Source organism: Bacillus rossius, chromosome 16 (genome assembly GCF_032445375.1).
Source record: "Bacillus rossius redtenbacheri isolate Brsri chromosome 16, Brsri_v3, whole genome shotgun sequence".
NCBI lineage: Eukaryota > Metazoa > Arthropoda > Insecta > Phasmatodea > Bacillidae > Bacillus > Bacillus rossius.
This window is the reverse complement of record NC_086343.1, coordinates 33,184,989-34,338,421: the sequence shown is the minus strand read 5'-3', so window position 1 is coordinate 34,338,421 and position 1,153,433 is coordinate 33,184,989. Positions and strand designations below refer to the sequence as shown.

The 1,153,433-nt window shown below is 39.5% G+C and overlaps 5 protein-coding genes, 3 long non-coding RNA genes and 3 other non-coding genes across 29 annotated transcripts; 4 read left to right on the top strand and 7 right to left on the bottom strand.

Moving 5' to 3' along the window:
* Positions 1-197,200: 197,200 nt before the first annotated feature.
* Positions 197,201-288,911, top strand: LOC134540264 (coiled-coil domain-containing protein 88B-like). 6 transcript variants are annotated; one of them, XM_063382922.1, is made up of 20 exons: positions 197,201-197,244; positions 199,008-199,131; positions 202,090-202,169; positions 202,738-202,864; positions 211,439-211,717; positions 220,744-220,828; positions 226,259-226,466; positions 227,442-227,566; positions 235,392-235,511; positions 238,931-239,029; positions 241,492-241,598; positions 247,359-247,479; positions 247,787-248,335; positions 250,198-250,524; positions 262,458-262,682; positions 266,809-266,968; positions 268,844-268,996; positions 279,709-279,779; positions 284,144-284,276; positions 288,709-288,911. In XM_063382922.1, exons 3-19 carry the CDS (start codon positions 202,097-202,099, stop codon positions 284,153-284,155), a joined length of 2,841 nt encoding a protein of 946 aa, XP_063238992.1. In that variant the 5' UTR covers positions 197,201-197,244; positions 199,008-199,131; positions 202,090-202,096; the 3' UTR covers positions 284,156-284,276; positions 288,709-288,911. The 6 variants fall into 6 exon arrangements, with proteins under 6 accessions (XP_063238992.1, XP_063238993.1, XP_063238991.1 ...); XM_063382923.1 differs by having other exon boundaries at positions 284,144-284,334; XM_063382921.1 differs by lacking the exon at positions 279,709-279,779 and having other exon boundaries at positions 266,809-266,956; positions 284,144-284,334.
* On the bottom strand, positions 220,589-223,435 carry LOC134540267 (uncharacterized). Its single transcript, XR_010076435.1, has 2 exons — positions 223,165-223,435; positions 220,589-220,798 (listed from the first exon to the last, which is right to left on the bottom strand). It is a non-coding gene; the product is annotated as an uncharacterized LOC134540267 (long non-coding RNA).
* Positions 288,912-308,474: 19,563 nt separating the features above from the next.
* LOC134540266 (E3 ubiquitin-protein ligase Praja-2-like) lies at positions 308,475-318,613 on the bottom strand. The gene is made up of 2 exons (XM_063382925.1): positions 318,424-318,613; positions 308,475-310,132 (listed from the first exon to the last, which is right to left on the bottom strand). Exon 2 carries the CDS (start codon positions 310,032-310,034, stop codon positions 308,925-308,927), a length of 1,110 nt encoding a protein of 369 aa, XP_063238995.1. The 5' UTR covers positions 310,035-310,132; positions 318,424-318,613; the 3' UTR covers positions 308,475-308,924.
* A 95,105-nt stretch (positions 318,614-413,718) lies between these two features.
* Positions 413,719-984,238, top strand: LOC134539976 (obscurin). 8 transcript variants are annotated; one of them, XM_063382379.1, is made up of 72 exons: positions 413,719-413,833; positions 465,556-465,618; positions 470,842-470,996; positions 546,173-546,285; positions 594,405-594,551; positions 611,492-611,617; positions 614,113-614,283; positions 622,249-622,318; positions 654,999-655,094; positions 701,733-701,825; positions 740,451-740,615; positions 748,891-749,028; positions 755,153-755,300; positions 763,051-764,064; positions 765,619-765,840; positions 769,327-769,572; positions 772,083-772,224; positions 779,654-779,838; positions 780,616-780,743; positions 786,841-786,964; positions 789,278-789,413; positions 790,408-790,583; positions 791,744-791,849; positions 793,800-794,084; positions 800,003-800,287; positions 804,130-804,305; positions 805,302-805,407; positions 806,436-806,617; positions 811,720-811,863; positions 814,206-814,379; positions 816,127-817,146; positions 817,242-817,367; positions 822,564-822,672; positions 826,112-826,284; positions 827,233-827,353; positions 829,034-829,214; positions 829,907-830,028; positions 832,052-832,230; positions 833,975-834,083; positions 836,043-836,160; positions 837,997-838,172; positions 839,924-840,099; positions 843,511-843,625; positions 844,538-844,828; positions 846,902-847,080; positions 854,059-854,252; positions 855,858-856,016; positions 861,255-861,499; positions 905,519-905,820; positions 908,151-908,384; positions 919,013-919,133; positions 922,529-922,669; positions 924,523-924,708; positions 925,740-925,977; positions 926,401-926,683; positions 929,061-929,217; positions 930,808-930,946; positions 933,924-934,029; positions 934,812-935,181; positions 936,474-936,701; positions 938,329-938,470; positions 940,323-940,517; positions 941,965-942,074; positions 944,826-944,981; positions 945,193-945,338; positions 947,923-948,087; positions 950,654-950,837; positions 966,394-966,682; positions 967,759-967,942; positions 968,677-968,902; positions 971,288-971,393; positions 983,121-984,238. In XM_063382379.1, the coding sequence occupies exons 2-72, from the start codon at positions 465,573-465,575 to the stop codon at positions 983,268-983,270; spliced, it is 13,650 nt and encodes a 4,549-aa protein (XP_063238449.1). In that variant the 5' UTR covers positions 413,719-413,833; positions 465,556-465,572; the 3' UTR covers positions 983,271-984,238. The 8 variants fall into 8 exon arrangements, with proteins under 8 accessions (XP_063238449.1, XP_063238450.1, XP_063238443.1 ...); XM_063382380.1 differs by having other exon boundaries at positions 413,719-413,892; XM_063382373.1 differs by lacking the exons at positions 413,719-413,833; positions 465,556-465,618; positions 470,842-470,996 and adding an exon at positions 520,677-525,576.
* On the bottom strand, positions 427,430-427,502 carry Trnaf-gaa (transfer RNA phenylalanine (anticodon GAA)). Its single transcript has one exon. It is a non-coding gene; the product is annotated as a tRNA-Phe (tRNA).
* Positions 440,695-442,938, bottom strand: LOC134540166 (uncharacterized). The gene is made up of 3 exons (XR_010076418.1): positions 442,520-442,938; positions 442,309-442,400; positions 440,695-441,156 (listed from the first exon to the last, which is right to left on the bottom strand). It is a non-coding gene; the product is annotated as an uncharacterized LOC134540166 (long non-coding RNA).
* Trnaf-gaa (transfer RNA phenylalanine (anticodon GAA)) lies at positions 445,848-445,920 on the bottom strand. Its single transcript has one exon. It is a non-coding gene; the product is annotated as a tRNA-Phe (tRNA).
* Positions 449,558-449,630, top strand: Trnaf-gaa (transfer RNA phenylalanine (anticodon GAA)). The gene has a single exon. It is a non-coding gene; the product is annotated as a tRNA-Phe (tRNA).
* Positions 984,239-1,029,556: 45,318 nt separating the features above from the next.
* Positions 1,029,557-1,090,084, top strand: LOC134540156 (pentatricopeptide repeat-containing protein 2, mitochondrial-like). Of its 7 annotated transcripts, none has more exons than XM_063382697.1 (8): positions 1,029,557-1,029,679; positions 1,051,022-1,051,256; positions 1,056,979-1,057,081; positions 1,058,689-1,058,883; positions 1,072,908-1,073,096; positions 1,076,757-1,076,867; positions 1,077,159-1,077,266; positions 1,089,876-1,090,084. In XM_063382697.1, the coding sequence occupies exons 1-8, from the start codon at positions 1,029,589-1,029,591 to the stop codon at positions 1,090,020-1,090,022; spliced, it is 1,179 nt and encodes a 392-aa protein (XP_063238767.1). In that variant the 5' UTR covers positions 1,029,557-1,029,588; the 3' UTR covers positions 1,090,023-1,090,084. The 7 variants fall into 7 exon arrangements, with proteins under 7 accessions (XP_063238767.1, XP_063238764.1, XP_063238766.1 ...); XM_063382694.1 differs by having other exon boundaries at positions 1,029,570-1,029,679; positions 1,089,857-1,090,084; XM_063382696.1 differs by having other exon boundaries at positions 1,029,570-1,029,679; positions 1,072,905-1,073,096.
* A 3,498-nt stretch (positions 1,090,085-1,093,582) lies between these two features.
* LOC134540157 (peptidyl-prolyl cis-trans isomerase B) lies at positions 1,093,583-1,108,478 on the bottom strand. Its single transcript, XM_063382700.1, has 4 exons — positions 1,108,125-1,108,478; positions 1,106,681-1,106,888; positions 1,103,970-1,104,154; positions 1,093,583-1,095,097 (listed from the first exon to the last, which is right to left on the bottom strand). Exons 1-4 carry the CDS (start codon positions 1,108,233-1,108,235, stop codon positions 1,094,963-1,094,965), a joined length of 639 nt encoding a protein of 212 aa, XP_063238770.1. The 5' UTR covers positions 1,108,236-1,108,478; the 3' UTR covers positions 1,093,583-1,094,962.
* Positions 1,108,479-1,111,701: 3,223 nt separating this feature from the next.
* On the bottom strand, positions 1,111,702-1,114,534 carry LOC134540158 (uncharacterized). Its single transcript, XR_010076417.1, has 2 exons — positions 1,114,238-1,114,534; positions 1,111,702-1,113,977 (listed from the first exon to the last, which is right to left on the bottom strand). It is a non-coding gene; the product is annotated as an uncharacterized LOC134540158 (long non-coding RNA).
* Between the last annotated feature and the right edge of the window lie 38,899 nt (positions 1,114,535-1,153,433).

Sequence of the window (1,153,433 nt, the reverse complement as noted above, 5' to 3'; positions counted from 1 at the left end):
ATGGAAACGACGTAATAAAATAAATTATCCTGATCAAGTTTGTGATGCTGACATGATTGAAGACTGTGGTGACACATTAGAAGCTGGCATGAACGAAGACTGTGCTGACACATCTAAGGCTGACATGATTGAGTACTGTGCTGAAGCACCAAAAGCATGCAAGAGCGAAGACTGTGATGGTGGCTTGAGACCAAAACGTTGGAAACGTCGTAATAAAATAAATTATCCTGATCAAGCTTGTGATAATCACTGGCAAGATGACGAAAGTGACCTCGTGGTTGGTGTTGAAACGATAGACACCAGAGATAATAATATTTATTATAAACATGCAAGGATGATGAACGCAGCAGAAGAGATTGATTATACCTCATGGGAAGATCCTAACATATTGGTTGACAGGCTACGACTACTACATGGATCGCTTTGTGCAGGAAACTATTCGAACATTAAAGAAATATCCTTCATACTCAAAGGACTGAGGGAAGCTGGCTACATACAATAATGGCTTAAATTAAATGTATTTGTATAAACTTGAAGATAAATTAATATATTTTCTTTCCAGATGGTATCTACCATTTATCTAAATCTGATTTCTAAATAAAACGTATAACTGAAAGGTGTAAAAAACGTTACCACTGCCAGTAAAAATGTATGCTAATAAAGTCATGTCAGTAATCATGCCAAGTTCGATAAGAAAAGTAATTGGAATCAGTTGGAACCAATTGAAGATGGTGCTGTTGGAGCATTTGGAGCCTTTTGAAGCATTTGGAGCCTTTTGGAGCTGTTGGAGCCATTTGGAGCATTTGGAGCCTTTGGAGGCTATTGTAGCATTTGGAGCCTTTTGGAGCATTTGGAGCATTTGGAGCTGTTGGAACCATTTGGAGCATTTGGAGCTGTCTTAAGCATTTGGAGGCTGTTTGAGCATTTGGAGCATTTGGAGCTGTCTTAAGCATTTGGAGGATGTTGGAGCATTTTGAGCCTTTTTGGAGCTATAGGAGTCATTTGGAGCTGTTGGAGCCATTTGGAGCATTTGGAGCTGTGTGTTAAGCATTTGGAGGCTGTTGGAGCATTTGGAGCCTTTTTGGAGCTATTGGGGCCTTTTGAAGCATTTGGAATATTTTGGTGCATTTGGAGCCTTTTAGGTGCTGTTGGAGCCATTTGGAGCTGTTGGAGCTGTTGGAGCCTTTTGAAGCATTTTGGAGCCATTTGGAGCCATTTGGAATATTTTGGAGCCTTTGGAGCCTTTTTTGGATCTGTTGGAGCTGTTGGAGCCTTTTAAAGCATTTGGGGCCATTTGTATCCATTTGGAATATTTTGGAGCATTTGGAGCCTTTTTGGAGCTGTTGGAGCTAAGAAGTAGTCGTTGCACTTCTATGCAGAGCTAAATGTTTATAAGATTGCTGGCTTTCACAAGTGATTCTGTAGTAGGATAGAAATTGTGTAATAAATATGATGTTTGTAAAAGACTTTGTGGTGTTTTATTTCTCGAACCTTACACTTTTGTGGTACTTAAACTAAAGTGGTTTTGTATCGGCCAGGGATCTAACCAAGGACCTTAGTCGATCTAATTAATCGGTATATAGATTACAAATTTATTTAATGAATTTTGAACTTTTTCCCGAATCTCTAGCATTGAAATTACGAATTTACAATATGGCGGTCTTGATGTCTGATAGTATGATGGTAGTAGAGGATTTAAAGTCTCTTTACGAATGTTGAACATGGTTTATTGAAATTATTATTTTTTACATAAAATTAAACATGATTGCATCGATCGGGTATCGAACCGAGGACAGGAATCCGTCGAATAAATATGTAAATTAATGAGTGATTTTTTTGATGAATTTTGGAACTTTTCCCGAATTTCTAGCTAAATAATTACGGATTTTCAAGATGGCGGCCAAATTTCAAGATGGCGGATGTCAGAGTAATAAATGATTACTGCACTCTAGCGGATAAGAATTAAACTAACATGTCATCAGCGCACTCTCGCCGACGATACAATGATGATGATGGCTTCCAGCATCGAAGACAAGATGGCGGACATGACGTCATACTAGGTGACGATATATATGCTTTGAAAAAAAGTGGCGGGAGTCAGTATGCCAGCAGCCACCACGGGGGAAGGATCGGTCGCCATTTAATTTTTTTGAACTCGTCGAGTTCGAACCGAGGACTCCGAGCTCCATGTCGCCAATGTATGTTTTTTATAATTTTTTAATCAAAATTTTATTAATTGAATTTTTTTATAAATTTAAATTTTTTTCATTAAAATCGGATAGTAAATGAAGATTTTAAAGATGGCGGCCGTAACGGAAATTGCAACGGTGACGATATAATCCAATATGGCGGTCATGGTATCCTTATTCCTAGAAATGGCTTACCGGAGGCTGTAGACATGGATGCTTAAGCCGTTTTTAGGAATTTGGGTTCTTTCTAGGGCAAAACGACTTTTAATGAATTTTCGAAATCCTAATTTTTGAATTGTGGAATTTTTTGAGATTTTTTGGCGGAATTTTTTTCCACAGAAATGTAAGTTTTGGCGATTTTTGTGGAATTTTGGGCAATTTTTGCCCAATTTTGGCGAATTTTGAGGGTCAAATGTCAAAGTCAAACTTGTCCCGTTACGCGATGTCCCGTTACACTCATCCAAGATGGCCGCCGTGACGTCAGAGATGGACGTGACCTCAGAGCTCGTTCAGCTCCTCGCTCCTCGCCCTGGACCCAGTTTCCGTACCGGCTATCCTTTACTACTATATATGTTTATTTACATTAAACAAAATAGTTTGCAGTAATACGGGGTTAAGATTCTTACCTGGGCATTTAAGCTTTGTGTGATCCCAGTACCTAAATTATTTGAAGTTATTTGTAAACCATTCCCCGAATAGCATTCCAGTATTAACTATGCAATAAAACTATTAAACTTAATAAATTCATTTTTTTTTTAATTCAGATAGATAGTTTTTGAATGTTTTAAAAAAATTTTGATTGAGTGAAACATATTCAATATTAACGCAAAAAGCCTATTTAATAAATGCAAAAATAATCATAGCCATGTGTTGTACTTGTGATGTTACAAATTAAATTCTTAGCTACTGGCTTCCAAAGGAATCTTTTGTAAAATAACTTTTTTGACGTGACAACGTCTAATAAATCGATGAACGCCGGCTGCACGCACGAAAAATAATCCCGTTACGCTTATTGTTCCGTTACGCTGTGTCCCGTTACGCTCATTGATCCGTTACGCTGTGTTCCGTTACGCTGTCGGCGAGTGCAGTAATAATAGGTTATGTTACCATTGACTAAAAAATTATAGTGATTCATATAAATGATGATAGATATTTTATTACAGATTATTTATATGAAAAATTGTTCATAATTATATTTAAACTTTATAGCTAAACGCCAGTTTTTAAAATTAATTACATGTCATCTACACGTGACTGTTTCGTCGACTGTTTATAAAGTGAAGTGAAATGTTAATGTGGTTTTCATTGCTTATTACAACAACAATTTCGGCAATAAAGGTTAGTTAATCTGGTATTTTAAAAATCTGATTACTAGTATAATTTCAGGTATTTATTCTTTTATTATTAAAATAAAAATGATTCACTTTTATTCATAAAAATATGCAATCGTTTCATCAATGTTTTGTTATGACGTTGTCACGTTAAACTATCGTCCGTAAACCGACTTTACAGACAACCAATTTTTTTCCCCCTTCGCGCGTCAAGAGATAACGCGACAGTATGACCACGTGGAAGGAGAGGAAGGGAGAGAGCGCGGGACGTAGGGGCCAATCCCCGTGTGATCGACGAGCGGAGGTGAGCCCTACCGCCCGCGCGGAGGTGGAGTTTTATGCGCGCATTAGTGTCGCTCCCCGCCGCGTGGCAGCGCTGCCAGCGAGCAGCCATGATACGTGCTCCTACCGTATCAAGACCCCCTGGGTGCGTCTCATTACCCCCCCCCCCCCCCCGGTGCATTACCGCTTGCTTTATTAACTTGTCGCTCCGCCTTGTTTTATCGCCCCGTGTCCCTCTTCCTGCCGTCCTGCATTTCTCTGCGACCGTCTGCCTGCGCGCAACAGCGGCCTACGTCACCGCCCTGCCTAACGCAGCCTGTTGTGCGGACATGATGTAAGCTTTTGAACATACGCCATTGCTATGCACATGCATGTCTGTAGAAGAAAACTACAAAAAAACCAAAAGACAAAAACACAAATTAAGCAAAAAATTGCTGTTTGTCAATAAGATATAAACACCACATAATATTCCACAACAGAAATATGGTCAAACAAACAAAGAAAAACAAAGAAAACTGGACTAAGAGAACTAAATATACCACAAATGATGACAGCACAAAAATATTGAACCCAACAAAAAATTGAGCTCAACAGTTGAAACGAGACAAAACCACGACAAAACGGCAAGACGAAACAAACACAATACATACTCAAGTCATGCACTCCCGTTGCACAAATCCTTCAAAGATAATACTGTTGTGCGGAGCAGGTAGGAACCACTATCTTGACGCCTTTTTGATTTCAAGGCCACGGAAATGTTACGTCCATAAACTTTCTGTGCACAACTTTGTTAAAGCATGGTGTATAACTTAGTGGAGTGTCTGAAGTTAATATTGACTCTTTGCTGCATGTAGTTTGTCCTATGAAGTCAATGGCATATAGTTTTGAACTAATATTGGGATTGAATACAACTGTAAGACTACTGTCAATAGACACTTTGAAAAACACTAAAGAAGAAATTATTTTGCTTTATATACTTCGTGTTTTTTCACATTATTTTTAATGAATTCAACACGTAAACATATTTGTTTATAAAATGTTTTTCTTTTCTTAAACAGTATGTAATGATTGGATGGTTTTAATGAACGTAATGGCAAATTTTTGTTACTCCAAGCATGTACTGAAAGCATGAAATCATTCAGTATGGACTTTTGTAGTAAACATTTATATGTAGCCTTCGCCTTATATTCTTTTTTATTATATCTTTCCCTTAATCATTAAAAGTCAGGTTACACCAAAACTATTGAAAACCGAGTTTTTCACGGATTTGGGAAAAATTTTATTTTACTTTAAATCATGAAATTCTAAAAGAAAAGCGTACCAATGTTTATCGGTAAACTCATGATCAATAAATATTAAAGCAGAAACAAGGAAAATCACCACCGTTCTGAACTAAATCTATAAACAGCTACTTTATTTTTTTACCGCGGCACAAGATGATATCATGATTAGTTTGGAAAGCAATATTTCAAAATTTTTCGGGTTTAACTACACAGGCCTAATTTTGAAAAATATTTTTTTATAATATTTAGTACCGTACAGTAACACGTGTTCACTTGGCACCGTAAAAACAATCAATTTATTGTACAATTACAAAAATTTGCACTTTGTTCCCGTCCATTATTATTGCTTACATTCAACTGTTATTACTGATGGAGCAGCTCAAGTTTTCACATGAAAAACGAACAGTGTAAATGATGAGTGCCAAGAACATGTAGTTTGTTCGGAAACTCATACCAAATATTTCGTGAGGGTATTTCTTACGTAAATTTAAGTAAACATGATATAAGCCACTAACAGCCGAGTTCAACTTTTAGGTGCGATATTTGTCCTTAAAAATAAGTTTCAACAACAGTATTTTTTCTACATTTCGAATAATATTTTAAGAAAATTTAATTTCGGAGATAGTGTTAAACTTTATTAAGTTCTTCATACTAAAATTCAACTTTTGATAACACCCCCAATTGTCATCCAAATGATGGTTTGGTGGTTTCTTCTTATTGCATTAAAAATGTGTGCCTTCCGATGTTGAAGATGGTGTTATTGGGTTTATGACTTAATGTTATAACACACTCTCATTGTTGCAATGTCTAGGAAAGTACCTTGCTTGCTACTGTGACCGAGAAAGCTTCAGAGGCTATGAAAAAAATCCCTGGAACGTAGGCAACTCTTGCTGCAAGCAGGAATATACCTTAATTGGGTTAATTTTTTTTTTCCTTCGTTTTAATGCGGTTGATATTAAATAAATACATAATTTATCATATTTAAAATTTTATAACAGGAATTTTTCTACTAAACAAAACATTATTAAATATTATTTATTCAATTAAATTCACATTTTGTCATTCGTAGCATTTACTGAAAGCAATATATTGTTACGAGTGGAAAGAGGGGTCGGAAGGAAAACCCAATTAATTAAACACAGTTTAAATTATCGACTAATTGTTACACTATTTCTTTAATTACGACAATCTAAACGCCAGTCCACAGATTGGTCACATCTTCGTAAGTCCACTATCACTCTCGCCACTGGAGCTCGGCTCGACAGTGGCTCTCTCACTCTGCTGCGACCGACCGCGCACTGCCTCGCACCACTCACTCGTCCCGCCCCCAGCCTCTGACACTCACTCGCTGGAGGTCGGCTCGACAGTGGCTCTCTCACTCTGCTGCGACCGACCGCGCACTGCCTCGCACCACTCACTCGTCCCGCCCCCAGCCTCTGACACTCACTCGCTGGAGCTCGGCTCGACAGTGGCTCTCTCACTCTGCTGCGACCGACCGCGCACTGCCTCGCACCACTCACTCGTCCCGCCCCCAGCCTCTGACACTCACTCGCTGGAGGTCGGCTCGACAGTGGCTCTCTCACTCTGCTGCGACCGACCGCGCACTGCCTCGCACCACTCACTCGTCCCGCCCCCAGCCTCTGACACTCACTCGCTGGAGCTCGGCTCGACAGTGGCTCTCTCACTCTGCTGCGACCGACCGCGCACTGCCTCGCACCACTCACTCGTCCCGCCCCCAGCCTCTGACACTCACTCGCTGGAGGTCGGCTCGACAGTGGCTCTCTCACTCTGCTGCGACCGACCGCGCACTGCCTCGCACCACTCACTCGTCCCGCCCCCAGCCTCTGACACTCACTCGCTGGAGGTCGGCTCGACAGTGGCTCTCTCACTCTGCTGCGACCGACCGCGCACTGCCTCACACCACTCACTCGTCCCGCCCCCAGCCTCTGACACTCACTCGCTGGAGGTCGGCTCGACAGTGGCTCTCTCACTCTGCTGCGACCGACCGCGCACTGCCTCGCACCACTCACTCGTCCCGCCCCCAGCCTCTGACACTCACTCGCTGGAGCTCGGCTCGACAGTGGCTCTCTCACTCTGCTGCGACCGACCGCGCACTGCCTCGCACCACTCACTCGTCCCGCCCCCAGCCTCTGACACTCACTCGCTGGAGGTCGGCTCGACAGTGGCTCTCTCACTCTGCTGCGACCGACCGCGCACTGCCTCGCACCACTCACTCGTCCCGCCCCCAGCCTCTGACACTCACTCGCTGGAGGTCGGCTCGACAGTGGCTCTCTCACTCTGCTGCGACCGACCGCGCACTGCCTCGCACCACTCACTCGTCCCGCCCCCAGCCTCTGACACTCACTCGCTGGAGCTCGGCTCGACAGTGGCTCTCTCACTCTGCTGCGACCGACCGCGCACTGCCTCGCACCACTCACTCGTCCCGCCCCCAGCCTCTGACACTCACTCGCTGGAGGTGGGCTCGACAGTGGCTCTCTCACTCTGCTGCGACCGACCGCGCACTGCCTCGCACCACTCACTCGTCCCGCCCCCAGCCTCTGACACTCACTCGCTGGAGGTCGGCTCGAAAGTGGCTCTCTCACTCTGCTGCGACCGACCGCGCACTGCCTCGCACCACTCACTCGTCCCGCCCCCAGCCTCTGACACTCACTCGCTGGAGCTCGGCTCGACAGTGGCTCTCTCACTCTGCTGCGACCGACCGCGCACTGCCTCGCACCACTCACTCGTCCCGCCCCCAGCCTCTGCCACTCACTCGCTGGAGGTGGGCTCGACAGTGGCTCTCTCACTCTGCTGCGACCGACCGCGCACTGCCTCGCGCCACTCACTCGTCCCGCCCCCAGCCTCTGCCACTCACTCGCTGGAGGTGGGCTCGACAGTGGCTCTCTCACTCTGCTGCGACCGACCGCGCACTGCCTCGCACCACTCACTCGTCCCGCCCCCAGCCTCTGCCACTCACTCGCTGGAGGTCGGCTCGACAGTGGCTCTCTCACTCTGCTGCGACCGACCGCGCACTGCCTCGCGCCACTCACTCGTCCCGCCCCCAGCCTCTGCCACTCACTCGCTGGAGGTCGGCTCGACAGTGGCTCTCTCACTCTGCTGCGACCGACCGCGCACTGCCTCGCGCCACTCACTCGTCCCGCCCCCAGCCTCTGCCACTCACTCGCTGGAGGTCGGCTCGACAGTGGCTCTCTCACTCTGCTGCGACCGACCGCGCACTGCCTCGCGCCACTCACTCGTCCCGCCCCCAGCCTCTGCCACTCACTCGCTGGAGGTGGGCTCGACAGTGGCTCTCTCACTCTGCTGCGACCGACCGCGCACTGCCTCGCACCACTCACTCGTCCCGCCCCCAGCCTCTGCCACTCACTCGCTGGAGGTCGGCTCGACAGTGGCTCTCTCACTCTGCTGCGACCGACCGCGCACTGCCTCGCGCCACTCACTCGTCCGGCCCAAGCCTCTGCCACTCACTCGCTGGAGGTCGGCTCGACAGTGGCTCTCTCACTCTGCTGCGACCGACCGCGCACTGCCTCGCACCACTCACTCGTCCCGCCCCCAGCCTCTGCCACTCACTCGCTGGAGGTCGGCTCGACAGTGGCTCTCTCACTCTGCTGCGACCGACCGCGCACTGCCTCGCGCCACTCACTCGTCCTGCCCCCAGCCTCTGACACTCACTCGCTGGAGGTGGGCTCGACAGTGGCTCTCTCACTCTGCTGCGACCGACCGCGCACTGCCTCGCACCACTCACTCGTCCCGCCCCCAGCCTCTGCCACTCACTCGCTGGAGGTGGGCTCGACAGTGGCTCTCTCACTCTGCTGCGACCGACCGCGCACTGCCTCGCGCCACTCACTCGTCCCGCCCCCAGCCTCTGCCACTCACTCGCTGGAGGTGGGCTCGACAGTGGTTCTCTCACTCTGCTGCGACCGACCGCGCACTGCCTCGCGCCACTCACTCGTCCCGCCCCCAGCCTCTGCCACTCACTCGCTGGAGGTGGGCTCGACAGTGGCTCTCTCACTCTGCTGCGACCGACCGCGCACTGCCTCGCGCCACTCACTCGTCCCGCCCCCAGCCTCTGCCACTCACTCGCTGGAGGTCGGCTCGACAGTGGCTCTCTCACTCTGCTGCGACCGACCGCGCACTGCCTCGCACCACTCACTCGTCCCGCCCCCAGCCTCTGACACTCACTCGCTGGAGGTCGGCTCGACAGTGGCTCTCTCACTCTGCTGCGACCGACCGCGCACTGCCTCGCACCACTCACTCGTCCCGCCCCCAGCCTCTGACACTCACTCGCTGGAGGTCGGCTCGACAGTGGCTCTCTCACTCTGCTGCGACCGACCGCGCACTGCCTCGCGCCACTCACTCGTCCCGCCCCCAGCCTCTGCCACTCACTCGCTGGAGGTCGGCTCGACAGTGGCTCTCTCACTCTGCTGCGACCGACCGCGCACTGCCTCGCACCACTCACTCGTCCCGCCCCCAGCCTCTGCCACTCACTCGCTGGAGGTCGGCTCGACAGTGGCTCTCTCACTCTGCTGCGACCGACCGCGCACTGCCTCGCGCCACTCACTCGTCCCGCCCCCAGCCTCTGCCACTCACTCGCTGGAGGTCGGCTCGACAGTGGCTCTCTCACTCTGCTGCGACCGACCGCGCACTGCCTCGCACCACTCACTCGTCCCGCCCCCAGCCTCTGCCACTCACTCGCTGGAGGTCGGCTCGACAGTGGCTCTCTCACTCTGCTGCGACCGACCGCGCACTGCCTCGCACCACACACTCGTCCCGCCCCCAGCCTCTGACACTCACTCGCTGGAGGTCGGCTCGACAGTGGCTCTCTCACTCTGCTGCGACCGACCGCGCACTGCCCCGCACCACTCACTCGTCCCGCCCCCAGCCTCTGCCACTCACTCGCTGGAGGTCGGCTCGACAGTGGCTCTCTCACTCTGCTGCGACCGACCGCGCACTGCCTCGCGCCACTCACTCGTCCCGCCCCCAGCCTCTGCCACTCACTCGCTGGAGCTCGGCTCGACAGTGGCTCTCTCACTCTGCTGCGACCGACCGCGCACTGCCTCGCACCACTCACTCGTCCCGCCCCCAGCCTCTGACACTCACTCGCTGGAGCTCGGCTCGACAGTGGCTCTCTCACTCTGCTGCGACCGACCGCGCACTGCCTCGCACCACTCACTCGTCCCGCCCCCAGCCTCTGACACTCACTCGCTGGAGGTCGGCTCGTCAGTGGCTCTCTCACTCTGCTGCGACCGACCGCGCACTGCCTCGCACCACTCACTCGTCCCGCCCCCAGCCTCTGACACTCACTCGCTGGAGGTCGGCTCGACAGTGGCTCTCTCACTCTGCTGCGACCGACCGCGCACTGCCTCGCACCACTCACTCGTCCCGCCCCCAGCCTCTGCCACTCACTCGCTGGAGGTCGGCTCGACAGTGGCTCTCTCACTCTGCTGCGACCGACCGCGCACTGCCTCGCACCACTCACTCGTCCCGCCCCCAGCCTCTGCCACTCACTCGCTGGAGGTCGGCTCGACAGTGGCTCTCTCACTCTGCTGCGACCGACCGCGCACTGCCTCGCACCACTCACTCGTCCCGCCCCCAGCCTCTGCCACTCACTCGCTGGAGGTGGGCTCGACAGTGGCTCTCTCACTCTGCTGCGACCGACCGCGCACTGCCCCGCACCACTCACTCGTCCCGCCCCCAGCCTCTGCCACTCACTCGCTGGAGGTCGGCTCGACAGTGGCTCTCTCACTCTGCTGCGACCGACCGCGCACTGCCTCGCACCACTCACTCGTCCCGCCCCCAGCCTCTGCCACTCACTCGCTGGAGGTGGGCTCGACAGTGGCTCTCTCACTCTGCTGCGACCGACCGCGCACTGCCCCGCACCACTCACTCGTCCCGCCCCCAGCCTCTGCCACTCACTCGCTGGAGGTGGGCTCGACAGTGGCTCTCTCACTCTGCTGCGACCGACCGCGCACTGCCCCGCACCACTCACTCGTCCCGCCCCCAGCCTCTGACACTCACTCGCTGGAGCTCGGCTCGACAGTGGCTCTCTCACTCTGCAGCGACCGACCGCGCACTGCCTCGCACCACTCACTCGTCCCGCCCCCAGCCTCTGACACTCACTCGCTGGAGCTCGGCTCGACAGTGGCTCTCTCACTCTTCAGCGACCGACCGCGCACTGCCTCGCACCACTCACTCGTCCCGCCCCCAGCCTCTGACACTCACTCGCTGGAGCTCGGCTCGACAGTGGCTCTCTCACTCTGCAGCGACCGACCGCGCACTGCCTCGCGCCACTCACTCGTCCCGCCCCCAGCCTCTGACACTCACTCGCTGGAGGTGGGCTCGACAGTGGCTCTCTCACTCTGCTGCGACCGACCGCGCACTGCCCCGCACCACTCACTCGTCCCGCCCCCAGCCTCTGACACTCACTCGCTGGAGGTGGGCTCGACAGTGGCTCTCTCACTCTGCTGCGACCGACCGCGCACTGCCCCGCACCACTCACTCGTCCCGCCCCCAGCCTCTGCCACTCACTCGCTGGAGGTGGGCTCGACAGTGGCTCTCTCACTCTGCTGCGACCGACCGCGCACTGCCCCGCACCACTCACTCGTCCCGCCCCCAGCCTCTGACACTCACTCGCTGGAGGTCGGCTCGACAGTGGCTCTCTCACTCTGCTGCGACCGACCGCGCACTGCCCCGCACCACTCACTCGTCCCGCCCCCAGCCTCTGCCACTCACTCGCTGGAGGTCGGCTCGACAGTGGCTCTCTCACTCTGCTGCGACCGACCGCGCACTGCCTCGCGCCACTCACTCGTCCCGCCCCCAGCCTCTGCCACTCACTCGCTGGAGCTCGGCTCGACAGTGGCTCTCTCACTCTGCTGCGACCGACCGCGCACTGCCTCGCACCACTCACTCGTCCCGCCCCCAGCCTCTGACACTCACTCGCTGGAGCTCGGCTCGACAGTGGCTCTCTCACTCTGCTGCGACCGACCGCGCACTGCCTCGCACCACTCACTCGTCCCGCCCCCAGCCTCTGACACTCACTCGCTGGAGGTCGGCTCGTCAGTGGCTCTCTCACTCTGCTGCGACCGACCGCGCACTGCCTCGCACCACTCACTCGTCCCGCCCCCAGCCTCTGACACTCACTCGCTGGAGGTCGGCTCGACAGTGGCTCTCTCACTCTGCTGCGACCGACCGCGCACTGCCTCGCACCACTCACTCGTCCCGCCCCCAGCCTCTGCCACTCACTCGCTGGAGGTCGGCTCGACAGTGGCTCTCTCACTCTGCTGCGACCGACCGCGCACTGCCTCGCACCACTCACTCGTCCCGCCCCCAGCCTCTGCCACTCACTCGCTGGAGGTCGGCTCGACAGTGGCTCTCTCACTCTGCTGCGACCGACCGCGCACTGCCTCGCACCACTCACTCGTCCCGCCCCCAGCCTCTGCCACTCACTCGCTGGAGGTGGGCTCGACAGTGGCTCTCTCACTCTGCTGCGACCGACCGCGCACTGCCCCGCACCACTCACTCGTCCCGCCCCCAGCCTCTGCCACTCACTCGCTGGAGGTCGGCTCGACAGTGGCTCTCTCACTCTGCTGCGACCGACCGCGCACTGCCTCGCACCACTCACTCGTCCCGCCCCCAGCCTCTGCCACTCACTCGCTGGAGGTGGGCTCGACAGTGGCTCTCTCACTCTGCTGCGACCGACCGCGCACTGCCCCGCACCACTCACTCGTCCCGCCCCCAGCCTCTGCCACTCACTCGCTGGAGGTGGGCTCGACAGTGGCTCTCTCACTCTGCTGCGACCGACCGCGCACTGCCCCGCACCACTCACTCGTCCCGCCCCCAGCCTCTGACACTCACTCGCTGGAGCTCGGCTCGACAGTGGCTCTCTCACTCTGCAGCGACCGACCGCGCACTGCCTCGCACCACTCACTCGTCCCGCCCCCAGCCTCTGACACTCACTCGCTGGAGCTCGGCTCGACAGTGGCTCTCTCACTCTGCAGCGACCGACCGTGCACTGCCTCGCACCACTCACTCGTCCCGCCCCCAGCCTCTGACACTCACTCGCTGGAGCTCGGCTCGACAGTGGCTCTCTCACTCTGCAGCGACCGACCGCGCACTGCCTCGCGCCACTCACTCGTCCCGCCCCCAGCCTCTGACACTCACTCGCTGGAGGTGGGCTCGACAGTGGCTCTCTCACTCTGCTGCGACCGACCGCGCACTGCCCCGCACCACTCACTCGTCCCGCCCCCAGCCTCTGACACTCACTCGCTGGAGGTGGGCTCGACAGTGGCTCTCTCACTCTGCTGCGACCGACCGCGCACTACCCCGCACCACTCACTCGTCCCGCCCCCAGCCTCTGCCACTCACTCGCTGGAGGTGGGCTCGACAGTGGCTCTCTCACTCTGCTGCGACCGACCGCGCACTGCCCCGCACCACTCACTCGTCCCGCCCCCAGCCTCTGACACTCACTCGCTGGAGCTCGGCTCGACAGTGGCTCTCTCACTCTGCAGCGACCGACCGCGCACTGCCTCGCACCACTCACTCGTCCCGCCCCCAGCCTCTGACACTCACTCGCTGGAGCTCGGCTCGACAGTGGCTCTCTCACTCTGCAGCGACCGACCGCGCACTGCCTCGCGCCACTCACTCGTCCCGCCCCCAGCCTCTGACACTCACTCGCTGGAGCTCGGCTCGACAGTGGCTCTCTCACTCTGCTGCGACCGACCGCGCACTGCCTCGCACCACTCACTCGTCCCGCCCCCAGCCTCTGCCACTCACTCGCTGGAGGTCGGCTCGACAGTGGCTCTCTCACTCTGCTGCGACCGACCGCGCACTGCCTCGCACCACTCACTCGTCCCGCCCCCAGCCTCTGCCACTCACTCGCTGGAGGTGGGCTCGACAGTGGCTCTCTCACTCTGCTGCGACCGACCGCGCACTGCCTCGCACCACTCACTCGTCCCGCCCCCAGCCTCTGCCACTCACTCGCTGGAGGTGGGCTCGACAGTGGCTCTCTCACTCTGCTGCGACCGACCGCGCACTGCCTCGCACCACTCACTCGTCCCGCCCCCAGCCTCTGCCACTCACTCGCTGGAGGTCGGCTCGACAGTGGCTCTCTCACTCTGCTGCGACCGACCGCGCACTGCCTCGCACCACTCACTCGTCCCGCCCCCAGCCTCTGCCACTCACTCGCTGGAGCTCGGCTCGACAGTGGCTCTCTCACTCTGCTGCGACCGACCGCGCACTGCCTCGCACCACTCACTCGTCCCGCCCCCAGCCTCTGCCACTCACTCGCTGGAGCTCGGCTCGACAGTGGCTCTCTCACTCTGCTGCGACCGACCGCGCACTGCCTCGCACCACTCACTCGTCCCGCCCCCAGCCTCTGCCACTCACTCGCTGGAGGTCGGCTCGACAGTGGCTCTCTCACTCTGCTTTGACCGACCGCGCACTGCCTCGCACCACTCACTCGTCCCGCCCCCAGCCTCTGCCACTCACTCGCTGGAGCTCGGCTCGACAGTGGCTCTCTCACTCTGCTGCGACCGACCGCGCACTGCCTCGCGCCACTCACTCGTCCCGCCCCCAGCCTCTGCCACTCACTCGCTGGAGGTGGGCGTCGTCTCGTATGCCTGGGGAGTCCCGCCAGGAAAGGTCTCGTAGTCCTCAGAAGTGTCGCGCCATCAGAGTCGACTTTAACACGCGAAGTTGCAAGAACAACGGCGTCCTAGTTACGCCACTTCACGCGGCCGACGCTCCGTGCGACGTGCGACAGGCGACGCTGACAGTCGGATTGCCACGTAGTTTAAAATTAGTTTCCTCTGGCATGGCCATAGCGTACAAAGACAACATAGCCATCGCGAATTTAAAGAACTCGGTTACCAACTGAAAGTTATTAAGATATTACGTAGTCTCAATGCGAACCGCCATAGATTCTACATGCTTGCCTTATGAATGTAATGCAGTGCGGGATACGGCCACTGAATATCGCGAATAAAGTGTTTGGCAGTGTTAATAAATAAGCTGCGTAAGCTGCTAAAAAGTGGTTTTTGTTGAGCATTGACCAGTTTAGCGTGGATTGCTTTGATAATGATAGTTGTATTGCCTGCAACGAATTTAAATATGAGTGTTCAATATTGTGTAGTATATGGCTGCAATTTAAATATAGTTTATATACATCTTTACTATGTCACTCTAAAGATATTATACAAAGCTTTGACAAACATTACACTTCTTTGACCAGTATTAGTAGGTTTATTAAACATCTTTTTTTTTTGCAGTAATTGTTCAGAAAGTTATTCAGAGCAGCCATGCGTAAAGTTGTGCAAGATACTGAGATGAAGAAATACTATTGGCATTTCACCAGTAAGGTTGTTCGCATGTGCATGGCATGAGTCTGATTCTTAAGCTGAAAGTTCATCATAGAAAAATAATTGCTTGTCTGTGAAGTCGGTTTACGGACGATAGTTTAACGTGACAACGTCTTAACAAAACATTGATGAAATGATTGCATACTTTTATGAATAAAATTGAATAATTTTTATTGAATTATCACTATTTTGTATGGATACAAAAAAGGAGTAAAATGAAATCTACAACTTAATTGATAAATTTACTTTTATTTGCACTCATTAATTTAAATATGTTATTATTACTTTAACGAAGAGATTATTTTAACTATAAATTTTATACATGTTTGCTATTTAACTTCTTCCAATCTGTGTTATTCTGTTAAGGATAGGACGATGATAGGAAAAGTAGGAAACGAATGGGAGTGTTTCAAGTTTAATGTGCCTCGAAAAGTCAAATCGATGGTTGTTCCAATCGAGTGGAAGAGAGATAGATGCGGCGCAAGCGTACAATGACCGTAACGGGACACAGCGTAACGGAACAATGTGCGTAACGGAACAATGTGCGTAACGGGACACTTTTTCGTGCGTGCATACGGCGTTCATCGATTTATTAGACGTTGTCACGTCAAAAAATGTTTTAAAAAGTTATAGGACTTATGATGTGAAGTGCTTCTCAAGGCTGGTTTACGCCTCTGAAGTCGGATATGAACAACCGTTTTATTGCAAACATAAAGAGATTAAAAATGGAGAACTAAGCGTCTGGATACTATTTGACTGAACAAAGTTATACAAAAATCACGAATTTTGTGACTGTCGTAAAATGATTTCACTGATTTAACTGGGTGTAACACCGTTATTTCCCATATAATCATAGGCTATTCGAAGGCTGTTTTTTGATCCGAGTGTTCGAACAAACTTTTAGAACTAAGAAAGTAATATCTTCAAAATATCTAATTAGGCGTGTACTATACTTTACAGTATGTTCCTTGGGTTTTAGCAACTCTTAAATACTGAATGTTTTGCCTGTTACAAACCTTCCAGGCGTTGCAATATTTCGGTTATAGATACCGTCTTTTTTTCGGAAACGTTGGAGTTAATGGTAGAATACAAACCTATATTTGTTCTCGTTTTCTTTTTTTTTACATCAGCCTGTCGTCTAGTGATGTAATTTAAATAATTTATATTTTAATTAATTGTATGAACCATTTGTTCAGCTCTAAATTTTAAGGCGAAATGCCTTATTAAAATTTTTCACCTTTAATTTACAAAGAACGATGGTTAAAAATTATCACGCTATCTTAGTAAATTTATGGGTTTGTGTTAGAAAACTTGCAGTACTGATTTATGTTATTTTCAAAATGAACAAACAATAATAATCTTATAATACTAACAAAATATTCCAAATCTTATAAAATATACAGAAAGAAACCTCTTAATTTCCTTCCACGCTTTTGTTTACCTTGTTTAAACTTTACAAAGTAAATAACAATCAGTTTTTATGAATCACTAAAAAGGTTTTCTTTTTACGTATTTACTTTAAAAACTACTAATGAAAATAAATACCCCTCATTGTAGTACAAAATTCACAACTAAATGTCACTAGAAAAAATGTGTCAAATGCTGCATCCTGCTGACGAAAACGCACGCCCAAGTTGAGTTAACTTTGAGAAATTTCGATAAAGTATTTACGTTTCGTCAGTAGGTTATTGATTGCAATGCACATATAAGTACATAAGTATGTACGATATTTGGTCAAATCTTACCTTCACTAAAAACGAAGTCTCAGTTCGTGTGAACTACTAGTTATCTAGTGTTTGCAAATTCACAAACAACATAATTTAATAAATAATATACTTAAACATAGTATTAATAATTTTAATTAAAAATTTGAACAGTTTCAATTTAAAAATTCATTATAACAGAACCAATAAAAACGTTAGATAATATTTTTTTAATTAAAATTTACACCCCAAGATTTAAGTAAACCATAATTAAATATTTATTTAAATTTACCAAAAGGCTTTTATGAAACCTGTACTAATTACATGTTCGGTCTTTACTATTTCAAGCCGAATATAATGTCTGGAAACAGTGAAAATTAAAATAGCCCTTCATACAATAACCTATTATCAGCATAAAATACTCTGCACTTAATACAAAAGTAAGTTAATTTTTGACCCAAATAATTGCCCACCAACATTGAAACATAAAAGAAACTTTCGTTATTGCCTATGAAGGTATTAACTTTTCGGAAATAACATTCATAGCATCTCTTAGTTATGAACGCATTCCTAAATAGGTCACGAATCAACTAAAGATAAACTTCATAATCTTGTGGTTCATGATGCTGTTGCCGTTACGCCACGAGTTATTTAAAAATCCTAGACGGTTTAAATCTAACCATGAACCCAAAATACAGAATGGCTTAAAAACAGTAGCGCTGGTGCCAATGAACAAATGCGGAGCTTTATTAAATATATTAAATTTTATTTCAATTAAGCTGCATTTTGCATGTCAAAATGGATAATTGGTTAATGTGGCTAAACTGAGTTTATTTTACGTGTGAGCTACTGACCCCAAGAAGTGAATATGAAACTTGACCAGAGAAAAGTGTCATCGGCATACCATTGTACATTACTTTCACACCTTCTACAGAGGGTGACAATCGATGGCAATAAATATTTAGCGGAGAAACTGAAAGTATCAGAATATCCCTGCATGATTGAGATAAAATTTTCTGTGTGAATAAATGCAACACCATTTTGTTATAAAACGTACACTCTTACGAAATAAAGGTTTTTAAACGTAACTTACAACTAACCCAACCAACATTTCATTTAAGGTACATCCATCTATTCAAGCGACAATCTGCTAAAAACTACACTCACGAAAAAAAGTAACAACCGAATTTTTGGTAGAACTTTATTATTGTAACACACACAACTTTACCTTCCGTTTACTTAAACAACGCAGATAGTAATCCAAATTTGTACGAACATTGATTGGTTACTCGGGGTCAGTGAACTAGGACTGAGATGTTCTGCAGGCTCAGCTTATGTATGAATTTCAAACTCTGTTCTGCCATTGAATATATATTACATATATTCAATGGTCTTACTTGTACTTCAGAAGCGATAGCATTCAATTTATAACCGCTTGTGTACTAAATGATCTGAATTTGACATGAACAAGTAGAATCCGGATGTTTACATGCGATTGTCTCATCACGCATGGGAAGAACGCAAAACTACATAAAATCTAGACTTGAAAATAAAATATTATTCAGAATTGCGACCTATTATTATCATTCAGCATAATTAAGAGAGTTTTATAATGGTTTATTTGTACGATTATACCAACTTTTATTGTTCTTTAAATGGTCCTAACACGGAAAATAATGACTAGTTTTTTCACATATGAAATTGCTGGTTATACTGATACCGTAAGAAAACTCAATAACGGACAAAAAAAATATAAGCATGCAAACACGGGAAACAGACCAAAATCAGCTGATGTCAAGAATGTTGATAACATAGACAGCACAGAAGGAATTATATTACAACACAGGCGGACACAGTGGGCTAGCGACGACGAGACTGTTTCAATAAAAAAATTAATTGGTTGTCTGTAAAGTCGGTTTACGGTCGATAGTTTAACGTGACAACGTCATAACAAAACATTGATGAAATGATTGCATACTTTTGTGAATAAAATAGAATAATTTTTATTGAATAATCACTATTTCGTATGGATACAAAGAAGGAGTGAAATGAAATCTACAATTTAATTTGATAAATTTACTTTTATTTGCTCATTAATACAAATATGTTTAATACTTAAACGAAGAGATTATTTTAACTATAACTTTTATAAATGTTTGCTATTTAAGTAGTATATAATAGGGCATCCTGCGACAGGCTTTAAGGCTGTGGATTGAAGATTGTCGACCGCCATCTTGGATTGTGACGTCACGGCGGCCATCTTGGATGACCTTGACCTTGACCTTTGACCTTGACCTTGAATTTGATCCTCAAAAATCGCCAAAATTTGCCAAAATTGGGCAAAAATTGTCCAAAATTCCTCAAAATTCGCCAAAATTTCCATTTCTGTGGAAAAAAATTCCGCCAAAAAATCTCAAAAAATTCCACAATTCAAAAATCAGGATTTCGAAAATCCTCAAAAGTCGCTTTGCCCTAGAAAAAACGAAAACTCCTAAAAGCGGCTTAAAACTCCTAAGAGCTAGCCGCTTATAAGCCGCCGACCTTGAAAATAAGGATGTCATGGCAGCCATATTGGATGATGACGTCACCGTTGCAAATTTTGTTACGGCCGCCATCTTTAACTTTTTTATTTATTATCCGGTTTTAATGAAAAAAAATTAAAAATTATAAAAAAATCCATTTAGTAAAATTTTAATAAAAGATTTATAAAAATTATATTTTTACGACACGGAGTTCGGAGTCCTCGGTTCGAACCCGGTGAGCGCAAAAAAAATTAAAAATGGCGACCGATCCTTCCCCCCGTGGTGGGTGCTAGCAGACTGACTCCCACCACTTTTTTTCAAAGCATATAGATCGTCATCTAGTATGACGTCATGTCCGCCATCTTGTCTTTGATGCTGGAAGCCATCATCAATGTATCGTCGGCGAGAGTGCGATGACGCCATGTTAGTTTAGTTCTTATCCGCTAGAGTGCAGTAATCATTTATTACTGTGACACCCGCCATCTTGAAATTTGGCCGCCATCTTGAAAATCCGTAATTATTTAGCTAGAAATTCGGGAAAAGTTCCAAAATTCATTAAATAAATCACTCATTAATTTACATATTGATTCGATCGATTCCCGTCCTCGGTTCGATACCCGATCGTTGCAATAATGTTTAATCTTATGTAAAAAAATAATTTAAATAAACCATGTTCAACATTCGTAAAGAGACTCTAAATTCTCTACGACCATCATCCTATCAGACATCAAAACCACCATATTGGAAAATGCTTAATTTTAATGCTAGAGATTCGGGAAAAAGTTCAAAATTCATTAAATAAATTTGTAATCCATATACTGATTGATTAGATCGACTTAGGTCCTTGGTTCGATCCCTGGCCGATACAAAACAACTTTAATTAAAAAAAATACCACAAAAGCGACAGGTTTGAGAAATAAAAACACCGCAAGTTCTTTTAATAAATTTTTTATTACATAAATTCAATACACTACTACAAGTACAAAAAACACTGACAAATTACTAAAGCCTTTTTGGATTCCTCGATTCAAACAGTCTTCTTATTGTACGGACTAAGCCTTTTACATGACTTTAAATGTCTATCCGATCCGTTCATCACCGCAGCCAGAGACGGACTGAAGTTCATATCACTTATATAGTCTCATTAGCCGGTACAACACATGAATCAAATCAATAACCATGTTCATTATACGTCTCGGAGCATTTTTTTATAATGACGATGTAAGCTATCGAGACGTGAAATTAGTTTATTGAACTTATTGCACCGAAATTGTATTCTTTGAACATTATTAGAACAACCGCTTCTTTCATGTCTGCGAGCATTTGAGGTGATAGTAAATGATGCACCACAGTATTTGCACTGATGCGAAGTACGCTCTTCATTAGTTGAAGAATCCAGTGCTGACGATGAAACATCAGCTGATGGTGGATCAGCACATATCGAAGTCTCCTCCAGTGTTGTCAGAGGCGTTGCCAACGGGATCTGCACCAACATCGTCGGCGTTGACGTCATGGTTCCCGTAGTCGATGGTGCATCCTCCATCGAGTTCGACGTTAAAGTCGGTAAAGATGCCATCGAAGTCTCAAGAACAGGCTTATACACCAGAAGAAACAAACTAGGTGATCCGTACACCGTCGACGGCAGTAACAAACTGAGCGTCCTGCTGTCTAGGACTCGCTTATATACATGCACTGGATGGAATAATACGCTAGTCAAATCAAGAACAATTTTTAATACTAGAGTCAAAACAACATTAAAAAAATAGAAGCACCGACAACGAATAGGCAGCACATATGGAAGCACCGACAACGAAAAGGCAGCACATTTGGAAGCACCGACTACGAAAAGGCAGCACATTTGGAAGCACCGACAACGAAAAGGCAGCACATTTGGAAGCACCGACTACGAAAAGGCAGCACATTTGGCAGCACCGACAACGAAAAGGCAGCACATTTGGAAGCACCGACAACGAAAAGGCAGCACATTTGGAAGCACCGACTACGAAAAGCAGCACATTTGGAAGCACCGACAACGAAAAGGCAGCACATTTGGAAGCACCGACTACGAAAAGGCAGCACATTTGGAAGCACCATCATCGAAAAGGCAGCACATTTGGAAGCTCCATCAACAAAAAAAAAAAAAAAGCAAAAAGGAAGCACAAGTTACGAGATCTAAGTCTTAGTTAGACATCAGAATACAAGAAATAAAAACATTAAATTCTTATAATTTAAATTATTTATTTTATTGCTTTACATTATACAAATGCAAGTAAAACAAGCCATTATTGTATGTAGCCAGCATTCCTCAGTTCCTTGAGTATGAAGGATATTTCTTTGATGCACGAATAGTTTCCTGCACAAAGCGAACCATGTAGAAGTCTTAGCCTGTCAACCAATATGTTTGGATCTTTCCATGATATGTAATCATTCTCTTCTACCGCCATATTCCTTGCACCTTTATAATAAATATTATGATCTCTGGTGTCTTCCGTTTTACCACCAACCTCAGAGTAACTTTCATGTTTGAGACGGTGATCATCACAAGCTTGATCAGATTTATTTAATATATCACGTCGTTTCCACCGTTTCGGTCTCAGGACACCGCCACATTCTTCGATCTTGACAGCTTTAGGTGCTTCATCATAATCTATGTCTTTGTCAACAGCCTCAGAGTCACTGTAACAATCACCGTAGAAGGAATCGTCTTCACTCAATTTACTGTAATAATTCGATGTTGATGATGTTGAAGTGTCTTCATCGTCTTCATGCTTCCTTTTTAGGAGTCCATCATTTTTACAAAGTAGGTAAGATCTACTTGAATTCAGCTGGAATATATTCTCACTTTTCACGTTAAGGATTCTTCCATTGTCTTCATTCTTCCGTAAATCATCAACCTCCTTCAATTTAAGTTCTTTGTCGAGATCGGAAGAGCCATGAAAATTATTGTCGTAATGCAGATCACTATTCCTTAGGCTAGTAGATTCATCGTTGTCCTCTAGCTTGTACGCAGGCTTGGCGCTACAAGTTCTGCCATGTCTTTTTAGGCTCTTTCTCCGCGTAAACAACTTGCTACATCGAACACAACTTATCATATTGCGCAGTGTATTTTTAACACAGTCATTCTTCTCGTGTTGTCTTTTATTCTTTCTCAAGATAAACTCTTTACTGCAAAACTTACACCTATGTTCTTTCGATACAGCGTCAGATCCCAAATCGGAATTCATATTAGTTACTGAGACTAATGCCAGATACCAATTGAGTGTTTTAAATTAGATGCATTACTTAAATAGAAATTTTTTCATATTTCATCAGCGAGAATTAATATATCTAATGCAAAAGTACTTTATGCATGTAGTTCTGCTTTTCAACAACAGATGTCTCCACATGTTGCTTTCAGGTAAATAATATTTAGTTCTTTTATGCGGGATGCGGGATGCTCACTAACGATCGCAAAAGAAGGATGGCTTCGCTATACTCCAAGGAAAAGGAAGTTCGTCTTGCATGTTGGTGCTCCACAGATGTCTCATAGCGTAATATTAATTTGACTGAGTAATGATATTTTTTAATTCCACCTGATAAAAATATTGCAAGTTTTGATTTAGTAGCAGAAATTATCGAATTAAATGTAACTCCAGATAAAATGACATGTCTCATCAGACAAAAAAAATCCATGCATAGAGTGGTTTCTCAGAATAGTCAGAAACACTTGAAGAAACCACAGGAATGATTGCAAGAACACGGGAAAAACCATCAAAATATTGACAAGAATAATCAGGAGCACACGGAGAAAACCATCATAATATTGGCAAGAATAATCAGGAGCACACGGAGAAAACCATCATAATATTGACATGGATAATCAGATGCACTCGGAGAAAACCACCACACGTTTTCTTTGATATCATAAAATTACAGTGAAAAAAATATTTAATAAAAATAAATAAAAAAAATTTAAAATGAAAAAAATTACAAAAATACATAAAATTCTGGCTTGTACTGGAACTCTATCTTAGTTACACAATGAGAAGTTCACAAGCTAGCAGAATTTTATGTATTTTTGTAATTTTTTTCATTTTAAATTTTTTTTATTTATTTTTATTAAATATTTTTTTCCCTGTAATTTTATGATATCAAAGAAAACGTGTGGCGGTTTTCTCCGAGTGCATCTGATTATTCATGTCAATATTATGATGGATTTCTCCGTGTGCTCCTGATTATTCTTGCCAATATTATGATGGTTTTCTCCGTGTGCTCCTGATTATTCTTGTCAATATTTTGATGGTTTTTCCCGTGTTCTTGCAATCATTCCTGTGGTTTCTTCAAGTGTTTCTGACTATTCTGAGAAACCACTCTATGCATGGATTTTTTTTTGTCTGATGAGACATGTCATTTTATCTGGAGTTACATTTAATTCGATAATTTCTGCTACTAAATCAAAACTTGCAATATTTTTATCAGGTGGAATTAAAAAATATCATTACTCAGTCAAATTAATATTACGCTATGAGACATCTGTGGAGCACCAACATGCAAGACGAACTTCCTTTTCCTTGGAGTATAGCGAAGCCATCCTTCTTTTGCGATCGTTAGTGAGCATCCCGCATCCCGCATAAAAGAACTAAATATTATTTACCTGAAAGCAACATGTGGAGACATCTGTTGTTGAAAAGCAGAACTACATGCATAAAGTACTTTTGCATTAGATATATTAATTCTCGCTGATGAAATATGAAAAAATTTCTATTTAAGTAATGCATCTAATTTAAAACACTCAATTGGTATCTGGCATTAGTCTCAGTAACTAATATGAATTCCGATTTGGGATCTGACGCTGTATCGAAAGAACATAGGTGTAAGTTTTGCAGTAAAGAGTTTATCTTGAGAAAGAATAAAAGACAACACGAGAAGAATGACTGTGTTAAAAATACACTGCGCAATATGATAAGTTGTGTTCGATGTAGCAAGTTGTTTACGCGGAGAGAGAGCCTAAAAAGACATGGCAGAACTTGTAGCGCCAAGCCTGCGTACAAGCTAGAGGACAACGATGAATCTACTAGCCTAAGGAATAGTGATCTGCATTACGACAATAATTTTCATGGCTCTTCCGATCTCGACAAAGAACTTAAATTGAAGGAGGTTGATGATTTACGGAAGAATGAAGACAATGGAAGAATCCTTAACGTGAAAAGTGAGAATATATTCCAGCCGAATTCAAGTAGATCTTACCTACTTTGTAAAAATGATGGACTCCTAAAAAGGAAGCATGAAGACGATGAAGACACTTCAACATCATCAACATCGAATTATTACGGTAAATTGAGTGAAGACGATTCCTTCTACGGTGATTGTTACAGTGACTCTGAGGCTGTTGACAAAGACATAGATTATGATGAAGCACCTAAAGCTGTCAAGATCGAAGAATGTGGCGGTGTCCTGAGACCGAAACGGTGGAAACGACGTGATATATTAAATAAATCTGATCAAGCTTGTGATGATCACCGTCTCAAACATGAAAGTTACTCTGAGGTTGGTGGTAAAACAGAAGACACCAGAGATCATAATATTTATTATAAAGGTGCAAGGAATATGGCGGTAGAAGAGAATGATTACACATCATGGAAAGATCCAAACATATTGGTTGACAGGCTAAGACTTCTACATGGTTCGCTTTGTGCAGGAAACTATTCGTGCATCAAAGAAATATCCTTCATACTCAAGGAACTGAGGAATGCTGGCTACATACAATAATGGCTTGTTTTACTTGCATTTGTATAATGTAAAGCAATAAAATAAATAATTTAAATTATAAGAATTTAATGTTTTTATTTCTTGTATTCTGATTTCTAACTAAGACTTAGATCTCGTAACTTGTGCTTCCTTTTTGCTTTTTTTTTTTTTTTTTTGTTGATGGAGCTTCCAAATGTGCTGCCTTTTCGATGATGGTGCTTCCAAATGTGCTGCCTTTTCGTAGTCGGTGCTTCCAAATGTGCTGCCTTTTCATTGTCGGTGCTTCCAAATGTGCTGCCTTTTCGTAGTCGGTGCTTCCAAATGTGCTGCCTTTTCGTTGTCGGTGCTTCCAAATGTGCTGCCTTTTCGTTGTCGGTGCTGCCAAATGTGCTGCCTTTTCGTAGTCGGTGCTTCCAAATGTGCTGCCTTTTCGTTGTCGGTGCTTCCAAATGTGCTGCCTTTTCGTAGTCGGTGCTTCCAAATGTGCTGCCTTTTCGTTGTCGGTGCTTCCATTAGTGCTGCCTATTCGTTGTCGGTGCTTCTATTTTTTTTAATGTTGTTTTGACTCTAGTATTAAAAATTGTTCTTGATTTGACTAGCGTATTATTCCATCCAGTGCATGTATATAAGCGAGTCCTAGACAGCAGGACGCTCAGTTTGTTACTGCCGTCGACGGTGTACGGATCACCTAGTTTGTTTCTTCTGGTGTATAAGCCTGTTCTTGAGACTTCGATGGCATCTTTACCGACTTTAACGTCGAACTCGATGGAGGATGCACCATCGACTACGGGAACCATGACGTCAATGCCGACGATGTTGGTGGAGATCCCGTTGGCAACGCCTCTGACAACACTGGAGGAGACTTCGATATGTGCTGATCCACCATCAGCTGATGTTTCATCGTCAGCACTGGATTCTTCAACTAATGAAGAGCGTACTTCGCATCAGTGCAAATACTGTGGTGCATCATTTACTATCACCTCAAATGCTCGCAGACATGAAAGAAGCGGTTGTTCTAATAATGTTCAAAGAATACAATTTCGGTGCAATAAGTGCAATAAACTAATTTCACGTCTCGATAGCTTACATCGTCATTATAAAAAATGCTCCGAGACGTATAATGAACATGGTTATTGATTTGATTCATGTGTTGTACCGGCTAATGAGACTATATAAGTGATATGAACTTCAGTCCGTCTCTGGCTGCGGTGATGAACGGATCGGATAGACATTTAAAGTCATGTAAAAGGCTTAGTCCGTACAATAAGAAGACTGTTTGAATCGAGGAATCCAAAAAGGCTTTAGTAATTTGTCAGTGTTTTTTTTTGTACTTGTAGTAGTGTATTGAATTTATGTAATAAAAAATTTATTAAAAGAACTTGCGGTGTTTTTATTTCTCAAACCTGTCGCTTTTGTGGTATTTTTTTTAATTAAAGTTGTTTTGTATCGGCCAGGGATCGAACCAAGGACCTAAGTCGATCTAATCAATCAGTATATGGATTACAAATTTATTTAATGAATTTTGAACTTTTTCCCGAATCTCTAGCATTAAAATTAAGCATTTTCCAATATGGTGGTCTTGATGTCTGATAGGATGATGGTCGTAGAGAATTTAGAGTCTCTTTACGAATGTTGAACATGGTTTATTTAAATTATTTTTTTACATAAGATTAAACATTATTGCAACGATCGGGTATCGAACCGAGGACGGGAATCGATCGAATCAATATGTAAATTAATGAGTGATTTATTTAATGAATTTTGGAACTTTTCCCGAATTTCTAGCTAAATAATTACGGATTTTCAAGATGGCGGCCAAATTTCAAGATGGCGGGTGTCACAGTAATAAATGATTACTGCACTCTAGCGGATAAGAACTAAACTAACATGGCGTCATCGCACTCTCGCCGACGATACATTGATGATGGCTTCCAGCATCAAAGACAAGATGGCGGACATGACGTCATACTAGATGACGATCTATATGCTTTGAAAAAAAGTGGTGGGAGTCAGTCTGCTAGCACCCACCACGGGGGGAAGGATCGGTCACCATTTTTAATTTTTTTTGCGCTCACCGGGTTCGAACCGAGGACTCCGAACTCCGTGTCGTAAAAATATAATTTTTATAAATCTTTTATTAAAATTTTACTAAATGGATTTTTTTATAATTTTTAATTTTTTTTCATTAAAACCGGATAATAAATAAAAAAGTTAAAGATGGCGGCCGTAACAAAATTTGCAACGGTGACGTCATCATCCAATATGGCTGCCATGACATCCTTATTTTCAAGGTCGGCGGCTTATAAGCGGCTAGCTCTTAGGAGTTTTAAGCCGCTTTTAGGAGTTTTCGTTTTTTCTAGGGCAAAGCGACTTTTGAGGATTTTCGAAATCCTGATTTTTGAATTGTGGAATTTTTTGAGATTTTTTGGCGGAATTTTTTTCCACAGAAATGGAAATTTTGGCGAATTTTGAGGAATTTTGGACAATTTTTGCCCAATTTTGGCAAATTTTGGCGATTTTTGAGGATCAAATTCAAGGTCAAGGTCAAAGGTCAAGGTCAAGGTCATCCAAGATGGCCGCCGTGACGTCACAATCCAAGATGGCGGTCGACAATCTTCAATCCACAGCCTTAAAGCCTGGCGCAGGATGCCCTATTATATACTACTTATTTAACTTCTTCCAATCTGTGTTATTCTGTTTAGGATAGGACGATGATAGGAAAAGTAGGAAACGAATGGGAGTGTTTCAAGTTTAATGTGCCTCGAAAAAGACCAATCCATGGTTGTTCTAATCGAGTGGAAGAGATATAGATGCGGCGCAAGCGTACAATGAGCGTAACGGGACACAGCGTAACAGGACAATGTGCAAAACGGGACACGTTTTCGTGCGTGCAGCCGGCGTTCATCGATTTATTAGACGTTGTCACGTCAATAATAAATAAAGACAAAATACAACATTGGCCAACACAGTGACAAAAGACGAACCCAGCGATGATACATACAGTTAATGTGAACAACACAACAACACAGATACGCACAGGCGAACCCAGCGATGTGACAAAACAGATATTCTGGACACCACAACAATGACAGCGCACATGAATTACAGTAGGCTTATTAACACAACAGTAGCGACGTTTCAGGAACTGAGGTCAGTTCCTGTCAGGCACAGACACATTCCGGAAGACTGTAGAACAATAAACCCTCTAGTGACCAATGGCTCGCAACAAAAGTGGCAGCTAAAAATAAGTGAAATTTTTGTCAAGTACTCGTGAGATTATTACTTCTTTCAGTCGTACCGTTCTCAAATAAATAAATACTGAACATAATTGACAAGAATTGTGTTCATCTTAACTGAAGGTTGCCCATTTTTGAGGTTTATTTGGGGGTGATAATAATGATCCTAATGAGTTAAGGATGGTCTCAAATGTAATTTAGATCGCGGTGTCTCTGTAGTGAGGTATATGGCCTGTTAGGCTTATAAAACTTGCCTGATTCATTTCACGCACAAAAATCAATTAATATCCAGATATACATCTAACGGTCATTGCATCAATTTTTTTCTTGACAAAATAAATACTTCTTTAACAAAAATATTGGCACTGTTTTTATAGGTTGAGCATCATTCTAACGACGCAAGATGCTAATCCCCACACAATAAATATTAAAAATTATGTTTGAAAGACATGTCTTAGAACGATATTACAATATAGACTAAAATAGCGAAAAGATGTCAAAAATCTCAGAAAATATAACTACAGACAATGTATGTGTATAACTTGAGAAATTAATTTATGTTAATCTGAAACATATTTTTTCTTATATCTGCTCGAAAGAAACTAAAGTTAATTTTCATATAACAGTAAAATCTATATTTTACCAGTCCCAATAAAACAAAATTTAGGACGAAGGGATTCACTGCAAATAAAAGTCAGTTCTGTGAATCGCCTTAATAGAAACGCATTGTAGTTACACGATGCCATATCAATACGGCCATGCATATTTCGCGAAAAGATTCCGAGAGTATAGTTATAAGTTAAAACACTGTAGCATCGTCTGTGTTTCGTGATTGGGTGAATTTCTTTCAGGCGCATGTCGGTTGTTACAACACCAATCACAGTAATTCAGTGCGGAAGCAAACGCGTCCTGAGTGGCTCGGTCACAACAAGGGCAACTACTTCTCTCGCAGACGACCGCCAATCACAAGGAAGAAACCTCTGGTGCGGGTATAGCTAGTTGCATTCTAAAAGGCGTTCAGATTTATTTGCGAAAATTGCCTGTCCCTACATATCAAGATCGTGTTTCCTCGTACTTTCTCGTTGACTAACTTTGCGCGGCCTTGCTCCACCTGCGGTGTCGGCTTGCTGTCCTTGCTTTGTGGCGAGTCTGAAATGTCCTCAGCGCGTGGTCCGGAATGATGTAAACGCGCGCCGCTCGGGACAATCTGCCGTGTTCCGTCGGGACACTTTTTCCCCCCTATCTCCGCGAAGCCGTTTCCGAGTGGGCAGCGGGACATTGTGTTCGTACTCCGGCGAATATATCGTCCCTCTTTTATCTCTGACAAGGCGCGGGCCAGTCCTCGCCCAGGTTTTCCCCGGCGCCGAAGAAACTATCTCCTACAAGCACGTGGCTCAACGTACATCTCCAGAGCTAGCCGACTCTCTGCAGTAAACCACAGATAAGTCTGTTGTTTCTTGTATTCTCTTCACGGATGTGTGGGATTATTTTTTTGACGTGACGTCTAATAAATCGATGAACGCCGGCTGCACGCACGAAAAAGGATGTCTCATTGTCCCGTTACGCACATTGTCCCGTTACGCTCATTGTACGCTTGCGCCGCATCTATCTCTCTTCCACTCGATTTGACTTTTTCGAGGCACATTAAACTTGAAACACTCCCATTCGTTTCCTACTTATCCTATCATCGTCCTATCCTTAACAGAATAACACAGATTGGAAGAAGTTTAATAGCAAACATGTATAAAAGTTATAGTTAAAATAATCTTTTCGTTAAAGTAATAAACATATTTGAATTAATGAGTGCAAATAAAAGTAAATTTATCAATTAAATTGTAGATTTCATTTCACTCCTTCTTTGTATCCATACAAAATAGTGATAATCCAATAAAAATTATTCAATTTTATTCATAAAAGTAAGCAATCATTTCTTCAATGTTTTGTTATTACGATCTCGCGTTAAACTATCATCCGTAAACCGACTTTACAGACAACCAATTTTTTATTTTACTTGAAATATATTAATTTAAAGAAAATCCCCGAAAGCAAGTTCATATTTTTATGGGGATTTTTTTTTTTTTTTTGCTGCCACAAAATATTTTTTCACTGCACACCCGACTTAGTAATAATTTGGTTGTCTCAATAAACCATTTATCAGTGATGAGACAATTAGTTTAGACCATACTATTATTTACAAAACTATTTTTTGATACTACAACTTTTTTTTATTGAAAGTTTATGGCTACAAAACAATTTTTTTTTTGGTAGGTCAACGCGTTTTTTTATAAAAAAGGAAGCTTTAGCTATGACATACAGAATAAAATTAATCACGGATATATTTCAAAATCCATTTCGTAAGAGCGAAAGGCCGCGCAAATGCACTTAGTGAATGTTTGCATGTCGAGGTTACAGTCATCATCCCCAGTACAAGGTCGCATGTCTCTTCAAGGTCATTACTTTATATTTACGTTCCCCACTGTCATACACGCCGACTTTTTGAGTTTCTGATCTTTTACAAACAGAAAGAAATATATCTCATACTTTTTGCGTAATTGGCTGATAAAGTTGCATTTTTTTTAAAACGTTTTTGTGCAATATGGATAAGGAGACAAACAGAATATGAAACTGGAACTTTGTAGGTTCTAATTTGATTAAGTGGGAGTGTACAGTGAGTGGAAAAAGTTTAAGTTTTAGCAACAAAATTACTGCTAAAATAATAATTTAAAAATTCAAATTTACAATCGTGCCAAAAATGCTAGTTGGCGGCACATTAAAAAAATGTAAAAATTTTAAATTATTAAAATGATTTGATTAATAAAATTTTAATTAAAAAACGCACATAATTGAGTCCTCAGTAGCGCACCCAGTGAGGTCATTCGATTCAAAATGGTGAAATATTTTCCTCCATTGAAGCCACTTATGCCAAGGCAGATATTATGTCAGCCATTATAACTTCATGACAGGCATCTTGTTTTCATCTGCTAAAGAATGTTGCCACCATCGTGGTTGCTACATATTGTTTTCGTTTGTTAGAAGGCACTGTCGCTATATTTTTACCAGCTTGAGTGCAGTATTATTTATTACCTTCACATCCTCCTGCCTGTCGGTTGTCTTAGCCACCATCTTGAAAATCTGTAATTTGTTATCTATAAATTCGGAAAAAGTCCCAAAAATCATAAAAAATATCACTCATTAATCTTATGATTGATTCGATCGATTCCTGTCCTTGGTTCGATCAATGTTCAATGCCTAAAATATAATTTTTAGTTAAAAATATTGATTTTAATTTAATATTGAATTTACAGCTTTTAGAAATTAAAAAAATAATAAAAAACTGATTGCATAAAGTATAAAAATACAGACAAGGAAATTACTAGTGTTTCTCGATTTCTGCAGTCTTCTTAGAAGGCAAAGCGAGTCCTTTTCCGGGAAGTTCAACATTACTGTCGATTAACCAGACACGTCCAGTTAGATGACCAGACCCGACCAGTCACTTGGTCAGAATAACAGGACCATTTAATAGCCAAGCACATCAAGTTGGTGGTTAGTTATATATAGTCAGTAGCCAAGATGACTTATTTTCAATACTTAGCATACATTTAATACAGGTCATGTAAGATTTCAAACATATAGACAAGGTGTCTCAGAAACACTAGGCCAATATTGACGTCACTACAGAGTTGACGATGCACAACCAACGAAAAGGACAAACATGCTCTAAGTTCTCCAATGCTCCAATTACTCCAATTACTCAAATTGCTCCAACAACTCCAAAGCTCTAATTCCTCCAATTGCTACAAGTGCTCCAAGTGCTCCAACTGCCCAATTGCTCAAATTGCTCAAATGCTCCAAATGCTCCAAAGTTCCAACTGCTGCAAATACTCCAACTGCTACAACTGATCCAAGTGTTCCAACAGCTCCAACTATTCAAAGTGCTCAAAGTAAATTTGGTTGGTTCCAACTTATTTCAATCACATTTTGCTTGAACTTGCCCCAATTGCTGGAATTACTTTATTATGACTCTCCATTTTGTTGTTCATTAATAAGGATTTTTACATTCTTAAGCTAGAAGTTTTACGGCGAGAATCTAGTCTTTGTTAGAAATATTTCGAGAAATAAAACAATCACTTTGGAAAACCAAAATGTAATTAATTTTTCAATTTTATACACATGCAAGTAAAACAATTCATTATTGTATGTAGCCAGCTTCCCTCAGTTCTTCGAGTATGGTGACTACTTCGTTGAGGTGCGAAGCAAGTAGACGTCTTAACCTGTCGATTAATATGTTAAGATCTTCCCATGCTGTCATCTTCCTTGCATGTTTATCCTTACTAATATTATAAATACGAAAGCAACACTGTCGGTCTTTTACCTTTTCGCGCCTAAACCACTGAACCGATTTTTATGAATTTTGATACAGAAATAGATTTGACCTTTGAGAAGACTAAAGGCTACATTTTGTCGCGAAAATTAAATTTGAAGGGGGTGAAATACGGGATGAAAATTTGTGTAGACAATCAATCTTTTTTTTTTTTTTACTCTTTTACGCCCGAACCGCTCAACAGATTTGAGTGAAATTTGGCACACAGCTAGCTCATATCCTGGAATAAGACAAAGGCTAAATACACTTATTAAATTCCATAATTCATTTAGTGAAAAAGAGGTAAATTCAGATTTATAATAGAGATACTATCAGTGAGTGTGTTTTATTTCTCTATGTCCACCACACATCATGTACAACCTTCTCATTGGTAATTTTTCTCAGATTGACGATAGATCGCATTGGGTTACAAACGCCCGTTGCCATGGAGACAAATCATCTCAATGCTAGATTTTTTAGTTTTGTTTGCTGTAATTTTGGTTGTATGTTGAACCTATAAAGTTAGAAATTTTGTAATTTGTTTTCCATCTTCATGAAGAAAGTGAATATTTAATGTTATTTTACGTATATTGTATGTTTAACATATAAAGTTAGACATATTGATTTTATCATGATCCTGGTCAGAACTTTAACACAAAGTTAAACTTTAAATAAAATAGTTTTGTTCATTTGTTGTAGTTTTCATATATGTAATCACTTAGTAGGAAGGTAGGTCAAGTAAAGAACTTAGTTAATTTTCAATCTGAGTCTTATCAAGTAGTTACTTAGTAGATCAGAGATTTATGTAAAACATTAGATAGCTTCATCGTAGGAAAAAATATTCTTATGCTTGCTTTTGTTCTTTTTAAGGTACCTACTGCTGTCAATATGCAAGAGTAAATATAATCTAGCACATAGCTCTAGCAAAGCCCGAGCTGCGAAAGAAGCTAGAACCCAATAATCTGAGGAGGAGACTCGGACACGGCAGATTTTAGATGCCGAGCGACATGAGAAATCGATAGCTGCAGAGACACCTGAAGAATACCAAGGATGACGTTTTTCAAATGCCGAACGGCAGAGAGGAAGGAGACATGCGTTTACAATGAGTAAATGGAGGTCGTTTCACGATGCCGCTTTTGATTATGATCCATTGATTAATTTATTACACAGATCAACAATAGTTTTGGTGGCGGGGTATTTGGAGCTCATTTCATATTAATTTAGTGCTCTGAATTAAAATATGGCATAAATTTTTGCCTAGGATGTCAAAATTACTAAAATATAACGTTTTAGTGAAATGTATGTTTTATGTTATTTCAGTTTAAATCCATGAATCAAATCTAAAAATTAAAAATGAAATTCTTATTATTAAATTACACAAATATTATATTATAGAAATATCATTACATTATGCAAATAGTATTATACTAGCTAAACCCGGCCACGCTTTGCTGTGGCACAGTTTAATATTAATTCATTGTTTAATTTAATATTTTACTGTGCATGGCTGTGGAATGTAATAGAAGAAATAAAAATGTGTTTAGCTTAAATATTTTTATTGTAAAGCTAATGGAAGGACTACATTCCTTGTTTTCCCATTTTTTGCATAAACATATAGATCAGATGGTTTACCGACTCTGGAGCACCCGACATATAACTGTCCATGAGAGAAGCATTCATTTTCTAAATTCAAACCGCACACTTGCAAAGATTGTCCTTGTGCTTTATTGATGGTCATAGCGAACGCAAGGCGTATTGGAAATTGAAGTCGTTTGAACTCGAACGCCATATCTGTCGGAATAAGTGGCATTCGTGGAAGTAATACGTCTTCACCTTTATGAAGTCCAATCAAAATTGTTGCTTCAATAAGATTATCCATTAATTTTTTAACTACTAATCGTGTACCATTACATAATTTAGGCTGACAGATATTTGGAAGCAATATAATTGGCACACCAATTTTCAAATTCAAAATATGTGGTGGTAATCCTGGAACATCGAGTGAATTGAGAAATTCCGTTGGAAAGTTCACTGCTTCATTTTGGTGCACTACTGAATCAATAGATTTGTATGTCATTGTTTCACCTTCGATTCTGTTTATAATACTATTGTTCATATCGTGTACGTCAACATTTTTAGCCGCTAGAATGGCTCTTTCGCTCAACCATGCATGATTTTTGAATTTTGTTTCGATGTTTTGGAATACCTTGTCTACTAATTCCTCTTTTGAATCTACGATGTTGCATAAATCAGATGATAAGCTGATTTTTCCTGTTTCTGGATTTGTAGGTACAGTGCCGTTACCAACTTCAATTAATTGTCTTGAAAATATGACTGCTGTTGGATCGTTCTGAAGTTTAACTCGCATATTCGTGGTTAAATGCATTTTTTTTACTGTGCTCCAAAAATTTGAATATTTTTTAATTTAAACGTATTTTTATCAATAGAGTCGAAAGAATATACTTTCAAATTAAATAAAGTTTTTTATTCTTTCTTGAAATATATATATATATACATATTTGTGTAAATTATAGTCGTCAAGGCACAATGGTCGAGTAGCCTGATGTGCTTGAACTTCGACAATATGGTACAGCATCGTCGAGCGTGGTCACAACTAAGTTGGGTGACCATGATATTTTGTTATAGAAACTTTTTTTTCCGACTTTTCCGGTGGATTTTCCCAAACTTTTATTTCATATAAACACTCTTCTGTTAAGATGCAATGTTCTGTAAAAATTTCAATCCAAACCATCGTATACTTTCCGAGTTTTGCGGCCAAATACATACGGAAGCTAAATTTTTATATATATAGATTATACAGATATTATTAGTATATACTAATATTATATATACAAACATAGTATTAAGCCATCGATTGAACCAACTAGTTACTCAACACTTCGGAAACTTCTTTTTCGTGAACTTCTTGAATATATCTTGAAACAGTCCCTTTTTAAAATGCCAGCAATAATCTGCCATCATGTGCTTATCCCATCTTCCTTGATAGTGATCCTCCATAATTGTAATATCTTCATGAAATATTTCACCTTGCTCCTCACTGCTGTCTCCTAAATTTTCAGGAAAATGGTCCAAGTGGCTGTGTAAATAGTTCACCTTATTACTTATGTTGCACCCAAGGAATTTGAAATTTTTAATCATATCATCTATCAGTTCAGCATGGTTTTCTGCTTTTCGTTGGCCCAGAAAATTTCCGATAACTGCGACAAATGAAGTCCGGGATTTTCGTTCAGCCTTATTCATTGAATTTTCGAAGGCTTGGTCCTTAACGAATTTTCTTATTTCTAGGCCGTTAAATATTCATGCTTTAATTTTTTCCTTACTCAAGTGAGGCATTTTCCCCCCCTATAAATGCAAAGCACTTATCAATAGTTTTTACAAACTGCTTCATAAGGCCCAGCTTGATATGCAGTGGAGGAAAGATGATTTTCTCTCGTTCAACTAAGGGTTCGTTAATAACCTTTTTTTCTCCAACGACGATGTCTTCTCTTTTAGGCCACTCTTGTCTAACCCAGTAGTGTGTTTAGTCTCTGCTATCCCTGAGGCACAAGAAACAAGCATATTTTGTGTGGCCACTTTGCTGCTTGAGGAAAACGTTTACCATTTTTAAGTACACACAAATCACCCATTGATGTTTCACGATACCTTATTTTCTCCGTGACCAAAGATATGGTGCTATATCTGTCTTTCATTGTCGTTGAGTGAGCAATTGGTATTGAACCATATTAGTAGTATGTAAATGGACATACTGGCACAGGCTTCAGGCTGTGGATTGAAGATTGTTTACATTGTGACGTCACGGCGGCCATCTTGGATGAGTGTAACGGGACACAGCGTAACGGGACATAACGTAACGGGACAAGTAGATCATGGCGGCCATTTTGGATCCGCCATCTTGGATCCGCCATTTTGGATGACGTCATTGTGTTCTCGAAAATTCCGGCGATGTGTTTTCCGCCATTTTGTATGATGACGTCACCGTTGCAATTTCCGTTACGGCCGCCATCTTTAACTTTTTTATTTATTATCCGATTTTAATGAATTTTTGTTTTAAATTATAAAAAAAATCCAATAATAAAATTTTAATAAATTATTAATAAAAAATATACTTTTACGACATGGAGCTCGGAGTCCTCGGTTCGAACCCGACGAGTGCAAAAAAATAAAAATGGCGACCGATCCTTCCTCAATGGTGACTGCAGGCAGACTGACTCCCACCACTTTTTTTAAAGCATATATATCGTCACCTAGTATGACGTCATGCCCACCATCTTGAAATTTGGACGCCATCTTGAAAATCTTTATTTATTATCCGATTTTAAAAAAAAATTCCAAAATTCATCAAAAAATTAACGTATTTGTATTCTGTTTGATTATATCGATGTACGTCCTTGGTTCGATTCCCGGCGAGAGTAAACACTCGATCCTTCCTCCATGAAAGCTACCTAGACTGATCTACCACCAACAATACCTAGGTATATATCGTCAACTGGTATGACATCATGTCCGCCATCTTGTCTTCATCCGCTGGAGACCACCATCTTGTTTTCGTCTGCTAGAGTGTGCCGATACCATGTAGTATAATTATCTGGTCACCATACTTTTGTCCTCAACTGTTGACATTGAACATTGACCTTGACCTTGAACCTTGACCTTGAACTTTGACCTTAACCTTGAAATTTGACCTTGACCTTGAAATTTGACCCTGACCTTGAAATTTGACCTTGACCTTGAAATTTGACCTTGACCTTGAAAATTGACTTTGAACTTGAAATTTGACCCTGACCTTGAAATTTGACCTTGACCTTGAAATTTGACTTTGTCCTTGAAATTTGACTTTGTCCTTGTCGTCCATCATGGATCCGACATTTTATGTTCAGTACATGCTACCAGGATCTACCACCTGCTGGAGTACGCCATATTGTGTGTGTACTTGTATTATAGAGTACATTTCCATCTTGATAATTTTATTCTAACCCGCTACAGTGCAGTAATCATTTATTATGGAGGTTCCCCCCGCCATCTTGAAATTCGGCCGCCATCTTGAAATCATGTAATAATGTAGCTAGAAAAGTGGGAAAAAATCCAAAATTCATTAAATAAATTAGTAATCCATATAATGATTGATTGGATCGACTAAGGTCCTTGGTTCGATCCCCGGTCGATACAAAACAACTTTAATTTTAAAAAAAAATAATAAAAAAGTGTTAGGTTTGAGAAAATAAAAACACCACAAAGTTCTTTTAAAAAAATTTTATTACATAAATTCAATACACTACTTCAAGCACAAAAAAACACTGACAAATTACCAAAGCCTTTTGGATTCCTCGATTCAAACAGTCTTATTGTACGGACTAAGCCTTTTACATGACTTTAAATGTCTATCCGATCCGTTCATCACCACAGCCAGAGACGGACTGAAGTTCATAGCACTTATATATAGTCTCATTAGCCGGTACAACACATAAGTCAAATCAATGACCATGTTCATTATACGTCTCGGAGCATTTTTTATAATGACGATGTAAGCTATCGAGACGTGAAATTAGTTTATTGCACCTATTGCACTGAAATTGTATTCTTTGAACATTATTAGAACAACCGCTTCTTTCATGTCTGCGAGCATTTGAGGTGATAGTAAATGATGCACCACAGTATTTGCACTGATGCGAAGTACGCTCTTCATTAATTGAAGTATTCAATGCTGATTAAACTTCAGCTGATGGTGGAACAGCACATATCGAAGTCTCCTCCAGTGTTGTCAGAGGCGTTGCCAACGGGATCTGCTCCAACATCGTCGGCGCCGACGTCATGGTTCCCGTAGACGATGGTACATCCTCCATCGAGTACGACGTTAAAGTCGGTAAAGATGCCATCGAAGTCTCAAGAACAGGCAATTACACGACTTATGCACCAGAAGAAACAAACTAGGTGATCCGTACACCGTCGACGGCAGTAACAAACTGAGCGTCCTGCTGTCTAGGACTCGTTTATATACATTAACCGGTTTGAATAATACGCTAGTCAAATCAAGAACAATTTACTAAAATACTAGAGTCAAAACAACATTAAAAAAATAGAAGCACCATCAACAAAAAATAAGCACATTTGGAAGCACCGACAACGAAAAGGCAGCACATTTGGAAGCACCGACTACGAAAAGGCAGCACATTTGGAAGCACCGACAATGAAAAGGCAGCACATTTGGCAGCACCGACAACGAAAAGGCAGCACATTTGACAGCACCGACAACGAAAAGGCAGCACATTTGGAAGCACCGACTACGAAAAGGCAGCACATTTGACAGCACCGACAACGAAAAGGCAGCACATTTGGAAGCACCGACTACGAAAAGGCAGCACATTTGGAAGCACCGACAACGAAAAGGCAGCACATTTGGAAGCACCGACTACGAAAAGGCAGCACATTTGGAAACACCAACCACGAAAAGGCAGCACATTTGGAAGCACCGACCACGAAAAGGCAGCACATTTGGAAGCACCGAAAACGAAAAGGCAGCACATTTGACAGCACCGACAACGAAAAGGCAGCACATTTGGAAGCATCGACTACGAAAAGGCAGCACATTTGGAAACACCGACCACGAAAAGGCAGCACATTTGGAAGCACCGACCACGAAAAGGCAGCACATTTGGAAGCACCGAAAACGAAAAGGCAGCACATTTGGAAGCACCGAAAACGAAAAGGCAGCACATTTGGAAGCACCACCATCGAAAAGGCAGCACATTTAGAAGCTCCATCAACAACAACAACAAAAGGCAAAAAGGAAGCACAAGTTACGAGATCTAAGTCTTAGTTAGAAATCAGAATACAAGAAATAAAAACATTAAATTCTTATAATTTAAATTATTTATTTATTTTATTGCTTTACATCATACAAATTCAAGTAAAACAAGCCATTATTGTATGTAGCCAGCATTCCTCAGTTCCTTGAGTATGAAGGATATTTCTTTGATGCACGAATAGTTTCCTGCACAAAGCGATCCATGTAGAAGTCTTAGCCGGTCAACCAATATGTTTGGATCTTTCCATGATGTGTAATCATTCTCTTCTACCACCATCTTCCTTGCACCTTTATAAATATTATGATCTCTGGTGTCTTCCGTTTTACCACCAACCTCAGGGTAACTTTCATGTTTGAGACGGTGATCATCACAAGCTTGATCAGATTTATTAAATATATCACGTCGTTTCCACCGTTTCTGTCTCAGGACACCGCCACATTCTTCGATCTTGGCAGCTTTAGGTGCTTCATCATAGTCTATGTCTTTGTCAACAGCCTCAGAGTCACTGTAACAATCACCGTAGAAGGAATCGTCTTCACCCAATTTACCGTAATAATTCGATGTTGATGATGTTGAAGTGTCTTAATCGTCTTCATGCTTCCTTTTTAGGAGTCCATCATTTTTACAAAGTAGGAAAGATCTACTTGAATTCGGCTGGAATATATTCTCACTTTTCACGTTAAGGATTCTTCCATTGTCTTCATTCTTCCGTAAATTATCAACCTCCTTCAATTTAAGTTCTTTGTCGAGATCGGAAGAGCCAAGAAAATTATTGTCGTAATGCAGATCACTATTCCTTAGGCTAGTATATTCATCGTTGTCCTCTAGCTTGTACGCAGGCTTGGCGCTACAAGTTCTGCCATGTCTTTTTAGGCTCTCTCTCCGCGTAAACGACTTGCTACATCGAACACAACTTATCATATTGCGCAGTGGATTTTTAACACAGTCATTCTTCTCGTGTTGTCTTTTATTCTTTCTCAAGATAAACTCTTTACTGCAAAACTTACACCTATGTTCTTCCGATACAGCGTCAGATCCCAAATCGGAATTCATATTAGTTACTGAGACTAATGCCAGATACCAATTGAGTGTTTTAAATTAGATCCAATACTTAAATAGAAATTTTTTCATATTTCATCAGCGAGAATTAATATATCTAATGCAAAAGTACTTTATGCATGAAGTTCTGCTTTTTAACAACAGATGTCGCCACATGTTGCTTGCAGATAAATAATATTTAGTTCTTTTATGCGGGATGCGGAATGCTCACTAACGATCGCAAAAGAAGGATGGCTTCGCTAGACTCCAAGGAAAAGGAAGTTCGTCTTGCATGTTGGTGCTCCACAAGTGTCTCATGGCGTAATATTAATTTGACTGAGTAATGATATTTGTTAATTCCACCTGATAAAAATATTGCAAGTTTTGATTAAGTAGCAGAAATTATCGAATTAAATGTAACTCCAAATAAAATGACATGTCTCAATAGACCAAAAAAAAATCCATGCAGAGAGCGGTTTCTCAGAATAGTCAGAAAAACTTGAAGAAACCACAGGAATGATTGCAAGCACACGGAAAAAAACACCAAAATTTTGACAAGAATAATCAGGAGCACAAGTAGAAAACCATCATAATATTGACAAGAATAATCAGGAGCACACGGAGAAAACCATCATAATATTGACCAGATTAATCAGAAGTACTCGGAGAAAACCACCACATGTTTTCTTTGATATCATAAAATTACAGGAAAAAATATTTTAAAATAAAAATAAAGTAATAAAAAAATAAAAATAATTAATAAAAAAATAAAAAAAAATTTAAAAAAATGCATAAACAGTTTCTGCTAGATTGTAAACTTATCATTGTTGAGCAAAGATAGAGTTCTTGTGCAAGCCAGAAATTTATGCATTTTTTTTTATTTTTTTTATTTTTTTATTAATTATTTTTATTTTTTTATTACTTTATTTTTATTTTAAAATATTTTTTCCTGTAATTTTATGATATCAAAGAAAACATGTGGTGGTTTTCTCCGAGTAATTCTGATTAATCTGGTCAATATTATGATGGTTTTCTCCGTTTGCTCCTGATTATTCTTGTCAATATTATGATGGTTTTCTCCGTGTGCTCCTGATTATTCTTGTCAATATTTTGGTGGTTTTTTCCGTGTGCTTACAATCATTCCTGTGGTTTCTTCAAGTTTTTCTGACTATTCTGAGAAACCGCTCTCTGCATGGATTTTTTTTTTTTGGTCTATTGAGACATGTCATTTTATTTGGAGTTACATTTAATTCGATAATTTCTGCTACTAAATCAAAACTTGCAATATTTTTATCAGGTGGAATTAACAAATATCATTACTCAGTCAAATTAATATTACGTCATGAGACATCTGTGGAGCACCAACATGCAAGACGAACTTCCTTTTCCTTGGAGTCTAGCGAAGCCATCCTTCTTTTGCGATCGTTAGTGAGCATTCCGCATCCCGCATAAAAGAACTAAATATTATTTATCTGCAAGCAACATGTGGCGACATCTGTTGTTAAAAAGCAGAACTTCATGCATAAAGTACTTTTGCATTAGATATATTAATTCTCGCTGATGAAATATGAAAAAATTTCTATTTAAGTATTGGATCTAATTTAAAACACTCAATTGGTATCTGGCATTAGTCTCAGTAACTAATATGAATTCCGATTTGGGATCTGACGCTGTATCGAAAGAACATAGGTGTAAGTTTTGCAGTAAAGAGTTTATCTTGAGAAAGAATAAAAGACAACACGAGAAGAATGACTGTGTTAAAAATCCACTGCGCAATATGATAAGTTATGTTCGATTTAGCAAGTCGTTTACGCGGAGAGAGAGCCTAAAAAGACATGGCAGAACTTGTAGCGCCAAGCCTGCGTACAAGCTAGAGGACAACGATGAATCTACTAGCCTAAGGAAGAGTGATCTGCATTACGACAATAATTTTCTTGGCTCTTCCGATCTCGACAAAGAACTTAAATTGAAGGAGGTTGATGATTTACGGAAGAATGAAGACAATGGAAGAATCCTTAACGTGAAAAGTGAGAATATATTCCAGCCGAATTCAAGTAGATCTTTCCTACTTTGTAAAAATGATGGACTCCTAAAAAGGAAGTATGAAGACGATTAAGACACTTCAACATCATCAACATCGAATTATTACGGTAAATTGGGTGAAGACAATTCCTTCTACGGTGATTGTTACAGTGACTCTGAGGCTGTTGACAAAGACATAGACTATGATGAAGCACCTAAAGCTGCCAAGATCGAAGAATGTGGCGGTGTCCTGAGACAGAAACGGTGGAAACGACGTGATATATTTAATAAATCTGATCAAGCTTGTGATGATCACCGTCTCAAACATGAAAGTTACCCTGAGGTTGGTGGTAAAACGAAAGACACCAGAGATCATAATATTTATAAAGGTGCAAGGAAGATGGTGGTAGAAGAGAATGATTACACATCATGGAAAGATCCAAACATATTGGTTGACCGGCTAAGACTTCTACATGGATCGCTTTGTGCAGGAAACTATTCGTACATCAAAGAAATATCCTTCATACTCAAGGAACTAAGGAATGCTGGCTACATACAATAATGGCTTGTTTTACTTGAATTTGTATAATGTAAAGCAATAAAATAAATAAATAATTTAAATTATAAGAATTTAATGTTTTTATTTCTTGTATTCTGATTTCTAACTAAGACTTAGATCTCGTAACTTGTGCTTCCTTTTTGCCTTTTGTTGTTGTTGTTGTTGATGGAGCTTCTAAATGTGCTGCCTTTTCGATGGTGGTGCTTCCAAATGTGCTGCCTTTTCGTTTTCGGTGCTTCCAAATGTGCTGCCTTTTCGTTTTCGGTGCTTCCAAATGTGCTGCCTTTTCGTGGTCGGTGCTTCCAAATGTGCTGCCTTTTCGTGGTTGGTGTTTCCAAATGTGCTGCCTTTTCGATGATGGTGCTTCCAAATGTGCTGCCTTTTCGTTGTCGGTGCTTCCAAATGTGCTGCCTTTTAGTTGTCGGTGCTTCCAAATGTGCTGCCTTTTCGTAGTCGGTGCTTCCAAATGTGCTGCCTTTTCGTTGTCGGTGCTGTCAAATGTGCTGCCTTTTCGTAGTCGGTGCTTCCAAATATGCTGCCTTTTCGTTGTCGGTGCTGTCAAATGTGCTGCCTTTTCGTAGTCGGTGCTGCCAAAAGTGCTGCCTTTTCATTGTCGGTGCTTCCAAATGTGCTGCCTTTTCGTAGTCGGTGCTTCCAAATGTGCTGCCTTTTCGTTGTCGGTGCTTCCAAATGTGCTTATTTTTTGTTGATGGTGCTTCTATTTTTTTAATGTTGTTTTGACTCTAGTATTTTAGTAAATTGTTCTTGATTTGACTAGCGTATTATTCAAACCGGTTAATGTATATAAACGAGTCCTAGACAGCAGGACGCTCAGTTTGTTACTGCCGTCGACCGTGTACGGATCACCTAGTTTGTTTCTTCTGGTGCATAAGTCGTGTAATTGCCTGTTCTTGAGACTTCGATGGCATCTTTACCGACTTTAACGTCGTACTCGATGGAGGATGTACCATCGTCTACGGGAACCATGACGTCGGCGCCGACGATGTTGGAGCAGATCCCGTTGGCAACGCCTCTGACAACACTGGAGGAGACTTCGATATGTGCTGTTCCACCATCAGCTGAAGTTTAATCAGCATTGAATACTTCAATTAATGAAGAGCGTACTTCGCATCAGTGCAAATACTGTGGTGCATCATTTACTATCACCTCAAATGCTCGCAGACATGAAAGAAGCGGTTGTTCTAATAATGTTCAAAGAATACAATTTCAGTGCAATAGGTGCAATAAACTAATTTCACGTCTCGATAGCTTACATCGTCATTATAAAAAATGCTCCGAGACGTATAATGAACATGGTCATTGATTTGACTTATGTGTTGTACCGGCTAATGAGACTATATATAAGTGCTATGAACTTCAGTCCGTCTCTGGCTGTGGTGATGAACGGATCGGATAGACATTTAAAGTCATGTAAAAGGCTTAGTCCGTACAATAAGACTGTTTGAATCGAGGAATCCAAAAGGCTTTGGTAATTTGTCAGTGTTTTTTTTTGTACTTGAAGTAGTGTATTGAATTTATGTAATAAAATTTTTTTAAAAGAACCTTGTGGTGTTTTTATTTTCTCAAACCTAACACTTTTTTAGTATTTTTTTTTAAATTAAAGTTGTTTTGTATCGACCGGGGATCGAACCAAGGACCTTAGTCGATCCAATCAATCATTATATGGATTACTAATTTATTTAATGAATTTTGGATTTTTTCCCGCTTTTCTAGCTACATTATTACATGATTTCAAGATGGCGGCCGAATTTCAAGATGGCGGGGGGAACCTCCATAATAAATGATTACTGCACTGTAGCGGGTTAGAATAAAATTATCAAGATGGAAATGTACTCTATAATACAAGTACACACACAATATGGCGTACTCCAGCAGGTGGTAGATCCTGGTAGCATGTACTGAACATAAAATGTCGGATCCATGATGGACGACAAGGACAAAGTCAAATTTCAAGGACAAAGTCAAATTTCAAGGACAAAGTCAAATTTCAAGGTCAAGGTCAAATTTCAAGGTCAAGGTCAAATTTCAAGGTCAAGGTCAAATTTCAAGGTCAAGGTCAAATTTCAAGGTCAAGGTCAAATTTCAAGGTCAAGGTCAAATTTCAAGGACAAGGTCAAATTTCATGGTTAAGGTCAAAGTTCAAGGTCAAGGTTCAAGGTCAAGGTCAATGTTCAATGTCAACAGTTGAGGACAAAAGTATGGTGACCAGATAATTATACTACATGGTATCGGCACACTCTAGCAGACGAAAACAAGATGGTGGTCTCCAGCGGATGAAGACAAGATGGCGGACATGATGTCATACCAGTTGACGATATATACCTTGGTATTGTTGGTGGTAGATCAGTCTAGGTAGCTTTCATGGAGGAAGGATCGAGTGTTTACTCTCGCCGGGAATCGAACCAAGGACGTACATCGATATAATCAAACAGAATTCAAATATGTTAATTTTTTGATGAATTTTGGAATTTTTTTTTAAATCGGATAATAAATAAAGATTTTCAAGATGGCGTCCAAATTTCAAGATGGTGGGCATGACGTCATACTAGGTGACGATATATATGCTTAAAAAAAGTGGTGGGAGTCAGTCTGCCTGCAGTCACCATTGAGGAAGGATCGGTCGCCATTTTTATTTTTTTGCACTCGTCGGGTTCGAACCGAGGACTCCGAGCTCCATGTCGTAAAAGTATATTTTTTATTAATAATTTATTAAAATTTTATTATTGGATTTTTTTTATAATTTTAAAAAAAATTTCATTAAAATCGGATAATAAATAAAAAAGTTAAAGATGGCGGCCGTAACGGAAATTGCAACGGTGACGTCATCATCCAAAATGGCGGAAAACACATCGCCGGAATTTTCGAGAACACAATGACGTCATCCAAAATGGCGGATCCAAGATGGCGGATCCAAAATGGCCGCCATGATCTACTTGTCCCGTTACGTTATGTCCCGTTACGCTGTGTCCCGTTACACTCATCCAAGATGGCCGCCGTGACGTCACATTGTAAACAATCTTCAATCCACAGCCTGAAGCCTGTGCCAGTATGCCCATTTACATACTACTCATATTTATTCCCATTGTGTATAAAAACACATTTCAAGCTTCGCTGTGAGTTAATAAATAGGTGCCAATAATCTGGAAAATATTCAGGAAGACTCATTTTTTGCAGGAGTCCTTTAATATCGTGACCAAATACAAGATTTTATTTTTGAGAGAAGAATGGTCGCAGACCCTTTTCTCTTGTACAGTTAAAAAGAAATTTTGTTACTGTTCCAGTATTCCCCCGCCCCCCTTCAACCTGGAAGCTAGTAATTGAGAAGCTTCTTTTGAGTGGTTAAGATCTCTGACGAGGTAATTTAACTCATCCTGGTTGAAACATTGAAGAATTATTGATATCCCCTCATAATTACTGTCACCATCATTAGTATCAGAAGGGTGGTTATAGGGACAACACTAGTCCTCAGAAAGCTCTGGAAGCAGGTGAAATGCTGGGATCGGTACTTCCTCTGAGTGAGGAACTGGGCATCTTGCAGAGACTAAGTCAGGACAAGTCTACTTGCTACGGTTGTTTCGATTGTTTCTTGTAATATTTACTTGACAGAATTACAGTCATCGATGTGGTTTTTGGGTGGTCTCCAAACAATCGGAACGCCGATTTCAAACTTATTTTTTTCTTTTCCTGCTAGTTCACTGGGGTAAATGTTCTATACAAACCTGATGCGGTGCCCAGGATTTATCCTGATCACCGAGCTTAACACCAAAGTATCAATGATAAGTTCTCTTTACAAGGTCACTAACAGTCTTTCTGTTATCTTGTAATGTGTATTATCTGCATATGTAGCAAAACACATCAGGATGATATACACAACTTATTCTAGTGGAACTAATTTTTTTTTATCAACTTCGATCAATCCTGCACGCCTAAAACTCACAAACTGACCTAAATTTAGTTAAAGCTTTGAAATGAAGGATGGGATTCATACCTTGGTGTATCCCAGTGACGAAGTGGTTTGAGTCAAACAGGCAGTGAACCTTTTTTCACACTTATCTCAAAAAGTAGAGTTGATAGAAAAAAAATAATTTCATATTTAGATTTTATTACTTGTTTTAAACTACAATACCAAATATTATTCTTTTATATTCAAATTTAGCAATCAAATACTAGAAAATAATAAAAAAACAATTGTTACTATTTATTAATGTGGGGAGAACTGGTTTCGTGATGGATAGCCGAATTAAGTTTTATTACAGTTTTATTGGTTTATAATATTTACATTAAACACAAATCACTGACTCTTAAAAAAAATTTATCAAGTCACTCGATGTTTGCAAGTTCTATAGTTCGCACTGCTCACGGCACTCACCGTCGCAGGACTCCGTCACCAAACTCCATCGCCCGGTCGAACTCCGCGTCGCTCAACTCTCCGGGGGGTATCTCACTCTCTTCGTCCTTTACCCTGACCTTGACATCCATCTTAGATACGTCATTTAGTGTTCAGTACTCGCTACCAGGAGCTACCACCTGCTAGAAGACATTGCCACCATCATGTTTTCATCTTCTGGAGGACACCATCTTGTGTGTACTCGTCTTATAGAGTACAGTACCAACATGCTAGTTTTATTCTAACCTGCTAGAGTGCAGTTATCATTTATTATTTATAAGTGAGGCGGCACTAAGGGCGACAATAGCTTGCGCATTTAACGCCTCATAGCCTTTACGCGCAAGGCACCGAACTGTCGCGCAGTCCATGCATTGACAACGCGCCTCTGCGAGACTTCAATAGTTGAACCTAACGTTTTATGCTGGAGTTGCACTTCCCTTCGCTCGGAACTCGCTCGCCACTCTCTGTCGCGGTACCCTCAAGCCCCCAAAAACCGCCGCGGAGGCCGGCGTCCCAGCCTAAGTACCTAGGGGCGTCCTTCTGGAAAGGTCGAGAGGGGCTGATGACGAGTCGCGTCATCCCGTGCCGACCCCGCGCCCGAACGGTCGAGAAGCTCGTCGTCAGCTCACGCGACGTCCCGTGGAATTCTCAAGGCCGCTCAGCGATAGATAACGGCACCCCGAGGCAGGACTATGCGCGGGGAGTGAAGAGGGAGGAGAGTGGTAGCGACGACTCTTGTAATCAGCCCAGGAACGCATGGCACGTCTTGCGTCAGTGGAAGCCACGTGACACACGCCTGACGTCAGCCAGCACCGAATCCGGCGCGCTTCGCGGCCCTGCTTGCGTTTGTAACAATACGTTGTTCGCTATGTGTTACTTTTTATTGAGTTTTATAGCTACCGCTTCATTTTATTCATAGATTTTATTTTTGTTACAAAAATCTTACTCCATTGTAATCTTTTGTAGGTGGTGTTTAAAAAAAAGTAAAAGTACTAATGATTTGCGAGTGTTATTTTTGCTAAGTTTTTCACTCCCACTTTCTTTGTTTAGGAATGGTAAATTTTCACTATAACACTAAAAAGAATCCATTTTATTCCTTTAGAGGTCGAATTTGAAAGATGGAAAAATGGCAGTACGTATTTATGGATATGGGTTATTTTTGCTGGTTTTTTTTTTTTTTTTTTTTTTTTTTTTTTTTTTTTTTTTTTTTTTTTTTTTTTACCATTGCTTGACTTTCATCGAAGATATGATTAATCTAAAACCAAGCGTACCATATTCTCACCCTTAACGCTTTAAAATTGTGGGAAATTTAAAACTGGAACTACGTAACATTTGATGTCATCTGTGCTCAGTTTTTTATCTACTACTCAAGTTTAAAATAACAATTAAATTTTTTTATCTGTAAAAATACTTGTTATTTTTAACTCCGCATGAGTTAAATTTCTTCAAATTGTAAAAATGAATTGAAGTTTTTTATTTTATTTTTTATATTCATTTCAACTAACCAAACTGTTCCTTCATTAAATTCTGAAATATTATTTTTTTTATAACATAAATACCTCTTTTGACTTTCTTAGGGATGAAATTTTTTTAGTTACGTATTGCCTAGGATTTTTAAGTTGGTCAAAAATGTTTTGTCGAATTTTTTTCAGTATTTGGAGTGACACGCAGAAGAAACAAATAAACGTACTAAAATTTAAAAAAAAACTGTATGAGTTTCGAATTTCAAAATTGTGTTAAATAACTGTAAATGGACTAGACTCGTCGAGTAACGGCCAAGACGCAGACAAGCTGACGAGTGATGGGCAAAGCATCCCAAGTCCCAGGCGGATGAGCCACTCTTGCGCGCGGACACGGGGGGTCGCGGTCCGCCCCAGACACAGCCACGCCGACTCACGCCCAGGGATGTCAGACATACCATTATAGTGGCACGTGCGCCGTTTTCCCAAGTCCCAGTACCATAACAGTTAGATACATCGCGGTTCGCTAATGCACTATTTTTTTTTTCATGAACACGTGATGGAATTACTAAGCTAAAAGTCTCGTCGACACCGGGATATAAAGAGACCATGTGGGTTGATGATATCAGAATAGATCATTAATGGAAATTTATTCTTTTGGATTGAAAGGGGCGAGGGGCAGGAGTACCCCGAGAAAACCACCGGCTCGTGGTAACGGTCACCAAATTTCTCACGTTCTTGAACCCGGCCGATGATTGAACCTGCCGTTATTTTACAACAATTAAGGTAAACAATTAAAATTTAATATTTATTTAAAACAATTATTATAGGAAATGTTATAAATGTGAACAATGTATTTCAATGAATTGCCTGAAGCAAATAGTGATTGGCTGCTACAAATATCTCCCACTGTAAAGTTATTGCTGTCAAATTTTTAATTTATTTTTGGAAAGACTATAACTTTGTAATCACAATGTCATCAGACCGTATCTAATTGTCTTTAAAAAAATTTAGTGTGTGAACTATGCCCAACGAAGGCAAATAATCTTTATTAAAACTAAATAAAATACATCATGAAAATCGTAGTAACCAATATGACGTATTTCTTTAAGCAATGAAGCAGTTTTAATTATGACAATTGTAGGCAGGAAAAATGACTAAATATGTCAGCTGCGCAAATTTTTTTTATGAGTACATAGTTGCTTGTAAAAACTATTAAAATCATTCCTACAATTGTCAGAGACTACAGAGTGTTACGAGAAATGCCCGCATGAGAATAAGATACAGCCAAATAAAAGAAAAATTGGTTGTCTGTGAAGTCGGTTTACGGACGATAGTTTAACGTGATAACGTCATAACAAAACATTGATGAAATGATTCCATACTTTTATGATAAAAATTGAATCATTTTTATTTTAATAATAAAAGAATAAATACTTGAAATTATACTAGTAATCAGATTTTTAAAATGCAAGAATAATTAACCTTTATTGCCGAAATAGTTGTTGTAATAAGCAATGAAAACCACATTAACTTTTCACTTCACTTTATAAACAGTCGAGTGGAAGATAGATAAATGCAGCGCAAGCGTACAATGAGCGTAACGGGACACGGCGTAACGGAACAATGTGCGTAACGGGACACTTTTTCGTGCGTGCAGCCGGCGTTCATCGATTTATTAGACTTTGTCACGTCAAAAAAGCAAGTATAGCTCATTTAATATTTGTACCGTAATTATTAGTGAGTTTACCTTTACTTAAAATGTTCCATACTATGATACACCACTTAAGATATAACCTTCCGTTGCTGGATAAGGAACTCGCAGGAACCTAGTGCTGTAAGAGGTGTGTTCAAAAAGTAACGGGAATTTTGAAATTTTGTGGGTTGTATTCGTCCGCTTCAGGTAATTTTATCGTTTTTGTGTTGGTAAACATGACTGTAAAGTATAGGTATGTTCATTATTTGCTATATTGGTGGATTAGTTTGTTCTCTGCTGTCAAAAAGGTTCAATGTTTTTTTGGTACCATGGCGGTTTTTTTATTTGTTGAAGAACGTGGATCAGATAATTTGACTAAATGTGGTTATAAAAGAATGGAATAAAGTGTAGCAATGCGACAGGAACAATCAGCTTCTGACGAGGTCTCAGCAGTCCGAGAAGCAACGCACACAGACGCCTCGCGATCAGACACGAGGCGACAACAATGAATTTCTGCTCCAACAACCTTGTGAACAGACTGTCCGATGGCTGCAGTGTGCTGCGCATGCGAGAGTATTAAAATAATATTGGCCACAAAGACATGCAATAGTGTGTGTAAAGCTAAACCGTCAAAAGCTTTGTTTTTTATTGTTTCTTTAATTTAAGGAAATATTCACTTTTAAAGTAGTTTAATATTTTTTTATTATGGAGCTACATTCAGAACGATTAGTATGTTTAGTGCAGGAAACAACGTAACAACTATTCGGGGTTAAGCTGTCGCGATAAGACGGTGTTAAGCTGTCGCAAGAATACAATGTTATGCTGTCGCGAGAAGACGGTGTTAAGCTGTCGAGAGAAGACGGTGTTAAGCTGTCGAGAGAAGACGGTGTTAAGCTGTCGAGAGAAGACGGTGTTAAGCTGTCGCAAGAATACAATGTTATGCTGTCGCGAGAAGACGGTGTTAAGCTGTCGAGAGAAGACAGTGTTAAGCTGTCGAGAGAAGACGGTGTTAAGCTGTCGAGAGAAGACGGTGTTAAGCTGTCGCACGAATACAATGTTATGCTGTCGCGAGAAGACGGTGTTAAGCTGTCGTAAGAATACAATGTTATGCTGTCGCGAGAAGACGGTGTTAAGCTGTCGCAAGAATACAATGTTATGCTCTCGCGAGAAGACGGTGTTAAGCTGGTGAGAGAAGACGGTGTTAAGCTGTCGAGAGAAGACGGTGTTAAGCTGTCGAGAGAAGACGGTGTTAAGCTGTCGCAAGAATACAATGTTATGCTGTCGCGAGAAGACGGTGTTAAGCTGTCGCAAGAATACAATGTTATGCTGTCGCGAGAAGACGGTGTTAAGCTGTCGCGAGAAGACGGTGTTAAGCTGTCGAGAGAAGACGGTGTTAGCTGTCGCAAGAATACAATGTTATGCTGTCGCGAGAAGACGGTGTTAAGCTGTCGCAAGAATACAATTTTATGCTGTCGCGAGAAGACGGTGTTAAGCAGTCGAGAGAAGACAGTGTTAAGCTGTCGAGAGAAGACGGTGTTAAGCTCTCGAGAGAAGACGGTGTTAAGCTGTCGAGAGAAGACGGTGTTAAGCTGTCGCAAGAATACAATGGTATGCTGTCGCGAGAAGACGGTGTTAAGCTGTCGCAAGAATACAATGTTATGCTGTCGCGAGAAGACGGTGTTAAGCTGTCGCGAGAAGACGGTGTTAAGCTGTCGAGAGAAGACGGTGTTAGCTGTCGCAAGAATACAATGTTATGCTGTCGCGAGAAGACGGTGTTAAACTGTCGCAAGAATACAATGTTATGCTGCCGAGAGAAGACGGTGTTAAGCTGTCGCAAGAATACAATGTTATGCTGTCGCGAGAAGACGGTGTTAAGCTGTCGCAAGAATAAAATGTTATGCTGTCGCGAGAAGGCAGTGTTATGCTGTCGCGAGAAGACGGTGTTAAGCTGTCGCGAGAAGACGGTGTTAAGCTGTCGAGAGAAGACGGTGTTAGCTGTCGCAAGAATACAATGTTATGCTGTCGCGAGAAGACGGTGTTAAGCTGTCGCAAGAATACAATGTTATGCTGTCGCGAGAAGACGGTGTTAAGCTGTTGAGAGAAGACAGTGTTAAGCTGTCGAGAGAAGACGGTGTTAAGCTGTCGAGAGAAAACGGTGTTAAGCTGTCGCAAGAATACAATGTTATGCTGTCGCGAGAAGACGGTGTTAAGCTGTCGCAAGAATACAATGTTATGCTGTCGCGAGAAGACGGTGTTAGGCTGTCGCAAGAATACAATGTTATGCTGTCGCGAGAAGACGGTGTTAAGCTGTCGAGAGAAGACGGTGTTAAGCTGTCGAGAGAAGACGGTGTTAAGCTGTTGAGAGAAGACGGTGTTAAGCTGTCGCAAGAATACAATGTTATGCTGTCGCGAGAAGACGGTGTTAAGCTGTCGCAAGAATACAATGTTATGCTGTCGCGAGAAGACGGTGTTAAGCTGTCGCGAGAAGACGGTGTTAAGCTGTCGAGAGAATACGGTGTTAGCTGTCGCAAGAATACAATGTTATGCTGTCGTGAGAAGACGGTGTTAAGCTGTCGCAAGAATACAATGTTATTCTGTCGCGAGAAGACGGTGTTAAGCTGTCGAGAGAAGACAGTTTTAAGCTGTCGAGAGAAGACAGTGTTAAGCTGTCGAGAGAAGACGGTGTTAAGCTGTCGAGAGAAGACGGTGTTAAGCTGTCGCAAGAATACAATGTTATGCTGTCGCGAGAAGACAGTGTTAAGCTGTCGCAAGAATACAATGTTATGCTGTCGCGAGAAGACGGTGTTAAGCTGTCGCGAGAAGACGGTGTTAAGCTGTCGAGAGAAGACGGTGTTAGCTGTCGCAAGAATACAATGTTATGCTGTCGCGAGAAGACGGTGTTAAGCTGTCGCAAGAATACAATGTTATGCTGTCGCGAGAAGACGGTGTTAAGCTGTCGAGAGAAGACGGTGTTAAGTTGTCGTGAGAAGACGGTGTTTAAATCTCGCGAGAATTTTATATAGCTAAATTTTATATAAAGGATAATCTTCTATACATTTGTTTCATAGCTTGAAAATAACTTGCGAGGAAGAATCGTAAATATGCCGTATGTAGTGAATATTGCGAAAGAAACTTAATACCCACAAATCCGTCTTTTTGCTTGACTTCTTTTTTTGAACTATTAACTCCATTTTTTTTTTTTTTTTTTTTTTTTTTTGGCATTTCAAGGCCTAAATAATAACTTCCAGACATGCTTTATCCTGTAGAAACCACATATTTACTAACATTCTCTAGTCTATATGCACTTCAAGGAAGTAACATTTTTTCACGCGAGCGACTACTACTACTATAATAATAATCAAATCAGTACACGTATGTTGATTTCGACAAGTATCCAAAGCTAATTCCTATGCCATCCCAAACCACGGAAGTTTCATTGCAAGCGGTATCAAAATACATATTTGAAATTTTAAATCTTAAACTTCATTACAATCAAAATATTTGTTTTGCTTTGCAGATAGGAAAGGGGGTGTAGGGATGTTCTCACTTGTTCCGGCAATGCGTGGCGGGGAAGCCTTATTTTCGAAGACGAGAGAGTCAAACGGCCGATCGTGCATCTTCGGTTTTTTTTTTTTTTGTTCATTGTAAAAGGTTAGGTTAGGTACATTATAAATACTTTAAAACATTGTAGACGGTTGATTTGATTAGGATAGCTACAGTAATGATACTGTGAAATCATGTAAACGGTTTCCTAGCCCTGGATAGCTACATATTAAAAAGTTATTTGCTAAGCAACCATAAAATGATTTTACAGTATTTTTAATGTAGTTATACTTACCTAATATAACCAACCATCCACAATGTTTTAAAGTATTTATAATGTAGCTAACCTATCCTAATCGACCGCAAAATTAAATGCCACACCGGTTTATACAATGAGATAGAACGGAATAATGAAGCGAGCATGAACTTCGGGGAACTTCGGGTGTGGCTCTCTCGTCTGTGAAATGAAGGCTTCCCATGCGTGGCGCCGTGTGTTTCTGCGACTCTGTAACGCTCGCTGCTCTGTGCGGCGCAGGGTCGAGTGGGCGAGAGAGCTGCAGTCGTCGCCAGCTCGCACTGTCGCCTGGAACTTTAATTGGAGCTAGCTCTCGCTTCGAACAATGGCGTATAATGCCAGTCACCCCCTTCCCCTTCCTCCATTCAACAGACATACCCGCGCGCGTTTAGCGATTTCGTGTCGCGGCACGCTCGACGCATTCCAAACGAGCCAGAGTAATAAAGCATTATTTTATAGGGGCCTACGCTTAGGCGCATTAGTACCTGTTCGTTTCGTTTCAATCGGGCTTGCAAAGGCTCCGATTTCGTCCCAGTGGAAAGAAGAGAAGATAACATACGCTTTACTGTAATTAACGAAAGATTCCTTGGAAACAAGTTGCTAAGATATAGTTCGTAATACTGCAAAAAATATAATGTTACTTTCTTAAAACATGGCTATAGTTATTTTTGCATATATGAAATACGTTTTTTTGGGATAATACTGAGTATCTGTAAAAAATAATTGCCACATAATTTAGTATTTTAATTTATGTCTCATTAAAACATGTTTTTTTAAACCTTGCAAACAATAATATAATAATATTACGAAACGTAAGCAGGGCCACGGCGCGCGGGTTCAGAGCTGGCTGGCGGTTCCGCACGGCCACTGACGTCACGTGGCCGCCGCAACGTGAGACGTGCCGCGCGCGCCTAGTAGATTACAAAGGTAGCCGCTTTCCCCCACCTCCCTCCTTCCCAACCGCTCCCCGCGCGACGCCGTTAGTGTGACACCTGAACCCTGACAGCTGGTCGTTCCGCGCGCCGCCATGCGAGCTGCCGACGCCTTTCGAAAAATTTCTGCCGTCGGGCCGGCGCGGAATGACTTGACAGGCCCCGGCCGCGCTCGCGACTTCTAGAAGTGGCGCCTGGGCCTATATAAGCCCAGGACGCCGGCCTCAGAGTTGAGTGAGGAGTTAGGAGTTTTCCCGCGGCGGAGTTTCCAGGGCGCGGCGGCTAAGTCCTTGGACGAATGTTCCAGGGCGGAGAGTTCAGTGGAGAGTGGAGTTGTGCCGGGCGATAGTGTCGCGGGTGCGGCTGAGTTCCTGGGCGAGCGAGTTTCTCGGCGAGAGTGCCGCGGGTGCGGCGAGAGTCCCGAGCGAAGTTCCGAGCGAGGCATCGAGCGGATCAGAGCGAGGCGTCGAACGGATTCGAGCGAGGCGTCGAGCGGATCCTCGGCGAAGGGAAGTGCAACGGCGGCGGCGGAGTGCGGCGACGGAGGTCCACGAGGGGTGCTGCGGCGAGAGTTGCGCCAGAGGTGCGGCCCAGCGAGGTGTGCGGTGTGTTAAAACCAAGTGACTGGGGAATAAATATTTTTAAGTGTAATTGAATATTAGGCATTTTTAGAAGATTATTTCTTAGTGATGTAAATAATGGCAATCAATAAAACTGTGTAGTAAAATCTTTAATTGGGCTATTCATTTACGAACCCAGTAGTTTCCCACACGACGATTATTGTTATAATAATAGTTACAATATCAATAATTAACTTTTTTGTTTTATTATGCTTAAAACTTATTTATATTTAGAATTATAATTAATTATGTTTAATACTAGAGCGCTCGTCGGGGAATGGTTTACAAATAAATTTCATATTTGGAGGTCCTGGCACAACACCAAGCATAAAATCCCCAGGTGAGAGTCTGAAACCAGGTTTACTGCGAACACTATTCTGTAGTGATGCAATTGTTTTCATTTAAAAGTACAAATTTGCAAATATCTGTAATTTTACCAGAATATATATGTTCTATTTCAAAAAAAGTACTGTGTACAAGCAGCACTAAAAATAAAACCAATATCTATATAGATAATTATACTATTTAAACAAGCCTCCTATCAGTAGAAAACAGAAAACCAAACGCATTATGTTCTTGATATAGGTTGGATTTCATAAACTTACAGTGCAATATTGGTCTGGATATTGTTTGAAGAGATGAGAAATACTCATCCAAAGAAGTAGGTTATCGAATCACTGCTGGTCATACACACCTTGGGCGTATCCAACAGGTTCCACCACGGGACAAAAACTCGGAATAAACGAACTAACAACTGTTTAATTGTCTCTTCGTCATCGGTCGGTGGGATGAGAGTGAGACTCGTTAACGGGAACAGCCGGAGTTCCCAGATGAAAAGCAAATCCCACTTGGCGAAACGTCCACGTTTGTCCTTGCATGTATGTCGGTGGGAAGCCTAAGATGTACATCAAGTTCGGTCCCTGCCAGAACACGCCCGAATATTCACCTTCGGCCAACCTCGGATTTATATATATATATATATATATATATATATATATATATATATTTCTCTGTTTATTTTAATGTAGCTATACTAACCTAACTAACCGTTCAGAGTGTTTTAAAGTGTTTTAATGTAGCTAATCTTACCAACCACTTTTAATATTTGAATTCATTTTTCCTGCGCAAAAATAAAACAAATCCCGAGGTTGGCCGAAGGTGAATATTCTGGCGTGTTCGGGCAGGGACAGAACTTGATGTACATCTTAGGCTTCTCGTATGTCGGTACCGGAGCGTGTTGGTTCAACAGTTGAAATCCTGCACCTTCAATTTATAAAGAACGCTCTTTACAAATTATCCAGGTATGTACGTATATTTACGGGTATATTAGTAAACTGACCGGTACTGAGTGAACCTGCTTCAAATATGAACACACAAGGACCATATTAAAACATTTACAAAAAAAATCAAATGTTTAAATCTACAGCACTTTATTTATATTTATTTCAAGTGCTTGTTTAACCTTTTTTTTAAGCATAACACGGTACACAGGCGTAGTTTCGTCGACGGTTTAGTTTTCTTACACTAAGACGAACTCATTGTCTTTTAAAGGTGGATTTTAGTTGAAAAGTCTTTGAATGTTTTTTTTTTTTTTTTTTTAATTTTTAACAGTATAGAAGTCACTTCGACGTAGAAGAGGTCGGGTTGTCGGACAGATCTATGAGACCGAGGTAATCTTTGTGTACGAACATAACTAACATGCAACAAGGGCGTAACACGGGCTATTAGACACGGGTGAGAGCTACGAGAAGATGCAACAGACAGACGTTTCTGCTTAGATTCGAACTCTTGTCACTTCGGCGAGGGCACTCAGCTCCGTGGTTGTGAAACAAGATGAGTCACTGAGTGAATTCTCTGTAACGTTAGATTTAAATAGATTTTTTTGACATGATTTTCCGACAGGAATATGAATGTCTTTAATCTCGGGTTGTGTGTCACTTCGGCTGAAGATTAACACCGCTTAAAACTTGTGAACTATGAAAGCTACAGAGTTGAAGTAAATATATCTTAGTAGAGACGACTTTTCTCGTGGTTTTTACGTATGACTCACCCGGTTAACATTTGCATTGATTATATAATGAGATTTGGTGGAGAGTGTCGAATTGAATCAGTGTTAGCTGTTAATCCGAAAGTAATAGACCGATTTGCGTGATTTAAATTTTGATTTGCTCGTGAGTGACCACTATATTATAAGTAGTATAGAAAATTGGTTCCGGGCACTAGCACTATCACGTAGAGCCGTGGCCGGTCCGCCATCTTGGATTATGACGTCACGGCGGCCATATTTGATGACCTTGACCTTGAAATTTTACCTTGACCTTGAAATTTGACCTTGACCTTGACGACCCTCATGTATCCGACATTTTGTGTTCAGTACACACTACCAGGAGCCACCACCTGCTAGAGGACATTGCCACCATCTTGTTTTCGTCTACTGAAGGACACCATATTGTGTATGTACTCGTATTATAGAGTACATTACCATCATGCTAGTTTTATTCTAACCCGCTAGAGTGCAGTAATCATTTATTATTACTGAGGTGTCTGCCATCTTGAAAGTTGAGCACCATCCTGAAATTTTGGCGCCATCTTGGAATCGTGTAATTATTTTGCTAGAGATTCGGGAAAAAATCCCAAAATTTATAAAAAAATTCACTCATTAAAGTAATGATAGATTCTAAACTTGGTTCGATCCCTGGACGATATAAAATTAATTTAATACTACATCAATTTAGCAAAATAGTGACAGGTTGGAGAAATAAAACACAGCAATTTCTTTTGCAAACGTAATATGTATTACTTAATTTCTATTCTACTATAGGATCACCCTGCGAAGGTTAGCAATGTTATAAACATTTAGGTCTACATAGGCATGAAATGACTAATTCTTAGCTCCAATCGGTTGATACTAGACAGAGACCAACCAGAACCTTTACTGACATAGTCCTCCTCTTCTTGACAGAGTTTCTGGACACTATGTATCATAGTCTGCTTCACGTCGTTATAACTGTCAATTACTGCAACCGATGTTCTTCACTTTGTAATCGAACATATATGACTTTCCATATATAGAGTCCAGCCACATGTTATATTTTAAAGGAACGTTTGTTGCTACATCATCAGTAAGCTGATTTATAATATTCTGCTTGATACCGCCAAGGAAAATAAAAATTTCTTTGGCTACAAATGCTCCAACAGCTCCAAAGCTCCAAAGATCCAAAGCTCCAAAGCTCCAAAAGCTATAAAGTTCTAAAGCTCCAACAGCTCCAAAGCTCCAAAAGCTCCCAGTAGGTAAATGCTTCCTGATGATGGTGACTGCCATGTCGACCGAAACGTCGGTTTATTATTTGCCAAGGACACGGCTACAACCCAGAAGCCAAGCTACTTATGGGCAATGTTATGCAGTAAATGGCTATATTCCTTAAAGTAGGGCCTGCATCCGTTAACAGGACAATTTTTATCATGAGAACGTTGATACCGAACACCAATTTGGCTTTCTTATAAATCAGATTTTAAAAATTTAGAATCTTAAATATTTATTAAATGGATTTAATAAAAGAAGCTTACACTATCAAGTCTAAATACCTTGTTACATCTCACATAGTGCAATAAAATAAAATATTAATTTAAACTTTTATAAATTAATTTAAAAATAAAATTATATTTAAATAAAAAAGCACGTATATAACAGAAGTACTGTTATATAGTTCCTCTAGTACATAGTCCATTCTCAGCGAATGTACTTGTGAAAATAAACATCTGCTTTTAACAAACAATTCAATTAAACTAATTGGCTACTACCAGTAAATATATTTTATAGCAACCAGTTTGAGGTCATTGCAGCCATATTCGATCCGGCCTTTTGGAGTTTCTTGTTACCTGATAGAGAACTCTTCCGCCATATTGGTTTATTTGTTAGTCAATAGTGTGCAGTAGTATCAATAACCTAACCGTCAACATATTTTGTCTATCTTGGCTGGTGTCTTAAAATTTTTTAAATATTAACCATGAAGCTTTGAAATAAATATATAATTTATTTTGAAAATATACCTAATTATAAATAAACCGACTTTTTCGATGTATTGTGGACCTTAGTTCGATCATTGGTCCTTTATAAAATATATAATCTATTTCTGGCCTATGATGTTAAAGTTACAGGTTCAATTCTATTTCAGACTTCAAAAAATATATATTTTGACAAACATTTTTTTATTAAATAAACACTCATCTACTGCAAAACCAAATAATACACATCATCATTCTCTCAGTTCCACATGATTTTTTAAAACAGTCCTTTTCGTGTCTAACATTGCTTTTTAGAGCATCTTTTCATGACAATTTTAGCACCTTACAGGTGTAATATCACTATGTGAAAAAAAAATATGTCTGTACCATGTAAACATTTAAGTATTTCATTAATTCCAAGTCATTTTGTTTATGAGTCAGTAAAATCATTGTTATGGTTTTTCCTTAAAGCATTTCTTATATCCTTGATGTTTATAATTGTAGCTGTCGGTATCCAGAAATAATTTCGTAAATGAAACAGAAATCGCATGGAACGTAAATGTGTAACCACTGGGCTGCCATGTTTGGCGTTTGGCGCGAATTAAATTTCACAAAGTATTTATTGTTTAATAAAATCCCTTGTTGAAATGAATTATAAAATTGGGGTTTAGTAATGTTTAAGGTTTATTTTCGCTTTTATTGGAGCCGTTTTACTATTAAGTAAAACATTTCGCTCTGCAAATCGAATGATTTGATAGTTGACTTAGCTTATTTGTCAAAGAATTCTAGCGGCGAGTGCGGAAACTATGTGTGATTCGCATCAATATATTTTTTTAAAGAATGCTATTTTAAATTGCGTCCAAGGCCTGAATTTGCAACATGAGATCACATGAATGTGCTCGTTAACCGAGCAAATGTTACACTTCTCTGGCGAGTACTCAAAGACTCTCCCACGTGCTTGTTTATTTTCGGAGACGTGATATTTTTGCCATAAAGAGCGAAATGCCGTCACAAAAGCTTCCGGAATGTTCTACGTGTGTATATAGAGAGGCACTGAGGCGGCAAATACCTGTGAAAGTATGCTGTGCCGTTTATCATAATTTTCGGGCACAAGTTTTAAATTTTAAGTTTGATTGTTCATTTTTAAAGAAGGAAACCCAAAAATCGACGTAATCTTGTGCAACCCAGTGCACCTGCGCTTGTTCGCAGACCCAATCAGATACTTTTGCTGACGATTGGTTACGCAGCATCTCGGCCGCGGTTTGCATCACGTTTTCTCATTGTAACAGTATGACTTTTCGTGCTAGCGAACGCTACCCCAAGCCCACCGCTAGCAACTTTCATTTGTCAGAGGCAAGCATAGGTAAGCTGTTTGGCAGCACGTCGAGGACTGTAATAATACAGAGACGAACTGTGCAGCGGCACACGGAGACGGCAAATTAAAGTAACTACACGCTCTTTGAATGATCATCGCAATGGGGAAGAATTATATTATTGGACGTACAATATCTATGGTTTACACTGTATGTCATAAAAAAAACAATAATTGACACCATAGATGAACACACGCATGTTCGGAGAACAGCAAAGTATGTTGTGATAAGTAACAAGTATAATAACAAGGTAATTGTGAAGAGAGAAAAAAACATTTGTGAAATTATTTCTCATTTAAAATTAAATTCATTTTTATTTAAAATTATTTAATTTGTAATTTACAACTATTAGGATTATAGAGTAGCAGAACTTCCACCAAACTTGAATTCTACTCACTTATGCCTTACCAAGCACGAAACTAATAATCCATAGCACTCAAGATGATTGCATTTTCAACCATCTGGGTCGCAAAAATTGGTGTTTATGAGGAATTTGTCTAACTGTGTCAAAAAATAACAGGCCAAAAAGGGCGTTAGAGCTTTAGGATAGAATTAATGTTGTAGTGGGCATTTCTTCTCCTGTAAATTTGGTTCTTCTGTTATCGAAAATGATATCCAAATTAGATTAGTTGTCTTAATAACTTCATGCACTTTGGTCAGTCTAGAAAGTTGCGTTTGAAGGATGTGAACATTTTTTTTTGTTAAACAAATAGAGGAGATACGCCCTTAAGGATAGAGCACTTTCTTTAAGATGTAAATCCAAGTCCAAGAATTGGGCACATACATACAAACAAACGCGCCCAAAGTGTTCGTTATGCGAATGAGATTATCATTTCCTCTCCGATTGTGTTTCATCGCGCATGCTAAGTCCCACTGCTCGCCGCTGAGTGAAATACTAGCGGGAGTCACGAAGTCTGGAGGCGCGCTCAGGCGCAGGCCTCATACGGGACGGGTATTTTAATTAACAATTTACATACGGCGGACGGGATGAATGGTTGGCGCTGGAGCCGGCCGTTTATTCTCACTTAGTTTTTCCTGGCGTCACGCGTTTTTTTTTTAAAGCGTCGCCGACGTTCAAAAACACCGCATCTGCATACGTTACGACCTGCATCACAGCTAACCACCCGAGATGAACACTGGCCGTCAGGCTATCGGAGACGGAATCGGCGACACTTCACGCGACTCCGTAAACGTAATTGCAGTCGTAAGAACGTCCGCGGACAGCAGTCGGTATATCTTGCAGGGTTTTTTGTGAAGGCGGGTTCGAACGTGTTATTTATTTCTGGTGCCCGCGCGTGCGACACAGTAAACCTGGCCTTATTAATATCCTGGGAACACGGCGCCGCCCACTACGATTCAACGGGAGTCTATAGATAAGAGTAAAGTGTTCATGTTTTTAACAAGGAAAAATTCTTGTGATTAACACCTACCGCGTGTTTCGAGTTAAGTGTTTAATGTTAGCACTACAGTACCCGCAAAAGTATCTACAGAGGAAAGAGAATGAGTCAGTAAATCGTTCCATTTATTCAAAGTCTTATTACTAAGTTTGCCTAGTTTAATTTAAATATTTCAAATGGACTATTACTAAAACTATTTTGTGCGAGTTTAATAAATTTAAATATTCTAACTTACGCGATTAATAATATTAATTAATTAGATTTTTTACAAATCTTACTCGTGTACTGAGTGTTAAAGAGAAGATTTACAAAAATACGCTCTTTTTTGTTTAATTGTTATACTGTCTTCAAATTTTTAATATGACACATATATTACCATGCATTCTGTTCCATATTTCTTTAAAGCAACCCTAGTCACACAATTGATAAAATAATTACTTAATCTTTACTTAAATAGGTCTCCTAGTTAAAGACGAGATTCAGATCCTTACCTAGCTAAACGTCAAACAGTAGGTATACCTATTAACAATATTTACAAAATTTTGGAATTAAATTTTAAAACGATTAAATAATTGTATGAAATTTTAAGTTTTATGTGCATTTTTGGAAAGGCCAAAAAAAACGTTTCAAATATTGTATCAATGCAGGACCTCAGCCTGAAAAATTTAGTTATGAAACGGTTTCGTTGGCTTCTAAGTCTAGTATCGAAAAAGTTTTGAAGTAATACTTCTTTAGGCGCGATATGAAAAAATATAAGAAAGTAAAATTCACGATGCACGAGCAGTATGCAACGAAATTTTTACAGAATGAAAAAAAGGCTACATACAAATAAAAATTATATATGTTGTACTGCAACATTTAATGTTTTACCAGATTAAGTTATTGACTTGATGTAAGTTTTTGGACATACGCCATTGCTAAGAACTTTTTCTGTTGAAGAAAAACTAATAAATAAATAAAAATAAAAATAAAAATACTCAAAAAAAGATACAAAAAACACACAAAATTAAGCAAACAATTGCTGTTGTCAACAAGGATATGAACACCACAAAATATTCCGAAACAGGAATATGGTCAGCAAGCAAAGAAAAAAAAAACAAAGAAAAAAGTACTAAGAGAACGAAAAAATCCCGACAAATGATGACAACACAAAAATATTGAAACCCAAAATAATTCAGCACAACAGTTGAAGCGAGACAAAAAACATGACAAAGCGAAAAAACAAACAAATACAATAGTTTTACCTGAACGACGTTTCGGGAACTGCTATCTGCTCCCGTGAGCAGTTCCCGAAACGTCGCTTGTTTCTGTTCAGGTAAAACTATTGTATTTGTTTGTTTTTTCGCTTTGTCATGTTTTTTGTCTCGCTTCAACTGTTGTGCTGAATTATTTTGGGTTTCAATATTTTTGTGTTGTCATCATTTGTCGGGATTTTTTCGTTCTCTTAGTACTTTTTTCTTTGTTTTTTTTCTTTGCTTGCTGACCATATTCCTGTTTCGGAATATTTTGTGGTGTTCATATCCTTGTTGACAACAGCAATTGTTTGCTTAATTTTGTGTGTTTTTTGTATCTTTTTTTGAGTATTTTTATTTTTATTTTTATTTATTTATTTATTTATTAGTTTTTCTTCAACAGAAAAAGTTCTTAGCAATGGCGTATGTCCAAAAACTTACATCAAGTCATGCACTCCCATTGCACAAATCTTTTAAAGATAACAGATTAAGTTATTATTATTTATGTTTTATTTAATGTGTACTCTATGTCAAATATTTAATTTATTTAAAAACGGTAATTATTTTTAAATGCATAACTATGAGAATGTTGTTCTATGGACTGAATTGGACGTTTGAAATTGAACAATTACCGAGACCCCTCTAAGGAGGTATTGGCTTTGAAACGGTAAACGGTAAAATTGACGCCGTTATTATTTAATGTAAATTATTATGTCAATATTTGTCTATTTAAAATTTATGAGAAATTTTGTGTTCCGCGCTATTGTTGCGCACGGATTTCAGGAGTTTAGTAGTAATTAATGTAACAGATTTTGGTAATCGGCCAATCACAGCCCGCCATTTGAAATTAAGTCAAGCATTGTTAACTGGCTTAATTTGAGAAGGTTTGAAAAAAGAATGTAATGGCCGGTTTAAGCTATAACTGCTTCGTGACGTCGATGAATCAAATCCTACGAAATAGCTGGAAAGTAGTAGGCATCCTGGACTAAGGATGGTAAGTATGTATTATTAGGGTGTATATATGCATAAGTAGGCTTTATCTAAAAAGATAAAGACCCTAGGAGTGATAAATACGTGAGTAAAATAATTGCAAGAGTCTGTCACTCCAATTCAATGCTAATCGTCACGTACCCCCCATAAAATCGTCACATCGCGGCCTAAACGAACTATAAACATTGAAATTCTAAGTTAAATAATACTGTCTACGAGAAATTAACTTTTTCATATAATTTATTTTATTTTTACACACATCTAAATTAACTCAGAGGTCTGATGAGCGAGAGACTCTGAGCTCTACCGACCTAATTGAACCTAACTAGCCGAGGTAATATTAATTAAGGACCCAAATTTTATGAACTAAAACTGTGTAAATATCGTCGAACCCGAACCAAAGACTTTTGCTTGGTAATGAAATGTGCGCATCGTAACTCCTGTCAGTTGCTAATTTTATGTGTAATACGATGCCAATAAACAGTTAGGAGTTTTGAGAATAATAAGTAAATATTAATAATAAGAGTAAATTTTAAATATTTTTATTTTAAATGAATAAGTAAAATTTTTAATTGTGTGTTGTTTTAATGTTATTTGCTATCCCATCTATTCAAGTGTGTATATGTCTAGGTATAGGGCCTATGTATGTTATGTTTTCAAGTCGATACCTAACTGTGGCTTAAATACTTCTAACACATGCCAACTGAGTGTTACCTAAGCAGTATTGTTTTACACAGAGAAAGTAAGCCCAACATAATTAAACTGTCTAACACAAGGTGGGGTCATTCGACACGAGCAAAACAACATAAAAGGGTCTCTCTACAATGTGTTTTTAAATCTAATAGGCTACGATAGTGATTGAAATTAAATACTCATCCATATCATTCAACAAGTTTATTTAATGTGAATATTAGTAATAGAATTTGTGTTTACAAACTTTTTCAAGTGATTTTATATAAGTAAGGTTGTATTTCCATATGTATATTATTTTTCATTATAAATTATAATTTATTACATAATTTTTAATAAACATATAAAAACAGATAAAAATTCAGCACATTTATTGATTATCATTATTAATTAAATTATATCTTAATTATTTTACTAAATTAAATAAATAAATTTTCTAGGCGTGTTTGTATGAATAGTGAAAACTTAGAATTAATTTAATTTTTTAAATCTGATTTATTTTAAAATTTACCAAACGTATTCATTACCACTTCAGTCCTTTAATTGTTTTATTTATATTGTTTATTTGCATGCCAAAATAAAAGTTAATTTTTATTACGTCAAGTAATTATAACTTCTAACGAGCGTACATAAGTACGTAAGGCCATTATTTTTATTCATTATAAAAGTATATTTTAATCAAAATTAAACTTTTTTTTCAAAAAAGGGCTGAATCGAGGTGCGCCGAGGCCAGTGACTCGCGAGGGCCGGTCCAGAAGGAGGCTGCGCCATCTCATCTCCGGGCCGCCGGTCTTGGTGCGGCTCATCAGGCGAGGGCGGCGCTCGTCTCGACCTAACCGCGCGCAGGGATACAGAAGCCTGTGTTCGCATTTACACACCCACGCTTAGTCCCGAAAATAACCCGCTGTCGAGACGATAAGATTATTTTGTTAGTTATTATATATATATTTTTTTTTACCTGACGTCTAATAAATCGATGAACGCCGGCTGCACGCACGAAAAAGTGTCCCGTTACGCACATTGTTCCGTTACGATGTGTCCCGTTACGCTCATTGTACGCTTGCGCCGCATCTATCTCTCTTCCACTCGACTGTTTATAAAGTGAAGTGAAAAGTTAATGTGGTTTTCATTGCTTATTACAACAACAATTTCGGCAATAAAGGTTAATTATTCTTGCATTTTAAAAATCTGATTACTTGTATTATTTCAAGTATTTATTCTTTTGTTATTAAAATAAAAATGATACAATTTTATTCATAAAAGTATGCAATCATTTCATCAATGTTTTGTTATGACGTTGTCACGTTAAACTATCGTCCGTAAACCGACTCTACAGACAACTAATTTTTTTTTTTTAATTTTCCAGTAATTTACATATCGCTTTATATCATTTCATTTCTGTAAATATCACCTGGACGTGCGACAATATAGTTTTCCGGAAAACAAACCACCCGTGTTCTTGCGTAAGTGCGTTGCAGTTAATATTACTGTGGCATAATTAGTTTATGCTTTTGGCAAACAGTGAAAACATGTCGTCATATTAAGGAGAATTGACAAAGGAGTGGAATCATAGACACAATGTTCGTTAACTTTCTGGGATAAAAATTTAAAATCAAACTTAAAGAACTTTAATTTGAAGAAACTGTTATCCCTGTCTTCAGCATTAAAATAAATTTAATAGTTATATTCATTTGTTAAATATTAGAAATATGTGTGAGAATATTTTTTTTCATTTATTTACTTGAACTCTTTTTTTATTTGTTTATAAATAAATCAAATGTTACGTTGTATATATTGTGTTTGAATACATTTCTATGAGCATTGGACTTCAACTTGTTGAATTCCCATCGCACAGTACAAGTGCGTTTCGTGGCGAACTCAAATTTAACCCTCAACGCCCATAAGGAATTACCTGAAACTTCAAAAAAAAAAGTATTGATAAAATTATTGCGAGAATTTCAATTACGGAAGGATCTAAAATTTATCTCAAATTTTAATTTTACTACAGCAATGACAAAAATTCACATTGGTGCTGGCACGCGTATTAGAAGCAAAACTTCATAATATGCATGAATTAGAATGCATAAGAACGTGTGCGAGTGAGTTGGTATGCGATAAGCAGGCATGCGAGTGATTTAGTATGCGAGTTAGCAAGAGTGCTATTGAGAAAGTACTTGAGTTTACAAGTACGAGAGTAAAAATATGTGCAAGTATGCATATGCAGGAGTGCAAATACGGAAGTGTGCTATAATGTAGTCTTAAGCATGGCATCGAGCGCCCTACTCCTGAACACCTCCATGATTACGTCATCACCTTACTTAAAAAAAATGCCAGGAGCACGAACGTGGATTATTCTGCGTCTCGCCCAATACCAGTGAATCTTTGGTCTGTCACTCGGGTCTGGCTCAGGGGAGCGTCATGAAGTAGTGTGTGGGAGGGGAGGGCCCGGGAGAGAGCGTTATGGAGTGGTGTGTGGGAGGGGAGAGGCCCGCGAGAGAGCGTGGCCGCGTGGGAGGGGAGGAGAGAGCGTGCGGCGGGAGAAATCGTAATTAAAAACTTTATTGCGTGGTTTGGACAGGGCGGCCCGCACGCCATCTTTCTTCTCGTTCTCAGCTGTGGTTGATCTCCGAGAGGCGATTCAACACACTGCCGCACAGGATACTACCGACTGTATTCACTGCACGGTCTCGCACGGTATTTTGTGGACACTTCTTGTCTATAGCGAGGTCAGTAGAGAAGGAACGTACAAACTAATAATAAGGCGCAGGTATTTTTTGCGAGAAAAATAATCTTAACTACTTTTAGACAACAATAATAAACACACTTAGAATTGACCGTAAAATTACTAACATTTTCGTCGAATAATTCCTCTCAAACTAACGAAGTGTCCTTAATAATTTCAGATTACTGAACCTTTATACAAATTACGCCATATTTTGATTATTTGCTCTGTTTTTATGGTTAACACTCATGCACAAGGAAAAAAAAAGTGTTTTTCGCTGGATTCTCAAAAAGTTTTTAATGTTTTGCTAGTATGCCCATATTTTTTGACGTGACAACGTCTAATAAATCGATAAACGCCGGCTGCACGCACGAAAAAGGATGAATCATTGTCCCGTTACGAACATTGTCCCGTCACGCTCATTGTACTCTTGCGCCGCATCTATCTCTCTTCCACTCGATTGGAACAACCATCGATTTGACTTTTTCGAGGCACATTAAACTTGAAACACTCCCATTCGTTTCCTACTTTTCCTATCATCGTCCTATCCTTAACATAATAACACAGATTGTAAGAAGTTAAGTAGCAAACATGTATAAAAGTTATAGTTAAAATAATCTCTTCGTTAAAGTAATAAACATATTTGAATTATTGAGTGCAAATAAAAGTAAATTTATCAATTAAATTGTAGATTTCATTTCACTCCTTATTTGTATCCATAGAAAATAGTGATAATTCAATAAAAATTATTCAATTTTATTCATAAAAGTATGCAATCATTTCATCAATGTTTTGTTATGACGTCACGTTATACTATCGTTCGTAAACCGACTTTACAGGCAACCAATTTTATTTTATTTTTCCCGTAAATTTTTGTTCAAAGTTAATAATCTTAGTACCCGTAAATTTAAGAAGATCCCTGGATGATTTGTAACCAGCGTTCGTCGTAAATTGAAGGTGGACATTTGTAACAGTGGGTTCTTCCTTGCAATTGGCGGCCGTCTGTAGGTTCATTCAGATACTGGCTTCCGCGCTGGACGGCTGTGATCCGTGTGCCGTCAGCAGACATGCGCCCTGAAGACAACCAAGAAATTTCGAAACTAACAATCACAGAGTTTTCCCGGAGTCATCTCAGGAAACCACGTATTAACATAATTCAAGACTTGATGTACGCTTTTGGACATACGCCAATGCTAAGCACATGTATGTCTGTAGAAGAAAACTAAAAAATACCCCAAAGACGAAAACACAAATTAAGAAAAAAATTGCTTTTGTCAACAGGATATAAACACCACATAATATTCCATAACAGGAATATGGTCAACAAACAAAGAAAAACCAAAAAAAAATGGACTAAGAGAACGAAAAAAACACACAAATGAATATATGCTTAGCAATGGCGTATGTTCAAAAGCTTACATAAAGTCATGCACTCCCATTGCACAAATCTTTCAAAGATAATAACAGAATTCAAGATGTAGGATATTTAATATAATTTAGTTCAAACATATGGTTTATTTTAATTATTTCATAATTAACAAGTAAAAAAATTCAAATAATCATGAAAATTTAAATTAATACACGTATCTGTTTTCATTATGCTAGATCCAAATTGAGAAACGTATGTAGTAATTATTATGTATTGCTTAATGGTGAATTAATGCATTGTATTAGAGAAATTAAGAACTCAAACATTAGTTAAAATACATTGTCCAGTGGTAATTATAGTGTCTAACAGTTTAAAGCATTGGTGAACAGCGCTGTGTTGATAGTCACAGTACCTATTATCTTTGAAAGATTTGTGCAATGGGAGTGCATGACTTGATGTAAACTTTTGGACATACGCCATTGCTAAGCACATGTATATCTGTAGAAGAAAACTACAAAAAAACACAACAGACAAAAACACAAATGAAGCAAAAAATTGCCGTTGTCAACAGGATAAAAACACCACATAATATTTCATAACAAGAATATGGTCAACAAACAAAGAAAAACATAGAAAAATGGACCAACAGAACGAAAAAAAAAACCACAAATGATGACAGCACAAAAATATTGAACCAAAACAAATTGAGCACAGCAGTTGAAACGAGACAAAAACACAGCGAAACGAAAAGACGAACCAAACACAATAGTTTTCAAAAAAAAAAACAGAAGAAAACGAAAAAAAAAAAAAAAAACCACAAATGATGACAGCACAAAAATATTGAACCCAAAAATTCAAATATGTACAAATATGAGTAGTATATAATAGGGCATCCGGGATCTGGCTTCTGGCTGTGGTGCCGGGTGCCGAGCCACATCTCTGACGTCACGTCCATCTGTGATGTCACGGCGTCCATCTTGGATGAGCGCAACGGGACACAGCGTAACGGGACACAGCGTAACGGGACAAGTAGATCACAGCGGCCATCTTGGATCCGCCATTTTGGATTACGTAATTTTGTTTTCTCGAACATTCCGGCGTTGTGTTTTCCGCCATTTTGAATTATGCCGTCACCGCTGCAAATTTTGTTACGGTCGCCATCTTTAAAACCTTTATTTATTATCTGATTTTAATGAAATTTTTTTTAAAATTATAAAAAATTCAATTAATAAAATTTTAATAAAATATTTAAAAAAAACATACTTTTACGACACGGAGCTCGGAGTCCTCGGTTCGAACCCGGCGAGTGCAAAAAAAATTAAAAATGGCGACAGGCTCCTTCCTCAATGGTGGCTGCAGGCAGACTGACTCCCACCACTTTTTTTCAAAGCATATATATCGACACCTAGTATGACGTCATGTCCGCCATCTTGTCTTCGATGCTGGAAGCCATCATCATTGTATCGTATGCTAGAGTGCGCTGATGACATGTTATTTTAATTCTTATCCGCTAGAGTGCAGTAATCATTTATTGCTGTGACACCCGCCATCTTGAAATTTGGATGCCATCTTGAAAATCCGTAATTATTTAGCTAGAAATTCGGGAAAAGTTCCAAAATTCATTAAATAAATCACTCATTAATTTACATATTGATTTGATCGTTTCCTGTCCTCGGTTCGATACCCGATCGATGTAATAATGTTTAATTTTATGTAAAAATAATAATTTCAATAAACCATGATCAACATTCGTAAAGAGACTCTAAATCCTCTACTACCATCATCCTATCAGACATCAAGACCACCATATTGTAAATTCGTAATTTTAATGCTAGAGATGCGGGAAAAAATTTAAAATTCATTAAATAAATTTGTAATCTATATAATGATTGATTAGATCGACTAAGCTCCTTGGTTTGATCCCTGGCCGATACAAAACAACTTTAATATTTTACAAAAGTACCATTAAAGTGTAAGGTTCGAGAAAATAAAAACACCACAAGTTCTATTGAAAATCTTTTATTACATAAATTCTACACTACTACAAGTACAAAAAAATACACAGACAAATTACTAAAGTTTTGTGGATTCCTTGATTCAAACAGTCTTCTTGTTGTATGGACCAAGTCCTTTACATGACTTTAAATGTCTATTCAGTTTATCAGGTCGACATATTGGTACACCACAATTTTCACACAAAGACGAATTATCGACTTCATTAAAAGGACAGTGATATATTTCGTGTCGTTGTGCACTTTGAATATTTGCCAATGTTTTGTTACAAAATATACAGCTTGATTCCGATGAATGTACAGCCAGTCTATCACAATTCCTGAGGTGCCGTTTTAATCTTCCATATTGTACAAACTTGCTTAAACACCTGTTGCACTGATATTTAATGCGTTCAGAGTTATTACTACAATTGTGTATTACATGATCCCGTAATTCCAAGTTTTTGATCTTCTCACAGTACGTGCAGTCGGGTGATGGAACACCGCTGGATGCTCCTTCCTTCATCAATGGCACTGGAATTGTTGACAACCATTGTAACACTGCTGACATGTTATCTTCTGAAGCCGTTGAGGTCTGCTCTGCAGAAGATGTTGCACGCGTCGAAATCTCCTGCTGTGCTGAGAGAGCAGGTGTAGCTGTAGACATCGTTGTCATCGTGCTCTGCACTGATGATGGTAGACGTTCGATCCAGGTTGGTGTATATAGTGGTAATAATGCCATCGAGTTCTCAAGAATAGCTAGATACCGGTATATTATGTTATACAAGTCTAACTATCCGATCCGTTCATCACCACAGTCAGAGACGGACTGAAGTTCATATCACTAGGGTCTCACTTATATAGTCTCATCAGCTGGTACAACACATGAGTCAAAACAATAACCATGTTCATTATACTCGCACTTAACTTTCTCGGAGCATTTTTTATAATGAAGATGTAAGCTATCAAGACGTGAAATTAGTTTATTGCACTTATTGCACTGAAATTGTATTCTTTTAACATTATTAGAACTGCTTCTTTCATGTCTGCGAGCATTTGAGGTGATAGTAAATGATGAGTCACAGTATTTGCACTGACGCAATGTACGCTCTTCATTAGTGGAAGTATCCATTGCTGATGATGAAACTTCGGATGATGGTGGTATCACATCTGTTGAAATCTCCTCCAATGTTGACGTCGTCGTCAATGCCAACGGGATCTGCACCTTCTCCGTCGTAGCTGTCGTAAAGGTTCTCGTAGACGATGGTACAACCTCCGAGTTCGACGTTTAAGTCGGTAAAGATGCCATCGAGTTCGCAAGAACAGGTAATTTCGCGATTAATGCACCAGATTAAACAAACTAAGTGATCCTTAAACCGCCGACGTCAGTAACAAACTGAGCGTCCTGCTGTCTAGGACTCGCTTATATACATGCACCGTATGGAATAATACGCTAGTCTAATCAAGAACCATCTACAATAATACTAGACTCAAAACAACATTAAAAATAGAAGGGCCATCAACGAAAAGGATGCACAATCGGAAGCACAATCAACAAACAGGAAGCACATTTGGAAGCACCGACAACGAAAAGGCAGCACATTTTGAAGCACCGACAACGAAAAGGCAGCACCATCATCAAAAAGGCCGCACATTTGTCATTGGCTCCAATATACATTGGCTCCATTATTCATTGGTTTCATCAGTCTATTGATTTCATCAGTCTAGTGACTCCATCAGTCATTGGCTCCTAGAGTCATTGGCTCCAACAGTCTTTTGTCTCACCAACTCCAAATATATTTGGCTAAAATTCTACGAGTCTAAGAGACTATGAGGCCACAAGGATACGAGTCTTAAAGGATCTAGCTGGTTACGATTTATACATAGCTACGAGACTGCATGGCTAAAAGACCACGTGGCTACGAAACTACATGTCTTTGAAGCTACAAGAATACAAGTCTACTCGGCTCCAACTACTCCAGCAGCATTATGTTATTATATTGCATGACTACTTGTTTACGTAGCTACAAGTCTACGAGGCTACTTGGCTACATAGCTACAATTATACGAAATCCCAAAACATCATGACTACGCGACAACGAGCCATGAGGTTACGAGACTACACGACAACGAATCTTCAAGTTTACAAGGCTGCGAGGCTACAGAGCTACGAAGCTTCTAGAACATAAGTTTACGAGACTGCGAGGATGCAGGACTACAATTCTACACGAGTACTTGACTACGAAGCTACAAGTCTACAAGGCTCCAATTGCGGCATCTGTCTTCGTCTGAATTTTCTCTTTGGCTCCAACTGCTACAGCAGCATTATGTTATAATAGTACAAGGCTACTTGACTACGAAGCTACAAGTCTACATGGCACCAATTGCGTCATCTGTCTTCGACTGAATTTTCTCTTTGGCTCCAACTGCTACAGCAGCATTATGTTATAATAGTACAAGGCTATTTGACTACGAAGCAACAAGATAACATGGCACCAATTGCAGCATCTGTCTTCGGCTGAATTTTCTCTTTGGCTCCAACTGCTACAGCAGCATTATGTTATAATATTACAAAGCTACTTGGTTACGAAGCTACACATCTACAAGGCTCCAATTATCGCATCTGTCTTCGTCGGCAATTTCTCTTTTGCACCCACTGCTCCAACATCATTATGTTATATGATTCCATGTATACTTTGTTACGTAGCTACAGGTCAACGAGGTTCCAATGCATCATGTTTACGAAGCTTCCAGAACACAAGGTTACGAGACTGCGAGGCTACAGGACTACGAAGCTTCAAGTACACGAGGCTACATGGCTACAAGACTACAGGACTCTAACTGATTACAATAGCACCATTCAGTGGTGAGAGTTAGGTTATTTAATGCAAAGCAAATTGATGCAAATAGTTCTGGCTGTCATCAACAGATGTAGCCACGTGTTTCTTGCAGGTAAAAATTAATTAGTTCTTTTATGTGAGATGCAGGATGCTCACTAACGATCGCAAAAGAAGGAGGGCTTCGCTAGACATCGAGGAGAAGGAAGTTCGTCTTACATGTTAATGCTTCGCTGATGTCTCATGGCATATTATTTGACTGAGTAATGGTTGTTTATTTCTTTAATTCCACCTGGTAAAATTATTGCTAGTGTCAATTAATTAGCAGAAATTCAGTAATTAAATGTAACTGTGAATAAAATGACATGACTCATTAAGTAAATATCCTTCATGAAGAGATCGATTTCTCACAAATAATCAGCAGCACTCGGAGAAAATCATTGGATATCTAGCCAGGAATAACCAGAAGCACTTGGAGAAAACCATCAAATTATTAACAAGAATAATCAGGAGCACACGGAGAAAACGTAATGACAAGAATAATCGGGAGCACACGGAGAAAACCACCACACGTTTTCTTTGATATCATAAAATTACAGGAAAAAAATATTTTATAAATAGCAAATAAATAATAAAAAATTTTAAATTTAAAAAAAATACAAAAATACATAAACAGATTCTGCTAGCTTGTGAACTTCTCATTGTTGAGCAAAGATAGAGTTCTAGTACAAGCCAGAATTTTATGTATTTTTGTATTTTTTTTTTTTTACATTTTAATTTTTTTATTATTTGTTTGCTATTTATAAAATATTTTTTTCCTGTAATTTTATGATATCAAAGAAAACGTGTGGTGGTTTTCTCCGTGTGCTCCCGATTATTCTTGTCATTATGTTTGCTCATGAATATTCTTTTTAATATGTGTATGGTTTTCTCCGTGTGCTCCCGATTATTCTTGTCATTACGTTTTCTCCGTGTGCTCCTGATTATTCTTGTTAATAATGTGATGGTTTTCTCCAAGTGCTTCTGGTTATTCCTGGCTAGATATCTAATGATTTTCTCCGAGTGCTGCTGATTATTTGTGAGAAATCGATCTCTTCATGAAGGATATTTACTTAATGAGTCATGTCATTTTATTCACAGTTACATTTAATTACTGAATTTCTGCTAATTAATTGACACTAGCAATAATTTTACCAGGTGGAATCAAAGAAATAAACAACCATTACTCAGTCAAATAATATGCCATGAGACATCAGCGAAGCATTAACATGTAAGACGAACTTCCTTCTCCTTGATGTCTAGCGAAGCCCTCCTTCTTTTGCGATCGTTAGTGAGCATCCTGCATCTCACATAAAAGAACTAATTAATATTTACCTGCAAGAAACACGTGGCTACATCTGTTGATGACAGCCAGAACTATTTGCATCAATTTGCTTTGCATTAAATAACCTAACTCTCACCACTGAATGGTGCTATTGTAATCAGTTAGAGTCATGTAGTCTTGTAGCCATGTAGCCTCGTGTACTGGAAGCTTCGTAATCCTGTAGCCTCGCAGTCTCGTAACCTTGTGTTCTGGAAGCTTCGTAAACATGATGCATTGGAACCTCGTAGACCTGTAGCTACGTAACAAAGTATCCATGGAATCATATAAAAATGCTGTTGGAGCAGTGGGAGCAAAAGAGAAAATTCCGACGAAGACAGATGCGATAATTGGAGCCTTGCAGATGTGTAGCTTCGTAACCAAGTAGCCTTGTAATATTATAACATAATGCTGCTGTAGCAGTTGGAGCCAAAGAGAAAATTCAGCCGAAGACAGATGCCGCAAATGGTGCCATGTTATCTTGTTGCTTCGTAGTCAAGTAGCCTTGTACTATTATAACATAATGCTGCTGTAGCAGTTGGAGCCAAAGAGAAAATTCAGTCGAAGACAGATGCCGCAATTGGTGCCATGTAGACTTGTAGCTTCGTAGTCAAGTAGCCTTGTACTATTATAACATAATGCTGCGGTAGCAGTTGGAGCCAAAGAGAAAATTCAGACGAAGACAGATGCCGCAATTGGAGCCTTGTAGACTTGTAGCTTCGTAGTCAAGTACTCGTGTAGACTTGTAGTCCTGCATCCTCGCAGTCTCGTAAACTTATGTTCTAGAAGCTTCGTAGCTCTGTAGCCTCGCAGCATTGTAAACTTGAAGATTCGTAGTCGTGTAGTCTCGTAACCTCATGGCTCGTTGTCGCGTAGTCATGATGTCTTGGGACCTCGTATAATTGTAGCTATGTAGCCAAGTAGCCTCGTAGACTTGTAGCTACGTAAACAAGTAGTCATGCAATATAATAACATAATACTGCTGAAGTAGTTTGAGCAGAGTAGACTTGTATTCTTGTAGATTCAAAGACATGTAGTTTCGTAGCCACGTGGTCTTTTAGCCATGCAGTCTTAGCTATGTATAAATCGTAACCAGCTAGATCCTTTAAGACTCGAAGCCTTGTGGCCTCATAGTCTCTTAGACTCGTAGAATTCTAGCCAAATATATTTGGAGTTGGAAAGACAAAAGACAGTTGGAGCCAATGACTGTAGGAGCCAATGACTGATGGAGTCACTAGACTGATGGAATCAATAGACTGATGGAACCAATGAATAACGGAGCCCTGAATATTCGAGCCAATGACAAATGTGCGGCCTTTTTGATGATGGTGCTGCCTTTTCGTTGTCGGTGCTTCCAAATGGGCTGCCTTTTCGTTGTCGGTGCTTCCAAATGTGCTGCCTTTTCGTTTTCGGTGCTTCAAAATGTGCTGCCTTTTCGTTTACGGTGCTTCCAAATGTGCTGCCTTTTCGTTGTCGATTCTTCCAAATGTGATGCCTTTTCGTTGTCGGTGCTACCAAATGTGCTGCCATTTCGTTGTCGGTGCTTCCAAATGTGCTGCCTTTTCGTAGTCGGTGTTTCCAAATGTGCTGCCTTTTCGATAGCGGTGCTGTCTTTTCGTTGTCGTTGCTTCCAAATATGCTGCCTTTCGTTGTCGGTGCTTCCAAATGTCCTGCCTTTTCGTTGTCGGTGCTTCCAAATGTGCTGCCTTTTCGATGGCGGTGCTGCCTTTTCGTTGTCGGTGCTTCCAAATGTGCTGCCTTTTCGTTGTCGGTGCTTCCAAATGTGCTGACTTTTCGTTGTCGGTGCTTCCAAATGTGCTGCCATTCGTTGTCGGTGCTTCCAAAATGTGCTGCCTTTTCGTTGACGGTGCTTCCAAATGGGCTGCCTTTTCGTTGTCGGTGCTTCCTAATGTGCTGCCTTTTTGTTGCCATGCTTCCAAATGTGCTGCCTTTTCGTTGTCGGTGCTTCCAAATGTGCTTCCTTTTCGTTGTCGGTGCTTCCAAATGTGCTGCCTTTTCGTTGTCGGTGCTTCCAAATGTGCTGCCTTTTCGTTGTCGGTGCTTCCAAATGTGCTGCCTTTTCGTTGTCGGTGCTTCCAAAATGTGCTGCCTTTATGTTGACGGTGCTTCGAAATGTGCTGCCTTTTCGTTGTCGGTGCTTCCGAATGTGCTGCCTTTTCGATGGCGGTGCTGTGTTTTCGTTGTTGGTGTTTCCAAATGTGCTGCCTTTTCGTTTTCGGTGCTTCAAAATGTGCTGCCTTTTCGTTTACGGTGCTTCCAAATGTGCTGCCTTTTCGTTGTCGATTCTTCCAAATGTGCTGCCTTTTCGTTGTCGGTGCTTCCAAATGTGCTGCCTTTTCGTTCTCGATGCTTCCAAATGTGCTGCCTTTTCGTTGTCGGTGCTTCCAAATGTGCTGCCTTTTCGTTGTCGGTGCTTCCAAATGTGCTGTCTTTTCGTTGACGGTGCTTCCAAATGTGCTGCCTTTTCGTAGTCGGTGCTTCCAAATGTGCTGTCTTTTCGATGGCGGTGCTGTCTTTTCGTTGTCGGTGCTTCCAAATATGCTGCCTTTCGTTGTCGGTGCTTCCAAATGTGCTGCCTTTTCGTTGTCGGTGCTTCCAAATGTGCTGCCTTTTCGTTGTCGGTGCTTCTAAATGTGCTGCTTTTTCGATGGCGGTGCTGCCTTTTCGTTGTCGGTGCTTCCAAATGTGCTGCCTTTTCGTTGTTGGTGCTTCCAAAATGTGCTGCCTTTTTGTTGACGGTGCTTCCAAATGTGCTGCCTTTTCGTTGTCGGTGCTTCCGAATGTGCTGCCTTTTTGATGGCGGTGCTGTGTTTTCGTTGTCGGTGCTTCCAAATGTGCTGCCTTTTCGTTTTCGGTGCTTCAAAATGTGCTGCCTTTTCGTTTACGGTGCTTCCAAATGTGCTGCCTTTTCGTTGTCGATTCTTCCAAATGTGCTGCCTTTTCGTTGTCGGTGCTTCCAAATGTGCTGCCTTTTCGTTGTCGATGCTTCCAAAAGTGCTGCCTTTTCGTTGTCGGTGCTTCCATATGTGCTGCCTTTTCGTTGTCGGTGCTTCCAAATGTGCTGCCTTTTCGTTGACGGTGCTTCCAAATGTGCTGCCTTTTCGTAGTCGGTGTTTCCAAATGTGCTGCCTTTTCGTTGTCGGTGCTTCCAAATGTGCTGCCTTTTCGATAGCGGTGCTGCCTTTTCGTTGTCGGTGCTTCCAAATGTGCTGCCTTAACGTTGTCGGTGCTTCCAAATGTGCTGCCTTTTCGTTTTCGGTGCTTCCAAATGTGCTGCCATTCGTTGTCGGTGCTTCCAAAATGTGCTGCCTATTCGTTGACGGTGCTTCCAAATGGGCTGCCTTTTCGTTGTCGGTGCTTCCAAATGTGCTGCCTTTTCGTTGCCGATGCTCCCAAAATGCTGCCTTTTCGTTGTCGGTGCTTCCAAATGTGCTGCCTTTTCGTTGTCGGTGCTTCCAAAAGTGCTGCCTTTTCGTTGTCGGTGCTTCCAAATGTGCTGCCTTTTCGTTGTCGGTGCTTCCAAATGTGCTGCCTTTTCGATGGCAGTGCTGCCTTTTCGTTGACGGTGCTTCTAAATGTGCTGCCTTTTCGTTGTCGGTGCTTCCAAAATGTGCTGCCTTTTTGTTGATGGTGCTTCCAAATGTGCTGCCTTTTCGTTGTCGGTGCTTCCGAATGTGCTGCCTTTTCGATGGCGGTGCTGTGTTTTCGTTTTCGGTGCTTCCAAATGTGCTGCCTTTTCGTTTTCGGTGCTTCAAAATGTGCTGCCTTTTCGTTTACGGTGCTTCCAAATGTGCTGCCTTTTCGTTGTCGATTCTTCCAAATGTGCTGCCTTTTCGTTGTCGGTGCTTCCAAATGTGCTGCCTTTTTGTTGTCGATGCTTCCAAAAGTGCTGCCTTTTCGTTGTCGGTGCTTCCAAATGTGCTGCCTTTTCGTTGTCGGTGCTTCCAAATGTGCTGTCTTTTCGTAGACGGTGCTTCCAAATGTGCTGCCTTTTCGTAGTCGGTGCTTCCAAATGTGCTGCCTTTTCGATGGCGGTGCTGTCTTTTCGTTGTCGGTGCTTCCAAATATGCTGCCTTTCGTTGTCGGTGCTTCCAAATGTGCTGCCTTTTCGTTGTCGGTGCTTCCAAATGTGTTCCCTTTTCGTTGTCGGTGCTTCCAAATGTGCTGCCTTTTCGTTGTCGGTGCTTCTAAAATGTGCTGCCTTTTCGTTGACGGTGCTTCCAAATGTGCTGCCTTTTCGTAGTCGGTGCTTCCAAATGTGTTGCCTTTTCGTTGTCGGTGCTTACAAATGTGCTGCTGTTTCGTTGTCGATTCTTCCAAATGTGGTGCCTTTTTATTGTGCTTCCAAATGTGCTGCCTTTTCGTTGTCGGTGCTTCCAAATGTGTTCCCTTTTCGTTGTCGGTGCTTCCAAATGTGCTGCCTTTTCGTTGTCGGTGCTTCTAAAATGTGCTGCCTTTTCGTTGACGGTGCTTCCAAATGTGCTGCCTTTTCTTTGTCGGTGCTTCCAAATGTGCTGCCTTTTCGTTGTCGGTGCTTCCAAAATGTGCTGCCTTTATGTTGACGGTGCTTCGAAATGTGCTGCCTTTTCGTTGTCGGTGCTTCCGAATATGCTGCCTTTTCGATGGCGGTGCTGTGTTTTCGTTGTTGGTGTTTCCAAATGTGCTGCCTTTTCGTTTTCGGTGCTTCAAAATGTGCTGCCTTTTCGTTTACGGTGCTTCCAAATGTGCTGCCTTTTCGTTGTCGATTCTTCCAAATGTGCTGCCTTTTCGTTGTCGGTGCTTCCAAATGTGCTGCCTTTTCGTTCTCGATGCTTCCAAATGTGCTGCCTTTTCGTTGTCGGTGCTTCCAAATGTGCTGCCTTTTCGTTGTCGGTGCTTCCAAATGTGCTGTCTTTTCGTTGACGGTGCTTCCAAATGTGCTGCCTTTTCGTAGTCGGTGCTTCCAAATGTGCTGTCTTTTCGATGGCGGTGCTGTCTTTTCGTTGTCGGTGCTTCCAAATATGCTGCCTTTCGTTGTCGGTGCTTCCAAATGTGCTGCCTTTTCGTTGTCGGTGCTTCCAAATGTGCTGCCTTTTCGTTGTCGGTGCTTCTAAATGTGCTGCTTTTTCGATGGCGGTGCTGCCTTTTCGTTGTCGGTGCTTCCAAATGTGCTGCCTTTTCGTTGTTGGTGCTTCCAAAATGTGCTGCCTTTTTGTTGACGGTGCTTCCAAATGTGCTGCCTTTTCGTTGTCGGTGCTTCCGAATGTGCTGCCTTTTTGATGGCGGTGCTGTGTTTTCGTTGTCGGTGCTTCCAAATGTGCTGCCTTTTCGTTTTCGGTGCTTCAAAATGTGCTGCCTTTTCGTTTACGGTGCTTCCAAATGTGCTGCCTTTTCGTTGTCGATTCTTCCAAATGTGCTGCCTTTTCGTTGTCGGTGCTTCCAAATGTGCTGCCTTTTCGTTGTCGATGCTTCCAAAAGTGCTGCCTTTTCGTTGTCGGTGCTTCCATATGTGCTGCCTTTTCGTTGTCGGTGCTTCCAAATGTGCTGCCTTTTCGTTGACGGTGCTTCCAAATGTGCTGCCTTTTCGTAGTCGGTGTTTCCAAATGTGCTGCCTTTTCGTTGTCGGTGCTTCCAAATGTGCTGCCTTTTCGATAGCGGTGCTGCCTTTTCGTTGTCGGTGCTTCCAAATGTGCTGCCTTAACGTTGTCGGTGCTTCCAAATGTGCTACCTTTTCGTTTTCGGTGCTTCCAAATGTGCTGCCATTCGTTGTCGGTGCTTCCAAAATGTGCTGCCTATTCGTTGACGGTGCTTCCAAATGGGCTGCCTTTTCGTTGTCGGTGCTTCCAAATGTGCTGCCTTTTCGTTGCCGATGCTTCCAAAATGCTGCCTTTTCGTTGTCGGTGCTTCCAAATGTGCTGCCTTTTCGTTGTCGGTGCTTCCAAAAGTGCTGCCTTTTCGTTGTCGGTGCTTCCAAATGTGCTGCCTTTTCGTTGTCGGTGCTTCCAAATGTGCTGCCTTTTCGATGGCAGTGCTGCCTTTTCGTTGACGGTGCTTCTAAATGTGCTGCCTTTTCGTTGTCGGTGCTTCCAAAATGTGCTGCCTTTTTGTTGATGGTGCTTCCAAATGTGCTGCCTTTTCGTTGTCGGTGCTTCCGAATGTGCTGCCTTTTCGATGGCGGTGCTGTGTTTTCGTTTTCGGTGCTTCCAAATGTGCTGCCTTTTCGTTTTCGGTGCTTCAAAATGTGCTGCCTTTTCGTTTACGGTGCTTCCAAATGTGCTGCCTTTTCGTTGTCGATTCTTCCAAATGTGCTGCCTTTTCGTTGTCGGTGCTTCCAAATGTGCTGCCTTTTTGTTGTCGATGCTTCCAAAAGTGCTGCCTTTTCGTTGTCGGTGCTTCCAAATGTGCTGCCTTTTCGTTGTCGGTGCTTCCAAATGTGCTGTCTTTTCGTAGACGGTGCTTCCAAATGTGCTGCCTTTTCGTAGTCGGTGCTTCCAAATGTGCTGCCTTTTCGATGGCGGTGCTGTCTTTTCGTTGTCGGTGCTTCCAAATATGCTGCCTTTCGTTGTCGGTGCTTCCAAATGTGCTGCCTTTTCGTTGTCGGTGCTTCCAAATGTGTTCCCTTTTCGTTGTCGGTGCTTCCAAATGTGCTGCCTTTTCGTTGTCGGTGCTTCTAAAATGTGCTGCCTTTTCGTTGACGGTGCTTCCAAATGTGCTGCCTTTTCGTAGTCGGTGCTTCCAAATGTGTTGCCTTTTCGTTGTCGGTGCTTACAAATGTGCTGCTGTTTCGTTGTCGATTCTTCCAAATGTGGTGCCTTTTTATTGTGCTTCCAAATGTGCTGCCTTTTCGTTGTCGGTGCTTCCAAATGTGTTCCCTTTTCGTTGTCGGTGCTTCCAAATGTGCTGCCTTTTCGTTGTCGGTGCTTCTAAAATGTGCTGCCTTTTCGTTGACGGTGCTTCCAAATGTGCTGCCTTTTCGTTGTCGGTGCTTCCAAATGTGCTGCCTTTTCGTTGTCAGTGCTTCGAAATGTGCTGCCTTTTCGTTGTCGGTGCTTCAAAATGTGCTGTCTTTTCGTTGACGGTGCTTCCAAATGTGATGACTTTTTATTGTGCTTTCAGAATGTGCTTCCTTTTTGTTGATGGTGCTTCTATTTTTAATGTTGCTTTGACTCTAGTATTATTGTAAATGATTCTTGATTTGACTAGCGTATTATTCCATACGGTGCATGTATATAAGCGAGTCCTATACAGCAAGTTGCTCATTTATTACTGACGACGACGGTGTATGGATCACCTAGTTTGTTTCTTGTGGTGCATTAATCACGTTATTACCTGTTCTTGCGAACTCGATGGTATCTTTACCGACTTTAACGTCGAACTCGATGGAGGTTGTGCCATCGTCTACGGGAACCTTGACGTCAGCGACGAAGATGATGGAGCAGATCCCGTTGGCAACGTCGACGACAACACTGGAGGAGACTTCGACAGACATGATACCACCAGCAGAAGAGACTTTTTGCCGGTAGTGCTGGCTGTACAGGAAACCACAACGGACGCTGTTTCGCCCACGATGGAGACTTTAATGGATGCTGATTTGACAACTAGCGAACGTCGGTGCTGTTACTGCGACAAGATTTTCTCAAACAACAGCAATGCTCGACGACACGAGAGGAGCGAATGTGCCAAGAACCTATATCGTAAAATGTTGTTTGTGAGAAATGTCATAAGCAGTTTGCCAGAAAAGATAATATGAAAACGCACATGAAGACATGTAAAGGTCCTGCTGTGCGGCAGAAAGTAAAGGTTTCGGCGCAACAACGATGCATCGATGTGCATAAGAGTATGCCTGGAAATGGTACTACTGTTGCAACGCCTGTATCTGGATCAGGTCTGAAAGTCTCGTCTTCATCACCACGGTATCCTTGCAGCTACTGTGATACGTCGTTCGCATTTTCCCATGATGCACGAAGACATGAGCGGAGCAAATGCACGAAGAATCCTTCTCGCATGAAGTTTCGCTGTGATGAGTGCCTTAAATGGTTTACTCGAATTGACAGTTTGCGACATCATGCGAAAAAATGTAAAGGTGGAGTCTGTGCTCCTACTGCTGAACTACCTGCCGACATTTCGACTCCTCGCTTTAGATTGGAGACACGAAAGCGTACAACCAAAAAAACAGATGCCCAGCAACCGATTGTTATGACGTCTGAACATGGAACTAAACCTAAGACTGTGTTCGTAGCATTACAAGTGAACGATAATGGCTTCTACTTGGCGCAGTCTGCATTTCGTGGAACGTTGAAAGACTACTATTATGTAAATACGTTTAGTGAGACGAAAGACATTTGTAATTTTCTTGACGATATCAGACAGAACATAATAAATCAGCTTACTGATGACGTAGCAACAAACGGACCTTCGAAGTATAACTTGTGGTTGGACTGTTTATATGGAAAGCCATATCCGTTCGATGACAAAGTGAAGAAGTGTGCATTCAAGACATCGGCTGCAGTAATTTACAGTTCTGACGATGTGAAGCAAACTGTTAAAAACGGTATCCAGAAAATCTGTCAAGAAGAGGAGGACTATGTCTGTAAAGGTTCTGGTTGGTCTCTGTCTAGTATAAACCGATTGGAGCTAAGAATTAGTCATTTCACGCCTATGCAGGGCTAAATATTTAAAAGATTGATGGCTTTCGCAAGTGATCCTGTAGTAGGATAGAAATTGTGTAATAAATATTATGTTTGTGAAAGAACTTGAGGTGTTTTATTTACGAACCTGTCATTATTGTGGTATTTTTACATAAAATTATTTTTGTATCGACCAGGGATCGAACCAATTTTCGAACCAATCATTACTTGAAAGAATAATTTTTTTTATGTATGTTAGAATTTTTCCCGAATTTCTAGCATTAAATTAACGGATTTTCAAGATGGCGACCGTAACACGATTTGCAACATTAATAGAATCCAATATGGTGGTCGTAACGTAAAGTGTAACGATGACATCGTACTCAAACCAGATGGCGAGCGTAATAAAACAAGCAACATTTATATAATCCAATATGGCGACCATAACGATAAGTGCAACAGTGGTTTTTAAAATTTTAATTATTTAATTAGATTATTTAATTTTTTTTATTATTTTTAAAAATTTTCCCGATTTTCTAACATAAGAATTACGGATTTTCAAGATGGCGGACATGATGTCATACTAGGTGACGATATATACTTTGACGTAAGTGGCGGGGGTCAGTCTGCCTGCAGCCACCATTGAGAAAGGAGCCTGTCGCCATTTTTAATTTTTTTTTGCACTCGCCGTGTTCGAACCGAGGACTCCGAGCTCCGTGTCGTAAAAGTATGTTTTTTTTAATATTTTATTAAAATTTTATTAATTGAATTTTTTTATAATTTTTAAAAAAAATTCATTAAAATCGGATAATAAATAAAGATTTTAAAGATGGCAACCTTAACCAAATTTGCAGCGGTGACGTCATAATTCAAAATGGCGGAAAACACAACGCCGGAATGTTCGAGAAAAAAAAATTACGTCATCCAAAATGGCGGATCCAAGATGGCCGCTGTGATCTACTTGTCCCGTTACGCTGTGTCCCGTTACGCTCATCCAAGATGACCGCCGTGACGTAACAGATGGACGTGACGTCAGAGATGTAGCTCGGCACCCGGCACCACAGCCAGAAGCCAGATCTCGGATGCCCTGTTATATACTACTAATATGTTTATTACTTTAACGAAGACATTATTTTAACTATAACATTTATACATGTTTGCTATTTAACTTCAAGATCATCGAGAATGTTTTACGCTTTTTCGCAATTACACATTTACCGACGAAGAATTTAATAAAAATGTCCTTGCAGTTAATAAAATGTTTAAGTAAGTTTAAGAAATAATTTCGTATTTAATCTCCAACCCAGACGCTCGTGGTGCGCTGGGGCAGAGATTAAAATTCGTCGAGAATATTTTACGTTTTTTATGTCTTCCAGTGCTCAAAATGATAGCAATTGTGGCCCCAGGCACGAAATGTTATTTATAATTCATTAATAACAACGCCCCTCGCGATAAAAAAAAAAGGAAAATATGTATTAACGAGTGCCTGGTTGCCGCGAAAGCGGGTAGATACCGCTATTCGTTCGGTTCGCGTCCGTCACCGTACGGGAATAGCAATATTTCGTTTTGATAATACGATTTTATAACAAATACGCATCCCAAATACACCAAACCTATTTATAATGTGTTACAATATTTTTTTAAAATATTGTGCAAAAATCCCGGGTGTAATTTGAATTATTATGTGTAACTGTAAAACACCATTGTTCCTACAAAAACGTATTAGAAAAATCAACATTACTTTTAAATAATCGTACCGATTGTGCTGAAAATCGGTGGACGATCGTTAAAAAACATAATATTAATAATTCAAACGACGAAAACAAGATTGAAAAGTAAAATCGATGGTTGTTCCAATCAAGTGGAAGAGAGATGCGGCGGTAGCGTACAATGAGCGTAACGGGACACATCGTAGTGGCACAATGTGCGTTACAGGACACTTTTACGTGCGTGTAGCCGGCGTTCATCGATTTATTAGACGTTGTCAGGTCAAAAATTGGTTATCTGTAAAGTCGGTTTACGGGCGATAGTTTAACGTGACTTCATAACAAAACATTGATTAAATGATTGCATACTTTTATGAATGAAATTAAATCATTTTTATTGAATTATCACTATTTTCTATGGATACAAAGAAGGAGTGAAATGAAATCTACAATTTAATTGATAAATTTGCTTTTATTTGCACTCATTAATTCAAATATGTTTATTACTTTAACGAAGAGATTATTTTAACTATAACTTTTATAAATGTTGACTATTTAACTTCTTCTAATCTAGGTTATTCTGTTAAGGATAGGACGATGATAGGAAAAGTAGGAAACGAAATGGAGTGTTTCAAGTTTAATGTGCCTTGAAAAAGTAAAATCGATGGTTGTTCCAATCAAGTGGAACACTGATAGAAGCGGCGCAAGCGTACAATGAGCGTAACGGGACACAACATAACGAGACACTTTTTCGTGCGTGCAGCCGGCGTTCATCGATTTATTAGACGGTGTCACGTCAAAAGTGAGTATAAAATATATTAATATTCTCATATAGATATATAGTTCGAATAACGAAGTAAACGGAGTCTTTGTAGCAATATAACCTTAAAATTAAGAACATCATTACTAATTTTTTTAATGCCTACAATTACTATGCAATGCGTATCTTATAGTAATGCAGGAGTTATTTTACTAACGTGATGAAATAAATTTTTTGTGTGATAATATATTTCGTAAAAATTGCAAAAAGTCTCTGATTTTTATCAAAAATTAATTTGGATATCCAAAAATAACAACTCTTTGCTTATACTTTTATGTTTCCACTTCTGTCGGCAGTCCTCATGACGGTGTATATATATATATATATATATATATATATATATATATATATATATATATATATATATATGCACGATATGTATATGTTGAGCAGTTTTGAAATCACGTGTTTTTATCTGAAGCTCTCCACGCCAATATAGCGTCCTTTGGTTTGTGGCTGCCTCCGCTGCCTCGCCTGGCTACTTCGCGCATGCGCGGTGTGACAGGCGCTCCGCCAGTGACTGATGGCGGCCTAAGAGTCCCTGCGGGGGGAGACCGCGTCTAATTAGGCAGGCGCCGGCCGTGATGGACGACCGTAAGAGCGCTCTGGCCCCTCCTTCGTAGCCCGCCCGCTCCGCTCGCGTGTGCGCCGGGACAGTATCTCACCACCTGCAGGCGCACCAGTTCTCTCTCCCTCGACACTGCTGGCCGGGAGACACCCCTAGGTGTCTCCGGGGAATGTAATACAAGCCATAACAAACAATTCTCTGACAAAAGCAGTCGTATGTTTACACACCCCACCACCACTTCACTCTAAGCTTGACGAAATATGGATTTATGTAGCTTCAAAGAAAATAAATCAAACCAAATTAAATCAAAAATTTAGTTGTAATATTAACATGTTTGTTAGGGTCCATAGTGGAAATATATATATACTTTTGTGCCAGGCATTTTTTTTTCGAATTTAATTCAACTATCAGATCCATTCAAAGAGCAAGCTGTTGTTTAGGTTTTTTTACATGAGGTATCCCACCAAGACTGTACTTCAATTGAAAACTCTATTTTAATTTTAAATAGTACTTTTTTTGAGTGACATATCCTGCTGTCAACACAAGCGTACAAGGGGTGGCCCCAGACAGCAGCGCGCTGGTGAAAGCCGTGGCACACCTGAGGTCACGTGGCAGGTTCATTCTGCTGTGGTTGATCGTTGCCGTGGTCAGTGTGGGGGTCAAGTCCTGGCACGGGAGTCGGACACACCGAGACCTGGCCAAGCAACTAGGACCTTAACAGCCGACACACAACATATCAATTGAAATATTTTCGAATACCGGGCCAAGATTGTGTCGTATGCCGTTTACTTTTTGTTTACTTATTTTATTCAAAATTTATGCAGCAAAATTCTTAAGTTTCCCTTTTATTGCCGTTTATTTGATGCGTGCCCTAATTTTTTATTTAGTCGCATATTTTAATTTATTTAGTTTTGATATTTAGTTTACGATTCTCGTAAATTTTCTGGGTAGAATCTGTCAGGTTATTGTCACGGGTGTATAGTTCCAGAACATACCAAAAACCTTGGAGTCTTAAACTTTGTAAATTTATTTTAATTTTAAGTATTATTTACTGTATAAGTGTTACGTAATTTTATATATATATAAGTGCTTCTTAAAACAGACTTCTTGGTCATGCATATAATTTTTGGTGTGTGGTTGAGAAACTGAAAGAACGAACACCGTGGGTTAATGAGGGGGGGGGGGAAGGGGCGTGGCCATCAACCACGGATGTTAGTCTGCGGGCGATGACGTAGCCGGAGCGCGCAGCCCATGCGACAGTTAGGTTTGGTTAGGTTAGGTTAGGTTATGTGAGTTATGTTAGGTACATTTAAGAAACACACACAAATTCATTCAGTTGTTATTTCGGCGTTGTGGTACACAGCAGTTTTCTAGCTGTCTGCGTTGTGGTCAATTTTGACATTCGGCGTTATGGTATTTCGGCGTTATGGTATTTCGGCTTTGTGGTAACGACCCGAGACGGAACTCACGCGAACAAGACGGGCCGCAGACGTGCAAGCAATCACCGGAAGTGTAATGCATCTCTCGGGGTCGGCAGTGCTTTCAATTGTTTACGGCTTAAAAAGGGGGGATTTGTCTGTAAAGTCGGTTTACGGACGATAATTTTCCGTGATAAAGTGAGTGCAAGAGAGATAGATGCGTCACAACCCGAACGCTTAGGCCGATCGTTCCTCTCTATCGCTTTTGTTCCGCGCTCTCGCTTGCACGCTCGGCTCAGGCGGAACGTGACAATGACAATGAGTCATGCTTTTTCGTGCGTGCAGCCGGCATCCATCGATTCATAAAACGTTATCACGTCAAAAACGAAACGATAAATTTACGAGTACATTAAGCATTTTGCGCACGGGCGTGCAACGGACGATTTGACGAATCGCAATTTTGCTCGTAGTAGCTGCTGTTATGTTAAGCTCATAAAGAGTGGCCTTCAATACAATAGAATAAAGAATTAAAATTTAGAAATGTTATTTTACCTTAGTCCGGTATTTTAATGCAAATAACGTGTGTGATTCTCTTATGTCCCGTTTTAGTACAGTCTGAGATATATTTCACAAGTAAAATTGACCCTTCCCAATTATATTTTTTACATTGAGGAACAAAATATGATAAATGCTAAAACAAGTGCAAATTTTTTTAATATTCCGAAATCAACATTTAAATTTTCTTTATATTTGACCTACTAAACAAAATAAAATAAAATTGTTTAACATTCGATTATGTTTTTCATTGTCTACAAAAATTATGCTTGAATGAATCATCAATTGAATAATAAAATAGTATGCAAATGATTGTAAGAAAAACTCATAATTATCTCGAAAAATGTGTTTCATTTGTGCAAAAATTACCATAGCGATGTGTTTTACGAAGTTACAATATCTTTCTTGTAGTATTACACACTGTATGTTGGCAACTGATTTCCAGAGGAATATTTTTTAAACGTATAGAAAAATTTTTTCCTGTTTACTAACAACCCTGGCGCTTTCACGCAAGCCATCGTCTTGGGACGTGCGGTGTGAATACCGTCCCCCTTCAAAACCCTTCATCCCCCGCCCGTAAAGGAAATCCACAGAGCCGCGAACTGTAGTCGAGACAGGGGACGACGCTAATGACAAAGTCAGCGGTGATGTACGGCACCCGCCATTTTGTGGTTCAGTCGGGAGCTCGGTCGCCAGGCATCTCTCTGTCAGGTTCCACTCGCAGTAGCCGCCGTCTATCCTTCCTCCTTCCATCCATCCAGCCGTCATGTTAAGTCTTGCAGACAGCAGACGGCCCGAAGTACTCCATCCAGCCGTCATGACGAGACTTGCAGACACCCAGGCAGCCCGGAGTACTCCATCCAGCCGTCATGTCGAGACTTGCAGACACCCAGGCGGCCCGGAGTATTCCATCCAGCCGTCATGTCGAGACTTGCAGACACCCAGGCGGTCCGGAGTACTCCATCCAGCCGTCATTCGAGACTTGCAGGTGACCAGGCGGCCCGGAGTACTCCATCAAGCCGTCATGTAGAGACTTGCAGACACCCAGGCGGTCCGGAGTACTCAATCCAGCCGTCATGTGGAGACTTGCGGGCGACCAGGCGGCCCGGAGTACTCCATCCAGCCTTCATGTCGAGACTTGCAGACACCCAGGAGCCCCGGAGTACTCCATCCAGCCGTCATGTCGAGACTCGCAGACACCCAGATGGCCGGGAGTACTCCATCCAGCCTTCATGTCGAGACTTGCAGACACCAAGACGGCCCGGAGTACTCCATCCAACCGTCACGTCGAGACTTATAGACACCCAGGCACCCCGGAGTACTCCATCCAGCCATCACGTTCACACTTTCAGACACCCAGGCGGCCCGGAGTACTCCCTCTAGCCGTCATGTCGAGACTTGCAGACACCCAGGCGGGCCGGAGTACTCCATCCAGCCGTCATGTCGAGACTAGCAGACACCCAGGCGGCCCGGAGTACTCCATCCAGACGTGATGTCGAGACTTGCAGACACCCAGGCGGCCCGGAGTTCTCCATCCAGCCGTCATGTCGAGTCTTGCAGGCGACCAGGTGACCCAGAGTACTCCATCCAGCCGTCATGTCGAGACTTGCAGGCGACCAGGCGGCCCGGAGTACTCGATCGAGCCGTCATGTCGAGACTTGCAGACACCCAGGCGGCCCGGAGTACTTTATCAAGCCATCATGTCGAGACTTGCAGACACCCAGGCGGTCCGGAGTACTCAATCCAGCCGTCATGTCGAGACTTGCAAGCGACCAGGCGGCCCGGAGTACTCCATCCAGCCGTCATGTCGAGACTTGCAGACACCCAAGTGGCCCGGAGAATTCCATCCAGCCGTCAAGTCGAGACTTGCAGACACCCAGGCGGTCCGGAGTACTCCATCCAGCCGTCATGTCGAGACTTCCAGGCGACCAGGCGGCCCGGAGTACTCCATCCAGCCGTCATGACGAGACATGCAGACACCCAGGCGGCCCGGAGTACTCCATCCAGCTGTCATTTCGAGACTTGCAGGCGACCGGGTGGCCCGGAGTACTCCATCCAGTCGTCATGTCGAGACTTGCAGGTGACCAGACGGCCTGGAGTACTCCATCCAGCCAGCCGTCATGTCGAGACTTGCAGGCGACCAGGCGGCCCGGAGTACTCCATCCAGCCGTCATGTCGAGACTTGCAGGCGACCAGGCGGCCCGGAGTACTCCATCCAGCCGTCATGTAGAGACTTGCAGACACACAGGTGGCCCAGAGTACTCCATCCAGCCGTCATGTCGAGACTTGCAGACACCAAGACTGCCCGGAGTACTCCATCCAACCGTCACGTCGAGACTTATAGACACCCAGGCGCCCCGGAGTACAGCATCCAGCCGTCATGTCGAGACTAGCAGACACCCAGACGGCCCGGAGTACTCCATCCAGCCTTCATGTCGATACTTGCAGACACCCAGGCGGCCCGGAGTACTCCATCCAGCCGTCATGTTGAGACGTGCAGACACCCAGGCGGCCCGGAGTTCTCCATCCAGCCGTCATGTCAAGTCTTGCAGGCGACCAGGCGACCCGGAGTACTCCATCCAGCCGTCATGTCGAGTCTTGCAGGCGACCAGGTGACCCGGAGTACTCCATCCAGCCGTCATGTCGGGACTTGCAGGCGACTAGGCGGCCCGGAGTACTCCATCCAGCCGTCATGTCGAGACTTGCGGGCGACCAGGCGGCCCGGAGTACTTCATCAAGCCGTCATGTCGAGACTTGCAGACACCCAGGCTGTCCGGAGTACTCAATCCAGCCGTCATGTCGAGACTTGCAAGCGACCAGGCGGCCCGGAGTACTCCATCCAGCCGTCATGTCGAGACTTGCAGACACCCAAGTGGCCCGGAGAATTCCATCCAGCCGTCAAGTCGAGACTTGCAGACACCCAGGCGGTCCGGAGTACTCCATCCAGCCGTCATGTCGAGACTTCCAGGCGACCAGGCGGCCCGGAGTACTCCATCCAGCCGTCATGACGAGACATGCAGACACCCAGGCGGCCCGGAGTACTCCATCCAGCTGTCATTTCGAGACTTGCAGGCGACCGGGTGGCCCGGAGTACTCCATCCAGTCGTCATGTCGAGACTTGCAGGTGACCAGACGGCCTGGAGTACTCCATCCAGCCAGCCGTCATGTCGAGACTTGCAGGCGACCAGGCGGCCCGGAGTACTCCATCCAGCCGTCATGTCGAGACTTGCAGGCGACCAGGCGGCCCGGAGTACTCCATCCAGCCGTCATGTAGAGACTTGCAGACACACAGGTGGCCCAGAGTACTCCATCCAGCCGTCATGTCGAGACTTGCAGACACCAAGACGGCCCGGAGTACTCCATCCAACCGTCACGTCGAGACTTATAGACACCCAGGCGCCCCGGAGTACAGCATCCAGCCGTCATGTCGAGACTAGCAGACACCCAGACGGCCCGGAGTACTCCATCCAGCCTTCATGTCGATACTTGCAGACACCCAGGCGGCCCGGAGTACTCCATCCAGCCGTCATGTTGAGACGTGCAGACACCCAGGCGGCCCGGAGTTCTCCATCCAGCCGTCATGTCAAGTCTTGCAGGCGACCAGGCGACCCGGAGTACTCCATCCAGCCGTCATGTCGAGTCTTGCAGGCGACCAGGTGACCCGGAGTACTCCATCCAGCCGTCATGTCGGGACTTGCAGGCGACTAGGCGGCCCGGAGTACTCCATCCAGCCGTCATGTCGAGACTTGCGGGCGACCAGGCGGCCCGGAGTACTTCATCAAGCCGTCATGTCGAGACTTGCAGACACCCAGGCTGTCCGGAGTACTCCATCCAGCCGTAATGTCGAGACTTGCAGGCGACCAGGCGGCCCGGAGTACTCCATCCAGCCGTCATGTCGAGACTTATAGACACCCAGGCGGCCCGGAGTATTCCATCCAGCCGTAATGTCGAGACTTGCAGACACCCAGGCGGCCCGGAGTACTCCATCCAGCCGTCATGACGAGACTTGCAGACACCCAGGCGGCCCGGACTATTCCATCCAGCCGTCAAGTCGAGACTTGCAGGCGACCAGGCGGCCCGGAGTACTCCATCCAGCCGTCATTTCGAGACTTGCGGACACCCAGGCGGCCCGGAGTACTCCATCCAGCAGTCATTCGAGACTTGCAGGCGACCAGGCGGCCCGGAGTACTCCATCCTGCCGTCATGTCGAGAATTGCAGACACCCAGGTGGCCCGGAGTACTCCATCAAGCCGTCATGTAGAGACTTGCAGACACCCAGGCGGTCCGGAGTACTCAATCCAGCTGTCATGTGGAGACTTGCGGGCGACCAGGCGGCCCGGAGTACTCCATCCAGCCGTCATGTCGAGACTTGCAGACACCTAGGCAGCCCGGAGTATTCCATCCAGCCGTCATGTCGAGACTTGCAGACACCCAGGCGGTCCGGAGTACTCCATCCAGCCGTCATGTCGAGACTTGCAGACACCCAGGCGGCCCGGAGATCTCCATCAAGCCGTCATGTCGAGACTTGCAGACACCCAGGATCCCCGGAGTACTCCATCCAGCCGTCATGTCGAGACTCGCAGACACCCAGACGGCCGGGAGTACTCCATCCAGCTTTCATGTCGAGACTTGCAGACACCAAGACGGCCCGGAGTACTCCATCCAACCGTCACGTCGAGACTTATAGACACCCAGGCACCCCGGAGTACTCCATCCAGCCATCACGTTGACACTTTCAGACACCCAGGCAGCCCGGAGTACTCCCTCTAGCCGTCATGTCGAGACTTGCAGACACCCAGGCGGCCCGGAGTACTCCATCCAGCCGTCATGTCGAGACTAGCAGACACCCAGGCGGCCCGGAGTACTCCATCCAGCCGTCATGTCGAGACTTGCAGACACCCAGGCGGCCCGGTGTTCTCCATCCAGCCGTCATGTCAAGTCTTGCAGGCGACCAGGCGACCCAGAATACTCCATCCAGCCGTCATGTCGAGACTTGCAGGCGACCAGGCGGCCCGGAGTACTCCATCCAGCCGTCATGACGAGACATGCAGACACCCAGGCGGCCCGGAGTACTCCATCCAGCTGTCATTTCGAGACTTGCAGGCGACCGTGTGGCCCGGAGTACTCCATTCAGTCGTCATGTCGAGACTTGCAGGTGACCAGACGGCCTGGAGTACTCCATCCAGCCAGCCGTCATGTCGAGACTTGCAGGCGACCAGGCGGCCCGGAGTACTCCATCCAGCCGTCATGTCGAGACTTGCAGGCGACCAGGCGGCCCGGAGTACTCCATCAGCCGTCATGTCGAGACTTGCGGGCGACCAGGCGGCCCGGAGTACTCCATCAAGCCGTCATGTCGAGACTTGCAGACACCCAGGCTGTCCGGAGTACTCCATCCAGCCGTAATGTCGAGACTTGCGGGCGACCAGGCGGCCCGGAGTACTCCATCCAGCCGTCATGTCGAGACTTGCAGACACCCAGGCGGTCCGGAGTACTCAATCCAGCCGTCATGTGGAGACTTGCGGGCGACCAGGCGGCCCGGAGTACTCCATCCAGCCGTCATGTCGAGACTTGCAGACACCCAGGCAGCCCGGAGTATTCCATCCAGCCGTCATGTCGAGACTTGCAGACACCCAGGCGGTCCGGAGTACTCCATCCAGCCGTCATGTCGAGACTTGCAGACACCCAGGCGGCCCGGAGATCTCCATCAAGCCGTCATGTCGAGACTTGCAGACACCCAGGATCCCCGGAGTACTCCATCCAGCCGTCATGTCGAGACTCGCAGACACCCAGACGGCCGGGAGTACTCCATCCAGCTTTCATGTCGAGACTTGCAGACACCAAGACGGCCCGGAGTACTCCATCCAACCGTCACGTCGAGACTTATAGACACCCAGGCACCCCGGAGTACTCCATCCAGCCATCACGTTGACACTTTCAGACACCCAGGCGGCCCGGAGTACTCCCTCTAGCCGTCATGTCGAGACTTGCAGACACCCAGGCGGCCCGGAGTACTCCATCCAGCCGTCATGTCGAGACTAGCAGACACCCAGGCGGCCCGGAGTACTCCATCCAGCCGTCATGTCGAGACTTGCAGACACCCAGGTGGCCCGGAGTTCTCCATCCAACCGTCATGTCGAGTCTTGCGGGCGACCAGGCGACCCAGAATACTCCATCCAGCCGTCATGTCGAGACTTGCAGGCGACCAGGCGGCCCGGAGTACTCGATCGAGCCGTCATGTCGAGACTTGCAGACACCCAGGCGGCCCGGAGTACTCCATCAAGCCGTCATGTCGAAACTTGCAGACACCCAGGCGGTCCGGAGTACTCAATCCAGCCGTTATGTCGAGACTTGCGGGCGACCAGGCGGCCCGGAGTACTCCATCCAGCCGTCATGTCGAGACTTGCAGACACCCAAGTGGCCCGGAGTATTCCATCCAGCCGTCATGTCGAGACTTGCAGACACCCAGGCGGTCCGGAGTACTCCATCCAGCCGTCATGTCGAGACTTCCAGGCGACCAGGCGGCCCGGAGTACTCCATCCAGCCGTCATGACGAGACATGCAGACACCCAGGCGGCCCGGAGTACTCCATCCAGCTGTCATTTCGAGACTTGCAGGCGACCAGGCGGCCCGGAGTACTCCATTCAGCCGTCATGTAGAGACTTGCAGACACACAGGTGGCCCAGAGTACTCCATCCAGCCGTCATGTCGAGACTTGCAGACACCAAGACGGCCCGGAGTACTTCATCCAACCGTCACGTCGAGACTTATAGACACCCAGGCGCCCCGGAGTACACCATCCAGCCGTCATGTCGAGACTAGCAGACACCCAGACGGCCCGGAGTACTCCATCCAGCCTTCATGTCGATACTTGCAGACACCCAGGTGGCCCGGAGTACTCCATCAAGCCGTCATGTAGAGACTTGCAGACACCCAGGCGGTCCGGAGTACTCAATCCAGCTGTCATGTGGAGACTTGCGGGCGACCAGGCGGCCCGGAGTACTCCATCCAGCCGTCATGTCGAGACTTGCAGACACCTAGGCAGCCCGGAGTATTCCATCCAGCCGTCATGTCGAGACTTGCAGACACCCAGGCGGTCCGGAGTACTCCATCCAGCCGTCATGTCGAGACTTGCAGACACCCAGGCGGCCCGGAGATCTCCATCAAGCCGTCATGTCGAGACTTGCAGACACCCAGGATCCCCGGAGTACTCCATCCAGCCGTCATGTCGAGACTCGCAGACACCCAGACGGCCGGGAGTACTCCATCCAGCTTTCATGTCGAGACTTGCAGACACCAAGACGGCCCGGAGTACTCCATCCAACCGTCACGTCGAGACTTATAGACACCCAGGCACCCCGGAGTACTCCATCCAGCTATCACGTTGACACTTTCAGACACCCAGGCAGCCCGGAGTACTCCCTCTAGCCGTCATGTCGAGACTTGCAGACACCCAGGCGGCCCGGAGTACTCCATCCAGCCGTCATGTCGAGACTAGCAGACACCCAGGCGGCCCGGAGTACTCCATCCAGCCGTCATGTCGAGACTTGCAGACACCCAGGCGGCCCGGTGTTCTCCATCCAGCCGTCATGTCGAGTCTTGCAGGCGACCAGGCGACCCAGAATACTCCATCCAGCCGTCATGTCGAGACTTGCAGGCGACCAGGCGGCCCGGAGTACTCCATCCAGCCGTCATGACGAGACATGCAGACACCCAGGCGGCCCGGAGTACTCCATCCAGCTGTCATTTCGAGACTTGCAGGCGACCGTGTGGCCCGGAGTACTCCATTCAGTCGTCATGTCGAGACTTGCAGGTGACCAGACGGCCTGGAGTACTCCATCCAGCCAGCCGTCATGTCGAGACTTGCAGGCGACCAGGCGGCCCGGAGTACTCCATCCAGCCGTCATGTCGAGACTTGCAGGCGACCAGGCGGCCCGGAGTACTCCATCAGCCGTCATGTCGAGACTTGCGGGCGACCAGGCGGCCCGGAGTACTCCATCAAGCCGTCATGTCGAGACTTGCAGACACCCAGGCTGTCCGGAGTACTCCATCCAGCCGTAATGTCGAGACTTGCGGGCGACCAGGCGGCCCGGAGTACTCCATCCAGCCGTCATGTCGAGACTTGCAGACACCCAGGCGGTCCGGAGTACTCAATCCAGCCGTCATGTGGAGACTTGCGGGCGACCAGGCGGCCCGGAGTACTCCATCCAGCCGTCATGTCGAGACTTGCAGACACCCAGGCAGCCCGGAGTATTCCATCCAGCCGTCATGTCGAGACTTGCAGACACCCAGGCGGTCCGGAGTACTCCATCCAGCCGTCATGTCGAGACTTGCAGACACCCAGGCGGCCCGGAGATCTCCATCAAGCCGTCATGTCGAGACTTGCAGGAACCTAGGATCCCCGGAGTACTCCATCCAGCCGTCATGTCGAGACTCGCAGACACCCAGACGGCCGGGAGTACTCCATCCAGCTTTCATGTCGAGACTTGCAGACACCAAGACGGCCCGGAGTACTCCATCCAACCGTCACGTCGAGATTTATAGACACCCAGGCACCCCGGAGTACTCCATCCAGCCATCACGTTGACACTTTCAGACACCCAGGCGGCCCGGAGTACTCCCTCTAGCCGTCATGTCGAGACTTGCAGACACCCAGGCGGCCCGGAGTACTCCATCCAGCCGTCATGTCGAGACTAGCAGACACCCAGGCGGCCCGGAGTACTCCATCCAGCCGTCATGTCGAGACTTGCAGACACCCAGGTGGCCCGGAGTTCTCCATCCAACCGTCATGTCGAGTCTTGCGGGCGACCAGGCGACCCAGAATACTCCATCCAGCCGTCATGTCGAGACTTGCAGGCGACCAGGCGGCCCGGAATACTCGATCGAGCCGTCATGTCGAGACTTGCAGACACCCAGGCGGCCCGGAGTACTCCATCAAGCCGTCATGTCGAAACTTGCAGACACCCAGGCGGTCCGGAGTACTCAATCCAGCCGTTATGTCGAGACTTGCGGGCGACCAGGCGGCCCGGAGTACTCCATCCAGCCGTCATGTCGAGACTTGCAGACACCCAAGTGGCCCGGAGTATTCCATCCAGCCGTCATGTCGAGACTTGCAGACACCCAGGCGGTCCGGAGTACTCCATCCAGCCGTCATGTCGAGACTTCCAGGCGACCAGGCGGCCCGGAGTACTCCATCCAGCCGTCATGACGAGACATGCAGACACCCAGGCGGCCCGGAGTACTCCATCCAGCTGTCATTTCGAGACTTGCAGGCGACCAGGCGGCCCGGAGTACTCCATTCAGCCGTCATGTAGAGACTTGCAGACACACAGGTGGCCCAGAGTACTCCATCCAGCCGTCATGTCGAGACTTGCAGACACCAAGACGGCCCGGAGTACTTCATCCAACCGTCACGTCGAGACTTATAGACACCCAGGCGCCCCGGAGTACACCATCCAGCCGTCATGTCGAGACTAGCAGACACCCAGACGGCCCGGAGTACTCCATCCAGCCTTCATGTCGATACTTGCAGACACCCAGGCGGCCCGGAGTACTCCATCCAGCCGTCATGTCGAGACGTGCAGACACCCAGGCGGCCCGGAGTTCTCCATCCAGCCGTCATGTCAAGTCTTGCAGGCGACCAGGCGACCCGGAGTACTCCATCTTGCCGTCATATCGAGACTTGCAGGCGACCAGGCGGCCCGGAGTACTCCATCCAGCCGTCATGTCGAGACTTGCAGACACCCAGGCGGTCCGGAGTACTCAATCCAGCTGTCATGTCGAGACTTGCGGGCGACCAGGCGGCCCGGAGTTCTCCATCCAGCCGTCATGTCGAGTCTTGCAGGCGACCAGGTAACCGGAGTACTCCATCCAGCCGTCATGTCGGGACTTGCAGGCGACTAGGCGGCCCGGAGTACTCCATCCAGCCGTCATGTCGAGACTTGCGGGCGACCAGGCGGCCCGGAGTACTCCATCAAGCCGTCATGTCGAGACTTGCAGACACCCAGGCTGTCCGGAGTACTCCATCCAGCCGTAATGTCGAGACTTGCGGGCGACCAGGCGGCCCGGAGTACTCCATCCAGCCGTCATGTCGAGACTTATAGACACCCAGGCGGCCCGGAGTATTCTATCCAGCCGTAATGTCGAGACTTGCAGACACCCAGGCGGCCCGGAGTACTCCATCCAGCCGTCATGACGAGACTTGTAGACACCCAGGCGGCCCGGACTATTCCATCCAGCCGTCAAGTCGAGACTTGCAGGCGACCAGGCGGCCCGGAGTACTCCATCCAGCCGTCATTTCGAGACTTGCAGACACCCAGGCGGCCCGGAGTACTCCATTTAGCCTTCATGTCGATACTTGCAGGGACCCAGGCGGCCCGGAGTTCTCCATCCAGCCGTCAAGTCGAGACTTGCAGACACCCAGGCGGCCCGGAGTACTCCATCCAGCCATCATGTCGATACTTGCAGGCGACCAGGCGGCCCGGAGTACTATATCCAGCCGTCAAGTCGAGACTTGCAGACACCCAGGCGGCCCGGAGTACTCCATCCAGCCGTCATGTCGAGACTTGCAGACACCCAGGCGGCCCGGAGTACTCCATCCAGCCGTCATGTCGAGACTTGCAGGCGACCAGGCGGCCCGGAGTACTCCATCCAGCCGTCATGTCGAGACTTGCGGGCGACCAGGCGGCCCGGAGTACTCCATCCAGCCGTAATGTCGAGACTTGCAGACACCCAGGCGGCCCGGAGTACTCCATCCAGCCGTCATGTCGAGACTTGCAGACACCCAGGCGGCCCGGAGTACTCCATCCAGCCGTCAAGTCGAGACTTGCAGACACCCAGGCGGCCCGGAGTACTCCATCCAGCCGTCATGTCGAGACTTGCAGACACCCAGGCGGCCCGGAGTACTCCATCCAGCCGTCATGTCGAGACTTGCAGGCGACCAGGTGGCCCGGAGTACTCCATCCAGCCGTCATGTCGAGCCTACAGGCGACCAGGTGGCCCGGAGTACTCCATCCAGCCGTCATGTCGAGACTTGCAGGCGACCAGGCGGCCCGGAGTACTCCATCCAGCCGTCATTTCGAGACTTGCAGGCGACCAGGCGGCCCGGAGTACTCCATCCAGCCGTCATGTCGAGACTTGCAGACACCTAGGCGGCCCGGAGTACTCCATCCAGCCGTCATGTCGAGACTTGCAGACACCCAGGCGGCCCGGAGTACTCCATCCAGCCGTCATGTCGAGACTTGCAGGCGACCAGGCGGTCCGGAGTACTGGATCCAGCCTTTATGTCGAGACTTGCAGGCGACCAGGTGGCCTGGAGTACTCCATCCAGCCTTCATGTCGAGACTTGCAGACACCCAGGCGGCCGGGAGGACTCCATCCAGCCGTAATGTCGAGACTTGCAGGTGACCAGATGGCCTGGAGTACTCCATCCAGCCGTCCGCCAACAGCATTTTATTTTGGCTCAAGCGTGCAATAACGTAACGGATTATTTTTATTGCTCAAAACGCATGATAAACGAAAATTAATATAATACAGCACACAAGCACCTCATACATGCTAGCTTTGTCTTAAATTTTTTTTCAATCCTAGATTGAAAGTGAAAAATAATGGCATAAGTGAAGGGAAGAAAATATATGCTTTTAATAGAAATACTGGGGAAATTTTAACTTACCGAACGTTTCAAATAATTCCCCGTCAAACATTATTGCCTTAAAAGTTCTGAAGTTGCTTTATTGGTTGTATTTTGTTTCTTTTAAATTATTTTTACTAGCATCCAAACACTTTTTGAACTTTGATGTTTGATGCAAAAAAAGTGCCTTAACGTGCGTTGCCATAATTCACATTAGATTTAAAATTTCTCTTTTCAATAGCCCACTTTAACCATATAAAAAATGAGTGGTTGGAGTCCCCACGTGACAGAAGTGATACACCTTGCTTATTGGGTATAGATAGAGTAACATTATTAGTATATTTTGTGCGTGTGTGATATAAAAAAAAACATTTAATGTTAATATCTTCAAATATATTTTATAAAGAATTCATTATTTAATTTTTAAAAAAACATGAATCAACTATGGTAATTAGTTTTTTAATTTTATGAATCATTATCCGCAGAAGTATCAGAACTCTCATAGTGACAATTGGTTTATGAGAGCTAAAATACGACACAAATGTATGGGATTTATTGTTTTAAATTCCTAGAAAATACTGCATCAGTTGTTGTACCCTACCTGGTAGTTGGTAAATTAAGTTAATTGCACAAATCAATAACTCTTTTTCACACGAATAAATAATTTGTAGCTGCTTTGAATAAAATTTTAAAAATATGGTAGCGTTAATCGCTAGCCATTGCGAAAACTGAGGAATAGACAAACACAAGCAGCGCTACGAGAATTCCTTAGCATCTTTTTGCGTCATTTCCATGACAGATTCCATACAATTGGCAAGCCAACATGCCATCAACCCATCAAGCCGTAGTCCCATAATAATCAAGCAAGGATCGAATCAAGATCAAGAATCTATCGTATCAATTGAAGGCTGGTAGATGAGACATTTATACCTCTTTTAGGATTTTTCCACGATTTTTATTAAATAAATGTCTTTTTTACCTGTTATTAACTATTTTTGCATCAGTCAAGTATCGAACCATGAATATAAATCAATCTAATCTATATTGAATATGATAAGTGGTTATTTAAAGTATTTTAGAATATTTTCCGTATTTATTTTTAAATAATTGCTGACTTTCAAAATGGTATATTCCAAGATGGCAGAAGTTGCGTTATCCTAGATTCCCGCCGAGGTCTCGATCGTAGTTAACGAACGGCAGACACACCCGAACATGGCCGATTCCTAGGGACCGGAAAAATTCGCGGGTTCATTGACCTCTAGGATAGACTCCACAGTACTTAACAAACTCGGGGAAATGACACCTGTTCATTGGCTGCTGATTCGTGAAACGTCTCAACCAATTTTTCCATGATTCAGCAGTTTCTTGGTTAATGTTTTTCCATTGGCTCGAAGTTCCCCAGATAAAATGTGGGCCAATCGCAGAAGCTGTACGAAGGTATACTTTTTTGGATGTCAGTCTATCGCGAAATGAACTCGCGAATTTTTCAGGTCGCTACCGATTCCTAGAGACCTGCAAAATTCGCGGTTTCGATGGCCTTCAGGATAGACTGCACATACCCCTGTACACTCGGGCAAATAACGCAAGTTCATTGGCTGCCGACTTGTAAGTCGTCTCAGCTGGTTTGTCTGTGATTCGATCCATCTTTGGTTGAGGGTTTATAACTGGTTTGAGATTCGTCCAGATGAACAGTAACCCAATAGCAAAATTATCTAAGGGGTATATGTGTTTGAATTCTAGCCTATCACAGAATGAATCCGCGAATTTTGCAGGTCTCTACCGATTCCTAATGATTTGTAGGCCAAAACTGAGTAAGCCACCAAGCCGTAGCCCCATAAGCTTAACATTGTCCCCGAAGTCTCCAAATCATACTACTTCAGTGGATTGACAACGTGGTCAGAGCAGTATATACAGGAAAACAAAAAACCCTTTAACAACACAGTGACTAATAGATAGAGACCGGAAAAATTCGCGGGTTCAATGACCTTTAGGATAGACTCCAATATCCTCTACACACTCGGGCAAATTCCAACTGTTCATTGGCTGCTGACTTGTGAGTCGTCACGACTGGGTGTCCTGTGATTTGACACTTCTATGAGTGAGGGTCTCTCAATCATCTAGATTAACAGTGGACCAATGGCAGAAGCAGCACTAAGATATAATTATTTGAATTTTAGCATAGCTCGTAATGAACCCGCGAATTTTTCAGGTCTCTTCTAATAGACCCACCAAACGATGAGTCTAAACAGATATTCTGCACACCACAAAGTCCACAGCACAGACGAACACATCAGGCTACCTTAGACGGTACAGCTGCTACGGTTGTGAATCTGTGATCTGGACACAGACAAACTGTGGATGATAACCTGGCTTTAAATATAACTAGAATTCGACAGATTTCCTATTATTGATAACAAATTTTATGGAACCATTTCTCTCTAGGCTACACTTAAATTGCCTATACAAAATCAAGCCCTTTTGAATTGCTCATTGGTAGACACCGGAACAATTTGCGGGTTAAATGTTCTAGGATAGCTTATTCTGCTTACTCTGGCAAATGCCAGCTGTTCATTTGGTTGCTGACTTGTGAGTCGTCTGAACTGGTTAGCCTGAGATTCGATACTTCTATGATTGATGGTTTCTAAGTGGCCCAGTGTCCATATCAACATATTAACAGAAGCGGGGCAAACGTAAAATGTTTTGAATGTTAGCATATCACGAGATTTATCCGCGAATTTTTCCCTCTCTCTATTCATTGGTGGATAGAAAGGTCATATCCTTTGATTTCACGTATTATAGATAGGATTTCACGTAATTCGGTAACCATCTATCCTTGTTTATAACTGACTCAGGGTAATCAGGAGCACTTTAGTCCAATAATCGACATGAGGCAGGTGCATATGTAGGTACATAAGCATACTTTAGTACTCTATGAATCCACCAAATAATCATGGCTAGAGGCATGTAATTTTCGCGAAAAGATTTTGAGACTAGCTGAAAGTTAAAATACTGTAACATCGTCTGTGTTTCGTAATTAATAGGGCCATGCTAGAGACCGGAAAAATTCGCGGATTTCTTTCGAGACAGGCTGGAATCCAAACTCGTTTAGCTTAATGCTGCGTCAGTGATTGGACCGCAATTTCCCTGAAGGACTCTGAGCCAATGGCAAACACTCAACAAAAGAAGTATCGAATCATAACTAATTGAAATCTAATGGGCATTCAGTTTTATTCGCGAAAAATGTCTGCCCCTAATCCTGGCTTTAATTACTATAGACTGGAAAATTCGAGGGTTCAGTGACCTCCAGGATAGACTTCACAGTCATCTGCATTATTGTTCTGTTCATTGGATGCAGCCTTGCGTGACGTCTCAAATTGGTAGTCTGTGATTTAATACTTTTTTTTTTCGTTTGATGGTTTCTCAATGGCCTATAATCCTCCCCTTAAAATGTGAACCAATTGTAAGTCCGCAAAGAGGAGTAAGTAGTTTGATTTGCGTCCTATCACAAAATTAATCCGGAAAGTTTTCCGTTATTTTTTATTTTTAATTACTTTAAAATGCTTTTATTATTCAATATTCTCCACTTCCATTGGAAGCATTGTTTGAAATATCAGTAAACTTGAGGACGTTTTAACGAATAATTAACATAAATAAAAAAAATTGGTTGTCTGTAAACTTGGTTTACGGACGATAGTTTAACGTGACAACGTCATAACAAAACACTGATGAAATGATTGCATACTTTTATGAATATTATTTAATCTTTTTTTTTAATTATCACTATTTTGTATGGATACAAAGAAGGAGTGAAATGAAATCTACAATCTAATTGATAAATTTACTTTTATTTGCACTCAATAATTCAAATATGTAGCGAAGAGAATATTTTATACCTATGTAGCGAAGAGATTATTTTAACTATAACTTTTATACATGTTTGCTATTTAACTTCTTACAATCTGTGTTATTATGTTAAGGATAGGACGATGATAGGAAAAGTAGGCAACGAATGAGTGTGTTTCAAGTTTAATGTGCCTCGAAAAAGTCAAATCGATGGTTGTTCCAATCGAGTGGAAGAGAGATAGATGCGGCGCAAGCGTACAATAAGCGTAACGGGACAATGTGCGTAACGGGACACTTTTTTTTGCGTGCAGCCGGCGTTCATCGATTTATTAGACGTTGTCACGTCAATAATAATAATTTTTTTGTAGTTTCAGATAACTTGATCTTTGTAAACTGTTTGAAAATACGGTAAACTTACGGACTATTTGACGAAGATTTCGCCTGAAATAAACGAAGAGTTCTTCGTAATTTAAAATAATTTAATTTTCGTAGAAACTACGCCTTAGTTTGACTTCCGAGTTGAATGTTTCCTTCTAAACAAAGGTAAACGCACACTTTAACAAAATAAGTGTTCTTACTGTAGACGTATTCAGTTTTTAAATGTTTTGTTAATTTACCAAGAATATTGTTTGGATTCATCTTCAAAGTAAGTGAACTCAGTGTCCGTAAATTTATGAAGATTCTTGGATAATTTGTAACCAGCGTTCTTGGTAAATTGAAAGTGAAAATTTTTAACAGTGTAAAAATTACGCTGGATTTTTACTTCCGATTTCTGTTCTTTGGGTAACACGCCGGAAGAAATAAGTCTTAACACTTAAATTTGAAAGATTTGTGCAATGGGAGTGCATGGCTTGATGTAAGCTTTTGGACATACGCCATTGCTAAGCACATGTATGTATATTTTTGTGCTGTCATCATTTGTGGTTTTTTTTTTTTTCGTTCTCTTCTGTTTTTGGAAAACTATTTTGTTTGTTTCGTCTTTTCGTCTTGCTGTGTTTTTGTCTCGTTTCAACTGTTGTGCTGATTTTTTTTTGTGTTCAATATTTTTGTGCTGTCATCATTTGTGGAGGTTTTTTCGTTCTGTTAGTCCATTTTTTTTTACCATATTCCTGTTATGTAATATTATGTGGTGTTTATATCCTGTTGACAACAGCAATTTTTTGCTTGATTTGTGTTTTTGTCTTTTGTGTTTGTTTTTTTTTTTTTTTGTAGTTTTCTTATACGGACATACATGTGCTTAGCAATGGTGTATGTCCAAAAGCTTACATCAAGTCAAGTCTTAACACGTTTTTATAATATACCAAGATTATTAATTTGGTTTCATGTACAAAATGAGTGAACTAAGTATCTGTACATTTATGAAAATTAAGGTACATTAAATAAGATCCCTGATTAATTTGTAAACTGCGTTTTTTCGTTGATTTAAAGTGAAAATTTTTAACAGTTCACTCAGCTGTCGACCACGGCTCTACCCTGCAAAGTAATTTTATATTTGTTAATGGAACAGAAATATTCACGTAATATTACAGATATTTGTACATTTTTACAATTCAATGAAAACAACTGTATCACTATAAATAAGTGTTCGCAGTAATACTGTGTTCTGATTCTTACCCGGGTGTTTGTGCTTTGTGTTGTTCCAGCACCTCCAATAGTTATTTGCAAACCGTTCCCTGAGTAGCTTTCTAGTATTAACTGTGCACGTTAATACTCATGATACAGCAAAATAAAGTCCAATTACTGAAAGTTCGATTATTTTTTTCCACGGTTTAAAAAAAATAATAATAATGCTCGAACGAAACTTCAATTAAAATATAAAACAATGCTCTGTAATATCTCGGAAAAACGTATTCCATATACTCAAGCACAAACATTGCCATGTGTTGTATGAAGTTACAATACCTTCCTTGTGATGTTACCACGGGGGAGAAACTCTAATTACCAAGACTGAGACCTAGTTTTTTGAAGTAGTTATGGACCCGTCCGCTAGTTTTTAGTTTTTATAATATATTGCTGACATAACTACATTAATTTATTAGGAGAAGTAATGTATAAGCTATTATCAGGCAAACAAACCAGTGAAAATTCACTCTATTTAGGTAGCCACTAATTTTGTGGTGTGTAATACAATGAGTTTTTGCACTTCCTACTCCTTTATTTGTTACATGACAGTTTATTACAAAACATCATTAAGTATTTTCGCATCGATTAAATTAGTTTTGCGCCGCCATGGAGATAACATAATATAACCAAAAAAAACATATTAACTAAAAAAAACTTTGTATGAGAACCTGTATTTCGATTTTTTATTTGCTGGTAGTTATGGGCCGGCCCAACAGATAGCGACACATGATGCGTGAAACATGGTATCAGTTTCCAGTGTAAGAGTCGCACTTGTTTATTTCCCTCCTTTTTCTGTGGTTGTTACAAAAGTTTTCTTGGCAAATGGAATGTTTTGTGAGCGCAGGCTCGCCGGGAGATGTCCGTGCGGTGGCTGCCTCAGCTCCGGGCCAGGTCTCGTGGTGTGTGGGCGGCCGGCTCGCAGCTCCGGCCACGATAAACAACCCGCCTCGTTAGCCCGCGCGCTGACTCACCATCCCCGCCCGGCGCCGCGCTGTGATTGGCCGCCGCCTCGCTCGCGGCGCCTTCATCTCCCCCTCCCCGCATGCTACCCCTCCATCCTTCCCCTCCCCCTCCAACAAGCGACAAGAACCAGCCTAGCCCGCCTCGGGCCCTGCAACTAACTCGCTACACACGCAGAGTCCAACCTCGGAAACAACACGTGATAGCGAGGCCTTCCAGTAAACATCTAACCTCGGTAACGAGCCAATTCACCTGTTCCTCATGTTTCAAGCACACTTATAATGCGAAACTCCGCGCACCAATAGTTAACGTGGAATTCTTTAAAACAATTCTAAGCGTGATTACTGTATAAGCGAATTGTGTTTTCAACTACTACATTTCGAGACGCGAATCACACTTGATTCCGACCCGCTTCTAGAAAATTCTAATTGGCGGAGAAGCTGCGTCGTCGTCTACCGAATCATTTGATCTGCAGACCGAAATTTTAAACTATGTAATGAATGGCTCCGATAAAAGTGAAAAAGTCTTGACTGGCTTTGGACTTAATTTTTGACCAGGAATTTTATTAAAACACTGCTCATCTTGTTAAAATTCATTAAACAATTATTATTATTAGTATAAAGTTTCCCTTTGGCTTTGTGAACTTTGGTTATCGACATCCACTACAAATGGCAGCACCGTGGTTACACATTTTCATTCCGTCAGACTTCCGTTCCATTCCGTATACAAAGAGCTAAGATGTTACACATCGATAAATAAAACTTTAGAATACACTGTTTATACTACTTGTGTCGTTCTGTGAGTGAGACATGCAAGGGACACGCGCCATTGCCAGTTTGCAATGGGTGTCATAGAGAAGAAAAGTGAAGAACGGACAAACAAATGATGAATTTAGAAGCACATACACAGAAATCCAAACCAAAACCAGCCGATGTCTAATGTTAAAACATGGAGAGCAGAGAGAAATCCGTGGAAGGAATTAGAACAATATCAAAGCACAGACGAACCTAGTGCAGAGACAAACGGAGAAAGAAAACAATGATTCATAGCAAGCCTACTCAGTCGCACCTGTGTTTTCGTACCATGTGCGTCTCTGCCTGAGGACGGGAGCAGATAGCAGTTCCCGAAACGTCGCTTGTTTCTGTTTTAGAAAACTGTTGTGTTTGTTTCATCTTTTCGTTTTGTCGTGTTTTTGTCTCTTTTTGACTTGTGCTGAATTTTTTTTTGGGTTCAATATTTTTGTGCTGTCATCATTTGTGGGTTTTTTATTTCGTTCTCTTCTGTTTTTGGAAAACTATTGTGTTTGTTTCGGCTTTTCGTTTTGCTGTGTTTTTTGTCTCGTTTCAACTGTTGTGCTGAATTTTTCGGGTTCGGTATTTTTGTGCTGTCATCATTTGTGAGGGATTTTTCGTTTTGTTAGTCCATTTTTCTTTGTTTTTCTTTGTTTGTTGACCATATTCTTGTTGTGGAGTATTGTGTGCTGTTTATATCCTGACAACAGCAATTTTTTGCTTAATTTGTGTTTTTGTCATTTGTGTTTTTTTGTAGTTTTCTTCTACAGACATACATGTGCATAGCAATGGCGTAGGTCCAAAAGCTTACATCAAGTCATGATTCATAGCAGATTACCTGGACACACACCGACAATTACAGCAACGCACATTGAAACCCAGCGATTAAATTAAACAACAACACGGCGACGACAGCACGGACGGACAAAAAAGAGCTTAATTTAATAGCTTCCCCCTTTCACCCGCTCGTTCGTATGTGTCCTCTCTTTCTTCTGCTCCCTCCCCACTCGGGAGTTGTTGTAGTGGTAGACGTGCGATCGGCTCGCATAATTAGGTGTTGTGCCCCTGAAGGTAGTCCTCTCGGCGTCGCTCCAACACTCGTGAGACAAGCCAAGGCAACTGTCAGGTAATTCTGTTCTTTGGGCAAGGTTCGTGGTGGTGGAGCATGTAAAGTTTATGTAAATTATTTTAAGTTTTATTAAATTTACCTTTCAGTTTACACATTCAAAATGTTTTCTGTGTTAATAGTATATAAATTCCGATAGGGACACAAAGTGTTACTTATTGTAGGGACCGGAAAAATTCGCGTTTTCAATCACCTCTAGGATAGACTCCATGATCCTCTATGTACTTGTGAAGATTACGCCTGCTGATTGGCTACTAACTCGTGACACGTGTTAACTTGTGATTCGATACTTCTTCTGCCGAACGTTTTCCATTGGTCCAGGGTCCTTCATATAAACTGTGGCCCAATCACTGAAGCAGCAAGGAAGGCAAATGTATTTGGATTCTAGCCTATCGTGAAATGAACCCGCGAATTTTTTTGGTCTCTACTTATGGGACTGTGACTTGTTGGCTTAGAGGGATACGTTTTTGTCAGAGGGATACGATATCATCAGAGGTATACGATCTCAACTGTACTACAGACTTGACTACGTGTATTTTACGAAAAGGGCGTACATTTACACGAACATTCAACTCAGTAGGATGCGATTCTCTAAGTAGGATAAGATAACTAATATACGGTCGTATCCAACTGTTCCAAATGTCTTTGACACCAACTTTCTTTGGCTCCACCAGCAACAACTATATATTTTGCTACAAGACTACGGGTTACAAAGCCACGAGGCTACGGTAATATGAGGCTACAAGAAGTCAAGGCTCCAACTGTCTTTGGTTCCACCAGCTACAATAACATTTGGCTGCAAAGCTACGAGGCTACAAATCCACGAGACCATGGGGGTAAATGTATTCAAGGCTCCAACTGTATTTTGCTCCAACACCTACAATTTCATTTGTTAAGTTTTATACTCGAAGAACATCGGTTATGATATTAAAGAAGTTAAAAAAGACTTTGCCAGAATATAGTATTTACAGCTATAGTAGAATATTATTGAGTGGTGAATAAGATAAGGTTCTGTTGGAAAAAGTGTCAATTGAACAGAAAGATTTTGATCGAAACACGTGAAACAGCTGATTGGACAGAATGCTGTCTCGTACAAACTCGTAAATTTCATTGGCCTGGTGGAACCATAGTTTATTCTCTACACAGCGCAAGTCCTTGTAAGCATTCAAACACGAAAGTAGATGTCACAGAATGCACTGGGGAAGACTACGACTATTATTGTACATGCAGGTGCGGATAGAAAAAGTAGGTTCCTCCGCTATGCCAAAGAAGCAGCTGCTGAAGGAGAAGGCAGAGACCTCTGCCTTGACAGAGAGGCAGCTGCGGACAGAGAATGTAGGTTCCTCCACCACGTTGGAGAAGCAGCTGCTAAAGGAGAAGGCAGAGTCCTCTGCCTTGACAGAGAGGCAGCTGCGGACAGAGAACGTAGGTTCCTCCACCACGTTGGAGAAGCAGCTGCTAAAGGAGAAGGCAGAGTCCTCTGCCTTGACAGAGAGGCAGCTGCTAACAGAGAAAGTAGGTTCCTCCACCACGTTGGAGAAGCAGCGGCGGAAGAAGGCAGTGCACTGACAACTCTCCAAAGTTCCAACGGCTCCATTTCTACAATGCTCGAATGCTCTAAAGTTCCCACAGTTCCAAGTTATCTAAGTGTTCTAATGATCCGTTTGCTCCAAGAGCTCCAAAGCTCCAATTGATACAAAGTTACAACATCTCCAATTGCTACAACTATTCTAATGCTCTAATGAGCTCCAACTGCTCCAAAGTACCAACAGCTCCAATTGCTCCAACTTTTACAATGCTTCAATTGCTCCAATGCTCTAATGTGCTCCAACTGCTCCAAAGTTCCAACAGCTCCAATTGCTCCAACTGCTCTAATGGGCTCCAACAGCTCCAAAGTTCCAACAGCTTCAATTGCTCCAAGTGCTCCAAAGCTCCAAGTGTTGCAACTGCTCCATCTACATTGATCTCCAAATGATTTCAATTACATTTTTGTGATCGAACTTAGCTTGATTGCTGAAATGGCTATTATTATTCTCCATTTTTAGCTTTCAATGGTGATGATTTTTACATATTTAAGTTAGAAATTGTATTACGAAAACTCGGCATTAGATATAAATCAGATTTCGAGAATAAAAATATTTTTTGGAAACAAATATTTTATTTACTTTTCATTTATATACACAAGCAAGTAAAACCGGTCATTATTGTATGTAGCCTGTATTTTTTAGTTCTTTGAGCATGCAGGATAATTTTTTATGTGCGAATAGTTTCCTGCACAAAGCGAAGCATGTAGAAGTCTTTACCTGTCAACCAATATGTTAGGATCTTCCCATGATGCGTAATAATCTCTTATGCTGTCGTCGTCCTTGCATGTTTATAATCAATATTATTAAGATCTCTGGAGTCTTCCATTTTATCATCAGTCTCTTGTTCACTTGCGTCAACGATCCAATGATCATCGCAAGCCTGATCAGAATCATTTATTTTACCACCTCGTTTCCAAAATTTGGGTCTCATTAATCCATAACAGTCTTCGAACTTGTTAACTTCAGGTACGTCAATACAGTCCTCGATCATGTCAGCCTCAGAAGTGTCATCATAGTCTTCAATCGTGTCAGCTTCAGATGTTTCATCACAGTCGTCATCCTTGTCAGCTTCGGGTCGTTCTCCGTTGTTTGCATTTTCATGGAGACGATTAGAATTTGGTGTAAATATATTTTCATTTTCAGGAACTTGCTACTTTATTCGTTAGTTTTAAATTTTAAATTATTTTCGTGATCTACAATAGTATTTTTAGCAATATCATTTTTACATTCTTCGTTATCATTATAGTGGTTTAATATTTTGCCTTCGTTCCTCTTCCTCGGTGTTGTAGACCAGTCCTCGGTATCTTTAGTCAGCTTAGTTTTACAGGTCTTACAATGTAGTATATTCAAGAAATATCTTCTACCAATGGATTTCTGACACTGACTGCAACTAAATGGGGTTTTTGGCAAGGATCCAAAATACACTCGCTTCTCTCATGTCGTTTAGAATTTTTTTTATCAAGGTAAACTCATTGCTGCAGTATTTACAGCGATGTCGTTTTGATACAGCTACAGACAACGACCTATGATACATGTAAGCTTCTGCGACTGACAGATGCAAAATGAATGGTGTCGCCGATCCATCATATTGCCATCCGGGGCAGTTAGTGTGTGCGAGACCAGAAACCGAAGTTTCTATAACTCGCTTAGTGCATAGTAAATCAGGTGCACCCCACACTTTTGTAGAATCACTTGGATCAACGGGCGGGGCGCGTGTCTTGTGGGATAAGTTTGGCACACGGGCCTGTGTGTGCGCTGGTATGTTGTGTAATGCTAAAAAAGTTACGTGTACCTAATTCGGCGGGGGAGAGAAGCTCCCCACCAGCTAGATCGGCTAACTGGCGTGATGTGGTGTCGTGTTGGTGTGCAATAGAGGCTTGTTGGTGTGCTGTAATTTCAAGTGACCTAGTTAAATTCGGGTGTGGCGTGTAGTGTAAAGCTGTGCAAGCCGCTCCTACGAACCCCTGGGAACACAGAAACATGCTAGGGTAGTTAGCCCATTATTGCATGTAACAAGGTAGTTCAGGCCGTCACTTCACACAGGCATATCATCGTGTGGTCGTGTTGGTGCTACGGTAAAAGAAATTACATAGATTAGTAAACACCTGGCCGCCTTAAGGACCGAACTATTGCGTTCCAATATAGTTCGGTCAAAGTTAGGCTAAACCAGTATTGCTGTAGCTAGCCCCCAGGCTGTTGTCATCTAAACCTGAAAAATAGAAAGTGAAATTAGTAAATGAATGTCGTCCTATTCTTTTATTGTTCGAGCAGAGAGATGCCCTCGTCCAGTTTTTTTTTTTATTTTTATATTTTTTTTATTTTTTTTTTAAATCTAGACTTAAAACTACTGTACATGCCCCCAGAGCCCTGCCCTGACAGGCATGCATGCCTCTCGGCCCGGATCCCCAGCGAGGGCTGGGGCAGCTCCCTCTGCCAGTTCACCTGCATGATTCTGCCTTGACAAGGTGCTACGACATGTGTGTGGATTGTCGCGCGTGTTGTAGTGGTGTGACTGTAAAATGTTACGTACCCCGGGGAAGGGAAAATTAATTAGGTGATGATAGATTTACGGAACTAGCTTTGTTAATTCAAAATCCCATGCCTTTCCGAAACGCGGCCGGCACTGGAGGTGAAGCCTGCCAGGCGGGTCTCGCCCTTCAGGCATAGGGAGTCAACCCTAACACACAGGCAGTGAACCCAGAGGTCGGTTAGTACATACACCTGCGTGCTTCGGACCATTTTGAATTAGCTAGAAGAGAGAAATGCAGAGAATGTAAGAAAATTAATTTGCTATTATTAAGTGGTGAGCTAGAAGTGTATTTTATTATTATGATTCAAAATCCCATGCCTTTCCGAAACGCGGCCGGCATTGGAGGTGAAACCTACCAGGCGGATCGCGCCCTTCAGACATAAGGAGTCAGCCCTAACATCACAGGCAGTGAACCCGAGGGGGCCGCACATGCCTGTGTGCTTTGGACTATTTTAAATCGAAAGAAGTGGAGTTAATGATGCTGAAGTTATTTTGTAGCTTGTATTTATTTTTTTTTCATTGTTATTATTATATATAGAAATTTTAATTGTTTCACAATTCAAAATCCCATGCCTTTCCGAAACGCGGCCGCCACTGGAGGTGAAGCCTGCCAGGCGGGTCGCGCCCTTCAGGCATAGGGAGTCAGCCCTAACAGCACAGGCAGTGAACCCAGAGGTCGGTTAGTAGCTACATACACCTGCGTGCTTCGGACCATTTTGAATTGTATAGGCAGTGTAAACTTTAAACTGTAAGATGTAGGCTCCGCGCGGTGTGAACACGCCCGGAGCTGGAGTGCGACTGCCTTGGGGTCGGGCGGAAAAACAGTTTTGTTTGGAGGCCCCCAGCGCCTCGACCAATCAGAGAGCTTCTAGGCCTGTGATTGGCCGGGGCCCCGCAGGCCCCCGCACGGGAGAGCTATTTTATGTAATTTTAAAGTTATTGAAGACTTTTTTTAAAACTGAATCCATGTCGCTTTCGTTTTTAATATTTATAGTTTTAATTTAAACGAGGTTTTTTATGTTTACGTTGCTCGGACGGGTCGTAAATCGCTATTGAATTAATCAGTGCGTTTTCGTGCTGTGGTAAATCTAGGTACATTATATTATTATTCTTTGATATTATTTCGCGGATGTACGGAATTTTAAGTGCGTTATGAATAGTTTCGTTACTCGTAAATCTATTACAGTCTAAAATGGCCCTTAGGAAATTATTCTGTTTAACTTGTAGCCGATTTATATGGTGATTTGCAGCATAGCCCCAGACCTCGCATCAATATAGCAACTGCGGGCGTACAATTTGAGTGTAAAGTTGGAGTTTTTTCCTGCGTGGTAAATTAGGTGCTTTTAACATAGGGTACAGGCTTCTTAAGGATCCTGTTGCAATGTTTGTTGCTCGAGTAATGTGTTTGCTCCATAGTAATGTCCTGTCTAGCGTGAGACCTAGATATTTTGCCTGTGAAACATTAGGAATAGGTTGGTGAAAAATTTCTAGTTCCCTGTCTGGTCTGCCTCTACGTTTTGAAATTACAAGCGTGGTTGATTTAGCTGCATTAATTTTAATTCGCCACCGAGTGTAGTATTGCTCAAGTGCAGTTAGCTGCCTTTGGACGCATACCATGGCATATTTTAGGTTACCAGATTGTTTAATTATGGCTGTATCGTCCGCATACATCTGTACGTAGGCGTTTTCATGCGGTATGTCGGCTGTGTAAATATTATAGAAGAAAGGAGAGAGTGGGGAGCCTTGTGGCACTCCAGCTGTAAGTTCGCGAGTAGTCGATTTAGCCCCGTCCAGAGCAACATAAAAGTTACGACGCCATAGATAGTGGGCCACCAGGTATATATATATGTGTCTGGAAATTTGAAGTTTATTAATTTTTGAATAAGACCCGGAATCCAGACTTTTTCGAATGCTTTTTCTGCGTCGAGCATTGTCATTACTGTGTAGGCTTTAGATGGGTTATTAAATCCGTCGATAGCATCTTCAACGATTTTTATTAAGGGGTGGATTGTTGAGTGACCTTTCCTGAAACCAAACTGAATGTCTGGAATCACGTCGTGTTCCTCTGCGTGTGTTTGAAGGCGCGAGAGTAAGGCTTTTTCAAAAATTTTACTCATACTGTTTAGAAGACTTATAGGTCGCCTGTTTTCTGGGATGGCTGGGTTTTTCCCTGGTTTAGGAATTGTGATTATTTTTGCAAGTTTCCAGGAATCGGGGTAAGTTTTGTGTGTTAGTATTGCGTTGAATATCGCCAGTAAATATTCGAGTGCCTCGAGAGGGAGTTTTTTAAGTGTTTCGTAATTTATTGCGTCCGTGCCGCCTGATTTGTTGTTCGGACTGGCTTTAATTAGCTTTAAAAGTTCCCTCAACGTTATGGGTTCAGGAACAGACTGCGTGCCTGTTTGTAAAAAGTTATTTACCGCCTGTGTTGTTGTTAAAGTGAAGTTTCTGTCATTTACGTCTGTGTTCTGGGAGAATTGTTTCTCCAGTAGGTCTGCGACTGCGTTGGCCTTGTCTTCTGCCATGTATTTAGCCCCGGTGGCTGTTATAATAGCTGGGGTTGAAATAAATTTTTTGTTACCGCGGAGCCTGCGAGATAGTTTCCACATTTCCTGCGGTTTTGTGGCTACTTCGTTTATTAAGTTTCCGAATTGATTTATTTTTTCCTGTTTTAATTTGCGCTGTACGAGATTATTTAGTCTATTGTATTCGTTTCTGGCTTCTGGTGTGCGAAGTCTTTGTGCCCTGTTTCTGGCTTGTCGCCTTAGAGAAATGTGATAATCCAGATCGGGGTAGTGTGTTCGATTGAACTGCCTTTTTGTTTCGAAACGGGAGTGTTTTTTAATAGCATTTTTTACTGTGTCCGTGAAAAGTTTTACGTGAGGATTTATTTCGTCAGGTGAAATTATTTCGGGGGGCTGATTTAGTGTGTCTATAAGTTCTTCCTTAAACCCGTCAGTAGTATATAATAGGGGCTACTAGATCATAGTTCAGGGTGTGGAGCCGAGAGCCGGCTCCGCCATCTTGGATTTGTGACGTCACGGCGGCAAAAATTCCTCAAAATTCCTCAAAAATGCCTCAAAATGACTCAAAATTTCCCGTTTTCGAGGGAAAAATTCCCGTTTCGAGGGAAAATTTCCCGTTTTATTCCTCAAAAATCCCAACGGCTAGAAATGTCCTGATAGAGGCTTAAGCATCCTTAACTCAAGCCTCAGTTAAGCCTCTATCAGGATGTGACCTTGACCTTTGACCTTGACCCCGACGGCCATCTTGGATCCGCCATTTTGGATGACGTCATTTCGTTTTCTAGAAAATTCCAGCATTGTGTTATCCGCCATTTTGAATTATGACGTCATCGCTGCAATTTCCGTTATGGCCGCCATCTTTAAATTTATTATCCGATTTTAATGAAAAAGAATTTAAAATTATAAAAAATTAAATAATAAAAAATTAAATTAAATATTTAAAAAACAAACATTTACGACACGGAGCTCGGAGTCCTCGGTTCAAACCCGACGAGTGCAAAAAAAATAAAAATGGCGACCGATCCTTCCCCCGCGGTGGCTGCAGGCATACTGACTCTCACCACTTTTTTTTCAAAGCATATATATCGTCAGGTAGTATGACGTCATGTCCGCCATCTTGAAATTTGGACGTCATCTTGAAAATCTTTATTTATTATCCGATTTTAATGAAAAAAATTCCAAAATTCATCAAAAAATTAACGTATTTGAATTCTGTTTGATTATATCGATGTACGTCCTTGGTTCGATTCCCGACGAGAGTAAACAGTCGATCCTTCCTCCATGAAAGCTACCTAGACTGATCTATCACCACCAATACCAAGGTATATATCGTCAACTGGTATGACATCATGTCCGACATCTTGTCTTCATCCACTGGAGACCACCATCTTGTTTTCGTCTGCTAGAGTGTGCCGATATCATGTAGTATAATTATCTGGTCACCACACCTTTGACCTTGACCTTGAACTTTGACCTTGACCTTGAACTTGGACCTTGACCTTGAAATTTGATTTGACCTTGAACTTTGACCTTGACCTTGAAATTTGACCTTGACCTTGAACTTTAACTTTGACCTTGAAATTTGACCTTGAAATTTGACCTTGACCTTGACATTTGACCTTGACCTTGACATTTGACCTTGACCTTGAAATATGACTTTGACCTTGAAATTTTACTTTGTCCTTGAAATTTGACTTTTTCCTAGTCGACCATCATGGATCCGACATTTTATGTTCAGTACATGCTACCAGGAGCGACCACCTGCTGGAGTACACCATCTTGTGCGTGTACTCGTATTATAAGGTACATTTCCATCTGGTTAATTTTATTCTAACCCGCTACATTACAGTAATCATTTATTACCGAGGTGCCCCCGCCATCCTGAAATTTAGGCGACATCTTGGAATAGTGTAATTATTTAGCTAGAAATGCGGGAAAAATTCCAATAGTCTCCGAAAAAAAAAATCAATTAATTCACAAATTGAATCGATGGATCCCTGTCCACGGTTCGATTCTTGACCAGAGACAGTTGTAACTAATTATTAAATAAATGTTAGGTTCTGTTTTCCATTACCTTTCGCGGAGTTTATTAATCATTCACTCTACGAAAATCAACTCAAGTCATTATACCGGACCAACGAATTAAATCAGTGCCGATTAGCCTATTATGAAAGTCTAATTTTTCAATAATCTCAATAACATATAAGCCGTTCATGTACAAAGCCACACATATAGATCAATTGCCTTCAGTCCATGAGACCGAGTCATGTCATTATCAGACGTATAGGCTAGTCATTTCAGGACCACATGACCTTCGTAATCCATCGTGACATTTTTATACATTCTAAAGGACCAAGTAACCTTGTAAAATATTTTAGTAACACCAAGAGGTGATAAACTAGTAAATATTCAATCACTACATTTTGTACTACGCGCAATCAACAAAAAAGGAAGCACCAACAACGAAAAGACAGCACCACCAACGAAAAGACAGCTCATTTGGAAGCACCGACAACGAAAAGGCAGCACCACCAACGTAAATACATCACATTTGGAAGCACCGACAACGAAAATACAGCAGTGACAACGAAAAGACAGAACATTTGGAAGCACCGACAACGAAAAGGCACCACATTTGGAAACACCAACATCTAAAAGACAGCACCGCCATCGAAAAGGCAGCACATTTTGGAAGCACCAACAACGAAAAGGCAGCACCGTCATCGTAAAGGCACGGACTGCAAGACCGGGTCATGTCAATATCAGACATATAGACCATGAACTCAGTACACACAGGAAAAAGGAATGTACACGCAGGAAAACGGAACGTACACGCTGGAAAACGGAACGTACACGCAGGAAAAACGGAATGTACGCGCAGGAAAACGGAATGTACGCGCAGGAAAACGGAAGGTACACGCAGTAAAACGGAACGTACACGCAGGAAAAACGGAATGTACGCGCAGGAAAACGGAAGGTACACGCAGTAAAACGGAACGTACACGCAGGAAAAACGGAACGTACACGCAGGAAAAACGGAACGTACACGCAGGAAAAACGGAACGTACACGCAGGAAAAACGGAACGTACACGCAGTAAAATGGAACGTACACGCAGGAAAACGGAACGTACACGTAGGAAAAACGGAAGGTACACGCAGGAAAACGGAACGTACACGCAGGAAAAACGGAACGTACACGCAGGAAAAACGGAACGTACACACAGGAAAAACGGAACGTACACGCAGGAAAAACGGAACGTACACACAGGAAAACGGAAGGTACACACAGGAAAACGGAAGGTACACGCAGTAAAACGGAACGTACACGCAGGAAAAACGGAAGGTACACGCAGGAAAAACGGAACGTACACGCAGGAAAAACGGAACGTACACGCAGGAAAACGGAAGGTACACGCAGGAAAACGGAACGTACACGCAGGAAAACGGAACGTACACGCAGGAAAACGGAACGTACACGCAGGAAAACGGAACGTACACGCAGGAAAACAGATCGTACACGCAGGAAAACGGAACGTACACGCAGGAAAACGGAATTTACACGCAGGAAAACAGAAAGTACACGCAGGAAAACGGAACGTACACGCAGGAAAACGGAACGTACACGCAGGAAAACGGAACGTACACGCAGGAAAACGGAACGTACACGCAGGAAAAACGGGACGTACACACAGGAAACGGAACGTACACGCAGGAAACGGAACGTACACACAGGCTCCAATATTCATTGGCTTCAATATTCATTGGCTCCATCAGTCATTGTCACCAACAGTCTTTTGGTTCCAAAAGTCTTTTGGCTCTAAATATATTTGGCTAGAATTCTTCGAGTCTAAGAGACTATGAGGCCACATGGCTACGAGTCTAAAATGATCTAGATATTTTACGAGTTATACACGGCTTGCGAGGCTAGAGCTACGAAGCTTCTAGTTCACAAGTTTACGTTACTGCGAGGATACAGAACTACTAGTCTACATGAGTACTTGACTACGAAGCTACTCGTCTACAAGGCTCCAATTGCAGCATCTGTCTTCGTCAGAATTTTCTCTCTTGCTCCAACTGCACCGCCACCATTATGTTATAAGATTACATGGATACTTGCTTACGTAGCTTCAAGTCTACGAGACTCCATTACATCATGTCTACGCGACTACGAGCCATGAGGTTACGAGACTCATGACTACGAATCTTCAAGTTGACGAGACTGCGAGGCTACAGATCTACGAAGCCTCTAGAAAACGAGTTTACGTGTCTGCATGGATACAGGAATACAAGTCTGTATGAGTTCTTGACTACGAAGCTACTCGTCTACAAGGCTACAATTACTACATTTGTCTTCGACGGAATTTTCTCATTTACTACATCTGCTCCATCACCATTATGTTATAAGATTACAAGGCTACTTGCTTACGTAGCTTCAAGTCTACGAGGCTCCAATGCATCATGACTACGAGACTACGTGCCATGAGGTTACGAGACTATGCGATTGCAAGTCTTCAAGGTTACGTGATCCTGAGGCTATAGGACTACCAAGCTTCCAGAACGCATGGTTACGAGACTGCATGACTAATTGGCGGCGCGGCTACGAAACTTCATGTCTCTAACTGACTACAATAGCACTATTCAGTGGTGAGAGTTAATTTATCTCATGCAAAGGTACTTGCTGCAAGTAGTTCCGCTTTTCAACATCAGATGACGTCACGTGTTGCTTGCAGGTAAATAATATTTATTTCTTATATGCGGGATGCTCACTATCGATCGCATAAGAAGGATGGCTTCGTTAGTCTCCAAGGAGAAGGAAGTTCGTCCTTCCTGCTAGTGCTTCTCAGATTTCTCACGGTCCACCATCTTGGATTGCGACGTTACGGCGACCATCTTTGATGGGTGTGACCTTGACCTTTGACCGAAACCGCAGGAATGATCGCAAGCACTAGGATTAATCATCAAAATATTGATAAGAATAATCAAGATCACACGGAGAAAACCATCACAATATTGATAAGAATAATCAGAAGCACACGGAGAAAAACGACACATGTTTTCTTTGATATCATAAAATTACAGGAAAAAAAATTTAAAAATAAAAATAAATTAATAAAAAATTAAAAAAAATTAAAAAATACATAAACTGATTCTGCTAGCTTGTAAACTTATCATTGTTGAGCAAAGATAGAGTTTTAGTACAAGCCAGAATCGAGGTCAAGGTCAAATTTCAAGGTCAAGGTCAAAATTCAAGGTCAAGGTCAAAGTTCAAGGTAAGGTCAAATTTCAAGGTCAAGGTCAAAGTTCAAGGTCAAGGTCAAATTTCAAGGTCAAGGTCAAAGTTCAAGGTCAAGGTCAAAGGTGTGGTGACCAGATAATTATACTACATGATATCGGCACACTCTAGCAGACGAAAACAAGATGGTGGTCTCCAGTGGATGAAGACAAGATGTCGGACATGATGTCATACCAGTTGACGATATATACCTTGGTATTGGTGGTGATAGATCAGTCTAGGTAGCTTTCATGGAGGAAGGATCGACTGTTTACTCTCGTCGGGAATCGAACCAAGGACGTACATCGATATAATCAAACAGAATTCAAATACGTTAATTTTTTGATGAATTTTGGAATTTTTTTCATTAAAATCGGATAATAAATAAAGATTTTCAAGATGACGTCCAAATTTCAAGATGGCGGACATGACGTCAGACTACCTGACGATATATATGCTTTGAAAAAAAAGTGGTGGGAGTCAGTATGCCTGCAGCCACCGCGGGGGAAGGATCGGTCGCCATTTTTATTTTTTTTGCACTCGTCGGGTTTGAACCGAGGACTCCGAGCTCCGTGTCGTAAATGTTTGTTTTTTAAATATTTTATTTAATTTTTTATTATTTAATTTTTTATATTTTTAAATTTTTTTTCATTAAAATCGGATAATAAATTTAAAGATGGCGGCCATAACGGAAATTGCAGCGATGACGTCATAATTCAAAATGGCGGATAACACAATGCCGGAATTTTCTAGAAAACGAAATGACGTCATCCAAAATGGCGGATCCAAGATGGCCGTCGGGGTCAAGGTCAAAGGTCAAGGTCACATCCTGATAGAGGCTTAACTGAGGCTTGAGTTAAGGATGCTTAAGCCTCTATCAGGACATTTCTAGCCGTTGGGATTTTTGAGGAATAAAACGGGAAATTTTCCCTCGAAACGGGAATTTTTCCCTCGAAAACGGGAAATTTTGAGTCATTTTGAGGCATTTTTGAGGAATTTTGAGGAATTTTTGCCGCCGTGACGTCACAAATCCAAGATGGTGGAGCCGGCTCTCGGCTCCACACCCTGAACTATGATCTAGTAGCCCCTATTATATACTACTCCCGTCCCAATCTGTGGTTTTAAGGTTATTATTAGAGAGTTGTATGTTGGATGTAGCATTAAAAGTTATTTGTGTTAGCACCGGTAAGTGATCGGAGTTTAGTTCATCTAATGTTTCTGTATTTAGCTGAGTGTTTGGTATGTTGGTTAGGGCTATGTCTAAAATTTCTGGAGTGCCACCACTAACTGGATAGCATGTCAGGGAGTCAGGCGCAAGAATGATGTAGTTTCCCGCTGCCGCGTGGCCGTGTAGAATGTTCCCGTTGGCGTTTGTTTGTGTGCCCTGCTATAAAAAATTGATCCTCGACTTCCATTAATTTATTGAGGTCCTGTGGTGTGAGTGGGTCTTGTGGCGTCTTATAGAATGGTGTCAATTAAAACAAAAACTTAAATAGAAATTTTTTTCTTTCATTTTTCATCACCGCAAGTTATTTATCTCATACAATAAACGTGTTGCAAGTAGTTCTGCTTTCAACAACAGACGGTGCCACGAGTTGCATGTAGGTAAATATTATTTATTTATTTTATGTGGAATGCGCAAAAGAAGTTAGGCTTCGAAAGACACATTTCTCCGAGAAGAAACATACTTAATCATTGTATTAAATACATATTACAAAAATGAATCATGTGTGCTTATTTTGCATTAGAATTCCTTATAATTATTAGTGCTAGTCATAATGTAACATAGCTTACAATCTTTTTTGTTTGTTTTGAAAGTGATTAGTCATTGAAACAAGATTCATACCAGTTTTCTTATATTAATTTTTTTTTTTTCGATGAATAAACCAAATTCCAATTATAATATTCTCTGACTGTTTATTAACATAGTTAATAATAATAATAATTTACACCTGCAATTGGGAATCTGCCCGGCGGCAAGGAGTTCCCACCCCCCAACCACCCTCACTCCTCCCCCCTCTGGAGCCTCCTGTGTAAGTCCTTCCCTCCTCCCCAGAAGCGGATCCAGGGGAGGGGCACGGGGGCACGTGCACCCCCCCCCCCCCCCCAGAAGGTTATAAGATGCACTGGATAAATTAGTGCATGAAATAAACTTTTATGTAATTTAATGAAAATACGTTCATGTAGTTTACATTTTACGGTACTTATTCATTAGAGCCGCACATCGAAGTTACTTCTAATAATCGATAATCTCGATTCAAAGTAGTACAAGTAGTTCCAGCTAACGCCTCCAGGGATTGCTATGAACTGTTGGGAACGGCCAAGAATGTTCCAGGATCCATGCAGAAGGGATAGTATCTATAACCTAGGGCAGTTTATGTGGCTTAGTGAGTTACCATCTCGCCCAACAGCATTATAGTATTTTTATTTATGCGTTAGTTTATATTGAGTGTTTTTAATTCAGTGCTTTCAAGATGAATAGTAAGAAAAAGAGGAGACAACTGAGCTTGGATTTTTTTTCCTGCAAAAAATCGAAGGTAAGTAAATCCCAAAATTATATAGGGCTGTTTATGTACTTATTTTCATTGTGAGACTTTGCAATAACAATAATTACTATTCTCCGTTCACTCTTAGCTGAGTTCTGAAATAAACAAATACCGCCGTATCACTGCGCCGCGTCAGCAAGTGATAGGCTGAATTCATCTGGCGCGCCAAGCACTAGTTGCAACACAGACACTTCAGTACAGTCGGTGCTAATAAAATAACGGAGACGTAATATAACAGGAAGCACCGTAGCACTTTGTTCAGCGTAGGTGGTTCATTTGCGAAGAAAAAACTATGCACTTTACGCCTAATAACAGTCTTCACAAAATCATCACAAGTTTTTATAACAGGATACTTAAGTTTCCATTTCTTCCCGGAAGATGTTAATGTCCAGGTGTCCTGTAATTCTTTCCTTGCACGAAGCACACTGCTCTTCGAAACACGCCTAAATTCCGCAGTTAAACTCGCGATATCGTTCACACAACAATCCGGATATTTGTCTGAAAATGTTTTAAAAACATTCAACACAATAGTTTTCTGTGCACTTTTCAAAAACTTTCCCGTTCTGTGTTTTACAAAACTCGGTCCGACGTCAGCCATAACAAACCGTGCGCGCGCGAATCCGAAATGCAACTGTTGCGCCGGGCATCAACTGTACACTGTACAGTACCTTTTGTCTATGCCACCGTACACACGGCGTCTGCTAACATCATTGTAAGTACATACTAGCTGACACATTAAACTGTATTGGAACTTAATGATGAATCGCTATAATGCTCTATATCAACAATTGTTATAAAAAATACAGTGTAAAAATACTTACAAATGGTACGTAACCAAGGGACTATTTCTTGCGCACGAATAATGTGCGCGGCGGCCGGCAGCCAATGAAAATGTTTGTTTACAAGAGGCTTTGTTTATTCCAAAACTCAGGTAAGAGTGAACGGAGAATATCTAAGTTCATACCCGCGAAACGTAATCACTATGATGAACGGAAAATTAGTTTCAAAATACACAAGCCCCTCGAAGTAACGCGGTTTGAATAGCGCTGTTTTAAAGTAACGATGCCAATTAATTAGGGCATGATTTTAAGTAGCGGAACTATAGATTCAAAGAAGCGCTGTTTTCTTTTATGATAATGTTTGTTTCTGTGCGCCCAAAATAGCAAAATCATTTGTGTAGTTAATACAATGCAACGAATAAATGTGACGAATCAACTAACAATATTTTCATCTTTCCTTTATAGCTATTCGCTTCCTTTATTTTCATTCCATGTTCAGCCAATGTTTACAGTACGCCACTCCATCTACCACATTAGTAACAGCTCTGGTGGAAAAAAAAAAAAAAGAAGCTTTCTGCTCTATTTTACCTCACGCTACCAAATCGCGCTGGTGTGTAATTTCATTTCAGATACACATTTAGAAAGCAGATGCGGGAATTACATTAACAGGTGTATTAATTAATTAAAGTAAACAGAAGTACATTAATAAAGCAATTATTTTTTTACTTTTTATTGCTTCTTTATTAAAAAATGTTATTTTGAATTCGGTTATTTTTTGTTAAAATATTATTTATTTTGCGCCTACTTAGGAATTTTGGCCCAAAACCCAAGTGGCCCAAGCCGTTATTATGTGAAAATGTGGTACGCGAATGTGTTTAAATTTAATTTCGGGCTATTCAAAATTTTATTTAATGTACTTAATATGTCTTTCGATATAAATTAGTTTTGTAAATTGATTTAAACGGGTAAAAGTGTTTTGATTTAAATGGTAGTCAGTTATCATTTAGGTACCTAATAGAAAAACGAATAATTTGATTAACATGCACTCTTATGGGAAAACATATTTGATTAGAGCTGTTTTAATGAGCGCTCTGTTTTCTTGAAATGGATTAGAATTAGAGCGTTACTTCGAGAGGCGGTTGTATACAAAAATCAAGCCATTTCAATTAAACATTTTGTAAACTGTGGTTAGCCTTAAAATGCTTTGTACCACATTTTGATTCTTGGTTCAAAACTAAACTTGAATTTCATTATTGTGTTTTATTTGTAGGCATAGTAGAAGAATCAGAGAAGCACGAACTACTGGCAGAACCAATTTCCTCCAAACCCTCGAATAAACAGGATGAGATTAAGCCTACAACTTCCTCTTCTTTGTCTACTAGTTCTCAATCTACTTTAAGTAAAACAGACCTGATTAGTAGTGAGGTGCCGGTGCCAGCAATTTTGTGGCAAGTTCGTGACTTTGGATATCTTTTGGACAGTGAAAGTGTTTCAATTTCACTATCAAATGAAGACATATACCAATGGATGAAGAACTCGTGGGTACCTCCAACTGACTACAACTTTCCTTTGACTCTTGAGGGAAAAAAGAATAGGTCGTTTCAGTATAACTGGTTGAAACTCTATCCATGGCTCGCGTATAGCAAAAAGCTTAACGGAGGATTGTGTAAAAGATGCGTACTCTTGGGACGATCTAAGGGTGGTACGAATGATGTTCATTTAGGTAAACTGGTTGTAGAGCCTTTAAGTACTTTCAAAAAGGCAACAGAAACTTTGAAACATCATTCGAACACCAGTAGTATATAAAAGGGGCTCCTGCGCCAGGATTCAGGTTGTGGAGCCGACCGCCATCATGGACTGTGACGTCACGGCGGCCATCTTGGACTCAAAAATTCCTCAAAATTCCTCAAAATTGACTCAAAATGACTCAAAAATTCCCGTTTACGAGGGAAAAATTCCCGTTTCGAGGGAAAATTTCCCGTTTTATTCCGCAAAAATCCCAGAGGCTAGAAATGTCCTGATAAAGGCTTAAGCATCCTTAACTCAAGCCTCAGTTAAGCCTCTATCAGGATGTGACCTTGACCCTTGACCTTGACCCCGATGGCCATTTTGGATCCGCCATCTTGGATGACGTAATTTTGTTTTCTCGAACATTCCGGCCTTGTGTTTTCCGCCATTTTGGATGATAACGTCACCGTTGCATTTTCCGTTACGCCCACCATCTAGAAAATCCGCAATTTTTATGTTAGAAAATCGGGAAAAATTTTAAAAATCATAAAAAAAATTATTTAATCGAATAAATAATAAAAATCTTAAAAACCACTGTTACAGTTATCGTTACGGTCGCCATCTTGGATTATATAAATGTTGCATATTTCGTTACACCCACCATCTTGGTTGAGTACCATGTCATTCTTACACTTTACGTTACGACCGCCATATTGGATCCTATTAATGTTGCAATTATCGTTATGGTCGCCATCTTGAAATTTAGACACATTCTTGGAAATCCGTAATTTTTATGTTAGAAAATCGGAAAAAAATCCAAAATTCATCAAAAAATTACCTTAATATAATTATGATTGATTATATCGATTCCCGTCCTTGGTTCTAAACCGGTGAGGTCAAAAATTAAAAAAAACATCAGATCCTTCCTCCACAGAAGCCACCTACAGACTGACCTACCATCACCAATAACAAGGTATTTACCATAAGCTGGTATGACGTCATGTCCGCCATCTTGTCTTTGTCCGCTGGAGGCAGCCATCTTGTTTGCGTCTGCTAGAGTGTGCTAGCGACATGTTAGTATAATTTTCTCTTCTCCATACCTTTAACCTCGACTGCTGGCATTAAACTTTGACCTTGACCTTGAACTTTGACCTTGAACTTGAAATTTGACTTAGGCCTTAAAAATTTTACCGTGACCTTGATCTTTGACCTTGATCATCATGGATCCGTCATTGTATGTTCAGTTCATGCTACCAGGAGCTACCACATGCTAGTGGTCATTGCTACCATCATGTTTTCGTCTGCTGGAGGACACCATATTGTGTACTCGTCTTACCATCATGCTAGTTTTATTCTAACCTGCTACAGTGCAGTAATAATTTATTACTACTGAGGTGCCCGCCATCTTGAAATTTGACCGCCATCTTGAAATCATGTAATTATTTAGCTAGAAATAAGGGAAAAATTCCAAAAGATTCCGAAAAAAATCAATTATTAATTTACAAATTGAATCGATGGATTCCTGTCCACGGTTCGTTTCTTGACCAGTGGCAGTTGTAACTAATTATTAAATAAATTTTAAATTCTGTTTCCATTACCTTTCGAGGAGTTTATTAATCATTCACTCTACGAAAAAAAACTCAAGTCAATATACCTGGCCAACGAATTAATACAGTGCCGATTAGCCTATAATGATAGTCTAATTTTTCAATAATCTGAATAACATATAAGCCGTTCATGTACAAAGCCACACATACAGGCCAATTGTCTTCAGACCATGAGACCGAGTCATATCATTATCAGACGTATAGGCTAGTCATTTCAGGACCGCATGACCTTCGTCGTTAGCTAATTATATTCAATTAATCCATCGTGACATTTTTATACATTCTAAAGGACCAAAAAATCTTGAAAAATATTTTAGTAACACCAAGAGGTTTTAAACTAGTACATATTCAATCACAACATTTTGTACTACGCGCAATCATCAAAAAGGAAGCACCAACAACGAAAAGGCAGCTCCGCCAACAAAAAGACAGATCATTTGGAAGCACGACAACGTAAAGGCAGCACCGCCAACGAAAAGGCGGCACATTTGGAAGCACCGCCATCGAAAAGGCGGCACATTTGGAAGCACCGACAACGAAAAGGCAGCACATTTGGAAGCACCGACAACGAAAAGGCAGCACCGCCAACGAAAAGGCAGCACATTTGGAAGCACCGACAACGAAAAGGCAGCACCGCCAAAGAAAAGGCAGCACATTTGGAAGCATCGACAACGAAAAGGCGGCACATTTGGAAGCACCGCCATCGAAAAGGAGGCACATTTGGAAGCATCGACATCGAAATGGTAGCACCATCATCGAAAAGGCAGCACATTTGTCATTGACTCCAATATTCATTGGCTCCAGGAATTCGCTCGCTCCAATATTCATTGGCTCCAAAATTCATTGGCTCCAATATTCATTGGCTCCAATATTCATTGGCTCCAATATTCATTGACTTCAATATTCATTGTCTCCAATACTCATCGGCTCCAATATTCATTGGCTCCAATATTCATGGGCTCCAATATCAATTGGCTCCAATTGCTCCAAATGCTCCAATATTTATTGACTCCAATATTCATTGGTTCCAATATTCATCGGCTCCTATATTCATCGGCTCCAATATTCATCGGCTCCAATATTCATCGGCTACAATATTCATTGGCTCCAATATTCATCGGCTTCAATATTCATTGGCTCCAATATTCATCGGCTCCAATATTCATCGACTCCAATATTCATCGGCTCCAATATTCATCGACTCCAATATCCATTGGCTCCAATATTCATGGGCTCCAATATCAATTGGCTCCAATTGCTCCAAATGCTTCAATATTCATTGGCTCCAATATTCATTGGCACCAATATTCATTGGCTCCAATATTCATTGGCTCCAATATTCATTGGCTCCAATATTCATTGACTCAAATATTCATTGGCTCAAATATTCATGGGCTCCAATATTCATCGGCTCCAATATTCATGGACTACAATATCAATTGGCTCCAATTGCTCCAAATGCTCCAATATTCATTGGCTCCAATATTCATTGGCTCCATTAATTCGCTCGCTCCAATATTCATTGTCTTCAATATAAATTGGCTCCAATTGCTCCAAATGCTCCATCAGGCTCCAAAAGGCTCCACCAGTCTTTTGACTCCAACAGTCTTTTTGCTCCTATATTCATTGGCTCCATTATTAATTGACTCCAATATTTGTTGGCTCCAATATTCATTGGATACAATATTCATTGTCTCCATCAGTCATTGACACCAACATTCTTTTGGTTCCAAAAGTCTTTTGACTCCAAATATATTTGGCTAGAATTCTTCGAGTCTAAGAGACTATGAGGCCACATGGCTACGAGTCTAAAATAATCTAGCTGGTTACAAGTTATACATGGCTCGTGAGGCTACAGAGCTACGAAGCCTCTAGAAAACGAGTTTACGGGACTGCGTGGATACAGGAATACAAGTCTACATGACTATTTGACTACGAAGCTACGAAGCTACTCGTCTACAAAGCTCCAATTGTCACATCTGTCTTCGACGGAATTTTCTCTTTTGCTCCAACTGCACCATCAGCATTATTTTATAAGATTATAAGGCTACTTGCTTACGTAGCTTCAAGTCTACGAGGCTCCAATGCATCATGATTACGAGACTACGACTCATGAGGTTACGAGACTATGCGATTGCAAGTCTTCAAGGTTACGTGATCGCGAGGCTATAGGACTACGAAGCTTCCAGAATGCATGGTTACGAGACTGCATGTCTAATTGGCCGCGCGGCTACGAAACTTCATGTCTCTAACTGTCTACAATAGCACTATTCAGTGGTGAGTGTTAATTTATCTCATGCAAAATATCCTGTTTAAAGTAGTGTCGATTATTGTCATCAGATGACATCACGTGTTGCTTGCAGGTAAATAATATTTATTTCTTTTATGCGGGATGCGGGATGCTCACTATCGATCGCAATAGAACGATGGCTTCGCTAGGCTCTATGGAAAAGGAATTTTGTTCTTCCAGTCAGTGTTTCACAGATTTCTCAAAGCATATTATTAATTTGACTGAGTAATGATATTTTTTTTAATTCCACCTGATAAAAATATTGCAAGTTTTGATTTAGTAGCAGAAAGTAACGAATTAAATGTAACTCCAAATAAAATGTCATGTCTCATTAGACAAAAAAAAATCCATGCAGAGAGCGGTTTCTCAGAATAGTCAGAAGCACTTGAAGAAACCACAGGAATGATCGCAAAAACACGGGAAAAATTATCAAATTATTGACAAGAATAATCAGGAGCCCACAGAGAAAACCATCATAATATTGGCAAGAAATATCAGGACCTCACGGAGATAACCACCATAATATTAACCAGATTAATCAGAAGCACTCAGAGAAAACCGCCACACGTTTTCTTTGTTATCATAAAATTAAAAAAAAATTTAAAAATAAAATAAATTAAAAATTTAAAACAAACAAAAATTACAAAAAAAACATAAATATATTCTGCTAGCTTGTAAACTTATCATTGTTGAGCAAAGATAGAGTTCTAGTACAAGCCAGAATTTTATGTTTATTTTATGAATATGGGAGCCGATGAATATTGGAGCCCATGAATATTTGAGCCAATGAAAATTTGAGTCAATGAATATTGGAGCCAATAAATATTGGAGCCAATGAATATTGGAACCCATGAATATTGGAGCCAATGAATATTGGAGCCAATGAATATTGGAGCGAGCAAATTAATGGAGCCAATGAATATTGAAGCATTTGGAGCAATTGGAGCCAATGAATATTGGAGCCAATGAATATTGAAGCATTTGGAGCAATTGGAGCCAATTGATATTGGAGCCCATGAATATTGGCGCCAATGAATATTGGAGTCGATGAATATTGGAGCCGATGAATATTGGAGTCGATGAATATTGGAGCCGATGAATATTTGAGCCAATGAATATTGAAGCCGATAAATATTGGAGCCGATAAATATTGGAGCCAATGAATATTGTAGCCGATGAATATTGGAGCCGATGAATATTGGAGCCGATGAATATTGGAGCCGATGAATATTGTAACCAATGAATATTGGAGTCAATGAATATTGGGGCATTAGGAGCAATTGGAGCCAATTGATATTGGAGTCCATTAATATTGGAGCCAATGAATATTGGAGCCGATGAGTATTGGAGCCAATGAATATTGGAGCCAATGAATATTGGAGCCAATGAATATTGGAGCCATGGAATATTGGAGCGAGCAAATTAATGGAGCCAATGAATATTGAAGCATTTGGAGCAATTGGAGCCAATGAATATTGGAGCCAATGAATATTGAAGCATTTGGAGCAATTGGACCCAATTGATATTGGAGGCCATGAATATTGGAGCCAATGAATATTGGAGTCGATGAATATTGGAGCCGATGAATATTGGAGTCGATGAATATTGGAGCCGATGAATATTGGAGCCAATGAATATTGAAGCCGATGAATATTGGAGCCAATGAATATTGTAGCCGATGAATATTGGAGGCGATGAATATTGGAGCCAATGAATATTGGAGCCGATGAATATTGGAGCGAGCGAATTCCTGGAGCCAATGAATATTGGAGCCAATGAATATTGGAGCCAATGAATATTGGAGCGAGCGAATTCCTGGAGGCAATGAATATTGGAGTCAATGACAAATGTGCTGCCTTTTCGATGATGGTGCTACCATTTCGATGTCGATGCTTCCAAATGTGCCTCCTTTTCGATGGCGGTGCTTCCAAATGTGCTGTCTTTTCGTTGTCGGTGCTGCCTTTTCGTTGTCGATGCTTCCAAATGTGCTGCCTTTTTTTTGGCGGTGCTGCCTTTTCGTTGTCGGTGCTTCCAAATGTGCTGCCTTTTCGTTGGCGGTGCTGCCTTTTCGTTGTCGGTGCTTCCAAATGTGCTGCCTTTTCGTTGTCGGTGGTTCCAAATGTGCTGCCTTTTCGATGGCGGTGCTTCCAAATGTGCCGCCTTTTCGTTGGCGGTGCTGCCTTTACGTTGTCTGTGCTTCCAAATGATCTTTCTTTTTGTTGGCGGAGCTGCCTTTTCGTTGTTGGTGCTTCCTTTTTGATGATTGCGCGTAGTACAAAATGTTGTGATTGAATATGTACTAGTTTAAAACCTCTTGGTGTTACTAAAATATTTTTCAAGATTTCTTGGTCCTTTAGAATGTATAAAAATGTCACGATGGATTAATTGAATATAATTAGCTAACGACGAAGGTCATGCGGTCCTGAAATAACTAGCATATACGTCTGATAATGATATGACTCGGTCTCATGGTCTGAAGAAAATTGGCCTGTATGTGTGGCTTTGTACATGAACGGCTTATATGTTATTCAGATTATTGAAAAATTAGACTATCATTATAGGCTAATCGGCACTGTATTAATTCGTTGGTCAGGTATATTGACTTGAGTTGTTTTTCGTAGAGTGAATGATTAATAAACTCCTCGAAAGGTAATGGAAAACAGAATTTAAATATTATTTAATAATTAGTTACAACTGCCACTGGTCAAGAATCGAACCGTGGACAGGAATCCATCGATTCAATTTGTAAATTAATAATTGATTTTTTCGGAATCTTTTGGAATTTTTCCCTTATTTCTAGCTAAATAATTACATGATTTCAAGATGGCGGTCAAATTTCAAGATGGCGGGCACCTCAGTAGTAATAAATTATTACTGCACTGTAGCAGGTTAGAATAAAACTAGCATGATGGTAAGACGAGTACACAATATGGTGTCCTCCAGCAGACGAAAACATGATGGTAGCAATAACCACTAGCATGTGGTAGCTCCTGGTAGCATGAACTGAACATACAATGACGGATCCATGATGTTCATCAAGGTCAAAGATCAAGTTCACGGTAAAATTTTTAAGGCCTAGGTCAAATTTCAAGGTCAAGGTCAAAGTTCAAGGTCAAGGTCAAAGTTTAATGCCAGCAGTCGAGGTTAAAGGTATGGAGAAGAAAATTATACTAACATGTCGCTAGCACACTCTTGCAGACGCAAACAAGATGGCTGCCTCCAGCGGACAAAGACAATATGGCGGACATGACGTCATACCAGCTTATGGTAAATACCTTGTTATTGGTGATGGTAGGTCAGTCTGTAGGTGGCTTCTGTGGAGGAAGGATCTGATGTTTTTTTTAATTTTTGACCTCACCGGTTTCGAACCAAGGACGGGAATCGATATAATCAATCATAATTATATTAATTTAATTTTTTGATGAATGTTGGATTTTTTTCCGATTTTCTAACATAAAAATTACGGATTTCCAAGAATGTGTCTAAATTTCAAGATGGCGACCATAACGATAATTGCAACATTAATAGGATCCAATATGGCGGTCGTAACGTAAAGTGTAAGAATGACATGGTACTCAACCAAGATGGGGGGTGTAACGAAATATGCAACATTTATATAATCCAAGATGGCGACCGTAACGATAACTGTAACAGTGGTTTTTAAGATTTTTATTATTTATTCGATTAAATAATTTTTTTTAATGATTTTTAAAATTTTTCCCGATTTTCTAACATAAAAATTGCGGATTTTCAAGATGGTGGGCATAACGGAAAATGCAACGGTGACGTCATCATCCAAAATGGTGGAAAACACAAGGCCGGAATGTTCGAGAAAACAAAATTACGTCATCCAAGATGGCGGATCCAAAATGGCCGTCGGGGTCAAGGTCAAGGTCAAAGGTCAAGGTCACATCCTGATAGAGGCTTGACTGAGGCTTGAGTTAAGGATGCTTAAGCCTCTATCAGGACATTTCTAGCCTCTGGGATTTTTACGGAATAAAACGGGACATTTTCCCTCGAAATGGGAATTTTTCCCTCGAAAACGGGACATTTTTTCTTAAAACGGGAATTTTTGAGTCATTTTGAGTCAATTTAGAGGAATTTTGAGGAATTTTTGAGTCCAAGATGGCCGCCGTGATGTCACAATCCAAGATGGCGGTCGGCACCACAGGCACCACATCCTGAATCCTGGCGCAGGAGCCCCTATTATATACTACTAACACCAAATACCATAAAGCAAATGTAGTAGCAAGCCAAAATTTTGTAATGGTGATGGAGGGAAAATCTCATGATGTGATTTGTCAAATCAGAAGTGCAGAAAAGGCTCTTGTCGAAGAAAACAAAAAGAAATTGATATCTATCATAAAAACGGTAATTTTTTGTGGTGACCAAAATATTCCACTTAAGGACACAGGGATATTGGAGACTTAAAAACAGAGCAGTCGTCCTATGGAGAAGGGAATTTTAGGGCTTTATTAAAGTTTCGAGTAGATGCTGGAGACAAGGACCTATTGTCACATAATAGAGTCATGTAGCAAAAACAGCACGTATATAAGCAAGACCACTCAAAACGACATAATCCAGTGTTGTGGTGAGGTAATAACAGACAAAATTGCAGCTAACATCAAGAATGCAGTATATTTTAGCTTGATTGTTGATGAAACAACAGATAATTCTATTAAGGAACAAGTGTCTGTCTGTATTCGCTATTGCGACCTTGCTACTTATTCCATTAAAGAAGACTTTATAAGGTTTGTTGACGTTGTAGACCTCACTGGCGAAAAAATTTGCCGTACAGTATTAGGAGAACTTGCCAAATTGAACCTGGACATTCGTAACTGTCGTGGACAAGCATTTGACGGCGGGCCAAATATGAGTGGAAAGATTAAATGTGTTCAGGCTAGAATAATGCAGCTAGAGCCGCTGGCCCTCTACACTCACTGTGCTAGTCACAGACTTAATTTGGCTGTAAGTAAAGCTTGTACTGTGTCCAGCATAAGGAATGCTGTAGGGGTGATTTCTTCAGTAGCAAACTTTTTTCGTGAATCCGCTGGGAGAATTCATGCATTAGACCAAGAAATGGGAGACAGGCTGAAGAAAGGGAAACATACTCTCAAGGAACTGTGTGAAACAAGATGGATTGAACGGCATGATGCTGTACTTACCTTTCTAGAGGATCTCCCTGTCCTACCGTCACTGCTACAAGCAATAGCCCAAAAATCATCTCAAGGGAGCAATGCATTTGCATTGTTACATTGCATGCTATCATCGGAGTTTATCATCTCTGTTGTTGTTCTAGGCGATATTTTAGGGAACACTTTACCCCTGTCTCTAAAGTTACAGGCTGAGTACATGAACGTATTCAGAGCAATGCAACTAGTCAATGACACAATATCAAGCATCCAAGAGCACCGACATCACAGCAACAAAAAGTTTAAAACTATCTTCGAAAAATGTGAAGATCTAGCTCATGATCTAGGGACTAATATTAAAAAGCCAAGGGTAGTGAAATTGAAAAGAAACCGATCAAATGTTGAGGCAGAGTCTGATGAGTATTTTCGAATCAGTATTGACGTACCATTTTTAGATTATCTAATCTGCGAACTCTCTTTCAGATTTCCAAAATCACAATTGACGCGAATTTCCGAACTAAACAAACTTATGTCACCAGACTTTGGAGAGGACTTCGAAGATTCTGTTCTGCATGGAGTTCAGCTTTACCGGGATGATTTACCTTGTTTTTCTGCTGTGAAGGGAGAGCTGAATATTTGGAAACAAATGTGGTTATCTAAGCCTGCTGATATGCCAAAACATCCTGCTCAAGCATACAACCTGGCAACAGATTTGCCAAATCTAAGAGTACTTTTTCAGATCATCTGCACTCTCCCAGTCACATCCAGTACAGCAGAATGTTCATTCTCAACACTAAGACGACTTAAAACTTACCTAAGAGCCACAATGACTGAAGAGAGGTTAAACGGACTGGCACTACTACACATACACCAAGATCTTGTATCTTTGAAAACAGCTGAGAAAGTTCTTGAGGTGTTTGCCAGAAAGCATAAAAGAAAACTATCCCTAAGACTAGATTAAATTACTATGTAAGAATTAAACTACTCTTGTATAATTTATTGATGTTATAACGGTTCGTTATATACAAAATAAACAATTCAATGCCGATTGTAATTTTTGTTGTTTTTTTATTTTTTTCAAATAGAATGCACCGACGATTCCAAACACTTCAAAAAGAGGTTGCTCACTCATTCCACATACATATGCCCGTCGAAAAATGCTCGCAGCTCGCATGATGAGAAATTACCGAAAAATAATAGCGTAGATTAAGTCCTTCATTAATGTTTTGCTGCAAACACATGAAGTCAGTGCGGCCTCAAACATGGCCGCACCCAGCGAAACCGAATTTCGCCCCGAGCCAAATGCCGACGAAGGTGGCCGCAATTTCTAATTATTGTCCGAAAGAAAATAAAACAAATTAGGTTGACTTAATATTCGGCCTGGCTCTGACCACCAACGTGAAATTATCCATTAGTAAATTACATTATAATTCAGCGAGAAGCCACCGAACGCGACCTACTGGTGCAGCAGTCGGCAGACAACTGGTGAAATCCTGCCACGGTCTCCTCCATGCAGGGAGTAGACGTCACATGACCTCACCGACCAATCACACGCACTCTTCATTCACTCTTACAGACACAAGCCAATCACAGAACAAGTTACAAAACATGAAAAAACCTTTTACACACAGAACTCTGGGCTTCCCCTGATCTGTCTCTTTTCAATTTCACATCGAAATCGGGGACTTCCATTCTCGTTCTCTCTCCCACACCGTGAGAGAGCAGTTATCACTCGGTTCCCACGCAGTGGGGGAATTACCGTCTTTATCTCGGTTGGCGGGGAAGCACTGTTTCTTTCTCACTCCCACTTACAGGCCTCTCATGCCTCTCTTTCTAACCATTACACCAACCCAGGCACAGTCCCGTGATTTATAATTATATTACAACATGTTAATAAAAATTAAGAACAGCAATCATAATACAAATTACTTTACAAAAATTAAACTTATTGAGAAAATCCTGAAAAAGTAGACATAAACAGGTAAAATTCTAATACAGCAGCTCATTTGTGAATAATTACATAAACAATAGTAATGATTAAAATTGTTTAATAAAATACAAAATACCTTCTTAAAACACAAAGCAAGTGCAAACATCAACCCTAAAATACATGAAAACGGTAAAATATAATTAGAAAGATTTTTTAAGAAATATTTACATTCATGAAAATAGTTTAAAAGAAAAATTATTTAATTAGGAGGGCAGGGTTCTGCAACATTACATTACCCCCCTACTTTTCAATTAAATTAACACTATGTATATTTAATTGAAAAGTTACAAAAGTTAAAAACTAATCTGTACAAAATAAATACAAAATATCCCGAGAAATAAATGCATCCAGTAATTAAAACCCTTGTCTATATAGAAATTCAAAAACTGTTACTTAAAAATTGCAATAACATCAATTCTTTGTTAAAAAGCAAAAATTTTAAAACATCTCTTACTACAAAGTGTCAACAACTCTTCACAAACGGTTATCTCCCTCTCATCAGTGCAAAATACAAATAACTTTGAAACTGGTTTCTCTATAAGCTTCAAGCAGACACCCCTTGGTCAACGAAGAATCTTCAATAACAACAAAAAACTCTGAACAACTTACTTAAACTTCAGGAATTACGTCTCCATGACTACCTCAACGACGACGAATAAACACAAAAACTTCAACATCTTCAAAAACTTACACCTCGGCAGAAACCTCGACGACGACAACAAATCTTCAACTCCAGGATTTACGTCTCCATGACCACCTTGACGACGATAAAAACTTCCAACCTCAATGACGACAAATAACCTCAAAACAACTTATCTCCTTTAAAATCCCTTAAAAACCGCTGTTACCATAATTCTCTGCTGCTCATGGAAAAAATCCTCAAATCTCATGGAACAACCACTTTAACCCACAAATTAACCAATATCTCCACTCTTCATATCTGCACTTATAAAACTTTGACAACACTATCGCTTCAAAACTGTTGACACCAAAATTTTCCTTAATTCCATAAAACAAAACTTCTAAAATTTTAAGACTTACAATACCACTATCATTAACTTCAACCTCTGGATAACACTTATTTCAAAATTATAACTAGATTGCTCAACCTTGATAACCCATGAACTATTCTGAACAGATGCATCACTTCCTAAGACACAGTAATTCACATAGTAAACTTTCCACCACAAATACCACTCCAAAAAACATTAAATTAAGTATGTGAAACTTTAAAAAACTTTTTACATGACCTCATAGTCTTTACACCAAATACACACAAACTTAATTCTGCATCAACACACTGAATTTCCATTTGTTGACATTATTTACTTACATCTCTTAGTATCAGTAGATGTATTTGGTTCGTATGGGGGCACCGGAGGACGGAGGGGGATTAAGGGATTATGTCACTTCCTTCGACAATGCACGCACGAAAAAGTGTCCCGTTACGTTCATCAGCCATGTACGCACGAAAAAATGTCCCGTTACAGTAGTTGGAAATGGGGGGTTCAAGAACAGGCGCAGGAGCCAGGAGCCGGCCGCCATCTTGGATGACGTCATCGGCGGCCATCTTGGATGACGTCATCATGACCTTTGACCTTGACCTTTGACCTTGACCTTTGACCTTGCCAATGTATGCCAGTCTACGCTAATCTATGCCAATCTATGCTAATCTATGCCAATCTATGCTAATCTATGCTAATCTGTATGCTAATCTATGCTAATCTGTATGCCAATCCATGCTAATCCATCCGCCATTTTGTATTTCTAGAAATTTCCACCAACATCGAATCGTGACATCACCGTTGCACTTTGTGTCACGGACGCCATCTTGGATTTGAATTTTTTTATTCGAACTTTGAAATTCGATGTAAACATCAACCGCCATCTTGTTTTCGTCTGCTGGTGGCCGCCATCTTGTTTCGTCTGCTGCATGCCGCCATCTTGTTTCCGTCTGCTGGAGGCAGCCATCTTGCGACGTCATATAGTTCTGTTGGTCGCCACCAGATAGCAGCAGGGATAATTTTATTTTTTTTCTTTAACTAAAATAACTTCAGTGCCGAAGCTGGGATTCGATACATGGGACGTGAAAACGTCCAGGATGTCGTGGTTACGAGGCGGACACCTTGACCACTAGACCACGAGACTAATTGGGATATGGTGGAATAAATAATCTATATATGCTACGTACTGACGGCAAGTTTATGATAAATGGGGGAGGAGGGTGTTTTTGCCTTCCTTAATGCATACCTATGGCGCCACATTTGAAATAAATATTATTATACAGCCGCCATCTCTAATTCCAGCACAGACTACCAGATGGCGCTAAATTCAAAAAATTAGTTGCCAGAGGTGCCACCATCTTGGTTCTCAAGTTGGCTGGTAGATGTCGCTAGTATCGCGCGCCAAATTCAAAAATTAGTTGTCAGAGGCGCCGCCATCTTGGTTCTCAAGTTGGCTGGTAGATGTCACTAGTATCGCGCGCCAAATTCAAAAATTAGTTGTCAGAGGCGCCGCCATCTTGGTTCTCAAGTTGGTTGGTAGATGACACCACCGTCGCCATATTTTAGTTAATATAATCGATACCAGATGATGCCACCGTCGCCATATTTTAGGTAATATAATCGATACCAGATGACGCCACCGTCGCCATCTTTAGTTCCTAGTGTTGCTACCAGAGTGTGCCACCGTCGCCATCTTTAGTTCCTAGTGTTGCTACCAGAGTGTGTCACCGTCGTCATCTTTAATTCTTAAAGTTACCGCAGGAGCGCGCCACCGTCGCCATTTTTAATTCTTAAAGTTACTGCCAGATGGCGCCAAGTGTTATGTAGTCAGTCTAGACAAGTCGAGATAAGTTTGGAACCTGTAGCCATATTATTATTAATTAATAATGTATGTTTATTAAATATGATAGAGTATTTATAAAATATTGCTGTTGTGTAGAGTCTCTCTCTCTTCTTCTCGTAGTGGTGGAAGACATCTCGAAGGTAGTGTTACAATTTATGTATTAAAGCAATCACTCTAGCTGAGGAGGTTAATAACTTATAGTTACAACTTTTTAAAAATACTCTGAATTTAAAACAATTTTTAATAAGAGGGACCATTAAACGGTTTGAAATTAAAGCAAACAACTTAAATGTTAAACACATATTTATTTAAATCTTATTACAAACAGCAAGGGATAAGAAAAAACACTGATTTAAAAGAATTAAATAATGAGTAATAAAAGTACATAATATTCACACACTGCACATCATAGTGACAAAGTCAACATAACCTATTTACATAAACCAGAGACCCAATACATAAATTTTATCATAACTACAAATTACATAGAGTAAAAACATACTCCGAAATACATAATGAAGAGAAAATTGATATAAATAACGTTATACTTTGCTCAATAGTTCCAGAAGTAATGAACGCACTGCTACACGAGCAATTTCAACAGTTCTTTCATCACTAGTGTTTTCTGTGGAACATACTTGAGTGGTGTCTTCACTGATTGGACCTAGATGACTGAGATCTTGGGTTCGACTCTTGAGAGATGTAGGAAGGCGAAGCCGACGCCGTCGTTTAGGCTGGACTGCTACTGATGTAGTAGGTGCTGGCGATGTAGCACCCATCTGGGTACAGGCAGTTGATGTCTGGACTGACGAAGTCTGACCACATGCAGATGCTGGCGGTGACTGAATAGTTGAGGCACTGAATGTTGCAGAGAAATAATGTCATTTTTGCCAGTACTCACGATAACTGATGTGTGAAGCTGTGCTAGCTCTGCCAGGCTGATGCTAGTTCTACAGGTATGACTGCAAGGCTGCAGTGCTGATGTCTCTAGGATGCTGAATGTCAGACTGGTTGTAACAACCTTTGGTGTCGTAGTACACACAAATTTAAGATTCGTCTTCATCACTATCCCCCAAGCCACTATCCGTTCCTTCATCCACATCTTCGTTCGCCTCTTGCGCTTCCTTTGCGGCCTCGATGCAGGTCATAACAGCCTGATATAAATAGGTAATAAATTCCTCTTCCTCAGGGAACTCAGCGAGAATGTTGAGGGTGGAGGATGTAAGGTGGTAATGTATATCATTAAAGTCCATACCTATGTAGTGACGTACTACCTCCATTACAAATTCCCGAACATCGTCCATCGTAACACTGTTTAAATTACAATCGCATACACTCTCCGCGTAAACACTGGTCGAAGCCATGATGATAGGAGCGTGGTTAGAAGCAGACTACCACGTTAGCATGGAGATGTCGTCAGAGCCCCCCACACCACTGGGTGGCAGTTACGGTGACTCCAGAACTCGCTCGAAATATCCTGCACAACACATTCCAAAAACATGACGTAGCCTATGGTTGACGGCACAAACACCCTGAGTGGCTCTGTGTGTTTCCTCCTGCCCGAACACGCGCTGCTGTGAAAGCCTCTTCCCAAGCACAGACGTCACTCCCGCAGCAGACAAAACAGGCGTATGCTACAGGAGCTAGAACAATTGAATAACCAAATATATTTAGACTACCCAACTACATAAATGACATGAGATGATTCCTGTGCGATAATCGTACTTTAAATGTTGTAATGTATGTATAAACATTAATCATTCCGAAGTACTTGAAAAAAAAAATGTAAGTGAGGTGTTATTCACCTTTAGCGCTTCTCGATTTCTGTATCCGCTATCCACGAATTAAATTGAGACGGGAAACCCCACCATTTCACAAAAGACCGGCCATTTCTTCGTTTGAGAACTTTCTCCACCAAATATGTGTCCGGATACATCGTAGGCTGGATCTCTTCAGCATAGAAGCCACCACGAATAGGCCCTATTGGTCCAAGTCTTCGAGGTAGTAGGTCCTGGGTTCCGATTCACGAACATGTGTCACACGGAAAAGTTCAGAACTCCAATTCGTCGTGAAACCTTTCTCAAAGACACCTTTCTGCTTGGAGATTCTCACAATGTCACCAACATTAGCTTTATGCTTGCGTGTATCTTTCTTCTTCGTGTTGGTGAATACAGTCCCAAGCAGACGATCATCCTTTACATCTTTAGGCTTCATTTTCGTGGTAGAATGCACTGTGGAATTATATTCACTTATAAGTTTCGACAAAAGATCCAACCAAAAACACCTCAAAGTCTTTTACAAACATAATATTTATTACTCAATTTCTATCCTACTACAGAATCACTTGCGAAAGCCAGCAATCGTATAAACAATTAGCCCTGCATAGACGTGCAACGACTACTTCTTAGCTCCAAATGGCTCCAAATGCTCCAAAACGGCCTTCAAATGCTCCAACAGCTCCTTAACACAGCTCCAAATGGCTCCAAATGCTCCAAATGGCTCCAACAGCTCCAAAAGGCTCCAAATGCTCCAAAAGGCTCCAATTGTTCCAAGAGCTCCATCTTCAATTGGTTCCAACTGATTCCAATTAATTTTCTTATCGAACTTGGCATGATTACTAACATGTCTTTATTAGTATACATTTTGACTGGCAGTGGTAACGTATTTTGCACCTTTAAGTTATAAGTTTTATTTAGAAATCAGATTTCGATAAATGGTAGATACCATTTGGAAAGAAAATATATTAATTTATCTTCAAGTTTATACACATACATTTAATTTAAGCCATTATTGTATGTAGCCAGCTTCCCTCAGTTCTTTGAGTATGAAGGATATTTCTTTAATGTTCGAATAGTTTCCTGCACAAAGCGATCCATGTAGTAGTCATAGCCTGTCAAACAATATGTTAGGATCTTCCCATGAGGTATAATCAAACTCTTCTGCTGCGTTCATCATCCTTACATGTTTATAATAAATATTATCTCTGGTGTCCATCGTTTTAACACCAACCTCAAGGTCACTTTCGTCATCGCGCCAGTGATTATCACAAGCTTGATCAGGATAATTAATTTTATTACGACGTTTCCATCGTTTTGGTCTCAAACCACCATCACAGTCTTCACTCTTGCATGCTTTTGGTGCTTCAGCACAATACTCAATCATGTCAGCCTTAGATGTGTCAGCACAGTCTTCGTTCACGTCAGCTTCTGATGTGTCGCCACAGTATTCAATCATGTCAGCACCACAAACTTGATCAGGATAATTTATTTTATTACGTCGTTTCCATCGTTTTGGTCTCAGACCGCCATCACAGTCTTCGATCTTACCTGCTTTAGGTGCTTCAGTACAGTACTCAATCATGTCAGCCTCAGATGTGTCACCACATTCTTCAATCATGCACGCTTCAGATGATTCACCAAAGTCTTCGACCTTGTAAGCTTCAGATGGTTCTCCATCTTTCTCATTTTCATGGAGACGACTAGATATTGGAGTAAATATATTTTCATTTCTAATGTGGTTACAACTACCTTCGTTTGTTTTAAATTTTAAATTATTATCTTCATCTAGATCAGTAATTTTAGCATTAGCTTTTTCGCCTTCGTTCCTCTTCCGCGATGTTGTCGCCCAGTCTTCGTTATCTTTATTCATCTTAATTGTACAGGTCTTGTAATGTCTATCCAAGTAATATCTTCTACCAAAGGATTTCTGACACTGACTGCAATGAAACGGTTTTTGACAAGGGCCCAAATTACACTCGCTTCTCTCATGTCGTTTAGCATTCTTTCTCAAGGTAAACACCTTGCTACAGTATCTACAGTGATTACGTTTCGATACAGCGTCAGATCCTAAATCAGAATTCATATTAGTTACCGAGACTAATGCCAGATGCAAACTAAGAGTTTTAAATTAGATATATTACTTAAATAGAATTTTTTAATTATTTCATCAGCGATATTAATCAGAAGCACTCGGAGAAATCCATCAGATGTCTAGTTAGGTATAATCAGAAGCACACGGAGTAAACCGCCATAATATTATCAAGAATAATCGCAAGCTCACGGAGTAAACCGCCATAATATTGTCAAGAATAATCAGGAGCACACGGAGAAAACCACCATAATATTAACAATAATAATCGGAAGCACACGGAGAAAATCATCATAATATTGACAAGAATAATCAGAAGCACACGGAGAAAACCATCACAAGTTTTCTTTGATATCATAAAAATACAGAAAAAATATTTAATAAATAACAAAAAAAATTAATAAAAAATTTTAAATGACAAAATAAAATACAAAATACATAAACAGATTCTGCTAGCTTGTGAACTTCTCATTGTTGAGCAAAGATATAGTTCTAGTACAAGCCAGAATTTTATGTATTTTTGTATTTTATTTTGTCATTTAAAATTTTTTATTAATTTCTTTTGTTATTTATTAAATATTTTTTCTGTATTTTTATGATATCAAAGAAAACTTGTGATGGTTTTCTCCGTGTGCTTCTGATTATTCTTGTCAATATTATGATGATTTTCTCCGTGTGCTTCCGATTATTATTGTTAATATTATGGTGGTTTTCTCCGTGTGCTCCTGATTATTCTTGACAATATTATGGCGGTTTACTCCGTGAGCTTGCGATTATTCTTGATAATATTATGGCGGTTTACTCCGTGTGCTTCTGATTATACCTAACTAGACATCTGATGGATTTCTCCGAGTGCTTCTGATTAATCTCGCTGATGAAATAATTAAAAAATTCTATTTAAGTAATATATCTAATTTAAAACTCTTAGTTTGCATCTGGCATTAGTCTCGGTAACTAATATGAATTCCGATTTAGGATCTGACGCTGTATCGAAACGTCATCACTGTAGATACTGTAGCAAGGTGTTTACCTTGAGAAAGAATGCTAAACGACATGAGAGAAGCGAGTGTAATTTGGGCCCTTGTCAAAAACCGTTTCATTGCAGTCAGTGTCAGAAATCCTTTGGTAGAAGATATTACTTGGATAGACATTACAAGACCTGTACAATTAAGATGAATAAAGATAACGAAGACTGGGCGACAACATCGCGGAAGAGGAACGAAGGCGAAAAAGCTAATGCTAAAATTACTGATCTAGATGAAGATAATAATTTAAAATTTAAAACAAACGAAGGTAGTTGTAACCACATTAGAAATGAAAATATATTTACTCCAATATCTAGTCGTCTCCATGAAAATGAGAAAGATGGAGAACCATCTGAAGCTTACAAGGTCGAAGACTTTGGTGAATCATCTGAAGCGTGCATGATTGAAGAATGTGGTGACACATCTGAGGCTGACATGATTGAGTACTGTACTGAAGCACCTAAAGCAGGTAAGATCGAAGACTGTGATGGCGGTCTGAGACCAAAACGATGGAAACGACGTAATAAAATAAATTATCCTGATCAAGTTTGTGGTGCTGACATGATTGAAGACTGTGGTGACACATCAGAAGCTGACGTGAACGAAGACTGTGCTGACACATCTAAGGCTGACATGATTGAGTATTGTGCTGAAGCACCAAAAGCATGCAAGAGTGAAGACTGTGATGGTGGTTTGAGACCAAAACGATGGAAACGTCGTAATAAAATTAATTATCCTGATCAAGCTTGTGATAATCACTGGCGCGATGACGAAAGTGACCTTGAGGTTGGTGTTAAAACGATAGACACCAGAGATAATATTTATTATAAACATGTAAGGATGATGAACGCAGCAGAAGAGTTTGATTATACCTCATGGGAAGATCCTAACATATTGTTTGACAGGCTATGACAACTACATGGATCGCTTTGTGCAGGAAACTATTCGAACATTAAAGAAATATCCTTCATACTCAAAGAACTGAGGGAAGCTGGCTACATACAATAATGGCTTAAATTAAATGTATGTGTATAAACTTGAAGATAAATTAATATATTTTCTTTCCAAATGGTATCTACCATTTATCGAAATCTGATTTCTAAATAAAACTTATAACTTAAAGGTGCAAAATACGTTACCACTGCCAGTCAAAATGTATACTAATAAAGACATGTTAGTAATCATGCCAAGTTCGATAAGAAAATTAATTGGAATCAGTTGGAACCAATTGAAGATGGAGCTCTTGGAACAATTGGAGCCTTTTGGAGCATTTGGAGCCTTTTGGAGCTGTTGGAGCCATTTGGAGCATTTGGAGCCATTTGGAGCATTTGGAGCTGTCAGGCATTTGGAGCCTTTTGGAGCTGTTGGAGCCATTTGGAGCATTTGGAGCCATTTGGAGCTGTGTTAAGGAGCTGTTGGAGCATTTGAAGGCCGTTTTGGAGCATTTGGAGCCATTTGGAGCTAAGAAGTAGTCGTTGCACGTCTATGCAGGGCTAATTGTTTATACGATTGCTGGCTTTCGCAAGTGATTCTGTAGTAGGATAGAAATTGAGTAATAAATATTATGTTTGTAAAAGACTTTGAGGTGTTTTTGGTTGGATCTTTTGTCGAAACTTATAAGTGAATATAATTCCACAGTGCATTCTACCACGAAAATGAAGCCTAAAGATGTAAAGGATGATCGTCTGCTTGGGACTGTATTCACCAACACGAAGAAGAAAGATACACGCAAGCATAAAGCTAATGTTGGTGACATTGTGAGAATCTCCAAGCAGAAAGGTGTCTTTGAGAAAGGTTTCACGACGAATTGGAGTTCTGAACTTTTCAGTGTGACACATGTTCGTGAATCGGAACCCAGGACCTACTACCTCGAAGACTTGGACCACAAGCCTATTCGTGGTGGCTTCTATGCTGAAGAGATCCAGCCTACGATGTATCCGGACACATATTTGGTGGAGAAAGTTCTCAAACGAAGAAATGGCTGGTCTTTTGTGAAATGGTGGGGTTTCCCGTCTCAATTTAATTCGTGGGTAGCGGATACAGAAATCGAGAAGCGCTAAAGGTGAATAACACCTCACTTACATTTTTTTTTTTCAAGTACTTCGGAATGATTAATGTTTATACATACATTACAACATTTAAAGTACGATTATCGCACAGGAATTATCTCATGTCATTTATGTAGTTGGGTAGTCTAAATATATTTTGTTATTCAATTGTTCTAGCTCCTGTAGCATACACCTGTTTTGTCTGCTGCGGGAGTGACGTCTGTGCTTGGGAAGAGGCTTTCACAGCAGCACGTGTTCGGGCAGGAGGAAACACACAGAGCCACTCAGGGTGTTTGTGCCGTCAACCATAGGCTACGTCATGTTTTTGGAATGTGTTGTGCAGGATATTTCGAGCGAGTTCTGGAGTCACCGTAACTGCCACCCAGTGGTGTGGGGGGCTCTGACGACATCTCCATGCTAACGTGGTAGTCTCCTTCTAACCACGCTCCTATCATCATGGCTTCGACCAGTGTTTACGCGGAGAGTGTTTGCGATTGTAATTTAAACAGTGTTACGATGGACGATGTTCGGGAATTTGTAATGGAGGTAGTACGTCACTACATAGGTATGGACTTTAATGATATACATTACCACCTTACATCCTCCACCCTCAACATTCTCGCTGAGTTCCCTGAGGAAGAGGAATTTATTACCTATTTATATCAGGCTGTTATGACCTGCATCGAGGCCGCAAAGGAAGCGCAAGAGGCGAACGAAGATGTGGATGAAGGAACGGATAGTGGCTTGGGGGATAGTGATGAAGACGAATCTTAAATTTGTGTGTACTACGACACCAAAGGTTGTTACAACCAGTCTGACATTCAGCATCCTAGAGACATCAGCACTGCAGCCTTGCAGTCATACCTGTAGAACTAGCATCAGCCTGGCAGAGCTAGCACAGCTTCACACATCAGTTATCGTGAGTACTGGCAAAAATGACATTATTTCTCTGCAACATTCAGTGCCTCAACTATTCAGTCACCGCCAGCATCTGCATGTGGTCAGACTTCGTCAGTCCAGACATCAACTGCCTGTACCCAGATGGGTGCTACATCGCCAGCACCTACTACATCAGTAGCAGTCCAGCCTAAACGCCGGCGTCGGCTTCGCCTTCCTACATCTCTCAAGAGTCGAACCCGAGATCTCAGTCATCTAGGTCCGATCAGTGAAGACACCACTCAAGTATGTTCCACAGAAAACACTAGTGATGAAAGAACTGTTGAAATTGCTCGTGTAGCAGTGCGTTCATTACTTCTGGAACTATTGAGCAAAGTATAACGTTATTTATATCAATTTTCTCTTCATTATGTATTTCGGAGTATGTTTTTACTCTATGTAACTTGTAGTTATGATAAAATTTATGTATTGGGTCTCTGGTTTATGTAAATAGGTTATGTTGACTTTGTCACTATGATGTGCAGTGTGTGAATATTATGTACTTTTATTACTCATTATTTAATTCTTTTAAATCAGTGTTTTTTCTTATCCCTTGCTGTTTGTAATAAGATTTAAATAAATATGTGTTTAACATTTAAGTTGTTTGCTTTAATTTCAAACCGTTTAATGGTCCCTCTTATTAAAAATTGTTTTAAATTCAGAGTATTTTTAAAAAGTTGTAACTATAAGTTATTAACCTCCTCAGCTAGAGTGATTGCTTTAATACATAAATTGTAACACTACCTTCGAGATGTCTTCCGCCACTACGAGAAGAAGAGAGAGAGACTCTACACAACACCAATATTTTATAAATACTCTATCATATTTAATAAACATACATTATTAATTAATAATAATATGGCTACAGGTTCCAAACTTATCTCGACTTGTCTAGACTGACTACATAACACTTGGCGCCATCCGGCAGTAACTTTAAGAATTAAAGATGGCGACGGTGGTGCGCTCCGGCGGTAACTTTAAGAATTAAAGATGACGACGGTGACACACTCTGGTAGCAACACTAGGAACTAAAGATGGCGACGGTGGCACACTCTGGTAGCAACACTAGGAACTAAAGATGGCGACGGTGGCGTCATCTGGTATCGATTATATTACCTAATATATGGCGACGGTGGCGTCATCTGGTATCGATTATATTAACTAAAATATGGCGACGGTGGCGTCATCTACCAACCAACTTGAGAACCAAGATGGCGGCGCTTCTGACAACTAATTTTTGAATTTGGCGCGCGATACTAGCGACATCTACCAGCCAACTTGAGAACCAAGATGGTGGCACCTCTGGCAACTAATTTTTTGAATTTAGCGCCATCTGGTAGTCTGTGCTGGAATTAGAGATGGCGGCTGTATAATAATATTTATTTTAAATGTGGCGCCTTAGGTATGCATTAAGGAAGGCAAAAACACCCTCCTCCCCCATTTATCATTAACTTGCCGTCAGTACGTAGCATATATAGATTATTTATTCCACCATATCCCAATTGGTCTCGTGGTCTAGTGATCAAGGTGTCCGCATCGTAACCACGACATCCTGGACGATTTCACGTCCCATGGATCGAATCCCAGCCTCGGCACTGAAATTATTTTAGTTAAAGAAAAAAAATAAAATAATCCCTGCTGCTATCTGGTGGCGACCAACAGAACTATATGACGTCGCAAGATGGCTGCCTCCAGCAGACGGAAACAAGATGGCGGCCTGCAGCAGACGAAACAAGATGGCGGCCACCAGCAGACGAAAACAAGATGGCGGTTGATGTTTACATCGAATTTCAAAGTTCGAAAAAAAAATTCAAATCCAAGATGGCGTCCGTGACACAAAGTGCAACGGTGACGTCACGATTCGAAGTTGGTGGAAATTTCTAGAAATACAAAATGGCGGATGGATTAGCATGGATTGGCATACAGATTAGCATAGATTAGCATACAGATTAGCATAGATTAGCATACGGATTAGCATAGATTGGCATAGATTAGCATAGATTGGCATAGATTAGCGTAGATTGGCATACATTGGCAAGGTCAAAGGTCAAGGTCAAAGGTCATGATGACGTCATCCAAGATGGCCGCCGATGACGTCATCCAAGATGGCGGCCAGCTCCTGGCTCCTGCGCCTGTTCTTGAACCCCCCATTTCCAACTACTGTAACGGGACATTTTTTCGTACGTACATGGCTGATGAACATAACGGGACACTTTTTCGTGCGTGCATTGTCGAAGGAAGTGACATAATCCCTTAATCCCCCTCCGTCCTCCGGTGCCCCCATACGAACCAAATACATCTACTAGTATCATTAACCATTACATTAAAAATACACAAAAACATCATTATCCTCACACACAAAAAATACACACAGCTCCTTTTCCTCCAAATTCTTTCTCAATCATTCCTAGCTCCTGAGCTAGCCGATAGGTAAGGGGCGCCCAATTACAACCCTTATCTTAGTGTATTTCAGTGGTTTCTATTGGTTTTTGTTGCAAAACATTCTAATGGATTCTGTTGTTTTCTGTGGGTTTTATTGTATTATGTTGAGTCTTGTTGTTTTCTGTTGCAAAGAGTTATTTTGGTTTCTGTTGCATTTCAGTGTTATTCAAAGTATTCTGTTGGGTTTTGTTGTTTTATGTTGCAAAGAGTTATGTTGGTTTTGATTGTATTCCAGTGTTTTTCATTGTATTCTGTTGGTTTTTTTGTTTTCTGTTGCAAAGAGTTATGTTGGTTTCTGTTGTATTCCAGTGTTGTTCATTGTATTCTGTTGGTTTATTTGTTTTATGTTGCAGAGTGTTCCGTTGGTTCCTGTTGTATCCCAGTGTTATTCACTGTATTATATTGGGGCTTGTTGTTTTCTGTTGCAAACAGTTATGTTGGTTTAGGTTGTATTCCAGTGTTTTTCATTGTAATCTGTTGGTTTTTGTTGTTTTCTGTTGCAAATAGTTCTGTTGATTTCTGTTGTATTCCAGTGTTTTTCATTGTATTCTGTTGGGTATTGTTGTTTTCTGTTGCAAAGAATTCTGTTGGTTTCTGTAATATTCTAGTGTTTTTCATTGTATTCTGTTGGGTTTTGTTGGTTTCTGTTGTATTCCAGTGTTTTTCATTGTATTCTGTTGGGTATTGTTGTTTTCTGTTACAAAGAGTTCTGTTGGTGTCTTTTGCATTTCAGTGTTTATCATTGTATTCTCTTGGGTTATAATGTTTTCTGTTGCAAAAAGTTCTAATGATTTCTGTTGTATTCCAGTGTTTTTCATTGTATTCTGTTGTTTTGCTGATAATTTTGAAGCACATATGTAAAGTCTAATTACCATCACCATGTATCCCGTACATTAATACTGATATAATATGTAATACCCCAAGTGTCTTAAAGAATAATTAAATAATAAGGTTAAAAGATTTGGAAGCTTTGATTACTGAGGCCCTCAATTAATAACTATAAAAGTCAACAACAGAGGCGACACTAGGAGTAAACAAAGAAAATTTAGGGACTCCCTACAAATACTTGGGAGTAAAAGGATCGTTATTATATATTAAATAAATAAAAACAACTGTTACGTCTATAGACTTCCTTATTTTATTAATCATTGTTCTTTTTTTTTTTTATAGATTAAATTTTCCTTAGTAAAGGCTGTTTTTCATTGATAAGTGATCTTATTTACATAACTCACAATTACACTTATTATATGATATTCCTTAACGTTATTTACGATAGAGCCGGCCCTGAATGTATAACAAAAATTAAAATATTTAAAAACAAGAATGAAATTAACATTGGTAACTTTAAAGATTGTAATTATAGTCCTTCCAAAACATAATATAAATTTCTTCTCCTCGAACTGCTTTTTACTGTCCGCTGTCTTAACTGGGTTACACTAATCTTGGGTTCGTGAATAAAAAGATAGAATTATGCGGGTATCACCCGGGGCTGTAGGTAGACGGTGATCAAGGTAGTAGGCCTAATGATGTTGGATTCTGCGCAGGAACCGACTCCAGAGGTTCTGGCAGAGGATTTTGGTTGCCCCAAACTTGGAACCCTGTCTGAAACAAAAGTCCAAATTCCAAAGAATTAGACCTGTTTCCAGACAGTATACTTAAATGGCGCAAAAGGCCAATAGAGGGAAATTAAAGGGGGGGGGGATGACGTCAAGACTTACCAAAACAGGGTGTTGGTCCTGGCGCTCAGGAGAGGGCGTCTCGTCTCCGCAAACTGGAACCACTATTCGCGGTAGCCACGGAAGTCATCATGATTAATTAAAAAAATAATTTATATAAAAATACTAAGTTTCTCTATTTTCAACTAAACTACTGACTGGTTAATAATTTTAGCTAGGGACTCCATCCCTTTAGTCTGAGAAGACTACATAATATACGATGTCGATTATTCGCAGAAGATCGCAGATACAAACGGTACCAGTCAGTCAGGAGGCGCGCACCGAAGTAAATTCAGAGCGGGATATCACCAGAATATCATAAGCGCGGGGTCTCTAGAGAATGGGAGGGGGGGTAGGCTCTGAGCCGAAAATTACCGAGTCCACCCGAAGGTGTCCGGCATAAAAAAATTAGATATTACTGGAGTGACTGCGCGACTGAGGCGCTATCTTTTGGTGGCGAGAGGAAGTACTAATAAATCGACTAGTGACCGACGAGAGTGTCAAGCTAGGGGGTAATGGAGTAACCAGAGGTGCCACCTAGCGGCCTGAGACATAAGGAGGGGAGAGAGGTTGTCGTTACCTCCGCGCGAGCGCGGTAGTGTCGGCGCTGCCGACGCCTCACAAGTGGCATTAGTTACCACAGCCGTCGCCAGGTGTCGTTAAGGTGCAGAATCGTAACTGCGGCTGTCAAGCCTGAGATGGCCTTGACTTCGGTTAACGCACTCGAGCGGTCGTCGCTCCTAGCCACTTCTGAGAAGTGAGGGTGGGTGAGCAGGCGGGGGGTGGCTTCAAAAACGCATGGTCTGTGGGACACAAGGCCCACGGGATCCTCCTGTCGTGTCTTGCTGCTAGTGAACCTTATACCGATTCGTGACAGAGTTAGCAGGGCTCAGCACTGCTTCACAAGCTGCTCTTAGCAAAAGGTGACCCGCGAAGAAATAACGTTACCGGCCCCGACGTGCCTGGAGGCGGGAGAAATATTAGCCAGAATGCTAGCCTAGCATGAGGCTGGGAAAGAAAATCAGCTCGCCTCTGAGAACAGAGGCTGAGGGCCTGGCCGTAAAGAAAATAAGATGAGAGAAAAAAAATATATATTTCCAAAATATTTCAGATTACAAAATTTTAAATAAACGTGCCTAAATCTCTAATTTACGGCACATACTCCCCCGCGTTAAAGCGGAGCTTAGGGGAAAGCAAAAACAAAAACCAAAAACTTCAGTAGGACGAGTTACCAGGTTCGCCTGTATCCTACTACTTACATGCTAAAACACAAAAAAATATTAAACACTCTTATGAACTAATGTGCACATTCTTAATGACTAACATGATTAAATTCATTATCTTAATTAAAATTATTAACTTAAGTGGCCACTTAAACTAACACCTTATATTAAGTTTTCTTACAAACTAGTACCATGGATTTTTATTGTTACTTAATGTTACTACCTAGGTTTTGTATTCTTCAGTTAAACTCCTTATTGAGTCTTAAATATATATATCTGGCATGCCAAGGCTTAGAGAAAGTAATCGCTCCTATTTTAAATTCGGATGCGCTTTCTTAAGGTGGGAGATGTGCGCTCGTGTCACATACTCTCCGGAACTGGGGTCGGCTAGACTCACAGTCACTGGGGTTAGAAACCGTTGGATCTGTAATGGTCCAGTCCAGCGATACGATAACTTGGCCGATCGCTTATCGATGGCCTTACTCTGCGGGTGTGCTTTGCACATTACCGTGTCACCTACCCTGTAGGGGTTAGGGGAGCGGTACTTATTGTACCTTCTCTGACTTGTTTGGTGAGCCAAATTTAATTTCCTACGCGCCTTTCTCCAAATCTCCGCGATGCCCTTGGGATCATCCGGTAGTAGGTCTTCGAGAGACCAAAGATTGGAAAGGGGTGTGTTGGGCTTATAAGTAAACATAATCTCAAATGGGGTGGATTTGTGTCCTTCATGTCGGGCATAATTAAATGCCATCTGTAACCACACCAAATTACTGTCCCATCTTTCCTGCGCATTCGCGTGGAACGCTATGAGCGCCGAACGAAGATTTCTATTAAATCTCTCCGCGTGCGAGGGTTTAGGGTAGTATGGCGATGTCGTCACATGCTGTATACCATGCGAGAAACACATGTTCTTGAAAGTTCTGGATGTAAACTGTGTTCCGTTGTCGGATACAATTATGTTCGGTAATCCTGAAGTTTTAAAAATGTGATTTTGTAATGCACGCACAGTGGTGTCAGCTGTAGCCTTACGGAGTGGAATAAGCCAAACAAACTTCGAAAATGCATCTATGCCCACAAGAAGCATAGAGTGTCCGGATTTGGATCGAGGAAATGGCCCTAAAAAATCAATAAAAAGCTTTTGCATAGGTCTTTCGGCTACTTCTGAGGCAAGAAAACCGTACTGTGTATTTTGTGCAGGTTTACTTAGTGCACATAGCTTACATAACTTAACTCGCTGTGTAATGTCCCGGTGCATTCCTTCCCAAATAAAATTGCGTCGGATACCTTGAATGGTTTTATAAATACCTAAATGGGCACCGAGAGGTGAACTATGGTAATATGTGAAAATCATATCACGCAGATTTTGTGGGAGAACAATTTTAAAGTGCCTTGACTGTTGTGTACGTTTTTGTAGGAGACCTTTAGCTAACTTATAAAATTTCGGAGCTGTACCCGCTTTAACTTGTTCAATTATTTTTGCCAAATATGGGTCGGCTTGTTGATGTGTTTGTATGTCCTGAAAAGCTAAGGGGAAATCGGTTAGGAGTGCCTGACACGAAATCTGAGGTTCCTCCTGAGATATTGTTTCGGAGGGGTTCTCGAACATTCGAGAAAGTGTGTCAGCCACAATGTTTTGAGTACCGCGAATATGTTGAATATTAAATTTGAGAGAAGAAATTTTGGTGATCCACCTTCCAAGTTTTCCTAATTGTTTAGGGTGAGCTAACAGCCAAGCGAGCGCCTGATTATCAGTTTCCAATAGAAATTCCCTATGATCCAGAAACTGTCGGAATTTATCAATACCAAAAACTACTGCTAAACATTCCAATTCATACACTGAAGATGCTTTCCTTTCCTGAAAAGTTAATGTACGTGAGGCGAAGGCAATGGGTTGCCTGGCGCCATCTATTTCCTGAGACAATACCGCCCCTATAGCAACACTTGAGGCGTCTGTTTGTAAAATAAAGGGTTTACTAAAATCTGCCATGCGCATAACAGGTGGATTCGCTATAGCTTCTTTCAAGAAATTAAATGCCTTGTCTTGTTCAGGACCCCAAATATATTGTGTATTTTTCTTACGTAATGCATTCAAAGGTGCCGCATGCTCGGCGAAATTTGGTATGTATTTGGCATAAAAATTAGCCATGCCAATAAAACGAGCTATGCCCTTTGTGTCTTTAGGTGGTTTGAATTCCCTGATCGCCTGTGTTCGTTCTGGATCAATTGTAACACCTTTGTGTGATACCAAATGTCCAAGAAAAGATATTTCGGAAGCAGCAAATTTTACCTTTTTTGTATTTACAGTGAGGCCTGCCTTGCGCAGTCTTTCAAGGACAAGAGTCAGATGCTGGATGTGTTCCTCAAAACTTTCTGAATAAATTACAAGATCATCTAAATAATTGTAAACAAATTTAAATTTAAAATCTCCTACTACTTGTTCAAGAAGTTGTGTGAGTACTTGAGCACCTGTGGCCAAGCCAAAAGGTACCACATTATACTGGTAAAGATTCCAAGGTACGCAAAATGCGGTAATAGGTTTTGAGTCTTGCGTGAGTGGGATCTGATGGTACGCCGAATTGAGATCGAACACACTGAAATACCTGGCCTTACTAAACCAATGAAAGGCTGAGTTCAAATCTGGGAGGGGTGTTTGCGGTATTTTAATCTGTTTGTTCAGTTTTCTATAATCCGTGACGAAACGTTGTTCCGTGCCCTTGGGTACTAGAAATGCAGGTGAACTGAAAGGAGAATTAGAAGGTTCTATTACCTTATTATCTAACATTTTCTGTACGTGTTTTCTCATAATTTCCATTTTAGGACCTAAAAGTTGATAAGGATGACTTTTGACTGGCGTGGTATCAGTCAATTCAATTTGATATTCAATTAGGTTAGTTCGACCTAATTTCTTAGTTAGCACATCTGAAAATTCATTACACAAATCTCGAATAGCAACTTGTTTACTGGGCTCGAGATGATCCAGGGACAAAGAATTTCTCTCGTCAATGTTGGTAGAAACATTAGTAATTTGTCCTGACCTTTTATTTTCAGGTTCCACGAATGATATGACAAGATTTTTATTAAATTTAAATACAAAACTTCCTGCTTGTAGATCAATCAAAATACCTGTTTTAGCGATGAAGTCGGAGCCTAGAATAAGCTGCGTGGCTAAGTTTTCTGCCACAAGAAAAGGGAAATTCCACGTGAATAATTCTATCTTGATTTTCACTATAGCCACTTTGGATATACTAATTGGTTCGTCCGCTGCAGTAAAACAGCGCACATCCGTGACTTCTGTTTTCAGAACCTGCTTGTTCTTCTGTAATTCCCTAAACAAATCGCCTGAAATAAAACTACGAGTAGCTCCTGTATCTATCAGACCAATAATTTGATTTTTGCCAAACATTGCTTTAGTGTATGGTAATACAGTTCGGACGTGACCGAAAATGTTGTGACACTTACGTTTTCCTTTGTTAGTCAGGCTAACACATGTTTTGCAAATTCTTGTGAATTTCTCAGAATTTTCTTTATGATTAATTTGCTGTGTTATAATCTTCTGTTTGTGTTTCCTGTGTTTTTCTGTGTATTTCTTTCGTTTATTTTTCTTGTGTTTTTGTTTTCCTGTGTTATGCCTTTTTTGATTTTCATCTTGTTTTTGTGATTCGTTAGTATGCATACTATGCACTGAAAAATTCCTCTCGGATGAAGTTTTAGGTGGACCAGGTAGAAATTTGCCTGGCCACCGCCTTACGCGTTTTTTGCCTTGTTGAAATTTGGTTTGAAATTTTTGTGGTTACATTGCTCAATGTAATGTCCTGTTTGCTTGCAATAATTACAGAAAGGTGTTTGTTGTTGTATGTTCTTGTTTGAATCATACTTATTATTTCTGTAGTAGTTTGTTTTCTGTTGTGGGTGGCTATTTTGTTGTTTCGTGTATGGAAAACTATTTGCAGTTTCTGCCTGAGAATCATGCTTATCCACGGACTTCGCTGACCTGTTTCTCTGAGTGTCTGCATATTCGTAACTCATGGCCTGTATACAGAGTTGATCTAGTTCTATAAAACTCCGTGGCCTAGCCTGGAAAACAGCGCGTGAGCGCTCTGCCTGATTTAGTCCGTCTACTATGCAACTAACTATTTCACTCTCTGATACGCCCAATCTGAGAACCGCCGCGGCTTCTCTGATTGATGCTACATAGTGCAGCAATGCTTCATTACTTCGCTGTAGCCTGTTGTACCATTCCAAACGGTAATTTGTCAAAAGTCTGGCAGGTATAAAAAAATTCAAAATTTCTTCGTGGTATTTGTCAAAAGAGTAACTATTTTCTATTGCTTGACTCGTTCTTTCACTCAGTGGTGGTTGGGTGTAGGGAAAAACTATCTCCAACAACTGTTTGTCAGGAATGCCCCCTTTCTGTCTGATTTTAAGTAAGTGCCTTATGAATTCGATTAATTTATCTGGGTCAAGACCACTTGTTTCTGGAAAACCAACAAGTAATCTCTCGACTGGATGGGCAATTTTCCCATAACAGCTATACTCAGCCGCCCTTGGCGTAACTGGTAATGTTGTTTCTGGTTGATTCTGCGTTGATGGCGGAGGTGGGGGTGAAGGATGTGCCATTTGCGCGGTGGGGATGGTAGGGATTGGAGTTCCTTGCCCGGATGTCAATAAAGAATGAAACTGGGAATATGGATTAAAATATGGCTGGCTTGTGGCGAATGGGAAAAACAAATTTTGTTGTGTTAAAGGATGTAGGTTTGCAGGCAAGTTACCGGAAAATGTGACACTGGTGATGGGAGCTGTAGAAGCATGCATGCCTGAGGGAATTTGAATGGTGGCTGCTGGGATGGGAGGGGTTGAAACTGTGATGAATGATTGAGATGTTGATGAAATGGGCGGAACCTGCCTTGTTTGGCACAAAGATACTTGTGTGTCGGGTTGCCTTATTTCCTGAGGAAATTCCAGACTTTCACTCTCTACATTTCCTAGTGTTTCTATTCCTAGGTTTTCTGCCTGGGCATTGTTGGCCCGGAGGTCCTGTTGAGTTTCTAATTGGGCTGCCCTAGCTTTCAATTTAATTTGGAAGGCGTTTGTCTGTTGCAGACAACGATCTAGCTCTGTTCGATAAACACCATTGAGCACATCTGCGGAAAGTACCACAAGATTTTCCAGTCGTCTGGTGACATGCTCTAATCGCATAATGTGTCGCTTTACATTGGGCAAATTCTCTTCCACATCTGAATAACTTACGAAAGCAGCTATGTCGTAAAATTTGGAGCAAGCTATGTTGAATTCCTCGAGTATTTCTAAATTTATATTATGTACTGAGGTAGGTAACTTATCACGTACTGCGGCTCGAAGCCTTTTTCGCAGCTCTTGCGCATTTCCAGTAGTTGGTAAATTACGCAACTGCAACTCGTAACTTAATTCATCTACTAGTAATAGCTCCGGAGTAATCATCCTGTCCGGATTCATAGTATTACACAAAACAAAACAATACCCTCTTACAATTATCTCTTAAACTTTAAGCTTAGGTATACACTTAAATCTAGCTTATGATTAAAACAATTGCTTTATTGCGTGGAAGTATGTGCCTTCATAATTTATTATTATTACTACGCGCGTCGGGAAATGAACAGTGTACTCGGGTGTAACAAGCTGTCAGGTTAGCTTGCACAACAGGGTACCTACAAGGAACGTCACGTCAGCCGGCAGGACTGACCTTGGCGCGCAGCGCCTTTAACTAGGGGTGTGTGGGGGGGGGAGTATCTTGTCCAGCGGACACGTCTCTGTTGATAAGCCACGCGCGCGGCCCGAGTTGCGTGGGCGGGCAGCCAGCCAGCTGCTCACAGTGCGCGCTCAAATGTAAACACACAAAACTTATGATAATTTTAAAATTCAAGGGTCAATTTAGCTACTACGTGTATCAGCGGACAGTTCACAAATTACTTACTACAAAAAGATTATAAGTGACAAAAAAATATAAAAAAAAAATTTTTATTCAATTTTTTTTTTATTTTAATTTTAGGTATGACCTTTCAAATTAGGTATGCCTATAGATGTAACCATGCTCTGCTACAATTTTGTAATACCCCAAGTGTCTTAAAGAATAATTAAATAATAAGGTTAAAAGATTTGGAAGCTTTGATTACTGAGGCCCTCAATTAATAACTATAAAAGTCAACAACAGAGGCGACACTAGGAGTAAACAAAGAAAATTTAGGGACTCCCTACAAATACTTGGGAGTAAAAGGATCGTTATTATATATTAAATAAATAAAAACAACTGTTACATCTATAGACTTCCTTATTTTATTAATCATTGTTCTTTTTTTTTTATAGATTAAATTTTCCTTAGTAAAGGCTGTTTTTCATTGATAAGTGATCTTATTTACATAACTCACAATTACACTTATTATATGATATTCCTTAACGTTATTTACGATAGAGCCGGCCCTGAATGTATAACAAAAATTAAAATATTTAAAAACAAGAATGAAATTAACATTGGTAACTTTAAAGATTGTAATTATAGTCCTTCCAAAACATAATATAAATTTCTTCTCCTCGAACTGCTTTTTACTGTCCGCTGTCTTAACTGGGTTACACTAATCTTGGGTTCGTGAATAAAAAGATAGAATTATGCGGGTATCACCCGGGGCTGTAGGTAGACGGTGATCAAGGTAGTAGGCCTAATGATGTTGGATTCTGCGCAGGAACCGACTCCAGAGGTTCTGGCAGAGGATTTTGGTTGCCCCAAACTTGGAACCCTGTCTGAAACAAAAGTCCAAATTCCAAAGAATTAGACCTGTTTCCAGACAGTATACTTAAATGGCGCAAAAGGCCAATAGAGGGAAATTAAAGGGGGGGGATGACGTCAAGACTTACCAAAACAGGGTGTTGGTCCTGGCGCTCAGGAGAGGGCGTCTCGTCTCCGCAAACTGGAACCACTATTCGCGGTAGCCACGGAAGTCATCATGATTAATTAAAAAAATAATTTATATAAAAATACTAAGTTTCTCTACTTTCAACTAAACTACTGACTGGTTAATAATTTTAGCTAGGGACTCCATCCCTTTAGTCTGAGAAGACTACATAATATACGATGTCGATTATTCGCAGAAGATCGCAGATACAAACGGTACCAGTCAGTCAGGAGGCGCGCACCGAAGTAAATTCAGAGCGGGATATCACCAGAATATCATAAGCGCGGGGTTTCTAGAGAATGGGAGGGGGGGTAGGCTCTGAGCCGAAAATTACCGAGTCCACCCGAAGGTGTTCGGCATAAAAAAATTAGATCTTACTGGAGTGACTGCGCGACTGAGGCGCTATCTTTTGGTGGCGAGAGGAAGTACTAATAAATCGACTAGTGACCGACGAGAGTGTCAAGCTAGGGGGTAATGGAGTAACCAGAGGTGCCACCTAGCGGCCTGAGACATAAGGAGGGGAGAGAGGTTGTCGTTACCTCCGCGCGAGCGCGGTAGTGTCGGCGCTGCCGACGCCTCACAAGTGGCATTAGTTACCACAGCCGTCGCCAGGTGTCGTTAAGGTGCAGAATCGTAACTGCGGCTGTCAAGCCTGAGATGGCCTTGACTTCGGTTAACGCACTCGAGCGGTCGTCGCTCCTAGCCACTTCTGAGAAGAGAGGGTGGGTGAGCAGGCGGGGGGTTGGCTTCAAAAAACGCATGGTCTGTGGGACACAAGGCCCACGGGATCCTCCTGTCGTGTCTTGCTGCTAGTGAACCTTATACCGATTCGTGACAGAGTTAGCAGGGCTCAGCACTGCTTCACAAGCTGCTCTTAGCAAAAGGTGACCCGCGAAGAAATAACGTTACCGGCCCCGACGTGCCTGGAGGCGGGAGAAATATTAGCCAGAATGCTAGCCTAGCATGAGGCTGGGAAAGAAAATCAGCTCGCCTCTGAGAACAGAGGCTGAGGGCCTGGCCGTAAAGAAAATAAGATGAGAGAAAAAAAAAATATTTCCAAAATATTTCAGATTACAAAATTTTAAATAAACGTGCCTAAATCTCTAATTTACGGCACAAATATCAATAGGTAAAAGTTCTGTATCGCGTATCCAAGATTATCACTTGGCCCTGTACATTTTGATCCCGCGTAACCTGAATAAAGATTATAATTACTTTTATACGTCACATTACGTGCTATCGGACGTAACACGTTGGCAATTCGCACCTCCATACTGCTAAAAAAAATCCCTGTAAGGATTAACGCTTGGGCTTGGGTACACAGTAGGGACTCACATATTTTTTTTTGTTATTATTTACGATGCATCAAGTAAAACAAAAAAGCATATTTTTTATTTGGATATATTAAAGCATTGTTACATAAATAACAACAAACAAAAATTTACATCTTTCCCTACTGTGCATCCAAGCCCAAGCGTCAATCCTTGACGCAAGCCTTAATGTTTAATAAATCTTATCTATAAACTCTAAATATATATTAAAAGAAATCATAATTCTTGCCAATTTCTTCATTCACTTTCGTAGCAAACAAATGTCACATTCGTAACCTTGCAGTGTGTCCCAGCCTGTACAAAAAGAGTGAGCCATAAAAATGTGTTCAATAGTTAATGAAAATTAATTTTTAGAAATGTTATTATCCAATGGTAATTTTACACTAATTAAACTCGGTAAATAAAATACGTAAACGATAAACAGAAACGTTTTTCTTAAATGCCAAAAATTATGTGGGTATGACCGATCAGTGGTGGTAAAATGTGATCACTGTGATCGGCATTACCCCCGAAGTAATCCGCCATGAAACAGGTTATGTACAAGGAAAAAAACAAACAATCATACAAAAATCACTAAAGAACAGCAAGAAAAACAAAAAAACCAACAAACCCAACAGAATGCAATGAAAAACACTAGAATACAACAGAACTCTTCGCAACAGAAAACAACAAAACCCAACAGAATACAATGATAAACACTGGTATTCAAAAGAAACCAACATAACTGTTTGCAACAGATAACAACAAAACCCAACAGAATACAATGAACAACACTGGAATACAACAGAAACCAACAGAACTCTTTGCAACAGAAAACAACAAAACCCAACAGATTACAATGAGAAACACTAGAAAACAACAGAATCCAATAAAACTCTTTGCAACAGAAAACAAAAGAATACAATGAAAAACACTAGAATACAACAGAAACCAAAAGAAATTCTTGCACCAGAATACAACATAACCCAACAGAATACAAGGAGAAACACTCAAATAGACCAGAATCAAACAGAACTCTTTGCAACAGAAAACAACATAATCCAATGAGAAACACTAAAATACAACAGAATCAAACAAAACTCTTTGCTAAATAAAACCACAGAATACAATGAAAAACACTAGGATACAATATAACTCTTTGCAACAGAAAACAACAAAACCCAACAGAATACAATGATAAACACTGGTATTCAAAAGAAACCAACATAACTGTTTTCAACAGAAAACAACAAAACCAAACAGAATACAATGAACAACACTGGAATACAACAGAAACCAACAGAACTCTTTGCAACAGAAAACAACAAAACCCAACAGAATACAATAATAAACACTAAAATACAAAGAATCCAACAGACTGCTTTACAACAGAAAACAACAAATCCCAACACTTTCTGTTCCAATATGTTTCACAACAGAATCCAATAAAAACCAATGAATTCAGTGGGCTTTGACAACAGAATCCACTAGAATACAATGATGTATTTTTTTGTTTGTGTAAATTTTCCCCAACAAAATACACTGAAACCCAATGAAGTCAGTGTGTTTACAACAAAACCCAACAGGATCTAATAAAATACACTGAAATCTCATCTGTCATACAACAGGATACACTGAAATTCCTGTTGTATTTTATTGGTTTCTGTTGTAAATTTTTGGTAGGGCACCCACAGACCTGAGACTCATCTTGGGAAGCATCAGCCCCTACTCCAGCAGTAAGCCGACAGGAAGGTGAGCTGACCCCAAGAGACTAGTCCGCAGCAGAAGAAGATGAAACAGCTGGTCGGAAGACACAACGCGCCATACACTACGGCCGAGTGTGCGTCAAGAGTCAAACGAAAACACAAGACATAAGTGAAATACACAAGTGATAGACACTCATAAACTGTTAAACGAACTGTTAGCTACACAGTGAACAGAGAAGAGTGAAAAACGTTAATATTCTTCCCAACCCATCCTTAAAATCCCAGACTTAGTAATAATTTGCACGGGAGGATAAGAATAAGGGGTGAATTGTTTGTAAGTTCAAATGGAAGACTATCTCTCTCTCCGACTTATTTAAACCAAAGTAAGAAAGGAATATGTAACCAGGTATGTTTGTCGTAGGGAGCAGGGAGGCTGTTCTAATTGAAATCGGAAGGGCTGGTCCAGCATATGTAAAGACACCCATGTGGGAGCAGTAACCAATCCAGAACCCCCGAGACACAGACGCCTACCCGGAAATTGGATAAACTGAAGTTGTTTTATTTTAACTCTAAGAGGAAATGAAATCCTGTAAACATTAAGACTGATCAATGTGTGAATATGGAAGGGTAGAAATGAACCATAGTTGAACCTAGGAGAGTTACCACAAGTAAATTTACGTAAAGAGGTAATATAGCTGCATGTCCTTACCCATCAAAAAAAATGTTTGAAAAATAATTGTATAATAATGTAAATTGTAACGTAAACCTATCGGCGTGAGGACACACCGCTGTTGTGGAGGGATATTGTAACGGCCGAAAATACTGTAGGATACCAGGGAAAGCTTTTTTGTTTTTTTAATAGCTAGCCAGACGATCAGAAACAGCGGGACACGATGAGGAAATGACAAACGCAGCAGGAAACATTGAAGGACAGGTGAAGCGGGAGTTGGGGGGAATGTTTGCTAACGCTAGCATAACACGGCCGCGGAAACAACCGGGGGGTTGCCACTCGCGCTCAGCTGGCGCGACCTTGGTCACAGCGCAGCGAAACTCGGTCATAGGCACAGGGAAGGAGGGGGAGTGTGTAATGTCGTCAGAAGCGGCGCCGAAGCGGAACTGTTTTTGTTATTAACAACAGACGCAAACATGGTCATGACGGGCTTCTTAAACGGGGAGATTTTATTCGAGAAGTCAGAGTCACAGAGTCAGTGGGAAGACATGCTACTCCGCCGCCGAGACGACGATTAGTGAGTGACCAGACACGAGGCGACGATGGTTAACACTAAACAGCAGCACAACGGCCTTAGGCCCATGTAGCTGGTAATAGTTGGTATCTCTCTCATTTCAGAAACTAAGAATACGCACGTTTAACAATTACTCGGTAGAAATTATGAATAATAAATTAATGTAAAACCGTCACGTAACTTCGGAGAAATTAGTCTGCAACAGTTGGTAACTGCACAAACAAGTAAGAGACAAATGAGGTTAAGAATAAGCTCTAGGAAATGGCCGACAGCACGGTTTCTTTATTAACGAAAGTATCCCTGATAGGCACGACTATGGTTCAGTAATTATGTGTAATTTATGTGTGATAAATAGAATGTTATAAATTGTAATTATAAAGACACAGAAAGTAGATAATTATATATGTGTTGAATAGACTGTTAGTTGAAACTGCGGAAATAAACATGCTTTTGTGGAAACGTTCACCCTTAACCTCTTTATTTAAAATGTTTTGCAAATAGGGACTCGTCACCCTACCTTAAGAAGTGTTTAAGGAAAAACACGTGTGGTGGAACCGCCCCCAGAACCTGATACTCATGACAGAGCCATCACGATAACAGGAACACAGAATATCCTGGTAGATTCACTTCCATTCCCTTTCCCCATCATCCTTCAAGATTCATTTCATTATCACCTTTTCATATACATATTCCCTTCATTTCCATCTTTACGGTCGACACCGATAAGAGTAAGTCGACGGCCGTAACAAATTATATATCCATTTCCTTCAATAACAAAAACAAACACCTCGTTTTCAAATGGGAACAGGAAATTTAAATATCGTGAGTGTTCTGTTCTTTTTCTGTGTCCGAAGTACACAAGTTGGGACAAAAAGTTCAAATTGACGAATGTTTTCGGGCCAGGTAGGTTCGGACCTTCGCCCACTTGACGCATGACATCAGAGGGTCACGTGGACCAATCAGCGACGAGTGCCCTTCGGACACAGTTTAGGACATTGCTATTTTAGACGGGCCTTGTCAGTCGGATTTCAGACCAAAGAAAGTTGCATTGGCATTACAAATTCAGTTGGCTTACGAAGTTACATGTATACAAAATGTAAAAAATTAATTTGGTTATCAGAATCGATTAATTAATGTTTTGTTTTATATTGAAGGGTGTATTTAGATTGTTGGATAGGGGAGGACAAAATTAAATTTTCTAATACAATTTTTAAAAATTTACTATAATTGTAATATTTATTACATTTTACTTGTGATTCAAAAACATCCTATTATCTATATCACTCTAGCAAAATATTAATTTAGTGTGTTTTGTAAACTATAATAAGGAATTTCTTAGAAATCAAAAAATTATTCAGGTTTCTATATTCCACCCCTCCCCTTTTTGTTTCAGGACTTGCAAGTGTTATATTTGTATTTTAATATATAAAGTAATTCGGGGTGTTTATAATAAAATACAAGTAATTTCCTAGCCACAAGCACCTCAGTCGGGACAGCCAAAGAAGACTCCAAAATTATGATGAGTGTGAGGGAACTGGTTACCCAAACCCCAGCAGTTGCGTAGGGACTCAGGGGGAACCTGGTACTCGGGCAGTCTTGGTTGGTGGATCATGGCACAGTGATAGCGCCGGTCTCGAGTCTAGTGAATGTTGGCAAGCACAAGAGCCTGGCAAAGTAAACACTAAGTAGTTCACTACCTCCCTCGAGAGATCCCATGAGGTTAGAGGACTTTGACAATTATGTACCCTCAGAGCATTAAAATTCATTCAGGCAGCTGTTGGAGGAAAGGCAGATCGTCTATGCCACTGCTGACCCACTCAGGCGCATGACAGTGTATTAAAACCCCTCGGGAATATGATTTCCAAGAGTAACAGTAGATATGAGAGCAGTTGCACGAAATGTTGCGAGATGGTGTCATACAGCTCTCAAAAAGCATATATAACTAGCGCATTAAACTGGTCACCAAGAAGGATGGGAACATGTGTTTCTGTGCAGACTTCCACACCCTCAATAATGTCAAACCACCAACACAGATCAGTGTAGATGAGGCCTTACCAGGCCTGTGCAACACCTGGGTGTTCACAACCCTCGACTTATGTTCTGGCTGCTAGCAGGTGCTAGTCCACTCAGGTGACGGAGAGAAGACTGTGTTCACCGTAACCGATTGTAGATGTTTCCAGTTCTGTGCCATACCCTTCGGGCTCAAGTGTACTCTGAAAACTCCCTGGTCCTATAGCGGCTCTAGATGCACCACCTGACCTGCTACATTGGACAGAAAAAGGTGGAGTTCTCGGGACACATGGTGAATGATGAGTGTAATCGCCCCCACATGATGGATCTGGTGAAAATTGTAGAATAAAAAACCCTTTTAACACACAAGCAACTGCAAAAGTTCGTGGGCCTCACCAACTGGCTACAGAAGTATATATCCCACAGCTTACTGCTCCCCTTGACAGATCTGTTGTCACCACAACACCGCTACCACTGGACTCCGGTTATGTATGGGCTCGTAGCTGAAGGTGCTGAAGGATGGCGGCCTGGGGGGGAAACTGATCCTTCCGATAAGGCCACGGATATGGACTCTTCCAGTGAGTCCAAAACGACAGAGGTGGTCACATAACCTGCGACAACCATGGTATATGGCGACTCCATCCTGTTGTACGTGAGTGTACGGATAGCCTTTCCCCGGGCTCATCTAACGGAAGCATATGATGTAGCATTTCCCTGAACAGTATCAAAGCCAGTGTCTCTGTAATGTCCACTGGCAGAACATGGACCCCAGCAACAACACCAGCATCAAGCACTTATGTGATAATGTGCTAGAGTGTTTATTTTTTAGGTTTATTTTGTAACGGAAGACAAACAGGGTACTTAATGTATTTGTATACAACAGCAAGATAGACTGACAGAAATATGTTTTAAATTTGGTTGTTGTGTGATATGTCACTTCCCACTTTTCACATGGAAGTGATGTTCCTGGAGCACCTGCCTCTGTTCTGTGCAGACCACTGTCGGGGAAGAACCATTTCGTAGGGAACTCATGCATTTCTATTTGGAGTCATTGATCATTAGTTTCGGTATTCATTATCCTTTGTAAAACTGTTTGTTCTCAAGCTCCACGAGTGCACCAATATTTTTGAACAAGAGGTTTAACCACTCCTCTGGTGCGAAAGCTTGTGCCACGTGGCATATGGCCGGGTGGGTTATGTACATATCCGGCCGATCCCGGACTTTTGCTTTGTCGTATGACCATTATTGTGTATTACCGAGTGTTTTTTGCACTCAAGTGTGGTACCAGTTTAGGATATCTAAAATTTTCAGGATAGTGTGAGCAGTTGCGTAGCACTTACCAGTGCACCGCAGCAACAATAAAACCAACAAATCTACCTTCAGAACTCTGAGTAGTCATTTCATTTATGCCTTTCCTGGTACTGAGTTAGGAGAGACTTGCATAATATTCCACAGATGTAGAGGCATGTTCGCTGGCCCGAATCTAAATCGTTTCTTTCATTTCCTATCATTCATGTTCTTGGTGTGAAGGTGCATTGGCGTAGCTGTGTTCATAAAGTTGGGGGGGACAAATAATGATTGTGATGTCATGTAAACTTACTAAGACGGGTCCTCCACCGGAAAATTTTGATTTTAAAAGTGCAAAATAGCACTTTTTAAGCAGTTTTTGTATCTAACCATTGGATACATCGATGTTAAAATTATTATTATTATTTCCTTAAGATAAAATTTGAGAGTGAAGAAATTACAAATAAAGATGGGCAGAATAATATTATAAAATAAAAATATCACTGTCTAGAAAGTTGGGGGGGACAGTCCCCTCCACCCAAAAAGTTCAGGGGGACACGACATCCCCCCCCCCCGGGTTCCTACGCCCTTGTGAAGGTATCCCTAGTGGTCGACTCAAGCCGAATGGTTCACATGCCCTCCTCTAATAGGTAAGCTACTCTAATAGGGCTGCCACCCGGCAAAGCTAACACTGTCCACCATCCACCTGAAGACATCCGCCACAACTCCCCGAAAGCTGTGGACATGCCCACGTCATAGTTGTGATATTACATCAGATCACAGAACACTGAAACTTTAATTTAAAATAATTTATCTATGTTTTTCAGTATTTGTTTACAATTTTATTTGTCACAAATTTATATATCTTTCATGTTAATTAACTCCTATATTTGTTTTGGATAATTGCTTTGAACTTCGCAACCTTTCTCTATGTTAATAATGTTAAATGTAATATATTTTAAATGCTTAATTCAAGGCCGATGATTGGCCGATAGATCGGCGGATTTTTTTAATGACATTGTTGGTTATAGACGCTATTAATTTTGGAAGAGAAGAGAAAGTGCCATCTTGTGGCTTGTGGGGATTGTCACGTCGGGCCTTGCCGACATGATATTTTAATTAATATATAGCATCGATAAATCTCTCAATTTGGCAAGGAAAATACGCCCGAGCTTCGGCGAAGCTCCGAGAGTAATGGTTTTATTGGTGTTTTATCTAAAACCATTGATGACAGTCATTGTACCCTCCCAGGTGCAGAGGCCGTACCTGGCCACCGACGTGGGCCTGAGGTAGTGTGTTTCTCCACAGTGAAGTGCGACTGCCAGAGACGCACCCGCGTGCGCCCTAGCGGGCCAATGAGCCTTTCTGTGCAAGAGATAATTCTGTGTTTTTATATTTTTCCCAAATGGCCACGGGCCTCAACGAGTATGTAAATAATGTAATCGTAATTTATTAATTCTGTAAATTTGTTGTTGATTAATGTTTCATTTAGTTGTGTAAATATTCTGTGTTTCCTCAAGTGTGCTAGTATGTAATTGCAGCCTGGCGCGCCGCGGGGCGGGACCTCTCCCACGCCGGCCGATTTCTCCTCCCCTCCCCGCAGCCCGCGAGCTCCGGCCTGCTGGCGGGCGGGGAGAGTCAGTCGTGTTCAGGGCTCGAACGAGGACAGTCGTGTACGCCGCTCCGCGCTGCTCGCGAGGCGCGTACCTTGAGCTCGTGGCCAGTCTTACGTTTCTAGTTCATGGTCTGTCGCGGCAACCAAGCTGCCTCCGCGAGTCATTCGCCGTCTTACAGAATTTACGAGTTTTCGAGTGACGTTACCAGCCGAGAGTTCCAGAATGCGGACATGCAATTACGGGTCTCCGAAACTCCATCGTCTTACGAAACATTACGTAACGGGATGCGCACGTATTGCGCTTCTTCACGAAGTAACCCTAAATGGGGTCAGTATTACGTATATAAAAATTCCCAATCCATGTCAGGACGTCTTAACGGGCAGTACGGTTTTACGGGAGTCCGGGTCGCCGCGGGAAGGGTGCTTGTTCCGCGACGGTTCCGCCAGGCTGTGGTAGGCTCTAAAACGTCAATAAAAGAGGCTCGTGAAATCGTTAACGCCGGGTTGTTCTTGGAACAGTCTACCACTATTCCTCTTCACCTAACACCTCCCTCCAGGTCCCGCAGTTCCCGGTCCCGGCCACGTTGGCCTGGACCCACACCTCACCGACGAGAGCAGTACGGGCATAACTGGACAGTCACACAAGTAAGGAATCGGGGGCCTCAAGCCGAGAGACGTCATTTGGCGCCCAACTAGTGTGGCCGTAAGCATACGCAAGCGCACGCAAGCGCACGCAAGCGCGCAGGTGCAGGACAGGACGGAAGCAGGTGCAGCAATGCGGCATGGGAGCGGCGCGAACTCGAGCCGTCGCGCCGGCGCGCCAGTGGGAGATAACGTGGCGCGGGAACGGCGCGAACACGAGACGTTTCGGCAAAAGATAGCGCGACATGGGAGCGACAGAAATTCAAGACGGCGGCACAGCGGGATCTCCGACTGAAGATAACATGCCAGGAAGGATCGGGTTGTATTACTGGGGGAGATTGCGATCATATCCCGGATCAGTAGCACAGGAGGACAGGATGGTGTGGAAGCAGGCGGGACAAGAGAAGGACGATCTAATCAGTTTCAAAACAGAGATGCATGAGGAAGGAGACTCCGCGAAAATGGACGTAAAAAGCGTAGTATGCGGGCCCGGCGGCGCGGCCGGGGGCGCGAACGGCGCGGACAGCACAGACGCCGAGTGTAAACGGGAACAGAGCGACAGGCCCGCGAACGTGGAGGGGCCGGTAGTGCGGTACGTGAATACGCAGTTCGAGTTGCCAGTGATTGCGGGGAGAGACAACGAGGACCCGCGGGAGTTTTTGCGGGAGTGCGAGCACCTCTTAAAACTATACGAAGTGCGACGGGCAGAGTGGGCGTCGCGAGTGGCGGGACAGCTCCGCGGCGAGGCAAGAAACTGGTGGTCAATGGCCGGGAGTTTTGATACTGAGTGGGGGCTTTTTGTACGCCAAGTTGAGACCAGGTACGATAACGATCAGGCGCGTGCGTGGTGTCTGCGGACATTTTATTGCCGGAACCAAGATTAGGACGAGAGGGCGGAACAGTTCATTTACGAGAAGCTGCGCATGTTCCGTCGATTGGGGGCAAGTGGAGACGTGAGTGCGGCGTTACCAACCATCGTCGAACAATTGCTACCAGAGTTCCGCCCCTTCATGAGAACAGCCGCCGGACGTGACACAGAGGAGTTCGTGGCACTCGCTCGCGTGATTGAGCGTGACATGTCGCAGTGGAGGACGGCACTTAGGGGCGCGAGGGTTCACCGTACCCGCGCGGGACCATGGGGGGTAACCGTCACAGAGGTCACGGACAATGACATGGCCGTGGTGAGCTACGCCGACGGCGCGGGACCACGGAAGACAACAGACCGTGGTGGCACTAGGGGATGCCCAGAAACAGCTGCAGCAGGAAGAGGATGTCACAGGCGGACAGAAACGCAGGAGAGGGACGTGCGTCCGCCGCGATGCCGGTTTTGCCCAGAGGCATACCATTGGCATCGCCTGTGCCCCACCAGAGCCGCGTGGGAGGAGACGCGCGAAGGCAACACGTCGCAGGTGGGAAACGCGGGAACGGGGGCTGAGGGACAACTGGTTGCCGCTCCCCGACCCGCCAGCCACCAGCAGACCCAGTAACCAACAGGACTCGTCGACCACCGCCAATGCCTACCACACCAACATCGTGTCCGCCCCCGGGAAGCAAGGGGCAACAGAACTGCTCCTCGTCAATTGTCCCCACGCCGGGACAACCTCAGGGACAGCTGGATGTCGTCACAACCACCACGGCTCTGAAGCCGGTTTTACCAGGGCCGGACCAGCCGCCTCGTCGACATGCCGTCGGCGAGGTGGGCAACCGGAGTGTCAGCACAGGCATCCCGCCAGTAGTTCCCGTGCTGAAACAACCCCAGGGACAACTGGATGCCGCCAAGACCACAGCGGCCCCGTCGGGGGTTTTTCCGGGGCCGGACCAGCCGCCGCGTCGATCTGTCATCGACAAGGTGGACCACCGGAACGTCAACACATCAGCGCCAGGACGAGCCGCGGACCATGCCGCGAGTTCCCCACGCCTGGACAACCAGGAGGCCGGGGGCGGTGGGGGACAGACGACTGCACAGCTGAGGCAGGTCGGCCCAGAGGAGCAGGAGCTGCTGCGAATTCTTGTCCACGCTAACGGACGGGAGATGCTGGCCCTGGTGGACACCACCGCCAGCCGATCCTACATCGTGGCCCACCTGGTGAGAGCGGAGGCGGTGACCCCGCGGAGGGAGCTGGTGCAGCTGGCCACCAGGAATGCCGTCGTCGCAGCAGGGGCCATCACTCAGGTAACATTGAGCATCGTTGGTCACGTTATCCACATCGAGGCCTGGGTGGTCCCCGAGCTCCGCGAGGGGCTGATCCTGGGAGTCCCGTGGCTGTACGAGGTCGCCACCATGGAAGTACGAGCTGGGCAGATGCACTTCGTCACCCGGGGGCACTGGACGGTGTACGGCGTGCACCAGGTTCCCCCAGTCCCCCTCAGTCAGTCATCCGCCTAGAGGATCTTCAGCACAGTGTTCCCGAGGAGTACGTCGACGTCATCAACAATGTCCTCGCCTCCCAGGCACAGGTATTTGCGGCCGCGGACCGGCTACGATGGACGAACGTGACTGAGCACCGGATACTGATGGTACCGCACCGCCCCCCCTTTGAGAAGGTATACGGATTTGGCATCCGAGAACAGGGGGCCATACAGACTCAAATTGACGAGATGTTACGTGACGGGGTGGTTGAACCCAGCACCTCCCCGTACAACTCGCGGGTGGTGCTGGCCACCAAGAAAGACAGAAGTTTACGCTTTTGCATGAACTTCAAGGCGGTAAACAAGCTGACCATTCCCGCCCCGCCCCCGCAGATCAACATCACGGACGCTCTGGCCGGACTGGGGGACGCGACTATCTTCACAACACTTGACTTGAAATCGGGCTACTGGCAGGTGCCGGTATGCTTGGACGACCGCCCCAAGAATGCATTTACAGCACCAGTCGGCCGGCAATACCAGTTCTGCGCCATGCCGTTTGGTCTCATGGACGCCCCTGCCACGTTCCAGGCACTGATGGTACGTGTTCTGGATGGGTACATTGGTGAATTCGCCAGTGCCTATCTGGACGACGATATCGTCTGGTCCAGGACGTGGGAGGAGCATGCGCACCATCTGGCACTGGTGCTAGAACATATGGCCAGACACGGACTGACGTGTGCCCCAAAGAAATGTCACATTGGGTTCCATGACGACCAGGGCTGGGAGGAAGTGCTCCTCCCTGAGCGTGAACGCAGGGTAGAGGACTCGGTGCCGCGACCGTGTGCGTTGTACGCGCTGACAAGCTCCACTGCCCCTGCGCCTGACGCGCGACCAGAAACGATGACTAAACTGCTCACATGGGTCCATGCGGCGCAGCTCTGGGACCCCGACACCCAGACCCGACTGACGGAGTGCGGGGAAGGGGTGGTACCAGGCTGCCGAAGTCTGAACGGGGTGCTCCAGACCAGGGGGGCTCACAGGACGAGCAGGTGGCAGACCCACCTGCCGCCCGAGGCTAGGCGCTGGGTCATGAGCTACCTGCATGACCACCCCCTGGGGGGACACCCGGGTGCGGAGCAGACGCTGCGTGAGGTCAGACGGACGTTCCACTGGCCTGGCGACGCGGCAGAAGTGAGACGCTACGTGCGGGCCTGCCTGCCTTGCCAGGAGCGGAAGTCCAGACGACCCGACGGCAAGGAGCAACAGGTCCCACGTCGGCCCCGGGATCCCTTCCACACTGTGGCGGTGGATATTATGGTGCCGTATTCTCGCACGTCCCGTGGTCGGCGATTCAATGTTGTGGTCACAGACATCTTCACCCGCTGGGCGGAGGCGTTCGCAGTACCAAACGTGAAGGCCGGCACCGTGATTGCCCTGCTCGAGCGCGAGTTCTTCCCGCGATACGAATACCCCGCGGTCCTGCTGATGGACAACGGGGTGCAGTTCACGGGGAGAAGCTGGCGAATGTCCTGCGCGGGATGGGGGGTGGAGCATCACACGACGCCCACCTACCATCCGCGCGCGAATCTGACTGAAAGGTGGAATCAGGACATTAAAACTCAGCTGCGCATCCGGTTGGACGAGGACCACACCAAGTGGGACCTGCACCTGCCGACGCTGCTGTTTTGCCTGCGCCGTCGGACGAACGCGGTCACGGGCCATTCCCCCGCTGAACTGGTGCAGGGCCGAAACCTCGCCCTGCCCGGGGAAGCGCGCACACCCCATGACTCGCACGACATGGCCGCGGACGATCTGCGCGAAGACGCCCGACGTCGCCAAGCTGACTACCTGGCCCGACGCACGCCGCAGACGCACCTGCCCCCAGGATGATTGGAGCCTGGCCAGCAGGTGTTTGTCAGGTGTCACCACCTGTCGTCTGGCGAGAGGGGCTTTTGCGCCAGTCTGGCTCCTAAGTGGTCAGGGCCGCAGGAGATAGTGGACAGACTGGTGACCACCTCGTACCTCGTGCGTCGCGCCGACGGACGGACGACTAAAGTACACAGAGACGACATCCGACTGATAGACGATCCACACGACGAGTACGACCACGACGACAGCGGACCAGTGGTTGGTGATGGAGCCGACGATGACGTCACCGAAAGTGTACTGGCCGACCTCGGCGACCCTGTGGTGGCACCACCGGAGCCGGATCTGGGACATCGACGGGGACACGCCCACCCCAGGTCACAGCGGGTGATAAGCAGGGACGTTGACGAGGAAGACGACACACGGGACGGGACGCACGACGACAGCCACGGAGGTAGTGGACCGATGACCCGAGTTAGGGCCAATGACAACGTCGCCGTAGGAGTGCTGGTCGACCTTGGTGACCCCGTGGTGACAACACCAGAGTTGAATCAGGGACGTCGACGGGGACAAGCCCACCCTAGGTCACAGCAGGTGGTAAGCAGGGACGTTGACGAGGACGACGACACTCACGGGACGGGACGCACGACGTCAGGCACGGCGGTAGTGGACCGATGACCCAGGTTAGCGCCAATGACAACATCGCCGTAGGAATACTGGTCGACCTCGGTGACCCCGTGGTGACGCCACCAGAGTTGAATCAGGGACGTCGACGGGGACACGCCCACCCCAGATCACAGCGGGTGGTAGACAGGAACATTGACGGAGACGATGACACATGGGGCACGATGCACGAACGGGCCCGCACGACGACACCGACTCAGTTCCCTACGAGGAAACATCAAGGGGGAGACGGTGTTTTTCGGCTGGCAAGAGGGGGTGGGGCAAGGATGCCCGTCAAGGGGGGCGGAAGGGGCCCGCGGGGCGAGAGCATGGCAGAGCTGGAGCGCTTTGTGGACTGGGTGCTTCCGCCCGATGACACCAACGATAATGACAGACCACTCATCGAGGACGTGACGCATGAGGACACTGCACAGGGCGACCTGGTCGACCTGAGTGAACCAGTGGTGATGTTGCCGGAGCCTGTCCAGAGACGTGGGCGGAGATGCGTCCACTCCTGGGAACGGCGGATGACAAGGACAGACGTGAGCAAGGACACGACAGATGGGGTAACGGTCCGGCTCCTCAGTGGGGAGGGCGATGTCGACAGGGCCCAGCAGGTGGTCCTGGACTTGCCTTCCGGGGAGCCGATGACGATCGCTCACGCGGGGAGGGGACCGGCGTTGCGCCGGTCCACGCGTGGGAAAACGACCCCTCACTACCTCCGGGACTACGAGTGGGGGGTCAGTATAAGCACCAAGACGTACGACGGACGGTCGACGGGGGGCTACGCTGCAGCGTTATGCAGCTCCTGCCCCAGTTTGCCCGACCCATACGGAATGATGTGACGGACTCCGACGACCAGACACGTGGTCGGACGCGGACGCAGCTGCCGGTCTAGGTCAGCGTCGGGGGCCAGGATGGCCTCGAGAGAGGGGGGGCATATGACGACAGTCGTCGTACCCTCCCAGGTGCAGAGGCCTAACCTGGCCACCGAAGTGGGCCTGAGGTAGTGTGTTTCTCCACAGTGAAGTTCGACGGCCAGGGACGCACCCGCGTGCGCCCTACCGGGCCAATGAGCCTTTCTGTGCAAGAGATAATTCTGTGTTTTTATATTTTTCCCAAATGGTCACGGGCCTCAATGAGTATGTAAATAATGTAATCGTAATTTATTAATTCTGTAAATTTGTTGTTGATTAATGTTTCGTTTAGCTGTGTAAATATTCTGTGTTTCCTCAAGTGTGCTAGTATGTAATTGCAGCCTGGCGCGCCGCGGGGCGGGACCTCTCCCACGCCGGCCGATTTCTCCTCCCCTCCCCGCAGCCCGCGAGCTCCGGCCCGCTGGCGGGCGGGGAGAGTCAGTTGTGTTCAGGGCTCGAACGAGGACAGTCGTGTACGCCGCTCCGCGCTGCTCGCGAGGCGCGTACCTTGAGCTCGTGGCCAGTCTTACGTTTCTAGTTCACGGTCTGTCGCGGCAACCAAGCTGCCTCCGCGAGTCATTCGCCGTCTTACTGAATTTACGAGTTTTCGAGTGATGTTACCAGCCGAGAGTTCCAGAGCGCGGACATGCAATTACGGGTCTCAGAACCTCCATCGTTTTACGAAACGTTACGTAATGGGACGCGCACGTATTGCGCTTCTTCACGGAGTAACCCTAAACGGGGTCAGTATTACGTATAAAAATTCCCAATCCATGTCAGGACGTCTTAACGGGCAGTACGGTTTTACGGGAGTCCGGGTCGTCGCGGGAAGGGTGCTTGTTCCGCGACGGTTCCGCCAGGCTGCCGCAGGCTCTAAAACGTCAATAAACGAGGCTCGTGAAATCGTCAACGCCGGGTTGTTCTTGGAACAGTCTACCACTATTCCTCTTCACCTAACACCTCCCTCCAGGTCCCGCAGTTCCCGGTCCCGGCCACGTTGGCCTGGACCCACACCTCACCGACGAGAGCAGTACGGGCATAACTGGACAGTCACGCAAGCAGAGAATCGGGGGCCTTAAGCCGAGGGACGTCACCATATATCATCCAGTTTTCAGGTATGACTATATGCAATGTTGAATCCTGAGCAGTCGCGTCACCGAATCATAGCACTATATGAAGTAACAATCATCTGCTGTTTGATTATCATAATTATTTTAAATCTATCGCCTTGGAATAATCCTAAAGCCTCTAGTTTTCTTGGAATTATGGCACGATTAATATGTTGTACGACTTCACTCAGAAGTCTTGAAGTATAGGAATTTCATGCGATCCGATGAATACTGAACTAGCTAAATTTAATTTTATCTCCTAACAAATGAAATTTTGTATCTGTTGTGCCCAACATTATTTTATTAGCTACTTAATATGTTGTTTTCTTTCTATTCGAATGTGTAAGCAACCGTCTTTGTCATGTTATTTTTTTTACCATAAACTATAAAAGTATTATAATTATTATTAAATTTGTTTTCTAACTAGTAAATAATTAAGTTGGGTACCTACGGGTACTGGTGCCCATTAAGGATTCAGAAGCGCATGAAAGGGAGAATTTATTAATCTGTAACTGTGAAAGGGCTCATTTACTGTGACAGTACATTGTGTACTAAGCAGGGGGCATTACATAGTAAAGAACTGCAGCAAATTTTACAGCAGTTTTCATATCTAGCTGGTAAAGGGCAATTCATGCTTTTAGAATGTCTTCTGCCATCAAGTTATTTAAACTTAATAAGTATATATCAACATAAAATTAAATTTTAAAAATTCATTTTTATCGCAGGGCAATAAATTGCTTAACATTTGAGGTACTTGGTAGGGTGAAAGAGCAACGTATTTTTGCCATATCAGTTCTGCTTTTAATACAGAATAATCGCTTTACTTCCTAACATTATTCACCTAACCACTAATATTCATAGTTTTCCCTAATCAATAGGAAACTGGGGCCCTAATCTTGTCAATGTCGTAATAATAATATCATTAGAGGAATGATTGAAATCCGATATAAATTTGCTTAACCCTATTCTTGAACACTCACTAGCGGAATTGTGTCTAGGATGGACATCAAAAACTGTCGGAATTATCTCGCCACCTCCTTTTCTGGTGGAATTATGATTCCACTAGGGATTTGAGATTTTGTAGTTCTTCAGAACTTCGATTTGTACAAAATGGAGGCTCTTTTGTGGTTAAGAAATACTTTTAATCCACGTGAATGGTTGGTGAAGTTAGGTTAGTTAGATTTCAATTTCTTAAAATAGTGTGGATGTCCAGTTATGTTATGTTAGCTAATTTTAAAACCATTTTTCCTGCTTAAAATTTTTTTTTATATACCTAAGTCATAGGATTTTCCATTTCTCGGGCATATCTTTACAACACATTTTTAATTATACTTATATATTTGACGCCGACCGCCAATGCTCCTCTATGTCGCATAGACCGCTATGTCTCATCAATGTCTCACGAAAGCGTGTGCACCGAACGCGCTCGGGCGCGCACCGGAGTGTAGAAAGTGCAACGGGGCGAATGCCATGTAACAATGCCACGTCGGCGGAAGTATCCGGCCGTGTGTGGCATATCCCTCGGCCGAACTACAACAAATGTTTATGTATTTTTCCACAGGAACATATTAGACTTTAATTTCATTGTTTAACACTTTATTTCTTTCAAAATTATGTTTCACCGTGTGCATTGTCCCGAACCTGGCCGGTTCAGTTCCCCGCGAAAATCACGCATTAACGCGGGAGTGCTGGCGGGTAGGGGGGTCGCGCGCAGTGAGAGCGGCAGTATCCTTCCGGAGCTCACAGAGGCCGGCAGCCTCCGCGCGACACAGGACCAGCATTTCTTATTTTCACTGATATGTAGTGGTCAATAGTTGTATAATTCCGTAAACCTTTTCTTCCAGTCCCGTGGTCGGCCTCGCCTTACCGAGTGGTACCTATGTAACCTAATTATTCAGTGCTCCAAGACGAGCGTTCGATGTGATACGTAAGTACTATGTACGAACTGCTAGATGGTACGTCGGCACTTCACGCGATATCCTAGCCAATCGGCTAATTAGTTGCAGCCCACACGGGGCAGCCAGTAGGCAACACGTAACAAACAATCTTACTAACGCGTCAATTGCTGGGACAGTCCTAAGATTCATGTATCGTCGCCGGAGTTACGGGCCTACGCATTCTTAGCCCAGTTTACTACATAATTATAATTGTGAAGTGTAATCTTGCTCAGGATTCTAGTGTATGGTAAGGTTTTTTTTGGTAAGCATCGCATCGTGTCCAAAGTGAATGACCTTACGGGGTAGTAAAATCGTGAGCCGCCACTGAGTGAGTGGTCGCGCATGTGACGATTCGTTTCGGGACAACTGTTACGGCCAGGACGGGCAGCACTATGTATAGGGCTGTGCCAGAATAAATTAATAAGAAATCATCCGGTATTTTCTTGTTATTTTCAGGCATCCCGAGTGACCGAAACAACTCGGGGGGCCCTACTGTGTCGAAGCACTGCCTCTAGCCACAATGCCGAACCTACCCTGAGATTCCGAACAATACTTAAGTCACTTAAATTCACATAGAGGTAGTGGGGTTCGTGTCATATTTATACATAAAACTTCCACATCCATCAATTAGAGAAAAGAGATTAACGTTTTTGCGGTTGGTTTTCCGCCTGTTAATTAATACCCATTGTAACGATTTATTGTGAGTATGCCCCGGGTTTTTGAACACCATTAGGCCGGACACACACGCTCTGGTTTTCCTCAGAGGTCTGCCTCAAGGTGCTCTGCCTCAAGGCAGACCTGAAATGGGGGGTGCGCCCACACTTAAGGGTTTTCGTCAGAGGTCTGCCTCAAGGCAGATACGTGCCAAAATTGACATAATTTTTTAAGGATGGACGAATATACAAACTTAAAACTACTATAGATTGTGGCACCAATAATTGGGAAATAGGAAATCTAACAGGAATAAAACAGATGGAAATACTTCAATGTCGGCTTATAAACTTCGTCAGCACCACTTCCACTTTTCTTCGACTTCTTAACTATTTTCGTTTCTATGCGGATATTACTTCTAAAATTATTATTTTTTTAATTACTACATCTGTGTTCGCAGTAGGCTCTATTTCTTTAATTATTTTTCCACAAATCGTCAGCAGCCCTCTCTTTCCGCGATCATAATATTCTTTCTCTTTTCTTGCCATAAGCAAGGAGAATCCTTGTATAGATTAATAAATTCCTTCAATACTTCGCGTGTTCGAGAAGACACGGTTACCACAGAAAGTATTGGGATGAACCTCAATCGTGGATGTAGGGGGAAACACTGAAAGGTCGCCTCAAGGTCTGCCTCATCTCTGGTCCACACACACTGGAAACGTGTGAGAGAGGGGCGTACCTTGAGGCGAACGAAGGTATTTTCGATTTTCTTTCTGGTCGACTATTTCCAGGAAACCTCAAGCTACAGTAACATACACACACTCCAGTTTACCTTAAGGTTCTGTACCTTGAGGCAGACCTCTGAGGAAAACCGGAGCATGTGTGGCCGGCCTTAGAACAGCGAGGCACTTCTGGTTGCCTATCCCTCAAGCATTATTCATACACAGCGACTCCAAGACATGCCCGAGGCGCGGACTTGAAGGTAGAACCACATTATTAGTCACCTGACCTCAACAACCCTCCACCCTCCCCTGGAGGCGGGGAAGTATCTCCATGTTTCTGGAGGGTTCTCCCACGAAGTAGATACCTTATTAGTGAGTATATATGGGACAAGTTTGGCCTAAAGTCTTGAAGTGTCCCGGCAACAGCGTCGGGTGATGGAGTGGCATAAGGTGGGGCGACAGGTCCACTGGTAGGCTGGCAGCTGCTCCTTGACTCCCAGATATTGGTCTAACCTGCCCTTTTGCTGGGCCAGGGATAGAGGAGGAAGGGGCTTTAGGTGTAGCCTTAGAGCGAGCACCCTAGGGCTGCTCCAGTGGGAGGAGGGGGTTCTAGAGTGAGCACCCAAGGGCCTCTCCAGAGGAAGGATGAGAGGAGAGGTGAGCAGAAAGCTGTAAACCAATTTCCCCCAGATTTCTCTGGGGTAGGGATTTCTGGCTAGGTACATTTTGACCTAGCTTAAATACAGCTCCTTCAGACATTGGTCACTGATACGAGTGACATATTTTCCCCAATACAGAATACAGGTCATCCTGTGCCCTCCCCAGTAATTCACACACCAGGATACTATTTACTTATAACATACATAGCACTGACACACATTTTATATTATACAGTCATTAATAAATCCATATGCACTGTTATAAACGTCCAAAAATGCTTGCTGCCATCTATGGTATGTTTGTGGCACCACTCGTAGCCTATATCCCACGGCTGGTGTAGAGAAGCCTGTTGGGATACGGCTTTTTTTGCGAGGCGGCCATGTTGGTTGCAGAGAGAGGAGGCCGAGGGCAAATATAGGACACAGCAATTCGCCCCCTCCCTCTGTGGCCTCGGCCTGGATCGTTGCACCTGCCAGAGGTCAGTACCCTGGGCTTCAGTCCCAAGGCTGACCTCCCTACACTGGCCACTGCACTATGGGAAGGTTAGTCGATAACGGGCTGGTCTCACCAGCCGGTCCCGTGGTCTGAGGGTTCTGGAGGCACAATCTTGTCCCGGTGAGGAGGGACTAGCAGGTTCCTGGGGTTGCGGGGTATTGTTGACAGATCTGTTTTCTGTCTCCATGGCAGCAGGTGAATCCTGTTCTGGGGAAAACATATCCCTCGGTCTGGAAAAGACTCTTTCTTCCAGTTGCATCTTGCCTTTGAGAGGGCGCCGCTCAGCGGCTGTCTCCATGACTGCATGGTTGATTTCCCCTTTGGGGTTCCTCCTTTCTGGCACCACTGAAAACCACTGCCCGAGTTATTTTGGCTTAGCTTGGTTGTGGCAGAGCGAAGGGAAGGAGTTTCTTGGGGTCGCTGGTACCCTTGCATCAACACAACCATAGGTTGGTCTCTGTGTTGTTCAGTGCAGATTCCAGGATTAGGGTTAACACCACTTTGATTAGGGGTGTTCAGGTCACCCATTCCTTTGGTGCCCCAGTTAAGAGTTCGGCAGGATGTTAGTCCGAAGTGTATAGTTTTATCTTCGAAGTCCAATGTCGCCTGCTGCTGTGTGAGCCAATCTTGGCCCAGCAGTTCTTCTCGAAGGTCCTTTGCGACTAGACATGGGATCTCCATCTCCACATCGGCTATGCAGCATTGTACCACAGCATTGCCCAGTAAGGTCATGGTGGATCCCTGGGTGGCAAGCTGTGCCATTTGGGGTTGGGAATTAAGAGGGGTCCCTGTTATCTGCACAACACTCTCGCTCACATAATTAGTGGTGGCGGCTGAGTCGATAAGAGCCTGAATGGGCTCTGAGTCCAGTTGCACCTTGACTCTTGGCAGTTCTTGTTGTGGGTTGAGCTGTACGCACATAAGGCTCGGGGTCGGTCTACCTTCGAGCCGAGCTTGGGAGTTGAGGTCTTCTACCTTCGGTGTAGGGGTAGGGCTCGTTGGCACCACTCTTTCCCTCCAGGAGTCTACTGTGTTGAGGCTGTTCCTTTCAGACTGTTGGCAGCGGAGCACTGGGCAGTCTTTGTGAAAGTGTTGTTCAGGGCAGTGCCAACACTTCGGCAACCTTTTGTTGGGGGTAGCATATTCTTGTACCAGGGTTGGTGGTGAACAAGGTTTACTTGTTACAGTGCCCCTAGTTTCGAGACAGTCTCGCTGCACGGCAGTGGCTCGAACCATAAGTTCAGATAAATTCTCGGGAGGCGGATGCCGCAGAAATGGTCGTAGGTTGGGCCGCACCAGCTCCAACAAGGTAGGAAGAAATTCATTTGGGTCTCTCCCTGGGTGTAGCCTCTTATAAAGTTTTATTTTCTGTAGTAAGAAACTTTCGACATCCTCTCCTTCCTTTTGTTTGGTACCATATAATTGGGCAGTAAGCTTTGCCAGTCTTGATTGGTTTCCAAAATGGTTCAGGAAGCCCCCTGTGAACTCTTCCCAGGTATCATACAGCCCTTCATGGTTATTCCACCATCTAGAGGCTTCCCCAAGTAGTAATGGACCTATCCGGTCCACCCATTCGGTGGGGTGGATTGCATGTGCCCGTAGGGCTTGCTCCCATTGGTGTACAGATTGCACAGGGTCCTCATGATCCTGACCTCTAAAGGGCCGAGGCACACTTGCAGATCTTGTACTTGAAGGTGCAGTGGGATTTACTCTACACTGGGCGCAGGTAAACGACATCCCAGAAAGAACCAGTGGTGTATCTTCCCAGCCTAGACAGGCGAGATGGTAGTCGCGCTGACAGGCCTGGCAGGTGACGAGGACTAGGGCTGTCCCCGGGCAGTTCGGCACATAGCAGCACCGGGGAGCTGGCACTGTTGGCTTCTTCTCTACCAGAAGTTGTCTGCAGGGCTGGCATATGTGGATATACGCCTGTTCAATGACTTGTTCCACAATACCAAGGCATTGTAGGTGAAACTGGGCATTGCAGCATACACAGGATATGCTGGGTCCATCCGGTGCACTGCAGCGGGGTGCTGCACAGGATCCAGAAGACATCCTTCAGTTGGGTTGGGCGCCACCAGGTGTTCTCTGCACTCCTGGCAGTGGATGTGGCTCTGGCTGTGATGAGAGCTCTAGCGATGGTAGGTTGTGGTCCTCAGCCTATCTAGATTGACACAGGCCCCACGTTGGGCGCCAAATTGACGTGTCCCGGCAACAGCGTCGGGTGATGGAGTGGCATAAGGTGGGGCGACAGGTCCACTGGTAGGCTGGCAGCTGCTCCTTGACTCCCAGATATTGGTCTAACCTGCCCTTTTGCTGGGCCAGGGGTAGAGGAAGGGGCATTAGGTGGAGCCTTAAAGCGAGTACCGAAGGGCCGCACCAAGGTGAGGAGAAGTGGAGGCTACTAGAGCGAGCACCGAAAGGCCACTCCAAGGTGAGGGGAAGTGGGGGCGCCTAGAGCGAGCACCCTAGGGCCACTCCAGTGGGAGGAGGGGATTCTAGAGCGAGCATCCTAGGGCCACTCCAGTGGGAGGAGGGGTTCTAGAGCATGCACCCAAGGGCCGCTCCAGAGGAAGGATGAGGGGAGAGGTGAGCAGAAAGCATTAAACCAATTTCCAAGTATCTGCTTTATTTCCCCCAGATTTTTCTGGGGGTAGGGATTTCTGTCTAGGTACATTTTGACCTAGCTTAAATACAGCTCCTTCAGACATTGGTCACTGATACGAGTGACATATTTTCCCCAATACAGAATACAGGTCATCCTGTGCCCTCCCCAGTAATTCACACACCAGGATACTATTTACTTATAACATACATAGCACTGACACACATTTTATATTATACAGTCATTAATAAATCCATATGCACTGTTATAAATGGTCCAAAAATGCTTGCTGCCATCTATGTTATGTTTGTGGCACCACTCGTAGCCTATATCCCACGGCTGGTGTAGAGAAGCCTGTTGGGATACGGCTTTTTTTGCGAGGCGGCCATGTTGGTTGCAGAGAGAGGAGGCCGAGGGCAAATATAGGACACAACAGTCTTCAGAGTCTTAGGAGAGCTGAGGAGGAAGCTCACACTACCCACTATGACACCCTGCCATCACACTGTCCATCATCAAGTCATCTAGCAACGTCACTCTGTCAGATATCACAATGACCTGCACACTTAGCCTCAGAAGTGAGTAAGATGGACTTTAACTTTTCAATCGAGATCGGTCTTAGCCCATTCAGCACCAAGGTTCTAGCAGGAGATAGCCGCAGAAGAGAGAACTTGTTCAGTAATTCGTCAACACCACTCACGGAGTGAGTGGTTATTCACTGAGCGAGTATATTTTGAAAAACCATTAGGCTGTTTACAAACTTTGGGTAAGGGCAAGTCGCCACCAAGGTATAAAAATATTCGCCGAAGACTGTGTTTTGTTTACTTGTCGAGCGAGTGCGAGTGGGCGAGTGGAAGAGAGTATTACTGCTAGAAGGGCACATGTCGTCGGAGGTTATAACTAGTAATTCCTAGTGTGTGTGACAGATTGAGTGGCAGATGTATTAAGGCAGAGCAAAATCACTCTACTTTGACTTGCAAACACTGGACATCGGTCTTCGACGAAGTGGGAAGTATTGAAGTGTGACGAGTCCACATCACTGACAGAACATCGCAATGGAAACAACGTGGAGAAAAGGCTTTGATGGTAATTTTCCTTTACAAGCGTGACCGGTCACGAGTGCCCACGAGTCGGATGAGCGAGGTGTGGCTGCTCTATCACCCAGCTGTTGAAGTCGTCTTCGGAGGTTGGTGTTCTACACCCAGTCCATGCCAGCGAAGTCGGTGTTGAGGGTCGTTGGGTAGAAAGGCACTGCGTGGCAGGCACCACGACTACAGACGACTCGCTGCTGAGAGGGCTTCACTGCCCTGGAGTTGACCCTTTCTCTCAACGATCCTTAAGGAACGTGTTGTAAAAGTCATCACTTGAATAATTGAGGGTCTTAACTTCAGTGTTGCTATCGTCTAGTACCGAACACACCCAATCCGACAGTTTGATAAAACAGTTTGATAGATTGTATGATAATAGCTAGATACGAGCTGCAATGAGTTGCATTTTTAAAATGTTTTCCAAGGTATATTATTTTAGAGTTAAGTTAATAGTAATTGTCTTGTAAATATTCTTATAGTAAATATTTGTTGTTGCAGAGCCATATTTAAAAAGATGCAGTCATGGTCAATAAGACCATTTGCGGTCATTTGTATTTTTTAAACAATATTGTAATTTTTTTTTTGCTGTTGCATTATAATTGTATTATGTTTACAATGAGAATACCTTTGATATTTGGGTTATCTTAATAATGAAGATGCCTTCTGTTACGTTGGACATTTCTTGGTAAATAAATTTTTTTTTTATTCCTAACACTGTTTTAGTGATTGCTCTAATTAACCTATCTTGTTGTTTCCCCTCTCAGGGGGCCACAAAAAAAAAGAAAAAAAAAGTACACACTTTCATGATAAATGCTCCTTTCCTCTTTGTGATTGGACTTCTATCAGTGACATCACTTAATTTAATTTAATTTAATTAGCTGCAATTGGGTACAAAGTGCCCGGTGGCAAGCATTTTCCCTACTTCCCCCTCACTCTCCTTCTGAACTGGTCCACACTCCCAGCCGCCACACACTCCTCCTCCAGCCTATTCCATTCCCCTACTGTCCTAATGACCATCGCATTTTTTCCCCTTTCTGTTCTCCTCCTCTCTTTGAAAACCTTCCTAGTATTTTCCTTTCTACTTCTAGGCATTCCCATTTTGACTTTGCCCCCCAGCTCTCCCCATCCTCCCACTCCACTCAGCACCTGGTACATCTTGACCAATCTCTCCTTCTGTCTTCTATCCTTTAAGCTCTCCCATCTCATTCCTATCATCATCTCTGTGATACTGCACTCCCCCTTCCCTTCTCTGTCCGTTCTCCTCCACTTGCCCTTCACCCATATAGCTGCTCTCCTCTGCACCCCCTCCAGCTCCCTCTCAAGAACTGCCGTGTATGGGTCCCACACTGCTGCGGCATACTCCAGCATGGGGCGGACCATAGTTTTATAGGCCTTGTCACGTATGCTGCTGCTTCCCCCCCTGAGCACTCATCCCAGCATGCCCAGGGCCTGTCTGCTCTTCTTCACTACCTTGTCTACATGCTCCCCCCACCCCAGGTTACCCTGCAGCACCACCCCTAGATATTTATAGCTGTCGGCCTCACTTATCACGTCTCCCCTCCAGCGATATTCCCTCCTGACAATCTTCCTCTTCCTGGTAAACCTGACCACTTTCGTCTTTCCCACATTTATTTTCATACCATTATTTTCCACCCATTCTTCCAGCCTTTCCAGATCCTCCTGTAACCCATTTCTCTCCGCATCCATGTAAACCACGCAGTCGTCTGCAAAAAGCCTAATATGCCCTTGTATCTTCTCTCTGATATCCTTCATCATTATGGTAAAGAGAAGTGGGCCAAGCACACTGCCCTGCGGCACCCCTGATGTAACCCTTCCTTCCTCCGATAACTCCTCCTCCACACGTACCCTCTGTGTCCGGTTACTTATGAAGTCACCAATCCAACTCACCACCCTCCTGTCACTTATAGCTCCCTCCACTTTTTTCATCATTTTTTCGTGAGGAACTTTATCGAATGCTTTTTCAAAATCGATGAAGCAGGCATCAATCTGTAGACCACTATCTACCCCCTCCACCAGCTCCTCCAACAGTCCAGCCAGCTGAGTCTCACACGAATATCCCCTTCGAAATCCATGCTGTCTCCTGTCAATCCACTTTCTACCATCCAGCTCCCCTACCACATGCCTGTGCACTAACCTCTCCAACACCTTGCCCACCGCCGACGTGATACTAACAGGTCTATAGCTGGCTGGGTCCTCTTTGCTACCCCCCTTCTTGTATATCGGTACCACCACCGCCTCCTTCCATTCTTGCGGCAACTTGCCCTCCTGCATCGATCTACTGAATAGCAGCTCCAGGTACTTCACCATGGCTTGCCCCCCCAGCTTTATCATCCCATTCCCTATGCCATCCTTACCTATGGCTTTCCTGCTGTCTAACCTTTTCACTACTTTCTCAATTTCTTCCTTCCTGATCTCAAGCCGTTTCTCGTGTCGCCCTGTACTATGCTCAGCATGTTTCCTTTCCCACTGTTTTCCCTTCTCGAACACTGACATGTACTGCATGGCCAACAAGTTTGCCTTTTCCTTGGATCCCGCTGCAATTTCACCTTCCTGATTCCTCAAAATTGGTACCCCTGTCCCTGTGCCCTTCGTGCTTCTAACAAACCCGTATAGCTTTTGCCAGTTGCCTTTTGTCCCCTGTACCATCAGGTCCTCGAGATAGGCCTCCTTCGCCTTCTTTATCTCTCTATTCAGTTGCTTTCCTATTTCTTTCAGCTCCTCTGTTACAGTCTTCTTTCCTTCCTTTTTCCCCAGCGCATATAACAGTCTACCCTTCCTCTTGAGTTTCCGAATTTCCCTTCCATAATAAGGTGGGTCCCCTCCCACATTAATCCTCTTTTTAGGTACGTATTGCTCTTGAGCATCTCCCACCACCTTTTTGAAATCCTTCCACAGTTCCTGCACATCGATGCCTGTGCTCCATTGGTCGAATCTCTCTTCCAGGAACTCCTCCACCCTTGTCTGTACTGCCCTCCCATACAACCATATTTGCCTGCTGCTGCCTTTCATGACCTTCTTGTCCACGCAAATCTCCACAATGGGAATATTGTGATCGCTTATCCCATCCACCACTTTAGAGTGAGTGGCTAGCTCCTCGGGTCCTACCAGCACTACATCCAATATTGAACCGCCATCTCCCCCACCCATCCTAGTTTCCTCTACCACCACCTGTTGTAACCCCATGTTCACCAGTTTAGTTGCCCTCCGTTGTCCCAGTGGCCCCACCAGTTCCTTACCACACTGCCATTTGACCCCTGGAAGGTTGAGGTCACCTGCTACAACTACCATGCTGTCCTCCTTCAGCATATCAAGCCTTTCGAGTACCGCCTCCACCTCTGTACCCCCATCACCCGGCGGCCTGTACACCGCAAACAGCTGCATTTTCCTCTTCTTCCCTGAGATCTCCAAGTGAAGTATTTCTTCCCTTTCTCCCATCCACTTTACTTCTGCATCTAACTCCCCCCGAACAAGAACCATTATCCCACCCCCTCTCCTGTTCCTATCCCTTCTGTAAACTACGTAACTCCCTCTCCTTATTTCGTTGTCTGCAACATCCTCATCCAGCCATGTCTACTGCCACCACTATATCTGCCCCATAGAGCTCAACCACTGTCCAGAACTTGTCCACTTTGTTTAGGATACTCCTGCAGTTAACGACCATTATATTTACTCTCTCCCTTTTCTTCCTACCCTCTTCTCCTGTTTCTACATGCACTCTCCCCTCCCCATCCTGCTTTTGTCTTTCCCTCCCTCTCTCCATCCCTTCTTGATTATTTCCCCTGCCTCCCCCCTCCCCCCCCCCACCTTTATCACTTCATTCCTTCCTACTAGCTGCACCCTACCCTTGACCTCCCCCCTACCCCGTTTCCCTGCCCCATGTTACCCGCTCTTAAACCGTCTATCATCACCTGCATCAGGATTCCCACTCCTTCCCTATTCAGATGGATTTGATCCCTTGCCATGTGTCTCATCTGAAGTCGACTCCTTGCGCTGATGTAGTTTGCTCCCCACTCCTGACACTGCTTCAGCATGATGGCTTCCGCTGCCCTGAGCTTGTGGATAGGCACACCCCTCCTAGGCAGCACTCCACTCACCAGGATGTCTCCCCTCACTTTCCTTTTTAACTCACAAAGCATTCCCTTCATGTCCTCCTCAAACTTTCCTGGTCCTCCCCCTCTAACAAGGTCGTTTGTGCCCACATGCACAATCACCTTCCTTATTCCATCAAGCTGGCTAGCCTTAACTCTCTCTCTTACATCCTCCAACCTCTCACCACTCCTCCCTGCCTTATACGCCCCCGGTATGTTTACATATCTGAGCATCGAATCCCCGAATAATGCCACCTTTACGCTTCCGATTCCCCTACCTTCCATAGTCCCCTCATTCCCATCCCCTTTATTTGACTTATCTTCCTTTAGCCTGCCTGTGTCCTCTCTGGCTACCTCAGCCCATGATTTCTCTTCTCCCTTTTTGGTTCCGTCATTCTTGCATTTCGTCCCCTCCATTTTGCTTACCCAGTCATCCCTACCTTCCCCCTCGATTGTATCTGTCCACTTTTGTATCTGACCCTCTAGCGCTACCTTTTGCTTCCACTAAAAGCAACATTGCCACACTTCCATAAAACCTTTTCGTTAACCCAACAATTTTTATTCCTGTACCTGCTAAAGCAGTTTCAAGAATACACTTTTAGCTTTCTATCGGATTGAAACCGTCGGATCATTCCTCTAGCGGAATTATTATCATGAATAGGGCCCCAGTGTCCCAAGGAGCATAGAGAGTGTCTTCCTCCTGCCTGTAGCTTTGGCTATGTTAACTTGAAAATGAATGCGGCTGTGGTCAACAGAGATCAGGGAAATATAAAAATGGAGTATAAGGTCCGATTTGCTGAGGGGAGTGAAGCCAAAAGAGAAGGGGATTTCAGTGTACTAAACTTACCAATATGGCGGGTTCAACTCTAGGAAGAGGAGGTGGGGAGCTAGACCCGGCTTTGCCCGGAATAACTTATACCTGTATTGGAAGTTAATTTGGAGGAAAATGTCAACTCATATTATTAAGTTTGTATTTTGAAAATTCAATTTGAACTTTAATGAATATGAAATTATTAACTAGTAATACTTTGATCTATAAACTACTGTCATTAATGAAACTATGCTAGAACAACCGATACAAAATGTGAAAATCAGAAGAAAAAATGGGGGAAAACAGCTTCACGTCTGACGGCTCCATCTGTTACCTTTCCTAATCTCTGGTTGTCAACTGCAATGAAAGTGTTCTATGGTAAGAAGAGTCTAGCGGCAGCAATGCTACCAACGTCGTTGAATGCTACCTTCCTGCAACTGGCAACTGGCAACTGGCTCGTTCCGGGGCCGGCTACCGCACCGCTCAGGCTCGTTCCGGGGCCAGCGGCACGATCATATATGTCATCTGAAACTTCTAATTGTCAAATATGGCCTCGTGGCTGAGCGCTTAGCGGCGCTATCATCTAATCGGTCAGCGGTTCTCGTCCGATCCGAGTGAAGTGCGCGCGAAAATCGGTGCCGCAATTTTCGCAATTTTTCGTTAATAAAGTGCCGCGAGTGCCATTTTCGTGTGAAATTCGTGTGCTGCAATCACAACTGCATGAGCACAAATAAAGGTGAAACGCGGAATTGCCGATTATTCCCGCAAACTGTATAAATAAGATCGTGTATGTACATAAACAATGACAAAAGTAGGTCAAGCAAAGAACATGTGAACCATAGAGACACTCCCGCGATCGGGTGCTTTCCCACATCGGAAAATATTACTAAACCAGTATGTGTAGCACCGCATACCATTAATTTAATCCGACATAAATTACATGATACAACACTTTCTGATAATATTGGCACCTCAATTAACATTGAAAGCAAAATGGCCGCCAAACCTCCAGCATCAGACGACTCATGTATATATTTCTACAATGACAGCTATTACTGGGTAGAAAATGACAACGATAATTTCATGATGTTGCGTGTCCACCTAAGAGCTATAGAAGAAAAGCCATCAAGTGACCACCCCCACATTGCCTGCGACCCAACTGAACTTCAATCCAATACATTCAATGTCGGCGAAGCAATCCCACCCATCATGGGTGAAACTCAGTATAATAATTATATTCACAGTTATACCGCAACACACAGCATGACAAGCAGCACAATCAATTTGCGCACACCAACACCACCACCCTCTCAAATGGAGTTGGGATGGCAAACTGTCACAAGGAGTGACACCATGAAGAGAAAGTCTGCACACCTGGTAGACAGCCCTCGATCACACAGCCTGGCCAAAACAAACAGGTTCGCGGGGCTGAATGAAGAAGACGATGCCGATCACCCCCAATCACCTCAGCCCAGCATGAGCAAGGCGCCTCACAATGTGACGAGACCTCTGCAGCTACGCCAAAATGCCCCCAAGACACCGACCCCGCCCCAGGCGCAGACCAGCGCTACAACAACACCGAAACTCACAATGCCCCTGGTGACCGTCAAAACTGGCCTGGACAAGGCATTCCTGCAACTCAAGCCACAACTAGACAAACTAATACAGCACTACACCATCACTTCCACCAGATACAATGTCAAAATCAGAACCGCTACATGTGCAGATCATGAAAACCTACTGAAGTTCCTGAAGGACAGAGGTTTTGAATGCTTCACACACCCGAGGCCCGACCAACGTAACAGCCGTTTCGTCATCCGTGGCCTCAGTGTAGACAGTGACATCACCGAACTGGCCCAGCAAATCGAAGCCAAGGGCCTGAACGTGGCCGCGATAACCAGAATGGACAGAATAATGCCCGGAGGGGAAACAGTACCTGTCCCACTGTTCCTCGTGTCTCTTAATGGCACCACTCAGCTGTCCTCCGTGCTGGGCGCGCAATGCCTGGACCATGTGCGTGTGCAGTTCGAGGCATACCGGGGCCAGCAAGAACTACAACGATGTGTAAAATGCCAACGCTGGGGGCACTCCTCGTACTGCTGCGACATGCGCCCCAGGTGTATGCGCTGCCCAGAGGAACACCCATCCACCGAATGCACCAGGACCAGAGACGACCCGCCAACCTGCGTCAACTGTGTGGAACACCGCCTTCCAGAAACCTCACACCACGCAGCTGCAGAGGACTGCCCAGTCAGGATGGCCTTGATCAGGTCCAAGGTAACACACAACACCCAACCACGCACTGACCAACACGCAAACGTCACCACAACCTTCCCACCACTACAACCACCCCGTAACACGTTCGCAAGCGCTCTGAAGTCATTCAAGGCGCAAGCAAACACACCAGCTCCACAACAACCAACACAACACCAAGCCCAATGCCGCGACACCCGCGCCCCACCCAACCCCCCACCCCGCCAACAAAAAATCAGCCAAACCCCAACTAATAATCAAACACCTAACGTGGAACCCAACATCATTGGAGAACTAACCGAACTTATTAAAATGATCAAAGAACTTAACTTACTTAAATGGGTTCCATTCTTCCTTGATGCCACCAGAAAGTTCAAAACAGCGCGGAACTACGACGAGAAGTGCACAGTCATACTCTCAACGTTCTCTGCCCTTGCTAATGCCTTCCCTTAAATTCATTGTCTGGAATAGCAACAGCATTGTCAACAAGACCAAGAGTTTAATCACCTCATCTCATCCCACAAACCAGATCTGGTATTCCTGACAGAAACCTGGCTCAGGGCTGGCGTTCCGCTCGCGATACCAGGATATGTGACGCACCGGGCTGACCGATCGGATGGTGTACATGGAGGTGTGGCTCTTCTTGTGCGTCAAACCCTGTCGCACCACAGGCGACAAACACCACAACTGCAACATGTGGAAGCGGTGGCGGTTAGACTGCACACGAACCCCACACCTCTCACTGCCGTGGCCCTCTACATTCCACCAACCACACCACTCCCGGCAGAGGACCTCACCAGCCTCCGCCGGCTCGACTCACGTGTGATCCTAGCGGGTGACTACAATGCTAGGCACACCTCCTGGGGCTGTCTCAGTAACAACAGTAAAGGTATTGCCCTACGCAAGTACCTTAAATAAACCATGCTAACCCTTCATTACCCTGACACTTTTACCTACTACCCCTACTTCCACACTGGCAGCCCCAGCGTACTGGACCTGGTGGTTAGTACCCCACTACCAAGGGTCAACCCCCTTACTGTCAGCACCGCCCTGACGTCTGACCACCTCCCCGTCATGGGGACACTAGACACAACAGTCACCCCCACAGTCACAAATCTCATCTTTAACTACAGGCTGGCTGACTGGAAAGCCTACCGAACAGCCATGGACCAGCAGCTAGATCTGCAACGTAAAGCCCGCTCAAAGGAAGAACTTGACCAACATGTTCTTCACTTTGCAGACACCATCATCACCTCAGCTTCACTGCACATCCCCCAAGTCAAGCCACACCCACTCGGGGCCCCACTCCCAAACAACATCAAACAACTCATCTCATCACGCAACAAGGCTCGGAGCCGATGGCAGCGGACCCGCCTGCAGCCGGACAGGGACGGCTACAATGCACTCTTCCGAAGGTGCAGAGTGGCCGTCGCTGAATGGGTGTCGGCGAACGAAGTAAAGAGGCTACGTGCACTGTCGCTTGCGAATGGTTCGGTGTGGCGCTTTGCTCGCAACCTACGCTCCGCCAAGTCTGCGATCCCGCCCCTTGAGGCGGCCGGTGGCATGGCGGAGTCGGGGAGTGACAGAGCTGAGTGCTTGGCTGACCACTTTGCAAACTCATTCACCCCGGCACCAGTTCCACCCCACCAATCAAAACTCCCCACTCACTACCACCCCCCTCCTCCACCACTACCTGGTGCCCTGAAGCTGGCCACGCCCAGGCAAGTCAGGAAGGAGATCGACCGTGTACGAGCCAACGCCGCCCCAGGCCCCGATGACATCACACCACGACTTCTCAAATCCATATCACATAAAGCCCTCATCTACCTCACCAACATCATCAACTCCATCCTCATTACTGGTCACTACCCACTTCCATGGCGCGAGGCCACGGTAGTGCCCATCTTCAAGGGGAAGGGCCCCGCCGATCGACCAGCATCGTACCGCCCCATATCGCTGCTATCGGTGACATCCAAGGTAGCGGAGCGCATAGTCCTGTCCAAGTTGGAGGAGGAGGTTGACCACCTGCAGCCACTGCCAGAGTTTCAGTTCGGCTTCAGGCGGCGACTGTCCACGCAGCACGCATTGGCTCATGTCACCGACCAAATCACCCTCAACTTCACCCAAAGGAACCATGTTGGCATGGTGTTGCTAGACCTGAGTCGTGCATTCGACACTGTCCATCACCAGGCCCTTATCCTCAAGCTAGCATTCCTGGGAGTCAACCCTGCACTTCGCTCCATCCTTCATTCATTCCTAGAAGCCCGCACGTTCCGCGTGCGAGTGGAAAGGTCCACCTCATCCTCACGAGAGATCACTGCAGAAGTACCCCAGGGGTCTACGCTCTCGCCCCTATTATTCTCCTTGTATACGCACGACATTCCTAAACCCCCCGAATGCACGATTGTCATGTACGCGGACGATACCGCGCTGATGGTCAACCATCATGACCCCCTGCTAATAAAAGCCAGGCTGACCTCGGCCATCCGCACTGTCACAACATATTTTACTTCCTGGGGCATCCTCCCTAACCCCTCCAAAACTGAAGCCATCTTTTTCACCCGACGACGCCCCCGTCTGCCCCCAGCACTTTTCGTGGGAGGTGCAGTGATCAAATGGAGCGACTCAGTGAAATACCTCGGTGTCACACTAGATCGCACACTGCGCCTTTCGCCGCACTTCTCGTCTGCCACGGCCCGGGCCCACTGTGCATACAACTCTCTGTCCATCATTCTCCGTCCCCACTGCCAGATATGGACAGAGTGCACCTCTTCAAGGCGTACATAGTCCCCATCCTGTTGTATGCCTCCGTAATATTTGCCCATGTACCCGACTTCCGTTTCCACCAAATAAATACATGTTTTAACAAACTCCTAAGACGCACACTCGGGAAATACAAACATGTCACTAACACACAGCTCCATGCTCTCGCAAACACTCCATCACCACATGCCCTTGTAATACAATACGCGGACACTTTTTTCCACAAAGCAGCACATCTCCCGTCACCTCTAATCAACAGCATCGGACAACACGACATCCAACACCCACACCCACACAAATTGATCACAGACTACCACCCTGGCAGACCACCCTGACTGGGAAACACTCAAGCAGGAAGATATTAAGGACACCAACCATAGTGCAAAAATGTTATAAATATGGACGCCCACCATAGTTCCATAATTCTATATATTCTTATTTTGTTCTTCTGTTGTAAATAGTGTAATATATGTTCTGTGTACTTAAAAAATTAGTGTCAATTGTGTAAACGTGTGCAACAAGTTCAAGAGACCATTGAGCTAGATGGCTCCAACCGCAGGACTAAAGGGTTTTTCAAACTTTTCCCTTTAATTTAATGTATTCCTTTTTTGTAAATATAACCAACAATGTGTAAATAACCATGTTGTAAACTGGTAAAAGAGCACTGTGTGCTGGGGTACCAAGATAACAAAATGTAAAAACAATGTAAAGTGCAAATTGTAAAATAAAAAGACTTTTTCAATCAATCGATCAATCAACTAATCGTAAGGTTGACGTTTCGAATCCCGGCAGGCGATAATTTTTTTTGTACTTGTAAAAATAAATACGAGCACGTATAATTTCAAAAGTAATAAATATATTTGAATAATGAATGCAAATAAAAGTAAATTTATTAATTAAATTGTAATTTTCAGATAAGGGCATGATAACTAATGGTCAATTAGGTTAGGTTAGCTACATTATAAATACTTTAAAACTTTGTGGACGGTTGATTTGGTTAGGATAGTTACATTAAAGATACTTGGAAATCATGTAAACGGTTTCCTAGCACTGGATAGCTACATATTAAAAAGTTATTTGCTAAGCAACCATAAAATGATTTTACAGTAATTTTAATGTAGCTATACTTACCTAATATAACCAACCATCCACTAAACAGTCTATGTGGCATTTTTATACTGGAGAGAAAAAACGCGCGCGTAAAAATAAAAAACATCCAGGGGGTAGGCGCTCCCGATCGGCCAACTTCGGAGAGGATCGGCATTTGCAGCCAGTTGCAGGACGGTAGCATTGCTGCCGCTAGACTCTTGTTTCTATGGTATTCTCTCTATGGTTTCCCGTAGTTACGGGTGTAAATAAACAAATTTGCTAGACTGGTTTTTATAACCTAGGTTTGTATTTGAATAACAATAATTACCATTTAATAAAGATTTACATATGTATAGAGTTTTTGCCGCAATAAATTTATTTTTAATATTTAATGAGTAAGTGCATAAATTATATATTTCTTTAATTGAACATATGGTATAAGTTGAAACTAATTTGTGAATTGATATACAATTAAATTTTTTTACATATTTCTTTTTTCGCAAGACCATGTACTTTTCTGAATGGTATAAAAATCCCTAATTAATAATCAGCTTTCTTTATTCATGCCAAATTAGGCACAAAAGGTGTGAGCATAAAAAAGCCTTTACGAAAATGGTAAGTTTTAGGTTAAAGTCGTTTGATTGTCTTACAAAAAAAAATTATTTTCTAACTTAACCTGACCAACCATTCACACCATTTTACAGTGTTTCAAATATAAACAAGCTGATTTGACCTAACCTAAGATTCCATGCTATTTTACATTATTTTTAGTTTGGCTTACATAACTTGACATATTCTCACAATTTGACAGTATTTTTACTGAAGTTTACCTTACCAATTGTTATACTATTTGTTAAAATTTTAAATTGTATCAATCCTAACCCTTAAAATTGTTTACAATCTTGCAGTGCTGTCTTGCATATACTAGTATAATCAGAGAAACTCAAAAATACTCTTTTCAAAAATTTACAATTTTTTATGGATCATCCTTACTTGTAACAAAAAAAAAATACCAGGCAGTGTGATTACACAAAATGCATCTAGTTGGTTTAAAACTTTGTGTGTACATTTGAGTTTTGGGCAGTGTCTGTGTGTTAGTTACGAGACCTGTATTTGATTTAGTTTTTGCCTTTTGGCAGTCAGTTCTTAAATGCAAACTGATGTGGCAAGGCATGTTTGAAGCCCAGTCCAGAATGTGCAGTCAGCAGTTGGCAGTATGCAGTTGTGCAGTCCGCAGTCGTATAACAGCCATGCCATGTTCACAATAGACGGCAGTTTGCAGTCGGGGAGGCTACGCATTTCTGCTAGCTTTCTACTAAATAAATACCAAGTTGTATGCATACAAATGTACATATATTTCACAATTGGAAATCATTAGCCGAGGTAGGTATGTATTGTATGATTCGTCAGTGTAAATAAAAACTAGTGAAAATGACACATAGCTGATCAAAAGTAAATAAGTAGGGATCTTTCTATTCTAATGTCGCCACTACTACAAATGTCTAAAATTTGTTTGGTGAGGGTACCGCAAATTATAGTATTTGTTTTTTAGATCGTATAGCCACGGCCTTTGATGCACTAGGTCAATTAAAAGTTCGTGATTTATTTCTTCCATGCCAAAAATATTCCAAAATACACTAAAAACACATGTACATATAGCTGTGTTTACAAAACTCTTCTTCTTTATCCCGTATGTATGTGTGTATATATATATATATATATATATATATATATATATATATATATATATATATATATATATATATATATATATACATATATATACATACATATATACACACACACGAAATGACGTCGACAAAATACTGCGATCTGATTGGCTTGCAGACAACTTGCAGTCGAGCAGTCGGCAGTCCAAGATTAAGTTTGGCGATCGCAGACTGCAGAGTTGCAGACTGCCGACTACTCGACTGCTCATTGAGAAGTTTGAAAGGGATATGCGTACCTATATTAATATCCGACTGCACGACTGCGAACTGCAGACTGCCAACTGCCGACTGCACATTCTGGACTGGGCTAAAGCAAGTTGGTTTGATCGTGTCAGAGCCCGCCGGCACGTGAGCGGCAGAGCCGTGTTCTGCAGTATGAAACCTGCCTGCGCTGCATGGGATAATCAACTGTGAATGCCACTGATGTGATATCCTAAGCCACGTCAGAAATTACAGGAGGTAATTTTTTCTAGAATAATTACATGACATATAAGTGAACTCCCTCCTTACCAACCTCCGCTTTAACCAGCCGCCATGGCTTTGTGATGATGGCTCATCTCACTGGAAAGTCTGCTGGCATTTGGTCTAGCATTAAAGTTCCAGAATTCTTTGCTTTATCACTGAACAAATGCTACATGAAAAAAAAAAATTAGCATTGTACCTAATGTGGCCGGCAGTTATCTTGGCGTCTCTCAGCGCGGGGGTGCGGGGGCAGCGGGACCGGAGAAAGAAGAGGGGGTAAGCAGGCGACACGTAGCCGAGAGCCGTGTAGTGGCTGTCAGGAAAATATCGCCCTTCAGTGTATACCCGAAAATGGAAGGCGAAGGTGGCAGCTCGCAGAGGCGCGGTAAAGTGATACGTCATAGCGGAGAGCGGGAAATAATAAAAACCGTGATGCAGTTTTGTGATGAAGAAGCGAAAAATAAATGTCTGCTCGAGCCTTTACAGAGACAGACGGCATGAGCAGCGAAGTACACAGGTGTGAGTGAACGGTCCATAGTCAGGATTCGTAAAGTCAGCAAAGAACAACCACATGACCCACAGACTATGTACGCCAGGAAAATAAACAGATATTTTAAGTATTTAATAAACAATGGAAATATATCTTTACTACATTACTGTTAAGTAGTGTATAGTGGAGTAAAATATTTGGGCAGTTAGGGTGTGTGTGAGTTGGGCGGCTATTAACAAGTAAGGTCTTGATAGCCTATTGTGGAGAAATGATGAGTATGAAGCGTTGACGAAATGACAGAACGGGGAAAACGGGAGTACCTAGAGAAAGAAATAAGAATAGTAATAATAGTAATTAATTTTAACTTAATTTTGTTTTTCGTCACCTAATACAATCAATTATCATGGAAAGAGAACTTCATACTTACATTAAACAAATCATATAATATATATGAGGTTTTGAAGGTTATAATATGCATTTTAAAGTGGAAGTACAATGCAAATTGTATTTACATTTGTAATAAATAATCGATTATAGGTGCATTAAAATATAAAGCCACACATACACAAGCATTTTTTAAATGCCATTAACGTTGGTAGTCAGGTGTTTCCTAAACGACTGACATGAATTTAAAGCAGCAAATATAACAGAACAAGCTCCATGTTTACTTAAATGTACATTCAGCGCTAAATTGAACGTTTTAGGTACGGAAACCGGAGAACGATGAGGGCTAGACTGGCTCCTGCGTCATCAACTGTGAGGTAGCTTTCGCGCGGAGAGCTACAATTGCGTAATGTTTTGGTCATTTGCTTTTACTTGTAAGACTTTTGTTTTAATTAACTTTGAGAACACAATAAATTGAGAAGCATAGTTTTAAATTTATTTTACATACTAAGTGACCTAGTTTTCCAAAATAAATCCTGTCTGGTTTTCGCTAGTTACTGAGTTAACATTTCAATTAATTTTGGTTAGCATAATAATTAGCAGACACCGTAAGTATATTTAATGGGACAAAGTAAAACGTTGCAGGTTTAGATGATAGTTTGTTACTTTTCCTGACAGATGAGTACAAATATTCGAGCACAACCACTGCAATTACACTTATGTAATACAAGTACAATTCATAGGATTTCTCACTTTTGGTTTGGTAACCCAGCGCTCTTAGCCAAAAGGCCTTACCGCCCTGGGGCCCCCACGGACGTGGATACAGACTTACGTAGTGTAGGAAGTCACGCGCCGAATGTATTCGGTTCTGCTAGTACAAACCTGGCCGCTGACCTTGACAATAGGGTATCGCTTCCTCTTCGCCCTCCCCTCCCCTCCAGACAGGACTAGGGAGCTCAGACGCCAAGATATCTGCTGGGCATAGTAGTGTATGTTAGTTGTCAAACCCAAACAACACGTACTTGTATTAACTTTCGACACATAGCATAGGTATCATGAGTTTTGTCTACTGTCTTCCTATGGTTCTGCATTAGAAAGAGCATCTAGATTCAGTTTAAAACCATCTTGATTAAACTGAAACCATATTTTGCATCTTTTTTATTTTTTATTTTTTTGAGAAGGTTTTAGTTATATATAAATTAGATCAGGACACCTACCTCACTTATGTGTGTTTTACTTTTTTTTTTTCCTTTTTTTTTTATCTTTTGATCACATTGCCTAAATACCTTACTTTTATGCTACATACCTTATTTCATTACTTTCTTTCAACAAAATTTCATAAATTCTAATACAAAAATTGTAAAAAATTTACCTAAATGTTACTTCTCTTGTGTATTTCATTTAGGTACATGCTGTTACTGAATCTTCAGTCATTAGTAGAGACCTGCAAAATTTGCGGTTTCGATGGCCTTCAGGATGGACTGCACATACCCCTGTACACTCGGGCAAATAACGCAAGTTAATTGGCTGCCGACTTGTAAGTCGTCTCAGTTGGTTTGTCTGTGATTCGATCCTTCTTTGGTTGAGGGTTTATAACTGGTTGAGATTCGTCCAGATGAACAGTAAGCCAATAGCAAAATTATCTAAGAGGTATATGTGTTTGAATTCTAGCCTATCAACGAATGAATCCGCGAATTTTGCAGGTCTCTAGTCATTAGTGAAGGTGAGCCCGTGGTCTTCCAAGTCACTCCAGATTCGATTCTAGTGGAATCAAACTAGTAAGAGGAAATATGTGGTGAACATTGCAGATTGTCTCAGGGTACTTCCGTTTCCCAACCCACACATTCCCTTCAATACCTCATTTTCACATCACCTCCTTTCATAGTTGCGAATAGCCTAGATGCTAACGCAACATGAAGCTCTTGTTCATTAATTCATCAGCAAAGTGTATTTCATTTCACTGATGGCTTAATATAACTGGCACCATTTCCGCGTGCTATCGAAACTTTTTTTTAAAATTCTAATAGTGCTAAAATAGTTTTTAATCCCTGCTGGTTTGTTTGTGGGTTTTGTTGGCACAGATCGAGCATGGGTGACGATCCGAACCAGGATCTGCCGGTGAAGGAGGTTGCGTTGAGCTCCGTGCAGTCTTCGTTGGCAGGTAGTCTCACTGTCTCGTTGCCAGCCTTCTGTAATGACCTCGATGTTCACGAGGTGTTAAACCTTCATGTACTCCTCATACCAAGGTGCACCAGGCTGGATTCCTGGCGAGGCAGAACTGCTGGTAAATGATCCTCTCTTCATCTGCCATTAAATTCTGTTGCTGCTCTATCACACATTTTTTTCACTCCCCTGTTGTTTTCGATCACTTCTCTGTCAAAGAGGTCCTCGGTGGCCATCGTCACACTCATGTTGCGGGAGTTGCAGTTTCTCTCCCAACCACCCAGCTACCAGTTTGTGTGGAAGTGATTCGTAACCCACTGTAATATTGGAGGGTCGTCACCATAAGCCTCCGTGCATAAACAAGAGCGTATGCATGAATTGTGTTTGCTTTCTAATTATTTTCTCTTGTTGGTGGAAATTACAGTTTTTTTTTTTTAATGATTTCTTACATAAAAAGGAGATGTTAAACCATAATTAATCCACTCAGTTTGTTCTCCCGTGAAGAAGATGTGAAACTTGCAGTTTGGAGTGGAGCATGTTGGCAGTTGGCAGCCCTGTGTGTGCAGGCTCTGCCCGGCAGCTGGGGCCGTGCCGGGCCGCGGGAGGTCCCCACGAGGACCAGTACCTCTCCCTGCGGCAGGAGAATGACGAGCTGAAAGTGCGTCTGCACGCGCAGAATGACAAGATGAAGAGGTACGCCGTGACGTGTCCCATTGGCCCGGAGCCTGGCTATCACTTATTCAACCTCAGCGTATTCTTAAATGCTTTTAGTGAACAGACTACGTTCAGGTATTTTGAGCAGTTTTCAAATGGCATGGTTTTTCTGGAGCTCAGGACACCGCATGTGCACGGGGCCCTTAAAGCCCGGTCGTGAGCTCCGAGGTGGCTGTTTCATTTTCTTCTCGTTACTAATATTTAAGGGATTTTCTTGGAAATTTTTTCCAATAGCTCTCTTGCATTTGTAGTAGGTTCTCACCAGATAGTTAATAAATATTTATGGTTTTCTTTTCAGGCCAATTTCATTTTTAAAACAGGAGATTTCACTTTTATTTTTTTTTATAAAATGTGTTTATAAAAAGATAGCATATTACTGAAAATAATTTATTTAAATGTTCCATGATACTAATTCCTCCAAAACAGTGTCATATTGACTGATACATGACGCACTTTTACAATATAATGATTTGTAATAAGCACGTCTAACTATTCAGAACAAATATAACAGTTCTGATAAGCATTTTTATGTTTGAAAAATGTACTAAAATCGTTATGTAAAATAAGTAACTAATAACAGTGGCAAGATTAAAAAGAAGAAAACTATCTTTATATAGTAGAGCACCCTTCAACCGTAATTCCCACAAATGAAACTCCCGATATCCGGAACTAATTTTCCAAAATAAATAAGACATTAAAAAACATTTCCAAAACATTTCCGCACTGGAACGAGGCGTTTTTGCTTTTGCCTGACTGTACATGTCTTGTAGGCGCGCGCGCGCACGTCTGTCAGACAGCTAATTATAGCCAGTCTTTCACGTGCATTGCGTAAATACACCACTCGTTTTCGTGTTGGACGTGAATTACTATAAAGATGTTTATGCTATAAGTAGTTTTATTGTTTCACTATGTCAAGTAAACAGAAAATTCCGGCCGGCCCGAGAGTACACCGACTCCCACTATATTCGCTGATACACGTGATAGCGAATAACATTTACTTCCGTGTGATGCTTTCAGTTTGTAGACAATAATTTAGTGTACAAATATGTATTATGTACATATTTATACATTAATATATGGTGTAACAATCTACATTTACCTGTATTTCTCTATCTCTGTGTTTTTAAACGAGATGCTTGAAGTGTTATTCTTGTGTATGTGAAATGTAAACTGTGCGTGGCAGTGACTATACACTCTCCAGGAAGTGTGAACCACTAGCACGTCAACACAGAAGTAACACAACACTGCAGCTGTAGTCCTAATACCTCCCCCGAACCCTCTTCATCATCCTCTTCGCTCACGCACGCACCCACCCACAGAGATAAGAAACACGTGCCTGCCAGCTTGCTTGAATGAAGGTCATTCAACCAGCCCGGAGTTTTACGACCTAGCACGGTCCCATTACGTTTTGAAAACAGTACTACATATTTAACAGATAACAGATCTACATATTTTTTGTTGTATGGTTTTATAACTGTGGAAAATATTTACAGCACAACTTTGGCTATACATATAAGTTAATATGTGCAGCATGTAAGTAATGGCTTTTTTCTTTGCCTCCGTACCACAACTCCCCTTACCCGGAATTTTCCCATAACCGGAATAGACCTCCCCGAATGATACCGGTTGAGGGGTGCTCTACTGTGTGTGTGTCTATATATATATATATATATATATATATATAATGAGGTCCAAACTTCATGCTAAATACATTAGGTACTTGCATTGAATTAAATTTTTAAAAGATTATATGTATTTAACATAAGAGTTAAGTTTTTAATTGAGAATGCTGAATGTTTAATGAAATTGATTGCATTTCATTGCTTTAACTTGAATTTCTGTGTTATATGACATGCTTTTAGGTGGTATTTCAGTTTTATTACAATCCATTAAATAACCTGGTCCCTATTAATAAATGTTACTTTCTAGCTGTTAAAAGTCATGCAAGTGATCATATTTATCATCATTAGATAACATTTAGCAAATATCTATTGAGATCATTTGAGACAAAACCAAATGTAAAAGAGCTATTGTGATGTATCACAGGAAAAGCCCGCAAAACTACAGTTGTGACAAGAAAATGAAACTACCCACTGAGGAGATCATGGTTTGTGAGTAGGAAATACAGTAGACATTTGTGACCCCTGGAGCTTTCCAAATAGAAATGCAAATTACTGAGAAGGAAAAATTCAATGCTTGGGTAAAATTTCAAAAAAGTGTAGCAAAAATCAAAGCCCTAGTGTCTAGGGAACAAAATTTTAGTCTGACTAAGATTCTCCCGAAGTGTCATATACAAACACTTAAGCCATAATAAAAGCCGATTGCAGAACTGGCCAAGTAAGTGAATTGTGCCCAAAAATATATCAAAGGTAAGCAGGTGTGAAAATTCCAAAATAAATAGGTATGCTTTTCATGGGTTTTGAATAAAAGTAAGTTAGATTTATAATTGCAAACATTCCGAAAGATTCACTAGATCATACAAAATTTACACACAAGTCTGTCATTTGCATGATAGATGAATGTAAAAATAAACTTACTAAAGAAAACATGTACAAAAAAGGAAAGTCACCATCATGTTAATTGGATAACTCATTTTAATACATTTACCTAAGTTATGCCAACACCTAGAAGTAAATAACATTAAAAATTACTCTTAGAGTCTCCAAAAAAAAAAGTGAATCCAGTATCAAAAATAGTAATACAAGACTAAGCATGTGTTATTAGTTTTTAAATGACTATGCACCTGCCAGTGTTCCACATATGGTGCAAAGAGGTTGTGGCAATAAGTTTCACAAAGCAAAGTATGTGAACATGAAACCAAACAGTTGCGTACATAAAGTGTGATTTCTAAACACGTCATGTAAGTATCCTAAATGTCTGCTCGTCAACAAACTATCTTGCATTAAGCATCTGCAATTCAAACGACGGTAGATTAAGACTGTTAAGTTCAGCAAAAATCCACAACAGACAAATAAGTTCTTTTTCTCAAAACATGTTGCAACTTATGAGAGGCTGACATTTAATTAAATGGATTGCCAGTTTCAAAGTTATTCCGAAAACAGAGTCTGTTCATTAGACAGCTTTAACTTAAAAGCAAAAGTAAATAGGCAGTTGTTAGTTTTAAACTGTTTTACGTACATATGGAAAACTTGTGAAAAGTATAATAGCATAACAACTGCAAATTTTGTACCAAAGTTCATTGCATAAATGATAGGCTCTACGTCCAGTGAACAAGACAGTAGTTTAGTGACGCATGCACAACATAGCTGGCTTCAACCACAGTCAAATAAGACACAACTACTGCTGACGTTCGGATGTTCAAAAGTTAATTTTTAATAGTTCAAATAACTTCTGTACACTGCTGATAAGCAAAGTTAGTTACTGCCCTAGCTAGGCACAAAATCCATATGCCTTAAATCACAGTCGCAGCAATGTCGCAGCTGTGTCAGTTCCAACACTAAAGAATACGGGCTGGCATCTTGTGTTGGGGAACGGGGCAAAAGTTTGAAAACTGGACCAGAGTGAACTCTCAGTCCTCCCGAAAGGTCCCCTAGTCGCAGGTCCTCGCCAGACAGCACACGCATGCATGTATGGCCGACAGCCACACGTGTCCGTCCACGCCGCTCACAGCTGACCAATTGGCGAGCTTCAACCTTGCTGTGTACTTGCACGGCACTCGCTGAAACATAAACCCAGTTCACAGAGCAGGAGTATCCTAAGCCTGGCTAACGAACGTCGTGGACAGTGACACCAAATAGCAAAACTAAAGTCACTTATGTAAAAACTATTAAATAAAAAAAACAACAAGAAAATAATAATGATAATAAATTGCAGTTCTGCTTATAACATTAAAACCTATTGATGGGTAGAATCCCCATTTCTTCGAATCTGAATCTCCAGTTCGAATCACAGAGAGTACCTACCTTGAATATTCCCCTCAAATCTGAATCTAGGTGTTAAATGTCAAAAATAAAATAATGTACAGTAAATAAAAAATTATAAGCATGGTGATGAAAAATTCTATGCTGTAAATGGTTGTTTCACAGTTTTTTTTCCAGAGTCAATACATAAATTAGTTTTATTCGTATAACTACATGTCAAAAAAATTGAAGGGGCAAGTAGATGAAGGTGTTATGTTACAAAACTATTGTTTTGAGAAAAAGGCTCCGAAAATAATTTTGTTTGCTACTTGCTTATGTGTACATAGCACCTTTATCAACTCATAACTATGTTATTTTTAAACTTAGAGGGAAGGTGTGTTTACCATTACATAGAATGCATCATAACACCTTCATCCCTTCTTTTTTTTCAATGTAACATAACACCTTCATCCACTTACCCTTTCAATTACATTAATTTGGGGAACAGTAACAAGATAGGTGTGAAGAAAACATTTGACCTAGTAAACTTCACAGTTTATCAGTGTTTTTTTTTTTAATTTAATTTATTTCCTCTAATATTTGTCTATGTATCTTTTTCCACAAATAACGAAAACCTTCCAATATTAAGGATTTCATGGTATATGAGGATTTGATTGGCCCATCACTGTTAAAAACTGAAAGTAGCAAACAAATATAGGTACCAGCAGCAAATTATACGAAGCAAAACAATAATTCTGATGTTAAAGCAAAAATGCAGACAGAAAAAATTAACCAGAAATATTTATAAATTAAATAGAAGGCAATAATTAAAGAACATAATAGATCAGAGCTAAGAGGCAGGGGCAAGTGTCTCATGTTGCTGTGAACCAGCAGGGCTTCTCGGGTTGCTCCGGTCCCCCCTCCCCCCCATCACCCCTGTATTTTGTTCGTGCTCCATTCTCACCTCGTCACGACCAGTGTGACGCGTAGACAACCTCCAAGACAGTGAAAGAAAGCAGACGACGGGACGTCTACTCAATGTTCGGCAGAACTAGATCTCAGTTCTCTTCCAACCTTTTCCTGCCGTATGACAAACAAATATTGGCCATTGTTTGAAATAAATGTTTTTTTACAATGTGTTGGTATTTGCTAAAATTGGGCTGTTAACTTGTTAAATTTTGCCTGTTTTTTTTCTCTAACATGAGGGCTCTTTTTTTAACCTCCGATGGGTTTTTAAAATAAGACAAAAATATAGAACATAATAATTTTATCACCAAAAGTTCAGCAAGGTCTTAATTATTTTTCTACATAATCACCAAAACGGTTGAGGCATTAGTCACATAGTAACACAAGCTTCTCAGTGCCTTCTTCAAAGGCGCATTGGCTCCCGCATCAAGACTTAACGCAAGATTGGCAAATATTGGGGCAGACTGCACCGCACTATTAGTCCACCCGCCTCACAGCAGTGTCGTGAGGGAGAGGGAGATCCAGGCGCTGGCCCTGTTATCTCCTGTTATCTCCTGTTATCTCTAGTCACTGGCTGCTGACTTCTTCGCAGAAGGTATCGAGAAGTTTGTGTAATGATATGACAAATGCCTCAATCATTTTGGCAATTATGTAGAAAAATAAGTATGATCTTGCTGGACTTTTGTTGGTAAAATTTTTAACTAACATAAAATTTTCTTTTTTTATTAACCCATCTGAGGTTAAAAAAAAGCCCTCGTAATTTTTATAGGCATTATTTTTTTTTTTTTTACTTGACACACACGGTTGATGTTTTGCGTGATTTATTTTACCATTGGCCATGATCGGCAAGGTTTTTATCTACTCTGGACTAGGCCAATGAGAATGCAGTTTCTATATTACTGCTCATTAGTGAGGAGTCTTGAAATTATTTACATTTGACAAATTTAATACCATGCCTCCAACAATAGCAGAAACCAGTTAACAGCAAACTATATATTGTTCCATAAATACCTTGACACACAATATACATTTGTGAAATACAGGAGTTTTTTTTTAATCGGTGGAAACACTGCCATATTGCTGTACCTATTATCATCAGGGGTACCTCTACACATCATCACATTGGCTGCATTTACTGTTAAAAGTTAATTTCCTCTTTAGTCTGCCATTTGGATTTCGGCACATCAAGTTATATATGGGCCATTCTTGCACAAGAAACAAATTCATAGATAAAAGAAGCTTAGCCTGCTGCTCAGATATAAGATGTAATGATAGGGTCTGATAGGGTAATGATATAGTAACGATAGGGTCTAATCCGGCACCAGTTGACCGCTCATGTTCAGACATTATTCGGGTGGATGGATTTTAGCGAGTGAAACTCTGCCGCCTGCACTGCTGGCATTTTTATTTCACTGAAGAACATAGGCGTGCACACGGTAGGTGCCACAGGTGCCTTGGCACCACCATTAGAGTTAACGTTATTTTATTTTTTACAAGCAGAAATAATACATACTTACAAAATCCGTACTATTTCCAAAAAAAATATGTTTTCCAATCGTGTCGAGTTACAGATATGTGCTCATAACACTATCAGTATATCAATTATCAATCTAACCAACTATACACACGGAAACAAGCCAGTTGCAATTACTTGTGTTGTACACGCGGGCCGCGGCTACGAAACTTCTGAAATGTAAATACTTCTCCTAGTTCTCCTCGAATTACATAGAATGCGCGCTCGGTGTACACTGTTCACTCCACTCGGCAGGCGCACGGAATAATAGCCGCCGTCCGCCAGGGTTTATTTAAAAAGAGAGAGAGAGTTTAGTTAGTTAAAAGGATAGGCTTACTCGATGACTTATATGCAGTCGCCGACAAAACATTTTTGTTGTATTCCAAAAGTTAAAACTTTTGCCCACTCTTATTTTTGTATTTTTTATATTTTAATATTTTACATATTTAAGGTATGTTACAAAAGCTCCCTTGATTTGTTTATTTTAAAACTTAACATTTGAGAATGTTTTTTCTAGCATTTATTTGACGTCTTCAGAAAACATGTAAGTACAGCATGAATTCCGTGCAAACAATTTGTGCAATTTACTTTATGGCTCAACAACGCTGAAAACTGTAAATAGTTTTGTAGTTTTCCTGGTGATTATAACGTTCAAAGCCATAGTTCGTCATAAAAAAATGTTAAAATTTTTACATCTGTGTATTTAATGTTTTTGCTCGGAAACACCTTAAATAGCACCATTTTGCGCTTTCAAATCCAAATTTTTCCGGGGGAGGACCCCCGGACCCCCCGCTTTAGGCTCGGGGTCCGTGAATGACAGAGCTGTTGTGTAATCTGGCACCACCAATACTGAAGTCCTGCGCACGCCTATGCTGAAGAGTGTACCACATCTTAACTAATTTAGTCATTTGGATACAAATTTAGCCAAACGACTATAAATGTAGCCTATTAACACCAGATGTAGCCTCGGAGGGGATAAAAATACAGCTTCTGCTACATATCGGCTTTCATCTCAGTGCAATGTTTCCGGTTTTCAAAACTATAATTTTTTTAAGAAACCATAGTTTGTCAGTATATTTCTCTTTCGTTATATCAGCTTATTACAACTTATTTTTAGGGACATGATTATATGATGAATTGCGATAAAATCGAACTAACACCGAAATGCAAGTTAATGCATCATAAAGCACTGAAAAGCTACAAAAAATCATAAAATTAATCAGTATATTTAATCAAAACTCAAGGCAGAGATTACAAAAATTTAATTCTTTAATATTTATTAAATTCAATGCAAGTAATTATTTGGCATGGAGTTAGCACCAAAATGTATGTATTAAATAAATTGGAAAAACCTTTGCTTTTTTTGATATGACACCTGTTATTAGTAACTAATTTCACATTACAACATTAGTACATTTTTCAATTCCACATATGCATGCTGATTTATTTTTATTGTTCCCAGTAGTTAAGACATGCTTATTTAAAAATTGTTATATTGTAAAAGTGCATGATGTATCAGTCAAAGTGACACTGTTTTGGTGAAGTAAGTATCATTGAATAAGTAAGTGTCGTAATTGATGGTAATGGTGCTGTCTTTATGAATAAACAGAGTTCATAAAAATATGTAAAGAATAACACCGAAGTCTTTTGTTTTAAAAATGAAAACTGGCCCAAAAAATTAAATCATAAAATCTTGCCTCTGCATATTTTAACTGCTCCCTGACGATGGCGACTGCAGTGTCGACCGAAAACGTCGGTGAGTTATTCGCCGAGGATGCGGCTACAACCCAGAAGCCGAGCTACTCCAGACAATGGCCATGGTCTGTGAACCAGTGAGGGGGGGGGGGGGGGGGGGGGTTTAGGTGTTCAACCCCCCCCCCCCTCCTTTAGCACCAAATCTTTAAATAAATTTCTTATTCATCACTCAAACAAATTTCATATTAAAAATTAATAAAAAATTTTACCATTACAATATTTAAATTTAAGTACTGAAAACTGCTAAAATAGCACTCTTTTACACCTTCAAATCCAAATTTTCCCAAGGGAGGACCCCCGGACCCACCGCTTTAATACGCAGGGGGGGGGGGGGGAGAACCATGCTTCTTAACACCCCCCCCCCCCCCCCATACACAAATCCTGGCTACGCCACTCCTGTGAACACTATGTTGTACTCTAAGTTGGTGTCGTGGTGTTGACGCTGGAGGCGGGCGGCAGGATGTCCACGAAGCTGGTGCGCCTCATGTCGGAGCGGAAGCGGGCGCTGGACGGGGGGCCGAGCACCCGCCGCGCGCTGGAGCTGCGGGCCGCGCTGGAGGAGCAGACCGCGCGGGTGGACGAGCTGCAGGCGGCCAACAGCCAGCTGCGGGAGCGCGCGGCGGTGCTGCAGCTGCAGCTGGCGGAGCAGACGCGCGCGCGGGCCGGCATCCCTGGGTTCCTGCGCTCCCCGCGCCGGGGGAAGCCGCCCTCCGCCGGGTCTGCCGCGGAGTCCCGCCCGTGAGTGCTCCGGGGGGCCCGTTTCACAAAACTACAAGTATAAATCAGTAGGGGCAGTAAGCCGTTTCTGGATCAATGTAAACATTGCGCCAAAAACAGCCTGGGGGCCGCCATCTTGTTTCATGGGGGCCGCCATCTTGTCTCGTGGGGGCCGCCATTGTTGTTGACATTGGTTACCAGGGCACGCCACCATCGCTCCGAAGGCGGGAATTGTATACAAAAAATCCTGGGCTGCGTGGGGATTCGATCCGTGGGACGCAGCAACGTCGAGGTTACAAGGCAGACACCTTAACCACTAGACCACGAGATAAGGTGGGAGGTGTAGAATTAAATAAGGAACATATGCTTGAAAGAAGCTATGCTTAAAAGAAGCTATGTTTAAATAAGCAACTGCGATGTTTTTAAATTTCAAAAAAATATGCTTAAATAATACCGCCATACTAGCTATGCCTAAAAACCCCACCACTCCACAATTGCCGCCATGTTGTATGCTTAAACCGTCAAATTTCGAGAAAAAAGAAAAATGCTTATAAAAACAAATATGCTGCCATGATGTATGCTTAAAGCAAATGCCGCCATGTTTAAAATTTTCAAAAAGAAATAAAATGCTTAAAATCCCAGCCATACTAGCTATGCCTAAACCGCCATTTTTAAATTTCCAAAAAACACCGCTATGCTTAAAACACCCACAGCGAGTATGCTTAAACCGCCATATTTAAATTTCGAAAAGAAATAAAGTTCCGCCATGTTCAAATTTCGAAAAGCAAATTCCGCAACCCCCACCACCAAGAGTATGCCGCTATGCTTAAAAGCCCTGCCATACTAGCTATGCCTATCAAACCCCCACCACTCCACAATCACCGCCATGTTTAAATTTCGAAAAAAAAAAAAGCTTAAATAATGCAGCCATACTAGCTATACCTATAAAACCCCACCACTCCACAATCACCGCCATGTTTAAATTTCGAAAAAAAAAATGCCGCTATGCCTAAATCGCCATGATGTATGCTTAAAACAATTGACGTCATAATTAAATTTCCAACCACCATATTTTAAAATTTCCAACCGCTATGCTTAAAAGACGCCACCACCCAGAGTATGTTTAAAACAAACACCGCCATACTAGCTATGACTTTACCTGGGAGCAACATAACCTCAAAAATCCTGTGCACAGAGAGAGAGATATGTTGTCCGCTGGAGCGTCACTCACACAATGCGTAATTATAATCCCCACATCATATTATAAGCATAATAATATCTTTAAATTTTTAACAGAAGCCCGTTCACGAATATGCTTTAGTGGTAGCACTTGTGCAACACGTTAAGTAATAAGCATAGTTAAAAATTATAATATTGTAAAGACAGAAGAAATAAGCATAGTCTTAATTTTTATTATTGTAAAGACAGAAAATAAGCATAGTTAGGACAAAGACTATTATTTTACGTTGAGTAAAATAAGCGTTGTACAAACGCAGTGCTGAGAGCTGGACGATCGCTCGTGCGCCGGCGAGCAGGAATGTATTAAGCATAGTTAGGACCCCTACAGTTAACACGTAGTGTTAAGTAATTAAAAAATAAAATGTAGATGCGGCACGAACGTCAGAAATAAACCAAATAGCGCTCAGCGACATGTACCAATAAGCATACATAAAAAAAACTCACCGGAAAACACCCCACCCACCCCGGCGACGTGTAACAAATAAATTAAAATAAATGTTGAACAAACATTGTGTAGGGAGCTGCAAGCATGTTCTCGCACCAGTAGCCGCGATGCGTCTGCGGATGACTTGTTGACAACTGCCTAACGCTAGTGAAAGTGTTTTCCAATGCCGGAACAACGCCGGAGGGGGGAAGGAGGAGAAAGTTGTTATTCAGTCACTCCCGGACTGGCCGTGTATTATACCATGTACATTGTTGCGGCCGTGGTCTTAGCTAATTTCACGTCAGGTCACTGCTCCCGACTTGATTTCTCAGAACTAATGTGAGGTGGAGAGAGAGGAAGGGGGGACAGAAATAGCCACTAAGGTGGGAACGCAGCTCCACTGGAGACCCATTTGTGACGAGACTTGCTATTCTCAGCAAGCCTGTAAGAAGTAGCAGCTTGCAGCCCACAAGCTGCTCTATGCAATTTTGGTCATGAAGAGAAATAATATTACAAACTCGGGACGTGACTGCATGCGAGAGAAATTTCAACCGGGCTGCCCACGTCCACATTAGACAGCAAAATATCAGATAGGCCCCCTGAGAAAGGGGGCTTCGGTCCACCGGCACAAAGTTTAAACACGTGGCGTACACCGACCTAACAAAAAGTAAATCACCCCCTTAACAACCAGATAAATTAAAAAAATAAGAATTCCCAAAAAAATTTAAAATTATAGAAAAATTATAAAAAGGTGACGAAATGCCTAATTTCCGGCACACTGGGGAGCCCAGTCACGGTGGCCACCCTGGCTACAAGAAAAGTCTGGGTTATTGACAATTGTGACTTAATAACATCTATCTAATACTGTTGCTTCTACTAATATTTTACCTCTATGACATCTTAGGTCGGTTACGTTTACAAGTTTACAAATAATTCTCCTAGAAATAAAATTAGGTTTAGGGTTTCCTACTGAATTAAAATAAACATTTAAAAAAATAAGAAAGAAAATATCAGAACCAAACAATTAGAACTTTTCAAGCTATAATTAATTAAATTATGTTATGTCGCCAAATCGTGTTTGCTTCAAGAGTGGTGTTGGGCCGTTTAATAAAATATACCAAATCCGATTCAATTTTTCATTCTAAAATTAAAATGTAAATTCTTCGAATCTGATTAAGATTCCAAAAAAAAAACTTTTCTGATGATGTTCAACAAATTAATATACTCTGAAAAGAGGTTGATTGTGATTTAAATAATTTTATTGCATTATGTTTTATTTTCTGTCCACAAATTAACATTATATACAGCTTTACGTGATTTTAAAAGCATGTTCATTACCCTTAGTTACTACTACCTTGCATACAGTTAGACAAAACACGTGCTCAAACACTGCCAGCAATCAAAGATGTCTTAAGATGTAAATTGGAAATATGTAATGTTATAATTGATAAACTTTACAAACCTTACATTATCAAATAATGTATTTTTTATAAAAATGGGGTCTGTACGATTAGGTTAAGAATTTTATTTTCAAGCATAAGTAAATAATGATCCTAATAAAATTACAGTAGAACCTCGTTTTTACATATTTCAAGGGACTAGGATGGAAAAAAAATAAAAAGAGGGAAACGTAAAAAAAAAAAAATAAACTTTATTTTTTCACTATGATGGAAATGATAAGAAACAAATATACACCACAGTAAATGAAATATCAGAGATGCTTACTTTTTAATATATCAACTAAAACTTAATTATGTCACTTGGTGAAATAATAAATCATCCAGTCTTGCAGTTCTTCACAATATTAAAAGAAAATAAATAATTTTTTGGTTCTTGAGTTACAAAGATATGTGCATGTTGAAGCATCTCAAAATGTCCACTTTTTATGGTGAGATTTTCTTACACAATTTTATTTAGACTTTTCAAATAATCACGTGTTAACATTTAATTCATTTCAGATTTTCATTAGAAACAATTCTGTTAAACTAACACAACTACTTTCAAAACAATTGTTTATGTTTAGTAATTGAAAAAGTTAAGAACTTTTCAGCAGCAATGTTTGGAAATTCAGTTTTGCCAACTGCCTTTCCAAAATATTTCTAATTTAAAACGAGAACCACTGATCATGCACAAGGATGCCATATTTACAGCAATTTGGTTATGTTGCTTTTAAACTTTATGAGCCCAGTAATCCACTGTTTATTTTTGAAAAATCTCATTAAAAACTTATTTTATTGGTTGGTATACGAAAAACTCATGAGGTATGCTATGTCAAATATTTGTAAGAAAATTAATATTTGTTATTTTCAAGTGTTAGTGTTCGAGGTCAAATCGAATATGAATAATAAACTGTTTGTTTTCGAAATCCTAAAAAGTGAATATTCGCTCAGGCCTAGGTTGTTCAGAACTAACTTATGATTACAACATTACAAGCGCTTATTTCTTGGAATTGTTACGTACAAGGTTTGCACCTTTGTGAAATGGGCTCCCATGTGCATCCCCAGTTAGGTTGGCACTACATGATTACATCGAGCAAGGTGCTGCAGTGACAAGTCACTATACTCTAGAGGTGTGTTGTTACAGCAATTTTCGATATCTGTTCCAACCTGATACTGATACAGTAATGTACTAGTTACAAGTAGCTGATACTTCTGTATCAGTTAGAGCAGTAGCGGTCCAAGGACCGTGTGACCGGAAGGAGAATCTGATACATTATTTATCACGCCCGGTAATTCTCTACCTCTGTTACTCTCATGCCCACCTAATACAGCCAGTATCAATCAGTTCAACATTCACTGCAGTTTGTCCTGGTCGTGTATTATACCATGTACATTGTTGCGGGCTGTCATGCTTTGTAGTTAGTATCTTTATAGTGAAATAAGGAATGGATAAGTGCAGGAAAAAGACTTCATTTGTGTGGGATTTTTTCGCGGAAAATAATGAGTTTGCTAAGTGTAATTTGTGTAAACAAAAACTGAGTTATAATGCAATACTATTTGTTAAATAGTGACTGAACTTGCAAAGTGTTTGTTTTTTTATCGATATTGGCACTGCTATCTGCCTGATGTAACTAACTCAAATGTCTATTGATATAGTATGCTCACTAATGTACCTATCTGTTTTTTTTTATTTTTAATTTTTGATAAAATCGTAATCTTTCAATGTATGAAAACACTAGTTACTAATTGTTTTCGAAAAAAGAAAGTCCATATGTTGATTGATTACATCTGTTATTAGTGTCAACTGAGAATTTATTTGCATTTTCATAGCTGTTAGGTGCACAAATATAAATATTATATCTTGTATTAATGTACTTTTTAATATTAAAATTTCATTAGTTTTATTATTGAACGAGACGGTGCATGCACTGCGCACTGAGCGTACTTTGATGTGGGACAATAAACAAAACGACTCGTAACAATTTCGCTCTGCGCCTCTCCTTCAACGCCTTCCCCTGCGCTTCCTCCCCTACATTCTTTCCCTTCTTTATCCCTTATTTGTCGTGCCGCTCCCCCCCCTTTCACAAGCTCCGCCCAAGTGACCGTCATCTGCGATCGGGTTCTGCGCACGCGCACATTGGCCGTGGTGTTGTTCCAGGCGAATTCTAAACTGATACTAAAGTACTTGATCCTTGAATAGTGTTCTCGTTTTCATTACCTGATACAGGCATGTATCAGTTACAAAGTAGCTGGTTGATACTTTGCGACCCACCTCTACTATACTCAGATATCAGAGGACACGGCTTCCCCGATGTTTCCCAAAATCTTGCCAGGTGCAAACATGCTGGGACGGGTTCTTTCTGTAGGCCTGCCCCAACCAGTACCCTGGTTTGTATCGTCTCTAGTGTCTCCAATGATCCCACTTTTCACGAGACGTCAAATGCAAGTAAATAAAAATAGCTTCAAGAGGACAGATGGATGTTCATCCAAACATCTTTGTTTTACTGAATAATGGCGGTACTTTAGTAGTCATTGCTAATTTTTTTAAAAAAAAAGGTATTCAGGAAACTAGCAATAGATGATTAAGATCAATAAATCCCATGCTCTTGACTGCTCACTTCCTCTTGCCAGTTGTGTTTCAGTATCACTGTGTGTATGTGGTGGGAAGGTAGGATGGGGAGGGGGGCAGATGCAGGGATATATCCCTCCCCCGTCCCCTAATCATAAAAATATATCATGTCCACCAATAAAAAGGAAATAATTTGAAAGCAAACATTAGGTGAAGTGTTTCTATTCCCCCAATCCCTTTTTTCCCTCAATATTAAACTAAATTGTGTGTACGCTCCTGAACCACTTTGACTACTGTTTGCTTTCAAATTTTTTCCATCTCGCCCCTCCCCCCTCTCTGCCTCTTGCATACGCTCCTGGAAGGCAGGGAAGCCTCAAGTTAACAGCACATAAAACAAATTGTAAACGGCTAAACTGGGCTAGAGCAGGGGTGCAACAACAGGGGAGGGGGGGGGGGGGGCAAGGGTATTTTGCCCCCCCTCTGAAACCTTGAAGTGGGGGCAAACGGGGGCAAAGAAAGTGCTGTGTAATCAATTGTTAGATAATAAAATTGCTTAAATAGCACCATTTTCCACCTTCAAATACAAATTTTCCCGGGGGAGGGCCCCCGGACCCCCCGCTTCAATAGGGGTGATAGATGATTCTTTATAAAAAGGTATATTGCCCCCCCTTTGAAAATTTAGTTGTTGCGCCCCTGGGCTAGAGCACTGTAGATGGTTACTGTCAGAGATGGCTTGACACAATAACCTGTGTGTGTTACGTATCCCAAAGAGATGCCCGCATACATTTCTTAGAATGACTGTTAATGGGAGGTTATTTCTTATTATCACGACTTGTTATTACTATGTTTTTGTCGGTATGCATGTGGTTGCAAAAAAAAATAAAAAATAACAATGAAAAAGTCACTAGTTATGATTTCAGCAACCCAGTAGGTATCCTGGATTTGCATGATCATGCGTTTTAAAATAAAATAAATTTATATTAAAATAATTGTTTTGAGTTACAAGCCATGGTATATCCAGAAAAGTGATTCGACAAAGTGTAAACCAGAGTTTCAAGTCTCCATCAGCCAGTAGGTTAAAACTTATGGCTGTAATACCATGTTTTCTTGCATAATCGTCGCACATTTTATTCTAAAATCAATTTTGAAAAGTAGGGGTGCAACGATTATGCGAAATAAAATTTTTTTTTAGGTAAAGTTATTCATAAAAAAACCCGTTCATGGAAAGTACGTTTATTTAAAAAAAAAAAAGGTGGAGTATACAAGAGCACACCAAACAATTTATATTAATAATTTATTAAACAAAAACCTTTCTTAAACTTTATATAACCCAAACTGTAACGCGAACGCAAGCCACTTGAATCTGCGACGTGAACTAACGCGTAACTATTGCCGTAGTACACATTTACCACGAAAGAATGCGGGCCATGAAATGTAGTTATCTCAGCACTCGTCAGAGAGCGCGCACTGCATGCAATCGGCGAGATATCGATATTCAACTACGTGCGCGCACTCTATACGGGAAGCAACATAACCAAACATGAATGATGCCAACTAGTGCTGGCTACATGTTCATAACGTAGTGGTGGGCTTACATGTTACTTTTTAGTATCAGTGAAATCGGTTCCAGTGAAATTTAGGTTCCTGTGAAATTAAACGGTGAACGGTGAAATCTCTCTCTAGTAATGCTCGTAATCGTAAACTGCTTCCTCGCACCGAAAAATGGTGAAATAAAGGGGATAAGTGAAATCACTGCCTCTCGGTGAATGATGAAATTAAATACATGCAATGTTTTTCACAGAAACCTTTCATTTTGTTTTGAGTTTATTTCGAGTTAAAATTGAACAATACTACATAATTATTATTTTAATTTTTTTTAATAATATTGATTCCATATTTATATCCCTGTTCTTTCAGTTCAATAATATAACGAACACATATTAATTTTAAAACATTTATGAGAATTCATTATCTTCCGTTATATTCTGCTAGGCTTTCATTCGGTGAACGGTGATTTTTTTTTACTGTAATTATTACAAGTATGCAATTCGTATACTCCACATACAGTTTTACTTCAAAATACATACATAAAAAAATGATTGTACTAAGACTGAAAACGTCAGAAACTTAATTCAACGATTATGTGGACACTAAAAGCTAGTGGTCGTATTACTGTAGGTAATCAATTTCACCGAATTTCACTGATACTTGTAGAAACTGGTCGCAGGTATACCCGTGAAATTTTGATATCGGTGAAAAAGTAACAGGTATGGATTTCACTGCCCACCACTATAAGTGGTACACCGCGGCGACGCAGACGATCAGATAAAGGAAATAACGTTTAAAAACATCTTTAAAAGAAAATTTCCACGTCAGACAACTTTGTATTTCCGTTAATTAAATAAGTAAGTGGCAATGTCCGAATAAATATTAATTTCTACTTTAAAATAGTACATCATTTTAGACGGAAAAAATACCTAAACCGGTACACCGCGGTGACGCAGACGATCAGGTAAAGACAATAACGTTTAAAAAACGTCTTTAAAAGAAAATTTACACGTCACACAACTTTGTATTTCCGTTAATTAAAAAAGTAAGTGGTAATTTCCGAATAAATATTAGATTTCTACTTTAAAATACATAGTTTTATACGGAAAAGATACCTACACAAAGCGCTCGGCATCTAATAGCGGGACCAAATACATCATTCGACGTTTAAGCGAGAAGTTTTTTATCCCAATTTTGTCGGCCAAAAATATAGGTGCGACGATAACGCGCGTGCGACCATTATGTGATAAAAGATAGTAGTCCAAGAAAAACCAGAGAAGGCGTCCTTCCTTCATTTCATTTGAAATCTTTGTTCAGGTTTTTTTCTAATTAGCAACCAGTGAGAACTTATCAGCCAACAGCATTGTTCAGGGTGCCTGTGAATTCATCTTGTGATAACTAATTTAATACTTATTTTTATTTGTATAAGTAAGGTTCTCGTGCAAACATAATTTGAGCACATTTCAGCAACTCTTTGTTAAATTGAATTTTTTTTAGTTGTATATATTTTTTTAAGGTGTTTAGTGTGAGAATAAATTGTATTTGTATTCCAACACCTTTTCTATCATGAAAATAAGGTCTGGCTAGCAGTACAACTGAAGTGTTCCTTTTCGTAAGTGTGTTGTATGAACTTCAAAACATGCGTATAGAGACAAAGTTTGGCAAAACATTGATTCCTGAAACTCACAAATTTTTATTTATTAGTTACAATGGTACAGTTTTTTTATGTTTGTTTTTTTGTTGGAGTTGGAAAGTCGCTTGCTCTTTGTGTAGAAGTGTGTCATCAAAGTGGAGACTTTGTACACAGTGTTCTGGCGACCTGTTCCAGCTCAGTGAAGTCGGCAGATCCACCGGACTCCGGCAGAGACGCTGAGGTCCAGAGACTGCACAACCATGTGGCACTTCTGGAGCAGGTATATCTATATATCTCTCTCTCTCTCACACACACACACACCCATGCATACACACACACACACGCACCCACGCACGCGTGCACACACACACACACACGCACGCACACGTACACACACACACACACACACACACACAGAGAGAGAGAGAGAGAGAGAGAGAGAGAGAGAGAGAGAGAGAGAGAGAGAGAGAGAGAGAGAGAGAGAGAGAGAGAGAGAGAGAGAGAGAGAGAGAGAGAGAGAGTAGGTAGGGCTGGGTATGGCATGTTAAAATTCGCTAGTTCATTAGATTAGATGACATACAACATTTAAACATTAACTCAAGTTGCCATAGACTTAAGCATTCTGGTATCGGTGAAAGGGGTATTTAAACTGATTTTACGTGATTTTAACTATTCCGGTGTGTTAGTTTTACAAAGCTAGTAAGTTTTACTAGATTCCTTTATAAATATATGACCGACCTGTAGGAATAGTTCAGTGTACTAGAACTATGCATTACGGTTTCTGTCTTCTTTATACGGGAACTCGGCAACAAATATTCCGCATCTTCATCCTTGAAACGCCTCTCCGCTGTTCCGTGTCTTCGTCCTGGAAACGTCTCTCCGCCTTCTACAACTTCATCCTGGGAATGCCTCTTAGCAATTCCTCTCGTTGTTCGTCTTCGTCCTGGGAAGGCCTCTCGTTGTTTCCGTATAGTCTCGTACTGTTGATTATTCAATATATTTCTTTCTTCGTCCTCGGAATGCCTCAATATTTCTTCCAATCTTCGTAGTTGTGAATCATATTCTTCATCCTGGTAACGCCTCAATGTTTCTTATAATCTTCGTATAAATAGTAATTCCTCTTCAGGTCAATAAATATTTCCAAATTATCAATATTATCAATTTCTTCTGTTATTTCATGCTATTTTTCAAAGTATTCAAAATATCTTAATTCCAATTTCTTCAGTAATGTAATTTCACATCTTGCTTCTCCGAAAGTTCCTATATCAATTACCATTTTCGTTTTCTCACTTAAAAATTCCAAACAAACTTTTATTTTCCAGCAATAGTTTTTGTTCTACCGTCTTCGACCAATACCAGATTGTTTTACAAACTTTTAGTCAAATAATATTAAACATGAAATTTTTAAAATACAATCCTTATTGGTTAAACAAAATATCTCATTCCTTGAGCAATGAAGTTTTACATTAAAAAGATATACCTACAAAATTATTGACGTATGGTTCATAGAGAAATAAAGACATGTACACTGAAGTGAAATTATAAAATATGACACATTAATTTAGTTCCTCCATCTTGTTCTATAAAGTTTCCAAATCTAACCTTTATACTATATCGATTATCGACAGGTGTTCATGACGAAACTTTGCCTATTCATTATTGTTTTTTTAATGAGATTTCCCTCGCTTTCAATTGAACATACCATGACAAAACTGCATCCATCGCTGGTGTTTGTTAGAGTACCTTCTATATTCCTCCAGCCTCGAGGTAAACTGCACGCTAGTTTTTAATAGACGGAACTGACAAAAGAGAAGCAAGGGGATGGGTAAAAAAATAAAATACAATGGAGGAAAGGAAAACAAGGGGATAAAAACTAGCAGTCTTCTCCTTTGTCTTGTTAGGAAGTGCAGGAGTTGGATGAGTCGTAAATGGGGGGAGGGGGTAGTCTGCCCCCTCACTCCCGTAGTAAACGGGTAAACAGACAAAGAAGAGCCGAGGGTCAACTACGCCAGTGTCCTATTTTGTATACTCCAATAAGCTGAGAAAAGGAACACTTGACTTGTATACACGAAACTCTAGTGAAGACAGATACCCATACACAGGGAAAACCCTTACAGTGAAAATTACTCAAAATTAAGGGTGCGACCCATACTCTTCTGCCAGTGTTGGTGAATACGGTAAAGTATTAATTTAGATATGCTCCTCAGGTGATTCATAAGGTTAAAAATATAATACAGTGAAACCCTGATTATCCGTTTTCCAATGGACCATGAGTAAAAAACGGATAATCCAGGAAATCCTACAATGTGGGAACACACTCTAAAGTTACCAAATTCACAATGTATGTACTATTGCAAAAACTTTCAGTGAATCAGTTAGGTATTTCCATAAACTGACACCAGCAGCACACTGTATATACACTTTTCATGGGGACAAAGTAAAAAAGTGTAAAAAGCGGGAAAGTGTAAATAAAGGGAAAAGTAAGAAATACGTTAAAGTTAATTAAAATACAGTCGCATCCTGCAGCGTTCATAACAAATGCGGGCTACATTACACATACGCATTGCACCACAGTAAAAACATTTTAAATAAAAGGGCCGCAAATTGTACATTTACCGTCAATAGCGCGCCGTGCGCGGAGAAAGGTCATCGTACTCAATCAGCTGTTATGGCGCGACGTACCCGCTGGCTGGCTCTCTCTGTTGTCTGAGCTGCGCATGCGCAGTATAACTCACTCTACGCTCCGCCCAGACTCGTGACGTTCCATCAGCAGTCAGCCAATAGATGCGAGCTTAGCGGAAAAAAATATAAGCTCCACCTCCCGTGTACCAGTTTTGTCCAGTTCTAATACCAGTTTATTGGTATACGCACCAGTTTTCTTGCTGCCGTGACGTGTTCAAGTTTACGTTCACCTTGATTTCTTGATACCAATAATTAATTATTTACGATCCCCAGATATAAATGGTTAGTTTAAAAAATATGCGTCAACTGTACAATACTTCCGAAATTATAAAATACGTTTAAAACAGTTACCAAGACTCCGCTCATTTTATCTAGTGAGGTTTATGTCTCGTACCAGTATTTCGGCTAAGTTGTGACATAAATATAGTAACAGAACGTTTATACATTCGTGAGTTTACGTTTTTCCCGAGTACATTTTAGATTGCCTCCTGCTATAATTACTCGGACTTTTACACGCCTAGGCTTAAATTATTATATGTTTAGAAATAAAACCAACTTTTCATGTTATAAAATATGTTTATTTTGCGATTTAAAATGTTCACTGCCGACTATAAAAGTTACGTTTTTCACAATGTTTTTAGGCCTACTATCGTTGTTACGTGATGTAAATAGCGGGATGGATTAGATTTTTGAGACGTAACTCGCGTGAAAGTATTGTATTGGATTAAATGGGAACCAAACGGGACCTGAAGTATGTATATAGTGCAAATAACGGTAACGTAAATACGGGGTTTCACTACTTCCTTAATTTTTTTAAATGAACAAAATGTGCCATCCACTGGGATGTTTGATGCCCGAACTTGCTGGAACCAAGAAAACAAAACTTTCTCAAGCTCACTTTATTTCGACTGTCTTGCCATTTTCCGTTTTTTTTGAAGACTGGCCGAACTGACTTGCTTGTTTCCGAATCTCATTTCTTCTAGCGAAGATAGAATTAAGAGTCGATGGAGGAATACCATAGCGCTTTGCCAAATCAACCCGTTTTTCGCCTGGATTTTTTTCAACGGCATTTATAATTTCTAAACGCTCTTTAATGGTTTTAACCTCTTTTGTAGGCCGATACATATCAATGAACCTTTACAAATTTCACACGTGCATTAGAGTTAAATGCGTAAAGCTAATTTACCGTAAACAAGGAAAATCTCGCGCATATACGGCCGGCCACGGAAACGCTAGGATGAACAATTTCGTCTATGTTTCTCGCAGGATTTCACTGCCGCTTAATAGAAACGTGTTTACGTTGGGCTAGTATGTACAGTATATTGATCACGGGTATATTGTTGTGTCGATTATCGCACAAAGCAAGAACTATCGTGCGAGCGTTAGCTTTCGTCTGTTGTTTTATCGAAGTTGGTGAACCTGTTAGCAACAGCGTCATGCTCACTTTATTCGTTTTCTTTTAGTAATGGCCGCCATATGTAAATATTGGTATTGCGTGTCGTGTAGACACGCGTAAACTGGAATATTTCTCGGGAATTTGAATGTGAAATCAGTAAAAGGCCTGTAAAGTTCAACCCGTTAAACCGGGTTAAAAAATATTCGTAAACGATGGAAACGGGATTTTTTTAACATTGTTCTTGCGGGATTTTTTCGGGACCACGGACATTGAACAATAAAACCGGGAAATTCTACAATGCGGGAACGAATAAACGAGGTTTCACTGTAAATATATACACCAAGGGGTACCGAGAAGGGATTTTGGCAAGGGGGAAGTGAGAAAAAAAAAGGGGGAGACAACCGAGTGGCCCAGTTAATGCTTGAGTTTACCCTGATGGTTGGATGAAAATTGTATATAATATGTAAAACTTAAGTTATGTGATACATGCACATCACACATGAAGTCAATGACCACTGTATCCTTATGCAAGCAAATCCAACTGGACGATGATTACCACATTTTGCAAGGGGAGGGAAAAAAATTTGTATCCAAAACATATTTAGTTTCACCTTTAACGAGAAGGCGAAGAAACTGCTTGGATATCGCTTGGCAACGGAATGAGGAAGCTGGCGGTTGCGACAGTGGTGGGAAAATGAGGGCATGTTGCTCCAAGATAACAGACCATACAGATAATATTTCAGCCAGTAACTCAGGTGATTTACATCCTGTAGTTTGTCTTCTTACTACTATGTTCATTCAGTTTTAGTGTGTTACAGAGGTTACATATCCAGTTGGTGAAAATATAGTATGCCTATAGTTTTTCAATCCAGTATGCTTCGAATGGTGAATTTTACGATCTGTTACTACAAATATCCAATCTCGTTTACGAAAACAGTTGTGTGTATTGCTGAACATACAGATAATTGCTTGGGTGGCCCAAATAATTTGTTATGTGAGCTATTAAAAATACATTTAATATATAATAGCCATAGCATATTTGTTAATTCATCACTACATGCCATTTTATTTTATTTTATAATTAATAAATGTAGGTTTTATAAAATGCAATATGCTACAATTTTTCAGCATATTATGGAATTCCAGGTGCTCCAAAAGGAAAAGAAAAATGTCAATAGAAGAAAAGGGTTTATTTAATATTGGGTCTTTGTTATCTAAAAAAAATATTGCATATGAAAAAGTGTAAAGTAAGGAGCCAAATAATAGGTTTTTTGTTCTTCGTGTGTTAGGTATTTCATTGAAGGCAGTGGACTTAGGGCAAGTACAAAATATGGATTTTAATAAAAAAAATTAAGCATAAAATTTTTATTAGCATGTATTCAAACAGCTTTTTGATTTAATTGAGTTTTCATGATTTCTTATTTGAAAAACTTTTTTATTGCCTCATAATGGCATGACTGCACTGGAATTATATCTCAGGCTAAAACTACCCCAAATGTAATACGTCAGGAAAGAATATCCAATTTTTTTTTGAGGGCGGTGGCTGTGAAAAAACGTGATCCAGGCCACCCTGGCAGCCCCGGCTAGGGGAGGGAAAAGGGTGGAGGGTGAGGAGAGGGGTTGTGTCGCCAGGAGAAGGCGGGGCTCGCCCGGCGGCTGGAGGAGGCGAAGCTGCAGGAGCAGCGGCACCAGGTGGCGGAGAACGTGGAGCTGATACGGCTGAAGCGCGGGCTGGCGCAGCAGGCCGCGCAGTTGGCAGCCCTGGAGGAGCGCGCCCAGGCCGCGGAGCAGGACCACGCCCAGGCGCGGCAGGCGCTCGCCGCGGCCCAGCGTGACACAGGTTAGCGGCGGCTCACTGGTCACTGTGACCAATATGACCGTGTCGGTTAACCCTAGGTGCAAAACTCCCGGCCCACGTGGGCTCCCTGCAAATTTCCATTGCCCCACCTTGCAAACGCTACCGATTTTCTCCCTGGTCGGAACTGTCCACTAAAATCACATGGAAATATCTCTGGGAAGGTTTGTGACCTCTAAAATACTAGAAATAGCAAATTCCTGCGAAAAGTAAATTTTTTACCATTATAATTAATTTAGTGATGTACAGATATAATCTTTTTAGTATCAGTATCGGCCAAGAATCCTAATATAATTGTTTCCAACCATATTAAAAAAAAATTGATACCCATGAAAAAAATACATAAATTTCATCCATTCAGGTGTCACCCATATGTTCTATTTACCTGTTTATATTTCTGAAGGTGACTATTACTCCAACCTTTTTTTCTGTAATTTAAGGTTTTACTTGATTGAATGTTGTGTTCATTAATTAGGCAAAGGCAAAATTGTTGTGCTGTTATTTTTTTAATAAATAAATTCCTTCCACTGAATTTTCTGTACTGTCTAATATTTCAAGTTTGACATCAGCTGATTTTTGCTTGTTCTCTGTGGGTTTATGTTTAATTTATTACTTCTTATATTGCATTTTTGAATTTTGAAACTGCAACAGCATATGTCCAAAGTGTATTAAATCTAAATGTTTATTGAGCGTAGCACAAATTTTGAGATTAAATACATTTTTTTTGTCATCTACCAAAGGATTTTATTCGTGTACTGGCTTATTACTTAAAAATATTGAATTTCTGGAAACTTGCACTGTGATCATTCATAAAAAGTATTGTTTGGTTGTGTACTGGTTATCGGATGTGTTAAAGAAATGAATGGGTATCAGTACAGTAAGACACTCGCTCCTGTTCCGTGGCGAGGTGGAAACGGCTCGCGGCCGGACGGCAAGCACTCTGGGTTCTTGTGTGTGCAGAGTGCGCGCAGCAGCAGAGGAACGTGCTGAAGAAGCGTGCGCTGGACCTGGAGGCAGAGCTCCAGTCCGTCCAGTCGGAGCGCTGGAGGCTGCTGGAGCTGGAAGTGGCGGTCAAGGACTTGCAGGTTCGCCGCTAGTTTTGGCCCACGCTACCGACGGCATGGCCATATGTGTTTACTGCCCGTCTGCAGCTCACGAAACTCACTGAAGAGTAACGACACTCCAGGACTGGTCACAAAAAAATGCCCTGAAATAAACAGTAACAGTTCTGGAAGTCACGAGTATTTATGTTTCCAGCAGCCTTTAGCCTTTTGTGTTTTGTCCTCACTTCAGTTTATTGTCGCACATTAAAATGGGTGTAGATCCAGGGGGTGGGGGATCAAAGGTGCCCGGACACCCCTGGAATTAAGAAGCTCCTCACTTTGGGGGCCCACTGATCCTCTTGCACTTGCAAAATTGTGACTATGGAAAAGGGTTGATAAACATAATTATGTTAAAATTATTTTATGCATAACTTTCTGTATATTTTTATTTTTTATTTTTGTGCTTATTGCAGTAGACACACACACACACACACACACATACATATATATATATATATATATATATATATATATAGAGAGAGAGAGAGAGAGAGAGAGAGAGAGAGAGGTCAAAATAAGAGCAGTTTACAACATTAAAGCACCGTATGATGTGTATGACGTGTCGGTTAGCCCCAAGTGCAAAACCCCCGGCCCACATGGGCCCCCTGCCAGTGGCGTAGCGTGCCATCTCGGCGCCTGGGGCGGGAGACCCATTTTGCCGCCCCCATTCTATAGGTGCTTACTTAAAATTAAATTTCACATGCAATGAGGTACCTTTTATTGAAGTTAAAATAGGATGAGCGGTTTTACAAGCGGATTCTACGGGCCTTATTAGCAGCGAAGTCAGAAATAACTTTGTCAAAATCAATATTAGCAGCCAATTCTTGTTCAATCGACAATATAGCCAAGTTTGATAGTCTAGCGGAGCTCATAGTAGATCTGAGGTAATTTTTTATTAGCTTCAACTTCGAAAAACTTCTCTCACAACTTGCAACACTAATCGCCAAAGTCAAATATATACGAATCAAGATGACTATATTTGGAACCGAAATTCCGAGATTCAGTTTATGAATGAACTGGAGGAGCTCCAGTGGTCCATTACCACTTATATGTTCCTCTGATTCAGAACAGGCAACAACAACAAACTGATAAAGACGCTTCCGCTCCATCTGAAACTCGTCCTTGTCGATGTCTTCTAATACATGGGAAAGATCACACTCGAACTTGCTGTCCAAAAGTTTTGCTGGCATCAAAAATCCGAACTTGTCCGATATTTCTTGAATTTGCTGGAATCGAGTCGTCATTTCTTGAATGATCTTGTCGAATGATGCGGTAATCTCTCAACGGATTTCCTGTTTGTGAGACAAAGCTGCATCTTCAGAAGATTCATCGCCATGCATGCGTTTTTTCCTGCGAATTCTTCTCGTTTTCAGTTCGATTCCGAGTTTTTCGCAGAGAGTCTTAGCAAAGTCGATTGCTTCTTGCACGAAACGGTCTCTACTTTCCACTAAGAGGGTTTTCAAAGCGCAGAGTTTCTGAGCACACTTATCCACACTTAGTCCTCGTTGCTGCAGGTAAATCTGTGCGTCATCTACTTCAGGTAGCACTGCAGCCCAAAAGCCAAGAAAAGTTAGGAAGTTAAATGACTGCATGGCTGTCAGGAGAAGACTGGCTCCCGATCTTGTTTCGGAAGTTTGAGATGAATCTGTTAATTGTTCCAGTACCTCAAGAACTACCTCAAACTTATTTTTAAGCATCTTGACAGCTACATGTCTAGCGCTCCAGCGCGTTTCAGTGACTCGTTTTAATGCTTGACCTGTGACGGCAACCAAAGCGTTCCATCGAACAGTTGATGCGGAAAAGAAGGCAAACAGCTTCTCCAGAGTTCCAAAAAATGTCACGGAATCCACTGATTCAGAAGCAGCGTGTACCCCAGCCAAGTTTAGTGAGTGGTTTGTGCATGCAACGAATATAGCTTTCGGATTCGGTGCTTTAATCCGGGCTTGAACTCCATTGTGGATCCCTGACATTTTGGCAGCATTGTCATAAGCCTGTCCTCTCAGATTCTGTATGTCCAGTCCGTCTAATGTTATCTTCGCGATTATATCGTTGCTGAGATCTTCTGCATTTTTTCCTTTTGGTTCGAAGAAGTCAATGAAAGATTCTACCACGGCGACTTTTTCTCCTTCGATATGTGCGTATCGCAGAACTTGGCTCATTTGGTCATTGTGGGAGATGACTGGTGTGCTGTCGAAGATTACGCAATAATATTTAGCTTCTTGAATACGACGGATGATGGTGGATCGAACTTGCTGTCCCAGTAAGTTTATAAATTCATTCTGGGTTTCTGGAGATAGATACGAAACTGAGACTCTTGCTCCCAGCTTTATCTTTGTCAGGTGTTCCGTTAGAAGAGGGTCGTATTTAGCTAGGAGGTGCACTAACTCCAGAAAGTTCCCGCGATTGCCACTATCATCTCCTCGAATGTCTTCTTGATGTCCTCTGAAGGCCAGATTCTGTTTGGCTAAGAACTGGATAATATTCAGCAACCTGTACAGTACATCCCTCCACTTCTTCTCCTCACTTTCAAAAACTTCTTGTTGTTTCTGATCGATGGTTGCTTTACAGTTCAGGCGAACTTCCAACTCCTTCCATTTCAAGAAGCTCTGTTCATGGCCCAGGCTATTTTCATGGTCTCCTATTCTTGGATTTAGCTTCCACCATTTGTTGAATCCTTCTTCAGATGCGAAGTTAGAGCCGGAATTGCCAAACAGCTTGCAAGAAAAACAATACAAGGATTGCTTCAAAGGCGAGTACACCATCCATGTTCGGAGAACCTTTTCGCCGTTAGATAATGGTTTGTAGAACCACTCTTTGGTTAGTTTTCGGGTACCGCCTTTCGTTGAAGTCCCTGAGCGAACAACATCGGCAAATTTGGAATCGATGTGCTGTACTGAGTCAGATCCGCGACATACTAGAAGCGTTCTTACTTCGTCGGTCATAGGAGAAGGCCAGCAACCTACATCGTCGAGATTCACATCTTTGATTTCGGCAGGAGCAGAAGGCACGATTTCAATTATGTCTTCTTTGGCAACATTCACTTTTTCTGCAGGCTTATGACTAGATGCTTGAGGTACTTTTAATGAGTCGACTTCGTCTTGACCCTGCTCTGTGGTGGGACCAGAACTACTTCCAACTGCGACGGCAGGTACGTCTTCTTCTTGTACCTGTAAAATAAGTTATGTATTCCCATGAATATTGGCCAGAGGACACGTTCGAATTTCAAATAAGTATTTTATCTATCACAAAACAAAAGTGGTTTTGGTGACGGCGCGGTTTGCCGGGCTTATAGGAAAATTTACAAACAAAATTGATTTTGTATGGCAGCTACCTTTTTTAGAGTTTCCCGGTAAAAACTGACTGAGTAAGCCATGTTATAGATGTTATTAAAAGATAAAATGACGAGAAATTTGAGAAAAATCGTTGGCGCCATTTTTGAGCTAAATGAAAAATTATGTTTTCTTTGTATGACAGGTACCATAAATAATCAAGATATCCAAAAACAAAAACAAAAAAATATTCCTAGACTACTACTAGATTTACAAAACATCCCCTATTGAAGTTTTAAATTCAAGTAGCAGGACAAAATTCAGTCGTAAACTTAAAAAGATGTACCTTAACTCAATGTAATTTATGTTAATATACTTCATACTTTTTAAACAATAATCAATGTTCAAACAGCTATTAGAGCAATTTTAAGTGTATTATAAAATAAGATTTAATGTACGAGTGTGACTCCGTACTCGCAGACAAACCTAGGTGAATAGGTTTTGCGAGACTAATGTAAGAAATATTGTAACTTTTGTAAACAATAAATAAATAATAATAATAATAATATAGGAGTTTTACTGTGTCCCGGTTTGCGGAAGTTGTTTGGTTTGCTCTGGGTTAAGGTCAAACTTTACAGTACAATGCGTAGTACTAAATTCAATGAGTGCGAAAGAGAGCCATCGACATGGGCCGACGCGTGAAACAAAAGATTTTGTATGAGTAATTAACATAATAAGGAGTGCCGCTCAACTCGGCTCGCGCGCGCCGGGCGGCGCGGCGTGATGCGATGTTGCCGTTCGTATGTAAACAAACAAACGTTATAAAGAGCTCTGTCAGTGATTTCGCAGTTTTTCTTTTAAATAAATATTAAAAAATAGTTGGTGCGCAAAATTTTAGATAAAAATGGAACATTATAGAGTGTGTCTGACACTTGTAATGGATGAATCATAGATCAGATCTCAACCCGCTTCACTGGCGACCCGCCCCCGCGGGTTGCCGCCCGGGGCGGGCCGCCCCCTCCGCCCCACCCACGCTACGCCACTGCCCCCTGCAAATTTCTATTGCCCCACCTTTAAAACCCTACCGATTTTCTCCCTGATTGGAAATGTCCACTTAAATCACATGGAAATTATCTCTGGGAAGGTTTATGACCTCTAAAATACTAAAAATAGCAAATTCCTGCGAAAAGTAGATTTTTTCCCATTATGATTAATTTAGCATGTTATATATAAACAATGTACCAGTGATATAATGATAAAAAAAAATTATAAATTATTATTAAAGGTCATGAAAAGTGCTGAAATTGATTTTTCAGGTATTTGTAGACGCTGTGGTATGCATACCTCTCACCACTGAAATTACATGCATTTAAAATATGTTACTTTCATTATTTGTTTTCTTTTTCTTAGATAAAATGTTTACAAGCAATTTTTTGTGCTGCCAAATTAAAAATGATTGATCTTAAAATCTCGTTAATTACTTGTATAAGTTTTAGGAAGACAATGCCAAGCTAAACATCCTCTTGTTTCTGCACATTCACCTGTAGTTACTCGTGCAGTTAAATGTGTGCTGCAAAGACTTCATCTGTATGGTCAGCATTTGAATCAGAGAACCCTAAAAAGCAATTTCTTTCTCCTGCACACTTCCTTGTGAAGTGCAGTAATATAACACTGTTGAAACTTGTACATTTTTGTTCTGCATCTGTTTCTTCCATTATTTTTGCAAAAAAAAAGGTGCTTCTGCAGTTTCCTTTTTTTATCTCAGCGGGTAGATGGAGTGAAAAACACTGAATATCTACTCTCATTCTAAATGTCACTTGAAACACATGTAAACACAGTGGAGTTAGGTATTTATTCCAAGGGGTATCTACTTTGTCATCAAACTTTCCCATGTCATCGGTAGTGCAACTATTGTTTTCTAGGAAAAAGTGATGCCTATGAGCCTGCAAGTTTGTAAGAACTGATGTGGTCCTTCCTTTAAAAATAATTCAAAGGAATAAAATTAAATTTTAGATGTTGAGTAATCTAGAGATAATATTTTATGTTTTTACTTTTATAAATACTGATTTTTAATACCTACTCCACCAAAATAGTGTTACAGTAGAATCCCGCTGATGCGACCCCTCACGGTTTCCGGAATTACGGACTTATAAACGGAACGGTCGCAATAGAGAATTCGGGCCAATCCTCCTCCCCTCCCGCCAAATATATCCAAATACATAAAAAATCGCCTTTGTTCGCATAGATTTCATATTTAATTAGTCTATGGTGTAAAAAAGACAACTTTTTAAATTCATATTACACCTCGGACTCGCATACCCCGAACAATGGGTTCCGATAAATACTCACGCTAAGAGAATTCACGTCACGCGAGTTCGGCTAAGCTAGCTAGATGGTTCTTATTTTCGTTCAAAACGTGGCGAAGGAACTTGTGTGGATCAGGTAGAAAACATTCTGCTATAAACGAAAGATATAAGAACAATGCTATCCTCAAATGCTGTGACATGTTTTTGGAGTAGATAATCACAGCGACAGACCGACAGGATGCGTTCCCGCCCTTGCCGTCAGCGATGTTTATTTTGACAGCTCAAGCAATTATCTTTTCCACGGCCCTTCACAGCGTTAAAAAAAAAAAAAAAAAATGTGTGGGCGGGTAAATGAGGGGAAGGAGAGCGGAACTGCTGGCTGCGCACGCATCTACTCGCCAGTCGCCACTGCCTGGCGGCGGCGCGCGCGCATATGTGCGTATGTGGGTGTGAGCGTGCGCGTGTGTGTGTGAGGCTGGTGACCAGCAGCATCATTAGCTAGCGAGAGCGTGACGGTAAATGTCGACCTTGACCACTTCCACTAACTGCAGGGCTCGCTCTCTTTTATCTCTGTCTCCCCCTCCCACAAATATATTGGCTGGCAGGTCTCGCCCTCTTCACCTTCTTTATCTTATCTCTCACGCACACTTGAAGCACCTAATACGTCGCGCCCCTCAAATTTTTCAATTGCAAATTGCTGCCTTCCTTCTGTACTGCATTTATAATTTCTATCTTTTTAAGAATCGTGAAGAGAGTAGACTTCGGAATGCCATATTGCTGTGCTATCTTCGTCTTGGAAATTGTCTTCTAATCCACTTGCTGGATAATCTCATAATTTTTCATTAGCGACAAACTGACTCGCTTTATACTCATTTTCACGAATCCACGAGTCCGTGTAAATTCTAAAACGAGTCACAATCGTCAAACGGGACCGGGACGGCAATAGACGCGCGCGTAGATGCTATCAGGTGATGCGCGCAGTTTACCGGTATTGGCTAGCGTGGACAGTCTAGAGAGGTGGTATCTATTTTTACCCGTATTTTGTATGCCTGCCTGCTTACAGTACAGCGCTCGCCAAGATAAACGTGAACACACAGCGCCCAACAAAGTGTGACAGACTTGTTTTTCAGCCGATTTTACTCAAATTTTCGACTTTCTCTGCTCAATTTTTTTTTACGTTTTCTCAAAAAACGGTCGTATAAACGGAATGGACGCATCAGAGGGGGGTCGCATCGGCGAGATTCTACTGTATTTATTTTTATGATGCATTTTTATGATAAAATAATTTGTAATAAATTAGTCTAAAACAGATACATTCAGAACAATAAAATTAAATTGGTGAGCATTTGTGGTTTAATTCAATAAGAGATGCACAATAAAACAAATTTTATTATTTCCGATTTATGCACTTTGGTACAGTTTTTGTCCGGAAATAACAACATTTTTGAATTTCAAACATTAAAACATTACGTACTTTCTATGTATTTTGAATTAAGTTTTGGTTAAATGCTGCTCAACTTTACGACATAACATGCATTTCGGTGTTAATGTGATGTATTGACATGATTTTCGGTTTTATTGCAATTCACCACATAATCTTGTTCCCAGTAATTAAAATTTTGGTCATTTGAGTAAAAATTTTAGTTGAATTCAGTTTTGATATGATTTAAATAGCATTTTAGTGTTAATGTAAATTATAATGATACACGGTGCGTTGACACACATTTCAGTGTTATCGTGGTTTTATTGCAATTCACCATATAATCTTGTCCCCAGTAATTCAAATTTTGGTCATTTGAGTAAAATTTTTTTTAAATTCAGTTTTGGATTTATGATTTAAATAGCATTTTGGTGTTAATGTGAATGACAATGATATACAGTGCGTTGACACACATTTCGGTGTTATCGTGGTTTTATTGCAATTCACCATATAATCTTGTGCCTAGTAACTCAAATTTTGGTCATTTGAGTAAAATTTTATTTGGATTCAGTTTTGATTTATGATTTAAATAGCAATTTGGTGTTAATGTGAATGAAAATGGTATACGTATGGTGCGTTGACACACACTTCGGTGTTATCTTAGTTTTATTGCAATTCGTTAAAAGTCTTGTTCCGGGTTGTAAAGCAGACTCTGAGATGGTTGTAAAAGTGTTGCCAAGTACGGTAGTGATCGGGAAGCAGAGTGGGGAAGCAGAGCAGGGGGCAGCTGGCAGCGGGCAGTGTTGTTGCAGAGGGAGCGAGACGCGCTGCAGGGGCAGAACGCGCGGCTGCTGGCGATGGCGGAGGAGCGCGCGGGCGAGGCGGCCCAGGGGACGCTGCTGCTCGAGCGGCTGCGGGCCGTGGAGCGAGAGGTCTGTGCGCCGGGACTTGTCTCGACTGCGTGAACCATCACTTGCGTGCAGCGTGTGGCTCTTTGACGTGACAATGTCTAATAAATCGATGAACGCCGGCTGCACGAAAAAGAATGATTCATTGTCCCGTTACGCTGTGTTCCGTTACGCTCATTGTACGCTTGCGCCGCATCCATCTCTTCCACTCAATTGGAACAACCATCGATTTGACTTTTTCTAGGCGCATTAAACTTGAAACACTCCCATTCGTTTCCTTACTTTTCCTATCATCGTCCTATCCTTAACAGAATAACACAGATTGGAAGAAGTTAAATTGAAAACATGTATAAAAGTTATACTTAAAATAATCTCTTCGTTAAAGTAATAAACATATTTGAATAAATGAGTGCAAATAAAAGTGAATTTATCAATTAAATTGTAGATTTCATTTCACTCCTTCTTTGTATAAATACAAAATAGTGATAATTCAGTAAAAATGAATCAATTTCATTCATAAAAGTATGCAACCATTTCATCAATGTTTTGTTTGACGTCACGTTAAACTATTGTACGTAAACCAACTTTACAGACAACCAATTTTTTTTATGGGATTTCTACACGCGCTGTAATGTATGTCTCTGGTCAAACTCATCTTGACGCATTTGACCTTTATTATAAGAATTACAGTATGGTCTTTACATGTAAAAACTCGTAACTACTCAATACTCATGATATGCGTAGTGTCATTGAAATTCATCAAGTATACATAATTTGTTTCCCATATCTCTACTTTTTTTCTGGGCAGGAAAATAGTTAAGAGACAGCCCAAAATAAATTTTAAAAATAAATAAATATACATCATTAATTACATTGTACTGTTTTGTAGCGACCTATCCCAAATCTACAAACAAATTAAGGATGGGCCAACAAAAATCCTCAAATACATACTGTCAAATCCTTCAGCATTCAAAATATATTATAGTTGGGGAAAAGGATTCAAAGAATACTTTTGGAGGAAATACATATACTAAATTCATAAATTTGACACTGACAACTTTGAGGTCCTTATACCGTTCCCCAATATATTTTTAATTTTTAGTATTAGTTTGTTAAAAAAATTATAATATGAATTGTTTTGAAAAGCAAAAAATATGAAGAAAAAAAAATTGTATGGTTAACATTTCATTATTGCTGTGTTTCTCTCCCCCTTCCCCCTCTTCTCTTTACATACTAAAGTGTTATTTGTCACCTCTGTGCCACACATGCTGGTTCATGGAATAGTCGAGTAGTATAACTTATATATATTGTATAAGTGATGCAGTTTATAAGTAGATTGTGTAGTTTTTTTTTTTTTCCCCATCTTCAACTAATTTGTTCCCATTGCTTCTGATTTATGTTCTTTTAGAGCAATATATAAGTTAGTTTCAGCAGTTTTGGTAAAAGTACTAATAATCATAGCTGTTTTCATGTACATATTAATGTAGAGGGCCTATGTTCCACATACCTTCACTGCTTGCAGAAATTGTTTTAGTAAGAATTTAATCCATTTAAATTTTTTTATTTTCAATTACTGGTTTTAAGATAGTATTTATAAAGACAGATTATTTTAGAAACTTTTTCGGTTTATTTTAGTACGTGCACCTTTTTGGACTGGTAAATGATGAGTGACGTAACAGTAGTTTGACTGGCAAGCAGCGCTACTAGGTGGAGGATGGCGAAGGCAGTGTGAGCGAGCTTGGACAGTCTGGCGGGTACCAGGACACGAGACGTGCGATACAAGCAGATTTTTTTTTTTAATTAAGCACTTCCAGTGCAGGTAAGACACGTCAATGTGACGATGGTCAACGGTGATAATGCGTCGCTGCATTGCTATCATGCGAGCTCGAGAACTGTGTGAAACTAATTTAAAGCCGCATCCTCAGCTTTGCTGCGCTTCACGTTCTCAGCCAGCTGACGTGGTGCCTGAGATGGTTCATTCGTACAAACTGCTGGGTGGCCGACCCTACCAGCCGAAACAAATAAGTGTTTGATGCCGTCGAACATCGGACGTATCCATTACAAGTTGCAACGATACCATCAGGAGTTCAGAATTATAGATTTTAAAAATGTTGGGTTCAGGAAGTTCACTGTAACCTGTCGAAGCACTTGCCTTTTTTTTGAACTAGGTTGTTTTAATAATTCCTTTTCTTTGAAGACTCTTCCATGCTGTTACAAAGGTTCAACTTCCTATTAGACAGAGATACAGTACTCTGCTACTAAGATCCTTTTTTTATTATTAATCATAAGTTTAGCTTGCTACTTTTTAGTCATGGTAGGTAATTGTAACTCTAACCAGAATTCTGGGATTGTATAATAGTTTAATAGTTATGTTATTTTATTTAATGTGTTATTGGTATTTTATTTACTTTATTCAACATTGGTGCTGACATGTATTATAATACTCTGCTATGTAAAGAAAATGATTTATTGAGACAATTCATCTTGGGCCAGAATTTAATTTCATTTGAAATACAAAGTAAAGAACCAATTTTTTTGCAATTTTATTTCTCCCAAAATACAAGCCCATCACAGTGGTATATAAAAAACTAAATGAAAATATGTTTGCGATTTAATGTGGGAGATCCGGGTTTGTAAGGGATAGTCCAATTAAGTTTTATTACAGTTTTATTAATTACTAATATTAGATTAATAATAAAAAATGTACTTAAGAAATGTCTGATCACCAATCATTTGAACTTAAAAAGGTTTATTCGCAAGTCACTTAATGTTTGTCAAGTTCTACAGTTCGCACTGGAGCTAGGCTCAACAGCGGTTCGCCTATTACCTCGCGCCTGTCCACACACACAGTCTCACGCCACTCAGTCTCACTCTCTCGATTTTGTCGCTCTGTGTCTCGCCACTCTCGAGGGGGTCTCACAGCCTCTTCGCCAATGTTGCACTTCTCTTTACTCGCGGAACTCTCCGAATTCTCGTAATTCGCTTCGGACTCCCACGAAGGCTGGCATCACCCTTTTATACTAGTGGGTCATCTTTTCAGAATCGACAAAATTCACATTTATTTAGATAAAACTGTATCAATTTGATTGTAAAGATAATAATTATAAAAAAACTGGATTAAAATCAAAAATTGAATGAAGCATAAACAATGCAATGGCTGTTGCCTTGAAGATTATCAGGAAAGTGAGGTTTAAAAAATGCTAAAAATATTTAATATAAAATTCGAAGTCAAATTTTGGATACTTCACGTACCAAATTTCACCTCTCTAGGCCACGCCATCTCCATGCTACGCAAACTACAGACAAATAAACTCTCTCTTTTATATAATAGATTATTTTATTATAATCTGTCTGTGAAGTAGTGTTAAGTAGGTTGGAAAGAAGCAGGATCTTAAATCATCACTGGCAGTACTTGTCAAGTAAAGTGTGTATTTTGTGCGTAGTTGGCAGAAGCGAAGTCGCAAGCAGCGGCCTCTCAGCAAGTTCCCGGCTCACCCAGGAACTCCGGCGGTGGAGACAAAGACAACCCATTGCTCTCTCAGGTAATTACTTCCTGTTAAGAGTCACTGATCACCAGAGGTTTGCATGCTGAAAGGCACCAGGAGGTGACTCCAGCAGCTATGGAGCTTCCTGACTGCGCTGACCTCTCTCTCCCTCCAACCCCCGGCAGTCGGGAGTACTGCCTACCCTGAGTGTCCGACATGCGCCCGTACAAGGGTCGAATAGGGAGAGAGGAGCCACGTAGTATTAATAAGAGGCATAATAATTTGACGTTAGCCGAATCCAGGATCTGCCTACCTACAGGCCGTAGAGTAGTAGAAGTCAACCAGTTCTAGGCCAGGTTGTAAAGGTGAGGCTGTCACCCCCATGAGGGAACCCACAAGCTAACCTTCCTACCCAGCCTGCACCAGCTCCAAAGAAGACACCAGCTGCCCAGGAACCTCCACTGCACCCACACTGGGGCAAGCACAAACCTACCCATCAAAACCCAGCGGGCAGACATTTGATTCACCTGTAAGCATAAGGTGCACCTACCAGTACCCTGTACGAAAGCGTCAAGTGACAAGTTACAGAACAGCAAATGCAAGAAATGTGTACTGTTAAATTTAAAGCAATACCCCTTAACTATTACTTATTAGTTATTAGTAATGACAAGAAAATGAACAAAATGAACATTATGTTGAAGTTGAGACTCCACCTTAACAGTTAACGGAAGCAAACTCATTCATGAACTGTAGCCCTTCTGAATTTTATGTCTAGAATAGGTTCTTTGTTTAGGTTTCTCTTAACCTGTTTTCTCGTGAAAAGAAGAAAAGCATTTCACTGTGGTTATAACTTTCTTTCATACAGGAGGTTGTTTCCGGTTAAGTTAGATGTATCGTTATGCGTAGGGTCCCGCCTAATGGATTACTGGGCATGTGGTCTTGAGGCCATATGTCACGTGTGTGCCGCGAGACTCATACCCCCAATTAAGGTGAAACACACTGAAATATATCCACTCTAAGCGATGGACATGCTATATTAATTAAGATGATCAGCTAAGTAGACTCTTGGAAGCAGCCCACACAACTAGTCTGCATGATGTCCCTCCACGTGTTCATTCATAGAAAAGAAACAGCTATTTCTATTCATTACTTTTAGTTAAGCTACTTGCCCTTACATCCTCCACAAGATTTAGCAGTGTTGATAGTGGCACGAATCAGTTTAAGAGCTGATCCAAGTCACCACATGCGCTGGACTAAGTTAGAGCTCATATTACATGGCAAATGTTTGACTGGCAAATTAAAAAAATAATCAAGCAAAGCATTCTATTGCCAAAGGTAATCCCTGACACTATGTGAAAGCGATTTATACATATCAAGATAAAAGATGGATGTGGATCATTGGTAGCAAAAGTTGAAGATGGGTACGTGGAGCTCCTTACCTCGGACAGCGACAGACCGGACTCATCCATGTGTGCCGTAGAGGCAAGTCACTTACTCACATCCGGCCGATGACCGTTAGTACATTTGGAAAAGCATGCCACCGGGAAGATGAATTAATACGTATAAACCTTTGCTTCAGAATTGTTCGGCATTGTTCCGTTCACTGATTATTTATTATATTATATTTAAAGAAAATCCCATCTGGAATTAGTTACTCCTGTCTGCAAAAACTTAAACACTTTGCGGGGGGGGGGGGGGGGGGGGGGAGAAGTATAACAGGTTACATTTAATTAGACTGGTATATTTAAGGCAGCGAAGTACTGACCTCACACACTTTGGCACAGGATTCAAACGCACACAGGACACTAGCATGGAGGAGGGGTAGGAGTGAGACAAGTGATCTGATGACTCGTGATGGGTTGCATTGGGCTTAGGAGGGGCGTAGCCCCTGGTCAATGTCAGTCTTATAAGCTCTATAAGGCTTAAGGCATTCCTTTTTCTTAATGAGTGTGTTCAATAAGTTAGGTTTTTAAATTGCTAAAAGTATGTTTTTAAGTTGCTATAAGCAGGTTCTCAAATGTTTTCGAAATAATGGTGTACGAATGGGATATGTTTCTCGTCCCCCTCTTCCCCTTTCCCCTTTATCCTCATTCCTAGTACTAAAAAAGGGAGAGAAAAAAACAAAATAATCTATTCCATAGTTTAGGTAATGACTAGGCATGCTTTAAAAGAACCTTTTGAGGGACTGTTATTTCTCAAAATTTCAGACTTTCACCACCCCTAACCCCACTCCACCCAAAAAATTATAAGTTTCATCCATTATTCAAAGCATGGTGTAGAAAATCCGTAAGTGCTTCAGCTTCGAGATCTGAAAAAACTCAACCATTCTGTACTCTGTTGAAATGAAAATGTGCACTTGAAACCACTTTGTCGCAGACCAGTTTAAAACGTTATTGGTCATGGCCTAAGAAGGAAACACTTCAGTCAGCGAGAGCGTGCAGGGCTCGCTCTGCGACAGTGCAGCGATGTGGTGACGGTGCCTGGTCGAAGGGAGGCTGCAGAGAGTCGTGTGTGCGCAGGTCGGACGGCTCCAGGCGGAACTCTCGCACGAGATGAGGGAGAGACTCCAGCTGCTGCAGATGCTGGAGAGACTGCGTGACCCGCAGATCACGGCCTCTCCTCCGAGGTTTGCATTGCTAGCCGTGGTTCTCAAACTGTGCCCAATGGTATTCCAAAGAAATATATATATGTCCTCATTAATAGTATACCATTTCATTATGGATACACTGCTTTTTAAGTTAACACATCATTATTATTACATAGTTATTTCAATGACTCTTCGGGCATATGTTCCTCATAAACATCAGAATGATTGTACTTAAGGTATGTTTCATTTTAATTTTTTATCACATTTTTTCTGCAATATATTTGACATAATTATTATATAATATTTCTCGGCAATTTGTACATAGTACTCCTACAATCATTTGTAAGATTTTAAATGTTTCCCGACTTCTGAAAGTTTGAGAACCGGTGGGCTGGATTAATAGTGAGATTGTTTGCCTGGCAATAATGTTAGCGTGGAAAAAAGAGAAAACCTTAAATATATGTGTGTTTGTATGTAGCCTGTGAAAAGGTCTTGAATCTGGAATTCCTTGATTCGGCTCATGTTCAGATATTTTCATGTGTATTCTGGCTGTTGCCATGTACAGTGTTAGCTGTTCTCTATCGGGTTACATTTCACATTTTAAATTTCATGGGAACTTATCTAAAATGAAATTTTGAAGAAAATATCTCATCACAGACATCGTGTGCTAGCAGAGATTTTTTTAACAGTAACACTTAACTGTATTTTTTATTTCTATAGAGCATGTCTATACATTTTGTTTTAAATGCCATTGTACTGTATATAGTGATGTGCCAATTGCATCGAAAAGAGATCTGTACAGGCAAATTTCAACTGATATGAGAAATTGTAAAAATAAGAAATTGCATCTGTTAATTTTTTTTGTAACGTTTCTTTCTGGCCTATGAGTCTATTTGTACACTCCTCAACTGCTGAGATTTTTTAAAAAATAATATTCAACAAAATTAGTATTGCTTGTAATAATGAGAATGATGATCACTGTAATTAGCCAATATTATTGATATTAGTTATAGCCGACTCGGCTGGATACTACATTTTACTAGGCATGGAATTTGTATATGGTGAATAGTAGACATCTGCGAATTGTGATTTTTCAGTTCGAATCGAATTCGAATCGAATTTCAAAAATATTCACGAGTTTCGAATTTTTTTCGAATCGAATTTGAGAATATAAAATGAAAATTGAAAAAAAAAAAAAAAAAAAACGGGAAAGTGAAAATAAAGGGAAGACCATAAAAAGTATCACATTTTACCTTATTTAGCATGTTTGACTTTCAAGGATAAAAATATTAATAAAAATATCACAGCATAAGGAAGTTGTACAAAAAAAATAACAAATTTACCGTTTTTATCACTTAAGCATCGCACATTTTATTCTAAAATCAAGTTTGAAAATTAGGGGTGAGACCGTGGGTGCTACTATTATGCAAAAAAAAAAAAAAAAAAAACACATGTAAAGTAATCCATAAAAACAAAACCTATTAATGGAAAGTACGTTTATTTAAAAAATAAAAAGTAGACTTTGCGAGAGCACGCCAAATAATTTAAATTAATGAGTGATGCAATAAAACCATTTTATTCAACGTAAAAAAAAAAGAAACCCGTAACAAGAACGTGATTTGTAACTATACGCATAACGATCGTTCCTGACAGAGCGCGCGCGTGCATGCTGTCTGCGAGCTATCGATATCGATCTTCGACTACGTGCGCGCACTCTATACAAAAATACAGGAATCAACACAACGAAACTGGCGCTGCTAACGTTTTATAGGCGGTATAAAGCGACTCCCGAGACGATAAAGATGAAGTTTATATCTTTTAAAAAGTCTTTAAAACACGTTTTACACATCAGATTTCTTTGTAATAGGATTAATTAAGTTAGTATGCAGTTTTATCTGAACGAACGGCGTAAACTGCGTAAAGCAATAGGCGCGTTGTAAACAACGGGAATTTGTTGCATTACATGAAATGAGGTTAAAATGGTTCAAATAACGGGAAAACGTAAATAACGGTAACTTAATAAGGGGTTTTGCTGTATAATTTTTGTAAGTGAAAGATGTAATCGTCTATTTACATTACTTTAAAACATTGGGGGCGGGGGGGATGTGTTATATTAGTGTATCTGGGCCAGATTTTGCAAGTCGAATTATTGTAAAATGAATTCGATTCGAATTGACGAATCGAATATCAAAAAATTCGAACTCGAATTCGGAAATTTCGAATATTCGCAGAACCCTAGTGAATAGCGATGAAATCAAAATAACACCTAAAAGCATGTCACTGCACCATACAGCACCAAAATTCAAGTTAACACATGACAAAACACTGAAATACAACTAATATCATGAAACCTTCAGTATTTTTAATCAAACCTTAACTCTGATGTAAAATACTTAATTTTTAAAATATTAAATTCAGTGAGAGTAATTTATTTGGCCTGAAGTTTGTACCACAATTTAATAAAAGAAGATTGGAAAAAGTTAACATTTTTTAATCTTGTATCTGTTATGACCTTAGATCAAATTTCAAACACAGAAATAGTTAACAGATTAATTTTATTTGTTCAGAAAAGTTGTACATGCTTATTACAAATCATTATGTTGAAAAAGTGAATCATGTATTAGTAAAAAGACAGCATTTTGTGTAAATTAGTATCATGGATTAATTAAGAAACCATTTTTTTTCATTAATATGCTCTCTTTTTTAATAAACAGATTTCATAAAAAATGAAAACCATAACTATGAAATCTTCTGTTTTAAAAGTTAAATTGGCCTGAAGATAAAACCATAAAATATTAACTTTATTACAAATCTTTTAATCTGATTTTTATTGTTTTTTTTTTCCTCCTTACAAACCCCCGACATAGTTAATGCGCATGTTTAAAGCGCTCTGACATTAGTATAAATATTATAGTTTAAAAACTACACACACTGCCTCCACACTTTGTCACTTGTGTCATATTTATCTGCTGTCCACAACAAGTTCATTGTCTGCCTGTCTGAACCCTCAGTGTCAAAGCAGAGATGGAGATTCTGACAGCGATGTGAGGGAGCAGGGAAAGCCAGACGTCCTGGGAATTCAGACCTAGTTCCCACTTGCGACATGGTTGAAGATAGGGTCGATTATGGGGGGGGGGGGGGGGGGGGGAATTCACTTTGTTGATGGATAACTAAGGGGGACTAGGCCTGGCCATCTTGCAATTTCAAATATTTTGACACCACTTGCCTTGTTTAAGTCAACACTTGTAAACTGGTGTGATTATCATGTTCATGATGGTTGTGGTTGCCCAAGTTGTTTCCTCGTAGCCCTTACAGACTAGAGCCTGTTCGTAAATATATGGTTGCAACAAGTTATAGAAGGTCTGGGAGATATGATTTATACCTTGACATGCAAAAAATTGGGTAATTTATTTAGCATGAAGTTTGTACCAAAAGATATGTATGATATTCGAGAAATTGTACTTTTTTTTAACTTGCAACTATTATTAATACTTAACTCATTTTTACATCACGACATGAGTACATTTTTCGAAAACAAGTAACAAATACATTATAAAGGCAATATTTACCCTTTATAGAAAGTAAATATTTAATTTCCTTAGTATTTATTTTGTTTAATTACACTTTATTCCGTATGTTTACATTTGTAATCTATGATTAATTCAGATTTAAATTTCTTTGGTTATCGTTTTGTCTATGTATTACTCTATGCTAATTTTTATTTTAAATTATTGTCAAGGCTAGGATAGCAGTATTTTTTGATTGAAACCACTATTAATTTAAAGATGAACAACGACAGTAATGGGTAGTAATTTTACTAGTTTTGTTTAATCAACAAACTAATGAAAGTCGTTTATTAGTAACGGGGAAAAAGATTCTTTTAGAACGAATTGAGACTCGATGAAGGCAACATCTAGAAACGCAACGATTTCGACATTACTTGATAATTGAATATTTATAGAAGAATTGAAAATGTTTATTAATGCTAATATTGAATGAAATTTCGAAGGAACTACTAATTTGAATCAATGAAGATAAGATTCAGACGTCAAGAATTCAAACAATTATTTAAGAAGAGAAGTCGACGAATATCCAGATTCAAGAGATCGTCCAATGAATATAAATTGCTTTGAAACTACGAAGAATAGATGCCGTTGATCATCCTGAAGAAAGAAGAATTCAGTCGAAGAATGAAACGTCGCAGTTCGAGCCCGGGAAGGATGACCGTCGTGCAGTCCAGCCCAGTTGCCGCCCGCAGCCCGAAGGATGGAGTCGTGACGGCGCGTATTCCTGCCACCCGCTAGAGACCGGAGGAGCAACACCGAGTTCGCAGTCCTGATTGAGGCGAACCAAGGATTCTTCGAGCACCTACACGTCTCGTGGGTATCCTGCAGCAAGGTTTGGTCCCTTACCCCATCACCCGAAGACTCGCTGATTAAAGAAGTATCCTCACGAGTTACGATTTAAACAAGACGAACAATTTTCACCGAACTAGAATCTTTTATGTCATCGAACATATTCTTTGTATAGAAAGACCGTGTACTTGTTCATCTTTAGATTTATCATTTAAATTCCGGAATCGCGATCCCGAACTAAATAATATTAGATAGTATAGATGGAACTTGATATTGAAAGAACATGTTGCTATTTTGTTTGACGGGTACTGCAAGTTACGTACCCAGTAGTCCACGCTCTGCGGACTGAAGCTAGTTTAAAATAAATAACACACAAATGATTAACATTTTATCTTAAAGATAACTTACTCAAATGAGAGAATTGTTAGATGCTTTAAAGTCGAGAGTGATAACAAATTCCATCTGTATTTTAACATAAATTATTTTAGTTAAGTTATTTATATAAAGTGTGATATTGTGCTTGTCGAAGTATATTGTCACCGTCTGCACAAAACCTTACACGCAAATATAAATATTACATTTGAATTGTTAACACGTCATTAACAGGTCTAGTCACGAGATTAGTATTTAACATACTTTTGACACACTGTAATTTTGACTTCAGACACAAACTTCTAGAAACAATTCTTAAAACTGAGAGAGGTAGGCTAGAGAAACTGAAATTATTAACTACATCAAAGAATTTCAATAATTACACTAGCTGACTCTTCAGTTTTGTACGACCAACGAGGGGCTTTCGAGAGGTTAGGACAAATAGATAGATGAGTTTTAACACGAAGTCTGTAGAATTTGTAGGATCAGAATTAGTATTGGTATATGAAAGGTTATTGCCTACGAGGAAATACCAAGGACTATAAGATAGGAACACATAAACTGAAAATACCTTTCAACATGCTGATTAATTTTACTTTTTCCGAGTAGTTAGACATGCTTCTTACAAATTATTAAATTAAAAGTTAATCATGTATCAGTTAAATGAATTTTTTTTTTTTATGAAATAAGTATAATAAAATCTTTAGGTATCATGATATTTGTAAAAAATATGCTACCATTATGAATAAATAGAATTCATAAAAATAAAAACAATTCTGAAACCTGTTTTAAAAACAAAATAGACCTAAAACCATAAAATCTTGTCTCTACCAATACAGAGCTGGTCCAGTTATTCAATATACTCTTTCTACAAATTTCCAAGGTCAAAGGAGTCTTTTGAGTTGGCCTTCAAATTTCTGTGCCCACCCGAACCGTCATGAGGGTCAGCTACGATGATCTGTGCTGTTTCGAAGACCAAGGAATGGTTAGCAAGTGTCGCTAGCCACCAAGACAGGTGGCTCAGACGGTGTGTACCCGCGGAGAGATCGGAGGACAGCTGCGTTGTTTCCAGGCCGGGGGCGGAGCAGGTGGAGGGTGGCAGCGAGCAGAGGCCTCTGCCCCCCGCTGCAGCGGAGCCTGAGAGGAGCGTCGACCCGAGCCAGGGCCAGGAGCCGGCCCACCTGGCTGCCGACGTGAGTGGAGCCTCCCTCTCCTCGCCTGCCCGGCAGCCGTCTTTGAGCTGAGCTTTTGAAAACACCCCAGGATTACCTGATTTTCATACCATCAGTTCGGTGATAAAAACAGTAGTGTGGTGTTGCAGTAAGGTAGTCTGTTCAAGAAGATGGAATCATTTTCAGTTATGTACATAAATATTTTACATAGTTTGGTTTCGAGAATGTGGAAATGAACATTAAAGCCAACTCACCTTACCACTTTTGTTGCTGATGAATTCAGAGTGTCAGTTTGGATGGATGTGGCATCTTCATGCCACGCCTGCAGGTCGCCGTGGGGGAGGACTGGAGCAGAGCACAGCCATCGCGCTCGGTGGGCTGCATGACGGAGCCGGAGGGGCCTCGCCTCGACAAGTGCCTGCAGGTGTCCTCGAGCGACGCCCAGCCCCGAGTGCCGTCCCTGCAGCAGTCCAGGCTGGCCGTCGCGTGGCGGGCGTCCCGAGCCCGGGCGAGGGTCTCGGACGAGCTGCCGAGCGAAGCCACCGACGCCGACCTGTCCCTCTGCGAGAGGTCCCCGGGGGAAGTGTCCAGCGAGAGTCTCTGCATCTTCGCGGGGAGCACTACCTGCAAGTCGCAGGGAGAGACGACCGACACGGACGAGAGACCCGCCTGCCTCGACAAGTCGCAGGGTGAAGTGTCTAGCGAGAGTGCGTGCGAGAAGCCCCGTGGCTCCCAGGACGTGATGAGCTCTGCATACGTCTCGCTACCGAGCGACAAGTTCACCGCGGTGCAGCACCTGGAGACCATCGCAGAGCTGGAGAAGTGTCAGGACTTGCTGAGGGTGCAGTGTCGCATCAACTTTTCTCTCGAGGACGAGGTACTGTCCGCGATTTGCCATCGCAGTTTCTCCCCTACACTTGCTCAGGGCCCTTGCTGTAGGCTTTTGCAAATTATATTTTTTAATTTGAATCTAATTTCAAATTAAAATTCCAAACAATCACAAATATTGAATGTTTTTTAAAAATAGAATTTTAAAATAGTGAAACGTTTTATTTTTCACACTTTCTTAGGATTCCAAGAAAATTTTTAATGCAAAATCAAAATACAGTAATATGAAAAATAATAGAAAAGCGTAAAATAAAAGGAAATAAATAAAAAATCTTGGCAAGCATTATTTTAAAACAGGAAAAAAATTAGTTTGACAAATGTTTTGTTGATTCAACTGATTATACACATAAAAATATATTATTTTTAATAATTTTTTTGTAATCGCAGATTATTTATGTTAACTAGTCGACCAGTGTGGAATTCAGCAGTGTGCACCAAATCGTTTTGTGTGGCATTCCATTCTTTAAAAATTTGGGAGAAATAATATTTTGAAAATGATTAGAAAAAAGTAAACAGTTGTTGGTACAAAAGAAGACATGTAATTGAACACATCGATCATCGTTCACTTTTTGGTTGTAAGTACGTATATTCAATACTAACTGATGCTATGAGAAATAAATGTGAGAGGTTATGTTTGTAGGTTATGTTTGTGATACAAAATATCAACAGTAATTTCAAAAGTACTTACTTATAAGAAAAGTGTGACGTGCCAGAAGTTTTGGTTGAGTGGATTTTTGGTGGAATTTTTTGGTTAAGTTGAAGGATCCTCTAAGATTTCTTTATCGTAAGTTCTGTTTATTATGATGGAAGTGCAATTTAAAAAAGAAATATGTAAACACTGTTGCTTCAAGTGGATATCTGATTCAATATTTATCACATCTGATACAATATCTATCAAAAGAATGGCGCATCAATTAAAGGACCTCTTCTTAGATGATTTTAAATCTCAAATTTAAGAGAAGCGGTATATTTTTAGAACGTGGGTCTATTTTTCGTCATTAGCCGGCATGGTAAGCTTTAAAATGAGGGGAAAATCATGGAATTTGATAAAGGAATAAGGAAGATTTCGGGGACTGACAGAAAAACAGGCTAGAAAATAATATATATGTATATGATTGCATTGGTTATAATGTGTTAGTGATTAATATGTATTATTTTGCAGAAAACAAATTATTTTATTTGAAATGTTGAATCAAATATCAAAATATTTTGTGAATACTCGCAGACCTTTCCTTTGCTGAGTGACATGATTTTTTTTTGCAATTCTTTGCTAACTGTTTAGTGTTTATACTGGGTGATAATGGGTATTAAAAGGTTTGTGGTGTGGGGCGGTTGTGAAGACAGAAAACCTGGCTGTAGAGGCCTTGCATTGGGCAATACGAACTTCCAAGGAGCATTCTTTTTGTGTGATCTTTGAAACAATAATTCTTTCAATGGCTATTATCTCTAGCAAATGCATATTTTTGCTTCTGTTCATATTTTAATTCCATTTAAAGGTCTTAAATCCACCATGAGGTTCAGCTCGATTTTGGATAGTGTCAGATGGATTTGAGCATTTGTTGACTGTGGAAACAATATTTGGGTACTTTTCCTTGCCGTAGAGCAGTTAATCATTACTTTTTTTTAAAAAAAATACATACCATGTTATTGTATATTCATTTTTTTTTTTTGTATTCCTGTTAAAACTATATTGACTTTTCATGTTGCAGCAAAATTGAACATTCCAGATTATAGACCGTTTAACTGTAGCAAGGTCCTCAAGTCAGGGCCATTGTCAGACGAGTACCCCGAGGAGGATGATAGAGGAAGTGTGACAGGCAGTGTTGCCGAGCGTGTCGCGCTGGCCGGCAGGTGGCACGGCTGCGGCAGCGAGCGGCGCCGGCCGAGGCGGGTCACGCGCGGCAGCTGGCGGAGCTGCGCAGGCAGCTGGGCGAGCGGGCGGCCCCCGCCCTCCCTCCGGTGCCGCGCGGCCTCTTCCAGCTGCACGCCAGCACGATGCAGCTGTGCTCGGGGGCGGCGGAGGCGGGCGAGGGGCGGGCTCTCTTCCTGTCGTGGGTGTTCTGCGACCAGGAGCCGCGCTGCACCCCGCCCCGCCCCGCCCGCCCCTCCGTCGACTACGACTACTCGGCCGTGTACCAGGTGGACGTGGGCCGTTCCTTCCTCGACTACCTCCGCCACGTGAGTGCTTCTGAGGCTGGGCAAATCCTTATATCTGGCGCTAATCGAGCCACTGGTGGATTCTGGCCAGGTTGCATTACTGCACTCCCAGTGCTTCTAGTTCCTTAGAGTTTATCTTCACTGTCATTTTTTTTTACATTTCGCAGGTATATTTCTGTAATAATATTGTTTTGTGTGTTAACTTGGAAGTGAAACTTATTTACTGAAGAGACAACAATTTACGAGCGTTACGAAAATTCCAATCGCGCGAGGGGAATAGTTAGGTACGTTGTGGTGGAACCGGTAGAGCAGGAGAGTGCGTCAGCGGCGACGCCACTCCAACGCATGCGCTAGCGGTCGAATGGAAAAACGACAAAAGAAGGGTAGGTATGTATGTACTCGAGCATGCTATATGTTAGTTCAAACGGCGGAAAGGGGAGACGGCAGGGGAGAGGTAGAAATGACGCAGTAGTGATGCTGCTACAGAATTCTCGTAACACTGTTAGGGTTTTGGTTACTCTTCAGTTTTCATAACGGCTGATGATTGACGCTGCCATTTTACTTTTATTACATTTAAAGAATCTACAATTTATTTATTCCATGGAAATGAAATATTGATCTGTGCGATTGAGTTTACAATTATCATTCATTTTTATGTGGATAGTTTGATTGAAAATGAAAATAATTTATCTCTATCTACACCTAAAAAGTAAGAAATTTCACTTCTGTCATGCGTTGACTCCACGCACACACAATTTGTCTTTAGTATTTACATTAAAACCATGTTGACTTTATTAACACAAAAAAAAATTGCTAATTTGGCACGTATGTGGTCCTACAAAGACATTTTTATTATACATGTAGTGTATTACCCTGTTTTATTGCATACTCGTCGCACGCGCATAATTGTCGCACCCATATTGTAGGGCGTCAAAAATTGGATAAAAAAAACCTCTCACGTAAACATCGCATGATATTTTTGGTCTCGCTTTTAGATTCCGAGCATTTTGTGTAGGTAGTTTTTCCGTATTAAACGATGTATTTTAAAGTAGATCTAATATTTATTCAGACAATACCATTTACTTATTTAATTAATGGAAATACAAAGTTGTCGGAGTGTAAATTTTCTTTTACAGACGTTTTTAAACAATATAATCTATATCTGTTCATCTGCATCACCGCGGTGTACTGCTTATAAAAATGTAGCCAGCGCTAGTTGGCATCATTCATTTTTGGTTATGTTGCTTCCCATATAGAGCTCGCACACGTAGTCGAATATCGATATCTCGCCGATTGCATGCAATGCACGCTCTCTGTCAAGTGCTGAGTTAACTACATTTGATGGCCTGCACTCTTTCATGGTAAGTGTGTTGACGCGTGCCCGCCCTTCCTATATTAAATATCACGTTACTTTACGTTATAATTAAACCCAAAAACGAGTTTTAATAAGTTCAGAAGCAATTCAGGGAAAAATGTATTTCGGCAATAGGCCTACCCACGTAATATGTGGCGATGAATCTGTGCGACGTCGTAGGTTATAAACAAAGCAACGAACAATAGAATAATTCATTAAAACAACCAACCATCTTCGCCCTTTATTTTTCACGTCGCTATAACCACACATATTAATGCACTTCAGAATATAATAGTAAATATGGACGAGTTATGTAAACAATGTATATTTTTCTCTTGCCACAGCTAAACATGTACATTGTGACGCCATCTTGTGAACGGCGATCTACCAACTGTATTTATATTTTATAATAGTATAAATTTAACTAATTAAGTTGTGAAAGCAAGTTTAAATACTTTTTAATACATAGGATTGAATATTAATGTAGGAACATATAATTATTTATGTCAAGTTTATCTTTTCTTTTTAATTATTAATATCTAGTTTATACTTCCACCACCAGGGCAGGGAAATTTCGGCGAGATTCATGCGCGCGCATCTCATCCCTTCCAAAGAGGAGTTAGTTCGCCCCTCCCTTCTTTTTCTTCGTTCCCGCGCATTTCTCCCTATATAAAGGCGAGGTCATCCACCTGAAGTCAGTTGATCGGCCCGACGGCCAGTGAGGCTGGATTCCGCCCACTGACCATAGGACGATCTTAGGGGGAGCAGCAGGACTACTGGCTATCCGTTTTCTGCTGCTCGCACCCCTCCTTCGCGAGTTAGGCCATCCGAGGACCTATCTCGGCCTAGGGAATTTGTCTCCCTTCCCCCTCCCCCCTCCTTTCTTGACGATAGGGTGTACAGTGTATAAATTCTGTGTATGTTGTAAAAGCCGATGCAGGCAACAATTTGAACTGTTTGGACATTCATGTCAATAAAAGTTCCGTGTAAAATACCGACATTTTCAATTAATGGTTTAGCCCCATCCCTCACCCCACTAGCTAATCGCCTTCACCAGCCGACTGCGAATCCTGCCGCAAGACCAGCAGCTCGACGACCTCCTCCACCTCTGCTGGCTCTCTGTCAAGAGGGCTCGGTGCGAGAGGAGAGAGGACTACAAGTTGGCGCCCAACGTGGGGCCCGACCAGCAGCTCGACCTCCTCCTCCACCCGATACCTGGCTCTCACCCAAGAGGGCTCGGTGCGAGAGGAGAGGACTACAAGTTGGCGCCCAACGGGGGCCAGACCAGCAGTTCGACCTCCTCCACCCCTGATGGCTCTCTGTCAAGAGAGGACATCACGTCACCAAGCTGGCGCCCAACGTGGGGCCAGGCCAGATCAGCTCGACCTCCTCCACCCCTGCTGGCTCTCTGTCAAGAGGGCTCGGTGCGAAGAGGAGAAGGAGAGGAGACGGATCATCACGTCAAGTTGGCGCCCAACGTGGGGCCAGACCAGCAGTTCAACCTCCTCCACCGCTGCTGGCTCTCTCTCAAGAGGGCTCGGTGAGAGAGGAGAGGATCAACAACATCCTCAACAATAAAGTTGGCGCCCAACGCGGGGCCCGTTGATTGTTCTATAATACCCGTGAAGACCCATTGGAAGCTCTACCAGACGGACTAGTCAGCAACCACCATGGCCCACACCGGGAACAGCAGCAAGCAGTCAAGTGCTCCTGACCTTCCTACCACCATGGATCCTCGAGAAGCAGACCCAGACAGCGGAGGGGAACAGCCTCCCCTCCTGGCGCCCAACAACTCACCTACCTGTACATACCCAACGACGGCAGACGCAGCTCATCGACTCTGCGCTGTAGAAGACTGCCCTGGCACCGGAATCCACCAGATCAGCTGTGCTCACTGTGGACTCCTGTTCCATCACTCTTGTCTGGGATGGCCAGATGAGCCCCGAGATCACGCCGGACTGGAGTATCGATGCCCCGCATGCCAGCAGAGACAATCCTGCTGCAGCCTGGACCAATGCCCTGGGCAAGGCCGCTACCGAATTCAGTGTGACTACTGCCAACGGCTGTTCCACAACTTATGTTTGGGATGGCCAGACACCATCCACAGCCTGGAAGGTATGACCTATCGCTGCCCTCCATGCCGAATGGTCCACGCAGTCTCTCGCCAGGATCACAGACCCCCAGAACCATCACGGGCACAATGGGGTGGACCTGAACATCTCGCACTTCCAGAGTTTCACGGGAAACCACATGAAGATCCACAAATATTCCTGACCGAATGTGAGAACGAATTTCAAGCAAATCACTTACCACCAGGACACTGGACACAGAAAGCTCGGCGACAACTCCATGGACCAGCCAGCCAATGGTGGGACAAGTATGGAGAATTCATCACTACCTGGCAGCAATTCAGGACACGACTTCAGAGGCAGTTCTCTGGACCTGATGTGGTAACCCAGCTTACCCAGGACCTATACAGTATCCGCCAGACCCCAGACATAGATGTCGAAACATTCATCAGAAGGAAGGCTCAAATATACAAAAGAGTGTTTCCACATGGGACGGAAGAAGCCTGTATCAGCACTATCCTAGGACTTATGGATGCCCCAATACGATCATTCCTTCGGATACCCAAGGCACAGAACCTAGAGGAGCTCATCGAGAGAGCTAAGGAGATCGAAAACGATCACAAGGCGACCCATCGCAACCATGGCAATCGAGGACCCTGTTATACAGAAGGCAAATCCAGGGAATCCAAGCCAGCAATCCCACCCAATAAAACGGAACTACCCCAATGCTGGTACTGCCCCAAACGCCACCTACATCGAGACTGCCCTATTTATCACCAGAGAATCAACGCCAAGACAGCGCCACAACAATGGCAGCGACCAGAAACCACCGAGTTTGCTAAACTACAGGGAAACAGGAGCGCCGGGAAGTTCAACGGGCCGCCACCCCCGGCACAAAACCTCAGGCCCTCAGTTTAAAGGAAGAACAGGTAGAAAACCTAGCCTACTATCCACCACGAATATTAGTTCAAGTAGGAACCCACGAAGCTATGGCCACATTGGATACAGCTGCGACAGCAAATTTTATCAACCCAACTTTGCTACCACCTGATATTCAGCAGATCTACTCACCACCACAAGGACGGGTAGGCCTAGCACGAAAAGGCACATATCTACCAATCCAAGGAGTCGTCCAGATACCACTAACCACAGCAGCTGGGACCAATGAAGTGAAATTCTTCCTAGCCAGAGACCTTGAAGAACCCATCATCCTAGGACAACCCTGGCTACTGGAACAACATTGCATCCTGGACTATCTTGAAAGGAGAATCTACCTTGGGAACACAAAGAGATATGCCATCAACTGGGAAACACCGCAAGACCCAGCACCCCTCCAACCCCTGGCAGAAGGCGAAGTAACACACCAGTTAAAACCAGACCAAGTACCTCAACTCTTGAGTCTCATCAACACTCACATTAAGGTATTCAAAGTCAGAGAGCGGCTCCAGCAAACAACCTCAACAGAACATCAGATTCACCTCAACAGCCCAACACCAGTTTATGATCGGCCAAACCTACCATCGGTACAGAAACAGCAAATCATACGAGAGCAAGTCGAGGAGATGAAGAGGCAAGGAATAATAGAACCCACCAACTCTGCCTACAACTCTCGAATCGTGCTGGTTCCTAAGAAAGGTGGGGAACTGCGATTTTGTGTAGACTACTCTCGCCTCAATAAAATTACCCAGATGGTCGCACCTCCAACCATTCATGTCCAGCATACCCTTAAAGATCTGGGACAAGCAAAAATCTTCTCTACCCTCGACATGCAAAGCGGTTACTGGCAGATTCCAGTTCATGAAGACGCCAGGCACCTCACCGCCTTCACCACGCCTGACGGAGAACAGTTGCAATTTCGTGTCATGCCCTTTGGGTTGAAAAATGCACCGGCAACCTACCAAAGAATGATGAACACCACTATCCTTGCTGGATACATAGGTAAATTCTGCATAGCCTACCTCGATGATATCATCATATACTCTCGCGATTGGGAAGAACACCAAAGGCACCTACATCTGGTACTGGAACGCCTGGCAATCCATAGACTTACCGCCCGCTTACCGAAATGTCGCTTTGGGCAAGAAACTATCGAGTACCTGGGACACCTTATCACACCTCAGGGAAATCAAGCACGACCAGAACAAATCCAGGCAATTCAAGAAGCACCCGTACCTGGAAACCGGAAGCAGCTTCGACGCTTCCTAGGCCTATGCAACTGGTTGAGGGAATACATCCCCAATGTAGCTCCCAACATGGGAACTCTGAGCACCCTGCTCTCCAAAAACCAGCGCTGGAAGTGGACGCCCCAACACCAGGAGGCATTCCAGCAGCTGAAATAAAAGTTCAAGCAACCAACCCAGCTACACCGGCCAACACCGGAAACACCTCTAATACTTCAAACAGATGCCAGCCAGAGGGGACTTGGAGCAGTCCTTTACCAAGAAGGACCCCAGAAACAAAAAAGAATCATCAGTTACTCCAGTACCTTGATGACCAAAGCTGAACAGAAATATAACATCTATGAACAAGAATGCTTGGGAATTGTTTGGGCTGTACGCAAATACAGGTACTACTTGGAAGACCGCCCTTTTGTACTGAGGACAGACAACCAAGCCCTTACCTGGTTAAACTCTGCCAAGGACAAGAAAACCAAACTGTCCCGATGGGCGCTACTACTGCAAGAGTTCCAATTCACTATAGAGCATTGTCCGGGACGAGAAAATGATCTACCCGATGCACTGTCCCGACAACCCGCTCATAAATATGAGACAGTCCCACTGCACAATTGGGAGGAGACTTTGCCTCCATCACCTTCACCACTGCGCCGACCACCTCAGCACCATCTCCAAATTATCAAGCATGATAATAGTTTGGAGAGACTAATGGCTGAGCAACAGAAGGACCCCGAGGTTCATCAATTAATAGAAACTTGCCCATCCACCTGGAAAGAGGACCAAGGGATAATATGGTACCACCCCAACCAAAACACCGAATGGAAAATATGGGTACCACGATCCCTACGAGTATCCATCTGCCAACACTTCCATGATCACCCATTGGCAAGACACCCTGGCACCCACGAAACAATTCGAGAAATCCAGAGAAGATACTCCTGGAGAGGAATGAACCGGGACATACGAGAACATGTCCGCCAATGCCACATGTGTGCAGCAACCAAAGCAAGTGCTACACAACACCCTACAGGAACACCGAGGCACCCAACAACACCATGGAACCAATTAGCCCTAGACCTGATGGGACCTTACCCCAGAAGCACGACTGGTAAGTGCTTCCTTCTCGTCGTCACAGACCTTTTCTCACGATGGGTCGAAGCCTTTCCCCTCGCTAAAGCTGATTCATCTTCTATCTTAAAGAAACTCCAAGATGAAGTGTTCCCTCGATGGGGATACCCCAAAAGCATACTTACGGACAATGGGGTGCAATTCACTAGCAAACTATGGGCCAACACTTGCGCCAAATGGGAAATAGAAACCTGGGCCACTCCAGTTTACCATCCCCAGGCAAACCCTACTGAGCGCCGTAATCAGGAACTGAAGAAAGGGCTCAGGTTGCGTACCGCGGGCAATCATCGCCACTGGGATCGCTACCTGGGAGAAATCCTCTTCACACTGCGGCGTAGACACAATGAAGCAATCGGAACCAGCCCCAGCGAATTGAACTTGGGACGACAGATCCAGAGACCCGGAGATTGGAAATTGAGTTCCAACCCCACATACCGCCCTTCAGCCGAAGAGATCCGTCTACGAGCTGCCACCAGAGTAGATGCCGCCCGAAAGGCTCAACTAGGGTACCTAGCCCGCAAGTATCCTACACCGAAGAATCCGCCCATCCACCAGATTGCTGAAGGACAAATGGTACTAGCCAAGACCCATCCACTCAGCAATAAACCTAACCACTTCTGCACCGGATTCGCACCAAAGTGGGAAGGACCCTACCAAGTCCTCCAGCGACAAGGAAATGTCTACTGGATAGAGGACCCACATGGGAAAATACGGAAAATATCTCGTGACCAGCTCAAGCCAGCACCATCAACTACTATACCGAGAGAAGCTCCCAGTCCTCCTCCCACACAAGTAAGAAGAAGAGGCATCCTCACCCCAGCAATGGAAAATCAGGAAGATGAAGGTTGTCCGAGCTCAGTAGCTGACAATAGAAACCGGCAAGTCACCACGGGAAAAGCAAGTAATCAACCCATCATCTTGCCCTCTGTAACCAAGGGAACTTATCCTCCCATGGCTTTCCAGCCAGAAGGTGCAATGCCAACCACGAACCCATGGAAAGCACAGGAGACCCCGAACAGAATCCCGCTCCTAACCACTCCAAGGGAGTTTCAACCAACCCAGTTCCAGGGTAACCAGGGCTGGACCAACCACTCCAAGGGCAAGGATCCAGAACATCTTCCAGGGAAAAGACAACCAACCGCTCCAGAGCAACCGTGTACCTCAAGGCAGCCCCTGAACTCCGAGCAATTCAACACAGGTCAGCACCCAAAACCAACGGAGCTCATACAGCAGAGGCCAGTCAAACCCCAACTAGGCCTCTACCAGCCTCCACAACGTCGCCAGATGCCATGGCGGAGCTGCAAAGGAGACCCCAAGGACTTACCAGGACGGTACCGAGAGACAGTTTGGCGGCCACCAAACAAACGGCCTTACCAATGGCCGAATCCTACAACCACCGGCAGCAGTCCCAATAGGCGTTCCCAGGAGACCACCGGCAGCTGTCCCAATAGGCGTTCCCAGGAGACCACCGGCAGCTGTCCCCAATCAGGACTTCCAGAAAGCTGAAGAAGCCATATCCGAAGTGATAACCCAGAGACTCGTACATTACAGAGAATGACAGTTATCTATGTGTGAAGTGTTCCTCCAAGATGTCCTAGCTTCTTCTCCCGTAAAGTAACGCTCGCCACTAGGGGGGAAATTGACGCGTGCCCGCCCTTCCTATATTAAATATCACGTTACTTTACGTTATAATTAAACCCAAAAACGAGTTTTAATAAGTTCAGAAGCAATTCAGGGAAAAATGTATTTCGGCAATAGGCCTACCCACGTAATATGTGGCGATGAATCTGTGCGACGTCGTAGGTTATAAACAAAGCAACGAACAATAGAATAATTCATTAAAACAACCAACCATCTTCGCCCTTTATTTTTCACGTCGCTATAACCACACATATTAATGCACTTCAGAATATAATAGTAAATATGGACGAGTTATGTAAACAATGTATATTTTTCTCTTGCCACAGCTAAACATGTACATTGTGACGCCATCTTGTGAACGGCGATCTACCAACTGTATTTATATTTTATAATAGTATAAATTTAACTAATTAAGTTGTGAAAGCAAGTTTAAATACTTTTTAATACATAGGATTGAATATTAATGTAGGAACATATAATTATTTATGTCAAGTTTATCTTTTCTTTTTAATTATTAATATCTAGTTTATACTTCCACCACCAGGGCAGGGAAATTTCGGCGAGATTAATGCGCGCGCATCTCATCCCTTCCAAAGAGGAGTTAGTTCGCCCCTCTCTTCTTTTTCTTCGTTCCCGCGCATTTCTCCCTATATAAAGGCGAGGTCATCCACCTGAAGTCAGTTGATCGGCCCGACGGCCAGTGAGGCTGGATTCCGCCCACTGGTCATAGGACGATCATAGGGGGAGCAGCAGAACGACTGGCTATCAGTTTTCTGCTGCTCGCACCCCTCCTTCGCGAGTTAGGCCATCCGAGGACCTAGCTCGGCCTAGGGAATTTGTCTCCCTTCCCCCTCCCCCCTCCTTTCTTGACGATAGGGTGTACAGTGTTTCAATTCAGTGTATGTTGTAAAAGCTGATGCAGGCGACAATTTGAACTGTTTGGACATTCATGTCAATAAAAGTTCCGTGTAAAATACCGACATTTTCAATTAATGGTTTAGCCCCATCCCTCACCCCACTAGCTAATCGCCTTCACCAGCCGACTGCGAATCCTGCCGCAAGACCAGCAGCTCGACGACCTCCTCCACCTCTGCTGGCTCTCTGTCAAGAGGGCTCGGTGCGAGAGGAGAGAGGACTACAAGTTGGCGCCCAACGTGGGGCCCGACCAGCAGCTCGACCTCCTCCTCCACCCGATACCTGGCTCTCACCCAAGAGGGCTCGGTGCGAGAGGAGAGGACTACAAGTTGGCGCCCAACGGGGGCCAGACCAGCAGTTCGACCTCCTCCACCCCTGATGGCTCTCTGTCAAGAGAGGACATCACGTCACCAAGCTGGCGCCCAACGTGGGGCCAGGCCAGATCAGCTCGACCTCCTCCACCCCTGCTGGCTCTCTGTCAAGAGGGCTCGGTGCGAAGAGGAGAAGGAGAGGAGACGAATCATCACGTCAAGTTGGCGCCCAACGTGGGGCCAGACCAGCAGTTCAACCTCCTCCACCGCTGCTGGCTCTCTCTCAAGAGGGCTCGGTGAGAGAGGAGAGGATCAACAACATCCTCAGTGTTCTGTGACGATAGTTATGCGTTAGTTCAGGCTCGCATTCGTATCTTAGATAATGTTTTTCTATATAAAGTTGAAGAATGGTTTTTGTTGCATGACTTATTAATTTAAATTGTTTGGCATGCTTTTGTATACTCTACTTTTTAAATAAAGGTACTTCCAATGAATGGGTTTTGTTTTTATGAATAACTTTACCTAACAAAAAAAAAATTTTCTCATAAAAGTTGCACCCTTACTTTCCAAACTTGATTTCAGTATAAATTGTACAATGAACGATGATTATGTGATAAAACACGGTAAGTCCTTGTTCAGTATATGTACATTGTCTGAAAATCTACTCTGGTCTTTCATCTTATCGCTTTGATAATGTAAATAAATATTATAACATTTTTTTTTAATACACTTCTCATGTAAATTTGTCTAACATTAAGTAAACATTAGAACTTCTCGTTGATATCAGAATTTTTTTTATATATATATATAATATTGTATACACATATATATACATACACACACGCACACATATATACATATAGATATATTCCGTAAGAGAGTTCCGCCAATTTTACACTAAATTTTGTACCAGGAATATTAAAAGTTAATTTGAACCCTGTTGTTTGGTAATGCATTTACCTCTTGCAAGATTATTCATTAATACTGTAATAGTTACTACTATACCATTACTTAAAAAACATCTTATCAGACATGATTTTCAAACTTCAGACATTTGACCTGTTAGAATAGTAGTAAGTCCAATTAAAGTTAGTTGGCAACACTGTGTATCTTCAGTTAATAATATATTGTAATTATTTTTTGCAATAAATTTTGATAAATAAATGTCAAATATAAAAATAAATAAAGTGGAAGGAGAACTCGGCCGGTAGATGGTGAAAGCTGGAATTTTCTATATTTCTTTCAGAAGAAAATTAAAATTTTTCAAAAAAAAAGTTTAAAAATTTTTTTTACAGATATGAGTGGGGTAAAACAGTAACTGGCACTTCTAGAGTGCTGAGCCCATTTTGAAAATTCTTCCCTTTTAGTATTTAATTGATGTTAATAATCCAGCAAATTTGTGAATCCGGCATGTCTGTGGTCCCGAATGGGCTAATTTAAAGGGCTTTTATTGTACAGTAGAACCCTGTCATAATGTTTTTCAATGGGTCAAAAGGGAAACACGTTATAAGCAGGAAGTATCAATTTATCACTCGTCGCAGTTTGAAATTTTTACCAGTGGACTCGTCAAACTAGTATGTAAACAAATGTCATATTAAAACCAGGGATGGGTACACTTGATGCCGGGATTTCCTTAAACCAAGCCAACAATTTTCCTTCAACGCCATGGTGCTTCCAACTTCTATTTTCTTTGTCTTTACAGTCATACTGCCATATTTCTGTAAAATTGTCACACAATTCACAACAATAAAGTTAAGATTGTAAATGCTTATATATAATTCCTTCGGCATTTAAAAATGTGTTTATTTATATTACTATCTACAAATAAAATAAATGAAATATAAGCAATATAAAAAGATTTGTGTTTTGTACAATTACGGAACGGTTGGCAAACTAAAATATCGTAGAACCATGGATTGTTGTTTTGTTTTCCTAGACAAAGGTGCCAACAGACACATTTGACATTTTTGTTTGTCCATTTCTTTAAATTTTGTTAACAAATATTATGAGCTGAAATGCATTGTTCTTATGGGGAAAATGTTGGGACTTGGAAAATACTGAGATGTTATAAGCAAGAAATATTATAGGCAGGAACATTGTGACAGGTTTCTACTGTATAGAGTAAAAAATATTATGTAATTTTTTCAGGACGCCTAAAAAATCTATTCTCATCAACCATCTTATCGCTTTGAGAATGTAAATAAAATTTGTTTTTCTACCTCTACGACAAATGAACATTAACAATATATAAATAAAATACAGTGTGATGTCGCAGTATCTCAGAGCTGATTGGCTAGTGATGAACCTCCCTGGGATGCCGGGAGTACAGCCGTGACGTGTTGTGAGCATGTGTGTGTGCTAGGAGGAGTGCACACTGGAGCTGCACGGCTTGGACGAGGCGGGGAACAGCCGGCTGGAGGCGCGGGGAGCGCTACGCTTCTCAGAGCTGCTGCAGTTCCCACGCAACCGCCTGCACACCAGCGTACCACTGCTGGCCCCCGACGAGGGTCGGGCGCTCGTCGCCACCCTGCACTGCTGGTACCAGCTGGCCCTCGGCGCTGACACAGTCCTCCCGCTGCCGCCCGCGGTAAGTTCCCTCCCTACTTCCCTCCTCCCTGACAAGCATGCTCGTCGCCACCCTGCACTGCTGGTTCCAGCTGGCCCTCGGCGCTGACACAGTCCTCCCGCTGCCGCCCGCGGTGAGTTCCCTCCCTACTTCCCTCCTCCCTGACAAGCGTGCTCGTCGCCACCCTGCACTGCTGGTTCCAGCTGGCCCTCGGCGCTGACACAGTCCTCCCGCTGCCGCCCGCGGTGAGTTCCCTCCCTACTTCCCTCCTCCCTGACAAGCGTGCTCGTCGCCACCCTGCACTGCTGGTTCCAGCTGGCCCTCGGTGCTGACACAGTCCTCCCGCTGCCGCCCGCGGTGAGTTCCCTCCCTACTTCCCTCCTCCTGGACAGACACGCATCAATTTCTTACATCTTCAACCAATTTATTTCAAAAATAGGGCCCAAGTGCATCTGATACAAGGTATGCAACTTTAGCAGCAGAAAAAGTAAAGTTGGTAAGATCTAATTGAGGAAACATAGCTTTGAATATTTCTTTAAAATCGGAGCATGGCGCGTAAGAGTAATGCGTAATAACCCATTTCATTGCCAGAATGAGTTCTGCAGAAATGGAAGCATCCTTCTCTCACTTATCATCTTCAGCGTTCTAACTGTAGACTTGCCCGTATCATGATATTCTTCACTGCTTCGTGCTGCCTTCTCTGATGAACTAAGTCCTGATGTTGAAGCAATTGAACATACTCTGTAACCTTGTCCTGATGTTGAAGTACTTGAACACTCTCTATGACCTTGCAATGTTAGTTTTAACTGAAAGGGTCCAAGTTTCATTTCACAATTTTTTGAATGTTTTATTGAGGCTACGTGTTGGCTGATCTTTTCAAAACCTTTGGAAACATTTATTTTACAGTCACAAACAACACACAACACTTCAGTATCACTTATATGTAGTTTTGGCCCATGTCTCGATTTTATGTCCAAATGAATCTTTCTGTGACAAGGACAACCAATCTTTATTCGCACGGCACTTCCCCAATTTATTTTAGAATGTTGAACCAATCACCATAATTTTTCATCTAGTAACTGCACCCAAAACACAAAGAAAATTTGTCACCTCACAAAATATTTATAACACAGACAAGGTACCTTAGCCAATTGACAGCTTCAGAGAGAAACAAGAAACCGCAAAACAAAAAAAAAAATACACTATACAATTCAAAAAGGAAAGACTCCAGGTCCAAAATTAAATGCAACAAGAAGGAAAAAGCCTCGGAGAGGTAGTTTAATGTCATGCCCAGGACAAACAGTTGAAACTTGCCATTTCCATTGGTTGATTACCGTATTTATGCAGATATAGGCCGCACCTTTTTTCCAAAATTATGATCCCAAAAATTAGGGTGCGGCCTATTAGTGAGATAAAAATTAAAAAAACATTTTTCCCAAAAAATTTTTTAAATTTGTCAATATACAATTGATTAAACTAATTTTCAATGCATGAAAGTCTAAAGTATAAACAAATAAGTACTTACATGTAATAAAAAATAAAGACACGACTCACCTACAATGTAAACAAAGAATGGGCCGCTGCCGATCGTCCCTAACCTCTCATGATGCACCATAGCAGCGGGCTGGCAACTGCCGCTCACAAAATAGTTTTCTTGAACATTAGGTGAAGTAGTATTTACAATTGTAAATACCCCACCTTTTTTTTAACAAAGTTTGGAGCTGAAAATAAAGTAGGTCCGGGAGTTTACACGTAGACGTCATTATTTGCGTGTGTTTTTTTTTATGCAAATATTTTGACTAGAGATGCATTACTACTGTGAGTTTATAAAAGAAACCATTAAACGTTATAAACTTACTTGGAAGTAAAGTAAATAAGCTATAGAAGCAGACCTGCAAGTCCGCTTTGTTTACAAGTGCCGTGCACAGTGCGCTACTGAGTGCTAGGCGAATGTTGTTGCCAGCGTCTGAGAAGTGGGCGACACAGATAACGGAACTGAAAGAATGCAAGGGGGGAGGCCGGGGGGGGGGAACTACAAGGTCAACAAAGTCCGCTGCCTGTGTATGGCTACCAAAGCCATGGAGGCGTGGCGGGGGGGGGGGAGGGGGAGGAGGATAAACTATACACAGGATGCAGACAAGGTCAAACTCCGCTGTTGCCAGCACGCTCTTATCGATGGCGCGCAGTTGCCACGATCGCTCTGTGAATAGGTACGTACTTCGTGATTGCCGCTCATCAGCATTTCAGTGCGGCCTCTTTTTGAGATATTAATTTGTTCTAAGACTTTAATCAAAAATTTAGGGTGCGGCCTGTATCCGCACGCGGCCTATATCTGCATAAATACTTTGAGAATTGCTAAAACTGCTGGGGGAAAAAATTTTAAAAATGATTTTAGGGACTTTAGGGTGTTGTCGGGCCACTCGTTGTGGCGACACTTGTTGTTAGCGGGGGGTCGATCGGTCGGCTTTAAGGTGGAAGGTTAGTGGGCGCCACCACGTGGTGCGGCACGTGGACCCGGTGAGACTCCTAACTCAGGGCGTGACGTCGCCCATGTGAGACGTGATATTCCCCCTTGAAAACATCTAGTACTAATTCCTGCCCGCTCTCAGCATCGGGCACGCGTTTACCTACGCAGTGGGCTCTCAGGCGTCCCACACGCCGTCACACTCCACGTGGTCACACAGATTGAAAATAAAAGAATAATACGTTAAATTCGCACGCCTGATTTATTCCGCTAATTCAGCTCCCACACGTACACGGTTGAAACTGTACAAAACGCCCGCGGCACGAATCGGTTTAGGGGTAATGAGCCACCACGAGGTCACATATTAAATTACGTAGTACGAGGAAAAAGACCGAGACTGGCTGTAAACTAATTAATGAAGCAGTCCCCCGACCGAGAGTAGCTCCAAGGACTAAAAGAAAGTGATTGAGACGAAATTAAAGTTAACAGAATTACTTGGCAGAGAAAACAAGCGGTAAGGTCCCCGGAGTGCTGAAGCGTCTGCTCTCGGTCGTTGATGGCGGAAGAAGGGGCTGAGATCATGGCTCGCTCGACTAACATGGCGTCCTCCCGCCGAAACAATTGCCATTAAAAGATATTTGCGAATTCGTGCCACGGGAAACTAAATTAGCATGACAAGAATGCATTGAAAATTATGTAACAATTTTTGAATAAAGAGAAAAGATTATACAAATTATAATTATTAAGATTTAAACGTAATTATTGTCTGGCTTCGGGTTTCCTCGGGAATGTCCGGAAACGCTATGATTATTAATACATTCTTTTAAAATAAAAGTACATAAAACCCTCCCGGCCGATCTGCTGTCACGTTGCACTTAGGGAATATAAAAACAAATAACAAAATTTTATATACTTGTGTTTTTAGGGGTGCGGCGCACTGGCTCGACAGCGCCCTCTTGCCGGGCAAGCACACACGCACGCACACGTACGCACGGGTAGGCGGGAGGTTTGAATGGAGGGTGGATGGTGTTTGGGCGGTGGCATATTGGACTTAAAAGGGGCCGCAGGCCCGGACGATGTCAAGGGACTGATATTTTGAATAAAGGGACTTTCAGGGACTTTATTTTGGTTTAGGGACTTTTAGGGACTTTAGGGACCAAGTATGAGCCCTGAAAATATTATCTTTGCGCCACGGACTTGGCAGCAATGCTAGGAGGAACAGGTTAGCAAAGAGCAATGAAAATGTTACACTGTAAGCGCATGAAAACAGAATTCATACACTGTTAGTCAGTCAGTGAGTCAGTGATGAGCATATTTATATTGTTAGTTCCTCAAATTCTTATTTTTTTTTATTCACACTATCTATCCCCACACCCCTATCCAGTTTTTAATCTAATATCTCCATTAGACTTGCTTTTCATAGGAAAGTAGAAGGTGCGCATGTTTTATTTAAGTATTGTAATTTACTAAACTAATGCTGAAGGTGGACAGGTATGCCTTCTGCAGTCTGCACTCATCTCACTCAAGCAAATGTTTCAGATGCTTAAGATTAATCATTATTAGATGGTTGGAGAAATTGACCAGCTCATAGCTAATTTTAATCTTTGTCGTCCATAGACTCGTCATGGAGAACTGTGTTGTAAGACAATTAGGTGACATTGACGACGGCTGTGGTTATCCCAGGACCCTGCGGAACCATCCCAGCCTGCTCCGTCGTCGTCGTCAGCTCCCGTTCCCGTGCCGCGAGCCACCTTCCCGTTCAGCCCACTCGTGACCTCGGAGACCGGCATCGTCCCGACTGCTGCCCCTCGGTCCAGCGCTCAGCCTTCGGGTCAGAACGACGGTACCGACCGAACATACAACCATTTCTTCCATCTATTTCTGACAGTGTTTTTGAAAAAAGCAAGCAGGTGTCTGGTCTAAAGAAGTAAATACCGGGGACGCACCACAACGCCAAAATGCCAAATTGACCACAATGCCAAAATACCACAACGCCAAAATACCACAATGCCAAAATACCACAACGCCAAAATACCACAATGCATAATACCACTACGCCAAAATACCACAACGCCAAAATGCCACTACGCCAAAATACCACAACGCCAAAATACACTAACGCCGAAAAATGTAATTGCAGGACTGCCACAAAGGTTAGGTTAGGTTAGACTATGTTAGGTTAGGTTAGGCTAGGTTAGGTTAGGCTAGGTTAAGTTAGGTTAGGTTATATTACGCTAGATTAGTTAGGTTAGGTAAGGTTAGGTTTGATTGTGGTATTTCGGCGTTAAGGTACATTTAAGAAACACACACAAATTCATTCAGTTATTATTTCGGCGTTGTGGTACACAGCAGTTTTCTAGCTGTCAGCGTTGTGGTCAATTTTGACATTCGGCGTTGTGGTACAGTCGGCGTCTTGGTCAATTTTGACATTCGGCATTATGGTATTTCGGCGTTGTGGTAACGACCCGTAAATACCTACTTGCATAGCAGGGATGGACCTGTAGCTTCCTGCCTGAAGGAACGGGACTGACGCTCACAGCAGCCGGCTGCCCTGCCAGAGGGACAGACCTGTCGTTCCGGCCGGCCTGAAGGCTGCGTGAGGAGAGGTGAGATGGCGTGTGGAGCAGCAACAGAATGAATTGGTGGGGGAAACAGGAGCACCCCGAGAAAACCCACAGGCCACTTCAACGTCCACTTCGTTTGGCACTTATGATGATCCGGGTACGACCACACCGGGAGTTGAAGCCAGCGAGCCGGGCAGGAGGCGAGTGGTCTGGCCACTCAGCCACTGCCCATCCTGCATAGCAAGGATAGCAGCTTTTAATTGTTCTCGCTGATTGTGCAAACATTTCAGGACCTCGTTTTGTCTTCAATGATAATTTTGGAGGAGTTATTACTCAAGCAGTTAATTTATTGTAGCCAGTTGATTATTTTCATTTTATATTGTATTATTTATTGTTTAAAGGTTTCTAAATAAAACAATTTTAATCGTAATTTAAAAGTTCGAATGTAATTGCAGTCATCTTTAAAAGTTGAAAAATAAGTACCCTACTAATAAGTAACAGTTCAAGTTTATGAAAATGATGTGACTGTAAGTAAAAAGTCATATTGGCAATGTAAACTACAGCCACAGACTTTTGGTTTGATTATACACTGTAAAGAAATCAGATATTTGAATTAATGTTCAGACAGCCTAATCATGGGTAACTTAGAGATAGACAATAACCCACCTCTATAAATTTGTGTTGTACTAATATTTAGTTAGTCATTACTCGACAGTTGAAACTACGTAGTTAGTCAAAATTTTAGTAGTCTTAGTAGTTTCAAAATTTTTTAGCAATTTTCCATTTCTGAAATTCAAAAAGAAATTTATTTTTTAAAATGAATTTTGTTCCAAAATATATGTCGTTAACACATAATTATAAAGATGAATCACAAACAGGTATGTGTTTTAAAAATGAAGAAATGTCAGTAACGTAAAAATAAGTAATTCCGTTCTAGACATGGGTATTGCATACTATTTTATTGGGGACATAAGTAGTATGAAGAATCTTTTGGCATCGTTTGAATTGAGTGTTACGCTATCTTTATGAATAAAAATGAAACAAACACAGAAAAAGGTTTTGAAAACAGAATTGTTCTAAAAGTGGAACCACAGCATGGTGAGTGTAGTTGTGGCGGGGACAATGCTGGAGGAGTCTTGCGGTGCTGCCGGCAGGCGGAGGGACCGGGCAGGGCGCGGCCGCGATGAAGCGGCTGGCCGACAGCGTGCTGGGGCCGCGCATCAGCACAGAAGAGTGCCTGGGCCAGATCCTGGAGGAGAAGTGGCGAGAGAGGCAGCTGGCCGCGACCAATCAGCTCGTCTCTCCCGGTACGTGTCTCCCAGTTGTCTTGTGATGCAGTGGTGGGGACGGCGGACACTCCATAGAACATCTCCCGATTGAAATGAGGAGTCTGAAATTGTGAAAAAATAATTTCATAAGTCATTATCATAACTATCACTTTATCTAATTTTAAAAGTACTGACGTTTAAGTACTCACTACAGTAACACTTTAAAAAATTTGATATGTGTGTTTGGAGTCCATGTGTGACAGAAGTGAAACTTCTTGCTTATTAGGTATAGATGAGAGATGAATTATTAGTATTTTTTTAATTGAACAAGAGATAATACTTGAGAATAGTAACAACGTGCGGGGGATTTACGGGATTAACTAAATAGGCATGTTGTAGAGTGCGGACATGGTTGCCATCACGTGGATGGGCACATGGACCTGGCTGGAGACTCTGTCTCGGGGTCGTGACATGGCCCATGTGGGTGCTAGGCTCTATCCCCCTTATACGGAGTTAAAGCATACACTACTGACAAGGTCGGGGGATTCGGTAGTATTTACAACGTACTTTTAGTGGGCGCCACCGTGTCTAGGGGGCACGGACCCAGCGAGAAGACTCTGTCTCAGGCGTGACGTAGCCCGTGTGACGGCGTGACTCGTTTCCCCCTTTCGCAATTACCCTAACCACGCAGTGGGATCTCAGGGTGCCCCACACGCCGACAAACAACACTCGAAGCACGCAAACACAATGGCTCTATGAAAACGCCTCGCGGCACGACAGGCACAGCTGTGGTCCAACCACCTCGATAGGCGCACAAAGGCAAAGTCCTCGGAGAGCCGGAACGGAGCGTCTTTCTTCAGGTGAACAGTTACCCTGTCTCCCGTCGTGCCGCGGACGTGGTTAGTGATTGAAATGCATAAAAATTACAATAAATTTTAATATAAAAACATATGGCACTTGGGGAACAAAACAAAAGTTTGCACAGTATTATTATATCTTGGGGAGTGAAGCACTGATTCTACAGCGCCCTCTTGCGGCGGCGCGCTATTTAAAACACGTCAGCCGGGAGGATTAACAGGAGGGGAGGGACGTGGTGGCACATCGGGCTCAGATGGGCGTAGCCCTGGACGACGTCAATTGCCCCCTCCTAAAGTAGGCCGATGTGATGACATCTCCCGACCTTGAGTGGGCGTGGCATTGTTTACCTCGCGTTCCCTGTGGCAATGTTTACATTTCGCCAGCTGAGCAGCAGCTCCGTGCCCTTGGATGTCTCCTGGGTCGTAGGTTGTACCTTGGAGCGGGCTCGGGTGCTCCTCTCTCCCCTTCACCTGCCTCGGATTCTGCGGGTTCTTCCACAGAGACCCGAAAGTCTGAGTCCTCTATGGAGTAGTGGAATGGCCACATCATCTCATGGCTGTCCGGCGACTCTGGTCGTTCGTCCGCTTCGTCTGACGTCCATATCAGAGGCAAGGGCATACCGTCTCCTCTCGTCGACAGTTCGTCTGTTTCCGCGAACCCGCGGAAGGGAGTGTCCTCTCCGTCTGTCTCTGTGAACAGCTGTCTTGTCAGGCCCGTTCTGCGTGGGGCTGGAACCGGCGACTCCACTTCCACTCCTGGACACCCCTGGAATCCTGCGCCCTCGTTCTCCATAGGGGTTGATGTCGCAGCATTGGCGTGATGTTGGTCCTCGGTAACTGTGGGGGTCACGGGAATCGCTTCCCTCTCCCTCAGGGCCTCCTTCCCCACCTCCGTGCGCGATTCGTACATCATCCCGATGGTACTTCGCGGCACGACCACTCGGAAGTGTGACTACGACCGCGGTGGGGCCTGGTATGCGCAACACTGCTATGGGGCCGCTCCACTTGGGTGCAAGCCCCGCACAGAAGTTTTTGTTTCCAGCTGAGAGTGGATGTAGACGCGCATACACCATCTGCCCAGGTGTCAGTGGCGGCGGTGGTCGTGTTGTGATGGGCGTGTGTTGCGCCTGGTAGGCCACCTGCCTGCGACGAGCCTCTTCATGCGTCATAGCGATGTTCCGCCCGCGCTCCTCTGGGGTTTCCTCCCTGTCCTCCGCGCATCTCTCTTGCACCCGGTACTGTCCGGGCAGGGGTAGGTTACGTCCTTGCACGAGTGTGGCTGGAGATTCGCCGGTAACTGTGTTCACACGGCGACGCAGGCAATAAGTGATTTCCGGGATGTGCGTGTCCCACAGGGTGTGGTCTTCAGCCAGCCGGAGTCTCAGCTGCGCCTTTATCTCCTGGTTGCGCCTCTCGGTGGGGTTAGCGCGGGGATGGTACAACGGCGTGGTATGCGTCGTGACTCGCCACGCCTCGCATAGCTCCCTCCAATTCCGTCCCGAGAACTGTGACGCGTTATCCGTCAACACAACGCGTGGGTAGCCCCAGCGCGGGAAAAATTCTGTGTCCATGGTGCGTGCAATGGTGCCAGCATGGCAGTTTGACAGCGGAAAGGCCTCGACCCAGCGCGTGAAGCAATCCGTCACAACCAACAGGAATCTCTTCCCGCGTGCTGACCTTGGGTACGGCCCCATCAAATCCAGAGCGACCGTGTGAAATGGCTCGGATGGTCGCCGGGGTCTTTGTTGTTCTCGCCCATCGGCTCGCCGCACCTTTCGCCGTTGGCAGTGTCGGCATCCTCGCACGCCGTCCCTCACATACTTGTTAACCCCGGGCCAAAAGAAGAGGTCTCGTACTGCACGTACAGTCTGATCCGTACCTGGGTGTCCGGCTAGTCTGTTCACATGTAACATTGTGAATATTTCGCGTCGCGTCACTGCGGGTGCAAATGTCTGCCATGGTTGTTGAGTGCCTGCGGTGCGTGCCTGTAACAATCCCTCGAGCACACGATACCCCTCGCACACCGCCTCCCCGCACTGACGTATTAGCCCTTGCGTGTGTTCGTCTCTGCCTAGGTGTCGGTGTGCCGCTCGTGGGTGGGAGGAGCTCGTCCCAGTCCACGTCGTCCCGCGCCTCTACCGTGTCGTCTGGGTTACGGGACAGCTCGTCAGCCAGCTCGTTCTGTTTGCCAGCGACGTGTTCCACAGTAAAGTCGAGTGCTTGCAGGACCATAGCCCACCGCGTCAATTTTTACCGCCGCCCCTGCATAGTGGCAAGCCATTTCAGGCACTGGCTGTCTGCCAGCAGTATGAAATGCTGGCCCTCTAGGTGTGGCCTGTACCTCCTCAGGGCCCACACCATGCCCAAACACTCCCTCTCATTCACACTGTAGCGTTGCTCTACTGCCCCGAACTTGGCGCTCGCGTACTCAATTATGCGAGGCTTGCCAGCATCTCCAAGCTGTAACAATATGGCTCCTATTCCCTGTTAGGCTTGCGTCCGTTTGTACAATTATCTGCTTTCCTGGATCTAGTCGGGCCAGCAAGTGACATTGCCGGAAACGCTGTTTCAATTTCTCGAAAGCTGCTTGCATTTCCGTGGTCCACCGGTAGGACTTTTTTGGTGACAGCTGTTCGGTCAGTGGTGCGGCGATGACAGAGAACTCTGGTATGAACGCACGTAGCCAATTGGCCAGTCCGATGAACCGTTGCAGCTGCTTACGAGTGTTTGGGATAGGCTTGTTTACAATGACAGACAGTTGTTGTGACGTTGGCCGATTCCCCTCCGCATTCACGACCAGGCCCAAAAAATCTAGTTCCGTTGTACCTACGTGACATTTCTCGGGGTTACATGTAAGCCCGTGGGCGGCTAGTCGCTCTAGGATCAACGCGAGGTGGTGCGCGTGTTCGTTCCATGTCTGTGACCAAATGATAATGTCATCAAGATATGCGGCTGCGAACGTGCCCGCGTAGTCCCCTAACACACGTGTCATCATGTTCTGGAACGTGGCGGGTGCATCCTGCAATCCAAAGGGCATGGCGCTAAACTGAAACCGCCTGCCGTCCGGAGTCGTAAAAGCGGTTTTAGGGCGGTCCTCTGGGCGTATGGGTACTTGCCAGTAACCCGCTTTTAGATCTAACGAGGAAAAAATCTTTGCATTACCCAACCCCGCGATTGTATCTGCGATGTTCAACAGTGGAGGTGGTGCGTTTACTGTTACCTTGTTAATTGGTTTAAAATTAACGCAGAAACGTAAAGTGCCATCTTTTTTTCCGCTAGCACGACCTGGAAGTTGTATGGGCTCTCGCTGGGCTTGATAATGCCATCTCGCAACATTTCCCTCACTTGATTCAGGATGGTCTGTTTCCCCGTGTGCCCGTAGCTGCCAGGAGGGATGAACATAGGGGTGTGGGGGTGAGTAGGAATAGAGTGCTCTGCGACCGTCGTACGTCTCAGCGGATCGGCAGTCGCGAACACGTCACTGCGGGGTACAATTACACTCTGGATAGCTGCCTGGTGCTCACGGGGCACCCCATGCTTGAAAGTAGCGAGACTGACCTGGTGTTTGGTTGGTGGCGGTGAGCGTCCGAGGCCATACACTGTACGGCGGCCCTGGTTGCCGACATGTACGCACCCATCACGTACCTCGATCATGGCACCTTGGTCGTACAGCCACGGATGTCCCAGGATAACGTCGTCTCGGAGGTCGTCGACCACCAACGCCGTGGTGCTCGAACGTTGGTCTTGCACGACCACGTGCAGCGTTACGACGCCCCTGGTGTGGCAGGCGTTCCCAGTGGTCGCCAGCTGGAGTTGGCCCGGCCAGGCCTCGAAGGGCGTCCCTTCGGCGAACTGCGATGACACACAGTTGTGGCTGGCGGCGGTGTCAATGAGAGCACTGACTGCCTGCCCGTTGACCACGACCGGGATGCGAAGTAGCACGCACTCCTCCACGCTCACGTGCCCCAGACTTGGTCCAGCTGTTGTTGTTGTGATAGCCGGTTGCGCGGGGGTGGCGGGCCGTGTTAGCGCGTCGCCCCCGGCTGCCCATTTCCCGATGGATCGTTCCGTTGGGCTGATGGTCGATATCGGTTGCGCACTGGGCAGTCCTCATGCCAGTGGAAGGTGCCACTCAGGCACGAGTGGCATTGCGGTGGCGGCCCCACGCCAATCTCGCGTCTGCGCCACGCCGGTGGCAGGCGTTCCTGCCGACTGTTGTTGGCGGATGGGAAGTACGGCACCACAGCCGTTGCGTCAGCGGCTGTCACGGTCTCTGCTCGTACTGTCGATTTGGATGACCGTACCGACTTCAGGTCATACTCAACGGCGCGCGCGTGTTGCGTGAACTCCTCGGCCGTCTGGCGGGTTGCATGTCGTAGATGCGGGCGTAGCTCCGGACGCATCAGCTCGACGATGCGCTCCAACAATCCCTCCGGGCCGCTCGCCGGGAACAGCCGTCTATGTAACCGGAGCTTCTTGACAATGAACGCCTCCGCCGATTCATTCAGACTCTGTTCCAGACAGTACAACTCCGTCCTGACCTTCATCTCCGCTTTCACGTCCGCGAACCGCACCTCGAATCGCTGTGTGAACTCCGACCAGGGCATGTCGAATTCACTGACGATGCTCCACCACGTCTTCGCCTCCCCTCTTAGCGCGCCTCCCACGCGCTCTGCCCACTCCACGTCCGGCACGCCGTACCGATTCAGTCTCTCATGACACACTCGCACGAACTTCCCCGGGTCGTCACACGTCCGTCCAAAAAATTCGGGCAGCTCGATGTGACCCACAGGCGTAGGTTGCGCGCACGCATTTGTTGGCTCGACATAGACTCGCGTCCCCGTGGCGAACGCCGCCCCGCGTGTTGCGAACTTCACCTCCCGACATTCGGTGCAGTCGTACCAACTGTCGCGTGAAGAAGCCTGCTCGGTCTGGTCCATACACCGCACGTGTTTGAAGGCCCGGCAGTTTCGGCACCAAGCGTCCTTGCCCGCCTCTCCAGTACAGGTTGCCACAGTACCGTTCAAACGTTCTATCCCGACTGAATTCATTCACCCCGCAAAACCGTCCAGGCGTGGTTCGCAGCGTTCCAGACACACGCACGTGTCCATCCACGAGGCCCCCGTGCCTCGGACGTGCGCACGTGACGCAATACATACTGTTTATATTAAACACGAGCTCTGGTTTAATTAAGCCCACTCCAGCTGCCGGTCGTCTATCGTCTGCCATGCTCGCATTAGTTCAACTCACATAAGCACTGCAACAAAATTACCGCTCCCGGGATGCGGAATGCCTCTGCTGCGCCTGGATTCCTGGAAGCGCGCTAGTGGTCACTGGATCGGTCGCGACATAGTACCGTTAGGCGAGCTGCACGGACAATGGCTGCTCGGCTCCGTGCACTCCGGTTAACAATCGCACAACTCCCGCGCATCCGGAGTTCATGGTTAAGGCAGCTTTTTGTCACGCCCCACGCTCTTGGGAGCCAATTGACAAGGTCGGGGGATTCGGTAGTATTTACAACGTACTTTTAGTGGGCGCCACCGTGTCTAGGGGGCACGGACCCGGCGAGAAGACTCTGTCTCAGGCGTGACGTAGCCCGTGTGACGGCGTGACTCGTTTCCCCCTTTCGCAATTACCCTAACCACGCAGTGGGATCTCAGGGCGCCCCACACGCCGACAAACAACACTCGAAGCACGCAAACACAATGGCTCTATGAAAACGCCTCGCGGCACGACAGGCACAGCTGTGGTCCAACCACCTCGATAGGCGCACAAAGGCGAAGTCCTCGGAGAGCCGGAACGGAGCGTCTTTCTTCAGGTAGCGACGGGAAGCGACTGCGCGAGCAATGACCGCAGTGGTAGCGGGGGGGGGTGTTTGGCGCCAAGCGCCCTGAAAACAGTTACCCTGTCTCCCGTCGTGCCGCGGACGTGGTTAGTGATTGAAATGCATAAAAATTACAATAAATTTTAATATAAAAACATATGGCACTTGGGGAACAAAACAAAAGATTTGCACAGTATTATTATATCTTGAGGAGCGAAGCACTGATTCTACAGCGCCCTCTTGCGGCAGCGCGCTATTTAAAACACGTCAGCCGGGAGGATTAACAGGAGGGGAGGGAGGTGGTGGCACATCGGGCTCAGATGGGCGTAGCCCTGGACGACGTCACTACCAACCCACTCTGAGCGAGGGTACGCTCTCACACTGCCGAGTGATGGGCGTCGGTGGGCTCTTAGGGCGTCCCATACACCCGGGTCCCCTCTGCAGAGAGCACACGTGGTCGCACAATCAAGTACTCTCAGATCCGGCTGGAAGGTTGCATTTAGTCGAGGCGTATACAAATGAACACAGTTATGAAAGTAAACTATAAGCTGCAAAAAGATGCCAACGTCAATTCAACCAGTTTAGGGGCGTACCTGGACACAGCGTGGCCTGGCCCAGAGATTAAAAAATGTCTTTCTGGACTTAAATGATTAATTAAGCAGTCTGCTAGCCGGGGCAGGCCTCGAAGCTAACGAAAAATGTTTAAAAATATATTAATTACGGCGGATGTTAAAGATCAGTTCAAATATGGTGAAGTCGACGAGGTGCGTAGGAAGCGTCCTACCCCGGGCTGCGGATGAGAGAGTGTCATGAGTGTCATAGCGAAGGAAGCAGTTGAATTACCGTTAAGCCATTTATATTTACATGAAGCAACAAATAACAAAACCTCTCGAGCACTGAATAATAATTACAATTAATTATTATGTATTAATAACATTTACTTATTTTGGTAATTCTTTAAAGCAATACCTAGATACTGAGTTTTATGCTGTGTGGTTGGTACTGTCAGAAATTCTGAAAATGTTTGCATATTGCGCTGCTCCGTCCTTATTTAGGCTGAAAGAAAACAAGACACTAGGGAGATTAAAATATAAGTAAAAATTACAGATTATAGTAATTATAATATGACTTTGAGGGTGTGTGGCACAGACCCTACTCACCTCTTGCGGAGTGAACAAACACACGCACGCACACTCACTCGTCGGTGAGAGGATTGAACAGAGGGTGATGGTGAGAGGAGAGGCACTTGAAGCAGGGCGAGCCACATCGGGCTTAGGGAAGGTGTAGCCCCGGTCGGTGTCAGTAAGGATGCGGGTATTATCTCAATGAAAAAAAGTGAATTTTTCCACGTACTGTACTCTCGCATCCGTTCACTGGCACTTTTCGGCTCCTCTTTTGGTGGTTTATTCCCACTTTGCCTTTGATAGTACCTCTTATCTGCTTCTGCTTTTTTTTATTATTTTTAGGCATGATGTTAAATCACTATCTCAAGCTGAATAAAATAAAAGAACAAAAATACACTCCAATTAAACATAAATTGCACTTATAAAGTCTATCTCGCAAGTCTATAACTCCTTTTGACATGTCAAATCACAGTGTTCACAGACCAAAAATAAATTACACTTATAAAGCTAACCTCGTAAGTCTATATGTCTTTTTTACATTTTCAATCGCATTATTCACAAAATATAAATGATACATATAAAGTTAATTGCACAAATCAATAACTCTTTTCCACACGAATAAATAAATTTTAGTTACTGTACTTTAAATAAGATTAAAGAAATATGGTAGCGTCACTTGTTAGCCGTTACAAAAACTGAGGTGTAGACAAATACAAGCAGCGTTACGAGAATTCTGTAGCATCACTGCTGCGTCATTTCTACCTCCCCCCTGCTGTATCTCCCCATCTGGCAGTTACAACTAGCACATAGCATGCTCCGCTACGTACCTATCTCTCTCTTCTTGCCGTCTTCCCATTCGACTGCTAGCGCATGCGTTGGAGTGGCATCGCCACTGACACACTCTCCTCCTCTACCGGTTCCCCCACCACGTCCTAACTGTTCCCCTACTGTAATTGGAATTTTCGTAATGCTTGAAAATTGTAGCCCCCCTTAGCAAAGAAATTTTACTGAAAAACTACTTTTAAGGTCAGGTGAAGACTATAGATTTTTTGGTTACCTCAGGTTTTTTTTTTATTGCCTCTCCCATAGCACCACCAATGTTGTGATGGCTTCTTTCTTCATGTTCTTAATAAGATGTAATATGTTGAAAGCTGTGAATATAAATCAAATTAGGTAATGCATCACAGGTCATATATTTGTATTACTGTATTTACCCACGACAGGGTTGCACATTTGATGCCAATTTTAAGTTTTGAGAAAATGTTCTGCAATTCTTATGCGAATTTATAACTTTAGGTAAAAAATTCCGTTAACTGGCACAATCTCCACGTGTCTATTTCAACAGGTTATTAAAACACAACTGTGACCCAATATTAGTATTTTCTTGCGTGAGATTTCTCAGCTTTCAAATGCAACTTTCCATGACAAAACTGCAGCCATTGTTGGTGTTTTGACAGACGCACTTCAAAGCCGTTCTTCAACTCTCGCACGAATGTTTCCCTAATTGTAACGTGCTTGCTAGTTTTTATTGAAGTATCGTGAAGGGGAAGGGGAAATCCACCTCACTTTACCTCAATGACGTTAACAATTAGAAACATAAAAAAAAACAATGGCCCTTGTAAAGGGACAGGCAGAGTGCCAGACGTGTTGTGCAACCCCTAAATAAATAAGCGTAAATATCAGAAATACAAAAATACACAACTTTATTATTCTTTAAATCAAGATGTAGAGGGGCAACACATAACAAGAATTACGAAAGAAAGAATTACGTAAACAGGTACTGAGGAACAATACAAATAGCTAATATACAAATGTTATGTGCTAACGTTATTCAAATCAAGCAATTGCAAATAGAATGCTGTCTGTCCAGACGTGAGAGGTGCGGCAGAGAAAAACGACAAACGCCCTAACGGAAAATGGGTCGAAAGCAAAAAAAAACAAAATCAAAGAAATGCACAAGGTGAGACACACTTGCAATGCAAACCAGAAAATTACGAAACAAATTCGGTGTCCAGAAAACATTACTTCATGAAGCCAAACATGACGCAGAAGGTAAACTACAGAATTATCAAGAAAAAAAATGTAAGACACCGACCAGAGAACACCTCCTAGCCATGCGTAACACGTCGCGACGCCGAAGCACCCCTCACGGCAATCGCTCCCGGAACAGAACAGAACAAGCAAAATAATTACAGCCCTATATATAAAAAGTCCAGATGGCACTAATGTCGCACACAGGCCTGGAAGGAGGCGCCTACGTCACGCGGACGTCACGAGAGAGTGCGGGAGGGGGCTTTAAGGGGAACGAGGGAAGGGGAGGAGCCGGCGGGCGTCTGAATGCCGAAGCGCACGTTGCATTATAAAAGAAACTGACTAAGGGTGGTTGACTGCCTTTTTTTTTCTATATCTGGAAGAGTACTTGTTTAAAAAAAATACAATAGCTGGGAAGGGATACAGGGGTGTCTTTTTGTCATTAAGAGGGATCGTTACGCAGTAGGGGAGAGGCTTTTTACAGTAATAAAGTAACACAGAAAGCAGACAAAAAAGAGGACCAGTGTTACCACCAGTGCCATATTTTTTACTGATCAATAAGCTGAGACAGGGACTTCACTTGTGTTCTACTATAGACAGATATATGATGCGACTCAAATTTGAAGGCGACCTTGAAAAAGTTGGATTTTTATTACCCAAATTATAGCTGTGACTGACCCATAGCAGGGGCAACTCTTCTGTAGGGAAATACGGTAAAAGTGGTTTTTATAAGACGAAAATCATGTTGGCTCCAATTTAAGCACCTGCTTATTGCATTTATATTTTCTAAGTACAGTTATTCTCTTCACTAATTTATAAATACTAATTTGTATTGCTGGTAATAATTTAAACCAGGTACTTTGTCAAGATTTATTAGTTATTCCTTCTCTAAAATGAAAGCATTTTTGTTGGCAGAACCGAGTTCCTCCGAGGTTTGCGACTCCGATGATGGTGGGGACCACTCCAATGCACACGTCAGCACCAAGGTAGTCAATCAGTCCTGAGTTTTCCGACATTCGCTCAAAGCACTGCAACTTTCTGCATGTGGTTATGAATAGTTAAATTATGGTTAAAGTTTTTATTATACTATATGTATAGTATGTATCATCAAAATAATAGTAAACTATAATGCCAAATTTCATATAATTATCTAAAACCTTATCTAAAAACTTCACCAAGACAATTCTAAGCATGTCAGCGAGATTTATTTGCTGAAGATATCTGTGCATCAGAAGAAAATGTATGCAGTTCTGCAAGTTTATGTACTGAAATTTTCTTACCTAAAATTATTTGTAAACAACTATTTTAACCAATTTTCACTCTTGAAACAAACATGGTTAGTAAATGAAACATGAATACAATCCAAACCTTCGGATATCAAGAGTGTTACGGTAAATCACAAATTTCTAAACAAGCTGTATAAAGTAAATTCCAACTGTGTTAAGCCATTGAATGTGTGTCCTACTTAAACTCCGCCATGTTGCAAAATTGTGTGTTTAGTAATTCTCACAATAAAATTGTTAAATGTATTGTAGGGGTAATTATTTTTATGTGTAACTAAAATAATTATTTTTAAGCAAATTTCTCCATCATTTCAGTACAAGTATTCTTAGTCATTGGAAGGATCGTAAATTTGCAATTTTAGTAAAAGTTTTGTCAGTTTATTCCTCACTTTGTTCATTACCATTTTTGAGAAAATGTTTTAATTTTCAGTAGAAGTTTCACACAGGGCTTTATGCCTGGGGGATGAGGTGGGATATATTCCTCCTAACCCATTCTTCGAATTCCAATAATAATAATAATAATAATAATAATAATAATAATAATAATCCCACCAACAAAAGAAAAAAAAATTGAAAGCAAACAGTGGGCAAAGTTATTCTGTCCACCCACCCCATCCTCCCTTCTCATCCTCAATGAAATTTTGTGTATACAAGTGTGCACATCATGCATGGATTCTGGTAGTAACATACACCAATAACTATACCACTTCAAGAATATTATGAAGAAAAGCACAAAAAAATATTATAATTTCTCAGTAAAAATCATTGTGTAAAATAATAAATCTCACAGCATGTTGATAAATAAATCAGCCGAGGTTATGATGTGATTTTCTTTGATTAGAATCTAATTAGGTTTTGTCCTGGACTTTTTCAAGCCATAATACCTGTCAAAAAGGTTATGAAACAAACCAAAAGGCACGACAACGGTAAGCAGACAATAGTTGCGTTGCTAAACGTATGCTGTGGCACTCTCCTCTTAACAAGGAAATGAGCTTATTCGCGGTTTGCTCAGTTTTGACCAAATGTGGGCACGTGCTGCTTCGTCTTGGTACTTCAGTCACAAGCATGTGAGTAGTCCAAGGTGCTATCATCGCATCAGTCGCAAGGAGCTGTTAAGCAGAGCAGTTTGCACGGTGTAACATACTAGGCTGACTCTTTTTAAAGGACAATGACTGAGTCCTTTCCCAATTTTTGTTTTGATGTGAAACATCTTTAAAATCACTCCGAGACATACAGATACCAGGATGAAAATTTAGACCGTGTTGAAAATGTTGACATCATCTCGCTTTAATAACGTCTTGAATACGAGCCTTGGAGACGTAAGCGAGGCGGTGCACAGCGTTAACCAATCAAAACTGATAGGTACTCTCTGTTCGTTCCATTTCACCTAGACGTGGTAGCATGGTTATTCAGGTGTCTGGGTGTAGAGTTTGTCGAAAGTGTGTGTGTGTGTGTGCCTAAACCAGTGCAAAAGCCAACCGCAAGTATAGAATATGCATACTGTTGGAAATGGGAGGCCATGTGCCACAAACAGGTGCCTCAAAATCCGGCGCTGAGCGAGTAAGGCGGTTTTAGGAACGTTGCGTAGTTTGTGCTGTGTGAACGATGGTGTGAGCATCTCTACTGCTGCTTTAGCTCATTTCACGGACAAAGTGAGTGAAGATGTCGAGATAATAATCATGTACCACATGTGTTAAAATAAAGGTCATAATCAATGTCGTTTATTCAGTTAAATGCAATAAACTAGAAGTGACTCTCTAATATAGATGTTATAAGCTGCTAAACCATTAAAAAATTTTGAAGTTTTAAGTGCTATCAACATAATTTGCTTGTTTTGAAGATAATTCTTTGTTTTTAGGTCACAAAACTCCTGATAGTCACTAAAAGGTATCAAAACTGAAGGGCTGGTCATGAAAGTCATGTAAAGTCTTGAAATAAACAATAACTGTGCTAGACGGCAAACTTTCATATCCAACAAACCTTTGGCTAAGTTGCATTTTGTTTTTTGATGCCTTACTTCAGTTTATTGTATTATCGTAATAAAACCGACCACTGATATCTTGTTGAAATTATCTATGAAAAGTTTTAGCTTTCTAACCTAAAAATCAATACTTACCTGCAAATAGTAGCTGTGGTTATTAAATGGTGCTGATGAAGTCCTGAAATTGATTCACCAGGTATTTGTAGACATCTTGAAAAGGAAATCCTCAGGTTTTCCTTTTATAAGACATAAATCGCTGCCAGCTTCGTGTGACATCTTCCAGACAGCATCCCACAGCTCCTGGTGTTGCCCCCCGGGACGGGAAACAAGAAAGGGTTGTGTTCGAGCGAAAACAAAGAAATGACTTATAAGAGTCACACATTTTACTATCTGCAAATAAGGTTAACAAAGACAAACAGATAAATTCCGAGAACTCAATTGGTGTTGTGTACATGTTCTTTGTTTCTTGGCTTGCTCAAGGACGTGCTCAGCATGTGCCTATCAACAAAAACATTTTGATTATTACCAACAAGCTTTAACATATAGTGAAACATTATTCTCAAAACAAAGTGAATGATTATGTTTACATATGAATTATTGTCTCCAATGTGTACAATTTCAAGACTGAAATAAATAGAAAACTTGCATACTTAAAATAAAACTGAGCCAAGTGAATAATATTTTAAGCATACAATATCTGAGGCATACAAATGCTAAAATGACTTGAGAACAAAAAAGACATTTAAATGAACCAACTATTTACAATATTACAACACTATCCTCCAATATTTCGATTGCGTGTACAATGCCTCAAACTTCAATATTTTAACCATAAAACCTCTACCAACTTTAATTAAATCCCTTGAGTCTGTGGGTGAAAACTGGCCGGACACTCGCCTTAGAGTTCATAAGGCATCCTGTCCTGGGCTCTATCGTCGAGTAGTTTCTTCCTCTAGCATGCCTGCCGACTAGCACTCTCCTGCCCCAACAGCACTCGAGCTGGACTTCAGTGGCGTACTTCCAAACAGGACCATCGAGTTGCCCTGACGACTGCGACACAGCGATGCGGAGAACAGGCCACAGACCTCTTTGTCCACGTCTAGCACGTCCGCCCCTGTCACGCTCGAACCAGGATGCTTGGAAAAACAGTTCCGTTGCACACCCTCAACACATGTACACAAAGTCAATAATAGTTGCCTCGGGGTTAGAAGTAACTGTCGGGAAGAAAGTAAAAGTCGAGTATATCATTACACTGCCGTGACATGCCAGCCACAAACCAACCACCGCATTCATACACATAAGCCACGAGTATTTCCTTCAGTGTTTCTGCTCACTATATCTTACTCACTCTGCAAGCAAAAACGTTCCAATGGCGAGCATTTTCAGACCTCAGGTGCTACTGTCTCCACTTTCCACTGGTCCCAAAATAGTGGAGCGACTTTTCACATAAAACTCGCCCGACGAGTCCCCAACTCGGTCCACGAGTTGAAGCATCAAATTGCCGACGATTACCATGTTCGCTAAGTCACTCTCCGCAGCACTGCCTTCGGGTTCCTCCTCAACGACTGGGCTATGTCCGATTTCCAAAGTAACATGTAAGTTGACCTTACCAAGCTTACCTAGTTCCAGAGACTGAGTCCACTTTCGATGTTCGATGCGTGCTCGAGCAAGGTGATGTTCCTGGTGGTCTCGCTAGGCGGCAGCAGGACGACGATCTTGGAGGTGTGCTTTGTGCTTCTTTCTCCTGCACTCTCTGTGCTCTGTGCTCACCCTCGGGTGTGCTTCCCATTCTTTCTCGAATCGCCCAGAAGGTCCAAGTTAGTGCTACATCGGCGGAGATGAAAGGAGAGGTGGTAGTCACTTAAGCGGTCCCGCGGTCACCCCCACTACTTCACTGCTTCAGCTGAAGCACGCGAAACCAGCAGCGATAACTTGCCTGGAAGATTGGCCACCCGCAGCACACAGGTGTTTGACGGGAGTAGAACCATTCAGGGTAAAAAAAACTGTGGGCAGCGACTAGCAAACACAAGCTATAATGTACCTTGTACGTGTCGGGAACGGAGCGAAAGTGCAATGTGCCTTGCAGTGCTTGGACTGAAGGGAGCGGGTTGCCGGAGACAAGCACGGACCACCCGTAGCGACGTGGGAGGACCCGGGCGCTGGCGGGCTGAGACTCCTGACTGGCTGCGCTCGTGAGGAGACAGTCTGGTAGTTCACAGGTGCGCCAACTTACAACCACTTCCCTCCCCCGCACAGCGACGGCCAGCCTTGCAGTAGGTGAGTGCCATGTAGGGGGAAGAGTGGTTGAGTTTCCAGATTGTTGATACAAGCCATAGGAAACCTTACAAGTTGTGCGATGCGTGCGAATCACGGAAATGATTAAGGCCCTGTCATACTGTCAAATATTTGTCTCCAATATGTTTGACAATAGATTTGTAAGGTATTATTGGATGGAAAATGACTTCCGATTTTATCCATCAAATAGATTTAGACAGATAACATCAAATATGTTCTGCAAGTGGATACAACTTATGATTTGTATCATTGTTCCCATCTGTTTACAAAGAAAATGGCCACCTTACAAAAACTTAACAACTATGGTAGTTGTGCTGGATTCCATTTCTTTGACTATCACAGCAGTTTTTTTTTGTGTGTGTGTGTGTGTCCACTACTATAACTTTTTGCTATGTCTGAAGTCGGGAATATTTTCCTGAAAAAATTTCCAGCATGATCGGCTACACTAAATGAAATGTATGTTCTACGAACAAATAGGTGAAATAGCATTATGCTTTGCATCAAATCTGTGTCACTAGTACGGACTGGTCAAAAAGAAACTGTTGATTTTTTTTTTTCTCGGAATTACTTATGTGTTTCAATCACTTCACGTGATTAGAAACACCGTTATTCCAGCCATGAGAAAATTTTACAATACACAATAGCAAACGCTGCAAAATGCATTGTTCAGGTCTGCTTCACTTTTGGTTATACATGGAAACAGTTCTGAATGTGCCGACATAAACACCTGTCCATGCTGTTTTTTTATTGTTCATAGACATTATAATGGCACAAACATTATACTTCTAAACACGTACAGAGCAATATCATCCAACAGTGCAAGCCGAAATTTCTGCCATGTAACTAGACGTCATGTGAATAATTTTCTCTTTTGGTTGTTTAACTAAATTGAGCTGACCAACTGGAAAGCAGATGCACAATTTCCCCTTTTGTTCCTCCCGTGAAACAACCGAAAGGGAAATTTATTCACATGGCTTCTAGCCGAGACGGACGTGATACAAATGCGAGAGACCAGACCGCGATGCCAGGTTTGGAGCTGGCTGGCGGCCCCGCATGGCCACTGGCGTCACGCGCCACCCTTTGACGTAAGGCATGCCATGTGTGCCTGCCCGGAGAACAAGGGTCTTCACTACCCCCTCCCCCTACACACCCCACGCATCGTCCTGCCTCAGTGCTGTTATCTATCGCTGAGCGGCTTTGGAATTTCGCGGGCTGCCGCGCGGAGAAGCGTGAATTGACACCGCACTTCTGGACTGTGCGGGCGTTGGGTCGGCCCGGGATGACGCGACTCATCACAGCCGATCTCGTTGGTTCGAGAAGGTCGACACCGGCTCCCACGAGTAGTTCAGCGACGGGTGCCGTGTGAGTCCCGCGACATTGCAGCGAGAGTTCCAAGCCAATTCCAAGCGAAGGGAAGTGTGACATCGGCGAAGAGAGTGGAAGAACCCCCCCCCCCCCCCATCTCCTGAGAGTGGCGCGAGATTGTGATAGTGGCTGTTGAGCCCAGCTCCAATGAGGAGTGCGAACTGTGGAACTAGACAGATATTAAGTGACTGGCGAATAAACATTTTTTAAGTGCCAGTGATTTGTGATCGGACATTTTTAAGTACAATTATTTATTATTAATGTAAATATTAGTAATTAATAAAACTGAATTGGCTATCCCTTACAAACCGAGTTCTCTCCACATTATAAATGGTAACAATTAACAATATTTAGTGAGGTTATTTGAGCCATCATAATGTCCACGAACAATAAAAAAAGAGTGTATGTAACTTAGTACCCATGATAGAAGTGAAACTTCTTTGTCAATTATAACCTCGGCTCGTAAAATGGCAGAGAGAGAAAGAGAGAAAGAAGACAATTTTCTAAATAAATTTATATTATTCATAGGCTTTAAGGAAAGTATTTAAAGGATCAAAATGAAAACATAAAAGCCAAAACATCAGTTAAATTTTTGAATTTATTTCCTCAATATTTATACTAATCAACATTTTATAGCTTTATAACATATTATAACTTTATGGTAACTAAAATATAAAATGTACATTTTTGACTCCATACATTCCAAATTTCATTTAAAAAACATTTATTGTAGTTCCAGATATATTTTTTTTGCCATTTCAGGATCATTATTCATATTTAGATTAAATTTTTCACGCAAAACGTTAGTTGTTGATATAGAATCATCAGATGCAAAATTCACATTAAAATCACCACCCAAAATAGTTGGTATTTAATCATGTTTGGTGCCAAGAAGAGAAGCACCATTGTGACTTTATCCAAGTAACTGGTGGTTTAAAACATGAATTAACAATATTATTACTCACAATTAAAATAATCAAACCAAAAATGAAAAACTGTGCGTGTTACTGTTTCTTCATACAATTCTGCCATTTGGAACACGCCAAATCTCTGGAAAAAAAAATATTAAATTCATAACAGGTAGCGCTATCTATGCGGGAAATGCAGGGACTGTCCCAACAGCGCTCTCTACGCTGCTGGTTGAACAAGAAGGAACGCGAGCACGCTGGTAGCAAATATAAAATTCAAGGCACTCACAACTGACTGTACAGGCAACCTATATCTCTTTTCTGAAACAAGTGCATGGGGACACTGTCTGTCTTATTCTTACGTTTGTCTATCTCTTTTGATTCTTTTTTTTGACGTGACGTCTAATAAATCGATGAACGCCGGCTGCACGCTCGAAAAAGTGTCCTGTTATGCACATTGTTCCATTGCGCTGTGTCCCGTTACGCTAATAAATTGACTAAAAAATTATGGTGATTCATATAATTGATGATAGATATTTGATTACAGTTTATTTATATGAAAACTTGTTTATAATTATATTTAAAATATATAGCTAAACGCCAGTATTTAAAATTAATTACAAGTTATCTACACGTGAATTGTTTCGTCGACTGTTTATAAAGTGAAGTGAAAAGTTAATGTGGTTTTCATTGCTTATTACAACAACAATTTCGGCAATAAAGGTTAATTATTTTTGCATTTTAAAAATCTGATACTAGTATAATTTCAAGTATTTATTCTTTTATTATTAAAATAAAAATGATTCAATTTTATTCATAAAAGTATGCAATCATTTCATCAATGTTTTGTTATGACGTCACGTTAAACTATCGTCCATAAACAGACTTTACAGACAACCAATTTTTTTTTGGACCGGGTCAAATCATTGCACAGGAAGAGAACGAAAACGAACCCAGCAAGGTATATAGCATTGTGCTCTCTTTATTCTCTGTTCTTTTCACATCAGAAACACTTAACTGCATTGTTTCACGAAAACATTGCATTAAAAGTAACTTCAAAAAACAGCATGAACAGATGTTTAGGTCGGCATATTTGGAACTGTTTCCAGGCATCACCAAAAGAGAAAAAGACCCTAACTATGCATTTTGCAATGTGTGCCATTTTGGTATAAAATTTTCTCGTGGTGGGAAGAACAATGTTTCTAAAGACATGTAAGTGAAATTGCGACATGGATTTGATTCAAGCAAAATGATATTTCACAAATTTCAAAAATTTGTTCCAGAAAATATTTGTGGCTTCAGACACAGCAAAAAGATACAGTTGCAGGCACATGAAAACTGATGTGATAATCAAAGAAATGGAATTCAGCACAACTATCACAACTGTTGAGCTTTTGCAAGATAAACCATTTTTTAGTAAATAGATGGGTATAATAATACGAATAACAAGTTGTATCCACTACTTGTAGTTACTTATTATGAATCTTATTGTAGTTCAATTGTTAGTTGTGTGTTGGCTATGTCATCTTTGCAAGGTGCTTCAAGTGGCAAAAATATTGGACAGCTTTTATTGACAGAACTTGAAAATTTGCGTGAGCCTTTACAATATTGTATGGTCTTTTGATCTGACATTGCAGCAGTTATGGTTGGACTTAAGAATGGTATGTTTCCTATCTTAAATAAAAACAGCGGAATTTAGTGTTTGTTATTTTTTAATGTGTACTTTAAATAGCCATTTAGGTATTTAGTAGTTTTCATACAGATATGCATGCATTAAACCATTGATATGTTTAGAATAATGCTGTTCTTATGGTACATGTTTCAGTAACACTGATTTAATTATCATTCGCGTATGATTTACGCAGAAATTTAATGTTTTTTTTAATCTTACTGATGGTGTTCTTGACAAGTTGGCATGTATGCTTAGGGGTACAGATATGTAGGTAGTATGATAAAAATTATAAATCAGCTTTTAGACATCTGTTAAATAAGCTTCAAAATACATAATCATGCAAATAAAAAACCGTGTAGAAATAAGGAAGTGAGGTTGAGAACCTGAGGGTGACATGTGACGTTGTTGCAGTTCTAAGACGAAAAGCGTGCTGTGGGCAGTTGGCTCTGCGTAAGAAGGCAAGCTGTGATTGGATGTTGAGGACTCTGTAGGCATCATCGTAGGGGAGCCTGTTATGTGTCACATCTCTGTTCATACATGGTTTGTTTTTATAAATATCTTTACTGCTGAAAAAAAAATTGTATTAATACATACATTATATCAACTACATAAAATTGTGCAGTGTGTTTATTTATTTTCATTATGAATCTAGTGTTTGTGGATGTTACACCATAATGCTGATGATAATTTAAGATTTTCTCAAAAATTACTAATTTTTTGTGGAATAACCAACTTGTAGATTATAAAATAAATGACATCCTTTAAATTTTTTTCCCACAAAAATATTACACACATTTGGAAAATAAATACCATGCCTAGCATCATGATAAAATGTGTGAAATTATATTTCCAAACAAATTAAAAATCTGGGTACTGTTTTTAAATGTAAATATTTATTATTTTTACAAATAAATTTCATGATGTTCTTTTAATGGAAACTTATAAAGCTGAAGCCAATTTATTTGAGTATTTTTCGCAAACCTTCATTGTTGCAGTCAATGACGTGTTGCGGGGCACTTATTGCGGCGCTGCTTGTTGTTGGTCGGGGGTGGTTCGGACGGGTTTAAGGTGATAAGCTAGTGGGCGCCACCACGTGGTGAGGCACGTGGACCCGGTGAGACTCCTAACTCAGGGCGTGACGTCGCCCATGTGAGGCGTGATTTTACCCCCTGAAAACACCTAGCACTAATTCCTGCCCGCTCTCAGCGTCGGGCACGCTATTATCTACGCAGTGGGCTCTCAGGCGTCCCACACGCCGTCACACTCCACGTGGTCATACAGATTTAAAATAAGAAAATAATACGTTAAATTTACACACCTGATTTATTCGGCTAATTCAGCTCACACACGTACACGATTGAAACTGTATAAAACGCCCGCGGCACGAATCAGTTTAGGTGTAAAGACCCACCACGTGGTCACATCTCAAATTACGTATTACATAGAAACAAAGACCGTTACTGGTCGTAAAATAATTAATTAAACAGTCCCCCGACCGAGAGGAGCTCAGAGGACGAAAAGAAAACGATTTGGAAAGAATTAAAGTTAAACAGAATTACTTAGCGGTGAAAACAAGCGGTGAGGTCCCCGGAGTGACGAAGCGTCTGCTCTCGGTCGTTGATGGCGAAAGACTGGGATGAGCTCATGGCTCGGCTCGACTAACATGGCGTCCTCCCGCCGAAACAATTGCCGTTAAAGATATTTGTGAATTCGTGCCACGGGAAACTAAAGTAACATGATAAGAATGATTTAAAAATTATGTGACATTTTCTGAATAATGAAAAAGAATACTACAAATTACAATTATTAAGAATGACATTTAATTATTGTCTGGCTTCGGGTTTCCTCGGGAATGTCCGGAAACGCTATTATATTTTGATACCTTATTTTAATTAAAAGTACATAAAACCCTCCCGGCCAATCTGTCGTCACGTTGCACTTGGGGAACATAAAAACTAATTACACAATTACACTTAATTATGTTTTAGGGGTGCGGCGCACTGACTCGACAGTGCCCTCTTGCCGGGCGAACACACACGCACGCACACGTACGCACGGGTAGGCAGGAGGTTTGAATGGAGGGTGGGTGGTGTTTGGGCGGTGGCATATCGCACTTAAAAGGGGCCGCAGGCCCGGACGATGTCAGACGTAACTAGCTTTTTCGTTTAAATGCATTTTTTGGGACATATGCCATTGTAGTTTTGCACTGTTTTTCATGGAAAAAATTATGATAATCCAAAAAAATATATAAAGCATATGAAGATAAAAATTCACCGAAAACAAGACTTAATCAGCTGATGTCGAACAAAGGAACCAAAGATGAAACTAAAAAAGTATTATGGACAACTCAATGACGATGATACGGACAAAAAATTTTCAACCTCTAAATATCATTCAGCACAAGAATATTAAAATCTGATAGGTAACACTGTGCTGTTGTTATCCATTCAGTGAAGCCATTCTACACATCTGGCAATTGTACTGGATGTGGCCCTCTTCTTGGTAGATCTAACATCGCGGCCGTCCTCCGACTTTTCGGAGACATAGGTCAACTTCGCGATTACTATGAACCTGCTCTTCTGCACTTTCTGCCTTGGCGTCTCCCTTTCCATCAGGCAGCCCTGCTGGGCACGTCCCCTTTCCGGGCATTTCCACTGAACGTGCCCTTGTACTCGGCACACAGAACACAGGCGACTTCCTGCTACTTGAACCAACTTTGCCACCTTCCTTAATCTAATTGTCTCAGCGCTGTCTTTCTTCCTTCGGTTCCCTCCCACGATTCGGGCAGTCACGCTGGACATGAGAAGAACCATGGGTGACCTCTTGTTCGTCGAACCAGTAGATTCTTTGATCGCTGCATCACAGCATTGTCCTTCTCCCTTGGAGTTTCTACCGCGATTTGGACAATCACGCCGGATGTGTCCTAGTTCTTTGCAGACGAAGCACTGCTGACGTCCCCTTGTTCTATGAAACTGCGATCCATTCAATAGCTTCCTTAGTGTTCCGAGTATAATCTCTTCGTTCGTATTCGAGCGGCCATTCGCTTGGTGGTAAGGTTCTATCACAGACCGTCTCACTCGGATACTGATGTTTCTTGAGGCAATGCAGACAACTTCAATTTCCAGGGCGTGAACAAGAGCATCGCGGATATGTTTGCTGAAACACAGCATCTCTGCGTCCGTCTGCAAGCGCAATGCTGGTGGAACTGCGTTGGTGCTTCTGGATGGGTGAGGTGCATGAGTTGCTCAATGTCAGCTTTGAAATCCTGGAGTGTTTCCGAGGGTTGCTGTTGACGTGTTTTCAGGGCTGTTCTATACAGCATAGTCCTTCTGGTCTGGAACTGGTATGGTCTGCAAGCAGATCTAGCGGAGATCCTCGCTGGGCTAGGAAAAGTGCTGTAGCCTTCTCTTCCACAGCCCCAGCCATTCATTTCAGCAGCTGCCTCGAACTGTCATCTGTACAGCCCACGATGATTGGCCATTAAAGGTGGGTGACCATTGGAAGTTCCCTCCACCTTGCTTCCAGCAGCTGTAGCTTCCTTAATCATCCGACTGCACTCCTCGGTTACAATTGCTACTTGCTGTTCGGTGGTCTGCTTGAACTGAACTAGCGGTTGTGCCATCAGTACTTCATGTTCGGCTAGCTGTTGCTCCTGTCGGGAAAGTTGCTGCTGTTGTTGTTGTTGTTGTTGTTGTTGTTGTTGTTGTTGTTGTTGTTGTTGTTGAACATGCTGTTTCTAGCACTGTACTTTACCTTCCAACTGAATACCTACTGGTTTCATCCATCTTCTTCTTTAATTCCTCTTGAGCAGCTATCAATTTGCTTTGCATTTCTTCCTGGCGTTATTCACTCTTCATTCCACTCTTTCAAGTCTTCCTGGGCTCTCTGTCTACTGCACCACAGGATCTCTATATACAGAATCATGCCATTAAGATCAGTGGTTAGATTGGATACGTGATATGGAACAATTACTAGGCCATGTATTTTTCATTAAAAAGTTTCAGGCTAACCGTGTGTTAAAAACGCTGTAACATCGTGTGTGGTTTGTGATTGGTTTGATTTCCCTCAGACACATGAAAACTGTCTGCACACGAATCAGTAACAATTATTTGCGGAAGCAAACGCTAAATAAGGCAATGGTTTCTCTTGCAGATGGCCACCAATAACAAGGAACAAAACTCTGGCATGGTGGACGTGCCTTATTGCAACATTATGATTCTTCAGATTTTTCCGCGAATAATACCTGCCCTTACCTAATAATTTAATTTATCTAAATGAAATCCTTAAGAACAAAGTAAAAAAAAAAGAGTCTTTCAGTACTAGCCAGTGATGTAAACATCTAACCTCGGTAACTGGCAAATGCCTTTGTTCTCATTTTGCAAATAAATTTATAATATGAAACTCAAACACCAAGTTTAAAAATAACACAGAGTGTGATAAATATACATCTAGTATTGTTACGAACGCAAGAGACCAGACCGCGATGCCAGATTCGGAGCTGGCTGGCGGCCGTGCCAGGCTACAGGTGTCAAGCGCATATCACATGCCACGCATGCCTGGCCGGATTACAAGGGTCATCGCTATTTCCCCTCCCCCTTACACTCCCTGAACATCGTCCTGCCTCGGCCTTGGGAATTCCGTGGGCCATCGCGTGAGCTAACGATGTCCTTCTCGATTGTTCGGGCCGGGATGATGATATGGCTCGTCATTAACACCCCTCTCATTCCTTTGAGAAGGACGGCTCTATGTACTTAAGCCGCGACGCCTCCGCAACAGTCCCAAGCGGAGTTCCGAGCGAGTCCCACGACAGTTTTGGTGGTGAGAGTGCTGCGAGTGTAGCAAAGAGTTTGGCGACGGGGTGTTCCGCGTGAGTTCCGCGAGGAGTGCAGTCTGTAAGAACTTGACAGACACTGAGTGACTTGGGATTAAATATTTTTAAGTACAAGTAATTGGTGATTAGGCATTTTTATGTAAATATAAGTATAAAAAAACTGTAATAAATATTAATTGGGCTATTCATCACGAACCCAGTTCTCCCCACATAATAAATTGTAACAGTATACATTTTAAGGAAAACTGTACATCAATTTTCTCCTTTTTGAAACCTATAACTTTAACAGGATGGTACTATTGATTTCTCACAATACCATAAATTTTCTGCACATTTTAGAAATAATAGTTCTATGGCATTACTAAAAAATTATCTGTAAACTTTTAAAACATTTAATAACACTAAGTATATGTTTGTAATTTTTTCCCCCTTAAACCTTAAGCATACTGAGCTCATTCAATATCATTATTATATAATATTATACTATGTTACTAAAAAAAGTTATAAAATTTCCCAGTGGCGAGATTTGAACCCTGTTGCTTTGTTATACATGGATGCTCAAAAATTACAGTGTTTTGTTGATTAAGAAGCATAGTTTTCAAAACATTACACTTGAAAGTTGATAATTTTGGGTTTATGTGAGACAGGTTTTTAATTAACTACCTATTCATTTTTTTTCCTTCAAATAACTTGTATTTGGCATGATTTGTACCATCTGAACAACAAAATAACTTATTATGAAAGCAAAAAATCATTAAATGCAGAATGTGTGTCATCTTGAGTGCAACTTGAATTACGCATTAATATTTTGGGAAAACCCACAATTAATAATCTCTTGATGGAAAATTTTTAGATTTTGTTAGTTGATAATTTGAAACTTAATCTGCAACATAAATTCAGATTTGATTGCTTTAGTAATTTGCAAAACCCAAAAATGTTCATTTTTGCAACACTGAATTTGTTGATAGTTCACTTGCCTACAACGTTGGACTGTACAGTAGTTGTGCCGCATCAAATTGTTCCTCCCTTGGTTCCGGCCTTGAAGATTAGAGCCAAAAAAAAACTTTTCATGGCCAAAGTTAGCATCAGTAGGAAGAAGTGAAGTGAAGTCTGTGGAAATAAATACAATTTTAATTTTATGTATTAGGATTGCTCAGGTTTTTTTTATTATATACATTTAAGTAGGAATTAATGAGTAAACAAATTCCTGGTAAAACTCTGGCTTCTCATTCATGGAAATTAAAAAAACAAACAAATAAAAGCTGCAAACAAGGAAAAGAAAAAAACCAAATAATATTGACAATAAGAAAGAGGGGTAAGCAAAAAGATATTAATGAGCTGATTTTGATGTAAATAGCATATCATTTAATTTTACGTGAAACAATACAATTTAATATGTGAACTAATATTTTATATGCTTGAATTTAAGTCAAAGTAAGAATTTGAAATATGTTAAAATTAGTGTCTTCCCTAATGCGAATTGGCTTTTGAAATATTAAATCAGACAGACATATTTTGCAATTTGGGTATTGCAATGTGCTCTTTCAAACTTTGAGGCAAAAGCTTATTTCCCCATACTAATTTAACAAAGTGTTAAATTTTACATTTCGGTTGGAATTTCGCTTTGCTGTTTGATGTAGTTATGTATGTTCAATTTTACATTTAACAAAATACAATTTTGTAAGTATGCTAAAGCTGATGATCGTTGCCTAATCTGAAGAACGCCAGCTATGGTGCAAGAGGTTGTTGGTTTTAATTCCGGCCGAGTCTACTTTTTTTATGGTCATAGGTATAAGTTAATTTGTAAGTCGTTCTCATAAGCATTGCAGCTTATAAACCCAAGTAATGCACCCAGGTAACCTGAAGGTCCGCTGAAGATTGATTTAACTTCTGCTCAAACCACATGGCTACATTGCTGGACATTATCTTTACTGTTTCTTAGGTTCTAACATACAGTTAACAGATTTCCAGTTTATTACTTTTTTATTGGCTGTATACTGTGTGTAACATTACTTTCCTATTTGAATGGACAAAAAGGATTTTGAGACTTTTACAGTCATGGAAGTAGTAGACGGAAGGGGAAACTAGATTAAGTATTTTGACAAAAAGTAATGTAGCAAACCTGTGTGTTGCATCTGTAGACTACAACTTTTGCTGAGGCATGTCAATGAAATTCAAACCTCACACACGTCCCCCACCCTTTTTCATTTTTTTACTGGGTGGATGTGATCAGTCTGCAACCATCTAATGTTTCATAAATAACTAAGGGCGCGGTTACACACAGTCTGAACATGTTTCGTTCGAGGCCATTTCCCATTTAACTTAAACAGGTTGGCAAAGTAGTTCAGATCGACATATCTTCTACATTAGCCTCTGATTGGCTGTTTAGAATATAAACAGTCTTTTGCAGAAATGCAAGATGGAAAGTGTTTCTGGCACAAGTTTGAGTAATATTTTACCGAATGCAACAAAAAAAAAATCAACAGATAATTATATATATATTAATTGATCCTGACCTTAATTTTCTTAAAACTGAGATAGGTACTCTCGCTCAAAAATAATAATAAATATGTTTAAAAATTTTACTGTGCATGTTGTTTGAATTCCCGATTTGTAAAAAAAAATATTGAGCAATATGAAAACACATTCCATTTCTGCTGATAATGCTGTATAAACAAGTGAGAAAATCCCGCGTTTTCTGGATACAATTACAAAATAGAGATCAACAACACAGTCATTCGTTGTCAGTAGACAATCGGTTTTAGAGCTAAACACACTTTTCAGCAACTACCGTGTAACCGTACACTTTCGCGTTTGTAAACGTGTTTACTTAAACATGTTCACCTGAAGTAGTTCAGGGTCCCGTGTAACCGCGCCCTATGTGTCCAAATCCAATCAAAAAAGCATCAGGTCACTACAGTGTTTTGAACATGTGTTGACACAAATATCATCAGTCATATACCACCATCTGTAATTTTAGATGTTATTCTAATTATGATGTCGCCTCAAACTCGGTAAGTTGTATGTACCAATCGTATTTTCTTGCCCAGAGAAATGGCTTGACAACCCCTTTCATAAATGGAGGAGGACAAGCTTGGGCTGACCTTTTTCTTGAAAGACACAAGGATCAGCTGTCAATTCGCAAACCTTTTGGAACATCTTGTGCTAGAGCTTTGGGTTTCAATAAAGAAAATGTAGCTGCATTTTTTTTATACATTGGCAGATACTATCAACAAACACTCATTCCCAGCAGACCGAGTGTATAACGTAGATGAGACTGGTCTGTCCATTGTCCAGAGCAGAATTCCCAAAGTGATAGGGATGAAAGGCAAAAAACAAATTGCAGCTCTAATGTCCACAGAAAGAGGGGTAACAATCATAATTATTGTAAGCATGAGCGCTTCAGGTCATTATGTTCCACCAATAATTTTCCCTAGAGCAAAAAATGGCTCATGCTCTAATGAGATGCTGCCCTGATGGTGCAATTGGAAGAGCCCATCCTTCAGGATGGGTTCACAGCAATTTGTACACAGAATGGTTCGTTCACTTCATTGAGAAAACATGCCCCACTGAACAAAGGCCTGTTCTACTCATCTTGGATGGTCATTATAGCCATGTTCGTAATCCAGATGTAATTTACTTAGCAAGAAAGAACCACGTGACTATCATCTAGCTTTCTCTTCATTCCACCCACAAATTACAGCCCCTAGACAAGACTTTTATGGTGCCTCTGAAAACATACTACAGCAAGGGAGTAAGAGTATGTTTGCAACATAATGGGTGTCCTCTCACACCCTACGATGTTATGGAGGTTTTTGGCCAAGCCTATGTTCATGCCCAAACTGCTGAGATAGCAATATATGGGTTCAAAGTAACTGGATTATACCCTATAAACCACTACATCTTCACCGATGCTGATTTTATAGCTGCTGAGTTGGTTGCAGGAAAAACTTGCTCCATATTGACAAATAATGTTTCAGAATCACATGCTCCTCCACTTGCTTCCTCTGGACCATTTACTTCATCTGCTTATCATTCAAGTTATCCTGATATACAAGCACATCAGGCTCCTGCTATGCCAATTGATGGGGCTTTTGAAACACTGCAATGTTCCACGGGAACTTCAAATGCAGTTTCACCGTTCGACACATCTCCTGTCCCAATCATTAAGAGGAGAACCACCACTATGGAGCGCAAAGCAGCAACTGCCAGCCTCATCACTGGAACGCCATACAAGATGCATTTGACCACATCGCTTGAAAAAAGTGCTCTTAAGAAGATGTCGTTGAGTTTTCCCGGAGCTAGAGACCGCCCTGGAGGTAGGGGTGGAAAGACCAAAGGCCTTTAAAAATAGAAAATTAAACCCACAAAACAATACATTTCAGCTTCGGACTCATCAGACTCTTGTGACCCTCCCCTTGTTGACAGCGATGACGACTTGGATACAAACGATAGGGATATACCAGACTCGAGTGATGCAACTTGCATCTTTTGTGATCAAATGTGGGTTAAATGTTTTATGTGCCAGATGTGGACACGCTTAGATTGTGCCGGGGCTGAAACAGCCATTTATGTTTGTTATTTCTGTAAATAATTGTTGTGTGATATTCATTTAAAATGCTTAATTACACAAGTTTCGCTTCGAACCAGTCTGAAATTTTTTATTGAATTTAAAAACATTTAAAACTATTATTTGTAATTTTTTTGGAGAGGGCCCATATTTACACCCCAATTTTTCAGAGGGTTTTTCAAAAGCTTTCTGTAGATCTTTTTTTTTTAATTTAAATAATTGATATTAATAATTGTTTTGCCTCCTATCATTTAGAAAACTTGTTATAGTTGTTAATGAAATGAGAAAAATCTACAATTTTTCCAAAATAAAGTATTTTTAAGGTAATAATAAAAGAGGGTTCCCATATTTACATCTTTTCCTCTACTTATATTTTTGTAATTAACTTTTTGAGATATATTTATTTAAATGTACAAGTTAAATACTCACCAACACTATTGTGTATCATGATGTTTATTTTAATTATTTTGGCAATTTTATGCTGCAGCGTACTATTAAAGTTCAAACCTTACTTTAATTTTAAAATTAGTTGTTATCCATTGTTTACCCAACTCAAAGTCATAAATATTCCATTGAATGTATGCAGCTGTTTATATATTGCAGTAAAAGAGATATTTCATAAAGTTATTTTTTGCTTTGGTCATAACTTTAATTTCTTTAAATAATTAAGGGGTGCCTAGTTTTTGTGTAACCTAGGCTCGGGGTCTGAAATATTTAATTGCACCCAAACAAGACATCTCACACATATATGTATATTTTTTCCTTGAATTTATGAATTTGCTTTATAATATCACAACTGAATTTCCCTGACTTTTCTATGACAAAAAATTTAATTAGTAATACATGCAGAGGAGAAAATTTCTAGGATTCCCAAAGAGGACCCAAGCCTAGCATGGCCTTCCAGGATTTACGCCCATGGCTTAAAGTCATTTAACATATTGAATAACAATAATTTATACCAAACTAGCTGCAGTACCTGGTGTTGCCCAGACTGAACACATGGCGAAGAGTACCTTTTTTCGAAATAAGATGTAGTTAGTAACTGTCTTCTTAATTTGAATGTCAAGTGTGCAAAATAATTTATATCACTTTCAGATCCGGAAAGACGTTCTGTCAGTGTATAGTTATTTACCAGTATATATCTAAAAAAAAAAGGTGGTCTGTATGTAATCTAGACTCTATAAAGCACTATAGAAAAAAGCTGAAAAATAAGAGATTACTAATATTGAAATATTTCATTATCTAGCTAATGCTCGGCATGCATTGCAATGCCTCATTCAGTTTTGTTTTGTAATATGTTTGAAGTAGTTATACATATACAAATCATCTATCCATCTCTCTAAATATATATTAATCTCTATCTACATATATATATATATATATATATATATTTATTTATTTATTTATCTCTTTATATATACATATATACTTCCCACTATCTTTTCTATTTATAAATCTCTATATAGCTCTATACATCTATATATCTCTTTATCTAACCCATTTCATTCTCTATACCTCGCTCTATCTCAACACTTATCTCTCTATCTCACTCTATATATATATATAAATCACTCTATTTCTGTCTCTCTTTTATATTTAAATTAATTGTGTTATGTGTGCGCACTTATACAACAAAAAAAAGACGAAGTGCCGCTATATAATATGAAATAAACACATTTTTTGAAACGATTCGTGCTCCAACTATTGCAAAATAGTTATACCGTCTCAGTAACCTTCATGGGCATGCGCATGACAAATCACCAAAATTTCATCGCAATCGGATGAATGGTATAGGAACGCATACGGCACAAACAAACAAAAATTAAAGACATGAAAAACGCTTCAAACGATGGTGCATATAAAATTCAAGACAACTCTATCTATTAACGAAGTTAAGAACAAAAATGTTATTAGCGCCTTTATTTTGCTAGCCGCTGCAAGCTCCACTAAGTGAGCTGGTCTAAACAAGGAGAAACATATGAATTTGCCAGACCTTACTATGTATATGATCATGTGGCAGACACAGAAAAATGACACACACTCACTCACTCACTCACTATTTGTATGTCTATGACCTATGATTTTTTCTGTTATAAAATGAAATTATCACTTTTTCACTCCCTTAGGGATGGAATCTCATATCAATATATAGTCTGTGTGTTAATCCAGGTTATGAGCTCGCTGTAGGCCAAATTTCATCCAGATCCGTTCAGCCGTTCTGGTGTGATTGCGTAACAAACAAACATCCATCCATCCATACTTTCACATTTGAATCGCTTATTTATGAAAAGGCATAAGTCAATTCACTAAAAGTTGTGGGAATATGCAAAAAACTATATCATATCTGTTATAAGTTTCATACATCAAAATTAATATTTTTTTACTACTCTGTACCTAAATGTCACTACATTGACAAGTGCATGCTTTGCAAGTGTTTCATTACCTGCGAGAAAAAAATTGTTAAATATCACAGACTTAGGCCCTTTTATAAATTAACCTTGCAAGTCAACAAAACTTATGTAATAAAATATTCCAATCGAAATACAATGATGTAATTCAACCTAGATATAGTTCAGTAAACGTGTACACCATATTATTGAACACTTTACGCCATTTTCACTGACCTTATAATGCATAACATCACAGGCATACCCTCTTTAAACAACACCACAAAAGTTATGTACTAAAGCATCATTTCACTTTAAACAACAGTGATGTAAGACTACACATTGTTTTGAAAACATGTACAAAAGGTGTTAATATAACTTCACACTTTGTATGTTATTATGTAACAATGCCTGTTACAATGGCATGGTAGCTCAGTCTGTTTGCTTGGTAGGCCACTGGATAATCTCATCGTAGAAGTCTCTGTGTTCACCTGGAACATAACGGAGAACCTTCTTTAAGTCAATAATCTTCTTTGCATTAATTGGCACATTTTTCGCAGGATACGCCTTTTGAACAGGAATAGTAGGATTCAAACTTTTGTCGGATGATTGACGAAGCACAAAAGTATGTGACACAAGGCCGCCAATGAATTCGGAAGCAACTACAGTACCTTTATGGCGACTGTTGTACTGGAACTCTACAAACCTTGATACAGCAAAGTCTTGCTTCTGGCTTCGCGGAACTGCTTTACTCTGGCTTTCCAATGATAAGCATGTCTTTTTGTAATGGCTGGGCCACCAATTCTTGAAGTCCAACACGTCATCAGATGTTACCATGTTGACTGTGAATTTTCCAGGAACTCCTGCAGATGTAATAAGTTGGCAGACCTCCATGGGTACATAGTATCTATCAGTTTTTTTAAGAACACGTTTCACCAGTGCAAAATCACGATCGCAAGCAAGATATGAATGACCACGTATCGGAAACCGATGGATAATAATGTCAAATCTGTTGGTGTCAGTAAGTGATAACAAGAATCTTACCATGCAATTGTTCTTATTCTGCCCTCCGCAAGCATCACTGTAAAGGTGCAGTTCTTTAACACATGGAGGCACGTTGTCACTTATGTATTTGTGGAGAAAAGAGCATGTTTCATTTGGCCCTTTATTTGCCTGCCCTTCGTGATATAAAAATAAACTCGCCTCATCTGTTTTCAGGTTATGTATGGCAAAGGGAAACACCGAAAGCTGGCGATAGTAAAAAAGCTCTTGTACTGGAATGCAGGGCAGTGAAATGTTCTGCATATAATCAAACGTTAACCCTAACACACTATCATTGTTTTTGCAAATGTGTTTCGTGTCTTTCATGCTTGTGTAAAACTTGTTACTCCTTCTTTCATGAATGGCCAGCTCGGCCATGGCAACTCGCTTAGCACATTCATTAAGATTAGGATTTTTTATCTTGACCTTCAGTTGTTCACATTCTCCACAGGTGTCTATCTGTGGTCTCCCAAAGTGGAGATTGAAATTTTCCCTGAAAATCTTGTAATAGAAAGAATACTTAACTTTACAATCAGGAAATTTCTCTTTGAACAGTGTATGCATCTTCTTTATATCCAACTGCGCATCAAGATATTTATATTCTTTGGATGCATGCTGGCTTATCTTGACAGGAAATGAAGATATGTGGTCTTTGATAGCCTGAACATCACCAACAGGCACCGACTTCCTATTGTTTTGTTGGCCTCGCATGTCTTTTGGAGTTTGTCCACATAGTAACAATGTTTGCAGTCTCCTTACCCTCTTGGCAGATACTCCATATAACTGAATGAATGCTTTCTTGCACACTTTCACTCTTCGTTCTTGAATAACTACATGGAAAGTGAAGGAGGATGACCTTTTTCCAGACTTGTCACCATTCCTTGGTCGGCGATGTTTAATTGGCACAGCGTCAAGCAAACCTTGAAGATAGATGTCTTGCTCATTCTTGCATGAAAAGGAATGTATAGCATCAAGTAATTTCCCTCTCTGTGCAATAAAAATAATTTTTTTATGAGTCGTGCGAGCTATTTTAAATATTTCCAAATTATCAATAATAGGTAGTTAACTAATACATTTCTACAAACTGAATTATGTTTACGTGAGTGAAATCTGAAAGATGAATGAATATAAATCTTAAAAGAAAATAATATGAAGAATTAGGTTACCTGCACGACTCGGTAGTACTTTTAGTTTTCACAACATTCCCTCTGTAGTTTGCATACTCCTTTCCTTGCAGACGAGCTCGTTTAATTCTTTGACATTTGTATTCTTCCACATTTCGCACACATTTTTTACGTTTCATGGAATGGTTACAATCATTTTCCACACAAGTCTTATTAGACTCCATTTCACTCATTTTCTACTAGTAAACAAACCAAAAGTAACTGAAAGTACACAACAAAACAAATGATAGCAGAATATACCAGCATGCAACACTGCATGATACTGCCAAAGAGGTCGGAAGAGTATACTGCTATTTGTTTTCTCTTTGTAACTAGCTGCAATTATATGGTTATGAAAGGACATAAGTCCACTGATTAATAGCTGTAATCATTTGGTTATGAAAGGACATAAGTCCACTGACTAATTCCTTTTCATAACTAAACTAAATTTTCTGGCGGTAGGTAAACCCACTTCCATGCATCAGACTAGTGCCTTTTAGTAACTAAACGATGCGTATACACCCACAGATTGGCATCCTGTATGTAACTCATTTCTTTAAAAAAGTTGACTTATGCCCTTTCATAAATAAGCGATTCATTTATAATATTAGTGGGATATGTGCACCAAAATGCACAGTTGGTTTAATGTTTTCTCCTAACATAAACCTGATTACTTTATTGGCAGAAATGCAGTTATCTGCACGATAAAATTATTCCAAAATCATTTTTACCATGCTTTTAATAGCTTGACCTGTACGTAGGTATGTATGACTGGATTATGTAATAAAATCTTTCCACTCATTTTTTACTCACTTTTTGATATCCGAATGTGTTGAAATTTTGCATACATATAAAGAACCTCTGACAATACAATATCTTGAAAACTTAAGACCCTAAAGTTAACTACTAATTTTGATCTATTGATAATAACTATGCTTTATGGGTATCCATGAGGTCGGGGCATGGTGGGAATATGCCCCGTGTTCGACTGTGCCCTTGGGGGAGGGGGCAAAGGTTAAAGACACAAATTTTTGAAAATCTTTATCAATGCTTTTTAGATTTGGATTCTGATCCAAAAGGTCAGGTTATCGTGGGAAAAGTTCCTGGGGAAAAGAGGGGGGGGGGGGGGGGGGGAGGGCTTTAAAGACCTTAAATTTAAAAATTTTTAAAAATATATTCTTTTCGATTTAGTGTGTTTCTGAAGTTGAGTTATGGAGGAAAATGTGCCCAGGGTTCAACTTTCTCACCCTGGAGGGGGAGGGATCAATGACCCTAAATTTCAAAAATCCTAAAAATATATTCTTTTCGGTGTAGTGTGTTTCCGAGATCGGGTTATGGTGGATAATGTGCCCCGGGTTCAATTTTCTCTCCCTCAGAGGAGGGAGAGGTTAATGACCCTAAATTTCGAAATTTTTTATAATGTATTAATTTTTGATTCGGAGTGTTTCAGATCCCATAGGTCGGGTTATGGTGGAAAATGTGCCAGGGGAGGTGTTAAAGCCCCAAAATCTTTAACGCTCCCGTAACCTGCCTTTAAGGCTAATTTTAGGAAAACCCTGAGCTCAGTTAATGTGTATGTAATATAAAGAACATCCCTGCCAAGTTTCAAGTCTTTAGGCATAACAGTAGAACCTCAGTAAGTCAAACTCGAAGGGAGACGCCAAAAAATTCGAGTTATAGAGTTTTTGACTTATGATTTCGACTTAAGCGGATTTTGAATCAACATATCATTCTTATACATTTTGAGTTAAAGAGGTAAAGTAAATAAAAATTCAAATTGCGGAGGTGACAAACATATTTTTATTTATTATAAATCAACATTTTTTTCAAAACATCCTTAAAATAAAAATATATATGGCATTAAAAAAAGTCAGTATTTATTTTTTTTGCTTTAAATAAATTGTTTGTTCTCTATCTATAGCATTGTCTAAGGTATAAAGAGCAGAAAATTCTTGTTCTTCAGAGTTGCTGGTTTGCTCTATAAAATTCCGTAAAGTATTCAATGTGGTTCTTGCCTCTTTGATGGAAACCCATGGAGCGCATGTAGTATTGTTTGAGTCTTCTATGTCATCTAAATCATTTGTATCGGTTTTCTGGGCTACTGAATCGATAATTTCGTCATCAGATAATGTCCCAGCAGTCATAACTCCATCATCACACTTAACAAAGTCCTCACAGGATATTCCTGATTCAGACACCACTATATTCCATTCTGCAGGAGGTGAAATAGAAAAATCTTTGGTTTCAGCTTCTTCTGTTGACGATGATGAAAAACCACAGTGTACATAACAGTTTTTTATAGTAGTCGCAGTTACATATCGCGAAGCTTTATCAACCATTCTCATGGCTTGCATGCAATACATCTATAGGAAAATTCTTTTTTTCTTCCATATTATCCAACATGTTCCTGACTTCTTTCCAATATAATGACTTGAAGTTTTTAATGATACCTTGATCCATAGGCTGTAATTTTGATGTGGTATTCGCGGGCATATATTGGATTTTAACAGCTTTCATTTGTGGAATATCATTATGTGCTGTACAATTATCAAAGAATAACAAGATTTTTCTTTTTTCTTTGCCCATTTTTTATAAATATTTATGAGTCAGTTTTTGAAAATTGCAGAAGTCATCCATGCTTTTGTATTTGCTTCATATTGCAAAGATAGTGATTTACATCTTGAAAAACGAGGTTTTTTAGAATTGCCGATGACCAATGGTGAGAGTTTTTCTGTGCCCAACATGTTTGCTGCTAGCAGAATAGTCCTTGATTGCTATGCTTCCACTATGTTAGAGTCTTATCAGGAAGACATTTAAAAAAACAGCCCCGTTTCGTCAGCATTAAAGATATTGTCAGGTTCGTGACCATGTAACAAATCTTGCAATTCACTTTTCCATTGGTTACAGGTTTCAATGTTGACACTTGCACTTTCCCCACAAATTTTTTTAAAAACAAGTTCATGTCTTCTTTTGAACTTTTATAGCCATCCATTACTGGCCCTGAAATTAGCGGGTCCCAATGATTTAGAGTATGTTTTCGCTTTTTCTTGTAACAGTGGTCCACTAACACTGATATTTTGGCTCCGACACTGCTCAAACCATTTAAGTAAGCACTCCTCCAAGCCCGGAAATTCTGCAATTCGTTGTCTTTTGCAGGACAAACTTTGAACGTTTTGTATTTTTCTCATGATGTCTGATTCATTTTTTATTATTGTTGACAGAGTACTCATTGGCAGGCCAAATTCTTCAGCAACATCTTTCTTCTTTTGACAGCTCTTCACAGCTTTGAGCACTTCCAAATTTCAGCGTGACTCAAAGGTTTCAGTTTACGTTTCACAGCTCATGTTGAAGCAGAGGCTTCTGCTTCCAGCCGCAGCGCAGCGCTCCTATACCCTTTTCCCCTCTTCCCCCACCCTGCCGCCTCCTTACCTCCCTTATTTTCCCCACTCCTGTCTTCTCCTTCTCTGCCCGCCGCTACACCACCGCTCCTGATGTCGTAGTTTTCAGTGCTATATAAGCCCATGTTTTTTAGCTCTCGTCGCTGTCTTCACTCATTAGGAGCTGTGGACAGTCCATCGGGCATCGTTATGGTCTTTCTCCGCAGCATTCGGCGAAGCTATGTTCAAATTCTACCCAACATTCTTGTTCGTGTGTTGTTACTGCGTCACTCGGTATACTAGATATGGCCAGTCATATTAGTTGTGTTCAGTTTTTGCGTCCCTGTTAGTCTGTCTATTTTTCCATGATTAATTTTGCTTCGTTGAGTGTCTTGCTACCTTGTTCATACAAATTATATTTCAATGGCTTACCCCGTTTTCACGTATAAGATAGTGTGGGACTCAAGTGATGGCCAGCGACGCTTCACGTCAAGCCACACTTACACTTGCTAGATGATTAAGAGCCCTCTGCTCAGCCTAACGGCGCTGTTTGTCGCTGTTAGCATTATCTGTCAACTTGTTCTTCTGTGCCCGATGTCGCCCATGCTTAACAGTTGTGTAGGCACTTGCCTGCTAGCCATGTACTCCGCCCACAAATGCGTATATCATCTTTAAGTACTGTTAGCTAAAACATATCAAGCTTGTATTTGTTCAAGACTTTATACGGAAGTTATTTTGTTGTAACATAACGTTTTAAGAATTACCGTATAAGAGCTTATAACAATATTTGTCATACAGTTTATCTTAAGGTAATTTGTAAGCATTTGTTATTGTTATGTTGAAGCTGTTAAAAATTTTTTATAATAAAAGTCTATTATTATCTAGCCTTCTCTTTAAATACGCATCAAACTCCGCAAAACTTAGGTTCTATAACCTATTGATTTCTTATAGTGACATGACTACTGGAGTCAGGCCGCGTGTCTAGTGCCTAGGCCTGGCTTCAATGTTTTAACATTTTTATTTGTAAACTATTGTACAAATTGATGTGTAGCAGTCGTAACAGTCGACAACAAATGACTTGCTTCGCTAAAGTTCAAATGAAATCAAAAATAATAAAATTAAATACCGGACACCAAGCAAGCAAACACATGAGTCATAAATTCGTGGTAATCCTATTTATTGTATACTACTGAATTGATTTCTAAGAAACAATGGTGTACTTATATTGTCGACAAATTCTTAAAGTCGGTAACTTATTTTTCTTCGAACTATAGAGGTAATAAGTTTGAAATAATCGAGTTGTAAAGGTTGTAAAATAAAACATTGCTATGTTCGAGATACAGAGGTCCAATTTGATTTTTTGAGTTATGGAGGGAAAATCTGTACCAAAATGGCTTGGAGGGACTCACTGATTATTTCGACTGATAGAGGGTTGAGATTTCGAGCAACGAAGGTTTTGGGCGTTGAATGGAAGGGAACACAACATTTTTTCGAGTTTGGGAGGTTTTCAACTTATCAAGGTTCGACTTAAAAAGGTTCTACTGTACTTGAAAGATGGTCAAGAGCTTACATTTTAACCTAGCACTTAAATTCTACAACTTACAAGTTTCACGAATACTTAACAAAATCATTAATAAGACAACTGCCAATATCGTAAATGAAGCAAACAAGGTAAAATCAGAAGAATTTGCTTGGTGGATTTTGTTTTCATACAGTAATTTAAGTTCCATGTAATATTGACGCATTAGCTGAAATGATTAGATTACATGAACATTAATGACTAATTTTAAGTTTATTTTAACACATAAAGACTTTAATCACTCATATGTAGTATTTTTAATTTGTTTTCAACACTCATATTCAAGGTTATTATTTTTATTTTGAGACTAAAAAAAAAAAAATAAACTTATATTTTAAAAAACTAAAAATAAACCTGCATTTATCGTTGAATGAAATAAAAATAAAAATTTAAGTTTTTTTATCCAACATACAAATAATGCTTCACAACTATGTATAACTAAAAGCATGGGGTAATTGATATCAATTGTCTTAAAATTTCTATTACTAAAAAAAAGATATGGTAAATACAAAAATTTTAAAATATAGGTAGTTATTTCAAAAATTTTAAGATATAGCCATTACGAAAAAGACTACATGAACTTAATAACAATAATGAACTTAAAATTAGTAATGGGGTACTGGATAAATTGGTCTTAAATTTTCTATCAATAATTTTAGGATATAGTCATTATGAACATGAAAAAAGAGAGCACCCCACACTTTTAGTTATACAGAGTTGTGGAGCATTATTTGGCTGTTGGACAAAAAAACTTGAATTTAAATTTTATTTTTTACTTTTTAGTTCATTCAGTAATAAAAGCTGTTTTTCTTTTCTTTGCTTTTTTAACTATAAGTTTTTTTCAGATTTCAAATGCTTACAACTTTAAATAATTGTTTTATCTACCCTTTTAAAGTTTTTTTTTGTATTTCAGATTTCCTGGAGCACCATCAAATTCCCTGACCTTTCTAAGTTTTCCATTCCTGTAGTAAACCTGTTAATTTATAAATTATGTAGGTAATGTATATTTATGTTTGTACTTTCCAATTGCTGAGGAGCTGATGTCCTAGTGCATTTTAGAACAAAAACTTTCTTCGTATGTTCATCATGTTTTCTTTTCAGTGGCACACAGTAATACCTGACCCAGCACATCTCTCCCTTCTTTTCCAGCATACCTCGTGGACATGACGTAACACAACAAAGTAGTGGGAAGAACACATTGGATGCTGTTGTGAAAATCTACGCAGAAATGCATAGGAAAAAAACTTTTTAATTTATACTTTGTACAACAACTTTTTACACATATCATTAGGTATGAAACTTCAATAAAATTAAATATTTTGCAGAAAAATAAAATTCATTCGACTTTTTTTAAATATTTATACATGAATATTTACAATTCACTAGAGTTTTATATAAAACATGAAGTATAAAATAATATTTTTTCTCACGTTACAAATGTTTTTATTTTCAATTTAGTTTTTTTTTTCCCACAAAATAATAAAATATTATTTAAACCTTCCAACGTTCACACCTCGAGCTACAAATGGTGAAAAATGTGTACTGCAAAATGGTTTTCTAGCACTATGTTTGCCTTGCAGAACCATTTCGACCCAGTGGCCCACAAAAACACGGGCCACGGCAAATAAAAGTGTGAAATGTAAAGGACTGGAAGAAGTGGAAGACGTGGGCAGCCGTGCTCAGTCCTCGCCGCCCGCGAGCGCGACAGGCACCACCGAGACGACGCGTGTCACCGGACTGCCCAACCGGCAGCGCACCGCGATCTTACCGACGACCTTGCGGTCCACAGGGCAGGTGTTGCTGCGGCACACCCACTCCAGGATACAGTCTAAGCAGAAGAAGTGGTGGCAGTTCCAGGGGTTGCCCACCTCTTGGGCCTCTATCCGTTCCAGGCAGATGGGACACGAGTAGTTGGCCGTGCCACCCGCCGGCACCGGGTCTTGCACGCTGCCAGCCTCCACCGCAGTCGTGCGCGTCACGAAGTTGTCCCTGACCGGGGCATCCTCGTCGAGTGCTTCCCCCGTGTAATCCTCGTACCGTAGCTCGAACCTGCCGTCGGCATTGTCCACCCACACTTCGTCTCCGTCGTAGTAGTCGTACCACTCGTCGCCCACGCCCATGATGTCGTCCCACGTGTCGTCCGCTTGCCACGGCGGGACCAGGTTCGTGTCCCAGATCTCATCCTCCTCCCCTTCCAGCTCCTCGTCCATGTCCTCATATTCGTCGTACTCTGGCTCATCTCCTTCGTTCCCGTTCTGTGCGTCCATGAACGCTTCACCGTCACTTTCCCCAGAGTGATTCGACTGGTTCTCGTCATTTTCACCTTCTTCCGAGAGCCCTTCCACAGCATCCTCCACGATACCATCGCTTCTCGGATGTAAGGGGTACTCATCATCATCCCATAGGCAACCCTCTTCTCCTGAATCCAGCTCACAATTCTCACCCTCTACACTACACCCTACCTCAGAACCCAGCAAGCTATCGTTACTTCCCTCGAAAACACCAACTTCACCTAACTCCTCCCACATGTTTTCGTTGTTTCCATCGTGGGGCTGATCCACAGCATCGCCCTCTTCAGGCCAATCATCCGCATCCTCTCCACCGGATTCTCCACTCATATAATCTCTTTCATCGTAGTAGCTGACCCAAGTGTCAATGTCATGTACTTCATCCGGCAATATGTCAACATCGTCACAGAACAGATCTTCGTCACCGTAGTCAACGTGACCATCCGAGTAGTTCAGGTCTTCGTGGGCATCACTGTATATGTAGTCATAGTCCCCCTCCATTATGGTACCACCAACAAACACAATGCATTCAGCTACTGCAACATCTTCCTTGGAACACCATCATCCCCCATGTCAGCAGCTTTCCGGGAAGAAATAAGCTGGAAATGAAATAAAATCTCACTCAACAGCTATCACACAACAAACTGTTAGAAACAGATGGACTAAGTGTTATCATACCAGTTTTACTGACACAGTAGAACCCCTCGAATCCAAACTAATTGGGGCTGTAGTATGTTCGGATTTCAATTTGTTCGGTTTAGCCTAAAACTATCCATAGCATAATAATGAGCGAGTCATTCCGTGTGAAATCACCAAGTTGAGGTTGCTCGACTATTTTTAAAAAAATTAATATTTTTACCACATATAACCTTATCAATGGGTAGTTCAAAACCATATTCATTTTATTTTTGTGTGCCACCATTTTCAGTAGAGGCTTGTATATCTTCCCAAGTGCGTGCTCTAACAGTGGTTTGCAGTGGTTTCAATAAAAGGTCATTGTTGACATTGTATTAAAGATAGAAGGTTCTGGTCTTCACTGAAGTAAAGTAAACATTGTATGGTTACCAAAAATGTCTAGAAATAAAGATATAATTTTGTTTAACCTTATGTGAAATGACCTTGAAATTTGTCAAAAATGTTATAAAAATTCCATTTTGAACATTTTTTTAAAGTGACTTGGAGTTGGAACCACAGGGCAAATATTTTTTTGCAATAAGTATGGATGGCAGACTTTCCAGAAAAAATGAGATAATGTGTGGGTTTAAACTCCTTCCTGGTTTTCTGTTGCATTAAACTTCTAAAATTTTCATTTTTTTGAGTTTTTCAAGGTCAAATATCTCAAAAGGGGGACCAGGTAAAATTTTTCTGTTTCCACTATTTAGTACACCTACTGGTACTTAACAAATTCTGCAAGTTTCATTTTGTGGTTCAAACAGGTGTAGAAGTTACAGGCTTTGAAACTTGGGTAAAAAGTTGCATTTTACGTAGAAAATAAAAATTAACAGTGGCTCATGTTCACATAGTCTTTTAGTGATTTTACCTTTAAGTTAAAACAATTTGTAGTGCTAATAATAAAAAACATAAAACTCACCCTATTACATTATCCAGATTTGCAAACCACAAAAAAAAATGTCAGCTGCAACAGATTTATTTTACAAGTTTGACCCGCAGTTTCTGAGAGAGTTCTATATTTTTCTCTTCAGTTATATTAAATGTTCTACCTGTTATAGTAGTGAACTCTGTAGGTTTCAAAATGTCTAGAACATTCTTCATCTCCACCCATAAAACATCATCTTTTGTTTTACTGAAGCTTGTAGATGGACCACCTGGTGTGTAGAAGACCACCTTGATATCACTGTTTTCTTGAGAAACCTCACAAACTCTACCAATATACCATCTGTTATCATAAACACACACAACAATGTCGTTTACTGAGATGTCACTAATGTTAAAAACACCAGTAGTGCCATCAATTGGATATTCTTTGTGTTTCGTATCAAACGATGCTGAAATGATGCTGTATTGTATTGTTGATGTGTTCTTCGGTTTAAAACAATGTTGATCTCTAGTGCTTAAAATTCTTTTAGCATTATCAAACCTGCTTTTTAAGTGAAGATCTGCCTCCTGAACTTCTCTTTCTCCCACAAACACAAAATTTATTCCTTTTATGTTTTCCACACAAAATTGAAACATACTCATTTGTGTTATGATATGGCCTTCTTTCGGTCGCTGTAAACTTGTCTTAGCCACCAGTCGCTTGACAGTTCCACCAATACCATCACAAGGCCCCTTTCCATGACTTGTTGCAAAGAAATGCCACTCTGCTTCTAATCCAAAATCTTCTTTATGCTTGCACAAGTTAGAAAAATTGAACCTGTTCTTGTATTGAGCAGCCGATCCATCAGAAAAATAGGCAACTCGATTCAAATTAGGAATAAGGGACTTAACAAAGTGTATCAACTTTGTTTGGAATGTGTACACAGCAACTGTGTTATGATTCATACAGTCACTTATAACACAAAGGCTCTTAGTACACAAATTCTTAGCATCATCTCTGTAGTACACACAGAAGGGATGAATTGTGGCCTGAGAATTCATCCAATGATAACTCTGGATCTCATCTTGGATGATAAATGTATAGTTTTCTGAGAAATCCAGAATTATTACACATTCATCACTTTGTAGATTCTCTTTCTTACTTTTCAGAAATTGTGATTGACTCTGCGAGATGAAATGGTGTTTCTTCAATGCCATTAGTTTACTAACAAATTTCTCTTTGAATTCAGCATGTGGTTCTACTATCGTTACAAGGTTGCAATGGTCTGCTACTATCCACTGACTGTATGTGATATCGTCATCATCACTGACACCCTGCAATAGTTCATCTACTTTCAGGTTTCCTACTTCAGGACAATTTGGGCACTCTCCAAACATACAATCTTCACTATTTAAATCACACACAATATTTTCAAGAAGGACCTTCCAGTCATCTGTTTTTACTGCCATAGTCATTAGTTTGAAATTTTGGTGAATTGAACATACACAAACAGAATGAGTGCCACTAGCTCCTGCAAGGATGCACCACTTGGGACGCAGAATACAGAATGTAGAAAACCCAACCTTTACAGATTGATGCTCTTCTCTAAACTTTTGGTATAGTTCTTTTAAATTACACAGAATTAAACGTTTTTGCTTTAGTTCTTTCTTCCCATCATCAAGACGAACCGATTTTGTATCCTTCATTCCAGGACAGATTCTACTAACTTCATCGTTTTCATAAAATTGAACAACGAGATCTCTAGTTTCTTGAGGCAATTCTTTCCCTTTTTTCTTAGATGTGAGCTGTGGAATAACACCACGTTCCTTAACAATTTCACGTGTTCTTCTAACCAGATATTCGCTTACATCTAACTCATGTGCAGTTCTTTTCATTGACCAGCTTTTTGGCACTACACTAATGACTTGTATTTTCTCATTGTTGGATGTACAGGTCTTAATTCTTTTCTTGAGATTTTCAATATGAATTTCCATGTCTTTTATTGCAGTATCAGCTATTTCTTCATCATCCTCATCTTGAGACTCACAGGTGATGGTAAAAGTGTCGCTTAATTTTTTCTTAATTGCACAAGAAAATTTGCTCACAGTTCGTCTAACTTCTAGATGTTTTTTTGTATCACTAAGTTTAATAATTTTAGTTGGGGAAACTCCTAAAGCAGAGCCAGCTTGATTGATAGACTCTACAACAATTTCAGGTGCGGTGAATAGTTCTTCGTTATCACAGTTGCTAGTACTAGTACCTAAATTCCCCTCAACATTACTTGAAAGTTTTTTATGACAAGAGCAACAAACAGATTTGCCAGGAATCAGTGATGGCCATCTTTCAGACAACTCTACAGTTATTTCCCTTAACTGTTTTTTGATAACTTTTTTATGGTATGAAAATGGATCGCAACACGAATTTCCAAAAAGATGATTATACTTGTCCAGATATTTTTTTTCGTGGAAAGTACACACATTAACAATGTTATGTAACTTACTTCTTTTCTTAAGAAGGTCAATTTGCGATTTAGTGAAGTCTGATGATAATTTTAGGTAATACTTGCCATATGAATCATTTTCACAATCTTCATGTGTAAAAGTACCCAAAGAACACTCCATACTTCTGGTAGATAGTTCTACGTAGTCACTTTGAGACAGAAACTGCAGGTAACAACTAAGTAGCTCACTTCAATGCAGAATTGTAACACATACCAGCAATACTTGTGTGGAGCCAAATAAACAATATTAGAGTAGACAGCACATACAAAACCACAGAACACAAACACATCTTTACTCCTTGGCAGCAGACACAAGACTAAAGTGGTTGGCTGCAATGCACATATATTCAACTTGTCACAACTTGCTCTTTGGATGGTTACATCAGGTTTGCTTGTCACAACTTGTCCATTCATGCCTCCTTACAAAATGATTTATTTTTAACTTTCCATATGTTACAACTCAAAGCCTTATATTATATTTGCACTTCATAAGAAATAAAATAAACATTAATAACTGTTACACAATTTGATTACAGTCAAGTAATTAGAGCTAAAATATTACAACTTTTTACCTAAGTTTCAAAGCCTTTAACTTCTACACCTGTTTGAACCACAAAATGAAACTTGCAGAATTTGTTAAGTACCAGTAGGTGTACTAAATAGTGGAAACAGAAAAATTTTACCTGGTCCCCCTTTTGAGATATTTGACCTTGAAAAACTCAAAAAATGAAAATTTTAGAAGTTTAATGCAACAGAAAACCAGGAAGGAGTTTAAACCCACACATTATCTCATTTTTTCTGGAAAGTCTGCCATCCATACTTATTGCAAAAAAATATTTGCCCTGTGGTTCCAACTCCAAGTCACTTTAAAAAAATGTTCAAAATGAAATTTTTATAAAAATTTTGACAAATTTCAAGGTCATTTCACATAAGGTTAAAAAAAATTATATCTTTATTTCTAGACATTTTTGGTAACCATACAATGTTTACTTTACTTCAGTGAAGACCAGAACCTTCTATCTTTAATACAATGTCAACAATGACCTTTTATTGAAACCACTGCAAACCACTGTTAGAGCACGCACTTGGGAAGATAAACAAGCCTCTACTGAAAATGGTGGCACACAAAAATAAAATGAATATGGTTTTGAACTACCCATTGATAAGGTTATATGTGGTAAAAAAATTATTTTTTTTAAAAATAGTCGAGCAACTATTTAATTAAACATTTGGTGATTTCACACGGAATGACCCAAAAACCTTACAAGAGCCAATGGGAGCAAATGACAGCAAAGGAAGCAGAACTGAAAATATTCGACCCAAAAAAAACCAATGTAACTGGCAGGACTTTCCATAGTTCAAAGAAATGATAACCAAGCACGGACTCCTTGGACACACACACACATGACAGACAAGTCTATTCTGTAACTTTTTTTGGGAGTGGCTTCGTCATAAAAAAAACTTGAAAATGTTATGTTTTAGTCCTACTAATTAATTTTGGTAATAAGTACTTACAGGTCACTCCCGATTATCCGCAAAATTAAGTGGCAGGGCCACCGCAGATAGTGAAAATCGCGGATAACCCGCAAAGAGCCGAAAATGGGAAACAAAAACGGAAACATTAATTTTAACTTAAAAATCTAAAAATGTATGTACAGTAAACATTACAATTAACAGTACAAAAAATTTAATGATGCTAAATTTTTTTATTTTACTGAAATATTACGCATGCCAGCCTACTGTGTGAGTTCCGAGAAGGCCTGTGGCTTTTTACTGTATACTGCACACAATACACTCGTCAGTAGAGTTCAAATTTGCTCACTTGAATCAAATACAGATTTACATATTTGCTGTAATTTTTTTGCATGCGCGGATAATAAGGAGTTTACCTACTGTATTTTATTTTATTTTATTTTTTGGATTAAATTTTAATAGGCGTAGAGAGTTTATACTACATAGATTTTTTTTCTAATAACCAATGAGCACTTTTGAATTTCAACTGGATTCTAAAATATTTCTTCAGAGGGGATGCCTCTGAAGTCCAGTGCAATTGTGTGGAGAAAAAAGCTTTAAAAATGACAAGCTATTTAATAAAAAAAATTTACAATTGCTGTACAAAATTATTTACAGCAAATTTAATTACTTTCCATCAATATTCATTTTCTAAATGGTAAATTACACAATTTTTCCTGACTAAAAAAACCCTTCATAACTACATTTTTTCCAGGATCCAGTCGGAATAAAAAACTTGATTTTGAGAGAATCCATATAGTTCAACAATTTTATTGGCCCACCCTTTACTTAAGTCATACATAACCTATTCTCACTTAATTTTAATACCTTTATCTATGAAAATAATAGTTTTTATTGTTTTTTTTAACTGCTTTTTATGTCAAAAAGTTTTATTTTTTGGTAATATGTACTTCTTTTATTTCATTTTTTTGGATTAAAATTTAATAGGCATAGATACATAGTTTTTTTTTTCTAAAATACTTCACAGAAAAAAAAATACACTTCATAAAAGATTCATGTAATCAACTGTAATGTAAAAATACAAACACAACATGCAAAAAACACTTTTTCTGAGACACTACGGATGGTTAGCATAACTAGCACGGACTATGTCATTTCACACAATACCTAAATGCTTTAAAAATTTGTTATAAAATACAATATGACTCGCCACGACCTCTCTCACAAGCATTCAATTGTCTACAACAATCTTAGCTTATGTAAAAGTTCAGCATCATAAGTGTTCAAGTCTAAACATATCAAATTTGACAAAACCAAATTCAACTATCAAAACCAACAAAATATATTAACTGAAAATATTCCCATGCTTGCCCTAAATGAATGTAATGGTTCTATAGACATCAGCACCACCATGTTGATGACATCATTAACATTGGTAGGCCTATGGAGTCACGAAGCATGTTCAAAAACTGTTTATGTTAGAATAATAATTTTTTTGGTAATTAACTAATTAGGTATCTAAAAGGAAAAATTTGATAAAGCAAATACAGATCCCAAAATGTATGTTTTTGCTTTCCAAACTTTTTTTTTCAATGTCTGTAAAACAAAAAACAAAGTTATAATTATTATATTATTTGATTACTTGAGACAGAATTTTTTTTCCAGTAAGATGTTTATGGAAGGATATGATTTCTGTCATGTTGAATACTACAACAAGACTATTTCTTTTACTGAATTATACATTACAATACCTAAAGTTTAAATCACACTAAAAAAAATAAACAATTTAAGTAAACAAAAGTTATATCACAAATATACTAAACCAAGTAGGGATATAGTAAAGAATATGAACACCATGAATATTACATGAACGGTATCATGTTATGTAATAGAATAGGTAGGCTATAGTAAAATTTACGATACCCAGGGCATAAAACTCAATCCAAATATGAATTAAATTATAAAATGTGGTATCCTAAAATATACTAAACTGGGCGGAATTATGGTATACAATACAATACCATACCATAGGAAATATTAATTCAGTATCATTTCCTATACATATTAATATACCCATTATAATATACTAAAACTATTATGGTAAACCTGAAGTACAAAACATGATACCGTGGGATATAATACTTCGGTATCGTGTCCTATAATAGAATCAGTAGGACTGTAGTATAGAATACGATACCTGTAAGTCAGTTTAATAGAAGAAAGTAGTTTATGCAAAAGAAGAATGTTAATGTTCCCTGCCCAAATTCCTTATATTCCCACACTTGTCTCGTAATAATGTAGGGGTGATGACGCTGTCAGCACCGCCATGTTGGTGACATCAATATTGTTACGGTATTAGGATCTAGACTATTAATGGATTTTTAATTAAACTAACTTAAAACACTCGTTATAATAGTAAACTACTTGTACAATTGATTAGAAGTCATGTAAGGAAGTAAAAAATTAATTTTGAAATTTATATAATTTTTTTATGAAAGAGGCTGTCCTTAGGCCGGGTTTATAGAAAACACAAGAATGCAGAAACGCAAGAAAAGCAACTACAGTAAAAGTCCAACCTTAACTCTTCTACCAGCACGTTTATAAAAAAAACGCAAGACACGCAATAACGCATGAACGCAACACAGAAGTTGTTCAACTTCCTACTTCTTGCGTTTTCTCCTCGCGTTTCAGCCTTCTATACTGGTTGCTGTAAGTATGTGGAAACTGAAACTGTCATGTAATGCATATAGAAGGCTCTGTGATTGTAATCGTTACGCTTGTGTTTCTTTATTTATGTTTTGGGCTGGCATTCTTCTAGTGAATACAACACAATGGAGGAAGCTGATGAATGTCTTGTTCAGCTTATCCAAAATTTTCCCTGCCTGTACGACAAGTACAACAAAGATTTTAAAAATAATCATGACTTATTCCTGAAATTTTATTTTTTGACGTTGGCGATGGCCGGCGTCCTTGCGTTTTTTATAAACGACTGTGAATTTCTTGCGGTTGTCGCGTCCTGCGTTCTTGCGTTTTCTATAAACCCGGCCTTAGAGATACCCATACGGTATATATGTAAATCATATATTCTAACAAATTATCAAAACGGTAAACTACTGGTAAAAAACTGGAACTATTGCAGTGTCACAGAAAAACTATAGAAAATAAATAATAACCGATTTATATATTTATAATAAGTTTTTAGCGCGAAGAACCACATTCACGTATGATATCCACGTACCTAACCTAACCTACCAAACTTTTATTTAAGTTATTATTCACCACCAGATACCGCCACTTTCAACATTTACATTTTTACCTATGGCCCATGTTTACAAACATTCGAGTTGAATGTCAAGCACTGTTACTCCGCATTAACTTACCTACACAGCCTCTTTTGCAATAATTCAAATCATTTGATCATGAAACACACATGGTAACAGTAAATGAACAGGATTACACCACAAATGTCCACAAATTGATTAAGAAGCACAACCTCTTGGTCAAGTTCCATATGTATATGACCAACACCAACAAAATACATACTGTAGGATTCCATGATGGTTTTACACTAAAAACCTCTAATTAAAAACATCAACCCAAGATAATAGAAACACTTTTTTTAATTAAAAAAATCAGAAATGAATAAAAATAACTTAAATATGTAAAAAAAAAAAGTTCAAAAAATTGTTTAACCGGAAAATAATTATGTTTTAAATAAACGAACTTGAAAAATATACTAAATATTAACCTCACAAAAACAATAAGTATTTATTATTTCATAGGGATAAAAAAGAGGATTTTCCGAAATTAAAAAATAATTCCAGCGTTAACTAATTGTTTTATTTACAATAAGTACAATCCATAATTTTTTAGCTAGGCCGTAAGATCTTATGTATATACTTTAACCAACAAAAAAGTGCGCCGAATGACTGAAGTAGCTGACGCAAAAAATGCTTGAATTGAATAATTTTATCTTCATTCTCAATCAAGAAAAAAAATGTTTTACAATAAGCATTTAAAAGTGAAGTTCTACTCAGCAATAAACAAGAAAAATTTAAGTTTTAAAAATAAGTACTTAAAAAAAACACTTATTGAACATGGACCATTGCAGCAAGATTTTTATTAAAAATTTTAATTCCTAGGGATCAAACTAAGGATTGTCCGAACATAACACATTATTCCAATGAAAGCTAAAGGTATCCTTTACAATTTGTACCATCCACAATTTTAAGCTGGGCCGTGAGATCTTCTGTATATACTTTTACCAACAAAAAAGTGCGCCGAATGACTGAAGTAGACTGCGCGAAATGTGCTCGAATTAAAGATTTTTTTCCTTCATTCTCAATCTAAAAAAAAAAATATTTCAATTAAGCATACGAAAGTGAAGGTTCTACTCAGCAATAAACCAGAAAATATTTAAGTTTGAAAAATAAGTACTTAAAAAAACTATAGCTAAACATCGACCATTGCATTCCAAATTTTTATGATAAATTTTAATTCATAGGGATCAAACTAAGGATTGTCCGAACATAACACATTATTCCAATGTTAGCTAAATGTATCCTTTACAATTTGTACCATCCACAGTTTTAAGCTGGGCCGTGAGATATTCTGTATATACTTTTACCAACAAAAAAGTGTGCCGAATGACTGAAGTAGCCTGCGCGAATTGTGTTTGAATAAAATAATTTTTTTCTTCATTCTCAACCGAGAAAGAAATGTTTTACAATACGTATAAAAACTTAAAAGTTCTACTCAACAATAAACAAGATAATATTTTAGTTTTAAAAATAAGTACTTAAAAAAAACACTTATTGAACATGGACCATTGCAGCGAGTTTTTTTATTAAAATTTTAATTCATAGGGATCAAACTAAGGATTGTCCGAACATAACACATTATTCCAATGAAAGCTAAAGGTATCCTTTACAATTTGTAGCATCCACAATTTTAAGCTGGGCCGTGAGATCTTCTGTATATACTTTTACCAACAAAAAAGTGCGCCGAATGACTGAAGTAGACTGCGCGAAATGTGCTCGAATTAAAGATTTTTTTCCTTCATTCTCAATCTAAAAAAAAAAATATTTCAATTAAGCATACGAAAGTGAAGGTTCTACTCAGCAATAAACCAGAAAATATTTAAGTTTGAAAAATAAGTACTTAAAAAAACTCTAGCTAAACAACGACCATTGCATTCCAAATTTTTATGATAAATTTTAATTCATAGGGATCAAACTAAGGATTGTCCGAACATAACACATTATTCCAATGTTAGCTAAATGTATCCTTTACAATTTGTACCATCCACAATTTTAAGCTGGGCCGTGAGATATTCTGTATATACTTTTACCAACAAAAAAGTGTGCCGAATGACTGAAGTAGCCTGCGCGAATTGTGTTTGAATAAAATAATTTTTTTCTTCACTCTCAACCGAGAAAGAAATGTTTTACAATACGTATAAAAATTTAAAAGTTCTACTCAACAATTAACAAGATAATATTTTAGTTTTAAAAATAAGTACTTAAAAAAACACTTATTGAACATGGACCATTGCAGCGAGTTTTTTATTAAAATTTTAATTCATAGGGATCAAACTAAGGATTGTCCGAACATAACACATGATTCCAATGTTAGCTAAAGGTATCCTTTACAATTTTTACCATCCACAATTTTAAGCTGGGCCGTGAGATATTCTGTATATACTTTTACCAACAAAAAAGTGTGCCGAATGACAAGTAGCCTGCGCGAAATGTGTTCCAAAAAAATATTTTTTTTTCTTCATTCTCAACCGAGAAAGAAATGTTTTACAATACGTTTACCAATTTGAAAGTTCTACTCAACAATAAACAAGATAATATTTCAGTTTTAAAAATAAGTACTTAAAAAAAACACTTTTTGAACATGGACCACTGCAGCGAGATTTTTATTATAAATTTTAATTCATAGGGATCAAACTAAGGATTGTCCGAACATAACACATGATTCAAATGTTAGCTAAAGGTATCCTTTACAATTTGTACCATCCACAATTTTAAGCTGGGCCGTGAGATCTTCTGTATATACTTTTACCAACAAAAAAGTGCGCCGAATGACAGAAGTAGCCTGCGCAAAATGTGCTCGAATTAAATATTTTTTTCCTTCATTCTCAATATAAAAAAAAATATTTCAAATAAGCATACGAAAGTATAGGTTCTACTCAGCAATAAACCAGAAAATATTTATGTTTGAAAAATAAGTTCTTAAAAAAACACTAGCTGAACATGGACCACGACAGCCAAATATTTATGATAAATTTTAATTCATAGGGATGAAACAAAGGATTGTCCGAACATAACACATAATTCCAATGTTAGCTAAAGGTATTCTTTACAATTTTTACCATCCACAATTTTAAGCTGGGCCGTGAGATCTTCTGTATATACTTTTACCAACAAAAAAGTGTGCCGAAAAACTGAAGTAACCTGCGCGAAATGGGTTTGAATAAAATAATTTTTTTCTTCATTCTCAATAGAGAAAGAAATGTTTTACAATAAGTATACGAAATTGAAAGTTCTACTCAGCAATAAACCGGAAAATATTATTTTTTGAAAAATAAGTTCTTAAAAAAACACTAGCTGAACATGGACCACGACAGCCAAATATTTATGATAAATTTTAATTCATAGGGATGAAACTAAGGATTGTCCGAACATAACACATGATTCCAATGTTAGCTAAAGCTATTATTTACAATTTGTACCAAACACAATTTTAAGCTGGGCCGTGAGATCTTCTGTATATACTTTTACCAACAAAAAATTGCGCCGAATGACTGAAGTAGACTGCGCGAAATGTGCTCGGATTAAATATTTTTTCCATTCATTCTCAATCTAAAAAAATATATTTTTAATAAGCATACGAAAGTGAAGGTTCTACTCAGCAACAAACCAGAAAATATTTAAGTTTGTAAATTAAGTACTTAAAAAAACTCTAGCTAAACCTCGACCATTGCATTCCAAATTTTTATGATAAATTTTAATTCATAGGGATCAAACTAAGGATTGTCCGAACATAACACAATATTCCAATGTTAGCTAAATGTATCCTTTACAATTTGTACCATCCACAATTTTAAGCTGGGCCGTGAGATATTCTGTATATAATTTTACCAACAAAAAAGTGTGCCGAATGACTGAAGTAGCCTGCGCGAATAGTGTTTGAATAAAATAATTTTTTTACTTCATTCTCAACCGAGAAAGCAATGTTTTACAATACGTATACAAATTTGAAAGTTCTACTCAACAATACACAAGATAATATTTTAGTTTTAAAAATAAGTACTTAAAAAAAACACTTATTGAACATGGACCATTGCAGCGAGATTTTTATTAATAATTTTAATTCATAGGGATCAAACTAAGGATTTTCCGAACATAACACATTATTCCAATGAAATCTAAAGGTATCCTTTACAATTTGTACCATCCACAATTTTAAGCTGGGCCGTGAGATCTTCTGTATATACTTTTACCAACAAAAAAGTGTGCCGAATGACTGAAGTAGCCTGCGCGAATTGTGTTTGAATAAAATAATTATTTTCTTCATTCTCAACCGAGAAAGAAATGTTTTACAATACGTATACAAATTTGAAAGTTCTACTCAACAATAAACAAGATAAAATTTTAGTTTTAAAAATAAGTACTTAAAAAAACACTTATTGAACATGGACCATTGCAGCGAGATTTTTATTATAAATTTTAATTCATAGGGATCAAACTAAGGATTGTCCGAACATAACACATGATTCCAATGTTAGTTAATGGTATCCTTTACAATTTGTTCCATCCACAATTTTAAGCTGGGCCGTGAGATCTTCTGTATATACTTTTACCAACAAAAAAGTGCGCCGAATGACTGAAGTAGCCTGCACAAAATATGCTTGAATTTAATTTTTTTTTTCTTTATTGTCAATCAAGTAAACAGTTTATTTTCATTAAGCATACAAAAGTGAATGTTCTACTCAGCAAAAAACTAGAGATTATTTAAGTTTGAAAAATAAGTACTTTATAAAAAAACTAAGTAAACATCAACCACAGCAGTCAGATTTTTATTATATATTTTATTTCATAGGGATCAAACTAAGGATTGTCCACACATTACTTATTATTACAGCGTTAGCGCAAGGCTTTCTTTCCATTTTGTACCATCCACAATTTTAAGCTGGGTCGTGAGATCTTCTGTATATACTTTTACCAACAAAAAAGTGCGCCAAATGACTGAAGTAGCTGATGCGAAAAGTGCTTCAATTGAATAATTTTTTCTTCATTCTCAATCGAGAAAAAAATTGTTTTTCAATAAGCATACAAAAGTGAAGGTTATACTCAGCATTTAACCAGAAAATATTTGGTTTTCAAATATAAGTACAAAAAATAAACACTATCTTAACAAGGACCTCTGCAGCGAAATTTTTATTTTAAATTTTAATTTGTATGGATCAAACGAAGTATTTTCCACACATAACTCTTTATTCTATCGCTATCCCAAGGCTATCTTTACAATTTGTACCATCCTTAATTTTTAGCTAGGCCGTGAGATCTTCTATATATACTTTTACCAACAATAATGTACGCCGAATGACTGACACGGTCTCAATTTATATTGATATTTCATGTGTCGCAGTCATACGCTCCTAGACGACGATATCTGACTGTAGATTTAAGGCAATATAATATACGTTTAATCACTAGCAGCTTCTTTTTTCAACAAGCATAAAGTTCTTAATGATTAATTTATCATATATATTATTGAGTGAAAACTATTTTATGCATGGCCTAAAATGTAATTTTTGAAATGATTGTAGAAACTTAGAATTTTCTTATACATTCATGTGTTTGCAATTGAGTGTACCACTTTACCATCTTTACACATATATGTGCTAACATAAAAAATTAAGTTTTGAAAATATAGAAATTTATTTCCTTTGTAGCTGGCTAGTAGTGTAGAGGCTTAAAATTAATCCCTTCCTTATCATTCAAGTACTCCATATGGGCAAATTTTGTACGCGAGGACACAATTACACCACTGCCCACTTGAATTTGGATACGGTCTTAAATGGAATGGATGACAATGTACAAATCTAACTAAAGAAGCAAATTTACATGTATCAAAAAATAAATCATAGTTATGCATACACCTACTGAAATGTAACAAAGGGTATGAAATCACTCGTTGCCTAAATAAGCTAATAAGAGTTAGTTATCACACGCACATTCATACACAGATTCACGTTGTAAGCAGCCCACAAAATAATAATACATTTTTTGCATACTTCGTTTCATGTTCGGACGGCACTTGTGATATGATTTCCGGGAACAAATACATACAATATATATTTAAGGCGAATAGCTAAGTTTTCCGAATGCATTGAAGTCTGGACCAGAGCCTGATTCTCGTCGCTGCAATATGTTTGGAAGAATACACGGGGATTGCTAGCATAGAGTTACTCGTGGCTCGTGTGAAATTACTATGATAACTGTGTAGGTAATTTATATTGTCGACACACAATAAGGTGATCCGGGCTGCATTTCCATAAAGGGAGAAATGTAATTATGCTAATTTGCAATATCTGCTCCTTCCAGGTGAAGACTGTTTTTATCAGAACTTAATGTTTTTCTCAACGCTGTAGAGAAATTAATTTTAACTCATTCAAGCGATAGCCTTTGTTTATCATGTAAGCGGAACCAATTCATATAGCCTAGGGTTTCTCTGTTTACAGCATAAGTTTTTTTTTCATTTGTTCGTTTAGAAATGGAAGCAAGACTTTAACATTACTAATTGAGTAATCAATATGAATTGATTAAGTATTAAAATATACATGTACATCAGCTTGATTGTAGTATTGGAATTAATATAAATCATTAATTAATAAAGAAAATAACAGTTTGACAAGATTCGAACCCTAATGGATACGAGCTATTATTGGTAGCCATCTATGTGGTTAAGTGTTGTTTAATGTGTAAGAAAAGACGCATCGCCGAAAATTCGCCACCAACAAAGTCGACAAACAAAATAAAATACATCGCCATCAAAGACTTTACTTTGGTAAGGACATCTCTGATAGAATTTCCACCAAATACTAACTAATGATGGCCCGTTATCGGTTATCGTAATGATCGGCAATTTTTCAGATATGGCCTATTGGTAAAAATAAACCTTTTCGTTTAAACATTTCTTTACAAACTGGCCTGCTTTTGACATGGCGTCACGTCAGGCTGCTACAAGGACAAAAGCAGCAGAAAAGCTGTTATTTTGTAAATGGGAGAAAGATTTGGGAAGTAAGTTTATGGTGCTCAAAATTGTTAACTGGCCGTTCTTAATTTACAGTGATTTTATGGCAAGAGCCTCTTTGCTCCTAGAGCAATAAATCTAACCCGCCCGTCAGTTGCCTTGACAGCTGCCCGGAAGTAGCGGGTTTGCTTGTCCTTTCCCCGCCCCCTGCTGACAAACCTTCCAACAACACTGTTGCGACCTTCCCCGCATGTTTTATTACCCGAATGGTAGAGTGACAAAAACACAAGCGACCGAAATCGTTCCTTGCCCACCAGCCGCCTAGTCGCGCGCGTGCACGCGGAGCGCAAAAACACAGTCCTTGCAGTTGTATGCTGGCAGTTCATACTATTAAGTTTAATTAAGTATAATCGTAGTTTTAAGTGACTCATACAATGCCCAACACCGACGCAGCCATCTAAAAATACTGTCGTGCTTTGGCCCAGCGGGGCTCTAATTATAGTCTGATTTTTTTCCCTTTTTGGGGTCCCGAGACCCTAACTGGCGAAGCGCCCAAGAATAATCTCCTACACATTTACAATTCTTACTGATATTTCTAGTTTAAGTATGTGTGCTGGCTGGCAGCATGGCGGGAAACGGCGCAAACCGCCCCCTAAAAATCAGTGCCATCCAAAATAAATGCGGACCAAAGAGTCCAAGCTCCTCACCTTTGCTTAGAAGAGCTTTTCTACTCTGTCCAACTCTTCTTCCTGAACCATCCTTCTGTTCCCGTAACCAACCTGCGCCTCAAAGCAATAGTAGTGTGTGTGTATATATATATATATACACACACACAAACACGCGCACACACACACAAACAAATCGTTTTGTAGTATTTTAGTGGAAAAAAATGTAAACACAAATGTAATACCGGACACCACCACGCGTACAGATATTGCAACTTGACCTATCAATTACGTGTATACTATAAACATAAATGTGTTGAGTACAGTGGCGTAGCCAGGATTTGTGTTTGGGGGGGGGGGGTTGAGAAGCATGGTCCCCCCCCCCCCCTATTAAAACGAGGGAGTCCGGGGGTCCACCCACCCCCGGAAAAAATGTGGATTTTAAGGTGTAAAATAGTGCTATTTTAGCAGTTTTCGGTACTTAACATAAAATATTGAAATAGTAAAAATATTATTAATTTTTTTATAAAAAAATTTTTTAGTGATGAAGTAAGAAATTAATTAAAGATATTTTTTATCAATCCCAGTGTCTTGTTTACGTCTACTTAAAATCATAAATCATGCTCGAAGCTCAACAGTACAAAAAAAAGTGAATAAAAAAATTGGTTGTCTGTAATGTCGGTTTACGGACGATAAATTAACGTGACAACGTCATAACAAAACATTGATGAAATGATTGCATACTTTTATGAATAAAATTGAATCATTTTTATTGAATTATCACTATTTTGTATGGATACAAAGAAGGAGTGAAATTAAATCTACAATTTAATTGATAAATGTACTTTTATTTGCACTCATTAATTCAAATATGTTTATTACTTTAACGAAGAGATTATTTTAACTATTTTTATACATATTTGCTATTTAACTTCTTCCAATCTGTGTTATTCTGTTAATGATAGGACGATGATAGGAAAAGTAAGAAACGAATGAGAGTGTTTCAAGTTAAATGTGCCTCGAAAAAGTCAAATCGATGGTTGTTCCAATCGAGTGGAAGAGAGATAGATGCGGCGCAAGCGTACAATGAGCGTAACGGGACACAGTGTAACGGGACACTTTCGTGCGTGCAGCCGGCGTTCATCGATTTATTAGACGTCACGTCAAAAGGATTGGGTTTCGGCAGAACTGATCTATTCCTGGAAACAATTAGCTTTAGCTTGAAGAGTTACATGACACCATGTCGTCGTCTCAATTCTATACACACACAGCGATCCTTACACTTTTAGAAGCCCAGTCAACACCTGCTTATAATTACCACGCTGGTTAAATACAGTAGGTGTAAGATATTTGAACACTTGGGACCCGTCACGGCGTCACAACCTTATAGCTTCTGCCTGTGCCAGGGGTATGGGAAGGGAAGGAGAATCGGTAGGGCTCGCTTACTCTTCCCCTCCAGTGCAGTGGCCGGTGATAGCAGTAAGACACCCAGGCTTTTAGCTAACCTGCTTTCAGTTAAGAAAAAAATAATTGGGGCTAAGGGGGGGGGGGTTTATAACCCCTTAACCCCACCCCCCTGGCTACGCCCCTAGTTGAGAACAAACTTAAATCTGTCTTAAATAATAGCAAGATAGAAAAACTCAAATAAATTTTATGGCATTTATTTTTTTTGTTAATGACCAAAAAAATTTAAATTTGTGTTAAAGTCATAATATTAACAGGAATAAAGTTTTTTGTATCTTAATGCGATTTGATGAACAATATTTTTAGTATATCTCTGAGGAACGAACAAACCTGATGGTTGCCAACCCTTGAACACGCAACATTTCCAAATTCGCCACTATTTCTCGCTCGTCCATCTGCTCGATGTGGTTGTATTGACAGCGTGTGTTTATTTGTTCCTCCTCATCGCCCTGAAGTAGATTTGCGAAACCTTTGGATGGCCATCAGGCATTGAGAACAAATAACCAATTTTTTTATACACTTAGTCCTTAATCTTAAATGTCGATTCAAAATTACGACCATCCTCATTCTGAACGATTTATGTTGCTCTAAATGATGTCATTTGGAAGCAAGAATTGAATTAACGAATTTTACGCGAAAACAATTTTCATTGAGATGTGGCTCCAGCCAATAAAGTTATCGATGGTTCTGGTGGCGAATGGTGATGCGCAGCAACGACTGGCCGATTCACCTTTGTATTTAAATGCATTACAGTGTTGGCATTATTTTTCTATATTGTCGATGACAATTAGGGCATGTGACGAATAGCCTATTTCCGGCACATATTCGAACGCAAGGCGGTGAAGTGGCTCAGATCAGTTGCTTAATAAACACACAACATATAAATATAAGGTTCTTATATTTGAATTTTTTTGGATGTTATAATTTGTTGAGCTAACTCAAATGTTTATTTTCAATGCGCTGTTTAACACTCCGTAAATTTTATAGAATCATCGACACAATTAAGCACTGAAAATAAAAGGTTGCATGTTTGATTGATTGTCATTAAATGCACAATTGTATAAAATTTAAATTCTTGGAATATCATGTAAGATATTCACTTAAAAACATACATTGTGCAAATGTTTAAGGTTCCGCTTTAAAGTACACTTCATGTATGATTTAAAATGTAATTTTAATGTGTTTTGTCCATGAATAATACACTCAATATGCACACAATTGTGATACATGGAACATGGAAACAAAGATAACAGAAATTGAAATGTCTAAACAACGCCAAGCTACGACGCAAGTGACAGAAATAAAACTATGTATAATACTTTACAGAAGTTTTTACGATCAATTATTCTTTATATTATCATATTTTGTAGTTAAGAAATATTGGGTGGTGGTGGAGATGTGAAATTTTGGTTCTCATATGCAAAAAATAAAAAAAATAAGTATAAAAAATCCGAAAATAAAGAGTTTTCTTTCTGGAACTCGATCACAGCGTTACCTACCGGGTCCAATTGTGAATCCAAAACATCCAGAGACCCACTTAAACACACGCAAAAAATTTCATCGAAATCTGTCCAGCCATTTAGGAGGAGTTTATTCACATACACACAGCCGGAAATATATAAATGTATATATAAAAAGAATTGTAAACTAAACTATGTAAACTGAATTTAATTAAATAAGCACAATAATAAAAAAACACTATAAAAAAAGTAACGTTTACTTTTTTTGAAAAATACTGGGTCAGAGTTGTTTGTTTCAACACATTTTCTGACTGATGCATCATGCAAATTGTCCAGTTCACATAAGCATTCTCTCACACTATCTGGAACACAAATACAAGCAGATTATTGGTCAAAAAATACACTTGTAACAGCTTGTGGCGTGCGGCAAAGGTTTCGCAGGTTTGCGCAGTTCTAATTGCACTAGAACCCCGATTAGCGAACCCCGCATTTTACGTAACATCGATTTTACGAATTTAATCTCAGGAACAGTCGAAAAATTGGAAATTTTCACACCAAAATATAAGTAATTAGAAACAATTTGAAGGAAAAAAATCACAAAGAAGAGCTTATTTAACGCACAGCAAATATGTTCTGTGGGCTTTAATACTCGTTATTATATTCCTATAAGACAAAAATAATCGGACATTCCATTTCCGCAGTTCATATGGATGTATTAATATCATGGTAACACATTAAACAAACAAGTCCTCGCTTACAGTTAAAAAATTCAAGGTCGTAGGTTTGCAGGATTAATACTAAAGTGTTTTAGAAGCTGAAGGTATGCAGAAATATTTACGTCCTCGGTTACAGCGGCTGTAGGCAAACTGTGTGTTCAGAGAAGTGTGTAACCAGGTCCTCGAATTGTGTCTACTATCGTATAAACGGACACTCGGTGTATTAATAATTTCGACTACAGTACTTCCTACCGGTAAAACGCTGAACTATGAATTTGTCGCTCTACGGTGTAACCGAGGACTCGGCCAGATTTCGTTGAAAATTTGCAGGAAGGCATTAAAGGACAGGATATACGAGAAAATAAGGTTTTTTTCAATCCGAGGACCTGGGTCAGGTCCTCGGATCCACATCTGGTCCTCGGAAGCCCGGTGAGAAATCACGCGCAAGTCCTCAAATCATGCCTTATGCCAACTCAGACATGCTTCAAACTTCTAACACTCCTATATTTGTGTCGGAGGTTAAAATCTTATTTACAAACCTTTTAAAAAATCTATTTATTCTCTGCGCATTTAAGAATGATTTTACTAATTTTCTTCTAACCTAATATGTAATTAACTCGTATGTAGCTTGGTGTTACTCACAAAAATTGGAATAACAAATGCATTGATTTTTTATGCATTTAAACACGCGGAATGCCAAATATTAAAATCATGTTCCAAGAAATAAAATAAAAGTTGAAGAGTTACACTATCCACCTACCGGCTACATTATCAGACCTTCGTCTCCAATTTTTATGGGCATTTTTGAATAATAATAATGTGTGTAATACCGTTTCTAGATTACTGCGATGCATTTATGGAGAATCTACGTACGTTAAAAAATGCATTTATGGAAAGCATTTTGATGGACTGCTGTAAGTCGCTGTCATGTAGGACCTAACTGCATGTTTTTGGTGATACGTACAAGATCTGCAGAAGTAAATTGGTTATTTAGCACAGTTGACTCTATAACTGTGCAAAAATTCAGCATTGACAAATTTTTCACAAGTTGAAACCTTTGTTTCCCGTGCAGGTGTTGGCTCTCTATCTCTCTTGAAGGGCAGTCTGAGGATGGGGAAAAAAAAAAAAAAAACCTACCCAGAAGGGACTGTTGTGGTACTATAGGGGACAGCTTACCCGGCGCGCAGGGTGGAAGACTTGTTTTTGAATGGCCTTGCCCCTTGGACACAGCGGTAGTCTTTTAGACCGTCTATTTATGTTCGTTACTTCCATGACGTGTGCCACGCGCAAATAACGGTACATTAGTGACGTCAGACGAGCTCGGCAACACCCGGTGAGCTAGTAGTCCAGGAAACGAAGACCAGACGAGACACGAACCTGTCGAAAAATTTTCCAAAGCTGAATTTTCGTAGAGTGGTAGAGTCAACTATCCTTACTAATAATATAAATGCAAAAGTAACTCTGCCTGTTTGTTTGTTTGTTACCTTTTCCAGGCTAAACGGCTTAACGGATCGTAATGAAATTTGGCAAGGAAGGACACAGGCTATCTTTTGTCTCAAAAAATAATTTTGAAGTGGGTGAAAAAAATATATCTTAATTTTATGTCATGTGTGTCATAGATATACAAACTGTTAGTGTCATTCCTCTATGTCCGCCGAGCAATAGCCGTGAAGCCATTACGTTTTTCTATTGCAAGGAACTGAGTAGAGAGTAAGAAAAATTAAAGCTCTGCATCGTAGTACACCAATACACCAGTAGATGGCACTGTTTTGAATTATCGCTTTATAAGGAACTAGGTAGAGAGTAAGAATACTTAAAGCTATTTATTGACCGTTTGTCGTCGACAGGTGTGGTTCAATTGTAACTACCCATTTTGTACTTTACAATTGTCATTACCCATTTTGTATTTTATCATCAATGTGGTTTTCAAAGTTAACTTGAGGGTAATCTGGGGCAAAACATAAACTTCATTACATCAAAATCGGTTCTCTTAATTTTTTTTAATATAAGTTGATTTTTAATAACGCTCAGAGACGTTTTCGATTGTTTACATTCAGTTGCAAGACCATCACATCTTAGTACACCAACACAACAGTATATGGCCCTGTTAGTTTTTTTATTTACCGTTTTATAATTTGCTCTAACTAATATTATAAATGCGTATATTATATATATATATATAAACACTATAACAGAAAACAAAACTAGCCGTCTGGTTGATTTATCGGTGGGTTTGTGTCATTTCTCTATGGCCGCCATAGATCTGGCAACTTCCTATAGGCTACTTCTTGACGAGACTCGTCCGCTTAGCGATATTATATAAATTGTGCTTGATATAAATTGTTGTGCATATTTCATTGGTAACTACTTGTAAAAATAGAGTTAGTGTAAATTAAAGTAAAAAGTACCTCAAACTTATTTACAATATCTTAATCATTTAAAAATAGTTACGAGTTTTCAGTTTGGTTTGCTGTTAAAGCGTGTTTCAGTTATTTAAAATATAATTTATGTTCAAATTTTTTAGTATAACTAAAAATTAGAAGCGTTAGATTGTAATATTTTAATTAGATAAAAAAATTTGAAAAAGATACTCTAAAAACAGCATCCTATCGACATCTATAATTTTTTTATTTTTATATCGATAAAGGACAATATAAAGGTACCTTATTCTACGGATAGTGTATGTTTAACCGGTAAAATTAGTTTTTTTTTTGTTTTATCCTGATGATAAGCGATAGTTTGTCTTTTATTATTTTTAAGATTAGATATTTTACTTCTTATTCTACTTTTTCACTTTTCATATTTCTTCATAATTATTTTCATTCTTTTTTTAACCTTTAAGGAAAAATTTGTTTTGTTTAAATATTTTTGTTAGGTATCCTTTCCAGTTTTTTATTTTATATCTTTAGTTACAGAACTAAATTATAATTAAAAAAACTAAAAAAACACGCTTTAACAACAAAACAAACTAAAAAATAATAATAATTTTAAAATTATTAAGATACCAGCTTCTGCCCGCGACTTCGTCTGCGTGGACTTCATAATTGGGTCCAGAGAGAAATAAAAAAATGTTTGAGCTATAAAAAGGTTCGTGGGATAAAAAAAATTACCCGTAGGTATTTGGTAGCATCGCAGTGTGTCGCTCTGGGGGCAAGGTAGCCATTCCCACGTTGGAAACCTATGTATCACGTCTCCCACGAGAAAATGTGTGAGTGTTGAAAGTTTCATAAATTACTATATCATATTACGGTTGTGTTAATAGATTTAAAATTTATGTTTATCAAGTATATATCCCACAGACTTGAAACTCGGAAATTATGATCCTTATATTACACAATCATGTGAGAATGAAGTTTTCATAAATTCAACTCTCAAGGGTGCTTTAGCCCGGGTAACGCCGGGTACTTCAGCTTGTGCTTAATAACATACCGAAAGTTGACCGCTGTAGACCTAGTGTGTATCACCAAAAACGTGCAGTTAATTCCTAGATGACAGCGACTTACAGCAGTCCATCAACATGCTTTCCATTTACACAGTTTTTAACGTACTCTCCATATAGGCATCACAATAATCTAGAAACGCTATTCGAAACACCCACGTGAACAAATACTTCTATGTTGAATACTAAAGATAAAACAAAATAGAGAACGTTAATGATTTTTTAAACCAGTCATTTAAATAAAATTATGATTTACATACAGAACAAGGGAACAACGTCAAAATCATCTGTATAAAAGTTCTTGCTTATTCATTAAGCTTTAAGGCGATTTAACTATAAAGAGTCTAGCGCAATTAGTTGAATCGCTAGAATAGCCTAAGTGTCGGCGTGTGTGCCGTCCTGCGGCGGTGCTCCGGTCGCAGCAAGCCGGCGCGACGAGCGTTGCACGCGACCTTGATGGCCAAGTTTCAAAGTTCCGAAGATTTTGTTTAGGGATTGCTGCAGATATGTTACGTTTATTTGATTTAACACATTTGAGTTAAATTAACGCAAATAAGAAAATAATTTTATCGCTTTTCCCCTGTGAAATGGCTCCATAAAATTACAATAAAATTATTTTTTGGAACTTGTCAACAGGAAAACCCAAAAATACAAAGTTTAAAAACTATGTTTATAACTACCTAAAACAAATTGGGTAGGCTTTCCTTCTCATAAATAACGATTTGAGATTTTACTTGTAATTTGGAATGGGAAAGTGGAATCACTAATGAGCTTTAAAGTCATAACTCTAGGGACCGGACATATGACGTCACAGTGCAGATGAGGCAGGATATCATATGAGATCATGTTTTAGCATGTAAATTTTTAAGAAAAAAATAACCACTGTGAAGACAAAAAAACTGATTTAGAAAAATTAGCTACCTAAATTATTATTAATACCAATACTAATCAACAAATAAGTATATTATATTTCTTGACTTATTCTATCACTTTAAAAAGTATTCTATTTATATTTTATCCAGGCTACTTGTTCTATTAGAAACAAATACAATAGTTTTCAGAGCGCCAATTAAGGTTTGTATTTCTTATAAGTAAATATTTTTATTCTGAGGTAATATTATAAAATAAACTAAACTTTTGCATCTATGTACTTACATTAGTTAATTAAAGCTTTTTACTAGCGAATTTGACCTGATTATTTATATCTTTGTTACCTGTGATTAAAATGCTCCTACCCAAACGACTTGCCATGGATCCCAGAGCAGTACACATTGCGACACTCCGAATGCTCTAGCTATCAAATCGATTACTGTAGACTCCTAAATATATACAATTAAAAAGATTAATCAATATGCAGAAACTAAATTTAAAAGACTTTTACCTATGGTCTTTTAAGTTTCTGTAGTTTATATAATTTTTATTTTATTCCAGAAATTCGGTAAAAACATTATTTCGAAATTTGTGTTGTTTCATCTTGCTTATTTTTCATAGTATATATATATATATATTTTACTTCTATACTATCACATGTAGAAAATGTGTTGTGAAATTTTTTTATTTGTTAACTTAAATGATACAACAAAAACAAGTTTGTAGGATTCATGTTTGTGGAGCACTGCAAGGAGCTGCTATTTATTTATTTTATTTATCGACTTTGTTGATGGCAAAGTTAAGGGAATACGCCTAAACATTTACATTTCTCTACATCATCATTACATATCTACACTAATATTATAAACAGGAAAGATTTGTATTTTTTTGTGTGTGTAGGTTTGTAATGAATAAACTCAAAAACTACTGTGCCGATTTCTAAAATTTTTTCACTATTAGAAAGCTACAATCACCCTGAGTAACATAGGCTATATTTATTGCTAGAAAAGATAAGGAAGTAATCTTTACTAAAACTTTAGTAACGTAATCCAATGTGTAAAAAAAATGCCATAAAACATCTTATATCGCATGCGCTGCGGAAACTATTGATGATAGAACAAAAGTATGTCCTATACAATATTAAAGAACATATCAATAACCACAAAAAAACTTTGCGATACTATATGTCCAACTATTATAGTTATGACACAATAACCACTTATTACATTTTAAAAGTTGATATAAATGCCGACCAAAATTAGACCATGTTATTCATACTTCTGTTAAATTCCTTATCCAAATAAATCATATTGTTTTCAAGACTGTTTCAATTCCTGTAAATTACTTTTTTAATTGTTAAAATCGGCTATTCCAATCAATAGATGTTGCGAAATTAATAAATCATAGAAATAGAAAAAATAAACGCTGTCGCACTGTGCATGTTATTGATACCTATTTATTATTCCTTATCCAAATAAATTATTTTGTATTCAAAATTGTTTCAATACCTGTAGATTACTTTTTGAATTATTCAAATCGTGTATTCCATTCAAAATATATTACGAATTTAAAAAGTCACAGATACAGAAAAGGCGCGGCTAGCCAGGCACCGCAGGGGTGCGGGAGAGGGGCGGGCACATCTATGAAATAGGTAGCCGCGCGGCTCAGTCGCGCGGTCGGCTCGCTACGCAGCGGACGTAACCGACATTCAACACTTTTTAACTATTTTAATTGCAAATTTTTTTCCAAGTTAAAAAGTTTTTCTCAGAACTAATTATAAATAGTTTATTCACGCTTTATTGTTTATTTTATATAGTATTCTCTCACTTTTTCAATAGTAAGTATTTATCAAAAGTTATATTCTTATTTTATCTGATTAAAAAAATTCAACGTAATGCCTAGGAAAAAAAAGTCTTAACTATCTAAAAGTTGCTCCCAAACGAGATTAGCAAAAATAAGACGTATTGGAGAATCATCTTCTGAAAATTCAGATCGTCTCGCAAATCAGAGAGCGTATGCTTCGCAATCGCGGGCCACAGAATCTAGCGCCAAACGTTCGCTACGCCTTGTTCAAAATAGTGACAGAATGTCACAAGCACGTACAAGGGAATCTAGCGCCGAAAGTTCGCAACGCCTTGCTCAAAATAGTGACAGAATGTCACAAGCACGCGCGAGGGAATCTAGCACCGAACGTTCGCTTCGTCTTACAGCACAAAATGCCAGATCGTTCCAACTATACGAACGACAATCGAGTGCCGAACACTCGCAGCGACTTATTGCACAGTGAGAAAGACAACAATCGTTAACAACTAGAATGCGTAATATAATTTTAGCTCATACTAATATATCAGCATTCAGTTACGATCCACATATTGATTATGCTCTCAGAACAGCATCCAAATCGGAGCAATGAATAAGGTTTGTCCTAAATGTTTTGCTAAAAAATGGAATGATTAAGCGAGCGGTATATGCTGCGCGTCTGGGAAAGTTATTCTTTCTAATATTAAAGAGCCACCAGAACCAATAAAAAGCCTTTTGACTAATAATCACACATATTCCGCGCATTTTTTTAAATAATGCACGTAGATACAATAGCCTTTTTCAGATGACTTCGTTTGGGGCGAAAGAAATTAGAGAGGGAAATTTTATGCCCACCTTTAAGGTAGAAGGGCAAGTCTATCATCTTATAGGTAGCCTCTTACCACCAGCAGGACAAAGCCCTCAATTTCTGCAAATATATTTTATTTCAGAAGCTGACCAACTATCATTGCGATAAAACATGGCCCCTATGCTAAAAATAGATTTGATTAACGAACTGCAGACCGTATTAAATAGCCACAACATGTACATACGAAGTTATAAACATAGTATCGAATTTAACAACCCTGAAAGTTTAAAATTAATCATTCACTCTGATCGCACACCTCTGGCAGAATACCAGGGCAGATATAACGCTCCTTCCATAAATGAAGTGGCCGTTCTATTGGTCGACGAAGATAAAGGACCCAGGGATATTGTACTGCATGGTAGAGACGGACAACTGAAACGAGTGTCGGAATTGGACCGCGCTTACGATCCGTTACAATATACACTAATATTTGAATCAGGAGACGACATATATTATGTGACTATTCCTCAGCAGAATGCCTTACAAAATAAGACGGTGTCATGTATTCAATATTATGCCTATCGTTTAATGATTAGGACCAACTGTTTTAGCACACTGCATTATTACAAAGATTTGTTTAATCAGTATTGTGTGGATATGATGGCGAAGATGATTTCAGAAAGGTTAAATTTTATTTGCCGAAACCAACAAAAGCTTAGAGCAGATGACCATATTCATTTGAGGGATGCTTTGAACCAAGACGCAAGCGTAAATGCCGCCAATATAGGTCAGCATGTCATCTTACCGTCATCATTTACTGGGTCTCCGAGGTATCTCCACGAAAAGACGCAAGATGCTATGACATATATGTGCGCAATTATGAACTTTTTTCCGGTCAGCGATCTTTCGAACGGCATGACATCATCGCTCAAGTGTTTCACTTAAAAATGAAAAAAAAAAAAAAAAACCTCATAAAAATAATCACAAAAGACGCGATTTTTGGGTCGGTCAAATGTTATATGCTTACTGTAGAGTGGCAAAAAAAAAAAAAAAGGACTGCCGCATTGAAAACATGCAAAATATAGTGTAAAATCCACCAAAAACGACACTCTCTGCGTTTTTTGACCTGTGCAGTAATGACGGATTTGCTAAAACACTACTCTATCACGAAGTCCCTCATTACTATACATGGGCTAACAATAAATTTTCTAGAAGGAAACGTGGCCAAGACGTAGTTGGACACCCCGGCATAAAAAAAAGATGCGGCATTGGGAAGAGTGTACAGCATTCATCCTTCACAGTCAGAATGTTTTTATCTCAGCCCAACATCGTTTAAGGACTTAAAAACAGTTGATGGAATTGTAAAAGAAACTTACAAAGCCGCTTGCCAAGATAGATGTTTGCTGGAAAATGATAACCAATGGGAAATAACTTTGAGAGAAGCTTCGATTTCTCAATGTCCGTTAAAGCTGAGAGAATTGTTTGTGGTGATATTTTTATTTTGTTTCCCCTCGGAACCTCTCAACTTATGGGACACTTTTAAAGACGATTTGTGTCAAGATATCAGACACATAGCCCAACAACAAGGTCAAGATTTTGATGTTTATAATGAAGGCTTGATACAGATCGAAAACAAACTTTAGAGAATTGAACGACAAAAATTTAAGATCCTGATAAACATTTGGTTGAATGTACGGGATCGTGTCTCACGGTTATGGTAGCTGTGGAGATAATTTAAATTGGCCGACAGATATTGAGGGTATCCCAGTCGCAGTGTATTTTAAGCAAGAATCAGCATGTGCATATCACGCCCCTGTGTGAGTCTAAACTATTTCAACTTCTTATAGTACTGAGTTATATGGTCTCGTGATTTTAGGTTAAAAAAATTGGTTGTTAGTAAAGTCGGTTTACGGACGATAGTTTAACGTGACAACGTCATAAAAAAACATTGATGAAATTATTGCATACTTTTATGAATAAAATTGAATAATTTTTATTGAATTATCACTTTTTGGTATGGATACAAAGAAGGAGTGAAATGAAATCTACAATTTAATTGATAAATTTACTTTTATTTGCACTCATTAATTCAAATATGTTTATTACTTTACCGAATAGATTATTTTAACTATAACTTTTATACATGTTTGCTATTTAACTTCAAGATCGTCTAGAATGTTTTACGCTTTTTCGCAATTACACATTTAACGACGAAGTTTGTTCGTCGTGAAATTAAAGGTAGAATTTAATAAAAATGCCCTAGCAGTTAATAAAATAAGTATTAGTAAATTTAAGAAAGAATTTCGGCTTTAATCTCCAACCCAGACACTCGTGGAGCGCTGGGGCCGAAATTAAAATTCGTCGAGAATATTTTACGTTTTTATGTCTTCCATTGCTCAAAATGATATGCAATTGTGGCCCCGGGCATGAAATTTTATTTATAATTCATTAATAATAACGCTCCTCGCGATAAACAAAGGAAAATATGTATTAACGAGTGCCTGGTTACCGCGGAAGCGGGCAGATAGCACGATTAGTTCGGTTCGCGTCCGTCACCGTAGATGACAGCACCGTAGGGGAATAATATTATTTCGTTTTTATAATACGATTTTATAACAAATACGCATCCCAAATACACCAAACGTATTTATAATGTATCACAATATTTTTTAAAACATTGTGCAAAATATCCCGGGTTTAGTTTGAATTATTATGTTTAACTGTAAAACACCATTGTTCGTACAAAAGAGGATAGATAGCGCGATTCGTTCTGTTCGCGTCCGTCACCGTAGATGACAGCACCGTAGGGGAATAATTTAATTTCTTTTTTATAATACGATTTTATAACAAATACGCATCCCAAATACACCAAACTTATTTATAATGTGTTACAATATTTTTTAAACCTTGTGCAAAAGATCCCGGGTGTGATTTGAATTATTATGTGTAACTGTAAAACACCATTATTCGTACAAAAACGTATTTGAAAATTCAATATTACTTTTAAATAACCGTACCAATTGTGCTGAAAATCGGTGGACGATCGTTAAATTACATAATAATAATAATTCAAACGACGAAAACATGATTGAAAAGTCAAATCGATGGTTGTTTCAATCGAGTGGAAGAGAGATGCGGCGCAAGCGTACAATGAGCGTAACGGGACACATAGTAGTGGGACAATGTGCGTTACGGGACACTTTTTCGTGCGTGCAACCGGCGTTCATCGATTTATTAGACGTTTTCACGTCAAAAATTAATCTTACACAGGAGTTCTGGAGATTCTGAAGTCGTTTTGCTAATTTATCAGTCAAATCAGGAAACAAAACATCGCAGTAATCAAAGTGCGACATAATTAAGAATTGAATAAGGATGGTTTTAATGCTGGGAGGGGGGGGGGGGAGAAAAAATTTATAAGCATCATAAGCAATGCACGGAGATCTCGATTTTCTTGCTAATTTGCATTACCTGATACTTCCAGGTTAAAGTTGAATTTATCATAACTCCCAGGTTTCTCACAACCTTAGAGAACTGAATATGTATTCCTCCAAGCGTCAAGTTATTACGTTTAAAGAAGTTACTTTGGATATCATGAGAGCAGAGTCGATTATTATGGCCTGTGTTTTGTCAATATTCAACATGAGTTTATTGGCACTTACCCATCTCAAAAATAGAAGCAATATCATAATATACAAAACTAATCGACTGATTAATATCAGTTGCTTTGGTATGAAGATAAATCTGAACATCTAAACATCATCTGTGTACATGTGATATTGGCAAGTAATGAGGCATTTAGGTAAGTCATTAATAAAAATTGCAAATAAAAGTGGACCAAGAATCGAACCCTGAGGAACTCCCGCTTTTACAAGGAGCCAGCAGTACAATTCACTATCAAGGACGACACATCGGCAACGAACGTTAAGATGGGATTCGAACCAAGCCAAACTCTATGAGAGAAGTTGTAGAGAACTGAAATTTTACTTAGTAATAGGGCATGGTCTGCCGAATCAAAAGCTTTACTGAGGTCAAGCAGCGTTAAAATCGTTAGTACCCGCTTATCAATAACACGACGTATATTATCCATAGCATTAATTAGGGCAGTAGTGGTACTGTGACCAGGTCTGAAACCTGACTGGAAAGTATCTAAAAGATTTCCTTTTCATAGGTATGTGCAGTTTGCTGATGCACCAGGTGTTCAAGAGCTTTGGAAACAGCAGGTAGGATGCTTATAGGGTGGAAGTCTTTGGATTCTTCTGGAGATTTAATTTTTGGAATTGGTTTTATAAACGAGTACTTACATATAGTCGGATATTGACCTGTAGTAAGTGTTGCATTAAAAATGTGCTCCATAACAGATACAACAAATGGTGACATTATATCCAGCATTTTAATGGATATTTTGTCATTACAAACCGCATCACTTTTAATGCGACGCAGGGCCTTCGCAACATCTAAGCACGACATAACTGCACGTTTTCTGTGTGATGCACAAGGTTTGCAGCAGAAAACTTTTGATATGTTACAAAAAAATGTTGATTCTACCACTGTTGAAAAAGACAGCTTTTATATATATATATTTTTTCTTACATTAAAAACCTTAGTTTCCTAAGACCGAAATTTGCCCCAACCCGAGCAACTTTAGGTTCCCGCAGTACAATACACACTACGTCGCTCGGAACCTTTCACTGGTCAGATCAATTGAGTCAGAGCAATATACCATTTTAATGCTTAAGAATCATGCAACAATCTTTTCTAACGTCTTTTAAGTCGGTCCATTCAGGTTTATGTTATCTGTATTTTCATTCATTTGATAATTATATTTCATAATATGAAACATTTTTCAATTATATCACGTTGAATAATATATTTAGATAAATTTTGTTTGGTTCACTACAGTAATAACGTTTACGGAATGCAATATTGTGGAGCACTCAAGAAGCTATTATTCAAAGTTTCACTTTACGTTTTTGGTGTAAAGCACAAGGTTTGCGGAGGTTAATTTAACATGTAACTAGAAAAAGATGATATTACAACGGTACCAAATCTCAGTTTGGGGTGAATATTTCATAGGTTACAAAACCTCGATTTCATGGGAGCGAAAGTCACCCCAGCCTTTGCAGCTGTAGCACTGTCGCAATACGTAGGTACTCAACACTGCTACACTCGGATCGTTCTAGCGATTTAATCAATTACTCAAGCCTCTTCAGATATATGTCACATTTTAGCTTACGAAATATGCACGAACATTTTTCAAGGTAATTATTACATCGGACCCTTTATTTTAATGTGATTCATATTTTTATGTCATTGACTGAGATAAAGAAAAAAACACTTTTTTTATTACTTTATCGATTTCTATCATACCTTTTATACTAATATTTGGCACATGTTTTAATATAAATGTGTGAAATAGTGCTTCTAGATTATTTTGATGCATTTATGGAGAGGCTATGTTAAAAACTGCGTAAATAAGAAACATTTTAATGGACTGTTGTGAGTCGCTGTCATCTAGGACGTAACTGCACGTTTTCGGTGATACTCTAAATGACTACAGCGGTAAACATTCGGTATATATTTAGCATAGTTGACTCTACCACTGTGCAAAAATTCATCTTTGGGCAAAGTTTTCACAAACTTTTGTTTCCAGGGATATAGCTTTCCTGTAGCCTAGTCTAACTAGCAGTTAACTAGCCCCGGGGGAAGGTCAGTGGTGGCCCTGAGTGAATAGGCGACCGTCGCACGAACAATGAGTGACGCGACTACAATGACGGACTGCCAGGCCCCTTCAGGGCTGAGCACGAGCAAGCAGCCGGTTACCATGGTCGGGAGGTCTCTACGACCGACAGCCCCCCTCCCTCCCTAGTGACGAGGGGCACCAGTACCCACGGGGATTTCATGCGCTCAAAGAAGCACACGTGCCAAAACCGCGGCCGTCACGGCTCCATCGCCGAGTATCACCGCGCGGTCAAGGCGCCCAACACTCGGGCCCCCTTCAGAGGGATTCGTGCTGCACAAACCCCGACCGACTTCCTCCAGGAGGAATTCACAGCCCTACGACTGTCTGTCTATAAATTGTGGTTTCTGGCAAACCGCGGGACCAGGCAGAAGAGCGAGGGCGCCTCAGGCCTGCGATCCTGAGCGCATCCGCACCCTACGCGAGCTCGCAGGCGGCTCATAAGAGTGGACGACTACAGGCGTCCGGTGCCACACGCAGTGCAGCAAGTGCCAGCGCTTCGGCCACTCACAACAGAATGGACTCGAGCTAGTTATTATTTCAACCATGACAATACAAACAATTTAAACATAATTTCCAACATGGCCTGCATTCCCTTTCTCTCGTGTTTGCTGGTGACTCGTTGGCCACTACTCTGGTAACAAAATAAACTCAGTTCAGGCACGAGTAGGCAAAAACCATACACTGCTCCCAGTCCACGACAAATCTCTCTCATAACTTGGCCATAAGATAAACACAACAGGTCTTAAAGAGCAATCATCCTTGATGAGCTATTAATTAAACCTAATGTGTAGCTAGTATTAAAATACATAAACCACATGAAAATTACATTTATAACTAATATATTATTACGACAGGCTGCCCTCTGAACACTAACAGTCCTAATAATACAGGCAGCCTCAGTCCTTTTTAAGTTCGCTAGTTCACGAAGAGACCAGTCAGTCGACGCCAATATAGGTACTCGGGCGGGCAATGGGTATTTTGCACGTCTCAGTACTACTGCCTCTCGGTTCGCGGCTCAGCGATATGGCCGCATCTCCAGGCGATTGTTCATCTCGTCCAGGAATGCCTGAGCTTGTGCCTGGTCCTCTCTCCTCATCTGGGTCCTGGGCGCAACCCCAGGATCAGCCACAACCAGCGGCCTGGACTGCGACTCGCTCGCGGCTCTGCTACTCGCTGGTGACCCGGTACCAATTCCAAACCTCTCCCTGGACTCCGGGTGTAGGGTACCCACTGCTGATCAGCAAACGACGCTTTAAGTTGTGGTACTCGCCTTGGTCCTCAGGCGAGTAGGGACTCACTAGGCAGGTGGATAGTTGGCAGACCTGGTTCCAATCTCCAATACTCGCTCAGTCTTCTCAGTCGCTATAACACGGCCGTTAGGTGTCACATGAAACCAAGCCTCACGTAGCCAGACCCACCGACGCTCGTGCAATGTAACTTAGCCTCACACTAGAAACTGAGTGAATCACTCCGACGGCAAGTAACTGTCCATGGTAATGATGTGACCGTAGTTCACATCTTACAGGTCTGAAAGAAGACGTAAGTTATAAAAAAAAATATTTAATAGCACAATAATAGGTTAAATTCACTGTTTATTTTACAGTTTATTTTCAGTGGTTGTGCACAATAGTTTACTCTCAAAACCACTCGCTTAAAAAGAGACTTATTATGAAAGCAATTATTTATTTAGAATCATTAACTTGCATTAATGACTTCGGTTGTTTCCTAAAAATAGTTACATATAAGTCCAACACTATAATGATTTTCAATATTACACTTTGTGTCTTACAAATGTCGTTGCTTATAATGTGACGAAATATACTAAAGAACAGCTGTAGTTATTTATTCAGAATATCTCACGGCCCAGATTAAAAATGTGGATGGTACAAATTGTAAAGAAAACATTGGGCTAATGCTGGAATAAGAAGTTATGTGTGGCCAATCCTTAGTTTGATCCCTGTGAATTAAAATGTATAATACAAATCTGGCTGCAGTGGTCCATGTTTAGTTAGCGTTTTTTTAAGTACTTATTTTTCAAACTTAAATAGTTTCTGGTTAATTGCTGAGTAGAACCTTCAATATTGTATACTTATTGTAAAACATTTCTTTCTCGATTGAGAATGAAGAAAAAAATTATTTTATTCAAGCCCATTTCGCGCAGGCTACTTCAGTCATATGGCGCACTTTTTTGTTGGTAAAAGTATATACAAAAGATCTCACGGCCTAGCTAATATTTGTGGATGGTATAAATTGTAAAGAATACCTTTAGCTAACATTGGAATCATGTGTTATGTTCGGACAATCCTTAGTTTGATCCCTATGAATTAAAATTTATAATAAAAATCTCGCTGCAGTGGTCCATGTTCAAAAAGTGTTTTTTTTAAGTAGTTATTCTTAAAACAAAAAAAAATATTATCTTGTTTATTGTTAAGTAGAACTTTCAAATTGGTAAACGTATTGTAAAACATTTCTTTCTCGGTTGAGAATGAAGAAAAAAAAATATTTTTTTGGAACACATTTCGCGCAGGCTACTTCAATCATTCGGCGCACTTTTTTGTTGGTAAAAGTATATACAGAATATCTCACGGCCCAGCTTAAAATTGTGGATGGTACAAATTGTAAAGGATACATTTAGCTAACATTGGAATCATGTGTTATGTTCGGACAATCCTTAGTTTGATCCCTATGAATTAAAATTTATCATAAATATTTGGCTGTCGTGGTCCATGTTTAGCTAGTGTTTTTTTAAAACTTATTTTTCAAACATAAATATTTTCTGGTTTGTTGCTGAGTAGAACCTTCACTTTCGTATGCTTATTTGAAATTTTTTTTTAGATTGAAAATGAAGGAAAAAAATATTTAATTCGAGCATTTTTCGCGCAGGCTACTTCTACATTCGGCGCACTTTTTTGTTGGTAAAAGTATATACAGAATATCTCACGGCCCAGCTTAAAATTGTGGATGGTACAAATTGTAAAGGATACATTTAGCTAACATTGGAATCATGTGTTATGTTCGGACAATCCTTAGATTGATCCCTATGAATTAAAATTTATCATAAATATTTGGCTGTCGTGGTCCATGTTTAGCTAGTGTTTTTTTAAGAACTTATTTTTCAAACATAAATATTTTCTGGTTTATTGCTGAGTAGAACCTTCACTTTCGTATGCTTATTTGAAATTTTTTTTTTAGATTGAAAATGAAGGAAAAAAATATTTAATTCGAGCATTTTTCGCGCAGGCTACTTCTACATTCTGCGCACTTTTTTGTTGGTAAAAGTATATACAGAAGATCTCACGGCCCAGCTTAAAATTGTGGATGGTACAAATTATAAAGGATACCTTTAGCTAACATTGGAATTATGTGTTATGTTCGGACAATCCTTAGTTTGATCCCTATGAATTAAAATTTATAATAAAAATCTCGCTGCAGTGGTCCATGTTCAAAAAGTGTTTTTTTTAAAGTAGTTATTCTTAAAACTAAAATATTATCTTGTTTATTGTTGAGTAGAACTTTCAAATTGGTAAACGTATTGTAAAACATTTCTTTCTCGGTTGAGAATGAAGAAAAAAAAATATTTTTTTGGAACACATTTCGCGCAGGCTACTTCAGTCATTCGGCGCACTTTTTTGTTGGTAAAAGTATATACAGAAGATCTCACGGCCCAGCTTAAAATTGTGGATGGTACAAATTGTAAAGGATACCTTTAGCTTACATTGGAATATTGTGTTATGTTCGGACAATCCTTAGTTTGATCCCTATGAATTAAAATTTATCATAAAAATTTGGAATGCAATGGTCGATGTTTAGCTAGAGTTTTTTTAAGTACTTATTTTTCGAACTTAAATATTTTCTGGTTTATTGCTGAGTAGAACCTTCACTTTCGTATGCTTATTTGAAATTTTTTTTTTAGATTGAGAATGAAGGAAAAAAATCTTTAATTCGAGCACATTTCGCGCAGTCTACTTCAGTCATTCGGCGCACTTTTTTGTTGGTAAAAGTATATACAGAAGATCTCACGGCCCAGCTTAAAATTGTGGATAGTACAAATTGTAAAGGATACCTTTAGCTAACATTGGAATCATGTGTTATGTTCGGACAATCCTTAGTTTGATCCCTATGAATTAAAATTTATAATAAAAATCTCGCTGCAGTGGTCCATGTTCAAATACTGTTTTTTTTTTTAAGTAGTTATTTTTAAAACTAAAATATTATCTTGTTTATTGTTGAGTAGAACTTTCAAATTGGTAAACGTATTGTAAAACATTTCTTTCTCGGTTGAGAATGAAGAAAAAAAAATATTGTTTTGGAACACATTTCGCGCAGGCTACTTCAGTCATTCGGCGCACTTTTTTGTTGGTAAAAGTATATACAGAATATCTCACGGCCCAGCTTAAAATTGTGGATGGTACAAATTGTAAAGGATACATTTAGCTAACATTGGAATCATGTGTTATGTTCGGACAATCCTTAGTTTGATCCCTATGAATTAAAATTTATCATAAATATTTGGCTGTCGTGGTCCATGTTTAGCTAGTGTTTTTTTAAGAACTTATTTTTCAAACATAAATATTTTCTGGTTTATTGCTGAGTAGAACCTTCACTTTCGTATGCTTATTTGAAATTTTTTTTTTTAGTTTGAAAATGAAGGAAAAAAATATTTAATTCGTGCACATTTCGTGCAGGCTACTTCTACATTCGGCGCACTTTTTTGTTGGTAAAAGTATATACAGAAGATCTCACGGCCCAGCTTAAAATTGTGGATGGTACAAATTGTAAAGGATACCTTTAGCTAACATTGGAATCATGTGTTATGTTCGGACAATCCTTAGTTTGATCCCTATGAATTAAAATTTTAATAAAAAACTCGCTGCAATGGTCCATGTTCAATAAGTGTTTTTTTTAAGTACTTATTTTTAAAACTAAAATATTATCTTGTTTATTGTTGTGTAGAACTTTTAAATTTTTATACGTATTGTAAAACATTTCTTTCTCGGTTGAGAATGAAGAAAAAAATTATTTTATTCAAACACAATTCGCGCAGGCTACTTCAGTCATTCGGCACACTTTTTTGTTGGTAAAAGTATATACAGAATATCTCACGACCCAGCTTAAAATTATGGATTGTACAAATTGTAAAGGATACATTTAGCTTACATTGGAATCATGTGTTATGTTCGGACAATCCTTAGTTTGATCCCTATGAATTAAAATTTATAATAAAAATTTGGAATGCAATGGTCCATGTTTAGCTAGAGTTTTTTAAGTACTTATTTTTCAAACTTAAATATTTTCTGGTTTATTGCTGGGTAGAACCTTCACTTTCATATGCTTATTTGAAACTTTTTTTTTTTAGATTGAGAATTAAGGAAAAAAATCTTTAATTCGAGCACATTTCGCGCAGGTTAGTTCAGTCATTCGGCGCACTTTTTTGTTGGTAAAAGTATATACAGAAGATCTCACGGCCCAGCTTAAAATTGTGGATGGTACAAATTGTAAAGGATACCTTTAGCTAACATTGGAATCATGTGTTATGTTCGGATAATCCTTAGGTAATTTTATTCCCATGAATTAATATATTTATAAGATTTCATTTGCAAGATTTTTTATTTAGGTTGACCATTATCTCTTAATTATTTTAATAAAAAATGGTTGCGTGTTTTAGTAATAATACTACGTGTTTATTAAATGATTTGCCATTGTTTTTTTATTTTTTTTTATCATTTTGCTGTGATGTTTTTGGTTGCGGTAGTATTTTTCTCTGCCCATCACCCTGCGCCATCTTGTTTCCGGTGTTGGTGTTGGTATATACAATATAGAACTTTACCGAGCTCCTCAAACAAGAGTACTTTATTTACTCTATGCCAAGAGTTCGCATAGATTAAACAAACAACAAATTTAAAAGAGACAAGAATTTACGGATAAACAGTATTATTTTTATATAAAACAAAAAATGTGTATGTTAACCATGGAGCAAGGAATCCAGCCTTCTTGTTAATTAAAAGATGATCAAATATTTTTGGATAGTAAAAAAAAACCCTATTTTGCTGTGTTGGTGTGTATCATACAATGTTCTATGGTATTATATACTGTAGGCAAATTCGCATTTATAATGTTTCGTGGGGATATGGATGTGGTTTAAAGGCCATAAAAAACGACTTTCAGTGGCAAGACATCAGTACCAATGACGAAATCGTATCAGCTACATATCAAAATGTTGTCAGATCATTTTAAGGGGACTGGGAATTATGAAATTGTTTAAAAAAAAAATCATTTTTTTATTTTTTTGCAGATTATTTTTCTTCAGAATGTTAGCTTTAAAATTATATATTACACTAAGGGTAAATACTTATATAATTTAGTTAAAAATAATAGTTTAAGTTGTGATTATCAGGGGGAAAAAAAACATCAAAGTGTTTTCAAGTAAAATTTTGAACTGTTTTAGGTGTTTTTACATTTTGTATATTTTCGGAGTCCTTCTTTAGGGTTTAAAATGACTAGAAGTAAGAAACACTTCAAAAAGAGGACAAATGTAGGCAAACCAAAGCCTATAGTAGTGTGTGAGCCACATGGTTTTGAGATTATAAATGAACCAGTTGGGGTTATTTCCAACAATTAAGTGCTTCAGTGTTCATCTGAGAAGAAACTCAATGTAAATATTTACAACACATTTGAAAATAACTGTGACTCAAATTAAATTATTAATTTATCTGTTTTATAAGAAGCTATTCAGAAGTTTGTTGTCTGTAAAAGTTGCAGTGGCATTGTTTCTTTATGTTCAAAGAGAAGTGTTGGCCTTGCCTGTGAAATGGTTTTGCATTGTAGTGTGTGTGAGGAGAAACTAGAGTTTTCTAATAGTAAGAATAAATATCATTATTCTACAGAAAATAAAAAAGTAAGTTATGATGAAATTAATTTGAGACTGGTTTATGGGTATTGGAAAAGGAGGAAGAGCTGGCGAGAAGCTTTGTGGTGCCCTGAACTTACCCAAACCTCCATCGAAGTTTCAACGCTATGTAAGCATTTTAGGTTCTGCTGTAGAAGAAGTATGCAAAGACTCAGTGAAATCAGCTATGGAAGAAGCAGTGGCACAAAATAATAATGATCATGATTTGACAGTTGCCCTTGATGGGTCGTGGCATCGTAGAGGGCATGTTTCACTGCATGGTGTTGTAACATGTATGAGTGTTGATACTGGTAAAGTTATAGATGTAGACATTTTATCGAAGCATTGTACATGCAAGGATAAACTAAAAGGTCAGCATGAAGAAGCATGCACTGAAAACTACAAAGGCACTAGTGGTGGCATGGAGATTTCTGATGTTGTAAACATTTATTTTCAATTGATCCATATCACAGTACAATGTACGATATACAAACTATTTAGGTGATGGTGATTGCAAGGGACACAAAGCTTTTCTTCAGGCTGCCCCTTATGGCGATAAAACAGTATTATAATAAGAATGCTTAGGGCATGTACAGAAGAGGATGAGTACTAGGTTGAAAAATTTGAAAACCAAACTGCAGGGAAATAAACTGGAAGATGGCAAAGTTTTTGGTGGCCGAGGACGAGTTACTGATTCAGCCATAGCAGACATTCAAAAATATTATGGTTTGGCAATAAGAAAAAATTCTAATAATCTTCAAGGAATGAGAAAGAGTGTATGGGCAGAGTATTTCCATTTACTATCATCGGATGAAGACCCCCAGCATGGACTCTGTCCTAAGGGTTCAGAAAGTTGGTGTAAATATCAGCATGCAAAGAGTAAAGGAGAATGTTATAAACATGCTGATCACTTTCACCTTCCTCGTGCCGTGGTTGAAGAAATGAAACCCATATTTAGAGACCTAAGTGAGCCCGAGTTGCTGAAGAAACGTTTACATGGAAGGACACAAAATCCAAATGAGAGTGTAAACAGTGTTATCTGGAACAGACTTCCCAAAACTACATTTGTTGGTTTCTATACCTTGCATTTACGAGTGTGGGATGCTGTTGCATCATTCAATGATGGAAATTTTGTGGTGTGTCATGTGTATGAAAGATTGGGTTTCCCTCCTGGTAAAAATTGTGTGGAAGCAATGAAGAGACTAGACAGCTACAGAATAGACGAAGCAAAGCGTGTGGTGAAAAATATTGAAATGAAAGCCAGGCAGAAGAGTAATGCAGCAAAACGGAAGTTGGAGGATATGTATGAGCAGCAAGAAGACCCGGATGAGCCATCATATGGAGCTGGAATGTATTAGAATGTTAAGTGAGATATATTGTATACAGTATTTACTTTAAATACATTTTTCTCAAAACAAAGATTTTCTCTGCAAATGCCCTTTTTTCTCAGGATCTATTCGAGATAGAATAATGAAACTTGGAACATAAATTGCTAGTATGATTATGTGACTTTTAACACAAGATTATTTTTCTAAATTAATTAGAAAAAAATTTCATTGCGAAAAATTTTGATAAAATTTTGTAAAAAAAATTTAAAATACTAAATATCCCCCCCCCCCCAATTATACCACAACACAATACAATTTCCTCATGTCTATTCCATAATTAAGGCTTCATTAATATGTAAAAAAAATTTCAACATGCTGTAACAAAAGATCCTGAGAAAATGGGACATTAAGATGCTAATTTTAACACTGTCAAGATAGGGCATTCCCGATCCCCTTAAATTATCAAATGAAAAACATTATCGGTGCCAGTTTACGATCCAGACCAGAGAAATGCCTCCCAAGCCAAATGCCTATCAATGTTATGTGGTGATTCAAGACACTTTAAGCACAATACGTTTAACTGATGCTCCCTTGGCCAGCCAACCTTTCTTCCTCCATCAATACAATCTGAGCATTGAGTATATAAAAGTGTGCGGAGAATGCATTGTAAGGAACATACATGACATCCAACGGCATTGCCCTTTTGAGACTGTTATGAAACGTCGCCACTTAACATGAACACAGTTTGGTGCAAGATAGTGTAGAGGTGTTAATTCCTGTTGGAACTCGTGTTAGGTATGTGAATATATATAGACTTAGGTTATTTAAAATCACATGTACCCAGTGTTATTGATAATGGTGAATGTATAAGAGTGCCCTAGTTTTACATAAGTACCATATTTGTGCTGCCTAGTTTTAGTGTTTTTTGTTCGCGCTCGAGCAGCACACGCAGTAGTGGGAGAAGCTTGTGTGCCTGTGCGCCAGTTGGCCTTTGTGCTTCAAGATGGTTTGTCATATTGCGTAAGCGCTCTGCAACTACATCCCCCAAGCAGTTCATTGAGACTGTAAGTGGCTTCGACTTGACTATAATGTGATGATCGTTTAAAACCTTGGAGCTCTATATTATTTTTTTAATTAAGACTTCAGCTTCTTTATCATGTTTCAGGATCTTTAGCATCTTTAGCATGTTTCAGGAGCTAGTCTAACAAGTGTTGTTAGTGTTAATGATAACCATGGATAGTCGGGAAACACAGTTTGTGAGTACCATAGTAGTTTCATTAATAAATGTGTGTTAAATCTCACTTTGAGCTGTCATTCAGTAAAATGCATTCTGGAGGCCCACAGCTGGGGTTAAGCCTGAAGCACATCGTAGTTGCAAAACATCCTCTCAGCCTTTAGGTGGAACCCATTTATCGTCCTGAAAACATCTTGCTCTCCGGTGCACAGTCAGTTATTAATTACATCAGCTGGTGCTCAACAACATTCTCTTCAGAAAACTTATTTATCCCGAGGAGAAACCTCAACATACCCAAGCGTTAGTGCAACGAAAAAGGAGGGAATGTGATATGCTCATGGAGGTAAGAATTAAGAGTGTGTACAATCTTTGCCATGTGTGTGACCAAAGCAAACAATATATTATTAATATTGACGTCGTCCCGACCATGGCCTCTAAGCCCGTGCTCCGCACCGCTAGTACCATATCCCGTTTTCGGAGCGCACCCCTATCCCGGCGGGAATGAGTCAGGTGAGCGCCTCAGGCGTGACCCCACTAGACTCAAATAAACTTCAGGGCACGACACCCCAGGAGCTCGACCCCATAAAATAATTAAGGAACAATACATTAGGACACAATTATTAATTCACAGACATTAAACAAGTGCGTCGTAGCTACTCTGTGCGAGCACCGCATGCACGGAGTAGACACCGTGGCCACTGGCCTTAATTAAAGTGCCAGTGACAATGATCGAGTCAGATTAGGAGAATTCCTACTAAAACAGTTCACAGTGAGACAATATGTTAATAAATTTACAGTCTCCAACTTGATGCCATAATTCAAATAATTAAATACTCTAAAACAGTTGTTAAACCTTAAGCACCCAATTACCAGGTGCTACCCTTTAATTGGGCACCTGGAACATGTTTTTAGCTTATAATAGAGCAAATTAAGTTGATATAAGTTTTTGGCGCCGACTCACAAAGGAGGTGAAAGTTTTCCTCCCTTGCGAGGCGGCCATGTTCACCAGTCTCCAACTATGGGCGTCGCAAGGATATATTTTTTGGGGGGGGACCTCCATAGATTTAGTTGTTTGAGGAATATCCATCCCCTAGAAGAAGAAAAAAAGCGGGGAGTCAGGGGGTCCTCCCCCGGGAAAATTTGGGGTTTGAAGGTGCAAAAAGGTGGTTTTAAGGCATTTTTCTTTCCTAATTATTCTTATCATAGTTGGTTGCACTATATAATTTATTTTTTATAAAAAATATTTTCAGAGAACAAATTTGTAAAAACACTGTTACCATATCTGCTGGTGCTATATCCACACAAAATCATTAATTTAAACATCAGGAGAAACTACGAAACTACGAAACTAAATATATTATTGGAGGGGACGAAATTGAAGACTTTTATTATTGGGGGGGGAGTGTCCCACCCGTCCCCCCCGGTTACGACGCCCATGCTCCAACCACTCCACGCCGGGTCAAGACGTGTGTACGTGAGAAGCCTTCAATTTTGTTCCACCGATCGTTCACTCTGTACTTGATTTAATATCTAAACCTTTTTAATTCATTGCTGCTCACGTAGACTCGGCGTGTATTTCACGGACCCGGACTTATCTCGACCGTTTCCTTGATGATTCCGCACCGCGTCGCGACGGCACTGGCCGACTCCAGCCAACTCTTTTTCACTAAGATCACCGCGCATATGCCTGCCGGCTGCAACCGCACGTAAGTGTAGAATATTAAGGATTACGGGCACTGAACCCTCCTAAGACAGTTAACTTTCGGCGCTGGCCGTCTCCGGCGAACTAGTAATCACGTCCCCGTGAGACTGCCGCGGCAAATTGTACAATGGCTCAGACGCCGCATAGCGCATTCACATAGCTTTAGTAGCGGTTCTGCCACCCCATAGTGTATGTATAGGGAGTACAGCGTACCCATGCGTACCACCGGAGAAGTCTGTGGATTAAACGCCAATTTAATATAAACTGTGTCGTCTACGATTATTCCGCACCATTCCGTCCACACAGCCGAACGGCCTTACAGCCAAGTAGAGAATTTCAGGATATATTTCCAGCTGCGTACCTGGCGGGGCACGCGGGGGCAGATTACCCACGACCCATCACCAACGGCCTAGTGTCCCACTAGCCTGGCACCCCCTCCAGACAACAGCAGCACTGCGACGACCATAGCGCCCGTCAGGTACTTCCCAGGCTGCTACAGAGGCCAGGTGATGGAAATATAGTCCTATATGTAGAACTGGCACCAATCCTCGTGCCTATGGCCCTTTAAGACCGTTCGTGGCTTGCCAATTCCTTTAGTCATCTATGCCCTGAGTTGTGTGTGCATAGAGTACTGATGGTGTGTCGCACACTGTGTGCCATGTCTAAAAATGTGAGAAGTGTACAACCCGTGTTCTGTATTACAGCGAACTTTATAAAATGTTTAAGTTTCAGGGTGATGTTGTTACCTATGGAAATGTGGCGGACGTCTTTTGTCTCTTTTCTAGGGATGGGATTTTTGTTTACCCTGCACTAGCTCTGTAGAAGAGCAGCCTCACATTGAGGTGGGAGTGGGCCTTATGGAACAGTGTGGCTGACCGAGGATTCACCTGCATGGGAGAACTTTGTAACAGAAACTTACCGGACTACTAGTTTGTCCACGTGTTGCGGACCCATTGACACACCCTTACAGTGACCAGCTTCGTCAATTTTGTACACAGACAAATAGTAGTATAAAACAACGACAGGGTTGTAAAAGTAATTGCTCACAGTTCGGTGTCTAACTGGTGGGTATTTTATTGCAGACAAGGGCACTGCAAAGTACCACAACCAAACACACACGACTGACTAAACACTCAAGCATTAACACTTGGTTCTTCCCTCCATTTCTGGGAATTCACAAACAATATACAATTACTGAAACAAATGTTCGGTGATATAAAAAGCAAAGAAATGCAGGGCGCTTGCAACCACGCCTGACCTAGGCAGTAGCCCAGACAGGACTGGAGGAAAGGACTCTGAGAGGCCAATTCCACGTGCACAGAGCAGTACTGACATCATTAACACAACTCAATTCCAAAATTCTGGCGGCTATGTTACATGGTTATATGTGAAAAAGATAGACACAATTTTTATTTTACGATGATTGTCTTGCTTTCATTTAAAAAATTTCAAACACAAAAAATGAATTACTACTCACAAGGCAGCCACTGACTACAGCAGCAGTCTGGACAGGTGAGCTCCAGATCTGTGGAGCAGTTCCCTTATCTGCTTTATGTAAGGAGTTGACACAGTTTTATTTTTGTTTCTCGTGCTTAAAGAGTACAAAAAAGGCTAGTGCTGATTCGGCTTGCCTGCCATTTGCTTATTGGCTCCATTTGCTTATTTTCTTATTGAGGGAGGGCAGGGCACTGCAATCAGGGCCGCAACTAGAGTCTCTGGCACCCGGGGCATGAGAGAGTTAGAGAGCTCCGATAAACACGTGCGATCGCTGCTAATCATAAAGTGCTGTAGGGCGAAGTGTGGCCTTCTACGAGCTATTTATAGGCACGCGCCCCCCCCCCCCCCCCCCCCCACCCGGACCGGTACCGCCGCAACCGCTATGTCCCTGCATTTTAAATCTGTAATATCGTAGTCCATTACCCCTCCATTTTTTAATTAATTATTTGGTGACCAACCACAACATCATCATTCGTTTAGTACCTATTTATTTGCTGCAAAATTAAACTCTCATTTTACACTGTAATATTTGTATACTTACATGAAAATATTTTGACAGCCAGGTTCCAAAGTATTTCTTAGAAAAATATGACAAACCATTTGTAAAGTGTTTGGTTAATGGTCGTAATAGATTATCTTCGTGAGTAAATTGAAACACATTAGGTTATCAAGTCTTATTTATTCGTTATTGCCTTCAAAAAGGCCAAGGCACAGCCCGAAATACACCGGTGGTGTTGCTGTAGTCGAAAAACCGCTGATACGAGTACAAACAAATGGCTGCCATATTGGCACATGTATCTTCTCTTCGCCCTTTCCCCGCCATTACAATCTTTCCTTTTGGCTTCGTTCTCCTCGTCTAGTAATATATCTAATACTTTATCCCAGCGTTCACATTCACAGTTATCCTCATTGAGAATTAAAAATTATAACTTTTGGTCACTTTAAAACCACATTCGCAAATAATAAGCGGTTCAATTTCACGTCTCACACTCCAAAAGCAAGTTTCAAACGTTCCTTAAGCAGGGTCTCCACAAGGAAAAAATATTTCGTACCAACTTAGGCGAGAAAAAAGTACTAGATTAGAAAAAAAAGTACTAAATTATAATTTGTTATGGTTTTTAACAATTTAGGAAGTTATTATGACATTGCAATGCTCAAACTTAAATTTCACACCACACAAACATACATTCCATAGTTTTTTAAAAATAATTACGCTTAATAATAAAACATATTGGAGTTACAATAATATTATTATATTAAAGAAAAAATACTAATATAATAGATCTGTACTAAACCACTAATAAAGTTATGAAAGTACTAGATCTAGTACGAAAGTACGAACTGTGGAGACCCTGTCCTTAAGGCCATATTTCACAGATTTTTTTATTTTTCTATGTAAAAGAGTTGTACACGGATACTTTAAAACTGTAGTCGTTTTTTGTTTAAGAACCTTAATTTTCAATATATTTCACTTCTAAGTTGATAATTTAGGGTTTTTGTGTACCGTTTTTTTTAATTGACAATCCATTTTTCTCTACTAAATTGTATTTGATGTGATCCGTACCATCTGCACAACAAAATAACATATTATGAAAGCGATAAAGCAAGTTGCCGAATGTGTGTTGTAGTCTTAAGTGATGCTTAAATAAGCGCAAATATTTTGGTAAAAATCACCATTTATCTCTCATCGGAAAAATTTCAGATTTTGTCAATCGATAGTTTGAAACTTAATCTGTGAAATAAAGTCTGTTTCGAATTTCTTAGTAATTTGTAGCTCCCAAAAAACATCCCGTATTGCAACACTGAATTTTTTATAAGTCAGTTGTCTTCAACACTCTTCTCTTGGACTGTACAGTAGTTGAGCCTGTGTTGCACGCACCCGGCCACCCGCTGACACCCGTGGCGCGCGGAACTGCCCCCCTCGGGCAGCAGTAGGCTGGTCTTTGACCTTGAAGATTAGTCACACAAACAAAGACACTTTCCAAGATTCAACTGGCAGAGTGAGCATCAGCTGGAAGACGTAGGGCCGAATTCAGAGAGCTCTTTCGACGGTTATTCACACACCGAAAGGCTTTTCCATTGAAGCTGCTCGGCAGAGACGTTTTTCAGTGGTTGGTTGACTGCTGGATAAGGAGAGCCAACCACTTGAAAGTGAATGTGGTCTGAAGCTCATTCGAATGCCTGTTCAGTTGAAAATTGGCGGAGCAGTTGATGGTTTTAATATATAATTCCCACATAAAAACGTGTTCATGTATTTTTGTAATTGTTTAAAACATTTTTGTCGTATGGCAGATATGTAAAATATGTTTTGGAATTAAATATGCGTTTTTAAAGAAATCGTTTCACCCGCAAAGTGTGCATCAGACACGTGTTTTGTAGCGATGGCAGATTTGGATGAATTTCCAAATCACATTGACGATTTTTTTTAATTTTTTGATGATCTTATAAATGAAAATCCAGTTCCCAGTTCCGAGAAGGTATAGAAATTTAGCAGACCCGTTTGATTTTTATCGGGATCAAGAGTTCGAAACACAATTTTTTTTTCTCTGTAAGAAACTGCATTTGTTTTTTTTTATTATTTTTTTTTTCGATTACGGTTTTGTGCTTTCTCACGAGATCAAAAATAATCGCTTTTTCATCTGGAGAAAACACTATAATTTTAGGCAACGTATCCATCTTAAGAAAATTTCTCAACCTCGTGTAGAGTTACCAGACGTCCGGCAAAAGGAGGACATGTCCTCCTTTTTATGTATTTTTTTGCGTCCGGCTGGATTTTCCTTAATGCTCCAAAATGTCCGGCTTTTTTATAAAGTGAGATAATTCCTGCAGTTACAGTAAAGCGCGCGCTGTCCGCAGAGTCATCCCACTAGTAAGTAGTTCTATGACAGCTTGAAAGGTAGCAGCACATGCAGAAGCACGTGTTTTTAATATGCTGTATATGCGTAGTTTGTTTGATTCTTTATACTAAAACTGTATTAAATGCCAAAACATTGTAAAATATCGTACTCCATTGTAATTAATTCATGGCTTTTTAAAAAAAAAAAATATTGTCCTCCTTTTGCGAGATGAATGTCCTCCTTTTTTATTATCAGTGTCTGGTAACTCTAACCTCATGTCCAATCCAAGCAAAATATTATTTTCAGCGGGAGAGCAGACAAAAGACAATCTAAATGAAATAGGGTGCTTTTCCACACACACTCCAAGTACTTGATCTAAGAAAATTTTTGTGCCATGTTGTCAGATCTTCACTGAAAGTGGATGGGAACAAGCTTTCAGCTGGCAGTCATTTGAAAGGCGTTTTTGAAGTATGAGAGGTGGAGAGTCTGCCAGATGAATGAGAGTTGGATGAGCTTTCGAAGGTCAACTCTGAATTCGGGCCTAAAGGCCCTGTCACACTGTCAAATATATTGTATCCAATAAATTGGACAACAAAATTTGAAGGGTGATTTTGGATGAAATACGTCTTCAAATATATTGTATTCAATATTATTTGACGAGCAATGTAAAATATATTTGAAGTCATTTCACACTATCAATTTTCTTTGAGTGAGCTCGTTTTACCAAACATTCTGTAGAGAACTTTAAATGACAGTATTTAGAATCAAAAACAAATTTTGGGTCAAGGAACGCGGGCTTTTTTAAGTAGGTTATATTCCAATTTAGGTATATTGTGATCATACACAGTTTAAAATTTACGTTTTCCAGGTGTTTGCAATGCCTGCATTAAGAGCATCAAAGTGTTTCAAAAGCTGTAGCTGTAATTGCAATTGTAGCAAGTGTCAGTAAACTAGAAGAGAAATCTAAGAAAAGGAAACGCAGATGGTGGACGAGACAGTGGATACTTTCCCGGCAAACAAATGGTGTTTTACCCCTTTTTGTCATGAACTTCGATACGAAGATGCCGATTCATTTCCGAACTATGTAATAATGGATTCTGAAAGTTTTGATCTTCTTCTTTCAATTGTGGAGTCTCGCATTGCAAAGAAGGATACTCATTTGTGCCAGTCTATACCAGCAAAGCAGAGGCTGGCAGTTACATTAAGATTTTTGGCGACAGGGGAAATGTTCTCTACAAGTATTCCACACAACACCATCTCAAAAATTTTACCTGAAATTTGTAGTGCGATTTATAGTGCTCTTCAAAAACAATATTTAATGGTATGTTTAGTAAGAATAAAACATATAATTAAATGTAAATCTGCATGTAGGCATATCCCTTCTCATTCCCGCTTATTTTCTCACCCAACTAGCTGCTGTTGTATGGACACTTTCACTTATATGTTGTATTTCATCAAAATTGTTCCTATACTTTAAAGTGAATGTGTTAATTTTTGCTGTGTTTAGAAATTGGCAATTTTGTTTTATTTTGAATTAAGTGTATTTACTGTTACAAACCTCAACCTGAGCCTTTAAGCTAACTTCACCTCAGTCACATTATCTCTTTAAAATAATTTTTTAACGAGATATTAGACCAGGTATGCTTGTTTCGAACAGCCTGGGAAGTATAGGCTTACTGACAAGGATCTGCTACACAAATATTTACATTCACGAAAAATGGTATTACTTTCAAAACTTAAATAATAATAATTGAACACGTAGGCAGAATTTTAATATTTCTAGGCCTTTCTTGCAAATCACCAGAGCTACTTGCTTACTCAGAGATGCTACTTTAACATAAGTCAGTACCATCTATTGTCAGGAAATTATGAGTCTATATTCCAGAAAATTCCAGACAATACTTACAGAGTAGCAGCTATTGTGAAGTAAGGAGAACAATGACTTATAAGAAAGATTGATTGGGTAAGCCAAAATAATTTTAGTTACATTAAGTCTCTGAATTTAAATATTTTAAAATTTATTTTAGGTGTTATTAATTTGGATTTGTAGGTAAAAGTTCCGAAATGCATATCCTAGTTTTGATACCTCATTCCTGATGGCACATTTTGTACGCAATGCTTGCTGTTTTAATTTAGTGTATCAACAATACCTGAACATAAGCAAAACTGGTATAGCAGTCAAATAATGATAAGTTGAATAGATGTTTTCTGGTTTAAGGACCATAATATTCCAAAACTACAGTAACTTCTTAGTCAAATATATTAACCTGCACTTCCGTACATACAGATTCAATTGGAGGAAAATATACAATAACAATTACATATTCCAGCAGGAAATAAAATAGTATTAATTCAATTACTGCATTTATTTCCCATTCGCCATTGCTGATATTTAAACTATTACACTTCGGAAACGAAAACAAAAGCGGCCGCTTTATTTTAGATAACTCTGATTGGCTGATCCCATCCAACATCCAACTTATTTTAGAACCAGTCCTATACGTAAAATATTTGAAGGAAACTCTAGACATTCAATCTCTCAAATAAACATGGCTGCGATAGTGACGTTTAACGTGACGTCACAACCCTCAAAGATATTGGATCCAACATATTGGAAGGTGTTGGAAGCTAAAATTTGACAGTGTGACAGGGCCTTAAGGGACTCCTTGTCAAGGAAGTGATCGCGTGCCATATTTTCTCTGTCCTCTTCGCTTTGGCGTTTCGGTTGTCCTTCAGTTCCTAGAAACTCTGCAGGTAGTCCTGGAGGAAGGGTGTGAGCGGATGATGAAGGTTGTGGGTGTTGCCGTGAGGAGGGGTGCGGGGTGGAAGAGGATGGCATTAGGGAGAGTACAGTCGCGCCTAGAACATTGTGGCAGGGGCCGGGCATATACCAGACTTGCGGGCAGGTAATTTGGCCTTTTAAGAGCGCGTGGGAGATAATATTTTCTCGCGCGCGGTCAGTTGAAGTGGTTCATTTTTTCCTCGTAGGATAGCGCTGCATTCTGCTACGAGCGTATGGAGCGTATTCATGTGGAGATCCCGCGAACTAGTAGGAAAACGGAATGCCACCGAAGAGCAATTAAAGGGGGGGGGGGGTGGAGTGATATAGAAAGACGAATGAAGGACGGCTGATAGGGGTGGGATGAGTCAGCTGTAGCAGCCAAGGCAGCGGCTTTGTGATGTGCTGAGAAGCACAAGAGAAGACACGACACTGGACTATCACGCCCGTTTCACACATAACTAGACAGACAGAGCGGATAGAACATTTTTTTTTCGTTTAAAGGAACGCCGTTTTTATGCTTAACTGTTTCGGCGTCCGTGGATGTTACTGTGTGATACAACACCACTTCGTTTAAATAAAAACCGTACAAAACTTTGGTACATAAAATATTACAAAGTAAATTTATCACTCATGTTTATTTTACATTTTACTGAAGCGAAACAAAAAAAAATAGAACTTTAGTTACAAGGTTACACTACATACCTAATAGTTTAGTATTGTCATCTGCCTGACAACTTCAGAACGAAACTTCTTATTTATACCTTTTTTAATACACTTGACGTTTCTGACTCGTGTTTTGTAACAAATGTACCGTTGATTTGTAGAGAATAAAACACAACATAATTTGTTAATAGTTTCAGAAGATAACAGCATATTAAACTCTGAAAAATCACCGAAAAATCTCCGCACTTTCCGCATTACAAAATATCGGCTTGACCTCAACTTTTTCTGCTCTTATCGCGCGAGATTGCGTTAATACCAATGACGTGTCCTGATAGGCTGGAACAGTTTTCCGCTCTGTCTGGTCGGCGTTGTCTGGCTGACCCGAATTACTAGGCACTGGTTCGGGCAACTGAAGCTGAACTACTCCAGGAAATATTATCCTAATCAGTTTGCTAGGGTACTATTTTCTACATTAACATTTGCTAATTGTTTCTCCAAATTTCGTTTCGAAGTTCGAAAAAACATGAAGTCCGTGTAGTCTACGTTTATGATTGAAAAGTCAAACAAGAATTTGTCTTTTTTTTTCCCCGCAATGGACCTAGATACTAGTTTCTATATTTTCTCTAAATCCAAATGTCGATACTTTAATTTTAACTTTAATTTAACTTTTATAAATGTATGTTGTGTATAATTAAGTATACCTTTTTTTATCGATCAACATAATATTTGCTCCGTAACCAATTAAGGGAACTTAAAAGTGAATGTTACTGGCATTACAGTATATTACACATAAATTATTATTATTGCAATCACAACTGGTAATCATAATTTAAACAGAACTACTATAATCAATTTCATTGTCGGAATTTTGACGTTTAGCTTGTGAGAAAGGTCTCTGTAAACAGGATTGCAAAGATCTTATTTTACCAGAAAACTATTGGACTGCCAGAAACTTTCTAAAAAAGTGAACGTCAAAATTCGGACAACATGGACTTTATCTCAATGGAAGTTATATCGGTTTTTCGAAATTGAGTGACAGTTCACTATATAATCATTGTGTTATGTTTAAATTGAGCCAACTTCTTGCTACAGAAAGAAAACTTATGTCTCTTCTCATATAACGTAGTAACGTAGAACATGGTCGTGGTAACTACCCACCTATGTATATACTACCTCTGAAGGTACAATTACTGAACTCGCATTCGCGTTGGCCTTAGTTTCAATCCTTTTCCAGCGAGTCTTGTTATATTTTTAGTAGTGCATCTATATTGCGGCAAATTTTAGACTAAATTATATGTGTCGTTAAGAGCGTCTATGGTGGAAGGCCGCGGCCTAAGGTGTGGGAGGGCTTGCTGCCTGTCGCTCAGTGGCTGTTCTGTAATTGAAGCTACGGTATATCTAAATATGATACAGAGACTATAACAGCTAATGAGCGACAGCCATTAACCCTAGCACACCGCGGCCTTCCAATAAAGATGCCCACGAAAGAGCCCATCGAAAATTAATGTTGAAACATGTAATTAATTTGAGTGAAAAATTATGAATTGCATTAGATTTTTTTTTTCGTTCATGTTACGTAGCGTTTTCTTTCCATAGGCTAGTCATAGGTTCAGCAACATAACCAAAGTAAGTTTACTCTTGGTTATTGAGCACAATACACCTTGCAAACGTGCTTTGTAATACCTGCCCTGTTATTTTTATTTTTTATTATTTTTTCGGGTGATAAAATTTGCTAAAACAGAAATGCCGTTATATTCATTGAATGATGTTCAATACATTTTTATATAGAATACATATAAAATTGACATATGTACACAACGAGTATCTAAAACATACGTACAAACTTCGGCAGGCTGTTTCTGGAAAGAATACAAGACGAAAGCCTAATAACCACTTTACTCATAAATCGAGTTACGAACCTCCGAAAATGGAATTTTCCATATCTTGAAATTAACATCATCAGTAAGTAAACTGTGGCATATTATTTTTTAGGAAGGAAACTTTACACCTTGCAAACGTGCTTTGTAATGCCTGCCCTGTTTTTTATTTTATTTTTTATTAGCTTTTCGGGTGATAAAATTTGCTAAAACAGAAATGCCGTTATATTCATTGAATGATGTTCATTACAACCCACGTATCTCGTGATGAAAAATTTGCGTTCTACAAAATCATCAGACGCAGTACAAGTTATTCAAGAATAGGAAAATTTGATTTGTGGGGGTTCAAAACTCCGAATCCATTTACGAGAAAAGTATGGTACACAGGTTTTCGTCTTTTATTTTCGCCAGGAATATTCTGCCAGAATTTGTCAGTATGTCTTAGATACACGTTATATATAGAATACGTTAGAAAGTTTACACACACACATATATATATGTGTGTACGGAAAACCAATCTTTTTTCTGTATTCTATATATATATATATATGTAAAGTCGGTTTACGGACGATTGTTTATTTCTGTAAAGTCGGTTTACGGACAATTGTTTATCGTGATAACGCCATAACAAAACATTGATGAAATGATTACATACTTTAATGAATAAAATTGAATCATTTTTATTGAATTATCACTATTTTGTATGGCTACAAATGAGTGAAATGAAATCTACAATTTAATTGACAAATTTACTTTTAATTGCACTCATTAATTCAAATGTGTTTATTACTTCAACGAAGAGATTATTTTAACTATAACTTGTATACATGTTTGCTATTTAACTTCTTCCAATCTGTGTTATTCTGTTAAGGATAGGACGATGATAGGAAAAGTAGGAAACGAATGGGAGTGTTTCAAGGATGATGTGAAGGAAAATGGCTTACCCAACACCAAGATGCAGTCAAAAATAATATATTTGCGCCACGGACTCTGCAGCTATGCTAGGAGGAACGGGTTAGCAAAGAGCAATAAAAATGTTACATTAAAATGCATGAAAACAGAATCACGCCACGGACTCGGTCGCAATGCTAGGAGGTTCAGGTTAGCAAAGAGCAATGAGCGTAACGGGACACAGCGAAACGGGACAATGTGCATAACTGGACACTTTTTCGTGCGTGCATCCGGCGTTGATCGATTTATTAGACGTTGTAACGTCAATGATTTTACACATATAATATATAGTATACATAACTAACTTAAAAAATGTATATAGAATACTTTAGAAAGTTGACATTCCGTGTTCGGCCCTTGCAAGAATCGAAGTTTTACAATTCGCATCCAAAAAATAATAAGTAATGTGTGCAGAAAACATAAAAGATTATGGAGTATATATTAAGTTAAAGATATGAAATGAATTTACAGTAGGATAGGTCTTACAGTAAAGCACACAAAAATACATTTACTATGTACTTCTTGCATCAGAAAATAGCTTTGACGAAGACTCGTATTCATTCAAAGCTTCTTTTGAAAGTAAGCCTATCTTGTGTACATGCATCGTAGTTAAAACAAATTTTTGTTTCAATTTATACAGTTAAAAATAGTAAGGAACATATTCACATATCATTATAATTTAGGTAACTATTCTATATGTAAATTAATCATGAACCTACCTTACAAAATGGCGGGTTGCCTGCCTGCCTACCTGCCTGCCCGCCCGCCCGCCCTCCCCCCTTTCCTTTTTCCCCTCCGTCAAACCCATACCACCCATTCACTTGCCTTTTATGGTAGACGCGGTAGTTGTTTACAGCGCTACACCTTATCTTTCAGGTCGCACGACGACCTCGGCCGGCAGCTAATGCTAGATAGTGAACTGGAAATGCAGTTGTGCCGTATATATTTTGGACGTTTGGTATTTGTTTATACTGTGTTATGTGATGTCAGCAATAATTAACACTAATGTGTGTCCAGATGTAGCAATCCCAAATATGTAATGACCAAAAAGAGTCCTGGATAAATGTTTTAAATTGTTTAAACTAATGTTTTTAATAGGTGCGATATATAATTACTATGTTACGCTTATGTGATAAGTTTCCATTCACGTGTGACATTTCAAGAGTAGTATTGCATAAGGCTGTACGAACGTTCGAAATTTCGAAATCGAACCGAACATTAAAATAGTTCGGTTCAAGTTCGTGTCAACAAATTTGGGTTCAAGTTCGTTTTTTGGGGAGTGCGTCGTTTGCCCTACAGGCGTTTGCCCTAAACGCATTTTCAAAGCATATTCTCGCAGTCCTCATTCCAAACAGGCGTTTGCCCTAAAAGCGTTTGCCCTAAAGGCGTTTGTCCTAAAGTCGTTTGCCCTACAGGTGTTTGCCCTACAGGCGTTTGCCCTACAGGCGTTTGCCCTAAAGGCGTTTGCCCTAAAATAAGTTTTTCGACAGTCGTTTGCCCTACAGGCGTTTGCCCTACAGGCGTTTGCCCTAAAAGTTTGCGAATTTTCAATAATCCGAAAATAAATGCTTGCCGGCGTTTGCCCTACAGTCGTTTGCCCTAAAGGCATTTGCCCTAAAGTCGTTTGCCCTACAGGAGTTTGTCCTACGAACCTTTTCGAAGATAGATGTCCTTACGTGTGTCGCCCCTGTTGACAAATGTTGGAACCATTCTCCAAATGAGTACAAAGTACAAAATTTACAAATTAAATGGCAGCACATACGGTTTGCTTTCCCAACGTTGAAGTCTAAGAATGCAGCTGTTAATTAAACCTTACAACAGATGGTGCGCCAATCTCAGTGACTGGATTGTATTTTTTAAATCATTTTTTTAACAGAGAGGTTGATGATGTAATATTTTCCCATGTGTGTGTGTGTGGGGGGGGGGGGGGTTGTTAACTAGCGAACGAATTAACTTAGTTTAATATTGCTGCTATATATAAAAATAAGCGTTAACAAAAGCTCACAAAATTGTATTACCCTTGCCTTCTGGAATTTTCACTTAAAGTCATCCTAAAAACGATGACCCTAAAATAATTTAAGGCAGAGGATTATGCATATGCATTTATAAAAACATTTTTAGTGTTTAAAAGTTACTGTTAAAATAGCCTCCGAGACCTTCATGCCTATTTTCAATTTTTATATAACATGTGCCTAACTGAATCTGTCGTTTTATTAATATGTTTGTAGAATGCGGTGAAAATACTTCCATCGAGAGAGTGCATATTTTGCTAATTCGCCCAGATCATCTATAGCTTAACCCCTAATAAGTTTTATGGGAACAAGTGAAGTAGGTATAATAAAAGACTGATTTAATGTGTAACAGCCAATGAAATGTACAACTTTTCAAAATGCATTTAATCATATCATCCATATTGCCACAATATTTGAATGAATGTCATAGGTATGAGTGTAAACTAGGAACGATTTTGATATGTCGTGGAATGTACAATAATGAATTACGTAAAAGTATAATACACAAAGAAAGATCATTAAATATAACTCTGTTTCATATGCTAATGAATCAGCATATTCGCAAAAAAAAAGTGCAATTTTAGTTAACATATTTTCAAAACAATTAAACAAACAGAATTTACTGGAAAATATGTTATTCATAACATAGTAGGAGCAAGTGACGTCTATTCACCATCACCTATGTTTAATAAATAAATACGTTATTTGTTATTTTTGTTTTGTCTCATTGCTATGTACATGCTGTGCTGAAAGACTATTACTTCTAGATTTCAATGACAGTTTTTCTTGAGCGCGCGGTGTATCCCATGTCTACGTGTCGTCTTTGAAATCGTACAAATGACTTGTAGTTTTTATTAGTTTAGTTTCATATTTTGACATGGTTAATGAATCAAAACAAAACATCAATTTGTATACAACCTCAGTACACATAACATGGTAATTGTATGGTTTATCAGCCGTATTTATAGTTATATGCGATTACGTAATGGAAAAGGTGTTTTCGTGTATGCTGCTGAAAGAATTCACTCCTTAAAATTTTATTTATGTGCTATGTGATAAATGCCCCATTGTGATACTTAAGTAGGCCCTACCCAGCAGCCTAGTATCGTGAGCTGGGGCGGTTTAGCATTGAGCTTGAAACCATTGTCAACAAATCCCACTCGCAGAAAGCAGTTTTTATTTCGTTCTTATTCATGGACACTATTACTAAAATTATTTACTACCGCGAATTGTAATTTTTTTATAAGTATACATAAAGGTTTTTAATTTTTTAATAAGACATTTTTTTGTGACAGATATCTCAAAGAAAACAAAACCAGTAATTCGGTAGAATTCTATACGAGCCTCGTTGCCAAATTTAATGGACGCAAAATAATAAATTACCTACACATAGACACAGCGTAAATGTTACATGGCAGGACAAGATTCAAGAAAGGTTTAGCTTGGGAGAAGAGTCCTTTAAAAAAAATGTCAGGTAGGAGCCCTGGTTCAATACACAAGAAAGTCATTCGTAAAAAGATTCGACACTGCACAACTCGGCGTAAACTGGCTTACCAAGAAGATAGTCGGATGAAACTAAAACGGCGTGAACTCCAATCGACTAAACCAAATGTTAACTATGGATCCTCATCAGGGCAAGCTACGGATGTACAAGGGTGTGATCTTCCTGAAAATGAACTATTAAGTAAGTGTAAACATTACATCGCGTCACTGCAAGTCACTTTGGAAGAAGAAAGGAATATTGTGTAACAAACAAATATGCATACAATCCCGCAAGGAAAGTCGTTCTGTGTGCGGTGGACTAAAGTCACATTATTATTATTGAGAAATACCATTACATATCATCATTATTTTATTTTGGGAATATAAGTGGAATCCACTATGGGAATATGAGAAATATTAAGGATAAATTCAGGGTTTTCTTTCGCTTAACACAGAGCGAACAGCCAACTCTGGATAGGCAGCCCATCAGGATTTTACGAACTGTATGCGTACAAAGAAAAACCTGAAAGGTGGCCTTTCCGATGGGGCACAATTCAGGGTTTTCTTTCGCTTAAAACAGAGCGAACAGCCAACTCTGGAAAGGCAGCCCATCAGGATTTTACGAACTGTATGCGTACAAGGAAAAACCTGAAAGGCGGCCTTTCCGATGGGGCGAAATTCAGGGTTTTCTTTCGCTTAAAACAGAGCGAACAGCCAACTCTGGAAAGGCAGCCCATCAGGATTTTACGAACTGTATGCGTACAAGGAAAAACCTGAAAGGCGGCCTTTCCGATGGGGCGAAATTCAGGGTTTTCTTTCGCTTAAAACAGAGCGAACAGCCAACTCTGGAAAGGCAGCCCATCAGGATTTTACGAACTGTATGCGTACAAGGAAAAACATGAAAGGCGGCCTTTCCGATGGGGCGAAATTCAGGGTTTTCTTTCGCTTAAAACAGAGCGAACAGCCAACTCTGGAAAGGCAGCCCATCAGGATTTTACGAACTGTATGCGTACAAAGAAAAAACCTGAAAGGCGGCCTTTCCGATGGGACACAATTCAGGGTTTTCTTTCGCTTAAAACAGAGCGAACAGCCAACTCTGGAAAGGCAGCCCATCAGGATTTTACAAACTGTATGCGTACAAGGAAAAACCTGAAAGGCGGCCTTTCCGATGGGGCGAAATTCAGGGTTTTCTTTCGCTTAACACAGAGCGAACAGCCAACTCTGGAAAGGCAGCCCATCAGGATTTTACGAACTGTATGCGTACAAAGAAAAAACCTGAAAGGCGGCCTTTCCGATGGGACACAATTCAGGGTTTTCTTTCGCTTAACACAGAGCGAACAGCCAACTCTGGAAAGGCAGCCCATCAGGATTTTACGAACTGTATGCGTACAAAGAAAAAACCTGAAAGGCGGCCTTTCCGATGGGACACAATTCAGGGTTTTCTTTCGCTTAACACAGAGCGAACAGCCAACTCTGGAAAGGCAGCCCATCAGGATTTTACGAACCGTATGCTTACAAGGAAAAACCTGAAAGGCGGCCTTTCCGATGGGGTGAAATTCAGGGTTTTCTTTCGCTTAAAACAGAGCGAACAGCCAACTCTGGAAAGGCAGCCCATCAGGATTATACAAACTGTATGCGTACAAGGAAAAAACCTGAAAGGCGGCCTTTCCGATGGGGCGAAATTCAGTGCCCACAACGATCTAACGAAAACTAAAAATTTCTGAAAGAGAGCCTTTCCGATGGGGCACAATTCAGGGTTTTCTTTCGCTTAAAACAAGGCGAACAGCCAACTCTGGAAAGGCAGCCCATCAGTATTTTACGGACTGTATGCGTACAAGGAAAAAACCTGAAAGGCGGCCTTTCCGATGGGGCGAAATTCAGGGTTTTCTTTCGCTTAAAACAAGGCGAACAGCCAACTCTGGAAAGGCAGCCCATCAGGATTTTACGGACTGTATGCGTACAAGGAAAAAACCTGAAAGGCGGCCTTTCCGATGGGGAACAATTCAGGGTTTTCTTTCGCTTAAAGCAAAGCGAACAGCCAACTCTGGAAAGGCAGCCTATCAGGATTTAAATAATTGTGTGTGTGCTCGAAAAAATCTGAAAGGCGCCCTTTCCAATGGGGCGCAATTCAGCGTCCCCTCCCGCACTACCTTCCCACGCTGCGGCCGGTCTCGGATGCTACAGTCTCTGTTGTTCGTTACAGCCTGACCATGCGTGGAATGAGGAAATTAGGCCGCCTTTCACAATCACTGTTATTGTTCGAGTTCAGTTCGAACTTGAAAATTGCAGGTTCGCACATCCCTAGCTTTTGCATATTCCAACAACGCTGAAGGCACAGATGGCACAGGCCGGGCGAGGCATGGGTTGTTGCAGAGAAGTGCGTTGATGGCTTTGCAAAATTAAAAATCTTCAAGTGACTGTATATGTTTACAAAAATAATATAACAAAAAAGGTCCGCTGTCCAAGAATATTGCGTTCTGAAAATACGGCATGAGTGGTACAGTCGTAAATACGCAAAATGTGGAAGTTGTATGACGTGGTTGTAAAAAGGCCAATGCTAATTTTTAACAAAAATTACGTTGGCCCTATGACCCAAGCCATACAACACAAGCATTTGCTTACTTTCATTACACGTGACTACAAGTTCATTATGTAAGTATGTTGTCATGTTAATAATTTCTACACATATCTTTTATAATGTTACCTTGGTGGAACAAATACTGCTGCTGTTATTTGAAATATTCAGATACATGGAAAGTGTTATACAATTGTTTTGAAGATTTTGGAATCAAAAACAAACTAATATCATCAATTTAAAAATAAGTTACCTAACTTTTATTTTTCCGCCTTGCAGAAAGAAGCAGGTTTCCTTTGTCACTATTCTTTTTAAAACGCGTCTTATTGACACCCATTTCAGCGTTTCCCACCTATTTCAATTTAAAAACGTGGCTTCCTGGTAGCGCGATACAACAAAACAAGTAGTGACGACCTCCGACATGTGCGACATCTGTGATGTGTTACTGCAATGAACCTCTGCATGTGGAGTGCCCGACATCTGTGTGTGGACGCGTGAACTACGATATGTAAAATTCGTTCTTCATCTACCGATTACAAAGGTTACGGCGGAACAGATTTTTCAGCTGGTATTGCTTTTAAATGCATCCTGCTGTTTCTAACTCATGCACACATATGTGTTGTAAAATGTTATTATTTTGTTTCCCATTTCCAATCAAATTATACTAGCATTTGTCTACTAATTTCGCCGTTTTTAGGAATAATTAGTTAATAAAATAAGATGCATGCCGAAATTTCGAGTAATAACATTTTTTAAGATCCATCTTTACTCTGTAAATAATATTTTACCAAAATCCATTTTATGTCATGGTATTTACAGAATCTGCTCCGCCGCAAACGTCGATTTTGCTGCTCGGAACCACATGTATCGCACACTCTTAAATAATTAGGAAAATTAGCAAAGATTTTTTAGTTCACGTACACTGTATTTAAAGAAGTGAAAAGTCAAATTGTGCCTGTAAATGGCTTTACATCGCAAATAGAACTGAGTCAAATGATCACAAATACAGCCTTGCCATCCAAACTTAGCTTCACGATCAATTTTAACTTTGATAATACCACTTTGAGAGCGATATTGGTGTATTGAGTTATTCTTCTCAGGACACGCGCACCCATAGTTTGACTGAAATCTGTGTCAAAAAGTGGTTCAGAGGTAACAATTTAGCGAGTGTTTTGAGTTTTGTTGGACTATGATGTAAACTGCTCTGACCATGATTAAATTAATTTTATTTATTCTATTAATAAAATGTACTAGAAAATCTTATAAAGCCTTGGGATCGATTTTACAGGCTGCACCTATCCTTCATTTTCTAACAATTTCGATACTTCTTTTGTAATGGGATATAACTGATATTGGAGATGTGTGATAACCAGAACATTATAACACAGCAAGTAGTGAAAATTCACATTAGATTTTTATGTCAATAGGAACAATTTCAGCACATGTAGATTCGATTCATAACTACTTTCTTAAGATATTTGTATACATATTTGTCAGTAGTTATTGACAGAATGTAAATGTAACCTTCCCCTTCATTTAAATTATACATTTCCTGCTAAAGAGGTTTCGGTAAATTAAAGAAACTTTACAGTATTGAAATGATAACATTTTTTTTTATGATTTCCTTTCACACATGTCAGAACACAAGTAAATTCATAAGCATGTATACACATATATTATTATTATTATTATTATTATTATTATTATTATTTCAAAAGCTAACCGCATGCTGTTACATACATTCTTGACATTTTCACTTTTTTTTAAGCTGTAGCCTATCTTTCGTAATATTTGGTTTTTGTTTATTCAATGTTATATTCTAAATAATCTAATAACTAGAGAAGCGATTATTTCACCATTTCATTTCACTCCAAACTAGACTAAACTTGCTTTTGTATAATAGATCCTTTTTAGAATTCTCATTGGTCGATAACAGGGTCATACCGTTAGGTGGGTTACTCGTGATTGGGTGAACACTTCTTCCCCTTAGTTTATAAAGGCCCGTATACAATTGCAGTGATGGGACGAATCTTCCTGGTCCAAATACATTCATCAACTTGAACTTTTTTGTCCTAATCTATGTTCTTTTGTAACAGAGAAGAATGAACACTAGTGATATTTTCTGTTTCGAATTCCCGTTTGAAAAAGTAAACAGATAATAACGGACATTTATTAGAGTTTACTTTTGCGTTATAGAATAATAAAATATTATTGACCTGTCACAAATTTTACAAGTTAACTAACTATTCAAAACTTAGTTGCGTACACATTTACAAAGCATGAAAATAGTAAACGAAAACAATCTAAAAATATTTATTTTGGCGCTCTATTTTTACTGCGCTCTGGTGACTACTTTAGAAATGAGTAGATTGTAGACATTTGTAGACAGGGCTGTTTTCCCAGTGACCACGTGACGTCATTCACATTAGGATAAGGACACGGACCGCCCACAAGTTCGGAATATTGTAGATGGGACTTGACTCAGGATCGTCAAGGCGTGTCAGTAACACGTGAAATAGATGTTTATTCTAGTTAAGGGGATTGGTGCAGGACAAAAAAACAGTCATTCGTCAGAATTTGTTGGAAATGAGCTTAAGTGTTTCATAAATGCTTGTTTATTACTACTGTAAGGCCAGCCAGCACGTATATAAGCTAGCGGGTTAGATTTGGCGAGTTAGTGGCGAGAGAGCTTCAGTGATGGGAGGTTGTCGAAAGTTGCAGCTCTGAGGCCTGCCATCTAGCGGAAATCTTTCGAAGATCTTCCACAATATCGCCTTTCTCTCTCTCTCTCTCCAACACGGAAGGAAAGCGAACCGCGATAACCAGCTCTTATCTTCGCTTATAATCTCGCCCTATCCTTCATTCTCGGATCAGGTAGCCGCCCTTCCCCGCGTAGACTTTCGTGTTACTCCAGGAAACCAAGACTTAAAAATGCACAAACCTGTAAAAAATTTATCCAAAGCTGAATTTTTGTACTGTGGTAGAGTTGACTATGCTTAATAACATACAGAAAGTTTACCGCTGTAGACCTTGTACGTTATCACCGAAAATTTGCATTTAAGTCCTAGGTGACAGCAACTTGCATCAGTCCATTAACATGCTACCCATTTATACAGTTTTTAATTTTGACTGTCCGTAAACTTACCAAAATAATCTAGAAACTGTAATACACCCATTAATGTTAGAAAAAATTAAATTTTTAATATTTAAGATATGATATAAAGCGATTAATTCACGACATATGTTTTTTATCTTTGCCACCCAGATAAAAATACGATTTACACCGATTTGAAGAGCCCAATGCGAAAACATGTCTAAATAAATGTTTTTAATTATACTTTTAGCTTTAAGATAGTATATTTATAAAGAGTCGAGCATAATTAGTTGCCTCATTAAAGCTGCCCTAGCGTTGCATTGTACTGCGGCCGTACTGATCTTTCACGGCCGGCGGGCTTTGAAACACGCTGCGTACTGCGACACTCAATAAACTTAGTCTTATTTAGGGATTACTTAAAATATATATTTAATGCATATGATAGGGTGTATTCATGTTACATCTATTGAGATATACAAGTAGTATATAATAGGGCATACTAGATCAGGATGCAGGTAGTGGATTGAAGATTGTCGACCGCCATCTTGGATTTGTGACGTCACGGCGGCAAAAATTCCTCAAAATTCCTCAAAAATGACTCAAAATGACTCAAAATTTCCCGTTTTCGAGGGAAAAATTCCCGTTTCGAGGGAAAATTTCCCGATTTAGTCCTTAAAAATCCCAACGGCTAGAAATGTCCTGATAGAGGCTTAAGCATCCTTAACTCAAGCCTCATTTAAGCCTTTATCAGGATGTGACCTTGACCTTTGACCTTGACCCCGACGGCCATCTTGGATCCACCATCTTGGATGACGTCATTTCGTTTTCTCGAACATTCCGGCATTGTGTTATCGGCCATTTTGAATTATGACGTCACCGTTGCAATTTCCGTTACGGTCGCCATCTTTAAATTTATTATCCGATTTTAATGAAAAAAAATTTAAAAATTATAAAAAAAATTAAATAATACAATTTTTAATAAAATATTTAAAAAAAAAAACATTTACAACACGGAGCTCGGAGTCCTCGGTTCAAACCCGACGAGTGCAAAAAAATAAAAATGGCGACCGATCCTTCCCCCGCGGTGGCTGCAGGCATACTGACTCCCTCCACTTTTTTTTTCAAAGCATATATATATCGTCAAGTAGTATGACATCATGTCCGCCATCATGTCTTCATCCACTGGAGACCACCATCTTGTTTTCGTCTGCTAGAGTGTGCCGATATCATGTAGTATAATTATCTGGTCACCACACCTTTGACCTTGACCTTGAACTTTGACCTTGACCTTGAAATTTGACCTTGACCTTGAACTTTGACCTTGACCTTGAAATTTTACCTTGACCTTGAACTTTGACCTTAACCTTGAATTTTGACCTTGACCTTGAACTTTGACCTTGACCTTGAAATTTGACCTTGACCTTGAACTTTGACCTTGACCTTGAAATTTGACCTTGACCTTGAACTTTGACATTGAACTTTGTCCTTGACCTTGAAATTTGACCTTAACCTTGAAATTTGACCTTGACCTTGAAATTTGACCTTGACCTAGAAATTTGACTTTGACCTTGAAATTTTACTTTGTCCTTGAAATTTGACTTTGTCCTTGATGTCCATCACGGATCCATCATTTTATGTTCAGTACATGCTACCAGGAGCGACCACCTGCTGGAGTACACCATCTTGTGCGTGTAATCGTATTACCATCATGCTAGTTTTATTCTAACATGCTACAGTGCAGTAATCATTTATTATTACTGAGGTACCCACCATCTTGAAATTTGACCGCCATCTTGAAATCATGTAATTATTTAGCTAGAAATGCGGGAAAAATTCCAATAGTCTCCGAAAAAATCATTTATTAATTTACAAATCGAATCGATGGATCCCTGTCCACGGTTCGATTCTTGACCAGAGACAGTTGTATCTAATTATTAAATAAATGTTAGGTTCTGTTTTCCATTACCTTTCGCGGAGTTTATTAATCATTCACTCTACGAAAATCAACTCAAGTCAATATACCGGACCAACGAATTAAATCAGTGCAGATTAGCCTATTATGAAAGTCTAATTTTTCAAAAATCTGAATAACATATAAGCCGTTCATGTACAAAGCCACACATATAGATCAATTGCCTTCAGTCCATGAGACCGAGTCATGTCATTATAAGACGTATAGGCTAGTCATTTCAGGACCACATGACCTTCGTAATCCATCGTGACATTTTTATACATTCTAAAGGACCAAGTAACCTTGTAAAATATTTTAGTAACACCAAGAGGCGATAAACTAGTAAATATTCAATCACTACATTTTGTACTACGCGCAATCAACAAAAAAGGAAGCACCAACAACGAAAAGACAGCACCACCAACGAAAAGGCAGCACATTTGAAAGCACCGACAACGAAAAGGCAGCACATTTGGAAGCACCGACTACGAAAAGGCAGCACATTTGAAAGCACCGACTACGAAAAGGCAGCACATTTGGAAGCACCGACAACGAAAAGGCAGTACATTTCGAAGCACCGTCATCTCAAAGGCAGCACATTTGGAAGCACCGACAACGAAAAGGCAGCACATTTGGAAGCACCGACAACGAAAAGGCAGCACATTTGGAAGCACCGACTACGAAAAGGCAGCACATTTGGAAGCACCATCATCGAAAAGGCAGCACATTTGGAAGCACCGACAACGAAAAGGCAGCACATTTGGAAGCACCGACAACGTAAAGGCAGCACATTTGGAAGCACCGACAACGAAAAGGCAGCACATTTGGAAGCACCGACAACGAAAAGGCAGCACATTTGGAAGCACCGACAACGAAAAGGCAGCACATTTGGAAGCACCGACAACGAAAAGGCAGCACATTTGGAAGCACCGACAACGAAAAGGCAGCACATTTGGAAGCACCGACAACGAAAAGGCAGCACATTTGGAAGCACCGACTACGAAAAGGCAGCACATTTGGAAGCACCGACTACGAAAAGGCAGCACATTTGGAAGCACCGACAACGAAAAGGCAGCACATTTGGAAGCACCGACACCGAAAAGGCAGCACATTTGGAAGCACCGACAACGAAAAGGCAGCACATTTGGAAGCACCGACAACGAAAAGGCAGCACATTTGGAAGCACCGACAACGAAAAGGCAGCACATTGGAAGCACCGACAACGAAAAGGCAGCACATTTGGAAGCACCGCCAACGAAAAGGCAGCACATTTTGGATGCATCATCGAATAAGGAAGCACATTTGGAAGCTCCATCAACTAAAAAAGGCAAAAAGGAAGCACAAGTTACGAGATCTAAGTCTTAGTAAGAAATCATAATACAAGAAATAAAAACATTACATTCTTATAATTTAAATTATTTATTTTATTGCTTTACATTATACAAATGCAAGTAAAACAAGTCAATATTGTATGTAGCCAGCATTCCTCAGTTCCTTGAGTATGAAGGATATTTCTTTGATGCACGAATAGTTTCCTGCACAAAGCGAACCATGTAGTAGTCTTAGCCGGTCAACCAATATGTTTGGATCTATCCATGATGTGTAATCATTCTCTTCTACCACCATCTTCCTTGCACCTTTATAATAAATATTATGATCTCTGGTGTCTTCCGTTTTACCACCAACCTCAGGGTAACTTTCATGTTTGAGACGGTGATCATCACAAGCTTGATCAGATTTATTTAATATATCACGTCGTTTCCATCGTTTCGGTCTCAGGACACCGCCACATTCTTCGATCTTGGCAGCTTTAGGTGCTTCATCATAGTCTATGTCTTTGTCAACAGCCTCAGAGTCACTATAACAATCACCGTAGAAGGAATCGTCTTCACCCAATTTACCGTAATAATTCGATGTTGATGATGTTGAAGTTTCTTCATCGTCTTCGTGCTTCCTTTTTAGGAGTCCATCATTTTTACAAAGTAGGAAAGATCTACTTGAATTCGGCTGGAATATATTCTCACTTTTCACGTTAAGGATTCTTCCATTGTCTTCATTCTTCCGTAAATCATCAACCTTCTTCAATTTAAGTTCTTTGTCGAGATCGGAAGAGCCAAGAAAATTATTGTCGTAATGCAGATCACTCTTCCTTAGGCTAGTGGATTCATCGTTGTCCTCTAGCTTGTACGCAGGCTTGGCGCTACAAGTTCTGCCATGTCTTTTTAGGCTCTCTCTCCGTGTAAACGACTTGCTACATCGAACACAACTTATCATATTGCGCAGTGGATTTTTAACACAGTCATTCTTCTCGTGTTGTCTTTTATTCTTTCTCAAGATAAACTCTTTACTGCAAAACTTACACCTATGTTCTTTCGAAACAGCGTCAGATCCCAAATCGGAATTCATATTAGTTACTGAGACTAATGCCAGATACCAATTGAGTGTTTTAAATTAGATTCAATACTTAAATAGAAATTTTTTCATATTTCATCAGCGAGAATTAATATATCTCATGCAAAAGTACTTTATGCATGTAGTTCTGCTTTTCAACAACAGATATCGCCACATGTTGCTTGCAGGTAAATAATATTTAGTTATTTTATGCGGGATGCGGGATGCTCACTAACGATCGCAAAAGAAGGATGGCTTCGTTAGACTCCAAGGAAAAGGAAGTTCGTCTTGCATGTTGGTGCTCCACAGATGTCTCATGGCGTAATATTAATTTGACTGAGTAATGATATTTGTTAATTCCACCTGATAAAAATATTGCAAGTTTTGATTTAGTAGCAGAAATTATCGAATTAAATGTAACTCCAAATAAAATGACATGTCTCATTAGAACAAAAAAAAAATCCATGCAGAGAGCGGTTTCTCAGAATAGTCAGAAACACTTGAAGAAACCACAGGAATGATTGCAAGAACACGGGAAAAACCATCAAAATATTGTCAAGAATAATCAGGAGCACACTGAGAAAACCACTATAATATTAACAATAATAATCGGAAGCACACGGAGAAAACCATCATAATATTGGCAAGAATAATCAGGAGCACACGAAGAAAACCGCCACAAGTTTTCTTTGATATCATTAAAATACAAAAAAAATTAATAAAAAATAAAAACGAAAAAAAATTCAAACATTCTGCTAGCTTGTGAACTTCTCATTGTTGAGCAAAGATAGAGTTCTAGTACAAGCCAGAATGTTTGAATTTTTTTTCGTTTTTATTTTTTATTAATTTTTTTTTGTATTTTAATGATATCAAAGAAAACTTGTGGCGGTTTTCTTCGTGTGCTCCTGATTATTCTTGCCAATATTATGATGGTTTTCTCCGTGTGCTTCCGATTATTATTGTTAATATTATAGTGGTTTTCTCAGTGTGCTCCTGATTATTCTTGACAATATTTTGATGGTTTTTCCCGTGTTCTTGCAATCATTCCTGTGGTTTCTTCAAGTGTTTCTGACTATTCTGAGAAACCGCTCTCTGCATGGATTTTTTTTTTGTTCTAATGAGACATGTCATTTTATTTGGAGTTACATTTAATTCGATAATTTCTGCTACTAAATCAAAACTTGCAATATTTTTATCAGGTGGAATTAACAAATATCATTACTCAGTCAAATTAATATTACGCCATGAGACATCTGTGGAGCACCAACATGCAAGACGAACTTCCTTTTCCTTGGAGTCTAACGAAGCCATCCTTCTTTTGCGATCGTTAGTGAGCATCCCGCATCCCGCATAAAATAACTAAATATTATTTACCTGCAAGCAACATGTGGCGATATCTGTTGTTGAAAAGCAGAACTACATGCATAAAGTACTTTTGCATGAGATATATTAATTCTCGCTGATGAAATATGAAAAAATTTCTATTTAAGTATTGAATCTAATTTAAAACACTCAATTGGTATCTGGCATTAGTCTCAGTAACTAATATGAATTCCGATTTGGGATCTGACGCTGTTTCGAAAGAACATAGGTGTAAGTTTTGCAGTAAAGAGTTTATCTTGAGAAAGAATAAAAGACAACACGAGAAGAATGACTGTGTTAAAAATCCACTGCGCAATATGATAAGTTGTGTTCGATGTAGCAAGTCGTTTACACGGAGAGAGAGCCTAAAAAGACATGGCAGAACTTGTAGCGCCAAGCCTGCGTACAAGCTAGAGGACAACGATGAATCTACTAGCCTAAGGAAGAGTGATCTGCATTACGACAATAATTTTCTTGGCTCTTCCGATCTCGACAAAGAACTTAAATTGAAGAAGGTTGATGATTTACGGAAGAATGAAGACAATGGAAGAATCCTTAACGTGAAAAGTGAGAATATATTCCAGCCGAATTCAAGTAGATCTTTCCTACTTTGTAAAAATGATGGACTCCTAAAAAGGAAGCACGAAGACGATGAAGACACTTCAACATCATCAACATCGAATTATTACGGTAAATTGGGTGAAGACGATTCCTTCTACGGTGATTGTTATAGTGACTCTGAGGCTGTTGACAAAGACATAGACTATGATGAAGCACTTAAAGCTGCCAAGATCGAAGAATGTGGCGGTGTCCTGAGACCGAAACGATGGAAACGACGTGATATATTAAATAAATCTGATCAAGCTTGTGATGATCACCGTCTCAAACATGAAAGTTACCCTGAGGTTGGTGGTAAAACGGAAGACACCAGAGATCATAATATTTATTATAAAGGTGCAAGGAAGATGGTGGTAGAAGAGAATGATTACACATCATGGAAAGATCCAAACATATTGGTTGACCGGCTAAGACTACTACATGGTTCGCTTTGTGCAGGAAACTATTCGTGCATCAAAGAAATATCCTTCATACTCAAGGAACTGAGGAATGCTGGCTACATACAATATTGACTTGTTTTACTTGCATTTGTATAATGTAAAGCAATAAAATAAATAATTTAAATTATAAGAATGTAATGTTTTTATTTCTTGTATTATGATTTCTTACTAAGACTTAGATCTCGTAACTTGTGCTTCCTTTTTGCCTTTTTTAGTTGATGGAGCTTCCAAATGTGCTTCCTTATTCGATGATGCATCCAAAATGTGCTGCCTTTTCGTTGGCGGTGCTTCCAAATGTGCTGCCTTTTCGTTGGCGGTGCTTCCAAATGTGCTGCCTTTTCGTTGTCGGTGCTTCCAAATGTGCTGCCTTTTCGTTGTCGGTGCTTCCAAATGTGCTGCCTTTTCGTAGTCGGTGCTTCCAAATGTGCTGCCTTTTCGTAGTCGGTGCTTCCAAATGTGCTGCCTTTTCGTTGTCGGTGCTTCCAAATGTGCTGCCTTTTCGTTGTCGGTGCTTCCAAATGTGCTCCCTTTTTGTTGTCGGTGCTTCCAAATGTGCTGCCTTTTCGTTGTCGGTGCTTCCAAATGTGCTGCCTTTTGTTGTCGGTGCTTCCAAATGTGCTGCCTTTTCGTTGTCGGTGCTTCCAAATGTGCTGCCTTTACGTTGTCGGTGCTTCCAAATGTGCTGCCTTTTCGTTGTCGGTGCTTCCAAATGTGCTGCCTTTTCGATGATGGTGCTTCCAAATGTGCTGCCTTTTCGTAGTCGGTGCTTCCAAATGTGCTGCCTTTTCGTTGTCGGTGCTTCCAAATGTGCTGCCTTTTCGTTGTCGGTGCTTCCAAATGTGCTGCCTTTTCGTTGTCAGTGCTTCCAAATGTGCTGCCTTTTCGTTGTCGGTGCTTCCAAATGTGCTGCCTTTTCGTTGTCGGTGCTTCCAAATGTGCTGCCTTTGAGATGACGGTGCTTCCAAATGTGCTGCCTTTTCGTTGTCGGTGCTTCCAAATGTGCTGCCTTTTCGTAGTCGGTGCTTTCAAATGTGCTGCCTTTTCGTAGTCGGTGCTTCCAAATGTGCTGCCTTTTCGTTGTCGGTGCTTCCAAATGTGCTGCCTTTTCGTTGGTGGTGCTGTCTTTTCGTTGTTGGTGCTTCCTTTTTTGTTGATTGCGCGTAGTACAAAATGTAGTGATTGAATATTTACTAGTTTATCGCCTCTTGGTGTTACTAAAATATTTTACAAGGTTACTTGGTCCTTTAGAATGTATAAAAATGTCACGATGGATTACGAAGGTCATGTGGTCCTGAAATGACTAGCCTATACGTCTTATAATGACATGACTCGGTCTCATGGACTGAAGGCAATTGATCTATATGTGTGGCTTTGTACATGAACGGCTTATATGTTATTCAGATTTTTGAAAAATTAGACTTTCATAATAGGCTAATCTGCACTGATTTAATTCGTTGGTCCGGTATATTGACTTGAGTTGATTTTCGTAGAGTGAATGATTAATAAACTCCGCGAAAGGTAATGGAAAACAGAACCTAACATTTATTTAATAATTAGATACAACTGTCTCTGGTCAAGATTCGAACCGTGGACAGGGATCCATCGATTCGATTTGTAAATTAATAAATGATTTTTTCGGAGACTATTGGAATTTTTCCCGCATTTCTAGCTAAATAATTACATGATTTCAAGATGGCGGTCAAATTTCAAGATGGTGGGTACCTCAGTAATAATAAATGATTACTGCACTGTAGCATGTTAGAATAAAACTAGCATGATGGTAATACGAGTACACGCACAAGATGGTGTACTCCAGCAGGTGGTCGCTCCTGGTAGCATGTACTGAACATAAAATGATGGATCCGTGATGGACATCAAGGACAAATTCAAATTTCAAGGACAAAGTAAAATTTCAAGGTCAAAGTCAAATTTCTAGGTCAAGGTCAAATTTCAAGGTCAAGGTCAAGGTTCAAGGTCAAGGTCAAATTTCAAGGTTAAGGTCAAATTTCAAGGTCAAGGACAAAGTTCAATGTCAAAGTTCAAGGTCAAGGTCAAATTTCAAGGTCAAGGTCAAAGTTCAAGGTCAAGGTCAAATTTCAAGGTCAAGGTCAAAGTTCAAGGTCAAGGTCAAAATTCAAGGTTAAGGTCAAAGTTCAAGGTCAAGGTAAAATTTCAAGGTCAAGGTCAAAGTTCAAGGTCAAGGTCAAATTTCAAGGTCAAGGTCAAAGTTCAAGGTCAAGGTCAAAGGTGTGGTGACCAGATAATTATACTACATGATATCGGCACACTCTAGCAGACGAAAACAAGATGGTGGTCTCCAGTGGATGAAGACATGATGGCGGACATGATGTCATACTACCTGACGATATATATATGCTTTGAAAAAAAAAGTGGAGGGAGTCAGTATGCCTGCAGCCACCGCGGGGGAAGGATCGGTCGCCATTTTTATTTTTTTGCACTCGTCGGGTTTGAACCGAGGACTCCGAGCTCCGTGTTGTAAATGTTTTTTTTTTTAAATATTTTATTAAAAATTGTATTATTTAATTTTTTTTATAATTTTTAAATTTTTTTTCATTAAAATCGGATAATAAATTTAAAGATGGCGACCGTAACGGAAATTGCAACGGTGACGTCATAATTCAAAATGGCCGATAACACAATGCCGGAATGTTCGAGAAAACGAAATGACGTCATCCAAGATAGTGGATCCAAGATGGCCGTCGGGGTCAAGGTCAAAGGTCAAGGTCACATCCTGATAGAGGCTTAACTGAGGCTTGAGTTAAGGATGCTTAAGCCTCTATCAGGACATTTCTAGCCGTTGGGATTTTTAAGGACTAAATCGGGAAATTTTCCCTCGAAACGGGAATTTTTCCCTCGAAAACGGGAAATTTTTTCTTAAAACGGGAAATTTTGAGTCATTTTGAGTCATTTTTGAGGAATTTTGAGGAATTTTTGCCGCCGTGACGTCACAAATCCAAGATGGCGGTCGACAATCTTCAATCCACTACCTGCATCCTGATCTAGTATGCCCTATTATATACTACTTATACATATTCTTTTTTCTTATATGAATGATTTCTGATACAATAAAATTAACAATAAACAATTTCTGCTTGGAACTGGTAAATCAAAATTCTAGAGGACCTCTGGTTTTATATATGTGTGTTCGTATTTTGTTACAAAAATTTTATTATTAAAAATTATTTTAATACCAAAAAATATAATTATTTTTTATTTCTAATACATTATATTATTTTCGATCAGAACTATGCAAAATGTTAATGTAGCCTATATTATAAAAATATATATATTTAATTGTATAAAATTAGTTTACTACATAACAATTGAAGAAAACGTTACATAATAAATGTTCTTATTGAGTTTTGTCACTTTTATAACATAATTCATATGATAATATTATTTTTTTCCAGAAAATAAATAAAATATAAGTTGTGTTGTAAAATGTATTGATAGAAATAAATATTTAGTATTTTTTTTCTAAGTTAATTTATTGGAGTGCTGCGCCTAGCTGACTTCGTTGAATTGCTAGTGGCAAAGACCGGTGGTGGATGTTTTTGCAAGAGTTTGAAAGTATTTTATGACCCTAGCTGTGAGAGGGTGTTTGTCCCAGAAATCCTAACGGTCACGGAAAATAGCCTTTCTCTGTAGTCACGTACGGGTCTGCTACTCGCGCAATATCGTCAGTTTATCACAACTTTCTGGGAAGTTCTATTGTTGTTATTTATTTATAATTTAGAAATTAAAGAGTCGATCATACTAACATTTTTACCTAAGCAAATCGCATCCTGGAAGATTTTTATCTACGTTTGCAGCAAAAATCACTTGTAGTTAGGAAACTTTTATTATTTCAGAGTAAAATTCAATCTGGAATTACCATACATTAAAAACCTTAGTTTTCTGGAGCAAAAAACGTCCCAGCACGAGTGACTTTAACACTGCTGCACACACACTACGCAGCTTGAAATACATCAGTGGTCAGACTATTGTACCAGACACTCAAAATATACACATTTAAACCTTTAAAAAAAACACACAATGTTTATGAAGTGATTTTGACGCTACGCTCAACATATTTATGTAACATGTAGTCAAATTTCTATAAAAAAAAAAATATTTTTTTTCTTACCTTGTATGATTAAAATTACCAATTTAATAATATGACGTTTAAACTTTGAGGTGTTTATCACAATTACCATGTAGGACATTATTTTATATTACTTTGGTGCCATAATGAGAACCGACTTAAATAGTATTAAAGTTATTAAATTTACGAAACAGTTTTGTGGATCATTGTAGAAATTATCATTAAGGACTCAACTGCTCATTATTGGTGTGATCACAAGGTTTCATCGGTAAACGTTTGACGTGTTACTAAGAAATGTTCATTCTACTACTGTACAAAATTTTACCTTAGGATAATTTTCCATGTATTAAAATTTTTTGTTTCTTCACAGCGAAATTCGTCCCGACCCGAGCCTACTTCGACAACCTCGCAGTAGTATACACTACGCGGCTCGGATCGCTTTAGTGGTCAGACTAATTGTATGAGACACTTAAAAAATATACCAATTTAAAGATGAATAAATATGCAGCAACGTTTACTTTAAGCGATTTCCACGTTGGGCTCTTTAAGTTTATGTAAGATGTATTTACACGGCCGTAGCAATAGCTTTCACATGGGAGGGGTCCACAGGTAAAAGCTAAAAATCTAAACGCTCAAATCATAGTCATTTAGCAATTACTTAAACATGAAATGGGTACACACTAGTTCAGCTACATACAATTAAGCTTCACACACAAAATAGATACTTTAAGTACATTAAAATAAAATTCGTATGCAATGTTCGTAAAGAATTTATTTAACTATAATAAAAGTAACAAAGCAGAAGTTAGATAACATAAACATAATATTGTATATCAATATTTTTTTTTGAAACTACATAGGTATTTTTATTCTATCTTTGTTTGTGATGATTCGGCTTTTATTTATTTCCATATTGCACTATCAAAATAAAACATTTTGACATAAAAAATACTACAATCAATTAAAACATTTGGCATGAAAAAAGCCTTCAAAATAAAATAATAAATTAAAGGTAAAAAGTTAAAAAATTGAAAACTTCAAAGTATTAAATTTAGCCTTTTACGTCTTATGGCCAACATATTTATGATTTCATCTGAATCCAGTTCAGAAACTATGTCACGATGAACGCTCATCAACGCAAGCCCAGTTAGTCGTTCATCTCCCATGCTGTTTCTCAAGTAATTTTTTAACCTTTTTAGGGTTGAAAAACATCTTTCTGGGGTTGCTGTGGACACTGGAAGTGTGGCCAAAATAGTGAGCAACTTCTTTATAGCAGGAAAAAATTGATTCTCGCACTGATCTAGACTTTCTAGTGCGGTGGATGGTTTTTTCGCCATATGTTCCCAATGATTCTGCCATATTTCATACTCACTTGAAAAATTATTTGCCTCAGTTTCTCCCAAAAATAATAGTGCTATTTTTTTAAGCCTTTCGCTTATCCTGGAGTCCTTATTGATCTTCTCAGGCAGAAGCATTTGAATACCTTCTATTGTTTCTTCATGTGATATAAAGCGTGCATCGACTTCTGTAATCACATGGTCAATGAAAGGGTAAAATACATTTCGACAATAATATATCTCAGCAGTTTCTCCTGGAACATTACTGCGCTGAGTTTGCCTTCCAGTCGTTCTTGGAACATTTATGTCGTTTAAACTGATATTCTTTGCTTGCTCGAAAAGCATCGCGAACTCGTTTTCATTTCGAATATTTTGTAAAGTATTTTTTATTGTTTTTACATAACTGCAAATATTTGTCAAATCGACATTGATCTTTTGCATTGCCTTATTTAGATTTACTGTATATGAGAATACTTTTCTCAGTACAACTAATGACACGATGAATTGGCTGTTTTCCATAGCTGTTTGCAGTTGGTATGCTTCAGTGCTGACATTTCTATTAGCAGAATCCTGAAGTGTTTCAAGTGCTGTGCGTACTACTGGAAGCATTTCTGCGAATCTCTCAACAGCCACATGTTTTTTCAGTCCATCGCGTCTCACAAAGAGAGATAAGCATTGAATGAGATGAGTTATTTTGATCCGCAATTTTCTTCATAAGACTGTCTCTAAGTGGAGATTGACGAAAAAAGTTTACTATACTTTTTATGGTTCCGATACAGTTTCTTATCATAGGTACCTCACTTGAATGCGCTAGAACCAAATTCAGAACGTGAGCCACACAGTGTACGAATTGCGCTTTTGGGTATTGTTCTGCGATAATTGTTCTCACGCCTCGTAAGCGACCACTCATCACTGCAGCACCATCAAACCCTTGCCCAATAAATTTATCCGTGTCCAAATTATAGCTTAAGAGAAGCGTTATAATAGTCTTCGCTAACACTTGAGCTGAAACATCTTCTACATTGATAAATTCTAGAAAATCTTCTCGGATGACAGATTTTCCAGTCGAGCAGTCAACATATCGTAAACACAACGCTAATTGCTCTCTTCGTGATATGTCCTGAGTTTCATCTGCTAATACAGTAAAGAAACCTGCTTGTCGAACCCTTTTAAGCACTTGCATTTGAATAGTATTACCACATATTGCAATCAGTTCATTTTGTATAACTGATGAGGTATACATGGCTCTGTTGTGTTGGTTTTGTGTAATTAAATGATTTTTAAGTGCTTCATCGCCAGATAGTGCACGAAAACGAAGAAGCGCGTGGAAATTTCCGTCATTATGCATGGGTTCGTTTATTCCAATTTCTCCAGAATCTCGACTTCTTCTTAACGCCATTTCCTGCTGCCCACAAAGAAGAATTGTTTCTATAATAGCTTTCAATCTTTTTCTATTTTCTGCAGCAATCTTGTTATTTTCTACATTAATACACTCACTAACATCAATCGCCTTGCCTTCCGTAATCTTCATAAAATTTTCTGCTTGTTCGATAGCGAACTTATGATACTTCGTATCTGCATGGTGATCAAAGCTCTCTAAAGCTTTCTTCCAGTTAGTAAATGGCTTACTAACAAAGGCTCCAAGTTCTTGGTGACCACGACCGCCTTGCATTTTTCCAAGTAAAACACATACTTTGCAAAGTGCTCCCTGCATGACATTTGAATAAACAAGCCACGAATATTTGGCAATCCAATGACGTTGAAAGGACAGATTCTTTTTACCAGTGACTGGAAACTTGAATGTATCCGGTGGAATCCAAGGTTCTTTTAATGCTCTTAGTTTTTCCTCATCATTGTTTGGAGGATGACATACATATCTCCCAACATCATAATTCATGGATATATCCGGAGACAAATCTACCTTGGCTGTAAAAGGAAGGAAAAAAAACTAAATAAAACAAAACACAACACTGTTTACATAAATATTACACATGCATCAATTTTCAATATTTGAGTAAGTACATATATAGTGAAATTAATTGACTAAAAAATTAACACTTCACGTTTGCGTGTTGAATAAGTGTCATTCATGTGAAGTTCGTGGGATGGAGATTGGCTGTGGTTTTTGTTAATAAAATAATTGATCATAAATAGAACTAATGTCATTTTTATGGAACTAATTTGAATGATTAAATAAATGGTTTACTGAAAATAAAATTAATTAACAAATTCCAGGCCATGCAATATTTAATATATCTTAATAACCTTCGCTCAAAAACCCGATCTTACCAAACTTGGATATCCGGCACCGGCAAGCCAGAGACAATGTTTTCTTACTTACATTACTGATACAGTAGAACCTCGTTTTTACATATTTCAAGGGGCCGGGAAAAAAATATGTAAAAATCGGAAAAAACATAAAAAAGGGAATTGTTAAAAAACTTTGTTTTATTATCTATGATAGAAATAATAAGAAGCAAACATATCACACTAAATAAAATGTCAGGAATGCTTACGTTATTTATATATTTTAAAAAAAATTAATTCACACAGTAAAAAATTTCATCCATCCAATCTTCCAATTCTTCAAGATTAGGCCTATTAAAAGCTGAACATGAAATTTCCAGTTCTTGAGTAAGAGATCTGCATTTTGAAGCTACCCAAAATGTCTACTTATTATTTTGATATTTTCTCCCTCTTTTTTTTTGGGGGGGGGGGGACTTTGTGTGTGTGTGTGTGTGTGTGTGTGTGTGTGTGTGTGTGTATTCACGTATTGAACATTTAATTTATTTCAGATGTTTATTGGAAACAATTCTATTTAACAAAAAAAAAAGTCTTTCAAAAGATTGTTTACATCTAGAAGTAAAAAGGTCAGTGGTTTCCATTGAAATGTTTGTAAATTCAGTGCTGCAAACTGCCATTTCAATAATATTTCAAATGTAAACGATAATTGCTGAAAATGCACGAAGACGCTTATTTTCAGGAATATGGTAAATTGCACAAAATTATTTCAAAAATGGCCCAGTAATCCACTGTTTATGTTAAAACAGTATTTACCATTTATTTCATGCGTAATACATTGAAGTTAAAGAGAGGTATAAAACTGAACTTAATTTTGTTGTCACGGCACCAAAGTTTTGGTTCATGGCTGTATGGTTTACCGTGGACAAAAAGAAAAGTTGGTTGTTTACAAACAACGAACAAAGTAGCATTTGACCAAACACAGAAACACTATTCACTTTCAAATTTATTGTTTATGTTTAGTATAAACTTTTCTGGTGGTTTGCTATTAAATGCAGCCTGTTGCATCGTAATTTGCTAGAAATGCTTTCGCATAAAACGGGAAAATAATGCATTAATAATATAGGGAAAATTACGATGCTAGTAAAAAAAGTTAATTACGAGAATTCGTTAATCCCAGGAACATAAAAATTAGGTTTCACTGTACATACTTAGGTGTTAACTGTTATTAATTACAGATAAATAGTACATAGCTACAACGGTAAGACTTACCTTTCTTCGCTTCATCGTTAATGTTTGTAGACGGGCCCGCGTCCGCTCCATCTACTTCTTCAATGTGGGATTTCACTCTCTCCTTTTTTGCAAAAAAAAATCCAAAAGTGATACTTGGTTTGATGACCGTTTCATAATAAATTTTTATTCAACAAAAGACATTTAATAGCAACAAAAGATGGCTTGAAAAAACATGTTGGCTAGCGATGGCGCGTGGTTCTATCAAGGTCGCGATACTGTTATAGACTGTTGTGCGCATGCGCAGTAAGCGCGTCGCGCGGGAGGCGGGTGCGGCGCATGCGCAATATAAATGGTGCGAAGAAGTCGGGAGGGGGGATGTGCAAGGCGCAGTGTCCACGTAGCATATATAAGTAGTTAATTGTTGTGACGCGTGCTCATATTTTGTGGCACAGATTATATTATCCGTCATCAATATTCTGCTAATTTTAATTATGTCGTATGCTAAGGGGGGGGGGGAGGGGGGTCCGGACCCCCTGAACCCCCCCCCCTTATATACGCCCATGTGTATTTATATTTCCTTAAAATTGAATGAAAGTTAATTCGTTAACTTTAATGATTTAAAAGGTCTATTTTATAGAAACAAAAAAATACTGCGAGATCATAGCATGGACAGAATTTATATACATAATATTTATTTATTTATTTGTCCAGTATGCGTTTATAAACCATTCACCCAATCTCGTATGAAATTTTGCACACTAGACATTTGAAACACGAGAATGTTCAGTGTCTGGGTGGTACATATTTAAAAAACCAACCCGCCCCTTAAAACCGAAATTTGACACTACTTGATGAAATTGGTTCAATTTGCTTTCAAAATAAGGGAGAAATAACGGTCTAAAATATATTTAAAAAAAGAGCCAGGTCAATGCCTATATGAAGGAAAAAAAAAACTTCGATATACCAACCCTAATTCCCCTTACTATCCCTAAAACAGAAACTTTGCAAACTCGATGTTCATGTTAAGAGAAAATTAACTGTCTACGTGTTGGTGCCGGGTAGGGGAAACAAGGAAGTTAGGTAGAGCGACACAAGAAAACTGTGTTGTGAGAGTAGCAAGTTTTATTAACATGAAATAACGCAAGATAACAATAAGCAAGTTAATACGATTCACTCAAGTTGTCGTCGAATATTAATGTTCGTTCTTGGACTTGTCTCGTTTGAATATATCAGCTGGCTGTCGACACAAAAGTAAGTCATATATCAACAATGGGTATACTACATAAAATGACAGCATATTTAAGTGATGCCAAAGAATAGGAAATCTTTATGAAGTTCTTGAGCTCGCTTTACTCATGAAACAATAGTGAGGTACAATGTACGTTAAATGTATATACACATTTAGAAGAAAAATTACAAGTGAATATTAAATCACTAGAAATTTTACCAAAAAGTATTATGCGTTAAAAGTCTCAAGTTCAAGGCTGCCTTATAACTTACAACAAAATTTACATGTTTATATATATAACGAAATAAGTGTACTTTAATAGAAACAAATTTTAATGATTAAATGCATGAATTGTTACGAAATAAATCAATGGAAAGGACTGAAATGTGTAGAAATGTTATCTACTTGAATAAATTGTTATCTCCATGCAGCAACTCGAAAAGAGTTGCCAAGGGAGATAGGGTGGGTTTTTTTCTTGCGAAGAAACTTAAACAGTTTTGTGTACAATATGCTTTTATTGGTTATAATATGGCACACAATAAACATGCAAACTTGGTTTTGATTCGTCACCGTTTGCTTCAATAGCTGAAACAGGTTACCTGCAAATGGCTGACGATCTCTGTGAACATAGATTACAACACTTTTGATTTGATGCAATAATCTCGAAATAACAACAAATAATAATACTAACATTTAGCGATTATCTTAGCTATGGCAACAAAATATGTAATATACAATATTCTTTGAATTCAATTACTGTTACTTCCTGAATTCCAAACTAAACTTAACTTTCCTCGATTTTACACAATCTTTATCTGATACATAATTTAAAACATAACCTTGACATAGACCAACGCCGTGAGTTTGTGTCCGCCCATCAATTTTTATTATATTTAACTTTGAAGTCAAATCCTAGTGGCGCTTTCGCCTACACACTATTTGAGGCGCGGCCAACTCGTCATGTTTCTATTTCTGGTTACCTGGCGTGTCAGTCCTGTCTCTATCAATTCCTTAGTCTATTTACAAAGTCAATTCCGGGTACATCTGTCAACGCTACCTATATACCCCTCTTTGCCGTATGGGGACGGTGTAGATATTGACTTTCACTCTCGTAGCGCCGACTCGCTCCTTCTCCACTCGCTGAGCGAGTGTCCCTAAACGAAAGTCTGCTCCCTGCAATATTTTCTTTCAGGGGGTATTTGCCCACCCCTGAGGACTTCAAATTTGACTAGCAGTTTTTTCACAAAATTACTCGTCGAGCGAGTAATGGTGGCGAGTCATGGCATCTGAGGCTAAGTCCGTTTCTTCTTATTTACGTCGTCTGCGGCTAAGTCCCGGTCCCACGTGAAACGTTAAAGTTCCACTTACTGCTTGTTGAAATTCGGCTGAGTCCCACCTCGTCTGCTGATGGAGGTGATAGACTCCGGAGTTCACAGCTCGGTCGTCACAGGCAGAGTCCGGTTGGTGTCTGTCTCTCGTGACGGAGCAGCGATGCCCTTCTGCCCCTAGTGCAGATTCTTCTAAGTTGGCAGCCTCGTGTTGTCGTGACGTTCCGGGCGTCGTGGGCGATAGCGGCAGCGTTACAATCTGTGGTCTTCTTCGGAGCGATGTTAAGCCGAAGCCTCTGGCTGGCAGCCAGGCACCTTCTGCTTGCTGCTTGCTAACACACCCGTATTTATATCAGGCGAACCCAGCATGACATCATCAAGTGCCAATCAGCACAGACGTGCAGTGACGTCACTTATTGCCAATCAGCGCTCCGTGCGCTGTTGCTAAGGGCCTCGTCGCCTGAGAATCTCGGGTTTCCTGGGGCCTAGGAGTTATGAAACCCCTTAGACTCCCGAGTATCGCAGTTGTCCTGCCATTTGGGGAATTCTCGTTAGGTAGGATTTTCCTACCATAACAAAATTAATGTGAAATAACCGAAATAATCTTAAACGATACCAATGAAAATGAAATAAATCAACATATACCGAAATGAGTTGGAAACATAATCCATTAAACAAAATCACTCGATAGAATAGAAACAAAATAACTGTACCCAAATGTACTTAAAAAAACAAAATGAAGTAATAAACGTCAAAAGAACCCCTTTGTAACAAAATAAGTGTACTTTAATAGAAACGAATTTCAATGATTAAATGCATGAATTGTAACTAAATAAATCAATGGAAAAGACTGAAATGTGTGAACAAATTAATGTGAAGTAACCGAAATAAACTTAAACGATACCAATGGAAATGAAATAAATCAACATATACCGAAATGAGTTGGAAACCTAATAGGTACATCAAACAAAATCACTCGATACAATAGAAATAATATGACCCCTCGTGATACCGGGTCCAATAGGACCGGACACTCGCCTCAGCACTCGCTGGGTCGTCCTGTCCTGGAGGTCGCTCGCCGAGTCGGCACTGCAGGCAGCACCGGCCATCCAGCGCCCTGCTTCCCTTACGACGCCTAGGATGGACTTCGTTGGTGCACTGTTGGCCAGGAATCCGAAGTCCCCTTGACGACAGCGAAGAGAGCTGTGAAGGACAGGCCACGAATCCCCTGGGCTGGGCTGTCGTGCTGTCCACCCCTGGCACACTCACTCCAGTGTCTCGTAACTTAAAAGTGTATACTCCAATAAGATGTGCATGTCAATTCTGGTGTACTCCAGCCTAAATTGGTAGTTGTCTCTCACTGCCCTTGCTTTGCCTGCCTCTGTCTGACCACACTGTCATCTACATGAACCTTCCCGTATCGTTGCCCATCATTGTACGACTCTGTCTCGGACACGCTGATACCGAGTGCCCTCCTCAACCACTTTTCCAACGAGTCTCTTGGTCGCCACGCAGTCGACACACCACTCGTAGTTGAATACCTTTGGCACTTGGTCGCTGACTATCTCGTTGCGCTCCGGCATTGCTCCTTGCGAATTGGGCTAAGTCCGACTGACGACAAAAAATGACTAAGTCCAGCTTACCCTTCGCAGATGCTTAGTCGCATAACGTAGTTCGGTGTTCGTTGGGGCAGTTTGACGGTCTTCTAGGTGGTCCAGGCAGGGCGACGGCAGGACTTCTTGCGGCGGTGGAGCGCTTCCGCTATTCGCCGATGTTCTGCTCCTGGTCGGCTGGTGGGCCAGTGGACAGTTCCCCGACCTCGTCATAACCCCGACCGTTTCCCCTGCACTGCTTTGACCTCCCTCCACGAGACATCCTGCCAGCCCTTGGTCCGCCCCGCAGAAGGGGTGGGACCCCCCCCCCCCCCCCCCGCACCGCCCTCCACGAGACATCCTGTCAGCCTTTTGTCTGCCCAGCTTATGGGGTGGGACCCCCCGCGCGGCGGCAAAGACTCGTAAAATGGCGGGTAGCGAAATGTTTAAGCTAATAGAAAAACTTAAGAAAACTTTTATGTTTTCTTAACTGTAAATAATGGAAATAATGCTCATTTTCTTAATTAAAGTATCCGGGAACCACAAGGCAGATGGAGGTAGCAGGAACGTTTGCTTGCCTTGATCGTTCCCGCAAGACCTTTTTTTTTTTCCAGCAGAGGAGCCGAACCAACAGAAATATCCGACGCTTAGAAATTGCATGGACGTATACTGCTTGATCGTGCCTACGAGACTTCATTGGTGAAACAATTTACGTTTGGTATATTTTAAAATTAAAATATCAATCAACCACACTAGCAGTTTATATATATATATATATATATACACACACACACACCTACACACACACACATATATATATATATAACGGTTGTGTATGAAAAAAGGCTAAGGGCCAATTGAACCACAGTCGTTAAACAATGTTTTATTAACGACTGTTAAATGTTACCTCTCCGTTTTAAACAACGATTAATCTTTTTCATTTCACCACACTTTTCTTGTGTATAACTTTCCTCAGTAAGATAAAATGGTTTATCGTTATTAAGGTTCGTTAGAAACTCAATTGCAAGGTACTGGCCATTCTTTTTTGTTTGTATTGAGTTCATAAAAATCTTTAATTTGCAAATAAAATGTTATAGTTCATAACAAAACTAGATTATTTTAATTTTGTAAACTTACGTTTTATTATATGCAATTATTTATGTTCATAATAACTTAAGTTTGACAATATCATTGGAGCTGAGATTAGTGACGACTCAGCTGACTATTGTTTGTTACAATAATATCCACTGGAAATGTTCGGCATGGACAGTAAATTTAAGCATAACTTATTTCGTCTAAAAATTACATGAACAAGACTTCAAAATGTTATAACAACTGGAAGTAAATAAATTTGTAACATTCGAGGTGTCAAGCGTGACCTAAATTTTCCTTACAATATCTGGATGACCAAGCTTCGCTCAGAAGAATCTTATTAAATGAATAGCTAATAACTTGCGTCTTCGCTCTTGCAATTATAAGAGGGTTGCTAAAATCTTACAATTTAAAATAGTGTATTATGATTAATTCCCAATATTTGGACTAAATAAACAGACACAATAAATTGTAAGGTGCATAAAAATATATTTTGTAAAATACCTAACCATTTTCGAAGTAGTTATGGGTATGCTATTTTTAATTTTTAGTAAAGATTAGGTATCGGATTTGAGAACTTATTTTTTAGACTGATCGAGGATATAGTTTACCTTGATGAAATTACACTTCCTGCCATTTCATGAGGTAGTTAATTAAAAAATATATTTATTAAACTTACATCTATAATGTAAGTTAGCCAAATAAGGCCCCCCTTAATTATAAAATTTAAAAAAATAGTATGAAGATAGTAAAAATTATGAATGTTGGACAGCAGCCTTCTTAAACATGTGTACTTCGATAATACATGATCAGAAGTACCAAAAGTTAGCTAGTTGTATGTACCAAATGACATTATCCAAAAATGATGCAAAGGGCCGTATTAGGAACACCTGTTCCGAATAAGGCCCAGCAGCAGTACCAAATAAGGCCCATGTTTAAATAACTGCCAATTGAAGTCAAATAACAATAAAAAAAATAATGAAATCATCTATACATTACAAGGTGCAATGGTGGTAGTCCACATTCAGATAATTTGAATTACATTGTAACATTTTAGAACCTCTATCGATAAATATTAAAATTTTACAGCTGAACATGTAAATACTAAAAGTTCACACTCGAATCACAAACCAGAAATTTTAAAGAAAAGTCACAGCTGAAAATGAACATGTAGGTACTCAATATGTCTGAGAAACTAAGTAGCCTTACAAGCACAAACTGGGCAATGAAATTTGGTATTTTGTCAGCAGTAAGCCCCACACATTCTTTATTAACATAGTGGCTACACTTTACACACAGTCTCATGTCAGCAATCCTGTCCTCTGTGCGAATGAAACAATACCAGGCTTATTTTCCTTTATTCTTCGTGTCCCTCGACCCAATAGCAAGATGTTTTTGTGTGGCAGGTTCAGAGTGTTTTTTATTTCTTTTAACATTGGAACTTCCTGGGGCAGCATTGCCTGGCTTGTTGTCTTGATTTTGATCATTCTGAGTCTTCATTTTGTCTTCAAATAATGTCTTCGTTTCTCAACAGCTTTGTAGCTAAGCGATTTTTTTCGATTTACATTATTCTTTTTCATCACCTCAGGTGTCCATAGGATATCTTTGAATGAAATTTTTAGACTAGGTTCTGTGCCATCACAGGATACAAGAGAAGAGTCACTTGAATCACTTGTTCCTGACGATGAGTCTTCTAAATACCTTAGTTTGTCAGATATTTTTCGAGTTTTCTCTTTTACCTGCCCATGCTTGCTCTCTTGTGGGTTAACTGGGGCTGCAGACTGTGATCCTTGTGCTGTTTCATCTGGGTTTTCTATTCTGGTAAGTTCTGAAGGAGTGTAAGCACTCTCGTGGATAACAGTAAGGTCAAATGGGTAAATGCCAGTTGCAGAAAACCCACTTGCTACATTACTAGGCGTAGCAGCTTTGGTCCAAACCTTACTAAATATTTTCCCAAAAATACTTTTGGTTATTGTGCGGTCTTGAATGTTTGTCTGCTTTGACCAATGTAGGACACTTCATCATTCCAAAATGTTTCATGAGGACCGAAAACAGTTTTATCAAAAGCCTGCAGCTCATGTATTGTGTTGCTTGGTAAGCAGAATAGTGTGATTTCGTAGGCTTCAGCAGCTTCCACAATGCGTATGTCCAAGTGTGATGATGCACCATCAAAGATAAGCAAAATGTTACCTTGTGGTTTGAATTTCGCAAATTTTTTTTGAAAATATTTTTTACAAAATAGTTTTTAATTTAACCTTTTAAGAAGGTTTTTAAAATATTTATTCTACAATAAATAATTGTTTTAGTGTTTTACAAAAAGCTTTAGTGCTGCAACAATGAGATAAAAATTTCAGAAAACTGATGTTCCAAATAAGGCCCGCGGGCCTTATTTGGTTCTCCAAAGTGGGCCTTATTTAGAGTTTGTGGCAAACACACACTTTCTTTAAGTGTTTTACTGACAGTTTAATAAACAACAAGAGTTCAGAATATATAACCATACTAACATATTCTGTAAACTACGGGCTTTAAAATGGTATATAGATACTTTGTATCAGTTACATTACCTTAATGTGAAGTCGTTTTTCACGATTCGTCGAAATTAGTAACCACAGCCACTAAGAATTCCTTGCTGGTCTCTAATGCGTGTAAAATGGCGAACAGTTCGCGTCCCAACAAGTAGTACCTGCACTGACCTCTAGATGCCAGAGGCTGTCCGCAGCATGTCTCGTCCGGTGAAAACCTCTTTGCTATCCTAGTAAACTCAATGACGGGCCTTATTTGGACCCGGGCCTTATTTGGTCAAGGTACCTTACTATTTCAATTACGTTTACGAATCTTTTTCAATGTCACATTCATTTTCTATGGTTGGACCTAAGCTTAGAATAATAAAAGGATCTGACATTAAGACAAATACATCCCGTTTTTAAGAATATTTGATGCAATCGCATCTTTCTTTTAAATGTAGAGTACATGTATAAAGTTTATTATCGAACTTATTAGTTGAATCTTAGTTTTTTTGTTATTAACTAAGCAGTAGGCCTATATCCAAATTTTTACCAATCTCTTCTTTCCCACTACGATAGGTACTGATGTAAATATTAAAAATTAAGTAAATATAGCAATATTGGTTAACCAGAAAAAAAACCAAACCCAGCTTATTTATTAGATTAAATAAATTTATTACGTTTTAAAAATAATATTAACCTCTGTTAAGACTGACAAGTGATAATTCGGAGAATTTTGAATAACTTAGGTAGCGTAGGTATGGTCATTTATCATTTCCTTAGGCACAAATTTGTGGGATTTGTTCATAATATATTTTTTTAATATTAAAACTGTAATTGAAATATTTAACCTCTTAAAAAGTTAACTTCTGTAATTGGTAGAAAAGAGTTGATAGTTTTTGCATGCTTGTAAATCCTACCACATATCTTACATTCCGCTTCATTAGCTTTAGGGATACGACTTTTATAATAAAAACAAATTCAAATGGTTTTTCACCCCTTTTGTGGTAGAATGTGGGAAAATGATAAACGTTAAAACCGATATAAAATCATAATAACTCATTTGAAAGTTATTCTTTCTCAGTTTTTAACATCTTAATTTGCTTGAATATATGATTTAGTAGACTACTATTAAAACTAACGTGCCCCGTTTCACGCACTGCCTTTGAGGTCGAATATCCAAAAATGTTTAAAGTATTCCTGATAATAATTTAATAAAGTAATTCATGTGAAGTTGCTTACAGCCAGCTGTATTTGCTAAGGAGATATGAATTTTTCTATATAATAAACATAACTTACTCCCTATTCGCACCAGTAAAAATGAAGGCAAAAAAAAAAACTAAAGAAAAAAATCATATGCTTAGTGCTTACCTTTATGTGCTTTTTGTTGATTCTTAATTTCTAATTCTTATATTTATTAATTTCGGAAGTATTAATTTTTGTCTTTACATGAAACGTCGCCCCTTCCACGTAAGGACGGAATCATACAAATAAGTAAATAATAACAATTTTTAATATATTATCTTACCATTTTATTTACATCTTACTTAGTTACCGAAATTTGATGTTTAAAAACATACTACCTCATTTTCCACGCCATTACAAGATGTATTTTAATAAACGACAAAAAGTAATACGTAACTTCAGATGCAAATTTTTTAGTATCTTACGTCTTTTACTTATTCATTTGGAAGCTTTTGTTTTTTATTTAAAAACAACCCTATCCTTTTATCAAACCTAGGGTTTGAATTGCGCAAAATGGTAATGTTGAGTTTGGTGGTTTTTGTATGATTATTATTCGTTCCCAATTTTTTTATTGTGCTTGATTAAGTTTTAAGTTAAAATCATTTTATCCAGCAGATAGACATTCCACTTCTAATGCCAGAACAGACTGGTCAGCCAGTATGATTTCATGGCAGCCATCTTGAATCTACCAACTTGTTATCGTCTGCAAGAGGTTGCAGCCACCATATAAATTAAAATTTTACCCATATCATTGCTTGAATAAACTTTCATCACAAGTAAAACCATTTCAGCGATGGTACGAGTTCAGCTATGTTTGGGCGTGTGCGCTATCGGAATTATTTATAAATGACTCAAAATTCCAAACAATTTCCATATTTCGAGGGAAACATTTCCGTTTCAAGAGAAAATTTCCTGTTTATTAATAAATAAAAAAAATAAAAATTCTAAAATCTAAAAACCAAAAAGGTTTTTCTATTTGAAAGAACCTTATGTCCTAAACATGGCTTAAAACTCCTGAAAGCAAGCCACTCTGAGCTGCCTCGACATGGACTGTAAGATTGAAATTCTTTAATTTTGACCAAAAATTTTGGGGAAAGACCAAAAATCATCAAAAAATTCGCTTGTTATTTTACTGATTAATTCGAGTGATTCCTGCACGTATTCGATCCTTGCCTTATTCGCAAATGGTAATATCAGGGGAAAAAAGATGTAATAAATTACAAAAAAAAAAATCCTAAGATATATATTCATCATACACCAACCAGATAATTTTAGGTTAAAATATATTTCTCTATTTAAACTTAATATTGAATTACAATGTTCAAGGGAAAATGCAACAAAATTACAAATAAGAAAATTTATTATATTATTTCCACCAGTACAAACAAGGATTACTAGCATTTCTCGAACTCTTCAGTCTTCTTGGAAGGTGGATCGAGTTATTTGCATGCACTGACATGTATTTTCAAGGCAGTTATATATGACAGTCGATTAAGAAGCAACGTACAATCAGTGGCCAGCAACATACATTTGGTTGTTTAGGAACGTCAGATAGGTTTGCCAGACACGTGCATTTAGTCGGGGTTTGTGGTTGGAGGAGCTTTGCATTCTCAGTAATGTTGGAACAACCAGGTATCTTTCCCATTCCCAACAAAGCTGGTCAAAATATGTAAGGAATGGGGATGGGGTGAAAGGCATCGTCTTGTCCCGGCAGGGTACTTAGCAACGATAACGGATTGAAGGCGCACCTGCATCTGGCTGAGGTTTTTGTCTTCTGCGACAAGCTGCTTCCGGCTCAACTTCTTACACACAAGACATAGTGGCAGCAAATAATCCTGTCTGACTGGAAGCTACAACAATGCTGTCTGGAGTATAGAAGTTATCAGAGATTTCACTCCCAGGCTAAATATAATTTCTTCTCTTTTCCTGAAATAGGGCACCAATGAGCACAAAGAAATGTAGTTTTGTCTGGAACGATATCAGGATCTAAAGTATTTAGAATTATTCGGGTCCAGTTTTTATGGCTCGTTAGTAAATTTCATACTTTTTAATAAAATATCATCTACTTTGTATTTCCGTATAACATGACATAAATATGAAGTATTTTTTAAAGATTATTTTAGAGACGGGAGGTGGCGTTCGTTGGTGGTATAAAACTATATTAGCTCGTAAAATCGCGGTATCAATTTACATAGATGGCCATATTACAGTGCCTTCTTTCACTGGCGTATGTAAATAATACTTTCTAGTATGAACGATTGAATAAAGTCACGTAGAACTGTTAGAACTATAAATATGATCAATTTATTCTTACTTTTCTCCTAATAAGACATAGAACTGGCTGAAAATATAATTACCTACTTTTAATAATGACCAATTTTAACTGAATATCTGCAAATATCACTATGAGTACAAAAAATTTTTTGATAAAATAAATGAATTTCTTGTAAATTTGAAAAGTGTTCATATAACAGCAGACGAACAATATAACAATAATTCAACATGAATTTGGGCTTGGATTGATGTTTTTCTAGTTTGTATGTAGCCAATATTTTGATAGCGCATATACATATCGATGCAAAACGCCCACAAAAAATAGTACTGCATGCCAAAAGTTGAAGTGAACGGTTCCTTCTCATAGTTGTAATTTTATAGTAAAGTATAACCTTATAGCCTAGTCGCTTTTATAACGTCGCCCAAAATCTTCCAAGAGGATTGAAGGCGATTACAAAGCACATTAAATGACTAATAACTATAATATTTTGTAAGAGAAAAACGGGACTTTATATGTTTTAAGTTGTGATATGGTATGGTATTCGCTGTTCGTGGTAAAATCGCAATATAAAGTGGTTTTACTTAAACCTATATTATTTATTATTATTTTAATTGTATACAGAAATGAACACTAATTACAAACACGGTTATAGGGTAGCTCACGCAGCTCTCTACCAAAATATTTAAAAACACAACAATTTAAGTGTGGCTGAGCACCAGAGAAACATCGAATTAATATTTATTTTAATAGAAAAACATTTTTAATATAATTTGGGCTTAAAAGACGAAATAAGAAAAAAAGATAAATAATAAAATTTGTAATTCAAATTGCTGGTTTTCATTCTTAATTTTTTTCTCTGAGATCCAGAAGATTCTCCCCACATTATTTCGTAATAATACTGTAGGTAGTGATTTTATTTTCTTTTTGCCGTAGCAGTATGACGTTTGAAGAACAAAAAAAAAACTAAGTTTGCAGTACATTTCGCTAATAAAAGTGCCGTCGTTTCGAAAAAAAATTTTATATTCATTAATACTTCCCATGAAAATTTTGCCGAAGGCTCGTTGTGAAAGTATATGGGGTTTTAAATATTTTATTGTATGTGAGTAAATTATAAGCAATGACTTGCGTAAACAATTAATTTATATGGTGGCAACAACAGTCGACGGACAAATAAAAGAAAAACTACATAAACATTTTCCGAAAGAAGTACAGTGGTAACGGCTACAATAGCTAGTCTTTATTCAATATCTACATAAAACTGTATTCAATTAATTGGATTATCCTTTCAGACCTCTTTCACACCAATCACATTTCATTGTTTTTTTACCGTTTCTATTTTTAATCCCTTTTTATGTCCATATTCTCTTTATAGATGTCTTAAAATGAGAATACTGCGACTTACCGATTACAGTTTTAATAAAATTAATATTCCAATTACTAAAAAACAAATATCGTTGAACTTCTATTTTTATATAGGCCAACTAAATGTTTAATCTGGGTGGGTAACGTTTCGTCAAAATGAGGTCATACGAGACGGAAAAACTCATCAATAACAATCAGGTGTGTTAAAAGATATGTCATGACCTGCAAGTGAAAACTACCATTTGTTTTGCCTATAGTGACTTATAAAACTATCCAGATTTTTAAAACTGCGTCAATTTGCTTCATTGGCTGTGATTTATATATCTATACACACACACACACACACACACATATATATATATATATATATATATATATATATATGCCTAGTTGTTTGAACAAGGTTGACACATAACACATGAAAAAAATCCCTTTTGGCGCAGCCTACAGGAGCAGGTAGATTTCGACGTTTATATTTCTTTATGCTGGAAGAAAAGTGACATATTCATTTTAACAACATTACCAGAAAAATCATCAATATCCGCTTAGAGACATTTTAAATATTAACAATGGTTTCTTAGTTAAAAAATTTTTAGATGTATCTTGTATCTAATATTTACTATAGGTATTTAAATGAATAAGAACAGATTGAATAGTGATCATAGTACGGATTTTATTAATTTGTTTTTAATCGCACAACATTTTTTATCCCCTTGCACCGAGTTAATCTTATAAAAAAATTATTTTCGAGCAAAGGTTTTAGATAAAATATTAGGATTTATACACAGTTCTAACGGAATTGATAGTGTGCCTACTGAGGAAGATATGGAATTTTTGGTTTTTCAACCCCCCAATTTTTTCCACCCCTTGCAATAATGGTTCGTCGTATAAAAACTTATTTCAGACAAAAATTGTAGATAAAATTAATACTCTTTCAATAAAAAAGATTAGGAATCAATAACGTACATAGTAAGGAAATTATTATTATCTTTAAATATTCAAACCCTGTTTTTTCCACACCTTTTACCAATGGTTCGTCTCATCAAAAATTGTTTCTGCCAAAGGTTTTAGATAAAAATTAAAGGATTTATACACAATTTGAATGGAATTGATATTATTCCTACTGTGGGAGTTATGATTTATTTTGACAACCCAGATTTTTTCACTTCTTGCAGTTAAGATTGGTTGTACAAAAAGTTATCTAAGATAAAAATTTTTTGGTATTACTCATAACATTTATTAAACGTTCAAACGGATGTGATACTAATCATATTTTGGGAGTTATTTCGATTTTTCTGTTTTTCTTAAAACCTTAGCCATCTCTGCCCATTTGGTCGGATATCGCCCATTAACGAACTCGACCGAGATTTCATTTATCAGTTTGAAAGTTATTTGTGCAAAATTACGACAGTTATCGTGACTATAAAAGTTTGAATTGTATATATATATAAAAATATAAAGGCTATATAAACTTTTGAGATGACTATTGTTTTGGGGTCTATGGACCCTAAAACGAAAAGCATTACAAAAATTTTCCGGAAGTCGCACCATGCTAACGGCTACAATAGGTAGTATTTCTTTGAGATCTACCTAACAAGGCAACAAAAAAAAACACGTAGGCCTACCACAAAAAGACGCCAATCATTACTTAAAATAAACATATATTTCATTAAACGTTAAAATAATGCAAACAGTTTTTTTTCTTTTTGTAACTATGACTTGATATTTTAATGGTTCAATTTTGTTCAGTTGGAAAGAATCGATGTCACAAACATAATTTTCATTGTCAATACAGCAGCTTATTAATTGTCCAGTTCTGAGTGTTGTGTAATACTTCTAAATTTGTGGTTTCAAATCTTAAGGGGAATTTGTTAAAAATTTCTTAATAGTAGAGCAAACAGAGAAAACTTTAAAAAGGAATCATGTATTTAAATCTTAGCACTTTACTTTAAATAATTTTTATCGTCGTGATCATACCCAAAATAAATTTGAAAACTGATAAAGTTGACAAAATATTTCATAAACACTAATACAAAGTTTAATTATTTTAGCTAATACATTTACAAAACGTGTTGAGCTCTTTTCCTAAATAGAATGATCAACCACAGAGTAGATTTCCAATTTTTATGAAACTAATTCATGCAGTAAACAAAATAGTTGCCTTCATTAGAATTTTTGATCATATTAGAGATGTTTATTTGGATTTAGAAGATATTTATATGATACAAATAGAGCTTGTTGACAAGTAAAAGAATGATTTGTATTTAATTGTTACAAAATATAACCAAAACAATTTCACGCAAAAAAAAAATTGCGGGGAATAAATAACCTGAACACTTTTAAGTATGTATGTTACTGTATTATCTCGTAACTTATTTACCCGTAAGTTTTCACCAATAGTTGCGGCACTTAAAAAAAAATATTTTCATGAAAAATCAAGCACGTAAGCACATATATAATTGAATGGTGAAAGAACACTAGTATTTGATACAAAAAAATGCGAATTATGCAGATATGTTTCATACAGCATTATATTTTAAGTGGAATGCAGTAAATATTTCAAATAAAAGACCAATGATCAAAGACCATATGAATGCATTTGTAATGCCGCAGGAAGTTTCCTTCACCTCCCACACAGTTATGAGCGCCTAATACCCAGTTCGCCCGAGCACTCCGCATTCGAGTCCCAACCACCGTGCGGGTCCCACCCACCCCTTGGCCCCCCCCCCCTCGGGTCCCCCACCCCCCTCAGCCAATGAGAGAGAATTTGGCCACTGCCAATGGGAACAGTGATGTTTCTGCGGGGCGGACCGAGGCCTGCCAGGAGGTATCGTGGAGGGAGGTCGAAGCAGTGCAGGGGAAACGGTCGGGGTTATGACGAGGTCGGGGAACTGACATAGAGCCGGCTGGTGTTCTGCGCCTCAAGCAATTTTTTTCCCCAACCTAACTAAAACTAATGCTGGTGCGGGTATACCTTGTTGCAGTCTGAAAGGCGTTCGGAAATGTTTTAGCTTATCCGTGGATTGCTTGTGATGGTTATCTCGCGTGACAGGCCTTCTGCACTCACCCCTGGGATCTCTTCGCTACACGGGGCCGCTTCCGGGACGTCCGACTTCCTGTCGCTTTCCAGCTTCCGCTTCCGGGCAGCTGCAGCGACTGGCACGTGACCCCTGCAAGCAGCAGTCCGAACTATAACCTTACTTAGTTTAAAACTTTTTATAAGTTCTTGTTTTGCAGATTTTAGGAACTTAAAGGCTTATTATTAATGACCTTGCGTCGCGTACATATTGAAAGGAACCGTTAGTTCAGAGCATTTGCCTTAAAACTCTTAATATTTAGTATACCATTCATAAATCAATCAATGAAAATTAGGTTTTACCTAAGCCCTGCAAAACTCTGGTATCTATATTGGAAAACAATTTTTCTATTTATTTACGAAGGCAACAATAACAAATGAAGAGTTTAAAGACAAAGATTAGGTATATAACAACGGTCAATTTGAAACTGTATACTACACGATTTCCTTCTTTTAGTACAAAACCGGACTTATATAATTATTTGCTACAAGTTTCTAAAAGGTCTTGTTTAGTTTATGAAATCTTTTATAAGCAATTTTTTTTTATTACGAATTTATTTAAAATCAATACCAAAAACCAGAAATCTTAGGAGAAATATAATTAAGGATACTTCCACCCCATTAACTACACAATTAAATTATTATGAATACTGCACGAATGATGGCTCTTATTAATAAAACTTCCGACCCTGTGGACTTCCGGTGAGAGAGGTTCTGGGTTCTTGTCTCGGGCAAGACATGGCTGTGGAGTTGGATCATCTGAGTTGGTCACTGTGAAACTGCGAAAACAATGGACTGAATGATAATTGATGGGGTGGTCATTAAAACAAGGCATGTTGGATCAGGGTTGGAGATTCTGACGGTGATCTTGGGGGTTTTGAAAAGAAATTGGGGGGGGGGGGGGGGGGGTTGCAGCCTGCCACGGACTCCAGGTCAGAGGTACAGCCGAGAGATTTAGTAGACTTTAAAAGAGTGAAAAATAAGGCCAATAGAAAAAAAAAACAAGTATGCGATATCTAGGTACTAAGTGAATGAAAACGTTTCGGTATATATGTACCAACTGCCTTATTTTATGAGTGTATATTCCGATCAAAGTTCTTTTATTGGACCTCGAATATGTATAGGATTTTGGTAATGCAACAATAAAAGTAAGTTTAGTTTCTGTACTTTGTTGAGTATTTTTTTTTCTTTTTCAAAATTGTATTTAAAAATTTAACTCTATTTCAACTGTGTTTTCTTTATAATTTGTTTGGCAATTGAACATTGAACACTATGTATTTTCTCTTGATGTACATTACATGAAATAAAACCAGCCTTTAAACACTGTTAAGTATAAGGGTATGAACATTTATTAATTTAAAATTTTTAACATAATGCCTGTTACACTTATGGCTGTTGAAAAATGATGTGGAAGGGTGGTTCTCTTCCCGACGGTTTAACTTTTGGGAAAGATTTTCCTCCTGTGTTTGGGACTGGGTGTTTAGTTTGTCCCTTCGCCTCAGTAGTGCGGAAGGCAATATTGAGCCACAGCCGTAACATGATTTAAAACAATTTCATGGACATACGCCGTTGCTGTTTTTTTTTTACTGTAACTCAAGCATAAACCACAAGAATAGACAAGAAAGATGAATACACAAACAAACAAACAAGCCTCCAATTAGCCGATGTCAAATGTGTGAATGCATAGACACGCTTTGTGCCTGAAAACGGGAACAAATGTCACTTCCTGAAACGTCGCAACTGTCTTGTCTTAGGTACCTTTCTGTGTTCGTCTGTGCTGTAGTCATCTGGTTTCATAGTTTTCCGTTGATGTGTGGTCTTAGATTGATATTTGTCAAAATTGAACCTTTGCCGTATCTGTGCATGTCTCAAAGTATTTAAAACGCAAGACATTGTTTGCGCAGTCTATGAAATGACACATTTGACATCGGCTGATTCTTACCTTGTTTTCTGTGTGTGTATTATCTTTATTTTGGTTTCTCTATGACATACTGGGAAAACTAGCAACTGTGAATGTCAATTAGGATGTTCAAATCAATCTTGCCCGTTGCAAGAATCATTCAAAGAACACCGCAGTGTCACGTGTCTAGACCGCCCCGGACTCACTGTAGCCATCTTCCCGGGACAATGGCCATGCTAACACCACATTGTTATCATTATTAAAAAAAAGATTGCATGACGAAATTTTAAGTTTACTGAAATAAGAACAGAGGCGTACAGGAGAGATGGGGATTCATCTTCCTCCCCCCCCCCCCCCCAAAAAAAAAGACCTATAAATCTATCATTCTTCCCAACATCTGGAAAGAATTTGAAAGCAAACAGCGCGGGCAAACAAAGTGATTCTCTTTCTCTCCCCCCCCCCCTACACTCCTGAATAAGACGACACACTTTGCATATTTTATTCTTGAATAAAAATGGAGCTTAATTAACACCATAAAAATTATGACAAGGATACTTTACATAATCACACTAGCAAAATTATTCAGTTGTGATTAAGCGTGCCCGTTGTATAAATGATTATTTAGTAACGATAAAACTTATAATTTTAAATATTCTAACTCAATTTAATATGTTGAAGACACAGCATTTTTAATAAAAGTGGCTCCAGGAAGATGTCAGAGAGTTAAGTATTGCAAGTCAATATTTTTTTCTTCAGTTTGCTCAATATTTTCAATAATCGGAGCACTAAAACCGGGATTTTAAAAGAAACACAGTGCATTGCTTCGTTAAATAATTCCCTTTAAAAAAATTAAAATCGTGTAGACTTGTTTGACGATGAAATGCATAAAAGGAAATATGTATCTATAATAACAAGATTGTAAACCTATGTCTGATGCAAGCAAACGAGACTACTGATGTCTGACGGGCGGTTAACTCACACGGTGCGGCGGCCGCCATCTTGGGATGGTTCCTCGCTTGAACCAGGCTGTGGCCCACTCATGTTATGGAAAACAAAATCCCACGAACAACGTTGGAACACTAAATCGCAAAACTATCATCGAAAAACTTGAATTTTTCATGCACATCCGAAAACTCTCACGTTAGAAGTATCCTTAGTAACCATAAAAACATTCTTGGAACGGCATTAAAACTTTTGTAAGCATTGTTTTGCATATAAACAAACGCCATTGTTTTAGACGAAGACAAAATTTATTCATGCATATTGATTATAATTATTAAAATTTTTATTGAGGTTTAGTCGGTGGCAGATAAAAGTGGAGGGGTTCATGGTCCAAAGACTTCGCCATTTTTTTCTCCTTTACAGATCACTACTTTGTACTTTCACTGTTCGGAATAAAATACCAAAATCTGAAAAAAGTCTCACTTCAACAGGACACACCTGTGTATCCAACATGTGCTTCGAATTAAGCTCTCACATAGTTATCATATGTTATTTATCAGTCAAACAATCGGCCTTTCCCTGAAAACTAATGACAGTAAAAATCAGTGACCAGACTTCCACAACAAAACCAGGAATCAAAATTTTAAGTTATTATATGAAAAGTGAGTAAGAGTTCAGATCTATTTGTAAATTATTTTTCGTAAAAAAAAGTTATTTTAACTCTATCATACGAGTGCTGACTGTTTAATTGTTTAATGAATTAAATATTATGATTTTAAAAAACAAATAAAATTTGTTTTGTTAACTTTTGAATTACTTCGTTAAACATATTTCTGTATAATTATTAGTCAGTTATGTAAATGGTTATGATGTAGAAGTAATTAAATAATTACAATAATTATAAAAAAGTATAGTAATTTTTGCAATGTCTTAAGCTCTCGAGTCCAAAATATTGAGCTATTGACTGTAAAGTGTAAGTCAATAAAGATTATATTTGCATTTTGTAGGTATTAGTTTAATTCCGATGAATTGTGTAGTCCCACCAACAAATTGAAAGAATTTGAAAGCAAGATGAGGAAAACCTAAAACCCCCCCCCCCCCTCCTCAAAAAACCCTGAAATTAAATGCTGCTTTTGCTTCTGCCCGAGACTTTAGGAAATAAAGTTCCCCATTTGGAAGAAATTAATCATTAAGTTCCTTCTAGTTGGCCATGCACCTAATGGATGTTGATGGTTAACACAGTGACAATGAAATTGCCACGTGTTCTCGTTTGGTTCTGAATTCTGAAGTACAGATATACCTAACCCCGTTCATAGCCAAAAATCGTTTTTTAAATTTAATTTGTATGGTATATTTAGGTTAACCTAACTACACGAGTTAAACTTTTCTTTGACCAGACATTTGTTTGAAACTATGGACTAACAGTGTTTGAGACAAGACACCTGTAAATATCACAAGCCTATCCGTGACTTATCTCGACACCCGCCGAACTGCGGGTGGGAGGCGATGCAGGGAAACGAGCAAGAATTGTCTCGAGTCACTCCGCCTCATCCGCAATCACTGGTGTAGTAATGGAATAGTAGGAAGCAAGTGATACAGCGAAAGAAATATCGTTAAAAACTTATTGGATTCTTCTGTTTATTATTTGTTGGGCAATAACATTAATGAATTCCAACCCAATTTTTTCATCTCTGTGAGTACTACCTCGCAGGCATGTCCCACGCTGCACTTCTCCGCGCGGGAACCTGCTCCAGGGAACAGCTGAGGGGCGGGAAGTGGCGGGAAGTGGCGGGAAGTGGCGGCAAGAGGCGCCAGTGAGTGGGAGCAGCTCTGTCTGGTTCCCCGTCGCCGCCGCGTGGCGCGCTCCTGTCGCAGTGGCCCGGTGCTCGCACAAGTCTACCTGCTTCCTGGCAACTGTTACTGGTCGACGCAGGGAGGAGGCAGATATATAACTTGGACCTGCGAAGGCCGTGTCACGAAGCAGTGGTTGTGACGAGCTGGTAGAAGAGAGGGCGAGTTGTGGAGACATGGGTGGACTCGGGCGATGAGCCGTGCGTAGTCGACTGGTCGGGACTTGGACGTACTGGAGTCTGGCTCTTTGGCCTGGGCGAGTTTCTCCTGAGCTCGGACGAGGTGTACGAGTGCAGGTGCAGGCAGTGCTGCTGGCCGGGGAGAGCCGGCAGAGGGCGGCCAGGCTCCGAGGTGTGGCCTCGAGCTGAAGAACAGGAGGAAGGCGAGCACTCAAGGGCGCCCATATGATAATTTGTAAGGGGGGGGGGGCAGACTTAGGGGTATGAAGTATTTTTAATATTTTGGAAGACTTAACTGCGGCTTGTTACTAGCCATAAAATAGTTCCAGTTCTGACCCTGTTAATTTTTTTTGTCCTGTTACTAAAATAATAGACCACAGTACTCATTCGCCATAAAAAAATCTTTATTGGCTACTTTATTAATTAAATATTAACTTTTTTATTGAAACAAATGAATTTTTAGAAACACAAATGCAGGAATACAGTCCTTATACTTTTGCAGCGTCTCGGGTACACGGATATCAAGAATACAGTCCTTCAACTAATTGCTCTCTTTACCCCTAAATAAATGTCGCGTACAAATTAAATTAAAATAATTATAAAGTTTAAAAAGGTGTTGATCAAAAGATTCAACTTTGGGAGAGAAACGATTTGAATATGTTATCACAGTCAAAAAACAGTTGTTTTTAAATGTAACACCTGAACTACGCTTATAATTATAGTCAAAAATTGTTTCACAATTAAATGAATATTACTATGTTTCGATATGAATTATAATTGCTTATCATTTAAAATTAGCACAGATGGATTCAGTAGTCGAGGACTATAAGTTTATTTAGTGATAGTAAAGCGCAGAAAAAATTAGTTTATTATTAAACTATACAATTTAACCAAACAGTATTTAGATGTTAAGGAATTAAGTGACACCAAAACCAATTAAAATAATCGAAAATTTCTAAATGCTGACTTAACTCATATATCAGCTTTCCACAGAAGAATTTAGTTCGGCGCAATTAATCCACACAAAACAACTGGACATACTATGTCGACGCGTATTTTAAGAATATAAGAAGATCCACATCGCAGTATAATTTTTTTTTTTTTTCGTGTCGTGTGGTGCGGGCCCCCATTTGTGGTGCGGGCCCATAGGCTACAGCCTAGATAGCCTGCGCGTAAATACGACACTGATAAACCCTTAAATAACATGTTCAGTACTTAACTTCAGAATTAAGAGTACATTAGAACCTCGATTTTACGGAGCCCGGACTGAACGAAGCCGCGATTTTACGAATACATTTTTTTCAGGAACCATCTAAAATTCGGAAAATTTGACACCAAAATATATTTTTAAAAAAATTAAAAAAACACTATGAAAACATATAAAAATATTAATTTTTAATGCACAGCGTATTCATATTTTAAAGCTAATACAACAGCCATTTACCGTTAGTGAATATTGTAAAAGTTATTGCGGCATCAAACTCAAAATCTAAAAGAAAAAATGGACTAGGTACACTTTATTTGTCGCAAAGTTCGAAATTTCTTAGATTGAAAAATTATGCCAAGGCTGTAAAAATATTTATTTTACCGCAAATGAACTATACTCAACATTCCTTACCCATTCCAACATTTCCAGCTCGTGAGCATAGCAACTGAGCTTGAAACCTTGTGAAGCGTTAGAGAAAGAAACGATATTGAGTAGCTACTTCCTCTCCTTTCCGCTAATATCCAGCAACCCACGCCATTAGGCATTATCTTGACATGTGTCGCATTAATTACCTTCGCTGCATCGGTTTCCCAGTAAAAAACGCTCAAAAATGGTATAAGTGACGCAGCAAGTAGACGTGACGAGCGGATTTTCAACTAAGCTTTTTTTTAACTTACTATACAAACAAATAATTCCCTATGGCTATCACAAATTCAAGGACTTCTCTCACTAAAATGTACTGTGTTTTTAATGAATGTCTGTCGTTAAAGAGCAGCGTTTTTCTTCACCAAATAAGCCTATGATTAGAGACCGTAAAAATTCGCGGATTCCTTTCGAGACAGTCTGGAATCCAAACTCGTTTAGCTTAATGCTGCGTCAGTGATTGGACCGCAATTTACCTGAAGGACTCTGAGCCAATGGCAAACACTCAACAAAAGAAGTATCGAATCATAAGAATCGCAGTAAACAGTTTCCCCGAATCGGTAGCCAATGACCAGGTGATAGTTGCCAGAGTACATAGGAGAATCGTTTAGTCTATCCTAGTGGTCATTGAAACCGCGAATTTTTCCAGTCCCTACCTATGATCACTTTTATGAAACAGTACAGGTGTACACTGAACTGTGTGCTTGTTCTCCTCGATTATATTACTAAAAGTGCGTTCATTAATATTTTTCAAGCTGATCTGTTAAAGATTAACTGATAAATATGATAAGGTGAAGTCCATAAAAATGCAAGGCAGGGAATTCTTCCAGCTCATCAACCCGACCCTGGAAAGTCTCGTCTGTGTTCAATCGTCTCTGGCAAGGAGTGGACAAGTTTGCAAACTCAAATATAAATTTATTTTAGTAACACGCGTCTTACGAAAAGGAAAGATATCCAAGAAAGGCATGTCGGACAACCTACTGTCACCACACAAAAGTTAACATGATGCAATGCGTGGTGCAACTGTGTTTAGTCGCTGTGATGTCGCTTTTATATCACTCGTGCAATGAAGCAAGTTGTGGAATGTTAAAAATTATAAGGGGAACGCAGGGGAGGGCAGAGGGCAGACAGCAGTCATTGTTTTTACTATTTAATATTATATATATTCCGTTCAATAAATTATAACATGTATCTTCACGGGGTGGGGTGTTTAAAATTTTATGAAGATAACGATTTTACTAATGTAATCCAAGCGACTGTGAGCGTACGTAAAATCGAGATTCCAGTGTAAATTGCTTCCGAGTCTACTGAAGGTAGCGGAATCCTTATCCCTTTAAACACTTTTGAAGGGAAAAGGTGGTTTTCCTCTAAATTAAAAATTCCAACATAAATTTTACGTTGTAGACTTTTCTGAACAATAATGCTTATTTGAGTAACTTTAAAGGTGTTAGCTTACCTTAAAAATTGTGAATATTCTGAGCGGATGTGACGAATGAGGAAAACTAAGAAACACTACATAATAACAATGGTTTTTATCCTTACACTTTTCACTTATTTATTTACACTTAAGTTATTTATACTGACTGAATACACTAAACTAAATCTAGACCAGATGCATAAAACTGTAGGTAGACCTAAAGACTATTGAAAAATCTCTGTTTTGAGATGTTATTTGTGAACATACACATTATTATGACGAAAAAGTAGCAAAACATTTCGCCGTCTACAAGCACCCAGGATAACTTAGATTCGAATATAAAAAATTCTCGGAAGGCACCGTAATTATCGTACACGGCATAAAAACACAGAAATGCATTTGTGCAACAACGGCGTAAGTAAATTCCTTTAAATAATACGTGTATAACAGGGGCAAGAAATTATATCTACATGTTTATTCGACTACATTCACCTTTAAGAACTCCTCGCTGTGTTTAAAGCGACGTATCAGGTACGGATTTATATATATATATATATTTGTGTTTATTTTACAGGCCTCTGACTTAGCATTTTAACACCATCATGGGCAGATTCGAATTTATATATGTTAGTGTTGAATTTACCGGCCTCTAAACGTGGCATTTAAAACCCAGATCAGTCGAAAATGTCACGTTTGAGGGGCTATACCAGATAACTCGAATTTGGTAAAGCATAGCGACTACATTCACCTTAAAGAACACCTTGCTGTGTTTAATGCGACATTACAGATTCGGATTTATATATGTTAGTGCTGAATTTAACGGCCTTTGAACTTTGCATTTTACAATCATCATCGGTCAAAATGCCAAGTTTGAAGGGCTATAACAGAGAACACGAATTTGGTAAAGCATAGCGTCTACATACACCTTAAAGTACTCCTTGCTTTGTTTAATACGACATATCAGATTCGGATTTATATAGTTTCCTGTAAAAAAAAGTATATTGTAAACACTCTACAAAGCAGTTGGGCGCAAGGTAAGCGGACGGCAAAACCCTACCGAACCAAATAAACCACCAAATAACACCGCACCTTTAATTAGCCGTCCAATGCCAAAATCCAAAAGAAAGTCCAATGTATTTTTTTTTCTGGCCAGCCCCCGCGGCTATCCACGGCAGCCAGCCAGAAGATGCGCAGGAACTCGGACCGACGCGACGGTTTGTTGCTGTTGCCGCGGAGAGATTGAAGCGCCTGGCATCTAGCGGCGTGTTGCGGAACTAGGCGGCCGCTGTCAGTGTCCGACCAGCCAGCAGGGCGGGCAGGCGAGGCACAGCGAACGACAACGAGTGAGTGCCTTCGAATAAACAAAATAACCGCCACGCTTGGAACGTTACCGCTTTGCATAGTGAGTTGAAACACATTTACATGCATTTATGTTAGAAATCCGATGATTTTTGGCAAACAGTAGATTTTGCGTGTAAACTTTGTAAGTTTCCATAATTCCTTTAGCCTAAAGAACTGCAAACATCGCATTCGCGTCTACTTGAAAAGCATGATTTTTGGATATTACGCAAATAACCAAAAAATTTTTATCTAGCCCTAACATTGTTATTAATGTGTGTGTTTTCTTAAATTCAAAAACATTTTTTCTGTTTGCATGTAAAATGTCATGATGCACATGGCTTTGAAACAAGAGAACAGTTCGTGAATGTTATACCTATTTTGACGGTGGCTACCATGTCTATAGAGTATCCCACTCTTAGATTGCAGTGTGGAAGTAAATGGGCGCATTCTCTCTCTCTCTAACACACGCCGATTGCCGTTAGCACTGTCCTTGTTTCTTCGTGCGTTGTTGCCAAATATCAAACGAAATTTTAATTTTTGGACCAAGCTTTTTTTCATATTGTATAGAATCAAAATACGCATCAGGCAATGCTTATTTTGAATACGTAACAATATTTAAAGTGTCCGAAAAAATTAAAAAACATAACTTATTCGCTGCGAACTGTTTTGAAGTATTCCGATATGTTTCACATCAAAAAAAGAAAACCTACATGTGTATTTCATTCAGATTTTTTTTATTAGTAAATTAATGCCTTAGGTCGCCACCGAACAAATGTTAAGAAAAAACTGTACAGGTTTCACTTAAATTATTTTTTTTTTAATATATTGAAATGCATTTAGTCACAAACTGACACATCAAAAAGTTGACCCGCGGAAAAATTTTTTTCTATTAAAGATAGATAGGGGACGAAAGCGAGAAAAATGTTCACAATGAATTGAATTAGTTTTTAAAAGCAGCTCCATCTCAATTGCTTCTACAGTTTCCGTGGAAATAGCTGTTTAAGATGTACAAGAGCACGCGCTGCCGTCGTAAGAGGAAACAGGGTCGTGTGTTTAGATAAGTGGGGTTCTGTCCTACAAGCAATTTCAAATACATGGCTTCCTTAGTCAACAAAAAATATTATAATCGATTCTTGAACATAATATGTAAAATGTATGAAATAAATGCGAAGGAATTTAATAGCGATCATGGTACAACATTTTGAATTATTTTTCTATCCTTCTCACCAAGCATCTTATCAAACATTGTTTTAGACAAAGTTTTGGAAAATAATTATGATATTATTTCAAACAATTTAAACAGATTTGATAAGGTGTCTACTAAAGCAGTTACGTTTTTTTGTCCGGTGAAAATTTTTTTCGAACCCATGCAGTTATGGCTGGTCGTATCAAAAATGTATTTAGAAAACATTTTTCGGCATTAGGTAATCCGAGTTATCATACGTTAAAACGGATTCGATATTATTCAGATTATGGGAGTTGCGATTTTTCTGTTTTTCAAAAAATCTTCCCCATTTCGAACCAATTGTTCGGATTTTTCCCATAACTTACTCGACCGAGAATTTCCATTACCGTATTTTATTTATCATTTTGGACATGCCTTTTCCAAAAATACGGCATTTATCGGGCCCATGAAAATGTGATATATATAATTATATATATGGGATTTTTAGAACAGAAAAGAAAACTATAAGAAAATTTCGTCTACAATAGGTAGTTTTTATTTGAAATTTACATAAAAGTGGCATTATTACAAATTTATATGTGTAATAGTATAAAATATTATAAATTACGATATGATTTCTTAAAATGCTTCTTGTTCGATCCAAATTACAAAGACACGCATCTCCTGAAATTCGTAATGTGTTAAAGATTTGGCAACAGCGCGCGCCATAAGCCGTGTACTGCAATCTAAGAGTGGGACGGGCTATAGTACTAACCGCTGATTCGAATACATGTGTGTTTCTTCTCTGGAACTAAATGAGGTTTGTTTGGAAAAATACTGCTTGTAGAAGTATGTAGATAGTGTCGGTAGAGTTAGTTTGAGCTATAACTGATTTTGCATATGAGCATGTCACGACGACAGCTCTGTAATGTGCCCCCCCCCCCCCCCCAAATCTATACTTTAGTTGGGCCATGCTCGATTTATGCCAGTTCGTAGATCTTTTTGTAGAGACGCGATTATTTCGCGTATTTATTGGATATCAAAGCAGAATTAAAGCTCATATACATCTACTTCACGTTGATCTACTTCACTTGACGTGTTCTAGAAACGTCCTTGAAGACCCTGAACTAATTGTAAACAAGGAGAAGTTGCGAACCAATCAAAAGATGTGATCTTATTGTCGACCAATGATAACTCTTAAAAGGCTTGATTATGTGTAGGCAGGTTGAGTCTAGCCTGGAATGAAATGAACCAGCGAAATAGTTTCTCCAATCATTCGACGTATTTTAATTCGTGCGAAGTCCGTTTTCACGTGTTCCGCTCTCGTGAAATCAAGTCGTAGCTGTAACATATACGTTAACTATTTTGGTTTGTAATGATTAGTAAAATAAATTTCTTGTTATATAGAATAAAACTTACTCTGAAACACACTAAATGTTATCAAACTCTGAGAAGCATGTTTGTGTGTACGTACAACAATCATTATATAGGTTGTTCTGTAAAACTACTGTACTTTATGGCAAGGCAAAAATATTGTTACGATTTACAGGGTTCGTAAAGGGATAGCCCAATTAAAGATTTTATCACACACACAGTTTTATTTTTTGCCACTATTTACATTACTAGCAAATAATCTAAAAATGTCAATTAATCAACTGTACTTAGAAATGTTGCTTCCTCCAGTCACTCGTTTCTCACAATCCACACGCCTCGCTGGGCCGCACATCTGGCGCAACTCTCGCCGCGGCACCCCTCGTGGTCCTCTGTCGCAGAACTCTGTCGCCGCACTCCGCCGCCGCCGTCGCACTTCACCTTCGCCGAGATCCCACTCGACGCCTCGCTCGGAACTTCGCTCGGAACTCCGCCGCGCCCGCGAAACTATCGCCCGGAACTGAACTCTCTGCCCTGGAACCTTCGCCCAGGGACTTCGCTGCTCTATCGCCCGGAAACCCCGCCTCGGGAAAACTACTGACTTCACTCTGAACTGCTTCTGAGGCCGGCGTCCCCCGGCTTTTATATCAGCCCAGACACCTTCCAGAACTCCCGAGCGCGGCTGGGGCCAGTCACGTCATTCCGCGCCGACCCGACGGCAGAAATCTCTCGAAACACGTGTCGGCGGCTCGCGTAACTCCGCAGCTGTCAGGTTTCGGATGTCAAACTAACAGCGCCGCGCGGGGAGCTGAGGGCTGGAGGGAGGGGAAGCGGCAACCCAGGTGCGCACTGCACATCTCATGTTACAGCGGCATGTGATATCAGCCCAGCTAGCTCTGCACCAGCGCGTGACGCAACCTTGCTAATGTTCGTAACATTATTACAAACATTTTTTGTTGACACTAAATAAATCTAACATTAAATCACCGATAACATTAGATGATAAAATTATTTCTAGTAAAATTTTATTTTATGTACATAATGTCCCAAAACTCAGTCAAGACGAGAAAATTTGATGGGCCAATTAGTGACGGTTCTGAATCAAACACCCAAAATTATAATAAAAAAATAGTTTTTCAATTCCCACACTGCACCATATTATAAATAGCTACTGTGACTAAAATTTTTTGCTTCTCAATAAAAAATAACCTTAATATTGATAAAATTTCAAAATAAAATTATACAACATAAAAATTTTGGGGGGTAAAAATTCTTTGCATGATTTTCGGGTAGGGTACCTTTAACGTGTAACTGACTCTTCACAGTATTCATACTGTAAAAAATTGCTAACTTAGCAAGTTATTTGCTTTAATTAGCCCAATATTCAAATAACTTGCTTAGTTAGCAAATATGGCTAATTTTATAATATGGCTAATTAAAGCAAATAACCTGCAAAGTTAGCAAAGATTTTTTGGGGGGAATGACTTGACAAATTAAAATGGTTAAAAAATGTTTTGCCTCAAAAGTCTTACAAATAATATTTTCCTCTAAACATAGATCATGTTTGATATCATTTTGAATTGTTATCAAAAGTAGGGTTATTTGCGTAGCAACAATCTTTGGTATCTAATACTTATTTTGCTGCAGCGTTAACATTTAAAAATTTTGAAACTCAAAAACTATGACTTTTTTGAATTTTGGTTTTATGATTCAGAACCGTAATTTACTGTCCTATCAACTGTTCTTAGTTTAAAATTTAACTATGGGACATTCTATATTTGTTTTACATTATCATTTATAATTCTAAAGAAATCAGTTTTATAGTGCAAGTTCAGTTTGGCATTTGTAACGTTCAGCCGTGATAAAAAAAAATTACAATTGCGTTTCTCTCTTTATGGCGTAACATATACAGAAGGTCTTGTCGAGAAATCAATGTTTTCACAGGGACTTGCATGCATAGTCAGTTGCGATCATAAGAAAGGACTTTAGCCCCTCTAGTACACTACCCCCTACACCACCAGTACTTTGTGGGGAAGACTCAAACCAACATGGAGGTTTTGAATGGCGTTCGACGACAAAATTTGTGACTTTGGGAGCTTCTTCGGATTCAGGCAGTGCGTCCGTAGACTCTGCGGGGATATTTACTTTCACGGAGGCCCTCTCTTGGAAAATTTAAAAAATTTACTCTTTCAAACATCATTATCAACCCAACCTGTAACTTAAATTTTCGAAGATGGGTTTTGCTATTTTATCTTAGAATATTTTGATATTATTTCCTGATAAATTATCCTCAGGTCAAATTTCCGGCAGAATCGCGTCATTATACGTGGCAATAAAACCATCGATTTTTTTAAAAATACTAAATCATGAATTGATGTAGGTATTAGACTCCACAAAATTAGTAGGGACAGGAAAAATTCGCGGGTTCAATGACCTGTAGGATGAACTCCATAGTTCTACGTACACTCGGTTAAATGCCACCCACTGATTGGCTGCTGTCTTGTGAGACGTTTCAGCGTAGCAGCCTATGATTCGATAAAGCTTTGGTGGAGTGTTTCTCATTGGCACAGAGTCATTAAAGTGAGTTGTGAGCCAATAGCTGAGGCAGCACTGAGGTATAACGATTTGTATTTTAGCCTATCGCGAAATGAATTCGCGAATTTTCCCGGTTTCTAACAATTAGTTACAAGATAATAACAAATTTAATTTTTATATTTCCCACGAATGTCCATAAACAGGACTTGGCCCTGGACTCAGGGGTCCACCCAGCCCCACCCTTGTAGGGGCCATGCCCGGAGGCCATTGGAAAACAGCGAATTATCTCCCGCCCCCCCCCCCCCCCCTAAAAAAGTGGGCGACATCCCACGAACGAATACGCAACTTGACCGCGTCAGAGGGCAAGTCTGCCGACGCCAGTGCGAGCGAGTCGCGCGGCGTCGAGGTTTTTTGCCTCCGAGGTTGGCGGCAGTGGGCGCGGGCCCTGAAATAGGGCCTGAGGGAAGGGGGCAAGACGTGTCCCGGATTAACCGCTCACTAAAAATAACGTCCCTTGCGCGCGCCCAGGCGGGCTGCAGCGGAGCGTGTCCGGAGACGCGGCGCCCGTCACAACACGTCCGCGCCGGCCAATCATCAGAGACCGGATAAATTCGCGAATTCATTTCGCGATAGGCTAAAACACAAATCATTATACCTCAGTGCTGCCTCTGCTATTGGCTCACAACTCACCTGGATCACTCTGAGCCAATGAGAAACACCCAACCAGGCTGCTACGTTGGGACGTCTCACAAGACAGCAGCCAATGAGTGGGTGGTATTTGACCGAGTGTACGTAGAACTATGGAGTTCATCCTACAGGTCATTGAACCCGCGAATATTTCCGGTCCTTACCAATCATTCATGTATAAATTCATGTACATATATGTGTAGGGGCAGGCATTTTTCGCCAATAAATCTGAACGCCTATTAGATTGCAATTAGGTATGCTTGCGCCAGTAGTTTCTTCCTTGCGAATGGCGGCTGTCAGCAAGAGAAGCATTTGCCCTATTTGACCGAGCCATTCAGGGCGCGTTTGCTTCCGCACTGAAGTACTGTGATTGGTGTGCCGACAGTAGACATGCACCAGAAAGAAACTCGACCAATCACGAATCACAGACGATGTTACAGTGTTTTAACTCTCAGCTAGTCGCAAAATCCTTTCGCGAAAAATACATGCCCCTACATATGTGTGTGCATATGTAGACACACACACACCTCGGAGGCAGACGCTACCTAGCAAAAACCACATTTTCATGAGAGCAGTTTAATGAATTCTAAATAGTACCTCACCTATTTGCGGAATTTTGACAATATCGTATATATTAGTGTTGCATGTCACTATATATAGAAAGAATGTCAAGCGATGGGTCAAGTTTATGGTTAAAAGTGCATTTTGCTCAAAGTGGACATACTATGTACAAATATATTCACATACACAGACACACATATAAATATATACATGGTGTTTCGTAACTCAACGTCAAGCCGAACACATTTTATAGGCCAATATATTCCGGTTCTCAATTTAAAAAGAAATATTCTAAACGTGTTGTAGTTTTTGAGTTATAGGCGTTTTTTGCAAACGTTTTTAAATCCTCACCCTGCACCAAGTCATTAGATACTGTGATTAAACCTTTTGCTATGCATTCCTATAACTCGGAAACTACGACACTTTTAAATTTAGGTGTTTTTTGTTCAGAACCGTATTAATTGGCCTAACATCAACTGTTCTCGACTTGACGTTGAGTTAGGGGACTTCCTGTGTGTGTGTGTGTGTGTGTGTGTATGTATGTAGACTATGCACATGCTGGGGCGAACTTAGCTTCAAATTTCGAAAGGGGCGATTTGGTTTGAATGTAGGGGGGGGGGGGGGGGTTGTAGAAGGAGAACTGATGACTGAAGTGTTTGGTGGTAGGATGGAATACCTCCCAGTCAAATGGGGAGTCAGAAATTTTGAAAAGTTATATCCTCTTTAACTATTTTATCGCATACCTGACGTCTATGAAAGTTATTATTTTATTTTTGAAGTGACAACGTCTAATAAATCGATGAATGCCGGCTGCATGCACGAAAAAGGATGACTCATTGTCTCGTTACGCACATTGTCCCGTTACGCTCATTGTACGCTTGCGCCGCATCTATCTCTCTTCCACTCGATTGGAACAACCATCGATTTGACTTTTTCGAGGCACATTAAACTTGAAACTCTCCCATTCGTTTCCTACTTTTCCTATCATCGTCCTATCCTTAGCAGAATAACACAGATTGGAAGAAGTTAAATAGCAAACATGTATAAAAGTTATAGTTAAAATAATCTGTTCGTTAAAGTAATAAACATATTTGAATTAATGAATGCAATTAAAAGTAAATTTATCAACTAAATTTCATTTCACTCCTTTGTATCCATACAAAATAGTGATAATTCAATAAAAATGATTCAATTTTATTCATAAAAGTATGCAATCATTTCATCAATGTTTTATTATGACGTTGTCACGTTAAATTGCCGTCCGTAAACCAACTTCACAGACTTTTTTTTTATAGTGAAACTGCTTTGCTGAGGTGGCTACAATTTTTGAGCGTTAGGATCACTCCTATCGCATGAGGGGAATACAAAGTTACATGGTGAGGGAACAGCTAGAGCAGGTGGCGACGCCACTCCAGCGCATGCGCCAGCGGTCGAATGGGAAGACGTAAAAAATAAAAGGGAGGTGGGGATAGGTACGCAGCTATATGCTAGTTGTAACGGCCGGAAGGGGAGACGGCAGGGGAGAGGTAGAAATGACGCAGCAGTGATGCTACGGAATTCTTGTAACGCTGCCTGTGTTTGTATACTCCTCAGTTTTCGTAACGGCTAACGGTTGACGCTACAATATTTATTTTATTTTATTTAAAGTTTCTAATATTTATCTATTCGAGTATAAAAGCGTTATTAATTTGTGCAATTAACTTTATAAGTGTCATTCTTTTCATGTGAATAGTTGATTGAAAATATAAAATAAAATACTTTTAGATTTGAGAGGTTAGCTTTATAAGTATAATTTATTTTTGGTTATGAATACTGATATGAAATGTCAAACGGACCTATAGACTTGTGAGGTAGACTTTATGAGTGTAAGTTATGTTCCATTTGAGTGTTTTTATTATTTCTTTTTATTTTATCATAATGCCTAAATATAATAAAAAGGTAGAAGCAGATAAGAGGTATTGTATTACCAAAGTCAACGTGGGAATAAACCACCCAAAAGAGGCGCCAAAAATTGTCCGTGAACGGATGTGAGAGTACAGGTACGGAAAAAGGAACTTTATTCATTTGAGATCATCCTTACTTTTCACAATTATCATATCTTGTTCAATTTAAAAAAAAAAAAAAAAATGGGGTATGGCTGTGTCATGGACACGGCCGTGTGTTGTACGTGATTACGTGTACGTAACAGGTAATATTTTCTATACAAAATATAGAGTACGCTATTTTATATATGTTAGAATCATAGTTTTTTTTAAAACCATATATATTCACTGTAACCATTTTACACTAATGTTTTATTTATGAATTCGATATATTTTGACGAGAGCTGACGATTAACTCTCAAACGAACGTCGTAGCTTCTCCGGGTCAAAAGTTATACTAAATGGAAATCTCGAAACGCAGCAAAATGACCTCAAACTGGCGGCGCTTCCCCCTCCACCTGCGCGCGATGCGTCACAGTCCTCACTTAGCGTAACGAATTCTTTGATCATTTAGCTATCCAGTGGAGTAATACAATTTTGAATGGAGATGATAGAGATATGTAGCTGCAACACCAAACTGTATCCCCCGATTTTGTTAGCATTCGTTTTTTTTTAATTGCCTCCCACTATGGAAGAAATTTAAAAATCGTTTTGACGTCAAAAAATTCAAAAAATTTGTGTGTGTGTGTGTGTATGTATGTGTGTATATATATATATATACACCTAATAAGCAAGAAGTTACACTTCTGTCGCACGTGGACTACACTTCCAGTTATTTTTTTTTTTTTGCAATGGAAAAGGAAGTGGTTTGATCCCTCTGGCCTGACCGCCACCCTAGCATACGACTTAGGGTCCGTCCTTTGTGAATTAGGTTCGCAAATTAAGTTCTAGTTATTTTAGTTACTTTTTTCGGTAGATAGGTAGAGCCATGCATATTTTTGCGAAAAGATTCCGAGACTAGCTGAAAGTTAAAACACTGTAGTATCGCCTGTGTTTCGTGATTGGGTGAGTTTCTTTCAGGTACATGACGATTGTTAAAACGCCAATCGCAGTAATTCATTGCGGAAGCAAATGCGTCCTGAGTGGCTCAGCAAAATAAGGCAACTACTTCTCTCGCAGACGGCCGCCAATCACAAGGAAGAAACCGCTGGTGCGCGTGTAGATACCTTGTTGCAGTCCAATAGGCGTTCAGATTTATTCGCGAAAAATGCCTGCCCTTATGGATAAATATAAACAGCTCCCAACTCTCATCTACCCTATTCTGCTCTCATTGGCTGTTTAGTCATGTGTCGTAACATAAATAATGCATATTCATTTCCCTCATGCGTACGACGTTTCTGGCCCAATAAGAACACAGCTCAAGCCCATAACAGTATGAATACCAGTCTGTCTCCAGCAAGTCTCCACCGATAAAAAAATGCTTTAAGGCTCGAGCGAAATCACAGAACCATCAAGTCTAATCTATAGTTAGAATCATTGATTCATAGACCCCGGGAAAATTCACATAATCTTTTCCCTATTTAATATAATTAAAATACATACACCGCTAAGCTGCTTTCGCTATTGGCACACATCTTATAGGGAGCGTACTGGCCAATGATAAATCCTCAACTAAAGCAGTATCGAATCACAGGCTACCAAGGCGAGATGTCTCAGCAGTCGGCGGCCAATGAACAGGAGACATTTGCTTGAGTGTACAGAGGACTGTGGATTATATCCTAGAGGTTATTGAAAACGCAAATTTTTCCGGTCCCTAGTGGTTCATCGCAGAAAATTTGACTGATAGGTTTGATAAACTTTGCCTTTATTTGTAACTTTTAATTTTGTATTTGCCTCTGATTTGTTGAAAAAATATCGTACTGTGCTTAAGGACGGGTTTATAAACCAGGTAGGCAAGGGACGCATCACGTAACCAACGCAAGGAAATTACGGTTGTTTATAAAACACGCAAGCCGTTAGATGTCAACAACTCTTTAAGTTAAAAGTTCAAAACGGTAGAAAAAATATTTACCTTTTTTTTCATAATTCATATTAATCATGAAAACAAAATAAGTTGTCAATAATTTGTTTTAAAATTTATTTTCTTTCATCCCGTAAAACTTTATCAAGTGAATTAAAATAACATCGCGGAATCCAATGCACAAAACTTCTGTGACTTTAATAGTTTTTGGAACACTTTTCTTCCAACATCATTGTCGTAAACGAAAGCCAAAAGTAAAAAAAAAAAAGTTGAAAGTTGAAAGTTGAAAAATACTTGCGTTACGTTACTGCGCCTTGTGCAGATTATAAACCAGTATTCTAAACCTTTTTGCTTAATGATTTGCGTCTTGCGTTCTTGGGTAGTTTAGAAACTAACTCAGCCAACGAGGAAACTCGTACTGCGATACAGATCATCCGTGATTTGCCGTAAGACAGATAACCACGTCACGTAAATAAATATTTCTTCCAACCATACGAGTAATTAGAAGTCAAGAGAATTGTAGACTTTCTCGGTTCATAACGCATTTGCGACAAATCAAAATCCCTACTAGTTGCGGTTACAGTGTTTTTTTTTCCCGGGAGGAATTTAAAAAAAAATGGAAGAAAAAATAAAATTAGAGTTTGTGTTTAGAAGAAAAATTACGTAAGCATCAAGCGGTTAGTATCATATCAACATGCGTCACTTCCAGTGTAGTTTACAGTTCCAGGTGTTGTAACAGCTAACCTTTCATCATCATTTAAAATAACTAGAGACCGTAATAATTCGCGGTTTCAGCGAGATCTAGGATGGTTTCCACAGTATCGGTATACTCTAGGGATTGAACTCTCACCCCCTTGCGGCGCCCCTGCGTGTATGAGTTGTGTATAAGTTTATGAAGGTAAAGTAGGGGCCTCGAATTTTATCTCCGGTCCTAATTCAGTTCCCTGGTGTATTTACAGTTTGCATGATTGGCACTAATGTTGAGAAACAGTTGCATGCGCTGCAGCAATTCATTATTTCCTTGAGAATTCTTTTTTGCATGCAGTTTCGTCTAGAAAGAGAATGAAATTAAAATTCTGCGGGGTGTTAGTGTATCTTTCAGTGTGAGTGTGTTGTTCTTAGATTAAGTATGGGCGATGAAAATTGTGCTGCAGTCTGTTAGTAGGTTTACTTTAGGCCACTGACGTTATATTCATTTGAGGTTACTTGTTAGCAATGGTTACTATAGCGGCCATGATAATAAACTAGAGGATATTCGAAAATTGGTTTCCCTAGCATTTTATATTTTCGATCCCGGGACGAAATTTGGAACAAATAGCATTACTTATTTTCTGTGACGAAACGTTAACAGATGAAACAGACATTTCCATCTTTCGCACATAATTCATCAGAAAGAGGCTTGTTAGAGATGTTAGTGAAGGACAGGTGTGCTGTGGGACTATATGTTCCACCTGCGCTGATGATCCCTAGAATCAGATGAAGGCAGAACTTACATATTGGGGATTCTCCGAGATCAATTGGAGGTGTCTGATTCTGGACGAATTACAGCCAAACTTTGCACAATGGTTACACCATCATTCCATTATCGAAACCATCAAAGGAGGGGCCTGTGGTATTAGTTGCTCCATGGAAACTTCACCCATGTGCAAATTTCTCTGCAGGAAAAAGGTGTAACTCTCACAAAAAAGGGGCATCAGCAAGAGACATCGGACTCAAGTGATGGCATCGTCTACATACCTACTGATAAAAGGACAGCGATGCTGACGCTGAATGTACAATCTGTGAAAAGAAAAAAAAATCATCTGATAATTATGGAGAGAAGTGGATTAGTTGCCCGAAATTATATGTTCGTGTTCACGGGTCATGTGGCACATGAACGAAAAGAGTCAAATTTATGTGTGACACTTGCACACAAGATGGAAAATGAGTAGATGGAAATAGTATGTTGAACATCAGGCGTGAGATCTGGATCACCACAACCACACCAGGACCACAGCCTTACACATCATCAGTCCGATGGCATGGTGAAAAGGTTCAGCAGGGCCCCAGAGGACAACATTGCCAAGGTTGTCAACATTATTGGGATCAAAATATCCCGATATTCCTGATGGTTTATAGGGATGCCATTTATGACTCAACTGGACAGACTCGTGCGAGTATTGTGTTTGGACGTCAAGTTCGGCTGTTCTCGCCAAGAGCCAACCAGCACCACCGACCACGTCAATCATCTAAAGGAGCGTACACTACTGATACACGATCAGGCCCCATCATTTAAGGACTTTATAAATTGTCTGTGCAGCAACATACCGGATGAAGACGAAGTACGACCTGAAGGCTCACTCGACCGGATTTCAGGAAGGCGATTTGGTGTGGCCGTACAACCCGCAGCGAAGGAAAGGAAGGTGCCCTAAGCTTCAAGCATCATGGGAAGACCCGTATGAAGTCTTGAAGTACCTAAATGATGTTTTCTACTGGATCCAGAGAGGAAAGAGGGAATAATTGAAAGTGATACATTTGGACCGATTGAGGGAATACGCCGGAAGACACATGTTACCCGTTCGGAACGAACAAGTTTAAGGAGGGTACAGTGTTACGATGCGAAGTAACGAAGCAGGCTATCTCGTCAGGCAGAGCACGCGCTCGCCTTTTTCAAGGGGGGAGGGGTTGGTTCTTTCCATGATCGTTACACTCCTGATCGGATTAGGAACGGCGCCTTGATACCCCCTTCCCTCCTGCCTGCCCCTTCCTTAGCACCTTGCCATAGAACTCTCCGTCCCTCTGGAGGATCCTACGGGCTCTCGGAGCCCGCCGCGTGGAGTGGAGTAACTAGAATGCCGTTGTTCTGGGAGTTACGGTTGTCAAGTCTAGCCTGTTGACGCGAAACTTCAAAGGGGTGTGAGACTATTCCAGAAGGGGGGCTGAGGGGTATATAAACGGCAACGTCAGACTCCGAGGCAGTGAAGTGAAGAGGGCGGGTGGCCACCTTGGCGAGCGATAGCGGACGACGAGAGACGGGCTCAGGGTGCGTAGACTGATGTGTGCGGTGACGGACGAGTGAGTAGAGTGAGGCAGTGTGTTGGACAGTGGTAAGAGGTAAGAGACGACGAGTCGTGAGAACCTCCGTCGAGCCGAGCTGCAGTGGGGAGAGTGAACTTTGGACTAAACGAAAGAGTGATTAATTTTTGGACACACATCTTAAGTGTTGTAATTTAATAAATAGGTTTAAATAGTAGTTAATAAATAAAACTGTATTATTTGGGCTATTCTTTCGTACCTGTTTTCCAACTCGTAACAATATGTTTCAGAGAGGCAGCTTATAAAATAAAAAATTAATTTTTGCCGAAACCCGGGATCGAACCAGGGACCTTTAGATCTTCAGTCTAACGCCCTCCCAGCTGAGCTATTTCGGCTGTGGTGATTGCTGGAAGTTATTTAGTATTAAACTGAACTCAATAATTTCAATTCCGATGGATTTCAGGTGAAAAACCTACTTATACCAACATAAAAGTGTGTGTAGAGTAAAAGAGCTAGTTCTGTACTTAAAATTCTTCAGTTGACGGAGTTTCTAATAATGAACTGCGGGTTAAATGTTGCTTTATTATTGAGTAGATTGACGTCAGGCTGATACCATTTATGTCCTGAATCATCGCCTCAGTCAGTGACATCATTTGGGTTCGAGTGACAACTTGACCGTTGACGTCAGCACAAACTGCATGCCAGGAGGAACAGCTGTTTTTTTCTTGTTACGAGTGATAGTTAGGCTGGCGTCGCAATGCCATGACTAGTCCGACTCGCTCAGTAGCCAATGAAGTACAAGGTCACCGTGACGTCATACGCGCCCCGTTGGCCCGCAAGAAGTGGATTCTATTTATAATTGTGTCGTGCCGCATGACGGCAAGTAAAACGGAAAACTCACAACGAAAAACCTTAAAAAATATTTAATACGATGTTTACTTGGTAAATATTTATGTATGCTGTAAAACGAAAATTTTGTTTTGGCACACTTTCACATTTGTAGTGTTACTTCAACTGTTTATTTAATTTCTTTTTAATTCTTCGCATAGCTAAAGCTCATCGCACACTACAGCGCGCCGCGCCGCGCCGCCCTGGAAAAATTCCGGCCGAACTGTTCGCATGTAAAGCAATGACGATGCGCACACTTGGGCGCGCCGCGCCGCCCTGTCCGCCGCGGAATTATTCCGGCGCCGGAACTCCCGGGAGAATTCGGAGCGGAATTGTTCCGCCAAGGAGGCGGGCGAGGCGAGGCGCCAAGCGGCGCGCTATCGTGTCTGGTGACAGACGGAAGACAATATGGGTTGAGATAACCTTCGGGTGCCGGGTTTCTTCGGTGCTTCTCGTTCATTATTCTTTTTTGAGTCTATTTTATAAGACCTGCACACGGGCTGTACGTATCTTGTGTACACAGAAGACTATTTAAGGTAAGTTAAAGCATAGATTACTTTATTTTACATCTTTGATTTAACTATATAAATGGGTTAACCATTGATTCAATTTTCAAACTTAAGAGGCCGTGTCAGTAAATGTTTATTTCCAATATTCTGCTCTAGAAGTTCTCTCTTTTAACAGTGAGATTTAGTGGCTTATTCAACCGAAGTAACTGTAGCCGCAGCGCGTGATAAAGCTACTATACCTTTATCACAGGATTAGTTGGAGGTTGACAGTTCCAGCTTACTCAACGAAAAATGTAGCTGGTTCCTCGACAAGGGATCGTCCATTAATCACGTGAGGCTCGAAAGGGGGTGGGGGGGGGGGTTTCGGAGAAATCACGAAATATCACAAAGGGGGAGGAGGGGTGTAGAGAGATATCACGTGTATTAATTTTTTCACGCGATTTCTACTAAACCGAAAAGCGACTCGTGACCTTGACTCGCCGTAGCCAGGCAACAATATCCCCGCCTGGCTCGGCTTGCCAGTCGCCAGTAAGACTGTGATTTTGGCGCCGAATATACATGCTGTGCTTAATTTTCCAGAATTAAATTAGATTATACCTATATTTAAAGATAATATTCCGAAAATTTTAAAAATATTTTGTACCGAAAAAAATCACGTGATTTTTTTGGGGGGGGGGGGGGTAATCTAAAACCTCACCACAAATCACTAGGGGGGAGGGGGGGTTAAAAATTTGCTAAAAAAAACATCACGTGATTAATGGACGACCCCCAATCTGAGAGGATGACAATCTGACCGGCGGCTCACTAGGAAACTGTGGATGCAGGGATTCAGAGTCAAGAAACCTCTCATTTACAACTGTAGTATGACTCGTATATAAAAATTGTAATACTTTAAACGTATCGGAATACAGTTAATTAATTATCAAACATGTGTTAATTATTCTTTATCTGGATGTAATATTCCGTGAAAAATAATGTTAGTTCACATTAAAAAGTATACGAAATTCATCATGTAACGTTTTAAAAGGATAATAACATAAATTCATATGCTTAGATATTGCATATGCATTACACACAATCTAAATACAATCTCAATACAGACTGATCCCATTACAGCAGCTGTATTTATGTCCATAGACTCACTTTTTGGGTTTTCTGTGTGTAGAGTATCTTGAAAGTTGCACATGTTACATTTCACACTGAAAATTGAATTGAGACCTCTTCTTGCTTCATTTGTGATAATTAAGTTTTGTATACCACATCCTAGTGGTCCATGATTACACAAAACTTTTAGTCTGTTAAAAAATAATCAATGCCAGTTATCCTTCTTCCAGACACTTCAAACGACGCTTCAGTATCCACATTGCTACTATCTGGAGTAACTTGTTGCTGTTCCGACTGACACTTATTAGTGGAACACGATGCTGCTAGAGCTTTCTGTTGTTCAGGTATTTTTTCAGGAAAACTAGTTGACTGCTGATACTTTTCTGGTGACTTTCGTAAAAAACCAGAGAAGCAAGTCTTGGTGCTGTCCCTTTCTTGGAGTCTGAAAAACAAGTTTTTCATTTCACATCAGATATGACTCTTCAAAAGAAAAAAATAAAGAAAAAGAGAACAATGCATTTAGACATAACTTTTCTGCTGCACATAAATCTGTAAATTAGGCATCGATATACTTTAAAGCCTGTAATATAAAAACAATTAAAATTTCTCCTAAACTAATTAATTTTCGCATTTATGCTGGCAGGTTGTTGCAATAAAGAGTTTACTTCTGAATTAAACCTGAACCTATGTCTTAGAAACAATGTGTCTAAGGGTAATTTTCAACTATCCCAGATAGTCACACACGTCAGATGGCATATCAATGTAAAAAAAACTGTTTTATACATGCAATAATGTTGTCGCAAAACCATTAGCCAAGTTTCTATATAAAAATTATTTTTACTTTTTATAGAGTGATATAAGTAGACCGTCTCTTCAGTATCATGCACATCAGTTTATGTATTATTCATTTTTAAAATTGAATTTGAAATTTCTTATAACTTATGCTTGACGTAACATAATTTTCTTGTTTAGTGTTTAAGTACCTGCTGTTAACATAATTCTTGTAAAAAATATATCCAATTTTTTCTTTGATATTTTAGATATTTGGGATGCAGATTATTTCAATAGAATTTTGCAATTTACACTGTAAATATATATTTTTAATATAGTTATTTTGTCAAACATCCTTTGCCCTGTATGTGTTATTCGGGATTCCCACTACATTTCATAAAGAAACGCCGTGATTAATTACGGAAAACACTGACTACTCGATAATATAAACTCAGTATTTACAAACGTTATATTTTATTTTCGTAATTGACTGTTGTGCTTAATGTGACTAATTCATTCGCCATGCCACTGCAATATTATTGAAAACACATGATTTGCCTTCAAACAAAATAGTCTTCACGAATGCTTCTGCAGACGTAGCATGACAATCGGCGTTTTGGAAGCTGTCGGATGTAATTTAGCAATATACCAGTCATACTCTTAGATTTCATCATATCGTTTAGTTAAGATACGATGTGGCGTTTCAAAATCATTGAAACTGTTACAGGACTAGTACGTTTTTCTGTCAATGATACAGTTTCCTGAGTTTTAGGATTTTGTTAATATAATTAGGAAAATGTATGGCACATATCATATCTATTCATTTCGATGTACAGCAAAACTTTTGTGATATATATGTTGAAAGTAAAAGACAAAATGAGTTTTTTATGGGGAACAAGGTGGCACATTCGCATTTTGGATGTGATAGTGATCTCAACATAGAAATTTTGAAGCTATTCACCATGTAGTGTTTTATTGTTTCAATGTAAGGAAATATAATAAATGAGATGTCGGAATTGAGTAGTCCAGTTCCAAAACTCGCCTTGTCCATCACCAAGGAAAATTGAGTTATTTATTGTTTTGTGCAGCTTTTATAAGTGCGCAATAGATAGCATTATAACACGTTCCCCAACTCCCCATGTCTAATAACAGACACAATTTGAAAACCAGGTACTGTTCCAAAACTCTTCTTGTCCACAAGGTTTTGTGTTACAAAACTCTCCTTGTCCATATATATAAAAACTGTTTCAAAAGTCGCCTTGTCCTATAAGCAGCCATGGACAAACTAACTGCATTAATCAAAAGTGGTTATGTCCACATAATATAAAGTCTAATGTAACATTGTTTTAGAAGGTAAAAACTGTTTTTTTTTAATCACATAAACATATTCATATTTTGGTATAACTGTATAGAAGTATTATTAATTGTTGTAAACAATTTTTGACAATGATTACAATGTCAGCTTTCGTAGTCCAGCTACAGATAAGTGCTCTCGTTGCATTGAACTTGAAGGTAAAATAAAAACTTAAAACAATGAGCATGTGAAACAAGGGTTGAGAGTCGAATTTAGGGTTCACAAACTCCGTTCGAAAGCTTTCTATGATATGCTGAAAGAAAATCATGATAATACCATCACATTTTCTTTTGATTGCCAAAAAAGTATGGTACTACCAAAGGTACCAGATCAAAGTGCCTATTTTAGCAGACAATTCTATGTGTATAATTTTACTGTTTGTCAAGGATCGTCTAAAACAGAACAAACACGTTTATTTACACATGGACAGAACTTGATGCACACAAAGGCTCTAATGAAATTTCATCATGTGTTCACCACTGCTTGCAGAATACTGGAATCGATTACACAATAACAACTATAAGGCTTTTTGCTGACGGCTGCGGAGGCCAAAATAAAAATAGTATGATGGTAGGTATGGTATCAAAATGGTTAAAGTGTGAAGCACCACAACACATCAAGGAAGTACACATCATTTTCCCCGTACCTGGACACTCATTCCTGCCAGCAGACCGTGTTTTTGGTCGTATTGAAAAGCGGGTAAAAGCAAAGGAAGTGATAGTGTCACCCCAATAATATTTTGATATATTTGGAGAGTTCGGAACTGTAATCAAGCCTGGCAATGCTGGTTTTGCTTTCTACGATTGGAAATCAGCTATTGCAGAAGTTGTGCGACCTACCAGTTCATGGCACTTCAAATTTTGTAACACGAAGCGGTTCATTTTGAAGAAATCAAAAGAAAGTAAAGTACTTGTTCGAGGGGAACCCAATTACCGAACTGACCTTATGGAAAGTAAAGGTATTTGCAGACGTGGCAAGTGTTTCCAACAAATTAACCCAGTAATAGTTCCACTAGGACTCCACCCAAATGCTGCCAAAGCCAATGATGTGAATAAGCTACTGTCGAAGCACTATGGGCCTGAATGGAAGGAGAATGCAAGTTTGGCATTTTATAGAGATGTTCTTGCCAGACAATACACAACTGTGCATGAAGAGGATGATGATGAACCTAAGGTTGATGAAGATTTGAGAGTATGATGTTTTGAAATAGTTCAACATATTTTTTAGTTGACAATATTGAGAAAATAAGGAGAAACTTCAGTCAGTGTAGGATCTTAATATGCAGTAGAAAAAATATTATTTTTTGTTTAAAAAAATGTATTTTGTATCATTATTAAAATACGAGATGTAATCAAAGAGTTGGTTACTGGTTTTCCTTACGAAAAAATTCATTTTGTATTATATACTGTTCCAAAATTCACCTTGTCCAAAGTATTGTTCCGAAACTCATCTTGTCCAATTTATTTTAACAGTTTTAATATGTGTGTATACTGTTACATTTCAAAGACCTCAAGAAACATATTTCAATTTAATTTTTGAAATGATTCATACCTACTGTGTGTTGGCTATGTCACAACCTCTTTGCATATCAGTTTATCTCGATTTGCTCTGTTCCAGTGAAAGAGGACAAGGCGAGTTTTGGAACTGGACTACTCAATTCATCCATTAAAATAATTACACCATGTCAAATAATTACAATTACAATCCCTGCTTCAGAATTATCGGAAAATATACTATCTGCATGCACATTCTCACTGTTTATACTGTTATTTAAGATTCGTCATTTGGCCAAATAAAATTTTCAATTTGATCATTCAGTATGGTGGTGCTATGCATGTTCAACAAAATAAATGCTAAATTAACGAAGTAACAAAATTAATGCTCACTTCAAACACTCACACACTAGGATGGCACTCCGAATTGTGTCAGTGACAATAAAATAAGAGGCAGTATACATATTATATGTTCTTTGTTGCCTGTCGTTCCTAACCTTGTTTCTTAGCCATTTCATTATCTTCAAATATAACATGACAAAACTGCAATTATAACACCAACACAGCCTAAACTAATTTAACGTTGGATTTGTGCTCAAGGGAAGATGTAAAGCAATTTCTCATGATAATAAACCTAGAGGGTAAAACTGTTCTCAGCACTGGCATTCTGCACACGACGTTACATTATGGATATAGCTTTTAATTTAATTTGTACAAGTTTTGTGTGATCTCTTGATTATCTTTAATGTTCTTAGCTGATGTTGACAATTTACTATCTATTACTGTTAATATGGTAAAAACTTACTTAAAATTTTCCTTGCATCTCCATTTCTGCAAACTTTCCCCTCTGTTTTTCTTTCTTCTAGTTGGAATAAACACCCCACTCTTGCTTGATAAACGACGGTTTTTCCCTGTATAAAAAACACCATGATTTTATTTATTCCCGATGACAAACAAAAAAGTTGTATGGTCGCGAATAATACATTCGTATGGCGTCACATCAGCGGAATATTCTCTTGGCATAAATTTAATGTGTGAAGTCTGTGGAACTTGTGGAGAAGTAAACCTTCGCTCGAACACAAAAACAAATGAACGAACAGCTTTTTTTTATGGGATGTGCAATCGGAGACCCCTGGGGTGGTTGAAGAGTGTCAGGTCGGTCGCCAGACCAGGTAGTAAAAGCTCAGGGGCTGAGGATAGAAAAGGCCTATCTCCAAATTATTAAGTATAAATGTTGTCATGTAATATTTAAAGACTTGATTACACCCAGGTTTTTAAACCCATCATGATAATGAAGACACTGATCGAAAGGTAATGTGCAATACATTTCAATGGTTTTTCAGTTTTGCTAAATAATTATAAATATAAGCAAAATTTCACTGTATCTGGACAAATCAAAATATTGATAATATTATTTTCATAACAGAAATAATATATGATATGATATCTAAATTTAAAAAAAAGCGGTTATGTTAAATGTATTGTATACTTTCAGTAGGAAAAATTTCCGGCCCCTACCTCTTATAGACTTTGAGAAAAAGTGCCTTTTAAAATAACATTGATATAGATAGGAGTGCAAATTTGTGACACGGCCTCTTAAATAAACAGGTCGGGAAACAAAAGTTTTTGAGATCACAGAAGTGTAGATTTGGTTTAACCTCAAACTAACGTTTCAGTCAAATAGCTATCCTTCTCCTTTTTGTGGCCTTTAATTTAATGTTGCCTAAGTTTCGAAAATTTAAATTAGTGATGGGTCACGTATATGAAGTTATATGAAACTAAACATGCAAATATTCTTTCCAGAAACGTCACAAGACAATGAATGACGAGGAGCTACTTATATGTGTACAAGATTATCCTAATATTTACGATTTGTCTCATCCTAAATACCACGACAACAATGTCAAAATCAATTCATGGCAAGAAATAAGCTCTCGTTTGAACCAACCTGGTAAGTACATTTTATTGCAATATGTATGTCTCCCATTTTAAATTATCACATAAGAAAATAAAACTACTGGCCTATACAATAATATTACATTTTTATCAATTTAAGTAATAACAACTTAACAATATTACTTGTTATGTATAAACAATCATGAGTTCAGTGTACCAGCTGTGACCACACGATCTTGCCACGGCACGGATCCTTCTGATGAGCTGAAGTAGGTTTTGAATTTGTCGCTGACTATGAGAGCAGTCCCAGAAAATTGTCCTCCGACCCATTTGAGATCTTGCACCCCTAATGTAGGCTCATCTGGGAATTCAGCAAGTAGGTTGATGCAATCTTCACGCAAAAAGTTGTGTAGTACGGTCGTAGCTAGAACATACGTTGTCATATATTGAGGCCAAATCTGCATTTTTATTTGGTAAATGCGGAACCGTTTTGTTAGGATTCCAAAGGCATCCTCGCTTGTGTTTCGTGCTCGGCTAAGTCGGTAGATAAATGTTATTTTTTAAATGTCGTCAGCTAACTCGTTACCAGGGTATGGCCTCATTACGTGTGTTTGTAAGGGAAATGCTTCATCTGCAACGATAACGTGAGGTAAGACTACCTCTGTTCCTGGAATGAATTTTTCCGGAGGTATGTTCAGTTTGTTTTCTTGCAGCTTCTTGCCAAAACACAGTTGTAAAATACCCCCTCCCCTCCCCCCGGTCGCTGTTCCTGCCTAAAGCTCCAACATCCACTAACAAAAACTTATAATGAACATCAACCAGAGCAAGAAACACAATTGAGAATGTTTTTTTATAGTTGTAGAACAGAGATACACTATTGGGTGGTTTGTCAAGAAGAACATTCTTGCCATCCATAGCGCCAATACAGTTGGGAAAATTCCATCTTGTTCTGAATTCTTCTTCAATTTTTTCCCACATAACTTTGTCTGGTTCAGGCATAAAATGAGGTTGCATAGAAGACCACATGGCCTTACATACCTCGTATACAATTTTTCTTACAGTTGTCTCACCTAGCCGATAGCTAAATGCAATCGTTCTAAAGGTGTCACCAGTAGAGAGGAACCTGAAAACAATGTTTTCATTTAGAATATTGAACTGACTCTGAAAATTTATTCACTTATTAATTAACCATTTATAATATCAGCAAAAAAAATTGATCTACAAATATGGATCGGAATGTTATAACTATTTAGTTTGTTCAGTTGGTGAATGGGGGTGAACAGAGTAGGCAAAGTTGTTAAGGGTGCCCACTTGTTATGATCCTCCGTATAGCTGACTTAGAATTATGTATACATTTATTATAAAACAATGAATTGTAAGAAACGACATTTTTATTTTGGTTGCATGCTGTAAAATGTATTACTTATCAGAATTTTTTTATTTGCAGCTGAACAATGCAAGCAGAAGTGGAAATCATTGCGTGAATGCTATAGAAAGGCACTGAAGAAAAGGGAAACAAAATCTGGCAAAGCACACAAAAAAATAAAACCCTGGTGTTTGGAATTACAGATGGAATTCGTAAGGCCATTTGTTAATATTCAAAGAGAACAGGAAAGTAACATTTCTGACGAAGAAACGGTAATTGCGAGGGAAGAGAAGTCTCAAGAACAAGTGAGTGATACTCCAAATGAGAATAATGCAAAAAGTTCAGAAACTGAAGGAAGTATGTCTACTGAAGATGTGGGATCAGCCGTTGGCGTGGACGAACAGCAAAGTATCAAGGAATCTGAGCAGGCCACAAATAGTGAGTTCAGATTGGAGATTATGAGAGAACTCAAGAAGAGGCACAATGTTCAGCAAACCAAATTTCTCCTGGATCAAGAAATTTTTCTTCATCTAACATGTCAAGCCCAGCAGCATCTACGTTCCAAATGTCACCTGTGGAATATGACGATAACAATATCAACCAGGACTTGTGAAATATCCTTTGTGGACCATGTGTACTATCTTTGAAGAAGTTGGTGATATTTTTTAACTTTAAGTGTTCATTAAATTAATCAATTAAACTATACTGAAGTGTCATCTCCTACATATTACTATTATTCAAAAACTAAGTAATTTTACTGCATTATTACTGTATTTTTCTTTTTGATTACAGTGTTATTTTATTTTATATCTGAACATGCACAATTTTGGTAACAGGTGGTAGTGTAGAGCCCAAGTGTGCTGTGTAGAGCTCGCTAAGGACCTATTTTACAAACTATAGGCTGAAATATAAACTATATGAAATATATTGATAATTCCCTTTTTGAAGGCTTTAATATCATTAAATAAATTTTTAAACACTTTTGTTGGTTGTTTACTTGTAGTAAAAGGCAGGATATGGAGGTAGGTGCGAAATGTGGAAAAGAATAGGCTAGAGTAGACAAGTGGAGTGGGCGATTAGCAGGAAGAAGAGTTAAGCCTAGTCAAGAATTATATTAAAACTTACCTCAAACAAACAGCCAGTCTTTCTTCGGGTAATACCGTTCGTCTAAATGTAGTGTTTTGTTTCTCTGTCACAGGTATAAGCATATCAAGAAGCTCATATAATTTTTCCGGAGACATTCGAAAGTATTGGAAAAACTTCCGCTTATCTTTAAGTAAATCGGAAAACAGGTGGTGGAATTCCCCGTATATTTCTCTCTTCTCGTTAATCGGGTGAACCCACATCATCCTCTGTCTTTTCTCTTCCTCTTCCGATTCCAGTAAACAATATAGAAACATATATTCCTCCTCAGAACTTCTCATGACTTTGAAATTAAATAGTAAACTAAACCTGAAAACCAACAACCCAACTAAACGGAAGCAAAACTAGCCCCTTGGTACCAGTGTTGCCAGATTGTAAATGTCAATGTCTCGTACCAAGGAACGAAAATTCTCGTATGAGACACAAAAAATCTCGTACACAATGGTACTGTAAAAGCAAAAGTTTAAATGTGTTTCTACAATATTTTTATATACTTGACATTTGAGCTACAAGCCTAACAAATCTAAACTAAACAATTTTCACAATCTATGATTACATAAGTAAAACATTATTAACAACAATTTTCACAACAATACAATTATTCCTGCCATTCACTCTTTTTGCATTATTTTTTTCGTAAAAAATATCCAGTTTTTTATTTTCGTTAATTTAAAATACAAAAATACTCTAAATTGTGAGTTAGGGGTTGTGCATTTAACATTATTCTGACTCTGGGTCATCATTTCCTGTGCTAGACAAATAGCGGTTGGCACCTGCTAATAAAAAACAAACACTATTTTTTAGTCAGCATCGCCTGTGTTTCCAGCAAAAAAAAAAAAGTCAACGCTGTCGGGCAGGAACTTCACTTAATGGTATTAAGTTACAAAAGAAATGTTATACACTTGTTTTGACAAAACGATACAATAAAACTAATATATCTTACTAGAACCCGGGTAAAAAAACCAACAGTGATAGTGATCTTAAAAATTCTCGTACAAAAGCGTACGAGATCCAACTTTACCTCGTACAACGTACACAGGTTCTAAATGCTCGTACAAATACGAGAATTCTCGTACGTCTGGCAACACTGCTCGGTACTCCTGTACTGTAGGTCACCACTGAAGGAACTGAGCGCGCGGAATCAGAAAACGGCATCTGTAGTGTGCGACCCCCTCCAGAACCATCGGAAATTTCCGCAAGGCTGCGCGGCGCGGCGCGGCCCGGCGCGCTATAGTGTGCGAGTGTTGAGCCGGAATTCTTTCAGGGCTGCGCGGCGCGGCGCGCTGTAGTGTGCGATGAGCTTAACAGCGGAATTATTTTCTGTCCCTAATTGCCTTCATGTATCGAAAATAAACTTAATCTCGCTTAGTCCCAGAGAGACGACTAAACGACATATTACTATGCACTTCAACTCTCAACAGGGAAAAAAAATATTTCTATAGGGCCTACGATGTTTTTAGCGCATTCTATGCTGCTTTTTGTGGGCGCATTTGGCATGGTGAAGATTTGCTGACAGCCAGATTAGAAGTTGTAGTGTTAAGTTGTGCTGGAACGATGTACGACGTACAATCGATTTTGTCGTATAGTGTCCTTCGTGGCATTGTGACTCCAGCTTTACGCTGCCACATCGTGAAAACATACAGGTGTTCTTTTTCGCATGCATGTATTACTCTGTCTAACAAAATTTGACGTCACTTTGTAGCTATTGTGGAGTCAGCTAGTGTAAATATTGAAATTATTGAATGTATTTAATAATTTCGGTTTCTCTAACCTACCTCTCTCAGTTTTAAGAATTGTATCAGAAACTTGTGTCTGAAAGTCAAGGTAAAGTGTGTCAAAAGTATGATAAATACTAATATCGTGACTAGACCTTGGAATAAAGTGTAAACAAATTCAAATGTACGATTTATATTTGTGTGTAATGTTTGTGACGACGGTGACAGTACACTTACAGAATTGTACTTACAACTGAAACCACTTCTCTTTGTTAATTAGTTTTCTTAGGTTTGTCGAAAAGTTCGAAGATTAGTAGTTACTTCTGTTTAAAACATTTGCCACTTTTTTCTGATGCTTCAAAAGTTTTGGGAATTAATTTAGTTAACAAATGAAAAAAAAAAAAAGTCGTCACTACCTGTGAAAAGCAATGCCATCCGGCTTGGAATTCCATCGATTTTAGAGCCATATGCGCTAAAGGAAATCACCATTGTAGCCGCACACCAGCGCCACTCAAACCTCAAGGACAAGTGGGCTGGGGCTGTGTTTGCAGTAGAAATACGCTCTCTTCCTCTTTCTTTTCATCCCTTCTTCGCAACCGGCTGGCTTCGCTCTCGCCCTACACATGTCCACTCCAAATCTTCTTAAGGCGGGTACAGACTAGAACATTTTAGCGAACAGAACAGCGAACAGTGTTCGACACATTTTACGAACAGTGTTCAGATTTCGAAAGAACATTGTTTGCGAACATTGTTCGAGGTGTGTTCCCTGTGACCCATTCCGTACTTAGCATTGGCACGATGAGTACACAGGCGCAAGTAGCAGCAGCTGTATATATTTACATTCACTATGCGGTTAAAAAGCGAAGGAAATCTCGCCGTTGGTGGATTACAAAACTGTATGAAAGTAGGACAACATATAGTGGCTCGAACTTGTTGGCAGACTTAAGTTTTCAGTCAGTCAGTGGTCTTTACAAGAACTTTACAAGAATGCACCCATCAGATTTTGAGTGGTTGATCAATTTGATAGGAGCGAAAATTGGTAAGAGAGATACGTCGTTCAGAAAAGCAATTCCAATTACAGAAAGACTGGCATTGACATTACGTTTTTTAGCAACTGGTGATTCGTATACCAGCCTTCAGTATGTATTTAAAATTTCAAAACAGACTATCAGCACAGTTATTCCTGAAGTGTGTTCTGCTCTCATCGAAGGACTTGAGGATTACATTAAGGTAAGTATTGACTTATTCTGCGGTACTGTGTAATTGAAAGATTTATTAACGTAATTTTCTACATTTATTTATAAGAAATGACAAAGTTGTTTACACTGTGTTACAAATCATTAGTAATTAAAACAAAAATATTTTATAAGAGATCGTGAATAATGAAATCATCATCATCAGACGTCAAGGTAGGTGATCCTGCTGAAGGACACGGGGTTGTAGGGTTGGACAATACAGTGTTTGACTGCATGACAGAGTTGTCCGATGGAAAATGACATGGATAGTGTGGTTGTATAAAATTCTGAGTGTTATTGTAGAAACCCCTGTTAGCGCGAAGGAAAATACCCATAATGTCATTTTCAATTGTACATCTAGTATCAACGTTGTACTGTCTCAACTTAGATGCGACCAAATTTCCAAAATGTTGGCACTCATCGTTAAGCTGACTCGCGGTGGACGACAATATATGAAAGGCTTTGTCCAGACGTGCATCTTCGACTCGCTGCTTCTTCTTTTTCGGTACAGTTTCCTGTGCTGATTCTCCAACTGCACCACATTCTACGTCTCTCTCTTCGCTTTCTACTCGCATCTGAAAAATGTCATAATAAGTAATTATAAATAAATTATCTTTTGAGCCAAATAATGTTTCACTGGTTTTATAGCTACATCGTTTAAATTGTTATTACACCACACAACAGTAATTCTTGCATTTTGCAAAATTTCAAGTCAAATACGTGTGTATAATAATGTTTCTGCGTCCCCTTCATTGGACTAGTTGCCACTGAGTTAGGCAGAAACATAAACATGTAAATGAAATAAATGGGATAAATGTCAAAGGAGAATTATAACAACCGGTCGTTACATGTGGTTCTGAATATATCTGTTACAGATTCCTACTACTGAAGAAGAATGGGCGGCAGTAGCAAGAGAATTTGAAAGCAAGTGGCATTTCCCACATTGTGTAGGCGCGCTCGACGGTAAACACGTTGTATTACAGTCACCTATGAATAGTGGAAGCGAGTACATAAACTACAAAGGATTTTTCAGTATAGTACTTTTTGCTTTGGTAGATGCCAATTACAATTTCTTATTTGTAGATGTGGGATGCCAAGGCCGAATATCGGATGGTGGCGTATTTGCAAATTCTGAGCTGGGCAAAAGGATTGCATCGAACTCATTGCATCTTCCTCCCGCCGCCCCATTGAGGAACAGAAACACAGATATCCCATATTTTTTTATTGGGGATGAAGCATTTCCTTTGTCGGGCAACCTTATGAAGGTATATGCTGGTTATCATCGTAAAGGGACAAAGGAACGGATTTTTAACTACAGGTTGTGCAGTACTCGCAGGGTTGTGGAAAACGTGTTTGGCATTGCATCTTCAGTTTTTCGCGTGCTGAGGAAACCTCTTCTCTTAGAACCACAAAATGCTGAGCGAGTTGTAATGACTGTTGCCTTGCTTCACAATTTCTTGAGAAAAAGACCAGAATCTGCTACAGTTTACACACCCCGGGGAACATTTGATAATGAAGAAGCGGGAGACGTAATACACGGGCGTTGGAGGGATGATGGTACAGATATGGGTTCGTTGTTGCCAGTTACAAGGGTTCCCGCAGATCAAAGAATGTGGTACTTGACGTAAGGGAAGAGTTGGCGGAGTATTTTACACGAGAAGGGAAAGTAACGTGGCAAGATGAATATGCTTAGTATGAACGTTTGGTACCAAGCAACTTGTACTTACCGTCGAAATTGTCTTTCTTGGTTTATTTTTGTCCAGCAAGAAACGTAGACTTTCGAAAGCGAACCAGGAACTTCTGTACATTTCGTCAGTTCCTGTAACAAATTACTGTTTGTAGAACAATTTGTGCGACTTAAAATTTTGTTTACGTAATCAAAATGTACTAATGTTTTAAAAGAATCCACTTTACAAAATAAAACTGAAATGAACCCACCTTTTCCAGTTCCAGCAGTGTCTTTCATTTTCTTCCTCTCCCTTCTTAATGCTGATAGCAAACTCTCCATTTTCTTCTTACATTCGTCCACATCTCTGTCCATTTCGGCCCCGATTTCTTCCCACGCGTCTTGTTTTCTAATTTTGTTGAAATGATTAACATTGTTTGGGTCCCATATCACTGTTTGTTGTTTATACAAATCTATCAGTTTTATTTGATCTTCCTTGGACCACTCCATTCTCATATAACAAAAGAGTCACGCGCCGCTACTAACTCCGTGAAGACAACACCGCTCCACGTCGACAACTGAATGTTCGCAGGAAGTGTTCGCAGCGACGTCCAGACTGTTATCCGAGCCACGGCGAACATCCTTTGATGTGACGGGCAAAAACCGACAAATATCGGATCGCAACCGAACAAACAACCGAACATTTTTTTTTACGGGGAAATGTTCGTTTTCCCGTCCACATTGGTTGCAAACATGTTCGCGAACAATGTTCTGTCCGTTGAAATGTTCTAGTCTGTACCCGCCCTTACATGATCCTTGGTCTGAACTAGAACTGCTACCGATATTATCCTTGTTTCGTCTGAGGAAGTACGTTGTTCTATTTTCTTCTGCTGACATAGTGTTAACTGCAAGTTTACCGTTACTCGAGCTTCAACTTTGGGCGCCAAAAACTGTGGAGTCAGCTAGTGTAAATATTGAAATTATTTAATGTATTTAATAATTTCGGTTTCTCTAGCCTACCTCTCTTAGTTTTAAGAATTGTGTCAAGAAGCTTGTGTCTGAAAGTCAAGGTAAAGTGTATCAAAAGTATGTTAAATACTAATATCGTGACTAGACCTTGGAATAAAGTGTAAACAAATTCAAATGTACGGTTTATATTTGTGTGTAATGTTTGTGACGACGGTGACAATACACTTTGACATGCACAAAATCACACTTACTAGAAAAAACTTAACTTAAACTAATTTATTTTAAACTACAGATGGAATTTGTTATTACTCTCAACTTCAAAGCATCTAACAATTCTTTCACTTGAGTGAATTATCTTTACTATCAAATGTTAATTATTTGGATGTTATTTATTTCAACTAACTTCAGTCCGGTAGAGCTTGGACCACTGGGTACGTAACTTGCAGTACCAGTCAACCAAAATAGCAATACGTTATTCCAATATCAAATTCCATCTATACTAGCTAATACTATCTAGCTCGGGATCGCGATTCCGGAATTTGATTTGTAAATCTAAAGATGAACAAGTTAATCGGTTTTCTTTAAAAATAATATTCGATCTAATATAACAGATTCTAGTTCTGTGAAAAATGTTCGTCTTTCTTAGATTGTAATTCGCTCGGGTACTTCTATATTCAGCGAGTCTTCGGGTGATGGGGTAAGGGACCAAACCTTGCTGCAGGATACCCACGAGACGTGTAGGTTCTCGGAGACTCCTTGGTTCGAATCATCCAGGACTGCGATATTGGCGTTGCTCCTCCGTCCTCTAGCGTGCGGCAGGAATACGCGCTGTCACGACTCCATCCTTCAGACTATGGACGGCGACTGGGCTGGACTGCGCGACGGTCATCCTTCCCGGGCTTGAACGGCGACTTTTCAATCTTCAACAGGATTCTTCTTTCTTCGGAATTATAAATGGCATTTAATCTTCGTAATTTCAAAGCAAATTAAAGTCGTTTGTCGATCTCTTAAACATGGATTTTTGTCGACTTCTCTTCTTAAGTAATTATTTTAAATCTTGATGTATGAGTATTATCTTCGTTGATTAAAATTATTATTTTCTTCAAAACTCAATTAATATTGGCATTAATAACCATTTCTAATCCTCTATAAAATATTCAATTATAAATCAATGTCAAAATCGTTGCGTTCTAGCTGTTGTCTTAATCAGGTCTCAATTCGTTCTAAAAGAATATTTTCCCCGTCACTAGTAAACGATTTTTTTTAGTTTGTTGTTAAAACAAAAATAGTAAAATTACTAACCATTACTGACGTGTTCATCTTTAAATCAATAGTTATTTCAAAAAATACTGATATGCTAGCCTTGACAATATTTAAAATAAAAAATAACATAGAGTAATACATAGACAAACGATAACCAAAACATTTACAGTCTGAATTAATCATAGAGTACAAATATAAACATACGGAATAAAATGTAATTAAACAAAATAAATATTAAAGGAAATTAAATATTTACTTTCTATAAAGTGTAAATATTGCCTTTATACTATGTTGCTTGTTTAGGTATAGGGAAATGTACTATAAACTAAAAATCAAATTGAAAAAAAGATTCATATTATAAGGTTAAAAAACTTAATTTCCACATAAATAATCATTTATCGGTGCTTATCTGTCTCCCTTTGACATGACGCTAAGTTTTTAAATAAAAGAGAGCATTCAATTGTGACCAGTTATATGATAGGGACTACATGTGCCCATAAAGGAATGTCACAGTTTTAATGGTAGGTACATTATAAAAAATTAATTTAGACTATTTACAACAAATAATACATAATATTGAAGGCAAACTAACCTAGTTTAACTTACAAATATTCAATATGTGCATCTTTAATTATACGGCAATTTTACAACCGAAAGTCCAAATCTTCCCTCAGTTTGGTTAAAAAGTCCGGTGTAGTGGAAGCAATAGCCTCTTCAATTCTGTGTCTCAACTCTGGCACATAATTAGGTATAAGCGGAACGTAGACACGATATTTTATAAAACCCCCCAAAAAAAAAATCGCATGGCGTTATGTCAGGTGAACGTGGAGGCCAGCGAAAAAAGAACTCTGTCGTCTCAACCATTACGATCAATCCAACTGTCATGTACTTCGACGTTCAACCAGTCTCCTACAAAGTGATTCCAATGGGGAGGGGCTACATCCTGTTGCCAAATAATTTTTACAGGTTCAATTTCTACTAATTGGGAAAATAGCTATTCCTTCAACATATCCAGATAAGCCACCCCTGTTACGGTAGCTTCAGCGAAACAAAAATGGTCCGTACATTTGACGTCGGGACACAGCGCAGAAAACGTTTAATTTTGGGAATCTCTTTGCTGATCTACAAGTTCTAGAGGATGTTCTGACCCCCAGATACGAACATTGTGGATATTTACCTTCCCACTTAGATGGAAAGTTGACTCATCGCTGAACACCACACGATCAAGAAAGTCATCTCCCCGCTCAAACACTTAAAAAAGGAAAGTTACAACTTACGCTATAGTCACCTGGCTTTAAAGTTTGCAGCAACTGTACCGGTATAGACGCATGGGTAAACACGCAGCTTATAAAATGCAAAATTAATTTTTGCCGAAACCCGGGATCGAACCAGGGACCTTTAGATCTTCAGTCTAACGCTCTCCCAGCTGAGCTATTTCGGCTATGTTTGATAATTATTTGAGTTAATATTTAATTGTGACCTTTAACCAAAACTCTATAACGCTTACAGTTGATACTATTAAAATCTATAACTGGGACTTTATTTTATGGACATACCATCTTTTGTCAACAGAATTTTACAAAACATCCTAAAAACCTATAATTTAACTAACTGCCAATATTTGTTTTCACTTTCCAACCATAACGTTGGGGCACGTTTATAATTTTTTAAAACTTAATGTTATCTAAACCAATGCTACAAGTAAACATTTATAATATAATTTCGGTGGCTAAACGAAACGTTGTAAACATAAATATTAATTCAGTTGACGGTGAACTGGCATCAGTATCCTACATAACAATTTGTATCAAGGTTATGGTTTTGAAAGCTATTAAAAATAAAACCTTAAAATAACGGTTTTTATTTCCTTTAAAGAAAATTGAGCTTAACGGTTAACGACTACTTCACAGAAAAATGCATTTTCTCAAGACTAGTTGCTACAAAAAAAATCGTAATTTGACCACTCATTGAGCCCTACCTGCCTTGCTTTGTCCGTTACCATTGTTAACATTTGTATTTGTTTGCGCGAATACACTGAATTATGCTAAATTAAGGTTTCAATAGAACTGTAATGCTTTGTTTAATTCACTTTTATTACTCTATGGTTATTTTGGGTGACCATACTACACACAATTTTGCATATTGTCATTTCAATTTTTTTCCCACATTTTACTTAACTACCACTCAAACGGATGCTAGATTAACGCCAGTGTTTTGAGCAGTAGCTCCAACGTGACGTATTTGCGCAGAAAGATATAAATTTGTACACGGATCGGACAGGACTGTGTATTCAGGCCATGCACTGTCGTAACTTTACATGTATCGGCGTGCCTTGAACACGGATAACAAATAGAAAACTCTTGTTGTATTACAAGTTCCAAGCGAATGCGTGACAACTATGTTTTCACGTTAGTTTTCAGTGAGGAATAAGTTAAAACCTACACCATTTAAGTGCTGTTCGTTGAGATAGGCAATTGTAAATTAATATTGGTCTGTTAAATTAAAATATAGCACTGTATTTAAAAAGGTCAATTTAGTAATTTTAAAATAAATTTTTAAACAAAAAAAATTATTCATTATCTCTTGTTGAAAACCTTAGGTAAATAGTTTTCTCGGCAGCAGCCCTAAGGTTTCAGTAATATATTTAAAGAAAATGACACAGGATATTTTTCATGATATTTGTTCACTGGTAATTTTATACCAAAGTCACATAGGGAGAAATAAACACACTCGAATTAGTCGGATAGTAAATTTTTTCGAAGCGATATTACTCTGCCATTTTATGATGCATAAGTACTTATAAATGCAGAATTTTACCACCGCTTATTCCTAAAGTAGTTTATTCGCAAACAAAGATGCCACAAGGCATTCCTGCAGACGAGCTTACCTACTTCAGGCGCTAACGCACCAGAGCTATTTTTATCTGCGTTGTACGAATCAACCCGTATTTATGCTGAAATAAAAATATATGGAACTTCTGCAAATACCAGTCATGCAAATGCATATATAACTGACCAAAATAATTGCGTAGAAAACCGGTGTGGTCGAAACGTCCAAAATATATTTTCCATGCTAGCGTATTCGCTGATCGAAACACGACTTCAAAACAATATCTTTGTTCACGACACTTAAATTATTTGGAAACACAATACTTTAATAAATGTGAAATACCAGTTTAAAAAGCAGTCGATTTTTTACGTTTTTGACGTGACAACGTCTAATAAATCGATTATCGCCATCTGCACGCACGAAAAAGGATGACTCATTGTCCCGTTACGCACATTGTCCCGTTACGCTCATTGAACGCTTGCGCCGCATCTATCTCTCTTCCACTCGATTGGAACAACCATCGATTTGACTTTTTCGAGGCACATTAAACTTGAAACACTCCCATTCGTTTCCTACTTTTCCTTTCATCGTCCTATCCTTAACATAATAACACAGATTGGAAGAAGTTAAATAGCAAACATGTATGAAAGTTATGGTTAAAATAATCTGTTCGTTAAAGTAATAAACATATTTGAATTAATGAGTGAAAATAAAAGTAAATTTATGAATTAAATTGTAGATTTCATTTCACTCCTTCTTAGTATCCATACAAAATAGTGATAATTCAATAAAAATGATTCAATTTTATTCATTAAAGTATGCAATCATTTCATCAATGTTTTGTTATGACGTCACGTTAAACTATCGTCCGTAAACCGACTTTACAGACAACCACTTTTTATTTTAATATTAAAAGAATAAATACTTGAAATTATACTAGTAATCAGATTTTTAAAATGCAAGAATAATTAACCTTTATTGCAGAAATTGTTGTTGTAATAAGCAATGAAAACCACATTAACTTTTCACTTCACTTTATAAACAGTCGAGTGGAAGAGAGATAGATGCGGCGCAAGCGTACAATGAGCGTAACGGGACACATCATAACGGGACACAGCGTAACGGAACAATATGCGTAACGGGACACTTTTTCGTGCGTGCAGCGGGCGTTCATCGATTTATTAGACGTTGTCACGTCAAAAAGCAAATTATAGAAAATGACTTAGACAAGCCAGCAGTAGTCGGAGAAGTCAGAAGTCTCCCTCCCCAGGATCTCTTCGCAGGCGGGAAACGTGACGGACGTTGCCTCTCACCCCTCTCATGACGTATGTTTGTCTCTAATGACCTCGTTGAAGAGACGTAGGGCCGCTTGCAGAGTCAGGTGAGTCAAGTCCGAGAAAGAACTTGGCAGGTTCATAAAATGGAAGAATACTCCACTTCGCCTCAAGTCACGACTGTGCAAGCCGGCCGTAGTCCGAGCTAGGGAGCAAGCAAGCTTCCAACCAGCACTCGCAGCTCTCTCGTGTGCGGCAGCACACTGTGACGTCACTTCTTAGCGCTAGTGTGACCGTCGCAGCTGTCAGGAACGAGACCTGTCAGCTGGGACAGGAGGGAAGATTGCCATCACTGGCTCCCGATCTATGAACGGGAAGCCTTTTTTTCACAGACGAGAGAGCCAAACGCCCGATCGTGCATCTTCGGGGTTTTATTTTGGTTCATATGCTTACTTACCTAATATAACCAACCATCCACAATGTTTTAAAGTATTTATAATGTAGCTAACCTATCCTAATCGACCGCAAAATTTAATTCCACACCGGTTTATACAACGAGTTGGAACGGAAAAAAAAAAGCGAGCATGAACTTCGGGGTACTTCGGGTGTGGCTCTCTCGTCTGTGAAATAAAGGCTCCAATCTATAAACACGTCTGCACGCTCTCTCGTCCGAAAACGATAATGGAATACAAAATTACCATTTAGCGAGATTTAATACATTTTCACGATTCAACCTTTTATTTAGATTATGATCATCTAGACGTCCCAAAACCTATTCTTACAAAAAAAAGTAAAGAATTTTTTTTTCTCGAGAATTTACATATATGACAGTCTTTACCAAAAATTACTTCATTCGACAACAGAAAAATATCCGAATATGTACCAACGCGGATTATTCAACTGTTTGAGTTGTGTGTTCCTTCATAAACAATTCCATATTTATTATAACCTGTACAAATAAATAAGTACATACGAGCCGAAATAGCTCAGCTGGGAGAGCGTTAGACTGAAGATCTAAAAGTCCCTGGTTCGATCCCGGGTTTCGGCAAATGTTCATTTTACTTTCTCTATAATAGTATGTACATTTTACACTGCATTTATTATAGTATGTCCTCCTCAAACACACGGAAGAAACGTTAGTCGATGACGTCTGATTTTAGCTTTTTTTTTTGACGTGACAACGTCTAATAAATTGATGAACGCCAGCTGCAAGCATGAAAAAGTGTCCCGTAACGCACATTGTCCCGTTGCGCTGTGTCCCGTTGCGCTGTGTCCCGTTGCGCACATTGTCCCGTTACGCTTTGTCCCGTTACGCTTTGTCCCGTTACGCAAATTGTACGCTTGCGCCGCATCTATCTCTCTTCCACTCGATTGGAACAACCATCGATTTGACTTTTTCGAGGCACATCAAACTTGAAACACTCCCATTCGTTTCCTACTTTTCCTATCATCGTCCTATCCTCAACAGAATAACACAGATTGGAAGATGTTAAATGGCAAACATGAAACCACATAATATAAAAGTAAAATCATTTAGGCAACTACCCGCTTAAATGTTCCACATTGTTTGAGAATAATCTCTTCGTTAAAGAAATAAACATATTTGAATTAATGAGTGCAAATAAAAGTAAATTTATCAATTAAATTATAGATTTCATTTTGTATTCATACAAAATAGTGATAATTCAATAAAAATGATTCAATTTTATTCATAAAAGTATGCAATAATTTACTCAATGTTTTGTTATGACGTCACGTTAACCTATCGTCCGTAAACCGACTTTACGGACAACCAATGTTTTGTTGTGGGAACAACCCCAAGGATGCGACACATTATAACTAGTTGATGTATTGTTGGCTCTGTTGTTTGTCAACTGGCTTTTTACAGGCGAACGTCGTCGTGCAGTCAGTTCGGAACCTAATCTCGCTCGCACTTTGTCTCGTTAATAACTTGCACGGTTCTCGTCGCAAATGGTCCCACGACAACCTTCACCGCCGCCGACACAGCTGACGACCAGCATCCTTGGTGTCGCAGTGGTACCACGCAAAAAAAAAAAATTGGTTGTCTGTAAAGTCGGTTTCCGGAAGATAGTTTAACGTGACAACGTCATAATAAAACATTAATGAAATGATTGCATAATTTTATGAATAAAATTGAATCATTTTAATTTTAGTAATAAAAGAATAAATACTTGAAATTAAATTAGTAATCTGATTTTTAAAATGCAAGAATAATTAACCTTTATTTCCGAAATGGTTGTTGTAATAAGCAATGAAAACCACATTAACTTTTCACTTCACTTTATAAACAGTCGACCAGATGACTTGTGATTAATTTTAAAAACTGGCTTTTAGCTATACAGTTTAAATATAATTATGAACAAGTTTTCATATAGATTAATTGTAATCAAATATCTATCATCCATTATATTAATCACCATAATTTTTTTAGTCAATTATAACATAACCTATTATTACTGCACTCGCCGACAGCGTAACGGAACACAGCGTAACGGATCAATGAGCGTAACGGGATACAGCGTAACAGAACAATGAGCGTAACGAAACAATGTGCGTAACGGGACACTTTTTCGTGTGTGCAGCCGGCGTTCATCGATTTATTAGACGTTGTCACGTCAAAAAATAAAATATTACCGTGTTTTGTCATTCTCTGCCACCCATTACATTTCTGCCCCGCAATTGGCAAACACGCGGCATGAATATTAAAGTTTAAATGTTACATTTTCTATTTATTTCACATTTTTTATGTGCAAAAATCTTTGCTCTCGGTATACAGCATTTGGTAAGAGTAGTTTCGTGACCGGAACGAAAAAAAGTGTAACCATGGTGCTGCCATCTGTGACGGATGGCGCGAACCAACGAGACAAAGGGGAATATTTTAGTATTGTTGCAAGTATAATGTGGGGCGAACTGGGTTCGCAAGGGATAGCCTAATTAAAAAAAATATTATTGCAGTTTTCATAATTACTAATATTTACATTACTAATAAACAATTGTACTTAAAAAAGTCTGATCACTAATCATTCCCACTTAAAAACGTTTATTCGCAAATAACTTATTAACTTTCAAGTCCGCAGTTCGCACTCCTCACTGGAGCCAGGCTCAACAGTGGTTCTCCCCTTACCTCGCGCCTGTCCACACACACAGTCTCGCGCCACTGTCACCGCACTCTCACGATCCAGTCGAACTCTGTATCGTGCCACTCTCTAGGGGGTCTCACACCCTCTTCGCCGATGTCGCACTTCCCTTCACTCGCGGAACTCTCGGAACTCGCTCGGAACTCGACGAGAGCGGCTGTGACGAGGCGCGTCATCCCGGGCCGACCCGACGCCCGAAACATCGAGAATGGTGATACTTATTCACGCCACTCCACGCGGTGGCCTCTGTAAGCCCGGAATTCCCTATGGGCCGCTAAAGGCGATAATAGCCCCAGGCGGGATGATTAGTAATTTTTTTTTCAAGTCTTTTTCGTTTTTATCATAGCCGTTTGATTATACAGATCGAATGTTTCGATAGTCGACGTAGATGCTCCGGCAACGAATTCTAGCGGCGAGTTGCGGAAACTACATGTGATTCGCGTCAATAAATGTAGTTGAAAACACAAAAAATCTCGTATGTTTATCACTGTCTTTAAGGCCATCTTTCACAGATTTTTTATTTTTCTATGTTAAAGAGTTGTGAATGGATACTTTAAAACTGTAGTCGTTTTTTGTTTAAGAACCATAATTTTCAATATATTTCATTTCTAAGTTGATAATTTAGGGTTTTATTGTACCTTCTTTTTTAATTAACTATTCATTTTTCCCTACTAAATTGTATTTGATGTGATCCGTACCATCTGCACAACAAAATAACATATTATGAAAGCGATAAAGCAAGTGTGTTGTAGTCTTAAGTGATGCTTAAATAAGCGCAAATATTTTGGTAAATATCACCATTTATCTCTCATCGGAAAATTTTCAGATTTTGTCAATCGATAGTTTGAAACTTAATCTGTGAAATAAAGTCTGTTTCGAATTTCTTAGTAATTTGTAGCTCCCAAAAAACATCCAGTTTTAAAACACTGAATTTGTTATGTCAGTTGTCTTCAACACTCTTCTCTTGGACTGTACAGTAGTTGAGCCTGTGTTGCACGCACCCGGCCACCCGCTGACAGCCATGGCGCGCGGAACTGCCCCTCTCGGGCAGCAGTAGGCTGGTCTTTGACCTTGAAGATTAGTCACACAAACACACTTTCCAAGATTCAACTGGCAGAGTGAGCATCAGCTGGAAGACGTAAAGTGAAGTGAACTTTGTGGAAATAAATACTATTTTAGCTTTATGTATTAAACTTGCTCATAGAGTTTTTTTAAAATGCTAATATTGATGGGCAAACAAATTCCGGGCAAACCTCGGGCTTCTCGTCCATGGAAACGAAATAAACACGCGAAAGCTGCGAACGAGATATGGAGGAAAATAAGAAAAGCAAGTAACATTGATAATGATGAAGAGGGGCAAGCATATATATATAATCTGAGTTTAATCGAAATAGAATAACAATTAATTTAACATGAAACAATATAGTTACATATTTGAAGTAATAAATACATTTCTATTGAATTGAGTTGTGTCGAAGTTTAGAATTTGAAATATATTAAAGTTAATGTCAGCCCCATTGCGAATTTGATTAAAAAATGTAAAAATAAGCGCGTATTTTAAACATAGGTACTGAAACTAGCTATCATTGCGTACTCAGTAGATTGCCAGCTAATGGTGCAAGAGGTTGCGGGTTTGAACGGCAAGGTTTAGTTCTTTGTGGTCATAAATTTAAGTTACTTTAGCCCTTACCATTAGCAATGCAGCTTATAAATCCAATTATTACAGCTAGATAATGTAAAGGTCAGGTGAATCTTGATTTCAGTTATGCTTAAACAATCTGGCTATTTATGTTAGTACATATCGCGGGAAATTTTCTATACTGTTTTTATAGCTTTTGAGCAGTACATTTAACTTAGTTAATTAATTTTTTCCTCTCAATCACAGCGTGAGTAAAATTATAAATCATATAACTGGGACTGTATTTAGAAGTATAGAAATACTATAGCATCAAGTCCCTTCTCTGAATACATTCATAGTGTCAAAGCCTTATTGCCAAGTGCTTTTTACAACGAGTCTCCAAAAAACTAAACGCACAAAGTTTCACAACATAATAAATTATTTTCTCAAAATAAACAAACACAATATATATAAGATTGCCTTAAATTGTATAATAATATTTCAAATATATTTTTTAAGTCATTATTTAACATTTGTCCATATTACTTAGTATGACATTGTATCATTGATATTACCCGCCTGCCATTATTAGGTAGATTTAGAATAAAGGCTACCTATTGTAGCCGTTCTCACGGTGCGACTTCCGGAAATTTTTTTTACATAGTTTTTCGTTTTATGGTCCACAGACCCCAAAACCATAGTCAACTCAAAAGTTTATATATATATATATATATATATATATAGACACACACACACATCAAATTTTTATGGACACGATAACAGCCATAATATTTTTACAAATAACTTCCAAAATGATAGAAAAATATAGTTAATGGGTAAAATCCGACCCAATGGGTAGAAATGGGGAAGGTTTTCCGAAAAACAGTAAAACCGCAATAACTCCCATAATATGATGAATATCACATCTGCTAGAGCGTCTAATAAATTGTAATTGTAGTGAAAATACGATTTTTTTTGTTTGGTCTAAACTAATATTTTATACAGCCAACTATAATTGCAAAGGATGAAAAAAACAGGGGTTGAAGAACAAAAAATCCCTTTTGGCACAGCCTACAGGCATAGGTAGATTTCAAAGTAACTATTACTTCTGTAAATATTTTTTTATCTTCTATAAACTCATTGAATGGATGTAATAGTGTATCTACTGAGAGAGTTATGAATTTTTTTAAATTCTTCCCCTTATTTTCAACCCCTTGCAGCAATGGTTCGTCCGATCGAAAATTGTTCCAGACAAAAGTTTTAGGTAAAAATTATAAAATTAGATACAGTATTTACGAATTCGATGTTGTGACTTCGAAGGAAGTTGTGATTTTTCTTGTTCGCCAACCCTTGTTTTTTCAACCCCTTGCAGTTGCGGTTGGTCGTATAAAAATTATTTCAGACGAAACATGTACATAATAATTTACGGTTTCACACTAAAACAGAGAGGATTTAACAGAGTACATGGTACATTAATTATGATTTTATTTAATTCGACTCCTTTATTTTTTCAACCCCCTGCAACAATAGTTCATCTTATCAAAAATTGTTTCAGACAAAAGTTTTAGACAAAAATTATAAGATTTACGAACAATTTGAAAGGATTGAATATTGTCTCTATTGAGGGAGTTATGAATTTTTGTTTAAATTTTAACCTTTATTTCTTCAACCCCTTCCATAATGGTTCGTCTAATCAAAACTTGTTTCAGACAAAAGTTTTAGATACAAATTATTAGAAAAAAAAATAATTTGTACGAATTCGATGTTATGCCTACGAACAGAGTTATGATTTTTTTGTCCGCCAACCCTTGTTTTTCAACCCCTTGCAGTTATGATTGGAGCAGGAATCTCTCATTCATCAGGTCCATCGTGGCACACCATTGCGTGGAAAAAAAATATGCGGAAGAAGTCCAGGAAAAACTTTGAAAATATTGTGTTCTAGGCGTGAAAAAATCAGAAAATGTCTGAACAACAATGGCCTAAAAAGAAGAAGAAATGTACAATTGATTTAGATAACGATTACGGAGCAGAAAGTTTAGAGCCAGACATACCTGAAGTTGAAATGCAGAAGAAGGCGGGAGAATTACTAAATAAATTACGTGACGATGTCGACGATATCTGTACTCATGATAAGCTGTTCGCTTTAGAAAGGAATACGCAAGGCCAGCACGACAACGCACTTTGGAGAACAACACGTCTGAATCGTCTTACAGCATCCAGTTTTGGATTAGTAATTCGAAGATTACATCATACTTCTTGCCACAATCTTGTGAAGAACATTCTCTTCAAGAAAGAACTACATACTGAAGCGGTTAAATTTGGAAGGCTACATGAAAAAACCGCACTGCGCAAATATGAAGAGATCACTGGTGTGACTACAGAAAAGTGTGGCACATTTGTGTCTCAGACAATGCCCTACCTCGGTGCTTCTCCGGACGCTCTAGTAGGCAGTGATGGCATTGTAGAGGTAGTGTTTTCCTTCTATTGGTGAAAATAAATTTTTAGATGTACTTAAAGGAAAGCGCTTGATTTGTTTAGAAGAACAAGACGGTAGTCTGCATCTCAAGAAAACTCACAGTTTTCATTACCAAATTCAGGGACAGCTTAACATTTCAAACAAAAAGTATTGCGATTTCATTGCCTACAGCAGAAATAACTTCTTTGGTCAAAGAATTTTTAAAGATGAACAATTTTGGCTTGACAAGATGATACCTGAAATAATAAATAGCCGCATAAAGACGAAAATGAAATGCAGAGACCATAAATATATTTCAGAAGCACAAGAAAAACAAGAAAAGAAACAAATGGCAAGTAAATCAAAATTAAAAAATGATTAGTTTTTTCTATAAATAACTGAACATAAGGCTTTGATAACAAAATAATATGCTATATTAGGCCTAGTACTTTACAAAAGTTAAATAATGGTAATAATAAAAGGCGACTGCTTTATCCTAAAATCATAGTTTTTTGTTATATAAAATTATTTGTTAGGAGTGTTTCGAACTATTGCAAGAATTTGTGTGTATTTTTTTCATCTGCTGCCATAAACATTCCATACATATATTTTGGCATATAGTTAATTTTAATTAACACTAGTTTTGTTTGTTTTCACAATTAAATATATTGCATTAATGAATTACGCTATAAGCAAAAGTGTTTTCAGTAGCGAAAATGTGTATTCTCTTCAATTTATATAGGAAATTTTCTTCATATTAGATACAACATGTACGAGATGATTATTACAGAGGTTTCATAAAGTATGCTTGATCTGTCTTAGTATGACTATGACGGCAATTGTTTCGTTTTCGGATTTTAGCACTGGAAGTAGTAAACATTTAAATTATTTAATTTTTTTTATCTGAATTTGCAAAACATTTTTGTAAGTGTAGGAATCTAGGTACTTAAAGTACGTGCCATTTAAATTTCTAATAAATATATGAGTAATTTGTAAGGAAACGTTACTGTTTATTTCGAGGATTCAGAAATTCAGATGGAAAGTATTCCGAGTGTTTATATATTGTATGCACACTCACAGTAAAAATCTATGTAGAAACCTATTATAGATTTTACGTTATAATTCTACAAAATAAATATGTTACTGGAAAGGAAATGTTTTGTGATCTTGGAAAATAGAAATCTCACAAATAATTTTAAAATAAACCAAATTATGCTTGTCTACTGTAAAAAAAAAAATGTTTGGCATCTTAGTTGTTCCCAAAATAAAATGCTGCATATAAAATACTTTCAGTGTGTGTTCTCGCAATTTCAAATTCTTGCGCATTCTTAAATATTCAAAAGCCTAAGAGTCATTATATGGTATGGAAACAATTTGGCCATTTTTTTGAATTAGGGTTTTAGTTACATGCAAATAAGTTAAACTTACTATTAAAAAATGCAGGAGACATTATATTGTTTTTATTAAATATATATGGGCTATGAATAAATTCATTCATATACAAAGTTACAAGCCAGCTAATGGTTCTCTATCATTCTTTTTCGGAAATTACCGTTGCAGTTAATCAGTTTTCTGTGCCGGTACAAAATATGCTGTATCTTAAAGTTATACTTGAACTAAGTTAGAAATTATACCTCTTTCTTCTGCATTTCTCTTTCTTACCGTCAAGCTTTTATCACGAAGTGTTTTTTTTTTTTTGTTTTTTCTAATGCTTCTCCACAAGCCGCCCCCAAGCATTATCACAGTAAAAAATATTTTATCAGAAGTTGCTTATCTAAGTTTTTTTTTTCAAATGTCGGTTTTGTTTATATATTATATTGGTTCATATTTGCTGAAACTCAATATGCAGGGTTACATAATTTGATTGTGTAAATTTCCTATGTTTTTTTCTTCAAACCCATTATTCAGCTGCCCTGCACAATATTCGTTCATATCTGAACGAGATTTTGTGAAAATTTGCCGCAAATTCATGATTGAACAGTTAATAACGTTTACTGAATTGTTGGTCTGCCGAACTCAAAACTCATTTTCTCTCAATCTCTCTTTCGTGTGACCACGATCATTTTCGGTGTTAATGAGTGCTATTTTTTAATGCTAGTTAACTGTTATTTTATATTTGAAAATACCTGTATTTTTAGTGTTCATTCGAATTACATAGAGAGGTGATGGGGCTGCCCTGCACGATGCTGTGTTTCAGATAAGATTTTCAGAGGAAACGCCAATGGAGCTAAGGGACTCCTTGTCAAGGAAGTGATTGTGTGCCATATTTTCTCTGTCCTCTTCGCTTTGGCGTTTCGGTTGTCCCTCAGTTCCTAGAAACTCTGCAGGTAGTCCTGGAGGAAGGGTGTGAGCGGATGATGGAGGTTTGGCGGGGTTTTGTGGGGAGGGATGCGGGGTGGAAGAGGACGGCATTAGGGAGAGTACAGTCGCGCCTAGAACATTGTGGCCGGGCGTATACCAGACTTGCGGGCAGGTAATTTGGCCTTAAAGATTTGCACGTTGAATTTCGGGTCCAAGTTTTGTAATTATAAAATTATTTGCAGCGCGAACAACATGTGTTTGCTCGTTATCCGAGGTTAGTTGTTTTTACACATCGCTGGCCGAGTGCTGAAAGACTCGCTCACAATTATTTTTGTTTTTTTTTTGCGGTGCACATAACTCCAGTCCCTCCGACCCGACGCGAGACACCCGCCTGGCGCAAGCCTGCCCCGTCCCCCGGCGCCAGCCATCCGGATGAATCAGGCGAGTCCCAAATAGCCGCCCGAGGACCGGAATGTAGGCCGGCTTGCCTAATGGCGCGGCGCCTACTACCGCCGCATGAGGGGAATCCATCATTTCACAGACGAGGGAGCCAAACGCCCGATCGTGCATCTTCGGTTTTTTTTTGTTCATTGTAAATAAATATGGTGGTGTTAATAAAATTATACTAATGATCACTTAGGTTAGGTTAGCTACATTATAAATACTTTAACACATTGTGGACGGTTGATTTGGTTAGGATAGCTACATTAAAGATACGGGAAAAAAAAAGCATGAACTTCGGGGATTTTCGGGTTTTGGCTCTCTCGTCTGTGAAAAGAAGGCTTCCCCCGCATGAGCACGCTGTCACAAGCCGCGGTGCAGTTGCGCACTTTCGGAGAGCGCCCCCTTATTCGGGCTCACATGCTCCAGGAAAAGAAACCTGCAAACTTCTAACCTCGGCAACGAGCGAACTCTTTTGGTTCTCACGTTGGTCATGTTGCAAATAAATTTACCTAATGAAATTCGGATTGTTCAATTTAACGTAAAATTCATCAAAATAACGTTGAGCGTGATAAATAAATTTATATATTAATTAATTGTGGTTTTTCAATTACCATAATTTCTGGATGCGAATCAAACACATATTTTCTGCGCCCACCGCTAGAATTTGTTGCCTAAATAGTAAACGTTGCTTGCCACCATCAAATGCAGACAGTAATTTGAAGCACAAAACAACCGGACATTTTAAACTATTAGAAACGGCTCCAATAAAACCTTGGTTTTTCCTGATGTTAAACAATGAATTTGTTTAAATTTCATCAAACAAATGATATAATAAAGTTTCCGCGCATATTAGAAGTTATACTTCTATATTATGACTAAAATATTAACCAGAAACATTTTAAAAAACTTATTAAAACACTAAGATATTAGTTTTTTGCTTGAACGCCTGAAATATGTCTGTTGACACTTCCTAGAAACAAACCATAACATCATTGAGCTAATTCTAAACGTTATTAAAAAATAAAAATAATTTTCCAGTGTCTATATTTGAACTTCGCCCCTTATGGATACCAAAAGCGCACTCTATCACTGTGCTAATTTATTATTTGGTTTATTGGGAACTTATACACGCACTGTGCAGATTGAGGTAGTGAATGATTCTTTACAAATAGGTTACATGATCTCACACCAAGACTCCATCATCACGTTATACCATTACAACATTTTTAAGACACGAAGAAATAATGTTTATATCTCTTTCTTAATATATTGTTTTTGACCACAGCCCATCTGCCATGTCGTAACTGGGAGATAAAGTTCCGCAGTAAATGTGGCTCTGGAGTTGTGAGTACGTAATCAATTTGCTTTGTCATCAACCACACTGCAGTCCTGCTCTTCACAGAAAGAAACGTCATTATGTCAAGGTAGTACATCCTGTTTGTGCAAACATCTCTCATAGGTATACATAGAAGTCTTCCAAGTGTTCGCGATTTTTTCCTTCGATATTTGGCAGGAGTCAGGTCGTTTACGAAATGCAAAGTCTGCGGCACGGAGATGAGGGGATAATTCTGATTCGGAAATATTTTTCCATATTTGCTTCCACCGCAGTGAGAGGATCTTGGTTTGGATTTTCAGTACGTACGGAGTTTGTTGTCCATCGATGAAAATCATTAGAGATGACGAGTTGACACTTTTGTTCCATCTGGGGGTTCTGAAATTGTGGCCCTCAGATTTTCAGCGGCTGTCCTGTAGTGCCGAGGGACCCTTCCCATTTCGCCTCCTGCTTCCCATGCTTCGGTGCACAAGGCTGATGAACGTCTGCCCTTGGAGATGCTCTGTATAATGGACTTATGGAATAAAGCTCTTGCTTTCTGCACGTGTTCTATGAGCCGAGACCCCCTTTAACGTTAGTTGATCCCTGCTGACTTTGAAAAGGAAGCCTTTCCAAATGAACCATCCAATGTATTGCCTGATGTGTGCTCTCATTGCTGCTGGCATTTGAAACACATGTGCCATGTACCGTATACTGGGACAGTGAGTAGGTGTTGATGATGTATATTCTCTTACTAATGTCTAGGTTTTGGAGGTCTGATTCGAGCAGGCCACCACATACCTTCTGAACAACTTTGTCCCGGTTCTCTTGAATTGTTTGCTCGATGTTGCTTTTAAAGTTTATTCCAAGTGTTCGTATCTGTGGACGTGAAGGGATGGGGTTGAGTGATCACGTCAGGTTCTGCTTTGAAGTTAAGTAGTTTTGTTTTTGTGAAGTTGCATTTTGCCTGCGTTGCTTGGTGGTACGTGGACAGACTATTATAATCAGGTGTTATTTTCTGCTCACTACGCACAATGATTGTAATACCTTCGATATAGCCATTCCATGTTAATTGGTTCCCATACATACTCAGGTCTTGAGAGATGCAATTGCGCAATTTAACTTCCTAATAAGGAGCTCAATGTATATTACGAAAAACGCCATCGAGAGTGGGTATCCTTGTCTGACCGACGATAGGATCGGAATTTGTCACCTAATCTGCCATCGATAGACAACCTCGAAATTAGGTTCCTACGGAACGTTCTGTTATGATTTATAATGTGAGGAGAACTGGGTGCGTAAGGGATAGCTTAATTAAGTTTTATTACAGTTTTATTTATTTCTAATATTTACATTAATAAAAAATAATTGTACTTAAAAATGTCCAATCACGTATCACTGGAACTTAATAATATTTATTCTCAAGTCACTCAATGTCTGTCAAGTTCTGCAGTTCACACTCCTCACTGGAGCTAGGCTCAACAGTGGTTCACCCTTTACCTCGCACATGTCCACAAACAGTCTCGCGCCACTCAGTCAACGCACTCTCACGATCCATTAAAATTCCGCGTCACGCCACTCTCAGGGAGGAGGGGGGCGGTGTCTCTCACTCTCTTCGCCGATGTCGCAATTCCCTTCACTCGCGCAACTCTCCGAACTCTCGGAACTCGCCCGGAACACGTCGCTGGACTCATCGCGGAAGCTGTCGTCAATGCTTAAGTACCCGAAGGGCACCCTTATCGTATTTACAAGAACGGCTGTAATGAGTCGCGTCATCCCGGGGCGACCGACGCCCGAAACATCGAGAATAGCGTCGCTTGATCACGCGGTACCCGCGGAATTCCCCAAGACCGTTCATTGATAGATAACAGCACCGAGGCAGGACAATGCGTGCGGAGCCGTTGGTGAAGGAAGGGGGTGTGTGGGGGGGGGGGAATAACGACTAACTTGTAATCCGGCCAGGCACGCGTGGCATGCCTTACCTAAATTGATGGCACGTGACGTCAGTGGCTTTGCGGGGCCGCCAGCCAGATCCGAACCTGGCGCGCGTCGCGGTCTGATCTCTTGCGTTCTTAATAACACGTAATATTGCCAGGACCGTTTGTGGGAAGCATAGGTGCTCTAGCATCCTGTCCAAGAACGCCCAATTCATCCTGTAGAATGCTTTCTCAAGATCAATGTTCAGAAAATCTACAGCACCCTGTGTTTTTTGTACCATTATTTGTACATCCTGAAGTGTAATGCTGCCATGTGTAATGGATGTTTCCTGCACTGTAAAGTGTTGCTCAGGACAGTTGGCATCCGAGAGCACTTTTTAAAATACGATTAGCATGCACACGCGAATTTGCTTGTAGTCAGCACAATTAAGTGTGATGGAGATGGACGTGTAGTTGAATATCACACCTGGTTCTTTTACCTTGGTAAGGAGAACAATAATTTCCTCCAGTTATTAGTGGCCCAGGCATCCTCACTATAAAACTGTTCAAGCCATTTTGCAGAATTCTCTACGAACTATGGCCAATAATGCTTAAACAAATACATATGATATACCATCCACACCAGGAGATTTTGCTTTCGGAGCCTGTCAAACGATGTGCGTGATCTCTTTTTCCATTGGTTCGGTCTCTAGTCTGTGCGGTGCTTCGTCTCTGAGGCTGCTGTTGTATACATCGAGAAGTGTTGTTCCAGCATCAAAGTCATTGTCATGTTCCGCATAAAGTCCTTTAATGTTCTCGCGAATGCCTGTACCACTCTCAATCGTTAACGATTTTATGTGTCTTTTGGTTGTCATCTTCCGCTCCTGCACGAGGGAGTGGATGCTAATCCGTTATTGTTGGAGCGCACTCTGTGTGTTAATAAAGTCGAGTGACTTTCCATGTTATCTCGGTAGATCGCGATTATTTTGTCTTTTATTCGGCGGGATTTCACCCTAACGTTTATATCCAGTAACGATTGTACACTTAATTCTCGCAGTGCACTTTCGTACAAATAGAGAATGGAGTCCTGTTCCCATCTACATCACGCGCTGTGGTACTTAAATAGTTTTGCGATGCCTGGTAACACAAAGTTCCTACCTTCACATCTGTCTCAGCCATTGTAGCCAGTGCCTACAAAATCATCGTCCACTTCTGTATGCCCCATAAATCGTGTCTGCAGTCTCCAATAATACCTTCCTGCTGTTGGCGATACTTCCGGGGCTGCCACTGTGCATACTACCATAGCATGATCCGTAACAGCCACCGGTAACACGTCATAATTTCTTTCATTGTTTCGCTATGTTTGTGACAAATAAAACCTGTCCAAGCGTGAACTAGATGCGTATGCATGAAACGTGTAATGCAGTGTTGGTATACATCTTCTATTTCAATGGCTGCAACAAGCTCTTGCAGTTCAGTGGTAATAGGCTAGTGGCCACCAACGTGTTCGATGGGTTTAACTTCGCAATTGAATTTCCCAACCTAAATTAATTTCGTATGAAAGGAAGAATTTCCATTATAAAACATTTTTACCGCTCCGATCTGTGTTGGGTACGTGACGGAGAGTATATATTGATGCACTGTCCGGTTATGCTTCGTCCGGACGCATTTGTAGGGATTAGTGCTATGATCATGGCAGCGATTATTCTTCCATGAGCATGTTCCCTGGTGTGTATTAGCTCTAAAGGTTTATTTGTGACAATAATAGTTCCTCTACCATGGGTACCAATGTTTTTGGGTAGACATTTTATTGAGCAAAATATGGTAACTGAGCTGTGGAACTCTCTTGTAGAAATAGTAGATCTATGGCTTGGGCACGTACAATACCATATAGTGCATGGAATTTATATGGAGCTTCAATTGCGCAGATGTTAACAGTTGCAATCTTTGGAACTTTGGTCATTCACAATGGTCTCACTACTATCTGCTATTCCACCACTCCCACACTGACTCTATTGCGCTGTTATTGGCTTCTTTGTACTGCTCTATCACCAGTTTGGCGTATTGAAGTGATTGTTTACGTTATGAACGTGGGCTGTCCGGGATGATGTTTTCACGCCCTGTTGGACTGCGACCCGCATGGCAGGCCTTTCATACTTGCGCTTCGCCCGTGGGCCTGTTTCTACCACCTGTATTTTCCCTAAGTTAGGCTTGTTTGTGTGTGTCTTCTGGAAGCATTCCTGTTGTTGTTTGCAAGGCACGTTGCAGTAGCGTTGAATTCTGCTCCCTGATCTGACGGGCTGTCAACAGACGCTGCTTGAAGCTACTACTGCTGCTGAAAACACATATTGTCTGAGCCCCTAATTTCTTTGTCTGATACCATAAATATATGCGTCATATCCCGTAATTATTTTTGTCTGTTCCCCTAATTATCTTCACCAATGTATATTGACTCACTGATACTTCGAACAAAGCTGTCTCTAGGACCTTGTAGAGGGGATGATACACTTATTTTGTGACAACTGAATTGTTTCGGGTATCTCTGAATGTCCTCTCCTCAGCCAAACGTTATTAACAAAAATTTTAAAAATAAAATCACTTTTCAAGGTGACGTACAAGCTCGGGGAAATGATAATATATACTAATAAAGCAGTTTACTTTAAAGGTTTCTGAGGAAAATAGGACAGAAAAATTAGTTGTAAGGAGAAATTCCGTAGATATAGATTTATCAATCACAGTATTAAATAAAGTGCATACATCTAGCTTTCTAATGTGTTCTATCAGAACAAAAAAAAAAGTAATGTTGTAGAGAGAACTGCTATGAATAATTATTTAATGTTGAGCTGGTGGGCATTCGCTATGTCAACTTTGAAGAAATATTCTTCTATTAGTTTTGGTCCACTATGCGATCGCCATCGTTAAGGCTTCATCTGTGTAAAAACGATCTTGACTAAACGACTAACGTCAATATAAAATATTAAACTTGTTTTCCGAATAACACTGACAAACCCTTGAAGACTATCCGTTTCGAGAAATTAAGACTAAACATTAGTTTTATGTACTTTCTCGCCCGTATTTCTCACAAATATGCTACATAACTGTGTGGTAATTTGTTTCAGCAATTCCGCAACTGAGCTGAAATGCCGTTGGCTAGTTTTATGATTGTTTGTGGTGGAATTAGCAGGTTCAGGGAACCAGCAGCCAGTGGTATGGTCTCGGATGCTTATGCTGTGACCCTGTGGCAGAATGCAAGGGCGGGGAAAACGGGAACACCCAGAGAAAACCCACCGTACACTGTAATTTTAATTTGTAAATGGAATAGAAGTTTTCATGTAAAATCACAGTTATATGTAAAATCGTACATTTACGTGAAAACAACTGTATCACTACAAAATAGTGTCCTGGGCTCGGATGGGTTTTTTGTTGTCCCAGTACCTACAATAGTTAAGGTCAGAATAAACTCAGTATCATCTCGAAAAAAACGTATTTCATGTATGCTAAACTAACCCTTGCCATGTGTTGTATAATATGTTTGTTGCAGTACTACAAACTATTTCTTCGGCAAGTGGTGTCCAAAGGAATATAGTTGTAAAAAAAAAGTACAGCAATTTATTTCTGTATTTTTTAAGCCAGACTTCCACCAAGTTTCTAGGCCGGTGGGAAATGCCTTCTGTGGACCCCGTCGGGGATCGAACCCAGGCGACTCCAAGGAGAGGCGTGTGCCTGTGTGGTCCGCTGACGTAACCAGTGGCGTCTCTTGTGTTTGCAGTCGGTGTTGCGGCTGGCATGGCCTCCTTCTCGGGTTTCTCCGTGATGACCAGCAGGACGCAATGTGAGTCCTGGAAATTCCTACACGTAATGCATGCCAATTTGCATCCCGCATGAATGTGCCCAGGGTTTTCCCTGTGTCTATGCAGTTTTTACCTGGGCCTAACCTATCTATAGTTATAGTCTATATTTAAGAGTGAGGGGAGTTAGTCATGGCGCCAATCGTTTCCATGGCCGGCCAATCCCCTCCTAGCACATGATGCATGCGACCCTCTCCCTGCATGGCTAATCCCAGCATGACTAGGCGTATAGGCTTCGGCCTGAGACGCACCTAGGTCCCTCCCCTAACCCGGACGCCTCCAAAATACACTTAGTTTTAGTTAGGTTAGAAAAAAAATTATCTCGTGGGACTTTTCTTGATTATGCCACATCCGCCATGTTGGAATCCACAATTATTGAAAATATGTAATTTTTTAGCTAGAAATTCGGGAAAAATTCAAAATATCCTCTAAAAATTAGCTTATTAAAACAGTTATTGATTCGATTGATTTCTGTCCTTGGTTAGACCCTTGACTGATGCAAAAAAAAAGTTGATAAATATGGCAAAAACATCCTAAAAACTAATGAATTCATCATCCACAAGCCGTCAGTAAGCTACCGATGCCATCCTGGCTGCCATTTAGAAAAAAATTAATTATCAACGTAGTAATTCGGGAAAAATTCTAAAATTCATCAAAAAATTTGTTTTTTTATGAAAAGGTTTGTTCGATCGATATCCGTCCTTGTTTAGATCCTTACTCAAAGTAAATAAAAAATTATTTAACAAAATTACAAAGTAACAGGTTAAAAATAAAACATCAAAATTACAAACAAAAGTTTATTATGTAATTTCTACGAGAACAAAAAAAAAAGAAGCAAATTACTAGCGTATCTCGATTTATGAAATATTTTTACAAGGCGAAGCAAGTAGATTTCATGCCTTGATAAGTGTTTTTTTCAGGGCAGATCTACATGACAGACGAAACGACTAAAGTCGCCCCCGAAACAACCAGTGCCACCCAAACCAATGCGGACAGCAATGTCCAAGCCCCCAACCACCCCGCATGGTAGACTCTTTTCTACTCTGTCCAATTCTTCTTCCAGATCCATCCTTCTGTTTCCCTTTTAAGCCTCCTGCTTGATATTAATGCATGAAATTTTGCATCCCGCATGTCAGAGCCCAGGGTATTCCCTGTGTCTATGCAGGTTTTACCTGGGTTCAACTTATCTAGTTTTAGTCTAGTATAGTCAGTGAGGGGAGTTAGTCAGATATGGCAGGCATGTCCATTTATTAGCTAGGCATGTCCAGTCAGCGACCAGGCACGACCAGTTGTTGGCTAGACACATCAAGTTGGTGGCAAGGTTAGTCCATAGTCGGTGGCCAGGTGCTACTATTCATTGGCCAGGAATGACACTCTGTTAGGTGGCAAGACGTATCCGTAGAGATACGGAAAATTTCGCGGATTCATTTGGTCGAAAGCTGGAATGCAAACTCTCCTACTCATGCACCGCGTTCATGATTGGGCCGCAGTTATTAGGACACGCCCCTCCACGACCGTGAGCAGACGATGTCCGGCTAGGAGGAAATTAAGCGAATCAGACAGTGCCGATTAACCAGATCAAAAAGCTTCTTGCTAAGAAATCAGTCAGTGTAAAAGCAAACGTTGGTAGAGCGAACGCAAGGCTTTGAATTTTGGCCTGAAACCAAACGAATTCGCGAATTTTCCGTGCCTCTACGCATCCGGTTGTTAGCTAGTCATGTTTACTCAGTAGCCAGGCGCGTGATCGGCGGCCAGAGACATTCAGTTTGTAGGTTACATGTCCACTTGTCATCCAGGCATTTCAAAGTGACCAGTCGCGTCCAGAGATGTTTGCTAGACACATCAGGTTGGTGCCAAGGTGGTTAGGCATGTCCACTAGGTGGCAAAGGTGTGCCTATTCGGTGGCCATGCATTTCTGTTCATTGGCAGGCACGCATTTAGTAGTCAGGCGCGTCAAGCAGGTGGCAAGGTGCGTACAGTTGGTGGCTAGGTTCTTCCAGTCTGTGGTCTGGCTAACACGATCTATTGGTAGCCGGACACGTCTAATCACTGGCCAGGAACGCACGTCCAGTAGATAGAAAGGCGTATCCGGTTGGTGGTTAGGCAAGTATTCGGTGGTCAGGCGCTTACAGTAGGTGGCAAGGCAACGTCCAGTGATCATATATAGAACGTAGAATACGACACTACTGACTTGACTTCGTACATTTATCAAAAATTACGTACGTTTACACTGATACTACTTACAGGTAGGGACCGGAAAAATTCGCGTTTTCTATGACATCTAGGATAGATTGCATGATCCTCTATGTACTTGTGCAGATTACACCTGCTGATTGGCTACTAACTCGTGACACGTGTTAACTGGGAAGCTTGTGATTCGATACTTCTTTTTTCGAACGCTTTCCATTGGTCCAGAGTTCTTTAGATAAACTGTGGCCCAATCACTGAGGCAGCAAGGAAGGCAAATGTATTTGGATTATAGCCTATCGCGAAATGAACCCGCGAATTTTTCAGGTCTCTATTGATAGGGTCGTATCCTACTGAGTTAATGTTTCGTGTAAACGTACGCCATTTTCGTTAAATGTACGTTGTCAAGTCATTAGTATCGAAATTCTACTGTTGAGATGGTATTCTGCTGATAAATTCATATCCCTGCGATGTGAACGTATTTTACCAAGTGAAGTTTTCGTCCAAATGCCTGTCTTTTTTTCGTAAAAAGTGCTTTTTTTTTTCGAACGCATGTGCTTCAACAAGTCTGTAGTCAGAACATGATTGTCCCCGTGGTTCAGAGATGCCTGGTCTATAAGCCTGACATTGAACCTGAATTATTTAAAATGTTCGCCGAGTATCGACGAAAAATAGCACTTGTTTCGGAGACACTTGGCGTTCACGTATGACACTGTACATGACTTGAATGAAACGTATCTCAAGTATCGATATATTACACCACTAAGCTACTGACTGTATGTATGTGCCTGACCACCAAAAGGACATGTCTGTTTCACCTATCTGACCCGGCTGGCTACAGAATGGAGGTGCCTAGCCAACAAACTGAATGTGCCTGACCACTGAATAGACATGCCTGGTAAAATCAACAGATAATGTTAGCCTGAACACAGACTGGAGGTATTTAACCCCAACCTGACGTGTCTAGCCAACAAACTGAATGTGCCTGACCACTGAATAATATTTCATGAGATTTTTTAAGGTCCTCTAACTTGACTTATAGATACATGTTTCGATGAATTATTTACAGCAGCAAAACACATTATGTATACAGGTTTTATCTGTAAAAATGTAAGATTTTTAATCATTGTTCCAATAAAGAGATACGTTTGTGTCAAACTTTTTTTTATGTTCCGATTTTGAAAACAGGTAACTCTTAAAAGAAGCAAATTTCAGGGTTGAAATTATTTGTAAGTTCAGTGCATTAAGAGGGCTACACAACCCCCACAAAAGTAATATTGAAAACAGATATATTTTGGAAAAAAACATACCTTTGAAAATTGAAAAAATGTAATTTTTAAAGTCAAACTCTTAGGTTGGATTTTTATATTTAGGATGCAATTTTCCTTAAATATGTACTGAAGATAATAAAGGCTGTATCTTCCTAAATTATCTGGCTTTTGTTTCAACAACCTCGTGTTCCGAGTTATATAAGTTTACGTGCGCCCTTAAAATGCAAAAATCAGCATGTTTTATAAAACAAAGATGTCTTCCATCGGAATTCAGAAAAAGGTAAAAATTTAAAATTAGGGTTTTTGGACTCTTAATATGTATAAATCAGCAAACATAATTAGATTTGATTATAAATGATCAAGCAACCAATTACTATTATATTTTTTTTTTAAATTGTTTGACATGGAATGACCCGGCAGAATTTTAGTATGCACCAGAAATGCAATAAAATATACGGGCATTACAAAATGGCAATTAAACAGGTTAAAATCGCAATGCTGCATGTAGAAACTGCTATAGCCAAGAGCAGAAGTCTTCATGATGGCGGACCCCACGTGTGGCAATAAGCACCCGAGTATATTAACTTTCCCGAACATCGGGACATGTACTGAGTCTATTGGTGTGCCAAAGTAAACTTTATGATAGTGAAACTATCCTGGAAAAATATTTTGTAAATTTGAAAATTCATAACAAGATATAACAGCAACTTAAAAAATACTTGTAATTTATTATCCAGAAAAATTGTGTTGGAACATACATGACGTTCAAATTTTTTTAAAAGGTTTATTGATTTTCTAAAGCATTACAAACGCGTCGCTATCTTTAAAGTTTTTTTTTTTCAATTTTAAAGTTGCTGTCCAATAGATACATAAAATATAACCTGATCATTTTAAAACACGCATTGTAACCTAAGTATATGCATATATAGACAGAAATCTATAAATAGTTCCTTCGAACAAACGTTAACCTTATTGAGCTGATTCAGAATTTAAGAATTAACTGTGAAAAATTTAATAACGAAATTATTTTATTCAACATTTCGTCGAATATACATAGGCAAACAATTTGTTGTATGTCTACAGTATGATAAACGTTGGGCTATCTCTATATTTTAATGTCACGATTGTAATGCCAAAAATTCAACGTACTTTTTTTTAAATTGCCAATTATTCATTTTTATGTCTATAGATTATAACATAAATTTTAAGGGTAGTTGTGCTATTTAAAGTTTTATTTATTAACACCTGTGGGCGGTTTTAAATTCTGCGATAATCACGAAAGCTACACACACACACACACACACACACACACACACACACGCACGCACACACACACACACATATATATATATATATAGTGTTCAACCGTATATATGTGGCCCCGGGAGCTGGGAGACAGTGGAAGCCTTCATTTCACAGACGAGAGAGGCACACCCGAAGTTCCCCGAAGTTCATGCTCGCTTTTTTTTCCGTACCACAACAGGTGTATTTATTTGGGGGAAACCGTTTACATGATTTCACAGTATTTTTAATGTAGCTATACTTACCTAATATAAGCAACCGTTCACAATGTTTTAAAGTATTTATAATGTAGCTAACCTAACCTAATTGACCATTAGTTATCATGAGTTGTATATTTATTTAAAATGAACCAAAAAAAAACCGATGATGCACGATCGGGAGTTTGGCTGTCTCTTCTGTGAAAAGAAGGCTTCCCGGGAGTCAGACCCGGGCTCGCTCGTGTTGCAGCCGTCGTGCAGGGGAGCGGCGCGCGGTCCGTGGTGACGTCATCGGAGGTGAGCCACGTGGCCGTGGCGCGTCACGGCGGCGGCTACGGCGGCGGCCACGGCGGCGGCTACGGCGGCAGCTACGGCGGCGTCCACATCGAGGAGCTGCAGGACGAGGTGAGCTCGCGCGACGGCCGGGCGCGCGCACACGACCAGACAACACGCCTCGTCAGGGGTGTATGTGTGTCAGCGAGACGTGATGATAAGCGCGACGCTCGCTGGTGCTTCTAGCGCGGTGTCTCCTCTGAACTGGCGCGCTGTCTTCTCGTCGTCACAGGACAACTGTGAAATTTGAGCGGTCACCGTAACATTATGTGGTCGAGAAATGAAGATAAAGGTGTAATGCAAGTCACTTTTAGTGCTTTCAAGAATATCTGTACCGGTTGCTTTACGCCTAAAAATTACTCTGAAAACATGCGTTTTAGCCATTTTAACTATTCTAAAATTACAGTTTAAAAACTTAATTCAAAATCAAACGTACTTTTCGGCCCTTAGCGAACTCTTAAACGCTTTTCGTAAGCAGACCCCGCTCGGATATCTTGAGTAGTTTTGGAATCGCGTTGTTTTTCCTGAAGCTCTGCGCACAGTGTGTGTGCCCGAGTAGGCGGGGGCCTTAATACTGCAGTTCCTTCACGTTACTTGTCATTGGTGTCTTGGTGCTCCTTCAAAGACGGATTATATAAACTAGGTTTATCCATTAATGTATCTGCAGCCATCTCCATAACTAGAAAAAAATTAATTAAAATACTTAACAATGTCGCGGTTCGAGTACGTCTTCCTGCTGCACTGCTGTGCTATCGGGCGCTGGTCGAAGAAACTATCCCCAGCCAGGCATTTAGAAAACTATGTTCCGCACAAAATGTCTTAATAACATAAATAAATCACACTAAAAATAAACACTTGTGAGGCAAAACTCTACTATCCACACACTGTACTCATAAATTTACAAATAAGGAATGTTGAAACATTACACTGTATCGTAAACGAAACATGTCTGACACTTCCAGCTTGGTTTAATTTTTTTTAAAATTTCGTTGTCTAAAAAAAAGGTATAATGTTTACAGACACTAAAGTATACGTTCAAGTATTTGCGTTACATCTTTATAAGTGAGGGTGGTATTAAACGAGCCTGCGGTGTATCAACGGTTGTGGATCCATTGAAAACATAACATTTCGCGAGTGTTTTTACTAAAGCGTCTACAAAACTTGTTAAGATTTACAAGAGGACGGTGAGAGAAAGTCGTCAGAAGCCTTGCAGCGAGCGAGCCGCGGGCCAGCCTTTGGCCCGCGTGACGTCAAGGCTGCCAACCCGTGATCCCTTGCACCACAAGCCACCACCTACCACGGACTCCGGAATCATTTACACCCAAACACAACAAAAACGTACACACAGACACAATACAAGAGGTAATGGGCGGCAACACGCGGCCTGGGACTCTGCGAGCCCCTGGTTCGATGCCACATACATCGCTAACGGGCAGTGATGACAGTGTCAGTTCCAGTCGCTGACTGTGCTGTCCGCATCAGCAACTGATCTGAGCGAGTCGTTACCACAACGCCGAAATACCACAACGCCGAACGTACAATAACGCCGAATACCATAACGCCGAATGCCAAATTGACCGCAACGCCGACAGCTAGAAAACTGCTGTGTACCACAACGCCGAAATACAGTAACGCCGAAAAATGTTTCTGCGGGGAGGGGGGGGGCACAGGAGCAAAATTAAAAACAACTGAATTAATTTGTGTGCTAACCTTACTTAACCTAACCTTTGTGGCAGTCCTGCAATTACATTTTTCGGGTTAATGTATTTCGGCGTTGTGGTACACAGCAGTTTTCCAGCTGTAGGCGTTGTAGTCAATTTGGCATTCGGCGTTATGGTTTTGGCGTTATTGTACGTTCGGCGTTGTGGTATTTTGGCGTAGTGGTGCGTCCCCGATCTGAGCCATCACCGCCGATGCAGTTCCGGCCCTGCCGCTCCTGATGCTACGCGCAGCGCACGAGAGACAGGCGTGTTGCTCGCCTCCCAGGCGCAAGCCCGTCATGCTATCCCACTGCGCTGGGCTGGTTTGTTACCGGCTCAAAATTGAGCCCTCTGCGTCTCGTTCACAGCGAGGTTACTAGCGACAAACACACGCCATGGACCAATGACGTGGGGAGGAATCAGTCATGCCGTATATTAAAGGAACCATTCCAGCTTTTGTCTGGCCAATGTGTGGCGGAGCTAGGCTGTGCCACATTTTCTTCAATTTAAACAAAAAAAATTGTGTCTGTAAACTCGGTTTACGGACGATAGTTTAACGTGACAACGTCATAACAAAACATTGATGAAATGATTGCAAACTTGTATGAATCAAATTGAATCATTTTTATTTTAATAATGAAAGAATAAATACTTGGAATTATACTAGTAATCAGATTTTTAAAATGCAAGAATAATTAACCTTTATTGCAGAAATTGTTGTTGTAATAAGCAATGAAAACCACATTAACTTTTCACTTCACTTTATAAACAGTCGAGTGGAAGAGAGATAGATGCGGCGCAAGCGTACAATGAGCGTAACGGGACACAGCGTAACTGAACAATGTGTGTAACGGGACACAGAGTAACGGAACAATATGTGTAACAGGACACAGCGTAACGGGACACATTTTCGTGCGTGCAGCCGGAGTTCATAGATTTATTAGACGTTGTCACGTCAAAAAAGTGTTTTAGAAGTACACGAGATCGATAGTCGAATAAAACGTTCAAAACTAACTTAACCTCAAGAAAAACTGTAGCCAGGAAGATGTATCGTCGGCTTACTTCTAAAACCTCGTAAGTCCGTTTTCCCCAGTCTTATATTCCGGATGTGTTTCGTGTATTTTTTCATATTTTCATAGTGCATATGCTGATAAAGCCTTGTAAGTCAACTCTACTTAGTCTCTTTTTTATTCACAAATTATAAAACCTCGTATCTTTGTCAGTCGAAACCGTGCTCCAAAAGCTCATAAGTTCTCCTGTAAAATTGACTGAAATGGAGTTAGAGGTTTTAGAAGTAAGCTGACGGTATACAACTTACAAAATTATTTAATACAATAAGCCTAGGCACTCAAATATATAATAATAAAAATTAAAGAATTTAAGATAAGAAAAATGTTTTAACATCCAAGATGTTAAAAAACGGAGATAAGAAGAGTTAAACTATATAATTTGACATTATTGACATAAATAGAAAATCAATAAAAATATAACAATACAATAATTTTTACTATAGTAAAAAGGCTTTGTGTTAGAAGATTTTATTAGAACCATTCAAAAAATATTAACTATTTAAAATGCAAATATTTTTATATTAATAATTTATTCACATTCACTCTTAATTATCACAATTTACTGATCCACATAATGTTTTATTAAACAGCGCGTGGCCAGTTCCCTGGCCTTATTAGGAATGTAAGTTTTTTCTTAAAAATTTTTTTTTAGATCGCCTAAGTTTTAAGATTTTATTATTTATTGAAGGATATAATTTTGTTTGGTAATTTATTTTAAGTGTAAAGTTTGTAAGCTAAGTTTTAAAAGGAAAAAAAACTTAACTTTAGTTTTGGCAAGTTTAACGTGAGTGGAACCTGCACTTGATTGGACGGCTTCTAGGCTGTAGCGCACTAAAAGTGTATTTGCAAACTGTCGCGGTCGCTCGCATGGACCGCGCTAAAGCTGTATGCATTTGCGAACTGTCGCGGCACCTACGATGGCCCGCGCTAAGCCGGACTTGGGCGCTGGTACGCACGCGGGTATCGGTGGCCGAATTGTTGCGTGCAAGAACGACTCCAAGGGGGCTGGTTGGGGACGTCAGCGCATGCCCGGTGGGAGGGAGGGGGGGTTTGTGCGCCTCGTGGAGAGCTGAGCGGTCAGCTGGTGTATAGCTTACCGGGAAGCCTTCTTCTCACATACGCCCGATCGTGCATCCGTTTATTCATTAACATAATCTGTACATTGGTGCGGCCGTCGCCATATTTTTCGTTTGCCGTGTGTCCTTGAATGTTCATTTTGGACAACTCATGATAACTAATGGTCAATTAGGTTAGGTTAGCTACATTATAAATACTTTAAAACATTGTGGACGGTTGATTTGGTTAGGATAGCCAGAGGTGCCCACTCCCCCAAACACTATGACTCACCCCCCCCCCCCCTAACCTAATGATGCGCCCCCCCCCCCCACCGAATTTTTTTATGCCATTTTCTCAATTACTTACTCAATTATTTTATAATATTATACTTTTTTAGTATTATATTTTGTCACATTTTGCATTAATTAAAACGGATTTTTTAAAATAATTTTGGTCATATCAGCCGGTCGAGCATGGTTCTCTTTTTCGCCCGTCATAGGGATGACGCGTCATCGGTATGACGCTTCGCTTCTAAAAGCGAGCATGGATCTTTTTTCGCCTTCTGTAAGACGCCTTAGCTACGACATGCCTGTCATAGGTAAGGCGGGATGGTTTGCCCGTCGTAAGGCCGTCATAGCCGTCATAACCCCGTCATAATGCCGACTACGTGCGTAACTTTCATTTAATACTGGTAAATAATTCTTTCAAATGAGTTAAATAATATATTTTCGTGAAACTTAAGGTTTTGTCTCAATTCTATTTACTCATAAATTACGTAGGCCTATGTGAGATATACGACGTATCTCAAAAAAGGTTATGTTTTTCTCTGAACAAACTTCGAAACAACTTGTTTCCGATAATAATCACGCCGCATAAATAAATAGTTTCTATGTTTCGTATGAATGAGACACATTAATTATTTTTTTCTCGATATTTTTAACTGCACAAAACTCAGTTTACCAAAATATATCATACTAAAAAAACTGCCAATCTGCCTACTTTTGTCATATCACATAGTAAAAAAAATAAAGGTCAAGACAAAATAACGTAATATTTCAACAAGATAGAAGAAAACATCACATTAGTTAATTATTCTGTATAAAAGTTAAGTGTAAAACACCTATAAACGTGTGGTTTATTAAACTTCTAAAAACAACTAATTTTCCCTTCAGCTTCCTTATGTGTAATAAAAAAAGTCACTTGTAAAAATAAAATACATGCATTGATAAGGTTGAAAATACACAAGAATGCCGCTGATTAATACATAGTAGTCTGATGGTTATTTTAAACCTTCGTTTTATCGCATTTTAAACAGAAAGCATTTCCTCACATGATTTAGTGACTTTTAGGTTAGGCCTACTCCCCACCCTCGTTGGTGGCTAGGTTTGCTCCTGCTGTATCGCATATTGAAACGTATTTTATTCACCTAAGATTCGCTCAAGTACTGTCAGTATGATAAAATGGTAACAATGTAGGAATAATAGTGTCTCATGTAGAATTGAGGGGTTTCGTGTTTATAGTTAATACGAAAATCGTAATTTGTGAGAGGAGCGGCTTGTGTGAAAAGTAAATAATTCCGTTAAAGGGTATTTTTAGTTCCTCTACTCTTCTGGTTGTTATAAACTGCACACACAATACTGTCAACTACAATTTACTTAATAAATTATATTCAGGCATTTAATTAACAACACCGACTTCGTGTTATATTGTTTCAAGCTACGGTACAAAATAGTGTGAATAAAACTTGCAGTGTACTAGAAAATATGCTATAAACAAGTCTAAGGATAATGTAATTAAATATATAACAGTAGTATTTTTTTAACAGTCTTTAAGGGACGTATAGCACACCGAGTTATTTCGGTACCTTCAAATCGGCAAATTAACTTGAACGGTGACGAAAATTACCAAATAATGATTAAATCAGGTCTAGTATTGTAATGTTTCACGTCGAGTCACAAGAGTGTTTTTAAATATTTTTTTTTTTCATCATAATGATCTTAAGTAGTAACAACTGACCATTGAAAACAAAATTAATAATAACGGGCAACACGTTTTATAAGATCGCTAAATAATATTGTCCTATTAAAAACTACAAACCTTCACAGTTTCTAATACACTCAACCTTTTTATATACTATTTAATAATCATAAACGACTTTGCTATGTAAAATTATTTTATTATATTCTGAGACTGAGACGTGACGGGTGTTTTACTGGGCAAAAAATAGTCTGTAAAACTTATATTTACGGAAAAACAACAGGCGTACAATGAAAAATGATATAAATATTGAATATAGTTGTGGAAAACATATAATTCGATAGACACATGCCTAAGTTTATGAATGTCCACAATCTTGTTTTCGTGTAGGTAGTTTTCTATTGGCTGTAAATTGCTAGCAGATACACCAACTGCCAAATAAAACACATCCTTTCTGTAAATTCACTGCCAACCTCTGCATATTATCGATTGCCAAGCCGTCGTAGGTAAGGCGCCTTAGCGATGACGGGAGAGATATGACGATGGGATCCGTGCTCGCATTTTCACGCGGCCGTCATAACTCAGCCGTCATACCGGCGACGCGTCGTCGCTATGACGGTGGCGAGGAAAAGAACCATGCTCGACCCGCAGGTAGTATTTCCATCCTGAACCGACAGATACCAAACTGCTTTTTTTGAGGAAAGTGCGGGGTTGCCAATTTTATTTACAAGATCCCTTTCAACTATCAAAGCACCAGAAACGTATTTTCACATTAGAAGCTATAAGTATGTAAATAATATATACATTTTTCTCGTCTTTTAACACCCCCCCCCCCTGAAATTTTAATGACCGAGTCTGCGTCGTTACCCCCCTTGTGGGCACCCCTGGGATAGCTATATTAAAGATACTGTGAAATCATGTAAACGGTTTCCTAGCCCTGGATAGCTACATGTTAAAAAGTTATTTGCTAAACAACCATAAAATTATTTTATAGTATTTTTGATTTGGCTATACTTACCTAATATAACCAACCATCCACAATGTTTTAAAGTATTTATAATGTAGCTAACCTATCCTAATCGACCGCAAAATTTAATGCCACACCGGTTTATACAATGAGATAGAACGGCGTATGACGTATGAGTAAGCAACATCCCAAATAAAAAAAATAGTGCGTGGAGTCCCTCCGTGCGGAAGAAGTGAAACTTCGTAATGTGGAAATGAAAATAGGAATGGGTAGAAATTGATTTTTAGTGAAATCATATTGTATCAAATCAAACTAAAAAACAAGTAAATGAAATAATGAATATTATATATTAAAATAGAACAATAAAATAGAATAAGTACGTATTTAAGATAATTTCACAACGCTCACACTGTTTACTTCGCTGCATAGCAAGAATACCACGCGCATGTGCTTGGAATATTGGACGCTACTCGTTGCTAACGCTCGCGCTGGCCTGTAACAGGTATACTACGCGCATGCGTTCGAGTGCCACGCATTCGATCTCGCTCTGTCTCTTTCTATTCCCCCTCCCCAGGAGCGTTGAACGTTTAATGCAACAGTGCTTTCATACCCCCTCCATGGTAGCGTTAAACGTTTAACGCAACCTTGTTGGAAGTCGCATTAGAAGTTTCACTTCAAAAATACACCTGTTGTGGTACGGGGGGGAAAAAGCGAGCATGAACTTCGGGGAACTTGGGGTGTGGCTCTCTCGTCTGTGAAGTGAAGGCTTCCCGCAGCTTACCGGTCGTGGCACGAGCAGGGACACGTGTTCTGCAAGCGTGTGTCCGGGGAGGCAGACGAAGGCTTGGGAGCGCGAACTCTCAGCCTTGCGGGACGTGAAACAGGTGGCTTTCGTTTCAGATAGTTCGTTATTGGTGATGACGATGAAGCTCAAGTTTGTGGGTTTCGATACCGCCGATACGACGCAACGAACTGTAAGTACTGCCTGCTCCAATGTTTTTTTTTATGGTGTGGGTCGGCCGGTATTGTTAGTGGTTCTAGTACAACCATTATATAATTTGCCCATTGAAACCTTTGGAAAGGAAATCCGGTGTGCCACATAGAAAACTTCGGAAAGGGAATCCGGTGTGTCCCATAGAAAACGTCGGAAAGGGAAGCCGGTGTGTCCCATAGAAACCTTCTGAAAGGAAAGTTGGTGTGCCCCCATCAAAGCCGTAGCCTGGATTATGTGAAAGAGTGGTTCTAATAAATCCATTACATAATTTTTTTTATAATTTTTTCTATAACTGAATTTTAAAAGAAAATTAACTGTCACACTAAAAGAAAATTTCAGGGAATAGCAAACTTTTAGAACTCCAACTTTTACAAGTACAGTAAACTCCCTATTATCCACGCATGCTACGAAAAAATACAGCACATATGTAAATCTGTATTTTATTACAAGTGAGCAAATTTGAACTCTACTGACGAGTGTATTGTGTGCAGTATACAGTAAAACGCCACAGTCTCTCTTGGAACTCACGCAGTAGGCTGGTATGCGTTGATATTTTTGTCTCTGTCGCACTTTGTTTCTAGTCGTATGGTTGAGCACTTTTATGTTTACATTACTGAAATCTATTGTATGGCATTACTGAAATGTATTGTATGTTAATTATTCAGTAAAATACTAAAATTTTAGCATTATTAAAAATATTTTACTGTTAATGGTAACTTTTTCTTTAAACAAATGTTTAGATTTTTAAGTTGAAATTAATGTTTCCTTTTTTCCCCCACTTTCGGCTCTTTTGCGGATTATCCGCGATTTTCACTATCTGCTGTGGCTTTGCAAATATAAGTAATGGTTTTTCTCGAAGACAAATAACATTCATATTTTGGTTTTTATTTAATTGTTTTTAATACTTTGTTCCTAAGTCAGTTATTTGATGATTTCTTTAAAACAAGTCAAAAATTAACATGTTATTAAATACACGAAACACGCATGTCAAGTTTGCACGAAGACATGGGTTACACCAACACGTGTGCAAAACTGAATTGAATACAGACTGCTTGGAAGAACAATTCTACCGCTTCTGTGTGTTATATATGTCAGGCTGTAATGGGGACGAAATATCGTATTGTAGCCCACTAATGATAATTAATGTACTGTATATGCATAGTACATTAATAATATTGTTACGATCGCGCTTGGCTGCAGTGCATGGCATCGCCGCACTCGTTCGGCCTGTCTGCGCCCCCTTCCACCCGCATCCTCTCCCTGGTATCTCGTGTCATACTATCTCGCTAAATCCTGACCGTCGCAGCGCGCACCTGCCTCAGATCGGGTTACTTAAAAGAGGCCGCACTGCGGAATAAAATGACTCAGACGCCTTTATCGGCGTTCTTAGAGCAGCCATCGCGTCCTTCGAGGACTCACGACGCGTTTCTGGGCATTTCGACGGCGAAGGTCGCGAGATATCTCGGAGACATGCCCGATTGTTCTGGATGGGAACTCAAGGGCTATTTAAGGAGGTTGGGCCGACCTTCGAGTCAGTCAGTCAGTCGGTGACTGAGTGAGTTCTCCCGCGGCGGAGTTTCCGGGCGATAGTGCCGCAGGTGCGGCAGAGTGGCGAAGTCCTTGGACGAAGGTTCCAGGGCAGGGAGTGAGTAAGTTCATGGAGTCGGGAGTTTTCCCGCGGCGGAGTTTCCGGGCGATAGAGTCGCGGGCGCGGCGGAGCCGAGTGAAGTTCCGAGTGAGGCGTCGTGTGGGATCTCGGCGAAGGGTGTGACGGCGGCGGCGGAGTGCGGCGACGGAGTCCCGCGGCGGAGACCCACGAGGGGTGCTGCGGTCAGAGTTGCGCCGCAAGTGCGGCCCAGCGAGGTGTGTGAAACGAGTGACTGGGGAATTGGCATTTCTTTAAGTGTAGTTAATTATTTGCCAATTTAGAAGATTATTTGTAAGTGACAAGTAGTAGTAATAAATAAAAGTGTGTGTGAAATAAAATCTATTAATTGGGCTATCCTTTACGAACCCCCGCAGGTAAATCGTAACATTTTGGTGTCAGAAGTGGGATAGCCCTAATTAATAGATTTAGGATTCAGTTACAGTATTAGATTAAAAGTTAAGGATAGAATTTAGTTTACGAGAATATAGTTAGTGTTTAGAACTTCAGTGAATTTGAAATTTTCTACAGTTAGTTTGAGTATACTGTAGTCAGTGTTAGTTTTGAATGTAATAGAGTTATTGTTAGTTAAATTAGAAGGTTCGGCTAGGTCATTTAAAATTAATAACAGTATTAGAAAAAAAAATATTTAGGCTTGTAGACAAGAAAGATGGCTGCCGATGAGCTTAAGAATGTCCTGGCATTCTTGGCCGAACTGAAGAGTGGCCAGGAAGAAATGAAGAATGAAATGAAGAGTAACAGGGAAGAAATGAAGAATGAAATGAAGAGTAACAGGGAAGAAATGAAGAATGGCCAGGAGAAAATGGAGAATAGGCTGGACGAGATGAAGAGTAGCCAGGAGAAAATGGAGAATAGGCTGGACGAGATGAAGAAGGGTCAGGAAGAAATGTTAGCCAGTATGAAGAAGGGTCAGGAAGAAATGTTAGCCAGTATAAATAAGGGTCAGGAAGAAATGTTAGCTAGTATGAAGAACTTTAAGGAAGAAATGGTATCTAGTACAAAGAACTTTAAGGAAGAAATGGTAACCAGTATAAAGAAATTTACGGAAGAAATGAAGAGTGGAAGGAAGGAGAGTAAGAACCACCATGAAGAAAAGAAGAGCGGGTCAAATAATAGCCTAGAGGAAATGAAGAAGGGTCAGGAAGAACTGAAGCATGGCCAAGAAGAAATGAGGAATGAAATGAAGACCGAAGTGAAGTTAAGCATAGAAGGGAAGAACAGCCAAGAGAAAAACAGCGAAGAGAAGAACGGCGAACAGAAGACCGGTCAGGAGAAGCACGGCGAAGAGAAGAACAGAGAAATGAAGACCAGCCAAGAAGAGAACAGTGAAGAGAATAACAGTGAAGAGAAGAACCACAAAGAGAAGACTAGCGAAGAGAAGACCAGCGAAGAGGAGACCTGCCAAGAGAACAGTGAAGAGAACAGCGAAGAGAACAGCGAAGAACACTGCGAAGAGGACATTAGCCAAGGAGAGGAGAACAGCCAGGACATGAAGATGAAAGAAGAGCTGAAGAAAAGCATAGAAGTAGTGAAGATGAGTTACAAAGTAAAGAATATTGAACAAGAAGAAATGAAGATAAACCAAAGAGAGAGGAAAAAATTCACAAAAGAGCTGAAGAAAAGCCGAGAAGAGATGTACATGAGTCAAGAAGAGATAGAGAAGTGCAAAGAAGAAACGAAGGAAGACCAAGAAGAAACACAGGAAGACCAAGAAGAGGTGAAGAAGGACCAAGAACAGGGGATTAAAGACCGAGAAGAGAAAATGAGAACACAAAGAGTGAAGAAGATGGTGCAAGGAGTAACTGAAAGCAGTCCAGACGATATTCATAAGAACAAAGAGGGAATGAGGAACCAAGAAGAGACGAAGAAGAGCTGGGAAGAAATGCTTTGTGAACAAGTAGCTACGAGAGAACAAACAGAGAGAAAAAGGGAAGAAACAAGTGAACCATTGGGAGGCAACGAGCAATGCTCTCAAGAGAATCGGGTCCGTCCAAGGCAATGGTCGGTCCGTCTCGGGCAGCTGGCTGAACGACATGGGGAATCTGCGACCCAGAAGTGTCGCCGGGTGACAAGAGAAGCTACATCTAATGAGAGAGAGTGTTATCTGGTGAGACTGTACAGCCCGCGATGGAGGAAAGGCAGGAGGCCTAAACTTCGAGTAGCATGGGGACCTCCAGAAGGAGATGCATTACCTGTTCGGGACGAACAGGTTTAAGGAGGGGGCAATGTTACGATCGCGCTTGGCTGCAGTGCATGGCATCGCCGCACTCGTTCGGCCTGTCTGCGCCCCCTTCCACCCGCATCCTCTCCCTGGTATCTCGTGTCATACTATCTCGCTAAATCCTGACCGTCGCAGCGCGCACCTGCCTCAGATCGGGTTACTTAAAAGAGACCGCACTGCGGAATAAAATGACTCAGACGCCTTTATCGGCGTTCTTAGAGCAGCCATCGCGTCCTTCGAGGACTCACGACGCGTTTCTGGGCATTTCGACGGCGAAGGTCGCGAGATATCTCGGAGACATGCCCGATTGTTCTGGATGGGAACCCAAGGGCTATTTAAGGAGGTTGGGCCGACCTTCGAGTCAGTCAGTCAGTCGGTGACTGAGTGAGTTCTCCCGCGGCGGAGTTTCCGGGCGATAGTGCCGCAGGTGCGGCAGAGTGGCGAAGTCCTTGGACGAAGGTTCCAGGGCAGGGAGTGAGTAAGTTCAGTGGAGTCGGGAGTTTTCCCGCGGCGGAGTTTCCGGGCGATAGAGTCGCGGGCGCGGCGGAGCCGAGTGAAGTTCCGAGTGAGGCGTCGTGTGGGATCTCGGCGAAGGGTGTGACGGCGGCGGCGGAGTGCGGCGACGGAGTCCCGCGGCGGAGACCCACGAGGGGTGCTGCGGTCAGAGTTGCGCCGGAAGTGCGGCCCAGCGAGGTGTGTGAAACGAGTGACTGGGGAATTGGCATTTCTTTAAGTGTAGTTAATTATTTGCCAATTTAGAAGATTGTTTGTAAGTGACAAGTAGTAGTAATAAATAAAAGTGTGTGTGAAATAAAATCTATTAATTGGGCTATCCTTTACGAACCCCCGCAGGTAAATCGTAACAATATGTTTAACATTAATCAAAGGAAAAAAAAACACAAATTAATGATTGATAATTTTAAAGATTTATTTTCATCTTGTCACCCCAACAAAAAATGATAAACCGATACAAATATGCATATGGATTATATATATGCTAAGCTAACCTTAGCAGACATTTGGAGGTTATAAATTTATCTGTTTGTACGTCAAAAGAATGAAAATACAAACTTTTGACGAACGGATGGATGGAATTTTTCGGGCCACATGATTGGCTGCGGATTACGTGGTTGACGGACTGATGACGGACGGAGGTGACGGAAAATGTTACATTTAGTGGTTTAATATATATTTATATACATAGTACATTAATTATATGTTTAACATTCCTGTGGAATCTATATTTTATTTAACATTAATAAAAGGTCAAAAAGCACAAATTAATGGTTAAAAATATATACAGTTAATTTTATCTCCTTGTCACCCCAACAAAAAATAGTAAACCTGTTACAAATATGCATATGCATAATATATATTGTTACGATTTACTGCGGGTTCGTAAAGGATAGCCCAATTAAAGATTTTTATCACACACAGTTTTATTTATTGCCACTATTTACATTACTAGCTAATAATCTAAATATTACAATTAATCAATTGTACTTAAAAAAATGTTGCTTCCTCCAGTCACTCGTTTCTCACGATCCACACGCCTCGCTGGGCCGCACCTCTGGCGCAACTCTCGCCGGAGCACCCCTCGTGGGTGTCCGCCACGGGACTCCGTCGCCGCACTCCGCCACCGCCGCCGTCGCACTTCCCCTTCGCCGAGATCCCTCTCGACGCCTCGCTCGGAACTTCGCTCGGAACTCTGCCGCACCCGCGACACTATCGCCCGCAACTGATCTCTTCGCCCTGGAACCTTCATCCAAGGACTTCGCCACTCTATCGCCCGGAAACTCCGCCGCGGGAAAACTTCCCACTTCACTCTCTCTCTGAACTCAACTCTGCTGAGGCCGACGTCCTCTTTTTATATATCAGCTGTCATTTCTGGAACTCACGAGCGCGGCTGGGGCCAGTCGCGTCATTCCGAACCGACACGACGGCAGAAATCTCTCGAAACACGTGTCGGCGGCTCGCGTAACTCCGCAGCTGTCAGGTTTCGGATGTCAAACTAACAGCGCCGAGCGGGGAGCGGTGTGCAGGAGGGAGGGGAAGCGGCGACCCAGGTGCGCACGGCACATATCATGTTACAGCAGCATGTGATATCAGCCCAGCTAGCTCTGCACCTGCGCGTGACGCAACCTTGCTAACGTTCGGAACAATATATATACATATATATGTGCTATGCTTATTATTTCTTAAATATGAAAACATACATATAAATGTATTCACTGAGTTGGATTATTTTCAAGACATCAGTTAATTTTTTTTTTTTCTGTTTGCCCCAGGTTTTTACGTGGCAAGACTTCTGATGCTAAGCTTATTATTTCTTTAATAATCCTAATAATATATATTTTATGAGTATCTGATTTGATTATTCTGTCTTCGCTTTTGTAATCTTGGAAGGGAAGGGTCCGGACTCCGAGAAGCCTTATTTTCACAGACGAGAGAGCCAAACGTCCGATTGTGCATCTTCGGTTTTTTTTTGTTCATTGTAAAAGGTTAGGTTAGCTACATTATAAATATTTTAAAACATTGTGGACGGTTGATTTGGTTAGGATAGCTATATTAAAGATACTGTGAAATCATGTAAACGGTTTCCTAGCCCTGGATAGCTACATGTTAAAAAGTTATTTGCTAAGCAACCATACAATGATTTTACAGTATTTTTAATGCAGCTATACTTACCTAATATAAACAACCATCCACAATGTTTTAAAGTATTTATAATGTAGCGAACCTATTCTAATCGACCGCAAAATTCAATGCCACATCGGTTTATACAATGAGATAAAACGGGGGGGGGGGGGGGGGGGGAAGCGAGCATGAACTTCGGGGAACTTCGGGTGTGGCTCTCTCGTCTGTGAAATGAAGGCTTCCCCCTCTGACTTCGTGCCTGGACGCAACTGCCCTGCGCAGATCGTCATGTGCACGCGGTGTTTTCTTGGACCTGGTGCGTGCGCGTGTGAAGTGAGGCGCAGAACATCCCCTCCCCTTCTTGCCCGGGGCATGACGTCAACCACGCTCCGAGCACACACACCGCTGTAATTATACCCGCGGCACATCCGGCGCCCCTGGCCGGCGGCGCACTTCCGGCGGGCAAGACGTGCCGCAGCCCCGCGCTGACACCCAGTGCTACCAACCCGGGCACGCACACGGTGCGCACAGCTTCAGGAAAAACAACGCGATTCCAAAACTACTCAACACATCCGAGCGGGGGTCTGCTCACGAAAAGCATTCAAGAGTTCGCTGAGGGCCGAAAAGTACTTTTGATTTCGGATTAAGTTTTTGAACTGTATTTTTAAAAAAGTTAAAATGGCTAAAAACACATGTTTTCAGAGCAATTTTTAGGCGTAAAACAACCGGTACAGATTCTTGAAAGCACTTGAAGGACTTGCATTACACCTTTATCTTCGTTTCTCCGCCATATAATGTTACGGTGACCGCTCAGATCTCACAGTTGTCCTGTGACGACGAGAAGACAGCGCGCCAGTCCAGAGGAGACACCGCGCTAGAAGCACCAGCGAGCGTCGCGCTTATCATCCCGCCTCGCTGACACAGATACACCCCTGACGAGGCGGGCCGGAATTACAATGACTCGTCATCCGCTCGCCCGTCAGCAGCCGAGCGATTTACAACACTCCGCTCGTCCGACATGTTATTTTCCCCCTATACAAGCTGCCAACTGCTGAGAAAACTTAAATTTTGGATGAAAATGTATCTTTTTATAATTATATTTGTTTGGCAATCTTATAACTCATTAAACTCAATATATAGAAAAAAACATTGAATATATTATTAGTTATGAATGTATTGTTACGAACGCTAGAGACCATTCCGCGATGCCAGGTTCGGAGCCAACGTCACGTGGCCTCCACTGACGTAAGACAGGCCACGCGCGCCTGGCGGATTGCAATGGTGGTCGCTACCCTCCCCCCCCCCGGCGAAGGGAAGTGCGACGGCGGCGACGGAGTATGACGAGAGTGCGGCGACGGAGGCCCACGAGGGGTGCTGCGGCGAGAGTTGCGCCAGAGGTGCGGCCCAGCGAGGTGTGCGGTGTGTAAGAACCGAGTGACTGGAGAATAAACCTTTTTAAGTGTAATTGATTATTAGGCATTTTAAGAAAGATTATTTGTTAGTGATGTCAATATTAGCAATAAAAAAACTGTGTAGTAATAAAAAACTTTATAAGGGCTATCCTTTGCGAACCCAGCAGTTCTCACCATGACATTATTTTTAACATCGTAACAGTATTATTAAAAGGGAAAAAATATTTGATTTATTGGTGATGTGAATAATGTTAAGGTAATAAAGTGAGACGGCTATTCCGTATTTAAAGAATAAATGATATGGCAAACGTTTATATTGCACTTCCACCCTACCAAGAAACTCTTGTGTTAATCTCCCTGTGTTTATACTTCACTATTTGTTTTAGTTTTTAATTTTTATTTGTATTAATTGGTTTTCGTAAATTGACGGCAGAAGACATATTATAAGTAGAAAATGTCCTTCCCCGTCAGGATTTGGAAACCACTGTAAACACGTTGCTGTAGTCCTTTTCTGTGTTATCAATCAAATTATTATTTCGAAAACCGACATCCTACAATCATGGGGATAAACATATTTAACTAGGGCTATAAGGGTGTAGTGAATAAGTGACATATTCCATAATACAGATCTAAAATATTCTTTACCCACTTATACAATATAATTAGATGCCATTGCTGGTACAATGTACTTTGCGTGAAATATTGTAAGCAGAAGACATAACAGGGATGTAACTTGACTGCAAAAGCGTATTTTATTTTCTAGTAGAATCAGTGGAAAGTTCAACACTGCTAGGCAAGTGTAGAAATATAACTACGTTAATCTTACGAAATCAGAGTAAATGTTGGAATAAGCAATTAGCTTTCAAACAAATGTAATACACATGTTTATTTAATACACGTATCGTATTACATTAGCATATTTAAGTTTTAGGAAAACTGGTATTTTTAATTTTTTGAATAATAGGAGACTACTCTGCAAATCTACTAAAATATCACACATATGAACAAGATCGTCAACATATGGGAACAGTTCAACTAATAGTTTGTATAAAATTTTAAAGATTTAAATTTGTTGAAAGTTCCTTTCCACGTGCATTCTAACACTGGCAACGCTATAATAGTTTCAATTTCTTTAACTGTTAATTTTCTATCATAAAAACATGGTGAAGTTACAACAATCGCCACCTTCTCAAAGAGTCGATAATCCATAATCATTTGTAATGAATGTGTCACTTAATATGCCACCATAGCGTTTAACTTTGAATATTACCATCCCACTTGGTGAAATGCATATCAGGAATTTTATGGTGTAAGTACCCTTGTATAACAAGTGTAAAAACACACTCGTTGATCAACATTAGGCCTCTGTTCATCTTAATTTCTACACAATCGATTTTTAATCTGCATTAAAGGTAATTTCATTTGAACACCACATGCATTGTTTCCACAATACTTTCCTTACTAGACCACAACACAAAATTAGCCATTGTAGATGCTAGCAGCATTAGAGTGGTGGTTAAAATGTGTGATACAGTTGTACGTGGAACCCGAACATCACCCTCATAGAAATATATGACAAGCAAGTATTTATTTTTATTAACAATATTAACAAACGATTTTCTTTACTATTCTTGCTGCACGATTGTGTTACAATGGTTGGGTAGCAATGTTAACAATAGATTGAAAACGCGAAATCCACGCCCATTAAGTCTCGCTTTTCTGTCTTAACTTTAATTGAGGGGTGTGCTTGAAATACTTGCTTCTATCATAACTTTTACTATACGAATTCAGGTAAGCATATAACGGAAGAGATGATTGAGTAGATAATTAACTCCCATTAATTGTGCAAGGAAAATTAAAATCTTAACCAATAGTGTCATCAACGTCTGTTGGTATCGCAACTTTGTTTTTCGTAATAACACTCATAGAACTTTTATAATCTACAATACTTGCTTCTATCATAACTTTTACTATACGAATTCAGGTAAGCATATAACGGAAGAGATGATTGAGTAGATAATTAACTCCCATTAATTGTGCAAGGAAAATTAAAATCTTAACCAATAGTGTCATCAACGTCTGTTGGTATCGCAACTTTGTTTTTCGTAATAACAACACTCATAGAACTTTTATAATCTACAATACATATATCGTTAGTGTTTTTAACCTGTTTGTGGCTATTTCATATCTCTCGGAAGCGTACGATTAGGCAACCTTATTTTTAAAAATATTTTTTTGGAAATATACTGGGGACATATGCAGTATCCATTTAAGTGAACCTTGCATATTTTTGATACTGTTACGAAAATGAACCACCTGTATTAATGAAATAATAATTTTTATGGATCTAATAAAAGTTCATTACCTGTTAGAAAATATTTCTGTGAAATGACAGAATATTGATGGCAAAACTTTATTTAAATGTTTACATACGATATGCGAAAAAAATATATAATGAGATGTGACATCCGTAAAAGTAAATAATTGCTGTAGTGTTTTATAGATATTTATGCTTATTTTCTGAAACAAATATGTTTGTTACAGCACGGATATTTGTGACTTCTCTTAAGAAATATTAAAAAAATATTAAGATTGTTTTCATATGTCTTCCATTTATTGTCTTAAGTACAGAAACTATCCATGAATTTAAGTAAAATATGTGATATCCGTGCCACATAGTTCGTGCGTAAATTAACGGACTTACTTACTACTGTAGGGCCGCGACGTCTTGGCGGGTGGACTCCCTAGAGCTCAGCGACCTTGTAATCGACACGTCCCGCCTTGCCTGCTCCGCAGATAGCAACGGCCTGGAAGTCTTCATGGCGTTCCGAAAACATTAGTCGAGAACAATCCCACGTACGGTGCAACACAGCGCAGATCTTAATGATACAAAGATGCGATAATGCTTTACGGTAATTTATTATTTAAAGGTAGTGCACCATTTTCTCGACTGGGCAGCTTAGTTAAACATAGTTAAACATAGCTATACAATTCTTTAAAGTTAAGAACTAAATTTGTAATTGTAGGTTGCTGTAGGAAATACAATTAATTAAGACTTGCATGTAACTCCCTCGCTGATGCTTTCTTTTCCATTTGGTTTGGCTGAAATGTGAAGACGATCGACATGACACTTTCACGCACTTCAAGAACCTTACCACTTTTATGCACACGGGTTGGTATTTTTTCCATAACAGCACTCTAAAAGAACCATTTTAGTCATTTCGAGCGGGCCGAAAACCATATTTATAACAAACCATCCTCGCGTATTTTATAGTTTCCTGTTGTTGTGCTTGCTTTATAAACAAGAGAGGCTCCGGGAAGTAAGCCCTGCCTAGAACCAACGCTTACAACTATCAGTCTGTGCATTTCCTGTTGCCATTACACCTTCAAAGTCACCTTTCTTTTGCCAATATTTCTGAAAGGTTAAATTAGTGTCAACCCAGGATCCATCCATGTAAAATATCTTCTTCCCAGCCTCCCTGCACTGTTTCATCTGAGTCAGGTACCGTGATCGCCAAGCAACAACATCAGATCTTTCGAGAAGAAGTATTCGCTTATTTTGGCTTCTTCTCCACACAAAACCCATTTATTTGAGTATTTAACGCAGCGATGTCATTCCCCAACTCCATTCGATTTTTTCTTTCAAAACTGGCAGTAATTTCCTTGTTGTGGAAACCACTTTTTTTACTGCATATAATTTGTGGCTAGTGTCTCTGATCGCACTTCTATCAAAGTCATCAACTGACAACAAACGTTTCCCATTTTTTTTTGGCTTGAAATGAATAATTAAACACGAGAGGCTGTTTCACGGTCAAATAAAGGAGTGTTACATATATGTAAATATAAACACATAAATTGTAAATAAATAATATATTAATATAATATACATTAATATATATCATAAAATCATATATATAATAAAATATATAATGCAATATATAATGTATGTGTTTGTATAATGTATGTAATGTAATATAGCGTAATATAATATCATGTAATATAATGCAATATAATGTGTAGCAATATTGGCTACACTTGTAGCTAACAAATATTCTAACAAGCGGTGCAGAAAGTTTGGAAAATTGCCAAATGCAAAACAAACAAACCGCGGGTGAAATTACGGGGAATGCGTTTAAATACTTATAATGTTGTTGTTTGTTTTTTATTTGGCGTCTCTCTGTTGTGTTTTCGGATGCGCGAAACTGATCTTTGGCTTATATCTGTGTATCGCGCAGCTCTTTCGGTTGCTTTTGCAAGAGGTACTAGCAGACATTTGTTGGCAGCTTCATCACAACACTTGATTACACTACTAATAATTCCCCTCTCCCCACTATGTATTACTTTATTGTATCTTGAATGTCCTGCGTCGGGCTCCATTGATCACTTCAGACTTTGAGCGTGGCGCCTGATGTTTTTGCTATGAACCGCATAGCGGCTGATGTGCGCGCGCAGCTGCTTCCCCTCTCATTTACTCTTCCCCGCTTCCCCGCAAAACGACACGCCAAGACGTCGCGGCCCTACTGTACTTGTGTTGGCCTACGTACTATTTCAACTTTGACATATCAGTCTTTATAAGCAGTGCAGGCCTACTTATGTTTGTCTGCGTAGGCCTACAGCTTAAATCAAGAAATTACGTCGTTCCTCTACAGTTTTACGCTTTGGGAATTTAAAAAAATCTATGTATTTCTGTAGGCATTACTACTCCAAACTACATTAGTTTGCGTTACCTTCTCGCTTTTTATAACAATCCATATTGCTAGTTGTTTTGAATATTGACGACGAGCAGTGTCTTAATTCCTTCCGTCCTCCATTTAGTTACCACGTTTACCGCTAGAGTGGCGCGCACGCTGCCTTTTAGATCACAGTGAATGCACTGCATCTCTTATATCACTTATCTATGCTTTAATCACAACAGCGCGACAGCTCAGTATCGTGTTATTACGAACAAACAGCTTTTACCCGCGCAACAACCAAAAAATAAACGGTTGCATATAAAATGATTCTCGCTGTTGCATACACACCAAAAATACGACAGCCACCAACACTCGCAGGGCTTTATTTTTTTAATCGATATGTGTGAGAGGAATTAGTTTAATTAAATTTTAACTTTGAGTTGTAAAAAATCACTGTGAGTAAACACCTATTAGAGATTTAAAAAAAACAACTCATTTTGAAAACAAAACCTTAAAAATACGAGACTAATAGTTGAATTACCAATGCACCAGCTTGACCTTAATCGAAAACACAATTCCGACACGCATTTCAGGGACGTTGTGCACACGACGTTATGGGAATGTAAAATATTTCTAACCGGGAAGTCTCTCGCGTCCGCCATTTCTACCGCGCTGACGTCATAGAGATGGGTCGGACGTGATTGGTTGGAAATGTTCACGTCGCCGCCGTCGCGCTATTGTGATATCAACATGACTCTAGCGCGACGATCGCTAATAGTCCAGACAAAATAGACATTCGAGTTTGCATTGATTCCCAACAAGCTGGAATTTCGCACAGAAAAGTTATTGCTAGAGACCTGAAAAAATCGCGGGTTCATTTCGTGTTATGCTAAAATTCAAATAATTATACCTTAGAGCTGCTTCTGTCATTGGTTCACTGTTAATCTGGAGGACTGAGGGCCAATTAGAGACCCTCACTCATAGAAGTGTCGAATCACTGGCCACCCAGTCGAGACGACTCACAAGTCAGCAGCCAATGAACAGTTGGCATTTGCCCGAGTGTGTAGAGGATATAGTAGTCTATGAATGAAGTGTCAAAAGTCCCCATTAATCCTGCTTGTGCGTTGATTTTTTATTCGAGGTCAAAGGTCACCAATTTCTGTTTGTTTTTTTTGGTTGTTTTTTTAACGATAAGAGCTACCGTAAAAATGGATCAGACAAAGTTTGTTCATCGCGGAATTATTTTTATAAAAAAAGGTTTGAATACTTTTTTTCCCCCTACGAAGCACCGCTTTCGAGATATCGTGACTTTCAGACCGTAGGAATTTCGTATTTTCAATTATATGAACACATTTCCGCACCACCTCTGAGGTAGTGTACTCGGCGCCTTTTTTGACGTGATAACGTCTTATAAATCGATGAACGCCGGCTGCACGCACGAAAAAGCATGACTCATTGTCACGTTCCGCCTGAGCCGAGCGTGCAAGAACCGGCCAACCACCGTGCGAGAAAATCTTCCATAATATCAAACAGGTTAAGGCGGGCTTTTTAACTAATTGTTCGTGATTATATTTAAACAATATTATTTAAATTAAATTTGCAAAAAACTGTAAATAATATTTGAAAATTAAAAAAGTATGCAATTTTTCATCAATGTTTTCTTATGACGTTATCACGTAAAATTATCGTCCGTAAACCAACTTTACAGACAACCCCCTTTTTTTTTTAAATGTGGTTTCCCCAGTAGTAATACCCCACGATATATTTCGATCAAGGAAATGTGATGGGACAATATTTTATTAATGAAAATGTGAGCAACAGCGACTTGGCCTAGCGCGGCCTTCCTGGCGGGCAGGTGCATGCTGTCCCACTGCTCCACTTGGCCGCCGGCCGCCATCTTGCCGTGGCCTTGTCTCTGCCTCGGCCTATTATTGGAAACACCCACAAGGCCGGGCTATCCTGCAGCCACGACTACATTCCTCAGGGAATACCTGCTCTGTACGTGATTCTCTTCACAGGTTTATGTTCCTAGTCAATGACTTTTTTTCTAGTTAACATATGAACTCTCTTTAGTGACATCCACCTGGGCATATTAATAAAAACAAATTTTAAGCTAGTTTGTACTACCACTTTATATATTTTTTTTTTCAATGGTACTACTGTGAACTACGCTAAGATATACGTTAACGTGTCTGCAAACCATAATTTTCCCGTTACAATGGGTGCGGTGGTGCATCTCTTCTTTCACTTATCTATGCTTTAAGCACAACAGCGCGTCAGCTCAATATCGTGTTATTACGAACAAACAGCTTATGAACTCCATGGAATTGAAGGTGTAGGTATTTATTCTTGAAGTTTAGGCCTTCTCCAGTTGTGTTCTTGCGACCTTGCACACTTCACTTGCCCTTATTGTAGATTCTTGACGAACATGGACGAGTTCAAACGGAACTACCCAACCAAAAGGTCACTTTTTTTTCTCAAGAAATAAATTTTATTGAAAAAAAAAAAACTGAAATTGGTAATTTTTGACAAGAATTTACGGTGATTTAATTTAGGATTACACCTTAGATAGGTAGCCACGAACTATATGTATGTGCATTAATTATTTGTTGGAATTCCTTATAACACTGTTTACTATTTATTTTTTATTCAATGTATGATTACTGGTCAAATATAAAGTAAAGTTAATCCCACAAATCTTAAATGTCATACCGATTATTAATTACAAATAGTTTATTTGAGAAAGTATGTGAGAAGCGCTCTGATTCGTTTACTCGCATACTTTCGTACTTCACTTCCATTTTGGATAGCACTCGTGATGTCACTTCCTGCGTATGAGATACTAGCTGCCCGACCCGGCTTCGCATGGCTATACTAATGGAAAAAAATTAAGCCACATCTCCCATTTACAGTAATGGTAAATAAAAAAAATTCAGTAAAAATTTATTACAATGTTGTATAATGTACCGGAGAGAAAATGAATAGCACCGATGGTTTCCCGACTCGTGCACGCAACGTACAACTGATGTACCCGTACTTCGCTACGGCAGTCTACAGGCAGATCACTCTTGCGCCGCTCATTATACATGCCCTTCCTTGTGGGTACGCCACTGCCGCGCGATGCCCGTTGCCATGGAGACGCAGAAGGCATGGACAATGCAAAATCCTGTTCTCATGCAGACAAAGTACTCACTGTTGCCTGGTTTTAACCACCCATGAGATATAATTTTCGGAAAATGTCATCCTGCGTAACATAAGGAACATTACTGTGAAGTTTCAAGTCTGTAAAATATATATACTTGAAAAAAAAAGGGCAATTTTTGATATTTAAAGTACCCGCAAAATTTCAACGGTGATGAGGACTGCACTAACAATGAAATAGTCGTTGCCATAGAGACGAATGAAGCATCAACAAAGCAACAGCCGTTTCCATGGTGATTTCCTACCAAAAACTGGAAATTGATATATTACGCCCCCGAAACTCCCCTTGGGATCGGATTTCCGCAGAATCCGTTCTTAGTGAGCGTCTGCATCACAAAATGAGTAACTATGCTAAATTTCAAGTCAATCGGGTGTATAGTTTTAGAGATCTCGTGATGAGTGAGTCCGTGAGTGGTATTTCGCTTATATATATATAAGACTTCTAGCGCCGTCGGCATTGTCAACACACACTTCGTACGTGTACTGCATGTTGTATCTAACCCCCTCCAACGCATTTAATTCTAAATTGGACTTTTAGTAAGGATCCCTAATGTTATTGATAATATAATAAAGCCAATAGCCTTCCTCGATAAATGTACTATCCAACACTGAAAGAATTTTTCAAATCGGACCAGTGGTTCCTGAGATTAGCGCGTTCAAACAAACAAACAAACAAACATATAGTATAGATAATTCAGGCGAATTTCAAAACAGTCTAAGTTCATTACATCTTTTTGGAAATCAAGGACAAATTCAAACGTCGAAGTAAAAATATTAATTTATTGGTGTTCAAAGATCACATGCCCTACTTTATGCCTATATAATATACAGGGCAGTGGTCAAATAAATTGATGCCGTATACAAAATCCTGGATGTATAAAGAGTGAATGAGTATTTTTTGTAAGCTGACTGAGCTTTAACAGCATTGGACATGTGATTGATGTACAATTAATTGTGTTTACTTGTTAATAAAACGTTATGCGCGTTAGAAAAAGTTTTTTTTTGTACTTTACTACTTAATTTTTAATTATAAGCAGGAATGACAACTGTTTGATAATATAGGTTGTTTATATCCAAAAATTCTTGAAATGGCCAAAAGGTCCGAACACTTTATTTTTTGCTTGATGAGACGACATTATCCTTAACTGACCTTAATTTTCATCATTACAATGGCATAATCAAGTAGCATAGAAGTTAACAGAGATTTCACTCCAAGGTTAAACATATTTTTTTTTTATTATTTCTGAATCCGTCCACAAACGATTATGACAGTACCAACCACACAGCATAAAACTCAGTATCTAGGTATTGCTTTAAACGTAAATAGATTTAGTAAAATATGATCTGCCCTATTTCCGTGACTTGATATGCATATAAAAAAACTATGATTTTCATAAGATTAAACATCTTTGGCTCCTGAAATCCTGATATTGATTTACACTAATGCCCATAAAACTAGTGCCTTAAAGAATAAATTGTTAAGTCGGCATTACAATAGTCGGTCGCCTCCTTCCGTACATTATCCGTTTGTTAATCACGTGACCATCAGCGAATAATATGGTTCGAAAAATTTCATCCGTCCATCCGTCGAAGGTTTGGTAACTTCATACTTCTAACGTACGGACGTATGAAATTATAACCTCCAAATGTCTGCAAGGTGTTTGCCTGTCAAATCTTGTTACATTAGAATGTTTAATTTTTTTTAATTGTCAAGCTGTGTCCATAATTATTATTATTTTTTATTATGTTTGAACACATTTTAAAGGTTGTTTTTTTTTAAATAAAACCGTTGGAATCACAGACTTGTAATTAATTACGCATGGCAACTCTGAACATGTTTAAATATATACTAGACTAAAAATAAAAATTTAGTTCAATGTTTTATAAGTGCGCAACTTATATTATTGCAGAAATAATCTAATAATAAAAATAAATTTTCTCTCAAATTTAAATTTTCTCAACAGTTGGTAGTGTTAAAATGGAAAAATACGGGGACGCACCACAACGCCGAACGTACAATAACGCCGAAAACCATAACGCCGAATGCCAAATTGACTACAACGACGACAGCTGTCGGCGTTGCGGTCAATTTGGCATTCGGCATTATGGTATTCGGCGTTATCGTACGTTCAGCGTTGTGGTATTTCGGCGTTGTGGTAACGACCCGAAATATACTATGACGAACGAGCGCAGTGTTGTAAATCGCTCGGAGGTTGACGGACGAACGGAAAACTGCAAAATTTATTTTCGCCACTAGCTCACAAAAACCTGTTGCGAGTTTGCGCTAAATAAGCAGAAACTAATGACAAAAAAGGGTGTCTTTTAAGTGATCCGATATATTCATACACATATGGACACACAAAAATTAACATAAAATTTGGTATTTGTACTTTTGAGGCGATTCACATTATTTAATAGTTATTAATCCTTTTTATTATTAAATACTTACATCAGAGAAGCATTAGCAAACATCAACGATCTTTTGATTCGCATTCGCACTTTTATGGTTCTCTTTAGTGACATCCACCTGGGCATATTAATAAATACAAATTTTAAGCTAGTTTGTACTACCACTTTATATATATTTTTTTTTTTCAATGGTACTACTGGGAACTACGCTAAGATATACGTCATTGTGCCTGCAAACTATCATTTTCCCGTTACAATAGGCGCGGTGTTGGTGAATTCCAAAATGTGAGAAAGTGAGGTATTTCCATGTTTGTACAACAAGTGTTTATAGATATATGTCACTGTAATGAAATTCACATGTAAAATGAAACACTAAATTTAAAAGCATTTACGACGTGTAGTTTGAGTTGCGTTGTGGGTATGTTTACAACTTGGGTTTCCCATAATTTTCCTTTTCAGCATGAAACCCTGATGCTGAATAGGCAATGGCTGTGTCACATGTTCATCAGCACGGTAGACAAAAATTCAATTCTGCGCAGCCTTAGACACGCGCTATATTTTTATACTCACTCTAGGCGTACGTTACAACTAAAATAAAATAATTATATTTTATGTAAATACAGTGTAAAAGTTAAGTAGTTCTGCGATCTTACGAAAAAGCATGAAACTACTACAGTTTGAGTTGCGCTAATGGTTGTTGTGCGCTAGCTACCTCGCAGCAGGGAATCCTTTTCACAGACGAGAGAGCCAAACGCCCGATCGTGCATCTTCGGATTTTTTTTTTGTTCATTGTAAATAAATATGGCGGTATTGATAAAAGGATACTAATGGTCAATTAGGTTAGGTTAGCTACATTATAAATACTTTAAAACATTGTGGACGGTTGATTTGGTTAGGATAGCTACATAAAAGATACGGAAAAAAAGCTTGACTTTCGGGGAACTTCGGGTTTTGGCTCTCTCGTTTGTGAAAAGAAGGCTTCCCGCGCAGCAGTGTCCCGAGCTCTGCCGTCGCTGTAATGAACTACACGGGCTAGCCTTGGCGCGTGCTGGCATCTAGCAACGAGCGGATTCACTACTTGGAAAATAGGCGCAGACTAAATGTTACGTTACATATCCTTGTTGGCCTGTCTAAAATAAATTAGGGAAAAGGAAATAATTATAAAGACGCTAACTATTAACACATGGCACTGGAATCTCAATGCTATTGTGTTTAACAGAAAATAGATTTACTACTGGTGCTGCATCTTAATGCGTGCTGCCATCTAGCGACTAAATGAGTTACTACTGGGGACACAAGCGCAGACGTATTATTGCGTCACATTTTCACTTTTGGCGGCGAATGGTGTTCTAATATTTAAATACTATGAATTTTATTTTCTAGTATTAACTTTTTTTAATTACTACACAATTACTATGTACTCTCCAGACAAAAAACTATGGATTGCGATAATTATGATACTTTAACGAAGACTTTATGTATTATTTCTTGAACTGACATAATTTAACGTTCATTTAATTGTAGTTGCGATCAATCAGACTTGTGTAAACCAACGTACCTCAAGAAAAGTGAAAATATTGGAGTTTTTTTATGTAACAAATATTTCTTAACATATTTGTATCTTAAAAAAACAATGTAGGCTTGTCGGGACACGGCAAGTTTTTAAGGGGGCCGTCTGGTCAGGATGTATGTCTGTCAGTGAAGCGAGATGATAAGCGCGACGCTCCTGGTATTTCTAGCGCGGTGTCGCCTCTCAGCGCAAGGCTCTGGACTGGCGCGCAGTCTTCTCGTAGTCACAGGATAACTGTGAGTTTTGAACGGTGACCTAACATTATATGGCCGAGAAATTAAGATAAAGGTGTAATGCAAGGACCTCAAATGCTTTCAAGAATCTGCACAGGTTGTTTTACGCCTATACATTTCTCTAAAAACACGCGTTTTAGCCATTTTAAATCTGCTAAAAACCTAATCTGAAATCAAAAGTACTTTTCGGCCCTCAGCGAATTCTTAAATGCCTTTCGTAAGCAGGCCCCACTCGGATATCTTGAGTAGTTTTGTAATCGCGTTGTTTTTCCTGAAGCTGTGCGCACCGTGTGTGTGCCCGGGCCGATGTAAGGTGTAAGGGAAGTTCAAAACTAGTTTAGGGTGACGTCCGCCATCTTGGCTTTCTTCCTCTTCCTGCAGAGTCTGGTCTGTTCCATTGGTGAGTGCCTTCTCTTTGGAATCGTCACAAACTGCTCTTTCTTCTTGCAATTGCGATTGTTTAGGTTCGCCATATGCCTCGATATTGAAATATTTTAGTACTATTCTTTGTAATTTCATCTCACAATTTCTCTATCGCGGTTTAAATAGCTTACTATTTTCTGCAAAATATTGATATAATTTGAGTCAAACAATTGGTTCAACGCGTGTGTCCAATATCTGCAGTCAAAGTAAATGAATAACCTGGAATAGATCATTGAAAAACTTGCTTATCACTCTTAGTGACCAGTAAATATACTAAACCTGTCTAAAATGTCATATGCTTAAACCCTTAACCTAAAAAAACAACACGCACATAAGCGCGCACACACAACACTAACACACAAAAAACATACAAAATACACACACACAAAACACACACAAAACGCACACATCGAACAACACACACGCCACACAACACACACACCACGCACAACTCACACCACACACAACTCACACACCACACAAAACACACACCACACAACATACACACACATACACCACAAAACACACACATACATCACAAAACACACACACACCACCCAACAAACACACACACCACACAACAAAACAACACACACACCACAACAAAACAACACACACCAAAACACACACACCACACAACACATAACTCGAATAATTTTAACCCAGGTTTTATTGTATACCGTTTCAAAATCTGTCCTTTTTCCCTGCTACACTCCACTTTTCAAACCGGCGTCCCTGTTTATTACGTATTCACGTCAATAAATCTTAAGAGGCACGAACTCGTAACATGCAGAACTCGGAGTCAGTGAACGGAAGGTGTCTTGTGGGCCGTAAACACAGTTGATTTGCGACTGTCTCGATGCCGCGAGCGACCGCATCTACCAGCTGCAAGACAGGAGTACCAACCCGTGTGGCTGGAAATACAAGTGACGTCACTGCAGTAACGGAGCCATATTTTATCATCTTAATGAAACATGGTGACCAACAGTAAAAACAAAACTACTCGAAAATTTACTGTGATGGTTCTGAGATAAAATTTATCGTAGGAGCTAATGGGAAATTAAATGAAAGACGAATAATTTGCTTGTTAAAAGTAAAAATGCTTAACACCCCGGGTGATTAAATGCGGTCGGCAGAAACGAAGCGCAGCGAAAATAACTTTCCATCAAAATAAAAAGCATCCCCGACTTATGCTTTAGAAAAGTTAAAATAATATTTTCGGTTAGCGGATCTTTTGTTTTTGCCTTAAACAAAAATAATGAAAATAGCATTTTCTCTGTAGAAATTTTTTTTACTATATGTAATATATATTATTATGATTTTTTGTTTTATTACTATATATAGTACTAAAACAAGAAAACAAACATAATAATATAATATTTAAATTTCGTTTCACCTCACTCCTGGAGATTGTGGGAAATCATCATCCATTTTATCGTATTTAATTAAATATATGGTTTCCTTTGCTGAGCATGAATAAAAATAAGACAAAACGTAAATAAGAAAACTCAAAAAGAAACAATACACACCTAGGATTTAACCAAATAAAATCATAGCTTCATCATAGAAAAAAAAATTTATCTGGAATTGAAACATTGGTACTGAATATAGAAATAGCAAGCACTTACTATGGTTATAAATAGTTATCGAAAATTATTTTTAAAAAAGGTATTGACAAAAAAAACGATGTTTAAACGTTTAGAATCATCGTTATTTAAACATATACAAGAATTAATTTATTAAAATCTTTTAGCTAAATTTATACTTTTCGCGGAGAGAAAAATATTTGCAATTTTATCCACGCATATACTTCGTTTTTTTTTTTTTACATGCAGATAGGCATCATTTCCAAGGCTTGATTTTTCTAGCATAAGACCGCCTATAATGTTGGACGAGATCCGGATTCTAGTTCTGGAATAAAATTATTTTTAGTGTCAATCAGTACCAGAAATCCGGTAAAGTCACCTACGGACGGAGATACGGATAATATGTGGTGAAATATCACTTGCAATTGGTATCTGGATAAAATGAATATTCGTTTAGACGAAAACCCGAATTTTAAAGAGGAATCGAGGTACATTTAGGTACATTTTAGATTTTCGTACAGGCGTCACATCCGGGTATCCGACGTGCGCTACACTGAAATGAAAAATCATCCGCGCAGGCCGCAAGTTCTTAGGCCCGTTCAACAATGGGACGGAAGCGGTGACGGATCACGTTAAAAAAGACGGATCCCAAGTAACCTAGAGCTCCTACAACAGCACGCATGTTAACACTGACCCGTATGGCAAAGCTGAGCTCTTCCGTTTACCTTCCTCCGTGCGACCAATAGAACCCGAGTACTTGGCTGCGTTGGTAGACATGTTTGTTTATGTTCTAAATACGTTAAAAATCATTTCAAGTACAAGAATACCAATTTAGTGTTCTATTATTACGTGGTCATTTATTTGTACTATATATGCAAATTCTGCCCGCGCTATGTTCTCGAAAGATAATATATATGTATTTTTTAATTAAATCAATACTTTTAAAATTTGAAATTAAATCTCATTGGTTGCCATTTGTCACGTTTCCGTACATCGTGGAAGCGGCAGACGCGATAGTGAAATGTTTCCGTTTACGTGCCGTTGTAGAAAAGGGGCCTTAGGAAAGATATTCGCCACTCTGTTAAAGGCCCCATACCAACACCTACTAGACTTCAGGCCTGCGCGCACCCGTGTGACGTCATCAACAGTAGGCCATCCTTCCCCTGCCGAGGCCACCTTCAGACGGCAGTGCTGGCCGTTACAAGAGCTCGGCAAACTTCCACAGAAGGATTTTAGGTTTTTGTATCAAGTGTTTGCTTTTTGCAGAGTAAGAAATTAACAAAATGTTTCATCTATAAAGTCTCACAGTTCCTATGAAAACAGTTACAACATGAAACACCGTACAAGAAGTTTATTTTCTTTTAACACATATAACTTACTTTTGAAATGAGTTTTTTGTTAATAACTTAAATTTAAACAAGGTATAAAGAATTTATTTACACAAAGAGTTTTCTTTAATGAAAGTAAATTTTATGAAATTAAAATAACAGTATTGCTCATACCAATACAACATAAATACAAGTTAGAATTTTTACATAGCTATATATTCGTAAATCTCAGTATCAGCACATAAATAATTACATTTATTGGCACTATGAATAAAAAGATTTTAAATTACAGTTCTTTGATGATTTAGTAATTTAATAAAAACAATGCTATTTTTAAAAATCAATGACTCCATTTAATACACATTTAAACTAGTGGAACGTTCAAATAAATTTACAAAAAAAATATTGCATGCCACGAAGTTAAAAAAACTTACATTGTAATAATTTATTTTTGTTTAGTAACGATCTGAAAACATATTCTTCGAACTGTTTAAAGTAATCCACAATTATTCTGACAATCTTATCAAAGTAGGACATATCAAAGTAGCTAGGAATGTCCAGAAAAAAGTTATTATTAACATTAAAGTGATCTGCATTCTAATTCACCATTGAAAATGATAATTTATTCTTCTCAAGTATTTATTTAAAATTTTTTAAGTAATTTCAATATTACATTTTGCCACTTTCTGCACCATAATTAACATCAAAATTACATGATATACACAACAGAAGCCATCTTTTAAAATAAAATCAGATTATTTTTTGACCATAATGCTTGAAGTATATGGTAGATAGAGTAAGACATCAGGTCTTTTAAAATACGTAACTTTAAAATTTGACTGTTGCAACATAATCACCTGACAGTGCTAATGTGGCAAAACAAAAAAAGTTGTTAGTGACAAAAAAATACTTTCCGAAATACGTAGAAGGGTGTGAAAATACTGTAAATAGATACAACAATGTAATCGCAATTGCAAACTTACAAAAATACGTTACTTTGGGTCCTTAAAATGTAATAAAATAATAAAGATATTAAATCTTGAGTTCAAATCCCTGTAACATCTAAGTATGATTTTAATAGCTTCCAAAATGTAGACACTAATATATCAACTGTATGGCAAGTGCGTTTATTCTATGAACAATATCAATGACGATTTGACATGAAAGTCCAACTATGTAGTGTCATGGTTATTTTTCTTGTATTCACAACACAAGGAAAACATTATGCAAACACAATTTCTAGATTATCGTATCTCCTGACCAAATTTAAGCCAGTATATGTACCTGTGCCCAATTAATTTGATTTTTTTTTTAAATAATTTGGATGACATTTCATATTTATAATAAATGTCTAGTTGGGATTATTTTATACTTTCTGAATAGTTTTAATAAACAAAATAATATTTAATAAGTTTTAAATGAGGTAAGCAATAACGCAAAAAATGTGTACGTCTTCAAGAAGGTATAGGTTAGTGAAAAAAATATTGTGTCTTTAATCGTTGTTGACAAACACAGCAACTTAATTCCGCATTAAATGTCTCAGTTCGCAAATATTATGGAACTAACCGTAGGCTAACGTACATTTTTTCTTCAAAGAAACTTAAATTGATATTTCCCCAAATGACACATTTCAAACTCATATTTCTGTATTCGGATGATTATCTAAATTGAATTATTGATAACAACGTTCTTTCAATGTTTGTGAATTAAAATATTTCATACTATTGAAAATATATGTCTCAACTTTTTTATATAACTCGTATGAAAATGTAATTTTAGTCATCAAATTTTAACAATGATCAGTTTATATGATGTTATACATTTCATAGCAAAAAAAAATTAAAATATCAATTTAGTTTTAAACACAAAAGCATCCAATTGGAGAAACAGAGACTTGAATACATTAATTTTACTATTAATAAATTTTATTTTAATGTACGTATTAATAAATGCTGACTGATTACATCTGGATTAACGGCAGTGCCTTTTCGCCATTGAAAAAAAAATTCTTAGTATCATGTAGGTAGTGTAACAGTACTAGTAATTTTTAACATTATTATTATTATTATTATTATTATTAGTGCCTAACCTTAACATTTAGCAGCAAATATTTTTTAGCGCAATGTAAAATTTTGGATTACAGGTTTACCAGGCAATATCAACATTTTAAAACTTAAAAACATGTGTTAGCTTAAAGAATTCAAAAACGAATATTTATGTTTCGGAATGCTTGTTTATGTGAATGATACGCCTTGTGTTTCTATAATATACTCGAATGTTAACGCATGATTACAGTGTATAGTAAAACTATAAATGAGAGGTACTGAAACAAACATTGGAATATTCCGCATTATACTTATATGAGTTAGAGCTAATATTGAAAAAAAGGGAAGGGGGGAAATTGAATTCTGTTATATATATTATCTTATTTTGCGTGGGCTTAAAAGTTTAAAGAACTACGTATCTACAGAATAATCAGTTATTTTTTAAAATAAAAAATGGACGTTTACATAAAAGTAGAGCTTCTTTCGAAAATAAAGATAAATTCTTACTCGTGACCGTAGACTTGGTTCTAAATTTTCCCTTGGAATAGCTAAAAGCCATTTCTGTTTAGCGTCTTCATCTTGAGGAAATTTAAAAACGTGCACTGTTGGCCCGTTGGTATAATTTCCTATGCAATTCGGAACACAGCACTTGTACATTTTAAAATATTATATCATTGCAACGTGTACGTGAAACCACCAACACTATACACAAACTGCCGACTGCCACAGAAATCACAACACGACAACGCGTCAAGGCAAGTACAAGATGACTGACTGCCTCGCTCGTTCAGGAAGCAGGGCAAGGGTCGGCCTACTGTGCGTGACGTCACGTCTTCAACTTTCCCCAGCGCTCAGGCCTTGTCATGTAGTCGGTGTTGCCCATACACGCTCAGTTTATCTGTCATTTTACCTGACTCTTGATCAGAAGAATAACCTTAACTTAAGCGTTTGTACCACAGCTCAGTTTTTTTCGTCCAGTTACCTCCAGTCCCCCCCCCTCACCCCTTATCAGTTATTGCCAGCTCTCACTGTTTTCGGGAGTCGCCAGAAGAGTGTGGCGTTGAGTGACAACTGACAGGACTGAATGATCACCCGAGCGAACTGACAGTCGACGGGGGAGGCTCAGGAACAATTCCGGAGGTTTCCCCGGACAGAACCGCGCAGTCACTTCAGTTGTCAGTCCAGACATGACGTCACACGTGGGAAACTGACAGATGGTCTGAACGTGTGTGTGTGAAGGCCTTTAGACAGGATCACACGAAAGGTGCCTTCAACCATCGGACCCAACCACAAACAAGACACAAATTAAAAAAAAAATCCGTTTTAACAAGCTGTTTCATACCTGCATCTTGACCGTGGTCACGGTAGTTGAGACAGTTTATACCATTTTTTATCTTGTTCGATGTTCACCAACGAGATGGACTGGAGAGTGACTACGATTCATTGACTCCCGATCAGTCGTCTAACGTATCCGAAGATCGGCGCTCGCTCTTGCAACTTCGAGGCCAGAAAAAAAGGGATTTTACACATTTTCAAATTTTTAGAGAGTGTTAAATGTCGCTGACTTAACTTAACCAACCCATTATTTCAGAAACGATCCCTTAGACGACTAAAACTACCGTCCCAAGAAAAATATTGCACGAGGATTTTATTTATCTGACACACCTAATCTAACCTATATTTAACTTAAAAAAAAGGTCTTTGTACTATTGTGCATGAGTTAGAAATTATACTTCGTTTTTATTTAAGATACTGAATTTCTTTGAAATTTACTGTCACGAAAATAAATAAATAAAATTAAATACTCAATAATCAGTATTAGTATAACACGTATATATAATTAATAATTTAATTTAGTTAAATAATGAAAATAAATTAAAATTGCAGCAAGTTTATTCTAATTTTCCAATTGAAATAATTTATAAAAATGTTATAATTCATAATGCAAATAACTTATACGTAGGAAATAAAAATTCAATTATATAAAAACACTTAAAAATACACTTCAAAAGTTTATAAACCCAATTTATACCACAATAAATTAAGGTGTTTAATTATATGAACCAGTATTCAATATCAATAACTAAATTTCTGAACGCGACTTACACGTAGTTCAACATCCACCGCTAGAATTCGCTACTGGAACAGCTACGTCGACTATCGAGTCATTTGATTTGAAACTTCTCCGATGTATTTTCTAAATGGGTCCACTTAAAAACGCCCATTAAGTTTGTCTAACCCTTTTCAAATCATCCTGTATTTATATACATTATATAGTTATTAAAGATGTATCAGTTAACAAGGAAGAATAAAAATATTAAAGAAAAATACCATCTAAAACAGAAAATAATATAAACTATTCAGTTTGTTATAAATATCAACTTCTTTCTACAGGTTCTAATATTTTTTTCACATTATCCATAAGACCGGATTGAATTGAGTATCACAAACTCAAGCAATTATTAAAAAAACACAAGTGTGTAATAAGTATCTTCAATCCAAAACCGATATATGTATTTTAGATTATAGAAGTTATACGAGTGTTGTTATTTAAAAAAATGAAGTTGTGATAGTAACGGATGTTAATGAAACCATTGGTTGTGATTAGGTGTTTTCTTGCATAATTAATATGAACTAATTATCTACTCCATCATCTATTCCATTACATGTTTACTTGAATTCATATGGAAATGTTATGAACGTAATGAGTGGTATGTTTGATAAAATACAAGTATTTCAAGAATATCCTCAAATAAACGTTAAGACAGAACAGCGAAACTTAATGGGCATGGCTTTCGCGTTTTCAATCTATTGTTAACATTGCTACTTACTGCAATACATTCCTACTGCAAGAATAGTAAAGAAAATAGTTTGTTAATGTTTTTAATGAAGATAAATACTTGCTTGTCACATACTGCTATGAGGGTGATGTTTGGGTTCCACGTACAACTGTATCACGTATTTTATTCACCACTCTAATGCTGTTAGCATATACAATGGCTAGAGACCGGAAAAATTCGCGAATTCATTTCGCGATAGGCTAAAATACAAATCGTTATACCTCAGTGCTGCCTCTGTTATTGGCTCACAACTCACCTGGATGACTCTGGGCCAATGAGAAACACCCCACCAAAGCTATGGACTTCATGGAGTTCATCCTACAGGTCATTGAAAACCGCGAATTTTTCCGATCCCTAACTACGGCTAATTTTGTGTTGTGGTCTAGCACGGAAATTAAGTTAAACAGCCACCTGATGTTGATCAAAGAGTGTTTCTTATCACAGTATTACAAGGGTGCTTACACAACTAAATTCCTGATAGTAATTTCACCTAGTGGAATGGTAACATTCAAATTTAAATGCTATAAAGTGACACATTCATTACAAATGATTGTAAATTATCGACTCCATAACTTCATGACAGAAAATTAAGAGTTAAAGAAATTGAAACTATTTACAGCTTTGCCAGTGTTCGAATACACGTGGAAAGGAACATTCAACGAATTTTAATCTTAAACATGGAACTGCTCCCATACGTTGACGATCTTGTTCATGTGTGTTATGTTCTAATAATTTGTAGTCCATTCTACTGTTAATCAAAAAATTTAATGAAATAGTTTCAGCGATTTAAATATGCTACTGTAATATCTGTATTAAACAAACCTGTGTATTATATTGGCCTGAAAGCTAATTTCCATTCAAAAATTTACTCTGATTTCTTAAGATAAATGTAGTTATATTTCTACACTCGTCTATCAGTACTGAACTTATTACTATTTATACTAAGCATTTATTTACTCTCTTACCGTCGAATTATTTTTCTGTTATGATCTTTTGCGTGCAATATTTTTTTTGCTTGCAATATGAGCAATGGCATCAAATTCTTAAGTAGAATCGGGAACGGGATATTTTAGATATGTCTTGAGTAATATGTCTCTTATTCACTTTCCCTTAGAAGCCATTTCTGTTTCAGCCCTAGTCAAACAAAATTTTTTTCCCCGTGCATGTAGGATTTCTGTTTTAGAAATAATAATTTCATTGATACCACAGTAAACAACTACAGCAACGTGTTTACGGTCGTTTCAAAGTTCTGCCGCGCCAGGACATATTCTACTTATAATACATCGTCTGCCGTCAATTTACGAAAACCAAATAATGTATAAATAAACAATAAAAAACAAAATGTGTGGGAGTCTTTCAGCACTCGCCAGTGATGTGTAAACATCGGTACTTTTTAAAATGTTTAAACCCTTTCTCGATAACAAATTAATTTGTTATCATATTGTTGTCCATGTTGCAAATAAACTTATAATACGAAACTCGGACACAAGATTTAAAGTAGATTTCGTTAAATAATGCCGAGCGTGATAAATATACTGGTCAATTAAAATATACGTTTATTAAGTACGAAAATTTCTACATTCGAATCACACACGTTGTGCGGCCGCCGCTAGAATTCGCTGCCTGAATCGTAAACCTAGCTTGCCCCCCCCCCCCCCCCCTCCAACAATCATGCCCAGATAAAAACAAGAAAACCCACGTAAATTTGAAATTATTAGTAACGGCTCCGATAAAAGCGAAAAGGACTAGAAAAAAAACCTGGATGTTTATAAAGTCGGTTTACGGACATTGTTTAACGTGACGTCATAACAAAACATTGATGAAATGATTGCATACTTTCATGAATAAAATTGAATCATTTTAATTTTAATAATAAAAGAATAAATGCTTGGAATTATACTAGTAATCAGATTTTTAAAATACAAGAATAATTTCACCTTTATTGCCAAAATTGTTGTTGTAATAAGCAATGAAAACCACATTAACTTTTCACTTCACTTTATAAACAGTCGACGAAACAGTTCACGTGTAGATGACTTGTAATTAATTTTAAAAACTGGCGTTTAGCTATAAAGTGTAAATAATTATAATTATAAACAAGTTTTCATATAAATATACTGTAATCAAATATCTATCATCAATTATATGAATCACCATAATTTTTTAGTCAGTTGTAACATAACCTATTATTACTGCACTCGCCGACAGATTCTACTTTTTTAATAATAAAAGAATAAATACAGCTTAACGGGACAATGTTCGTAACGGGACACAGCGTAACGGAACTATGTGCGTAACGGGACACTTTCGTGCGTGCAGCCGTCGTTCATCGATTTATTAGACGTTATCACGTCAAAAAAAAACCACGTAAATTTGAAATTATTAGTAACGGCTCCGATAAAAGCGAAAAAGACTAGAAAAAAATAATAAACCCCGGCTTTGGACCTGGATTCGAATAGGATATTCATAAAATACTGTCAATCTGGTTAAAATTCATCAAGCAGTTTATACTTTTAATTTTTTTGCACACGTTGGCATTACTAAAATATTAAATCCGAAAAATGTTAACCACTTATTATAACACTAAGTATATGTTTTTTTTTTTTTTTGCTCAAAAGACTGAAATCAGTCTGTAAATATTTCGTACAAACAAAAATTAACGTTATTGAGCTGATTCAACATTATTATATAATATTATATTATTAGTTATTAATAAAAATATTTCCCGTGGTGAGGTTTAAACCACATTAAATATTCGCCTTTGAGCTTTACAAGCGCTTGTCATATCGCTATGCTACCGAGTATGTTGGGCTTTTCCAAGGAGAATAGATCATAATAATTGTAATTCATGTTTTCTTATGTATTTTAAATTTAAGATTTATTTTACTATGACTATCTTAGTTTACCAAGTATATTCCGGGGTAGTAATGTTCACGAAAGTGACTATACACGGGTTTATGTTGCTACACGTTGGTCCGCCATCTTGATGACTTCGGTACCGTGGTTACACATTTCCGTTTATCTGAGTTCAGTTGCATTCACGAAGTTACTCCTACCAAACACGTTTGCTGAATCGCTTCTGCACGGAATACAGGAAATCTGCCTCTCTTTACTTCCTTATCATTAGGGACCGGAAAAATTAGCGATTTCAATGACCTGTAGGATATACTCCATGATCCTCTATACACGCGGGAAAGTTACGTCTGCTCATTGGCTACTGACTCGTGTCACAGATTAATTGGGACACAAGTGATTCGATACTTCTTTTGTTGAAAGTTTATCATTGGCCGAGTGTCATTCAGATAAACTGTGGCCCAATCACTGATGCGGTAAAAAGGCAAACGTATTTTGATTCTAGCCTATCGCGAAATGAATCCGCGAATTTTTCCGGTATCTACTTATCATTCACATTGCCACTGAAACACGTATTTTTTCTCTTTTAATAATCATTTCTAAATAATGATATATTTAATCTGTAGGAAACCGCATGTAATTTCTATATCACACACAATTAGAGAGAGAAAAAATTGTCAGCGTACTCCAGATCCTGGGGAAAGGCGGGTCGCGACTTTGCTGCAAGTAGTTAGCAAGTAAGACGCTACGCAGCGACACCAGTACGATTTCCACACCCGTGCACTTTCCATAATGACGCGTAAACGTAAAAACATAAAAGGATTCCGTACCTGCAAGATATTAGCGTTTCACTATTCGTTTGTCGACTCCACAATGCACGGACACGGTACAATGAGAATACATTTCACAGTTACTAAAAAAATTTTTAATGAACAAAATTTTGTATGTGATAACTAAACACGGCCAGGATGTGTGTGTGTGTCTGTATACACACACATGTATATAATATAACATTATATATATATATATATATATATATATATATAATATGACATTATATATAATATAACATTAGATATACATGTTCCTTAATAATTGTTAAAATACACAGTAAACTATATTAGGAAATACCTACTTGAACTGATTTTGTAAAGTTTGGCCCTAAACCCCGGCCAAACTAAACAACTTCTGCAACCCGCGACACAGTAAAACTCCTATATTGCCCCGTACCGCGAGTGCAGGTTAATATATATATATATATATATATATATATATATATATATATATATATACCATAAAATAGTTTCATCACAAATCGGTGCATCCATCATAAAATACATACCCTATTACTACTTATAAAAAAATTGCTATATAATAAAACTAAATAAAAATACTTTAACAATTCCCCCAAAAAAATATAATTTGATCATATAATTCAGAGCTCCGTAAATTTAAAGGTAATTACCAAAAAGGCATTAAAAATATATAAGAACATATTAATACAATAACAAACATAGATACGCACCGGGCGTAGCACTACTATAAATACCAATTAACAGAATGAAATCTAGCAAAAAATTGACACACATTAGCATTCAAATCGATGTATCAATAATTTAGCTAATTACAAATTATGGGTTAACAAGCGCTTCTCAGTTAAGTCATTTTCTAACGGTCGACGCCTTTTTTCTTCCAGGTCGGGCAGGGATTGGATGAACAGGCTGAACGTAAAATCCCAGTTTCAAAGTTATTGGTCCGTTAATTTAATTCTCAAAAATCCACAAATTATAGTTTCGCACCAGGGGTCAAAGGGGCAATGGGGCGGTGGCACTGCTGGCACTTACTTACTTTTTTGACGTCGTGATGTCCCTTGCCATAACACGTTACCTTAGCTGCGGGTGATTGTACGGATATGACGAATCCTTCGCCATACCGTCTTGGAGTCTTGGCGCACATAATTCATCCTTGGAAAATCCTCGCGACATTCACACACGCCAACCACTCGCGTTTCATCGTACCAACGCGTTCCAAATTATATATACATGAACCCCGTTCATATTCAAAAAGGAAAACTCGTATTCAGATGTTCGACCGGCAAGTCACTTCGACGTGGAACCATCACCATGGCCAACCCGCGTTTAACTCACGTCCGCGCCCGCCCGGGCCCACCAGGCGACTGCAGTTCGCCGCCTCCCCTGACGTCACACACTCAGCTGTTCTCATCGCGCGCCACCTAGCGCCGCGATTACCGAAATATTCGGTAGTGTCCTTGAACGTTCAAGACCAATTTAATAACTTAAAATCTTAAAATTAAAAATAATAAGACTAAACAAGAATTACAATTCCTTTTTTAAAACAAAATATAACAAACTTAAATCCAAAATAACTCTTATTACCAGGGCATCTGAAAAGGTTAATAAAATAAGTTAACCATTTCTGCCAACCTAAAAATTATCAAAGTTAGAGGCTGTAGCACACATGCTACAGTTTATTTTAGTTCCAATTTTTTAATAGTTACAAAAAATTATTGTAAACCTGGGTCTTCGGTACAATCACAAGAAAAGTTGCAATAGTGTTAACAAACATAAAAAAAAAAATTAAAGTGAATAACTTATGTGAGCGCTAATACCAACAGATTCGGGAAGTTGAATTTATTGATAATAGATGGTGCTTAATGTTAAATTCGATCTAGACTATTTTATTATTATATTTTGCGCTTTTTTTTGTCGTGTAACTAGGTGTTAGCTCACTGAGTACGTATAATTATCAAGCGATGTATTATCCTCCAAATCATGTACATATATACAATTTAATGTGTACGTAAGAAAAACAAAAATATAGTTTTGTTGTATATTGTCATGGTAAGTGTTTCTCAATTTTTTATAATTTCCAAAGTCTATAGGCTGGCTGGCAGCCTGGTGGGAAACGACAATGTCGCCCCCGAAACAACCAGTGCCACCAAACCAAATGCGGACAAAATGTCCAAGCTCCCGCCCATTTGCATAGTAGTCTTTCTACTCTGTCCAACTCTTCTCCCAGAACCATCCTTCTGTTTCCTGTAACCAACCTACTTGTAATTAATGCATGAAATTTTGCATCTCGCATGTCAGTGCCCAGGGTTTTCCCTGTGTCTATGCAGGTTTAACCTGGGCCCACCTTATCTAGTTTTAACCTAGAATAGTTATTGAGGGGAGTTAGTCATGGCTAAAACTTTGCCACGGCTGGCAAATCCCCTCCTAGCACATGATGCATGCTTCCTCTCCTGGATGGTTCATAACCTGCATGCTTAGAGCGTATAGGCTTCGGCCTGAGACGCACTTAGAGTCTTCCCTACCCAGACCACTCCCAAAAACACTTAGTTATTAGTTAGGTTAGGAAAAAAAACTATTGCCTGTTTTTAACTTTTAGGTCTACAATAAGCCAGATTATTTAACATAATGGTGAGAACACATCAAGGGAAATTACCCGCGGGAGGAGACAGGAGACTAGGTGTATTAGTAGTACTAGTATACCTTGAGTGTGTACCTAAACCAAATACAAACATAAATTTTACGATCACAGTTTAAAGTCTAAACTGCGTTTACTTTATTTCAATATCTTTGATAATTATCTGTGATACGATTATAGCCCAAGCACTTCTTGTCTGCTCTAATGGCGAAAGTAATATTTAAGTAGACGGCAGTGCTAGTGACATAATTTTACAATGGCGAGTATTTTCAAAAAAATGTACACACATAACAGAACAAAAGTTTGTTACAAAAAAAAAACGAAACAAAATGTTAGCGATTTTTCAGTCCCCACCAATGATGTGTAACTTCTAATCTCGGTAACGAGTGAACTCAAATGTTTTCATGCTGGAAATAAATTGGTAATTCGAAACTCGGACACGAAATTTAACGTAGAATTGTTTCAAGAAATACCGAGGCGAATAAATATGCAAATATTATTTATTTCAGGGAAATACCAGTAAAAAATGTTTTCACTTTTTAAAACACATTGTAATTCTGTTTAACAAGATGGTATCTACTATTCATTAATCATGGCTAGTCGAGCAACAGGAGTACGAATGAGTTATATTCAAATGCCTCAACGATGAACCTGTGACATTTTCTCCTAGACAGGAAATATAAGTGCCTGCGTTTTTGAGGTTATTCTTTTTTGGCACTTTGAGGATGAAATTTTGTGTGCACCATAAATACAAAGGGATATCCGCGGATTACAGCACGGGAATGTAACAGGTTGCCAGTCCAATGCGCGTGCATGCAGACTCTGCTACAGCCACGAGCCTTAGTCGTCAAGATGGCGGACCACGTGTGGCCACATGCACCCGTGCATGTTTCACGAACATCGGGGGATCAACTATGCTTACTGGTGTGCCAAAGTAACCTTTATGGCAGTGAAACTATCCTGGAATACATTTCAAAAACTCGAATAGTCAGAAAAAGATACAATCGCAACTTTAAAAAAAAACCTATAATTTATTAAGCAGGAAAATTATGTTAGAACAAAAATGGCGCCAAATGAATTAAAAATTTTGTTGGTTCTCTAAAGCATTATGTAAGTGGAAAATATTTTAGTACTAGCTGCAGTATCCGGCGTTGCCCGGGCTGAAAACAGGGTGAAGGGGACCTTTTTCGAAATCAGATGTAGTTAGTAATTGTATTCTTAATTTGAATGTCAAGTGTGCAAAATAATTTATATCACTTTCAGATCCCGACAGACGTTGTTCTGCCAGTGAATAGTTATTTACCTGTATGTATCTAAAAATTGGTGGTCTGTATGTAGTCTAGACTCTATAAAGCACTATAGAAAAAAGCTGAAAAATAAGAGATTGCTAATATTGAAATGATTCCATTATCTAGCTAATGCTCAGCATGCATTGCAATGCCTCATTCAGTTTGGTTTTGTAATATGTTTAAAGTAGTTACACATATACAAATCATCCATCCATATCTCTAAATATATATTTATCTCTATTTACATCTATATATATGTATCTCTCTATCTCTAATTATTTTTTCATATCTAAATATATACATATATACCTCCCACTATATCTATCTCTTCTATATATAAATCTCTATATAGCACTATACATCTATATATCTTTTTATCTAACCCATTTCATTCTCTATACCTCGCTCTATCTCAACTTATCTCTCTGTCTCTCTCAATCTCACTCTGTATATATCACTCATTCTCTGTCTCTCTTTTATATTTAAATAAATTGTCTCATGCGTGCGCACTTAGACAACAAAACCAGACGAAGTGCCGCTATGTAATATGAAATAAACACATTTATTTGAAACGATTCGTGCTCAAACTATTGCAAAATAGTTATACCGTCTCAGAAACCTTCACATGCCTCCGCATAACAACTCACCAAAATTTAATCGCAATCGGATAAATGGTATATGAAGGCTTACGGCACAAACAAACGAAAATTAAAGACATGACAAACGCATCGAACGAAGGTGCGTTTAAAATTCAAGGAAACTCTATCTATTGACGAAGTTAAGAACCAAACTGTTATTAGCACCTTTATTTTGCTAGCCGCTGCGAGCTCCACTAAGCGGGCTGGTCTCACCAAGGAGAAAAATATGAATTTGCAAGACCTTACTATGTGTATGATCGTGTGGCAGACATAGAGAAATGACACTCATTTACTATTTGTATGTCTATGACCTATGATTTTTTCTGTTATAAAATGAAATTTTCACTCATTCACTCCCTTAAGAATGGAATTTCATATTAATATGTAGCCTATGTGTTATTATGATGTATAAGCTATATTATTGTAAAGTTTCATTAAAATCCATTCAGTAGTTTTTACGTGAAAGAGTAACAAACATCCATACTTACAAACTTTCACGTTTATAATATTAGTATGATTTTTTCAAACTGAAAGCTGCAGTCCAATAGATGTACTGAAACAAATTAACAGGAAACATTCTAGAACACATATTATAACACTAAGTACATGCATGTATATTTATTTGTTTATGTTTAAATGATGGAAATCAGATTGTAAATACTTCCCTTCCTACAAACAAACCTTTCCCTTACTGAGAAGAGTTAATTTTTATGACTTAACAGTAAAAATCTAATTACGAAATTATTTTATTCCATATGGGGTTGAATATATGTAGACTAAAAATTTCTTGTGTCTCTACACATGAGAAACGCTGCACTATGTCTACATTTGAATGTTAACTAAGGATTGTCAAAATTGGCATAATTTTAAGGTATTTTTAAGATGTCATTATTTATTTTTATTAATATAAATTATTACATAAATGATTAAAGAATAGTTGTAATATAATAATGTTTAGTTTGGCACACCAATACACTTAGTACATCCACCGGTATTCGCGAAAGTTAATATATACGGGTGAATCACGCTGGTCCGCTATATTCTAGAGGTTTCTGAGACTTACACAGATGGCAGCTTCGTGTTTAATTCATCGCAATGCCCACAGCAGCATATGGGTTCGAGTCCCTACCGCGATCCCGCTATAGAAACAAATTATAACACCGCCTTATAAGCAGGGACAGGCAATTTTCGCGAATAAATCTGAACGCCTTTTAGAATGCAGCTAGCTATACCCGCACCAGAGGTTTCTTCCTTGTGATTGGCGGTCGTCTGCGAGAGAAGTCGTTTCCGTTTTTGACCGAGCCGCTCAGGATGCGTTTGCTTCCGCACTAAATTACTGTGATTGGTGTTGTAACAATCGACATGCGCCTGAAAGAAATTCACCCAATCACGAAACACAGACGATGCTACAGTGTTTTAACTTATAACTACTCTCGGAGTCTTTTCGCGAAATATGCATGTCCCAACTTCTAAGTAACCCAGTATCGCCCTTTTCACAGACATACACACATAAACTCTACTTCACAACAAGAGGCACTGGGCGGCACTCCGCAGCCTGGAACTCTTCGCGGGCCCTTGGTTCGATGCTGGGTTCTGGCATCCGGACCACGAGGCCCGCAATAGCTATGATGACAATACAGTTTGCGGCACACCGTGTCGCAGTGTTGTATAAAGTCCGAGCTTCGTGTTTATTGACACTTTTGCGTTCCAATCGACTTCCGTTCCTTTCACGATATTGCTCCAACCAAATATCACATGCAGAGAGCTAAGATGTTTACACATCGTCGACTATCGGATCATTTGATTAGCAGATTGAAATTTAAAACTGTATAATGTAACGGCTTCGTTGGTTCGTGTCATCCGCCGCAGATGGTAATACCGTGGTTACACATTTCCGTTTGCTGGTCCTACCGTTACATTCACGAAATTACTCTCACCAAATGCTGTGTACCGAGAGCTAAGTGTTGTATATGTTATAGTTGGTAAGTGTGTTTTTAGTATTTTAAAGTTGGTGTAATTTCCGTGTTGCGTATTTGTTGTTGGTAAAAGAATGGCCTGCTGGGCAGTCAGTTATATTGTGGTGTTAAAACAGTAAAGTTATGGAAACGTCTATTGTCTTATTTCATTATAGTCACAACATAATTGTTAGCTATCAATAAAAACAAATTTTAAGAAATAGTTTAACCAACATAACACACTTCCAAACATATAATAGCCTTATAGAATGATAATACCAGAAACATTTAAACCAGCACATCACAAAAACATCAAACCTCATCTAGATATCAACGATGGACTTAATGCAGGTGTGTATCCAGAACAAAAAAAATCAATCTTACGTAGTATTGTCACAACAAAATCCTGAACTAGATCCAAGGTGTCGATACATGTTAGTCAATTTGAATACATCGAAAATTTTCCGGACTACAGATTGATAATTTTTTTGACGCCATTGCAAAAAGTAGCGCATAGTAATTGTTTCGTGTAGAGTAAGGAAACAGCGTCTCGCGCGGTGCGAGTAATTGCGTTCATGCGGGGATCGGGATACGAGTGCACGGAGTGCGAGACGAACACCACAATGTTTATCTGGCATTCAAAGACGAAAATGCAAAGGTACCCGTCTAGCCTAAAATTCATTATCCCTTGTAAGTCCTGAATACAAATATATCACAGCACGTCTCTTTCTCACGTGCAACTTCGCGCTAGAAATTAAAAAAAAACACTATTTGATAAGAATCTAGGCTTATATATAATTATATATATTATTATAAGAAAAATAGGACGTTGGTATGTACGACGTTGATAAAATCCGACAACGTTTGACCGATCGCCATGGAAGTTGGCACATTGAAGTGTTTTTTCCATGGAGAAGGTTTTTTTTTGTAACTCGCCGCTAGATGGCCCTGCAGCGCATCAACTTCTATGCCGTTCAAACGATCGCCGTGCAAATTGGCGTATGTGTGTGTGTGTGTATATATGAGTGTGTATTTGAACTCGGAGAATATTCTTACGCTATCCATTTAGCTCTCCACTAGATGGTGCTGAAGCGCATCAACTTCTGTATCGTTCAAACATGGGTAAAATTCATTTTTATAACAGAAAATCATAGGTCATAGATAGAGACCGGAAAAATTCGCGAATTCATTTCGCGATAGGCTAAACTACAAATAGTTATACCTCAGTGCTGCCTCTGCTATTGGCTCACAACTCACCTGGATGACTCTTGGCCAATGAGAAACACCCGACCAAAGCTTTATCAAATCACAGGCTGTTACGTTGGGATGTCTCACAAGACAGCAGCCAATGAGTGGGTGACATTTAACCGAGTGTACGTAGAACTTTGGAGTTCACCCTGCAGGTCATTGAACCCGCGAATTTTTCCTGTCCCTAGTCATAGACTTACAAACAGAAAGTGTGTTATTTCTCTACGTCCCCAACCGGTCATATAATGTTTGGCAACTTCCTATCCTTCTCCTTGGCTAGACCTGTCCGCTCAGTGGACCTCTAAGAGACTAGCTATAAATATACCCTGGCAGAACAATGCTGACCGGGTTCTGCCAGTGATAGCAGTTATTTTGTACACTTGAAGTTCAAATTAAGAATACAATTACAGTCTACATCTGATTTTACAAAAAAAAAAAAAAAGTTCCCTTCAGCTTGTGTTCAGCCCGGGCAACGCCGGATACTGGAGCTATTACATTATAAGTGTCACTAACCTACCCCAAACAACCTTTAATTTCAAATACGATCCCCTAAACATGCGAAAACCAACCCTCCCAGAAAAAAGTCTAGAACGAATTTTTACGACAATTTTAACACTTTAACAAAGTTTAACAAAGAATCGTATATGTCACTGATGTAATGTAAATTACGATCACTCTAAAAAAAATTATTTTTGAGAAATTATTGATATGAAACAATTAAATCTATGTGTACATCATTTGTTAGGAGTATTTTCGTAAATTGGACGTAAGTCACATGAAACAGAAATGTGTACCTACGGCGCTACCATCTGTGGAAGATGGCGCTAACCAAAGTTCACAAAACCAAATGAATTTTTTTTTAGTTATATATATGTAATGAATGTTTACAAGATGAGAAATATTTTAATAAAATTCCCTGTCAAAAATCAGGTCCAAAGCCGGGGTTGGATATTTTTAAAGTTTTTTTTTTTTTTTGCTTTTACCAGAGCAGTTTTATTAAATAGTTTAAAATTTCGCTCTAAAAAATGGAATGATTCGATAGTCGTTGTGCAGCTCCGACAGCGAATTCTAGTGGCTTTTGCGGAAACTACGTATGTTTTGCGTCACCAAATGTTATTTTAAAACACAAATTGCGTGTATTTATCACGCTTGGCAGTATTCTAAAGAATTACGTTAAATTTCGTGTCGTAGTTTCGTATTATAAGTGTATTTGCAACACGAGAACACTTGAATTCGCCGTTACGGAGGTTAGATGTTACACATATTTGGCGAGTACTGAATTACTAGCTCACTTTTTTTATGTAACAGATCTAACATAACCTAAATTTTCATTTTACAACAGACAGAAAAAAAATGGGGCGTGGCTATGTCAAGGACACGGCCTAGTGTTGTACGCGAATACGTGTAACAGGTAATATTTTCTATAAAACATATAAAATACGCTATTTTGAACACTCAGAAGTTCTTCTGGTTGCATCATTTACTTTCATAATTTCAACCGCCCCAGCTGCAGATGGCACCGCCGTTTATCAGCTCGGCCGCATTCATTCTTTTACGTTCCCGGCACTGCGTCACTATGTCATATGGTGTTTTATTGGTATAATTAGATTGCTTTTGGGAAGCCCTTTCCAACTGTATACGATCTCTGTATTTGGATTTAATTTTTTGACGCGTAAAGGCCATTATATATTTTTGATTATAGGCCTAAATTTTTAATTTTAACACCATATAATATTCACTGTAACTATTTTACACTAATGTTTTATATATGCAAACGATATATTTTGACGAGAGCTGACGATTGAAACCTAAAAGAACGTTGTAGCTTCTCCGAGTCAAAAGTGGTAATAAAAGGAAATCTCGAAACGCAGCAAAATTACCTCAAAATGGCGGTGCTTCCCCCACCGCCGTGCGCGATGCGTCACAGTCCTCACTCAGCGTGACGAATTCTTTGATCCTTTAGCTATATAGTGGTGTAATTAAATTTTGGATGGAGATGATAGATATGTAGCTGCAAAAACCAAACTGTATCCCCCGATTTTGTTATGATTCGTTTTTTTTTTTTTAATTGCCTCCCACTATGGAATCAATTTTAAAGACGTATTCTCCGTCAAAAATACAAAGATTAAAATTAATTGTGGATTATTCGGGCAGCTGACTCAAGGTCAATGAAACTGGGTTTCCCGGCTGGGTATACGCTAACGGCCGCGCTCGGGCTTGGTCGGCCGCTCTCGGGCTTGGTCGGGCGCGGCCGTGTTCCGTCGGGCTCCTGGCGTCGCGCCGCCCCGGCCGGCTCAGTACCGGGCCGCGTCCCTCCGCCGAACGAACAAGAGAGAGCGCGTCGGCGTCCAACGACCCGCGCACCAGAACTACAGGCGTCGCGTCGCGAGTCCCCCCTCCTCCGGGCGTCTGCCGTCGCGTTGTGCCCCCCTCCCGCCACCACGGCTTAGTGTGATGTCGCTCGGAACACGTTTCGCCAGCATTCCGCGAGGAGGCGCCAGTGTCGCCCCGACGACAGGACTGTGATCGTTGCACAGTGCATGCGATTGTCCAGACGCATTTGACTGGAACTTTTAACGTGAAGATTAATTTTGCAGCTGCAATATGTGTGTGATAAAAGATATTGTTTATTAGAGCTACATAATACGATGAACGTCGTCCGGTAGAATACTTTCCAAACCTTTCGGAAGAAGAAGCAAGCAGCACCGTCGCCGAAGATGTCCTTCTGCAGAATCACCGGTCGCAGCAGGGGACTGCCGAAGCCCAACTACTTCCCGCTGCTGCCCCCCATCTCGCCGGCGGACGCCAAGAGGTTCTGCCGCATCACGGGCAAGTCGTACGGCCTGCCGAGCCACCACTACACGCCGGTGGTGCTGGTGAGGACCCCGGGCCGCGCGGGCAAGTGCCTCATCACCGGCAAGGCCGAGGGCCGGCCCATGACGCTGCGCCGGCACGTGGCGGTCTCCGACTGCCGCTACGTGCTCCCCGTGCTGGACGCCTGCTCGCCGCTGCTGGCGGAGCTGCTGGCGGGAAAGGACGGGGTGGCGGGCCCGAGGGACCGCTTCGTGTACGCCGTGGAGGAGCGGCGCTGCGGGCTGGTGCTGCCCGCCGACCTGGAGGCCGCCGTGAGGGCCGGCGACGTGCGCGACCTCATGCTCGCCGAGGACTCGGACACCGTGCTGCTGCGGCTGCGGCAGGGTCGCGACGTCACCCTGGACGTCAGGGACGTGGCACTGGAGGAGGTGGACTTGTGGGAGGGCGAGGGCCCCACCGCGGAGGCCCAGAAGCGCTGGGAGCGGGACGAGGTCGCGGCCAACAAGAGGAGGAAGAAGAAAGGGAGCGTGGGGTTGAAGTCGGTGAAGAAAATATTCGAAGACAAGGAAAGAGCAGCGGAGTTGGAAGAATTGGAAGCCGTGCAGAAGAAGAAAGCAAAAATCGTGGAAGTGAAACTAAGCAGCAAGATGTCGGGAAAAACTCTGGAACTGGAAGAAGCGGAACATAAAACACTCCCAGATCCGGAGAAAATGAGCTGGAATAATTTCGTTCCGGACTTTAACCGCACCAACACTAGTCTGTACGTTGCCCACGGGGACTGGCGAGATCTAGTCAAACCATTGGTTGAAACATGGGACTGGGAAGCAGTGGAAAAAGAGACGTCAAAGTCACACTGCGTGCCAACGGTAACAAGACTACCAACTCCTATGTCCGTGTCTGTTGATAGTGTGGACTTAAGCTCGTCTTTACCTGGTCTTATACAACAGCAGCCAACTGTAATATCAGGAGAAATGGCAGGATTTGAACCTGTGCCAGCTGTAGTTCCTTTTAGTCCATTAATGTCTGAGCCCGATCCTGAAGTTCAGAAAGCTATTCAATGCCTAAGTAAAGAGGACCTAGAAAAAACCGCCGGTGTCCGGGAAGTTTTATCCAATACCGAGTCACCTCACCAGTTACCTACAAGTGAAGAAATCCTAGAGCTAATGGAACATATGGAGAAAGGTAAAGAAATGAAAGTTAGTGGAAAAGTAAAAGGGTGTGTACATGGTCTAGTTTTAGACATAGCAGCAGCTCAGAGATTTTTGCCAGGACAGTCAGTGGAAACTCCTAATGGGAAGGTGTTTGTTCCTGGTCAAACTTTGCAAACTCCTTCTGCTGCTATATTTGTGCCAGGAATAACTGTAAATACTCCAGATGGGCCGGTTCTCATTCCAGGTCAAAGAGTGATTGCAGAAGATGGCATGGGTAATAAAACACCTGTGTTCATAGCAGGACAAACTCTGACTACAAGGGATGGGGAAAAGTTTGTTGCTGGACAAACAATCCAAACTCCCGAAGGTCAGAAGTTTGTGGCAGGACAAACTGTTTACACTAAAGAAGGCCCCAAATTTGTAGCAGGACAAACAGTTCCAGAAGAAGCTGGGTTCAGATTTGTTCCTGGACAAACAGTAATGACAGCAGAAGGACCAGAGTTTATTCCTGGTCAGACAATTTCTACTCCTGATGGTAATATTGTATTCATCCCTGGTCAAAATATTAAGAGAGACGAAGGATGGGAATTTATTCCAGGTCAAACTGTTAAATCCGGCAGTGGGAATGCTCAGTTTATTCCAGGACAGACTCTAATAACAAATGAAGGTACGAAATTTATAGCAGGTCAAATGATCATGGATGAAAATAAGCATGCACAGCAGTTTGTTCCAGGAATTACAATCAGTGACGATAATTCTGCTCTTAAATTTATTCCTGGAAAAGTAATAGACACTACACATGGACCTCAGTTTGTGGAAGGTCAAATTGTTAAAACAGGTTCAGGTAAACTTTTTGTACCCGGAAAAACCTGCATAGCTGATGATAGTTCTACTGTGCTGGAATTCTCAAAAGCGAAATGTCTAAGTGATGTTATTATTAAAGATATTTCTCTTGATATTCCTATTATAGATCCATCAAGTTTAAATATAGTACCTTCTGCACAAAAGAAAAAACACATTTTTGGACACATGGTGCAAACCATTCACGGAGTAGAATTTTTTCCAGGTGTTACAGAGGGACTGCCAGCTGGGAAAGTAGTTCCCGGGGAACTAATACACAGTGATGATGGAGAAGTTCATTTTGTTCCTGGTGTGATTGCAGAAGAAGGAAAATTCATCCCAGGTCAGATAGTAATGACTGAAAAAGGTGAGCAGTTTGTGCCTGGTCAAGTGGTCGATACTAGGGAAGGTCCAAAATTTGTGCCGGGACAAGTAGTTGACACACACTCGGGTCCAAAGTTTGTTCCTGGCCAAACAGTGTACACACCTGATGGTCCACGGTTCGTGCCTGGTCAGATTGTGGAGACAAAAGCTGGACCAACTTTCATTCCCGGTCAGGTTATTTCAACCGAAGATGAGGGCTCGCGTTTTGTGCCTGGCCAAGTGGTCGACACAGTTGAAGGACCTCGTTTCGTGCCTGGTCGCGTGGTTGAGACTGCTGACAGAGTGATTTTCGTCCCCGGTCAAATTGTAAATACTGGCGAAGGACTTCACTTCGTGGCTCCAGATTTGCAAGGCAGTCCTACCGGTGAGTTTGAGTTCTCTGTACAGGGATTTGAAGTTACACCAGAAGAACTGAAACTTCTACAACCACACACTGTTGTTGCCTCATGTTTTAGAAAGGGAGGGGAGATGGCCATAGACTCCGAAATGTTGAGACAGCTATCCGAAGCAGGAATGTCTGTTGGCAGACAGGTGCCAGCTAACATACCTGCAGTTGATGTCAACACCACCGTGACAGAAGCTGCAATGGAGATCGCTACCGAGATTACAGAAAAGTTGGGGCTCAAGGAAAAATCTGCTATAAAAATGGGAGAAGTAGTTGCCATGGTTGCTCGTGTGGGTTGTGAAATGCTAGAGCTCATAAAATTAAAAAAGTATCGGAGTTTTGGTTCTAAAAGGGGAAATGCAATACATATGGAAAACTCTATGAAAGGTCTCGCTCAAGCTGTAGTTAATGCTGTCATTATAACAGCCAAAGAACTCCGAGTTAGAAGTGAAGAGAAGTTTATACCGGTGATCGCCACAGTTCTTGAAGACATCTTAAAAGACGTCATAGATCTTCAGCCCTCAGCAGAGGATAAGGCAGTAGAATCACTTGTCGATTCTCTTCACAGCTTCTTCGTGGCGCCGGGAAACATGACCGTGATATGTAATAAGTTGATATCTGAGAATGTGAGTAAGGTCGACATGTTGAAAGAAGCGCTTCGAGAAGAGAGAAGTGAATCTGCGGTGGAGAAACTGATGGGCTTGCTTCAGACCGGAGACTCGAAGGACGCGAACGAAATGGCTGTGGCCTTCAAGGCGATATCCAAGAGCGACCCGGAGATGGCGAGGAGAGTCCTGCACAAGGTGTTGGGGTCGGTGAAGGACGTCCGCAGCGACAAGGGGGTGGTGTCGGCGATCCGGAGGGCGGTCTCGAGTGCCGTGCAGGAGAGCGGCGAGCGGCGTGTCCTGGAGATGCTGGACGAGGCGGACCCCAAGGACCTGCTGCTGCAGGCGGCGGGGCTGGCCCGGGTGCTCGGCATGGTGGAGGTCCTGCAGGACCCGCGCTCCTCGCAGGTCCTGCGCGAGGACCCCCTGCTCCGCCGCCTCGCGGTCATGAGGCAGCTGGCCGGGGACCGCCCCGAGCTGCTGTTGGCGCTGGAGCGGCTGCAGGGCGACCCGGAGGCCGCCTCGCTGGACCCTCGCCTGGCCCAGCTGGTCCGGCAGAGCGCCGCCCTCGTGTTTGTCCCCGAGGAGGACGAGGACCTGCCCTTGCAGTCCTCCGACGACGTGCCCAGCATCCTGTTCCACGACGCCCTGGCCATGGAGGAGTTCGTGCGCTCCCGCAGCCACTTCGGGCCGCTGCTGATCCTGAAGCGCGGCCTGCAGGCGGTGGTGCCTCGCGAGGCCGCCAGGGCCATACTCACCGGGCAGATGGCCTACTCCGTGCTGGACGAGCGGGGCATGCGGCGCTTCGAGCCGCTGCACGTGCTGTCTGCGCTGCGCCTGCCGCGGCCCGCGTCCCGGTGGTTCCCCACGTACTCCTGCCCCGCGGAGGAGTCCCTGGTGTTCCCCACCACCACCACCACCACCACCACCACCACCACCACCACCACCAGCAGCAGCCTCGAGGACCTCAGCCACGACCCCGGCTCCGCCTGGGGCAGCGACGACGCCACGCTCGGCAGATCGCCCACCTCGGAGGTTAAGTTTCCTTCCTCGGCGAGCCTGCACACCTCAGTATCCCAGTGTACTTGACTGTTCAGTAGCTCGTATACCCAGTGATAGGTAGTGCACGAGGTTCGCGTAGCTGAGGCAGATTGTCCAGTATAGGGTTTTTATTCTGGTTGGAATTAAAGTACCTAGCTGATCTGAATACCGCGTGTTTCAGTTATTGAGAAAGTAATCGTCACACACAGTACTTCACAGTTATCCATACGTTTGTATGGCCAAGTTATTTTAAGCATGTGTTTCACATAGTTTTTCACATTAAGAATAATTAACAGTTTCGTTATTTGAAAAAAATATATATATTACAATTTTCAACATGATAAGAGTGTTTCCATGCAAATTATTTGGTCAAAAAAGTGTAATGATATAGTGTATTTAAATCTAGATCATACTGCAAAAATCCAACATTTTACAGCAAAATATTTTGTTTTTGTATTCTGAAAATATTACAGATGAAAAAAAATTATTGGTATAAAGATTTTTTTGTACAAACTATTTTTTTTTTAAATCAGTTTAACCCAGTTAGCTACTTCTTAAAAAATTGTTCTGAAAATGTTTTGGTTTTTTTTTACAAAGCTTGTTACTTTTATAAGCGCAAGCTACCTTACATATTTGTGAGTGCCATGTAGCAAAATAAAATGTAAATATGCTCTCTTAATATGTTATTGTTTTTCACAATAGATACCGAACAAATACTATGTCTAGTCTAAAGAAATAAATTTGGGGAAACTTTTTTTTTAGTCTAAGGCTTACTTCAATTCAGAATAAGATGACACATTCATTTTATTAATGTACTTTAGGTTAATATCATAGCTGAAAGTCGCACGAATGAATATTACAGCTGATTCAAAAATTAACGAATAAATAATCGAAAATATATCTTGATAAAAAATTGAGGTAGGACATATTTAAGAAAGGCTTGGTTACTCAGAAATAGTCCTTGCTTAATTTTAAAGGCTTGTTACTGTATCTGTACACTGTCAAACACAGGTGTCCATTTGAGATAGTCTAAACACGTTTGATAACCTCTGAAAAAAATTTTTTTTTTAGTTATCACATGTAGGTATTTAAACGCAAACACTCACTAAATTTCCTGTTGTTATGTTAGTCCCAAATATGAAAAAAAAAAAAAAATGGTTGTCTGTAAAGTCGGTTAACGGACGATAGTTTAACGTGACAACGTCATAAAAAAACATTGATAAAATGATTGATCCAGAAGAAAAGGAAATATCATATTCGGCCTGAGACTGAGCCGTAATAGGCTTCTGCAACCAAACCATTAAAAATATTATATTCTTTGAGGAAGAATTTTTTTTTAATTTGAATCATTTTTATTGAATTATCACTATTTTGTATGGATACAAAGGAGTGAAAAGAAATGTACAATTTAATTAATAAATTTACTTTTAGATGCATTCATTCATTAATTCAAATATATTTATTACTATTGAAATGTTGCGTGCGCCGTATTTATTTTTAGAAGTACAAAACATTTTTTTACACCAGCCAGAATTCTAACCGACATCCTATGAATTGAAACTTTGCGACGCTGACCGCAAGACCACGAGACCATACATGAAAACAAGTAGTTTCAAATGATATATTAATTTTTATAAACTTTTTTTCAGGGTAGGGGAACAATATTATTTCGTTTTTATAACACGATTTGATAACAAATACGCATCCCAAATACACCAAACTTATTTATAATGTTACAATATTTTTTAAAACATTGTGCAAAATATCCCGGGTGTAATTTGAATTATTATGTGTAACTGTAAAACTCCATTGTTGGTTCAAAACGTATTTGAATATTCAACATTACTTTTAAATAACCGTACCAATTGTGCTGAAATTCGGTAGACGATCGTTAAATTACATAATATTAATAATTTAAACGACGAAAATATGACTGAAAAGTCAAATCGATGGTTGTTCCAATCGAGTGGAAGAGAGATGGCACGCATGCGTACAATGAGCAAACACGTCACATCCGTAGTGGGACATCCGTAGTGGGACACTTTTTCGTGCATGCAGCTGGCGTTCATCGATTTATTAGACGTTGTCACGTCAAAAAGTTATTTTAGTTCAGCAACTCTTAAATTGAATTTAAACATGAAAATCTAGTAATTTTTTCCTGGTTGATTATACAAATTTCAGTAAAATTTTGGTAAGTTACAATAATAACACAACTTTATTTACAACTTGACAGTTTGACTTGATCGACGTATTAGTTTAAACTAATATGTTTAATTATTTGTTGCTGGATTACACAGGAAATTTTTTTTCTATAATTTTACAAATGATTCCTTTGCAAACCAATTGTCAAGAAATAGTTTTTTACTACAAGAAAGATAGTGTAAATTTGTAAAACACATGGCTATGTTTTTTTTTTTTTTGCAAATGTGAAATACGTTTTTCTAGACAATACTGAGTAGTTTGTACGAAAATTGGCACTTAATTTTATATTTTAATTAGTAATTAGGCAGATTCTTTTTAAACCGTAGACACTATTATCGAAAATTTAATAATTTGACTTTATTTGTTGTATTATGTTTATTAATGTTGGTAGTTAATACTGGAAAGATATTCAGGGAATATTTATAAATAACTTTAACTATTGGAGGTACTGGGACAAAATAAAGCATAAATGCCCTGGTATGGATCCGAACCCAGCAGTACCGCGAAAACTGTTTTGTAGTGATAAAGTTGCTTTCATGTAAATGTACAATTGTACAAATATCTGTAAGTTGACATGAATATTTATGTTCCATTACACAAAATAAAATGTACTGTATGTGGTCCGGACCCATCCCTTCCACGATTTAAGAGAAGAAATCACAAGCGAACACAGAATAACAAAATTACAGCAACGTAACTACACAAGGTTACAGAGAGATTATTTTGTGATTATTGGAATGCCTCGTGGGCTACAATAATGCATTTCCTCACCATTATAGTCTGACATGCCTTATATACAGTAATGGCAGCAATTATATTTTCTAGTAATCTATATTTAATGCAATTTTGTACACGTGTTACTGTAAGCATGTCTTTCATACAAACTTGACACTTTTTCAGTTTTTTTTGGTAACTTTAATATATATATGTTTTTATGACTTTTAATGTAATTATCAAACAGATGAATTAAGAACATAGTATAGAAAACGATTAAATAAAAACAAAAATATACAATGTTCAGTTTTCTTTTTTAAGTCAAATAATCACAAATTTATATAATGGTTATTCTGGACTTCCTCCTTTACACAATACTGGCTACGGCCTTATACTGGAATTTGGAAAACCTATTGCATGACAATTGTGTTGTCCTTTCTCTGCTCTATTTCTTGGTCGTGACCTTATGTTTGTCGTGATCTTGCCGCCTTTAACGATCTCGTTTACAATCACCTGTCCCGAAGTTAGGCCCACTGCCTAGGTTATTCTAGTGTATTTCACCCGGTCTTTGTGACGCGTTAGAGTAATGTAACATTCTGTTATTTCCATCTATTTCCAGGGCCTCAATTATTGACCAAATTATTTTGTGGCGATAACACTGTTTTTTCAGTGTCGTTACTACATGCAGATTTCCCAAGAGTAGTAAAAATAAAATAAATAATGTAATTTGCCACATATATAGCAAGTTATAGAGAATAAAAAAATTTTTAAAAATTTTAACTTTTTTATTAGAATTGCATAATCAAATAATACACTGTAATTTTTTATGTAACATTAATATTCATGTAAAATTATAGATATTTGTTGATTTATTCATCACTAGGGAACTGGCGCCAGACTAGACTCAAACAAATTTGTGCATAAACTAGTCGTTCATTGGCTGCCGCTACATGATTCGGTCAAATATGTTTCGGTGTTTTTCATTGGTTTTAAGTCCTGCAGGAAGTGTCAAATAACCAGTGAACGTTATTACAACGGCCATCCAAGTCTAGATAAGTTTTAAAATCTAAACTGTCACCGAATAGTTACAGTCACGATTATTTAGCGGATGTAATGGCATAGTAAACTTGAAGTACATGTTCATATACCTCACGTTGGTGCTCTTGACAACTATGAGCCAATTATAAACAAGAAGTGGTAACCCACTCCTCCAAAGGATGTGACCTTGTTATCAACCAATGAGCACTATAAAAACGCTTGTTTGTACACAGGCAAGTTAATTCTAGCCTGGTGTGAAATAAATACACTTGAAATAACCGTGGTCCTACCAAAATGATGCACGTATTTTGCAGGCATCTTCCTATCTTTATGTAGCTTTGAGGCATGAGCATGAGACACTATGTCAAATAAACTTTTTTTTTATGAGAGCAGTTTAAAGATTTAATTTTAAACAGTACCTAACTTATTTACTCAACTATTTTCTACACAAAATATGTGGCTATAGCTATAGGGAGACCGGAAAAATTCGCGAATTCATTTCGCAAAAGGCTAAATTACAAATCTTTATACCTCAGTGCTGCCTCTGCTATTGGCTCACAACTCACCTGGATGACTCTGGGCAATGAGAAACACCCAACCAAAGCTTTATCGAATCACAGGCTGCTACGCTGGCACGTCTCACAAGACAGCAGCCAATCAGTGAGTGGCATTTGACCGAGTGTACGTAGAACTATCGAGTTCATCCTATAGGTCATTGAACCCGCGAATTTTTCCGGTCTCTGGCTATAGGAGTTGTCAATACCTGAGTGTTATAGAACCCTCTTGACTTGACCGTTTGGCAGATGTCCTGCCGTTTAGGGGCAAAATCGTTAGGTAGGTGTAACCTACCATAACAAGTTTTTGACATATCGTGTTGTTTGCCACTAGAAAGAACGGCAATCGGTGGTCCAGTTCATGGCTAAAAATGCATCTCGCCCAAACGTGGACATAGGGTCTTGTGCCTCCGAGGTAACGATGCATAGTCTTTGGTTGACGATCTGCAATCATGTTATCTTCTCGGTGTTACGGTCCCTGGACACTGATTTCTGAACCGACATCGCGATGGCCGACCCAGGGGACGTGATAGGTGTTGGCTTCCAGCCACCCACCTTGTGGCTTCCCCGGCTGTCTCGCTGGACAGTCCAGCCCTGGACCACGATCTTCCAGTGCATGGCTTCTGCTGTTCGGACCCGGGCTTCGCTTCTCCTGAGCTGTGGCTTCGTCAGGGGTGTATGTGTGTCGGTGAGGCGGGATGATAAGCGCGACGCTCGCTGGTGCTTCTAGCGCGGTGTCTCCTCTGGACTGGCGCGCAGTCTTCTCGACGTCACAGGATAACTGTGAAATTTGAGCGGTGACCGTAACATTATATCGCCGAGAAATGAAGATAAAGGCGTAATGCAAGTCCCTTAAGTTCTTTGAAGAATCTGTACCGGTTGTTTTACGCAAAAAAATTACCCTGAAAACACGCTTTTTAGCCTTTTTAACGCTTCTAAAAATACATCTTAAAAATTTAATCCGAAATCAAAAGTACTTTTCGGCCCTCAGTGAACTCTTGAATGCTTTTCGTAAGTAGACCCCGCTCGGATATCTCGAGTAGTTTTGGAATCGCGTTGTTTTCCCTGAAGCTCTGCACCGCGTGTGTGCCCGGGTCGGCGGGGGCCTTAAGGCGACTGTGCACGCCAGTCAGCACTCCCGCACTCCAGTGGCGAGGCGAGGCCACGAAACAATTCAAATACACGCGTAACCGCCGCCTGGCTCCGTCGTTCCTTCGGCTTCTCATTAGCTTTTTTATAAAATAAAATATTTTAAGTTAAAAAAAGTATTTCTACTTCAACTATTACTATCAGCAAACCAAATATAGCTAATGACAAATCTACCTTTTAAAATTTTTAATAACAATGAAAATTTTACATTTCTTTCAATTACTGCGCTGCCTAATTTTTTAAATTAAAACAATTAAAAAAAATTTTTAATGGAGATCAAAAGAGATCCTGGCCACATGTCAACACTGCAGTTTGAGGCCAACGTCAAACAGGCGGGAGTGGCTTGTAATAAGTATAAAAGTCAAATGCGTGTACAACTGATCTTAGGATGCACATGTTTAACAGGCAAATAAATATTATCATCACATCACCATGAAGATGATCTACCATACATTGACGACATTTTATATATATTTTTTTATGTCTTGATAGTTAGAAAATTTTGGTAATTATTCCGTATCACGTTTCCAGGTTTATCCCTTAATACTGATGGCATGATACTGTATACATTGATGAAGAGGCACATGATGCTTACTGTTTTAATATCCCGAAATATCCCGGACATAAAGAAAACCTCGAATATAACAACACAAACTAATTATGTGAGGTTTTGACAATTTTTTTGTTTTTGTATACATCATGCGATCATAATTCATTTTCATAACACAAGTTTTTTTTCATGTTCAGGATCTTTCGACGTACTAAATTAAAACATAATGTAACATTGAATCAATTGAATCATGCCATCAGGATAAAGGGATACGAAACTTTTACCGATATATTTATTAGCATAGTCTGGAAAAAAATCGTGGATAAAGTGACCTCTATGATGGACTCCACAGGTCTCTACATACCCGATCAAAAGTCCCCTGTTCATTGGCTGCTGACTTGGACGACGTCTGAAACGGGTTACTCCGTCAGTCAACAATTTTTTGGTTAATGGTTTGTCATTGGTTCAGAGTCCTCCAGATAACCCGTGAGTAGGGGCAAGCATTTTTTGCGAATAAATCTGAACACCTATTGGAACTGCATCAATGTATACCCGCATCAGCGGTTTCTTCCTTGTGATTGTCGGCCGTCTGCGAGAGAAGTAGTTGCCGTATTTAGCTGAGCCGCTCAGGACGCGTTTGCTTTTGCAATGAATTACTGTGATTGGCGTTTTAACAATCGTCTTGTACCTGGAAGAAACTCACCCAATCACGAAACACAGGCGATGCGACAGTGTTTTAACTTTCAGCTAGTCTCGGAATCTTTTCGCGAAATCTGCATGACCCTACCCGTGAGCCAATTTAAGAAGCAACTTGAAGGTGTAAGTATTTGAATGTTAGCTTGTCGCAAAACAAATCCACGAATTTTTTTTCCAGTCTCTATTTATTTGGTTGTTTGGTTTGGTCTTGCGTAAGGCCTACCGCTGCCAGGGAAATTTCGCTGAAGGAACTTCATTGCCGTTATACCAGGTAGATAGTCATGTAAATTAACCCCCAGATTAATTAAAATTTTTGCCGAATATATTCGGCAAGACGTTTAACTTTAAATACCTGTAATTTTGTAACACTCGTGCAATTTAACCAGGGACTGTATATCACGTCTTCGGGTGCTTGAGTCAAAGTAAACCAGCTGAAAGAAAGCCGAATCATAATGCAAAATTACAAAAAAAAAAGATATCCTAATATATGTAACCAAAAAAAAAACGTATCTGTTCAGACATGCAGAGGAACATGAATTCTAGTCAAAATTTATTTAATTTCTCGGAATGTTACAGTCACAGGCGACGAGGTGTTCACAGATTCACTCGGCAGCAAAGTAGACTTGAAACTCGTATAAGCTCATATACACCTGCTGCACTTGTGTGATTGGACTGCATATCTCCTGACACACCTTGGACGACTACAATCCTGTGCACAAAAGGGGGGGGGGATTTCTGTAATTTTACAGAAGGTTCCTTTGGAAACCTGTTGTCAAGAAATAATAGTTTGTAATGATACGACAAAGATATTGTAACTTTGTACAACTCATGACTATGTTTTTGTTTTTGCATATATGAAATGCGTTTTTCGAGTTAATACTGAGTATTTCTTACGAAAATTGACGCATCATTTTATATATTAATTCAGGTTTCATTTATGCATATTTTTGAACCAATGAAAAGATAATAGAATATTAAATTATTTTATTTTGTTTTATTATGCTTATTAAAGTATGCAGTTAACACTGGATAGCTATTCAGGGAATAGTATACAAATAACTTATACTATTGGAGGCACTGGGACAACATGAAGCATAAATTTTCGGGTAAGAATCCGACCCCAGTATTACTGTGAACATTGTTTAGCAGTGATGCATTTATTTTCATGTGAATGCACAAATTTACAAATATAGTCAATTTTACACGAATATTTCTGTTACAAATACAAAAATATATATACAGAGTGATTATCGAGAAGATGAATTCACGACTTGATCATGCGAAATTCAGTCCAATGGTTGAAAGACCTCAGATAAGACCACTAAAATTTCTTCGAACATTTGTGTTGAGCCTAGAGTGACAAGAATCCTCGAAGTGATCGCTGCTCTATAAATGGTTTAAGAAATATTTTTGGAAACAGCTAATCATTAAATATTATAAAAATAGCTGCATGGTTCACAGTGTTCATTAACATTTTTAAGCCTAAAATATTATTAAATAATTAAATCTTTTTGGAAGTAGTACAAATTGACATTGTCCATTGTTCCAGTAAATTTACTAAATGATGCAGTCAAATTAACAATAAGTTGTAAATGTACTCATGCACGCATATGTAAATTTATTCACAGAGTGTAAAATCACACCTATAGCTTTGGCATGAACACAAAAAAATAATTCTTTACTTTTACAAAAGGATCCTTTGGAAACCGGTTGTCAAGAAATAGTTTGTAACACTACAAGGAAAATATTGTTACTCTGTACGACACGTAGCTATGGTTATTTTTGCATATATTAAATACGTTTTTCTAGATATAACTGGGTATTTATTACGAAAATTGTCTCATGATTTTATATTTTAATTGAGGTTTCATTCTAGCATAATTTTTCAACCATGGAAAAAAATAATTTAATTTTAAATAATTGGAATTTATTTTGATTTATCAAGCTTATTAATGTGCGCAGTTAATACTGGAAAGCTATTCAGGGAACGGTTTCCAGATAACTTTAAATATTGGAAGTCCTGGGAAAACAAAGCATAAATACCCGGGTAAGAAGTGTTACTGCGAACACTATTTTGTAGTTGTTTTCATGTAAATGTAAACGTTTACGAATATCTGAATTTTTACACGAATATTTATGTTTAGAGACCGGAAAAATTCGCGGATTCATTTCGTGGTAGGCTAGACTCTGAACTCGTTCACCTTCATTCTGACCGTTTACCTGGTCTCTTAAGCCAGTGAAAAACCTTCAACAAAAGAAGAATCAAATCACAAGCATCCCACTCAAAGCGTGTCGCGAGTCATTATCCAATGTGCAATTTGTCCTAGTACATAGAGGATCGTGGAGTCTATCCTAGAGATCATTGAAACTGCGAATTTTTCCAGACTCTATTTATGTTCCATTAAAAAAACAAAAACAATTTACAGCGTGATGACAAAATACATACGTTTTCACTTTAGATAATATTTTTAATTGAGCACAATAGTACAAATACACCAACAGTCGTAGGTGTTAAAATTGCACTAACATCGATGGATTTTTGTACAAAAAAAAACACTTTTTTTTCACAGCATGTAGCACCACCAACTGTGGTTCGCGGTTTGCTTGAGGTTTTTTTAATTTATACGTGTAGTATCAGCACACCAATCACACAGCCATTTTGCGCTGGGTCAAAAAGCGTCCCGAATTACCCAGCCAAATACGGCAGTGGCGTATTTCTCTTGCACACAGCCGCAAATGATAAGGGGAAAAATGTAGGAAGGGACAGGGGGGGATACACGAGCGGGAACATCTTATTGGAAACCAGTGAGCGATTGGATTGTTCACGAGAAAAAAAAAATATATTCTGCCCCTTTGATAATTTGTATGAGTTTTACGCTCTCTTCCACATCCCTACGAGTGGTCTCCATATGTTCACTGTCTCTACACAACGTCTTGGATTGACGATGAATTTTTCTTTTTGAGGGATAGGGGCAGTGTCTGGGGAAACTTGCAAGTCAGCCATCAGGCCCTTGACATGCCCCCTTCCTCCCATCACGGGTCTGATCACTGAGTACCATCGTGCATTCAACGGAGAGTTTAAAATAATAAAAATATTAACGCTGGAATTCAATTATTTTGAATATTTTTTTTGGACATGGTTTAGCATGATTAGTTGAAAATAATAATAGATATCCATATTTTCTCACACAAATTTTTAATTTAAAACGTAACAAAGAAAAGTTATTGCACATGAAATGATCTGTTTGTGTTTATAACACTCAAAAATTCAGCTTAACATAAGTATATAAGATTTACCTTCCCAAAAATTTTGCACGTAAGATATTTTTTCAAATGATAATAATTATATATATATATAAAATATTAGATTCAAGTTTTCAAGTATTGAATGTTTGTGAACACAGAGACTGTATAGTTAAAACAACCCCATAGTTCGGCTTATAAACTTTCCCTAAACTTTTCCTATTGGTGACAGTTTTCTTTAGGAACAGTATTTAGTGCGTAACGTCGTTTTCTTGTCGGAGTTACTGTTTAGTTCTAATGTTATGGTTTTCGCAGCTACAAAGTTCAGCGCAAACTTGGCTTTCCTGACATAGCCCAAGGGATCATTAACTATAAAAGCTGCATGTGTGTGAAACAAGTAGTGAAAAGGTTTCCAAATTCTTCCGATGCTATTACACCCCGGTGTATAAAAAGAAACACATTTTTGGTGGTCATTTGTGTTACGTATTTCTAAGAGATTTTAATTTGATCAATTCGCTATAATAAATTTTCAGAAAAAAATTTTGATCACAGTTTTCTTATTGAACTATTGATAGAAACTGGAATAATTCTCGGTTTCTGTGATCTATAGGTTCGACTCCACGATCCTCTATGTACTGCTAATTGGCTACTGACTCGTGACACCTGTTAACTGAGATGCTGTGATTCGATACTTCTTTTGTTGAGGGTTTCCCATTGGCTGAGAGTCCTTCAGGTGATCTACTGGTTCAATCACTGAAGCAGCATGAAGGTAAACTATTTTTGATTCTGGCCTATCTCCAAATGAATTCACGCATTTTTTTCCTGTCTCTAACTATCGACTATCGTCAAATTCCTTTCAAAGGGAGCGTCACAAAGTCCTGAAAGGCCGGAGCGACTCGTCCTTTCAGAAGGCTGCATTAGTGAATCTGAAAGGATCATTGGAACTGTTTGGAAGGTGAACATCCTCCAAGATACACTTTTCAAGGAAACTTTTGGCCAAAGGGTCGTTTATGTAGATGTTTGGAAACAACTTAAATCATTTTTGGACGACCTCGCCAAGAGTTTAACTATTATTTGACGAAGATTTAACATTAATTTCTATACATCATGTTTCGTTGCTGTCCTGTGACCGGTTGATAGTTCACCATGACTAGAGACTGGCAAAATTCGCGAATTCATTTCGCGATAGGCTAAAATACAAATAGTTATACCTCAGTGCTGCCTCTGCTATTGGCTCACAACTCACCTGGATGACGCTGGGCCAATGAGAAACACCCAACCAAAATTTTATCGAATCACAGGCTGCTACGCTGAGACGTCTCACAAGACAGCAGCCAATCAGTGGGTGGCATTTGACCGAGTGTACGTAGAACTATGGAGTTCATCCTGCAGGTCATTGAACCCGCGAATTTTTCCGGTCCCTAACCATGTCATTACGGGCACATGTGTTCAATGCAGAGCTATTTCAAGCCTAACGAATAATTAAAATATTTACTGCGTCTCAAACGACAACATTATATTCAATATTTAAAAAAGAAAAAAACGCGTTATTTTGTATACATAATATAAATATCTTATTATGTATTAAATATATATTAATATTTTCAAGTTAAGATCATTAATGGACACTTTTTTTTTGAGAGAGAGAAAGGTAGGGGTAAGATTTGGTGGCTCCTTCGACCTTTTCTTGGTCGAGTTTAGAACTGCAGTTTGCAAAAGTATTTTGTTTCTATGATATTACTTTTTTCCTAATTATTATTGGGTTTTATGAATAAGCAATGTTCAATTGTTTTAAATTGTTCTGCTATTAACCTTAAAAAACTGTGCGAAAAAGTGAATTTAATAAGTTATTTAACTGCATTGACTGCCGCGACTGTTTACAGCCTGCGACGTGTCTACGTGAGAGACGTAAACACGTCCAGGGGTAGCAGGCCGGTGAACAAGTGAACTTTTATGACAGAATTTTACAATGGCCTACTACAGAGGCACAACGTGCTATGGTGTTTGTTCATGAGGGTTGATCAGCCCCTAACGTGACGAGCCTGCATAGCTGATTACTTCATCTTTTTAAATTATCCTGTATTAGCAATATGGTCAAAATAAAATTAAACATATTTTCCTTTTTTACTCCCTCAAAAATACGGGGTTATGACAATACTATAAAAAAAAGTAATACAATAAAAAACAATCGTGAATTATACCATAAAAATAAGTTTGCTACACTCGTTTACTGCAGAAAACAGCTGCGAGAAATATTTATTTGTTTAATTTCAACAGCAATGTGAAAATACCCAGATTAATTTTTCTTTGATTGAGTGGTTTGGAATATATACTACTTTCTGCAAAATAAATAAATATGAAGGTCACTACCAAAGCGTTCAGTATAGTGTTGGACAGATTTTTTTCCCTTCTTTTCTCCCCAAAACATTGACAAACTTGGTGCTTGACTGGTTTGTGGAATGGACTTGTTGAGGTGATCGCTAGGGCGCGGAGCGAGCTCGCGAAGGCGCTGCAGTAGTCAAGCACTGCGCTCGCACTCGGGAGTAGTGCGTTCTGTCGCTCGTCCGTCCGTGTCTGTTCCTGCTCCGATCGCTTGGAGCAGGCTCCAAGGGTTCCCTAGCCCGATGCGGAGTCGACGTGGTGAGCGACGACACAGCTCCGGCACTAGCCTGGACTTCTAGCAGAGGTTGGATAGGCCTCTACCGGACCACGGGTTCACTGGGTGACTGAGGGGTCCCATAGTGATGTAGGCGCCAGCAGTGCTGATAACTAGGGACACCTGTATTTCGCGAATACGTTTCATGTCAAGGTATTTCACAAAATACTGTAGCTTTTCTCCTGTGGTTATTGGCTGAGGTCGGTGAGAGGTGTCGTCCCGCTCTTGACGGGGCCAATGAGAATGTGGTCACCGTACTGCTGCACCCTCACAATTTGCCATGACTCTTAGAAAAAGCTACAGTGTTTTGTGAAATACGTTGACATGAAATGAAATCACGAAATACAGGTGTCCCTACTGATAACGTCTCAGAGCTTAGGATGCAGCCAATTGACTGGTTAGCTGATTGAGGCTGGGCGGTGAAGGCGGTGTCTATGTTGGGATTGGTAGTCTCAGCCTCTGGACATAGCTGGATCTCCAACACCTCTCCTGTTTCGCGTATCCACGCCCGTGGGGTCCCAGGCCGGTAGGACTCGGGCCAAGAGGGATGGGTCAACGAAGCAAAAGGGGGAGCAATCCCTTGTACATAGGGACTGGAAAAATTCGCGGTTTCAATGACCACTAGGATAGACTCCACGATTATCTATGAACTCGGGCAACTATCACCTTGGTCATTGGCTACCGACTCGGGACAACTGTTTACTGCGATTCTAAGATTCGATACTTCTTTTGTTGAGTGTTCGCCATTGGCTCAGAGTCCTTCAGGTAAATTGCAGTCCAATCACTGACGCAGCATTAAGCTAAACGAGTTTGGATTCCAGCCTGTCTCGAAAGGAATCCGCGAATTTTTCCGGTCTCTACTTATACAGTTTACTCTTCTGTCCGCAGCCCAGCGCTGCGCCTCGCCTCGGGCCGACATGTTCACCGACGGCCCCAGTGCACTCACGTCTATTTCCTGGACGGAACACAAACATTCACGGGGAATTACAGTTCGCACACCCGCGTGAAAACAACTGCACGACTGCAGCATAGAGCTCTCAGTGAAACTGGGTTCGGATTCTTACCCGGGCGTTTATGCTCTTGTGTTGACCCAGCGCCTTCCAATGGTTAAACAGTTCCCTGAATACATTTACAGTATTAACTGCGCCCATTAATACGCATACCAAATTGAAAATATTACAACTATGGATTTTTCGGTTATCTTTTCCATGGTTTAATGCTTAAATGAAATATGATTAAAAATATAAAGCGAATGGTCAATTTTTGTAATAGATACTCAGTATTATATAGGAGAGAAAAAAAAGTATTTCATAAATGCAAAAATTTACGTAGCCATGTGTTGTATAAAGTTACAATATCTTTCTTGTAGTATTGCAAACTTTTACTTGGCTACTGGTTTCCAATGGAATCTTTAGTATAAAGTACAGAAAATGTTTTTTTTGTAGTTAGGTTTGGTTCATATGAAGGCACTGATATGTTTTTGGGAGTTCAGGGACATAGAAAATCGACCTTACACCCACGAGGAAGAGCTACACTAGCGTGCTTTAGGAACCAACACCAGAAACAAAGATGGCGACGTCCTTCAGATGAAAACACGATGGTGTCTCCACCATGAAGTTAAATATCAACATAGCTGCCACCAACACAAAAAAATAATATGGCGATGCTACTGTAACGAAAAGCGATAAATACAAGAGTGGGGCGCTCGATGGCAATATTGTAATGATAATTGCAACTGTCAGGAGTGGGATGCTCGATGGCGATGCCGCCGTATGGAAAGGTGCAACGTTTGAGAGCATGGTGCTTTATGGTAATGTAACGAAAAGTACAACATTCGGTAGGAGACACTCGTTTCCAAGATGGCGTTACAACTAAGTAATAAATTTTACAAAGCCCAGGTAAATTTTATGTATTAAAAATTAATTCTAAATTTTTTTTTGGGATTACCTGTTTTATTAGTAGATCTCTACTAATGGCTTTCATATTTTTTTACTTTAACGTGTGTTTTTTTCCAAGTAGCCCTTATTTGTGAATTAACTGAAAAAAATATTTTAATTTTATCTGTTTTTTTTTATCGGCTTAATATTCCTGTAGACACAGAGAAAATAAATGCTGCAGCTGTCTAAAACAAATTGGAGAATCTGTTTACTTAATATTTGGCTCATCTCACTGGAAAGTCTGCCGACCCCTGGCCTAGAACAGGGATAGCCAGCTTCACTCTTTTCGAGGGCCGCAAATATTTGTTTCAAACTAATCTGAGGGCCAGACACGTATCAGTAATATTACGTTTATAACGACGAATTTTTATATCTTGCTATCTGAAGCATCCGTGCTTCGCTACGACAGTCCATGGACAGAATAATTTTCGCTACGACGTCCATGGACAGAAAACACTCTTCGCTACGATAGTCCATGGACATAACACTCTTCGCTAGGATAGTCCATGGACATAACACTCTTCGCTACGATAGTCCATAGACAGAACACTCTTCGCTAAGACAGTTCATAGACAGAACACTCTTCTCTACGACAGTCCATGGACAGGAAACTTCGCTATGACAGTCCATAGACAGAACACTCTTCGCTACGGCAGTCCATGGACAGAACACTCTTCTCTATGACAGTCCATAGACAGAACACTCTTCGCTAAGACAGTTCATAGACAGAACACTCTTCGCTACGACAGTCCATAGACAGAACACTCTTCGCTATGACAGTCGATAGACAGAACACTCTTCGCTATGACAGTCCATAGACAGAACACTCTTCGCTACGACAGTCCATGGACAGAACACTCTTCGCTACGACAGTCCGTGGACATAACACTCTTCGCTACGACAGTCCATAGACAGAACACTCTTCGCTAAGACAGTTCATAGACAGAACACTCTTTGCTACGACAGTCCATAGACAGAGAACATGCTTTGTGTTTTCCCAGTACCACCAATAGCTAAAGTTATTTGTAAACCGTTCCCTGAATACCTTTCCAGTGTTAACTGCATAGTAAAACAAAATAAAGTCCAATTTATAAATATTCGATTATCTTATCTATGGTTTAAAAAAAATACTTGAATTAAACATAAATTAAAAAATAAAATTACGGGATAATTTTCGTAATAAAACTCAGTATTATCTAAAAAAGTATTTCATATACATACAAAGTTGCAATATTTTTCTTGAAGTATTACAAAATATTCCTTGACAACCGGTTTCCAAAGGAATATTTTGTAAAACTACTGAAAGTATTTCTGTGAGTAGTGGAGCCGCCCTGCGAATGGCAGTTAGTCGCTCGCCGGCGCTGGGCGCGAGGGGTCCTGGGTTCGGGTCCCGGACGAGGCATGGGTGTCAATTTGCAACAGTCAGAATTGCTCACCCAACACGCCAAATTCAACGGAACTGTCAATATATAAAAAAATATGTCACAAAGACGGTAATAGTTAGCTGTCAGGTGAATAAAGGTTTAACAAAGAGCCAAACATTTAATAATGAGAATACGTCGGAGCCGCATTCCACAGGGCGTAATTATTCCGTGTCGGTATCACGTATACAAGCTTATCCCATTGATCCTGATTGCATGATGCTGTTTATATTGGTTCTGTGGTACATTATTAGAGACCGGAAAAATTCGCAGATTCATTTCGCGATGGTCTGAAATTCATGCACGTATTACCTTTAAGCTGCTTTTGCTATTGGCTCACTATTCATCTGGGCGACTCAGGGCCAATGAGAAATCCTCAACCAAAGAAGTAACGAATCTCGGGCAATCACCAGTTGAGACGACTCAGAAGTCAGCAGCCAAAGAACAGGCGTTATTTGCCCGAGTGTACAGAGGACTGTGTAGACCATCCTGGAGGTCATCGAAACCGCGAATTTTTCAGGTCCCTATACATTATGCTTGCTGTTTTAATTTACATCGAAAGATCGTTGACAAAAAAATACTGTAATATCACAATACAAAAAAAAGATATATATATAATCAGGTATATTGGAATTTTTTTCCTGTTGTATGCATTTTAGAATCATAAATCATTGTTACATAAGAAATGTTTTTTTTACGTATAGGATCTTTCAACGTACCAGATTAAAACAGCAAGCATCGTGTATCACTGGTTCAATGCATGCAGGATCGTGCCATCAGGATCAAGGGGCGAAGTTGCGGTTGCGCTACTCGGGAGCGTCCACCCTCCAGACCTGGTGTGTAGTTCTTGTTTCATGCTCGACCCACACTGGCGGAGACTGTCGAGTCCGCTCTTGTCGAGTCAGCTTCGCTGGCGCCTGATCCTGTTTTGAAACAAAGCCGATGGCCTGGGGGGGGGGGGGGGGGGGCAATTTGTGGGAAAAGTATGTATTTTTTTTTGCATTTGGCTACATTTTTTTGAATCTCTAGGGCTCTAGGGGGGTGGGCAACTCCCCCCCCCCACCCCCCCTGGCGACGCCCTTGTTTTGAAAATTTTAAATTATTTACCGATGCTCTAGCAAAAAATTACAGACATTCAATACGGCTGCCAAGACAAACGACAAGATGGTTGGATGCCACGAAAGTCTGGTAATTGGCACTAAAAGGGGGATAAAAATTATCTCAATATGGCGGCAGTGCACTTTAGCAGATGGAATGTGTACTACCCAAACGAAAGGGAGGGAGTAATCCCTAGACAATTCTTCTGTATAAATGACATGTTCTGGAATGTTTTAAAATCGATCTGTAAGCTGACTCCCAATCTACCCTCAAAGGGCGCATGTTTGGGAGGACAGAAGACGGTCCTAACACAGTCAGGTCGTCAGCTCAAGCCTCGACAGCTCTGCGGCGGGATTCGCTCCTTGTCGCTCCTAGTGGCTCGCCTACATCCGTGTGTTCACCTGTGGGCGGCGGCAGGGAAGCCTTCATTTCACAGACGAGAGAGCCACACCCGAAGTTCTCCGAAGTTCATGCTCGTTTTTTTTCCCGTTCTATCTCATTGTATAAACCGGTGTGGCATTAAATTTTGCGGTCGATTAGGATAAGTTAGCTAAATTATAAATACTTTAAAACATTGTGGATGGTTGGTTGTATTAGGTAAGTATAGCTACATTAAAAATACTGCAAAATCTTTTTATGGTTGCTTAGCAAATAACTTTTTAATATGTAGTTATCCAGGGCTATGAAACCGTTTACATGATTTCACAGTATCTTTAATGTAGCTATCCTAACCAAATCAACCATCCACAATGTTTTAAAGTATTTATAATATAGCTAACCTAACCTAATTGACCATTAGTTATCATGAGTTACAATGAACAAAAAAAAAAAAACGAAGATGCACGATCGGGAGTTTGGCTCTCTCGTTTCTGAAAAGAAGGCTTCCCGTGGCGGCACGCATTCTCCGCGAAATATTCTGATCGCTCGTTAGACCGCAATAAGCTATGCCTGCACCGGCGTTGTTTCCATGTGACTGTCGGCCATTCTGCGAGGGAAGACATCGCCCTATTCGGGGGTTGGCCCATTCAGGACGCATTTGCGTCCGCACTGGATGGCTGAGGTATCGATGTGCTGAGAGTTAGACACACACAGCCAACTCTGAAGCACAGACTGTGCTACAACACTGGTCTGGAAATATTTTCGCGAAAAGATAGGCCATGGCCCTATGAGACACAAATGGTGATACTAAAACAAACAAATTACGTTTACAAGCTGCCAATATATAGTTAAATATTCTTCATCTTCTTGGAATATCTGGGCTAATGAGTGAGCACAAAACCTGTCTATTATTTGAGTTCTATCTTCTTGTTCTTCACCATGGAGAATCAACGCGTGAGTTTTTACCAAAGCGCGGCTAGAGAAGGCCGTGTTTTCTCGCAGATGACAAGGAAGCGTGGGGGACGCACCACAACGCCGAAATACCACAACGCCGAACATACGATAACGCCGAAAACCATAACGCCGAATGCCAAATTGACTACAACGCCGACAGCTAGAAAACTGCTGTGTAACACAACGCCGAATTACCACAACGCCGAAATACATTAACGCCGAAAAATGTCATTGCAGGACTGCCACAAAGGTTAGGTTAGATAAGGTTAGCACACAAATTCATTCAGTTGTTTTTCATTTTGCTCCTGTGCCCCCCCCCTCTCCCCGCAGAACAATTTTCGGCGTTACTGTATTTCGGCGTTGTGGTACACAGCAGTTTTCTAGCTGTCGGCGTTGCGGTCAATTTGGCATTCGGCGTTATGGTATTTGGCGTTATTGTACGTTCGGCTTTGTGGTGTTTCGGCGTTGTGGTAACGACCCGGAAGCGTGCACAATTGGGGGGGGGGGGAGGGTCAAGTCGCAATCCTTGGCCATGATCTGACCCTTGATCCGTGAGTGTGAATACAGGCCCCCACCAAAAGTTCAAGACCGTTAGCAAATTTTATGTAACTTAATTAATTAATTATATTTGGTTCCAAATTTCCAGAACAAAAAGCTTTTTTACAGCAGTATCTTTATTACTACTATTTAATGGGTTTTGACGCCTAGTTAGAACAATTTTATAAACAGCAAAATAAAGTCGATGATAAATTTTTCTCTGGACTGCTATTATTTTACGTAACTTTCTTTAAAACAAATCACCGAATTCTTGTAAGAGATCATTAATTTTTGCTAGATACAAGGACGTCCAAAAACACAATAATGTACCCAAACACCATTACACAAAACAAATTGTTTAGTAAAGATTGCCTAGCACTGTAAATTTTGCATTGTTTAGCAAAAAATCACTAAAATTAGGAATAACTGTTTTGTTAATAATGTAATAATTGACAAATTTGACGAATTCGGCAAATTTTACAAAAAAGCAAAACGATGTCGATAAGAGATTTTTCTCTTAACTGCTATTCCTTTGCGTTAATTTACTTAGAAATTACGATTTTTAAAACAAATCACCAAGTTCTTGTCAAAGTTATTTATTTTTTACTAGATACAAAGTTAACCAAATTCACAAAAATTTACCAAAACAAAAAAATAAATATAAAAATTTTCTAGTAAAGATTTTCCATGACTCTAATGTTTTTGTTTAACAAATATAAACTAAAATTAAGAACAATTAATTTGTTATTAACAATATATAAACTGACAAAATTTAACACTAGGTCTCACATACCATTTTTTTCCTTTCGATTATACGTCCTTTTTACGTCATTTTATTATTTAAAAGGGTTATTTCTAAAATTTTTAATTCTATTCCTCGGGGCCTATTTTGTTTAGCAGAAATTTTTTAATTAAGTGTCACGCAAGTGACGATAATTACTGATGCTTGCGCGCCTTTTTACAACAACCATGATATTATATTATACAAGTTGAAAATATTTGTGGCAGAACAACAGATGGAAAGAAGGTATCAGGTTAAAATATTAATAAATGTAAAGACGAAAAAAAAAATCCTTAGAGTTATTGATAGAGACCGGAAAACTTCGCGAATTCATTTCGCGATAGCCTAAATTACAAATAGTTATATCTCAGTGCTGCCTCTGCTATTGGCTCACAACTCACCTGGACCTGGATGACTCTGGGCCAATGAGAAACACCCCACCAAAGCTTTATGGAATCACAGGCTGCTACGCTGGGACGTCTCACAAGACAGCAGCCAATGAGTGGGTGGCATTTGACAGAGTGTACGTAGAACTGTGGAGGTCATCCTGCAGGTCATTGAACCCGCGAATTTTTCCGGTCCCTAGTTATTGATATGAACATGTGATTTCTGCTGTAAACTGGTCGGGTGTCGAGTGCGGCAGTGGCGTGGAGAGTGAGCGTGGTGGTGGTGGTGGTTGCAGGCGGCGGACGTGTGCGTGGCGACGCAGGACTACGCCGGGGACGACCCCCGCGCCATGTCCCTGCGACGAGGCGACCTGGTGGAGGTGCTGCAGGCCACCGCCGGCTCCCCCAGGTGAGACCCCACACTCCCGCGCGCCCAGGTCCTCCCTCGCTCCCGGACCTGGTCCCAGCTTGTCTAGGTCAGCGGAGATAGGTTGATATTACTTTAGAATTTGGTTCAACTAGTCTAGGTCAATGAAGATAGGTTGACGTTATTATTGAAGTTGGTTTAACTTGTCTAGGTCAATGAAGATAGGTTGACATTACTTAAGTATTTGGTTCAGCTGGTCTAGGTCAATGAAGACAGGTTGACATTACTTCAGAATTTGGTTCAACTTGTCTAGGCCAATGAAGATAGGTGGACGTTATTATTGAATTTGGTTAAACTTGTCTAGGTCAATGAAGATAGGTTGACATTACTTTAGTATTTGGTTCAGCTGGTCTAGGTCAATGAAGACAGGTTGACATTACTTCAGAATTTGGTTCAACTTGTCTAGGCCAATGAAGATAGGTGGACGTTATTAATGAATTTGGTTAAACTTGTCTAGGTCAACGAAGATAGGTTGACATTACTTTAGTATTTGGTTCAGCTGGTCTAGGTCAATGAAGAAAGGTTGACATTACTTCAGAATTTGGTTCAACTTGTCTAGGCCAATGAAGATAGGTGGACGTTATTATTGAATTTGGTTAAACTTGTCTAGGTCAACGAAGATAGGTTGACATTATTTTAGAATTTGGTTCAACTTGTCTAGGTCAATGAAGATAGGTTGACATTACTTTAGAATTTGGTCAAATTTGTCGAGATTACAATTTTTTTGTCGGTAGGTCGTGATTAATTGAGTATTGTTAATCTAAATTTCCTCATCAACATGTTTTTTTTTTAGGTTGGATGGATTGATATTATTTTAGTATTCAGTTAGTCTTGTCTAGATCAAATTTTTTATATATCGATTGGTTTACGTTGCTTTGGAATATGGTAGAATTGTCGAGGTCAACATGTTTTGTGTGTCGATGGAACGACATAAATTTAGAATTTTTGTTTTTCCTGTCGATGTCAGCAGTTTTTTTTTTAATGTCGATGGTTCGACGTTACTTTAGAATTTGGTTTTGAGTTTTAGAGGGGGCGACATTACTTTAGAATTTCATTCAACTCGTCTAAGCCAATTTTGTTTTCAATGTCGAGAGGTCCACATTACTTTCGAATTTAGTTTGAATTGTCGAGGTCAAAAAACAGTTTCAGCGTTGATGAACTAAATTCTGTTTTTCTTAATTATATTTGTAAGTGTGAGTATATAAATGTTCCTCCGATGGCTGGATTCAGAGTGTGGATTGGGATTGTCGGCCGCCATCTTGGATTGTGACACCACAGCTGCCATCTCGAATGACCCTGAGTATTGATCTTGAATTTGGTCCCAGCGGCCATCCACGGAGACTACCAGCTGACTGACCCCTCTTCCCCTATACTTATACTGAGGAATATGTATTACGTTTACAAGTATGATATAATGAAGGCCATCTTGGATCCGTCATCTTGTTCCATGTTGGTTTCTTTTTTACTCGCAAGAGTGCAGTAGAGTCTTACCAGGCCGTCGTAGCAGCTGCCATCTTGTCGACTAACTGGGCCGCCATATTAAAAATGTGTAATATTAACCTATGAATTTGGAGACAATTCCAAAAATAATTAAATAATACCTATTATTATATGCATTTATAATTTATTCCTGTCCTTGGTTAGATTCTTGGTTTATACAAAAATAAGGTATTTTTGCTTAAAATTACTTATTTAATTAAATATGATGAAATGTCCTCAAAGAGGATAAAATTCCCCATCCCGGGTAAGCCGCTGATGTCATATTGTCCACCATATTTAATATCTGTTTTTATTAACCTAGAAATGTGCGTCGCTTGTTTTCAAGTAGAGGTTTTTCATATAAATCTTCCGTGACACTATGTTTTTCATATATATATATATATAATTGGCCAAAATAACGGTAACTTTTGACATGCAAACACCCAAATAGGTTTGAAAGCTTTCATTGTTCAGTATTTTTTTTCCTATGTTAGCTTTGAATCTATGTCTAGCTATTTTTGAGTCGCGATCCTGTAGCATACACTATTAGTCTGACAGCGTGTTAGGAGGATTTTAATTTTATTTTTCAACGTTAATTCAAAGGTTTTGTGGCCACAAACTTGTGACCCGGTCGACAAGTAGCCGTCCAAGTGTTTGTGTCTGTTCTAACAGAAGACCGCAAACCACCCGGCCGCCAGTGGAGTGGGACAGGAACGGCATAAGGAGTGGGAGAGAGAGGGGGAGAGTGAGAGAGACAAGGCGGCCCGCGCAGGAATAGAAGCGCCGGGACTATTTTCGGCCGCGCGGGACATCCGCGTGTGTACACACGTGGCGTGTGTTGGTTTACAAAGTGCAACTGTGTGTGAGCGCGCGCCCTGAACGCGGAAACGGACCGCCGTTGCTTCCAGGAGACCTCAATTTCCCGGCACCCCCCTCCCCCCCTCTTCTTCACCATTCGCGACGGCCATCTTGGATCGGTCGCGCTCGCCGAGGAACCCGAGATTTCACCTATCCCGGGTCAGACGACCGCACTCATTTCTGTACAGCCATAGTCGAGGCGAGTTTATGACATCATGCCGCAACGAAAAGTGTTGCAAAAGCTCAGAGCGTAACGTAAAACAAGAATGGAGGAGTAACAGGCGATTTGCCTAAAGGCGGTTTGCCTAAACATGAATTCGTTACGGCGATTTTCCTAAAGTCATTTCGCCTAAAGGCGTTTTTCCGAACGTCGAATTGCCTAACGGCTATTTGCCTAAAGGCAATTTGCCTAAAGGCGATTTGCCTAACGGCGTTTTGCCTAAAATGTTACTATGATGTCAAAACCTCGTTTTGCCTAACGGCATTTTGCCTAACGGTGAATTGCCTAACGGCGAATTGCGTAACGGCGTTTTGTCTAATGGCGAATTGCCTAACGGCGTTTTGTCTAACTAAGATTTGGCCAACGTCGTTTTGCCTAATGGTGATTTGCCTAACCTAACCTAACCTAACCAAACCTAACTTAACGGTGTTTTGCCTATCGGCATTTTGCCTATCAGCGGTTTGCCTAACGGCGATTTGCCTGACCGCTATATGCCTAACGGCGTTTTGCCTAACGCCGAATTGCCTAATGGCGTTTTTCCTAAAAGAGGAAAAAGCGTTTTGACTAACGGCGAATTGCCTAATGGCGATTAGCCTAACGGCGTTTTCCCTAACGGTGTTATGCCTAACGGCGTTTTGCCTTACGGCATTTTGCTTAACTCCTATTTGGCCAACGGCGTCTTACCTAACGGAGATTTTCCTAACGGCGTTTTGCCTAGCGGCGTTTTTCCTAAACGGCGTTTTGCCTAAAATTAGGCAAAAACGACACATGCCCGAATGGAGCGGTTGAACCACGGGTGTAGGATCTGTCGGGAGATCGCATGCGGTGACGTAGTTGAAGTCACTTTTTTAACATGGTCATCGACACCATGCGGAAATGTTGCTTGCTTGGCTTTGTAAGCTAGTAGGTATGAATTAGAAACTCGATCGTTAAAAAAAAGTCACTTTCACAAAAAAAAATCAGTGCGTTTACTTATGCACGCGCGTTAGAAGTTATACCTTTTGGCGTTATAAAAAACTAACTTAATTTTACATGCAAATAATTAATATAAATAAAATTATAAAATGACAGTTGTGATATTATTAATAAGTTGGCAAAGTATAAATGAAATGAAATTAATTTTTTTTAAATAATTACTCGGTATTCATTATTAATATAAACGCTTGTATGAAATAAATGAATAAATTTAGTAAAATAAACGAGATAAATTTTAATTCATAATAAAATTCAATACAATTTGTGAATATTTATTCTTATTTAATAATTTTAAATATTTTTAAAATTTAATTTAATAATTTATATGAATATAAATTATACATACGAGAACATAAACTTACTTATGTAAATACACTTTAAAAGTTTATAAACACACTTTCTATCCAATATGCGAAATAAAGAAATGTCTTTTATGATATTGATCAGTATTAAATATTAATCACTAACGTATATGATTAAAAAAAATAAACGCTATAATCTTTATTTGAATGTAGTTTTTTTTTTCATCAAGTCAATTTTTTGTTACATGCTGCGTGCGCATCATAAAAATTCACTCTCATCATTTTTCCTTAGTGCGCTTAAAGAAGCATAACTTCAATTTTTTTTTTAACTTTTTCCACAATGCAAACACAATTCAGCATACGTGTTTGGCGTCTAACCTGAAGAAACAAAGGGCTTCACATATCATGTAATAACGCAGACGTGGCCGCCTCCTGGGAGTTACTGCGTCGCTGTTCGGCGCCATGTTTGTTCCACTTGCTGCTCTATGACGTCATAGGGCTATTGGGCGTGGCGAGGCCTTGTGGCTACGGATACGTCAAATGCACGTTACGCACATTATTCTGAAGACTCCTAACTGAAGACTCTGAGTACTCGGGGTTATGTTAATTAAAAATAAAAATACAAATTATATAGGAATATATATAGGAATGTATGTCCTGGCATAGGCTCCAGGCGGTGGATTGTGATTGTCGGTCCGCAATCTTGGATTGTGACGTCACGGCGGCCATCTTGGATGACAGTGGCCTTGAACTTGACCTTGAATTTTACCTACAAAATTTTCCAAAATTTTCCAAATTTTACCCAAAATTCCTCAAAATTCGCCAAAATTTCCATTTTTTGGAAAAAAATTCCGCCAAAAAATCTCGAAAAATTCCACAATTCAAAAATTAGGAATTCGAAAAACCTCAACAGTCGTTTTGCCTTAGAAAGAACTCAAAATCTTAAAAGGGGCTTAAAAGTCCTAAGAGCTAATCGCTTTAAGCCGCCGAGGTCATGACCTTGAAAATTAAGATGCCATGGCAGCCATTTTGAATCATGACGTCACCGTTGCAATTTTCGTTACGACCGCCATCTTGAAAATCTTTATTTATTATCCATTTTTAATGAAAAAAAAATTAATTTATAAAAAATTCAATTAATAATATTAATGTACCAGCATTAACGACAAAGCTCCTCTAAAGAATGAAACACGTGTCATACTTTTATCTATCAAGTTACGTGTCCGGAAACACAGATGTCAGCAGCAGCGCTGCTCGTAGCGCCGTTAGGGAGACGCGGAACTACAAACAGAACGTGAAGTTTCACTATAAACGCGCGTGGTTGCCATGAACTCATTTTTTTTTGTGTATGTTAGGTTAGGTGTCTTAAATAAATGAAGTTCTCGGAAAAATATTTTTTCTTTTTTTTTTTCTTTCGGAATAGAATGTTTTACAGCTTCTCCAGGTGATCGTAACTAAAATAAAACACTTGTTCTTTTTATGTCAGTGACATTAAAAGTACTTTAAAATCTGAACATATCCATAAATTTATGCATAAATGTATTTTTTTATTAATTTTTTTTCCGTCTGCAGTGTTACGCTAGTGAGCGGCGAACTCGAGAAGGTTCCTGACTGAGGCGGGCTCAGTGAATCGCAGGCTTGCCGAGTTTACTCGAGGTCGCAGTCGGCGCTGACATCTGGCGGCGCGCGCGGGAGTTAACGTCTCTCGCGCGCGTGGGCGGAAGGGGGAAATTGTGCACGTGTCGTTAGGGAAGGACGGGTTGGTACTGAGTCTTGTAAACTTGCAGCTGCATCAAACCAGGGTGAGCTGTGTCGGGACACGGCAGCAAGTTTATTCAACACGAACACGTCCTGTAAGTGGGAAGTTTGAAACTAGACAGGACGACGTCCGCCATCTTACCCTTCTTACTCTCCCTCCGGACATGGTATCCAGGCCCCACCGAAGTTGGTAGTAGTACGGGGTGGTCCCTTGTTGAGAATGGATCCTCGCTGAGGTTTTCTTTGACGGCCCAGGACCACGTTTGAGGTCGGCTTCGTACTTGGCAGTGGTGCCCTCATCGCTTAGGGCAGACCTGGAGGAGGGCTCCCTGGCCCTGAGACAGGTCGCGGCAGGGAGATGCAAAATGGCTCCGGTGGTAACCTGGTGAGTTACCAGAGGTTGGGTAGGCCTCACCGGACCGCGGGTATTCTGGGTGTTTTGAGGGGTCCCAGAATGATGCGGGAGGCTGGTATGATGCCTCAACAGCACTGAGCTTAAGGACTTTGGGGCTCAGTCAACTGTTTGGTTAGCTGACTCCCGACTGCGTGTGCGGCGTGATCCGTTACCCACGCCCGTGGGAGCCCCGGGGCTCGAGTGACACGGCACCCAGGCGCCGGGTTAACAAAGAAAATCCCCGTTAATTATAAGTTATAAGTATCTCTAAAACAAAAGGACACGAACACCCCGGAGGGCTAACGCTATGATTGGTTAAGGATTATCCATTTCTTTCTTTCTTCTCCCTCCAGACTGGGAGGCACCTTCCTCAGTCGGACCTCCCGAGATTTACATGTCCGGATCGGAATTCAAATTTAAAGAAATAAAAAACAACTAAATAAATAACTCAATTACGGCAGACGGAAAACGGTGGTGTTCATCGATAAAGGCGGTGCTCATTCACGCCACTCCGCGCGGCGGGCCGCGGAATTATCAAGGCCGCTCAGCGATGGATAACAGCGCCGAGGAAGGACGATGTACAGGGAACGAAGGGGGGAGGGGGTAGCGACGACCCTTTTAATCCGACCAGGCACGCGTGGCATGCCTTACGGCAGTGGACCGCATGTGACATGTAGCGTGACGTCAGTGGCCGTGCGGGGCCGCCAGCCAGCTCCGAACCTGGCATCGCAGTCTGGTCTCTCACGTCCGAAACAGTATCATAACCTTCAATCCATTCTAAGATTCCATTGAAGACATGGAGAGAAACTAGTAAATAAAAGGTCTATTTTCAACACATGATTACGAGTATTATAAATATTAGAGTACCCTAAAAATTTCATATTCCTCTTATTTGTGAAGTTTCACGTCCAATGCATGTAGCGGCCATGCATCCGTGTTTTTTTTTCTTTCGAGTGGGTAGGTTTTCGCTCGTCAAGGTGATTATAACTCAAATGGAAGGCTTTTTAGATTAGGTTTGCATCATTAAAGATAGTTTAAAATCTTTAAAATGTATGAAATCTCGGAATACGGTATTTTTGTTGCGGCGTTAAAACAGGGTAGTTTATCTTCCGAAAACTTTGGTATTTTGTAGCTGTGGCATGGAAAGAGAGATGGGTGAGACGGGTTAAGGCCCTTGCGAAAAAAATATCGTGGTGCTTAAGGAAAAAATCAGAAAACATAAAAAAAAATTTTTATCTACAAACTATTTTGTTTTTTGTTTCAGTTTCATAAATCATATAATAGTATTAGATTCCTTGTCGTTTAACATTAAACACGATTTTAATTTTTAAAAATTGAAATAAATACCAAACTAAAATTTTGGTTTGAAAAAAAATAAAAGGCGAATATTTTATTCTTTACCTCTTTTTAAGAAAATGAAATTAAAAATATCTAGTTTTTTTTTGTATAGACGTATACAATAAGTGCCGCGTTAAAGTATGAGTTCAATGAACAACATATTAAAAAATACGGGCCCGTGATTCAGGTACGACGTACCATAAATTATCGGGCGTACGGGAAAAGTGTGTTCGGAAGGTGTTCGCTCCTCCTGCGTAAACGTATGTTCACACGCAGGTGACCCGGCTCGGATCAGCTGCCAGTGCGGACAGCACAGTCGGCGACCAGTGAGTGGCGGAACTGACACTGTCGTCGCTGCCCGGTCCGCCTGACTGTCTGTGCCTGTCTGTGCCTGTCTGTGCCTGTCTGTGCCTGTCTGTGCCTGTCTGTGGCGTCGAACCAGGGGCTCGCAAAGAGTCCCAGGCCGCGTGTTGCCGCCCATCACCTCTTGTCTTGTGTCTGTGTGTACGTTTTTGACGTGACAACGTCTAATAAATCAATGAACGCCGGCTGCACACACGAAAAAGTGTCCCGTTACGCACATTGTCCCGTTACGTGGTGTCCCATTACGCTCATTTACGCTTGCGCTGCATCTATCTCTCTTCCACTCGATTGGAACAACCATCGATTTGACTTTTTCGAGGCACATTAAACTTGAAACACTCCCATTCGTTTCCTACTTTTCCTATCATCGTCCTATCCTTAACAGAATAACACAGATTGGAACAAGTTAAATAGCAAACATGTATAAAAGTTATAGTTAAAATAATATCTTCGTTATAGTAATAAACATATTTGAATTAATGAGTGCAAATAAAAGTAAATTTATCAATTAAATTGTAGATTTAATTTCACTCCTTTTATCTATACAAAATAGTGATAATTCAATAAAAAATGATTCAATTTTATTCATAAAAGAATGCAATCATTTCATCAATGTTTTGTTATGACGTCGTCACGTTAAACTATCGTCCGTAAACCGACTTTACAGACAACCAATTTTTTGTTGTGTTCGGGTGTGAATGATTCCGGAGTCAGTGGTAGGGGGCGGCTGTGGTGGAGTCACGATGTCCGCTGAGCGCCCGGGTGTTGTGGCGGCTCACAGCGTCACGGCAGGCGGCAGGGGGATTGTTGCAGTTGGTTCCGTGACGTGACAGCGGGCCGAGTGTTTGCCTCGCGCTTCCCGCTGCGGGCCTGGTGTGGACCAGTGAGGGAGGGAGGGAGGGCGACAGCAGGAACGAGGTGACGACTCTCGCTTGTAAACACCCCCGCGGCTGTCGGTCACGCGCGCCTGCGGGGTCGGCGACCACAGCTTAACTTTCATTCACCCCGAGTCACACGCCAAAATAATCATCTTTCTTGCAGCTACGTTTTTTATTTGACGCGAACACGTCTTTAAAATCGCTTCCACAGTGGGAGGCAATTTAAAAAAAAATTGTTGTACGTAAAGTGGATAAGTTATTCTTGGTAAAGGCCAATGAGTTGGTGGTAACACCACTCATCCAGGCGAAAGCGACCAACAAAGGCCTGATCAGCCAAGCATGCACATCCATCGTGTGCTTGGTTGATAAGAGAAGCAAAGTAGTGCTCCTAGTACACCCTCACGGGTTCAGTTCTAGGAGGTGGAGGTGGTGAGGCCAGGCCGGGCTTTGCCCGAAATAACTTGTCAACAGTGGCCTGACGATCATGCTCCATATTCCTCTTGTATTATCCGTTTGGGTCTTCCAAAATCATTTGCAATCTCATGCGTCAGTCGTTTTCAACCGATCGAAATGAGCCGCTAAGAGACGACGTTTAAACACGTGGAACCCAGCCGTCTCCAAGCACGGAGTTGGGAACAGACAGGAGAGAACAGGCCGAGCTGCGGTTGAAGTCACTTGCTACCTGTTCGTCAGCACACAGAACATTTTCCCTGTGCTTTCCTTTGGAAACTACTTTTATGACAATTCAATCGGATCGGTATCACGTTTCTGTGTATTTAAGGCGTATACTCTAGGTTCAATCACCAGTCGTGTATCATGAGTTGAGTGTATCCGGCAATGAAAATGAGTATCCAGCAGCATCTGATTGCTACCAGCTATATGTTATTGAAATAAAATAATAATGATCGTTATTTGTAGCCGGAGATGATGGGCGAAAAGGGGAAATTCATGGATGTTCAATTTTATTACGTGGCATGAAATTGCATTCCAGTTAGTAGGCATTATAAGATAGCTTTTTAAATACATTTTTTAAATAGCTTTTTAATGCTACAAGAAATATATTGTAACTTTGCACAACACATGGCAATGGTTAATTTTGCATATACGATAATACGTTTATTTTTTAGATAATACTGAGTATTCATTACGATAATTGGCACGTAATTTTATGTTTTTAATCGATGTTTCATTCAAGCATAATTTATTTAAACCATGGGAAAGTTAACGGATTATTTAATCATTGGACTTTATTTCATATTATTATGCTTATTAATGTATGGAGATAATACTGGAAATCTATACAGGGAACGGTTTACAAAATATTTTAACTTTTTGGAGGTACTGGGACTACACGAAACACAAATGCCCGGGTAAGAATACGTACTAACACTATTTTATAGTGATACAGTTGTTTTCATATAAATGTACAAATTTAAAAATATCTGTAATTATACCTCTATATCTAGAGACCGGAAAAATTCGCGAATTCATTTCGCGATAGGTTAAAATACAAATCGTTATACCTCAGTGCTGCCTCTGCTATTGGCTCGCAACTCACCTTGATGGCTTTGGGCCAATGAGAAACACCCCACCAAAGCTTTAACGAATCATAGGCTTCTACGCTGGAACGTCTCACAAGACAGCAGCCAATCAGTGGGTGGCATTTAACCCAGTGTACGTAGAACTACGGAGTTCATCCTACAGGTCATTTAACCCGCGAATTTTTCCGGTCCCTATCTATATCTCTCTACGTATCGCTAGATTTCTATATATTGACATATGTATATCAAACACGCGCGTATTGGAATGCAACGCTATGTCGAAATTTCAAAGAAATCGGTCAAGAACTTTCGAAGTTTTAAGAAATTCAACGAAATCCATCACAGCAACAAAATTTGCGGTTGTTGTAGAACTTCGTTTGAACATAACCGTGACCTTTGGTGTTCCGTCTTAAATACCTTCAGCTCCAACTTCATGGACGTAAACCACTCTTGAAAAGCTCTGTAGGCCATAAATAGAGACCGGAAAAATTCGCGGAATCCTTTCGAGACAGGCTGCAATCCAAACACGTTTAGCTTAATGCTGCGTCAGTGATTGGACCGCAATTTACCTGAAGGACTCTGAGCCAATGGCAAACACTCAACAAAAGAAGTATCGAATCATAAGAATCGCAGGAAACAGGTGTCCCGAGTCGGTAGCCAATGACCAGATGATAATTACCCGAGTACCTACATAGAGAATCGTGAAGTCTATCCTAGTGGTCAGTGAAACCGCGGATTTTTTCAGTCCCTAGCCATAAGTAGGGGCATGCATATTTCGCGAAAAGATTCCGCAACTAGCTGACAGTCAACACACTGGAGCATTGTCTGTGTTTCGTGGTTGGGTGAGTTTATTTCAGTTCCACGTCGATTGTTACAACGCCAATCACAGTGCTTCAGTGCGGGAGCAAACGCGTCCCGAGCGGCTCCGTCAAACAAGGCAACTACTTCTCTAGTAGACGGCCGCCAATCACAAGGAAGAAACCACAGCTGCGGGTATACCATGTTGCAGTCTAATAGGCGTTCATATCTATTCACGATAAATGCCTGCCCCTAGCCATAAGTTGTGTAGTAGAAGTTTTCAACTTACTTTGACGTGATAAACCTGCAGCCGAAAGTCGGTCGAATTCTTGTTCACTGTGTTTTTTTATGTACTATTAATTCAATTAGATTTCGAAACTTTTACGTATTGAATAGGGGCATGCATATTTCGCGAAAAGGTTCCGAGACCAGCTGACAGTTAAAACACTTTAGCACCGTCACTGTTTCTTGATTGGGTGGGATTCTTTCAGGTGCATGTATACTTTTAGCACACCGATCACAGTGATTCAGTTTGGATTCAAACGCGTCCTGAGCGGCTCGGTCAAACAAGGCAACGACTTCTCTCGCAGACGGCCCGCCAATCACAAGGAAGAAACCATGGGGGCGGGTGTACCTTGTTGCAGTCTAGTAGGCGTGCAGATTTATTCGTGAAAAAACGCCTTCTGTGCTAGGAAAGATGAGGTGTGAGACTGCGAGGTTAAAGCTAGAGACAGGAAAAATTCGCGGATTCATTTAGTGATGGGCTAGAATTCAAACAACTTCTCCTCTGTGCAGTTTTTGCCATTCGTTATCAGTTTATGGGAAAGACTCTGAGCCAGTGAGAGACCCTCAACCAAGGAAGTATCAATCCGAGAGACTACCAAGTTGAGACGTCTCACGAATCTGCAACCTACGAACATATGACATTTCTCAAGAGTAGTCAGAGATGTTTAGAGTCAATCCTAAGAGTAAATGGAAACGCTAATGTTTGCGGTCGCTAGTTAAAGCTAAGGGTAACCTGGCGGGAGCATGTAAGAGGCCCGGGAAACAGAGAGAGAAGAGTGAACGCGGTCGGGCGCTGGACGGCCCCCAACAGCCACGAGTGACCACCGCTGGCGGCGACGCGTGCCCCCGGGCGAGACACCGTGAAATGACCGCCCGCCCGTGCCAAGCCGGACCGGGCTGCGACCTGGTGGCGCGCCTTTTTATGACGTGACAACGTCTAATAAATCGATCAACGCCGGCTGCACGCACGAAAAAGTGTCCCGTCAATCACGTTGTCCCGTTACGCTGTGTCCCGTTACGCCGCATCTATCTCTCTTCCACTCGATTGGAACAACCATCGATTTGACTTTTTCGAGGCACATTAAACTTGAAACACTCCCATTCGTTTCCTACTTTTCCTATCATCGTCCTATCCTTAACAGAATAACACAGATTGGAAGAAGTTAAATAGCAAACATGTATAAAAGTTATAGTTAAAATAATCTCTTCGTTAAAGTAATAAACACATTTGAATTAATGAATGCGAATAAAAGTAAATTTATCAATTAAATTGTAGATTGCATTTCACTCCTTCTTTGTATTCATACAAAATAGTGATACTTCAATAAAAATGATTCAATTTTATTCATAAAAGTATGCAATCATTTAATCAATGTTTTGTTATGACATTTTCACGTTAAACTATCGGTAATAAACCGACTTTACAGACAACCAATTTTTTTGTTGTTTTGTTTGACAGTCTTCCGCATCACGCGGATGTTGTGAGCACATGCTCAAGGCCGTTATTTTGCTTCTTTTATTCACACGTTATCTACATAAATAAATATGTAAATGTTCGTTCTGAAGACAGGGTTTAAGGAGTGGTTTCTGATGTGGTGTCGGCCGCAATCTCGGATTATGACGTTACGGCGGCCATATTGGATGATATTGACCATTATTTGTCAAAACTGACTCAAAATTGCCAAAAATTACCAAAAATTGCTTAAATCCGCCTAAATTTCTAGTTTGTAAAAAACATTCCGTCTAAAAGTCTTTAAAAAATCAGAAAAATTAAAATTTTTCCTCTACATTCAAAAATGTGGAAGTCGAATTACCTCAAAAAACTTTTGCCTAAGAAAAAACAACATGTCTTCACAGCGACTTAAATTCCCCATAGGCTGCCGAAGTCATAACCTCGACCATTAAGATGCCATACCCGTATTTTGAATTGTTGCGTCATCATTGCAATTTTCTTTACTGTCGCCATCTTGAAATTTCGTAATATTTTATGCTAGAAATTCTGGAAAAAATTAAATATAATAAAAGTTAATTTAATATAAAATTTATAAAATCATTCTGCCATTTTAGATTATGATGTCATTGCCGCCATCTTGAAAAACCAATATTATTTAATTAGAAATTCAGGAAGAATTAAAATGTAACTAAAGATTATTTAAAATAAATTTTAATTAAATTTAAATTTAAAAAACGCACTTATGTCATAGAGTCCTCGGTACGAACCTCGTAGGAACAAAAAATGGTGACAGATCCTTCCTCCATGGAAGCCACAGGCAGACTGACCTTCCATCATGTCCCGCCTCGTCAGTCTCACCTGATGACTGAGGGCAATTCGTGGATCTTTTGGTTTCAGCAGGCAAATTTTGATTTCGTCCAGACATTAGTTTCTCTGTTTTTATTTTACTTTTAGTAATTTTCCAGTAAATATAAAAGTGCATAATGTGAGTTAATTAACAGGAAACATATATACAACATGGATTTAAGATCACATGATTGAAAGGATGGGCCGGTCCTTAGTAGACAATTAACATTATTTAAATAAAGTTCGTCACAATAAACATCTTAAATGATCGTAGTAAGCTTCTTGATTTCTGATCTGGGAAACGTCGTGGTTGGATGCTACTCCGAAAAGGTTTTTTTAAAAACTGAAAGGCTGGCACTTTGAAGATTGTTGGATGAAGTGGGATGGCTGACGATACGTCAGAGGGCTTGGGTCATCTGCCCCGTGGAGACTGATCTGGTCCTTGGAAAAGTACCCTGGTCCGGTACTCGGTGCCTGGTTCGGTACTTGTACCCTGTCTGTGAACAGATCCAAACACATATGATTAGGACTGATGCGATGTTTTGCGGCTTTGGCACCATGAAACGAAAAACTGTGCAGATATCTGCCGGAAGTTGGAATATGGTAACAACTCCAATATTTAATTTTTTTTACGTCTAGCTAAAAAGACGCCCTGACATTTGACACGTCGATTTTGCAACAAAATTTAAGCAATGATATTTTTTCTGTTGACCTTGTAAGGGCATTACAACATTATCTCTCGGGAAGACACTTCTGCAGCAGAAATATAAGTTGTCTCGGAAGATCGCGCCTGCCCCTGGAATGGTACGCTACCGGCATCGCAACTCAGTACTGCTGTTTGCATTACGCTTGCGCCTGTATGCTCTTGTAGTTTTCTTTTTCTCCTTTCCTACGTATAGGTACAGAATAACCAATTGGTAACAGAAGCGACAAAGTGGGTTTACACCCGTACTCGCTCATTGTTTGTTTACTATTCGGTCGCCATCATTTCGGGGCGCGTTTAGCCAATGCTGGGATAGCAGTTTAGTCGGATTTGAATTAAGTTCTGTAGGTATTAGTTAGTGATTGCTAGTGAATTCTGGCAATTTAAATGATTTAATTATGTAGGCTTCACATTTGCGTACACTGATTAACATTATGCAAGGTTTTTTTTTGTTTTGTATTGACGTCTAATATATTTGTACAAACGTGTACACACAGAAGATCTGACAAGATGGACAAAATAAGCTAAACAAAATGGCATAATGATATGTTGTCCTCCCATTAAGAGCTAACATTTACAGACATGAAAGTTTCTTCAGTTAGTGTCAATAATAAAATGGTTAAGTAAACTTAAATGTTAAATTAATTGGTGTTATGAGATTCTACTTAGTTAACAAGCCAAAAAAGGTACGTAGCTATTTAGGCCTACATTAGAAATACCTAGATATGATGTGCATTTACACAGTTTATTATAAATATGTAAATACATGTTTTATACGTGTTAACTACATAACGTAGGGGCCAATTAAAAGCAACGACTTAAAGAAATTCACTCTCAACAATATTACATTAGGCCTACAGGAAAATAAATCACACGTATGTTAAGTGTGGCATTTGTAATATAAGCGGCATATTAAATTATAGACAAAAATCACTCTAAATTTTGATTGCTGTAGTCTTAGGTGCATTGTGGCAAAAACAAATAAAGGCATCGAGACACGTTGCATGGCAGTAAGCACAGAGTTACACAAATATCACGCATTCTTTCCAGCAAACGAGATGACGGACAAGAAGACGCCTACTGGCTTTCAATCATTATTTAATAACATGTCGACGAGTTACACCAAAAATCATGCATTCTTTCTTAAATAAATTTGTTCGGTACTTACTGCACAATTCCCTGAATCACGGAACACAAGGCTAGAATGCGCACGAACTAGGTTATTTATTCCAATACAAAGAATAATGTTGATTGGAATCACGCATGGATACTCTAAATACTATGAATTAAAACATATTTGTGAAATTACGACGAATTATTGTATTTACTACCACACAAATTGTTCATTAAATCATAAGCCCCTTACTTTCAATGGGAAAACATCGTTTATTTACATTCGTGTACGCCCCGAGAGCATCAGATTGCTGGTACGCACTAACCAAGGATAAATCCACATTTTGTCGCTTCTGTTACCAATTGTTTATTCTGTGGTATAGGCATAAATCAACTAAATATTTACCCATTCATTCAGTTACACAGGAAATCTATCGAGAAGAGTGTAAGATATTAAAATTTTGATTTCAAACGCAGACACACTTCTCGAAGTCTAAAACGCTTTTGAAAACAAAACTTGTCTATTTGAAATTCCATTCCCACATGACCGTGTATTATTCATATTTTAGTACATAAATGTGGAAAGTTTGTTATTGTTTGGATGTTTGAATATTTGTTATTCAATTACGATCCTATTACTGAACCGTTTTAAACAATATTGCAACGGCAGAACCTTAAGTGAATTAAGACTTAGAATATCGTTACTTAATTCCACCCCTCTAGGAGTAAAAATTGAGTAAGTTTGTTTAAATATTAAAAAGATATTACAAGGTAAGATATCGGGTATGAATTTTCAACATATAATATGTAAAGCCTTTCTCTATGTCCTTTGTCTATGTCCGCCGAGCTAAACATGTGGTGCCTTGGAGTAGTTATGTTGTTACAAAAAACAAGAAATGTGGCTCTAACAAGTGCGAAACATTACAATTATTGTTAAATTAGTGTGACTATCAAAATGGGAATACATTAATAATATCCTTACTTAAATCTTTATATCAGTGGCCTATGGTTATTCTTCAAATAAACAATATTATTTGTATAGCCGATATTTTTCAATAATAGTTAAAAAAAAATAATAATTTGATAACTCTTTTCTTACTTCCGATACTAACTTGCTAATGTAAAAGTTTGAAAGTTCACGTGTTTAAATATTTGCGTAAACTTATTCCTACTACTAAAGAGATTAGGATTAAATTTTAAACAAAGGTAGCAGCTGGGCAGCAGTGGCCATTGAACAGCTGGGCAAAGTTTCACTTGGTCTCCGCAGGTCGTAAATTGAGAGATGGTTTTTTCCCTTACGTTCTAATTGTAATGGAAGGTTTTTTTTGTTAGGGAAACCTCTAAGTGTGTCTCAGGCTGAAGCCTGAACGCCTAATCATGCACAGTTAATCCATGCAGGAAGGGTGGCATGCCTAATGTGTTAGTAACGGTTTCTTCAACCTTGTAGCGATTGGTATCGTGACTGACTTCCCTAAGCTCTAACTCTAGACTGTAACCAGTTTAGTTGGGACCAGGTATAACCTGAAGACACGTGGAAAACCCTGGGCCAATTCATGCGGGATGCAAAGTCATGCATTAGGCAAGATGGTCGGTTTCAGGGAAAAAAAGGATGATCCAGGAATAAAAGATTTGGTCGGGTGAAGATGATTCTAAATAGAGAAAAAAAAAATCTGTACACATACAAACTATTCCTTTGGAAAACAGTTGCCAAAAAATAGTTCGTAATACTGCGACAAAGATTATGTAACTTTGCACAACACATTGCTGTGGTTATAGCCTATTTGCATATATTAATTTTTTCGTATTAATACAGAGTAATTCTTAACGAAAGTTGGCGCATAATATTATATTTTATTTAATGTTTTATTTCAGCAGATTTTTTTTTTAATTTTATAAAAGATAATCGAATATTCAACAATTTAAAATTATTTTGTTGCATAATTTCATTTTGTGCGCAATTAATACTTGAAAACTATTCAGTGAACGGTGTACAAATAACTTATTAAACTATTGGAGGCACTGGGACGATAAATGCCCGGAGAAGAATCCGAACCCACTATGTTTTAGTTATACAGTTGTTTTCACGTAAATGCAATAAATTTTCAAATTTTCAAATTTCACAAGGATATTTATGTTCCATCTACAAAAAAAAAAATACAGCGCACAAGGGGCGGGTACTTAAACATCGCTCTATGCATTGTTTTGGGGCAGTAGTGGAATTTTTTTTTAGTAGGGAGGGTGTGAGGACATGGTGGTATCCCAACCCGGTTGCCAGCCTGCCTGACAAGTGAAGTGTTTTTTTTAACCTAACTAAAACTAAGTGTGTTGGGGAGGGTTCCGGGCTAGGGAGGCAGACTAGGTGTGTCTCAGGCCGAAGCCTATACGCTCTAGTCATGCAGGTTTTTAAACATGCAGGAGAGGTAGCATGCATCATGTGCTAGGAGAGAGATTGCACAGCCTCGGCAGCGATTGGTGCCATGACTAACTCCCCTCACTGACTATACTAGACTAAAACTAGATAAGTTGAACCCAGGTAAAACCTGCATAGACACAGGGAATACCCTGGGCTCTGACATGCGGGATGCAAAAGTTTCATGCATTAACTTCAAGCAGGTTGGTTACGGGAAACAGAAGGATGGATCTGAAAGAATAGTTGGACAGAGTATAAAAGAGTCTATCGTGCGGGGGGGGGGGGGGGGGTGGGGCTTAGACATTGCTGTCCCCATTGGTTTGGGATGGCACTGGTTGTTTCGTGGGCGACTTTTCGTCGTTTCCCGCCAGGCTGCCAGCCGGCCAGCCTGACAAGTGAGGGATCATAATGAATTGCTTATATATAGTCCGGCGAGGGCTGCCAGCTGTTCCAGGAAGCGCCCGACGGGTGTATGTCAGCCCCTTCCCCGGGTGTTGGTGAAGGGGGGAGGAGGGTGTGACGAGGCCTCCGACAGCACCAGGATGTTTGCGGACGGCCAGGGCATCAGGCCCATGAGGGGGGGGGGGGACAGGCCCACTCACCTGCCAGCCCGGCCCCGTGTATTTGGAGCTCCAAAACACCGCTCCCGCCCACCTCTGTGTGGGGGGGGGGGGGGGAGAACTTACTATTTTTTCCACAGACCCCAGGTCAGACACCCGGATGATTCACGTTCGTACGTCTTCGATTTTATTATAAATTTTTTTGACGTGACAACGTCTAATAAATCTATGAACGTCGGCTGCATGTACGAAAAAGTGTCCCGTTACGCACTTTGTCCCGTTACGCTGTGTTCCGTTACACTCATTTTACGCTTGCGCCGCATCTATCTCTCTTCCACTCGATTGGAACAACCATCGATTTGTCTTTTTCGAAGCACATTAAACTTGAAACACTCCCATTCGTTTCCTACTTTTCCTATCATCGTCCTATCCTTAACAGAATAACACAGATTGGAAGAAGTTAAATAGCAAACATGTATAAAAGTTATAGTTAAAATAATCTTTTCGTTAAAGTAATAAAGATATTTGAATTAATGAGTGCAAATAAAAGTAAATTTATCAATTAAATTGTAGATTTCATTTCACTTATTCTTTGTATCCATACAAAATAGTAATAATTCAATAAAAATGATTAAATTTTATTCATAAATGTATGCAATCGTTTCATCAGTGTTTTATTATGACGTTGTCACGTTAAACTATCGTCCGTAAACCGACTTTACAGACAACCAATTTTTCCTAAACAAAATTCGTCCGATTCTTAAAAGTGTAAATAAAGATGGATGGTAACTCTAAACATGTTCAAATAAACACAAGAGTGGAAAATTTTATTTCAATGACTTATAAGTGCATAAAAAACATGATTTTATTCACGACGGACTAGAGTAGTGTTGTAAAATCACTCGGCGGTTGACGAACGAACGGATGATATGATGACGGACAAATGGAAACAGGCATACGTAATATAAAATTGTTGAAAAAAAATCGGTGTGTAATTTATTTTTTTCTTGAGGGTACATTTTCGCACATCTAGGTGATGGTATCATACATAAACATATATATATATATATATATATACATATACATATACATATATACACATATATATATATATATATATATATATATATATATATATATATATAGTTTTTTTAAGATTCGGACTTCGAAGTTCTATGAGCGAGCTGCGAACTTAGAATAAGTTCAGGGACTGATCGGGGTTCGGTGAATAGTAGGCTTTCTACTTGTGGAGACACTCCACATCCTTCTCTTTCCCTTTTTTGTTTTCCCTTCGCTGTGCTGGTTGGCGGGGAAACCCCTATCATCCAGTCCTTCCCGGCCATGCTGCTCATCTGTCACAGGTTGGTGGTGGGTACGGGAGGAAGAGGGGGTAGAAGACTTGGACAGCGTCTTCAGCAGGTCTTGCACAACGTGTTTCTAACGAGGCCGCAGTTCCGTTCCCTTGTAATGAGGATGCTCTCTCTGTCGCTTTGACAAATTGACGTGGCGGAGCCAGAAATAATGGTGCGCTCCGAATGTTCCACGGTCAGTTGCCTCTGTTGCGAAAGCTTCAGGACCCAGGTGTGTGCTCGAGTGGGGAACATAGAAGGTGCGCAGGGGATACACCGTGACTTAGAAACACACAGCTTAGAACAGGCATAACTTAAGAATTATCGAAAAAAAAATGGTTTGTCTGTAAAGTCAGTTTACGGACGATAGTTTAACGTAACAACGTCATAAAAAGCATTTATGAAATGATTGCATACTTTTATGAATAAAATTGAAATAATTTTTATTGAATTATCACTATGTTTTATGGATACAAAGAAGGAGTGAAATGAAATCTACAATTTAATTCATAAATTTACTTTTATTTGCACTCATTAATTCAGATATGTTTATTACTTTAAAGAAGAGATTATTTTAACAATAACTTTTATACATGTTTGCTATTTAACTTCTTCCAATCTGTGTTATTCTGTTAGGATAGGGCGATGATAGGAAAAGTAGGAAACGAATGGGAGTGTTTCAAGTTGAATGTGCCTCGAAAAAGTCAAATCGATGGTTGTTCCAATCGAGTGGAAGAGATTAAGATGCGGCGCAAGCGTAAAATGAGCGTAATGGGACACAGCGTAACGGGACAAATGGCGTAACGGGACTATGTGCGTAACGGGGCACTTTTTCGTGCGTGCAGCCGGATATCATCGATTTATTAGACGTTGTCACGTCAAGAAACCACATAAATTATAACTATCATTACTTAGGAACACGAAAGTTTGAAACAAATACATTTCGTAACTTAGAAAATCGCATCATAAAGCTACCATAACTTAGAAACACACAACTAAGAACTTATATAACATAGAAACACACTACGCTGAACCACACAACTTAGACAAATCATAACTCAGAAACGCGCAACTTAGAATTATCGTAACTTATAAACACACACACATTAGAACTGCCATAACATAGAACCACGTAACGAAGATCAGACATAACTTAGAAAATTTTATCTTGTGTGTTTCTAAGTTATGATTGCATCCCGAATAAAACATCAGCACATTTTTGTAGGAAAATGAGGGGAAATTAAGGCATTAACGAGTGAAAATATTTCAATTCGTCACGTGAAAAACTGAAGATGCAAAGTCGTTTTCGCCACGTAAAACATAACGAATTTTTCTTTCTTTTTGCCAACATAACTGTTAAAATAAGGTGTACTGACGTACGCAGTTGAATCATTGATGATTTTATAAAGCATCACATGAGTATCGATGCAGCAGGTGTCCTCTATTTTGGTAAATATTATAAATCTCTGAATTACGTCACAGTAAAATTTTAATGGATTAATTATTTCAGGAGCTTGTGTACATTTGTAAATAAACGCACGAACAATTATGACTAAGGCAATCACAACATAGAGACAGCGTATCTGTGAATCCCATTAATTAGAATTGTCATAACTTTGAAACATACAACACCGGACCACACACCTTATAAACATCATAACTTATAACTATAATTATGTACAAACACGTTATATCGAGCTGTCGTAGCCAAGATAAAAGTAGAATTGAAACGCGTATACATTAGCTTTGCGTTGATGATTGGTGTTGTGTTTATCTAGGCGTAACTGTGTTCAGAGGGAATATAACTGTGGAAATGTTGGCGACACTGACCGGAAGGATACTGTTACTAGGCGCCATTGTGATTGCTCAGTTATTTTTTTGTTCGTGTTGTGTGCTGGTCGTGTGGTTGATTTCGAGAACAACCAATGGTTATGCCGTGCATACAGTTCGTGTTCTGGACCTTGTAAGGGGTGCGAAAGACGTGGATTTGGACAGTTCCGAGCAATTTCATTGCGCAATTGTTTCGCGTGGTCCTCGTGTGGTAAGTAGTGGCAAGAACAAGGAACTGGGCCACGTGATTGTAAACAATTGGATTACAGTGGTCTTCACATGTTCCAAGCCAGTTATAATCAAGGAGAAGGAGTGGTTTCAGAATCACGCGTGACCCGTAGAGGTTGTGTCCCAGTTATTGACCAACTAGCTGCCCGACCCGGCTTCGCACGGCTATACTAATGGAAAAAAATTAAGCCACATCTCCCATTTACAGTAATGGTAAATAAAAAAAATTCAGTGAAAATTTATTACAATGCTGTATAATGTACCGGAGAAAAAATTAATAGCACCGATGGTTTCCCGACTCGTGCACGCAACGTACAACTGATGTACCCGTACTTCGCTACGGCAGTCTACAGGAAGATCACTCTTGCGCCGCTCATTATACATGCCCCTCCTTGTGGGTACGCCACTGCCGTGCGATGCCCGTTGCCATGGAGACGCAGAAGGCATGAAAAATGCAAAATCCTGTTCTCATGCAGACAAAGTACCCACAGTTGCCTGGTTTTAACCACCCATGGGATCTAATTTTTGGAAAATGTCATCCTGCGTAACATAAGGAACATTACTGTGAAGTTTCAAGTCTGTAAAATATATACTTGAAAAAAAGGGCAATAAAAAACAAATTAAACACAGAGTGAGGGGAAAAAACAATAGTTTATGTTTGCGATTTAAAGTGATAAAAAGTATTTAAATACTAATTGAACTCTTATGAGGGTACTGATTGCTTCGTTGTTAATATCCCACGGGTGTTTTTTACTTGTATGGGAAAATTAAGAATGATAAGGCATCTAGTGCGTGGCAACAATGTTAATAGGCAATAGGAAATAAACTTCTAGCTCCTGCGGCATTGTCAACACACACTTCTTGCGTGTACTGCATGTTGTATCTAACCCCCTCCAACGCATTTGATTCTAAATTGGATTTTTCGTAAGGATACCTAATTTTATTGATAATATAATATAGCCCATAGCCTTCCTCGATAAATGTACTATCCAACACTGAAAGAATTTTTCAAATCGGACTAGTGGTTCCTGAGATTAGCGCGTTCAAACAAACAAACAAACAAACAAACTCTTTAGCTTTATAATATTAGTATAGATAAGTACTGCAAAAAGTCTTACTTTTGAAGGAAAAAAATTGGTTGTCTGTAAAGTCGGTTTACGGACGATTGTTTAACGTGACAACGTCATAACAAAACATTTATGAAATGATTGCATACTTTTATGAATAAAATTGAATCATTTTTATTGAATTATCACTATTTTGTATTGATACAAAGAAGGAGTGAAATTAATTCTACAATTTAATTAATAAATTTACTTTTATTTGCACTCATTAATTCAAATATGTTTATTACTTTAACGAGGAGATTATTTTAACTATTACTTTTATTCATGTTTGCTATTTAACTTCTTCCAATCTGTGTTATTCTGTTAAGGATAGGGCGATGATAGGAAAAGTAGGAAACGAATGGGAGTGTTTCAAGTTTAATGAGCCTCGAAAAAGTCAAATCGATGGTTGTTCCAATCGAGTGGAAGAGAAATATATCCGGCGCAAGCGTACAATGAGCGTAACGGGACACAGCGTAACGGTACATTGTGCGTAACGGGACACTTTTTCGTGCGTGCAGCCGGCGTTCATCGATTTATTAGACGTTGTCACGTCAAAAAGGGAAGTTGAGCCTAGCCTGAAGTGAAATGAATCAATCATTGCTTGTATCATGGCTCTCATCAGGGATGGCTCCGTTGTTCGAGCAGGCAGAACGCGGATAAGCAGAGAAAGCACGTGCTGGAGGCAGGGGAGTGTCACGTGCTCAGCCGTGCGTGCACGCGGGCACGAGCCGCGCACGTGCCGGATGTTCGTGCCTCGTGGACGGGAAGCACTGAGGTTCACAGGACCCCGATCACCGGTCCCGAACTCATCCGAAGTTGGTCGTTCGCTCGTGCAAATTCGCGATCGGTAAAAAAATTATCATTCAAAATTCATACATTTTCACAATTTTTAGATTGTTTTGAAAGTCGCTGAACTGACCTAACCAAATTTTCATTTCAGTTACGATCACCTGAACGAGCAAAAACCTTTCCTCCCAGAAAAAATAAAGTTAAGAAAGAATATTTCTCGAGTGTTTTGATATTTGAACAAAGATTCGACGCACAGTTAGCTATCTGTGGTACCCTTGCAAAGTTTCCTGATACACTCCGCTACGTATATGTACATCTTTATTCCTATAAATAATAACACACACACAGTATAATCACCATATAGGGGTAAGCAATATATATATATATATATATATATATATATTTGCCTTGCTAATTATAGGTTTTAATCAAAATAATAAAGTACATTAAACGATTAAAGAATATTTAAATATATGCAGCAGGCTAAACATAAAGCCATTAATAAACTAAAACCCTCACATCACAGGCTTACTATTGCGGGCCTTGTCGTCTTGAGTTACGTCTTTAAAATAATTTTAGTGGTTATTTATAAAACAAATGAGTTTTTACAGGACGTAGAGCATTATATTATTTAATTAAATGCATGGTTTCATCTAATTATATATATATATATATATATATATATATACAATTGTAAAGATGTAACTAAGCAAAAATCTAAACGACCAAACTTTTGGAGTTTAATAGGATGTGTTAATTCAGTATTTATACTATCCAGTATCTTACTTACCGCTTGATTATATTCTGAGATTTTATTTTTTATTTGACATCACTTACCCCCAATTTACCAACTAAGTGGTCGAATTTCGAAGGGGAAAAAATGTATCAGAAACATTTGTGCATGCATGGTTTTTACTTTCAATTTTAGTAGAATCTTGAAATGAACATTTCTTCATCAAACAAACCTGTGCCGTTAATTAGTAAATTCGACACGAGATATTTTAAATTTTTATTATGATTTTAAATTTTTGTGTGGAAATTTTATTTGCTCTACTATAGTGTAATTTTAATTTGTTAGTCCGGTGTACTCCTCTGAGTTAAACTTTGTCTCAGTGCTCTGGAGCCCCTTTCCCATCGGCGTATCGGATATTCTGCTGGCCTAATCACTGACTGGCAGACCGCTTACCATTTCCCCCGCCTTCAGTCACGCCTCAAGCCTGTAATATTATTTCCCTTCGTGACTCTAACTGCATAGGCAAGGCTGTAGCTTGCAGGCGACCAGTTCGCAGAGACGAGCTGAGATCCGCCTTTTTCATCACGTCGTAGTGTTATATTCGCCCCTCTGTAGCCACGACGGGGCGTAGTTTCCCACCAACGTTGCATTTTACCCCCACCTCCCCCCCTTCTCAGTTCCAAGTAAGACCAATGACCGGTCGTAACCCCCTGGGGACCGGTGACCGTTCTCTAGGTCTGCCACGCAAAAACGAAGGCGCCAAAACTGATCACTAGCGCTTCCTAGCGGCCAAGTCGCGAACTTCTCCGCTTGCCTGCCCGTTAGGGCGCCAGAGAGCAGCACCTGCTTTGCCTTGTGTTATATGGACACCGTGGTCGAGTCGATTGTTTTCAACTCAGACCCCCTCCGACAGAGATCGCTACGGTCGCCCAGTGTGGCCAACTTCAAGACTCCTGCTAGAGTTTTTTTTTTTCCGCCCGCATTCGGGCAACTTCGGTATTTTTCGGCGGCCCAGACACCCCCCTCTTCCACCTGTTAGAGCCGGTGGGCATTTTTAATTACGGGACGCAACTTCCAGCGACACAGATCAACTCGCGTCGCGGCTGCAGACAGTCCTCCATCGAGTATCGGCGAATCGGCTAGATTTCATCCGACCGTTAACGAATATGTAGTCGCGTTGTATAAGGGATGCTATCCCTCAAGTCCATTTTAGTAGATTAGTCTGTCTGCATAGTTTAGTTATTTGCCTTAGAAATTTTTCTCTTTGAAATTTATTATTATGAAGAATTCATCCGCGTCCTGCCGCGCAATTCGCGAGCTCCCGAGCCTGGCTGACTCCACGACTGCAGCGTGCTGGGCAACTCCCCTGTTTTGGTGAGTGATGATTCGCGAACCCTCCTTTTTCCCTTTAAATTTTTTCCGGGCATTTTCTGCCCCATAGACTGCCTGTATACCAGTTCTAATCAGTTTTGATTTGGACTGTTGCAGACAGGGTTCGATGACCGGGAGAGATTGATACTCTCATCTCGTGGCCTCCCCCCCCCCCCCTTCCCTGTTCCGTGGGAAGAAACATTAGAAGAAACTTTCTACCGCCCGACGTGATTGTTTGAAGACCCCGGGTGGTAATGTAATTTCAACATTTCCCCTTTACCTAGCGACGTACTATCTCAGCCGGATGACCAACCCACCAGCGACCAGTGTTTTTCTCAAGAAAATGTAAAACTAATAGAACTAATTATCAATGTAATAATCGAATCCATCCAACTTTGGGTGTGAAAGTCATAATGCAAATGTTTATATGTCAAACTACGAATGTAAATTGTTCTAGGTAAGCACAGGCCGGCCTATTTTCGTTTTCCTTTTGTTAATCTTTGAAAATTGTTAAAACCTTTTGTGTGTATGTTAAAATAATGGAAACATGATAATGAATCAGGGCAAATAAAACAGGGAAACTATAGATCAAGTTAATCGTGTAGTTTTTATTTTATTGATTATAACGATCCTCCAACTTCCCCTTTGCTTGTTACAGGAAGTTCCTAAATTGTGTTTGTTCCCACCTCGTGTCGCCTCTGGTAAATCATTTCAATTTAACGTATTTTTTTTCCAGCTTGTTTCCAAGGCTCTTTTAATTAATTCCAAATAATTATATTTTGAGGCACGAGGGGTGTTACAAACCATTGGGACAAACCTCTTGGGAGTGTAAAATCGAAAAACGACAAAGAAAAGTTTATAGTTTTTGTGTCGAACCCCTTTTCACTTATCTAAGTGTGGAAATTCAGTAAGTTGTAAAAGCCAACTTAAAGTTGTGTGTAATTTTTCTATGTCGGTGTCTTTAGTGAATTTAAAATAAAATTAAAAATTATCATATCATGAAAGCTAATTACATGGAGGGCTAGATATTGGATATTTATATTAATAAATAAAAAATGTCTACTCTTTATTTGAAAACTGCTGGGATATGATGTATGGCAGGGAATACTAAAACAAGGATTATTTTTTTAAGGATCTCATGTCCGGAAACACCACCCTGCAAAGTCGCAGGCACGAACGGCGAGTAGCGAGCGAATGTGTATTTCGTGCGCGTATAGGCGCTACTGCGGTGGCCGTGATGACGCGCGATCGCAGCGCTGCGACCAGGCGGCGGCGGGGGTCGGAGGTTCCCTGGGCGTAACTTCTCCCCACCCAGGCGTTACACTGACGAAGTGCACACCGCCACCACAATCTTGTCAACATTTGTGGCACATCGTGCAGACGTTCGCAAAACAACCTTCATTCATTTTGGACACTGGAGAAAATTTACCGGGCTCCTTTTTGCGATAGGCTTAAAATTTCGAAAGAAGCTTCGAATCAGGGAGTAGCCATTTAAAACGTCACAGCTAATGAAAAGGGGACTTTTATTCCAGTATGTAAAGTGTCGGTGGTGGGGGGGGGGGGGGGGAGAGAGTGAAGCAGCAGGCCCTGGCGAAGCAGCTCGTGTCGGTCGCGGCCCGCCAATCAGCGAGGCCCGCCACCGCCGCCGCCAGATGGCGCGAGTCCACGCTTCGCTCGAGCGGCCACTTTCTGCCTCGCGTCGCGACCGTGCAACACCTCAGCTCCCGGCATGCGACTGTCCACTCCTTAGACATAACAGAGTAACACTCTCCTGATGACTGGGGGGCAACCAGTGGATCTTTTGGTTTCAGAAGGCAAAATAATGATTTCGTCCAGATATTTGTACCTGTTTTTTAATTTACTTTTGATTTTTTTCACATTGGATATTTTATAAATTTATAAACTAAAATATATAACGTGGATTTATAATCACATTATTAAAAAAGAATTTGCCGAAAAATACCAGTTGGCGGCACACGGCATTTCCGACGAGCCATCTCGTGAACTGACCGGGAAGGAAATGTGAGGGCACAGTGCTGCCATCTGTGGCGGATGGCGCGAACCAAAGTTCACAAAGCCAAAGGGAAAACATTATATCGTTAACTGTTTAGTGAAATTCAACAAGATAAGCAGTATTTTTAAAAAAAATCATTCCTTGTCGAAAATCAGGTCCATAAAAAAGGGTTTAGTATTTTTGCATGTCTTTTTTTTTTCAAATTTATCGGAGACGTTTCATTATGTAAGGTAAAATTTCGCTCTGCAAGTCAAATAATTCTATGGTTGACTTAGCTGCACCGGGAACGAATTTTAGCGCCGGGTGCGGAAAACTACGTGTGATTATGCTTTTTTAAAGTACTCAAGAAACTTGCATTAATCTTAAGAGAATTGTTAACCCCTAAAAATTAGTAACTTACCTTAATTTTTTTTTTTGCTGATATAATATGGAAGTGGGTGTTGAACTTCACATTTTCCACCACTGAGCCGGTCTGTACGTAGAATGGGCTAGCCTAAAAAAAATGTTTGTCTGTAAAGTCGGTTTACGGACGATAGTTTAACGTGACGTCATAAAAAAACATTTATAAAATTATTGCATACTTTTATGAATAAAATTGAATCATTATTATTGAATAATCTCTATTTTGTATGGATACAAAGAAGGAGTAAAATGAAATCTACAATTTAATTGATAAATTTACTTTTATTTGCACTCATTATTTCTAATATGTTTATTAAGTTAACGAAGAGATTATTTTAACTATAACTTTTATACAAGTTTGCTATTTAACTTCTTCCAATCTGTGTTATTCTGTTTAGGATAGGACGATGATAGGAAAAGTAGGAAACGAATGGGAGTGTTTCAAGTTTAATGTGCCTCGAAAAAGTCAAATCGATGGATGTTCCAATCGATTGGAAGAGAGATAAATGCGACGCAAGCGTACAATGAGCGTAACGGGACACAGCGTAACGGGACAACGTGAGCAACGGGACACTTTTTCGTGCGTGCAGCCGGCGTTCATCGATTTATTAGACGTTGTCACCTCAAAAGCAGTCTGTTGCGAGGAGACATTCAGACGGGGAGGGTGTGTCGCTCTGATATCTTGGGGCCAAGCGCGTGTTCAGAAGCTTCAGGATGGGATGCGCCGAGCTGAAAGGACAGTGCTGCTCTGCAGGGAGAGAGACTGCAACTGCACTAGCACTTATTAGTGCTGTACAACCGACCGAAAGGAACAGACGAGTCATGTGCACCCTGACAATGTTCAGACTGCGAAACTAGTAATTGTTGTTTGTTGAAAACATCTTAGCTCTCGGTGTACGAAATTCGGTAGGAGTGATTTAGTGAATGTATCTGAAGTCGCGTGCAACGGAAACGTGTAACCGCGGCGCCGCCATCTGTGGCGTAATGCGGTGAACCTCATTCCACAAATCCAAAGCTAAAATTTATAGTTTCAACTTTTTTGGTGAATTTTTTTAAAAGATGGCCAGTAGTTTATGAAAATTCCTTGTCGGAAATCAGGTCAGATTTCGGTGTGTAGTATATTTTTTTCCAAGTGTTTTTCACTTTTATAGGAGCCGTTTCATTATATAGTTTAAAATTTCGATGTACTGATAAAATGAGTAGTCGATCAAGCTGCTCCGGCAGCGAATTCTGGCGGCGGGTGGCAGAAACTCTACGTGTGATTCGGTTCGAAAAAAATGTATTTTAAAACACAATTTACATGTATTTATCACGCTCGGCGTGATTTTAAAGAATCGTCCGTTGAACTTGGTGTCCGGGCGTGTTGGCGACGCGACGCGGTAACACGGGAGTCTGCTCGTTGCCGAGGTCACGTGTCGGGCGTCTCCGCGAGCAGCGAGGGACCTGCTGGGGCGACTGACATGCTGCCCCTTGGAAGGGCAGCGCTTCAGGATTTTTCTGGCAGTGGTTAGTTTGTAAAGTGACCTAACGTAACCTGCCCTAACCTAAAGGTTAGGTTAGGGTAGGTTAGGTTAGGTTAGGTCTCTTCACAAACTAACCACTGTCAGAAAAATCCTGAAGGGCTGCCCATCCAAGGGGCAACAATTCAGACAACCTTTCAAAAACACCACTGTCAGAAAAATCCTGAAGGGCTGCCCATCCAAGGGGCAACAATTCAGACAACCTTTCAAAAACACCACTGTCAGAAAAATCCTGAAGGGCTGCCCATCCAAGGGGCAACAATTCAGGTCCCCCGACCTGCTCACGGGCAGTCCCCGAAGACGAGACACAGCCGGCGAGCTCCCGTGTCGGCTGACGAGGCCTGTCTCTGTCTCTCTGACGGCTGACGCGGCGACACCCGACCTTCGGGCCACGGCGCTGAGACGACACACGCGTCCCGCCTCGGCCCCGAAACACGCCAGTGCCCTCCCGTTGCGACACGCAGGAATGCCGCGACTTGTTTACGGACTTGGCAGTTCCCTCCAGAGTGACTCAGGGAAAACTGGTCGCCATCCAACTCTCCGGGTTGGCATACCTGTCTTATGATCCAGTTGCGGGGGCGATGACGGCTGTTTGGAGAGAGAATTTCGGGCGAAGAAAAATACTCCTGTGGGCACAACAAAGCTTCATGGGATCCATGCAACTGAAGTCACATGCGATGGAAAGTGTTAACGAAGGTACTGCCATCTGTGGGGTATGGCTTGAAACACATTTCACAGAATAATCAAAAGGTAAAATTTATAGTTTAAACTGCTCAGTTAATTTTTACAAGATGGGCAGTATTTTAATAAATATCCTTGTCTAAAATCAGGTTACATATTTGCAGTTTTAAGTATATTTGATTGAAATATTTTTCCGACCCGAAACCATCAATATGCACATCTCTCCTCTTACAGTAATTTTATGAAAAATTGTAATCAAAGGCACTTCAAATCATTTGCATCAACACAACAAAATCCATTATATACAATATTGCTTGATACTTTAATTTTAGTCATAATAAAAAATATAAAAATTATGTATTTCTAATTTATTTCTGATCTGTAAATAAATATCGATATTGAAACTTTAATACTTTTAATAATAACTTTGTATAGTTTGGTTAATGAGATAAATTTTCTGTTTGTTTTGCTTGCAACCGTAGTATTTTCCTTATTGGGCTCCGTTTAAATTAATAACTTATTTCAATATAGTTTATAATACCTACATCAATAATTTAATAATTAGGTTTAATTTTATAGTTTGTATCGAAATACCCGTCTGTAAACGACATTCTTCGTGTTGTATAGGTTATCAAAAAACATCCTGTTTATCCTTTTTGTTTTCTCTCGGGCACAATTGCTGTGTCAAACGATCGCAGGATGCAGGATACAGCTATAAATGAATACATAAAGTAGAAAGTCTCGAAAAGTATCAGCATTGTATTCATTAAATCTGATTGTTGTAGTTGATTACTGGTTTAACCTCTGGGATTTACAAATCAGCAAGAATCGTGAATGCTATTTTCTACAAGTCAATGAAAAAAAAAGTTACAACGTCTTAAACTCGCAGTTTGCTGGCTTCTTGTAACCAACTCCAGTTTTATTTTTTACTTTTAACACAGAAAACAATTTTCTGTACTTTTACAAAGAATACCTTTGGAAAACAGCTACCAAAAAATAATTTTTTATACTACAAGAAAGATATTACAACTTTATACAACAGACGGCTATGGTTATTTATGCATACATGAAGTACGTTTTTCGAGATAATACTGAGTATTTATTACGAAAATTGGCGCATAATTTTCGATTGTAATTGGTGTTTCATTCTAGCATAATTTTTAAATCATGGAAAATACTGTAGAATAATCAATAATAATACTTTACTTTGTTTTATTATGCTTAATGAGGTGCTCAGTTAATACTGGAAAGCTATTGAGGGAACGGTTTACAAATAACTTTATAACTACTGGAGGCACTGGGACAACACAACACAAATTCCCGGGTAAGAATCCGAGCCCAGTATTACTGCGAACACTATTGCAAACACTATTTTGTAGTGATAAATTTGTTTTCAAGTAAATGTAAAAATTTGCAAATATCTGTATTTTCGTTTTATTTATAAAAAAAATAATTATTGCGTAGGATATATTACGTTAACTGTAATAGAAAATCAAATCAAATACAAACATTCATGAGTAGGTTACTTGAAGTTCTTAAAATAACAAAAGGTGTTCAAGATAACTTACAGTCTCGCTCTTATGTGATGCAGGCTGTGTCAAATCACGTCCTTTCACCAAGATAGAATTCAGTCTACACTTACTATACATTATTTTACTTTACATACTGTACCATAGTGTACAAATACACTTTACTGTTCATATTGTCTTAAACCTGACAACTATGACACATTATCTAATCCAAGTGTGTAGCATGGTTTTGCCAAACCCCTTTTCTGCACTCTTAATATAAAAAAAATGCTAAAACTGCTGTGAGCGTGCCATTCTGAATCTGTTTGGAATAGTTTTTTACAGTTTTTTTTTGTGAAATTCTAATGATATGCAGTAATATTCTAACAGGCACATCTTTAGAGTGTGAATGGTGTCTGAGAATTTATTTTGCATCACCGCAAGTAACAATGAAATTCGCATATAAGTTGTTTGTCTTGCCCAATTAAGAAATAAACATATTTAGTACCTACGCGGCCGCAGTTATTCCGACTTTTGGAAACATACGGTTGTGCTATCAAAAAATTAACATACACTTGGGTTATCTGAAATCAACCATTCAATCCAATTATTCGTGAATACTCTTGTAATAGTATTAGTTTAATAGCTGTGCAGCATCATTTTTACTTACCTTCTTAGTTAATTTAATACTGCTGATAACTGGAGACATTTTAATGCAAAAATAAATAAATAAAGCTTATAACTGATTTAACTTTTGGAACATTTTAACAGTAATTATTAAATTTAACAGTGTCTCAAACAAATGTGACCGATTTCAGGGGTTCTAACATTTTTATATTTCGAGTCTAATAAATTGTTTTGTGAGATAATCGGCGTTAAGTACCTACCTAGCCTAATTGTTAGTTTATGTAAGTTCTTATAGCTCCATGTAACTGAGCCAAATGTTTGTTCTCCAATACGAGTGCCAGGATCGCTGCTTCTAAGACCGAGGCTATTCACGTTCATCCGGCTCACAAAGACGCCGGTAAGATAAGACTATCGCGTACACTCGCAAAAGTAGACGAGCCTAGAGATTTACAACTGGTGATAAACATGAGGGCGCACTTCAGGCTGCTTGTTTTGTTACGCGGCTTTGAAAGTGAACTCACCAACTCCCGCTCCAAATGCAAACCCATAAATATCAACTCTCCCTTCATCGTTCTTGGAGATTAGACGTGTTCCCTTTGAGGATCACTAGAGAAAGTTGAATCAGTTGAGACTGAACATAATGTCAGATATAAAGCAATTTTAGCGATAGTAGTGTCCAATACTGAAAAAAAAACATAGAATATGGTAAATGGTGGCGGTGGTTTGCTCAGATTGCAAAATCAGTGCACTCTGGCGTTCAGCAAGTGAACTATCGGGCAGTATTGCGGTCGTATTTGAAATCAAAGCCGAAGGATAGCCGTCGATCATAGACATCGTAGGTCGAACACATCCGAATGTTTCCTCTGCAGACAGCACTGAACCCGTTCAGGTCTCATCTAGTGTTTCCAGTGACGATGGTACACCTTCCATCGGGATCTGCTTCGCCGTCGTTGCTGCTGACATCAGGGTCCCCGACGTTGATGGTGCATGTTCCATCATGGTCGTCGTTAATGATGGTAAAGACGCCATCGAGTTAACGTTAACGTGCGATTACTAGACTTATATGTCTGAAGATACAACTAGACGACCCTTACACTGCCATAGTCAGTAACAAACTAAGGACCACCAACGCTTGGGCCGTGCTTTTATACTCACGGTCACTGGTATAATATCGACCATCAAAACACGAAGTGGCGTATCTGTAAAATGCCAACTTTTCAGGAGAGCAAAAATAAGAAAAACACCTATGTTTGAAGTGCTATACCGCACAATCCCAAACTAGAAAACCCTTCATTTAATTTTTTATATATATTTAAGATGTCTGACTTGGGTTACCTATAATTACTTTATTTATTACAAATTTATATTTTAAGATTTATAATAAAATATAAAAAATGTTGTAGTTACGCCACTTCGTGTTTTGTTGTTTTCATTCATTGCAGAGTTACGCCGCGAAATAAAACATTTAAATAATGAAAAATGTTCAAGTTTTATTACTTATAACAATACAAATCGTTTGTTAGTACAAACACTAAAGGTTATTAGGAAAGTATATCATATTAGCAGTAAATAACTCAATCACTCAGCATTAATTATTGGGCCTTCTTCACACAGTGTATTATTAAAAAAAATTTTTAATCGAGTAGCTTCACATAATATGTTATGGTTTTAAAAAAGTAGAGGTTTGAAAACTGCTTACATAAAAATTTTTACTATAGTGAAACTAACATGTATACATTGAAAAATCTACACTCTTAAACAAAAATTTCTAAACAACAAAAACTAGGCAAAATAATTATTATCAGAACTACAATATCCACTTAGTGATACTCAACTTTGTTGGTTTCATAAAATAAAAAATTTGTTTTAAAAAAAAGTAAAATAAAATAACCTGATGTCAATTTCAATAAAAACAGTACTGTTTACAAAATGATAAAAAAACTTATCTTAACTAAATAATATTGATTGATAAAATATCAATAACAAAGAAGAAACACTAATAACGATATTCAAGTTTCATCTCTTCTAGACAACAATCTTTGAAAAGTTAATTAGGTAAGGACCTGTAATAGTTCTGAAACTCTGCAGCCCTTACAACGGGAGTAGGTCCTTCGCAAAGTGATATCAGATCCTTGAACTTTTCTTTTGTTATAGCCTGCGGTAGAACGTTGAGACGATCTAGGGGCATCTTCAGGTTCTTGTCAGCATCACGTTTTAAAGTAAATGACCTGTACGTTTCATCAAGATGGCTGTTCTTGAAAAAAACTGTTGTAGGATGGTCTTTCTTAAAAGCATACTCTACCATGTTAGGCCAATTTATGGGTTGTCCTTTTTCGTTATCCTCTCGAATGGTGAGAATGCGCAGTTCTTTGGAGAGTCTTTTAAAGTCCAAAAAGTCCCTTGTTTCCATTTGATGGACTATGTAAGGATGCGCCCTTCTGGCGAGTTTAATTATTGGTACCAGCTGGGAAGGAACAAACAGATCGCCTGCTTGATTTATGGCATGGCCAATCGCACTGTGAGCAGCATCACCTTCATTTTGACCATGGTAAGGTTCAAAAAATCTCAAACTAATTTCAGAAATGTTAGAGCTATTGAACAAAAAGTAAAGGAACATTGCAGGCAGAATACTATTTTTGTTCTGGCCAGAACAGCCATCAGCAAACAAAGTCACTTTTTTGCCTACGTTGTTTTTATCATGCTCCTTAAGCATGAGGAATATGCAAGAAGCAATTTCAGATGAACCTCTTTTACTTATTGACTCATTCCAAGTAAAACAATGACAGTCCTTGGTTCCCAAGTCGTATATTGTAAAGTTGTACACTGATAAGCGTCTTTTATAAAATACGGCGCTCTCGTTGGTTTTCGGCAAGAAGATTACTTGCTGAAGGTCAAATACTAAACAAACATTAGTTTTGTTTTCAATTGCTGCTGCTTTACACCTTTCCTTTATTGCTCTAACTTTTGTTTTTTCCGCAATGTGTTGGTCATACCTCTGTTTAATTCTTTCCTTTGTGTCTCCATCGCCTGTCTTGTAAGTCATACAGAGAGTACACATATCTTTTTTACGATGATGAAAACTTAAATTTAAACTTCTAAAAATAAGTCTGTATAACCCGATGCTGCCCTTGTTGGCGTTGGGATCTTCACTTTGGTAAAGGTTAAACATTTTTTTAATATTCAAATCATCATGTAGAAATTCTCTGGTTGTATTAGCCCTGCAGTAATGCGCTTCTACTCTTGGAAATCTGTTGATGTGATCGGTCATTCGCTTACGAATATCTGCATCTCTAGCTGCTAGGGTTTCCTGTCTTCCTCCACGCTTTTCTGGTTCTAAAACACCTGTCTCTGCTACTTTTCCAACAGCTGTTCTTGCTGTTCGTTCACTAATACTAAGAGTATTAAGAAAAAACTTTTTGCACACTGCTTCTTTTTCATTTTTTAATGTTAAAAAATACTGTTTTGACTGTGCTCTACGACTGTCGCCAACTGTAGTTTTGCGTTTTGTTGCCCCTGACACTATGTGTCTTGCAATTAACTCTCGTTGTAATTGAAGACTACCCATAGCATAGAACGACTTGAAAATATTTTGTCTGTCTTCATCTGTAAATTTACTACAAGACTTCTTGGTTTTCTCACAGAATCTACCAATGCAACGGTCTTTAATTTCTCTTGGAGCAACTAAATTGTAAGACTTTTCTTGTGTATAGCCGTGACCAGTGTTTCTCCTTTGTTTTCTTTCTTTCTGTCTATTTATTTTGTACCGTTTTTCTAAGGGAAATTCTCGTGCAGACCCTTCTGTAACAAAATCTTCTGGCTCTCTTGGCTCTTCGATGAGCGTTTCCAATTTTTCTAAATTATCTGTATGGTTTTTGCACTCATCACTTTCCTCAAAATGTCTAAAGCATAGTAACTCAAGACATCTCACACAAGCTGCAAAAATCTCTAAGTTACAACCGTTGGAAGTACATGTAGAATGCATGGGATCTGTATTATCAATATTATTCTTTTCTGCAAACTTAGGTTGGGGTTTCTTCTTTTTCTTCTTTGGAGATTTAGCAATGAATCTTTCATCGCTGCTATCAGTTAAAACAATATGGTCACATTCATTTTTTGACCAGTGGTCAAAAAATGAATGTGACCATATTGTTTTAACTGATAGCAGCGATGAAAGATTCATTGCTAAATCTCCAAAGAAGAAAAAGAAGAAACCCCAACCTAAGTTTGCAGAAAAGAATAATATTGATAATACAGATCCCATGCATTCTACATGTACTTCCAACGGTTGTAACTTAGAGATTTTTGCAGCTTGTGTGAGATGTCTTGAGTTACTATGCTTTAGACATTTTGAGGAAAGTGATGAGTGCAAAAACCATACAGATAATTTAGAAAAATTGGAAACGCTCATCGAAGAGCCAAGAGAGCCAGAAGATTTTGCAAACAAGCAATCCACAACAACATGTTTGAACACCTACTAGTTTACATTTTTTTAATTCGCACAGTTCTGTAAAATCTGGATCCGCGTCGCTGTCATCGGGTTCACTACCAAAACAATTTAAGTCTACATTAGAGGCTATATCTGTATTTCCAAAGGAAGTGTTGGGGTTGTGATCAGCTTCGGTATCTCTGTTATTGCTCTTAAGGCGGGAAAGAGGCACAAATTCGGCCAATGCCTGTTCGTCTTCATCAGACATGCTATCTGAATCACTGTTTTCTAACAATATTATTGTTCCAAAATAAAATGTTTTATTGTAAAGCATTTTAACTTTGGAGCCTTTTTTAAAAGCATTGCCCTTATCAACTGGAATTAAATCAGTTAATCTCACCACGTTCCGGGTGCCGTCAGTCCACTTCACTAAAGCGTCCATCTTCTTTTAGTCCACTTCTTACTTGCATGCAAACTCCAGCGTCGATCTGTAAGATACAATAAGTAATGTATTATAAATATACAAAATTAAACTTGCAATGTATGTTGTAACGTCCACTTCAAAATAGCCTAGAGTTAATTTTACCTGCAGTAATAATTCACTAATAAACAGTTTATCAAACAATGCATTTAAAGGTGAACATAAGTGTTCTTGATGTACAAATTATATGCAGACTAATTTATTAACCCTTAACCACAGACATGAGGTCCCCGGGACCACACAGCGTTCTGACGCCCTCTGCCATCAGTAACCAGTAACCTCGTGGACACATGATCTTCAGTACCTTCCTACCATTCAGTCTTCTCTCTGCCGCCGGAGCGATAAGTGGTTATCTGACACCTGACTTCACGTCTGTGTTAGTGTCAGCATTATTTGCAGCGTGGGACCTCACGCCTGTATATACGCACAAAAGTTTCACGTCTGTGGTTAAGGGTTAGTTATGGTTGTAGGCCTAATAAGTAATATTTTAACAAAATGCTTACCTGGGCTCTACATCTAAAGCATGTGTTGTGATGGACAGACGAGCAGATAGTGGTGCAGATCAGTATATAGATAGTGCGGTATTGCGGTATCAGTCTTCCTTCCGGTGTTTTCCCTCTATTCCCATCTTTGTGCAACAAAACAATTAGGTTGCATTTTCCGACCGCCCCACATGTAGTTACGCCACTTCGTGTAAAACGAGAAATAGTCAACAATTTTTTTTTTCGGAAAACACGAACAGGCGTAAGTTAACTTAAGTCAGTACGTGTTTTGCTGAATAGTCTCCAAAACACTTACGACGAAATGAAAAAGCATTATATCTTCAAAACCATTGGGAATTAAGTTACGCCACTTCGTGACATGATAGACCACGTAAAGATATGTCTGTAGCCAGTATATCTCAACATCGGCATTTTTGCAGTTACGCCACTTCGTGTTTTGATGGTCGATATGTGAGTCAAAACTAACTTTTTGACTAATACATGAGTCAAAACAACAACCATTCTTCATTGGTTTATTTGAATATAATACTTTGACTGTGTATAAGTTTATGATTAACAAATCAGGTTAGAACATGGCTACAAGGCTTTATGGCTACGAAGCTACATGTCTACAAGGATATCGGAAGTGTCACGAAATGCAAGCCACAATCAAACAAGCCACATAATAGTTGGTCCACAAGTCATACTTTAGGCCAAAAAGAACTATTATAATTTGACCTTATTAAAGCCCATACTTTTATGCCGTCAGACTAAACAGCTAATGGCTTACAAACGAAAATAACGTCAACAATATTTCATGAGAGAATTTGATGAGAGAAACTCAGTACTGCATCTGCAAGTGTGAGATCTCAATGGTTGTCAACTTCCTGCAAATGCAATGCGCGTCACGCATCGACATCCGTCCTCACAGAGGCAGACCCCGTCCTCCGACGGCCCGCCGGCGACAACTATTTCAAGCTCGCCCCCTAAAATACCCGAAGCCGCCCACGACTCCCGCTTTTAGCCGGACACAATGAGTGTTCGCTTCTGTTGCCGGTGGCGGCGGGTCACACACTCTGTTCTCGGACACGTGACCAGCGTTACCACAAGAAAGGGGGGGGGGTAGAGACCCTCTCTTTTCCTTGGTGCCACCAGAACCTGAAGAACTCAAGGGAAATTATGAAATACCTGTTACGAAACAGTATCGGTAATTGCTTCAACTGCTGTCCGCACATGTGGGATCTTGTCGGCACACTTGCACCAGTGGCTGGCGTGTCTGGCTGGGGTCCGGATTCGATTCCCGACCGGGGACTTGCTACCTGGGTTCAGGCCTGGGTGTGTCATCCCGCGGAAGGCAACGGTTAACCATAGCGGGATCATTCTTCCCCGGCAAGCTCAGTCACTGCCGTGACGTTACCTGTGCTCATGTCATCCGGTGATGGGTTGAACGACTCATCGTCATAATGTCTTTAATTAGATATGTCGTTTGGTGCCAAATTTGTGTACCTGTAATACATATATATAAATCACATACTTTCCTTTCAAACTCATAAAACCATAAATAGAGACCGGGAAAAAAAATTCGCGGATTCATTTCACGACCGGCTAGAATCCAAACTCTTTTACCTTCACTCTGCTTCAGTGTTTGGACCACAGTTCACCTGAAGGACTCCGATCCAATATGGAAACCCTCAGCAAAAGGAGTTTCGAATCACAGGTACCTCCGTTAACAATTGACACGATTCAGTAGCCAATGAGCAGGCGTAATTTGCTCGGGTGCATGGAGTATCGTGGAGTCCTATCCTGGAGGTCTTTGAAACCACGAATTTTTTCCATTCGTTAACCATTAACACATAAATATCCAATCACTGAAAAACTCATTTCAGACGTCGCATAAGTCAGCATAGGTCCAGTTTGTGGTGTCCATCATAGAGGTCACTGAATCCTCAATTTTTTCAAAGCCCTAATTATCGTGATTTGATAAACTTGATTGCTGACTAATTAAATATTGCTCGGAAATAGATTGCGAAGATTGCATAAACACAAACAAATGACTGTCGAATTTTTTTTTATTAAATAAAGTTACACCAGGTTGTGTTTGCGACGAAAGAATTCCGGACTTCTTTCACGACTAGTTTCTCACTAACGCAGTCTTTATACTGAAGGATCGTTTAGTGAAGGTTGCATCATCAATATTAGGAAACAGCCACAACATGCATATAGACCTCGCGAGCTATACGCGCAGTAGAACACATTTGTACGCTGTTAGAAATTACTAAAATCCTTCGTAAATTTAGATTACTGGAGCTCCTTGGAAACTATGCCGTATTTCAATTTTCGAGTTTTGTTTTCGGTTTAAACAGAATACACACACACACGTTGAAAAAATAGTCCAAATGTGTTTATGCAGTAGTCTTAACCATTGATTTGCTTGCATACTACGATAATTATTGTGGATCTATGTTCAAAGAAAGCGAACTTAAAATACGTAGTTATACGAATATAACGATAGTAGTATAGGATAGCCGGTCCGAGATCTGGGTTCTGGGTGTGGTGCCGGTGCCGGTGTCCGCCATATTGGATTGTGTCGTAACGGCGGCCATCTTGGATGAGCGTAACGGGACACAGCGTAACGGGAAAAGTAGGACATTGACCTTTAATCCTCAAAATTGGGCAAACATTGCCCAAAATTCCTTAAAAAATCGCCAAAATTTACATTTCTTGAGAAAAAAATTCTGCCAAAAAATCTCATAAAATTTCACAAATTAAAAATTTCTCTTTTCGAGGGAAAAATTTCCTGTTTAGAGGGAAAATTTCCTTTTTTAGTCCATAAAAAATCCCAGCGGCTGAAAATTCCTAAAACTGGCTTAAGCATCCATGTCTACAGCCTCCGATAAGTCATTTCTAGGAATAAGGATACCATGACCGCCATCTTGGACTGTGTCGTCACCGTTGCAATTATCGTTACGGTCGCCATATTTAACTTTTTTATTTATTATCCGATTTTAATAAAAAAAATTAAAATTTATAAAAAAATTCAAATAATAAAAATTTAATAAAAATATTTCCAAAACAAACTTTTAAGACACGGAGCTCGGAGTCCTCGGTTCGAACCCGGTGCGGGCAAAAAAAATGGCGACTGATCCTTCCCCCCGTGGTGGCTGCTGACAGACAGACTCCAACCACTTTTTTTCAAAGCATATATATCGTCACCTAGTATGACGTCATGTCCGCCATCTTGAAAATCCGTAATTCTTATGTTAGAAAATCGGGAAAATTTTTAAAAATCATAAAAAAAAATAATCGAATTAAATAATAAAAAATCTTAAATACCACTGTTGCACTTATCGTTATGGTCGCCATATTGGATTATATAAATGTTGCCTGTTTTATTACGCCCACCATCTGGTTTGAGTACGATGTCATCGTTACACTTTACGTTACGACCACCATATTGGATCCTATTAATGTTGCAAATCGTGTTACGGTCGCTATCTTGAAAATCCGTTAATTTAATGCTAGAAATTCGGGAAAAATTCTAAAATTCATAGAAAAAAATTTACTCATTCAAGTATGAGTGGTTCGAAACTTGGTTCGATCCCTGGTCGATACAAAAATAATTTTATGTAAAAATACCACAATAATGACAGGTTCGTAAATAAAACACCTCAAGTTCTTTCACAAACATAATATTTATTACACAATTTCTGTCCTACTACAGGATCACTTGCGAAAGCCATCAATCTTTTAAATATTTAGCCCTGCATAGGCGTGAAATGACTAATTCTTAGCTCCAATCGGTTTATACTAGACAGGCTACAGAACTACTTGCATCAATTTGCTTTGCATTAGATAACCTAACTCTCACCTCTGAATGGTGCTATTGTAATCAGTTAGAGTCATGTAATCTCGTAGCCATGTAGCCTCGTGTCCTGGAAGCTTCGTAGTCCTGTAGCCTCGCAGTCTCGTAAACTTGTGTTGTGTTCTGGAAGCTTCGTAAACATGATGCATAGGAACCTCGTAGACCTGTAGATACGTAACAAAGTAGCCATGGAATCATATAACATAATGCTGTTGGAGCAGTGGGAGCAAAAGAGAAAATGCCGACGAAGACAGATGCGATAATTGGAGCCTTGTAGATGTGTAGCTTCGTAACCAAGTAGCCTTGTAATATTATAACATAATGCTGCTGTAGCAGTTGGAGCCAAAGAGAAAATTCAGCCGAAGACAGATGCCGCAATTGGTGCCATGTAGACTTGTAGCTTCGTAGTCAAGTACTCGTGTAGACTTGTAGTCCTGTATCCTCGCAGTCTCGTAAACTTATGTTCTAGAAGCTTCGTAGCTCTATAGCCTTGCAGTCTCGTAAACTTGAAGACTCGTAACCTCATGTGTCGTAGTCGCGTAGTCATGATGTCTTGAAGCCTCGTATACTTTTAGCTACGTAGCCAAGTAGCCACGTTGACTTGTAGCTATGTAAACAAGTAGTCTTGTAATCTTATAACATAAAGCTGCTGGAGTAGTTGGAGCTTCTTAGACTCGTAGAATTGTAGCCTCATAGTCTCTTAGACTCGCAGCAATCTAGCCAAATATCATTGGTGCTGATGAAGCAAAAGACCGTTGGAGCCAATGGCTGTTGGAGCCAATGACTTTTGGAGCAAAAAGACTGTTGGAGTCAATGACTGATGGAGCCAATGTCTGTTGGAGCCAATGGCTAATGGAAATAAAAACTGTTGGATTCATAGACTGTTGGAGACATTATATCCTAACTTATCATTGCCGATCGCATCCTACCGAGTTGAATGAACGAGAGAGAATGAGTCTCCTTTTCGTTAAATGAGCCTTCGTTTTATAGAATTTCCGTCCAAACGTGCTATGTTCTCATTAAATGCCTGTCCTGTGCGAACGAAGCGTAGTCGTTGTGTGTACATTGCATACATTGCATGTACTTTGCGTACTTTGCGTGTACTTTGCGTGTACTGTGCGTCAATTGCGAGAACAATACGTGTTCGTTCCGTTTCCTGTGTGTGTACGTTCCGTTTCCTGTGTGTACTTTTTCTTCATTTCGTTTCCTGCGTGTACTGTGTGTTCATTACATTTGTTGCGTGTAATTTGCATGTATTGCGCGAACATTGCGTACATTGCGTGTTGGAGCTTTGGATCAGAAGGCGCGCAATGTGTTGCCTTTTCGTTGTTGGTGCTTCCAAATGTGCTGCCTTTTCGATGATGGTGCTGCCTTTTCGTTGTCGGTTCTTCCAAATGTGCTGCCTTTTCGTTGTCGGTGCTTCCAAATGTGCTGCCTTTTCGCTGTCGGTGCTTCCAAATGAGTTGCCTTTTCGTTGTCGGTGCTTCCAAATGTGCTGTCTTTCGTTGTCGGTGCTTCCAAATGTGCTGCATTTTCGTTGGCGGTGCGTCCAAAATGTGGTGCCTTTTTTTGATGGTGCTTCTATTTTTAATGTTGTTTTGACTCTAGTATTATAGTAAATTGTTCTTGATTTGACTTGCGTATTATTCCATCCGGTGCATGTATATAAGCGAGTCCTAGACAGCAGGTCGCTCAGTTTGTTACTGTCGTCGACGGTGTAAGGATCACCTAGATTATTTCATCTGGTGCATAAGTCGCGTAATTACCTGTTCTTGAGAACTCGATGGCATCTTTACCGACTTTAACGTCGAACTCGATGGACGTTGTACCATCGTCTACGGGAACCTTGACGTCAGCGACGGCAATGGTGGAGCAGATCCCGTTGGCAACGTCGACGACAACACTGGAGGAGACTTCGACAGACATGATACCACCAGCAGAAGAGACTTTAATGCCGGTAGTGCTGGCTGTACAGGAAACCACAACGGACGCTGTTTCGCCCACGATGGAGACTTCAATGGATGCTGATTTGACAACTAGCGAACATCAGTGCTGTTACTGCGACAAGATTTTCTCAAACAACAGCAATGCTCGACGACACGAGAGGAGCGAATGTGCCAAAAACCTATATCGTAAAATGTTTGTTTGTGAGAAATGTCATAAGCGGTTTGCCAGAAAAGATAATATGAAAACGCACATGAAGGCATGCAAAGGTCCTGCTGTGCGGCAGAAAGTAAAGGTTTTGGCGCAACAACGATGCATCGATGTGCATAAGAGTATGCCTGGAAATGGTACTACTGTTGCAACGCCTGTATCTGGATCGGGTCTGAAAGGATCGTCTTCATCACCACGGTATCCTTGCAGCTACTGTGATACGTCGTTCGCATTTTCCCATGATGCACGAAGACATGAGCGGAGCAAATGCACGAAGAATCCTTCTCGCATGAAGTTTCGCTGTGATGAGTGCGTTAAATGGTTTACTCGAATTGACAGTTTGCGACATCATGCGAAAAAATGTAAAGGTGGAGTCTGTGCTCCTACTGCTGAACTACCTGCCGACATTTCGACTCCTCGCTTTAGTTTGGAGACACGAAAGCGTACAACCAAAAAAACAGATGCCCAGCAACCGATTGTTATGAGGTCTGAACACGGAACTAAACCTAAGACTGTGTTCGGAGCATTACAAGTGAACGATAATGGCTTCTACTTGACGCAGTCTGCATTTCGTGGAACGTTGAAAGACTACTATTATCTAAATACGTTTAGTGAGACGAAAGACATTTGTAATTTTCTTGACGATATCAGACAGAACATAATCAATCAGCTTACTGATGACGTAGCAACAAACGGACCTTTGAAGTATAACTTGTGGTTGGACTGTTTATATGGAAAGCCATATCCGTTCGATGACAAAGTGAAGAAGTGTGCATTCAAGACATCGGCTGCAGTAATTTACAGTTCTGACGATGTGAAGCAAACTGTTAAAAACGGTATCCAGAAAATCTGTCAAGTAGAGGAGGACTATGTCTGTAAAGGTTCTGGTTGGTCTCTGTCTAGTATAAACCGATTGGAGCTAAGAATTAGTCATTTCACGCCTATGCAGGGCTAAATATTTAAAAGATTGATGGCTTTCGCAAGTGATCCTGTAGTAGGATAGAAATTGTGTAATAAATATTATGTTTGTGAAAGGACTTGAGGTGTTTTATTTACGAACCTGTCATTATTGTGGTATTTTTACATAAAATTATTTTTGTATCGACCAGGGATCGAACCAAGTTTCGAACCACTCATACTTGAATGAGTAAATTTTTTTTTATGAATTTTAGAATTTTTCCCGAATTTCTAGCATTAAATTAACGGATTTTCAAGATAGCGACCGTAACACGATTTGCAACATTAATAGGATCCAATATGGTGGTCGTAACGTAAAGTGTAACGATGACATCGTACTCAAACCAGATGGTGGGCGTAATAAAACAGGCAACATTTATATAATCCAATATGGCGACCATAACGATAAGTGCAACAGTGGTATTTAAGATTTTTTATTATTTAATTCGATTATTTTTTTTTATGATTTTTAAACATTTTCCCGATTTTCTAACATAAGAATTACGGATTTTCAAGATGGCGGACATGACGTCATACTAGGTGACGATATATATGCTTTGAAAAAAAGTGGTTGGAGTCTGTCTGTCAGCAGCCACCACGGGGGGAAGGATCAGTCGCCATTTTTTTTTGCCCGCACCGGGTTCGAACCGAGGACTCCGAGCTCCGTGTCGTAAAAGTTTGTTTTGGAAATATTTTTATTAAATTTTTATTATTTGAATTTTTTTAAAAATTTTAATTTTTTTTATTAAAATCGGATAATAAATAAAAAAGGTAAATATGGCGACCGTAATGATAATTGCAACGGTGACGACATTATCCAAGATAGCGGTCATGATATCCTTATTCCTAGAAATGGCTTATCGGAGGCTGTAGACATGGATAGCCAGTTTTAGGAATTTTCAGCCGCTGAGATTTTTTATGGACTAAAACGGGAAATTTTCTCTCTAAACGGGAAATTTTTCCCTCGAAAAGAGAAATTTTATGAGATTTTTTGGCGGAATTTTTTTCCAAAGAAATGTAAATTTTGGCGATTTTTGAGGTATTTTGGGCAATTGTTGCCCAATTTTGGCGAATTTTGAGGATTAAAGGTCAATGTCCTACTTGTCCCGTTACGCTGTGTCCCGTTACGCTCATCCAAGATGGCCGCCGTGACGACACAATCCAATACGGCGGACACCGGCACCGGCACCACACCCAGAACCCAGATCTCTGACCGGCTATCCTATACTAACGATACATATCTTAATAATTTGTAACCCGTGTTCTTTGAATATTTAAGATGAAAATCTTTAACAATGTGTCCAACATTGGACGGCTTATTTGCCAATACAACTGTTGAAAAGTGTGTCATAGCGGACGCATTTGACACTTGACATTTTAAAGAAGTCACGGTTTTAATTCTTACTACCAGTGCATTTTGATACGTTCTACGTCAAACTACGCATTCCACAGAATAATTTTAACAAGTAAAAATAGTGTTAACAATTTTAGCTTCCAAGCTTGAGTTGCACCAACGTTTCGGTCTGTATCGCAGGAGGCATCTTCAGAGTTGTGAATAAACCGAAATATAAGAAATGGTAGAATCCTCCAATTGGCTCTAATGCAGGACTCTCGTCATTGGCCTCCTGATTAAGACTCCTTGAAATTATATATAATCTTTTAGATCTCGGTCGATTCCTAACACTTAAAGATGCCTGCTGCAAAATCCATAACGAAACGTCGGTATACGCCACAACTGCGACACGGCTTAGCCTCAAAAACTAAAGATGTTAATCAGACAATGGGTTTGAAAGCCTGCGATATAAATAAAGGAGTACTATTTGTGAGCAGGCTTACTTGTCCTAGTTAGACAGTTCCGCGGGCGACTCGTAAACGGGCGAATGGCCTCGTGCGCCGTAGACAAGCAAATAATCCATCACGCAGCTCGCGGCTTCACGCGAGCACACGCGGGCTGTCGGGCCGTGCCGTGGCCCCGGGCCAGCGCAGATGGAGGCCGGCACATCTGCTGACCACTACCCCCTCCTGCAGCACGCGACCACCGCGTCTCCCTGCACGCCTCCGGGCCGGCGCTGCCAACACTTCCGCCTCCGTCTGCCCCGCTGCACCGACCATGGACTCACGATCCTGTACACTGATCACTAGGGCCATGCATAGAGACCGGAAAAATTCGCGAATTCATTTCGTGATAGGCTAAAATACAAATCGTTATACCTCAGTGTTGCCTCTGCTGTTGGCTCACAACTCACCTTGATCACTCTGAGCCAATGAAAAACACGCAACCAAAGCTTTATCGAATCACAGGCTGCTACGTTTGGACGTCTCACAAGACAGCAGCCAATGAGTGAGTGGCATTTGAACGAGTGTACGTAGAACTATGGGGTTCATCCTACAGGTCATTGAACCCGCGAGTTTTTCCGGTCCCTAGCGATAAGATTCCGAGACTATCTAAAAGTTAAAACACTGTAGCATTGTCTGTGTTTCGTGATTGGGTGAGTTTATTTCGCATGTATGTAGAGTGTTGCAACACCAATCACAGTAATTCAGTGCGGAAGCAAACGTGTTCTGAGTGTCTCGGTCACAACAAGGCAACGACTTCTTTCGCATACAGCTGCCAGTCACAAGGAAGAAACCGCTGGTGCTGGTATACCGTGTTGCAGACTAATAGATGTTAAGATTTTTTTCATGAAAAATGCTTACTACTACTGATCAGTCATCACCGTCTTCTCCACATCGAGCCTAGACTCAACTTGCTCGTACACCATGAAGCCTTTAGAGAGTGTTCATTGGCCGATAGTGGGTTACGCGTGATTGGGTACCCACTCTTTCTCCTTGTCTATAACTGGCTTTTGGTCGCTAAGAGCACTGTAGTCTAGTCATTAGGGGCAAGCATTTTTCGCGAATAAATCTGAACGCCTATTGGAACTGCAACAAGGTATACGCGCACCAGCGGTTTCTTCCTTGTGATTGGCGGCCGTCTGCGAGAGAAGTGGTTGCCGTATTTGGCTGAGCCGCTCAGGACGCGTTTGCTTCTACTGTGATTGGCGTTTTAACAATCGCCATGTACCTGAAAGAAACTCACCCAGTCATGAAACACAGGCGATGCGACAGTGTTTTAACTTTCAGCTAGTCTGGGTATCTCTTCGCGAAATATGCATGGCCCTAGGAATGATATTTTAACCTCAAATTACTAACACGTGCGGGGGGAGGGGATTTTTCAGGACTTGTCCAATCCCCCGAGTTGAACCCTGACCCTGACTTCCCCGGTGAGCGCGCAGAGCGTGGAGAGACCCGCGCGTGTTCGCAGGAGGCTGCGGCTGGACCCGGACCTGGACCTGGGCTCGGACATGGCCGCGCTGCTGGACTCCAGCGCCGCGCGCCACAAGCTGTCCGTGAGGCCTCGCCGCAGACACGCCGACTCCCGCCAGAGGGACTCCGGCGCGCAGGAGGACAGGTGGGGCACCCCTCTTGTCCCCTCTTGTCCCCTCTTGACCCCTCTCGGCACCGTCTTCACACCACTCGCACACTCCTGTACTCTCGCAAAACATTTCTTCGGAAACCTGTTGCCAACAAATAGTTTTTAATACTACAAGAAAGATATTTCAACTTTTTACAACACGTGGCTATTTATGCATAGTATGAAATACTTTTCTTTTAATATCCCTGAGTTACTATTTTGTAGTGATACAGTTGTTTTCATGTAAATGTACAAATTTATAAAATAATTGTAACTGTACACAAATATTTATATTCCATTTGCAATCGAAAAAAAATTATCAAAGTGTACCAAGCCTACAAGCCAAACAAGGAAAGTGTCGTCAACATGACGAAGCCAGATTGTAGGTGGAGTGTTTGTGTTGTGTTCAGTGCTTCTTGCTCGAAACTCTCCATGAGAATGTTGACCATGGAGGGAGAAAGAGAAGAACCCATTGCCATTCCATCGGTTTGCTTGTAGAATTCGTGTTTGAACTGGAAATAGGTTGTATTTACACAGAGAGTAATAAGTTCCGTGAGTGATTGAATGAGTATTTCTGTTCTTTCTTTCAAGGTACTGTCACAGTGTTTCCTGTACAGGCACAGTAGTAAAAAGGCATTGAAAATCAAAGCTTACGAGTATGTCAGTTGGTGCTATTTCTAATGTCTTGGTTATGGAGATGAAGTGACCAGAATCTCAAACGAAGGTAGGTCGGCCACAAACAACAAGCCAATAAGAATTCAGCTTATACTGACGAAACTCAAACTCTTTAGAGGTTTCCTGCTATGACACCACCTAATATCTACAGCTGAACGGAGAATACAAGTTAGAACACCCACTAAGCGCTAATGAGTATATATGTATACATATCATACTTGAAGTGCTTATGTGGGCATCTAGGTACAGTTTCCACAATGGGATGAGAACATCCAAAAAATTACAAAAAACTATCTCTTTCCAATGATACTAAATCAAAATTAAATTGGAGGGTACCCATTTAACATGTTTGTTTCCAAAATTTAGTAAATTTTCTCATATTCAATTTTTTAGTCATAATTTTGTCAATTTTGAAAAGAAAAAAATGTAATATTCCAGAGCGTTGCTGCTAAAGCATTCTTTAGCCATGTAGGTGGTGCATAGAATCCCCAAATGTCCACTGTTAAAAAAATTAATCCTCTAAAAAATAGGTGAATAAAATTTGAGTTGAAAATTTTTTGATAGCTTCAAAAGATAGCTGTAAAAATTATACCAGAGCCAACTTTTCAAATAAGTCATTTCTGCATTCTTCATAGAAAGATGAAAAAGAATGCCAAAATTCAGCACGTGGTCTTGCTTAAGTGCACAGCTTTAGGACATCAAACTTGACAGAATGTAGATAATTCACATCTGTGCTTTCCAAGCCATCCACACACTGTTATCTGGTGCCGTAATCATTCGAGATAGGCCATTAATTATTTCTACATATCCCTGCAAGACTTTTGAAAGCATTCTGTCAAAGTTTAAACAAAATCATAGAAGGCCGAGCTGGAGTCATTACAAAATTAGTTAAGTAAAGGTGGAATGACTCAACCGAGCGGTGATTGGTCCCTGTAGACGGCCTGATTCGAGGAGGGTTTGGCCAATCAGGATGAGTCTGTAAAGTAGATAGTCCGTTTTATCTAGTAGTCTGGTGCAGAGCCTTAAAGCCAAGTCGTAGTTAATCATCTGCCCACAAAAGCACACAGTCTAATTTCCCTTACATTTCACGCAATCAACAACCTTAGGAGAGTTTGTATGTTTTCGTATTTCAGTCCTTCGCTACCGCGATTTTGTTTTTTTAATTTTGACGTGCGTTATGTGTTTTTCAGTGCTTTCACTTCGATTCGGACGTAAGTAAAAAGGAAAAGCCCGTCTTCTTGGCAGCATTCGTTGCATTATTAATACAACCACGGTGGCGAAACGCCAGGCAAACTGACAGGGCGTAAAAGCTGACTGCAGCCTTTTTTCCGCGGAAACACGTGTGGGTTTGTCCAGGACTTGCGTCCTTCCGCGTCCCTGGCTAATCTTGAATTTTTTTTTTTTGGAGAAATTATACTAGGAAATACAGCTGGGGAAATGATGTGAAGAGCAGGAGCTATTCATATTGCCGTCACATCCCTAGATCAAAGCTCACACAGACAAATACGGAGTTTCCCGAAATTCACGCAAGATTTGAGCTGTGCGCTATTTTTTTAAATTTATTATTTTTAATTAAAAACCTGTGTTTTCCATTATAATTACTTCTTTGTGCGAATTATTATATTTCATACATAACCCTACACTTTTTTTATAATTTTAAAATAAAACCTGTGTTTTCTATCAAAATTACTGCTTATTTGAATTTTGGAAAAATTGTATCAACCCTTTAAATGAATTGCGCGAGAAGCGACGCACAAACGGCAAAAAAATATATAAATATATTGGATACATCCCGTAAAAAATGTAAGGCAATGTTTCGTAAACTTGCTAGTGTAACATATTTTATTTCACTTTAAAGGGACAATTATGGTACTTTACGACAAAATTCCCAATCATTGACATAAAATACAACGGAAATGGAAACATGTTTTTAGGAACACGTATTTTTTTTATAAAAAAAAGTATGCCCCTGACATTTTGGAACGTGTTTTGGTCAGCAACAAGGTCACGTCATTTGGCGAGTCACACGCGATTGGGTAACCGGTGCTTCTCCTTGTTTGTAACTGGCTCAGGGTCGTCAAGGCCGTGCCAAGAGCACTGTCAGCCAATCACCAGCGCGGAGCGGTGGCACAGTGTTCCAAGCCCGCCTTCACGGGAGAAAAAAAATCTGGTACTTTTACAAAAGATTCCTTTGGAAACCGGTTGCCAAGAAATACGTTGTAATACTGCAAGTCAGGTGCTTTAACTTTGTACAGCACATGGCTGTGGTTATTTTTTATTTTTTTGCATAATTATATGAGATAGGTTTTAGAAATAATACCGAGTATTTCTTAGGAATTTTTTATTCATAATTTGATATTTTAATTGATGTTTCATTCAAGCATAAATTTCCAAATCATGGCAAATATAATCGAGTGTTCAACTGCTGGACTATATTTTGTTTTATTATGCTTTTTTATGTGAGCAGTTAATCCTGGGAAACTATCGGAGGTGAAGGGACCAAACAGCGCATAAATCCCTGGGTAAGAATCCGAACCCATTGTTAATGCGGATGATATTTTAGTAAGGTACTGTTATTTTCACGCGAATGTACAAAACTACAGATATCTGTAAAGACAGCGCAAAGAATTCCGTGGAAGCAATCAGTCAGAACTATATAACAGCACAGACGAACAAAGTGGGTGACCGACAGAAAAAAAAACCATTAAATACAGGCGAAAACCGACCATGGACAACAAAACGATGAAAATACGATATCCAACGATATAAAAAAAAAACAGATAATCTTGACAAAAAAATACCGACTACAGAGACTCACAGGTGAACTCAGCGATGTGACTAAACAGATATTCTGGACATCAAAACGAAGGCAAAATTGGCGACGTTTCGGGCCCTGAAATCTGTCACCGACGTCAGGCACAAATAGACTAATATCCAATGATTGCATGGCGAAACCATCCGAGAATACTACCCTAAATTAAATTCTGTTACAGATATCTGTTCCCTTTACAGAGTTGCTACCCAGATAATCCGCAAATAATCGTGGCTGTAGTTATTGTAGCCGGGGCGAGGGTTCGAAGGCAGGTGTGGAGGGTTCCGTCCTAATTGGAAGACCGCGCGCCGGCAGGGCAGTGTGACAAACGGGACACGGCCGGCCCCACACAGAGCCTCGTTGTGCCTCCCCGAGGTCGAGTTGTCCGTCCCCCTGGCCGCGTGCCCACCCGCCCCCTCTCTGCCCCACCCCGTCATGACCGGCGAGACTGTCGCAGCAGCCGCACTCGGGGACGCACCACAACGCCGAAATACCACAACGCCCAACGTACAATAAAGCCGGAAACCATAATGCCGAATGCCAAATAGACTACAACGCCGACAGCTAGAAAACTGCTGTGTACCACAACGCCGAAATACATTAACGCCGAAAAATGTCATTGCAGGACTGCCACAAAGGTTAGGTTAGGTAAGGTTAGGTTAGGTTAGGCTAGGTTAGGCTTGCCTAGGTTAGGTTAGGTTGCGTTATTTCGGCGTTAAATACATTTAAGAAACACACACAAATTCATTCAGTTGTTTTTCATTTTGCTCCTGTGCCCCCCCCCCCCCCTCTCCGCAGCAACATTTTCCGGCGTTACTGTATTTTGGCGTTGTGGTACACAGCAGTTTTCTAGCTGTCGGCGTTGCGGTAATTTTGGCATTCGGCGTTATGGTATTCGGCGTTATTGTACGTTCGGCGTTGTGGTATTTCGCGTTGTGGTAACGACCCGCCGCACTCCACCCTGACCCGACCTTTCCCCCCGCGCGACTCCCTCTAGCCGCGGTGCCGTCGTGGATGGTATGGTCATCCGTGGCAGCTATCCATGCATTAATAAACTCTCCTATCTCAAACCAACACTGTAGCTAGTTTAGTTGGGCCCGGGTCAAACCCGCATGGACACCGTGGAAAATGATACAACTCATTGAGTCAGAGACGCACTTATAGCTATCTCTAAACCAACTTAGAAAAGTTGGGTTAGGAAAAAAATTGATCACAAGAATAGACCCCTGCCTGCCCCTTAGAGTTAAAACTATTTGATCACAGCTCATCTTTTTGGCATAGGGCTACACGTTACGGTGAAAAGAACCATCTGATGCTGTTTACGTCGTCAATCTTTGAAAAATTCAAAATGTTTCTCATTGACAAATATTTACACCGAATATTTTGCTCAGCGCACTTCCCAAAATTTTAATAATTAGTTTTCAGGAGGCAAATGAACAACCAAAACTTTGGGAACAGAGTAGGTTTTAAAATTTCGAATACAACAAGATAGGTTTCTGTTGAGTGTTGTTGATTACAATGACTATTTATATTTTCTACTGTGTATTCTATTGTTTTTATGATTTAATTAGCACGTTCTTGGAAAGCGTGTGTAAAACATATCAGTACACCTGACCTGTTCATACACACGAGTTTCACTTTGTTAATGTTTAAAGTCAGAGGTCTCTGATGAGCCCAGACCTCATGCCAGCACAAGGATAAGGCCGGCCAGGCCTAACCACCAACGACTGTGGTCAATATTTACTGGGGGATTGTAGCGTCCCACACCTAACACTAAGTCCAGAAAACATCCCGCAATACACAAGCGTCCAACACTCACAACCTCTTTATCTCAAACACGTATGCACAATGGCATGTTCATTGTCTCTTCCTACAAGTGTCCAGTACAGCCTTCAACACAGTATGTTGATGCGGCCTCAGGGCAGGCCCGGACAGGCCATGGTTGCTCGTATTTTCCCACACCACCTTCAAGAAACATATATTAAGAGGGCATACTAACATACTAACATTAACCTAACCCAGCAAAAGCAGAATACTATATTCCCGTGGTTTTGGTTTGGTTTGCAAAAATACTTTATTCATTGAGAAGAGAATACATAGGCCGAAGCCATGAATATAATATATAAACACGAAAATAAAATAAAATAACAATGAAAAGAAAAACCCATAAACCTTGCGTAGCACCCACAAACAGCAATGCCAAACATAACAGTCTCTTCTTTCCAAGTGAAAACGAGAGTCAGTAATAGCACAGACGAAACAAGCAAAAAAAACACTATATGTGGACATAAACACGAAGGGAAAAATAGAATAAAAAACCCGTGGACTTACCATTTAAACAGAATAAACCGCTGTTTCGTGCATACATCACGTGTGTTAGGATATCAAATCTAGATTCCACGTGTAATAAAACCTTCAAAGCACATCTTGAAACTGATTAAATGTGGTTATATCTGCCCAAATATTTAAAACAGTCGCTTGAAGTTATTATACAGAATGTCCATAAAAGAATTACCCCAGTTATAAATATTAATAGTAACAACTGTAAGCGATGTAGAATTTTGGTTCAAGGTCACAATTAAAGACTAACTCAAAAAGTTTTAGGTAAGCGCATGCGTGGATACTTTTTTATTGTTTTCTCGCTTGCGGCGCGAAAGAATGGCCCTTTATCCACTTAGCAGAGGGTGAACCTGTAAACTTTATCTGGCAACAGTATAGAGTCCCTCCCCATTAGAAATTGTTTTTGTATGAGGGTATCTGAACCTTTAAGTCCCTGACCGTTGGATTGGTCGAAATGGTCGAGACGACAGAGCTCTTTTTCGCTGGCCTCCACGTTCACCTGACATAACGCCATGCATTTTTTTTTCCTTTGGGGCTGTGTAAAAGATCGTGTCTACGTTCCGCCGCTACCTAATGTTTTATCAGAGTTGAGACACAGAATTCAAGAGACTATTGCTTCCATTACTCCGTACGTGTTGAGCAAATTGTAGGAAGAATTTGGACTTTAGGTTGGATGTGTGCCATATAACTAAAGGTGCACAAATTGGACATTTGCAAGGCAAAACGTGTTAGTTTACCTTCAATTACCATTGAAACTAGGACATTATTTTATGGACACTCTGTACTATCTGACATGTTCAGGACTACGGCCATGTCAGAGTAGCGATTTTTCTGGATTATCAGAAGTCAGTATAGGGTTAACGGGAATACCAAATTATAGAATGTGAATTTTAACCTGCTAGAAGACACGATAAACTGCACTGGAATGAAAATCTACAGCAACGATAAACTCTGAGCGAACTATAAACACAGGCAGAGAAGTAACACGACCTAACGGTCAATATAAGCAACCAGAATTCACGCGAAAAAAAAATTTATGAGCTTGAGCATGATTGCCGCTGAATTACATAATTTGCCGAACTATAGAATGTTGTACATAAAAATCATTTAGAGGAGTTCTATGTATATTGGGCTGACAATGTGATTTTTTTTTGTAAATTCAACATAAATATTCATATAAAATGACATGTATTTTTAATATGTACATTTACATGAAAACAACTGAATCACTACAAAATAGTGTTCGCAGTAATACTGGGTTCGGATTCTTACTCTTGCATTTTGTGCTTTGTGTTCTTCCGTTATCTCCAATATTTAAAGTTATTTTTAAACCGCTCCCCGATGAGCTTTCCAGTATTAGCTGCGCACATTAATAAGCTTGAAATATAGTCCAATTTTTATATATTCAATTATTTTTGCAATGGTTTAAAAATTAATCTTGAATAAAACGTCAATGAAAAAAAAATTGCAAAAATTTCCATAGCCATTTGTTGTACAAATTTACAATATATTTTTTTGTAGTATTAAAAACTATTTATGTTTAAGGGTTTCCAAAGGAATCTTTCGTAATAGTACAGAAAATGTTTTTATTCGTATAGTGCTGGAGGCTATTTTCCCCAATAATTCTCCGTATGAATCATTTTTGGTGACCTATTGGTGCACCTCAATTTAGTTCTATATTTTACAAAATAATACGAACCCTTATTGGACTGCAATAATGTATGCCCACTCCGGAGTTTTTTTTTATTATAATTGGCGGCTTTATACAAGAGAAGCATTGGCCAAACCATTCAGGACTTATTTGCTTCAACATTCAGTAGTGTGATTCGTGTACTAACAGTAAACATTAAACTAAAAAAAAAAAAAAAAAAAAAAATCAACAAATCACGAATCACAGACGATGCTGCAGTGTTTTAACTGTCAGCTAGTCTCGATATCATTTCGCGAAAAATAAATTCCCTTACCTATACAGTTATACATAATGAAGCCTTTTTAGTAGAGATGCGGACATATCGCGGATTCTTTTCGTTTCAAATTAGACCGCAAACATGCATACTTTTGCATTTTTTTGATGATTAGCAGAGCCACGATTTTTTTCGCGATTTCATTGGGCAGCAAAGTAGACCTGAAGCACATATACATCTGCTTCATGTTGATGATTGGACTGCAGTGTTCTTGAAACATCCTTTACAATCCTAAGCCAGTTATCAAGAAGAAGTAGAAGTGGTTGCCCAGTCACAGGGTGTGACATTATCGACCAAGGATCACTCTAAAAAGGCTTGATCATATGTAGACAAGCTGACTCTATAGACTGAAGTAAGATTAAATCTGTGAATTAATTTTGTGGCTCTAAATGATCCCAACACTCCTCTCTACGACTGTGGACCAGTTAGCTACCAGCCAGTAGTAGAGTGCCCGAAACAAGTAACCCATTGGAAAGGAGGCGTTTCGCTGTAAGATATCAGCCAACAGAGAAATTAATGAGGGCTTAGTATACACAGAACTGTGAATTTTAGCCTGGCGCCAAATCAAAACGCGGAATATTCGGGTCACTACCTTTTATGTTTGCTTATTGGTAGGGCCATGCATAGGCGCATGCATATTTCGCGAAAAGATTCCGAGGCTAGCTGAAAGTTAAAACACTGTAGCAGAGTCTGTGTCTCGTGATTGGGTAAGTTCGTTTCAGGTCAATATCGATTGTTACAACACCAATCACAGTGAGTCATTGCGGAAGCAAACACGTCCTGAGTGGCTCGGTCAAATAAGGCAACGACTTCCCTGGCAGACGTCCGCCAATCACAAGGCAGAAACCGCTGGTGTGAGTATAACTTGTTGCAGTCTAGTAGGCGTTCAGATTTTTTCGCGAAAAATGCCTGCCCCTAGTCATTGGTTAATAAATTGATCACATCCTTTGGTAGATTAAACGTGATTGGGCAAACACTACTTCTCCTTATTTATAACTGGCTAAAAGTTTTCAAGTACTTGTAAAGAAAAGGTAATCCAATCATCAATGTGAAGAAAATTACACTTTTAAGTCCCATGAGCCCACTATACTCAAGAGATAGATATATGCTTTACTTTGTCCGATACAATTAACATACAATCTAGTTTACTTTCTATTCTTATAAGGTCTTTTTCTTAATGTGCCATATCCTCTAAGAAGGTTGGCAGGTTTCATAGATATCCAGGCTTGGTCCCAGCCGTGAAGATTTTCCTGGGGATATCAGCGAGGATTTCTGTAGTGCAGTGGTTCCCTGTTGCCTTATGCAACCTACACCATGGACCGTCAAGTAGATCATCCGCCTTTAGGGGAGGTTTCTCCCCAAGGACAAGAGAGTGCCGTCTAGCTCTGTCCGCTCCTTCGTCCTCCAAGAGGCCGTTGGCACTCGGTAGAGGCAGGCTCGTCCCAGTAGTCACTCAGTAGAGACATGCTCGTCCCAGTAGCCACTCGGTAGAGGCGGGCTCGTCTCAGTAGTCACTCGGTAGAGGCGGGATCGTCTCAGTAGTCACTCGGTAGAGGCAGGCTGGTCTCAGTAGTCACTCGGTAGAGGCAGGCTCGTCTCAGAAGCACTCGGTAGAGGCAGGCTGGTCCCAGTAGACACTCGGTAGAGGCAGGCTCGCCCAGTTGGCACTCGGTAGAGGCAGGCTCGTCCCAGTAGCCACTCGGTAGAGGCGGGCTCGTCTCAGTAGTCACTCGGTAGAGGCGGGATCGTCTCAGTAGTCACTCGGTAGAGGCAGGCTGGTCTCAGTAGTCACTCGGTAGAGGCAGGCTCGTCTCAGAAGCACTCGGTAGAGGCAGGCTGGTCCCAGTAGACACTCGGTAGAGGCAGGCTCGCCCAGTTGGCACTCGGTAGAGGCAGGCTCGTCCCAGTAGCCACTTTGTAGAGGCAGGCTCGTCTCAGAAGCACTCGGTAGAGGCAGGCTGGTCCCAGTAGGCACTCGGTATAGAGAGGCTCGTCTCAGTAGCCACTCGGTAGTGGCAAGCTCGTCCCAGTAGTCACTTTGCTGGCTAACCACAGTGCAACATGCTCTTGGCAGCGGGGTCGCTACATTCCTACGACTGTTCCTACTAAGTCACAAGATTTATTTTCTTTCATATTAGTAAGCCTTCACTAAAGTATTTCTTCGCGTGTTGATTAAGTCGGTCGCGTCGCAGGAGCGACCGGTACGTGTTATTTCTAGTCTGCGCGAATTCCGAGCGGGCCCGCCATTCCGAATCGCTCTTCTGTGTTGTTTCGCCACGCGGCATGTGCCGACACCTGGCGGGGGAAGAAAAAAAAGAGGACGTCGTACGTTTGGCCCCTCTCGCGACACGCCGCAACTGTTGATGGCACGGCAGCGCTTTCAGACCAAGTTCACGCCGGCCTTGGCCCTGCTTCAACCGCTGAGAGCATTCCTCGTGCCTTACACAGAACTCTCTCTTCTGCTTCGCGCAGTAATTCCGAGCTCGTGAAATACCTGTGTCTCTGAAACAAAGTAGCGTCAAGTCCAAATTAGACAATTTTTGTACCAATACTCATTATTAGAGATCTGCAAAGTTCGTGGTTTATTTGGCCTTCAGGATAGACTGCACATTCTCCTGTACACTGGGAAAATAACGCAAGTTCATTGGTTGTTGACTTGTAAGTCGTCTCAGCTGGTTTGTCTGTGATTCGATCCTTCTTTGCTTGAGGGTTTATTACTGGTTGAGATTCGTCCAGATGAACATTAAGCCAATAGAAAATTTATCTAAGAGGTATATGTGTTTGAATTATAGCCTATCACCGAATGAATCCGCGAATTTTGCAGGTCTCTACTCATTACGTCTTAAGAGTTTCGTTTTCTATTGAATCATAGCGTCGTTATCTACTCAAAAATTTTTCTAAAGAATTTACGAAGATTCATAATAACCTAAGTCCAATGCTCTCGTTGAGCTAGACAAACTCAAGTTCAATCACAACATTATCTACCCCGTGGTTGTTCGAAAATAAATATCCCTATTAATTGTTGCCGGCCGCACGCATATGGTGTTTGATACAAAACTCAGTATAATTGAAATAACAATTTTTTTTTTCTGTAACGTTACGCAATTTTTATTTGTGACTTGTGAAGTTGATTGCGTGTGTGCTAGAAGGTGTCGGTTTGGTGATATTATGTTATGGAATGGTTCCAGACATACTTGCATGGTACGAAAAAATAAAACATCTATAAATTCAAATTATATTTTTATAACAATTGTCAGCGCCTACCACTCGCATATAAACAGACTACATGTAAATTCTAGTGACAGATCCAGAAGCTCTTTGAAGATGAAACGGGGGCTGATATTTAAAAACTTAAGTATTTCACCAATCATCACAACCATCATCTCCCCCCCCCCCCCTCACTAACACACATATTTTTGTTGTTAAAAAAGTAGCCTTTTTTTCTGTGCAAGCTGTGATGATAAATTATAAGAGGGGTGGGAGAACTTCATGCTTTCAAAGGCCCCTCCATCCCTTTGAATCCGCCATTTTGCTTTGTAAGTAAATCACGTACCTATTAATTGTAAAATGGTTCAATGCACATATATAGGTGAGTATTTATAGGTATAGTATTTATAGTATATATACATATATATGTATATATACGTTTATACATAGTCGAGTCTTTTTGTTTAGTCTTTTTGTTTATCTTTCATAACTGAAGTAGCTGAAATTTTGCATGACCTTTGCTTAATACCTGGTCATAACACGTGACTGCAGCCGTTTCTAAGTGTCTCGCGTTTTTAAGTTGCTTGCTATTTTAATGGATTGCGGTAACAATTGGGCATTGTTCTGTACCAATATTTAGAGTAACTAGAGTGAAATTATTGCTGATATCGGAATTCGAGACCACTTACAGTGTTTAAAATTAAATTATTAACCAAATAAATTTCTGTTCTTATTTTTTATATCTCTTGCAGTTATTAGGAGAAAGCTCTTTTAATGGCGTCCGGCTACCAATAGTATTATGTTATATTCCAATATTTAGAGTAACTGTCGTCATAGCATTGTGTACTCTAATTTGCAGACTACTTATAGTGTTATGGTTTTAAGAACGGTCAGAGAGTATACTTCACAGAAAATAACATATGTTGTAACTTTAAAAAACATGAAAAATAACCAGTTAATGTGATAAAATAGACGCAATATGGAAACGAATGCACCAGCACTAGAATGTTTTTTTGTTGACTAAACGGACGTTTCACACGTCAACGACAAGTATTACAGTTTCTTGTGTATACATTTATATACATATATACATGCATAAGTACACACAATATATATATATATAATGAAATAGTAGCAATGTCATTACTAGAAAATTTTCATGAATGTTGCGGCATCCATTGGCCATTGATGATAATGGACGAAGAGATAAACTGAAACTTTATTTGAAAACTACACACTACCCTTGAGTGTGCATTATTTATCTTAAAAAAAGCACGCGCCCTGGCGTTCCGGCCGTGAACTTGGGACACTCGAGATATACTTAGAATAAACTCTCTTTTACCAGGAACGAAACGGTCGCGCCCAGAAATACACAAGCTTTTAGTTCCACCCATACCCTCATGGCCACATATCAACTTCAACGGCTTCTAGATTACAGTTAGCGATGACCAAGCTGCGGGAAATTATCTTCGCTACATTAAATGTCATTTTACATTTGCTGCATTATAGCCGTTTATCACTTGACTTACTTATTTTGTTTTATATTGGCTATGGGAGAGTTTCTAAATACATACGTTCCTTAAATGGTTCTTGCAGACGGGGAAGATTGGTTCAGTGTAACCAGAAAAGATATGCTTATGCCTGGGGACAGCTACCGAAACGCCACAACTGTTTTTTTTGACGTGATAACGTCTAATAAATAGATGAACGCCAGCTGCACGCACGAAAAAGTGTCCCGTTACGCACATTGTTCCGTTACGCTGTGTCCCATTACGCTTATTGTTCCGTTACGCTGTGTTCCGTTACGCTGTCGGCGAGTGCAGTAATAATAGGTTATGCTACAATTGACTAAAAAATTATGGTGATTCATTTAATTGATGATAGATATTGATCACAGGTTATTTATATGAAAACTTGTTCATAATTATATTTAAACTTTATAGCTAAAAGCCAGTTTTTAAAATTAATTACAAGTCATCTACACGTGAACTGTTTCGTCGACTGTTCATAAAGTGAAGTGAAAAGTTAATGTGTTTTTCATTGCTTATTACAACAACAATTTCGGCAATAAAGGTTAATTATTCTTGCATTTTAAAAATCTGATTACTAGTATAATGTCAAGTATTTATTATTTTATTATTAAAATAAAAATTATTCAATTTTATTCATAAAAGTATGCAATCATTTCATCAATGTTTTGTTATGAAGTTGTCACGTTAAAATATCGTCCGTAAACCGACTTCACAGACAAACATTTTTTGTTTTTCGTAGGACGCCAACTGTGTTGGTCTGTGCTGTCGCCGTGTGGTCTGACATCACACTGCTGGATCCGCCTGTGCGTCTGTGTTGTGGTTCGTGATTTACACATTATCCGTTTAGTATCACCGTTGGGTCCGTCCGTTTGTTGTCGTGTTGTTGTCCGAGGTCTTTTTCTTTTGTCTCTGTTTACTGTTCTCGTCGCTATCAAAACGAAATCTACTTACGATCGATTTATCTAAAACTTTGTACTACATGAATTTATGTTTTTTTTCTTCATGCTAGCAGTGACTTAAAAATTATTCTTTAAGTTCATAAATACCACTAAATAAGGACTTATTTAGAAGAATTTTTTTAATAAACAATTTAATATGCTTGTAGTATGAATTTATTTAAAACCATGTCCAATATACTATACATAATTTTTGTGAATGGATCATAACTATTCATGTGAATTATTTGTAAATTTCGTAATATTTACCGAAACAAACGTACCGGTACAAAAAGAGTGTCAGCAGTAATAATGTGTTCGGATTCTTACCCGGGCATTTATGCTGTGAGTTGTCTCAGCATCTACAATAGTTAAAGCCAGTATCATCTGCGCACATTAATAAGCATAATAAAAAAACATAATTATGTCCAATTATTGAATGTTAAATTATCTTTTCCATTATTTAAAAAAATAATCGTGCTCGAGTGAAACATCAAATGTGCAAAATTTTCGGAAGAAATGCTCAGTACTTTCATAAATGCAGAAAATAAACCATGGCCAGGTGTTGTACAAAATTATATATATACTAGCTGCAGTACCCGGCTTTGCCCGGGCTGAACACCGGGTGATATATTTTCCGCGAGTTACAGCAAAATGGTTAGCGATATGTCCAGTGTGGTGGACATTAAGAAATGACACATAATTACTGTTTGTGTATCTGTGACTTTGGTTTTCTGTTTACCCATGGCGATCGGTTGAAAGGTTTAGAAGTTGATGCGCTACAGCACCATCTAGCGGCGAGTTACAAAAAAAATTGTTAGCATAAAAACCTTCTCCATGATAAAAACACTTCGATGTGCCAACTTTCATGGCGATCGGTCAAACGGTGTAAGAGTTTATCGACGACATACATGCCAACATCAAATTTATATATATTCTTATTTCGAAATTTCACTTTCACTTTTGCGGAAAGTGGATGTTTAGGACCTCGAATGGTTTGGAACACTCCATCTCGAAAGAATAGATATTTGAAATTCCTGAAATTGTCGAAATTTTGGGGCTTTGTTCCCAGAGGGGGGCTGAGGGTTCGAGGATCCTGAATGGCTCGAAAACACTTAAAATCTAAAGAGATAGATTTTTCAAATTTTTTAAACTTTCGAATTTTGTGGCTTTAACCACCAGGGGGATGGGGTTGACGTTGAGGACCCCGAATGGATCGGAAACACTCCAAATCGAAAGAGATATAAAGGAATATAGGAATGTAGGCATTTACTGTACTCCTATCTACCATAATAACAATATTGACAAATAGAAAGCTTATTACCTACCTATTAATAATTATCTAAATAAATTAATAAATAACTCTATGTTTAAGAATTTACGTACATACATAATATTAAACTTCAAACTATACACACCAAAAAAAAACTAAGGATGTTTGTGAAACTATTTTTTATTTGTCATAATGTTTAAAAAATTTATAGGATTTCTTTATATGTAAAACTGTGGTGGCAATATTCCGCTTATCCAAAGGAGTATAGAAATTAATAGAGACATCACTCCCTGTACACACCACAAATCTTTGAATTAAGTATAAAAAAACATAGTCCAAAATGAAACAAAAAGTATAAATAACAACTAATTTGACAAAAAAATTATACAACTGGAATGACAATGTTAACATCTGCCTGAAATTTATTAGAAGTAGGTAGGTAAGAATATATATATAAGAAATTAAATGAAATTAAAACATACATAAATAAAATTATCTCACACTCAACCAAACATAATGTTTAATATGAAATAAAGGAAGATGGCAATTACACGTAACTATTCTAATTAATAAAAAAAATCAATTTTCCTGAAATAGTTAAATTCAAATTTTTCAACAATATATTACATAATTGATAAATATTTCTGGTCTTTGGTCTCAGCAGCCCTAAGACTCTTGACGCTCAGCAGATAAATTATAAACACTAAACCAAACTCCTTGCAAATAAGTAGGTAATGTAAAAAAAATAACAATATTGACAAATAGAAAATATTAGTAGGCCCTACCTACCTATGAATAAATTTCGAAGATATTTATAAGTTTAAGAATTTATGTACCTACATAATATTAAACTTGAAACTATCCACACAATAAAAATCTAAGAATGTTAGTGAAACTAATTTTTTTTATTTGTCATAATACCTAAAATACGTATGTTTCCAAAATGAAACAAAGTATAAATAATGACCAATTTGACAAAAAAAAATTGTACAACTCGAATGACATTGAAAACATACACGTTAAATTTAAAAGAATTATGAGTGCCCTAGGTAGGGAGGAAAAATATATATAGAAGAAATTAAATTTAAAAAATGGGTGCGTGTACTTAGGTACGCGCATGTGAAGTTATACTTCTTTGGCATCATTAAAAAATAGTTTTTAATTGCATGCAAAAATATTGCGTGGAGTCCCTCCGCGTGGAAGACGTGAAACTTCGTAATGTGGAAATGAAAATAGGAAGGGGTAGAAATTGATTTTTAGTGAAATCATATTGTATCAAATCAAACTAAAAAAATTAAGGAAATAAATTTGTAACGATTCATAGATTGATCTTCAGAGAGATTGAATGTCTATAAAATTAACTTTTTTATGAGAGCAGATTTTCATGAAATAAATCACGAAATCATTCAACGATAAAACCTGTTTATTTAACTAAGCGGACGGGTTCGCCCCAAGGAGAAAATAACGCGGCGAGACCTCGTGTACATAGAGAAATGACACACTCACTATTTATGTGTCTATGAAACATGATTTTTTTCTGCAATTTAAATTGTAATATACAAAAACGGTATTGGAAATTGAAACAAATATGGTGACACTACAAACTGTCAAAATCTTTATTTTTTTCTTACTCTCTACTTAGTTCCTTGCAATAGCAAAACGTAACGTAATGGCTTGAAAGCTATTGCTCGGCAGACATAGAGGAATGGCACTAACAGTTTGTATATCTATGACACACATTACATTTTTTAGTTTTTTCTTAACTCAGAATCGAGATAAAATATCCAATTGTGAATCTAAACCATCCCCGAATCCCCCTGAACTCACACAAAAAATTTCATCAAAATCGGTCCAGCCGTCTAGGAGGAGTTCAGTGACATACACACGCACACAAGAAATATATATATAAAGATATATAATATATTTGGCAGTATTACGAAAGTTTTCTTGGCCACTGGTGGTTTTCAAGAAGAATGTTTCCGGAACATGTCTGGCTTACCCGCACCTCCCCCCTACCTGTCCCCGCACCAAAAAGGTGGAATCAGGGAACATCTGATAGACGTGTTCAAAGCTTCGACACAAGCTTGTTGCCTATCTCAAGGATCCGTGTCGCTTGAAAGCACGCCCCTCCGCCTGGCTGGCTGACGCCAGGCAGGTTTCTCAGGTACACGGTGAGGCAGGAGCGCTGTCTTGCCGCAGGTGGCTGGTGCGGTCCCTGGAGGACCCCGCGCTGCAGGGCTGGGTGCCCGCCGCCGTCCTGGAGCGCGCCTGTCCGGGCGGGCGGTCCGCGCTCTCCGGCCCGGAGATGGCCGGCTACAAGCGGGAGTGAGTGGCGCTACCCTCTACACTCCTCCACTCTTCCCTTCCCTCTCCCCTCCCTCCCCCCAGGGCTCCTTCCGAACCCGGCGCGGCGGGGAAACACAGGTATCCTGACTAGTATATTGATCATAATTCAAAATGGTGAAATGTTCTAGAAAACAAAATGGCGGAATGTTCAGAAAACAAAATTGTGGAATGTTCTAGAGAAAAAAATGGCGGAATGTTCTAGAAAACAAAATTGTGGATTGTTCTAGAAAACAAAATGGCGGAATGTTCTAGAAAACAAAATTGTGGAATGTTCTAGAAAACAAAATTGTGGAATGTTCTAGAAAACAAAATGGTGGAATGTTCTAGAAAACAAAATGTCGGAATGTTCTAGAAAACAAAATGGCGGAATGTTCTAGCAAACAAAATGGCGAAAGGTTCTAGCAAACAAAATGGCGGAATGTTCTAGAAAACAAAATGGCCGAATGTTCTAGAAAACAAAATGGCCGAAACAAATAGGTGTGACGTAATCCATGATTGCTTCCACGGCTCCCTGGCTCCCGATACTGGACCCGGTGCCCCCATACCAACCAAATATCAGTACTGTTTGTTTTTCTTTTTAACACTACATACTGAGTTTCTTTTATGTCTGCAGATAAATTGTATCTTGACAATACAATTCACGTGTAGTTAAGAACAAGTGTAAATTACTCAGGGAACTGATCAAGAGGTGTGTTCAAAACCTGGGACACGTAGGGAAGTTGACAAGTTATTGCAGCTGAGAGGCTCTCGCTCGACCCCTTGTAGACAGTCTCCAACCCGCGAGGAACTAGTCTAGAGAGTCTTATACAAGGGAAAGAGTGACGAAGAGTAGAGTGTTGCGGGATAGAGTGTTACAGTGTAGAGTGTTTCAGGGTAGAGTGTTGGAAGGTAGAGTGTTGCAGGGTTGAGTGGCGCAGGCTAGAGTGACACAGGGTAGAGATACGCATGGTAGAGACATGCGGGGTAGAGAGACGAAAGGTAGAGTGACGCATGCTAGAGAGACGCCGGGTAGAGTGACGAAGGGTAGTGTGACTCATGGTAGAGAAATGCAGGGTAGAGAGACGCTGGGTAAGGCGGAAAAGGGTAGAGAGACGCAGAGTAGAGTGGCGCATAGTTAGTCACGCAGGGTAGAGAGACTCAGGGTAGTGTAATGCAGAGCAGAGTGCAGGTTAGACACACGCAGGGTACAGAGACGCAGGGTGGAATGAAGCAGGTTGGTGTGACGCAGGTTAGAGTGCCGCAGGGTTAGAAATGCGCAGTGTAGAGTGACGCAGACTAGAGTTTTGCAGGCTATAGTGATGAAGGGTATAAACGCAGGGTAAATAGATGCAAGGTAGAGACACGCAGGCTAGAGTGACGTAGGGAAGAGTTACGCAGGATAGAGAGATGCAGGGTAGAGTGACGCAAGGTAGAGTAACGCCGGGTATAGTGAATCAGGTTAGATTGGGGCAGGGTAGAGTGGTTCAGGGTAGATTGATGCAGGGTAAACATGAAGGGTAGAGAGACCCAGTGGAGAATGACGCAGGGTAGAATGACGTAGGGTTTAGAGGCACCGGGTAGAATGACACAGGGTAGAGTGAAGTAGGCTAGAGTGAAACAGGGTAGAGTAACGCAGATTAGAGGTGCATGGTTGAATCACGCAGGGTAGAGTGACTCAGGGTAGTGTGGCGAATGGCAGAATCACGCAGGGTAGAGATACGCAGGGTAGAGTGGTGCAGGGTAGAGTGACGTAAGGTATAGGGTGGTAGGGTGGAGGGAAGAGTGTTAGTGGGTGGTAGAGTGGAGTCAAGCAGGGTAGAAGGACGCGGGGTAGTGTTGTGCAGGGTAGAGTGTCGCAGGGTATAAATACGCAGTGTAAAGTGACGCAGGATAGAGAGATGCAGGATAGAATGACGCAGGGTGTGTCTCGGCAGTGTGTGAGGAGAGGTAGGTGTGTGTCTCGGCAGTGTGTGAGGAGAGGTAGGTGTGTGTCTCGGCAGTGTGTGAGGAGAGGTAGGTGTGTGTCTCGGCAGTGTGTGAGGAGAGGTAGGTGTGTGTCTCGGCAGTGTGTGAGGAGAGGTAGGTGTGTGTCTCGGCAGTGTGTGAGGAGAGGTAGGTGTGTGTCTCGGCAGTGTGTGAGGAGAGGTAGGTGTGTGTCTCGGCAGTGTGTGAGGAGAGGTAGGTGTGTGTCTCGGCAGTGTGTGAGGAGAGGTAGGTGTGTGTCTCGGCAGTGTGTGAGGAGAGGTAGGTGTGTGTCTCGGCAGTGTGTGAGGAGAGGTAGGTGTGTGTCTCGGCAGTGTGTGAGGAGAGGTAGGTGTGTGTCTCGGCAGTGTGTGAGGAGAGGTAGGTGTGTGTCTCGGCAGTGTGTGAGGAGAGGTAGGTGTGTGTCTCGGCAGTGTGTGAGGAGAGGTAGGTGTGTGTCTCGGCAGTGTGTGAGGAGAGGTAGGTGTGTGTCTCGGCAGTGTGTGTTGAGAGGCAGGCATGTGTCTCCTCAGGGCCGTGGTGCGCGAGCTGGTGGAGACGGAGGAGGAGTTCGGCCGCGACCTTCAGCGGGTGGTCGACTCGTACCTGAGGCCGCTGGACGGCGGCTCCGTGCCGCTCGCCGTGCGCCAGAGCAGGGACGTGGTGTTCGGCAACCTCAAGCAGATCGCCGAGTTCCACAACACGTGAGTGCCTTCCTCTCCTCCGTATCTCTCATGTCCTCCTTCCTTCCTCCTGTATGGACTGGGCTATAGGCCTCCACCTGGGTGACTGAGGGGTCCCAGTGTGCTGTAGGCGCCAGCAGTGCTCATAACTAGGGACCGGGAAAATTCGCGAATTCATTTCGCGATAGGCTAAAAAACAAATCGTTATACCTCAGTGCTGCCTCTGCTATTGGCTCACAACTCACCTGGATGACTCTGGGCCAATGAGAAACACCCCACCAAAGCTTTAATGAATCACATGCTGCTACGCTGGAACGTCTCACAAGACAGCGGCCAGTCAGCCAGCACAAGACAGAGTGGGTGGCATTTGACCGAGTGTACGTAGAACTATGGAGTTCATCCTACGGGTCATTGAACCCGCGAATTTTTCCGGTCCCTACTGATAACGTCTTAAGGGCTCAGGACGCAGCCAATTGTCTGGTTTTATGAATGATGCTGAGGGGTGAAGGCGGTGTCTATGCTGGAATGGGTAGCCTCGGCCTCTGGACATAGCTGGATCTCCTAAAACCTCTCCTGTTTCGCGTATACACGCCCTTGGGGGCCCCAGGCCGGTATGGCCTAACGGTTGAGAGGGCTGGGTTACCAAATAAAAGGTGAGCAATCCCTCAGACAGTAATGTCTGAGCTGGGCGGGTCCAGGGTGCCACGACCTTCAGGCAGGGACTGTCGTGTGTTTGGAACATGGTTGTAGGGACGAGATTATATCCATACCATGCCACCATGTTGCATAAGCCAGCAGTTTAAAGAATTTTAATTAGTGCCTTACTTATTTACTCAACTATTTTTCTACCCATAATATGAAAAGTGTTGACATATCGTAGATAATGTTTTGCTGTCGCCACTAGAAAGAACTTCCAACGGCGGTCAAGTGCATTTTGCCCAAAAAGTGGAGGTATTGTCTTATGTCTCCTATTTACATGTACAACCGTATTAACAACGAACTACGTTTCAGTACACCTTATGAAACAGAACTGCAACTTATAACTATATACTTCGTCATGTATTTAAGCAAGATTTGAAACCAATGTTACCACAATCTACAGGGAAAAAAATATATCAGTTTTTAATCCAAATGTGATGAATACTATTAAACTAGCATGAATGTTGTACTTAAAAGATATTAACTAAATGGAATGTTAATTTGTATCTTGTTTATTATGTTTTTCTTTTGATCTATTTTTTAATTGCTGTTGTTGGTACAATTTCAAGTACATACAATTTTTTTATATTAATGAGCAATTTTTTTCTAGAGGCACCTATTAAAACTTATTCCTTTTTTAAAGTTAAGAATATATTAGTTAAAATTACACTTCATTAAAGTGAAAATATACTTTGAAAAATTAACCGTCGCTTTTGTTGAATTATATTCTATTTTTTAAACAAATTATTAATTAAGATAAACCAATCTAAACGAAGTATCATATTTTAAAAGTAAAAGTGTGTTAGAATAAAACCACATATATACCTACACTTTAATCGTAAAATAATGTTGTAGGCTACTGTATGGAATTTGGTCAGTAATCTCACCGGAATAATGATGTTTACAAAACCTGCGTATAAGTGAAAATATGATTGTCTAGATTTTATTATGACCCAAAAACTACTAATTTTAACTTTTATTTTGATATGGTGTATGATGCGGAACTTAGTGATTATTATATTGCTATGCTTAAAGAAGATACTCTCGTATAAATCAACTAACGCTATCCAGACATGTTCCCCGAGATTGGGCAACTTTTATTTACTCCGTCGATGCCATTGAAATAATTCAATAAAATTTCAAACTTCCGTTCAGAAAAGGTCAGAAACGTTGACAGAAAATATTCGGTAAGAACCCTATATGCTTACCTTCTTATTTTATCTGGAACCTACAAATCGTCGTTCATTGAAGTTGTAAACACACAATTAAAACAATGTCTGGAAGTTGGGGAAGAAATTGGTCATGTTCTGAGTTGAGGAACGATAAAATAAATGTGCAGTACTCGCCACTTATGTGTAAACATCTAACCTTGGTAACGAGCAAATTCGCGTGTTCGTTCTCATATTACAAATACACTTATAGTACGCGACTTCGACATGATATTTTACAGAGAATTCTTGAAAAATAATCCCGAGCGTGATATATACACACAAATTGTTTTTCAACTACATTTCTTGACGCAAATCACACTATGTTTCCCCACCCGCCACTAGAATTCGCTGCCGGAGCAGAATCATTTGATTAGCAGACCGAAATTTTAAACTATATAATCTAACGGCTCCGATAAAAGCGAAAATGACTTGAAAAAAAAAATAAGTCTGGTTTTGGACCTAAATTTCGACAAGGCATTTTTGAAGTTATACTTCTAATGCGACTTCCAACAAGGTTGCGTTAAACGTTTAACGCTCCTGGGGAGGGGTAATAGAAAGAGACAGAGCGAGAGTGAATGCTATTGTAAGGAACTAAGTAAAGAGTAAGAAAAAATAAAGATCCTGACAGTTTGTAGTGTCACCATATTTTTATTAAGCGAACCCGTCCGCTTAATTAAATAAACATATTTTATCATTGAATGATTTCATGATTTATTTCATGAAAATCTGCTCTCATAAAAAAAGTTAGTTTTATAGACATTCAATAGGTCTCTCTCTCTCTCTCTCTCTCTCTCTCTCTCTCTCTGAAAATCAATCTATTAATCGTTACAAATTTATTTCCTTTATTTTTTTAGTTTGATTTGATACAATATGAGTTCACTAAAAATCAATTTCTACCCCTTCCTATTTTCATTTCCACATTACGAAGTTTCACTTCTTCCGCGCGGAGGGACTCCACGCACTATTTTTGCATGCAATTAAAAACTATTTTTTAATGATGCCAAAGAAGCATAACTTCTCACGCGCGTACCTAAGTACACGCACCCATTTTTTTTAATACTGTCAATCACGTTACATTTCATTAAACAGTTAATACTATAAAGTTTTCCTTTGTCTTTGTGAATTTTGGTTCTTGCCATGCGCCACAGATGGCAGCACTGTGTTTACATATTTCCGTTCCATAAGAGTTACGTCGCATGCAAGAAAATACTCCTACGAAAAGCCGTATCCTAAGAGCTAAAGTGTTACAAATCAAAAGCATGACCGTTTAATGTCATGAAGCGGAAGTGTGAAATCTTTTAAAGTTAAAAATCGAAGCAAATAAAAAAAACACATTTTTCAGCTTTATAGCGGAATAAATTTTGGCTATAATTGTGCAGTGTATGTTTTAACTGTTAGGATGCCAGTTATGTGTGTTTCTGTTATGTATTCTAAGCTGTGCGTGTGATTTCTGTTTACACACTGCAGACGACTCAACAGTAACTGACCACAACAACATTGATAGTTACTTTAATAATAATATGGAACTTATTTGACTCTGAGGGAATAGAACAATAAATAGGTAGTGTAGTGAAAATAAAATATTTTATCAGGGTAGCTGGGAGAATGAGTGTACTGATTTTAATGTTATTATACACGTGAACTCTTTGCCACATAAACAATTTAGCATATTAACGAAGTAAAATACGTATTATGATAGTACATACAAGTACACTATACTCATCACTGAAAAATAAAAGGTATTATATATTTAGTTAAAATTAGTACTCTTTTAACTCTCCATTTATACAATTATATCGTTTGGTATAATTCCTTTTTAAAAACACATCACTACTATTTACAATTCATTAAAAATAATGCTCTTGGCTGTATTATCAGGGTAGATTTCAAAAGTCAATCAAAAGGACCACTGGTTGTGGAGTTACTGCTTTAATTAACCATGGAGTTCGCGAAAGTTTTATTAATTGACGTCACGGCAGTGCGACGTGCCATATATTTGTGTGAAAGATAGCTGTAAACTAGATAGTATTCTTCTTATTATGGATGCATAGGCACTTATGAATGTGTTAGCTATATAAACTAATAAGGGCAATACTCAAACGTGTGGTGTTTAGGAGTGGTTTCAATCGAAGAAACACAGCAAGTCATAGCTCTCGTACAGCTTCCATTCTGAATTTGCACAACTGACACCAAATTGCTAAATTCAATTTAACATGCTTAAAACGCAATTTATTACGCGTATTTAACAAATATAAAATGTTTACACACATTGTAAAACATAATATTGATACAATAACATATAAACTGACCATTAAACTCAGTGGTCCTAAGCACAAGCTTTTCATACTCTCCAATTAACTATTTAGTAGCCAGTATGCCTAAAGTAATTTATTATAACAAAACACATACATTTTGTGAAATTCAAGCTTAACTTTCAATATCGCGTAGTTATACAGACATTTGAATTCTGAGTTGCCCACTTATATCCAGTTGATTAGCAAGATTTGAACCGACACGAGAACTAGACTGTTTTCACTAAACAGTTAATATTTATGTACAAAGTTTTAACCATCTGAGCTAGCCCGAACTTTATATCATTCAATGCAAACTGTGATTTTCAGTACATATTTTCCTCTGTTTCGTTTTGTTTATTTGAGATGTATGTATGTATGTATGTATGTATATATATATATATCCTTTAAATCCGTATATGTACAATATTATTTGTTTATTGTCAGATCTTTATCCTCATAGCTGGTATTATAGTGTGTTAGTTTGTCCTACCTGTATATGCTACGTAACACAACACTACTGTAGGATTCAGGTGTTATTAATAGCCACAGAACACAGGCATTATAGCAAGTATCAGTCCTAATAGGCGCCTAACGCAATGAAACAAGGGGTTGTAGTAGTTCAATACAAAACGTATTGGTGTGTCAAATTAAACTTTAGGATAGTGAAAATACCCTGGAATATGTTTGGTAAACTAAAAACGCCATTATAAAAAGTAAACACAAGTTTGAAAATACACAGTAAAACTGGCGTTACAATTATTATAGTACACTAGCTGCCCGACCCGGCTTCGCACGGTTGTATTAATGGGGGAAAAAATGAGACCAAATCTCTTATTTACAGCTATAATAAATGAAATAAAATTAAAACTTAATACAATGCTTTGTAATGTACCAAAGATAAAACGAATAGGACAGATTGTTTCCCGACTCTCGAGCACGCAACGTTGTCATGGAGACGAAGTGCCCACTGTTTCCCGGGCTTAAACACCAATCAACATTGATGATCAGTTTATTATTAATTATAAATTATTAAGACCATTAATCGAAATAAAAACTATCCTATCTCTCAAGTTGGAAAACATTACACATAAATGCCAATTTTCATCGAAATCGGTTGACTTGGTGAAGAGTTCACTGGAAACAAACATCAGGACACTGGATTTATATATATTAAGATAAGATATTCCCATTATACATTCCCAAGAGGTTTATTAGCACTGCGGTAGAAGAAACCTCAAAAGGCGTGGTCATCACTGGATTTTTTTTACTTTTTTAATAACATTATTATATAATAATACAATTCTAATAATGAATTAGCACAATAATTTTAATGTTTTTTCGTAGGAAATATTTACAGACTGATTTCAGTCGTTTAGGTAAAAACAAATATACAAATATATACTTAAGTTATTATATATGTTTTAAAATTTTTCAGGTTAATATTTTAGTAATAGTATAGAAGTATATTGGTTAAACTGTGCGGAAACATTTTAATATTAACTGTGTACTGAATTTTAACAAGATGGGCATTACTTTAATCAAACTCCTGGTCGAAAATCAGGCCATAAACTACAATTTTTTTTTCTAATAGTTAAAAATTTCCAGTTGCTTCTACTTCTAATTGCTATCTGCATTTGATAGTGGCAAGCAAAGTTTATGATTCAGGCAGCGAATAATATCGGTAGACGCAGAAAGTATGTGTGTGATTCGCATCCAGAATTTCAAGTATTAAAAAGTGACTATTTTATTTATCAGTTTGTTTATCAGGCTCGACATTTTTTTAAAGAACTCTACGTTCAATTTCGTGTCTGAGTTTCGAATTATAAGTTTATTTGCAACATGAACAACATGAGAACACATGAGTTTGCTCGTTATTGAGGTTAGATGATTACACTCGCGCACATTGTTTTGACGAATCTGTAGACTTAAATAATAAACTTAAAATTTGTTTTTTTTTAAATAAATATAAAACTTTAAACTAAGGATGGAAAAAAATCAGCAAAATAACCACTCTACAGAATAGATTACACAGTTAGTTAAAGCTTAGGAAGGTATTAAAACCACTTAAATTAATACAGTAGAATACATAATTCGCATCTTAAAAAATACACGTGAAAGGGTGGATCAATATTCAACATACATTTTAAAATGTTACTAAATACTTTTTAAACAAAATAGTGTATTTTAGATAGTAGCCACATGTTTTTAATCAAAACATATTCGTCAAAATTTGTGAGTTTGAAATACATAACAGAAAATTTCCAAAGCATTCTTAAGTTATAGGTGTGTGTTAAGTTGTACACACTAGGCCAACGATGATATAATCTCGGCTTATTTGAACATAATCTGTTGGATATAAGCCATTTCTGGTTTATGCTGGATGTGATATAAAAGCCTCAGAAATGGGTTACAAAGAGGAATTCTGAAACACACGGGAATTAAGCCAGTATCAGCTGATGTCATTTATGTTACACGCTTGAACAACACAGAAAATTCGTTGAAAGGAACTCAGCCAAAATAAAGACACAGCACAAACGAACACAGCAGGCTGACAACTACGAGACAGTTGCAACTAGAACATTATATACAGAAAAACCACAAATCCAGAACACACAGCGACAGACTAACGCAATGAAAACACTGAACAGATTATTTGTACGACACTACAATGACAGAAAAGACGAACACAAGACAATTGTGATTTTTTCGAAAACTGGCATCTGCTTCTACACTAAAAAAGGTTTTTTTTTTTTTTGTAAATGGAACAGAAATAATCATTTAAAACTACTGATATTGTAAATTTGTTCATTTACATGTATGAAAAATTTCATAGTAATACTAGTTTCGGATAGTTTCCCGGGCATTTATGTTTTGTGTTGTCCCAGTATCTACATTATTTGAAGTTATTTGTACACCGTTCCCAGAGTGTCTTTGCAGTATTAACTGCGCAAATTAATAAGCATAATATAAAATAAAGTCCAGTTGTTGAAAATTTCATTATCTTTTCCATGGTTTAGAAAATTATTCTTGTATGAAACAAAAAAATTTAAAATTATGCCCCAACTTTCGAAAGCACAATAAGAAATATATAATATTTTTTCCCAAAAAAGTATTTCATATATGCAAAAATAACCATATTTTGTACAAATTTACAATTTTTTTCTCTTAATATTACAAACTATTTCCAAGGAATCTTTTCATCACTACAAACAAAATTATATGCGTTATCAGGCACAAACAAACTTATGAAAACCAGCATACACCAGCAATGGTGTTTGTGCAACATAATATGTTAAATCGATCCTACCCATTGCCAGTATCATTGAAAGGAGGAGTCTCTGTTCGTAGACGTGTTGCAATAACCATGAACTAGGGACCGGAAAAATTCGCGGATTCGATTACCTCTAGGATAGCCTCCATTATCCTCTGCACTTCTCAAGTAAACACGCGTGTTCATTGGTTACTAAATTGTGAGGCGTCTCCACTGGGTAGCTTGTGATTCGACGCTTCTTTGGTCGATAGTCTCTCATTGGCCCAGAGAGCTCCAGTTAAACCGCGAGCTAATAGCAGAACCAGCAGAATTATACACATGTTTAAATTTCAGCCTATCACGAAACGAATCCGCGAATTTTTCCGGTCTTTACCATGAACTATCCAAAACATTTTGTGGTTTTAGTTATCTTGTCTGAAGTTCCAGCTCCCACTCAACCATGCGTATTTTTGAACGGAGGTGTCATTGCTGAGGACATTGCATACAGATGAATAAATGTTTTGTGTTTCAGGGTGCTGATAGAGGGTGTCAAATACTACGCCAACGAACCGCGCATGCTGGGGAAGGCGTTTCTAAGACTGGTTAGTAACTGCACTGCATCGCACTGCACTGGTTAAGTGACCACTCTGGTTGTTTAACAAACTCAACTGAATCGGTCATTTGAGAAACCCCACATGTCAAGAAAAGTTAGTTTTGAGATTTTCAAAGAAAACTTTTGTAGTTAAATTAGATAAATGATATAAAGGTTTTGTTACTGCTGCTAGTTACAGTAGTCGTTATACTATTATGTTCTAAAATAAGAGACAGAAATATCAACTATTGTGTCTGTGATAGCATAATTAATTATCTGGACATGAGGGGTTTCTCAATGCAATGCATTTTTGAGGCATTCAGTTTATATGTTATTTGTGTATGGATATGCGGGGTTTTAACAATAACTAATTCAGCTTGCTATTTTTTACAACATCCTGTGTACAACTCCATTTCGGCCAAAAGTGGACATGTAGGGTTTATCAAATGACCGATTCATTTATAATTTATATCACTTATTGTTTGTGGACATGTATTCAAGGAAAGCACACCTTGGGTTAAAATCAGGAAGATTCTTCCTTGTAATATCACCCTTATATTATTTATTTCACCCAGTGAAAGGTATTTTGGGAGCCAGGTGGCAACCTTTAATGGGTTTCACAGGGTTAAGCGGCTCTATGTCAGTTCCCCGACCTCGTCATAACCCCGACCGTTTCCCCTGCACTGCTTCGACCTCCCTCCACGATACCTCCTGGCAGCCCTTGGTCCGCCCCGCAGAAACATCACTGTTCCCATTGGCAGTGGCCAAATACTCTCCCATTGGCTGAGGGGTGGTGGTGGACCCGAAGGGGGGGGACCCAAGGGGTGGGTGGGACTCGCACGGTGGTTGGGACTCGAATGCGGAGTGCTCGGGCGAACTGGGTATTAGGCGCTCATAACTGTGTGGGAGGTGAGGGAACCTTCCTGCGGCATTACAAATGCATTCATATGGTCTTTGATCATTGGTCTTTTATTTGAAATATTTACTGCATTCCACTTAAATTATAATGCTGTATGAAACATAATATCTGCGTAATTCGCATTTTTTTTTGTATCAAATACTAGTGTTCTATCACCATTCAATTATATATGTGCTTACGTGCTTGATTTTTCATGAAAATTATTATTTTTTAAGTGCCGCAAATATTGGTGAAAACTAACGGGTAAATAAGTTACGAGATAATACAGTAACATACATACTTAAAAGTGTTCAGGTTATTTATTCCCCGCAATTTTTTTTGCGTGAAATTGTTTTGGTTATATTTTGTAACAATTAAATACAAATCATTCTTTTACTTGTCAACAAGCTCTATTTGTATCATATCAATATCTTCTAAATCCAAATAAACATCTCTAATATGATCAAAAATTCTAATGAAGGCAACTATTTTGTTTACTGCATGAATTAGTTTCATAAAAATTGTAAATCTACTCTGTGGTTGATCATTCTATTTAGGAAAAGAGCTCAACACGTTTTGGAAATGTATTAGCTAAAATAATTAAACTTTGTATTAGTGTTTATGAAATATTTTTTTCAAATTTATTTCGTGTATGATCACGACGATAAAAATTATTTAAAGTAAAGCGCTAAGATTTAAATACATGATTCCTTTTTAAAGTTTTCTCTGTTTGCTCTACTATTAATAAATTTTTAACAAATTCCCCTAAAGATTTGAAACCACAAATTTAGAAGTATTACACAACACTCAGAACTGGACAATTAATAAGCTGCTGTATTGACAATGAAAATTATGTTTGTGACATCGATTCTTTCCAACGGAACAAAACTGAACCATTAAAATATCAAGTCATAGTTACAAAAAGAAAAAAAAACTGTTTGCATTATTTTAACATTTAATGAAATATATGTTTATTTTAAGTAATGATTGGCGTCTTTTTTTGGAAGGCCTACGTGTTTTTTTTGTTGCCTTGTTAGGTAGATCTCAAAGAAATACTACCTATTGTAGCCGTTAGCATGGCGCGACTTCCGGAAAATTTTTGTAATGCTTTTCGTTTTAGGGTCCATAGACCCCAAAACAATAGTCATCTCAAAAGTTTATATAGCCTTTATATTTATATACCTATATATATATCTACTATATATATATATACAATTCAAACTTTTATAGTCACGATAGACTAACTGTTGTAATTTTGCACAAATAACTTTCAAACTGATAAATGAAATCTCGGTCGAGTTCGTTAATGGGCGATATCCGACCAAATGGGCAGAGATGGCTAAGGTTTTAAGAAATACTGAAAAATCGAAATAACTCCCAAAATATGATTAGTATCACATCCGTTTGAACGTTTAATAAATGTTATGAGTAATACGAAAAATTTTTATTTTAGATAACTTTTTGTACAACCAATCATAACTGCAAGAAGTGAAAAAAAATGGGTTGTCAAAAGAAATCATAACTCCCACAGTAGGAATAATATCAATTCCATTCAAATTGTGTATAAATCCTTTATTTTTTATCTAAAACTTTTGTAAAAAACAATTATTGATGAGACGAACCATTGGTAAAAGGTGTGGAAAAAACAGGGTTTGAAAATTTAAAGATAATAATAATTTCCGTACTATGTACGTTATTGATTCCTAATCTTTTTTATTGAAAGAGTATTAATTTTATTAACAATTTTTGTCTGAAATAATTTTTTATACGACGAACCATTATTGCAAGGGGTGGAAAAAATTGGGGGGTTGAAAAACCAAAAATTACATATCTTCCTCAGTAGGCACACTATCAATTCCGTTAGAATTGTGTATAAATCCTTATATTTTATCTAAAACCTTAGGTCGAAAATAATTTTTTTATAAGATGAACTCCGTGCAATGGGATAAAAAATGTTGTGCGATTAAAAACAAATTAATAATTTCGGTACTATAATCACTATTCAAACTGTTCTAATTCATTTAAATATAGTAAATATTAGATACAAGATACCTCTAAAAAATTTTTAATTAATAAACCATTGTTAATATTTAAAATGTCTCTAAGCGGATATTGATGATTTTTCTGGTAATGTTGTTTAAATGAATATAAGTCACTTTTCTTCCAGCATAAAGAAATATAAACGTCGAAATCTACCTGCTCTTGTAGGCTGCGCCGAAAGGGATTTTTTTCATGTGTTATGTGTCAACCTTGTTCAAACAACTAGGCTTGTATATATATATATATATATATATATACACAACTAGGCTTGTATATATATATATATATATATATATATATATATAGATATATAAATCACAGCCAATGAAGCAAATTGTCGCAGTTTAAAAAATCTGGATAGTTTTATAAGTCACTATAGGCAAAACAAATGGTTGTTTTCACTTGCAGGTCATGACATATCTTTTAACCCACCTGATTGTTATTGATGAGTTTTTCCGTCTCGTATGACCTCATTTTGACGAAACGTTACCCACCCAGATTAAACATTTAGTTGGCCTATATAAAAATAGAAGTTCAACGAAATTTGTTTTTTAGTAATTGGAATATTAATTTTATTAAAACTGTAATCGGTAAGTCACAATATTCGCATTTTAAGTCATATATAAAGAGGATATGGACATAAAAAGGGATTAAATATAGAAACGGTAAAAAACCCAATGAAATGTGATGGGTGTGAAAGAGGTCTGAAAGGATAATCCAATTAATTGAATTCAGTTTTATGTAGATATTGAATAAAGACTAGCTATTGTAGCCGTTATCACTGTACTTCTTTCGAAAAATGTTTATGTAGTTTTTCTTTTATTTGTCCGTCGACTGTTGTTGCCACCATATAAATTAATTGTTTACCCAAGTCATTGCTTATAATTTACTCACATACAATAAAATATTTAAAACCCCATATACTTTCACAACGAGCCTTCGGCAAAATTTTCATGGAAAGTATTAATGAATATAAATTTTTTTTTCGAAACGACGGCACTTTTATTAGCGAAATGTACTGCAAACTTAGTTTTTTTTTTGGTTCTTCAAACGTCATACTGCTACGCCAAAAAGAAAATAAAATCACTACCTACAGTATTATTACTAAATAATGTGGAGAGAATCTTCTGGATCTCAGAGAAAAAAATTAAGAATGAAAACCAGCAATTTGAGTTACAAATTTTATTATTTAATTTTTTTTCTTATTTCGTCTTTTAAGCGTGGGGAAAAGGGTTCAGTTATGTTTAATCATAAAACGTTATCTATATATATAAAAATGAAACCCGTTTTCCTTGGTCACGGCATCACGCGTGAACGGCTGGACCGATTTCACTAATTTTTTTTTGTTGTGTTTGCTATGGTCAGGAGAAGGTTCTTATGAAAGAAAAAATTAAGAAAATTGTGCGGAAAATTAGAAAATTTAAGAATAATGAATTCCTATTTCCCTTGGTCACGCCATCACGCGTAAATGACTGAACCGATTTCACTAATTCTTTTTTTGTTGTGTTTGTTATTGTCACGAGAAGGTTCTTATTAAAGAAAAAATTTAACGGAAAATTAGAAAATTTAAGAATACTGAACCACCACACATAAAATTACTTCCAAACTAACCCAACACTTTGTACAATATAAATATTTTTAAAGTAACCTTATGACGTTTGACATAGAATTGACAGAATGTTTGCAGCAAATATCTTCAAAGAGGATGTAAAGAAACTGTATCGTTTAGGAAATATTTATCAACATTAACGTTTTACTACATATTGTACCGGTAGGTACATTCGGTACAGAGCTGCTGGCGCAGGCTATTCTGGCTGTGTACATTCTGCCTAGGCCATTGTCATGCCATAATTCGTTATTACTATGTTGCAGTTTAAAAATAGAAAAACAAATCAATACATTATGTAAACATTTTCTATGTTTGTTTTTGTGTGATATACTTACTTATAAAGAAGAATACAACCGTTTTCTTTAATTTACAGTTGAATTTTCATTTTTGAACTTTTTTAATGTAAATTTATGTCGTTTGACATATAATTGTTTTAAAGACTAAGAAGATTTTTGTTTGCTAATAAGTGTTTGTTAATCATGGTAAGTTCACAGCTTCATATTGATTTTTAGAACTTTTTGGTTACTACACAATACTATAATTTGGTATACATGGTTATACAGAAAATGTATGAGAGCTTTTTATTTTCAGTTGGATTTTCGTTTTTAACAATGCCACCAACCAGACGTACAAGCTTAGGCCGCAGAACTCGAAATACGGCAAGTCAAAGAAATATACGAGCAAATCAAAGTGATGAGCAACGCGAAGCGCGAAATGAACTTGAACGGAATCGATATCAAGATAGGAATGTTGTGTTTAATCCCCACAGAGCTGCATTCAGTTATAATGTGGCAATTGATTACAGTTCAGAGCAAACTGTTGCTATTGGACTAATGAATATTGTGTGTCCACATTGCAAGGCATTGAAATTTAAAAATGAAGCCCCTGGATTGTGTTGCGCCAGCGGCCAAGTCAAATTCACGCCATTTGTACCGCCTCCAGAGCCACTACATTCATTGGTTTCTGGAATTGGCCAAGATTCTTATCATTTTTTGTCTCATATCCAGCAGTACAATAATTGCTTTCAAATGACATCATTTGGAGCAACAAAAGTTATTCGAGACAATTTTATGCCTACTTTCAAAGTAAGTAAGTATAATGGTAAACAATTTTTTTAGTTTTACAACCATGTAGCTGGTGCAAAATATGTTGAGCCAGTGATGTGTTTATTTTGTAAGCAATAAGTCAAATACTTAATAATAGTCTATAATCAAATGACTTAATCAGCAACATTTTATAACATGTTGTATTTCATAGTGGCATGAGCAAGGTGTTCCAATACTTGGTAAAGACTATTACCTAAAGCTGCCATTGAAGGCTGTTCAATGTCGAGGTTTAAAGTAGTTTTAATTTGAAAAAATGATGTAAAGTATTGTGGCAATATTTTTACAGCCACATGGTGTTACAATTTGCTATACAATAACCTATATACATATTTATATTTTTGCAGATTCAGGGTCAAATATATCATCGAACAGGTTCCTTATTGCCAATGCCTGATGAAGACTATAAATTTTTGCAAATATATTTTATGGGCAATTCAGCTAGATAAGTCGATCAGCGTTGCGCACACAACAACTCAGTGAAAAGATCCATTGTGGAACAACTTCAAACATTTTTCCATCAACACAATGAATTAGTTGCATTATTCACAACTGCATTAGACCGCATGCCATCAGATAATCACAAAATTGTCATCAGAGCCGATAAGGCGCCTGCAGGACAACATGCTGGACGTTTTAATGCGCCAACAATTGATGAAGTGGCTATTGTTGTCGTGGGTGAAAATTTAGAAAACCGAGACATTGTTTTACATCGGCGGAACAATCAGCTTCAGCGTGTGTCTGAAACACATCGATCATATGATGCCTTACAATATCCTATCTTATTTTGGCAAGGTGAAGACGGCTATCATTTTTCAATGAAGATGATAAATCCAGTTACAGGTAAATTGTTAACAATATGTTTACTACATTAAAATATATGTTTACTAACTTAAAATTTATATTATTAACACAAAAAATTGTTTACAGGTGCTGACACGAACAAAAAAGTTAGTTCAATGAATTATTATTCATACAGAATGATGGTTCGGGAAAATGAGGACAATCACATCTTAAAATGTCGGCGTCTATTTCACCAATACGCTGTGGATATGTATGTGAAAGTTGAAACTGAACGATTGACATTTATCAGGTTGAACCAGGCAAAACTCCGTTCCGAGGAATACATTCATCTTCGGGATGCCATTAATGCTGATGGAAATGCACAGAATGTTGGCAGAACAACTATTCTCCCAGCAACATACGTCGGAAGTCCGCGTCATATGCATGAATATGCTCAAGATGCTATGTGCTATGTACGACATTATGGCACACCAGATTTGTTTATCACATTCACATGCAATCCAAAGTGGACAGAAATTCAACAAGAATTATTTACTAGCCAATCACCCATTGATCGCCACGATATCACTGCAAGGGTGTTCAAAATGAAATTAAAATCACTCATGGATTTTATTGTTAAGCATCGCGTGTTCGGCGAGACGCGCTGTTGGATGTACTCAGTTGAGTGGCAAAAACGCGGATTACCACATGCACATGTCCTCATTTGGTTGGTTGAGAGGATAAGACCGAATGAAATTGATCATGTGATATCAGCAGAAATTCCCGATTATAATGAAGACCCACTGTTACATGAGGTTATTACAAAAAATATGATACATGGTCCATGTGGAATATTAAATCCCAACTCTCCATGTATGGTTGAAGGAAAATGTTCAAAACGCTACCCAAGACAATTAGTAGCAGAAACTATTACTGGAAATGATGGATATCCACTTTATCGCCGCCGATCCATTGATGACAATGGAAAGTCAACAATAGTCAAATTAAATCGACAGGACATTGAAGTTGATAATCGTTGGGTTGTTCCGTTTTCGCCATTACTCTGCAAGGCATATAAAGCACACATAAACGTCGAATTTTGCCATCCCGTAAAATCTATTAAATACATTTGCAAGTATGTGAACAAAGGTAGTGATATGGCTGTCTTCGGAGTTGCTGCCGAAAATTCAAATGATGAAGTCACTCAATATCAAATGGGTCGCTATGTTAGTAGTATCGAAGGCATGTGGCGTATATTTTCGTTTCCTATACATGAACGACACCCTACTGTTGTTCACTTGGCCGTACATTTGGAAAATGGTCAACGGGTGTATTTTACAGATGCAAACGTATTACAACGAGTTGACAGGCCACCATCGACAACATTAACCAGCTTCTTTGAAATGTGCCAGAATGATGATTTTGCCAGAACGCTACTTTACTCCGAAATGCCAAGATATTATACCTGGAATCAATCATCAAAAAAATTCCAACGACGTAAACGAGGACAGCCAGTTCCAGGTTATCCACAAGTATTTTCCACCGATGCACTAGGCCGTCTTTATGCAGTCCATCCCAGTCAAGACGAGTGTTTTTATTTGCGTTTACTGTTAGTAAATGTTCGTGGTCCAACATCATTCCAACATCTGCGAACTGTTAATGGTCTATTGTGTGGCACATACAGAGAAGCCTGTCAACATTTGGGATTGTTAGAAAATGACACTCATTGGGACTACACTCTCGAAGATGCTGTGATTTTGTCAAATGCTAAACAAATACGAACATTATTTTCTATAATTTTGTCTACATGCTTCCCATCAACACCGACTGATTTATGGCATAAATACAAAGATCATATGGCGGAATATATATTGCATCAGATGCGTCTTAGAACATCGAATGCAGATTTACAAATGAACGAAGAAATTCACAATGAAGCATTAATTTTAATTGAGGACATGTGCTTGATGCTTACCAACAAAGTATTAACACAAATAGGAATGATAGCACCCAATCGCCCAATGCACGACTCATTTGATCAAGAATTGAGACGCGAAGCTCAATACGATTCTGAAACATTACGAGAAATGGTTGATATAACAGTTCCCCTTTTAAATCAACAACAAAAATATGCCTACGATACGCTCATAAAAGTAGTGAACGATGGAACTGGTGGATTTTATTTTTTAGATGCTCCTGGTGGAACTGGAAAAACGTTTTTGTTATCATTGATTTTGGCCACGATTCGATCGCAAAATGGAATTGCACTAGCCCTAGCTTCATCAGGTATTGCAGCTACGTTGTTGGAAAGCGGTCGAACAGTTCATTCAGCTCTCAAGTTGCCGTTAAACCTTCAAATAAATGTAACTCCAACTTGCAACCTTTAGAGTAATTCTGCCATGGCCAAAGTGCTGCAGCAAACCAGATTGATCATTTGGGATGAATAGGGATAGGAAAAATTCGCGGGTTCATTTCACGACAGGCTAAAATACAAATAGTTACACCTCAGTGCTGCCTCTGCTATTGGCTCACAACTCACCTGGATGACTCTGGGCCAATTAGAAACGCCCGAACAAAGCTTTATCGAATCACAGGCTGCTACGTTGGGACGTCTCACAAGACGGCAGCCAATGGGTGGGTGGCATTTGACCGAGTGTACGTATAACTATGGAGTTCATCCTGCAGGTCATTGAACCCGCGAATTTTTCCTATCCCTAGGGATGAATGCACGATGGCACACAAAAAATCTTTGGAGGCATTAGATCGCTCAATGCAAGATTTACGAAACAACAAAAACCGGTTTGGTGGTGCAATGATACTATTGGCAGGTGATTTTCGACAAATATTGCCAGTTGTTCCACGCTCAACGCCAGCTGATGAACTAAATGCATGTTTGAAGTCGTCCATTTTATGGAAATACATTAAAACACTTAAATTGAGTATAAACATGAGAGTCGAATTGCAAGGAGACCAGTCTGGAGAACGTTTTTCCAAACAACTGCTCGATATTGGTAATGGTAATATTGCTGTTGATACATCATCTGGATACATTACATTCCCTACCAATTTTTGTAACTTTTGTGAATCAAAGACCGAACTCATGGAGATGGTTTTCCCAAACATTGCTCAAAATTACGTAAATCACGTTTGGTTAAGCGAACGTGTTATATTGGCTGCAAAAAATGTTGATGTGAACGAAATGAATTTTCTGATTCAAGAGAAAATAGCTGGCGAATTGAAGAATTACAAATCAGTTGATTCCGTTACTAATGAAGATGAAGTTGTCAATTATTCAACAGAATTTTTAAATTCGCTTGAATTACCCGGCTTACCACCTCATAATCTGCAATTAAAAATCGGATCAGTAATTATTATGTTACGGAACATAAACCAGCCACGTCTGTGTAATGGCACCCGGCTTGCGGTAAATAAATTATTGAACAATGTCATCGAAGCCACAATTTTGAAAGGGAAGTACAAAGGCGAAGATGTTTTAATCCCACGCATCCCTATGATACCGAACGACATGCCATTCAGCTTTAAGCGTTTACAGTTTCCAGTGCGGCTTGCATTTGCAATGTCAATAAATAAATCGCAAGGGCAGTCGCTAAGTGTATGTGGCATCAACCTAGAAAATCCATGTTTTTCACATGGCCAATTATATGTCGCCTGTTCCCGTGTCGGAAAACCATCAACATTATTTATTTACGCGCCAGAACATAAAACTAAAAATATAGTTTATCAAAAAGCATTAGAGTAGAGAGAAGCAGTGAGGTGTACAGAGACTATTAGTTGATTTATAGAGCGCGCGTGGTATTGAGCTCATTGTTTACTTAAAAATGCCAAGTTGTTCAATAGCAATTTGTAAAAACATTAGTGGAATTATTGAATCCTATGGAATAAACACTATTTTGACAATATATATTTTGTTTTTTATTTAATTAAATTAGTAAGGTCCTTTTCAGTTATAGTGATACCAGGGAATTATGGATTCATTTTTATATGGAGGATATTATAGATTCCAGTTCAAATTGAATAGGTACTCATACCTAAGATAGGTCAGCTATACAAAATAAAGTAGTGCATCATTGCTACGCTAAGGCGGTACGAAGTTCGCCGGGTCAGCTAGTATCTCTATAAAAATAATGCTGGATGTAAGCTTTTTAATAGTATGATTTTATTAATACTCAGAAAATGTGCTATCGAAGACGCGGGTTATTAGCTAGTCCCTGAATAATACCAAAAGTAATAATGAGTCTCGCAATGTCGCGCTGGCTGTGAGAGCTTAGAACCGTTGCAGTGTAAACCCCCTGCGAAACTCTGTCCACTCTAGTGAACCAACCTGTTTAGATAGACTCTCAATCAATACACTGTCTTAGAGCTTCAAGAATACGCAAAAATATTTATACCGAAATTTTTCACATTGGGCTCTTCAGTTCGTTGCAAATCTTATTTTTAGCTGTTCGGGTGGTAGAGATTAAATATAAAACTTACTTTATAAATAATTTGAATTAAATCCTATCCTTAATCTAAACACACGAAATATTTTTAACATAAATATGTTAAATAGCGTTTATACATTATTCCGATTGGTTATTGGAAAAATTCTTTTAAAACTGCATAATTGGGAAGCATTTTAAGGGACTGCTTTAAGTCGCTGTTATATAGAACTTAATTGCATGTTTTCGGTGATACGCACAAGGTCTATAACAGTAACTAACGGTATGTTATTAAGCATGGTCAACTGTACCAATGTATAAAATTTCGTATTTGCACAAATTTTTCACAGATATGTCCTTTTTATTTCTTTGTTTCCTGGGCTAATAGCTGTTTTGAGCGGCAGGAAATAGGCGTAGCGCTGGATGGTTTATTTCTTGGATTCCCTGTAAATCTAAACATGACATTAGTGACCATGACCTGTCCGTGTATTTTTGTTCAGATATTCGTTCCCTTGCCAAGAGTTAGGCTAATCCCATCCTTGCCTTCATTGTTCGGCTACTTGGGGCTGCCACTGTCGATTTCTACCTCACCTCGCAGCGCAAATTTTTTTCTCTCTTCAATGACTCATTTGCATTAATTGATGTTGGATGTTCTGATGTGTAACATGTTAGCTCTCAGTATACGTTACGGCTGTGTTGGCCTGTGGAATTTTTAGAGGCAGGTCATTAATATAGACCAAAATGTTAATAACTTTACTAGTGAAATTATGTATAGCATTTAATGTTGATTTATGTTATTGAAAACCATATTGATTATTGTTCAAAATATTGCAGTCTCTGAAGAAAAGTGATAGTCTATTGTAAAGTACTTTTTAAAAGATTTTGGCAAAAATTGGTAGTAAACTAATAGGCCTTTAGTTTGCTGCATCTGTTGTAATTCCTTTTTTATAGATAGGGAGTATTTTTTGTTTTTTTTCTAACAGTATGGTACAATACCTTCCAGAAAAACTTCATTCATTAGTTTTGATAGTTGCTTAGCAATGTGATGTCCAGAAACTTTTATCATTTTGTTTGATATGCCATAGATATCTGAAGAATTTGAGTTTTTTAATTGTTTTATAAATTTTATTATTTCTTTTGCTGATGTTGGGTATAAGTAAATGGTCTTATTGTTAAAGGGACAATGATGTTTCAGACTTTGAATAGATTCTGTTATTTGTCTGTTTTGTGTTGAATTTAGTGTACAGCAATATTAGTGAAAAACATATTGAATTCTGAAGCAATCTGCTCACTGTCCTGTATTACTTTGCCATTTATTTCTAGTTTATTGATTTATTTTGCCAGTTTAGTGTCCCTACCTAGTTCAGAATTGATTATTTTCCATGTTGTGGTCATTTTATTTTCACTTAGATTTATCCTGTTCTGTAAATACATCCTCTTACCCTGTCGTATTACACTCCTATAATTTTTTTTTTGTAGTTCTTGTAATACTGCTGAAAATGTGTGGTCTGACTATAGGTTCTACTTAATAAATATAAGCTCTTTAGCTTTTTACTGGATGAAATTATTCCCTTGGTTAGCCATGGTTTGGGTTTTTGGTCAGTTGTAACGTTTTTTAACGGAAATGTGGCATTTATGATGATTGTTAATTTTTCTGTTATGCATTTAAATTTTTGTTCAATGGTTGTCATTTCATCGATATCCATCGAGTTTCCTTATCCAAAATATTTAAGAAAATTGTTTTATTGTGCCTATAAATGCGCCTATATTTTATTTTATTTTTCCTATCAGGTACATGTCATTGATGCACTTTAACTATCTGAGCCATATGATCTGAGAGTCCATAGTCCATTACATTATTTGTAAGGTATTTTGGGTCAAGGTTGGTAATGAAATAGTCTATTGCAGAACTGGATTGTTTAGTGATTCTGGTGTGCTTATTAATTATGTTATTTAAGTTATATGAATTAAGGATGTGCACTATTTTCTTTTTGCATTAGTCTCTTTTAAGAAGTCAATGTTTAGGTCACCACAGAGTATTAATGTGTTTTTCATGCTTTGTTTATTATTTTATCGAGTTGTTTAAAAAATGAATCAATGTCTCTGTCAGGTGGCCTATAAATACATAATATAATTCATCTGTCAAATACAAGTTTGATTTGAATATAGATACAACTACCTCCATTTATAGGTTCAGTTCGACAATAATTGGAAATCATAGTGTAATTTGGTATTGAGTAAAACGCAATTTCTTCATTATTTAACCAATGTTTAATAAAGCATGTAATATTTGGAGTAGTTGCTTCACTTTTTAACAGTGTAGTGTTAAATAACAAATCGAGATCAGTGAGTTTGTTTCTCAGTGACTGCATATTCTGGTGCAATATGAGACGCATAGGTTTGTTAGAAGCATTGTGTTTGTCTTGTTTATTGAAAATATTATCTTTAGTTTGTGTACCATATGTATTGCTATTCCTAGATATTAAATTCCGGGACTTTACATTAATACTTCTGTTGACTTGATGTAGGCTACATCAAGCCTACATAAAGTCATGCACTCCAATTGCACAAATCTTTCAAATATAATACTTCTGTTATTCGGAAAAAAAAACTTATTACCATTGTCAGTACTTATAGGTAGTGTGAATACATTCTCACCAAAATCAACTTTAAAAGTACTTGTGTTTGAGTTTGAGAACCGAGCTTTACTGTATTTATTATTTATTAGTTCAGTTCCATTCTCTAGTTCCCCTGTACAGTAAAGCTTAAAGGAATAATCTCGGATATGCACTCCCCACCTGACATTGTTTTGGTAGAGCTATGGATTAGAGTAGTCAGTTTCTGTTTACCTTCGCGGCTCAAGTGCAATCCATGCCTGGTAAATAATTTCCTAGCTAATGTACTAGTTTCTATAACTTGAACATTTTTAAACAAATTACAAACATTGTTGATACTCCTATTTATGTCCTTTACTACTACATTAACACACGACCAAGTTGGTTGATCGGGACGGGTCAGGAGGGGGGGGGGGGGGGTCGTTCTGTAACAATATCACATTTGTTTCACTAAAAAGTTTCTGTTTTTGTTTCAGCACATTAATCACTTTATCACCTTCATTTTTGAAAAATCATTGGATCCACCAATGATTACAGCTGAATCGTTATGACCAATTTTTTCACTTTTTACCTGGACGGTTTGTATACTTGCACCTGGTTTAATCATACCAAATACACATTTTTCAGGCATTACATTACTCAACACGCCAGCTATGCCTCTGCCATGACTGGCAGCAAGGATAACTATGTTACCTGACTTTTTGTGTTTCACTGAATCGCGTTTGATTGTGTGGTCTTGTTTGGTAGCCTCTTCTGCCCTGTTTTTCAGAGCATCAAACTTATTTGATATACGAATGGAAAAATCACACGGTAAAGTTGTCTTGCTGAACTTCCGCTTACGCACCACTTGCGACCACAATCACGGAGAAGGAAGACTCACTGCAGTTTCTTTACCTTTGTCAGACAGATTTAAGCTCAATTTGCAGTACATTTATGACTTCTCGTAGTGAACTAACCTCTTCCAGAAGTTGGATGACAAGGACCACCTGCGTTTTCGTAGCACTATCGTCTGAGACAGTTGCACAAATGTTATGCGTTGTGTTGTACTCCCTCTACAGTGATGCCGTGTAGTTTTCTTCATCATCCATTAATTTGTATTACACAAGTGGCACACGTGGCACAGGCCCACTCATTTTCTGGAATATTTCTTTCCTCTATATTGCTACACTTATTGAAGTGATACCATTTGTCACAGTTTTCACATAGAATACCATTTCTTACTACTTTAGTACATTTCCCGAGTTTGTTATCTCTTAAAACACAGTTTTTTGGCGGTATTAACGAACAACACTTCCGAGTCGGATGCAGTGACATCATGTTTGGATTGACCCCTAAGGAAGTGAGACAACTTGCGTACCTTTGTGATAAAAAATATGGACTAAAAATGCCCCCATCTTGGGCAGAAAAAGAAACAGCAGGAGTGGACTGGTTGTGTGGATTTTTGAAAAGACATGCAGAGCTATCAATAAGACAACCGGAAGAAACTAGCTAAGCCAGGATGACAAGTTTTAAAAAGCATAATATGAATGAATTTTACAAGAAACTCTCTGATGTTTACTCACGTCACCCATCAGGACTACTTCCTTCAAAAATTTGGAACTGTTATGAAACTGGAGCAACTACTGTGCTGAAACCAAATAAAATTGTCGCAGGAAAAGGAGTCAAACAAGTGGGAACAGTCACATCAGCAGAACGTGGTGAACTCGTAACTGTTGCTGCAGCGGTGATTGCACAGGGAACCTTTATTCCTCCTATGATTATCTTGCCAAGAAATAAATTCAAAGACCACTTCATACTAGATGGACCAGCTGGTTGCATTGGTGCTGCTACAGGATCTGGATGCATGACAGAGGACAGTTTTGTGCAATTTATGAAACATTTTATTGCCTAAACCAAACCGAACAAAGACGATCCACTTCTATTGCTGTTACTAGACAACCATTCCTCTCACCTTAGTGTTACAGTTTTGGATTAGTGTAAAGACAATGGTGTTGTACTCTTGTCATTTCCACCACACTGTTCACACTGGCTCCAGCCCCTTGACATTCGTGTTTACAGACCATTCGAGAAACTCTATAGCAGGGGAGTCGATTCCTGGATAAAAATAAATCCAGGAAAAACTCTTAATATCTACGACTTGCCAAGTATGATTAAAGAAGAATTCATGACATCATTCACACCTTGTAATATTACTTCAGGATTTTCAGCTGCAGGCATTTTCCCACTGAATGTTGATAAGTTTCAAGACAGTGATTTTGCAGCTTCTTTTGTAACAGATCGTACTCTGCCCGAGGAAGGCATACAAAAAATATATAAGTCAAATAAAGGAAGTGAATGAAGTGTTTTCGGGCAGTGATCACCAACTAGATATCGTCCCTGGGCCCAACGGTGTCCAAATATCAGACTATGGAGATTTAACGCAAACATTTTCACCTCAAGCTGTTCGCCCGTATCCTAAAGCAGGGCCACGGCAAGTATGCAGTCGAAATAGGAAAAAAATGAAATGTGCAATTCTCACAGATAGCTACACCAGAGAAAACATTGCTGGAAATGGAAAAAGCCGCAAGAGAGAGTAAGAAGAAAAACAAACAAAAAAGTAAAACCTGCCCATCAAAATATCTAAGAAGAAAACAAGAATCAAAAGGAAACTTGAATTCAGTGATGATTCTTCGGAGAATCATCACAACACACTCACTGTCTGAACTGTGGAGAAATATATAAGAATAACGAAGAATGAGTACAATGTAAGGTGAAAAATGTGGTCACATTGGTCCTGTGCTAAAAACAATCCTTTTTTTGTGTGTATTGACTGTGCAGATAATGACACAGAAGATTTAGAATCTGGAAATTCCGAATTAGATAATGTTTCAATGTGGCCCTTCCAATGGTGCAATATGCCCCGCATGTCGGGCAAAGTGCAACATGTGCAAGTCCTTTTTAAATAGATTATGTCAATGATAAATATTTTTTTGCAATCATTATATTATATTGAATACTGTGGATAAAAAATCATAGTATTCATAGGATGTTAAATATTTTAAATATTCATAATACAAAACAAGAAAAAAAAATTATAACTAATTCCTCTATGTATTCAGCTATAGTTTTTGTTCTGAACTCTTTCCAAATGAAAAAATATTCATGATGGAATTTTTTTTTTTTTTACTTATTATATAGTTATAGTAATTTGGTTTCTAGTAGAACTATTACTTGGTACCTAAAACCACAGTTTCACTCCGCAACGCCCCACCGACACTTTATTTTCAGTGTTGTGCAAGTCTTCCGCTGCTGTTCTTTCTTAGGATAATACTTTATGGTTATTGCTGAACATTAAACTGAAACTTAGTTTAAAAAACGCACAATCGCAACAGATTTTATTTTGTACAAATACGTTAATTTCAGCTATGTTTCTTTCAAACATTAGACTCTTAGCCAGCGTAGCAAAATGCAGTGCAGCTTCACTGGCAACACCGGCCGGTGTATGTATACTAGCATGTTCGAATGAAATGTGTAGCTTGGCTTAGATTCAGTGAAAAATTATTGATGAGATCCACAAAGAACTGTTTTGTATTAAGATTGTGTACCATGGAAACGTACAAAGCATGTCATACATCGAATTAATACGGCATGACTACAATGTTTACACTTATAAAAAATACCTCTAAATTACTGTAGATTACTGTCGTTATAAAAAAACAATATTCTTGATAACCGTAGGATAGTTAAAAAAATTAGATAATTTTTGTAAAAATGCCTTCTCTACATTTTCACTATCCAAAATACATACTAGTTTATTTATTATTTTCACCTAAAATTGTAAATTTAAGTAACAAATTAGTGAACAGTTTTTATTTATAAGATTACGATTAATTGTATATTTAGGTCATACAACACACAAAAAAGATGGTGAATTAGCTTTTCAAAATAACATTTTCTCTACATTATATTAAACGCAACTTGTTGGAATAGAAGCTGCATGTTATATTAAAAATGTTTTTCTATTAAAATAAATATTATTTCGATGTTTCTCTGGTGCTCAGCCACACTTAAATTGTTGTGTTTTTAAATATTTTGGTAGAGAGCTGCGTGAGCTACCCTATAACCGTGTTTGTAATTAGTGTTCATTTCTGTATACAATTAAAATAATAATAAATAATATAGGTTTAAGTAAAACCACTTTATATTGCGATTTTACCACGAACAGCGAATACCATACCATATCACAACTTAAAACATATAAAGTCCCGTTTTTCTCTTACAAAATATTATAGTTATTAGTCATTTAATGTGCTTTGTAATCGCCTTCAATCCTCTTGGAAGATTTTGGGCGACGTTATAAAAGCGACTAGGCTATAAGGTTATACTTTACTATAAAATTACAACTATGAGAAGGAACCGTTCACTTCAACTTTTGGCATACAGTACTATTTTTTGTGGGCGTTTTGCATCGATATGTATATGCGCTATCAAAATATTGGCTACATACAAACTAGAAAAACATCAATCCAAGCCCAAATTCATGTTGAATTATTGTTATATTGTTCGTCTGCTGTTATATGAACACTTTTCAAATTTACAATAAATTCATTTATTTTATGAAAAAATTTTTTTGTACTCATAGTGATCTTTGCAGATATTCAGTTAAAATTGGTCATTATTAAAAGTAGGTAATTATATTTTCAGCCAGTTCCATGTCTTATTAGGAGAGAAGTAAGAATAAATTGATCATATTTATAGTTCTAACAGTTCTACGTGACTTTATTCAATCGTTCATACTAGAAAGTATTATTTACATACGCCAATGAAAGAAGGCACTGTAATGTGGCCATCTATGTAAATTGATATCGCGATTTTACGAGCTAATATAGTTTTATACCACCAAAGAACGCCACCTCCCGTCTCTAAAATAATCTTTAAAAAATACTTCATATTTATGTCATGTTTATCAAGATACGGAAATACAAAGTAGATGATATTTTATTGAAAAGTATGAAATTTACTAACGAGCCATAAAAACTGGACCCGAATAATTCTAAATACTTTAGATCCTGATATCGTTCCAGACAAAACTACATTTCTTTGTGCTCATTGGTGCCCTATTTCAGGAAAAGAGAAGAAATTATATTTAGCCTGGGAGTGAAATCTCTGATAACTTCTATACTCCAGACAGCATTGTTGTAGCTTCCAGTCAGACAGGATTATTTGCTGCCACTATGTCTTGTGTGTAAGAAGTTGAGCCGGAAGCAGCTTGTCGCAGAAGACAAAAACCTCAGCCAGATGCAGGTGCGCCTTCAATTCGTTATCGCTGCTAAGTACCCTGCCGGGACAAGACGATGCCTTTCACCCCATCCCCATTCCTTACATATTTTGACCAGCTTTGTTGGGAATGGGAAAGATACCTGGTTGTTCCAACATTACTGAGAATGCAAAGCTCCTCCAACCCCAAACCCTGACTAAATGCACGTGTCTGGCAAACCTATCTGACGTTCCTAAACAACCAAATGTATGTTGCTGGCCACTGATTCTACATTGCTTCTTAATCGACTGTCATATAGAACTGCCTTGAAAATACATGTCAGTGCATGCAAAGAATCCGATCCACCTTCCAAGAAGACTGAAGAGTTCGAGAAATGCTAGTAATCCTTGTTTGTACTGGTGGAAATAATATAATAAATTTTCTTATTTGTAATTTTGTTGCATTTTCCCTTGAACATTGTAATTCAATATTAAGTTTAAATAGAGAAATATATTTTAACCTAAAATTATCTGCGCCTTACTGGTGGTTGGTGTATGATGAATATATACCATAGGATTTTTTTTTTTTTGTAATTTATTAGATCTTTTTCCCCCTGATATTACCATTTGCGGATAAGGCAAGGATCGAATAGTGCAGGAATCACTCGAATTAATCAGTAAAATAACAAGCGAATTTTTTGATGATTTTTGGTCTTTTCCCCGAAGTTTTTGGTCAAAATTAAATAATTTCAATCTTACAGTCCATGTCGAGGCAGCTCAGAGTGGCTTGCTTTCAGGAGTTTTAAGCCATGTTTAGGACATAAGGTTCTTTCAAATAGAAAAACCTTTTTGGTTTTTAGATTTTAGAATTTTTAGTTTTTTTTATTTATTAATAAACAGGAAATTTTCTCTTGAAACGGAAATTTTTCCCTCGAAATATGGAAATTGTTAGGAATTTTGAGTCATTTATAAAGAATTCCGATAGCGCACACGCCCAAACATAGCTGAACTCGTACTATCGCCGAAATGGTTTTACTTGTGATGAAAGTTTATTCAAGCAATGATATGGGTAAAATTTTAATTTATATGGTGGCTGCAACCTCTTACAGACGAAAACAAGTTGGTAGATTCAAGATGGCTGCCATGAAATCATACTGGCTGACCAGACTGTTCTGGCATTAGAAGTAGAATGTCTATCTGCTGGATAAAATGATTTTAACTTAAAACTTAATCAAGCACAATAAAAAAATTGGGAACGAATAATAATCATACAAAAACCACCAAACTCAACATTACCATTTTGCGCAATTCAAACCCTAGGTTTGATAAAAGGATAGGGTTGTTTTTAAATAAAAAACAAAAGCTTCCAAATTAATAAGTAATAGACGTAAGATACTAAAAAAAATTGCATCTGAAGTTACGTATTACTTTTTGTCGTTTATTAAAATACATCTTGTAATGACGTGGAAAATGAGGTAGTATGTTTTTAAACATCAAATTTCGGTAACTAAGTAAGATGTAAATAAAATGGTAAGGTAATAAATTAAAAATTGTTATTTTACTTATTTGTATGATTCCGTCCTTACGTGGAATGGGCGACGTTTCATGTAAAGACAAAAATTAATACTTCCGAAATTAATAAATAAAAGAATTAGAAATTAAGAATCAACAACAAGCACATAAAGGTAAGCACTAAGCATATGATTTTTTCTTTAGTTTTTTTTTTGCCTTCATTTTTAATGGTGCGAATAGGGAGTAAGTTATGTTTATTATATAGAAAAATTCATATATCCTTAGCAAATACAGCTGGCTGTAAGCAACTTCACATGAATTACTTTATTAAATTATTATCTGGAATACTTTAAACATATTTAGATATTCGACCTCAAAGGCAGTGCGTGAAACGGGGCACGTTAGTTTTAATAGTAGTCTACTAAATCATATATTCAAGCAAATTAAGATGTTAAAAACTGAGCAAGAATAACTTTCAAATGAGTTATTATGATTTATTATCGGTTTTAACGTTTATCATTTTCCCACATTCTACCACTAAAGGGGTGAAAAACCATTTGAATTTGTTTTTATTATAAAAGTCGTATCCCTAAAGATAATGAAGCGGAATGTAAGTTATGTGGTAGGATTTACAAGCATGCAAAAACTATCAACCCTTTTCTACAAATTACAGAAGTTAACTTTTTAAGAGGTTAAATATTTCAATTACTGTTTTAATATTAAAAAAAATATATTATGAACAAATCCCACAAATTTGTGCCTAAGGAAATGATAAATGAACATACATACGCTATCTTAGTTATTCAACATTCTCCGAATTATCACTTGTCAGTCTTAACAGAGGTTAATATTATTTTTAAAAAGTAATAAATTTATTTAATCTAATAAATAAGCTGGGTTTGGTTTTTTTTCTGGTTAACCAATATTGCTACATTTACTTAATTCTTAATATTTACATCAGTATCCTAGTGGGAAAGAAGAGATTGGTAAAAATTTGTATATAGGCCTACTGCTTAGTTAATAACAAAAAAAAAACCAAGATTAAACTAATAAGTTCGATAATAAACTTTATACATGTACTCTACATTTAAAAGAAAGATGCGATTGCATCAAATATTCTTAAAAACGGGATGTATTTGTCTAAATGTCAGATCCTTTGATTATTCTAAGCTTAGGTCCAACCATAGAAAATGAATGTGACATTGAAAAAGATTCGTAAACGTAATTGAAAAAGTATAGATGTAAGTTTAATAAATATATTTTTTAATTAACTACCGCATAAAATGGCAGGAAGTGTAATATCATCAAGGTAAACTATATCCTCGATCAGTCTAAAAAATAAGTTTTCAAATTCGATACCTAATCTTTAATAAAAATTAAAAATAGCATACCCATTACTACTTCGAAAACGGTTATTTTACAAAATATATTTTTATGCACCTGACGATTTATTGTGTCTGTTTATTTAGTCCAAATATTGGGAATTAATCATATATACACTTTTTTAAATTGTAAGATTTTAGCAACCCTCTTAAAATTGCAAGAGCGAAGACGCGAGTTATTAGCTATTCATTTAATAAGATTCTTCTGAGCGAAGCTTGGTCATCCAGATATTGTAAGGAAAATTTAGGTCACGCTTGACACCTCGAATGTTACAAATTATTTTACTTCCAGTTGTTATAACATTTTGAAGTCTTGTTCATGTAATTTTTAGACGAAATAAGTTATGCTTAAATTTACTGTCCATGCCGAACATTTCAAGTGGATATTATTGTAACAAACAATAGTCAGCTGAGTCGTCACTAATCTCAGCTCCAATGATATTGTCAAACTTAAGTTATTATGAACATAAATAATTGCACATAATAAAACGTAAGTTTACAAAATTAAAATAATCTAGTTTTGTTCTGAACTATAAAATTTTATTTGCAAATTAAAGCTTTTTATAAACTCAATACAAACAAAAAAGAATGGCCAGTACTTTGTAATTGAGTTTCTAACGAACCTTAATAACGATAAACCATTTTATCTACCTGAGGAAAGTTAAACACAAGAAAAGTGTGGTGAAATGAAAAATATTAATCGTTGTTTAAAACGGAGAGGTAACATTTAACAGTCGTTAATAAAACATTGTTTAACGACTGTGGTTCAATTGGTCCTTAGCCTTTTTTCATACACAACCGTTATATATATTTATAAACTGCTAGTGTGGTTGATTTATATTTTAATTTTAAAATATATCAAACGTAAATTGTTTCACCAATGAAGTCTCGTAGGCACGATCAAGCAGTATACGTCCATGCAATTTCTAAGCGCCGGATACTTCTGTTAATTCGGCTCCTCTGCTGGAAAAAAAAAGGTCTTGCGGGAACGATCATGGCAAGCAAACGTTCCATCTGCCTTGTGGTTCCCGGATACTTTAATTAAGAAAATGAGCATTATTTACATTATTTACAGTTAAGAAAACATAAAAGTTTCCTTAAGTTTTTCTATTGGCTTAAACATTTCGCTACCCGCCATTTTACGAGTCTTTGCCGCCGCGCGGGGGGTCCCACCCCATAAGCTGGGCAGACAAAGGGCTGGCAGGATGTCTCTTGGAGGGGGTGCGGGGGGGTCCCACCCCTTCTGCGGGGCGGACCAAGGGCTGGCAGGATGTCTCGTGGAGGGAGGTCAAAGCAGTGCAGGGGAAACGGTCGGGGTTATGACGAGGTCGGGGAACTGTCCACTGGCCGGTTAAGCATCAAAACATCAAAACATAATTAGGTTCCAAGTGGCACAGGTTTTCAAAAAATTATTTACAATAAAAAAAATTATGTACTCTTGTGAAAATACTTAACCTGTTTAATATTTATATTTTGATTAAGGTTTAATACTTTTGCTTTAGTGACGTAAGTAAATTAAAACATATTTGTTAATTTGTCATGTCATGCAGTTTCAACTCTGAACATGAAACTGTTTAAAATTACTGAAAATCAGTGAAATTTCATTTAAAAGTTCCAAAAATATTCAAAATGGTACAATTTAAACAGTTTCGCTGTTTTACAGTTTCACAATTTAAAATCCCGCTGTTTGGCAGCGATTTTTAGCAGCTTCATATTTAGACTGAAGGGACAGGTTATACAGGACACAACGTTTCAAATACATTTAAGAGGAAGGGCTGATGACTAAAATACGTCGTATTGTTTTCAATAGATTTTATGTCGTATAAATCTTTATATTGTTTAGTATTGAAAATTTGCTTTCGTAAAAGCAGAGATCTCGCTTTAAGAGTTTTTCAAGGATATTACATACTGTCTACTGACAGTTGTAATAATTGCAAAAAATGAATAAGATACTAAATGTCAATAATTTCCCCATTTAAAACTATTGTACCAGCCAGTCACTACATATTAGCTTATCGCAGTCAATTATGTTGTATAATATGTTTAACGAAGCCAAAATTTGGAAAACTATGTGACATAAAATTGTTATTGCTTAAAAATTTGAAAGAAAGAAAATATAGTGTGTTTTAGTTCCTATCTCTCCCCCTTAAGAAAATATAGGCTAACCTAAAGAAACCAATGTTCACAGAACCGCACCTAAGAAATTTGCGTTGCGATGGGACAAGTAATTGCGACCAGCATGAATAATACTGCGAAATCTCATTTGTACCCGTCTTTACCATCACCTAGACGGTGGTTTCAAATACCGAAAGCTTATGAAGTGCTATGCATTCCTGCTTTCCATCAAATAATGCATTATTTTTGCGATTGTGGTACGACTGTGCAATACTATCACGTCCTCTGTAAGGCAGACTCTTATTCTGTTTATTATACTTTCGTATAGGTACAGTATGGCTTAAGATCTGGAAAATTTGGAAAATTTTAAAAAGTTGATTTTGAGAGTATTAAAAATAATCTGGGAAATGTAAAAAAAAACCTCATTTGAGTTGTAAACTATATTAAATACAGTGTCCATCATATATTATTTACACTAAATGCACAAGTATTATCCATGTGTTCAAGCAATTGAATGCTAGTGGACTAATTTATACTTCGCGAAGAATTATATTAATGAAATGAAAATCGTACCATAAAATAGCAAACAGACAATATCTCTGCTCAATATGATTAGTCTTAAGTCTCCTGATTATAGTTTTATGCCTTTTTGGCTAAAAACAGCTGAAGATTTTGTATATTTTTTTGTGTCCATATGGTTGAAAAAATACCGTTTGGTTTTAAAAATGACTTGAAGATTATTGTTTTAAATAGGAAATCTGGTAAAGTGGAGACAATTTGACCGTAACACTGTGTAATAACCATTGGCATAGTTCTATTTCCCATCTGGATTAGCATTGGCACCGCCACATTTAGTCTGTAATGTAACGTTTCTCGAATTATACAGTTCTTAAAAGTAGCACCAAATGTCACTTGCAAATCATCACGTTTGTTTAAAAACACAGACATTTAGTTGCTTGCAAATAATTTTGACAAAGCAACAGTAGCATTGGTACTTCTTTTGATGGCTGTCGTATTCGATACATATGGCATGATGCAGAATACACCTGCTTGCTGTGTAAAGTTGGCGCTTGAACGTAAACGCTACTTAGTACATTTCAGATGGTTTGAACATTCAGGAATCTACTACTTACATCAATGGCCTTAGTCAAAAGCAGAAATTCTACTCAAACACAGTCTTTGTCATGCCTGATCGAACTTACAGTTTGTTAGGACAAACCTTTTCGTGTTTAAATGGATTATTGAAAAAAATAAACCAATTATTAATGTTTTAAAAGTTGTTATATTTAGCTTTGACGCAATATACGTTCCTCGAACTCTTATAAGCACCGTTGTTTATGACGCACATTTCTACTTTCTAACTAGTTCCGTAGTTGTAATATTTAATTTGAAACAGCGTTTTGACGTACATGGTGCCGTGGGAGCAGTGGCGGATCCAGAGGTTCACCTCTAGGAGTTCAGAATAGCCAGAGAAAATATGTCTTAAAATTACTAAATTTGAATTTAATCTACTCACACTACACATAACATCCAACCACCAGATTTTATGATTCTACAAGAAATTCATTAATTATATTAAAATATTTTATTGGTTTCAGAAAAAATCATTTCTGTCGGCAATATTAATGTAGCAGACAACTGGTTTTTCGCGGGGGGGGGGGGGGCACTTGCCCCTGGAGGGCTTTCCCCGCCCCCCTTGGATCCGCCACTGCGTGAGTGGAACGCAGTTTCCAGTTCTGTCTCTTCAGTGTACACGCGACGGATGTAATACGTATAACTACCACGTCGTAGGGAAATGCACACGGCATTCGGTAATTCACGTCGAGTGTGTGTGCGCAAGGAATCAGTTGATCACTAATAAGCCTTATTATTGTGCACACTTCAAAAACCGTGAACTTTCCTGCAGCGTGCGTTCTCATTAGGCTCAGTCTACCGTGACACGTAAATGGAGACGGATCACGTAAACGGAGACGGATTCACCGGAACATTTCAATATTGCGTGTCTGCTGCTTCTACAATGCACGGAAACGTAACAAATGAGAATGCATTTAAAGGTTACGAAATACTAATTTAACTATACACACACACACACACACACACACACACACATATACATATACATATATATATATAGCAATGCATGGGCAGAATTTACAGATGTAATTTAAATAAACCACAAAGTCAAAATATAACACTAGATATGCTTGTACTTAAAAACTTTTCTTAACGTATTTATAACATAAAACAAACATGGCTTCCACCGCAGCCTAGTACTAGGCTTCTAATTGGTCGCACGGAGCATAGTAAACGGAAGAGCTCAGCATTGCTGGGCTAATCAGTACGCGTGCTATTGTAGAAACTAGTGTTGGGCACCACCGACTAATTTCTTTTATTAAATAATTAATCATTATTCGTACTGTGCTATCGAATTACTATTCAATATTTTTAGTAGAATAACTTTTCATCCGCTGCAATCTGCAACCTTGTTATTAGTGACGAATGAATATGTCTGAACGACCGAAAACTGTTCCAATAACTATTCAACCTGCAAAGATATGATTTTTTGTAATACCATACTTAAAACCATAATCATCCGCTCATTGTTTACATAACAAAAATTACATAGAACTGTAAAATAATAGTAATATATTTTTTAATTAGTCTAATGATAAAATAAATCTTTTCAAAAAATTCTACATATAAAATATTTTTATTTGAAAGTAATATAAAATATTATTTATAATAAACGATAACCCCTATTATTGCTGTGCTTAAAGCAATATTACGAAAATAACCTCATAAAAATGTAATAAATTGATACCATCTTAAGAAATGACTTGTATAGCAAATAAAACTTAAAATATAAAACTTGCTTTGCAGGAAGATCCAAAACAGTACAATATGAATTATGATACTAATAAAGCATGTATTAGAAACTTTCAGATCACTTTGTGAATTATTCGTTCTTACTTGTGTGTATTTTAATGTAAACTTTAAACCAACATAACCATTTTACATTCGCTTTAAGTGAATCGGTTTGTTTAAAGTTTCTATCTGGTGTGCTATACTATCATTAAGTTCTAAGGTGGTGATTTAATCCAAATAATTGAAGGTTTTAAAAATACATTTTTTTGATTGGCATTCGTTCACGATGTTTTTATGGTGTTTCAAGGTTCATTGTAAAATAATAATCGCAGCTACCAGTTATGCGGAAATTCTGAATAAGAGCCACTTTTGTGGAAAAAATGAAATAAAAATTACAAAATGCATTAATTTTTTTACTTCCGGGCATGTTTTGGAATCATTGTCTAAAAAGGCGTAGCGGTACTTCAATTTTTTTGCCAATAGTTTAAATTTTAATGAATGTTAAGTTTAGGTTACACATTAGAAATACTGTGATATTGTGAGAATGGTCGATTAGGTTCGATACATTAAAAATAATTTAAGATACTCTGGTGATAAGTTTAACTATGTTAGCGACATTTAAAATACTTTAAAACAGTGTTGATGGTTTGTAAGGTTAGGTTAGCTACAGTAAAGATCCTGCAAAATCAATTCAAATATAGCTAACCAGCCATTTACACAGTTTTAATATATTTTGATGTAGCTAACCTAAACAACCGTTCACCAATTTAAACAGTATTTTTTATGTAGCTAACCTAACAACCATTTTCATTTTATTATGAAATCTTTATGTACTTAACCTCACTACTTTTTAAAATGATCATATACTAGTAAAACTACTTGAAGTATAAAAATTATCTTGGATATAATGCTTTTAAATATTCCAGGAAGTGAAAAAATGAATTTTTCAATTTTGTTTTTAAATTTTTTTTACAAAAGATATATCTGTGCTAGCATAACCGCCTGACAGCAGCTGAATAAAACTGTGAACTCCTTACCACAAACGCGTACTTGCTACTGGATTAAAGTTAGTGCTTTATGGTTTTATTAACCATCATTCAACCAACAATTCTATTTTTAAAATTTACCTACAATGATATATGATTTGTGAGATAGCATCATCAGAAAGTATAATCATGAAATGAAGCTCAAAGTGAAGTTGTAAATTAAGTTACTACTAAGCACCGATTGGCTGGGAACGAGCGATTAATTTAATCGAATGATTTTCTGATTAGTCGCGACTAACGATAGTTTAGTTCTATCGATTTAGTCGATAGTTTTTATTCTATGGTGCCCATCATTAGAAGAAACTCTGTTCCGTGAGATACGTCTCCGTTTAAATTATCTGTCTTCCTTTCCGTGTCATTGTAGAACGGGCCTTACATATGCGTAAAACTCCCCGCAAGATTAACGCCTGGATCACAGACAACTCCACTTCTCTTGTGTGCTTGGCGGGAAGCGGGCAATGACCGTGCAGGCGAACTGCCTGGAACAACTAGCTAAACGTGTACGCCTGGGGAGTATGCAATCCCGCATATCTCGTGCGTGTGACGGAAAGAGCATCTGTCTTAGGGGCATGCGATATTACACTTCGCCATCGCTTTGACACGTTTCCAGATACTGTAAGGAGGGGAGGAGATGAGGAACGCGAGGTGATTTAATGGTCAAATCACTCACACACCACCAAAGCGATCCGGGTTTGATTCCCGGCGAGGTCTAACCTGGAGTTTTTTTATAGTAAAAAAAAATGGTAGACGGTCTCATGAGCCGATGTGTTTTCTGAGGATACTCCCGTTCCCTCCTCTAATTGATTCTGACCTGGCCGTTCTCATGGGAGTGTTTGAGATATATGTTCCCGTATGTATATTTTATTTGCATTTTAAATTACAAACGATTATTTAATGAATAATTAAAATTTATTAATTAGAATAAATATTCACCATATTTATTAATTTTAATTATTAATTAAAACATCTCGATTTTTTTACTAAATTAAAAAGGTTATTTTATACATTTGTTTTAATTAATATTTAATACTGATTATTTATTTTTAAAAATTAATTTGTTTGAATTTACGTTCTGTTATTATTTTATTTCTATTAATTATTTGAATGGGAAATTAAATTTAGCGTTTGATTATGCCAAATGAGTATAACTTCTAACGCGGGTACATATGTACATAAGTACATTGGCCCATGGCTGCAGCCAATCAGGAAACACTCCCCTATCAGGCGAGAGTATGAAAGCGTAGAAGAACTTGTAATAACCAGTAGGTAACTCCACCCTGATGATGGCGACTGCAAAGTAGACCGAAAATTCTGTGATATATTCATCTTGGACGCGGCTACAACCCAGAAGTCAAGCTTCTTCAGGCAATGGCAGCGAAAGCTTACGATCTTTATAAGTACACGCTGCAATTTTATTTTAAATATAATTTGCAATGATATTTTTAATCAACGAAGAGCTCGATGGGAACTTAAGAGTTTATAAGTGTGAAATAACTAAAATAATTTATAATGAATGTTTCATATGAAACAACTTTATATATAAAAAGCATATTACTTTTAAAAATCCTAGAGAATTATTGTTATTATGTCACAAGTATCTCTTGTGAGTTAAATTTATAGCTGTTTTAGAATTTCATAAATGTGAAAAAAATCATTAAAAAATAAATTTAAAATTTGCATTCAACACGGTAGTTCATTATTTAAATTTCAAAATAAGATTTAAAATTGAAAAATTGTAGGCTAGCTAAGTGCAAAAATAAACTTTGATAATGTGACATGTTTTAAAACATATTCAGGTTATTTATCCCAATGGTTTTAATGGAGAAAATTGGAAGCTATTGGTTTTCCAATTAATATTCTTCAAATTCTACTGTCAAATTTATTTCGAGACGAAATTTTACAGTCTGGCAGGGCCTTAGTATCAGAGAGCTTCAAGATTTTTGTCGCGGGCAGTGCAACAGATGGCAGACAGTACGCCCAGTTAGAACGATCGATCTGTTTTAACACACTTGGTACCAACATTTAGACAACGAAAATAAGAATTACTTTCTCCTACCGAAACTTATTAATTATTAAATAACTATACAGATTTATAGGAAAAATTTCCTGTGACTAAAATTTCTTAAAAACGTTATTCATTGTTGATACAAAATCAATTAATCAACAATTTAACAATTTATACATAAGAAATTTTGAAATCGCACCTCTCGCCTATGGGTTTCATTTCGCACTCTCGCCTATGTTGTCAGTGTAGAGCTGTCCGCTAATAAGTGTCTAGTGTGTTTTGTCCGACTCCTCTTGCGATTTCTTTCCTAACCTAACTAAAACTAAATGTATTTGGGAGGGTTCCGGGTTAGGGAGGGAGACTAAGTGCGTCTCAGGTCGAAGCCAATACTCTCTAAGCATGCAGGAGGAGTAGCATGCATCATGTGCTAGGAGGGGGATTGGCCAGCCATGGCTGCGATTGGCGCCATGACTAACTCCCCTCACTGACTTGAAACATACCACGATGTACGTTTACTAAAGCAAGTATCCCAGACCCCTCCCATATAGTCGTGATATTTTCCAACCTGCAGGGGAGGAGCATACGGCTATCAATCAGCATAAATAGAGTATATCTTGGTGTAAGGGTAACTTTGCAATAAGGGATGACCACTAGTCTACTCATATACAAGAAAGATTTCAAGAATCTTTTTAATAGATCCCAACTCATCAAAATTAAGATATACATAAGTATTCCATGAATACAAAAGTTTACAACACGTTAAGCTAAACAGTACAATATAGAGTATAGCGTGACCGTAGTCGTCAAACCGTGTCTCTTACAATATGTGTTCGCTACACGGGCGAGAAGTCTTATATGTCAAACAGTACTACCTTAAGATTAACATTGAATACTTAATTCTACTCCTAAGTTCGTACACGCGCGTGTGGGGCGTATAATTTAGTTCGGTTATACAACAGTGTTACAGACTTTAAAATTACATACGTAAATATTACTAGTGTCACAGAAACGTGTCTTTAATTACTTATAACAACGTATATATTGGAACAGTGTTTCTGCAGGGGTTGGGCGCATCGCGCATATTTTCATAGTGAGCCTAAGCAGACAATATAAGGAAGCGAGGTACGTTCTACGTTAAGTATACGAGAGACGCAACAGAAGGAAACCCGATAGTGCAAAATGTACATATCCTCCTAAGACGGGAGCGGGCCGGATTCCCGGCCATGGGCGGCGCCGAGGACAAGAACTAGTATAAATGAAAAAAGAAAAAATTTAGAATTTTGAACGTGGCGGCCAAACGTAAGCGAAGGGGAATTCAAGCCACTACACACCAACACTCACCCACCCATGACCGGTGACCGGACGCACCACCCGCGACAAACTATTCGCACTAGAATTATGTACTATCTAAGAACGAGGCGAGCGCGCCCAGCCCCTTTATACTCTAAGGAAATTAGTCCGGCGTAAGAACACACACATGCATAGTTACAAGCGACAAGCAAAATCCTTCCGCGCACCACAAGCGCCTAGAGAGGGGACACGTTGACGTCAACACTGGAAGGAGAAAAGGAGGGGCAATACTCCGCTCAAGGGACGGCGCACTCACAGGTGAAAGAAAACAAAAAAAAACATCACGTAATTAATAAGATGTGACGGAAGCAGTGCGCCTCAGCACACTGCAGACTATCCTAAACTATAAACTATATAAGTTGGGCCCAGGTAAAACCTGCATAGACACAGGGAAAACCCTGGGCACTTACATGTGGGATGCAAAAATTACATGCATTAATATCAAGCAGGTTGGTTACGGGAAACAGAAGGATGGTTCTGGAAGAAGAGTTGGATAGAGTAGAAATTGTGGGCTTGGACTTTGTTGTACGCATTTCCATTTGGTTGGCACTGGTTTTTTTTTTTTGTCGTTTCCCGCCTGGCTGCCAGCCAGCCCAAATTAAATAAGAAAGTATTAAATAATAATAGTTAAAGTAGCTTGGCTTCTGGGTTGGTAGGTAACTACTCCCTGATGATGGCGACATGCAATGTCGACCGATACGTGGTGAATCATTCGCCGAGGACACGGCAACAACCCAGAAGCAAAGCTGCTTCGGACAATGGCCGTGAAAGCCTGCGAACATTAATAATAGTTGAAGTAGCGCAGCCAGCACTACCGGCATTAAGCTCTCTTCTGCTGGTGGTACCGCGACTGTTGAAGTCTCCTCCAGTGTTGACGTCGTCGTTGCCAACGGGATCAGCTCCTTCTCCGTCGTCGCTGACGTCAGGGTTCCCGTGGACGATGGCACAACCTCCATCGAGTTCGTGGTTAAAGACGGTGAAGATGCCGTCGGTTTCACAAGAACAGGTAATTACTAGAGACCTGAAAAATTCGCGGGTTAATTTCGTGTTATGCTAAAATTCAAATAATTATACCTTCGTGCTGCTTCTGCCATTGGTTCACTGTTAATCTGGAGGATAGAGACCCTCACTCATATAAGTGCCGAATCACAGGCCACCCAGTCGAGACGATTCACAAGTCAGCAGCCAATGTACAGGTGGCATTTGCCCGAGTGTGTAGAGGATGTTGGAGTCCATCCTGAAGGTCATTGAACCCGCGAATTTTCCCGGTCTCTAGTAATTACTAGGGACCCGAAAAATTCGCGGGGTCAATGACCAGCATGATGAACTCCATAGTTCTACGTACACTGGGTCAAATGTCACCCACTCATTGGCTGCTGTGTTTTGAGACGTCCCAACGTAGCAGCAGCCTGTGATTCGATACAGTTTTGGCCGGGTGTTTCTGATTGGCCCAGAGTGATCCAGGTGAGTTGTGAGCCAATAGCAGAGGCAGCACTGAGGTATAACTATTTGTATATTAGCCTATCGCGAAATGAATTCGCGAATTTTTCCGGTCTCTAGTAATCACGCGGCTTATGCACCGGAAGAAAGAAACCAGGTGATCCGCGTGCTTCCCGCTGGACGGTGCGTCGGGGCCGGCGGTCCGCGCGTGTCTCCTGACAGTGACCAGCCCGTGTGCCCCGTGTGTTGGCAGGAGCGGGACTTGGACCAGCACGTGGCCTACTGCCGGGACGAGCCGGCGGCGCAGGCGCTGCTGAACGAGGACGAGGCGGTGCGGGACTACTTCGAGGTGAGTCGTCGCCCGCCCAGCTGGCCGACCCTGCCTTCTTCCCACAGACCAAGTTCCCCGAAGTTCATGCTCGCTTTTTTTTTCCCCCCGTTCTATCTCATTGTATAAACTGGTGTGGCGTTAAATTTTGCGGTCGATTAGGATAAGTTAGCTACATTATAAATACTTTAAAACATCGTGGATGGTTGGTTATATTATGTAAGTATAGCTACATTAAAAATACTGTAAAATCATTTTATGTTTGCTTAGCAAATAACTTTTTAATATGTAGCTATCCAGCGCTAGGAAACCGTTTACATGATTTCACAATATCTTTAATGTAGCTATCCTAACCAAATCAACCGTCCAAAATGTTTTAAATTGTTTATGATGTAGCTAACCTAACCTAATTGACCATTAGTATCCTTTTATCAAGACCGCCATATTTATTTACAATGAAAAAACAACCGAAGATGCACGATCGGGTGTTTGGCTCTCTCGTCTGTGAAAAGAAGGATCCCCCATCCTGGTCAGCCCTGCAAGTTATCCACCTGGCGCTACTGGCAAAAACCACCGTAGTCCCAAAAATTATTCATTTGTTTTTGACGTGATAACGTCTTATAAATCGATGAACGCCGGCTGCACGCACGAAAAATTCTTACGTTTCGCCTGAGCCGAGCGTGCAAGAACCGGTCAACTACCGTGTGATAAAAATCTTCTATAATATCGAACAGGTTAAGGCGGACTTTTTAACTAATTGTTCTTTATTATATTTAAACAAATTATTTAAGTTAAATTTGCAAAAAGAAACTGTAAATAATATTTGAAAGTTAAAAAGTATGCAATTTTTCTTCAATGTTTTCTTATGACGTCATCACGTAAAATTATCGTCCGTAAACAGACTTTACAGACAACCCCCTTTTTTGACATTTCTGTGGTGAACCCTGGTAGAAAAATTTTAAACACAGTCTGTATGGCACAAGGCTCTAAAATATGACGCGATCACCAACAGCCACCAATTTCCACAGTATTGCAAGCATAAAAGACTGTTGTCCTTAGTATTGGTAATTATTTGGTTTTCAACTGCTTTCCTGCGTCAACAATCAATCAATAAAGAACAATCTTTTCATTTTTATCTCACCAAGTCAAATTTGTTTTGGCAAAAACTATTTATATCCAGCAAAGGAGGAACTTTTTTTTTGTTTGTTGCTTCTCCTGAAAAATTTTAATTTTTTGACTGCAGTTTGTTTTTGACAAAAGCTCATCATTTTTAATATATTTCCTATGAAAACAGTGCAATGGCCAGAATAATACGGGAAAATACACCCCCATCAAGAAAATTTTCCGCTGGTATACACCGTATTCGTTCATTGCCCGTAACTCTAAGCAAATTAGGTTATTTTTGACTTCTTCAATTGAATACTTTTTTGAAAATTACATTATCTACTAAGATTAACTATACACTATTATTTCAACATCACACACTGTTAGAAGTTACAATAAATTTACGAACCAAACCTTTGCCGCATTTAGACTTCCGTTATAAACAATGTAAACTCGCACGTGGAAGGAAGAAGAGTGTGTTTACTGTGGACTTGACAAGTAATGGAAATTTTTGTTGATGTTCCATTATTATCTTATTTTGAGTTCATGTTCGAAGTTAGTAAGTAAGTATGAATTGGTGTGTTGTACAATTTTGAATTAACCATTTGCCGTTTGTGTGTAAACTCTGTCGTAAAAACTCTTTATTCTTTTAGGGCATCGTTTATAAATAAAAATGTTTGTATATCAAAAATCTCAGGTTTCTAGGCTTTCCGATAAACAAAGACTCTTATTTATTTATTTATGAATGTTATTTAAAAATTTAACTCTAAGTGTACCACACGATTACACGTCTACTATATGTTCATGAAGGGATTGAAATATCAACTGGCCTTGAAGTTTCTCAAAACCAGTAAATAAACTATTGTTAAACCGTTTTAAAACAATCAACAATAGTTAAGTTACCAAATTATTATATATAACAAAAGTACGAATATATAGACGCATCCTAATATAGTATATTACCCTCTAAATGTATAATCTGTTTTGATAATGTACTTGCTGTTTTACTTTTGGATCGTTTTCCAACTAACTTACACTGGACAGCTGACCTTTAAAGAATATGACCTAGGGTACGTTAACAGAATACTCGTTCCAAAAATAAAGTCACTACCAGTGGTGGATCCAGGATTTTGGTTTTGGAGGGGCTTGACCCAGCTGAAGCTAGGCTTTATCAAGGCAAACCTAAAACAATAGTGGACCCAGATGCTTTTGGAGGGGGCTTGAGCCCCTTAGCCCCCCCTCTGGATCCGCTACTGGTCGCTATTAGGGATGTAACAATATTCGCATTCACTTTCGCGAATATTCGAATATTTCTTGACAATTGCATTCACATTCGCAAAATGCACGCAAATATTTTGAAAGTATGAATATAAAAACAAACAAAAAATATTTTTAAATGTGATAATAATACTAAAAAATATTAATTTCGTAGCATTTTTTAGACAAGCTACCCTATTTTATAAAAAAATAACTTAGGTTTTTCACTAAGGTAATTTTGCAATTATATATTTTATGAGCCTTTAGTTTAACATTTGGTACCGTAACAGGCAATAAAGCTTTACACACTATTATAAATTATAAAAAAAAATTGAAAACCAAAAAATATAAATATAATTTCATAAAAATAATTTTTTTTTAATTATTCGTTTTTATTTACACATTATTTTGAATTTTAGTGTTTTAAATAATTATATTCTTTGCAGAAACTAAAACATATTAATTTAAACAAAGAAAACCTTTCTTTTAAACTGTTATGCCAGAGATTAGAGAAAGTTACAGATGGAGCATAAGCTTTGAGCACTGTGGCCAGTTTGTTCACGTAAGAAGATGGCAGCCATTTGTTTATATAGTATATAGAAATGTAGTTTACGACATACTCTTGTACACAATCATTTTTATCGAGTCAACAGTCTTTATTTGTTTAATATTAATGCACTTTTCCACCCCCATACATACATCACTTAAGAGAAAATGCGATATTCTTCACGGAACAATATGGCGGTAACCTGCTTCCCCCTTACGTCCCCTGGCTTCAGCAGAGATACCTACAAACTGTGTTTATGCTCCATCTGTAACTGTCTCTAATCTGTGTGTTATGCCAATACTTAAACCTTTTTTTTTACTTTGACTGTTGTAAGTATTCAACTTCACTGAATAAGGTGGAAACAATTATAAACGTGGTGGCTCCACGGTAGTTCCGGCGGGCGACGCTAGGGCGAGCGACAGTCGCGCCAACAATTCCTACCAACACAGGATTTCAAAACATTCGCGAATGCCTAAAAGTTTACATTTATTACAGCACTAATCAATACCAAACGTCAATGACTTCACAAGGAAAAAACTATTTGTAGCAGCTTGTCACCATTAACTTCAGGTATCCCTTAATTATTTACTATGCTTTAATGATACTGAATTTTTTTTTAGAAATTTTTTATAGTCCAAAAACTGTTAGAACCAATCAGGCATTTTTAGATTACTCCCTGACCCCCTTTGAAAAATAATATAGTTCTTAAATTTGTACCAGATAACTCATCGAGCCTTAATCAAAATCGTCCAACGTTTCAACAGCGTGAAAAATACTGCTCTTTCACGAATATTGTCTCTTACTACCGTATGCCTGTGGAGGACAAGAAAGAGCTTACTACTCAGTCCAGATGAAGAACAACTTTCCCCAAAGCTACAGATATATAAAATTTGTCTGGCTCAACTAAATATTTTGACGAAGCTTGTTATAATTCTCGCTAAAATTACTTAGTAAAGTTTTTGATTGTTTGGTTTGATAGCAAACGAATTTCTGAGACGTAATCTGCAATGAAACAAAATACGCTAAATTTGGACTTGGCTCGCTTGGCTGTCAGGCACAGTTGTACTGCTACCTTGCTGAGATATGTGGCTTACAAAGTGCCTTGTTCAAATGGCAACACGAAAGGAAAGGTAAGAAAATAAAATACGAAACCATGATCATGATCACTTCAATATTCACACTGGAATTTTTTTTTCAAGGATAAAAAAAAACTGTTTTAATTTTGGTCCAAACGTGGTCTAGCACCAGCTGTTATTGAGATTGCTACAGTTATTATTTTATTTAGTTATTCAGTGATTGTTACGTTCATTCTCCAGTCGGTAAGCGCTTGGTAACTTGATTTCGGTTGAGTAACTGCAGATATTAAAAACATTAAATTCTAATTTTCGTTGCGATGTGGGACATTTTGGTCGTTTAACGTTAGCTTTCTCCGGAAACAAAATAGCAAAAATAACCCTGGTTTTTAACAAAATGGCCAACTAGTACTCAAAGAATCTCTCGTGTGATGTAATATATTTTAGTATTAGTGCATTAAAAAGGACCTATACTAAATAATACACAAATACTCTATGAAAATTTCTAAAAAAAAAAAAAAATGTACAAAATATTTCACGTTTTTAAACTTTAAAAGAACAAAATAAATTGCGTTGATTAATACAAATTATTTTAACTTCTTCTTAACCTACTTAAACGAAATTCTTAGATATGCCCTTTATATTTTATTGTAACAAAACGAGTTCTGGCTACCCCCCAACTGAAAAATTTTCCTACATCACACTTAGGCACAAATTAAAACACATGAAGCATATGTCTTGTATCAAAATATTATTTAAAATATATTTAATACTAAAATGTTTGATATAAAAAAAGTTTGACTCTTACAAATTAAATATTCTCATCAGGTTTTAAAGGTAAGTTGTAATAATATTTCACATTCACTGTCGTTCAATTCTAACTTAATTTTTCATATTTAGGATGCCGTGATAATTAAGGAAATATTATTTTATATGTATTTTTTCTGATGTTCTTCTATTATTCACGAATAGTTGACTGAAAACATAAATTGAAAGATCCAATGTGGACAATGTCAGGCATTGTTCTCTGGCACGTCATGACTTAACATAAATCTGTATTACTTTTGATAAGGGCAGCAAGCAATACGCAATTATTTTCTGCTAAGCATTTAATATCATTTTAAAGAAATTTGCTGAACTAGTTAAACAGTATCACGCATGCAATACATTCTCATTATAATAGTTACTGTGTTATCTCTACATTTAGTACGTAGGCATATATTCTTACACAAATACAAAACTATAACTTAACGAGTGTACTGGTATCATGTATGCATGTGATATTTGCAAAACCTAAATATCTGGTGTTGATATTGCCATTTTTTTTAACACAACAGAAGCGAAACATATTAGGTCCTTGGCTAGACTTACCTGAACACTACTGTGAAGTAAATGTCAAACAGGAGTGTATTTTACTTCCTCAATTACAGACTACTATTATTTTTTTTCATTATCATGCATACGTATAACAAAGTAGTTAAAAGCATTTGTCTTTTTTAATTTCCCAAAATAAGTTTGGAAATTATAAAATTATAAAATGTATGAACCTAGCTATATTTCTTAATAAATCAATCGAGAAAAAAAACTATATATGCAGCCAAATTATTAGTCATTTTGTTTAAATAGTTGCGTAAGCTTGGTGAATTTCTAAGTTCTCTTTATGGTAGTAATTTTCACGTAACTCACATTTCAGTCAGTTATGATGACAACCTTGTGCATCAACGTTAAGTCACGTTCGCGTTTGAGACAGGCACAAATCAAACAATAATTCACTATTCAGTGCGGTCTGTTTCTTCCCCACAGGCAATATTGTCTGTTTGAATGCCTATCGTTCTTGGTTATGGACGATCGTGACCTATGCAGTCAAGCACGGTAGCACGTATTCGTAGAGACCGGAAAAATTCGCGAATTAATTTCGCGATAGGCTAAAATACAAATCGTTATACCTCAGTGATGCCTCTTCTATTGGCTCACAACTCACCTGGATGACTCTGGGCCAATGAGAAACACCCCACCTAAGCTTTATCGAATCACAGGCTGCTACGCTGGAACGTCTCACAAGACAGCAGCCAATGAGTGGGTGGCATTTGACCGAGTGTACGTAGGACTATGGAGTTCATCCTACAGGTCATTGAACCCGCGAATTTTTCCTGTCCCTAGGGTATTCCTCGTAAAATCACGCAAAACTAACATGTGGAAAAATTGCAGATAAAAATTTATTTTGTCTGCATCACCTTCACTCATTAATTAACGCATTCGCACCTTAGGGTTTAAGGTTTTTGATGCATAAATAAACTCCAAGCAATTTAACAAAAATAGTTTTAAAACCAAATTATGTGCTGGAGTTGTATGTGTATGGATTGCTATTTACAACTAGTAAATTATGAATTTGAGGTTTTTTATTTTGCAGTCGTTAAAAGGACTCTAAAGACGCCATGTAGATTTAATCAGTTTTTATGATGGAAAATTTTACTTCATTAAGACGGAGAACTCACATAAGGAGATTTTCAAATACCATAACGTAGTGCTTGCTGATATTATTACACCCCAACATATAAAATCAAAACTGAACACCAATTATCTCACAGGGAAAACTATTTGTAGCAACCATTACTATTAATTTCAGACATTCCACATTGCCAGAACAATTCAATGAAATTTGTTATGAGTTAGGCCTGTATGGCCTGCCGAGAAAAATCTACCTAGGTTTTTTTTATCTGGCGTGATGTTAGGAGACTGCTATGCGTTGTTGCTTTTTTTTTTTTTTGAAAATGGAACATAAAGATGTATGTAAACTTACAGATGATTGTAAATTTGTACATTTAACGAAAACAATTATATCACTACAAAATAGTGTTCGCAGTAATACTGGGCTTAGATTTTTACCCGGGAATGTCAGATTTTTTCTTGTCTCAATACTTCCACTAGTTCTGTGAATAACTTTCCAGTATTAAATGCACACACTGATAAACATAACAAAACAAAATGTCCAACTATTTACTATTTGATTATCTTTCCATGGTTTAAAAATGTATACTTGAATGGAACATCGATCAAAATATAATATTATAACCTAATTTTCGTAAGACATACTCAGTATTATCTCTAATAACTAGAGACCTGCAAAATTCGCGGATTCAATGGCCTCCAGGATAGACTCTACTACACTCTACACACACGGGCAAATGCCACCTGTTCATTGGTTGCTGACTTGTGAGTCGTCTCGACCGAGTGTCTGTGATTCGGCACTTCTTTGAGCGAGGGTCTCAAAATGGCCCTCATTAATCCAGAGTAACAGTGAACCAGTGGTAGAAGCAGCGCTAAGGTATAATTATTTGAATTGTAGCATATCACGAAATGAATCCGCGAATTTTACAGGTCTCTAAATAACGTATTTAATATGTGCAAAAATAATCATAGGCATGTGTTGTACAAAGTTACAATATTTTTTTTTGGCAACTGGTTCCCAAAGGAAACTTTTGTAAAAATTCGCTACTTTTATTAATGCCGGATTAGCGAATCGGCCAAATTATCGATCGCAAATGAACTGTGAACGTAAATGCCAAATGTGAAGAAATAAAATGTGAAAAGCAACCGGCCAGGAAACAGGAAACACCGCGCTGGATTGGAAACCGATAGTGGTTCAACTCTGAGAGAACTAAATTTAAAAAAAGCGCCGGCACTGCACAGGGAAAAAAAATTCTGTGCGTTTACAAGACGTTCTTTTGGAAACCAGTTGCCAAGAGATATTTTGTAATACCTGCAAGAAAGATATTATCAATTTGTAGGCCTATATGTTTTTTTTGCATAATATGAAATACGTTTTTCGAAATAATGCATGTTGTACGATAATAAGAGTATAATTTCATATTTGATTAAAATTTCATTCAAGCAAAATTTTAAAAACCATGGAATTTATAATTGAATTTTCAATAATTGGACATTATTTTGGTGTATCTTATTTATGCGTGCAGTTTATACTGGAAGGTTATTCAGGGAACGTTCACAAATAACTTTAACTATTGGCAGTGGCGTATTAAAGCGGGTGGTCCGGGGGTCCTCCCCCGGGAAAATTTGGATTTGAAGGTGTAAAATAGTGCTATTTAAGCAGTTTTCGGTACTTAAATTTAAATATTGTAATGGTAAAATTTTTATTAATTTTAATATGAAATTTGTTTGAGTGATGAATAAGAAATTAATTAAAGATTTGGTGCTAAGGAGGGGGGGGGGGTTTGAACCCTTAAAACCCCCCCTTGGCTACGCCCCTGACTATTGGAGGTACTGGGATAACACAATGCTCGGCTAAGAACCCGAACCCAGTCTTATTGTGAACACTGTTTAGTAGTTATTCGGTGGTTTTCATGTACATGCACGAATGTACAAATATCTGTAATTTAACATGAAATTTGTTCTTCATTTCAAAAAAAAAATATTTAATGTGCAATAATACAAGCTGGCGGACAGGGTCAACAGTATGAATGTACCTGGAAAAAAAATTCTGAACGCTAGCAGCTATATTGGAGGCGGATTACAGAATTTTCTTAACCTGTAAACAGGATACACATGCGGGGGCAATGTATACCATGCAATACCTTCGAAGCGTTCATTTCAAGCTACAGGAAACATGTTTCGTTTATAAAACTGCTATTCAATTAGAAATAATAGTGTAAGGAACTATGTCTAACGCTTAGACTGCAAGTACAGAGCAAATGTCACCACTGTTCACAGTTTGATATTACCCTGCTTGAAAACATTAAATTATTATTTGGTATATCTTCAATAATTTTAATAAGTTTAAGTACATTTTAATATTACTATTTGATGATTTTTCTTAGACCTTAATAACAGTGTTTATTGATAGTATTATTACTAGAGCCAAGATTATATGGTTTTATGCGAAATTGCGAATTTTCACGCGAAATTCATCCCAAACCGCGAAAAATGCGAAATGTTTTCTAACCACAAATAAACACCTCAATATTGATTTAAATCGTTAACTACCGACTATTGGTTGATTGACAAAAATTCCGTATCTGTTTGTAGAAGAAATGGTCGTCATCCAACTGCAGTGTGGTGGTTATTTAATACGTTAATTATTCATCTTAAAAAATTACAATATATCACAAAAATTGACGATTTCACGAACAAAAAAAAGATCGTTATCGGAGTTAGGTTAGGGTTTTTAAAACTCATCTAGCCACTAGAGATCACGCAATATTAACAACTGACGATCGTAAACTAAAATTAATAAGTTAACAAACACAACAACGTGAAAAATCTCAGCGCCTTGTTTGCTGTATCCTTTGAAAAATACACGTGAACAAAAACTGCATTCATTAAATAAATACGTATGAAAATAAAATGAAAGCGAATATTGATATTTAATGATCACTTGATATTTAATGAAATTTCACTGTAACGCAATTTTGTGTGCTTGTTGAATAAGCAGTTTACCGTCAAGCCTTCATTTTCATTTCACACTTCACAGGCGAGAGAGCCAAAATCGTAACATAATCGAAGTTTTCAGATCGCTAATGAAAAAGCACAATATTGCAAGGATTTATTTATTTTACGATCATTAAATATTTTAAATAACGCTTACCTACCCAACCCTTCCGGAAAATAAATAAAAACATTTATTTCACTGACCTGACATAACCTAACCTTTTACTTCGTGTATAAGGCTCTCTCGCCTGTAAAAAGTAGGCTTCCCGCGGTTTATTTTTTCGCTACAACTTCAGTAAAAACTAGTTTTTGGTACCTCCGGGCTTTGTTTACAAATGACGTGCATAAATGAAAGCTAAATTTCTTAATCATGCCGAAAAATAAAGCTACTGCGGCATCACGTGCTGACGAGTTTAAGAATGAGGGATTATATGTCAGTGACGGAAAAATACTTTTCTGTAAATATTGTAATTGCCGTTTGGAGCATGAACGTAAGGACACGGTAAACAAGCACATAATTAGCGACAAACATGTAAAAGCTAAACGATCCCCATGCACTTTGAAACGACAGCTTTCTATCCCAGAAGCAGGAGTGGCGCAAATATGCGCAAAAAAACAAAAGGAAGATTTTGTTCTCGAAACTGTTGAAGCCTTTGTAGCTGCAGGTATTCCTCTTGAGAAACTTGACAACAGCAAGTTGACTGCATGGATGCAGAAGCATGTAAGTGGTGCTGGTGATCTTCCAACAGCGGATTGGATGAGGAAAAAGTACATTCCCCTACTTAGAGAGAAAAAAGAAGTGGAAATCAAGCAGCAGCTCTTGGGGCAAGATGTGGTCATACTCGCAGATGAAACCACTGACAAGAGTAATAATTGTGTTTTCAACATCTTGTTTAAAATTCTGAAACCAGGTGCTGAACAAGATGTTATCTTAGGGGCTTCTTGTGTCCTTGATGCAGCAAATGCTGTTTGTTGTTCTCGGGCAGTGATTGATGTATGCTCCAAATATGAAGTCAAGGAAGAAAACATAATTGCGTATGTTACAGATAGTGCCAGGTACATGACAAAATCTGCTGGCACCCTTGAAGGTGTATTTGGTGACCACATGTACCACATACAATGTTGGGCCCATAAAGTAAACATTGTTGGGCAGATCTGGCAAAACAACTTGGAAGAACTGAACCTCTTCGTTTGTAAGGTAAAGATGGCCTTTCTTAACACCAGAAAGAGGAGGCATGCATACCTTCAATTTCTTCTCCAGAAACATGGAGAAAACAAGGCTCTCGTCAAGTTATTCCCCATGCCAGTTGTTACACGTTGGAACACATGGTTTGAATCTGTATCATACCTCGCACTCCATCTGCACGACATTGTGGAATTCTTTGAGCAGCTTAGCGAAGATAACTCTGGTGTTAAATATATCAAGAGACTCCAGAAGGAAGAGTTACAATGTCTTGAGGCCACTCTTACATTTGTGGCTCAAAACTGTAACACCTTTGTAGAGCTAATTAATTTTCTTGAAGGAACAAAGTATCCTACTGCTCATCAGTTGTGCACAAAATTGAGTAAACTGCAAACTACTCTTGATGTCTTGGCTAAGGGAATATTTCCTGAAAATGTTGAAGACATTTTGGCTGAAATGAAAACTGTCAACTCTGCAGCCCTTAAAGAGCAGTTCAAGAACACAGCTAAACTCAGTCTTATAAAACTGATTGATCTGGTGAACACTGATCCATCTCGTCAACTATTTCTGGGAATCAGCGCTCTAATGAATCCTCAAAATGTAGGAAACATTCGTGTGGAGGAAAAAGAATTCCAGAAACATATTGGGAACCTACCTTTCCTTTGCAAGGTGCAGAAGACCTCTGTAGCAACAGGCTACATAACACTCCAAAACCTGGTTTCCCAAGAGCAGAAGAAACCGCATGTGAACTATATAGACATGGTGGACATACTATGTAAAATGAAAGCGGATTATCCTGAATTTGCAGCTGCTGCTTTAAAGTTAATATGGATACCTGCAACGAATGTGGACTCAGAAAGATCTTTTTCTAAGTATTCTGTAGTTGTAAGTGACAGAAGAAGATCTCTAAAACCAGAGAATGCTGGACTGCTGACAATGGTGGCTTTTTCTTGAGCTTAATTATATTGCATTTATAGAACAAAAGTTTAACTGTAGTTTATATTTTAATTAATTTAGACTCTCTCCTGAACTCAGGAACAGTACTTACCTGCATAAGAATACTGAATATTTTAGTTGTTAATTTTTTATGTACTCTCAACATAGTATTGTTTAATATGCATATTTTAAGTCTCTAACCACGAATTATTTAAGCATTTGATCAAGGCAGCTCTGCTAGGTGTGTACATGTTATTACATGTGTTTTAATTTTTTATGACGATAAAGACGAAATCCACAATTCTTAATGACGAAAAGTCCTTTTTCATAACACCATAAAATCTTGGCTCTAATTATTACAGTTGCAGGCATTCTGAAAAAAAAATCTATTCTAAACACCAATTATTATTTCGCAGATTAAACGTTTTTCTGTAGTCGATCACTTTTAATAAAATGTCATTTAGTTTATCATGTCATATGACCAAACAGAAAAAATATATATATAAATTTTATGAGAAAACATGTTAGAAGCTATGGTGTCTTTAAGTTACGTTTCCTTAGAAGTAAGAATTGAATATGATCAGATGATGCTAGTGATGAAATACAAGAAAATGTATTTTAATATTCTCATTTAAAATTTTTCCTTTTTAAATAAAATTCTTAGAAATTCTATAATATTTTCTTCATATTATAAGGTTGTGTCTAAAACATGTGTGCTTTCTGGGTATATCTGGCTACAGAGCACACTGAAAAAAAAAATACCAGCGTACAAAGTTGAGTGATTTTCTATGGACTTGCAAAGGGACTGTCTACAGACATGTAGACAGACAATGTATACAGAAACTGCATAAGGGATTGCTCCCTATTTTGGTTTGGTAACCCAGCCCTCTCAGCCGTAAGGCCTTACCGGCCTGGGGCCCGCACGGGCGTGGATACAGATACGCCGTATACGCGAAACAGGAGAGGTGTTGGAGATCCAGCTATGTCCAGGGGCTGAGGCTACCCATCTCAATATAGACACCACCGTCACCCCCTGCCTCACTCAGCTGACCAGACAGTTGGCTGTATCCTAAGCTCTGAGACGTTATCAGCACTGCTGGCGCCTTCCCCGATCTCCCACATCACGCCGGGACGCCTCAGTCACCCAGGGAACCCGCGGTCCGGTGGAGGCCTATCCCACCTCTGCTAGCTGTCCAGGCTCGTACCGGAGCTGTGTCGTCGCTCACCACGTCGACTCCGCATCAGGCTAGGGAACCCTTAGAGTCTGCTCCAAGCGATCGGAGCACCACCACTAAGTACGAGTCCTACCCAATCAGAATCCAGGGCCTTGGAAGAAACCTCAACGGGACTCCATTCAATCTTTCATGGATTCTTCCCGTACTACCACCACCAACTTGGCGTCTATACGGTATAGGTAAGACCGTTCGCCAACAGGCAATGTATAACAGACAGGCCTTGTTCCTCATAAGTTGCTAACTATGGCTGACCTTGTTGGGATCGTGGATTCTGCAGCAAAGATCATGGATGTGGGCGAGTCTGTCAGTGTTCGCCAGTGATGCACATCCATCTAACATCGGTAAAAGAGCAAATTCATGTGGTCTCATATTGCTAGAGACCTGCAAAATTCGCGGTTTGATGGCCTTCAGGATAGACTGCACATTCTCCTGTACACTGGGCAAATAACGCAAGTTCATTGGTTGTTAACTTGTTAGTCGTCTCAGCTGGTTTTTCTGTGATTCGCTCCTTCTTTGGTTGAGGGTTTATAACTGGTTGAGATTCGTCCAGATGAACAGTAAGCCAATAGCAAAATTATCTAAGAGGTATATGTGTTTGACTTCTAGCCTATCACCGAATGAATCCGCGAATTTTGCAGGTCTCTACATATTGCATATACAGTTACAATACGAAACTCCGACACGAAATTTGAAGTATCATTCTTTAAAATAACACCGAACGTGATAAATATACTGATCAATAAAATATCCGCTTTCCTAGTACATAACAAATATCTTAACTCGAATCGCACACGTACTTTCAGCGCCCGCCGCTAGAATTCTCTGCCTGAATCGTAAAGTTGCTTGCCACCATCATGCACAGATAGCAGCACGACTCCGATAAAAAAAATTTGTAAAAATATTAAACCCCGGCTTTGTAACTGATTTTCGACAAGAAAATGTATTAAAATACTACCTACCTTATTAAAATTAATCAACATTTAATACCATACAGTGTTCGCACACTTTAGAGGTTATAATTAATTCTATGGCTAAACTAAAAAATTATCTTGAAAGTTTTTAAAACACATATTATAGCACTAAGTATATGTTTGTATATTTGTTTTTGCTTAAACGACTGAAATCAGCCTGTAAATACTTTCTACAAGTAAACTTTAACTTTACTGAGCTTATTCAACATCATTATTATTATAAAAAATTATACTGCTTCAATTTTATTTAAGAAAGGTTTCCCAGTGACGAGTTTTTAAACACGTCCCTAGCTTAAAGAGGGCTCGCTTTGCCGCTGTGTTTTCAAGCCCGTTAAAAATATGCAAGCAGAATATGTATTGTAACTATTTTAATGCCAGTTTGCTTAGGTATTTTTTAACGTATGATTACTTTTTATTACGTCTATTTTTGTTCCATTGTAGTTTCACTACCAAAAAGTTTCATTTGTCACACCATTTAGTATGTAACCTAATGTTTACGAAAGTAACTGCATCCTGGTTTATGTTGCTACACTATGAATAGGTTTTTTAAAATTGTGGAATTTTTTTCTGTATCACTCACTGATACTTAATTCTTTTTGGCCATCTCTTAAATAACCATTTTCTTCTTAATGCGATTTTTATATTCGGGATTGGTAACTTCCCAAAGAAAAGAAATTGCAGTGTAGATAGCCCTTGTGAAGTATGTCCATAAAAGAATGTTCCAGGTATAAAACTTAATAGTATCTACTGTGAGCGTTGTGGAGTGTTTGTTCAACGAAAAAATTAAAGAGGAACTCAAACAGTTTTAGATAAGCGCATGCGCGAGTACTGCTTTGTTGTTTTCTCGCTTGCAACGCGAAAGAATGGCTCACCCACCAATTAGTAGAGGGTGAACCTGTGAACTTTATCTGGCAACAGTGTGGAGCCCCTCCCCATTGGCATCTCCTTCAACGAGAGTGGTTGAACGTCCAAGTCCCTGAAAGTTGGATTGGTCGTAATGGTCGATATGACAGAGCTCTTTTTGACGTGACAACGTCTAATAAATCGATGAACGCCGGCTGCACGCATGAAAAAGTGTCCCGTTGCGCACATTGTTCCGTTACGCTGTGTCCCGTTACGCTCATTGTACGCTTGCGCCGCATCTATCTCTCTTCCACTCGATTGACCTATGCGTCCGAGGCGAAGAAAGACAGCGGCAGCACACAACTTACATCTACACGTGAACTGTTTCGTCCTCTGTTTATAAAGTGAAGTGAAAAGTTAATGTGGTTTTCATTGCTTATTACAACAACAATTTTGGCAGTAAAGGTTGATTATTCTTGCATTTTAAAAATCTGATTACTAGTACAATTACAAATATTTATTCTTTTATTATTAAAATAAAAATGATTCAATTTTATTCATAAAAGTATGCAATCATTTCATCAATGTTTTGTTATGAAGTTGTCACGTTAAACTATCGTCCGTAAACCGACTTTACAGACAACCAATTTTTTTTTTCGTGCCTACGTTTCGCCAGAATTTAGATACAGAATTGAAGAGGCTATTGCTTCCATTACTCCGGACTTGTTAACCAAAGTGAGGGCAGAATCTAACTTTAGGTTGGATGTGTGCCGTATAACAAGAAGTGCACGTATTGAACATTTGTAAACAAAACTAGGCAAGTTTACCTTCCAATTGATGTAAAATTTGTTGTAAAATAGTCTAAAATTCAGCGGGTCCCAAAGGGTGGGTATCGACCCACTAGTGGGTCGCGGAAGGGTTACGGCTGGGTCGCGGCTCGATCCATAAAACTATCAGAAACCATCGAATAAACCACCAGGAAAGATAAAGAAAAATCGAAACAAATCGAATTTTTTGCAAACACATAGTAGTTATTGTTAAATAAATCACTGTTTTGCTACAAAGTGCTTATATTTTGTCAACAATTTTCAATTCAGAACACAAATTGTTTATCAATAATCATTCGGTATCTTAAAAAAAAATCATATATATACACCGGTTCCTTCCTTGTGATTGGCTGCCGTCTGCGAGAGAAGTCGTTCCCTTATTTGACCGAGCCACTCAGGACGCGTTTGCTTCCGCAATGAATTACTGTGATTGGTGTTGCAAAAATTGATTTGTACCTGGAAAAAACTCACCCAATCACGAAACAAAGTCGATGCTACCGTGTTTTAACTTTCATCTAGTCTGGGAATCTTTTCGCGAAGTATGCATGGCCCTATATATACATAAGGGAGGGATACAATATATAAATAAGGTTTTTTTTTACTCCACCGTGGACCGATGGAGCGTGGAGGTATTCCTGTAAGGGGAGGCAATGGTCAGCTAATACAGTTTGGGAACCACTAGTCTAAATGGAACTGGGACAGTCTGCGTGACATTGGAGCGATGCCTACAGACCGTAAAAATTCGCGAATTCATTTCGCGATAGGCTAAAATACAAATTGTTATACCTCAGTACTGCCTCTGCTATTGGCTCACAACTCACCGGGAACACTCTGGGCCAATGAGAAACACCCAACCAAAGCATTATCGAATCACAGGCTGCTACGCTGGAACGTCTCACAAGACAGCAGGCAATCAGTGGGTGGCATTTGACCGAGTGTACGTAGAACTATGGAGTTCATCCTACAGGTCATTGAACCCGCGAATTTTCCCGGTCCCTAGCGATGCCGTGTCCGCCTCGCTCGTGCGGGCGAGGGCTCTGCGCTTCTGTCAGCTCGCCTGCTCCGCGGCCGGCGGCGACAGGTCCTGACCTGCCTGCGACCGCGCGCGTCACACGGCCGGCGGCGCCCCTAACGAGGCCGCCCTAAAATTACATTGGCGGAAACTCCCCGGCGATTGGTGCAACACGGGCCTCGCGCCTCCGCGGGAAGGTTAATAATAGTTCCAGGGGCGGGCCTGATGGTTGGGTCACGCCTTCACGTCGCGCTGCGAGTAGGAACTCCCCGAGGATCGCTGGAGTGCAACAACTCCGAATGCCACACACGCAAATAAATGTTACAAGGCATCGCCAGTACCAATATTGAAAATATAAAAAAAATTAGCTTCTTTTCATAAATAACTATTTTATTTGCACTGAAAACGTGTGAAATTCTTAAACATGCAAATTTAAACCCGTTACTAGCTTTCACTGTGCGATAGTTTCATTAGTAAAAAAAAAAAGTTATGCGTGTGACAAAAAAATATTTGCAGCCTTCTACACACATTCTTTCTGCATCTTGAGGCTCAGTCTCGTTATGACTATAAATGAATGGCTATTTCTGAAAATTTATCACTATACCTCCCTTGCATTTATTGTTCTGTCACAAATATTTTTAACAGATACATATTCTCTTAGTCTAGTATGAAGAGTGTAAAAAAAGTCGCAAGTGACGATGATTACCAACAATTGCGGGATATTTTACACCCATTGTATTACCCTTTGTAAATATATGTTGTAAATATTAGTAGAGACCAGAAAAATTCGCGGATTGATTTCACGATATGCTAGAATCCAAACAACTGTACATTTATATTACTTCTGTGATTGGCTTGCAGTTTATCTGAAGGACTTTTAGCCAATGGGAAACCTTCTACCAAAAAAGTATCGAATCACAAGCGTCCCAGTTGACAAGTGTCACGATTAAATAGCCAATGAGCAAGTGGCATTTGCCTGAGTATGTAGAGTGTTTTGGAGTCTATCCTAGAGGTCATCGAAAGCGCGAATTTTTCCAGTCTCTAAATTTTAGTGATAGAAAATCAAATTATGGGCAGAAATAGCTTTTAACTAGTAAACATAACAAGGAAAATAATTAATGTGATTGAGTCTTGCAGTACTCGCCAGAGATGTGTAAACATGTAACCTCGGTAACGAGCAAATTCATGTGTTATCATGTTGTTCATGTTGCAAATAAACTTATAGTATGGAACTCTAACACGAAATTTAAAGTAGAGTACTTAAAACAATGCAGAGCGTGATGTATATACTTATCAATAAAATATTTTTGCTTTTCATGTACATACCAGAAGTTCTGGACGCGAATCACACACTTACTTTCGGCGCCCGCCGCTAGAATTCGCTGCCTGAATCGTAAACTTTGCTTGCCACCATCGCTCACAGCAGCACGAAGCAAACGGAAATTTTTAGCTATTAGAAACGGCTCCGATAAAAGTAAAAAAAGAGTTGAAAAGGTCTTGAACCCCGGCTTTGGACTCGATTTCGACTAGAAATTTTTATTAAAAATCTACCCTTAATGTTAAAATCTATTAAACAATTAATACTATAAATTTACGCAAACATTGAAAGTTATACTTCTATGGAATGATCAAAATATTGACCTGGCTATTTATAAAACACATATTATTACACTAAGTTTATGTTTGTATATCTGTGTTCGCTTTAACGACTGAGATCAATCTGTAAATACTTCGTACAATCAAATCTTATCCTGACTGAGCTTAGTTAACATTATTATTATAGAACAAAAGTGTATAATATTATTGTAATGTTATTACAATAAGGTAACCAAAAAAATCCCTTGATTATATTTGAACAGCGTTCCTGCAGGTTAACTGCGCGCTCTACCTCTGAGCTATTAAGCCAATTGGAAATTTAAAAAGAAGAATACGTATTAATACGTGTATTAAAACTTCAGAATACTTTTCACTATGACTTTTAGTGTACCAAATATGTTCCGGAGTAGTGTCACTATAATAAAGTTTCATTTGGCACGCCAATACGTTTGGTATGTATCAGTAGGGATCCAGAGGGGGGGGGGGGGGGGCTAAGGGGCTGAAGCCCCCTCCAAAAGCATCTGGGTCCACTATTGTTTTAGTGTTTGCCTTGATAAAACCTAGCCTCAGCTGGGTCATGCCCCTCCCAAACCAAAATCCTGGATCCGCCACTGGTATGTATTCTAATGTTTACGAGAGTGACTGTATACGGGATTTTTTTGCTACATGTGGGTTCGCTATGTTGGTTACGCATTTCCGTTCACAGACTTCCGTTACATTTTCACGAAATTACTCCTATTAAATGTCGCATACCGAGAGTTACGATTTTTATATATCAAAAAGACTTCAAAAATTCCAAACCCCTGGCTTTGGACGTGATCTTTGACAAGGCTTATTATTAAAATACTGCTCATCTTGTTAAAATCATTGCACAGTTAATACTATATATTTTCCTTTTGGCTGTGTGGACTTTGGTTCGCGCCATCCGCCGCAGGTGGCAGCACCGTGGTTACACATTTCCGTTCCATGGAACTTCCGTTCCATTCACGAAATTACTCCCACCAAATGCTGTTTACCGAGAGCGAAGAATTTGGACATTTTTAAAAAAAAATCAACATGGAGTTTGACACCGAGACTCAAATAAGTTTTCGGAACACTTCACTTCAAACGTAGGAGGCGGAAACGCATGAAGTTGAAAGCTGGCCAATTTGACTTTTGCGTCTCGCGTTTCTTGCGTGGGTGGAATCGACCTAGACGCGGTTCTACGTGGCGCGTTACGCATCTCCCAAATTGTAAGTTCGCGTGGGAGGGGTTGTTCTCCCTGGAGGGGGGCGGGAGAGAGGGTGTGGTGTTGGCGGGGGAAGGGGGGTGTAGGGGGAGACTGCGTATAAGCAGCTTCCACCGCAAGACATTACCATCGTGGTCCGTTGTTTACGCTGTCCGGCTCGCGTCTGTACGACTCAGCGGTCATCAACACGCGGCCCGCGAGCCACTCGCCGCCCGTTAGAGCATATTTTAGACGTTCCCTTTTGTTTTACATGCTTTATATTAGCTTCACCTGTATGTTTGTTTGTCTGTCCGTCTGTAACTCTTTCGACTAAGAGTGAGTGGTTCATCACTGTAAAATGTCCCACCAATTTCATTACGTTCGTTAGCCGAGCGGTCTAAGGCGCGCGACTTCTGTGACGGCAGCTTTCGGATTCTGCGATCGTGGGTTCTACTCCCGGCCACGCCGAAAAAAAAATGTTTTTTTTTTTTCCGGTAAATTCTAAGATTATATCCATACATCTAACTGTAAATGATTCGGAGAGACTTTACCATTTCTTTGTGACGTTGCAACTCCAAATAGTTATCTCAGATGGTAATAGGTAGTGTCGGTAACTCATTTCCCTATGATAATTATACATAAATATAGTTTAAAAAACTAAAAAAACATGCTTTTAAAGAATATCAAACTAAAAAGTTAAAAATAAATATAGTTTAAAAAACTAAAGAAACATGCTTTTAAAGATTATCAAACTTAAAAGTAAAAAATAATTTTAAAATTTAATTTATGACAATAGTATATAAGCAATACTAGTATAAATGAGAAAAAAGCATGGGGCGCTTAATATACAAAAAATATGGCACAAAGCACCTCAAGCTTTTTTCTCATTTATACTAGTATTGCTTATATACTATTGTCATAAATTAAATTTTAAAATATTTTTTACTTTTTAGTTTGATAATCTTTAAAAGCATGTTTCTTTAGTGTTTTAAACTATATTTATTCCTTCTCAAAACCTTCACAAGTACGAGACAGACTTAAGTCCAAGAAAGAAGTCCGACCGCTTACAGTCTATTAAATTTTTTTTTTTTTAACCAATTCTTGAAATCTAGCATAAGTTCGTTTTATTCATCCAAAGAGTAAATTTAAAAAGTTAGAAAAAAAAGTTTGCGAGTCTTTCAGTACTCGCCAGCGATATGTACACATATAACCTCGGTAACGAGTAAATACGTGTGTTCACGTGTAGCAAATGTATTTATAATATGAAACTCGGACCTCGGACACGAAACATAACGCAGAATCATTTAAAATAGCAATTTTTTTTTACGCGAACCACACGTAGTTTCTACACTCGCCACTTATATTCGCTGCCGGAAAAAAAAAATACGTCGACTATCGCATCATCTGACTTCCCGAGCGAAAGTTTAAACCATGTAATGAAACTCCTTAGGTTAAAGCGAAACAAACTTGGACATGATTTTCGACAGGGAATTTTTTTTTAATCTTGTCAAAATTTATTTAAAAGTTAATACTATGTTTCTCTTGGTCTTTCCCGCCGCATATGGCAGCACCGATGGTTACAAATTTCCGTTCCATGCAACTTCCGTTTCATTCACGAAATTACTCCCGCCAAAAGCCGTATATCGGGAGCTGAGATGGAGCACATCAAAAATTCATCGGAAAGTTTGTGTGTCCGTAAATTTTTCGTCGTACTTTTGTCGAACGCCATGCTGTTGCATGGCCCCCACAAGGGTGGGGCTGGGTGGACCCCTGGGTTCTGTTTATTTTTGTCTCAGAGTGTGAAATAAATAGACATACTCGCTGTGGTTATTTTAAAGTAAAATAATTTTCATAAATAAAGCTTAGTTTGGACTTACAAAATTGTAACCATGATTATACCCTGTATTTTCAGGTTAAATAACATTCTAAAAAGAGTGTAGGTGAGAAATAACCATGCAATTATAATGTAGCAGGTGACTGTAAAATTGTGTGTGTGTGTGGGGGGGGGGGGGGGGGGGGGGTGGTGTACGTCTCCGATCCAGGGTCCAGGGCCCGCAATCGCATGTGCGGGGCCATGAGCTGCTGTTGTGATGCCACCATCAGCGTGAGGGGGACTGGTGTGACGTCACGGGTGCAGGTGGTTGTCGACTCGTCCGGGAATAGCGTGGCCGCCAAAACCTTGAGCGCGGCGTCTCTCGTTTCACGACCATTCACTCGCTCGCGGCGCCCCTGGCGGCCGGCAGCCGAGGCTGCGTGGTCTGTGTCGTAGAGTCCTCGTGGAGGTAGAGGGAGCTCGCGGCGCCCCTGGCGGCCGGCAGCCGAGGCTGCGTGGTCTGTGTCGTAGAGTCCTCGTGGAGGTAGAGGGAGCTCGCGTCTCCTGGCGGCCGGCAGCCGAGGCTGCGTGGTCTGTGTCGTAGAGTCCTCGTGGAGGTAGAGGGAGCTCGCGTCTCCTGGCGGCCGGCAGCCGAGGCTGCGTGGTCTGTGTCGTAGAGTCCTCGTGGAGGTAGAGGGAGCTCGCGTCTCCTGGCGGCCGGCAGCCGAGGCTGCGTGGTCTGTGTCGTAGAGTCCTCGTGGAGGTAGAGGGAGCTCGCCTCTCCTGGCGGCCGGCAGCCGAGGCTGCGTGGTCTGTGTCGTAGAGTCCTCGTGGAGGTAGAGGGAGCTCGCGTCTCCTGGCGGCCGGCAGCCGAGGCTGCGTGGTCTGTGTCGTAGAGTCCTCGTGGAGGTAGAGGGAGCTCGCGTCTCCTGGCGGCCGGCAGCCGAGGCTGCGTGGTCTGTGTCGTAGAGTCCTCGTGGAGGTAGAGGGAGCTCGCGTCTCCTGGCGGCCGGCAGCCGAGGCTGCGTGGTCTGTGTCGTAGAGTCCTCGTGGAGGTAGAGGGAGCTCGCGTCTCCTGGCGGCCGGCAGCCGAGGCTGCGTGGTCTGTGTCGTAGAGTCCTCGTGGAGGTAGAGGGAGCTCGCGTCTCCTGGCGGCCGGCAGCCGAGGCTGCGCGGTCTGTGTCGTAGAGTCCTCGTGGAGGTAGAGGGAGCTCGCGTCTCCTGGCGGCCGGCAGCCGAGGCTGCGCGGTCTGTGTCGTAGAGTCCTCGTGGAGGTAGAGGGAGCTCGCGTCTCCTGGCGGCCGGCAGCCGAGGCTGCGTGGTCTGTGTCGTAGAGTCCTCGTGGAGGTAGAGGGAGCTCGCGTCTCCTGGCGGCCGGCAGCCGAGGCTGCGTGGTCTGTGTCGTAGAGTCCTCGTGGAGGTAGAGGGAGCTCGCGTCTCCTGGCGGCCGGCAGCCGAGGCTGCGTGGTCTGTGTCGTAGAGTCCTCGTGGAGGTAGAGGGAGCTCGCGTCTCCTGGCGGCCGGCAGCCGAGGCTGCGTGGTCTGTGTCGTAGAGTCCTCGTGGAGGTAGAGGGAGCTCGCGTCTCCTGGCGGCCGGCAGCCGAGGCTGCGTGGTCTGTGTCGTAGAGTCCTCGTGGAGGTAGAGGGAGCTCGCGTCTCCTGGCGGCCGGCAGCCGAGGCTGCGTGGTCTGTGTCGTAGAGTCCTCGTGGAGGTAGAGGGAGCTCGCGTCTTCTGGCGGCCGGCAGCCGAGGCTGCGTGGTCTGTGTCGTAGAGTCCTCGTGGAGGTAGAGGGAGCTCGCGTCTCCTGGCGGCCGGCAGCCGAGGCTGCGTGGTCTGTGTCGTAGAGTCCTCGTGGAGGTAGAGGGAGCTCGCGTCTCCTGGCGGCCGGCAGCCGAGGCTGCGTGGTCTGTGTCGTAGAGTCCTCGTGGAGGTAGAGGGAGCTCGCGTCTCCTGGCGGCCGGCAGCCGAGGCTGCGTGGTCTGTGTCGTAGAGTCCTCGTGGAGGTAGAGGGAGCTCGCGTCTCCTGGCGGCCGGCAGCCGAGGCTGCGTGGTCTGTGTCGTAGAGTCCTCTTGGAGGTAGAGGGAGCTCGCGTCTCCTGGCGGCCGGCAGCCGAGGCTGCGTGGTCTGTGTCGTAGAGTCCTCGTGGAGGTAGAGGGAGCTCGCGTCTCCTGGCGGCCGGCAGCCGAGGCTGCGTGGTCCGCGTCGTAGAGTCCTCGTGGAGGTAGAGGGAGCTCGCGTCTCCTGGCGGCCGGCAGCCGAGGCTGCGTGGTCTGTGTCGTAGAGTCCTCGTGGAGGTAGAGGGAGCTCGCGTCTCCTGGCGGCCGGCAGCCGAGGCTGCGTGGTCTGTGTCGTAGAGTCCTCGTGGAGGTAGAGGGAGCTCGCGTCTCCTGGCGGCCGGCAGCCGAGGCTACGCGGTCTGTGTCGTAGAGTCCTCGTGGAGGTAGAGGGAGCTCGCGTCTCCTGGCGGCCGGCAGCCGAGGCTGCGTGGTCTGTGTCGTAGAGTCCTCGTGGAGGTAGAGGGAGCTCGCGTCTCCTGGCGGCCGGCAGCCGAGGCGGCGTGGTCTGTGTCGTAGAGTCCTCGTGGAGGTAGAGGGAGCTCGCGTCTCCTGGCGGCCGGCAGCCGAGGCTGCGCGGTCTGTGTCGTAGAGTCCTCGTGGAGGTAGAGGGAGCTCGCGTCTCCTGGCGGCCGGCAGCCGAGGCTGCGTGGTCTGTGTCGTAGAGTCCTCGTGGAGGTAGAGGGAGCTCGCGTCTCCTGGCGGCCGGCAGCCGAGGCTGCGTGGTCTGTGTCGTAGAGTCCTCGTGGAGGTAGAGGGAGCTCGCGTCTCCTGGCGGCCGGCAGCCGAGGCTGCGTGGTCCGTGTCGTAGAGTCCTCGTGGAGGTAGAGGGAGCTCGCGTCTCCTGGCGGCCGGCAGTTGCACGCTGGGAAGAAATAGGCGGAAATGAGACAAAATAAAAATTCTATTCTCTAATAGATTATATTTACACGTAGTACACTGTCCGTTTTTGTTTTCTTAAGGTAACATTGATGATAGCTGGTGGTGAGAAGAATCACATTAGATATTGGCCACAATAATTCACTATTCAGCAACTCAGCCGGAACTCCATTTCAGTAATCAATATACACGCTGAGTTAGAGTTCACCCGACAAATTTCAGCTGCAGGTTCGTGACGAAAATAATTAGTTGATAACACTAATTACTGCATGATTTCATAGTAAGTTTAAAAAGCCGTTTTTTTTATTATCTTCAACCAATTGTTGCGCTATATTGGCTAGACACCCGTAACAGTTTTAAACGATTTTTTTTATGAAAGTGACTTTTTTAACGACGGATACTCTTATTCATACTTACTAACCATCATCGGACGTGGTCAAGCACCATTTCCACGTTGTTTTGGGCGGAACAATATGGCGATGGCGATGGCGATGTTTAAAAGTTACTTCAACTACGTCCTGACTGTTCCTTACTCCATGGTTCAAAGAGGCTGGTATACGGCCTTGAAGTTGGAGATAAACCACATCAACCTCAGAGAAATTATGTAAACTAAAAGCGTTTGGATTATTATTATTATTTGAACAGAGTTACTAGTCTTGATGCTATTATCAAATGTTGATTTAAAACAATCTTATATCCGGAGTAACAAAACAAAAAAACAACTGATTTCCAATGGTATATGCCTAGACTGCACAGTGAATTTTAATGAGTAGAGTCAGAAATAATAAAAATCAATAAATTACAACACAGACGCAAGAATCATTGAAAGTAAGTATCAAACGTATAACGAACAACTGCAACGCCAGGCTGGTATGCAGCACACACACATATACTGTATGCTAGGCACACGTATGAAGGTATTTTAAAGAGATCATTCAATTCATAATAAAAGTTAAATTTGAATTCATTATTAATAAACGGCCTTTAAAATATCTACATTAAATTTTTGTGTCTCTCTTGAATTGGAGTTACCCACAATTATTTAAAAAAAAATCGTTTCACGACCGCCGCAAGATTAGGACAACTAAGACGTTATTCAGATCTACGTGGATGGAGTATATACGCAGAATGTAGACTGTGCTGCGCGGATCGTAGCAATTATTCCTGCCCAACATCTATGGGGCCTTGGTTGCCGCTTTACGCGCGAATTTCTTTCCTAACCCAACTAAAAGCTATGAATGGACGGGAGGGGTCTAGGTAGGGAAGACTCTAAGTGAGTCTCAGGCCGAAGTCTATACGCTCTAATCATGCAGGGTGTTAGCCATGCAGGAGAGGTAGCATGCATCATGTGCTAGGAGGGTGATTGGCCAACCATGGCTTCAATTGGCGCCATTATGACTAACTCCTCCTGGAGGCAGGACGTAAGTACCATCTCCAACCCTAGCCCTCCCCCCCCCCCCTTATTTTCCGTTGTGGCCAAAGGTACCTTACGTCACTGCTCCGTCCACATACGTACAAACATAATATAGGGTGATGTAAGCCGGTGTTCTTCCAGGCGCAATACGCCACATCTAACTTAATTAAATGTATATTTTACCTGTGTCTCTATGTTACTTAGTGCATTTATAATTTAGTTCTGCTTAATTTTAACTCTACGGAAGTTTCGAACCATAATTATTATTATTATATATTAGAAATAATATTTTACTAGTGTGTGTCTCCGTGCAAATAATCGCACGGTGATTTTTTTATTGAATTACCACATCATATAATAAAAAGTTATCAGAGAACGTAAAATTGTTATTGATTGTGATAGAACAAATAGATTAGATTTTGTATGTGGTACATGCTATTGGTTGCACTTGTTTGTGAAAATGTTGTTTTATTGTTTTATCTCCGGCCCCCGTTATCGTGACGAGATAAAATAAATACAACTTTTTAAGTCTGTTCATGCGCTTTTACACAACAGAAGTTTCATCAAAATTGGTCAAGTATTTTTTTCTTTGCTTTTGCGCGATACTCGAACAAACAAACATACAAACAAATGTTCAATAATAATGTATAAATTCAATAAGAAAAATATTCAGTAATAAACTGTTTATTACAAACTATTTTTAACTCAATAATAAAAAATATATACATAATCATACCAAAATTATATGGATTAACTGCTTGGTTTTTGCTAAAAATGGATAAATACATTTGAGTTATTATTGCATTAATGTATGTATGAATGATTATTTTAATCTTACATTGCGTCGTGCACGTTCTGAAGCTGTGCAGAACGAAGAAGAAGATTGCGTTGCGTGGTCAAAGTGACCAGGGTGCCTAATGTAAGGACTTATTTAGTGGTCGGAGTTTTTGTGAAATATGAAGTATTTGAACGACCTGTTTGCCATACCCCGAGGAAAGAAAAATAAACTTATCTCACGTCGCTATGCTGGCTATGCTTACCTATACACAGTCTAAGGAACAAAAAAAATATCTGGTTTTCCCATACAATTTTAATAATTTTGAATTTATCAACTAGATTCACTAAATAAAGTCATTTATTGCATACCCACGTATAAAACTCGCATTGGGATGTATTATTTAATTAACTATACATTTCATTCATTCAGTTCACGGCATTTTAAAACAATGAAAAACCCCGCTTTCATGTCAGTTCGAATTTTGAAATTTCTCACAGCGGATACAAATGAAAAAAAAAACGTGGAAGTGCAATAGCATTTTAATTTGTTGTATAATAAGTAACTACCCCTATTTCACTCCTATCAAAACCATTCAATTGCAAGAGAAACTTTCAACTGATTTTCATGCGACTGGCCAATCACAAAATACGCTTAGTACATCACCCGATATTCACGAAAGTTTATATATATTTATTTATTTATTAATCACACAGTTCAGCCATATTTTCAATTTTTCCCGAGTTTTCCACAGGTGGCAGCATGTTTACACATATCCGGCCCAGAGTACTTCCGTCTTGTTCGCGATGTTCCTCGCCCGCCAAGCGTCGCGAGCCGACAGCTGAGACGCTACACGCGAAGGCAGGTTGGAACCTGCTCTGGAGGGTGGTGTGTGTGGGGGGGGGGGGGGGGAACCCAAGCCTTCTTTTCACAGACGAGAGAGACAAAACCCGAAGTTCATGCTTTCCGTATCTTTAATGTAGCTATCCTAACCAAATCAACCGTCCACAATGTTTTAAAGTATTTATAATGTAGCTTACCTAACCTAATTGACCGTTAGTATCCTTTTATCACCACCGCCATATTTATTTACAATGAACAAAAAAACAACCGAAGATGCACGATCGGTAGGGACCGGAAAAATTCACGGGTTCAATGACCTGTAGGATGAACTCCATAGTTCTACGTACACTCGGTCAAATGCCACCCACTGATTGGCTGCTGTCTTGTGAGACTTTCCAGCGTAGCAGCCTGTGATTCGATAAAGCTTTGGTTGGGTGTTTCTCATTGGCCCAGAGTCATCCAGGTGAGTTGTGAGCCAATAGCAGAGGCAGCACTGAGGCATAACTATTTGTATTTTAGCCTATCGCGAAATGAGTTCGCGAATTTTCCCGGTCTCTAACGATTGGGGGTTTGGCTCTCTCGTCTGTGAAGAGAAGGCTGCCCGTGTCGGGCGCATGCGCGCGGCGGGCGGGCTATGTTTAGGCGCGCGGCGGCCTCGGCGCGGGTCGGAGTGCCCAGTCCCGCCCGAGTGCCCGCAGCTCCGCCCGGCCCCGCCCCGCCCAGCAGGTACGTGCTACACGACACGCTTCCCTTACTGCCTGCTTGCTCTCCGCAGTCTCCTGGGTACGTGTGGCGAACACCGCCGGGAAAAAAGTTCTCAATTGAAACATCCTTACAGATGGCAGCAGCAGCAGCAGCGCAAAATTTCGTGTACTTGCCACTACTTTCCCATACTTTTATGTACTTTTTCATACTTTTTGCTAGAGACCGGAAAAATTCGCGGATTTCTTTCGAAACAGCTTGGAATCCAAACTCGTTTAGCTTAATGCTGCGTCAGTGATTGGACCGCAATTTACCTGAAGGACTCTTGAGCCGATGGCAAACACTCAAAAAAAGAAGTATCGAATCATAAGAATCGCAGTAAACAGGTGTCCCGAGTCGGTAGCCAATGACCAGGTGATAGTTGCCCGAGTACATAGAGAATCGTGGAGTCTATCCTAGTGGTCATTGAAACCGCGAATATTTCCAGTCCCTACTTTTTGCATAGTTTCGCGTATTTATGCATACCCTTCCTCCTACTTTGAGCTACTTTCGCAAACTTTTTATACTTTATCATACTTTTTTGCATAGTTTCGCGCCCCGTGATTCACTTCACTCAACTCTTGAGTCTGGATCCGATGCTTGCATTTGAATTTGTGACAATATATGTGTAGACATTTTTTTTCAATACGGTTGTGTTTCATATTTCAGTTATCATAAACCCATTAGTTAATTCTTACGATACTCATCATTGAATACATGGACAGGTACAAGTGACTACGCGTGTTTCAAGTGTTAGAGTAGCCTAAATATTTTTCTATTCCTTTTATCTGTGAAGTTTCACTTGTAAGTTGCGTGTCAGCCAGGCGACCACGTTATTTTCCTTGTCTTTACTATAAAGGCTCAATCACACGCTATTTTGATTTTTTTTCCATTATTTTTTTGTAATGTGTATCTATAAGATTTTAACACGATATCTCCGTTGCACATGTTTTGTCACTAATTTCTTCAACAGATATTCACTGAGTGTAATATCATAGGTTTAAAAAGACGTGCAATTTTTCGTTATCATTATCACTTGCGCGAATTTTTACACTTCTAATATTTATTACACATCGGTAATATCTGCAGGACAGCAAATTAAATTAAGGTATTGAGTTAAAATTTTATAAATAGACGTTAAATGATAGTAATGCCAAAGCGAGAAAAAAAAACATGGCGATTGAGGCAAAGCCTTAAGTAAGGGATTTTTCTGTAAATATATTACGATCAAAAATGTTTTCACCAGATATTATAAATAGGGGTAGGAATTTTTCGCGAATAAATCTGAACGCCTATTAGTCTGCAACACGGTGTATCAGCACTATCGGTTTATTCCTTGTGATTGGCGGCCGTCTGCGAGAAATGTCGTTGCCTTGTTTGAACGAGCCGCTCAGGACGCGTTTGCTTCCGCAATGAATTACTGTGATTGATGTTGTAAGAATCGACATGCATGCGAAATAAACTCACCCAAATTACGAAACACAGACAATGCTACAGTGTTTTAACTTTTAGCTAGTCTCGGAATCTTTTCGCGAAATCTGCATGACCCTATATATAAACGCTATTTTTGAGCTGTGAAAGGTCACGAAAGACACTGCGTAATCTTTTATCATTTTAGAAAACATCTGTTGAGATAATTTGAGATGAAACATGAACAACAAGAGAGATATCGTATTTAAATCTATATAAGCTTTCAAATTATAATGAAGACAAGTAAATGAAATAACCGTAAAAGCGTGTGAGAGCACTTCATTAGAGACATCAGGAATTATCTGTTTCATTCCGTTCCAGGCTAAAAATCAAACATTGATTGAAATCACTTGAGACGTGAGATATTCGCGTTATTTTCTGTCGCCAGGATGGACTCAGCAATCGTGTGAAGAATAAATTCGTTACCATGTGATCATTGGCTGCCTCTAGATTTAATTTCATCTCTGAATCGCACATGATTCCGTTCGTTTTAAGGGGTTATGTCTAAAAATACGATTGTTTCACGGATTCCTTCCGCGCTATGTTAGATTCCACAGTTCGACACGTAACGAAGGCATGGTCTTACATATCATAAAAGTAAATATGATGCATATGTGCTTTAATTAAAAGTTGCTGCAGACGAATTTGTGCAACATGTGCCTCTATTCTTGTCGTTGGCTTCTAGCCATTAAAGGCGTGTCAAACAACTTGCTATCCAATTACCAGAGACCGGAAAAATTCGCGAATTCATTTCGCGATAGGCTAAAATACAAATCATTATACCTCAGTGCTGCCTCTGCTATTGGCTCACAACTCACCTGGATGACTGGGCCAGGAGGACTCTGGGGTAGTTTCAGTTTCACAAATTATAATATTGTTCTGGTAGGCTAGCAATTATTTGTTAATCTATTGTCGTAAAAACCTTTTTATATGAGTACGGAAACGTGTATTATGTGGATTGAAAACTATAAACTGTACTAATTAATACAAAATGGCATAAATTTCACAATATTTTAACCTTTATTTGTATTTATTTCGTCAGGTTTTTGGCTCTAGTGGCTATGACTAATAAAAACACAAAATTCTTTATTTTAGTCAAGAATTTCACGAGTTCTGAGACTTGCATAGTATATTTCACAGGATTGTGTATTCTTCCGTTGCGACGAACGATTTTTGTTTATTGGCTGCTGAAGTAAGAAGACAGGAAACGTCTTCCTTCCGTGTTTAAGAATAGTCGATTGGCCAGACGTCTTGCACGACTTACATAATAAACAGTGAACAGAAGAAGGAGCACAAAGAAACCCTTAAGTTTAGCCAATTAAAGAACATATGCGAGGTTTTCTTGTCGTAATACTAAAAAACTGTAAGAAAGTTTTATTCTGTTACAAAGTAGATGTAATGTACAGATAACATACTAAAGCGACAGATATATTACAATAAATACACAAGCCTACGGGCACAGTTTAATAACTATAACAAGACAAATGTTTTCCTTCAAAGCCTTTTTAAAACATAAAAATAGAGTAATTATATATGTACACAAATCGCATGTTATACTACATGAATGCATATCTTGATTATTTTTTGTCAATGTACTCTCCATTTTTAAACTTAGTTCTTCCGTATGATACTAAATTATATTTTCTTTTTGGTGCAATTAGTGAAAAATTCTTAAATCTTACTATCATTTTTATTGATTTCATATCTTCTGAGTATTTGAAAACGCGATTTAACTACTTGCAATGAAAAATTGGCAATCCCACACTATCAATAATTCTTTTGTTTTAGAATAACATATTTAGAAAATATTGCTTTCAATACGTTACGGAGGCGAGAGACCTGAACGCGATGCCAGGTTCGGAGCTGGCTGGCGGCCCCGCACGGCCACTGGCGCCAAGTCGCTTGCGGTCCGCTGACGTAAGGCATGCCACGCGCGCCTGGCCGGATTACAAGAGTCGTCGCTACAACCTCCCCCCACCGCTCCCACGCATCTTCCGTCCTCGGCGCTGTTGTCTATCGCTGAGCGGCCTGGGGAATTCCGCGGGCCGCCGCGCGGAGTGGCGTGAATGGGCGTCGCCTTTCTCGGTGTTACGGGCATCGGGTCGGCCTGGGATGACGCGACTCGTCACAGCTGCTCTCGTCGGTTCGAGAAGGGCGTCTCAGGTACTTAAGCAGCGATGCCGGCCTCTGCGGTGGTCCGGCGACGAGTCCCGCGACAGTTCCGGGCGAGTTCCGGGCGAGTTCCGGTCGAGTTCCGGGCGAGTTCTGTGAGTGAAGGGAAGTGCGACATCGGCGAAGATAGTGAAAGATCCCCTCAAGAGTGGTGCGACGTGGAGCGACTGGATCGAGAGAGTGCGACTGAGTGGCGCGAGACTGTGTATGTGGACAGGTGCGAGGTAAGGGGCGAACCACTGTCGAGCCAGTGAGGAGTGTGAACTGTGGACTTGAAAGATGTTGAGTGATTTGCGAATAAACATTTTTAAGTGCGAAAGATTAGTGTTCAGACTTTTTTTAAGTACAATTGTTTATTAGTAATGTAAATATTAGTAATTAATAAAGCCTAAATGAAAAACTTAATTGGGCTCTTCCTTATGAACCCATTTCTCCCCACATTAAATCGTAAAAATATGTCAGATATTATCAACGCCAAACAATAGGCAATATTTAATACGTTAAGTTGAGAATAGAAACGTTTTTAAGATAGTTGTAATATGACTCCGCGTGGGGGTTGACTGTCACCGCTCAGCTGCACTGACTTGTTGTGTAAACACCGCCGAACACCGCCGCACCACTGAGCGTGGTACTAGTCATCGGCGACCAGGTTTAAACGCTATGTTTAGTCCAGCAGCGTCTGTGGGAGGGAAGTTTTGGCACGTTGTGTTGGTACGTGTGCGAGGCTTGCGCAGGCACTGCAATTAGAAATGACCGCGGCTCGGCGGTGAACAAGACTTAGGGAAGACAGCCCGTTTGAGAAACACAACACAGCAGGAGGTGCGATCACGTGTTTATATTAGCGGTGGGTTAGACAGCTCGGGAGGGGGACGCACCACAACGCCGAAATACCACAACGCCGAACGTACAATAACGCCGTAAACCATAACGCCGAATGCCAAATTGACTACAACGCCGACAGCTAGAAAACTGTTGTGTACCACAACGCCGAATTACCACAACGCCGAAATATATTAACGCCGAAAAATTTCATTGCAGGACTGCCACAAAGGTTAGGTTAGGTAAGATTTGGTTAGGTTAGGCTAGGTTAGGATAGCCTAAGTTTTTCATTTTGCTCCTGTGGCCCCCCTCCCCGCAGCAACAATTTTCGGCGTTACTGTATTTCGGCGTTGTGGTACACAGCAGTTTTCTAGCTGTCGGCGTTGCGGTCAATTTGACATTCGGCGTTATGGTATTCGGCGTTATTATACGTTCGGCGTTGTGGTAACGACCCGCTCGGGAGCAACCAGAAATGCGATACATGTCTATTAAATATACCCTTCAATTTATTATTTGCAGAGACGACAGATCATGTAATAGAGTCTTTTTGCTGCATATTTTATTTCTTACTCTGTGTTTTTTTTTTCAAGGCGTGTACAAATGAGTTTGGTCCAATTGTAAAACATAAATTTAACCTAGGTACAAATTATTAAACCTCGTCTTTTGCATCGTACAAGATCTTGCGAAATTGTCTGCATCCAAGTTTTAAGGGTTTATTATTTTCGTTTGATTATGTCTAATTATTGCGTTTACTGTGTTTTTATTTTATTTTAGATGTTCTTTGACGCTTGGACTCTGAAACATTTAAAAGTAACCGGAAATCTTTATAATCTTCTTGGTGACAGGCTAGGTTTCAAACTTAGCTCTCGTGTTTTCCTTCATTTTTATAATTCAAAGTTCAGTTTATTTGATACGCCATTGACAAAATGAGCAAAGGCTCCAAAAATTATAATATAATTATTATATGAATAATGTAAATTGGTTTTTACTGAACAGAGTGGATTAATGAATAGATGTAAAACCTCACATTTAAACCATACAGAAATCATTAAGGGCTGGAGCTGCCATGTCACAAAAATTCAGTTGTTCATTTTTAGGGACCGGAAAAAATTGCGGGTTCAATGACCTGTAGGATGAACTCCATAGTTCTACGTATACTCGGTCAAATGCCACCCACTCATTGTCTGCTGTCTTGTGAGACGTTCCAACGTAGCAGCCTGTGATTCGATAAAGCTTTGGTTGGGTGTTTCTCATTGGCCCAGAGTCATCCAGGTGAGTTATGAGCCAATAGCAGAGGCAGCACTGAGGTATAACGATTTATATTTTAGCCTATCGCGAAATGAATTCGCGAATTTTTCCGGTCTCTATTCATTTGTCTCTGTAATTATTTTGTGACTGGCCACAAGCCTGACGTCAGCTGAAACGATCTCCTCTCTTGTCATAGCTTCCACACGTCACGTGGTCAAACGGATAACATAGAGTTGAAGTTCAAGTGACCGGGTGGCTGTAAGTACTACTCACGTTAGAGATGTATATGTAGGGCCATGCATATTTCGTGAAAAGATTCCGAGATTAGTTATAAGTTAAAACACTGTAGCATCGTCTGTGTTTCGTAATTGGGTGAGTTTCTTCCAGGTACATGACGATTGTTACAACACCAATCCATAGAAGTTCAGTGCGGAAACAAATGCGTCCTGAGTGGCTCGGTCAAACAAGGCAACGACTTCTCTCGCAGACGGCCGCCAATCACAAGGAAGAAACCACAGGTGCGGATATACCGTGTTCCAGACTATAATAGCCAGATTTATTCGCGAAAACTGCCTGCCCCTAGTAATAATTAGATACCGGTAAACTTTCTCACATAAGGTTGAAATTCAAATAGCTTTTCATTTGAAACCGATTCCGATATTTGCCATTGGATAGTTTATCTGGAGGACTCTGGACCAATGCGAGGACAATCTCCTAATAAAGCATCGAATAACAGGCTCCCACAAGTCAGCAGCCAATTACCAGTTGGAATTCTCCCAAGTAAGCAGAGGATTGTAGGAATGTAGCCTAGCGGTCATGAACCCCGAATTTTTCCAGTTCCTTGTAATAATAAAACTAAGGCGTTTGGCACACTTCTGTAATTCTTTCAAGATAAAGTATCAAAATTCTGACGGAATTAAAAATTCTAAAATATCTGTTTTATTCATATTCATTTTCAGATTTATACGTTAGAAACGAAACTTAGAAACAAAACTTGTGTAGTAGAAATCAAAGTTTATTAAATGCTAGCTATATTTTAAGGATGTGTGATACCCTGATACCTAATAGTAGGGCCATGAAAATTTCGCGAAAATATCCCGAGAGTAGCTGGAAGTTAAAACACTGTAGCATCGTTTGTGTTTCGTGATTGGATGAGTTACATTGAGGTGCATGTCGATTGTTACAACAACCAATCACACTAATTCAGTGTGGAAGCAAACTCGTCCTTAGTGGCTCGTGGAAACAAGGCAACGACTTCTCTCGCAGACGGCCGCCAATCACAAGGAAGAAACCGTTGGTGTGGGAATACCATGTTGCAGTCTAGTAGGCGTTCAGATTTTTTCGCGAAAATTTCCTGCCCCTACCTATTAGTAGAGACAGGAAAAATTTGCGGATTCATTTCGCGATAGGCTAGAGTCAAACTCGTTTACCTTCATTCTGCTTCTGTGATTGGACCTCTGGATTATCCTGAAGGAATTTGAGCCAATGGGAAATCCTGAACAAAAGAAGCATCAAATCACAAGTGACCCAGTTAACAGGTGTCATGAGTCAGTAGCCAATGAGCAGGTGTAATTTTCCCTAGTGAATAGAGGATAGTGGAGTCTATCCTAGAGGTCACTGAAACCGCGAATGTTTTGCGAAATTCGCTTTACATTTTGTCACTAGGGAAAACTCCATTTTTATTTGTAAATAATGAGGACCGTGTTGCTTACAATTGGATTACACTTTTATGCAAGTATCTTATTTGATTCTAGTACTCCAGGACGTGTTAAATAATTAACAAACCTGTGACAGCAGCTTTTAAAATACAAATATTTTTGCATTTTAGGCTGTTCAGATCCCTATCAATTAATTCATGCTTAAGGTGAACAACTAATTGATAGATATCTGCAAAATTCGCGGTTTCGATGGCCTTCAGATAGACTGCACATACCCCTGTACACTCGGGCAAATAACGCAAGTTCATTGGCTGCCGACTTGTAAGTCGTCTCAGCTGGTTTGTCTGTGATTCGATCCTTCTTTGGTTGAGGGTTTATAACTGGTTGATATTCGTCCAGATGAACAGTAAGCCAATTGCTACATTATCTAAGAGGTATATGTGTTTGAATTCTAGCCTATCACCGAATGAAACCGCGAATTTTGCAGGTCTCTATGGATTAGTTCTCACGCCATGGCGCGTCTCATCCTTGATCTGCAATGTGTCTTCAAGTGGGCATCCACCCTCCGTCCAATGAATGGATTCTGCCATTAGCGCTGTCCCTGTTTGGGCGTGCTTTGTTGCCACATGCACGCCATAGAGCACACAAGTTATAGAAACAACTTTATAATGTTATTATATGTTACTTTAGATGTATCTGGAACATTGCAATTCGTAAAGGAAACTGTACGTATGAAAATTTTGTAAACACATTTTCGTGTTGTATTTTCATCAACAGCAACATATGATTGTATTGAATTTTTTACTTCTAAGAATACGTGACTGAAAGACGTAATCTTGGTTTCAACGATATATTTGTCAATAAATCTTTTTGTATAAAAATGTCAGCTGTGTTTGAGCATAGCACATAATTTAATAGAATGCTTTGTTATTAATAGTGAATAACTGCTAAAACTAGTTTCGACCGTGAGAAAATCATAGGTATTTAGTAGTGAAATATATATATATATATATTTCCTTTCAGAATGTCCCCAACTGTAAAAATACTGTTAAGGCACTATTTTATTGTCTTAAAAAATAAACGAATAGTAAAATAAAAAAATAAAACTTAGTATCTATAATTAACGATTGTAAACGAATTGAAGTTGGTAATGTTAACCAGTGAGGTAGTATCAATACGGCAACAGTGGACGCCATGTACTCTGTACTTCAAACGAAGAGGGAGACACTGTAGCAAAGAGTTTCGTCGCAGAATGTTATTCCAAGCGCGCGGTATAAATAGTGCCGGACGCCTACTCTATACCGTCTGGGCTGCGCGGCGGAAAACTGCAGGATATACACACACGTAGGGCCACGTACTTGTCGCTAATAAATCTGAACACCTATTAATCTGGAACACGGTACACCCGCACCAGCGGTTTATTCCTTGTGGTTGGCGGCCATCTGCGAGAGTCGCCGTTGCCTTGTTTGACGGAGCCGTTCAGGACGCGTTGAATTACTGTGATTGGTGTTGTAACAGTCGACATGCATGTGAATGAAACTCGCCCAATCATGAAACACAGACGATTCTACAGTGTTTTTTTGACGTGACAACGTCTAATAAATCGATGAACGCCGGCTGCACGCACGAAAAAGTATCCCGTTACGCACATTGTCCCGTTACGCTGTGTCCCGTTACGCTCATTTTACGCTTGCGCGCATCTATCTCTCTTCCACTCGATTGGAACAACCATCGATTTGACTTTTTCGAGGCACATTAAACTTGAAACACTCCCATTCGTTTCCTACTTTTCCTATCATCGTCCTATCCTTAACAGAATAACACAGATTGGAAGAAGTTAAATAGCAAACATGTATAAAATTTATAGTTGAAATAATCTCTTCGTTAAAGTAATAAACATATTTGAATTAATGAGTGTAAATAAAAGTAAATTTATTAATTAAATTGTAGATTTCATTTCACTCCTTCTTTGTATCCATACAAAATAGTGATAATGCAATAAAAATGATTCAAGTTTATTCATAAAAGTATGCAATCATTTCATCGATGTTTTTTTATGACTTTGTCACGTTAAACTATCGTCCGTAAACCGACTTTACAGACAACCAATTTTTTTAACTTTTAGCTATTCTCTGTATCCTTTCGCGAAATATGCACGGCCCTTTGCATGATCCTGTATATACGCTATTCTCCATTGAAACAGAACACCGCAAAGTGGTCGCGGCACGAGCTGTCAGTCGCCACGTGGTAGGGGTGGTCAGGTAAGTGGTTGTCGCATAGGTGTCGTTGGCGCGGGTGCAATAGTCGCGTAACTTGTCTCTTGTAACTTGTAACTTGTCTCGGATTCGACAGATCTGAACTGTAGTACCAGTGCTGGTGCTATGGCGTTTCGTACCACTATAGGTCGCGAAAGTTTACGTCCCCAACACTCTCCGGGCGGTGAAGATCAGACAATTCACCAACATTTTACCAACCGCCCCAAAACGTAGAGCCTGGCGAAAAAGAAACCAAATATTTAATAATATGTAAATCCCTAAATTAAAAGCAAAACTGAGCAACTTTAAACTAAAGCTTTACCTTAGGAGGTTTTCGAAAAAAAATTATTCAATATTCAACACACTTTATATAATACTTAAATCTGTTACAAAGAACATAATATTCTGTACATATTTCGAGATCCTTTACAACTCACCTGGATACTTAAACCACAGTAGCGTGTATTCTTAACGTAAAATAAATTTAAAAAAAACGGAAATAAAATAAAATATCTACACGTTAAATATCATCACAAAACTCTTTGGTAAAAACATACTCATAAATATTCCCCGTTATACAAGGGTTTTTTCCACATGTGTTTCATAAAAATACACTCTCAAATAAGCTATTAAAAAATTGCAGTCTAATATAAGTAGTATGGTTTGGTTCCTTCGGGCACAGGGTTCAGGGTGTGGTGTATGGTGGTTTCTGCTGCCTTGGAACCTGTCTCCGATGACGTCACGGCGGCCATCTTGGATGACCTTGACCTTTAACTTTTATCTTGACCTTTTACCAGACAGCCATTTTGGATCCGCCATTTTGGATTTGCCATCTTGAATCCGTTATCTTTAAATCGAGCATTCCACTCACTCATGATGAAATTTTCGTAATGGCCACCATATTGTTTTTTTTCTGTTCCGCTGGAGGCCGCCATCTTGGATACCGTCGACTTGTTTCTGCTGTTTTTTCCTAGAGTGCGCCAGCGTCGCTCTTGGTTTTTTTGGTTCCACTGGAGGTCGCCATCTTGGATACCATCGACTTTGTATCTGCTGTTTGTTCCTAGAGAGCGCCAGCGTCGCTCTGTCTCATCACATAAGGTCGATGTTCCATTACCTACCAGAACTTTTATGCTCCTTATCGACATATTAAATTTAATTTTTTATGCAAAATACATTGGAAGCTGTGTGATTCGAACCATCGCAGCTCTGATCTCTAGGTTGGAAAACATATGCCTTTAACCGCACGGTCATCGATACATTTATCATACTGAGAATTAAATAAGGTATATATAAAAATTAACATCCATATTCGGACTTGTAATTATGGTTTTTAAATATGGTGGCCGTAACGATAATTTCTACGTTCTAGAATCCAATATGGTGGTTGTAACGAAAAGTGTAGCGATTACATCATACTCAACCAAGATAGCAGGCATTACAAAGTTAACAACATTTATAGAATCCAAGATGGCTGTCGCAACGATATGTGAAACGGTGTTTTTTTAAGATTTTTATTTAATTTTTAATTTTTTTTTATAAATATTATTTATTTTTCTTAAAAATCGGATAATAAATAAAGATTTTCAAAATGGCGGATAACGATAATTGCAACGGTGACGTCATAATATAAGATGGTGGTTCTGTCTCGAACAGGTGATGTTATTATTACTTAATTTTTTTTAAAAAATTACATGTCAGAATATGCATGTTATTTTTATATATATACCTTATTTAATTATCAGTCTGGTAAATGTCTCGATGGCCGTGCGGTCAAAGGTGTATGTTTTCCAACCTAGAGGTCAGAGCTACGATGGTTCAAATCACAGCGCTTCCAATGCATTCTGCATAAAATATTAAATTTAATATGTCGATAAGGACCATAATAGCTCTGGTAGGTAATAGAACATCGTCCTTATGTGATGAGCCAGAGCGACGCTGGCGCTCTCTAGTAAAATACCGCAGAAACATAGTCGACGGTATCCAAGATGGCGACCTCCAGCGGAACAGAAAAAAAATCATTATGGTGGCCGTCACGAAAATTTCATCATGAGTGAGTGGGGCGCTCGATTTGAAGATGATGGATCCAAGATGGCGGATCCAAAATGGCTGTCTGGTAAAACTTCAAGGTCAAAGTACAAGGTCATGGCCAATCAAGATGGTCGCCGTGACGTCATCGGAGGTGTAGGTTTCAAGGCAGCAGAAACCGCCACACACCACACCCTGAACCCTGTGCCCGGAGGAACCAAACTATACTACTAATACTATACTAAGCTAGGCGCAACCTAACATACAGTTTAAATCCAAAGTGATTTTTAATATGTAACTAGTAACTATACTTTGTATTTCTGTTTCAAACAAGTTCTAAAGAAGTGCGTGTCTCCATGCAGTCACGCAAACGTCCAAATGGCTCCGACACGTTATGACTTAAGCGTTGCTGGCCTGCCGTACTTGTTCGAAATAAACGTATTTACGTTACGTGCATATAACTTAATCGTTCCTTGTGTTTCCCATGTTAACGGATTAATTCACAGCCAATACGTAACCTAATGGCGTTATTCTTGGCGCCCACGTCTTTAAAAAAAAAGTTCCCAGTCTACTACTAAACTTGTCAAAATAAATACACAGCGCTCAATCCACAAAGGCGTACTCAATATACTCTAAACAGTTTTAAGTCCACTTATACGTAACCATACAAGAAGTTTCCAGGCATTTCACAAATTTAGCTACGTGTGGTGTTCAAAACAAATTCTCTAGCACTGCACTGACGTTTTGCAAAAATTCGATGCTTAGCAATAAAACGCTAAGGGACACTTAATTCTACAGAGCCGTCCTTCAGCTTGGTTGAAGAAGACACGGTGAACTACGTACCTACTATGCCGTACGGCCAAGACGTAATAGCCACCCAAGCTCGGATATGCAGAATTCCTGCCGGCACTTCCGTCCATACGCAGAGCTGCTTGCGTCTCACGTTAAGCGCCGAACACACTTCGGCAGAAGTCGGGTGACGTCATAGTGCTCACGCAGTGCAGCCAGCGGTCGCCCCATGAACATAGTTGCATAAACAAAATGAAATATAGTATACACGAATAAACACATGACCTTTATAAGATTTTAAGGTACAATAAAAATTAAAAATAGATGATATAAATATTCTGGAGGTAAAATATTAAAAACGATTTTACGTAAAAAAAACTAATAACAACGCTAGAAAAACAAAATGTGGCCAAAAAGGCTATAGTGCATTAGCGAACGCAAAGGAATATACACCCCTCTCCACCGAATTTATGAAAAAAATTGGCAAAATACCAGAAAAGGTGGAAGCCATGTCGCCTATGTCGGCCATATGTCAGTGTGTTGGTGCCAGTAGTAACACAAGATTGTTTTTAATACACGTATCCAAATTTTAAATTTTTTCTATTTCTTTTCCAACATTTTCTCCTCCCTCCCCTCCCTTTTTAAAAAAAATTCCCTTATCCGCGATTGAGGAGTACCCAAAATGTCACTTGGAAAGTGATGTTCGTTCACGACATCGAGGATATGTTTACAGAACAACAGGGGCGAGAATATACGTGGTACTGCGGTGGAGACCCGATAACCCCAACTTCGGTAAACCGAAATTCCGCTTAGTCCGAAACCGAAAGTCAAAAAATGAAGGAACTTCCTCCACCAGGCCGCAACCTGTGAACTATCGTTAGAACAACTTAAACCACTGCACAAGGCAGCGTTCAGCTAGCTCTCTTTTCACTGGGGGCATGCACTTCTCGCGTAATAATCTGATCGCTCAGTAGACTGCAATAAGTAGAGACCGGAAAAATTCGCGAATTCATTTCGCGATAGGCTAAAATACAAATAGTTATACTTCAGTGCTGCCTCTGCTATTGGCTCACAACTCACCTGGATGACGCTGGGCCAATGAGAAACACCCAACCAAAACTTTATCGAATCACAGGCTGCTACGCTGGGACGTCTCATACGACAGCAACCAATGAGTGGGTGACATTTGACCGAGTGTACGTAGAACTATGGAGTTCATCCTGCAGATCATTGAACCCGCGAATTTTTCCGGTCCCTAGCAATAAGACATGCCTGCGCCGGCTGTTTCTTCCTTGCGATTGGCGGCCGTCTGCGAGAGAAGCCATTGTTGCCCAGTTTGACCGAGCCGCTCAGGACGCTTTTGCTATCGCACTGGATTACTGTGATTGGTGTGCTGACAGTAGACACGTTCGCCCGAAAGAAACTCGACCAATCTCGAAACACAGACAACTCCACAAGTGTTTCAACTCTCAGCTAGTCTAGAAATCTTACCGCGAAAATTTTTTGTCCGTGAGACCTTTTTAAAATGAACTGTGTAATCACACAGTAACTGCTCACACACATGGTATCTGCTCCCTGATGATTGCGACTGAAATGTTGAACCGAAATGTCGGTGAATTATTCGCCAATGACGCGACTACAACCCAGAAGCCAAGCTACTTCAGACAATGGCCGTGAAAGCCCGCGAACATTATTGTGTAATCACACGTTATTATGTATCTGAAGTTTGTTTTAAGAATTATTTTCGCTTAATCAGAAAATATTCGTCGATCCGAAGAGGGTCTGTGTTGTTGGGACTCATCTGGTGTTGTTGGGACTCCACTGGCACTGCACTTGAGGGCTGGATCCAAGCCAGCTGAGCCGCGCAACACCTCTTGACACACTCTGCCGGTCGTCTTGGGCAGAATCAACCATCTCACAGGCCCGCCCTGGGACGATCGTCACCAAAGAGCCCAGTCAGTTCTGCACATTCCGTCTGAAACATTGGCGAGGCTTCACATTCCTCTGTGGCGCTCGATTCATCGCATCCGCCCACTGGCTCGAGATGAGAGACGTTTTCTTCTTCCTCAGGTCGCTTGGCTAGCACCGCGAGGATAGTATTATTAATTATTAGAGACCAGAAAAATTCGCGTTTTCATTTACTTTTAGGATTGACTCTAAACACCTCTGACTACTCTTGAGAAATCACATCTGTAAGGGCAGGTATTTTTCGCGAATAAATCTGAACGCCTATTAGACTGCAACAATGTATACCCGCAACAGAGGTTTCTTCCTTGTGACTGGCGGCCGTCTGCGAGATAATTCGTCGACGTTTTTGACGTAACCACTCAGGAAGCGTTTGCTTCCGCGCTTAATTACTGTGATTGGTGTTGCAACAGTCGACACGTACCTGAAAGAAACTCACCCAATCACGAAACACAGACGATGCTACAGTGTTTTAACTTTCATCTAGTCTGGGGATCTTTTCGCGAAATATGCATGGCCCTAGTTATCTGTTCATTGGTTGCAGATTCGTGAGACGTCTCAACTTGGTAGTCTCTCGGATTGATACTTCCTTGGTTGAGGGTCTCTCACTGGCTCAGAGTCTTTCCCATAAACTGATAACGAATGGCAAAAACTGCACAGAGGAGAAGTTGTTTGAATTCTAGCCCGATCCGAAATGAATCCGCGAATTCTTCCGGTCTCTTTTAATTATTTATCTTTTAATATTCCCTGATTCTGCACATGATTTTAATTCGTTTCATTATATGACCACATTTGATTACTTATAAAACGGTTCTTCTACTAAACAAGTCCTTATTTAATGTTTTTTTTTTTTTTTTTTAGTAAAATTAAAGGCTGATTTTTATGTCGGTCCTAGCATGTACTGAAAGCATGAAATAATGTGGCATACAGTTTTGGATTAGCCGTTAGTATTCAGCCTTCGTCCTAAGAAACGTTTTTGTAAATATATAATCTATATATAATTAAAAGTCTGGATTTCCTAAGACGATGAAAAACTCAGTTTTTTAATGTTTTTGGATAACCTAAAGTTTGTTGATTTAATTAATTATATACAAAAAGTAAAGAATTTCAAGGTGTAGCCTACATACAAACATACAATAAAATTGACATAAAATCTGCCTTAAATTTAAAATTTATATTGAATAAGGACTTGTTGAGTAGAGAAAACCTTTTATAAACAATTACAAACTGTTATACTATGAATTTGTTTAAAATTATGTTCCAAAACACGGAATATTAGAAGAAGAAGAATTTATGATACTACTTCCTTAAACACAAAATAAATGGGTAAAACAAACAATCATCGTGTCAACATTAAACTGCGAGATCGTTTAAAAATTCTTGTTATTTACAAGCTACGTTGCGTGACTCATTTCGGCTTGCGTCAATAGTTGCGTCGTGGAAACAGTCTATTTTCTACCCGTTGTATATTTATGTTGTAATTTCAAAGTGAATAATATTTTATGGCAGATTTTTGTCCTTGTTAAGATCATGTTTTCTGTCTTAAACGAGTACGAAACTATGACGGACAAACCAAAGGGATAAGATGCTAGAAGAATCGGCGGGGTACGATGATAGAAGAATCGTCTGATATGAATGGCAGAAAAATTATTATGTGCACATTAATATATTGAGGTTTCAATGCATTTTTGATGAATTCAAATTGATATCTTTCTTGATATTCATAAATGGACTCATTTGTACTTGGAGGTATGCGTGTTTCACAGACAGCTCGTTTCCTCGACAGAGCACAGAGCAGGCAAGGTGGTGCTGAGACACGGGGTGGGTAAAGTTCCGCTGTGCTTTCAGAACGAGTGGTTCTCCAGAAAGCCTTAACAATCACATGAGATTGTTCGCAATGCAATGCCAATCGTAGACAAAAAGCAATTTTCGAACATACGCTATTATTATTTTTTTTGTAAGTGGAACATAAAAATTTATATAAGAATACAGATAATAGTAAATTTGTAAAATTACATGAAAACAAATATAATTATCACTGGAAAATTGTGTCTGCATTAATACCGGGTTAGGATTTTTAACCGGGCATTTATGCTTTGTGTTGTCCCAGTACCTCCAATAGTTCAAAGATATTTTTAAACCGTTCCCTGAATAGCTTTCTACTATTAACTGCGCACATTAATAAGTTCAATAATAAAAAAGTATAGTCATCAAATATTCGATTATCTTTTCCATATTTAAAAAAAAATTATGCTTGAATGAAACATCAATTAAAATATGAAACTACGCGGCAACTTTCGTAAGAAATACTCAGTGTTATGTCAAAAATCGTATTTCATATGTGCAAAAATAACCATATCCATGTGTTGTACAAAGTTACAATATCTTCATTGTAGTATTACGACTTATTTGTTGGTAACCGATTTCATAAGGAAACTTCTGTAAAAGTACAGCAAATTTGTTTCTGTGTGTACAAGATTATCTTGAACCCCATAGACAGTCGATGTGAAGTAATTCTGATTTTTTAAATACTTTATAACACATGACACGTCTTATGATCTAAAATAATTAGTAGATGAGGTGCATGTCAAAAAAATCGAGAAAGTAAATAATTCTTATCCAAAATATAAATGAATAAAATTAGCTCAAAACTGAATATTTGAAAGTTCTATAGATTATTTAGCTTGACTAGGATGACCTGTGTGAATACGGTTTAACTGATGTAAGTCTTAAGATTCGTTTCTTTAGGGCTGTTCAAGTGTTAAAAACACTTGCTAGGTACGTAATTGCTTTCTATAGTAAACATATAGGAACTGGGTTGTTAAAAATTTCGAAAAAAATATATCAAATTTAGTATTGTTAGGAGTTTAACTGTATACTTATCTTGTTGTACCGAATAGCTATAAGGTTTTTGTCTCCGAGGCATGAAAAGTGAAGGTTAAAGTTTTAGTCGTAATGAACCAAAATAATGTCAATAACGTTTTGTAATTTCATTTAAACATTAAGTTTTATTAAAAACCAAATATATATACAAAAGTATGACTCGTATAGAAAAGTTGGGCTGATATCACAGAAAAGTACAGCTCAACGAACCAGAATTACAGGTACAGAGGACTAACAGAGAATTGTAATATCGAGTAAAACAAGATTATATGATACAACAAAACCAATTAATGCAGCAAGTCCAAAATTCACCTACGAATAATAAACTAACATTGTAAGAATCCATCAACGATTATATGTTTAATAAAGTATGTGTTTTAATATATATATTTAAATTTTTAATTAGTATGCTTTTCTTATAATAGCACTGAAGGATAAAATATTCTTAAACCAAAAAAATTAGTAATTTTAATAATCGTGCAGCCAAACACTTTACAATGAGGTAGCCATGAACGCATTGCTACATGGAGACTCTCTTTGCCCAGTTGGTCTGCGCCTTGTTTACCAGACACCCTCAAGCATTGAGTGAACTGTAGTGATTGCATTGTGGGAACATTTTTAAAGGATTGTACCTTATGGAAGTAACTTGAGTTTAACGAAGGAGTTTCCAATTCATACCTACCTACCAAACTTCAGGCGTGTTCAAGCACCATTTACGCAATGTTTCTGGCGTTTGCAATACTGCGGTTTGAACTCAGACATCATATAAGATTTCAAAGGTCGGGTTGTCTTAAACAGTAAGCGCCTACGCCTGTTTGTAATCGTAGTCCAACATCCAGATCGCAGTCTCTTCCTTCGATATGAACCTCTCAAAAAAGAATTACGCTGCTATCCCTAAGGTATCTTTGTGTTATAACATTAATAATAGGTCAAAGAATCACATCTTAATGTTTATAAAATATAAAGTTAATTTTATCTCCTTGTCACCCCAACAAAGTATTAATTATTTGAAATAAAAATGTCGGTAAAGAAATTAAAGTACTAAAGTTCTGCAGTTCTAAAAAAAATGTAAGCATTTAAACTGAAATGACTTCAACGCACACAGAGAAACAGGTTTGTTTGAATCAAACAAATATTTGTTTATATATGGCGAAACAAATATTGACTTGGTGGAACAAAATATTTTGTTAGTCTAACCAAACTCGCGGTAAGTAACAAAAATAATTTGTTACACCTAAACAAATGTACATTTGAGTTGACAAAATCATTTTGTTGGGTCAACAGAATATCTCCTACTACAAAATATTTGTTTGAATTAACAAAATATATATATATTTCGCCATATATAAACATTTGCAATTTCTTATCTCCGCCGGGTTTTTATGAAAAGAGGAAGTTAAAAATCATAGAATAAAAGTATTTTCGGGAATTTAAAAAAAAAAAAACATTTTTAAAAAATATCGCCCAACAACATGTTTACTCAAACCTTCCTCTCGATGCGCCTCGTAGTGCGGGAAGCCACCCCGAGCAGTCGTGTGTTGGGGAGTGACGTCAGTGACGTCAGACCGCCAGGTGCCGCTGCAGCTGCAGCTGCGAGTGCTGCTCTCTGTGCCCGCAGGAGCGCAGCCAGCAGCTCGGCGACGACAAGTCCCTGTCCGAGCATCTGAAGCTGCCCGTGCAGCGCATCAACGACTACCAGCTGCTGCTCAAGGTAACAGCTGCGGCGCCCTTGTTCCGCCAGCACGTTGCATCACTGCACCGTGTTCCAGGGTCTCCTTTTTGTCTACCAAGAATAAAATAATCTGTGTGCTGAAAGTTAATAGTAGAGACCCGGAAATTTCGCGGATTCTTCTGGCCTCAGGATAGAATTCAAAGTTATAGGTGTGCTCGACCCATGTTTACTTTCCCACTGGTTGATTTCTTTGCGAGAACATTTATATCCTTGTTATTTGGCACTACCTGATTCGCTTACTTCTCTCCTAGCTGGACATCGTTGGCTCACGGTCTTAGAGGGGCGTGTCCAGATAACTGCGGTCCAATCATGAACACAGTGCGAGAGTGTAGAGGTTGGCATTCTAGCTTGCGACTAAATGAATGCGCGAAATTTCCGGGTCTCTAGTTAATAGTGTTCGCAGGCTTCACGGCCATTGTCTGAAGTAGCTTGGCTTCTGGGTTGTAGCCGTGTCCTTGGCGAATAATTCACCGACGTTTCGGTCGACATTGCAGTCGCCACGTGGTAGGTAACCTCAGTAGGTAACTGCTCCGTGATGATGGCGACTGCAATTTCGACCGAAACGTCGGTGAATTATTCGCCAAAGACACGGCTACAACCCAGAAGCCATGCTATTTCAGTGTTCTGAAAGACCAGACATATATATATAAGGTAGATGTTAAGAAATACTACGTTTTGTAGCCGTTTGTGGTGATGTGACTTCCGGAAAATATTTATAAATTTTTTTGGTTCCATGATCCACAGACCCGAAATGCATTGTCAACTCGGAAGTTTATTTACGTATATCACAATTTTATTTGTCTCTTCCAAATTGATACATAAAGTAATGGTATGGATTGGAAAAAAGTTTATTTTGTTGAAAATAATAAAAATTTCTATAACTTCGTTAATATGACAGATATCGCACCGGTGTGAGTAATACCAACAACTTTTGTCAAGAAAAGTTTCCATACGACCATCCGTAACTGCAAAGGGTGAAAAAAAAGGAATTGGAGGACAACAAGTTTATAATTCCCTTTTTAATCACTCATTTAATTATTTGTAAAACTTATGAACATTATCTATACTTTTGCCTGAAACAATTATTTTATAAAGCAAACTATTAGTATAGGTAATTGAAAAAAAATCAGGGTTTAAATAAAATAATTCATTTCTTCCATAAATGTACACTATAGAAACTGTTCATATTTATTTTTAATATTCTTTGTGTTATCTAAACCTTTGGCTCAAATTAATTTTTAATTTAAGTAACCATTACTGCAATTATTGGTATTAGCAAGGGCTGAAGCACAGAAATGTCATAACTACTTCAGTAGGTATATTATAATTTTAATTACTCACTTGATTGACTGAATGCACTTTAGTGAAGAAAGGATAGTGTTCCCAGTGAAAAGGTTTTTTCTAAATCGCTTCTGCGATATGTCTAGATAGATGGTCTCTTTTTATGTTCTCCTGACAAATTTTATTTGAAGGAGTTATGGCCTTTCCAAACAAACCAATTCATATATATATATATATATATGTGTGTGTGTGTGTGTGGTTTCTTTTTACTAGAAAAAAGTTACTAACTAACATAAACACGTCCAAATACCCTGCTGCCAACAAAGTGACAAAATTGAAATTTCCATTATTTTTTCAATGTCTGAAACAGATAAGAACTATGCTTTGCACTTGCTGACGTATTCTGGGCACAAACGCCGCTACATTCGCCTTGGTTATTACAAAATGCCAGGTTTCAGTAACCCCACGATACATTATATTCTTATCTCGGAGCCAAAATATTCTATGTCCAATTTCGGAGATTTTCTATGTGTGAGATCTTTGCTCTCGACATACGGAATTTGGTAGGAGTTCTTTCGCGAATGAAATGAAAGTCGCATGGAACGGAAATGTGTAATCACGGTGCTGCTATCCGTGGCGGATGGTACGAACCAAAGTTCACAAAGATAAAAAGATACTTTATGATATTAACTGATTAGTGCATTTTAACAAGATGGGCAGCATTCATAGTCGAAAATCAAGTCCAATGTTAGGGTTTATTATTTTTTCAAGTCTCTTTCGTTTTCCTCTGAGCTGTTTCATTATATAGTTACAATTTCGCTCTACAACTCAAGTGATTCGATAGTTGACGTAGATACTCTGGAAACGAATTATAGCGGTGGACCACAAACTGGTGTTTGCTTTGTTTGATAGGAAGATCTGTATTGCAGTTTTGTGCTAACGTTTCCATGCACGGAGGAAAAGTTTCTGCACTTTGACGAAAGATTACTTTGGATAACACTTGGCAAGAAATATTTTGTAATACTTTGACCAACACACGGCTATGGATATTTTTGCATATATGCAATGCAGTTTTCGACATAATATTGAACATTTATTTGAATTTATGTTTCACTTAAGGGGACCGGGAATGCCCTATCTTGACAGTGTTAAAATTAGCATCTTAATGTCCCATTTTCTCAGGATCCTTTTGTCACAGCATGTTGAAATTTTTTTTACGTATTCATGAAGCCTTATTTATGGAATAGACATAAGGAAATTGTATTGTGTTGTGGTATAATTGGGGGGAGGGGGGGGGGGGGAATATTTAGCATTTTAAAATTTTTTTACAAAATTTTATCAAAATTTTTTGCAATAACTTTTTTCTAATTAATTTAGAAAAATAATCTTGTGTTAAAAGTCGCATAATCATACTTGCAATTTGTGTTCCAAGTTTCATTATTCTATCTCGAATAGTTCCTGAGAAAAAGGGGCATTTGCAGAGAGAATTTTTATTTTGAGAAAAATGCATTTAAAGTAAATACTGTATACAATACAATCTCACTTAACATTCTAATACATTCCAGCTCCATATGATGGCTCATCCGGGTCTTCTTGCTGCTCATACAGATCCTCCAACTTCCATTTTGCTGCATTCCTCTTCTGCCTGGCTTTCATTTCAATATTTTTCACCACACGCTTTGCTTCGTCTATTCTGTAGCTGTCTAGTCTATTCATTGCTTCCACACAATTTTTACCAGGAGGGAAACCCAATCTTTCATACACATGACACACCACCAAATTTCCATCATTGAATGATGCAACAGCATCCCACACTCCAAAATGCAAGGTACGGAAACCAACAAATGTAGTTTTGGGAAGTCTGTTCCAGATAACACTGTTTACACTCTCATTTGGATTTTGTGTCCTTCCATGTAAACATTTCTTCAGCAACTCGGGCTCACTTAGGTCTCTAAATATGGGTTTCATTTCTTCAACCACGACACGAGGAAGGTGAAAGTGATCAGCATGTTTATAACATTCTCCTTTACTCTTTGCACGCTGATATTTACACCAACTTTCTGAACCCTTAGGACAGAGTCCATGCTGGGGGTCTTCATCCGATGATAGTAAATGGAAATACTCTGCCCATACACTCTCTCTCATTCCTTGAAGATTATTTGAATTTCTTCTTATTGCCAAACCATAATATTTTTGAATGTCCGCTATGGCTGAATCAGTAACTCGTCCTAGGCCACCAAAAACTTTGCCATCTTCTAGTTTCTTTCCCTGCAATTTGATTTTCAAATTTTTCAACCTAGTACCCTTCCTCTTTTGTACATGCCCTAAGCATTCTAATTTTGATACTGTTTTATCGCCATAAGGGGCAGCCTGAAGAACATCTTTGTGTTCCTTGCAATCACCATCACCTAAATAGTTTGTATATCGTACATTGTACTGTGATATGGGTCGATTGAAAATGTTTACAACACCAAAAACCTCAATGCCACCACTAGTGCCTTTGTAGTTTGCAGTGCATGCTTCTTCATGCTGACCTTTTAGTTTATCCTTGCATGTACAGTGCTTTGATAAAATGTCTAAATCTATAACTTTACCAGTATCAACACTCGTACATGTTACAACACCATGCAGTGAAACATGCCCTCTACGAGCTGGAAAAATACCAACATCGAAAGAGGGAAAAAATATATTTCTAACTATAAAAGTCCCAATATAATAGCATTTTAAAATAAAAAGTTATTGAACATTGAATTTTGTAATTGGTTTCGTACTTTGATGGTTTTTCCTGAAAATCACAACTTTTAAATTATTATTTTTAACTAAATTATTTTAGTATTTACCCTTAGTGTAATATGTCATTTTAAAGCTAACATTCTGAAGAAAAATAATCTGCAAAAACATAAAAAATGTTTTTTTTTAAACAATTTCATAATTCCCAGTCCCATGGAAAAAATAATGGAATATTCAACAATTTGACTTCATTTTACGTTGTCATGCTAATTATGTGCGCAGTTAATATTGGAAAGCTCTTCAGGGAATTGTTCACAAATAACTTTAACCACTGAAGGTACTGGAACAACACAAAGCATAAATACCCGGGTAAGAATTCAAACCCAGTATTACTGCGAACACAATTTTGATGTTATAGAGTAAATGTACAGATTTTCAAAAATCTGCAATTTTACAAAAAAAAATCGGTTGTCTGTAAAGTCGATTTACGGACGATAGTTTAACGTGACAACGTCATAACAAAACATTGATGAATTAATTGCATACTTTTATGAATAAAATTGAATCATTTTTAATGAATTATCACTATTTTGTATGGATACAAAGAAGGAGTGAAATTAAAACTACAATTTAATTTATAAATTTACTTTTATTTGCACTCATTAATTCAAATATGTTTATTACTTTAACGAAGAGATTATTTTAACTATAACGTTTATACATTTTGCTATTTAACTTCTTCCAATCTGTGTTATTCTGTTAATGATAGGACGATGATAGGAAAAGTAGGAAACGAATGGGAGTGTTTGATAGGAAAAGTAGGAAACGAATGGGAGTGTTTCAAGTTTAATGTGGCTCGAAAAAGACAAATCGATGGTTGTTCCAATCGAGTGGAAGAGAGATAGATGCGGCGCAAGCGTACTATGAGCGTAACGGGACACAGCGTAACGGGACACTTTTTCGTGCGTGCAGCCGGCGTTCATCGATTTATTAGACGTTTTCACGTCAAAAAAAAAGTACGTGGCGTAACCACTGAACAAGAGCACGTGACCTCCCAATGCTAGTCGTAGGATAAGCACGCACTTGTACGTCTACATTCAGCACTCGAGACTTCGTTGCGGTTAGCCTGCGCCTCGTCTGGATCATGGTTGACTCCGCTGTGCCTCAGAATCATTCGAAACGAAGTTTAAAATTGGGAAAATTTACAGACTAGTAAAAAATGTGTTTGCTAACAACCTCCATGTGCGTGTGGCTGAGAAGAGGGAACTTACGATTAATTTCTTCCAAACTACTTTTTTTTACCAGACACTGCAGGTAAATAAAATTAAAGATATAACTTTGTTTAGTTCAAATAACTATTTGAACTTAGGCTCTTATGACTCTCGTTAAAATGTTTTTAAAACATTTTTCAAAATTACCAAAGACAACCAACTTTCAAGACATTATTCGACTACGTGTTTAACGAATATTGTCTTGGAGGTTATTTCTGTACAAATATCGTTTTACTTCTTTTTTAATGATATTTTGCTTACTTGTTCAACAGAAGAGGAAAATTATTGTCGAAATATCCTGGCGCTCCGAACGGACAAACGAGAATCACTAGAAGCTCCAAGTTTTGCAATAATAGTTTCTAAATAAATTAAAAAATAACTATATATATAGTTTGTTTCCATCTAAAAATAAATCAATATTTTTTTATTCAATCTAGATAATATATATAAAAAATTATATTTTGGACCAAAATAAATTTCTAGCTGATATTTCGAAAGAAATAACTACCCTTATCTTCCTAAAGGAAGTATAATAAATTTACTGTGCGTGAGGCCGTGTACTTCAGCTAGTCCACGGAGAAACACGAGTCACCACATCTGCTGCTACGCTCGTTTGACTGCGGCACAGGAAGCACTCGACATGACGACGCTTCTGGCGGCGGATGTTTTCAGGCGGGACGTCCGCGGGTGCGAGGCGCGTGGTTGTGGTGGGTGCTGTACTCCCCCCTCCCTTCTCCTGGCGCGTGCTTGTGGTGGGTGCTGTACTCCCCCCTCCCTTCTCCTGGCGCGTGCTTGTGGTGGGTGCTGTACTCCCCCCCCTCCCTTCTCCTGGCGCGTGCTTGTGGTGGGTGCTGTACCACGAGGATGCTCCCCTCCCACGTAGCGTGGTTGTGAGGGGTGATGAACTCCCCCCTCCCTTCTCCTGGCGCGTGCTTGTGGTGGGTGCTGTACCACGAGGCTGCTCCCCTCCCACGTAGCGTGGTTGTGGTGGGTGCTGTACTCCCCCCCTCCCTTCTCCTGGCGCGTGCTTGTGGTGGGTGCTGTACTCCCCCCTCCCTTCTCCTGGCGCGTGCTTGTGGTGGGTGCTGTACTCCCCCCCTCCCTTCTCCTGGCGCGTGGTTGTGGTGGGTGCTGTACCACGAGGCTGCTCCCCTCCCACGTAGCGTGGTTGTGGTGGGTGCTGTACTCCCCCCTCCCTTCTCCTGGCGCGTGCTTGTGGTGGGTGCTGTACCACGAGGCTGCTCCCCTCCCACGTAGCGTGGTTGTGGTGGGTGCTGTACTCCCCCCTCCCTTCTCCTGGTGCGTGGTTGTGGTGGGTGCTGTACCACGAGGCTGCTCCCCTCCCACGTAGCGTGGTTGTGGTGGGTGCTGTACTCCCCCCCTCCCTTCTCCTGGCGCGTGCTTGTGGTGGGTGCTGTACCACGAGGCTGCTCCCCTCCCACGTAGCGTGGTTGTGGTGGGTGCTGTACTCCCCCCCTCCCTTCTCCTGGCGCGTGCTTGTGGTGGGTGCTGTACCACGAGGCTGCTCCCCTCCCACGTAGCGTGGTTGTGGTGGGTGCTGTACTCCCCCCTCCCTTCTCCTGGCGCGTGCTTGTGGTGGGTGCTGTACCACGAGGCTGCTCCCCTCCCACGTAGCGTGGTTGTGGTGGGTGCTGTACTCCCCCCTCCCTTCTCCTGGCGCGTGCTTGTGGTGGGTGCTGTACCACGAGGCTGCTCCCCTCCCACGTAGCGTGGTTGTGGTGGGTGCTGTACTCCCCCCTCCCTTCTCCTGGCGCGTGCTTGTGGTGGGTGCTGTACCACGAGGCTGCTCCCCTCCCACGTAGCGTGGTTGTGGTGGGTGCTGTACTCCCCCCCTCCCTTCTCCTGGCGCGTGCTTGTGGTGGGTGCTGTACCACGAGGCTGCTCCCCTCCCACGTAGCGTGGTTGTGGTGGGTGCTGTACTCCCCCCTCCCTTCTCCTGGCGCGTGCTTGTGGTGGGTACTGTACTCCCCCCCTCCCTTCTCCTGGCGCGTGGTTGTGGTGGGTGCTGTACCACGAGGCTGCTCCCCTCCCACGTAGCGTGGTTGTGGTGGGTGCTGTACTCCCCCCTCCCTTCTCCTGGCGCGTGCTTGTGGTGGGTGCTGTACCACGAGGCTGCTCCCCTCCCACGTAGCGTGGTTGTGGTGGGTGCTGTACTCCCCCCTCCCTTCTCCTGGCGCGTGGTTGTGGTGGGTGCTGTACCACGAGGCTGCTCCCCTCCCACGTAGCGTGGTTGTGGTGGGTGCTGTACTCCCCCCCTCCCTTCTCCTGGCGCGTGCTTGTGGTGGGTGCTGTACCACGAGGCTGCTCCCCTCCCACGTAGCGTGGTTGTGGTGGGTGCTGTACTCCCCCCCTCCCTTCTCCTGGCGCGTGCTTGTGGTGGGTGCTGTACCACGAGGCTGCTCCCCTCCCACGTAGCGTGGTTGTGGTGGGTGCTGTACTCCCCCCTCCCTTCTCCTGGCGCGTGCTTGTGGTGGGTGCTGTACTCCCCCCCTCCCTTCTCCTGGCGCGTGCTTGTGGTGGGTGCTGTACCACGAGGCTGCTCCCCTCCCACGTAGCGTGGTTGTGGTGGGTGATGAACTCCCCCCTCCCTTCTCTAGGTGCGTGCTTGTGGTGGGTGCTGTACTACGAGGCTCCCCGCAGCCAGGGGCGCGTGCTTGTGGTCGGTGCTGTACCCCGCCGCTCGCCCCCCTGCCCTGGTGGGTGCTGTACCGCAGCCAGGGGCGACTGGGCGAGCTGGCGGCAGGCCCAGAAGGACCGTCGAGCTCCCGCCGCCAGAGACGTGGGGTATACCGCGGCTATCGCGATAGGGTTCGGCGTCTGGCCTGGCGAGGAAACAAGAACAACAACCTCCCCCTCCCCCGCTCTCAAGCTCCGGTGTGCAAGGCTACACACAAAAAAAAAAACACGTCGATTGAAAACTGATCCACACATCCGAGCGGTTTTCTGTTTACGAAAAAGCATATAAGAATACGCTGGGGTCGAACAAGCAATTATGATTACAAATTTATTTACATATTTTTAAGAAGTTCTTTCAACATCTCAGATCCCGACACGGCATTTGGTGAAAGTATTTTCGTAAATGGAACGAAGTTCGAGTGGAACTGAAACGTGTGCCATCTGTGACGGATGGCATCAAGCAAATTGCAGTATTAACTGTTTAGTGAAATGCAACATAAAGGGCAGAATTTTAATAAAATACCTTGAAGAAAATTAGGTTCAAAGCCGAGGTTAATTTTTTTTTCAAGTCTTTAACTCTTTTATCGGAGCCGTTTCATTATATAGTTTTAAATTATAATTGGGTAATCAAATTATTCAATAGTCGACGTAGCTGCTCCGTCCACGAATTCTAGCGGCGCACAGCGTGATATTTTTATAATCTGGCTGGCCCAAAGTAATTTTTCATACCTGCCTATTCAGACAAACAAGTTGCTTTTTTTTAAGTACACAAACCATACTTCCACGTTGTATTATTTGTTTTCTAAGAAGTCGCGTCGAACAAGAGAAAAAAAGGTCAAAACAGCCGACTATCTGAGTTTCGCAGATCGGGTTTACCGAGTGACTCCGTCATACGTCTGAGTTTGCTCGATGACTATGGTCTTAAAATACTACGGTGTGAAAATAAAATCAGAAACAACAAACAGGTTAGACTGAGCAATCCCAGAGTTGGCACTTAGAGTGATTAAAGTCCCGAAAGAAAAATTTCTGGTATTCCGATCATTTCAAATCGTGATTTAATGTTTACACAGAAGACATAAAAAAAGGAGGACTGGAGGTTTGACGTTCGCCGGCCGAAGTTGAGCTGTTAACGAGGCACAGGGCGCCTTAGTCGTCCTGATTGCTGGAGGTAGGACTCGAGGGTGGCGTAGTTAAGTCCGCATCCGGCCCTTGGACCCTGTCTGAGAACAAGCCCAATTCAAACATGATCAGAACTGGTCCACAGACAGGTAGCAAAATAGACAGAAAATGCCCACTAAAAACGATGATGGTTGGGGAATAAAGTTTGTCAGAAACTCACCATACAGGAAGATGGCTTCCAGCGTCAGCCAGGGTGCGAGTTCGCGAACGTTTCCATGATTTAAAAAGATAGATAATATTATGAAGCATAATTAACGAAGCTTGGCTACTTCTACGAAGTATGCGGACTGACTAATTACTAATAACTTAAAGTTGTAGGGACCACATCCCTTGCCTAGCTGATAACATATTTAAACAACGACCGGAGTGAAGTCTTGATGTGCGGCTCGCCGACGATGCGGTGTGGTCCGTCTGCTGTCGCGACGAGTAGTAACTTTAGGCGGCAGCGACTCGTAATTGAAAGACGAAGACAATAAAAAAGGGGGGGGGGGGGGGAGACTTTGGTTTCCGGACCGAAAGTTTCCTAAGATTTCCTAAGGGGTGGTCGAGGAATACTGACTTCGATATCTCGAAGTTGGTGGTACTGGACGATGTCAGAACGACCTACTGAGGGGTGTCCGAAACAAGGAAAGATCGACTCACACGAGGCGACTGCTCAAGCATTGGGCTTATGTAGGGTACTAGTGCAGCGCTCTGGTGGCTTGGAAATGAACAACGGGGCACTGTTTGTTGCGTGAGGCGCCAGGGGGCAGGCATTTAGCGGGCGTTCAAACACCCAGGGGAAATAACTCGCAACTCTGCCACGAGAGAGCAGATGGGATACATTCGTAGACCGATTGGTGTCCTTGAGATAGGCCCGGGGTTGACGGACGGCCATTGAACTGGTACTGGCTCCCTGGAAAGGCTGTAGGGGGGGGATGGGAAATGTGCTGCTGCCAGTGGGAAACAATCTCAGCTGGGGCCCGAATCGTGCCGGGGAGGTGTTTAAGACCACCCACGGGTGTGCCTGGAATCGCTCGCGTAAGGCTGGCTCTCAGAACCTAGCTGCTCTAATAGCTTGCAGGACATAGCACTTCTTGTCACGGCTCGGAAGAGAATAACAGGCGAGGGACGTGCACGAAGACGGGGAAAAGACGATCGCAATTTCTGGTTTTTTAGATGGTTGGCCAAATTAGATTTAATGCTGGGAAAAGATTTGGGATACTGGCCTGACAAAGATTAAACGGGAATGTACAAGAGGCGGAAAACGTTTAAGTTCTAGCAGCAAAAAATTACTGGCGACATTATTTTACAAAAATATATATTTAGAATTGTGCCAAAAACACTAATTGGTAGCACACTGTTTATATCTGTAAAACATCACAAGGACGACAATGTTAAAAACAATTCTGCCTTTAGTTTTAGATATCAAAGTTTCAAGATGTTCCTAAATTTAAAATAATTAATGAAAAGCTATGCTCCGGAAAAGCCGAAATATCTAAATAAAATCGGGGACTTAACCATCTATAAATTAAATGCAACACATGGCACTAAAAAATAAGGTGCGACAGGTGGTAAATATATCAACAAGTTAGACTATCACATGAAATGGTAATGCACAGAAATATAATAAAAACTGCTGTAAATAGTGTTTCAACAATCAGTAGTCAGTTGTTTATTTACAAGCTCCAAGAGCAGCGTAGCACACAACAATGCGGCTTTCACTCATGTCGGTTGTTGATGGAGTTACGGGGCAACTATCTTTTCAGAACATTTCGCTGAAAGTTTGTGAGTTGAGTTCCGTGTGTTCATAAGGAGATGTTCACGAGTTTTAAGAGTTTCGCCGATAGTCACGGTCGAGCTCCGCCCGATGTCTCGTGGTGTGAGAGTTCCCGTGGCGGCTGGCAGGAGGAGAGCTTCGAGGTGCTGAAGGTGCTGGGTCGCGGTGCACCTGGTGCGCAAGGTCGGCGGGGAAGACGACGGGCGCAGCTACGCCCTGAAGGAGCTGCCGAAGGGGCAGTACAGGACCCGGGTCCCTCCTGACGGAGCGGCGAGTGCTGGAGGACCTGGGGTCCTGGCGGAGGCCCAGCCTGGTGCTGGCCTGCACACCCTCCACTCGCTCGGCGTCATGCACCTGTACTGGGAGGATCTGCCACCTCTTCGCGGGGAGAGAGGGGCCGGAGTGGGCCGCAGAGAGCCCCGAGGACGAGGACTCGAGGTGTCAGAGCTCCTGCAGGATACCTGTCAGGCTTCGACTACACGTCGCCAGTCCACCTGCAGCCCTCGGCCAGACCTCAGCCTGTCCCGTCAGGAGAGTCAAACATTCAGGTCGATGGACATATTAAAGACAAACCGAAAGGAAATCGGTTTAGGAGAGCGGTTCGAGGTTTCTTCAAGAATCTAAGGAAGCTACTGTGTTGTATTTGATTGATAACTGACAGAATGGAAAGTGTATTTTTGGGCAAGTATTTCTAAATTTCAGTGATGGGACTGTACGCTGTTGGGGCAGCCCATTCGGAGGACGTTTTTGTGGACCAAGTGAACTAAATTGTGATGAAGGGACTGCACACTATTGGTGCAGCCAAGTCGTCTTTTCAAACCAAAATAAATTTTTCATTTATAATACGGGCATTCTTTATTTGCGTAAGCTACAAAAATATTTACATATATTTATTTTTGTTTCACATATCAATTGACAAGATAACATTAAGGAACTTAATTCTTAGTGGATATATATAAATCAAAATAATAACCGTAATTTTACTTATGGCATATTCGGATGGCCTAAATTTTTGAACAAAAGTGTGTTTTTTACCTTATATCTGTTTAAATTATCGCTATGTTAATAAGCTAGACCTCTCGGAAAGGAAATTTTTTCTTCCAATATACAAATCCAGCTGATAAAAACAGACAACGAATAAGTAAAATCGAGTTTTTTTGGTTGCGAGATTTAACACTAATTAAAACTATAAAATGTCATTTATTTCGTTCTGAACATCTTTTATGAAACAAATTTATTGTTTTAACTATACATGTATGTTTTTTTGTTTAAAATAGGATGTAACTCCAGCTAATCAAACAAGGCCTATTTTAAAAAGGTCATAACAGTAATGTAATAAAATAGTACTATCCCGATTATTTTATAATACATAATATACTTTAAATCTTCCACGTTGGCATAATGGTTTCGCTATAAAAGAGATTTCATCAAGTATTATTTAATCGTTGACTTAAATTAAAAGATAAATTTTTGTACAACATTTTCTTGTGAGGAAACTTTTCCGCGAAGTAAATCTGTTCTACTTTTTGGGCTGAAACAGGAAAATTGCACGATTTCATTCGACTTCTGGGGCAGATGAGATTATTTCTTCAATTGTCTGTTTAAAATTTTAATAAGAATACTGAATATTGCATTAGATATTGGTTTTTAATTTGCCAGCCTAAAAAGCGACCTTTTACAATAGATTTAAGACATCATTATTGCAAGTTATTTGACGATCAAAAGCGAACTTCCACAGAATTGCAGGTTGGCAGTTATATTATATATTCCTCCTCCTTTTTCTGACAATATTCTTGACTGGAGAGGTGCAGAATCTCACACGTAAGTTGCCCTTTCGCAATTAAGCCCCTCTTTATTTACCAGTTTGCGTTCTCACGCACGAACGCCGCGTTTCCACTTCAGTTCTTTTAATCATGTGTTTTCATGCGCGAATGATGTTGACATCTGTGCTGACGTCATGCACAATGCAGTTATACCGACCAATTCTGCTTCTTACATTCATTGTTTTCTTTACACAGTATTCAGAAGTGGTATTCCTGTTGCATGAACTCAAATTTGTCTCGTAAATAAAACAAACAAACTCAAATTCTTTGACACCAAACAACATTAAGGGAAACTGTTGCAGGTTTGGCAACCCTGCGTGCGTACGGCAGGACGAGGCGCTGTGAGTAAAATGTATTGCGCAACACAACGTTGTCAGGAAACGCACAAACGCTGCGAATCGTAACTACCACCGTTCCGGTTCACAAAAAGTACGAGCGTTTGGAAATACGTTACACCGTGAATAACCTAAAACAAAAAAAGTCTTAGTTGACCGTGGACCCAATGTAATTTGAAAACGCGAGTGTGAGCGTGGACATGTGAATAAAAGAAATGAGTCTTGAGTCGACTAGCGACGCTGGCGTTGCGGCGCGAACACGTCGCTTTCCAGAACTTTCCGGTTTGACACGTTCTACCATGACACGATAACAGAGACTTATCTCACGGAACACAGAGCTGAGTTTTTCCGTTTACGTCGCTCCGTACGACCAATAGAAGCCGAGTACTAGGCTGCAGTGGCAGCCATTTTTGTGTCAAGTGCAAGAATATCTTATTACTTTGCCGTTTATTTTTTTATTATATATGTAAATTCCGCCTGTGCTATGACATCGAAGCATAATATCTTTTTTTTTAGTTAAATTTTATTATAACCTTGAAACGCAATCTCATGTGTTGCCATTTGTTAACATTCCGTGCATCGTGGAAGCAGCATACGCGATAGTGACATGTCCCGGGAGATAAGTCTCCTGGAACTTAAGGCCCTGCCACACTGTCAAATATTTGTCTCAAACTATATATGACAATAGAGTTGGAGGGATAGTATTGGCTAATAAAGGCATCCAATTTTCTCTATTTCGATAGATAACCTCAAATATGTTTTAAACTGCGTAACACTCTCAAGGCTTATTTTTTGCTCTCTGTTATCTCAATTTTTTTCTAATGAAATCAAATTTAAAAATAAATAATTCATCCCAGTGCCGGATGGAATTTTTGAACTTGTTATGCTTATAAGGCTCTTTTTTTTAAATATGTGTAAATTTTATTCACTATTATATTCGTAACATACTGAATTTAAAATTCAGTGATTATTTTTAATGTTATAGAAATAAAATTTCCTTTTCACACACAAAACTTATTCGCATTCCACATTCATATTAACGTTATTTTATCTATGTTAATTTTATAACCTCATTAATGGGCCATGTTATCCGCCATTTTAGAGACTAGTTGTGATGGAAACCGATGTCATTTAGTTGTTTTTACTAGGCATTTTTTAGAACCCGTACTTATGCAAAATATGTGATGGAAACTCAAGTTATACAACTTGTCAAACAAACATGGCTGCGGTAGTCGTGTTTTCAGGGACGTCATAACCTTAAAACTTTATTTGACACAACATATTGGAAGGTGTTACATTTTAAGTCTGATATTAAAACTTTGTTTAGAAAGACAGACCCATTTCGCAAGAAGAAAATGCATAATATTATTGTGTGTAAACTCCTTAGCTCTCGGTTTAAGGCAATTGGTAGGAATAATTTCTTGAATGGAACAAAGTCGCATGGGACGGAAATGTGTAACCACGGTGCTGCTATCTATGGCGGATGGCACGATCCAAAGTTCACTAAGACAAAGGGAAACGTTAAAGAATTAAATTGTTAATGAATTTTAACAATATGGGCAGTATTTAATGAAATTCGTTATCGTAAATCAAGTCCAATGCCGAGGGCTTTTTTTTTCAATTCCTTTTTTCCTTCATTGGTGCTGTTTCATTACATAGTTATATTTTCGCTCTACAACTCAAGTGATTTGATAGTCGTGTCGTGTCACACCACCACAAGTCAGACACCCGTCTGGGAACAGCCTTAAACACTCCACGTAAATTCTTAATCTTTTTCAAATTATTATTTTGCGGGCTGCTCCAATAAACCGGTGCCCCAAAATTCTTAAGTAAATTATTCAAAGACCTTTTGGAAAAGGAAGAGAACAGAGTAATAGTATTTAAAACGAAAAACACGTAATTACTTGAAATGCCAAAAACTTTAATAGGACTACTTGCGCATGAACATGGCAGGCAATTTAACTGAAGACAAAATCTCAAATAGATTACAATAATACCTATAACCTTTTGCCCTATAGAGCTACAGAGGCTTTTAATAGAGCCATGTTTTAGTATATACCAATAAATCAATACTGTAATAAACCCATAAATAAAATCAGACATTGATGAAAAGCTGCTTCAAAAATATATATATAAATAATGAATTACAATTCTTTTTAAATAAAAGTTAATAAAAATAAATGTCACTCTAAAATGTCTCAATTACACCCGGGTGGTTTTTAATTTTCGACGCTTCGCGGCAAGCATGATACAAAGTTCGTTAAAATTGGTACCACGATGGAACACACACTCGAAGTTGTGGGCAGGGTCTTTTTGCAGAAGTTATTTTTGAATTATTCACTCTTATTTTGGCAAAGTCCAAATCAACGCCCCGGGATTACAGGGGAAAAAGTTCAGGGCCGGAATCACTTACTTGGACGAACGATGTACGTTGAATCACACCCCGGACCTCCTGGCCCGGAGTTTAGCGGGCTGTAATTTAGCAGAGGTGCTAAATGCTTCATATTAACTCTGCAATCAACGGAAAATGTAGCGTGAACTCTTCTTCTTCTTGGCGGCACCCGTGACGACGTAAGTATTCCCCAATGCTCAATACATGTCACCTGATTTTATTGAAAAAGTATTCGCGAGCTTGCCCAGGCCCAATACCACGAGCCATCGCGCCAGTTACGCTCGAAGCGCACACACGCCACACGGCGATCAGCTGACGACACTCCGCCTACAGCTCATTCTGTCTTTTTCCTTTTTTCCTTGACGTATTTCCCCCACCACCTTATAGCCTTGGAACAGTCCATTTGCATGCTCACAGCAGGGGAGCGTCGCACACAGTATTTTGATTGAAAGTCCAAAGCGTTATTATTAAATATTAAGAAACTAAACCATTAACGTAAAAAATAACATAATATAAAAACATATTTAAAAATAAGATTTACAAAACTTATAACAAACCAATACTTTTTTTAAAAAAAAAGGAAAGGGGCAAATATTAAAACTAAAATTACGTAACAGCCATAATTCAAAATTAATTAAAATAAATCTAAAATCAAGTGGCAATGCCGCCTATGGCCACAGTCGAAGTATCTGCTCCGGCAGCGGATTCTAGCGGCGGGTGCTGTAACTCCGTGTGATTCGCGTCCTGAAATGTAGTTGAAAACACGATCTGCGTAAATATTTATCACCCTTGGCATTGTGTTAAAAGAATTTTTACGTTTAAATTTGGTGTCGGAGTTTTTTTTTTGTAAGTTTTTTTGCAACGTTAGAATACATGAATTAAGGTGATTGCTGCAATAAGGGCCCATGCACCTAAACAATGTTCTGTAATATCAAGGTGCAAAATTTTCTTGGTGGTCAACACACTTATGTTTAGCTCCTTTTATTTCTCACTAAATCCAGAATAGTTCTTCGTTCACTTAACATACTTTCACTCATTTTAAATACGACTATTAATACAAAAACTCATAAAAATAGTAGGTAATATATTCATCTGAAAAGTTTCAACAATTAAAATGGTTCTCTTCTAAAAAGGGCTCATAACATCATCACAAAAAACTTTTCATACCAACACAACATATTGAAATTTATATATTATATTTGGTGTCCATAGAGATTCAGATATGTAGAATTCATTTTTTGCGTTCTCCCCAAAAAGGGCCCGTGGTCTCATAGGCCTTCATTGCAGCAACCTCCTGAATCATGCTTGTTGCCGTTGGGTGTTGCACACGTCTCTAGCGCTTCATCCCGTGCCACTTGGACTGGCGCTCAACAGACAGATTATTCCGACCTTACGGCCGGCATTCTCACATTCCCCTCCCACATATGCGCCCTAATAGGGTAGGGTGGGAGTATCATTCCAGTTCTCTTTGATTAAACATTCCAGAGCTTATTTAAAACAGAACTGTTAGGGATCGCTCCCTGTTGTTTGATCGGGAGGTTGTTAGTGCTTCGGCAATGACCAGCGGCTGGGGCCACCAACCCAGCATAGTCGCCGCCTCAGACCCTTTACCTCACTCAGCTGACGAGACAGTTGGCTGTGTCCTGAGCCCCAAGGCTTTATCAGCACTGCTAGCGCCTTCTCCGATCTCCCACATCAACAGGCAGATGTCTCTCCGCGCCGACTGCGTCGCTGGCGCGCGTCCAAGTGTTCGCTGCCAGGGCATACTGCTGGGTTGCGATGGGGGGGGGGGGGGGGGGGGGGAGGGATTCCAGGGGCTCTGGACATTGGTTCGCGGCCAGCTCAGGGGGAACCAAAGGGCGAACGAGTAAAGTTACGTCACCGCCATCCTTGTCCGATTGTTACCATTTTCAGGTCACTATACAAACTGCATGTCACGTAACCAGTGGCGTGCACATATTAGCGGAAAGATTCCGAGACTATATGAAACTCAGATCACTCTAGCTTCGTGATTGGTGAGATTTTATTTCGAGCGCGTGTCTGCTGTTGGAACGCCAATCACTAGAGACCGGAAAAATTCGCGAATTCATTTCGCGATAGGCTAAAATACAAATAGTTATACCTCAGTGCTGCCTCTGCTATTGGCTCACAACTCACCTGGATCACTCTGGGCCAATGAGAAACACCCAACCAAAACTTTATCGAATCACAGGCTGCTACGTTGGGACGTCTCACAAGACAGCAGCCAATCAGTGAGTGGCATTTGACCGAGTGTACATAGAACTATGGAGTTCATCCTACAGGTCATTGAACCCGCGAATTTTTCCGGTCCCTACCAATTGATTAGATACTGTGACATTAAAAAAAAGTTTCTTCCCAATTGTAGGTATCCCTACTATTGATAAAAATTCCAAATCAAATCAAACATTCTATGCTTTTGTGGTTAAAAAATATTTGGATGAATTATGCGGGGAAAAAAATTATCGTGAAAATGTAATTGGTCATACTGAAAAGAAAAAATACTTTGGTAGCTTAGTAAACTGTAACCGCAGTATTTTTCTTGAAGTATAAAGAACTTTTTTCTTGACAATTGGTTTACAAAGGAATCGTTTATACAAGTACAATTTATTTTCCGTGCACAAAATACTGATTTGGCCTGGAGTCTTCTCGTCTCGGAGCGCCTCTGAGGGACTTCAAGTGGAGAACTAAAGAGGAAGGCTCCTTGCGGCCCTGCTGCGTAGTAATCAGCTTTAAATACTGTTAAGTGTTCGTGAAAACATTCCTTTCAGCCCATCTTACTTTCCAGAGAGAGAGAAAAAAAACGAGCTTCAACGAAACAAAGCAAGAATTTTTGCCATAACTAACGTTCTTTTAGGTCGATTTCAAAGAAACACTGCCTTTTGTAGCCGTTACCATTGAGCGACTTTCGGAAAAATTTTATTATATTTTTCGTTTCATGGTCCATAGACCCCAAAACCATCGTCAAATCAAAAGTTATAAATAACCACAAAGTTTGTGGACACGATAACTGTCGCAATTTTTCTCAAAAGGCTTCCAAACTGGTACATAAAATCTAGTAGTGGAATATCTCGGTTAAGTTTGTTAATGGAAAATATACGACCAAAAGAGTAGAAATGGGGAAGGTTTTTTAAAAACAGAAAATTCGAATCAACTACCATAGTATTGAAAATATCACATACGTTTTGACGTATTATAACTTGTAGGATTAATACCAAAATCTTTTGTCTGAAAGTATTTTTGATTAGACGTACCATTGCTGCAAGGGGTCTAAAAAAACAATAGTTGTATAACAAAAAAATTCATAACTCCTTTCATAAGCACATTATCGAATTCGTTTTGATATTTTGTAAATATTATAATTTATATCTAAAACTTTTGTCTGGAATAATTTTTGATTTGACGAACCATTGCTGCAAGGGGTTAAAAAAGTAGGCTTAGAATTGAGAAAAATCATAACATCCTTAGGATGTACACGATCAAATCCGTTCGAATTGTTTGTAAATATTATAATATTTATCTAAAACTTTTGTATTTATCTAAAACTTTTGTCTTAAACAATTTTGGATAGTAAAGACTGTATTTGAAAGGGTTGAAAAAACCTGGGGTTAGAATGAGAAATTAATAAAAAAAAATACCTAACCGGTAGGAGGAAAGTAACCGAATATCGGATATTTTTTTTTAATACAGTTTGGGGTTGGAAAAAATGCAAATAATTGGTTGTCACTGAGCTGTAATAAACACCATATATCACACAATACATCGCTAGGTTGTATCAACAAAACATGTATACAAATAATATAAAAAAATTAACATGTGCAAAAAGATATTAATTGGATTTCTAGAATTGGTCGCCTAGTACCGGATAGTAAGGGTTCCCATTGCCGGACAGTATCCTATATTAAGATCCATCAACATTCCCAGTTAACCATCTGCACAGTTCTCACGAATAAAGTTCTTCCAATCACTCACTTGTGCACATTGACCATGGCACCACTGAAAGCACTTGGTGCATCTCACCCATTCTTCACCTTTCTTATCTTGGTAAAAGAAACCGTGGCAGTAAATGCATTCAGCATCGTCGTCTTTGTCTTCATGACTACTTCCCTCGCCACTGGAATTTCGCATTTGCCGTTTCCTTTTCCGTAATGCCTTATCGAATATTGGCTTCTTTGGGGTAGGTTGTCGTCTCGTGGAGTCTAGAAGTTGTCATTTATATGGTGAACTTGTGATAAGTACTGCTTTGCCAGTCCGTGTTGCCCTGGCTGTGCTGTTTGCTGGTTTCTTCAGCAGTGGTGGAGGGCTAATGTCAGTGGGATTCAGGAACAATTCGGATGTAGATGCTACAGAAGGGTTGGCTAGTGTAGGACATACAGGACACACTGATGTGCAAAGTGACGTGCTCTCTTCGTTCGCTAAGTCGGAGATTTCAGTGTCTTGATGTTTATTAGACCTATTTTCGGTAGGACATTCGCTGGAAACATCAACAGGAAAATCACAGTCGCGGAAAACGCTTGGATTAAACGGGCAGATGCCACATTTCCAAAAACCATTTACCACATTATCAGTTGTCGCTGCACGGAGATAGGCTTTACCCATTAGCTCAGCTACCTGATAAGCAGTAACTACCCTGAATGGATGGTTCTTCAGCCATGTTTCTATTTCTTTGGCATAGTATGTTTTAAATGGACTCATGAAGGAAACACCCAGTGGTTGGAGTTTGTGGGTGGAGTGAGGCGGTAAACAAAAAATTTGAACTCCATGTTGCCTTCCTATGTCAATTACATCTATGTTTCTAGTATGCGAATAGTGTCCGTCAAATACCAATACGACAGGATCATCGTGTGTTGGCTTTACATGGTCCACAAAATGAATCATCCACTGAGTGAAAAGTTCTTGCTGAATCCAGCCGGAAGGATGGCACACGGCAATGGTATCTGGTGGAGCACTCTGTAGAAGCTCTACCTTCATGTTATTACGTGGAAACACAAGCATCAGTGGTATATAAGCTATCGGCCTGACGCACTCATGCACGTCACGAGGGTAATTAGAGCACCTCTTTCAGCTGAAGAAAGGCTAGCTACTTGTTTCTTACCTTTCACACTGACCACTTTCGAACATTTATGCTGGACTAAAGTTAAGCCAGTTTCATCTACATTAAATATTTTTAATGGGGAAAAGTTAATTAGTTGTAGAGATGTTTCTATAAGTGCGTAAAATTCTTCGACTTTCACTTTACAGAAACCCTTTGCTCTAGCTGCATATATAGCTTGAGGTTTGCGCAGTGAGAGTGATGGGTGGCGACGTAAAAAGCTCTTCAACCACTTCTTACCCGCTGCTCCTTTGTCTTCTGAGAATGGGTGTTTCAAGTTGTTTCTGATTGCTAACTGGAAAGCTAGTCTTCGAATGTCGGTGGTTCGAAACCCATAAAACCTTTCTTCCATGGCGATGCAATAGTCGGCTAATTTAGACTCTAATTCATCTGGTAACACACACTTTCGACCTAACTTTGTAGAACACAGCACTAGCATCTTTAATAGTCTTATGGTTGACATAATATTCTAGGGTGGATATAGGAACACCGAATGTTCTAGATGCTTTCAGAAAGCCCATTTCTTTATTGCGCACTGCTTCCACTGCTTTCATCATTTATGCTGATTCCCATTTTTTTCTTGTTGGCTTCGAGAACGTTGGTGCCATCTGCAACAATCAACATCCACACGATTATATTATGTGTGCACTCTCTTATTCTAAACTTAAACTGAGTAAGACACTACTTTTGGTATAATTTACAAAAACAGTATTGTATTCAATATAAGGAACACATTATTTTAACAATTATTGGTATGATTTATATTTTTAAATAAAACATGGGAAAGTAATTCATGTAATTTTTATGCTTTTGTTAACATATTTTGGAATTATTGATTTTTAGTCTCGTTTTTACAATACTAGATTATTTGCAGCGCAAGACGAATTTATTACATTGTTTTACATTACGTAGCTACACAAAACTTAAACAGTTCTTAATATCGGATATCCGGTATTAGGCAGTGCCAAGTATCCGATAATAGGACAATGCATGCCACTGTGTTAGGTTAACATAATACGGACACACGTTAATCATTCGTGCAACCTGTTTTTTCCACATCAAACTACGGAACATGCAGTTTTATTTGCTAGACAACTCAATCGTTTATGTACTCACCTTCTGTACTATATATCATTTCGAAATAACGTTTACAAAAACTCCTGCAACACGAAATCAAAGAAATAATTCTCGAAGGAGCAGTATGGTCGCTATATGCGTCACGCTTGCACACGGCACTATCGATGCAGATAGGAAATAGTTCTATCGTCTCAAGATAGGTGGCAGCACTTACAAGGGCTGTAACCTCGCTATCCGATATTGCACACCTATCCGATATTCGGTTACTTTCCTACACTATCATTCCACTCTTCTTTTTGTTTAAATGTCTAAGTATTGCCTAAAACTATTATTAAAATCAATTTTTGTTCACACAACAATTACCACAAGGGGTAGAAAAAATGTTTGAAAAATAAATTAACTTTACTTTTTTTAATATATACATAAAACAGGTGAAATTAAAAAAAAATTAAAACTTTTTTAGTATCAAATTCGTTTAATTTATTTTAAACCATCTTAATGTTATCTTCATAGACTTGGTGCAAAACCAATTTTTGTACGACCACGTTATTAGGGCAAGGGATGAAAAATAGTGTTTGAAGATCAAAAAACTAAATATTTGTCTTAGTTGGCATATAATATGAAATTCGTTCTAACCCTTTTTTAATGCTGAGTTCTATATTATTCAATGCTGGATACATTGAGTTGAAAATATTCCTAATATTTTCGCTGCATATAAAATGAGAACATATTTTATCAATCATTGTGCAATATTCGAGAATATAAAAAAATTGTGTACATTTGTAACGCCCCTCGTGCCCTTGATTTTTAGTGTTATAACACCTCTTAAAAGTCCTAGGAAACAGCTGAGCAACAAGCTACAAAATTCACATAAAATTCGAACATCACCAGAGGTGGCACGAGGCGGGGAACAAAATAATTTAGAAACTCCCTACAAACAATCCATTTGGGAGTCAGTGGATCGGTAGAAATATACATATAGGTACTCAATTAAATAAAAACAACAAAATAAGTCATGTGATCTATAGGCTTGCTGGTTTATTTATATTAATATTCTTTTATGTAGTGCATAATCTTTCTTTAATTAGATTTTACCAGAAAAGATGAAGGCAGATTAACCATCGATCAACCAATTAGCATTTTAACATCTTAGCAATCATTAATGAAGAAAACATGAACACAATTTATAGTGCTAGCGAGTCCGGACCGCGAATCTAGCGAAAATTTAACAAGGTTCTAGCCATAGTGAAATGTTTACAAAAATAGTTAGAATATATTGCCTTGGTTTTGAATCTTATGCAAAAAAAATTACAATATACCCATGTCCAATAAGGGTTAATTCTTCTTGAGTCATAATTACTGAAGATATAACTTTACATAGTTCACAAAAACTTCTCCCCTGTCCACTGGCACACCAAGATTGATGAAATTTTGTCGTTCAGAACTCACGACCAGGTAAAATTCGGCGGGAAGAGCAGAATAAATTTGGTTGGGGTTCACTCAATTGACTTTCAATCACGACCATTTGTGGAGGGGTGGCTCTCGGATGACGGGGGTGTTTCTTCAATCGGGGGGTATCTCTTGCGCCCTGCCTGCAACAAGGTCCAATATCGACAGAGATTAGACCAAGTAGCAGACAGACCATCAATCGGGCAAAAGCCCGCTAAAAGGGAGCGAATTGGGGGATATATTTAAAACAAAAGACTCACCGAAGCAGGGTGATGACAGATGATTCCATTCATGTTGCGCGATCGCCAGTTAGGACGCGCATCGCGGAGATGTCGCGGAAGCACAACTAAAACGTAGCTATTCGGGTTGGCTGACTAACTAACAGAAGACAAAGAAAAGTTTTAGGGAAAAATTCCCTCGGCCAAGACGATCACATCCTATAGCGCAGAAGAAGGCAGATCTGCCCGCGATTTATTATTCAAGAAGCAGTTCGACAGAGACGCCGATGTAGTCAGACCAACAGCCCGCGCATTAATTCATCATGGCGGCTAGATCGTCAAAAAAAAAAGACGCTGGGACCCGGTTGGCCGAAAAAGGGGGGGGGGGGGGGGGGAGAGACATGGCTCAGCGCCGAAAGGAGCCGAAGACGTCCGAGGCAAGGTAAAACGAAGGTCTGTTGCTTGGTAAAAACCTCTATAGCCGTCGAGCGCCGCGCGCTCTATGGAGGCGCAGTTGAACTAAGTTTAACTTCGACTCGCAAATCTCGCGCTAGGTGACTTGCAACCAGCATGGTGCTAAAGGGGTGGGGGACAAGTGTGCTCTCTGGCGGCCAAGGAAAAGAGAGAGGGAGAGACTTAAGGACACGGCCACTAGTGTGCGCCGAAAACCAGGGAAAGAGAACTAGGATAAAAAAGGTTTGATATGAGTGTACAGAAGTCTGACAAAAATTAAATAAGAATAAAAATGCAAAAAATTTAAAAATGAAAATTTGAGCCTAAAAATTAAAATCTGTGCCAATCATACCAATAAACGGCACACATTAAGTTCTAAAATTGTTCTAGAAGTTTATAGAAGGTTCCAAAATATTTCCAGAATAAAAAGATACTGCGAATTCTATCTACGCCTGTAGGCTGTGTCGAAAGGGATTTTTTTTTTCAAGAAGTAAATTCTTTCTTCACATGATTAATATTTTTTTTTTCCACGGGAAAATAGTTGTTTGTTTTTAAACTAAGTAACTAGTTTTTAGTGTCTTTAGTAAATAACTTTTTTGTTGCTTATGAGTCTAGTATGTTTTTTACAGATAATTGGTAGTATTTATTTTTGAGTGCCTTATACAAACATTTGATTACGAATATTAAAAATCCTCGATAAACTTTTCATTAGTTAAACCTTTTATTGAGGAAAACTTTTGAAATAACGTAAACCAAATGCCATATAAATATATGCCGAGGAAATTGGTTGCATATAATTATTCATCAAATGTATTGAATTGTTTGAGGTGACGGGTAAATGTTTAGAGACAAGTTTCATAAGGGTGGATGTTACCTACTTATGAGTATAGTATGTTTTATACAGATAATTGGTAGTATTTATCTATAAGACAATTGTGATTTAAAGTCATCTTTTTTAGCAATGGAGAATTTTTATACTATACGAGATGACCCGGTGAACTTCGTACCACCTAAAATTAGTTTGATTGTAACTCTCATAAGCGATTATCAATCCTTATCAACCCTCCAACTCTAATTCATTGAGATTGAAAATTTCACCCGCTTCGTGTACGGTTTGGGTTTTGTTTGGTTACTAAATGAAACTTATTAATAACCTCAAACTTATTCCTCTAGTTTTGCTAAAAACACGTTTGAATTAATTTGTGGTTATGTCTAAGACTGCAAAGTCAGTTTACCTTAATAGAATAGCTCATCAGAAAGAATGTTTGCAAAATGTAATTAAATTCGCTTTAACTAAAACTATTCTCAAAATCCGCTACCTTTCTTTAACGTAAAAAACGATTTTAAATGTAATAGATTTCACATTACCGCACGGAATGAAAAACACATAGAGTAAAAACAGTTATGCATGGCGCAGCTGTCAAACGAGAAGTCCGTCACGTACGACAACTGTGTAATCGGAAGTGGAAATTCCCATACAAAATTACAACTTTCAGTTTTATTCATTATTTCGGCTGTTACTTTGGGTTTTTCCTAATTTTTTTTCCCCCCTAAACCATTCCTGTAATTAGGCGAACAAAAAAAATCATTCAAATCAGTCGAGCCGTTTTCTAGTTTTAGCGGCAATTGATTTTTATATAGAGAGATTACTTCAACATCAGTTTACTTTTGCTTTAAATTTGGTTTTGGAAGACAATTATTTGAGTGTAATGCTTTGCTCTTTCCATAATTTTTATATTTTGTGTCAGTGTCCCCTAATATGTTTTAATTATCTAGCATATAGGTTAAAATGTATTTAATTTATCATGAAAACATATATTCAAAAGGATTAAAGTGACATTAACGTAGATTTGATCGCTTTAGTTGATGAGAAAGTTGAAATTTAATTGCGTTTTTGGGACGAGACCTCTTTGGTATTTGGGGCCTCTTTGGTAAACGGCAATACTTACAATCATATAAGAATGACGATTCGTTATCGTCTGAAGTTAATGTTTTTTTTGGGCTGAGCGCTGTCCCAGAGAGTTCATCTTGAATGCTTTTAGAACGATGTCTTAACCAAAAATAAGAACATGAGAATAAACTGTCCGCTTTCCCTAAAATACCGCGTTTAATTTGAACGCTCCGTGCATATATGTGTACCTGGACGGGGGCCCAATTGATGGCGTTCCAAAACCGCGGGATCTTTTTGGAAAACGAGAGGATGTCATCGCGAAACTTCTAATTCACGCTCACTTGATCAACACTATCATTTTTGAGCAATGAATATTTTTGGTCAATATTTTAGATTTTCAATAGCGCATAAACCGTATTGTGTTGTACAGGTATGTTGTGAAATGGTTAACATGCTTAGGATGAATTTACCGCCCAAAAAAATAAATTTCTGTACTTTTACAAAATATTTATTTGCAAATCAGTTTCCAAGAAATAGTTACCTAAAAGAAGGATATTGTAACTTTGTTCAACACATGGTTATGGTTATTTTTGCATATATGAAAAATAAATTTTGCGATATAACTGAATATTTCTTTTATGTGGGTAAAAAAAACAGAGAAAACACACATGCTATTGTTTTAATTCATTAATACTTATTTTAATTGTGGATTAATAACATGATCGAACGATTTATTTCAACTGTAGGTACAACGAGGCGTGTCCGGAATGTAGGCCTAAGTATCGTTTGGTCATTAAAAATAATGAACTCATGAAAAAAGTTTTTATTGGAAGTTTTAGTTTACAAAATAGCTAAATCACATTTTCTCATAGTCTCCATTCAGCTCTAAGCACTTCTCGCAACGCTCTACTAGTTTATTTAATCCCTCTGCGTAGAAGTTCGCCGCTAGGAAATGGAACGGTCGCCTCGGCCATAGGCATCATGGACTCGAATACGCAATGCGTGTAGCTTATGTACAGGCGCTCAGTGAACACCGAAATAAGTTCAAGCAAACTCCATACTCGGCTCAAGTAATGATGGCTGCAGTTTTAGACGTTATAAAGTCTGATAAATAGATGAACGCCGGCTGCACGCACGAAAAATTGTCACGTTCCGCCTGAGCCGAGCGTGCAATAACCGGCCAACCACCGTGCGAGAAAATCTTCTATAATTTCAAACAAGTTAAGGCGGACTTTTTAACTAATTGTTCGTGATTATATTTAAACAAATTATTTAAATTAAATTTGCAAAAACTGTAAAATTATTTGAAAATTAAAAAGTATGCAATTTTTCATCAATGTTTTCTTATGACGTTATGACGTAAAATTATCGTCCGTAAACCGACTTAACAAAAACCTCCTTTTTTTTGGGACGAAAAGGGCATCATTTTTGTTGATTTAATGAAACGTGAGTCAACAATTACAGAAAAATTTACAAAATTACGATTGTCAACTGGTTTAATTTCCAGAGGGGTTAAATAAAATGGTAGAGCATTGCGAAAAGTGCTTGGAACGGAATGCAGACTATGAGAAAATGTTACGTAGATATGTAGTAAACTAAAACTTTCGACAAAACTTTTTTTTTTAATGAGTTTATATTTTTTAAATGACCGAACGGTACTTACTTTCCGGACACGCCTCGTACAATAAAGTAATAAACATAATGATACCAGTAGTCAACCTGTCCAATCATGATTCGAAGACAATATTATGACTCGGAACTTCAGTACCGTCGAACTCGCGACCTGCGATATTTGTCACTCTGACGTCACACAGATCACAGCGTTGGTGCGCTCCGAGACAGTGAGGACTTCGGTTCGGATCCCGGTCGGAGCAGGACGTTTTCATTGTCCACACCGGGAAAAAATCATCTGTAGAGGAGAAGGTGCAAAAACGGGCTACCACTTTTATTTTTTTACCTACAGATTTACCTGCTCACTAAAATGAATTATTTTAGTGTCAGTTACTTCTAAAACATTCCTGAAAGTGATATCAATGTTCAAAATGCAAATTAACAGTTTTATTTATCCAAAACCACATGTTTATACAAAGAGGTAAAAAGGTTAGTTTTTCAGTGGTGGTCCAAATATGGGCTACTCCTAAAGAAAGAAGAAATAATCACATAAAAAATTTAAAAAAAACACAATTTTTTCAGAAACTCTATTAACTACTGTCTTTAAACCACTAAAAATTTTAATTAAAAATAAAAGCACATTTTTCATTTTTATTACTTGCAGAAGTCACAGATGTATATGTCTTTTTCCATTCCAGCACAATCAGAATGTGCCCAATCTTCACAATTGTAGCACTGAATCCACACTTCCCCTCTAACGTCATCTGAAAAGAGTCCATCACAGAAAATACATGCTGCATTGTCGTCGCCAGGTTTATCCCCCAGAGGAACCGCTAGCTGGTCATCACCACTGTTGTCATCAATTGGAGGGTACCTGTGGTCTTCTTCCGAGTCCGACACATCTTGTTGAGCTTTCCTCTTTGACCTTTTGGGTTGGCTTGTTGCTTTTGACTTCTTTCTCTTTGCTTGAGCACTTGTTTCCACGTTCACAATTTTTCGACTGTTGTTCAAGGCTGCACGCTCCACACTTTTCTTCAGTTCTTCTTTGTAGGGAGATCCAGTTATGATGCAAGTCTTTGCACTCTTACGACTTCGATTGCTCTTTTTCTTTGCGACAATGGGAATCGGAGCTACTTCATATGGACTAACCTGTTTGGATGTTGAAGCTTGAGGGTTTGGTTGTTTATCCGGGGTGCTAAAAAGTTGATGCTTATTTATTGATCGTTGATCCACTTTTTGTGTAGTGGAAGGGTCAGGAAAATTGACAGAAATTGCCGCAGAAAGTGATGGGCTGCAAGTTTTATCAGCTTCCTGTGCAGCAGCCAAAAATTCACTGTCTGAGAAAATATGCTTATCAAGAGGGTATATCCCCGTTGCTCTGAAACCATTCACAGCAATCTCTCCAGTCTGAACTTTCAGGTAGGCTTTGCCAAAGAGCTCCATTGTGTCATTTGGTGTGACAGGGCGGTTAGAATGCCTTAACCATTTTCTAATTTCCTCACTGTAGTGAGCCTTCAATGGACCCATGAAACTCTTGTCCAGTGGTTGGAGTTTATGAGTTGAGTGAGGAGGGAGACACACAATGGTCACAAAGTTAGCCCTTGCCAAGTCAATTACTTCAATATTTCGCACATGGCTGTAATGGCCATCCAATACAAGAAGCACAGGGGATTGTTCAGTTGGTTTAGTGCGTTCAATAAATAAAGACAGCCATTCGGTGAACAGATGAGTTTGCACCCAGCCAGATGGGTGGGCCCTTCCAATAGTCCCAGGAGGAGCACCTTTCATAAGCGTTGTGGCCATATTCACCCTTGGGAAAATCACATATGGAGGAATGAAAATCCCAGAAGCACTGATGCAAGCAATAACTGTGATGGTGCTACCTCTTTCAGCAGATGTCAAGGCAGCCACTTGTTTTTTACCTTTTCTTGAAATGACTGAAGGATTTTTACTCTGAACTATTGTCAAACCGGTTTCATCAACATTGAAAACTCTGTCTGGGGGAAACTTAAATTTGTCATAGAGCTCTTCCAACATATTGAAGAAGGCTTCAACATTTTCTCGGTTGAAGCCAAGGGCTCTAGCAAATGAGGTCCCACATGGTTTTCGTAGAGATAAACGATCTCTGTGTCTTTTCATGAACAAATCAAGCCATGACCTACCAGCTTCCTCAGAATCTTTCCAGGGTGTTTCCAGGCCATTCCGAATGGCTAATTCAGAAGCCAGACGCCTCAAATCTTTAAGAGTGCATCCAAAAAAATGTTTCTCCATGTCGAGCAAGTAATCCACAATCTCAAGTTCCAACTCTTCCCCTAATAATGTTTTCCTGCCCAGCTTGACTTGAGCAGCTTGGGCGGGCTCAACATCAATTTTTTTACTCAAAGTTTGGAGAGTAGTTCTAGGAACATTAAAAATTTTACTTGCCTTCAAAGTTCCCATCTTGCATTCACGAACAGCTATGATGGCTTCCTCCATGTTGTGTGCATCCCATTTCAACCTCACATTCTTTTTTTCATATTTGTCCTTCGTTCTGGGCATCCTAAAAACAGATTTAAAAAAAAATTAAAAAAGTTAATTCTTCTACTTTGTGCTATAAATTGATTGTAACAAAACATCTTTTAAAACACAGATTTGTCTATATTTGCTCAGAATCGAAGTTAATATTCTTATATTAATTCAAGTCAATATTTTTTTGCCTTCGAATTCATTTAAAATTTTCGACTGCATGGTCTAAAAACGGGCTAACATTGTTGGTCCAAAAACGGGCTAGCCTGATTTTAGACCATCAATGATAGCCCGTTTTTAGACCATCCACTACTTCAAGTTGGCATTACTGGCAGCCATTAAAAAACAAACATATCAAGCACAGCAGCTGCTCTACAAGAAGCTTAGATCATCTACTTTCAGATGAGGTTGAATTAATATACCTAACTGAATAATTAAGAAAAAGAGAAATTTAAATTCACCTACCTTGAAAAGTTTGGAGTTCCTCAACAGTAGGTTTTTTGATTAAACAATTCGCTACAAACCACGTGGGCCAAGGGCCGCGGCCATTTGCTCACTACTGTTTTCCCGCTTCTTACTGTTTCTTTTAGTGCCATTCCCGCGCATGCGCACAACTCTCTTCCCCCACTTTCAGCATGTAGCCTGTATTTAGACCCTAGCCCGTTTTTGGACCTTCTCCTCCTACTTTTACAGAAGATTCCTCTGAAAAACCAGTTGCCAAGAAATACTACAAGAAAGATATTGTAACTGTGTACAACACATGGCTATGGTTATTTTGGATATATATAATACTTATTGACGTGACAACGTTTAATAAATCGATGAACGCCAGCTGCACGCACGTAAAAGTGTCCCGTTACGCACATTGTCCCGTTACGCTCATTGTAGGCTTGCGCCGCATCTATCTCTCTTCCACTCTATTGGAACAACCATCCATTTGACTTTTTCGAGGCACATTAAACTTGAAACACTCCCATTCGTTTCCTACTTTTCCTATCATCGTCCTATCCTTAACAGAATAACACAGATTGGAAGAAGTTAAATAGCAAATATGTATAAAAGTTATAGTTAAAATAATCTCTTCGTTAAAGTAATAAATATATTTGAATTAATGTGAAGCGTCAGGATCGTAGCTTCATTCGAAAACCGCGCGTCTGCGCGGGCGTCGGCACGTCGCCCCCTCCTTCCTTCCCCCTCCTGGTGTGTGCTTGCTTGCTCCTCGCCTCCCCTCCTCCGGGCGGCGCATGCGCGCTGCACCGAACCTATGCCTTAAATACGGCTGTAAAGCCTTAATTCGGTCTTGTTTGTCTTGTCTCGTCTAGCTTGTCTGGTCTCGTCTTAGTCTCTTTCGAGAGCTCGAGTAGCTTTGTAATCCAGCATGTAGTCAGTTAGGCTTAAATTTGTACGACGTGTGCGAGCGACCTCGGGGGAAAGAAAATGTAAGTTTGGAGTGAGGCGGTGGCCCTTGCCATAATGTAATGTTTTTTTTGGCCTAATTAAAATACGTAATTAATGTTGATTACTGTTGTTATGAAGCAAATACCGTTCCTCAACCCTTGCCATTCTATGGCCTCCCACCCCGCCTCTTTGCTTATAGGCATTTCAAATGAGTGCCAATAAAAGTAATTTATCAATTAAATTGTATATTTCATTTCACTCCTTTTTATCCATACAAAATAGTGATAATTCAATAAAAAAGATTCAATTTTATTCACAAAAGTATGCAATCATTTCATCGTTGTTTTGTTTGTCACGTTAAACTATCGTCCGTAAACCGACTTTACAGACAACCAATTTTTTCGAGATAACAAGGAATATTTCATACAAAAATAGAGTATAAATTTATATTTTAAATGATGTTTCAATAAACATAATTTTTTTAAACTGTGGAAAATATAATCGAATATTCTACAATTGGACTATCTTTACTTTACTTTTTAATGTGCGCAGTTAATACTGGAAAGCTATTCAGGGTTCAGTTTCCAAATAACTTAAACTATTGTAGGTAAATACTTAGGTAAGATTTCAAACCCAGTACTACTGCGAACACAGTTTTGTAGTGATACGGTTTTTTTTATTTAAATGTTGATATTTACAGATATTTGTAATTTAACATTAAAATTTTTGTTCCATTTACAAAATAATTAATTCACAGTGTACCGGGGAAAAGTTAATTGTTGTTGAAAATTTTTACAAATTATCATAAAACAATTTTTATCTCCACAATTTATTCACCAGGTTGAACAATTCAAACATATTTTGTGGAAGCCACAAAACTGGTTGTTTTCAAACGCGTTTGTCAGATGCATGCTGTTCCCGAATACCTTTCTTTAGCGCAAAAATAATAAAAATTTCGAGTTTCCTTTTCTGAAAGGACTAGTCGCTCGCGTCCCTTCATGCATCCTTGCACCCCTTCAGGGATTTGTGGCGCTATGTTATAGCAAAAATGTTGCTTAGTTCTCCACAACCTTTCAAGTTTATTTATCTGCTCTATTTTTTGACGGGATAACGTATTATAAATCGATGAATGCCGGCTGCACGCACGAAAAAGCATGACTCATTGTCACGTTCCGCCTGAGCCGAGCGTGCAGAAACCGACCAATCACCGTGCGAGAAAATCTTCTATAATATCAAACAGGTTAAGGCGGGCTTTTTAAATCAGCAATTTAAACAATTTTATTTATTTTTCCAATTTTGTCATTTAAAATTAATAATTTATTGATATTGATTTGATTTCAGTTTATTTCTATAGCTAATTGTTCGTGATATATTTAAACAAATTATTTAAATTAAATTTGCAAAAACTGTAAATAATTTTTGAAAATTAAAAAGTATGCAATTTGTCATCAATCTTTTTATGACATTATCACGTAAAATTATCGTCCGTAAACCGACTTTACAGACAACCTCTTTTTTTTTGTAAATGCAGAATAAATATTCATGTAAAATTACAGATATTTGTACATTTACATGAAAACAACTGTTTCACTATAAAATAGTGTTCGCAGTAATTCTGGCTTTGGATTCTCCAATAATTAAAGTTATTTGTAAACCGATCCCTGATTAGTTTTCCGGTATTAATTGTGCACATTAATAAACACAGAAAAACAAAATAAAGTCAAAATATTGAGCATTCGAATATGTTTTCCGTGATTAATATATATATATATATCTTAATATATATATATATATATTTATTTATTTATTTATATATATAAAGATATATATATTTATATTTATATATATGGCTGACTCAAACATCAATTAAACTATAAAATTTTGTGCCATTATTCGTAAGAAATACTAAGTATTATCTCTAAAAACATGTTTCATATGTGCAAAAATAACAATAGCCATGTGTTTTACAAAGTTGCAATATTTTTACTGTAGTACTAAAAACTATTTCTTGGCAACTGGTTTGTTAAAATATCTTTTGTAAAAGTACTGATTTTTTTTTTCTGTGTGCAGCCTTGGATTTTGTGGCTCCTCTGGTTAAAGCTAAAAGATAAAGGACACATCCTTGCTTATTGGAAACAGTAAGTTTGTAAGCCATTTCTCATTACGTCTGCTGGTATTAAAAGTATATCTTGAAAATTGCAACCGAACAAAACTTATTCAGTTGAAGTAACACACAATGCTGGGGACACTGTTGTGTGCTTGACGTTAGATATTCGTCATAGTGTAACCGCCTAATTTTTTAAAGAATTTTTTTGGGAAATGTGTTGTCATGTGTGATTGAAACCAAACTAAACGCTGAAGAGAGAAAATTCTTTATTTAACGAAAAACAAACTGCTACAAAACATTTTTTTTTTTTTTGCTTTATCGAATTCAAAATACATGTTGAGTCATTAGTAGTAGCGGGAATAATTCGCAGGTTCAGTGAACGGGGAGATAAGACTCCGTTTTTCTTCCTTAAACTGTGGCCGAAAATGCGAGGAGTGCCTCAAGTTGGTAACTCGTGATTCGACACTTATCCAGTGGAAGGAAATATTTACTGGCGCAGTGCTTTCGTACGGACTGTAGACAAACCACAAATGCAACATGACCTACCGGTTTCAACCTGTTGCGAAATGAAACCGCCCAATTTTTCAGGCCTCTGGTCACTGGCGAGTCTGCAGCTCGTGTTCATGGGGCCACGGGCTTCATTCCAAAGTGGTTAACAGTTCCCGCTCCAAGTGAGTTACTGAGTGAGTCTGCGTACAAAATTAGACACTGGAACCCGTCTTGTTATAAAAAAGCATACTGTGTTCTTCGTGCTGCCGTCGTGGTATTTTACAGATTACCTGTTTGGTTTCATCGCTGGATTCATCTGTGTGTCTCTGTGTCCACTATGTCCGTCTGTGCTGTAATTCAACGTAAATATCAATGCTGTATACGCCTGTAACATTGGACACCAAATGATATTGGTTTTTCTCTGTGTGTGTTGACGTATTCAACTGTTCTATCCAGAGTATACCAGAAATGGCGTATGTCCATGAAATAATTTCAACCTGATTTATTTTGAATTCTGATCCATCCTTCCTAATAACCAATATGTTTTCGGAAACGACTCCAAGTAAATGTTGGGAATTATTTTTTACCACAGGCCATGTGCGATTAATTTTTCAATTTCTTCGGTTGTTTTTTTAACTTTTTGACAAGACTTGGAGCAAAAGGAGTAATTAACAATCAATGTTGGGGAAATTACTTGGTACATTCCTCTTTTGATATTTTTCTAGTTAATTTTCTAATCTCCAGGGGAACTGGTCAGTTTTTGGTGTCAAGCTATTTCCCAGCACCTAAAAAGAGGCTCATGGTGTTGTTGTAAGGAAAATGCTATCTGGTACGGTCTTTTATGCACGGATTTTGAGAGTTTGACCCGAGTAACCGAGGAACTGTGGGAATGAAATCCTACCAGAAGGACAGTTTTTTTTTTTCAGTTGGTCTTCTCGCATCGTTGATACACCTCTGATATCGAGAAATGATCTTTGTCAGTGATTCCTAAACTTTTTCAGCTGGCAACCCACCTTTCCTTATAGGAAGGAATACCTCCACGGTCTATCGGTCCATGGTGGAGTAAAAAAACCTTATTTGTATCGTATCCCTTCCTTGTGTATATATAATTTACCATCTAATATTGCAAATATATACATATATATATGCTTTTTTTAGATACCGATTGATTATTGATAGACAAATTGTGTTCTAATTTGAAAATGGTTGACAAAATATAAGCACTTTGTAGCAAAACAGTTATTTATTTAACAATAGATATGTGTTTGCACACAATTCGATTTGTTTCGATTTTTCTTATCTTTTCTGATGGTTTATTCGATGGTTTCTGATAGTTTTAGGATCGTGTCGCGACCCACCTGTAACCCTTCCGCGACCCACTAGTGGGTCGCGACCCACCGTTTGGGAACCACTGATCTACGTAGTTGGTTTCCTAGACTCATTACGAGGAAAAAAAATCGTTTAAAAATATGTAATCAGAATGATACGATATTAAATGCAAGCCCAGCTACGATTAATATATTTTTTTTAGTTGTTAAACGTACGCCTGGTTGTTAATCCTCGTAGCTCGTGTTGTTTGAAAGCTGACCAACTCAGACGGTGCGAACGGACGCTCTGCCCCTCGCTCTGGGCGGGCGGATGTTCTCGGGCCGGGTAGTAGCAGGGGCGCGCGGCAGCGCCGCCTTATGCAGACGCGACTCTCGAAATACCCGGTCGCCTGGACCCGCCCCCACCACCTGCCACCGCCCCCCGCCTACACTTCGTATACTCCTTAACTCCCCCTACACACCCACCGGCCTTCCTATACTCCCCTCCTCCTCGTTTCCGCGGCCTACCTGCACGGGACAACGTTAGGGTGCCTCCCATTTCAGGTCAAGATTTCATATTTACAGTAATTACAGATAAACTTGTAGACACTTTAAATTGTTTAACTTTTGCGAAATAAAAATATATATACAGCGCATTCTTTGTGCATAATTAGCTGCCAAAGGTACATTTTTAACGTTTTTGGGTTGTACAAATAAGAAGAATTTAATTTATTGCAGAACTGAAACTTTTTATGTTTAACTGCAATGCCTCTGGCTACTTCAAGAAATGGTTTGAATTTCTTTCAGAAAATATTATTTAATTTTACCTGGCAGTTCAAAATTCTCAAATTTGTTACGATTCTGACAGCCAAGAAACATGAAATGAGATTCTGTGATAGAAATGCGAACCATATCACGAAGTAGCCAGTGGCATTGTAGTTAAACCTATAAAGTTTCAGTTCTGCAATAAATTAAATTCTCCTTATTTGTACGACCCAAAACGTTAAAAATGTAACTTTTGCAGCTAATTATGCAAAAAGTATGCGCTGTATATATTTTTCATTTCGTGAAAGTTAAACAATTAAAAAAGTCTCAAAGTTAATGAGTGGTTAATATAAATATAAAATCATGACCTGAAATGGGAGGCACCCTCTTAAGGCCCCCGACCACCCGGGCACACACACACGGTGCGCAGAGCTTCAGGGAAAACAACGCGATTCCAAAACTACTCGCGATATCCGAGTGGGGTCTGCTTACGAAAAGCATTTAAGAGTTCGCTGAGGGCCGAAAAGTACTTTTGATTTCGGATTAAGTTTTTAAACTTTATTTTTATAGCAGTTAAAATGGCTAAAACGCATGTTTTCAGAGTAATGTTTATGCGTAAAACAACCGGCACAGATTCTTGAAAGCACTTAAGGGACTTGCATGACACCTTTATCTAAATTTCTCCGCCATGTAATGTTACGGTCCCCGCTCAGATCTGGGAAGACTGCGCGCCAGTCCAGAGGAGACACCGCGCTAGAAGCACCAGCGAGCGTCGCGCTTGTCATCCCGCCTCGCTAACACACATACACCCCTGACGAGGCGGGCCCTTTTAATGTTCTACTCGTTCACAAAAGATTTCCCTGGTGACCAGATGCCAACGAGTAGTTCGTGACGCTGCAAGAAAGATGTCGTAACTTTTGAACAGCACATGTCCATGGTCATTTTTTACTCATTTGAAATACGTGCATTTATTACGAAAAATTGGCTCATAATTTTGTATTTTAATAGATGATTCAATCAAGCGTGATTTTTTTAAAACCCCCATGGTAAAGATAATTGAATATTAAACAATTTTACCTTATTTTGTTTTACTGTGCTTAGTAATGTGTGCAGTTAACACTGGAAAGCTATTCAGGGAACGGTTTCCAAATAACCTTAACTATTGCATGTACTGAGACAACACAAAGCTTGAATGCCCAGTATTACTGCAAACACTATTTTGTAGTGATACAGTTGCTTTCATGTAACTTTATAAATATCTGTAAATTCACAAGATTATTTTCTTCTATTTAATATATATATATGTGTGTGTGTGTGTGTGTGTGTGTATGTATATAGTGTGGGGCTAGGCAGTGGCGAACGCAGCTCCGAAAATTGGACAGGGCCAGTCACCGAAGACAAGCTGGTGCTATGAAATACTTCCCAGTTGAATGAAAAGTCTGAAATTAAAAAAATAATAATAAATAAATAAAGTAACATTCCCTTAAACGGCTATTTTTAAAACATAATGAAAACCATGTTTTAATCTGGATTTTTAATTACTACCTACTATGTTTAAAATTATTATCCGCAGTTCAGTAGCACTAAAATAAACATGTAATATAATACATTTTCGCAAGAAAAAAATTTCAGAGTTCAGGTGCAGACTGAAATAGATTACCTTTATTTACCTCCGCCCCTCTCACCCAAGAATTGCTTCCACCCCCACCCCCCTCCCTCAAACCCAAGAAGTGCTTAAAAACAAGATTTTCTATTAAATTAAATGCTATGCTAAAACAGATTTATGTTTTTTTTTAAATATTAACTGGTATAAAAAATATTTTTGACAAAAGTGGTTGAAACAAGGATTGCGTCTTTAAGTTACGTCCTTTTAGAAGAAAAAAGTTGTAATATTATATAATTCTCTTGAGAAAATACAACATTTAGTTACGTTATTATTATTATTATTATTATTATTATTATTATTATTATTATTATTTTGCATTATGAAGTTGAGTCTAAAATATTTGCACTAAATGGAGCACACCAAAACAAAGCCATCACTGATGACTAGAGACCGGAAAAATTCGCGAATTCATTTCGTGATAGGCTAAAATACAAATCGTTATACCTCAGTGCTGCCTCTGCTATTGGCTCACAACTCACCTGGATGACTCTGGGCCAATGAGAAACACCCAACCAAAGCTTTATCGAATCACAGGCTGCTACGCTGGAACGTCTCACAAGACAGCAGCCAATCAGTGGGTGGCATTTGACTGTGTGTAGGTAGAACTATGGAGTTCATCCTATAGGTCATTGAACCCGCGAATTTTTCCGGTCCCTACTAATGACAGAAATCATGCATTTTTAAAGAAGATAAAATACCCCTTAAAATGCGCACTGAAAACTGAGGATGGTACACGCTTTAGCTCTCCGACCAGACAGTAAGAACATAAACACTAAGAGACAAATACCCGACCAATTTTTTTTTTTTTTGTGTTTGATGACACGGTTGTGCTTTAAGTTACGCTGGCAGTTGTTTTAATTTAGCTGTTAATTCAATATTTTCATTTGCGTGTACAACACGTACTAGCTAATCCGTACGGGTCAATTTCCGTCTGCGTGCTGTTGCAGAAACTCTGTTCCGTTAGACCAGTCTCCGGTAGTGTTGTGGTGTCATTGTGGGACGGGTCTTGCTGCTGGAAGGCCGGCTAATGAAGCCGCAGCAACTCCAGGGAAGAGTGCGGGTAGGCTCAGGCGCTGTGGTCTGTGTGGCAGGAGCTGCTGAAGTACTCCTCGGCGCTCGGCGAAGACACAGAGGACCTGCAGAAGGCGCTGGAGTTGATGCTGGCAGTGCCCCACCGGGCCGACGACATCAAGTTCACGAGCAGCATCGAGGGCTACCACGGCAACATACACAAGCTCGGCCGGCTCCTGCGCCACGTGAGTAGCACTGCAGCAGCAGCAGCAGTAGTAGCAGTGAGTGTTGTAGTAGCAGTAGTAGTAGCAGCAGTAGTAGAAGTAGCAGTAGCATCAGCAGTAGTAATAGTAGCAATAGTAGTACTGCAGTAGTATAAGTAGCAGCAGTAGTAGCAGTGAGTGTTGTAGTACTGAAGCAACATTAGTAGCAGCAGTAGTAGAAGCAGTAGTAGCAGTAGTAGTAGAAATAGTAGCAGTAGTAGAAGTATCAGCAGTAGCAGTAGCATCAGCAGTAGTAGTACTGCAGTAGCAGTAGCAGTAGTAGTATCAGAAGCAGCAGCAGTAGCAGTAGTAGTACTGCAGCAGCAGTAGCAGTAGTATCAGTAGTAGCAGCAGTAGCAGTAGTAGTAGTACTGCAGCTGTAGTATTAGCAGTAGTAGCAGTAGTCGCATCAGTAGCATAACACCGAAATCCAACGCAAAACATGAAACGAAATAATTCACCTAAAATTATCTTATTTAGGTAGATTTTAAAAAAAATTGACATAGTTTTTCGTTTCATGGTTCATAGACCACAAAAACCAACGTCATATCCAAAGTTTATATATTTATTTATCCAGCGGTAGATACAGATATGGACACGATAATTACAATAACTACGTACAAAATCACTTCCGAACTGATACGTAAATTGTAGTAATGAATTTGTTGGTGCAGTTCGTTAAAAGGCAAAATCCGATGGAAGGGGTATAAACGGGGAAGATTTATTTAAAAACAGATCAATTACAATAACTCTCTTAGTAATACTAATGTCGCATAATTATGGACTTATTATATCTCGTGAAAATAATACCACAATCGTTTGTCCAAATAAATTTTTAATAATATAACCATAACTCAAGAAATGGGGAAAAAATGGGGTTTGAAGGACACTTTAAATTTTTCAAATTTATTTTAAATTTTATCTGAAACTTTAGACTGAAACATTATTATATAATATGACCTATTGCAGCATGGTAATGAAAAAACAGGAGTTTAAATAATAAACAATAATGCATAATTTCTGTACCGTAAACAATATTCAACCCGTTTTTTTGTTGTTGTAAACCTTCTAAATATAATTTTAAACTTTTACTAAAATTACGATGAGACCAACTATTAATGCAAGGGATAAATATAACAAGGGTTGAAGAACCAAGACAACTCGTTTAGTAGGTATGCTATTGATAGTATTTCAGAATAAATGGGTTCTTAGCATTCTACCTGCGCCTGCAGGCAGTACCGAGAGAGATTTGTTTTTATTGTTTAATGTATAATTTATATCAGACATTTTTATTTAGGTTTTTATCGAAAATTTAAATAATTATTAACTATGTACAAAAATTTATTTAGGTTGTAGTGTAAATTTTTCCAATTGTATTGGAAAAGTATAGAATCTCTTAATAATACCTATGTGTTATGAAAAAAGATATTATCAATTAAGTAAATAAAAGCCGGCTACATCCGATAGTATACAGATGTGGCTGAAGGCCTGCTTTTTCGCACAAAGTGTTTGAACGTCAATGCGCTCTGGTCGCGCGAACTCTCAGCTTTTAGGCGCGCGAAATTCAAATTTACGAGAGCTGCTTTTCACGCATGTGACTTAGCAGCGTTTCGGTTCCGGACATACATTCCTTTACAATAATAGCTTCTTCTTTTTGTTTTTTTTAATTTTTTTCTTCTTTTCCCTGCCACCCATTAAATTGATATCCCGCATTTCCGAACACGCTGTATACCCGGCGCGGCGGTGATTTTTTTTCCTAACCTAACTGAAACTAAGTGTATTTGGGAGGGGTCGGGTTAGGGAGGGACCTAGGTGCGTCTCAGGCCGAAGCCTATACGCCTAGTCATGCTGGGATTAGCCATGCAAGGAGAGGGTCGCATGCATCATGTGCTAGGAGGGGATTGGCCGGCCATGCAAACGATTGGCGCCATGACTAACTCCCCTCACTCTTAAATATAGACTATAACTATAGATAGGTTGGGCCCAGGTAAAACCTGCATAGACACAGGGAAAACCCTGGGCACATTCATGCGGGATGCAAATTGGCATGCATTACGTGTAGGAATTTACAGGAGACAGAGGATGGTCTGGATGAAGTGTTGGAGAGAGTAGAAATGAGTCTATCATGCGGGGGTTGGGCACTTGGACTCGTGGTCCGCTTTTCCAGTTGTCCAGTACTGGATTTAGTGACCAGGGACGCAAGCGCCCCTGGTGGTGAGTGGTTGCACTGACCACTCACTCCGCCGCCAGTCAGCACCTAAAAAACTAAGAAACTAAAACAGAAAAAAGATAAATGACTTACAAACTAGGCATTTCGTTACGAAATATGCAGTTGGCTGGGCCGAGGACTGCCGAGCACAGCGCCGTGTGGAAAGCCTTCATTTCACAGACGAGAGAGCCACACCCGAAGTTCCCCGAAGTTCATGCTCGCTTTTTTCTTCCGTTCTATCTCATTGTATAAACCGGTTGGCATTAAATTTTGCGGTCGATTAGGATAGGTTAGCTACATTATAAATACTTTAAAACATCGTGGATGGTTGGTTATATTAGGTAAGTATAGCTACATTAAAAATACTATAAAATCATTTTATGGTTGCTTAGCAAATAACTTTTTAATATGTAGCTATCCAGGGCTAGGAAACCGTTTACATTATTTCACTGTATCTTTAATGGAGCTATCCTAACCAAATCAACCGTCCACAATGTTTTAAAGTATTTGTAATGTAGCTAACCTAACCTTTTACAATGAACAAAAAAAAAAAAACGAAGATGCACGATCGGTCGTTTGGCTCTCTCGTCTGTGAAAAGCAGGCTTCCCGCGCCGTGTAGCCTCGGCACCGAGTGCAGGAGCTATAGGCTGTCTCACGCTTAGACTGCACTTCAGAGTGCCCACTGTTGCCAGATTGATGCTGCCTGGGCTGTTAACATTTAATTTTTTTTTTTACATAATCCTTACTTATAACAAGTTTCAATACATTTTCTTTAATTTTACTATTTGCTGATTTTTTTTCTAAGAACATAATGTCTATTGACGGTATTATCACAGGTGTAGTCATTCTGACAAAAATAAAAATAATTCAGTGATAAACACCAATCGTTATTTCACAGAAAAAAAACTATTCGTAGAAGTCGGTCACTATTAATAAAAAGGCATTCAATAACATTGTGTGCTGTGCTCGAAAGAGTAAAATGTTTTAATATTGAATTACATAAATAAAATGTTTACTAAAATAATTCAGACGAATGTAGTCTTTCTATTACAACTTCTTAGGAGTAAAAATGGTATATTATCACATACAGAAACAAACAGAAAAAATGCAGTCCTTAAATTCTCATTCGAAATTTTACTTTACAAAAGACAATATTTCAAATACATTTTAATTTTTTTCATTATTGTAACGCCTTAAACGTTTGTGTTCTATAACGTATGTCTTGCAACAGAGCACGCCGAGACAAGGACAGCGATAATGGCAAAAATCGAGTGTTGGAAGGAGAGTAGAGGTGTAAAATTAACGAAGAAAAAGCGTACCCGTATGTATTCGTTACTATAACAATTAGTAGCCCACACGTTACTATCGTATCGTTACGTTACTCGTTACTTCTGATACCCTCATAACATGCTATGTTACGTTAGAGCAACGAATCGAGTCGTATTGCGTACACGTACAGTATGACGTCGCGGCGTCGCAACATTCGTAATTTGTAGACATTACATACCAAACTGCGTAAGCAGGCGCGTAGGAAGCAAATATTTAATGGGAAGGCAAAGGAGAGTATCATTATAAGTGGTGGATTTAACAAAGGGGGTGTCCGGGGACTCTCCCCCGGTAGAAAAAAAAAATTGTATTCTAAGGAGCAAAATGGTACTATTTAAGCATCTTTCGTACATAAAAATAGAATGTACTACTAGCAGAAATTTTAACTTTTTTTTAAAACAAATTTACTTATGGCTCGGCATCACAAAACAGTGTTCACTTTTCAGTTTTCGCTTCGTAGAATTCATTTTAAAGGCAAGTTGGAAAGGTCTATACATCAATCAAATCTCAAGTAAGGCTCCAAATTTTTCAAAATATACTATTTAGTATTCATTATATTTTTTTTGAAGGGAGTACTAGAAAGTATTTAGATTGTATTCAGAAAGGTCAAAATCATATTTTTTTTAGCATTTAAAATTTGAAAGTTAAAAAATAATAATAATTTTCGAAAAATGCAGTTCAACTAAAAAAATAAAAATATATAGATGGAAAAAAAACTTTTTGCAATAACAATCATATAATTTTATTCAGGAAAGTCTTCAGTTTATTTTGACATTCAAAATGAACAAAAAACTTTTTATTTTTTTTTATTTTTACTGTCAGACTTAATAAATCAAGGTCAATACAGAAAAGGTCTATACATCAACTTAATCTGAATTAAGGCTCCAAAGTTTTGAAAATCTACTATTCGTTATATCTTTTATTGAATGGAGTACTAGAAAGTATTTACATTGTATGTATTCAGAAAGGCCAAAATATTTTTTTTTAGCATTTAAAATTAAAAAAGTCACAAAAATTAATTTTTCGAAAAATGCAGTTCAACTTTAAAAAAATTAACAATTAAAGATGGAAAAAAGCTTTTCGCAATAACACTCATATCATTTTATTCAGGAAAGTCGAAATTTTATTTTGGTATTAAAAATTAAAAAAGTCAATATTTTAATTTTTTTAGTGTCAGACTCCCCTTAAGAATAAGTTTAAAATGCGAACCCCACAGAATAGGCGAGTGAAGATGCTTAAAAATAACTGCAAATCTGCTTGATAAATTCTTGTTCAATGATTTGTAGATTCAAAGAAATTTTTTTTTTTACTCGATGGAATAATCACGAGCGACGAGCGGAAAAAAATAATGTACCAACATACTAAACTTTAATGTTAAATAGGTATATTACATATGGTTTTCGGGATCATGTAAAAATTCATCTCAGTCTAAACTGCTCAAAAGTAATACCTGAGTTAAAGGAATCCAACTCTTCTTTAGGATCATTTGTCTTCACAGGAATTACAGCCTTTTAGGCGGTGGTTGTGATGAACTGCAGGACTGTGCAGAACGGTTGTTGAAGAAAAAGTTGATGCTTTTCTGAGTCATTGTACGCCGCAAAAATTATAATACTGTTATAAATTAAATGTTTTTCATCACTGCCATTCCACACTACTTACTCACGATACTATAGATAAATAAGTTTATTTTAAACAGTTCTGTAGTACGGCTCACAAAGTTTCTTGGACTTAAAAGCAAGACGTACAGCTGTTGAATAATGACTGATGTGGAAAGCGCTCTGCTCGTCAGGTCGTTACAGTTAGGTAGAAACTTTGAATATATATTCAAAGGTAGAAACGAGGCGGGGTGAATGCAAGGGTCTGAAGGTCAGGTAGGCAAGGGTGGACAAAAACGGTGCGTAAGCTACTGCAACGAGCGGAAACATTTACTGGTCTTATATCCCACAATAATATTTCCGCTATCAGCACTGTGAAACGTGAATATTTAGAAGAAAACAAGAACAGTTGCCGTATTTATTGTGCCTGTACACTTATCGAGGAGTCTTAATTTATTTTAAGAATAAAGTAACGCACAGACAAGAAAATCCCACAAAACCATTTAGCATTGCAATGAAGACAATGCCTCTTGTTCATCTGAAAAAAATGAAAAAAAAAATGAAATAAAACATGTCTTAAACAAAAATTAAAACAACAAAAATCTTTTGTTATTAGAATGAATTTAATCATAATAATAAAATCCATACTACGAAAAATGCGAGTAACAAGATGCAGCCGTGTGTAACGTTTCGTTACTCGATGGCTCACCCGTTATTCAGTACCGAATACATGCGGTTTGCTACAGCTCTAAAGGAGAGGGTAAATGCACGCTGAAAACTAAGGACGAGACGCTCTATAGGTGGTGAATCGAGACGTGTCCTGAAGAGATATATATATATATAGACAGAGAGAGAGAGAGAGAGAGAGAGAGATAGCCGTTTAGGAAGGAAGGGTGGAGGGGGCTGGGTGGAGCCGAGACTGCTGTGTCGACGTGTTCTGGTGACGCCGCAGATCGTGAAGTAGTCTGGGTCAAAGAGCAGGGGGTGTGGAGGGGTTAACGACGTCGAACCAGAGTCGCTTGCGTGTCAGTACCTCCTACTTTCGGCGCTCCGGGTGGATGGTTGCTGCGTATGGGGGCCCGGTTCATGAACAACGCAAGGAACGCAAACGCAGAAATTCAAACAACAACGTTTTCAAAAACTTCGTTTACAAATCACGCAAGTAGTGATGGGCAGAACGGATCTTTTGACCGAATCGGTTCTTTTGGATCAGTTCCGTGAGATGATTCGTTCAGAACGATTCGTTCATCTCGGTCAATTCGTTCTTTTCTGTGTATGGGATCTGGCTCTTTTATCAGGTGTCGTAACTCGTTCATCTTTTAGAGTATTACGTACGTGTTTTTGTATTTGAATTTGAACATTGCTTTCCGTAGCCAGTCAGTGGCGTAGCCAGGATTTGCGTATGGGGGGTGTTAAGAAGCATGCCCCCCCCCCCCCCCCCCGTATTAAAGCGGGGGGTGGGGGGGTCCTCCCCCGGGAAAATTTGGATTTTAAGGTGTATAATAGTGCTATTTTAGCAGTTTTCGGTACTTAAATTTAAATATTGTAATGGTAAAAATTTTATTAATTTTAATATGAAATTTGTTTGAGTGATGAATAAGAAATTAATTAAAGATTTGGAGCTAAGGGGGGGGGGGTTCGAACCCCTAAAACCCCCCCCTGGCTACGCCCCTGTAGCCAGTGAATCACAGTTGCGTATATGAAACAAGATTATTTATATTTTATTACTTTTTAAGTTACAAATATATGTAGACCAACACATTTAGAGAAAAAAGACAAAAATTTAATACTACTGCAATTCAGTATGAAGAGAAACAAATGAAGTACATTAATTAACCCAAAAATGGCAAGTGTGAACATTTGTAGTTACTTTCCCTGTTATTTTTTAATTCATACGGTTTTTTTTTGTTTTTTTAGTTTTTTATTTCCAAATTTGTGTATGTGAATGTGAAAAAGCAATTTTAAACCACTACTTAACAGTTGACATTTTCAGGTATAGATACTTTTCATGTTACCCTATTTTATTTGATCAGTTATCGTTTGCTCTTGTTACCGGCTCTCAAAGAGCCGGTTCTTTACATCGCGAACGAATCGCAAGATTTCGTTCTCTCAAAGATTCGTTCTTTTTGAACGAATCGTTAACGAACGACCCATCACTACACGCAAGACGAAAAAAAATTTCAACGTGAGCCTTGTCCAGCTTTCAACTACTTGCGTTTTCGCCTTAAAAAGTGTTCTGAAAAATTTTAATGATGCAGACGGTGTTATTTTCCTCATATGAATCACGTTTTCGCTTGTTAAAATAATTCGCTCGGGAAAAACAAATAAAGCTTTTAAATCAGTTGATGTACGTGCTTTCATGACTAACATGATTATGAAAAGAAAGCCTGGAAAAAATAAATTATGCAATTTCAAGTTTTAGTGTTCATGACGTCTTGCGGCTGCTTTCGTGATTCATAAACGACAGTGATTTCCATGCGTTGGTTGCGTCGTTGCGTATTTGGCGTCCCTTGCGTTGTTCGTAAACATAGCGTAAGCTCAGGTGAAGTCTCGGGTCCGTAATATAAGAAGAGATGCCGGAGAACCCTGTGCAGACGAAAGCCGTGCAGCAGATATCAGTTAAGTATGGTGCCTTCTTCAGTTGTCTCTGGAGTCGCGACTGCTCTGCGTTATTAAATGTTTTCCTTCACAGCAAAAAAAAAAAGTGACGTTCTCTGAGAAATAAAACATGTTTAAAAAAAAGGTATAAACTATCTTAAATAATGTCAATACTAACGTCCTATGTAAAAAAATGTATTATCTTTAAAAAGCAAATGATATGTATTTAACTGTTAAAGATCGCAGAACATTCGTTTTACTATGCCACGAGTAATAACTTGATTTAAAATGACTGTGAGTAAAAAATTTAAATTCAGCACTGTAGTTAAGATTAAATTTGAAACGTTCGAGCCAGCCCAGGCCAGTAATAAGCTTTGAGGGTGTGATACGATTTCAAGCAGGTTTGACGAGAAATCGGAAAGAAATATTTCGTCCCATATTTGCCTGAAGCTCGGTTGTTAATGTGAAGCTGGAGAGAAGACGTGAAGGTGTCCCAGGATTGGTTCACTGTGATGTGTCGTGTTGCAGGATTGGTTCACGGTGACCGACAAGGAAGGAAGGAGCAAGGAGCGCTACCTTTTCCTCTTCAAGGCCAGGATCCTCGTCTGCAAGGTCAAGCGCATCTCTGAAGACAGATCCGTGTTCTTGCTCAAGGAGATCATAAGAGTAAGTGCAGAGCTCTTGTTCACTTTCCACACCGTCATTTTTTTTTTTTTTACGTGAATACGTCTTTAAAATTGCTTCCATAGTGGGAGGCTATTCAAAAAACGAATGATAACAAAATCGGAGGGTACCGTTTGGTGTTGCAGCTACATATCTATCATCTCCGTCCAAAATTTAACTACACCGCTGGATAGCTAAATGATCAAAGAATTCGTTACGCTGAGTGAGGACTGTGACGCATCGCGCGCGGTGGAGGGGGAAGCGCCGCCATTTTGAGGTCATTTTGCTGCGTTTCGAGATTTCAATTTAGTATAACTTTTGACCCGGAGAAGCTACGACGTTTGTTTGAGTTTCAATCGTCAGCTCTCGTCAAAATCTGTCGAGTGCATATATAAACATTAGTGTAAAATAGTTACAGTGAATATATATGGTGTTAAAATTTCAAAAAATTATCAAAATATATAATGTCGGTCTGTACGCGACTGCTTAGTATTCAAACATAGCTTTAACATACATAAAAATTTTGCATAGAAAATATTACCACTCACGTACACGTATTCACATACAACACACGGCTGTGTCCATGACAAAACCACTCCCCATTGTTTTGTAAATGGAAAAGAAATATTAATTTGAATTACAGTAATTGTACATTTGTACAGTTACATGAAAACAACTGTTTCACTACAAAATAGTGTTCGCAGTAATACTGGGTTCGGATGCTCACACGGGCGTTTATGCTTTGTGTTGTCCCAGTACCTCCAATAGTTAAAGTTATCTGAAAACAGTTCCCTGATTAATTTTCCAGTGTTAACTGCGCATACTCGAATGAAATAAAGTCCAATATTCGAATATTTAATTATTTTTCCATGATTTAAATTATTGTGCTTGAATGAAACATCAATTAAAGTTTAAAATTACGTGCCAATTGTTTTAAGAAATTCTTAGTATTATCTCGGAAAATGTATTCAATATGTATATGCGAAAATAACCATGGCCATGTGTTGTACAAAGCTATAATATCTTTTTATAAAAGTATTTAAAAAATCTGTGTAGGTTTTTCGTGTTGGCACTTTAATCTATTTGAAATCATATTTATTCTTTCACAATTTAATTTAATTTTTTTTTTTTACATCTCAACATGAAATGAATGATAAATATAATTACCATGCCTTGTAAGATTCATTGTAATGATTATTGCAGTTAGGTCTGAAAAGGTTTGAGAAATTGACAGCGTAATGCCGATACATAATTGATAACATCAAAGTATGTTTCCACACAGCATTTTTTTTTTAACCTATTTGAGTGTTTTTTTTTGTTGACAAAATCAATATTAATTACTGTTTTGAACTGGTAATTTTTTTTGTAATTTTTAGTTATTTGTCTGTTTGTTCCATAGTTGTTAATAAATATTATTTGGAATTTTCTGTAATATTTTACGCGAAACCTCTTTTATAATCGATCAAAATACTACGTAAGTAGTTTAAATACAGTAAATAATGATTAACCTTCATTAAAATAATAGTAATAAACCTCCATTTAAATAATAATAATAATTAGTCATTCTCTTCTTCGTAGAATTGTATGTAATTACCCCCCCCCCCCCCCTTTTTCCTTCTGGATTAAATGTCCACGTGATTGCAACAAAGAAAGCCTCGTGCGCTGAGTGAAGGGCGAGGAGAATCCAACTGAAGAGGGATTACGCCTCGCCATCTTGCAATTTCAAATATTTTTATACCGCTTGCAATGAAGCTTCCTTGCTTTTTTTTTTTTTTTTGACGTGACGTCTAATAAATCGATGAACGCCGGCTGCACGCACGAAAAAGTGTCTCGTAACGCACATTGTACCGTTACGCTGTGTCCCGTTACGCTCATTGTACGCTTGCGCCGCATCTATCTCTTCCAGTCGATTGGAACAACCATCGATTTGACTTTTTCGAGGCACATTAAACTTGAAACACTCCCATTCGTTTCCTACTTTTCCTATCATCGTTCTATCCTTAACAGAATAACACAGATTGGAAGAAGTTAAATAGCAAACATGTATAAAAGTTATAGTTAAAATAATCTGTTCGTTAAAGTAATAAACATATTTGAATTAATGAGTGCAAATAAAATAAAATGTATCAATTCAATTGTAGATTTCATTTCACTCCTTCTTTGTATCCATACAAAATATTGATAATTTAATAAAAATTATTAAATTTTATTTATAAAATTTTGCAATCATTTCATCAATGTTTTGTTATGACGTTGTCACGTTAAACTATCGTCCGTAAACCAACTTTACAGACAACAATTTTTTTTTGTGTCAACTTATACATAGCCACACATTTCAATCCGAACGTCAAAAATGCTTTGAAAATCATGTTTCGTTGCATAACAAACGACGTGAAAACTTGGAAACCAACTTAAATTGTTCATGTTTTGGCCCGGAATTCACCCCCACGGGGACGTGGTTTTTTTCGTAAACAAGAGCCGTAACTCTTGGCACAGCGCCCAGTCGTACAGACGAGCTCCGCAGTCCGCACAGTTATTCGTGGCCAAGCGGACTAGACGGAGGAGCTGGCAACTGACGTACCTACTGTAATGGTTACCAACCTTCACGGTAGATGTTCAGACATGACGTTGTGTGGCGACAATGCGTTCCGCCGCACGCATGTGAACTGCGCGCCTCGCATAGCCACAAAAAAATGGTTGTCTGTTAAGTCGGGTTACGGACGATAGTTAACGTGACAACGTCATAATAAAACATTGATGCATACTTTTATGAATAAAATTAAATCATTTTTATTGAATTATCACCATTTTGTATGGATACAAAGAAGGAGTGAAATGAAATCTACAATTTAATTGATAAATTTACTTTTATTTGCTCCCATTAATTCAAATATGTTTATTACTTCAACGAAGAGATTATTTCAACTATAACTTTTATACATGTTTGCTATTTAACTTCTTCCAATCTGTGTTATTCTGTTAAGGATAGGACGATGATAGGAAAAGTAGGAAACGAATGGGAGTGTTTCAAGTTTAATGTGCCTCGAAAAAGTCAAATCGATGGTTGTTCCAATCGAGTGGTAGAGAGATAGATGCGGCGCAAGCGTACATAGAGCGTAACGGGACAATGTGCGTAACGGGAAAATGTGCGTAGCGGGACAATGAGTCATCCTTTTTCGTGCGTGCAGCTGGCATTCATCGATTTATTAGACGTTGTCACGTCAAAAAAAATCGCGTGCGTGCGTGTGTATGTGCCCGACTATAGTCTGACACGCTGTCAAAGCTGCGAGCGGTCTTCACATGGGTGCGTTATTGCACGCCATCCATACGTAATGAAAACATTTGTTTGCTCCGAATAACTTCAGTCTACAGCTCCTTAGGTTATTCCACTTCGTAACGAATTACCTTGAACGGCGAAATGTCTGAAAATCAGTCACGTTCAAACCACGATAATGCCAAATTAGTGATTTTGTTGGATTATTGAATGTTCATATGATTTTTAGTTGGAATACCAAAGAAAATGGTATTTCAAACGAGCTGTAAGAATATGCTCTGATGAAGAAAAAAGTAAATAAATAAGTCAGATGTGCCCACCCCCCCCCAAACACTATGACTCACCCCCCCCCCCCCCCCCCGAAATTTTTAATGCCATTTTCTCAATTATTTACTCAATTATTTTATAATATTATACTTTTTAGTATTATATTTTATCACATTTTGCATAATTAAAACTGATTTTCTAACAATAATAATTTTGGTCATATCAGGTAATATTTCCATCCTGAACCGACAGATGCCAAACTGCTTTTGTTGAGGAAAGTGTGGGGTTTGCCAATTTGATTTACAAGATCCCTTTCAATTATCAAAGCACCAGAAACTTTTTTTCACATTAGAAGCTATAATTATGTAAATAATATATACATTTTTCTCGTCTTTTAACCACCCCCCCCCCCCCCTGAAATTTTAATGACGCAGTCTGCGTCGTTACCCCCCCCTTGTGGGCACCCCTGAATAAGTAAATAAATATATGCGCGTTGTGATTTTCGAGAAAAAAATCCCACGTGACTTATTACCCGCTATAGTCTTTCTCATGCTTAGATTGCAGTACAGAGTAAGTGGCAAACACTGTTTCCAGATTGCTGCTACCTGGCTTGTGCATATTAAAAATATCATTTTATACCACGTTTAATAATAATATGTTAAATATATATATTAATTTTACTATTGTTGATATTTTGAGACCATAATTTAGTTATGACGGAATTTTCACCGTTCGTAGTCATTCTGACGAAAAATTATTCAGTGCTAAACACCAATTATTATTTAACATGAGAAACTGTTTGTAGAAGTAAGTCTCTATGCTCAAATGAGCAAACTTTTGTAATATTAAACGTTGTAAAAAACAGTTCACAAAAAGCATTTGAAACCAAGGTGGTTCTTTCAATTTAAACTCTTTAGAAATAAAAAATAATAATAATATCAGACGATGCTCTTTAATAAATACATTAAGAAAATAAATTTTCAAAATTTCTGATTTAAAATTTTACTTTAAAGAATACAATTTAACAGATACTTTAAAAAAATTATATCTTTAAAATGTTTTGTCTAAAACAGGGTTTCTCTCTGTCGTATACTTGGCATCAGAATGCACAGAAACAACGATAGCGCTAATCAAGGGCGCAACAACTTGGGGGGGGGAGAAGGGTATTTTGCCCCCCCCCCCTTCTGAAACCTTGAAAGAAAGTGCTGTGTAATCAATTTTTAGATAATAAAACTGCTTAAATAGCACCATTTTCCACCTTGAAATACAAATTTTTGCCGGGGGAGGACCCCCGGACCCCCCGCTAAATAGGGGGGATCGATGATTCTTTATATAAAGGTATTTGCCCCCCCCCCCCTTTTTTTTGGAAATTTAGTTGTTGCGCCCCTGGCGCTAATGGTAGAGATCGAGCATTGGAAACAGACAGTAAATGCTCATTTAAATACACACTGCAGTCTAACGATGAGACGTGCTATAGGAAACAGGAAATAGTGTACCGAAACCATGAACTCCTAGCGAGCAAATGCCGTCGACGCAGTAATACGACCTGGCGGCCGAGGTCAACTTTTCGGAACACACCCGTCAAAGTCCGAAAGCAAGTGGTTTGATTGGTGCCAGATTACAGAAAGCCGGATTAAAGAACTTTAACTGTGCACATGTGACCAGCCCAACTGCGTGTCCAATTCAAAAAGGAAATGAGGGTTAGTGTTGTGGGGAGGGTATTTTTCGGAACCCAGCCTCCTTCATTACGAGGAGGATCTGATGACGACTCACATATGAAGCAGTGCCTTTATTTCGTGATTAGTTTCTAATTGGTTAAAATGGTTAAGGGGACGGCCTAGTCAGGAGTGTATCTGAGTCAGCGAGGCGGGATGATAAGCGCGACGCTCGCCGGTGCTTCTAGCGCGGTGTCGCCTCTGCTGAACTGGCGCGCAGTCTTCTCGTCGTGCATAGGTCAACTGTGATATTTGAGCGGTAATCAAAATGTTATATGGCGGAGAAATGATGATAAAGGTGTAATGCAAGTCCCTTGAGTGCTTTCAAGAATCTTTACCGGGTATTTCATTCCTAAAATTAATCTGACAAAATGGATTTTACAGTTTTTCATTTAAAAGAAAACGGAAACGTATTTTATTCGTCCGCCCTTAGTGTATTCTTAAATGCGTTTCGTAAACAGACACCATTCGTAATGTCTTCAAAAGTTTTTTTAAACCGAGTCTTTTTTTTTTCTTCTGAATGTCGGCGCATCGTGTGCGACTAAAGTGGACGAGGGCCTTAAATACCAGTAACTAACCTATTAATATATGTATTTTTTTTTCCTTTTTTTCCTTTTTTTTTTGCTTATTTTTATTTTATGTTTCCCCACTTCGTGGTGGGGAGGGGGGTTTTGGGAGAGCAGTAACTCTACCCCTGATACGCCCTTGTTATTAGAGACTGAAAAAGAAAAGAAGTGTGGTTGCGATGACCTTGTTGGGACAGAATACACAGTCCTGGCTCGTGAGACGTCTCAGCTGGTATGCCCTGCGATGTCAGGTGGAAGGTGCATGTCGCACGTGTGGTGAGTGCTAAGTGAGGTGTGTGTGGCAGCTGCCCGAGGTCGCCGTGAGGGACCGCAGGGAAGAGCCGCGGGTGTTCGAGCTGCACCGCGCCGACTGCCAGCTGCAGCTGTGCGCGCACGAGCCCGCCGTCAAGGGCGCCTGGCTCAGGGAGGTCCGCCTGTACGCGGCCGACGTCGGTGAGCAGCACCGTCCACCACTTCCTGGTCCGCTCCGAGTGTGCGCGTTCCGAGTGTGCCCGTCCCGAGTGTGCCCGTCCTAGTGTGCCCATCCTAGTGTGCCTGTTCCTAGTGTGCCCATCCTAGTGTGCCGTCATAGTGTGCCCGTCCCGAGTGTGCCCGTCCCGAGTGTGCCCGTTCCGAGTGTGCCCGTCCTAGTGTGCCCGTCCTAGTGTGCCCATCCTAGTGTGCCTGTTCCTAGTGTGCCCATCCTAGTGTGCCGTCATAGTGTGCCCGTCCCGAGTGTGCCCGTCCCGAGTGTGCCCGTCCTAGTGTGCCCATCCTAGTGTGCCTGTTCCTAGTGTGCCCAACCTAGTGTGCCGTCATAGTGTGCCCGTCCCGAGTGTGCCCGTCCCGAGTGTGCCCGTTCCGAGTGTGCCCGTCCTAGTGTGCCCGTCCTAGTGTGCCCATCCTAGTGTGCCTGTTCCTAGTGTGCCCATCCTAGTGTGCCGTCATAGTGTGCCCGTCCCGAGTGTGCCCGTCCTTAGTGTGCCCGTTCCGAGTGTGCCCGTCCTAGTGTGCCCGTCCTAGTGTGCCCGTCCCGAGTGTGCCCGTCCTAGTGTGCCCATCCTAGTGTGCCTGTTCCTAGTGTGCCCATCCTAGTGTGCCGTCATAGTGTGCCCGTCCCGAGTGTGCCCGTCCTAGTGTGCCCATCCTAGTGTGCCTGTTCCTAGTGTGCCCATCCTAGTGTGCCGTCATAGTGTGCCCGTCCTTAGTGTGCCCGTTCCGAGTGTGCCCGTCCTTAGTGTGCCCGTTCCGAGTGTGCCCGTCCCGAGTGTGCCCGTCCTAGTGTGCCCATCCTAGTGTGCCTGTTCCTAGTGTGCCCATCCTAGTGTGCCGTCATAGTGTGCCCGTCCCGAGTGTGCCCGTCCCGAGTGTGCCCGTCCCGAGTGTGCCCGTCCTAGTGTGCCCATCCTAGTGTGCCTGTTCCTAGTGTGCCCATCCTAGTGTGCCGTCATAGTGTGCCCGTCCCGAGTGTGCCCGTCCTTAGTGTGCCCGTTCCGAGTGTGCCCGTCCTAGTGTGCCCGTCCTAGTGTGCCCATCCTAGTGTGCCTGTTCCTAGTGTGCCCATCCTAGTGTGCCGTCATAGTGTGCCCGTCCCGAGTGTGCCCGTCCCGAGTGTGCCCGTTCCGAGTGTGCCCGTCCTAGTGTGCCCGTCCTAGTGTGCCCATCCTAGTGTGCCTGTTCCTAGTGTGCCCATCCTAGTGTGCCGTCATAGTGTGCCCGTCCCGAGTGTGCCCGTCCCGAGTGTGCCCGTCCTAGTGTGTCCGTTCCTAGTGTGCCCGTTCCTTGTGTTCCCGTCCTAGTGTGCCCATCCTAGTGTGCCTGTTCCTAGTGTGCCCATCCTAGTGTGCCGTCATAGTGTGCCCGTCCCGAGTGTGCCCGTCCTAGTGTGCCCGTCCTAGTGTGTCCGTTCCTAGTGTGCCCGTTCCGAGAGTGCCCGTTCCGAGTGTGCCCGTCCTAGTGTGCCCATCCTAGTGTGTCCGTTCCTAGTGTGCCCGTTCCTTGTGTTCCCGTCCTAGTGTGCCCATCCTAGTGTGCCTGTTCCTAGTGTGCCCATCCTAGTGTGCCGTCATAGTGTGCCCGTCCCGAGTGTGCCCGTCCTAGTGTGCCCGTCCTAGTGTGTCCGTTCCTAGTGTGCCCGTTCCGAGAGTGCCCGTTCCGAGTGTGCCCGTCCTAGTGTGCCCGTCCTAGTGTGTCCGTTCCTAGTGTGCCCGTTCCTTGTGTTCCCGTCCTAGTGTGCCCATCCTAGTGTGCCTGTTCCTAGTGTGCCCATCCTAGTGTGCCGTCATAGTGTGCCCGTCCCGAGTGTGCCCGTCCCGAGTGTGCCCGTCCTAGTGTGCCCGTCCTAGTGTGTCCGTTCCAAGAGTGTCCGTTCCTAGTGTGCCCGTCCTAGTGTGCCCGTCCCGAGTGTGCCCGTTCCGAGTGTGCCCGTCCTAGTGTGTCCGTTCCAAGAGTGTCCGTTCCGAGTGTGCCCGTCCTAGTGTGCCCGTCCTAGTGTGTCCGTTCCAAGAGTGTCCGTTCCGAGTGTGCCCGTCCTAGTGTGCCCGTCCTAGTGTGTCCGTTCCGAGTGTGCACGTCCTAGTGTGTCCGTTCCGAGTGTGCCCGTTCCGAGTGTGCCCGTCCTAGTGTGCCCGTCCTAGTGTGTCCGTTCCGAGAGTGCCCGTTCCGAGTGTGCCCGTCCTAGTGTGCCCGTCCTAGTGTGCCCGTCCCGAGTGTGCCCGTTCCGAGTGTGCCCGTCCTAGTGTGCCCGTCCTAGTGTGTCCGTTCCAAGAGTGCCCGTTCATAGTGTGCCCGTTCCGAGAGTGCCCGTTCCGAGTGTGCCCGTCCTAGTGTGCCCGTCCCGAGTGTGCCCGTCCCGAGTGTGCCCGTTCCGAGTGTGCCCGTCCTAGTGTGTCCGTTCCAAGAGTGCCCGTTCCTAGTGTGCCCGTTCCGAGAGTGCCCGTTCCGAGTGTGCCCGTCCTAGTGTGCCCGTCCTAGTGTGCCCGTCCCGAGTGTGCCCGTCCTAGTGTGTCCGTCCCGAGTGTGCCCGTCCCGAGTGTGCCCGTTCCGAGTGTGCCCGTCCTAGTGTGCCCGTCCTAGTGTGTCCGTTCCAAGAGTGCCCGTTCCGAGTGTGCCCGTCCTAGTGTGCCCGTCCTAGTGTGCCCATCATAGTGTGCCTGTTCCTAGTGTGCCCATCCTAGTGTGCCGTCATAGTGTGCCCGTCCCGAGTGTGCCCGTCCCGAGTGTGCCCGTCCCGAGTGTGCCCGTCCCGAGTGTGCCCGTCCTAGTGTGTCCGTTCCAAGAGTGCCCGTTCCGAGTGTGCCCGTCCTTGTGTTCCCGTCCTAGTGTGCCCATCCTAGTGTGCCTGTTCCTAGTGTGCCCATCCTAGTGTGCCGTCATAGTGTGCCCGTCCCGAGTGTGCCCGTCCCGAGTGTGCCCGTCCCGAGTGTGCCCGTCCCGAGTGTGCCCGTCCTAGTGTGTCCGTTCCAAGAGTGTCCGTTCCGAGTGTGCCCGTCCTAGTGTGCCCGTCCTAGTGTGTCCGTTCCGAGTGTGCCCGTTCCGAGTGTGCCCGTCCTAGTGTGCCCGTCCTAGTGTGCCCGTCCCGAGTGTGTCCGTTCCGAGTGTGCCCGTCCTAGTGTGCCCGTCCTAGTGTGCCCGTCCCGAGTGTGCCCGTTCCGAGTGTGCCCGTCCTAGTGTGCCCGTCCTAGTGTGTCCGTTCCAAGAGTGCCCGTTCATAGTGTGCCCGTTCCGAGAGTGCCCGTTCCGAGTGTGCCCGTCCTAGTGTGCCCGTCCTAGTGTGCCCGTCCTAGTGTGCCCGTCCCGAGTGTGCCCGTCCCGAGTGTGCCCGTTCCGAGTGTGCCCGTCCTAGTGTGCCCGTCCTAGTGTGTCCGTTCCAAGAGTGCCCGTTCCTAGTGTGCCCGTTCCGAGAGTGCCCGTTCCGAGTGTGCCCGTCCTAGTGTGCCCGTCCTAGTGTGCCCGTCCCGAGTGTGCTCGTCCTAGTGTGTCCGTCCCGAGTGTGCCCGTCCCGAGTGTGCCCGTTCCGAGTGTGCCCGTCCTAGTGTGCCCGTCCTAGTGTGTCCGTTCCAAGAGTGCCCGTTCCTAGTGTGCCCGTTCCGAGAGTGCCCGTTCCGAGTGTGCCCGTCCTAGTGTGCCCGTCCTAGTGTGCCCGTCCTAGTGTGCCCGTCCCGAGTGTGCCCGTCCCGAGTGTGCCCGTTCCGAGTGTGCCCGTCCTAGTGTGCCCGTCCTAGTGTGTCCGTTCCTAGTGTGCCCGTTCCGAGTGCCCGTTCCGAGTGTGCCCGTCCTAGTGTGCCCGTCCTAGTGTGCCCGTCCCGAGTGTGCCCGTCCCGAGTGTGCCCGTCCCGAGTGTGCCCGTTCCGAGTGTGCCCGTCCTAGTGTGCCCGTCCTAGTGTGTCCGTTCCGAGAGTGCCCGTTCCGAGTGTGCCCGTCCTAGTGTGCCCGTCCTAGTGTGTCCGTCCCGAGTGTGCCCGTCCCGAGTGTGCCCGTTCCGAGTGTGCCCGTCCTAGTGTGCCCGTCCTAGTGTGTCCGTTCCAAGAGTGCCCGTTCCTAGTGTGCCCGTTCCGAGAGTGCCCGTTCCGAGTGTGCCCGTCCTAGTGTGCCCGTCCTAGTGTGCCCGTCCTAGTGTGCCCGTCCCGAGTGTGCCCGTCCCGAGTGTGCCCGTTCCGAGTGTGCCCGTCCTAGTGTGCCCGTCCTAGTGTGCCCGTCCTAGTGTGTCCGTTCCTAGTGTGCCCGTCCTAGTGTGCCCGTCCTAGTGTGCCCGTCCTAGTGTGTCCGTTCCTAGTGTGCCCGTTCCTTGTGTTCCCGTCCTAGTGTGCCCATCCTAGTGTGCCTGTTCCTAGTGTGCCCATCCTAGTGTGCCGTCATAGTGTGCCCGTCCCGAGAGTGCCCGTTCCGAGAGTGTCCGTTCCTAGTGTGCCCGTCCTAGTGTGCCCGTCCTAGTGTGTCCGTTCCTAGTGTGCCCGTTCCGAGAGTGTCCGTTCCTAGTGTGCCCGTTCCGAGAGTGTCCGTTCCTAGTGTGCCCGTCCTAGTGTGCCCGTCCTAGTGTGTCCGTTCCTAGTGTGCCCGTTCCTAGTGTGCCCGTCCTAGTGTGCCCGTCCTAGTGTGTCCGTTCCTAGTGTGCACGTTCCGAGAGTGTCCGTTCCTAGTGTGCCCGTCCTAGTGTGCCCGTCCTAGTGTGCCCGTCCTAGTGTGTCCGTTCCTAGTGTGCCCGTTCCGAGAGTGTCCGTTCCTAGTGTACCCGTTCCTAGTGTGCCCGTTCCGTGAGTGCCCGTCCTAGTGTGTCCGTTCCTAGTGTGCCCGTTCCGAGAGTGTCCGTTTCTAGTGTGCCCGTCATAGTGTGCTTGTCCTAGTGTGTCCGTTCCTAGTGTGCCCGTTCCGAGAGTGTCCGTTCCTAGTGTACCCGTTCCGAGAGTGTCCGTTCCTAGTGTGCCCGTTCCGAGAGTGCCCGTCCTATTGTGTCCGTTCCGAGAGTGTCCGTTCCTAGTGTGCCCGTCCTAGTGTGCCCGTCCTAGTGTGTCCGTTCCTAGTTTGCCCGTTCCGAGAGTGTCCGTTCCTAGTGTGCCCGTTCCGAGAGTGTCCGTTCCTAGTGTGCCCGTCCTAGTGTGCCCGTCCTAGTGTGTCCGTTCCTAGTGTGCCCGTTCCGAGAGTGTCCGTTCCTAGTGTGCCCGTCCTAGTGTGCCCGTCCTAGTGTGTCCGTTCCTAGTGTGCCCGTTCCGAGAGTGTCCGTTCCTAGTGTGCCCGTCCTAGTGTGCCCGTCCTAGTGTGTCCGTTCCTAGTGTGCCCGTTCCGAGAGTGTCCGTTCCTAGTGTGCCTGTCCTAGTGTGCCCGTCCTAGTGTGTCCGTTCCTAGTGTGCCCGTTCCGAGAGTGTCCGTTCCTAGTGTGCCCGTTCCGAGAGTGTCCGTTCCTAGTGTGCCCGTCCTAGTGTGCCCGTCCTAGTGTGTCCGTTCCTAGTGTGCCCATTCCGAGAGTGTCCGTTCCTAGTGTGCCCGTCCTAGTGTGCCCGTCCTAGTGTGTCCGTTCCTAGTGTGCCCGTTCCGAGAGTGTCCGTTCCTAGTGTGCCCGTTCCGAGAGTGTCCGTTCCTAGTGTGCCCGTTCCGAGAGTGTCCGTTCCTAGTGTGCCCGTCCTAGTGTGCCCGTCCTAGTGTGTCCGTTCCTAGTGTGCCCGTTCCGAGAGTGTCCGTTCCTAGTGTGCCCGTCCTAGTGTGCCCGTCCTAGTGTGTCCGTTCCTAGTGTGCCCGTTCCTAGTGTGCCCGTCCTAGTGTGCCCGTCCCGAGTGTGCCCGTTCCGAGTGTGCCCGTCCTAGTGTGCCCGTCCTAGTGTGTCCGTTCCTAGTGTGCCCGTTCCTTGTGTTCCCGTCCTAGTGTGCCCATCCTAGTGTGCCTGTTCCTAGTGTGCCCATCCTATTGTGCCATCATAGTGTGCCCGTCCCGAGTGTGCCCGTCCCGAGTGTGCCCATTCCTAGTGTGCCCGTCCTAGTGTGCCCGTTCCTAGTGTGTCCGTTCCTAGTGTGCCCGTCCTAGTGTGCCCGTCCCGAGTGTTCCCGTTCCGAGAGTGCCCGTTCCGAGAGTGTCCGTTCCAAGAGTGTCCGTTCCTAGTGTGCCCGTTCTGAGTGTGCCCGTTCTGAGTGTGCCCGTTCCTAGTGTACCCGTTCCTAGTGTGTCCGTTCCTAGTGTGCCCGTTCTGAGTGTGCCCGTTCCTAGTGTGCCCGTTCCTAGTGTGTCCGTTCCTAGTGTGCCCGTTCCGAGAGTGTCCGTTCATAGGAAAAGGAAAAATCAATGGGTATTAGAGTGTTATTTAAAGTGCTCGCCAATACCTATTTCAATTCATTACTTCTCATTAGAAAAACTTTAAAAGATTTGATTGCCTCGTAAAATGACCCAACATCACATGAATTTGTTTGAAGAATTTATAAAACTAACCCTAAGGTAACTTATCAGGAAAGAACTTAGTAGTTTATTTAGGTAAATTAACAAAACCATAGTTGAAGAGTTATTTATTTATATTTTTAAGTAGTTTTATTTTTTTTTTAATTTTCTGGAGGCAGGCCTGGGGTGTATTCCATAAATGCCCCTGTAGAATCTCATGGCCCAGGGCCCCGCAAAGTCTAGGACTGCCACTGCTGGCCCGCCTATGGTCTCTCTCTCACTTAAATTGCCGTACGGAGCAAATGGCGCCCGCTGATTCACACCACCTGGCTTGTTAGCATTGCAATTAGGTGATAAGTGTGATGCTTGCCGGTGCTTCTAGCATAGTATAATCTCTAAGCACAAGGCTGTGGGCTGGCCAATGGCACACAGTCTCCATAGGCCAACTGTGGTAATTGTAACATTATGTAGCGGAGAAATGAAGATTGAGTTCTACTAAAAGTTCCTTGATTGCTTTCAAGAATCTGTACAGTATGTTTCATGCGTAAAAAAGTATTCTGAAAAGTGCAGAAATGAAGATTGAGTTTTACTAAAAGTTCCTTGATTGCTTTCAAGAATCTGTACAGTATGTTTCATGCGTAAAAAGTATTCTGAAAACACACATTTTAGCTATTTCCATTCTTATAGAAAAGTTTAAAGACCTAAGTAGGGAAACAGAATTGTTTTTTTTAACTTTAATGTATTTTTAACGCACTTGTAAATAGATGCAACTCTTGATACATTGAGCAGTTTTTAGTTTGCGTGAATATTTCTGAAGCTCTCACACCGTATGTGGGCCCAGGTTAGTTACAAATTTTAAAACACCACAGTTAAAAAATAATAATAAATAAAACACAGTCATCGTTACTGTGGCCATAACTGTGAATGTGATTTGCGCATATTTGCATAACCATTCAAATTTTCTATGAATTATACTATCAATAGTTCTGCTATTGGGGCAAACTCCAGCATTAATACAAAATATCGAAACTCAACCAGGCTCCCCATGCTGTAGCCTACGCACCCAGCCTACAATTTATTAGTGGGATATATTTCTCATGACTTAGCTTTTGAATTTATTATAAATTATAGATGTGTATTAAGTACGTATATAGCAGAATATCGTAGAATTAATATGTGTTGTAGCGTACATAGCTGCCTAAGTGTTTGGATTTCAATTCTCAAAGCACTGTTTTCATTCATAGATTGAATTTTATAAATCATTCATCATAGTTTGAAAAGGTAGCAGTTGTTTAAGGAGCTCTGGGAATGTGATGACAGTCACTCAGGGTGTTTGCTGTTGCAGTCACCCCCGAAGAGAGCTCGGCTGACGACCTCCAGATCCGGGCTCTGCCGGAGCCAGCGAGCGAACCCGCCGAGCCCTCGGCACCGGCGCCTGTTGAACAACCCCTGCAAGAGACCTCCCTCCAGTCGGCGGGAGCTCCCTCCGACGTCACTCCGACAGACGGCGTCGCAAAAGTACAAGTCCCGGTGCGCCAGACGGCCGACGAAGGCGACCCAGGGGTCGAGAAGCCTTCGAAACCGGCCCGGAAGAAGTCCAAGGCGAAGCTCGAAGCGAAAGAGCTCGCTGACGTGAGCGCCCAAGAGGAAACCCGAGCAGCCACTTCGGTGATAGTTGCTGAAAGCCGGACCGAGGTCAAGAGCTCAGAAGAATTTGGCGGAAGCACGCCGGTTACAAAAGTCGAAGTTGAGACTGCTGCTGCAACCCGAACAGAACCCGAACTCGCCCCTGCATCTGTGGGAGGATCCGAACCCACTCTCGCACCCGAGGAAGATCAACTGGTCACTGCTTCCTTGAAAGAAGAACAAGATTCATCTGCTCAAGTGAAAAAAGAGGAGAAATTTATTCCCAAAGAGGTTGAATCTATCCTGTTTCAAGAAGAAGTTGAGCCGGATACTTTGGGAAAGAATCTAAAACAGGAAGTCAAACAAAATTGTGATCAAGCAGTAGAATCTGAAAAGACATTTGGCATTGCGAAAAGTCTTAGCTCAAAATTATCAGAAAGGTCATTTGTGTCAGTCGAGGAGAAGGTCGAAGAGGTAAAAGATACAAAGCCAGTGCCTGCTTCCAAAAAGGCTGAACTGACCACCGTCACAGAATCAGAAGCACAACCACTTCATGTACCAAGAGACGAAAAGGAGGAAATTGTGGTAGTTAGTGACGGAGACATCAATACCCAGGTTGCCCCAGCTTCACACCCTGTCGATAGTCAACAAAACTCTGCAGACATGTCTCGCCAGTATTCCAGTGTCGAAATGAAGAGTACGAGGATATCTTCATCCTCGTCAAGAGTTCATGGTAAGTTCAGAACAAGTAGCTGCAACTTCCAATGCTTATATGCTCTTCAGTCGCTAAGTTTCATTCTATGTAGTTGCATTATAAGTAGGCCTACCTCAAGCTATGCCTAAATCGTATGCCAAGCAATCTGTTTATTTACAGCATGCGCTGATTTTAGGCAGCTTACTTTATAATCAGCTCTCAATACACAACCAGCACTCATAATAGGAAAATCACATTCTACTCGATTCAAGGAATACTGGTGTTATTTTCTGATACATGTTAGTTTTCAAATCCTAAGCAAACGACCAACTAAAAAAAGGTCCTATACAGCGTAGAAAGATGTTACTAAGTGTACGTACCTATAGTTATGTAAAGTTGCAGCACTTAATATCCTTTGTATGTTAGCTTAGCTTAGATTTCTATGATTTAAGCAGCTGCTACTTAAAATAAATTGTAATATGCTTAGTGAAAAAAATGAGGAGAGACAAACACACACACCAAATAATGTAATTTGCGTCTTCTTAAAACAAAAAAACTATTCCACTTGACTTACAGTAGCCTTATATAACAATGCACATTGAAATATTAATGTCTTCCAATTGTAATCTGGAACAATGAAGTTTATAGTCATATGTAATGTTTTAACAGCCATAGGTGGAATAATCTTTATGCCGTCAGTTCAAGGGTGCATGCCAAGATGGAGACTTATTATTTTTTTTATGACTTAAGATTGTGGCTGTTATATCAGGACAGATTTTATATTTCTTCTCATGTTTAGCGATAGTATTTGGTTAAAGTATTATAATTATAAACTAATTATATCCATTAATCTGAATTAATACAACAGCTGTTATTATTGTATTTTCATATCAAAATATTTGCAATGCAATATATTTTTGTAGCTGACCTGATTTGTAGAGACTTCAAATTTATTCATAAATGGACCAAATTTACACTCATTTCATAAATTTATTCAGCCAAAAAATGTTAGAAGTATTTTATACTTATTTTCCAAAGCTGGTTCAATGTATTAAATACCTTTAACAGCATTCCAAATATACTACAAGCAGATGGACCCACACTCAAAAAGATAGCAAATTTGTATACATCCCTAAAACAACTAGGCTCTCTCAATGTTGCGTGTCTTTATACAAGTTTAGTGATTTTTAAGCAGCTTTTTAAATTTCAACAACATATGCGTGCAATATAATAAGAATTGAAAATTAAAAAAAGTAACAGAGCAAAAAATCACCTAGATGTCAGTTCATTTTAAGAAGTGGTCATTGGTATTAAATATCTTGGTGTTCTAATTTAAAGTCGTTCACTCACAATGATTCAGTATGACTTTAACGAAATTTGTTGTTTGAAAATTTTTTGCCTTTAGCTGAAGAGCCAATGTTAACTAGCAAATGCAGGTTTTGGATGGCTATTATCAGACTCCAAGAAGCAAGTGAATGAGCAGGTTCCCGGAGGTTGCGAGTGTGCACGGGGCACCGAGCGACAGGAAGAAGTGCGCTCCCAGGAGACCAGAGCGCCGGCGAGGGGAAGCTGCAGTGTTGTTTGTCTGCACAGAGTACTCGTCCGTGAGCGGCAGTGAGGAGGTCTACATGGCGTCCTCCTCGAGCGTGTCGGGGTCTAAGAGGGTCTCGTTCTCCTCGTCCGCGGCCGCCTCGGAAGAGTCGCGTCGCGCGGTGGATGGCGCAGAGGCCCGCGGTGTCTTCAAGATGATCCAGTCGTCGTCGCTCGACGGCAGGCCCGTTTTCACTAAGACCATTGAGGGCTCGCACCTCGAACGTGAGTCTCCCGTGTGGTCGTCCTGCTCCTCACTTGTGCCCCCCACCCCTCGCCCGTCCGTCGTCGCGCCGACAGTGTCCTCGTGAGCGTGAACCAAAGCGTATTCACTGCCTCGTGTCGGTTACGGGTACATTTTTTTGTCTAGTTTTTGTCGTAATTTTCAACTTTTTTTTTTCCATAGATGTGGTACTAGTACTCACACAGAAACACAACCGTAAACAAAAACTGTAAGTAAGACTCACAGAACCTCAAATACACTGCTTTTTGAATATCAAGCTTTTTTTTCTACACTGCAATGCTTGCTTTAAACGCAGGTTGCTTTCATATGATTTTTTTTAGTAGCCGCAACTTTTTAATACAGCAGAAGCCTACAAAAGATCAATTTTTTTAGCTACACATTTTTTTTTTAAAATATAAACTCTTTGTGATTATTGGAATACAAAAATATTTTTGAATGACATTTTTCTTTTTTTTATTGTTGTTTGCAAATAACCTTTTTCTTATTAATATGTGGTTTATCATAAAAAAAAATATTTTTGTCTTTGTGGATTGATTTCAGTATATTTTGAGCTGTTTTTCCTTATATCAAAATGATTTTCATTTCAGTGTTGATTGATAAATTTCTGGTTAAGAGAAAAATTGTGCAACAGTTTTTTAAGTTTGTTATATCATAATTTTTATTTAATTCACATGAAAAACTGGGTGGTGTTTGAGTGCTCTATGGTAAGATAAACTACATATTAAATCACTTCAAATACATTAGTATTTTGTAGTAGCATTACCTTGGTATATTTAGTCTATCTTTCGCTCTCTCTCTTTCTCTTAGTTCTAATTACCTTTTACATCATATTTTTCGAAATTGTAAATGTAACATTTTGTGTTGTGACATGCATGTATTAAATGTAAGATACTAACAAATGTTACATAACTAGTGGTGGAAACAATATATATTTTTGGGTAAAGGAAGGGGGATTTTTGGAAAGAAAACAAAAAAATATATATAAAATTTGAAGAGGCATACCTATTCAAAAAATCTTACATTAATATTGACACTAACCCACTGACATGTGAGCCTACAATAGTAGCTGTAGGCAACATGGCTTCTCATAAGGTAACATACTGTCTTCACTAATGTTTTTCAAATTTTTTCATAATTTTTTTGGGGGGGAGGGGGAATTATTCCCCTATCAACCCTCCCTACCCCGCAACACCCCACTGTTACCTACAGTTCTCAAACTGTTTGAGTATGAAGTTTTGGCTGTATGTGAGCAGTTTATTTTCAGATTTCATTATTACGCCACCTTAAGTTTTCTTTTAATGTAATAATCATAGCCAGCTCATCTACCAAAAGAAGTGATTTGAATTTTGGTTGATGAATAATGTGTGATAGACATAATGACTTTGGGTTTTGTTTGTAAGTGAATGCTTGCGTTTCCTATCATCATTGCTGATGATTTTGCAAGTATTAAGCAGCTCCACCTGTAATAGTCAATCAACAAACAGCACACTTCAGAATAATCTTTTGTTTGCAGATTGCTCTCGGTGGCATTTCTGACCCTTATTAGCAGAACAGCTTGTGTAATTGATCACCACTAACAGATCAAATGTTTCCCGAGCAAAAAATCCATTATTTTGTCTTCAAGCACTAGTACAAGCCAGCATTGTTTAAAACAGTAGTTTTGGGCAGGTTTCATGAGTGTGGCACCAACATTGACTTCCGCCCCCCCCCCCCCCCCCCCCTCCCCCTTAAATAACTTAAACTTTGACGAAGAGTAGCCTAAATATTCATCTTGAACAGTTATTTATTCTGCAAAGTTTTGCTTAGTTTTTTCACACATTAAAGTGTTAGTGTGAATAATAAAAAGTATTGTTAGTACAGATAAAGCATGGGGAAAACTGCATACCCCAACATTCACAACCCATAATTTATCGCAACTGTACCTACTATATTAATCATAATGACTAGGTATTTATGTTTTGATTCTTTATGGCATTTACTCAGAGCTGTTTGGCCTGTTATGGAAGCCGTTCAACTAGCATTTTACGGCTGAAAACTCACCCTGTGACTCCCGTTAAGGACCTACGATTTTGAAGACTAGCCTCAAAATAGCAATTTCAGTGTGTCATTTACTTAAAACATAAATGCGTTACCTACTGTGTATACAAAAAAAATTGTTCATAAATTAATTGGGGGGTTGAATTAAATTACATTAAAGTTTCTTTTATTGGCATATCCCCAGTTATTGGCACTGTTATTTTGTTTTGTTTGTCATTAAGCTTTATAAACATCTGATTACAATATGCTGATACCTAACCAATTACTTTACCAAACATTTATTTTCATTGTTCAACTGTTACTTCTACTAGTCCATTTATTGCTAGTTGTTGATTAGATTTGGCATGCTATAGTTTTGGTGAATTTTTTTGTGGTTTCAGCAAAGTTAAATTTTTTTATCATTTCTTTGAATGAACTTGCTTAGAACCAAACTTTTTTTTTGGTTCACAGATGTCTGTCTTAATGTTTTGTTAATGTTCAAATGAAACGTAGTTTAAATATGTTTTATGTAGTAGGTAGGTACCTAATGTGTGAGACTCATAACCTCAATAATACTAGTCAACTTACATATTGAAGCCATGACGGAGTTATCAAACATTTATTTTGCCAAAAAAGAAAGAACTTACAGAGATTTATGGTAAATAATTAAAGTTGCGATTCAAAATCTATGATCAAATGAAAGAATTGGAAATACAGCCAAAGTTTGTTAGTAATTTTTCTGTGTCACGTATCCAAGTTTATGCCATGTGCCTGATGGAATGATCCTGTAGCCTATTTATTAATCTTGTGCTTGCTGTTTTAATTTAGAATGTTGAAAGATCCTGGTCATAAAAAATAACTTGTGATAGGCTAATAACATTGAATTATGAATTTAAGTTGAATAAACAAGAATATATTTGTTATATCACAAATTTGTATTATTTCCAGGATCTTTCTATGTACCTACTTAATTGAAACAGCAAGTATCTTGTACCAAACGATCAAAATATACAAGATCATGCCATCAGGATCAAGGGATAAACTTGGATATAATTTTTTTTTTGGTAGGAGACTTAAAAAAAAAATTCCTTTATGTATTCAAAAAACTAACATCAATTAGGTGATATGACGGTTACATTATCATTCTCAATATGCTTATTTTCCCGTGTGGTTTTTAGTTCTAGGTGTTGTAAAAGCTCACCTTGCATCACCCAAAATAATAGAACTTTTTTTCACTGAGATATATCAGATATATTTCGTAACATCAGGGTGGATACATCCCCCGTTCCCTTCCTTGCATCCACTGCTGGATGCCAAATATGACGAACTTCAGGCCAGGCTCGTCAGACCACGCGGCATGGGAACGAGACTGTACTCTAATACTTGTTGAGAGTCACGTGCAGTGGACGAGCCCGGGCAGACTGTGGAGGCGCTCTGTGCGGGGTTCGCAGCGGGGCACAACGCAGTGTTCGAGTGCGAGGTGGAGTCGGACAGCCCCGCCTCCGTCACCTGGCTGAAGGGCAACAAGCCGCTCAACGACCGGCTGGCGGACCGCGTCATCGCCTCCTCCACGGACAACTCCAGCTTCCGGCTGGAGATCCAGCACTGCCTGGAGTCGGACAGCGGCACGTACACTGCGCGCGCGGCCAACCCCGCGGGCACCAGCACCTGCACCGCGCAGCTCGTCGTGCAGGAGCGTGAGTCTCTCTGCTGTGCCGTGGCGCCGTGAAGGAACACTTTCTTAAGAAGTTCCCACTCAGGACTCGATCATCATCATCAACAACTGCTACCAGCTTGCGGCTATCCCTCCACGATTCCTCTTCCTTCACTCTGTTCCATTCTTCTTTCTTCTGCACTATCTGCTTTTTCCACCTTCTCCTTGGTCTTCCGTGGGGACTCCATCCTGTGTACTTCAACTCCATCATATTCCTAGGCGGCCTCTCTTTTCCCATTCTCTGTACGTGGCCATACCATCTCATTCTTGCTTTTCCCATAATCTCATTCTAGTTCCATACTTGCTCTTGCTCACACCCTCTCAGTTCTGATCCTGTCTCGCCTCGTAACCGCCAACATACTCCTCATATACGTCATTCCTATTCCTCTGATCTTCCCAGCATCTCTCTTGTTTAACAGTTCACGTCTCTGCACCATGTAACTATGGTGCATAGTAAGTATTGGAACAACTTGTTTGCATTTTTAATGTTACCTCCCTCTTCCATACCAAGTCTGTCGGACCAGGTCGGAGGCTGCCTGCCAGGGGTGTCAGGTCAGAGGGAGTGCAGGATGGGCCGACAAATATTTTTTAATACAAAAAGTCTGAAAATGAATCGTAAAGATAATCATACAATATCTACTTATATTTGTCTTTTACACATTATCATTATTCGTGTATCATTTGAGATTCTTTTTACTCAATTTCCAGTGAGTTTGTGTGGCTTGCTTGCGTAGAGGTAGTGCTTTCTCCAATAAATTTTAAATATTGTAATTTAATATTGTAACACATTTTAAACTCTGTGTTTTTTATCTTTCGTGTTTCCATTAACCCTTCAACCCCTCTATAAATAATGTATAAGAAATTAAATGTACACTTAAAAATTGGTAAATACTGTACGAGGTGTTTGATAAAATTAACTTACTCTTATAATGTAAATTGATACAAAAAAAATATGCCTGTTACATTTAGTGCTGCTGAAGGTGTGCTGGGTTGTTTGGGAAGGGGGGAGGCATAAAAATGTAGTAGGTAATAGTTATAGCATAGTAAATTACAGAACCATGGAATGCTGTATTAAAGATCTTTCGCTCTACATTAAGAAACTTCTGAACAGAGTTCGGGAGAACATGAAGCAGCAGGCGTACCTGCAAACTTTCACACCATCTGTTCTGTTCCCTAGTTGTTTGTGTAAGTTTCAGTTTCACACTGGAACACATACACTTGGCGTGTTCTTATTTGTTTCTGCCTTTTTTTAGAAATTAAAATATGTTCTTCTTTCTGTATTTATACTAAATATCATAGGTACACCTAATAAAACAATGTAGAATCTGAAAAGTTATTTACAAAATTCAAAGCACCAAAAATTTTAATTTATTAATTATACTGTTTCAAGAAATGATACATTCTTTTTTTAGTCATTTAGGTCTCACTACTATTAACATTCAATAACAAACAAAAAGGTTTATTTTAAATCTTGTTCCTCAACTTCTAAATGAGTGTATGTCAATTGCGTAGTTTTTGACTCGAATTTGACTAATACTGGCTAGTTATAGCTGAAATTATGTTGAGGGATTCAAATGAATGCAAGTTGAAATTGGTACAATATTAGTTACACACTGATTTGAAAAATATTTTTGAATTAATTTTTATGTAATTTACTCTATGTATGTATGTATGTTTGTATGTAGGTATATACTTCAAGTAAGGTGACTATGTATGTTATGATTTTGATTTTGTAAATCGTGTATATTTTTATAAATAACTGATATTTCCAATTATTTTGTAAAAAAAAATTATTTTATTAGAATTGGAAATGTAACTATAAAAAATTTTAAAATCAAACTTTTGTAATTGTATATAAAAATAAAACCAATTACAAAAATATTGAAATTTAAATGAAAATGAAGTTGAGATGGATTATATACCCTGGCATATCAATTTATCTATAAAAAAAAAAGTTATCTGGCAATTTTACCTGTAATAACTACCTATTACAAATTTAATTTCAATAGAACTAAGTATTCAAGCTAAATTTATTCAGGAAGACAAATTAAGATCTTGGTTGATAATTACATTTATTTAATAATTTTACTGTTGATTGAAAATTTAAATGTAATACTTGAAACCAGGGGCACAACAACTAAATTTCCAAAAAGGGTGGGAGGGGGGAGAGGGGGGGGGGCAATATACCTTTTTATAAAGAATCATTGATCCCCCCTATTGAAGCGGGGGGAAAATTTGTATTTCAAGGTGGAAAATGGTGCTATTTAAGCAGTTTTATTATCTAAAAATTGATTACACAGCACTTTCTTTGCCCCCGTTTGCCCCCACTTCAAGGTTTCAGAGGGGGGGGGGGGGTAGGGAAATACCCTTGCACCCCCCTGTTATTGCGCCCCTGCTTGAAACACACCTTCACTAAATGTTCATACGGAAGTGCACGTTGTAGACTCGTCGTTTGTGTCGGAGGTGAGCGTGTTGGCAACGCGTGTGTTGCAGTGACGGAGGAGGACAGGAGGCAGCGCGCCGAGGCGAACGCGCCCTTGTTCCTCGTCCGCCTGAAGGACACGGAGCTGCTGGAGAACACCTTCCTGCGCTTCATGATCAAAGTGAAGGGCTCGCCCAGCCCCGCCCTGCAGTTGTGAGTACCCTGCCTCACCTCCCCCTCTTCCACCACCTGGTGGCCTGCAAGCATAGCCCGTGTGCATACAGCGTCCTTGCAGTGAGGCACTGCGCCATCTGCCCCACGGCGCATCTCCAACACTTGCACGACCACGCCCTCTCTCACAGAGATGTGCGTGGGAGTGAGGTGGTACACGATCCGCCCCAAAACTGCATAGTCGACACTCGACCAACCAAGCCCTCTCACGAAAAGATGTGCGTTAGGTGTTCCCTCATGGACAAGTGTAAGAGTGGTGGTGCAAAATCTGCCCCACACCGCATCATAGACACTCGCATAACGAAAGCATGAAAAAACATGTGGCTGGAGAAGCAGATATTTTGTTAATTTTTCTTGTACAATGAAAGGGTCTTTAATCCGGCACTTTCGGGAATGTGCTTTAGTTCACATAGCCACAAATAATTCAGTGGTGGTACATTTAAACGAACTCCTTAAATTGTCCAGCCAGGAAATGCATCTTCCAGGGGCGAATATTCTACGTAAGCATTGTAAGCAATGCTTACAGTTTGAATATGTCCTACATATGTGGTAATGCATTTTGAAGTGGCACCTATCAATGATAAACGCTTGAATAGCTAACACACAGTCTTTTATCATACCACCGCATTGATGACTCGCTGTTTGTAATTGTTAGACAGTGGACACCCCTCCCTAACCGCACGGCATCCCTACAGGCTGGCTGAAGCCGGCCGAGCTGCCTACTCACCCTCTCCCCTCTGCGTGGACACCCCTCTGTAAGCACTTGAATACAGGCAGCTGTGAGCTCTTATTGGCCAGACCGTCACCCCCTCCCTTGAATGTGCATGCCAGAGGGAGGGCGGAGTTCCGCTCAGCTGGGAATCCCGTTACCATCCGCCTGTAAGTTGACAACCCAGTCGTGCACGCTGTAAGCAGATAGCTTCCTGCTTGCAGCCACTATCAGCCGACTAGAAATTCAGACACTGCTTATCGAAGCGGGGAAAGGGGAAACTCCTCTCTAACGATCTTAGCACCATGATTGGCCTGTCAACAGCTTTCTTGTTTTAATCATGTAACGTACAGCGATTATCAATAATTGAAACGTGGTTAAAGTGCGAGATATTATAAACGCATCAGGAACAAGGTTTAGAAAATTTTTTATTTTATGTGGTGTTAAAAATGCATTGAAAGGGTAGAACAATTCCAGCAATATCTTGAGAAACTATGTGACAGTTTCGATGATTTCTGGTACATAATTGAAGATAATTTGGTAGCTTGACAGAAGATAGTCAGCCCAAAAAAAGAAGGGATAGATAACATTTCGGATGACAAGAATACTTGTTACAGACAATTATATTTTGAAATCATAGACACAATTAAAGAAAAAATAAGTCAAAGATTTGGTGATATTGGCAGTCTCTTCTTCATTGGTTTGCTCAATTTCATTGAGTTTTCTGTTTATTCACGATCATTTCCCCAAAAACTATTCCAGTCCTTAAAATTTTCTTATGGACAATTCTTCGATTTTGCCAGACTGAGAAGCGAACTTTCCGTGGTTTATTCTTCAAAAGAATTTCACCAGAACAGCGTGGCCGAGTTACATAAATATTTGTACTTGAATGATTTGCACGAAACTCTTCCCGAAGCATAGAAACTTATTTGTTTGGTTTTGACGATTCTGACCACTAGTTCATCTGCAGAAAGATCCTTCTGTCCTGAAGAGAATAAAATATACAGGTATTTCCATAACTCTCAAGGGCAATCGCGGGTCTCAGCATTGTCTATGTTATCAATTGAAAAAAAAGGTATTGCAAGACCTAATAAAAAATAATACATTTTACGACGATGTGATCAACATGTTTGCGAATCAGGGCCGTCGAAATCAGCTTATGTATAAGTAGTGACTGAACACTTTGGTTACGTGTGGTATTTTTAGAACTAAAAACATTAGTGCATAGCTTTCCTTTCATGACACAGAGAATTAAGTTCATGAGCGTCGTCCATCTTGGCGGAGCGAGTCACCACCAGTACCAGGCTCATCAAATCTGAGGGTGAGTTTACATCTACTAAGGCAGGGATTTACATCCACTCGTGATAAATTAGTAAATAAACATTATAAACATTTTACTATAACAAAATTCTCTATTCCTTAGGCATGTTAGTTTTCTGAACTGTCTCCTAGTAGTAAGTTCGTAATGATTTAGTAATTTAAGTTAAAATGGTTTAATGCATTGCTTACACATGCAATCAACCCACGCCTCGCCCCTGGCGTCTTTTACCGTCTATCTTCCCTTGAACAATGAGCTTTATCAGGGATACTTTTCTCCTCATGTAATGTGTCCCAGATATTGTAGATTTCAACGTTTTAATTGTATTCCGTGCATTTTTTTTCTTCTCAATCCTTTTCTGATCACATCATCATTAGTTACCCATGCCATCCAGCTGAGATGCAGAATTCTCCGTATGTCCATAATTCAAATGCTTTAGCTTGTTCATTTCACTCTTTTTCAAGTTCCATGTTTCCATCCCATAGTACAATGTAGAGAACACATAACATCTTATAATTCTGATCTTTAGATTTAAGCTCAGCTATGTTTTGCAGAAGTATTTCCGCTTATTTTATGAAACACATTTCTAGCCTTTCCTATTCTTGACTTATTTTTTCTGTACACACAATATTCTCATTGAGAACTGTTTCAAGGTACAGTAATCTCTCGACTATCCATGTTAATTGGGACCTAGTGCTGCCCAGATAATTGAAATCCCATTTAAAAAAAAAAAAAAAAAAAAAAAAAAAAAAAAAAAAAAAAAAAAAAAAAAAAAAAAAAAAAAAAAAAAAAAAAAAAAAAAAAAATAATTCATTTCACGGAAAGGACCCCCTCAAATTTTGTTTGCACCATATATTTTTCCTCAGTAGAATAGTAGAACTTCATAAAACTAGCACACAGAGAAACTTGTGCCTGGCTGGAGGAATGTGTGAGTAGTGTTTCAGTATACCAATCCTCCGAGACGTGCTTTTCACAGACCTAGCCCAGGAAAGTTTTCATGAATAGAAGATGGATGCAGCAATATGTGCGTATCTTGCAGAGCTGTGCCTACAATTTTCATCATAAATGTTGCAGTTAAAAACAAAGAACATAAATAGCACAAGAAAACAATATTGTAGGCATTATGAAAACCTGTTGTAATATACACATGAAGATTGCCTTCACATACGCTGCTGATTCACGGTGATTTACATCTGCCGAAGAGGGAAAGTTAACTCAATACTGCAGAAGATATGGTCGTGCAAGCTACGCACACACAAATTCTGACCTTTTTTTTTCCTCCTGTGTCCGAATGCCAACGAGTCTCACCACTCGCCGGGCGCCTGCCGGGCCGGTGGGCGGGCAGAACGTAGCGTAACAGCACGTGAAACAAACCAGACAAAGACCGGAGACTTGAAGCAGCCCCCGGGTTAGCTGAGGGGTGGGCAACACAAACGTTGGTCGGACCAAACAGCTGTGTGACAGGATGATAAAAATTGCAGAATGGCCAAGCTTAGAAGTGCGCTGGAGCGATGCAGTCATTTTTTTACAGCTTCAATTTATCATGGATAACCCGAAAACCGGATAATCTGGGCTCAGATAATTGATTCTTTACTGTACTAATATTTATGGACTTTTGACACTCTTTTGTTGTTAATTATTAAATTCTCTTGCTGCTGTGTTCTAGAAATAATTACCATAAAATTAGTCTTCTTTAAATTAGGTGTTAAACCATATTCCTCACTGACTTCAACAATACGGTCAATCAGTACTAGTTGTAAATGAGTGTTCCATTAACTTTGATTCCAACAGTTCCTTCTGCAAAAGCTGTTTGTATTATTTGCCCTGAAAAATTTTTGAATGTCATAGGAGAAAGAACACAGCCTTGTCTTACACCTCATCTTATTTCTATCTCCTCTAAAATTTTGGTTCCTTCTCTTATTACCGCAGTCTGATGATAGTACAGATTGCTAGTAATTCTAATATCTCTCGTGTCTAGCTTCTTTTTTCTGAGCAGTTGTGTTAGATGGTCATGCAGTGGCGGATACAGAAAAATTTCAAGGGGGGGGCGCAGGTCTACCTCTTCCACACACTCCCTTGTTACGTCACCTTGGTTGCTTGGATGCAGCCAGAGATCTTTTTCCAAGCTCTATCCGTTTCATTTACGTCTCGCCCGAATATTAAAGGTAAGTGTATGAATGTGTATTGTATAACATCGGCGGCCGGGTGCGCCCTCCCCTTGCCAAGAACCATGCTTGGTTTTGGGCTGCCCTGGTCAAGGGGGGGGCGCGCGCCTCCTGCGCCCCCCCCTATGAATCCGCCACTGTGGTCATGTCTAACTTTGCCAAAAGTTATGTTACTGTTTAAAAACCAGGCGTACAGTGGTTGATTTAATGCAGTTTTTTGGACATAGGCCATTGCAGTTGTGCTGTATGATATTTGTATGTTGAACATTTTTTTCCATGCTGCCGTCGTTGTGTTGTCCATAATACTTGTTAAGTATTCCGTTTTTTTATCTTCACATTTTTATTGATTATTGGAATTTTTCCATGACAAACAGTGCAAAACTGCAATGGTGTATGTCCAAAAAACTGCATCAAATCTAAATTCCCCAATACATGAATCATTTGAAGAATGTACAGTGGTTGTTTGGCATGTAAACATCTATGGGACAACACGTTGGCAGCAAATAGAGTTTCTCTTGTCCCTCAAGCACTCTGGAACCCGAACTGCGTTTCACTGATACCTTGTTCAAGCTTCCTGAAGATCCATTGGTGAATAATCTTAAATAATATTATGATTGTGTTATCACACAGGGTTGTCTAAGGAGGCGGATACTGAGTTTGGGCGCCACCACGTGGTTTGTGGGCACGTGGACCCGGCGAGACTCCTTTCTCGGGCCGTGACGTCGCCCAAGTGCGACGAGGCACACAACCCTAATAATGCTTCTTTGGCGCCTAACACCTGCTCTCAGCGGCGGGCACGCTGGTACACTCGTGTAATGCCCTAATCTTTACCTAGGTGGGCTCTAGGCATCCCACACGCCAGGCGACTACACCGGTGCACCCGTGACCGAAATAATAGGTATACACTCGAGATTCATACCTTATATTTATTTAACATTCCTCATCTCTACATTGTTCATGCGAAGCGGATAAAAAGCCAACGGCAAACAATCGGTTTAGGAGGTGGGCCAGGTCACCACGTGGCGTGATCAAAGAAACGTAACGAACTTAAATTTAAAATGCTCGAGGAGCTTAAATTCTTATTGAAACAGTCTACCACCCGGAGTAGGCCTCGAAGACAGAAAGAAAGCGATTTAGATTAATATATGCAAAACGGATGCTAACAGATCAGATATTACCAAACAATGAAGTCGACGAGGTGCGGGAGCGTCCCACTCCGAGCGGCGGAAGAACAAGACTGACTGGTCAACAGGGTGTCATGGCGTCTTCCAACCCTCGAGTTCCCGTTAGCTTGTTAACTTAACTTAACTAACATAGTTTACCCTTTTAAAAATTAGTAATAATTAAACGACAATTTCTGAGACATACATCTGATTTCATAACAGTATATATACTTAATTAATTATTGTCTAAAGATTATTCGTCGGTAGTTCCTGTAGCGGCCACGTGTGGCGCTGCGCCGTCCTTCCTGTGACTTAAGACTAAACACCGGGCGAAATTATAAAAACACACAATACATAGCCCTTTATTTCTTTACTTATTAATTAATTACTATTTTACGTTCCTGGGCCGTCGCACTGCCTCTAATGCCTCTTGCGGCTCACACACACACATGCACACGTTACCGTGGCGGGCAGTTCAAACAGAGGGTGATGGTGGGAGGGTGGTGGTGCTGGCGGAACAGGGGACACATCGGGCTCAAGGGAGGGCGCAGCCCTGGTTGACGTCAATTGTGTGGCTCATCAGACTGATTGTTCTGTGGTCACTGCAGTTACATACACTTCTTGTGTGGATTGTTATCATTCATTAGGAATGGCACCATTTTTTGGATTTTGAGTTGTACAAGTCAACTAATAGCATTATTCTAAGTTCTTCCCTAAGTTTCAGAATTTCTGCAAGTACGAGATCAGGTCCGGGAATCTTTGTTTCTTGCTAGTCCGATGGCATGCCTTACAAACTTCTTCTTTCTTGATATCTGGGTCAGGATCGCTATCCACATCATCTATTTTTAGTTCCTGTCTTACATCTTCAAAGAACTCTTGGGTATATATATTTTTCTAACTTTTTTTTTCCTTTAACATCTGGTGTAATTTTACCATTTTGGTCAAGCATTGTATGCACATTTTGTCTGCCACTAACAGTTAGTCCTTGGACTTCTTTATGAAGATAAAAACTATCATTTTTCAATTTTAGTTCTATTTCTCAGAATCTTTGCATACACCATTTTTATTTTGCTCTAATTTTTTTTTCTTATAGGTACGTTCATCTCCATTTTTATATGATATCTTTTCCATAATCTCTAGTATCTCATCAGTAATCCACTGCTTTTATTAACTAACTCTTTTTGTTTCAGGATACTTTTACTTCTACATTAGTAGAGTTTTCTGGAGAGAGTTCCAGTTATCCTTGACATCTTCATCCACTACATTTTCCTTTTTTATAAGTTCTTCATGAATGTGTTATTGAAGTTTTTCTGTTATAACTGGGTCTTGAAGGTTGTAGGTGTACATTATATCCTTGTATTTTTCTTACTAGCAGTTTTTCAGCTTGATTTAAAAAATATTTTCCATCAGAAGATTGTGATTTTATGTTGATCTGCGCCAGAATATGTTTTCACTAGGTACTTTAATGGCATTTCGGTATTGTTTATTAATGAGAATGAAATCTACCTGAATTCTAATTTCTAATATGTAATGTTGTTGGTGTTATTGCCTGGTGCTTTCCAAAAATAGAGTGGTCTTTCTTGTAATATAGAGAAGGTGTTTGCAAAATCTTAGTCCTTTTTCTTGACAGTTGACAGAACTGTACGTGTCTCTCCTCTTTCATTCCTAGTTCCCAACAGGAAGTTTCCTACATAATCGGCTTCACGTCCATTGCCAACTTTTGCATTACAGTCCGCCATCGTAAATGTGATCTCACGTTAATGCTTGTTCGGCCTCATCGTAAAAGAGTTAGAGTTCATCACTTCACCACTTGCGAAAATCCAGCCCCGAAACCTGCCTCAAACGGTGTTTTACTTGTTTTCATAGGTATAAAGTTGTAGATAAGCAAGTACATGTAGTTAGCACTTAATATTCTTTATTGTCCGTTCACCGTGTTGCATATACAGGCGCCATAACCGGAACTGACCTTCACCTGTTATCAGTGATGCAAACCATCACCAGCAAGGAAGATGTACAACAAACGGAACCAACACTGCTGTGTCGCGTGTGTCCCCAGCTTCAAGGACGGCCGGCTGATCGGCCCGGGGGACGAGCGCGTGCAGGTGGTGAGCCAGCGCGGGGACAGCGGCTACTACGAGCTGGTGATCGCCGAGGTGCGCCCCGAGGACGCGGGCAGGTACTCCTGCGTGGCCAAGAACTCCTACGGCGAGGCCAGCTGCGAGGGCACCGTCACCGTCACCAGTGAGTAGCGCGTCTCTCTCTCTAGGGCAGTGCTGTACGGCCTCTGGGGATGCATTTGATCTCAGTTCTTTTACACAACCATCATTGAATTATACTTTAGAAAAACATATATTGTGTGCCCCAAATTCCACTATGCTGTGATTCGAAAGAGGTTGGGAAACGCTGCTCTAGAGCATAGACTATTGATTGGATGGACAGTGTGCCCAAGTTGCTTAGAAAAACCTTTGTGGCAGCAACACTGTGTCAGTGCTGCAAAATCTCATATCACTGTGTATTTCTCAGTTTCATTACTGTAAGTGTTCAATATATTATATTAAAATGCACTCCTAAAAGTATAACTCATGGCAGATTGCAGAAACATGCTGATACAGTGTTGCATTGATAATAATTTCAAGTGGCCACAGCGATTGATTCACTCACCTCCTACCAAGGCAACTTGCAACTTGGTTCCGATATCGGGCATGGTAAAACCTGAATTTAATTTTTCACAAGTGAGAAATGTGACGGATATTCTCACAAGCAGATTTTTTTTTTTGGGTTGGGGATGGGGAAGAGTTCAGTTTCCCCTATTCATACATTCCTTCATTGCTCCATTCTAACCTACCTCAGCATCTCTAACGACCTCGATATATATGAGATTATTATAATTCATTCATTCCTTGAAAATTATATAAGAAGAGGGGGTACATGCTAGGGTACACGCGCATCACTTTAGAATGAAATGGCCAGCTTGGCATGTGAGACTGTGTGTTGGAGACCTGTCGTGTCCCGTTGCAGACGACAAGAACATATTCGCCGGGCTGGACAGCTTTGACGACGCGGAGCCCGGGAAGCAGCCGAGCTTCAACTGGTTCAAGGACGGGCAGCCGTACGACCCGCAGGAGAGGTTCAAAGTGCTGTTCAAGGTACGCACCTTCCGCTCGTGTCTGCCTGGTCGCTTGTCCGTCCCGTCTCAACCTGCAACCGCACCAGGACCCAGTCTCATTGTGTGCGTAGACTAGCTGTGGTACCCTGCACTCACCTGTTCCAGGCCTGTGCGAAGCTTTGTCTATGTGAATCAATTGAAGCTCTTTTTAATATTCTTTTTTTAAGTCCCCAAAAAATTAGCCATTTGTTTTACCTGAAGCTTTGGTTGTGATGCAAAGCTAGGTGTTTGATGTGAAGTTAGACATTTGTTGAGAGGCTTTAAAACATTCAAAGCTTAAGATTCGCTCATGAAAGTGTTTATTATTATTATTATTATTATTATTATTATTATTATTATTATATACTTATATGTTTTGCTTGAATGAAGTTGGTTACTTAAATATCAACAGAAGGCTCTCCGTCGCTTCGATGAATACTCAATATTAATATTATGCATGGTTATTAAGTTATTATGTATATAATTTTATTGAAATATGTTATACATAGGGCCCAATTGGTTAATCATTTAATCACTTCAAATATTTCAAACATTTAAAGATTACTTTTTGTTACTTCAATCCTGTAATTTATAAAATAAGTTTAATACAGCCAGGGCTAGATTTTAAGGAATATTTTAACCTGCCCAACGGACAGGTGTAATCGAAAATTTGCCTGTCCGCCATCCAATTTGCCTGTCCGCTGTTTTACCCAAATAAAAAAAATTTCAAAGTCGCTGAAAAAGTGAGGAAAACGGATTTTTGCTATATTTTGCACCTATTTTTATCACACACTTAACATCCTTATTTAATCATCATTTTCAGACAAGTCACTGCACGAATTACTTGGCTGATTCTGTCTTGAACATCTTCGATAAGGAGGCTGAAAGGGTCAACGTTTTCTCTGAACATTATGATATCAGAGATTTATTGCTGGTGCTGGATCAAACTCACTTTCAGAAGGTGACTGTATTTGAACACGCATGAGGGCAGACAGTGTATCATCATTTAGACAGTTTCGCCAGTCTGTCTTTATAGACTTCTGATCCAGATGATTTTGAATGCGTTTCACAGACTTTGCAAAACATTTGTTTTGTTTCTGTGTCGTAACGAACCAAAGAAACTCGGAACACCAAGACGTTAAAAAGGTACGGGACCGGGCGATTTTGTCATATTTAACATTATATTCTGACTTGTCCTCGTCCGTTTTTCTTTTCTTTTCTGGTGGTTTTTAAGCACCAGTAATGAATTTCCACATTGTGTAACGCAGTTAATTAAATACTTAAACAATCGCCGTAACAAGATAAACTGTAAAAGATTACAGTGTCCTCTGTAAACAAGTAATGTTTATTTTTTGATGCAACAGTTGACAGGCGAATTTTCAAGCAGTCTCAGTCACTGCGGCCACTGTCACCTGCATCTGGAGTACGCCGTGAAATGTTAACCACGCGAAAACGCTTTTCTGTTAACAAACTATATTAAAGTAGAGCAAGTAATTAGTAAAGTCGCGATTTATAAAGACAATAAATTTAAAAAATTATATTTTGAAAGTAAACAACGGTAAATTACGTAATTGTTGGCTGCACTGCAACGAAATTAATATTAAAACATGGCAACAAAAACATACATAATCGGTGTGAGACGTTTTGCATCTCTAGCATACGAATACGACTATGTTATGTGAATCATGACGTGAACGTAAGATTTTAAGAATTATGATTCAGAAGATTTCAGCACGGTTTGTACAAAACCTATTTTTTTCCCCGCGGTATACAATAGCCAGAGTCGTCCGTCACAAAAGCGCAGCTATTATTGTTTATTTATAGATATTGTCAAAGATGTTTTATTTGCGGTCGCGGTCGCATAAATGTTATTAATCACCTCTGCTGCATTAGTGCGTGCGAATAACCTTGGCGTCACAAGTTGCACCTGTCCACCGGACAGTTGCCTTTTTTATTTTGCCTGCCCGGACGAGATTTTACCTGTCCCGGGCAGGCGGACAGGCGCTAAAATCGAGCCCTGAATACAGCTTAGCCGAGAACAATATTTCCAATTCGATTCGACTTCGCAGATATCTGAAACATTCAATTTGATATTCACTTTGCATCAAAAAACTAGTACTCAAAAAAGCCTAACGGGTTCTATTTCCATTTTCATCATAAAGCCTTCTGATATTCTTATCTTTGTGTTTATCTACTATGTGTCTGTAAAATCATGTTGCACTTTCGACCTGTCACAGGAAAGCAATGAAACAAGATAGATAGAAATGTGAAATCTCCAAATAAAAGGTGCACCCTCCAATAATTTGCATTTTATTTGGAGATTTCAAATTTCTATCTATCTTGTTTCATTGCTTTCCTGTGACCAGTCGAACGTGCACCATGACTTTATGGACAAACTGTATATCTGCAGTCTTATCGCCATATATTGGTAGGAAAACTATTTTAGCTTTGTAACTTTTATTGTAAGATTTAAAATTAATAATATTTGCAAATCAAATCTTTATTGAAACTTTTAATATTGGCTGTGGGGTATTCCTAATTGCTATCACTATTGCAACTTGTTTTTTTCAATGCATTTAAATGACGTAAAAACATAGATTTACAGTAGAATCTCGTTATAGCGAGCACGGTAATAGCGAGAACACGGCTATAACGAGGTATTTTTGAGGAATTTACGGCGTGAGAGCTTGAAGCGCGCTTTTGTTATTTGTCTGCTTTATCTCCACCCCTCTCGCTCGCCGCTAGACATCTTGCCGTTGACGCCTGTCACATTCTTCAGCCGTGCAGTCGCCACCTAAGTGCGTGGCTTTAAAAATGGAATCCCGTCCTTTCTTTATTTTATCAAACTTCCGTTAGTTATCTGTACCGTGTGTAGACAAAGTTTGATATTGGAACAGAAACAACGTAAGAAAGTATTTTTTACAAATTAGAAATATGTATGTTTTTGTTTTTATAATCGCGTATATTTTCACGTTTTTTTTGTTGTTATCTTAAAAGAGATAATATTAAAAAGCCGATCTAATGAGATTTAATTGTTTCTTGGTTAACAAAAACTATTAATTGTTTATATTCTATTTATTATTATTTACGCGACGTCATACTGTACGCGTACGCAATACGACTGGATTCGTTGCTGCAACATAACATAGCAAATTATGCGGTATCAGAAGTAACGAGTAACGTAACGATAGTAACGAGTACTAATTGTTATAGTAACGAATACATACGGGTACGTATTTTTTCGTTACTTTTACACCTCTAGTAGGCACTACCGTATTTATTTCCGAATCGCTAGGACAGTTTTCTTGTAACTTTTGTTTCGGTCAGTTGTTGGGGTATTTGTCCGGGAAAGGGGTGGTGATGGTTTGAGTTTAATCCCAAATTTATTTTCTAAAAAAGTTGACAGGTTTCTATAAATGAAAAAGTATAGTTTTCCAGCGACTATTTCGTTTGAGGCGTACGTGCGTTGCCGCAGCCGCACTCCTGCTATTTTGTAAGGAATTAAATCGTCGCGCTACACTAGCACCACCTGTTAGTAACATCCCGAACCAACATGGCCGCAAGCAGACAGGCCGCGTCGGCAATAGATAGCAGGACAATGCTGCGTCGGCCGGGGGCTGAGATGCTATACTTACGTGGCGTGGTAGGGTATTCTGGTTATTTTGACGCAATCGGTGATCGCATCCGTACTTATGGGGTATCGTTTTAAAGAGAATTCACACATCTGCTCACAGAAATTAAGATTTCGTTAATATAACCTGTTATTTTCCAATTATGCAGGTTTAAACACAATTTTAATGCTATTTTCGGTTAATTTTTATTTTTTGGGGGCCAAAATTTGTCCAATTCTGTTATAGCGAGGATCAAACCCGGAACCGTGACACCTCGCTATAACGGGACTCTAGTGTATTTGTAACAGTTTTTTTCAGCGTAAGCCAAGAAAGCAGTCTTTTTGGTTTTGGTTATCTTCTGATTTAAGTTACAAATAAAGTTAATATCTTACTTTTTTTTTCCAAACGTAGTCTTTGTCCATGGGTAATAATGGAGCTTTATAAAAGTAAAATAATTTTTGAAATTGGTCTCGTAGTTTTTGAGTTTACTTTTTACCAACAAACTCGCACTGGGTCTTTATAATATTAGAATAGATTATGAACCTTTGCCCAGGTAGATTTCCATCTGTAAAGATTGAGTTGTGTGACTGCACTGTGGCTCTTTCCACCCCTTCTCTGCTGTATCTCGACTGCCAAACATGCGCTGTGATCCCCTTGTCCCTCCTTCATCCCCTCCCAATATTCATATCCATCTCTTGACTTGATTGCTCCCCACCACTAGTGCTGTCTGACCGGGTCAGACGGGAAACTTAAAATACACACATCTTCCTTTACACGCCCGAATTTCGCAGTTTTGTAATTCCCGTGTAGTTATTTTCGCAGGTCCAGGTGACTATAACTAAAGTGAAGGGTTGTGTGGGATTGGTCAGCCACAATATTACCACAAAATAATTTTCATCCTCCCCAGAAGCAAAATTATGAATTTGCAGGAACGTGGATTTATCGGGCGTGTGACGGAGCATGTGTGTATCTTGGGCTTCCCGAACTCAGGCAGCCTTCTCCTCGGCAGAGCAGGACTCGGCAGTTGCATTCCGATTGGTAGATGTTGGCTTTGTTGGGGCGAATGGCACGAGTCGTATCATCCTACTTGTTAAGCTTTTCAAAGCTATGTTCTGTTCAAATTGATTTTTAATTTTTGAAGTTATATTCCTTCAGCTGTGTTGAGAGTGAAAATTTTGGTGTGCAAAAAGAATGTGTTTGCACTATGCAACAGAAATTTAACATGCATGTTTGTCCAGTATCCTCATATGCATATATTTTTAGTATTGAACTTATAACGACAACTACTAGTAACTATTTTTTATATACTGATAATTCTTAAATTTGTTCTTTTTTTATACTAGTATGGTACTTTTTATACAGTTTTCATGGTTTTTTAATTTAAAAAAATTCTTCTATCTCTTAATGGAAAAGGATCTTATTTGTTTGTGACCAATTGCCGGAAGCCAGATTTTTTCACAGGTTGTTTGAATGCGAGAGTTTGGAATGAGACAATGTTGATAGCCTGCGTGGATCTAGTTATTGCAGTTTAAGTGGATGTATACCCTATCCTTGTGCCAACATTTTGCATTGGTACTCTTTATTTATTTCAATTTTGTGACCATTATTGGATTACTTGTAATATTGTAACATTTGTAGATATTTGAAAATGGAATTGTCACCACTCACCACCTCTGGCTAGCTCAAAATTAGGTGATGAAGGAACATACAGGTTTTTAGCAGGTCACAACAAATTTATACGCAATGTTTGATGTATTACCTGTTATTTTTTAATTCATGTAAAAATCACAATATTCTGGACAACAGAACGCAAAACAAAAATTAAACTGTACATCGAGGAAAAATCAAACATGGAGCCATCGCCCGACCACGGCCTGCTCGGCCCGGTGCTCGAACGATGACTAACTACACAGCCTTCCTTCCGTTTGTGCGGGCAGTGTCCTGGGCTCGCTGACGTAATTCTCAGCCAATCACGGCGCATGGCAACAGAAACTTCAACGAAATGCTTACTTCTGTTCCCACGACGCAGCAATTTTGTCTCTTTCTCACACTTCCGTGACAGTGACTCACACGGCTAGCATGTGAAACAAAGCCTCTGTCATGGAAATAACGAAGGAGGATTATGTCAGCGTGCCTGCCCACAGAAAGAAACCAGCAAAAAAAAAAATTTCTTGGAAAATAAACTTATGAATTATAAAAATAAAAACAATAAACCCTGTGAAATATTTTCACAATAACTTCGAAAAAGAAAAAACTTTACATCATTTGAAAACATAACCTGAAATATGACAAAAAATTTATAACAAATTTATTCTTACTGGATTGCATGGGCTGTAAGCTGGGTTGTTGCAGAGTATACAGAGGCAAATGACGAAGTGTTCTGATCGAGTGTCAGGTCATGTGTGGTCCTGCTCGTGTGGGTGGGGAAGGTGGGGAGACGTCGGGCCCAGGTGGCGCCCCCTGGCACGGCCCTCGCCGGTGTTGCAGGACGAGGAGGACTCGCTGGCCCTGGTGTTCCAGCACGTGAAGCCGGAGGACGCCGGCTTGTACACGTGTGTGGCCTCCACCACCTCGGGCAAGATATCCTGCAGCGCGGAGCTCACCGTGCAAGGTAGCGCCCGTCGTGCACTCTCACGTCTTTCTCACAGCTGCTACATTAATACACGTGATACTTCTTAAGGGGCAGAGCAGGATAAATGAGGAGGCTCGGATTGGAACGTCCCAGCATGTAGTGAACCTTTGTATAATCAGGTTGCTCGATTGGTGCAATTATTTTACGCCATTGCCGATGAGCTGAGCTGAGGTCTCGTCGACAAACACAAATCTCCCGGGTGGCAGTCTGAGAATGAGACGACGGCATCCATGTCTACCAGCTTCGGTGGTGGTTTCTATAACATAACTAGGTAAAGAAATGAGCTGCTCCACTTGTTAGCGGCAGCGGCTTGTGCAGATATTTTGTGGCCAAGGCAGACAGAGATCTGCCTTGGGGCTTGCTATCTCTCGCACAATGAAAGGGGTATATTTAAATAGAAAGTCTGTAATAGAGCACTGTTTAACCTGTTTTAAACTAAGTAACATTTTTTAACATTTCATTACTTATTACTAGTGATGTGTCAGTTATACTTTTTTTCCTGGTTCTCGGTTTTGTTCTGGTCCTTAAAAATCGGTTTTTGGTTCTCAGTTTCAGGTTAACATTCACACAATTTCTAGTCACACAAAAGATACAGTTTTCCCTAATAAATGGTGTGTTTGTTCATTATGATTTATCATCTTTCCACTTTACCATAATCAAACCTCAAACAAGTCACTTATCCCCTAGGTAGGTGCTTCACGTCTCGCTAGATGGCTGAAGCAGGCACTGTAGAAACATCCTGTGCCACAGCATTATCTAGTAATGCATATTAACAACTTTTTTCGTTGGGCCAGTATTTAATTTGGGCGCAACACTATAACATCGCTTTAAGAAAAATGTTAATACAAGAGAATAAGTTTATTATTAAAAATAAATAATAGAGACTAATACTATAGTAAAGTAACACCAACCCAAAACAATGCCAAGTGGTGTATGGCTGTATCAGAATACATAGGGTTGCATCCACAGCACACACATCCCTACATCCCTTAGCAAATGCAGTCACAATGTAAAGGATGCATTATTTCTAAGGGACGGATAGTACGTAAATGCTTTTACTACTAGCACCACCTGTTGGCAGTTGGTCGTACTTATGTTCACATAGCTTTTTTGAGTTTTGATATCTATGAATATTCAGAAAAAACATAAATATCAATAACCAATTTAAAAGATTTAATTTGGCGTGGATGTTATTAAAGTTAGCGATCAAAATAAAAATATTTTGTGAATCTGAAATTGTAAAACATACTTACATATAATGAGCATTAAATTCCTCTGTAAGTTTAAATTAGCCTTTCAATAATTTTTATTAACATTTCTATTGGTCTCCATTTGAGTTATCACGTACGCTTGTAACGTTTTGAATAAATCATATGCTGAAAATCTGAATTAATATTATATGCAAACAAAATAAAACATTATTCCAAAATTAATGGATGTAGGGACGCATTAGGGGATGCGAGCATCACATCCCTAGAAATCTTGATTTAGTGGACACATAGGGATTCATCGACATCTTGTGAGAATTCGTAAGCAACGCAGAGATGGCCGCGTCCACTACGATGCACTTCTAATGGATCCCTTAGCTAAGGGATCCATTAGGCTCATATTCGGATGCAGTTTATGTATTATAATGGGCAAGGGATGGAACCCCCAAGTTAACAGAGGTCTGTTAACACATGATATGTTGGTTGAGCTGGATAAGTGATGTAGGGCTGCAAAAGTAGTAGGAAACACCTACTGTTAATTATTATTTAGTCAACTTTAAATTATTGTTATTTATTCTTAAGTTAAGTTTCAAAAGTATATTGAGCCTGTGTTATTTTTCCTTGGGTCTACTTTTAGTTGAAAGAGGGATAAGAAGAATGTTGGCATCATAGCACAAAAAACTCTTTTTTTTTTTTTTTTTTTTTTTTGTGGAGGGGTAGATGGAGAGGGGGGGGGGGGGGGGAACTCGTGCTGGGCTTGTCTTTCCAACTGGCAACTTTTGTAAAAATGACTTCACCGTGCCTGTCGAGTGAAGTGACACCGACGACTCACGAAGCAACTGACGTACGTCGATAGCTGTTGAGAGTACAGCAACTGACCCAGCTTCGGATGGCAGGGGTGAAGGAAGAAGGGAAGGAAGGTTATAAAAAGGGTTGAGTGGTAGGAAATAATACCTCCCAGATAGAAGGCAATCAGAAATTTTGGAAAAATATCACCCTGGAAAATGGCTATTTCATGAAAGCTCTGGAGTAAATTGTTTTTTGTTAACCGTGCAGTTTGTGTTGTATCCGAGGGGTTGTGCAGGCTCGGTGAACCAGCTGCTGAAGGAGCCGCAGCCTCCCAAGGTGTCCGGCGAGGCAGAGTCCGTGGAGGTCAGCGTGGGCAGCTCCGCCATGATGGAGCTCAAGGTGCAGGGCTTCCCCAAGCCGGAGGTCAAGTGGTGAGCACTCCGTCACCCTCTGTCACGTCGCCACACTCTTCTTGCAGTGGGGGAGCGTGACTCAACACGCCATCGCCAGTTTACACTGCATGTCACATGTGAACCTCGAGAACGGACAAAAAATATGATCACACAGACAAACAGAAAACAAGCCAAAATCAGCCATTTTCATATTTACTTCCACGGAGTTCTGGGGGCAGTATATGCATTAAAATTTTGACATCGGCTGATTTTATCTTGTTTTCTGTCTGTCTGTCTGTCTGTCTGTGGTTAAGGTTTATCTATAACTAGCAATCACTATGGTAAAAAAAAAATTTTAATCATCAGACTCTTGTAGGTGAGAGTATGCCGAATTGGTAGGAAGCTTGAGAGAAAGAGATGGTGTCAACACAAAGCACTCGAGAGTTTGTAAGTACACCACTATCAGGAAATCATGACACTACGGCTCTTTCTTGTGTTGTTATCTAGTGATCACAGGCGCTGTAGACCTCCACTCTGCTCTGTCGGGGCTAGGTCCCTCCAGGCTTTACTGAGGCAGAGGGTCGCCATTACCCTCTTGATGTCACTCACCCAGTACAGACGCTGTCATCCCATGGGGCACTTGATATTCCGCTTCCCCTTGAACGTCTTTCTCCCCAGTCTGTCTTGGGGCATGCTGGTTACGTGGTCCACCCACTGCATCCTTCTGCTTTCCTTTTATCGCTGGATCACAGGTTGTCGTTTTGTCTTCTCCATTCTCCATTCAAAGAAACAGGGTTCGAATCCCTGTTCGAGCATTCTGGTTTCAGTTTGCCCTGGTTTCTTGAACTGATTGCAGGCAAGTGCTGGTAGGATCCTTACTACAGGCCACGGTAGATTCCTCTTCAGATATTCCTGGTCTGTGTCGTTGTTCTGGGCTATCGTCTCTGATGAAGTCGTTGTCAGCGACGTGTTGAGTACAGATCAGACACTTTTAAGAATCCAGTGCAAAGCACAAGTGTTGTGTGCGCCCCAGGACAAAGGACGGGAAGGCGGTGGAGGCGGGCGGACGGATCCGCCTGCTGTACGAGGACGAGGAGACCATGTCGATGATCATCAAGGGCGTGACGACGGAGGACGCCGGCAAGTACAAGGCCGTCGCCAAGAACGACCTGGGGCAGGACTCGATGGAGATGGAGCTGCTCGTCAAAGGTCCGTCACAAACAAGTGCCCCGTGCTTGGAACTTACATACAGTAATCCTTTTTATGAAGTGTCACAAGGTACAAAGAAATTCAATAGGAGTCTGCGAGTTTTTAGAAAAATGTTCATTATTCTGGAATAATTTTATATTCATTTTAACATTTAGTAATCAAATAATTTCTTGATTATTCATTACTAATACATATAGCAAGTTGGCTGAAAACTTTGTTTTCTATGGAAAACCTTTTCTTTTAACTTTAAAAACCAATTTTTGTTAGGAAATTACAGTTTAATTATTTAATTAACAAGAATATGAATTTGTCAAATGTATAAATTCTCTTTCAGACACGTTCTCAATTATATGTTTGGTCACTGCTGTGTAGCATGTATGAAAATGTAGCCAGTGCTGGTTTGGCATCATGTTTGTTTAGGTTTTTGCCTGTATAGAGTGCGTGCTTGTAGTTGAGTATCGATATTGATAGTTCTGCTATTGCATTCAGCGCACACACTCTGTCTCCACTCTTTCATGGTTAGTGTGTACCAGGACAATAGTTATCTGTAAGCTATGTTAGTTTAATCTCGCAGTTCAGTCACGGTTTCAGTTGTCTGTTTAGTTCAAGTTGCTACAAAATAATATTTTTGTTTCATAATATTTATTTACTAGTTATATGGAGTAAACTAAAATTGATATTAAACGCAAAATTAGAATATTTGTTTGATGTGTAAATTCTCTTACAAAAACTATTTAAGCACCTCAGTTTTTTGTATGCTTCTATCCAACTTCATAAAACAACAAAGAAATAATAATTCAATAAAAAATTTAAGCTTTTTGTTGGTTTTTAAGTGTCTTATTTTGGTCATGGCTTGAGTATTGATGGTATATTAGTAGGCTATTATACATTAAATTTTTCTTTAATGTAAAGTGAAAGTTTTTGATGAAAAATGAATACATAGAGGTAATGAGGTACATATATATTAGATGAGTTTTAATGTTTTCCCTCAATTTACACTTCCCCGCATTTTAAACTTTTTTCTGCAAGCAGCAACGTCCCTCTACCTGCTAATTCTGCCACCGTGAATCCTAGTATCCCGACATTAAATTTCAATTTCTTTGTCTCTCTGGTAAGCCTTGCGTGGTGAAGGGTGATGGAAGTTGTGTGTTCAATTCCAGCGCCGCCCAAAATCAAGACGAAGGTGTCGGACAGCTCGTGCATGGAGGGGGAGTGCTACAAGATCACCGTCGAGGTCGAAGGCTGCCCGGAGCCGGACGTGAAGTGGTGAGCCCCGGCTCCCGCGCAGGGTTTCACTGGCGACTGCACGTTGTTTCCGCTCGGAGCACGCGCCTGCCTCGAGTGACCAGAGAGTGCTGACCGGCACTACAGCGTGTCTCATCCTTAGATTGCAGTTGCATTTGCAATGGAATATACTCATTTATATCCGCCCTTTAGTCCTGTCCTTGATTCAGTGTTGCCTGTTGCCACGGGTATCCAAGGAGTGCAATAGTTTTAAATACAACATTATAATGAAATATTTTGCTTTAATTTACCAAAATAAAATAATTTAAACAAAAATTTTTAATGAGAAGTTCAGAAAAAAAATTGTTGTTTGCATATTTCTTCAAGAGCACCATCTGGTAATATTCAATTCTCAAGGAAACGGAATATTTGTTATATCTTTTAATGTCAAAAACTTTGGCTCTGTTTGACCATGGGAGACTATTAATGGAATGCCTTGTTATTAATAGAGGCCAACTGCTATAAATAGTTTATCCTGGTAAGTAATCATAAGAATGGTATTAAGAATTAATTTTTTTTTTCTTTAAGAATATGTACAACTGTTATAATAGTATCAATATATACTCATTTTTGTCTTAGAAAAAATCAACAAATAGTAAAATTTAAAATATAGCCTACTAAAATTATATTTGTTGATACTATACAAACTAAAAATTAAATGTTAGCAAGTCGGGTTGGGTAGTAGGTATCAATCTGGCAATAGTGGATACCATTTACTCTCTTTTGCAACCTAAGCTGAGACTGACTATAGTAGTCACGGAGAGGAAAGTTTTATGGTTAAAAAAAAAAGGGGGGGGGGGGAAATAGCGATGGGCCAAATCCCAGCTTTCTACAATCTAAAACTTGAATTGGAATCACAAAGAGTACCCTTAAATTTACACCCCAAATCCATATCCAGTTTTAAAAGGTCATAAATAAAACATTATAAAATAAATTAAGGATTTAACTATGGTGTTGAAACATTTTAAAACTTTAAATGTTCATTTCTTGAACTAATTTACCAATTCATTACCTACATGTTGTAATTTTATTTACACAATTACTTATAAAAAATACAAAATATTTTGGGATCAGTACTAAAACTTCAGAGTTGTCAGTGTTGAATTGTTAGATTTACATTTCTTCCGTTTTTTTTTTTTTTTTTTAATATTTTTTCTCCTATATTAGATCTTTAGAATATTAAATATTTTATGGTATTCGTATTGGAGAATTTGATTATTTAATTAGCTTTCAAAAAAAAAATCAGGGATTTTTATATTTTCATTTTATATATAGTTGAAAATTACATTATAGTAAAATGGTTTTGATTATGTATCTTTATTTAATATCAAATATGCTTATTAACCTATATGAAAAATAAATTGAAATTATTTGTTTGAATTTTGTTGCATACTGAAACAAATATTTACTAAGAACAAACAAATTTTTACTGAGTGCAGTCTGAAGATAACTGTTGTTAGACAAAATACTGTATTTATCAAAAACAAATTGATAATTTTTACCAAAACTACTGAAAATAAAAGTGGGAGTGGAATTACAATCGCAAACTTGAATATTGCTGGCTGTAAAAATGCAATTTAACAGTGATGAGGAAAGCTTAGCAAAAAAACTACAATCTCTGCATAGTGACTGTGTCACTTATGCCCCTTAAGACTGTTTTTAATTACAACCTCCTTAAACTTTTAGGTAGATTTCAAAAAAATACTGCCCATCGTAGCCATTACCATGGTGCGACTTTTGGAAAAAAATTTATATAGTTTTTAGTTTCATGGTCCATAGACCCCAAAACCATAAACTCAAAAGTTTATATAGACACACACACACACGCACACATGCATGCACATACACATGCACTTATTGTGCAGTACATATTTACCAGGACCATACTGCGAGAGCCTTGCAGCTCACGTTGTGGTTGGCCACTGCCTGCAGGTACAAGGACGGCCAGCCAATCAGCGGCTCCGACAGGGTGTCGGTGCGGAAGGAGCGCAGCGGGGTGTACACCCTCTCCGTCGACAAGACGCGGCTGGAGGACTCCGGCTCGTACTCCGTGGTGGCGTCGGGCGACGACACCCAGACCTCGGAGTTCTGGAAGTTCTCCGTGAACGCCCCGCCCCGCTTCGTCAAGGGCCTGGGCAAGAGCCTGGACGTCAAGGAGGACGACACAGTCACCTTGGAGGTCAAGGTCGAGGGAGACCCGCGGCTGGAGGTCAAGTGGTGAGTCCGCTCACCAACAACGACATTTTCATTTTTAATGTAACTATTCAAATCTAATTTTTCACATTGACTCATCATTTTAGTTTGTTCAAAAAGAGTAACCAATTTCAGTTTTACTGAATACAAATATTTCATTTTCAGTAATTTATTAGACATGAACTACTTCTGTTAGCTTGCTACCAGCTTAATTTGGTTTATACATGACAATGTATGTGTTAAACCATTGGTTCTATGGCCCTTTCAGAGCTTTAGCCTATTCCACTACCCCCGTCAATCAGAACAATATTTGTACAATTTATGTCAAAAATGCATTATTATTGTCACGTGTTTCCTTAGGTATGTTGTTTTGGGTTTCTTAACCGGGTTTATTTTGCCATGGTGGGAGATTTAGTTGCACATCCAACTCACGTTCTGAGAGTGCTATCCCTCCCGCTTCAACCGTGCTGCTCTTCCACCTGGGTTGATTACTCGATCTCCATTTGAAAAAAGGAGTTTACTGACAGATACCGCGTGGAGCTGGGGATAGGATCTGAGTATGGGTTGTTAGTCTCTCATGGCCTGCGTCCAGGAGAAGAGAGATGCACTGAGCCCCATTTGCCTGGCTTTAATTCATTTACATTTTACACACCTGGCTAATGGATGAAGAACAGTGTAGTTTGTAACCATAATGTAACAATTGAAATACAAAATTCATCAACTCATACAGTAAATGTATTGTGTAAGTTTTTCAAGCTTAATTTGAAGATGCAACTTGTTCACAGGCTATAGAGATGGCGAGCATAGGTACCTAAATTTCCCAGGGGCCCTGCTCTTGACACTGTCTGAATAATTCCGCTAGAGGAATGACTGAAGTCGGATAGAAATTTGCTAAACCTTATTCTTGAACACTTGCTAGCTGAATTATGTATCGGATTGACGTCACAAACTGTCGGAATTATTCCGCCACCTACTTTGCTGGTGAAATCCGCGCTAGAGACTTGAGAGCTTGTTGTTCTTCGGAACTTCAATGTAGAATATGGAGGCTCTGTGGTGGTTCTGAAACACTTTGAAATCGTGTGGATGGTTGGTCAAGTTAGGTTGGGTACATTTAAATTCTGTGAAATAGTGCAGTTGGCTACAGTAGAATCCCGCTTATGCGACCCCTCACTGTTTCCGGAAAAACGGTCTTATAAACGGAATGGTCGCAATAGAGAATTCGGGGTGTCACCGCATCGTCGGATACATCGTGTGAATGCCGCTCGGGCAGTGTCTAGCCGAGCTCGGCGCGTCCACTATCGCAAGAAAAGCCGTCTCAGCTGTCATGTTATCTTACCCGCCCGCACGAAAAGCCGCTGAGGTAGCTTCTGCAAGAGCCAGGCTGGCGGTAGCGGCGGCTTATCATACGTGATGTGACGCTTACCTCTCCCATCCCCTGCTAATTCTTCAAGGCTCATCCCTCCCAGAGCCACAAACCATCTAAAAACACGGTCCCCCCCCCCCTCCTTTTTAACAACTAACATTTCAACATATTCCCTCCCTTATTTCAACCTTCTGCGTGAGAAACTGTCAGCATCCTCCTCCCCTCCCACACCGCGTGCGGCAAAAGCCAGGTTGTACATTCCATTCTCGGTAAAATAAATATTTTTATGGGCTTATACAACTGTCCTTCGCCGTTAATAAATACTTTATAAGTTATTATTAGGGCCAATGAAAAATGGTAAATAAAAAAGGCCCATTTCGGTGAATAAAAAGAGTTGTTTCGGTGGCAAATTTCGGTGAAAAAAAAAAATTGTTTAGTTAGAAAAAATAACTATTTCGTCATTATAATTTTATACACATGTATATGTTTGATGGAATAATTGTTTTATTTGGTCGAAATTTATCAAAAACAATGTTTTGAAGTACATTCACATCTAAAATTTAGCACGCTGCATTTGTAATTAAAATTCTCAAGATTACATACAAAAAAATCGGAAACTGATCAGAAACGTTAGTGGCTCAAGTCCATTTTGACTACCTATCTCTGAAAATCAGCTATTATATATTTCCTGCAAACTTATCCCCACCAAAACACTGTAATTCAACAGTACAGAGTATTGTTTTTTTTTTGTTTACGTTTTTCACCGCCTCAACTGCGTGTGCGGTATTTGTTCATGTATATGTTGGCACTCTTGGCCGGCATTTATTTTCGTGCATTGCCGTGACAACTACGAAAATAAATAGTCGCCTCGGCTAGGACGCCCAAATACAACAATTAGCATTTGAAAGTTATGATTTGATTGTCTAATATGGAAGTGACGCTATTTTTCTGGACTGCGTTTGGCCGATTCAGAGAAAGGAACAAAGATTGAGTTAAGGCCTATCGACGATTGCGTCACCAGACGCATTTGCGGTCGGCAAAATAATGTAATTTTTGTCGTTTTATGGCCTTCTACGTCTCGTAGAAACGTGTGCGACGACAGAGACTGGGTAGGCGTACGTCTGGATGTAATAATTTTCATTCGTGAAATATATGGTTCTAGAGTAACTTGACGCTTAGTTCCAGAACCCGATGCTTTGTTCACCTTGTGCGATGCTCGAAATTTACAGTGTTTTTCACACGTGTATTTTATTTTCCAGTCGACTTGCACATCATGATGCCTTTTTCTTTACTGAACACGTAAAATCCTTCGTCGTCATATTATTTAGCTCTTTCGAAAACACAACTTTCGGCATTTTATACGTTTATCCAGTGACCACGGTAATATGACCAAAATAACAAAAAATTTCAACGGAAAACGATCATAGATGCGGAAGAGAGACATATTTCATCCACTCGGAAATAAAGAACTTAAACTCGACAGACACGCACTCGTGAAAACAAAATCATAGAACATTTCGACACTCGTAACTACCAACGCCATCTGTGATTTGTCCACCAGTAGCTAAAGTGATAATGTTTATTGCCACACTCTACTCTATGGGTGCTAGAGAAAAACAAAAGCAAAGATGGCGTCTCACATATAACCTCTTGGAATAATAAAAAACGTTTTGTGGAAGTTCCAGAATGATTCAACGTGATTTTTCGCGATAAAAAAGGTTAATTTCGCGCGAATATCGCGATTTCGTCATATTTCGCGCATCACAGCAAATTTCGTTAAAACGAAATGCAGTATATTAACGTCTTATCACTACCAAGTAAGGTTATTTGTATTACACATCATGTGCAAGTGATTTTTTTAAAATTTCACGATTTCGTCATTAACGAAATTTGACTACCCCTAGTTATTATGATTCAATTTGTTTATTAGTCACACAGCAGTTTCTGCTGAAAAATCACTAATACCTAGAATTTTATTGAATACAAAAATTTAGCAGGGCCGTAAATATATTTATTTTACTGCACAGTTACTTTTCCATCTGCATTCCAACGTGATTTTTCTTCTTTTTTTTATGCTGTGAAGGGTCGAGGAAAAGATAATTGCTTGAGCTGTCAAAATAAACATCGCTGACGGCAAGGGCGCGAGCGCATCCTGTCCATCTGTCGCTGTGATTATCTACTCCAAAAACATGTCACAGCATTTCAGGATAGCATTGTTCTTATATCTTTCGTTTATAGCCGAATGTTTTCTACCTGATCCACACAAGTTCCTTCGCCACGTTTTGAACGAAAATAACCATCAGCCGGCTAGCATAGCCGAACTCGCGTGACGTGAATTTACTTAGCGTGAGTATTTATCGGAACCCATTGTTCGGGGTATGCGAGTCCGAGGTGTATAGCATAATTCCACGCATTTTTTTTTTTTTTTTTTTTTTTTTTTTAGCTGCGCATGTGCGAAGTCAGCGATGTTATAGAAAAATAGCCGAGAACCAAACACCTGGCGACGTCACATCACACTAACCAGTCGCAAGACAAAGGCACGGGACCGGGGCGGCAATAGACGTGCGCGTAGATGCTATCAGGTGATGTGCGCAGTTTACCGGTATTGGCTAGTGTGGACAGTCAAGGGGCGGTATCTATTTTTAGCAGTCTTTTGTATGCCTGCCTGCTTACAGTACAGCGCTTGCCAAGATAAATAATGTGAACACACAGCGCCCAACAAAGTGTAACAGACTTGTTTTTCAGCCGATTTTACTCAAATTTTCGACTTTCTCTGCTCAAATTTTTCACTGTTTCTCAAAAAACGGTCGTATAAACGGAATGTACGCATCAGAGGGGGGTCGCATCGGCGGGATTCTACTGTATTTATATTATGTTAGCTACATTTAAAACCAGCAATAACTTATTCACCTCGTTATATTATACAATGAATTTGTGATAAAATAATGCAGCATGGTACTGTAGGTAGGCCTATCACACAGTCGTAGGTTATTTTGTTAAAATTTAATTTAATCCTAAAGCAAACAAAAACATAATTTATATAAACTCATATGTGATGGGTTTAATAATATAAACAGTTTTATTAACGAAAGTTATATTTTCAATTTTTCGTTATTTTACTTATTGTACGTGAAAAAATTTTTAATTTTTGCTGTGTAGAAATTTGATACATATTTGTTGTGTTTTGTGATACGTACTATTACAAAGTTTCCATATAATGTAATTAGTTTTTTTCAATAAATATATAGACTATGCACATTTATTCGTAATAAAAAAGTTTAATTTTTCTGGGATTGAAATGCACTCAAAATAAGTCCAGTTATATATGAATTTTGCTCAATTACAAATGATTATGAAAATAAAGGATATCCTTTTTCCCTCTTCGTATCTTGAAAACCTAGCCAACATTCCTGCCATGCAGGTACATATGTAGAAAATATCATTGAAAACAATATACACCAATAAAACCCCTCACAGGTATTGCAAAATTAATAATGATGGAAAAGATAGTTGCTGAAAGATTTTTGTAATACATAGATTGTTTTCAAGAAGCTCCTACTCCAAACATTTGCAATCTTCCTTCCAAAATAATTGATACGAAACTGTCCTTAAAAATTAACATTTTGTTACGACTTGCAGTGATTATATAAATCGTAATGTACACTTTCATAACTGATTTGCTAAACCAATAAAAACTGCATAAAAATTTACTTTCATCTCAAAAGTATACACAAATATATGATACAAGTTACAGCCAATTAACCAGAAACTACAGACTAAAAAAGGTGTATTTTTAAGAGATAAGAATTTTTTTAAATCTAAAAAGATACATGTGTGTGTAAACTTTTTATAATATTTGTGTTTTTTAGTTCTTTTTTCACAAGAAATAAAGTTGACATTTGCATTACATGATAATATCTATCCCTCCTTAAAACATTTTTTTTTCCACAACGTTATAGAATGTTCCAGTTCTCTGGGGTACCTTTACAACTGATTTTAAATTATGAATTATATTCATAAACATAACTTCCAGTCCAGCAACTAGAGAAAAGAGATGAATATAATGAAAAAATTAACACACTATCATGAGAAATGTTATTGGCCTTTTACCAGTGACTTCAACACTAAAAGCATCGTTACCTCACTTCCATATGGACTTTTCGCTAACCAGGACAATGTTGATTCTGATACCAGTTATAGCAGTTTAAAGAATACGCTTTTAGCTCTACCGGAATGAAACTATCGGATCGTTCCTCTAGCGGAATCATTCCGACAGCTTCAAGAACAGGGCCCCAGAGCTCAGTAGAGTTTTTTTTTTTTTTTTAAATTACGTGAGTTTGCCTTGATAGTAAGACGAAAATCACAAGTCTATTGTTAATGCAATTTATTGGAAACCTTTGCAAGTCATTCGATACATGTAGATCACCTTTACAGTTTTAGACCCTGTAAAATTTATTGTCTGCCTAATTTTCGTTAACATTGTAAAATTTAAAAAAAAATGTGCATTGAGATAATGGGGAGTGGAGTCTGGGGTCTGGCAAGTGTTGAGAGTGAGCGTCGCGTGCCCGGCTTGTGGCAGGGTGAAGGACGGCGAGGACGTCAGGCCAGACGGCAAGCGCGTGACGGCCTCGCAGGACGGCCACACCCACACCCTTGTGGTGAGCGGCGCGACCCGCGCCGACGCCGGCCGCTACGTGTGCGAGGCGTGGAACGACCACGGCTGGGTCAAGGACGAGTGCGAGCTGAACGTGCGCTGCGCCCCGGAGTTCCGGCGCGAGCTGGTGGACATCACCGTCAGCGAGGGCGACGTGGACGTGGAGCTCGTCGTCACCGTCGAGGCCTACCCCAGGCCCAAGGTCAAGTGGTGTGTGTCGCAACTAGGGACACCGACAATCATGTCGGAGCTCCGCCCGACACCGACAAGCATGTCGGAGCTCCGCCTAACACCGACAAGCATGTCGGAGCTCCGCCTAACACCGACAAGCATGTCGGAGCTCCGCCTAACACAGACAATCATGTCGGAGCTCCGCCTAACACCGACAAGCACGTCAGAGCTATGTCAGAGCTCCGCCTAACACCGACAAGCATGTCGGAGCTCCGCCTAACACCGACAAGCATGTCGGAGCTCCGCCTAACACCGACAAGCATGTCGGAGCTCCGCCTAACACAGACAATCATGTCGGAGCTCCGCCTAACACCGACAAGCACGTCAGAGCTATGTCAGAGCTCCGCCTAACACCGACAAGCATGTCGGAGCTCCGCCTAGCACCGACAAGCATGTCGGAGCTCCGCCTAACACAGACAATCATGTCGGAGCTCCGCCTAACACAGACAAGCATGTCGGAGCTCCGCCTAACACAGACAAGCATGTCGGAGCTCCGCCTAACACCGACAAGCATGTCGGAGCTCCGCCTAACACAGACAAGCATGTCGGAGCTCCGCCTAACACCGACAAGCATGTCGGAGCTCCGCCTAACACAGACAATCATGTCGGAGCTCCGCCTAACACCGACAAGCACGTCAGAGCTATGTCAGAGCTCCGCCTAACACCGACAAGCATGTCGGAGCTCCGCCTAACACTGACAAGCATGTCGGAGCTCCGCCTAACACAGACAAGCATGTCGGAGCTCCGCCTAACACAGACAATCATGTCGGAGCTCCGCCTAACACCGACAAGCACGTCAGAGCTATGTCAGAGCTCCGCTTAACACCGACAAGCATGTCGGAGCTCCGCCTAGCACCGACAAGCATGTCGGAGCTCCGCCTAACACAGACAATCATGTCGGAGCTCCGCCTAACACAGACAAGCATGTCGGAGCTCCGCCTAACACAGACAAGCATGTCGGAGCTCCGCCTAACACCGACAAGCATGTCGGAGCTCCGCCTAACACAGACAAGCATGTCGGAGCTCCGCCTAACACCGACAAGCATGTCGGAGCTCCGCCTAACACCGACAAGCATGTCGGAGCTCCGCCTAACACCGACAAGCATGACGGAGCTCCGCCTAACACCGACAAGCATGTCTGAGCTCCGCCAAACACCGAGATTCAAAATGCAAATTATAATATGGAATTAAGTAGCATATAACCAAAATACAGTCAAACCTCTCAGAAACGACCCCTCACAGTTCCCAGGAATAGGGTTGTAATAGAGGGGGGGGGGGGGTCGTAATAGATGTTTTCCAAAATTTTCAGTTCATTTCAACATCACCCCCCCCCCCCCCCCCACACACACACACACACACACCACCACCACTCGCTAGAAACCAGCCGTACAATGGCAGGATGCTGTCACTCACAATGCTAGACGGCTTTGCTTTAAACCCACTTAAACCTTCATGACAAGTCCGTCGCCCTACAGGCCACCTCTAAAGAAAATATGTCAAAAGACAGTTTATTTTTACTTGTTAGTTTATATGTACGTTTTATGCTTGCCGTAGTTAAATACACTAGAACCCCGAAGTCACGAATCCCGGATTTAACGAAGCAGTGATTTTACAAATACATTCTCGGGAACCGTCAAAAAATTGGACATTTTGACCAAAATGTGAAAATCATAAAAAAAAAATTAAAAAAATGAAATAAAAGATCATTAAAATTTGTTTATTCTACAACACAGAGTATTTTTGTGCCGGCTTTAATACTTCCAATAATGTTCATGTAAGAATAACAAAAAAATAATGGGTAATTTCCTTTAAAAATATGGCAGCTGTAGGTTCTGCAACGCGAGTGGGCGCACACGAAGCTCGCCCGGCTGACTGGCGGCAGCGGCTTCATGACGCATAAGCTCACCCCTCCCTCCCCTCGTTCACATTCAAGGCTAGCTCATCCCTCCCAGACACACAAACCATCTAGTGTCCTCCCTGTAACACCCCAACTTCGCTTCCATTGAAAAACCTTCAGTGAGAAAATGCTCTTTTCACGCTCCCTTCTCCCGTAAAATTGGGCTATTATGAATGGTGTACTAAAGCGGTGAGGGAGGGGTCAAAATATGTCACTTTTCACACCATGTTCGAGTTCAGTCATCTCTGGCAAGGAATTTACAAGCTTTCAAACTTAAATATAAATATATTTTAATAGCAAGGGTCCTATGAAAAGGAATATACAGAATAAAATCAAGCTGCTCTCACCAAACAAAGCATAAAACGGCCCAATGCGTGGTCGTTTCGTTATTGCTCGCACGAGAGGCAAGATGTGGAATGTTAGAACAAAGATAAATGCGAGGGAGACAGACGGCAGCCAGTGTGTTTCCTGCTTGGGGAATAAGTGGCGTAGCCTTTTTTTTTTATGCTGCGTGAAGCACCTTTTTCTATCAACCCACGGGAAAAGATAATTGCTTGAGCTGTCAAAATAAACATCGCTGCGGCAATTAAAACAAGTCGAGGCGGGCTTGCATCCAGTCGGTCGCTGTGTATTGTCAACTGATAGTAATGAAAATCAAGAGAAATACAGCAGGTAGCTTTGCCTTAACTGCGTATCACACTAGACACTCGCAAAAAGCTAAACGTAAACACGTTGTCACAAAAACCTTTATCTGCACCCTGCTGGCAAAGGAACGTGGAATGGGGGTTGTCAAGCGCTGACAGCGGTCGACAGGAAGTGGTATCTATTTTTAGATATGCGCTGCTTACGGCAATACAGCACTCGGCAAGAGAAACGCAGTAACACACTACTCACCACAAGAAACTTATTTTCTGTCCGATTTTCTTCGGATAGAGAGGTGGTCGCAATAAATGGGGTCGCAACAGAAAGGTTTTACTTTAATTTAAATAGTATGAAAAAATTTATCTTTTAATGTTTGGAATTCAAGGAATATCATTTCTGGACAAAAAAATTGTACCAAAGTGCATGGATGAGAAAAACTATTTTAATATGTTAAGTTGTGGATTTCTTATTGGATTACTTTTAAACCACAAATGCTCACTAATTGATTTTTATTGTTTTAAATATATCTGGTTTAGACCAATTTATTACATATGATTTTATCATAAGAATGCAGCATGTAAATGTTATCACTATTTTGGTGGAGTAAGTAGGTATTCAAAAACAGTTACACCGAATTCTTCTGTTTTTAAAACGAAATGGGCTAAAAAGAAAACCATAAAATATTGTCTCTAGCTATTACACTTCTAACTCGATACAAAATATCAATCTGTTGTAATGTCAGCCAATTCAATATATGGAAATAGTTTTTTTTTTTTTTTAAATCATAAAATTTTTACTTACCGAGTTAAAACTTTATAGCAAAACAAAATAACATTGCAAAAAAAATAACAAACATAAATGTTTGTGGCTCTAAGTGAAAATAACATAATTCCAAGTAATTACTCATTAATGTAATTTTTTTTTCAATGGGAAACCTTAAACAAAACACAAAAAAAAAAAAAAAAAAACATTATTTCTAGATCCTTTAATTATTTTTGGTTACTTACTCGTCAGATTTGTTTGGAGCCACTTATACTATAACTACCATGGTTTTATAATATGTTGTTTTGTAAAGCTAATGAAGACAGTAATTACAGCAGGAGCGAAAGCACCATTTTGTTTCACCACTTTGGCCCACTGTTTACTTTCAAATTCTTTTCCACTCGGTGGCAGTGATAGGTTTTGTCGGGAGAAGGGTAGGGTGCTCAACCCCCACCCCCGCGTGCACCCCATGACTTGACAGTTGGTGGGTGTGATTGGAGGAGGCTGGGTTGTGGCGCAGGTACCTGGACGACATGGAGATCACGGAGAAGCGGACGGAGTACACCCGGATCGAGGAAGGGGACAACTATAAGCTGGTGATCAAGGAGGTGACCACGCAGACGTCGGGCAGGTACAGCGCCAAGGTCGCCAACGACCTCGGCTCCAGCGAGACCGGCTGCACCGTCACCGTCAACTGTAAGTCTGCGTCACATTTTTTTTATATAATTTATGACAGTATAAAATAAGTTTTTTTTTTATGTCAAAAAGGCCTGATAGTATCAGTCTGGCAACAGTATGCGCCATTTACTTTGTACTGCCATCCAAACAGTCTTTCAGTTCACTTACTTTTTCATGACTTTTGGGACTTTGTGACCTGTTAGACACCCTGCTCTGATGATTTGCACCAAGCAAACAAAAAAACAGAACAAATACATGCAAATCGGATAAAACCTGTCCGTGGTACGAGAAACAAACGCGACTGTTCATGAAGGTCACTAAAAGTCCCTAAATAAACAGCGACGATGCTGAAAGCCAGTAGATTGGCAGACGTTGCTTATGTCACTTGTGCCACTGGCTAGACTGAGTTCGTCACGTCCCGGTCTGAGACCGGGTGATAACGGTACGGCACGGCGGCATACGCGCGGATGTAAAAACATTTGGTCCTTTAAAATCCATAGCCGTAACTTAACTTGCCATAGCTACAAATACTAGTTTCTCTTTTGAAATAATAATTGATTTTTAGCATTTAATTTTTTTTCTTTTCTTTAGAATGACAACTGTAATAATACTGTCAATGTTATGTTAATAGAAAAATCCAAAAATAGTACAATTTTAAAAAGTACTCAATTTTTTAATAGCTTACGATAGTATGAAATAATTTTTTTTTTTATGTTATCAAGCCTGGTTCCATGATCCTGGTAACTATGTTCTGCAATCCAAACATGAGGCACACTTTAATTATAAAACTTTGAGACTGTGTTTATAATGAAAATGTGATAATTTGTTCGCAACATTTCTTTTCTATTGTTTCTGCAGTGGGGTAATGTTAACCACTTAATTTCTGTTATCTCACCATTGCGATATATTTTTTGTAAATATCTTTGACTAAAAAAAACTGAAACAACAATGCAGCTGGGACGGAGCTGCCAGTTAAGGGTGTTGCCATGTAGCGAGGGGGGATCGTGCTTGCAGACAAGCCGCGCTTCCCCAAGGGCCTGAAGGACTTAGCGGTGGACGAAGGGGACAGCCTGACTCTCACCATTCACTGCGCGGCCGTTCCGGAGCCGAAGGTGACATGGTGAGTCCATCGTCCACTCACGCTGTCTGCCCATTGCAAGCTAATTCAGATAATTCACAGTGCTCCCGGGATTGAAGCAAATATACCATTATCATATTTCAAGAAATATTTTTTGAATGCTTTAAATAATATTTTAAGTTTTTCTAAGAAAGAGCACATGAAAGTTTCAGCAGTGATGAAAAAAATTTTGTCTTCTGACCATTCAGCTCTCTTTTTTTTTATGAATGACTCCCAAATTTACTAGGTATTCTGTTTGATATGTCTATAAACACTCTAAGTTTAAAAAAAAACACGAATCAAACTTCACAGACTGGTTGAAGTTGTACATTAGCTCACTAATGGTTCTGCAGGCAACGCTGCTTATGCCATCTGTGCTTTCCGCAAATATGACGCACTAGTTCGCGATTCCAGGGGCTTCAGTGTTGATGCTGTAAACCTTAAAATTCAAGTTTATTGTTCTGTTACGAGTCTTCAGCATAATGTTTGTGAAGTGCAGTTCTGAACATTACACTTTCCATAACGCTGTGAGCATCATACAATTTTTTTAATTGTGAAATTATTCGTTACACTCTCGTGACTTTGTCGCCTCCGCTTGCCCTAATGGCTGAAAAAACATTAAACTTAAGCAGGGCCCGCGCGTCCATATAGGTGAACTAGGCAACCGCCTAGGGCGCCAAGTAGCTGGGGGCGGCGCAGCACGACACATAACAGCTGATATAATATGTTCAACGATTATTGTAACACTTAGGAATGTTTATATTTATATAAGTACATAATTATTTAAAGTCCACAGTAACCTGTTTATGATTTGTAATAAGTAAAAAAAAACACAAGCCTGCTAACATTTGATCATTGACAAAATCTTAGGCTTACGTGATGTATTTTGAGGCAAGGAAAAATTTTTTTGGGGTGTCCGGGGGGGGGGTCTTTAAGGTTTTTCGCCTAGGGCGCCAATTTACCTTACGCCGGCCCTGAACTTAAGTAATACTTGCCAGCGACTCCCGCTCCTTGTGAGATGTTGCTCGCAGGTTCAAGGACGGCCAGGAGGTGAACGCGGGGGCCAACATCAAGATCAGCCGCGGCTCGGCGTCGCTGGAGGAGTACAGCCTGTCGCTGACCATCGTGAAGGAGGTGGACGCCGGGGAGTACGAGGCCCGGGCGGAGAACCAGATGGGCAGCGCCTCCACCCGGAGCACGGTCAAGGTCAACAGTAAGTACGACGCCGGCCGGGTCCCCCGCGTAGCACCGGCATTCGTACACGAGCAACAGTCGTCGCGATGTTCTCTCTGATGGGGAGGATTCATTTCAAATAATTTCATGAACATGGGCCGTTGCTGGTTTTACACTGGTTTTAACAGAACAACTCAAGAATAGAAAATAATGTACATAAACTCACGTAGAAGAAGCCAATACTAGCTGATGTTGAATGTTACATTCCTAGACAACACATATAATTCAGTGGAAGGAATTTAGCCCAAAAAACGCACAACACAGGCGAAAACAGTGGGCTGACAACTGTAATACAGTTGCAACTAGTAAAGTAAATATAGAAATACAACAGCCTTCATCCTTGGACAACACAATGTGAGTTCCGAAACAACTAGCATGGTTGGTGAGCGTTGGTGCAGGGCGATTAAAAGGGTTACGGATGAACCAAAAACACGTAAAACATCACAAAAGTAACAAATATGAGTAATAGGACTCAATTTTTTTACCACATAATGAGCTTTCTAAATATGGCCAACAGTGGGTTGTAATTTTTTTTTTTTTTTAACACTTCACAAATGTTATGATGTTTACGTGTTGTTCTTTACGAATGGTATGAGCCCATTGGCCAATCATAGGTAGATTCTAATTGATATGAATGCAACGAAACTTAAAGAGAATAATTGATGTAACTTAATTTTTGACTAAATTTCCACACCATCAACCTAACAGTGATGGTATAGCAGTCTGTGAACGTTAAAAACTTGAAGGAAGTTAGATAATCCCTTTTACTCAGTTAGGGAGCGGACTTGTTTTTCGTAGCTCCCTCATGCATCCACTGATGTTAAATGCTTTCCAGACATGTTGGTCATTAATGCCATTGTGCGTAAGAATGCCAGCACCGTACCAGTAGAGACTCTTTGATGGCTTGGTTTAGGTTTATGAAAATAAGTACCGTATTTACTAGAGCTGTACGAACCTGCAAATTTTTAAGTCGAGTTGAGTCGAGTCGAATTATACAATAATTAGTTCGAGTCGATTCGAGTCGAGTTTGTAGATCATAAATTCAAGTCGAGTCGATTCGAGTCTGAATTTTTATTTGAATCTTTGACACTTAAGTTGAGCTTGAATATTTGCACTTTACTGCTAAGAGTCCTTAGACTGGCCCACGTAATCAAATATATTTAAAATACAAGTATTAATACAAATAATTCATTTAGAATAAATTCTTAACTGATATAATACAATTCAATAATTGAGGTATAGAGCATAGAAAAAAGTATTTTTTGAATTTTTAAATTTTATTTAACAAATATTGCCCAACTATGAAAATTAAAAAAAATTGATATCTCCTAAAGTATTTGGAATTTCTTATATCTGCCGGCTTTAATGAAAAGAGGAATTTTAAGAGCATATAATTAAAGTATTTTCAGAATTTTTAAATTTTATTTAACAAATATCGCCCAACTATGAAAATTAAAAAATTCGATATCTCATAAAGTATTTGGAATTTCTTATATCTGCCGGCTTTAATGAAAAGAGGAATTTAAAGAGCATATAATTAAAGTATTTTAAGTTTTTAACATTTTTTTTCGCAAATACCGCTCAACTACATATTTACCTTATTTTGGACCGAACGAGTTAGCTGCGGCCTGCAGCATTCACGAGTCAATAAAAAAATGAATATAATTTAGGCTTGTTGGCGCGAAGGTTAGGTTACGTTTCACACAATCATTAGAACATTTTTGAAAACTTTCACTTATGGGAAGTGTAAGGCCGTGCTACAATTAACGCAACATTACAATAAACGTTCCCATAACAAATATAATACATTTAAAGATTATTGCTACAACACTAACGCCGTTACGTTGCCGGCCAATCGCAAGCTGGCACTTCCAACCAATCCATGCTTTTGTATTTGTATTAAATAGTTACACTTTATAAAATACTTTATACTTCATAATTAATTTTAACTTGCCACTTAATTTGGATAGCAAACAATTATACAAAATGCACTCTCGCCGAACGTAATAGTGTAAACAAACACGGAAAAAAAATTCATGTTCGCCACCCTACACTTCCTAAAATTAGTGGAGCACAGTTGTTTTTTTTAACTGCCATTTCGTGATTGGTGGCGTATCTGTCGCAAACATGCGCTCTGTAACACAAATATAACGCTACCGTTAATTTATTATTGTAACGTTGCGCCGATTGTAGCACGGATTTACTAAAAAAAAAAGTAATATTTGGGCCGATATTAAGATTATAAAATTTAATTTGTGTTTTGTTTATTAAAAATGTGTTCGTCTTCTTTGCTATGTGGTCACACCTGTTAAGTTGGCAATATGTAAAACTAAAATATAAATAATATGGCCGATTGTCGTCATTGTTTTTAAGTACGTGTTTCGGTCTTACGTACGTATTTTTAGTGTCGGCTGAAGTCACGTAAGGAGATATTAAGAATTGTAATTCAATTTTATCATATTTTATCATCGAGTTTTATCCAATTTCCTTTCGAGTTTCGCCCCGTCGAGTAAAATAAACTCGAATGCCGAGCCGAGCCGAGCTGATGCTACTCGCTCGACTCGACTCGAATTTTCGAGTCTCGGCCCATCACTAGTATTTACTCGTGTATAGCGCGCCCTCGTGTATAGCGCGCACCACGATTTTTGCAACTAATTCCAAAGAAAAAAAAATGAAATTTTTTTTTTTCCCCATAAATAAATTTTACTAACATTTTGTGGTACCTGATTATTTAAATTGATGTGTGGTGATGCGTCAGGAAAATACATAAACTCTGCTGTCTAAACGGAAGATAATGAAGCGCTATATCGTCACAACTGGTACGTGGAAGGAAGGAAGGGAGGGAGGCGTGCCGCGCTACGTTGCTAAGCTGGCGCGGAGAACTTGATGACTCACCGGTGAGGAATGGAGGAAGTGAAGAAGTTGCCAGGGGGGGGGGGGGGACTGGTGACAACATTCTCTCTTTCTCTCTCTCTCTTTTTACTACTTCTGAGCTGGCTATCTGAAAAGGGGGGAGGTCTAAAAATAAACAAGAGACCATGATGTGCGAGCTTGCGCGCGCACGCGTGTGTGTGTGTGTGTGTGTGTGTGAAACAGAGGCCTTGTTGCTTGTGCGTATGTGTGGGGGCTGGCCAGAAACGTCACCCGTCACCCGGCAGTTAACGACTTCCACTCCTCCCCGCCTCCCCCCCCCCCACCACAAAATTTTTTTTTCCGTGTATAGCGCGCATCCTTATTTTTTTCCTTTACTTGAGGGGAAAAAAGGGCGCGCTATACACGAGTATATACGGTAATTAATGGGGGCTATGTTTTATATTTCATTTGGATGACTGCAGTTCAATATTTCATTTGTAATTGCTGAGAAAACCAGACTTTAGTTTTAAATCAAGGTGACATAGTATGGTTGAATCACAAGTTTAGTGGTTAGTGCCATTGTCTTTGAACCATTAACCAATAGCAATTGGATGACCCTTATTTATATTTACACATCTTCAGCTCCAACATAGGTAGAGCTGTGCTGATTCTGACTTAAGTACGTACAACATCCAGATGGATTCTTTGTGTGCGTGACTTGTGGTAGTGTCAAGCGCGTGGCAACAGTTCAATCTGTTCACCTTCTCTCCAGGTTGAGCAGGATGACCTGCCCTCTACACTAGAATAAGTAAGTACAAGTCTGTCGTTGTCCCTTGACCCTGAGCGTGACCCGGTGAGGCTCCGCACGACCCCGCCCATGTTGTTTCTGACCTCAACAACCCTCGAGACTGGTTGTACGTTCCTCCATTAGTGGCATCAGGGTGGATTGCACAGTGCTGAGCTTGAGGGAAGTACTTTTGATCGAAACACTGTTAAATCAAAACTTTACATTAAAAATTAACTACTGGTAATATTACGTTCCTCATAAAATACAAAAAACATGGCTTTTCGTTATTTAATCAAGAATCATTGGTAGAAAATCAAATTAAATAAAAAGTTTCATGAACCTGCCTTAGATTACAAAAAAAAAAAAAATTAAATATAACTTCCAAGATTTTGGTACATTATAATTTTTGAGTTCTATTACATGTAAGGCAGTTCATGCTAGCAGCCACAAATACATGTATTACAAGTGTCCACAGTTATGTAGTAATTTGTTTGGTAAAAAACAAAATTTATCTTTGTTATTAGAATTCAAACCACTGAAACGTTAAGCTACTTTGGCTTTGCAATCCATTCTCGGTCCATATAGAATTTTTGTTTTGCTTGCAGTGGCCAATCCTAGATTTTCCAGAGTGTAATATGCAATTGTACCTGTATTATGTGTGTGTTCCTCATGTCTGAATTTTCCAGGCTTTCTACATGGAAGTGAAGTTCCTGCAGCTGTGCATTTAATGTGGTTTTAGATTACTTTCAAATATTTGGACACACTTATTATTTACAATAAAAAAAAATGTATAATTAAACCGGCAAAGTATATAAACCTATTAATCCGTATGGAATTAATAGTTTTACATAAAATTAAATAATACAATTTAAATAAAAATACACATTAGTTAAAATAAATTCTATATATGTGTAATTAGTAATTACATATTGTCTTTATACAAGTATTTTAAACAGTATAATACAATAATAAAACAATAAATTCTAAAAACTAATTTCTTCGTACTGATTAAAAATTATGAGAAAGGAAATCAGGAAGGACTGAAAATTAGATTGTGTGCTTAAATGAAACATTTAGGATTTTGTAATCATCAGTGAATTATAATGCAAGACTTCTCTAAATGCCCAAATTTAATTCAATTTTTGTACATGTTTGCGACACTTTTTTGTTTTAGAGATGCATTTTTCTACCAATTCTGTTTTTTAATCATCACATTAAATACTTTTGTACGTAAACTTTATTAAAAAGCAATCTCTCTAATGATTTTGAAGAGACAGAATATAAGTTGCATTAAATTAATATTTCTTCAGCTATTTAATTCATAAAAAAAAAACAAATACACATAAAAAAAACATCAAAACCCACACAGAAGGATCCAAAGAAAGAGCTATTGAAGGTACAGTGTGCAAACTTGTGAGTGTATTTTGACATATCATTGCCAGCTCGAAAGGAGACGACGGAAGAAAAGCTGGATGAAGTGGAGGAGGAGTTGATCGTGAAGAAGGAGAGAGAGGAAGAAGAGACAGAGAAGACTGCAAAGAAGCCTCAGAAGGAGAAAATAGTGGAGAACGGACTTCCGCCAGAAGGTGAGTCACTTGTGCAAGCTGATCACCGCTGCAGAAATGGGTGGCAGAATTTGTGTCTGTCCTTTGCAAACTGGGTAAAAGTATGATGGGTATTGTCGAGTTATTGTTAAGCAAATTCCAAACCATGCTTATCTATTTTTTGCACTATTATTATTATCAACCAATGAATTCTGGTGCTTGTCAGAACCATATTATTTTTAAATCTGAAATCATCTCAGCTACCATTTTTTCCTTCGCAAGAGATTTGCTTTTGTAAGAACCATTTTCCTAATTATATTTTGACAACACATATATTTTAAGTATCAAAAATCTGTATAAAGTGGTCAAACATGCCTTAAAAATAAAATTTGGCATTAACTCGTAAAATAATGCAATTATTGCTCAAATCAGCAGTACACTATATTTTTAGTTACTTTATTTTTTAACCCATTGTTATTATTTTTTTTCTGGGTCTAAATTTTTTTAATGTATCATAGTAATTGACGTCGACCGGGGCTACGCCCTCCCTAAGCCCGATGTGCCTCACGCCGTCGCCACCCCTCTCCTCCCACCACCACCCTCTATTCAAACCTCCCGCCCCGTGCGTGTGTGTGTGTGTTGGGCCCCGGCAAGAGGCAGTGTTAGAGTCGGTGCGACGACCCCTTTCTTTTATTAAAATAAACATAATGTATAAACCTTTTTATGTAATAAAATATCCCTAATTGTCACGCCTCAAGTTTTAGTAAGTAAGGACGGCGCAGCGCCCCATGCGGGCATCCGCAGAACTACCCGCCAATAGTTTTTAAACTTTAATAAGAAATAACACCATAACTAACGGTTGTTAATTATAAATAAGTGTACTTAAATTATGTTTGTTTTTTAAATAATATTTGTTTGATTAACTATGTTACCGGACGGCTCCCGGTAACAAAGCGGGAACTTAACCCTTCCCGGCGGCCATGATGCTCTGGTCTCGTGAGTGTTTCCGTTCGCCGCCTGGAGTAGGAGCGGCCCGCACACCTCGTCGACTTCATCTCTTTTGTTCACTGATGTTTCCGTCACATCTTTAAATAAATCTAAAACCTTTTAACTTCTTCGAGGCCTGCTCCAGGTGGTAGACTCTTTCGTATAAATATTTGTTTTCCGTTTACGGATATTTCGTACGCGTAATACGTGATTGACTCTCGAGGCCAGGCCACGCGGTGACCTGGTCAGCCTATAAACTGGTTATCACCTGCAACTGTGTTTTTTAGTACTTTACGTAAAACTCTTTTAACATTTTTGTAACGTGCCGTGTAATAAAATCGCTGGTAATAAAATCACTAGCTCAGAATGTGTGGTTCAGTGGTCACGTGTATAATTCCCTGAGTTCCGAGGCGTGTGGGACGCCTCAAGAGCCCACGAACACGACGCACGAGGGGGGAGATTAGCCTAGCCCCACACGGGTCAAGTCACGACCCTGAGCCGAGAGTTCGTAGCCGGGTCCACGTGCCCTTCCACGTGGTGGCGCCCAAATTACTCCTTTTTCGTCCATCCGAAACCCCCCCCCCCCCCCCCCTACGACATAATAAACCAGTTTATTTTATTGAACTGTTAAGAAATGATTATTTAAAATAATGTTATGATATTCATCAAATTTTTATATCTTTACTAATATTATAAAAAGAGTTTGTGAGTTTGTTTGTTTCGTAAGCAGTTAACTCGAAAACTACTGGCCCAATTTAAAAAAAAAATACTTTTCAGTGTAATGAGTTAAATTATATTATGTATTTATGTATATGTATTATTCCAAATAGACGCAGGCTATGTTTCATTTTTTAAAAAAATTATGCTTCAATAAGATATAGCAATATTAACTAAAACTGCAGATTAACCACCAAATTGACTGCTTTCTTGGCTTGGCCGTTACAGATTTAACAAAATCACGTCCCAGCGTCATTACAGCGCGAGCCTGCACATGGTGCACACAGCATTCAAAATATTTTATCTTATATACCTTGTTTATCTTATAAATCTGGCAAGTGAACATAATTTTTTAATCTGTATTCAGTCTTCCTATAAACATCTTTGCCATCACATCAACACAGTAATGGAATGGTTAAGGCCAGGTAGCCAAATACGAAAAAAAATACTTGTTATTTTGGGTTTCAGTTTTTTTAGAACAGTTAAAGTTATAATAACCCAATGTTATCCCAGTAAAGTATTTAATAAACGTTTTGTTGAAATGATGAGAAGTACCTACATATAGTTTTTGTGTATTGCATGGGTGTTGCAAAACGTGGCCCTAACTCACCCACGAGGAAAGGCGTAGGCGCACTGCAGAGAAGGGTGCAGTGACGGTGTGTTCCCCTGCCGTGCCACAGCCACGGAGAGCGCGGCCGGCGCGGGGGAGGAGGGACCCCAGGGCGGGAAGGGGGTCACCATGGAGACGCAGAGCATCACGTACTCCCGCGGCGACGGGGACAGCCTCACCATCTCCATCGCCTCCTCCACACACCAGGAGATGGTGGCCTCTGTGGAGGACACGGGAGTACCAGGTGACGCCCCCAACTAACACGTCGCCCCTCGCTCACTCACTCACACTCACTCACTGCTGTGTCAATTTACAAGTTCTGTTTTTAATTTCTCAAACCACATTTGCTTCGGCATTATATTTTAATAAATAATTGTAACTGAAAATTTCGGAAAACATCTATTACGACCCTATTCCTGGGAACCGTAGGGGTCGTTTCAGAGAGGTTTGACTGTATTTAAAGTTTTATAGAAAGAGTCCCTCTATTTTAAATTAAATCATTAAATACATTATTGTCTCAGAACTGGCTCACCCCAGTTAATTTGTGTTAGAGTTGTCTGGTATTGGAAATTTTACTTCTCTACCATTATATTCTTTACAAGTTATTTATTGTCAAGTAATTATTGTAAATGAATCAAAATCAATGTTTAGTATCCAAGTAGGTATATAACTTGTGGAAGTTGTTAAACATTATCTTAAAAAGTATGGAATCTGAAAGAATCAGAACTAGTAAAATTGGAAACCAACCCATTTAATATTTCATCTGAAAATTTTCTCCAGTACTGTATTCATCCACAGAAAAGGCGCCCCTTAGTATCGGTCGCACCCTTAATTTTGGGCAAAATAACCTAACATTTGCACCGTAATGGTCGTCCTCAAATATGAGTCACACCATATAACTATCTCCAATAGAATACAAGTGAAGTCTATATGGTCCTTGTCTCAGCTTATTGCCACATAAGACAGCACTGATGTCCTTCATCTTTCCCCTCTGCATCCTTTGTGGCCCTTCCTCCCCCCTCCTCCTTCACCCTAGCACTATCTAAAAAAAATGCAAAGGAAAAGAATGCTATTTTTTATACCCATGTTTCCCTTCCCATCTTCCCCAAGAGAGAAAAGACAGCAGGCTTTTACCTTGTCAATTTTTTTGTCAGTTTTATCAATAAAAACAAGTACACCCTTTACAGCAGTTCTGCGATCAATAAAATGTTGCAGTAGAAAGCATAGAAAATCTGCCGCAAAAACACACAGTTGCATCACAAAAACCTGCCAAAATAGAGGTGATAATTGTGTATGGTGCCAGATCACAATGAAAATGGAGGGAGAACCATAAACACTGCTGCGTGGCCAAACGCACTCAAAACATACATGCATGCACTCCCTTCCCCTCTTTCTTCTCTCTCTCTCTGTCTCTCTCATAAAACATACTTATGTTTTGTGAGCAAGAAGTTTAAGAACAAAGATGCGACACTCTTTTTAAATGATAAAACAACTAAAATTTTATAAGATTGTTAATCTAATCTATGTGCTATAATGTACTTTAAAAATTTTAACCTATTGGATATTAATCTGTATTTATACAAATAAGAAGGAAAAATCTTATTTGTGTGCATTGTAAACAAATAAAAACCAAACACATAAAATTTAACATTTTTCATATTGTGAGACATGTTTCGGTGTTTATAGTGCTCTTATAAACATACGGGCCACACTTTCTTTATCTGTTCAGTTTTAAAAACAGAATAAATCTGTGATATTTTTGTACAATGTGACTAAATATGTGTGTGTTCTAGTGTACACGCATAATTGCGTGCTGTCATAACCTGTTTGAATTTCTGCTTGCAGATTTAGTGATAAATGTTAGCCGTAAACAAGGACATTAGAGTGTATGTCTGTGTCTAACCAGCTGAAAGCACATCACTGAAGTGTTCAGCTGCTTCTGCATGTTGGTTGTTAACGGCTGTGTGTGTTTCTGAACGGGCTCCCGGCAGGCTCCTCACAAGCCGTCCACACCCGCATCGACACATCGTCCAGAACCGTGGTGTGCGAGGAGCTGGCCTCGGCTCCCAGCGACAAGGGTAGGTTGCTCGAGCAGGCCGACGGAGAGGCGGAAGGAACGGTGCGAGTGAAGTACGTCATCACGGACGAGGTGGATGAAAGGACGCAGCAAGGTCGGGTGGGGGAAAAGCAGTCTGTGGAGAGGCACGGGTCCCAGACTCCTGGGACGGATGATTTCTCTAAGTTCCCGCGCGGAGGCGCGACGGTGGAGGAAGTGGAGGGCCCGAGCAGGCCGGAGGCGGAAGACCTCACGCACCGGCTGGGAGTGGCCGTGGTTGAAGAGCCGGACAGCGACCGGGAAGAGCACATCATCAAAGTGAGCATCAGCCGGGGAGTCTCCATCGTGTCCGTCTCCGAGGACGAACCGTCCCGCGCCAGCCTCTCTCGCGGCGTCAGCAGAGAGGAGATTCGTAGGGAGAGTGTGATCGAGCAGAAGGCGGAAGCTTTGAACATGGCTAAATCTCAGTCTGGGATTCTACTCGGCAAAGAAACTATGTCCATGGACAAAATACCTGATGAAAAGTCTGCGACCGTCACATCTGAAGATTCTCCTGCCACGAAACATGGAGCTCTTCTAGATAAAGAAGCCATCTCCACGAATGAGCTACTCGATGAAAAGGCTTCGACAGTGACCATTGATGTGCCTCCAACTACGAAAGAGGGAATGCTTATTGACAAACAAACCATCTCCACAAATGAGCTGCCCGATGAAAAGACTTTGGCAGCAACAGTTGAAGAATCTCCTGCCACGAATAAGGGGGTGCTACTCGACAAAGAAACCGCCTCCTCGAACGAGCTGCCCGATGGGAAGTCTCTGGCAGCCACAGCTGAAGTGTCTCCTCCCTCGGGACAGGAAGCGAGACGACTAGAGACGGGGGCCCAGGAGGAAGAGACCTCTCCTTCGCTGAGGAAGAAGTCCTCCACTTCCCTGGATGCCGCGGCGCCCCAGAAAGGTCAGTTCGCCAGAGTAGCATTCTGTAGGTCTGCTAGCGCCCGCGATAAGGCCAATTCGGGAGGGAGGAATGTGTGGGTTTCCTTGTCGCCGCAGGTGATAGCGCAGTAGATGATGACTCTGTTCTCGACCCGGAGGTCGCGGCCCTGCTGAAAAGAGTTCGCAAACAGCGAAGCATGCTGGAGGAAATCCTGGGCAAGGAAGGCGAGCGGAGCCAGGAAGGTAGGCGTGCGGGGGCCGCTCCTCTCGGAGGCTCTGCGGACCTCGTCTCGACACGGTCTTCCTCTGCACTGTCTACCGGGGCGTGAACTTCTTGTCGCGATTCCGGTGTCTACCTGGCTCAGGGGGTGTTTTATTGTTTAGGGATCAACTGTGGTTTTGCTGACTAGATGCTACAACCAGTGTGTGACTGATTCCAAACTTTTATAACTGTTCCGAGAAAGACAAGCAAATTAATTTTTATCACTGATTTTATGCTTAATTTACAAGCAATAGACGTAGTTCAAATACACGTGGAAAAATAACTTAATTATATGAATTTGCTTGCCTAAGTGGGGTTTAGTCGTGACAAATTTTTAGAATACAAAGATGTTTTATTCAACACTGCAATCAAGGTCATTATCGGCAGTGTTTTGACAATGGTGCCTGTTTATTTTTGGAATTTAATGAAATCAGATCCATGAATCATGCAAATGCAGATGATGGGCAGATGATGGTGGCAAAAGCTTGCAAAATTCATAAACTCTGTCAGCTCCAGACATTTCAATTATTCAGTAACAATAAAGTGTGGAAAGGTTTCAAAAATCTCTAAATATGGTATGTACTTACATTTTATCCATGAATTGATCAGTGCGCATCCAAGAAGTTTACGCCCAAGTGAACTTATCACGGTCTCAGTGTTTTAACAAAGAGTTGTACTAGTAGGTAACATTGGCTTTTGCTTCAGCCAAAATGCTCTAACAAAATGCATAAGTTTATGTTCCTTTTAGTAACCTACAATGATTTAACTGTAAAGCAGTTCTCTGCAAACATAAATAATGAAACTCTTAAAATTATTTTTTTTTTTTCTAAATATTTATAAGTACATATTTTTTTCTATTTTATAACTTTTTTTCATTAAAACAATTGTTAACTCTGAATAAATAAAGAATGATGAAAGTGCTTGAAGTAATCTGAAATGTTTTGTTTGCTTTTTTCAGCTGTAACATGGTCGACTAATACATGTAGCTGCAATGCAGGAACGAGTGTTTCTTTGTAATGGGCTCTGTGATCGATGGGCAGTGTCACGTGTCTCGCGCACGGTCACCGTCGGTGAGCCGTAGAGCCGGCAGTGACCGGTGATGGGGGCATGCGGTCACTGTCCTTCAGGAGAGCACTTCTGTATCTGTACCTCTGTGTGGCGTCTGTGTGCCACGTGTCTGTCCGTGTGACGAACCGTTCTTCTTGTCGTGTTGCTGTGCTGTCCGCTAACCTGCCCGCACAACCATGTGGACGCCCCTGTTGTCACGTAGAAACTAACGCTTGCCGTCCTCACCTTAGCTATGCCATGTCGGAACCGGAGCTCACTGCCGCTTCCCTCAACACGGTAAGTGTGAGCAAGACAGCAGAGCGAAGATCAGAGGAGAGTGATCTTGTGCCGGTGCTTTCGGTATCTTCAGGAACAGTTTCAGACCTTCAAAGAACTCTTTTTATTTTATCATGATCATGAGAGTTGAAGACTCGCCGCCGTGCTTGGAGAGAAAATGTGGCATGAGATTCCGCATAGTTACTAAGAGTAGCAATAACTTTTTGTCAGTTATACTTGTGAATGGATAAAATCAAGAAATATTTTCTTGTAACCACATTAATAGTCGTTCGGACATTATTCAGCAATGGTTATGGCATTTAACTCGATACTTGAACATCTCCTGGGCATTTATTATGGACTGAAAATCTGAAGTAGAGGTGGGAAGTTATGCCTTGAGAAGGCATGTATGGTCACTGCTACATGCAAAATGCATTGGATGTGCTGAGATAGTGATAGTGGTACAAACAAGCACAGAAATAAGATTCATGTTCTTGCTCTATACCATTATTATGCCTTGCGTGTGACGTGGCATTCTGTGAATCAATTCTCCCTCTTAATGCTACAGTTATTTACCATGCAGTTAGAAAATTTTAAAGTAGACATGACTTTCACATAAATAGAAAATAAACCAGGAAACACCAGCACTGTACATTCATGGATGAGTTAATTACCAATGTCATAATTTTGTAGAAACTAATAGCGATGTTATTTAATGATAAGACACACCTTTATTGCCATCCTTTGAGCTCTAAAAATTGAATTTCATCCTACAATTGATGGAATACACCAATCCCTCCCTTGGCACGACTAATGTGTTCCTAAAAATGTTTGTGTTATCCAAAACAATGTATTCTGAAGCATTGGTCTCCATAACTCCATATATAGCAAGTGTAATTTACTTAATGTGTGGGTAAATATTATTTACATACTATAAATATGTTAACACTCAACGATAAATATGTTACACCATTTATCTTTATAAGCATACCACTGAATACTTTGTACGACAAATACAACACCACATAACTAGAGGTAGTTACTGTCAGTCAGATGTATGGATTGCCTGCCTGGGCGTGACCTTCAACTCAAGTCGCATACCTTTCCGCGAACTTTCGAAACCATCCTTTAATGACAGTAAAACCAATATTACTGTCTGGATATTTTAATTTTTTCAAAAATTAAATTGCTTATTTGTGTATTGCAGTTTGGTTCACACCAGTCATGTCAGGCCCGTAATTTTTTTTTCATTGCACCATTCATTTAACAACATTTTTCGTGTGAATCATTTGTTCATTTCTATTCTAGTATCTTATGTCAAATATATTCCCACTAGTACAACTAACAGCATCAGACTTAAATAAACGTTTGATAGAGTCCTTATTTCGTACGATTGCATGTACAGTTGACTTGCTTAAAACTAAAGTGCAACCAATACAAGAGTGGCCTTCATGACATTCTGCACGCCGTAATACTTCTAGTTTTGTCTCAAATACTTGAACACGATGCATTACGCTCTCATTTGGAAGCCATGATTCCACTATGATTCCAACTGCAGATGCTTACGCACATACGGTTACCGGCAGACAAATGAGCAGACGTTGCTTATGTCACTGTACCACTGGCTACACTGAGTTCATTATGTCCCGGTCTGAGACCGGGCAACAACGGTACGGCATGGCGGCATATGTGTGGGGATGTAAAAACATTTGGTCCTTTACACTCCATAGCCGCAACTTAACTTGCCATAGCTGATGTTTGTACAACAGCAGATAATGTAGTCAGACCTGCGCGCGCATCTCTTCCTCCCTGGTATGTCTAACTGTATGCCACAATACGTCTGTTGTTCGAGTTAAAACAGACTTCGTAGCCATGTGCCCAACTTTTTTTTTTTTTACGTCTGGCGATTTTGTGCTAACTGAAATTTACAGAAGTAGTTTCCAGATTGGAGCAGTAAAATTAACATCGTGCTAAATGAATTCGCGCAATCTGAAGACGTACTATTTAAGGGATTGGTGTATTGTATTACATAATATTAGATTATAAAAATTATGGAGTTTTTGAGATTTAATAATGGGATATACAATATTATCATCATCAACATTGCCGTGAGTTAAATGGAGGGTGTTATTAAGAACAATAAAATTTCAGGATGTGGCATAAAAAAACACAGGCGGCTAGCCAATTATGCTGATAATCACAGACGAACTGCTGTGTAAGAGAGAATCTCGTTTATTTAAAAAAGACACTGAGCACTTTACAGTCAAAGAATAATTCCTTCTTATTTAAGGTTGAAGCAACCAATAAATACAAGGTCCAACAGTACATCTTATGTAAAAAAAACTTGCTGATCAGGGTTGTGGAGATAGTAACCAGTTACCAGAAACTTATATCCATTCGCACACTAAAAATAAATATGTTACTTAAATCAAGGTGAACCTTATATTTGTAGGTAAGCTTTTTCTTTAATTAAAAGATACTAAGTTTCAAAAGAGGGATGTGATTTAGAATCGATAGCATCTTATATTCAAGTTAATATGCGAGTCTGTCAGTTGGAACATTAAATTATTTGCAGTCACAGATCATAATATTGTGCCACATTTTTATCTAATGAGTAGGGGCAGGTATTTTTCGCGAAAAGATCTGAACACTTATTAGACTGCAACAACGCACTGAATCACTGTGTTAGGTGTTGTAACAATCTATATGTATCTGGGAGAAGTTTACCCAATCACGAAACACAGACGGTGCTACAGTGTTTTAACTTTCATCTAGTCTCGAAATCTTTTCGCGAAATCTGCATGCCCCTACTAATGAGCTCTTTTCCCATGAGTCAGCCGACCACTTATAGTTAATTTTAGTGATACTTGCAGAAGTCAAAGCATCAGTGAGCACTCTTCCTCTGTCTTTGCTCTGAAATGTGGATGTCTTCCATGTGTTTTGGCGGCACTTGCTGCACTGGGGTGACGCAATGACGCAAACAGCCTTGACTCCGTCCGACTGCAGCGTGGGCCACGGTTCTGCTGGGTGACCAGGAGTGGGTCTCATGTCATCTACCGTTCAGGAAGGTGGAAGTTGGTCTTACAGAATCAAATCCATCTATTTCACACCACCAAAACAGTCAAGAACAATATTAATTCAATCCTAAAATCTTACTGCAAAATCATTTTTATGAAATCTGTCACTCATATGAAGATGTGATAATATAATGATGTTATTTCTAGGTTATTCCAATCAAAAAGAAAACATATCTAAATTAATTTTCAATACAAATTTTTATTTTTCAGCGAGGTTTTATTAAAAACATTTTTAACTGTTTTACTGTTAACTTTTTTTTTCTTTCTACTGAAGCAGGATAAACATGTCACTTCAGGTCTTATTCATAACAGATAATTTTCAGTTTAACAAGCTTTGTGAGAATTTGCATTGTTATTTCTACCGGTTTATAAAATACTTTAGAAATTTCTAATAATTAAAAATTCCCAAGTCTCAAATTGTCCCTAGAGCTTATGATTTTTACTTGCAGGAAATGTTTGCAGTAAGAGACACTTGAAAGAAGATGATGTGGTGGGACAAAATTTTCTCTAAAGTAGATATTAGTCTTCTAAACCACCAAAATAAGGTTTTATCGAGAGTTACATTGACTGCATAACGTTTAATAGTTACAGGCCGTAAAAATGCTTGGGTTTTAAAATAATCAGTAATGTTGTCATGTTCATTTGTAATGATGCACTGAAAAAAAAAATAACTTCATTAACGTGAGAAGAACAATATTGGTGCTACGTGAATATGGAATCATTGGGTTAACTTGTTTAAATGTTGAGATTACGACAGGTGGTGGTTTGTGGTCGCAGCGTTCCCGGAGATCACCGGCTCGGACCTGGTCGACCGGGAGGTGTTCGAGTCCCTGCCGACGGCGTTCGAGGTGAAGGCCACGGGGATACCGCGCCCGGAGGCCAAGTGGTAAGACCCGCTGCCCAGGGACGACACAGTCGTACTTCCGCCCGGTGTTGAGTCGCTTGCTGGAGCCGAGCGAGCAGCGGACCTGGCTTGCCATTGAGCGTGAATAGAGTCATGGTTGTGGGCAGCGACGAATACAGAAATATTTTTCAGTGGCGATTTTGAAAAAAAATTAACTTTTAAAAAATAAATAAAATTAGAATATGTTTCCAAAAAAACTTACATCAACAGCAAGGTGTTTAGACAGTTTCACTATCAATCTCAACAGGAGTGGCTTCTGTATAGCTTTTTATTCCAGGCATTATGACAGCTCACCCTGCTCCACCGAAATATCAAAAATTATTTCATAACTTCAGGGGAGGAGATTTTTTCCCCCCTTGCAACCACAACTGTTTACAAGTGTTCCTATTTACAGGACCCAGATGGCAATCCCTCAATTTATTAAACTAAAAAATATGTATATATATATGTTTCCCTGTGGTTTCAAACACAGCAGGCAGAGAGGTCTATCCCTTCTTTCCTCTTTCTGAGATGGAATTCTTCTTACTCTCCTAAGGATTCATTAGAACAATTGTTCTTTTAACAGGGCTGAATCTGAATTAATTTTTTCACTACAAAGTGAAGTGGTGCAGTGTGGTAACACACTGTACCCACATTCCGAAAGACCTGGTTTCAAATCCTGCTCCGTTCATCCTTGTTTCTGTTTCCCATTTTTCCCCCCAAATTACTATGTGAAATGCTGGAATACAGTAGACTTCCGATTATCCAGGATTGGCAAGGGGTCCACAGATAACTGAAAAACATGTTTAAACCATTCTAAAAAAAAAAAACTGATTAAAATATTTTATCTTGACTATCTAGACAAACGCTGTAGCAGAGACCCCTCGAAGTAACGCCCTAATTCGTTCTAGGAAAATAAAGCACTAATCAAGTCACTGCTATTCAAATGTTTTTTTTTTATTAGAGAGTACATATTTTAATCAAAATAATTTGTTTTCCATTCAAGTAAGTGTACTTGCTGACTGCCATTTTAAACAAGACACTACTCCCGTTAAAATTAATTTACAGTACCAATATACGTATAAATACATTTGAAGTATATTTAAATAAATGTTGAATAACATTTTGAGATTAAACTACCTAAAATCGAATTTAAAAATTCACGTACTGCAATGTTTACATAATAGGGCTGGGGCATAGCATTCTTATGTAGGTGCTACCAACATTTCTGAGTTACACAATAATAAAGTTTTTGATATAGGAGATATATTTCAGTTTTAATTAGATTTTAAGAAAAGCATACATTTAGCATTTTCTATTATTAGAAAGATTATTTAACCTGTTAACGATATTCCTCACTTTTTAGTTTAATAAAAGCGTTTCTGATATTATTTGCCACTATTTCTCTCCTGAGCTGCTACTGACGTGTCTGACATGGGGGTGGCTGAACATTCGGGCATCGTCGGAAATAAAAATGCAATGAAGGAAGCGAAGAGCTATTGAGGAAAGAGCAAAATATTGTTTGTTCCATTAATAATTCGTTGTATTTTATTTAATGCTACACAAGTGCCGTTGCCATTGTGGGCGTACAGAAGTAAAAATTCAAAAATTAACTTTGGGTTTATGGTTTATGGAACTGAAATATGGTACATTTAACCCACAAACTGGGTAACCCTTACCCGGATAATCGGGAGTCTACTGTAGTTCGTTACCCTTAATGTTGATCGTGGCATACTCCTTCTCCAGTCATTATTGACTGTCAGTGGATGAGCCGAGCTGATAGGCTCAGTACAAACCAAGTTATTACTGTAAATAATGAGCCTACTTTCCACAAAAGCAGCTATTTTCTTCACCTTATTTAATCTTGTTTCTCCCATCTTTTGGAAAGATAGTTTTTGGGAAATAAATTTTTGCATATATTAATTTTTATTGAAAGAAAAATGTTAAAAAAAATGCTGTCATTAAAATCCAACAGAATGATTGAAAACATTATTTTATGAAAATACATTAAATGGATCAAATATTTAATAAGTAATTTAGGTTATTGTGTGACAAACAATTTAAATTATTTGGTTGTATAAATGTTTTGATGTAAGTGAAAAATATTTAGACATATTTCATATAATGTAATAGGGCTTCAGTTGTGAATAAGTTAATGTTTATCAACCAATTTTTGTTAAAATTATTTTTTTAAGGATGAATTTAAATATTATTACTATTTAATTAATATTCTTAAAATAGGAATATGGGGAGTGGTTAGTAAACATATTTTATTTAAAAGGGGCCAATATTGTTTTAAATTTTTGATGTAAACTGACTATTATTCTAATAAAGAATCAAAGTTCAAAAATTTTTAATTACATATTTTTTATCATGCATTGCCTAGTTTACGAGTTATTACTGTTGTGTACTTTAGTAATTCACCTAAATTTAATAACCGAGTTTGACAAGTTAAAAACAAAAAAGGTGAAACCCAAAAAACTTATATGAAATTTAATAGAAAGCATTTGACAGAATGAGTTAAAATAACATATTCTTTTAAATAGAGTTAAATGGTTCAAATCCTCATTAAACAGTGAATGCTATTCTAATAAAGAGTCAAAACGAGGAACTTATTTTTTGTCAAATAACTTTTGTGGTGTATTGCGTAGTAAAGTTAATGTATAAGTATAAGCTGAGAAACTCTTTATATCAAATTTAGATTAAATCTGTTAGCTAAGAGACTATATTACCACATTTTATATTTTTAAAAAAAGTGCACATGGTTTAATACGTATATTGCAAATAATTTATTTTGGATTTGTCATTTAGAGCCTAAGTAAAGTGCTAATGTTTTAAATTTGATTATGACAAAGTATACAAAACTGAAATCTATAAGCAAAAAAAGAAAAAACCTTAAATATAAATTTCATCTTAATTGGCTCAGCGGTAGGAAAATAAATGTGGGGAGATGCACACACATACACACACAAACATTCATACACACCTTCAGGGCCAGGGCCATTGAGAGGGGAAGGTTAAGGGTGTTGCGGGTGGGGGGGGGGGGGGGGGGGGGGGGGGGGGGCAAAATCCCTGTGACCTGGGCTCCAAGGGGCCCTACTTGAGTTTCAATATTTTTTTTTAATGCACGCGCTTTCTGTGATATGATGAAAGTGGCAAGTCTATTATTAAAGAAATTCGTTGGAAACACTTAAAATATATTTGACACACACAGATCATGTTTACATTTGTGGCCATGGTAACGATGTACAATCTCAAATTTTTTTTCTCTTTTTAATTGTGTTGTACATCCCCCTGGCTCCTTGTTTTATCTCGCTGACCCAGCCCACATTCATACACGCAGACACACACACACACAGACAGGAAGCCTTGAGGGAGGGGGGGGGGGTGTCTGTAAAGTGATATCTCGCAGTGAAACGTGGGGGGACGGGTCTCTCGGCAGGTACAAGGACGGCGAGGAGCTGAAACCGTCGGACAGGGTGAAGCTGAGCGACAGCGGCGACAGCTACCGGCTGGAGCTGGCGGACGCGAGGACGGCCGACCAAGGAGTGTACAAGTGCGTGGTCGCGAACAAGCTGGGCGAGAAGTCGCAGCAGGCCAAGCTGTCCCTCAAACGTGAGTGTGCTACGTGCTGTGGCGTGGAAAGGTTATTTTGGATGGCAGATGTTAAGAGATTAGTTTTTAACCAGGTGACGAGGTGTAACAATTGCCTCCAGCTCCGAGAGGCGATTACGATGGACTGACTAAGAGACGAGGTGTCATGGCCGCAAGGGGAAGTTTCCTCCCCTTCCACCAGACCGTTAGGTCTGGTGCGGAAGGTTATACAATTTACACCTTTTAAAACACACGCGCTATTTTAAGAAACACTTTGGAACAATTTTAGTTTTCACTTAAGTGAGGGCAGTATTTATAAAGTTTTATAAATATCTCTCTGAGTGAGGAGCAGTCAGTATACTCAGCACATGGTCCAACTTTGCTCTTGCATTTACCCTGAAAACATAAACACTCCAAACATTTAATAAAATTGTTAAAATTAGTAAAATACTATAGGGGACGTGGCACTGACTGTACCTACACCTCTAGCGTTGGCGGACTTGCAACCCCATACTCACTTGCTAGAGGGAGGTTTTAAATGTGTTTCGGGCCATAGATGTTGCTGGAGGGAGGTGAGGGGCGAAGCACATCAGGCCTAAGGACGTCACGTTCATTCCGTCAATGCTACATTCTCATGTTAATCCCCCCACATAATTTCAAATGACTGATGTTAACAAGTCGTTAAGCCCTTATTCAATCCAATTAATTTTTGTGCTTCCTTTGTTTAGCCTTTTTTTTTTTACAGCATAGTTACTTATGTGTTGTGAATGTTACTATGAAGTTTTACCACCAGAATTTCACTGTTATTTTTTTTGTTTACTGTTAGGTACTGAAATTTTTATTTTCTTTTTTATTTCTGTGTTATATATTTGGGTATTGAATATGTGTTTGTGGTAATGATATGAAATAACCAAACACTAGTCTGCCAAAGCCCACTTGGCCAGTGACGTAATCCACGCTGTGTTCCAGCGGAGAGCGATTACCGCAAGCCGGTGGTGAAGGTGCCCTTGAAGGACATGTCGGTGCCGAAGAACGAGGAGGTGGTGATGACCTGCGTGTTCACGGCCGACCCTGCCCCCAAGGTCAAGTGGTGAGTTTACGGCAGTTTGGCCGTCCTGGGCGTCTCGCAGCTCGTTGTCCACTCGGCTAACTCGGAGTATGTGCCCTGAAGAAAAGAATAGTTGTGATGGCTGTAAGTTACTCTCTCGCCCTAGTTTGTACCACAAGGGTACTGCAGAATTTCCTTTCTTCGGTGGATAAAACCACTTTACTCGCTTTTTGCTTTCAAATTTTTTTCTTTTTTGTTGGTGGACACAATATTTTTCTTTTGCAGGTTTCTTTTAGGATTTTTTTTTTTGGGGAGCGGGAGTTGATACATCCCCCCTTAACCGGTCCCTGCATACACTCCTGGTTTGTACAAAATACTAAAATAATAATAAACATTTCACTAGTACAGGATGTCAACCGGTCACAATAGTAATGAAAGTCACAAAAAACGAAATGAAACTTTAGGACTGTTGAAAAAGTAACAAAAAAAGTGCCGAAATAAACAGCAATGCTTCTGGAAGTCACAAATCTTTACTTTTTAGAAGCCTTTCTCTATCTTACAATTTATGTTTGATGCCTCTCTTCACTTAAGCTGGAAAAATAATTCCATTGTGCCAACTGAAAACCAAGACAATTTGCTTTTAATAGCTGTGTATTTAAGGTTGTAGCAGTTCACATTAACTCTGTCAAGGGGCATAACCAGAATTTACGGAAGAGGAGGGCAGAAGCTAGTTATAATAATATATTTTTGGAGAGATATGTTTCTGGGGCATCAAGGAGGTAATGGAATACCACTATTTTTTTTTCTGTGCTTCTTAAGAATCTTAAATTCTTAGATACAAATTTTCGATTATGAAAGGTAGATCCTTATGCTACTTACAACTGCTGTAGATTTTATGTCCTAACACATGTTTGAAGACACTGCTACTCCCACTTTTCATATTCAGTGGCTGCAATTGTGCCATAATTAAGTCATTTTAGGCTGTTTAATGAGTAGCATTATTATTGAGAAAAAAACTATGGATTTAGAGGGGCAGATCCCCCCCCCCCCCCCATCATTCTGTGGGCCCCGTTGTTAGAAGACATGAGGTGCCCCCCCCCCCCACCCCCCACCCCCCACAACCGCCCGGTTGCTAGAAGACACATGAGGTGCCCCCCCCACCTCCCCTTTATTTTCTTACAGAGATAAAAAAAATGTTTTTTCCTTCACGTATTTGTTTTAGTTATTTTTTTTTTTACCTTTTCACAATTATTTTTAAAACACATTAAAACTAGTTTTAAGTAAGTGTTTTGATTGTCAACGTAAATTGATTTTGAATAATGGCAAATAAATGAGTGTAAGTGTTCTGCACTGTCAACATGGTGTCACGTCAATTGGTGGTGGTTTTGTTACTCACAGTTGTAGATTCAGACACGTACTGTACGCACAGCATATTCCGAATAATATTACTCTGGTGTAATATTTCATCGGTAACTAAATTTAGGCCTTACTGTTTAATTGTTTTCTATGATTTATTTAAAATTGTCTACTTTTTTGTTTTAAGTTTTTTTTCTTTCCTTCGCAGGCCCCCTAGACCCATGGGCCCCGTTGCCATAGCAACGGTAGCATCGGCCATGTGGGGGCCCTGTAGAGGGGAGGGGAGGAGAGGAGTATAGCCCTACCCTACCCCTCATAGGACTACTCCCTTCACTCAGTTAATCAAGGGTATACTGGTGCTGCCAGGTTCCAAGGAGACCGGCAGCTGTCGTCGGACGACCGCACCGTCCTCACGGAGGAGATAAAGCCGGCCGACAACGGGCTGAAGGAGTGCTCCTACACCCTGAGGATTCCCGCCGGCGAGCACAGCTGCACCGGCCAGTACAAGGTCATGGCCGAGAACAAGTACGGCTACGGGGAGAGCAGTGTGAGTCGTTTTCCTGAAGGCACCGGGTGCTTGGCCTGATTCAGTTTCCAACTGGAAATGGGTCAGGTCATTCCTTACATTTTTGACATCACCGGTTATCCTATTGGAATCAAACCAAACAAAGAACCTGAGATTTGCCAATTGGCAATTATCAGTGCTTTTTAGTCCACACAGGTCATGTTGATTTTTCTTTTTTTTACATTATTTTATTTAGTTCTAAAATTCTAACTTGTTACCTCATTACATTTGTTGTTCTGCCACAAATATTTTCAATAGATGTTCACTTAGTATAATATCAAGGGTGTAAAAAGTCACACAAGTAATGATAATTACGAAGTCTTGCATGCCATTTTACATTTTACACCCCTGTGATATTGCACAAAGTGTATATATGTTGAAAATCTTTGTGTCGAAACAAAATATGCAGGGAGGTATCAGGTTAAAATTTTATAAATAGCCGTAAATAAAAGAAATTACGAAGAAACAAAAAAATATTATTGCTTTTAACACCGAGCCAAAATCGTTCAAGCCCTTCATTTTTTCTTTTTTATTCGGTGTTAGTTCCAAATACTTATGTATTTAAACTACAATTTTTTTGCATGTAACTAGCTTGTAATTAATTCGTCAAACGTGATTCGGTGTCCACCTTGAGCAGTGCATTGAGTTCAACCTCGCCTGCTGGCTGTCGACAGGCTCGCCTTGACATCCTGCTGGTCCCGGAGATCGACGGCCTGAAGGACGCCACCAGGATTCCTTATGAGGACATCGAGTTCGTTGTGGTCATCCGGGCCAACCCCAAACCTCAGGTCGTCTGGTGAGTTCCCGCGCTCGCCGAGTGTTGAGCTAGCCTTCGCCCCGCTTCTCAGTGGTTTATCCATGTTCAGTAATTTTCCCACACTGTTTAGGGTATGGTAACTAGCATCAAAATGTCGGCAGAATCGCATCAAGCCCTGATGTAAATTTTGATTGCCGAAATTTCCATAAAAGTGAAAAGCTAGAAACGTAGATGTAAACGAAATTTCAAATTCATATAGAGCTGATAAGTATGATTACCAGCTCACGAGCTCTTGGTCTATTACAAACCAAAATTGCCTAAATTTATTTATACTTTAACCATAAAAACCCTGTCTTTTGATCAAAAAGCTATTTCATTTACCATCAGGAGAGAACACAGAATTTCATTTGGTGGGGGCAGGTGATAGAACCACTTTCCCGCTGCTTACTTTCGAATTATTTCTGTTTGTAGGTGGGATTAATGTATATTTTTAGGATTTGAGGGGGGATATAGCCTCCATCCTCCCCCCCCCTGTATATACCACTGTTTGTCTTAACCTGAATGTATGCAGCAGACACAAGAAGTGTTCAAATACAAAACTTTTATTTTTGAATAGGTTGTCCCATGTTACACTCTGCCGAAGGTTTTCTCAGTGCATGAGAGCATCCTTGGTTAATTGTTGACGCACAAAGCAGTTCAATAAAAACATCTCTCAAGGACGTTGTGACAAGTCACAGTATAAAACAACGATCCTTCCTTGCACGTGCAGAAAATACTTGAAAAATATTCCATGGAATGTTGCAAGTCGTCGGGTGTGAAGATCTGTTAATAATTGGTAATTTACACCAAACTGTTGATGGTTTTTTTTTTTTTTTTTAAAAAAAGAGTTTTAAATTTATTCTTCTTCCCATGAATTTTTCTAAAAGGAAACACTTTTGCCAATCCCTACACATAGTTCCTGTGCCTTAACAAAAGAACGTCCGTAGCAACTTGGTTGTCTAGGATTAAAAACAAGTAAACTGAGTTCCGGTGGATATTCTAGTCACGCTGGGCCTACGCCATACATCTGGGGCCTAAATTTCTAATTAAATTGTCCAAAAAAAAAAAAACAACTTGATTGAAATGCAATTCTTGAGACACGGTCCTGAACCCAGACATAAAATTATCTGCCACTATTAGCTCATAATATGTTTTTGTGAGCTGCAGAACAGAGCAACCTATTGGCACAGCACTCGAACAACTGACGAGTTGACACGACTGAGCCCCACCATGCAGGGAAGTATCACCTGCGAGACCTCACCGACCAATTACAATGCACCTCTTACAGTCAAAGTCACAACAACACATACATAAATGAACTTAATTACACCAAGGCGTTTCTGTAAAAAAATTAACATACAAAACATAAAATACTTTCTGATTGGCTGTGAAAAAAATCCCGATAATATTATCGTCTCCCGTGGGAGTGAACATCTTCCATAAGAATGTATATATAGAAAGCACCAGAATGACTTTGTATCTGATAAAAATTCTGGAAAATTGGCACCGCCATATCACACGCACCTCTATCTTGTCCTTTCTTTTACCAAAAAAAATAAACAATATTTCAGAAACATAATTATAGCTGTGTATAGTTTAGCTGTGTTATAGCTGTATAGTGTGTGCGCCACTTTAAGCCCCTTCCAACTAAAAATCTAGGAGTTTTGGGTGAGGATTTTTTTTCAGTTTGCTAGATCGAGGGCACTTACTTTCATGGTTCAGTGCTTGTACCATTGTTTCCAAATGCAAGCTGGACTTGTAAAGTAAGGCAATAAATGAAATGTCGATCCATCGACAAGTCAGGCCTTTTTTAGTTTCGAACCCCCCTGCTCCGCCATCACCCACCCCTAGCAAACGTCACTCACTCCTCGCTCTGCGCATAAACAGCGCTTATACTCGTGACGTCAGAGTGCCCTGTAGTCACACCTCGAGTGGGAGCTTGTAAACCAAGGCAAAATGAGGCGTGGAGCGTGGGGGGTGCAGGGGGTCGGGCCGGGGTCACGGCGGTGCTTCTTGCCGGCAGGAGCAAGGACGGGAAGGAGCTGTCGAGCAGCGACCACGCCGCCGTCTCGGCGGACGTCGACCAGGAGGTGTACAAGCTGGTGATCAGCGGCATAGGCCTGGCCGACCACGGGACCTACACGGTGACGGCCACCAACAGCCGCGGGGAGAGCAGCCAGCACGCCAAGCTCACCGTGCACAGTGAGAGCCATCCGTCCTCCCTCGCCGGCCGATAGACTTCATCATCGGCCCACGTTTTAGCCATAGTCAGCCGGTGGAAAAAAAAATTTACATGTGCATTCGTTTTACAAAAACTACTCAAATATACTTGCACTTACCTCTAAATAATTTCATAAATATAGTAATTTTATGCAGGTCATACAGTATTTAAATGCACTTGTAATGAATTACGCTTTGAAATGTAATGAATTACGAAACACTTAACTGCTTTGAAATTTGGACACATTTTTCTGACAGTTCTGTCGGAAAACAAAACACTTAGTGCTACGCCCGAAAAAATTTTCTGTCACACAGCTTGCCACACGCATTCTCTGTGTCTACTCAGCCAGGTCTCGATTCGTCTGCAGTCAGTACCTTTCGAGAAGTTTTCACTTCAGTAATTCTGAACCTCGTCCGTAAACATGTCATGTGGTCGTTTCACCCAGATTTCAGGCGCAGATCTAAACTTTCACTCAGGGGAGGACAATTTTTATAAAACTTTTCTATCTTCCTGGAAATTCATTTCGGTTTTGTGATAAGTGTGTGTGGGACCAAAAAACTCAGCTAGTAATTTATGTAGTTATTTACTAGTAATTTAATTTTAAAAAAAAAATTATTTATTACTAATGTCAAAAAAACTAAACTCGATAGCTCAAATTAAAAATAATATTCTTAAAGAGGAAGGAGATTTCCTAAATATTTGTCTAAACTCTGCAGTTCCAGCTCAATTGTTGATTGCTAAATTTTTATCTTGAAAATAGGGCTTGTGGCGCTGGCAATAAAGCAGTGTGCTGTCACAGTTGTCTGTGTTAATAAATTTAAAAAAAAATTATAAAATGAAAATTAATTTTAAAAAATTAAAAAGAACAGAACTTATTTTGTGTTTTAAAGAGTATATATGTGTTTTCAATCCATTATTCATTATTTGAGGCCATTGTTGATTGAGCATCTATTCAGGAAGTTATTTTTTTTATACAAGGTCATATATTTATTACAGAAAGTATACTTATGTTACTGTAAAACAAAAATTAACTAAACACTAGCAGAAACCAAAGACATAAGACAATATTGAAAAGACAATATTTTGTTGTTTTTATTTTTATACCATTTTTGTTTTCAAAGCAGGATATTGTAACTTTTTTTTAAATTTTTATATATTGTGGTTTTTAATAAAGGTAGTGTATGTATTAGTAAACATATATTACAGTTAAATGTTCCTTCTTGTGTATTTCACCATAATAGTGTTATTTTCACTGTTAAGACCGGATGATATTTACAATAAAATAATTTTAATTGAGCATGTACTTGGAACAGTAATACTAAATCGGCAAGCATTTCTTTGTTTCAAAAAATGTAATATCATTAAAGTAAACATTATTTAATACGAGATGCATGATTAAAAAAAGCTAATTTAATATTTTCTTATGCACTTGACGATTGTCATTTTGGTTCAAATTTCATGCTGAATAAATATTATTCATTAAATTAAATATATTACATTATTATAATTTTTCTATATATTTGAGGTGTGTTTGCGAAAAATGTTATTAAATTAAATTTTTTAGGTACTTTTTTGTGCTGTATGTAGCATTAATTTGGCTTGTCAATGTTACAAGTCGTATTGTCATGATTTGCGGCAATTGTTTTGCAGTTCACCATAAAGTCTTGTCTCCACTAATGATGTTCAGTGTTAAAGGAATGAAGGTGTATTGGTCTCTGTTAACAGCCGAGGTGCCGACCTTCGCGAAGAACCTCGAGGACCAGATTGTGAAGGATTATGCCGATGCTGAGTTCAAGGTCAGAGCGAATGGCGTTCCCAAGCCTCAGATCAAATGGTAAGTGGCTCGCGTATAATCTCTCTGTTGAAAATAGTGAATCACTGTGGCTGAGATGGTTTTGTTAGCAGTTTTCTGTCTTTATCATTCCTCCGATAAAATTTTAGTATTGGCCCCTGTTACTAATCAGTGTGGAGATTGCAAAACACATGTCTTAATACCGAAGTTACAAAGTGATAAATCTTCATTACTCTATAAGTATAAGGAAGAGAGTCTGTGAGATTTCTTAGTTTTTTTTTAAAATATTTTTTAACAACTTAGCTGTCAGTATACAGCATTTGGTGGGAGTAATTACGTGAATGGAACGGAAGTTGCATGGAATGGAAATGTGTAACCACGGTGTTGCCATCTGTGGCAGATGGCGTAAAACGAAGTTCACAAAACCGAAAGGAAACTTTGTAGTATTAACATTGTAATGAATTTTAACAAAATACGCAGTAGTTTAATTAAAATTCCTGGTCGAAAATCAGGTCAAAGCTGGGGTTTAGTATTTTTCAAAGGTTTTTTTTTCTTTTTTTTTTTTTTTTTTTTCCATCACTTTTCGTGGAGCCATTTCATTATATTGTTTAAAATATTTCTCTGCAAATTGAATGATTCGATAGTCAGTGTAGCTGCTGCGGCAGTGAATTCTAGCGGCGGGTGTGGAAACTATTGTAATTGAAAACATGTTTTGCATATATTGATCACACTCGACATTATTTTAAGAATTCTACATTAAATTTTGTGGTTAAGCTTCATATTATAAGTGTATTTGCAACATGAGAACATATGAATTTGCTCGCTACCGAGCAGATGTTACACTTCTCTGGCGAGTACTGTAAGACTCTCCCACATCTTTAATTTCTTTCTTCTTTTTTTAATTCTTTTTTTATAAAAATCAATGGTTTTATTTTGAGCTTTATGAAATTTGGTAAAAACCTTCAAAGCAACAGGAGGGTCATGACCTTCCCCTTCAAGCAGTATTTTTATACATATTTCTTAATTAAATTCTTTTAATTTGACATTCAAAATAAAAGTAAAATTACAGTCTACTATCCGGACGCTCTGGACAGACAAACTGAAAACATAATGTACCCTCAAGCCTTGCAATAAAAGTTTCTAAGTGTATCAAAAAGAATACTTTTGTTTGTATCTTGTTTTATATCTAAATTATATACAGTTATATTTGAGCTTGGTAAAATTCTACACCATTGACCAAAAACTGTACTGAGTTCACGGTGTTATATACTGACCACGTTCCAGCTCTCCTAGGTATCAGGCGTGTGGGTCACCTTTAAGAGCCCACTGGATTGTGCAACCATCTTTGTCACGTGCAAGCGTGCCCGACGCTGAGAGCGGGCCAGGTCTGTGCGCTGATTGGTGGCTAGGAGGGACCCAATCTCGTTCCCTACACGGGCGACGTCGCGCTCTCTGCCGGGTCCGTGTGCCCTCATCATATGGTTGCGCCCAAATTCACGTCCGTTGACGATTCACACCCGGCCAGAACCACGACAATGCATATATTAAACAGAAATCTTTAAAATATACAGAAAGATTTCCATGAAGTAGAGTTTTGACGTTTAGTTTATCAAACCCGTTTCACAGTCATGATTTTGAAAGCGCTAGCGGACCCCCCTCAGTGAGGAAGTTATTAATTCCAGGGGGAACCGCCTGTACCTGATAATATTTCTTTGTTAAGAGATTCTTTAAGCGGATCATACAACGATGTTGTGGGCTGCCGGGTAGCCGTGACTGCTCTAGGTTAAAATTCGTTTGAGGAGGTATTCGTAAACAGCAATGGAGACGGAAATCTAAGTGGAGAGCTGCTACCCTGACGACAGCAACTATGTTGCCAGCCAAAACACTCTCAATACCTGCAAGCAGAGAGGCATTCGTTCGGATAGGGGCTGCGAGAGAACGTGGCGAGACTGTTCCGTACGTGGGCATGTGTCAGTGCGTGCTGTCCGTGTTGCCGCTCAGGTTCAAGGACGGCAAAGAGCTGACCTCCGGGGGCCGCCTGACCATCGAGACAGACTCCGAGGTGCTGGTTTCCAGCTCCCTGAGCATCGCGCACTTCGAGGAGTCTGACGAAGGCAAGGTCTGTGTCGCACTGGCCAGCCCGTATTCAACTATTTATCTTGGCTTGGTGACTAGTCATGGTTACATTTTTTTGAATTTGAAATATTTAATTCTTTTCTTTAAAAAATTTGCCTTGAATCCAAATATAGATCTCAATAGTTGGGAATAAAAAAATATATGGACAAAAAAAGACACTTTTAAGTTTCAAAGAAACATTCAACCCAATATTTTTTTTTTATTTTCAATAAAAATATGTATGTGTATAATTATGATGTAAGTAATATTAGTACTAAACAGCAGATGCAAACCTTTTTTTTATAGTTTTCGTAAAGTCAAATAATGTAGTTGTAAAATATGCAGGTTCTAAAACCAAGGGCATACCTAGGGAGGGGCGAGTTTGGCAACTGCCCCATCCCCCTTTCCCTTTTCAAAATTGGGAGGGGAAAAAAAACAGGGCTATAAAAGTTGAAACTTATCCTCACAAACTATTCTTCAAAGAAAATTTTTAGTAGATGATGTTCCGCCTTATTGTTATTATTTAATATTATGCTGCAACTTAGAACCCCCAACGCCTCCATCGAACAAATTGATTTATTAAAACTATTAATATTTTTTTTACTCATTTGGGCCTACTCTCAGAGTTGTTGTGGAATAGGTCACTATCAGAGTTTATCAGCTAGTAATATCACTCGAATGCTATTACGTTATTAATAAAAATAGTTAAGTTTATCATATACATAAATTATTAATTTATGCTTAGTTTGCATTATAATAATTTGTCATCCCTTTTCTATTATATAAATATTTTTGGGTTCTTTGCAATTTTTTTCTTACACCTTGTTGACAATGATGTCATTTGTAATGGGTAGGTATGCACGGAACACGATGGAAGGAACTGACCATGCTAAGTAGGAAAAAAATGTCTCGGCAGTTGCTTGGAGTGAGTTCAAAGTATCATGTAATATCAGAACTGGGATGATATGAGAAATGTAAACACAGTGTCTGTCGTTATAATATTTAATGGTATGGTAAATTTTAATTTCAATACCATAAAACCCTTAGAGAATCATGAGTGCTTAATTTTATCACTTTTAATTTATAAGTTTTGCTTTAACTGAACAATTAAAAATAATTGTAACTATTTTTCTTGCGCATTAGTACTATATTTACTTGAATCCAAAATGCCACTGTCTGTAAGACACACTCCTTTTTTTAGTCTTCAGTTTCCTTAAAAACATTTATCTACAAGTTTATTGAAGATTTATTTATTTGAAGATATTTAAGGAACACATTTTTATTTTGAAAAGTGAGTATACTTTTATTTTTGATGTTTTGTTTGCAAAAATAATTTATTAAACTCTCAGTGATAGTGAACTGAAATAATTAGCATTTCCCTATTTGGCAGCTTTAACCACATATAAGGGGATGTTGAATTGGAAATATTAAGTGACCAGTGTTTCATTGAAATGAACACTAGCCCTACTTTCGCCATGGAACATTTTTGATTGTTTAAAAAAAAAAATTTACCAGCCATCTTTTTTTTTAAGTTGTTACTACTACTATTTGATCATATCCTGAGTTATTGCCTCATTAAATAATAAACTTCTTCATTTGTAATTTCCCCCAGGGAAGTTGATGAGTTAAATTTTGAAAGTAATTTTCAGAGCTCGGTATTAACAACAAAAATGTGTCTTGAATCCAAGTGAATTCTGCAATTGGAGGATACAATAGATGGTATGTTTACAGATGGTCACAATTAAAGGTGTGTCCTAAAATCAAGTGAAATCGGCACATGCAACGCAGAGACCGACTCTTTGTGTGACCTGCAGTGATGACGTGTGTGGATGTGTTGCAGTACTCTGTGACGGCTTCGAACCTGGTGGGCCAGGCGCAGACGGAGGCCCGCCTCACCCTCGCCCAGATTCCCCCGTCCTTCGGCCGGCCCCTGGACCGCGCCGTCGACGTAGACGAGGGAGACACCCTAGACCTGAAGACCAAGCTGGACGGCAGCCCCATCCCCAAGGCCAAGTGGTCAGTGTCTGTCTGTCCGTCCGTCTGTCCCGCTCTGTGGTGTGTCTGGGCAGTACCTGACTTCACTGCGATGACTTGATGTTTGTTTGGCTTCTTGTTTTAATTCGTCATTGCGTGGCAGATGGCAACATGTAGTTCAGATTCACACTGGTGTCGCATGCCACGTCGAGAAAGTACTCGTGTGTTGTTGGCGTTAGGCGTGTCGCTTGTTGCGGCTCAACAGATGATGACTTTCCCGCGGCAAGTTACCATCCATTTTGCTGTGCCGTGCTCTTACTCTTTGCGATACGCGACCCACGTCATGCGACTCGCGCAGTTACACGTGACCCGCGACCTGCCCCGTGATGCATGACCTGCGGCGATGCGCAACCCACGCAGCGGACTGTGACACGCACAGCAACACGTGACCCGCGCAGCGACAAGCAATACACGCTGCGATCCACGGCGCAACACACCCACCACAGTTCCAGGAGAGCCTTGCTTGTAATGTAGACGGGTGTGAGAGACTTTAGAAACAAATTATTTAATTACGGTATGTGTTATTGTGCATGAAAATGGCAGAACTAAGATTTTTTAAAATATTTTTTAATGAAGAAATTATTTTATTATGTTATTTTTATCTCTCTATTCAAGTATTATTAATATCTTTATTGAATATTATGAGTTTAAAAAAAAAATTGAAGTGATATATGCTCAAATAAACCAAAGTAGTTCATATTTTATTGTCATGATTCAATAAGCCAAACATCTTTGGTAATTGAGACATTTTTAAAAATAAATTAGGTACTCTGGAATTTTTAGATATATTCTGCATATTACTATAGTAACACACAGAAACTGGCAAGTGCAGTAAAATATACCACTGGCCACGCGCGTGTGGCTCGTGTGTTCTGGACGAGCAGCGCCTCTCCTCAAGCAGAGAGCGACGTGACGTGACGTGACGTGATATTTCGCTGTCGTGGGTTGTGGCCTGGCCCTGCGAGTCACAACCGCGACACGCGACATGGCTGTCGCAGCGACTTCGTTTAACAAGTTTCTTCTTGCGAGTGGTTGGGATAAAGTGATTTTCACGTATTTTTATGTATTTTTTTTGTGAACATTAAGTGAGGTATTGATATTTTTAATGTTGTGGTATTTTGGGTATGTCGTAGGTTATTACATAGGTACGTCAGTCATTAAGAAAACAAAATTATCACACTGCGTTAAAAAACATTTTTTTTTTTTTTGTAAAAAAATGTAAGTTCATGTTATGTTATAGTAATTGTGAAAATTTGTCCTATATTACCACTGTTAAATTTTATTTTGAAGGAAATATGTACTCGGTCCAGAAGCTGATTTATTTGAGGTTACGTCATAGCTCATGAAGATTAACCTAAAATTCCCGAAAATTTCAGGAAATTTATTTTTTCCTCCCAGCGGTAAGAAAATCTGTACGTTCCTGAAATTTTTCCCGAATTTTGGGATTCCACTCAGTTTTACTTTTAAGATCTCTACAGAGAACAGTTTATACAATATGTGGCATGTCCTTAAAAACAAAGTTTATTTATAATTAATAAAAACTTTTTAAAATTACAAAGTATTGTTATCAAACAATACATATATTACATAACTATATAAATTTGTAATATTAGTTTTGAGACTACTGTGCTCTCTGAAGACGTACTCTACATGAAGGTGGCTAACACACAGATATAGTCCAGGCGGGTTGTGGCGGGCCAGATGACGCAGCGGGAGATGGCTGTGGCTCGCAGGTACAAGGACGGGGAGGAGCTCGCCGGGGACGGCCGCGTCAAGCTGACGGCGCTCCCGGACGGCACAGTGCGGCTCCTGATCGACGAGGTGACGCCCGCGGACTGCGGCGCCTACCGCCTCGTCGCCGCCAACAAGAACGGCCAGGCACAGGCCATCTGCGCGGTCGCCGTCAAGCGTGAGTGGCCGGCCGACCCCCCGTCGCCCTCCGCTGCTCCCTCACCTCTCGTCGCTCGTACGGGCGGGGTGGCAGAACCATCTTGCCCGCGGTCTGCTTTCGAATCCTTTCCGTTTGTTTGTGGGAATGGTCAATATTTAGTATTTCAGGGGGCTCCATCCCCCACCCCATTAAAGCCCCCGCATACGCCCCTGATTAAAAATTCCCGAAATAAACATTAAGGGTGCTGTACGTCACGAGATGTGTAATCCCCAAAATTCATTTTGTTAACTTGCTTTTTTTGTTTTTTGATGCCTCACGTCAGTTAATGCTTTATAATAGCACATTAAATCTAAATACAGCGAAACCCCTTATTTACGTTACCGTTATTTACGTTTTCCCGTTATTTGCACTATATTCTTCAGGTCCCGTTTGGTTCCCATATAGTCCAATACAATACTTTCCCGCGAATTACGTCTCAAAAATCGAATCAATCCCGCTATTTACGTCACGTAACAACCATAAACAACCAGAAAATACCGTGGAGCTAGTAGGCAATGAACATTTTAAATAGCAAAATATACATATTTTATAACATGAAAAGTTGCTTTTATTTCTAAACATGTAATAATTTAAGCCTAGGCGTGTAAAAGTACGAGTAATTATAGCAGGAGACAATCTAAAATGCACGAGGGAAAAACGTAAACTCATGAATGTACAAACATGGCTGCTTGTAAGTTCTGATACTGTATTTATGTCACAACTTAGCCGAAATACTGGTACGAGACATAAACTTCACAAGATAAAATGAGCGGTGTCTTGGTAACTGTTTTATACGTCTTTTATAATTTGGGAAGTGTTGTACAGTTGACGCCATATTTTTTAAACTAACCATTTATTTCTGGGGATCGTAAATAATTAATTATTGGTATCAAGACATCATGATAAACGTAAACTTGAACATGTCACGGCAGCGAGAAAACTGGTGCGTATACCAATAAACTGGTATTAGAACTGGATAAAATTGGTACACGGGAGGTGGAGCTTATATTTTTTTCCGCTAAGCTCGCATCTATTGGTTGGCGGCTGATGGCGTCATGAGTCATGAGTCTGGGCGGAGCATAGAGTGCGCATGCGCCGCCGCGTCGTTACAGCAGCTGACCGAGTACAATGACCTTTCTCCGCGTTTGGCGCGCTATTGACGGTAAATATTCAACAATTTGCGGCCTTTTCTTAAAAAAATTTTTACTGTGAGCAATGTGTATGTAGCCCGTATTTGTTATAAACCCTGCCGGTTGCAACTGTATTTATAATTTGGAGAGGCAAATAATCTTGAACAGCCAAAAAAGCAAGCAGAAGAAAATTTCAAATTTATTTTTAGGAAGTAATCAGAAAAACATTTTGGCTTTCATTCTTTTTTTTATTTTTGTCAAATGTGGTAAATTAATAATGGATGAAATACTAAAGTAAAATTTGTTGTTAGTGTGTTTGTACCTGCATTGTAGTATGTGCTATTAAACAAAAGGAAAAAAATTCTAAATAAGGTAAACTGTACTCCTTTTTATACTTTTCCCTTTATTTACACTTTCCCGCTTTTTACACTTTTTTACTTTGTCCCCATGAAAAGTGCAAATAAGGGGTTTTGCTGTATATATTTGGAGACCATCCACTTGCTAACAAAAAAAAATTCACTTTCTTGCAAATAGTAGATGTGTAATCCCCATCGGTCTCATGTTTGTTTTTACTTATGATCTTGTGATGTAATAAAGTTTTAAGAACAATTTGCTGAAAGTCCTTGTAAAGTCCTGAAATTGTTTCCCAAAGTATTTGTGTATTTATGGACTGTTCGCATCACGCGAAATAATTGACTGTACAAACAACGATTGCAACGGATTGCGTTACGAGACGAAAAACAATGGTGAGCGGGCCCGATAGCCACACTTACCATCACGAAAACACACGATGAACTGACTTCCTGACGGAAGTCCGACGCGCTGCCAACCTTGGCAGCGTTGCCAAATCTGGAACCATGGTGGCCAACTGTGAAGGGGTGGCGCTGCTACTTGTGCAGCGCGGGAATTCAAATGTTCGAATGTTCAGTCTCAAATTTGTTGCACACGTAACGTCAGCAAAAATACTTAAATACCTATGTACACTATACACACTCCAAACATGGACACTTGGAAAATCTTAGACATAACTTTGAAAATACAATCCTGGAAATAAGTTATATCAGTTTTGTTTACTTATTGACATTGTTTAGAATTTTTTGGTTTCAGAAAACATACTTTCTGTATTCTACTAGATGTGCAAGTGCACTTTTTAGGTTAGTCTTTGAAAAAACTGTTATACTTGTAAATAAAAAAAAAATTATGAAGTGTCAGGATAAAAAATATTTGTCCTCAAGACTATGTGCAGTTGATGCCAGAGATAGACAGAGAGTTTTACTGGACATTGGCAGAGAGTATGACAGTTTGTACACATTTTGGAACAACGACCTTATGAGGTAGTGAGCATGGAGGGGAAATCAGGCTTGTGAAATGTGCCAACAGCAATGTTAGCTGGAGGTAATTCACACTGGTTGAACATATGTATATGTAGGTAGTTCGTAAATTTTATCTGAAAAAAATAAAAATTAAAAATATTTCCATGAACTAATTTTTTTTACATAAACCGGAACTTAATATAAATTGGTTAAATCATCATTGACTATGTACGTATTTGTCACTTTTTTCATCACTTTAAAACCATATGAATGACTACTCTATTAACAGTTCAATTTGATACATTAGGGATCCAAAAAAAAATACGAAAATCATTTGTAAAACTGAGTGAAACATATATACATAATATGTTATGATTTATGAATGCACTAGTGTATTTTATAATGAATGTTTCCTCAGCACCAGCTCCCAAATTTATTCCTCTTCATCTCTCTGTATACTTCTTGTTTCATGATACTGGATGTGTGATGTGTGCTGATCATCCTTCCAATTTTCCTACGTTTTTGTCAAGATCTGTGTTTCTGAGGTACAGAGGAATTAACTGTATTAAATTTTGCAAATTGTAGTTAAGGCCATTGGTATGAATCCCGAGGAGTGGGCAGGGGAGTCTGGTATCCCTGGAATTATAAAGGTCCCTCACCCGTTGTTTTTGTGGTTGCAAAATCGTAACTGTGAAACGGGAATGATAAACGTAATCCTAAGTTCCCACACTGGAAATCCTACAGATATTTGCCCCAGGATAATGCAACACAGTAGGACCTTGTAAAAAACCATGTTTCACTCTGATGTTTTAAGTATGGCAATGAAACATTAGCTGATTGCCGAGGGAAAGGTTTGTCTGTATGTTGAGCGGGGTAGTGTTAAAGTATAAGCGAGGTTCTGAGATGCGGGAGCACGTGGTGTTGACGAGGACTGTGTGCGTGTGCAGCCAAGACCCGCAAGCCCAGCTTCTCCAAGTCCCTGGAGGACGCGAAGGTGGTGGTGGGCGAGCCGCTGAAACTGGAGGCCCAGGTGATGGCGTTCCCCGCGCCCGAGGTCAAGTGGTGAGTGCGCAGCCGCCCCGAACATGCATGAACGACATCCCTTGTAGACGCAGGCCCATGTTCTTGTCCGTGCTACATTTTTATTTCATCTTCTCTCTTCATTTCTAGTGCCTGCGGAAAAGATTTAATGGTGAATTGCATTTCATTTTAAATTTTGAGACAATACACCATATAATAATGTTGGCAGGCCTTCACGGCCATTGTCTGAAGTAGCTTGGCTTCTGGGTTGTAGCCGTGTCCTTGGTGAATAATTCGCCGACGTTTTCGGTCGACATTGCAGTCGCCATCATCAGGGAGCAGTTACCTAGGTTACCCAGAAGCCAAGCTAATTCAATACACCATATAACACCAAAATGTATATTGCTACTGTATATTACACCTAATTGCAAGATAAGTCATAAAATAAAACTAAAGTCAAACAAAAACTTAACAGAAATAACGCAAATATGATTAATTGACATCCAAATTTTAATGAATGCTATAGTTTTAGTTTGCAGTTAGTAGCAATATTTACGGAGCAAGTGGCTCATGATATTGAATTATGCTCTTCTCCAATTAATAACATACTTCACGTTACCTTATTTTTACTTAAAAGATTCTGATGTGTACTTATAATATACAAATGCTTGTTGATTTATTTAATTTCCTCAGTAATTTTGCCTTAGACTTTCGTGTAACCAATATTTTATTTTATTTTGTAAAAGCTGCTGATATCACACACTTATTGATGCTGGTTTCAAGAAAATAGCATTAAAAAATATATATATTTTATAATCATGTATGTTAAATACCACACCTCCTTCATAAATAAATTGCATTTATTTAAATAAAACTACATGATAACACAAAATTGTTTAATTTTAAAAATGAAATCCCCTGAGGATGAGGTGTCGGGATGACGGTGACGCGCAGGTTCAAGGACGGCCACCCGGTGCGGCCGTCGCCGGCGGTGAGCTTCGTGAACCAGCCCGGCGGCCTGGTGGGCCTGCACATAGACGCGGCGCGGCCCGAGGACGCGGGCACCTACACCCTCTCCGTGGCCAACAAGCTGGGCGAGGCGACGGGGGTGGCGCACGTGGGCGTGGACGCCCGCGAGAAGAAGCCCCTGTTCCACTGCCAGCTCCAGCCCGTGGCCGTCGTCGAGGGCTTCCCCGCCAAGCTGGAGGTCAAGGCCGTGGGCCACCCGCCCCCCACCATCACGTGGTGAGCTGGCATGGGTTATCAGTAGAGACCTGAAAGAATCGCGGATGCAATTCGCGATATGCTAAAATTCAAACAGTTGTACACCAGAGCTGCTTCTGCCATTGGCTCACAACTCATCTTCAGGACCCTGGGCCAATAAGAAACACTGAACCAAATCTGTAACGAATCACAGGCTACTAAGTTGGGACGTCTCACACGACAGCAGCCAATGAGTGGGTGAAATTTGTCCGAGTATACATAGAGCTGTGGAGTTCATCCTAGCGGTCAATGAACCCGCAAATTTTTCCGGTCCCTAGTTATCAGTGGTATTGGGGGGAAACAAATGCCTGCACAAATTTGTAATTTTTTTTTATTTATTTTTTTTATTTTAAAAACCGACCATAGATCCTCGTTGCTACCAGGTCATGTCAGTCGACTTGTATTTTTAAAGGCAAACCTTCAAAAATATGTAGCGTCTACTGGTTAGCTATGAGGAAACAAGATAATGTTTACCTAACAGATATGGGACATCAAATGTTTCAATGAGATTGCTTTTATTTTAGATTATTTATTTTAGACCTAATAATAAAATTATGCTATTCACGAGCAAATTTATAAAAAAAAAATTTTGTTTCAACTACTTATTTTTAAAGTGTGGCCGTTAATTATAAATTTTAGTTTTAGTTCAGGTATCGGTGGTTATATTAAGGTAAAGGTAGTGCTATGGGGGTATCGGTGTCGGTAAAAGGGGTATCAGAACAACCCTACGTAATGCGAGGGTTGTCTGAAAAGTTTACGATCTCAGCATGAAAATGGCAGCATTCGTCAACAAAAATTGGGATGAGTGTTTGCTCATACTTTGGAATGTATTCTCTGAAATTTTGGCCATTTTGGATTTTCATTTGTTTTTAACAATTGTTTGCGTCAGTCAATGCACATGTTTTTGTGAAGCTGGAAAATTTAGTATCGAGCTGTCATGTGAATATTTTATTTCGAAAGGCAATATGCCAACGTAATTAAAGACGATTTGAACACTGTGTACTAGGATTCTGCACCATCATTTACCACAGTGATATTTTGGGTAGCTGAATTGAAATGTGGCGGTACCAGCTTGGGTGACAACGAATGTTTGCGACACTAAAAACTTTGAAGGGGGAGTCAGCACTGAAAATGCAAAGACTATTCCTTGGGCGGGGAAAGTGATGGTGACTGTTTTCTAGGATAGTCCGGAGTTGTCTAAATCAATTAGCTTAAAAAAAAAATTTTAAAAAAAATGACAGGAGCGTACAACATGTCATTACGTGACAAGTTTAAAGAAGCATAAAAAAGCCAAATTTGCAGAAATTAAAAAAACTTAGTTTAATCACCACTATGCATCTGCTCACACCTCAAGGGTTGCCATGGCGAAAATTTATGAATTGCATTTAGAACTGCTTGACCACCCTCCTACTCACCAGATCTAGAGCCACTTTTTTTTGTTCCCTAGGTTAAAAGTTGTGCTTGGAGGATAGAGATTTTTGTCAAATGAGGAGGCCATCACCTTTGTAAACAACTATTTTGCAGAGACTCATGCAAACAATTGTTATAAAATAACTTGAGTGTCCAATGTGGCTGATGTTTCAGACAGTATATTTCAAAGCATACGCAAACACAATAAATGCAATAAAATATTTAAAAAAAAATATCATTAATTATGTTTCATGGACATTATTTAGAACCATTAGAAGTGGTTTAAAATTCATGGGAATGTAGGATTAGGTGGGAAAGGGTGTTATGATGTACAATATGTACAAGCTGTTCGTTGAATGAAATTTACGTCAAACTACACAAACCAAAAAAGTTTTAAGGTACAAAAAATTGACTATCCTTGCAACCCTAAAAATAAAAAATAAAAAATTTAAAGTATACAGTGTGTTACATTTTTAATATGATTTAGTGTGTTCTGTAATACAAATATAAAATTTAAATTAATTTCCAAAAAAGGTACAAAAGTAGTGGACGACTGGTTCCATGTACGCAAGGTTGACCTGTGAAGATGTTCAGTGCCCTGTATGGAGTGCAGACGAGTGAAAGCGCCCCGCCGTGCCTCCGCAGGACCCGCGACGGGAAGGAGGTGGTCCCGGACGGACGGCACATCAAGGAGGTCCGCCTGCCCGACGGCACCGCCTGTCTCATCATCGACAAGGCCACACCAGAGGACGCGGGCAACTACGAGGTCACGGCCTCCAACGACAAGGGCGCCGTGTCGTCCAAGGGCGTCTTGTCCGTCACAGGCACGTATCTCAAGCTGGGTGCGCAACAGTAGTAACAGTAGTTGGTGTGCACCGCCATGTTGTCGAACCTACTGACTCACAGCAGCGCATTGGACAGGTGTGTGCACGGGAAGGAAATGAACATATTTTACTTCTGTTACGGACGCATTTCCCAACAGCAAATGAGAGAGTACATCTGTTTATATTTATCAATTATATTGTGGCAAGAACCTGTCGAGATGTTACAATGCTCCGGTTATTTTAGCTTTTTTAAAATAAATAAATGCAATTATATATAAAATTTAAGATAAAAACTATGTATAAAATGTTAGAAGACTAATATTATTGTTTACAAAAAAAATTTTACATAACCCATTTTAATTTATGTGTTAAAAACTGTGTTCACAAACTGCTAGTCAGATGTCGCAGAATAATCATATGGTAGTTTATGAAGTTTTTAATAAGACTACCCATAGGTGTCGGTTGCATTGCAAAATATTATTGGTTAAAATAAGGGATAGGCCAATGAAATTCTAAAATCCTCGAACAACATAAAATCCTTAGTACAGTAGAATCTCGTTATAGCGAGCACGGTAATAGCGAGAACACGGCTATAACGAGGTATTTTTAAGGAATTTACGGCGTGATCGCTTGTTATTTGGCTGCTTTATCTCCACCCCTCTCGCTCGCCGCTAGACATCTTGCCGTTGACGCCTGTCACATTCTTCAGCCGTGCAGTCGCCACCTAAGTGCGTGGCTATAAAAATAGAATCCCATCCTTTCTTTTATCAAACTTCCGTTAGTTATATGTGCCGTGTGTAGACAAAGTTTGAGATTGGAACAGAAACAACGTAAGAAAGTATTTTCTACAAATTAGAAATATGTATGTTTTTGTTTTTATAATCGCGTATTATCACGTTTTTGTTGTTGTTATCTTAAAAGAGATAATACTAATGAGATTTAATTGTTTCTTCGTTAACAAACACTATTAATTATCAAATATTGTTAATTGTAAATATTCTATTTATTATTATTTACGCGACGTCATACTGTACGCGTACGAAATACGACTGGATTCGTTGCTGCAACATAACATAGCATGTTATGCTGTATCAGAAGTAACGAGTAACGTAACGATAGTAACAAGTACTAATTGTTATAGTAACGAATAAATACGGGTACACATTTTTTCGTTACTTTTACACCTCTAGTAGGCACTACCGTATTTATTTACGAATCGCTAGGGCAGTTTTCTTGAAACTTTTGTTTCGGTCAGTTGTTGGGATATCTGTCCGGGAAAGGGGTGGTGATGGTTTGAGTTTAATCCCAAATTTATTTTCTAAAAAAGTTTACAGGTTTCTTTAAATGAAAAAAGTATAATTTTCCAGCGACTATTTCGTTTGAGGCGTACGTGCGTTGCCGCAGCCGCACTCCTGCTTTTTTGTAAGGAATTAAATCGTCGCGCTACACTAGCACCACCTGTTAACAACATCCCGAACCAACATGGCTGCCAGCAGACAGCCCGCGTTGACGATAGATAGCAGGACAATGCTGCGTCGGCCGCGGGCTGAAATGCTATACTTACGTGGCGTGGTAGGGTATTCTGGTTATTTTGACGCAAACGGTGATCGCATCCGTACTTTTGGGGTATCGTTTTAAAGAGAATCCACACATCTGCTCACAGAAATTAAGATTTCGTTAATATAACCTGTTATTTTCCAATCATACAGGTTTAAACATAATTTTTATGCCATTTTCGGTTAATTTTGATTTTTTGGGGGCCAAAATTTGTCCAATTCGGTTATAGCGAGGATCAAACCCGGAACCGTGACACCTCGCTATAACGGGACTCTAGTGTATTTAGTTTAACATATTGTCATCCTGGTAATTAGAGATGATAAGAGTAGATTTGTAGAACCAAGTGTATTTGAAGGATTCCATATTAGAAGAAATAGTGGAAACTAAAAAAAATTCAATATTGATAATCTCTCAAGTTACTAATTCAGTTTTTTTTTATGCCTTTCCTGTAAACATACCCCAAAATATGTATTGTACTTTTAACAAGTAATATATAAATCAAATTACAATATTTATTGACTATTGATTATATGAACTAAGTTTGTGAAACAAACATTTAAATGGTTGAATAGTTCGAAACCATAGTTAATATTTTTAATTTCTTGTATATTTTATTTTTGACCCTTAAGACCTAGATTCATATTCAGGCTACTCTTTGGGATTCAAATTCGAAGTTTAGATTCAAGAAAATTGGGATTTGACCCATCACTAGTTAAAATCAACAGTAAGATTTCAATTGTGAACCAATTTTGTACAGGTTTTATGCCTGCTATGTACTCGCTTATGTTTTTTAATTGTGAACTCAGCCCTAGGGTTAACTGATTCAGAGTTTTACTGAACTTAATTTTTCTTCCTGCTTAGCATCTCCATCAGTTGCCAAAGTTGACATTGTGGTATTGGAATAAAATATACAGTAGAATCACGTTATAGCGAGCACGGTCATAGCGAGAACACGGCTATAATGAGGTATTTTTGAGGAATTTACGGCGTGATCGCTTGAAGTGCGCTTTTGTTATTTGTCTGCTTTATCTCCACCCCTCTCGCTCGCCACTAGACATCTTGCCGTTGACGCCTGTCACATTCTTCAGCCGTGCAGTCGCCACCTAAGTGCGTGGCTTTAAAAATAGAATCCCGTCCTTTCTTTCTTTTATCAAACTTCCGTTAGTTATGTGTGCCGTGTGTAGACAAAGTTTGAGATTGGAACAGAAACAACGTAAGAAAGTATTTTTTACAAATTATAAATATGTATGTTTTTGTTTTTATAATCGCGTATATTTTCACGTTTTTTTTGTTATCTTAAAAGAGATAATATTAAAAAGCCGCTCTAATGAGATTTAATTGTTTCTTGGTTAACAAAAACTATTAATTGTTTATATTCTATTTATTATTATTTACGTGACGTCATACTGCACGCGTACGCAATACGACTGGATTCGTTGCTGCAACATAACATAGCAAATTATGCGGTATCAGAAGTAACGAGTAACGTAACGATAGTAACGAGTACTAATTGTTATAGTAACGAATACATACGGGTACGCATTTTTTCGTTACTTTTACACCTCTAGTAGGCACTACCGTATTTATTTCCAAATTGCTAGGACAGTTTTCTTGTAACTTTTGTTTCGGTCAGTTGTTGGGGTATTTGTCCGGGAAAGGGGTGGTGATGGTTTGAGTTTAATCCCAAATTTATTTTCTAAAAAAGTTGACAGGTTTCTTTAAATGAAAAAAGTATAGTTTTCCAGCGACTATTTCGTTTGAGGCATACGTGCGTTGCTGCAGCTGCACTCCTGCTTTTTTGTAAGGAATTAAATCGTCGCGCTACACTAGCACCACCTGTTAGCTACATTCCGAAACAACATGGCCGCCAGCAGACAGCCCACGTCGACGATAGATAGCAGGACAATGCTGCGTCGGCCGCGGGCTGAGATGCTATACTTACGTGGCGTGGTAGGGTATTCTGGTTGTTTTGACGCAATCGGTGATTGCATCCGTACTTATGGGGTATCGTTTTAAAGAGAATTCACACATCTGCTCACAGAAATTAATATTTCGTTATTACAACCTGTTATTTTCCAATTATACCGGTTTAAACACAATTTTTATGCTATTTTCGGTTAATTTTTATTTTTTGGGGGCCAAAATTTGTCCAATTCGGTTATAGCGAGGACACGGTTATAGCGAGGATCAAACCCGGAACCGTGACACCTCGCTATAACGGGACTCTAGTGTATTTAGTTTAACATATTGTCATCCTGGTAATTAGAGATGATAAGAGTAGATTTGTAGAACCAACATTCTATTTTGATTTTTATTTTTACACCTTGTTTCATTTTTCAAAAAGAAGATTTTAGTGTTATTGTTTTTATTAATTTATGAATTCTGTTGATCAATAAGTTAGCATACTATTGAACAATTATAACACTTAAAATTTTTCATTATTATTTTTATGTTACCTAAAAAAATGTCATTTTGACTGATATATGATGCACTTCCATTTTTAATAAGCATGTCTAAGATACAACTACTGAGAACCATAAAAATAAATTTGAAGTATTTGTTTGTTTGAAAAAAAAAAATAACATCATAAAGTAAAAGTGTATTACTTATAACAGATAAAAAGTCAAGAAAAATTTAATTTAATTTTCCATTCTCTTTAGTACAGCAATTTTGGTACATAATTTATGCTGAATAAATTACATTCATTGAATTTAATTTTAAAAAAAAAAGTTTTTATTTTTCAGTTAAGTTTTGTTTTTAAGAAATGTTGATAAATTTCAGAATAACAGTTGCATTTCGGTGTTCTATGGAATATGACATATTAACTTATGTTACATAGTGCATTCACTTCATTTTCGGTGTTACCTTATAGATGAGGTGTTGATGTAGCAGTGCTGGATTGTAGGAACCCCCCAAAACCCACTGGTAGGTACACGTTAATGTCGTCCACCACATTTCATGACAAATTGACCACTTAGGTCCCTGGGTGGGGCATGGTTATGATGGCCACACTGATATAGTGGTCTGATTTTATATGTATATATATATATATATATATATATATATATATATATATATATATATATATATATATATATATATATATATATATATATATATATATATATATATATATATATATATATACATACACATATACATGTGTGCACACACGCACACAATTTAATGTGTGGCAGGGAAACCTAATGAAGCCATTATGTTGTTGAGTGATATATTTTGGTAATTCCAACCCTGCAAGGCCCTATAGAAGGGCCATTAAAATCCAAAAATCCTCAAGTACCATCAAATCCTTAGGATTTGATATTCGTTAAAAAATATTTCCAGGAAAAAATTATAGGAAATAAAGTAAATTAAAGAATTAAACACATATAACCTCTGAAGTTCACTAGGTCATTTTTGTTTATACCTGTCTTGTTATCGTTCCCCAAGATATTGTATTTTAACATGTAATTATATTAATAAAATGACAATATGTGTTGATTTCGGAAACTTAGTTTGTGAAACAACCATTGAAGGGGATTAGGCCCCTGCCATATTGAATTTCTCCATCTTTTTTGCTATAATTCTATTTTTGAACTATTTATCCCAATTTTAGGCATGTGAAAGTATAAATCTTATCTTCCAGACCTTCTTTACCTTTTTGAGACTACATACTTACTAACAAGCACTATTCTGTAAGCTCCGCAGGGAAAAATCTCATTATTTCACGCTGGTGACTACAACTGTTGTGATAACCACACCAGTTCACAAAGTGTTGACTTCAACAAGTAACCAAAGCTAAGTCCTATGCCAAGTCAAACCAAAACATTTTGTATGGAAGCTCTAATGCAAGCGGTATCAAAATATTTGAAATTGCAAGATGGAGAAGGATGCAAAAGGGTAGAATGTTTCAACACCTTAGTTAATATTTTGTTCATTTCTTGTACACTATTTTAGTTTTGAACCTGGACACCTAGATTAGAATTCGAGGGGTATGTTCTAGGTATTCTTTGGGATTCAAATTTGACATTTCAGATTCGAGAAAAACTGGATTTGACCCATCACTATGACAGACGTAAACTTTTTTTGCACAAATTTGAATTTCGCACTCATTGTGTGCAACTCCATTGGCTTAGAGGAGGCACCATCTCTAACACTCCACAGCAAGCTGACAACGGGCCGGGCACCGACGCCAAGAGTCAGCCACTCTCACTAGCAACCAGCACAGTGGGTAGTTGGTTGTGGTGCGTTGACCTGTTTGGCTTTGGTGATCATTGTTGATGGTTAAACGAGTACAGTGGTGCGATCACAGTTTTGACAGACAGCTATAGAGTGGCGGACTTTACATTCGCAGAGGTGGCTTATACGCACATTGGTTTATGAGGATGCAAGAAAAAATGCAGCAGTAACAGTACGGATTTATTAAGGGCACTTTCCCAACAGACTGCACCACTGCCTTTACACCGGCGGGATTTCCCAATGTTACTGCGATGCCAGATAAATATTAGATGTTTTAAAACTAATTTGTAAGTTAAATCAACAATTAAATACTGGAAAAAAGTGAATTACTGTAGAATGGAATTCAAACATTACTATATAAAAAAAAATAGAATTATTAGGATGTTATTTTTTAAACAAAGAAAATACCTCAAATGATTCTTGATAGATGATAATAGACAAAATTTCATCAGAATTAATTATGATCTTCAATGGAATACCTCCACTTTACAGCCTAACACATTTACAATTAAAGTGTTGTGGTTTTCATGGGGATGGAGGTCATGCAATACAAAATGCTTGCAGATATTTTATTTTTTACTTTACAGTTAATTCTGTTCTTGACATGCTTAGTACAGATTTTTTATTGTAAACATGCATAACGTATAAAAGTCAATATTGCACCTGGTATGGTGGAATCAGTATAAAGAAATTGTATATGTCATATTTATTAAAACGAGTACAGTGTTAGTTAAATGAGTTAATGCAGAACGTGGCAACCTCACTCAAGTAAAATCTCAGATAACACTTATATAAAAATATCATATAGGTTTACAGTTGGCCCAATGGTATAATTTTTTGAAGTGATTTTTTCCAAGCTTTTCTTTTCACGTCACATCATGATTTGTCCAGCCAGTAAATGGCATCTTTGAGGTTAATTTTCTTTAAGCTTTCAACAAGTTAGATCATTTTGTATGTCATCAAGCAAATGATTCATTAGTCTGGCGCTTTAGGTCGGCTCAGATAATATGGAACCTCAGTCGATACTACTGTAATACATGATTTATGAATAAGCATAAAATCTAAAAAAAAAAAACAATAACACAAAAATCTTGTATTTTGAAAACTGCAATGGTCTGAAAACAAAACCATAAGAACAAGAACATGGTCACAAGCATGCTTGTCGCGATGCGCGTGGAGCAGGGAAGGAGCGCGACGCCCCAGAGGAGAAGCCCAGCTTCCTGCATGACCTGCGGGACGCGTCGGCCGACGAGGGCTCCCCGCTGGTGCTGGGGGCGGCGTTCGCGGGCAACCCCATCCCCGACGTGGCCTGGAGCAAGGACGGCGTGCCGCTCGCGCCGTCCGACCGGGTCCTGCTCACCTGCGACAGCAAGAAGGTGCGCTGCTCTTGGCGTTTCTCTCGAGTGGATTCAGGGTGTCCCCGTTCTGGCAATTCAGCGAAAGTCAAGGAAAAATTGGAATTGATCAGGTTTTTTTTTTTTTTTTTTTTTTTTTTAAAAAAAAAAAAGGGGGCGAGGTCTTACACACCTTGTCGATTTTATAATTTTCTCGACATTACTATTAGTTAAGAGCTATTTCATGAAATGTAACACTATGCCTCTCTTGTATTTGTTGTTCTGTTACAAATGTTTACAACCGATTTTTACTAAGTGTGATGTAGTTGTAGAGTTTTACAAGTGATAACAATAACAAACACTTGCATGCCTTTTTACACCTATTATCTAACACTTAGGAAAATTAACTGTTGAAAATATTTGTGACAGAATAACAAATGCAAGATATGTGTAGTGTTTAATTAACATAAATAGCCCTTAACTAATAGTAATGATGAGAAAATTATAAAAATCAACATGGCATGAGAGACTCCAACCTTAATAGATATCCTGGAAAAACCATGTAAATTCTCCAGTGTCAGTAATTAGAGCAGAAAACTATATATAATGGGTGCCACGTGACTTGCATCCTCCTCATCTCAAATACCAATAGTTCCTTGGCCTAGCATGATAGCCAGCACACGTGCAAGGTTGCCCACGCCCTGGGGTTTTGTGGGCTGTTTGAACACAGCGTGCGCGTCACACCCAAGCACAGCCTGAGAGAGATGGGGAGGCACATCGGGCTTAACGACGGGTGCAGTCCCGAGCGATATTTTATTGTAGTACTTACGATGGAAACATTGCAATGGTCTTTGTAAATCTATTAATTTTTTTTATCCCTGCATTAATTAATGGTCTCAAACACCATGTTGATTTTTTCATTTTGTCATTCGTATGATAAAAAGTGATAGCAATAATTACAAACACTTTTTACACCCATTATATAACATTTAGTAAACATCAGTTGAAAACATTTGTGACAGAATAACAAACGCAAGAGAGGTATAGTGTTAAATTTACAGAAATATACCTTATCTAATCACTGATGAAAAAATGAAAATAAAAAATCATCATGGCATGGTGTGTTAGACCCCACCTGAATGAAAATAAATTTTCAAAATTAAGTTTCAAAACTTGTTATGGCATAAAAAGTGTTTTGCATACTAATACAGCTACTTTCAGTTGCTATCTTTCTCCCATTATTTTTCTTTATATTGGGTGTAATGCTGATTCTAGGATGTGCCTGAAAAGAGGGATTTCTGTGAGCTAGCCTCATACTCCCCCTAGGTAGTAAGATACAGTAGAGTCCCGCTAATCTGACTAACTGGGTTTTGAGACCTGTTCGAATTACCATATTTTTGTATTAGCATAATAATTGCTGTAATTCAAAAGCACATAGTAAAATACATCTCCACAGCCTATAACACTTTTAAAAGCTTGAAATCCGTAAATATAATGATGATTTGTTCAAGACATTAAAAAAAAATTTTTTTAAATTTAAATTGTTTTTAAAATACTGTTTACCCTAAACTTGTATGGATTAGCTGGTTTCGAATCAGTGTAATCTGAGTGCAGTTGATACATTTGTTTGCGGTGTCTGTTGCGAAGGTCGGCCTGGAAGTGAAGCCGGCTCAGCTGAGCGATGCCGGCACCTACAGCTGCCAGCTGAAGAACCCCCTGGGTAGCGCCGAGTCCTCTGCCAAGGCCTCCGTGCGGAAGGTGTACCAACCTCCCAGCTTCACCCAGAAGTTCACCGACGTCCAGCAGGTGACCGGAACTCTCTGTCTCTCTCTCTGTGCTCATGTTCATGTGGAAACTCTACTTCCAAGGCTTGCCATAAACAGAAATAAACAATCAAGTACCATCTTTTAAATGACACTTCTTTGCTGAGTGGGGCTACAATTTTCAAGCATTACGAAAATTCCTATCGCAGCAGGGGAATAGTTAGGAAAGTGGAGGGGGAACCGGTAGAGCAGGAGAGTGCGTCAGCGACGACGCCACTCCAATGCATGCACTAGCGGTCGAATGGGAAGACGACAAAGATAGGGGGGATAGGTATGTAGCGTAGCGTGCTATATGCTGGTTGTAACGGCCGAAAGGGAAGACGGCAGGGGAGAGGTAGAAATAACGCAGCAGTGATGCTACGGAATTCTTGTAACGCTGCTTGTGTTTGTCTACTCCTGAGTTTTCGTAACGGCTAATGATTGACGCTACAATATTTATTTATTTTTTATTTAATGTATGTACAATTTATTTATTTGTATGGAAAAGAGTTATTGATTTGTGCAATTTACTTTATAAGTATCATTTATTTTTTCAAAAATAGTGATATTGAAAATGTAAAAAAAAAAAAGTAAAGACATAAGAGGTTAGTGTAATTTATTTTTGGTATGTGAACACTGTGATTTTAACTGTCAAAAGGACTTATAGACTTGTGAGATAGACTTTATAAGTGTAATTCATGTTCTGTTGGAGTGTTTTTTTGTTCTTTCATTTTATTCAGCGGTAGATCGTGATTTAACATCATGCCTAAAAATAATAAAAATGCAAAAGCAGACAAGTATTATCAAGAGGTGCTAAAAAGTACCAGTAAACAGATGCGAGAGTACAGGATGCGGAAAAAGGCATTTTTTTCATTTGGGATTATACCTGCATCCTTACTATTCTCAATTCTTTATATTGTCGCTTGTTCAATATAAAAATACTAATAATTTGCCTTTAACTATACCACTTCTTTCGTTCATGAACTCCATGCATACATTTTTTATTTTGTTATTATTAGTGATGGTGGAATCCATTTTCCCCAAATCAGAATATCAAATTTTATTCTGAAAAAAGTGTTTGGATCAGAATGTAGGCCTTAAGAATAGTCAATAGCAAAATAATATATGAACAAAATCACAGAAGTTAGTTAAGTTTTAAATAAATTTACAAACCACTGAATTTTTTTATTTAGAATATAAAAGCGTACCGTATTTACTCGCATATAGGACGTGGCAATTTTACCAGATTTGATGGGGAAAAAATGAAGTGCGACCTATATGTGAATAAATGTTTTAAATTTTTGAGGAATTTTTTTTGCAATACAGTAGAATCCCGCCGATGAGACCCCCCTCTTGATGCGTCCATTCCGTTTACACGACCGTTTTTTGAGAAACCATGAAAAATTTGAGCAGAGAAAGTCGAAAATTTGAGTAAAATCGGCTGATAAACAAGTCTGTTACACTTTGTTGGACACAATGTGTTCACGTTTATCTTGGCGAGAGCTGTACTGTAAGCAGGCAGGCATACAAAAGACGGCTAAAAATAGATACCACCCCTCTAGACTGTCCACGCGGGGGCAGTGTCTAGCTGAGCTCGGCACGTCCACTATCGCAGGAAAAGCCGTCTCAGCTGTCCTCCTCCCCTCCCACACCGCGTGGGGCAAAAGCCAGGTTGTATAGTCCATTCTCGGTAAAATAAATATTTTTATGGGCTTATACGACTGTCCTTCGCCGTTAATAAATACTTTATAAGTTTAAGTTGTTATGATACAATTTGTTTATTAGTCACACAGCAGTTTCTGCTGAAAAATCACTAATACCTCGAGTTTTATTGAATAGAAAAATTTAGCAGGGCCGTAAATATATTTATTTTACTGCAGTTACTTTTCCATCTGCAGTCGAAGGTGTTTTTTTCTTTTGAATTGCTTGAGCTGTCAAAATAAACATCGCTGACTGCAAGGGCGGGAGCGCATCCTGTCGGTCTGTCGCTGTGATTATCTACTCCAAAAACATGTCACAGCATTTCAGGATAGCATTTTTCTTATAACTTTCGTTTATAGCCGAATGTTTTCTACCTGATCCACACAAGTTCCCTCGCCACGTTTTGAACGAAAATAACAACCAGCCGGCTAGCATAGCCGAACTCGCGTGACGTGAATTCACTTAGCGCGAGTATTTATTGGAACCCATTGTTCGGGGTATGCGAGTCCGAGGTGTAATATGAATTTAAAAAGTTGTCTTTTTTACACCATAGACTATTTGAATATGAAATCTATGCGAACAAAGGCGATTTTTTTTGGATTTGGGGGAGGGGGGGGGGGGGGTAAAAATTAGCCCAAATCCTCTATTGCGACCATTCCGTTCATAAGTCCGTTTTTCCGGAAACCGTGAGGGGTCGCATCAGCAGGATTCTACTGTATTTTGCTTTAAAATGCGAAAAATAAGTTTATATATGTATAGGCAAATTTATTTACAATGTACATAAAGTTAATTAACCAAGCAAATTTTCATAACAAGAAATCAAACACACAAAAAAAAATGTTAAACGAAGGGCGATGTTGCACCTGGATAGCACACAAGTAGAAAAGGGGAACGGAGAAGCAATGGTTTCCCCAGCCACTATCTTATCTGTGTCGGGAACTTCCTCACGCGTCAGACCAATCGCACGTTTAAAATGAAAATTGCTGTAGATATAAAAAATCATAACAGGCCTTTTTTATTCGCAATTAAATTTACTACAACTTTTATTCTGTGCATTTTTTCAATACAAAGCACTGCAAGAGTTATAGTCTACAATTAAGACATTTTAAGAAGTCAGGAATATAACTTGACTTCAATTTTCTATATTCGGTTATTACGAGTACTTGTTGTTACAACGATTTATCACGCCATTATCAGCTCTCGTAGTAGCGGAGTTTTACAGTACCCGTTAACTCTTTCGTGCACGGCGCGCCGGCCGTTCGCGTTATTAAATTAACGGTGCGACCTATATGGGGGTTATCTTAAATACCAAATTCAAGACCTCAAATTATGGGTGCGACCTATATGCGATGGCGACCTATATGCGAGTAAATACTGTATTTATTATTTTTTAACATTCCCATAACATTGTTGCTGGTGGCAGATATAAACATTTCTCTGATAGCTTCTAAAGAGAGAAATAATTTAAAGTTCCATTTTGCCAGAGTATAAATACTTTTTAATATCTACTTAATATTTTATGGTATTTTGGGCATTTTAATGGACCCAACCTATTAATAATTTAACACTAATGTGGAGAACATTTTAACTAAACATGAAACAGTAAATAAAACAATCAGCAAATAAATTTAAAAATAAAACATCTTTCCTCACATATGAATGCTTTTTAACAGCTTGGCAGCAAATAAGTAAAACATGATTTTCATTAGAATAAAAGAATGTTTATATTCTTGGATACTAGATAAGTTAATTCACATCAGTGGAATAACTACATATCAGTCAAATTTTATAATGGTGTATAGTTTTTCATGCTTAATGTAAGAGATGCTTTCATTATAATGTTAATTTTTGATATGATGCAAAATAATCAGTAGCAGCCGGTATTAAAGAGCACAAGTGCACGTGCACACCCAGTTTTCTACAGAACATTTATTTATTTTGTAGAGTTAAAAGTTCCTTTTTATCTACTTTTACCAGTGGCAGCTACCACAGTTACACTCGTCGCTTTGTTTGCATCTGTCATGGACGTCTGTTTTTATTGTTTCGATTGCGGCGATACGGCAACGCTGTAGTGTTCACAATGGATCTGTGCACGAAACGCGCTGCCTGCATGCCTGCCTCGGTCCTTTTGCGCATGCGCACGAAGGAATTACGTCACCTCCTACAGGACATTTAACACTGGACGAGTGCACGGCTCTGGTGTGCTCGTGATTGTCCTGGCGTTTTGTTGCTCATTGATAGAGTTCCAAATTTCAGCACGCACAGCAGCACTGATCAGAGAAGTAAGTCATAACTTATGAATCAGCCCGGTAGATGCCAGTATTGTCCACTCCAATACTATCACCCCTAACCAAACAAACTTTTCGTTTTCAGTTTTTTACGTCCAGTAGAAACAAGTATTTTTTTGCGTGTGGTTCAATGCGAGCGTAAATATCTTTAAATAACTAGTGTGACTGTGCGTTTGTAAAATATTTTTCTGTGCCTTACGCAGGACAACATTTTTCTGAGGTATGTTATAAAGTTTCCCTTTGTTGTAAGACTAACTGTGAAAATGTGACTGCGTTATTTGGCGCGTATAGCAAACATGTACGATTTTTAAAAATCGCCATGATGTATTCCGTACAAACAATTTTAGCGAACAGAAAACTTACTACCAGGAAAAGTTAACAATTAAAAATTTAGGAACACTATGTCAGAAGAAAGACTTACTGCTTTAGCAATGTTGTTAATTAAAAATGAATAATAAATAGCATGCATGATTTTAATTTTAATCATAGTCATCAACAAGTTTGCTCAGCTGAAAACCAGATGAATGAATTTTTTTACAAATAAATAATGGTGCAATACCTTTGTAGCATTAAAGTTTGTAAAATCATATTTTTTAGCTTCACATTGCTATCAGGTGCAACACTTTGATAAGCTTAAGCCCAGCCACAAATTTGAAAAATCAAGAACATCAAACATAATTTTTTATTATTTATGTGGGGCTTGATCAGTGATCTACCATTTTGAATTACAATTTAAAATCTCTTAAAAAACAACTAGTCTGCTCAATAAGCTTCGTTGTGTTAATTCGGGCTACATATACAGACATGAGTTTGTGTAATAAACAAAATATAATCTTTCACGACTCCAAGATAAGCAGTAACTGCTACGGTGCCGCACCAACACAGATAATCTGACACCAAAACAGGCTTCAAGAACACAGTAAGGTAGGAGGTCTTTTTTTTTCTTTATGAGTGCATATGTGTTAACATGTGTGTATGTATGAGTGCGTGAACACCCATAATTTAAAATCACCGGCCGCTACTGAAAATAATACATAATTTCCTGAAACGTAAGTTTAGGTGATTTCAAAAATTTTCAAACAAACTTGAACCAATATATACCAAATGAAATAGAAATTTCCCTATAAAGAAAAGTTTCTGTTTTAAAACATAATTCTATAAGAAGCTTTAGTAAAATGCTTGCACCTTAGAATTAACTATATTAAAGTTGTTACGCATTATTAAAACTTTGGTGCGTCTGATTGTGGGCGCAGCGACCAACGTTCGATGCGAAGTTCCCGGCGCGGGTGACGGGCGTGCCCCAGCCCAGCATCGAGTGGTTCTTCGACGACCGCCCCGTCCGGGAGTCGGACAAGCACCACCTGAGGAGGGACGGCGACGCGTGCTGCCTGTACGTGAGGGACTGCCAGCCGGCCGACGCCGGCCGCTACCGGTGCCGCGCGTCCAACCTGGAGGGCGAGGCCAGTTGCGAGGCCGCGCTGGACGTCGTCGACAAGATGTGAGTAGTGCTCGGTCTCGTCTTCCTTCCCGCCGACTACCCACACTGCCACCACGGCGCGGTGCGTACCGCAGCTGTATCTTTAACGATCGCCAAGTCCTTTGACACTGTTTTTATAAGGAGAACGTAAGGGATTTTCATTTAGGTTTTAATTTATTAGACGTGCGCCGTAACTACGTACCATGCCAGGGAGGTCAAGAAGTTCAAGTGCTGTGACATGGCTTTGCGATGGCTTACGCGAGAAGACGTGGAATGTTAAGAAGAGGGAATAAGGGGAATGCATGGCCAGTAGCCGTTCCATGCTGGGGTGAAAGGGGCTTTTTCGACCCACAGGAAAACATAATTGCTTGAGCTGTCAAGATATGCATCGCCGGCAGCAGTTAAGAGTGAGCGACTGGTCGGAGGCGGAAGGAGGAAATGACAAAATCGTGGAGGAGCCACAGAGGCCACGGAATAGCCTTGCAAACAGTTCCAGAATCTTTTCATAGAGGGCACTGTCGTAGCTGGGTAGCTGCTGTCAATCAAGCAGGATTAGCTGCCGCCACTGTGTCTAGCCAGGGTTGGGCCGTTATGAAGAGCAAAACAGGAAAGGTTGGGGAGGGGGGAGCGAACTCGTCCTGCGACGTAGCTGGGCTGTGTAAGGCGCAAGGAGTGTGTTTGCGCGTCCGCTATTTCTGATCTGTCAAACTCAACTCACCATAAATCAAAAACCATTTAGTCAAACGACGTCCAAATTTGTCAGTATAATTGTGAACTGTTTTGCCAACAATAATATCCGTTAATCTTCTTAATGTAAATAATTTCATTTAAATATATATAATAAACCTACGAGGCCTTAAAAAAGCTAACCGTGACTTGATGTATCTGATTTTTCATTGCGAAGTATTTTAAATAAAGAAAAGAGAATTTTTTCTGCGTGCATAATATTGCTAAATTTATAGAAATAAAAATTTTATAAGTTTCAACATCTGTTTTAAAATGCTGTAATTTAAAACAAAAATATTGTTGAACACATTTTATAGTTAGGTCTTTTGTTGCAGCCGATTTGGATAGAATTTCAAAGAAAATATACATGTTATAAGGCACGTCATCTGCAAAACGAAGAAGCAAATTTTGTTATTTGGTTTCAATTTGTACAATATTAATACCGTATTGGTCCGAATATAAGGCGACCATTTTTACATAAACGAGAGATGCGAAAATTAGAAGTCGCCTTATTTTCGCACCCAAGACGTCAGCACCGCAAACATTAGTTCCAAGCTGAAAGCTACAGTAGAAACATTGTTAAACAAAATGTTCACGATTTTTTATATTAACTAAAACTTCGTTACCTCACACGGGGAAAACGATAAATCCACGCAATATTGCAGTAATTCACAATTGTTTAAAGTTGAAAATTAAAATATTTGTTCCTGAATAAAAATGTGAATGTTGAAGCATCTCAAAATGGCAACCTTTTATTACACAATTCATATTTGTACTTTGTGTACAATCGCGTGTTAATATTTACGGTAATTTATTTTCAGATTTTTAACGGAAATATTTGTACTAAAATATCACAGCTATTTTCAGAACGATTGTTTACGTTTACAAACAGAAAATGTTACGAACATTTCTAATGTAATGTTTGGAAATTCATGGCTGCCAACTGTCTTTCCACAATATTTCTTTGTTGTAAATCGAACATTGCCGAACACGCACGAAGACGCCATATTTACAGGAATTTGGTACGTTGCTTCAAAAGCTATTTTAATAATCCACTCTTTATTTATTTAAAACCTTTCAAACAACATAATTATCATAGATTATTCTTTAAAATTCATAGGACAGAGACTCTCTGTCAGAGAGTAATATGGACAAATATTCGCGGTCACGTCATCAAAGTTATTCATGGCCGTATGCTTCACCATGGCAGCTAGCAACTTGTTTTGTTCCGGCAAGCTGCATTCTTTGTTTGGTTTTTTACGTTCAGCACACTACGAATGCGTGATTAGTAGCCATTGTAACAATTTTAATTTCTTAGATACAGTAAACTGTGAAAAATGAACAATCACACATCGGTGGAACAGCGGGGAACGAGCTCTAGACAAATAAACACTGGTTGTAGGAGAAGTTACGATGCGAACTTCAAAGTGTTGGTGGTAAATGAGGCTGTACGGACGAACAATTGTGCCGCTGCACGGAAGTACGGCGTCACAGAAAATAATGTCCGGCGGTGGCGTAAGGATTACGACAGGCTGCGAAGTGCTCATTCAACACGAAAGGCGTTTCGAGGACCAAAAAATGGACGTCATTCCGAAGTCGATGAGCGCGTAGCTTTCTTTGTGAAAGCAAAACGTGACGAAGGAAAACCAGTCACGCGAGAAATGATGGTAATGAAAGCAATTGAAGTGGCAGCAGAATTAGGTGTTCCGAGAGCCGAGTTCAAGGCCAGTATTGGTTGGTGTCGAAGAATGATGAGAAGGTTTGGGCTGACACTGCGGCGCACAACATCTGTTTGCCAAAAATTGCCTGGTAATTTTGACGAGAAACTGATATCCTTCCAAAGGTACATTATTAAATTGCGGAAGGAACACAAATATCTCCTATCTCAAATAGGAAATGCTGACCAGACAGCAGTATATTTTGACATGCCAGGGTCAACAACAGTAGACAATGTTGGGGCAAAGTCTGTGCGAACACTGTCAACAGGGAATGAAAAACAAAGGGTGACAGTTATGCTAACTGTGTTAGCAGATGGAAGGAAGCTGCCGCCTTACATCATTTTGAAAAGGAAAACAATGCCGAGGGAAAAGCCACCGAATGTCATCCTTAGAGTTCAAGAGAAGGGATGGATGGACTCTGTCATGGTCCAAGACTGGATTAAGTGTGTATGGTGCAGGAGACCTGGAGCACTACTGGGCCAGAGAGCCATGCTTGTTTTAGACTCTTTCCGTGGCCATGTTACTCCAGAGGTGAAGGCTTCTTTGCAGAAGGAGAAGACAGACTTGGTGATAATACCAGGTGGGATGACATCTCAACTGCAGGTATTAGATGTTGTTGTAAACAAGCCTTTCAAAGACAAAATGAGATGCTTGTACAATGACTGGCTTCTCTGTGACAACCATCCATTGACTCCATCGGGGAAAATAAAAAAACCATCTGTCACACAGCTCTGTGCTTGGATCTCGACAGCATGGCAGAGCATTACTTCCGAGAGCATTGTCAAAGGCTTCAAAAAGTGCTGTATTTCCAATGATCTCAATGGAACTGAAGATGACTGCCTGTGGCAGGATGTCTCTGAAGATGCAAGTGGTACTTCAGAGGAAGAAAGGAGCTCTGAAGATGACAATGATGCAGCTGCATTAGAGTGAACATACAAAAAAATTTATAGTGTAATACTTAAAAATGTAAATATTTTCTAATTGTTTTCTTTTGACTTTTAGGGTAGGCCATTTAAACTTTTTTTTAATTAAGTAATGTGATAAAAATAAATTGTTATACATAAATGCAAAAAGGATTTATCAACACAAAATGTATGTCTAATGAATTTTCATATTAATTTCTACCAAAATTATTTTTACATTTGTTTGGCCTCCTGAAACTGCAGGTCGCCTTATATTCGGGGTCGCCTTATATTCGGGCCAATACGGTATATGTCTTCCAGGTAATGTAAAACACCTAACAACATTTGAATCGTTAAGTGCAGAATGTAAGTTAGCCACTTTATGCAGTAACTTTTTCAAAGTGAATTTACTAATTTTCCAATTAAATTTGTTTTTATTGTGTTTATCATTATGCATTAGGAAACATCTATTTAAAAAAAAGTCAAAAGATATATTTCGAAGATAATATATTAAAAGTTTGTATTGATATTAGATACCTTTTGAAACATATTAATTTGGAATTGGTAACTTGTTGACACTGGATGATTCATTTGTGTTACTATCTCGTGTGCATCTGTAAATAGATATAAACAATCTAACAAAGCCTACAGTCGTACGTAGATTTCAAAGTGAAAGTGATTTGAAGATTTTTACAAACTCCTGGAACATTTTAAAAACTTAATGCACATAACATCCTATTATAGATATTTTACCCAATATTAAAAAAATGTCCGACTAAACATTTTCTTGCATTCCAGACAGCGAAACTATTTTTAATGTTTTTTCACAACTCAATACATTAAGCATTTAATGTCTAAAGGAATTTAATATTGTACCTACTAAGTAGTTATGTAATTGTTTTCAACCTTCAAACACTACTTTTCATCCTTGCCACTAATACGTAGTCGTACACAAATATCCTTTGGACAAAGGTTTAAGGTAATATTAAAAAAAGGTAATAAAAATAAAATTCGATTAAATTGATACTTATTAAGGTTAGGTATTGTTTTTTATAATCCCAACTTCGGTTTTTATTGTTCTTTTTATCAACAACTAGCTGCAGTACCCGGCTTTGCCCGGGCTGAACACCGGGTGATATATTGTCCGCGAGTTACAGCAAAATGGATAGCGATATGTCCAGTGTGGTGGACATTAAGAAATTACACATAATTACTGTTTGTGTATCTGTGACCTATGGTTTTCTGTTTACCCATGGCGATCGGTTGAAAGGTTTAGAAGTTGATGCGCTACAGCGCCATCTAGCGGCGAGTTACAAAAAAAAATGGTTAGCATAAAAACCTTCTCCATGATAAAAACACTTCAATGTGCCAACTTTCATTGCGATCGGTCAAACGGTGTAAGAGTTTATCGACGACATACATGCCAACATCCAATTTATATATATTCTTATATTTCGAAATTTTGGGGCTTTCACTTTTGTGGAAAGTGGATGTTCAGGACCTCGAATGGTTTGGAACACTCCATCTCGAAAGAATAGATATTTGAAATTACTGAAATTGTCGAAATTTTGGGGCTCTGTTCCCAGAGGGGGACGCGGGGTTCGAGGACCCTGAATGGCTCGAAAACACTTAAAATCGAAAGAGATAGATTTTTCAAATTTTTTAAACTTTCGAAATTTTGGGGCTTTAACCACCTGGGGGGGGGGGGGGTTATGTTGAGGACCCCGAATGGCTCGGAAACACTCCAAATCGAAAGAGATATAAAGGAATATAAGAATGTAGGCATTTACTGTACTCCTATCTACCATAATAACAATATTGACAAATGATAATTATCTAAATAAATAAATAAATAAATAACTCTTATGATTAAGAATTTACATACATACATACATAATATTAAACTTCAAATTATACACATAAAAAAAACTAAGGATGTTTGTGAAACTATTTTTTATTTGTCTTAATGTTTAAAACATTTGTAGGATTTATTTATATGTAAAACTGTGGTGGCAATATTCCGCTTATCCAAAGGAGTATAGAAATTAATAGAGATATCACTCCCTGTACACACCACAAATCTTTGAATTAAGTAAAAAAAAAAAAACATAGTCCAAAATGAAACAAAAAGTATAAATAACAAATAATTTGACAAAAAAATTTATACAACTTGAATGACAATGTTAACATCCGCCTGAAATTTAATAGAAGTAGGTAGGTAAGAATATATATATAAGAAATTAAATGAAATTAAAACATACATAAATAAAATTATCTCACACAACCAAACATAATGTTTAATATGAAATAAAGGAAGATGGCAATTACACGTAACTATTCTAATTAATAAAAAAAATCAACTTTCCTGAAATAGTAAAATTCAAATTTTTCAACAATATATTACATAATTGATAAATATTTCTGGTCTTCGGTCTCAGCAGCCCTAAGACTCTTGACGCTCAGCAGATAAATTATAAACACTAAACCAAACTCCTTGCAAGTAAGTAGGTAATGTAAAAAAATAACAATATTAACAAATAGAAAATATTAGTAGGCCCTACCTACCTATGAATAAATTTTGAAGAAATTTATAAGTTTAAGAATTTATGTACCTACATAATATTAAACTTGAAACTATCCACACAATAAAAACCTAAGAATGTTAGGGAAACTAATTTTTTTATTTGTCATAATACCTAAAATACGTATGTTTCCAAAATGAAAGAAAGTATAAATAATGACCAATATGACAAAAAAAAATTGTACAACTCGAATGACATTGAAAATATACACGTGAAATTTAAAAGAATTATGAGTGCCCTAGGTAGGGAGAAAAAAATATAGAAGAAATTAAATAAAAAAAATGGGTGCGTCGTGAGAGAGAGAGAGAGAGAGAGAGAGAGAGAGAGAGAGAGGGAGGGAGGGAGGGAGGGGGGAGGGAGAGAGAGAGAGAGAGAGAGAGAGACAAACCCCCCCCCCCCCCCCAATTGAATGTCTATAAAACTAACTTTTTTATGAGAGCAGATTTTCCTGAAATAAATCATAAAATCATTCAACGATAAAAGCTGTTTATTTAATTAAGCGGACGGGTTCGCCCCAAGGAGAAAATTGACGCGGCGAGACCTCGTGGACATAGAGAAATGACACACACTCACTATTTATGTGTCTATGAAACATGATTTTTTTCTGCAATTTAAATTGTAATATACAAAAACGGTATTGAAAATTTAAATAAATATGGCGACACTACAAACTGTCAAGAGATTTTTTTTTCTTACTCACTACTTAGTTCCTTACAATAGCAAAACCTAACGTAATGGCTTGAAAGCTATTGCTCGGCAGACATAGAGGAATGACACTAACAGTTTGTATATCTATGACACACATATTAAGATATTAAGATATATTTTTTTAACCCGTTTAAAATTTATTTTTTTAGACAAAAGATAGCCTATGTCCATCCCCAGGATATAATCTATCTTCTTGCCAAATTTCATTATGATCCGTTCAGCCGTTCAGCCGGGAAAAGGTAACAAACAGACAGACAGACAGAGTTACTTTCGCATTTATAATATTAGTAAGGATTATATCAGCTTAACGTTTTAGGAAAAGTTTCTAAAGTTTTATAAAAATATTTGTTAAAAAAGTAATAACATTTTTATATTTCTATCGTTTTTATTCCCACCCCACGCAGTAATGGTTTGTAACATAAAATTTACTTAGAAAAATATTTGCAACACTAAAAATGTAAACAAAAACAAAAATTAATTCCATAGAGTACATGATAAAGAGCTTTTAATTATTCTCATATTCCATACCAAAGTTTTCAAAACCCCTTGCAGCAATGGTTTGTATTATCAAGAATGTTCTTAGACAAAATGTTTTGGATGAATATTATAAGATTTAAGCACAGTTTGAACGGATTTTATGGTATGCCTAAGAAGGGAACTGTAATTTTTTTTAATTATACCACTCTTTTTTCAGTCCCTTGCAGCAATTTTTGTGTAATCAAAATATTTTCTACACATAAGTTTAAGATTAGAATTATTAAATTAATACAAAAATCGTACGGATCCAAAGTTGTGCCCTTGCTATGATTTTTTTTTCTTCTCCAACTCTTGTTTTTTTAACCCCTTGCAATATTGGCTCGTCTCGTAAAAAATAATTTTAGAACAAAATTATAAGTTTTACAAAACATTTGAACTGATTTGATAGTGTTTCTTCTAAGGGAGTAATGGTTTTTTATAACTAACCCATATTTATATAACCCCTTTAAAACAGTTGGTCTTATCAAAAAATGTTTTAGACTAAATTTTTAGATCAAAATTAAAAGATTAACAAAATATTTGAACGGATTTGGTAGTGTTTCTACTAAGGGCGCTTTATGAATTATTTTTAATTATGCGCCCTTATTTTTTGACCCCTTTCAGAAAACGTTTCTCCAATCCAAAAATGTTTTAGACAAACGTTTGAGATAAAAATCATAACAATAATACAAAAATTCATAGATCCGAAGTTGTGCCTACATTGGGAGCTATGATTTTTTTATTGTCCTCAAACCCTTGTTTTATCAACCCCCTGCAGTTATGGTTGGTCGTATAAAAAGTAGCTAAGACCAAAATTCAAATTTTAATACGTTCAAACGAATATGATATTTCTCATATTATGGGAGTTATAGCGATTTTTCGGGTTTTAGGGAAACCTTCCCCAAATTCTACTACTTTGGTCAGATATTGTCTATTAACGAACTTGATCGAAAATTTCCACTGTCATAACTTATTTATCAGTTTAGAAGTGATTGGTAAAAAATTGCGGCAGTTATCGTGTCCACAAATTGTATTTGAGGTCTGTGGACCATGAAACGAAAAACTATATAAAATTTTCCCATAATTCACACCGTGGGTTCGGCTACAAAAGGTAGCATTTACTTGAAATTTACCTAATAACAATCAGTGTAAATCGTGTCAGTAGTAATAAATATGCTATGAATAAAAATTTCGTGAAAAGTTGCGTATAGAATTAGGATTAAAAGTAATGCGTACTACATAAAATATAAAAATTCATTCTAAAGGTAAAATTGTTTATTCGTCTAGCTCTGCAAATTATGTGTAAACAGTTTTGGGGGAGCATTGTTTAAATCCTATTTTAAATAATAATATTACTCAAAATAAATTATTAAAATTTTACGTTTGTTTCGTTTTCCATGAAATCTTAAAACATCGACAAATGTGCATTTGAAAAAAGAAGGGGAGGAAAGTATTTTCAGTACATAGTTGTAAGTTTGTATTGTAAAAGTAAATACGCAAGAAAGACATTTTAACTGAATCTGTTTGTAAACACCAAACTGAATTTTCCTTATGTGTGGTTGGCCTGAAATTGGCGAAGAAACATGTTAAGCAAAGATGTAACTCGTTGGATCACATATTGTAGAACCAAATGTATTGTTATCATTAGTTTTGCATGGATTTATCACAAAATTACGTAAATTAAATATGATATATTTGTTAAGTAACATAACAAGTATGCTGACAATATTTAAATGTTCTCGTCGTATTGTTTTAAATGGAAAATTACCATGTTAGGTTTAGCCATTGTTTTCATTTAAAATCGTAATTTTTCAGAGTACACCATCGTGCCAGTTAACAATTGTAATATATTGACATAGTTTGACATAGTCTGTAGTCTTGTTGTAAACGAAATACGTTAAACTAAGTTTCTGGGCATAAAATTTCATAAACTGAATTTAATTTCTGTGTTATAATAAGGACATGATAAAGAAAGATAAAAAAACGCAAAGGTCTCGTTGCGACCTCAGCTTATCATCCTTAATTAAAGTAGTAAAGTAACATACCAAAATTCGGTGTGTAAAAAAATGCATTTTTGTTGTCAATTCCATTTGATTTTTTCTAGTGTTTTAGTTGCAGAGCAAATCGAAAACAAAACATCATTATTTCAATAGTCAGTCTGCTAGCAAAAATCTCCCAATTGTAAATATACGTGGTAAAATTATGATATTGTATTAACACAAATAATACAAATAATTTGTAACAAAACGTATAATTAATGATGTGGTAGTTAAATTGCGTGAATGAGCCTATGGTGAACCTAGCATCCAACCAAAACGTGGTCAGTACACACTTCGAACTTTCTTGTTCGAAAATGTGTACCTTTAAATATTTTGAATGCATATTTGGAAGTTGTGTTTGAACCAGTTGGAGTTTATTCACTCAATATTAATTGTTTAGGCATAAGGGAACATAATGAAGGCAAAAATGGAAATATAGTTGTTAAGAGGACTACGTCATTATTTTAGCGACATGATGCAAAACAGGCAATATTTCTTCGAAAGGCGATCCGAGATTTTTTGCATTCTGACGTTGCCGGCGATTTCCCGTTTCCCCCGCCCTTCTCATTCCGTCGCTTCTGCATCCTTCAGGGGCCTCCCTAGTAGCATCAGAAGTTAGCGGAACACTATGTTTTTTAAATAATGATGGGACTTTATTAATCGACACTACGAATCTGAAAATTTTTCATCCACGAGAAGATAATACACGAATTGTCCGTATATGTTTACATTTTTGTTTTTTTCTATCAAAATATGAAATAAAAAATCACCAACTTGTCCAACTTTGGGGCCGTTTTATACTGCTTAGGAGAATGACAGAAAAAAAGTACAAGTCTAGAAAAAAAGATATTTTTTTTCTGAAGAAATTCATGTATTTAAAACATATAGTCATCGCTTTGAATTCCGAGATATCTTTTCCACAATTTCCGCAAATCCTGAAAGTTTTCCACCGTCTCGTGCTGCCGCTTGGCGAAGCCAGCTCGCAGGCCACAACTCAGGTAGCGTGGTGAGGGACCCCGGCCCGGAGGGGAGGCAGGCTACCTGTGTGTGCGTGCGTGCGTGAGAGGGAGACAACCCACAACCGCAACGGTAAAAGATAATCCCGTGACCGAAAGAAATTCTCAGAATTGCTTTTAGTGTGCCTCGCCACAGTACTATGTGCTCGACTTACTCTGTGACTATATTCGTGTATCTCTAAAACATTGCTTTTGTTTAAACTACAAATATCCTAAAGCTTACAATACTAGATCATGTATTACGAAATAAATTATTGAAACTGATCAATCAACACATTGAAAGTTGTCGTACAAACTATTTATTGGTGGCTTTACAGTCTCGCTAACTAGTTCGACAAAATTTATATTTAACTTTTAACATTTTTAATAAAAATTCAAAAAACAATTATTGTACTTCCCAATAAATTTTAAAATTATTTAGTTTTCCAAAATGATTTTACACATCTTACAACGCCAGGGAAAAATTTTATACTGGTACTAACCAAATGGTTAACTATTTACAAAAGTTTTTATACCTGAAAATGTAGGTTTATATAAAATGTATCTTAAATTAAAAGAAAAATCGCATTTTGAAAACTAAATGTCATTTTGCTATGCTTTTTGGTTAGATAGATATCTGATGGTCTGCACTGTTTTAAAAATGTTCATGGAATGATAAATAAAAAAAATTAAAACTAGGGAGGTTCTATATTAAATAAGCCAGTCAGAAGTATATAAATGTTCCTCCTGGCGCAGGAGTCACGAGGAGGATTGAAGATGGGGTCAGTGACCGATCGCTCACATATGTAGTTATGGATGGTACGTTATTAATTACAAAATTCAAAAACCATCTTGAAGTTAAAAAGTATAAATAGATGCATTATTTTGCATTCAAGTTCTTTATTTTTTAATACTTCACCTACTTATAATTGTTACATATTTGGCACATGGTCCGTCACGTTTAATTAAAGGGCCTGAATAAGTAGAACGCGTTTCTGATCAAATTTCACGCCTGTTACTTTACCTGCAACCCGGAGCGGTATGAAATAAATTATTGTACACTCGTGACATTGGCAATCAACTTAAATATTTATGAGTTAAAACAAAACATAACTATAACGGATAATCAAAAAAATTGTAAAATTTTGAAAGGTTTTTCTGTTTTTATGAAGTACACAAAGCAGTTAAACCATAAATTATTTCTTGTTAAAAAAAAAAAAGTCCTTAATCTTTCATGCTTTTTTCCTTGATTTTTATTTCCAGATATTTCCGTTGTAGTAATACTTTATATAGGGTAAATCCAGGAGAGATGGACCACCTTTTTTGAAACTCAGTGACGTTTCACTAGAACCTCTTGTGTCAGGGGTGATGATTGTTGAATCTTCGCTAGGTGTCAGGTAAACGTAGTCTGGTATTGCAGACATGTTTAGCGGAATAATTCCACATGCCTTGAAGCCAGAAACTGCATTTTCTACAGTCGCTGATTTGGACCAAGCACATCCTAACAACTTGCCAAATTGCAGTCTCGTAATCTGCCGCAATGGGTTGTTCCTCATGAACACATTACATTCTTTGTTGTAGTTAGACTTCAAAGATTTAAAAAAGCTTCTGTCAAGTGGCTAGAAGAAATAGGTCGTGTGACTAGGAAGGCTAAGCAAAATTATATCATTTTCATCAGCGAATTCAAGCATCTCCACACTGCTGCAATGGGAGGAGTGTCCGTCAAGAATAAACAGTACTTTTCCAGCAGGCTTTCTTTGCAAAAAGTGATGTTTCAACCAGTCGAAAAAAAATTCAGAGGTTATGTAAGCAGTAGGGTTGTGCGAATGTTCGGTATACCGATACCAAAATCGAAATTTTGCTACTTTCATTTTCGATTTCGGTAAGAATTTCATCTGTCGAAGTTCGTTTTTAGCGAAATATTTCGAGCCAAACGAAAGTTCAATAGCTTACCGAAGTTCGTTTGTTCTAGTTGAAAAAGAAATCGTAATTTAATAAAAATGTACAGTAGAATACCGGTACAATAACGTACCTTATTATAAAGTATATTTCACTTAACGAATTTTTTTTAAGTGCCCGCCAAAAATCGTATCTTCGCCATGCAAAACGGTTTCAGTTTAAAGTATCATATTTTCACTATAACGTATAAATTCTATTAGTAGCGTGGCATTACTACACCAAAATTTACTTAAACTGGTAAATAAATTTCCAGCTAAATGATTAATGTAGTATAACAAAGATACACAAATACCACCGCAACAGTGTTGCCAACCAGACAGATGTGAAATTCCCATGTTATGGCAAAAAAATTCCCATTTTTCTACAAAAATTCCCATGTGCTATTTTAAAAATTTTTTAGTAACACTCTTAGAGCTAACATTAACGTAAAGGTATTTATTTCAATTTATATTTACACAAACACATTCACTGTTACATAAAAAATTAATTTTAACTTTCGTCATTTGTAGTGCAGTACAAATTCTTCTTGTTATGAAGTTTTAGGTGGCTTTCATGCACTTTGAAAGTTGTGCAGTCAATGTCATTTGTTTGAAATGCCGACCTGACAACACAAACTGCATTTAAGGTCTCTTCGCCCATCCTGTTCCTTTTTTTGGTTTTTATATCGGTCACCATTGAAAAAATCCTCTCTGCTTCTGCGTTGGAATGAGGAAGAGAGAGAACACATTTAGCCAGTCTACTTAAGTTTGGAAAACACAATTTGTCACTGAAATCTCTTATTTGAGAGATATTATCCCACATTGTGTCAATATCCATTTCTAAAAACTTCTTTTTCTGATCCGCAGTTATACTATGTGGCAGACTTCTCCATTCGACAGCTAAATTATTCAAATCAAATCCGCCTATTTGCGAAGCTAAAGTGCTTAAATCCTTAACTTCATTTCTCTCTGACTTTTCAAGTGCAACAGCTGGATCTACAAATTTCATTTCTCGAAAGAGTTCACTGTCCAAAGGCAGACGTTTTTTCATTTCATCTGTAGCACAAATGTAGAACTCAAGGCACTTCAGTCTGAACTGCTGGACACTCGAGGCACAGTCTTCCGGCAATGACTGCAAAAACTTCTCACACTCAGGTCCGAGATAGATAGACTCGAAGTTGAGAAAATTTGAAGGATGGTTCACATTTGTCTGTTTCAGCTGATTGAGACACTCAGCTTTCAAAAAGTTTTGTGCAAAATTGTTTATCAGGGTGCTAGATGCTTCCAACAACTTGTGTATAAGTATTTTTCTTGACTGAAAAAGTGCATTGAAAGAATTAAAATAAGTCAAAACATACTTGAGAAAAAGCAAATATGCCTTGGTGTAGTGGTTCTGTAGTTCATTAAAAATGAACTCTGCACTCTTAAGTTTATCTTCAACAATGGCAAGTTGGAAGTATTGTTGCAAAGGTTCCCAGTTCTCTAGAAGACGAACAACACATTGATGCAATACCAACCATCTTGTACCAGATAATTTGAGCAACTTACGCTGTTCAGTGTTAAAAAACTCTTGAAACTCTCGCAAAATGGCACACCGCTTAGCACTTCCAGAAATATAACTGCACACACATCGCAATAATTCTTCGCATGACCGGGGAAGTTTCTCGCATGCTTTGCTGGCTATTATAGCCGATGTATGACAGATACAGTTAAGAACTATCAGACCTGGTGTTACAGTCTTTAATCTTGTAACAAAAGAGTTATGTGAACCAACCATGACAGGCGCATTGTCACATGCCAATCCAATTATATTCTTTAAAGGAACATCCTTTGCCTCAAGAGTGTTACAGAAAGCAATAAACAAATTATCAGCAGAGCAATCTGTAGCATCTAGCGAAACCAACTCAAGCAATTCAGTTTTCACTCGTCCATTAAGGGGTGAAAAGTACTTTACCAGGATACACATACATTTCTTGTCTGCGATGTCAGTAGTTTCATCAATCAAAACAGAAAAAGGTACAGTTTTAAGTGTCTCGACTGTCTTTTCTGTTTCTACTTGTGCAACAATGTTTTTTACTACTTGTGTGCACTTTGTGCGACCTAGTGTAATATCGGCAGCTATTTTAGAATCACTAAAGACTTCCTTAATCACTGGAATTAAATGCTCAACTACCTGGAATGCAACATTATGTTCAGCGAAAAAAGTTGCTAGTTTTATTTCTGCAGTCTTCACTTTGTCAACATGCACCTTGTTTTCATCTTTTTTTGCAAAACAGCTCAAAATGCTTTGGTTACTTCCTATTTGTTTAACATTTTTGACATGCTTACCTGTAACTGCATGTTTTTCCAATTCACTTTTGCCACAAGAAACAGCCACATTACAAGCTCGGCAAAATGCTTTATTCTTGTCGCTATCAACAGGCTGCAACCAACCTCGAAATTTTTCTTCTTGCAGCCACGAGTTCTGAAATGTTTTGGCAGATGTGACACGTTTTTTAACATGTATTTCACTATCGTCTTCATTGTTACCTGATGAAAGTTTTTGTTTCTTTGTGTGAAAAACACTCTCGTCACTTACATCACACATGCTGTACAAACTACCAATTATTTACGTTTTACGACATGTAGCACGATTTTAAAACCTACGCAACTTAATAATACGAAAAATGCCACCAACCTTAAAATGCTCTACCAGTTGGCTGTCTTACAAATGTCACAGATAAAAAAAAACTTTTGCCCATAGAGCATATAATGGGAAGAACGAAAACTTCATAGCACTAAAGCAGAAATCGCCTACAAATGAAACAAGTCAATAGAATTGTTTGCTTTGATTTATTTGATATTTAACTCGCCTTTAAAATATTATTTATAAGATAAAATTTGTCAAGATGTTGTCTTTACAGTTTTTCCCACATTTGAGGCATTTTAGTGCTAATATTCCCTTTTTCCCTTTTTCAAATTTTTGAGCCCAAAATTCCCACGAAATGGGAAAAATCCCACGAGTTGGCAACACTGCACCGCAACGTATTTTCCATGGAGTTAAGAAGTTAGGGAGTAGGTGTGTGTAATCTCTGCTGTGTTAACAGTTGAAGTCAAAACAAAAAACGACCACGCCCCCTTGTGAGAGCATAACATCACTGGTTGCAATGCATTTAAATGCAGAATACTGTATTTTGTTAATCCGATATTAGCTACCAACGGCGTATATGTGCAAGTTTATCTTTTTAAGATTATGAAATGAAATATAATGTTGTGTTGCAAGACTGTAACGTGTGATTTTTTAGTAGAAATAAGGCAATAAATCCCGATATATGTAATGACGAAATGGGTTATAAAATTAATTTATTGCTTACTTAACAGCATTCAGGTAGGGTGCATTGATGTTATTTAGGCAGTATGTTGTGTCAATAACATTATAGTACCCCTGTTTACATTATTTGTGCTTAAAGAAGGTTTTTTTTCGTCATTTCATTTATCGGACTATTACAATGTTAAAGATATTAGCTTATTACCTACATGTTACTGTAAACGAAATGAACAAATTAACTGATATTTAAATTCTCGTCATAATTATTAGGCCTATGTGTATGAATGGATTAGCTGTCACGAGCCCACTCGCCTATATTAACTTGTACATGCTACAACTTTTGCATTTTATTTATATATTTATTTATTTATTGCAGTGGCCACGCAATAGTAAACATACCAGTAGTTTCTTCAGAGCTAAATTAGTCCTTTGCACGAATATTTCACTTTAGAAGCCAGTACTGTAAAGTAACAGTAATAACAGAGGGCACACATGCCTACCTGCAGCAATGTTGCAGTGATTACATTTGCAACTTTTTTTTTTTTTTACTATAGCGATTCCAAGTGTTATATATTTATACTGTCTACATTTTAATTATTTTTCATCCCACAATTTTAGCCTTGAATGTGTGCCTTAAGCTTCTTTGAGATCAGTGAGGATTATAAAATGCTAGTGAAGATATATTTAAATCGAAAATTATATTTTTGTATTTTTTGTTCTCATAGGGGGCAATATTTACCCACAATTTCCCTAATATTCATATCCATTCAACTATAGATTTGCAAAAATTAGTTCATAGAAATTTTTTCTAGGAAACCTAATTATTTTTGTCAAGATTTTTTCTTGGTTTCCCTTACTTGATGACACACATAAATACTATGTAGCAATAACCAATCAATACTTACTAAGACTGCATATAAATACAAAAAATACTTATGTTTCTGATTTGTAATAGGTAAAACAGTTATTCTTGAATGGAATAACAAGATCACTTGAAGCTCAAAAGGAAGAATGCATACATAGCTACTAGAAGTTTGACTGCAAAAATTCTCATTGACCCTTAAACAAAATTGTCTTCGTAAACATCTTTTGAACAGAATCACTAGTTTAAATTATATTCTTAGCAAAATAATTGAACCTTATACAAACATACTTATCAGAAACTGCTTTTGTCAAATAAACAATATGATTATTCAATGGGGACATGTCATGCATATGCTGATTCAAAGAGGAAAAAAATGTCTTTTCGTCTTACAAATACTTTGCACGTCCTTAGACAGGTATGTTATTCCACCTCTATCTTTCTGTGCAATTAATGAATTTTCAGCATTTCCCTCTGGCAACTGGTACATCTTAAATTGGTAATTGCTGAAAAACACTAAAAATATTTTACAGCATTTTTAATGTAGCTATACTAACCTAACCTACAATCTAGTGTTGTTACTAACCTAGCCTAATCAAACACTATCCACATTTGACTACTTCGAAAGAAATATTTTCGAAATTGATTTTTATTACTTTAAGTACGGAAAAGTTACGCCGAGGGAATTTTAGAACAAAATGATACTAAACCACACTGCATAAAACTAAAAGTGAAATGTTTTACAGATTAAATCACTTCTCCTCATCCATTTCGTCACCATATTTTTTAAGTTAAGTCTTATAATCGTCGACGATAAAATTGGTACATTATTGGGCTTTGGTAAAAGCAAGCTGGTAGCACAGTGTTGCAAATTTAAAATAGGGTGAAATTATGCTAAATCAACTACAAAACAAGACGTACTGAAGTAAAAACTATAATTTATTAACAAATAACAAGACATTACATAAATATATATAATTTGGACAGCAAAAATCAATGGAAAATATATTATGGTTTCATGCAGATAACACAATCTATTTTATTTCATTTTTTTTATTTTTTTCAATCCACCTGCAGATCCCTACATGAGCCAACAGCTCAAGGGATATTGACCTTGTCACACTATAAACAAAAATTAAACATAGTTAAAATTGCAATAAAATAATTAAGTATACAATTATAATGAATTTTGCTAATCTACACTTTCAACAAATAATCACAAATTTTATAATTTTCACAATTTACACAACACAACAAACAGTACATATTTTTCATTTAATATACTCTGAATCATTTGTAGGGTGTCCAATAATTATACAGCAAATTACATATTATTTATATTGTCATTACAAGGTGTTATTTCACCAGCTAAATAAATATTTTTTTCCTTTGATGTATTCTCTAACAACTTTTTTGAATTCATTAAAATTTTGTAGTAATATAATTTCTTTAGGTAGTTTATTAAATAGTGTTATACCTCTTAAGTGTGGAATTTTGGTTTCAGTTTATAGTTATATCTTGTGATATATGGTCCAGTATGTTCAGATTCTACAAAATTATTTACAATTTTACAAATAAGAGCAACCTATAAATATATTACGAAAAAAAAGGGAATATATTCAACTCAGTAAATAAAGGTTTACATGAGGCTCTTGTATCAGCTAAACATATAATACATATGGCTTTTTTTTTGCAATCTAAAAATTTTAATACTATTACTACACTTACCCCATATTTCAATTACATATACCATGTGTGTGTGAAAAAGTGCAATGTATGCAGTTCGTACAAAATTTCTGTCTATAATTTGGCTAAGAATTCTGAGGGCGTAGCAAGCTTTACTTAATTTATGAATAGTTTGATTGATATGTTCATTCCATTTTAGTTTATCATCAATATGTAAGCCCAAGAATTTAGTTGATTCAGTTTGACTTATCGCTTGATTCTGAAATTCAGATAATTCTTGATCGAGCAGTCTTTTATTACCAAATTTAATAAATTTTGTTTTATTTATATTAAGTTTTAAATTATTTGCATCAAACCACTTATTCAAGTTAATTATTTCAAATTCAGTTTTATTTTTTAATTCCAATATTTTTCTGGAGTTATAAGAAGATTTGTCTCATCAGCAAAAGATACCTACTCGTCATAGGCGTACCCAGGATTTTTTTTCGGGGGGGGGGTTCTTCCAGATATTTCTCGGGGAAGGGGGGGGGGGTTTGGGGAAGGGGGCTTCTGATTTTTAAAGAAAAAATCCATAAACACCAAAAAATAATTGTTTATAATAAACTTTTTTAAGCCTCCAAACTTTTTACAGAAGAATTCTTCTATTATTATTATTATTATTATTTGGCAAATTCAGTAACCACATTTTCCGGGTCGATGAGTATGTAGTAGTGGACATTCAGTAAGGCCAATCCATTCAGTCTGTCCTGAGATATGGTGTTCCGCAGATAGGATTTTAATCTTCTTAAGCAAGAAAATGTCCTCTCCAGGGTTGCCGTTGAGACGGGAATGGTCGCCAAGACTTTTTGGGGGGTGGGGGGGGGGGGGGGGGGGTTTCCTGGGTATGCCTATGCTACTCGTACAAAATTGTACTTACTACAGAGTCAGAATTTTTTCATTAGTTTTCCTTATCCCTATATTTACACATGAGTTATCCATCAAGTCAAATCTGTGTGGGATTGTATATACCGCCACTTTTGTGTTACATAATGAAGGTAATACATATTTCAAACTGAGATACACAGTTTTTGATTGTTTCTTTAACACGTAATTTCCACCTGCTACTATAACTATCTCATCTTCTTTCTTGAGACATGTCTTGTCTTCTCTTATTCCTCTCACCATTTCAATTATAGAAGCTCCTGGTTTGATATAAACTTACTTGTGAAATGTAATTCCCGTCTGCTTTTTCGCTAGCCTATTTGTACAACCATAAGCACAACACGAATTTTTTAATTCTTTCTTGAACACGTAATTTCCACCTGCTACTATAACTATTTCATCTTTCTTGAGACATGTCTTGTCTTTTCTTATTCATCTCACCACTTCAATAATAGAAGCTCCTGGTTTGATATAAACTTACTTGTGAAATGTAATTGCCGTCTGCTTTTTCGCTAGCCTATTCGTACAACCATAAGCACAACACGACATTGTTTTATTTCATTAAAAACACCATTTCAAACTTGTATTCGCCGTTTGTTTTGGTCGCATTAGTGGGCGTGTCCCAAAAAGCAAAATGACTTCAGCATCCACGCCAAACAACCACTCCCTAACTTCTTACCTCCATGGTATTTTCTAACCTCTAAATTCTCAAAACAAAGTTAACAAACAGTTGCGCGCACAACCATAGATTATACCGTACGTAGTATGCGACGTGAGCAACACAACACCATTCGATACATCGAAAGACGGAGGTTTGAGAGAAGTATTAATTATTTAGACAAAAGTGTTACGCTACGCTAAAAATACTGTTTGATGTCTGTGCCGGGATTGTTTATTGTTATTGTTGAGTTTATTTTCAGGTTACGTTATTTAGACACCGCATTATATTTGTGCTACAATATGAATGATCCTGGAGATAAAAAGAAACGAAAGCAATTCACGCTTAAGGAAAAAGTGGATATACTCAGAGAACTAGACAAGGGGAAAAAAGCAAGTCGCAGTTGCGAATACATATGGCATTGCGGCTCTCCTGTAGCTATTTTTTTATATATATTTTTTTCTCTTTGTAAAGATATGTATGCATGTTTCAGTACTAAGTACAAAAACTTGAGGTACCTGTAAGTACTTAGCACTGGGATTCTACTGTAATGTCTTTATATGATTTGCTTGTTATTACTAATAATGTAATAACATATGCAAATCATATAAAGACATTAATTAGAAAAAAGATTTCATTAAGATTAATTTACGTGGTGATGAAAAAAACTCACGTTAATGAAAATACGGTAAAATCATAATTTGAACAAACATGGCAGATAAAGTAAACAAAATTCAACCGTGATTACAGTAGGCCTAGGTATCAAAACAAAATCATGCAATATTTGAAAAATTACCTGATTCATTTGCTTTCAAACAGTAGTGTAGGTACTATATTCGTAAAACATACATTCCAGAACTGTTAGTACACTATTTAGTATTTACCGTATACACATAAACAAAGAACGTACCTACTTTTATTCGCGCACAGCCAAACAAAAACATTTTCGTCTGCTTTATTTAAAATTTACATACTCTGACTGGCATATAAAATCCTCATAATATACAGCCAATTAGACAAAAAGGTCAACAAGTCACTTGGCAGCAACCATTTGTTATGTTTTGTTTTGACCATGTCCCTTGCCTGGTTTACAGCTTCCTGAGCTAGCCATGTGTGACAGTGGTGCAAGATGACGGCCGTTCCGCAGTAGTCACGTGTTTTTTCATCAGTACCATGCACGTGATAAATATATTATCATAGACTGCGACATTACGACTGTAAAGGAAATAGTCTGTGCGCTGAAAGATCTGGATTGATTCTTGAAATTTACGAGTGACATGGGGCTGTGTTGTGTGGTCTAGGGCGGATGTTGACTATATTAAATAGTAATATTTATATATACATCAAAAGGTACAAAAATGATTTATTAATAGAATTTATTACTGAAGAGCAAATTTTGGGGCACTTTTTTTCTTTGTTAATTAAAAAATTTCGCTTTACTTTCGTTAAGAATATATTTATCTCATAGAAAAATTCATTTTCGTTTCACTTTCGCGAAACTTGATAAATTTTCTTTCACTTTCATTTCGTGTGGATACAGTCACTTTCGCACATCCCTAGTAAGCAGATTTCACGTTCATTGCATTCATGGAACCCGGAGACATGCCATCACTGAACTCCTGTTTCTTATTCTTCCCTTTAAAAATGCAATAGGGAGGAATGTATTTGCCCTCGCCATTGAAACAACATACAAGCCATGCGGACGTGCTACCCACTAGACCAATAAGTCAATTATTGCATACGTACTTTTAAACAAATTTATATCTGTACTAAACAAAGGCCAACATAATAGGCGTATTGATCTTCAAAATCAAATTTACATTCGAATATAAAATTAATTTTTATACACAAATTGACTGAATTATATTTCAAATGACTACAAAAAGTTGTAAAAAATTATTAAAGGCTGTACAAGGTAAAGTGAGCACTTCGTAACTTTTAAATACGAACAAGAACACGCGACTTATGAGAAAACTTCATGTAATAGGCTCATAAGCGATTATTTATATCCTATTTAAAAGTGACCGAAAGATAATAATTTGATCAAATGATAAAAGTAACTATGGCCTCAAAAGTGCTCACTTTACCGCATACAGCCTATATTGTATTTTTTGTTTTTTAAGTAGGCCTAACGTAGAGAAGAATTTACGTTAAAAGTTTGGAAATTAACCTATAAATTACTTAACAATATGTTTTGTGACTAATTTTTTTTTGTAGAAACGACATAACAAATCTACAGCCTACTCATTAATAATACGTAGGCCCATTTAAAACGATGGTCCATCTCTCCCACGATGGTCCATCTCTCCCACTTTATTTTGGTCCATCTATCCCGATCGTTAGGGAGAGATGGACCAGGCCGCCATTACGTTCCTGTTGTGCCCAGCGTAGCTACAGAACATTACAAAGATACGTTTAGCTTGTTTACATGTTGTAAGGAATGATGGTTCAAAAATATTGCAAAATACTGTCTCTACGACACAACTGCGTTCACATTAACAAAATTTTTGACCTACCTGTTTTCTATTTTCTTTAATATCTTCTCAATTTACTCATACAAAGGAACTAAAATAACACAGCAAGCGTAATACAGTTGCCACGACACATTCCTACCAACCATGGCGCTTTCTATTAGCAAGTTCGTAACCTATGCCACCGGTCCCTCTCACCCGGTGGTCCATCTCTCCTGGATTTACCATATATATATATATATATATATAGAGCAATCTAGAAAAAAAATTAAGGTAGCCTTATTCCAAATATGTTATGATAGACGTTAGTTAACTAAGAATATAAATTCGCTTTACAACCACAGCTTGTACACAAGTCGTAAAAAAAAAAACATGGGTTCTACTTAGAGGCCGTATTGAACGTAGTAGGTTTATGACAAATACAACAGCAATAAACATATGGCTGATTCTGCTTCCATATACACTTTTTTTTAAGTTATCACTTTTAAAGCGGGTAAAGTGTACCTATCTAGTAGCTTAGCATTACCCAAAGTGAATGTCGTGCTCCAGAAAATGTTCGAACCATGTAATATTTGTATCACTGTTGCGTTACAGACCTGCAACTTTTTTCAGTGCGCGATGTCACTCTTATGTAAAAATATGTTGTGTTTAGCGCAAACGTGTTCGAATGAATCCGCATCGAGCTGCCAAAGAATACCTATTGATGTCGGCAACATACATAAGTATACAAACCATCGTTTACAAGCGTATTCATACGTAAGTATAAAACTAGCGTCGGGCCATGATACAGTTGGTTCTTCGCGTACAGTCCACTGACAGGATAAGAAGCGTCAAAGATCTTATATGGCTATTCTGTAAACTTGTATGTCATTTCACTGCCTGCTTTAGACAAACAACATCCATTACTTTTAGCTTTGGCTTGAAAAAAATTACTCCAACCGGCTTTCCTATAAGACTTATTTCAGCTCCTCGTGCGACCAGTGTGTATAATTTTTCCGCGTCCTTATCTTTGGGTGAAAGTTATTTGGAAGGGAAGTTGTATAGGTAATGTTATTGTTCATCATGTATTACATAACAATTCGACTTAGATACGCACATGTGTTTTTAAAATATATGTTTAATAACTTGCAATACAAAGTACATGTTGAATTTCATTTATTGAATTTTTTTTACATTATGTACGACATAATAATCTCAATGTTTCATGAGAAATTTTCAACACTTTTTACAAAGCAATCTCTAATTTCTTACACACATCATGGTTAACCTTACTATTTTATTTCATGTTTCAGTTGATTTAAACTGTTTGGATTCATAATATGATGGACAATGAAGAATATTAGTTTCAGTAAATTTTATGAGAGGATTTACTTATTACATTAAATATACCTCAATTTTTACCTCAAAGGAAAAAGTTGCATATCATTAAATGATAAATATTTGTTTCCCATTAATATAGTTTATGAACATAACTTATTGTGATAATACCTACATTAGTTAAATTGTGTTTTTGTAATGCTCTCCTATTGCAGTAAAATTCTTGGGCAAATTGAATAGCATTTAGTCGATCTTTAACATAAGCTTTTGGAATACATAAATATAATAAATTATGTTCTCGTGATTTTAACAATTAAATATTCCTTCGCATGAAAAAATTAATTAACAAAAAAAATATTTCAGTAAATTTATACTCAAGGACTAAAAATTTTAATTTTAAATAATATTGTATGTATGTATACTTTACTGAAAAAAGTAGATTCAAGAAAACAAATTTTCTTCTTTTTTATTTTGTTCTTGAACAAACTGTTATTTTATGCTTCAATTTCTGTTAGTGTCTTACACAGATTTAAAATGTAATGCAGAGTTCCTTAGTTTTATGTATATTGAAATTTGCTCATGTGTAGAGTAGTTATTTAAAGCATAAAAAACATATATTACGAATTGTTGTTAATTATTTCCATCAGGTGTAACCATGAAAATAGATGAGATTTTATCATTATGTGAAACCTACATTTGAAATGTTGGCGTTTAAATATTTATGAAAGCGTGTGAACTCTTAAAGCGCTATTTATCTATTTAGGAAGTAGGTCGTTTCTTTGATTTTAGAAGGGGTTTTTAAACAAACAACTAAATTAATTCAAGAATTTGAACTACTGCAAGCAAAAAATACTTTATTCAATTTTTATTTTAAAATTAGCCATTGTATTCTACCTTGCTTACACTCTATTATCGAAAAAGATTTTTTTGGACAGAGACGAATACAGTAAATTAATACACAAAACATACATGTTTTCGTATGATACAATAACAGCTAGTGACAGTGACGAAACCAAAGTTATTTTGATAGTTTGTTTAGAAAATCCCCAACAGTAGTGGTGGTATATTTAGGGATTTCGTTGTAGATGGGTACTATTTCACAATAAAAAGGAGTTGTCGTCAATTATCAAAGAAGCCATATTTCGTACCTTCTTTGACAGCCTAAATACAGCACCAAATTACGTACTTGGCTAAAAATTAATTCCAGCTGCATGCGTAGATTCCGGGAGGAGGGGAGAATCTCAGGGTGGCCCAAACCTCCCTGAAATAAAAAAGCCCGTCTGAAGGGGCCCGCTTGCATTTGCAAAATCTTCACGTTATCCCGCGGGCCTCATGGGAATCCTACAGATTTTCGCCCGTGATTCCAGCTATACACTTCACTGACACCTTGAGCACAACAGTCAGTGCACACTGAGTTCTTCCATACCATCCGCACTTGTCTTCGATAAAATCTGAACTCAGGTGGATTCAGCGTGACTGACTAAGCCTGCGGTCTGAATCCACCTGTAGGCCGCTGTTGCAACAGCTAAGAAATTTACACTGCTCGTTAACAGTCTGTATGTAACTCGGAACGGGATTCCAGTTCATTCGTGTATATTTATTCATCGTATTGTGTAACGTTAAAGTCATTAAAAAAATATGCAAAAAATAAAATAAAATGCTAAACATGTAATAAGTGCCAGAAAAAATACCTAATATGCAGTAATATTTAGTGTAACTAAATACGACGTGAACCCTAGAATACAAAGTTGACGATGTGTCGTTGGTGGGAACACTTGTTTGTTCCTGACATTTTTTTCTCTACAGAATTTTAAAGTGAGTTTGACATGCACTTTTTCTTCAGGAAGTAAGTTAAAAATTTGTTTGTCGTTATTGCGATTTCAAAAGTTGATTTGTGTCTAAGAGTAAAAATATTTAATATTATTTTCATCATTTTATTCCCAGTTTTATTACTTAATCTATTAGAAGGACGTGATTTCTCGTCGCGGTGTGGAAGACTTTTATGAATGAAAGCGTAACTGTTCGTGCAAAACCATTCATCACACAAATGTCAGTTCGAAAGTATAATGTTGGAATTTTTTTTAATTATATAATTTTTACAATTTTTTTTCTGAAAACACAAGCTGACGCATCGATTTTTATGACAGCATTTTTTGTAATGTATGGAAATCTCTTAATTATGTAGAACTTTAATTAAAAAATAGAAATATATGTTTTAAACAGAATTGACGATTGTTTGCATTTGATGGATATGGACTGGATCGCAACACTAATTTAATGTTTCAAGTTAATAAACACTGTCAGGAAGCAAGAAAGGCAATGCGAGAACATTAACCTTTTTGGTTGAATGTAGCGAAAGGGAAAAACAGTCACCTTTCTTGCCACGATCTTGTTCGCAGATAACGCAGGTATGAGCACCCCATGACAAAAGAGCCTTCCCCTCCAACCCTCCCATTATTCCGCCCCCCTTGCTGAAACGCCCTCTCCCCCCTCCACCGCAGCGCAGGCGACAGGCTCAGGTATATCGCCCCGCCCAACCACTGGCTGTAGCACGTGGCCAGTGGCCCACCGCGCTAAAAATTTTTACTAGGGAGGCCCCTTCAGGGCATGCAGATGACAACGGGCGCCCAGTTACAAGTCTGCCCTCGGGGTATGAGACTCGTGTACCCTACTCATAAAATTTTTATTTATTCATCCACTTAGACATCATTATTTTCAAATTACTTTGTTACTTTTGCTGTTTACATCGTTTCACCTTTAATCGTCCCTGTGGCAAGTTATATCCTATATTTGCGAATATAAAATAGGTACTACGTTTAGTTTTTAAAATTACTTTTACGAGATGTTATGAAGTAGGCCTACACTCGTTCATGGGATAGACTATATACCATTTGAAGCCAAAAGCTTGTAACGGCATGAGTTTAGGTGTGTGTGTATGTGTGTGTGTGTATGTATATATATATATGTATATATATATATATATACAGAGCTGCCAACCATTACGGATTTTCCGTAATTATTACGGATTTTAACCCCGAATTACGGAATTACGGAACATCGCTGGTTTATTACGGAAACGAGGCTTTGTGCTGCGAGGTAACGGAGAAAATTCCGTTTCTGCTGTGCTTGTTTCGTGAACGCAGTTTGAATACATCGCTTGGTTGCACAAATAACGGAACTAGTAAGTGTGCGCATGTACGATGTACTGTCGAAATAAGTAAATTAATTCTCGTGTTTTCAAATAATAATGGGATGGTATTACGTCCGTTGTACGATACAACTAGTACATATTCTCAGACTTATCGTTTGAAGGCTACTTAAATCACGATAATTTTTGTACGGTACTTTGGCTAACCTGTGTTGTTAATTTATTTCTTGAAAGCCATTTTTTTTTTCATCATAGTGTTTTTGTCGTGTCTACAGACGTGAAATTTTTTTATGTTTTTCGATAGTGTTGTGTTCTTCAGTGCCGGTTTTAGAAATGAAGCGTGTGACAGAATAATGTGTATCTGGAAAAAAAAAAACACGCAAGTCTTCAGAGCTTTCGACTTAAATATTCAAAACAATGGCCATGCTTGTCGTTTTCAAATGTTTGGAACGCCACGGTTTTGTAATGTATGCACGTGTGACTTTTCGATTGCACATGGTGGAAGGGATGACTGTAGACGGCATATTGAATCATAGAAACATGCAGAACATTTTAAAGCCGTGACGAGCAATAAATCTACTATATCTTCGTTTTTTCGCTACATCTGAAGAAACGAAAGTAACGAACGCAGTTATTGTTTACAAGACCTTGTGTTTGTCTTGTTTGTTTACATGACATTTCTTATCCAACCAGGATAAAAAAAGCAAATAAAAAGACAGTTGCTTTAAAGTTTAACTTTGAATTGAAGATTCAAAATATCCAGTAAAATTATTAATATTTCTTACATATTCAGATGATTGTATTGTTCAAATAGATTTTTTTTATTCATTAATTTGCATTGTATTCATATTTTTCTTTTTCTTTTGCATATTATTGTCCTTGTTTTATCTTGAGTGTGTGTTATAATGCCCCAGGAAAAATTTATCGTGCATGATTTACGCGTACTTTTTTCATATACCTAATTGCCATTACTGATGGGTGTGATTTGAGGTTGGCAGCTCTGTATATATATATATATATATATATATATATATATATATATATATATATATATATATATATATATATATATAAAACTACGAACATTCCGTTGATATTGTAATGCAAAGGTGTAGAACTAACATAAATAAACCAAAGAAATACTACCACTTACGCAAGTTACTAAACAATGAATTCAACTCTTTTTATGAGTGCTGTTGATAATGTTCCAACGATCACAATATGTGATAACCTGTGATCACGTTAACAGTGTCTCTTCTCTTACACACATTTATATATTGTCTTCGCAAACCCAACGTCTTTCAGAAATGATAAAAACTTTACGTCCATTATAGAACGCACAGTGCGGCATATTAACGAGGAGTGATAACGGACAAAATCTAATCTGCCATGTTCCTGGCAGCGTAGTGGCTCTAGATTGTTACTTATTCAACTATATGCCCTCACCACTGACCTACACGGTATACCTTCCCACTCTTTGTACCATGGCTGTTACCCTGATGATGGAGATTACAATTTATGGCGAAAGAGTAGCAAGATTAACAACATTAACACTGCTTTAATCTTTAAGTTGAGTCACTTCAATACATTACATAAACAGCATTGTAATAATATAACTTTATCATGTCACGAAAATTAAAATATATAAGAACTAGTGGAACACTAGCTTTTTTGAACTGAAATAAAATTGGTAAATAAGCATTTTAAGAACTTTTGTCTTTAACTTCCATTACGTAATTCTCCATGATGCTTTCAAATGCTTGTTTCAGAAAAGTTTTAATTTAAAATACAGTACTGTGCAGATTTAAATTCAGTCAGACATCTCGGTCTGTTTTAATTTGCACACTACCGTTATCATATTAATGAACGGCCAGACAGAACTATGAAAGCATCCGTTGCAGTCAGTGCTGCAAGTGATTGGTCCAGTAGACTGTGAGTTCTGCATATGTATTTAAATCTAATTTTGTCAACTTATTGAAGGGAGGTGAATTATTTTATTGTGACAGTGAATAAGTGCAATGTTGCAAGTATAATTTCAAGGCAAGGAAATGGTAAACACTGCATCAAAACACAATCACAATAACACGAAATGGTTAATCGGGACACGACTAAGCTTCGAGGCGGGGCTAATAGTACAATATAAACCAACTTAGCAGCTTGGTACGCTGTTGATAATATGTAACATTGATAATATTTACTCAGTCACTGAACTGTTTATTAGTGCTACATTCGTTTAGTCACAAACTATTTATTGGTTGCCGCAAAAAAAAAATCTGTTCCCACGAAATTTATTTTCCTCAATATAATAACTGTAATGCAAAGGGGCCGATTTATAATTATGCTGCTTTTCAAAAATGTTCTGTGGTTATATCATTTCTTGAAAACTCATGCCAGTTTTGCGCATCTGGCGAGACAGCTACAGGAATACGAAATTGTATGATCGATGCTATAGGACTTATTATAACAAAGCGTGGGCGAACCGAGCATTCAGACTAATACTATGGACAACACAACGACAGCACTAACAAACACAGAAGTTTTTCAATGACAGTAGTTACGACGTTTCGGGAACTGACATCTGTTCCCGCCATCAGGCACAAACAAACTGTTTGTGCCTGATGTCATTGAAAAACTTCTGTGTTCGTTAGTGCTGTCGTCGTTGTGTTGTTCACTGAATTTTTTATTTTCATCGTTGTCTTTATGTGTTTGCTGCGTTGTCCAGCTTTTCTGTCTGCTTGCATCCAATCTGTCTCACTGTATGTCCACTGTGTTCGTCTGTGTTTAATACATTTTTTTTAATAAGTTCCTTTCATGGAATTCTTGTGCTCTCTAGTTTTTTTGAGGTTAAATATTTCGTTTGTGATGTTTTCGTTGTATTGTCCATATTTATTTTTATTTTCCTTGCTGGTTCAGACTGTGTTCGAATACATCTGACTCGGTCTTGTTTTTCTTTTAAATTATTTTTTTTCTGTTGTTAATATTTTATTTATTTATTTGGTTTTCGGAGGTTTTTAGATGACTAACAGTTCATAACATAAATGGCGTTGTCCAAAATAATTAACTAAATCGTGGTTGTTATAGTAGTATTACAACCAGGCACTATAAGACACTCATATCCGCGCTTATTGTATATTGTAATTTTTATGCTATTGTAAAACAAACTTTTTTGTTTTGTACATTTTATGCTAATTCTGTTAAATATTTTTGTTTTGGTGCTTACTGTTCATTTGTTCTGGGTTATGTTTAGTTAGCAGTGTATAGATTAATATAGAGAAAAAGTGTTTTGTGGTTCGAATCTTCATGGAGACGCGGTTTCTTTAAAGTTAACTAGGGTCTATTTTCTTTAAAATTCCATTAACGTATTTTTAGTAAATAACCAGATATATAAAAAAGTTTTAATTGTAATTTTTGTAATTTAAATTGTTGTAGTGTTATTTGAAAGCAGTGTACTTCGCCAGTGTTCAGGCCATATGCACTTATTTCAGATGAAAACCAAGATAAAAATTTTTTCCAAATAAATGACAAACTGTCGTTGAAATTAATAGTGTAGTTAGGATGATTATATAAAACAATAGAGACTTCAGTAACACGTGCATTACAACTATGCCATAATAACAACTTCCGTGACATCACGTGTGTGATATTAATTTTACGAAAATACAGCAGTACGCATTCAGAAATGTTAATAAATTTAACTAAAATACAATTTGTATACTAAAATAGTTGCAGCAAAGTCTTAGCATCGTTAACGAAGTGCCTATTTAGTTACGAGCAGTTTTCTGGGCAAGGGAGTTTAAGTATATACCTACTTATTTATGAAACAGCTATGCAAGTAATGATTAGGCCCGTTTGACCGTGACACGCAAACGTATACGTATCACGAAAAGGGAAACGTAAGACCCTTTAAGTTCGTTCTACATTCACACGTAAGTGTACACATATTCGCATCCGCAAGCGTAAGAGAGATGGAGAAATGGGCAATGCCGAACTCTTGTGCATGCGTTCTTCCATGCAGCTAATAGCAATGCACTATTTTATCACTACGTATACCATGTACATGTCCATTTTATTCTTGTTTTTGAATATTAGGGTCCGCGGTGGTCGATGGGTCAGACCCCTCGCTTCCCACCAAAGCGATCTGGGTTCGATCCCAGCGGGGTAGAAGCCCGGAATTTCGCACGTAGGAATCGTTCCGATTTCGTGGTTGGCGGGGTTTCTCGGGGATCTCCCGTTTCCACCGCCCCACTCATTCAAGCGCTTCGCCATTGCAGGGCTTCATTGCTTTCATCCCTTAGGGCACGCAGATGTCTACAGGCGCCCAATAACAAGTCTGCACTCGGAGTACGATACCCTACCCTTAGGTACCTTCCCCATAAGATATTTATGTATTTGCTAGTTATTTCCGCTTTATTATTTAAGATGTAATTTTTTCTGTCTGGAATATCAAAAAAGTCTAGTTTGGTGTACACCTCTCTTTCGGGAATACCAGTTTTGAACGGCGAAAAAAGGCTGGGTAATGATAATGGCTCAAGTGGAAAAAAAAAATGTCAATAAACAAACAGAAGCATATTTGCGGCACACTTTTAACGAATGGAAATATTTAGTTTTAGAGCTAGATTAAGCGCGAAATTCCAACAAATAATGCCTTCGGCATGTCGGTTAGTCTACATACATCGTGACTTTAAAACCGGTGGATGTAGAAATGATTTTATGAAATCTAGGTTGTTTACCTTGTTTGTTATGTGCTAATTCACACAATTTTATGTTTTTATACAGTGTGATATATAAAACTTATTTATTTAAAACCAAAAGTGACATTTCAGTACATTGATAAATTTACCGTGAAATACAGACAAGCTAATTGTTTAAGTTTTATCAAAACAAAGCTGAATGTGTTGTGTATAAATGCATTCCGAGATGTAAAAATTACAGTAAGTGATTAATCATACATTACCGTACGTGTGGTACGATATTTGACATATATATATTTAAGTGCCCAGACGCGCGAGAGTAACAAGCACCTAATCAGTTACGTGAATATGAGATGCAGTGATATGCAATACAACCAGTCACGAAATCTATTCGCGAAATTCAGACGTCTCTAATTATAAGCCGTTTGACTAGTTAAATGCATCAAACAGAAGTCATCATGCACAATTCAACGTAAACTAAACATAAAAACCGATGCATGTTTAAAATTTCACGTTTGATCTTGTTTACAATGATGTTGCTGACGTCAGTATTTTTTACGCTTATTGGCGCAAGTTTTGTTATGTTTCTGTGAAATCCGTACTCTGTAGAACGAGCTGACGGAGTACCGTAAATGGTCGTCTTGCGTTTACGAGATGCGTTTCCGTTTGATTACGTTTCCGTGTCATTACATAACGGGCTTTAATGATAACAAGGTTTACTGTTACTGGCCATGAAGGCGTACTGAGAGTAGGGAGGCAGACGTGTGAGATAAACGAAATTGTAAGTGAACAGGGAAAAATAAGGTAACGTTAATAAAAATTAATTATAAATAATTCAATATGATTACTAATTATCTCTTTGAACATAGAAACTGTCGATGCAAGTTTCTTTCAGCTGGCACAAGGAACTTGAACGACAGCACTGATACACTCTGCACTTTCCATGGTTCAGTGGTCAGAAAGAGGCAGGTAACAATACACTGCCCCCTTTCCTGATCTTGAAGAGAGATAAGCGGCTTAGCGCGGTCTCGCCAGACCCCACTACGAGCAGGTAGTACCTGGTTCAGGGAAGTTCCCGCTGCTCAATCCTTAGCAGCACTGTTCAGGGCTCTTCAGCGCGTATTATTTTTAAACGGCTGCGTGTAAAATTCGAAAAACAACGCGAAATTGGACTTTTAACTAACCTTCGATTAGAGTTTCCAGGCAGTGCACAGACATATGTTAGGTATCAAACGATGCAGTATTCTTTCTACTGTATAATAGTTTAACTTACATTTTGATTCGTCGAATACGAACTTATGTGGAAATAGTTTCACAGACGTCTGCACTCGCTACGTGTGAAAAATTGGTAATATTAACTGATCTTCGTTTGGCTTTCCCAGATATAGCTCTGACATATTTTAGCCTTAAGGGGCCCGCCTACATGCAGTGCAAAGTGAGCTGCAGAGGTTTAACAATTAGTTGTTTTTATCGAAACTATTTGACATGCGATTACCGATTTCGGATATAAAAGAGATTAAGGTACCGGGCATGATCCTAAAGTTGTTTAAGATGTCTCAGACATATAGTCGATTAGTAAATGCATGCTGAATAAGCCTAATTAGCGTATTTTCAGAGGCACGCCAAGCTCACAGTTTTCATTACTATTGCGTAAAACCACTTTTGGATCGTGCACCAATCCTTTCTCTTTCGCTGCGTATATAATTTGCACTAGGTCACAACGGAAAATTTTGAGAAAAACCGTGATTTCTACGACGTGTGCTGCGCGAATGTTCTTCCCGGTATGTGGCGCCGCCACGGCCGCTTGACCTTGGATGACGAGGCAGGATGAAGGGGGGTCTCCGCGCTGCCTTTCTTCCTGTCCTCTTTCAGTTGTGCTTCGCTTGCCCGGACTGAATACTCACCCCGGCTAGGGCGGGCCTGTGGACACCAGACCGGGCTGAGTACACGCGTATTCCACAGTTAGTTGTGTTGAGGCCGAACGACATTAGAATTCAGCGTGACTGCAGGCGGGGTCATAAGGCAAGGTTACGACAGAATGCACCTCGGAAGAAGAACAAAACCATTAAAGGAAGTAAACGCCAAATCGTTGGGCATAAGTAATATTTCATTATACAAGTGATATATTCAAATCGATTTTATATGGCTTTGTTAGTTACGTATTTATTAATTTTATTTTATATGTGGCCATTAATATTTTTAATGGTATAAATTTATATGCAATCAACACTTTTAACCAAAATATGCATTTAACCATTTTAAAAACGCCAAGTTGAAATAAAGAATTTCACGTAACATTTAAAAAAGTATTTTTTTTAACTTCAATTGTGAATGAACGTAAGAATAAGAAGAGCCTTTTTTTTTGGAGGGGGGGGGGGGGGTTCTTATTTGGTAAGCAGAATTTGGTGCCCAAAGCAATTAGCTACAAACTGTTCGGTGTGTGCAAACATGCATAAATATTGCAGTATTTCAGACAGTGTAAGTTTAATTTGGACATAGAAGCTTGTCATTATAGTCACAATTAAAACAAATAGTATTTTGCCGGCTGTCCATGGCTGACTGTGATAGTTTGTAGTGGGAACACCTCTACACATTTGAAAATTTTTATACAGAAAACAAGAATAATAAGTCATAAATAGCATTTGTTGCATGTTATTAATGGCCGTACGATTAGTACACACTTCTATGTTTTTTTCCGGTGATTCAAACCATAAACGTCGGAGTCTAGCAACATACGTGCGGTTCTGGAAGTTGGAATGTATGCGTTCGGAGACGTACACGTGTCAATCTCGCTAAGCTCAGACTCACAGTTGACAAACGGAACTCCGTGAGAGCGGTTCAAAAAAAGTATCATATTGCATTATCGCCGCTGCTAATTGTAAAACCTTGACGAATTCCACAGGTTACTAAGAGACGTGTAATGTGTAGCCGCCGCTAAAATAAGAAAAAAACGACGCTGTGTTTATACTAATATCTCGTGTCACTTAAACCTCTCTGTGCGCTGGCGTGTTACGCATTGCGGAAAAAAGTTATCGTCTGTGCACATACCGTTCCACTCGTCCCACGTCACATTCTCATCAAGCACCCGAGCCCGGCAGTCGGACTGCATGCCTGACATTATAGCCCGCAGAATAAAACCATTTGGATATAAATGTTCAATTTTTAGTTTCTTTTGCTTACGAAGAGGCGACGCCGGACGTTTCGGCATCTAGGACCTTATTCACAATGCGCAGTCCGCAGTTTGACAACTTGCAACCGGCAGGCGGCAGTCGGAGATAAACTGTTCCACAGACAGCAGTCCAGCAGTCGCCAGTCGAGCAGTGGGATATCATCGAACTTCATTTCGGACTGCCAGACCGTCCCGGAGCAATGGCATACAAGAGATCCCACGCGGAATGACTGAAGAGTTTTAACATCAGCCGTCGTGTTTAAAATCTGCATGGATGCAACTGACAAAGTATTTTATAAAATTGACAAAGCTATATTCTGGCTGCAGGCACGGCGGCTCAAACAGAATGGATAAGTTGTTTCTGGTTGAGGCAAACGAATGGTGTTTAACCATTCAAAAACATGGCATATGAACATCCGAGGCCAAACATCCTGATGCCATTAAGACCAGGTGACATCAGGATGAAAGAAGAAAAGCTAGTGCTCCTGGAATACCCTCACGGGTTCAGACCTAGGAGGTGGAGGTGGTGAGGCTAGGCCGGGCTGCGGCCCGAAACAACTTGCCAGACCGCCAGCTGCCAAAATATTTTCACCTATCAGAAAATCTTTCGCGATGATGTGGTTTAATCAAATACTCCCTTGGTCATGTTATGTAATTTTGACTGGCGACTCCGGACTGCTGACTATGAACTACGTGTTGCCTACCGATGCTACGCTAACTGCAATCCTAAATTTTGCTTTGGAATTATACAAAAAAACATTTACCACCTAAAACCCTGCAATGAAAATATTTAGCAAATATCTCAAATTTTAAAATTGATTTTTTTATGTTACCTTCTTTAATATCGATATTAATGATAATAACAATTTTAAAGCTTTAATAAAACCGGCCCGTTGTCGTATATCAGGTTTTTTCTATTTACGAAATTCATGAACACTGTCGTTTTTACATGTTTTATGTAGTATAACGTATTCTATATAACTAATATTAAACAATCGAAGGATTATCAGCATTTGTTGTGAAACTTTCCTATAATGTAATAATAACACGTGTAGGGCCTATTGACGAAACAATCGTTCGTTAAATTTTTGTAATACGTATATATGTAAATTTGAGGCAACATTCCTTTTAAACTTGCTGTGCTTATTCAAAGGAAACGTGCAATTAAAAATAATGCATCATTAGAAATGAAATTATTTTAGGAATGTGTATCTGATGAAAGACGATCCAAGGATGAATCTTTCGCACACACTGTATGCTGATGTAGAATGTAACGCCGACCCTAGTTGTTTCATGGTACGGAAAACTTAAAATTTTGTAATGAAAATTTTTGAACTGTAAATGGACCTTTCTTTTCCATCTACAACGACGCGTCTTCACAAAAAAAAATATTTTTGTCAAAAATATTTAGTTAATATTTTTTCCTTAAAATATTCTCATCAATACTAATATTATAAATGCGAAAGTAACTCTGTCTGTCTGTCTGTCTGTCTGTTTGTTTGTTACCTTTTCCCGGCTGAACGGCTGAACGGATCGTAATGAAATTTGGCAAGGAGATAGATTATATCCTGGGGATGGACATAGGCTATATTTTGTCTGTATAAAAAAAAAAATAAAAAAAATAAAAAAAAAAATTAAACGTGTTAAAAAAATATATCTTAATTTTATGTAATGTGTGTCATAGATATACAAACTGTTAGTGTCATTCCTCTATGCCTGCCGTGCAATAGCTTTCAAGCCATTACGTTACGTTTTTCTATTGTAAGGAACTAAGTAGAGAGTAAGAAAAAAATAAAGATCTTGACAGTTTGTAGTGTCACCATATTTGTTTCAATTTTCAATACCGTTTTTGTATATTACAATTTAAATTGCAGAAAAAAATCATGTTTCATAAACACATAAATAGTGAGTGTGTGTCATTTCTCTATGTCCACGAGGTCTTGCCGCGTCAATTTTCTCCTTCGGGCGAACCCGTCCGCTTAGTTAAATAAACAGCTTTTATCGTTGAATGATTTCATGATTTATTTCATGAAAATCTGCTCTCATAAAAAAGTAAGTTTTATAGTCATTCAATATGTATCTCTTTCTCTCTCTCTCTCTCTCTCTCTCTCTCTCTCTCTCTCTGAAGATCAATCTATGAATCGTTACACATTTATTTCCTTTATTTTTTTTATTTTGATTTGATACAATATGATTTCACTAAAAATCTATTTCTACCCCTTCCTATTTTCATTTCCACATTACGAAGTTTCACTTCTTCCGCGCGGAGGGACTCCACGCAATATTTTTGCATGCAATTAAAAACTATTTTTTAATGATGCCAAAGAAGTATAACTTCTCATGCGCGTACGTAAGTACACGCACCCATTTATTAAATTTAATTTCTTCTATATTTTTTCTCCCTACCTAGGGCACTCATAATTCTTTTAAATTTCACGTGTATGTTTTCAATGTCATTCGAGTTGTACAATTTTTTTTGTCAAATTGGTCATTATTTATACTTTGTTTTATTTTGGAAACATACGTATTTTAGGTATTATGACAAATAAAAAAAAATAATTACACTAATATTCTTAGGTTTTTATTGTGTGGATAGGTTGAAGTTTAATATTAAGTAGGTATATAAATTCGTAAACTTATAAATTTCTTCGAAATTTATTCATAGGTTGGTGGGCCTACTAATATTTATATTTGTATAGTTTGAAGTTTAATATTATGTATGTACGTAAATTCTTAAACATAGAGTTATTTATTAATTTATTTAGAAAATTATTAATAGGTAGGTAATAAGTTTTTCTATTTGTCAATATTGTTATTATGGTAGATAGGAGTACAGCAAATGCCTACATTCTTATATTCCTTTATATCTCTTTCGTTTTGGAGTGTTCCCGAGCCATTCGGGGTCTTCAAAATCACCCCCCCCCCCCCCCCCCCCCAGGTGGTTAAAGCCCCAAAATTTCGAAAGTTTAAATTTTTTAAAAAATCTTTTTTTTTTTAGATTTTAAGTGTTTTCGAGTCATTCAGGGTCCTCGAACACCCCGCCCCCCCTCTAGGAAAAAGCCCCAAAATTTCGATAATTTTAGGAATTTCAAATATCTATTCTTTCGAGATGGAGTGCTTCGAAACATTCGAGGTCTTGAACCTCCAACCACCCCCCCCCCCCCCCTCTCCCTTCCACAAAAGTGAAAGCCACAAAATTTCGAAAAATTGGAGGAAATTGTATTAAAATTAAGTCATTACGAACTAAAGTGTCCGGGGCATGGTGGAACTTTTACCCAAAGTCGACTTCCCACCCAATTTTGAGGGAGGGGGGGGGGGGGGATGCAAAACCCCAAAATTTCGAAATATTTCTTAAATTTAAGAATACTTTTTTACTATTTGGAGTGTTTCCAAGCCATTCGGGGTCCTCAAACTACCCTCCCCCCACAAGGAGTCAAAGACCCAATAATTAAAAAATTTCGGAAAATTTCCAAAAGCCTATTCTCTTTCGATTTGGAGTGTTTACGAGCCATTCGTGGTCCTCAACAACACACCCACCCCCCTCAGGGGTCAAAACCCCAAAATTTAAAAAAATTCAAATATCATTCTCTTTCGATTTTTATTGTTTCTCAGCCATTCAGGGTCCTCAAAATCACCACTCCCCCTCTGGGGACAAAGCCCCAAAATTTCGAAAATTTCAGGAATTTCAAATATCATTTCTTTCGAGATGGAGTGTTCCAAACCATTCGAGGTCCTGAACATCCACTTTCCGCAAAAGTGAAAGCCCTAAAATTTCGAAATATAAGAATATATATAATTGGATGTTGGCATGTATGACGTCGATAAACTCTTACACCGTTTGACCGATCGCCATGAAATTTGGCACATCGAAGTGTTTTTATCATGAAGAAGGTTTTTATGCTATCCATTTTTTTTGTAACTCGCCGCTAGATGGCGCTGTAGCGCATCAACTTCTAAACCTTTCAACCGATCGCCATGGGTAAACAGAAAATCATAGGTCACAGATACACAAACAGTAATTATGTATCATTTCTTAATGTCCAACACACTGGACATATCGCTATCCATTTTGCTGTAACTCGCGGACAATATATCACCCGGTGTTCAGCCCGGGCAAAGCCGGGTACTGCAGCTAGTAAATATATAACCCTTATAATATCGTCGAATTGCATTCTTATTTCCATTATTTTTTTCACTTATTGTGACATAGTAGGCTATTCAAAAAATATGACGAAGTTGCATACAAATATATCGGGGCTCCTTGCGCTGCCTAATGTTTCAAAATGCTCTCGCTGAAAATAATATAATGACTTCATCTAACTTAAGAGCATTTATTCAACTTCTAAAAATCGTAAAAATCGTACTTTATTCATAAGAAAATAAACATTAATGTTTATATTTAAAAAAATGTATTTCACTGGGTGCTTCATTCTGTATATTATTTTTGTTTTTATCTTCTGCCAGCCATTTTACAAAACAGATAATGCGCGTTAGATATTTTGACCTTGAGTGCTTTGCCCTGTGTCGTGCATCTCTGCGCCCGGCGAGCCGAGCCAGTCGCTCGGGGAGAGTGTTTATTAGGCTAACGCTATGTCACGTAAGTTAATACTGTGAAATGTTTTGTAATTTAGATTCTGAATTATTATTTTATTGTTTCCAAGTAAATCTGTCTATATGCCGAGTTTGATGTGCTCTTAATAATTAGGTACAGGCTGAGAATCTCGAACTATGCTATCTTACACCTCTGTCGTGAGGCACCTCTATCAAGAAGTGTGTGACTGAGTGGTATGTTTTGTGATCGAGTTGTAATGTTTGATGTTTAACATCTTGGCTCTCTGTATAAATGGATTGTCCGCAACCGAAATTGCTTTACATATTGTTACAGTAAAAAACTATGCCTGTAAGTACCATGAAGAAATTCAGTCAGTGTATGTTGGAGGATTGCGTAAGCAAGTAACTTTGCATACAGCAATATTGAACTACTTTAATTCTGAATAGGAAAAGCTTAAGTAAGTTTTAATATGACAGTGACACACAAGTTCCTTTCCTTTTGATTCGGGCTAAAGCATACGAAATAATTACAATTTATCTAGCGTAACCACATATTATATTTGTCGTTGTAGCAGTTAGAACCATACAGAAATGGGACCTGTAGAGTGTCAAATATGTAGTAAACAACAAAACAATACTGCCACATACATTATGAAACATAAATTTGGGCAAAGCATGAATCATAAAAATGAGATATGCCATGACTGATTTCCTACTGTTTATGACGTAAATTAGAGGTGTAGTAAATCTAAGTGAGTGATACTTTGGTCTAAATTTGGTAGATTTAAATTTAATTTGAACTTATTGTACTGTAAGGTCCCTTGTTTAAAATCACTGGTTTTTAACCAACTCCACAGTTGTACAATACATGTGAAAAAAAAAATTAACAATAAGAAATCTAGTTTTATATGCACACACACTTTATATGTATATATGTAAATGCATACACATATTTACATATCAAATGTATATATATACATTTATGATTGCGACCACTACGATGCCCATTCCCTTAGCAGTTTCCATAAAAATTTTCTGTTAGCGCGCCTGCTCCCGTGTGGGTAGCATTTCAGCAACCTTTCAAGGGGTTTGTAACTGGGAATAAAGGTTTTCATACCGAAAATATTAGCTAAAACCGTACTAGAACGTGTTCGATTTTTTCTGCTTTACCCACGAGCCAATGTTGCCAAGATGATTGACCCGCGTGTAAGAACATAAACCTGTATATATTAACTTATGCAAACATTAGGAAACGTATTAGTTTCCCAAATTAAATTTTATGGTATTGGAGTATTCTGAAATATATTTGGTAAACTAAAATAGTTACAGCATTGCTCTACTGATAATACATAATCTCCTACAAAAGTTCCCATTGACTTTGTTGTGCGTCTATAAAGCGCGCTATTTTTCAACTTAGGTAATGGAATATAATTTTTTTTCGATAAAATATTACTGATTCAAAAAATATGCTTACAGCAAATACCTACTAAAACATTTTATTTGTTTATCCTATTGTTATAATAACATTAAATTTATAGCTTAGTCATTTGGTTTGATTGTTTAATACAAGTAGTTTTAACAAATAATTAATCATCTAAATTTATTAGGAAATTATTCTCCATATATTATTACTGAATAAACTTAGCAAATCATAGAAACCCCACACCTGTTAGTCTAAACGAAAATGCGATGGTTTTCCTTCACTTCAGATTTCAGTTTACTATGCGAACTACTACATTAAACTGAGCGTGTTTATTTGTCTCACTTGTTAACGAAAATTGTTAATTACAATTTCTTTTAAGTAGTAGAATAAGTTAGTAACCAATCAGTATGTACGTACGTATAAAATATGTGAATCGGGACCATTTGGAATTAGTACAATACAAATAGCACATTTAATATTGTGAATTAGTTGAATGAGCTGTCTTATTTATGTTATCTTATGAATATATAATAAATAAACTACATTTGAGCAAACTTCATTAATTTTACAATTGCTCGGTTTTTTTTAATACCGCACAAATTTGTTTTATTTTTTGCAAGTGAAGTCAGGAAGATTAAATACCAAGTTCATCCACCAGGTTACATTATTTTTAAATACACCGTGAGATTTTTTATATATTTTCAGTAATTGGTTGAATGGACAATAACATGTCTATCCTAGCCCAAAAAGCATGATTTGTCGGCAAATGCGTTGTTAGGTTTTCTGTTAGTATTCTAGGTATCGTGTGAATGGAGTAACTAATTATTTCTTCTCTTCTGCTAGATAAACTTTTGCTCATTTTTATCCCCATGGGTATAATTGAAGGTATAGCATAAATTTGGCAGCTGTGTAATGGGCTTAATTTAAATGAAGAATATGCGGTCCTAACCTTCACAAACAATAACTGGAGGATTAAATTCTGAAGTGTAAGAAGTTGAAACGCCAACGTACGAAACATATGTTCCAGATTAGGTTATCAACTAAATTAAAAAAAAAAAATGCTTTCTTCAAAGTCATTTAAAAACCAATTCCAAAAATTCTTTTTCATCAGAAATTATGTTTACCTTTTTTACTTGCACATACTCCCCTTTAGAACAAGGTTTTTTTTAAACCGATATAAGTTAAATCTACGCTAAAGTTTAATGACAGGAAAATGTATTAAACTGGGCATGTTTATTGGTTCAAGCAGAGCTAGAAAATTTTATCATTCAGTTACCAGTAATTTAATAGGTCTGTACTTTTAGGTAATGTTATATCGATCTTAAAAATTGCAAGACTTGTGTTTCTATAATAAGCAGATAGAGCATTATAATTTGGGAAACTGTTGGCGTAATATAGGCTTATACTGTGCGTCTTGTACGGGATAGCCTAGCGTGTGGATTATTCAGGACACAAATATGCATTGCTGTGGACAGGGAAGCGAGCGGTCGCCAGCTACACGTTCCTTATCACCACGGCCTGCTATCATTCTCTCATTCTCTGCGTCTGTCTTTTCCCCTCCTCCCGCGTTGCGTTCAAGGTCGCGTCAAGGAAGAAGGGAAGAGGAAGGTGGCCGGAGCTGTGTCCCCCCACTCCCCAGCTGCCCTCCTCCCTGCTCAGTGTTTCTTCGACTCGCCACCCTGCTTGGAGGAAAAACTACAACTCTTGAGCCCGAGCGGTGAAAAAATCGGCCACGAGGCGGGCCCCTTAACAAATATCCATGGTGATTTGTCTCTATAAGGGCTTCATCCCATCTCTCTACAATATGTTAGTAACGTGTAAGAGGCAATTTCATAAAAGACTGCACTTCTGCATTATGCAGATATTTATAATTTAATTATTTTATGATAGAATTTATGCACCTATTAACACAAAATTTTATTTTAGTAAACAAGAAGGTTACATGCATATATAGTCAACGCGTCAGACACGAGACTTTTTAAAATTCTGTATAAAACTGCTTTAAATTATTAAAACTTAATGTTTAATATCTCAATTAAAATGTTATGAAAAATTTCGAAACTACGTACAGACAACAACAGTAGCTAAATAAAACTTTTGACAAAATTTCATTCCAATCTGCAGAAAAAAATTTTACTATCGCTCACTCTTAAAGCAGTGGGTAAAGCGACCGGTGTTCAACCGGTCAGTTGGTGTGAATATATACTCGAAAAACATGTCATTCCATTTCAGGATAATAGAATCCTACTCTTATGTTTATAGCCGAATGTTTTCTACCTGAGAGCTACACAAGTTCTTTAGCCACATTTTGGATGAAACCAGCCACTGGCTGGCCAGTGTTGTGCACTGTTCAGATTTTAGTTTTATCAGTTTCCTGATAGTTCTAATATAGTTTCTCTCTCTTTATAAAAATTAGAAAACCTATTATGCACCTGTTATGTCTTTGACCAACCATGTTGAATCAGAATTTTTCTGTATTAGTATTCTCTCAATTTAAGTCACTGAATATATGTACTGGGAAAAGGCTCCATGCAAATAACCCTAAAAAAATCTCAAAAATTAATTAATTTTTTCTGTACAATGGGAATAAAATCTTGGCAATCTTAAAACTTTCCCCGAATTTTCGCATTCCACACACCTCTACTTTCTACTAATTTTACTCTAATCCGAATCCGTATATTATATTTTTTTTAAATGTGCATGCTCACAAAATTAATTCTAAAGCACAACCGAATCAGAGTAAAAAAGAGTAATAAATCATCAACATACAGTAATCAAAGCCAATAGAGATCTGAAACCGTGCAAATCCAAGTCATGATAACAGTAGCAGGGAGGGTAGCGTGCCTGAAAGCAAGTGATATCACAATGGCCAGCTGATGGCTCATGGGGACATACGGGTGCACGATCGAGAGGGCAGCTGAACGACATTACCTTTGGGAGGAAGGGGTGTCTACTGCGCTACGTGAAGTACAGCTTTTTCCAAGAGAAACACAGCCTAATGCACTTAAAATGAATTTCAGTTCAAATCTTTTTCTTTTCAACAACAATTTTTCACAGTTCCTTTAAAGAGGTTATAATAGAGAGGTGGTTGTAATAAACACGGTTGTAACAATGAGGTTTTAAGATTAGGGGTAAAAAAATTTCTTTCAACTGTTTTATAACAGTTTTTAAGTTGTTAAAAAAATACTCATACATTGGTTCATACGCTGGCAATAAATATTACAAATATTATGTTTCAGATGGTAAAACATAGTATAGTTTTGAATTTCTAGATTTTTTTTTGTAGTTGCAAACTGTTTTCTGATAGCATATTTTCAACTTCAAAAATTTTCAGTTGCATAATTCCATAGACATATCTTAAGCCATTCAGCTGTTCACTGTGCAGGTATTTTAAATTACCTCTGGGTAGTTATGTCAGCCCTCTTTATGTATCTTAACTATGTTATATTTTACAGCAATGAATTTTAACCTTAATGGAGATAGATATATGATTTTGTTACATTCCATCCCTCCTGCGCCATCTTTGATTCTATTTATGTCATATTCAGAGGTATTAAGCACCAAATTCCCACCTCTGAGGAATAGGGGTGTCTCTGCTTCTGTATGCTGTAATGTAGCCTTACAGGATGTTTGAAATGAATGCGAATGTTGTTGGAAGCTGGGACGGGACGAAAGGGACGGGTGGAGGTTGAACCGTGATCTCTGATTGGCAGAGGGAAGGTGGAGAGGGCGGAGCCGCCGGAGTTCCTGAAGCGCATCGGCGACTGCGAGGTGTACAAGGGCATGACGGGCAAGTTCACGGCGTGCGCCACGGGCTACCCGGAGCCGGAGTTCGAGTGGTACCGCGACGGGCAGCGCCTGTTCCCCAGCGACCGCATCCGCGCAGAGAAGGAAGGGTCGGGCCTGCTGCGGCTGACCATCGCCAACGTGGACCCCGCGGACGTGGGTCGCTACCGCCTGCGCGTCTTCAACCCGCACGGCGAGGCCAGCTGCGAGGCTGCGCTCAGCTACGACTGTGAGCCCCCTCTGGCCCCCGAGCTCGTAGTTAGGTGTCTCGCTGATGTGATGAGGCTGGCCAACCAGCTCGGCTTTTGGCAACGATTAAGAATCAGTATTGGCCAATTTAAACCACAACTGCTGAAACCGTGGTTTAAACCAAGTGGTTACTACACAAAAACCAATTTTTTGAAAAAATTTTTTGTAATAGACTATCTTAAGTTTATGATGAAGGGTCCAATTACTCTCTGATAGCAACAAATCTTTGGTCATTAATGTTTTTTGTGATTCACAGGAACATAAAAATTTATAGTAATCAATATCTTATGGTGTTCGCGGCGCTGTGCCATCATCTGCGTGCACACGCCGCTGCACATCGTACCACAGAAACTCTTTGTGATACTGTCCAATGTAGCGCAAGTTTCAAGCTTTTGTTTAGTTTATGTTCGCCACAACAAGCGTTCATAACTGCACCTTGACTTTACGGACACAACTGTATTAAAAAGTCTTATTCCCATTCTTTAGTTGCTGTATTGTGAATCTCTATTTTGTGGGTAACACACATTCTATGAGGAATAACTTCTCCTGTGGGGAAATACCCCTACTGGACTTTTTGTGATTCAACATGAATGGCAAAAAGCATGGCTTTCACTTAAAAAATTTAAGAAGGGTTCAAGAAAAGGTGCAAGGACCATATGTAAAACATATGTTTTAGGCATTTACGACACGCTAATAGTGACTTTTTATTTCAGCAAAATCTTTTACATTACAATTAATTGAGCAACTAGACTAAAATTTTGTTAATTAATTTAGTTAATTTTATAACATTTTACATATGAAAAATTTGATTGTTCTTAAAATGGACTGTAAATTTATTTTTGTTGCTGTCAGTTAGGAATTGTGTCTGAAAAGTTTGAACAATATGAATGAGTAATGTTTAGTTCAAACATTGTGAAGTAAAAAAAAAGCTGTTTTAAACCAACCAAACCAGGTTTTTTTTTAATATTCTTTTTTTTCCTACCCTGTTTGGACTTATTTAACCGAAAATAATATGATGATTGTTACCGTAAATGCAGAAACTAAAAGTAGGGTTCCCGTTATAATGTCAAACTTATATTTTGTTGCTGGATAAAACTATATGCTTTGTGTGTGTCTATGCATCACTTATTCCACTTTAGACCGCTCTTCTTGGTTATTTCCTGCACCTCTCACTTCTCTATTCACCTCTTCACTCAGTGGGCTTCTCCTTTGGTGACCACCACAATCACCGTCTTTTGCAGCGTTCTTTGATTTACGAACAATAGCTTGTAAATGTGCAGTACAGATCTCAATTCTATTGTAAGTGCAGCTTGCTGTTTCAAAAGATGCCATTTAAATCACTCCTACTGATGCAAGTGCCACAAGGAAAGCTCTTGTAAATCTAGTATTGACTTGTCCCAGGCAGAGGGGAGGAGCGGGAGCGGTCCCCAAGCAGGGGTCGCTGCCCAAGAGCAGGGAGAGATCGGGCAGGGGGGGGGGGGGAGGAGAGCAGGAGCGGTCCCCGAACAGGGGTCGCTGCCCAAGAGCAGGAAGAGGTAGGAAGGAGGAGCGGTCCTCCAGAGAAGTCGCTGCCTAAATAATATTGCTCAAGTATTCTGTCACTTTCATTAACCCAGAAATTACTGGGAAGAACTTACTGCCTGGCTTAGCTTAGCCAGAGTAAATATACAATGTATGTACATATTCATCAGGGAGGGCACATCTGTACCCTTCCTGTGCATACATATTCGAATTACAATGCTCTTTACATTCACTTGTATAATTTAAAGGCTTCTTGATACAACACTGGGTATTTACATATTTGTCCTGAATTAGGCTGGGCAGGTAGACAAAGTTTCTTAATTTACATTCCCCTTTGTCTGCCATCTAGGGGCGGGTGGCGAACTAACTTTCCTCCCCATAGATTATGTAGGATGGGTGGCGCACTTGGGGCTTGTGCTATCATACCAGCCGAGGCCAAACTGGTGGACATGACAGTATGAATTAACTAATTTCTAGTATTTTCAAATTTGAATTGTGATTTTCACTTCATGCAGTCTTTTTTTTTTCTGGACTCTCATTGTATTCAGAATGACATTATTTTTGGATGATTATGGTGCGAGGCATATACCAGTTCCTTTGAATTTAGATTTAGGATAAAGTAAGAACATTCCTGAAAGTATTTATAAGAAATTATATTTTGATTATTTATTCACATAGTGTGGCCTGTAATTGTAAATGTTGATCATAGTATGAGGTACCGTCGGTGGTATCGGGAGTAGGTGTCGGAAAAGGAGATATCGGATAGTAATGGAAATGTTTTCCTCTCAGCCCTGGACAGCCGCCCCAAGCGGCCTATCGGGGATCAGTACGTGGACTTTGACAAGCACCGCAAGTCGGGGGCGCCCCTGCCGCTGGCCGACCGCCCCATCATCAGCCGCATGACGGACCGCCGCCTCACGCTGTCCTGGAAGCCGTCCATCCCCGCAGGGCCGCGGGCGCCCGTCACCTACCGCGTCGAGATGCTGGAGCAGCCGGACGGCGACTGGTTCACAGTCAGGACGGGTCGGTCCTCTCTGTGTGTGTTACAAATAGAGAAAAGACTTCATGGCCAAGTTTGTTCTTTAATCTGATGATTCCTGGGTTATTGTTTTTATTTTTCACTAAACCTGTTTATTAAAAAAGATAGTACATTACGGAACAAATACGGTACCTAAATGTTCCATGACACTAAATTCTTCAAAACAGTTCATGTTTTGTCTAGAGACGTACGAGACTGTAAAATCCTCAATTAATGATGATGCACTTGCAAACAACTCGATTGGCAGCAAGCGTGCACAATAGCACAACTTACAGCCATGATGGAAGAAAAACTGTTGCTTCGTTGACGGAAGCTGCAGGGCTACCCACCTTGGCAGGCAGCCAACTTGAAAAACTTTGCGCTGCTAGCAAGCAACGCGGGAAGTTCAAAATTCAAATGTTTCAAACACTATACACACAATATTTACAAGTCCAAACAGTTCATTATGATACACTTTTTCAATATAATATTTGTAATTAGCAATCCTAACATTTCAGAACAAATAAAATAAATCTGTTAAGTATATTTCTGTGTTTGATGAATAGACGAATGTCGTAATGTAAAAATGAGTTACTAATAACAATTGCAATCAGGGCTCGATTTTAGCACCTGTCCGCCTGCCCGGGACAGGCCAAATCTCGTCCGGGCAGGCAAAATAAAAAAGGCAACTGTCCGGTGGACAGGTGCAACTTGTGACGCCGAGGTTATTCGCACGCGCTAATGCAGCAGAGGTGATTAATAACATTTATGCGACCACGACCGCAAATAAAATGTCTTTGACAATATCTATAAATAAACAATAATTGCTGCTCTTTTGTGACGGACGACTCTGGCTATTTTATACCGCGGGAAAAAAAAGTAAGTTATGTACAAACCGTGCTGAAATCTTCTGAATCATAATTCTTAAAATATTACGTTCACGTTATGATTCACGTAACATAGTTGTATTCGTATGCTAGAGATGCAAAACGTCTCACACCGATGATGTTTGTTTTTGTTGCTATGTTTTAATATTAATTTTGTTGCAGTGCAGCCAACAATTACGTAATTTACCGTTGCATACTTTCAAAATATAATTTTTTAAATTTATTGTCTTTATAAATCGCGACTTTACTAATTCCTTGCTCTACTTTAACATACAGTAGAAACCCGATTTAACGAAGTGCTATGGTTACCGAAAATGTTAACTCTAAATCGATGTTTCGTTAAATCCGATTTACTGATTTTCAATGACCCCCGCACTCATAATCGCGTTCCTACGTTTCCAGATCGTAGACAGGGTCGACGCTGATATCTTGTTCTGCCGTGCTATCTCAGACTTCGTCAACTTTACATCTTCAACGTCTTTTAATCTCGCTCGTAAGGCCCCCGGTTCGTACGTACACCTCGGTCGTACATACAGATTTTCAGAAACCGTGAAAAATGAGGCATAAAATAAAAGTTTAAAAATATGTAAAGTGTAAGAAATACGTTAAAGTTTATTAAAATACAGTCGCAACCTGCAGCGTTTATAACAAATACGAGCTACATACACATTGCGTCACAGTAAAAAATTAAAAATAAAATTGGCCGCAAATTGATGGAAAATTTCCGTCAATAGCGTGCCGTACGCGGAGAAAGGTCATTGTACTCGGTCAGCTGCTGTTACGGCGCGGCGTAGCCGACGGCTGACTCTCTTTGTTCGCTGAGCTGCGCAGCACTTATAAAAAACGTATTCCAAAAACTAAACACCGCGCACAAAGCTCTTACTGAGAATAATAAAGCTGTAGCAAACCGTATGTATTCGGTACTGAGTAACAGGTGCGCCATCTAGTAACGAGTAACGAAACATTACACACGGCTGCATCTTGTTACTCGCATTTTTCGTATGTTTTACGCATGCGCGCGCATATTCTATGAATTTGCGTTCCAAAGAATGATGTTTGTTTATTAAGTAAAGTATAATTTGGAAATTCGTCGTCAAAGTTTTTTACTGTTTATTAAAGGTATTGTGTGTGTAGACAAAGTTTGAGATTGGAACAGAAACAACGTAAGAAAGTATTGTTTACAAATTAGAAATATGTTTTTATTATCGCATATTTTCACGTTTTTTTGTTCTTATCTTAAAAGAGATAGTATAAAAAAGCCGCTCTAATGAGATTTAATTGTTTCTTGGTTAACAAAAACTGTTAATTATCAAATATTGTTAATTGTTTATATTCTATTTATTATTATTTACGCGACGTCATACTGTACGCGTACGCAATACGACTCGATTCGTTATGCGGTATCAGAAGTAACGAGTAATGTAACGTGATACGATAGTAACGAGTACTTATTGTTATATTAACGAATACATACGGGGACACTTTTTTTTGTTACTTTTACACCTCTAGAGAATAATGATAATGGCGTATTGGTGTGATGTGGTCACAAGTTGAAAAAACCTGGAGGATGGGAAAGGGAATATTTGGAAACGTGTGATTATTGGCTAGCACTGTTACTATGCGGGCGTGTTTGGAAGATAACGTGGTGAGTCAAGCCAGGCATAGAATAGGAGGAGGGGGATGCGGACAAAGAAACCCTTCATGACGTCATGTGTCGCGGACAGTCTATCTATCCAGGCGCGCAATGGCACGCACCTACGCAATTCAGTTACAGCGCCCGCAGTTTTTAAGCAATTTGAACAATTTTTTTAATTTTTTCATATTTGGACAGATGATGCAAAGGCACATATTAATATATAGTACCTCCATTCTATTACTGACACCACAAAGTGTAATTTTTAATAAGATTCCATTACTATTTACTTTCATTTTTTGAAAATCTAAATTATTATTTTAATAAATTGGTGTTTTTTGATGGTTCCTGAAAACCTTTACGTTAAATCGCTGTTTTTGTTAAATCCGTGTTCGCAAAATCGGGGTTCTACTGTAGTTTGTTAACAGAAAAGCGTTTTCGCGTGGTTAACATTTCACGGCGTACTCCAGATGCAGCTGACAGTGGCCGCAGTGACTGCGACTGCTTGAAAATTCGCCTGTCAACTGTTGCATCAAAAAATAAACATTACTTGTTTACAGAGGACACTGTAATCTTTTACAGTTTATCTTGTCACGGCGATTGTTTAAGTATTTAATTAACTGCGTTACACAATGTAGAAATTCATTACTGGTGCTTCAAAACCACCAGAAAAGAAAAGAAAAATGGACGAGGACAAGTCAGAATATAATGTTAAATATGACAAAATCGCCCGGTCCCGTACCTTTTTAACGTCTTGGTGTTCCGAGTTTCTTTGGCTTCGTTACGACACAGAAACAAAACAAATGTTTTGCAAAGTCTGCGAAACGCATTCAAAATCATCTGGATCAGTTTTTGTTAAGGGCTGCTCAAGTCTGTAAAGACAAAAGTCTATAAAGACAGACTGGCGAAACTGTCTGCCCTCATGCGTGTTCAAATACAGTCACCTTCTGAAAGTGAGTTTGATCCAGCACCAGCAATAAATCTCTGGTATCATAATGTTCAGAGAAAACGTCGACCCTTTCAGCCTCCTTATCGAAGATGTTCAAGAGAGAATCAGCAAAGTAATTCGTGTAGTGACTCAGACAGAGACTCGTCTGAAAATGATGATTAAATAAGGATGTTAAGTGTGTGTTAAAAATAGGTGCAAAATATAGCAAAATTCCTTTTTTCTCACTTTTTCAGCGACTTTGAATTTTTTTTTATTTGGGTAAAACAGCGGACAGGCAAATTGGATGGCGGACAGGCAAATTTTCGATACATCTGTCCGTTGGGCAGGTTAAAATATTCCTTAAAATCTAGCCCTGATTGCAATATAAGAAAAAGTACACTTTTTTCGATTCTTTTTATATTAAATTGTGGTACAAACGTCATGCTAAATAAAGTCCTTTCATTTAATTTAATATTCCAACGATTGGAGTTAAGATTTTATTGAAAATGCTGATTAGTTTCGTGATTTTGTTTACATTTCGGTGCTTTGTGGTGTATTAAAACAGGAATTTTGTTGTTTTACCGTGTATGGACATGCTTTTCGGTGTTATTTTGGTTTTATCACACTTCACCATTTAGTCTTGTCCCTAGTAATAATGTTTCTGAAGGGACTGAAAAATTCCATTTTTACAAGAGTGGAAACAACAATGAAATGCAAGACAAAATCATGAAATTGCAATGAAGTTCTCCAGAATTATCGAATTTCATCTATAAAAATGTAAAAAAAAAAAAAAATTAAAAATCTTTAGTTTGGATTTTTATTCAAAAATTAAATATTAATTTACTGTGTACAATAATTTGTTTAGTTTATAATGTATGGTTTTTTCGGAGTATGTCTGATAAAGTACAGAAAGCAAAAATTAAAAATTAATGAAAAACACTGAATAAAAGTTAATTAAATTAAAGCAGACAAAATCTGATTTAATACAGATGTGGCTAAAAGCCTACAGGGAAATGTAGGCTCTCTATATTTTGGTTCATATTAGTATTTTTGAAATAATAAGAACATCACAAAAAGTATAATTTAAATTTAAACTGTCAGGACCAGGAAAAAATTTATAACACACAATCAATAAAATATTTGTTCCCACTGCTACTAAATTTATGTTGGTTTAGTTGTTTAGTTGTCCCTTTTTAGATACATAAAATGAGATATGATCAAGATATACAAAAATTAGTCAATGAAAATCCTGAATCAAAACTGTTGAAGATCTTAACAGGTATTAAGTGAACATTTGTATTACTCTGATATATTTATTACATTACATTGTTTACACAACTCTCATGTTTATTTCACATTCTCAAATACCACCCCAACTGGCTAGCCTCTCAGGTCCGCCAACCGTCACTACCAACATTCCCACACAGTCCTTACCAACTCCTACAACACCTTCCCCTTTTCACATTGTTTCAATGAAGCGTGTTGGTTGTCTGCTTACTCTCCCACTGCGCGTCACTTGCACTGTCTCCTGCCTCCTCTTGCCCTCATCACCCCCTGTCTGGACCTCTGGAAATCCCCTGAATTCCTCTTCTTCACCATCGTCCCGACGCTCGTCATCTCTTGCTGGGCTCTTACTTGTCGTTCGTGCAGCCTCCGTCTGGTCTTCATTCCCCCTTTTCATTTTGTTCCAGTCCTGACTTGGTGGTCTGGTGTGAGGTACAGTGTGGCACTTTCGAATGTGTCTTGTTGTACGCCGCAGAACCGTCCCGCCGTCTGTTCTCGCCCAATATGACCTAGGTGCCTCGTGTTTCATCACTATGCTGCCTCTCCTCCAGGGATCCCCTCTTCCTGTGCTGATTAGCACCGTCTCACCAGGTTTGAAGTTTTCCACACCCTGTTTAGCAGTTCTGTTGTACCAGGTTTCTGTTTTCATTTGGTGGTCCTTGGCCTTAGCATTTACATTTGTCTGCACCCTAGGTGTAAGATTCTGTGTGGTCATTGGCAATCCTGACCTCAGTGCCCTACTCATGAGAAGTTGCGCTGGTGATGCTTTTAGTGGCACTATGGGCGTGTTCCTATATTCTCTCAACAGATCCCTCCAATCTGTACCTGTGGATTCTGCTTTCCTTACGATTGCTTTAGCAATACCCACTGCCTTTTCTGCGTGCCCGTTGCTCTGTGGGTACCTAGGACTTGAGGTCACTAGTTTGCTGTGCATTTCAGTCACATATTGGTGGAACAGAAACGAATTAAAAGGTACATTATCAGAATAAATTATTTTGGGGTGACCATGAGTGCTAGTTACTGTTTTAAAGGCCTCTTGAAGCGGGATAATCTCCAACCAGTGAGAATAGTGGTCTACCATGACAAGATAGTTTCTCCTCCCATGATTGAATATGTCTGTGGACACTTGCTCCCATGGCAAGTGGGCACCGGGTCTACTACAGAGTGTTTCTTTCTGCTTAGCTGGTTGTTCTGCTTCACAAACCCTACACAGTCTGACGTATTCCTTGATGTGCTCATTCATGGCCGGCCAGTACACTGCTTGACTGGCTTTTGCTTGACATTTGTCTCTTCCCCCATGCCCGGCATGTAACAAGTGCAGTATCTTGCCCCTCATTGCAACGGGGATGACAACTCTTACACAATCCTTCTCAACATTATTTAGGAACACAATTCCTTCCTCTACAAACAAGTTGTGTCTGTGTTTCCAGTATCCGTGCGCTATTTCTGACACCTGGGCAATGTGTTTTGGCCATCCCTTATTATAATATTTAACTACATCGCACAAGACGGGATCTTCTTGTGATGCTCTGATCAACTCGTCTCTTGCTTTGTCACTGAACGGCTACATGCATTTCCTTCCCAGGTGTGTCTACCACACGGATATCGTACTTATACAATTTTAGCCTCATCCTTTTGAGTTTAGTTGACCCAATTGTATGAAGTTCCTTTTGCATTAGTGCCTCCAGGGGCTTGTGATCTGATAAGACGGTGACTGGATATCCATAGACAATGTGGTGAAACTTTTGTAATGACCATTGTATCGCTAGCATTTCCTTTTCCACCTGGGCATAGTTGCACTCACTGTTTGTTAAGCACCGTGAGGCAAATGCAATCGGTTTACTGTTCTGCATGAGGCAGCATCCGAGCCCTGATTTTGATGCATCCGTTTGAATTGTTATGGGGCTATTGGGGTCAAAGTGTACAAGTGTGGTTGATGCCGCAATTTTACTTTTAATGTTTTCAAAGGCTTCTGTATGGGTATTCAACCACTGCCAACATGTGTTTGACTTCTGAAGATCTCTAAGTGGCGCTGCCACTTTTGCAAAGTTTGGGATGTACTCTCTAACATAATTGAACATCCCCATTGCCCTCACAAGTTCTTGTTTATCCTTTGGGATCTCTTCTTCTAAGAGTGCTTTAACTCTCTCCGGGTCTGCCTGTTTTCCTTTACTTGAAAATATCTGGCCTATGTATCTTACACTAGTTTGCTTGTCCTGCAGTTTATGCTCGTTGAATTTAATATTGTTTATCCAACCTGCTGGATTACTGCCGCTACTGCATCATTGTGTTCTTGCTCTGTATTGCCAAATGCTACTATGTCATCAAAGTATACCACTACATTGGGTAATTTACCAAAAATGTGTTCATTCTTCTCCTGGAAATTTTCAGGAGCACTGCTCACTCCAAAAGGCAGCCGCAAAAACCTGTACACCCCGTATGGTGTCGCCACACAACATTTCAGACTCGACTTTTCATCCAGCTCAAAATGATAGTAGCCATCCTTAATATCAAACACAGTATAGTATTTTTTTCCACCTAACTTGTCACTAATGTCACTCAGAGTTGGGATGGGGTAAGGTTTCCTTATTATCACTTTGTTCAGATCTGACGGATCCAAACACAAACGTAACTGCCCATTTGGCTTTTCCACCACCACCAAGTTACTAATAAAGCAGTCTGGTGTTACCTCATCTACTGGTGTTATCACTCCCTTCTCCTCCAGCTGCTCCAGTACTCTTTGCAGGCGTTCCTTGATCACTCGTGGTTTGCGCATGACTGGTCTCCTCCCCTGTTCAGCATTTGGCTCTGTAATTATCCTGTATTGTCCAGGATACTTTCCTAGACCCTGAAATACATCTCGATATTTGGCCACAAACTCATCTTTAGTATCTGGCACACTTTCACTTACACTATCTAGGCGCCGAATTAGTCCTAGCTCTACACACGCTTCAATTCCTAGGATAGGTACCGCATTGGTTTCAATTACCAGGAATTCAAGTTGACCAGATGTTTTTCCACTAGTTTGCCTACATCTAAATGACACTTTACCCACTGGGGTTATCGTTGCCCCTTCATATGCCACAATTGTAGCCCTAGTTTTACTCATGTTACACTCCATCTCCATCTGCTTGAGTGTCTTTAGGGGTAATATATTGACTTCAGACCCCGTATCGAGCTTGAAAACCACTTCATGATTATCTACCAATATGCACTGTTTCCATTCCTTTCGGTCTCGTCCACTATCGTTCATGGTTTCCACCCTTATATGATCACAGTAAAATGGCTCTCCGACATCACATTCGACACTTACTTCAGCCACTCTCTGACATTTATTCTGTTTCGCCCTGAAGCACTGCTTTGCAAAGTGTCCCTTCCCCTGACAATATGCACATGTTTTCCCATACGCGGGGCACTGTCCCACATTATGTGACGACCCACATCTGCCGCATTTCTTGTTCTGGATGCCCTGATAACTAGAATCTTGGTATATGCGACTAGTGTCATTTCCACTGTACGCACGATGCATTTTCGCTTGATGTCTCCAGCTCCCTGCTTGCACTGCATCCACTGGTGTCTCTTTGTCCTCTTTCTCGGATAGCTTCTTACTGTACGTCTTGCTTTGCTCTGATACCCGACAGTCACGAATGGCTTGCTCCAGCTTAAGCTCGTCCACACGCAGAAGGGTTTCCCTAAGGCACTTATCTCGAATTCCTATTACTATTCGGTCTCTTAATATACTATTTTCTTGGTCTCCATACCCACAACTCCCAATTAACTTCTTTGCCTCTGTTAGAAAATGGTCAAACGTTTCTCCTTCCCTCTGGCAACACTGATTAAATACATACCGTTCATAAGTTTCGTTCCGTTTCGGCGCCGCATAGTTGTCAAATGCCGCTATTAAATTATCAAAATCATCAAAGTCATTGTCACTAAGACCAAACGTCACAGCCAAGTCAATGGCGTCTTCCCCCGCCACATTTAACAATATCCTTGCTTTAGTCCTTGATATCTTCTTCCTTTCTTCGGCCGTTGAATCTTCTGGCAAGTCGGGATCGTTACCGCTGGCTCCAAGGTACACCATAAAACGGCGTTTAAACCGCAGCCAGTTTTCGTGAACGTTTCCTTCCAACTTTAATTTCGGAGGGAGATTAAGGGTCGTTGCTGCATGCTCCATCTGGTTTGTTGGTTAGTTTCGTCAGTCACGACACGCGGTTCCACGATCTCTGGAGAACTCCACACTGCTTCCACAGTACACAATGCCCGCGAACCGAGTCACCGCATCTCGCATTCGTACCTGAAATTCCCGACACCGAGCTACCGACTGCGCCATGTTGAAGATCTTAACAGGTATTAAGTGAACATTTGTATTACTCTGATATATTTATTACATTACATTGTTTACACAACTCTCATGTTTATTTCACATTCTCAAATACCACCCCAACTGGCTAGCCTCTCAGGTCCGCCAACCGTCACTACCAACATTCCCACACAGTCCTTACCAACTCCTACAACAAAAACGATGTTTACATTCATAAAAATATAAACGATAACAACTAAATGTTAAATTTTTTACAATTTTTTTTAATCTGGTCTCTAATTAAAACTTAGTTAAATTAATTATTTTAAAAAAATATTTTTAATCACACCAAGAGGGTCACTTATTAAACACAAATATGGAAAAAGAAGCAAATTTTTAACAATTTCCATTGCATTTGGTTTATTAATAAATGGATGCCTATTTGCAGGTATTTTTGGTGTTCTAGATTTAGTAGTTGAGTAGAGAGTCACTGGAATGGTGTGCTATCATTTCGTTGGCAACACAACTCCATGGATCTTAAAGCAATGATCCTCTTCTTTTGTGTTAGAATAATTACATTGATAATGTGCTGTGGACATCACTGAATGAATCACTAATAATTTATTGATTAAAGAAATAATTGTTTGGATGCTAGTTTTTGTTTTTAATTTATTTTTATTATCACTTTTTGGATTGAAGTGAAATTTTTACTAGATTAAGGGAATATTGTTAAACGCTATTCATAATTAGGCTTAAGTCAGTATTATTTTAAAAGTTGTTAAATAACACATTTATTCTACTGAAGCTATGCTCACTGCAGGTCAGAATAAACGTGTGCAGTGACTTCTGTCCATACTGATTGCACGCACCTGTTGAATTGATAGCGGGAGTCTACAAGAATTCGAAAAATATTTGACATTCCTGAATAATTTGATACTCAATTTGATATTTCATATCAAATAATATTTTTTTAATTATTTTTACCAGTGGATACAGCAAGTGGATTTTCAAAAAATTGAAATAATGAAGTCGAGAAGATGTACGTATAGATTTTGGATGTGTTTTCTGCAACATACATGCTTTTTTTTATGTTTAACAAATAATCTGTGGTTATGACTTAATATTATTTAAAATACTATAATTGTTTATATAATCTGTTGGATCAACAAGAAAAATTATCAAACCAGAAATTTTACTGGTTTAAGAAAAGAAAAATGCATTACCAGTTTCCCCCCCCCCCCCCCTTCCACCTCCCTGTGTTTGACACCTCTCTATTGAGATTCCAAATATTTCCATTGTTAGATATTTCAATAATTTGCACCATTTTAAATTTTACTTGAAAATCAGTTTTACTCTGAATTTAAATTTGATTAAAAAAATTATTGATATTCATGAATAATTTTATAAATGATTCAAATCCAATTAAAATTTTTAAAAAAAATTCAGGATTCGCAGAATCCTAAATGACATAAACATAATATAGCTACAAATATACAAATTATTATTTAGTTTTAAAAAAATCAAACAAGTGACAGGGTGACATTAATGAGGATATATTTTTTTAAGTGTTTGATCATGATGTCCTTTTTCCGTTGCAGGTGTCCGAAGCTGTGCGTGTGACATTGCCAACTTGCAGCCGTTCAAAGACTACAAGTTCAGGATTCGTGTGGAGAACAAATACGGCATCAGTGACCCTTCACCCTTCGCTGTGACCTACAGGTGATTACTTGAAACACCAGCCATTCTTGCTGTCGTAATGACTCTCTAATCCGCCACAATCGGGACTGCAGTCATTCTGGTTTAGTGATTTTGTCAATATAATTAATATCAAAGTAAATTTACTTTAAATGTAAAAATTCTCAAAACATATGAATACTGTACAATGACACCTTAAAACCCTCTTAAGAAAATCCCACTTAAGAAAATTTTCTTCATAATAAGTTTGAAAAAAATTAATCCTATTAATTCATAAAATTTTTACCTTTTAATAAAATATCCCTGTTAATAACGCTAAATTTCTAAGTACCTTGAGAACTTTCTTAACTGGGATTTACTTGAGGTTAGGGATGGGTCGGTACCGGTTCTCGGTTCTCGGTTCCTACGGTTCTCAGCATTTTAACCGGCACCGAGAACCGCAGCTGAAATGTCGGTGTCGGTGTCGGTGTCTTTGCCGGTGCCGGTACCGGTACCGGCAGTATAGCAAAACCCTTTACGAAAATAGTACTTCACTACAACTTAACTGCAGCATGAAATGGCTGAACTCACATCCAATTCACATATGAATTATTTTTTTGGACTTCTGTGGAATAATATTCATCTCTAACTATAAAATAAATTACACGTGAAAATATTTAATGTTCTCATCACATCTGTAAACAAAGTACGCTTTACAATCAAAATATAACAGTTGAAGGTGCCATAGATGTAGTTCATAGATGTGTGCTACTTTATAACGTGCCGCAGCAGAAAGATGAGAACAGAAAGACGCCATGTTTGTTTCAATGGTTTTTAAAATAGGCAGCTAATGGAGTCGTTGACACGTAAATATGAGTGACTGGTGTACAAAGAACAATTAAAAGTGCAAAAGTATATTTGTTTAATAGAATTGATGATTGATTTCAAATATTTCCGTAATAATTTTCGGCATTCTAATATTTTATGCTATTTATGCAGTGCTGTGGAGTGTAAGTTCACTGCATCTGCAGCCATCTAGCGGAATGGCTAGTAACTTTCTCTTTTAGGCAAACGAGATTGCTTTGAAAGTGGCACGTCTGTTTTTAGTAGAGGTGTAAAAGTAACAAAAAAAAAGTGAACCCGTATGTATTCGTTACTACAACAATCAGTACTCGTTACTATCGTATCGTTACTCGTTACTTCTGATACCGCATAACATGCAACAAATTGAGTCGTATTGCGTACGCGTGCCGTATGACATCGCGTAAATAATAATAAATAGAATATATACAATTAACAATATTTGATAATTAACAGTTTTTGTTAACCAAGAAACAATTAAATCTCATTAGAGCTGCTTTATTATATTATCTCTTTTAAGATAACTAAAAAAAAAACTTGAAAATTCATGATAATAAAAAACAAACATGTACAAATTTCTAATTTGTAAAAAATACTTTCTTACGTTGTTTCTGTTCCAATCTCAAACTTTGTCTACACACACAATACTTTTAATAAACAGTAAAAAACTTGGAGGACGAATTTCCAAATTATACTTTACTTAATAAACAAACATCGTTCTTTGTAACGTAAATTCATCGAATATGCACGCGCATGCGTGAAACATACGTAAAATGTGAGTAACGAAATGCAGCCGTGTGTAACGTTTCATTACTCGTATATAGACGGCGCACCCGTTACTCAGTAACGAATACATACGGTTTGCTACAGCTCTAGTTTTTAGTGGTAATGGCGTTGACGAAGATCCCGCGGACACGTGATAAAAGATGTTTATTTTTTATTTTTTGCAAAGTGGTGTATGGATGGTAAATGTATTTTACTATTGACTGTACAAACGAAATGCTTGGTGACACTTGTAGGGTATAATTATTCCGGCAAAACAGTACAAATTGTGTAAGAAATGTCATCAGAAGTGTGGCAGTAATTGACTTGACTGCAAACAAACTGAATTCGATGTAGACAATTTATTATTTTAATACTTTGAAAGTTCGCCATCAATTTAATTTATTTCCATTATTGTAATATTTTCTTTTTATTCCTATATTTTAAAGGAGGGTGTAATGAAGCTTTCTTGAGATAATTTCTAGATTTAGCTTGAAAACTATATTAAACCTTTTAATTTGTTTTGATAGCCTCTTTAAAGACTAAAACATTATGCCAATGCATTTCTTTGTTAGCATACAATAAAAACATTGAGGAAAAAACAATACAAATAAATTATTATTTTTCAGTGTTATAAACAATAAATTGTTGAAGATGGAAGTCTAGATACAGGCTTTTTAGTGCTTTTTTGTAGCCAAAACAATACGTAAATAGTTTATTACTTGAAACACGTCATAAATAATGTATGAATAATGTTTATTTTATTTTTGAAGTCAGAACCAAGAACCGATTTTTAAGAACCGGTACCGAACCGAGAACCGGGGAAAAACAGGAATTGACCCATCACTACTTTAGGTATAAAACAGGACGTAAGGAGTGGCTCCAGGACAAGAAAAAATGTACATGAATGTTGCTGTTTAAAAATGTTTCTTATATCATGCCACATCTGTCAAAAAATGAAAAAAATCTGAATGTGAGTGGCCCTATTGGTGCCAGATTTCACAATGTGCTGAACTGGAGCATGCCAGATTAACAACACCCGACTTACTTTTAAAACTCTCCAAAGCATTCCTGTTCATAAATTTTTTATGTCAATCATGCTAACATAAGTTAATCTCAAACCTGATATTTGGATAAAATTTTAGCCTGTTTATTAAGTTGCAATTCAATGAAAACTGCATGTGTTCGCATATCACTGTCTGTTTTGGTTTTTTATGGAAATGTTATGGAGAAAGGGCAATACACATAATATTTTATGGTTCATACATGCCGTTGTAGACTGGTGAGCTCTGCAGTCCTAATATCTGAAAATGAATGCACTCATAGCTGTCTAACATTGTTTGCATGAGCGGTTCCTCTTAGAGGGGCTTAAATAACGTAGATCAAAAGTGACCTTTATACCATACCATATGCAATCCATCAAACTGTGCTCTTTTTAGCACGATATTAATAATAGGTCTCTAATTATTTTTGTCAATTTATCTATTATACATGTTAGTATGTCTATAATTTTTGAAAATACAATATACTTAATAGAAATTGATACGCATAATCCTTACTATTAAACCTAATTGATGCCACATTAGTAGATTGCGTTCGGACAAAGTTGGGGTGTGTCGCTAGTTTTTAAATGTATATTGCAGTGGAAAGAGACAATAAATATATACATATGATAGACTGACAGTATTTAGATGAGAATTTGTTTTAAAAGTAATTCTATTTCATTGTTGAATCAACCAGCTTCCCCGAAGGTAAAATGGAGTTGTTTTCTCTGAAGACGGGGGACGGGATTGTGATCTGCTTCAACGTGCCGTCAGGGAGAAACTGGAGCCGGACCCGCCCAAGTTCTTCCCCTACCTGCAGCCGGGCATAGACTTCCGGCCCGAGACGTCGCCCTACTTCCCCAAGGACTTCGACATCGAGAGGCCCCCGCACGATGGATACGCCCAGGCCCCCAGGTCAGCAGGCGAGACGTGTCGCGTCTCGCGGGACAGTTTGCTGCCTCTGAACGCAAGGGGTCTGTGAATACTGGAGAAATACTCCATATTCTTGAATAATTGAATCGGCACATGCTGAAAGGGCCTCGGTCACAAAAAGAAATGGAAAAGTGAGTTAAGCATGAAAATCACATGTGATAGGATAACTGTCTATGCTAAAAGGGATTGAGTCACACGTGCGGGTTAGCTAATATTAGCCAGGGAAATCCTTAACGTATGCTGAAAGGGTTGCTTAGAGACAGATTTATTAGTTTTTCTCAAAACTGGGTTTCTTGGACTGAGGCCCTTTTAGCATGTGCCAATTCAATTCGGAATTTAATTTTGATATATATATATATTTTTTTGTTAACAATAGATACGCCTACACCATGTAGCACCTATTCATAAAATATTTATTGAAAAAAATTATTGTAATATGTATGTGGCTAAGATGATTCATTAAGAAATTTAAATTCATTTTCTGCAACATAATTTACACATTGTTTCTAGATTTAAAAATAATCATTGAATATTATTTAAAATTATCAAAATACTTTATTTTATATATATAATCAGATCAACAATTTACTGGAGAAAGAAAATGCTTTTCCAGGATTTTTTTTTTTTTTTTTTTTTTTTTTTAATTTTTATTTCACACCTCTTAGTTATACTTCCTTGTATATTCCTCTCTTTGTATTTTGACTGTGTTTTGGATCACTATTTCTTGGACTCCTGTAAAAAGTGAATAAAAATTTCAATGTATGTTAAAATTTGATTATAAAAATATTCATTATTCAATTTGAATTTTTAAAAAAAGTATTCACAGAAGTTTATTTAACTCTCGGGTATAAATCAAGATTTATTGGCAAAATATCAAGAAAAATAGTTCCAGGTCTTTATATTTCTTAAAAATTTATTTTGAATTGTGGCCGCATAAATTGGTTTATTTTCACACACACACATCTATCTCTGTGTGTGTGTGTGTGTGTGTGCATTATAACAAATAATAATAATAATAATACTTCTAAACATCAAAAATGCTATAGTTTACCTTCCTCCATGTATGCCTAGAGGTAATTTGGTTCTGACAATACAATTTAGGCATGAGGCTGAAGGATACTGAAAGTAGATCTTAAGGTTCGGTCTTACCAAAGTAGATCTTAAGGTTCGGTCTTACCCACCATTTTTTTTATTTCATCTTCTTGTCATTATTATTGTTTTGGGGGCTTTTCCTGTCAATCTATCACCACAGCTCTCTTGCATTTTGTGTTTCGTCTCAAATTTTCTCAACAAATATTTAGTATATTTACTAAATATTATCCAATAGCTATTAAAAATTCAGTGTTCATTGTTAAAATCACATCTTTGACCTTTTACAGTTAGTAAATAATGTTCAATAAACAATTGGTGAGAATATTTGAGACCCAACAACAAATACAAGAGAGACATCTAAATAAAGTTACAGGATAATTTCCTTCATTAATAAAATGAGTAATGACAAGAAAATGGAAGGAAAAAAATCAACTCTGCATGTGAGACAGAGCCTTAAGCAGGTCTCCCAAAAATGTTCATTTGCGTGTGAACCAGCTGTAGCTGACGTTACAAAGTAAGGAATACCTGCATGCAACAGAAAATGGAAATGTAATTAAATGCAGTCAAAAGTTAGGTGGGTTAGGTGTCCCATTGAAAGACATGCACTTTATACTGTTGATAAATATGTGTAGTGGAGCAGTTTATCAGTTGCATATTTATTTTGTATAGATATATTTCAGGGACAGGATCGGCTCCAAGTGGATCAAACTGGGAATTATATTTTTTTCTGGTTGCGTGTTGAGGTTCCTGCGACAGGAGCACGACACGCAGTACGGCGTGAAGAACCACAACTGCAACCTGTTCTGGTTCGTGTACGGCTACCCCAAGCCGAAGATGACCTACTACTTCGAGGACCAGCTGATCGAGCCGGGCGGCCGCTACGACTTCAGCTACACTCGCAACGGGCAAGCCACGCTCTTCATCAACAAGTGAGTCACCTGGAGCACCGTAAACGATCACGTTCGTAGCATTGTGGACGGTGGCAAATGCAAAACATTTTCTTGGATAGCTTTTTTCCGAGATTTCTGAGACTTCCAACAGATGACAACACCGTGTGTACACATCCCGTTCCAATCACAAAGTTACTCCTACCAAACGCAGTATGCCAAGAGCTAAAATGTTTACACATCAAAAAAAAAAAAGTGGATCGCAACGCTTGTGCAGTGAAAAATGATTACTTTAGTGTGTCCCATCCATAGTTTGCAGTGTGCATTTTAATGGGCATTTACACTGTCTTTCTAGTGCATGATTTCTGTCATTAGCACTGTCCTTGTTTCGGTAAGCTCCATTGCCAGATACACACTAAAAAGTACAAAATTTTATGTAAAACTTCATAATGTAATAAAAATAATTTTTTAATGCATAAAAACTTTTTTTGTAAAGGAAAGTTTGGAATGAGAATTTCTTTAGTACGGTTTCTTATCATTTTGCATCCAGAACATCATCTAGTAAATTCTTTTTTTTTATTACTGAGACATAACTGAAACATTTTTCAACTGTTCTTTTCAAATTTTGTTCATAACCTTTTAAATAAAAAATTTTTAGTTCTGTTTGAACTAAGTACTTAATTTAATGAAAAGCCTTGTTATTTTTGCTATTAACAGTTTCTCATCCAAAATAATAATTGATGTAGCATTAAAATTATTTTTTTCTTTCAGAATGACTACAGCTGTAATAATGCTCTCAATATTCTCTATTTTATGGTATTAGAAAAAACAGCAAATAGTAAAATTTAAAAATTATATAACACTGATTATAATATTATATTAAATATTATTCAAAATGTTAAGAATTTAATGTTAACAGCCGGATAGCATCAATCTGACCAAAGTGTGCTATAAAATAAGGGTGAGAAACACTATCCCTTCCTCAGATATTTGTCTTTGAATCTTTTGCCATGGATATTGAATGTGTTGAGCACATGACAAGCACTGCGGCGGGCTTCGTGGCCGTGTGGCAGGATGCTGGAGCGCGACGTGGGCTGGTACGAGGCCGTGGCGACCAACGAGCACGGAGAGGCGCGGCAGCGCGTGCGGCTCGAGATAGCCGAGTACCCGCAGTTCCTGAGCCGGCCCGAGGAGACGGTGGTGATGCTGCGACGGTCGGGCAAGCTGGAGGCCAGGATCGTCGGCGTGCCCTACCCGGAGATCAAGTGGTTCAAGGACTGGCAGCCCCTCGCCGCCTCCTCCAGGATAAAGGTAGCCTCTGGGATCCGGTCATCTGCACTTTCAAGTCACACTTTTTTTCATTCTGGAACCTTATACTCGAAAACAATGTCGGTTGAAAACTCTTAGGAATCTGAGTGTTTTCACGGTTCCTAGAAATTTATTATAATTTTTTTGTAGTACAAAATATGGTTATTTTGTTATACAAAAATATATTGTTGCATGGGGGATATGAGTAAAAATACAAGATTATGAAAATACATTTTGTATGCAACTTTTTACACACAATTTTTTTTTGTTTGTTTCTTGTAGGGTTTAAAATTCTGTGTGATATATTTTTTTTATAAATTGAAGTAATTTTTTTCTTGTCCATGCAGTAATTGTTATAGTGCGATTGATTGTAAATACTGACCGGGATGACGTGGCTGAGGTGCGGAGGCTTGACGCCTGCTCCAGATCCTGTTCCGGCCGCCGGACACCAGCGTGCTGCAGATCAACGACGCCATCGCCAAGGACGAGGGGCTGTACTCGGTGAGCGCGCGCAACGTGGCGGGCTCCGTGTCCACCTCGGCCATGCTGCACGTGGAGGAGAGCGAGCAGGAGTACGGCATCCGCACCTACGGCCGCGGCCGCGACGTCCGGCCCCGCAGGAAGCCCCTGGAGGACTTCTACGACCTGGGCGACGAGCTGGGGCGCGGCACGCAGGGCATCACCTACCACGCCGTCGAGAGGCTCACAGGTGCGGCCGGTCTCGCGGGGTCTGCTCAAAGTACAGTAGGCTCCCGATTGCCCGGGAGCTTATCAGCCCGTTTGCGGGATTTCACTTACATGAACCATCACACAAAAATAATTTTTGACTTTTTTTAATTTTTTTTTTTTTAATCCATCAATGTGACAGAGCATTTTATGCTGTGATTCAAGAAAAAAAATGCTGCCAAGTGTTAGTATGCATCCTGAACTTTGAAACTGCTAGAGTCAATTATAAATGCACACTTGTGTTCCACTTGTGCACTCTTGTGAACCGCGCTCATGTTGACGCCGGCACGGCGCTGCTGTTCCGTGACTCAGCGTGAGTGATAATGGGCATGCATTCGCAAAGCAGCTGTAGTTTTTCTGTCATAATCTTTAGACATTCAACGAAAATTAAAAATTATCAATTATCTAGATGTAAAATGTGGTGAGGTAAATTGAGGCTATGTTTTAGTGATGTGTACTAATATGTTTCCCATAAATTACGACTAACACTTTAATACCTTCTTATGTACAACCTTATAAAGTGTTTGTCTAGATATTCAGGATAGAAAAACCTATACGAACAGCTTTGTTTCAAAATTGCTTTAACCGGGTTCTCGGGTTATCTGTGGACCCCTTGATTACCCCAGATAATCGGAAGTCTACTGTATATTCAATAAAAAAGTACCTAACTAGGGGTCAGCAAGCATTCAAAAAATATTCAATATTCGTGAATAATTTGATATTGAATTCCACATTTAAAATTGAATAGCTAGACCTACACCATGTGGGTTTCATTGGAAAAACAAATATTGAAAAAAAAAAAAAAAAAAAAAACACATCTGAGGCTAAAATGGTTTATTGTGAAATTTATATTCTTTTTTTACGACATTATTTGCACATTTTATTTTTGACAAATTATGATATAATTTTATTAATAATACTTAATTTTATGTTTATAATCAAACTCAAAATTTACCAGTTTAAGAAATTACATTGCTATTAATTTTTTTAACTTTAAATATTTTACTCCTATTTATTGTGGCTCCATGTATATTCCTCTCCTTTTTATTTTACACTATTTTGGATCAATTTTTCTTGGATTCCTGTGAAGTAAGGAAAAAAGAATTTCACTCAATGTTGAAATTTGATATGAAAAATATTCATATATCATGAATATTGTGATATTCAATTCTAAATTCTATTTGAATAAAAAAAAGTATTCACAGAAGTGTACAAGAACCTTAGTGGAGTGAAAATGTTATCACATTACCCCAAAACAAAAATATATGCCATTCCTTGATACATCAAACATAATAACTGACATTGATTCTCGTAACATGCTTTGCTACTCGCTGTTTTGGGCTGCCCACTTTAGTTAGGCGCTTTGCCCTGTGATGATTCCTTTTCTTTATCCCGTTTCTGGTGGCTCTTGTGTATGTCGACTGCATTTGTTGTGAGGTATTACTAGTCTCATAATGTGCATAATTTAGGACATTGATTTTAAAGCATAATATTTTGTAACAAAGAGAAGGCTATAGGTGAATGTTACAGGAATTAAATTAATATGTATTAGTTTTTTTTTTCCTGGTTTATCTTTGAAAAAAGAAAGGATAAATAAAACCACCAGGAGGCAGCCATAACTCTCATCTATGCACAGGTAAAATAACAAAATTGAATACTAAGGAATTCATCAGAACAGTATTCAAAATTGATGTTCATGAAAAAAACAAGAAATACTGTATTTTTCTAAGTTACTATCAAAACTTTTATTTTTAGATTTGTAACCCTCTTAAATAATTCTTTTCTTTTTTTTCATTTGTAGTGTAATTTGATGTGGCGGTAATATTTGTTAGTTTTGCTAAACATTTTTCCTTATATTTATAATGGATGCATGAATACAAGTAATTTAGCCCATTGGAGTATCGATTTTCACTTCAGTCTTGTGGAACAAAGATTACCAAGCAATACTTAAATATTGTTCATGGACAGGAAACAAACTTTAGATATGAACTATCTTAAAATAAGTATTTGGGTGTGGGGGGGGGGGGGGGGGAAGAGAGAGAGATAAAGAGATAGAAGAGAGATATAGAGAGAAAAATGTTACGTATTCTACACTAGCCTTGCAGCATGAAAATGGAAACTGCATAAACTCAGAACATTTATCAAAAAGAAAGTTATGAGGAACATGATTTTTAGTACGTAGTATTTAATTGCTGTCTGACTCCCAGCGAAAACATCAGAGTGGTGTTAGAGGTTTTTGTATGTCTTTTCTGTGCCTTTTAGAGAGGTTAACCCAGTTCTTGCAATAGTGCAGTGTTGTTATCATTTCTAATCAAGTTAGTAAGCTAACTCAGTGTGAACTCTGGTGCTCTGGTTGTCAGGCCGCAACTACGCGGCGAAGGTGATGCACGGGACGAGCGCCCTCCGGCCGTTCATGAGCAACGAGCTGGAGATCATGAACGCGCTGAACCACCGCAAGCTGATCAGGCTGCAGGACGCCTACGACACGGACCGCTCGCTCGTGCTCGTCACTGAACTGTATCCTTTGTCAGCTGAACGCTGGGACTCGTATGGATGTACTCTCCACTTGCATACTTGCGTACCTCTGCCTCAGTATGTTACTTTCTTGCTCTGAATAGCATCAGAAAAAAAAATTAGTATGGTAATTCAGTGAATGTAATTTTTCGAATGTAATATTCCTATACTTTTATATGGGGCCAGGCTTGGTTGATGAGAGAATGATGAAATTAACGTTTAATTTGGGCGCCACCCCGTATGTTAGGGTATGCAGACCCAGCTAGCACTCTCCGCTCAAGGTGTGACATCACTCGGAAGGGATGGTCGGGAAGGGGGGGGGGGGGCGTGTTAAATGAAACATGTCCCTGATAGTAGTGCCTTGTGCAGATAATCTGGTCCGCTCTCTATGTCGGACAGGCTATATGTTAATAACTATGTGGACTCCTGTGACATCCCAAACGCCTCTAACCTCCATGTGCTCCCGCATGGTCGAAGAGGAATACATGATTAAAGTACAATCTTTTACGATGTGCTTCACTGCAGTTAATGTAAACATTACAAAGAAATAACAATAGCGCAAATAAAAAGCCTTGCGGCACGGATTGGCTTATTTGCAGTCCAGCGCACTCATGTGACTGGATATGTTCGCATAAGTTCCAAAGTCCCTGAGAGGGTGAAACATAATTAAGTTTAACAGTCGCCGTCCCGAGACAGCTCCGAGGTTAAAAAATAAAAAAATTGAATATGGATTAGAGTTTAAACAGAATTAGAATATCAGTAGCACTCAACGATGAAGTCCTCGGGGTGCTGGTGCGTCGGCAAGAGGTGGTGATGTCGAATGAGCTGAGGGCAGTGGGTGGCTTCCCCATGCTAAGACACAAAAACTGTGCCGCATACATTAAACGTAGAAAACACAAAAATTAAGATATAATATTAAGAATTACAAACCCAATAATACATCAACTGTAGTTAATGTTATAAAAAGCTTGAGAATATCTTCTTTCTCTGTATTGTGTTCAGAACGTTGGAAATCGCCGAGGTATAACTCTTTAACTGCTTACAACTAAAGTTAACTTTCACCCGATTACCTGTAGTAATATTTAAATTTGATTTATTTATTAGGTTAACTTTTGAATGATATAATAACAAGAAAGAGGCATTTAATTTTTCTGATAATTTTAACTTGTATAACTAGCCCACACGACACAGATTCATTTTTGTATTACTTTCTGGTTGTTACATTTACTTGCAAAACCAAACTTACCTTCAATATTTGTTTTTTCGATATGTAATCTACATATGATGTTCTTTCGCAGAAGAGATTTGTAGAAAATACATTGAATAGTTACATTTAAAATTGCATTAATCAATCTTGAGAGATTTAAAGTGGCGCCCGAGGCATTTAAGTGGTTGCAAGTAGTATTTTGATATTTTTGAAATAAGCTAAGGAACATAGATTACTAAATTGTTCTGTGACTGAAAACCTTACCATGATAAAAATCAAAACAAATCAAAATTTATTGGACAGTAAAACCAGCCAGCCAGCGCAGAGTTAAAGTGGGGAGTGGTGGAGGGGGCAGTGCAGTGCGTGGTCCTTGACCGGCGAACCAGGGCCGCGGGAGGGGAGCTCATGGACAGCCTGACGAAGCAGCCCTACGTGACGGAGTCGGAGGTCGCCGGCTACATCCGCCAGCTGCTGTGGGGGCTGGAGCACATGCACAACCAGAACATCGCACACCTCGGCCTCACGGTGAGTCTCGCCGCCGCACAACATCTGACACTAGCAGCTGTCCTCGTCTGCGTGTGCCCTGTTGCCAGATGCACACCATAGAGCACTTCAGTTTTAGATACTACTTTGTGATGTAATAAAAAAAATTTTAAACATGAATCATTATACTTTTGTAAATTAAAATTTAAATGAGAATTTTTGGATATAGATTTCCCTGTTGTATTTCATCAAGAGCATCATCTGATAATGTTTTTTTTCTAAAGAGTTGTAGTTACATGATGTAATTTCAGTTCCAACAAATCTTTTAATATTATTTAATGTTAAAATATTTTACTCTCTGAAGGGGAACATACTATGTTTTTGGAATTAAATGTTTATTTTTGTGACTGACTACAACTGTAGGTAATAATATAGTCAATAGACACTAATAATCCGGTCAATTTAGACATTCGAAGGTGCATAAAATCCCAACACGCTGAAAATCAGTAAAATTGTTCAAAACATAATTATAAATAATATTTAAAAGTTCCCCATCATTCCCGTGTATGGAAAAGATTTTATTCAAGGTCAAAGGTCAAGAAAATGAGTTTTTGCGATTTTTAGCAGGAGGAGAAGAAGATGAACAAGAAGATCAAGAAGAATTTGTAACTTACGAATCAGGCGAATGAACTTCACCACTTTTTTTAAATTTACATCGCTTTTATCTTTTCCAATCTTTGAAAATTTCCGTTATTTTGCAATAGTTTCACATTAAACAGGATCACAACTGACCCGTGGAGTAGGCCTACTGGGGAAACCACGTTAAAAAAAATGCTCTAAGTACACTACCTCATAGTTGGCGTGGAAACGTGTGCATATTATGACGATAACAACTTTTATAACTTTTTGAATCGTTATATCTCAGAAACGGTGGCTCGTAGGAAAAAAAAGTATTAATACATTTTTTATAGATAATTTTATGATCTACAATTTTTGTCTAAGGTACTTTTATGATAAAACTTACCGTTTTGCTGAAAATCGTGAAAAACCCATTTTTTGACCTTTGACCTTGAATAAAAAATTATCCATATACTGGAATGATGGGGAACTTTTAAATATTATTTATAATTATGTTTTGAACAATTTTACTGATTTTCAGCTTGGGATTTTATGTACCTTCACTCTCATTTTTTGGTCTAGATTGACCGGACTATAATTTATTGGCTAAGATAACCCAACAAATAGTAAAATTTTTAAAATGTGTATTAACGTATTATAATAAAGATTATACAAAATAGAAAGATTTTTTATGTTAACAAATTGATAGAATCATTTTGGCATAAGAGATCACCATTTACTCTGTATTGCAATCTAAGCGTGAATGAAAAACATTACAATTCTTCACTGTCTCGCCAAGTATAGTGAAAAGGTCTCTATTCAAGCATTCTTTGATCTGTCTCATTCTGTGATCCTGTGCTAATCGAGCCATTGTGTTCAGATATTTTTGTGTGGATTCTGATTGTTGACCTTGGTTACCAGGTAGCAGTACTGCAGTGCTGACTCTCACAGAGTTTCCTGTTTTCTAGCAGGTTACATTCCACATTTCAATTTCCACTGGTACATTTCCATAGGAATTTTTTAAAGAAGACAAATGCTCGGCTGAATTTTTCTTTTCTTTAGACTGTCTTATTACAACTATTTTCAAACATAATTGTAAGGTCAATTGGTGTTCCTGTTACAACTACATACATTGAATGTCGATAATCCGGCCAAATTTCTAATCTTGCGAGGGCCTTGTCCCAAGTGTCCTGGATTAAAGACCTTTGATTGTATCATCTAACAATCATTTTCATTTTTTTTTTTTTTGTGTTTTATTAAACAGTAGGTGCCGGCTAAGGGGAAGCTTACCTCTGCTGACTCCCGGTTCAGTTATGAACATATCCAAAGTTCACCACTCACTTGTGCGACTTCGTGGTCCGAATGAAAAAACACCATTTTGTGAGATTTCTTACATTTTTACAATTTTTGACATATCTTAAACATGAGTAACCAACATACACACAAGCATACATAACGTAACACAAAATTTAATTTCACCTAAACGTGCAAAATTGTACCCTCCTGGAGAAAAGAATAAAATATGAATTTTTGTGATGATTTCATGAATGCAGTACTTATAACCTAACTAACCTTATAATTTTACAATAGCAAAAAAAAAGTGAGCAGGGCTTTCAGTAATCACCAGAAATGTGTAACATCTAACCTCTGTAATGAGTCCATGTGTCCTCATGTTGCTGTCGAGAAAGAATGAAGGCTGTTGTTGGGTGGGGGTGTGGGGGGAGGAAGGGGTGTGTGGTGGCGAATAACATGCTCCCTTTCTCTCTCTCTCTCCTCTCTGTCGCTCGGCGGTTTCAAGAAGCCCTCCCCCTCCCATTGTGTTACTGGCTTCTTTATTAATGTCTCACACGGTTTGGATTCCAATTTCATATTCCTGTGCTAATTTAGCTGCAGTTTCTCCTTTTTTTAACCTGTCCACAAATTCTAACTTCTCTGCTATTGTCAGCACTTTACGTTTCCTTTTACCATATATGATTACAAAAACAAATGTGCCTGGGAGAACTGATGTAAATAACTGCGTGAAAAATGCCTCCTACTAAATGTCGTATAAAGAGAGCTAAGATGTTACACTTGAAAAATATGTGAATATGCACGAACGTAGTAGTTTTGGTGTGTCTGACTTGGAGTCAGTGAATAGTAGATTTCCCACCAACTTAACAAGAGGGTTGAGAGATATCGGGACATGTAGTGTCTTCTTCCCTCACACCATACCATCCCTTACCTTATATTCCCCAGAATATATATTCTTTTTGCCTTTGTATTCACGCTTCAAATATTGTGCCCTACTATCACACGTCCACCTCCACTCCCCTCCTTAGGAACAAAATCCAGGATAAGCCCTTTTTAGATATTAGCAGTTTGCTCTTTGAGAGAGGCGAACTTGTTTTTCTGTTGTTTGCAGATTGGAGATTTGCTCATCTCCCATCCAGGAGGGGATGATTTGAAAGTGTGCGATTTTGGTCTCAGCAGGAGATTGGCATACGGAAAACTAGCGTCTCTCGACTACGGTAAGAACCTCATAGCAAGACAATCAAAATTTACGGCAAAACATATTAATGAGAAGGGTTTAGAATATTTTTCTTTTCAGCTTTGATAATCTTTGTAAATGTTGTACCAAAGGCCTGTTAAAAACTTACTTAATGTAAAACTGAGAAATCTTTACTTATTAACAGGGAAAATTTATTATAAGGGTAAATTGTATGTATTTATATGTCCAATGTTAAATTTTTTTTAAACTTACTCTATAGGAAAACTTCTTCAGTGGGATTTTCTTAAGAGAGTTCACTGTAGATGGCTTTTAATTATGTACTTGAGTATTAAACCAGTGCTCATTCATTCAAGCTTATGTTATCAGCACAGAGAAATTTTTAATTTGCCAGAGAGAGAGAGATTGTTTTAGTTTTAGTCCCATAGTCAACGTAGTGTTTTTCTCTATACCAGCGCTTGTCTGTTACTACTGTCAGCTGTTTTCAGTCTCATGATTCACCAGAAAATGACGCTTTGTCAATGCTTACTCTTCATATCTCTCTTGCTTGAACATTTTTTCATTAATAATAATGCTGAAAGTTGGGCATTTAATCATTACAGAAAATTCTCTTTTATTCTGTGGGTGAAATACAGTAGTGATTATTAACTACACCTGTATAATAATTTTTACACAGTTGGTTGTATTATCGGCTATGTTCACTGCCCATTCCCAGTCGACTGAGCCAGTAAGAATGGGGTTGCTCTACGTTAAGGAAAAGCCACCCTGTTTCGAGAGAGTAGGAATGAGGTTGCTGGGTGGCAGGCATGCCGGAGTACGTGGCGCCCGAGGTGGCCGGCGGGGACGGCGTGGGCACGCCGGCGGACATGTGGTCCGTGGGCATCATAACCCACATCCTGCTGTCGGGGCGGTCGCCGTTCAAGGGCGCAGACGACCGCGAGACGCTGACGCGTGTCAGGGACGGCTCGTGGCGGCGCGACGACGAGGAGTGGTGGTCGCGCGTCTCCGCCGAGGCCCGGGACTTCATCAGCAAGCTGCTGGTGCGCGAGGCGGACGGCCGGCTGGACGTGCAGGCGGCGCTGCGACACCCCTGGCTCTCCGGCGCAGACAAGATGCCGGCCGACCAGTACCGCATCGGCTCGGACCAGCTCAGGAACTACTACAACAGCTTCCGGTACGTGCCACTGTTTCTTCAATTAGTTAATCAGCTTCTGCTAATGTCTTAAAAACTATTTCTTTTTTTCTGTTTTAATATCCACCCATAAAATATAAGATCACGTTTTTAAAAGCAGTAATGTACCAAAAAAAAATTTTATTCAAATTTTTTTTTTCTCCTTCTGTAAAAAATTATTATATTCTCTTTTAAACAATATGATTTTCGCAATGCACACCGCTAAAACTCCATTAGGAAGGGCACAGTAGAGTTTCTAACTTAGAATATGGTACGGCTGCTCGTAGCAAAATTCTCGATAAGCAGGGTAGTCTTAGAACATATACAGAGAAGAAAAATAATCAGCACTGTACTGGTTTATATTACTGAACTGGTAATGAATTTTTGATAACCCATATTGATGTAATGCAAATCATATTTAGAGAGCCAACAAAAGCTGTCTCCACAATGAGACATGAATGTTCACACCAAGGATGTGGTATTAAATGAAAAGCAGCTGCCCATGCTGTCCTGCCAACTACTGCTGACAGAAGGAAAATAATAGCTTAGTGGAAATGGCATTCATTAAATCTAAAAAGTCTTATCAGTTCAATAAAACCATTAAATTTTCTTAACATGAAATTTATTTTTTAAATGGGTAATTATTATGAAAAAATTAGTAAATGGTATTATTAGATATAACTACCTCTCGAGAAGGGAAAGGGGAATGGTTGGAAATACAGCAAACAGGAAATCCTGTGAACAGTAAATCTTGCACAAATTTTACAGATATACATCTGAAATAGTTGTTACCATCGTAAAAAGATAGATGATAAAGTAGCTTTTTTTGAATATATTCTATAGCATTTAAATATGTTGATGAATTATGAGGAAAAATACAATGGCAAATACCTACAAGTATTCGTAGAATCCTAATAGTTTTGTAGAATAGCACAGTCTGACCTGTTGGATCAGTAAAACAGTTTTGTCCAAGGTCTCATGTTCGATACCCGCCTGGGTCGAAAAATTTTTCACTCGTGAAAAATTTCCTTTCTTGGTTCAGGACCGGGTGTTGTGCCATCCCTTCACCTGCATACTGCAAAAGGCAGTGGTGAGCCATTGCAGAATCACCTCATCTCCTTGTGGCGATGTTTGGGATATGAATTAGTCCATTCATCATCAGACAGATCCCTTTTCCTTCAACTCTCTGCTTCTTACCGGGAGAAAATTTGACCTGTTGAGTCTACAAGGGTTCCACTTGAAACAGTCTTGCACCCAGGAATGATGACGTGAGGTGGCATCTCCCATCCGTGCAGGGACTGGTACAGCAACGCTTCGTGCCGCACGTTCTACCGGCGCCGGCCGCTCAGCGGGGCCTTCACCCACCCGTCGCGCATGGTGTACCCCCCGGGAGGGGCCTACACCCCTGAGGCCAGCCCCGAGCCGCCTGGCAAGGAGCCCCGCCCACCGCGCACCTGGGAGGACAGCGTCCCGTCGCGCGAGCCCCTCAACTACGAGGTCGGCAGCTTCACCAACGAGAGCCAGTGAGTCTCCTCCCGCCGTGCCGTTCTTCCTCTCTTCTAGCTTTCATTTGCAACGAAGGGGGTATTTATAGCCTATCAGTAGGGACAGGAAAAATTTGCGGGTTCAATGACCTGTAGGATGAACTCCATAGTTCTACGAACACTCGGTCAAATGCCACCCACTCATTGGCTGCTGTCTTGTGAGACGTCCCAGCGTAGCAGCCTGTGATTCGATAAAGCTTTGTGTTTGGGTGTTTCTCATTGGCTCAGAGTGATCCAGTTGAGTTGTGAGCCAATAGCAGAGGCAGCACTGAGGTATAACTATTTGAATTTCAGGCTGTCGTGAAATGAATCCGTGAATTTTACCGGTCTCTACCTATCAGACGATTTTCTGTATCAACGCGAATTATTGAAAAGTCACCAGCACCTCGACATGGCCGACTTCCGGTCACATCCTCACTGACCTGAAGTCGACCGTAGTTCACCGACAGGTGCCGAGGCGGGAAATAAAAACTTATTGCGTTCCAGGTATTGCAGCTGTATCGCAGCACTGTCTGGCATTGTGAATTAAACATGTACAGAGATACATAAATATAATTTAACAACTTCAAAACCTCACAAAAAAAACTGCATTACTTTGAGTGGCGATTGTATTTATAAGCATTAACATGAAATATATATTGAAATTAAACGAAACCATGTACAAGTTTTTGTTAAAACATAACTATTAAATTAGCATAAAAATATATTTTTAAAAAGGGTTTCCCCACACTTTGTTATTTTAATGTGATATTCATATTCAAAAAAAACTATTACATTTTGTATTCAAATTTGATTCAAACCAATAACTTACGTTCACAAATTTAAACTATCCTAATTTCATGAATTAAATGAAAACCTATTTTATTTATAATTTTTTTTATGAATTAATTAATGGATTTTGGCATAAACATTATTTGATGAGATTTTATTTGTGATTTGCGAAGACTGACTTTAATTTTTTGTCTGTCAAATTTTAGACTTCAAATGCATTTTTAGTTTTTGAAAATGAGAAGATAGTTTTATTTCCTTCTCCAAAGACTTGGTCAAAATGTCAACTAAAGCCCGCCGCACACGGTACTATATTCCTTACAATATTGTAAGCTAGGAGTCGTACTGGCTCTACTACTAGTTTCTTCATTCGAATTCAAACTGGATACTAGTAGCTGTACGAGCTGGGCTACTGGTTTTGCGTAATAGACAGCGTCCTATTTTCTTTGCTTGGTGTGTTCCAATATTTATGGAGTGGCCAATCAGAACTCACTAAAACAGCACGAGGGGTTGTTTACACTTTTAAGCGCGCATTTCGTGATAAACATGGACGGAAATAAGTGGACTAGTGACCAACTTCTCGTTTTAATAAATGCATACAAAGAAGAGCCTTGTTTGTATGCAGTAAAAAATGTGAATTATCATAATAAAAATTTGTTGTGGAGAATATTCTCTTAACAAAACTAGTAAGGCAGCTAGAATCGTGTGCAGCAGAAACTTGCAGCGCACCTAGTGTTTCAGCTAGTAGCCTACACAGTACAGAAACCAGTAGGCAAACTAGTAGAAAATATTGTACCGTGTGCGGTGGGCTTAAGGCAGGGAAGCGCGGCTGTTGCAGCTACCAGTACGGCCCGGACACCTACCTGCTGCAGCTGAGGGACACGGACTTCCCCGTGAGGCTGCGCGAGTACATGAAGGTGGCGGCCAACCGCGGCCCGGGCTTCTCCCTCACGCTCAACGACACGCACCTGGACTGGAGGGTGCGTACCGCTTCCTCGCCGGCATCGGTACTAGTTTCCTGGAACAGTATTTTTGGGGAGATTTTCCAATTATTTACTGGAAAATTTTCCAAATATGCTTTTACAGAAACGCAGAAATAAATGTTAATTATATTTGTATACAAACAGAACTAAATAAATTTTTTTTTTTCTGCTTTCTTAACCTCTCACGTAACATTTAACATTGGAGAGTTGGGTAGAACCCATGCTAACTTCTACCAACTGAAAGGAACAAAAAAAATTGTTGTTTAAACAGTACTTACCAGTCTGCAGAAAATAAATTATTGCATAATCTATAGCAAACTATTTTCCGGTATGTAAATCCATGTTGGTTTTTGAGGGGGAGGGGGGGGGGGGTAGTTTTCCAGAAAAATGTGGAGTTATATTTTTTCCCAAGAATTTTCCGAATGTGAAATTTTTCTCGGAAAGTTTAGCCACTCACATCCCTATGAAACACTGGAACACTGGGAAATGTAATTGAAGAAATTAATTTTTTTAACTCCTATCTTGAGCCAGGATTGCCATCTTTGGATTCTGTTCCAATACTTAGTTGAGCTGGGCTCTCCAAATCCTCAGATCGGATGACATTATTCCCTGGAGCATGATTCAAGGGATTGGAGAGGCAAACTTAACAAAGAATGGGATCAGGATGTTACAGATGGCAAACCTGGCTCGAGTTAGGAGTTGAGAAAGTGTTGATAGATTCAGTTTAATGTTCTCAAGTTTCATCACTTGCAATTTATGTTTAAGATTGTATAGATGAAATTTTAGTTATTTCTCAGTTACATTAGTTTATCACCCACTAAGAAACTTAAGAATGTGTTTTTGTATCAGGCCTATAAGCCTGTCTGGGGTAGTCATATCAAAGATCTTTCTTCAAGACTATTCGTTATTTGTAAATGTTGCAGTGTGGATGAGTGTGATCATATAATATGTTGTAGATTGGTATTTCTATAGGTCATTTCCCTCCCCCCCTTCCTTCCAGTCTTCTGTACAATACTCTCAATTTTCATGTTCCTGACCAAGCATTTAAGCATTATCTGGGTTTCATTTTGTACTTTCAACAGAGATTAGTGTAATACATGTTTTCTCCAATCCAAAACATGAATTCAATTATTATAAGAGTGTCTTAAATTCAAATCTAGTTCTTAAGAGATTGGATATTTTCTTTTCATAGGCTTTTACCTTGCGCTTCTGCACAGGAGCTTAAGGCAATAGGTCCTCCAAGATGGTTGATCCTTGATGTTTCTAGTAAATCACAAACATGTATATGATTTCCCCTCAACAGCGTAACCCCGTTTGTTAAAACATCGGGTATCAGTACAGCGCATATTACCAAACCAAATTCGTATTATTTTACAATCCGCACCTAATGTAACAATCCCTGGTTTTGCCTGCAGGCACATCAAGAAGAACTATGGGCCCGAAACCAATAATTTTGTGAGGCCCTCTACCCATTTTTTATGTAGTTTTTCAAACTCCACAGTTTAAAAATGTATATGTATTTATATATAGACTGTAAATGTTACGACAGACAACCATAACTGTAAACCTGAAACGTGCATGTTTCGTAACCTGAGTGTTTTCCAGTGAATTCTAATATCAGTGTAAAGTCAGAGATAAAGTGAAATCTCTGAGCTCAGCCCGGATTACCTGGTGCAGAGGCCCTTGGAATTACACCCCCTCTTTCCTCTGAATTCGGTCCCTCCTTTCCTCCCCTTCGCAGAGCCTGGTTCATCTGGAATGCGAGTGCCAGTTAACCAAGTTGACAGTAAAAGCAATCTCCACCAGAATGAGTAACGCCCCAGTGCTGACCAGTACTGCCTTGCTCCAGACGCCGGTGATCCGGGAGCGACGGCGCTTCACGGACGTGATGGACGAGGAGATAGACGACGAGCGCAAGGAGCGCATCAACCAGTACGGCTCGGCCGAGGTGTACTCGCTGAGGCGGCTGCGACGCGAGCTGGGCACTCGGCCCGACGGCCACGCCGAGGCAGAGGCCATGATCGAGTACAAGCGCGAGGGGCAGGTGAGCGCACTTACATAGCAGCGAGATGTGAATGGCTGTGTAGTTGTCAAGCTGGAGTCACAAGGCTCGACCCGCTCAGTAGCCAATGAAATACGAGGTCTCCGTGACGTCAACACGCGCCCGTACCGTCTGCAAGAAGTCACTTCTATTCCTGATTTCGTTGCATCATGCCGCACAACGGAAACCAAAAACATTTCCCTTCTTGGTAAATCTTCATGCTGAAAAAGTTACGTTTCACTTTCACATTTGTAGTTAAAGATTTAAAAAGAAATTGTCAATACATAATTTTATTGATTAATTGTATAATATAGCAATGAAAATCGTTTTAAATTGATGCTAATTAATTATTTTTTAATCAAAAAGATATATTTGTTTATTTAAATTGCAAAGTTGATTAATCAAATTTTTAAAGTAAAAGAATGATTAAAAACTTACAAATTTAAAAATGATTTTCTTTAACTTCTAGCGCCATCTTTTGGCTAAAAATTCAAATGCACTTCTTAACACATTCAAAATCAAATATGGTACAGAAGCTGAGTAAGTAGAAGGATTATCGTACGCGGTGGTACAACACAGTGTTAGAGAGTCCGTGATACTAATGAGCATATTTATATTTGTTAATACCATAGTATGAAATGTTACAGATTTCAAATAATGTATATATGTGTGTGTATATGTATGTGTGTGTGTATTACAAGTTAAGAACAAAAGTTGTTCATTAATGAAAAAGCCTCAGTTTATGATTTGCCAGCATAAAAAATTACTTCAAAAATAAAATTATGCATTTTAAAAATAAAAACAATAAACCCCGTGAATTATGTTCACAATAACTTCTAAAAGGAAATAAACTTTACATCTAACCTGAAATATGACAAAAAAATTTATAACAAATTATTATTACTGGATTGCATGGGGAAGGCTGTAATCTGGGTTGTTACACACTCACATTTGGCTGGTTGTAACACAATGTTAAAACATAGAACCACTTGATGTCTGATAAATGGCAGTGAATGAATTTAAATGTGTGCGCTTATGAAAAGGATTTTTTATTTTTTTTCAAAGGTTTACTAATGATTAGAGACCGGAAAAATTCGCGGATTCATTCGGCGATAGGCTAAAATTCAAGTACATATACCTTTTAGGTGATTTTGCTACTGGCTTACTGTTCATCTGGACGAATCTCAACCAATTATAAACCCTCAACCAAAGAAAGATCGAATCACAGACTAAACCAGCTGAGAAGACTCGCAAGTCAGCAGCCAACGAACTGGTGTTTGTTTGCCCGAGTGTACAGTGGAATGTGCAGTCTATTTATTCTGAAGGCCGTCGAAACCGCGAATTTTTCCGGTCCCCATTAATGATCTATTAGGGGTGTTGTTTGCAGTGTAAATGCACTGAAGCTAGCGCTGGAGAGCATGAGGGGTGAGCGGGGAGGGGCTTGTTGCAGGCCCCGTTCTTCAGGGAGAAGCCGCAGATGCTGCCCATCCTGGAGGACCAGCCGGCCGAGCTGGTGTGCTACGCCGTCGGCGACCCCAAGCCGGTCGTGCAGTGGTTCAGGTGAGCACGGCTGGCGAGACCCTGGCGTCTGGCCGCCGGGCGACTGTTCCCCTGTGGCGGACGTCACTTGTTTGGACTTGTAAATATCGTGTGTAATTTAGTGTATAGTGTTTCAAACAACGTAAACAAAGTGTTTTTGTTTAACATGTGCACACGAAACACGTTTAAAACAACACCAGCAAAAAACCGGAACTATCCGGCCCAGAGGATCAAATGTTTTGTCTAGAGACGTACGAGACTGTTAAATCCAGATAAAACGACACAATTAATGATGATGCACTTGCAAACAACTCGATTGGCAGCAAGCGTGCACAATAGCACAACTTATCGCCATGGTGGTTGAACAACTGTTGCTTTGTTGCCGGAAGTTGCAGGGCTACCCACCTCGGCAGGCAGCCAACTTGAAAAACTTGACGCTGTTAGCAAGCAGCGCGGGAAGCTCAAAAATTCAAATGTTTCAAACACTAAACACTAAATTACACACAATATTATCAAGTCCAAACATCACTTATACTATAACCTGCCACATACTAACAGTAAAAGCTGCTACTAAAGTGTAGAACCCTCTGGCAAATATTTATTTTATTGAAATTTGGCACCCTAGGCCAAATATTTTTTTTTAAATTTGAATGTGGCACTCGCTACTTTTTTTAAAAGAAATTATTAAGAACTAACTGAAAAATCTAGATAAAAATTAATTAGCTGTAATTATTTATTTATTTATTTATTTAATTTGTTACATGCCACACCAACAGCACAAGGCTCCAACGGTGGGCACAACATGTAAGACATGTAAAAAAAAAAAAACAAATACAATAACAGAACAAAAATAAGAACAAAACAATAAATTATAAGAACAACAAATAGTAGGACAAAAACAAATACAAGACAACATAACATACAGTTGGTATCCTTAGATTAATACATCTGGTATTAAATAATTTAGGTAATAACATTAGAGCATAAAGATAATTAATCTTTGGATGCCGAAAGAATAATTTTTTTAACAAGTTTTTTCTCTCTGGTAGGTTGTAAGTGATTAACATACATATTAAAATTGTTAACAAGTCTATATATAATATCATTTGTATTTAAAAGTGTGCACAAAAAAGGTGGGTTACGGCTATTAAAAGAAGGAATTTTAATGCCAGTAACATCAAATATATGAGGACATATAAGATTACCATAATAACAATGGAAGACAAAAATGGCATCTAAGATCTTTCTTCTAGTTGATAATGAACCAAGGAGGGAATTTAAATCTATGTTATTGATGGTATTTAATTTTTTGTTAATATAGTCAGATACTTTAGATTGAATCCTGTCAAGCTTTTCAATATCAGTGTTATTGATGCTATTCCATATAATAGAACCATATTCAAGTTTTGATCTTATTAGAGCTGTATAGAGGGAGAGAATAGAGTCAATATTGGAGGTGTTAAAGGTGATAAATTTAATTAGACCAAGTATTTTGTTAGATACCGTAACACATTAATTTATAGCAAATTTCATGCTTTCACTTTGGTTTTGAAGTTTATGACTGGTAAATATGGGTGCATTTGTTGGTTGTTTATCACACACTTATCTCAACATCAGTTCTTGAAAGCAAATATTCATTATTTCTTTCTTTATTCTACAACTGACCCAGTAGACCGACCTCCGTAACGTAGTCGGATGCACACTGACTTACCGTGCAAGGGGTTCTGGGTTCGAGTCCCGGTAAAGGCATGGGTGTAAATTTGTTAGTGTTTACATTTGTCACAAGTTTGTTGAAGTCAATGAAACCGTCACACAAAATTATCAAACTATGAGAGATAATGAGCAAATAAGGGGGGATGTTTGGCTGGCTTGTGATGAAAATCACGGGCCAGCCAAACATTTTTAATAAAAACAAAGTAGCCCAGTGGCTAATGTCTCTGCCCGCCAACTCAAAGATGCTTGCATCCCTCGGTTCCACCCCGAGCCTCAGCACTCAAGATTTTTGTTAAAAATAACACCAGCGACCCTGGCATCAGCGACACCTACCTTCAAACACATGAACCAACTGTGACTTTACCAGCAGACAACAAAATTGACGCTGAGAATAACACCGGCTCCTTGCCACGTGTTATTTGAAGCAATAACCTGTTGCTATGTTTAGCATCATTGATCATAACTCCCCTCGCCCCACACCATTACTATGTCCTCAGACCACCCTGCTCCACATACTCAATAAATATTTAAATAAACTAAAAAATTAGTCTGGGAAAATTTAAATTGTGTTCAAGGGAAAGTCAGGATAATTTTAGTAAAGTTTTGTATGGATATTCTGTGTACATCTCACAGTAAAACAGATTGCTTTCTTAAAATGGCCAATCCACAGGTTAGCTATCTTGCATCTTGCAGAGGTTCAAAACAAAGGGATCTGTGAATGTCTGTCACGCTAAAATGTCCATCATTCTCACACTTGGGGCTCACCACCGCTTCACTAGTTTAACAACAAAACAGAATCAGAATTCTTAACAGAAACAGGAGCGAAAGGCACATCCACGTAACGCAAAATCATCAAGATGAAAGTTCTAAGGGAAGGCTTGGCACTTGGTGCAGTTGGCTGCCCTGCCAATCATAATACCAGATGAGGTGGAGGTAGAATTCCTAAAATAAATAAATGAGAGAATTAAGTAGATTAATTATGTTAAGTCAGACATTTATGATGGTTAAATTTAGTATACTCAAGCAAGTTATTTAAGACTTCATGGTGTATGTTTGCAGGAACGACGCAGTTATAACGGAGAGCCACCGGGTGAAGATACTGGACGAGGAAAGTGGTCGCTCCATTCTGCGGTTCGAGCCGGCGCTGGCCATCGACGCCGGCATCTACAAGGTCGTGGCGAGGAACCACGTCGGCCAGACACACACGAGGGCCAGGTACACTTCCTCACTGCTAGTACTCAACCTCCGGGCATCATCTTACAAGAGTAATAATTACATCACTTCAAAGCACTCGTTCATGGTATCCTCATGAATATTAAGATTGAATAGGTTTAATTTAAAATGGCCAAAATGTGATTTGTTACCTTTGCCCCGACACCATCAGTTCAGCTGTGTTTGTTGATCCACGGGACTGTGTGCGGGGCAGGGTTGTGCTGGCGAGCACGCCCGCCTCCCCGGACTCCCCGGAGCCGGCCGAGGTGTCGGACACGGAAGTGCTGCTGCGCTGGAAGCAGCCGCGTGACGACGGCCACTCTGCCGTGCTGTGCTACGGCCTGCAGTGCAAGGAGGCCGGTACGTGCTGACACGGATCTGGTCCATCCTCTTCGCGACTAGTACCACTCAGTCGTGATTAGAGATGTGAGGAGACATTTCAGTTCGGATAATTTTATGGACAAATATATTTTCCCAGATTTTTTTTCTGGTACCAAAATATATTTACGTTATTCAAGAAAGGTTGATATACATTATGTAATAATTTCTTTTCTACAGATTAGTAGGTGCTGTTTAAACAACAATTATTTTGTTTCTGTCAGATAGAGCGTAGCATGAGTCTTACCAAACCCTGATACATGAAGTGAGCCATTAGGTGATAAAGAAAGCCAAAATTTTATGATTTATTGTGTTCTGTACAGGGCTAGATTTTAAGGAATATTTTAACCTGCCCAACGGACAGGTGTAATCGAAAATTTGCCTGTCCGCCATCCAATTTGCCTGTCCGCTGTTTTACCCAAATAAAAAAAAATTCAAAGTCGCTGAAAAAGTGAGAAAAAAGGAATTTTGCTATATTTTGCACCTATTTTTATCACACACTTAACATCCTTATTTAATCATCATTTTCAGACGAGTCTCTGTCTGAGTCACTACACGAATTACTTTGCTGATTCTCTCTTGAACATCTTCGATAAGGAGGCTGAAAGGGTCAACGTTTTCTCTGAACATTATGATACCAGAGATTTATTGCTGGTGCTGGATCAAACTCACTTTCAGAAGGTGACTGTATTTGAACACGCATGAGGGCAGACAGTGTATCATCATTTAGACAGTTTCGCCAGTCTGTCTTTATAGACTTCAGTCTTTACAGACTTGAGCAGCCCGTAACAAAAACTGATCCAGATGATTTTGAATGCGTTTCGCAGACTTTGCACAACATTTGTTTTGTTTCTGTGTCGTAACGAAGCCAAAGAAACTCGGAACACCAAGACGTTAAAAAGGTACGGGACCGGGCGTTTTTGTCATATTTAACATTATATTCTGACTTGTCCTCGTCCGTTTTTCTTTTCTGGTGGTTTTGAAGCACCAGTAATGAATTTCCACATTGTGTAACGCAGTTAAATAAATATTTAACAATCGCCGTGACAAGGTAAACTGTAAAAGATTACCGTGTCCTCTGTAAACAAGTAATGTTTATTTTTTGATGTAACAGTTGACAGGCGAATTTTCAAGCAGTCGCAGTCACTGCAGCCACTGTCAGCTGCATCTGGAGTACGCCGTGAAATGTTAACCACGCGAAAACGCTTTTCTGTTAAAAAAAACTATGTTAAAGTAGAGCAAGGAATTAGTAAAGTCGCGATTTATAAAGACAATAAATTAAAAAAATTATGTTTTGAAAGTATACAACGGTAAATTACGTAATTGTTGGCTGCACTGCAACGAAATTAATATTAAAACATGGCAACAAAAACAAACATCATCGGTGTGAGACGTTTTGCATCTCTAGCATACGAATACGACTATGTTACGTGAATCATGACGTGAACGTAAGATTTTAAGAATTATGATTCAGAAGATTTCAGAACGGTTTGTACATAACCTACTTTTTTTCCCGCGGTATACAATAGCCAGAGTCGTCCGTCACAAAAGAGCAGCCATTATTGTTTATTTATAGATATTGTCAAAGACGTTTTATTTGCGGTCGCATAAATGTTATTAATCACCTCTGCTGCATTAGTGTGTGCGAATAACCTCGGCGTCACAAGTTGCACCTGTCCACCGGACAGTTGCCTTTTTTATTTTGCCTGCCCGGACGAGATTTTGCCTGTCCCGGGCAGGCGGACAGGCGCTAAAATCGAGCCCTGGTTCTGTATATATATAAAAAAAAGGTGATAGAATTTATTTTTGTGTTCACGTGAAAGTATAAATCATTGGATAATTTTGCCGAAAATACTTTTCCGGAAAACGAACATCCCTAGTCATCGTGCGTTCACTGAGAATCTAGTGTTAGGCATTGCACATGTGTACACAACACAGTGGTGGAACAAAGGTTTGCATTCATAAGTTAATGTTTTCATCTCAGTTTTTTTTTTTTTTTCAGATGACGTAATTTTATCAGCTGTAGTTGTGATTAAGTCACCTTTTGGATCGGCCTCTGACACAGAGTACCAGTTGCTGTAGCTATATTTAGCTGATAAGTCAGTTAAATTGTAAAAACTATTATGAAACTTTAAATTCTCTGTTTTTAAATTGTTTTTACATAAACATAGTAGAGTCTCTATTAACTGAGGTTCCGTATTATCTGAGTCGAACTAAAGGACCGTTACTGGCAAAGACTGTTTAAAAATTTGCTTCAGGACTTCGATAATGATCTGAGTTTTGTCGAAATCCCAAAGTAAATTAGCCTCAAAGATGCCTTTTACTGGTTGGGCATGTTGTGGAGTGACATGGAAGAAAAGACACTGAAGAAAGCTGAAAAAACATCACCCTGAAAAATGATAACACTGTGCCAACTGAAAACTGGGACAGATTTCTAATTGTATCCATGTTACCAGAGATTTAGCTCATCCGAGATTGGCACGGTCCACGTTAACTCGGTTAATCGAGACTACTGTATTTAATTTCACGGTACACTGAACGTGATGGGAAACGTGCCTGCTCGCAGACAAAGTGGACTGGATGGACGTGGCCAACAACATCGACCACGAGTTCTTCGTGGTGCACGACCTGCAGCCCGCCACTGACTACCAGTTCCGGCTGTCGGCCCGCAACCGCATCGGCTGGAGCGAGCAGGGCATCCCCACGCAGCCGGTGAAGACCAAGGAAGCCGGTAGGTGCAACTGTCGAAGTCGGCAGCAGGTGGTCTCCAGACTTTAGCTCTCGATGATTTTGTAATGAAACTTCTTAACAGCCAGTAGGGTGAATCAGTGACATCAGGGCGTAATGAAAATTAGCGTAACACTAGGATCATTACGGAATGGGTAATGATCAGGAAGAGGGTGGTATAACTGTAGCAACACAGAGCAATATCGAGTGTGGTGAGTCCTTGTTACTGCAGATACATCATTTTCACACTACACACATTATTCTGAGAGCTCTTAACACTACTACAAACTAAATTCTTAGGTTTTTTATTAAAACACACAACTTGCACAGAACCTTTAATTATACAGTGCTAGTATTAACATTAAAGCCCCTGTTAACGCAAATTTATGCATCACATTTTACCTTGAAGTTTGTTGTTGAAAACACTGATGGCACCAACAGCGCTGCCTGCAGTGACAGAGTACTACAACCAGTCTGTGAAGTTTCAGTTCTAATGAGCTTGGCAAATGCACACCCATGAGTTTCCTTTATTTATTTATTTTTAATGATATTTTCGTGGTATTGAGAATTTTCCAAACAAAAATTGGGGAAAACAGTTGTAGAGGCTCAAGCCAAGGAAAAACAAATCATGGATCACACCTAATTGTGTACACCCAACATATGTAACATACATATTTAATTGAAGATAACTTAAATAGCTCAATTGGAAAAATTACAAATGCATGATTATCTTTAGTGCTGAAAGGTTGCAGCTTAATATTTTGCTGCAAGAAAACATTTCTTCCTCGAAAACATTTTAGCAGAAATTTACGAAAAAATATATTCTACAGGAATGTCTGTTTTATGATTTTTCAAGGTTGCTTCCTTCCCCTTCAGTGGTGGTGAGGAATGTCAGGGAAACAATGTTTATTTGTTGACTTACTATCAGCAAACGAAATCTAGCCCCTGCTGTGCCTTTAATGACGATTAACCATAGTCATAGACGTGCATGGGAATTCAGTAGTGAGGTTGCCAGGTTATGGAGCAGCTTCCCTCCCTTTCGCTTCCCATTCCCAGATTCCCGCCCATGTCACACCTCGTCCCTAAAAACCTGAGTAGATATTACATGCAGCCTAAGCAAACAATGTTATGAATAGTTCAACACTAATTGTAGTTTCCTTTTTATTTTTTGCAATGTCAAAGTATTGTTATTATTTTAGTTCGCATATGTGTAAGACACATTCAAAACCACTTTTTTTTTCATGCTCACCAACAGTCGGGAAACTTTTTAGGTGTGCATGAAAAAAGGATAGTTTAGTCACTGCAAGTAGGCAAGTACTGCTTTTCAGGTAGGCACTAGGTGCAGGAAGGCCCTACCTGTAGATAGGCACCTTATTAATTCAAACGTGAATTGACCATGATTTTGGCACTTTGTAATAACAAGGTTTGTATTAACCAAACTATTACAATATATTTAGAACAAAAAACAAAAGTTTTATTATTTCTTATCGTCATCATCATCATATCAACATATCATCATCTTTTTCTTCATCACCATCATCATCATCATCATCATCATCATCATCATCATCATCATCATCATCATCATCATCATCATCATCAGTTTCCAGCCTGTGGCCAGGTCAGCCAAGTAAAATGCCTCCCATCTTCCTCTGTCCTGCCACCATTTCTCATTCATCACTTTCTTCCAGTCTTCTCCTCTCTCCTGCACTCCTTTAACTATCTGGTCTTCCCACCTCTTCCGTGGTCTTCCTTGGGGTCTTCTTCCTGTGTACTTGCACTCCATTTCTCTAGGCGGCCTCTCTTTTCCCATTCTCTGCACATGTCCATACCATCTCATTCTTGCTTTTCCCATGATCTCATTCAAGTCCTGTACTGCTGCTCTTGCTTACACCATCTCATTCATGTTCTTCCTGTCTCACCTCGTAACTGCCAACACACTCCACATAAACCTCTTTCCTATCGCTATGATCTTCCCAGCATCTCTCTTGTCTACAATCCAAGTCTCTGCTCCATAAGTGACTATGGGCACATAGTAGGTGTTGTACAACACTTGTTTGCATTTTAATGGTACCTCCCTCTTCCTCACCAAATCTCTCACACACCTATAGTTGCCCTTATTTTACCTTAAGGCTCAGTCTCGCATGCCATGCCGTTTATTTCGTTTTTTCATCACTACTATTATTTGAAGGCTTTTCTTATGAACCCATCACTGAAGCTCTCTTGCAGATTTTGTTTTGTCTCAAATTTCCTCTACAGATATTTACTAATTTTCTAACAGCGATAAAAAGTCACGAACGTGTTTGTAATTGTGATCACTTACATGACCTTTTACAGCTCGAAAATAACGTTTAGTAAATACCGGGGGAGGAAATTATTTGGCTCTACAACAAATGCAAGAGTGCTTTCGGGATAAATTTAAAGGAATTTCATTAATAGTAATCACAAGTAAAATAAATAACGAACTCATCATTGAGATGGAGCCACAAGACTCATGTCGTAGGAAATGACTAGGAGTGAAGCATTGTTCTGGTAGCGCGTGGTGTTGGGAAGCAGGGGTGTGGTTCCAGGGGCGACCAAGGTGCAGGTGACCCGAGCCATGAAGCACCTCCAGCAGCTGACCGAGACTGGTCGAGAAGTGACCGTGGACGAGCCGCAGGCCCGGCTCGACTACTCCGTCGAGACTTCGCCCATCGAGTGGAGCTCCGAAGGCCAGCTCACCGAGAAGTACAGCTTCGTGTCCGAACTTTCGCGGTAAGTGCCCTGCCGTGCACAGGGTCCTGCTGCCGTGAAGGATGAGTAATGGAGTCGGCAAGTATTCCATAAATATTCTCTATTCGTGAATAATTTTAAATTTTATTTGACATTTTAAATTTGAATAATTGTTATAATTATTTGTTTCAAATAGATACACCAAGTAACACTCATCCACAAGAACAAAAATATGTGAGCGAGTCTTTTAGGAGTCACCAGTGATGTGTAGCATCTAATCTTGGTAATGAGCAAATTCATGTGTACTCATGTTGCAAACACACTTATAATAGGAAACTTGGATGCAAAATTTAACGTAGATTACTTTAAAAGAATGCAGACTAAATATACTAAAATTGTGTTTCCAACAAAATGTCTGGACACGAGTCACACGTAGTTTCCGCACCCACCACTAGAATTCGCTTATGGAGCAGCTACGTTGACTTTTGAATCATTTGATTTGCAGACTGAAATTTTAAAATTTACAATGAAACAGCTTCAATAAAAGCAACAAAAGAAAAATTTAACCCCGTCTTTGGATCTGATTTTTGACAAGAATTTTTATTAAAATACTTCCCATCTTGTTAAAATTCTTCAAACAATAATTCTATAAAAATTCCCATTAGATTTGTATACTTTGTTTCATACCTTCCGTAGTATTCACGAAATTATTCCAACCAAATTCCGTATACGAAGAGCTAATATGTTACAGATCAATAATTTTAATGAAAAAAAAGTTACATTTACAGTGTGAAGCTAAGAAGATATAGCAAGAAATTTAGCTATGTTTTCTCCAAAAAAAAAAAAATATATATATATATATATATATTTATATACAACAAATAATCTGTGATTACAATTAAAAATTATTAAAAATCACTATTTTTGTATATGTAATCACTTGGATCAACAAAAAAATGTTCAAACCTAAAATATTACTTTCATTTTACACTGCTCTATTATGGTTTCATTTTACTATATTTTGCAACAAATTATCATGGATTCTGTGAAGTGTGAAAATAAATAAATTTTCATTAGACAGATTATCCAGGGTGATGGCAGAAAAAAATTCTTCAGCGTTGTGACTGCTGCCTTGAAACTAACGCAAACCAGTTATTGGTCGCGTGATTCACGGGGCCCGAGCACCAAAAGGCACTTCCGATGGCCCTGCGGGGAACTGAGAGTTTCACGTTGAAAGTTATTCTCTGTTTATGCTGCTACTCCTAGCTTGTGGTAGCCACTGTAATAAACCTCCTTGCTATTGTATTAATGTGTTCTCACGGGGTTCTTGGCGCCTACCCTCGTTGCAGTAAATACCAGGACCGCTACTGCTGGATGATCTGCCCAGACTGATAGTCCAGTTAGCACGTCACTGCCCTGGGTTACTGTATGGAGAGTAATTATAAAAAGTAAATTTAGTGGTGTTACGTGAATAGTGGAAATTTGCATATAAATGAAATAATAATTGAAAAACATATGATTTTAATGGTTCTTAAATATTGGTGTGAAATTACGTTTAAAATGAGATTAATTGAGAAACAACCAAGGTGTCAAATCTAGGTGTCGGAAATTAGATGCAAATGACGTCACTAGAACACGTTGAATATCCTGCCGGGTCTAGCTATCCGTCGTCGGAGGCTTGAGTCTCTCTTCACAGGACCTCCAGGTGGTCTGCTGCTACACTGGAACTCTGGATGCTGTAATGCTGTAATTAGCGAACTACAGAGGTGCTGAGGTCGCCGGGTATCAGCTGAAGACTCGACATCCCTCTCGTCCTGGAAAGTCTGGTTGAATTCTGGATTGGTCTCACCAATCTTCGTGGTCGAATCTCAGCTGGCGCTGCCCTCAGATGTCTGGAACCACTACGAGACGAAAACGGGACCGACGCGGAAGTTGGCACTCGAAGTCGCCGATACTCCCTATCTAGGATTTATTTAATCCAGATACAATTTTCTCAACTCGGAGAGAGGAGAATGCTAAGCAGGACACGATCGCGGATGACGCGAAATCTTCTATTTCTCGGGCGGCAACCAAGGCTTTGGTTTGCCCCAGCCCGAGAAACGTCTTCTTTCCGCAAGATGGCGATGGCGTCTCCCTTCTTCCTCCTAATATCTATTTACTGACCGTCCCTAGCAACCAAGGAGCTATCGATATCAGCAAACAGAATAAGTTGCATAGTGAAATAAAAACGTGGATGTTGGAGTGTAAAAGAATCGAACTAAGACCAAATGAGTTAAGTTTCCAAGGAATAATTCTTAGAAGACCCTGAAGTTGAAAGTGTGTCGTCTATGGTAATAAGATGTGTCATATTTGTTATGCCTTGGTTGTCCTCTTTACAATCAAAACAATTAAATACATAATATTCCCTCGTGGAACATACAATTAATATTACAATCATAATAAAAATAATAATATATAACTGTAAACAGTTGTACTGGTTACAGAGCCGCTTCAATGTTTGTTGTGATCTTTTCTTCCAGAAAAATCAAAATAAACTTTCTAAATATACATTGAGTTAGCATGACTATGTTTTTTCTTGAATAACAAATCTTAAATTTCTCACTTCTATTCGTTGAAAGTCTATCAGAGTCTGTGTGAGATAAATTTTATGATGTTACATTCAGCATATCATAAAAGTAATAATTATTAACATAATATTCAAGATAATAAAATTAAACATATCACTTGTTTTAAACTAATAGGTAACATGTTGTTATCTTTTCAATCAACATCAATTAATTATTTAAAACAAATCAAATTCTCATATTATATATACACAATATCACATATCATCAGTATCTAGTCCTGAATAAAGTGACTTAGTGTTTTTGTTTTCTTTTGTAGATAAATATTAATAAAATAATAGAATAAACATGTACAATAGACACAAGTACGTAGAAATGTTATTGACAAATTCGTAGATCGTTGACAAAATATCTGACAATGTTTTCCGTTCAGATAATGCACGAAGTTATGAATCACAAATAAAACATTACGTAGTTATCACGTATACACACTCGTGTTCTCGAACACTTTCTCGTTGTCGACGAAAATGCACTCACTAGTGTTCACTTTCTTTAGTTTGTCTGACAAAAATATTTTAAATAAATGGTTGTTCTCTGCTTAGGCAAAATTGTTTATAATAGTATTGAAATGTCTTTATTACAAGCTCAATACTAATGGTTGAGTGTAATGATTCTCAAAATTAGCTCATAAGGCAAGCTTTTTCTTTGGTAATAAGCATGTGCCAAATGACAAATTCAATTAAATGAAATCTCATCAGATTCATATATTTATAACGAGAGTAATGAAATACTAGCTCTTTGTTTAGCTTAGCGTGTATGGTAGGAACAAATTCCTAAATAGAAAATAATATGAATGTCGAAGCTAGGAGAAATGAAACGAAGTGGTGTATGTGTCAGTGCAATAGTGACGGAGCTGTGTTCAGATATGTAAGTTGGTTGAAGGACGAACGGTAACGTGAACTATATCTCAAAAGAATCTCAGGTATTAATAATAGTGTATGTGACAGTGACGTGTTTCGCCTGACTAACAGCTGGCTCTTCTCTCTTAGATGACGCCTCTCGACGAACGCTACTGGATCTTAACGAGTTATCTTCATGATCTTCAAATCTTCCATGACGTAGACATATAGTAGATATCAAATTCTTCAATAATTTCAATAATTAAATAATTATGTGGCATGGCTCAAATCCTACGCACTGGCTAATAAAAATTCACACCACCACACATAGGTGTGACAACCATCGACGACGAAAATCGCATATCCGCGACAAATGTCCGCACTGGCCTACATGCTCAGTGGACAAAAACAAATCGTCGATAAGTGCTCTACGCACAGAAATGTCCTCACTGGTACTCCGACACAGTGGACACTAAATTAGCCTCAAGCATGCGTGCTTGTTTTAGCGATGCAACATATTGTTCCCTTACTGTTGGGATAAACATTAATTATAGCCAAACAATAAATCTACTTTATGTCGAATGTCACTGATGACTTGACCAAACATCATCTCTTAAATATACGTTATAGATCAGCGTATCTAAGACTTAGGTTGCTTATAAAGCCTTAGCTGTGTTAGATTAAATCTTCCGATTACCTTGTCATTGTCAGTTTCCTTGAGAGTGTAACAGTTCTCATTTATTCGTTCACAAACTTGAAATGGCCCTTCGTATAATAAAAACAACTTCTTCGTCACCTGTTTCCACATGTCACTAACAGGATTAGTTCGTTTAAGCACTAGGTCTCCTATATTTAACTTCGTTATTCGTTTCGGCTTCTGTAGCTTACTTCGACGTTCTGCATCTAGATGTAGACGAGCTGTAACAAATTTCTCTATTTGTTCCCTCATATCTTCGCTTATCGTTTCCGGTTCTTTCGTGTTCTTATCGTGGTCGGGTAATATGGTAATCGGTAACGCCTCTGATCGTTCCGCAGTAATAATTTCATGGGGTGTTAATCCTGTCGAACTGTGTACTGTATGATTAAGGATGCATTCTACCAATGGTATATAATCTCGCCAACTTTGTTGTGCATTGTGACAATACGCCCTAAGCATATTTCCTAGATTCCTCATCTGCCGCTCCACAGGATTACTTTGAGGATGACGGACAGAAGAAGTAGTAGGGATCACCCCTAAACTTTGCATACCTCGCTGCCACTTAGCGCTGGTGAATTGCGTTCCACGGTCTGACAAAACGCACTCAACTTTTCCTATTTGCGAAATGAATGATTTCATCTTCCTTAACACGGTCTCAGCGTTTGCTTGCTTAATAGCAAAAAGCTTAGTATATTTGGAAAATATATCCATAATTACTACAACGTATTTTACGCCTGCCTTGGATGTGGGTAGGGGTCCATACAGATCAATAGAGACTAGCTGTAGCGGCTTTTCAGGTAAAATTGGCTGAAATGTCACTTCCATACTTTCGTTAGAGTGTTTGGATTTCTGACATAGGTCACACGCAGACACTATTTTTAATATACACTTCGGCATATTATTCCAGTAAACTTGTCTTCGTAGCATTTCGTAGAGCTTAGGAGAACCAATGTGACCTACCAATTCGTGTATTTCTCGAACTATAGTGTTTTGCATGCTAGCTGGTAACACTGGTTTCCAATACTTTTCCACTGGTGTTTTAGGTGCGTTATTCCTAAAGAGAATTCCTTCCTCTGATATACTATACAATAGATGTATCTTGTGAGTTTGTGGTAATTCCAATAATTTAGTTTTGACGGCTTGGCAAAACTCGTCCGTTTCTTGCGCTCCCTTAATATTGTGAAATATATCCTGTAACTTAGGATTTTCCTCTATGGCTTGCGTGATTAATTTCGCTACCAGGTACTCCTTACTATTTCTGTTTTGAATTGACGACTCGCCTAACATGTCCGGAGCTCGGCTCAAATAGTCAGCTGCTATATTGTCTTGACCTTTCACGTGGTGTATTTCAATGTCGTATTCCTGGATCAGTAAGCACCAGCGCGTTAATCTGCTACCGAATGTCTTGCCAGTTTTTAGACACGTCAGTGCCTGATGATCTGTCATTAATTTAATTTTCTCGCCAAGGAGTAAATCTCTAAACTTCTGCAAAGACCAGACGATTGCCAACGCTTCCCGCTCGGTTACTGTATAATTTCTTTCCGCTGCGTTCATAGTACGACTCGCCATAGCAACTGTTTTCTCTATGCCCAATTCATCACATTGCGCTAGTTTCACGCCCAATGCATACGCTGATGCGTCAGTGTACAAAATAAACGTTTTCCCTTGGATTGGATGGTGTATTACATGTTCGTTCAAAAATATGGCTTTTAACGATTCAAACGCTTGCTGTTCAATTTCGGTCCAGTTCCATTCTTTACTTTTCTTAAGTAATGCAAAAAGTGGAAATGTGATCTTAGCAACTTGATCCGAGTAATTTCTGTAGAAACCTATCACTCCGATAAAAGCTCTGAGCTGCTTTACATTCCTCGGGGTAGGAAAATTCACGATAGCATTTAGCTTATCAGGTGCAGTTCTAATACCTGAAGGTGTGAGTATGTGACCTAAGAAAGGTACCTCTTCCCTGCAAAATAGCGATTTCTTTAGCTTGATTGTCATTCCTGCGGCTCTCAGTTTCGATATTACCATGTTTAGATGTTGCATGTGTTCTTCAAACGTACTGGAAGTTATCAGTATGTCGTCCACGTATGCGCGTGCAAAACTCTTGCATTCCGGACCCAATGTCGCATCTAAACAACGAGTGAACTCCGCCACCGCATTGCAAAGTCCGAATGGCATGACTTTGAACACGTATTGGTGATTTCTGAATAGAAATGCGGTGTACTGCTGTGACTCTCGTTTGAGCGGAATCTGCCAATAGCCTGCAGATAAATCAAGAGTAGTTAAGTACTTGACTCCCTGGTATAATCTCAGTATATCGCTCGTGTTGTGCGGACTTTCACGATCTCTTACAGTTATTTTGTTTATTTCTCGCGCGTCCAAACATAGCCTTACACTACCATCCTTCTTTCTTACGCAGACCATCGGATTAGCGAATGGACTAGCTTCTCTGTGAACCACTTTCCAGTCTAACATTAAATTTAAATATTCTTCTGCTTCCCGAAAATACTTCGCCGGTATCGGATACGACCTCTTGTGGAACAGTTCTCCTGCTTTCACAACTATTTTAGCTTCATACAAGTTGTTCCGACCTGGTTTATCTGAAAATACAATTTTATGGTTTTCCAATAAGTTATACAACTCCTGCTTCTGATTATTCTCGATCGTCTTTACCTCTACAACGGCTTGCAACAAATCTTCGGATGTGACCATTAAAGATTTTCCTTCACTCACATTAGATATCTGGTGTAGCCTTATCTCTTGCTGTAGCAATCCGACTAATTTATCAGATACCTGCCATTTTGTTGTAGTGTTTGGTACTATGCTGTCAGTAGTAGTTACTAACCATCCTCCAAAGTCTAGTATAATGCCGTACTTTGTTAAGAAGTCTGTTCCTAGAATGACTGGTTTAGCTAGACCTCTAACAATCAATGGGTTAGCGATTTTAGTGTGTCCCAATCCTTCTATAGTAATCATTGCCTGTCGATTCACTACTGGGCTTGCTCTAGATGTGACTCCTAATATCTTGAGACTTGAAATGGGTAATATAGGTAATTTAAAAGCTGTATCTTCAATTGCAGATACTAAACTTTTGCTAATGCAACTTATCTCAGCACCACTATCCAATAACACAGGTGTGAGTAATCCGCAAACAAATAAATTTAATTCCGGACAAAATGCTTCTGGAATTTTAGTAACAATGTCATCTTCGTTTGACAAGAAATCTCTCTCATTTTCATGCATTACTATTGTACACATCCTCTTACTGTCTTGGACTAGGATTAACCCCTTATTACTATTCACGATCGGTGCTCGGGGCGTACCATCACCGACCTCTTCTAGTTTAACTTTCTGTTTTCCTGGCTATTACCGGCGCCAAACGTCACGGTACTGGACGTAGACTTAGCCAGTATCGGTTCTATGCCTTGTGGATTTGCATAGTAGGTGATAGGATTGACGGGTTCTTGTCTCGCAAAATACCCTGAGTACTGTGATGAAGATGAAGGTTGATTCTGGAATGTATTCTGTGAAAATTGAATAGCTTCATTACCGGCGGCTTCACTTCTCAGTTGGTTAACCGATAACTTGCTAGGGGAGTTTGGTTTGTGTGGCTGTCGGTTCCGCGGACTACCGGATGACTTCGCCTCTCCTCGATTTTCGTAATAATGTTTCGAGTTGTCGTAGTTTTTACTCGAATATTTGGGCGAATGTCTGTCGTCCTTATAGCGCGGCGACCTGGGTGGTCGTCTCGGTGAGGTAGGCGGGGTTCTAGACTGTTCGCCCCTACCTTCTCGCCTAGGCGTTGAATCATAAATAATTCCTCCGCGTCTGTATTCTCCGCGTTCCTCGCTGTTACGCCACGAGCGGTTGTGTTTTGAGCGTTCAAACTCGCGTGACTTCGAACCTCTATGGTAAACATCGTTGTTGTCACGGCCTGAATACCAAGTGTTTCGTCTATGGGCCGGCTTATTCTTGCCCCAAATTAGACTGTTCACGTGCGGCTGTTTACGTTGGTTATTCTCCGGGTAATTTTCATTACGCCGCTGATTCCAAGGCTGATACAGCGGTGGTTGTCTGTTCACCGGTGATTTTTCAGATTCCTCTCGCTGGCTACTTCTATTCTGACGACCGAGCCTGTCATATGCGAGTAGCTGTTCCCGGAAATCTGCTATACCGTCAAAGCTTCTACCTGTCAGATGTAATTGGTAGCGCATCGGAAGTTGGCCTAAAATCATTGCCACGAATTCATCGTCGCTCATGACAACGTCTAGATAGCGGGTACACTCGAACATGTCGCTTAAATGAGCCTCGAGTGTCTTGTTTTTCTTAGGATCATACTTTTCTCCGTGTAACTGAGCGCGTAAATTCCCCTGAATTTTCAATCTCCAGTGTTGTTGTAGGAAAGCTGCTTTAAACTGTCCAAATGATGATATGGAAGTTTGGTTAACTTCCCACCAATAATATGCGGTACTTTTCAAGCAGTTGTTCAAACATCGCAATTTTTCTGTGTCCGAAAGATTGAATCTCTCCGCGTATTCTTCGAATAATTTTATAAATTTACGTGGATTTTCCGTGGATTTTGAGGAAAATACAGGCATTTCCTCTGACCAATGCCTAGCAGGGTGGTTTAAGGCTGCTGTATCCACTAATATTACTTGTTGTCCGGCTGCAGTGTTGGTAATCACGTCTTGTGAACGGTAAGTAGGCGTAGCCTGGTGTGACGACGCGGACGGGTCTCGCTGCGCTGACGTCATCATTTCAGCCGCAGACGCGTTCATTGTGTCAACGTTTATCGGTGTATGCGCTGCCGCTCCAGACAATGACAAATGCTGCACGCAGTTCTCGAGCTGGATCAATTTTCTATTCACGTTTCGAATGTCGTCTGCACTACTCGCTTCATGTCGTTGTAGCGCGGTATTTACGTTCGCGAATTGTGTTTCGCTAAGCTGAACGTAATGGTTGAACTGTTCCTCTGCAGTACGTTTTGCGACCTCTGTGCACGTAGTTTCTGTGTTAATTACATGTTGCTGTAATTCGGTTACTTGCGCGTCAATTTCCTCAAATCTGTTCATTACTGTTTCACGAATGTTATGAACTTCCTCCTGCGTGTCGCGAATTTGTGTCGCTAGTTGTCTGGTTACGTCACCAATTTTAGCTTCTACTTTATCTATCAATTCAAGATGTTGTAACCTGTTTTGTTCCGCCGCTTCGGACCTCTGTCTAGCCATCTCGTCAGATAATATTTTTGCCTGTTCCGCCGCTTCGGACCTCTGTCTAGCCATCTCGTCAGATAATATTTTTGCCTGCTCCTGGTTTTGTTTGGTAACCTCGTTCAGGGCTCGCATCAAATCCTCCATGGAAATATTATTCGCGTTTTCTTTAGCTGCCTGCACAACTGGTTCGGAAGTGTTACTTTCCTCTATGCGCGCGGGTTCGGGAGCAAAGCTAATTTCTTGACCTGCTTCAACGCTTAGTGTGGGTGTATCCTCTTTGTTTTCGTTGTCAACACAGCCTAGCATTTCTTTCTGGCCCTCGACTGACGTTTCCTCCTTGTCGGAGCTGGTCTTTTTGTGCCTCAGGAAATACATACCTTCGTCGGCCATCTTGTTGTGGTTCCGACGTACTAGTATGCTATGCTACAGCAAACTACACAATTTCACTTTTGTAGACGGTCCAGTGAGCGTAGACCCACGTCGATGCCCCTAAGTTGGCTCGCCACTGAAAGTTATTCTCTGTTTATGCTGCTACTCCTAGCTTGTGGTAGCCACTGTAATAAACCTCCTTGCTATTGTATTAATGTGTTCTCACGGGGTTCTTGGCGCCTACCCTCGTTGCAGTAAATACCAGGACCGCTACTGCTGGATGATCTGCCCAGACTGATAGTCCAGCTAGCACGTCACTGCCCTGGGTTACTGTATGGAGAGTAATTATAAAAAGTAAATTTAGTGGTGTTACGTGAATAGTGGAAATTTGCATATAAATGAAATAATAATTGAAAAACATATGATTTTAATGGTTCTTAAATATTGGTGTGAAATTACGTTTAAAATGAGATTAATTGAGAAACAACCAAGGTGTCAAATCTAGGTGTCGGAAATTAGATGCAAATGACGTCACTAGAACACGTTGAATATCCTGCCGGGTCTAGCTATCCGTCGTCGGAGGCTTGAGTCTCTCTTCACAGGACCTCCAGGTGGTCTGCTGCTACACTGGAACTCTGGATGCTGTAATGCTGTAATTAGCGAACTACAGAGGTGCTGAGGTCGCCGGGTATCAGCTGAAGACTCGACATCCCTCTCGTCCTGGAAAGTCTGGTTGAATTCTGGATTGGTCTCACCAATCTTCGTGGTCGAATCTCAGCTGGCGCTGCCCTCAGATGTCTGGAACCACTACGAGACGAAAACGGGACCGACGCGGAAGTTGGCACTCGAAGTCGCCGATACTCCCTATCTAGGATTTATTTAATCCAGATACAATTTTCTCAACTCGGAGAGAGGAGAATGCTAAGCAGGACACGATCGCGGATGACGCGAAATCTTCTATTTCTCGGGCGGCAACCAAGGCTTTGGTTTGCCCCAGCCCGAGAAACGTCTTCTTTCCGCAAGATGGCGATGACGTCTCCCTTCTTCCTCCTAATATCTATTTACTGACCGTCCCTAGCAACCAAGGAGCTATCGATATCAGCAAACAGAATAAGTTGCATAGTGAAATAAAAACGTGGATGTTGGAGTGTAAAAGAATTGAACTAAGACCAAATGAGTTAAGTTTCCAAGGAATAATTCTTAGAAGACCCTGAAGTTGAAAGTGTGTCGTCTATGGTAATAAGATGTGTCATATTTGTTATGCCTTGGTTGTCCTCTTTACAATCAAAACAATTAAATACATAATATTCCCTCGTGGAACATACAATTAATATTACAATCATAATAAAAATAATAATATATAACTGTAAACAGTTGTACTGGTTACAACGTTTATTTATATTTGCAATGATCTGCCCAACACCGTGAGAGCTTAGAAAGAAGTCATTTGCAGGACCTGGTTAGAATATTTCCCAAGGAGGTAAAGAAAAAATAATTATTCAGGTAAATTTTATAAGCAGGAACTAAATTTTGAAGGTTTCTAATCTATATATATTTTTTAATAATTATACACACCAGCCATAAAGAACTAAAAAAACTTTAACTCAGTTTCTAATAGTCATCATTTAAGAAAATTCACACTAAATAAAAAAGATATTTGCTTCTTTCAAAGCATTAACTCTAGAAAATTCTCTTTAAATTAAGATTTACTCAACAAATCACTCTTTGAATTGATTTTGCTATTTTTCTTCGGGAAATTTACGCCATTTTACTAATGAGTATTACAAGCAGGAACTTTACAATGGGGTTTACTATATTTATTAAGACAAATCAAACAATTTAAAACCAATGGTAGTGTTTTATAAAAAGAGTGAGTCATACTCAGGAGGTTGCGGTGACAGGGAAATGACTCTCAAGGCCTTTACGTCGATATATCTGGCAACAATCTGCTTCAGAACTTAAGGATGCAATGACTACATACATTGAAACATTCGTAGGAATCACCTTTACATAATGAAAAAAAAAAAAAAATCACATGAAAATGCAATCACCCAATGTTGGGAGCGAAGCAGAGCCTCAAATTTCCTAAGATTTTTTATCTAGTGTTAGTTATACGGACTGCAACTACAATACACTTATAGCCGACAAGATTTTATGTTTTTATTTTTAGTCCAGTTTGGTTTTTAAAATAGAATATTTCAGGTTTTTTTTATATACACTAGGGTCTCGATAATCCGAGCTCCGATAATCCGAGTCCCCAATAATCCGAGTCAGTTTCGGGGGTTATGAGAAAGAAAAAAATACGAATTTTGCAAACATATATACACGTAGGGACGGCCAGGGCTACGTTGAGGAGGAAGGCCCGATGGGGTGAGTTGGGTAAGTGACTGTACATAGCAGGTAGCGGCCCACCCCTGTCAGAAGTCGCAAGAATCTCTTTTTAGAACATTGGGGGAAACCCCTTTTCTCCGTCGGCCTAGATCCTCCGCCCCCTCGTCACTTCCCCGCGTTCCCTCCAGAGGGCAATTTTTAGTTCCCATAAGTTCTTCGCCGTGAGCACATCTATGTAGTTACATCCCAGTTCTATTACGAACCAGTATGAGTAAAAGAAAACATACTGAAATATCATTAAGTGATAAATTAGAAGCGCTGACGCGGGTTGATAAAGGTGAGCCGCTAAAAACAATTGTGCGTGATTTAGGAGTGAGTGCTGTTACTGTGGGCGACTGGAGGCGCAACAGACAGAAATTGGAGTTATGGCAAACTCAAAAAAATCTTTCTCAGGCTACAACATCCAGATCTCGTATGAAAAAAAGTGAGTACGAAAAAACAAGTGAAGCTTTGTTTTCATGGTTTTTAGCACAGCGGCAAAAAGGTGTCCCTCTTTCTGGGCCTATATTACAAGAAAAAGCGCAGTATTTTCGTAATAAATTACAAGAAGGTGAAAGCAATTTTAATGCCAGTAAAGGATGGCTGGATAAATGGAAAAAAAAGATACGGTGTGCGGCAATTGCATATCACAGGAGAAAAGCTTTCAGCTGATGCTGCTGGTGCTGAAAACTGCGTTCAAAAATTTCAAAGCATGATCGAAGAAGGGGGCTACACACATGATCAATTATATAACTGTGACGAGACTGGGTTAAATTTTAAAATGCTACCTGACAAGAGTCTAGCATCAAAAGACGAAATTTCCGCTCCTGGGCATAAAAAGAGCAAGGAACGAATTACTGTTCTACCATGTTCCAATGCCTCTGGGACACATAAGCTGCGTCCCTTGGTGATAGGAAAGTCAAAAAAACCTAGAGCTTTTAAAAATGTAAATATGAACGCACTACCCGTCGCATACAAAAATCAAAAGAACTCGTGGATGAATACGACCATTTTTAAAAATTGGTTCTTCGAGGAATTTGTTCCTTCAGTAGAAACATTTTTAAAAGAACGACAATTACCGAGAAAAGCACTGTTGGTTATTGACAACGCTCCATCCCATCCAAACGTAGAAGAGCTTTCAAGTGATGAAATTAAAACTGTTTTCCTGCCCCCAAATGTGACTAGCCTCATTCAACCTATGGACCAAGACGTCATTGCGACAATAAAGAAAAAGTACAGACGCATGCTTCTGACATATATTTTGCAAGAAGAAGAAATTTCATTAGTAGATATGCTAAAAACAGTTAATATAAAAGACGTTATCTATTGGTTAGTTGATGCGTGGTCAGAAATTAAACAGGAAACTATACAGAAATCCTGGTCAAAACTTATAAAACCGAGAGTTTCACAAAGTGAAGAAGAAGAAACAGTTGAAGATGACTGTGATAATATGACTCTATTGAATTTAATGGTGGCAATCCCTGGCTGCGAAATGGAATCCAGTGCTGAAGAGGTTAAGAAGTGGTTAGACAGTGATGAAATTGAAGAATTGACGGATGAGAAAATTATTGAAATGGTCAACAACCGGGATGAGGACACCGAAAAAGACGAACAAGAGGAAGAAGAAACCAACAAAAAAATTAGCCATGCAGATGGGTTTCTACGCTTAGAAAAGGAACTCGAATACGTGGAGCAGCAAGATGACGTCACACCAAATGACGTAATGTTTTTTAAGAAGTGGAGCACACAAGCAGCTGAGAAGCGAGGAGCATTAAAAAACAAAAAAACAATAATAGATTATTTTAAAAAATAATAATTATGTATATATTTCTATTCTGCCTTTCAATATTTTTGTATTTTCTTTTTATTAAAACATCGACATATGTATAAGAAATTGATTTAGCGTGTTTTTATTCGTATTTCCAATAATCCGAGGTTCTGATAATCCGTGTTGGCCCCGGTCCCATCCAGCTCGGATTATCGAGGTTCTAGTGTATATATAAATACTTTTTGTAATAGTTACTCTGCTAAAATAGTGTATTTGTATGCTGCATATTTGTGATGAAATAATTTGTAATAAATTGGTCTAAAACAGATAAATTCAAAACAATAAAAATAAATTAATGAGCTTTTGTGTTTTAAATTCATTTAATTTGAGAAAAATTCTACAAATGTAATTAATTTTTCTGATGGATGGACTTGGTACAATTTTTGTTCAGAAATAATTGATAATGAAATTCCTTGAATCTCAAAAATTAAAATTTTTTTTTTGTGATTTTAATTAAGGTTTTGGTTAAATGCTGCCTAATTCCATGATATAACTTGAATTTTGGTGCTATTGTGGTGTAGTAACTTGCATATGGGTGTTATGCAGTGTATTACCTGCTTTTCAGTGTTATTTTGCTTTAATCACAATTCACCATATAATATTGTCCCTAGATATAGAATGTCTACAGGTCACGAAATTCATGGAAAAAAGTCCCTAAATAGTGATTCTGCTGAAAGTCACTAAACTTTTACTCCATCAATGTAGCTATTTGCTAATTTTCATTTTACTTTTTCAACACTTCAGTTTTTAATCAGACATTAAATACAATTAGTGTGAGAGTATCCAGTGGCGTAGCAAGCGGGTGGCAGGGATGGCCTCCGCCAGGGGCGCCGGAGCAGTGAAGGGGGGGGGGGGGGGGCCCTCCTGATGCGACGGTTTCGCGTTACTGAACCCTCCCGCCTCCCTTCTTTAATCCAAGAGGGGACGCCATTTTCGATTCTGGCCAGGAGCGCCAGTCACCTTAACTACGCCACTGAGAGTATCCACTTGAATGTTGTTAAAATGATCTCGGAAAATTTTTCAGCTTTGTGACAGTAAATTCAGTTCCTACTAATATTAGATCTATTTTGTATTGTTCCTAATTTTGGTAATTATACGTAAAGGTGACCCTGTGGTGTCAGAAGTTAGATGACTGTTTAAATGTTTCTGTTCTGTTCCTTTTGTTTGTCTTTTTTAATTATAACTCACTCAACACATTGTGCTTATTGTCTTTATTCACTATACATATCTTATTACATACTATTTGATCCTCTCACTCCATTTCCACTGGGAAAGCCTACAACTCACGTAGTTTCGGTTCCCTACCACGTTCGTGCAACTTCGGATTTCTCTCAAAAATTGAAATTAAAAAAAATCGAAGGGTTAGGTTAGGTTAGGTCAGTCACAACATGCTTGTTTTCATTGGAAACTTCTGATTTAGCGGCTGAAGTGGCGTTAATACCGAAACGCAAAGGTTCGGAAATCTTCGGAAATTCTTGCAGGGAACCGAAACTACGTGAGTTGTAGGCTTCCCTTTCCACTGTCTCCTCTGCCCATTACTAGCACCCTTTCACAATCCCCTCGCTCACATACAGTGTGATTGGAAGGTGGTGAGGAAGGAATGTTCACGGTGCGTCGGCGACGGGAGGAGTGAGGGCGGCGCGGGGCGTGTGGTGCAGGGGCCGCTTCTCGGCGGTGGTGAAGGGCATCGAGCGGGCCACGGACAAGGTGGTGGTGGCCAAGGTGCTGGAGCTGGGTCCCGGCACGGAGGCGCGGGTGGCGCGGGAGTTTGAGGCCCTGCGCTCGCTGCGCCACGAGCGGCTGGCGGCGCTGGAGGCGGCCTTCAAGCCGCCCGGCGCGGGCGTCGCCGTGCTGGTGCAGGAGAAGCTGCAAGGCGCGGACGTGCTCACGTACCTGTCCAGCCGGCACGAGTACTCCGAGGACGTGGTCGCCACCGTCGTCACCCAGGTCACCTGCGTGCCAACCTCAATCCAGATCAATTATTCAAGAGAATTCAATTTTTTTTGTATTTCAAAAAAAAAAAATTTCAATTCTTGACCCAGATTTTATCATTTTTAGTGAATGTGATTGTGTTACATGATAACTAAACTAATAGAGATGTATTTTACTGCACACTGCTGTATCACAGTACCTATTCGGCTAGTTCGAAAATTGAGGTAGTCTGAACAGATCTCAGCTCCGATCGATTGATTTTTTGCGGGACTACTTTGTACATTTGAGCAGCTTCAAAAAATTGTTCAGTTTAAAGGTGAGCCAGCCGAGTATGCCAGTACGTGACTTCTGGCTCTGTAAATACAGAAGTGACATTGAAGCCTCACATTTGCCTATTACATGACTGCTTTCTTAAAATATCCCATACTCAATACTACTGAAAATAAGTGTCTTCGCATTTTGTTATATTTACTAACTAAAACATTAGGTTGCATTAAGAATGATACTTATAAGTTTTTCAACTTCACTGAAGTGGAAATTATTAAAAAATTAACAATTTTCTGAAATTTCTTGTTTCTTTAAATGTTATTCTTAAAAGTATAATAAGTAATAAATACATGTATGCATAAATGCTACACAAAGCTGGGTTGTTACCACAAAAAAAAAAAAGGTTAGCAACATCCTAAAAATGTTTTTTTTTATTTTTCTGATAACGTGTTAACTATTAAGATCATTTAAATATTCTGAGCAATTAAGAAATGGAAATATAGGTTGCCTGCACATCTCAAAATGTTTACATTTTGCTCCTTTGTAATATCTAACCAAAACCAGAAAATAAAATTTTTCAGTCAGGTGTATAAATAGTAAACTCTTAAATTTCTGGGATTAAAGTTCATAATATAATTGAAAGTATTTTGGCTTGTGTTGAACATTCAGATGCCTTGGAATTAGGTTTGCTGTATTATGCATGATTCGATGTCAAATATTTGAATGATCAGGGCACAGACTTGGCAGATGCGTGGTTGTGGCTGGACGGGACAGATGTGTAGCTGGGCAGCGCACGGAGTGGTCACGGCACGGACGCTGCGCAGGTGCTGGACGGGCTGCAGTACCTGCACTGGCGCGGGCTGTGCCACCTCGACCTCCAGCCAGACAACGTGGTGATGGCGTCCGTGCGCAGCGTGCAGGTGAAGCTGGTCGACCTGGGCTCCGCGCAGAAGGTCAGCAAGCTGGGCACCGTCGTCGAGCGCTCGTCCGACGTCATCGACCACGTGGGTGCGTGTCCTGGGCGAGGCTCATCACTCACTGACCTTGGGGAACCCTTCACTTTGAGCCTCTCTACGAGCAACCATCGTCAAACCTGTTATAAGATATTCCCAGACATTTTCCAGGTTCGAAAAAAATAATTCCAGACCACTGATATTAGTTAAATTAAAAATCGCCACTCATATGCATACCACATTTAGCTACTGCAAAAGGTAACTATCAATTATTTTATGCTCTGCAGGCGGTAGCACTGAAGTCAGTGCGTGTGGTCGGAATACTGATACGCTTACAAGCAAAAAGAATGTGTGAAAAACTTTTTGTAACATTTAAATCCGTGTTGGAAAGGAGGAAGAAATGATGTGAACTTGGAACTGGTACAAATCAAAATGAGTCTGTTCTTTCACTTTAATTTTTTTCAGTATCCTCATCATTAAAAATAATTCACTGACTACCTAAAAAATTACCTGACAATACTCCCTGTTGCTGAAAATCCCCTGATTTTTCCAGGAACTTCCCTGTTTTCCTGCTAGCCACCCTTGTATTCCATTCCTTCATTTTTCCCACCATCAGTGTGTGACGTAAATCCTTAGCCACAACTTTGCTGCACAAACAGAGATGCCATGCCTCAAGACAAGAGTTTTTGTGTTATCCGTGGACCCCTTGCCAGGAAGGTACTGTGCTCTCGTGCGAACGCAGGGTGCAGACATGGGTAAGTAGTGACGTGGGCGGTGGTGTGTCGGCAGCCCCGGAGGTGCTGAACGACGAGCCCGCCTACCCGCAGACGGACATCTGGGGCCTGGGCGTGCTGACGTACATGCTGCTGTCCGGGGTGTCGCCCTTCCGGGGCGCCGGCGACGAGGAGACGCGCCAGAACATCTCCTTCGTGCGCTACCGCTTCGAGCACCTGTACAAGGAGCTGACGCAGGAGGCCACCCGCTTCCTCATGCTGGTGTTCAAGCGGTCGCCCAGGTCAGGCTCGCCGCGGTGGTTCTGATGCCTAGCACCGTCGTGCACTACGCTGAAGTATCATCAACACTTTCATGGGAAAACTCATAGTTTTGATAGTTATGAAAGTAGAGTAGACTTCCGATTATCCGGGTTCGAGTTAATCCGGTTTGCCGGTTAACTGTATCATATTTCACTTCCGTAAACCATAAACTTTTTTGATTGATTGAACTAACAAGATTTTATCCTGTGATTGAAGACGAAAAACATAGTGCATACGTAGTTGCCAAGTGTCAGTATTCATCATGAACTTTGAAACTGCTAGAGCCAATTATAAACGCACCCGTGTAAGCCGTCCACACTTGTGTTCCACTTGTGCACTCTTGTGAACCGCGCTCATGTTGACGGCGCGGCTGTTCCGTGACTCACGCGAGCGATAACTGGACTGAGTAGTTTCAATCAGCAGTCGCAACGCAGCAGTAGTTCTTTTTGTCGTAGTCTTAAAAAAAGTAATGTCTACAAAAATAAATGCAAATTTGTGGTACTTGACAATCAACAAAATTTAAAAATTATCAACCAGCTAGATGTAAATTACTGCGACGTAAAATAGAACCACGTATGTTTTAGTGATATGTACTGCAACTTTTTATGAAAATTACATTTAAAACTTTAGTAGGTACCTATTATGTGCAACCTTATACAGTTTTTGTGTCTAGATAGTGGAGATAAAAAAATTTTTTACTAAACATTTTTATTTTAACATTGCTTTAGACTACTTTTTGTTTTCTCCGTGGACCCCTTACCAATCATTACCCCAGATAATCGGGACTCTACTGTCCTTAATTCTGAGCTCTTAATAAATGTAGATCATCTTGTAGAGTTATGAATATATATTCTTTTAAGTGTGAAATATTTTTAAGTGAAGTACTTAATAATGAGATTCCACTGTTTATCATTTGATATCCATTCAACATTTCAAATGGAATATTTATTGTTCTTTATTCATCACCATAGATATAGAACTCATTAATATTTATAATGCTAAAAGAATCTATTCAAAATTTTAATAACATTTCAAACAATGTACATCATTGCTTTTTACGAAACAAATTTTTTTGGAAAAGTATAAAAATGATTAAACATCATATTTTGATGTAATTAATCAGTTGGATCAACAAACACAAAATTTAAAACTTAAAAATTTTACTGTTTTATGAAAATGCATTGCCAGGTTTTTTTTATATTTTCCTCTCTTTTACACACTACACCCGCCCCTCAAAGTTACGCCCTAATTCTTTCAAGGAAAAATGGGCACTAATCTAAACACCACTACTCAAATACGTTTTTTTCCATAAGAGTGCACGTTAATCAAAATAATTTGTTTTCCAATCAGTAAGTGTGCCTGCAGGTACAAATATATGTCTAAATACATTTGAAGTACATTTAAATAGATGTCAAATAACATTTCGAGATTAAACAACCTAAAATTCAATTTTTAAAAATTCTTATACCCCATTGTGTACATAACCTTAATAGGGCTTGGGCATAGCATTCATAAGTAGGTGCAAACAACAGTTTTGAGTTATAAAGTAAGTATGTTATTAATATAGGAGATATATTTCAGTTCTAATAAGAATTTAAAAAGCATAGACCTAACATTTTATATTATTAGAAAGATTATTTAACCTGACTCTGTTGTTAACTAAATACATGTTTGCCATTATTTGCCACTTGTTCATTTGTCACTAGCGCATCCTAGTTGGTGTGAGGTAGACCAGCCCTGAAAGGTTCTAGCTTTACTCTCCAGGCTGCCGATGACATGCAGGAGGGCGTAAAATAAATGTTGTTTGAACACACGGGCATCGTTGGAGATGAATACACAATGAAGGAAGTAAATAGCTATTGTTTGTTGTTTTGTGAAATTATCAATTCATTGCATTTTATTTAATGCTACAAAAGTGCTGTTGCCATTGTGCATGCACAGAAATAATAATTCACGTAAAAGAAAACAAATCCATGACGGCGCTACTTTTAAATCATGCAGTAATTTATTGGTATGGTAACTTCAAAATTGCACTGATCGAACAGCGATACTTTGAGGGGCAGGTGTATATTATGGTTCCATAGACGGTTTCTCTAGTATATGTCTCTTATTTATTTTCCTGTATTTGGCATCAATTTGTCTTTAAGTCCTCTGAAGTGTGGAAGAATAAAATTGTGCTGTATAATTAAATTTAAAAAAAAAAAATGTTTAGTATTTGAGAATAATTTCATATTCTAATCAAAATTAGATTATGATTTATAAAAAGAAGGAGTATCCACAGATGCCTGGCACAGACAGTGGGAAGAGGGTGTCGTGGAACCCTGGTAACCAGACCAGACACTGAGGGCAGGATGCGACTGTTGCAGCAAGCGACCGACGGCCGAGGAAGCACAGGAGCACCGCTGGCTGCTGCCCACGGAGTTCATGATCAAGAAGAGGGAGCGTGCCGTCTTCCTGGGCAACCGCCTCAAGGTGACACCGTCACTCCCCCTTATCGCTCACTCTCAGGGTGTGGAAGTCATGAAGCTTTCGTTCCCAGCGGCCATTTCCTAACTAGCCGGGGTATTCGTCGAGGTTTGCTTGTCCGGTTAATGGGTGCCACCGTGGATACTGTCGCGGACCCCGTACAGTCTCTAGATCTAGGGTCATGACGTCGCCCGTGTGAGGCAAGATTCATGTCCCCCTTAAACTGCTCAAATCACCTGGACCCTTCCCGCTCTCAGCGTCACAACACTGTAGTGAGGAACACAGCATAATGCAGCAAACCAAGAAGAACTCCAAGCTGACAACACTGGATCACTTTTTTCAATAAACTTAATTTAGAATATGTATTAATTTGACTTTTTTTTTGCACTGACATTTATTATTTAACATACATATATTAGAATTAGTTTCTTTCAATAAGAAATTTAGTCTTTGTTTTGTTATATAGTCTTATGCCCTATTTTTCATAAGAAATTATTACCATTTGTAAATTTGCTCAGTTATACTCTTAGTAAACTATGAAAGAAAGGAAATTTTCCTTTTGCCTTTCTAAGAAGTTATCCCAGGTTTCAAATTTATTTTAGATAGTCCCTTGTGTACACAAACGTGTACGTGATGAAACTAAGATTTTCCATTTTTAATTACTCAGAACGTTATTCCAGGACTTAATACAAGGGCGCCAGAGGTCATCAATAATTAAAAACAAAATAACACAAAAAAAACTTATTTTATTGTTTTAATCATAATGAGAAACCTTGAGTCATGGAAATAATAACCAAACAAACAAATATTAAATAAAGTCTATGGGATGTCGTAGATAACCTGACTCTTGAATAAAATACAAAATAAATAAATTTCCTGAAATTGTTCACTGAGTAAAAGTTTTGGGGTTTTGCTCCGGCTTGCTCGAGCATGAAACGCCTAACCAAAAGACTTCTGGACTTGTGTACATATAGTTTGTGCCAATGTGAGTTAATTTGCTGTTAATCGCCGAAAGTCAATGTTCTACTAATTTTATAATAATCCAAAGTTTATATAATTATAGTTCGCGTATGTTGACGGTAAAATTTACGCCAATTTTAATATATAGCGATGATGCAGACCATACCTTAACTATAGATGCTTAATGTTGTTCGTAAAATACTTCGTCGCTCACGTGAATTGAATGCGATTATTCTGCATTCAATTACAGGGCGTCAATTAACATTGCCCAGTATTTTGACGTAATTTCCAGATCAATAACGCCGAAATTAGCATCGCCACGAACGAAATATTCCCAGAGGGAATACACTACCACACGCACTAAATGGCGTCATTTTCCACTCTTCTTCTTCTCTCTTGCCGAAATTAAATTGTTAATTGAAAAGGGCCAATCACGGCCGCGACACGTTAGCGTCCTTTTTAATGAAGCCAATGAAATGTCAATATCAATCAAGCATAGGCTCGTTAAAGCTGTTCCGAACGCCGCGCAATTATTTATTTTAGCAGTTGTCATGACGACACAGCACGAGATGCGCGCGCCGCCATGCGTGGAACAAAACAAAACACTGCCGAAAGTATCGGGAAGCGGTATTAACCTCGAACGTAAAACAATAATAAACAGTTTCAGTTAGTCTGATAATACCGTAGTATTACAGTGCCGCTCCCGATATAAATTTATATTTCACTGTCCAAAAAGTTAAATTCAATTTAGATCGTTAAAACAAATAACTGGAACTGGTTACTTCACAAGTTGGCAACATTGCGATGAAAGTTGAAAAACGTTATTCTCTTGCCAAACGACACTACTCTTCGTAGGCTTGACAGTCGCACTGTTGTTTGTAAACATGATCTGTCTACATGTTGTGGAGTATCAGTTACCTGATTAGGCGAAGCAAGGATGTAGAAGAAGGCTCACCAATCTCCATACATGGTAAGTGACAGCTGAGCAGAGAGGTCGACTGCGGTGTAAACCACAGTGCTGGGATGGCGGTTCAGCCAACAATACCCTGTTGTAGGCGATCGACGTCGTGAAGACTGCTGGACCAGTGTGCTGTTCATCGATGATCGCATCACCTGATGTCACCAATGACATCACGATGGATGCCGTGGTGTCGTGCTGATGCGGACCCACCGGGTCTGCGGCGTGTTCGCTGGGGTCGTACCAACTGGTACGAGCTGCTGAGTCAAATGTCCAACACATGACTCTACATGTGCCTTGGACTACTGCTGCTGCTGCTGCTGCTGCTGCAGCTGCATCTACTGCTGCAGACGGTGTCGAAGGGGACCGCAACAAAACTCGTTCAGTTCGTCGGCAATCAGAAGACACACACACGTTAATCACACGTCCTATAACAGTTCTTATCACTTGCGCGATATGAATATACAGCGTCCTGTGATCGTGCCTCATGCTATCACTAACCCCTCTTCTTCTCTTGCTCCCCTAATCTAACATAAATTAAATGACTCGAGATTCCTCAAACTCATAAACTTAATAATTCATAACAACTTAATAATAAATATAAACATTAATTGAACACATAATAACTCTGTTAAATAATAAGGTAATGCATAAATAAACAGTATTTGCAACAATAACATTGCATAGTGTTTTTCAATAACAACAACAGGTTATTGTTTACCTTTGTAGTAGGTGATGAATAAATAAAATATATTTTATGGATGTTATCAACATAATATCTTCACCTAGTAAATAATTACATTCAATTTCTTAATTGAGATTTGTCAATAATATTGGGCTTTCAATAACATATTAGCATATTTAATATGCTTCTCACATATATGTGAATATTTTCCTTCATCACATGTTATACAATAGCTACACTTATTTACAAGAAGAGACATTATTTGCTTCTCAGCTATGAAATAATGACAATAACCTCAAGATAAATATTATTGATTGAGTGCTAGTGTATAGTGTTTATGTTTTTAAAGCTGTTCATTAAAGACAATCTTTAAAATTCTTTATCTTTCATTTCTTCTTTTCTCAATATAAAGTGGAGTGTTTTTACATCCTATTCATAAGAGTGTGGATGAAGTTGATATCCACTTATAGTTTCGGGTGTCCTGTGGGAACCCAATTAAAGTGCATTATTAACTACTAGACGATGAAGAAGCATAGGTAGGGGCAAGGCAGTAGCCTGGATCAAACTGTAAGTACTCATACCAACAAGTGTGTTCATTTAGTAGGATATTAGTCAACTAATCTTTAGGCCATTAATTATATGTAGTATTTAGTTGTGTGTTGCATTTGTTATACATTGTAATATGTCACATAATGTTTGTACACATCTTATGCCAAATTTTATTTAAACCTCACGTGTATATCCATTGCTAATACGGTCGAACTCGACTAATAGGGTGATAATAACTGTGTCTCAACACAGTAACTGTACACACAGTACATAATATTTGGTATGTCCCTCTAGGACAATGTACCAAACCAACGCTCAGGCAACACATATGCTCCAAGCACAAATATCAGTTGGAATAAAATCATCAACTGACAAACACCCTAATTCTTCGAATATAAATTACCATATCGAAGCAATGAGGTACCTATACACCTGGATTACCTCTATCAACTCATGAGGATATATATAATTAAATTTCCTTAGTAACATAAACAATACAATGATTTTTTGGCATAACACAAGTAATAATGGTACATATTTGGTGTTCTAATTCACCACAGGTGTTTTGTAAGGCCTAAGCTGACTCAAATTGTAATTTCCTACAATTTTTCCTGTATCAGGGTCCTGTAGAGTGTAGCAGTTACATTTCTCCACAGCTACTACTTTGTAGGGACCTGAGTACAATAAAAATAGTTTCTTCGCTAAATGAGCCCACTTGTTACTAGTTGGTGCTGTACGGCGTAGAACTAAGTCTCCTACAGTGAATTTACTGATCCTGGATGCTGGCTTCCTTTTCTTCCTAAGGTCGGCTTCTCTTGTTAATTTATCTCGTACCAGTTCTTCTATTTCTTCCTGAGTTGGCCTCTCCATGTCTTGTTCTGGTTTGTCGCATTCCGGTATTAATTTCGGTGGTAACACCTACAACCTTACTGAGCATAATTATTTTGATGCTCCTCAATTACAGCTTGAGAGTAGCTGCAATTCGCAGTCTCCTGAGGCTGCGTTCCTGTGCAGTTGGGCGGGATCGGTTGCTGCCGAGCAAAATATCCTCGCGGCATGGGATACGATGTGGTTGGAGGATGGTTGAGTGTAGAGAAACTCGCTGGTGATTGATTCACAGGAGCGGTGTCTGCTACGGGGGGATGCAACATATGCTGTTGCATATTGTTGGGCGGCTGACGGTTAGAGTAACTCCTGTACTCCCACCTGGGTGGCCTTCCATTTGGATCTTCAGGACGGTAATGCTTTCCCCACCACTGGTTTTGGTTGTGGGTGTAGGGTTTCTTCGGCTGGCGGTTTCCTTGATGTTGAGGTTGGAATTCCCTCCTGGTCTTCCACTTCCCTGTCCGGTACTGTTTCGCAGGCTGCCATGACGTGCAGTGGACGTTGGCCTTGCCGCCGTCGTTACCACGCTGCCAGGGTGTGTAGAGTGGTGCTGCCTTCTGATGTGCTGGCTTGAGGTCTTTCTCCACCTCACTATTGTTGTTCCTGGACAGCCGCTCCAGCCGGTCGAAAGCGAGGACCTGTTCGCGGAACTCTGTGATATTGTTGAAGCTACGCCCTGTCAAATGTACTTGGTACTTGATGGGTAGCTGGGAGGTCACCATCGCCATGAACTCAATATCACCCATCTCTGGTTCGAGGTAGCGCGTCCTCTCGAACATTTGAGACAAGTGTGTCTCCAGAGTTCTGTTCTTCTTGCTATCATACCGCTCGGTATGCAGACGTGCCCTCAGTGTTCCCTGTATTTTCACATTCCAAAACTGCTGTTTGAAATGGCTTTTGAATTCTTGGTAGGAAGTGATGGTACTTTGTAATACCTCCCACCAGTAATACGCATGGTCTCTCAGTGCAGTTGCCATGCATTTCAGGCGTTCAGTATCACTTAGCCTGAACATGTCAGCGTATTCCTCGAAACGTCGAAGGAATCTCATTGGATTCTCTCCTTCATGAGCAGAGAACCTAGGCATCGCCTCTGACCATTGGCGTGCCGGGTGGTGCATCACTGCAACTGGGTCCAATGTGGTGTGTGTGTTAGCTGGGTTGGAGTGTGTGATTGGGAGCTCAGGTTGCTCAACCTGCGGTGAATCACAGCTACTGAGGATTTCATTGGCATTGGTGTTCAGGGCTGGGGCCAATGCTACATGGTGACTGGAGGTTCGAGTAAGATTGTCTACCCTCAACTGCAATACCTTCTCTTGTAGCTTGCCTACCTGCTGCTCTATGTCCATCGAAAACTCTGTCTGCCTTTTTACTAATGTGTCCACCTGCTCCCTCATGTCTGTGGTATGATTGATTACTACATTTTCAATCATGGTCTGGCATGTAGATTGTATATTTTCCAGACTACAGCTGTTCTGAGCAGCTTGCTCAGCTAATTGATTTAACCTGTCATTCAGCTGGCTAGTCTGGGTAGTTAACTCTGCTGCTAACCTAGTTGTTGTACTGCTACATTGTTGTTGTATTAGCTGCAACTGTGTCTCCGTGTAGTTCTCGTGTTCTGCCAACCGTACAGAAATAGCAGACACACTACTCTTAACTTCACTCATTTCCTTTTGAAGAGTGTTATTAATAGACTCCTTAGTGTCCCTGAGACCTTCCTCCAGCCTAGCATTCTGTTCTTGTTGTTGTTTGTCTAATTGCTGTCGAAGATTCTCCTCCAACCTATCACTAGTGCCCTGGAGACTCTCCTCTAACTTAGCACTCCTAGCACTTTGTTCCTGAAAACTAGCTTGCTGTTGTTGGTGGTTAGCTTTCACCTCCTGCCACATGCTTTGCAGCATGATGAGCAAGCTAGCACTTGTTTCATTACTTATTGCAGCTGGCAATAAAGGCAAAGGTGTGTGTGGTGTGGTGGTAGCTTGGGGTTGTGTCACATCTACTCTAGCCGCTCCAGCATGTGTTACTGGGGTAACAAAATCTGTGTTAGGTACTTGGCTAGGTGATGTGGGAACAGACACATCTACAGAGTGTGTAGACTCCACACTGCTGTCCCTGGAGCTGTCCTGACTGACACGTCTACTCCTTCCCCTAGTTTCCATATTTACTGTTTTAATTTACCACACAAAACACAATACAAATATGCACACTATCGGCCCCACAGTTCGTGCGCCAGAAAAATGTGTTTCTAATCTTATTCCCTTCTGTACACAAACGTGTACGTGATGAAACTAAGATTTTCCATTTTTAATTACTCAGAACGTTATTCCAGGACTTAATACAAGGGCGCCAGAGGTCATCAATAATTAAAAACAAAATAACACAAAAAAAACTTATTTTATTGTTTTAATCATAATGAGAAACCTTGAGTCATGGAAATAATAACCAAACAAACAAATATTAAATAAAGTCTATGGGATGTCGTAGATAACCTGACTCTTGAATAAAATACAAAATAAATAAATTTCCTGAAATTGTTCACTGAGTAAAAGTTTTGGGGTTTTGCTCCGGCTTGCTCGAGCATGAAACGCCTAACCAAAAGACTTCTGGACTTGTGTACATATAGTTTGTGCCAATGTGAGTTAATTTGCTGTTAATCGCCGAAAGTCAATGTTCTACTAATTTTATAATAATCCAAAGTTTATATAATTATAGTTCGCGTATGTTGACGGTAAAATTTACGCCAATTTTAATATATAGCGATGATGCAGACCATACCTTAACTATAGATGCTTAATGTCGTTCGTAAAATACTTCGTCGCTCACGTGAATTGAATGCGATTATTCTGCATTCAATTACAGGGCGTCAATTAACATTGCCCAGTATTTTGACGTAATTTCCAGATCAATAACGCCGAAATTAGCATCGCCACGAACGAAATATTCCCAGAGGGAATACACTACCACACGCACTAAATGGCGTCATTTTCCACTCTTCTTCTTCTCTCTTGCCGAAATTAAATTGTTAATTGAAAAGGGCCAATCATGGCCGCGACACGTTAGCGTCCTTTTTAATGAAGCCAATGAAATGTCAATATCAATCAAGCATAGGCTCGTTAAAGCTGTTCCGAACGCCGCGCGATTATTTATTTTAGCAGTTGTCATGACGACACAGCACGAGATGCGCGCGCCGCCATGCGTGGAACAAAACAAAACACTGCCGAAAGTATCGGGAAGCGGTATTAACCTCGAACGTAAAACAATAATAAACAGTTTCAGTTAGTCTGATAATACCGTAGTATTACACTTGAAAAACTTATTAACAGAATTTCACTGTATTTGGTAAACTAAAAAAGTATTTATAGTAAAACGTAATCTCAAGTTTTAAAATACCTAAGAAATCTGGCCTTACGATGATTATAATTCTATAAAGGCAATATTTACCCTTTATAGAAAGTAAATATTTAATTTCCTTTAATATTTATTTTGTTTAATTACGCTTTATTCCGTATGTTTATATTTGTAATCTATGGTTGATTCAGACTGCAAAGTTTTTTGTTATCGTTTTGTCTATGTATTACTCTATGTTAATTTTTATTTTAAATTATTGTCAAGGCTAGTATAGCAGTATTTTTTGAAACCACTATTAATTTAAAGATGAACAACGACAGTAATGGGCAGTAATTTTAATAGTTTTGTTTAATCAACAACCTTAAGAAAGTCGTTTATTAGTAACGGGGAAAAGATTCTTTTAGAACGAATTGAGACTCGATGATGACGCAACGATTTCGACATTAATTTAGAATGGAAGAATTGAAACTGTTTATGAATGTCAATATTAACTGAGATGTTGAAGGAACTAATAAATTTAATCAGATAAGATAAAACTCAGACGTCAAGAATCTAAATAATTATTAAGAAGAGAAGTCGACGAATATCCAGATTCAAGAGATCGTCCAATGACTGTAAATTGCTTGGAAACTACGAAGAATAAATGCCGTTGATCATCCTGAAGAAAGAAGAATCCTGTCGAAGAATGAAAAGTCGCAGTTCGAGCCCGGGAAGGATGACCGTCGTGCAGTCCAGCCCAGTTGCAGCCCACAGCCCGAAGGATGGAGTCGTGACGGCGCGTATTCCTGCCGCCCGCTAGAGACCGGAGGAGCAACACCGAGTTCGCAGTCCTGATTGAGGCGAACCAAGGATTCTCCGAGAACCTACACGTCTCGTGGGTATCCTGCAGCAAGATTTGGTCCCTTACCCCATTACCCGAAGACTCGCTGATTAAAGAAGTACTCTAACGAATTACGATTTAAACAAAACGAACATTTTTCACCGAACTAGAATCTTTTATGTTATCGAACATATTCTTTGTATAGAAAGACAGTGTACTTGTTCATCTTTAGATTTATCATTCAAATCCCGGAATCGCGATCCCGAACTAAATAATATTAGATAGTATAGATGGAACTTGATATTGAAAGAACATGTTGCTATTTTGTTTGACGGGTACTGCAAGTTACGTACCCAGTGATCCACGCTCTGCCGGACTGAAGTTAGTAAAATAAATAACATACTAATAATTAACATTTTATCTTAAAGATAACTTACTCAAATGAAAGAATTGTTAGATGTTTTGAAGTCTAGAGTAATAACAAATTCCATCTGTATTTTAAAATAAATTATTTTAGTTAAATTTATTTATATAAAGCGTGATTAGTGCCTGTCGAAGTGTATTGTCACCGTCTGCATAAACCTTACACGCAAATATAAATATTACATTTGAATTTGTTTACATGTTATTACAAGGTCCAGCCACGAGATTAGTATTTAACATACTTTTGGACACTGTAATTTGACTTTCAGACACAAACTTCTAGACACAATTCTTAAAACTGAGAGAGGTAGGCTAGAGAAACTGAAATTATTAACTACATTAAAGAATTTCAATATTTTACACTAACTGACTCTTCAATACATATTATCCTTATAATTTCGCAAGAGACTTACTAGCACAGTGCTTGTTAATTCCCAGGGGTGAGCTTCAAATCTTGTCACTGTAATTTTTTTTTTACGATTTTAATAACATTATAATTTAATAATATAATAATACTTAATTTGACTTAGCTCACAAGGTGGTCATTTAAGCAAAAACAAATACACAAACATATACTTAGTGTTATAATATGTGTTTTATTATGTTTCAGGTTAATATTTTAGTAATGCCATAGAAGTATAACATCTAGAAATTCTGGTCCTTGAAAAGCTACTATATTTCTTATAAGTTTATTTATCATGCTCTGTATTATTTTAAAGAACTCTGTGTTAAATTTTGGGTCCAAGTTTTGTATTATAAGTTGTTTTTTTTGCAACATGAACAACATGAAAACACATGAATTTTCTCCTTACCGAGGTTAGATGTTGATGTATCACTTGCGAGTACTAAAAGACTCACATTTCTTTTTTTTTTTTTTTTTCCAGATGGTGTATTTATGCATAGTCGCACTCACTATAAAATGGCATATGCAAGGTTCTGTTTAAATAAAGGGGAAGGGGAGAGCGAACTAGTATAACTATGGGGATGGTGAATCTGGCTATTCTTTATTTCTATCAGAAAATTGCAAGATAGGTTAATTATTTTTAAGTACCGTGTTTTATCGCATAATCGTAGCACATTTTATACTAAAATCAAGTTTGAAAAATAGGGGTGCGACGTTTATGCGAACAAAAAAATTTTCATAACGTCTTATAAATCAATGAATGCCGGCTGCACGCACGGAAAAACATGACTCATTGTCACGTTCCGCCTGAGCCGAGCGTGCAAGAACCGGCCAACCACCGTTCGAGAAAATCTTCTATAATATCGAACAGGTTAAGGCGGGCTTTTTAACTAATTCTTCGTAATTATATTTAAACAAATTATTTAAATTAAATTTGCAAAAACTGTAAATAATATTTGAAAATTAAAAAGTATGCAATTTTTCATCAATGTTTTTTTATGACGTTATCACGTAAAATTATCGTCCGTAAACCGACTTTACAGACAACCCTCTTTTTGTTAGGTAAAGTTAAAGTTAGGTATTCATAAAAACAAAACCCATTCATGGAAATAACTTTTATTTAAAAAGTGGAGTATACAAGAGCACGTCAAACAATTTAAATTAATAAGTCATGCAACAAAAACCTTTCTTCAACTTTATATAGAAAAACAAAATCTGTAATCCGAATGCAAGCCTGAACGAACGTATAACTATCATCATAGTACACACCACGAAATAGTGCAGGCCAACAAATGTAGTTAACTCGGCACTTCACATTGAGCGCGCGTTGCATGAATCGTCGAGATATCGATAATCGACTACGTGTGCGTCTATACGGGAAGCAACGTAACCAAACATTATTGATGCCAAACTAGCGCTGACTACATTTGTATAAGCGGTACACTTCTGTGACACAAACGAACAGATAAGGTAATAACGTTTAAAAAGTCTTTAAAAGAAAATTTAGACATCAGATAACTTTGTATTTCCGTTAATTAAATAAGTGGTAATGTCTAAATAAATATTATATTTCTACTGTAAAATTCATCGTATTTTACAGAAAAAATACCTACACAAAGCGCTCGGAATCTAATAGCGGGACCAAAAACATTGTGCGTCGATTACGCGAGAAGTTTTTTTTATCCAAATTTTGACGCAATAAAATAAGGGTGCGACAATTATGCGATAAAAGAGGGTAGGTTAATTATTTTTTAAGTAATGGTGGGAATTTCATTGCAGTGTTGTGTGGCCGCGCTGTCTGAAGAGCGGTGCTGAGCGCGTGTGTGGTGTCTGCAGGGCCGGGCGTGTGTGAGCGTGTGCGAACGTGCGTGAGCGTGTGCGTGGTGTGTGCAGGGCTGAGCATGCGTGAGCGTGTGCGTGGTGTCTGCAGGGCTGAGCGTGTGCGAGCGTGTGCGTGGTGTCTGCAGGGCTGAGCATGCGTGAGCGTGTGCGTGGTGTCTGCAGGGCTGAGCGTGTGCGAGCGTGTGCGTGGTGTCTGCAGGGCTGAGCGTGTGCGAGCGTGTGTGTGGTGTCTGCAGGGCTGAGCATGTGCGAGCGTGTGCGTGGTGTCTGCAGGGCTGAGCGTGTGCGAGCGTGTGCGTGGTGTCTGCAGGGCTGAGCATGTGCGAGCGTGTGCGTGGTGTCTGCAGGGCTGAGCATGCGTGAGCGTGTGCGTGGTGTCTGCAGGGCTGAGCATGTGCGAGCGTGTGCGTGGTGTCTGCAGGGCTGAGCGTGTGTGAGCATGCGTGAGTGTGTGTGTGGTGTCTGCAGGGCTGAGCGTGTGCGAGTGTGTGTGTGGTGTCTGCAGGGCTGAGCATGCGTGAGCGTGTGCGTGGTGTCTGCAGGGCTGAGCGTGTGTGAGCGTGTGCGAGCATGTGTGTGGTGTCTGCAGGGCTGAGCGTGTGCGAGCGTGAATGTGGTGTCTGCAGGACTGAGCATGTGTGAGTGTGTGTGAGCGTGTGTAAGATGTCTGCAGGGCTGAGCATGTGTGAGCATGCGTGAGCGTGTGTGAGCGTGTGCGTGGTGTCTGCAGGAGCTGAGCATGTGTGAGCATGTGTGAGCGTGTGCGAGCGTGTATGTGGTGTCTGCAGGGCTGAGCATGTGTGAGCGTGTGCGTTGTGTCTGCAGGAGCTGAGCATGTGTGAGCGTGAGCGTGGTGTCTGCAGGAGCTGAGCGAGGACTACCACTCGAGGAAGGCGCAGGGCGCCACGCAGTCGGAGGCGCTGGTGAGCCAGTTCGGCGCGGGCGGGGCGAGCGGCAAAGCCAGCCTCGTGCGGTCCAGCAGCATCCAGGAGGAGCTGTACACCACCTTCTGAGGCGCTCACCCCGCACGCCTGACCACATGTCTTCCACGCCGTTCACTCTCCCGACGTTGAAACTCTGCCCAACTCGCCCATCCGCTGGAAGGTGGCGAGGCTGATACATCGTCCAGCGTGCTGCTCGGACCTCAAATACTGTTTTGATCACCAAACGTTTATTACAACAAAAAAAATACAAAATTCATGAAAACACATATATTTTTATAATTTTTTTTTGTTCATTATTTTGTGATGTTTACTAGAAAATAACATAGCTTGTTAGGCAGAGTTTTAATGTTCCGCAGACTTTCTTTTAAATGATGGTAGAACACCGTCAAAATTTCTGCGGTAAGAAACAGTTTTGAAATTTAAGTGGGCTGATATTAAATTTGAATAGTGTTTTGGAACAGTACTGCTACCTTGCTACGATCTCGTGTGTATTCAGTTTCACAGGAGCCATATTTGATTGACACTTAAAGTGAATTTATAAACGCGACTAGTTTTCCTGTTGTCATCCCAACAGTAGGCTCTGGCTGGTTCCGCTTGACGGACGCGAAGTTTTGATGCCATCTTGTCAGTGCAACAAGGAGAAAAATTGATCGTAACTGAGGCTTCAGGTCTACGGCATTTGATTTCCTAATGCATAAACAACCTGAATACTCGTTAATACATGTCAACTGTATAATGCTGTCATGAATATACTTGGTTACATTATAAAAGTAAAATGATAGCAAAGTGAAACAATGTCTGAAAACATAACTATTTTTTTTGCTGTTTTATTTACATAATAGACAAATTTCAAGCTACATATCAAGAGACAGCAGGAAATTATATAAGATTATATTATTTCTTTTTTTTTGTTGAAAAAAAAAAATATTTGAAACAAATTATCTATCAAAAAAAATTGTTATATTTTGTTTCGGAAATCTGTTTTGTGAAAATCATGTTTTAGAGTGATGTTATTTAAATAAATGTTTCATGAAAAATGTGTATGTTCTATATTTCTATTTTTGCATATGTTGGTTCTTTGTATGTTGTCCAGCAGTATCTAATGTTTAAGGTGGACCCTTTTTTTATTCTTTTTATTGCAACCTTATTCTTCAGCCAATAAGAATGTTAGGCTTTGCACAGATTGCAAGTGTTACATGATGTAAGCATACGGCTCACTATAACATGCCCCAAGTTATGGTAACCAAATTGTTCTGTACTATCATGAGCATACAATATTTTATGTGATTGGGCGCCTTGTGTTATGATTAATTAACATAACCTAGAGATAATTAGTACCACAATAAAATAAAAATAACATTTTTTTTTTAAAGAATACTCGACAAGAATAATATACATCAACACAGATTTCTCGAATATGTCCAAAAGAAAAAAAATTATGTCCAAATCTATGTTCAGTTACATTGGGCACATGTTTATCAATTTTCAAAAGCCTATTTATTATTTGCCTCCAGCTAGTCAGACACGAAACTCGGACTCCTAGGACTACTGGACCTGTGTGCGACAGTTTGATGAAATAGTTTGTTGTTTCTAATAAAATTATTGAAAACACATCAATGCTAATTACGTGCGTGATTTTTATATTGTTCACTAGGACGGAGCTATCAACTCATGGCGCAAACGTCTCTAAATGATGGTGCAGCCAGCCATACCCGAGTCCTGGTACAAGGGAATTTCTCAACCTTATAATTCGCTGCAAAGTCGTCGCCGCGCACTGCCTTCATTTGCTGACGTCCGTAGTGATTTGTTCTCGCGTTTAACTACACCTGTGTAGTAAAACACGACGCTGGTCTGCTTCAAACGTCCAAATTCCGCACGGAATTATCGCAGAATCACGCCATATTCCCGGCGTCAGAAGCACTTTTTTTCTTAATATTTTAAATTTCACATTGTCAGTATTATCCGGCCAATCCAAACGTAGATGCTAGGCGTCATTATTACAAGCGGCCAATTATAATGTTATTGTTTTGAACCACGGCCGAATGTTGTTGATTTCATGTGTCGTTATGGCAACGTCCGAGGCTGCTGACGCTCGTGACCACGCCAAACAAAACACTGTCGAAAGTCCGGGAATGAAACAAAACAAAACAAATGAGCATCAAAAATAGTTGCAGTGAACCTGCAAATACTGTAGTATTACAATAACTGGTAAAAATTTATTTGGATGATTGTTGCAAGTGACAATCATATTAAGAAAACTGTTCAAATTTCTGTGGTAAAATAATATACCTAATTTTACCAAGCAGCGCATTCATAGCATAACTGTGGTTACTAAGAAATTAATGTTACCCAAGAAATTCATGTAATGAAGAGTTTACAGACTGTAAATTTGTCACTAGTTGCAAAAATTCTGTATGTTTTGCTTATCGCCATTTTTGAAAGAAAAAAAAATAACCTATTGTGATCATTCATGATAAAGTGCTCACATTCACTGTATATATTAGTATGGAAAATATTATCTGGTGAATTACAATAAAAATGAAATAATGCTACAAAGCATGTTAATACAACATATTAACAAGGAAATGCAAGTTAATACACCATTTAGCAACCAAAATATAACAATCAGCAATTTGAGGCAGAACTTAGCTGAAATTACAAAAATTGTATCTTTTGTTACAGAAAATGGATTAGAAAAAATTAATATTACATTGTTTGATTTTGCAGTTCATTCATAATACCTACTTTTTACATTAATGAGGCTGGTACATTTTTCATACACACAAAAATTTGTCAATTTATTTCTTTCTTCTGAGTAATTCTGTTTTAGACTTGCTTATGCTTATAATATTTTTTGGTTGTGCTAACCAATTGTTAATTAAAATAAGACTATTTTGTGAAATAAGTACTAAGAAAATATTTATTTTCATATTTGAATAATATCCTATTTTTTTGAATATAGACAATGTATAAAAATAAAGAAAACACCAAAACTTCAAAATGTTGTCCCTATGTATTAGTAATACATAACTTATGTGTTACATTATTACATTATCCTGTGTAACCCTCTGAGATGTTTATTCCTGGGACATTCAAAACACTATTCCATAACCTAAGGCCAGTGCTCAAATAGTGTGAAAACTAACTCACTTCAAAAATCTGTGTGATGATAAACTGCCATTAAAATGGTATAAACAATGTTAAATATCAACTAAAACTAACTCATTATACACTGACAAAAAGTTATCTGTGAGTAAAAACTGAACTATTATGGACCATAAGATACAATTTTCATGTGTGTCATGTACATAAATGCAGATAAAAACTTATACTTAATTACAGATGGAGATTTCCTGGAGAAGTTTAGTAGTGGGTATCAGCTAGTCAGAAATGTATTTTTCAGTTCGTAAGTTGAAGGTTCATGCATAGAGACCCCGAAAAATGGTGAAGCGTGAAATTCACGAAATAACGCGAAAATTTTATACTTTAAACGAATTTTGCGGCTTTCCTTTGATTTTGACATAGTCGAGAAATTCACGAATTTTCGCGCGAAGTTCACACTTTTTCGCGCGAAATTCACGGTTTTTCACACAAAATAATGTCCTTATGTCGTAAGTTCTATTTATTTACGCCATCATAAACATAGGCGTGAAATAAACATAGACTGAAAGACTAGTGCCGTGATATTATCTTCGTTTTGACACGTTACTGAAATCCACGTATTTTTATTACTCTCTTTACAAGCAGTAAATATTGCCATCGCAAATGAAAACAAATGTCAACAATCGATATGTGCGCACTACCAACATAACAAAATTGACTCCACAGTTTTCGTGTTTTGAATAATGGTCGTTTCTGCCGCAAGGCGCACTGGTGTCGACTTTTCTAACCTAATTAAATCGCATCGAGCTAAGATGGCAGTCATTTTTGCGTGCACATATCTGAGTGTTTACATCTACCGTCCACATTTTGTAAGTTTTGTGATACAATTGAATTTGTGGCTAAGATGCCGAAAACTTCGACACTGTTTGATCGCGAAAGAGAGATAAAATCGGAGGATTTTATATTTTTGATCAGCGGGAAAAAATTATGATGTGCAAGTTCTGCAACGTGAGGGTTGATTGTACACGCTAAGACACGTGCAAAAAGCATGTGGCAAATGACACACACAAAACAAAACAAAAAATACAATTAATTTGTCAAGCATTCTACCGTGTCTAAACAAATCTCGATAGGCGACAGCGCGAATAAAGCAAACAAGCTTGAAAGTGCAGAAAACAAGAATTTTTTTCTGATTTTGTTAATATGATGCTGTAAACATTCCTTTGGAAAAAGCTGATCATCCCGCTATGAGGGAATGGTGTAACACCCATGTTGAAGGTTAGCCTTATTTTTTTAGAAATGTTTTCCCCCTCTAATAAAAGTTCATAAGCATAAATGTAGGCCTACAATATTATTGATTAACTTACCTTTACTTCAAATAAATATGCAAGTACCTCAGATTAACAAACACACAAATAGGATGGATTGCATTGTGAAATGGTGAGCACACCACAAGATATTTTTGACTGATTGATTGATGGTTTGACTCTGTAATCCAGCAGTACCTAATCTAGAAAAGGTTAGGTTAGGTTTGGCTAAGAATTGTTTTGAATAAATTAGCCCATTAATATTTTCAGCGATAACCTTATAAATGCTACCTATTTATAAGTATATTGTAAGTTATGTATACATTTTAGGTGCAGGGGATTTGCCATCATCAGCCATCACTCTTAGAGAAACTTATGTCCCAAAAATTGACCAGGCAAATAAGGAAGCAGTAAGGCTATGAGGTTTTTTTTTACAATGCCAATGGCATAATTTTTTCACAATTTTTTGGGGTCTCTACTGATTGCTTATTTTTACACCGATTTTTTGCACAGATTGCTAATTTTTACACTGGTATTTTGCACTGCTTTTGTCTTTTTTTTGCACCGCTTTTGTCATTTTTTTACACCGAAATGAGCCAGTTTTATTTACCATTTTCTGGGGTCCCTATTCATGCAGTGTGTACTGTAAGCTTATTCCACATGACACATTTTGATTGGCAGTTTACTTGAACTGTCAATCAAATTATCCGATGTAGAGACCAGTTGGTGATAAATCTAAAATTGAATGTCATCGGGTGGTGTCGACCACTCAATCTGCCCCATTCCAAATCGGGCCAATATTATTGTGCAGTGTTGATACTGTCAATTTTCTGTCAAAGCCATAGCATGAGCGTCACCAGAGTAGGTTGTCATTTTGTTTTTTCTGTAGTACTGCGGTTATTATTAAAAAATCTAGGGAACCCTAAAAAGATTAGTGAATAGACCCCCTAACTTTGATATAACTGGAGGCATGTTTGCATCCGTTCTTAAACATCTTCAAAGTTGAAATGAGATTGGGAATTGAATTGGCGAAGTGGGGCCGGCCGATTTTGATTCGGTTGGCAGTGGAATTTGACATTCAGTGGATACCTAATCTGACAACATACAGTTTTTACACAAAGAAACTGCCAATCAAATTGTGTCATGAGGAACAGACTTAAGCCTGGGCAGATAGGACGACTGGAGCAGGCCACACAGCTGTGTGGACAGATGGCGGTCGCCAACATTCTGTGTGCCATCGAAGCTGTAGCAGCATCCATTATAACTTTGTCATTTTATTCTTGGAAGAAATTTCAATGATACAAAGATTAAAATTGGAAACTCTTTAGAAAACTACAAAAACTCTCCAAAGAAAGTAGTGCATAAAAATTTTTGTCCTTTGGGAAAGCAAAAGAAACTCAGCATTTTCTCTGTATAGTTTAATCAAAGATTAGGTATCTATTAGCAGCTTTAGGCCTGCCCAGCAAGGTACCATATCATCAGGACTATATTCGTGTTCAAAATATCCCTGCAATGATAGTACTGCTATCCGACACCTTTGTATTTTGTAAGTAAAATGCCACAGTATTTCGATTTTTTTAATTTGAATGAAGAAGCCTTTCTTGAGCAGTTGTGGTGTGACCCCAAGATACACGCCAGCTTCTTGTTGTTCCGCCGCGTGCCAAACCGCGAGTGAAGAAAAGAAATTACAGTTATTCGGTTTTTAATTGAAAACTTTAAAGTTAATTGTTCATCACCCTTGTTTGAATATTAATGCTGACATTAAATTTATTATGAAATATTGATTAAAGCTTTAGTTTAAGAAATTGAACAAATATTATTTAAAAAGATGAGTCAACTAAAAGACTACTGACTAGTTGATAAAAACCACTGGTTATCTTTATGTTTGTGGGTTTGTTCTGGATATTGCTTCAGCACCTTGTTTCTTACTTAAATCAAGGCTCTAGGCCACGATGAGAATTAAGGGCGTTAATTAAACACGCGTACTCTACGACGCACATGTTAATTTAAGGGGATGGCTTGATGAGCTTACTCCATGAATTATTATCGGTTGTTTGCATCAGGTGAAGTTCCGTGACAAAATTTGTACACTGGGAGTACTTACGTGATACTTGCGTATCTACTCCGCGTTTGACCCGGGTTGAGTTTTCGAGGGGTGCGTTCCATCAGCGGAATCCAATACTGGCGGGTTGAGGCCGGGCTTAATGGCCTCCGGTCGGTACGACGTCAAACTCTACCAGCTTGTCAACAATGGAGGCAGCCATGTATGTAATGATTTGTTTAAAAATGAATTATTTGTGCTTTCTAAGAATTAATTTTTTTTAATATTATTTAGTAAGTTGTCATTAGCTTTCAAATTGTGGATTATTTCTGCTCTACCTTGTACAATTTGCTGTGCCATCTGTGAATGTGTTAGTCAGTTGAGTTTAATTACACTTATTGCAGTTACATGGAGGAAACACCACTAGAAATATTGAGTTAATTAATCAGCATTACACAAAAAAAATTAATTAAATAAAATGCTAAGGGGAACCAAAAAAAACTGGATTTTTGTCATAAAAAATTTATTTATTATTTTTCTTTCAAAATTCCTTCAGTTAAGTATTAAAAAAAAATTCCCATTTGATGCGATGCACACTTATCAAGTCTTTATTCCCACTGTTCGAAGCACCTCTGGAACTCTTAAACTTTGAAATCCTCCAGTGCCCTTCACATCATCAAAACACTTCCCTTTTAGATTTTTCTTCATTCTCAGAAACAGGAAAAAGTCGCACGGGGCTTGGTGTAAAATACAGAGGGTGGGAAACGACAGACCACCCTTGAGAGGCCAATAGCGGTTCACTCGTAAGGTCGTGATGAAGGAACACCTGATGCCAACGTTCCTGGTATTTCCTCCGCACATTCTCTCGCAATCATCTTAAAACTTCCCAATACAAGTGCTGGTTAACAGTCCGGCCAGGGGGAACTAATTCCAGGTACACAATTCTGTGACGTTGTCCCGACCATGGTCTCTAAGCCCATGCTCCACCGCTAGTACCAGATCCCGTTTTCGGAGTGCACCCCTAGTGGGAATGAGTCAGGCGAGCGCCTTGGGTGTGACCCTATTAGACTCAAATAAACTTAAGGGCACGAAACCCCGGGGACTCGACCCCATAAAACAATTAAGGAACAAGACATTAGGACACAGTTATTAATTCACAGGCATTAAACGCTCGCACGGAGTAGACAACGAACCTCATTACCAGTCACCGCGGCCACTGGCCTTAATTAAAGTGACTGTGACAATGATCGAGTCAGATTAGGAGAAATCCTACTAAAACAGTTCACAGTGAGACAATAATTATGTTAATAAATTTACAGTCGCCAACTTGATGCCACAATTGAAATAATTAAATACTCTGACGTCATCCATTCGAAGGCCACCCCAAAGCCTGACCTGCACCCGCCAGTATCCGACCCCGCTAACGGGCACCCCTAGCCATGGCCCACCCGACTCAGGCGAGACGTCGATGCCAAGGTAGAATCAAGGGCCGTGTCTAATTAATTAAACACCTCGACCCCAGTTCATTAACAATCAAACATAAATTAGTAATAACTCCACTATTAATTAAAACCCCCCGCCTAAAGAAAGGGCGACACAGGAGTGCCCGAGTCACTCACGTGTGAACTTACCTTAATCAGTTTGTGAGTGCCTCCTTTGCTGCTTTTAGCCTTAATTAAATATAGTGTTGTGTTAACGTAAATATTACCTTCCTGTTTTTTATGTGTGACTAGCCGCTGGAGCAGTCAGCAAATGACGAACAGAGTCTGGTGTGACTCTTAATATTTAAACTTAATTTACGTAAATTTGCTAACAATTGTGCTGAAACATGACTGTCCTACGCACAGAAAGTGTTTTGTTTTATTTAAATAACATTTTTTAATTCTTATTATTATTATTTATTGACATTTGATGTTTTGTTCTATGATTATGCATTTGGACGTATCTGCAAGTACCGTTCTCTATGGCGTAATCTGATGACGCCGAAGCTCAATTCACAAGACCCCTCTAGGGAACATTGGACTTAAAATGGCAAATTGAACTTTTTGTTTATAATTTGTAAAACATAATTTCCATTGTTGGAAAATCCTATTTTAAATTTAAGGCATTTTGATGTATTAATTTGTTTTGTAAATTGTCTGTGAGTGATTTTGAACGTGTAATTAAGTCAACAATCTTAGGGTTTCAGCCAATCAGCTGCGGTGTTACTTAAGATAAGCGTCACTACAGAATTAACGGTAACGAGTCTGGAATTAACGGCGATGATGGCTACATAGCCTGGGTTTAAATCCCCTTAAAAATCAACGAATATAAATAGCTGGGTAGATCATCCTGCAACCAGGATGCTTATTACGTCGTATAAGCCTAAAGTATATGTTATTTAATTAGGGCACGTCATAACTGACGTGTATTCAGGTGTGATTTACCGTGAGTAAACCGCCGAATCATGATGCTATGTTAATGCAACTGTTTTCTAGCTACATACATCTTAATATTGCCGACGGACTTTTAAATATTACTGTTCATTGTTGAGCGCGTTAATGGACCTTTTGAGATAAACATTTTATAAAACAATCACGCATCCTTTTTCTGTACTTGACTTTGTTCAAACACCCAGAGGTGAACTGAGACAGATGTCTCAAAATGCTCTACCGCAATTATTTATTGAGTTTAGCCGCGGAATATAAAAATCAACTTTAATAAACAACATTACAAATAAATATTATTTTCTCACGCAAAACTTTCGATTATAAATTGAGATTGCAACAGACATTATTATTTTGGAATTATATGAACTTTTGTTTTTAATGCTATCATGTGTGCAACCTAAATCCAGCAATTTTAGAGGATATGAATAGCATACCACTGGACCAACTAGAAAATAAGATATATATTTGTTTGATTAAAGAATATTGGTGTTAATCATATGTTTCTTCGTTGTCATTTTACAGTGTATGTATATGTGTCCCTTATAGTTTCCAGTCGTCTGTTGTCTATTATCATGTCTTGTGAATATTTTAAAGTGTGAGAATATTTCATTTTTCCCTTATGTACCATAAATTCATTAGTTTTGACCTATTAAGGAATTTTAGTTTGTGCATAAGGGTGGCGCCCATATTTGAATTTTTGAACTTATGTTTACAGAGCCATAAATATCCACATTAAATTATTTATTATATAAACTCTGATAATTAAATAACACCATTCCTACATCCATAGACAGTAGGGGGAGCACGCCGGTTCTGGGACACTGTAAACAAAGCGACAGGTGCACCTGTCGTGAACAGGTGCAGGTGTGACAGGTGTTTTTTCGACAGGTGTTTTTTTGACAGGTGTTTTTTGACAGGTGCATGTGTGCCAGGTGTTTTTCTGACAGGTGTTTTTCCTGACAGGTGCTTGTCTGGGTTGGTGACGTCACGTGGAGGGTGGTTGGATGTATTGATCGTGAGCCAACTTCGGTAGGATCGATATATCTCGTCGGGTAACTTCGGGTGTGTTCGTTGCGGAGGGGGAGGAGGAGGGTGAGGGGGTGTGTGTGTATGTTTCTAAATGAGGGGGGTAGGTAGCGCTAGTGTCGCGGCCCGGAATTATTTTTACAAGTATAAAAATGTGAGGGGTGGCGACAGTTGGATTCGAACCTTCGTTTCTGGATCGTTAGTCCGTCATGCTAACCACAGGACCACGAGACCATATTGGAGAAAATAATTTCAGATGTTGTATATATATGCTTATAAAATATTTATTTTTTTAAAAGAGAAGGTATATATATTTTTTTATAGTGCTAGTTCTGCAAATTTAAAAACGGGCGGCCGCCATGTTTATTTTTTTATAGTGTTAAGCGGTAAATTTAAACGAGGCGCATCGGCTGCTATGCGGCCGCTATGTTTATTTTTTTATAGTGCTAGTCGGCCAATTTAAATGGCGGAAAATTAAAAAAAAAAAAAAGTATAGTGTCGGCTGCTAGTCGGCCGCCATGTTTTATTTTTTTTATAGTGCTAAGCGGGAAATTTAAAAAAAAACGGGCCGGCCGCCATGTTTATTTCAACATTGGAAAAAAAAATAATAATTTCGACTGCTAGGAAGTAACCAGAACAGCCAACTTTGGAAAAAAAAATTAAATAATATTATATATATGTATGACAATCGATTGCTGAAAGTCGCCATCTTGTAGTACAGCATACCAGGCCGCCGTCTTGTAGCATAGCACACCAGGCCGCCATCATCTTGTAGCACAGCATACCAGGCCGCCATCTTTTTTTTCTTCCCCATTTATAGTCATTGGTTTTTTGCATTTCTCTCAAGTTTGAAAATAAAAGAAAGTATTATTTCGTCAGCCACTACTCTATGACTATAGTAGTAGTAGTAGTAGTAGTAGTAGATGTCAAATTTTGAAAAAACACACACACACACTGAAGTTTAGCCATGTTTTGTTATAGTACTAGACCAGTATAGTTATAGTATGCTTAATTTGGTGTGTAGCATGTCTGTCTATAATAATAAATAAAAAAAAATCTATAGGCATTACTTATGGTTATAGCGTGTTATGATAAAAAAATAATTATACTTTACGTATTTCAGCGAATTCAAACACATTTGTTGAGTTAAAGACATAATGTTCTCTCGTAGTGTGTGTATTGTGGAAATGAAACATATATACAGTAGTATTAATTACTTAAAAAAATAATATTATTTATAATATATATTACCAAATTTTATTTTTTTAAAAAAAAAGTATGCTTATTACGTCACTTGTCATTTAAAAGAAAAGGTATTGTGCATTTATAGGCATTATATATATATTAAAATTAAAATATATGTTTTCCCAAGGGGTGTTGGAGCCGCGCAGACGACGATGGCGCGTACTCCCAACGGCCCTTTCGTTCGTCCCCCCCCCCCCCCCCCCCCAGTGTAAATTAAATAATGACTCAGACAGCCAGGTGTCCGCATAAGGGATGCCGCTCGCAGAGGGGTGCCGGCTGCAACCGAAGACCGCTTCGAACCCTCCGTCCCCCATTGTCAATTTTTTTAATTTAAATAATGACTCATACACTGGCAGCTGTCCGCTCGCAGAGGGGTGGCGACCGCCGCAGCCGAAGAGAGTTTAAATGTAATTTCTTCCAAAGTTAAAATATATATATTTTTTTTTCCCCAACACTTAAAAAAAATATTACGTCTATCTGGTGTTGTAGTTACCTGTACCTGCCATTTGATTAATACCAGGTAAAAGTAACTTGTAATAAGAATAATATTTTGCCGTAGTCTCGGAAAAAATTATTACGTCTGCCTGGTGTGTTAGTTACCTGTACCTGCCATTTGATTAATACCAGGTAAAAGTAACTTGTAATAATAATAATATTATTTTTGCCATAGTCTCGTTTACGTAAATGTTTCTGTTCAACTATAATGTATGTATGTATATATTATTTTTTCACACAGCAGTTTTTTTTTTACGAGTAGCGCATTGCTACAAAAATTATATTAAATAGTACGTTTATTTTTCCAAACAAAAACAGAGTTTTAAACATTAACAGCAGTCTACCATGACCGCATAGTTCTTTACACGTATTACCAATTTTCTGCATACTAAGTTACCAGCCACAAGTAACACATAATGGGTATTGAAATAATGTAGTCAACACAACGATATTACTTAGTTTAAAAAAAAATTTATTTTTTACCCCCTCCCCTACCCCGCTGGGCGTCCATTGCCATCAGCTTGGCCACGACTTCGCCGCTAGGCAGAGCCGGCACCTTCTGCTTCGTAGCAGGTAGCCGGACCCCTCTTTTCGTCGGCTGTTAGCGGCCGACCCCAGGGACATGTCCCAGAGGGGCCCGCCACCAACAGCAGCGGCGAAGTCTTGGCCGGCGGTGTTGGAGGAGGAGGGGGAGATGACGGCCCTTCCAGCAGGTCTTCTGCGAAGAAGGCCGCCGCAATGTCGGCTGGTATACTGGTCCCCACACCCTCCTCCACCTCTTCCTCGAAGAAAGAGGCCGCCAACGCTGATGGTATTCTTTACATTGGTCTTGGGGTTGGGGAGATCTGTAGAACGTCACACAAATTTCAGGCATCCTATCAAGAGGATGATTTATATAAATTTAAAAAAAAACCGGGGAATATTTTATTTTTACGTTAAATCAGGATAGATTGAATATACTTTGAGAGGCAACTTGAAACAAACTTTTATTTTTACGTTAAATCAGGATAGATTGAATATACTTTGAGAGGCAACTTGAAACAAACTTTTATTTTTACGTTAAATCAGGATATATTGAATATACTTAGAGAGGCAACTTGAAACAAACTTTTATTTTTACGTTAAATCAGGATAGATTGCATATACTTTGAGAGGCAACTTGAAACAAACTTTTATTTTTACGTTAAATCAGGATAGATTGAATATACTTTGAGAGGCAACTTGAAACAAACTTTTATTTTTACGTTAAATCATGATAGATTGAATATACTTTGAGAGGCAACTTGAAACAAACTTTTATTTTTACGTTAAATCATGATAGATTGAATATACTTTGAGTGGCAACTTGAAACAAACTTTTATTTTTACGTTAAATCATGATAGATTGAATAATATGCAAGCTAACATGGTAACAGGGAATATATATATTTTTTTCAAAAACATCTCTACACATTTTCTTTAACATACCGACGGTTTTTCTCTCCACACGCATAATGGAAAGGATCATGACGCGGCGCGGTGGGGGCAGGTGAACACACCCCTCTCGGGATAATTTTTTTTTCTTTTGTGTGTGGGGGGAGGCGGAAGAAGCGCTGTTGTTTGCCTTCAACCCCCACACACACACACACATATATATACACGCTTGAAAACCCTCCGAGCAGGGGAGGAGTGGTGAGCGCTGTTGTGTTCCTGCAACCACTGCTCGGAGGTTACGTCAGCAGTGTTCGTCTCACTGGTGAACGTAATCAGAGGGGAAAAAAAAATGGAAATATGTACAATGATTAGGAGGGATCGGGCGAGGCACGAGTTTTAAAAGGACACAGATCTTTATGTCCCCATGGTAATGTGCTGACACCGTCTTCAGAAAGCCAACGCTTATCGTCTCCTGAAGACAGTGCTACCTTGTTCACTCGCTCCGTAAACACGGCGTGGCCTCGCGAACGGAAATGGTATTGACTGCCTAGAATCCGTGAATTTTTAAGCAAGCAATCCAGGTAATGAGGGAACAGAAGTGATCGGATTACGTTGGCCTTAACTCCTTTCGCTTTACGCATACAAGAACCATCCTCCATCTTGTATGCGTAGAGTTTCGGGCGAAGACCCACGTATTCCGTAATGATCTTGCCAGCGGCTTCATCTTTCATCACCCCTGTTACACCCTTGTTGACTAAGGGGAAGCGTTGATCATTACCTGGCGCATAATTTGACGTGTCGAAACGTGAAGCTAAGTCGGGTCGAATGGAATCGTAAACGTTATCACACTGAACGTGGTAAATTAACGAATCAGTGTCCGAGTACAAGAGATGCAGAGACTGTGGAGGGAATTTTTTTTGCATGTAGTTATAATGAAAGTCGTATAAAATCAATTTTGATAAATCTAAAATGGCGTCACCCGTGTACAAAGGTTTATCGAAGGTTATCGAACCTTTCTGCAACTCTATAAGAACCAGATTTTCATCGACGATTTGCCGACCCTTGAATGTCGGACGACCAATCAGCTCGGCTGCCCCATAAATACTTTCGTAACACGAAGCGATGCGAATGTCTCTGTGTTTTCTAGAATCCTCTAAACTTTTCCCGTAAACAGCATTCGATAGTAACTTAAAAAACGATTTTTCGAAGGGATTCGCAGCCTGGGCACGACGCTCAGCATTAAAGGTTATGTAATCTTTCATCCAGGCCGCCTGTTCAAACCGCAGCACGCGGTGAACCTGGCCGATGACAGCCCCATACCGAACGTAGTGCCGCAGTGTTTTAGCATGAACAACATAATTATTACGCTGCGCGAGAGTTAACAATAATTTACTCATTCGCCCGTTTGGCGGTACGCCATTCACAGGGGCCAGAGGCAGATCTGATAGGCGGTCGTGACAATCATCGGGAAAGGTCAAATCCACTTCCGCGAAATATGACGTATCGCCATCTATGTCAATGGCGTTGAAATCCCAACTCGCATACTCATCCCTGGGAACCCACTAAAATTTGCCCACGGGAAGTTTATCTAACATTGTGTGAGCATACAAAGCGTTTACATCGAAATAGCAGATGTACGAAGACGGAAGGCTCGGGTCGTGAGTGGACATGTGAACATTATTGGCTTTCGCGTGACGTCGACTAACGTTTGTTATACCTCCACGAACGGCTGACTCTAGGAAGAGGAATATCCGGGTCGGTTATCAGCTCAAGACGCACACTGGTTTTAAATAAAAGTGCATCCCATGCGAGCGAGGGAGCGGTAATGTAATGGGCAGGATCTAATGAATAATATTGTAAGCAAACGAAACAAAACGACTCGAATACGTCGGCCAGCAAACAAGTATCCACCTTAAGATAACTAAGTGCGTACTCTTTCAATGTGGCACAATGGAAGACGTCCCAAGCCTTTTGAGCGTGAGTATAGTCCAGATCACTCACGTCCGTGCCACTCATTACGTTATGGAACGCTTCCTTAGGGGGTAGCGAGGCAGTCTGCAATTGTTCACTAGATTTAACAAAATCATAGGGAAACACACCTTTACGAGTAGCTAACTGAAACTGTGCGTCATCTGGAAACATTGAACGGGTGACTTTCAATTTATCTGGCGTGAGATTGCCAGCGAGAGTTTCCAGAGATGAATTTAAAAAGTTAAGTGAATCTATGAATCTAAGACGCACAGTGCGCATGCCTCCTTGCGCATTATCTGAAATGGGTATGTATTTTGTAATGCACTTGTAGCTCTCCATTGTAACTCCAAGGACTTTGACACTGCCGGGGTTCTCCACAACGAAGGAACCGTCCGGCTGTGCAATCCGCCGCGAAACTAAATGTTGCATTAAAAAGTGGGCATCGTAATTTTGCAAATTATGAAAAACCGCGACGAGTTGATTCTTTTGCATCCTGAAAGCCAGGTTGCATTTAGAATGGGCATAACCACGTATTTCACCAGTAAAATGGCAGTGATCGAGCACCGTCTGCCCAGCCAATACCTTCTGACAGATATGGCAATGTGTTTGACTCGCAAGCCTTGCAGAGACGGCCGGGGTCGGTGTCTTAATAGTAATGGTCTTTGAATAAATATCGCAAACCCACTGTGTCATTGAAACTAATTCTGCGATCATTTCAGCAATACAATTATCACCCTCGAATTGCACATACTTGGTCAAAGAGCTATCATACCCACATACTAACAAAATGCTACATGCATAAGGCACGTGTTCGTTTACCCGCGTAGTGCTAGAAGACTCGTCACCGGGCAAACAGGTGGAGAAAGGCTTCAGGTAACACTCGGTGTCACAGTACGCAATAAAGCCTAGGCGGTCCTGTTTTGCAAAGTTTGTAAATTGCAAATACTTGTTCTCTTCTGTAGGGAAACAGGTCCGCACTGCTTGATGCTGGCTGCAGAGAACATTGTGTGAATTTAATCTGTCTTCGCTTGTAAAATACTGAAGACAGCGCTCGCAAATCCATTTCTTATGTTGCGTCTTGGACAATTGTGTATGCAATAATCTGGACATTGATTTTATGTAAACAAAATGTAGGTGCTCTGTCGCGCCACTCGAACGAATCGCCAATATATTTACATGTCTCTCTCTTCGCTCAGAGGATACGCGAAGAGGCTGGATCGAGGATTCAGATTTTCCACTAAAACATTCGTCAACGATATTCCCCTTAGAATCTACGCAAGCGTAAACATTAATGGAAATATCATTGTTCCTCTCAAATGTTTTAATCTGATGCAGAGTGGAGGGAAACGTCAAGCCATTCGTATTAAAATACACGAGTGGATTTGGATACGAAGTGGCTCGAGAAACATTGCCTTCCACCGTCGACACACCTGCCATGACGGCATACAGGAAACAGTGCTGCTCGGGACACTCAATGTTAACACAAGCTTTCCTATTGTACAAAAACGCTGGCAATTTCGTGTGCGCTGCGCCAACCGTGAAAACTCTATAGCTTGAAACATGTACATCCATGTTAATCAATCTTTTTAGAGCCCAGCCACTGCCACGCGCACCGAAATCACTAACGTGTTTATTGATTTCCGGAATGAATGTTGAATCGTAGATTTCCCCTACCTCATCAGAGTGCAGTATCACGGTTGAGTGAGTTGTGAAATGAAAAGTTTCACTCTCGTTTCCCTCCGCAGATTCCTTAACAAATGAAGCCGAGAGTGAAACGTAAACTTTAAAGGGGCGAATTAATTCGTTAGTTAAGTCCAGAAAGGGAACCCTACATCTCTGTAGAAACCGGTCCAAGTCCGGATCGACATTTTCAATATCATTTCCAATTCGAAAGTCCACTATCTTGTTAGCAAATGCAGTGTTCAAGGTAACACCCTCCAGGCGAGGCAAGAGTTCGGGCCCCTGCGCCAACTCCACCCCTGACCCCCGCCCACCATCGCGAGAGTCAGGGATAGAAGGCCCAGCTTCATTAAGACGGAGTCGCTTTGCCTCGGGGGAAGAAGAACGGGAAGACATATTAAGAGAAAAGAGATAGAAAATAAAGAGAGAGAGGGAAATTACGTTCAACAGTGAGCACAAAGCTAAAACAGAAAGAAAAGAATAAAATTTAGTAGACGTATTTATGGAGTATGGGTTTGACATAATAAATTTAAATTAATTTTTTTCTTCAGAAAACTATGTTACATTGTACACGAAATCTCCCATCCGTTTTCAAGATTTTAAAATAAATTTTTTTAGAGAATATCTCTAGATGGAAATATTTTCTAAAAAAAACCTTTACGTATTAATGAAATAGGAAACGATAATAAATTATAGATGGTAAATGCGAAAACATTGTGTGGTAGTAAAAGGTGAAGAAAGTTGAAGTTTAATATTATTTTCATGTTAAATGAAAAAAAGAATATTTCCATTCAAGATGATAATAATATCATCCTAACATTACAAACAGCTTAGTAAGATATTATTTTCACGTTAAATGAAAAAAAGAATATTTCCATTCAAGATGATAATAATATCATCCTAACATTTCAAACAGCTTAGTAAATACATTTACAGTAAATTGTATCTATCTATCTTACCTTTGCTGGAAAAACAGTAGGCGCAGCTCTGCTCGTCGAGGTAGCAGCAGCAGTGCGGCGACCGATCAGAGACTGTGGCCCCTCACAGTCTGTGGCGTTTATATATTTAACTAATCTGGCAGCCATCTTAGCAGCGTTTTTTTTTTTACTCTGGGAACCCCTCACGCCGCAGCGCATTACGTCTGGTTATTTTTTTTACAACTTACCACCCCTCCCTCCAGACGGATCTCACCCCAGTAACACAATGAACAGGCTAGTATTCAAATAATATAACAAGTAATAACATTTACAGTTTTTATTCAAAAGTCACTCTTCAAACCACTCCTCATACAATAAATAAATTATACACATAACAAATTACATGAAGAGTTTTTTCACAAAACAACGTATTAATTAAAAAAATATTATGACTCTTTAATCAGAGTCCAAAATTACTTATAAAACTGTTCATAATAGACCACACTTATATGTGTTTTAAATTACAACAATAAAATTACATTGAAACGTTTTTTCACAAAACGACGTATTAATTAAAAAAATATTATGACACTTTAATCAGAGTCCAAAATTACGTATAAAACTGTTCATAATAGACCACACTTATGTGTGTTTTAAATTACAACAATAAAATTACATTAAAACGTTTTTTTTTTCACAAAACGACGTATTAAATTTAAAAAAATATATTATGACTCTTTAATCAGAGTCCAAACACACGTAGATTATACTGTTCATATTAGACCACACTTATGTGTGTTTTAAATTACAACAAATAATTGATATGAAGAGGTTTTTTCCACAAAAACCACGTATTAAATTAATAAAGCACAAGTCATAAAACTTACAGTTTGTTATACATTTCTATGAGTACAGTACGTAGGGCTATTTTGGCATTGCTTAGGTCTCTTTCGTGCTGGTTCTGCTGTACGTTGTAATCACCATCTTGACTGACGGGTCCCAGATGGCTGAGGTCTCGGGTTCGAGTCTTGCGCGGTGCATACGTTGCGGGCGCTCTCCGCTGGCATTTCTTGCGCGCTGGTTTCGCAGGCTCGATGATAGCTGATGCACAGTCGGGTGAATGCAGTTCTGGCATTTGCAAGGCGTGATTGTAGACTTCGTCGACACTGCAAGGCAATGGCGTGTCTTTTCGCATGTAATTAACTGCACAACGTCCGTACGAATTGCACTGATTAACTTCCAGGGGTAAATTGTTAGTGTCCGGGTTTATAATCTGAACAGTGTGAAAGTGACCGTCAAAACTCTCCACATAGTTCTTCAGGATGCCATTATTCCAGATTGAGTACTCCACCACTGATAAACCACGAGACAGGTTTTCATAATGGTTACCCGGATTAAACGACATGTTTACTCGACCGAGGCTCACTCCACACTGAGCTGAGACTCTGTTTGTCTTTTAGCAATTATATGTATGGCTTCCATAAATAAACTTGCAATGTATTCACAGAGGGTATTACAACACGCTGACTCACAACAGTTCATGGTTTATTTATTTAATCTTTTTAGAAAAGTTTACGTTTCGTCGATAGCTTGAATCCGACATATGGTGCAAGAGGTAATGATTTAGACACTGAAAAGTTTGACTCTTTTATTACTTTTGCACGGTAAATAGGACATAGGTGTCCTACACACGGTGTGTTCAGGTCGTCATCGTCTCCCAACAAAACATCGTACGTTTTCTTCCGACAATGATCGGTTCCGGTACAGCGCTCTATGAAAGTTTCATCATTTTTAACTCTAGAGGTCCTGAGTTCATCAACGGTTGTTGGATGTTTAGCCAGCGGATGGCATAAGTGCACGTAACAGTTCTTATCTTCACAGTGAAACGATGTTAACAGTCTCATGGTAGTATATGGGAATGATTTATCCCAACACATGCGATAATGGATATTATTACGACACGATTCAAAGTATACAGGCAGACGTTCACAATCCTTCTCAATGTCGTAATATCTAACACGGTATTCGACACAGTGCAGGCTAGAATGCACGTAAAGATATCTAGTTTCTTGACAGTCGTACATTAGCTGCGGTAAAGTGTGAGTTAACCTAGGATCCGCTATTCTGTGTTTCTTCGCTTTTTCTCGCCATCGGCGTGAAGCCAAAGAAATAGGAATGTCATAGAAGTTTCGGTCACTTTGATTATCACTAAAACCATCATCTGACAATTGTTCTGGGTTCGTATCTAAAAAACGAACATCCTCGAACAGCGGCATGGGAACGTCCCGATGTTCACCGGAAGCTAGTCTTAAGCCTGCGGGATACGGCCCGCGGATGTGTCTAGACTTTTCCCTCTTGGTCTTGATGGGGTCTCGACCCCAGATGGGTGGGAACATGGCGGACGTCACTCACCGGAGCTGTTACTGGCGAAGACGGGCGGGTGGCAGCTGGCAGGCGTGCGGGTGGCAGCTGATGTATAGCCGCGACGGCGGCCGTCCTCCTCCTCGTCGTCGTCGGAGCCGTCCGCGGTGTGCAGGTCGCAGATGTCCGGGTTGCACGGCACACTCCACGAGTGGTTGCCCCCGTCGAGGAATGTTGCGTGTGTGAACGAATCACACGATTCACTCCAGGCAACCACCGTGCCGTTGGGACGAAGCACCTCGAACTCAACAAAACCTTGCTCCTGGCCGGGCCACACCTGCACCACCTCATCTGCGGCCTCGACGAGCAGAGTTTCCGGAGAGCATGGGAGGTGTGTGTCCGGCCGTAGGAGTCTTACGCTGCAGTTTTGCTGAGTGCAAGGCAGCTCTATCACTTCCTTGTCTGCGTCCTCGCGAACCAGGTGTCCCAACGCTGTGCACACGTGCAACCACTGGCGACCGTCCGCCGTCTCGAAGTTCACGCGACCGCAGCCGAGCAACACATCCCGATACAGCGTTTCCAGATTAAACTGCATTTGTACGAAGAGTGGCTTGGAGGGTGACTAGGCTCCCCTACGAACGACGTGTTACATTTATAGCACCGAGGGTGGCCACCCCACCGGGCTCCCCCATCCCTACGAGCGACGCTATAACACCGAGGGTGCCCACCCCACCGGGCTCCCCCTCCCCACGAGCGACACTTTCAATTTATTGTATCGGGGGGGAAGCAAGTAGGGTCTGGCGTCGCTTGGCAATTCTCCAACGCCCAAGCCCTAAACAGCGCGGCGTTATGTCGTGACGTAACGGGCCGTGCACGGCTATTATCTTGCGTATACATTTTATTCAGTTCTTTCAGTGACGGACATCCGAGCTCGGTCTGAGCATCCTGAATATTAACATGTTTTTTACACAACTTTGCAAGCCACCTTTTTTGCTCTACGCCTGCCAGCATTACGGTTCCGCTGATGTGTCCTGACAGGATGTTTTGCAACGAAGTATACGGAAACAGACCGTCATCCCAATGGATGCCGTGGAAATGTCTAGTTAACCAAGAATTTGTTCTCTGGTAATTTCTGTGGAGGTACTTCCACGAGTATGGTGGCTGAAATGTTCTCGTAATTATCTCCCCTTCGTCATTAGCCAGGCTTATCTCTTTTAAGACGAAACCGTGCTGAGAGTAGCATCCCTGGAGGTTGGCATACAGCATGACGTCCCAGGGAAGACTGCGTTATCACTTACATTACATTAGAATTTTAATAGATTTGTCTCTCGGGTTATACGAAACCAATCGATCGTGCAGAATTAGTGCGAATGCTTGAGTGCCGACGGGAATATTTCTCGTTGTGGTAATTTCTATTCTACAATCCACGACTCCTCATCTTATCGTTCTGTTTAGACACATCAAACACAAAGAGAGAGCCATATCTTTCAATTTCTCCGGATCGAGAAGTGGTGATGATTGACGACCGTAATATGAGTCTTGAAATTCCGCGTACATGTTATACACCAGCAGATAGCTATCATTAGGAATATTACTATCCAGGTTTGTGTACGGATAGGATTCCGAATTCAAAAAAACTTTCACATTCTTAATGTCAACATGATCAAACTTTGATTTATCACCGGCGACGTTGTTTTGCCTACCCGTTTGAAATGCGACTATTATATATCTTGGCTTTTCCGTATTAAATTATGTTTTCACGGACCAATGTACCGATTGAGATTGCGGCAGGGCCGGATACGTTTCGAGGCTCCAGGATCAGAAAGCAATGTCTATGTTTTTTCCTTTTTCAACCATTTTAAGCAAACGAATCCTCTGTGCGGTAGAAACGGTTACATGAGGCATTAGCCAATCGATGCTCGTGAGTGTTAGTGTCACAGGCAACGGTTGCGCTGCCGTGTCTAACACCGCGTTGTTCTGAGAGTTTGAAACAAGTAACACTAATTCTTGTCGAACGTTAACTAAAACGTGTTTATAATCTTCGAAAAATCCCATGAGACTACTCAAAGGCACGCATATTTCAAAATCGCCGTTTGCATTAATGGGTACACTATAGTCTTCAGTCAAGCCCCAGCCGGCCATCTTGGAAACGGCTTTTTCACTGGGCGTTAGCGAAAGATAGTTTTTAATCGTAGTGACTAATCCAACGTCGCGACATTCATCTATCTGTAAATTATTTACCTCGTACGCAATTCTGTTAAACATGTGTAAAATTCCATTTCTGACAATTTTTGCGTATGTAGCGGCCTGGCCATCCGGTTTGACGAATTTTCCGCGGATTCTTAACAGGCTTTTGCAAGGCAGACAATAAATATCAGAATTCTGGATTGCGATACATATCTCGGAATTTAAATCATAAGGACCCGAAATGAATGGCCGGTAGCTATGTATTTCCGTTTTCGTGATATCATTTTCAAATTGAATTGGCTGGTCGACTTGGAGAATGCTGGAATCCATTTTGGAATACTTTGAATCCTAGTTTCTTGAGAAAGCGTATATTTTTACGTGTTAACCGCTTGGCGTCTCGCTGACTACTGGGTCTGCCTTCGAAACCGCCGGAGCCTTTATGAATGCCAAAGTAATTCACTCCCATATTTTTTTTAAATGCAGACGTAACGTTATTTCTTCGCCTCTAAAATCGATGAGCTTCCCGTTTTGGTCGACTATCCTCACAGACAACTCTGTATTCGTTTAACGATCACCGGAACGTATATGACAGATTTAGGTACTTCGATGACCTTATAACCAGGCGGGACGCTGGGGTAAAACTCGTGTATGCTCAAGCTAGGTTGTCCGTTTAAATAGCTGGAGCCCACGATATTTGTATCTATACGTATGACCGATACAGGGAAAATATTGACCGGTTGTGTTGACTCATGCATTCGACCTGCCACGTAAATTTTAGGTTCAAAACCGAGCATTTTTCCGATCGTATCGCTTCCTGTAAAATTGATATCGTAATTACTATGCATATTACATTGCAATGTATTAGGGTTGCCTCTCAAAATAAATGTCGCATCGTGTGGTAACAGATCTCCGATGTAACTTTCCAAATCTGAAATTTCATAACTTCCGACGGGAAGAATAATTTGAGACACAGGACCATTGTTTTTCGAAAAACGGAATTTGTTGTTTTTTTTCGTCAACGTTCGGAATGGAATGGTATGTTTGAAAGTCGATTAGCCCAATCTGCCACTCTCCATTCGTAAGGTCAAGGAGTGTGAAAATATACGGACCGTAATTCAGAATTTTTTCCCGTTAATATAAGTGAAATTCACATTTCAGGTTAGCTTGCACTACAGTATGGATCACCAGGATAGGTTGCACTCTGGTATAGACTGTACGCGTCAATGGCTGGTGTATCTGTGCTGTTTGAAATTATTTATTTTGCTTCTTATACGCGGACACGAGAAATCTTAAACATAAATGACCGCAATTCCACGATTTGATCGTCTGTTGTCTATCGTAATTGTAACTTAACATCGTGCCTTTCAGATACTTTCTTACTTCCGGAGGCGGTCTGAGGTCGCCATAGCTGTCATAATACAGCGCAGTGCTGCCAGACTTTTTATATGCAAACCAGTGAGTTCCTTTTCCTGTCGATACGTCTAGATTAATTATCCCGCACTCGTACTGTTTCGGTTTTAAAGGTAAGTTATCTCTCATGAAAACACCTCGGAAATTTTTGATTTTCAACTTGAATACCGCATTTTCTAAATCCGTCGTAGTTAGCGGTCTGTGAGGCAAGGCTAAAATCACCCTTTCCTCATTTGTTTTTACTGCTTTCTTAGTCGCTGCGGCGAGAGCGACCCTTCCCCGCGTGGGGTCGTGTGGCAGGAGGGTTAATAGCGTCCCACCCTTCCCTTTCCCCCTTTTCGCTTCCGGCGGCTGCGGCGGTTGCGGCAGCTGCGTCCTCCCACGCCTCCCCCAACGGCTTTGAATGGTCGTAAAAAAGCCCCGCACCATTTTTGCTTCGATTTGTTAAGGCCTGAATACGTCTGTGATGTTGTGCATTTTGTTGCAACTATTTAGTCTTATTATTAGCGGTTGTCACGCTCTTTGCGATTCCGGCTGCGCCTCCGATCAAAGAACCGAGCGCTGCCAGAGCTGGAAATAGAAATGGTATAACACCGCCCTTTTTATCACGTTTATTTTTCTTATTTTTTTTCTTTGCGATTCTTATGCCGGCTCCTAGTTTTTGCTTAACACTCATTATTTTACTTACGCTCCAAGCCGCGATCTTATCACCTAGCTTAGTTTGAGGGTTCTGTGCAATTTGTTTAGCTTTAAGTGCTAAAATACGGTCCGCTTGATGTCTGTTCTCCAAATCGTTACTATTTGCGTATGAAATATCGTGTTCTTTGCACGCTCTATCTAATTGATTTTTGCCTGGGTCTCCGCGTGCTAAACGTTTTTCAAGTTTTGTACCGGGCCCACAGTACTGATAAGTTGGCAAATGTAGCTCGAAAGGTAATTTATTTATGGCAGAGTTAATAAGACCTTTACCCTTCACCCTCCTTCCAGCACGACGCATATCAGCTTAATGACTTTGGGGGGTATAAATAAGATGGTTTTATACTTTTTACGCTTCAGTTGTAACGATGGAAGTAATCCCTCAACATGACAGTCTTCCGATCGAAATTATTCACGATGATTTTATAAGCAAACGGGAACAACGCCACGGACCGCTGTTGCCGAATACCATAAGATGTATAATTGCCGGACCTTCAAACAGCGGGAAAACATGTATTTTACTTTCGCTTATACAACATCCTAACGGAGTGCGTTTCGAGAATATTTATTTGTATAGCAAGAGCATAGAACAACCAAAATATAAACGTTTGGCGCAGGTATTGTCTCATGTTCAAGGTATTAAATTTTTTCTATTTCGTGCAAATGAAGAGGTAGTGCCGCCAAGCAAAGTGCTACCCAATTCGATTATAATTTTCGATGACATCGGGTGCGAAAAACAGGCAATAGTTCAACAGTATTTTTCCATGGGGCGACATTTATTGTGCGATTGTTTTTATTTAATTCAAACGTATAGCCAAACCCGAAAACAGTTGGTTCGGGATAATGCTAATTTGATAATTTTATTTAAAATGGATCTTCTAAATCTTCAACATGTTTACCACGAGCACGTCACAACCGACATGTCATTCGATAAATTTAAAGATGTTTGTGCTCGCTGTTGGAATAGCAATGATGGTTATGGTTTCCTAGTAATAGGTAAGGATTTTCCTCTACAAAAAGGTCGTTATCGCTGTGGCTTCGATCACTACATAGTGTTACCTTCGTGAAGAATGAACTTGGGCATCTCCAAATTTGGGAGCGGCGGGAATAAACGTCGGCGACAGTCATGTCTGACTCTTACGGAAGATGGGCACTGTCAGGTTGGCGGGAAACGTTTGCGCGGTGTAGGCGATCCACGTGACGCGGCAGATGCTGCCACAAAGAATTACGTAGATGTAGCTTCCGGTGCCACCGCACATGCAATTAGTACGATGGCGAATAATTTAGAAAAAGACTTTGGTCTACTAAAAAACAGTCTCTCATACGCACAGGATCTTAATAACAATTTGCTAACGTATCTACATCAGTTTGAAAAGAAGAGTACAGATGTTTTAGATAAAATTCGAGGAAATTTACCCGAGAAGGAAGTTTTAAACGAGTTGAAAAATCTGGTATCTGTAAGTAGTGATGAGCTGAAAGTTATTTTTACGGATGTGAAGGATCTCGTTAGCTCGTCACGTGACATGCAGAGGGGAATGGGAAGTTACTTGCGTCAGGCAGATAGCGATACGCGCGAGTCATTTGCCAAGATTCTAGAGCTGTTGAAGGCTCTGTCAAGTGGTGGTTGCAATAGGAACTTTAGCGAACTAAAGAATCTTTTTCTGACTAAACACAACGAGGATTTATATATACACAAACAACACTTTGAAGCAATCAAAAATGCTTTGGTGTCTACAAACGAAAAACAATCTGATACGACTGCGTACCTAAGGCAGGTTGATGCCACGGATCGCGCGACGTTTACAGAGCTTTTAACACTCGTGGGCGAGCAACCGAAGCTTGTAAGTAAGGAAATAGTGTCCGGTATGGAATTTCAAATTAATACTTTGATGAGTTCTCTACGCGAAGATACTGCTAAATTTATTAAGGAGTCTCTATCGAGTTTTGAGGCTAAAGTTGATAGTCTCGTTAGTGGAGCTAATTCATGTTCTCAGTTTCCACATATCGTTAATCAAAGCTTGAATGCAATGAGAAATCGTCTAGACCTATTGTATAAACTATTGGGAAGGAAGCTAGCGGACAGATCTGAAAACCAGCCGGCACAGTCACCATCTGTATCGCTTCCGGTTTTAAGAGGTCAGTCACCGAATTTGTCTGGTGTACCATCTGTATCGCTTCCGGTTTTAAGAGGTTCGTCGGTGAATTTGTCTGGTGTAAGACCATCTTCAAATCCGCATCCGCATATTACCCTACCGGTTGAGCTTCCCATTATACCCACTACAGCTACTGAGCTTCAAAGGCATAATTAATGTATAAAAGCCTCTATTTACGCTGACATGAGTCAGTCATGGCTTCAGAAGCAAGAAAGCTCCATCACGTCATACAAAACGTTCGTGAAAAATATTTGCTGGCCAAACGCGCGTGCCTGGCGCGGGATGCAGTTAATGAACAGGTATTCAAACTGATCACATCGCGTCTCGAGAGTTCTTCTGCTGCCGCGGATAATTTATCGGCGGAGGTGAAAAAAGAATCCGCTACACCTATCGCTTAACCTGAGATTAAGACTTTCTCCAGCGAAGGTGAAGAAGAAGATGATGATGATGATTTACCACTGATTGTTCATTCAGGTAAACGCTCGGCTGCGTCACGTGAGCCGTTGGGTGAGGAAGCCCGGTCCTACCTAACCGCATTCAATTCTAAAATAAACGATACGACCTACGGAATTTACAAACGCAAGAATCGCTGGTTCTTGGGAAATACGGAAGTTTTTTTCCTACCTAATAATTTACTTCGCATAGATGATGAAATAATACAACCTTCGCCGGGATTATATGAGCTATTGTTTTCGAAAGAACCTAAGGTGTATTCAGAAGCTGCATTGCGTCAATACACACGCTTGCTGCGGTCTACTAGCGCGTGTTATAAGAGGAATGATGCATCATCTAAACGATATAAAAACACCGATCATGAAAAGTTCGGGCTCATTAAGGATCTTTGTCCTGTCATTGCTTCCCATGAAGGCAGTGGTTTAGTTGAAAAACTAGATTTAAATCGTAGAAAGGAATATGTTTACTGGAACTCGGTAAATGAATTATGTGATCGGCTTAGATTATTACTTGCATCGCAACAATCCGGGAACACGAGCCATTCCAATGAAGTGTTGGCCATACTAGAAGAACTCATTGAATCAGGCTACATTAAAAAAAAATTAAGTAAAAAAAAAAAATGACTGCCAGACGCGGTATTGCGTTTGAACTTCACAAAAGTGCACGCAAAGTCTTTCCTCGGAGACGTGTAATCACTAATGGTCTCGGCGATCTTTTACAGATCGATTTGGTGGAAATGCAACCTTATCACCGTGCGAATAAAGGATTCAGATATATATTGGTTGCGATTGATGTTTACTCCAAGCGGGCTTACGCGGTTCCGGTACTGAAAAAAACTGCGGAGCTTGTGGCTTTAGCTATGAAACGTATTCTAAAGGATTCTGGAGTTTTCACTCACGTGCACTCAGACCGCGGTACCGAATTTTATAACAGAAGATTTCAGACATTGATGAAAGAACACGGAATCAACCATTATTCAACCAACAGCGAGCTGAAGGCCTCGGTAGTTGAACGCTTCATTAGAAGTTTAAAATCGCTTTTGTTTACGGAAATGAGCGCTCAGGGAAACTATAAATGGCTACCGCTCTTACCAAAAGTTATGGAAATATACAACGACAGATTTCATAGGACTATCGGTATGAGCCCCAACGAGGTGAAAGATAATTCTCTTCTTAAAACGGTTTACAATGTTGTGAAAAAAATAGATCACAGGCGACTTAAAGCTAGTGTCGGAGATCATGTACATATCTCACGAAATAAGGATTTATTTGCAAAAGGTTATTCCGTAAATTGGTCCCACGAGATTTTTAAGGTGATAAAAATACGCAACAGTTATCCTAGAACATACTACTTGTCTGATCTAGATGGAAATGAAATCAAGGGCGGTTTTTATTATCAAGAAATTCAAGTGACGAAGTATATAGACACTTATTTAATTAATAAAATCCACAAGCGACTTCCTACACGTCTTCTAGTCAGCTGGAAGGGATTCCCAGAATCAGTAAAAACATGGATTTCTAGAAGCGATCTGGAAGACTGATGGAGTGAACTTAGTATGCAGAAAATTGGTAATACGTGTAAAGAACTATGCGGTCATGGTAGACTGCTGTTAATGTTTAAAACTCTGTTTTTGTTTGGAAAAATAAACGTACTATTTAATATAATTTTTGTAGCAATGCGCTACTCGTAAAAAAAAAACTGCTGTGTGAAAAAATAATATATACATACATACATTATAGTTAAACAGAAACATTTACGTAAACGAGACTATGGCAAAAATAATATTATTATTATTACAAGTTACTTTTACCTGGTATTAATCAAATGGCAGGTACAGGTAACTAACACACCAGGCAGACGTAATATTTTCCGAGACTATGGCAAAATATTATTATTACAAGTTACTTTTACCTGGTATTAATCAAATGGCAGGTACAGGTAACTACAACACCAGATAGACGTAATATTTTTTTTTTAAGTGATGGGGAAAAAATATATATATATATTTTAACTTTGGAAGAAATTACATTTAAACTCTCTTCGGCTGCGGCGGTCGCCACCCCTCTGCGAGCGGACAGCTGCCAGTGTATGAGTCATTATTTAAATTAAAAAAATTGACAATGGGGGACGGAGGGTTCGAAGCGGTCTTCGGTTGCAGCCGGCACCGCTCTGCGAGCGGCGTCCCCTATGCGGACACCTGGCTGTCTGAGTCATTATTTAATTTACACTGTGGGGGGGGGGGGGGGGACGAACGAACGAAAGGGCCGTTGGGAGTACGCGCCATCGTCGTCTGCGCGGCTCCAACACCCCTTGGGAAAACATATATTTTAATTTTAATATATATATAATGCCTATAAATGCACAATACCTTTTCTTTTAAATGGCAAGTGATGTAATAAGCATACTTTTTTTTTAAAAAAATAAAATTTGGTGATATATATATTATAAATAATATTATTTTTTAAAGTAATTAATACTACTGTATATATGTTTCATTTCCACAATACACACACTACGAGAGAACATTATGTCTTTAACTCAACAAATGTGTTTGAATTCGCTGAAATACGTAAAGTATAATTATTTTTTTAACATAACACGCTATAACCATAAGTAATGCCTATAGCTTTTTTTTTATTTATTATTATAGACAGACATGCTACACACCAAATTAAGCATACTATAACTATACTGGTCTAGTACTATAAGAAAACATGGCTACACTTCAGTGTGTGTGTTTTTTTCAAAATTTGACATCTACTACTACTACTACTACTACTACTACTACTACTACTACTATAGTCATAGAGTAGTGGCTGATGAAATAATACTTTCTTTTATTTTCAAACTTGAGAGAAATGCAAAAAACCAATGACTATAAATGGGGAAGAAAAAAAAGATGGCGGCCTGGTATGCTGTGCTACAAGATGATGGCGGCCTGGTGTGCTATGCTACAAGACGGCGGCCTGGTATGCTGTACTACAAGATGGCGACTTTCAGCAATCGATTGTCATACATATATATAATATTATTTAATTTTTTTTTCCAAAGTTGGCTGTTCTGGTTACTTCCTAGCAGTCGAAATTATTATTTTTTTTTCCAATGTTGAAATAAACATGGCGGCCGGCCCGTTTTTTTTAAATTTCCCGCTTAGCACTATAAAAAAAATAAAACATGGCGGCCGACTAGCAGCCGACACTATACATTTTTTTTTTAAATTTTCCGCCATTTAAATTGGCCGACTAGCACTATAAAAAAAATAAACATGGCGGCCGCATAGCAGCCGATGCGCCTCGTTTAAATTTACTGCTTAACACTATAAAAAAATAAACATGGCGGCCGCCCGTTTTTAAATTTGCAGAACTAGCACTATAAAAAAATATATATACCTTCTCTTTTAAAAAAATAAATATTTTATAAGCATATATATACAACATCTGAAATTATTTTCTCCAATATGGTCTCGTGGTCCTGTGGTTAGCATGACGGACTAACGATCCAGAAACGAAGGTTCGAATCCAACCGTCGCCACCCCTCACATTTTTATACTTGTAAAAATAATTCCGGGCCGCGACACTAGCGCTACCTACCCCCCTCATTTAGAAACATACACACACACCCCCTCACCCTCCTCCTCCCCCTCCGCAACGAACACGCCCGAAGTTACCCGACGAGATATATCGATCCTACCGAAGTTGGCTCACGATCAATACATCCAACCACCCTCCACGTGACGTCACCAACCCAGACAAGCACCTGTCAGGAAAAACACCTGTCAGAAAAACACCTGGCACACATGCACCTGTCAAAAAACACCTGTCGAAAAAACACCTGTCACACCTGCACCTGTTCACGACAGGTGCACGACAGGTGCAGGTGCACCTGTCGCTTTGTTTACAGTGTCCCAGAACCGGCGTGCTCCCCCTACTATAGACCATATTCAGGAAGTGACAATTATATTTTGTTTCTACCTAACAACACCACACATTATCTGTGTATATGTATAAATAGAGCATAGCACTACAGAAAAGTGGCTTCCACAACGTGGAGCCCAACACACCGAAGAAATCTAGCAGTAGTATAGTATAACCATTACACACAGAAGTGGTAACCCAACTAGTGGGGCCCGATTTGTTTGTATCCAATCGAATAGGTTTGTTTACATACAAATATTTTATTGAACTGTCAAGTGCGCAGGACATTTGTTGTGATTGTCAATCGTAGTTTGTTAGAGGTCTGACACAATGGCTAAGCAGACATATAATTTGAGAAGTAGGGCCAACAGTATGTGTGAAGAGTGTCCCGCGACTCACAGTTCTGACAGTGACACATCGTCGGCCATGGAGGAATGTAATTCGCCAGAAGCAAGAGTAATGGATATACCTACACACTCACACACGCAGCATAGTGAGAGGTTAGGGCGGCCAGTGTCACCTCTTTCCACAGGAGGGGTAACACCAGAACAGGACAAAACAACAACTTCACCGAGAACATCCACATCGAATCCTGACATGACACTAATGCTACAACAGGTGTTACTACAGCTCACAAAACAAACCGAGCAGTCTGAAAATAGGATTATGTCTCGGCTGGCCAGTCAGGCTGAACACACAGAACAATCTGAAAATAGGATAATGTCTCAACTTACAACACAGACCGAACGATCTGAAAATAGGATAATGTCCCAACTCACAACACAAACCGAACAGTCTGAGAATCGAATAATGTCCCAACTCTCTAAGCAGGCAGAGCAGATGGAGACGAAATTAGACCTCACTTGTTCCAGTGTACAGAGTCTAGAACATAGCATAGAGGAGAAGCTAGTGCAACAACAGAGGGAAATTAACCAGGTAGTGGAGAAGGTGACTCAGACAGTTGAGCGGGTAGGTGAGTTGGAAACACAACTACTAGCCATTCGGGAGAATGTGACCCTAGAACAACATGGCCTGAGAGAGTTTTGCCAGCGCAGTCAAGTCAGCATGAGGGACGAGCTGCATGGACAGACTCGACGACTTGAGGTCAGGCTGGAGGACATAGAGGTGGCGACCTCTAACCTACGAGATTGTCTGCAGAATCTGACTGTAAGTCAGAGTCCTACACCTGACGCAACTGGTAGAACACAGCGAGAGGCACCTGAAGTGCCACCTACATGTACTGATAGACAACCGTACAACACACCTGGATGCAGTTATAGCACCTACCCTACAGAATCACTACCCAGGCAGACTGTAGAGACTAGGGCAGCAGTTGAACCTAGGGTAATTACAACATCAACAGAGCGCCATCTGGACCCGGTAGCTCTGATGCACCATCCAGCAAAGCTGTGGGCAGAGACCATGCCTACATTCGCAGGCAGAGCAAATGAAAGTCCTATGAGGTTCCTCAGAAAATTCGAGGAATATGTGACCATGTTTAACCTCACCGACGTAGAGGTTCTGAAATGTTTGAACAACGCGTTAAAGGGTCAGGCATTCTATTGGTGGGAGCTGACCAGCACCAACACCCACAGTTTCACCCAATTTAAGGAGCTGTTCAGGTTGCAGTTCTGGAACATCAGAATCCAGAGTAATCTGAGGGCACAACTCCACACAGAGAAATACGACCCAAGGAAGGGCACATCTCTGGAGGCACATTTGTCTAACATGTATGACAAAACAAGATATTTGGACCTCCCTATGACCGATGAGGAGTTTGTGGCTGCCATGTTAACACAGCTGCCGCTGAAATACCAGTAGCAGTTGTCTGGCTTACACTATCGTGACGTCACTGAGTTCCGTGACCGGCTGCTAAACTACGATAAGCTCGAGAAACTGGATCGAGTGGCACCCAGGACAGAGGAGGCAGACCGAGCACCACCTCACCAGAAGCAGCACCAGGTCAACCCTTACTGGCAAGGACGTGAGGGGAAACAAAAACCAGAACGTCAGGCCGCAGTAAACTACATGAGCTGGCAAGCAAGGGGAGAAGCACCTCGTGGTAACGGTGGGCCCTACCACAACAGATACAAAGGGGCACACTACAACCGGAAGCGTACCTGGTGGCCCAGCAACAGGGGGTACCACAGCGGTGAAGAGGGGGCAGAACGAGCCAGGAAGAGTGCCCGTTATGAAGAGAGAAGGCGGTCCTACTCGCCGGACCAACGGCCACCCAGGGAGTCCCACAACTACGGTCGTCGTGCCTCATCCGATGACGAAAGAGAATATCACTACAACCAACACCGTAGGATGAAGGAGAGACAATACCATGACCAGCGTGAAGATTCCCGCCTGCCATACTACCGAAGTCCCAAGACGACAGACAGCGGTGGAGGCAAGCCCCACTACAGCCACCCGTCTGAGCAACCGGCGTCGCCCAACAGGACGTTTCGCCAGAGCCAACAACCTGGAATGACCAATCAGCATGGAGCACGTCCACGCTATCTACTGGAAAATCCTGTTGTGGCAGAGTTTAAGTCCGCAGTACAGGAAGCAGCAGGTACCAGTACATGGTACAACAACAGAAATGTGCCAGACTCGCAGGATGCGCAAGTATCAGCAGGCACCCTGTACTAATTGGATAGGTCCGAGGCGATCAACCCTATCTACCTGCCCCGACGGAGTCATGAGCAAGAGGAGAAAAATTTACCCACTGGTGAAGAGGTGGAGGAATTCATAAGAAAGAAGCTTACAGCAGAAGCTGCAGTCCGCAAGAGGAGGCACCCCGCATCAAAATTAGCAACCTTCAAAATTGGTGACCTAGTGCTCAAGAAAACTAATCCAGTGAGCAGAACTTGGGAAAATGTTACCAAGAAATTGTTTTTATTATTTGATGGTCCATATGTTGTAACTGGATCCACTCATGAAAATTGCTATGCTTTAGCCGAGCCATCAACAGGCCAGTCAATAGGCCGTTACAACATTGCACAGCTGAGGGAATATAAGAACCCTACAACTGCAAATTAAATATTGGTCGGTGCACTAATTAATGTTTACCTCATTGTCATGTGAGCGAGTAAGCTGGAGTAACAGCTGAGAGCAGTCTGTATGTGATGGCTAATACAAGAGCCATATAATCCCCGTGTTTATAGTGTGTTCTGTTGTTATGTATATGGTACGCCAGGAGAGGCGTAATATAGCCGTTGAGTATACCCTTGCGTAAGAGCGGAAGTGTAATTCCCGCCAGTGTCCTGTGACGAGGTGAAGTGACATGCCACCCGCACTGGGATTTTGAGTAGCCAGTGAAGCTATTATGGGTATAAATTATTTATGATGTATTTGAGTATTTTACGGCTAATGTATTCTTCGATTTGGGTACTGACCCACTAACACTGACACATATTGGGAAGCACTAGACTCGCCCTATTTACTGTGAAGAGCTATGTAATTATCTAGCAAGGAGACATGAGTGTAACTGTGTTCGACAAAATACATGTGAGATGTTATTTCACCTAGCTGTGTACACATGTGTAAACACTGGCATGCAAAGCAGTTCTACAAGCACAAAACACTTTGCAACTACAAGCAAAATTTATTCTAGGTTACCTTGTTATAGGTTATTCCAGTTGATATTTCGTTGCACTGTAACACTTTTTCTTGCAGAGATCACCACAATTTAAAATGAAAGAGATATATTATTTTGGTTTGATATGAGAAAACTTATGAGATTTGAAGGAGTAATCCTTTTTCTGATGTTTTAGGTTGGTATCACTTGGGGATACTGATTAGAAAAGCATGCATCCATTTCGCATACAAATCCAATCTGTTAAGTGTTGAATTTAATTAGGGTTTATTCCTATATTTGTGGTTAAAAGAAAAAAAAGAAAGGGGTATGCTGATCTGCTATGAAATGATAACAAGAAATTTGCAGAAAACATCTATATGAAGTTTTATTGTGAAAAGGACCCTATACAGAAAATTTATAAATTTTAATCATATGAATCACTCGATTTTTCGAAGTTTGTTTATGTATTTTATTTCCTTGAAGAAAATCTTGGTATAGGCTGACCTGAAAAACACTGTGTAGAATCCTATGTCGCGAGATGACACGCTCTTGCAGTGAGTGTCCACAGGCCTCAATATAAACCAACGACAAGCTAATACAATTCTCCCAGCAAAAGAGAAAAATTTTCAAGAAAATATAAATTATTTTCAAAATACTATTCAGCTCTGATAAAAGAGAAAATGAAAAATGTACTACCTAGCAGGAGCTGTTGCAAGCTATCCTGAAGAACACCTGTTGTGTTTACAATTGATAATATAGCATGTTGCTATCTACACCAAGGCTAGGAGCCTCAGACCCATTACAAGGCCAGATTCCTGTAAGGAATATATTGGTGAAAAATGAACGTGAATTTCCGACCCAGCGAAGCCCGCTGCGGGTCGATAAAACACGATGGAAATGAGAGTGAAATGAAAGAGCACCGAACAGCTGATCTGCTCCGATAGTCGCCAGAGTGAAATCGGAGACCACCAGTCAGATAAAAAAAAGTGCAAGTTACTCACTCGCCGAGACGACTGAGATAATAAAAGAAAAAAAGAAAAGACAAGAAAATTCGTCTGCTGCTGTAAGAAAAGAGGCGGATGAAAATTAAACAAGAAAAGGAATATATAGTGTGATTTCTTTCACACAGCCTTGTTACCTGTCTAAAAATACTTTGTTTAGCTAAAAACAATTTTTGTGTAAAGAATTTAAAGAACTCATTTAAAATGTTATTAAAATCAGGCTATTATAATAACAGCCTATAACACTGTATATAAATCTAATGTAAATGTTATGATATGAAATTGTGAATTGTAAATTTTTATGAATTGTTGATGAAACGTAGATGTAAGATATACATGAAGTTGATATGTGAAATGATATTGTGAAATATACAGTCAGCACTAGGCTTAGGCTGCATGCCAATGAACATTGTGAAAATCACATCCTAACAATATGAGGAATGTATTAATTTTCCAATTAATTTATACAAAGTGGTGATATCTTGAATTTAAAACTTTCAAGAAATATGTTATTCATGTTTAATGATCTTATTGTTAATTAAGCTAATATATTATTCTTGTTAATAGATTACAAACCGAGAGCTATCTAAATGATTTTATTTATTATCATAAGCATTAATATTTTAAGTATATTTGTTGGTCCAATGGTATGTCTGCATCAAGTAAAGAAGTTGATAGGCCTGCAGACACTCGTGCTTGCAAGTGCACGATTACACATGTTATATCGATAAACTTTGATTTACGAACGAGAGATTTAAGTTAAGTGAGTGCAGTGATTACACTCAACAATAGGAGCGAACAGAGACGCGAATTCCTTCGGAAGTGTACCTAACAATGACGTGTGCTGCAATGATGTGCTGGCGCCGCGGTGCTACGCCGTGTCACGCACTGGGGCCAGGACCAGGGCGGCAGGTGTCGTCGCTCCGAGACGACTGTCCCAGCGGGAGCAGGCGCCGCCGCGCGCCTGTGACGTCAGCCGACGTCTCGCGCTGATTTGGTCGGCAGGGCTGTCCAGGGGCAGCTGAATCACCACCCGGTGATGTATGGTCCCAGGTTCGCCTTCCACAGGATGCTGCCAGCGCCACGGATGGAGGCCGATCTACTGCTACAGTGATGACCTGGATAAAGTCCCATTGTTATGCCACATGTACATTTTCCTCACATATTTCCCTTGTGATCGCGACGAATACTTACTGTAAGTATTATCCTCCGAGTGCCACTGCATACAACTTAGTTCCAGGACTGACGATGCTGAGAACTTCAACAGGATTGCAAGTTTTCCCGCGAAAATTGCACCGACGACCAGCGCAGGTCTGAACTCTGTGACGAAGTGCCGCGTACTGAGGGAATCGTCCACGAATCAGGAGGAGGGGTGCGGGACAGGTGTCCTTTCTCGCGCCAAAGTTTTTTTTATTCTCCCTCTTTCTTTCGTCGTTTTGTGGTGTCGCGCGAGTCGTTGCCTGGCAACTAACTTTTTTATTTAACTCGAGTAACGAGTCTTCAACTGAAAAGCACACCGTGTCTTGTTTGAAAATTTAAAAACTGCAACGCACTATGCTTATCAAGGGCGGCAATTCTGTGCTGAAACATGACTGTCCTACGCACAGAAAGTGTTTTGTTTTATTTAAATAACATTTTTTAATTATTATTATTATTATTTATTGACATTTGATGTTTTGTTCTATGATTATGCATTTGGACATATCTGCAAGTACCGTTCTCTATGGCGTAATCTGATGACGCCAAAGCTCAATTCACAAGACCCCTCTAGGAAACATTGGACTTAAAACGGCAAATTGAACTTTTTATTTATAATTTGTAAAACATAATTTCCATTGTTGGAAAATCCTATTTTAAATTTAAGGCATTTTGATGTATTAATTTGTTTTGTTAATTGTCTGTGAGTGATTTTGAACGTGTAATTAAGTCAACAATCTTAGGGTTTCAGCCAATCAGCTGCGGTGTTACTTAAGATAAGCGTCACTACAGAATTAACGGTAACGAGTCTGGAATTAACGGCGATGATGGCTACATAGCCTGGGTTTAAATCCCCTTAAAAATCAACGAATATAAATAGCTGGGTAGATCATCCTGCAACCAGGATGCTTATTACGTCGTATAAGCCTAAAGTATATGTTATTTAATTAGGGCACGTCATAACTGACGTGTATTCAGGTGTGATTTACCGTGAGTAAACCGCCGAATCATGATGCTATGTTAATGCAACTGTTTTCTAGCTACATACATCTTAATATTGCCGACGGACTTTTAAATATTACTGTTCATTGTTGAGCGCGTTAATGGACCTTTTGAGATAAACATTTTATAAAACAATCACGCATCCTGTTTCTGTACTTGACTTTGTTCAAACACCCAGAGGTGAACTGAGACAGATGTCTCAAAATGCTCTACCGCAATTATTTATTGAGTTTAGCCGCGGAATATAAAAATCAACTTTAATAAACAACATTACAAATAAATATTATTTTCTCACGCAAAACTTTCGATTATAAATTGAGATTGCAACAGACATTATTATTTTGGAATTATATGAACTTTTGTTTTTAATGCTATCATATGTGCAACCTAAATCCAGCAATTTTAGAACATATGAATAGCATACCACTGGACCAACTAGAAAATAAGATATATATTTGTTTGATTAAAGAATATTGGTGTTAATCATATGTTTCTTCGTTGTCATTTTACAGTGTATGTATATGTGTCCCTTATAGTTTCCAGTCGTCTGTTGTCTATTATCATGTTGACGTCGACCCAAGTGTCTCCTCGGCTCCTTCAGGCCGTTATGCCTCGTCAACGTCCTCCCTGTGTGTCCCCAGTGGAGTGCGACGGCCAGGGACGCACCCGCGTGCGCCCTAGCATGCCAGTGAGGGTTATGTCTGTGTATATATATTTGCAAACGATCAAGGGTCTTAAATGTAAATAACTTATTTATTCATTAATGTCTCGTGTATGTCTTTGTAGATAATTCAATAACTTTCTGAAGTGTTTCGCCGTAGTATGTAATTGCAGCCTGGCACGCCGCGGGACGGAGCTCTCTCCCACGCCGGCCGATTTTCCCCTCCCTCCCCGCCACCCGCGGGCGCCGGCCCGCAGGCGAGCGGGGAGAGGCAGTCGCGTCCTGGTCTCGAGCGGAGACAGACGTGTTCATTGCTCCGCGAGCCGCGCACGTTGCGCTTGGGATTGAACGTTCGCTCAGTCCGCAGTCGGTCACGGCAGCTGAGCTGCCACCGCGAATCAGCTTAGCATTGTTAACTTACGAGTCATCGGGAGACGTATCTAGCGGGCAGTTTCTACAACGCGAACGTGGTGCTACGAGTCTCTGAACTTTTCGCCGTCCACGGAACATTACGTAACGGGCCGCGTCTGTACAGCGCTCCGTCTTCGGGCCCTCTCTCACTGGGTCAGCCTAGCATTAATAAACTTTACGATTCGCGCCGAAACGTATTTGAGAACCGCCCCGTCATCAGGGAGTCCGTGTCGCCGTGGTAGGGCACTTGTTCCGCGACGGTTCCGCCAGGCTGCGGCAGGACTTTATAAGCGTTAATAAAAGACGGCTCGTGAAATTCGTTAATGCCGTGTTCTGCTTGCGACAACCTACCAACATTCCTCGCAATCACTTCACTCTCCCTCCAGGTCCCGCCTTTCCCGGTCCCGGCCACGTTGGCCTGGACCCACACCTCTCCGACGAGGGCAGTACGGGCATAACAGGACATTTATTTCAACGGGAAAACGGGGACCAGGAGCCGAGGGACGTCATTTGGCGCCCAACTAGTGTGGCCGTAAGCATACGCAAGCGCACGCAAGCGCACGCAAGCGCGCAGGTGCAGGACAGAACGGAAGCAGGTGCGGCTACGCGGCGTGGGAGCGGCTCGAATTCGAGACGGCGCGCCGGCGGGAGATAACGCAGCGCGGGAACGGCGCGAACACGAGACGTTTCGGCGAGAGATACCGCGGCGTGAGAGCGACGCGAACTCGAGACGTTCGGCGTAAGATAACGCGACGTGGGAGCGGTGTGAACCGGAGACGGCGGGCGACGCGACAAGGATCGGTGGCGCGACAGATAACGTGTCGTGGGAGCGCCACGAACCTGAGATCGCGACGCAGCAGGGATCTTCGGTTCAAGATAACGCCGCGAGAGGAAGACTCGGACTGAATTACCGAACAGAGACACTCCCGATAAACATGGACGACTTCCAGGAAGCGTACGAGACATGGGCGGAAGCAGACTTTCCGGAGCCCGGCGAGTGCTGCGAGCACTTCGCAGATTACGAGTGCGGTTTCTGCTTTGAGTACCGGGCGTATGGTAGGACAATGTGCGGTGCGGACTCGTGCCCCGGCGGGACATCGGAGGGGCGGATCTGCGGGACGTGCGGGAATCTGTGGCACAGGGAGTGTTCACAACTGGTCGCGCGAGAAGAGGAATGGATGTCCTGCTTTACGTGTGACCAGTGCCGAGCGAAACTGGGCGTGCGTGGTGCCGCAAGTGTCTCGACCGCGAAGGTCGAGTGGTCACACTGGGCGGGCGCCATCACGCTGCAGGAGTCGGCGATACTCCCAACGCCACTGCAACCGACGCCGCCGCCGACGCTGCCCATGACACCGCCGCCGACGCTGCCTCCGACACCGCCTCCAACACAGCCCCCGCCCTATGGGGTGGAGATGCCGAGCAGGACATCGCTGAAGACCGAGGAAGCCGCGCCCGTCCAGCCCCTGTGGTACGACTGGCACGCGACGTCCGGGTGGATACGGCAGGCCGACTCAGACACGCCGCCCCTGACGCCGCCGCCCCCAACTGCCGTAGGGGCTCACGAGGGGCCTACGCGGTGCGAACCGGCTGTGCTGACACAACCGCTCCGCACACACAAGGGCGTGCCGCGACCACTGTCTCGTGGGCCACCTTTGACGCGACGCCGCCGCCTGTTGCTGCGGGCGACGCGAAAGGTGCCACGCCCCCTCGGATTGTCAAGTGTGCCACCTTTGACGCGACGCCGCCGCCTGTTGCTGCGGGCGACGCGAAAGGTGCCACGCCCCCTCGGATTGTCAAGTGTGCTACCTTTGACGCGACGCCGCCGCCAGCTGCCGCGTGCGACGCGGAAGGTGCCACGCCCCTTCGGACTGTCACGTGGGCCACCTTTGACGCGATGCCGCCGCCTGCTGCCGCGCGCGACGCGGAAGGTGCCACGCCCCTTCGGACTGTCACGTGGGCAACCTTTGACGCGACGCCACCGCCAGCTGCCGCGTGCGACGCGAAAGGTGCCACGCCCCTTCGGACTGCCACGTGGGCAACCTTTGACGCGACGCCGCCGTCTGCTGCCGCGTGCGACGCGAAAGGTGCCACGCCCCGTCGGACTGTCACGTGGGCCGCCTTGGACGCGACGCCGCCGCCAGCTGCCGCGCGCGACGCGAAAGGTGCCACGCCCCCTCGAACTGTCACGCGGGCCACCTGGGACGCGACGCCGCCGCCTGCTGCCGCGTGCGACGCGGAAGGTGCCACGCCCCATCGGATTGTCAAGTGTGCCACCTTTGACGCGACGCCGCCGCCTGATGCTGCGGGCGACGCGAAAGGTGCCACGCCCCCTCGAAGTGTCAAGTGTGCCACCTTTGACGCGACGCCGCCGCCTGTTGCTGCGGGCGACGCGAAAGGTGACACGCCCCTCCGGACTTTCACGTGGGCCACCTTTGACGCGACGCCGCCGCCTGTTGCCGCGCGCGACGCGAAAGGTGCCACGCCCCCTCGGATTGTCAAGTGGGCCACCTTTGACGCGACGCTGCCGCCTGTTGCTGCGGGCGACGCGAAAGGTGCCACGCCCCCCACCACCTGTCACGTGGGCCGCCTTTGACGCGACGCCGCCGCCTACTGCCGCGCGCGACGCGTAAGGTGCCACGCCCCTTCCATCTGTCACGAGGGTCCCGGACTCAGCAGGTCAGTTCTCCAGTGCCACGGTCCGGTGCTTCATGTCCATTTTAATAAATGTGAGGCGTTGACGGACATAACGGCCTCGTCGGAGGGGGGGCATTTGACGTCGACCCAAGTGTCTCCTCGGCTCCTTCAGGCCGTTATGCCTCGTCAACGTCCTCCCTGTGTGTCCCCAGTGGAGTGCGACGGCCAGGGACGCACCCGCGTGCGCCCTAGCATGCCAGTGAGGGTTATGTCTGTGTATATATATTTGCAAACGATCAAGGGTCTTAAATGTAAATAACTTATTTATTCATTAATGTCTCGTGTATGTCTTTGTAGATAATTCAATAACTTTCTGAAGTGTTTCGCCGTAGTATGTAATTGCAGCCTGGCGCGCCGCGGGACGGAGCTCTCTCCCACGCCGGCCGATTTTCCCCTCCCTCCCCGCCACCCGCGGGCGCCGGCCCGCGGGCGAGCGGGGAGAGGCAGTCGCGTCCTGGTCTCGAGCGGAGACAGACGTGTTCGTTGCTCTGCGAGCCGCGCACGTTGCACTCGGGATTGAACGTTCGCTCAGTCCGCAGTCGGTCACGGCAGCTGAGCTGCCACTGCGAATCAGCTTAGCATTGTTAACTTACGAGTCATCGGGAGACGTGTCTAGCGGGCAGTTTCTACAACGCGAACGTGGTGCTACGAGTCTCTGAACTTTTCGCCGTCCACGGAACATTACGTAACGGGCCGCGTATGTACAGCGCTCCGTCTTCGGGCCCTCTCTCACTGGGTCAGCCTAGCATTAATAAACTTTACGATTCGCGCCGAAACGTATTTGAGAACCGCCCCGTCATCAGGGAGTCCGTGTCGCCGTGGTAGGGCACTTGTTCCGCGACGGTTCCGCCAGGCTGCGGCAGGACTTTATAAGCGTTAATAAAAGACGGCTCGTGAAATTCGTTAATGCCGTGTTCTGCTTGCGACAACCTACCAACATTCCTCGCAATCACTTCACTCTCCCTCCAGGTCCCGCCTTTCATGGTCCCGGCCACGTTGGCCTGGACCCACACCTCTCCGACGAGGGCAGTACGGGCATAACAGGACATTTATTTCAACGGGAAAACGGGGACCAGAAGCCGAGGGACGTTATTGTCTTGTGAATATTTTAAAGTGTGAGAATATTTCATTTTTCCCTTATGTACCATAAATTCATTAGTTTTGACCTATTAAGGAATTTTAGTTTGTGCATAAGGGTGGCGCCCATATTTGAATTTTTGAACTTATGTTTACAGAGCCATAAATATCCACAGTAAATTATTTATTATATAAACTCTGATAATTAAATAACACCATTCCTACATCCATAGACCATATTTAGGAAGTGACAATTATATTTTGTTTCTACCTAACAACACCACACATTATCTGTGTATATGTATAAATAGAGCTTAGCACTACAGAAAAGTGGCTTCCACAACGTGGAGCCCAACACACCGAAGAAATCTAGCAGTAGTATAGTATAACCATTACACACACAATAATTAATAAAGAGTATCTGCCAATCAGATTAATTATTAATAATTAATGTGTGAATTTAGAGCTGCTCTCAGCTTCTTATTATTGTAAAATAAATAAGTTCCACAATATAGACAAAATTGTATTGGTTATTTATGTATTTGAAACTAAAAGATCCACCAGTCTCCCAAAGTTTTTCCAATGAGTCGACCCTTTGTAAAAATATTGCGAGATGACTTCCACCATAGTTAAGAATAAGAACAAAAAATTAAAAATAAGAATAAACAATCTCAGTATTCTAATACATACATAAATGCTAGAAGGTAGTCCTAGTTCGGACATGTTATAAATAAAAATAACTATAATTACATCTCATATCATGAACATCTTCAAAAACATTAAATAAAAGAGTTATGTGTATTTGTGTGTGTTTATTTTTTTTTTAGCATATAGTCTGACGTCGTACCGACCATGGCCGTTAAGCCCGTGTTCCGCACCGCCAGTACCGTATCCCGTTTTCGGAGCGCGCCCCTTGCCCAGCCGAATTGAGTCAGGCGAGCGCCTCGGTCTTGACCCCAATAGACATAATGATATTTAAAGGTACGGAACCCCAGAGACTCGAACCCATAATTCAATTAAGGGAAAAGCCATTAGTACGAAATTACTAATTACCCGACATGTAATAAGTGCGTCGTAGCCACTCCGGGCGAGTACACCACGCACGGAGCAGACAACAAACCTCATTAACAGTCACCGCGGCCACTGGCCTTAATTAAAATGCCCGTGACTATGATCAAGTCAGAATAGGAGAAATCCCTCTAAAACAATTCACAGTGGGACAATATGTTAGTAAATTTACTGTCGCCAACTTGATGTCACAATTTAAATAATTAAATACATTAAAACCATTGTTAAACCTTAAGCACCCAATTACCAGGTGCTACATTTTAATTGGGCACCTGGAACATGTTTTAACTGGTAATAGAGTAAATTAAATTAATATAAGTTTTTTGATGCCGACTCACAAAGAAGAGAAAGTTTCACTTCCTTGCGAGGCGGCCATGTTCGGCAGTCTCCAACCACTCTGCGCCGGGAACAGACATGTGTCCGTGGGCAGCATCCAAATTTCTTTCTTTGATTATTTTATTCTATACTAAATTTTTTAATTTAAAACCTCTTATTAATTCATCGCTGCCCACGTCGACTCGGCGCGTATTTTACGGAACCGGGCCTATCCCGACCGTCTTCATCGTGATACCGCGCTGCGTATCGTATCACTCACGTAAGTGTTTCGCCGAACTTAGGAGCCCACTCATCGACCCCCCCCCCCCCCTCCCCTGCACACGTTAACTTTCGGCGCTGGCCGTCTCCAGCGAGCATCGACCCACGTCCCGCGAGACTGCCGCGGTAACCATTGTCACGTAGTGTTTTGTTTAGTGTTGGTGAGAATTTTTGTAGCAGGACTGAACCGCGGAGCGGACTTGTAGAGTGTACCGTGTACCCACATGGACCCCCGGTGAAACTCCCAAATTAAATGTATTCTCGCCAACTCGTATATCATTTTCCGTAATTTCCCGTCCTCCACACGGCCGAGCGGCCTTCACAGTCAAGGTAGAACCATTCAGGTTACATTCAAGCCGTTTACTTGGCGGGGCACGCGGGGGCAGAGTACCAACGGCCTAGCAGCCCGCTAGCCTGGCGCCCCTCCGGAAAACAAGAGCATCGCGACGCCCGTAGCGCCCGTCAGGTACCCGCCGGGCTTTTCACAGAGGTCGGGTGACGGCAAGTCATCATACTTTCTTTTTCACTACCTACACAAATTTCCATACATTTTAACATCCTTTATGCCAGAATGCAGCACTCATTTCTTAGTTGCCAACAAAAAAATGTTTTCACATGAAAGGGTTTTTACCAACTAAATATTGGCTGCTGATCCCGAATCATTGCTACAATAAGGTAAGTGTGTAGTCCATTGAGTTTAGAAATTGCAACCATTTATATCAAAGTCTGTGTGGCAGAGTTATGTTCTATGGCAGAGTTCACTGTCTAACAATGATCATGTATTGTCGTTGGCTGGTCGACTGGTCCCTGAAATGGTCTCGGAATTGCCGGCTACTCAGGGTTTCGGTAGAGGGGGGGTTCAGGCCGTGTGGCCGAGGGATCTAGTCTCCAGAATTAAAAGAAAATCAAATAAAGTTTCCAGGCCCTTTATACACATTTGAGCAAACACTTTACATGGGGTTGCGGCGGGTCCACCTGTGACAATCTCTATAGGGCGCAGCCCGGTTCCGCGCAATTTTATTATACTGAAATTATGGGACGTCCCTCCTTGACGATAAATACCCAAGCAGCAAAGATTTAAACACGCAATGACTTGAGTTCAATATGATAACTGTCCAACTGTACAACACATTGACTAGGGAGACACATAAAATAGCAATACTTGTGACTGCGATTGTCCAATTTACCAAAAATACTCCACAACTCGCAAAACTTAAGTTCAGAACACGCTTGAGAAAATGACTATGACTATGACGCGACTGGAAAACTGTTGATACCGCGCCCACTCGTGTCCTCTCTTACCATTACGTCCGCTGCCTCTCGTGCTGGGTCCACGACTGACTTCCCACTAGCGCAGAGCAACCCGCTTCGGTGACCGCTGACGACTCTTCTCCTCCTCCACCTCGCGCGCCCGAGCGCCCGCATCTTTCCCCTCTCCCACGAGCCCGCGGAACACGATTGGTCACAGGCGGAAGCCACGGGCTTGACGCCCGGTGAACAAATACAACGCATAAAACTTCAAATGAAAAATTAAATAAAATAAAGTTAAAACAAAATATTTGCAATAAATTTAACAACAAAATATATATAATAAAAACAGATGTCAAATCCTTGACAGAAAGTTGCGCGTCGCACGGCACCACACTCCCGATGCACTAATGATGCAAGAGATGGCGCTGAGGCATAACGGCCTGAAGGAGCCGGGGGGACACTTGGGCCGACGTCAGTATGATATTTAAAAAGTTTACAAAATTATATGAGAACTGGATAGTTTAGAACTATGTTAGATTACCTGTGTAGTAATGTGCCTGTCTAGTTAGTGCATCCTGGTTGAGATGCCGTATGTGACGGATCTAGGGGAGAGTGTGGGCGTCTTGTCAGAGGGTGCGCCGGATGTGTTTTACCAATGTTTCTGTAGACTGCACAAACTGTAAAATTAAAATAAATAGAAGAAATAATTAAGTTATATTATTGTTAAGATGTTTTTTCTTTAAACTTAAAAATGTGTATTTATATATTAATATTATGTATTTTCAATGACAATGTCTATTGCACCCCGTGTCTAATGACAATAAATGTTATCAATTATCAATTATGAACACAATATTGACTTATACGTTCAACTTATTCGTTATCTATATTCATGTAAGTTTGAAAAAAAAATTAATTAGAATTTTACATTTACTATTGGGAATGAATGCAAAAAAAATATTAATGGCACATGTATTATTGTTAGAACGGCGAAGGGGGAATGTGGCACTAAATGTCAAAAAGTGTGACTTAATAGAACACAATTTCCTCCCTCGGCTCCTAACGTATGAAAAACATGGCTGCGCTCACGAGAAACGTGAGGGCATTTTTCAAACTGCAAGGAAGTGTTCTAAAGGATGTTGGTAATATCTGTCACGGTATGCGATGGGTTTTATTTGTGTAATTTATGTTGCAATAGTTTACATGAATATCTTAGTGATATAGTTAATTTATTTAAATGATTGACCCAGGGTTCTGCCGAAGTAATGCCCCGGCACTTTGCTTGATATAGTTATATTAATTGTTGGAGGTGATGTATGTAAATATTTCAAGAAATATACTACTTTTAGTATATTCGCTTTCATAAAGCATACACGAATTAAACGCTGTCATTGCGTTAATGCTAATGTGTGTAGGTTATGTTTTCAATTAAGATACGTTCTTACTAATAAATGTGTGCTTCATAAAAAGGAATATACCTGGAGTGTACCTTTAGGCCCGTTCTGCAATGAGGTGGATCTGCCAGAACATTTCACTGTTGCGTTTATTCTGCTGCCACAATCCACAGAAACGTAATAATGGCAACCAATATGATTGCCTTTCAAAGTAACGAAATTTTAATTGAATAAAAAAATATATATTCTTTAAGATTATAGCTGGGGCAGGATGTACATGTATAATAAAAATAAACCACAAAGTCAAAATAGAACCCTAGATATGTTTTAACATGAAACAATTTTTAACAAATTTGGAATATAAACGTGGCCACCGCCACAGCCAAATACTCTGCTTCCATTGGTCTCACGGAGCGATGAAAACTGAATAGCTCAGCATTTCTGAGCTAATCTGTACGGGTCAGTCTCCTGCTTGCCGTTGTAGAAACATTGTTCTGTGAGATCTGTCTCCATTTACGTGATTCTTCTCTGTTGACATACCTGTGTAGAACGGGGTTTAGTTGTAATTAGAAGGTGCCACTCTAAAAAAAAAAGTTAATCATCTCAAAATGAATTCAGTTCCTTATTCTATTTAAGTTATAATATTGAGTGAGGTGCATTCAGATGTTTTCAAGAACTTCACATGTAAGCAAGCATTTTACGTTTGCCTGTGCGGTGACTTGACGGTCACCATGCTTGGGTTGAGGTAAACGTATGGTATTTGTGGGTTAAATGATGGTGTAACATTATTGTGAATATATCAGGAAATGTAGATGTAGTGATGTTTATTTTTTTTTTGTGCTTTAGTAGTGTAGCTGAGACTGTTTTCAAAGAGATATATATGCCTGATTCTGTTCCCACTCTTCTGTTTATTTGATACTAGCTTCAACATTATCCTGTGGTTTCCCAGAGATCCTTAGAAATACAGCTTAGTCAAGACTGTTTTCTAAAAGACAGGGCTGTTTAATGAATTTTATGGCCGGGGCAAGACTGTTTTTCTTCCTAGTTGGTTTTCAACCTGAATTGTGCCTTATAAGGTTGGAAAACCAATTTGTGCTGAATACAGTCTTTGCCCCAACCGTAACAAACTTACATTAAACATCCATATATTTTAGAAAACAGTCTCAGCTATGCTGTATTCCTAAAGTATCTCTAGACAAGAGGATCATGTTGCATCTAGTATGAAGTAAACAGTAGGTCAGGGACAACAGGATCAGGCATATCTCATTGAAAACAGTCTCTGCTATTCTATCAAAGCACAAAACAAATGTACGAAACTATATTTACATTACTGGTAATATTTACAATAATTTAACACCATCCTTTAACCCAAAAATACTTATTTTTGCATGTGGCTGAAGCAGTAGTGTTCAGTGTTTATCGGGACTTAACAATAGCAGCGGCCATGATATCGCATAGGCAAACATCAAATTGTTAATTGCATGTGAAGTTCTTGAAAATATCGAAATGTGCCTCAATATTATAATTATAAATTAAATAAGGAACTGAATAAATATATTTTTGGTTGTTTGCCCTTTTTTCAGAGTGGCGCCCCTAAACTAGACAATTACTTTCGTATCATAGTAGGGAGCATTGGTGGGAGCCAATTTTGCTTGCTTAAGGCTTATTAGGCCCTCGGCTACGAGGATAAATTTCCGATGCTAACACATCTGTTGGCCGTTTTCAGAAACACAGGGCAAGAATGAGAAAAAAGTTCAACTGTTGTCCGTAGGACAGCGCGTCAGTCGAACCTTTCCTCCTCCCCACCTCCCACCACTCCCGGGTCTAATCTTTATCTTTGACACCAAACACTCGTGTTGATACCCGATTCTCAGAAATGCTGAGCTCGTCCCATCCCTGGTTGTCGTCCTCTACGTTGTTGCCAAACTGCAGACGGAGCGATAGAGTTGGAGTGCAGTCTACGGCATTTTCGGCTCTGTCAAAATGCCAAAGTGGCGCAAATTTATTTATTTAGTTATTTATTTATCGTCTTCATTGGTGGCGAAGTTAAGGCGGTAAGCCTTTTCTTACACTTAACCACTTTTCTGCAATTACATCAAATAGTGGAATATTAAAAATTAAGCATTATATAAGCAGATGTTGACTAAATATTAAGAGAAAAAATTAAAATTTTAACTTAATGTTCAAATATTAACTATTACCAAAGATTCAACCATAACTAATTTAAAGTAATTAAAAATTAAGCATAGACATACATAAAAAGGGAAGTGATTAAACATACAGCAAATAGTATTTAAAAAAAAAAAAAAAAAAAAGGTGCTACTACATTAAAACCAGTCACTCGCACATTCACACACAGATTCAAGCAATAGGGTAGCGCCGATGGTTAGCAGGTGTTACAAAAATGTTTTTCAGCCTGTACTTAAAGGAAGCTAGATTTTTTGTTTACCTTGTCGCTTGGTCTAGACAAACAACCTTTTTTTTTTTATCAAGAAACTGAATAACGGTGTTAAAAGTAAGAAATCGTTGGCAAATTTGGTACAGACATCAAGAGTGGAGAAACACGGGTGAGTTAAAGCAACACCTATTATTTAAAACAGTTAGACAAATGGGTAAAGCTCTCAGGAACATTGTATTTAAATGTCTCTTAATGCGTAACAATAAAGACACATTTCCGGAGAACAATCGCATATCCAAAAAAAATTGGTTGTCTGTAAAGTCGGTTTACGGACGATAGTTTAACGTGACGTCATAACAAAATATTGATGAAATGATTGCATACTTTTATGAATAAAATTGAATCATTTTTATTGAATTATCACTATTTTGTATGGATACAAAGAAGGAGTGAAATTAAATCTACAATTTAATTGATAAATTTACTTTTATTTGCACTCATTAATTCAAATATGTTTATTACTTTAACGAAGAGATTATTTTAACTATAGCTTTTATACATGTTTGCTATTTAACTTCTTCCAATCTGTGTTATTCTGTTAAGGATAGGACGATGATAGGAAAAGTAAAAGTAGGAAACGAATGTGAGTGTTTCAAGTTTAATGTGCCTCGAAAAAGTTAAATCGATGATTGTTCCGATCGAGTGGAATAGAGATAGATGCGGCGCAAGCGTACAATGAGCGTAACGGGACACAGCGAAACGGGACAATGTGCGTTACGGGCCTTTTTTTCGTGCGTGCAGCCGGCGTTCATCGATTTATTAGACGTTGCCACGTCAAAATAATTTATTCACGACTAATAAGTAGGGCCATGAAGTTCGCGAAATAATTCTAATGCCCATTAGACCGCAAGACGGTATGCCCACGCCAACGGTTTCCTCCTTGTGACTGGTGGCCGCCTGCAAGAGAAGACAGCCCTATTTCACCGTGCCGTTCAGAACTCTATGTTACTCCGCACCTTCAACTTTGATATCGATTCATATCAAAGTTGAAAAGTCAAAGCCCATAGAAACAAACACCTACTTCTAACATATACTTGGTCGGTTTAATGCAATATTTAAATGTACTCTGAATATTAAAATTTGAGTATAGGGTAATAAATTACTTACGGATTCTAGGGCGCCAATTTACCTTCATAAACTGTATATCATTGTCCTGTCCAGCCAAATCTACCATGAAATATAAATATTAACTTTGTCAGATCTATATTAGTAGTATGTAAATGACGGACCGAGATCAGGCGCCAGGCGGTGGATTGAGATTGTCGGTCCGCCATCTTGGTTTGTGACGTCACGGCGGCAAAAATTCCTCAAAATTCCTCAAAAATGACTCAAAATGACTCAAAATTTCCCGTTTTCGAGGGAAAAATTCCCGTTTCGAGGAAAAATTAGGATTTCAAAAAACCACAAATGTCTTTTGCCTTAGAAAGAACACCAATTCCTAAAATAGGCTTAAGCATCCTTAACTCAAGCCTCAGTTAAGCCATTTCTAGGAATAAGGATACCTTGACCTTTGACCTTGACCCCGACGGCCATCTTGGATCCACCATCTTAGATCCGCTATTGTGTTCTCGAACATTCCGTCGATGTGTTATCCGCCATTTTGAATTATGACGTCACCGTTGCAATTTTCGTTACGCTCGCCATCTTTAACTTTTTTATTATCCGATTTTAATGAAAATTTTTTTAAAAATTATAAAAAAATTCACTTAAAAAATTTTAATTAAAAATATCGAAAAAACATATATTTACGACACGGAGCTCGGAGTCCTCGGTTCGAACCCGGTGAGGGCAAAAAAAAATAAAAATGGTGACCGATCCTTCCCCTGTGGCGGGGTGCTGGCAGACTGACCCCCACCACTTATGTCAATGCACATATACCATCAGGTAGTATGACGTCATGTCCGCCATCTTGAAATTTGGACGCCATCTTGAAAATCTTTATTTATTATCCGATTTTAATGAAAAAATTCCAAAATTCATCAAAAAATTAACGTATTTAAATTCTGTTTGATTATATCGATGTACGTCCTTGGTTCGATTCCCGACGAGAGTAAACAGTCGATCCTTCCTCCATGAAAGCTACCTAGACTGATCTATCACCACCAATACCAAGGTATATATCGTCAACTGGTATGACATCATGTCCGCCATCTTGTCTTCATCCACTGGAGACCACCATCTTGTTTTCGTGTGCTAGAGTGTGCCGATATCATGTAGTATAATTATCTGGTCACTACACCTTTGACCTTGACCTTGAACTTTGACCTTGACCTTGAAATTTGACCTTGAACTTTGACCTTGACCTTGAAATTTGACCTTGACCTTGAAATTTGACCTTGAACCTTGAACTTTGACCTTGAACTTTGACCTTGACCTTGAAATTTGACCTTGACCTTGAAATTTGAACTTTGACCTTGACCTTGAAATTTGACCTTGACCTTGAAATTTGACCTTGACCTTGAAATTTGACTTTGACCTTGAAATTTTACTTTGTCCTTGAAATTTGACTTTGTCCTTGATGTCCATCACGGATCCGTCATTTTATGTTCAGTACATGCTACCAGGAGCGACCACCTGCTGGAGTACACCATCTTGTGCGTGTACTCGTATTACCATCATGCTAGTTTTATTCTAACATGCTACAGTGCAGTAATCATTTATTACTGAGGTACCCACCATCTTAAAATTTGACCGCCATCTTGAAATCATGTAATTATTTAGCTAGAAATGCGGGAAAAATTCCAATAGTCTCCGAAAAATTCATTTATTAATTTACAAATCGAATCGATGGATCCCTGTCCACGGTTAGATTCTTGACCAGAGACAGTTGTAACTAATTATTAAATAAATGTTAGGTTCTGTTTTCCATTACCTTTCGCGGAGTTTATTAATCATTCACTCTACGAAAATCAACTCAAGTCAATATACCGGACCAACGAATTAAATCAGTGCCGATTAGCCTATTATGAAAGTCTAATTTTTCAATAATCTGAATAACATATAAGCCGTTCATGTACAAAGCCACACATATAGATCAATTGCCTTCAGTCCAAGAGACCGAGTCATGTCATTATCAGACGTATAGGCTAGTCATTTCAGGACCACATGACCTTCGTAATCCATCGTGACATTTTTATACATTCTAAAGGACCAAGTAACCTTGTAAAATATTTTAGTAACACCAAGAGGTGATAAACTAGTAAATATTCAATCACTACATTTTGTACTACGCGCAGTCAACAAAAAAGGAAGCACCAACAACGAAAAGACAGCACATTTGGAAGCACCGACTACGAAAAGGCAGCACATTTGGAAGCACCGACAACGAAAAGGCAGCACATTTGGAAGCACCGTCATCGAAAAGGCAGCACATTTGGAAGCACCGACAACGAAAAGGCAGCACATTTGGAAGCACCGACAACGAAAAGGCAGCACCGACAACGAAAAGGCAGCACCGACAACGAAAAGGCAGCACCGACAACGAAAAGGCAGCACCGACAACGAAAAGGCAGCACATTTGGAAGCACCGACAACGAAAAGGCAGCACATTTGGAAGCACCGACAAAGAAAAGGCAGCACCGCCAACGAAAAGGAAGCACATTTGGAAGCACCGACAAAGAAAAGGCAGCACCGCCAACGAAAAGGAAGCACATTTGGAAGCACCGACAACGAAAAGGCAGCACCGCCAAAGAAAAGACAGCACATTTGGAAGCACCGACAACGAAAAGGAAGCACCATCAACGAAAAGGCCGCACCGCCAACGAAAAGGAAGCACATTTGGAAGCACCGGCAAAGAAAAGGCAGCACCGCCCACGAAAAGGAAGCACATTTCGAAGCACCGACAAAGAAAAGGCAGCACCGACAACGAAAAGGCAGCACATTTGGAAGCACCGACAACGAAAAGGAAGCACCATCAACGAAAAGGAAGCACATTTGGAATCACCGACAACGAAAAGGCAGCACATTTGGAAGCACCGTCATCGAAAAGGCAGCACATTTGGAAGCACCGACAACGAAAAGGCAGCACATTTGGAAGCACCGACAACGAAAAGGCAGCACCGACAACGAAAAGGCAGCACATTTGGAAGCACCGACAACGAAAAGGCAGCAGCGACAACGAAAAGGCAGCACATTTGGTAGCACCGACAACGAAATGGCAGCACATTTGGAAGCACCGACAAAGAAAAGGCAGCACCGCCAACGAAAAGGAAGCACATTTGGAAGCACCGACAAAGAAAAGGCAGCACCGCCAACGAAAAGGAAGCACATTTGGAAGCACCGACAACGAAAAGGCAGCACCGCCAAAGAAAAGACAGCACATTTGGAAGCACCGACAACGAAAAGGAAGCACCATCAACGAAAAGGCCGCACCGCCAACGAAAAGGAAGCACATTTGGAAGCACCGGCAAAGAAAAGGCAGCACCGCCCACGAAAAGGAAGCACATTTGGAAGCACCGACAAAGAAAAGGCAGCACCGACAACGAAAAGGCAGCACATTTGGAAGCACCGACAAAGAAAAGGCAGCACCGACAACGAAAAGGCAGCACATTTGGAAGCACCGACAACGAAAAGGCAGCACCGACAACGAAAAGGCAGCACATTTGGAAGCACCGACAAAGAAAAGGCAGCACCGCCAACGAAATGGAAGCACATTTGGAAGCACCGACAAAGAAAAGGCAGCACCGCCAACGAAAAGGAAGCACATTTGGAAGCACCGACAACGAAAAGGCAGCACCGCCAAAGAAAAGACAGCACATTTGGAAGCACCGACAACGAAAAGGAAGCACCATCAACGAAAAGGCCGCACCGCCAACGAAAAGGAAGCACATTTGGAAGCACCGGCAAAGAAAAGGCAGCACCGCCCACGAAAAGGAAGCACATTTGGAAGCACCGACAAAGAAAAGGCAGCACCGCCAACGAAAAGGAAGCACATTTGGAAGCACCGACAACGAAAAGGCAGCACCATCGACGAAAAGGAAGCACATTAATTTGTCATTGACTGCAATATTCATTGGTTCCAATATTCATTGGCTCCAATATTCATTGGCTCCAATATTCAATGGCTCCAATATTCATTGACTCCAATATTCATTGGCTCCATCAGTCATTGACACCTACAGTCTTTTGGTTCCAAAAGTCTTTTGGCCCCAAATATATTAGGCTAGAATTCTTCGAGTCTAAGAGACTATGAGACCACATGGCTACAGAACTATGTGACTACGAATCTTCAAGTTTACGAGACTGCGAGGCTACAGAGCTACGAAGCCTCTAGTACGCAGGTTTACGTGACTGCGAGGATACAGGACTACCAGTCTGCATGAGTACTTGACTACGAAGCTACTTGTCTACAAGGCTACAATTACAGCATCTGTTTTCGTCAGAATTTTCTCTTTTGCTTCAACTGCACCACCAGCATTATGTTATAAGATTACAAGGCCGCCTGCTTACGTAGCTTCAAGTCTACGAGGATACTTGGATACGTAGCTTCAATTCTACGAGGTCCTAAGACTTCATGACTACGCGACTTCGAGCCATGAGGTTACGAGATTACGTGACTACGAATCTTCATGTTTACGAGACTGCGAGGCTACAGAGCTACGAAGCCTCTAGAAAACGAGTTTACGTGACTGCGTGGATACAGGAATACAAGTCTGCATGAGTTCTTGACTACGAAGCTACTCGTCTGCAAGGCTCCAATTGACACATCTGTCTTCGATGGAATTTTCTCTTTTGCTACATCTACGCCATCAGCATTATGTTATAAGATTACAAAGCTACTTGCTTACGTAGCTTCAAGTCTACGAGGCTCCAATACATCATGACTACGAGACTACGAACCATGAGGTTACGAGACTATGCGATTGCAAGTCTTCAAGGTTACGTCATCGCGAGGCTATAGGACTACGAAGCTTCCAGAACGCATGGTTACGAGAATGCATGACTAATTGGCCGCATGGCTACGAAACTTTATGTCTCTGACTGACTACAATAGCACTATTCAGTGGTGAGAGTTAATTTATTTCATGCAAAGGTACTTGCTGCAAGCAGTTCCGCTTTTCAACATCAGATGACGTCACGTTTTGCTTGCAGGTAAAATAATATTTATTTATTTTATGCGGGATGCGGGTTGTTCACTATCGGTCGCATAAGAAGAATGGCATCGATAGTCTTCAAGGAGAAGGAAGTTCGTCCTTCCTGCTAGTGCTTCTCAGATTTCTCACAGTCCGCCATCTTGGATTGCGACGTCACGGTTGCTATCTTGGATGGGTGTGACTTTGACCTTTGACCGAAACCGCAGGAATGATCGCAAGCACACGGATTAACCATCATAATATTGATAAGAATAATCAGGAGCACACGGAGAAAACCATCATAATATTGGCAAGAATAATCAGGAGCACACGGAGAAAAACGACACATGTTTTCTTTGATATCATAAAATTACAGAAAAAAAATATTTAAAAATAAAAATAAATTAATAAAAAAATTTAAAATAAAAACAAAAAATACATAAAATTCTGGCTTGTACTAGAACTCTATCTTTGCTCAACAATGATAAGTTTACAAGCTAGCAGAATCAGTTTATGTATTTATTGTTTTTATTTTAAATTTTTTTATTAATTTATTTTTATTTTTAAATATTTTTTTTCTGTAATTTTATGATATCAAAGAAAACATGTGTCGTTTTTCTCCGTGTGCTCCTGATTATTCTTGCCAATATTATGATGGTTTTCTCCGTGTGCTCCTGATTATTCTTATCAATATTATGATGGTTAATCCGTGTGCTTGCGATCATTCCTGCGGTTTCGGTCAAAGGTCAAAGTCACACCCATCCAAGATAGCAACCGTGACGTCGCAATCCAAGATGGCGGACTGTGAGAAATCTGAGAAGCACTAGCAGGAAGGACGAACTTCCTTCTCCTTGAAGACTATCGATGCCATTCTTCTTATGCGACCGATAGTGAACAACTCGCATCCCGCATAAAATAAATAAATATTATTTTACCTGCAAGCAAAACGTGACGTCATCTGATGTTGAAAAGCGGAACTGCTTGCAGCAAGTACCTTTGCATGAAATAAATTAACTCTCACCACTGAATAGTGCTATTGTAGTCAGTCAGAGACATAAAGTTTCGTAGCCATGCGGCCAATTAGTCATGCATTCTCGTAACCATGCGTTCTGGAAGCTTCGTAGTCCTATAGCCTCGCGATGACGTAACCTTGAAGACTTGCAATCGCATAGTCTCGTAACCTCATGGTTCGTAGTCTCGTAGTCATGATGTATTGGAGCCTCGTAGACTTGAAGCTACGTAAGCAAGTAGCTTTGTAATCTTATAACATAATGCTGATGGCGTAGATGTAGCAAAAGAGAAAATTCCATCGAAGACAGATGTGTCAATTGGAGCCTTGCAGACGAGTAGCTTCGTAGTCAAGAACTCATGCAGACTTGTATTCCTGTATCCACGCAGTCACGTAAACTCGTTTTCTAGAGGCTTCGTACCTCTGTAGCCTCGCAGTCTCATAAACATGAAGATTCGTAGTCACGTAATCTCGTAACCTCATGGCTCGAAGTCGCGTAGTCATGAAGTCTTAGGACCTCGTAGAATTGAAGCTACGTATCCAAGTATCCTCGTAGACTTGAAGCTACGTAAGCAGGCGGCCTTGTAATCTTATAACATAATGCTGGTGGTGCAGTTGGAGCAAAAGAGAAAATTCTGACGAAAACAGATGCTGTAATTGTAGCCTTGTAGACGAGTAGCTTCGTAGTCAAGTACTCATGCAGACTGGTAGTCCTGTATCCTCGCAGTCACGTAAACCTGCGTACTAGAGGCTTCGTAGCTCTGTAGCCTCGCAGTCTCGTAAACTTGAAGATTCGTAGTCACGTAGTTCTGTAGCCATGTGGTCTCATAGTCTCTTAGACTCGAAGAATTCTAGCCTAATATATTTGGGGCCAAAAGACTTTTGGAACCAAAAGACTGTAGGTGTCAATGACTGATGGAGCCAATGAATATTGGAGTCAATGAATATTGGAGCCATTGAATATTGGAGCCAATGAATATTGGAGCCAATGAATATTGGAACCAATGAATATTGCAGTCAATGACAAATTAATGTGCTTCCTTTTCGTCGATGGTGCTGCCTTTTCGTTGTCGGTGCTTCCAAATGTGCTTCCTTTTCGTTGGCGGTGCTGCCTTTTCTTTGTCGGTGCTTCCAAATGTGCTTCCTTTTCGTGGGCGGTGCTGCCTTTTCTTTGCCGGTGCTTCCAAATGTGCTTCCTTTTCGTTGGCGGTGCGGCCTTTTCGTTGATGGTGCTTCCTTTTCGTTGTCGGTGCTTCCAAATGTGCTGTCTTTTCTTTGGCGGTGCTGCCTTTTCGTTGTCGGTGCTTCCAAATGTGCTTCCTTTTCGTTGGCGGTGCTGCCTTTTCTTTGTCGGTGCTTCCAAATGTGCTTCCATTTCGTTGGCGGTGCTGCCTTTTCTTTGTCGGTGCTTCCAAATGTGCTGCCTTTTCGTTGTCGGTGCTGCCTTTTCGTTGTCGGTGCTTCCAAATGTGCTGCCTTTTCGTTGTCGGTGCTGCCTTTTCTTTGTCGGTGCTTCCAAATGTGCTGCCTTTTCGTTGTCGGTGCTGCCTTTTCTTTGTCGGTGCTTCCAAATGTGCTTCCTTTTCGTGGGCGGTGCTGCCTTTTCGTTGGCGGTGCGGCCTTTTCGTTGATGGTGCTTCCTTTTCGTTGTCGGTGCTTCCAAATGTGCTGTCTTTTCTTTGGCGGTGCTGCCTTTTCGTTGTCGGTGCTTCCAAATGTGCTTCCTTTTCGTTGGCGGTGCTGCCTTTTCTTTGTCGGTGCTTCCAAATGTGCTTCCTTTTCGTTGGCGGTGCTGCCTTTTCTTTGTCGGTGCTTCCAAATGTGCTGCCATTTCGTTGTCGGTGCTGCCTTTTCGTTGTCGGTGCTTCCAAATGTGCTGCCTTTTCGTTGTCGGTGCTGCCTTTTCGTTGTCGGTGCTTCCAAATGTGCTGCCTTTTCGTTGTCGCTGCTGCCTTTTCGTTGTCGGTGCTTCCAAATGTGCTGCATTTTCGTTGTCGGTGCTGCCTTTTCGTTGTCGGTGCTTCCAAATGTGCTGCCTTTTCGTTGTCGGTGCTTCCAAATGTGCTGCCTTTTCGATGACGGTGCTTCCAAATGTGCTGCCTTTTCGTTGTCGGTGCTTCCAAATGTGCTGCCTTTTCGTAGTCGGTGCTTCCAAATGTGCTGTCTTTTCGTTGGTGGTGCTGTCTTTTCGTTGTTGGTGCTTCCTTTTTTGTTGACTGCGCGTAGTACAAAATGTAGTGATTGAATATTTACTAGTTTATCACCTCTTGGTGTTACTAAAATATTATACAAGGTTACTTGGTCCTTTAGAATGTATAAAAATGTCACGATGGATTACGAAGGTCATGTGGTCCTGAAATGACTAGCCTATACGTCTGATAATGACATGACTCGGTCTCTTGGACTGAAGGCAATTGATCTATATGTGTGGCTTTGTACATGAACGGCTTATATGTTATTCAGATTATTGAAAAATTAGACTTTCATAATAGGCTAATCGGCACTGATTTAATTCGTTGGTCCGGTATATTGACTTGAGTTGATTTTCGTAGAGTGAATGATTAATAAACTCCGCGAAAGGTAATGGAAAACAGAACCTAACATTTATTTAATAATTAGTTACAACTGTCTCTGGTCAAGAATCTAACCGTGGACAGGGATCCATCGATTCGATTTGTAAATTAATAAATGAATTTTTCGGAGACTATTGGAATTTTTCCCGCATTTCTAGCTAAATAATTACATGATTTCAAGATGGCGGTCAAATTTTAAGATGGTGGGTACCTCAGTAATAAATGATTACTGCACTGTAGCATGTTAGAATAAAACTAGCATGATGGTAATACGAGTACACGCACAAGATGGTGTACTCCAGCAGGTGGTCGCTCCTGGTAGCATGTACTGAACATAAAATGACGGATCCGTGATGGACATCAAGGACAAAGTCAAATTTCAAGGACAAAGTAAAATTTCAAGGTCAAAGTCAAATTTCAAGGTCAAGGTCAAATTTCAAGGTCAAGGTCAAATTTCAAGGTCAAGTTTCAAGGTCAAAGTTCAAGGTCAAGGTCAAATTTCAAGGTCAAGGTCAAATTTCAAGGTCAAGGTCAGATTTCAAGGTCAAGGTCAAAGTTCAAGGTCAAAGTTCAAGGTTCAAGGTCAAATTTCAAGGTCAAGGTCAAATTTCAAGGTCAAAGTTCAAGGTCAAGGTCAAAGGTGTGGTGACCAGATAATTATACTACATGATATCGGCACACTCTAGCACACGAAAACAAGATGGTGGTCTCCAGTGGATGAAGACAAGATGGCGGACATGATGTCATACCAGTTGACGATATATACCTTGGTATTGGTGGTGATAGATCAGTCTAGGTAGCTTTCATGGAGGAAGGATCGACTGTTTACTCTCGTCGGGAATCGAACCAAGGACGTACATCGATATAATCAAACAGAATTTAAATACGTTAATTTTTTGATGAATTTTGGAATTTTTTTCATTAAAATCGGATAATAAATAAAGATTTTCAAGATGGCGTCCAAATTTCAAGATGGCGGACATGACGTCATACTACCTGATGGTATATGTGCATTGACATAAGTGGTGGGGGTCAGTCTGCCAGCACCCCGCCACAGGGGAAGGATCGGTCACCATTTTTATTTTTTTTGCCCTCACTGGGTTCGAACCGAGGACTCCGAGCTCCGTGTCGTAAATATATGTTTTTTCGATATTTTTGATTAAAATTTTTTTAAGTGAATTTTTTTATAATTTTTAAAAAAATTTTCATTAAAATCGGATAATAAAAAAGTTAAAGATGGCGAGCATAACGAAAATTGCAACGGTGACGTCATAATTCAAAATGGCGGATAACACATCGACGGAATGTTCGAGAACACAATAGCGGATCTAAGATGGTGGATCCAAGATGGCCGTCGGGGTCAAGGTCAAAGGTCAAGGTATCCTTATTCCTAGAAATGGCTTAACTGAGGCTTGAGTTAAGGATGCTTAAGCCTATTTTAGGAATTGGTGTTCTTTCTAAGGCAAAAGACATTTGTGGTTTTTTGAAATCCTAATTTTTCCTCGAAACGGGAATTTTTCCCTCGAAAACGGGAAATTTTGAGTCATTTTGAGTCATTTTTGAGGAATTTTGAGGAATTTTTGCCGCCGTGACGTCACAAACCAAGATGGCGGACCGACAATCTCAATCTACTGCCTGGCGCTTGATCTCGGTCCGTCATTTACATACTACTTATATTATTAACCACTATCTGGACAGGTTTCATTACAACCATATGAATACAAATTCCTGCATCATAGTCGATCAGCATATCTTAACACATAAATACTTATTTACATTACTTTTTAAGATAATACTAATATAAGATTTGATATTCCGATTTCCATCGGTGGAGATTAGCCAGTTTCAGTTTGTGATAAATTGAGTAGGTTAATAGATATATATCATATAATTAAGTCAAACAATATTATTCTGACTAAGCTCAGTGTGAGTAAAGCAATTGCAAGAATCTCTTTCTCTCTAGGGTACTCTAATAGGCTTTTAGTTAGTATAGAAATGAACTGAAGATTGACATTAAAACTGGTCAAACAAAGCATTCAACAAGGCAATTTAAGTTAGTTCAAGACAAGTAAATATGAAGTAATATGGGAAGGAATAATATCAATGTGTGGAGATGGAATTGGGAATATCACAAAATTACATAAACACTTTCAAAGTAAACATTTACATACACAATACACTAACTTGAGTACACACCGTTTGATGATACATAAAATTGGACAATAAATTAATCAAAGGATAAATCGACGATTTTGTACGATGCTGTTCAAACGTCACGTACAAAAAGATGCGTCGCTGTACAAGCTGAGTTGAAACAGCTCACAGAGCGATGGAAGAAAGTGGAAATTGCAAATATTTTCTTAATTCCTAAATGTTACTATCCGATTTCTACTTTCCTGACAATAGGTAAGGAAGTAATTTCTAAATAGTGTAGCAATGTGCCCACGTGAGGGCTGTTTAATATAATTATGTTAATGTAAAATATGTAAATATATGTAACTATAGAGAATATTATTTCAGTTATAACCAGTTATTTGTGTGTTTTGCACGAGTGTTCCTAGAGAATTCATTTCGTTTTGGTACTTTTAAATGGTTTCAACCAAAAGTTTGCAGTAAATGTTATTGAGTACAATTTAAACATGTTTTCAATTTAATGATAGGCCGATTCAGGTATTTATATATATATATATATATATATATATATATATATTAATATCTCTTTCATATTTTTTAAACAAAGGCATTTTTAAAATTTTACATTAATGTTACCTAAGCTCAACTCGTTAACGGAAACAATTTTTTATTTGTTTTCATTATTGTCATTATTTTCATTATTACTACATACAACTTGTCAAACGTTTTAACACAACTTGCACCAAACCCTATGCCTAAGCGTTTTTGAGTTATATTTTTTTCCGCTCACCCATTTGGTAATATTCCTCAAAAAATTAGCGACGATGTTTCGGTGGCGTGTGACGTAATACGTTAATGGCATAATCCACGAACTTTCTTAATCTTTGTCCTATTAATTCAGTACTACATATTTTAATATTCGTTCGAATAAAAGTCATTAATAATTTTCTGTTTACACAAATACGTTACATTGACTTCCTTTATGTCCCCAACCCCCCTATCCCATCGCCGGTTAAATGTTTTTCATGAACAAACCTTAAACGCAATGTATTCAATAAAGAACAAAATTATTTCATGCATTGCCATAGATAAAATTTATTGCAAATATTTTTTGAATTGAGATATTTAAGATTGTATCTCACTTTGAAAGATGGTGCATAGAAAAACTCGAGTCAGTTGAAAATCTACAAAAGAAAAAGGTCATTCCACAGTGCGTCACTATAATTAAACTGCTTAGTACACCTTGTATTGAATGCCTTACACTTGTATAACTAATTCATGTCATTTTGGATGTTATTATATTACCCGAAGTAACTAATAAATCCATTTATTTATCTCCATATCTTGCCTGGACCGCTCATATAACTGGACGCCGCACAGTGGGGCCAAATCCGAATTCCCTGGCCAAAAGTCAAATAGGTTTGACAGTTGGCGCGAATGATCGTACTCGGGGGTTTTCGGGGTCGCTGAGTTCAAATCCATTGTTGTTACATCGAAATTCGAAATATTAACTTCGAAATTACTTCGAAAACGGCGAATATATGCCTTTGACGCAGAAAACTGTATTTGCTGGGTTTCTGAGGTCCCTAATTGTACATCTTTGAATGTTACGTCAAAATTTAATAACATTACTTCGAATTTTAATCAAAATTACTTCGAAAATACCACAACATTGATAGTAGCGTTAAAAAATTGTCCCCTGAATGATTTCGAGGTCGCTGAATTCAATTTGTTTATTTTTACATAAAATTCGAACTAGTTACTTCGAAACTACTTTGAAACAGCCAAAAAGAAGCGTTTGACGCAGAAAACGGGATTTGGTTGGGTTCCCAACAAAACTGATAGCAAATCTGTTAATGTTGCTTTCAAAATTCGAGATGACTTCTCCGCAATTTGTTCGGAATAACTTCGGAAGTGTCAAAACATTATTTGCACGTAAAAAGTAGAGCCTCGGGGTTTTTGAGGCTGCTTAATTCAAATACCATAAAACTTATTTTTAGCTCGCAGTTTTTACCTTTAAATGTGAAGTGGTCATTTGGAAATTGATTTGAAATATTGAAAAGCATAAGACTGACGAACAAAAACCGGATGTGATTAGGCTGAAGGCAGTGATTGCAAATTTCGACAGGAACTTTTCTTCTCCTCTCTGAACGCTGTCCAGCTTAGATTTAAATTTAGAGACCTCGCGGGCTACATCCTTTTTAATTTGTGCTCGTACCTTCTCCGATTTATCTTCTATGCCCGTGGCTCGCTCGACGAAGGTAAACGCGTGATAATGCTTTAAATTCCACATTGTTTGCACTTTAATGACTTTGTACAACTCAATCCTAGTTATAGAAAACATTTTGACTCGTAAAAACGCAGCCTACTAGCGTCATGCGCGACCTGATCATTGCTACTGTCAAAAGACAACTGAATCCAGGCCCTTGCAAAAGGACAAACAAACAACGTTTCTCTGTTCACTCTTAGCTGAGTTTCGAAGTAAACAAACACCGCTGTATCACTGACCCGCCGCGTCAGCAAGTGATAGGCTGAATTTATCTTGCGCGCCGAGCACAGGTACAGTCGGTAATAAAAAAATAAGGAAAAAGTAATATCACAGAACGCCCGCGCAATTCACGCCAGTACGCAAAAGCAAACATAGATGTTTTGTTTATTACATTATCTATAATATAGTATTAACATTACGTAAGATAATATTATGAAAGAGTTGCAATTTGGTGTTAAGAAATAACAAAGGTATTGTTCTAATAGTTCAGTGTTTTGAAATTTCAATGGTTCCACGTTTATACATTTTGTGTTTGTTAATTTAATGATTATGACGGAACAATTACATGCATTTAAGTGAATATAAATTACAATAATGCTGCCAGTTATCAATATCTTATGCAACAAGCATGTAGGTACTTATTACGCATTTAATTCTGTTAAATTATATATATCAACAATAAAGTGTGTGTGTGTGTGTGTGTGTGTGTGTGTGTGTGTATATATATGCTCGGTTATACCTTACTGTTTGTAAATAACTTTTTCCGTTGAGAATACGAAATTTCATGCTATATTGCTGTTTCATAGTTTCGCTAGTGTTTTGCTTATCATATTTTAACCAACATTTGTGACTTTTTTTCATTGAAATACAATTTTGAGAACATTTACTTGTGGCTAGAGTCGTTAACCTATTCCGTTTTGTTAGTTCGAAACTTTTAAATTTCTTCACTAGTCGTCAGCAACTTTGCGTAAGTTTGGAAATATTGTCCTGATTCCAAACGATAGATAAGGAAGTATCAAATAATAGCGTAGCTGTGTGCACAAATGAAATAATGTACATAGGCCCTATCTTAAAATATTTAAATAATGTAAGTTTTGTCTGAACCAATTATATTCGTATTGTGTACGAGTCGTATAAAATTTACTTTCATTGGGTACTATTAAATTATTTCAACAAAAATTTTGTACCTATTGTTCTTGAGTACAAGTTACAACCTGTTATGTACAATTTAATAATAGGCAAATCATGAAATAATTTATATATATTTTTTGGATTCCTAAATAATTTATTTTTAAGAAATAAATGCATTTTTAAAAGTTTACAGTAATGTTACCTAATATAAAATAGTTATCGAATTATTTTTTCCACATAATTCCACTATTTCACATTAGCTTATTACTTTATATATCTTGTCAAACTTTTTCAAACAACTCGCACAACATCCTAAATCTGTGCGTTCTCGAGCTATATTTTTCCCACTTTGCCAATTGGTAATATTCCCCTATAAATTAGCAACAATGTTTCAGTGGCGTGTAACATCATGCGCGCATAGTGTAAAGCCCGTATCAGACGATGGAAAGTTTCGTTTGGATTCCGCTAGAAGCTTCCAACAAAACTGCTAGCTGACAGCTAGAAAGGTATGTTTCTCTGAAAGAAACTATCACACACACGACCTAATTCACTCGTGGTGAAATTTAATTGAAATGAAATTAAATAATGTTCAAAAGCCATCACGTTTTAAAAATATATAAACTATGTTTTATCTTCTACCTACAACATATCTCGTAATTTTAATATAGGCCTATGTCTAACTATACGATGGTCCAACTAGTTGAGTATTTAAAATTCACTTCAAATACTCTTATTAACATTCATAAAACGATCGAAAATGGGTGAGCATTTACATTACAAGTTTCAACAACAAAAGTTTTCGAATAATGCTTGCCGTAACTGCTTAGATTTCATTAGAAATTTATGTTCACCATTATTTTAAAACAATCAAAACATTTCAGTTCCTCCAAAGTTAATTACAGATTTAAAAACTAGGGGCATTCATTCTGATTGGTTAAAATATTCATCAAGTACGAAACCATCCACATAAATTCGAACACGGCCGATTAAAAAAACATCCATGAAAACGGACAGCGCTCTGCTATTTCAACTCCTAAACCATCATACTAGCTGGCATGGATAACCTTCCAAGGAAACTGCCATCGTGTGATACGGGCTTAAGTCGTGAACATTCTTACTTCTTTTTTCTATTAAAATTGTACTATATATAAATAATATACACACCACCTTCCCTTCCCTGTGTCAATGCTTATCATAAATAATACTTAATTAAAAAACACTGTACTCAATCAAGAACACGGCTATGATGAATGAAGTAAAGTTTACTGCCATTTTTTTTTTTGCATTAAGAGTTCTGAGGTTGTATTTCACTTTGAAAGATGGCGCATGGAGTGACTCGAGCCATTTGAAAATCTGCAAAGAAAAAATGTCCTTTCCAAACTGACATTATAATTGAACTGATTAGTACATATTTTTGTATTGAATGTCTTACACTTTTAGTATAACTAATTCATCTCATAACCATGTATATCTGACGAAGAAATTTCAGATGTTGCTTAGCATTAGGCCTATAGTTTTAAATTTAACCAATAAATACATTTATTTATTTACAGTTTTTGGGCGTTTGTCTCTTCCCTTTCCCCCTCCAGACGGACCCGTACAAGTTTGTAGTTAACAATATCTCGATATCAGACATATCATTACTACTTATCACAATATGTAAAAAAATAACTCTTACAGCAATGTAAAACATAAAACGATTCTAAGCAAATACAAAAGACGATAAAATTATCGAAGCAAGAAAAAACCATTGCTTTTCCTTCATAAACTTATTTTTTTATTTGTTTTTGAACTTCAATCGATAACCTAAGTAATGAACGCAATGACTGATACAAAAATTTAATTGGTGTTTATTTAGTTAATTGTTTGGTGTAAGCTGTAAGTTTTCGCGATATCACACATATTTGACTTGTTAATTAGTTCATTATGAACTCTTCTCATTACCCGTTGCAAATTACGACCTCACACAAGATTAGTAAAAACTATTTTATATGCACAACGCCCCATGCCCAGTATCGCTCGGAACTGCCACTTGCCTTTCAGCAGTCTAGCCCTCGGCCGTACAGGCTCGTGACTGAGCTGTCCCGCTACAAGGACATCAGGCAACGCTGTTCTGTGCATTCCCTACCTTCCACCCCTCCCTCCAACCCATCCACACATTATCGCAAGCGAACAGACTAAGTGATTCACCACCACCGACAGCGCGTCATGTTACAGTCTGGCTCCATTCAAACAACCAAGGTGAGGGGGCAGAGGGTGAAGGCGTGGCGAGTCCAAGTAGTTCTTCTCTTTGGCGCGAGAGGGCTGCACTGCACGGTATTTGAATGTTAGATCTGTTTGAAGAATGCAAGCCTTTATCTTAGCATCTCCAGCAAGTAATTGAAGGAATTAAACTTCAGAATCCATGAATATATGTATTCGTTAAATGCGGAAGAATACTCTGAGCTAAAGTTTTTCTAACATTTTGATACATAACTCGTTTTAATTTAGTGTTGAAAGTTGTTGATTCTCAACTTGAAAAAGGAGATTTACAGAGGCATTTAAAACTAGATATTTTTACATTTTAAATCACTATTTAAAGAAAATCATTATCTCATGGCATTCCATATACTTTATTCTTAATAAAAAATAAAGTTTCTACAAGAAAATTTTTCACCTGCTTAAAGCTGGAGTTTCCAGCAAAGTATGAGTCAAATAACAATTAAAATGCTTAAAAAATATATAAAAAAAATGCTAATAAATTTTTTTGTTAAAAGAACATACACTTTTAATGTAAGAAACACTTGAACGCAAGGCAAGCATTATCTGAGCACATTTAACTTAGGGATCAATACCCCTTAAGAGACTTAAAAAAATCACAATACTCTTGCTATGCCGTACCTTTTAGCCTACGCCATTTCCATACCATTTCATAATTCTGAAGGACAGCCACTTTTTTGAGAGAAAAAAAAATTAATCCCAAAAATTATTTTTTTTTATCCTTACCTGTTTTTTAATCATTTTCTGAGAGGGTATTTTGATACTTCAAGTAGTTTACCATTTTATCAAGTGGTTAGGTTAGGTGTGCTACATGACAAATTCTGTGATATTGTGACAGTGGTCAGTTAGAATGGATTATTGAGTTCCTTGTTTAATTTCTAATCACGCTGTGGAGCTGCATTCCCATATTTCAAGAACTTCACCTTTAAAAACCATTAGAAACGAGTGACATCAATTTGCGTTGTGCGCTTTAATAGTGTAGCCGAGACAGTTTTCCACAAGAGAATGCCCTGATTTTTATCGCCGCACTACAGTTTCCTTGATGCCAGCTGCAGCCTGATCCTGTGTGGTTCTCAGAGACTGTTAAAATACAGTATGTACGTTACGGCTCAGGCCTCGACTGTTTGCTGCTCTGGCTAATGTGTTGTTGATAACAAGTGAATGCTGGCGTTGCAAGACGGTGCTGTTCTCCGCTCCTCCAGGCTGCCGGCAGCTGTACAGCCCTGCGGCTCTCGGCGTCGACAACTACGTGCGGAGCAGGGAGAGGGTCGCCACGCAGTTCACAAACCTCGCGGACAAGTTCCGGGCCAAGATGGCGGAGTTCTCGGAGCCCAGCTCCGCCAACATGATCTTCACGGAGGACCTCAAGAACATGGCCCACCTGGTGCAGAAGGGCTGCAAGGAAGACTTGGAGCTGGTGGTGAAGATGATGACGAGGTGGGTGTCGCCCGGCAAACTTCAGAGCTCTCATCCACCGCAGGAAGCCAACACTCGCAGATGTAATATGAACAGGGTTCCTGCAGGCAGGGAAAATCTGTAGGCCTAAATAGGGAAAACACAGGGAATTGAAAAGTCTTCTTTAAAACTCGGAAAACATAGGGAAATTGACTAAATAGTTGTCACCGAATCGGATTAGTAATTTTTAGGTCTTAACACTACGTAGTTTATGCTGAAATCACAAATTCATGTTAAGTTAAAAGTGCATCTGTTTTCATTATTAGTTTAAACTTAAAAAGAACAACAACTGTATTGATTGAATATTTTGAATCACAATCAACAACTGTCAGTAGTCATTCACCTGGTCACAGTCAAGGATGTAATAATTACATAAGTTTGATAATTGGGTAAGTCAATGTTTGATGTGTAATACTTTTGTTGGTGGTAAAAGTGTGGGTGTAATATTTAAAACATGTTACTTTGTACCTAAGAAGAGAACAATCCTGACTGCACACTAGTACCTATATTTGGATATTTGTCACTTGAGCATTTCAATAATCTGCTTTTTTTTTAGTCTGTGGTGGTGTTCTGCTTCAATGCTGTTAATGTAGTCGTATTGTCCAAAGACTGCATGCTGTCTGGTGTGATAGCAAACCACCGGCTAGTACGCTCAGTACGAAATAGACAGTTTTGTCCCATATTTGTGAGCTGCAGTGGTGTGTCCAAGTCACAGATTATTTCCTGTTATTGAGGGTCTTGCAGCATAAACATTTATGTACGCATCTCAAGGGGGAAAAAGACCATCAATTACCTATTAAAATGTGATAGAATATAATAGAAGATAAGCCAAAGAGCAAAACATAGTTTATTGCCTGTCATTGACATTTCCTTGTGCAGATAAACTATTTGGCTGCAATTACACAAGTAAGTCCATGTCACTGTGTGGCTGGGGAGGAAAAAATGGGAATAATTAAAGAATTTGGCCAACTAAAAATACTGTATTTACCTGAATTTATCGCTGTGATTTTTTTTACCAAAACTGTGGAAACTAAAAGTGGAGGTCACATTACAATCACAAACTTGTATCTTACCACATTGGAAACAGTTTAGTTAAAAAAAAACTGCATGCTCTGCCTGTAAACTGCATCATGTATGCCACTTTAGTCCGGGTCTCCCTGGACCCCTGCACAGGCTGACAGATGAGAGATGCAGGATGAAAGAGAGGGGTAAATGGAGTTTGTTACTGGGATCTTTCTGCTTCTCTTCACTGTGGTTGCTGGAAAAGACACCCTCTCAGATGCCCACTGCATTCTGTGCTCTGAACTAGTCATTAATGGAAATCACTCTACTGACAAAAGTGGTACCAGAAAGGGTCTAGTAAATATGGAATGAGTTCAATAATAATTGCTATTACCAGTTCATAAAATCTTTTCCATGAACTCATAATCAAAACATTTGGGGTTACTTTTTGTTCAGAGTCGCATTATGTGTGTGTAAATACAGTAGTTTGGGGGGGGGGGGGGGGTTATAATTTGTATTTGTGATTGATGATGTTTCTGTGTTTGGGAGAGGCGAGATGGCACATGTGAGTGTGCATGTGTAAAACTATGAAGTCGAACATAATTGATAAAGAAACGCAGTGGAGCTGTTGAGATTGCAGAAGAAATAATTCTATGTCAACTAAACAGTAGGACTGGAATTGTACCAGAAGATCTGGTATTTTCGGCCTTTTGTGGCTATAGAAACCTTCATTTTTAACTGTTGCAGTGTTAAGATTCCAAAACCTTTCAAGCAACAACACATTTTGTCATATATATATATGTATATAACTTTAATGAAAATTTTTAATGTGCAAATATATAACTAAAAGACAGTAAGCTATTTTGCATAATTTTTATGTACAGGATGCTTAGCAGAAAATTCCCTTATTAGTGTCCGGATACTTCCACGGGCGAAGTCGCTAAGGTGCATTCAGACCAGTCCGAGCCCCGGGTAAGACAAGGATTTGTTTGCTATTCTTTATTTGTGTTTGTTGAGGAAGAAAATTTAAAAAGAAAATTTCTTTAATCAACTTGTATTCATATTGATTCTGTGAACATTGTTGCTAACAGAACTACAAATTACTTAGAAATGACAATTGTATCATTTGTTCTTTGATACGTGTAAGACATCTATCATACTTTACAGTGTAAAAATAATGTTCAGGTTGCAGATAGTGAGGATCTACTGGTCTGAAATAACTTTACGTTCCATTAGGTGTCTTGGAGGATGGAAATTTAGAGGGAAATTTGAATGGTAATTGAATCGGAGAATTATCTTTCCTCAACAGAGACTGACAACAGAGTTGTAGTGCCATCTTAGTGGTATTGTTTCAGTACTGTAAACATGACAACTCTCACCATGTTCTCTATTGACGCTAAAATATGGAAGTACATATGGGGCAGGGGCATATGCAGGTGGGGGAACATACGCCTTCCTCCCATAAATCTTAAAAATCTATTATTCCCATTAACAAAGGGAAAGAATTTGAAACCAAATCATGGGCAAAGTGGATCTAACCCTCCTCCCACCCGACCCCCAAGTACTAAGTAATTTTCTGGATATGCTCATTGGGTGAGGGGGGGGGGGGGGAAATCAGGGCAGTGCTTTTGGAGATGTGTGCTGTAAGTTGCGCTAATTGAGCTAATCTCGAATTTCAGCACATAGAGCTGTTCGTGAAATAGTTGCCAGATACAGAACTCTGAGTATGTAAGAACTCACACACATACCACACATAAATGGGTGAGCATAACTGGACACTACTGAGCAGAAATATTTGTTGGTTCCAGTGATTTTTAGTCAGGATGTTTACTTTTTCACCAAAGTCTCTTTTAAGTGTCTCAAAACATTAATCATAAATCATGAATTTTGCACAACTGAAGTTCAAAATAATTTTAATATTACCGTTTATATTTGATTTATGTATAAAAAAAATGGAAGATCACTGTCGACATGAGATTTCACTAAAACCGCCGCATATAGCAGAAATTTGGTACTTAATAAAATTTTCCACACTTGACCAAAATAATTACGTATTGCCTACAACAGATTTCGAAAAACAAGGAAAATCACTGTCTACATTTAATGGGGAAAAAAAGCATCTCAATCTCCTTTCCCGTCCCTTAAATTGGAAAATTGGTAGTTCTTGATGAAATGCTAACACACTTGACAAACATTACTTTCTAAATTTAATTTTGAAGGAAAAAAGTGGAAGATCACAGGCTACATAATGTTTTCACTGGAAATGTTCGAAGTATTACTAACTATCCCGTGTACACAGGGTGAAGATAGTCTTGGATTTGCTTGAATGGATATTGGAAAGATGTTTGTTTGGGTGTATTGCCCACGAGGAGGCAAGTTATGTTTCCATGCAACTATCGGAAGTCTACTGTATTTTCACCAGGGAAGGCTCTGTGGTGCTGAAATTATACTTTAATGTTCTTGGTGCCAGTTACATTGTCGAAAACAGACCGAAACAGACTCATCACTAATTTCTACTCACTTTATTGAGTTTCTGTCAGCACTGGAAGTGCTACGGGTATGTTTTTATTAACATTTATGTTATGTGTGTGAGCTATACTGATGTGAAGTGTGTGCGTGTGCCATTAAGCTTGACATTACGTACTTACAGATGTTGAAAATAATATTAATATGGTTTTTGATACAGATAAGCTGATTAGTATGTAGTTCACAATGTCTTATGTTTCTCACAGAAATTTTAGAAAGTGTATATTGTCAAACATGTCAAAAAAATTGTATGTTCAAAATAGCCACTGTAGTGAGGAGCTAAAATAAATTTTGATATCACTTTCAACTACAACAATTTAAATTGTAACTTTTCTCTGCCATTTGTGTTATTTTATATCTTTGTCCTGCTAAAGGTCCTGTCACACTGTCAAATATTTGTCTCCAACTATATTTGACAATAGAGTTGAAGTAGTAAGTAGTATTGGATGGAAAATGGCTTCTAGTTTTCTCTGTCAAATATAGTAGGACATACCTCAAATATGTTTGCAATCATTTCACACTCTAGAAATTTATTTTTGGTCTGAAATATCTCAAACTTTTCAATTTTAATCCTATTTTGAAATTAGATGATGCATTACAGTGCTCGATAGAACTTTTCATGACTTGTTATGATTTCTGTGCTTTTTTTTTTTTTTTTTAAACTTTATATTATCTTTAAATTGAACTGACATTAATAATAATATTAAAAAAAATAATGTTCATTGATTTTTAAAAGTTATAGATATATCATTTTGTTTTTACATCTAAAATTATTTTGCATATGATATCCACCACGTTAACATTATTTTAGGTTTTTCACCTTGAGTTTAATTGCTATGTATTCTTTGCCATTTTAAAGATTGTTTGTAATGCAAACAGATGCCATTTATATTTTCGCTAGGCATAAGTCTGATTGGCTCATTCTGTCCAATATATAATATATTTTAGAACCCGTCCAAAATGCAAAATTTTTAATGGAAATTCAAGTCATCCAACTTGTCAAAAAAAACTTGGCTGTGGTAGAGATGTTTTTAGTGATTTCCTGATGTCATAACCCTCCAACATTATTTTACAAAAGATATTGGAAGATGTTGGAAGTGAAAGTTTGACAGTGTGCCACAACCTGTACGTGACAAAATTAGACATTTTAAAATGTTATTGTGTTAAGCTGCTAAAATCAAGATAATAAGATAATAATAAACCGCCAATGATTTTAATACAGTTTTTTTTATATACGCCATTGCAGTTTGCGCGGTTTATCATGAAAAAAAATTCAAGAATTCAAAATAAGAAATAAAAATGAACACACAAATTCACAAACAACAGCTTATGTCGAACAGATAGACCCAGTGTTCAAACTAAAGAGTTATTATGGACAATACAAAGATGACAGCACATGCAAACCAATTCAAACTTTAAATATTGAAAACACAAGGATTCCGTGGAAGGAAGTAAGTCATCAATAATTAACAGCAAGACTGTTACAACAAGAACAGTAAATGCAGACAGACAACACAGCAACCACAGCACTGATGAACACGGTTTTGTATGACGAAACAATTGTGACGTTCTTGTTGTACACCTGTTCACCATCAACTGATTTAGGCATTTCTCTGTCAGTTTATGTTTTCAATTTTATTATTTTGCATTCTTGAAATTTTTTTTCCATGATAAAAGTGCAAAACTGCAATGGCGTATGTTCAAAAGAAAACTTGTTGCATAATTTAAAAAAAAATAATGAAATAGAAGTACATGCTAGACAAACCTTCTATAGAACCATAACATAAATGTGTTAAATGAAAGAAAATGTAGAACCTGCAAAGGGATTGTTGTACAAACTAATTAAACATACAGATAAAGAGTACTTTTAGCATATTTTAATCATTATCACTGATTATTTGTTACTTGTGACGTAATCTTTTTGATATGTTGCTGACAAATAAAAATTTCTGTTAAAAGAAGTTTTTAGTGTGATGTTTCGGACATTTGTGACCGATAATAAATGTAAATTTCTTTTTTTCTATTTTGTATTATATATCTATTGGTAAAATATGATCTTAATAATTATTTGAACCAAAATGTTGAGTCAGATATAGAATTGTTGTAATATAATTTAAAATTAACGAGTACTCGCGGACGCCCTATAGTTCTCATTGACTGGTGTGGCATGGTGCAGGTTCTACCAGCAGAACAAGAACCTCAGGTTCGGCAGCTTCATCTTTGGTCCGGTGATCATGCGAATGTTCTACTACGTGAACGAGCCCGACTTGGCGTTAGAGGTGAGTCGGCGTGGCCACGTCGTGTGCTGAGGCGTCTCCACGTGGAATCACAAGCACGTGCGTAGATGGCATTGCACAGTTTCTGTGGATCGCATTACGCAATTTGACTACTGGATGCGAATTAGCATCAGTTATTGTTTATGTCTTTGTAGTGAGTAATCATAACTAATCATTTTTAACTATGAGCCATAGATATACATATACATAATATATGTATGTGTGTATATATATGCACATGCAAAGATTTTTTCTCGAATAGCATTTTTTTATATTTTTTTAGTCATAGTATCAATTTTTTGGGCAAGTTGGGGATTTTAAAACTTTGGAAAATTGTCTATAACTCAAAAAATCCCTTTCGGCACAGTCTACCGGCGTAGGTAGATTTAGAAGTACCTATTTCTCCTGGAAATATTTTGGAAAATCCTTTAAACTTTTGGAACATTTTAAGAACTTAATGTACATAACATATTTATGTTCTCTAATATTAAATAATTGATTTAATATTTGCTCATTTACTGAACAACAAAAATATTACGTTTTTTTAACTCAATGATCCAGCATTGAATAACTTGGAACAAATGTCATATTATATGCCAAATAAGGTAATTATTTAATTTTTTTTACCTTCAAACACTATTTTTTATCCCTTACAATAATAATGTGGTCATATAAAAATTTTCTTTACACTTAGGTTTAAAACAATATAAGACAGTTTAAAATAAATTCAAATGAATTTGATACTAAGAAAATTAAGATTTTTTTAAATTTCAACCCCTGTTTTTATGATAACAATACGTTACATCAAAAATTGTTTTAGACAAAGTTTTATGTGAAGTTTAGAATTTATACAATAAATCATAACGGATTTGATAGTAAATCTGTTAACAAAAGTAATGATCATTTTTTTTACTTTCCCGCCCCTGGCAGTAATGGTTGTTAGATAAAAATTTATTTAAAAAAATAGTTTTAGTCAATATCTAGAAAGTTAAACAAAAATTATAATGCATTTGGTAGTGTACATGGTAAGGAATTTTTTTTTTCTTCTTTTTCCAACCCCTAGCAATAATGGTTTGTTTTATAAAAAAAATTGTTACAGACAAAGGTTTCAGATAAAAACTATAAGATTGGCAAACTATTTGAATAGACTTGATAGTATGTCTAATAAGGATATACAAATTTTTGTGTGTTTAAACCCCTATTTATTCCACCCCTTCCTGTCATTGTATGTCGTATAGAAAATTATTTCATACACAAGTTGTAGATAATAATTAAAGGTGTTACAATAAATTAAAATGAATTTGATAGTGTATATGATACGGTTATGAATTATTAAAAATTCTACCCTTGTTTTTTTTTCAACCCCTTGCAGCAATGGCTCATATTATCAAACATTGTTTCAGCCAAAAGTTTGAGATAAAAATTATAATATTTACAAATAATTTTAATGGATTCGATGGTGTGCCTACGACAAAAGAAGCATAAATTCAGAAAAATAATTGAAGTACAAAATAAAACTGTGTGGTAATATCTGACGGTAGTGTAACCCATGGTTGGTGCTGGAGCTAGACGCCAGGTGGGTGCCGGTCAGGCAGCGTGGTCGGCCGCAGGTGTTCCGGAAGCCGGAGCTGGACGGATTCTTCGACCAGCTGGTCAGCTACCAGGTGCTGATGGACCTGCTGCTGATCAACCACAAGTACAAGGAGGTGCTGGAGGTGTTCGAGGCCGTGACGGAGAAGCAGCTGCAGAACGCCCGCTACCCTCGCAACGTGACGCTGCTCGCCTTCGCCGCCTGCTACAAGATGGTGAGGAGTCTGTCCACGTTGCCATTCACTTTACCCTCTTTTATCGCATCATCGTCGCACCCATATTGTTGCAAGCTTACTGTAATGCAGGGCTGTGAAATGATAACAACATTGCTCAGTGTAATATTTACTGGGCATCTCTGTGCACAGTCACACGCAGAGCCTTCAAGCACACTGTCCCCTCGCGAGCTCTGCGGCTCCCGCTTCACGGCACCCCTCTGTCCGCTACCCTTCAAAACCGGTTTCAATCCTCCCCTGCCTGACCCTCTTCTACCAGTACAGTCTGTCCATCACCATTATTGATACTCAACATCAAACATTCTCCGCCCCCTTGAAACCTTTGGTTTCAAATTTAAAATGCTAAGTACACACAATTTGTTGAGAACAAACTCACAAAAACTAGTCTGTAGGTAAAATCACAAGTTTTTGAACAGGTCGCTTCAAGATGCCACTGGAAGTTTTTACATTCACCACCCTTACTACACCATCAGTTCCAGGAAATGTCTCCTGGACAACTGCTAGTCGCCATCCAAGAGGAGGCATGTTGTCTTCCTTGACAAGGCCCACCATTCCTGACTGAATGTTGGCATTCTTAGACTGCCATTTACTTCTTTGTTGTAGCGAGTTCAGATAGTCTTTAGACCAATGGGTCCACAACTGTTGAGATAACCTTTGAACATGTTGCCACCTGGATAGCTGCTTCATTGGTAAGTCAGACACATCAGGCTCAGGAAAGGACATGAGTGGACAACCAATTAGGAAATGTCCAGGACTAAGGTAACTAGGGTCATTAGGGTCGTCGCACAACACTGTCAGTGGCCTGGAATTGAGACATGCCTCTATTTGAGCGAGCAATGTGGTCAGCTCTTCAAAGGTAAGAAGGGATTTTCCTGCCACCCTTCTCAAATGATGCTTCAATGATCGCACTCCAGCCTCCCATAGCCCACCAAAATGAGGGGAACTTGGGGGAATAAAGTGCCATGTGATACCCTCTGATGATGCAAACCCATGTAGCATTTGGCTGGATTCATCATTAAAGAAAAGTTTCCGAAGTTGTTGTAGTTCCTTGTTAGCACCAACAAAGTTGGTAGCATTGTCACTATAAAGATTTAACACCTTGCCTCGGCGAGCTATAAACCGCCGGAGTGCCGCAATAAGCCTCTGACGTAAAAGAACTGACCAGTTCTAAATGGATTGCTTTTGTTGCCAAGCAGACAAAAACAGCTATGTAGCACTTGACCACAGATTTGCTCCTGACACTATCAGATTTAACTGCCAGGGGTCCTGCATAGTCAATACCAGTGTTCAGAAATGCACGAGCAGACCGAACCCTTGCTGCTGGTAATTGGCCCATCAGTTGTTGGGTAACAACTCCCTTCAGTTTTGAACATGTCACACACTTGTGGATGACAGAGCGCACATTTTGACGAATTTTTGGTATCCAGAACTCCTGGCGCAATGATGCTATCAAAAGTTGAGGCCCCGTATGTAGCAGACGTTTGTGTTCAGCTGTAATTATGAGTCTTGTAATGTGGTGTTTGGGTGGCAGGATAAGTTGGTGCTTGTTACCGAAAGGCAGCTCCGAATGATGTAAACGTCCACCCACACGTAAGCACCCCTTTGTGTCAATGAAGATATTCAAGTCCTTTAACTCACTTTTAGAGTTGACTACATTAATTTCCTTTAAGTCATTTATTTCCTTTAGAAACTCCTCATGTTGTGCAATTTTGATGCAGGTTTGCAAAGATTTCTGTAACTCTTCAGCTGTCAAGAAGCCTGTCTTTTGGTTCACTGTATGTCTTGCATTGTATGCAAATCTTTGGACGTATGCAATTACTCTTTTCAGTCTAGCTAGTGAGGAAAAGTCTCTCAGAATGTTTTGAAAACAGTTCATGGTTGGTTTTGTTGCCATTGCAGAGATCACTGGCATTCGTTGTTCTGGAGTATTTTTGTCTTGATCCTTGCTGGCTGTACAGGGCCAAGCATCTGGTTGCTGCAGAAGCCATGATGGACCATGCCACCACAGATGTAAGTGATGCAATGTCTCTGGATCAACTCCTCTAGAGATTAAGTCAGCAGGGTTGTCTTGCGATCTACATGTCTCCATTGACATCCATTGGTTAAATCCTGAATATGTTCTACTCTGTTTGCAACAAATGATTTCCATCTTGCAGCTGGTGAGTCTAACCAGGACAGGACAATTGTGGAATCCGACCAAAGTGTGATACTGGAAACACTGAGTTCTAGAACTGGCAATGTCCTGCTTAAAAGGTCTGCAAGTAGTACTGCACCACATAATTCCAATCGAGGAAGAGTTGTGTGTTTAACTGGAGCAACCCGAGATTTGGAAACCAGTAACTTCACTGCCACATTACCACAACTGGAAACAGATCTTAGGTACAGACAGGCCCCATATGCTTGTTCGCTGGCATCTGAGAACCCATGAACTTGCACATCACAGTTTATACCACTGACAAGTACGTGTCTATCGATTTCGATGTCTCTGACAGCTGCTAGTCTCATATAGAGCCTTTGCCACTGCAATGTAAATTCTGGTGGAATGATTTCATCCCAACCTAACTGGAGGGACCAAAGTTTTTGTAGAAATATCTTGAAACAAATGACCACTGGACTAATCAGTCCCAAAGGATCAAATATGGATGAAACTGCTGAAGATATCATGCGCTTTGTTGTACCACTTAACTGATCATGTGTTCTCATAGCTGGTCCTTTATTATTCGTTGCTACATGAAATGTGTCAGTCACTGGCTGCCACAATAGACCAAGAGTTCTTACTTCATCTGAAGTTTCAAATGAGTGCAGTGCTTGATTTTCTCTGTACTCTGGTGAAATTGCTTCTAGAACAGCTGGGTGATTAGAACAAAATTTTCTCGAGGGAAAGCCACCAGAGTTAAGAAGTTTGATCAGTTGATCTTGTATGCTAAGTGCCTCTTCTACTGTGTTAGCCCCACAGAGTACATCATCTACATAAAAATCCCTCTTTAATATTTCTGCTGCTTTAGGGTACTGGTGACATTCATCTACAGCAAGCTGCTGCAGGCACCTTGTAGCCAAAAATGGCGCAGAAGCTGTGCCATAAGTTACAGTTTGAAGCTCATAGATCTTGACTAGATCATCTGGAGATATTCTCCATAAGATTCGCTGAAGTCTGGTGTCATTAGGATGAATGTTGATCTGTCTATACATTTTTTCAATATCTGCTGTAAAGGCTATTGCATGTGTTCTGAATCTCACGATTATTGAATACAAGTCCTGCTGTATGGTTGCACCAACCAGAAGTGTATCATTGAGGGATACACCTGTTGTGGTTTTTGCAGATGCATCGAAAACTACCCGTGTTTTTGTTGTTGAACTTGATGCCTTTACCACTGCATGATGGGGAAGATAATATGCCATATTTTCATTTCTACTCGTATCCTTTATTTCTGACATGTGCCCTAACATCTCATACTCCTCCATAAATTTATTGTATTCAGTACGAAGTTCTGGTTGCTTGTGTAAACGATGTTCCAATTGCTGCAACCTTCTAAGTGCATGATCATGCGAGTCACCCAATTTAAGTTCATCTTGACAACGTGGTAATCTGACTGTGTACCTGCCATTGGAGTCCCTAGTGATGTGGTTTATGAAGTGCTCCTCACACTGAATTTCTTCCTTTGAGCCTAGTGCTTGATTAACTTCTTCTATTTCCCAAAATTTTTGAAGTCTCCTGTCCAGTGTTAAGTCACATCTGGAAAGGAAAGACTTAGAATGTGAAGATGGAACCTTTGTGTTATGTGATTTAACACGTCCAGATAGGATGTAACCTAGCTCTGTGTTTTGAAGTACTGGATAATAACCTGTCCTGGTTCTTTTATCCCCCTTTAACAAATGACAGAAAAGCTCAGCTCCAATCAGAAGATCAATTCTTCCTGGCTGATCAAACTTATCATCGGCTAGCACAACATCATGAGGAATGTTCCAGCCTTGGGTGTCTATGGATACTGCTGGAACATTGTCAGTTATTTTTTGCAGTATTGCACAGTTGAGATTTGTCCTAAAGTTGCTAGTGTTAGAATGCAGCTCAATGTTTACACTATGAGTTGCTTGAGCCAGGACATTACCGATTCCATGTATGGGCATTCTGTCGTATGACCGCCGTAGATTAAGTAACTTGGCTAATGAATCTGTTATGAAGTTGCTTTGTGATGCTGAGTCAAGTAGGGCACGGCACAGGTGCAGCTTTCCTGAACTGTCGCATACCTTAACTATGGCTGTTGACAGTAAAACATGAGTGGTACTTCTGATTTTCAAGCTACAATAACTTGCTGTTGAGCCCCTTAGGCTATTTGCATTGCCAATGCCAGATTCTTGTGTTGATGCAGTGCTGTTCTCTAGGTATGATATTTTATTGTTATGATTCTGGCGGGTTTCTTGATTTTCTCGATGTAGCAGTGTGTGGTGCCTTTTTGTGCATTTTCCACAATGGCCAGACCAACATTTTGCTTCATGATGAGATGCCTTGCATATTCGTATCTCTCTTCTACACTGGCTTCTGCGAATGAACTACATTTGTAAAGTGAATGATTCTGATTACAGAATGGGCAATTATCAGTGTTAGTTGCCACAAAAATATTAGTATTTCTAGAAGTGCTAGCATACTTGATTTTGGAATCATTTGAAGTGACACTGGAGGCATTATTGAACCTTGCATTTTGACTTGACTGAATAAGTTCCAGTGCCTGGCATCGCTTTTCCAGAAATCCCAACAGTCTCTCAAGGGAAGGAAATTCACAAGATGCAGTTTCGTGTTCCCACTCCCTTCTTGTATTGATATCTGTATGATCAAGCAATATATGTATGAGCAGGGTTTCATGAAGTGGTGTGTCAGTCTTGAGACTAGTTATAGCATTTAGATTATGCCTGACATGGCTAACGAGCTGTCGTAATTGTGGTCCTGACTCTTTGGTTACTTTTGGTGGTGTTAACAGTTCGGTTACATATTTGGCCACAATAAGCTTGGGATTGTTATAACGCTGGTTTAGTAACTGCCATGCCACTTGAAAGTTTTCGTCGGAAATAGTCAAATTTTGCACCATTTCAAGTGCTTCACCTTTCAATGAAGAAATCAAGTAGTGAAGTTTCTGTACTTCTGGGAGAGATTTATTGCCAACGATCAAACCCTTGAATGTGTCCCTGAATTGTACCCATGTTGCAAAATCACCAGAAAATGTAGGCAGATTGACTGCAGGGAGATGTAAATAATTTGGTTTGCCATGGGTAGATTTATCTGTTGAACTGAGTGTCATAAATGTTTCTAAGTGGGCCTTAACATGATAAAACATAGCTTCAAATTCCGCTCTGTGTTCACTATGGTCAGTTTCTTCATCATCCAATTCCAATTTTAATTGTACATCGTCAAACCGTGACCATAAGTCGGGAAGTGCCTGTAATCTACTTAGAATCTCACCAATGTTCTGAGATTCACTGTAATTGGATGCAAAGGTTTGCATACGAGTCAATGAACCCTTGTACACAGCGCGTTGTTTCTTAAGTCGTTTGCACTGATCCTCATCCATGGTCGAAAATCGACATACAATATACAATGGATATGAGTAGAAGGATTAGTAGGGACAAGGGAGGCCTGTCATGATGTCTGACTAACCTGTCTCTGTTCAATGTTGAACCTGAAGAACCCCTGTAGTAGTCCAAATTATACTTCGTCTGCTGGCATTTGCACTCTATTGCTGGGAATACTTGTCGCGGATGAAAGCTAGTTCAGATGCGCGCGTAGTTGCGTTTTTACGGCTCGTGCCTCGCCGGAAACATGCGCGGACGCGACCGGGAATGATTGCGATGACGTAACACGGGAAGCTCCCAAACTGCACCAAGTCTCTTACACAAACACAATGACTGTTCGTTACATTTGTATAAATTACGCCACTGTATTGTTAGTCGTGTTTTCATAGTGCGCGGAACCGGTAAACACTCACTTGTCGTACCGATCCGGCCCGGAGGACCAAAATGTTGCAAGCTTACTGTAATGCAGGGCTGTGAAATGATAACAACATTGCTCAGTGTAATATTTACTGGGCATCTCTGTGCACAGTCACACGCAGAGCCTTCAAGCACACTGTCCCCTCGAAAGCTCTGCGGCTCCCGCTTCACGGCACCCCTCTGTCCGCTACCCTTCAAAACCGGTTTCAATCCTCCCCTGCCTGACCCTCTTCTACCAGTACAGTCTGTCCATCACCATTATTGATTGCACTATTAGATTCTGATAGATTTGTGTGGTTATTTTTTCCGTATAAAACGATGTATTTTAAAATAGAAATCTAATATTTATTCGGAAATTACCTCTTACTTATTTGATTAACGGAAATATGTAGTTGTCCGATGTGTAAATTTTCTTTTAAAAAATGTTTTTAAACGTTATAACGTTCATCTTTTCGTCTGCGTCGCCGCGGTGTACCGCTTACAAAAATGTAGCCAGCGCTCATTGCAATCATTACTGTTTGGTTACATTGCTTCCCGTATAGAGCGCGCACACGCAGCCGAATATCGATATCTCGCAGAGTGCATGCAGCGTGCGCTCTCTGTCGAGTGCCGAGTTAACTACATCTGATAGCCCGCACTCTTTTGTGGTGTGTGTACGGCGATAGTTACGCGTTCGTTCGGCTTGCATTTGTTCACAGATTTTATTTTTCTATTTGAAATTGAAAGGTTTTTGTTGCATGACTTATTCATTTAAATTGTTTGGCTTGCTCTTTTATACTTCACGTTTTAAATAAACGTTTTTTCCATGAATTGGTTATGTTTTTATGAATAACTTTATCTAACAAAAAATTTTTTTTCCCGCATAATCGTCGCACCCCTACTTTTCAGACTTGATTTTAGAATAAAAAGTGCAACGATTATCCGAGAAAACACTGTATTTGGAGCTTCGGTTGTGCTGCAAAGCTTTGCGTCTGATTCTGATGTGAAGCTTCGCATTGTTTCAAAGCTTTGAAACATTGGAAGCCTAAGATTCGCTCTTGAAAATATTTAGTTTTCATTGTGTTCTGTTGTATATGTTACGCTTGAATAAAGTTGGTTATTCAAAAAAAAAAGAATGGCGCTCCGTTTGATTTTATGAGCCCTCAGTATTTATATTAGTGGTGCACCGATATGACTTTACCGATTACCGATTCGATTACCGATAATGAGAGCAATAATCGGCAGATACCGATTCAGTTTGACGTCGTACCTCCTCTTTATTAAACAAAAAACCCGGGTCACAATCCTGTCCGCGGCGCAACACTCCAGCCATGGCCCTGGTAGTGCCACCACTCATCACCAGGTGGCAGTTGTAAATATAAAGAGACAATGTATTATAGTTATTTTATATATGTTATTATTGTAAATATTAAGGTAGATTATTAAGTGTATATTGGAAGTATGTTTTGTAGATGTGGAAATAATATTGTAAAATGCAAAAGATCAAAAGAGACAGAAATATGTAAAACTTTAACACAAATGGTTCTAGAAGAAACTTGCATATATTGTGCGGGCTAACAAGCCTAGACAGCTCTCCTCTCCCAGCCAATCTGGGAGAAGAAACACTGTTGTAAGCTCTCCTCTCCCAGCCAACCTGGGAGAATAAATATTGACACAGGTAAAAGTGGTATTAATGGCTTGCCTTCCTCACCTTCCTATCCTCAGCTAGCGACTCTTCGTGAGACCGCGGGCTTCCTTCTCTCTCTCTCTCATTCTACCTCTGTCCCATTCTCCTCAGCTAGTGACTCTTAGTGAGACCGCGGGCTTCCTTCTCTCTCTCTCTCTCTCATTCTACCTCTCTCTGCCCACCCATCCGCTAGCGACTCTTCGTGAGACCGCGGGCATCCCTCTCTTCTACACCCAATCTTCCTGCTAGCTACTCCTTGTCAGCACGTCCTCGGTCAGCTGCACTGGGCCGAACGGTCCACTCCCGCCTCAGAGTGTGAGGCTGCTCTACCCAAGAGCTGGCGCCGGGCAAACAACACAACAACTGAACGACCGAGCGACGTCCACCCCGTCTCCACATCTTCACCAGAGACGAGGCCGCGACAAGTTACCGATTATAATGAAATTAAGTGTAATAATGCACACAAAAATTTTTATTCCCATGTGAATGTAATAACAAGATTAGGTAAAATCGAGAATACAATTATAATAACAGTATAAAAATATATAAAATACACTATTAAGTCATTGCAAAATGTAAATTAAATTAAATTAACTTCTATTTATATTTGTTATTGTAAACAACTTGAACTACAGTCTAACAATTGTAATTTACAATGGGTAAGTTTTTGTTGCGGAAAACTAGCATTATTATTGACTATCACATAAGGTTGCATCAAGAAATTACCGTTTAGCAATGTAAACATGCTGCTTTATTTTGTTCACTTGAGTTTATAGAAAAATGTTTCCACACTTCACTTTTTTTCTCCCTACTCGCCATCTCACTATAATTATATAAAAATGACTAATAACCAATACTAGCACATGTGATTTTATTAATGTTGACTGAATATATAAAATTATAAATACTTTTTCACTTTTCACGTCATACAAATAACAAACGGATAATGTTACTAAAGACGCCCATAACGAGTTTGTAAAATGCAGTGATAAAAACTATAGCCCGTCCCACTCTTTGATTGCAGTACACGGCTTATGGCGCGCGCTGTTGCCAAATCTCTAACACATTACGAATTTCAGGAGATGTGTGTCTTTGTAATTCAGATCGAACAAGAAGCATTTTAAGAAAACATATCGTAATTTATAATACTTTATACTATTACACAAATAAATTTGTAATAATGCCACTTTTATGTAAATTTCAAATAAAAACTACCTATTGTAGACAAAAATTTCTTATAGTTTTCTTTTATGTTATAAAAATCCCATATATATATATATATATATCATTTTCATGGACGCGATAGATGCCATATTTTTGGACAAGTCATGTCCAAAATGATAAATAAAATACGGTAATGGAAATTCTCGGTCGAGTAAGTTATGGGAAAAATCCGAACAATTGGGTCAAAATGGGGAAGATTTTTTGAAAAACAAAAAAAATTGCAACAACTCCCATAATATGAATAATATCGCATCCGTTTTAACGTATGATAACTCGGAGTACCTAATGCCAAAAAATGTTTTCGAAATAAATTTTTGATACGACCAGCCATAACTGCATGGGTTCGAAAAATATTTTCACCGGACAAAAAAAACGTAACTGCCTTAGTAGACACCTTATCAAATCTGTTTAAAATGTTTGTAAATATCATAATTATTTTCCAAAACTTTGTCTAAAACAATGTTTGATAAGATGCTTGGTGTTGAGAAGGATAGAAAAATAATTCAAAATTTTGTACCATGATTGCTATTAAATTCCTCCGAATTTATTTAATACATTTTACATATTATGTTCAAGATTCGATTAAAATATTTTTGTAACAACCATTACTGCAAGGGGAAGAAGAAAATATGGGTGTAAGGATATAAAAATCCCGTTTTGTTCTAATGTAAAGAAATATAATCATCAAAATCTTCCTGCGCCTTTAGACTGTGCCGATAAGGAATTTTTTTTTAACTTTAACTTACAACAAGAATCTGTTCACACACATTTAATTCATGGGAATTTATACGATAAATGTAACGTTAACTTGATTAAGAAATTAATATCATCACATACCTTTTAATCACTATCGCTACCGCTGACCAATGTTGATACCCCTTCCATAAGAGTAGAACAGAGCTGACCAGAAGAATGGTAAGCTTCCTTAATTGCATTGCACACACTCATATTTTTTGAAAAATACTCAAATACATTCAACACAACTTGTGCTCCCTCCCACGTAGCCTACCGATATAATTTATTTTCGGTGTTCTATCTTCCATATTTTATATGTACGTAATAAAAATAAATGTAGAAAATAATATCACGTATGTTAAATTTGTCAAAATTAGAACTGTAACGAGTCACTGGACACAACGCGTTGCTTCGTCGCGAGACGCGATACTAACTGGCAGGCTGGTTTTCAGAAATGCGTGTCTAAGGAAATACATGGTTGACTAAGGAAGCCATGTATTTGAAATTGCTTGCACACGACCCTGTTTCCTCTTACGACGGCAGCTTGTGAGAGAAACCTCTATTGCAGCGCGCTCTTGTACTGATAAGACACATCTTTAACAGCTATTTCCTCGGAAACAGTAGACGCAATTGAGATCGAGCTGCTTTTAAAAACTAATTCAATTCATTGTGAACATTTTTCACGCTTTCGTCCCCCATCTATCTTCAATAGAAAAAAGGTTTTCCGCTGGTAAACTTTTTGATGTGTCAGTTTGTGAGAAAATGCATTTCAATATATTAAAAAAATTATTTAAGTGAAACCTGTACAGTTTTTGTCTTAACATTTGTTCGGTGGCGTCCTAAGGCATTAATTTATTATTAAAAAAAATCTGAATGAAATACACATGTAGGTTGTTTTTTTTTTTTTTTTATGTGAAACATCTCGGAATACTTCTAAACAGTTTGCAGTGAATAATTTATGTTTTTTATTTTTTCAGACACTTAAAATATTGTAAAGTATTCAAAATAAGCATTGCCTGGTGCGCATTTTGATGCTATACAATATGAAAAAAAGCTTGGTCCAAAAATTAAAATTTTAGTTTAGTTTGATGTTTGGCAACAACGCACGAAGAAACAAGGACAGCGTTAACGGTAATCGGCGTGTGTTAGAGAGAGAGAATGCGCCCATTTACTTCCACACTGCAATTTAAGAGTGGGATGCTCTATAGAAGGTATCGGAACCACGATTTTGAACCGCTACTACGACTCGAAAAGATCGATTGTCATAGAATCCATTGCAACTGTTTGTGGTATTTTGATTGTGTGCCATATATTTTACGTCTCTGGCTATAGGTAATGTACAAGGCCACTAAACAAAAGACTAAATTTAAATAAACGTGTAGGAAAAATGTATTTTATTGTTCGAGGCAATGAGATTTATTAAACTTAACGAAATATCTGTAATTATGATATGACAGAGTTAGATGAATTTTGTCATATATACAAATATTACCATATTTCATCCTAAAAATTGTGTAACAAAATATTACACGGTAAAAACCTACTTAATTACGCCGGGACGTAAATAATCGGCAATGTAATCGTTAAGATAATCGCAGATTACGATTAATCGGTAAGTACCCATAATCGCCGATTACGATTCATCGGTATCCGCATCGGTGCACCACTAATTAATATTATGCATGGTTGTTTTATAATATTTTATTGAATGATGTTATCCATAGGACGCTTTTGGTTAGTCACTTAATCAGTTGAGACATTACAAATGTTAAACTTTTTTTTCCCCCCACTTCAGTCCTGTATTTTATAAGATAAGTGTAATACAGCTTTGCCGAGAACGATATTTTAAATTTAATTAAACTTCATGAATATTTAAAAAATTTGATATTTGATTTGTATCAAAAAACTAGTATTCGCACAGGCCTACTTTAGTATTCAAACAATTTTATACGCATGAAAAATATTCAGGGTGTCCATAGCTACCTCGTAAACTAGTTTTAGGACTTTTTTTTATATATATTAGGGATGGGCATGTCGATTCTTTGGTGCTTTGATTCCACCGATTCTACCTGGAATCTAGCGACCCGCCCGGCTTCACGCGGGTGCAATGCTGATACTAATACAGAAACGCGTGCGATCGCTGCTAATCATAAAGTGCTGTAGGGTGAAGCGCGGCCTTCAACGCACTATTTATAGGCACGCGCTGTCGGCCCCCCGGCCGGTACCGCCGCAACCGCTATGTCCCTACATTTTAAATCTGTAATATCTTCAAAAATATTCATTTAAATTACATGCTGTAAAGGGCCATATTGATCTATATGAAATGCACAATGTATATAAGGTACTTAATTGGATAAGGATTAATGCTATATTGTTTAAAATCGCTTCATAAATAAGCCATTATTTCTGTTAAAAAGTAAAGGATTATTGTGGGTTGGTTATCCCTAAGAGATAGACATATACCATCACTGACTTTTTTGTAGACCTTTTTAAGGTGTACAATATTGTAGTACATTATTTTGATCTATCTCGTAGAGTTCAACCAGCGTTTGCAATGTAAGCGCAAAAAAATGTGTTTATTTACATCACATTAGAAAACTGTAAAATTATCAGTGTTTCTCTACTATATTATGCATGTATGTATTATACATATAAACTATAAAACTTCCTCTTGAATCACTCTAGCTATTAAAAAAAAAAACGCATCACAATCCATTGCGTAGTTTAAAAGATCTAAGCATACATAGGGACAGACAGCGGGAAGCAACTTTGTTTTATACTACATATGTAGTGATTTACTTAATATATTTATTAAAAGAAAAATATTTTGGAAATGGTATTGGAATAAGTAAAAAAAATAAACATAAATAACCCTAATAAACTTTTGCCTTTGTCAATTTTTTTATTTACCGTATTTACCCGATTGCAAGACGACTCGAATGCAAGACGAGGTCAACTTTTTAACCTTTATAAACCAGAAAATAGTATATAACAAGCTATAAATAAACATTTTACCGCCACCGTCGCACGTTTGCTTCGGATATGCCAAAACGTCTTGATGCAGCACTGTTGTTGTTTTCTTCTGCATATTTTACCACAATGAGCTTAAAATTTGCATCGTGATATGTTCGAGAGCCTTTCTTTATAAAAGAACTTGAAGTTCCTCGCCTTTCAACACTATCCATTTTAGGTTCCCGCAATTAACCGCATTTGTTTATTAACGAAAATAAACAATTTCATTTACATAGAATAACATTTTTAAAACGTATACAACACTTTGGGTTACTAAAATTGTTACAGCGCTCGCAACATAGTGGAGATATCATGTACTACAAATTTCAGCATGAGAAATGACCTGGTTTACCAACTCCCGTCTAGGTTTTACGTCTTCTTTCGTGCATACTTTATCTATGGCGTGAGCGCAAATAAACAAAGCATGGCGACTAGTACCGTAGATGTTTTTTATAATCTTTTTGCGTACAAATTAGCTTTAAATTTTACTGTATTTTTCATTAAATGATTATAATGTTAATAGTTATTTATTGCCTGTACCCATAAAAGTAATTTCACATTGTATTAGCCTAAAAATGTGGGACAAACTACCATCAAAAATAAATATTTTCAAATGCAAGACGAATGTGAAATTTTTTACCGTTGCCGAGAGAAAAAATAGTCGTCTTGCATTCAGGTAAATACGGTACTTTTTTTACTCCAATATTTTTATTATAATAATTTTTCCTAGAATCCCAGAGCTTTCGAGTACTGGAGATTCAATGGGATTCGAGGATTCAGTTGGCCCATTCCTACTAATGTTAACAAGCCGGGTGGTATAAATCTGACAAGAATGGGCACATTTTTTCCGTGAACTGCAACTGAAGCGTGAGACAGACTTTCTTGCTGTCACCATTCTCCAACCATTGTTCTGCCCCCACGCCTCTTCCAGATCATGCTCAAACCCTGTGTTATTGATTGTAATTTGCATAGTCATTAGCTTTCTTCTTATTTGAAGTTTTCATTTTATAATGCAAAAAATTAATTTTTGAGCCACATTTGACTCTAATTTCAGAGGTACTATTTGATTGAATCTCATGACAGCCTGTAAATAGACATTTTCTTTTAATGATACTGCGAGAATCATGAATATAGTATATTAATGCATGTTTTATTTTAGCTGAATTTACTATTTAATTACTTTTGGATATAATATTTTAGGTTTTATTTTTTCTTTTGTGAATAACCAGTGATGCTTAATATTATTAAAAAAAAATATGCTTTAGGCAAAAGGTGTACTAATAAGTTTCAGGTTAACAAATATTTTCTCATAAGACGTGTTAGTAGCATTTCCAAGCAGGTTGTTGGTGAGTGTATCACTGGCTCGTGTGTGTGTGTTGGCCGGCAGCAGAACTCGGAGGAGAGCCTGAACTACGCCATGAGCCTGTGGAACAACCTGCAGAAGGTGGGGCACCAGCCTCTGCGACGCACCTGCACCTTCGCGGCCGCCCTCGCGCTCCGCCAGAACGCCCCTCAGTACACCCTCGAGATCGTGTCCTCCGTCCGCCAGCAGAACTACGTCACCGTCCGCAACCTCAAGGTGCGTTCCTGATGCTTCTAGCGCCAGGCTCTGGACTGAAGGTGTAGTGAAGGCCCTTGAGTGCTTTCGAGAATTGCTACTAAATGTCTCATTCCTAGAAATTATTCTGAAAACACACATTTTAGCCCTTTTGACTCTACAGTTTAAGACTTTAAATTAGTGATGGGTCGATTCCGATTCCGGAATCGGTCGGTTCCACCGATTCCACTGGAATCGTGGGATTCAGAATACAATGGTTTTGGAATCGACCATGACCGATTCCTGCATTGTTTTTAATTTTGCAAAATACATAATCTACGCAACGTAAGAAAATATTAAAATGCATGCAAATATAATTTTTAAAACTACATAATACAATCTTTTTTTACGGAACTGATTTACGAATTACGGTGATTAACGTATTTATTTACTTGCACCACCATTTTCCCTACTGTACAAATGCAGTATCTACTTTCCCACTTTAAGCGAAAGCATTTTTAGGAAATTACGTTGCAGCAGCACTGCATTTAATAGCAAACCTTCAAAAATAATTAGACAAAACCATAAATGTTTAAAGAAAATTATGTAAATGTAAACGGCAAATAATGTAAACGTTAACTATTTGATCATGGCAGCTACATTTGCCATTGTAAACAACCTAATTTTTTTTTGTGCTACCTGCCATGGTAAACCATACGGCCATGAACAAAATCTTTGGTGACGTGAACGTGAACATCTCTACACATTAAACTTTAAAGAATTAAAATGAAATAATTTTTGAATGAAATTTTACCCAAATTCACAGTGGATTATTGCAACCATATTAAAATAAGTTTAAAAGCAACATAACCAAATTGCTTTAAATCGGCGTTCTTGTGCGTGTTCAGCGATGCTCGTTTTACGTTAGATATATTTTGGAAAGGCAGTTGGCAAGTCTGAATTTCCAAACATTGCTGCGGAAACGTTCGTAAATTTTTATTACCAAACGGCAAACATAAACAATCTTTTGAAAGTAGTTGTGTTAGTTTAACAGAATTGTTTCCGATAAATTTCTGAAATGAATTAAATGTTAACACGCGATTATTAGAAGAGTTTAAATATTTTGTGTAAGAAAATCTCACCATAAAATGTGAAAATTTTGAGATGCTAAAAATTGCACAGAACTTTCTTACTCAAGAACCGAAAATTTATTTTCTCTTTACGATTGTGAGGAACTGCAAGACTGGATGGATTTATTCTTTTCACCAAGTGAGATAATTAAGTTCTAGGTAATATATTAAAATGTAAGCATCTCTGACATTTTATTTTAGTGTGGTGCATATTTGTTTGTCATTTCCATCATAATGAGATAATAAAGTTTTATTTTTACATTTCCCTTTTTTATTTTTTTTCGCCATGGTCCCTTGAAATATGTATAAACGAGGTTATATTGACATTTTATTTGGATCATTATTTAGTTGTGCTTGAAAATAAAATTCTTAACCTAACCGTACAAACCCTCTTTTTTTAAAATTAATTAATTGAGTTAATAATGTAAGGTATCTAAAGTTTGTAAGTTATAACATTATTTACAATTTAAGTCATTAGACATCTTTGATTATTGGCAGTGTTTGAACACGTGTTTTGTCTAACTATATGCAAGGTTAAAAGGCCAAATTGTGCTAGAAATACAAGGTAGCGTAACTTGATGGTAATGAACATACTTTTTAACATTATATAAGCTGTATATAATGTTAATTTCTGCACAGAAAATGAAACACAACATAATTACATTTTTAAAATCATAAACAACCTTTTTTTTCTTAGTATATTACTCTGTTGAACATTGTCAGATAAAAATTAAGGAATCGGATTCGAAGAATCGACCCTTTAATTTAAGAATCGAAAATGGAATCGGAATCGGTATATTTTAGGAATCGGCCCAACACTACTTTAAATGCTTTTCATTAATGGACACCGCTCTGCTATCTTGAACAGTTTTCAAATTGTGTGGTTTTTTCAAAAGCTCTACACAGCGTGCAGATCCTTAAGGGGGAGGGATAGCAACCGAAAGACATCATCTTGGTTTCAGTAGTTTTTAGCCCATAATGATTTTCTATCACTTAATTTACAAAATTTGGTTTTATTAACACAAAGATTATAGTTAAATGGAATGATTATAATGATTATAGTTTAATGCCTCAAGGTTATATTAACTGGCTGCTAAAAATAGTTTACCCTGTAATGTTATTGGCACCAATTGGGTTTCTGCAAATTTTTTTAAAATTAATATTGAATATTTTAATAGTCCAGGAGACAGTTTTTATGGTTTTATTTTTAGGTCAATTTTTTTTAAAACTGGATATTTCGGTGTATTATTTTTATTTCTATACGTTGCTTTTATTGATGAAGGTAATGTTTTATTCAACATATATGGAGATAAATGCTTCCCAATGCGTATTTCAACAAAATAGAAACATGATGTACCTTTACAATAAAATAATTTCAAGTAAGCGTGTCTGGGACAGAACTAAACAGAAAAATGAAAATAAAACAGCAATTTGCCAACTTCATAAACGTAAAAAGTGTTACTTTTAAGAGATGCAAGAACAAACAAAATAAAATTAATTAAATTTACTTTAATGTGTAACAAATATTACTTTTTTGTAATTAAAGTTAAAATTTTGTCAAATTATTTGTTAATATTAATCTTACACTAGAACCCTGATTTATCCAGGGTGTCTACCGGTCACGGAAATCACGATAATCACGATATTGATCTCATGATCACGGATAAGTCACGAAAGTGCCCATATTGGTCATAGTTTTTTTCCACCCCTTACAGTGTGAGAAATCATTTTCAATCTACAACTCTGGGTGCTTGTCAGTAACACATGGGCATTTTTAATCATACATTACAGCTTCATTTTATATTCAAATTTTCATTCTATTTTTCAACTTCTCAGCAAAAACAAACTTACTTGGATGTAAACAAATACCGTACTCAAAGAATGTAAATATCAACTATGTTTCATTGTGCAAGTGTTTTTTTATGCGTGGCATGTTGGGTATTGAAGCGTTATGTTGACAATATTGCGGTGCAGGCCTGTGTGGCAAGTGTTGATGGTTGTGCAGTTAACAGCAATATTATTGTGCGCAGTAGAAGCAAAAAATAAGTAAAATATTGCGGAATTGACTCAGCGTAACAAGTTATCGATAAAAAGTGAGACTACCAATAAGATGTAGCCATGTTTTAAGGATGTGTGTTTATGAAACCAATGTGTTTTAAACTTTTTATTTTGTGGTGTATTATTGTGAAAATTTAATTGTTCAAAAACTTGGTGGTAGACGTCTTCAGCACACATACAACTGGTATTTTGCAGTGTTTTATCAGCGATAAAAATTCCAGGGAAGTTTAATTTTCATGACATTTGGTTGGGAGAGGAGAAATGTAAATTGTGGCCAAGAGCTGGTATTGATACGTTTCAGGCTTCACCTATTCACACTTAACATAACCTTTGTACCATACAACAGTCACGTCATAGACAACATGTGCTTAACAAATATATCCTACAGATAAATTTTTGTCCAGAGGTTGATCGTAATCACCATTCATGGTGTGTTCACGCTCTTCATCGCTCATCGTTGGTTTCTTTTGGTAAAGTTTGCCCAAGTGTCTGATTGAGCACACGCTGCGAGCAGATGGCGGCCCTGGCAGACCTGGGGCGACCGGACGACGTGATGCCTCTCCTCAGGAGCATCCTGGTGGTGGATGATCCCGATGCCCGCAAGCAGTCCGTCATGCAGGACGCGGTATGACTGTCCTTATTTCTTGGTATTTAGCAGTCTTTGAAAGTTACCTGCCTCTATAAATGTATAACTACTACATTTATGCCCCTACATAATAGAGGGGACAAAAATTTTTCCTTTGAATTTGAATGGAAATTTTTTAAGTGTATAACCTCAAATGATTCTTTTCCAACCCAAAATTTTCCGTAACCAAAAACTGCATTCCGCCCAACTCTACTTGTAGATGTATGTCACAAATAATAGACGTGACTGTAGGGGAATGTATTTATGTAGTTGTTCGACGGGTGTTTTCAGCTGGACAAGGTGAGGCAGTCGGTGGAGTTGGCAGACAACAAGGAGCTGTCGTACCAGTTCGGACAGATAGAGAAGCAACTGCGGGAACAAGGACATCTGCAGAGTACGGTAACTATCCGACAGATGTCTAATTTCGGCCAAGTATCCTTGTGCTGCACTTCAGCATTTAAGGGGCTTGCTAGTCAGGGATATACTTGTGTCGGTGAGTTGGGGTGATAAATGTGATACTCGCCGGATCTTCTAGTGCTGTTATCTACTCCAGTGATAACCCTAGCAATGGTGAAGAAATTAAGGTAAAGGTGTAATGCAAGCCCGTGAGTGCTTTCAAGCTTCTCTGCCAAATGTTTCATGCCTAAAAATTATTCTGAAAACACACGTTGCAATTTTTATCCCCCTAAAATTACAGTTTAAAAATGAAGCTTAGAAACAGAACTATATAGTGTACCCTTTGGAAGATAGGAAAGGTTGCATCATGCATGAGTGACAAGAATATAAAAACAATAATTGAATGTGAACAACTTGGCAGAATTCAATGTGGTTTGTTTTATCTGCTATATGTTTTCATTAGGGAGACTTGAATGCAAAGAAATAATTGATACAGTGTATATGGTTGAGAAAGAAAATTTTAAACAATTTTTTCGTAAAAGGGCTTAAAACAAAAAACAAATACAGCGAAAACTCTTATTTATGTTACCGTTATTTACGTTTTCCCGTTATTTGCACTATATTCTTCAGGTCCCGTTTAGTTCCCATTTAGTCCAATCCATCCCGCTATTTACGTCACGTAACAACCATAGTAGGACAAAAAACATTGTGAAAAACGTAACGTTATAGTCGGCAATGAACATTTTAAATCACAAAATATACATATTATATAACATGAAAAGTTCCTTTTATTTCTGAACATATACAGTAGAATCTCGTTATAAAGTACATCAATAAAGCCTCAACTTTTATACTTAGTAATGAAAGTACTTTATTCTGAAAGTTACCTTTAAAACGTAGTATTTTTGAATTTTTAAAAATAAAGTAGTAGGGGATCAAATGTTACATTAGCTTGGAAGCAAATATTTGTAAAACTACAAGAATTAAAAAAAAAAATTACTGAACTTAATACAGTAGCCTAAATTCTAGGCCTACATATACAAAATGACAAATGGGTTAAACTATTTTGCAGATACAGTAAAACACCGTTTTAACGAACTTCATTAGAGCGAACAATTCATTACTACGAACTATGCCTTTGGTCCCGTCAGACGTCCATATAACATAACGTAAAAAAATTTCACTAGTACGAATTTTCTCGTTCAAATTTTTTAAATATTCTATAAATATTCATTTGAACGAACACTTTTCTTCCCGGCACGGTAAACGACAAACGGATAAAATCGTCGCCATTCACCCACAAACTGCCATCTTATTTATTTTGATACGCGCCATAGATGACTGCAATGGACTAGTGTTGAAATTAATGCACAAAACTAGTGTAGCGACTAAAGCGCTGCATTGTGGTGTTCGCTGACATTACTCTTTGTTCTATGCTCGCACGACGTGTTTAACCGATGCGAAGTGCTACATCATAAAGTATTGCTACACACACATCTCTGGTCGTTTTCTTGTTTATTGTTTGAGAAACGTGCGGTAGCCCACAACTCACATAGTTTCGGTTCCCTAGCACGTTCGTGCAACTTCGGATTTCTCTCAAAAATTGAAATTATAAAAATCGAAGGGTTGTGTTAGGTTAGTCACAACATGCTTGATCTTCTGATTTAGTGGCTGAAGTGGCGTTAATACCAAAACGCAAAACTTCGGAAATCTTCGCAAATTCTTGCAGGGAACCGAAACTACGTGAGTTGTAGGCTTCCCAGAAACGTGGCTATACTACATGTATAACTTATTTTTATATGTGTAGGGTGCATTTGTTTTTATAGTTTAAAAAACCGTACTACTGAACATGTCTTCTAGGAAACGACTTGAAATGTTAAAAGCAGTAGATAAAGAAAATAAAAAGACTGATGTGGCTAAAAAGTTAGGTATCTCCAAATCAACATTATCCACAATTCTCACCCAGCGATCCAGTTTGGAAGACAATAAAATGTAAAAAAAAAATTCCTAACTTTTAAATTTTATATTTTTGATTTATTACAGCATTTTTGCAAACAGCTTGTCTTGATTCCAAAGGTAGGCTTACTGCTTTGGCAAACAACTTCCCTACGTATTTCTGTATTGTACATATACATACTAGTATGTATGTATGTATGTAGTATGTATCTTGATCCCAAAGTATAGCTGTTAAAGTAATTGATGCTTGTACCACTCATATTGGTATTAGATTTTCTACTTTGTTTTTTAACAAGATCGAGTTATGTTCAAAACCCCAAAACAGGCAATCATTGTGATTTTGGTATAAAGAACTTCATTATAACAAACTGCCATAATTTTGGTCCCTTCGTGTTCTTTATAATGAAGCTCTACTGTATGTACATTTATTGGGATAGCAATCCCTCGTCATCTCCTAGGCGAAGTCTCTTGCGACTAGCAGATATGATGACTGTTCATACATTTTAATAATTTTTTCGCGATCTTTTATTATTGTTGACAGTGTAGTAGGAATTAAACCAAACGACCGTGCCACATCTGCATTTTTCCTGTCTTTGTCAACTTCTTTTAAAATTTCCACATTTTCCTTCTAAGTAAACTGCTTGCGTTTCTTTTTATCTTTTTGGCCATCCATCCTGATTAAAGTATTCAATCAACAATATTGTTTTCCTCGTGCCACGTCAAACGTAAACAAACCTCTCATCCATGGATAACCATAGCCCCGCACTAGTAGCGTGCGTCGAGAGCATGGCTGTGCCAGGCAACATTCCGACCTTCGTGGCAAAACAAAGCGTGTCTGCCATGTTGTGACACCAAACAGTTCAAAAATTAACCTGCATAAATTAACATTATTGGATTTTCCATTTTGTATATAATTTAAAATATAATTTTTATTTAATGTTTGTATCTGCGGTAATTGAAACTTTTAAAACGTGCTCTATAAATAACCAAAAGATGGCGCAGCTAAAAACAATTGTCTTGAAGAGGGGAGAGACAGCAATCGATTGTTTAGATCGTCTCGTGCACTAAATGTATGATCCATGGAGGAGGACGAAAGGCGCGTTATACTGTACTATGATTCTATAAATTGTTGATACAATGTTTGTTTACGTTTTATACTTGTTAAAAATTCTTGAAAGTGATAAAAATTAATCGTAATGTACATTTATATTAAAGAACCCCTGCGCAAAATCAGTAACTATCATGTAAAATTTTCCTGATAACTGGAAAAGAATGGTCGTTGTATTGAAAGGTAGGATACGTTTTTAATGTTAAAGTGAAATATTTTTACATTGTTTACATTGGTGTTTTGAGCGGGAATTTAAAATAATACATTGAACTGAAAGATACGTTATTCTGAAGTACGTTGTAACGGAATTTCACTGTAATAATTTAAGCCTAGGCGTGTAAAAGTCTGAGTAATTATAGCAGGAGACAATCTAAAATGTACTAGGGAAAAACGTAAACTCACGAATATATAAACCAAATTGTATAAACGTAACGAGAATGTCGGGAATATCACGAATTTACGAGACTGCCTTTAAGTTCTGATACTATAGTAAAACCTTTTTGTTGCGACCCCATTTATTGCGACCACCTCTCTATTACAACCCGATTTCGAGGAACTGTGAAAAAATTGCCGAAAATCTGAAGAAAATCGGACAGAAAATGGGTTTCTTGTGGTGAGTAGCATGTTACTGCGTTTCTCTTGCCGAGTACTGTACTGCCGTAGGCAGCGCATATCTAAAAATAGATACCACTTCCTGTCGACTGCTGTCGGAGCTTGACAACACCCATTCCACGTCCTTTAAATGCAGGAACAACCCTCCGGCCGCAGCGTGTGAACATGGTAGTCGGCCGCTCGCTCGCCCTTGCTCACCCTCTCCCTATACCGTGAGCTGCGGCCGATCTCGGATGCTGCTTGAACTTGTTAAAAATCACGTTATCTGCTTCATTTTAACGAGGAGAGTAAAAATATATTAAAACTGTCAGCAAATTGATAAAAGCTTTCTTTATGTGTCCGCAAAACAGGGCACAACACTGGCCTGCCAGTTGTTTTCATTCAAAACGTGGCTAAAGAACTTGCATGGATCAGGCTGAAAACATCCGGCAATACGTGTAGGTTATAAGTAGTGGTGCACCGATATGACTTTACCGATTACCGATTCGATTACCGATTATGAGAGCAATAATCGGCAGATACCGATTCAGTTACCGATTATAATGAAGAAATTTTTTTAAGTGTAATAATGCACACAAAATTTTTTTATTCCCATGTGAATTTAATAACAAGATTAGGTAAAATTGAGAATACAGTTATAATAACAGTATAAAAATATATAAAATACACTATTAAGTCATTGAAAGGGGAAATTAAATTAACTTCTATTTAAATATTTGTTACTGTAAACAACTTGAACTACAGTCTAATAATTGTAATTTACAATAGGTAAGTTTTTGTTGCGGAAAACTAGCATTATTATCGACTATCACATAAGGTTGCATCAAGAAATTACTGTTTAACAATGTAAACATGCTGCTTTATTTTGTTCACTTGAGTTTATAGAAAAATGTTTCCACACTTCAATTTTTTTCTCCCTACTCGCCATCTCACTATAGTTATATAAAAATGACTAAAAACCAACTCTAGCACATGTGATTTTATTTATGTTAACTGAATATATAAAATTATAAGTATTTTTTCACTTTTCACGTCACATACAAATAACAAACGGATAATGTTACCAAAGACGCCCATAACGAGTTTGTAAAACTAGGTGATAAAAACTAGAAGGTATCGGGACCACGATTTTGAACCGCTACTACGACTCGAAAAGATCGATTGTCATAGAATCCACTGCAACTGTTTGTGGTATTTTGATTGCGTGCCATCTATTTTACTTCTCTGGCTATACGTAATGTACAAGGCCATTAAACAAAAGACGAAACGTAAATAAATGTGTAGGAAAAATGCATTATTTATTGTTTGAGGCAATGAGATTTACTAAACGTAACGAAATATCTGTAATTATGATATGACGCAGTTAGATGAATTTTGTAATATATACAAATATTACCGTATTTCGTCCTAAAATGTGTAACAAAATATTACACGGTAAAAACCAACTTAATTACGCCGGGACGTAAATAATCGGCAAAGTAATCGTTAAGATAATCGCCGATTACAATTAATAGGTAAGTACCCATAATCGCCGATTACGATTCATCGGTATCCACATCGGTGCACCACTAGTTATAAGGAATCTTGTTATGAATTGAGATGTTATGTTTTTCGAGTAGATATACACAGCGACCGACTGGATGCACGCCCGCCTGGACTTGTTTTAATTGCAGCAGCGATGTTTATTTTGACAGCTCAAGCAATTATCTTTTCCCGTGGGTTGACAGAAAAAGGTCGCTTCACCCAGCATAAAAAAAAGTCTACGCCACTTATTCCCCATGCAGGAAACACACTGGCTGCCGTCTGTCTCCCCCGCATTTATCTTTCTTCTAACATTCCACGTCTCGCCTCTCGCACGAGCAATAACGAAGTGACCACGCATTGGGCCGTTTTATGCTTTGTTCGGTGACAGCTGCTTGATTTTATTTGGTATATTCCTTTTCATAGGACCCTTGCTATTAAAATACATTTATATTTAAGTTTGAAAGCTTGTAAATTCCTTGCCAGAGATGACTGAACTCGAACTTGGTGTGAAAAGTGACATATTTTGACATACTTTTTTTTTGGCGTGTTTGGTTGGGTAGGGAGGTGTCTGAAAATATTTACAACGATCTTACCCCTCCCTCACCGCTTTAGCCCAATTTTACGGGAGAAGGGAGGGTGAAATGAGCATTTTCTCACTGAAGGTTTTTCAAAGGAAGCGAAGTTGGGGTGTTATAAGGGTGGACACTAGATGGTTTGTGTGTCTGCGAGGGATGAGCTAGCCTTGAAGAATGTTAACAAGGGGAGGGAGGGGTGAGCTTATGCGTAGAGACCCCGAAAAATGGTGAAGCGCGAAATTCACGAAATAACGCGAAAATTTGATACTTTAAACAAATTTTGCGACGTTCCTTTGATTTTGACATAGTCGCGAAATTCACGCTTTTTCGCACAAAATAATGTCCTTATGTCGTAAGTTCTATTTATTTACGCCATCATAAACATAGGCGTGAAATAAACATAGACTGAAAGACTAGTGCCGTGATATTATCTTCGTTTTGACACGTTAGTGAAATTCACGTATTTTTATTACTCTGTTTACAAACAGTAAATATTGCCATCGCAAATGAAAACAAAATATAAAAATTGTCAACAATCGATATGTGCGCACTACCAACATAACAAATTGACTCCACAGTTTTCGTGTTTTGAATAATGGTTGTTTCTGCCGCAAGGTGCACTGGTGTCGATTTTTCTAACCTAATTTAATCGCATCGAGCTAAGATGGCAGTCATTTTTGCGTGCACATATCTATGAGTGTTTACAACTACCGTCCACATTTTGTAAGTTTTGTGATACAATTGAATTTGTGGCTAAGATGCCGAAAACTTCGACAATGTTTGATCGCGAAAGAGAGATAAAATCGGATGATTTTATATTTTTGATCAGCGGGACAAAATTATGATGTGCAAGTTCTGCAACGTGCGGGTTGATTGTACACGCAAAGACACGTGCAAAAAGCATGTGGCAAATTACACACACAAAACAAAACAAAAAAGACAATTATTTTGTCAAGCATTCTACCGTGTCTAAACAAATCTCGATAGGCGACAACGTGAATAAAGCAAACAAGCTTTAAAGTGCAGAAAACAAGAATTTTTTTTCTGATTTTGTTAATATGATGCTGTAAGTTAACATTCCTTTGGAAAAAGCTGATCATCCAGCTATGAGGGAATGGTGTAACACCCATGTTGAAGGTTAGCCTTATTTATTTAGAAATGTTTTCCCCCTCTAATAAAAGTTCATAAGCATATGTAGGCCTACAATATTATCGATTAACTTACCTTTACTTTAAATAAATATGCAAGTACCTCAGATTAACAAACACATAAATAGGATGGATTGCATTGTGAAATGGTGAGCACACCACAATATATTTTTGACTGATTGATTGATGGTTTGACTCTGTAATCCAGCAGTACCTAATCTAGAAAAGGTTAGGTTAGGTTTGGCTAAGAATTGTTTTGAATAAATTAGCCCATTAATATTTTCAGCGATAACCTTATAAATGCTACCTATTTATAAGTATATTGTAAGTTATGTATACATTTTAGGTGCAGGGGATTTGCCATCATCAGCCAACACTCTTAGAGAAACTTATGTCCCAAAAATTGGCCAGGCAAATAAGGAAGCAGTAAGGCTATGAGGTTTTTTTTACACCGCCAATGGCATAATTTTTTCACAATTTTTTGCGGTCTCTACTGATTGCTTATTTTTACACCGATTTTTTGCACCGCTTGCTAATTTTTACACCGGTTTTTTGCACCGCTTATGTCATTTTTTTACACCGAAATGAGCCAGTTTTATTTACCATTTTCTGGGGTCCTTACTTATGCGTCATGAAGCCGCTGCCGCCAGCCAGCCGGGTGAACTTAGTGAACCTACCGCTGCCATATTTTTAAAGGAACTGTCCCATTATTTTTTTGTTATTCGTATATGAACATTATTGGAAGTATTCAAGCCGACACAAAAATATGCTGTGTGTTAAAATTAACAGATTTTAATGATCTTTCATTTCCTTTTGTTTTTAATTTTTTTCTGATTTTCACATTTTGGTCAAAATGTCTGATTTTTTTTACGGTTCCCGAGAATTTATTCGTAAAATCACTGCTTCGTAAAATCCAGGGTTCTAGTGTATTTAACTACTGCAAGCATAAAACGTACATGTAAACTAACCAGTAAAAATAAACTGTCTTTTTTTTTTGACATAGGTATTTTCTTTAGAGGTGGTCTGTAGGGCGACGGACTTGTCATGAAGGTTGAAGTGGGTTTAAAGCAAAGCCACCTAGCATTATGAGTGACAGCATCCTGCCATTGTACGGCTGGTTTCTTAGCGAGTAGCGGTTTGGAAGGGGGGAGGGAGGGGTGAAATCAACTGAAAATTTCGGAAAACATCTATTAAGACCCTATTCCTGGGAACCGTGAGGGGTCGTTTCAGAGAGGTTTGACTTAGCTGAAATACTGGTACGAGACATAAACTTCACAAGATAAAATGAGCGGAGTCTTGGTAACTGTTTTATACGTATTTTATAATTTCGGAAGTATTGTACAGTTGACGCATATTTTTTAAACCAACCATTTATTTCTGGGGATCATAAATAATTAATTATTGATATCAAGACATCAAGATATCAAGATGAACGTAAACTTGAACATGTATACCAATAAACTGGTATTAGAACTGGACAAAACTGGTACACGGGAGGTGGAGCTTATATTTTTTTCCGCTAAGCTCGCATATATTGGCTGGCTGCTGATGGAACGTCACAAGTCTGGGCGGAGCGTTGAGTGATTTATACTGCGCATGCACAGCTCAGAGAACAGAGAGAGCCACCCTGCGGCTACGCTACGCCGTAACAACAGCTGATTGAGTACAATGACCTTTCTCCGCGCACGGCGTGCTATTGACGGTAAATTTCCAATTTGCTGCCCTTTTTTAAAATTTTTTTTACTGTGGTGCAATGCGTATGTGTAATGTAGCTCGTATTTGTTATGAACGCTGCAGGATGCGACTGTATTTTAATTAACTTTAACATCATATTTATTACATTTCCCTTTAGGTATTTACACTTTCCCGCTTTTTACACTTTTTTACTTTGTCCCCATGAAAAGTGCAAATAAGGGGTTTTGCTGTATTTATGATAAAAAAAATTGGCTTTAAAATTATTAAAATCACTTAAGAAAAACCTCTATTACTACAAAATCGTAGAACAAAATATTTTTCAAAGATTTTCTTTTACAATTGCATAATATAAATTTTAAATAAGTTAAATAGTTTACATTTTAAACTATTTTTAAGTAATATTTTTGTATGTAAAGAGCTCGGTTGCACATGCACAGCATATACTTCAAAGGTACATTTGAACACAACACAATGCCTCAGCATGGATCCCGTAATGCAGGGGTCAGCGACGTGTCGATCGTGATCTACTGGTAGATCACGAGACAATATTTAGTAGATCACGAGCATTATTGTAAATTCACAGATTTTTCCACCCACTACGAACCACTGCAAGTCTTAAATGAAATTTAAACATCAAGAATATAACAATTCTTCGTTAGCTGATTGAGGAACAATTTTAAAAAACACTTTGTTTGCAAATGATACCGGTCATTTACAAATATTTTTGAGTAGGTATAAAGCTGTCGCCGCCAGTACAATAAAAAAATGTGTTATTTTGCAAACGATTTTTGTTATGTAACAAAAATATAAACAAACACGATACTCAGTTCAGCAGTGTAGCCATCTTGATCTCACCTTATAGCAAATGTCACGGATGTGGGGCTACATTTTGATGTTTTCTACACGCTAACAGAAAGGAAATTATAGTAGCAGAAAATTTATTGAAAGCGAAATAAGAAATAAATATTGTGTTTAGGAAGTTATAATAAACTCATTTTCCGAATTAGATATTTTCATGCAACGTACTTAGAGAATTTTTGTGGGTACATATATGTTGGCAATCCTGCTAGAATCAAAACGTAGTTTAAACGTTTCCTTGTTTATAACGGTTAATAACTTCAAAACCATCAAGTATGTAACGAAAATAATGGCTTTAATCGTGATGTTTATTTAACGAATGCCTTTTAAAAATACACAGCCACAGTTTATGCATACGTGTATGACGAACCGATGTTAAAAAATAAACGAGATTGTTTTTTTTTAAACCAGAGTCGTCTTGTGATGACACCTCTTATCCCTGATTGTATTCACAGCCATTGATTTATTATAACGCCAAATACTCTAAACAGGACACAACTGCGTGTAAATATTGTTTTCTGATATTCACGTGACGATTGTTGGCCGTGCAACAACGTTTACTATTACATTTATTTTAAGCCCGCATTTCTTAATTATTGACTGGTGTGATAAGTTAATCACTTATGATGAGTGCACCAAAGAAACAAAAGACTTACAACTTCCATGCAGAATGGGAGCATGACTTTTTTGTCACTGAAACAAACTGCAAATGCATTTGTTTACTGTGCAAAGTAAATATTGCATTCGTGAAAAAGAGTAATGTACAAAGACATTTTGAAACAGTTCATTCAAACATAAATAAAGAGTTTCTCCCGAACTCAGAACTGCGGCGAGAGAAAATTAAGAAACTGAAAAAATATGTTGTCATTACAACAACACATGTTTACGAAAGTGACAGATAAGGGCACAGCAGCCACAAATGCTTCTTATCGCATTTCTTATGTGTTGGCAAAACATAAGAAGCCATTTGAAGACGGGGAGTTAATTAAAGAAGCATTTCTTGAAGCTGGTGATGATCTGTTTGAAAATTTCAAAGTCCCTGCAACTTTCAGCTAGAACTGTCACAAGAAGAGTGGAAAATATGGCAAGTGATTTCATATCTCAAATAAATAAAGATTTGGATGCATGTTGCTACTTCTCTCTCCAGCTGGATGAGTCAAATGATGCAACTGGCATTGTATTCAACGACTTTTCAGTCAAAGAAGAATTGTTGAAACTGATTCATTTGAAAGGCCATACTAGAGGTGAAGATATTTTTTTTGCAGTGAAGCAGTTTCTTATATCTGACAAAATTCCAATTCACAAGCTTGTGAGCATTACCACTGATGGAGCGCCTGCCCTTATTGGTTCAAATAATGGCTTCTTGGCTCAGTGTCGAAGAGATAAAAGCTTTTCAAAATTGTTGTCATATCATTGCATCATACATCAGCAATCTCTGTGTGGAAAGTTCTTGAACATGAATGAAACCATGAAAGTAGTTGTGCAGATTGTTAACAAAATACGGGCCCATCCTCTTCAAAGACAACTCTTCAAAGATTTGCTGGATGAATTACAACTGCAGTATGGAGAGCTACTTCTGCATTGTGAGGTGCGTTGGCTGAGTAAGGGCAAAGTTCTTCAACGATTCATTCAACTGCTACCTGCCATTACAGCATTTTTGAAAGAACAGGAACACTCCATGGCAAATTATCTTGAGAATGCAAGGTGGCTTCATAATTTAGCTTTCTTGGTTGATCTCGCAGAAAAACTCAATGATTTGAACATTAAACTTCAAGGGAAAGATAGGGAAATGGTTGAAATGATATCTGAAGTAGATTCTTTCATTGAAAAACTTAAATTTTCGAAGAAAAGCCTAAGAGGAGGTGATTTAAGGCACTTTCCTACCCTGAAAGCTCAAGTAGAAGCATTGGAGACCCCATATGAAAGAGAAGAACATGTAAAACTTTTGTCTCATTTGAAAAATGATTTTGACTCCAGATTTTCAGAATTCAAAAAGATTTCTCTGATATCCCAGTTTGTCTCTTTTCCATGGGCAAACCTGAATCTTGAGGAGTGTACTTCCTCAATGGAGACGACGTTCAACATTGATAGAACTGCTACAGAACTCGAAATTATTACATTGAAAAATGACTTGCGTGTGAAAAGTGTTGCAGAGCCAAAGACCTGTTGGCAAGTCATTCCTCCAGTGCTCACTGATGTTGTACTTCGAGTGAGAGCCTTGTTTGCTTCAACGTACCTATGCGAGTCTTCATTTTCCAATATGAACTTCATCAAAAATAAGTACAGGAGTAGGATAACTGATGAACATTTGGAATCATGCATTCATCTCAGTGTAACCAGCTATTCACCAAACATCAAAGCTATTGTTAAGGAAAGTTCCTGCCAAGTTTCCCACTAAGTGGAGATATTTTTCAATGTTATTTTAATTTTTAGTGTTTCGTCTATAACTAACAGACCTCATTTAATTCAGTTATTTCTATAATTATTTCTTTATGCACTGTAACCATAAAAAGTAGGGAATTTTAAACTACCAGGAAAACCAAATAGAGAGACTATTTTGTAAATGTGTGAAAGTAAACTTGTTTATGTATAATCAATAAAACAGAACAGTAGATCATTTCAACATGTGGCGACTTAACAGTAGATCACCTACATTTCCAGGTTGCCTACCCCTGCCGTAATGGATTGGGAAGGGGACAGAGGGATCTGGGTTCCCTTGAAATTAAAAAGCCTTTCACTGTGGATTCAGTTGTTAACTTTTAAACTGGAATGACAAAGGTAATTAATAACAACTCCAAACCCATGTAAAACTTTTTGAATATTATAAAATTCTCAGCTTAATGCATGCAATTAGGCCTTTAAACCAACCACCCAGTGAGAAGACTTGAAGTAATTTGTTTGTATTTTGCCAGAATTCTCTATTGCGACCATTCCGTTTAGAAGTCCGTTTTTCCGGAAACCGTGAGGGGTTGCATCATCGGGATTCTACTCTACCTGTTATAATTCCGTATTATTATTGAATCAGTATTTTATTGGTTATTGGATCTGTTAAAGAGATGTATCAGTAATTGGATTGGTACCAGTTGCTCAGTATTATGCACAACGTATATTGTTAAGGTGACTGTCTGCTGTCCAGGGACTGGACGAGCTGCTGTGCTCGGAGATAGAGCAAGTGACGGTGGCACAGCCGCAAGAGAGGAAGTACCTGGCCACAAGCTTCACCCGGCAACCGAACGCCGTGCAGCGAACCAGGATCCGACCTGGCCTGCAAGAGCTACAGTAGTCTTGTAGCCGCCCGCCTTTTAATGGCTTAGTCAACTACAATTAAACATAACATTTCTACTATATTGTGTTTTTCTTACTTCACCTTCAAATTTGTCCTGTCGTTCCTGACTACTGGCAAATTTTACCAATCATTTGTATGATAAAATTTCTCCCCACTGTATTGGTTTGTTTTGTAACAAATTACATTTAAAATGATTATTCTATTACTAGAGACCGGAACAATTCGCAGATTCATTTCGCGATAGTCTGAAATTCATACACATATACCTTTAAGCTGCTTTTCCTATTGGCTCACTGTTCATCTGGGCGACCATGGGCCAATGAGAAACCCCTCAACCAAAGAAGTAACGAATCACGGGCAAACCAGTTGTGACAACTCACAAGTCCGCATCCAACGAACTGGCGTTATTTGCCCGAGTGTACAGAGGACTGTGTAGACTATCCTGAAGGTCATCGAAACCGCGAAGTTTTCAGGTCCCTATCTATTACATTACAGTTACAAATAATTATTAAATAAATATAGTTTAAAAAACTAAAGAAACATGCTTTTAAAGATTATCAAACTAAAAAGTAAAAAATAATTTTAAAATTAAATTTATGACAATAGTATATAAGCAATACTAGTATAAATGAGAAAAAAGCTTGAGGCGCTTTGTGCCATATTTTTTGAATATTAAGCGCCCCATGCTTTTTTCTCATTTATACTAGTATTGCTTATATACTATTGTCATAAATTTAATTTTAAAATTATTTTTTACTTTTTAGTTTGATAATCTTTAAAAGCATGTTTCTTTAGTTTTTTAAACTATATTTATTTTTAACTTTTTAGTTTGATATTCTTTAAAAGCATGTTTTTTAGTTTTTTAAACTATATTTATTTTTAACTTTTTAGTTTGATATTCTTTAAAAGCATGTTTTTTTTAGTTTTTTAAACTATATTTATGTATAATTATCATAGAGAAATGAGTTACCGACACTACCTATTACCATCTGAGATAACTATTTGGAGTTGCAACGTCACAAAGAAATGGTAAAGTCTCTACGAATCATTTGCAGTTAGATGTATGGATATAATATTAGAATTTACCAGGGAAAAAAAAATTTTTTTTTTTTCGGCGTGGCCGGGAGTAGAACCCACGATCGCTGAATCCGAAAGCTGACGTCACAGAAGTCGCGCGCCTTAGACCGCTCGGCTAACGAACGTAATGAAATGGGTGGGACATTTTACAGTGATGAGTCACTCACTCTTAGTCGAAAGAGTTACAGACGGACAGACAAACATACAGGTGAAGCTAATATAAAGCATGTAAAAATAATGGACAGCCCAAGTTATGTTGTAACCTATTTGAAAACAAAAAATTATTCAGTATTTTATTTGTTTTCTCTCTTATATGAATAGTGGAAAAAAAATGATTTAAATTAGTCTATTCTATTGATTACAATGGCCTAGTTGCCTTATTAAGCATAACAACCATTTTATTAAAAAGGTTCAGACTAGATGAAAATGTTAATCCAAGCTATCAACAAGAAGACTGATCTTCCTAGTAAAATATTACGAAACACACACGTTTGGATTTTTGCTATAGAGGATAAACCGACCAGCTTTGTTTCCAAAACTAGTTGATAGTAGTGATGGGTCGATTCCGGTTCCGGAATCGGTCGGTTCCACCGATTCCACTGATTCCACTATAATCGTGGGATTCAGAATACAATGGTTTTGGAATTGACCATGACCGATTCCTGCATTGATTTTAAGTTTGCAAAATACATTTCCTACGCAACATAAGAAAATATTAAAATGCATGCAAATATAATTTTTAAACTACATAATAAAATCTTTTTTACGGAACTGATTTATGAATTTCGGTGATTAACGTATTTATGTATTTACTTGCACCACCATTTTCCCTACACTACAAATGCAGTATCTACTTTCCCGTTTTAAGCGAAAGCATTTTTCGGAAATTACGTTGTAGCAGCACTGCATTTAATAGTAAACCTTCAAAAATAATTAGACAAAACCATAAATATTTAAAGAAAATAATATACATTTTATTTACTAAACGTTAACTATTTGATCATGGCAGCTACGTTTGCCATTGTAAACAACCTAATTTTTTGTTTGTGCTACCTGCCATGGTAAACCATACGGCCACAAACCAAATCTATTGTGATGTGAACATGAAAATTAAGATGTTTCACATCTCTGCACTTTAAACTTTAAAGAATTATAAATGAAATAATCTTTGAATGAGATTTTACACAAATTCACAGGTGATTACTGTGACCATATTAAAATAAGTTTAAAAGCAACATAACCAAATTGCTGTAAATCGGGATTCTTGTGCGTGTTCAGTGATGCTCGTTTTACATTACAAATATTTTGGAAAGGCAGTTGGCAAATCTGAATTTCCCAACATTGCTGCTGAAAGGTTCGTAAATTTTTATTACTAAACATAAACAATCTTTTGAAAGTAGTTGTATTAGTTTAGAGGAATTTTTTCCGATAAATTTCTGAAATGAATTAAATGTTAACACATAATTATTTGAAGAGTTTAAATATTTTGTGTAAGAAAATCTCACTATAAAATGTGGAAATGTTGAGATGTTTAAACATGCACAGATCTTTCTTACTCAAGAACCGAAAATTTATTTTCTCTTTACGGTTGTGGAGAATTGCAAGACTGGATGGATTTATTCTTTTCACCAAGTGAGATAATTAAGTTCTAGGTAATATATTAAAACGTAAGCATCTCCGATATTTTATTTTAGTGTGGTGCATACTTGTTTCTTATCGTTTACATCATAATGAGGTAATAAAGTTTTATTTTTACATTTCCCTCTATTTTTTTTGGCCCTGGTCCCTTGAAATATGTAAAAACGAGGTTATATTGTCATTTTATTTGGATCATCATTTAGTTGTGCTTGAAAATAAAATTCTTAACCTAACTGTACTTTTTTTTACAATAAATAAATTTAGTTGATAATGTCAGGTATCTAAAGTTGGTTAACTTATAACATTATTTCCAATTTACGTTATATGACATCTTTTATTGGCTGTGTTTGAACACGTGTTCCGTCTAACTACATATATGCAAGGTTAAAAGGCCAAATTGTGCTAGAAATTCAAGGTCGCATAACTTGAGGGTAATGAACATGCTTTTTAACATTATATAAGCTGTATATAATGCTAATTTCTGCACAGAAAATGAATCATAATGCAAGTCATTTTAAAATCATACACAACCTTTTTTTCTGAGTATATTACTTTGTTGAACGTCGTCAAATAAAAATTAAGGAATCAGAATCGGATTCGAAGAATCGACCCTTTAATTTAAGAATCGAAAATGGAATCGGAATCGGTATATTTTAGGAATAGGCCCAACACTAGTTGATAGTATACATTTTGCAATCAATGGAATCTGTCAATATCAGTACTAGCCCATCACTAGCATAAACATGTGCATGCATTTCTATAGAACCTAATAATTACTACGAAAACTTACAAACAATTCTGCCAACCTAATACTCTATTTGGTATTAAAAAAACATAACAAATTTGAGTTAAGAAAATTTTATTTTAACAATTTTTCACCAGCTTAGGTACCATATCCCTTATTTGGAAGAAAAAATATTGAATGTTAACAGCGGCTGATAAACCCTTCACATTGCATGATGAACCCCAAGGTAATGTTATATGTCTAAAGCACAATCACGGGAAGCCTTCATTTCCCAGACGAGAGAGCCACATTCGAAGTTCCCCGAAGTTCATACTCACTTTTTTTTTTCCATATCTTTAATGTAGCTATCCTAACCAAATCAACTGTCCACAATTTTTTAAAGTATTTATAATGTAGCTAACCCAACCTAATTGACCATTAGTATCCTTTTATCAACACATTTACAATGAACCAAACACCCTTCCCCCCCCCCCCCCCTTCCCCCACGGAAGATGCCTAATCGGGTGTTTGGCTCTCTCGTCTGTGAAAAGGTTTCCCCACAATCACATAATAAAAAATCACTTTACTTGCTTTTCAAACATTTTCTTAAGACAACTGTGATGAAAAAAAACCCTTGTAACTTTTGTCCACAAGTACTTACAACCTCTGTGATCTCACTTTGCCCCCAGCAGAAGACTAATCTTGAAGCAAATAAAAAAAATGCACAATTATCATTTGCAATTAAAGCCATTTTAAAACACCACCTGCATGGAGATAGAAATTTTATATTGGTATGTATTAATATCGCGAAATCTTCAGAAACATTCCAGTTCAGCAGTATTTTTAAGTTCATAAATGGAGAGCAACGAGCGCAATGACCCAGGTCAAGAAAGTGTTTATAACACCCTTAATGCTGAACGAACAGCTTAGACACTTATTTACGAACGAAAACCAAATAAGACAGACATAACTTGTTTTTTCCCTCACTTTAATTACATACCTGTCTATTGTAAGTTTTAACTGTAAATAATGCTTGAACTGTATTATTTTTTTTAGCTAGCACCCTAAATATTAGGTTAAGTGCTCTTGGTTCTTTTTAAACCAATATGGTGATGATTTTCCCTCACAACTCCTACTTCAGAAGTATGATTATACGAGGGCATGATCTAAGTCACCTGGGATCACTCTACACCATGCTGCTTCCAGAAGATTGATATGAATCGGCCGAAAGATCAAAACAGCCAGGGATCGTTCAAACCTATGTTGTGCGTACATGTAGCAAAGAAATGTTTGTTTCCCTGGCATTTTCACGGTATTAATTCAACCTTATTGCAGTTTTCTAAATTAAAAAAAAATCTGTAGCCTGATGAGAGACCACACAGAACAGCTATGGACGTTACAAAATTACGAGTTGTACAATGAAAACGAGAGCATCCATTCGGGTTGACGAGCACATGAATACTCTTCCCACTTCTCGGAACCCAGCATCTCTCGCTGCTTATTCCGTGGCATCATCCTTGGACACGGAGAAGGGCTCTGCAAGTTCCTCCGCGCCAGAGTCGGCTATCACGACATCCTTCGCGGGCCGGTCACGACCGTCTGTCTTGCTGGCCTCTATCTTCCGCACAACATCCTAGGGACACAAACAAATTGTAATCAAGATATTCATGAAAGGCATGATAATCGTAACCTTAAAATTATGTTTGTTAAACAAAATGTTGCACTTTGGTTCACGTTTGTAAGCAAGCCTAATGTATAGACAGGGTTCCTACAAACTTAGAATACCAACAGTAATTTTAGAGCTGTGCCGATACAAATCGGCAGAAGCCAATTTTGTCTAAATTTTAGTTGAAACTGATTTTCTGCCGATTTACGATACCCTCGTTAATTTTCGGCCAATATTATTGAAAAATGAAAGTGCCTGACATAACCTAAAAATCCACTGATACCTTTTTCACTTTTCTAATACTACATAGTTGAACATCATTTCTTAGCCATGTGTGCCAGCCGCACAAATCAAACTTAAACAGTCTATGTTTCAATAACGTTCTTGAATCTAATACATCGTAAATAAATATTTCACCTGCACAGTAAAGTTAGATAAGAACAAAAAACTTGCTTTAATTAGATCATGGCTACCACTACAAGCAATGGAAAATACCAACTGCTAAACTGCAAAAAAATGTTGGTAATATCGTGACGGAGACATTTTTTAAGTAACTTACGTGAAGTTTTTAAAAGTGAATAAAAATATAATAACCAAATAATATAGGATTTCACAAAACATAAATTACTTTCACTGTTTCCCATGCAAAGCGACCACATGAAATGCATTTCAATATAAATGTTTGGTACATAAATTTTCACCACCACATGTGTTAAGATGGTACTGGAATTTGGAATTCCTGTTCTTGAATTGTAAACATGTACAAAACAAAATCTCACAATTTTGCATACTTTAAAAGTAAACATGTACAAAGTCTTGCAATTTTGCACATTTTAAATTCATTTTTTTAAACTTTGGATTTTGTGAATCAATATATTTCATAGTTACCCATTACTAAATAATCTTATTTTATATAATCATGTATTAAATATTTGTTATTTTTTATTTTTATAAATTATATTTGTTCATAAAGGCAGTGCACTATTAAAAAATGAGTATGGCAATGGCATGCTTTGTGATATTTCATACAAATATGTAGTGTCATTTTAACTGATATATGTGCACTTTTACAACAAAATAATTTGTAATAAGCATACCTAGGGCAGATATTCTCGGAATAATAAAATTAAATACCCAAGTGTTTGTGAGTGTGAGTTTTGAAAAATGTATCGAAGTCATTAATGTAAAACTGAGTTACAAACAAGAGAGGCAAGATTAAAAAAATAAAAAATTACACTAATTTAAGTTATGTTAAAATGCTAATTAATTTCACAATTTTTATTGCAATTAGGGGCTTTAGGGTAAACAAACTTTCATTTTGTACCTACAATAGAGCATAGATTATCTGAATACCGATCAACTGAAACATCAACAAATTAAAATTTGTGTACCATGTAGTTCAACCAGTGGGTGCTAGTGCACGAGTTAGTGGCAAAAAACAAGTCTCAGATCTGAAGCAAAAAAAAAAATTAAGATGTGTGATACAAAATATATACTGTTTTGCATTAAGTATCAGTATCACTTTGTTTCACCTATATTGTTCCTATGGCACTGGTACTGTTGTTTTCAGTAAGTGATCAGTTATTGTTTTGGATAATCAATGTTCCACTTGGTCACTTGCAGAAAATGAAAAGAAACAGAACAATGGTTTGGGTTTAGTTATCACACCCATTTACCAGCTCCCTTCTAGACAGCCTAAGCTTAACACAAATCATTGCATTGAAATCTACCGAGGCAACTAAAGCAGGGCAGGGTCCCACTTTTGGGGGGAAAAGACAGGAATGCATTTTTTTGTGAAAACTTAGACCCTATGACAGACTTATTTCCACATTTAGAACAAGAATCGTACACTTTAAGTTGTACAAAAGTTACCTTCTCCCTCCCAATTTTATTGCAGGATACTACGTGCCAATGTACCAATATCGTTAAACTGCTTGGAAAGAAAAAACTGTGCTTTAACCTAAGTCAATTAACACACATGACAGTAAATAAACTTTTTTCAGCAGCTTAAACTCAAAACTATCAAAGGTGGTTTAACAACATTTACAAGCACTTTATTTAGCATTTTGAACATAACAAATATTCAAAGTTAATTTACTACTGTCACGAAAAGCTAGAGAAACATAGTGCATCCATGATTTAAAACACAGACTATTTGACACATTACATTTTAAAAAACCATTATTAGTTTAGTTTCATGTACCGATATAAAAAAATAGTCTAGAAAAACCATGGGCACTGCTACTCTATGACCAAAAAGTAGTGGTGCACCGATATTACTTCAGCGATTACCGATTCGATTACCGATTATGAGAGCAATAATCGGCAGATACCGATTCAGTTACCGATTATAATAAACAAATTTTTTAAGGTGTAATAATGCACACAAAAATTTTTATTCCCATGTGAATTTAGGTAAAATTGAGAATACAGTTATAACTAGAGATGGGAAAAAATGGTATAATGATTTTTCAGCGAATTTCCACGAAAAAAGATTTTTATAACTATAAAACGCGCAATTCTGAAAATATCCGGAAAAAAATGTTAAAATATGAATTATTTGCGACTTTATAAAAGATTATGTGCGCGATGTCACAAAATACGATGTTCACACATTAGGTTGGAAATACCACTTATTTTAAAACACCTTAGCTGTCTTTAAGCGTCTTCCCTTTGCCAGAAACATTACGCCGATCAAATTACCCATTGCAGTACATATTCAGCCGGCAACCTCCATATTTACACACAGCAGTCCTTACTCCTTCCCCTTCGCTTTACAATAGAACAACATAATTTTTCCGTTGATTTTCATTGCTTTACTCCGCTGCTTAATTCGTTCTTTTCGAATACCTGGTACCCAAAAAATGTTATATAATGTTTTTGTAAACATTTATTACGCCATCCCGAATTCTGAACTCGATTATTCGTTTGTTTTCGTTGATGCCAGATTGCAACGGAAGACAATTGAATGCGCTAGCAGCGAGCACAGCGATAGTACACGTATCAACGTATGAATTTTTCGTTAGCAAAACAACGCGTGACGTGTGTTATCTTTCGGGATACCTAGTTAATTTGCTGTGTTTATTAATATTCTATACTTTTGCAAAAGTTTACACGGGCAGGCAGTTTAAGTAAAACAAGAATCCTTGTAGGTTTCGACTTATTTACTGCTAGGCCCATTATAGCGATGCCAAAATTTAAAGCATCTTGCTTATCATGGGCAACGGAATTTAAATTGGAAGGGCTGTACGTTTCCAACAACATTTTGTTCTGCAAATGGTGCAATTGCCGAGTTGATTACGAGAGAAGGGACACTGTTGTCAAACATGTTGCTAGTAAGCATCATATGAAAGTGAGGTTAGGTGCAGAGGGCACAAGCAGTGGCAGAAAACGTCTTGCAACACTAGAAGAAGTCGCAAAAGTCGGGGAAAAAGTACAAGAGGACAGAGAGACATTTATTTTGGATACAACCGAGGCTTTTATATCTGCCAACATACCACTCCATAAATTAGACAACACCCAATTACGTGGTTGGATTAATAGAAATGTAAAGGGTGGGGGAGATCTTCCTACAACCAGTTCCCTTAGGAGAACATATGTTCCAAAATTGGGGGAGAAAGTGGAAGCACAGTTAAAAGATGAATTTGAAGGGGTCGATATATGTGTGCTATGTGATGAAACTACGGATAACCTGCTAGTAGCTAAAACACAAAGTTAGTGGCATCCATTGTTCTTGATGCAGCAAACCATGCAACATGTTCTAAAGCAGTTCTGGACACATTGAACAAGTACAACATTGATTACAATTCAGTGAAAGCCATAGTAAGTGATTCTGCTCCTTACATGAACAAGTGTTTCACCACACTGAGTGAATTGTTGGTAGAATCTGTTTACGTGCAGTGTTGGGCACATAAGTTGCATTTAGTAGGCAACACTTTCCAAAGTACACTGCCGCTTCTTAACAAGGCAGTATCTAAGGTTAAGAAGGCATTTCTTAACAGCAGACGGAGAAGAAACCTCTACTTGGTATTCTTGTCAGAAAAATATGGAACATCCAGTGGCAAAGTCAGGGCTTTTCATGAACCAGTTTTGACAAGATGGAATTCTTGGTTCCATTCTGTCACTTACCTTTCTGAGTACTTTGATAACATAGTGGAATATTTTTAAACATTGATGGCAGCTTGGAATCGGAGAACAGTGGCATAAGCTGGTTAAAGGACCGCACTGCTGCAGAGGTGATTCAAATAAAAATTGAAGCTGAATTTGTTTCAGTCCACTGCAGACAACTGTCTGAACTAATCACATTCCTGGAAGGTTCTGCTTACACAACATCACACATATTAACCTGTAAACTTGATGATTTGGTGAGCAAAATGCAGCTGTTAAGTGTAGGGCAAGTTGAGCAGTTTGGTGAATGTATTGTCCGTTTATTGAAGTCTTTCACTTAAGCTTAAGGCGGAACAAGTATCCCTTCTGAAAGCAGCAGCTGTGAAGGCACATACAAAGTTAAAGGATTCAAAGAAAAAAGATCCAGCAGGAAAAATATTTCTAGCATGAGTTCATTACTGAATCCTAGAAAAATAACTCAGCAAACTCCTTCCAATGAAATGTTGCAAAGTTATATGCACAACATTCCTTTCATCAAGCAAATGGAACTGCAGACATTTTTAGAAGGATACCATGCCATTAAAAATGTAGTTGTGGAAGAGCTGGGAAGGCCATATTGTTCAGACATAGACATGGTAACTTTTATGTGCTCTCTGAAAACAGACCACCCACATTTTGCTTCAGTTTGTTTGAAGGCTTTGTGGCTGCCTACAAGCAATGTGGACAGTGAGAGGTTCTTCTCACATATTCACTCGTAGTAAGTGACCAGCGCCGCAGGCTGTTACCAGAAAATGCTGACAATCTGACAATTATTAATTTCAACAAGACCTGAAGTGTGTAGCGTTAACATGACTAAAGTTTAACCACTTTTATTGTAACAAAACTTTTGTACATACAGCATTGATTTCTTAATTTTTAATTGTTCGTAATCAGAATAATAGAAACGTAAGAGTGCACAAATAAATTTTGTTCTAAATTTGTGATCATCAGTACGGTGCTTCAAACTTTTGAAGAAAATGTCGTAAGTACCGGTAGTAAAAAATTTTCTTTTTTTAAAATGTCATTTTAAAATATATTTTCCTATAAAAACACAAAACACAGCAATTGCTGATTATTGAAACGAAATTGGCATTAAAATAACACCGCTTTTTCCCATCACTAGTTTTAACAGTATAAAAATATATAAAATACACTAATAAGTCATTGCAAAGTGTAAATTAAATGAACTTCTATTTATATTTGTTATTGTAAACAACTTGAACTACAGTCTAATAATTGTAATTTACAATGGGTAAGTTTTTGTTGCGGAAAACTAGCATTATTATCGACTATCACATAAGGTTGCATCGAGAAATTACCGTTTAACAATGTAAACATGTTGCTTTATTTTGTTCACTTGAGTTTATAGAAAAATGTTTCCACACTTCACTTTTTTTCTTCCTACTTGCCATCTCACTATAATTACATAAAAATGACTCAAAACCAATTCTAGCACATGTGATTTAATTTATGTTGACTGAATATATAAAATTATAAATACTTTTTCACTTATCACGTCACATACAAATAACACAACAACGGATAATGTTACCAAAGACGCCCATAACGAGTTTGTAAAACACAGTGATAAACTCTAGAAGGTATCGGGACCACGATTTTGAACCGCTACTACGACTCGAAAAGATTGATTGTCATAGAATCCACTGCAACTGCTAGTGGTATTTTGATTGCCTGCCATCTATTTTACGTCTGGCTATAGGTAATGTACAAGGCCACTAAACAAAAGATAGAACAAAAGAGGAAAGGTAAACAAACGTGTAGGAAAAATGTATTTTTTTATTGTTCGAGGCAATGAGATTTATTAAACTTAATGAAATATCTGTAATCATGATGACGGAGTTAGATAAATTTTGTAATATATACAAATATTACTGTATTTCATCCTAAAATGTGTAACAAAATATTACACGGTAAAAACCTACTTAATTACGCCGGGACGTAGATAATCAGCAAAGTAATCGTTAAGATAATCGTCGATTACGATTAATCGGAAAGTACCCATAATCGCCGATTACGATTCATCGGTATCTGCATCGGTGCACCACTACCAAAAAGAAAACACAGAAGTTAAAAAGATGTATGAATAGAGACAATATAATATAAAGTAATATCTAATAATGCTACAACAAAAGAAATAACTAAAACATGTCAATAACATGAGTATGTAACGTGTGTACCTTCGTACACACTCAGAATCGACAGTGCCCCTAACAGTCTGTGGATGCCGCCCGCGCAACACTGAGCGTGGGGGCTTTCAACGCTGCGGCTGGTGGTCGGGCTTCCTCGCAAGCGGTCGGGCATCAGTTGCACGCCGATCCGCCGGAAAAGGAAGTCGGCCATTAATCCCCCAAACGTACGAGACCATTCTGTTCTAGCCTGGTAAGGAGTTCTGCGAGTATAAAAGGGCAATGCTTCCAGTCAACAGAAGGCAGATCAACTGAGACTTCACCGAGGCAGGCCGCCGCGCTGCTCGGACACCGCTCGCCGCCCTACGCTGTCAACATCGTGGAGTCGCCGCCGCCTAGAGACCCCGACGGACTTCATCTTGGTGAGACTATTTCATGTCATAAACATTGATGGAGACAAGTGAAAGACAATAGTGTCGCTTTGCAAGCATAAAACTCGGAGACCAGTTAGAAACTGGATTCAAGTCTAGTAATAAGTCTTAATAGGCGAGTGTAAGGCAACTTCCATGAGGGCGAGCGAGTGGGGCTGCAGAAAACATTAACAGAACACTATACTTAAAGCAAATACTGACGTCGACAGACAATTCCCTACATAACGAACACAGGCAAACATAACACCGTGCTCACAAGACAAGTAGCTGCAACTGTTTTGAGTATTAACACATGGCACGAGCTGCATAAGAATAACCACGTGGAATACGAGTGATTTAGGTGACTGCGAGACATTTTGTGAACATAATAAAAACTTTAGCCAACTTCTACGCATACCAAATCAGTTAATTTTAATTTGTATTTATTATGGTAGTAATTAATTTGAACCACAGCCAGTACTTGTTATTGAATGTATAAATCTATTTTTTATATCCCTTTTAGGTAATTTGTATGTGAACTGGGCTGCAATATTTTCATTGAGAATTTGTTCAATTGTTTATAATATTTTTGTAAATGTCACCCAGTAAATCTATGACCCCTTTTGTGATTGACAATGTAAACGCAGTAGGTTGAACCAAGGCAGGCACAAACTTGATTAAGGGTGTTGCTTTGATATTTTTATCAGATTGTTAATTTTTGTGTGTTTTTGTTATAGCCGACCTGTAACGAGTATTCAACCCCACCACGCAGGGGTACAGCTTCATAACGATCAATGTCAGTTCAAGAATGAGATGAGATATTCATTTGTAAGAATATTGCTGTTAGTAAATTGTTGTATTTACGAATTCTACTGGGCACCTAATTTTCCGACACACTCGCATTCGTTTCTTTCCTGCCTTGTTAGGGTTTCCTGTTCCTTTAGCGATACCTGTGACAAGTATAAGATGTAAATATGAGATAATTTCATTGTTATTTTGGAAATTATATCCTTTTTAAAACATTCGCAGGTATAGTAAAAATGAATAGATTTTGCATTATTTCTTGGTGTTTCCTGGATCATGGAAATTTCCTGTCCCTAGACATACCAACATTATACGTAGTAATAACACATCTGTACACTTGCAATGATACTGGTTGCCTTCAACCCTTACTACGTATCCTGTAGTGACAACAGAGGTGTGTGAAGCACAGGCAGGCGAAGCTACTTGCTGGTGCCACCACGTTCCAGCATCTGAGGGTGGCGAAGCCCAGGCACTGGATGAGACTCAAAGAGAGCTCCTTTACAACCACCAACCTGCACAAGGGCTCGGCCCTCTGTTCCGACCTCGGGGGCTCCCACCCCAGTGCAGTCAACCTGGTCTCAGCACCACGTGCCACAAGAACCAGTTCCTACTTTCCTCTCATAGTGGCCACATGATTGCAGGCAGCGTGATTAGCAGAGAACCAGAAATTTCTTGAGTTCAATAACCGGCAGGCTATACTTCATCACGGTGCTTCCTAAAGCAGAATTATTCATTTGTTCATTCACTGCTGTCAAGAGGAGAAATTTTCATCTTAAACAACCTGAACATGATTCAACTGTTAAGTTGCTGTTGGTTACTGGTTTTAACTACTTTGGGATGTAATGAAAACCACAGTGACCCGACTGAAGACGTCACAGAAACACAAATGCATTCAGAATTTAACTTGTTAAATAAACCCAAGAAATATCTGTCTCTCTAGCGATTAGAGCCAATGCCACTTTTGTATTTGTATAAAGACTGAAGAATTTTGAAATTTTAATTTACATACGAATTTGTATGAAAATGTAAATTTTTGTCACAGGAAACGTGATAACTAATAGAGTTCACAGAACAATTAGACCTAGTCCATTTTGGTACTTTTGTTTTTTTATTGCATTAAATAAATGTATAGTAAAAAGAAAACTCTTCAAGGCTCAAACAGACGCAAGTCCTAAAGTCATCACTTGGGCATTGGAGTAACATTTATTCCAAGCCCACAGTCCTAATAATTGTTTTTCAAAGCACTTTGAGCTAAGGATTTTTACATAACTCAATGGACTTGATTTAGTTATGCTTTCCCAGAGCCCACCAAGTTTCAAGAAGAGTACGAACCATTCCTTTGATGATTTTGCCAAACACAACGTGCCTCCCGTCCAGCCACGGGGTCTGCTTCGTGGTTATGAAGAACTGCGAGCCATTGGTGTCCTTGCCCGCGTTCGCCATGGACAGCCACCCCGCTCCGTAGTGCTTCAGCTTGAAGTTCTCGTCCTCGAAGCGCTCCCCGTAGATGCTGCGACCTTCACACGCACGAGACCCGCATCACTACAGCCACACACTGAGGGGGGAACATACATGTAAGATGTAAAAACCCGAAAAAGCATTTCTTACATCCTGAAAATTTCTATTTGTTTGAAAAATGGCTTTATGGTACTTCCAGTGTTTCATCTTTAATTTATAAATGGTCAGTTAGGTTATGAAAGGTCAGTTGCATCAATTACATATTACGTATCCATTATGTATAAAAATTTTTTTATTAATTTAGCTAACTGAACCCAACAAATTTCCAAACCCTTCTCTTTTCAAGAATCAATAGCATATGCAAAGATATATTTTGGAAACAATAAAACAACACCAATGCAACGAAATAAGAATATACGAGAGAGAACTCGCCTTCTGAACTAATTACATCAGCTTACAATATGAGAAAGTCTTGTTCCCAGGATTCAACAAGGTGCAAATCATATCCTTCAAAGAGTATTCTGAATATTATACTAAGAAATGTTTGCGTCTCAGGTAATGAAATAATACAAGTATAGCTTTGCCGTTCTAAAGAATGATTACAAAAAAAATTCAGGAAAAAAACATTTTTTTTAAACAGGCTCCTTACATTACGGTTCAACAGACCTCTAATTTTCTTGCATTGTGTTTGGTGAGTTCATCTGATGGCATTGCTGTCACCAAGAGGTAAACCATAAACAAGGTTTTTGACGTGACGTCTAATAAATTGATGAACGCACGAAAAAGTGTCCCGTTATGCACATTGTCCCATTACGCTGTGTCCCGTTATGCTCATTGTACGCTTGCGCCGCATCTATCTCTCTTTCCACTCGATTGGAACAACCATCGATTTGACTTTTTCGAGGCACATTAAACTTGAAACACTCCCATTCGTTTCCTACTTTTCCTATCATCGTCCTATCCTTAATAGAATAACACAGATTGGAAGAAGTTAAGTAGCAAACACGTATAAAGTTATAGTTAAAATAATCTCTTCGTTAAAGTAATAAACATATTTTAATTAATGAGTGCAAATAAAAGTAAATTTATCAATAAAATTGTAGATTTCATTTCACGTTGTATCCATACAAAATAGTGATAATTCAATAAAAATGATTCAATTTTATTCATAAAAGTATGCAATCATTTCAACAATGTTTTGTTATGACTTTTCTCGTTAAACTATCGTCTGTAAACCGACTTTACAGACAATCAATTTTTTTTGTTAAATATAAAACAGCAGCACTAAAAAATCACAGGTCTGATAACACACAATCTGAACACTCATAAATTACTGAAGGTATTTTTTTGACACAATTTTTCAGAGGGAAAAAATTACAAATTTTTTATATTACTATTGTTGCTTGAAAGGCAGAAAGGCATTTTTAAAATCCTACTGGCTCTTAAAATATGGAACAGCATGGCATAAATTAATTTTATCAATGTGCTGACAACATATTCCAATCATCTAACAAACTACATATAACAACTACAGTAACTAAATATGTACAGATGTTACTAACACCTATAACATTGCATGCACAAACAAATGCATCCACCTGCACATATGTGCATCTATGTTAAATTAATTTCAATTTGGCATAAAATAAATTGTGTCCTACCAAGTTGTACATTTGGCAACATAACTTTTCTCCTAATTTCTGTGACACAAGTGCAAAATCTCACACGAACATTATAAACCGTGTCAAACATGACACAGATGAAACAATAATATAAACAAATTGCAAAACAACATATTTCTCTGGTAATAAAATACCAAGAATATTGGAACATTGTATGTCCAAAATTATCCAGTCAAAAATATTACATTCAGAATTTTATTAAATACTGTTTTGTGCAGAAACAGTGACTTTAAAAAATTACCTTCGCGAAGCCATATACCAACAACACCTGAACGTTGCAGCACCTAATCTCCACAACACAGAGGCCGTCATATATAAATTCATCAGAGGCCAATTCTGCCTTGGCAAGATGCTTCCTCCCACCTTGTTGCTTACAATACAGTACACACTTGAAAAAAAGAAGTTGAGTACCCAGAGGACACACACATGAATAATATCCATGCATGCTAGTGTGCCTTTTCCTACTATTTATGTTGTCATAAAGACAAGAAGATCTAGCCTCAACCATCCCCATACCTGGCTTCATTCAATATATATCTGTGTGTCTGTATGTCTGTGTGACTGTATATGTATGTGTGACTGTGTCTATGTGTGTGTGACAGTGGCTGTGTGAGATGTGTATGTGACTGTGTCTATGTGTGACTGTGTGTGTATATTGCTCCCCCTCTCTCTCTATCTCTTGCCCTCTCGCACCCTCACTCTCTCGTCCTCTCACTCTCTCTTAATTGTTTTATATTTTTAACTTTATATATATCAAAACTAATTTTAAAAAAAACGATATAACAGAAAACTGTAAGAATGCAAATCACTGTCACTTTTCCATTATTTCAAGTGAATCTCCCGACTTTTCCTGGCCAATTCCAACGTCCCTAACTTCTACCGAGCACGAAGACTGCGGCTCACCTCCGGTGCCATCCCCCTTCGTGAAGTCGCCCCCCTGGATCATGAAGTCCTTGATGACGCGGTGGAACTTGCTGCCCTTGAAGCCTTCCCCGTCCGGCTTCTGGGCCAGCTGGAAGAAGTTCTCCGTCGTCTTCGGGACTGTCTTCCCAAACAACCCGATCTCGATCCTCCCCGCGTCTTCATCGCCGATCTTTATGTCAAAATACACCTGCAAACAACGTTCTCTAGTTTCCCTGTGTTCCCATTGCCGGCAGCCTTCAGACTTCAGCATTCAAGGATAGTTGTGAGTAAATGTATGTAAACACTTACCAGTAACTGAAATGATGGAAATTTAAAAGCCGATAAAGACAAGTAGGCCTACTGAACAAAAATAATTCTGCAAAATACTTTTGTTAACATTTATGAGTAACAAAGGAAAATTGACAGGCAATAAAATAATGGTCGATTAGTTCAGGTCAGTTACATTATAAATTCTTTCAAACTAAGCGGTCATTAAAAATAATATGAATTAATTTTAATGATTGTTTAGTTTTAAAGTATTTATAATGTAACTGACCTGACCTAACAAACCGGGACAAAGGATGAACAGTAGGAACTCGCGTAATTTTTATTTTACTCAATACTTGCGCAACAATATCCAAATAACAAATAAAACATTAAAATTTCAAACATTATAAAATCATACTCGTAAACAAGAAACAATTGTGACCGCCGAAAGAAAAAAAAAATTTCATACTCGTAAACAAGAAACAATGGTCAACGCCACATGAATGCACAGGTATTGTGATGAAAATTAAAAAATTCAATATCTCCTAAAGTATTTGGACTTTCTTATCTCCGCCGGGTTTAATGAAGAGAGAAAGTTAAAGAGCATAGAATAAAAGTACTTTCAACAAATATCGCCCAACTACATATTTACCACAATTTCACCTATAAACATATTGCGAGTAATAGTAAGTCAACAAACTTATTTCATGTCTCAAAATAACCACTACAAATGTGTGTAGAACTAAAAAAAAGGTTTTTGCACAAGCCCCTAAACTAGAAATTTATTTCACATAAGTGTACTATATAAACCTAACCTATCCTCTCAATAAAATTGTCAATTAATTGAAGTTATCACAAGTACCTACCCATACAAGCACATGCACATGTGTGCGCAGAGAAGGGAAAAAATTATACGTATTTTGTTACGGGCGCATAGCACAAAAGCCAATGAATGAAAAGTAGGGTGGAAATTAGGACGCACTGTTCATATTTATCCACCTCTAATTCAATCATAAACTAGAAATTCGTAATATCCCTTAACCGTGTGGTCATCTTAACATTTTTCAATCGTAAACCCACCTTAATTGTAAATGAAGTGTTATCATAGCCATATGGTACCAATTATAATCAAAACAGAACAGAATGTATGAATGAAAAAATTAAAGTAAAGACTTGCCTTATGTGTTACTCTTGGACCTTTCTTCCCATCTGTTGTTCCACCACTGCAGTTGATAACAGTTATTAGTCCAAAAAATGTAAAAAAATTTCCCAGACCTAGTAAAACCATGTTTGTGATGTTTTCGCAGTCTCTCACAGGATCAAATATTGGATGACAGTAAACGTGGCACAATCACAAGTATTTATTGTCACATTCCAATTCCAACCAATCAAACACCACCAACAAATATTCTCTTCAGTAGGGGAAGCCTACATTTCACAGACGAGAGAGCCACACCCGAAGTTCCCCGAAGTTCTTTCTTCCGTTTTATCTCATTGTATAAACAACCGGTGTGGCATTAAATTTTACGGTCGATTAGGATAGGTTAGCTACATTATAAATACTTTAAAACATTGTGAATGGTTGGTTATATTGGTTAAGTATAGCTACATTAAAAATACTGTAAAATCATTTTATGGTTGCTTAGCAAATAACTTTTTAATATGTAGCTATCCAGGGCTAGGAAACCGTTTACATGATTTCACAGTATCTTTAATGTAGCTATCCAACCAAATCAACCGTCCACAATGTTTTAAAGTATTTATAATGTAGCTAACCTAACCTAATTGACCATTGGTAGTTATCATGAGATACAATTGATTTTTTTTTCCTAACCTAACTAAAACTAAGTGTATTTTGGAGGGGTCCGGGTTAGGGAGGGACCTAGGTGCGTCTCAGGCCGAAGCCTATACGCCTAGTCATGCTGGGATTAGCCATGCAGGAAGAGGGTCGCATGCATCATGTGCTAGGAGGGGATTGGCCAGCCATGGCAACGATTGGCGCCACGACTAACTCCCCTCACTCTGTGCCGGAAATTAGGCATTTCGTCACCTTTTTAAATTTTTTTCTATAATTTTAAAATTTTTGGGGTTTCTTATTTTTTTAATTTATCTGGTTGTTAATGGGGGTGATTTACTTTTTGTTAGGCCGGTGTACGCCACGGATTTAAAACTTTGTGCCAGTGGACCGAAGCCCCTTCCCAGGGGGCCAACCTGATATTTTGCTGTCTAATGTGGACATGGTCAGCCCGGTTGAAATTTCTCTCGCCTGCAGTCACGTCCCGAGTTTGTAATTTTAATTCCCTGCATGACCAAAACTGCTTTGAGCAGCTCCTGGGCTGCAAGCTGCTACCTTGTAGAGGCCTGCTGAGAAAAGCATGTCTCGTCACGAAGCAGTCTCCAGTGGAGCTGCGTACCCACCTTAGTGGCTATTTCTGCACCCCCCCCCCCTTCCTCACTCTCCTCCACATTCAGTTCTGAGAAATTAAGCTAAGAGCAGTGACCGGACGGGACGATGACCTGATGCAAAAACCTTCTCCCGGGTCCGACAGACACATCCCTGACATCTAGCGGAGGAAAAAGTAACCGCGAGCCTGGTCGCCAGCGTGCAGAGCTTACCCTCGTGACACCTGGTGGCAAGTCTGCTCACCACCTCAAGTAGTTCCCTCTTACGCCGCTAGAAAGCAGCGTCGCGGTGCCATAAGGCACTATGCTTTCCTCTCGCGGCCCGGAGAAGTCGATTGTTCGTTGCTTTCGTTTCGGTCCGGTAGAAAGCGCGCATGTCGTGTGGTTGTCACGCCCGCCTCGGACTCCTTCGGAAATTTTCGGCTTAGAACCGAACCTACCCCCTCCTTTAACCCGGGGCCTTACCGCCCGATTTAATTAGGTGCTTTGCCCGATTGCGAGGACTCAGCCCTCTGACCTCGGCTACTGACCACGTCTCCTCTACGTCCTCTGCGCTAAGAGGCTTTTTGCTGGAACGGTGATTTTCGTGTGCACGAGAATGTAGTCAGCTTGCTTAAGGGATGTGATCCCGTTTGTACAGTAGCCAGGCAGAGGTAGTTTTTAGAAAAGTCATGCGTAGTTAAATTTTTATTTATTCTTATTTAATTCAAAAAAATTCCGGTTTCGTCCGCGCATCCTGACTTCTCGGTCCGCGGCATCCTGATGTCGGCGCGGGACACCTAGTGAGCTCCGAACTCTACACCCTGGTTGGTGAGTAATCCGGCCTTTTCCCCCCCATTCCCGTTTGTTGGCCTTTTGCGCCGACGGTGTAGGACTGTCTGGAAGCAAGTCTAATTCGTTTTGAATTTGATTTGGGTTTCAGACAGGGTCGAAGTGCTGGAGAGACAAATTGCTCCCAGCTCGTGGTCCTGCACCTCCACTGCGGGTCACGTTAGAAGAGAGGTTTCCGCGACCCGACATTATTTTTTGAAGACCCGGGTGGTAATGTGAAATCAACATCCCCCCCCCCCCCCCACCCACCTTCTAGCTACGAACTACATTAATCGAATGAATAGGCTACCAGCGAACAGTGCTTTCCTCAAGAATATGTAGAGTCAATAAAACTAATCATAGATGTAATAATTGGACAAATCAAATTTGGTGCGATTTTTAAATTTTTGATTATGTAATAATATTTTGTTAATGTGTTATGTGTATTGTTTTAAATTATTCTGGGGCGCCCCCTTTAACTTGTTAATTACTAAGATTTTTATTGTCAGGTTTGAATAATACGAACACAAAATTCCATAATAATAAACTAGGAACCTGTAGACCAAGCTACTTGTGTAGTGTTAATTTATTTATGATATACCTTCTTCCCGTAAACGATCCACCAGCTCCCCAGTTGCTTGTGTCAGGGAGTTCCAAATTGTCTTGTTCTCCACCTCGTGCCACCTCTGGTCAATATTCTTATTTTTCTTATATTTCTTACCTAGCAAGTTTCCAAGGCTCTTTTTAATTAATTCAAAATAATTCAATTTTGAGGCACGAGGGGCGTTACAATTGGTAGCAGAGCATGGTTTGGTCTATAGGCATACCTAAATCGAGTAGGCATACCTAAAATAAAGTAAAAAAAATAATAATTAAACCATTTTTGTTTTTTTAACATTGTAAACTGATTGCTGGTACACCCTGTAGTTATATTGCTTTTCAATTTTAAAATTTATTTTGAGTTCACGTCCCACTGTGATTGAGTTTGCGCGCGGTGAGACACCGCGCGGCCTCCGTCGCGTCGGTGCGACGACCCTCAGGCAGCGTGCTTTATCAAGCGCGCGTGTCATTCCCCCTGTCATCCTCTTCACCCCTCCCCCTCACGCCTCACCGGCTGGAGGAGGCAAGGTCATGTCGTTGCCCCCGTGTCCGGCAGGGTAACAATGCGTTAAAATCTAGTTTGTTCCTCACGGCCGACAGTGCCCTGAGTTTGTCTAAATTCCTCCTTTTATCTGTGTTTTTTTATAGCACATCCGCCTGCAAACCAGGCTATCTTTGTAAAAAAACTCATCATAGAAGTCCTTTCGGACATCGTGGTATTTTTTTGTTTTGTCTCTCGGCGCCTTGCGCGCGCCGACGTGTTATCTCTTCACTACATGACAGGGCCGCCAACCACGCGGAACTCTTCTCTACTCCACCCACGTACCACGTATTTTGTAAACAAACTACCCACGCTTCGTATGTCCTAATAATATAATTTTTATGTCACAAAACAAGCACTATAAATAATCTATACCGTAAACTGGGGTGAATAGGGACAGTTTTTAATTGTTTTTACAAGTAACTTTTAAATGTAATTTTTTTGTGAACAGACAGTTTTTTTTCCTTCTTGCACTCCCCTTAAGCTATTCATAGCCTGTTATTAAAGTTTGATACCTGCGGTCATTTAACATATATTAATTTTTTTATTGGTGTCCCTATTCACCCCAATGTCGGGGTTAATAGGGACAATAGTGTATCATTAATGGTAGTCCCTATTTTTAAATCACAGGGGTATATAGGGACATAATTTACAAAGCATCAAGCAGACATTTACATTTGTACTACCAAATAAGGAAATAGTAATTATTTAATTTTACATGGTATTTTCTATTTTATTTAATGAAAGGAGGCTCCTAATGAAATGTTGACAATATTGTTCTGCTTAAAAAATCTTTATAGCAATGATCAATGCACACTAATAATATTTGGAACACATGTCAATAATTATAAGAATCATGAAACTGCTCTCAAATTTACACTGAGTTCAAGTCGAAAGTGGATTTGGAGTGAATGAGTAATGTCCCCTGCGCACAGTTGGTTCATTCAGGACAGCTAAAATGTCATTCTTTGAGAAGTCACTTTCATCTGGCACATTGGGAAAAACAAATAGGTATGTTTGAGCACTTGGTTGATTGCCGCAGAAATGTTCCAATGTACCGGTGCTCATCCGTCTCAAATTTCTTCACTATCCTTCCTATGAAAATCTTGATGCCCCGATCGTATGCAAATCTGACTTTTACCCAGTCCCCTTCTGTTGGATCTTTTTCTCCTTCCTTGCCGTTAGGTATCTCACATTCACTGGATGCGTGTCTATTTAAAACCAATTCATCATGTTCTGACATCACATGTTCTGATTCAGAATCATTTGTATCAGATCCCTCTAAATCTGCAACTGTCACACTACGCCCTGCAGGGACATTTAGTCTCTTTTTTCTGCCCCTTGTTACTTCTTCATCAGAAGTTCCATACCTCATAGTTTTTAGGAATTCTGTTAGGCTGCTGTCTACAGTCTGTTCTTTTTGTTCATCCTTATTATGTCAAGCAGGTAGCTTGTCGAGCACCCTTTTCCTGTTGAGAGGAAAAATGCCTGCCTTAGCAAATCCAGCCTGGATGTTATGTTCAAGTTCCCTATCCATCAAATTCATGGTCTTTTTCAGGAGGGAAGGGAAATATTTCTTATCAAATGGCTTGTGTTTTCCTTGAGCCTTGGCCTTAGTTTCTTCTATAACTTTTCTCCAGCTCATCTTGAGAGGCCTGAATAGACTGACATCCAAAGGCTGTGTCAGATGTGTCGAGTTTGGAGGAAGGAAAACAAACAAGATTTAATTTTCCTCGCATAATCTGACTACTGTAGGAGATAAGTCTGAGCTTAAGTTGTCACCTATGAGAAGTTTCTTTCCTTCGAATCGACGACAGTATGGGATGATAACTCGTTTGAACCAGTCGAGAAAGCAGTTGCCATCCATCCAACCGGACTTACTACGATTGTAAAAGGTTCCAGGAGGTCCACCTTCACTCCACAAATCGTACAAATATGTGGACTTGTAAATCACATATGGAGACAACATCTTCCCAGAAGCAGTTGCAGCAAACATGAAGCAGTTGCAGCAAACATGACAGATACACTTGCTTTACTCCGATTCATTACTCGTTCGGGGTACTTGCAGCCTCTTTTGAAAATGAGTTTCCATCGGCCTGGGTCGTCAGAGAGTGCTGTCTCATCATAATTAATTATTAAATGTGATCGTATGCCATCTGTAGTCGCTTCTAGTTCATCAAAGAACTTATTGATACAGGTGAGACTTCTTCTCTGCTCCTTTTAATGTTTTGACATAATCTTTGAGAGAGGTCAGTTTTGTGTCGAGTTAAAAAGCGAAGTGCCCACTCATAGCCAGGCATGTTGTTTTTGAATTTTGCTATGGTCTTGCCCTCTCTGTCTGAGTGGTATTTGACAAAACAGCATAAGTCGAACTCACTTAGAGGATATCCCCATCCAGCACACGTTTGGAGGCACTCAACAATATCCTTCTCAAAATCTGAAGGGAGCAAAGTCTGACCACGCTTACTCTTGAAATCAATATGTTTACCTTCATTGTCTCTAAACTGCTTCAAATAACGATGCAGGGCAGACTTTGAAACTCCAAATTTTTCTTCAGCCTTCCTAATAGTCATGCCATTTTAACTGCTTGCACTGCCAGATTCACCTTTTTCCTGTCTATAGGACGATGCTCTTTTGAACGAGGATCCCTTTTGTATTTTCTAGGCATTTTAATCACTGAAAAAGAAAGTAAAGTCCTAAATTACAACTTACAAAACAAAATATAGAACTGAATAATGTTAGTTATAATAAATTCAATTTAATAATATGACTAATAACAAAAACTGTAACAACAAAATTTTTGTGATTTGTATACAAGTTGATTTTATGTCCCCATTCACCCCATTTTTATGAAGAAATTACAAGCTTGATAAAAATCAACTGATCATTTTTTTAAAAATAGTAGGATCTTTAATATTTTTTGTGTAAAAACTTACCAGACTACACTAAAAGCTGACATTTACTTCAAGAAAACATAGAAGCTGAAATAAGCTTGTAGCAAACAACATTTGTGATGGCACAATATGGCCTCCCAATTCAACAGCTGTTAACTAGGGCTGCCAACATGAAATAAAAGCTACAGAATACAATTGCACTTGCTATTTTAGATAAACAAACAATTTTTTAACGTAGTCTACTATATAGAAATTTAATACTCATTAGTTTAAGCAAAATATATTATAAATATAGTTTTTCCCAGTTTCTGTCCCTATTCACCCTCTTGTCCCCATTCACCCCAGGTTACGGTACTGCTTTAAATCTAGCAGCAAAGAATTTTCTTAATCTAGGGTTACTAAAATATAACATAATAATTTTATATATACCTTTTAATAATATTGACTATACAAATAATATGATAATATAAACCTTTTGTTTTAGCTAATGTTAAGAAACTTCCATTGTTTACTATTTCTAAGTATCTTAAAATTAACGATTAAGTATTTTAATTATACATAAAATAAATCTAAATATGGGTCCATTCATTAAGTAACATAAAATAAGAATATGTTCATAAGTAATTTTAACAAGTACTCTAATCATATTGCATCGTTCACAAGCAAAGTGAATATACTTCGACGTACCATTTCATTGTGTCACTATACACGGGAAGCCTACATTTCACAAAGGGTTGAGGACCAACCCGAACATGCCCGAAGACTTCACCTTCGGCCAACTTCGGGACTTTGTTTTTCTTTTAACAAGACGCGCGGGAATTTTGATTAGTGAAGGCCCACCGCCCATACTTAAGGACAGAGGCTATTCCTATCTTGCAGAATCTCGTCACTGTTCAACTATGTAACAGAACTTAACTGAATTCAACATGTTTCAGGATAATTATATTTAGTGTTGTATCTATAGCATGTTTCAATTGTTTTTCATGGAAAATTCAAAATCACCTTTATATATTTACAGCTTAAAAATTTTATTTTCTTTCCGGGAGGGTGCCAGGCTAACTTATGCAGATGTTTGGTGGGTCGTCGGCCCCAGCTTTGTTCATTAGGATCGTGGCAGTGGTTGAATTACTAACTAGAGAAGTAGTATCACACTCCTCAGGCAGCATGGTTGGCTGATGCCTAACTTAGGTAAGGGGGCACTGGAAATCACTGTCAATTTGTTCTCGCATTTATTGGCATGCTATGCATTGCGGTGTTACACTATGCGTTATACCTTATACTTTACCCTGACAAAAGTTTCTGATTGCTTCATTATGTGCTTACGTTACATCTAACAACAGTCTTATTGGGGATTTGCATGGAGTCGGCCATAACCGTAAGTTTTTTACGTGAATTACAACTCGAACAGGCTCTACGAGCCGTGAATCTACAAGTGCTTTAATGTCTTTGTTTGGGCCAGCAGACATATGCACGGCTACATTAAATTAAAACGCTTACCTCTGGAGTCAGCGAGTTCCATAATTGTCGACCCTGCGGCGTGGTCACGTGGCAGGGTTAAATCTAAGGCGGTTGGGATAAGCCCGGCTCCGCAAATATAACCCAGGGATGTGTGGGTAATGAGAGAAAAAAGATTTAGAGGTGAGAAAGTCTATAAAACATTTACCACAATATTTCAAGACATGTGTGTGAAAATGCTGAGAGTTAATATTGTGGTTATTCACTAAAAACTGGTTTCATTATATTTGTGAGGTTCATACTGTGCAGCTATACTGCATGACTATTAAGTAAATTATATAAACAATTATTTTATGCACAAATTACTACATTATGTTTCTCACCATAAAAGTAATTGTCCATAAAGGTACATACTGAGGTTGTTTAAAACAATAGCATGTTATGAGACTTTGTAGTGTCACCTGATGGTATAATGTAAAGAGGAAATATTACTGTGTAAGCTCTGCGTTGGTAATGCTCAGTATAGAAATTCAGTAATGTATGAGACATTTGCGGCCTAGATTGTCACTAAAGAATATTTTTTTTATGAAAAAAACAAACATAAATATTACATTTTTTTTGTGTCCACAGTAATCTCTTTCCATTGTATTATTTTATCCGTAACATTCCTGTATAAAAAAACCCTATCATTGTAGCTTTCCTAATTGTTCGTTGGTTTACTTGATATGTACCAACACAGTGGGTGAATGTATCTTGAAAGCGATACCACATAAAAGGTTACATGTTACATTTAAATTTATATGTTCACTTTATAAAAAAAATTCATTTATGTGCTGTGGAATGAAAAAAACGAAGACACATTGAATATTTAAACACTAATATTTTAAAGGCATAAAATCTTGCACTTTCTTTCTTGTACATACTAATAACTACAATGTGTTTTAAAGATAACTGACATGTCAAAAGGTAAAATTATTTATTATGAACGTTCAGCAAAAATCTTTACACTTTTCTTTCCTTTAAATGACAGCATTATTTTTTCCATATGAATCACCCAAGTTTGGTAAGTTTTGAAGATAGACAATCATGAAATATAAGGTTGTAAAAAATACTCTTTATTTCTCCAAAAAAAATATTTCACTTTCTTAGTTACTATCAATTAACCGGCAATGAAATAAAATTCTAAGTGAAATAAAAAAAGCACTATTATAACAAAAATTCACAAAATAATTCATTTTCATTGAATGTCCAAAGAATTTAATCTACAAGAAAATGTTCTAATGTCTTCACATGCCAGCATTAAACAGAAAATAATTCTTCCTTTCTATGGAGTGTCCAAAGAGTTTAATGTTTCAGCACATTTTCTAATTTCCTTACATACCTGCAACAAACAGAAACAATTACAAGTACTGAGAATGTAGAGAATAAGTCATATAAATGGCAATCTGGAGACAAAGTCCATAACAGAAACTATAGAGCAATAAAGTAATACATAGTATTTAACAGAAACTATATAGCAGAAAAATAATATTCATGGCAACATGATAACACACCAGATGGTCAACACATTTCATTTGGTAAGTATATGTATAATTTGATAAGCTCAATAGTTTTGGTAGGCCTATCTTATTTAAATGTATACTGTTCTTCATGTATTCACAGCTTTCAATATTTTTTTTTGTTTTTAATATTTGTCAAACATTCAGTTACATAAAAAATTGGAAATATCGTATACCTACATCACAAAGAGTGTTTGGGTGATTTAATGCAATGGCAAAATTAGCACCTACACACATTAATTAAAAAAAAAACTACTACTGCTTATAAATACAAATGGTAACAAAAGTTAACAGCACTTAGCTCTTAATGTTTCTCAGGTAGATGTATAGAATATAAACGTGTGGTGATTGTAGTAGTGACTGCATTTTGCGATACTGTATGCTGCAACACTAAGCGAGATTAATGGCAGAACAGTAAATATTTTTTGTGTAAACTTAAGACAAGAAGCCAGAAAAGTAGGTGGTTTATTTTTATGATTTTATAAAATGTTATAGTAATTAAGTAGTAGTGTTTTGTGTTCATTGTAATTTTACAGTTTATCAGATTTTTTGCAAACAAGAAAATAAAAATTACAAAATACCTTTTGCTTCCTGAAATGCTTTGGAATCATTTTGTAAGACAGCACTGTGTTACATCAAGCAGTCTACCAATAGTTTTATAGTTTTAACATTCATGATTGCGATATCGCAAGTGCCGCCATGTGCGAGTCCCTGCTGTGCTTGCAAAAAGCTTGCTTCAATAAAAACAAGGGCCTCATAATCAGATTTTGTCACATATGGAGTTATGTGTTTCTTGCTGCAAGTATTGCTCTCTTGGGTAATGACTGAAAAACATATCAGGAAGTAAAAAAAAAAGTTATAATTTTTACTCTTCTTACTTTTGTTGATTAAAACAAACTTAATAAAATCTTGTGCAGTTTTAAAAACGATAAACAACTTAAAGTACCTCAACATTCTCTTGGGAAATATTTCGATACATGTCAGGATGTGAGAAAAAGTTTTTCAGAATTTTTTCTTTATTCATTTAAAAGCCGCAAAACAATACAATTACTCTGTGCATTTTATTTGCTGTTAGGAGAGAGGTGGGTAATAATCTTACGTTGTGGCTTTTCCACAAACTAAAAAAAAATTAGACAAAAACTTTTTTTGACACTAGTCATAGCCCTGAATTTATCCTGAAAACAGACTTTAAATTTCTACAGGTTAGCAAGTAATAAAAGTTTAAAGCTTACATTATAATACCTGTCCATTCACACATACCTGTACGTTCTTAAAGTACAAACACTGGGAAAAAAACTTTTGCACGGAGGACATTCATATGCTTCTGTTACATCAGATATATATCTTGAGAAATAATAATGAAATGTAATATATCTTCAGTATGGTGTTCTATTATACTAGTACAGGTAGGGCTTGTTCTTAAGTATAGAATATGATACCACAGGTAAAATATATACTGTAATAGGTATGTTCTAAATCTAGAATAAGCATGGCCATAGCATAAAATATGTTACCAGAAAGCTAGTTTAATACACAAACATATTTTGTGCAAAACAAGCATTAGAATACTCCCAAACTAAAACCCCCATATAATCATGCTAGTCACATAATAATGCAGAAATGGTAATGACATAAATGTGCCATGTTAATGTCATCATTAATGTGATAATGATATTGTGATACATACTTGTCCCGAAAGTGAAATTGGTAAAAGTTCCGTATAACATATTCAAATTCATCCCTTGATCCAGAAGGCATGATCTTGTATACATTGTTCCTGTGGTACATTTTGCTTGATGTTTTGATTTGGTACATTGAAAGAACATGGGCATACTAACTTGTGTTATTACAATTTATATATGAATGTAAAACAGTTACAAAAGTAATTATTTCACAACACCTTAGATAATTTGTTTGTCTTGTGATGTTCTAGTATTTGTTATGTCCATACTCTTTCGACGTAACAAATTAAAACAGCAAGCATCTTGTACCACAAAACCAAGGGATCAATTTGGACACGTGATACGAAAAAAATTACGTCAACCTAGGCTAAACTTTAAAACCTGTAGAGAGAAAATATGAACTAAATGATGATACATATCTCTTAATTTACACGCAAATCTGAAAGTTAGTTAAAGTTCAGTATCTCATATCCAAGTTTTTCACTTGATCCCGAGGTACATGATGCTTGCTGTTTTCATTTAGTGCGTTGAAAGATCCTGAACATAACGCATACTTGTAATATAACAGTGAATAATAATCTTAAGATTATTACTAAATATGCACTTTCTTTCTATGAATTAAACACTTAACCTCACAATTATTATTAATAAGTGTTTTTGATATCCACATGGTCGTGCTGTTATGAAAATAAAAACAAAGTCACGAAGTTGGCCGAAGGTGAAGTCTTCGGGCATGTTCGGGTTGGTCCTCAACCCTTTGTGAAATGTAGGCTTCCCCACCACTATACACACCCATGTGCCTAGCTTTTGTTTAGATTTATTTCGTGATCACCCAAAGAGAGGTGCAATCACTCATGCCTTTAAGAAAAGGCCTGAATTAAATTGTTTATATACACGGGTTGAATCCCCAATACTTTTTACGCTAGCCATGAGGTGAGGAATTTATTGTAAGATAGAGTACTATACCTTTTTTTTAACGTCGAGTTTTCTATGAGCAATTTACCATATAATCTAAGAATGCAAGGTAAAGGATTGACGTCGTCCGGCCGACGACCACCCCAGAGCCCGACCTGCACCCGCCAGTATACGCTCCCGCTAACGGAACACACCCCTGGCCATGGCCCACCCGAGTCAGGCGAGCCGAACAGCAATTAAAAACAAACCCGCGAAAACCTGAGTAGACAAGAGAAGAACCGTACCCATTCCTCCTGGAACATTAAATTAGGATTTTAGCGACAATAAAGTCTCTTCCAGACACACCCGTTTGGAGTCTAGCGTAATGAGGTCACGCCTGGAGCGAGAGAGGCCGAGCCTCCCTCGGACGCCATGCCAGTTCGGCAGTTCACCGCAGCTCACGGACCGGGGCGGACCTACGTCCCACGGAGGGGCAACAGCCTTTGTCTTCATCGAAAGTAACGTCCGGTAAATATAGTCACTAATTAACAGAACCCTTTTTTTCTAATTAACGGCACGGGCCGCCTCCCGCAACTCACAGAACTTTAATTAAGGTCACGCGCACGGCGCTGACCACAAACCCGCAAGGGAGCTTGGACAAACTTAATTGCGGTGCGTGTTTCACTACAGTGGGCACAACACCCGCGCAGAGACATTCGTAACTTGTGCGCGCCCCCTTAATTCAGTGTATTTTTGTGTCCCGTATTTTGTATTATTAACTTACGTTACCCGAGTAATGAGTGCCACGTAACTTGTGCGCGCCCCCTTAATTCAGTGTATTTTTGTGTCCCGTATTTTGTATTACTAACTTACGTTACCTGAGTAACGAGTGCCACGTAACTTGTGCGCACCCCCTTAATTCAGTGTATTTTGTGTCCCGCCTTTGTGTTACGAAACTACGTTACCTGCGTAACCAGTGAGACGTATGAGACGTCACAGCGTCCGAGGCCCACGTAACGCGGAACACAAACAATACGGCGCCACGGAATAACGAGTAAACCCCCCCCCCCCCCCCCACCCCGCGGGGACCTCTGTAGAGTGTTGTATTGTGTACGACTCGCTCCTATGAATAAAAGGTACAACACCGCCCCCTCAACTCCACGTCTCTTATTTAAACACCATCTCACGCAACACCGCCGCCGGCCCTAGTGGGCCACGCAGGGGCACATACATCCACGACCCCAAATTCACGACTAGAACCGAGCTAGTCTGGCGCCCACCCGGACAATACATATCAAGAACCGCCTTTCCCCACTAGGAGCCACACCGGGACTCGAGCCCGAGACCCCGGACGACGGCAGGATAAATAATATTTTTGTAATTATGAATTTTGAGTAAACAATTTATTGACTTTTATATTTATTTGGATCGGTGTTTATTTCCTTTACAAGGTGGTGTACAGCTATGTAATTTTAAACATCTAATTTTTTTTCATTATCCATTTTTCATCCAAATTTGTTGATCTTTCGGGTTTCAAACCCGAACTAACTCATGGGTGAAATTCCCTCGTAGGTCTCTCTGCTTCAGCCTGATGGTCTGATCAACCGTCAGAGCTTGAACATATTGAGCCTATGTGAGTTAAGAAATGTAGGTATCAGGGACAGAGGTGTACTTCGCTTTTTAAGCAAGTATTAAATTCATATATTTCGTCTGATCCATCGTCAGATTGTGCAGAGCTATGACTCAATGCCTTCGACTTCTTATGGACAGCGAAACAATTATGTACAGGGGTTATATTCCCAAATTTAGTTTGTAAGTTACGGGTTACCATACCCATTTACAGGGGTTACAGTCCCCATTCGTCACTGAGTGCTCAAGGACGAATTTCCCTTGTTTCGGCCTCAGTGCTTTTCGGCCTCCCTCACAGCGCCCATTTTGTGTTCCTACACGATATCCAAAATCTGAGATCAACGGGATGAATTTCATTTCATTAATATAACAACGGCATAAATAGTTGTAAGCTTACAGGTACTTTAAGATTAAGCTTTAAATTTAATTTTTTATTTATTAAATGATTTTAAGGATTTATTTTAAATAATTCAAACCAAGTTTAAATGTACTCTATTTAATTATTAATCTTGTCTTGGACTTATTACTTATTACAGTCAAAGGTCATGGAATTAATTCTGCTTTATTACAAGTAGTAGGGCAACAGGCATCCTTTTTTTTGCTTAATAATAATAAAATCAATCATATTAAAATACGTATTCCCCAGAAATTAGGCAGCTACGAGGTGACTAGTCTCATTTTAATGTTTAAGGTAATCACCGAGAGTACTGAAATACTTTCAACCCCCAACGAGAGGTCCACTAAATTAATTTGGGTATGTTTAAGCATCCCATTTTTAGGCTAGCACAAGATAGGTGATTTAAGATATTTTAATTTTTAATTTTTACATACGTAAGTTCAGTCTTTAACAAGCTACTTGACGTAAATAGTTTTAATGTTTTTTTACTCAGAGATACCTCTTTGATATTTTTTGATTCTTCATGAATCTTGTTCCACGATTTCATATATTTAATTTCTGATTACGTTCCTTTTTTTTTAATAACCACAATTCGTAAAGTAAGCAAGAATAATGTTTGTAGTGTTTTTTTGTACTGATTTTGCGTTAATACTTTTACATGTTTATTCCTTTATTTTTTTTTGTACGTAAATGTGATGTAAAGTGTCGTGCATAGAGTCTGAGCACTGAAGCTGTCACATCTAGCCATTTTTCTTTTTCTTTTGCATTCTACCCCAAAGTTGTATTTCTTTTACATCGTTATCGATGAGATTGTTTATTTAAATAAGAGCTACGTGACTTCCAGACGGCAAACTGGTTTCTTTTATGTGTTTTTCTAAAATAGGAGCTAGGTCAAGCTAGCCACCGAGCGGCGCAAAAGTAAAGGTCCTCTGAGCCAACGAGCCATGACCAAGGTCCTCTGAGTGAAATATCTCATGACCATTTTCGAGTGTTCTTTGGGTTACATTCCCACCACTCATCTTTGGACGGCCTATGTTCAAACCCCCTCTCAGGCAGCGAAGTCTATAAGCAGTCATGGAAGATCTAACCGCTCCATTATAATTTATCCCTTTTTGATCTATAATTGTTGGTTTATTGCATTTTACATTTTTTTAAATAATTTAAATTTGAGTGCGAAGAGTCGTTAGTTTATCGTTTTGTTTCCAGAATACTTTAAATAATAAATATTAGTTAATAATAATAAACATCAGAGTGGTATGCGCTGAAATTTCTTAATTTATCGAATATTTAATATTTTTAAATTCATTCTTTCCTACGGATGGTTGATCTGTTGGGGTTTTCATCCCCAATCATTTAAAATTCCGCCAAGGGAATACCACCCTTAGGCGCTATGTCACTCTGGGACTGAGGCTCTGTTTCGCCTTCGGGCAAGTAGCAAATTTGACTGTCTTCTCCATCGCCTGACTGTGCAGGGCTGAGTCCCAATGCCTTCGGCTTCTTATAGAAAGACTATTATCAGGGGTACACAAATCCCCACCTTTTATAACTGGCACCCGACGGACCAAGTTCTGGTTCCGGCCCAGTGTTTTAGGCCCGCCTCACAGCGCCCATGTTTAGAGTTTTGTCACATGACATCATTCCCAACATCTGAGGTCAACTTTCCTAATTACATAATTCACCGTTAAGGGTGATTTAGACAATTATAATACACCTTCGAATTGAACAACATATTTTTTTTATAAGTAGTAGGATACAGGCGGACCGGGTACTAGTTTTACTGAGCAGTGTAAGTGTTGTTTTTTTATTATCCCTATATGCTCCGCATTCAAGCGGGGGAGTATGTGCCGGAAATTAGGCATTTCGTCACCTTTTCAAATTTTTTTCTATAATTTTTAAATTTTTGGGGTTTCTTATTTTTTTAATTTATCTGGTTGTTAATGGGGGTGATTTACTTTTTGTTAGGCCGGTGTACGCCACGGATTTAAAACTTTGTGCCAGTGGACCGAAGCCCCTTCCCAGGGGGCCAACCTGATATTTTGCTGTCTAATGTGGACATGGTCAGCCCGGTTGAAATTTCTCTCGCCTTCAGTCACGTCCCGAGTTTGTAATTTTAATTCCCTGCATGACCAAAACTGCTTTGAGCAGCTCCTGGGCTGCAAGCTGCTACCTTGTAGAGGCCTGCTGAGAAAAGCATGTCTCGTCACGAAGCAGTCTCCAGTGGAGCTGCGTTCCCACCTTAGTGGCTATTTCTGCCCCCCCTTCCTCACTCTCCTCCTCACTTCAGTTCTGAGAAATTAAGCTAAGAGCAGTGACCAGACGGGACGATGACCTGATGCAAAAACCTTCTCCCGGGTCCGACAGACACATCCCTGACATCTAGCAGAGGAAAAAGTAACCGCGGGCCTGGTCGCCAGCGTGCAGCGCTTACCCTCGTGACACCTGGTGGCAAGTCTGCTCACCACCTCAAGTAGTTCCCCCTTACGCCGCTAGAAAGCAGTGTCGCGGTGCCCTAAGGCACTATGCTTTCCTCTCGCGGCCCGGAGAAGTCGATTGTTCGTTGCTTTCGTTTCGGTCCGGTAGAGAGCGCGCATGTCGTGTGGTTGTCACGCCCGCCTCGGACTCCTTCGGAAATTTTCGGCTTAGAACCGAACCTACCCCCTCCTTTAACCCGGGGCCTTACCACCCGATTTAATTAGGTGCTTTGCCCGATTGCGAGGACTCAGCCCTCTGACCTCGGCTACTGACCACGTCTCCTCTACGTCCTCTGCGCTAAGAGGCTTTTTGCGGGAACGGTGATTTTCGTGTGCACGAGAATGTAGTCAGCTTGCTTAAGGGATGTGATCCCGTTTGTACAGTAGCCAGGCAGAGGTAGTTTTTAGAAAAGTCATGCGTAGTTAAATTTTTATTTATTCTTATTTAATTCAAAAAAATTCCGGTTTCGTCCGCGCATCCTGACTTCTCGGTCCGCGGCATCCTGATGTCGGCGCGGGACACCTAGTGAGCTCCGAACTCTACACCCTGGTTGGTGAGTAATCCGGCCTTTTCCCCCCCATTCCCGTTTGTTGGCCTTTTGCGCCGACGGTGTAGGACTGTCTGGAAGCAAGTCTAATTCGTTTTGAATTTGATTTGGGTTTCAGACAGGGTCGAAGTGCTGGAGAGACAAATTGCTCCCAGCTCGTGGTCCTGCACCTCCACTGCGGGTCACGTTAGAAGAGAGGTTTCCGCTACCCGACGTTATTTTTTGAAGACCCGGGTGGTAATGTGAAATCAACATCCCCCCCCCCCACCCACCTTCTAGCTACGAACTACATTAATCGAATGAATAGGCTACCAGCGAACAGTGCTTTCCTCAAGAATATGTAGAGTCAATAAAACTAATCATAGATGTAATAATTGGACAAATCAAATTTGGTGCGATTTTTAAATTTTTGATTATGTAATAATATTTTGTTAATGTGTTATGTGTATTGTTTTAAATTATTCTGGGGCGCCCCCTTTAACTTGTTAATTACTAAGATTTTTATTGTCAGGTTTGAATAATACGAACACAAAATTCCATAATAATAAACTAGGAATCTATAGACCAAGCTACTTGTGTAGTGTTAATTTATTTATGATATACCTTCTTCCCGTAAACGATCAACCAGCTCCCCAGTTGCTTGTGTCAGGGAGTTCCAAATTGTCTTGTTCTCCACCTCGTGCCACCTCTGGTCAATATTCTTATTTTTCTTATATTTCTTACCTAGCAAGTTTCCAAGGCTCTTTTTAATTAATTCAAAATAATTCAATATTGAGGCACGAGGGGCGTTACAACTCTTAAATCTAGACTATAACTAGAGATAGGTTGGGCCCAGGTAAAACCTGCATAGACACAGGGAAAACCCTGGGCACATTCATGCGGGATGCTATTTGGCATGCATTACATGTAGGAATTTACAGGAGACAGAGGATGGTCTGGATGAAGTGTTGGACGGAGTAGAAAAGAGTCTACCATGCGGGAGTTGGGCACTTGGACTCGTGGTCCGCTTTGCTTTTTATCCAGGACTGGATTTAGTGACCAGGGATGCAAGCGCCCCTGGTGGTGAGCGGTTACACTGACCACTCACTCCGCCGCCAGTCAGCACCTAAAAAACTAAGAAACTAATCATGAGTTACAATGAACCAAAAAAAAAAAACGAAGATGCACGATCGGGAGTTTGGTTCTCTCGTCTGTGAAAAGAAGGCTTCCCCTTGAGTAGCCTTCAATAAATTGTTAAATTATTTAATGTACGCCATTCCCACTTACTGTGCATCTATTGGCTGCAAGCGTCTGACGTAACGAGGAAGTATGTGAGCGGGCTGAAAGTTGCCAGGCCAGTGCAACAGTACGTCGCGATAAAATAAACTAAACGACTAAACTACATACAAATTTTAATTTCTGTTCCTAATGTTATATAGCCTCTAGTAGTTAAGTTTTAAATACATCATTCTCAATAGTACAGGAGGACTATAAATAAAGCCACACATTGATTTTAAAGTTTGCTGTGATTTGGTACAATGTTCTAACGTCGACCCAAGTGTCTCCTCGCCTCCTTCAGGCCGTTATGCCTCGTCAACGTCCTCCCTTGCGATACGAGTGCACCGACTGTGAAGTGCGGCGAGCAGGGACGCACCCGCGTGCGCCCTAGTATGCCAGTGAGCTTCTTTTCGTGTAAATAATTCTGCTTTTATGTATTTTTAAATGGTCGCGAGCCTCAATAATTGTGTATATTTTGTAATCGTAACTAATTAACTGATGTGTAAATTCGCTTTTGATTAATGTCTCGCTAAGTTGTATAAATATTCTGTGATTTTTCTCAAGTGTTTCGCTGTGCTAGTAATGTAATCGCAGCCTGGCGCGTCGCAGGGTGGGCCTCTCCCACGCCGGCCGATTTCTCCACCCCTCCTCCGCGGCCCGCGGGCCTCGGTCCGCTGGCGGGCGGGGAAGGGCAGTGGTGTTCTGGGCGCGATCGAGAGCAGACGTGCATGCCGCTCCACGCTGCTCGTGAGGCGCGTCTTCTCAGCTTGTGGTCCGACGACAGTGTAACATCACGGGTTGTCACTGCAGCCGAGCTGCATCCGTTGTATCGTTCACCATAATGAGTTTTACGAGTTTTCCGGGACGTCATCAGACGAACGTCATAGACCGCGTACGCGCAGTTACGGACCGCCGAACCTCGCAGTCAGTACGAGACTTTTACGTGACGGACAGCGCACGCGTTGCGTATCATTACGGAGCAACCTTAATCGGGAACATTGTTACGAGAGAAATTTCCCAGTTTGTGTCGGGACGTGTTAACGGACGAGACTTTCTTCCGGGAGTCCGGGTCGTAGCGGGGAGGGCGCTCGTTCCGTGACGGGTCCGCCAGGCTGCGGCAGGCTCTCTAAGCGACAATAAAAGGGGCTCGTGGAACAGTCAACACCGAGTTATCCTTGGAACTGCCTACCATTATTCCTCCTCACCTAATATTCCCTTCAGGTCCCGTATTTCCCGGTCCCGGCCACATTGACCTGGACCCACACCTCACCGGCGAGAGCTGCATGGGCAAGACAGGGCAATAACGCAAACGGGGAATCAGGGACCTAAAGCCGAGGGACGTCAGTTCGTTATCGATGGATTAATTTTTCTGATGATACTACGATGTGACGTCGTACCGACCATGGCCTTTAAGCCCGTGCTCCGCACCGCCAGTACCGTATCCCGTTTTCGGAGCGCGCCCCTTGCCCAGCCGGATTGAGTCAGGCGAGCGTCCCGGGCGTGACCCCAATAGACAACAAACCTTATTATTATTACTTAACCTGCAATTGGGCTTTCACCCGGTGGCAAGAACTCCCACTCACTCCCCTCTCCCCCCCCCTCCATCAGCTTTCTCCTCAGCTCCCTCCCATCCCTGACCTCCACCATTTCCTCCCCCAGCCCATTCCACTCCCTCCCCGTCCTCACCAGGAAGGTGTTCCGCCCTCTCTCTGTCCGCCTCCACACCCTCTTATTAAAAGTCACCGCGGCCACTGGCCTTAATTAAAATGTCCGTGACTAGGATCGTGTCAGATTAGAAGAAATCCAACTATTACAGCTCACAGTGAGACAATATGTTGATAAATACAGTCGCCAACTTGATGTCACATTTTAAATTATTAAATACATTAAAACTATTGTTAAGCCTTAAGCACCCAATTACCAGGTGCTACATTTTAATTGGGCACCTGGAACATGTTTTAACTGGTAATATAGTAAATTAAATTAATATATGTTTTTTGACGCCGACTCACAAAGAAGAGAAAGTTTCTCTTCCTTGTGAGGCGGCCATGTCCGGCAGTCTCGAACCACTCCGCGCCGGGAACAGACGTGTGTCCGTGGGCAGCATCCAAGTTTCTTTCATTTTATTAATTTTTATTCTATACTAAATCTTTAAATTTAAACCTCATTAATTCATAGCTGCCCACGTCGACTCGGCGCGTATTTTACGGAACCGGGCCTATCCCGACCGTCTTCATAGTGATACCGTGCGGCAGATCGTATCACTCACGTAAGTGTTTCGCCTAATTTAGGAGCCCGCTCATAGAGCCCCCCTGCACCCGTTAATGTTCGGCGCTGGCCGTCTCCAGCGAGCATCGACCCGCGTCCCGCGAGACTGCCGCGGTAACCATCAGTGTCGCGTAGTGGTATGTTTTTCTGTGTTAGTGTTGGTGAGAATTTTTGTAGCGAGAATGAACCGCGGAGCGGACTTGTAGAGTGTACCGTGTACCCACATGGACCCCCGGTGAAACTCACAAATTAAACGTATTCTCGCCAACTCGTGTACACTAATTTTCCGTAATTCCCCGTCCTCCACACGTCCGAGCGGCCTTCACAGTCAAGCGTAGAACCATTCAGGTTACATTCAAGCCGTGTACCTGGCGGGCCACGCGGGGGCAGAGTACCCACGACCCCACACCAACGGCCTAGCAGCCCGCTAGCCTGGCGCCCCTCCGGACAACCAGAGCATCGCGACGCCCGTAGCGCCCGTCAGGTACCCCCCGGACCTTTCACATAGGTCGGGTGACTTCAGATGTAACCATATAAAATTTGTATTAAGAATTAAATATCAAAAAACCACCACTGAATTTCGAGTCTTTTTTATTATAATTTAATGTCTGGAAGGTGTCGTGCGCATTTAATTACAAAGAAAGATATAACAATTCCCGAAGTTTATTCTCCAGCTATCTGTCCTGGGACCCGGTGGCAATGGAAGCAACACGAAGCGATGTTTCTACATATTCCTGGCAGTGGCATAGCAAGCGGGTGGCAGGGATGGCTCCCGCTAGGGGCGCCGGAGCAGGAGGGGGCGCCGCCGCGACAGTTTCGGTTTACTGTACCCCCCCCCCCTAAACCAAGAGGGGGTGCCATTTTATATTTTCTGGTCAGTGGCGCCAGTCACCTTAGCTACAACACTGATCCCTAGTCATCCAAATCACCTCACAGCCCTTCAGCCCATTGCATGGAGGAGAGGGCAGTTCACAACAGAGAGAGACATGGTAGTTATATAGAAACTGAGACCAGCCGGAATATTGCACTCTAATGGCCAGCTGGGTAATCCAAGGAGGTAGGGTTGAAGGAGAAAGAATAAAGACAGATATTTAGGGGAATGTACTTCTGCTCTCTAAGAGAGAAGTCTGCCAAAAGCAGTTCAGCCAGGATAAGGGGCTCAGCAGGAAATTCATGAGATATGATGGTTACGCTTGTATAAGTGGCCTTGAAAGTAATGCCTAAATTGTTTAAATTAAAATTAAAATACATTTTAATGTAAATATATGAAGGATCACTCGAAAATATTGGTAAAACATTATGTAAACATGTATTGTCATTATATATAAATGTTTTTTGTAGTTTTTAAATATATATTGGATGGATTTTAGTTCTAAAATGTTAGTATTTAGAATTTTTTATTTAATAAAATTTTTAAGTGTTTCAACATCATCTGCATAAGTGATTAATAAGAAAATACAACACTATTCAAAGTAATACTTTTGGAATTGCCTGCCTGTTAAATAACAAAGACTTTATGCAATGTGGTTGATACAATGTGTTTATGTTAAGCATATATTATGGGTTGAGAGTCCATACTACGCAACACAGATGTTAGCACTATAGTAGGCTGTGCTGCCTGTGCCTAAATAGTTTGGTAGTGTGGCTAAATGTCTGTATGACACGCTCCTTTGTAACTGGTTTACATGAGTCACTGTCTGCGGGAAAGAAGGCCTGGACACCAGAAGCGAGGCAGCAGTCGGGGCTGGTAGTGTGGCGAGGCAGAAAGCAGGAGCTTGTGCAAGGAGTAGATAGGTACTAGCTCTATTGGAGGACAGCCATTACATCATTTAGACTGGTTTGCACCAGAATGTAATATGTAGGTACCTACATAATTATTTTATTGCAAAATAAATTCATGGGTCAGAATTTGAACCCATTTTATAGGCACCTGAATGGTGTAGAGAGAGAGAAAGAGAGAGAGTTGACAGTCGTTAGAATATTCCAAATAAACAACAAAACAGGATGCAATGCATAAATAACCATTAGGTACTTAAATCATAGAATCCAAAGAGTTACATTTTATATTTCGCTTTTGCTGTGTACCTCTTCACCAATATGCAGCTAAGAAAGTTTCTTTTTCTACCCACTTGATGAATTTCTCTTGTGGCAATTCATATTTATTGAGTAAAGGGAAATGGAAACCACCCAGCAGGCACTACACTCATGTAGTATGACTGCAACTGTTAATCTACAGTTGCCAGCATGCAGTCCCTGTGAGATGCAGTTTGTTCCACAATATGTCACTCTCCTCGCCTCGTTCGCACATTCAGCACCCTCGATGTCAGACAATATAATTCAACATGCGCAATATAAAGTATTAAGTTCAGTTTGTTTTGGCACAGAGTATTGGACATTTATTTATTATGTGGTTAGTTACTCAGTGATGTGTGAACATCAAGCAACATGACACAGCATCAGGGCCGACGCAACCAGGTCTGACATCCTAGGCAAAAGACAATTTTGCTGCTCCTCCCACAACTAAGGTGACTCCTTTTTTTGTCAACCCTAACGTGTTGCCGATCTAGGCTGTTGCCTAATGGGTTCGCTGGTCCTGCACAGAGTACGCACTCAAACATTTGTGAGCCAGTTACCTGCATCAAAATAATATAGTGTTCTCTCACACGCTACGTTTCATTCTCAGAATATATAAAATAAAGGTACTACTTCCCCACAATGGCTCCCAAAAGGTATTGACATTGTACCGACCAAGGCCTCTCAGCCCGTGCTCTGGACTGCTAGTACCAGATCCCGTTTTCGGAGCGCACCCCTAACCCAGCGGGAATGAGTCAGGCGAGCGCCTCAGGCGTAACCCCACTAGAATCAAATAAACTTAAGGGCACGAAACCCCGGGGGCTTGAACCCATAAAACAATTAAGGGACAAGACACTAGGGCACAATAATTAATTCACAGACATTAAACAAGTGTGTCGTAGCCACTCCATGCGAGCACCGCACGCACGGAGCAGACAACGAACCTTGTTAACAGTCACCGCGGCCACTGACCTTAATTAAAGTGCCCCTGACAATGATCAAGTTGTATTAGGAGAAATCCCACTAATACAGTTCACAGGGAGACAATATGTTAATAAATTTACAGTCACCAAATTGATGCCACAATTCAAATAATTAAATACTCTAGAACAATTGTTAAGCCTGACGCCATCCCCGCTGCCTGTACTGAAATTATGATAATTAAATTCCGTTAACTAAAATTTGGTCTCGAGGGCGGGGTTCTTTGCCTCGTGGCTGCAGGCAGGGACGTGTCTACAAAGGGCCCCCCGGGCTGTTATGGCCACCCAGGATGCCGTAACTATTAAAAAACACACGTGAACGTAACTGATTTTATTGCTGTGTCTGTCACATGTTACAGTACTTCACTTCGTACTGACGTCAACCATTAGTGCTCCTCGAATCCGCACAGACCGCTATGGAGCGTCGCCGCCTCGCCCCGAGCGTGTGCGACATGAACGCACCTGGGTGCAAGGTGGTGCAACACCTCGAACATAAGCTGCCCTGCCTAATCGACTGTCGCCCGCGCGATAGTCGACCACGGGGATACTGTGAGGTGAGCTGATTATCTGGACTTTGTAACTAACTTTCAGCGCTCTTAAAAACAATCTTAATTGAGTAATGGCTATGATTAAATGTTATTTGTAATTCTGGACTTTAGCGCGATCAGGCGTCGAGCATGGCCCGGGGTTACTTTTGCACACGACACGTTTTCGCGGGAGCGAGGCTGGGGAGTCGTTAGGATGCCACAGCCATCGCCAGTTGATCACCGCCCTCCAAGGAGACTAGTCGCGAGTCCCCAAGAACCTCTCGACCTCCGCCCTTGCCATCTCTACCAGAATTGCGAGAGTTTTTAAACCCGTCAGCTCCGAGCGGAACATTAGGGTAGCGCGGCAGAAGCCCATCAAAAAAGTGGCTGTAGATCCCGGCTCCCAGTAAGCGGGCCATGCACGACGCAGCGCATGTATAGCGTGCCTTATAATAAAACCCTCTAAATTGAGCCTCCGCATATCTGTTACAATGCCCGTAGCATAGCGTCCCAGGTGCCTAAAACATCCAGGAGTAACTCTGACGGAACGACCCCTACTGCCTGCCGGCCACGTGGCGATGTCACGCCCTGAGTCCAGAGTCTCGGCTACGCACTAGCACGTAGTTAATATTGCTAGTTGGCGCCCAAAAGCAACTCCACACCCTTAACATCACCTCGGCAGAAGGCAGAGGGCGTCAGTACAATACACTTTCACGTGATTGGCCGTATCATCGTCGACCTCATCTCCGCTCACACGGCCCTCGATTGGCGGTACTGGTTAGCGTCTGGCAGTATTCCGGGAGACTACCACATCGAGGGGCGTAGGCTATCCTGAGAGCTACAGCGACGACGATTAAGGCACGGGGCGAATTTAGTGATTAGGACATGGTAGTCCGGACGGTGCATTATACAGAGAGTTCACTAATTACTGATTGAGAAATTACACAAAACACTAAAATGGACACTTACACATGGTTGATGGCGAACACTATCACTAACACTGAAATCTGACAGTAAAGTTACTACAAGCAAGTTCCGGAGCTCGGGATGATATTAGCCCCTCCGTTCAGGCAAATTACGTTAATCGAGGTTCGTCCTCGTGGTGGCGTGGGCCACGTTAAGTTGGGTACGGGCGCGGTGGTACCTGACGGGGTAACTCACCCGCGACCACGGCACTTCCCAGGATGTGATGTGTTCTAAAGTTTGGTTTCGCGTTAGGCGTAATGCCGCCCCGCGTGGGCAATGTTCAAGTTCTCCGGATGGAGTGATAAAGGCGTGAAGCGCAGGCACCTCGGCGGGCTGCCCTAAAACACTAAGATTTACGTAGCACACAAAAACGACTCGTAGTCGAATCACACATTTTATTGACGGACCGTACGACACGTCATACGGCCGAGTTAGGGCCAACCGTGGAGTTGATGAAAGTAGATTTAGAAATATTACCTATTGAAGCTACATGCTGATTCTGGCGCGAAAGTTGGAGGCACCACGTGCGTGGGGCTGCCAGCCCTAGTGAGTGCTGGAAGGCTATTGACGATTCTCCCTGGCGACCCGGCCAGGGAGTGGAGGAAAATCCGCTGGAACTTACGGAGCGCGGGAAGATGATGCCGGCCAGTTTTGTGAATGAAAAGAGTTTACAATTTCATTAATTAATTATTAAGATATATTTGTCATATTAAAAGTTTTAGTTTGTGTTTGTTATTTAAATTGCATATGCACTGAATTCCCTTTTGCGCATTGCCACACCCGGCCGGGCGCATCGTATACACAGCCGGCCATGACTTACGTCACGCCGTTCGAGGCACTGCTTCCCCCTGCACTATGTTACTCGCGCGGGCGTGTTCGCAGCACAGGCCCTAATTCAGGTGTTGAGGACACATAACGGCCTATGCTCTCAGAGGGAGCACCGACGGCAGCGTCAAGCCTTGGACTTTTTCTCCGCCTCGTTGAACGATGCTGGCAAGCTGCAAATGATAATGGTCGTGCGAGCGTGCACCCAATTACCAGGTGCTAACTTTTAATTGGACACCTGGAAAGTGTTTTTTAGCTTATAATAGAGCAAATTAAGTTAATGTAAGTTTTTGGCGCCGACTCACAAAGGAGGTGAAAGTTTCCCTCCCTTGTGAGCGGCCATGTTCGGCAGTCTCCAACCACTACGCGTCACTCTGTGTGTCCGTAAGCAGCCTTCAATTGTGTTCCACTGATCATTCATTATGTATTCGCTTTAATATCCAAACCTTTTTTACTTCATTGCTGCTCACGTCGACTCGGCGTGTATTTTGCGAACCCAGGTTTATTTCGACCGTTTTCCTTAGTGGTTCCACACCGCGTCGCGCACCACGTCATTTACGGCACTGGCCGACTCCAGCCGACTCGCTTTCTCTAAAACCGCCGCGCATACGCCGTTGCCGGCCGCAACCTCAAGTAAGTGTAAAGTTTAATTTATGATCACGCTCCCTGAGCCCTCCTAAGACAGTTAACTTTCGGTACTGGCCATCTCCAGAGCACTAGTAACAGCGCCCCGCAAGACAGCCGCGGCAAATTCACAGTGTTATGTTAGTGTCGTGTTTTGTTCTGTAATCAGAGTGTTTTAATGTAACTGTACAACGGCTCAGACGCCGCATAGTGCATTCACATAGTTTTTGTAGCGGTCCTGCCACCACGTAGAGTATGCATAAGGAGTACCGCCAGGCCCGGACTGGTCAGGTCGGCTAGTCGGCGATCGCCGAGGGACCCCGGGCCAGGGGGGCCCCCAAATATTATTTTTTTTACGAAATATTTAATAGATTTACACAATTTCCTCTGTGTATTTTTCATTTTGGGTCACATATTTTACGTTTTACGTTGGTGATACTTTACGTCGTATACACCTAAAACATACCTAGCACATATTCAGCTAGCGACAGGCGAGGGGCGTCGTAGATTCTTATCAGTATGACTCATTTCGTTCTTCCCCCTCGTGATTTTCTAATTATTTCAGTCCTTTTCACGAATTTCTAAATAAATAAAACTACTTTTAACGTTTTCACGTTTTTTTTTTCAGACACGAACGCCTTATCTTCACGTGCCTGGCAGAGGGATGGGATAGCTTAGTTGAAAAACATGCTCTGCCTCGAAACTGCGTTACTTATGCCTGTTTTAACAGCAGCCTCTCGAATGTCATCTAGGCTTGACAGAAGACACGTTGATAACACTACGGAATTTCCGTGGGAAGCGATAATGCAGCTGTCTCGTTCTCCATTCGTCATCTCTGTTTAAGCTGTGAACCCAGCCCACCCCCGCCCCCCTCCATTCGATCACGGCACTTTTAATACCTCTTTCCGAAAGTATTTTATGCTACAGCGACAAACTATTTATTTTTGTAACTGTTTGCTTGTGGTTTTAATATAAGTCGTGTCAATAACACTGTTATCAATATTTCCGTTTCTTAAATATTAATTGCTTCACATAGGAAATACTAAAAATTGTAGTTACTGCAAGGCACCAAGCTGACATATTAAAATGTATACTATGATGTCTTTTGATGACTAAATTCAACACTTACAGTAGAAGATTTAATAATTTTCAAAAACTAAACTGTTAACGTTATATTTTAGCTATAGTGCGACTAGGTATGTATTTGTTTTCAGAGACTGAAGATCCAGTGTCACCTCCTTCATTTCAGCCTGCGTCTACTCCTAGTACTTCTTCTTGTAGTGTTGACAGGGGCGAAGCCAGGGAGGGGATTTAGGGGTCCAACCCCCCCCCCCCCCTAGAGTCAAATCTTTAATTAATTTCTTATTCATCACTCAAACAAATTTCATATTAAAATTAATAAAAATTTTACCATTACAATATTTAAATTTAAGAACCGAAAACTGCTAAAATAGCACTATTTTACACCTTAAAATCCAATTTTTCCCGGGGGAGGACCCCCGGACCCCCCGCTTTAATATGGGGGGGCCATGCTTCTTAACACACCCCATACACAATTCCTGGCTACGCCACTGAGTGTTGAGAAGGAAAAAACTACGCCTGCTTGCGATAATCCTGTTTTAGACAGTCCATCATTAACATCTTTTCATCTCGCAGCGGTTCATCAAGAAATAGTTCGATCTCCACTCAGAAAACACCGATGAAGGAGATGACCAGGAGACACCTGATGCTGCTGTGGAACAACTTGGTTGTTTCATCTGCCCAAACGAAAATGACTCGATCGGAGTCAAAAAAGCTTTTATGGTGAAGCACAACCAATTCAAGCGAAAGAAGGAAAAGGAACTAAATTGCCATTCGAGACTTCAAAGCTGTATTATCGATTTCTGCCAAATGGTGATAAAGTTCACAGAAAATGGTTATCATACTTAGTTCAGCTTAAAAAAGTGTACTGCTCTTGTTGTATGGCGTTTGGAGGTAAATATCATAGAGATTCCACCTTTATTATTGGTCACGACGTTTCTCCCAAACATGTTTACAAAGCTATTGAGATTCATGAAGACTCTCATTACCACGAACTCGCGGTGACAGCAGCTTTTCAAAGCCAAAAAGGTTTGACATCTCAACTCTTTTAGCTACCAACCAAACAAAAAAGCGAGAAAAAGAAGTTCAGACCAGGAGATTGGTTGTGCAACGTTTGATTGCCATTGTTTTATTTATTGGAAGGCAAGGAATCGCCTATAGAGGTGATAAAGCAGAAGGAGCGTATACGCTTGGCTCTGTGGAAAACCATGGAAATTTTCTGGAACTTGTGATGTTGGTCGCAAATTATGATGTTATTTTGTAAAATCACATCACAATGTGTAATGAAGAAAGCAAAAAGCATCGAATGAAAAAATAAAGAAGAGAATAGCCACAGGAAAGAACACTCAAAGGCCTACGCCTATTGGACGAGGTTCTTTACTGACATTTTTATCGAAAACCTTTATCAACAAGTTGATCAAAGTAATAAGCTCAATAGGTCGTAAAATTATTTTGAACAACCTTCAAAATAGCAAAAATTACAGCGTCATGGTAGATAGTAAACATGATGTTGCTGTAATTGATCAGTTGGCCATATGCGTTCGCTATGTAATGCAAGGAAAAATATATGAAAAACTTTTAGATATGACAGTAGTTGATGATTCAAGTGGACTTGCTTTGTATGAACTTGTGAAATCTACTCTAGCAAAATGTGGCATAGCTACATCAAATATTATTGCTTGTTCTTTTGACGGAGCTAGTAACATGAAAGGATGCTACAACGGCCTGCAAGCCAATCTCAAGAAGGACAACGGAGATCTTGTGTATACCCATTGTATGGCACATGTGCTAAACTTAGTAGATGCTGATACGACTGTTAAAATACTGCGAGCAGAAAACTTATTTGGTTTGGTTGAAGAGACGGCGGTTTTTCTAAATTTGTCGCACACAATAGTAGTATAGGAATGACGGACCGAGGACAGGCTTCAGGCGGTGGAGCCGAGAGCCGGTCCGCCATATTGGATTGTGACGTCACGGCGGCCATCTTGGAGGAGTGTAATGGGACATAGCGTAACGGGACAAGTTTGACTTTGACCCTCAAAATTCGCCAAAATTGGGCAACATTTGCCCAAAATTCCTCAAAATTCGTCAAAATTTACATTTCTGTGAAAAACATTCCGCCAAAAATTCTCAAAAAATTCCACAATCCAAAAATTAGAATTTCGAAAAATCCACAAAAGTCGTTTTGCCCTAGAAAGAACCCAAATTCCTAAAAGCGGCTTAAAACTCCTAAGTGCTAGCCGCTCTAAGCCGCCGAGGTCATGACCTTGAAAACTAGGATGCCATGACAGCCATATTGGATGATGACGTCACCGTTGCATTTTCCGTTACGGTCGCCATCTTTAACTTTTTTATTTATTATACGATTTTAATGAATTTTTTTTTAAAAATTATAAAAAAATTAATTTAATAAAATTTTAATAAAATACTTATAAAAAACAAACATTAACGACACGGAGTTCGGAGTCCTCGGTTCGAACCCGACGAGTGCAAAAAAAATAAAAATGACGACCGATCCTTCCCCCTAGGTGGGTGCTAGCAGACTGACTCCCACCACTTTTCTTAAAGCATATATATCGTCACCTAGTATGACGTCATGTCCGCCATCTTGTCTTCGTTGCTGGAGACCACCATCTTGTTTTCGTCGGCGAGAGTGCGCTGACGCCATGTTAGTTTAGTTCTTATTCGCTAGAGTGCAGTAATCATTTAGTACTGTGACACCCACCATCTTTAAATTTGGCCGCCATCTTGAAAATCCGTAATTATTTAGCTAGAAATTCGGGAAAAGTCCCAAAATTCATTAAATAAATCACTCATTAACTTACATATTGATTCGATCGATTCCTGTCCTCGGTTCGATACCCGATCGATGCAATAATGTTTAATTTTATGTAAAAAATAATAATTTCAATAAACCATGTTCAACATTCGTAAAGAGACTTTAAATCATCTACTACCATCATCCTATCAGACAACAAGACCACCATATTGGAAATTCGTAATTGTAATGCTAGAGATTGGGGAAAAAGTTCAAAATTCATTAAATAAATTTGTAATCCATATAATGATTGATTGGATCGACTTAGGTCCTTGGTTCGGACCCTGGCCGATACAAAACAACTTTAATTTAAAAAAATACTAAAAAAGTGTTAGGTTTGAGAAAATAAAAACACCACAAGTTCTTTCAAAAAAATTTTATTACATAAATTCAATACACTACTACAAGTACAAAAAAAACACTGACAAATTACTAAAGCCTTTTGGATTCCTCGATTCAAACAGTCTTCTTATTGTACGGACTAAGCCTTTTACATGACTTTAAATGTCTATCCGATCCGGTCATCACCGCAGCCAGAGACGGACTGAAGTTCATATCACTTATATAGTCTCATTAGCCGGTACAACACATGAGTCAAATCAACAACCAGGTTCATTATACGTCTCGGAGTATTTTTTATAATGACGATGTAAGCTATCGAGACGTGAAATTAGTTTATTGCACTTATTGCACTGAAATTGTATTCTTTGAACATTATTAGAACAACCGCTTCTTTCATGTCTGCGAGCATTTGAGGTGATAGTAAATGATGCACCACAGTATTTGCACTGATGCGAAGTACGCTCTTCATTAATTGAAGTATTCAATGCTGATGAAACTTCAGCTGATGGTGGAACAGCACATATCGAAGTCTCCTCCAGTGTTGTCAGAGGCGTTGCCAACGGGATCTGCTACAACATCGTCGGCACTGACGTCATGGTTCCCATAGTCGATGGTACATCCTCCATCGAGTTCGACGTTAAAGTCGGTAAAGATGCCATCGAAGTCTCGAACAGGCAATTACACGACTTATGCACCAGAAGAAACCAACTAGGTGATCCGTACACCGTCGACGGCAGTAACAAACTGAGCGACCTGCTGTCTAGGACTCGTTTATATACATTAACCGGTTTGATCAATACGCTAGTCAAATCAAGAACAATTTAATAAAATACTAGAGTCAAAACAACATTAAAAAAATAGAAGCACCATCAACAAAAAAGGAAGCACATTTGGAAGCACCATCAAAAAAAGGAAAAACAATAGGAAGCACCGTCAACGAAAAGGCAGCACAATTGGAAGCACCGACAACGAAAAGATAGCACCACCATCGAAAAGGCAGCACATTCGGAAGCACCGACTACGAAAAGACAGCACATTTGGAAGCACCGTCAACGAAAAGGCAGCACATTTGGCAGCACCCCCATCGAAATGGCAGCACATTTGGCAGCACCGCCATCGAAATGGCAGCACATTTGGAAGCAAAAACAACGAAAAGGCAGCACATTTGGAAGCACTGAAAACGAAAAGGCAGCACATTTGGAAGCACCGACTACGAAAAGGCAGCACATTTGGAAGCACCGTCATCGAAAAGGCAGCACATTTGGAAGCACCGACTACGAAAAGGCAGCACATTTGACAGCACCGTCAACGAAAAGGCAGCACATTTGGCAGCACCGCCATCGAAAAGGCAGCACATTTGGAAGCACCGACAACGAAAAGGCAGCACATTTGGAAGCACTGAAAACGAAAAGGCAGCACATTTGGAAGCACCGACTACGAAAAGGCAGCACATTTGGAAGCACCGTCATCGAAAAGGCAGCACATTTGGAAGCACCGACTACGAAAAGGCAGTACATTTGGCAGCACCGACAACGAAAAGGCAGCACATTTGGAAGCACCGACTACGAAAAGGCAGCACATTTCGAAGCACCATCATCGAAAAGGCAGCACATTTGGAAGCTCCATCAACAAAAAAAAGGCAAAAAGGAGGCACAAGTTACGAGATCTAAGTCTTAGTTAGAAATCAGAATACAAGAAAAAAAAAACATAAATTCTTATAATTTTAATTATTTATTTTATTGCTTTACATTATACAAATGCAAGTAAAACAAGCCATTATTGTATGTAGCCAGCATTCCTCAGTTCCTTGAGTATGAAGGATATTTCTTTGATGCACGAATAGTTTCCTGCACAAAGCGAACCATGTAGAAGTCTTAGCCGGTCAACCAATATGTTTGGATCTTTCCATGATGTGTAATCATTCTTTTCTACCACCATCTTCCTTGCACCTTTATAATAAATATTATGATCTCTGGTGTCTTCCGTTTTACCACCAACCTCAGGTAACTTTCATGTTTGAGACGGTGATCATCACAAGCTTGATCAGATTTATTTAATATATCACGTCGTTTCCATCGTTTCGGTCTCAGGACACCGCAACATTCTTCGATCTTGGCAGCTTTAGGTGCTTCATCATAGTCTGTGTCTTTGTCAACAGCCTCAGAGTCACTGTAACAATCACCGTAGAAGGAATCGTCTTCACCCAATTTACCGTAATAATTCGATGTTGATGATGTTGAAGTGTCTTCATCGTCTTCATGCTTCCCTTTTTAGGAGTCCATCATTTTTACAAAGTAGGAAAGATCTACTTGAATTCGACTGGAATATATTCTCACTTTTCACGTTAAGGATTCTTCCATTGTCTTCATTCTTCCGTAAATCATCAACCTCCTTGAATTTAAGTTCTTTGTCGAGATCGGAAGAGTTAAGAAAATTATTGTCGTAATGCAGATCACTCTTCCTTAGGCTAGTAGATTCATCGTTGTCCTCTAGCTTGTACGCAGGCTTGGCGCTACAAGTTCTGCCATGTCTTTTTAGGCTCTCTCTCCGCGTAAACAACTTGCTACATCGAACACAACTTATCATATTGCGCAGTGGATTTTTAACACAGTCATTCTTCTCGTGTTGTCTTTTATTCTTTCCCAAGATAAACTCTTTACTGCAAAACTTACACCTATGTTCTTTCATTACAGCGTCAGATCCCAAATCGGAATTCATATTAGTTACTGAGACTAATGCCAGATACCAATTGAGTGATTTAAATTAGATCCAATACTTAAATAGAAATTTTTTCATATTTCATCAGCGAGAATTAATATATCTCATGCAAAAGTACTTTATGCATGTAGTTCTGCTTTTCAACAACAGATGTCGCCACATGTTGCTTGCAGGTAAATAATATTTAGTTCTTTTATGCGGGATGCGGGATGCGGGATGCTCACTAACGATCGCAAAAGAAGGATGGCTTCGCTAGACTCCAAGGAAAAGGAAGTTCGTCTTGCATGTTGGTGCTCCACAGATGTCTCATGCCGTAATATTAATTTGACTGAGTAATGATATTTTTTAATTCCACCTGATAAAAATATTGCAAGTTTTGATTTAGTAGCAGAAATTATCGAATTAAATGTAACTCCAAATAAAATGACATGTCTCATTAGACAAAAAAAAATCCATGCAGAGAACGGTTTCTCAGAATAGTCAGAAACACTTGAAGAAACCACAGGAATGATTGCAAGAAAACGGGAAAAACCATCAAAATATTGACAAGAATAACCAGGAGCACACGGAGAAAACCATCATAATATTGGCAAGAATAATCAGGAGCACACGGAGAAAACCATCATAATATTGACCAGATTAATCAGAAGTACTCGGAGAAAATCACCACATGTTTTCTTTGATATCATAAAATTACAGGAAAAAATATTTAAAAATAAAAATAAATTAATAAAAATAAATAAAAAATGCATAAATTTCTGGCTTGTACAAGAACTCTATCTTTGCTCAACAATGATAAGTTTACAAGCTATCAGAAACTGTTTATGCATTTTTTTATTTTTTTTAATTATTTTATTTTTATTTTTAAATATTTTTTCCTGTAATTTTATTATGTCAAAGAAAACATGTGGTGGTTTTCTCCGAGTACTTCTGATTAATCTGGTCAATATTATGATGGTTTTCTCCGTGTGCTCCTGATTATTCTTGCCAATATTATGATGGTTTTCTCCGTGTGCTCCTGATTATTCTTGTCAATATTTTGATGGTTTTTCCCGTGTTCTTGCAATCATTCCTGTGGTTTCTTCAAGTGTTTCTGACTATTCTGAGAAACCGTTCTCTGCATGGATTTTTTTTTGTCTAATGAGACATGTCATTTTATTTGGAGTTACATTTAATTCGATAATTTCTGCTACTAAATCAAAACTTGCAATATTTTTATCAGGTGGAATTAAAAAATATCATTACTCAGTCAAATTAATATTACGGCATGAGACATCTGTGGAGCACCAACATGCAAGACGAACTTCCTTTTCCTTGGAGTCTAGCGAAGCCATCCTTCTTTTGCGATCGTTAGTGAGCATCCCGCATCCCGCATCCCGCATAAAAGAACTAAATATTATTTACCTGCAAGCAACATGTGGCGACATCTGTTGTTGAAAAGCAGAACTACATGCATAAAGTACTTTTGCATGAGATATATTAATTCTCGCTGATGAAATATGAAAAAATTTCTATTTAAGTATTGGATCTAATTTAAATCACTCAATTGGTATCTGGCATTAGTCTCAGTAACTAATATGAATTCCGATTTGGGATCTGACGCTGTATCGAAAGAACATAGGTGTAAGTTTTGCAGTAAAGAGTTTATCTTGGGAAAGAATAAAAGACAACACGAGAAGAATGACTGTGTTAAAAATCCACTGCGCAATATGATAAGTTGTGTTCGATGTAGCAAGTCGTTTACGCGGAGAGAGAGCCTAAAAAGACATGGCAGAACTTGTAGCGCCAAGCCTGCGTACAAGCTAGAGGACAACGATGAATCTACTAGCCTAAGGAAGAGTGATCTGCATTACGACAATAATTTTCTTAACTATTCCGATCTCGACAAAGAACTTAAATTGAAGAAGGTTGATGATTTACGGAAGAATGAAGACAATGGAAGAATCCTTAACGTGAAAAGTGAGAATATATTCCAGTCGAATTCAAGTAGATCTTTCCTACTTTGTAAAAATGATGGACTCCTAAAAAGGAAGCATGAAGACGATGAAGACACTTCAACATCATCAACATCGAATTATTACGGTAAATTGGGTGAAGACGATTCCTTCTACGGTGATTGTTACAGTGACTCTGAGGCTGTTGACAAAGACACAGACTATGATGAAGCACCTAAAGCTGCCAAGATCGAAGAATGTTGCGGTGTCCTGAAACCGAAACGATGGAAACGACGTGATATATTAAATAAATCTGATCAAGCTTGTGATGATCACCGTCTCAAACATGAAAGTTACCCTGAGGTTGGTGGTAAAACGGAAGACACCAGAGATCATAATATTTATTATAAAGGTGCAAGGAAGATGGTGGTAGAAGAGAATGATTACACATCATGGAAAGATCCAAACATATTGGTTGACCGGCTAAGACTTCTACATGGTTCGCTTTGTGCAGGAAACTATTCGTGCATCAAAGAAATATCCTTCATACTCAAGGAACTGAGGAATGCTGGCTACATACAATAATGGCTTGTTTTACTTGCATTTGTATAATGTAAAGCAATAAAATAAATAATTAAAATTATAAGAATTTAATGTTTTTTTTTCTTGTATTCTGATTTCTAACTAAGACTTAGATCTCGTAACTTGTGCCTCCTTTTTGCCTTTTTTTTGTTGATGGAGCTTCCAAATGTGCTGCCTTTTCGATGATGGTGCTTCCAAACATAGGCGTGCCTACAGGGGGGGCCAGGTGGGCCATGGCCCCCCCTAATGTAATCACTAAGATCGGCATTTTCTCTAATGCGTTCGTTAATATTCGTATATTCCTGGCACTGTGAAACTCAAACTGTGTTTCAGTGTTGCAGCGTGCTAATTAACAATATTTTTAAACATTTTATCGTTCTGGAAATACAGCCGCCTTAGTTTATTTAAAACATGAGGTCCCTTAAAATGGCCTATAACTTATACTTTAATTCGGTCAGACATTTTACACGCGGGAATGTTTATTGCTCTCCTGCATCTGTGACACAAATAGGGGAAGTTATCAACATGTATAAATAGCCTCCAATATCGCTGTCATAAATACGTGCAGACTGCAGCCTATGAAAAGTTAGAATGCGATTGTAGCCAGTAAACACAAGATAATCTTTCTTCTCTCTTTTTTGAAATCTTTTTTCTTCCTGGATTTGAAAACTATCTGCGGTATTTCTACCCGATATCCGTGAGAAAACTCATCCAACCTGTCACGATTGTTGTTTCGTTTGAAACAGTGACTTCTCCGACTTCGCCAGATCAGGTAAAGCACAGTAGAAAAAAGCTTGTGTGTTGTGCCTTTAAAATGTTAATATGAATGAGTGCTTCATTTGCAGTGGTCCGTTATTTTAGCGATGGATAGGTATGTATGTTTCAATTTTCTAGTTTAGATTAAATAAATGTGTATTTCTTAGTTTTCAACTACTTAACAAAAAATATGCACCCAAGAAAATCAATTATAAAAAAGTGCAATTAGTTTCATTCTTGTGTCGTGTGAGGTTTATTTTAAAAAGTACGAAATAATGCTAGAAAAGTATGTAATTTTCTACCAACCAGGTACATATCATAAACATTTTTTGTAAGTGGTAAGAGAATAAGCCTTCCACCAAGATGCTCCGAGTTCGTTTTCCGGCGGAATTACTCCCAGCTTTTCGCACGTGATAGGAATCGCTCTAGGGTGATGCCACAAGTAGGCGTGTTTTCTCGGGGTTCTCCTATCCCTCTAAAAAATTATTTATTTTAGTAACACAAACTGAATAGTTGTCAAAACTTAAAACTAAGATGAATCAGACTTCGTTGAAAATGGAAACAGTTTGATTTTTGTGCGTCGTTTTGTTATTACATAGTACATAACATTTTGTTATTACATAGTACATAACAATAGGTACAACATGACTTAAATTCCCCCCCTAATTATTTTGTAATCATGTAAGGGACATTCCTAATAATATATTTCTGTAAATCAGTGTTCGCTTGTAGCCTATACCTGTTTATCTGTAACCGGCCCCCATAGTGTAATCGTTTAGGCACTGGTCTGCGGTGTGAGGGGTCCGGGCTTCAAATCCTAGCTTGGACATAGTGTCCTTCAGTTGATATCACACTTATCGGCTCTTAAGAGGTTGCTGTTAACGGGCCGTAAAACACTCTCAACTAAACCCTCGATACATAATACACAATTAATTTAAAGGAGAAATGTACATCCTGGAATCTGTAATTCTTTATTTTGGCTTTCGTTACGTCTAATAAAACCCCACAGTCACATAATTATATGATTTTCGATTTCCAAGATATTAGACTAAGGGAAGGCTAGCCACAACTTTTCCTTATGGCTGGGTGCAAACTTGAGGCGCGGTATGTAGGTATTATAACATTATACAAACGTTCGATATGACTGTACATAATTTTTATATTTTAATGCAGTCTGTAGTTACGTGCTGACTGTGTGTCCAATGACTGCGTGTGTGCTATTTTTGTGCTAATTCAATTGTAGGTCTGCGCCAGCCTGATCTACAAAGTAGATTAAAGATGATTATATGTGCACATTTTCATGGCCATGAGAGGCAAAGTCAAGCTGGCTACTAGCTGTGTCCGAATTCTATGCAATGGGCCCTTGTTCAAATAACAGGAATTAATGATTAAGCCACTTTGCATGTAACATTAATGCATAACTTGTAGGGTAGTATTTTACTTAAGGGCGCCGCCTGCCTCGCGCGCAAACGGTGTTGCAGAGTGTTTGTCGTACTTGTTCGTTACAAAATTTAATTCACGTGCGTCCACGTCGTACGAAAAGAAATCCCACATCAGGCTATGTCGGACTATGGTGATTTAAAACTCCCGCGTTTTTTGCAAACACTCTTCCAAAGGCCTTCAAATGGCCATTTAATGGCAAAAAATGCCTTTTTTCAGACTACTATATCTTGAAATATTATATGTAAAAATCAGTGAAACCACCAGAGCGACGCACCACTTAAAGTCCCATGGCAAAAGCGTGGGACGAAAACTCTGCACGCAAGTTCGGTGCCTTGTGTGTAGAGGCGCCGCCGGGGCACTTGAAGCGTATGTGTTGACCCTTAATCGCTCCCCGACTTATGTGGCTCAAACGAGCATACTCCTCCAGCCAGACGGCGCCCTTAACATTAAAATATAGATTAGAACATATATTGAGAACAAACATTTAGTATTTACTTACACAATATGGTAAAATTCATTTGATCTCTTGAACGAATCTCCTTAATGAGCGTAAATAGAAAAAAAAATTAACTGTCAAGTGTTTGTAATCAATTGAATGCCCTACATACTCTCCAATTAATCTTAAACTTCCAACTTCAGTAGTATTAATTAATTTAAAGATATCAGACATTTATTCTTGAGTTGTTTCGTGAAAGCCATTATCGTTTTCATAGGATATCTAATAATGAAAAACCAAAATTGTTTCATTTGCTCGGAAAAAAAAATTAAATTTTTTTTTCTATAATTTTTACATAGTTTTCTCTGATTCACCCTTGCTCCATACCAAAATTCTAAGGCGTCACTAAAGCTAATGGAATGCCTTCATCATGCGACAGCGACAGCCACTATGGTTCATAGCAATGATTATGTACAAGACACGCTTCTGAAGTGTCTGTCTGCAATGTTAATCATGTTGTAGGGGCCGTGGTGGGCGAGGAGTCAGACCTCTCGCCTCTCATCATGATGATCCGGGTTCGATTCCTGGCGGGGTCTGACCTAGGATTTTTGCATGTGGGCATCGTGCCGGACGATGTCGTGTTCGGCGGGTTTTCTCGGGGTCTCCTATTTTCCCCGCCCCCTTCATTCCGGCGCTACTCCATTGTAGGGCTTCATGTAATATCATCCTTCACGGCATGCACTTGCCTACAGTCGCCCAACAACAAGTCTGCACTCGGGGTACGATGCCCTGCCCTTCGGTACACTCCCCATATTATATTATATTTATTTATTTATTTTTTAACATACTTGTCAGTTTTCATTTGTGCTGAAATGAAGAGTGTAGAATTATTACATTTTTCATCATTGCTAACTATTATTTGTACTTTAGGTTTGTTATTCGGAAGACTGTGAATGATGGCTCATCATTCCACAAAACTGCAAAAGATTTGGACTCTGATATTACGAATGTGGGCACTGAATCCAGTAAATCTAATGCAAGAGTTGAAAACTTATTGAGTGATGCATGTTGCAGTCTTGACAGTTCATGTAGATCATCGCCATTACCATCGGATTACGACGGAAAAGATCTTATAGAACACAATGACCCAGCTCTGCCTCTTCCACTTCAGCGTTTGGAACGTCAAACAAGACTGGCCAGTGGGCCTTGTCAGCCTTCTATGCAAAATTTTCCTCGCACTAAGTTCGGCAATCGTCTTAGGAGTTTTCAACAAACATGGTTTGAAAGGTTTACTTGGCTAGAATACAGTAAATACAAGGATGCAGCATTTTGTTTCTACTGTCGTGCATTTTGTGCTAACAGTGCTTCATCTAAAGGCCATATTGATACTGAATTCCTCAACAAAGGCTTCAAAAATTGGAAGGATGCAATAGAGTGCTTCAAACTTCATGAAAAGTCTAAAAGCCACATTGAAAGTGTTTCATCTTGGAAATCATTTTCACATGCTACACCTGTTGATGCCTTGATTGACATTCAGAAAAGTAATGCCTTAAAAGAAAGTGAAAAAAAAACGCATTAACAATAGGGAGATTATGAAACGTCTGATTGAAGTAACAATTTTGCTTGCGAAAGGAGGGAGACCATTTAGAGGCCACGATGAGAGTACTGACAGTGCAGATAAAGGACTCTTTTTGGAAATAATAGATTTTCTTAAAAAGTATGATTCTGTTATGAAACAGCATTTGGAAGCAGGACCAAAGAATAGTACATATTTGAGCAACAAAATTCAAAATGACTTGATAAAATCCCTACACAATGTTATTTTGCAGTCAATTTGCAAAACACTAAAGGATAAAACGATATCGCTTATGGCAGATGAAACAAGTGACTGTGGCCATCATGAGCAAATGGCTATTGTCATAAGATATTTTGACGATAACGAAAATAGGGCTGTTGAAAGATTTGTGGGTCTTCGGCGATTACCTGTTACAGATGCGCACACCATTTTTGGTACACTTAACAGAGTGATGGAGGAATTAGGTCTCAGCTGGAAGTCTGTGCTTGCTGTATGTTTTGATGGTGCCTCAGCAATGTCAGGTCAGATTAGTGGCGTTCAATCCCGATGCAAAGACATTAATAACCAAATAATGTATGTTCATTGTTTTGCACATTGCTTGAATCTAGTACTAGTTGGTTCATGTTTAGCAAGATCTGAAAACAGTTTAATATTTGACTTTTTTGGAGTAGTTCAACTCCTGTACAACTTTATTGAAGGAAGTCCTACTCGCCATGCCATTTTTGAACAAATATCAAAAAATGTTGAAACAAAACTGAAAACACTTAAATCACTCTCAACAACAAGATGGGCTTGTCGAGCAGAAGCTGTTGCTGCAGTTCGTCAGAATTTCTCTGCTATTGTGAAAACTATTTCCCATGTTGTTGAAACTACCACCTTCCCTGATGTAAAAATTAAAGGGAAAGGACTACTCAAGCAACTCCTAAGTTTTGAGTTTTTTGTAGGTATTGAGTTCATGCACCCTATACTACAAATGATTGTTAAAGTCAGCAAGCTACTTCAAGATCCCAAGTTAGATATTTTAACTGCCATAGGAGAAGTGCAACACCTACGATCATCGTTGCAAGGTATGCGTTCAAACGAAATGTATTTCAATGAAACATACACTGCTGTTCTGAAAAGTTGTGAAGAAAATGAAGTAGAAGTCCCTTCCATCAAACGAAGAAAGGTTTCCCGGTATTTGGATGAAAATTGGCAAAATGAACATTTACCAGAAACGAAAAAAGATGAGATTCGTACGAAAGTTTTTTTCCCTATCCTGGATACTTTGATTCAAGGTATTGATCAACGGTTTAGTCAAGAAACAACTGCGATCGTCACAGCGGTAGGAAATGTGTTTAAACTGGACATAAACAAAGGCGAAATCGCTATTCTGTCGAATAAATTTGATCTTTATCCAGATGAATTGGAAGGAGAAATAAGACTACTTAAAGCACGTGAAAGTGACACAGACAAAGTCCTTTCTAAACAATGTTGTAATGAATGGCTAGACTGGTTGAAACATAATGGTTTAGGAAATGTATTTACACAATTCAAGAAAGTTGCTACTGAGTTTAGTGTCATTCCTGTAAGTAGTGCATCCTGTGAACGAACATTTTCCTAATTAGTTCATGTGAAAAGCAAACTGAGGTCAACAATGAACCAAGGACGACTGGACGACCTTATGCTTCCGTTTATTGAAAAACAACTTGCGACAGAGGTAAATATGGACCAAGTAATTGAAGAATTCAAAAAAATTGTAAGCTTTGAGCGTCGATTGTATCTGTAATTTAGAACTTTGAGTAAACTTGTGCTTAAATTAGCAACAATTATTGCCAGATAAATAAAAATGCTTGCCGGTTTGTTTAACTTACAATTACATATTGCCTGGATATCATTATATTTCTGTTAATTGAAAAACAACTTAAAATTATGATAGATAGTTCCTAGCTGTTGAGAGAAAATTACCTTAACTTTTTTGCGTGTTCGTAACCATAACTTTGGGTTAATTGAACGTAACTAAATACAGTAGAATATTTTTAAAAATTTATTTTTGTAATCAAAACTGTTCTCAATTTGTCGAGTCTATTAAATTTAGTAATTGATTTAAAAAAAAAGAGGATGCTTTGCAGGTTTTTAATATTTGCGTTTGTGATTGTAATCAGAACTTTGAGATAATGTTTTCGTTAACGTAATTTGTAGAATTTATTTCCAGGTAAATGAAAATATTTTGCAGGTTTTTTAAAATGTGTGTTTTTAATAATAACTTTGTGTTAATTTGAACATAATTAAGTAGAATGTATTACCATGTAAATAAGAATATTTTGCAGTTTTGTTAAAATTTGTGTTGGTAATCAGTGCTTTGAGTTAACTTGAAAATACTTGAGTACAATATATCACCACATAAATCAAAATATTTTTTTATGTTTTTAAAATTTGATGGATTGAACAATCATTCATTGTAAAACAAGGTCAGTTGAAAATTAAAGCTATTGTGGTTTTAAAAACATGTACCTTTTGAGTGTCGTCTGTGTCATCTAGAATTTTGATTTAATTTTTTTACGATGATGTATATATTTCAAAGCAAAAAAAAAAATATTTTAAGAGGTTTGTTAAAGTTCTGTTGTCTGAATTGCTGTGTTTGCATTCACTAAAAAGAAGTTCATTTCAAGGTAGATCTGGACCAAGCTATTGGAAAATTCGACGGGGGAAAATGTGTAAGTAGGTACCCTTTAAACATTGTCTATGGAAAAAAAAAAAACATATTTTAAAGATTGTTAAAAATTATACGGATATAAATATTAAGTAATAAACATATCTCGTTGATACTGCACAAAAATAAACAAGTCAATGAGTGAATGTATTTAGGCTATTTAACATTCTAAATTCAGCTTCTGATTTAACAATTTAGCAGGGCCCCCCCTAATGGAAATGTCTGGGCACGCCTATGCTTCCAAATGTGCTGCCTTTTCGTAGTCGGTGCTTCCAAATGTGCTGCCTTTTCGTTGTCGGTGCTGCCAAATGTGCTGCCTTTTCGTAGTCGGTGCTTCCAAATGTGCTGCCTTTTCGTTTTCAGTGCTTCCAAATGTGCTGCCTTTTCGTTGTCGGTGCTTCCAAATGTGCTGCCTTTTCGATGGCGGTGCTGCCAAATGTGCTGCCTTTTCGTTGACGGTGCTGTCAAATGTGCTGCCTTTTCGTAGTCGGTGCTTCCAAATGTGCTGCCTTTTCGATGACGGTGCTTCCAAATGTGCTGCCTTTTCGTAGTCGGTGCTTCCAAATGTGCTGCCTTTTCGTTTTCAGTGCTTCCAAATGTGCTGCCTTTTCGTTGTCGGTGCTTCCAAATGTGCTGCCATTTCGATGGCGGTGCTGCCAAATGTGCTGCCATTTCGATGGCGGTGCTGCCAAATGTGCTGCCTTTTCGTTGACGGTGCTTCCAAATGTGCTGTCTTTTCGTAGTCGGTGCTTCCGAATGTGCTGCCTTTTCGATGGTGGTGCTATCTTTTCGTTGTCGGTGCTTCCAAATGTGCTGCCTTTTCGTTGACGGTGCTTCCTATTGTTTTTCCTTTTTTTGATGGTGCTTCCAAATGTGCTTCCTTTTTTGTTGATGGTGCTTCTATTTTTTTAATGTTGTTTTGACTCTAGTATTTTAGTAAATTGTTCTTGATTTGACTAGCGTATTGATCAAACCGGTTAATGTATATAAACGAGTCCTAGACAGCAGGACGCTCAGTTTGTTACTGCCGTCGACGGTGTACGGATCACCTAGTTGGTTTCTTCTGGTGCATAAGTCGTGTAATTGCCTGTTCGAGACTTCGATGGCATCTTTACCGACTTTAACGTCGAACTCGATGGAGGATGTACCATCGACTACGGGAACCATGACGTCAGTGCCGACGATGTTGGAGCAGATCCCGTTGGCAACGCCTCTGACAACACTGGAGGAGACTTCGATATGTGCTGTTCCACCATCAGCTGAAGTTTCATCAGCATTGAATACTTCAATTAATGAAGAGCGTACTTCGCATCAGTGCAAATACTGTGGTGCATCATTTACTATCACCTCAAATGCTCGCAGACATGAAAGAAGCGGTTGTTCTAATAATGTTCAAAGAATACAATTTCAGTGCAATAAGTGCAATAAACTAATTTCACGTCTCGATAGCTTACATCGTCATTATAAAAAATACTCCGAGACGTATAATGAACCTGGTTGTTGATTTGACTCATGTGTTGTACCGGCTAATGAGACTATATAAGTGATATGAACTTCAGTCCGTCTCTGGCTGCGGTGATGACCGGATCGGATAGACATTTAAAGTCATGTAAAAGGCTTAGTCCGTACAATAAGAAGACTGTTTGAATCGAGGAATCCAAAAGGCTTTAGTAATTTGTCAGTGTTTTTTTTGTACTTGTAGTAGTGTATTGAATTTATGTAATAAAATTTTTTTGAAAGAACTTGTGGTGTTTTTATTTTCTCAAACCTAACACTTTTTTAGTATTTTTTTAAATTAAAGTTGTTTTGTATCGGCCAGGGTCCGAACCAAGGACCTAAGTCGATCCAATCAATCATTATATGGATTACAAATTTATTTAATGAATTTTGAACTTTTTCCCCAATCTCTAGCATTACAATTACGAATTTCCAATATGGTGGTCTTGTTGTCTGATAGGATGATGGTAGTAGATGATTTAAAGTCTCTTTACGAATGTTGAACATGGTTTATTGAAATTATTATTTTTTACATAAAATTAAACATTATTGCATCGATCGGGTATCGAACCGAGGACAGGAATCGATCGAATCAATATGTAAGTTAATGAGTGATTTATTTAATGAATTTTGGGACTTTTCCCGAATTTCTAGCTAAATAATTACGGATTTTCAAGATGGCGGCCAAATTTAAAGATGGTGGGTGTCACAGTACTAAATGATTACTGCACTCTAGCGGATAAGAACTAAACTAACATGGCGTCAGCGCACTCTCGCCGACGAAAACAAGATGGTGGTCTCCAGCAACGAAGACAAGATGGCGGACATGACGTCATACTAGGTGACGATATATATGCTTTAAGAAAAGTGGTGGGAGTCAGTCTGCTAGCACCCACCTAGGGGGAAGGATCGGTCGTCATTTTTATTTTTTTTGCACTCGTCGGGTTCGAACCGAGGACTCCGAACTCCGTGTCGTTAATGTTTGTTTTTTATAAGTATTTTATTAAAATTTTATTAAATTAATTTTTTTATAATTTTTAAAAAAAAATTCATTAAAATCGGATAGTAAATAAAAAAGTTAAAGATGGCGACCGTAACGGAAAATGCAACGGTGACGTCATCATCCAATATGGCTGTCATGGCATCCTAGTTTTCAAGGTCATGACCTCGGCGGCTTAGAGCGGCTAGCACTTAGGAGTTTTAAGCCGC

Bases quoted from the DNA above. Each gene is read 5' to 3' on its own strand.
- LOC134540157 (XM_063382700.1), bottom strand. From the start codon at position 1,108,235: ATGGTTTTACTAGGTCTGGGAAATTTTTTTACATTTTTTGGACTAATA. The intron at 1,106,889-1,108,124 runs GCAAGTCTTTAC...CGTTGTTTGCAG, and splicing joins GTCCAAGAGTAACACATAAG to GTGTATTTTGACATAAAGAT. The intron at 1,095,098-1,103,969 runs GTTCGTACTCTT...TTGTGTCCCTAG, and splicing joins GCAAAATCATCAAAGGAATG to GATGTTGTGCGGAAGATAGA.
- LOC134540264 (XM_063382920.1), top strand. From the start codon at position 202,097: ATGGGTGACGATCCGAACCAGGATCTGCCGGTGAAGGAGGTTGCGTTG. The intron at 247,480-247,786 runs GTGAGTGGAGCC...CCACGCCTGCAG, and splicing joins CGGCCCACCTGGCTGCCGAC to GTCGCCGTGGGGGAGGACTG. The intron at 250,525-262,457 runs GTGAGTGCTTCT...TGTGTGTGCTAG, and splicing joins TCCTCGACTACCTCCGCCAC to GAGGAGTGCACACTGGAGCT.
- LOC134540266 (XM_063382925.1), bottom strand. From the start codon at position 310,034: ATGGAGGGGGACTATGACTACATATACAGTGATGCCCACGAAGACCTG.
- LOC134539976 (XM_063382373.1), top strand. From the start codon at position 521,080: ATGTCCTTCTGCAGAATCACCGGTCGCAGCAGGGGACTGCCGAAGCCC. The intron at 546,286-594,404 runs GTGAGACCCCAC...GCGTGTTCGCAG, and splicing joins GCCACCGCCGGCTCCCCCAG to GAGGCTGCGGCTGGACCCGG. The intron at 822,673-826,111 runs GTAAGACCCGCT...GTCTCTCGGCAG, and splicing joins CCGCGCCCGGAGGCCAAGTG to GTACAAGGACGGCGAGGAGC.
- LOC134540156 (XM_063382692.1), top strand. From the start codon at position 1,029,589: ATGAAAAACATGGCTGCGCTCACGAGAAACGTGAGGGCATTTTTCAAA. The intron at 1,051,257-1,056,978 runs GTGGGTGTCGCC...GGCATGGTGCAG, and splicing joins GTGGTGAAGATGATGACGAG to GTTCTACCAGCAGAACAAGA. The intron at 1,057,082-1,058,688 runs GTGAGTCGGCGT...GGTCGGCCGCAG, and splicing joins AGCCCGACTTGGCGTTAGAG to GTGTTCCGGAAGCCGGAGCT.